The sequence below is a fragment of the Eretmochelys imbricata genome, chromosome 1 (assembly GCF_965152235.1).
Source record: "Eretmochelys imbricata isolate rEreImb1 chromosome 1, rEreImb1.hap1, whole genome shotgun sequence".
NCBI classification, from domain to species: Eukaryota; Metazoa; Chordata; order Testudines; family Cheloniidae; genus Eretmochelys; species Eretmochelys imbricata.
This window is the reverse complement of record NC_135572.1, coordinates 178691609-179845041: the sequence shown is the minus strand read 5'-3', so window position 1 is coordinate 179845041 and position 1153433 is coordinate 178691609. Positions and strand designations below refer to the sequence as shown.

At 40.3% G+C, this 1153433-nt stretch overlaps 1 protein-coding gene across 1 annotated transcript; it reads right to left on the bottom strand.

The window, feature by feature from the left end:
• Positions 1 to 202135: 202135 nt before the first annotated feature.
• ROBO2 (roundabout guidance receptor 2) lies at positions 202136 to 756974 on the bottom strand. Its single transcript, XM_077815319.1, has 30 exons — positions 756512 to 756974; positions 384108 to 384265; positions 381855 to 381975; positions 370449 to 370587; positions 346197 to 346324; positions 342669 to 342680; positions 327519 to 327643; positions 321340 to 321511; positions 314604 to 314809; positions 307336 to 307417; positions 306435 to 306600; positions 304241 to 304407; positions 297862 to 297983; positions 283849 to 284080; positions 275137 to 275261; positions 271445 to 271616; positions 262830 to 263012; positions 260589 to 260615; positions 253028 to 253070; positions 251360 to 251487; positions 247110 to 247391; positions 246633 to 246758; positions 239786 to 239942; positions 231111 to 231371; positions 228464 to 228672; positions 218266 to 218448; positions 213311 to 213481; positions 207530 to 207790; positions 202356 to 202556; positions 202136 to 202146 (listed from the first exon to the last, which is right to left on the bottom strand). Exons 1-30 carry the CDS (start codon positions 756972 to 756974, stop codon positions 202136 to 202138), a joined length of 4833 nt encoding a protein of 1610 aa, XP_077671445.1.
• Between the last annotated feature and the right edge of the window lie 396459 nt (positions 756975 to 1153433).

The window sequence follows — 1153433 nt, the reverse complement described above, 5'->3', positions numbered from 1 at the left end:
GCATGCATAGGCACAGGTGAGCTTGCTTTAAGCTAACTAGCTTGGGTGCCAATAGCAAAGAAGTGTGGGGTTTGCCACCCAAATATGTACTCGTGCTCCATGGCAGACTTTTACTTGTGCAGTTAGCTTGACTACTATCAGTACCCCAGTTAGCTAGGTTCAAGTTAGCTGGGGTATGTCTGCATGAGCTGCAATCACGCTTCTGATGGCGGTGTAGACATACCTAGAGAGGCAAGCATGCTGCTTTGCAGCCATTACTGCTGCCCTCACTAGAGTATCTTACATTGTTCTTAAAACTCTATTTTGTGGAGAAGAAAAGCTGGTGTATCAACATAGCAATGGCTTCACTAGTCTCAACTTTAATCCCACCTCCTGGCAATACTGCAAGCCCCTAAACCCTGTTGTGTATGGATGTACAGGAAGCCCCATTAGAGCTGGGCTCTGCAATATGTAGGGAAATTGGCTACTCAAACCTTGTCCTCATTGTTCAGTGCAACCACACCAGTTCTGCTTAGTCCTGCACAGCTATGGATAAAGACAGCATTTTTCATAAATTAACATTTCATATCTGGATATCTGAGCTAATCTGTGGGTCGGGTCATAAAGGAGAGTGGTTTGATGTTCTCAGCTGGTCCCTGATCACCAAAGAACATAAGGCTTGATCCAAAGTCTATTAAGTAAAAGGAAGGAAGCCCGTTGATTTTTAAATGGATTTGGAGCTGGTCCTTATCCTTTTTGAAGTCAATAGAATTTAAGGACATTCTTAACTTTTAAGCATGCGCTCACATGCTTTTCTGAATAGGATGCACTTAAGCACATGCTTAAACTTAAGCACAAAAATTTCCCACAAAAAATTAAGTGAAAATTTCCCAGGGATTTTTTTTTCAGTTAGCTCTCCTTATACTATAGGCATAGTAAAGCATAGTTACCTGTGGCAGCCATAGTGTAGCAGCTTTAAATGTAAGCAATATGAAATAAATATGCTATCATATTATAATATTGCTGTTATATTGCAGGAATAATAAAATATCTGCACTTTGCCCCATCTTGGGCTCAGTTCAGCCTCAGTTTATACAACACAAGCACTAGTCAATTTATCTGAAGCACACAGGCACTCTTTAAGGAAGCACCATAGTTATATACAAGCAGTTTTGTTTTAAAAAAATGTATTTACAGCTTGGGAGATCAATATTAAAACCTGATAAATGATTATAGTCAGGAGGACATTTTGTAGTAGAATTGTCAGATATACAAAGATATGTATAGTTCATGGCCTAAGATGTCACCTTAATTAAGTTATAGTTATTTTACATGCTGTGAAAGAAATGAGAAGTATGGTTAACATCTCTTTTTATTACACCTCACAACTGGACTATGTTGTGAATACAAGCTCATAAAGAGAATGGATTGAACATTAAAGAGTGATTGTGGGCCACCTACCATATTCCATCCTAAGGGGCAAAAAAAAGTCTGCTGCTAATAATTTCTGTAATGGAGACTTTACAACTAATAGGAAGAGAAATAAACAAGCTGCATTTTACTTTAGAATCATAGAAGATTAGGGTTGGAAGAGACCTCAGGAGGTCATCTAGTCCAATCCCCTGCTCAAAGCAGGATCAACACCAACTAAATTGTCCCAGCCAGGGCTTTGTCAAGCCTGGCCTTAAAAATCTTTGTGTGTATATACACACGCGCACACACACACATTACTACATGCATGTCTTTGAGTATCTATGTGTCACAAACGTGGATGTGCTTTCCATGTGATAGTCAGAATTGCCTTTGAGGACTGCTGGAAGTAAGCATATCTATCTCTGGTGATGCTCTGAGTTGTTTCTTGGGCCCAGATCACCACTTGACCATTACTGAATGATGGGGTTACAATTGCAGGCTAATTCCTGCTCTGCCAGGCTATAGTATACCTAGTATGGATGGAATCTTCAGGCAATTTAGATGCTAAAATCTAAGAAATGTCTACTGATTCATATATTGTAAATCCAGTGGGGATCGCTGAGATCATCTAGTCTGACTTTCTGTATGACACAGGCCATAGGATTTCCGTGAATTATTTCCTGTTTGAACTAGAGCATACTTGTTAGAAAAACATTGTGTTGATTTACAAATTTGCAGTGATGGAAAACCACCACAACCCTTTGTAAATTGTTCCAGTGCTTAATTACCATCACTGTTAAAAATGTATGGATGTCTTATTTCCAGTCTGAATTTGCTTAACTTCAACTTCTACACACTGGATCTTGTTATATGTAGAGTGAAGAGCCCTCTATTAGCAAATTTCTGTTCCCCATGTAGGTATTGATAGACTGATCAAATCACCCCTTAAACATCTTTGTTAAGCTAAACAGACTCATGGAGCTCAAAGGCATGTCCTCTAATCCTTTAATCAATCTCATGGCTCTTCTCTGAACCTTCTCTACCTTATCAGCAACCTTCTTGAATTGTGGACACCAGAACTGGACACAATATTCCCATAGCTGTTGGACTAGTAATAAAACCTCCCTTCTCCTACTTGCTATTTCTCTGTTTACACATCCAAAGGTCCCATTAAGTCTTTTGGCCACATTATTACACATGGAGCTCATGGTGAATTGTTTTTCCACAATGACTCCTAAATCCTTTTCAGTGTCAATGCTTTCTAGGATAGAGCCCCCATCCTGTAAGTAACACCACCTAGCTCTGATATATGATTTTCTTCAGCTTAGCTCAAAACACTTTGTAAAGGAGGTCAGAGAGACACAGGGGTTAAGTAACTTTCACAAGGTCACCCATCAGGCTAGTGGCAGAATCTGGAATAGAATCCAAGTCTCCTGAGTCCCAGTCTAGTGCTCTGTCTACTAGACCACACTGTCTCCCTAGCTTTGGCTGTATTAAAATGTATACTCTTTGCTTGCATCCAGCTTACCAAGGAGTCCAGATCACTCAGTAACTTGTCCTTTTTGTTATTTACCACTCCTTCAATCTTGATATCCTCTGGAAACTTTATCGGTAAATATTTTGTTTTCTTCCAGGTCATTGATGAAAATGTACTTATAAACGGAATCATCATCAAGCAGGTGTGTGTCTAGTGAGGTCACATAGGGCTCTCTTCTTGTTCCTTTGCTATTTGAGACATATCAATTAAGCAGTAATGTTTGCCATGTTGACTTTGTAATCTAGTTTTTTTTAATTAAAATGTCATTCAATCCCAAACCAAATGTTTTACAGAAGTTGACATATATCAACCTAATTACCGTCATCAACTTTATTTTCAGAGCAGGAGTGAACTGCCATTATTGAAAGGCTTATCACTGAGCTAAATTTGGGTACTGTGCATGATGATGGCAAAAGGTACAACCCTGACACAAAGGCCAGTCCCAGGCAAATTTCAAGTCCCTGTTTCACAAAGGGGCATGCTAGAGCTTTTCAGAGAAAAATCACAGAATTTTTCACCTTGACTTCTTGGAAATTGTAGACCCATTTAGCTGTAATTTTCCAGAAACATTCAGCCTGAAACAAAGACCCCAAGACGGAAAATTGGAACCCAAACAATTGAAGTTTGACAGAGGGTATGTCTATGCTACAGACTATTGGCAGCAACATGTATTGCACATGTAGCTACACACTGCAATGAAAAACAGGGTGTGCTCCCCCTGTGGTATGTAGTTACACCTCAGTGAAAGACTCTGGCAGAGGGGAAGGGCTTTGGCAGCTCCCGGTTGCTAGAGCCTTTCCCTGTGATGAAGAAAAAATCTGGAAGGAGGGAGGCAAAGGGGGCAGCTGAAGCTCTTTAGCTCAGGTCTGCAGTGCATCTAGGAGAAGGAGAACTCCAAATACAAATCCTGCACCCATGTCAGCTGCTGTGCTTGTGGCCTCTGTTGCACCAGTGTGGCTTGGGCGAGGGTGTGTGAAAGGCTGTGCACAAACTGCTCTCCCTGAAATCCATTCAGAGTGCAGATTGTTCAGCCTCTCCTTTAACAGTTAACCCAGAATCCTGTGGCGATGGGGAAGTGGTGACAGGGATAGGCAGAGCATGCTGCTGGCAGTCCTTAGTCACAACCTTGCACACAGGAGGCCTCAGGGTGATGATCTTTCTCCATAGGCCAGGGCAGATATGGAGCTTGTATCCTTCTGGGGTGACAGAGCAGGCCCTTTATGCATAGTGCTGCTCTCCCCAATCCAGGGAAACCTAAACAGAGTCTGACCTTTCCATATCTATCAGGCTATTGTTCCTGGCTGGTCGTCCAACTGAGCAGTTGAAATAAAACAAAAATTTGCAGACTGAAGTTTGGGTTATGGAATGTCAGAACTCTTCTTGACAATGACCAAAGACTGGAACAAAGAACAGCATTCATTGCCAAAACACTGAAGAGGTATAATGTCGACCTCTTTGAGTATGGTCTTTCACCCAGTTATGAACCCACCGTATACATCATATTTCTACACCACATCTACACCATATTTCCCTACTTTGCTTAGGAGAATTTCACATGGGACTAATGAGATGGGATTGTCAGACTGGCAATAGAAGGATCTCTGTGGTTCTTAATATGAAGGTTTGAGAACCACTGTCAGTTTTATTGTAAATGCACAGCTGTCTATGCATTTTCACTATATGTCATATATTTCTTCCAGACTGAGTTCACTGAATGAGCATGTTATTAAAATAAGGACCCAATTAAAGAAGTAAGAACCTCAAATGGGACAAAACACTGAAGAAGACACAATGGAAACATGGACATTCCACCTTTTACTATGCAACTCACCCACCCCTCCCCATCATAGTCACCTCTACAAAACACTTCCTGGAGCATATCTGTGTTGAGGATCAATATCATTAGACTCATCAGGATTATGTCCATTTATACTGCCAAGGCCATGGGCAGAGTCTGCTAGAGGAGGGAGAGCCATGGAGAAAATGTCATGGAACCCAGTGCTACACCTGCCATGGGATGGGTAAGGGGGTTCTATAGGGAGTCCTGTCCAGAAAAATTCATTGCAGGAAAATGCTAAGGGCATGGTTTGAAGAGCAAGCTCAAAATGAAGGAACTCAAATGTGAAATTGGAGAACTACTAACTGTGGTATGTAACCTATCAATTAAATTAGCTTCTGTATGAGATGACTGGAGGATGTAATGCAGATTTTTTTAAAAATAAAAGGTGATTCTGAAAATTACAGGCCAGTAAGGCTAACTTCAGTACCAGGCAAATTGGTGAAAGCTATAGTAAAAACAGATTTTCTAGACACATAGATGAACATATGTTGGGGAAGAGTCAACACAGCTTTTGTGAAGAGAAATCATGCCTCACCAGTAAGCAGTCATGGGGGAAGAAGGAAGGTCCTCTCATGGATCAGTAACTGATTAAAAGACAGAAAACAACAGGTAGGACTAAATGGATAGCTTTCAGAATGGAGAAAGGTAAATAGCAGTGTTCCCCAGGGAGCTGTACTGGGATGAGTGTTGTTCAACAGGTTCATAAATGATCTAGAAAAAGGAATAAACAGTGAGGTGGCAAAGTTTGCAGATGGTACAAAATTACTCAAAGTCAGAGAATCAGAGAATTATCGGACTGGAAGGTACCTTGAGAGGTCATCTAGTATAGTCCCCTGCACTCATGGCAGGACTAAGTATTATCTAGACCATTCTTGACAGGTGTTCATCCAAAGCAGACTGTGAAGAGTTACAAAGAATTACTAAGAATCACAAAACTGGGTGACTGGGCAACAAAATGGCAGATGAAATTCGATGTTGATATATGCAAAGTTATGCACATTGGAAAGCATAATCCCAACTATACATCCAAAATAATGGGGTCTAAATTAGTTGTTACCACTCAAGAAAAAGGTCTTGAAGTTACTGTGTGCAGTTCTCTGATAACATCGGCTCAATGTGCAGCAGCAGTCAGAAAAGCTAACAATGTTAGGAACCACGCAAGCAAGGGAGCAGGTACCAGAAGCCACTCCTATTCCTTGGGATGCAGAGAAGGATGATGATCTACCTGGGTGTGGGTGATTGTGACGGCACCCCTGGGGTACATATCCTGGAACTGTGGGACTGCTGTGCCCCCTTAACACTCCAGCCTGGGCTGTTTCTCACAATGCTTTGCCAGTGACAAGCAGCAAACCACTCCAGGCTCTGCTATCACTCAGCCACCAACAGGCAGAAGCACACCCACCTAAGATGCATGAATACTCTGCAAGCCACTCATGAACTTTACACGGAGAAATACCAACAAATCTCTCAAGCCCTCCGCCTTGCACCCCAGAAATATACCATCGTACACTGCTCAAGACCTTCTGTTGAACAGTGCAAGCTTATTAATTAGTTTGCTACTTTGTCAAAAGAAAGTGGACATGCACCAGTCCTTGAGCAGATTTCCCAAGCACTTTCAATAAACTCACTCATAAGGATAAAACATTAAATAAGTTTACTAACTGCAGAAAGATAGATTTTAAGTGACAGGCATAAAGGTCAGAGATAGTTACCTTAAGAAAATAAAAAGTAAACACGCATTCTAAATCTTAAACTTTTAGACTAAGCAAGACTAAAAAAATGCTTTTCTCACTGGACATTGAGGTAGGTTACAGTTCTTAAGGCACAGGCTGAATTTCCTTCTCAACCTGGGATCAGACTCCTCAGTTCAAAGTCTTTGTCTTCCCAGCATTCTTGTTGTTTTCAGCATATTTGCGGGGAGGAGAGAAGTGCTCTCAGGATACCACTGTCCCTTATTTTATACTATCAATTCATGTCCATGGAAAGTCACATTGTTGAGCAATCCCTATTGTGTGGTGCTTGTGCAATTGTTGCCTTTGAATTGTAGATCTCTTGCTTATAATTCCCCTGGTAGTCAAGGTTTGTTTAATGCCCATCTGATGAGTTGCAGCAGACCGTGACCGTTCATCTGGCATCTTACATGGCATTGTGTGTGTGAAATATCACTACTCTATATGAATGATGAATATGGGGGTACAAGGTGCTGCTTTGAGGTACAGTGTGTCACAGTGGTGTCCTTCCTTGTGCCCACGGTGAACAGGGCAGTCTGGAGGCAAGATTACAGCTCTGGATCTAGGGCAGGCTTCAGTTTGCCAGCAAGAGATGGGGCATGAAATTTTAGGAAACAGACACACACCCTTGAGGGGCCTAGGAGTTTAGGTGCCTGGGAAGCAAAAGCAAAGAGTCAAAAAATGAAACACCTTTTATCCTCACTTTTGAGCTGGGGTATCTGAACGTGAGGTGGGAAAGTGCCCTGGCTAAGTTCACAGAGCCAGTTAGTAACAGCTGTGTCAAGGTTCCTTCCCCACTCTGAACTCTAGGGTACAGATGTGGGGGCCTGCATGAAAAACCCCCTAAGCTTATTTTTACCAGCTTAGGTTAAAACTTCCCCAAGGTACAAACTATTTTACCTTTTGCCCTTGGACTTTATTGCTGCCACCACCAAGCATCTAACAAATATATAACAGGGAAAGAGCCTGCTTGGAAACATCTTTCCCCCCAAAATCCTCCCAAATCCTACACCCCCTTTCCTGGGGAAGGCTTGATAAAAATCCTCACCAATTTGCATAGGTGAACACAGACCCAAACCCTTGGATCTTAAGAACAAGGAAAAAGCAACCAGGTTCTTAAAAGAAGAATTTTAATTGAAGAAAAAGTAAAAGAATCACTTCTGTAAAATCAGGATGGTAAATACCTTACAGGGTAATCAGATTCAAAACATAGAGAATCCCTCTAGGCAAAACCTTAAGTTAGAAAAAGACACAAAAACAGGAATATACATTCCATTCAGCACAACTTATTTTATCAGCCATTTAAACAAAACAGAATCTAACGCATATCTAACTAGATAGCTTATTAGCGCTTTACAGGAGTTCCGACCTGCATTCCTGCTCTGGTCCTGGCAAAAACAACACACAGACCTAGAGAACCTTTGTTTCTTCCCCCCTCCATCTTTGAAAGTATCTTGTCTCCTCATTGGTCATTTTGGTCAGGTGCCAGCGAGGTTATCCTAGCTTCTTAACCCTTTACAGGTGAGAGGTTTTTTTTCCTCTGGCCAGGAGGGATTAAAAGGTGGTTAGCCTTCCCTTCATATTTATGACAAGCTGTTATAGCGCATGTTCCCCTGCTCTCCCCACTGGATCTGCTGCTCATTCCGGATGACCCCCCCTTTCCTTAAGCCATTTGTAACATTACCAGAGTAAAAACCGCCAGCCCAGGCTGCAGAGAGCGAATGTTCCTGCCCCCCTCCTCCACCAAGGGAAACAACCACATTTGGGAGGTAAGCAGGGAGAGGCAGGATCAGTGACTCCTAGGTCTGGGTCTGAGCAGTATCAAGGTTAGGAGAGTCATTTGGGAGATTTTTGGCACCTGGCATTGCACACAGCAACCATGGAGCTGAGAAGACACAACTGGGCACGACGTCCACGGGCAGCTGTTCAGTCAGCAGCTGAGACCCACAAGAAGAGTATGAGATTCAGGACCCTCTGTCCCACAGACACTTTCCTCAGAGTATGCTACACAGCACCCACCATGCTACCAGCAAAATCCTGCCCCGCACCCATTTGGACCCCCTTTCAAATTCTCTCCCAGTTCAGCCTCCCCTTCCCCACTGTGCCATCCTAACCCCCAGCCGCCTCTCCCATGCCCCCAGCTCTTCCATGGTTTTTCCACAATTCACAAAAGAATAGGGCTGCTTAGCTATTCCCTGCACTTATCATGTTTAGGTCCTTTCTCATTACTAGTTTCCAGAGGTGTTGAGTGCCTAAAGTGAAGTTTTGACTGCTGTGGCAGCTCTGAAATTCAGGAGCTTGATCATTTAGAGGCAGACTGGGGTTGTGTGGGAGGCTGTACAAACTCCAGTCATGATCCTGTGGTTCCTTGTCCTGCTGTGGGAAGCAGAGCAGAACAGCAGATAAGGGTAAGAAGACTGGGCTCTTTCCACCTCTCAAGGGGCTGGAGCCTCCTTCATGAAATGCTGTCAGGAGCCCAGGGCCTAGGATCTCTCAGGGGTTTCTCTTTCTGGAAATAAAACAAGGACAACATGCTTCAGTTAGATGATCTCAGTCCCAGAGCTGGTATCCAGGCATGGGGGAAGCTGCCAGCCAGCCTATGTGCCAGGGACTCAATCTCCATCTATAAAGCCTCAAATGATAAGGTGGTTGAATGACTGGTTTTTACCTCCAATTGGGGGGGCGTGGGGAAGGGCTGGGATGAGACACAACACTGCTTGGCTTGACAGAAGAAGATCACCTGTCCCCACTTTCTCCAGAGCAGGTCCGGCTGCTGATCATATGCACAGGAGAAGCTTAGACAGATCCCAGAAGCTGGAAGAAACAGTGGGGAAGAAAGCTCCTGTCCATTTCATGAGCAGAGAACCCATAGAAGAAGGGCCAAGATAGGAGGGGTGTGGAAGAGAGAATAAAGCGCAGGAGGTGAAGCTAGACCTTGTGGAGAGGGACCATGTTGAGCGCCCAACTCTCCCCCATGGAACCTGGGGCAGGGACGTCTCCATTTTTTACTCCCTAGCTGTCAAAGGGGGTGGATCCGTCCCTGCCCAAGATGCTGAGAGGGGAATTTCTTTCCAGTCTTGTGAGGGGCTCACATTTTATATAGATGGACTGAACCACAGGTTGGGGAACGGGACGGGTGTTGCAACTTCCCCACCTGCAAAGTTGAGACAGGGTGCCACATGTCTACGGGAGTGTCTGACAGACAAGCAAGCATGGAGGAGGGTTTCAAGTAGGCTCGTTCTAACATGCTGTAACAGACTGTAGCCATTTTGAACAATAAACCATGTTCTGAAGGAAGTTCTCAGCTGTAATAAAACAAACCTGTTTGACTGGACTGGACCTACAGCTCCAACAGACTATTGTTTCCTAACCTGCCCTCTGGTTACTTGGCAGTGCTGGTATCTTGTCTGGCGCTGGCCCTGGCCCCTCAGAGAAAGCAGGCGGTGAGAAAGGTGCATGGATGATGGAGCAAGGGTTCTTGCTCTGGCTCCTCAACCTTGGATGCCATCTTTGGCCCAAGGGAAGGTTTGAGGAGCGAGTTGGGGCCTTTGCTCTGGCTTCTGGGGAAAGAGAGTAATTGATTTTGTCTGTCAGACTGAAAAAGTGTTTGTGGAAGGGCCTGCCCTGCCTCCCTGGAAGCAGCCTAGCAGCAGAAAAGACTTAAGGGTCTTGGTGCAGTTCAGCTGCACACTATGTGCTGTGGAATATGACCCTTGGCTTTGCCCCCACACCTGGCCAGTGTTCTCCCTCTATGTGTGTTTATTAGGCTACCTATTAGAACAGCCTTGTTGTGCCCAGAATGTCTACCCTTTCAAGCAGGAAGCGTGTGACCACAGACGGGTTAGGAGGGAACCCTACCTTCTTCTGGAGCTGGTGCTTTAGGATGCTGGTGGAGGGGGCCCTGGTCAGAAAGTGTCATAGATAGGGCTACTTAGTCATTTCTACCCGCTTCAGTGCAGCGCTTTACATGCTCCAGTGGGAGAGACAGGTTATGTTCTTGACATACAGGCCCTTTAGCACTAGAGAGTCCCGCCAAGGAGCAGGGGGAAGGGAAGAGAAGATCAAACCAAGGAGAGGATGAAGGAGGCTCATGCCCCAGCTGGAGGGGATTTCTGGGCAGAGGGAAAGCCCCCACCCCACACAGAAGGCAGAGGGCTTCTGTCAGTGCCAGCAGCCTCCCCTCACCTTTATAGCAAAACACAGCAGGACCTGTAGCAAGGGGAGTGTGCTCCTGGACTTTGGGGCGCTAACCCTTTAAAAGCTTTATTTAAGGCAGAGTCACTGCAGTGCCTCAGGTACCTGGTTGAAGTAGTGGAGGGTGAAGAGCTTGCACATCACCTTGCTGTTCTCTGGCTCCAAGGGAACAAGCGTAAGAGCTTCTGTTGTCCCCAGTAATGTGAGGCACCTGGAACCAACACACTTTTCACCCAGCCCCATCCCAGGTTTCAAGGATGACTCTATTTCCTCTCTCATGAGCCCCTGCCCCCATTATAGGGTGTGCTCCCATTCTCCTTATTTTTCTAACAGCTAGTCTGCCTTCAAACCCCATTTGGGGAAGCAGTTCTCATCCACCCCGTCCCCCATCCTGCCCCGACCCAGAGAGGGCGCTCTAGCTGGGGCTGTTTTTGGCAACAGTGAAGTGAGATGAAAGGGGTTGGGACCTTTCCCGCTTGAGCCACCACTGGTGATGCTGTGGCATGGCAGCCCTGCTAAATAGGGCAGATCAGCAGCCCTTTTTAGTACAGTCTGGGCAATAGGAGGGCAAGCCTCCCATGGGCCATGCGTCTCAGCACTGCTTGGTCAGACTTTACAGCCCAGTCATTCTTTGGCTTCTAATAGTGATGGGGCAACTATAGCTGGTGGGGAGCTGGGCAGAGACCCTGGGGGCGGGGGTAAAAAAATGCCCACAGAGATGACTAGGCAAGTTCCCTGGCCTTAGCATGAGCAATGGTAGCTTGTACTGGTGCTGAAATGCTTATAATTAAATAGCCTTGCTCGAGACTGAACTGTTTTGCACTGCTCAGGAAACATGCTGGTTCCAATCTGTTCAAGTAGCGCAATTCACTGCCCTTCACAATGACACCTTCTCTGACTTGTATTCACCTCCAGGCGTATTGCTCCAGGTCATCGAATAGTAATGGGGGGTGTAGGCACTTTCCATGGCCTAGAGATGACAGCCTCTGGGTCCCAACTCCAATCTACTGAGATTAGTGTAGCTGCTTATTTTGTCCAGCATCAACTGGTCAGCTTCCCCCATAATGAAATAATTTAAGAGCAGCCTAGCGTAGCTGACCCACAGCAGTACCTCTTTTCTGCCTTTGCAAGGAGATCCTTCCAAAGACCTAAACCCAACAGAACATGAGCCTTTGGCAGATTGCCTAGAGCCAAGTGCCAAATCCTGGGCCTGGAACAGTATCGCCTTCTAATGTCCCAAGAGAGCAAGAAGCCTACTGTCACCAAGGCCACTAAGTCCCCTTGAGGGCCTTTTGAGTCCCCTTGCACAGGGAAGCCACCTTTTTATTAGGTCAAAGGCACTGAGGTGTCAAAAGCATGTAATGGCTCTTTCTCCGTCAGGACTCACTGCATTGCCCATGACGTGCTGGGAAACGTATGTGTGTGTGTGTGTGCTCTGCAGTGTAGCACCCTGAGCCAATATGGGACCCTTCAGCAACCTCTCCTGGCACAGGCGCCATCCCAATCCACTCTGAGGTCCAAACCCCCAACTCTTCAGGCCCCGCCCACTCTGTCTCTTTTCACTCCCCACCCATCCCTCCTCCCTGGAGGCTCCACCCTTGCTTTGCCTTTTCCCTCCCCGGAGCACACCCTGCCTTTACTCCACCTCTTCCCACCTCTGCTCTGTCCCCCTCTGCTGAGTGCCTCCTGCTCACTGCAAACAGCTCATTGGCGGGTGGGTGCTCTAGCCCCAGCACACCCATGCAGTCAGTATGTCTAATGGAGTGTAATTGCTAGTGGCATGAGACTTTCGGAGCTGACAAAGCAAGGTTCTAGTCCTCTCCCTTTCGTGATTTCTCTAGTAACCTGGTCTGGAGTCTATAGCAGATGGATTTTTTCCACAGTGCAGCTAAACTACAGTAACAATGACAATGTGACTCAGGTCCCATGCCCCACCCCACTGACAGTCTCACAGCCTTTTGAGTGGTGCAGTAATGCAGCCCAGGATGGTGCAGGGGGGGTGGAGTGGGCGGAAGGGGATGTGCTGAATAGAATAACTATTTCTGTCTGTGTATCTTCCTGACTCATGACAGACCTGGGAATACCCCATATATTTTCTGCGCTTCTAGAGGCACAAGGAAATGATCAGGCAATTGCTGGGCAAGTCCTACCAGACTCGCTGACCAGTGGCTTCCATCCCAGAGTCTCAGGTGTCAGTGAAGAAGAGTGACTAGAGCTGGATCCCTACATATACAATCCTTTATTAACTCACTAACCTGGTGGATTCGCTTCATGCCATGTAGCAATGAATTCATTTAACACAAAGAAACTATGACCACTAGTGAAGCTCCAACCCAGGACCTTCAGTGCCAGCCTCTCCCATTGGACTGAAGGGGGAACCCTGAGCTGGAAATAATTAGCAGGCTCTTAGCTTGTATTCAAGATACAGCCACTGCAGGGAGATGCACACCCTGAGCAGGTGTAATGCACTAGATGAGCGGCCTTACCTTCACCACTCCGGCTGCATTGCTCTATCCAAGGACCCTGCTGCCCATCCCAGCACCAGAGCTCTTTGGTGTTGAAGATGTTCAGGCTTGGGAAAGAGACACATTTGTCTTTCTGGTTTTAGTGCCTGTTTCCTTCCATCCCCATTGGTGACTGCGCAGTATGTGGGGTACTCACTACATCCATGCCCCAACAGAATAACAGGTCTCCTGCCAGACAGTAGAGGATCTGGGAGGTTGGGGGTGGGCCCTTCCATCTAGCGCAGGAATCATGTGAGTCTTTTGGGCTCTGGGATGGGGGACCAAGAGGGACCATGGCCCCATCATTTTTTTACTGGCCACAAGAGTGAGCGACAGTGTCATAAATATAAAGGGAAGGGTAAACCCCTTTAAAATCCCTCCTGGCCAGAGAAAAAAATCCTCTCACCTGTAAAGGGTTAAGAAGCTAAAGGTAACCTCGCTGGCACCTGACCAAAATGACCAATGAGGAGACAGGATACTTTCAAAAGCTGGGCGGAGGGAGAGAAACAAAGGGTCTGTGTGTCTGTCTATAGTCTTCTTTGTTGGGGATAGACCAGGAATGGAGTCTTAGAACTTTTAGTAAGTAATCTAGCTAGGTACGTGTTAGATTATGATTTCTTTAAATGGCTGAGAAAATAACTGTGCTGAATAGAATAACTATTTCTGTCTGTGTATCTTTTTTGTAACTTAAGGTTTTGCCTAGAGGGGTTCTCTATGTTTTGAATCTAATTACCCTGTAAGGTATCTACCATCCTGATTTTACAGGGGGGATTTCTTTATTTCTATTTTTATTAAAAGTCTTCTTGTAAGAAAACTGAATGCTTTTTCATTGTTCTCAGATCCAAGAGTTTGGGTCTGTGGTCACCTATGCAAATTGGTGAGGCTTTTTATCCAACATTTCCCAGGAAAGGGGGGGTGCAAGTGTTGGGAGGATTGTTCATTGCCCTTAAGATCCAAGGGTCTGGGTCTGTAGTCACCTAGGCAAATTGGTGAGGCTTTTTACCAAACCTTGTCCAGGAAGTGGGGTGCAGGGTTTTGGGAAGTATTTTGGGGGGAAAGACGTGTCCAAACAGCTCTTCCCCAGTAACCAGTATTAGTTTGGTGGTGGTAGCGGCCAATCCAAGGACAAAGGGTGGAATATTTTGTACCTTGGAGAAGCTTTGACCTAAGCTGGTAAAGATAAGCTTAGGAGGTTTTTCATGTACCCTGGAGTTCAGAGTGGGGGAGGAACCTTGACAGACAGGGAGAGGGATGAAGAGGAGTGAGGGGGGAGGCTTGGGGACAAGAGGTGGCAGAGGGGGTGGAGCCTCAGAGAATTGGTGTGGGGGTGGGGTCTCAGGGGAAGGAGCGGCGTGCAGGTGGGTCCTAGGGAGCTCCTGCTCTGGAATTAGTTTCCTGTTAATGATGGGCTCTAGTATGGAGTATCGTTCACTCCCACTGGGCACAGACTCTATGCCCACATAGACAACTGCCAGCTCTGGGCTGAGGTACCCAACACCTACAAGCATCAAATACTTTATCTGTGGCCCACGCTACTGCCTCCTCCATGTTTCCGAGGAGCTCTTCTCCTTCCCTCATCAGCTGGCAGATTTGTGCATCCTCCTCCACCCCCATAGTGGGAGGACAGAGCTGGGTTCTGAAGTAAAAAAGTCAATGTAATTAGCACTTTCACACTCATCTGTTCCTAATTTGGAGGAGAGGGACTTTTCATCCATCTGGGTGGGGGGGCAATCTCAGAAGAAGAAGCTTGTTTTCACAAAAGTCTCATTGCCCAGCTGGGGTCAAGTGTCAGAGGAGAGGGTTTGTTTCTACAGGGGTCCCAATGCCTACCTGGGTTTCTTACCCCTCTGGTTCATCAGGAACTGGTAGATCCCTTCCCTGGCCTGATAGCTGATGTCCTCTGTGGGGTCAGTGATGTAGAGACACAGCTCTGCCATGACATTGCCATCATGTGGAAAGTCAGATGAGCTCTAGAAGAAACAAGAGGACAGGGGAAATCCCCAGCATGCTACCTTCAGCCCCCAATTTCTTCTGGACCAGGAGGTTCCCTTTTCCCAGTCTCTCTGCAGGAGACAGTTGAGGAGAGGAGCTAGAGCTGGAGCCCTAATTCTCTCTGGCTGCATGGCCAAGGGAGCATCTCAGTGTCCACAGGAGAGAAGGGCTGATTCTCCCAGGAGCCTCCTGTATTTCAGGAGGGAATCAGTGTCTGTAGGAGGGAATCAGTGTCTCTTCTGAGGGCTAACTTCTGGGGCCTGAAGCTGTTGGCCTCCAACCTGTACCGGGGGTCAACAGAACCACACAGAGTGTTGGCTTAGAATGCCAGCACCTTCCCTCTGTCCCCTGAAGGAGGAAGGCCTCAACGTTGCTTTCTACCAACTGCCCTGCACAAGTAGTCCAGAAGGGTCCAGCTAGGAGGATACAGTAGACATGTGGATCTTCCAGTCCCTTCTTCGCAGCCCTCCCCAACATGCTCCAAGATGCGCTGGAGTTTGTCTGTGGTGGGGGTTTCTGTAAGTAGGCTCTACTACATGATTTCCAGGTTCTCTTCCATGGCTTTCTGCAGAGCCTGAAAAGGGAGGGAGAGCTGTGGGTTTGTGTCATGGGACCTGAGGTTACTCCTGTCACAGGATGGGTAGAAAGTTCTACAGGGAGCCTCGGTGAGACCACAAAACATACATTCCTCTCACTCCTATTCAAATCCCTCTGCTGAGAGCAAGAGTTCATGGCACTCTGATAGATGGCTCTTCAATCCATGTCTTTGGTGGTTCTCTGCAGAGGGCCTGGTAGGCAGCAGGGTATAGAACAGCAAAGTTGCTACGGATGGTAGCTGGGCTCCTTGGTAGCATGTAGGCATCAAAACATGGAATGTGAGAGGAAAGCAAGAATTCCCCATGGAGGCTTAACATAGTCTTTCTTGGAGTGAAGGGTCTCTCTCTGCCATTGTTTTAACAACTTGGCCTGTTCCCATCTGTGCCCATCCAACCCCTATCTCAGCAGCACCAGCTAACCAAGGGAGCAGGAAACAGAGATCACTCCTGCCGTGAGTGTGAGAAGGATAATGATCTACCAGGATACAGGTTTGCTGGGAATTTCCAACCCTGGATTCCAAACCCAAAGATGTATTATTGGCTTTGGATGATGGTCAGAAGGAAATCAGTATGGATTCTGGCCCCACACAGCAATCCTCCATTGTGCTTCTGAGCTCCTTGGGCTTTAACATCCCTTATCTGACCAATGCTGATTATTTGATGAAGTCTCATTCTTACCAGGAAGTAGAAAGTGTCTATTGTCATTGGACAGATGGGAAAACGGAAGCTCCAAGAAGGGAAGTGACCTACCCATGGTCACACAGCAAGGCAATGGCACAGCTAGGAAGAGAAGACAATAATCCTGACTCCTGATACAATGAATAAACAATTCTCCCTTAGAGGCAGGGATAGAACCCAGGAGTCCTGACTCTCAGCTTTCTGCTCTGATTCCCTTCACCAGTTGTGAAAAATCTTGTGTCTTCCCACCGGACCACCTTTTCTAGTCTGAGGAGAGTTCATTTTACTATAGCCTTTTCCACTTCTTAGAAGTAGGGCATGTTCCATTGGTTGCACAGACATCCTGGAATGGAGCCTAACAGCTCCCTGGGAGATAGGTAGTGGTGGATTGTTGTCCCCATTTTAAAGATGGAGAAACTAAGGCTGAGAAAGGTGAAGTGACTTGTTGAAGGTCACACAGCCAGTTAGTGGCAGAGCTGGGAATAGAAGATAGGCATCCTTATCTTCTGTTGACTACCCATAGACTCTTGGAGAAATTGAGTCAAAGAGACTAGCTGTAGGAGTCCTGACTTTTAAACTAACCAACACAGCTAATATTCCATACACTGAACGCTTGCAATGAAGTGCTCTGAAATAAGCTGTAGACCAAGAACTTGTCATAGAAATTAATCAGTAAGTATTCTGGAAGAATTAATACGTTCAAGGAAATCCTAAACTGCTCACACACAGTTAATGGAGCCAGATTAATCACATGATCTGTTATGGATGATTTGCTTCTTCTTAAAAGAGAATTAGAAGGACCCAGATATCCTTCTTGTTAACTGAATAATAAGGCCATGCCTGGTCAATCAGTGTTGATAACCTCAGTGGCTAGAGGCCAAGCATTCCCATCTGATGGCTCAAAGGAGGCACTTATCACTGGAGGGGATCACTGTCAGAGCAGTAGATCCAGCTGCACCTCCTTGTGAGGGCTTCCCACAATGAGAGCTGAAGAGCAGCGCTGCCTAATGAAGGCAGGGAAGGAGGGAAAAGAAAAATGAAGAAGGGGAGGGAGAGAAAGGGAATCACAAAAGGACAAACTCCAAATGGCCCCAGTAATTCCAAGGGGCGGAGTGCTAGACAATTTTTCTGTCATCTTAACCGAGTGTTTCCTATGCCTAGAGCTCAGCAGGCAATAGATGGATCAGACTGAACAGGTTCCAAACCTGAATAAGGCTCTTAACTGGTGTCCCTTGTGTATAAGCTATCAACCAAAATCAGCAGTAGGAAAGGAGAACACTCCAAAGAGGCCCCTTGCTCAGTCTCAGGTGCGTGAACACAAATGCTCCAAGGAGAGCCACAAGAGGGAGATTTGTTGCTGCAAAGCCACAGCTGTCTACAAGGTTACCCCTGCCTTATATGTCTGATGTAAGAGTCTCTTTGCCTCCCCACCATCTTTTCCCAGTAGGCTGACATCCTGCCAAATGGCCCTGTGAAGGGACTGCCAGATCCACCCCTCCCCTACAGGGCTCATGGCCGGCCCCAGCCAGCCCCTTTGGATTTTAAATTGCTCCCCTGTATCACCCCCCCACTCCACCCCTTGGCCACTGTTGATTCTTGGGATCAAACAGGCTACACAGTAAAATAGCAGAGTCTGTTCTCCATGCCACACTGAGTTTTTCTGAGATTCATAGAATGTAAGGCCAGAAGCACTATTAAATCATCTAGTCTGACTGCCTCTATATCATAGGTCATGTAATTTCACCCCGTTGCCCCTATTCTGAACCCTGTAACTTGTGTTTGCTTAAAGCATATCCTCCAGAAAGGCATCCAGTCTTGATCTGAAGACATCAAGATGTGGAAAATCCACCACTTCCCTTTGTAGTTTGTTCCAGTGGTTAATCATCCTCACTGTTAAAATCTGTGCCTTATTTCTAATTTGAATCTGTCTGGTTTCAGCTTCCAGCCATTGGCTTTTGTTATGGCTTTTCCCTCTAGATTAAAAAGAGCCCTAATATTTTCTCTCCACTTATATACCATAATCAAATGAACTTATAAAAAGATCACAAGGTGAACAGATTGAGTTTTTTAAATTTCTCACTGCATAGAATTTTTCTTCAGTTCCCAATTTATTTTTATGTGTCTTTTCTGCACCCTCTCTAATTTGTTCAATATGGGAACACCAGAACTGTAACAGTATTTCAGTATCGGTCTCACCAATGCAGTCTCACCTCCCACTCCTACACCCTGAAGACATGGCCTGCATTCTTTCTTCCTAGATGTATGACTTTATGTGGCTTTATTAAAATGCATGTTTGAATGAGCCCAGCTCTCCAAGTGATCCAAGTCACTGGGCATGACTGGTTTGTCCTCATTGTTATTTACCTCTCCACCAATCTGTGGGTCATCTGCAATCATCATCAGCAGGGATTTCATATTAGCTTCCAAACTGGTTAAAATGTTGAAAAAATGTTAGTTGTGGAGAGATTTTTTTCAGCCCCAGGCACCACATACCTTCTTCCAAAATGGAACAGGAAAAGACTTCCAGCCATGCTGTTGCATAGGGTCAAAATACAGGAAACACATTTTAAGAAGCTGTATCTGCCCTGTGGGGTATGAACCCTGTGTGGGGTGGAGAGGGCATGGAGGCACCTGCTTAGAAACTCAATACAAATCTGCAGTGTAGGCAGTAACAAAATCTGTGTCTCATTTTCCCCTGTAAAATGGAGATCTTCAAGGTTGGGCCTATTATCTCCATTTTACAGATGGGGAGACAAAGGCAAAGAGAGGTGAAGTGACTTGTTCATGGTCACAACATGGCTCAATGGCAAAACTAGGAATAGAAAAATGCAGGTGTTCTGATTGCCAGTCCTGTGCCATATCTCTTGTATGCCTGGCCTCTCTGGTCCACTTGGGCTGTGACTGAAATTAAACTCCCCCCTCCCCCCCCCTGCAACTTTTTCTCCTATTTCTCTGAACTCCACAACACCAGAGAGGAAGGGTTTCCTGTTAGCCATCTGGCTATAATGCATGTGGATGTCTTTCCAAAATGTGTGTTCCTGCTCACACAGAATTTATAGACTTGATGGAGGAACCACTTAGTGAAACCCTATAGCCTGTGTTATGCACTATGCAGGATGTCAGATGAAACTGTCATAGTTCTCCCTTCTGCCTTCAAAACGTAGGCGTTTTTCCGCTGCTGTTGAGAGAAACCTGGACTTATTTTCCATCATTCACTTTCCTTTGGAATAACAAATACAGTAAAAAGAATTTACTTTTCCATTGTGTCCTGAGCATCTTTGATAGCAAACAATGAATGTTAGACCTAATGTTTCCAATTTCAGACTGCCATGGGGTGAGCTGGCCCTTTTAGAGGTTGGGGGACATCTGCCCTTATGCCATGTTTTGCTGCCTTCCCAGGTGAAGGGAATGAGTGCAGAGTTCACATGACAAAGGGGAACATGTGACTAGGGGATATAAAGGCAGCCTGTAATTTGCTAGGAGATAATAGTCAATTAAAAGCCAAGAGCCAACATGGAAAAGGCTAGGCTGAGGACACAGGAAGAAGCCCTGGGAAGGAAAGAGAAGGCAGTATAGATTTTGGGGCAGGCAGTCCAAGTGGTTTAGGTACCAGGGCCAGAAAACAAGAGAAGAGGGTGGATGTGAGTGCTTATGTCTTCCTTCTCCACCAGAGGCTGCTCAAGCCAATCTGCCACCCTATGCAAAACTTCAGTGTACCACCCCCTCTTATAACGTTGTGGCAGGGACCTGCTCCCTGTCTCCCCCCTGCCCCAGGGCAGAGAAGTAAGGGGAAATGGCTTGACTGCAAGGTCCCACAGTGAGTCCGTTTCGTAATGCATACTCATAGGGGGCTGAAATAAGGCTGTACAGGCAACCTAATACTGCATTTCCTAACTTTTGAGAAGTTCACTTTTCAACCTTAAGAATGTTCTTTTAGACTGTGTGTGTATGTGTAATTTCCTAGGTTTTTAAAACTGAAAAATCAGTAATTCCATCATGTAACATATGGACACCTAGATGTTTGGTTCATCAGCAGGGTTGCAACATTTACATCCACGACATGGACCTCTGCCACTTGAGCTAACTGATTGCAGTAGTTAGTGGTCATTCTCTATGTGGACCAGCACTAGAGGGAGATGAGACAGACATTTTGCCAGTGGATTTCACAGATAGTTACCGACAGCAAAGGAATGGTGACACTCGGGAATCATGGGCTCCATTGCACAGACTCTAGAGGGGAGTGTGCTCCAGTAGGCACAGATTCTTCTGCCCATTTCCCTTAAGCTTGACACCTTCTGCTCCATCCCCTCTAACTCGTCCTGGTCCTGTCTCCTCCCAACCCCTGGCTCCTTGTCCCATCTCCATTCTCCTCGCCTACCTACTCTCCTTGCCTCAGGCTTCTCATTCCAATCTCCACCTCCCTTGCCTAGCCACTGTTAGTCTCCCCCTCCAGGCTTGCTGTCTGAGTCCCAATCTACCACCACTCTCCATATTACAACTATTATAAATATACAGAAATAAAAGCATATATCATTTTATGTGACGGTATCCTCACCTCAGTGAAGCTGCTTTTGGGGTGGAAGGTGATAACTTTTAGACTCAGTTTTGCAGTGTTATTTCAAGATAGAGAGTGAATCCCATAACTAAGGCTTAGATTTTGTCATGGGTATTTTTAGTAAAAATCACAGACAGGTCATGGACAATAAACAAACGTTCACTGTGATCTGTTTATGATTTTTACTAAAAATATCACTGACAAAATGGGGAGGGTCCAGCACCTACAGCGGCTGGGCTGCTGCGGGGTCCAATCCCTGCCCTGGTGGCTGGGCAGCTGCGGGGGGCTCTGGCCGACCCCCTCAGCTAGACTACTTGGGGGGTTGGTACCCATCACCCACCATGGCTGGGCTGCTATGGGGAGGGTGTCCCCTTACCCTCCCCCACCGGCTGCGGTAGCTGAGCAGCTGCGGGGAGGCTCCTGCCACCCGTAGGGAGTGGGAGCTCTGGGGAACTCCAGGGAGCTCCTGGGTCCCCCTGCTGCCCAGCAGCTAGGAGCTGTTGGGGGCCTCCACCAGCAGCGGCTGAGAGCTGCGGGGCTGCCTTGTGACAGCAGTCCAGCTCCGGGGCAGAAAATGTCATGGAGGTCTCTGGAAGTCACAGATTCCATGGCTTCTGTGACCTCCGTGACATAATCATAGCCCTACCCATAGCCAATTTCAGACCAACTGTAAGTAGACTTGAATGTAATTACCTATTTTTAAATTGGCCATCATAATAGAGTTAACCCACCTAAATTCTGAGAGAGAGAAAAAAACAAGTATTTTCAATACCCTCCTTGAAAGATGACATTGCAGCAGTACTGTCCCTAACTTTGATGCAGCATTGTTTCAGTACTAACTCAGAGCATCACTGAATCAAACTTCTTCCTGCAGCAGGTAGGGTCAGTTTTTCTGTTGTGGTGGTGGTTTTCTTGAGTTCTCCTATCCTAGTCATGTGTTGACAAGACCAAGCTCTGCTTTGTTTATGAAATATGATTTTAATTTCCAAATCCTTATCTATATCCTGTAGCACTTTTCCATTTAATAAGCACTATTTTGTTCTTCATTATTATTCTATAACTATATTTTAACTACATTTCTAATCTATTTAACCACATGCCATTTATATTGATCTGCAGTTCCATTTTTCTTCATTTGCTCTGTTTTCCAATACTGTAACGTGTGAAAACGTTCTCACATGTGATTAATCAGCACTATGTAAATAGTGTGTCTGTGTGTATATGTATTATTGGAAGACTTATCAAATCTGATTTTTCTTCTGCTGAATTAATAACTTTTCATTTGTTCTGCTTAAAATATTGTTGCTCCTTTTTGACCTGAATGCTAGTCAAATTTTGGGCCCCAAGGATATTCCAGTTGGAAGTAGAAATTGATGCAGTCTGGTATTTTCTTTGATGCAATCTTGTTTATTTACAAGGAATGTACGTATTCCTGCTGCCTGAAAGCAGCAAGGTCCAAGAACAAAAGAAGAAGTTTCTTAGCTTATAGCCCCAAGCTTCTTTAGCCAACAGAGCCAAAAACTCTCTCTCTAGCATATTCCAGGATCTCATTAAGTCTATGCTTTCTTGCTTGGTTTTCTGGCTTTCTGCCTCTACCTCAGTTCTTGTCTGTCCCTGGTTTCTGTGCAAGAGAACACACCACAACTGGTGACAGTACTCCTCAGTGGAACTCCCTGTCCACATGATGCTAGTTTCTGGGAAGATGCTATTATGTCTTGTTTAAGTGTAACTCCTTCGGGGTTTCTTTTAACTATTTTAAAAGAAGGGTGAATTCACACATCAACTTGAGCAGTTTTAATTCAACCCATAATAAAGTTTAACTTTTTTTCCCCAGTCCAGTAGGAAAGGATTAACCACACTTTCTAAAGTTAAACTAAATAAAGGGGGAACAACTTCCTGCAGCCCCCATTGGCCTGGAGCGATGAACCGCAGCCAGTGGGAGCCGCAATCGGCCAAACCTGCGGACATGGCAGGTAAACAAACCGGTGTGGCCCGCCAGGGGCTTTCCCTGAACAAGCGGCGGACCAGCTTTGAGAACCACTGATCTAAACCAATATCCTGTCTTCTGACAGTGACCAATGCCAGGTGCTTCAGAGGAAATGAATGGATCAGGTAATCATCAAGTGATCCATCCCCTGTTGCCCATTCCCTGTTCTCGCAAACAGAAGCTAGGGATACCTTGTCAGCAAACAAGGGACCTTCCCAGCTAGCAGCATTCCAGTCCTTGGGTTAAGAGTTGACTAGTCTCCTTAGCTGCAGGTAAGAGAGGAAACCTCTAGCCTGTATTCAAATCAATACAGATATTGGAATCAGCATATAAAATATCAGGTCCCTGGATGTCTATAAGGCTCTCACTCTATACAGCACTATCTCTTCCCCAGAAGCCCAGCTAAGTGAGGTAAGATTTGAAGCCTTCATTTCACCAAGCTCATGTTTATCTTTAATTGAGACAGAATTCCAGTTTAAAGCAGTTAATCAATAATTAAATATTCCACAGGCTGCATAACCTCTATTGGTGACACAAATGTTTCCCTCCCAGCTCTTCTTCTAGATCAGGGCGGGCAAACTTTTTGGCCTGAGAGCTGCATCAAGTTTCAGAAATTGTATGGAGGGCCGTTTAGGGGAGGCTGTACCTCCCCAAACAGCCAGGCGTGGCCTGGCCCTCACCCCCTATCCCACCCCCCTGCTTCTTTCCCCCTGACGGCCCCCTCCGGTACTCCTGCCCCATCCATCCCCCCCGGCTCTCCGTCCCCTGACCACCCCCAGACCTCCCGTCCCTAACTGCTCCCTGCCACCCCATCCAACTCCTCCTCTCCTTCCTGACTGCCCCCCCGGAACCCCTGCCCCCATTCAACTCCCCTGTTCCCCACCCTCTGACCGCCCTGACCCCTATCCACACCCCCGGCCCCTGACCACCCCCTGAACTCCCCTGCCCTCTGTCCAATCTCCCTCCCTTGCTCCCTGCCCCTTTACTATGCTGCCTGGAGCACCAGTGGCCGGCAGTGCAGCTGCACCAGGACAGCCACACACTGCACAGCACAGAGCACCGGGTCAGGCTGGGCTCTGCAACTGCACTGCCCGGCAAGAGTTAGCAGCTCCGCCACCCAGAGCATTGTGTCGGCAGTGCAGTGACCTGAGGCTGCAGGGGAGGGGGAAAAGCAGGGTTGGGGCTGGGGCAAGCCCCCTGGGCCAGGAGCTCAGGGGCTGGGCAGAACAGTCCTGTGGGCCGCATGTGGCCCGTGTGCCTTAGTTTGCCACCTCTGTTCCAGATCCATAAAACATACCGCAGTGGACTAAACATTCTAGAAGAATCTCTAGCAAGTAAAGCTGGAATCGCACTCACCAGGGATAAGGACCCAGCCCTCACAGAAGACACATCCATCGATCTTACCTATATCAACTACTAAGTCCTAGGGCTTTTCTTTAACGACTATATTTATAACTCCCCCCAACACATACTCAGATTGGCTCAGCTCTCAGAGGATAAAGTCCTGCCAGGGTGCTTGGCCTCAATGAAAGTTTCCCATACAGCTTCAGAAACAGCTATTGAGCATCTCTAGCAACTGCCATAACCTTCTTCTGGATGCTCATCCAGCTGAGTTGTCCTGCTCTGCTCTCTGCACATGTGTGAAGACACAGTAATCAAGCGAAAATACATGTGTCTTCCCCACTACTTCGCTCCCTTTCTTTGGGCTATAAAAATCTAATGCTGCAGTATAAAGCATGTGGGTTACATAAGCACAGAGAAAGTAAGTGACTCGCTAATGGTAAATTTGGGACTGGAACAAAGGCTTCAAAGTCTGAGCCTAGCAACCAAGATACTGAAACGTTGCTGCTCCTATAAGTAAATTGCTAGTTTGAGTCCAGTTTCAAGTAAACAAGTGTCTCCCTCATCTTCACAGTTCATAATAATTAGTATTCTGGCTGGCAGCCTCAGAAGAATGGTCAAGGATGGAATAATCATGCAGACTGAACTATCCCCTCATCCCTAGAGTTGGCCCCTCTGATTCAGGGTTGAGGCATCAAAGGGGCAGCGTGACGGGGAGAGTGCACTGTGGCAAAAGACCATCTATGCTAAAGACTATCAGTCTGGCGTGTTACCCCCTCACTAAATTCACTTTGAAACAATTTGATTATGCAGTGGTCCTGTGGCTTGAATATTCTTCTATTAACCCTTTGATGGGCAGCTAAATAGATGCTGCGATGGTATGGATGCATTCATATTAATCCTGTCCTGGCCAGCACAGCGGCACTAGTGATCTATTAACCCAAGCAAGTCTAGCTCCTACTGCACGGATGTTGCTCAATTAACCATCTTGCATCAACGTTAGTCAGTGACTGGATCCTATTGCAAGGAACACTGCCCTATTAACCACCTCATGTCTGCCCTGCCAGGGCTCCCCGCCCCCTTTCTCCTGGCAAGCTCCCCTGCGCGGACACTCACCACAGATCCCCGTTCAGGGCCTGGATGATGGCAGCAAAGCTCCAGCTGGTCTGGTTCAGGTACTTGTAGCAGGTCTTGAGGCTGTGACTGGAAAAGTCCTGTTAGCAGAAGGGACATGGGCTGCTGGAGGCTGAGCAGGCCCCCAGGGGGGAACACTATTGCAGGAGCTGGCCCCAAGGCAGTAGCAAAGAGGAGAATTGCTAGCTGCCCCACTGCCCACTCAGGTTTTTCCTGGGTTTGAGGAGTGGCATTGTAACTGGGTGCATAGGGTATGTCTACACTATGAAATTAGGTCGAATTTATAGAAGTTGGTTTTTTAGAAATTGGTTTTATATATTCGAGTGTGTGTGTCCCCACAGAAAATGCTCTAAGTACATTAATTCGGCAGAGTGCTTCCACAGTACCGAGGCTAGAGTCGACTTCCGGAGTGTTGCACTGTGGGTAGCTATCCCATAGTTCCCACAGTCTCCACTGCCCATTCGAATTCTGGGTTGAGATCCCAATGCCTGATGGGGCTAAAACATTGTTGCGGGTGGTTCTGGGTACATACCGTCAGGCCCCCATTCCCTCCCTCCCTCCGTGAAGGCAAGGGCAGACAATCGTTTCGCGCCTTTTTTCCTGAGTTACCTGTGCAGACGCCATACCACGGCAAGCATGGAGCCCGCTCAGGTAACCATCACCATATGTCTCCTGGGTCCACGTCGGCCAGGAGCGCCTGGGCAGACATGTGCGCAGGGACTAAATTTGGAGTGACTTGACCAGGTCATTCTCTTTAGTCCTGCAGTCAGCCCTATTGAACCATCTTATGGTGAGCAGGCAGGCGATATGGATTGCTAGCAGTCCTACTGTACCATCTTCTGCCAAGCAGCCATGAGATGTGGATGGCTTGCAGTCCTTCTGCACCGTCTGCTGCCAGCCAAAGATGTAAAAGATAGATGGAGTGGATCAAAACAAGAAATAGACCAGATTTGTTTTGTACTCATTTGCTCTCCCCCGTCTAGGGGACTCATTCCTCTAGGTCACACTGCAGTCACTCACAGAGAAGGTGCAGCGAGGTAAATCTAGCCATGTATCAATCAGAGGCCAGACCAACCTCCTTGTTCCAATAAGAATAACAACTTAGGTGCACCATTTCTTATTGGAACCCTCCGTGAAGTCCTGCCTGAAATAGTCCTTGATGTAAAGCCACCCCCTTTGTTGATTTTAGCTCCCTGAAGCCAACCCTGTAAGCCGTGTCGTCAGTCGCCCCTCCCTCCATCAGACCAACGGCAGACAATCGTTCCGCGCCTTTTTTCTGCGCGGATGCCATACCAAGGCAAGCATGGAGGCCGCTCAGCTCACTTTGGCAATTAGGAGCACATTAAACACCACATGCATTATCCAGCAGTATATGCAGCACCAGAACCTGGCAAAGCGATACCGGGCGAGGAGGCGACGTCAGCGCGGTCACGTGAGTGATCAGGACATGGACACAGATTTCTCTGAAAGCATGGGCCCTGCCAATGCATGCATCATGGTGCTAATGGGGCAGGTTCATGCTGTGGAACGCTGATTCTGGGCTCGGGAAACAAGCACAGACTGGTGGGACCGCACAGTGTTGCAGGTCTGGGACGATTCCCAGTGGCTGCGAAACTTTTGCATGAGTAAGGGCACTTTCATGGAACTTTGTGACTTGCTTTCCCCCGCCCAGAAGCACATGAATATCAATATGAGAGCAGCCCTCACAGTTGAGAAGCGAGTGGTGATAGCCCTGTGGAAGCTTCCAACGCCAGACAGCTACCGGTCAGTTGGGAATCAATTTGGAGTGGGTAGATCTACTGTGGGGGCTGCTGTGATGCAAGTAGCCCATGCAATCAAAGATCTGCTGATATCAAGGGTAGTGACCCTGGGAAATGTGCAGGTCATAGTGGATGGCTTTGCTGCAATGGGATTCCCTAACTGTGGTGGGGCCATAGACGGAACCCATATCCCTATCTTGGCAATGGAGAACCAAGCCGGCGAGTACATAAACTGCAAGGGGTACTTTTCAATAGTGCTGCAAGCTCTGGTGGATCACAAGGGACGTTTCACCAACATCAACGTGGGATGGCTGGGAAAGGTACATGGCACTCGCATCTTCAGGAACTCTGGTCTGTTTCAAAAGCTGCAGGAAGGGACTTTATTCCCAGACCAGAAAATAACTGTTGGGGACGTTGAAATGCCTGTATGTATCCTTGGGGACCCAGCCTTAATGCCTTGGCTCATGAAGCCGTACACAGGCAGCCTGGACAGTAGTCAGGAGCTGTTCAACTACAGGCTGAGCAAGTGCAGAATGGTGGTAGAATGTGCATTTGGATGTTTAAAGGCACGCTGGCGCAGTTTACTGACTCGCTTAGACCTCAGCGAGACCAATATTCCCACTAACAGCCGTGTTAGTCTGTATTCGCAAAAAGAAAAGGAGTACTTGTGGCACCTTAGAGACTAACCAATTTATTTGAGCATAAGCTTTCATGAGCTACACTCACTTCATCAGATGCATACTGTGGAAAGTGTAGAAGATCTTTTTATATACACACAAAGCACGAAAAAATACCTCCTCCCACCCCACTCTCCTGCTGGTAATAGCTTATCTAAAGTGATCATTCTCCTTACAAAATGTAGCTCACGAAAGCTTATGCTCAAATAAATTGGTTAGTCTCTAAGATGCCACAAGTACTCCTTTTCTTTTTGCAAATATTCCCACTGTTATTACTGCTTGCTGTGTGCTCCACAATATCTGTGAGAGTAAGGGGGAGACGTTTACGGCGGGGTGGGAGGTTGAGGCAAATCGCCTGGCTGCTGCTTACGCGCAGCCAGACACCAGGGTAGTTAGAAGAGCACAGGAGGGCGCGGTACGCATCAGAGAAGCTTTGAAAACCAGTTTCATGACTGGCCAGGGTACGGTGTGAAAGTTCTGTTTGTTTCTCCTTGATGAAACCTCCCGCCCCTTGGTTCACTCTCCTTCCTTGTAAGCTAACCACCCTCCCCTCCTCCCTTCGATCACCGCTTGCAGAGGCAATAAAGTCATCGTTGCTTCATATTCATGCATTCTTTATTCATTCATCACACAAATAGGGGGATGACTACCAAGGTAGCCCAGGAGGGGTGGTGGAGGAGGGAAGGAAAATGCCACACAGCACTTTAAAAGTTTACAACTTTAAAATTTATTGAATGACAGCCTTCTGTTTTTTGGGCAATCCTCTGTGGTGGAGTGGCTGGTTGGCCGGAGGCCCCCCCACCGTGTTCTTGAGCGTCTGGGTGTGGAGGCTATGGAACTTAGGGAGCAGGGCGGTTGGTTACACAGGGGCTGCAGTGGCAGTCTGTGCTCCAGCTGCCTTTGCTGCAGCTCAACCATACACTGGAGCATACTGGTTTGGTCCTCCAGCAGCCTCAGCATTGAATCCTACTTCATCTCATCACGCTGCCACCACATTTGAGCTTCAGCCCTGTCTTCAGCCCGCCACTTACTCTCTTCAGCCCGCCACTTACTCTCTTCAGCCCGCCACCTCTCCTCCCAGTCATTTTGTGCTTTCCTGCACTCTGACATTATTTGCCTCCACGCATTCGTCTGTGCTCTGTCAGTGTGGGAGGACTGCGTGAGCTCAGAGAACATTTCATCATGAGTGCGTTTTTTTTCTTTCTAATCTTCACTAGCCTCTGGGAAGGAGAAGATCCTGTGATAATTGAAACACATGCAGCTGGTGGAGAAAAAAAAAGGGACAGCGGTATTTAAAAAGACACATTTTATAAAACAGTGGCTACACTCTTTCAGGGTAAACCTTGCTGTTAACATTACATACATAGCACATGTGCTTTCGTTACAAGGTCGCATTTTGCCTCCCCCCCACCACGTGGCTACCCCATCAACCCTCCCCGTGGCTAACAGCGGGGAACATTTCTGTTTAGCCACAGGCAAACAGCCCAGCAGGAATGGGCACCTCTGAGTGTCCCCTGAAGAAAAGCCCTATTTCAACCAGGTGACCATGAATGATATCTCACTCGCCTGAGGATAACACAGAGAGATAAAGAATGGATTTTGTTTGAATGCCAGCGAACATACACTGCAATGCTTTGTTGTACAATGATTCCCGAGTACGTGTTACTGGCCTGGAGTGGTAAAGTGTCCTACCATGGAGGACGCAATAAGGCTGCCCTCCCCAGAAACCTTTTGCAAAGGCTTTGGGAGTACATCCAGGAGAGCCGTGAATGCCAGGGAAAATTAATCCTTTCACATGCTTGCTTTTAAACCATGTATAGTATTTTAAAAGGTACACTCACAGGGGGTCCCTTCTCCGCCTGCTGGGACCAGGAGGCAGCCTTGGGTGGGTTCGGGGGGTACTGGCTCCAGGTCCAGGGTGAGAAACAGTTCCTGGCTGTTGGGAAAACCAGTTTTTCCGCTTGCTTGCTGTGAGCTATCTACAACCTCCTCCTCCTCATCATCTTCTTCGTCCCAAAAACCTGCTTCCGTGTTGCCTCCATCTCCATTGAAGGAGTCAAACAACATGGCTGGAGTAGTGGTAGCTGAACCCCCTAAAATGGCATGCAGCTCATCATAGAAGCGACATGTTTGGGGCTCTGACCCGGAGCGGCCGTTCGCCTCTCTGGTTTTCTGGTAGGCTTGCCTCAGCTCCTTAAGTTTCACACTGCACTGCTTCGGGTCCCTGTTATGGCCTCTGTCCTTCAAGCCCTAGGAGATTTTGACAAAGGTTTTGGCATTTCGAAAACTGGAATGAAGTTCTGATAGCATGGATTCCTCTCCCCATACAGTGATCAGATCCCGTACCTCCCGTTCAGTCCATGCTGGAGCTCTTTTGCGATTCTGGGACTCCATCATGGTCACTCTGCTGATGAGCTCTGCATGGTCACCTGCAACTTGCCACGCTAGCCAAACAGGAAATGAGATTCAAAAGTTCGCAGTTCTTTTCCTGTCTACCTGGCCAGTGCATCTGAGTTGAGAGCGCTGTCCAGAGCGGTCACAATGGAGCACTCTGGGATAGCTCCCGCAGGCCAATACCATCGAATTGTGTCCACAGTACCCCAAATTCGACCCGGCAAGGCCGATTTAAGCACTAATCCACTTGTCAGGGTTGGAGTAAGGAAATCGATTTTAAGAGCCCTTTGAGTCGAAATAAAGAGCTTCATCGTGTGGACGGGTGCAGGTTTACATCGATTTAACGCTGCTAAATTCGACCTAAAGTCCTAGTGTAGACCAGGGCATAGGGTTCCAGCACCATTCAATGTTGCAATGCCTAACTTTTAGGTACTCTGTCACCCAGTGGAATCCACAGTCCCAACTTGGGTGATCAGGCTCCTTATACAGTGCATGGGGAGAGTTAGGTGCCTAAGAACATGTTTAACAAAAGCCAGCAAACTGAGCAGGGAGCTGGCTAAGTTAGCCTATAGTAAATGCTAAGGGGAGGAGCAGGACTGAAGCCCCACCCCTCAATTATATTTGGGTTCATAATTCCATGGGGGACTTACAGCTGTGAACCCTCTCCTAGGGTTAGGTGTCTAACCCAGATCAGCCCTTTCTCAGAAGGAAAACAGAGTGAGTACTTCCACCAGTAGCTAGAGCACACAGTTGAATGCCTTGACCACCAGGCTGGTGGGTATTCCAGGATGAGGTGCTCTCAATTTCTCCTGGTAAGGCAGTTCCACTTTATATAAATAATTAAATATTCATCAACACAGGGACTTAAACTTAGGTCACCTACCTGCCAGGTGAGTGCCCTAACCACTGAACTACAGGGTCAATCTCTCTCTCTTTCTTTCTGGGCCAATTAATTAAAAAATATATAGATTTATATAACCACTTCAACAGGAGAATTTGAGAGAAAGACCACCACAGACTGCTCAATAGCCTGGGGTTAGGGTACTCAGCTGGAATATGGGAAACCTGGGTTTAGCCTTCAGCTCAAATTTGGGCAGCATGGGGATGTGAACACATTCTAAATGAGTGCCCAATTCACTGGGCTATTGGATATTTTAATACATAGTCTCTCTCTGATTTCATCATGTTTCTCCCCCAGTCTGTCTCATGTGCCCATAGCATGCCTACCAGTTTTAGCTAGGTGACGGAACACCTAATTTGAGAATTCCACCAGAACTGATGTATGACTGTATGAGCTAGGGTGCCAAGCAGCTTTGCAGAATCAGGCCTTAAGCAGTTTTGTGCATGTCCACCAACAGAAAGGTAGGTGCTTACAGGACTTTACTTGTGGAAATTTAGCAGCTAGGAAATTTAAGTCTCTTACATGTTTAGGCAGCAGCCATAGTAGAGGTTTAGAGGCTCTCAGTGGCATTTAAAGTGGCAGTTAGGATCTCTGTTCCTTTGTGGATCTAGCCGGGAGTGCCAAACTTTATTTAAAGGATAACAAATGTGCTTTTTCTTTCCATCTAACAAGAAGTAGACTTGGTTAGTTTAAATGAATGAATCATTGTCACTGAAAGAAAGCCTGGGCATGGGGTTTTACAATTAGTTTCAAATGCAATATGGTGAGTGGTCGTTCTTGTCACAGATCTTTTCATATGATCTGGCATGTGATGCACAAATATTCAAAACTCTGCTTTCTCTCTGGAGATTATTTAATTGGAAAAAAACATTTTAGCATTTCTTTTGTAAAGTGTGTTCCAAATCACCAAGAATCAGAAACACAGCAGTCCTCTAATATGATAAGAGCCTATATCCTATATCTTTAATAGCTGCTTTCAGGTGATTCTTTGAGCTTTCCCAGATATACTAAATACAACAGACTTGCCTGACATTTCTCATTACATTTTTAAAAAGTCTTTGCAAATGAGAGTTTACAGTGGTGGCACTGGCTTATTTCACACAGTGCCCATCACAACATGATTGTATTACCAAACTTTGGCAATGTTTTCAGCTGCAGTAACTCATGCTAATAAGGGGTTTCCAATCGCTAATGCTGAAAACCTGCTTCTAAACAGAAGCTAATTGAGTAATTTCACTCACTGACTTTTTTTAGATGGGCCCAACAGTTGTCCAATTTGTATAGTTTATGAGAGGCTTAAATAGAGGATGGATAAACTGGTTTGGGTATTACAGAAACTAATCTGAATTTTTACCTCAAACTGCAACAAAACCCCAAACTAGAACTTTATTAAAGATTGAAAGTGAGTTAAATTAATTTTCATGCTCTACCATCTCTCTGAGCTCCTTACCTTACGATCTTTTATAATTTTTCAATCACATTTTCCTGCTTTTTTAAATGCTCTTCTCTCCCCTCTTGTTATATAAAATGCTACACAAACATACTCCTGGGGGAATTCTGCGCGCACACACACACACACACACACACACAAATCTGTGCCAAAAATTAAAAATTCTACTCACAATATTTTAAAATTCTGCAAATTTTATTTGTCAAAATAACATCATATAATCACTCCAGTTTCAATTATTTTGGTAATTTAGTTCAAAATACCAGTAACAATACAGACACACACAAAACATCCCCCAGAAGGAGAGAGATAAAGAAAACCCTGTGACAAGCGACTCCCATTTCTCTGCACCCTCCCACCCAGAGCCCACCTGGGGGCCCTCCCTGGCCCAGACACTCCAACCCCCTCCTCCCCAGAGCCCAGCCCTGGCTTCCCCCAGCCCAGACACTCATACCTCCCCAGAGACCAGGTGCAGGTCCCCCCGGTCCCAGACACTCAAGCCACCTACCCTCCAACAGCCCAGAGATCCAGAGGAAGAAACTGCCTGATACTGGTTGAGGGCTTGCACAGAGTTTCTTGCACATCGCCACCGCCTCCTTCCTTCAGGGAGTGCTGGGAACTGCAGCTGCTGGGACACCTCCAGTTCCCTCCCCATCCCTGTGGACTTGTCTTCTATTTTCAAGCTGGGGTCTACCAGGTCCAGCGGCTCCCAGTGGTAGCCAACATTTCTGCAGCCCATTTTGGTGGGGAAAAAAAGGAATTTCTGCACTCCCAACATTAATTTATGCAAAATTCTGCATTGCACAGTGGTGCAGAATTCCCCCAGGAGTAACATACAGCAAGGCAAAGTGACTAATTGATTATACAGGAGAAAAAAAGGGAAACAGTCTGTACTTGAAGTGCTATCATGAAGTAAAGCTGAAGGAATAGAACAAAATATCTTTCTCTAATCTTTTTTTTCTTTGCTGTAACCTTAAGTGTTACTTGTAATACTTGCAGCCATAGACATTTCACAGAAAACCCCAAACTTATGTTTTTACTTTCATGTGCCTTAGTACTTCCTGGATTTAACCAGAATATGATACATGAAAGAGAAACTACTCTTATGGTGTTTTTTACTGATCTGGAATGAGAAAGTACTAACTATCTGCATAGAAAGCTTGTTCTTGTAAGTTTCCAGGCTTCCAGAGAGGTTCATATAGGGTTGTGTAAACTTCTGAAGTTTTGGGCTAGATTGTTGGTGTTGGTCCTGCTTTGAGCAGGGGATTGTACTAGATGACCTCCTGAGGTCTCTTCCAACCCTAATATTCTATGATTCTATGAGATTCACAAAGAAACGAAAGGCTTCTCTACATTTAGAACACTATTGGCATAGGTAATCCACCTCCCTCAGAGGCAGTAGCTAGGTTGATGGAATAATGCTTTTGTAGATCTAATGCTGTCTACATGGGGACCTAGATCAGCTTAACAATGATGCTCAGGAGTGTGGATTTTTCACACCCATGACTAATGTAGTTAATTGTCTACTGTAGACCAGGCCTTAGGTGCCTAGATAGTCACTGGAATTCACAAAGCCTGAGTTTGTCACCAAGGCTCCCTGTACAATGATTGGAGGGAGATAGGCACCTCAGAATGGGATTCACAAAAGCCAGCACACTGGGCAGCTCTCCATGTAAGCTAGAGAATGAGAGATAGCAGTTGAGTCGTGTGTCTTAAGGCACACCCCCCCTCCCTCTGCTGCTCCCAGGGAGTTTGGTGCCTGAGTCCAGGCTAGAGAGAGGTACCTCCTTCTGCTTGGGATTCTCAAAGCAAGCCCCTCTCTTGGGGTTAGGTGCCAATGTCTATGCCAGCAGCACTAGCACTGTCAGATAGTGACAGACTTCTTTAGCTTCTTGTGTCTTGGGGGGAGGGATAGCTCAGTGGTTTGAGCATTGGCCTTCTAAACCCAGGGTTGTGAGTTCAATCCTTGAGGGGGCCATTTAGGGATCTGGGGCAAAAATTGGGGATTGGTCCTGCTTTGAACAGGGGGTTGGACTAGATAACCTCCTAAGGTCCCTTCCAACTCTGATATTCTATGACAAAGGGAGGAGGCAATGTAGTCACTGGGCAGGGAGTCAGGAGACCTGGGACCTATATCCCGCTCTGCTATAGATCTGCTTTATGACCTTGGGGCAAGTCAATTCTACTCTGTCTCTGTTTCCCCACAAACCTTTTGTCTTTCTTATCTACTCAGACTGCAAATTTTCAAGGCAGAAACTGTACTTTCCTATATGGATGTTCAGTACCTAGCACAATGAGGCTCTAAACTCGATGAAGGCCTGCAGGAGCACATGTATAAGGCTATGATTTGTCAAGGAGGTCATGGAAGTCATGGAATCTGTGACTTTCAAAGAACTCTGTGACTTCAGCCCAAGTCACTTCAGCTGCAGGGTCCTACCACCTCCCATAGTGGCAGGGAGTTGTGACGTATGCTGGCTGCCTGAGGCAGTGGGCCCCCAAGCTCCAAGCCACCATACGCAGCAAGTCAACCCTGGTGGGGCTCCTGGGGAAGCCAAAGGGCCCTGCACCCTAACTCCACAGTCAGATGCCTTGGACTCCCCCTCTTCCAGTCCCAAAATGAAGACTGCCCAGCTTCCAGCGACCCCAACCTCCAACACACCCGTTGCTCCTCCTCCTGGCCTTTGTCTCATTTCTCGGGCAAAGAGTCACATGACTGTACCCCCCTCCTGGGTCTCAGGTTATGAAGGGCATTAGCCATCGCCTACATGTAGAGGTAGGCAGCCTCACACGCCCAAGGGCCTCAGCGAAAGTCACACCCCCAATTTCCATCACCTAAGCATTGGTGCAGTATGCAGGGAAACTGAGGTACATACACAAGACTCACATGCAACATAACAAGGTGAAGAAAACCACACTTCATCACATCTATAGTTTTCATATTATGCAGGGCCTGATCCAAAGTCCTTTAAAGTTAGTGGAAAAACACCCATTAACTTCAATGGGCTTTGGCTCAGGCCTTTAGTCATTAAACTGCCCAAACTCCTATTGAACTGGACAGGAGTTTGACCAGAATATGGCCCTATAGGTGACATTCACCCAATGTAGAGACATAAACAGCACTTCATACATCACTCAGTTTCATACTGTGGCGCTTAACTGACGTGTAGAGTCTAGTGTGTTCTCCCGGCACAGGGGTGAATATTAGTTTATATCAATAAGGCTTTCTTCGGTTTTAATTTTTTTTACTCATTTTGTGCCTACAAGAGGGCCAAGGACCAGTGGATAGAGCATGGGACTGAGAGTAAGGGCTAATAATTTTCCTATCTATTGCATCTTGCATACCAGATTTTGAATTACTTTACAAAAAAGTAATTAATCAAATTTCACAATACCCTTCTAATAGTTAAGTATTGTTATCACCATTTTACAGATGGGGAAAATGGAACACAGAGAGGTTACGTGATTTTCCTGAGTGCATATTGGAAATCATTGACAAAGCAGGAGGCAGAACCAAGGATTATTAGACAAATGTGTCTATTGATTTAATATTAGAAATACAATGACAAAGTAGGGAAAAGGATGTATGGAGCAGAATGCATATTAATATTTATAAAAATAAAATGAAAGAAAGGTATATACTTACTTACAATAAATATACAATTAACTTGTAAATTGCAAAGTAAATTAATGTACACGTACATACTTTTGGGGCCTTATATTCAGAAAGTGAAATCTAAACTTTTGAGCTCAGTTCAGCATCCTTGACACTAAACCCCAAGAAAACCCCCAAATAGAAATGTTTAACACTACATAATGTTCTCAGGTGGAAAGTGTATTTTCAACTTTCAGCGCTATGCACAAAACACGTTTAAAATAAATGGTGTTAATAAAGTGTGAACATAAAGAGGCCTGATTAACAGTACTGAAGTCTATTATTTATCCACTAAAGCATGGTACAAGTGAAGAGAATGCAAACTTCCTTACATTGCTATTAAAAATGTGCCTTAACTAGGAAGGACTATCATGGAGACAAAAGAGAGATTATTATGTCAAACCTTATGGTGGTTTGCATCATGCAGCATCTTGTCCACTAGGAACAGGAGTGACACTGCCAAACTCATTTCACTTTAGACCTCCAAACAGCCATAAATTGTAACATCGTTTGGTCACAACACTTTGAAGAATGTGATTTATACGTCTTTATGTTAAAGAGTCAAATATTCAGCCTTATTGCAAATAGGCTGCCATTTGTATGCGTGCAGTTTTGTGGGTGCAATTATTTTCAGCATATCTGAAGATATCTAAATAGCTATTTGTGTCTATAAATCAAGTATTCAGACAGCCAACTGACCATAATAGCTCCTTCAAACAACTGCAGGCGTAAAAACAGAGGCCAGGTGTAAGATTATTGGCCCAAACACTAGAGTTGGTTGAAATTTTTTGTTTTGTTTTCAAAGGTTCATTGAAGTCAGTGGAAAGACTCCCATTCACTTTGAGCTTCTGGTAAGGGACTAAATATGCTTAAATATACAATTTAAAATATTTATTTTACAACTACCAGCTTTGCGAATTCAGCCTGTACTCTTGAGAGACAAACATCTGAAACTTTTCTTTCCGTTTTGCATGTCATCAGAAGTAATAAGATGCAATCCAAAGTAGGCCATCAGTGCCACCTGTGCAGCCCTATGCCTTCTGTGCATTGCACCATATCGTCTGAGATAATTAGGCCCTATTGTATTCTACAAATATGCACAGATATTTATTACTGCAAGCTTGGCAGAATACTTAATAAATGAAATGCAACACTTACAAACAGATCTAAAAATAACTGTCAAGGTGTTTGGGATTTGAACCCGCTCCCATTGAAGTCAATGTGAGTCTTTTAGCAGGCTTTGGATTGGACCCCTGGAGAAAAAGTGTTCAAAGCAAAACTAGTGACTCCTCCCTGATCTCTAGGACGTACACAGGCTAAAAGAGTTGGTATAAAAGTTAATACTTTTTTGAGACAAGAATCAATATAAACTTGGAATAGCATTGCAGTGAGAAAGTGATTTTAATTCAAAGGGGAATACAGAATGCATTCCTGATCATTCTAGATTTAGAAAAATGAATTAACAATGACATGAGTACAAGAGAGCCGACTCATTGCATGTGTTTCCTAAATCTGAGACATCAGACTAACAATCTTGCTTAGTATAATTGGAGAAAATTGAGAGATGCATTTGGAGATGTCATGATCACAATCAATATAATTGACCTGAATGGAGAAAACAGCTTTTTTACTCCATTATGGAGCCAGTTAAATGACACTATGTTAATGAGACAATACCAGAAGTTGAAACTAGAAATGGCAAAGAATGCAGTCAGTGGCCTACAGGAAATAAATTGGATCTCAGTCCTCATTGCAGTCCAGTGTTCCCATTGCAACTGGAACTCTTGTTGTGAGTCATAGCAGAAAGGACAAGTGATAAAAAAGGGAAACTTAACAGAGGGCTAGATATTAGGGGTGACATGAAAAATGGCAATAAGATCATCAGAGTAACAAGAGGGAAATCAGTGGGGAAATCTGCTAAACATCTTAGATGTCTATACACAAATGCAAGGAGTACGGGGAATATACAGGAAGAACTGGAAGTATTAGTCTATAAACTAAATTAGAACTTACCTGGCATTACAGAGACTTGATGGGCCAAGTTTCATGACTAGATTAATTTATAGAAGGGTGTAGCTTGTTCAGGAAGGAGGGCAGGATAAACAAGGAAGGTTACATTTTACATCAAGAATATATACACTTGTTCTGAGATCCAGCAGGAGGTCAGAAGCAGACTAGTTGAAAGCTCTGGGTAAAGATAAAGAGGGATGATGTCATGAAAGGGGTTTACTATAGACCACCAAATCAGGAAGAGGAGATGGATGAGGCATTTCTAGAACAAATAACAGAAATATCCAAAACACAAGGTCTGGTAGTAGTGGCAGGATTTAAACTACCCAGACATCTGTTGGAAAAGTAATACAGCAAAACACAACGTTTCCAGTTAGTTATTGGAATGTATTGGGGACAACATTTTGTTTCAGAAAATGAAGGAAGTAACCAGGGAGACAGCCATTTTAGACTTGGTTCTAACAGGGAGGAATTGGTAGTGAATCTGAAAGTATAAGGCAATTTGGGTGAAAGTGATGATGAAATTCTAGACTTCATGATTCTAAGGAAAGGAGTGCGAGCAGCAAAATAAGGACAATAGACTTCAAAAGCGGACTTTAACAAACTCAGATAATTGGTGGGTAAGGTCTCATGAGAAGAAAATCTAAGGGAAAAAGCAGTTCAGGGGGGCTGGCTGTTTCTCAAAGAGACAATATTAAAGGCACAATTGCAGACTATCCCAGTGCAAAGCAAAAATAGGAAGATTAAAGGGAGGCCATCAGGGCTCTATTAGGAGCTCTTTAATGATTTGAAAATCAAACAGGAATTTAGAAAAAGTGGAAAATGGATGAATTGTGAAGGAAGAGTACAAAAGAATGGCGCAAGCACAAAGGGACAAAAAATGAGTTACACCTAGCAAGAGACATAAAGGGGAATAAGAAGAGATTCTTTTCAATACATTAGACGCAAGATATTTGGAGAAGCTGGTCCAATAAAAGATATTATCTCACCCTCCTTGACTCTCTTATAAGCAAGAGAAAGACAAAGGAAAGTGTAGTTCCTCTACTTAGTGGGGAAGGAGACCTAATAACGGATGACATCAAGAAGTCTGAGTTGTTTAATACCTATTTTGCTTCAGTATTCACGTTAAGACAGTCTACACCCCATGCTGCTTTCGGCGGCATGTAGCATATGTACTGGGGTAGCTCCCCTAAAATGGATTTAAGTAGCAGTGTAGATGATGAGGCATAACTTAGGTGAGTAGAGTACAGATACACCTGAAAGGTGTGAGTGTGTACGCAAATACATAATCTACATGGCTCCCCACTCACTCAAGCTGTCTCTTTCCATCTACACTGTTATTTTTAGCATGTAGTGTACTAGTGCCTACTCTCTGGAGCCTTTCCCCAATCCCTGCCACAGGAAAAGACTCTGGCAGCAGGGGAGAGGCAGTGGGGAAAGGCTCCAGCAGCTCCCCACTCCTGGAGATCTTCACCCTCTGCAGACAATGACTCCGGCAGCAGTGAGAGTCTCTGGCAGGGAGGAGCTGCTGAAGCCTCTCTTCGCTGCCTCATCCTGCTAAGCCTTTTGCTGACATGTACAGCTATACATCGCAGTGTGGACGCAGCTTGTTTTTCCACTGTGGCACGTAGCTACACCTATACTACATGTTTCCAGAAGTGGTGTGTAGTGTAGATGTAGGAACAAAAAGTTAATGGTGAATAGATAATCAAACAATTAATATTACTAACAAATGGGAAGGAATAGGAAAAGAATATTTAGCTAAGTTAAATATATTCATGTCAGCAGGGCCCAATGAAATTCATCATAGGGTACTTAATGAAGTTGTTGAAACAATCTCATAGCCATTAGCAAATAACTTTGAGAGCTCATTGAGGATGGATGAGGACTCAGACGGTTGGAGAAGGGCAAACCTAGTAATTATCTTTAAAGAGCGAAACAAGGAGGACCTCAGGAGTTATAGGCCAGTCCACCCAACTTAGATACTTGGACAGATACTGGAACAAATTATTAAACAATCAGTTTGTAAGCACCTAGAAAATAATAGGTTTATAACGAATAGCTAGCATGGATTTGTCAAGAACAAATCATGCCAACCAACCTAATTTCCATCCTTATCAGGTTTACAGGCTTAGTGGATGGGGGTGAGGGGGAAACAGTAGTAAGATTTTTGACATGACATTCTTATAAGCAAACTAGGGAAATGCAGTCTTGATGAATTTACTACAAAGGTTGAAAGACTGTACTAAAATAGCAGTTATCAATGGTTCATTGTCAAACTGGGAGGTGCTAGAATTTAGCAGGCTCACAAGGGTCATACCTAGGTCTGGTACTATTCAATATTTTCATTAATGACTTGGATAATGGAGTGGAGAGTATGCTTATTAAATTTGCAGATGACACTAAGCTGGGAGGGGTTGCAGGCTTTGGGAGAAAGGATTAGAATTCAAAATGACCTTGACAAATTGGAGAACTGGTTTGATATCAAAAATATGACATTCAATAAAGACAACTGCGAAGTACTTCACTTAGGGAGGAACAAATCAAATGCACAACTACAAAATAGGGAATAACTTGCTAGGTGGTAGTACTGCTGAAAAGGATATGGGGTTATAGTGGATCACAAACTGAGTTTGAGTCAACAATGTGATGGAGTTGCTAAACACACTAAAAGAAAAGGAGTACTTGTGGCACCTTAGAGACTAACAAATTTATTTGAGCATAAGCTTTCATGAGCTACAGCTCACTTCATCGGATGCATTCAGGAAAAGACTCTGGTAGCAGGGGAGAGGCAGTGGGGAAAGGTTCCAGCAGCTCCCCACTCCTGGAGATCAAGGACAAGGACTCCGGCAGCAGAGAGAGTCTCTGGCAGGGAGGAGCTGCTGAAGCCTTTCTTCACTGCCTCATCCTGCCAAGCCTTTTGCTGACATGTACAGCTATATATCACGGTGTGGATGCAGCTTGTTTTTCTACTGTGGCATGTAGCTACACCTACATTACATGTTTCCAGAAGAGAAAGCTCATGCTCAAATACATTTATTAGTCTCTAAGGTGTCACAAGTACTTCTTTTCTTTTTGCAAATACAGACTAACACAGCTGTTACTCTAAACAGACTAAGATCATTCTGGGGTATGTTAACAGGAGTGTCATATGTAAGACTGTGAACCCTAGAACCACCATATTCACCACTGTCAGATAATTATGATATGTGTTGCATAAAGTATGCCCTGTGAGGTATCATTTTAACATTGTTAGTCTGCTGAATATTGATATCCTGTTGGATTGTATGTACTATTATTATTTGTGAGGTTATGAAGTATTGCTGTATACGTTACTAAAATATGTTGTAAGGTTGGGGACATCCACAACCAGCCTTTCAGGTACAGCAATGGAGTAGCTAGATGTGCTGATGGCTCATTAAAAGGAATCCACTTTCCCAATGGCCATCCCAGAAGATTTATCAGAGAGAGCACATATATAATGGAGGCTGCTTTACCAATGGGGGCAGACCTCAATGTCATAGATCTTTCCAGCAAGTGGGAAGAAACTATAAAAGAGGGGAAGTGACATTATCACCTGGCCTCACTCCCCCCACAACTCAACACCTGGAAGAAACGTCTGAAGGACAAAGACTTTGAACTAGGAGAGGGTGGTCCCAGGCTGGGAAAGAGTTCCAACCTGTGTATTGAGGATCTGTGACTTGCTTGTACCATCTGTCAGAGTGAGAAAGTGCTTGATTCAAATCCTGATTAGTTTGTAGAACTCAGACTGCAAATTTATTTTTATTTCTTAAGTAACCAACACTGATCTCTAGACTATGCCCACTACATATAATCACTTAAAATCTATCTTTACATAGTTAATAAATCTGTTTTATAGTTTACCTAAAACAGTGTGTTTTGGTTGAAGTGCTTGAGAAATCACAGCTCAGTTTACAAATGCTAGTGTGTGTCCTCTCCACATTGAGGGAGGGGCAGACTGGGTAATTAACTTATATTGGCCAGGCTTCTGACCGGTGCAAGATGGTACAATTCTGGAGTGCGAGGCTGAGGAGTGGGGAGAAATTAACTGGAGCCTCCCTATTTGTGGTTCATGAGTGTCTGGGAGAGATCATTCATGTAACTCATTTGGGTGTGTCCTTGCCTGTGGATGTCTGTGTAAGTGTAGTGCTTGCCATAGTTTTATGGCTTGACACAGCACCACAGTGTGAGAGGGATACCCCAGGTTGTAGGGACAGAGAGCTCAGTGGTCCCACAGTCCAGGTTGTAGCCTGGGAACCCCATCAGAAAGGAGGCAATTTTCCCAGTCTACTTGGCAATGGTGAGGCCTCAGCTAGAGAACTGTGTCTCATTCTGGGCCACACTCTTTAGGAAAGATATGAGCAGACTGGGAAGCATCTATAGGAGAGCAACAAAAATGATAACAGTTTAGAAAACCTGACCTCTGAGGAAAGGTTAATAAAAATGGACATGTTAATTCCTGAGAAAAGAAAATGGAGCGGGGACCTGATAACAGTCTTTAAATATGTTAAAGGCTATTACAAAGAGGACAATGCCCAGTTGGTCTCCTTGTCCACTGAAGGCAGGACAAAATGTAAAGGGCTAAAACTGTAGCAAGGGAGATTTAGCTTAGATATTAGGAAAACTTTCTAACCACAAGGGTACTTAATTTCTAGAATAGGCTTCCAAGGGAGGTTGTGGAATCCCCATCACTGGAGGTTTTAAAGAACAGGTTGGACAAACACATGTCAGGGAGGGTCTAGGTTTACTTGGTCCTGTCTCAGCACAGGAGGCTGGACTTGATGACTTCTTGAGGTCCCGTTCATCTCTACATTTCTATGATTCTGTAAGGACTCAGTCCTACGAGATGCTGACCAATCTCAACTTCCTTAAAGTTAATGGGGGTTGAGGGTGCCCAGACATAAGTTTCAAGTCCTAAATGGTGTTGACACACCACTATATTTTCATGTCATTTAGAAAACTGCTCACACAAGGTCTTATTCTGTTAAAGGAATGCACAGTTAGGAAACCCAGACAACCTTAACTCTGCCCATAATGCAATAACTTTTTAATTATAATTAAGGCATTTTAGTGTTTGTGGTCCCAAATTAGATAAAACTGCATTTGAAAGGCACATTTGATGTCCCCCCCCCTCATTTTGTCACTATAGGGCAGAGCTAAGGGTGTTTGGGGTCCTTAATTGTGCTTTTCCTAACTTTCACATGTTTGGATTACTTTCAAGTTTAACCTTAACTCTGAATCTCCTGGATTTATAATGCTGGATTTTGGGATAATTACAACAGCTCTATAATGTACTTGATTATAAAGTCTTGCAGGTTGTTTCCATTAGGAGGAGCAATTGATGACAAAGTCAGGTATTTCTTTGCTGCAATCCTGTTTTTTTTACAAAGAATGTACATAGTCCTGTTCTGCAGAATATAGCAGAATCAAACACCAGGCAACAGTTTCCTTACTCAATATTCCAATCCACATTTTTTACAGCCAGTACTGTACTTAAAAATCTTTTACTGAGCTTTCTCTACAAGTGCTTCTCTGGCTGTCCTTTGTCTACTTCTGTGGTATTTCTGCTCTCATACACACAGCTCTAGCAAAACAATACTCAGCAAACTCCCTCTGCCCACTTAGCTCAGTTTCTGACTAGCCTTGCATGTGGACTGTGTTTTGGATGGCGGCTCCTACTGTTTCAGCTACCATATGCCAAAAAGAGTGTAAGTGCTTCTTACATTTAGCCTGATGAAGTGCAGCTGTCATACCCCTCAGCTCCAATGAGGTTTCACCCAATCCCCAACATAACGATATATACCAAAGGCAGGATATAAGAAAGTGAAATTCATGTCGGAAAAATATGTCAGGGAAAAAAACCACAAACATAGGTAATTCAATGGGTAAGGAAGAAACTTGGAACACAGTCATGCTTTTCTAAGTAGTCTATCCCAAGGGAAGTAGTGGGAAATTCATCATTCAGGTCATTGATTTCAATGACTATTCTGTCTGTATGAGGAATATGGAATTGGGCATATACACCATCCTCCAAGGAAAACTATGTATTAATGAAAATAGGACAAAAATCACATGTCACAAAGCCTTTCAATAGACACACTAAACAGAAATGGGGACAGGATTGGACTTTTCTGTCTCCAGTTTCTGTGGACTAACTCTTGAATCTCCCTTGTCCAGGGAGAAAAACCTCAATGGCACCATTTACCTCTATTCCAGATCCTGTGCTGGGTACCCCACAGGTGCTGGGATCCATCTAGAAGCAAAGAATGGAGCTGGATGCAGAATAGGCAAGCTGAGTTGGAGAGCAGAGGAGTGGGGGTATTCACACTGTCCCAGCAATCTGGCAAAGATCAGAATGGAAAGAGAATACATGCTTAGCCTCTATAATCGTTTGGCTCCAGTCCACCATGGTTGTGAACCCCACATTTGAGAGGAAGTTCCCAGGAGGCTCTAGAAAGCTGTGGAGCCTGTCAGTATAGCTGAATTGGAGATGGATATGAATTTGTTATCAGGCTGTAGATTCAAGAGCCAAAGTTCAGTGAACTCTGGCCACATGGCAAAGCTTATGTTTTCAATTTGTATGAGATTATTTTTTCACCAAAGCAAGCTGGCTTTATGCAGGTTAGGTATGTGTGTGGGGAGCGATGGGGTGGAAGCAACATTGTGTTGGGTCAGCCACTGTGTGGACTCAGTGGACGTTTGTTCTTTATAAGGCACCTTGATACTATAGTGATTGATGCTCTATAAATACTTTAGATAGATAGATACATGAATTAATATACAGGAGCTGCTTTAGTTGTGTTCCAAGACTGTGGTATACATTGGGTCCCATGCTTTTAAGGACCACACTTCTCCATGCCCCTTCCCAGCTTATTGACAAGATCTCCACCAACCAGTAGGCTTCCATAACCTCTCTCCCACACTGAACGATTAACTGTGGGGGTTCAATTTTGTTCCAAGTTGTTTAACCCTTTCCTGTGCTTTCTTCTGAATGATGGAAACCTTCTGACCTCCATGTCACTTAGAAATGAGGGGAAAGGGCTACCGTTTTTGTAAGACCCTTTTTACCGCGTTGAAGACAAATGCTCTTGATCTGTCCACCTGTCAAATCCTCCAACCCCAGGAACATGTGAGACTTTCTGGGGCCTTGCATAACTTACTTCACAACCCCCCCCTTAAAACCTAGGGATAACTTTAAATACGTAAATAAATAGGGCCAGATCCTACAGTAAATAAATGTAGTTTCACTAAAATTAGTGGAGCTTTCCTGTTTTACAATAGCTGAGGGTCTGGCCCATGAAGCAAATTCAGACAGACTTGAAATGGTACAAGAGATTAATGTCTGAAATATGCTCAGCTGCTGAAACTTTTCAGAACATAATCTGGAGAGTAATTCAGCACATTCCCAATGTTCTTAACTATAGTGATGACATTTTAGTCTTTGGCAAAACTCAGGAAGTACAAAGTCAAACTCTTGTGGTTATATTTGACTGCCTGAGAGCTACTAATCTAACATTTAAGGAAGCCAAATGTGAACTAAATGAAGCAATGCTAGAATTCGATGGGCACATTTCCCCCCCAGAAACTGGAATACAGCCAGTCCTCAAAGAGTAAAAGCAAAGAAACACACAACCAAACCTAACATTTATATTGTAAGAGCCCATCAGAGATAGCCAGGCACATTGAGGCACAGGCTACTTTAACGTCACTCCTATCCTGAAGAGTTTAGGCACAACATCATCATTCTAGGCCAGTAAAAATCTGCAAGGGTGAGGTTTCCTTTCTTAAATCTACCTCCCTACTGATCTTACCCAAAGCTGAACCTGCCAGGGGCTTTCATCTATGACCATTTATAAATTCTCTCAGATTTTCTTCACTGAATAAAGGACTATGAATCACTCTCTGACTTCTGAGTCTAAGTAAAATATCATGTATGAATAATGATGGTTAATGATGGCCAGATGTTTGGATTTGAAATTATGACATATTTCTTAAGTTAGTTTTAATTCTGCTGTTGATCCTGACTTCCTCTGTGGCCTTGGGCAAGTCAATTCTGACAGAAAGTGTGTGCTCATTTTGGGTGTCTCAATTTTTGGGTACTCATGAGACCCAGAATTTGATTTTCAAAGATGCTGAGCACCCACAGCTCCAAGAGAAGTCAAAGACATCACGTCCTCAACATGTCTGAAAAGCAGGCTCTAAATATTTTCAGTTGAGGATCCAAAATTGCAGGCTCCTAAAATAAGTGGGAAATTTTGGCCTAATTTTGTTGACCAAGAACACAAGGGGAATCCGTGTCAGAGTCTGTACTGGAGCACACAACTTCCTAGACATGCTCAAACCACTAGACCACATCTTCCAATATAAACTACACCATCCCATACTAATCACTATCCATAAGGGAAGAGAACTTGGCAGATGAATGTTTATAAGTGAGAGGTTTCCTTACAATTCCCGTCATATACTCTGCAAGGATGATGCAGCTGGATAGACACAGGACCCTATTTTCAGGCAGTGGGAACAAAACATTCCTGGGCTGTGGAGCTTCTGGCCAGAAGAGATCATGCTGAGCCGAAGTTTGATGAATTTGAATCAAAGTTTAAAACGCTTCCCTTCAGAAGCATTGCCCAAGGAGGGGGAGAATGCTATACACATGCAAAATCACGGCCTTTTCCCAGGAAGAATGCAGGGGTTGGGCGGGAACACCTTTTCAGGGGGAGGGGTGCTTTTGTGCTCCATAGAAACCACGGTGCTGGCTCTATTCCAGTGATATAATCTGTTGGTGCTCACTATGCAAGTTTAAAGGTTACTTTGTGACATCAGTGCAGCATAAACAATCAGCATCCGAATCCAACATCTCAGTCAAAGATTGTCATTTATATGATACAATTAAAAGGAATAAAATCTATCTATTTTTCACATTTTTGAATGGAGGGTTGATTTTAGAAACTGTAAACATAGCATAGAAAGTGGAATATATGACTGAAAACACAGAATTGTGCACTTCTTGCTTTGATTCCCAGAAAGAAATGGAGCTACCATGCACTCCATTTTGTTTAGTACAGAGTAACAAAATCTGTTCAAGTCACTGGAAATCACCTGGTGAGGACGTTAGTTGGAAATAGCAATTTGTCAGTTTTACAGAATATTTGCATACAAAAACTCGCTAACATTGCTTCCTTGTCTTGTTGCTTTTGTTTTTGTCATATAAAAGGGCTCTAGTGTCTTAAAAGCAGCAGTTCAACTTCATCTAATCATAGTGCCATAACATCTGCAATTCAGTTCCTATTTAATGGTTATATTGGATGCTATTTAATAACTGGTTTGAGGTTACTATTTTGGGGTAGAATTTTAAATTGATCCAGCTCAATGTGTGTTGTCAATATTATTTATAGTTACATTAAAAATCTTAATAGCAGAAACCCAGTGAGCATAGAAAAGCTTGTTGTTAATAGTTATACAGTCTTGCTAGAATGATAGCCTATTATGTAGGATCAGCATGCCATGGAAAAATGCAATAATGTGGAAGCTTTATCACAGGGAATTAATTAACAAAGAAATATCAGACCTTTATCGAACACCTTTTTTAGAGTCATGTGTAACAGAGATGGGTCATTATTAATATAATTTAATTAAAAGTAAGTCACACACTGAAACTACCATTATATAATTTGAGACGACCCAGTAAATGTAACATTTTTTTCATGAAAATTAAAATTCTGCTAGGGATCGCTTGCATTTGGCCATTTCCCTAAAACTCTGACTTTCACCATGTGGGCATTATATATTTCTCTGAAACCAAGGTAAGCTACATTAAAAAGATGATAAATCAAAAAAGCAAGAACTTGAACTGTTGACAATGAAACAACCCAACTCCCAGTCACAGCAGCACTCAGAAGGCTAAGAAGGCATCCCATTGTATATCTGCAATGTGCTGACCACTCCTATAAGGTGCTGAGCATCCTCTGCTGCCACTGAAGTCCGCAGAAGTTAAGGGCTCACAGTATCTTGCAGGCTTGCGCCTGTAGGTACTGCAGCTCTGATCCTTAGATGCCAATTTCCTTGCTTCCATTTCAGCCTCATCATTCCTTCAATGTAGTTTCTGCTGGATGAATTTCAGTGGGTTTAAAAAACCCCAATCTATTAACTTTTTGTTCAATCAAAAAAAAAGAGACAGAAACAAGGCTAATAAACACCACAAAAAAGGAAACAGACAGAGAGGTCACAATGTTTATAGAGACACAACTGAAGGCAGATGTTCCTCTACAGCTCAAGGGGGTTTGAATACATGTTTTGGATCAAGTCAATGGGAATTTCTCCCTACTGCAAGCTATACCAGAGCTAAATGAAACGTTGATAATTTTGTTTAATTTCTTTTCTTGGGGGGGAAGGGTGAAGAGAGGTAAACAATTGGTCAGAATCTTCTGGAGGATGTGAAGGTGAAACAAAGCCAGCTTTGTAGAAAAGGAGCAGACAACCCATAACCACTATTCACTAATTAACTGTTGCTGTTTAGGTTCTTACCCAGGAAAAACTCCCACTGGTGTTACCTTAGGTCAGTGAGAGTTTTGCCTGAGTAAAGGCTATACAATATAGATTGCTTTCATGGTTAGATTCCTGGCTTCTATCCTCTAGTTACCCACTGACTTGATTTGTGTCCTTGGGCTAGTCACTCATTAGTAAATAGAGGATAATACTCATCTCACAGAGGAATTAAGAGGCTATAATAAATTAATATTCTTTAAAGTGCTTTGAGATCCTGAGATGAAAAAATACCTTTACACATCAGGTGCATAGGCATCTTTGTTTGTTACTGTTTCTTGTGTAATGCTTGTTCACCATTCACCATGACAGAATGTGCAAATTAACATTACTGTACCAATAAAGTGGTGATTGCATACGAACTTAGAATAAAGATGTGATACATTTCTAAATGGTTACAAAGATGAGCATCAACAGATGAAAATCTCTGAATTGTAGGACTAAGATTTTTCGTTATTTTGAAAGATCCTTCTTCTATCTCACACACTGTTGCTAGTTCCTGTCTTTTGAAAAATAATCAATGTTGAACTATGAACATTGCACCCATGAAGGCAAGTAAAAGCTGCTATGTTGTTTATCCAGTGAAGATACTTGGTAAGCCACTACCCAGTTTTAAGTCCCATCACGTTAGCTCTAGAGCTCTAAACTTGTCAAGTGAGTGCTCATTTTACTAGGACTTCTAAAAAAATCTTTCACAAAGCAGCAGTGACACGGGTGCCTGATCCACCTTTCAGTATGAAGTAATTCCCATTGAAACTTCTCATGCAGAAAACTTCTAGAAAGTGCTTCCTATCAATTATGCAACCATTGTCTGTTAATTACAAACAGACAGACTGATTTGTTGGTCTCTGGCGATTTAAACTGTGTTCTTTGAAATTATGTGCAAAGGCTGTGAATGACATATTCACCCCTTGGTAATTTGTCAGTGACAGATTATTCTTTAATTAAACTTTCAAGTTTCTAGATGGATTTTCTTGTACTCAGCAGTACTTTTATCTGGTGGCTTGAGGTAATGGTGCAGGTGTGTGTTAATAAATGCTTTCATTATGAATAGGGACCTACCAAATTCATCGCCGTGAAAAACACATCACGGACTGTAAAATTGGGTCTCTTGTGTACTTTTACCCTATATTATACCCAGAGGCGGATTAAGATTTTATGGGGTCCTGGGCCAGAGCAAGTGGGGGCCCCTCACCACCCCTTTCACCTGCAGTCCCCCCATCCCGCTTGCCCTGGCGCTCCTGCAGGGGAAATGGGGTCAGGGAATGGGGGGCATTGCCCTGCCCTGCACTGCTCTACCCACCCGGCGATCCTACTGGGCACCCTGAGCCCAGACCCTGCACCTTGTCAGGAGCATTGGTTTGGCAGGCAGATTGGGGTACAGTGGTGCACATTTTTCAGGAGCCCCCCAATTGGCCAGGGTATCGGGGCACAGGCCTCATTGGCCCAATAGCTACACAGATTTCACAGGGGAGACCAGTGTTTCTTAAACTGGGGGTCCTAACCCAAAAGGAGGTTGTGAGGGGGTCACAAGGTCATTGCATCTTTTTGAGTCAGGATCCCTACTGTTACAACACCATGATATTTGAGATTTAAATCTCTGAAATCATGGAATTTACAATATTTAAAATTCTATGACCCTGAAATTGACCAAAATGGACTGGGAATTTGGTAGAGCCCTAATTATGAACATGCATGTATAAAAATAAAGATGTGCAAAATGACTAGAAATAATGAGCATCTCCTCAGCTGCTATAAACCATCACAGATTTCAACAGACATGCTGATTTATACCAGCTGAGGATCTGGTCCTGCATATTCTAATATTATTTCCAAAGGCCCCAAGCCAATGGCACTCATGTCAATAGCATGACTCCCATTGACTTCAGTGGACATTGGATCAGTCACAGAAACAACACAACATGTGGTCCAGATTCTGATATTCTTATTCATATGCAATAATAACTTAATGGCACTGATCACTCTTGTTGTTATGCAGCATAAACTGGAGTATCAGAATCTGACTCTCTGGATACATCACATCAGTACTCTGATATACCATTATTATATAATTACTCTGTAATGGATGGTTAACAAAACAGCAGAGATAACAGGCTGTCAAAAATCTCTTTATTCCTACTCTGGTGTTAGGTTCAGTGATGAGCTGCCAAAATCTTAACAACTGGTTCCCTATAAAAAGTTCTGATTTAAGGGATGTGGCCCAGTATGTATTTTCTGTACCAACAGTGTTACCATACGTCCGTATTTTCCCAGGAGGAATTTTTAAAATTTAAAATTTAAAAATTCCTCCCAGATGGCGATTTAAGAACCAAAAAGCCTGACCTGTCCAGGAAAAGATGGGCCTGAACTAGAAATGAGCTCCGTTTCACATGTGTGGGTCCCCGCCACTCCCTGGTGTACTTGGGTGACCAGATGTTCCGATTTTATATGGACAGTACTGATTTTGGAGTCTTTTTCTTATATAGGCTCCTATTACCCCCCACCCCCGCCCTGATTTTTCACACTTGCTGTCTGGTCACCCTAGGGTGTGCACATGTGTGGATCCCGGCTGCTCCCTGCCCCCTTCATTGAAACAGGTGTGCAGGGTTACTGCCCTGGGAATTGCAGGGCACCAGTGGACGTGGGGCCAGCTGCAGACAGGGTCGTGGGGCAGGGCTAGCTGGAGGCAGGGGGTGCAGGGCTGGCTGCGAGCAGGGCAGGGGGTGCGGAGCTGGCTGGAGACAGGAGGGTGCGGGATTGGCTGGAAGCAAGGGAGTGCGGGGCTGGCTGTGGGCAGGGCAGGGGGTGCGGCAGGGGCTGGTGCGGGCAGGGCAAGGGGTGCGGCAGGGGCTGGTGCGGGCAGGAGGTGCGGGGGTGGCTGGAGACAGGGGCTGGCTGTGGGCAGGGCAGGGGGTGCGTGCAGCAGGGGTTGGCTGTGGGCAGGGCAGGGTGTGCAGCAGAGGCTGGCTGCAGGTAGCGGGTGCAGGGCTGGCTGTGGGCAGGGGGTGTGGCAGGGGCTGGCTGCAGGCAGGGGGTGCAGGGGTGGCTGCAGGCAGGGGGTGCGGGGGTGACTGGAGATGGGCTGGCTGCAGGCAGGGAGTGCGGGGGTGGCTGGAGACAGGGGCTGGCTGCAGGCAGGGGGTTCGGTAGGGGCTGGATGCAGGCAGGGGGTGCAGGGGTGGCTGGAGGCAGGGCAGGGGGTGGCAGGAGGCAGGGGCTAGATGCGGGCAGAGCAGGGGGTGCGTGCAGCAGGGGTTGGCTAGATACAGGGCAGGGGGTGTGGCAGGGGCTGGCTGCAGGCAGGGGGTGCAGGGGTGGCTGGAGACAAGGCAGGGGCTGGCTGCGGGCAGGGTAGGGGGTGTGGCAGGGGCTGGCTGCAAGCAAGGGGTGCGGGGGTGGTTGGAGGCAGGGGCTGGCTGTGGGCAGGGCAGGGGGTGCAGCAGAGGCTGGCTGCAGGTAGCGGGTGCAGGGCTGGCTGTGGGCAGGGGGTGTGGGGGTGGCTGGAGGCAGGGCAGGGGGTGTGGCAGGGGCTGGCTGCAGGCAGGGGGTGCGGGGGTGGCTGCAGGCAGGGAGTGCGGGGGTGGCTGGAGACGGGCTGGCTGCAGACAGGGAGTGCGGGGGTGGCTGGAGACAGGGGCTGGCTGCAGGCAGGGGGTTCGGTAGGGGCTGGATGCAGGCAAGGGGTGGGGGGGTGGCTGGAGGCAGGGCAGGGGGTGGCTGGAGGCAGGGGCTGGATGCGGGCAGGGCACGGGGTGAGTGCAGCGGGGTTGGCTAGATACAGGGCAGGGGGTGTGGCAGGGGCTGGCTGCAGGCAGGGGGTGCGGGGGTGGCTGGAGACAGGGCAGGGGCTGGCTGCGGGCAGGGTAGGGGGTGTGGCAGGGGCTGGCTGCAAGCAAGGGGTGCGGGGGTGGTTGGAGGCAGGGCGGGGGTGGCTGGAGGCAGGGGACTGGCTGTGGGCAGGGCAGGGGGTGCAGCAGGGGCTGGCTGCGGGCAGGGTGTTGGGTGCTCACAGGGAGAACAGCAGGACGCAGCCCAGGCCCAGCAGAGCAGCTGGGGAGCCACCCGGCAGCAGCGGGAGCCCCAGGGCCCGGGGAGCAGCAGCAGCAGCAACAGGGCTCGTGGCCAGGGCCAGGCGGCAGCCCACATGGCTCCCGCAGCGCAGCGCCCCCGGCGGCCGGAGGAGGAATTACATCACATCCCGGCCGGAGCCCATCAAAGCCTCAGCGCCCCCTCCAGGGAAGCGGGTTAACAACCGGTTTTAAAACTGCTTCAAAATTTAACAACCAGTTCACGTGAACCGGTGCGAACCGGCTCCAGCTCACCACTGGTTAGGTTATGTGTAAAATGGAAGTGTTTACTTAAAGTTCTACAGCAGGTAGATTAAATTTGCCCCCCTCACCTGCTTAGTGTTCATGCCTATGCATTTTTGAATGATGTACTTATTTTTCCAGTGAATTAATTTCCGATCTGAAACAAGCATGTTTCCCCTTGGGCTCCTTATCTTGTCTGTTCTAAGGTGAAGAGTTGAAGTGAAATAGCTGATGTTTTTTCTTTGTGAATATACATGATATAAGGGTGTTATTCATGTTTTCAGCATACAATGAATCACACACAAATTCGGAGTGCAAAGGCTGCACAAAATTTAAGGAGTTAAATCCTTAATAAATATTTACATTGCTTGCGTAAGACTTTAAATAAATAAGTCCAGAATACTGTAACTTTCCATAACAAAGGTAAATTAACCCCTACAAGACATGTCAGCTTTTAATACATCATGTAAATCCAACAAAAACATCCAGGAACAGCAGTACCCTTTTCAGAATTTATTAGAACTGCCTTCTCTTTCCTTCTCCTCTTCCTCCATTCTTCCTCCATAAATGTATTATGTGGCCAAATATTTTTCAGACTGTGTAGGTGTTTTAAAAAACTTTTCAAAATATATATAATGCTATGGTGATCCTACAAGAAAGAGCAGCAATTCACTGTAATTGCTGTAATTTTTGATAAATCTTAACAGTTTTGGTTGAGATTCTAATTCATGCCTTTTATATTTGCTGTCTACTAACACAATTCCCGGTCACATTAGTAAGGATCCATTTATAAATGGCGTACAAGGGGATAATAAATGATACAAGCATGTTACAGATATATAGCAATTAATACATAGTCATAAGCAACTTAAAGACATTTGGACTCTATGGGAATCTATAACTATTGATTATCAGTGTATTAATATATACATTAAATATTCTTTAATCATTTATAAACTGTTCATAAATCAGGCCCTCATATAAATTGTGGTCAAACTTCCTCTTTTGAGGTCTTCTTAAATCTCTATTCTCTCTATATTTCGAGGGGATGGGGTGTCCCCATTCTATTTCAGACATGAGAACCACATCACTGCAATTCTCTATCATCTTTGCTTTGTGACTTCCTCCATCTCTAAATTACATTCAAAGTTGTACCTGTTTTACAAAAGTGCACCACCCTTTCCCCCCCCCCGACCTCATACCTTGCATTTCTTCAATTGAAGGTTGTTGTTTAATTTGCAATGGCCATTTTACCTGGCATCATCTCTTCCTTCTGTCTGAGATGCAACTTCACCAATAAAATAACCATATCTAAAAGTCTGTTTAAAAAAGTTGAAGGGTAGCTGCAGCAAAATCACCTTGTAACATGGTCTAGGGGGCAGATGACAAAGAAATAGCTTTTAAACATTATTTTCACACAGATTGTCCCATTGTCTTGCAATTATTATCTAGTTTTGCAGAAGCCATATATAAACCATGCTTAAAAGTTATCATTGGGCCAGTGAACAGCAGTGCTTGAGTTACTGCCTTTCATCATGAAATATATTGTGGTGCTCTTGTAGAGCACACTTCTTTAGCAAACAGCGTTACCATTATGACATAATTCAGAGAATTGTAAGTAGGAGAACAAAAAAAAATTCATAGATTGCGCAAAGCAACACCCTGGAACCTCCATATTCACCACGGTTATATAATTATGATATGTTTTGCACAAAGTATGCCTCGTGAAGTATCATTTTAAAAGGTCATGATCTGTTGAACATGAATATCTTATTGGATTGTATGTGCTATCATTGTATGTGAGTTCATGAAGTATTGCGGATGTAAGCAGAGTCAGGATGAGCTCTACCCTGACATCTGGTGGCGAGTCATGGTGGGTTGTGGAAAAGAACTTCAGGGGCTGATCTCATTTGCATAGGCACACCCACCCCACCTAGATGGTCACTTTGGCTGCTGTAGGAGCCCCAGTTTCTCTGTTATTGGGGCAGGAAGAATAAACTGTTATTATCCTGATTATGTGAATCAAAGACAGTAGAAGTGTACTTGGCCTTTTGTTATGATGGAGGGACTCACCCTCAGTTAAGCAGCACTTGCTAGGCAAGGCTCATTGGTTCCAACTCCTAGTGAATGGAGAGAGGATAGAAACCTAGTGAATGGGGATAGATATTAATGTCTGATGGTATAGGCCCTTGGTGAGAGCCCTCCATGCTAATTGCATCTTTTCCTTTCTTCACTGTAGAATATCAGAGCTAGTTTTGATTCCACTAGGAGTCTAGTTACAGGCCCATGGTCCACCAGCCCTGAGGTTCCCCTACTATAAGTTGAAATCACTAAAGAGCTAAAATCACTGAGCGTTGTGTTAAGTAGGGGTGGGGGGGTGAAGATATATTGCAGAGCAGTTCAGGGAGCGGCTGGTGGAGTGGAGCAGTTTGTGGGACAGCTAGTGGAGTGGAGTGGCTGGCAGAGCAGCGCGATTCTTGGGATGGCTGGTGGAGCAGAGCGGAGTGGAGCCCCCACGGAGAGGTGGGCCAGTTGGCTTTGAACCACATAAGGTGCCCCTTACCCTCCCCCCCCCCATTTCCACCCAAGTTGGGAGGTAAAACTGTACAGATAAACTTTCAGACACTGGGGCTGCACTGACCAGGGACAGAGACTTTTGGATTGTTGGACTTTTGGGTGACTTTGGGGTTGCTGGACTCAAGAGCCAAAGGGAAAGGACATGGCCCAATTTGTTTGGGGTGGGTTTTTGCTCATGGGTTGTGTTATGAATCCTGTTGGTGGTGTTTCCCCAACATAATGCCACATTGGTTATTAAAAGGCATTTGCTACACTCAGACTCTGTGCCTGCGAGAGGGGAAGTATTGCCTCTTAGAGGCACCCAGTGGGGGTGGTATATATTTGTCCCAGGTCACTGGGTGGGGGCTCGAGCCAGTTTTGCATTGTGTTATTGGGATGGAACCCCTAGATACGGAACCCGGCCCTTGTTGCTGCCAACTCTGACGGACAGAAGGGTTACACGTATGTATTACTGAAATATGTTGGGCGTTTGGTAACACCAACAACCAGCCTTTCAGGTACAACAATAGAGGAGCCAGACACGCTGATGGCCTATTAAAGGGAATCCACTCTCCCAGAAGCCATCCCAAAAAGACTCCTCATAGCACGTAGACAATGGAGACTGCTTGTCCAGTGGGGGAAGACCCAATGTTACAAGCATAGATCTTTCCAGATCATAGATCTTTATTCATAGGAATAACCTATGAAAGAGGAGAAATGACATCATCACTTGACCTATCTCCTCACCCAACTCAGCATCTGGAAGAACTGTCTGTAGGACAAAGACTTTGAACTAGTGGGAGGGTGGTCCCAGACTGGGAAAGAGTTTCAGCCTGTGTATTGAGGATCTGTGACCTGTTTGTACCATCTATCAGGGTGAGACATTGCTTAATTCAATTCCTGCTTACTTTGTAGAACTCAGACTGCAAATTTATTTTTGTTTCTTAAATAATCAACTCTGATTTCTATGCCTGCTACTTAAAATCACTTAATATCTATCATTCTGTAGTTAATCTTTTTGATATTTTACCTAAAACAGTGTGTTTTGGTTGAAGTGCTTAGAAAGTTTCAGCTCAGTTTACAAAGGCTAGCATATGTCCTCTCCACATTAAGGGGGGCGCAGACTGGGTAATAAACTTATACTGGCCAGGCTTCTGAGCAGTGCAAAATGGTACAGTTCAGGGGTGCAAGACTGGGGAGCTGGGGGGAATTGGTTGAGCCTCCCTACTGATGGCTCATGAGTGTCTGGGAGAGATCATTTATATAACTCTAGTTGAATGTGTCCCTGCCTGTGGATGTCTGTGTAAGTGCCTGAACCTGCCAGAGGTTTATGGCTTGACATCAGCCTCACAGTCTGAGAAAGATACCCCAGATTAGAGGGTTGGGGGAGAGCTCAGCGCTCCCACAGTCCAAGTTGCACCCTGGGAACCCCATTGCAGAGATATACAATGAAAAACAAAGGGTATGTCTAAATTTGAGCTGAGTATATGAGTCCCAGCTTGAAGAGAGAAACCTATGCTAGCTTTGATCAAGCCAGTGTGCTAAAAATAGAGTACAAACATTGGGGTGTGAGCAAAGACAGGGTCTAGCAGTGCTGACTGTGATCCAGTCCAAGATGTGGCATGTACTCAGGGCACCTAGGCTGTTGCGTTGCTGCAGCTAAACCCTATTTTTAGCGTGCTAGCTTCACGAGGGCTAGCATGGGTACATTTGCTCAAACTGGAAATCACAGCTCCCTCCCCCCAGCTCAAAGGTTATACATACCCTTACATATCATGGCCTTGCCATTCCTCTCTATTAAATAAGCTGGGAGTTGGTCTGCAAAGACGATAGACTAGGGGTTGTTCTCACTTACACCACTGGCCTGTAGTCTCCAAAAGCCATTAACCAATGGAGGACTAGACTGAGAGCTTCTCCACATCTCCTCCCTTCCCTTGATGTGTATCCTATGGTAGTGGAGAGTTCCCCTCCACCAAGGGAATTCACTATTGCCCATCTGCAGCAAGAATCTGGCCCTTTCAAGCTGCCTGAGCAGTGCAAAGGAGCAAAATCCTAAGAGAGAATCTGGCCCATATATTTTAAGAAAAAACTGGTGAAAAGAAAATTAAGAAATTGATGATCAGGATGTAAAATGTTCATAAAACCAACTACATATGCACCTACTGTATTTTTCTCTAAAGTACATACACTCATATATGCACAAACGTATGTCTTCATGGTCTTTAAGAAGGCTTCACTCTGTGTATTATATATTCCCCTTCGGGCTTATGATAAGCAAACCTAACCCCTCTCTTACATTTTGACTCCAAATCACAAAACTAGCATGTGCACAGGCTTCAGCCACCTCACGTTATAGTGTGGGTGAATGTTCTGCATTGTTCCAATGATTAACAATAATGACCTCCACAAAGTGCATTTCCAGAGGTATTACTGACTGGGGTTAATGGCCTGAAGCAAACCAGGCAGTCAGGAATCCCCAAGAAATGCCCTGTGCTTTGATCATTATTGCTTCATCATTACAACATAAAAGTAATCAGTAGCAATTAGTGTGTGTTTCGGCAGTTCATCTTTGAACATTAACCCCTTCTAGCTGAAAATTGCTGAAGTGTCTGGTGCTGGCACTGAGTTTTGCACAAGAATCCTTGCATCATGAAAATTAATGTAAATCTCCCTAAGTTGTTGGCAGTGGTGTAAGTGCAGAATTGAGCCTGAGAAAGTCAAGTAATCTAAACTGATTCTACGTTTCAGACCAACAAGGTCTCAGAGTGCTGTGGAGGCAGCATGATTGCTCCCAGGTGTAGCTAAGGCTAAAAAGATGTTAAGTATATTCAGGATATAGAGATGAAATATAAGTATAATTACTGTTGTAACACAGGGCCTATTGGCCTCAGGTGGTAAGATATTCAGTATAACCAAAGGAGGAATTGGGCCTGAAAAAGGTTGGCATGGCAAGTTAACCAAGAGGTACTCCTGTACCAGTAAAGAGTAAGATTAGAGTAAAAGACATCTTAAGTGCTGATGTTCTGGAAACTATGCAGCAACAAAGTAGAAAATATGTTACAATGTATCAGTTTATATAGCAGGATGAGCAGTAGTAACATCTTAGGAATTTTATCTTGACCACAAGTTACTATGGTAACTATGTGATGCAAATGTTAATGAAAATAAGGGGAACTCAGGGAATAGCCAATGAGAAATGGGATACCCCTAAATTAGTGGGGTGGAAGTAAGGATAAGGAAAAAGGGGTGTAGGCATAATTCAGGATAAAACGAGGCCCATGTGCTGGGGTGTGTGTGTGGTGGTGGGGGGAGGAATGCACAGGAGGATGCCGGGATGACAACCACAAGTGATTATGATGAAAATGCGGATGAGGAAGATGACGACTGAGGCTCCAAAGTCCCCCAGCAGGAGACATGAGATGCGAGGGATGCCAGTCATAGGGCTAAACGCTTTGCACTCTCTATCTTGTCTGTTGTATTTCAGTGTGTGTGGGATTGTTAATAAAGGTCTTATGATAACTAGCATTTGTTTCTAGGGTGCTTTTCAGTTCTCTTATTCCAATGACACTAATAATATTGCTGATACTGTAGATCTCAGGAGACCAAACCTTTACTGACCACTGGTCTAATTGATTTATCAATAATCAATACTAATTAATAAATCAATCCATCAATAAGTCTACATGGGGAACAAAAAGCAGTTTCTGCTATTGACATATGCAACTGCCTGATTGAAAGGAGATAATGCCATTCATATGCCTGTATATTGCACCCTTACAAGCAGAGGGGTCCCTGTCTGCTTCAAGAGCTGCTGTGAGACAGATGCCTTTTGCTTTTTAGCTCCAGTGCATTAAGACACTGTGTTCTCTCTCTCTCTCTCTCTCATAGAGACTTCATAATTTGTTCTTTACTTTCATTTGAAATAAAATAGATGGAGGAATGTGCTCTTGACGTGTGGGTATGCCATTCATTAATGGCCTCTCTCTGGCTAATGAAGGATGGTGTTAGTCTCTAGAGGATGGATGTAGCCAGCCCTTTTCCATCAAAGAAAAGCTATCCACAGTTTGAGTGACTGGAAGAATAAATGAGGGGAATGAGAGGGACAAGTCTGAGGCTTCAAGGGGGAGGTGAATTAACATTGTCTATTATCTAGTTAGGTTTGTTAAATATTCTGTTGATGATAAAAATAAATACAAAATATACTGGCCAAAATTGTCAACAGTGACTAGTGGTTTGGATGGCTCACTTGAGGCATTTCACTGGGGCCTGATTCTTTAGAAATGTTGAGCAGAAATCCCTTGAAAATCAAAGTCTTTTAAGGTGTCTCAAGCTCAGGCACCCAACATGACCAGGTCACATTTGAAAGTCTTGGCCACTGTATTGGGCAGATAAATGTCTTACTATGATAAACAGTAACATTGTAACACAAAGACACAATGTAACTAAGTAGTAAATCATGGTGAAAGAGAGCAACATCAGAAAATCCAAAGCACTAGACTCACAAATGGAGTTAGGTATCTAACCAAAGTCCAAAAGGTAGGCACCACTGGCATTCACAACACCCTTGCTCAGCTGCTGGCTATCACTGGAGGCATCCGAAGTCCCTCAACACGTAGGTGGCTATGTTTCGGTCTCTGAACATGCACACTCCTGTCTCAGTCTAGGCACCTGGACAGATAAGCCTCAATGGGAACCTAAAACTAGGTGCAGGGCAATTCTTAAAGCACACTTAACTCCATACAAAAGGGCTGTGTGATAACCTGTCCCTTTAAATGTTCAGGGGACTCTATTCTCTCCCCATGCAAAGCCTGTTAATTTGTTTTTAAGTCATTGGAAGTATTGGGGAAAATATATGGGACTCATTTGCACAGATGCGCAGCATCCTCACTTCCATTAACTTATTCTGGAGAGATGGTGCTCAACATCTGTGAAAATCAGCACCAAGGTTTATTGCTCTCATGTTCTCTGTCACCTAGATTCTCCCATGGCCCCACCCACTCTAACAGCGGTCTCAACTTGGGCAAGGGAAAATAATGGCCCAAACTCAGTGACCATTTTTTAACATTGGTCTTCACTAGCAGTGCAGAACAAAGCAGTTTGAAGTCATGTCCAAAGTGTCTTATTCCACATTAGTTTCCAAGAAAGGACATACAAGCTATTTTCCCAGTGTTTAAAACCTTTCATTTAGAGGACTGTCCAGAATTTATATTTATAAATATGAAGGAGGTAGAATTTCAACTGCAAATTACTGTGGCTGTTAGAAAAATGAACAAAAATAAACCCACTTGGCAATCTTTATTATATAGAGGATTAGCTAGGCTGATATGGAATGCCATTAAAATCATCATATACACAACAAAAATGCTTTATGCCTCTTGGAAAATCCTGTATTGGTGAGTTACTGGCATCCATACAATATTCTGTCATACTAATACATGGATACATACAGAGCACCAGAACAGTTTACTTGCTAGTCACTTGCATCCCATAGCTGAAGCTACAGAACACAGCTCTGGAGCAGGGCTACTGATCTGTGCTGTCTGCCATCAATCAATGCTGCCATTACTTACTTAGAGTCGAGTATCCAAAAAATGGCATAATTATTTGAAAAAAAAAATCACTGTTCCCTGTTAATTGAGGAAGTTGCTTACAAAGTTTTATTTTAGATTGGGTACCTAAAGGGATTTAGCAGAAGTTTGTTATTTCTGCTAATGCAAATATTAGTGCTACAGTGATCAGCAGTATTTAATCTTACACCCACAGGTTTTCTGAACTCTCAGACTACAGCAAACATTTGCAACCATCATCAGGAAAGCAGCAACTCCATTTAATCGCTCTACAAAATGCTGATGTGCCCATAGATGCCGTGTACAAACAACTCGCTTTGTGAAACAGCTGAAGCAAGCTGTGTCAAGACAGAATTTGAATTATTACATGCTACTGCGTCTATGAAAGCAGAAGAAGGGAGTACATGATTATGGCCTACAGCATGTAGTTAGGGAGGGAGTAATGGTAGCTTTTCAACGTTAGCTGTTGATGGAAAACATCTGCTTCCTTTCCTGTCCCCATGAAACAAGCAATTGGGAAATGTTCCCTAATGGTATCTTTCTGAACCAAGTCATTCCTATCTTTAGACTTCCTATGCAACGTTTCAATCTGAGAAATCATTTAAAAATTAGGCTTCATAATGGCTTTTGTGGAACACAGGAAATACCCAGATAAGTAGTTTGGAAAAACTTCATTTTTACATCTCTTCTGTAAAGCTGTAACTAGGACTAAGTTATAATAATTCCCAACTTGGTTCAAAGGGAAGAGTGCCACCTGTTGAATCAGCAACACCAATCCTAGATTTTTCTTTGGAGGTCACCTCTTCATGTACTTACCAGGTCAGACCCTGTTTTATCTTATCAGGTTCTAGCGCAAGTTGGTATTGTCAACCTTAAGTTATAGAACACCAAGGCATATCATTGATTCTGGGCATTCATTTTCTACTATTTAAAAAATGCACCTCTCTCTCTCTCTCTCTCTCTCTCTCTCTCTCTCTCTCTCACACACACTTTAAAATAGAACCACCTTCATATATAATGTTTCCTGTGCTGCAGGCTCAAGTATATAAAGCATCACTGCATTCAACACTTTGGGGATGTGATGTGAATAAATCAGAGGATGGCCTGCTAAATCATCAAATACGTAAACTTCAGTATCAAACTATTTATACCATAACAGAGCAAGAGATCTAAATTTTAAAACTGATTTAAAAAGAATAGTGATATTAGAAGGGAGTTTATTTTTCATTTCAACCTCAACTTTAGCTTGTAGGATGTTTGAATTGATTTCAGATTGTCAAAAAGAATAGCTTGAGAGCAATGTAGGGCTTCCAATCCAGAATATCTGATTTCAGGAAGAATGAATACCAAGAAACTCCTGCAGACCATCTCTAAACTTTCAGAATTCCCCCATTTTTTTTTCTTGAGTGGGGGGGAGGAGAATAGAATTGTTACAGATGAATGTGTAAAGATTCCAAATTTTCCTCTAGAAGGCATATGTTTTGTTGTATTACTTAATGATGTGCATATGCAATCTTTCTAGTATATTATGTGATTCTGTTTGTAGCAGGTAAATGAAATTGAAATGACAAATTTATTTCAGAAATCTTATCTTTTTGTGTGTTGAATTTCTCTGTGATGACATACCAATATATAATGCAAATAGTCACACAATCACAGTAAGGTGGATACTTGCTTCCAAGTCTCACAACAACATGGTTTAAACTTTACACTTTTGCAAACATGAGAAATCAGGAAAAAAAAAAAGAAGAAAAAAAAAGTTAGGTCCTAAAGTTTTCTGGCAAACTGCTGGACAATGACACAATTTTTCCTCATGGGGGAATTCTGATCAAAAAATTAAAAATTCTTCACACAATATTTTAAAATTCTGCAAATTGTATTTGTCAAAATAGTTTTTTTAATCTGTCATGGTGGTTTCAATTATTTTGATATTTTATTTCAAAATATCTGTCAACAAGTATTGTTACAGACAAACATTTCCTTAATTTTCTTTATTTGACAATTAGATTCCTTACTAGGTATGTTAATACGGAACTTTGAGTAATAGTTCATTTAAACTACAAAACAGACAGATATTTCCCACATCCCTCAGAAGCAGTGCACACGCTTGGGGAAGTCAGGGGTAATGGAGGAGCTGAGGAAGAGGGAAGTAATTGCTGGGAAGGGACCTGGGAGTGAACCTGGAGGGTTCCTGGGTGTGGGTGGGAGAAGTATAGAACATTTTGTGTGTGGGGTGGGGGGATGAGAGGGAAGGATTTAAACCTGAAGCAAATACTCACCAGCAACTCCACCCCACACAACAAAAAACACTAACCCAGGAACTAAACCCTGCAACAAAACCCTGTTGCCAACTCTGTCCACATATCTATTCAAGGGACACCATCATAGGAACTAACTACATCAGCCACACCATCAGGGGCTCGTTCACCTGCACATCTACCAATGTGATATATGCCATCATGTGCCAGCAATGCCTCTCTGCCATGTACATTGGCCAAAATGGACAGCAGTCTCTACGCAAAAGAGTAAATGGACACAAATCTGACATCAAGAATTATAACATTCAAAAACCAGTAGGAGAACACTTCAGTTTCCCTGGGCACTCAACAACAGACTTAAAAGTGGCAATTCCTCAACGAAAAAACTTCAAAAACAGACTCCAATGAGAAACTGCAGAAGTGGAATTAATTTGCAAACTGGACACCATCAAATTAGGCCTGAATAAAGACTGCGAGTGGATGGGTCACTACAAAAATTAACTTTTCCTCCTGCTGTTACTCACACCTTCTTGTCAACTGTTTGAAATGGACCACCTAGATTACACTGAACTCATTAGCACTACAAAAGTGATTTTTCCTCCCTTCTCGTCAACTATTGGGAATAGCCTACTTCCACCTTAATTGAATTGGCTTGTTAGCACTGACCCCCCCACACACACCCCCCACACACTTGGTAAGGCAACTCCCATCTTTTCATATGCTGTGTATTTATACCTCTCTCCTGTATTTTCCACTCCATGCATCTGATGAAGTGGGTTTTAGCCCATGAAAGCTTATGCCCAAATAAATTTGTTAGTTTAAGGTGCCACAAGGACTCCTCGGTGTTTTTAAAAATGATTAGGGATATGGAACAGATTCCATATGAGGAGAAATTAAGAGTGGGACTTTTCAGCTTGGAAAAGAGATGGCTAAGAGGGGATATGATAGATACCTATAAAATCTTGACTAGTGTGGAGAAAAAATGAATAAGTAAATGTTATTTACCCCTTCACTTAACACAAGAACCAGGGGTCACTCAATGAAATTAATAGGCAGCAAGTTTAAAACAAACAAAAGGAAGTACTTCTTCACACAATGCACAGTCACCTGTGGAACTTTTTGCCAGGGATGTTGTGAAGGCCAACATTATCACAGGGTTCAAAAAAGAACTAGATAAGTTCCTGGAGGATAGGTCCATCAATGGCTATTAGCCAGGATGGGCAGGGATGCATCACCATGCTTTAAGCGTCCCTAGTCTCTGTTCGCCAGAAGCTGAGAGTGGACGACTGGGGATGGATCACTCAATGATTCCCTGTTCTGTTCATTCCCTCTGAATCACCTGGCATTGGCCGCTGTTGGAAGACAGGATACTGAGGTAGATGGACCATTGGTCTGACCCAATATGGCCAGTCTTACATAAAAAAATTATAATAAAAAGTTTAGTATAGAAACTCCAAGATAATGACCTCTCAAGATAGCGTGTATGTGAGATAATGACCTTGCAAATAATGCATTTTAAAAATCTCGGCTGACTGGGAAATGTATATTTATATAAAGTTTCCCAGTCACAGATCTAGTATTGCTGGGGTGAAGTCACTAAAACATAGTCCAACAAATAAATGCTCTGACTGCTCTTGTTCATCGTGCCATCATTCACTCCACTGCTCTGTCCCCAATGGCCCTGTACTGTCACCTCCCGCTGCCATCTGCCACTGTGACCTCTGCAAGTCGGTCTCTCAAGGTTCCGCCCAGCTTTCAGCTCTCAGTGGGGGAACCTCGCTGCTAGTGCAGACTGGGCTGTCTCTTCCACAGAAACACTGTCCCACAACAGGTCTAAGCACTTAAACCTATCGGTGATTTCAACTCTAGTGGTCACTTAAACCAAAAGACTCTATGGGAGCCTAATCAGCTCTCTCTCTAAACAGGAGAGGGGGGTAGGTCAAATAGTGCCTATGACTCTTAGGCAGATCCCACACAACGAAGCAAAACACCTGTGCCTTACCCTCTCTCTCTTCACTAGGATATGGCATCCAAACCGCCTGCTTAGGAAGTGCGGTTCAGTTGTGAGTGACCAGTGCTTAATTTGTAATGAGAGAGGTGCTGGGGCTCAATCGAGTTTGTTACTTTCATAACTGATGTGGCAAGCCCAGAGGTCTCGGGGCTATGAGCTGCCAAGTCTAGAGGTGCCAGGGATCAGCCCTGGCAAGCCCTAGCACAAATTAAGCACTGAGGGAGACCCCCCTCATTCAGGCAGGCTACATACAGTTCTGCTGCCCTCTGCTCATACAATAACAGCATTTCATGACCCCCACATTCAAATTTAAAAATTTTAGGATAGCTAAATGTTAAAAAAATATATAAATGTACAGGTTAAGAAAAGAGCGTCTGTACATCTTGGTATAGTGCTTAGATTATCCACAAAGTTTGTTTTAAAAGTAATAAGATACATGTAGTGTATAATCAGCAATAACTCAAATTTAGGTGAATAAATTTAACAAAACAGTTTATATATTAGCATCCAAGTATTCGGGTACAACACTCATGAAAAGTTGTACAGAGAGAGTTAGTTGTGGAAAGCAAATATATCAGTGAGTGAAGATTGTCCCTCAGTAACTGAGAATTTAGGGTAAGTTGTCCATTTACAAAAGTGTTTTGTAACCCAGCACCAGCCAAAACTGATCACTTGGACAGCACAGCTCTGTCTCCTAGATACCTAGGCAGGGTAGGTGAGTTCCTGTAAATACAGTCTGGTCCTGAGGCCTTTCCCCCCACCCCTGGCTCATCACTACCTGTCAGGGGGAGTTCATTCAGACCTTGCTTACAAATCATAATTTGAAATTAGGTTGGCCAATATAGCCGAAATAAATGTGCCGACATTGTCATAAATAACAGCTGTATGAGGAAGCTAGTCTTTGTTCATACTTTTCAAACCCATTATGCTTTCTCATGTACAAGTATTTTCTCATATACTATATATGCTTTTAAAGTGTGTATTAGTGTTTCACTTTCAATTCAAATTTCCAACCAATGACTAAATTGGTAACACTGCATGTAACTTGGGGGGGGGGGGGTTTGGGGAAATTCAGGGGGGCATATAGGGAAATCCCTGTAGGTCAGGACCCTTTTGCAGTTCAATGGCAGTTTCCTTTGCTCTTTCTGGTGCTGTGAATCATTTGGCGGGGGGGGGGGGGGGGAAAGAGAGCATGCCAGTCCCCCTCTTGGAAAAAAGATTTCCAACTGAGATTCAGGAGACAGAATCTATAGGAAAGGATGTTACCTGCTGATTTTCCTCACCTGTTGGAGCTTTTTTGTTTTCCATTCCTGCTTGATGACTCTGTTTACTACTTAAATGCAAATTAAGCAGAACACACATTCCTTTGTTTGAGACAGACCTGTTTGCCAACCTCAGTTTGGAACATGTGCTAATAATACCATACAGAGGATTATTATAATTACACATATAGTGTTGCCACAAATTTTATCAGGACACTATTGACCAGAAAATGATGAGTTTGCAAACGATACCTTAGAAAGCATATTTGTACAAAGATTACTACAATAGTGTGTAGGGTGTGGACATTCTGTCACAATTGCATATATGCTAGACTGAATTGCTCATGTTTATTTACAATATTTTTGGAGGAGCCTGGCATCTGACCAGAAGCAGTTCAAAAAACTAATGTCAGTGGAAAAAAATCCTTCATGTCATCCAGTGACAGAAGAAAGTTTATTACATGTCCAGTGATGAATTAAAATATTTCAATCAAGCATACACATAATACTTTAGAAGAGATTCTAGAATTTCAGTAAGACTATAGGGCAAGCTTATGGTTCTGTAAACAACATAATACAACAGAACTTGTTCTCCTAATTTATGTAGCCATTTCTGGAAATCCCATATTACACATTCAAATATATATAGATAGATTTAAAAAATAGATGATTCATTTGATTGATACTTAAGAAATTGGGAGTATCAATACATAATTTCTCTCTACAGACAAGTGGGTGCATTTTATAGATATAGAGGTAGACAGATATACACCCATATACATATATACTCACAAGGAGGGCAATGGGGAAACAGATTCTGACTATGTCACAGTTTGATTCTTGGGCTGGTCTTGAGCCAGCACAACTGTTCTTTGCTCAAGGTTTGTGGTAAAGCCACAATTCAGCCCTAAGGGCCAGATTTTGATATTACTCATTATGAACTAGAGTAACACACCCAACAAGTAGCCCTACTGAAGTCAATGGGACTACTTGTGGATTAAGCTATTACTTAAGCATGGCAGAATCTAGTCCTAATGTTATATAGGACAAGTGGAAGGTATAAGCAGCTGGGATGAAATGGAATAAGGATGGACAAGAAATTACAAACAGTATATCATACAGTTAATCTCTTTAGACATATGTTTCTCATGATTATTCAATTAAACTTTAAAAAAATTATTGGCTCACTTTTTGCATACAAGCAGGAAGTTAATAAGGGATTTGAATGAGAAGAGGTAGCAGCTTGGCATCTCAGAACTGGGAGGTCATTTAATGCATAGAAGGTGGGGTGGTAAAAAAGTCTGTGGGGAAAGATGTTGGGTCAAAAGCAGACAAATGGGGCATTGAGACTGGCATCATTAGTAAAGAGCAGTGGGAATGGGAAGATATAAGAAGAGTATGTTAGACCGAGCAGAGGTGGAGTTGTACAGGGCCTTGAAACAATGGGAATTAAATTTGATGGTTTTATAGAGAGTTGGAGAAAGATCCCGAAACTTTGGTCCATGGCCACCACTCAGCTATAGAGCACATGGTAATGGCTCATCTTCTTGTATCCAGCTACTAAGTTACACTGAAGGAAAGCTAAAATAAATACTAAATAATACCTCTCTTTTTTTAATGTAAGCATTTTCTGTAACTGCCACAGAATGTTCTATGACTGCAAACGGAGGGGAGGAGTTTGTGCAATGGTGAATGGATAGGAGGTATCCACAAGATAACCTCTCTATTAAGATATGGTCCACACTGAAAAAAAAAAAGAAAAAAACTAAAACCCTCTGCTGTTGAAGAAATATCCCAAACTAGTCTATTTAACATTCTGAAAGTCCTGATGCTGACATTTCTGATATCCTAGACAATGCTGCTGATGCCACGACACACTACACAGCAAGGGCAATAGGACAACGGGCATTCACTGGCTTTTTGGACAGTAAGACAAGAAAAATCCATTTCTGTCCCCAAGAGACGCTACAGAGAGTCATTAAAAACCACCAGCTAGTTCAGTGCAGTGGAGTCCTGAAGGATAATCCAGATATGGTTTTGGAACAATATCCTGATGCTGGGGAAAAGAATCAAGCAAAATGGTGAAGAGGGGGTTTTACCTTGTGAAATTATTTAGCTTCCCTACACATGAGAAAAAACAGCTTCCTGCCTAAAATACTCATGAATAAATCTTTAAATAATTTGGGTGTAAAAATATTAGATTTCTGCCATGTAAGTGCCAACAGGAGTTATCTTAATTTAAGCACCTAACATTTATCCCTGTTTTTCTTTTTGTTTATGCTCTACTCTCTTTCCGGATCACCCATTTATAGTACAGCATATTTGGGAATCTCTCTCATTTTACACTATTATGATACCAAGGGATAGGCGACTCCCTTTGACATGAAGAAAGCTCTTTGAGGTGGTGGCTGGAAATGAGGGGAGAAAGGTGCTAACCCCCAGCAGTTAAATCCCTCTCTCCTTTAAACAAACACAAAGTGTTTGTGGCAGTTGACTTTCTTTGTCCCTTTCTCTCAAACAGTGCAAATGAAGAGAGCAGTGAGGGTTTCTGGCAGCATCTATCCCCTTCAGTGCAATATCAGAGTGCAGTCTGTAGATGGAAGGGCAAGTGGCCCCCAGCCCCTAAAATTGCTAATCTTTCCAGTGAAAGTAGAGAGCAGCACTGCAATCAAAAGCATTCTCAATAGTGAATTAGCACCATCATAGGCAACCTTTGTATTTATGCGAGTCCTGAAGAACTACTTTTTTCACCATATCCTCCCTACCCTGTCCACAAACTCCTGTTCACTATTGATCATAGGGCTATGCAACATTCTAGTTTAAGGTTTTTTTAATGATACCCCCCAAATAAAACTGTTACATACACTCACTTTTTGCATAAAATGAAAGTAAAATTTTGGGTGCCCTGTAGCCTCCAGTTGCAGAAGTGGAGCCCAGTTGATTGTCGCGTTTAACCCTAGTAGGAAGCTAACCACAGTTTATACTTTCAATCCTACCTTCACAAGGGGAAAGCACTTTTTCTGTGAAATGAAAATTGAGAATATTCTCTCGTTTCCTCATTGGCAGAATATTCAGCAGCAGACTTTGTGGTTCCCAAAGGCCCACTCTGTGTGCAGTGGCCATCTTCTGATGCTATTGTATAAATCAATGGTATGCCCTCACCTGGAATAATGTGTTCAGTAATGGCCACTATCTCATGGAGGATTTAGCAGAGACTGGGGGTGAGGTGTCCAGTGACAGGCAACATGAGTATAAAAAGCTCCATATAAGGAGAGAGAGTGGAAAGTTTCTGATTGTCTTCAATCTAAGATTAACAAAGAAGATGGGACATGATAAAAGTATATAATAATAAAAATAAATGGTATGTAGAAGGTAGACCAAGCTCCTCTATTCACCCTCTCATAATACAAGAGTAAGGGACATTCAATAAAACTGAAAAGCAAAAAGTTTAAAACTAATGAAAGAAAATATTTTTCCACACATGGAATTAACTTGTGGAACTCACTGCCACAATATATCCATGACACCAAGAGCTTATCCAGATTTTAAAAAGAATTTGGCATTAAAGTGAGTAACAAAAATATCCACAATTATTATAGTAAGGATTTTTGTTAAGAACAGGTTTTTTTGAAGCTATATAAACCTTTGTGATTCAGGGCTTAAGTCAACCTCTAAATAATGGAGGCTAGGACTTTTCCTCTGGGCAGGCTATTGCACAACTTCTTGCAGACTCCTCTCAAACATCTGGTACTAGCCACTGTTTGACACAGGATGTAGGACTAACTGGACCACTGGTTTGATCACTATGGCAGTTCCTGTGCTCTGTTGAAACAAATACAAGCTTTGTGCTTATTATAGTACACTGAAAAGATGACTTGCTCAGTTTTTGTGTGTAAGTTAATCAGACTTTTAAACTGTGCTGCTAGACACACCTCACCCTTGCCAGTCTATTCCTGAAAGCATATCCGAGTTCTATTACAATAACTCCGTCTCTAGGTTTGCCGAACATATTTAGTTCATTAAGAAGGTATTCTGCTAAAGTCACATTCAGCTCTTATCAAAGTTTCAATTCACGCTGTCAATGAATGCCTTCTTCTGTATATTGCCCAAAGGTTAATTGAAAAACAAAAAACAAAAATTCACTTCTGTGGGAACTGCAATTTATTTTACACATACAGGTACTACAAATATTATTTTACTTATTATTTTGATCACAAGGGGTTTTAAGCACAATAAAAAAGTTTAAAAAATATGGTGTCTTATGGTGTCTTACTTAAAAAATTAAACCCAGTGTAAAATAAGTCCTATGTAGGTAGGATGCTCCACTTAATAAACAGGTTGGTGGACTCTACAACAGCTTCAGTGTATGGATGATGCTAGGGCCCACAGCCCCATGCAGATCATATTGCAGTGGTTTGAAGTCCAAAGGCCCAGATCCACAAAGCACCTACTGGACTAGCTGGCAGCAGAGCATGGTTTTTTGGATCACAGCAGTGCCTGATTCTGGGACTTAGGCACCTACATCTCTTTGTGGATCTGGGCCAGAGCGATATGAGATGGAGTGAAGTTTGTTTCTTAAAGAAAAGGTTGCAATCTCGTGGCAAAAAAAAGAGACAGACTGAAACAAAATCATGTCCACCATTGCCATCTGATCACCTTAACAGCAGGTGAGCATCTAACTAGACACCCAGATTCTGAACTTGTTACAACTGGTGGGCATATACCTTCAATGAAAGCGTCCAATATAATCTCCTCTATCTCTTCCAGGTGCTTCCCTGCAACGTTCCTTCCATTTTATCTGTACTGAACCACAACAAATTAGCTTTTGTCTATGCCCAATCATAGAACAACCAGTGTTTGCCTATTGTACCATTTGGTTTGGCAAAGATGGAATGAGAAACTTGGGTGTTGTCAGCATATTGAAGGCATCCTAATGTAGGTCTCCTAGCTAACTCTCCTAGCAGGTCCCTGTGTACATAGAACAAGAGCAGTGACAAGCATGTCAATGGACTCCAAAGCATGGCAATAAAAAAGAAGTACTAAACATCTAATCTGTGTCTAGACACCAGTGAGGGCTAGTTGTCTGAGTAACATAAAGAGGCATATGCAGCTTAATTAGTAATAAACTATTAAAGTGAATCTCAGTGAATTCATATGGTTTTCCCAACATATTTTCGCATAGATGGAGCCTAGCCAAGGCTCTTAGCTTATGAAACAGTGATTCATGGCTAATGAGGGCAAATGCCCTCAAGAGATGAATATATGCTACCCCGACATGCTGACCTTTTCTCAAAGACATAGCAGTTTAATTATCTACCATGAAAAGCACAATTATACTACAATTCAAACCCTGATTTTGATTCAGTTTCTGTATTTTCATGAAATAAATAAGTGGGGGGAGTGAAGAAATTGAGGGGAGACTTCCAATGAATGGATGAGACAGGTTTTCTAGCCTCCTCCACCAAATATTAAATAGATAACAAAATGCTTTTAGCACAGTCCTCCTATCTATACCGTAGTGTGACACTATTGTCTAGTTCTACCTTCCATCCACTAGACAACACTTGACGCTACGGTATATACAATTTTTGGAAAAGGCAATTTGTGTAACTGGCGGAGTGGATGTTATATGAGAGGGGAAAGATGTAAAGTAAGATGTAGAGGGTCAGGTAGCAAAGATTGCCTTAACTGCAATCATATAAACAAATCTTACCTGGGTGAAATCTTTCATCCAAGACTTTCTTCTGGCAAATAATTCAGATTTGGCAACACTAGAATGCTCCATGAATTTGTGTCTGTTTCACCAAACTGTTCATGTTGAAAAAATTATGAAAAAAAGTATAAACATTTTGATATTAAGTATTTTATTTTAAAAATGTTGTGGTTTTGGGTTAAAATGATTTTTAAATGTTATTAAAATACAAAACCCCCAACACTTTAAAAATGTTTAATTTGACCTAAAATAAATATTTTCCCTCCAGCTTTTTGATTTACCAATATTTTTTTAAAAAGTCTTTCAGGTCAACAATTTTTTTTTAAAAAAATACATTTTAGAACTGCTACTGAACCAAAAAAATCTGTTATTCAAATAGCTTTACTTGTGACATCTCTGCTAGAACTAACAAAGTCCATTTTCTCTCGTCTCCCAGCCTCATTTTATGGTTAAGATCATGCCACTGTGTAAATGTGCTGATTAATTCAGTAGTTGTCCCTAGGTAATGCATCTACATACACATTTTTTAATTACAAAAGGAAAATATTTTGAATGCAGATTAGCTCAGACACTTTCATCATCTGTGACGCTTTAAAAGTGAGTTGAGCTCTGATCTGCCATATTCACTAGAGTTCTCTTGGGAATGCATTGCCTGTAAAAGCATGTCTTAATTTGCTTGGGAGGTATGGCGTTTCCAGCTATTTGATGTTTTCTCCCAAATATCATAAATCATATTGTGATCATTAAGTTAATTCCATTCATCCTGTCCCATTTGCTATACTTCTGCCTGCTACCACTTGTCCTATGGCTGTTGGTCAAGCACAGAGTCATCTCTTACTTTTGAAATTAAAAAAAATTTCTATGAATTTATATACATTGGTAAATATAAATTTAATTTATTGCAACTACAGAACCTAAATTTTTGGGGCTTTAAAAATGCAGACTGCAAGGCCTAAATTTGTTCTTTTTAGGAGCAGAAGCATCTTCTTTCCTTCATGAATGGCTTATGCCATTTATATTAACTCCCCCTCCCACCTCAGCTTTCATCCCTTGCCCTACACGTGACAGAAAACTATGAGCCTCCCAAAGTATAAAAAAGTAATGTTGTTAAACTGCTTATTATACACCATTCTACGTTCCAGCAACATTTTCCATGGTAAGAGGTGATTTTATGGCCAGGCAAAAGATTTCAGCAGTACTCTGTTGGGAAGCTGGTTGCAATATTGTAACCAACTTACTGGCTCATTCTCACATCACAGTTCTCTGTCCAGTTAGCAGAGGGGTTCTTAATCTCTTCCAGTACAGGAAAAGGAAGTAATAATCTGAGGCCGGAGGGGATCAGGTTTAAGGGAGAGCCGAGGGCTGCCTGCATGCAGGAGGCACAGCCTGGAAGGGAGCTGCAAAGAAAAGGGTAGGCAGTTAGCAGCTTGACCTGGAAGGCTGAGAGTTGGGCTCATTTACCCTGTTGCCAGCAGGGGGACAGTAGTAGCCACAGGAAGATGCAAAACTGTTTTAATCTTTTGTTGCAACTTCAGTAGAACCTCAAAAGATACAAACACCAACGTTACGGACTGAGCGGTCAACCGGACGCTATAAGGAACCGGAAGTAAGCTATCAGGCAGTAGTGGGTAGGGTGACCAGACAGCAAGGGTGAAAAAATCGGGACGGGGTAGGGGGTAATAGGCACCTATATAAGAAAAAGCCCCAAATATCGGGACTGTCCCTATAAAATTGGGACATCTGGTCACCCTAGCAGCGGAGACAAAAAAACCCCACCACAAACAAGCCAGCAAAGACAGTACTGTACTGTATTGCAACTTAAAGTTAGGCACATGTGGGCTGCCTGTCTGCACCCCCACCCTGTACTCACCACGGCCTGGGGCAGCCATTTTACAGGTAGGAGGTTGTGAACCCTGTTTTCCCCTCTCCCCCTGGCTGTGAGGAGGACAAGCTTGCAAGCTCAGAGGCTGGGAAAGAAATTTCCCAAGCTGCTACTGAAACCTGGTCTGGAGCATAAGTTGCTGGAGCCAGAGCCCAAGCTCCTGCCTGCACACTGAACTCTGGAGGAGCAGCTCACTTTTAAAGGGCCACAGCCTGCACTGCGGTGCCCCAGGATGCCTCACCCATCACCCTTGCAGCCGGGGCTAGAACCAGCTGCCTGTCCCCACCCCCACTCACCGGGCAGCCACTGCAGAGCTGTGCAGAGCAGAGCAGTCCGCCCTGAGGTGCATCCCATAATGGCTTGTTCAGAGTCACAAACATTTCAGAGTTATGGACAACATCCATTCCTGAAGTGTCCATAACTCTGAGGTTCTACTCTACTAAACAAAACAGTGTCAGAGTGGTTGCCTCTTCTGTCAAGCCAAAGTAAAGTATTCTGTTATTTTCCTCACTGTGTCTCTGTGTTTATGGGAACCCAATAAGGACAAGAGCCTGTACAACTGAGCACTTCAAATACCTACTGCACCTGGCTTCTTGCTCATGGTGCGCACAGCATCAATAAGGAGTTAGTTGTGAGTGCTGTGGTACACAACACCCTGCTGTGGGATCAGCCACGATACTGAACAGAAAGGACTGATGCTATTAATAAGGGCTGATTGTTCTAGCCTTACAGTATTTAAAGAAATCAGCTTTACAATTCAGTCCTCAGGTTAAGGTTCCCCGATCAAGCACAGCACGTATGCAAACCAGAGTAAAGATTGATGAAAATCAAGCATGTTTTAATAAAAGGTGGGTGTAAGGGCTGTTTGAATGATATTGTGAATGATACTGGATTTGTCACCAACTCTAAATCCTTTACGGCTTATAAACAGATTTTTGAAGGGATTTGGCAGATTTCTTCTTCTTGACCCTAAACCTTGTTAGCAGCCACAGGTAGACGAGGGTAAATTTTTCAAACAAAAACTTTTTTTTTGGCAAAAAATGATGGTGATACTGAAAATGTCTTGCAAATTTGTGTTGCTTTCACCAAATAGATAGTTTTGGAAAAATCTGGAAAAAACTAAAAGCCTTTCATTTCAACATTTTCTAAGAGAATATTTTGATTTTCAGTTCAAAATTACTTTTGAATTTTATAAAATTAAAGGAAAGTTCTAAAGTGTTAAAAATGCTCAAAATTGAACCGCTATGTTTCTTTTCACATCAAACACAATATTTTGTTCAACCCAAAACAAAATTTTGACCTTTCGAAATTGCCAACAACCCAAAAATCCATTGTGCTCCCAGCTTTGGTCACCAGGGCCATATTTGTAAATTGGACCCCAATCCTTGAGGTACAACAACAGCTCAGTTTAACTCGATAGTCAATTTCCATCACCACTATTTTCAGAATGAAACTAGAGAAAATATTAAACTAAATTTCAGTAACAAATGAACATACGTCTTCAGTGTTTGGAGATTAGTAGTTACAAATAATCTGCTTTATAATTGCATGCAACAAAAGTCAGTCAGACCACACCTCAGCTAATTCTACCTAATTAATAATCTACAGTAGTCTTCTTCAAATGAGACCTCTCTCACATACCCATATTAACTTCCCCATTACACTCTCTTCTAAGTTTAAGGACAATTTTCTCTTGCTATTTTCTCCTCTCTCTAAAGATGTCAAAGATAGTGTTTTCTTTATGAGATGCATATTTACAGAATATGAATCTTATACAATTGTTGTGTACACAACGCCAAAATTAGAAATAGGTAGCCATAAAACTGCTCTCAGAGCTTCCCTTTGTATTTGAAAATTGTTTAGAATTTCTCCCAAGATTAAAGCAGCACTGATGCTATTTATACTTTAGCCTCTGAATGTCACCAAAAAATTCCTCCCAATTTCACAATAGTTCCAGCATAGTCTGTACACTAAGTTATTATTGACTATGGGTGCTGCATATGGCATTCAGTGTAACCAGCAAATTAATAAAACAATTGCATCATATTGGTATACTGAGTTTCATACTCCAAATAAAATGGGTAAGGTGGTCTTTGGCATATTTCTAGTTTAAAGGCATCTCTTTCTTCCCCCAACCCCGCCAAGACCTGGTATTAATCACCAGCTTTTTGTTCATTGTGATCCCAATCCTTTAGGCAAATCTGTGGGGGTGGACCCTTCAGTCCACATGGAGTGCCATTGAACTTAATGTATCAAGGATCAGCTTACCAGATCGACTGATGCCAGGGCAGTTACCCGTAGATTTATGTGCATGTCAGAAGATCAAAATACCTGTGTTATAACTGGCTATGCAGATCTAAGAGAAGAATTCTGTTCCAAACATTTAAATAAATAACGCAAATACCAATGTTCTCCTTTCCTTGCTCTTAGGGCATATGGCGAAAAAGTAAAGTAAAATACATTTAACAAAATTTAATAGCCACATGCTCTCAATCCATTTCCTCACACATTTAACCTTATCCAAGCCCTGCATTCTTTTGAGAAAGTAAAGTCCAGGAAAAACAATGATTCATAAACCATGGCACTGTTAAACATTTCCATATGGTTGTAGACTAGCTTCTGTCTCAAGCTCAGTTTCATTGGTGACAATTCCTACAAGTTGCCTCTGTTACCCAATCCTTGTCTCTCAACATTTCCAAAAGCTTTTTTTTTTTTTGACCAAAGAAAAATTTTAACCCCTCTTCATCTTGTATAGCTGATTCCTGCCTTTTTCCACTGGTTTTTCACCCCACTTTTTTGTGTGGGGAAGGGTTGGTATAAAAAGCAAATATACAGTAGATATCCCCAGCAGTTGTGAACACACAGGAAGACTGAATATAAGTGCAAAGTGATCGAAAGAAGAGACCCATGGGAGCTGCAAGCAATGATGAGAAGTCTGGTACTAATCAAACCAGAAAGAGGAAATAAAAATAGAATCAATATAGAATGGGGGTAGGTAACCAAGCATCTGCAGCCATTCCAAATGCTGGTTTAATTAGGGAGTGGCTACACCATTTTTAAGATTGATGCTAGCTTCCCAACTTCTCCAGAAAGAAACCTCTCCCTCTGGAATTTCATAGGCCACGTGAACGTTATAAAAAATTAGAAATGAAGTTTTAAAAGTATGGGTCCAAATCCTTGACCCCCGTCAAGCTTCTCTGTCCCACTCCAGCTGCACAAGCCATCCTTAGAGCTAGCATAAGCAGCCAGCTGGGGATTTCCTTGGCATAGAGGTGTCCCTGGGTGGAGTAAAGGAAGCTTAGCTTGTTTTATGATGGTGTTTCTCAGTCTTTTCAGACTGACAATCCCTTATTCAAAGTGAATTTTTTCACAACCCCTAACATTTGTGATAAAGGAAAAACATATCAATGATAAGCCTCAAATACAACTACTAAATTTAACCTCAAACTTTGAAGATTTTTGTCACCCCAGAGTTATGCTGGAATTTCTTTTTCTTTGCTTTAGAAATGTAATAAATTTTTTCAACAACTCCTTGTGAATCACAAAAAGGTAATTGGGGAGTTGAAGTCACAATCCACTAGTTGAAGGACACCTGTCTAGGGCTAGGCCATTCATGCCTAGCAAAGGCAGCTGTCGCTTTCCCTGCTCTAACACACCTACGGTAAGTCTACACTGCAATTAAAAACGTGCAACTGGACCATGACAGCTGTCTCAGGCTAGCAGAGCTGTTTAATTGTGGTATAGATGTTTGGGCTCGGGCTGGAGCCAAGGCTCTAGGACTCTGTGAGGAGGGAGGGCCCTAGAGCCCAGACTCCAGCCCGAGACCAAAGGTCCACACTGCAATTAAATATCCCTGCGAACTTGAGTCAGCTGGCCTGGGCATCTAATTGCAGTGGGTGTCTAACTGCAGTAGACATACCCCAAGTGCTCTCCTGGTAGCTGGTGAAAGCCTTCGCAGGGAGGCTTCTTAGCCACTGCACCTGTTTTAGCTTGGAGTGTGGGAGGGAGTTAGCAGAGAGCTCTACACACCACTTGGAAACTTCCCCTTATACATGTAATCATTTCAGCCAACTTTCTGGTTGTCTTGTGCTGCTCTGGTGGCATAAAGCCGCTCAGGCTATGGCTGCGGTCTGAGCCTCTAAGCTGGCTTTGAATTGTGTGCATTTAACCATCTGTTAAGTTTTGCTTAACAGTGCTGTGGGACATTGTTCTATATTTCAGTGTTCTATAGTTTGCTTTAAACGGTAGTGGAGTCTCCATTGTAAGTTTTCTTTTAGCCTGTCCCAGGACTGTTTCACTATAGGGTCTAGTACTAATAAAGAGATGTAGGGACCAGAAGTAGCCTAGCTGTCTGTAATACTTTCATGATAATTCCGCCATCTCTCTTCTGTACATTTTTAAACTTTTTAAAAACCCTTTTTCTTGCTCGCATGGGGGAAAAAAAAAAAACTGATGCAAAACCTCCACATCCATCCTGGGAATAAAGCACAATCAGTGAAAATTCCCTTCTTTAAATCTAGAAAGAGTGATGGGTTGTGCCAAACAAAACTTGTCTAACATCCCTTTAATTTATGAACTCACACACTCTATCCAATTTTTGCTTAAATATAATCGATTCTACTTGAGTGGAAAGATGTTTTAAATATTATGGTGACAAGCAGGGGAGAAAATGTAGATTGACACCATGACCTCTGTCCAAATCCATTCCATATATTCACAACTCTCTTCTACTCATTATTATTATAAATTCCTCTTGCATATATTCCCTCTTAACTTCACCCTCATGGGTTACCTGATCAGATCTTTCTAACAACCTTGAATAGCTCAAGTTTAATTTTATATCTGCTGTTTTAATTAATCTTTAGGCAGTTGAAATGCTTCAGACATGTTCTCTCTTAACTATTTTCTCCCCGGACTATCTAAGCCCAGTTTTCAGAGTAGCAGCCGTGTTAGTCTGTATTCGCAAAAAGAAAAGGAGGACTTGTGGCACCTTAGAAACTAACAAATTTATTTGAGCATAAGCTTTCTTTCATGAGCTACAGCTCACTTCATCGGATGCATTCAGTGGAAAATACAGTGGGAAGATTTACATACATAGAGAACATGAAACAATGGGTGTTACCGTACACACTGTAACCAGAGTGATCACTTAAGGTGAGCTATTACCAGCAGGAGAGTGGGGTGGAGGGGGACTTTTTGTAGTGATAATCAGGGTGGGCCATTTCCAGCAGTTGACAAGAATGTCTGAGGAACAGTGTGTGGGGGGGGAATAAACATGGGGATATAAATAGTTTTACTTTGTGTAATGACCCATCCGCTCCCAGTCTCTATTCAAGCCTAAGTTAATTGTGTCCAGTTTGCAAATTAATTCCAATTCAGCAGTCTCTTGTTGGAGTCTGTTTCTGAAGTTTTTTTGTTGAAGTATTGCAACTTTTAGGTCTGTAATCGAGAGACCAGAGAGATTGAAGTGTTCTCCAACTGGTTTTTGAATGTTATAATTCTTGACGTCTGATTTGTGTCCATTTATTCTTTTACGTAGAGACTGTCCAGTTTGGCCAATGTACATGGCAGAGGGGCATTGCTGGCACATGATGGCATATATCACATTGGTGGATGTGCAGGTGAACGAGCCTCTGATAGTGTGGCTGATGTTATTAGGCCCTGTGATGGTGTCCCCTGAATAGATATGTGGACATAGTTGGCAACGGGCTTTGTTGCAAGGATAGGTTCCTGGGTTAGTGGTTCTGTTGTGTGGTTGAAGCCCAGTTTTGTCAAGCTCTCTTCATAGATAACTCCCTGAGTTCCATTTACTAGGCCCGAGGCAACCCCACAGATGCAAAAAGGTTCAGTCTGCATCACCATCCATCTGCTGGGGAAGCTGCAACAGAATGGAATTTCTCCCACTTACCCTTCCAGGAAAGGGCAAATTTTTCCATTTCGCTCATCAAATAGCCTCTTTATATTTCTTTCCATAAAAACCTATGCCACAGCTTCTGGCTTCTTTAATGAAGTGTAATTCATCCACAATAGTTTTAAAACTTATATATGTTTAGTTTTACATAACACTACACTGTCCCCCTGATCCAGTTCCAGCACCTCTTTAAACTGTATTCCCTTTTTGTATACACTAGCAATCCATTTTTCTTAATATGTATCTGATTTATCAAACTGGGCCATTTACATTTTAATGTACCTGTATTTGTATCCAAAAACACCTCAATGATCACTGCACTTACCATATGAAACAAAATGCAGTCTAAAGTATTCTCAGTGAGCTGCCTTTAACATATATGGACACAAAAATGGATTCTTTACAAAATCCTAGTCCTTTTTATTACTGAATGATTAACTATCAGAGGCAAATTAAAAATCCCTAGATATCACTGCAGTCCCTAATTTAATGCTGTTAGCTAACTCAGAGTGCTCCACTACCATGAACTACATGATGGTAAACAATTCAGTTCAGTCTGACTCCATGTTTCCACACACTTTTCTTTTTTAAAAATCATTCTTATCCACTGCTAAAAGTGTATTACTATCTTATTATTAACACCTACTCTGGCTCCCTTTCTAGCATTGAAAGTACCCTAACCTAATCACATCCATCACTACAGGTTCATTTAAGTCCAGTAAGAATTGATCCTTTGTTCAGCTGGAGTTCTGTAACATGGAAACGGTAACAAATCCTCAGTATTTAGTTTCTACTCATATGCCAATATATTTTTCATGAAGATTAGCAGAATCCTAAGAATCCCAGTCATGGAGCAGGACCCATTTGTGCCAGGTGCTGTACAAATCATATAGCGACCTTACTGTTTCAAACAGGACTATGTTAATGTGAACTAGGTACCTTTTAGTTTGTTCTAGCAGCATCTGCAGGGGCAGTTACAGAGCAACACTTCATTGCACATTGTAACTCATAACTATGTAGTCCACACCATTTGTGGACAAGCCCTTTGTTACATAGCCATTGTGAAATAGTTAAGAGATAGAGAACAAGATTTACAACAGACATTTCCATTCCTTGACATGGTATAGGGAAGCCCTTTGGAACACATGAGTAGAGAAAAACTGCCCTCAATAATGCTCTCTCCATCTAAAATCAGGAGTTTGGGGAATGAATTTTGATCATCTGTGGACATTTGTGCTACATCAGAGAAGAGATCTTCTACACAGTACTTGATGGTGTGTCAAGGACTAGCTGATACATGAAATTATTTGGACCTGCTTCTGGTTCCGCTGAACTGTTCATGAAGATCAGGATCTTCAAAGTACTCTGTTGCTTTCCTGAAGATCCTGCTCTGTCTAAAAGGAAATATTGCTATGTCAAAGATCCTGCTCTTCATTAAACTGTTCAGCTTGCTCAAGCTCATGAATCAGCTGAGAAGTGCTGGACAAAACTTTCTGAATTAGAACATTTCCCCCTCCCACATCCCCAAATGGCTCTTTTTTTAAAAAGAAAAAAAAAACACAACAACCACAATTTTGAAAAATATCTAGCTGGGTTTGTGAAACTGTTCATTTTCAAAAAAAAAAAAAAAAAGACTTTGGATGAAAAATACTTTTCAATCAAAAAATTTCCAGCAGCTTTACTGTTCAGCCAGTTCAGGAGCAGAACACTTGGGTCCTCTGGACAATTTAATGAAGAGCAGGATCTTTGACATAGTAATGGCTCCTTTCTCACAGGATATAGTCTTCATTAAAACACCATTCCCATGCCAATAGGGCTTTAACAAAGATCCTGTTCTTCATAAAGGAAATTTCTCCTCTCCCAAAGATCCTAACACACAAACAAAACCAAACAATAAAGACAAAGAGAAAAACAAAACACGCACACACACACCCCTAGGAAAATTAATGCACAAAGCACTTTGTTGCATGTCAGTTAAGTTTGTTCTAGATCTACACAGAACCAAAAGAGCAAGGAAATGAAAAGTTGAGGCTACGAATAATACATACCTTCTACTTTCCCATCCAGAGGCCCACCACCAAACAGAGAGAATGCACCAGAACCTTAATGCTGCCCCAGTAGAGTTGCCAGCTTCCCCTAGTTCTACCCAACCACCTCCATCACAAACAGACCAGACATCACTCCTGTATTTTGCTCTTCTGCATGAGTTCTGTGAAACTGCATGCATTGTACCCTATGGGCAAAAATTGCTCCCTGCAAATACTAACCATCCCAAAGAGTCTCATATTTTGCACATACAGTAATTTCAGCAGATCAGGCTCAAGCCCTGACTAGCTATGAAACAGGAAGTCTATATTTGAAATTCATAGCTCCCCTACCAGTAGAATATTTCCCAGGCCCACTTGTGTGTCCGCCTATTACTGATATCTATTGATGGATAGATACCCACATGGATAGTCTGCAAACTGTTTATTTTATTCTGTCCAATTTCTTAAAAAGATCAACATGTGACCATCCCACACTCTGTGTGCTTATGCACAATTTGCTATATTAAAACATGTTGAAAATGCTGTAATAGTCCGTCTCCCTTTAATAACCAGCACACCAGCTAACATAAGACAAGTCTTCTTCCCTCAGCCCACCTTGTCCCCAAATACTAACAAAAAAGATGGCCTGAGGAAAAGGAATGAGGTTACCCTGCAAGGCTTACACAAGTCCCAAGCAATTCAAACTCATTTTTTCTCTTGTGTACAGAATGCAGTAATGCCAGAGATCAAGTTTAAAACTGATAAATGCACTCCCATTCTTGGCAGCTCTTATTCTCTCCTCTTCCTCATTCGGTCTACCTCATTTCCTCTCCTTCCATCCTCCCCATTCAAGTCCTAATCTATCAAAACACTTAAGCACATACTTAACTTTAAGCATATGAGTAGTCTCATTAAAATCCAACAAGTGGGACTGAGTGTTTTCCTGGATGGAGGGAGGAGCTGTCATGCAGTGGTCCCCTGTGATTTACTTCAGGCCTTAATCACAGACCACAACCACGCTACGTCTCCTCCTTCATCCTGTTTTATTGCATATGAATTTACAGTAAGTCACCAGCTTCCCCATTTGCTTCTGTGGAAGGGTGGTGGCATTTCTGAAGGAGAAGGACGAGCCAATTCTGCTTACTTCTGCGTTTCAACTCTTCTCCCTCATTGCTTAGATACACCTAACTGCTGGGGATACTTCCACTCAATTTGCCCCTCAGCTATATCCCCATTCAGTTAATTGGCTTTGCCAACTTCCTGTCTTTTAGTTACAGTTCAATTAGTGTAAGTGGGCAGAGATTTGAGGGACAGGATGCTGAGTTAGCTCGAGTCAGCATACCCTCTTACACAGCTTCATTTGGTACTCTGTGTTCATTACCATCTCTTCTCCACCATTCATTGTTTCCCTTTCACATACTCTTCCTTGCTATCCTTTTTAGTTTCCTTCTCTCACATGCTTCCTGCAGTACTGCTAGACCCAAGGGTTAAAAAACAAAAATGAATCTACCCCTCACCCCAAACAAAGCATAAGTGGCTTGACAGTCATTGTGACTAAAGAATCTCTTAATGCCAAGTATCAAGGAGGTTACAGGAATCTCCGGAATCTGATATGTATGTTCTGGTTCTCAAATGAAAGCTGGTGCACTCTGGTCATCAATATAATTGTGAATCATAGCATATCAGGGTTGGAAGGGACCTCAGGAGGTCATCTAGTCCAACTCCCTGCTCAAAGCAGGACCGATCCCCAACTAAATCATCCCAGCCAGGGCTTTGTCAAGCCTGACCTTAAAAACTTCTAAGGAAGGAGATTCCACCACCTCCCTAGATAACCCATTCCAGGGCTTCACCACCCTCCTAGTGAAAAAGTTTTTCCTAATATCCAACCTAAGCCTCCCCTACTGCAACTTGAGACCATTACTCCTTGTTCTGTCATCTGGTACCACTGAGAACAGCCTGGATCCATCCTCTTTGGAACCCCCTTTCAGGTAGTTGAAAGCAGCTATCAAATCTCCTCTCATTCTTCTCTTCTGCAGACTAAAACAATCCCAGTTCCCTCAGCCTCTCCTCATAAGTCATGTGCTCCAGCCCCCTAATCATTTTTGTTGCCCTCCGCTGGACGCTTTCCAATTTTTCCACATCCTTCTTGTAGTGTGGGGCCCAAAACTGGACACAGTACTCCAGATGAGGCCTCACCAATGCCAAATACAGGGGAATGATCACGTCCCTTGATCTGCTGGCAATGCTCCTACTTATACAGCCCAAAATGCTGTTAGCCTTCTTCTCAACAAGGGCACACTATTGACTCGTATCCAGCTTCTCATCCACTGTAACACCTAGGTCCTTTTCTGCAGAACTTCAGCCTAGCCACTTGGTCTCTAGTCTGAAACACACGTATAGATACTATGTAAATATCTACTGAAAATATATTCTTAGTCTGTATCACCAGAAAAGGTGAAAAACAGGTTTTCTGTCAAACAAGAGATGTTTACATGTCCATCTGTCCATTTACAGGTAAATTAAATATTACCTCATTCACAGTTGGTCTATCACTAGTGTGATATTACCTCATTCACAGTTGGTCTATCACTAGTGTGAACTAAGTGCAAATGAGGAATTGTAAGGACATCAGAAAGAAACTAACAGGAAGAAAAAAGCAGCAGATGAAAATACCTTATCTGGAGGTGTACGACAAAGGTTTGCTTGAGGAGGACAGAGGAGTCTCCTGTGCCCTTCACTGAGGAAATAAAAGGAGAGTGCTTTTGCTTCATGAAAAAGGGGTCTCAACCAAGCTTGGTTAAAAAGGCTAGAGCAAATTTTGGTTAAGATAACTAATAAATTACCTTTTTGTCTAAAGGAGCTTACACTTCGTTTCTAACTGACCCCAGCCCTGCCCACTGGGGTGGGGACCAGGCTCATTGGCAGCTGTTCCTTCCACACCAAGGTCTGCCTCTCCTGTCCAGGGGCTTGTGAGCCATTTGTACACACTAGCGCAACCAGGGACAGTTGTCAGTGAGCCTGGTGCTCACCACAGTGGGCAGGGCTGGGGGTGGTACAGCTACACCAGAGGAGCTGCCCATGTGGGGCGCTGGCCACTGGAAGCAGCAGCCTGACATGCTGCAGCTTTTGCCACCTGGGGCCCGGTAGAACCCTGCAGCTCCATGAATACCACGGATTTCTATGCGTGGATATCTGCATTTGCGGATATAAATTTTGTGTCTGCGCAGGGCTCTAATTACTGTTGCCTTCTGCATCTCACACACTCTGAAGGAAAGAAGGGAAAAGAGGAAATTAGGTGCAAGAAGGAAATAGGACGACAGGCTAAGGGATAAAAGCTAGAAAGGGAAAAGAGGAGAAAGAGGAAAATGTAGGGCCTTGGGGGCCCCTCTCTCTTAGCTGGCTACACTGAAAGAAGACAGTGGATCCGCACAGAGAGGCTGCAGTATGTGCCAAGATTGTGGTCTTTAGTTTCTGCCCACTGCTGTTGGTTTGATTCTTTCCAAAGACAATGATAAACAGACATATTTGCCTTATACTATATATCCAAATATAGATATATATGTACTCTTTATTCAGACATGGTATGTGTATATATGTATACACCATGTATAAATAAAGAGTACATACACACACATCCACCAGATATGTAATTCACTGCCCTGGCTGTCTAGCATGGAAAAATGCATCATCTGAAATTAATTAGGAAAAACTGTATTGATAAAATCATACAATTTAACATGTTTTCCCTTGCATCATTAAGCCATGCAAGGAACAGATGCTTTGTGCACATGTTGTAGGGATATTTTATTTCTGCTCTGCATTGTCCTGCCCCACCTGACTTAGGTCAACAACTCAGCAGATGAGGACTGAATTGTTTAGTAGTCTGCAGATGTGCTGAATTTAGCTTAGTTACAGCCAACACCCAGGCAGAGTATTGTGTTCCATTTTGCCACAGTCCAAGCCTTGTGTACAGGAAAGTTGCATGGATCAGAGATCATCAAACTGAAACATATATTTTATTTCCAAATATGGCTTTTGGAAAAGTATCTCTTATCAGGAATTAAATAGGAGCTGCATAAAAGTGGTTTGACCAAACAGTAGGATGCATTCAACATAGTGACATCAAAAATTTGAAAATACTGTAATCTGGCCATCGTAAACATTATCACAGAATACTATTTTAATTCAAGACCACATTGATAATTTTCAAATAGCTTACTGCAAATGCAAACACCAATTCACTCTGATAGGCTATTTAAAAATCCTTCAAAGTAACCTTTATGGCAGATCTGATAGTACGATAACATTTTCAGAGTCTATAAATATTCCTAAAGGGTGTTCCTTAATATCAGGTCATGTACTAATATATGATGCCTTTAGGTTGGTCATCTTTAGCCCAGTTTCTTCAGCAGATGCATATATTTTTTATGCATGCTTTAATTTACTTATCAGAATAAGTGAGATTTTACTGGCTGGCGCACACAGTGGCAGGTAGTTGATAAAGCACTCCATGGATCTCCATTCATCAATTTCTTGCGTGTGTACAGTTTTGTTTTTAACCACTCTAATGTTGTGTCAGGTGGCCTGCATATAGGTGTAGGACTATCAATAAGCCACACTTCGTGCAGGTGATTCTTGATATTAGTATGGAGTTGGGGTGCTACTGCAATTTTCAGTTCAACATTGTTTTATTCTTTTCATCCCACTCATTTATAGGCGTATGGTTGCAACTGGAAAAAAGAGGGCTCTTTTCCTCACAATAATTATAAAGGGACAGAGCCTCTCCTATAATCTGGCTGCTTAGCACAGTGCTGGAAACCTACCTGACCTCTCTGCCTGGGAATTCGCCTGGTGTGAGGGGACCCCAGGTGCCTTGCAACTGGTGTAGCACTGCCATATATATATATGGCCTCCTACTGTAGTCACTGGTGTAGGGTACATATCAGGTATCAGAGGGCATGGCTACTGCACTCCAACTAATTTCAGCTCATTTTGTCAATGCTGGATCCATTGCCAACCAGTAAAGCTTAGAGCAGCCCTGAAGATGTTCTGAAGTATGCTCAGGATAGTTTAGAACTACAACAGGGAAGATAGAAAAATAGATTCTCAGTAGAGATCCCTGCCCTCTTTCCTTTGTATGTATTTATCCTTCTGGAAAATTGATATTATACTTACATCAAAGAGGTGTTTTGAGGCTTAATGTTTGCAGGGAGATATGAAATGCTTTGCAGAAAGGTTCTATATAAATAATTATTGTTTTGGAACAGAAGGAGCTCATGCAACCAATCAAAATCCATCCTGCTACTTGGGGAAATTATATTATGCACTTTACTATGTCTATTATCTCTGGTCTTCATGCTGTTTTCAGATACATAGCTGCAACTTCTCATGAAGTCCATGAGAATTGCATTATGGGATAGACTTGCAGAGCCTGATCTGCCACTGTTACTCCAGCACCATGCTGGTTTCTGTTTCATAGAAACTTAGGGACCTTGAGAGGTCAAGTCCAGCCCTCTGTGCTGAGGCAGGACCAAGTATGCCTCTAGACCATCCCTGACAGGTGTCTGTCCGGCCTTTCCTTAAAAGCCGCCAGTGATAGGGATTCCACAACCTCACGTGGAAGCCTATTCCAGATCGTTACTGCTTTTACTGTAAGAAAGGGTTTCTTAATACCCAACCTCAATCTCCCTTCCTGCAGGTTAAGCCTATTTCTTCTTGTCCTACCTTCAGTGGACATGGAGAACAATTGACCACAGTACTCATTATAAAGAGCCCTTAATATATTTGAAGATTTTTGTCATATTGTCTTTACTTAATTTCATCTTGTTGATTTCATACTAATTCTCTAATTTGTCAAGGTCTTTTTGACTTCTGATTCTTTTCTCTGAAGTGATTGCAACCCCTCCAGCTTGGTGTCTGTGCTCATAAAATTTGCAGATCTTTCCACTCCATTATCCAAGTCATTAATGAAAATATCAGTTCGTACCACATTTAGGACTGACCCACGTGGGACCCCACCCATAGAATATCAGGGTTGGAAGGGACCTCAGGAGGTCATCTAGTCCAACTCCCTGCTCGAAGCAGGACGAATCCCCAACTAAATCATCCCGGCCAGGGCTTCGTCAAGCCTGACCTTAAAAACTGTTAAGGAAGGAGATTCCACCACCTCCCTAGGTAACCCACTCCAGTGCTTCACCACCATCTTAGTGAAAAAGTTTTTTCCTAATATCCAACCTAAACCTCCCCCACTGCAACTTGAGACCATTACTCCTTGTTCTGTCATCTGGTACCACTGAGAAGAGCCTGGATCCATCTTCTTTGGAACCTCCCCCTTCAGGTAGTTGAAAGCAGCTATCAAATCCCCCCTCATTCTTCTCTCCTGCAGATTAGACAATCCCAGTTCCCTCACTAGATAGGTCCTCCTAGTTTGACAGCAAACTTTTGATAACTACTTTGAGTATGGGCTTTCAACCAGTTGTGCACCCTCCTTATAGTAATTTTGTCTGGACCATATTTCCCTTGTTTGCTTATGAGAATGTCATGTGGGACTCTATAGAAAGCCACTATTAACAAAAAACCCAAAACAACCACCACCACAACAAAAAAAACCCAGAGGCCCAAGACGTATCACATCTGCTGTTTCTTCCTCCATCCATTAGGCCAGTAACCTGTCAAAGAAGGAAATTCAGTTTGTTTGGCATGATTTGTTCTTGACAAATCCATGCTGGGTGTTCCCTACAACCCTCTTATCTAGGTGCTTAGAAATTGATTGTTTAATAATTTGTTCCAGTATCTCTCCAGGAATCAAATTTAGGCTGATTGGTCTATAATTTCCCAGGTCCTCTTTGTTCCCCTTTTTAATGTTAGATACTATGTTTGCCCTTCTCCACTCCTTTGGGACTTCACCTATCGTCCATGAGTTCTTGAAGGCAATTGCTAACAGTGCCAAGATTGGTTTTGTTCATTCCTTAAGTACCCTAGGATGAATTTTATTAGGCCCTGCTGATTTGAATACATCTAACTTTAGTTAAATATTCTTTAATCTGTTCTTTCCCTAGTTTGACTTGAGATCCTTCACCGCTGTTGTTAATAAGGTGTGGAGTGTCTAGTCACCATTAATCTTTTAAGTGAGTTCATTCAGAGTTTTAAATTTTGTGTTTACTGGAGAGCTGATTGTTTTCTGCATTGAAAAGAACAGAGCAGTCTGTGCATATTCTGATGCTGCAGAGACAATGAGCTGAGTTTACCTGGTTTTATACACCTCCATTGAATTTGGCCCAGAATATGTGCAGCCGTGGCTTGAATATAAAAATGTTTGATTAACAGATTAAGGTGTAGATAAGTGGACTCACTGCTGGCGCGTTCCCTTGTGGTTGGGCTAGCACAGCAGGCTCTCCTTATCTTGTGCCCCCCACTGACAGCTGCTCTGGCTCTGTGGTGATCTGCCTCTTCTTGTGACTCTGCCCTATTGGCAGGTCACTTTCACGTCTCACCCTGTCTGGGGCAAGAGAGCGTGACAAACCAAAGACCAATAGCCTCACATGGAGTCTTTGATCCAAATTCAGACTCACTAGTCCTTCTGTGCTGGATCTCTGGCTCTTTGTACCATTTTCTCAGTGGGCCTGTAGGGAACCCAGGTCTTCCCTATCCTCTAGCTTCCAGCCCAGGGACCCTGCAGTGAGCTGGTAAGGTCTGTTTATTCAGCATATTGTCTGGCCCAGGGTTCCTCCTTGGGCTTCTTCCTACCTCAGCCTGTCAGCAGGCCTTTTCCCCAGACCCTTCCTGGGCCCACTGTGTATTTTTTTTTCCTTCCCAGGCTACATGACCTCTTGAACAGCCAAGGGCTCACAGCCTGTTTCTGTTCACCATTCTTTTCCGGCAGGGGCCTCAGTCTTCTTTCTGAAGCCCCTCAACAAATCCTAAATGAAAATATAAACTCTAACCACTTCTGACATCCTTGGGCTTGATCTTTCATCCCTCTTTTGTTTCCCCTACACTCCGTTCCTCAGCTGAATGCCCAACCTTCCCCATGGAGCCTGGTCACTATTTTGAGGCAAACCACAGGCGCTAACTCCTGCCCTGTGGCTTTCCCCAGTTCTTCTTCTGGCTAACTTCTAGCCCACACATAAGGAAGAACTCCCAAACTCCTAAGTCTCCTTCTTCCTAACTGAGCTTTCTTTTAGTAGACCTTCATGACCATTGTCCAGCTGTATCCAGTAATTGGAATTAAGCCACCCACTCAGGATCAGTTGTGAGGGATAAGTTGCTGCCATCACAGACAAAGCTGGGCCTGAATTCCCTTAAAGAGTCATCCAGCTTGTGGCATAGGCCAGAAGGAACCATTATATCACCTAGTCTGACCTCCTAAAACACAGGCAATAGAGCTTCATGCTGTTACAGAGCTCAGTACAAAGTAACTTTGACTTGACTAACGCATACCTTCCAGAAACATACACATTCCTGAGCTGAAGAGGTTGAGAGATGGAGAATCCAGCACCGCACTTGGTAGTTTGTTCCAAGGGTTAATCACCCTCACAGCTAAAATGTGTGGCTTATTTTTAATTTGTCTGGCTTTCATTTCCAGCCATTAGCTCTTGTTATGCTTTTCTCCATTATAATTAAAGACCCTTTTAGTACCTAGTATTTTCTCCCAAGGCAGGTAACTTATACACCATAATTTAAACTAAGATTTTGTCATGGATATTTTCAGTAAAAGTCATGGACAGGTCACAGGCCATGAATTTTTGTTTATAGCCTGTGACCTGTCCATGAACAAAAATTCATCGCCTGTGACCTGTCCATGACTTACTGAAAATACCCATTACTAAATCTCTGCTTCTGGGCCTTGCTGCTTCGGGTCCCCTGCTCCAGCAGTTGGGGCTGACTGCCCCCAGCAGCCCACTGCTCTGAGGCTCCCAGGGACCATTTTCCCTAGTGGTCTCAGGGGCCACCCCCCAGGGTTGATACTCTGGCTGCCCCCATGACAGATGTTGCTTGGACGGTCCCAGGACCGATGTTGCTTGGACGGTCCCAGGACCACCCCTGGGACTGTTGCTGGGGCGCTCCCCAGGGCCGCTGCTCCAGCTGCCCCTAGGACCGATGTTCGGGTGGCCCCTGGAGCCACTCCAGCAGTGACTGGTGTGGGTGTTCACTGGGATCAGCTGCTCAGGCAGCCCTGGGGTTAGACACACTGGCTGCTGCAGCTGTGCAAGTCACAGAGGTCATGGAATCTGTGACTTCCACAAACTCTGACAGAATTGCTGTCTTAACCATAATCAAATCACCTCTCAATTTCCTGTTTAGTTTATCTAACAGATGGAACCCTTTAAGTCTCTCACTGCAATGCATTTTTCCAACCCTCAAGTCATTTTTGTGGCTCTTCCCTCTTTGTAATTTCAACACCCTTTTTAAAAGGTGAACACCAGACCTGGGCATGATATTATAGTAGCAGTCACACCATTGTCATCCATTAAGAGAGGTAAAACCACCTCCCTGCTCAGACACAGTTAAGGATCACAGTAGCCCTTTTTTGCCACAGCATGGCATGGGGAACTCAGATAGCATTCCTTGTGCACTCTTAAGACATATTTCTGTAAGTTTTGGATTTACAGCCATTGTATGAGTGTGACTGAGTGTCCAAGAAATTCCAGATGTAAATAAATGCTATTTAGTTTTGGGGTGATTGCTGGATTTCTTTATACAAATAGCCTAATTTACTACAATGCAGACACTCAGTTAATACATTTAAATTGCTGTTGACCAAGCACAAGTGGTGAAAAATGTAAGAAAAATAGTGATTGGGAGCATTTTTAAAGGTTAACTGGGATTTATAGGTAGAGATAATGGTTGTGGATGCAAAGTAAAAGCTGAGTTAGCATTAAAAATGCTGTGAGATTTACAGCAAAATCTTGTGGTCACTCCATTTTAGTCAGTGGAAGTTTGGTCTAGTAACTGGTATTTGTTGTGTTTTTTACAATGATGGTAAAATTACAATACTGGTCTCCACCCTGCTATATCCAGTTTAGACCATAAATATGTAAATGATATTTTTGTTATGTTGATTTTTTCCACTGAAACAGCAGTTAAACCATAATAACATACTTTCTTAAAATTATGTAATTTGTGCTTTGAAAAAGCTGCATTTACTTTTCAGTGGAACACTGTACAATACTTCTATTGAATTCATTGCAGGATTGTGTATCTCCTGTAAAATTTCTCACTGCAGACCCTACTAGAACCCTTTCAGAAATTGCTACTGTCTTCAACAGACGACAGTATACTGTGGTGTGACAAAGATTTTAGAGCCACATGTTATGGCTATGTAGTAGAGCCACAAGTGAGTTACAGGAGTCACTTCCTGAGGTGCCAGCAAAAGACAATGACTACAGCATTTGCCTGACATTTTTCCTTGGACATTTTGGAGACAGGAAACTATAGCCAGTGCATTTTTAAAGGCACTTATAATTTGTTTGAAAGTACACTGGGTCCTTAGCAGAAGATATTAGAAACTTGAAATGTGCACAAAGATAGATTTTTACTGGATTACTAAAAAAGTTATTTAAGTTAAAAAAATGCATGTGATCATGTAACTAGATTTCTAATGGCTTATGCAGAGCAGAGTAGACGTAAAGGCTCTGAGAACACATTACATTTGGAGTTTCTTTACTTCTGAGTACTTCATTTTGCAACTTTAATATTCTTAAACAGGTTTTCACTCAAATACTTTGTCTTCAATTATGTCTGCATAATTCAGAATGAAACAAAGTAAGGATCTCATATTTTCTCCTGTACAATTTTCCTCCCAAATTAGAAATACGTGTGTCTTTTTTACACATGGATATATATATACACATCCTGGCATGTGATAATTTCAGACTTGTGATAAACAGAGGATCCAGGTCATAAACTGCATTTATCTTGGACTTTTGGCACCTGGACTCAGCACCCTGACACATATAGTGACATGGGGTAATATTTTCAAAACTGTATAAGTAACTTATGTTTGAAAATGGGACTTAGTAGCTGGACTTTGGAATTTAGTAGGTTAAACCCTTATTTCAGTAAGACTTTGCCTCCTAAGTGCCTATGTTACTTTTGAAAATGGATCCTAAGAGCCTGTTACTTTCAGCACTTTTGAAAATTTTAACCACAAGAACTACTTTCATAATCTAGAGGGGACTTTCATGAACTGTGAAGGGATAAACAAGCTGTTTTCTTCTAGAATACTACAAAACCAGAAATGGGGTAAAAATGAACAAAAGGTGGCTCTATATGTTCATTCATGAACATGATATAAAATATTTATCCAGTACAGCAAGATGCTTGCTTTATATGAATTAATTGTGTAATACAGGGATGTAACATTGCACACATTAAATATGTGAAATTCATTGTAATGATCCAGTAGGGAGAGCTAGAGGGCAATATTTCTGCCAGGCACTTATGGTAAAGGTTGCAGATATCATTAATTAAAGCAAGGCATTTCTACTATGATATACACTTCTGCAGCACCTCTCACCATAGTGCCAAAGCTTTCTTACCTAGATTTTGATTTGCATCAGTTACTTCAAGAGAAACTTTCTTCCCTTCAATTTTAATCTGCTTACTTGCATATTCAGTCTGCGTGGTTTCCTTCAGGGACATATCGCTGGGGACATTCTGCAGCTGTTAGCGGAATGCCTGCTGAAAAAAACCTAAATCTTGCATGATGGCCTGAAGGTTGCAAGGCTTGGATTCAGTATGATCTCCAGTGGTAATGATTATCAATGGTAGGTAAAGTGGATGGGCAGCTCTGGGTGCTTAGTAACAGAACTATAAAATTCTGATTTTGGCACAACATCTGCATATCCATGGTTTGTATACAACTTAAATCACTCGAGACATCCGTGTGCTTTATAGTTCAGTCCAGTGTACTAGTTCCCTCCATTGATAACAGTTTAATCATAATTCTAAAAAACTTCCCCACGCTATAAACAAATTTAATGTGTAAATTTTGTTTGGGACTTCTCTTGTACAAATATCCTAATTCACTAAAAAACCCACTCTCTCCCATTTGGATGAAGTTTTCATCCTAGTTTTTAGGAAAGGTAAACAGCATAAGCAACTGATTCTTTGGGAGACATGACTGACTCAATCTGAAAATATACAGAAATGTACACTTAGAAATAAGGCTATATATTAGATAAAAAAAATATGCTGAGAACTACAAAGTTAGGCAATATTGTCTACTGATTTAACATATTATGCAGAAGCTATGTTAAGGTTGCAACGTCAAAGACTCAAAGTCTCATTCAGCCCTCTTGTGCATATGCACGATGACAATCTTTAATTACATCCCTTTTTTCTACAGGACTCCTGCCTCATTCAGTGCACAGGATGGATGATGCTCCCTGAAGGAACAGCTATTCTATGTTGATTTTTATCCTCATAATTCAGTGTCCCAGGTCTTATTTACTGCTTACTGCCTCCTTCCCCCATGCTCTCATCTTCCCCATCACTAGTTCCTCCTCCTCTTTCCCTCTGCTCCTGCCCCTATACTCCATCCTGGCTCTTGTTTCTAGCCCTCCTTTAGGGTGACCAGACAGCAAGTGTAAAAAAAATTGGGACAGGGGATGGGAGGTAATAGGAGACTATATAAGAACAAGACCCAAAAAACAGGACTGTCCCTATAAAATCAGGACATCTGGTCATGCTACCCTCCTTCCACCCAGGCTCCTATCCTCCCTTATCCTCTCAGTTCCTGCCCCATCTCTTCTCCCTGCCCCCATTCTTCATCCCACTGTACTCCAATCAGGCAGCTTCCTCCTCATCCTCCTCCTGCTCCACACTGCCAGGGGGAGCATTCACAGCACAGGGCAGACTCTGCTCTCCATTTGAGCACTGGGTGCCACAGCTGTCCTCTGCAGCCAGGAAAAGAAACGGCAGGAATTCAGGCTTATCCCCTGCAGTCCCAAAAATGGAGCACACTCAGTCACAATGTGGAGAATGGAGCATGCTCACTGCAGCCAATCTTCAGAGCCTACAGATTACAAATTCTAACAGGTCTCACACAAGCATGTACAAACATTTTGTTTCAGAGGCTCATAGTTTGGCAAGGAAAGGTTTATCCTTGACATCAGGCAGACCCCATGCCAAGTTTCAAGTCCCCATGCCAAAGCATCAAAGCACAAGAAATTCTCAGCTAAGGGTTGTAAGATTTAAAAAACAACAAAACCAAAAACCATGGACAAAATATTTCCCCCCTAACCTTACTCTTAGAAGTGGGTGCACTCTTTTAACTGGAAAAAAAAAAAAAAAAAAAAAAAAAAAACCAAACAACCCCCACACTCCAGCCTGAGGCTGGCACCTAGCATAAATCCTTTGGACTCAAATCTTTTAAGTTTGGCAAAGTTATAAGCAACTGAAAACAGTATTATAATGGGAAGTGTTGGGCAACCTTAACAACAGGCAGTGACCTGTGCCACCTATAGTAAATGTTCAGGAAAGGCTAATTCCTCATGACAGCTACCTTCTAAGTAGCTGGGCTCAGTCCGGGGGACCTTCCTGCCCAGGCCACAGAACAGCTCTGAAGCCACTTATCCCCTGTTTTTTCCCCCCCAACAATGGGACTATATGCAGTGACAGGTCATCTGGGCTCACCCCACATTTCCCTCCCTTTTCTCCTCCAGCTGCCTCTGCTAAACACCTTCGACTCTTAGTGTAGCTTTGCATGGAGTGTGAACCCCTGCATGGCTCCCAAATCCTGTCCTCACTCCTCCATGTACAGTGGCACAACACACAAGTTCTCTTTCCACAGCCATAGATATGAGGACCAAATTTGCCCCATAATACATATGCCATCAGCTACATGGCATACTAGCATCTCTTACCTGCCACTTCCTCAACAGCTCCCTTCCTATTAGTAACATCCTGGGGTAAATGAAGGCAATAAACAGCTCTCTCTGAAGTTTGTATTAGCATCTTCCAGCCAAATTTTTTTTTAAGTTACCTTCCCTTTATGTTTTTGGAAATTATGCAGCTCCTAGAAATTACATAGGAAATCAGATTGACTTTAACCTGTAATGAGAACTGCTTAAATAATAAAAATGAGGAGCGGCATAAATTTTATTACAGACTCTGTATGAGTATATTGATTTTGTGCCAACCTCTGTTCTTCTCAGAGTTTTTGGTCACACAAATGAGGTTCCGGAAATGCAATGCCTGTATTTTATGAAATAAAATGTCTTATGCCATTTCAAGATGACCTTTTCAATATTTGATATTTTGGTGGGTTATCTGTTTCATTGCTAGGGGCTCTATTTAGATCTTGGTTTTAGCTGTCAGAACACTTTAATTTACCCCAAAATGTGATACAAACAAAAGCTAGAGATATTATTGAATTACTCAATGGTCCTTGTAACTCTGGGAAGTTGGGTGTGTCCTGGGCTGCTCATCACATATGATACATGTCTGCATAAAACCTCTATGTTGGCATAAAATTGTAATTGTAATTAAATTCAGCATTATAAGGTGTTCAGCAAATGCAGACCTCCAAGTGACCTTGGAGGGATTGGTTTGTTTCCATCAAACAAATCAAAATGCTGTATTTGCACAGTTCTAGCAAACTTATCTACCCATCCAAACACATCTAAATTGTTGGTGGTTGAATGAGCAACAGCAGCACCACTTAGCAGAGTCATTAGGTCATCATAATGTCACTAGAACATTTGCACTGGTTGAATATAGAGAGCCTGCCATATCTGGCAACTATCTTTGTTGAATCTGAGCAACTGTTGGCTAGTGCACCTGAGGGGATATTATTTCCCCCATTTTATAGATAGGAAATGGAGACACAGAGATTAAGGTAAAAAAAAAACAAACAAACTAACTTTGGGTACCCAATTTGAGATTACTAGAACCATATTTTGCAGAGTACTTGCATCAGAGCTGGCAAAACAAAAAGAAAAGAAAAGAAATAATTTGATTGCTGAAAAATGCAGTTTTGGTCAACTTGAAGCTATTCATGAATTTGACCCAATTAGTTTTGGCTGCAAAAAGGTTTTTCAAGGCCATCTTCACAAAAACATGTGTGTCCATCCCCATTATAACCTTTAGGACAATGATTAGGGCACTTGCCCCTCTCCAGAGCAGTGACTTGAACTCAGATCTTTCCCCACCCCCAGCTATGTGAGTGTCATAGCCACCAGGCTAGTCCGGGGTGCGCACTCTCCATCTCTCCTGTTGAAGCCTTCCCACTTCATATAACTACTTAAATAGTAATTGGAACAGGGACTTGGACTCTGGTTTCCTTCCCACAAGGAGAGTACCCTAACTGCCTAACTCTTCTCAATTGCTCCTGTTGAAGCTGTTCCATTTTGTATTACTTAGTTATTCATTGGTCCAAAGAGAGAGAAAGTAAGCATGACTAACTTGGAAATTAAAGAGCTCATGTAGGAGGTAGGAGATGTGGATTCAAATTCCTCCTCTGAATCAGGCAGTAACAAAACAAAATTCCATTATGTGACTTAATACTGATACCCACATGGCTCATCAGCAGGGTTGGAACCTTTAGATAACTCAGACCTCTACTACTTGACCTACTGGAATACCTATTGGGATCAGCTGTGAAGGGGGAAATGAGGTACAATTTACGGGCTGGGGGGGTTCCCACAAATATTTACTGACCACAGAGGAGTGGGGAGAGACTGGAATCTTGGGTTCCCTTTCAGGTCTAGAGGGTAGTGTTCTCTAGGGGAAAACAAACTCTTCTGTCTCCTTTCCCCCAACCTAGACCTCCTTCTGTCCCAACCCCTTCAATCTCGCTCTCTTTTCTGGTTCCTTGTCCTAGTCCCATTTTCCTTGGGTACAGAGTCTCTAACTCCACACTTCAGAGTTCTCATCCCAGACTTGGTCTCATTACTCAGTTAGTCCCAAGTACCACCACCAAGCTCTCCATTTGAGAAGGCCATCATCCCCTGCCCTGAACACCCCCACTTATCTTCACTGATTTCCAGTCCCAGCTTCCCCACAGCTCCCAGTTCTAGTCTCCCCACAACTCCAACTCAGTTTATCTCACCAGATTCCTCACCCCAAACTGTCCCTTTCCCTCCATTCAGTCCAGTATATGTCCCCCTTTGCATTCAAATCAGGCAGCTTCCTCCTCCTTACTAGCTAGGCAGTCAGAGGGCACAGGGGAGACAGACTCCCTGCTCTCATTTACAGTGCCCTGACTTACCCTGGTTTGGAGCAGCAATTAAATCCAGATTTGCCTCTGTAGCCCCAGGCTACAGCATGCTCACTCTATGAGGGATACACAGGTACAGACTGGTCAGCGACAGGAACTCTGAGGGTTGATGCATGCTCATTTGCTCTGTGGAGATGCAGCATGCGCAGTGTGTTCAGTACCAAGAGCTGAGTGGTACAAGTATTCTCACCAAGGAGAGCATCTCACCGAGATTTTAGATGCTGAAATGCAACAAGACTCTACTGATCACATAGAAACTGGGATTTTTTTCCCCCAAAAAAGTTTATAACTTGCCCAAATGTAAGAAGATTTTTCACAGGGGTGGCAAAAGATGGATCACCGACACCAGTGCCAAATTTCTACTTCCTGCTCCAAAATATCGGGGCGGGGAAGGGAGAATTTTTTAAACATGGGCAAAACAACATAGTTTCCCCAATGTTGGTTGCTGGAAATAGCAGAACCACTGTGGCTGAAATTTTCCAAAAACATTCAGCCAGAGGCAGAGACTTTGTATGAAAAATTTCACCCAAGTAGTTATAATTTGACATAGTTATAATTAACTAACACAGGGTCTTAAAATGGGATGTGTTGGGCAACTTTAACAAAAAGACAGAACTAGCAGCCACACCCTAACAGAAGCAACTACAGAAAAGGGAAAGGTTTGGTCCCAAAAATTTGGGGTTAGAATTTTTTTGACCAGCTTTTCTAAACATGGCATAAAATCTCCATGAGGGGAAAAAAAAAAAAACAAAAAAACACCAGAAAGGGTCTCTCTCTCTGTGAATCCTACATCTTAAATTCTATTAAATTACTGCCCCCTAGATAGGCCGACTTCTTACAAATAAAGATGAAGTTTTTAGGAAACTGAACAACAGCTATTTATATCACATGCTTTTCCACGTACTAACAAGAGAAAATGTTACCCTTTTAATGCTTTCAGGATAATTCTCAAATCATAATGAGAAAGTAAAATAGTGAAACTACAGCTGTTCATAAGATAGTGTCAAGATAGTAATCATTTAGCCCTGATCAGATATAATCCTTTATTTGTATCCATACTGTACAATTATTTTCCATTGATTTATTAAATGAGAATTACCTTTCAAGTCTGTAATCACACTTTCAACTTCAAAATGTCTCTTAATGCACAGAAAGCTAGAATGGGTGACTCCAGATGTTTTAGGGACACCATTCTAGTCAGAGATACCTAAAACAAAGAGGTCTCTACATAGTGTCTTTTAATAACTTTCATACTCACAAGTACACTAAGCTACTGGACCAGATCCTCAGCTAGTGTAAATCAGCATACCTTTGTAACAGAGTTACCACTCATTCCTAGTGCGCCTTGCTATTAGTCAAGATGAGTTATTCAGCCCCAACCTCTGGGTGTCCCGAGCCTCTGAGGGCCAGAAGCTGGAAGTGAACAACAAGGGATGATTGCCTGTTCTGTTTATTCCCTCTGAAGCACCTGGAATTGGCCACTGTCAGATGACAGTCTAACTGGCTAGATGGAGCATTGATCTGAGTATGGCCATTCCTACCCCTCCTTTTGTCTAGATCTGGGAAAGCAATTCTCAGCATAGGATTCTCCTTCTGCTCTCTGCTAACTCTGCAATAGTCTCTCTTCTGGTAACATATCTCTCTGGCCAGGTCACCATTTAGTCATCTCTTCCAGGGGTATGAAATCCAACAAGACCCCTGTCCAAATACCATCTCTAAACAGTGAGTTTCAGGCTCTGTGCCACTATACCATGGCTAACGGGGAGCCCAAGCCCACCTGCTATGCCAGGTTCCAGCCCAGGAACTCTACAATGTTCAGTCTAGGTGTTCTCAATCCCTGTTGCCATTTCCCTGGGTTCTCTCTCTTCTTGCCTGTTTCTGAGTTTATCACTGAAGCTTACTCTGCTGCCTCTGGCTAAAGTGAGCTGTAGCTCACAAAAGCTTATGCTCAAATAAATTGGTTAGTCTCTAAGGTGCCACTAGTACTCCTTTTCTTTTTGCAAATACAGACTAACATGGCTGCTACTCTGAAACCTGTCACCCCTCCTAGCCTCTTACCAGACTCCTTCAAGCAGGATCCCAGGGCTTACTCTCCCACTAGGCTTCCTCCTTGCTCCCAGCAGCCTCTGTCTGCCTAGAAAGCAACCACACACTCCTTCCACTGATACTCCCTCTGCTTGGGGTCTCCTGGCTTCATATAGCTCTCCCAGCCCTTCCCCTGCTAGGCTTCACTCTCAATTAGCCCTGTCTCTCCTCTCTCACAGGTGATACCAGGTAACCCAATTGGCCTCTCAGGTTTTTGTTTACAGGGCTGGTATGGGATGCACATCCCAAAACAAGCTCCCATTAGAGTTTTGGTCTCTCTCACACACAAAGATGTTGCATTCCTTAGTTATAGAATAGACCGATATCCCATTACCAGGAGTATTGCTTTTGAGAATGATTCTGTTGGGAAAGGAGACATTCACTACCATCAAAGTGAGTAGGGGTTTGGAGACCTGATTTATTCGCAGATCAAAAAGGTGCTAAGTCTAATGACAGCCATGTTACCTAAAAGTTCCCCTGCCTTGCATGGAATTTCTTGCTTTGCAGAATGAATTCTATTCATTACTATTGAGTCAGTGTGGAAAAAAAGGCACATTCTTCCTGCAGGCAGGCAGACTTTTATGTGACATGGACTTTAACCTCTGAGCATGTAGCTAGACTTCTGAGGAGCTAGTTACAACATTTCAAAAGTATCATCCTTAAAAAAATTTCAGAATACATGAACAAAAATGCAGGCATATAAGCAACTGTAAAACCCTTCCTGCAGGGAAACTACAGTGGAAGGAATCTAGATTAGCCTTTAGATCAAATGGTTTGAAAACATGTAATACCATTTTGGATTAATTTAGGGTTTACTTACAGGGGGTAAACAGACTCTTCTTTAAAAGCTGTTGCATGTCCTCAGCAATACCCTGGAGGGTTAGGAAAGGTCTAGACAAGTGATTTTCAACCATTTTTCATTTGCAGAGCCCTAAACAATTTTGAATGGAGTCACAGACCCCTTTGGAAATCTTAGATATAATCTGCAGACCCGCAGGGTCTGCGGACAAGAGTTTGAAAACCACTGTTCTATGGTAATGACAACCTTTAGCGGACTGCTTAGATATAGTCCATAGACTGCGAGAAGTTGAAAACCACGAGTCTAGACAGAGACAAAAAGGCAAAGACCTACTTAACAATGGAATGTTAAAGTGGAAGACAGCTTGGGTAAAAGTGATCATGAAATGATAGTTTGTGATTCTAAGGAATGGTGGGAGGGAAAACAGAACAATAAAGATAATGGATTTCAAGAAGGCAGACTTTAGCAAACTAAGGGATTTGGTAGGTAAGATCTGATCGGAAGCAAGTCTAAGAAGACAAACAGTTCAAGAGAGAGAGTTGGCAGTTTTTCAAAGAGAAATTTTTAAGGGCACAAGAGCAAACGATCCCATAGTGTAGGAAAGATAGAAAGTATGGCAGGAGACCTCCCTGGCTTAACCAGTAGATCATCAATGATCTAAAACACAAAAATAGAGTCCTACAGAAAGTGGAAAGTAGGTCAAATTATGAAGGATGAATATCAAAAAACAACCCAAGCATGTAGGGACAATATTAGAAAGGCCAAAATGAGATTAAACTAGCTAAACACATAAAGAGTAACAAGAAAACATTCTACAGATGCATTAGAAGCAAAAGGAAGACCAAATACAAGGTAGGTCCATTTCTCAGGGAGAGTGGAAAGACAATAACATAAAATGTGGAAATGGGAGAAGTGCTAAATGTCTTTTTTGGTTCAGTTTTCTCTAAAAAGGTTAGTAGTGATCGGATGTTTAACATACTGACCGCCAGTGAAAATGAGGTAGGAACTGTGACTAAAATAAGGAAAGAAAAGTTAAAAATTACTAAGACCAGTTAGATATCTTCAGGTCAGCAGGGCCTGATGAAATACATCCTAGAATACACAGGGAGTTGAATGAGGAAATATCTGAGTCAGTAGCGATTATTTTCAAAAATTCATGGAGGACAGGCGAGATTCCAGAGGACTGGAAGAGGGCAAATATAAAAAGGAAAATAAGGGCAACCGAGAGAACTACAGACCAGTCAACTTAATTTCAGTTCCTGGAAAGATAATGGAGCAAATAATCAAGCAATCAATTTGCAACCACCTAGAAGGTAATAAGGAGATAACAGTTAGCATGGATTTGCCAAGAACAAATCTCATCAAACCAACCTAATAGCATTCTTTGACTCGGTAACAAGCCTCATGGATGGGGCGGGAAGGGAGTGATAGATGTGGTATATTTTGACTTTAGTAAGGATATTGATACTGTCTCACATGACCGCCTCATAAACAAACTAGGGAAATACAACCTAGGTTGAGCTACTATAAGGTGGGTGAATAACTGTTTGGAGAACTGTTCCCAGAGAGTAGTTATCAGTGGTTCACAGTCAGACTGCAAGGGCACATCCAGTAGGGCCCAACAGGGATTGGTCTTGGGTCCAGTTCAGTTAAAAATTTTCATAAATGATTTAGCAAATGGTAGAGTGCACATATAAGATTTGCAGACAATATCAAGCTGGGAAGGGTTGCCACTGCTTTGGAGCATAGGATTAAAACTGACAATGGACAAACTGGAGAAATGGTCTGAAGTAGGCATGTTGAAATTCAATAAGGACTAATACAAAGTACTCCACTTAGGAAGGAACAATCTATTGAACACATACAACATGGGAAATGACCACATGGGAAGGAGTACTGTGGAAAGGGCTGTGGGGGTTATAATGGATCACAAGCTAAATATGAATCAACAGTGTAACACTGCTGCAAAAAAAGTGAACATCATTCTGGGATATATCAGCAGCAGGGTTGTAAGCACAGGGCCATCCCTACCCATACGCAAAGTACACAGCTGCGTAGGGCACCAGGAAATTTGGTGCCCCAAATTTCCTGGTGCCCTATGCAGCCGTGTGCTGCTCTAGCCCCTGCTCTGCCTCTTCCCCCATGGCTCCAGCCTTGCCCTCACTCTCCTGAGGACTGCAGCAGGGTCAGGTGTGCACTCACCGGCGGCGGGAAGTGCAGCAACCCGACCCAGCTGCACCACCGGGGAGTGCTGGGGGGCGGTTCCCCCCTGCCTCCCAACCTTTCCCCCCTCCCCCCGCGGGGGGACTGCGTAGGCCCCCAGAATGGCTAGGGACAGCCCTGTGTAAGCACAACATGAGAAGTAATTTTTCTATACTACTCTTTGCTGAAAAGGCCTCAACTGGAGTATTGTGTCATGTTCTAGGCACCACATTTAAGGAAGGATGTGGACAAATTGTAGAAAGTCCAGAGAAGAGCAACAACGATTATTAAAGGTCTAGAAAACATGATCTGAAAGGAAAAACTGAAAAAAACCTGTGTTTGTTTAGTCTGGAGACGAAAAGAATGGTAGTTTTCAAGTACATAAAAGGCTGTTACAAAGAGGGTGAAAAATTGTTCTCCTTAACCTCTGAGGATAGGACAAGAAGCAATTGGCCTAAATTGCAGCAAGGGAGATTTAGGTTGGAGTTTAGGACACACTTCCTGTCAGGGTGGTTAAGGTCTGGAACAAACTGGAATCGCCGTCATTTGAGATTTTTAAGAACAAGTTAAACAAACACATGTCAGGAATGATCTAGTTATTACATAGTCCTGCCTTGCATCCAGGGGACTGGACTAGTCCTATTACGGTCCCTTCCAGTCCTACTCTTCTACGAGTCTTTGTCACTTTTGTGAAATTCAGGGACACCTTAATGACTAGGAGGGGATGAATTTGCTGTATGACAACAGTGAAGAGTGACAACAAAGACTGCCAAATGGGTGGACAAGAAAGAAAGAAAGAAAGAAAGAAAGAAAGAAAGAAAGAAAGAAAGAAAGAAAGAAAGAAAGAAAGAAGGCTTTTAAGGAAGGGCAAGAGAGATACCGCTTGGCTCACAGAGTTTCACTTCCATCAGAGGTACCCTCATCTGGAGTAAACCATAGCTGGGGATTGTAGAGATGACGACAGCCACAAGTTCAGCTTATTGGACATCATACCAAAAAATGGATAGAAATTACCCAAAAATTGTACAGAGTAATCTCACTGCATAAACTGATATGAATACTTATGCTGTCCCTTTAAGAAAAAATGGTAGGGGCTTGTAAATAAAGAAATGAAAGATGTTAATGGAAAAAACAAAAGATATAAAATAGCCAAGATTCCTGAACCATGGTCTGTGAAGAATTGGCTGGTCACACTGTGCTGGATCTTCTCCTTGTGCCCAGCTGCCAAATCATATTAAAAGAAGCTAAGAATGCATTAAATACCTCCTAATATGAATTTCCATGTAAGCAGTTACTGTTGAGGTTACACAAATACTACATGAATAGGGGGGTGGTTAATGTGATCCTGAAGTGCCCATGAAACAGTTTTGCTATTAAATTGTAATACACACTCCAAAAAATATTTGAGAACCTTTCTATCATGTAATGGAAGGAGTGAAGGAAAAGAAATATCCCTGGGACCATGTGATGACTGGCTTCTTTTTGCATTTAGGTAGCTACATGGAGGGGCTGGGAAGGGGAAGAATCCTTCCCCTCAGGTAGCTCCTGTAACCTGGATGGATTAAATATGTTCAAATGCTTATATACACCACTTTCCTGCACCTCAACATAACTCTTTCTGAAAAATGGATGAACAACGCTAACTTTAGGTCATATGAACAGCTGCTAGTCACCTTCCAAGAGAGTATTCCACACTTTCTTAATGTGCAAACAATTACATTATTAGAAAGAAAGGGATAAAGGATGGCCCACTGGTTGGGTCACTCACCTGGGACTTTAGACACCCAAGTTCAGTTTCCTGCTCTGTCACACACACTTCCTGTTTGACTTCGGCAAGTCACTGAGGACATGTTTACAATGCTCCACAATTTACACTGTTTGGGGTGTGAACAACTGTCAACACCAAAGTGCTGCACTGTGACTCTCCCATGTGGATACTGGGGGCATGAACCAAAAAGTGCCATGACTGTAGTCCTCTTCAAACAGGACTACATTAATGCGAAGTAGGAACCTTTTAGCTCATGCCTACAGTGTCGACACAGGGGGAGTCATAGGACAGCACTTTTGGTGTTCACTGCTATTGACCCCCCCTAGTAGTCCAAACTGCAGGGGAGCATGGTACTGTCCTCAGTCTCTCAGTGCCTCCGTTCCCCATCTGTCAGATAGGGATAAATAGCACTTCCCTACCTCACAAGAGTGGTGTGAGGAGACATACATCGATGTTTGTGAGGTGTCAGATACTCCAGTAATGGGGGCCAGATGAGTATAATAGAAAGATATAGAAACCCATGAAATACTCAGAACACTTTTTTTTAAGCGATGAGGTAGAAATTTTACCAAGGAATTCTCCCTCTGCAGACTTTCACAGCTGCAATTGCAATGAAACAGTTCAGCATAATATTCACACTACTTTACTTTAGCACACCCATATAATCACACTTTTCTCCTCTGATCTTCAGAGATTGTTTTTACACTTTTGGGTAACAAAATTTTGGACTCTTCAGAACTGGCATGAAAACTGCAGAAACTCTGGTGAGTACAGCTCTATCTAGCAGATTTAGGCTTGATTTGGCCTCTTCAGTTCATGTGGTCAGATAGAAAATCTTGCCTGATGTAAAAATGTTACAGGTTTGAGACATCAGCATTCCTTGGACTCTCAGTAGCTCCATAACATATTGCTCTCCCAACCTGGGCTCTTATTGGCCAAGCCCTCAAGATAAGGATTTGTAAGACATGCAGAAGTGCTTGCCAATATTTATTTAGCTTTTGCATATTCGCCAAGCCAAGCAATAGCATTGTCTGTGGTGAAGTGGAGCTCTCGGAGCCCACCATTGAATTTGGTTAGCAAGCAGTCCTTGACAATGTGTCGTATTGTTTGATCTGCACCACAGCTGCAGGTTGCTTGCCAATAATGATGACATTCTATGCAGCTTCAAGAAAAAAACTACCACACCCTTCTTCTGGACTGAGTCTGGGCACTTCCAGCTGAGTCCACATACACTCACATTGCTCTTCTCCGTTTATTTGGGCTAATAAAATAAAATAAGATAAAATACTGCAGTAGAAAAGCTGTGAGTTACACTCTCTTGAGATTACGCCAGCCCAATGTCTGAGGTTGGATCTGGAGTCCTTAATATAAATCCTCTAGAGGCACAAGATGAGAGGAATCTGCTCAGCAAATTGCCGGCCCCTTCCCCTAGCATGACCACGTCCTGTCCCTTGCTGACCTCTATACTCCTGTACACAGAGTCCCCCTATAGAACTGAGCTCAAATTTAAACAATCCACATCCTCGTTAAAAGTCTGCCTCCTCAAACCAACTCTAGTTAATCTAATTGTTGGTATTATCAAGAAACCAACTGTATGCCCTATCAGTATTTGCTGTAACTGTCTGATGTGATGGGAGCAAAGTCAAAGAACTTTGCTGGAAATTTTCACAGACATAAATGGCAGTTATGTGCCCAACTGTCCTCAATGCACCCAACTTTCCCTCCTTTGTATTAATTGCAATTCTTTTAACTGTAAGTGGTATAGTACTCCAACGGATGATGGGGACAAATTCTAAGGTTCATGTCTTGGATATGGAATCTGATCTGGACCACAAATATCATGTTGAATGAAGCTAGGTAAAGACTAAAAAGAAAGACAAATTCTTAAATGCATGACATTGTTGAAAAGCTATCTAGACATACCTAGATGCAGACAAACTTTCATTGATCCTCGTGCTTTACCTATCAGTAGCCTACTAGTTTAAATTTTTGGACAAGTTTAGGTGCTTTTAATATCTATTGGTAGGGTGACCAGATACAAAGTGTGAAAGTCGGGACAGGGGGTTGGGGGTAATAGGTATCTATATGAGAAAAAATCCCCAAATATCGGGACTGTCCCTATGAAATCAGGACATCTGGTCACCCTATCTATTGGTATGAGCACAGAACTAGTAGCAAAGAATTCCTGAATTCTACACCCAACTCTTGCTGGCTGCCTTTCAGAAGGGGACTTACTTTTGTTCTTTCTATCAATTTTCCCATGTGTGGAATAGAGATAAGTCTACTTACTTATACTTGCCTACTTTACAGAGGACTCATGAAGACACCTTAGTCAAGCTTACTAAAACAATTAGCAGAAGTAAAGAATTAAGTAAAAGGAAAATACTTAACTGAAATTAGATTAATTTTACAGAAGCAGCATTAATGCCATTAAGCAGCATTAATAATATGGGTTTCTAATATGGATCTTATTATGACTGGATTCTATGTGCTATGCTAACATCAAAAAGTCATTTTTGTTTTGTATTTTTACATAGAATCAACATAAAAAAAAGTAGTACTCCACCTCCAGTGCACCAGAAAGGAGACTGGCAGTATTATCAAACCCAAACATTCAAAAATCATGAATCAGACCCCCCAAAATTCTGACACAGTGATTTAAAAAATCACAAGTGTTGAGTTCTTTTTACTTGCCTTTTAGGTTTTGAGCTTAGACGTTCTTGTTAAACCCTGGATTTCTGCTGGAAATGGCCCACCTTGATTATCGTACACATTGTAAGGAGGGCGATCATTTTACATAAGCTATTACCAGCAGGAGAGTGGGGTGGGGGGAGAGAAAACCTTTTGTAGTGATAAACACCCATTTTTTCATGATTTGTGTGTTTAAAAACAAACATCTTCTGTATTTTCCACAGTATGCATCCAATGAAGTGAGCTGTAGCTCACGAAAGCTTATGCTCAGATAAATTGGTTAGTCTCTAAGGTGCCACAAGTACTCCTTTTCTTTTTGAGAATACGGACTAACACGGCTGTTACTCTGAAACCTTTAAGAGGTATGTTTACAAGTTTTTTTACCATAAGAATGAGGGCTAGAAAATTACTTTTTAAAACGTTGTTGTTTTTTTTCAGATAACAACATGACTCCAAGTGATAGGACTTCCAGAAAAAGACCAAATATCAGAAAATTCACAATAAAATTATGAGAGTTGGCAACACTGTGGTTCATGTACTCATGGAGGAAGAAAAACTAGTGGCATAGGACAATCCCTGAAGATGAAGCTGCAATTATTGGGTGTTATGCATGAAAATGGGGCCTGGAGAATGGTTAAAAAGATAACAATGGCATAAAACCAAAGCATCTCTTACTATGAAGTCTCCCAAAGCATAAATATTTCAAATGAAAATGACATAGTTTGAAACCGTTATCTATTTTGAGAGTAATTGTCCTGTAGGGATCAGTATTGCACTCTTCACTATAATAATAATTTAATTGGCTTTCATAAAAAGTATATAAGTTGTAAAAGAAGTACATTGGATTTGTTAATAGTGCTCCTTTTCCAAAAGCATGCCAGATCAGTTCAGCAACAGAATGAGTTCAAGAACAACAGAAATGGAACAAAAAATAGACATAATTATTCAATTTTCAGTACAAATCTAAATTTGCAAGTTTCTGCAAAGAAATGAGTATTACAAACCAATACATTTAGAAGGAAAAAAATAAGGCAAGCTCCAACAAGCTGCCTAAATCTACAAATTCTCAATTATTGTGGAAAATAGAAAGGGACAAGACAGAGAAATTGAAATACTTATCTGTGACTTTGAAAGGAAGAACTATGATGGCAAGGGAGTTTCATAATAGTAACAGTGTCTTCCACCTTCAGGTATTTGTTTCAAATCCAGCCTAGAATGACAGTAACTTATAAGTTATAATGATCTGATGGCTATTCAATAGTGTATGTGAAATGGGTTTTGTAGACCGACATTCATGTCAACAGAAATGGTACTAATTAGCAGCCTTTGTAGTAGTCTGATATATTGGAGGACCATGTAGATGAAACTACCCTCTCACCCCCCAGGACAATGATGTGATGTACATGCAGGGTGATTTGAAGAAAAAACTTCCACTGCCCATGTACTTCCTTTTCTGTGGATGAATAGAGGACTACTGTGTTTGAGGAATAAGAGATTCTGAGTCTTGGAGACTGAATTCTTCAAGGGCCAGACTGTGAAAGCCTTACTCATGACGATGAGCACTTACTCATGTGAGTAGTCTCATTGGCTTCAGTGGCACTGCTCGCACGAGTTAGTGCTCAATGACATAAAAGGGCTGCATAATCTGGGCCAAAATCAGAACGTTTTTTATTTCTGATTCATACAGACATTAAAACATTTCAGTTAAACAATCTGGTCACAGAAGAAGCATCTTATTGAGTCAAATTCTTCTGTGGTGCGAATGATCTGATGTCACTTAGGTTATATATTTGCCCCATTATGTGGACAGGCATTTGAAATATGCCTTGAAGGCCAAACCCAGAGGTCCTTATTCAGTTTTTACAACAATTTTACCCAGATCATATTTAAGCAATCTCTTCAGGAGGAGAATAATCAGTTGGCAGTCTCACCCTGCACCTAAGATAGTATATACACACACACACACACGCACGTCAACCTAGCCCCCCTCATACCCCATTTTCTTGAGTTTTCTTTAGTCTTAACTTAAATAACAAACACAAATTTCATCCCAAGCTTGTTTGTTCATAGGTTTTCTGCCTGCCCCTTTGCTTCTCCCCTCATGTATATTACAGAGATAATCAAATCTATTCTATAAAATTGTCCTTTGATTCAGTGGTGCCACTAAAACTCTTGTTTGATAATTATCAAAGACATTATGCAAACATCTTTTCTTGTTTCACTAAATATTACAGTAAATCTTGTAAAAATGTGTTATTACACATGATTTCCATGACAAGTCTTTAACAAAACCAAGACATTTCCTCAGAATACAGGGTTTCGTTAGTCCTTTGTTTATTCATCTTAGACATGTCCAACTAATCAAGGAGAATTTTGAAACATAAATTGGGATATCCATTCTACTGTGGCTTTGTTAGACACAAAATATCTGCCATAAGAGCCAAACCTTTGAGTGCTTTTTGAAGGGCAAATAATATTTTTCAAACTCCATTATTTGGAGAGACAGCATGGAGGATAAAAGGCTGGCCTGGGGTTATGAGGTACTGTTACTAAATTACGTCCTTATCCAGCAAGGTACTTAAGCAGGCACCTAACTTTAAGCATCCAAAGAGTCCTCACTGAAGTCAGGTTAGGTTTGATGTAAGGTTAGGCATACGTTCAATAAGTTTGATGAACAAGGAGCCTTAAGGATTTCTTAAACTGCACTCAGTGGCAACTGGCATCAACATTAGTGTTGGGACTTGGAAGTAAAAGACTGCTCTCCACATGTCCCCACTATGGATTTTAAAATGAGAACCTGAGACATCAGTGAGGAGTATTATGAAGAAGTGATGCCGCATGCACAACAGTGGAAAGGGAATTTTGGCCTAGTTTCTTTCTTTCTTTTTTGGTGAAGTTAGTTGGACAGGGTAAATTGTTGAGAAATTTGAGTTAGGATTAAGTTTATGATTTAGATTGAGGGTTATATTTCAGGTTTCACCATATAGCTAAGTTTGAGGTTTATGTTTCTGGCTTTAACGTATTCATGATACAAAGGCAAAAATCCTTTATGCTCTTAACCAGAACAGTGTGGATTTTATTAGATCTGAATAGGATCAAGAATTGGATTATAACAGCAAGTGAGAGTCAACACCTACAGAGCATTAGTTTATGCCTTCACCAGACATTCATATCAGTGGACTCTTCATTTGCATTACATTAAAGTCTAAAGGAAAGTGACATATGAAACTTGCATTCAGATCCAAGCAACAGTCAAGTCAGCCATAGATTTGTTAAATGCATTTATATTGATTAAATGCATTTATAGTCTGAGAATAACAAACCTGCTTTTGCTACATTTACCTTATGATGAGCCCAAGCAAGAAAAGAATATTATGTAGAGATGAATAGTAACCTAAAATAGCTGTTTCTGCAAAAAAAAAAAAAAGAAGAAGAACACTCTCCACTCTCTGTAACTCTGTCTCCCCCCATAGCTTCATAATTTACTCCCAGTCCATAAGGTCCTTATTTTCCATGTTTGGGATGATGGATGGCTCTACTTCAGCTGCAGCCAGGGAAGATACAGTAATGTATCACTCCGCAGGAAATACAATAGAACAAATGAACCAGCGGGACAGGATGGTGGGCAAAGGAGCCAGGGGAATTCTCTTTTGGCAAAAAAAAAGAGACAACCATACCCTAGAGTTATGTAAAACACAACGTGGATCTATTGCTTTCACTGTGTGCATACATATGTGAAACCTGATAGTGAAAGGGATCCAAACTACGGAAGAATGGTAAAAATCTTTTCCACTTGAATACTTGTATTTTCACAGGAACAGGGGGCACATTAGATGTGCCACAGCTTTATTTCTGATGAGGTGCCTGGTACATAACTATTAATATTTGAAAGAGAATAGGGTCACTTCATGGTTAATCTCTATGAGCTTTAGTTAACTCTGAAGTTTGCTTGTGAACACTACACTAACCTTAAATCATTCTGTGACAATTACAACATTTCTGTTTTACAGTAAGTCAGTTTTCAATTTGAATCCAGTAAATCAACAATTGTACTGCCAAAAACTATCACAGCTCTTATAATAACACACAACAACAGATCTGGTAAAGAAAAAGCATGACAAACAACATATTACCTAGCACATTCAGTTCCATTTAAAATAAAGGCACAATTACTTGGTAAATAGTGGTGATTATACTAGGAACTCATAAATTTACCTGAAGTTTTTGGCAACATGCCTGCCCATAACAAACAGGAGAGGGCCAACACATATTTATATATTAGAGTCTTTTTAAATTATTCCATTGCAATTTTGGTGGTGACTATAGTAAGCAAAATAAATATATCTATAATTAAATGCATTTATATACAGCTATACACCAAAGTTCAGGGGCATTTCATCCTTCCAGATGCATTTTTATACAAGTAGAAGCAAATTCTGAAGCTCTGCAGTTTTGACTTAAATGCTCTAATAGAAGTGGTTTTCTACTTTCATTGGGAAGTTGGGTAGACAGTCCGGGAGAATAATAACATGAAGCTTTATCTATTTATTATAGGCATGGCTGGTAATGTCATCTGTTATTAAAAATGCCCGCATTTCCCTTTCTAAGACACTTTTCAATTGTTTCCAATTGCTTATAGCTGTGCCAGATTTTAACTGTTTGGGCTGATATTCTCCATGCCAGATGTCTGCATCAGGCTGATTTTTTTTAGAAAAAATTCAGCCACGTTCCAGCCATTTCTGAGAATGAGTTTTGGGGGAAATGCATTGCTTTGCCCATGTTAAAAAATTCTAGCAAGCTTTTAATAGCTCAACTGCTCTGTACTTTGGAGCAGGAAGTTAAAATTTGGCCAGGGGATGGCCTTTGTGTCAGGTATGTAAATTTTCCTGTCCCCATGAAAATCTGACTAAATTTGACCCAGTTATAAGCATTTGAAAAATCCCAGTTCATTCATGCTGATTAGAGACTTCAGAGATTTTAGATTCTTAAATCTAAGAAGATTCTGTTTTGACAGAACATGCTCCATCCCTTTATAAATGCTACCTGTAGCCAGACTGTGTATGCACTATCTCCACAGAGCAACTGAGCATACTCCAGTCTAGGACTACAGGGGTGAAACCAGACTTCTGAGAACTGGGGGCAGACAAATCTGATAAGTAGTTGAAGTGCAACGGGAGAGCTGGGATTGTCCAGGCAAAGAGAATGGCATAAGGAGCCAAGGATGGTGGACAATGAGGCAAGGAACCAGGAAGGGTTATGGGAGGGAGACTGAAAATGGAGGAGGAAGGGAGACTAAACCTGTGATCAAGGGTCTTGAATGAGGCAGGGATCTCACGTAGAAAAAATAGTATGCGATCATGTAATTAAAGGCTATGTCATAATGCATATACATATGCACATGGGGGTCAAATTAAGGTTGCACAGGAAACCTTAATACCGGCATCTCTTAACTTTTGAATGGTTGACTTTGCAACCTTAATAATGTTCTGATAACATGGTTTTTCTCATGTGTAATCACAGATATAGTATATACCTAAGCATACATTAAATACATACTTACATATGTCCCAAACCTACAATTGGTTGCTTTTATACTCATGCAGAGTTCCAATGAATGCACAATTGGGGCCACGTTTATCACGTAAGTATTACTAATTCAAAGGAAAGACTGTAGATGTAGTATTGGGTTTTATAAAAAACCCTAAGGAAGTAAGGTTGACAGACAGACTGGCTGTTCTGTGTTGTGCTTTCATTGATCATTGGCAGAGGACCTAATATATAGGGAAGCTGGGGAAATGCCCTTACAAATACAAGTATAAAAACTTTATTTTTGTCCTTGTGTGTGTGTGTTTGTTTTTACAAATAATTGCTTAAATATCATGTTCAAAAGCTGGTGAGTGAGAAATCTGAGACTGGAATGTAACAGTTACATATACTGTTATATGATCAAAGGGCTACATTCATTTGAACAGTATAATCACCTACTAGAATATTCAAGACTGTATCTATTTTTGTTGCAATATCAATATTTGTTTCACTCATGGAACCATATGGGTTCCTTTAATTACATTTGCAAAAGGTTAGCTGCTAAATTCTTTGATCAGAGAATAGTCATTCTAAATGCAACATATCATGGAACTGGAAGGGGTAAAGTTGCCTCCAGTCTTTTGAGCATGTGTGTGTGTGTGAAATGTTTTTAATCAGATCAGTTATTTGGTATAATGTGATTCAAGATTCTTCTAAAGTATTTTCAAATATAAGGTCCTATTTTCCTTCTCACATCTGTGGAAATCAGGAGGTGTTAAACTTGTGTAAATAAAGAACCAGATCCTAAAGCTCTAAATTACAGAAAGTGTGGTTCTTTTTTCTCCTCTCTCTAGCTTTCTACTTCTTCTAGGAATTTTAATTACACCAATATTAATTTAAGATATGAATTCCAATTGTTTTTTTTTCTAAGAGACTTCACATTAAAATCCATCTGACATTAACTTTAATTCCAAATTACTCTTAATGCATTCTAAGAGGAGGTTAAATGTTTTAAATTACCCTGGGAAAAAAAGTAAGAACTGAAAAAAAATCACAGTGAGATTTTCAGACTAACTAGAAGTAAAACATTTAGGACACTACAATAGTTTCCTACCTTCACTATCCCTATGAATGACATGGTAACAATAGAGATGTAAGCAAATTCCCAATTCAAACAGGAAAAGAGAATATATTTGTTATCGTGTTAAGATTAATGTTCCAAATACAACTGAGAGAAATTCAACAGCAGAAAAAAGAGGATTCATAGTTGCCTACATTAAATCTTTGAATTCTAAAATACCTCAGCAGCATCTCAGATCACCCCAGCCTCCATGCACACTCTAATAAATAAATATACATTCACAATTAACTACAGAACAGGATATACATTTAATAATATGTGTCTTCATTTAACAGGCCTTTAGGAGAGGAAAATTCCTCGAGTATCTCCACCATCGATCTCCATAGACATGGAAAAAAAGGCAGAGATATTTTTTTTTAAAAGTATTATTCATGTTGAGCAAAGTGCAAGTCTTTCTCCATTTTAGAAGACTTATCGCCACACATATGGCAGAAACTCATCACAATACTGTCACGCTATGCAGCATGATAGAAAGATAATGTACTGAAGGTCATGCTATTGTTTTTATATCATATGCCATTTTTAAAGCTGTGTAACAGCAATCCTCTGAATCTTCCTGCATGAGGAGATAGTTTCATAGACTAGGAGTTCTTGACAGGATAAGATGGTAGAAAACAGTGTACAATGAAGAGATCCATTCCAGAAACAGCAAAGAAAGTATGAGCATTACTGGTAGAAAGTAAATGGATGGTCCAGTCAAGAATCAAGAATTCAAGAAAACTGTGAAAGTCAAGGAGACAACAAAGCCAATCATCATGGTAGCTCAAAATGCACAATGGGGTGATGAAGGGAAAAGGAAATTATGAACATAGAAATATTAGTTTGGAAAATGGAGCCAATTTCGATAATTATGGTGCTGACTGAATGGCCCTGTTTCATCAGTGAAGTTACTTTATTCCAAGAAAGCAATTTACGCTAAACCAATTAAGCCTAAGAGTCTTTTTCCCCAAAAGCAGAGGGTGAAATCCTAGTCTGATTAAAGTCAAGAGCAAATCTCCCACTGATTTCAATAGGGCCAAGATTTTTCCCTGAGTGTGCTCCTTTAACTATCCCTAGAAAATTCCCTCCCTGCTTCAAATTGCCAGTCGCTAGTTCAGGAAGAGATGAGATTTACATTTACACAAATGAACATTAACCTGCACCCACACTTATGGGGTAATGTTATACCCTATGAGCATACATGTTGCAATAACTCATGAACTAATCACCCTCCAACTATGCTGCTTTAGCACATAGTCATCTAGGCACAGACAAAAATTCAGTGAAATTTTTTTTAATTTAGCATGAACAACATTTTTACTTTATCAAAAAAGTAAGTGAGGTACAAATATACTTCAAGGAGGTTGGTCCTTTCAAATCCAGGCTTGTTAGGTATCCTCAGCACAGAATGGACTGATATTGGCTCTCTTTGCCTAACACTCTTCTATACTCTTTTCTATCTAGGCAGAGCCATCTCCAGTGTTTTTGCTGCCCCAAACGGCAAAAAAAAACCAAAAACTAAAAACCTTGCTGCCGAACATGGAGGTGGAGTGATGGTGCAGCCATGGAATTGCCGCCGGTGACAGAAGAAGAGTCACCGAGCACGAAACATGCTGTGTTGGAGCGGCCCCTGAATTCCCGCCACCTCCGAGGATGGATTGCTGCCCCAGAGCCCGACATCCTGCCGTCACTTTACATTTGCTGCCTCAGCCACCTGCTTGGTTCTCTGGTGCCTGGAGCCGGCCCTGTATCTAGGTATTGTGCTCTGAACATTGCAGATTCAGGAGACTTGAGGGGGTCAAAATGGTGAACAGACAGGGATGGTATTTTTCTTCTGACCTTAAAATGATTTGCAACTCTGAAAGGTAGTGGTCGTGGGATGACAACTTATTAGATGATAGTGACTGTAACAGGTGGCTTGGAGGGCTGGGCAGCCTAGTGGTTAAAGCGTGTGGCTCTCAGTCACTTTTGGTTGAGGAGCCTCAGTCTTTAAGGCCAGGAGGGTAGGGGGACCTCTCCTCTGAGTCCCAGCCCAGCACCTGTGTACATCAGCCCCTGAATGGATGGGGGCCTCCTTGCAAGGAATCAAAATCTGCTGCCCTGGGCTACCACTTGTCCAATTTGTTGGGCAGCTTGCTTCCCATAGGGTCCACTCTTGGGTATTGGAGTGTGCCTTGCTATATATAAAGAGAAGAGAAGAATCCTTGATGCCTATCATCTCATCATGCCGATCAAAGCAACACTATCATCAAAAGCCAGCCACTCCAGGCTCACCTAGCAAACTCGGCAGCAGATGCTGCCAAATTTGCCCAGGGTCAGCTGACCAGAAGAATCACAAGCAATGTGGAAAATGCAGTGAATTTATATGCGCTGACCACTCCACATCAATGCTGATGTATAAAAATTTCATCTAGGCTCACACTGAATGAGACTCCTGCTAATTCTTTCATTTTGCTACTTAGGGTATGTCTACACTACGCACCAGATGGGTGGGCAAAGATTGATCCAGTGAGGGTCGATTTATTGCGTCTAGTCTAGATGCGATAAATCGACCCCCGAGCGCTCTCCCATTGACTCCTGTACTCCACCGCCATGAGAGGCACAGGCGGAGTCGACAGGGGAGAGGCAGCAGTCAACTCACCGTAGTGAAGACACCACGGTGAGTAGGTTTAAGTACGTCGACTTCAGCTGCGTTATTCACGTAGCTGAAGTTGTGTAACTTAGATCAATCCCCCCCACCCCAGTGTAGACCAGGCCTTAGATAAAGGGTTCTTGTTTTTTGTCTAAAACATTAAGGAATTGTTCTTGTTTTCTGAATACATTTGGGGTTCAAACTTCCTGCACGACACAGATACTGTAACTTTTTTCTCGACAATGGATGAAGATTAATAGAGATTTAACTCACTAGAAAGGTAAATTGTTTTATACTATATTTCTTCCTTATGGATTGTATACATTTCTCAAGCACATGGCTAGGCAGGTAGCCAGCAGAGACTGTCAAGGTCATTTATGTCCCTTGTTTATTTATGTAATGAAAAACACACAAAAAAACCCCCACTTCATACCTGCAAATTTTGCACATCACCAGTCTGCATAACTACACTTTCTTGTTACTGTTACCCTCATTCTCCCTCAAAAGAATTCCCAAGTCCAGGACAGATGGACATCTGCATCCCAACATTTACTAAGGTAAGTCCTGAGGCAATAGATAGCCTTGAAAGTCAACAAATTCATGCCACATTGCACCAACCATAGAAGAAAATTCTAGAGATACGAGCCTCTCCACTCAGAACTCCCAAGCCTCCAGCTTCCCCTAAGCGGTAATCATCAGAAATGCATACACATTTGTGTGCATACATCCAAGTCTGGTGTGCAGACATTTTGGCACATGTGCTTTTGAAAATCCGGGCCCTCGTTTTCAAATATTGGACTATTAGTAACAGTATCGTAGCTGATCACAACTGCACAGAAAGCCTGTCTTTGAGGTACCCAGGACCCAAACCCTATATGGCTTTTTATATTAAAATCAGAACCTTGAACTCCACCCAAGAACTAACTGGAACCCAGTGAAATTTATGGAATATGATTCCCACTTAAACTCCAATGCCCTAGTCCTGCAATGATCTTCTCATGAGTGTACTCCTCCACCCATACATGATCACTGCCTTCAGTAGACCTCCACCTGGAGGACTGGGAACTAACTGGGTCACTGCTGAGTTGTAAAACTTCAAATTATCAGACTTCATTGTGATCCTAGCAAAGGGGGATGGTGTTTACTCCTATGACCAATTTAATCTAAAAGCCTTATTTACTTTGGGCCAGATCTTGAGTGGTATAAGTCAGTGTAAGTGATTGCAGTGATGCTGTAGCAATATATACCAGTTGATGATAGGGCTGCTTGTATTTTCACCATATTTTTGTTCTTTCCCCTGTCCAAATATTTTTTCTTCTATTCACTATACATGTTTTGGACGTTAGTTATTTGTGTGGATTTTTTGTGGATATCTGTTGTAAGTAAATACCTCTGTGCCTATTTGCACCCAAATGCCTTTAATCTGTATTTTCTTGACCACCATTGACTGAATGATCACAGGGATCACCCACCATGGAACAGTGCCATGTATTGGTGGTGGCTTTTTCTGGCTGTCTGAAATTGTCATTCTCATACACTCTCATTTTTGAAAGAAAGAGAAATAAAAATGAAGGTTGTTTTCTTTTATTCATATCTACAAAATAATTAAAATGCTCACCTCTTAAACCTACAAGACGGTGGTGAAGTCTGAGGCAGTATAAATTGCGTTCCTGATGAGCACATTAGCTGAAAGAGGTCTGTTCTCCTGCTATGCAGAATTAGTTTGTGCCTGTATGGTGGACTAAGCCATTGCAACATTAATCCTCGAGAGCAGTGGGTGGCATATTAATCGCAGTATTGTTGGTTTTGCTCTTGGTTGAGTAATGGCCAGGACTCAGAGTTGTCAGGTTGCAGGTTCCTTTAGTTAGAAATGAAGATTTTAGATTATCAGGATCCCAGGGTTCCTTCTGGCACTGTCTCCTCATTGTACATATTTTGCTATTAATTAAAAAAGATGCTTGGCAGGCAGTACATTAGTGGGATTCCTGTAATGTGCCAATTAACTCTCCTTCCTCCTCCCCCCCCCCAGTTTGGAATAAGAAAATAAGGGCCTTTCAGAAATGGGCTGGGATATATAAAATATTATTAAACATTCAATACCAAGCATCAGGATATTCAGACAGTGCTGTCCGCTGACTGAACCACATTATGACTGAATGTTTATCTCATCTCTAAAAGGAAAGTTTTGTAAGTACACATGTATTTCTTTGGGAAAAGTCCAAAGTAAAATACGATGATAGATCTTATAAATATGATGTTAAAAATATGGAAAACATATGTGGCAGCTGAAAACACAGTAATTCTGTGCTATGTCTCATCACATTTGAGAAAAAGAAAATATTATTACCTGTTTTATTATAAATTGTGTAGTGAGACAGAAGACTTTTGTTTTATAGCCCTAGTAATCTTCTTCATTTCTACTTTCAGAAACACTGTTTTTAGTCTGATACATTTATGGAATTTAATTGCACATCTTTCAACACATCAATCTACTAACACAAAGATTTTTTCTTTTAGTGTCTTCCAACTTACTTGTTGGAAAACTTGGCACCATCTTTGTTGCATAAGTGCAAGTTACAGTGTAACAGTGTGCATTAAAAAAACCTTAAGTCTAACAAAATATACTTAAGTGTCTCAAATAAATTCTTCTTAGGGGAAAATACAACACAGATGGAAATTAAAAGTGAGAAGAACTCAGACTGGACAACAGGAATTCTATTTCTTTGTCTTTCAGCTGCTGACATTTTGTCTATTGCTCTGCAAAATATCCTTTTGAAATGCTATTCATGATTAACTGCTACAGTTATTACTTTAAACTAATTACAGACCAATTCATTCCTTTAATAGGTAATTAGTATCTGGTTATATCATGTGCATAAATATGGTGTATATAAATACGGTGATATCACATATAGACAAATGAATGTGTGTGTCTATTCACTATATATTCATTTCTATAAGAACAAATTGCCTCCAATTTCATTATGGATGTGCTTCAAAATGTGCAAGATAAATACAAAAACTCTGATTACACAAATAACTCAAACATTAACTTTTCATGTTGCCATTGTGTTCTAACTGACCAAAAAATAGTTCATCTCAAAGGCAAAGGATTTTCTTATGACCAGGAGTGCCATTGTATATCCATTCAGGATGTTATTTATGATTTCACTTAATCAAGGCAACAATTATCAGGATTAGTGGCTAGAATAAGGGTCCTTGAAGATGATAGGTATTTAGCCATTGCACCAGCATTGCTTTAGGGCACACAGATGGACTCCCATGAGCCCTAAGAGACTGAGCCTTTTTCTACCTGCAGGCCCCAAAGCAGGTGTGTTGTGTTGATGATGCAGCTCCAAATGGAGCATACCACAGGTGTTGCTAATTAAGAAAGCTATGGGAATATAAAGGAGCTCACATTTTATTGCTGATGGTGGAGTGCCAAAGGTTAGTGAAAAGCTGGATTGTCTGCTGGCCCAGGGTAGATAAGCACACAAAAGGGGCACAGAAATGGATTTGAATGCAGCCACTTATCAGTATGCCTTTTAAACTTCATTATACTGCATATAATGGTGTGCTTTTAGCACTCAGATTGGGAGTCTTTTTATGAATCCACTAATTTATTAACATCAATTTGTGCCACCATTTTAGTGGTTCCTCTCATTTCTTTAGTCAAGAAGTAGAGCACCAAGTCTGCATTAGACCACTCCCAAGTGGCTCCGATTTTCTTGAAAAGGTTATTGTGGGCTGTTGGTATAAATCTGTATTTTGTCCTTATTAGCTATGATGGTTCTTCCCCACAATCAGAAGAAAGTTAACCTCATATAAAACAAAGATATGTATAGGTTGTAATAATTGTCATATAACCAGAACTAACTGCTATAAAAATAAGCTAATTATTCAGAGACAATACATTTATATATAGTTAAATGTAGTTAAATAGTTGATATTGATGGATATTATGATAAAATGGTGAATATGAACAAAAAGTAACACCAAATTTATTTGGGCATTGTTTATGATTGACTACTTTGTATCTTTTATACTGCTTAATGGAACATTAATAAGAATTGCTTGGATTTATGTTAAGTAATAAGACAAATTGACGAGAATAATAAATGTTTAAGGTGGTAAAAGTTTACTGTCATACGTATCTATGTATCTAACTAAGTGTACCTTCCAAAGCCTATGACTCCCTTCCTGTCCTGGTCATGAAGCTGAGAGATATAAATATTTAGGAGATATAAAAGAAATGAAACATATGTTTATTGTAACCATGAAATCCTCAGTGGCATCTGATATAGGAAACTTTACAGGAAAGCATTGATAAGATTGAAGCTGTATTTACAGAGAAAGCAAGAGAATGCACCACAAAAATGTCAGCAACAAATCTAGAAACAAGTGATTTGGAATATACAAGTTCCAGTCAAGTAGCTGGAATAATAACTGTATTGAAAGAGAGACTAAGACCACGCAACATTCCATAGGACTGGCAGGTAGGGTTGCCCGTTTTGGCTGGATGTATTCCTGGAGGTTTCACCACATTACATAATCTTTCATTAAAGATTAATCTTTAATTCCTGGAGATTCCAGGACAATCCTGGAGGATTGGCAGTGCTACTGGACAAATTGTGAAAGCTTGCAACTAGAGCTGGATGAAATTTTTCAATCAAAATTTATTTTGGTGGAAAATACAGAATCTGAGACACAAACATTTTGTGAATCACCGTGGCTTTTACTTAATTGTTTTGGTTGAAATAAAAGTTAAAAGAAATTCTGAAAAAGTTTCTTTTGACATTTTCTAGATGAAACAGTTTTGATTTTTCAATTCAAAATTACTTTTACTTTTAAATTGCCTTTAAAACCAAATAATTAAAACTTGTTTAAATGCTCAAAAATCAAAACAAAATGTTCCATTCAACCTGAAACAATTTTTTAATTGCCAACAAACAAAAAACTGTTTTTTTTCCAGCTGTACTTATATTATAACCTTTGTGCTGTCCAGTAGGTTCTGTTGAACCGCAAGGAAGGAGAACACGTTCTTGGAGAAATTGATCCAACATTTGTTTGCATATCACCATCTAGCAGAGCCTACGAATTTTGTGGACACTTCCAAACAGATGTATAGCTCTTCTGATGACACATGATGTCCTTCACCAGCAGAATATGATTTTAAAAGCAAGAAGATACAGAACTTCCAGAACAAGTCTATTCCTTTGGTTCCCAGTTATACGTTCCCCCTATTTATGAGAACACTCTTTTGAAATAAGGCTAAAGTTTGATTCTATTTTGTCCAGCAAGATATGTCTAAATTTCAGGGTTTAAGGATTTATTTTTGTTTCTGTGAATAGGTATGAAATACTCAAATACAAAATAAAGCAAGAAACTGATACTAACAAAAATGAAACTTAACACCAACAGATTTAATAAACTGATCAAAAAGCACACACCAGGACTCATATCCAAATACTGGCTTGCACTATTGAATAGTATTTTGGGATTATTTGATAATATCACCACACTCTACTGTCACATAAGAGTAAAAGGGTAAGATGCACCAGCTTATTAAGACTGCTTTGTGCTACTCCTAAGGTACAAAGTAGCCTTAAAGTTGTCTTAATTGACTACCTGGGGATTTGATTCCTCCAGCGTTGAGGCTCCTCAGGTGGTATCAGGCCAGCATAGTCACTCACTCCCTCCTTCAGCTCAAGGGGCATAGCTAGCAAAAGGGGTTGTGGACAGCAAGCTATCATATCCATTTGGTCTCCTAAGGCTACTCTTGTACCATCGACCAGGGCTGGCACTTAGCAGACTCTGAATCATGTATCCACAAAACCTTAGGATAGGCACACAGTTCATACCATTTGATTAGCCAAAGGCTATGTCTTTTAAAGAATAATTTATTGCAATTTAAATATGGCAAAATACACTTTTTAAATAGATTTTGAAAATTCAGTTTACTTTTCATGTTTTCAGATTGCAGATGCATATCTGCAGACAATTTTGTATTCATAAATTTTGTGGGTGCAGTTTGTCATCTAAATATATTGCAAGTTTATAGGTGGGCACTGCGCACATTCAGATAGCTGGATATTTGGGTGATACCAGTTATACCACAAATTAGTGAGTATAAAAAACTTTTAAAATGTGTTTATCTTTTTGTGGAAGGTTGCTAAAAAGGTCTATTCCTGCAGAGTGATCTAGATTAGAATTATTTCCAAAAGTGATCTGCGCACATTTAAACAATGCCTAGTGTATACGTCACTCAGGCAATCACTTATCTGCACTACCATGTGCTGGCAGTGGTTAGCAAGCACACTCCTGCTTCCATTTTGCATTACTCACCAAATATGAATTACTCACAGGGGGCCAAATCCTACAGGCTTTATAGCTCTAGCACAGGCAGGAACTACCACTGAAATCAGTGGACAAATCCTGGCTCAACCCATGGCACTGAGGCCAAGATCCGGAAAGGTGTTTAGGCTACTAGCTCCCATTGACTTCAATGGAAGTTAGGAGCTTAAATACTTTTGGGGATATGGGTCTGAGTCCTCAACAGCTCTACACTATGGATAGGCGCTAATGCTGTTTCCTTGAAGGATCATTAGCTCCCTCAGAGGTCACCATCTACCCTGGGGGCTTCACAGTTCCCCGAATCTGCACCTTATGCAGGGACGGAGTCCTTTACTTTTCTCTGCCAACCCTAATCAATGGTACTTGGGATACTGGAGGATGACATAAGAGTAGGAATATCTCCTTGCTTCCCAGACAGGTTGGGTGGCAGCGAGGGAGAATTTAGGAACTTCACAGTTGACAAGAGTGAGTGCTTATTTTGAAGCCATTATTCAGGGAGGGGTCTGAGACCCTTCAGCTTGTTCCTCTCTCCTACCCATTAGATTAAAGGGTCAGAAATCCCCTGCTTCTTTGGTTAAAGAATCTTTGAGACAAGCCTTTGATAAGTATAAAGTTTAAACTGTTTTGAAGCTCAAATAGTCAAATGCAGCCAGAAAGAATTCAAAATGATGGCCACAAGCAAGCCTTTTTTAAAGTTCTAGTTTAGTTTAATCTGTCTCTCTTGAGGCATAAATCATGCACAAAGAGAAAATTTTAAAAATAGAGAAAAATCTTTAATAGGACTGAAGGGGGCAGCAACAATGAGGATCTCCTGCAGATGATCCTATAGGAACAAGACACTGATGGCACTAGAGACTGTGGATGAGTGAAGGCAAATGAGAAATGCTTAAATTTCAAAACAAAGAGCAGGACAAGATTTTAAAATGTATATTTCTATTGGTAAATATTTGGTAGACGTGGGGGTGCTGAGTCTATGAACAAACAGCACATCATGGAGAATGCTGGTTGCAAAGCTCATTGGGCCAAGAAGGAATTGTTCATTTCACATCATTTGCTGTAGGAGTTCTCGAAAGTCAGCAGAGTTTTTTAAATCTAATGAGTATTGTTCCAGGATGAATTCCTGCTTTGATGACCACTACCCTTTATTTGTGTGTTCTGCATTTTTGTGAGCTGCACTTTATTCACTTGTGCCTCTGCAATCTTAGCTATTTTGATCAGGGCCTTTTATTTGTTCAGCACATTTTCACTTTTTATAATTATTTTATGCTATTTATACAGTCTTGTAAATACACGGTGCTTTACAGAGATTTAACAGAGCAGTCCAACCCCAAAGGACTTCCAGGCTAAATAAGACAAGTACCACCAGTGATAATGATAGACAGACAATGGAGCAAGAGTGTGGCGATGGTGAAGGGCTACAAAAATAATGATCATATGAGTTCTTTTTTAGAATTGTGTATATCTCTTGATCTGCATTGTATTTTAATTTGGTGCAATTCCTTTTTTTTTATTTGATATTTAAATATTTACAGCTCTAAAAGAACTATTAATGCATTTCTCTTTTATTATTCTATAACGACTTGGATGAGACAAAGTGTGTTTTAAAGAAGAAGACATTTACTATGCCCAGATTATAATGGACAGTGATTTAGACTTCACAGTAAGGTATCTCAATGTGATGTATAGCCAAGCTAATGCTTCTTCAACAGTTACCGCGTCTTTGTTCTACTATATGCTATAGTGAAATCTCCTTTCACTTGGCTGCTGCCAAATGCTAATAGTTTGTAACAAATTTCAGAAAACCCAGGCGCGACATGTATTACATGTTTTGTCCATCTTTTATCTCTATAATAGTGCATTCATTAGGGGATAGAAGGAGCAGCAAGCCCTTTTTCTTGCTCCGAAATAGCACTGTTTCTCAAACTGACAGTGAATGGGAAATTAGCAGTGAATGGCATAATGAATGCACTCATTGCAGTTGAGACTTAAGAGCTGACGCATCAACATAGGCCCCAGGCTTGCCCCAGTCACTGTTTTATAGCAAAGACTGCAAATGTTCTTGGCTTCAACTGTCATATGAATGTGCAAAAGTCTGACAAATATTACTTAGCTCTTATTGTATTACTGAAAGCCATCTAATTACAAGTATTCTTATAAATTCTTTTCAGAAACTGCACAGGTTGATAGATCCAGGAGAAATGTCTTTTTCTTAGCTGTAGTGCAATTATTTTTTTTCCCAACTGAGTGTATCACCAGTGAAATCTATTTTATGTACCCAAATTCTCTGATGGAAATCATTCTTAGGTGCAGAGTAGGGTTGCCAGCTTTCTAATTGCTGAAAACTGAATACCCTTGCCCCAGCCCCTGCCCCATCTCTTCCCCCGAGGCCCTGCACCCCGCTCACTCCTCTCCCCCTCCCTCCATCACTTGCTTTCCACTCCTCCCTTTCTCACTTCCCCGGAAATCACCTGCTGCCTGCAGAGCCAGTCTGGGAAGCATTGACATGGAGTCTGCCTGCCTGCCCAATCAGGGCCCAGAGAGACAGAGGGAGGGGTTGGTCCCTAGAACAAGAGGATGGGGGCTAAGTGCGAGAAGGGAGGGGCCGGTCCCTGGAGCAAGGGATCGGGGGGAAGGGGTCAGTCCCCATAGCAAGGGACCAGGGCTGGGGCAATGGGGGCTGGCAGGACAGAAGGGAGGGCGGACAGGAACCCCCCTTCCCCTGCCCCCAGGTAGCAGTACATACTTCTTGGAGCCTGGTCCGGAAGCCATCCACTGCTCTCTGTCAGGCATCAGCAGATAAGCAGAGAGCAGTTCCTCTGTATGGCTCCAGCCACAGCTGCTGCTCTTCCTGACCCCCAATGGTTTCTGTGGCTGACCAGACGCTGCCAGATTCCCTTTTTGACTGGACATTCCACTGAAAACCGGACACCTGGCAACCCTAGTGCAGAGCTAATTCCTCCAGCTAATTCCTTCCATCCTACCACTGCAGGATGCCAAAATATTTTGCTTATATAGGGCATTAAATAATTTATCCTCACACTACTCCTTAGAGATAACACTATTCCACAGACTGGAAAATAAAAACAGCAGTAAAGTGGAGTCCCAAGGCCACACAGAATGTTAGTGTCAGCATTAGAACTCTTGAGCTCCTTGCTGCCAGCTTTGTCAGTACGTAACTTGACAATGCTGCTTCTCAAAAATCGATGCTGCTAATTAGCACTTTTGTAACCAAGAGCTCACTGCAAAGGCTCCATCACACGCTCATCTTTATTTTAAAAATATTCCCTTTTAAGGTTAAAATAGCAAAACAAATCCCCCCATTAGATAGCGCAGCTAAGTATTCTGCTTCCTATTTTGCTATCAGATCTTCTTTTCAAGAGATTCACACTGCAGAGATTCAAAGTCTTATGTACGATGTAGAGTTCATTTGGACTGCCACCAGGAGTTCTACTATTCTCTTCTCTCTCTCAAATTATCACAATATCTAAATATACAATGCAACCGTTAAAGCTGGTATCACTGATGTCCAGGATACCCCAAATAACTTCCTGTTTAAATAAAACAAGCACTGCCACTGATAACAATAGACAGACAATGGAGCAGGAGGGTAGTGACCTGAGACACAAGGGGGGTAATACCAATTTATTCGACCAACTTCGGACAATTTATGGGACACTATGAGAAACATTTAGGGAAAGTAATAAGCTCACTAACTATTTTGCATCTTACTTTATTGAAGGAATATCTATGGAAAGAGGTGTACTGTCAACCTGCTCCAGAAGGCCTGATCCAAAGCCCACTGAAGCTAGTAGGGGCTAGGCCTAGATCTGTAAAGGGAAGTGGGAATGGAATTCACAAAAGCCAGAAAGCCGAGCAGGAAGCCACCTAAGTGTCATAATGGCTAAATTTTAGGCACTTAGAAAATCATAGGGAACAACACAGATTCAGAATTAGGCACCTAGGCATCCTAAACAGTGCCTGGGGAGAAGTACAATACAATCCACAAAAGCCAGCACTCTAGGTGGCTCCCTGCCTAAGCTAGCCAATGGAAGATACCATTGAGCGGGGTCTATGCTAAGCCCCACCCCCTCACAGAGCTGGGCTCCTAAGGCCAGGTTTCAGGGAAGCACCTATTTCTGACAGTGATCCACAATTGGAAACTCCTCTCCTGGAGTAAGGTGGTTGAGGTACCTAAGGTAGTTTTGGTGAGAATGAGTTATGAAGGCACCTAACATCACAAAATGACCGGAGGAGGAGAAAGTGTTACCACCTTATAACTTTTAGCCTACTGTTTAGCATGCTTCTCCTGAGAGATAGGACTTGAATATGGGTCTCCCTTCTCCCACTCTGGCAGAAGTGGGAATTGAAGCTAGATCTCCCACATCCCACTGACTTATGGTATAATCTGATATGGGGGGGCTCCCCGAATCTCACCTTTTGAAGCTGTTCCACTGTCGCTAACTACAGAGGGTCATTGGGCCAGAGCTAGAGAGTCAGCAAGAGAGAGAATGACAAGAATCCAGTGGTTAGGGCACCAATCTGGGAGGCAGAATAGGTGGACTGGACCCCCTAATTATTTATGCAAAGTGGAACAGCTGCAACAGGAGAGACTGAGGGAACCCTAAATCAGAAATATCCCATATCTTGGTGGTTAAAGCACCCTCTGGAGTCCCCTGTTCAAATTAATTTTTCCTTCTCCAGCAAAGTAGGGGAATTGAACCTGGGTTTCCCACATCCCAGGTGAACGATTTAATCACTGAGCTAAAAGTTATAAGATGGGCACCTCCGCCAGATAGATTTTGAATGGAGCACAATGCAGTAGGTGGCCTCTGAGGATGCCTAGTGGATCAGGTCCTGAGATAGTCAGGCAAAAGCCTATCTTCCCCGGATTTGTGAATTGCTTTGGGGGTGGGGAGGTAGGCAAGAAATAGGTATCCAGATGTCTAAAGGGAGGCAGCTGTGTACATACTCAGAAGAAGAAACGTAGGCTCCAAGGAAACTTTTACAGCAGAAATTTAGGTGCCAAGTGAGTTCAGACACCTACAATGTTTGGTGCACAGAGAAACAGACTCCCTGTATATACATTTATTCCTTTATCCTCAGTCTCTTCACCATGCTGTCTCACAACACGATGCAATATCACTTCACCAAGTGACATCAGCAACCATGACAAACTACCACCAAAACTGGTAGGTCATCCTACTGTGACCTACTTTGTTCATTGTCCCCACAAACTCAGGTTCTCATTACATCCTAGTACTACTTCCTCTATAACACCTATAAGATCCATCCTTTCCTCTCCAGCCATATTGATCATATTCTTCTACATATTTGGGTGATCTCTCTGTGTGTAACTATTGTGATCTCCTCTTCTTTTCCAGCCTCTGTACATCTCTGTTCTCTCCTCTGTTCTAACAAAAATCCCATGTAATTCCCTGCTGACATTATTTCTCTTTCTAGGTGTTTCAACAATCTTAGCCCTTTTTCAAACCCCATCACTGATGGTCTCTCTCTTTTTTGTTCTTAACATTAAATTAATTATCTTTATCCTCAAATGTTGTGCTCAGCTCAACCCATGTCAATATCTGATTTTATTCCCTTTTATGCACCTCATAGCTCCCTACCAGTATCCACACTTCTTTTCTAACTGCTCCAGTAAGGGACTTAATTTGGATTGAAATCTTTCCAGTCAACTCAATAGACTCTCTTCACCCTCTCTCCCTCCAAAACTTCTCATATTCTTTTAGGCTGTCTTATGTTTGAAACAGCTTCCCACATGCTATAACAAGTTCCCCCTCCTTTCCTTATTTAAATCTTTCCTCAACCTCCTACCGCCTACTTTTGTCAAGCCTCCCAAAAGGCTGTCTCCACAATGTTTTTCATTTGAAGTCTAATCCTGCATATAGTATTTGTGGTTCGACCTTAAAATCCTTATGATGCTGACACTGTTTTACACGTTTGCTAAGCTCCATGAGTCTCCAATTCATAAAAGGCCAAAATCACTGCTTTCAGTATCCATCATAAATTTGAGCCCATGCTTGTAAATATTCAGAAGCTTGTGTATTGTTTCAGTGGCCACTGAGTCCACAGAAGATGGTCTCCACATATTCTAATTTGATTAGGTACCAATCTTCTCTAATTACATTTACAAATAATCCCTATTTTCCAGCTGGAGATAGAGATAAGATTTTTTCCCAAGATTGAGAAAGAAGGGTTAATTATTGCACATGGGATAAATTGGACAAAGAGAGGGAGTTACTTTTGAAGACTTTAAAGAGTTATTTGATCTAGGCAATAATCCCTATATGTTCATAAGGAATTATATTAATATACTGAAAAAAGAATCCAGAAGGACTAGAATGTACAAAAGGTATCTGTATGTGTCAGATTCAGTGAGAAACTTTACAATTTCAGGGATTGAGAAGATTTTAATTGATAAACCTGACAGGACAGCATTGGACAAGAAAGACATTCAGATGAAAGTGCTGAATGTGAAACAAATAAGAAATAATGAAAAGACTAGGCTCTGAATTTACAGAAAATATATAGCAGGTACATGTTACAAAGGCATTCAGGACACAGCTCAGAATATTATGAAAATAGCAGTATGAAATCAATATGAAATTTTTACTATGTTTCCACATAATTTTGCAAACGTATTACTTACACAAAGAAGTATTGAAATTATCATTGTATATGCTTAGATAATTACAGACTACATGGTTCCCAAAGCGGTAAATTAACTATGCATCAATAATAAAGTATCCATACTAGAAGTGTGCTTAGAGTAACAAATACTAGTATATCATAAATTCTAACTGTAAACAAAAATAAGTCAAATAATGACTTTGCAGAGTCCTTAAGGAAGTTGAAGGAACATTGGCTATTAGGTCCTACAAAGAAAAGAAAAAAAAAATAAAAAGGCTAATGGCTAATAAGGAAGTCACCAACACATGTAATACAATATTGAATCTCAGACTCTTCCTTAGTCTATTAGGATTCCAATGAAATATTATTCTGGGAATTGAGAGGAAAAATTATAAATAAAGAAAATAAGTTTTTCTTCTGGCTTCACTGCACTTCATGATGTAAACAAGAATAGTTGCATGTTCACATACACACAGAAGTGAAACATGAAAAATGGATTGTGACCCACTAACTTTCTACCTTTGGTTAGCAACCTGTTGAAGCTCTCTTTTGGGGACCATGGGCAAAAATTTGCCTATGAATCTATATGAACTACCCTTCCTCTCTCCCTCCACACCTTCCCTGATGGGAAAGATGCAGATGCACAGGATTTACCTGGGCGTTCAAAGATGAAGATGGTTCTCAGAAGGTGACAGCCCAGGACGAAAAGAAAATCATCTGGGGATCATGTACAAAACAATGTTCTTGTTGCAAGGAGCTTACAGTCTAGTTCCAATACAATATATAGCACAAAGAGAACAATCAGCCAGGATGGGGAGCACATGGCATCATAGATAATCAGGAGACATGCCATATGCTCCATGACCATCTCCAGATCTTCTATTCACATGGAATCATTCATTGTCCATGTATCTGCTTACTTCCTGGAGTAACTCCAAACAGGTTAGGCAACTGCAGGCAACAGGGCTATATTAAATGAGGGAGGATAAGATCCATACAAGCCAGGTTTATGGCAAAGGGGAAGTCATATGTATACCCGAGCAGCTCACGGATTTCAACCACAGAGTTGCAGTGGACTTGTCACATATTAATTTTCAGGATAAATCAGGTGGGCTCATGAGACCTTTGCTCCTGCAGAAGGGTTAGGATTTGGTTCCAAGTAAAAAATCACTAATTTTGGAATATTTAAGTTAAGTACAAAAGTTATTCATTCATATGCATGAAGATGCAAAAGTTAAAATTCATACAGCAAAAATATACACGTGTTTATACAGACACATTTTCCCTCCGGTCACAATTCCGCAATATATCCCTGTTCAGCAAAACACTTAAGGTCCAGCTTAACTTCAAGTGCATTCTTAAATCCTGTTGAAGTGACCAAGACTTAGGCTTGTGGCTAATGGTAAGTATGTATTTAAGTGCTTTGCTGACCTGGGTCGTTAATCAGTATGTAGTCACACACTGAACTGAATACCTATATAGACTCTCTATTCAGGCTTCTGAACCTTGCAAGCTTTGGATTCAATCTATGTGCTAGATTCAGATAAATATTTCTGGGTTTTGCCGAGCTTGGCATATAATAAATATACTCTGTGTGAAATATAATATACAATGGGCCACATTCACTACTGGCATAAGGAACACAATCTGTTGACATCAGAAAAGTTATACCTAGTTACACCAGTAGCAAATTTGGCCAAATGTTTGGCTATATATTCTCCATATGGGTTAAAACTAGAAGCATTTATCTGAAACATCCCTGACTCATCCCTTAACTGCATTATGAGTACTCAGATAAATGGGTCTGGGATCCAAGCCAGCCCTGGGTTTTGTTTTACAACACCAAAACCCGGCATACTTTGGAAAACCAAAGTTACCATCCACGCAGACATATCCAAAATGTATTTATATATTATTCATATGCAGATATAGTTCTACATTTATCATATTTCACATTTTGGTAGAATTAGGCATTTTGGAGATTCTGTTGCATTCGGTGGAGCAACCGAAAACCAATTAGTTCATCAGGACAGCCACTGAATAAAAATGGGAAATTATTCTTAACTTAAGAAAACTGTCTTTTTCCAAGCAGTTTGGGACACACTGGTTCAGCAAATACACTATACCCAAAGCTTTTGATGATATTCTTAGGTCTTCTCATAGCATTGCAATACGACTTGAAATGGGCAGTTGGGCTAAGCAAAGGAGGAAATCAAAATCCATAATGTAGGAACTTTTGTAGCTTCCTCAATTTTAGAATTGCACATCCATAAAGAATCTTTTCAAATGAAACATTTTACTTCCAACAATCTAATGCAGAGAACCAGTGAACGTATCCATCCATCAGTCCATCCATCACAAAATCTTTGCCTTATTCCATAATACATTACATATTTTGGTAGGCACAGATGTGTGGGTATGTTTATATGACATATTTCCCCCCCAGTACTAATGCCACAATCTTAGAACTAAAGTAAAATCATCTTTCTAAATGGAATATTAATTTTAGCTAAGCTGCTTTTGAAGACTATGCTCTTTTAAAAACCAAAGCTCCATACAAAGGGTAAGGGGGAAGAAGAGGGAGACTGTAGTTGATGAAATGCAAATGAGGCTTTGCTCAGACAGCTGGCTGCTTCTGGATGACATGTGTGATGAATGGCCCTTAAAACATGAGCAGGCATCAGGCTCCAATTCAGTGTCAGACTGGCAAAAACAGCAGCCTTACTGGATGCTTCCTTTAATTAATGCACCACTGCTGCATTAGTCCAGACATTGCCGATAAATGGGAGAGAACTGATATCAGTGGTAATATCAGAAGTCTTTCAACCTTGAAGCTGGGATGCGTTAGCCAAAAGCCACAGTATCATAAAAGGTTTAATTGTATTTGTAATGTACCAGTGCACCATGACAAAAATGGGAGATAGTGTAAGCAGGACTGGGTAAGCCAGTGATAAATGATTGTGGGTGAGTGATTACAAAGCAAGAAGGAGTGTGAAAACAGACAATAGACAAGCAAAAGGAAGGGGGGTTATGATAGCAACAGCTACTCTAATGTGAAAAGTAGGTGCAGAGAGAAACCTGGTTATAGTTTCCTGTGGGAATACGAGCACAAAACAGCTTAACATAAATCTTTCCTCCTAAACAGATTTCATTGACAAAAGTGAGATTTACCACTGCAACACCTCGCTGGTGGACTTCTTGGGGAAAGAGCTTTCCAGCCAGTCATCAGCTAGAAAGCATTACAACTAACTAGATCAAAATCACAGCTCATGGTTTTGTACTAATTACAGATCAAAACAACAGGCTCTTCAAATACACACATTATTAATCTATTTTGTGGTTTAAAAATAATTTTGATCAATTTAACAATAAACTATTGCATAATTTTGCATTTTCAATTTAAAACAGTCTCTTAAAGCCATTCAGCATCATTAGAAAATAGAATGGTTGTTAGTCTATTTGAGATTTCTGGGGTTTTTTAAATCTCACATTCAAAGTATGAAAACATATTCAAGTTATTATATTTACAGATTACCAACTACTCTGGTTTCCTGTCTATCAACAAGCATTTCTAAAGTATCTGCCACCTTAGAATCTAGGCGGAGGCACATAATTAACTGCAAGTCCTGTTCCAAGTTCTTGATTATAGCTATACGTTACACTTCTGAGAAAGGTGAAAAATTCCCGTAATATTCTTAAAGAGATTTGCAATTATTTGATAATACCTTCATTCATGTGGTGACCTTCTGAATCCATTCAAATTATTCTCTCCCCTCTCTGACACACACACAATGTATAACTGCTTTTTTATAAACCTTGAAAGAATCAGCCACAATTTAAGGTGAATGCCACACATATATACCCCATCCATGTTAATACTCTCTCTTACTCTCTCTCAAAGTGATCCAAGAGTGAGTCCACACGCCAGACAGATGTGGGCGGGGGGGGGGTTCTGATGGGGGGGTAAGAGAGAGAAACCAACCTACGGCCCAACACCACAATACCCTGCTCTAAATGTTCCACTCTGTGAACTACCGATGACTTCATTGAATATCAGGGTTGGAAGGGACCTCAGGAGGTCATCTAGTCCAACCCCTGCTCAAAGCAGGACCAGTCCCCAACCAAATCATCCCAGCCACTTCGGGGACAACAGTGTGGGAATAACTGCCATAAATCATATTATTTAGGAATCACTTGTATTCTTTCCCCATTGGAGTTGTTCTATTTAATATAATCTTGGAAATATGCATTACATAAAGCCCCACGTTGCAGGAAAATATCCCTACTCAGGACGGCACTTAAACATGTGCTTACAGTTCAGCACATGCTCAAGTGCTTTCCTAAAGGGGCCTAAAACAGTAAATCATTTTTTTTTTTATTTTTTAAACAGGGAAAATCTTTTTAAAAAGATATCCATGTCACATACTGGGGATATACAAGACCTTCTTAATAAGAATATGTATTTTAGCCTTTTAGATACTACATTTCTACATTTTTTCCTTCTAAATATTTATATATTTTTACACATCATATGGAAATAAACATCCCCCATACAAGTGGCAATGGCTGAATATAAGCTGTATAGTTGATCAGTGAAGTTTGAGGGCGTAATGGAGGGGGAGGGAGATTACTGGTGAGATTTTCTTCTTGTTTCATACACTGTTTTTGTTGTTAAACTGTTTACATCCTGTCCTAATGTTTCTACCCTTTCTTCTGTTTGTGTAAACCGTAAGTTTCATTGTTGCAAAAAGCCTATATGTCTGAAAATGGTAAATTACAAAGCTTCATGTTGACTAGTAGAGCAAATTATAGGGGTCAAAGTGTTTGGGATCATAACCATTTATTACCATTGTAATAATATTCAGACATGACCAAGTCTGACATACCAGATAAACATTACTGGCCAGGTTCTTAGGCAAAGCTAACTTGCACTTGGTGAAGAATCAAAGATGGTGGGGAAGGTTACTTAAGCTTGGTTTACCTATAGGCCCTTGGTTTACCTCTAGGTTCAGAGTAGTCAGGGACAGTCAGAACTCACATATGTTTTGGTAACATCCCGAACACTGAGGTTGTAGGAGTGGAGCTTGCTGTAAATCTTAATCCAAGGAGTCCCCTTATGAAAGGAGAATCCCCAGGTAAGCAGACCAGCTGGCATTCCAGCTGCCAGAAGAGGGGCTAGAATTGGTCTCTATGTGTTGGGGGAGAAAGGAAATCCATGAATACACAGAATGTCTTTTCAGAATGTAGACAATGGAGAGTGAGTGTGAAAAAATATGGATACAATCTTGGCCACTTTTTTTTTTTTTTAAAAGAGTCAGCTGCATACTGTAGTTTTCCAGGTAGATAATACATTTCCGCTCCCTACTTCTTCCCCTTCCCCACCTGGAATTTCAGATACAAATCAATGCAGTCAATCCCACTGTATGAGAAGTGCCATCATAGCTGGAAGTTTCAAATCCAAATAGGGCCAGATAACGATTTGCTTTCTCAGGTAGAATAGCTCTTTACTCCATGAGTTGATTGCAACGGGACTGCTTGAGAAGTAAGGTGCTAATCATTATGAGTGATAATATCAGAATCTGGTCCAGAGTTTGGTCTGCTTCCAGTGTGAGTGATTATTCTGTACTGTTTATTAAAAATTCTCTCCATCTTTGAAAACCTCAGGAAACCAGAATGACAATGAAAAAGAAATATCAAATTCCTGCTTCCTAATTATGCTGGTATGGGCCCCGGGGGCAACCATAGTGTAATCACTTTCCACTATCTCAGCTCAGTCATGTCTGTAGTGTAGATGAGCCCTAAAGTTACCATATAGTGTTCCCCTAATGGGATTTGACTCGGACAGTATTTTACACTTCTGGATGCTAGCTATGAATAAATAGCTATAAATCACTTTGGCCAAGTTAACCCAAAGGCATGTGCCAAATTCCAGTGTCAGACTCTCCAGCACACATTCCATAATAAACAGAAAACTGTATTTAGCAGAAAACAACCAACCAACCACCAGGGTTAGCTTAAAATCATCCAACCACAAGGCTAGGAACAGATGGCTCAGACTTTCCTGTGGGAGTCCAGGATGCTGGTGCCCAGTCATGGTGGGCCAGCACTCAAGCACTGTCAACAGAAACACACCCCTGGCTATTCTGTTAAAAGGAAAACAAAAAGACCAAGATAGAGTACAAAACCGAACATTTATGAAGGAGATAAAGGATGTTCTAAACATAGAATAAAAATCCACATATACAAAGTCTATGAAGAAAGCAAAAAATAATTAATCTCTTGTTAAAAATGCATTTTATATCATAATTGTTTTCTGAGGCAGTGTTTACTCATCCATAGTGCCCAGAGGCATCTTCAAAGATGTAATCATGACCTCTGTAACCCACTCAAGCATCTTGCAGGCTTCAGAACTGATCAGAGGCCAATTTACAGCCAAAGTTTCTAAACATTCTGAAATTGGTGTGTGTGCGTATGGGGTGAGGGAGAGTACTTTAAGAAAAGTCCAAGATTGTTGCAATAGAAGACTGAAAATATAGAATCTCTTATAAGTTTCAGAAGAATTGTTGACCAGAAACTCAGCTGGTGTAAAACACACCTTCCGCTGAAGTCAGTGGAGCTACACCACTTTACATGAAATGATGCTCTGCTCCTGTAATTTTTACATAACTGACTCATAGTTTTTGAGCAGGGGGCTGGACTAGATGACCTCCTGAGGTCTCTTCCAACCCTAATCTTCTATGATTCATAGGTGTTGCGAGAAATGTGGAAGTTTTTAAATTCACAGTGGGATTCATAAAGTTTGTTTGTTTAAGATTGCAGGGGTTCAGACCACCGGAATTTTGGAAGCATACAAATGCAGCCTGAGTTCAGCTTTGTGATGGCACTTTAAGCCAGTCAAGCTTTGCTTGGTTGGGAGATTTATTATGAAAGTTTTTCACAGAATGATGAATATAGCAGAAACTTTTTCAGAAGGCGGAGAGGGGTGGAGTTGAATATCTACAACAGCTCGAAGCATGAATCTAGTGATTGGTAGATCATTTTGGGCAGATGTTCTATCTGAATTCAGAGATATGGGTCCTGTGGGAGCAATTACTTCAGGAACATCAACCACGAAATCCCACTTGTTATGTGTTCCAAATTCAGCACTCTTTGGAATGCCCTAATTATTTTACTCTGGCTCTCTTCTTAAATGTAAATTTATTTTGTTTCAAAACTTTGTCTAAAAAGCATTGTACCAACCAAAAGCTTAATTCTCCATGATCTATTGCTCATATCAGCCATTTTACATGTTCGAGTCGTATCATTAGATTGCATTTCCAAGAACAAGAGAAATGTGCAATGGGTCAAACAACACAGGCAACATCTTGATACTTTTCATCACTATACAGCTGAAATCTACCAGTGCAGATTTCCAGTGAGATGTGCAGAGTGCGTTATGGAAAGCTGTGTGGTTTAGTTGATAGGGAACAGGGCATCAGGAGACCTGCTCTGTGACCTAGGTACGGAGAGGTGACTGGACTTGCACAATCTTGCTCCCTTGTCTATTTAGATGGTAAACTCTTTTGGGCAGGGACTGACTTATACTATGCGTTTGCATAGTGTAGCACAATGGGGTCCCAATCTCAGCTGACATCTCTAAGTGATAATACAAATAAGATGTGTGTGAAACACAAAACATTAGTGACGATGTATCTATGAATCACCATCTTTACTATTCACCCATGGCATGAAAGGATACTGGATTAAGATTTAAACATGATTAGAAAGCCTCCCATATTCCTAGAGAACATCATCTACCAAAGAAACCAGAACCAACCAACCAACCAACAACCCACTCCAGAGCACAGGAACAAAAGAGAATGTCCTAAAAGAATTATGGAAATGGAGCTCCAAATATATGATTTATACATGTACCTTAGTCACTTCTGAACAAAAGATAGAGGTGAACTAGCAGGCAATGTAAAGGGGTAAAATATATTTTTATCCCTCCTCTTTTTCCTTTACTTTCTCTACCCCTTTTAATGAAAGGGGGTCTGATGAGCAGTTCTTACAAAAGAAACATTATAAATCATCTTTAACATGATGATTTCACACCTTGGTTGTCATAAAAAAAACACTTTGTGCTATCATAATATTATACCATCCTTTTAAAGATGAATCCATCTGTATTGAACATCGCCACATTATATGCATCATCACACTGTAAGAATAAAGAGCAAAATGAAGGTATGAGGAGACCTAAACATCTTCATAACAATTTCAAGTTTGTAGACGTGTGAGAGGCAATTGTCAATTACAGCATATATTCAATTTTTAAAATGATGGACCACTGTGAGAAAGAGAACAAACATTGATTATGCCTGCTTTCCAATTTTTCTTTTGTGTTTGCCTCAGGCTCCGGATATCAACTTTAACTGGAAAATGGACTTTAAGGACAACTGTGAAAAAGTCAGCATTTCTATGCAAAATATTTTTCCTCCTTGATTTTGGTTCATATGGATTAGTACCCTGTGACTTTCATTCGGCATTTCAGGTTCAAGAGAATCCAAATGAGAAAAAATCAGTTTCTAAAAAGGGAAGATCAACTAATCAATAATCAGTTCCGTTTGTTTGGATTTTTTAAATCAAAACCATGAAGACCACCAAGTTTCACATGATTACTAACCCAAAGCATAAGTCAGCCCAGAATCTGTTGATATGAGGCCAAGGGTAGCTGAAAGATTTGCAAAGCTTTTATCAAACGTGGGCTATATTTTGGATCAATACTTAAAGTGTCAGTACAATAGGATTTGCATTTTAAGGGCTTTTTTACTGTTATGTTTTGATTTTTTAATGGGAAGAGTTCCATGCATTTTCAGTGTCAGAATGAAAATAACTTGGTCTGGTTTTACGCTAGTTAAGTCGCTCCCCATCTACTCATGGGAAGGAAACGCTGAGACCTTACTGAAACAGGGGCAATCACGGGAGGAGTATCAAAACTATTATTCTACTTTCTGTTATTGCTTTTGTGAATAAGAGGGAAGAACTCTATTAATGTTTTGGGAGAAACCTACCCTCTGGTTTTCTTTCTACAGACTAGATTCTGATGTAAGGCCCGGCTTGAGCAAACGTGAGTACATAAGCTGCACAAACCCAGGAGGAGCCCTGGGTGGCATGGTTACTCAAAAAACATTTTCTCCTTGCTTTAGGGTGTGTATGTGTGTCCATTTTCTGCTGCCAAATACTCCCTGCAGCCCCAAGCATGGTTTAGCTCTTCTGAGCAGAATGTGTGGAACCAAGAATCCATCAATTCACTGCCTGCCCCCACTCACCTGTTCCAGTGTGGGAGTAAGCAAATGAATAGTCTACATAGGTGTATAAGGAGGTGGTCATATGTCTTTTTAGTACTCCTACGCATGGGTGTATAGTCTGAGTCAGACTCTAACTCTCTGGCTTCTTGGTTAGTGAATCACCTAAACACAAGAACATAAATTCACGTGAAGTGTTTAGGAAATATCAGAAAGGAGTATCAAATCTATTCATAGACTCTTTGAAGGACTAGATATCTATGAATATTATCAGAGACAGGAACTGCTAATGGCCATTAATAACACACAATCACATTAACTACTGTATGCTAAATATTAAGGTTCATGCTGCTAGATCAGATCCCAAACTAATTTTTTATTCATGTTTTCGGCAGGACATCTGTTGGGCTGATTCTTTAAGGCTAAAAAATGGCTATTTAAAGAGTCATAACTAAAACTAATAACTTTAAGTGTTTTGTACACAGCAAGACAGTAATAATATTATTCTGACAGCACATTAAAGCATGCAAAATTATATCTTTTTAAAGTCTGAAATATCGTGAGATCACTTTCTGCCAATCATATCCCAGAAATGTGGAAATTGTCCCCGCACTCTACACGAAAACATTAAAATACTCTGTCTTTCCATTCTTATGCACTCATTTACAAATTCTTTCAATATACTAGTGTCAGGTCCAAACAAGAACAGAGTAAGACTACATAGGATGGGATTGTCAGAGTGTTTCATTGTGGTATATAAGAAATAACATCTATAACACTGGGATATACCTGTAATAATACATCAGATGACTTGTGGCTCCCATTTTTACAGTAATTAGGCCCTGAATCAGCAGTCCATTCCTGTTCAGCAAATACTTAAGTACATGCTTAACTTTACACATATGCTTAAATCATATTGACTTCAATGGATTTAAGCAAGTGCTCAGGTTAAACATGTGCTAAGTGTTTTGCAGAATTGAGGCCTTAATTAGCAGGCATACGGCTTATTTTTCAAAGTGTGACAGGTCATTCAAAGAAAGGAGACAGATCAATCTACTCAATCTTTGGAAGTCTTCACTGAGTTCTTGTCAATTTCAGGCTCTAAGGCAAAAATCTACTTCAAAGTTTTCAAAAAGAAAAGGAGTACATGTGTCACCCTAGAGACTAACAAATTTATTAGAGCATAAGCTTTTGTGGGCTACAGCCCACTTCATCGGATGCATAGACTGGAACATATAGTAAGAAGATTGTGTGTGTATATATATATATATATATATATATACACACACACACACACACACACAGAAGGTGGAAGTTGCCATACAAACTGTGAGAGGCTAATTAGTTAAGATGAGCTATTATCAGCAGGAGAAAAAAAACTTTGGTAGTGATAATCAAGATGGCCCATTTAGACAGTTGACAAGATGTGACGTTACTTAACTTAGGGAAATAGATTTAATATGTGTAAGGACCAGCCACTCCCAGTCTCTGTTCAAACCCAAGTTAATGGTATCTAGTTTGCATATTAATTCAAGCTCAGCAGTTTCTCCGTGGAGTCTGTTTTTGAAGCTTTTCTGTTGCAAAATTGCCGCCCTTAAATCTTTAACTGAGTTGCCAGAGAGGCTGAAGAGTTCTCCTACCGGTTTTTGAATGTTGTGATTCCTGATGTCAGATTTGTGTCCATTTATTCTTTTGTATATTTTTGTGTCCGGTTTGGCCAATGTACATGGCAGAGGGGCATTGCTAGCACATGATGGCATATATCACATTGGTAGATGTGCAAGTGAACGAGCCCCTGATGGCGTGGCTAATGTGATTAGGTCTTATGATTAGGTCCTTGAATAAATATGTGGACAGAGTTGGCATCAGACTTTGTTGCAAGGATAGGTTCCTGGGTAAATGTTTTTGTTGTGTGGTGTGTAGTTGCTGGAGAGTATTTGCTTCAGGTTGGGGGGCTGTCTATAAGCGAGGCCTGGCCTGTCTCCCAAGATCTGTGAGAGTGAGGGATCATTTTTCAGGATTGGTTGTAAATCTTTGATGATGCACTGGAGAGGTTTTAGTTGAGGGCTGAAGGTGACAGCTAGTAGCATTCTGTTATTTTCTTTGTTGGGCCTGTCCTGTAGTAGGTGACTTCTGGGTACTCTTCTTGCTCTGTCAATCTGTTTTTTCACTTCAGCAGGTGGGTACTGTAGTTGTAAGAATGCTTGAAAGAGATCTTGTAGGTGTTTGTCTCTGTCTGAGGGATTGGAGCAAATGCGGTTGTATCTTAGAGCTTGGCTGTAGACAATGGATCATGTGGCGTGTCATGGATGGAAGCTGGAGGCATATAGGTTGTAGTAGTCAGTAGGTTTCTGGTATAAGGTGGTGTTTATGTGACCATCACTTATTAGCACAGTAGTGTCCAGGAAATGGACCGCTTGTGTGGATTGAGGTTGATGGTGGGATGGAAATTGTTGAAATCATGTTGGAATTCCTCAAGGGCTTCTTTTCCATGGGTACAGATGTTGATGATGTCATCAATGTAGCGCAAGTAGAGTAGGGGCATTAGGGGATGAGAGCTGAGGAAGCGTTGTTCTAAATCAGCCATAAAAATGTTGGCATACTGTGGGGCCATGTGGGTACCCCTAGCAGTGCCACTGACTTGAAGATAGATATTGTCCCTAAATGTGAAATAGTTATGGGTGAGGACAAAGTCACAAAGGTCAGCCACCAGGTTTAAGGGTGGTGATTTTGCAACAGAAAAAGCTTCAGAAACAGACTCCAACAAGAAACGGCTGAGCGTGAATTAATATGCAAACTAGATACCATTAACTTGGGTTTGAATAGAGACTGGGAGTGGCTGGGTCATTACACATATTGAATCTATTTCCCTAAGTTAAGTATTGTCACACCTTCTTGTCAACTGTCTAAATGGGCCATCTTGATTATCACTACCACAGTTTTTTTTCTCCTGCTGATAATAACTCGTCTTAACTAATTAGCCTCTCACAGTTTGTATGGCAACTTCCAACTTATCTGTGTGTGTGTGTGTATATATATATATCTTCTTCCTATATGTTGCATTCTGTGCATCCGACGAAGTGGACTGTAGCCCATGGAAGCTTATGCTCTAATAAATTTGTTAGTCACAAATACTCCTGTTCTTTTTGTGGATACACACTAACAGGGCTGCTACTCTGAAACCGTTCAAAGTTTTCTGAGGATGATTGTTCCTTAACATGCACCTCCTGTTTGAGTTTTTGTATTTATAGCTTCTTCATTATTATTAATTTATGATACAATTGTGCCCGGAGGTTATAATCAAGATCAAGGTCCCATTGTGCTAGATTCTGACAAATGCATAGGAAGACAGGGTGTCTGTACCCAGAAAGATCACAATCTATTTTAAAGAGGAGACATAACAGGTGGATTTAAGAAAGATAAGGCAGAGAGGAGGAAGGGAGGACAAGGATAATTGTGGTATGGCCAGGCAATTGGCAATTAGCACACATCTTGATCAGTGTGATTCACTTGCACTGTTTTCCCCCTTCTTATTCAGCAGTTCATTCCCTTCACTCCTCACATACCAGAGGTATTTCTTCCTGACCCCTTCCTTGTCTCACAAGGGAAATAATAAGTAATGCCAGATACACTAATATGGCTAAATTGAAAGAGCTTAATGACTGCCTATTAGAGCTGGGAAAAATATTTCCCATTCAAACTTTTCGTATGACAAATGGCATTTTGACTAAATGGAAAAACTGAAAAAAGCTGGATTTATTTGGGTTTTCATCTGTCAGAAGATGAATTTTTTTCTCAGTTTTAAATTGAAGATCTTCACTTTGTTGACAAAAATCCCAGAATGAAAGAGTCAACTAAAATTAGTTTTCTTTGCTGAGGAATCCCCAAACAGCTCTACTGCCTAGTTCTTTTCTCATGGCATCTCTTCTCTCTGGCCCAAATGACTCCATACTTTCTTCATACAAATCAAGCAGCTTTGTTCAATTTGTGTATTCACACATTCTCCCCTAGACTGTGGCATCTGCATTGCATTCCTCCATGTCCTACTGTATCAGAGTTTTCCTATATAATATAGTATAACCTTCCACTTTCAATGATAGTCCCTGATCCTGCATTTAGATCCACACACACAAGCTCCTGCACCTTTTGCAAAGCCCCACTGTGCACATCTTGTGAAACTGGGGCCACATAGGAAAAACTATAGTTCACATAACAATATCGTGGCAAAATTTTTTCACACTATTAAAATTCAAGGGACAAAAAATAAGTTAATATAGAATTAAAGTTGTTTGGTGGCGTGCCATGCCCTGGTAGAATGTTGAGTTGAGAAAGACTCAGACTTCTGAAAATCAGGAAATGAATATGTGCCCATTGCTCCAAGAGGGTTTACGGAAGGTGGCATGGGCAACCTTTTTTCCCCTTTGTCCTGTAATAGTGTGCAATAGAATCCTGTGGGTGAGAATGAATGGGTTGTAAAAGGAGTTGAAGGTCTTGAATGTTTCAGCAACTGTGGAATTGGCAGAGTAAAGGTAGGTGTGCTAAAGGGGAGTATTGGGGCATTTCTGAAAAGAGCAGAGTTATGGTTACATGGGCAACTCCAACTCTGAACTTCCGGGTTTTTAGAAGTTTGTTTTCCTCAACTCAACATTTTGCAAGAGGATGACGTACCTCTCACCTTAACTCTTACCATAGTGTTTTGCCATTGAATTTTAGTATTTTTTAACAGGAAAAGCTACATTGTTCCTAGAAGTTAGTCATTAAGGCAGTTGTACTTGTGATGTCCCACAATTAGCATACTGAGCCAGCCACCACCCTTTCAATACACACACCCTCTGTGCCCCACCAGCCCTGCTTTCACACATTTCCCCAACCATGCCCCTGACCCATTTAATGCATTCACCTGTCCAACCTGGTCTTTTCCCATGACTGTACCCAGCCCCCCCATTACCATGCAGGGAACATCTTCCTGAAGTCTTTACTCACTGGTATACAAGTGTTTCTATTGCTATTACTTGCCATCTTCTATAGACCAACTTTCACATGGTGTCTGGAGCACAGGACAACTACGTTACAGTACAGTGTGTACCTGGTTGGGTTTCACAATGGTTGGAGGGTGGAGAGCACGGCAGAGCCAGCAACAGAAATCACAGACAGTTTCTGTTCCAAAATATTGAAATTTTATGTTTGAGAGAAAGTTCCTCTGACTCTTGTCCAATAGACATACCCCATCTCTAAAACACAGAGCTTGTAATGTTTCTCTGCCACACAGTATGCATTTGCCATGAACCCTCCAATTTCCCAATTAACATTCTTCTTACACTTTATTAATAGCTTTCATGCAGTGTTGAGGTGCACAGGCAGAGCTGTTGGGTGCAGAAAGGCTTGGGTCCAATGGCAGAGCTGTGGGGTTGTGAACCAATGGCAGAGAAGGGGATGCCACGCCTCACTGACCTGAGCCCCCAACATCTCTCACCTCTCCTACTATCTATGCCCTTCCCTACTCACTGCAGCCCCAACCCCCTTATTCTCACTCCTCAGCACCCTAAAAGCCCTCCCCTCCCAGGGAGCATTCACAGTTCTTTTTTTCCCCCCAAAAAAGCTTGGAATACTTCCTTCCAAAATAAAACTGCCATCTATGACTCTCAGATTGTAGCAGCCTCTCAGTCCAAACCTCTTTTTTTTCTTAGATGGCAGCTTGTGTTTAACTTCTCCTTAGATAATTCTATTGCTCCAATACAGGAAAAAAAGGCTAGAGAGTTTCTATTTGCATGTGCAGTGTAAAAATATACATTTTCTAAAATACCGTTCTCAGTCTGGATCCCCAAAAGATTCAGTTACTGCCATACTCTACTGTGGGTAAAACTCAACCTATTGAAATCATTTTGACCTTCATTCTATCAATACTTTGATCTCTAGTACTGAAAAACAAAAACAGAAACAGACCTTTCCATAAACTTATTTTTTAAATATTTATTTTTCCACACTCCGTAAGCCCTGGGTCAAATGACTCCAAATTCGGGTCATTAAATGTACCACCCTGATGCATACCAGATTTCAAAGAACTCCAACTAAGCATGTTGATCTTAGAGGACTTAAAGTAATCCTTTAACTAGATGTCTTGATGCACCCTTAATGTTAATGATGCTGCTGTGCCACTATAATAAATATGTTTGTTGCCCAATGTACTGCACTGCTGTAGACTTGTGTAGGTATCACTTATTTCCAAAATAACAAAGAAAAGATTCCTCTTCAGTATACATAGTCTAGCAAATTAATATTAAAAACAGAAAACATGATAACATTTGAAGAAGCTGAATTTGTATAAGGGCCAATGTAAGTAGTGTGTCATATGCTATACCTACCTGGTTCTGTCAATAGAACTGGACAAGGATTAAATACTTTCATATTGTTATTTTAAAGAATCAGTTAATAGCTGTAACAAGTAGTATTATGTCATTATTTTTTTTGCCAGCTGCGTGGCAGACCAACAAACATCCAGTGTACGGCCGTCATGCAGCTCTCGTGTTATATAATCTCCCTCTCCCAAGTGGTATTAATAATCATTAGTCCGTTGTATTGACTAACAAAAGAAAACCCATAAAGGATTAATCACAGGAATTAAGTTGGGAGTAGATTTTCTAGTAAATTGTGGTCTATAGTGAATGTGTTTAATCCAAAGATAATTAGGCTGTTATTTCTTTAAAAAAAAAAAAAAAAAAGAGAGAGAGAGAGAGAGATGAAAAACTGAGTGGCCACATACAATAAGAATTTTCTCTTTCCCCATCATCAAATGATGCTCTTTAGGTCTAGGATGAGGGGCTATATCACAGCAGCTCTCTGCAGCCTGTTTACATCTGCCTGCACAGTATATATAACACATAAAGGAGAGAGAAAACTCACCATATAACTACAGGCACATTTTAGCTTTACTGTGTGACAGTACTAAATGAGCAAGGTCTAGTACAGGAACCAAACTTATTGCTCTAGACAAACATATGTCCAAGTTTTTGAGCCCTAGGCAATTCATTTCCCCAGTTCATACAAAATGGGCATGCAGCTCATTGTTTGCAGAGGCTACCACTGCAGTCAGAGACTCAGACCCATTGCAAGTAAAAGAATGAGATGTTTCCAAATTACTTTCAACTGGGTGAGCAGCACAGTCCTTCTGTCAGGTCAGCACATAAAAGAGAAATTGTTGGGAAATCTGTCATGACTTTTCACGACATCTGATCATAAATAATTTTTCCAAAGAATAAATAAAATGAGGAATACAGGCAGAGACATTAAGAAACATTTATTGAAACGTTAAAAATTAAAGGTTTTGTCAATTTAAAGTAGAGGCAAACAAAAAAAGATATTAAAAATCATTTTAAAAAATTAGGCTCTAATTCAGGAAAGGACTTAAATTCACTTAACTTTAAGGATCTTCTTAAGTCCATCCTTATTCAACAAGCACTTTAGTACATGATTAAATTTAAGGATGTTCTCAACTCTCATTAAAGTCAGTGGGAATGGTGAATATGGTTGGTCTTAAGCATCTGTTTAAATTCCTTTGCTGAATCAGGACCTATGTGTTTTAATCCTGCAATTTGGACTGTGTGGGCAGACCTTTTTACCCACATGCAGTCTTGCTGCAGTGAATGGGGTTCTGCGCAGGTACAGGGGCCCACATGAGTGGATAGCATCACAAGAGCAAGGCACAACTTGCTTAATAGACCACAGACTAATTTCATGCAATTTTAGAGCCGGGGGGGGGGGGAATGGGGGAACAATAGTTGCATAAATAAAACTATATGCTTTATGCAATTAAATATTTTTTAAAAAAAGATTGTGGCATGTAAATGCAAACAATTTTACAACTGCTGCTAAAACTTTGGCTTTTAAGATGATCCACCAATAGAATTTAAGGAAAGTTAAGTGGTGAATTGCTAGCAGCTGCATCTTTACTGCACAGTCAGGATTTTATAATAAGCCTGTAGGTAATATATCTCTTCATGCATATTTCTCTTCAATGTGAAGAAAGCCTTTGAGGGAAAACTTCAAAAATATGCACTAAACTTTCTTGGATTTTGTTCCCTCCAGCTAAAAAAGAAAGTTAGAAATTGATTTTTACTCTATACTCTGAAAAAGCTAATTCCAACTAAATGTTTCCAAGAAATCAAAATGCCACAATGTTTTAAAAGAATATAAGTTGTGAGTAGCCATACTAATGACATTGAAATTGTTATTCCGTATATGCAGGACCACTGTTTTAAATATCCCAACATCTGATAAAATGCCATGCATAGAGGAGACAGAATAGAAAACAATTGGACAAGTCTTTTCACTGAAAAATAATAATGACATTCATTATTCCAGATGCATTCTCAGCATCTCATATTGTGCAGTGTGAAAAGAAACATGGAGTATCTATTGGTAATTAAATTAGAAATTACATACATATTTTACAGTGCCATAAAATGTGGGGATTAGCTATGAAAACAGTTTTCCCTTAGAATAAATTACTACTGTGCAAGTAGGATGTAAAATAGAATCATAGAATCATAGAATATCAGGGTTGGAAGGGACCTCAGGAGGTCATCTAGTCCAACGCCCTGCTCAAAGCAGGACCAATCCCCAATTAAATCATCCCAGCCAGGGCTTTGTCAAGCCTGACCTTAAAAACTTCTAAGGAAGGAGATTCTACCACCTCCCTAGGTAACGCATTCCAGTGTTTCACCACCCTCCTAGTGAAAAAGTTTTTCCTAATATCCAACCTAAACCTCCCCCACTGCAACTTGAGACCATTAATCCTTGTCCTGTCCTCTTCTACCACTGAGAATAGTCTAGAACCATCCTCTCTGGACCCACCTCTCAGGTAGTTGAAAGCAGCTATCAAATCCCCCCTCATTCTTCTCTTCTGCAGACTAAACAATCCCAGTTCCCTCAGCCTCTCCTCAGAAGTCATGTGTTCCAGACCCCTAATCATTTTTGTTGCCCTTCGCTGGACTCTCTCCAATTTCTCCACATCCTTCTTGTATTGTGGGGCCCAAAACTGGACACAGTACTCCAGATGAGGCCTCACCAATGTCGAATAGAGGGGGACGATCACGTCCCTCGATCTGCTCGCTATGCCCCTACTTATACATCCCAAAATGCCATTGGCCTTCTTGGCAACAAGGGCACACTGCTGACTCATATCCACCTTCTCGTCCACTGTCACTCCTAGGTCCTTTTCTGCAGAACTGCTGCCTAGCCATTCGGTCCCTAGTCTGTAGCTGTGCATTGGGTTCTTCCGTCCTAAGTGCAGGACCCTGCACTTATCCTTATTGAACCTCATCAGATTTCTTTTGGCCCAATCCTCCAATTTGTCTAGGTCCCTCTGTATCCTATCTCTGCCCTCCAGCATATCCACCCAGTTTAGTATCATCCGCAAATTTGAATATGAAATAGAACTGGAAGACGCCATTAAACTTCATGATGCATTTGGGGCATCAGAAAACAAATTAATCTAGAAAAGGTTGTCAGAGAAGAGTTGGGGGGCCATTGCACTCTAGGACACTCATGTTGTATGTTGTTGACAATGCTTACTTATCAATATTGAAATTTTTTTTTAAAACATCCAAAAAATCCTCTAGTTAGCAAATAAATTACCCCTTGCACAGATAATGAGGACTACTGAATTTTTAAGTTTGGTGTTAAATTCTTCAGAAGAGTAAGTATTTAAAATAAGATAGCTAAACAAAAAAGTTCATTGCTAACTAGTAACAGGAACCCAGCATGATCCAAGATCCCACAACCAGAAAGTCCCAAAGAAAGCTACTGTGAAAATGGACCCGAAAAGCAGCACTTCACCATTTTGACATATTTTTGATAAGGGTAGTGCCAATGTTCCCAGCATCTCAGTAATCATAGAGTGTTAAATGTCCACTGGCCTGTTTGTGGTCTGTGTCCACCCCTCCAGCATTCTCCTGAACTGGACCCTGCAGTAGGACATGGAGAGCTCATGCCAGTCACATGTGAGTGGAATGTAAGGTCCACCAGTCTTGTCCCAGCTGTGGATAGAAGAGGCCCTAGCCTACTCAGTAACCTCCATCTAACAATACACACCTCCAGCACCCAGACCTCACCACTGACTTGAGCCACCACTGCTACTAACTCCTTTCTTCCTGATCCGTTGGCTGAAGTCACCAAGCTTCTCTCCATGATGATATGGTGGTAAGAGCATGGAAACCCCAGGGGGCTTAGAGAGAAATTCCAAAGCGCCCAGCCCTACTATTTTGTGAAGCCAACTAAGCCCTGCATGTGATCAGGAAGCGACCAGGAAGATGTTCAGAAATCTCTCCTTGGCTGGCTGGGGAAGGACTGCTACCGCTATACCCAAAATGAACTACAATGAACTTGAGGAGGGAAGAACCCAGTTAGGACATGCTCAGATTTGAATTTAAGTGGAAAAAATAGATCTGAAATATTTAATTTTTTTCATTTTCCTCAAAAAAAAATTTGATCAGTGCAGAAATAAAATGCCAAACTCCATCAGTTTTGTCTGGCTGTGTTTCATGATACCACATAACCTCAGTTAAACAAACATAATTTACCTGATCCCCTCCAGGTAATCTAAACCATTGCATTGTCCTTCACAGTATTTCAATGCATTGTAACATTAATGATCACTCTCACTGGTCTTCACTAGGGATTGAATTTGTGACCTTATGCTAAAAGTATGACCCTCCATCCTAATGGAGTAAGCAATTTAAAGGATTGCTGTAGTGAGTATCTTTGGACCAGCCACTAGAAAGGGACACAATACACACTGAACAGTAGATAACAATAGCTGTCTTGATTTACCCAGTATCTGCCAATATATATATATATATATATATATATATATATATATATATATACACACACACACACACACACACACACTCCATATGTCCTTGGGAACATGTTTTCTTGCATTCTTCTATAGTTATATTTCTCAAACTGTTTAACGGCACGGTCCAGCTGCCATTCAGTCAGTGGAAGTTTTGCTATTGACTTCAATGAAAGTAGGATCAGATGTCAAATGCCTGAAAGAGTAAAACAAACATTTTATATTCTAGACTAGGATTATATTTGCATCTTTTCATTTGTCACTTCTGTGTCCTTGTCTCTGCAGTCAAATGTTACGTTGACAAAATATTTTCAGTCTGTGCCAATAAACCTGAGCTCCCCTCTCCTCCTTTTCCAGGTGGTTGCTTTGGTCCCGTGTGGAGTTATGTGATGCTGTTGTGTTTGCCTAACAGGGCAATTTCATATTCCTAATGCTTTCTGTATGGTATCCAGTTCCAGCATCCAGTTCTTTTTTTGTTTTAAAAGAGAAAGACTGCCAGGAAAATGGAAATTTAAATAACTCACAGAAACTCTCAAATGTCGATGACACAAAAACCACTTACTAAAGTAAATCATATCCTGGCAACTTAATGTCTTGCAGTAATGAGAAAATTTGAAGTAATTCTAATGACAATAGATCACAACTCTACATCCTCACACAAAATACAAGATAAAATGGAAAAATGCAGTGCCTACTAATAGAGGAAACTGCTCTAACAGCAAATATAGCAGAACATGCCTCAAATAAATTGCCTGGACCACCTAAGGAGATAATGCCAGGTCAGATATGGCCCCCAGCTAAGGTTTCATTGACAACATTTAGTACTACCAGAAATGTTTCCATGAATAAAAAAATTCCAGTATAAACATAGTGGCTGTCTAAACAAGTAAGATGCCCAAATATGATTGACATTCTCTTATGCTGTTTGCAACCCTAATGTTACACCATTTTGCCAGTGTATGCCATGACAAAAGGGAAATTGAGGAAGCAATGACTAGATTCAAGACAAGGGACATTTACTAGTTTACTGTATGTCTAACATGAGAGAAAAGTGTCAAAAGTAAAGAGGGTGAATTAAATTTTGAATACACTTTTCATTTGGAAAAACTCAGGTGTCATTAAGAACTCAAATAAGGACATTGCCTTAAATATAAGTGTGGGCGGTTCCACTGATTTCTTAATCTGCAAAATACAGTCAGTCAGCTTTCAATCAGCTGTGGTCCCTTCTTCTTAGCCCCACCTTTATGAGGACTTATAAACAGCCCCAAAAGAACAAAACGAGTAGTAGAAAAACAAAGACCACACCTACAACCAACAGCATCCACATAGACCTACATACAGAACTCAAACTCACCCCAGTCCCCCGCCCCCCAGGCAGCTCCTCTAATATTTCCTCTGCTCCCTCTAATAGGCAGGGATAATTCACAGCAGTTGTGTGCGTGTCCTCTCAGGTGTAATTCGTAACATTAGAGATGCTGAGAATCCGATTCTCCATTTTGGCTGAACTATACTCCTCATGGAAACATAGCTGGAGAGAAATGGTAAAGGTAATTTCAGGCCCAGGCCCAGGCCAACCTGGTCCACAATGTCTGTTAAACCAGACTCAGGGCTGTTTTGACTTGCTTGCTGGCTCTTCCAGGGCTATTCCAGCAGCTAGGGATAGCTGGATGCAATACACTACGTTCACATCCCTTTTTCCTGGGTCAACTCTGCTCTAAAGCCCTTATGTTGCGACAGGGGTTATGCAGAGCTTTCTATGCTGGTTTGATTCCACACAGGACTTGGAGGACTGAATCAGCTGGGTTTCTCAGCCCTTTGCTGTGCTGAAGTGTCACTATGAAAAACTGGGGCCAGATAATTCTGACACTTCTTAAAACCATGGAATTAGTTATATGACGAATGCATCATAGAATGGTCAGGCTGGCACTATGTCCATACCACATCATTTGATAATGTGTAACTTTTAGATCACTTTAAAAAAGAGCAAAGAGATACGAAAATAACCAGACAAAAATTTTTAAAATCCTGCAGTAAAAATTGTAACACCTTACAACTAAAAAAAGAACCATTTTGATGCAGCCAGAGAGTGTTGCACTAATTTCTGAATAAAAAGGTGAGAGAAACCTGTGGCCAACACAGGGTGATAAGTAGATCTGTATTTGGACCCTCGTCTTACACTGGGTTATGCACAGCTGATTCGTGGGTTTCCTCAGGAGCATGCCTTTTACCACCACTCCAGTGAACAATCAGGCTACTGGAGCAGCACTGCTCACCAGGCTGTGCTGAGCTTACTCATGCTGGCCTCAGCCCCTACCTACTACATCTGTGCTGCAGGAACAAGGGACATGGAGGCCCAATCCAAAGCCTCTGAAGTCAACAGAAGACTTTCCATTCTCTTCCACGGGCTTTAAAGCAGGTCTGTGGTGCAAGGCACTGACATGCCTTAAGAGATGCAAAGCCCTACCAAAGGCCATCTTCCCTTAGCCCCTAGGCTCTCACTCCTATGTCTACACTACAGACCTCACAGTGACACAGCTGTGCCACTGTAAGGTCTCCGGTGTAGTAGCTCTATGGCAACGGGAGAGAGCTCTCCCGTTGGCGTAATTAAACCACCCCCAATGAATGATGGTAGCTATGTCAGTGGGAGATCGTCCATATCGGCACTTTTGTCAGTGAAACTTATGTTGGTTAGGGGGGTGTTTCTTCACACCCCTGACCAACAAAAGTGCTAGTGTAGACATAGACCTTGGTTTCTCCAACCCCTCAAAATCTCCTTGACAAGCATTCACTCCCCACTCCCTGCCCTTGAGCTATCCTGCAATACCAGAAAGAAAGGATGCAACAGGAAATCCGTCTGGCTCCAGGGTGGTGATGAGTTGAGCAACTATGACAATACCTTTAGGTGTAGGTACACAATTTATTAAAAACAAACATTTGATTGACTTCAATGGGACTTGTAGAAAGTCATTGTAAAATAAGGTATTATTCAATGTGAGTAATGGTGTCAGAATCTGGCCCTAAATAACAACAATAATTATTATTATCAACTTGTATTGTGGTAACATACAAAGGTCCCAGTCAAGATCAGGGACCAATGAGATACACCTTGTACAAACACATAGGAAAATTATAGTTAAGGGGTCTCTGTTGAAAATCAAGTTTTTTTTAACTTACAGATCTGCTTCAATCCTATTTTGAGGCACCTAACTCAGGTATAACTCTGAAAATCTAGCACACACCTAAGTAAAGTTGGAAACAAAGTTTCCACAGCTGAACTGAACCCTTTTTTCATTGTGTGATATGAATGTCACTGTACAAGATTGCACTGCAGGAAGCTGCACATGTCAAATCCTTTCACAAGAAGACAAAATCCTTTCATGAAATAGGTTCTGTTAGCTGTCTATATAATCCATTATGATCTATTGTATTTACAGAGGAACTATTAGCACAGCATCTCAGTGCCCTCCTTTAGTAAATCATTTATATAAATAGAAAGTTTATTTGATCAGTATTTTTCTGTATTTTCTTTACTTTTATGACATATTTGAGCTTTGTTCCTCAGAGTCTATATCTCTCTTCTGCTGAGCTTACAGTACAATGAAGTTATAATCCTGTGTTTTGTGATACCGCACTGTTGCTATGAAAATGATTGTCCTGCTGGAAATGTGGCATCATTATGATTTCAGTGAGGGAGATAACAGAAGCCTAAAATACATTAGGGGGAAGTCTTTCATCTAGAGATGGGCTCAAGCTGCCTGATTCAGATCCGGATTTGTAACTGAAAGAGTTCTGAATATGGGGAAAGTGTTCTGATCCAATGTTCCACTTTGGGCCTGTTGCTATGTGAACCATAGGAAGCTTCAGGGTCAGATCAGATGGATGCAAAAGTGGGTGACCGACTGTTCTCATACAGTAGCTATCAATGGCTCGCTGTCAGACGACGGGGTGCATCTAGTGGGGTCACGCAGGGGTCTGTCTTGGGTCCGGTACTATTCAATGTTTTCATTAATGACTTGGATAGTGGCATGGAGAGTATGTTTCTACAATTTGTGGAGGATACCAAGCTGGGAGGGATTGCTAGAAATTTGGAGGGTGGGATACCTGAACAAATTTGAAAACTAGTCTGAAATCAACAAAATGAAATTCAGTAAAGACAAGTGCAAAAATGCTTCATTTAGGAATGAAAAAACCCTAATGCACAACAAAATGGGGAATAACTAGATAGGCAGTAGTACAGCTGAAGAGGATCTGGGGGTTATAGTGGATCATAAATTAAATATGAGCCAACCATGTGATTCAGTTATGAAAAAGGCTAAAATCATTCTAGGGTGTATTAAATAGGAATGTGATATGCAAGTGTAGTGGGGCAGGCTCTGGTTCTGCATTCCAGCCCCAGGCTCAAAAAACAGGCTCAGACTCCACTGAGTGTGTATACACTGAGCCATTTATTTGAGTTTCCTCTACCAACACCTTCACAATCCCTTGCAACAATGCTATTTACAATATCCCCAGTGCATTTCACCCGCTCCTCGCAACCTTAGAGGAGCAGGGGGAGGGAGGGAGGTCTGGCTGTTTGGCTGTTACTGGGCTAGCCTTTTCCTCTTTCCCTAACACTTCCTTCCTGTGCTTTTTTATCAGCCGTGAGCTGAGAGGCCAGTTGGCTTGTTAACTCACTCAGCCTGCAGCCCTGATTAGCTAATTACCTTTAGTTACTTCATTTAGCTTTCTCCTGGGGAATGTAATGGGTGTCACAGTGATCAGAGTGCAGGATCACATCACACACCTCCCCCATATTGCCAACCTGCCAAGTTTCTTTTCTACCATACCCTCCTTTCTGTGGGGGAGGCACTGGACTCCTTCTGCTTACCTTTGCCTCCAGGGTGGTTGCCCATTCTCCACTCGCTGAAGTCACAGTTCATAGGTAGTGATCACCTCCATAACTCCGTTCCTGTCCATAGGTCCTCACACCAAGGGCAGCCTGCATCTCCACTCTCCTTAATTAGTTTGGGGTGGGACCTGTTGCTGTACCTCCTTTTCCTCCCTCTACTAGGGACTGTAGGTCCCCCATAAACTGGTCCCAAGATTCCTTCTCCCGCTGTTCCAGCAGAGAGGTTCCTTGGGACTGCCTGACTTTCAACAGCAAACTAGGGCTACTTTTTCCCCCTACATCTTATCATGGGTTGCCTTTTTCCTTCCTGAGGAAGGTCCTATTTTCCTCTTGGCTTCTCTCCTTAGGTCTAGGATTTTCTGATTTTTCTATGTCAAACTCCTTTACCTGATTTCTTGTTAGCCCTGCTTCCTGCCTTAGGGGACTTCCGACTTCCATTTCTCTCTTATAAGGGAAGGGAGTCTAGTCCGTTCTTATAATGACCGTATGAGGCAGTTCATCCATCACCCCTACCCACTTCCACTTAATCTCTGGGGGGGGAGGGTCTCTCTGTCATTAGGCAGACTCTCCTTTCACTGTGGATGCACTCATGCTTTAAGTTCCTACCTAGCAGCATCCAATTGGGATTCACCAAATACCTTCAGACTGATGATCTGCCTGAAGCAGCATCCACTAGTCACCTCTAAAGCCTCTTCTCCCAACTTGTACAGGGATGATAGTCATGCTCCTTTTCCACCCATCTCTGGTAGTCACAGTCCACCCACAAAATTCTGTGAATCTACATTCCATAACTGGGCAGTCCTGCGTTATATGCCCTGGATGCCTACATTGTTAGCAACCACACCCTGAAAGAATCCCCTTCATCTTTTCCTTCCCCCTCTCTCCCCCTTCCCCCCCCCCCCCCCGATTATCCTTGGTGTGGCAAAATCACACCCCTTCTTCCCTGAGTCCAGGCCCTGAAATGTCTGGACTTCATTCTTGGGAAAGTCTGCATCCACAAATGCATCTGCAAACTTTACCACCTCCTCTGGGGTCGTTGCCTGGTGCCACCAAAATGAAACGTGTGCTTTCAGGGACGGTCTGGAGAAATTGCTCTTTTATTATCATATCTATTATTTCCTCCACACTTTGGGTGTTTGGCCTCAGCCAGCGAGTCAGTTAATACGTTTTTGTGCAAGCACCCTGAGCCATACCCCTCCAATACATCTGGCAGCCCAACATTTATGTTGGTATTTATTGACCAAAAGGCCTTCCCTGTCCAGAATGGCTGCCTCTACCCCATCATAGTCTCAGGCCTACTTTTCACTCAGGGCACTATAGGCCTGGGCTTTCCATGACAAGTAGGGTGCCACCTGGAGGGCCCACAATCCTTATCCCATCCAGTGCCCATTGCTATTTTCTATAAAGAGAATAAAGACAGATCAGGGTTGCCCATTAGGCCCTTTGTGTCCTTCTGCTGTTCCCCATCACAGGATTCATAAGACCCTGGATCAGGTGCTGCTTCACCTGCACTTGCTCCTTCGTCAACTCTTACAGGCTCTTCTACTGTTCAGCCTGCCACACAAGGAAGGGCTGGCTTTCCATCTGGATTCCTGGAACATGGTTTTCCACATCTCTTTTTGCTGCTCCACTAACCACTGTAGAGTTGGATCCATTACCTTAATGCCAAATCCTCATACCATCTCTCCCCATCTGGTCCTCAGTCACCACAGATGGGGAAATCATGATCCCAGACAAGCCTCCGCATATAGCAGGGCAGGCTCTGCTCCTGCCTTCTAGACCCATGAAAAACCAGCTCAGACTCTAGTGGCTGTGTATACTCTTTGCCATTTGAGTCCCCTCCACCAACATTTTCACAATCCTTTGCAACAGTACTATTTACAATATGTCTGTGCTTTCTCCTCTCCACGCAGGACTTGAGGGGAACAGAAGTCTCCCTCCCCTGAAGCCTCTGCGACACTAGCTCTGTTCCTCTCCCCCTCACCCTTCCTACTTGTGCCTCTTTAACATCTGTGAGCTAACTGGCTAATTGTCTTATTAGCTCACCAAGCCCATTGGCCTGATTAGCTAATTGCCTTTAATTTACTCCAGTCAGCTTTCTCCAGGGGAACTAATGGGTGTCAATATGATCAGAGTGCAGGCTCACCTGTTAACTCACTGCACTCTGTCACAGCAAGACCGGGGAGGTAATTGTCCCATTCTACTCAGCACTGGTGAGGCCTCAGCTGGAGTACTATGTCCAGTTCTGGAGGCCACACTTTAAGACTGATGTGAACAAACTGCAGAGTCTCCAGAGGAATGCAACAAAAATGATAAATGACGTATTAGGAAAGGTTAAAAGCATCAGGCATATTTAGTGATGATCTACCCTATAAAGTTATTTGAGCATAAGCTTTCGTGAGCTACAGTTCACTTCATTGGATGAAACCTATAAAGTTAGGTCAACACAGCTACATCACTGAGTGACGTAGTTCAGCCAATCTAACCCCTGGTGTAGATGCACTGGATAGACAGAAGGAGGAGGATTTAGGTATCATCCTTCAGGTACCAGTATAGGTACTGAAGCAGAGCTCTGACCTTGTCCCGGTGGGTCCCGCTCTTCTAGGCAGTTTATGCTAGCCGCAGCGGCTCACTGTGACCCTCCACATAGCACTTCTCCCTCTAGAGCCAGGGTTACAGTCTACTGAGCCCTTTTCATCATAAGCCAGCAAGAAGGGTGGTAAGAGAATTCCCACAGTCTCTGTTATCCCTAGGGGCTTATTTCAGAACAGTTTAGCCTCCTATCCTGACAGGGGCCCATCTTCCCCTCCCAGGAGGTGTTTCTGTAGTGGCAGGTTCCTCTACCACCCTCTACCCCAGGTTCCAGCCCAGGGACCCAAATGGTAGCAGCTGTTGTCAGCTGACCTTTCACTTGCAGAGTTGCTACATTTCCCTGGGCCACTTTCTCACAGCTCTCCCGCTTCTCTCTTCTTCACCCTTACCTTAGGGCTCCCCTACCAATAGCTTGAGGGTGTCTTCATTAACCAGCCCTTCAACTACACTTCCTCTCCTCAACTTGACTGGAGTGAGCCCTTTTATAGTCACAGAAGGGCCTTAATTAGAGTCAGGTGGTCACATTACCTTAATGGCCTCACCTGACTCTTTGCAGGTCAATTGGAGTCAGGTGTTCTCATTAGCCTGGAGCAGCCCCTGCTCTGGTCAGTCAGGGAACAGAAAACTGTTCATCCAGTGGCCAGTATAGCTACCTTCGACTACTTTGTTTTAAAGTGGTGGGACCTCCTGCCACCTCTAGAGGGTGAGGAGCCCCGGTGGGCCAGCCTCTATTCCACCTTAGTCCCGAGGCCCGTCGGGGACATCAGTTGGCGGCTCCTTCACGGGGCCGTGAGCACGGGCGTGTTTCTGACACGGTTTACCCCAATTCCGGATACTTGTCCTTTTTGTAATGTGAGGGAAACCCTGGCGCACGTGTATTTAGAGTGTGCCAGATTGCAGCCCCTTTTCCGGCTCCTCACAAATATTCTATTATGCTTCTGGCTTCATTTCTCCCCTCACCTTTTTATCTATACACTTCCCATCCGTGGCCCCACACAGTCGCGGGATCTTCTGGTCAACCTCCTCCTAGCTTTGGCTAAAACAGCCATTTATAAAACCAGAGAGAGGAGGTTGGCCCATGAAACGTCCTGCGATTGTGGGGCCGTTTTCCGATCCTCAGTACATTCACGTATCTGGGCGGAGTTCCTCTGGGCGGCGTCCACCGACTCCCTTGACGCCTTCGAGGAGCGGTGGGCGCTGTCTGGGGTTCTCTGCTCGGTGACCCCGTCCGGTTCCCTCCGTCTGACCCTTTGATTGAGGGGAAGAGCGAGAGACACCAGCCCCAGCCGTTGCCGCTGTGGATACCATCATTTCTGTCATCTAGGAGGGGTCCTATAATACATGGGTGTCTACCCCCCCACCCCTAAACCGCCCACCCTGCAGCCGTGCCCATCTTACCGGGCACTCTCAGGAGAGGGAGGATCGGTGACACTGGGCGCGGCACTGGGTAACTTGAGGGGGTGGAAGACCACAAGTGTCGAGGAAGCCCCCCCGCTCTAGGCCACCAGGTAACTCAGGAGGGTGGAAGACCACGAGTGTCGAGGAAGCCCCCCCGCTCTGGGCCCAGGCTAGCCTGAACACTTCTCCCTCCTGAAAGCTGCTGTGTTATACCTTCTGATTGCGTTGTTTTGTTGCATAGTTGTTTTGTTTTCTTTGGTAATTCTGTAAGCGTTACCAATAAACTTTCTTTCTGTTTCAAAAAAAAAACCAGAAAACTGTTCATCCAGTGGCCAGTATAGCTACCTTCGACTACTTTGTTTTAAAGTGGAGGGACCTCCTGCCACCTCTAGAGGGTGAGGAGCCCCGATGGGCCAGCCTCTATTCCACCTTAGTCCCGAGGCCCACCGGGGATATCAGTTGGCGGCTCCTTCACGGGGCCGTGAGCACGGGCGTGTACTTGGCGCGGTTCACTCCAATCCTGGACACCTGCCCCTTTTGCGGCGTGAGGGAAACCCTGGCGCACGTCTATCTGGAGTGCGCCAGGTTGCAGCCCCTATTCCGGCTCCTCACGAATATTTTGTTAAGGTTTTGGTTGCCCTTTTCTCCTCACCTCCTTATCTACGCACTCCCTGTCCGTGGCCCCACTAAGTCGCGGGACCTCCTGGTCAACCTCCTCCTGGCCCTGGCTAAAGTGGCCATCTATAAAACCAGGGTGAGGAGGTTTGCCGATGGAGTCTCCTGCGACTGCGGGGCCTATTTCCGATCCTCTGTCCGTTTACGCCTCCGGGCGGAGTTCCTCTGGGCGGCGTCCACTGACTCCCTTGACGCCTTTGAGGAGCGGTGGGCGCTGTCCGGGGTTCTCTGCTCGGTGTCCCCGTCTGGTTCCCTTCGTTTGACCCTTTGACCGCACTCCCGTCCCTGTTTTTCATTAGTTGTTCCCCGTAATTAGTTGGCTTCCCAGGTCCTGTGGATCCCCCCCTTAGGCTGGGGGGGGATCCTTTCGTAGTGGACGAGCTCTGCCCACCCACTTCCTGGATCCCAATAGGACTACTTTGTTGTAAAGTGGAGGGACCTCCTGCCACCTCTAGAGGGTGAGGAGCCCCGGTGGGCCAGCCTCTATTCCACCTTAGTCCCGAGGCCCACCGGGGATATCAGTTGGCGGCTCCTTCACGGGGCCGTGAGCACGGGCGTGTACTTGGCGCGGTTCACTCCAATCCTGGACACCTGCCCCTTTTGCGGCGTGAGGGAAACCCTGGCGCATGTCTATCTGGAGTGCACCAGGTGGCAGCCCCTATTCCGGCTCCTCACGAATATTTTGTTAAGGTTTTGGTTGCACTTTTCTCCTCACCTCCTTATCTACACACTCCCTGTCCGTGGCCCCACTAAGTCCCGAGACCTCCTGGTCAACCTCCTCCTGGCCCTGGCTAAAGTGGCCATCTATAAAACCAGGGTGAGGAGGTTGGCCAATGGAGTCTCCTGCGACTGCGGGGCCTATTTCCGGTCCTCTGTCCATTCACGCCTCCAGGCAGAGTTCCTCTGGGCGGCGTCCACTGACTCCCTTGACGCCTTTGAGGAGCGGTGGGCGCTGTCCGGGGTTCTCTGCTCGGTGTCCCCGTCTGGTTCCCTTCGTTTGACCCTTTGACCGCACTCCCGTCCCTGTTCTTCATTAGTTGTCCCCCGTAATTACTTGGTTTTCCAGGTCCCATGGATCTCCCCCTTAGGCTGGGGGGGGATCCTTTAGCAGTGGGCGAACTTCGCCCGCCCACTTCCTGGATCCCAATAAGACTACTTTGTTGTACCCAACTGGCATGGGTCTATCACAGTACCTACCTATACTGACGGAAGAGCCCACCCCACTGGCATAGTAAATGTCTACACTGAAGCTCTACTGCAGGCTGCATATGTTACAGGCCGTGAGAAAGAGGAAGAGGATCAGTTATTTTCCCTGTCCACTGAAAGTAGGACAAGAAGTAGTGGGCTTAATCTGCAGCAAGGGAGATTTAGGTTAGATATTAGGAAAAATGTTCTAACCATAAGGCTAGTTATGCTCTGGAATCGGCTTGCAAAGGAGGCTGTGGATTTGCCATGACTGGAGGTTTTTAAGAACAGATTAAACAAACATCTGTTGGGATGGCCTAAGTGTATTTGATCCTTTCTCTGTGCAGGAGGTTTGACTAGATAGCCTCTCATGGTCCCTTCCAGCCCTGCATTTCTGTGTTTCTATAACATACAATATGTGCCCAAGCAAGGTGTTCCCATATTGCCCTGCACAGGCTACCTCCATCATGGGTCACAGGGGAGGATGAAGAAGAACCTCTCCAATGTGCCAGCCAACGCAGATGAGCCAGTTTATAAGGGGAAGTCAGGTACCCCAGGTAAAGAGATAATGCAGTTTATTTACCCTCTGGAGCGGGGAGAGTCAGGGACAGAATTGCAACACCCTGGTCTGCTACAGGGGCAGCGCATCCACAGACAGCTGCTTACACAGATCTTACAGTAACTTCACAATCCAGCCCTCAGTATTCAGCAGAAATAGGGCCTAGTCTTGCAACTCTGATTCTTGCAAATAATGCTCACTCTCACAGTTAATCCCACTGAAATCAATAGATCTACTCACATGACTGAAGGTTTTAGGGTTGTGTTCACAGAAAGAAAATCTAAGAGAAAACATGCTAAGTGTACTTTGTGTGTCTGACCCTCCAGAAGGTCATGCAACCTTGCAAGATCAGGTGTTAAAACAATACTTATAAGGGAATCACCATCTGTGGCACAGAGGACATAACCACTCTAAGAGTTATAAACCTTGAGGACATAAAAGAAAAATAAGTGTCTGCATGATTAGAAACATACAAAGACAATTGGTAGTACCTTGAACCTGTGTCCTTGCTAATCAAGTGCAGCCCAAATGATACAACTGGTTGGGCTTGAATGAGAAAAATGTAGATGGCTTCTGCCATATTTTGTTGTTGTCAATCAGATTCTAAGAGAAACGTACTGCAGAAAGATTTAAGTGGTGCCAACCCTGCATATTGAGTATTGTCCTCTAGAAAAGATATTCTCTGAACACCCTATAGGATAAGAATGCATCTCACCATTATATAACCACATTGATTTCAGTGGTCCATTTATACTAGCTGAAAATCTGACATCTGTATGTAATATTGTTAATGCTGTATAAGCAGCACATAACTATTGAATCATATGAGAACACATGTTAGCTAACATGAACATAAACCCTTTCACATACTATAGTCTATGCACATGTAACATATATCACATGCAAAAAACTATGTTAAAAGAACATTAAGGTTACAAAGTCTAGCACTGAAATATCAAAAATGCCAGTGTTTTTGTTGTCTGTACAACCTTGATTTGGCCCCCTTGAGTGCACTCATTATGATACAGTGTTTAATTACATGATCACATGCTATTTTTTTGTCTGGAATGAGGACCCCTACCTCATTCACTACCCAGAATAGAGGGTGCTCACTTAATGAGCAGCTATTACATATTTTGTTATTTCTTCATTGTTCATTGTGTGGCCCCAGGTCTCATTTACTGCACACTATTCAAACTGTGATCAAACGATAGAAAAATCTGTGTGAAAATTAATAATTCAATGTGCTTATCTTTACAGTATCGAAGTTCTTCACAAACATAAAATAACTTTAACTTCACAACACCTCTGTGAGGTGAGGGGGAGTAGTATTATTCCCATTTTACAGATGAAGAACTAAGGAACAGAGAGAGTAAGGTAAAAGGTTTCCATTAATTTTGGTTGCCCAATTTGAAACCTTGATTTGTCAGAGTACTGCGCCTTTTATACCACTTTATACGTTCAAAGCACAGCTGCCATTGACTTCAGGTGCAACTGTAATTGCTTAGTATTTCTGCAAATCAGATCCCGGTGTATTAAGGTGGGCACCCAGCAAATGAGGACTATATAATTAGAGACTGTCTATGAAGAGTGGTTTAAGTGACTTTCTTGCATCACATCAGAACTCTGTGGTAGAGGTAGGGATAGAATCCGATTCTCCAAAGCAACTTTCAATTGGCTCAACCATGAGACTGTCTTTTCCCCTTCTGCAATTCCCTATCTTGTTCACTAAACACCTTTCAACTTCTGCCACGAAGACAAAGTGGTCCTACAGTCAACAGTCTCCTTCAGTACACAACTCTGAATCATCGCCAGAGGAAGTCCTTCCTGTGTACCCAGTGAGTCAGGGTTCCAGTGGAAAAAATAGCATGTGATGGAGTAATTAAAGACTCTATCACAATGCATATACATAAGGAGCCAAAATTAAGGTAGCACAGCCAACCCCTTAATTCTAACATATTCTAACTTCTGAGTGCTTGATTTTGCAACCACGGTGGTGCCTTTTTAATGCAGTTTTGTATGTATGTGATTCTTTTGGCTTTTAGAAGAGTAAGGTTGGGGAACAAATCCACCATGTGGCATCATATTGACATTCGTGTGGTTCATCCGAATGTTTGGAACTGTTAGATCCACTGCACCGATCTCAGCCACTTGAGCTAATTGAGTAATTGATAGCAATAGTAGATTGTTATCCTATATGTGAACCCCTAATAGAGGGGGATGAAATACATACTTTGCCAATGAGTTTTACAGGTTTTTGCTGACAGTTGAGGAATGGTGAGACTCAAGGATTATGGGTTCCATTCTGGGCTCCAGAAGGTGGTGTGCTACAGTGATCACATCTGCCTGCTACCATAAAGTCTGACCCCTTTTGCCCAACCCCTTGTGCCTGTCCCTGTCCTGTCTCTTCCCCATCACTAGCTCATTGTCCTAGTCCCATTCTCCTGGTCTATCCAGTCTCAGTCTCCACACCTAAGGCTTCTCATCCCAGTTTCAATCTCCTTGCCCAGTCAGCCCCAGTTCCCTCCTCCCAGCTCCTCATCTGATCTGTCCCTCCCTTCCCACTACTGGCTCCCAGTCCTAGTTTCCTTCCTTATATTCCTCATCCAATCTCCATCTCCCCCGTGCTCCCTCTCCTGCTCCTTTCCCCAGTTCCCCCTGCCCACACACCCCATTGGCTCCTTCTCCCATTCTCTTTGCCAAGTCACTCTCAGTTTTCCCCTCATCTCCCAACTCCCTGTAAGATCTGTCTTCCCTTTCCCCTACCTTGTGGCATCCCTACTCCTTTTCCTCCCACTTAATCTGACTTTTGTCCCCCTGCATTTAAATCAGACCGCTTACTCCTCCAGTCTGCCTGGGTGCCAGCAGGGGGTTCACTGACAGCACAGGAGAAAAAGGCTCCCTGCTCTCACTTCTAGTGTCTGGCCCCATGCTACCCCAGAGCAGCCATTACAAGGAAAGCCTGGCTTGCCCCTTATAGCCCTGGACTACAGCACGCTCAGTCACTCTGTAGAGATGGCACATGGACAGTCTGGTTAGCACTAGGAGCTATGAGAGGTTTGCACATACTCAGTGAGGATAGAATCTTCATAGATTTTATCTATTAAAACCTAAGGAAGTATCTACGGAGCACTGACAATTTTCAAATTCATATAATTTGGTTAAATGTGGTTGGATTTTCATAGGGGCAGCAACAGACGCATCACAGAACCATCAAAATGTAGGATTGGAAGGAACTGTGATAGGTCATCTATCTCTGTCCCTGCACTGAGGCAGGACTAAGTATTATCTAGACCATCACTGACAGGTATTTTTAACTGGAGTTTTTTTAAGGATAGTTAGAGATTTCACAACCTCCCTTGGCAATTTATTCCAGAGCTTAACCACCCTGACAGTTAGGAATTTTTTCTAAAGTCAAACCAAAATCTCTCGTTGCAATTTAAGCCCATTATTTGTCCTCTCCTCAGTGGATAAGGAGAACAATTTATCACGCACTTCTTTCTAACTTTTTATGAACTTTTAGACTATCATCATATTCCCTCCCCCTCCAGTCTTCTCTTCTCCAGACCAAACAAACCCATTTTTTATTCAATCTTTCCTCATAGGTCAAGTTTTCTAGAACTTTAATCATTTTTGTTGCTCCTCTCTGGACTTTCTACAATTTGTCCACATTTTTCCCCAAATTGTGGTGCCCAGAACTAGACACAATACTCCAACTGAGGTCTTATCAGTGCTGACTAGAGTGGAAGAAATACTTCTCATGTCTTGTTTACAAAACTCATGCTAATACATCCCATGATGATTGCTTTTTTTTTTTTTTTTTGCAACAGTACTACATTGCTGACTCATATTCAGTTTGTGGTCCTCTATAACCCCAAATCCTTTTCAACAGTCATTTCCCATTTTATGTTTGTGCTGTTGACTATTCCTTCCTAAATGTAGTTCTTTGCATTTGTCCTTACTGAACTTCATCCTATTCATTTCAGACCATTTCTCTACAGCATTTCATCAAGATCATTTTGAATTCTAATCCTGTCCTCCAGAGTGCTTGAAACCCCTCCTAGTGTGGCATTGTCCACAAACTTTATAAGTGTACTCTCTATACTATTATCCAAATAATTTAGGCAGCTGCTGAATTGAACCGGACTCAGGTCAGATCCCTGAGGGACCCCACACAATATATGTTTCCAGCTTCACTGTGAATCATTGATAACTACTTTGAGTATGCTTTTCCAATCAGTTGTGCACCCACCTTATAGTAGGGTCATCTAGGCTATATTTTCCCTAGTTTGCTTCTGAGAAGATTTTGTGAGTCAGTATCAAAAGCCCTTCTAAAGTCAAGATATATCACATCTAATGCTTCCCCTCATCCATCAAGTTTGTTTCTCTGTTAAAGAAAGATATCCGATTGGTTTGACAAAATTTTTCTTGACAAATCCATGTTGGCAGTTACTTATCACCTTATTATCTTTTTGGTGCTTACAAATTGTTTGATTATTTGTTCCATTATCTTTCCAAGTACTAAAATTAAGGTGACTGGTATGTAATTCCCTGGCTTGTCCTTATTCTCCTTTTTATAGATAAGTACCATATTTGCCTGTTCCCAGTCCTCTGGTATCTCTCCTGTCCCCCATGAGTTCTCAAAGATAATCAGTAACGGCTAAGACAGCTCTTTAGCCAATTCCTCAAGTATTCTAAAATGTATTTTTTTTTCAGGCCCTTACCACCTGAAGACATCTAACTTATCTAAGTTACTCATGTCTTACTGTAATTACATTGATGTTGACTATGTTAGTTGTCGATCATTGCTGTTCTTTTTGGTGAAAACTGGTCATTGCTGTGTTTTCTGATGTTGTCTTCCCCTCCTCATTGGTCCTCGGACTTCCTCTTCCTTCTAATGTATTTGAAGCACCCCTGAGACAAAGGCCACCCCTCTGCAAAATTTCAAGTTCTTCCCTTAAAGCATAGAATGCTAGCACTATTCAAAGAAAAGGTCAGCAGAATTCTTTAACATGGGCAAAATCATATATTTTCCCCTACCTCCCTTCTAGGAAAAGGCTGAATTGTTTTGGCTGAAATTTGCTACAGACATTTTAGCCTGGGGCAGACACACACAGCATGTGAGCCCAAACCATTAATTATAAGTAACTGAAAATAGATTCTTATAATGGGAAGTGTTGGATAGGTAGAGTTTCCAGCCCCACCTATAATAAAATTTACATTATTTTAATGTATTATTAATGTTTAGGTGTAAATGTTAGGGACATGTATGGTTGCTTGAACAACATTAATGGTTTGTGCCCCTGGTGCATCCATCCTCTGTGCTGAAAGAAGCAGGAGTCCATGGGGAAAAAAGCCCATATAGCCATGAAATTAATTACTATCATTATGCACAATAGGCAGAATTAAACGCTTGATTTTGCAACTTAAATCTTTTTTTTTTTTACTATAGTCTTTTGCATATAATTTCTTGGAGGTTTTTTTTATGGAAAAGGAGTAAAAACAAATTCTACTGTGTACAATTATCATATACCCTGATCCCCCCACATCTGCTACCAAGCATCATCACCATAGTTAGTACCTTGAATTTTCAACACCAGCTGTACCACTTGAGCTAAAATACTAACTAGATTAGCTGTAGAGGGCTATAACTGTATTAGCTGGTAGTAGGAAAGGAGGGGGCTATTAACCCATTGGGGAGGGGTGAGTCACTGAGGCCAGTTGCTGGGAACAGGTTTGGGGCAATGCGGTGGGTTGTATGGCTCTCTTTCTTCCCCACCTCAAGAAGGTGGGTGGTTTCTACACCATGTGTTGCCCCCAGGGTGGGTATGGGAAACTGCAGTCAGATGATCCCCTCTATCCCCGCCTCCTACAGGTACTCTGGTAACTCCCAGGAGTTCCCAGGACACTCGGCGCTGGTGCTGCTTTGGTGGCAGTATGGGCCTGGCTCTTTAGACTGTTTGTGTTCAGTAATGTGGCAGGCTGCCAACATTTTCCAAACTATCACAAGCAAGAAGAAAAGAATTAAGATTTTTATCCATTGATATCTCAGCTAAATCTGAACAGAATTTCATCAAAGACAAGGCACTTCTCTAGCCCAAGGACTTTCTTTCAGCTAAATGTTAAAGGCCTACAATAGAAGTGTTAGAGCCTCTCTCTCTCTCTCTCTCTTTCAGAAAATCTTTTTTCTTAATAATGAGGTGTGGTAGTTAGCCAATATAGAGGGGTAACTACCCACTCCCTCAGTCATATAGAACATACTGTCTTTGTATGTTAAACGTGCATGTGCTTGCCAGAAAAGGAAAGGCATTTTTATTTTTTTTTAATTTCTGCAGTAGACTCTATCAACTTAGAATAGCACAGCTATCACACTCTTTTGCCCAAAGAAATCAGCATCTATGACTGTTTGCAGCTGATAGCTACAGATCAGTGCTATTCAAGCATCATTTGATCGACTGAGATGGCACTAAGTGAATAGGGTTGATGGTTACATGGAATTCTAGTTGTCGGCTCCAGTTGAATGCTAGCTGTTTCTTTGCTGGAGATAAGCTGAAACAACTAATCAAGAGTGAGATTTCATCTGAATAGTTAAACACTCTCTCTTCCTTTGAGCATGGCAAAATTCCAGTTTACCATTTATCACTTAAATGACAGCTTGTGCAATAGTAATTCAGCACTTTTCTTTTACGCTGTTTTGGACAGGAATCTAACATTTCTATCTGTAGTAGATATAAGTAGTGTGTTCACAGGGGCAGACATTGTAAAAATCACACACACAATGCCTACTTAACACCGCCAAAAGAATTAAATTCAAAATGTGACGTGTCATTCCATATTCGTTAGGAAAATATGCTTATGATATGAATGACATAACTGAGATATACTTTATGCAAGATGGCTCGTGTGAGATATCATTGGAAAGGATATGATTTACTGAACTCAATTATCCCATTTGTATGCATGTATCATTTCTGTATCTGAAATTAGGAATATTGACTATGTATCTCTAGTTCAACTATGTTAGTCTGCCCACTGCTAGCACTTCAGGTATAGAATCATAGAATATCAAGGTTGGAAGGGACCTCAGGAGATCATCTAGTCCGACCCCCTGCTCAAAGCAGGACCAATCCCCAGTTTTTGCCCCAGATCCCTAAGTGGCCCCCTAAAGGATTGAATTCATGACCCTGGGTTTAGCAGGCCAATGCTCAAACCACTGAACTATCCCTTCCCTAGGAAAGGCAGACACGCCGGATGGCCCATCAGGAAGGACAATGGACTGTAAAAGAGCTTAGTCTTCCTGTGAACGTGTGGGTCAGCCTGTGAAGAATGGCTACAAGGGCCCTACAGAGGCACGTAAGCATGTCACCTGACACTGGAACCCGTCTTGAATTCTGTACTTTTCCATGAGAAGGTGGGAGGGGGGGTAAAATTAGGAAACAAAGGACTCCTGCCTTATGCAAATCCTATTTAAGGGTGGGGAATGAGGTAATCCTGGTCTTCAGTTCTCCCCTGCTACCCCACCCATGAAGACTGCTATAAACAGCTAAGACTGAATAAGGGGAAAGAACTGGGCCCAAGCTGGATGGGCATCTGGCCTGTGAAGAAGATTATTAGAACCACATTTAGGGTGAGAATTCACATGTAACCAGCTGCTTGTTCTGTCTGCTATCTCCTTAACTATTTAAAATACACCTCTTATCATTAATAAATTTATTTCTGGTTTATATTTCTAACTGGGACAGCGGCGGGGGGGTGGGGGAGGGGAGAAATTGTGCATACCCCCTTCCACATTGAGGGAAGAGGTGAATATAATATATCTTTGGGTCTGTACTCCAAGGGAGGTGGACATCAGAGTGCTGGAGCAAGTCTGAGTCTTCCCAGAGCAGATCTGCAGCTGGGTGTGGCCCTGCCTGTGTGTGTGTGTGTTAGAGGAGGTTTTAAGAGTCTGGCTCAGCAAGACAGGTAAAAGGGGGCCCATGCTGGCAGAACAGGTAGACTCAGTGGTATCTCAGCACATCAGGTGACTTCCCAAGGGGTCCAACCCATCACACAAAATATAGAATAAAATGTCAAAAATAGAGTTGTGAATTTGTAATGGAGAAGAGTAATGTCTGTTTGAATCAAACATGGACAATAAGCAATACCTCATTATCTTCCCAAGGGTTCTCCTTTTAATTCAAATCACCAAAGGGATTTAACAACTCAACAAATTTTTTCCAGCATAACTGAAGGTGACCACAGAATTTTCCTTTAGAAAATTGCAAATGTCTGATAGTAAATGCAGCTCCACCATTTTGATGGGTTGCAGAAAGAGTTACAGCTGTTGTGTGTCCGAGTGCATAGAAGCACCGGTTGTAATACAAATGTTGTTTCTGTGGAAGACTAATTCACAGCAAATCCATAACCTAGTTACATTCTGGCCCCTTTGTGTCACTCAGGCAGCCCAAAGGGCCCAGAAACTGGTTAGATCTCCTATGTGAGAACTGCAGTTTGCGTGAGGGAGTTCTCAGTTTATCCAGAACCAGTGTAGCTAGCTCTGAACCCAACAGCCTAAAGGCACAGGTGTCGCCAGAGCACTCTTATACTCTGGCTATTCTCAGCTCATGGACAGTCACTTGGAGACTGCTAATGGCTGCCTTAGTTCAGAGCAGCCTCCAGTTTGTAATAAAAACTTAAGGGGAAGTCCAGAACTCTTAGTCCTTCCCAAATACCACTTACCTGAAACCCCACTCCCAGGTCCAACTATATTCAGTGGTAGTCAGGAGGTGTGAAGGGGCGGCTGCCATCTGCTGGTCTGCTCAAATAGAGAGAGAAGAATTCCATCAGGTTCTGCTGTGATGTGCAAGTACCTGGCTCAGTGCTGTGATAACCTGCTCATCCTGAGCTGCTGGGTGTGGACACTGCAAAGTCAACTCACTTCTGCCAACACCTATGAAATGGGCCAGCCTCACTGTCAAGTCAACTTGCCACCACCACCAGGCAGGTCCAATCCACTCCCACAAACTCATTTTACACAGGGCTGCAGAATTGCCAGCTAGGGAACGCAAGGAGTGAAACCAGACTATCGCACCAAAACTTTGGTGCCAGGCAAGGACATATAATGAAAGCCACTTGCTGAAGTGTTTAGGAACCTAATCCAAAGATCACTGAAGGCAGTGGAAGGACTCCATTCATTTCAATTGGATTTTGTGTGGAATGGGCTTGTCAACAGGAACATCCAGGGACCTTTATCTGAATTGAGAAAAGGCATGAGTGGATTAAACTGTATTAAACCCCTATGTGAATACCCTTATTCAGATTAAAGTGGCCTTAATTTTGTTTCTTTTAATTGCCTTCACAAATGAATTAAGTGGTGTAAATGGCCTTCAGGAGTATGCTGAACCCACTTGAAGGCCCTGTCCACTGCCAACACATGCGGGGGGGGGGCTTAGTTTTGTAAATGATGATTATTTTTTTTTTTGGTCAAAAATCAGAGGGACATCTGAGATTAAATTGAACTCCACTGGAATCTCTAGGACTCCTAGTGGTTGTAGCACATACATCTGATTCTTGTGTGCTCTAAATGTCATCATTTGCAATGTACCAACTTTGTTTCAACATGTGTGTCAAGGTTCCTTCCCCACTCTGAACTCTAGGGTAGAGATGTGGGGACCTGCATGAAAAACCCCCTAAGCTTATTTTACCAGCTTAGGTTAAAACTTCCCCAAGGCACAAACTATTTAACCTTTTGCCCCTGGACTTTATTGCTGCCACCAAGCGTCTAACAAATATATAACAGGGAAAGAGCCCACTTGGAAACGTCTTTCCCCCCAGAATCCTCCCAAACCCTACACCTCCTTTACTGGGGAAGGCTTGATAAAAATCCTCACCAATTTGCATAGGTGAACACAGACCCAAACCCTTGGATCTTAAGAACAAGGAAAAAGCAACCAGGTTCTTAAAAGAAGAATTTTAATTGAAGAAAAAGTAAAAGAATCACTTCTGTAAAATCAGGATGGTAAATACCTTACAGGGTAACCCGATTCAAAACATAGAGAATCCCTCTAGGCAAAACCTTAAGTTAGAAAAAGACACAAAAACCAGAATATACATTCCATTCAGCACAACTTATTTTATCAGCTATTTAAACAAAACAGAATCTAACGCATATCTAACTAGATTGCTTATTAGCCCTTTACAGGAGTTCTGACCTGCATTCCTGCTCTGGTCCTGGCAAAAGCAACACAGACAGAGAGAACCCTTTGTTTCTCCCCCCCCCCGCTTTGAGAGTATCTTGTCTCCTCATTGGTCGTTTTGGTCAGGTGCCAGTGAGGTTATCCTAGCTCCTTAACCCTTTACAGGTGAAAGGGTTTTTTCCTCTGGCCAGGAGGGTTTTAAAGGTGGTTAGCCTTCCCTTTATATTTATGACCACGTGTCATGTTGGAGGGGAGTAGGGGAGGGAGAGGGGTTGTTATGGTTTATATTATGTGAAAAAGTTTTCATAAAACTTATCCTGAAAGTTTTCAAACTTTTGTCTTCTAATTCACTGTATGGCTGAAAACATCTTTCCAACCACCAAGCATTTGACCAGACTCAGGCTGAAATGCTTTAGGCTTCCCTCCAGTTGCTTATATAACAGCTCCATTGGTGGTCATCTTTTTTTCATCACCATCTGGAGGTCCATTCATTTACACTTTAGTTTCCTCTCATCCTGATTACAGTATCCCACTGATCCCATTCCACTGTCTGTGCTTTTTAACAGGATCTCCCTTCCTGGCTCTGACACTATAAAGCAGTTAATAATGCACAATTAGCTTTTGCATCAATACTTCAGCCTTTGAGGACTGAAATGGGTCTTCAGCTTCTTGGCCTGGGAAGACAAAGACTCATACTATGGAAGCAATGACTTGCCTTGAATAATAACAGAACAGTGTAAGTAAGGAAACATTTGACCATCAGCATTAGATACTAAAGTAGAAGCATGAGAACCTTCTGTTACGTGTCTTCCATGACCTTATATAGTTTTGCTCTACTAGAACAAGACCACGACAGTAGTGCTCATGTATGTACTTTATATGTTCTTGACTAGAAGGCTGAATTCCCTGTTAAAACGTTAACACTTTCTAGTATAACTAGGCAGTTTGTATTGATGTATCAGAGTGCTTTATATACTTTATTGGTCATCTTTGTACATGCCACACACAGAAAAAAAATCAGTGGCCATATCCTAAAAAATCAAATAAATAATTTTTATGGAAACATTTTTTCCAAAAAGCGACCCATGATAAATCACGAGTTCCCTTGTATTTTCCCAGAATAAAATATGATATTAAGTTAAAAGTTCCTAGTGAACAGTGTCCTGAATACTCCAATTTTAAAAAAAAAAATCTTTAACAAACATATTCCCACAGATGGATGATTATTCAGAATTGTCCAAACATCTGTTCCAAAGATACACCAGGAAATTTTGTTACTTGTATCATAGAATATTTCTGGTTCCAGTGATTTACAAAACTACAAAAACAAACCAAACACCACCACCAAAATCAAACAAAGCCACACATATTTAAGAAAAATAAACTTTTAAACTATACTGTCACATTTCACTCCTCTCATTCCTGTAAGAAGCAGTTTTGAAAAGGAAATTTAGGAAAAAAAAAAAAGCTAGAGAGAAAGAGCAATTTCAGGCATATGCATGCAGCAACCAAAACCCAGGCAAACCTTTGTACAATATCTGTATGTTTCTCTGTGAATCTAGTTGCTTAAATTGGTGTACTTCACAAAATACCATGTGCCCTGTTGAGATGTTCTTAATGCATCAGGAAGAAGCTCACACTCTCTGTGTTCTGATTGCTTACAAAGAGAAACTGCTGCCTCTTTGGTCTTTTCCCAGAGGAGATGGGCAGTTTGCCAGTGTTTCATTTTCTAGTGCCATTGTTCACCTAGGGCTTTAGCAAAAAGCTTTTGCTTATTTATTACTAATCCTAGCCTAAGTAATGATCATTTTTAATCCTTTCACATTTCATAACAAATTTTTCAGACAATGATACCAAACACACTATCAGAAATAGCTCAGACGCTTATTTTTTCATTTAGTAGGTAATGCCGTATTTCATACATCCACTGAATTGCTTTATTAGTTCATGACGCCAGCCTTTATGAACGTTCTATGGACAAAACCTAAATCAGTTTTTGAGGATTCTTTTCAGCATGGTTTCATTAGTTACAGTCTTGACAACACAGCAGTAGAACAGGTAGCAGTGTTGATTGCAGTACTTAATCCTTCTGAATGTGAATCTTTGCACCCCACTGAATATATTCATATATTCACAACATTCAGTATTTATATGCATTATAGGTTCAGAGTAAAATTGTTTTACTAAATAACACTTGACATTTTATTGAAATAGTAGCAACATAAGAGAAGCACAGCGTTTTTTAAACATGATTTCAGTGTGAGTTCATGCTCTGGTTTTAATGTAAATAAATTTTGGAGGCCCAGTTTAATCCCTGTTCTCTAAACCAAACAGCATAATTTGGTGTAATTGACTGTGTTCAGCTAGGAGAGGCTCAGAACTGAGCAAGCATGGATGCCAGATGTCATCTTACACATTATAAAAAATCTGATCCCTTCAGTTTGATGGCTAATGTGCTGTAATTGCTAAGGGATGCTGTGAATATCAGATGACTACTTCTCTAGCTAGGCTAGTTTAGCATATCGGCCTGCCAATCCCTAATCTACAGTACAAAATAATTCACCTAATTATTTAACTAGTTTAATGTCAACAAGAAAATGCCTGCCAAGCAATTTGCAATGAATTCATACATGATTTTTTTTTTTTTTGAGAATTGGCATAACATCTGATGTAAGCCATAAACCCATCCAACCTCAAATTTCACTCATGTAACTTAAAAACAATATTTCTATAGAAATATATACTTTAGCAAATTACTTGAATCCTTCATAGAACTCTCAAAGTTTTCCTTGTGACCCACCATTTGTGCTCCAGTGCCAGAAATACTCTAGAGATTGTTTGTGTGATTATGTAGTTTCCACCCCATGCAGAAACAGCAATCTTGCATGAGGAAATGGAAAATAGACATGTCATTTAAGCTGTGCACTGAGGTTACTATTGCATCTTTTGTACCAGGAATTACGTGTATCTGCCAACCTCCAGAAAACAAAATCCAGTAGGTGACATATTTGCATAAATTTACGAAGTTTACATGAATGTATATAAAGACAGATACTGAAGAAGGAGCGAGTGAAAAGGGGATTGAGCATATGAGATAAATAGAGAGAGCCCAGCATTTTGTTACTTTTTTCCTTCTCTAGCTGCTTTCTTTTTCAGCATTTCAGTATGTTTCTCCCTCTTCACCCTACAAGCTAAAATTTCATTCTCTTTTTCCACCCCGACCCCCGACAGTTCATAGGATCCCTGCTCCAGTTATCTTTGAGAAGCCAGGGTTGTAGGAAAGGGAACAGGACTTTGAAGATCTTTTCCCCCTTCTAGGCCTGGAGACAGAGAAGGTGAGGAGTTGCAGAGCTGGCAGAAGCTGCTTCTCCTACCGCAGTGCTTCAACTTTTTAGCAGGGAGAGGGGAGAGAGTACTAGTTGCTGCATGTGCTGATGGCTCAGACTGTCATGCAGCACAGGGAGAAGCTCTGATTGGCTGTCCTTCCCCAGGAAGATGGAATATAAGGAAGGGTATCCAATCCAATGAGAGACCCCTGCAGGTAGACCCATTTGAGAGCCAGGTAAACCCATAAGATATGGAGTTTCTCCAACAACTTGACAGGTTGGGAGGTGGTAGGGCAGAGTAAATTACATGTGTGAATAGCAGTTATAGTCCTGGCAGGGGCACAGCCTTGCTGACAGGCTGAACTGGGGAGGGGATGGGAAGTGGAGAAATTTTGGGGGTTAAAAATGGGGAGAAATCTTGGGGCAAGGGGAGAACAGTACGGGGAGATTGCTAGGGTAGGTTAGGGGCTGAAGGGCACAAGAAATCTCATGGCAGGAGAAGGTGTAAAGTTTAGCAAGCGTTTTGAATCTGGTTGTTTGGAAAGAAGGCGCAAACCTTATTAACTGCATCATCATTCAGATAGGTCTGAGTCTGCTCAGGCTTCTGCAATTATGTAGCTCACACTTGGCATGCTCAAAGGTTTGGTAAAGGAATTAGAATAGTCACAGCATCTCATTTGCATAGTCACCCATACTAGAAGCTCAGGTCCTTCAACTTCTATTGACTTAAACAGGCACCTTGCAGGATTCCACCACTATATCAGAAAACTATCTAAATATATATATTTTTAAAGCTTGATTTATTTCAAGATAGAATATTTGTGTTAGGCCAATTTTGACTTCATAAAGTTCAGTAGTCGGGATGTTGCCTTTGCTCTGTGCAAAACTTGCCTGTTTCTTTGTCTGCATGAATTACGGTCCCAAACATCACACATTTTAACTGCTACCCATTTTTGAGGGATAGGTAATCCCTCAAAAAATCTGTGCAATTGCTACTTGAGGTACATCAGGAGCAGAACTAATACCTAACAGCATTCACTTAAGCATTTTGGCATTGTATGTTATCATAAACTTGACTCATAATGTCACTGACAAAGTCAGTACTATGTCCCTGTGATGGTCTTTGCTCATGGGGAGTGTTGCTTAGGGGTCAGAGGCTGAAGGCCCTTCAGCACGCAGGGGTAGGGGGGGAAAGAGTGTAGGAGAGAACAAGGATAAACTGGGGAGAAAAAGAGAAGGAAAATAGAGATAACGGAGGGAAAGATTGGAAGATGGGACAGGAACAGGGAATCTGAGGGAAAGTAAAAAGAAAAAGATTCAGAAAATGAAAAAGAGAGAGACAGGAATGTTATATGCTAGTAGAAGTAGTATAAGGTAAAATTAAGAAACAAGCATTTTATTGAGAGTAATTTAAATGTTTTATTATAGTCTGTAACTGAAATGATGCTTTCTGTTCAATGACTAAGTTTTATGTTTAGGTAGTTTTCCACCACATTTATTCATATGTTAGCAGATTAAGGTATGGGAAAATATGTTTAACACCAAATTCAGGCAATTTAAACCACAAATAGAATGTAGAGAAATACTATAATGTGCTCCAGTGGTTTTGTTGTTAGAGAGAGAGAGAGAGAGAGAGAGATGCAGCCATTTGAAAAGAGAAGCAGGTGAGTCGGGAAAAAACAAAGGGAAATCTCAGACAAGGGGCCCACAGTGTTCAAGAGAAATCAGTCTTGAAATAAAAAGCTGACTAATTGTCAACCTATTGTCAGAATCAACAGTATATTTTCTGTTGATATTTACCATCTGTGAGAGCAACTCAGCCTTGGAATCCAAGGAGGACCAAATTCAGATACTAGTCAAAATCACCACTGGAAGTCCACGTCATTCACAAGAAACTTTGAAGAACTGGCCATCCTATTATAAGGACACATCATATATTAAATTATGACGTCAGCTATTTTTCCTCATATCACTACTGACAGGTGAGTCTGATTTATGCCACAGGCCCACCTTGCTCACACACATTTGAAGACCTAATACAGAAATTCAGTTGAAAGAAAACTTTGGTAAAAGTGATTGAAGTCAAATTTAAAATTTCAATAGATTTCTCTGGAAATTTTCCCACAAAGCATATTGCTTACATATCCACCTCCATCCAGTGGGTGGAAAATGTATCCCAGTGCACCTGCTTTTAATATTATAAGCATGGTGTAGCCAGGATTCTCATAAAGCTCCTAAATGTTCTAGGCCAAGACAATTAATCAATGCCAGGTTGTATGATGATTTATGACTATAGCCGAACCAGAATGCTGGCTTGGTACTGTCTCTCCATAACTAGTTATTCTGAATTGAAACCATTCCAAATAGCTAGCTGGCAAAGCAGATGTAGCATTAGAGATAGAGAAGTTGTTTATTGAATTCCTGGGTAAAATCAGCAGCAATAACTTTCACAGTTGAAGGAAAATGTTGGAAAGGTAAATATTGGAGTAAACCTTTTAGCTATACAGCATGTAGCATGTCAGAGAAGGAAGCTAGACCTTTCTAGGAGATAAGGAATCCTCTAAAATGGAGGAAGAGTTATTGGGTCAGGATTTTTCATCAGACTCTGTCAGTGTACCAAAGCAATGAACAACTGAACAGATATCCAACACATACTTGTGAAAAGAGTACAACCTAGCTTAGCAGACAGAAATGTGCATACATTTAGGCAGGCTATAAGTGAATCTGTTTGTATAATAGGGAACATGTTGGCTCTGAAGCTTCAAAATCCACTATCTGCACAACTAAGAGACCATATATAATCTGGATCTTGGGACAAAAGAGCAAAATAATATCCTCCAACAAAGAAATGGAAGAAAAGAGCAATACATAAACAGTTAGCAAATGAGTTTTAGAGGAACTAAAGGCAAAAACACCTTTTTTCCAAAAAACATAAAAGGGGAAGGATCAAATTGGCCTGTACTGTATGAGTCTCTATGGCCCTGATGCTGCTCCACTTCCTTATACTGAGTAGCACCTCACTCCACAAGCAGACACTTTGAGTTCAATGGGGCTGTTGTGGAATATTGTGTTACTCATAATGAGTAAAGATATCAGAATCTGTCATTACACATCAGTGGGTGAATGTACCCCTCAGGGCTTGTGTACTCAGGAAGTTTACTGCACAGTGAGTTGATGTACACTCCCTGGTGTGCAGTATGTATGCTGGAGTAACAGAGTGCACACAGGACAGCTGTGCCCTGTTTCAATTTGCATAATTGCTTACACTTGACAGGGACTTGGTCCACAGTAAACATCTGGCATTCTGGGTGGGTATCCTCCCCGCCCCCCATCTTTTGCTTTGCTGCAGAGTTGTGTGCATTCTGGGATTTTTCTTGCTGCACATTTTGGGATACAGTGGAATTCTGGGACTTGTGGGGAGAGGTGTCAAACCTCAGAAATCCCATGCTTCTCTCCCTCCAGCCCATGGTTCCTCTTCTTCTGGGCAGACTAGGACCATTTTGACAGAAAGTGTCATTTTCAAATTGCTCAAAGCCACAACAATGCTCCATGTCACAATACTAGTAACTTCAAATACAAAGCAGCTTTCGGGACCTTATTTGAGCTGTCGACACGGGGTATCTTCGGCACTGGCTTTGGACATTGATGATGTAGAGAATGCCCTGGTCGTTCTGGGACACAAGGTTTAGCTTACGCGTTCCTGACTAATGAAGCCATTTACAAGGTACTTGGTCAGAAGGAAGGAACTGTTTTAACTATGACCTTAGCAGTTGCAGAATGACAGTGGAGTGTGTGTTTGACAATTTGAAATAAGGTGGTGCTATCTTATGGCTAGTTTACAAGCTGCAGAAGGATATTTACCTAGGATTATGGTTGCATGCTGTGTTTGACACAGTATTTGCGAGCTTAAAGGAGAAAATCTTAACGCTAGGTGGGAGGCTGAGATGCAGAGATTGGCTTAATGGCATGAGCAGCCGGCAGAGTTTTCTCTTGCAAAGTGTAAACTGCCAGGACTCAGTGCTGTCAGGAATGCCTTTTGTTCTCATTTTAAGGCTGGCACCTGAAAATGTGCACTGAAGTTGATTTAGAAGTGGCATTTTATGGTGCATGAAAGCTTTTATACTTTGGTAAAACCCATGACACAGCTGTTAAGTTTAAAATTGGTGTTTTTGTGGGATTTATTCGAAAAGGCATAGGACAGAGTAGCAAGATATTCTGTGATATTGGTCACCAAGATGGTCCTCCCCCAGAAGTGCTGAAGGGTGGGTAGGAAGTCGCTAGCTATGTTAGGGGCAATGATCATGCTACCAGGCTTCTGAATGTCTATACTGAAACAGAGCAATTTCTTAGCCTTAGATTCTGCTTTATCTCTTCTACAGACATGCAGAAAATCCACTGAAAAATAGATCAGGTTGTCTGCTGATTGTTTAAAACCTTAAGGGCTCCCAGTCATTTTCTATGAAATATGTAAGCCTGTGAAAAGCCATTATGCCACCTTTGTCTATTTGATTGCAATAATGATGCAAATGGTATTTGATATACCTCAGCGGAGAGACTTAAAAGCTGCATGGCTACGCAATCCCTAAGGTAATCTTCTCTTCCTGTACAAAACCCTGTTTGCCATGCTGTACAGGTATATATTCCTCATCTGGGAACATTAACCTTAGTATCTGTACTTGCATGCAATGCCTTATGCTTATATATACCTCATGGAAACTGTGAAATCTAAAATAACCTTATTTTCTTTTGTAATGACTGTCTCAGTAAAAGTTTGAATCTGGCACAAAGGCAGGCTTCATTATTTGAATCCACCGTGTAAGGAGGAGGGCAGGGGAGGTTGTGGCTGTGCCATGCAGATGCCATTTTAAGCACACAGGTGGGTTTGTTATTGATGGGGATAGGCATCTGCTGGGCAGGACAGAGGGAGGAGGGGAAAGGAAATTACTAGGTGGGTGTGTGCCCTTGATGACATAGGCTTCTCAACAGTCAATGGTCCATGCAGCAGCATGAATTACACTACCACTTCTGTCAGCAAAACTTCTGTCACTCAGGGATGTGAAAAGAACACTGGGTGACATAAGTTTCGCCTGCATAAGGGGTAGAATGCACAGCGCTATGCTGGCAGGAGAGCATCTCCCGGTGACATAGCTACCACCGCTCACTGAGGTGGTTTTATGATGTCAATGGGAGTGCTCTCTCCCATCGGCACAGAGCAGCTACACTAGCGATCTTACAGCAGTACAGCTGCATCAGTACAGCTGTGCTGCTGTAAGCTTGCTAGTTTAGACATGGCCTTAGAAGCTGATTAACCATCCCAGCTGCCATTTTGAAAACATATTGCTGGAGGGTGGAAGGAAGGGGGACAACACTGGGTTAGGGAGGTGGGATCTGGTGACTTGGAAAGGTTCCTAGCTCACATCCACCCAAAATAACAGTGGCCCTCAGGCACCTGGGGCAGAAGTTACCAGAGCAGTATCATCTGGGAGAGGGATAGCTCAGTGGTTTGAGCAGTGGCCTGCTAAACTTAGGGTTGTCAGTTCAATCCTTGAGGGGGCCACTTAGGGATCTGAGGCAAAAATTGGGGGTTGGTCCTGCTTTGAGAAGGGGGTTGGACTAGATGACCCCCTGAGGTCCCTTCAAACCCTGATATTCTATTATCATCATAGATTGAAAATATGACTACTTATCTGCTGAGCTCGCCACAAGATGATCTTACTCTTGTGTCCCAGGCTGGGATGGGGGCTGGGAATAGGGATGGCTTCCTACACAGCCACTCTCAGGGTCCCAAGTTCTAAAGAGATCCTGGTGTGAGGAGAGCTCTTCATTGTCCTTTTGCGGTGACTCATGCTTGTTTTCAGGGGCTACAGTCTCCTCAGTGGTGTCATTGGGTCTGTACAGTGGTGGATTAGCCACTGGGTCAACTGGGCCCATGACCAGGGGCCCTGGCTAAGTGGGGGATCCAGAAAAATGGGCGCCATTGCACCTTAACACACTAGGGCTGACTGCCGGGGCGCGGGCACAGGGGCTTCCCCCAATCCCCAGCAGGAGCGCCAGGCGGGCAGAGCGAGGCAAGCCCCCACACCCAGACCACACGCCCTGGCAGGAGCACTGGACGGGCAGAGAAGAGGAAGCCCCTGAGCCCAAACCCCACTCCCTGGCAGGAGTTCCAGGCGGGGAAAGCCCCCATGCCCTGACTCTATTTCTACGGCAGGAGTGCAGGGGGCGAGTCGGGTGCGTGTGTGTACGGGGACTGCAGGTAAAAGGGGTGGGGAATGGTCCCTACTTGCTCTGGCCCAGGGCCTCACAAAAGTATAATCTGCCTCTGTAATCTGCCAGTAGCATGCTGGCAAAAATCCTGTCCAGCTCCTCACAAAATGAACAGGTCCAATGAGCACCACCAAACTTGTTTCTAGTTTTCTTGTGAGTTTTCCTGAGCTTGTCACTCTTTACATTGCACTGGTCATGTCCTGGCTGTGACCCTTCTTGCCATCTGCTTAGTGATGTCCTTGAAACATTGCTTAATGCAGTGGTCGGTCACAAGAGTTTGGTATATCAGCGCTTCTCCCCATATGACAAGGAGATCAAGGATCCCTGCATGCTAGCGAGTAGGCTCATGAGGTGTGGTGTGATGGAGTATCTGTAAGGCTCACATATTTGATTCCAGGAGCAAATGGGATGACCTTGGCCCTGCGCCAGTATTTAAATGGGGGAAGGGACATCTGGGCAAAGCAGTGTAGGATAGCAGATGGAGGACTGCCCAAATAGTGTGCAGAACCATTATGTGGACACAAATAACAGTGTGTACTAACTCAATTTGCATTGACTCTACTCCTCTTTGAAAGTGTAGTACACTAAGCTGCAATCTGGGATTTTCATTGCACTGTAGCATGCCCACATGGGACATTACTGCTGGCAAGCTGATGTGCTGTAGATTCACATCCTGGCTTGCCACGTACTCACGCACCATGTAGACAAGCCATAAAAGAGCTACACAGACATTAGGGAAAATATACTGTTTCTGTTTTAAACAATATTTTCTAAGGGAACATCTTTTATACAGTGCTGTTATCCGAGCTTTATTAATAGTGCCATGCTGATAATGGACTGCCACCTTCTTTTTAATGTACCAGCTAGTGAGACGAAACTGAGCATAGACAGGAGAAAATAATAACACCCACAAGTGTTAGTGATGTTGATTCACTTTTACAGAATCCATGAGCAGGTCTAAGTCATATAATTTCACTTCAGTATTATAAAAGCAATTTTGAAGATTATAGTACTTTTATAGCAGGATAGCTTTATTATTCACTGCAGTTTCTTTCAGCATGTCTTGACCATCTCTGACAAGTGTTTCTGAAGCTGCAAACTGTCAAACCCTCAAATTAAATCTGACAAACACAAAGCATTTTGAGTTAACTTGTCCTCCCTCAGCACTCGCTTTTTACAGAATGACCTGCTCTGTTCAGTGTTCTACAAGACTATACATTCCTGTGGTGTGTGTTGACTGCAAGTTGATAGTTATCTTATCTGACATTCACCAGCTTTTATATGCTAGGAAATTAACATTAAAGGGATCTGAGAAATAAAGACATTTACAGAATATGAGGGGCCCTTCCAGTGTCTGAAGGAAATGATATCTATGTGGTCCTAGCGGAAAATGAAGTCTGTAATCCCAAACTCTCTTAGCAACAACATATTCTCACTGTATGATCACTATTAGAAATGCAGGCAAAAGGCAGCAAGGATAATGTTGTCACATTCTGGGATGAATCCAGACCAGCGAAGCGTTCTGTCACCTCTTACCCTGTAACTCCGAATGTCTTACAATGCCTTGCTACAGTAGCTCTCCTCCTGGGATGCCCACCATCAGCAGCAAACTTACACTCTATGTCTATGTAATGGATCTCAGAGCCTGCCAACAATACCACAGACTTCCACTGGTTTCAATCAACCTTGGGTAACAACTGATAAAATGATTCCACACTCTCCCCAACCTTTAATTTTCCCCAAAACCTGTGTTCTAACCCTGTCCTAGGGCAATCAGAAAAAAATTAAGGTTCATTGCTCCTTTAAAGGAGTCAATATTCAACAGTTTGTTGTTTTAACTGGAGTTACAAAATAGTTCGGTTTAAACTCAGCACTGGATTGGTTTAGATTAAAAATAAAACAGGTTTGTTTAATTCCAAAGAGAAAGATTTTAAAGGAGTACAATTATAAGAATTAAAATCAGGAATGGTTACAAGATAAATAAAGATTTCTAGTAACTAAAATGTAACAAGCTAGACTTGATTCAAGGCAAAATCCTCACATGTTTCCATCAAGATGGCTGAACAAATTCCTGGGTCACGATCTGTCACCCAAAGTTAAAGAGCTCGTACCTTTGTCGCGCTAGGTGAAACATAGATAACACGGGATTTCTTGGCCCTTCTCTTTTATAGTCCAATGAATCTTTGCAATTGATTCTTTAGAAAGATACCTCCAGATAAAAGTCTATTTCCAGCGATGAGGTAGTAAACATAGAGTCTGTCTTGAAGGAAGTTTCGTACCATATGTTCCCCACTTTACTTGTTTCTGCTAAAATGATTTTTTTTTAGTTCCTGCCTCCTCCAGTATAACTCAATGAACATTAGCCATGGGATTGTCAATCTCCTCTCCTGCCATGATAGTGTGAGGCTTGACTCCACCACTTGTTAGCTGGATGGGCCTGTTTATATGATATATATATACATTCTAACTCTTTCAAAGTACTTTGGAAGTAACTCCCCAGGTGGTGAAACCACATTCCTTTCATAGGGTGGGGGTAATTCCTGTTTGGCTGACAACCACATCATAATAATTATCATTTCAGTTGCTTGCACCTAGATTGCACATGAGCTTTTCATTGACACCTTTCATGACACTTATCAGCCACATTTCATGACATTAAAGACTTGGGGTACACTTGAACTGGTTAAGCCTGGTGCAATTCATTACCCGCTATCTAGGTGTCCCTTGCCCTCTGCCCTTTCCTTAACGTCACAGTCATTTACATTACATAAAGGTTTCAGTTTTCCCTAACGAAGACTTCATCATACAGTGAAAATTATTGGCTTGCTTCAGTCCTGTTGATAATTTCCTTCAAAAATCTTAAAAGGCGTCAATTTGGCAGCTGGGCTGATCTTATTAAGCACAGACATTTATGAAGTTTTGAAACCTTAACCACTGGCAGCCATGCTATAGTTGAAAAATCTTCCAGAATATCATTTCAGCAATAAACAACGGTCTGCCTAAAAAAAGATGTGCTGTCCTGACAATCCTTTTTGAGCTATGTAGTAGGAATACAAAAGGAGAGGGGACACACTGTAGCATTATAACATTGCTTCCAAAAACAAATGCCCTGAAGCTATTAAAAGGTGCTTGAGAATAACCTAATGTCAGCATCCTTTTTAACAACATTCAACTTAATAAATAGATTTAGATTGTGAAGGGCACACGAAGCTTCAAAGCAGGCCTGAGACCATGATGACAACACTGACTGTTGTCAAGAGAAAAAGAACTATTCACCAGAACAAGATGGGAGCATTTTGTTTCTCATTGGTCTTGTTTCAGGGATTAATTTAGGGTCAATTTACACTGCAGCCGGGAGTGTGCTTCCCTGCACAGCAAATCAGACATGCCCTAGCTCTGCTTGAGCTAGCATGCTAAAAATAGTTGTGTAGCAGGGGGTAGCATGTTTTGGGCTAACTTCCTGCATATATACTTAGGGAGCCTGGGAAGGGTTGTACTCAGGAAGCTAGTCTGAACTACCACCCGGGCTACCTCTGCTATTTTTAGCTCATGAGCTCGAGCACAGCTCGTGTGTGTTGGGCTACCAGAGCTGGGAAGTACACTCTCCACTACAGTGTAGACCATCGTTAGAGTGCTGTATTGTGGTATTCTATGCGCTAGGAATATTCCACTATTTATAATCTGTTTACTAACAGAGGTGACAGGCAGAGTACTGAATTAAATGTAGCTATCCTCCTTTGCCAGATAACCTTGGTTTTTCTGTAATCTAATGTTCAAGATTGGCTTTACTAAGCCCACTACTCACTTTCAGCCACGTCTAAAAGAAGTGTAAGAAGTGTTCTAAAATTGAAGAAATAATATTTTATTTGGTTTCTTTCCACCTGAACCTGAAAGGGGCCAATAAGCCTGATAGGAAAATGGAAATATTTTGTTTGTGTTTTTTGACATTTTTCTGATCAGCTGCACTGCTGAGCACTTCCTGCCGGATGCTAGCTACCAAATGCCAATAAAATCAGTGGGAGTGCTCAGAACCTTACATCTCCTGCATTGAGTTTACAAGGTGAGTTACAGCAGAATTACAGAGGGAATGGGGAAATTGTCTTTTTTTTTTCTATTAACAGTATTTTCTAAAAGAACAACATTTATACAGCGCTGTCATCCAGAAGTGTTTTATCAACCGACTACCTGACCAAGGTGGTATGCTGTCCTGGATGGGAGAATTGGACCAATCTTTTTCGAGGTCAAATTATTTTCATATGATGGGAGGTTTTAGAAGCTGGATAATTTCACTCTAGATAATACAGAATGGTATAATACTTCATCATCATTCTGAAGTAATAGTTATCTGGTACTGATATTGAAAAAAATATTCCTAATAATATTAAAGTGATTGTCTCAGTACACAAAAAAGCTATCTATATGGCCCCATTACAGCAGTCTCTGAGCACTTCACAGTTTTTAACATATTTATTCTCACAGCAGCCTTATGGGTAGGGAAGTGCTATTATCCTTATTTTACAGATGGGGAACTGAATCAGAGAGAGACTAAGCACCTTGCTCTCGATCACACAGGAAATCTATGGCAGGGCATGGATTTGCAGCTAGGTCACCCAAATCCCAGACTACCTCTCTAAATTCTGGACCACCCTTCCTCTCTGAAATGAACCCTGCTGAAATCAACTGGCTAACGTATGGGTAACTAGAAACTGAGATAGCTACATGAAACTGAAATAGAAGCAATTTTGCCTCAATTTAATTTTTTACTGTAGCATTGTCCTCCATAGATTGTATAAAATAGACAGACAAGAGATTTCAGAGAGATGTTTTTTGATTAAGAGAACACAGAACATTTATGGTTAGCAAAGTCCAACTCCTCTATTGACTCTGACATCCCTCCAAGAAGATGTCCATATCCTAGATATATACACATATGGGCTATCCAGTTGACAGTTATGTTATTTGGTGATCTCCATGTGAATCCTCTTGTTCTTGAAGAGATGGACTCCTATCTTTAGGGTGCACGTGCTGCAGAGATTCAAGAACCGCCAGTCATTATCAGTTGGAATGCCTTCTCTTGCTGAACCCATGACTCCTTTTGAGCCAGTACAGTTGTTGCCAATTTGTGCATTGAAGTCATTTGTCATCAACTTGATGTCCTGGTTAGGCATGTCATCCAGTACTTGCTGCATCTGCTCATACCTGCTCACTGTTGCCTACTGCATTTGTTGGAGCATTTACTTGGATTATTGTACACTTGAAATGTCTTGTCTGCAGCCCAGCTGTTGTTATTCTGTCATTCACTGGCTCCCAAGACAGTTTGCTGTGGTGTTAAATTCCTACACCTCTTTCGTGCATTCCTTCTGCTGAGTATAAGATTGTAACACCATGAGAGCCCACCTTGCCATTCCCTGTCCATTTTGTTTTACTGATGCCAAGCATGTTCAGATGGCATTTTTTCATTTCTCATGTGACCTGTGCCAACTTTCCCATAATATACAAAGTACATACATTCCACATGCCTACTCTTGTTACAGATTTGTTCGTCAGAATTCAGTGTCTCAAGATCTCAGGTTTTTTTGCCTTTCACTGAGATCTGTCATACTTAGGTTTTGAGCTCCATCTGCACCCACTGTTCTCCATTTTTGGTTTAACTGAACAGTTTCTGTTCCAATAACATTTTACCTGAGTTGGTTGCAAACCCAACTGCAGACCCCTCATATTTTATCTGGGCTTGGGCTTGGCACTGTTGCTGACTGATGGTGACTCTGATCATTTTCTGTTTGTAGCCACATTTTAACAAACTCAAAAGAGATCACAAACACTGTGGGGGGGGGGGGGAGAGTGTTAAACCAATAGACAAAGAAATGCAGTCCAGATTCCAGAGTGCACTTAGCCACCATTCCAGTACAAAGGGGAGACTTCAAGTAACTCTATAGACTAGATAGCTGGGGGAGATATTACACATTTTATGGAAAGACAAAAAATAACACATGCAAGAGTAAGGCTGTTGACAGAGCAGCACACGTTAGAAAATATCATCAAAGAAAGACGGCTCAAGTGGTTGGGCCATGTGCACCGTAAGGAAGATGGGTGCCATGCTAAGCAAGCATTGAAGTGGGTACTCAAGAAAGAAAAGAGAAAGTGAGGAGGAACTTTCAGAAGACAGGTATAGTGCATATTGAATGTGCTGACATCACCTGGGAAGAAGTACCATAACTAGTGAGTGACAATAATCACTGGAGGAAGTGGACTGCTATGTGTCAGCAGCAGCACAGGAAGAAATTAGGTCTAAGGTAATATAATGTCCAAATTTCTAGGAGAACACCTGGGACTTGGGCTAGTCCCTAAAGGTCAAAAGGTGCTACTGGACCAGTGAAGGAAGAGAATTCAAGAGTTCGGGGCTGTCTACTGAGAGTTCCCTGACACTTCCTTATGAATATACACAAATCTAGGGAATGGTAGAAAGAATGCCACAGCTAATGCCAGTGAGTTATGAGGGTACACAAAAGTACAGTGAGTTTTAAGGGTACACATGCCATCTAGTAGGCATGACATAAATCACATTTTATGCCTGCGGCTGTCATTTTTAAAAAAAAAAACACACTTTTTCTGGATTTAAACAAGAGAATGGATCCTTCTTTACTACAAGCTGAGAAAAATAATGTCATCTCATACTAACTGGATGAGAGGCAGTACCTACAATTTCCTTTCTTCCCTCCATGAATATTGTTCATTACTTTATGTGTTTCAACTTCCTTTACAGCCGGGGTGAAATCCTGGCCCCACTGAAATCAATGGGAGTTTTGTCAATTATTTGCCAGGCTGTCACTCCAGGTATTTTGCCATTGCTGGAGGCAGTGTACTGAACCAGATGTACCAAGTTCTATTCCTTTATGTAGCTCCTGAATTGCTATTGATTCACCCATATTCATGATCAATGCTTCAAGGGCTCAAAGTATGGGTACAATAGACATTGCTACGCATGCCCTTAAATTTGTTTCTGTTGAAATTAAATTGAGCTCTTTCATTTTCTCCAATTTTCTCTCTAGAAGTGTGGTTGAAACACTCAACAACACTTACTTATGAAAAAAAATCCTGTAGCTGGGCTTGGAAACCTAAGAGAGAGACCATTCCCTAACTGGGTGATACTATTGATCTGTCCTTTAACTATGCTTATCATTGGACCCCCACCGTTTTTCAAAGACACCTGTTCCCCGCTTCTGCTCCTCCACCCTGCGGCCTCGCATAGCTAATTTTATTTTCCACACAGCACAAATGCACAACTGACATTTTGTAAATGGAAGCAAAACCTGAAATAGCTTAGTAAAAAAGTTATACCGGTGTTGGGGGGCAAAACACGGAAAAATACCAATTCCTGCAGTATAGACCTAGTGGCAAAGAAGAAACAGTACAGGTGAATTGTTGGTGGGCTAATCTAGCAAAACTATTTTTAAGCCTCTGACACCAGATTTGTAGTACAGGATTTGTTTGACAGAACCCAGTATTTATGCTGGATGAGGCGAAAGCATTTGAGGGATTTATTTTCAATACAAAATTGAACAAATTGTCTTTTTAAGAGCAAACATATCTCCATTCACTCAAGAATATAAGGTTTTCAAACGATTAATGACTGATTGTGCTTTTTCTAATTTGCATCTCTCTCTCTCTTTACTCTAAGATCTGTTTGGTAATTGTTTCTGTGTTTGTCAGCTTTGCCTTTTTGTCTTGAATGTAAGTAGGTAATTTCTATGCCAACAATAATTAAGGTCTGTTGGAAATAAAAGAAAACCCACTCTCTTTTTTGTTTTTGTTTTCTAGGGGTTTTTTTGTCACATTTTATGATGCAATCTTTTCTTTGTTTGGGTCCGTTTAATTCCTGGCATTCTCCCTCTTCAGGTTATAGCTTTATTTGTTTCTTTTCCTGTTGGCACTTGATCATTCTGTAAATTATTGTTGCATGCTTTAGTGCATATTGCTCTTAATTTCCCCCTAAAGAAATTCCTATTTGAAGGCTGGTAGTTGGTTGTGCTGTGCTTGAGTAGAAAGCAATTTTGACTTGTTTGTGAATTATTTTTCTTTTCTATTGCAGTTCATGTTTGTTTGTGCTGTACCCTCTCTTCTCCCCCTATCCCCCCGCCCCTGCCCGGGGTGACTACCATCTTTACTGCTGTCATTAGCAAGGCCTAGCTAGTAAGTCAATTACACTTTGTTCCTGCTAAGAAAATCAGTAAAGTGCATTAACTGGCACTTGGACCAACTATTGTTTGATAATAAATGTGGCCCCCATGTGGGAATTGCTCATGCTCATTCCAGGGATATGTAGTTAACAGCCCACCACTGACATACTTAGGCATGTATGGAATTTTACAATTCCCATCCTCATTTCCCTGTTTTCCACCATTATTTTGGCACCTCTGCATATTGGAGTCCTGTCCAACGTGTGGGAGAGGGGCTACCTATGTCACTAATTTACCTGTAGCAGGGAAGCTGCATTTTTTCTTCCTTGTTCACTCCTGGAAACTACAGCTTAGTACAACAATAAATTAATATCTAGGGATACTCATCAGCACTATGGACATTGATTTTTAAATCTCCCAGGGCAGAGCTCTCACTCACATTGTACTGCTGAAATACAGTGGAACTCAGTTATAAGGATAAATTGGGGCAAGCCTTTTTTTGGTTGTTAAATCCACATCATTACAGGCTGCTACATGAAACTATGCATCACACATATGCTTAGAGGCAATATCTCCACTCTGCAAGGACAGAGTGCATTTTACTGCCAAAGGAGGTCAATTAAGTTTAATTGGTTCTAATTAGCACTTGCTCAAGCTGTTATATTCTTTACCTGCATCCGAGTGGCTCTCAAATTGGTGAACATCGGTTTCCTGCTTTTCAACACAGCATAGAAATACTAATGGGATCCTTGAAGTCAAAAGCTGCATTGATCAGCATAAATGAGGGCGAACCCACATAAATGGCAACTGACTTTTTGGAAAAACTAAATGTAAGCCTTATTCTGCATTTCATCCGTAAAATAAATTCAAGTGTGCAATTTGTTGCTATTTTCAACATGGAAAGCAAAACCAAGCTAACCACTTGCTATAATTCTGCTGAACAGTGGTAATGTGTTTAGGCTCATAAGATACATCCTATGGGCTGATTAATTTTTACACATTAGAAAGAGATGAATAATATCAATGGAAGTTAGCAAAAAAGCATGTTAAACCATCATTTTTTAAGTGACAATTCTTTACCGTGAGTCCAGTATCATGGATAGGAACATAATCAAGTAGGTTTAAGCTTTATTAAAAGAGGCTAAACAAAAGGAACTGGTAATGAGATGGAGTGGGAACTCTAGTGGGTGATTGCCACATTAGGCCTCATCTTAACATAGTCATGAATAGAAAAAAGTGTAGTTAGCATATGAATCAAACTCATAGAGGATACTAAACAGGGAGAAGCACTGACACCACTGAACACAGCAAAGTTACACAAAGAAATATTGGAAACATAGGCAGAACGTTAGATCCATTCTGGAAAAAATCAGATTAATAGAACTGGAGAAAGAATCAGAAAGAGACAGTCAATGGGAGGATGAAACCTGGAGAGCAGCGATGTTGCCATGTCCAGCTCCTCAAAAGTATGGAGGAACCTAATCCCCATTGATTTCAAAAGTCTAGTTTTGCACCTAAATGCAGCCATTAGCTGTGAATTTGTAATGAGAAATGGTAGCAAAAGCAACAAAACAAAAACGCCCCCGCCCAACACACACAGAGAAACCAAGGCATTTTTGTGCTGCAGCTGGCATACCATATGCCCCTCCATGGGTCTGACTGCTATTTCTGACCAAGATATGCTCAGCACAGGGACCAAGGGGTGGAGAATGAGGAGAGGACAAAGACCATGTTAATTCACATTTGTGTTTCCCAGTATTCTGGGTCAAGTGCTTGGCATAAATTAGAGCACACTTGCAGCCTCAAGGATGTGCTAATTTACACTAGTCTACAGTAGTCACCTACTACAGGACAGGCCCAACAAAGAAAATAACAGAACGCCACTAGCCATCACCTTCAGCCCCCAACTAAAACCTCTCCAACGTATCATCAAGGATCTACAACCTATCCTGAAGGACGACCCATCACTCTCATAAATCTTGGGAAACAGGCCAGTCCTGGCTTACAGACAGCCCCCCAACCTGAAGCAAATACTTACCAGCAACCACACACCACACAACAGAACCACTAACCCAGGAACCTATCCTTGCAACAAAGCCCGTTGCCAACTGTGTCCACATATCTATTCAGGGGACACCATCATAGGGCCTAATCACATCAGCCACACTATCAGAGGCTTGTTCACCTGCACATCTACCAATGTGATATATGCCATCATGTGCCAGCAATGCCCCGCTGCCATGTACATTGGCCAAACTAGACAGTCTTTATGTAAAAGAATAAATGGACACAAATCTGATGTCAAGAATTATAACATTCAAAAACCAGTCGAAAACACTTCAGTCTCTTTGGTCACTCGATTACAGACCTAAAAGTGGCAATTCTTCAACAAAAAAACTTCAGAAACAGACTCCAATGAGAGACTGCTGAATTGGAATTAATTTGCAAACTGGATACAATTAACTTAGGCTTGAATAGAGACTGGGAGTGGATGGGTCATTACACAAAGTAAAACTATTTCCCCATGTTTATTCCCCCTTCCTCAACCCCCCACTGTTCCTCAGACGTTCTTGTCAACTGCTGGAAATGGCCCACCTTGATTATCACTACAAAAGTTTCCCCCCCCAGCTCTTCTGCTGGTAATTGCTCACCTTAAGTGATCGCTCTGGTTACAGTGTGTATTGTAACACCCACTGTTTCATGTTATCTGTGTATATAAATCTCCCCACTGTGTTTTCCACTGACTGCATCTAATGAAGTGAGCTGTAGCTCACGAAAGCTTGTGCTCAAATAAATTTGTTTGTCTCTAAGGTGCCACAAGTACTCCTTTTCTTCTTGTGGATACAGACTAACATGGCTGCTACTCTGAAACCTGTCAAGGTATTCCCTGAGGGGCTCATTCAGCAGCCAAGAATAGACAAATCACAGATATGGTATTGCCTGGATTAGTTGGCTTTATGACCCCCTCCCCTCCTAAAACGGATGGAGCACCAGCCACAAAATATCTGAGATTTGGGTCCTCTGTGGCTTTGGATGATGCAGTACAACTGGCTGCCACCACTGGTCTTCCAGCAAGCAGTCTATAGGCAGCAGTGGGAGGTGACCTAGAGCAGGGAGAATAGGCTATTGTGGGACTGTTGCACAGTAGCACCACAGAGGCAAAATATAGGTCATTGCAATTGTTCCCTGCAGCCTCTATTAATGCTGCTCCAAGTCCAGCAATAAGTAGACTGAATGTAGGGTTAATCTGTACTAATATTATGAATATGTGACCTAGCTATTAAGATAGTCAATACATAGCAATATTGGGATGTGTGAATGGATGGGTTCAGTTTGATAGAGAGCTGTTGGGAAGCAAGTAGGAACTGAAACAATGACTAGAGATTAGCTAGCTTGGTAGAAAATACTTAAAGGGTCCTTAAGAGATCAATGGGTAGGCTACTAATTGGGACATGCCTAGCTACCTGGTGCCAGCCAGGTAAACAGGCATATTTTGCCAAGGCTGGGAGCACTAAGCACAAAGGACACTAAACCATTAAAAACCCCTACCTGCAGATGTGGGGGGTGGGGGAGGTGTTGAGTGGATATCAACTGCTCAGGGAGAAACACTGTGGGCAAGACACAGAGAAATTGCAGCAGGGCAATCTGTTCCCGCCAGCTCAGAAGTGTGTGAGCTTTGACTGAATGGCATATACCCAAATTTGCAAGGAAAAAGGAAGGTGTAAATCCCATGTGGATAGCCCTTTATTGTTTCAACCCTATTTGCTGCTTTTTATGTGCCTTTGGGTGAATAAGCTATTCATTTTCTTTTGAAGAAGCTATTTTAAGTTACTTTAATGAGCTGTAGGGCCCAAGTGCCCAGAAGGACGTGTCTTTCAGATGCCAAATATGTGTCATGTTAACATGGTCAGAAACTGAGGAAGAGGTGAGGTGTCATTTCAGAAAAACTGAGGGGGCAGGAGGCAAAGTTGTGTCAGTATATAGGATGATATGTGCTTATATTATAGCCTGCAAAGTTAAGTGAAGGAAGAGGAAAAAGAAGTGGAAGCCATAATGGAGCAAATCAATGTATAAAATGGCTGGGGGGAAGTTGTCCCCCTCCCCCCGCTTTGCCCCACAGCAAATGATACCCTTGAACAGGTGCTCTGACCCAGAGAGCCAGGCTAAGAGTGGTTGATTCCTAGAGTTCCACCTCTGAGTGAAGGAAATGAAGCCTGTCGCATGAAGGGTGCCCTTGAAAGGAACTGTAAATGGGGGTCTCAAACACAGCTCACCGTGTAACTTTGATGGGGGGGTTCTGAGCAAAGCTGGGGTTCTGCCCAGAGGAGAAGTCTAAGACTGAGCATAGGTTTCTAAACCTGTATGGCTTTGAGTGTGTGTATGTGATGCGGAGAGAGAGTATGCGTGTGAGGCAGCTTGCAGCTGCACTTGGTATTTTGGCACCAGCCTCACTGCACATCTGGAATATTGTCTGCAACTTCAGGCACCTCACTACTATGAAGCTTTTGACAGTAAAACAAAACAAAAACAAATCATAAAAAAGCAGCAAGAAAGCTTCAGGGCTAGAAGAACTGACATAGGAATAAAGAGCTAAAAACTATGACGTACATTGAACTATGTCCCAGTGTGAGTGCAAAAGGGGAGGGAAGGTCATGAGACACCTTGATCTGTATAGTCCACTGTCAAACATAAATAACTGTACGAGGCTACAGATATGAGAAATGCTAAACACAGTAAATGTGTCAGAGCAGGTGGAGTCACAGCTCCTCAATACTCTCTGCGCTAGACAACAGTGCCCTATGGGAAACATCATACTTTCCAGAGACCTTTCTGGGGCAGTGCGCTTCTTCCCTCACATACATTCTTGAACATTGCCTTTTGGGGAGCAGCCCCTATAACAGCAAGGATAAAGGAAGGGTGTGGAGGTGTGATAGGAAAACACTTGAAAAGTCTTTGAAGGGTGTAAAAATCCAGGAAGGAGAGGAATTATTGATTGCAATGAAAGGATTTTCCTGATGAAACTATCATTTCTGTTTTCATCACATTACTCAACATTTTAACTCTTTGTTGCACTCAGGAATCCCTCTCCTTCCTGGGATTTTTCAAGGATTTTTCCAGTGTTATCCTGTCATATCCCATTTTAGTGACGTTTAGGATTAATTACCTGTATCAATAAATCTGATACTTTTATATTTTTTATTTATTGCTTGCTGCACTTCTTCCAATTTTTAATAGAAATCCTGAATGGATCCATGTCCACGTCCCATTTGGTTTTCAAAGATAACTTATTTTTAGCTAAAGGGTTCCAGGTGTGATGAATGAGTTAACGAAAAAAAACAAAACAACTATTTTTTAAGACCATGAGAACTACCTATGTCTAACTTTTGGACAACAGCATGCAAGTGAATTCAAAAGTCTATTACAGAACAGAATAGAGCTTAAAAAAAACATTAAAGATGGAGTTCCCATCTTTTTTTGCCTTAACTCCTCAGCTCAATCTCCACTAATTTGAAAAAAACAACAACAACAATGGACATGGCCTAAAATAAAGCAAAACTACTCTGTGAAGTTTTTAAAAAAGACTTTTTGTGCCCACCCCTTTTCAATTGTCAGGACTCTTCCTCAACACTGCTGCTGAACTTTTCTATTGTCAGGCAACATACAGGTTGGAAGCAAACGCAAGCTAGAGTTATTTCGGACTGATTCATAATTTTCTGTCTAGCTCTCAGTATAATTTAAAAAATACATTAAAACAATCCATGCTTTTTAAAAGAATCCTCTTTTTTCCCCCTGGCATGTTTGTACCACAAAGAAGGTACAAAAAACTGTTTCTGTTATATTTAAGGATCGTAGAGAGATATTTGCAACCTGGGTCCTTCATTTCTTAAACACTTCAAAGCCCTATTGAAGTTAATGATGACTTGGGGGTGTATTAAAGATGTAGAGCAGGGCACTTTGGCCCTGGTTTAATAACCTTTGAATCAATGGAAAGGCTCATTCAATAGAATGGGCTTTGGATCAGGATCTTAATGTTAACATTTAATAATATTCTATGTCAGGTTGCCATTTGTATTTCTGTATGTATCGTTGAAGTAGCTGCCCAAACAGTATCTGAAGAACATGTACAGATTTTTTTTTTATTATTTCAACCATTTCTTTCCATATTATTTACTCTATGCAAACATCAGGGGAAAGTGGTTTAGGGCCTATTTATACTGGGGATATTTGTACCAGTGCAAATCCCCAGGGAAGATGTGCTGCATCAATGTAAAACAGTTTCAACCCAGGGTAAGCCATACAGCTGCAAGCCTTGTATTACATTTATTCAGCACATCTACTCTGCAGAGTGTGGCACCAACATTGCTAAATTGGTGAAGTCACATCTGTACAATTATCCTCAGTCTAGATGAGACCTTAGACGTATGTCCCCCGTGATGAGCAATATTTACCATTAGCCGAAACAGGCACAGCAGAATTGATTTCAGTGATGTCATGCCATTGACACTGGTGTTAAATTTGTCCCAGAGTTCCTAAGAAAGTTAGAAGCTGTGTTCAGCAGTACTTGGTACCTATAAGTAGACAGTGAACATTATAGCTCAGTCTATGTTATAATTCCTTGTTTGTTCCCAGTTTATAGATTTATAGATTCCAAGGCCAGAAGGACTGTTGTGATAATCTAATTTGACCTCTTGTATAACCCAGGGCATAGAACTTCCCCAAAATAATTCCTAGAACATATCTTTTAGAAAACCACCCAACTGTGATTTAAAATTGGTCAGAGATGGAGAATCCACCATAGCCCTTGGTAAATTATTCTCACCGTTAAAAATTTACATCTTATTTCCAGTCTGAATTTGTCTAGCTTCAACTTCTATCCATTGGATTGATTTATTTAGGCTTATTTTAGGTTATTTAAGTTTATTTGCCCTTTTCACATATTGACTCCTTACTCACATTATTTTCACATAAATTTGAAATGTGAATACATTTTATTTTTTTCCCCCAGTAAATCTACAATACACACTTCGACAGTATTATGAACCAACGTCTTATGCCAATTAAACTTTGCTGCACTAACAATACCAATGAAACACATGAAGAGGTCATACTTTTTCCTGAACAAGCTGTAGCCAGTAAACAAATTAAAAAAACAAATTGGAAAACTAAGTGCCACCACAACATCCCCTTTTTAAAAACACATTATTCACAATACATGGTTTTGGTTTAAAAAAACCAAAAATAATACTTTTAAAAAAACAGTAAATTAAACTGCATTTTAAAAAAAAAATATGTATTGTGGTTTGTTGGAAGTACACTGTATAGAAAAGAGGGAACAAAAGAAACATCACCTGTAAGATAATGGAGACACTTTGTGATACACACTGACGACTTGTTATGTAATTTTGTAAGCAAATTATTAATGAACAAAAACATACAGAAGCAGATGGACAAGTTAGTGAATGTCATGGTACTGCACAGCTTTAATACTGACACACATTTACTTTCCAGTGGAATAGATAAAACATATCTGAAAGTCAGTGGGATGGCTTTTGTCAACTTCTCATGATTCCAATTTTAACGTAATGAGAAAGGTGTTCCACCAAAGCTCAGCACAAGTGTTCAAATCAAATCCTCTGTAGTCATATTGAAATGTTTCCAGAGCAGCAAAATTTGAGAAGTGTGCTGAAGACTCTGTATCTTCACCTATCAGAGTCAGCAAAAATCTGATGCCCTTTTTACCTTTGTTGAATATTTCTCTACATTTATAAACAATGGCTTTAATGATATCCATTGAATCAGCAGGAAAATTACATATATTCACTGGTTACATATATAAATAAATTCATACATTTTGTTTGTTTTTGTCTTGTAATGGGCTAAGTAACAGATTTGACCTTAAAAGTTTAAATACCAGTTTTTGCTATTTGACAGTGCCGAATACAACTGAAACCTGTAGTGTTTTATTGTAGAATGGACCAGTTAAATAAAATGAAAAGAAACACATATATTTAGCAGTGTAATTTACTTGTCCTAGGACTTTGCCATCACTAGAAGTGTACTTCACTTAATACTGGTGAACTCCAAGGCGTTATACAAAACAACATAGACAGGATATACTTCAAGGGTGTTTAAATGCAAACTTGCATTCATGATTAGGTGATTAATAGAAAAAAAACTGTGGGATGTACTATTTAAATTAAGTATTGAATGAATGTGGTATACAATACATGTAGAGTATTCTAACAAATGTTTGAAAATTTACTCATTGGGATTTTGGAGGTGCAGAAAAACTAGAGAAAGTCATGAAAACTAATGATGAGACAGGATGCTGTTATTAATGTCCACTTACAGAGTTTGGTTTATTCAAAAAGTGTATAAACATGCGTTACTTTGTTATTATAGTAGGGTTTAAATTCACGCGTTAAAAGTAGATCAAAGATTTTTTGTTTGTATCCAATTTCTGAGAACATATTGCATTGAAAGAAAAATATTTACTGCAAACCGAACATAATTTTACCATTGCTTTCTTTTTCAAACACTAAGAATTTTACTACAAATTCCGTGGATTCAACTTCAGTTATTGAGGACTTCAGTTAATAAAACACAAAAGTATCTAGACTGCATAAAAAACAAGTCATGTAATGAATTTCAGTGGTGCAGCTCTATCCTCTATTTTACTATACATGTATTGGAAAGATGAACTAAGATACTCCAACATATTTCATTTTTCAGAAGCATCTTAAATATGTCTCAATAATAAATTGCATCTTTAGCTAATTGCTAGGTAATCCCAGAGTTTATATTGTTTCTTTTTCCTGGGGGAATTTCTGCATTACATGCTGGCTTTGAGAGATTAATTATGGTAATTCTTTTTAAAATGTAACATAAAAACAGCTTTAGTGAAACACCTTAATTTCTTTTGTTTGTAGGAATTTTCCCCACTCTACACCTCCATTATTTAATTATATTGGGCAGGTAAAAACTGACCTTAAGAGTTGAGAAGCTTAGCGTTCTATTCAGAGGTCATAGTTCAACTCTGTAGACTCTTTTTTCATATTCACTCTTGAAACTCACATTTTCATCTTTTGACAACCCCCCCTTTTTTTTAAATAGTAAGAGCAACCATGTTGCTTGTTATTTAAAGATTTAATTCTGTCCCTGACATCTTTGCTAACATCAGTTTTGCCTGTCATCTTCCTATTGCGACACCCCAATGGAAAACCATTTACCATACTCCGTTACATCCAGCATTATCCAACATAGCTTACAGCACATAAAACGCTCTTCACACATTCAGTCTTCTTCTTCTTCTTCATGTCACGAGGAGTAGAGTTTTGTGCTTATCACCAAATAAAATTGCAGTGCAAACTTTAAACATAAAAGTTACACAATTAAAAGTTAATATATGGCACCACAGCCTATTAATTCACATATAGTACAACAGACCAATAAGAACAGACAATAATATGAACATAGCTAAAAAGAAAGTGAGCTTGCATAGCAATGCAACAAAAGAAATTATATACAGAGGGAAATCCTTTTCATCCTGGAGGGTGATTTTTTTTTCTTTCTTTTTTATATACTCCTGACAAGAAATAGTTTAAGGTGGATGGTGTATTAAAGAGACGAACACAAGTATCTGTGGGATATGTGTGGCTGTGTGTCTTTACATTGCATTTACAGTTCTTTTAATAGTACATAAATAAAGAAAATGTTCATTGCACTGTTTAGTGTCATCACTTCCATGAGTTCAGACCTGATGGTCCTTCAGAGCAGCTTGGGATGTCTCTTCTCAACTACTCTATAGAAAGAAAAAAGAGAAAAAAATGCACCAAATAAAACAAATCCTCTGGCCACATTACCACAGCACATCACGTAAACTTATTGGATTTTTTAAAATTGCTTTTAAAATTGCAAGTGGCTGACTTTAAAAGTTCTACACTGAAGACCAGTTGTAGTAAAGAGACCAAATACGTCTTCCTGTGTGCATGTAGGTTGTGAGACAACTGCAGTCTCTGCCTTAGCACTGTGTGGTAACTGCAAGTAAATACTGAGGGTCTGGTTCTCTGCTGTGCCTCATGGAGTGAAGTGCCTGTACTGAGAGTCCACTGGGATGTGTGTGTGTGTGTCTGTGTGTGGGGGAGGGGGAATCCTTCCCTAACTGATTAATGGGACTAGTGTAAACGCTAACCCAGGGCTTGATCCAAAGCTCACTGAAGTCAGTGAAAGTCTATCCATTGACATACCAAGCTTTGGACCAGACACTAAGGCCTTACTTCTTCAGGCAGATACACATAGGTAGACACAACGTCTGCAGAACTCCAATGACAAAGGAACTCCTTGTAGCGAACCTATGTACCTGCTCGGATATTACTGGACGAATCTAGTGTGGGTTCAGTTAAACAGGATTAGGTATAGTTTTAGGGTTGATTGTATCTAAGAAACATTTGTTTGAATAGATCCATAAAGAATATTCTGTTAGCACACTGCAACTGCTGTCCAGGTAATATCTGTTATGCAATTACTGCAATAGTACCCTATTTATTGCTTTTACTAGAGAGAGAATCAGTGACCAGAAGTGAAAGAAATATAGAAGTGGGAAAGAGCAACAAACTTCATATTTTTAAATGACCTCTATATCTTTTTCAAATGGAAGATCTGTGCTGAAGTCAGACCTGGGTCTCAAATTGGATATCAAGTAAAACCTGGTTATTTTGTTACGTACTACAAGTGTTCTCCAGTTGTGTCACTTTTAAATTGCACTGCATGTGGAAATGATTAACATATTCTTTACCAGAGTGATATACCAATTTTATGGGCCAGATCCACAGCAGAAGTGTGCTTGGCAGAGCTCAGAAAGAGAGATGCAAAAGATGTCTTAAAGGCACCTTTGCACTCCTCTGATCCTGGGGTTACTCTGTGATGGGTTGGACTCCTAGCTACCTATGGCATTGTCCTGGAAACTGGGGCCCATAGAATAGTAGCAAAGTCTAAGCCATATCCCTTTTCCTCTGGCCACATTCCCTGCATTGGTTGCATGATGGTTCACCCTAAGGCCTTGTCTACACTGGCAGCGGCATGTAGCATAGGTGTAACTACATGCCTCTGTGAAAAGCGGGCTGCATTCATACTACGGTGTGTAGCTACACACATCAGTGGAAGACTCTGGCAAGGGGAAGGCCTTGGGGAAAGACTCCAGCAGCAGGGAGATTCCAGAGCCTTTCCCTACTGCCAAAGCTTTTCCCTGTGGTGGGGAAAGGCTCCTGCACTGGGGAGGCAGAGGGACAATACACAGCTAAAAACAGGAATGTTGTTTGGGGGAAGCACTTCTTGGGCATGAATAAAGCCATATAGGATACATACCCTGAGGTTTGGGTGTGTCTTTATTCTACTCACCTAAGCAATGCCTTACTGTCTACGCTGTTATTTATACCTGTGCTGGAGGGGTACAATGTATGTACTCTACATGCCACCATACATGGAGGCCTAGCCTGAGATACCTTATGTATAGGAGAGCCTTCTGTACTGGAAAATCCAAAATCAGTTGCTTTGCACTGACAAATATCAGCAGGGGTCAGTTATCAGCCTTCTCTAAAGAAGCTGATGGTGTGGTGAGAAAGTTAGAGAACCTCCCCCAAGACTTCTGGCCCCAGGTGTGTACTCGCTGTGTTTCTCAGGCAGCCAGAACACCACAGTATTTGCTGTTCTTGTTACTAAAAGGTCAGCTTCTATGACCTAACAGTCTTTGAGGTCTCAGATGAATGTCATATAGCTGATGTATACACAGAATGGTACCAGGTATGACACATACATAGTGGTAATAAATTTGGGAAGGAGTTCTGCTGGGCTGGGGAACTTGAGAAAAAGGGAGGCACACTTTCTTTGGGATGAGCAAAAGGGAGACTGAATCAGGGGGCAGAGAGGAGAGAGAAAACTGAATGGGAAAGAGAGGGGGTAAAGAAGGGGAGTGATAAGTTTGCCTGCTGTAACCAGCCAAGAATAGAACAAAGACCTCTTTTTAGCACACTTCTGTAACACCATCATCAATGCCACTTTCAGGTCAGGTACCTTGAATTTGACCAAAAAATTCTAAAGGATAGTGAGCTGTAGCTCACGAAAGCTTATGCTCAAATAAATTGGTTAGTCTCTAAGGTGCCGCTAGTAATCCTTTTCTTAAAGGATAACGAGTAATTCTAACCAGCTGACCTGATGTGTTTCCCTTTACACTAGAATCACAGATTCAAGGATGTGTTAAATAGATGACCCTGGCATGAGTCACAGTACAAACACAGATTTCACCCTGCACCATGATTTTTAATCTAAGACAAATCTAAAGGCACAGAAAGATAAATTTCAATCATTCACCTTTTTCACAAGGAAGTGACCTCTCAGAGATGACAGAGATCTGGGTCAGAATCACATCTGGCTGACAAACTGAGCTTCCTACTCTCTGGAGTTCAATCTTGCTTCATTGAAAATTATAATATAAATTTGTTCTTTCTTTTTTAACATTTGAATTGCCGCAAGAAAGACACTTACATAATTCACCAGTAAATTGTCCTGGATTATTTGATCCCATATATCCTACATCAAGAAGGTCACTGGCATTGCGTTGGTGACCTCCTCGCAAGGCTTCACCTTTTCTGGGTCCAGTCGATCCTTTAGAAGAAGCTGTTCCTGAAGAGCTGTGACCACCTGGGGATGGGAAACTGGGCTTACTATATGGCACCAGTGCCTCTTCTAGAAAACACAAAATCAAATCATGAACATATTATTAACAGCATTATCCAGATGTGGACATCAAACTCACCCAGTGCATATTACATTTAGAAACGTTTTATTTTCTTTTATTTTGCCTTATGATATGGCAGTAAAACCAAAAAGCTCCCTGTGCATCCTAAACTGCTTCCACAGATAATGAAACCAATGTGTTTGCATGTAAACTTATAAATTAGTTTGAATTAATTATAAAATGATGTTCCTTGTGAACAAGTAGACGATAAATCACAGATTGCTTAATAGAAATAGCTGCACATAAAATTTCCAGAATAATGTAATGATTAGATTTTTCTTTAAGCTTCTAGGAGTGTGTTTTTTCTCCTCTTCTTTAGTTTAACTTATGGCAACACTGCTTCAATCAATTTAGATAAAGAACTGTGGTATCAGCTAATTTAATTAGCTTCCTGCAGCTCAGTAATTTCCAACCATAGAAAGTACATTGGAAAAATCTTATTTTACAAATAATCCTATTACTTAAATATTTGTGGGGGAATAAATCTTTCTGTGACACTGTTTCAGGGTCACTACATGGTCGTCTTTGAACAAAGGTTTCCGTCCCACTCAGTTTACCCCTCCTCTTGCGCAGATGAAGGACTGTAAGAATAGGCGTCTTGGGACACAGAATGTCTTTGGGGAGATAGGGATTTATTCCCAGTGATCATAGGCTTGTACCTTTGTGTTTGTACAGCACTTAGCAAAACAGGGCCTCAAACCTGACTAGGTCCTCTGGGCATTTTGGTAATAACAGTAGCAGCAGCAAACAACAGAATTGGTTTGACTCCCAAATGAAGGAGTTTAGCTGTTTATTTTGTGGAACTATTTTTATTTTCTTGTTGTACACACAGCAATCTAGCTGTCTTGACTAAATCTTGAGGAAGAGACCGTGATAACTAGAGCACCGAATCAGCAATCAGCAATGAGCATATGCCTAATTTTAAATACAGGAGTAGCCCTCACTAAAGTCAATGGGACAACTCACATGCTTAAAGTATGCACCTGCTTAAGAACTTTCCTGAATCAGGGTTAAGATTTTTTTCCCCCTCTACCTATTGCTCAACCATTTAACTGGCTTTTTTAACAGCGGGCAGAGAAGGGAGGGAGAAGTAGAGAGGGAGTAGTGGAAAAGGAAGAGGGAGATAAGAGATTATATTTGACTCTCTTCCATAATCTTAGTGCCAATAGGTTTAGAATACTGGCACCGCAGGATATCTGCTTCATATGCTGTGATTGGGCTCTCCTTGTTGAAATGTAAGCAAACATTTAGAACACATAGCAAAATGGCATTTAGCTATCAAAGACTTTTAAATTTTATTAGCAGTTCTTTTCACAGCAAACCCTAACAATAAAATCAGAGGGAAACTCTTTCCAACAGCTGGGTGAAATATGCAGCAACCTGCAAAGGCAGCAACAAACACAAGTAGAGGAAATCAGTTTAGCAGAAAGCTGGATACATTTCTAGAGTATGGAATGAAAAGACACTAGTTTTGCAGAAGTTTAGGAGAATGAAATGTACTATGAACTGGTTTGTTTTCCCAGTTTTGGGATGAAGACTAAGGTTTTGATGAATAGTCCATTCTTTACCACTTTTAAGGGTGAAATGAAATATTTAGAAACAACCACCAGCAACCTCCCCATACTGTATCACATACTGTTACAATAATTTAATAGAATATATGCTTTTATGATGTGGCCTGAAAAATGTGTAATTCATAAAATAAACAATAACAATATAAAATAACAGTCAGATTTTTCAAACATTCTAGAACTTGGAAGACATTTGTCTAAATTCCATAGACAGCTCTGAAGGACATTGCCCTACCCCCAAAACAGTATTTTAGGCTCTGATCCTGCAAAGAGTTCAGTGAGTATCTGCCCATGTGGTTTTCTTTGCAGAATCAAGGCCTTAATTTACATCTACAAAACTGGTGTTTGTTTGTCCACAGAGGTGTTTGTAGGACCCACCTGTGTTGGACAACTACAATGTTCTCCTTGTTCTCAGAACTACTCTAATCTGGTCTGCATAGTGTGCCTATTATTGGGGTAGCTGAGCATATCACATTTAGGTATGTTGCTGCTGTTGCTCCACTTAGTGATCCTGAGCATGCTCAAAAGTCATCAGTGAAAATATGGTTTCCAGTACTAGACTACTCATGCTCTTTTGAAAAATACATGTAATTAAGGGCTTAGTCCTGCACAATTGAAATCAATGGGGTCTATGCCCTTGATATCAATGACAGCTGTGTGTCTTAGGTGAGACCCTACAATAGAAAGAATAATAATCTCTTTGTACATAATTAGGGTTATTATTACAGCTAGTACAATACTTTAAAATATTTGTTAACAAATGTAACTGTTATTCATTGAATAAACGATCTGACAACCAATGACAAAATTTTCATTGCATATGTCAATTGATGTAAAAGTGAATAATGTATTCAGTACTCAGCCAAACTCCTTATTGTTTTATATATACAGCACCCAAAGTGGGCTTGGTGTTTCATAGGTAAAGTACATATGGCCTCTGCCCCGAAGAATTTACAATCTCAAGCACTGATCCTGCAAACACTTCGGTGTGTTTACAACTTTACTCATGTGAGTACTCCCGCTTACTTCATTTCTGAACCAAATCAATGACACTACTCAGGAACACAGTTTGTCCCAGATGCAGGTGTGTGTAAGACCCAGGTCCAAGTGTAGACATGGTACACTGAGTGAAAGCAATGAAATGGGGAAGGTAGGATGAGGGAAGAATGGAAGGGAGGATGCAGTTACTGTGGTTTTTTATGCATATTTCTTGATTCTTCTGATCTATCTATCTATCTAAAAGTCACGCTTTCAAAATATTAAGGCTGACAACCGATAACAGTAGACATTGTTTTGAATCATATCAAGGAAATTGAGCAAATAGTTTTTCAGAAAGACAACAATTAAAAATGCCTTCTTTTGGAAGTATTTGTTAAGTGTCTAACCCTGTTACCTGGTGAATGGATTCCCAATGAACTTCATCATTAATTGGGGAAATAGTTCAGGACAGAGTTCAAGAAAAAAATACACTCATAATTAACGTTATAAAATGATGCATGAATATTCATCATTAAACCTAATAGAGAAGAGAATATGGAGACAGAAAGCTTCAATATAAGAAGTCGGAGTAGAAAAGAAACACGCACAGTGAAAAATGCTGGCACGGCTTCAGTAAAGCAACTTGCATTCAACTACAGGCCATCACGGAAAGCATTTGAAGACAGGTTTCTGCATGTCTCGCACTGAAGGAGAGGGCACAGCAGGTCCCAATGCACCTTCTAAGGTATGCATGAGGGAAAGCCAACTGCCGTGGATCTGGAAAGGTTCACAGGATAGGAACTCTGCAATCACTCTAAGCCCTGACGGACTTGATTCAACACTCACTAAAGCCAGTGGGAATCAGTCCTTTGTACTTAGTGGGTTTTGGCTCTGATTGAGCTGTGAGCCCTACAACTGTAGACCGCCTAAGTTACATAATAGTTAACATCCTCATCAGCCCTTCCTGCACACTTACTAGAAATGGAAATGGGGAGCCTTGTTACTGAGGAATTTAGAGTTTGGTAGCAGAGGAGCTCCCCTGAATATAGCTTCACATAACAGATATACATACAGTATATTAGCGGTGTATAGAAAAGGTTTGTATGTCTTGTGGGTCAGAGTTAAGGTTGTTATTGGACTATACCAGGTGAAATCTCACATATTAATATCATTTTTAAACAAACATCTGTACTGCAAAGGTGGTAGAACAGACATATAAATGACCTTTCACTTGTCCATTCTATTGAAGGATTGTTTTGGTTTGTTTTTTATGGCAATGTTCCTGTTATGTATTAAAATAGGGGTTATAATATTTACTGTAGCAATTGTAACTGGACAGTAACACTTTTTTTTGCTTTTCTCTAGAACTAAACAGACCAGTCATTTTTCTTCTGAGGCTGTCCGGAGAAGCAGATAAAGGAGGTAACATACAGGTATCAGAGAGGGACCATTCAGAAATCCTTGTTCCAGGATAGGTGCACCTACCTATGCCATTGTTTTTACAGATATGAGGTAAGCGTGTAGATTAGCTAGGCAAATTAGTATTTAAATACTTATTGCCAGTGTCATGGTGTAAGTTTAATACCTGCATAAGGGTCCAGCATGGCCCTAGAAAAAAGAACTGTATATGCCTTGTTTCTATGCTGTGTGTTCCTTGTGCAATTGTCCCCTTGCATCATTCTATTTTATCAGCACTGGGCTAAGATGTGAGAAGTAGGTTATGGAAAATAGTTAGGTGTCCCAAAACAGAAGCTGTTAGTGGCTGAACTGAAGGAATCTGTGAATACTGTAGAGCTGCATCTCCAGTCCAGTCTCATCTCCTGTACATGTCTTTACAGGTCTGAGATCCATTTAGAAGTCAAGCTCAGCACTCAGCAAAGACAAGTTCCCAGTTAAAGTCTATGCTCTCATCAATCGAAGCCGTACAGAGGAAGGTTATTTTGTCATATACTTGAGTAGAGAGGAAAGGATGCTATAAATATAGCTGTAAAAAACGTCTTAGGCTAAGGAGGGTCAGCCCTCTGTAGACATGCAAAACAGCTAGTGCCAGATTAGTTGCTGGTTGAAGATACTGGTATATGAGGCCTTACCTGTACAATTAAATACATTTTATAAAGGGGAATAGTTAAACGGCTGTTCCTCTTTCCTTGCTCACCAAGAACAGATTTTGGGTTTTTTTGCTGCTATGTTTGACAGTATTATTAATTCCCTAAATAGTATAATGAATGCACTGGCTTAGGGGGTGAATGTATTTATTCTTCTAATATAAGTCTTGGCAATCCTGGGGACTAGGATTCTAGTGTGTTATAAACCTCTAGTGGAAATGTTTCAAGAAGCTGTCTACACTTCTTTGACTTGTGCAGCACACACACCTGATCCAAATGCTTGTTTATGTTGGGCTTTCCTGAAATCTTCTTGACGTTCTGTGGAGCTTATCCATTCCTGGGTTTGTCGCTGCCACTCTAATGATGTTCTAGCTTGACGATCCAATGAGCTCTTTGTTTCATCTATGTTGGAAGTATGCTGCCTCTCAAGAGAGCTTCCTTTTCTCTCTGCCGAGCCTCTGCGTTGGCCGGGGCCTATTTGCTGCCTTAAACCCTGACCAGGGGGTGGATCTGGTGGTGGTGGAAGATCTAAAAAATGTGAATAAGATTTAGAACAAGCTAATATTTAATTGAAACACGTTTTGTTTGAAACTGCAGAGAAAAAAATGTCTCCTAATAAAAGGATCTGAGTCACTTATTATGATTTTTTTGAAAAAGGAAATTCATGTTAGTCAGAAATTCAGTGTATTTACTCTCACTACTAGCCTCTACCTCCAGCAATTGGGCTACTAACTTCTATGAAATCAACAGAATACAATTTGTGTTCCTCAATACATGATGTATACTACTGTACCTGCCTCATTCAGCAACAGTCAAGGAATTATGTCAAGCTGTGAAAAATTAATCCATTTTATTTGACTGGGTTTCTTCTGTTTCCGTCTGTTTGGGACATACCTCTCTGCCCCATCCTTGAGTTTCACTTTCAGTTTCGGTTCTGAATGAACTCAAAATCTCAAAGTAAAATTCAATCGAATCTCACAAAATATCAAGTTATTTAAAAAAATATGTCATCACTGACAATATATTATTATAAATGTGCAAAATATATTTTAAAGAGAGCCATTTAATAAGATGAATATTTTTTGCAAAAAAAATCTCACTTTTTCAGAAAAAAAGTTCAGTCAAAACCTGCTATTTTGAAAAAACTTCAGCCACTTCCTAAATTTAACGAACATATCATTTTACCCAAATCAAAACAAATTTTCAACTGAACACTGAATGTCACATGATGTTCAGAAGAACTTGTATGCTACATTTCAAAGTTTATACCCTAAACCACTAAAGTGGTAGTACTGTTCAAAAACAGAGGTTTCAAAGCATGTCTGTGATGACAAAAGCATAAGAACATAAGAATGGCCATACTGGGTCAGACCAAAGGTCCATCTAGCCCAGTATCCTCCCTTCCAGCAGTGGCCAATGCCACGTGTCCCAGAGGGAATGAAGAAAGCAGGTAATCACCAAGTGATCCATCCCTTGTCACCCATTCCCAGCTTCTGGCAAACAGAGGCTAGGGACACCATCCCTGCCCATCCTGGCGAATAGCCATTGATGGACCTATCTTCCATGGAGTTATCTAGCTCTTTTTTGAAGTAGATAAGCATACTTTTCTCACTATATAGAATCCTGAGACAGTGATCAAAATTGGAAAATTATAGCTCAAAAAAGTGAAATTTTGACTGAAGTTATACAATAGGAAAACAAGAGACCGTGGCTCTTTATGCCTCAAGATCAGATTGTGAGGAATTTTTTAAAAATTGAGGTGCCTCTCATTTTCCCCTGAGAAGCTGCCCCCATGCCGCCTATCTATAGTGTATGTAGAACAGCCTGTAGCTCATGATTATTATGTACTATATTATGGTTCTACTAATTGTATTGGGAAAATTTTACAGATATGTTGGGAGACATCCTTAGATGGTGTAGCTCAATTGACTCCAGTTGAGCTTTGCCAGTTTACACCAACTGAAGCTCTATCCTTTTGTTTTTTACCCTTCAGAAATTACAGGATCTGAAAACTTTTAATTGGAACTTGACCAGGAACAGTGGATGGTATGAAGGAGTATTCCTCTGCTTTTAGAACCTGCACTGGAGTCTCAGAGTTGTAGCTATGAAGGGACTGAAGCAATTTTTACATATTGATGAGGAGGTCTTGGTCAACAGATTTATTTTAAAAGGCTGGCAGTGTTTCAGTTTTATATGGGGTAAGATTCTTCATGTTCATATCCTTGATAGTAGAGGTGATACTTGCATTTCCTGTGTGTGGGGCAGCGTTGTCTCCAAAGTTGATGAGACAGCTTCCCAGTCAGCACTTTTGTTTTGCATAGTTAAATGAGAAAATGCCGGTTATTTGGGACAACAGGTCAATGTATGGGACAGGAGAGTTATATCTGGTAGCAGCACTATACCTCTGCTCTTGAATGAGGTGCCAACCCCCAGACTGAGATCTCTCTCTTCTGGCTAGCACAATATTATAACAATCTGTCAGTGGGCTTGGTGTATACGTTATGTTCAGTGCTAATTTATTTGAGTTTTTTTAGTTATGAATATAAATGTGACCTTCCATGCCCCCGACTGCATTTGAGTTATTGTAGGTGGATGAGCGGAGGGGTATGGGAGCCTGCCAATGTAAAATTGCTTTATAGTGTTGGCTTCCAAAATGGCATTCCTTATAATTGATTTTACTGCAATCATAACCAGTTACCTTACAGAACCAAGACACTGGCATCTGCTTATGCAATTTGAAATTCAGATTATTGAAGTTGTAACTTACAATCTCTATTTGAACATCCATGCAATTCACTAAAGGCAGTCTGTAATATGGAATCTGATTCTCCAACATAGAACTATTACAATTTCACAATGAACAAAATAAAATAAAATAAAATAAAATAATAGGGAGCAACAAATGTGTAAGTTTTAAATCTGCAACAGATAGTAGCACAGAAACAGAACGTCATTAAATTAAAAAATTGTTCCAGTATTAATACTTTACTGTATACAGTGCCTTTCATCTGACTATCCCAATGCACTTAGCAAACTTTCATGAATCAAACACTGGAGAGGAAGAAAGCCTTGTTGTTAAGGTACAGATTGGGAATCAGGAGATCTGGACACAACTCCTTGACCTGCAGCAGATTTCCTCTGTGACCTTGGGCAAATCACTCAACCTCACCTTTCCTGCAATTCCATCTGCAAAATGGATATCATTGCCTGGGGCACAGCAGTGATGTGAATATTGATATTTGTAAAGGACTTTGAAATCTGTGGATGATATCAGCTATTTGAAGTTAAACAAGTTATTTTTGAAGGAAGTCTCACACATTTTTGGAAGTAGGGTACGTCTATCTTAGAGAATCCATCTAGGCTGGTCCCACCCTGAGCCCAGGGTTGTGGGGTCCATGTTGTACAAAGGCTGGCAGGGGAGGACTGTAATGACTGATGGCCCTACTACCCAGTCATGGTCTGATTTAGTGTTGAGCTGTCTAATTGCTTGCTCTCTGTCTTAGGACTGGCTGGCAAAGCAACACTCTTTCCTCCCTTTTCTAAAAGAAGTTTTGCATTTAGTGGTAACTCTTTTGCCTCCCTTCTTTTCCTGTGTCTGTGGCATTAATTATCCCCTCCCCCTACCTTTAACCTTAGTTAAGCTCACCAGACACACTCTGCTGTTTCCCCTGAGCCTATATAAAGATCTCACTGCATCTGGAGCCATGATGAGCCCGTTCCCATTTCACAGCAAGCTAATCTTTCCCACCCACACACTCTGCTCTGTGTGTAAATCAATGGTGGTGGCAGCACCCCACATCATATAAAATCACCTCATACTGATCAGTCAACAGGTTGGAATTTGGGCTACCAGCAAAGGATAAGAGAGACTAGATGGATTTACAATCCCACTTCCATATGGCCAGGCTGGTATGGTTAGATTCATCTCCGTAGTACACATGGAGGGGAGTCAACTTGTTTCCTAACGTCAATAGCTCCAAGAAAATTGTAAACCAAGAAATGAGGGGATTTCAGAGGAGAGACCCTAGTACATGATGGTATTGCCTAATTGTTCCATCCCAACGGGATTCATCTTTCTGATGTCAGGTACTACATATTTAACTTGGATATCCAGCAACTGATTGGTTTGGTGGAATGCCAGCCAACCACCACTAGCAATATCTAATGGCTGGATCATAAATTTGCAAGCCAATTTATAATTGAAATTGGAGTTGGTGGGGTGAAGGCCTTGTCTTCTGATTGCCTAATTGAGGGACTGGGATTCAGATGCTTTAGCACAGCACAAACCCCAAGCAGAGATTAATGGAGGGTCGGCTTGGGCTTAGTCTAGCCCTCCTTATGAGTGTAGAGTGATGGCTGCCTTGCATGGCGAAGTCAAACAGGCTCTTGGACTGTCATCAACTGGACAAAGGCACAGCATATGGTTGGAAGGTAGGCTGCAGGCACCCCTTTCTGCAAGATCTAGCCATTCATTGTTTTCCCAGGAGTGATTATTATTGTTATAGTCAATAAAGCTGCACCCTATGAGCTGTTCTTTGTAATCAGAGTGTGAGTGTCCTCCTTACAGTGGCATAGGCAAAGGTGAGCAGAAGCAAAGATTGGGCAAGTCAGTGGCAAAGATGAGGAAGGAACTGACGTGCTAACTCCAGGTCCACTGCTTTAGTCAATAGACATACTTCCTCTCTGATTCTTTTTCTATGGGTTTGTCAAGTATTATGTTCCACTAAAGTTGTAAATTTAAATTCAGCCAGGAGGGTATAGTTTGGTTAAAATATGCAGCTTGCAGCGCTCTGCAATTTATAAGTTTATTGAATAAATAAGTAATGGAAGAATGTACTAATGAATTTTGACTAGAGCTCTGAGAAATGGTCACAACAGAACCTGACACCACACACCACTTGACTTCTACATTTGCTGGAAGATTTGTCAAGGCTCACTAACCATTAGAAAGAACAAGAGACTAATTTCTGAGTGCAAATATGCAGACTCACAGGCATAAATCACACCCCAACATTGTTTGAGGGACCACAAAGTTCAGCTGATCCTATGGTACCAACTGAAGTAGGGAAAAATGCATCTCCAGGGGATGCCCTTCTTTCTATCTCTGATTTGCCTGTTTGGAAGAGAGGGCAGCCGCAAAGCATCAGGGGGCACTGAAGCGTTGACCAGAACAATGAGGAGAGCACCTACATCCCCACCCTCATTACAGGAGTGGTGAAAATGGCTGATGGCTCTTTTAAAGCTGTTTGTTTGCCTGCAGCCCTCTCCAAATCCTTCAGCATTTACAGTAGCCAGCTATGACAGCAGCACAAGTGGTAAGAGAGCCACACATAGGACTAGCAGATGGTGGTTGCTTCTTTTGCTAATCACAAGTGTTAGTGAGGTAGGAACAACAGGAGAGATGGTTGTTCAGGTGATTAGAAGGAACAGATCCACCAGGGATTTGTAGGTTGGAAGAGGGGATTAGAGAGAAACAGAGGTGTCAGAGGATTAAAGAGAAAGACAGAGCCACTAGGGAGTGGAGGTGAGTGGAATTCAGGAATGGAACAGCATTACCGAGCAGTGGGATAGGTGGGCAAGGACAGCAAGGCATGGGTTAATATGGACCTTTTGTATGGGTGGCACAAAGACCATGAGCAAAGCGGAACACAGTATGGCACACTTTGAATTTGTTCTTGGGAAATCCATTTGAATATTGTTACCTCCATGCATTGGCTAAAGTCATGGTTTTGATGTGAAACCAGATGAAATTCAGTCATTTTAGATGTGACTTGCAATGAAATTTCTAGAAACCTGAGAGGAGTTAACCCATCCATAGACGAACCAAAGAAAGGTTTGCTTGAAGTCCTGCTCAGTGATGAATCAACCAAGTTTCACACAACTCTCATTTCAACATTATTCACTTGACGACTTAGAGATCTTACATCATGGAACAAATAGCTCACTGGAGCACACATGCTTTAAGGGAACGCTTTACATTTTTTCAGTCCTGCATGCATGCAACATATCAGTACTACTACGGAGCTCACTTCAAACCAAAGAACTTACCATCTGTCATTCCCTCCCTGCGGTGAGGCAATGGGAGTTGGTCCAATCTACCCCCCTTGTGTTTTTTAGTAGGCCTAGGCCTCTGGCTCTGATTCAGGGCTGCACTGGTGTTACTGTCAGTTGAAAATGGACTGCTTGGCCGAGGTCGCTGAGAGGAAGGGTATGCTTTGCCTAGAGGAAAAAAAAGGAAATAAAAATGGAAAACATTATTACAATGAAGTAGGCTGTGCTCTCATGTGTCTGATCTGAAGTATTGCGTATCTTCCCTTTCAGCACTCATATGAAAACTGTCAGCCCTTTGGGGCAGGGACCATCTTTTTGTTCTGTATTTGTACAGCATCTAGCACAGTGGGGTCCTTATCTATGACTAGAGTTCCTAGGCTCTCTGGTAATACAAATAATATTAATAATGATGATGAAGATAAAGTAAGTGCCCTGCTGAAATATCCGCTGGTGACAATCATTTTAAAATACTCCACAATAAGCCAAGTGAGAAACTCAGCATTATATTTTCCTTTAAATTTTTAACTAAAACCATTCCAAAACCATTATGATAAAACTATTATATGTTGTGTAACTCATGCCTACTTTTTATACTAAACAGATGTGTTCAGAATAATTTCTTACACTTGCAGGGGGATAAAATAGTTTTGCAATTGTATAATGTTTATTCACCATATAACATCTTTCTCTGTGTATAGCATACATACACTGAGCCAGATTCTTATCTTCGTGACTCCAGTGTACTTTATATTTGGTGTAACTACAGTGACACTAATGTAGCTGATTTTACAAAATATATACTAATTTATGCCTGTAGATCTATGGACCCAAACAAACAAAGAGCAAGAACATTTATTTTTGTAAAGATTTCTCCATTATTTTATTTATTATTTTGTGAATATGCATGTGTATGTAAAAACTTATTCTGGACACGTTGGCTAACTGAACTGATTACTTAGAGTTCTCTTTATACTGAACCACCTTCTCTAAAAAACCCACTCCTTTTCTGCTTGACCCTATTCTAATGGGGGCATTCAAGAGTATCATAGCAGGGGTTGTTTGCTGACAATTCAGTTGCTTTATTCATTTCTTTTTTACATGTATGTATTAATTCAATCAAATTCTCCAAAGTCTTTTGAATACATTGGCTTATTGTCTATTAAGATTGGATGAGCCCTTTGGAATCTTTTCAGAATGTTTTATTCTTGTTTTACTTGTTTGACATCTGTAACAAGTACCTTAGGAATTTTAACATTGTACTTTGTTTTGAACTGGTGGTTATTCTGATTTTCTTTAATTTTATCCAGAATTCAATGTGTTAAGACAACCAAACTCCTTGTTTTTCTTGTAAACCGAGAAGGACCAAGTCTGGCCAAACTGCACAGGACTTGATAGGAGAGATAAGGTGGCTGTATGCCATCTTTGTGCTCCCCAGGCTGCTTGGGAGCGGTTTTGGTGTCTGGTGAAGAACTTAGAGAAGACGGTGGGCTGCTCTAACCTAAACTGGCTGTTAAAATCCCTCAAAGACCCAGTAGACTTGCAGGGGGTCACTGGAGTACGGAAGTGTTCTAAATACACCCCCTTCTTTTAGCCGTGCCCTAGCACATACCCTACTCTGGTGGGGTCTCTTAGGGTTAGAGATAGCTATGTTGACTTTCTGTCATCTGGGGTTTCCTCCGTGACAAGGGAATCTTTATCTGTCAAGTGGTAGAGTATTACAGCCCTTTGCACTGCCAGAGTGGTGCAAAGCTGCTGTGAAAGGAATCAAGATCTGTCCCACAATCTCCCAAAGATTGATTTTTAGTAATTCGTACATGCAAGAATTGCTTTTTCAGCATTTGAGTTCTTATTTTTCCTAGTCATAGATTCAACCAGAAACAAATACATGCCAAAATAGTGAGGATTTGATTTAAAAATTTTAAGGAAAAGAAATTCAGAGATGAGTCTGAAATCCCATCATTAACTCACTCCATATTGCAGCACAGATGTTTTGTAAAAATAAATCCTGACAGCACGTAGACACCATGGAGTGTAAAAACAACATCCTCCATGGCACTTTAATCTGCACCAAAGGAGATTAAAGTAAAAGTTTCCTCCTGTGCATTAATGTAGCACTGTTTGGAACGGGACTACATTAATGAGCACTTGGGAACTTTTAGTGCACACCAGTACAGTCAACACTGGTCAGTCAGTGCATGACATGCTAGTGAGGACTAAAATTTACACCCCTCTGGTGAAGACTAAAACACCTTGTAGACAAGCCCTGAATCTAGGATGAAATTTCTTCTGTACGTGAATTCTCTTGTTTTAATGGGTGTAAGTCTAACCCTTAAGTCAGCATGCAGGCTTTGGAAAAAATATATGACATGTTTGTGATTGACTTAAGTACCTATGAAAGAGAGGGGTAATGATAGTACTGACTTGAGTCATACATAGGGCAGGCAGGTGACATGCAAGTTTCCCAGCACAATTCTTTCAGTACACCTCATATCTGACCTGTAGCATCTCTGTTATTCTCGTCTCTTTAGTAAAATCTGCTCAGTCGTGCCAGACTGTCTGTATTGGTGATATAGTAGTCCCATTATAGGGTATTATAAAAATGAAAAAAAAATATCCAAAATCATTGACCTATGTGACAATTAGCACAATGGCAACTGGAAACCTGAATGAGTGTGTCATGAAGGAGAAATACTTTGGTCCCAATTCGCCAGTGCCTTGTCCCCTGCATAGGCACCCATGAAAAGTGAGTGTAAGATGCTATCAAACCAGAATGCTCCAATCACACCAGTGATGGTGTTTCACACCCACTTGGCTATAGGTGTTAATGACTACACAGGGTACTAGGTAGTGTAGAATAAGGCCTTGAGATACCGTCCCTGAATGACAGTCAAAGAATATTGCCTCTTCTCAGCTAGAGAAATGTCCTGTGATGACTCATTATGGTGCATCAGGTAGGTAATATGCATTTTAAAAACCACATAAATATATTGTTTGATAGACCACGGCCCAGGAGGTATCACTGAAAGTATCATATTGTCATTAAACTACAACAAGTACCAGGAAGTGTTTTTTGCTTGCTGATTTAGACCCATAGAGGAGAACAATAATCTTTTGCCATAATGGTCCTGTGATGACAACGGGATACTTTGGCATGTTCTAAACTGTAATGGTTCATCAAATAGATAATATGTTAGCATGCAATTTTAAAAATGCACATCAATCACTTGATAAACCATAACACCACCATCAAAACCTAACTGGGTGTTTTTCAAGCTGGAAACACCCAGTACTTGACCAGAAAGATGCACCTTTTGTGCACGGATATGCTACACAATAATATATTTTAAAGTTTGCGTGTGGGAGGGGGAAGAGGGCCTGTACCTCTTAATGGGCCTGATCCACACAACATTAAATCAACATTGACTTCAATGGACTTTGAATAAGCCCCAGTAAGAGTTCACAAAAACTAGAAAGGGTGCAAAAGTTTTGATGCCCTCACACAAGGCTTTTCAAAGAGTCTCTTCAAGCAAAATAATCAGTGTTAAATGATATTTTGGCCAAATTCTGGCACGGCTAAAGGCAGACAGTCCATTTATTTCCCTATGAAAAGACAGACTGAACAAATCAATGTTTCACTACTGCAGGGAAGCAACTGGAGAGCTTTGTCTGTTTTTAAAAATGAAATAACTGTTTTAAAGATTGATTAATTTAACTAAAGAATCGGGGTGAAATCCCGGCTCCATTGAAGGCAATGGCAAAACTCCCATCGGTGCCAATGTAACCAGGATTTTTCACCCTCTGTCTTTGTGAGTGGCTTGGGTGAGTGCCAAAAACCTATTCTCCATTTCTAAGGTATAGCATTTGCCATCTAGTTACTGAGGTAATTTTGCATGCATGAGGACTGCAGGATCAGCCTCTATGTTTATGGGCAACTTTCCTAAATGCAAATAATGTACTAAAGGGCAAACTTTATATGAGAATAGTACTAAAAGTTCCAAAATTATGGGAACAGAGTGGTGCCTGCAGGCAGAAATGTGAAATGAGTGTGTAACAAATAAAAAAAAAGTTCCCTAATTAATATTGTGCTATTAGTTTTTGTTGGTTTAATTAAACAGCAAAGGTTGTTTTGCAGTTTTGATAAAACTCAGGATACACACATGAATTCTCACTGTGTCCAGAACATTTTTATTACATTTTACTTATCTCTTTTTTTGCTAGAAATGAACATGGGAAACATGACACATAAGAGGCTTGTGAATTATAAATTACATAAAGTAAATTCTATTTACTCCTCCTTTGTTTCAGAAGGAAAAAGTGTGTTGTTTTCAAAAACAATAGTAATTTTGCCACTCTTACATTTAACTTGTAGATGCAGTTGATATATTTGAAATTAATGTCCTGAAATCCAAATATAAGAAGTTATTCCAATAAGTGCCATTAAAGCAATTGATTAATAAGGCTGTTAGTGATAAACTTACACCAGTTCATCCCATAGTTAGAGAGCCTTCCCAGAAAATACACTGTGCAAAAGAGATGCACTAGAACAGCAGTAATGGAGGTAATGACTACATGTGCTTTTCATTACTAGAAATATTATTGATTGTGAGACGATTTTGCAAAAAATAAATCATCAAAAATTGCATAGCAAAATTAGTAGTCTCTTTGCTGCAATATAAAAGGGAGCACATGTCAGTAAATCCATAGTGGAGTCAGAGTAAAGGGAAATAGCAGACTGAAGCTGGTGATTAAAAGCTTGTGCTATTCATTGCTCGGAGTACTAAAATTAAAACAGAGTGCAAGGTTTTGATTAAAGCTATGCAGAAAAAAACTGTTCAACCTCCTTATTCCATGCAGGTTAAATAAATTCTGAGTGAGACTTGAGTTGACTGAAAAGAAGAAGAGAAAGACAAGGAAGAGACCATGCAAAAAGCATCAACTTTGAGTCTACAAACCTGTTCTTGTCAGGCTGGTTCCATCCAGCCTAAACCCAGCTTTATCTGCTGCTGCAACCAGTGCTTGTGCAAAACTGCCGCTGGTAAAGATCGAGTCATCTGAGGAGCTACCTACACTAGATCTATGACTAGAAAAGTTACGGTCCTCATCAGACGCAGAACCCCATCCATTTACCATTGAACCTAAAAACAAATGTAGGGGTCTAGTGAGTTGTATACATTTAATATCTTATCTGTTTAGCTAAAGCTCAAAGGCCCATCAAGTTTATTCTCATCAAGAAAGCAAAAGTTTATCTGGGAGAGTCTGGCATCAAAGCAGTATCTGTGTACAAGGAATCTTTCAGGAGTAGATGGAATTACATTCATTGGTTGTCCCTTGCTCATTTGACCATATGTACAAAATGGGCCAAATTCTGATGTCATCTATACTTATGAAAATTCTGTGTAAATTCCACCAAAGTCTATGCATTTACTAAAAATTTACAGCAATGTAAAGGAAATCTATTGCCACATGATCTGACTCCATATGTTGTACAGTAGTACATAGCCTGATATTTACAATGTAAGGCCTTAATTTAGGACACCATGAACATGCATAAGTCTCACTGAACCTCTTTAAATTGAACATTGAACGCATGCTTACATACTGTCCCGAACAGAGATGCAGTTAAGGAACTATGTAAATGCTTTCTTTAATTGAGACCTTAAAATCGTTATGCGATCTTTAAGTCAAAACTAGAGAACAACCAGTGCATACTGCAGTTCATTGTAATTCCTTGAGCAAACTCAAAGAGTTTCAGCCTTAAAGTTTGGTTGGGAATAAATTTGCAGGAATGTGACTACATTCTGAATTTAATATTGGGTCCTTTACACATTCAAATGCTGCCTTCCTGCCCTGCTCATGGGTTACCACTATTGTAAGAAAAAAGTGTAACTAAAGTGACAAAAACGTATTCAGAAATACATCAGATCAAAACTTTTGAGAGAGAGAGAGGGAGGGAGAGAGAATGAACATAAGTAGAATACTTAATACTGATGGAAGGATACATTCTTTTGGCTCCCCAGTTATCTGTACTTTTTAGTATCTGAAGCATGGTTTTGAAACACAATGTACAGTATAGTATGTACTACATTTTCAAAAGTTATCACTGAGTTTGGGATTTTTAAAGTTGCTGAACACCCATAATACTCATTGACTTCAATTGGGGTTGTAGGTGATGTGTACTTTTGAAAATCAGTCCCAACATGTCTCAAATTTCCAAAAACTGAGGTACTCAAAATTACACTGTGGCCTACATCACCACATACATTGCAAAATAAGCAAGTGAGCACATGTGCAGCAGTAGAAATGCTGATTTTTCCAAGATACGCAAGGATACATGTAGAGGGATAAATCATCCCTTAGATTTACTATACACACAGTGATGATGTTCAAATGTTGTAGTGTAATTTTAACACCTGACCTGCAAACCCTCTTTTTCATTACATGTACAGGGAGTTATTTAAAGCCTAATGTCTAAAAGAAAACCTTTAAATTATGGATTGCTTATTACACCAAAGTTGATAAATAGATATTTGTGGTATTATAGATTATTAAAAGCTATCTGGCAAAAGTAAAGGAAAAATATAATTGAAATCAGGAATTCAATCAATAACATATACCAGTGCTTCTCAGTCAGGGGTATGCATACTCTTGGGGGTACACAGAGGTCTTCTGGGGGTACATCAACTCATTTAGATATTTGCCTAGTTTTATAATAGGCTACATAAAAAGCATTAGTGAAGTCAGTACAAACTAAAATTTCATACAGACAATGACTGGTTTATACTGCTTTCTATACTATACACTGAAATGTAAGTAAAATATTTATATTCCAATTGATTTATTTTACAACTATATGGTAAAAATGAGAAAGTCAGCAATTTCTCAGTAATAGCGTGCTGTGACACTTCTGTATTTTTAGGTCTGATTTTGTAAGCAAGTAGATTTTAACTAAGGTGTAACTTGGGGGTATGCAAGACAAATCAGATTCCTGAAAGGGGCACAGTAGTCTGGGAAGGTTAAGAGCCACAGACATACACTGTATTACAAAAAAAAGAGGAAGAGGGAGAAGTTTCTGTGCCACAAACTTTTTGAAAACAGTGGATTACTTTTCAGTGCTGCAGTGACCAAATCTTTTAACATCAGCAAAGTGGCAGGCTGTAATAACACAGGTTCATGCACTCCAAAGATACAAGAACAGAAACTGAAGAGGTCTATGGAGGTCTGACAGGCAGAAAGTGTGTTCAGCGCAACAGAAAGTGACAGAGTTTGATTCTGCTTGCCAAGAGCACACACAAAATTATTACTTTCCAAATAGACTCCACCTGACACAGACAGATGTAAGGAATCTAAGATAACAGCAAGGGATGGCTGAAACCGAACCTCCTCCAAGAGGAAAATTTCTTAAACAGAACATCATACAGAAAGGAGAGCAGTAGCTTGGCAATAGGCATTGATATGAAATATGAAAAACAATGATATAAACAGATATAAAAACAACGAAAAGGACAAAAGAAAATGAGATGCTAGAGGTGAAGACACTAAAAAAAAATGCTTCCTATGACCTTAAAGTTCAGCGTCTGCTTCGTTACCTTGCTGAATTGGGGCCTATGATTTTAACAATGTAAATAAAACAAAAGGAATAAGTCTAAGTATGTGTTACGGAAGAAAATTAAAACATACTTTCCATTTACATGTAGCATTCCATCTACTTGCATACCAGTCACACAATTTTCTGAAGCAGTTGTTATACAATATATACTATACATGCATACACAAATTAAACATGCACACAGACCAGGTTTACTTAGCAATACCTAGACTTTTGTAATAATAATTTGACAATAATTAGAGTACCCATTTTTCACATGTATTCTTTTTTAAAGCGTTGGAAAGCCCTGGAGACAGTCTCACTTTTAAGTACAGAACAAGTTGTGGCATGGTGAGCAGCAGTGTGCTCCTAAAAACACATGCGCGCACACACCTCTTTCCTTTAATCTGTCATACTTCAACTGTGTTGTGGAAGGACCATCTCTAGGAGTGAAAGGGAAGCTCAATCCTTTTTCTGATTTGATCTTTATTTGCTGAATCTGTCAACGTGGTTGCCAACTACTGATGATGTGTTTGGTATTATGGCTTCCTGTACTTTGATAGCTGAATTGAGATTCGCAGCTCACTTCACATAGATCAGCAAACTGCTATCAAATTGTAGTGAGATTTTGGTTACCACTGACTTTGGATATAATTGAACTGGGAACTAGGGGTGAAAATTTCCAGACATTACTACCAATCTCCTGAGCTATTCTGGCCAACTGCTTAAACATTTTTTTTTCACCACAATCTGTAAAAATAAAAATGTTCCTTTGTTTATCTTACAAATGTGTGGACATTCACAACTAAAGATTGAACCTTGCTTTGTTGTACAAACACCCCTAGGTCATAATTCAGCTGGGTTAATCTAACACACTTAGTAAATGATGACTGCTTTTTAATGGTGCCCACTGGCACTGTTTTCCAAATCAGATAAACAATTGTTATCTGCATAAAGGTAGAATAAAAGGTACTGGTGTCCCTCTCAGATCAACTGTGTATTTTCCAAACAGGCTTTTAGTAGGTTTACCTCCTTTACATACAGCAACTTACTCTGTGTTGTTGAAGAGTACATTGGAGTTTTTATGTTTTCTGGCAACTGCAAATTTTACTCTTGCAGACAGCAGCAGTAAATGCATTATGCAAAACAAAATCAACTATCTGAAAAGTTGAACTCTGTTTTCTTGCTCCATAAAACATATTTGGATGCTAAGGCACACAGGAAGTTGTTTTGCTCCTACAGAAAGGTTAGGAGGATAGAATTGCTAGTAGATTGCTTGCTACTGATTTTATTATTTCCTGACATTTTACAGGCAATGAAAAAGCTACTTCTTTGTGCAAACTGAATCCTTCAGTACATCTCTTGTACTGTTTTTAAGTTTACCCTGCCTGTGAAACACAACCAACCTCTCTTTTCAGAGAAAGCTGCCCGTTGGTCCAGATACCTTCGAAACAAGCTCTTAGCTATTGATTAGTACTAGTCCAGGTGTATTGATTTAAGGTTTGATCCTTCAAGGTGCTGAGTACTCTGGCCCCCACGTGGCAAAACACTTAGATCTAGCTTTACAAAGGCATTTAGGTGTCTAAAGATGCAGATAGGTGCCTTTTGGGATTTTCCAAAGGGCCCAAGTGCCAAATTCCCAATGGCCCTTTTGAAAATTCAGCTAGGCACCTATTTACATATTTTAGTGCCTAAATACCTTTAAAAACTGGCCCTTATGCACTGATCTAGCAAAGAATCCCTATTCAGTAAAGCACTTATAAGCACACGCTTAACGTTAAGCATTGAAGCCAACAAAACTTAAGTATGTGCTTAAGTGCTTCCCCAAATGAGCACCTTAAGCTCATGCTTATATTTAAACATGGGGATTAGCCCCATGATTCATGTTAAGCTCAGGCTTAAGTACTTTGCTTGATCAGGGCCAGAGTGACCAGTGCTTTTGCAGGATCCAATTCTCTGAGCCTGATCCTGCTTCCACTGAAGTGAATGGCAAAACTCTCATTGACTACAGTGTACAGGAGCAGCCCTTTATACTCCTAGGAGCATATCCAGCCTTTTATATTTATTTATTAATACAAAACATGATCATCGACTTTAGTAGGGAATCATGTAACAGTGGGAGGCTATGGCTATGCTGGGTAACAGAGAATTATGGGAAGTGCTGAATAGTGAATAAAAAAGTGCTACATCTATCTATAAATTTATCTATCTATAAACCCACTCTGAAAATAAGACCTTGACATATCCTGTATATTATACAACAGTGATCCCCCTCCCCCACCCAATATTGAAATTTATAAGTATGAAATGAAATCTGTAGGTTCTTAAAATTGTCTCTTCTGGCCAGGAATCTTTAACAAAAGAATAGAAGCCATTCATATAAGTTTGACATTTTATAGGTCCACACATAATCAAGGCGTCTATAAACATTTAATGAAAAATGAATTTATGCCACTTAGCCAAATTTATTTGTGTTTCTACTTTCAGTCTGTCTAGGTGTTTTGGTTTCCATATTGCTGAAAGGCCCAACATTTTTTCAAATTTATTGAAGCTGTTAGAGAAGAAATGCACATCGCACATTAAGTAGTTGCTCAAATGTTGCCCAGCAGTAAAATACTGTGATAAAGTGGCATCTTGCTGTGTCTCTACTACATCTTCAGCACTAAAATTAATTTATGATCAGTCATCAATTCATTTACATGTCATTTTATGCTAAATCCATCCTTGCTGATGAATGCCTATCCCCAGATCCATTAAGCTAGGATAAAGCCTGTGCTTTATAGTATGACCCTGCTAATTGTAGTATTACCATTTTTATGAGGTACAAAAACTAGCAGTTCCCTATTTTCTAAGCACATATTTAATCCATGAACCACATTCTTCCTATTAAATGCAATCTGCCTAACTGCCTGTAAAATAAAATCTTTAGCAATATGTATCCCTGAGTAAATCAATACCAATATTGACCTCTGCCTTGGTAAAATATTGGTTAAGTAACGGATGTTGTGTAATTTTCTAGAGTTATGACATTTGTGCTCGGACACATTGAATAAACAGCTTTTACCACATAGCTGACAAGCCGAGTAGTTTTTTTTTAAAAAAAAAGTAGGTTGAACATATGCAAAAGAAGATTGTTTTTTTCTCTGTGCTTTGCTTCTTGTTGGCATATTTATTAGAATTTTAGATTATTTCATTTTTGTTACGCATGTGCAAGAATAACTGTGTACTGTTTTCAGTCATAAGAACATAAGAATGGCCCTACTGGGTCAGACCAATGGTCCATCTAGCCCAGTATCCTGTCTCTGACAGTGGCCAGTGCCAGATGCTTCAAAGGAAATGTAGAGAACAGGGCAGCCATCAAGCGATCCATTCCCCCGTCGTCCAGTTCCAGATCTGGCAGTCAAAGGCTAAAGGACACCCAGAGCATGGGTCTTGGCTAATAGCCATTGATGGATGTATCCTGTTTCACTTGAGCAAACTATGGGTTTGATTAAACTCCTGTTGGACTTAACAGGGTTGCATCTACAGTAAACTCTCTTCTCCTCAGCTTCCACGTAAGTACAGAGGCACTAGTGGGGGTAATGGCATGAACCATTATGTAGAAGGGTCACTGGAGCAGGTCTATCACAGATGACAAAGGCTGAAAGTTCTTAAAATGTCTGTACCTTATTTGTAACTAGAGTGCTCACTGTTTTTACACTGCTGGTGGCAAGGCTATGAAATTTTAAGGGGTGGGAGGGGAGGTGAAAGGGGGCTGGTCAAGGCCTAAGAGTTTTTCAGTTGACTTCAATGAAAAGTGGATCAAATCCCATACAGTAATATTCGACAATTAAGTCCCTATAACTAATAAAGCAGAACAAGAAGAATTCTGGTCAAAATTATGGCACAAAATTGCATCATGAATACAAACATTACATTTAATCTGTCCCTCAAATTTCCCATTACCAATATTTCAACGAACCTGTTAAAAGAAAAGGAGATATAAATGATCAATTAACTGAAAGATAAGAAAGCATGAGTTCTATATCAGCTCAATGTTTTTATGAGAACCAACAACTTAATTGTCTAATAAACTATGGACGATTTAGATGCTGGGAAAAACATCATAGTGTTAAAATAAGTCCTTCTTTCCATTTACTATTACTCAGAATTTTCCTGGAAACAAATTAATGCTTCAGCTTTTAGATTTATAAAATCATTACTCAAAAGTTTAAATAGAATTTTCCCAGCTTGGGTTTCCTTTATAGTACCTAGAGACCATTAGGATGTGTTTACTGTGAACTCCTCTTCCCCCCTCCCTTTTTTTTTAATACATGTCAACATTTGGTCTCTCACCCACAAACAGAAAAAGCTTAAAAGCATAGAGGAAAATCTCTGTCTGCATCCTCCATTAGCACTAACTAAATCAAGAGGGGCTGGCAAACAAAGACTTTTTGACAATGAGAGGACCCTACTATAATTTCTAAATCTAACATTTCCTAATTCAGTTGACATATGATCCTACTGACCCTAATAAAATAGCCTTTAGAAAAAAATCCTGATGGTGACTTTCCATTTGGGGCCCCAACCTCAAATTTTTGGAATTGTATTGGATTTTCCATCTATCAAATTTTATGGTTTGATCAAAGTAATTCATCCACTTTCAGATAAAAAGATCCACTTCCACTAATAGACCACTCAGAATGCACCAAAATCTGACAGCATCTCCATCAGCTCTGCTTAATCATGGTCTTAGATGTTATTCAGACTTTTCTAGCAACTTCTATTTTCTAACTGCCATAATGGGAGACTTCCTGGAGAAACACCGGCAATAAATTCCATCACTTAAACATGCCTTATGTCAGATGCATTTGGAAGTGTGAGTTCTGTTTCCACTGAACCAGTCTGCATAGCACCAAAATTTCCCCCTTAGTGGGTGCTGGATGTAAAACTAGTTGGCAGCCTCAGCAGAAAGCACAAGGCTTGTCTCCGCTATGAAGACCAAACTATCCTCTCACTACTAGAGATGATATCTCCAGGTCAGTGCTGAGGAAGGCTGACCTCAGGGCACTGCTTCTATCTGCCTTGTCTCTCTGTTCTGAGGCCTTCAGTATCTGGGGATGTGAGCCAATATTTTTCCATAAGTACTAACCTCACAGAAACACCTTTTTAAAAAAAAAATGTTGGCTTCTGAGTTCTTAGGGACCAGGTACTATATTTTTGCTCAATTTTCTAAAATATTCAATACCTTTAGAGAAATGAAACAACGTTATAAAAGCCTCAGGAAATTGCTGTTCTAACATATCTGAAACCCTACACAAAGAATGAGCTTGTATTTTAATGTGGGAAGAGGGGTGAGACCACTCATTAGTTATTTTGTTTGCAGGATGTGGGGAGACCTCAGGAATGCCTAACATATCAAAGATAAGCAAATTAGGCAATTTGAGAAACCTTTGAAACAATGGGATCTACTTGTGTTTTACATACCATGCTTATTGCTGAAAAATCAAGCCTACGGGGTTAATAGGATCACAGAAATATCAAAATATTATCCTTTGAAACATTCCCCACAAATATAATATGCACTCCCTCATGTCAAAGTTATACTATTGCTAAGAAACTCAAATCCAAGAGAGAAAATGAAGGCTTTGATCGTACTTCCCCCATACAGTCATTGAAGAAGGCAGAAGACAATTTGTTATCTAGATGCCTGAGATTTTGTACGTCATTTCTAGTAAACATACGTATTATTTACAAGTTATGAGGTAAAGCACAACTTCTTCCTGCAACATACAGCTTCACAGACTGAGATTTTTAACACACTGATAATTAAGCAGTATTTCTATCTAGGAAAGCAGGTTTGATTTTTATTCATAAAAGCATCAATTGTAAGGAACCCAGAAGTATGTTAACTGCAGCAGAAATGCAGCTGTCCTTATTTCTTTCACATAAGGTAAAGTAGGATACTAATAACAGTTGAAAATGTACATGAGTGAAATGCTCATTTTCTGATATACAGATATACTAATATTGACATATTAATACACACTGAAGGGACAATATATAGTAAGCTGATTTTTTTTTATTTAGTCCTGTATTACCACTGTAAAACCTTTGCTGCATTCCTAATGGAAAGGCTTCAGAGCCATTAGTGAGATATGCAAAAATATGCAGAATTATAGCCTGAAGGAGATTATGCTAGAAATTCAGGCAAAGTAGCTTACCATATTCGTGCACTAATAAGTCAGCCTTCTGAATTCAAAGATTTAAAACTATAAGTCTACAGCTTTCAGTTGGATCTGGATTTCAAATCACAACACTAGAGCTACAGTTCTTAAATCGTAATTAGCTTGGCAAGCAGTCTGGCCCCAGGGTAAGGGAAAAACCAGAAAGTGGGATAGAGGAGTACACTCTTTAATTCAACAAGGGAAGAAGAGGAAAATGATAGGTACTGATGCTTCATCACTGTCACAGTACTGCCTCCATCACTGGGAACTGCAATGTGTTTTCAGAGCTGCAATGTTTAGATAAGGGAGTAAAATTCTTAGAACTTGTAAGGCACAGAGAGGTGAGATAAAATTAAGTGGTGCTACATTAATATGTCCCCAGTGAGCAAGTGTACTGTGCAGGTATAGCTAGAAATTAGTGCTTTCACATAAAGATCAATGACTGAAGAGACAAACAGTATTTTTTTTAACGAGCTATATAAGACCATGCACATTTGAGTCATCAACAGACTCAAATACATCAATGGATGTAGTACATTACGTACACATCCAACTTCAGTTCAAAGGAGAGTTTATTGATGCCTCAGAAAGGGTTCATAATGTTCATGTTAAAACAGCTTCTTCTCAGAAAACTCCCTGTCCTTCTTTGACAGCAATTTTACTAATTCAGATTTGGTGGAATAGTTTAGCATGCATTTTCAGGCCCCTCTTTGTTGATTCCAGTTGTAACTTTTCTGCGCATCCAAGGAATAAGAAACAGTGAAGCAAAAGGTGACAGAATAATTAAATATCTTCACTGAAATGGAACACTTATTAAACACAGCAATATGAAGTGGGTATAAAATATATGTTTCACCTACATATACATTTTCTTCAGTCTACAAATAAATGTTGTGCTGATCTAGCCAAGCTTATTTTGAAAAGTCTTTTAACCTTCCTGTGTTCATCAGTGCATGCTTTTACACAGCCAAATATCTAGAAACATTTTAAGATAACATTAACTTTTTATGCTGCTCCCAATATACAAAATACAGTATATCGTTTCAAAGTTAAGGGCTTCCCCCCTCTTTTTATGTAACAGACTTGCTTCCCCAATGACTGAACTTTTCATGAAAGACAGGATATAATTGAGTTTTCTTTCATGTCTTTAAAACTTTTTAAAATTCATGAATTTTCTTATCATTTTGCAGCAAAGCAAAAGTATTTTCAAATCCTTCTTTAACTTTAGTGTTTAATATTAACATATTTTAAATGTCACAGAAATAGAATGGAATAATTTTTTGCTTAAAAGGTATTTGATTTATGATGTATTTTAATATTACAAATAGGTTGGTTTCACTGTTAAATGTGTTCAGTTACCTGTCACAGAGCTGTCTAGATTGTCCATACTGGATCCTGGAGTATGCTCTAGACCTCTTAGTGGCCTAGTGATTTCTATAGCTTCCTCTTCAATGTCATCCTCATCATCATCTGGAATGTCTGTTTCCAAATCTGAAATAAGGGTTCCAGCTACATATCCAAGTGGTGGAACTGGGGCCAGAGGAGGTTGAGTATTGCTTTGGATGTGCCTATACAAACAGACAAACAGAAATGCTGTTGGGTTGAGTGGAAGACATTGGTGTGCTGGGCCAATGAGAAAAGAGACAAATCTTCCAGTATACCCTGAAGGTATTTACAAAGCTGTTTGTAAGTTATTTACCCAAGAAGAATTGACTCAGATATCTATCTCAGGTACGTATATGGAACCTATTGCCATAGTATCTGAGCGCTACCTTTTAATGTACTTCTCCTTACTACAACCTCAGTGATGTGGAGAATTGCTATTACCCCCATATTACAGATGGGAAACTGAGGCACAGAGAGACTTAGTGAGTTGCCCAAAGTCACACAGGAAGTCTATGGCAGAGCAGGGTCTCCTGGGATCCGGGCTAGTGCCCAAACTTCTGAAATGTCCTTCCTCTCAATACAAGCCAAAAGTTTTTAAATTCAACTTGTACTGCAGGAAGAGGACATTTTCCCCACCCAAACTTGACGTTATTAAATGGAATTCAGCCTGAAGAGCAGGCAGTGTTCTCCAGGAGAAGAGTTTTCAGGTAACATGGATTGTATCTCATCTTCAGCAAGCATGTATTTAGTTTGCCCAACTAGAAGTAATTTAACTAGAACACAATGAGGTCATTACTGTGGCCCTTCACAACACTGATTTTGAAATCTGTGGATCCTAACTCTGCAGCAACTCTAATAAGGGGAACAGGACCCAGTCTCTTAGCTGTGAGCTGTTCTCTTGAGCAATCTGTTTGAGAGGGCGCTGTGACAGGCCAGCATGGGGTACTCAAAAGTCAGTTATGACTTTGCTTGACAGTTTGCAATCTATAAAGTGGATCCTTATTCATGATTGGTCAGCATGGTAGAAAGCCCAGAATTGGTCTCCTTGTTGTCAAAGAAATAGAGTTCACAGTGAACTGGCTAGGGAGGCTTGGACTTGGAACATTTTACTTGCACCAGCAATAGGCCATGTTGGGTCATCTGACTGCAGTTGAACAGGCTATGTAAAGCAGGTGTGGTCACCGAGTAGCAACATTCCAAAATGGCCTCCCTGCCCCTTATTTGCAAGTTGTGAAGTACACTTACTGAGCAGGAAGGGAGATTTCAGCTTCACTGCTACAGTAAGCAATTTTGCCTGCCTGCTGGTATAAAAGGGCTTTAGGTGGCAAGAGAGAATTAACTTTTGGTTAGGGTATATGGATTATGGGCATTATGTCTATTTATACAGGAGTATTTTTATAAGCTAAAATCAGGTGGATAGCCCTCCCCAAAAAAGATGTCATAATGAGATTCACAGTGTCATCTGACACCAAAATGACATCTACAGTTTGCAGGCCATTGAAAGCATAACACCTTCAAATTACAGCCTTCACAGGCAGGGCACACATTTGTATGCTGACTCAAGTCAGGTACTGGAATGGGCCAGGATTAGCTGCTGCCTCTGATTTGCGCTAGTCCCCTGGGCAGGCTAGGGCCTATATAGGCAATGTGGTACTGCAGTGGGGCCTAATTACCCCATGGATTGAATACAGTTTGCAAATGAGCCTAGAGGCTTCCAAGAGAAAACAGCTGGCTTTGATTTGGCATGGTTTGTCTACTTGTCTGTTCTATTTATGATGGCAAACATTGTATGTGGTTGTGACCTTTGTTTGCCAATGAAGCATGTCCACTTCTTTGCTGGTGGAGTGCCATTCAGCAACTAGCTGTACTTTATCTTCTGAGATTCTCAGACTCTTTTTTTATTTTCTCTAGATGGAAAAGTTTTAGAAGGACAACTATTACTTAGGGGACATCCAGAAAGCAACGGGCCTTCAGTTCTTGTCCTATGCAGCTGCAAAGTTCTTTCTTAGTCCCTGAAGAGATCGCTTCTAATGTTTATTTTATAGTGAAAATGTTACAGTGATATTTGCTTGTTCTTCCTTTAAATAAGTGAAACACAGTCTAACAGACTAGATCCATTCTGTGTAATTTAACAACTTTCTTCCTGATGTTTCTATTATCTTCTTGTTGAAATTAGAGATGATATTTCAACATATTATCAAAACTCTTAGCTGTGTGGATACTTCATTCTCGTGTAAATGTGAATGAAGCTAATTCTCCAGAAAAATAATGGTACTGTAGATAATAGAGGTGACTGATCTGACGTTTGAACACTGATTTAGTGTCTTGTTATTTCCAAAGACCTGATAAATTCAATTTATTTGCTATCCTGAAATGTGTGGATAAAAGTTACCTGTTGATGGGGTTAATTAATCAGTATATACCAGCATTCCAGATGAATATCATCTTTACATGTGTTTTTAACACAAATTTAATAAAATACCTATTTTTAGGCTCCATTTTTATACCATATACTCTTTTTAATATATTTTTTCAATTAACAGTTTCAGTTGTCGTGTAGTGCTAAGGATTTTGGCACTGGATACTGTATTATTACAGTGTGTCTAACTCGAACATTTACCATGTTTGCTTTGCTATGTCAAACTGGTAGGCCCTGGTTAATTCATCAAGGTGGGCTTGAAGCATTGGCTGCATTTCCTCTCGTGGAGAAGGTGTGAGAGTGGCAGTGGACTGTTGCCCAAAGGAGATTGCTGGTGAGGAGGCCACCCCTCGGACAGGTGGTGTAGGAACTCTGTCATCATCTTCTTCAAGCTCATCCTCCAGGCCCTGGTGTAAGTACGTCTGAACCGGTAAAGGAGGACACCAACCATCACTGTCATACCTGAAATCAAGAACATGTAAATTTAGTATCAACCAAAACTAGCCTCTTCTATATACTAGAGGGAAAGACAAGCATCTTTATTATTACTATTTAATATTCACATTACCATAGAGCCCTAGTTTTATGCTAGATCCCATTGTGCTAGGTACTGTACAAACTCAGAAAAGGCGCGTTTTGAGGAGGGATTTGAAGGTGGATAATGAGGTTGCTGTGTAGATGTTTATGGGACATGCCCACCCTGACATGCAGTTTGAGTCTGAATTATTATATTAAATATAAGTAAGGCAATAATTGCTGAAAATTGTCACATTGGTTTTGTTTCTGTGTTTAATTGGCTCATAATAGCTAAACAATTTGAACAAAATTTGCTACAACACACCACATGTTCATTATCATGTTTTTTTAATATTAATTAGATGACTTTAGCTCACAATTACCAAAGGAAATGAACTAACTCACTTTCTGGACTATTAAGCTAAGAGAATGCATTAAAGATTTACCTGCATCTAGACATGAAAACCCAGGCTACTGATTCAAAGACAGTGAATTAACTCAAATATTTAGGTATAGCACTTCCTTACTCCCACCTTCCTTCTATCAAGCATATGTTAGATCTCTTCTTGGATCCCCAAAGCAGTGACCATGCCAAGAGGGGTTTGGAAGATTTGTTGTTACCATTATTCCACACATAACCCAGTCACTACTCCAACACAAAACTGGTAAATTAATTGTAACTGGAAAGGCAAGCAGCCTTTTCACATGCTGTTCTATAGCCTGCTCCACTCCACACTACCCTATTATAGCCTAGATGTAGGGGTGAGGGAGGGTGGTTGGCACAGGAGATGTCTAGTCTGGTGTGATATAAACAAAGATCTCTACCTTGAGGAAATTCTCAGCTGGACACTTAGTCTATGTCTACACTGGGTTTTAAAACCCATGGCAGCAAGTCTCAGTGCCTGAGTCTACAAACTCAGACTTATGCTACAGCATTAAAAACAGCAGTGTAGAGCTCAGGCTGGAGCTGCCATGGGTTTTAGAGTGCAGTGTGGACATACCCTTAGGGCCATATTTTAAAAAAGGTATTTAGGCACCCAGTGGGATTTTCAGTAGTGCCTAGATGCCATTGGATCTGGGTACTTAGGTGCTTCTGAAAATTCCACTAGGTGCCTATCTGCATCTTTAGGCACCTAAATACTTTAAAATTTTTTGCCCTTTTTCTGCATGCTCATTACAAAGGAGCCAGAAACAGGGGAGGGAATATGGCTCTAAATGTAAAATACTAGTTTTCATTAATACAATAGTACATTAATGCATTATATGTAGTGAATTCAAAAGTTATGATTTTCACGAAGATTGTAAACTGTGTATATTGCCTCTGTGTATTTTATGAAACCTAAAAAAGTATTAAATGCATACAACAGCAACACACCCAATTCACCCCAAGCACAAGGGGAGGTTAGATACACATGATAAATTACAGAGCTATCTGATAAACTGCATTTATCATGCACCTGGACTTCTCTGCCAGTACCTCACCAATTAATTAATCTCTATTGGGACTGCTTAGATGACATTCAACACTTCTAAACATCTTCAACACAGCTGCCACAAATTTAAAAAAAAATGCCCCAAAAATATGTCCTTCTTTCATTCTTCTCATATAAGGAATTCTCAGCTAGAATTACATTGGTCTGAGTGTAATACTCAGTCCTGGACCAAAGAAAAGTTGAGGGTCTAATATATTGTGACTGATCAAGGCTAGAAACTGAAGTTGTATCTTCCATTCCAATAAAGCTATTGTTTCTAGCCCTGACGTATCATGAGAGAGAGAACATCAAAGTTGCATTATGGATAGAAAAGCTATTTTACACAATATTTAGAGACTTCTAAAATGTATGAAAGTACAATTTCCCTCTCCCTGTGTAGAAGTCTGTACAGTTTAGATACATAATTGTTAAAGGAGCTTGACTTTACAGACAGAAGTTTGGTGGAAAGGATCATGTAATTAAAGACAATATCATAATGCATATGCACAGGCAAACTTAATTTGGGTATTTCCTAACTTTTGAATGATTGCTTTTGAAACCTTAATGTTCTTTTAACATTTTTTATGTAATATAATATCTACAGAATACCTGATGGTGTGATATAGAATCAAGGCATTGCTGGCACTTATCTGTGATGACCTTCACAGCTAACTCACTTCATCTGATATACCTTGCTTAGTTTTTGGAACTGATGACACTGTAGCACAGTAAATATTGTTAACATCCATGGTTTCTGAATAAAATACAATTTTACACTTTCATAATAGCTATCTATAAAATATGAGTGCTTAATATCACCAGGGATTTCTGACAATGATTCCACAGTAATTCACTTAAAGTCCATGTCTGAAACATGTCCTGGAAAACCCAAAATCTGTACGTTCCCATTACTGTTGCCACTTTATTCTCTTATGTTTTTTAACCTATTTATATTTGGTTGTTAACAAACTAATATATACTGCATTGACATGTTGCCCTCTCTTTACAATATGAATTAGATAAGATAAACAATGTGATACATTGGTCTTTACACGGCAGATTTGTTATAATACACAATCTTTCAAGCAAGGAAGGTCCCTTTCTTCAGGTGTTGGCCAAAAGGATGTATTTGAATTAAAAATATCATATTATCAAATTAAAAAGTATCATATTATTACCTTCATTACTTTTTCCTCAAGAAGAAATATGATTAACAATTACATTGATATAATAACTAATTAATATTTCCTTTTTATTTCTAGTTAGGAATAATCAGTAGCAATAATTAAACCTGTCTTATAACTAGCTGTCTGCATGAAGGGTTTCATTACTGGGGTCAAGTGGAATGATGTATATTATTAGTGATAAAATTAAACACTGAAATAAAAATATTAAAAATGAACGGTAATAATAATTAAACAATCAATGTTCAATGCAGCCACTGTCCAGACTATTAACTAAAACAAGGAGAAAAATACAGTTTCTTCAGAAGGGGAATTGGGAGGGTGCTTGACTGATGATAGTTCAGGGAAAGGAGAGAGGTACAAAGGGCATGTGGGGGAACTATGAAAAGTTAGGGAAGACAGAAGGGAATGGACATGGTGTTAGCACAGCGGTGGGCAAACTATGGCCCAGGGGCCACATCCAACCCTTCAGATGTTTTAATCCGGCCCTCAAGCTCCCGCTGGAGAGCGAGGTCCAGGGCTTACCCTGCTCCATGTGTGCCGTGGCTCCACATGGCTCCTGGAAGCAGAAGCATGTCCCCGCTCCAGCTCCTATGTGTAGGGGCAGCCAGGGGGCTCCGCACGTTGCCCCCATCCCAAGTGCTGTTCCCTTTAGCCAGAAACTGTGACCAATGGGAGCTGCAGGGGCAGCACCTGTGGACGGGGCAGCATGCAGAGCTGCCTGGCTGCGCCTCCGCATAGGAGCCAGAGGGAAGACATGCCGTTGCTTCTAGGAGCTGCTTGAGGTAAGCAACGCCCGCAGCCTGCACCCCAATCATCAGCCCTGATCCCCCTGCCACCCTCTGAACCCCTCAGTCCCAGCACAGAGCACCCTCCTGAACCCCCAACCCCCCATTCCCAGCTCCACCCCAGAGCCCGCACGCAGCTAGAGCCCCCACACACCCCAACCCGCTGCCCCAGCCTGGAGCCCCCTCCTGCACCTTGAACTCCTCATTTCTGGCCCTACCTCAGGGCCCGCACCCCCAGCTGGAGCCCTCACCCCCTTCCATACCCCAATCCCCAATTTTGTGAACATTCATGGCCCACCATACAATTTCCATACCCAGATGTGGCCCTCAGGGGCAAAATTTTGCCCACTCCTGTGTTAGCAGAAGATCAGGAAAGAGAGCTGGAAATATCCATAACACTGACTTTCTGAATAACTTACCCAATAGCCCACACCATAGAAAAGTCTGCTTTGATTCGGACATGACATCTGCTCCCTCAGTTGAGAGAATAGGACAGATTCTTTATCTCATCCAGCATAACTCAGGCAAAAGGAAAGGCTGGGGGCAGCCACAGGTAGTCAGTTGAAGCTATTTTATAATCTTTAGCCACTCAACTCCAGTGCAAGTTGGAGTCACACAGGAGCAGCACTAAGTTAGGTCACTGGAGAATATGGTATCGTGGAATAGAATAGAATAGAATAGAATATCAGGGTTGGAAGGGACCTTAGGAGATCATCTAGTCCAACCCCCTGCTCAAAGCAGGAGCTCTGCTATGCCACATTGGTTCCTCACCCCACTCCTGGAGCACACCTCCTCTGTCCATTTGTGTTGCAGGTGTCTGGCACAGCAGATGGCAACCATTTCCTTGAGCAGGGAGTTCCTGAATTCTCCACTGACGATCCTTGGCCATTTTAAGGCCACTTGTGCAAAGTGCCTTAGTGGCACAAAATGGCTTTAGTGAACTGGAGAATTTGGCCCAATTTTATGTTACAAGAGTTTGGGGGAGCATGGGACTGATTTCAGACCCTTGTACATATCTGGAGAGCAGTAAAGAGCTAAGAGTTTGGCTAGGTGACCATGACCATTGTTCTTGGTTGTAGATGTCACAACAGTTAGTTGTGGCCTGCATTACTATAATGCACTTCATCTGATGCTACCCTTGAAAACAATCTGGAAACTTAATCTAGTGCACAAGGTTGCTGCCTGCTAATTTAATGATGAGGCTAATGTAGATTATAATAAACATGTGCTTCACAGGCCGCTACTGATAATGCTGCTCCAGGTGCAATTTAATGCATTAACTTTGAAGTATAAAATCCTTTGCAGTTGAGTTTAGTTAGGATGCTCATGGTAAGAGTCCATAAATGGGAACTCAGGGATTAGGAAGAGGAGAGGGTTGGAAATTGAGCATTCTCCAGGACACTGTCCTGCTGGTATACGTTTGTTCATCTTCAGATCACATTGCAAGGCCTGCCTGAATGGATTCAGTTTTCCTGTGCAACATGGTTATTTCTAAATATGTGATTTTCAGATTTAAAATGTAATATTATAGTGGGTATGTATGTTAGAAATCAAACTAATTAAGATAAATAAAATTATAAAAAGAAAAATCTAAGCAACTGTTTTCCAATATGTCAATATTAAAGCTGACGTAGGAAATACAATCTTGATTTTGTACTTTCATTTGACTCTAGAGGTTGAAAGAAAAAAGAAGGCTAGATCCTCGGCTGGTATAAATCAGTGAAACTCTACTAATTTCAGTGGAGCTGTGTCTATTTATTCCAGCTGCGGATCTGATCTGTAAGTCTAATTTTATTTTATTTTTTTGGTCATTTTGATATTCTTTAGAAAGTCTGGTTGCCATTACTATCAATGTGACATTATAACTAACCAAAAAGTGTAATTTCAAAGATAAACATAGCAAAAACTGAGCCTGAATTGTGTGGAACTTGAAAGTGTGCTGTCAATATCCCTGATTACTCTACCTGAAATAACCAGTGTTGTCTTGGTGACTAATATAATTTCTTCCTTCTAGATATTTTATGCAACTAAGAAGTTAAGCCCTGTGTCACAAAGGCTTTAACTAGATGGTACTTCAATTCACCTGTCTCATTTATCTATTTGTCATCTTTAAAGAAGATGGAAGTAGTTTGCCTATTATTGCAGAATTATTTTAGTGAAATATTAACACACATTAATTTAAAAAAATAACTTTAAAACCAAGCTGATCTAGAGAATTATTATTATTTATCAAGTCTTAAATTTTTATAATACTCTATTAAAGTAGACTGCATTTTTTGGAAAAAATCCTTAAATATAGAGAGTACTCTGAAGTCCAAAATATATACAGGGAATGGATCTGGATCAAATGTAGGGTGCAAAACTTTTTTTCCCTGAAAAATGCATTTTTGGGTTGACTGAAATGTTTAGAGAATTTCTGTTGAATTGATCAAATCTGTTTGTCTGGAAAATATATTTGAATAGCTCTAGGTATAGTAAGGAGCCTTACTGATTCTGGCATGCTTACTCAGGTTGAATGGAATCTTACTCTGGAAGTCATCCCATAAATTCATGGAGCTGGATACTATTCATTGTGAATAAAGGTAGCAGAACCTGGATTAAAGACAATATTTTAGATTTATTTGATCACCTATATTTTGGTATTTTGGAAGGAGGGTGGTTTAAAGGGAGAGATAGATCCTTGTAAGCATGACAGAGATTAACGAACACTAAACTGTTTATGCTAGATTGAGGGCAGAAACATAAGAATGGATCTGAGCCTTTGCCCATTTTCTGAAAGGAACCGTATCGGAACCTTTGTGCCCATATCAAAATAATGTAAATAAAATTTCTTTCCGTTTCAGTAACTAACAACCTTTTTCCTTTCCCATGACATTCTAATAGGCTCCAGTTCCTGCACAACATATTAATCTCCAGTAGCCTCCTTTTCCACCCACCTATCTGGAATTCACTGATCACACTGCCCCACCCTGCTCTTTGTAAAAGTATGGCGGGGGGCTTCACACACAGGGCTACCCCATTTAAATCCTTCCACTCGTCCTGGTTCCCAGGGGATAAGTCAGTGTCGCCACACTGTCCCCTTGTCCCTTGTGCAGCAGTTTTCCTCTCCACCCACCCCCAGCCGTAAAGCACTGTTCCCTTCATTCAGCCAGCCAGACAAATCCCACCTCCCCCTCTTAAAGGTGCAGAGTCCATTTCTGGACTGAGGAGGCACAGCTCTCTGGCAGTCTCTCTATCCTATTCCGAGTTACATAACCCAGAATATGGCAATTTGAATTCTTCTTTTGGGATGAGTGCCCTAGAGAGAAGCAGCCAGAACAGTTTTGCCACACAATAAGAGGTGGTATCAATAGTAAGTGTTGACTAAAGATGCTGGTGCTAGAGATGAGTGTGTGGGGGAAAAATGGGGAACTAGTAGGAAGAAAAAATAAGGAAATGTACTGGAGAGTCAGGGACAAGAAAAACTGTGAGGTTAGAAAGAAACATATGAACCAAGGGAATGGGTAATTAACTCCAGCTAGCAAGTTCATAGGGATGAGAGGGAGGCAGCTGAGACCTATTGAGGAATTGCAGGAAAAGAAGTTGCTATGGCTGGTGACAAGGAGAATAGGGGACACTGAAGGTAACATGTTAATGGAGAAAGAAGTTTATGAAGGCCTCACAGAGGGTGGGGAAGTGTGGGCCTGTTGGGAAGGTAATGGGGAGGGATGGGGGAAAAGAAGGATAGATTGAAGGATACCACAGTGAGAAGGGGGAAGAGTGAGTTTTATAAAGTTTAGTATGTATTATGGTAAGTATGCCAAACACTGGCAAATACACAAACAATATATGGTTTGCCAATTAAAATGTACTAACATAACTTAAATCAACCGTAGCTTTGGGAGATGATTCATTAAATATGTCATGACCTTACTCTAGGACAAGGGGAACAAGAGGATTAGCTTCTAATTTAAAAAAAGGAAGATGTAGGATACTATGATTATTTTTAATATTATTTCTAATGATCTGAAAATATTGGGTTATCAATACAGACAGATGGGCCGAATTTATCCCTGATGGCGCTCCACTGACTTCCACAGGCTCCACCAGAGATGAATTTGACATTTCCATCTGTTTTCCTACATTTGGTATAATTTCTTTTTTGTTATATTGTGACTGTTCTGAAAAATGTTAAATACATAAGTTATGAAAACAAATCACAGGATTGTTTTTCTTTACATAAAATGTCCACTCCCATTTTAAAATGTTTGTTGCATGCTTTTCTGTCCTTGGAAATGAGTGTTAGCAATCCAAAGAGGTTTAAAGTGTCAAGATACATGTTGAAATTCCGGAAACTCACACATATAGCGTGTCTAGAACTTTAGCCTTTTTCAATTCTGCAAGTTGAGTATCATCAACTGGCTGGTCTTCTAAAATTATCCCATTTTGGTGTCTCTTTGGTGACCGATCTACTATTGCCAGACTTTAGAAAAGTCTAATAGCCAGATTCTGCCACCCTTATTCACCATGAGAAGCACCTTCCTCCTCAAGAAGCCCAACTGACTTCAGTGGAGCTACTTGCAGAGTAAGGTACTACTTTGCATGAGTAAGGGTAGCAGAATCAGCTCTAAATTATTATGAAGCAAGGTTGTCCTTAGTGCCCTTTTGGGACACTCTGACGAGATCATGAAACCATTACTCATGGAAGCAGACACTCTGGACTTCATGAAGACAATTTACATGACAAAAGGTTGCAGGATAAAGCCCTTATTTTACAAAGATGGTATATTTTCTACCAAACAATAAGCAATATAATAACTGGGAATGCATTGCCATGGCTTGCAGGCAGTCTAAGATAAGGATGTTTTATTCACATGAAGACAAAATTGACTGTGATAAAAAACTACTGATTGTGTCAACAGAAGAAAAGGCCTCACCCTGCTTCTTGCTGGTCCTCTCCAAAGTGCTCCAGCTCTGTGCCTGGGAGCGGCTGCACCGGAGGAGGTGGTAGAGGAACACTGGCCCAGTTAGACCCATTATTCTTCTGGGGCTTGGAAGTATTTTTGTTTTTCTTCTTTTTTCCTCCTTTCCCACCTGCAAAATCAACAAAAAGTTACAGAAATATAATGGAAATGAAGTATGTTGGCTTTGTACATTTCTTTGGAAGAATTCTGATTCCAGATGGCATGCCCCAAAAAAGAAGATGTATTTATATCTTAGCAACATCAGCATCAACATGTTAAGGTTGTTTCAAGGTTCTAAATAATAACAGGATGAAATGGGAAAATATTTCACGTAATTGCTGAAAATTGCTTCTTTTTAAAATATGAACTCCATAAAAATATAAAAATATATGTATTGATTTATTCATGTCTGCTTGAAGCCTCCATGCATTCATTGTTGGAAAAAATAATAGACCACAGCATATTCTTTCAAATGTCAGATTTCAGTGTATTTATAAGACTGTTTTGCATAATCTCTTTCTGTGGAAAACAGAGAGGTTAAGGACACAACCTAAAACTTTGCTATTAGAGTCAATTTCTTTCAGCCAGAATGACAAGCATGGTTGTCAAAACGTAAAGGTAAAAGTAATTGGGTTTCTGCTAAAACGGTATGAGCAAGTTCAATAAAAAAAAAGTATCAATGAGCCTTTCAAAATGTTTTCGGAGAGTATGCTTCACATGGTTTATTTTGTAGAAAGCATGCAAATAGCTTGTGGACATAAGGGTGATTGGGCACTACAATTGGATGTGCAACTCAAAACTGGGAAGATGCAGGTGGAAATGAGGTGGGTAATATTCCTTGCTTTTCTCCCTCTTTTCCCCCCTTTTGTTCATTGCCTTGTACCCTCTTTTATCCACACTTTTCTTCACCCTTTTCCACCTTTTTGTGCTACTTCCACTTGAATCCCTTCTTGTTTGGTGGAAACAAATCAGTTTCCACACATCTGTTCTTTGCTCCCTCCTTCCTCTCTACCCTTTTTTCTTTTCTTTGTCCTCCCTTTATAGTACAACCTCAAAGATACGAACACCAGAGTTAGGGACTGACCAGTCAACCAGACACCATGAGGAACTGGAAATAAGCTATCCGGCAGCAGCGGAGACAAAACCAACAAACAACCAGCAAATACAGTACTGTACTGTACTGGTATTGTATCTTAAAGGGAGGCACCCCCACCCCCTATGCTCCACAACGCGGAGCAGCCTCTTACAGGTCGGAGGTGGTGAATGTTGTTTTCCCCTCCCACTCCCTCCTGTCTGGGAGGGGGGCAAGTTTGCAAGCTCAGAGACCAGGAAAGAAACTTCCTGAGCTGCTACTGAAACCTGGCTTGCAGTGCAAGCTGCTGGACATGCTGGAGCTCCTACCTGCAAGCTGAGCTCTGGAGGACAGCTCAGTTTTAAAGGGCCACAGCCTGCACTGTCCACCCATTGACACTGCGGTGCCCCAGGGTGCCTCACTCATTTACCCTCTCAGCCGGGGGCTAGAACCAGCTGCCTATCCCCACCCCCACTCGCCGGACAGCCACTGCAGAGCTGTGAGCTCCCGCTCCGAGCAGTCCGCCCTGAGGCACATCCCATAACAGCTTGTTCAGAATCACGAACATTTCAGAGTTATGGACAACATCCATTCCTGAGGTGTCTGTAACGCTGAGGTTCTACTGTATTTTATTCTCTCTTTCCCTATGGCAAATGCAATTTTGGAGGTAGGACATGTACAAAAGAGATGGTTGTTCCAATCCCCCTGTCATTCTCTCCCCTCCCTCCCCCCGCCTGCCCCATGCCACTCTGTTGTCTGATATTCCCTTTCCTATGAGATTACAAGACGTAAATCAGTCATCACCCACTCCTTTTGTCTCCTGTACCTGCACTGGGTGAGACGCAACCAACAGCATGGCAAGATTTCCATGTACCTGGCACAGCCAAAAAAAAAACAAAAACAAAAAACCCTCTATGTTTTGATCATTCCTATTCAGAGTGAATTTTCTAGGATTGGTGTGCCAGCATCCTCTCTTGAAACATCAACTCTTACTTGTCAGCCCTAAACTGTGGTGTTTTGGGGGGCAATTCAGGGGCTATATAATGTGGGGGTGTCAGTCTATCAGTAGAGGTGAATAAAAGATTGTCATAATAGTCTACCAAACAACCCAAATGGAAGTTTATCAATGCGTAGTCAGCAGCGTCCAGCCGAGAAGCCTGCAACACAGCTGAAGCCATCCGTGTTTCTAGGCCAATCATTAAAATATTTCCCACACATATCTGCCCCCATCCAAATCAACATAATTTAGGATAGCGCCTCTGAATCCCAGCCAAGAGGAGGGGTGGCACTGACCATGACTAAGACAAATATTTTCAAGATATATTTTGCTATTACAGCTCAAAGAGAAGATGCAAGCAAATCTTCAACCACTTGGAAAAACCTGTGGCTATCATGGAACCCATGAGATCCTGAGCAAAACCCAGAAGCATCAACCAGAACAGTAAGTCTATATGATTCCAGTACTGGATTCTTCAAGTAGTCAGTCATCTTGTGGAGGAATCCAGAGGAGTAATAATTCCCATGTTAGTTTCTTAATCCTACAGGAAAAAGTTAAGCGGACCAACCCACACGAGCTCATATTTGGGATGAAGCATCTTCTACAGCAAAGACTAGCTTCAGAAAGCACAGCCTAAACCAGCCTGCCCATCCTGCTCTCATGTTATGCTGATCTGAGTATGCAGCTAGGCAAATACCAGCCAAAATAGGGTCAAAAGTCACAACACCACAAGCAAGACAGGATTTCTAAGCCATAGCTGAACTGTAGGTGGTGGTGCCAACCATGCATCAAGCCCTGCTTGTCTCATCCCAGCAATATGAGCAGAGACCCAGCAAGGGGCATAATGATGGAGGCAGGGTGAGTGCAGCTCAGGTACACCAGAACTTTTCACTTGTGAGGGACAACAGCCCCTTTTGGCTAGCTAAGGAGCAGAGAGGCAGTAGAGACTGCCACCGCAATCAGGCTGTTGCTTTATACTGAAGTGCTCAGTCACCTCGTTCACCCCCTTGCAGGCTGCCACCCTGGGGTTCAGTTCGGCCCAGCTGGAGGGACGCTGCAGCTGAGACTCCCCATTTTAGCTAGCTCAGCTCTGTGCCTTCTCTGCCAGGGTTCCTCCTCTTCTGTCTGGGTTGGTCTGAGAGCTGGTGAGAGGCAGGAGCTGGGAGGTGGAGCTGGGAGGGAGCTGAGCTGGTTAGAAGGTGTTCTAGCTATGAGACTGGCACAGCAGTCTCTTTTCTTCTTCCCCTCTTTGGAGATAGATATAGGAGGAACTTTCAAAGGAAGGGGAAAGTGTAGAAAAGGAAGACTTTGGATGGCAAAAGGAGAACCTTAGGGCAGAAAGGAAAATGGGGTAGCAGCTTAAGGAAAAAGGAACCTCCCAGGAATAGATTAAATGCATCCTTGGGAAGGGGAGGATAGAAATGAGGCTGGAGGGACATGGAATATTGCAAGGGCAGAAGATGGACATAAACTGGGGCACCTGAGGGAACTTAGAGAAAAGGGGAACTAGTAAAAGGGGAAACTTTGGGGACAGGTAAAAGGAAGAGCTTGGGGGAGGCAGATATAAGGGGAACAATAGGGAGGAAGGAACCTGTGGGAGACAAGAACAGGGAAGGAAGTTGGGACAAGGAAAGGCAGGGGAGACCTTGAACATTGAGGATAGGTATTCGGTGTGTGAGACCCTAATACCATACCAATGCAAGAGGGCAAGGGGTTCACTGTTATCTGATAATGTCAGAACCTGTATCTAAAAGGTATCATGTAAGATATCAATAAAACACTAATAGCATACTGTTCATTAATATTGTTTCATGGTGTATATATGGAGGACAAATTCAAAATTGCAAACATATTGGATATTGTGGTATCAAAGTGTGTCTGCCAGGCAGGGCTAACATTACCCTACCCTAGACAAAGGAATAGGTTCTGCCACTTTGAAGGTGCTTTCAAGATACAATAAGAGACAATATGAAAGTAATTTGCAGAGAAGGAGCTCAGGACCATCAAGCCAACAAGGGTAGCACTACTGAGCATCACAGCAGGGGGAGAAGATTGTAGTACACAGATCAATTTACATTTTAGCACACACTAGCAGGGCAAGAAACCAGCATGAAACTTCCTTCACCACCAGACTCCATGTTGCCTTAAATGAACTTTACCCTGGGGGGTAATCTTCAGAAGACTCCATTTCAAAGGTGCACTGGACTATAAAAGAGAGGGGCAAAGAACAACAAGGGATCTTTCACCAAAGAGGACAAAGGAACTGAGCACTTTGGACTTTGTGGGAGATCCTGACCAAGAGGGTGCTTAGCCATCTTGCTGGAAGGTAGATTTGTAAGGAAACTACCTTGAACATTTTTTTAAATTTATTTTTTTATTTTATTGAAAGAACAAACAAATCTTAATCTCTCTCTGAGTGGAGCAGGAAAGGGCAGGACATTGCAGAGCACAGAGTTTTGAGAAAAATTGGGACTGGGGGCAGGGGTTGGGGTCATCTTGCCTGATGTAATCAAGGCTGTGGAGGACAGAGTGGGGCAGTGCTGTAACAAGCAGGCTCCTGGAATCAGATTTGCTGACTCAGAGCTGCTTAATACACAGACACTCCCGGTGCAGGCTTGTATGCCTGCTGGCAGCCTCCAACCAAAGATGAAGCAGAGCATTTTGAGGCACTCAGGGTTACAGGGCAGGTAATGACACAACCCCTCATCTGTCTGGACTGCACCCCAGAATGTGATGGGGATTCTGGGAAAGTGGGGACCTTGGACACAAGTACAAGAAGAGGACCTTAGGCAAGGAGAGCTGGGGAGTGTGGGATGCTGCGACAGCTGGACCTTGGGGAGAAATGACAAGTACTGGGAGACCTTGAGGATACTGGGAAGGGGAAGCAGAAACTTGAGGGACTGTTTGAGAGGAGAGATTTGGGAAGACGAGGACAAAAGTCTAGGACAACACTTTGGGGGAGAAGGATCTGGGAGAAGAAAAGAGATTTGTGAGATAAAAGCCAGGGACTGGATAGAAAACTAAAGGGGCATATGTGCAGAGATGGAAGACTTGAATGATTTTGAGAAGGGATAGGGAACTTCAAGGAATGAATGGAGGACAGAATGGGTAATAAGGAGAGAAATACAAGGTTGGTGGAAAAAAGCGGGGGAGGGAGAGAAATAGTATGAGGCTTGAGGAGAATATGACTTCTATGGAAAAAGGGGGGATATTTGGGGAAAGGGAGGGAGAATGTGGGGTGGGAACTTGTATTACTGTGATCCTTGTGGATATGGGCCACGTGGTGCTTTGTGGAAAGGGATTTGTCCTCTCCTCACTCTCTATAGGTAAAAGAACTCTAGTGCCTGATCAGAGGAACAGAGAGCTAGAATGCAATGTCTAGTTTATGTTTGAATATTGTTCCTTACAAGTCTTATTTTTCCATGCCAGTTAGGCCAGAAATTCAAAAGTCTTTTCACCTTGAATTTCAGTGATTCTACAATCAAATATTTGAATGAATCCAGCCCTTGAACAGAATCTGCCAGTTGGACTGATTGCAGTACAAACAACACATTTAAAAGCTTGATACTGTCCTCTGATACCTAGCACATACTAGGTATCAGACTCAAAATCTCAGAATAGAAATGTTAGCACTTGAAAGGAGGAGCTAATTTTCTAAGATATGTGTCAATGCACCTCAGATTAGAGAGCAAGTACAAACATGTAAAGTACCACAGTACATAAACTTACAGTCTCTTTTTGCCAACACAATAAGCCTATTTTCTCATCTAACTAGAATCAAGTTATTGTTTCCTGTAAAATGTGAGAATACTTTTGGCTACTTAAGTTACAGGCCAACATTTATAGCTGTATGATCTCAACATTTATTTTGAATCATCATTAAAACTGACCTACAGAAACCATTTCTATTGTTCTGGTTGCTTCAGTTTATAACAGAATTTCAAAGGTTGCAGAAAAAATATGTACCGTTAGTTAAAATCCCTAGAACTCTTTCCTAGTGTGCTTAAATGAAATGACATACTTTCACTTTAAACGCAAGTTTTTTGGTTTTGGTTTTACTTTAAAAATGGCATAATTTTACAATAATATTATTTCAACAAGGTCAAAATTAAAGAGTATTTATAAAGAAACAGCATTCATTGTTGTTCAGTGAAAATGTGTTATGTTTCCAATATAGCATGCAGCACCCACATTCTATTTACATTATGTTTGTATGCAGACTTGAAACAATTTGTGAAATACTAACCATCTTGAGGATTTCTTTGGACCTGAGAATTTTGCTGTTTCTGGTGGTTTTGTTTATATAAAGTTTATAACCTGGCTCACAGGAGTTGGGATCCAATAATGATTCAACAAAAATATTAACCAGTTCATGAGGCTCAAAAGAGATAATCTGTACTGTAAAGTGAAGACTGATTTGGGAATAAATTCAACATTGTACTAGAAGGGTGAGAATGTTACAAAGTAAGATTTCCAATTACACTGAAAAGTAAAAGATACAAAGTCTAGAAAGATATTCCTATTACATCTTAATAGGTTTCTTGTGTAGCCTGGACAAATAAGATGTTGTTTTTTGTAAAAGCATGTTTTTATAGACTACAATGACATGTTCAGTGAACATGGACAGACACAATATTTGACTGTAAATTGTGACTGAAGTAATCTCTCTTTCATGGTTATAATCAGGACCACAGAGCAAGCTGCTTACAAACACAAATACTTCTCTTTACACACGTTGTAATGAAACCAACCTGAGAGGCTGCCACTTCTTTCTGAGCTGTTGTGAGAGCTGGTGGTGCTGAAATCCTGTGACTGGTTGTGTGGCATTCTATTAGACAATCCCTCAGCCAATCGGTAGTCAGGGATGTAAAGTAAGGCTAAGGGTTAAAGGGCAAAGGTCATAGTGACATCATGTGATTAGTTTACAGCACAAGCACATGCAGAACATGCAGTTAGCAAGTCAGAAGCAGATGTGGTGGGACTGTGGGAAATGTTTTACCTAGCCTGTCCTAATGGAAATACAGATGGGCTGCAGATTTCGGTGAGACAAAGAGGACTAAAGCATAGAACAATTTATTTTGAGATGGTGTAAAGAACAGTATGCGTGCAAGGTGCGTGTTATTAGTTAAGGTAAATATGAATAATAAATCATAAACTACAATTTTCTAATTCATGCACAGAAGATCCAGGAAAATAAACAGACTCAGGAAAATAAGAGCAGGAATCACCATTGTTGCCTTTGCTTTGGTCTGGCAGAGAGTAACCGAATCCCATGAGGTCAGTTTTTTGCTGAATTGAGCTTTTCCACTGCGGGTCAGGTAAGTCGACTGCCAACTCATGGATGCTGTTGGAATGCAGAATCTGCGTGGTGGCATATGGTGTAGCTTGTGTGATTTGGCTGGAACTGTTGTAACTAGTTTTGGTGGTGAAGTCAATGCTGCTGTAAATGGCTCCATCAGAAAGCATAGTGGCAGTTTTATCCCCTTGGCCTGGCACCGGTGGCAGCACATCTGTGGTGAGCATAGGGAAATGGAACAAATCAGTGATGCACAGGAAGCCTGAAACTATCAAGGTTTAAGATGAAAAATAAATGTGTCATTCTGCACGTTTGCATTTCAGCTGAGACAGGGTCCATGAGCCAACGAAGGGAAGATGATGTACAACCATTGCCAAGCTATCAGCATCTGTGACAGGCCTACCACTTGTCCTTCACGTTTCACTGCCTAAAATCATCTTTTTTCTTCCATACCTTCAACTGTGAAAGTGAAGTTTGGAATATTTCACTACTGAAGAATATTTTCGATTGTTCATTCCATGTCAGAACCAATTAAACTATCTGGACTTTAGGGAAATGATGAAAGAAGTTAATCTACAAATCACAGAGGAAACCACCTCCCTGCAAATATCTAGCAAAACTACTGAATGAATGCCAAGGCTTCTCTAAGTAATTCATTTCAGGGCACAAAGTGCATTTTTCTAAAGTTTTCTAAAGTTTTTTTTCCATCAGTTTATCTGGTTTGATTTTAGAACCTAAACAAGACATTTCATCTCAACAATACAGGAAAACTGACATGAATAAGTCATTTCAGAATGTGACAAGATTTCAGCTACACTCAAGAGATTAAGGTGATCAATCAATTATAATGATACAGTACACTGCTGGAAACAGAGAACAACTCAGTTCAAAAACTGTACTATGTATAGATTGAAATTAAACCTTAGAAACAACATATCTGCTCACTTTTCCACAGGCTGAATCATTTTACATATTGCAGAATTATAATTTTAATCCTTTAGATCTAAATTCTCTCTCCTTCCGAAATTTCACAGTGACATTTACTGGCAGAATATTAGATTTAAAAGTGAACACCTCTGAAGTATGAAAAAGTGCCGGGAAGGTGACTGGTACAATGGCATAGGCAGGAACACTGCTCAGTTTATTATACACTCCCAGAGCCAAGTATTTCAAATGTGGCTCTTTTTCTAATTTGTTTAAGATCAAAAAAGTAGTTGTCAGTGTAGAATCCAACTGATGGAAAACGTGCAAGCACCCTTCTGCTTTTTAACATGACTGCCAGCTGCTGGACATGGACTCTTGACTGTAAAATTTGAATCATAATAATTACGAATACTCCTAAATTCAGAATGCTCAGATCTGGGGTTCAACCCATTGTAAAAATCAGGGTCATTTGTTGGCTTTTTGGGACTATTTCCTACTATGTGTATGTCTGTACAGCAACTAGCACAATGGGACCCTGTCTTTGGTTACAGCCTCTAGACACTAATATAACATAACTAAGAACAACTACTATTCTGGGTTCAAATGTCAAATATGGACAAATTCAGGAGATTTTGGAAATGAGGATTTAGTTTGGGCTTATCTGTATTTTCAACTTTTGCAGGCACCAGTGAAAGGATTTAGATATCCAATGATCTATTTGGTGAGGCACAATCAGGTATATAAAATGGTTAAATTCTACTATGACTACAGATTAATTACAGGCACAGAAGTGAGATATAATCAATGAAGACCACAGCTTGCAAAATGAGAGTTAATTTTTTCAAAAGTCAGGCAGTTAACATCTACTTACATGGGTCTAATGTACTTTCAGTGTTCAATTTACAGCTATACAGATTTTTTTTTCCCAACTACCAGCCCTACAAACTCAGCCTGAGATCTGAGAGTCAAGCTGGGTCCTATCTGGCTTGTGTACCATTACCAATAATAAAGAGTCTACCTTGCCTCAAATGATTCCATGAAGGTGCAATGGAGTAAACAATTTTGTTAATGATGTACAACAATAATAGAATCCGGTTTAATCAGCCTGTGTTGGCTCTGCTGCAGGGATGTTAGGAATAAAAAACAGCAAAATATACTTGTCTCTGACGTAATCAGACATGACTCTAAATATATGCACAGAGCAGATCACTGGTGAATAAGGCAGTGTCATTTCTATATAGTCACTTTTCAAAGTAGAATTGCACTTCACTGCAAATTTTATAATATAACACCTCCCTGGTACTTGGAGATTTTCACTTTGTCTTATTACCAGCGAAGCATAAGTTTCCCATAAATATTAGGAATTTTCAATAGAACTATGTATTATAAATTGATTGTTTTAGTTCAATAAAATGCACATGCTGAGCACATGAACTATTAAATTGTCAACTCACAAAGTAATTATATAGTAAAACATCATGTGATTATTATTTGGCATGTTTAAAACTCAGTCTTTTGTTTTTTTAACACCTTTTTGACTAAAACACTAAGCTCTCTTGGTTTTCGAGTCAACACTCAAAGTAATGATGCCCGAGACCTTCCAAAAGGGCTTCCAATGAAAGCACAGCAGAAAAAAGACCCTAACAAATTCAAACAGCTCCCCCTCTCTATCCTTTCCTCAACAACCCCGTCCCTCAAAAAATCTTTGAGGCCTTCTTTATATATTATGGCCCTGAGTGAGACCAGCCCTCCAATGAGGCTCTGCAGGGGTAGAGAGGTGAGCAACAAGATTCCTCCTCTGTAGAAATGCTCAAAAGCTGCTCACAACAGCCATTCCTTGCTCACTCCTGCCTCCCACATGACCCATTCCTCCAAAAGGAGTAGAGAAAGAGGTGAGGAAATTTCCTTGTCCCCTCTGTACCATCCTATAGGGCTGATTGTTCATCCTCCTACAAGGCTTAAATAAGCGTATTTCCAAGAGCCCACCACATCCCCCCCATTCTCCGTGGGAGGTGTCAGGGCTCGGGGCTTCAGCCCCCATGGTGGGCCCGGGGGCTCAGGACTTCAGTCCTGTGGGAGGCACTGGGGTTTGTGGCTTTAGCTGTGGAGCAAGGGGCCTTGGGGCTTTAGCCCTGTGGGACTAAAATATTTACCAGAGCTCTGCTCTGGACAGCTCAAACTGAATTTAAGTCCTACCCTCATATGAAAGTAGCAGCACCTGGAGAGTATCTTGTGTGCTTCCTCTGAGGTGATGCTGCCTTCTGGGCTATAGCTTAAGTCACTATCTAGCCCTATATTTAAAGAAGCAGAAAGGGGCACAAACATAATTCTATTTTCTTTACAAGTCACCTTTAAAGCAGATGAACATTTAATTTTGAGTCAGCCATAGTACACAGGAAGAACTGTGCTTTTTACCACCCTGAAATAAAAATAATTTGTATATACTGCTTATCACAGAGCTTAACAAACATGAAATAACTAATTAATCCTCAACACTCTGGTGCGATAGGAATTGTTCTATTCCCACTTAGCGTTTTAATCTCTATGGCTGAAGTGCCTAATTTGCCACAGTAAGAAGTAATACTGAAAGTTAAGTAATAACAACAATGATTTTACAGACTGGGGAAGTGAAAGAGGTGAAAGTCAATATTTTCAAGAGTAGTCTCTGATTCTGGATGCTAAATTGGCACCTTGGGCCTGAGTTTTAGAACTGCAGAGTACCCACAACTTCAGATGAAGCCAACAGAACCTGAGGCAGCTGAGCACTTCTAAAAATCAAGTCCATGTTGAGCACCCAAATATTGAGGTAGCCAAAATAAGAGACTAGTTCTGAAAGTTTTGGCTGTAAATGACTTGCTTCTGGCAACACAGTCAGTTGCAGATCTGGGGTGGGAGTCAGGAGCTCCCGACTCCAAGTGCTACACTCAGACTGACAGACCAGACCACACCTCTCTCCCCTTCTCTACTATTGCTGTTTCGATGATAGATTTAACGATATGAGTAGGACTATAAGGACTGGAGATAGTGAGCTAAAATGCTGATAAAACCTAAACATTACTAATTAGCAGTGTTGTTGTGCTTTACTGTATTGAACCAGGCAGCAATTTTACAGCATTGCTAAGGCTCTTTGATGAATAACCCCCCCACCCCCACAATATATATACATGTGCACAAAACAGAACCCAATATGAAAAACAAACTAAAGTGAAAATAAAATGCATTATTCACTGTATGATGACATGATTCAGTAAAACCCACCTCCACGACCAAAATTCCCAAGATCGTTGGGCCCGCTAGTACTGTTGTTTACTGGCAGACTGGTGGCAGGCCAAGAGTCTGCAAGCCAAGGATAACTGGGGTCACTTGCATTCAACAGACCTGGTCGACTGAAGCGGGATGAAAAAAAAAAGGAAATGAACATGAAAATATGTCTGTCAGACAACTCTGGACAAGATTGTGATTGAAGAGGCTGCATCATTTTCCTCCTGCCACAGGATGTAATAAACAGTTTAGGAGACTTCAATATATTTCAAATTAAAATTGTGTAGGCTTTCATGCTTTAAAGACCTTCAGCAGTTAATTAAGGCTATATAGAAAATAACGTTGGCAGTTGAAATGGAACTAGGCATCAGTCGTGATTCTGCCAGAATCCAAATGAACTCTGTTGTCTGTCTGAAACAGGGAGTAAGCTGGCCCACTGAAGGATTCTAAACAAGGGTTGAATGATAAATTGCCACTTCAAGGGAACAATCACTCAAAATAACTGGTCTGTATCAGCCATTTCCAGGACTTTGGGTTACTACTTCTTCACTCCTTGAATCCCAAATGTACGCCTGTCATCTATAGGTTGGTAGCTCTTTCTTTGCGTACTCTTGTATAGTTTAGAGGCAAATAAGTTTGAGTGGGATTAATGGAAAGTTCACAAGAGTATTTTTATCTGTGACTACAGCATGCTTTCATATTCTTGGAATATTAAACTTTGAGAGCTTTAGTCAGACTTGGATATCTCAAAAAGGGAAGGGAACTTTGGCCATAAGACACTCTGCACTCACTAAGCACAGGATAAAAAATGTAACCCTATCCTGAAATTCAGCCTGGCAAATGTGGCCAGTGCTTTGTGTTTAGCAAGGAAAATCAGTCTCTTAACATGAAAAGCACAGTTCTGAAGGTTTTCCGGATTATTAGCACACTTATGAGGAAGAAGCAACATTTGTAATCATTGTAGTTTTTTCTGATAGACCCCTTCTGGTACAATCCCTAAGAGAAACATGGGTTTCTATGGAAACGGCAATAAGAAGATCCAGCAGTTTTCTTGCCACATCCACTATCTCTCATTAGGCCTAATCTCTTTTTGCTAAAATATTGATTAAATGGGAGATTGGAAGTTATTACCAGGGCCTAATTACAATCTCCATATTGGCAAAGAGAAAATAGATGAGGATATATGGGTTTGTTATCAGCTTTTATCAATTTCAATTGAGTAGCCAAAGTTGTGGAATCCAGTCCCATCAATCTACAACCTATTTATCATCCATGAATCATTTATTTTGTGATCGATTATGTGTAATTGTTCACTCACAGCAATTTAGAGGGAGCCAATAAGGAGTCTTAAACAACAGCAACTTCATTTGCTAATGTCTAATTAATGCAATAAACATCCTGGTAACAAATGAACACATTCCTTGTGATATTTACTACTAATTTCTTCTTGGGCATCTGGGAGATATGAAACATCTGGACTTGATTCCTCTAAAGTGCCCAACAGATAGATCATTAAACCTTGTGGTAAGCCATTTAATTCCTCCCAGACTTGTCAGTCTTATAAATGATCTTTTATTATAATAATCCTTTATCTATAGAAAAGTTCAAGTTCCTCATCAAAAAGAAAATAGGATGGAAATAGATCTTTTTTAACAACAAACCTACCTTCCATTGCTCATTAGTCCTCCATCTCCTCTTTGAAAAGTGACTGTTTGGGATTTTTAAAAAAAACAAAACAAAAACAAAAAAAAATTAAAAACACAAGAGAGGGAAATAAAATCAGTTAGTAATAATTAGTAATAAAAAATTAGAGTTTTTATCACTCAAGACTAAAACCTCTGGGCATCATAACACAATATAACACAGCAGTTACAAGAAAGAAGAACATGCCACATTGAGAGCTTCCACTAGACAGATCTAAATCAATCTGCCCTGTAGCCTGTAAGCCAAAATTGCAGGATGGCTAAAGAACCCTGAATTTACTATGGGTCCTCTGACATGACTCTGTTGTGAGAGACTATGTCAGGTGGTGAAATTGTATTTTCCTGGCATGCTTCTGCTTCAGTGTACAATGACATTACACTGGTATGTTAATGACATCATAGACGTGATGCAGCAGCATAATGCCACCACACAAATATTTAGTTCCATAGGATAAATGCAAAGAGGTGACAGCCCTGCTAGAATTCTAGTGGAGGAAAAACAAGTATAAATCCTACCTCACTTCCCTCACACATACAAGATAAAAACATCAAACACACAAACGCAAATACATCAACGTTACATGGGGGGAAATCCCTTCAGTCTTGCCCTGAAGGATGCCAAGGATACACTTTGAAGTATATGAATCATATTAGAAATCCATAAATGGACCCTTGACAGAAACGTCCCTGCCCCCAACATATATTCACAGGGCATATTTCAGGATGGCCCCACAGTTGTAAACCCCATTTCTAAGGTGCTGCTTTCGAACGTAGGGCAATATAGGCAGTCCTATATTGTGGTCCTATGTTATTAATTCCTTTATATACTAATTTTAAACCAATCTTTGATGCACACTTGCTGAATAGCAAGTGCAATTAACGGACTGCAGAAATCACTAGGTATTGTGAAACAAGGCCAATGAGCAGACCTCGTCCTTCAGTGGCAATAATCTATTAATAATTTTCAGAGATAATTCCAATTAAAGTGTCCTACAGCAGACTATTTTAGTGGTCCAGCCTGGATCTGGAAGATCTTGGACAAAATCTACATCTACAAATGAAGATTGCAATTTCAGATGGAAAGAAGCTCCATGGTCAGCTCAGTTAAAAATAACCCCCAAATAGGGAGTTCTGACCACCTTCCTGGGGTAGCCATCTTCATCAATAAATATACAGTCACCAAAGCATTTGCAAGGTTCTCCAGCTGTTACCCCACCAACATAGAAATACCTTTGTTGTATCTAAGCTTATTTTAACCAACTCTGTCAGATACTGCACTCTGAGCCAGATAACAATACAGCACCAAGATGGAAATGCCATGATTAGCAAAGAAGTTGATGTTAATCTGAATATCAGCAGCATACTGGTGATACCTCATATTTTGCCAGTTTATCAGTTCTCCAAGGGGCTTCACAATACACATTTAACAAAATGTAATGGTGATAAAACTAACCCCTTTGGAATCTCATATGGAAGGGCTTTTGGGGTTGATGATTAATTATCCATTACCACAGAATGGACTACCGTTTCTACTGGAAAGCCACTGTAGTTCTATTTCACATCAGACTATTTAATAGCTGTATTTTGAAAGAGTTAATCTGAAACAATTAGTGAAAAAAAAATTGAAAGCGTGGGAAGTATTAAATAAAGACCTGCTTACAAAAACACCACATCCTAAAAACATTGCGGCTAATTAGCGCTCGATCTGACACTACTTTCCAGTTATGTTGCTTTTTAATGGACTATCAAGTGATTGTATCACTCTTTGCTAAAAGTGAATAAGCTAATGCTAAAGAGCTGTGGATATCATTTGCGAATATGCAAATAAATGGGTGCTGTCTGGCTATGTCTCAAAACATGTTGTTAAGAAATGTATTAGTAGAAGCTAATTTAATGTTCTTTTTCTTCCCCATCTTCCATTTCATCCAGACGTTCTATCTCTGTCAAAGCAACAAAGATATAAACCCAGAAACAGACCACTAATGTATTCAATAATGAACTTTATGAATTTGGTTTACTATTTCATAGGGGGCTTCCAGGATAACATAGTGTACAATGAAACTAATTTCACACCTGAGATTAATATGTTTGTTTAGGCTACAGACTGATATTAACATTTTAATTTTAAAAGAAATATTGTCACTCTGTGTGTGTGTGAGAGAGAAATATGACAAACGGGGAAAATAATATTTTTGGTCACCTACATATTTATATCTGTAGGACTCTCTAGCACAGCTAGAGGGGGGAATACAGAGGGAGAACATATCAACAACTGTCCCCAGAGGCGTTCTACTTGCAGAGCCGTGGAGTATGCAAGATACTTCTGAGCATGCTGGGGAGCGCATCATGAGAAGACATGCCTCCTACACTCTTTGTATTAAGCTGTAGTTGATCTCCGCAGGCCTGCAGTAGTCTGCTGGCACAGAAGACGGGTGGATGCCACCACTCTGCCCCACCTTTGGGGTCACTAGCATCTAGTGGTAACCCTACCTTGTCCTTGTGCAAAACCTCACTTTCTAACCATCCAATAAAAGCCTTGTGCTTTAGGGGAGAGATACAGCTAGGTATTGGCTGAAAGAGAGAGACCCATCAGAGAGAAACAACTATGGCAATGTTATTGGTTTTTTATGGGTCAGGTAGTGGCTGGGCGTGTGTAGGTGCATGTGGCTTGGAAAGAGGAGGCTCCTTATGCTTGCTTCCACCTTGCACACTGATGCAGGAATGGCTACAACCTTCCCATAATGTGGAATAAGAAAATACCACAGTCACCATTCTTGTTCAACAGGCTCCTTCCGATCAAATAAACTCTCCAATCCAAGGCTGTAGATCTTTTTTTGAAAGCAGAGGACGTTACTGGCAGATCACAAAATCATTTTGTATTTCTGATCCCCTCGGAAAAAGGGCTACCTCAGATTTGCAGGAGCACATCCATTTCTCTTAGAGTCAATAAGAAGAAGAAAAAGGCAGCTAAAGGCACAAAAGATATGGTCAAGCTGCCAAAATAAGCACTTTGTTTATCACTCCTGTCATATGTTTTGTCAGCAATTTTGCCTGTAGTTTGATTTCTGAAATTACAAAACAGGTCTAAATGCTGAAAAGGAGCATATTTAATGCAATGCAGTCTTGTAGATGTCAATGTAAAATAAAATGCCCAGACAAGCTGGCTTTATTCAGGCTGTTTCCATTTCAAATCGATGCTGAACAGTCTCGAGGGGCAATGGAGGAGGAGGAAGAGGAGGGTCTCTCTATCACTAACCCAACCCATTTTCTCTTGTCTTTTATCACTGAGAAAGCATGAAAGGTCTTTCAGCATTATCTGTATCTGATATATGTTCTTAGAATGGTCCTTAGTCCTGCATTAGGTGCCGGGAGGAGATTGGCTTTCAAAAGAAGATGGGGGAGGAGGGGGAAAGAATAGTGATTTCTAAGGGATTCTAGCCAGACTATATTGCAAGAGCTGCAAAAATGCAGAAGTGCATTTAAACTGCATACAATGTAAAGAAATTATACAGTATATATTTGTATGAAGAAGAGTATATGTTAAAAGAGCCTTTGTGTGGTTTTTTAAACATATAAAGAAGTACCGATGCTATTTATTAATATTATCTGACAAGGTTAAACCTAATCTTCATGCCTGCTAGAACTGGAAAAATACGAATATATGGTAAGTTGACATTTTGAGGCAAGAAGCTTCAGAAAGCTTTCTATGTGCCTATCTCGAATAGGCCACATTTTCCTGCCATAAATGAAAACTTTCATGTTGCCAGCCTAGTCTCATTCCTTTTCCTGATAAGCTGTTCCCCAAATATGAATGTAGATTAATCCTCTTTTAATAAGCATTAACTCAGAGCAGACAATCAGTGTATAAAAATTCCATCAACTCTTCTGCCTGCCTTTGGATGATTCTGTCAAATAATTTATACTCCTCTAACAATTTTACGAATTATGCATGAAACATTTAGAACGCCATAATTTCCTGGTTTTAATTTGTTTATATTTATTAAGTTTCACAAAATCTTTAATCCCTTAGGGCACTAGTCACTAAATAAGCTTACCTACTCATAACTGAACATACACATTTACTTTCCTTGCATGGCTGATGGCCTGTGCATTCTTGAAAACACCTTGAATATTCAAGTGAGTGGTTCTTGGCACACCAATGAGTTGGAGAACACAAAAAAGATACACGGATATATTGAGAGGTTCCAGAGTAGCAGCCATGTTAGTCTGTATCCACAAAAAGAAAAGGAGTACTTGTGGCACCTTAGAGACTAACAAATTTATCTGAGCATAAGCGAGTCTCTCTTGTTTCCACAGGAGTATGTGCATTTACTGTACAGAAATCTGTGTAGAAATGTGATGACACATTTGTAACTTTCCCTGCTAAATGAATGAATTCAGTTCCAGAATTGTAATGGACGGGAGTGTAAGAACTTGCATATTGTACTAGAAGGGATATCTGTTTTGTGCCAGCTCCCCTTCGTGTCATGTCCAAACCTGTGGTGCATGTTTGTATCTGGGGAATGTGAGTAGAGGGTGAACATGAAAAACAGGAAATTAGTGTATAACTCAGTTTCAATGTGCATAGCAGGAATTTTGCTCTTCTACAGGGTGTCAAAGGTGCACAGAAATGTCAGGCCAAATTGTCCTATACAATCTGCACTACCAGTTGCTAAATAAGGAATAAATCATGCATTTGTGGTGCTGACAGACCTCAGTGTCCAGATTTTGCTTTGCTAATACACTGCCATCTTCCAAGAATATATATTTAACCCACTGGTTCCGGTTTTGTCACTACTGCTTCCCAGCTAGTGGAGTCACTTATTTCATTCACATGGTAGACGCACATGCCTTTAGCGCTTTAAGTCTCAGGTTCAATCCCCGCTGACAAATCATGCCGGGGATGTTACAAGCTGTGACCTGTGAACCAGAAGGCTACATACATATTACAGCTGTTCCATTGTAAGTAAACAAAAACCATGTCTGAGGTCATATTATTCATTATTTGTGAATATGTGAAAATGTTCACCAATCCAGAAAGTTACCTAAGTTTTAGCTCAACAGATTAATCTTCCCCAGGCCAACTATGTACCAGCAGCATTTCATTTGCTATTTACTATTCTTCTGATTAAAATATTTCAGTGATTCAGTCATGCAGCAGAAACAATACCTTTATGGTGGCCAATCACACAACGTAAATAGCAAACAGTCAAAGTGAACAATTCACAAACGATCCATAGTCAGAAATTTATCAGTCCAAATATTTAGCAAATATTTTCAAATAATGAATACATACCATTTTAAAAAATCATGGTCAGTTTGTGAATAATTTGCAAATAGACTTGGAAAGCAAAAAAAGATCTTCACACAAAATAAACTGAAAAAATGTTCTTCCTTCTTTTGTTTGTTTTTTCAAAACTTTCCAACCAGTTCTGTTTATGAAGCAAAGCAAAAATCTAAATTTATCACAAATACACATAATGAACAGTTTGACCAGTTCTTTTACATATTCAGATATTCATGTTTATGTATTCATGAAGGAAGCAGATGTTTGGCAAAATGTGCTTCGTTCACAAACAAATATATTCGGATTAATTCACCTCCAATGTAACTTCACTGAAATTCACCTCTGATAAGGTGAATTTGGTCCTATGCCTGTCTGAAAATGTAGGCCTGAAATCTATTTTAGCATACATGGGTTACAACTGACTATGGAACAACCTATAGCCTTGAGTCTTCTCAGATCTGTACGAACAGGGAGGTGTCTGGCTCAGTGAAAATTTAAACATTTTGTGACTGTAGATCATGTAACCAACTCCAAGTTCATACGGTCAGGAATTTCATGTGGATTTGAGACTCTTCTTGGGGAACTCTGAGCCTAGACATAAATCAGTAGATTTTGTTAATCTCCAAATGCATTTTTGTGCTAATTGTGACAGTTTCTGAAGACCATGGGTCAGATTTTGTTCCTTTGTTCCTCCAGTGTAAATGGACTTCATTGCAGTAACTCTGGATTTACTCATCATGAGGGAGATCAGCATCTAGCCCAATGTGTTCAGAACACACATGAGTTAAGATACTGATATACAGTAGTATGTGATTAGGGTTTAAAGCATTCACATTGTGCCTCCCAATGAAATGAGAAAAGCATTTCAGGCTGTAGACAAAACTGGAGAGAAGCAGCAAGAAGGGAACAGTGGAAGGTTCCAATGAGCAGCAGGGAGAGGAGCTAACTGTACAGGGAGTGTAGAGAATGAGCATAATGTGAGGAAAGGAGAAAGAGGGGGACCCATTAGCACAGAGGAAAAGGAGGAGGAATTACGGCAGGATAAGCAGAAGCACCATTTTAAAGGGTCTGTTTTCAAGTAAGCCAGGAGTCTGGGGGCTGCTGGAGGATTCTGGGTACATTTTGGTGAGTTTTAGGTTGCTCTCCTCCACTTTTTATTACAACTTTCTGAGGAGAAAATAACCTAAAATTCACCAAGAGGCATGCACAGCCTACTAGTAGCTGGGAGTCCAGTGGCCCACAAGCCCCCAACTTATTTGAAAAAATGTCCCTTGTCAAAACTCTTGGCATGTGGCAGGTATGACTGGGAGGTGTACTACAAGCCACAAAATGTGGCACACGTATACTGGAAAATACTGAAATACATTGGCCAGGTACACTGCAGTGCATGGAGATAATGTAAGAATTTTTGAGATTGTGACACTCATGCTTAGATATGAGAATTGAGGTCAATTATTCGTATTAATTATTACAATTAACTGGATACACTGTATGTCTTGTCCATACATATGTTGGCAAAGCTGTTTGCAACCTGCTGTTTCAGCCACAGTTCGTTTATTCTTCACATAACTTTAATCACACTCATGATAATGGCCTACCGTATGTTATGCCTTGTAAAAAAATGATAACATGAAGCTGGTTGTGGATTGGACAGGCAGAACAAAGGCAAATGCTTCAATGAATAAAAAGCTTTAAAATGCCTTAAAGACCTACCTAGTGTATCAGTGTGTGTGTACGGGTTAATCACTGGCTTGGTTTGACGTAAGTGCAGATCTGAAAACCCCATGCAGAGGCAGATTCATGTAAAGTGAAGAGCAGAATCTGAGATGAGTTCTTCTTCTCTGACTAGGTGCAGAGGCCTTCAGAAATTTGCAAGTTAAATACACGAATCCTCAAGAGCAAAATTTGGCCCTTTGTGACTAAGGCCTGACTATCGTAGTTATGTTAGTTTAAGCATTGCCCTGAAAATTACCTTTCAAAATTGCATAATTTAGAAGGGTTGGATGAGTAAGAAGTATGCGGAATTATAATGAAAGAGAAGTTAATTGTGGTAGATTGTAGCCTTCTTCTGAAATCACTAGCAGAGTCAATACCACATTATTATAACAGATGGGGAATTGGAGTGTTTCTCCTTGCACTTGATTTTAATTCTGTGTACCTGCTATGATTATAAACACTTATGCTAATGATTGCAATGACATGTTGGTGAGGTAAGAGACAGACTAATGGACAGTACCTGCAGGGGTGAAGGTGAAGGACTGAACTGCAAAACAAGAAAGCAAACACATCGTGAGTTACAGACTCTGATAACAAGCACTAATTGCAGGGCACAAGGTTCCTTTGGAATTCACTCATCTATGGTTTAAAATCATATGCAGGTTATAACAATTGAGCTTTAAGCACTAGTCAGCCAGCAGCCAGTGAGAAATAAAGGTTGAAGAAAGGTAAATAGCGAATTTTGACAATTACATTTGATGGAAGTTAGTTCTGAGGTGGGCATGCTATCCTCCTTATCATAAATATTAGGATGAGTTCTGAAACATGATGTCGTACGAGCTTTCATTGTTAAGAGCATACAGCATTTCACAATTCTGATAATGGCCATTCTGTGTCATGATGCAATGTTCACATAACGTTTAGGTGCTGCAAATGTCATGAAAAAGAATGAGCTACATTAGACAACAGCCTGTGGTAGTCAATTTAAGTTGCATTTTTAAAGTATAGAAGACTGCTCACAAAAATGTGCCATGCCAACTCACATAGACATAAGCCAATAATTCCTCTTCTGGAAAAATTAGGCTTAGTATGTATTTAGTTAGTGCATTTGAAGTACATGAAAAGGTATGACACCTCCATAAGGAAATGAGACTGCTAAAATCCTGATGCGTTATCAGTTTAATGTAAGAAAGTAATAAAATAATGTAACTATCTCCTACTGTTAATTATCCTCATTAGACAAACAGATAGATAGATATAGATATATCTATCTGCATGAATTAACAAAACCTCTCAGAGTAGAAACTGTCATCATGTATATACACATTATTAATTACAAGGGAAGAAAGAAAACACCGTGTGCAAACACCACAGCCTACTAATAATGTAACTTCACCACTGTGGTCACTCAGGCTCACTCTATAGAATTAATAAGAAATCAACAAGATTTTGGAGTGAGTTTAGCTTGGCATGCTAATACTGCCAGCAATAAACATGCGTGAATTGCCCTCAATGCTTTACCTGGGCCAAGTCATGAAAGGTGTTTTCCTCCGTGAAACCAATAATGTGCTAAAATTAATTAGTATATTGGGCAAGAAAACTAACTGGAAAAAATATCTCAATATTTTAAGAGTTATTTTTCATGTAAAATTGGCCAAAAGTTGGAGGTTTTTTTTTTTCTTGGGGGTTTTTTGAATAGATTCGTATGCAATTTTATTATAACTATCTGATTTCGCCACAACCCACAGGAAACTTGAGATATATCAGCTATAGGAGTGTTACCAGTCCTGACAAAACAGAATAAAGAGATCTGACAGGGAGAATAAGAGAATTTTTATTTTTATTTTTCCCTTCCAAATGTAATTCTCCTAGGCTAGATTGTGATTGAAGGCAGAGCCTTGAGCAAAATGTGTGTGTGAGAGCTGCTCCACAGTGCTGGGGTAGCTCCAGGAGGCATTGCGCTTCATAGACATGTCTGAGACACTACTTCTCACCTACTGCAAGTTAGTAATTTATTGCTTGCCTATACTAGCACTAAATTATTACTTCCCCAGTACAGGCTCAGCTATTCTCGCCAGTGAGTTGGGGTGGACGGAGCCAATGCTCCCATTCCCCTCTCCTTCCTTCCTGAGTCCCCAGCTCCAGATAAGGAGTGAGTGGATGATTAGCTCTGCTTACTTGTATGTGCCTAATAGGGTGACCAGATAGCAAGTGTGAAAAATGGGTCAGGAGATGGAGGGTAATAGGCACCTATATAAGAAAAAGCCCTGAATATTGGGACTGGCCCTATAAAATCAGGACATCTGGTCACCCTAATGCCTAACCCCAAAATCTGGGGCAAACATAGGAGTAAAGTGGTGAAGTTGGTGGGAGATTCATACTCCCTCTTACTGTCATGTGGTTATGTAGTCTGATTCACAATCTAGCTCATAATTAGAGTTGGGAACACTGAAAGACTGCCTTTTGCAACAAGGGTTGGGTGAGAGGTACAGTTAACCCTTTCTGTACTTTTGTTATGCTAGATGTGCTGGAGATGTAAAAGACTGTCTTACAGTAATGATGAAATGTGGTCCAGAGCAATGCATTTAAAGCTTCTCATACACTGGCACTTTTACAGAACACATTAAACAGGCATACAACATTCATCCATTCCACCTTTATTTGTCATACCACCATTGTTAGGGTTGGGTTCTTTAAAATTAGTTCTGTCCTGTTTGTGATAGAACCTGACAAGTTTGTAGTAAATAGTTACTGTTCTTACCAGCATAATTGCTCAGCCCCTTCCTCTTCTTTCTTCGCCAATACAGCCAGATGCTGAAACCCATCAGAATTACCCAGCACGCCCCACCAATGCCAGCTATAAAGGCAGGCTGCTTGACAACATCAGTGATTTGCTCAGTTATGCTGTTGTTATTTTCAGTGATGACAACTTCATTACGACCCCCTGAAAAAAGGAAAGTCAATATTACATGTTTATAATGTACTCTGTAATTCAACCAAGAACCAGAGACCTGAAATGGAAAAAAAACCACAACAGTACTGTGCTTCAAAATAATTTTCCATGGTGGGGTACAGGTAGTTAGGTGTGGATTTATAGGATGTTCAAATATAGATTTGAAGGCAATGTTTCCTGCAAGAAAACCTACAATCCATTTCAGTTATTCAAACATATGTTGAAAAAATACTACTGTCCCCGTAAGCTAACAGATGGCAGCTCACAGTCAATTTTTGTGAAATAGTCTTGATATGGGTATAAGCAGAACACCACAAAGAGAGACAAAGAAACAAAGTGACTGAAACACAGACCTTATGCTCTCTTGATTGTATCTAATGATTTGGAATTTATTGACTTCCTGCATATGTGCCATTTTCTTTCTCCTGATTTTAAAACTGAACTGGTAGCTCAGTAGCTGGCTTGATAACAAGCCTCTAATCCAGTGGTTTCCAAACTTGTTCCACCACTTGTACAGGGAAAGCCCCTGCTGGGCCAGTTTGTTTACCTGCCGCGTCCACAGGTTCAGTTTATCGCGGCTCCCATTGGCCGCGGTTCGCTGCTCCAGGTCAATTGGAGCTGTTGGAAGTGGCGCAGGCCGAGGGACGTACTGGCCACCGCTTCCCGCAGCCCCCATTGGCTGGAGCAGCAAACCGCGGACACTGGGAGCCGCGATCGGCCAAACCTGTGGTCGCGGCAGGTAAAAAATACTGGCCCAGCCCGGCCCAGCAGGGGCTTTCCCTGCACAAGTGGCAGAACGAGTTTGGGAACCACTGCCCTAATCTAAACTGTTATCTGTGGATGGATGTCACACAAATGCCAAAGTGTGGAGCTCCAGAACTGACAAACACTGTGATTGCTCAGTTATTAGAAACGTGCTTCAGAAATATCGCACCTCTCCAATCTGAGCCACAATCTCAAAAATTCAGCAGTTATAGAAATATGAAAATCAGATAACATTTTCCTCAAAAAAAATGAATAGTAACCTTGTATATGTTTGGTATAAAACATCTTACTCAGTGTGGGTTTTTTTAAATGATGCCAAAATTATACAACCTTAATGTTCAGAGCATAGCCATATCTTGCCCTCATTTGTGAAACTACTTACAGTGTTTTTAAGATGTAGAGGAGAAGATTCAGTGCTGCATATGCCGTATTATAAAAAGCAAATATTTGGACTCTCAATTACAGGAACTAGCAAATTATGGGAGCTAGCAAATAAGGACCTATCACAAATGTAGGAAGTAGAGTATCTGTAGCAATAAAGTGGTTATTTCAGGCAAATTGTTATAAATATTGTAGCATTATGCCTTGCTGTGAACATTTATATATTCCTCTTCTATAATTCAGCAATGGTTAAATTCACTGTTCACTTCTTGGAACACAACTGCTGCTGAGTCAGCATACTGGCTGTAGTCTAAAGTAAACAAACAAGGTCATTTGCTAAAGTAGATGCAAGAAAGAAAAGACTTTAAGGACCTGAATCTTATTCCCACTAATGCTCCTTTACACAACTCCAGCAGCCTTGCAGTGGATGTAAATGTAATATCCCCTTTAATGTTCCCTTTCATTACCAAATCAGTGTAATGGGGCCTTAATATAAATGAGACTCAAGTCCAGAGAACATGAGAGCTCACTTTACTTCATTATGCTCTACTTGTCTAACCATACCCTATCTGTCAGAGCCTGCACCCCTTACTCAGTCATTGATGTCAATTGCAGCATTGCCTTAGTGACAAGCTCGGTTTAGACCTTATACTGCATTCAGAGGTGGTTGAAGTTACTTATTAATAAATGTGATGTAGTGTATTATGTTGCTGGAACTGCTGTTAATAATCCATGTGATTTTATTATGCTTTTTCCCTATCTGATTATTCATATCAATCCTTTGTAATTCTGACTGTCTGCCTTTGTGAACAAATAGTTCAAATGTTATGCTGGATGTTGGCTTGGTTTTAGTAGTTCTGTTGAAAAATCACTGAGAATTGTACTATAAAGAAAAAACGGAATTTTAGGAAACACTGGAGAGTAGAGTCAAGGGAGAAAAGACCTTGACTGATTATGGCGGCTTGTTTGGGAGAAGGCAGCATGCAGGCTCCCTTATATACATTTGGAAATGTCAAAGCACTGCATTGCATCGTGCCTGAAAATTAAACCACAGGCTACAAAACCTGCCACAGTGCTTTCCAAAACTTTTCATAGAATCATAGAATATCAGGGTTGGAAGGGACCTCAGTAGGTCATCTAGTCCAACCCCCTGCTCAAAGCAGAACCAATCCCCAACTAAATCATCCCAGCCAGGGCTTTGTCAAGCCTGACCTTAAAAATATCTAAGGAAGGAGATTTCACCACCTCCCTAGGTAACGCATTCCAGTGTTTCACCACCCTCCTAGTGAAAAAGTTTTTCCTAATATCCAACATAAACCTCCCCCACTGCAACTTGAGACCATTACTCCTCGTTCTGTCATCTGCTACCACTGAGAACAGTCTATATCCATCCTCTTTGGAACCCCCTTTCAGGTAGTTGAAAGCAGCTATCAAATCCCCCCTCATTCTTCTCTTCTGCAGACTAAACAATCCCAGTTCCCTCACCCTCTCCTCATAAGTCATGTGTTCCAGTCCCCTAATAGTTTTTGTTGTCCTCCGCTGGATGCTTTCCAATTTTTCCACATCCTTCTTGTAGTGTGGGGCCCAAAACTGGACACAGTACTCCAGATGAGGCCTCACCAATGTCTAATAGAGGGGAACGATCACGTCCCTCGATCTGCTGGCAATGCCCCTACTTATACAGCCCAAAATGCCATTGGCCTTCTTGGCAACAAGGGCACACTGTTGACTCATATCCAGCTTCTCGTCCACTGTAAATTTTAAATTTTATCCGGCCAATTATCAAAGCCCCAGTGTTTCCCACCCATTATGTGGTAGGAAGGCCAAACACTCAGTGGAAACCAGTGGGTAAGGAAAAGATGAGAGGGAGCAGTGGCTCCATCAGATGTTTTCCTCTTCTTTGGTGCCCTTGGAACCCCTCACCATAAAGTGGAGACTCCCAGGGCCAGAAAGGAATGAAATCAGTGTGTTTTCCCCTTCCATGGAGCCTCTCTCCTCGTGGACCCCCGGGTTGGGGCTCAAAGGGCCGGAAGAGGATGTGGTGGGGTGGAACTAGGGAGCAGATGTACTCTGGCACATGTGCTTTTGAGGACACAGTACATTTTCTCGTAGAAATCTGCCTGGGAGCTAATGTTGTTCCAAGCACCATTAACTTTCTCTTAATTCCTGCTGAAGGCAGCCTCTTCCACCCCTTTGGATGCTTGTAGAGAAAGCAAGATGGTGAGGCAATGGAAGCGCTGCTCCTGAAGAAGCCATGAAAACAGAAGGCCAGGGGAACACTTTGGACATGCTAGCTTCTTGAATAGTTGTCCATGAATCCAAAGAAAGGTAAGGCACTGCACTGAATGAGCTCTTCCCTACCATCTACTGATGGGGGGGAAAGACCTCAGGAGCAGACCATATTTTTATAGTTATATCCACTCTGTCTAGGTGACTAGCAAGAATACCTACTCTGCCAAAGTAGATCAATTTTGGCTGTTTTGGGTTAAAATTAAGACTTGGATGGAGGGATAATAAAATATTATCCTTATTATATAACTAAAGGGCAAAAAAAACCCTGTATTTAATATCCCTTAACTATAACCTCACTTGCTAAAGGGAATAGTGATGCCAAATCCAAGTGAAAGTCAGAGTGTGTTGGGACAGGTGCTCCTATCTGGTAGTGTAGGCTCTGTTAAAAGGTTCTTAGATACCATTTTACCCTTCTCCTCCAGTGTTTAAAGAAAGAGATGATTTTCTGTCCATGCAGAGTCTTTGATCTTAACAGTGATTACTACAGCTAAAATCATTAATAATCTGGTCTAAATGGCTGAGCCTTAGACCGGGCGAGCGGACAGTGCTGCAGTGAAAGACAACACAGAAGAGGCAGCAGCAGTGAGGTTCTCCGCAACCTGGTGAAATCACTAGAGGGAGGACTGGGCTAGTGGTGGAACATCAGAACGCAGCTAAAGGGAGCCGGGTGAGGCGGGAGCTGTGGTAGTGATAGTGGTGGGTAGTCAGAGGCATCACTCAAACCCAACCTTTCCCCACCCCTCCGGGCAGGAGGTGGACTCCGCTAAGCTCAGACAACAAATCATGAGTGGGAGTGCAGCGAAGGGAAAGGAGAGTGATGTGTTAAAGGGACATTCATCCATTGGACTTTTCACACCACAAAGGACTACCACCGACAACACTGTGGGGAAAGTATTTTACTTATGGCTTGCCTGCTTTTGAATCATCACTGAGGTGTTTTCCCAAATTACTGCTGTGTTCCCTCTCCTTTTAATATACATTGTCTTTTGTTATACACAGACAATGTGCATGCGAGTGGAGAAGTATGGCCTCGGAGAGGGACCCAGGCATGATGATTAGTTTTCCCAGATTTCTAGGTGGGGGCTTGAGCTAGTTGTGTTTTGTAATGTTAAGAGGAACCCTTAAATATGAACATAGCCCTTGTTGCTACCGGCACCACCTGGTAGAAAGGTTACAGAAAGGAATCTTGTTTCCCTATAGAAACCTTAAGCCCTGGGCTGGACATTCTGCCTTCACAATGAGGTCAGAAACAGGTCCTCCATGAGTAGTGGATGCACAAGAAATTCCACAAGGAGAACCTCAGAGGAGCTTTCAGATGACTTTATCCCCTCCCAGACCCTCTTCTGGAGGAAGATGCAATCTGTCTCCAAATTAGGTCAATCTACCTTCTAAGTTAGCAGCCTGGATGTTTGTTCTACCCTTCAGTGCTCAGCAATTACATGAGCAAAAGTAATAATTCATTTTAATGTCAAAATAACATATGCTTTGTGATTTCAGGAGCTGAAAAGTAAACAAACACAGATGCATGTTTCCTATTGACGTAAAACAAAATTAATCTAGTTGTAAGGAGTTTGGGGAACAAATTACATTCATTTTGTATTTATTTATATGATATTTAATCAGAAGTAATATATATGTCATCCAAGGTATCAGTGTACTATTTCATATACTGCAGGTGTTTCTATAACAATGCTGTCAGTTCTACTAATTAGAACACATATGAGGGATGTGTGTGACCTGTAACGCTCCATTGTTCTTGCAGACAAAAATATAATTAAATATGTCTTCCTCCCATTGGAGAGTAATGAAGAACAAAACTAATTTGTTGGACCAAAAATTAATTAGATACATCAGATCTGATTGTACCTATTACTGTGAAAGTTTGCAGCTGTTCCTCATATTATTACACCAACTATAAAATGTAAGTATGAACATGCCAACTGATTACTGAAATAATAGCTATATTATTAATCAATATTATTTTAAAATTGATTTCTTCTTATAATCCAACTACATTTTCTTCTCCAGCATCCTCAACACTGGTGAGCAAAACTTTAGTTTTTTTCCTATAAATAACAAGTTTGACATATATTTCTTTACAGAAGCTTTGCAAGGCTTAAAGACAAGTGCAGTTCATGGAAAGAACACAATTCGTAACTGTTTCTTTGTATTAGACCAAGCAATCAAAGTATAGTTTCAAGATAGTAATTACAAAGCACAGTAAGAAAGTATTTTAATGTAATTAGGGAAGAAAAATGTATTATAGATATCTGGATATGTCATTAGAATGGCAAGGTAAGATATCACTGTGGTATTGTTTATACTGCACTATAGCTGTGCAGATAATTTAAAAAAAAATCACATTATGGTCCCTTCCCCATGTAATCAAAATTTATCCTGCAAACACACGTATGTGAGTAACTTTATTCACTTGAGTAATCCCAGGGGAATAAATTATAGAATCACCAAAATGCAGGGCTGGAAGGGACCTCAAGAGGTCATCTAGTCTCTGCACTGAGGCAGCACTAAGTAGACCGTCCCTGACAGGTGTTCGTCTAACCGGTTCTTAAAAACTTCTAATGATGGGGATTCCACAACTACCCTTGGAAGCCTATTCCAGTACTTAGCTATCCTTATAGTTAGAAAGGTCTTTTCTAATATTTAGCCTAAATCACATTTGCTGCAGATTAAGCTGATTCCTTTTTTGTCCTACCTTCAGTGGATATAGAGAATAATTGACCACCATCCTCTTTATAACATCCCTTCATATATTTGACAACTGTTATCAAGTCCCCCGGAAAGTCTATTTACATAACTAAAGTTACTTACATAAGTATTTGAGGATTGCACCCTATAATGATTCCCCGTTTACAATTACATTTTGAGACCTGTCAGTTAGCCAGTTTTTAATTCATGTAATGTGTGCTATATTGATTTTGCATTATTCTAGTTTCTCAATCAAAATATTATGTGGTACCATGCCATCTCTTAGGGAAATCTAACTATATTACATCAACACTATTACCTATTACCAACCAAATCTGTAATTTCATCAAGATAGTCTATAAACAGATGGGATTTAAAGAAAAGTGAGATGCAGACAATGTGACTGCAAGTAACTGTATCTTGCTTTGTGAATACAAAAGGGAAAATGTAAGTGAAAAAGGGAACCAAAATCAAAACAGAAAAGAATGTATTAGTCACTTTTCGTCTAAACGGTATTAAATATGCAGAAAGTGATACCAGACAAGATTGTTGAGGCAGATATTCTGGGATCATTAAAAAAAGAAAGAAATGACATCATGAGTATAACAATGAATAAATGAAAAGTCTCTAAGTTCCAACTGGCTTTTTCCGATTTATGATGTACTTACATTCTCATGTCTCTTCCACCTTCATACCACAAACTCGGAAACATATCTTTCCATGTCCAGCTCTGGGGTATATTAATCAGTTTTGTAAGAATCAGGGAAGGACTGATGGCTCAGTTCTGCAAGTTCTAGCCTCGGTCCAGCAAAGCACTTTTGCACACGTTTAACTTGAAGCAAATGAGTAATGGAACTACTCACATGTTTCAAGTAAAACATGTGCTTAAATGCTATGCTGGATTAGCACTATTTGTGTTCAGCACTTTACAGGATTGAACTCTTAAAGCAGTACGTCCAGAGATACTTCACACAAAAATCAGGTTTTCAAAAGTAATGAACTAAAAGTGAAAGGTCAGTCTCTCTCGGTAGAGATCATTTAAAGAGAGACCCCAAATTCATATCTAGTACCCTTTCCAAGGTTTTTGTAAGAGCTGAGTTCATTATTTTCAGTCTTGCAAGACTCTTTCACTTTTCTGTCATACATAATTCAATGAAGCTTCAATGAACAGACTCGCCCTAAAGATAGATCTATCTTAATCTCCCTTTTCAGACTTCCCCTCCAAAAAGAAAAAAAACCCTAAATCTAAACTTCTGCATTGCCCTACTTTTGAGAGGATACATTTGTAATGTGAATGTCATTAACCACTTAAAATGAAGCTTACGCAGGACTTAAGTGGGAGCTAGGTCTTGTGCTGGCTTTTCTCTGAAGGGTGAATTTCACCCCAACTCAAATGAACATTCTGAGTCCATTTTGTTCACTAGTCTCTGCCAAGAGTCCTAAAGGCACAGTATAAGAAATAGAAGAGCAGATTACAAAACCTTATCCCAGTACTCTTTTAGAAAGAACACATTTTTAAAGCAACACTAACAGTTGGCCTAAAGCCGTAGTTCAAATAGATCAAATTAATAAACAAATTCCTATACTCGAAGAACTTTAATGCAGCTCCACAACAAAAATGCTCAATTCAGTTCTGTTCAATTTCCTGCCCCAGCCCCAATTTATGTTATAGAAGAATCTCAGAAGGATAAGATTCTAGGTTTCCCTCAGGTCATTAAATTAATTGAGCACGGAAACCACTAATAAGAAACAGTAATTTCAAAGGAAAAAGATGATAATACCAGCTTTCCTCTCTAGCTGGACTAGAGGCCACTTGTTCTTTGGCAGAAGGAAGCCCATGTGCTTGGGATAGCTGAGAAATGCTAAACTTCAAATGCTCAGAAAACCAACTTTAAACACTGCCTTGTGCAGCAGTAGCTCAAATAAGGCAATATTACAAGCATCTTAACAGGATAAGAGAGCTAGTTCTATAAATCTGTCAACCTGCAGGAGTGGTACATTCATAATAAAATATTAAATCAGCTGTGCAGGATAATCTATGTTTTTAATATGTTTCAGGAAAGGAAGAACTATTTCATCTTATTAGCTGTGAGAACTATACAGAAGAGGAAGAGGCAGTGTTGGCAGGCAGTGGTACATTTAAAGTTAACTAGATCGCTCAAATTGAATTGCACCTTGTTTTTTTGCTCCACTGGATTTTTATGCTTTCAGAAGTGATTTATGAAAGCTCTTCTGAAATACTAAACCGGTAAAATAAAATAGAGTAGACAATCACTTACCAATTATTATGGGTTGTGGTTCACTTTTTACTCCCACACCTGCACTGGTGCTTGCTGCCACTTCCACTCGATATTGAATACCAGGGTATAGGCCACCTATCACTACAGAGCGAATGGCTGCATCTACTGTTTTGTTGATGTGAAATCGAGTCTCATTACCTAGGCACCAGATCTTGGGTAGGGATTGGGGAAATAAAACAATATGAAAATAGTCATGCTTGCAAACAATGGTTCACAAATATGGTATATTAATATACTTCACTGGAAATACATATACTGATATCTTGAAATGCAACTGCTAAATTCCTTTAAACATTTAGGCCTGCTTCTGCAAAGACTTATGCACGTGCTTAACTTTACACATGGCTAAAATTCTCATTCTCTCAGCCCTGACATAGGGGAAATGCTAGGAACAGTACTGGGGGTAGAGAGGCATGCTGGAGGTGGAGCACATAGCATGGCAGACATTCTTCACGGTACTACTGTCCATAGGCAGCTGGGGATGGGATTCAGAAAGCCCCCAAGCAGCCCAGGATCAGTAGGATCCAAAGATGGCTTAAAATCACCTCCTTCCCCATGTCCCTGGGCGGTAAGTTCCATGCCGCAATTCTTAGAATCTCACCCACTGACTTTAATTACTTCCGTATGACTTGTCCCAGGCATGACATTAAGCATATGCATAAATCTTTGTTGGATCAGGCTCTTGTTTAGTTACTATGGCTATAATCTACGGTTTCCTAAAGTTATTTTTTCAGTCTCATTTTTTTCTATTGAATAGAAAACGGGCAACAATTACAAAAAGAAGCATGTTCAAACACTCCTAAGAATACTATACAGAATCTCCTTTTAAGTATTTTCAGCTTTCTACCCTGGTAGAAAAAGGGTGTGTGCAATTTCTAAAATGCTATGCTACATTGTTGCTGTCATAACTGAAATTGTTCAGGAATCTAGATTTTGCGGTCTGACTTATTTTACCCTGTAATTCAACAGATACAAAAAATGTTCCTTAAGTATCCTGATATGTGCCATATTTCAAACCAGCACTTTGTGGCGCAAGTGGTATATTATTTCAAGGCAGTTTTGCTTCTCTCTCTTATATTTATTCATGAGCATTTCCTGAGACACTTTAGCATTAAAATGTTCAGAGACTCTTTTTTAGTTGAAGGGATCTATGGAGACTATTACTATAATATTAAAGAATGCATTAACTACCACTCTAATTCCACTCAAGGGAAGCAATACATAAAAAAAAAATCCCATATATGCATGTATGTAATTACTGTACCAAAGGAAGGTGCTGCTGGTTGAAAACAACATGCAGTTGCTGACAAAGGGCTGGATTATCACAGACCTTACTTGGCTCAGCAGAGGAGAAAGCAGGAGTAACATTCCCATTGCTCCTATGCTTGGCACTGCTCAGTTTTTGACTCTAGCTTCACAGTACCAGGGGTTACTCACCTGATACACTTCCTTGTAAGCAAGGAGTGGGGGATGGAAGAATCCCTGGCTCCCCTAGGCTCAAACAGAGCTTCTTTGCTGGCCAGAGTCCCTGGCCAGGTGCATGAGGGAGTGGGGAGGAGTCATCATGATTTGTTCTCTGATCTGGTCTTGGGATAGTACAGTATTACAGGGTGCTCCTAACTTAAGGCAGACTGTAAGGTTGCAAACCAGCACTTAGTTAATGAAGGCATTTCAGACTATTTTGACAAAGAAATTGTTGTAGGCATAAATGAAGGAAGAAACAAAATTTGCAGATGTGTGTGTATAGCTCAGTTTGTAGGAAAATGCTGAGATATTATATTACTTAATGAGAGAAACATCACACAAGCAAGTAACTACAGATTAATCCAGTTTTTCAAAAATAGGTACATAAAGGTAGGCTCCTAAATTCACACTTATTTAGGCACCTAAATAAGGTACGTAGTTTTTAAAAGTGCTGATCATACAATGCTTGCCACTGAGGTAAATGGCAGCTGCTGGGTCACTTTTGAAAATCATGGCAATCAGGTACATAAATATGGAATTAAGAGCCCAAATTTAGGCTCCTAGTTTTTTTAAATCTTGGCCTATGTCTCAATGCATATGTATAAAAGTTCAGAGTTAGAGTTGTGTGGATAACCCTTACGCATTTTCTGACATTTTAATGCTTAACTGTGAAGTCATAACATTCTCTTAAAATATTTTTAGTGGAATTTATATGAAGCAAACCTTAACATATTGGAGTTGGTATGAAGTTGAATTGATGTGAAAATGAGGTTTCAATAGCATAGCTGGGTTAATAAATTGTGGTCTTGACCAAACCAAACCAAACAACAAACTAATACATTGCAAATAAATACTGTGTATCTTTAAAATACGCACTCAAGAGAGTGAAACATAAAAGAGCTTACACTGATTTTAAAAGTAAGTGCCTGCCTCCCTGCTCCATTTCTGAGTCAGATTCACCCACATTGGAGCAAGGGGCTATAAATTACACCTTCCTGTGTGAGATGACCAAACTACATCCACAAGGGGCAATGCCAACACTTCCACTCTTTTGGGACTTCTGTTGGGGCAGGGCAGCTTCCATATCCACCAGTGGCTCCATATGAGGCCCACTAGCTGAGGCTATTGAAGATACTCACTGAAATAGTGTATCGCCTACCCACAACCTTCTGGTATAGGGTTGACATCCCCAATAGGATTTGTCCCTGAAGAAGGGAAGTTGTGGCCACTTTCCCCAGATGAAACCTCTAGCAGATTTTTTGCCTCTGGAGCTTTGTTGCTGGGTTCCCACTAGCTTCCACTGGCAGAAACCCATGGTGAATCTGCCCCAAGAGCATGGATTTTCAAGTTAATTCTCTGACCTCTAGCATGTATGCTGCCAAGCCCATCATTCCCCCTGGCATTTGGGTAGAGGATGTGATGAGGGCTGAAGGGGTTTTACTACTATTATACCTGCTGTGCAGGGCTTTTTCTGTTATTCTACGTGCTGCTGGGTATTTATTTACTGGAGTGGGATGAGCAGTCCATTGGATAGCATTTTGTGACATATCCATATTGTAAATATGTAAATAAGTGGTCAGAGCATGGGCTTGACCGTGGACTGATACAGCCTCTGAGGATGACACCTTGCAGACACCACATCAATGACAGAGGACAAAAGATAACTAAAGTGAGCTACTAGCCTACTGAGAAACACTGATACAGCAGGCATTGGCTATACTGATTTTCAACCTGTTGCCTGGGAAGACTGCTTGTGCCCTGCAGGCCTCTAAATTATTGCCCTTAAAGGTGATCATGGAAGAAGATTTCCAGTTGATTACAAACTGAACTTGTGTTCTCAGGGTCACTCACTGTGATTTTTACAGTGAAGTGTTTGAGTCAGCATTGTTGCAGGCAAGGGAGGAAGGAGTAGCTCTGGCTTCCCTGTCAGGATAGGATAGGAGCTTGGCTGATTTCACCCTGAGCCTAGAGTGGTGCCTAGTACAGGATGGCTCCTCTCCCCCACACAGATCAGTTTTGTTTTTAACAAAATGTTGATGCTGCTTAATGTGAGAAAAAAGGTGTAAGTGATCAGACCTCTCTGCTTGTTATTATACAGATGTGTAGTTCATTATGTCAAAATTTAAATCCACAAAAAAAATGTTGTATAATTCAACCCCACACAGTTTGGTTTAATTCACATCCCTCCCATTGTACATCAGTTTTACCTTATACTCCTGGATGATTCCATTTTGGTGATCTGGTGGGGGAGGGTCCCAGGAAATGCTGATGCTTGTGCTGTTGTGGTTTCCAACTGTCAGAACAGTAACAGACTGCGGAGGGGCACTTGGAGCTGTACCGGGTAGAAGGAACAAATAGAAGAATGACATTAGTCCAGTTGCTGGATCATTAATTTTGCTTAAACAGTGTAAGAGCAAGCAGAGAATCTATGAAGTTTGCACTCCCATGGGCTTGGAGATGCACACATTCTTGGGCAACGACAACTAGCACACATTCTTGGGCAACGACAACTATGAAAAATGTCTTTCTGAAGAGAAGCACAGCACTGAATGAAAATTCAGTAGTTGTGGCAACACAGAAGCAACGCAAATCACTCTTCTTTTATTTATTGAGTTTAGCATGTCTCAAGTTTACAACTAGAATTAGTCTCAGACTTATATTCATTTTCTTATACACACGGTTGTGACTGCATACATAAATTAAATCTGCTAACTCAGACCGCCCTAAGCATTGTTCTGATCCCCCTATCCCCACTGCCCCTCTATGATCTAATATTGCCTAGTGATGAATAGAAGGGAATATTTTTAAAGACACATATCCTTAAGGTATTTAAATGTAGAATATTCCAGTTTTTGCCTGGCCAAAGAGTTAAAACACATGGGGCTTTAATCTCACTCACACTACCAGAGAAATGGTCATCTATATTGTTACTCCTTTTGATTTGAGGGATTAGCTGAAATGTTGGGGTCTTTTGGGTTGTCCCAGTTAGGGGATAAATTGATGATGGAGTCAGGTATTTCTCTGAAGCAATCCTGTCTATTTACAAAGAATATAATTGCTCAGACCTCTCCGGGACAGAGCAGGAATCAAACAATCAGACAAATGACAATTTCTTTGCTCACAGTTCCAAGCCTCTTTCACACAGCACTCAGCTCATAAAATCTCTCTATCTAGGCTGTTTTCTCAGGACCATGCTCCCAGTGCTCATTCAGGCTGTGCCCCTGTCTTTCTGCTCTTCCTCTGTGTAGCCTTTTATTTTGCTTAAAGTGAATTTAGTGTTATAATACACCACCAGGGGTTCACCTCTGGTTGCTACAGTTTGAAGCTCAACAGAGTGAAAATTGCCTCTGGTGCTTTTTTCAGATGTGGAGAGTCTAGAAACACACAAAGTCCAAGGATAGGGACCACAGACACAATCACAAGTACAAAGTCCTGTCCATACTACAAGTTTTATTCAAGCAATAAGTAAAGTTACAATTACCCATGAATATAGAAATTCTACAAAAACCCATGCAATAATTATAACTGCAGTCATACACATCCTAAAAAAATATTCCAGGGTCTGATGGACTTCTCAATAGATGATCACTGCTAGAGGGATGGTTCCTGCTGGTGGGATGAGATCATTCCTTGGGTTTTCCCACTTTTACCCAACCATGGAACCCTCTTTTATATTGTAATTCTCACTACACCTAACTCCTTATACATATGCATGAAGGTGCCCTCTTTTCCTTATCTGTTCTTCCACACACCTTGACTATTGGGGTGCCCCATTTTTCATAGGTTGTTCTTAGTTCCTCTTATTCTCATTAGCATCTATGCACAATGTGGCCTGCGGTCAAGACAGACATTCAGAGTTGTTACAATTAGGTGTCTAGTGGTTTTGGACAATACATTGCGGTTTATTATGATCTACTTTTCCGTAACATCACATTGGCACATCTTTACAGTAATCTTGTGACTTTACTGCACAGGGTTGTTCCCAGTTCACCCATTCCTGTCAAGTCTTCTTAAGCCTAGGGCCTAGTATGGCTAAACTAACATCTTACAGGTGTCAGCCTGCAGGGCTTGCGTTCCAGCCATGCTTTATTTATTCACATAATACACAGTCATCTCTCCTAAATACTTATCAATCTTATACTTGTATAATCCTACAATTTATTTCTATTTAGCATATATTAATTATCTATGAAATATCATCTGAACTGACCATAACATCACATAATACAATGATCAAGGGATGATAAAATGAACTAATTGGCTACATCTGTAACCTTTTGTGGTGTGCATCTCTCTCACATGCATCCCCACTCAAAATAACAAAACTCCTCCAACCATACAGTTAAAATTTCTGAATGACCTCACATGTGCCATTGTTGTAGGAGGTGACATGTGCCTGTGTTTTGTTTGAGGCCCCTATTGTTTCAGCTACGTGGTTCCATAAAGAAGTTTAATTGCATCTTAAAACTATTTTACATGAAAGGCGCCAGTTAGGTTCCCTCTGCTTCAATGATATTGAACCCAACCCATACAAATATCCACCTCTTCTTTTCCCTGGGGTGTTCCTGTTCTGCTCCATCATTTACTCTTGTCCTGCTGCTTTTTGCATATTTAATCACTTGAGGGTATTGAAAATGTATGACATCTCATTCTTTTGCAGTCTCTCTTCCCATGTCCATGCCCCAGATAAAGTGATTTGTGTTATTAAGACATTTCCCTCGGAAAGAATGTCAACACCTTCAGCATGACACCTTTATTCCTCAAGTGAGAATATGTGACGTGCAGGGTCCCCCAATTATTTTTTAAAGATGTTATGGTAGAGACTACAGTATCAATTTCACAGCATCATTAGCACTTTCATTAGAGTACCCACTGGCACTCCAGGCACCTCTCACTCTTGCTCTGATGCCAAGTTCTGAAAGCCTTAGCAACCTCTAGGTCCAGGGTTTTCTCTGGTACATTTCTGTCATGTTAAACAAAAAATTCACTGAGGTCCAGGATTTCCAACTGAAGCCTTTCCCTCAGTTTTCTCCTCTAGCTCCTGTATTCCTGTCCATAAAGGACCTGGTTCATTTTGTTGCTCCATTAGTTCTGAGGGCACCAAAACTCTGGAAAAGTCCTTTCATTATTGGGTTTTCCTTATTGTTTAAACATCCTTGGACCATGGTTCCCTGAAAAGTGGGCCCAAAGTCACCAGCATCTCCCTACTCATCTTTTGGTCTTCCCTGGCTTTCAATGCCTGGGTTACCCAAAAGCCCCAGCAGCCTCAGGACAGATGGGATATCAGGATCACTCAAGTTTCCTGAGTCAATTCAGGATTCATTAATTTTTCCTATGGCTTCTCCACTACACATGATACTTTGCAGAATATGACCTACAAATCTGGATCCAGGAATTTAAACTCAACTCCTTTTAGTGAGTGTAATGGGGGGATCTCACCGCTTGAGAGACTCCTAGTAGCTGGGTGTGGTACACAGTCTTTTTCTCATGCCTGGAACCACCTCTAGGCTGCCAGCTGACCTTGGTGGGGCTTCAGTGGCTTGGCCCTCCAGGCAAGTCAAAGTCCAAATGAAACCCTTCTGGGATAGTAAAGAGTTCAATAAATGAACAGTACTACTGACTTCACCAGGGTCTTCAGCCCCAGCTCTGGACCCTTTAAATTCAGCCCTGTGTTCAGGTTCTCAAATAAGCTATGTCCCCTTCTTTGTGTTTATGCCACTGTGGCTGGTAGAGGAACGTGGGATCTCTGACTACTTTGGGTTCCAACTCAGGGACCTTATACATAGCCGCCACACAGTCCTCAATTTCAGTTTGTTGTTGTTTCTTCCCTGGGCTGCTTCCTACCAAGACCACCCCCCCCCCTTTTTTTTTTTTTTGCTTTACTCTTATCTCAGGGTCAAGGTTCTTAGTCCTCTCTCTCTCCCCCTGCAAACCCAGCTGTGCAAATGCAGCCAGCACCAAACTCTGGCTATCCCTTGAGCACCTGTGGTCAGAGAGGAGAACCCACACTTGCCTCTCTTGTCCCAGCCAGGAATTGACCTGCTAAGGCCCGGCAGTTCCTTTTATCTGTGCCTGCTGGGTTCTGATTGGCTACTTCTGTGAAAACTCTCAAAGCAGGCCTGGAGGACCCACCTACACTGTTTTTTTCCCTCTGAGCTCACTTCTGGCCTGGGATATCTTTGTATCCCTATTCAGGATCTCTTGACCTGCCACAAGCTCTCTGAATGCATGAACCTGGAGGCCACCTCCCTCCATAACCATCCTCTGTCGGGGTCTCCATTCCAGAACCTATTCCCTTTCTGTCTTATCCACCTACTGGTATGGCCTCCCTTACTGGTACTGTCTTCTATACTTAATGCCATACCCTTGCACTAAGGTGGAAGAGTCCCCCACAAGTGTGAGACCATTTCGCTTTTGTAGGCCCTAGGGTTCTTCACACAAAACTCCTCTTATCTACTTTCCTAACTGCCACCTCTTATCCCCTAGCTGTAGGAATATCCTGCTTGACCTCTCCAAAGGGACTGTTCTGATCTGGGACTCTTCTCCATAGCCCTCAGGACTTTAACTTTCCCCATATGGTTCAAAAATCTTATGATAGAAAGCGTTCTGGAATTCTTGCCAAACTTCCTTGTTGTTGCTCTATCAAGTTGTTCACTAGCAGCAGGTTGGCTGTGGGATCCTCTTCTCTTATGGTTGTCATCTTCTTCTGCTCTTGCGCTGTTGCCTGTTGTTGTTGCAGGACCCAAAGGAGTGCTACCATCTATCCCTTCGGTCAGGGTCTGGTCTGAAAATCCCACTTCTAGTACCAAATCATAATGGGGCCCTCACCTCTTGATTGCCTCCAAGCAGCTAAGTGTGGTACCATAGTCCTTTACTTGCCCATGGCAGTGTAGTGGTTTCTAAGGGACTGCAGTAGCTGATGTAACTTGAGCAGCACTTAAGTTGCTCTAGGTTACTCCAGGGGCAAATTGGCCCCTGCCCAACCCAAATCAGTACAGCAGAAAGGTGGCCTAGAGCTACTTTCCTCAACCATGCTGAGTATAAAATTGGTGCAGTTGAAGACTAGGACCTAAGTTTTGTAGCACTTGAAACAGAACTAAGCCACATAATAAAAACAGTATCAATATAAAAAAAAGCATTGTTCTTTAATAATAAAAAAGTAAATAAATGTATGCATACCTAATTCTAAAAGAAAATGAATAATAAATGCATGAACCTGGAGGCCATCTCTCTCTATAACCATCCTCTTTTGGGGGTCTCCATTCCTGAACCTATTCCCTTTCTCTCTTTCCAATACCACTTACTGGTAGGGCTTCCCACACTGGTACTGTCTTCTATACTTAACACCACACCCTTACACCTTTATTATTATTATAATGGCAGAGATTAAAACTAAGCTGCTTATCCTCTTTGCATTAAAATATAAAGTACTGTTTTGCTGAAATACATTCACTTCCTTCTTTAACATGTATAACATTAATTTTTATACAAAAATACACGATGCATATAGAAAGATAATACATCACATATATATACTGTACAAACACATGTAGAGATAGAGAACTGGGCAAATACTGCAAGATATTTTTGAAAAATATTCATTTTTTTAAAAAAACCCTTTAGTTCAACTGTATTCATTTCTTCTTTGAGTTTATATTTTATGAATATTATAGTGAATTCATTTACTGGAACTAATGTTAATGGAAATAGCAAATTTCAAGAGGATATAGAATAATATTAATGGAAAGTGAAATTAATAAATGAATTCAGAAGCCTTGAGTCAGACTAATCCAAACAGCAAGTGGACACTATGAAAACAGTGTCCAATGACCACTAAATAAGAGAGCTCAAGTTTAGAATACCATACATTTGCAATGAACAGGTCACCAACAACACACAGACCAAGTATTTATTATTCCATGAGGAATTTCAAATAAGCGAATGAATTTGGAAAAAAAAAATCATGTTCAGCTTTTAGGATTATTTGTGAACAAACAACCCGAAAATTATCAGATACATTATCCATTATTATTTGTCCAGTTCTCTCTTTTGTGTGTGTGTGTGTATATGTGTGTGTGTATAGACAGTCCTGACTTCTCTCTTTATGATAATACTGCTCTGTAAGCTGGCACCATAAATTAAACCACTTGTCTGACAGTGCTGTCGTTATTAAATAGACCACACTGAAAAATAACATTTTTAAAATTGTTTTCTCATTTCCCTTGCTGCTGGCTTGTGGAGAACACCTTGCCTGATTCTTGACAGGTCAATTATTCCAGTGCTCAGCTTCTTGCTACAGATATGAAAGAACCCAAATCACTGTTCATCTTTTCCAGACGCAACCAAACAGAATTCCATTTGTTACTTTCACAAGGCCAAAGAGGTAGGAGATGAATGGCTACTGATTTGTAACAAATGTCTGATCTAGAGGAAATGTCCAACTGTGGTGAAATTGATTTTTGGAGGTAGGCCTCAAAAGTAACATTCTGTGTAAAATTAAATCCAGTAAAAAATTGAAACTTCTTTTTGGTAGTACATTGCCTTTGCCCAAACTATATATTTTGATGTTGCAAAAATATACAGTATTCACAGCACTCTTTCAAATGCTTTCTCTAAAGATAGTATAACTGACTTTTTCAAAAGTCAGGTCTGAAAAGTCTGATTTTCAAAACAGAATCAGATGTCAATGCAATAAGTGTGATACCTTTAAAAATACTACTCCTTTTATGTATGAATGAGAAGTAAATCATGTTCACCAAACATTGATTTGGGACTATCTTTACAAAAGTATGAGCAGCAAGGTAATTGCAAAGATAACCTTAAGAATCAAAGGAAATAGCCATTGAAATACACTCACTAATTTTCTCACGGAAGCTTATCTTACCTATTGATAGAAAAAAAGTCTATCACACAAGCAGTTAAATACTGTGGGGGTTGGGGAATCTTTTCTAGTGGTTGACATTTGACAGGTGGCAACTATTTGTTTTTCTGAAGAAGACACTAGTCAAGAGAGTGGCTGAAGGTGAGACTAATATACACATGGACCGTGACTTTAACAGGCAAGGAAAGTTCTAAAAATCTTTACTGTGTAGAAAGTTATTCCACAAGAAAAGGTGGCCTTTAAAGTAGGAAATTACCTGACAGGTTCTGCTGGGAGATGAGGGTTACAAATGAAAAGGTCACTCCTGAAGTACTTTACAGAAATAGACTACAGATACAAAGCCTTTTTTCTTTTTTAGTGGGTCTTAATTTAACTTTAGCAGGAGACACTTAGATGAACTAAATAAACAACAAAAATCAATTGAGAATGGACAAGGATAAAATCCTCTAGTGAGGGGGAGAAAAATCCTACAGTTAAATTCTAGCAAAGCAATTTTAACCTAGTAAGCTTTTTCCAATTTTCTTGTTTGAAACTTTTAAACTTTTTGTTCATACTACAGTGAAGCTAATCTTTACTGAACAATTTAGGATTTATGATCTAATCAAAGCAATGGGAGTCAGGCATTCCCAAATTCTGAACTTGGCTTTGCCAGTGACTCCCTCTATAATCTCAAGCAAATCATAGAACCCTCCGTTTCCCCATCTGCAAAACAGGGACAGCAACTATCTAATTCACAGCACTGATACCAGGCATGGTTACTTAACTGTTGGCTAATTAAGTAACGATAACATGGTTTGATGGTGAAAAGTATAATAGTACTAAATAATAATAACAACAACAACTATGATGATATGTTTCATTCCAAGATCTCAAAGCATGCTGCAATCATTATTGAATTAACTTCCTCACAACACCCTGTGAGCAATGGAAATCATATAGACCCATATTTGAATGATAAAAAAACCTTGGCACAGAAAGATTACAGTCAAGATTTAAAAAAAAAAAATAGATGCCCATTTGGAAAGCCTTGGCCTACATTCCTTGCCTAAGGCTTCAAAAGAAGTCTGTGGCAGAGCCAGGAAGATAACCTAGATCTCTTGACTCCAGGCTTTTAGTTTGACTACAAGACCATCCAAGAGATGCCAACAGTGGCTCAGATACTATGGAAATAGGGATGATTAGATAAACAGACAGGCAGATTTAAAAAAAAAAAAAAAGCTGGGGTCAGGGGAATTGTTATGTCAAAGCCAGCTTAGTTTCTCCTCTTTTTACACTCCAGACAACTCTAAAAGCATCTCTTTCTAAGCAGAACAATACATCTATGTTGCATGATGTACAGAGGGTTATTTCTTCATTTCAGTGTTATAATATGGTTGCTACTTCTGTATCATATGCATGTTCTGATCTGTGTTTTAAGGATATTTTCCTGATACTGAGAAATGGACAACTGGTTTCATTGTGTTTAGCACCATAGAGAGCTGCTTCAAGAATGGCGTGCTACTTGGATTAGTCTTAATTTGTACACTAATTAAAGGCAGTATTGGGAATCCTTCACCCATCATCTTCTCCTAGCCATGTCATCCATCTATGTTATTTTCCACTTAGAAAAGAATGGCTATTATTACTCAGTCATCTGCAAAAGGTTTCTCTACTTGCAAACCATGGACCAGGGTCTGCTGCACCAGAAGCCTGGATACTTTAAAGGAAACGCTGTTGCAGAGCATGTGTCAGAAACCCAAAATTGCTCGCTGCCCACACTGAAGAGACAAAAGTTAACTCTTCTGGAGAAGAGAGGCATAGGACTGGCCAGTTCAGACCCCATAATATTATACCAAATATTATAGCCAAATAGATTGTTAGGTGAAATCCTAAAGCCAGCTTTTCATGCAACACAGAGAAATCTTCAGTGAATTATGTACAGACATTTTGGAAACTAATTAGAACAAAATTATTTGCACAGTCTTCACAGTGAACACAATGATTTCCCCTTTGAGACAAGATGGGGAAGCCAGTTGCTTCTTTCGACAATTATACTAACCTTCTTCAGTAGTACGGGCAGACTTTGATTCACTATCCATTCCTTGGAACTCATTGAAATAGGGTCGAACTTTAATTTCATAAGAAACCCCTTTTTTCAAGTTGACTAGGACAGCGCTGCGCTCAGTGGGGACTTTCACATCCAAATTCTGCCATGCCATTGGAGAAGACAGGCCTGATGTTTGGCGATACATTATTCGATAGCCCTGAATAAACTGGGATTGGCGGTCAACCTGGAAATGGTATTAATTGGCACATTACTACACGTTTTAAAGTACAGGATCCATAATCCAATAACGAAACCAAAAAGGCTACCTACTGTATTGATGTGTTTATGTCAAACAACAAAGCAGTCAGTTGCCTGTGTTACTGACTTCCTTTAAATCTAAAATTAAAACTTCTTGTGGATTACTGTCATTTCACTTAATTTTTTAAAGTGGTGTAAATCTCTCTCTCATTGTTCCATTTACTTTTTCCCATTAGATATAATGATACAACCACCTACATCTCAAAGCATAACATAAATAAAAAAATCATAAATAGATAATTTTCTAGCAATTTGTCATGATGAGTATTGCATGTAAAGGAATTAAAGCTAACTTGGTTACTGATGTGCTGAAATATGAGAAAGAAAGGAAAAACAATTTATTTTCAGAAAAGTACAAAGCTTTGAAGATGTACTATATGCTTTTAGCTATTAATCCATTACTTGGCTTACGGACGGTCCTCTCATGAGATATTCAGGAAAGCAAAATAAACATAGACAGATGCAGAAAAAACAATGACCAAGAAAATGTGTTGTTTCCTGTGTTCCTAGACTAACCAGTCTATTTCCATCTGAAGTTACAAAGCACTCATGCCATCAGATGGGGATGGAATGTTGTTGTTGATTGTATTTAATTTGTTGCCATGCAAACAGAATTCAAGTTCAGGGTTGTATACAGTAATATAACAAATCTACAGTGTCTTTCAAAACAATAAACATTACTTGTAATTGAAAGAAAGATAGTTCAAAATGTATTATCTTGATGTGGCCACAAGCATTTTTATCTGGAAAAAAAGGTAACATATCGAATAACTTTGAGATATTATACTGTACTGAAACATTTGCACAAATTTGTATTTTAATCTCTTTTAACAGTCAAAAATGTTGCATGCTAAAAGAAGATTTTCACTTCTGCAGTTGTCAAGCAAATAGCCAAAGAAAATAATACAAGCAGCACGTTCTGTGTGTCAGTTTGGACATATAGCTGACTGGGTTGTTAACTCTAGTCTCCTAGCTGAGTTTTGACAAGAACGATTTCCTTCACCCTCTTGACAGCTTGCTAACTCATCAAAGATTTTCCAGAATTAGAGCTATGCTTGTTTGGGCTATGTCAAAAATAAGTGGGTCCAATACTGAAGGCACAAACCAAGATCTTCTGACTTCCACTACCTTTACTATACCTTCACTTCCTAATCATTAAGTTCTTCAGTTCTTAGAACATTAAAAAAACAGAACAAGCAAGAAGAAATCTTAATTTACAAGAGCAAAGAAAAAATGTCTTTAATCAAAACTGTCACTGCTAAAAACCTTGCTACATATGTTACAACAACATTAAGCTTGCATTTTATAAACTTTTCTACATTCACTTTAAGTGAATTTATGCACTGAAAGAGAACCATAACTCACAATAATAGCTTGTTAATACTGAAAGAATCAAGCTGTGTTTTTAAGAAGAACATTAAGCAGCTGTTTCCAGATGAAGGGAGTCTGTAAATCAGGGTAAATTGTTTTTATCCATGTTTGACTTTCATTAATTAAATGTTTTACAGATGTAAAGACATTATGAACCTCACGTTTACTACAAAACACAGTATTAACTCCTTTGCATACTTTATAACACATCCTCTTCACCTAAACTGTAGTACATGGCTAAGCTGTTTAATAATCCAAAACTAATTTTAAATTAGATTTCTCTCTACACTTCAGAAAAATACAATGTAACTTTTAATTTGACTTTTTTTTTTTATTTTGGCTGAATCTTTAAGAACTGATGGGTGCAAAGAGTTGTCAAAAAGGGAAAATTTAAAAAATACTACGCTGGAAATCAGTAGGCTGTGTATAACCCACCCACACAGAGTACATCTAATAATGAACTGAAGGCTCCTAAAGCTGCATACAATGAAACTATAACTATTAATTTGGATCACCAGATTTTAGCCATTAAATATCTTCAATTCTGAAGTGTGAGGTAGTACAGGCATTCACTATACTACTAAATACTGAGAACAGAAGACCTTGCTAACCATTTTATAAAACGCTCAATAGTGCAACTAATAAAACACCATCTATAGTGTCATTATTTCACTTATGGTGTATGCTTATGCACTGCCACCTGAAACACCCTGACTTATTGTTAATGTCACGTATTTGGGTCAAACTGTGGGTGGCCCCACAATCATATGCAAGGAGGATAAGGGAGGACACAAGGAAACACTTCCCTTCTCTTGTCCTCCACAGGATCCAGCCACAGACTACTCCTAGCTAGTACAGATAACAATGCTATCCACCCCCAAAGAGCTGGAGAGGAGGTGGATCTAAGGGCACCTTTCTTCCTTCAAACTAGAAGGTGCATATGCCTTCAAGGGGCTTATAACCTATTAGCAGAGAATAATTGATGGTGGGCTGCTGCTATACACTGCCCCCGATATCATGTGCTGCCTAAAAGGCACAATTGATCTCTATGTCATGATGACTATTTAGTAGAGGAAATAACTGTAACACCAATCAGAGTTTTCTACACAGGGTAGGCAATCAACAGTAGATTTTGTACTGAACTAACATGTTTGTTTTACCTAATAGCACCAGCTAACATACACTAGTGACACTCTGTGCACTATTAGCACTAGTTACAGAAACATTTCTATGGAACAGAAAACTGCCTTTTCCAGATCTATGCACATTACCACCAAATGTTGTATGGATTCTAAACCCATTAGATTACACTAATAGGCTATTCAGGTGTTAAAAATATGGCACAGAAATTCATCACTTAGCCAACCCTGTAGTTATGGCTTCCTGGGGACTAGCCCACTAAGCCGCAGTCTAAAGACACTCTTTTGTATGTAAATTCTCCTCTCAGAATATCCTGAATTAGATACTACTTATAATTATGCCAATAGCAATTCTCCATCTGGGCGGAATAACTTGAGAGTTTGGTCACGGCTACTGTACATCTCAATCTGTGCCAAATTCAGCAGGAAGAACTCACCATAACCTTGGAAATTCACCAGGTTTCATACCTGGCCAGAATATCCATAAAGGCTGGATGCAGGATCCTAGTCTGCTCTGAAATCACTCATAAGACACTACTCCTGAAGTTTGCAGTGGGATACACCTAATATTTAAAGGGATGCTCATAATTTCTTATCTCTGCCACTCCTTTGAAATCCATGGGGTTTACTTGCATAACTATGGGATGGGCAGCCAGCTGGCTCCCTCTCTCAGTTCCTTGCTTCCCAGCTCCCATGCTGTGTATGAGTCCGTGTCTTATGCTGTGCACAGTGTGTGACTGAAAGCAGAGGATTGAGGGGCAGTCAGATGAATTAGAATCAGTCAGCTGGTTCATCCACCTGTCTAGTATCATCAGAACCAACTTTCTAACACTCCACAGAAGGCACAGGGGTTGGAGAGAGAAGAAAAGACTTTATAGGGACCAGGTGAGCTCTTTGCAGAGAGGGAAAACAATATTGTGAAACAGAAGAGAAGACATGAAAAGAGTATGAATGCAGAGTGGACCAGGGCAGGGGAATTAAGCTGCATTCTTGAAGTGATATAACAGCAGGAGGGTGCCACATTAGAACTGATCTTTTTTTTTTTGGTCAAAACAGTTTTCTGTTGGAAAATGCCATCAAGACCAAACCAATTTTTTTTGTGAAACTATCATTTTTGAGAAAATTTCACGAGAGGGAGAGGGTAAAAAAGTCCCATTTTGCCATTTTTAGAACAGATTGTTTCAATTTTTTGTTTTGAAACAACTTTTTGTTTCATTTTAAATTTTAAAAATGTAAATTACAAATGGTCAAAATTGAAACAAAATGTTCTGAAGTCATCACAATGAAAGAATCTGATTGACCTGAAACAAAAAACAAAAATGCAGAAAATACGTTGTTTTTTTTAAAATAAAATCAATGTTTGGGCTTTTGGTCCCAATTTGAGATGAAAGTTTTTTTGGAATCTATTTTTTTTTTTTGTGGGATGGAAAATCCATTTTCCGATAGATCAGCTGAGCTGTGATACCATTACAAAGAAAAATGAAGGGAAACATAAAAAGAATCAGCAAAATAGGTCCTACGCCAGTAAAATAGCAGAGATCTTGTTCAGAATTGTATAGCGTTTCCATCATGTGTTTCACCTACATATACAAATTATTTCAGACAGCTGAGTTTACTCATCATTTCCTGACATTTAGAAATTTATCCTCTGTAATGGAATGCTCAAACTATATTATAATGTACAGCCACTAGGTGACACCACTTATAACATACCTCACTTGAGCTGGTAACGGCTATAGGCAGCAATGCATTCATGTATCTCATAGAGCAGTGGTTCTCAAACTAGGGGTGCCGCTTGTTCAGGGAAAGCCCCTGGCCTGCCGGGCCGGTTTCTTTACCTGCCGCATCCGCAGGTTCAGCCGATCGCAGCTCCCACTGGCCAGGGTTTGCCGCTCCAGGCTAATGGGGGTGGCGGGAAGTGGTGCAGGCCGAGGGATGTGCTGGCCGCCATTTCCCGCAGCCCCCATTGGCCTGGAGCAGCGAACCGCAGCCAGTGGGAGCCATGATTGGCTGAACCTGCGGATGCGGCAGGTAAAAAAACCGGCCTGGCCCGCCAGGGGCTTTCCCTGAACAAGCGGCACCCCTAATTTGAGAACCACTGCCATAGAGAACACATCTCTTGTCTGTCTCTCAAAATGATGGAAGCTCTGTAGCCATGATGGAAGCCTGACATGATAGTAGCAGCCCTGCAACCTGCCATGTACAAGGAGTACATGACATCTTCATTTGGGCATTTAATCAAACCCCAATAAAGAACATTTTTAAAAGAAAGTATCATAAACACCTTCAATGGTGACCAGATCTGAGCAAATAATTCATAATGAAAAATGTATTGGACTCATGTAGGCTCTTCTTCTTGTCACAGGCCACCCATGAGCAGACAACCATTTTTTAAATATATTTGTTATTCAAAATTATTCAATGTCTTGCCATTTTTAATCATGTGTTCTAATCATGTCCAGCTCACTGGATATAATTTATTTATGCTGTGTTGGCTAGTTATGATTAGTCAGACAAGTCACATACTATAGTTTCCATTCTCTTATTACATGAGTGTGCAAGTGTAACCCACACCCCTCCTGGGTGTGGTGCTCTGGCCCATCTAGTAGCACTGAGACTACTTAGAGAAAGATTAATGAGTATACTCTACAGCCTTAGCTAAGAGGCATATGGCTTTTAGTCATGCAGTAGAGGCTCATGCACTAAGCTTCATAGGTCCCATGTTTGATCCTGCGCACCCACAACCGGGGTCTGTCGGTGTTACACAAGCACAGCTGATGTGAATTCTCACACACATGGTGTCATGGATGCACAGGAACTGTGCTTCTTCCTAGATTTTAAACAGTCCTTTGGAGGAATCACTTCAGTGTTTCAAGGGGTCCCACTCTTCCTTAAGGGTAGGCCACAGAGCCTCAGCACCTCCAAGACTGAGCCTCTGTGCTGCAGCACTCCTGTTTCTGCCCAGTAAGTCCAACTGAGACAGTCTCCGAACAGAAGCTTTTTTTTCCTCTTCAGGGATCAACACAACTCAGCAAGTATTTGCAGTGAAACCAGGAAACTTTTCCAAAACAGAGCAGGGTTTATTAGTCAACTGGAAAACAGCACTGGGAAGCCCCTAGGTTAGTATAGAGAAGCAAATGTGAAGACAGAGTTAAGATTGGCCAACGTCAGGGCTCTACCCAGTAAAGCTGTTGTGGAATCCATTTTGGCTGTCTGTCTCTCTGTCCCTTTCTCTCTTGTTCCAGACGCATGTGTTTTATATCTCTTTGAGCTCAGCTCCTAACACAACCACCTGGTGCCCTTCCCCTTCATTCTACCACTTGGGATCTTTGCTTAGCTTCCCTGCAGAGAGGCCAGTTTTTTAATGCTTTTTACCAACATGGTAGTAATCCCTCATCCAGTAAGTCACTGCCAGGCTTATCATTCATAAATGTATTGCAGAAAATCCAACTTTGTCACACACAGGAATGTGAAATTCAGTTTCCACAAATACTTGTGCCTGTGACTTTAAGATTTGCTTTATGCAAATATTTGTGCCAGTACAACTCTGTTACTTAAATGTGTACATGAAGAGACATAAATCTGACTCCTCACAGCCTCAGTTAGGGACATCATGTGCTACATTTCCTTAATATGCCCCCTGTTTTACTGTCAACTCTGCATAGACAGATCCCAGTGCCTGTATAGAACCCTACTGAAGACTTTAGAGGTGTAAGGGATGCATCTGCATAAAGCTCATAGTGGGATCAGGTCCAACATGTTTTCTTATAACAACCCTAACTCAAAATGTTAAAGATGTGTGTGTACATTCCCTATAATTTCACTTTCTTTTTGGCAACCAAAGGAAATAAACAGTTTGAAAAACAACAAAAGATAATGTTCCCTCTTCACCCATCTGTAATAATAAAACCTAGCAGAAAGCTCAAAAATACTTCTCAGGTACACTGATTCCTTTGTTTAAAAGTTTTCATTTCCAAATTTGCTCCAGTACAAGTTCTCCTTTAAATCCCACAGATTCATAGAAATGTAGGGCTAGAAAGGACTTGGAGAAGTTATCTAGTCCATCCACCTGAGCTGAGGCAGGACCAAGTATACCTAGACCATTCCTGACAGGAGTTTGTCTAATCTGTTCTTAAAAACCTCCAAAGCTGGGGATTCCACAATCTCCCTTAGAAGCCTATTCCAGAATTTAACTGCACTTGCTTTTGGATCCTTTATAGGTGGAGCTGGCAAGCTTTTGTCAAGGTTACCTATCCACTACAAGATCCTGTTTTCAGTTGCTTATAATATTGCCAAACTCTATGAATTTCTCCGTATCACAGGTCTGACTCAAATTGAAGTTTTTGGAAAGTTTCTGCTAAAATGGTTCACCTGTTTCCAAGGCCGAGATTAGGAAAAAAATCCATTGATTTGCTCATGTTAAAAAATTCATACAAATGCTTATTTGAGAACTTCCAATCCTTCCTTCACACAATGGACGTAAATCTGTGGAACTCGTTGCCAAGGGGATGTTGTGAGGGCCAAAACTATAATGGGGTTCAAACTAGAATTAGATACATTCATGGAACATAGGACCATCAATGGCTATTAGCCAAAATGGTCAGGGATACAATCCATATTCTGGGTGTCCCTAATCTCTAATTGCCAGAAGCTGGGAGTGGACGATAGGGGATGGATCACTCAGTGATTGCCTGTTCTGGTCATTCTCTCTGGAGCACCTGGCTTTGGTGACTGTCAGAAGACAGGATAGTGAATCAGATGGACAATTGGTCTGACCCAGTATGGCCGTTCTTATGAAGCAGGGATTTGAACATTTGGCAGAGAGGTGAGTTTCCCCGATGTCAGGGACATGCCTTTCACTGTTCTCATAAAAAATAAAACAAAAAGAGCCACCCAAGTTTGGCCAATTTTTACGACTTCAAAAAAATCTCAATTTGTACATGGGCAGTAAAACTTGTTAGAGATTGGCAGCTAAGTTCTCTGACGATGCCAACTGCAGTCAGCATTGTACAACATTTCCAAGCTCCTGTGTGCTAACAAGACTGTGGGTGCCCACCATTACAGGGCAACTGAGTATACTATTACCCAGAATTACAGAGCTAAGTGGGACTTTCCCTGAAATTGGGCTTCCTGTCTGGCAGGGGTTGCAGTGGCACTAGCCACAGGAACCGGGAACAGAGAGACTGTCTCTCTTTGGCTCTCAATGCTCTCTCTGTTGCAATCCAGCCTACATGGAAGAGATGGAGGAAGGCACCTGACTAGAAGGCAGAGGTGTATGGAGTGTTTGTGGGGGGGGAAGGGTTTGAAATGGATAGAGGGGGGTGCAGGAGACAGAGGGTGGTGAGGATAAAAGGAGGAGGGGGGCAAGAGCCATTGGGGGATATAGTAGTGGTTGACTGGAGCGGAGAGGAAGGAAAGGGATTAGAGGGTATATACAGAAGTAGAGGGGACGGGGGACTGGTGTAGTAGGAATGAAGGGTAGGGGTCAGGATGGTGGGATAAATAGGAGAAGAGGGAGAGGGAGGCAGGAACCAGGAGGGAGTGGATAGGAGCCAGAGTAGAGTGGGGCAGTAGCCAGGGCATGGAAGGTGGGCTAGATGCAGAGGAGAAAGAGGGCAGGAGCTGGGAGGAGGGAAGAGAGGCTAGATCTTTGTAAAGGGGGAGGGTGGAAGGAAGTGGTATCAGGGGGTTGATTGGAGAGGGAGTGGGGAACAGAAGTGAAGGGTTAGGGATTGCTAGATAGGCACAGAGAGGGGAGGGCAGAGCACAGGGAGCTGGGGTGGGGGAGCAGAGAGGAACAGAGATAGGCTGGAGGCACAGGGCAGAAGGGTCTATAATCGTTAGAACACACTCCCCTCCAGGCCCTGGAATTGAACCCAGGAGTCCTGAATGTCCGCATTCCTCTTCTGTTAGCAAATAGATGTGAAATTTACTGACCAAGTGTGTATCTCATTCCCCTCTAGCGGCTGATATCTACATAGGATAAGAGTCTTTTCTAATGCTACTAGTAATTCCCCTAGCTCAAATGGTAGATGTGTGGAGGTAAAGGTGATACCCTGTTGATGCCCTAAATTGAGGATCCATATGGTTCCACATTATAGATTTTTTTTTGCATTTGTTTTAAAATTAATTAATAATTACATCCAAAGTCAAGTACTCAACAGTTAGGAAAAGCCAGAAATAAGGTTGCCTCCTGGGCAAGCTTAATTTGGGCCTCTTTACAGTCTTTAATTACTTGATCATATACTATTTTTTTCACCTGACATCTGCCTCATTCAGTGCACAGGATGGACCTGCTCTGAGGATGATTCAGGGTTTTGTAGTGAAGGAAACTGTTGTCTATAGGACCCCTGCTTTATCTGATGCAGAAGGTGGAAGGTGTGTAATGAATGAGGCAAGGGATTGCAGGAAGATAAAGAAGGGTCTCTTTATGGTTAAAGAAAGCTGAATGCTACCCTGGGGATTTGGATTCGGATTCTATCTGTGCCTCTGCCACAGAGCTCCTTTATGATGTTGGAGAGGTACCTTACAAGAATTTTCACGGTTGGCCACTCCTGGCAGGTTCCTCAATGTCTGGGTACCCAAACAACCACACATGGGACCAGATTTGTATAAGTGCTGAGCCCTCACAACTAAAATTGAAGTCAACTGGAGCTGTGCTTTGAATGTATAAAAATGATATACACTCTGAAAAATCAGGTACAAAGGTGTTTCAAGTTAAGCCCACAAAATTAGTGGACACTTTTGATAATTTTGGCTTCAAAATCTTGTGTGTCTCAATTCCCCATATATATAATGGAGATAAAGATACCATCTAATCTCACAGGCATGTTGTGAAAATAAATTAATTAATGTTTGTGAAGCACTCAGATACTATGGTGAGAGCACTATAGCAGCACCCAGGAGGAAATTAATAATTTTGTATTCGGTACAGGGTTTGGATGGTGTGCATTAAATAAAGCCTGGGGCATTCTTTGAATAAAGAAGATAAAAAGAAATATTGAACAACTACCCATTCACTGAATGAGGCAGGGGTCCTGTGGAAAAAATACTCTGTGACCATGTAATTAAAGCTTGTATCAGGGGGCAAAGTAAGTTGCCAGGGTGACTTTAATTCTGCCATTTCCTAACTTTTGAGGGCTTAATTTTACAGTTTCAGACTTCTTTTGATAGATATTTGAATGCAATATATATATATAAAGTTTGCAAATCACACAGTTGTTATTTCTGGAAAATATTTCTGGAATTTCAAGTCCTGATTTGGAACAGAGGAGACAATTTCAGAATAATTTTAAAAACCTGTAACAACAGAACTCAAAGAAGGGGAGTGACTGACACCAGTTTGCCAGCAGTCAGAATGGTAGAAAGGTATCTAGGTGGTCTATCACCTAGCAAAGCATTGGAATTCCAAACAGGAATTTCGAAAAGGGAAAGAGTCATCATTCTTTTGGCATCTGTCTCCTTTTGGATGCTAGCTCTGCTGGATCTTTATGTTACGTTAATAAAGTTGGCTTTACTCTCTGAATAGTGTGGTTACTATCCCGGAGACTGTGATTAATTAAATCGTTTTGTCTTGATTGCTAGAAACTTTCTAATTAGCAGCGCTAACTCCCCCCCCACACACACACACACTCCCCAATCTCTTCCTTCCTTAGGGCAATTCTGATGTATCACTGGTGGGCACTGTGTGCTTGTTAGATGGTGTAGGGTTATTGCTTTTCATGTCAAGGGATCTAGCAAAAAATCTGATATTATAAATCATAAAAAAATATATTTTTCTTATGAAAAACAGGGAAGGCACCAATGTGAGAGTTTGTTCACATTATTTCATTTCTTCCTGGTGGAAAGAATGAGTGTGTCTGGCTCAAACTGCACTCCATTTTGTATTCAGAAGCCCTATTTTACTAGAACCTCCATTTTGTATTTGATGAACACATCTAACCTTGCCCAAGGCAAGCCTGTTTAAATGCATTCCTGATAGCTATGCTGCCCAGGAAAGGCTCTTGGCATTTCACTGAAGGACGATTACACAGAAGCCAAGGGTTTCAGAGTAGCAGCCATGTTAGTCTGTATTCACAAAAAGAAAAGGAGTACTTGTGGCACCTTAGAGACTAACCAATTTATTTGAGCATAAGCTTTCGTGAGCTACAGCTCACTTCATTGGATGCATCCGATGAAGTGAGCTGTAGCTCACGAAAGCTTATGCTCAAATAAATTGGTTAGTCTCTAAGGTGCCACAAGTACTCCTTTTCTTTTTTCTAGAAGCCAAGGGGACTACCAACTGGGGCTATCAATTTTGAATGATTAACTACTGACCCACCCCCATTGAACAAAGGGTTTTCTGCATAGGTGCCTTACTGAGGGATGGGCTAGCTGAGCACGTGGCAAAAGGAGACAGAGATTTTATTTAAGAAGAGCTGCTGCTCTGAGTTGGAGGCCAGCCATCGCCACATGTAAGCAGGACTGGCTGAAGAGAGAGAGGGCAGGAGAGACTCCACCCAGCCTGAAATGCTAAGAGACTTTAGACTCACAGAAGAGGTGGGGCTCTTAAATGATGAGGGTGTGTCTGAGGATATTTGTTGTTCTTCAAACTAAGGTCTGTAAATTTCTGGAGTAAAGGTGCATGGTTAAGAAATTTCTTTGCTTATATCGTGTTCCTTGCTTTACAGCCACGTTGTCCCTGAAGGGGTTAGACTAGAAGTCCAGTGTGACCGCAACATTGGTGGAGCTCTGGGGAAGCAGTGTAACCACTTGGGGGTTTCACGAGGCAGAGCTCTGGGGAGTCCAGAGTGGCTGCACTGCAAAGTCCCACATCCCAAAGAAGAGTGTCAGAAAAAGTCTGAGCCTCGAAAAGCCCCTTACAGGGCCAGAGCTGAGAACAGTGACTAGACTCTGACCAGACCCAATTGTCTTTGAAGCACATCAGACCCTTCAACTGGATCCACTTTCAACAGATTGGTGACCATACAACCTGGTCCAGTACCCCTCTGTAACACCTGGCTCTGTGGATCATATGCATGAAGGTACTAACTGCCCTGTTTAGGCATAAATTCTCCCCCTGTGCCAATCCAGACTAGCAGGTCTTGTTACAAAAGCATTATGTGAGGACTGGAGATAAATGGGTTCCCCCATTCCCAGCCTTTGAGATGCAGTGAAACATTTCCTATATTCCTCTGAAAAAGGAAGGTCAGTGAACGCCCCATTCTATTCCAAGCCTGTCTCTGTCCTCCCCCAACCCCAGACCTGTATGAACAGGGATGCGGCATGAGTAGGGGCCTACCAAATTCATGGTCCATTTTGGTCAATTTCATGGTCATAAGATTTGAAAAATCGTTAATTTCATGATTTCAGCTATTTAAATCCAAAATTCCACAGTGTTATAATTGTAGGGATCCTGATCCAAAAAGAATTTGGGTGTGTGTGTGGGGGGAGGTGTCAAAGAGTTATTGTAGGGGGTTGCAGTACTGCTACGCTTACTTCTGCGCTGCTGCTGGCGTCGGCGCTGTGTTCAGAGCTGACTGGCCAGAGATCGGTGGCTGCTGGCCGGGAGCCCAGCTCTGAAGGCAGAGCCGCTGCCAGCAGCAGCGCAGAAGTAAGGGTGGCATGGTACGGTATTGCCACCCTTACTTCTGTTCTGCTGCTGCCTTCAGAGCTAGGCCCTCGGTCAGTAGGTGCCACTCTTTGGCCGCCCAGCTCTAAAGGCAGCATTGCAGAAGTAAGGGTGGCATGGTATGGTATTGCTACCCTTACTTCTGCCCTGCTGCTGGTGGGGTGCTACCTTCAGAACTGGGCAGCCGGACGACGGCCACCACCTTCCAGTTCTGATGGCAGGGCAGAAGTAAGGGTGGCAATTCCGCAACCTTCCTAAAATAGCCTTGCCACCACGCTCGGCCCTCCTGCCCGCAACCCCTTTTTGAATCAGGACCCCCCATTTGAGAAACGCTGGTCTCCCCTGTGAAATCTCTATAGTCCAGGGTAAAAGCACTCAAAAGACCAGATTTCACAGGGGGAGACAATATTTCATGGTCCGTGATGCATTTTTCATGGCTGTGAATTTGGTAGGGCCCTAGATCTGAGTCCCCACCAAGCCAAGCTCCGCAGTGCAAAGGCAATAACCCTTACATCAGTGCTGCAAAATTCACCATGCACCGCCCCCCCCCCCCCCCCCCGCCCTCCCCTCCACATACACGCGTCTCATCTTCTGGGACACCTCTTCTCTTTTATAGTCATTAGCTGCTGGCTGTAGTGACACTGCATATGTAAACAAAAAATACTGTGACCACTGCCTGGATCCCTGCGGCAGAATATATAAAATAATCATTCAAGCCCTATGCACTACTGTGGTGCTTAGTTCACTCTCCCCTCTCTGGTATTCCCCTCCACAGGGTAAATGCCTGAAGAATGAAGCACTCATTTGTGGTGTGTAGTGCCCTAGAAAATCTCTGCTTCTATGGTTACAAATCCCTTCCCTGAAGTGCCAGGAAAAGAAATGTAGCATTTTGAAAGCTACATACTATAAACTTAGTCCTTGGGAGCTCTAACCCAATAATCTGACTTCTTAAACAGAGATATTGTAGGTAATGTCAAAGAGATTCAGGCCTTCCATAATCCATCAGGTGAAGTTAGAGATTGTGCTATAGAATGAAATACCATTACTTACTTACACCATGTATTATCAGCATGCACATCTGTCCACAAGTGCCTTGTAGGAAGATCATTATTGCAAGTAAAGCTTAACAGATAATGGGGTATTGTGGTGGGAGGTCCCCATGGATTGAAGCAGAGAGAGATTATGAAAACATCAATTTATCCTAATTCTGATACTTAATTTTGCTTATTACACTAAGTTTACACACTGAAGAATAGTGTAAGGATCAGTCACATTTTTGCATTATGGGTTGAGACACATTCTGCTAAAAAGATCCTCTCTGTCAGTCAGTTAACATGCTTTGTCCTACATGTGAAGCTTCTGAACCTGATTGACTTTAACAAAGACAGATAGACACAAAGAAAGAGCGGGGAAAAAAGAAATACTCCATTCCTTTAGCACGTTGTTCATTGTCTGTACAATGTTAGCTTATCTGGGCCCACTTGTCCTAAGGTCAGACTTGGGTTTTTCAGGGCTGAGAAAGAATTGCAGGGACAAGTAAACAAAATTAAAGCTGTCAATGAAAGGTAGCAATTAGAGAAGTCTTACTGTCCAGGTGACTTGAACTGTAGTGGGTGTCAGCACAACAGGATTATGTAGCCGTACAATGACGTCTCCTAGCTCTTTCTGGACTTGCCTGTGATCCACGCCTTGTGCTGGTGGGCTGATATCTGCCAGGCCAACCACAGACACAAAATTATTATTTGAATAAGAAGCCTCACTTGTATCATTAATTCATTAGGAGGACTGGAAAATGTAATGTACTGGGTTAAAATAGTCTTAGTTTGTATCACTTTCAAAAACAATGCAGCAGATAAGATTGAACTATGAACCCTGAAAAGCATTCACTGCCATAAACAAACACCACATGTTCTATTACTTAGGCAATTAGAAAACATTCCTATCTAGCCCAAATAGTCATTTAAAACATTATTTTCCCTAGCAGCTAGTGAGTGAATGGTGAGATACCATATTCATATGCTTTGAAATATTCAGATGATAATAGTCTTCACGTGCCAGTGTTCCTGCAGGTCTAGAACACAGCTAGTTTGTATAATTTAAGCAAATAATATTGCAGAAGCTGAATATGTACATTGGCCTGTTTTTAAACTGTGTATGTTACACTCATTATGCTTCTTCAAATTTTCCCTCCTTTTCAATATGCATTTCAATTTCCTCTCCTTTTCAGTTTGACACCATGAGAGTTAGAAAGTGAGAGAAGCCAGGGAACCATACTAAAAATAGCAATTTCCTGTTATGTAAGCCTATTCTGCTATAGAAAATTTATACGTTTTCCAGGTGTTCATATCTGAAAACGGGATAAAGTTGTGAGGTCAAATTGCCCCTTCTCACATAAAAAAGACATCGGAGAAAACTTCCACAAGGATTACCTTGCAGAGATTAGTCCAAATCATGCCTTCAGCAGGAGGGTGGGGAAGGAAAACATGGATTCCCCCACCTGAAACCAGGTAGGTTCCAAGTGGCTCTGTGTAAGGCCAGGGCATTCTGTGTGGAGGCTCCATCCCATCACAGCAATCTGGCTCTGCTCCCTGCCAATAGTGGCCCTCAAGCATTTCCATGGCGCTATGTAGAAAAAGTTATGCAACCTGAAACTGTATTGTCTTTTCTGTGTGTGGCCTCAAAATGTGAATCCCTCTAGTCTTGCCTCTGGTCTACCCACCCATTCCCCATCCTATTCACATTTCCTCTGAGACTACTCATCTGCATCCCATCCCTAAGAACAGGCCCCTGACCATCTGGAGAAGGATCTGCTAGGTCAGTGCTGAAGAGATGACTGAATCACCCTTCTTCTCAGACAAGTGGCTTTCTGTGTGTGGATCCAGTGCGGGGTGAATTGGCTCCCTAGTATGCAGCACTGTGAGAAACACTTCTCTGTCCCAATGTTTTCAAAATTCCACATATTCAAATATTGGGCCTCATATTCCTCTCCACAACATAGCATGAAGGGGAGCAAGTCATCATAGATACCTCTCTAGGGCTATGAAAGGAGTAGTGCATCTTCACCACATTCTTCACAAACTCGCCCTTGGAAAGAATTGAGGATTCCTCCCAAGAGATGCACTAGTACTCTGGGGGGTTTGAGGTGTTATTCTGGGTTAAGAGTCAGAGAGGAGCCACTGAACATGGCACACGTCCATCTGCACACCATAGAATTCCCAGTGGAAATCCATGTAGGAGTTACTGCTACTGGAAACCATCACTATGGTGTCTGCTTTAGTCCATGAAGGGCAGGGAGTTGGGGCACAGGCAGGGTGCTCAGATTCAATTACTTCACAAAAGTTATGCTCCTAGAAGAGAAAGAGGGCCAAGAGGCCTGCTACAAAGTGGATGAGCATACATGAGTTCTGCTCAGATTTCCCAGATGATCCGCTGGAGCCACTGGTTTAACTGACCACACCTACTTCCCCATATATGCTGCCTCAAACTCCTCCCCTCACAAAGGGAAGACTCAAACAATGTGGCATTTTTTCTGTTTGATGGGTTCATGTATGGGAGAGTAATATGTGGCCCTTTGTTCTCTTAATAGAAAAAACATTATTGTAAAGTAGAGATAATACTGCTCTTAAAAAAGAAAAACATTCAAAGCATGTCTCAGATACCTCAGTCCTCAGGATTTAGATCAAAATCTAGTTTTCATAGTCCAGATTTCAGCTTCATATTTCCAGCAATATTATGGGTTTTGATTCACCAAAGATACTCTATTTACACAGGCTTTCTATTGACTTTCAAATGTGTGAATATAATCCAAAGGGAATATAATCCATATATGGAAAAGTTAGCAATGGTACAGAAGTGGTGTGCTAAGCAAAATATGCCTATTCAAAGTGAGTGAAAAAGAAAAAGACAGGCAGATATTAAGATAAATCTGTAACAGAGCAACTCAGACTTGTTTATTGAAAGGTAACTTATACTAACTACAAAACACTTTTATACTTAGTATAAAACAATTCCCATAGCCACACATGATTACATCTTAGAACATATTATTCTCTATCTATGGTACAGAACCAACAGAGTCCTATGATTATATTCCCTTTGGGAGGGTAAAAATATATCATGTATACAGTGTGTATTTTTTTTAATATGGACAAATGTCCATAAACTCAAAAAAATGTACTAATTAGAGCTACAGAGGGATATCACCACTACATATGTGATACTGTACATTATACAGACAAACACAAGAACCTACATGTGGTAGTGTTATCCATGTGATTAATTGCATTTTGCATGCAACTTTAAGTTCCATATCAGCATTCTGCCCACTTATCCATCTTCCCAAGGACTGCATTCTAAACATCCAGCAACTTCAGATAGCTGCATTTTTCAAAATCAACCTGAATGAGAAATATGTCCTTCTCTCCCAGAATTACATTCACCTGATGTGCAGGGCAGGAAATAGTAAATCCGAGACCAGTAACAACTTTAAGTCTCTCAATTATTTAAGGCTAGAGATGAGAGCTTTATGCTGCTGGGACAGGGAAAGTCCCAGTGGGAAAGTTCTAGCCCAGTAAGATCCCAGGATACTGTATCTTCAAATCATCCCATTGTTAGGTATAGAAAATGTTCTTTAGGTTTCTAAAATTACATTAGTTATTGTGTTCCTCTGTCACTGAACCCTATGTCGTTGGATTCATAGCACCAAGCATATGTGGCTTTACAGATGAGGGAAGTGAAATACAGTGTCAATAAATATTTCTCTCTGAAACATATTAAAATATTTTTTTTCTGCAAAATACCTAGCCGTTGACAAATAAAATGCTTTCCAACTCATAAGTAAGGCAGCTTTTCCAAACTCATTCCAATATAATTTGTTTAACCAAACCACACCATAGGATGTTGGTATAATTTTTCTGGAGCAGTCTTTGTGCATGTGATTTTCATGTAAACTTGTTTAATCGATTTGTCTGTCCTATGCAGAGTAGTGCAGTGACCAACAAGATGCTACTCATTTGTATATAAAGCTGTAGAAGAATACTGTGTGATATTCTATTTATTTGTGAAATTAGGTGTGACTGTGTGATGAAAAAGTACCCTAGAGCAACAAAGGGGCAGAGTCATTGTTTGATTTCAAGTGATTAATTGTACATTTTTTATGCTTTCTTAATATATTTTTAAAAGGAATTCCCTAGGCTTTATGATGAAAAAAATAGAAAATAAAAATGTCATAATGTGCAACTATTAGCTAGATGTGATTGGACTGTTCCATGCCACGTGGCATGCCACGTGCCGGCGGGAGCTACTCTCCTGGAAATCTTAGGAGCTTCATAGTCCCTGTCATGCTAGCTGAGAGCCCCTGCCCCAGTGGAATTTATCCTAGAAGGAGACCTGATAACTAGTGCAGGTGGCAGGCTACACTTCTGTACTTCCTAGCAGGCTCACAGCTAGAGACACTTTTGGCTGGTTGGATGAGCTTGGGAAAGGGAGTTTGGGATAGAAGAGGGTGGCACAGGAGCCAGGGGAGCCACTGAAATTGAAACTTTGTTCACATATGCAAAACAATGTTCATGACACTGAAAAACTTGGCACTGGCCATAGAGAAGTTAGACCAGAGCAGGGTAATCCAGGAAGGAGAGAACAAATCAGACCCAAGCCATCCTGAAAGGTATGGCAATTAGGGTTGCCCGGAAATAAGATATATCAGATAAAAGACCTTGTGACAGAAGCCAAACGACAATATGGTGTTTGAGAGCTCCTTGGAATGGGAGGGCTAGCCTCAAGTCATGTTTGCTAGACATCTTCTGGGTGACCAACACGCCAGAGAGAACCATATATTTATTTGGAAGTTACAAAGGACTTTATTTTAGCATGACCTCGACAACTAGTAGCTCCCAATGAATCTAGTATGTTTTGAAGTGTTTTATTTAGAGTGTATTATTTCAATATTATTCAAGAGTGTTCCTGCATATATGGTTTTTAAACATACAAAGTGATCAATAGTGCTCTTAGTAGCCTGAGGAATTCTTGCTCAGTGTAAGGATTTGCAATTCAATGCTGTAAATTTGCCCAGTATACCCTGCATGCTATTTGCCATATTTTTATTTAATGAAGCCAAATTTTAAGATATAAAAGTTATCATGGATACCTGTTGCGAATTAATATAATGTATCATTGCTTTAATTGGCTTCTTTACTTTGCAATGGCTAGTATGAACAGGCTTTTTACTGTGTGTCAGCTTCCTTTGTGAGGCTGAGTTGAATCCAAGCATTATTAGAAATCACACAAGAACATTATGCTAATTCTCAATTGATTTTATGATTTAATTCCACTAAACGGTAAGGTATCAAAGAGCTATACATACTCTACATGTTGCAGCGTGTGTGGGCTGGTGAACAGCTTGTGGAAATGGAAACTACAACATGTCCTGAAGCTAATAAAAAGAACTGTTTTTGCTGAAATCAAATCTCTTGTCAGTATGTCAGATGTAAAGATGTGGAACGTGAGTGTTCTTAAGAGCTAGATTGTGCTATGAGCATGGAGTTTAGAGTCAGGGCTGATGCACAGCCACACATCCCCAGGGGAACTGATGGGAAGCATGCTGCTTTGGGGAGCAGAATCCCACCTGGAGTGTCCTTGATGCAGTGGGGGTGGGGAGCAAAAATTTGGAACAAGACCTTTAAAAACCAAGCCTCTGCTCACTCATCTGTTCTCACCCATCCCTGCCCCTTTGCAGAGAGGAGCCTAGGGTCTCCCACAACTGCTGTGGCTACTACTCTAGGTGACTCTGCAGGGGTAGAGAAGCTGTGTACACCCTTCTTGCCTCACTGCACAACCATACAAGGAAAGGGAAAGACCTTTCTGTAAATGAATCGTAGGAGATTACTCTGAATCATCTGTGAACAGGAATACATCTGATTAAACAATTGTTCATAACTGTTTTCCAATGTGGGATGCAGAATTTGGTCAATGCATTGACAAAGCTATGCCACACTCTGTGCTCCACAGAGAAGCTTGTCCATTTTCACCATATTCATTTAGACTGAGCATAGTGAAAGTAAATTGGGTATAAAACAACCATTCTGATTTGTCAGCATTTCACATCCTTTCTGTACAGGTGTAAGAGATGGGAGGCAATGGAGGATCAGGCCATCTTCATCTAATTGCACCAGCTGTCCTACAGTTGAGAAGTCCTATTTAGGCCATACTTTTTAGTTTAGTATTCGGCGGATGAATGTAGAGAACATAAAATATGTAAATGCACACACACACACGTGTCTCAGAATATCTTTTAAAATAATTCTCAGCATGAATTAGATTCACATTGATTCTCTGCAGAAATACTGGGCCAGATTGATTCATATACTCTGGCTGCTTTGAGCCACTCTGGTGATGAAAATTAGCTGTAAACCGGGCTTCCATCTTTGTATCATACTTATATGTCCCCCATTAACACAGTGTTTGAGTGCCTTGTGATCTTGAATATATTTATCCTCACAAAAACCCTCTGAGAAAGGGAAGTGCTACTATCCCCATTTTACAGATGGTGAACTGAGGCACAGAGAGACTAAGGGCCAGATTTGTTATGGTATTAAGGCACCAAAAGATGCAGACAGGAATCTAGTGGAACCCAATGTCAGTTGGGCATCTAGGTGCTTTTGAAAATTCTGCTAGACATCTATCTGCATCTTTAGGCACCTCAAAACCTTTACAAATCTGGCCTTAAGTGACTTGTCTAAGATTATACAAAATGTCTGTAGTGCAGCAGGGAATTAAACTGGGGTTTATCACCTCCCCACTGGTTGAGGTGGGTTTACAGTGTTTTGAGTTACCAGAGTGATTCAAAGCAGCTGAACTAAACTGGCCCAATTTTCAGAGATTTCCCACCCTTCTTTCTATTATCAAGTCATTCAAGGAGAAGTCCTGTATACAGCTGAAGATCACATGAACAATTAATGATTGACATTACCTTGTGTGCGGACAGGATCTGACATAGGACTGGGGTCACTCAGACCTTGTGAGTTGATTGCTCTCACCATAAACAGGTAGATTGTATTGGGTCGCAATCCTCTTAAAGTGTAGAGTGTTGTCTTTACATGATTAGCAACTGTTTGCCAGCTATTGCTCACAGATTGGCTGCAATGGAAACATGGTTGAAGACTACAGATTAAAGCAAGAAGAAATCATAGAAATATAGCATTGGAAGGGTCCCTGATAGTACAGTTCCTTGCACTGATGCAGGACTAAGTTTATCTAGACCATCTCTGACGGGTGTTTGTCTAACCTGCTCTTAAAAACTTCCACTGACAGAGATTCTACAATCTCCCTAGGTAATTTGGTCCAGTGCTTAATGATCCTTACAGTTAGAATCCTAATGTCTGAATCTCTATTGCTGCAATTTAGGCCCATTACTTCTTGTCCTTTCCTCAGTGGTTAAGAACAATTCATCACCTTCCTCTTTATAACAAACTTTTACATACTAGGGAGAGAAAGGATTTGTAAAATAAGTTGGGTTTCATTTCCTCGCCAAGGTTAACCACTGGGGGAAAAAATAGCAAGATCAATAAAAAAAATAAAAATGAAGCTGTTCTGCTGGTTTTAGTTAATCATGAAGAGAGTAGGCCACATTATGAAACAAAACAATAGTACCATAAAAATATTTCAGCCCAGCTGAAGTGAAAGCTTTTCCTAATACATTATAGCCCACTAAAATAAATACCTGCAAAAGGAACAGATATAGAAAAGTGGAAAAGTAAATTTGAATGATAAATGGGGCCCTCTTGAACAAATATTTGAAAATAATAAACCTGTTAAAAGAATAACTTTCTATACTACAGGGTAAATTATGCCAATAAATTGTCCTGCTAAAAGAATGTGTTCTCCTTGAATTAAATCCATATGTAAAATTACTATAGACCCTTTCAAAAACACATCTGTAAAAGCAGAAAAATGCATGAATACATTTTCCTGTGCTTAAGTTTTCAATTGGACTGTCCTATAAACAGAATACAGCACCTTGCATCTGTAAAAATCTCAAGTGTGATTGTTAAAAATAGCTCCCTATGAATATATGGTGATTTTTAGAGCCATCGGTGGGATGTCATTGCAGCTTATGTAAAGTCAAATGGGTACCTTTGCTAAGGATAAAGAGAGAATTTCATTTCATAGCTGTCGGTTGTATATTATTCATAAGAAAGTTTTTCTACCTTTTCCATTTGGGCTTATTAAAGGTAGTCACTATTTTCATATGAATCAAAAGACATACTGGAAGTTACCATTTTTACGGAAAACAATTATTTGCATATTTTAGAAATGGCACATAGATATTTATGTAGAAGGATGAGTAGTCATCATTGTGGCCTTTTAAGCTGTTACTGTACATATTTTATAGATTACCATGCTAACTAAAAGACAAAATATATTTACTCCTTTTCTTTCACTTTAAGACTCTGATTCAGGAACGTACTTAAACATGACCCTAATTTGAAGCACACAAGTAACCCATTGATTTAAGTAACCTACTGAATTGTGGCTTGCAAATACTGTGTGCATCTATGAGGTGCTCAGCACCTCAACTCTGATCAACTTCAGACTTGCAGGATCAAGCTCTAAATGATCAGATGTTTGTTTTTTTAAATGATATATTTTATTCCACATGGTATACACATACTGGAATTTCAAAAGGGGTGGTTTGTTTTTTCTTCGGTTCTCCTTTAAGAAGACCAAACATCCCAACATGTTCAAGGTTTAGTGAATACTATTATTAACTTTTTTTAAATCTGGTCTGCCCAACCCTAATTAAACTACCTCCTCTCAAGCAGTCCAATTTCAATGTCAACATTCTCATTTGAAACCCTCAGTGATGATCAGGATTAAGAAAAAAGTAACAGATGAGTGAATGCATAGTCAAGCTATACTTCTGCTGACCTGAAGAAATAGCCTAGTGCTTGTCTAAACTTTCTATTAAGAAATAGGTGGTTAATAATAAAGAGAAAATCTTGAAGATTAAGAATGAACTTCATGCCATCAAAGATAAGGCCTTTAGTGAGTTAATTGAATGTGTAGATATCCACACAGGTACCATCAGATCAGAAGCACAGTTAACACTGGGGTTAAAACAAAATTAGAAAGGAAAGAGATTAAAAGTGGAAATTTTCACATACCTAAAAGCTTCAATGATATATGCACTAGCTGGTAAGCTTCCAGGGGTGCCTGGCTGCCAGGACAAGGTGACACTGTTCTTAGTAACGTCAGTGACTTGGGGTTTGGATGGTGGCCCAGGAAGGTCATTCAAATCGTAATTTTTACTGATTGTTGCTCCACCAGACTCTGTAAGGGGTAAATAAAAAAAAAATAGTTAACTTTTATCCTTGACTGCACAATTTGATTTCAAAAAAGGAGAGTAAAGATAAAAAAACTATAAAAATAAATTACAGTAGTCAGCACACTGGCCCCAATTCTTACTGACCTAACTTAACAATAACAACAGAGAGTCAGGTTTACATTTGGAGGCTTATGTTACTGGATGATTGGCTGTAGGTCTTTAGATAAACTTTTGCTCATAAAACAAACCAGAGAAAGCAACAACAATAAAAGAAAAAGGAGGAGAAGAGGCAGGCAGCCTAGTCTATTTTATTTATTTTTTTTAATAACTGGAATAGATTCACCTAAAATGTCAACACATCAGTCAATATAAGGCATGAGAAAGCCCCCAATCCTACAAAAGGATCTCCAATTAGGTAGACTTTTTCACCCCACATGAAGCCCCAGTGACTTCAGTGGGATTCTTCGTGGTCATAAGGACCTTCCTGCATGGAAACAGTTAGTTTGTTTGTACTCCAGTTTAGACTAGATTTAGCTCTCTAACTTACCTTGATACTAATACAACTGGTTGTACGATCAATGGAGATTTAGAGAAAATAATACCAAAATCTAAGGCTGTGAAGACATCCAGCCTTTCTACCTAAATCTATATTAGTCTCAATCCCGGTTCCCTTTAAAACAGATCTGCTATAATACGGTGAACACAAGCCAAGAGAACAACGAGCCTCTGACATGACCTACCTGTCACCTCTAGCACAGCACTCCAAGATGTCTCCCCACTCGAACTTGTCGCCACACATGTGTAAGTGCCAGTGTCAGACATCTAGTCATACAAAAACGGTTAAGGGCATTTTTGACAAATCTTTAACATCAGGTGGCACAATCCTCTCAGTTTTTTTTCTGAATATTTCTTGATGTAAAATAAGAAGGACTTAGCCGACGTACATCACTAAAGGACACCAGACATTTCTCAAATAATCATTTAATGGTGGCTTACTTTTAGAGAACTATAATAAGATTACTTGCTCTTAATAGTTTCACTTGCTTCCCCCCCCCCACCCATTATTCTAATTCTCATATAGTTAATGCCAGTGGTACAGGGTATGGGTATTACAGAACGGTTAATTTAAAACATGTCACCAATTTTTTTTTTTAATATATGAAGGAAGATCCAGGTGAATTCCAGTAAAAATATAATATACTATAGATGTGACTGAAATTATAATTTAAAGTGTGTCTAAATTATTGTGAAATGGGTACAGATTTCTACTTCTCAGAGGAGATTAAGCTTCAGTTTCATAATCCCTGTCTTGATTTACAGTTTCCAATCACAGCAGGGTTGTCTCACCTCCTTTTATTCCTCTGTTGTAGAGAAAGTATTACTATGCAGTTTATCATGTATGGGTCTTTTTAGATGAGACTTTAAAACCAGTCCTGTCTAGTTAGTATGGATATTAAAGTCCTCATGCATAACATTTTCTAAAGGGTAAGGCTGGGTCAGTGGCCTAGGCCAAATTTCCCTCTTCCCTCTCCATTTTTATGCAGAGTGGAGTGAGCTTCTTGATGAGCTGGCAGCTGCCTTTCACACCAGAGGGGTTTCAGTGATGCTGTATGTGCATTTCAGTGGTGCTGTAGTCTGGAGTTTGAGAAGTGTTTGGGGATGAAAAGCATTATAGTCACATAAATGATTCAGATATGCAGAGTTTATCTGGGGAAATTGTTTGTGGTCACATTGACACTATTAGAGTTATTTCCCCCCTCTTCTTTTTATTTATTTTTTTTCTGCCACACTAACTGATTTCCCCTGATGTTTTGTTATTTCTCACTTTGAAGGCTAAGGGATGCTGTGAATGAGACCTGATGTTTGGTCTGGGGAAATCTACAGAGATCAATGGAATACCGCAGTTGGCCAACAGTGTGGAGTCTACTGAGAAGCCCCAAACCTGGTGTGTGTAAAGCATGTTAGCCTAGAGATGGAAATGGAGTTGGGAGAGTGCTGACCCTGATGATATGAGAGAAGAATTATATTCACTGGGGGAAGACTGCACTGGAACATCTCAATGGATATAGGACTAAATTCAAAATAGTTTATTGGACTGTAAGGGAATAGCATGTGCGTGCTCTGTACTATACTAAATTGGAACTGAAATCAATGTGCTCATAGCTTGATTTTCCAGATGGCTGTTGAGGCAAATCAGCAAGATGCGCTTTACAATATCTGCTGATACATATTTTAATTGATTTTGAAGTTTATCGTGTTTGAATCATGTTGGCACTTTCTGCTTCTGACACATTATCGCTGCGGTATACTATTGTTATGGACAGGGCACAACAGGTAATTAGTGATGTAACTATTTAGTAGATTTGTATAAGCAAGGCCTGAATTTTAAGAAGATGCAGCTGCCTTCAGTCAGAAAGGCTCTCTGATAAAGGCTGAAATATTCAAAATGTGAACTGGTTGCTAGGGAAAGACAACGGCACTTGACTGGAGATAGCCTTATCAGCTGGAAGGGGGGTGGTAGAGCATTCTCTGCTGTACTATTTTACAATGTGTTTTATGAGCTGTTGGTTGGGAAAAGGTACCTCCTCATTATGTGGTAGTGGAAACTCTTTTTTAAGGCAAAGTTTCTTAACTGCATTTGTGCATCACTGTTGCAAAGTGGAGTATGGCACTGGACACTGTGAGTATACTTAGAAGGCAAATACTATATATAAAGAATACTTGGGGTATTCCACTTCTTCCAGGCCATGAAATCAACTACCAGCTATGCAGACTATGAACAGATTATGTGTACCTAGTGAATTTCATATCAGCATGACAATATTGTTTGCCTTTTAATCTTTTTTGCTATTAAAACACACAAAAACGGAGAGAAATCAGACAGTCAATGGCAATTCATTGTTTTTCAACATCCCATACCATCTCAGTGGTGTGGGGAAGGGGGCTTAATTGAATGGGAGATAGGTGTTCCATATGGGAGGACAGATCACGCCACTGGCAGAAAGACCAAAACCTAACCTCTACATGGCTTGTGGATTAGACACCCACTCCCAATGGCTGCGGCCAACTGGCTGCTTTTAAGGACATGAAGGGAGACATCTGAAAATCTGAATACATGGATGGATTATGATCATCATTAAGCACTTGCCCTCCTTTCCCTGGTTAACACTGGGTATCTGGGCATGCTATGAATAATAAGTAAGCGGCTTTTTTGGAGCAGAGAAGGAATTTTCCTGTCACCGTTGACCTGGATATGGAATTTTTTTTCACTTCCTCATAGCAACCAGGATATTTGGCACATAGGGGAATTGTGTTGATTCACATTCAAGGTTTGGCCTGGGGTCCAGTGTGGTTGCTATGGAGCATGGGCAAGGTGGTGTAGGGGCTCCAGAGTAAGTGTCAGCATTGAGCTAAGAAGGACCATATCCATTAGATGAACTGCAATGAGCTACCTTGACATATACATTTAACCCTTGTATGCAATAAGGGCAGTGACAATTATTTTGGTAAGATGCTAAAATCCCTATTGGTTTGTTATGGTGAAGGGGAGCTAATTGTAGCCTGCCCTGAGATTGGTCCTGTCTAAAGGACTTCAGTTTGGACCTCCACTGGACTCTTTGTTGCTGTGGTAGCCTTAATGGAAGACTTAAACTTTCCAGTTTACATTAATTCATAAAAGTTGCAGCTTCCCATTTAAACTAGGGCTGTCAAGCAATTAAAAATTAACTGTTATTAATCACACAATTAAAAAAATAATCACAATTAATCACGCTGTTAAACAATAATAGAATACCATTTATTTAAATATTTTTGGATGTTTTCTACATTTTCAAATATATTGATTTCAACTACAACACAGAAGACAAAGTGTACTGTGCTCACTTTATATTTATTTTTTATTACAAATATTTGCACTGTAAAAAACCAAAAGAAATAGTATTTTTCAATACCCACCTTACAAGTATTGTAGTGCAATCTCTTTATCATGAAAGTTGAACTTACAAATGTAGAATTATGTACCAAAAAAACTGCACTCAAAAATAAAACAATATAAAACTTTAGAGCCTACACGTCCATTCAGTCCTACTTCTTATTCAGCTAATTGCTCAGACAAACAAGTTTGTTTACATTTTCAGGGGAAATGCTGTCCACTTCTTGTTTACAGTGTCACCTGAAAGTGAGAACAGGCATTCACATGGCACTGTTGTAGCCAGCATCACAAGATATTTACGTGCCAAATGACCTAAAGATTCATATGTCCCTTCATGCTTCAACCACCATTCCAGATGACATGCGTCCATGCTGATGATGGGTTCTGCTCGATAATGATCCAAAACAGTGTGGACCAGCACATGTTCATTTTCATCATCATGACTCAGATGCCACCAGCAGAAGATTGATTGTCTTTTTTGGTGCTTCAGGTTCTATAGTTTCCGTATTGGAGTGTTGCTCTTTTAAGACATCTGAAAGCATTGTCCACATGTCGTCCCTCTCAGATTTTGGAAGGCACTTCAGATTCTTAAACCTTGGGTCGAGTGCTGTATCTATCTTTAGAAATCTCACATTGGTACCTCCTTTGTGTTTTGTCAAATCTGAAGTGAAAGTGTTCATAAATCGAACATGTACTGGGTCATCATCCGAGATTACTATAATATGAAATATATGGCAGAATGGGGGTAAAACAGACCAGGAGACATACAATTCTCCCCCAAGGAGTTCAGTCACAAATTTAATTAACACATTATTTTTTTTAACGAGCATTATCAGCATGGAAACATGTCCTCTGGAATGGTGGCCGAAGCATGAAGGGGCATATGAATGTTTATCATAGTTGGCACGTAAATACCTTGCAATACCGGCTACAAAAGTTCCAGGCAAACACCTGATCTCACTTTCAAGTGACATTGTAAATAAGAAGCGGGCAGTATTATTTCCCATAAATGTAAACAAACTTGTTTGTCTTAGTGGTTGGCTGAAGAAGAAGTAGGACTCAGTGGACTTATAGGCTCTAAAGTTTTACACTCTTGTTTTTGACTGCAGTTATGTAACAAAAAAAATCTACATTTGTAAGTTGCACTTTCACAACAAAGAGATTGCACTACAGCACTTGTATGAGGTGAATTGAAAAATACTATTTATCATTTTTACAGTGCAAACATTTGTAATAAAAAATAATATAAAGTGAGCACTGTATACTTTGTATTCCGTGCTAAAAAATAATATAAAGTGAGCACTGTATACTTTGTATTCCGTGCTAAAAAATAATATAAAGTGAGCACTGTATACTTTGTATTCCGTGCTGTAATTGAAGTCAATATATTTGAAAATGTAGAAAAACATCCAAAAATGTTTAATAAATTTCAATTGGGATTCTATTGTTCAACTGCGCAATTAAAACTGTGATTAATCACAATTAATTTTTTTAATCGCAATAAATTTTTTGAGTTAATCATGTGAGTTAACAGCAATTAATTGACAGCCCTAGTATAACCCAATTTATGGTGTTGAGTCTTTCTTCCTGGTGTTACTGCATTGAGAAGGGTTAAGGAGTATCTTTCTGAGCCTTAAAGGAAAATGGGTATTAAAGAATGAGCCACTCAAGGATCAATAAAAGCTCCATGTCTTTTAAAGTCACACTTAATGCCAGATTTTCCTTTCCCTTGCCAGTATTTCCTTTCTCCTTTACAGATCATGTACCTCTAACAAAGACATTAATGTGCTAGCACGATTCAACAAGTATTTTACTGTTTGCATAACCGCATGGAGGCAGGGATCCCATGAGCTTCTGCCTCATGGACACTCCACAGAAGCCCATCATCAATGCTCTGAAAGTTTGTTTGAAATCACCAAGCTCCCACCTCTAATTGCTGCTTTCTAACACTACTGGTGGATCTTGACTATTCAACCGCACTGTTTAATCCAGCTCTACAGTAAAAATGCATTAACCTTCATGGCCCAAACCCGCCTTTAGCCCAGAGAGGGAGGATAAATTGTTTACTCAAGGAAAGCTAGCATAAATTTTTTAATAAATTCCATTTTGTTCCAAGGAAGTTAACAATTCATTTATGATCACTGATGAAATGTTGGCAGAAAACTAAACTGCTGCTCATTTCTTGTTCTTTATAGTTCTGCAGATTCTCTTTTTTTTTTCCTGATAAAACTAAGTACAAGCATTAGTGCTGATGAAATTAAATATTTCCTGAAATTATTTTTAAACAATTAATATATAATATAACTATTTTTACCTTTCTGCACCATATGTAATATATATTTGGATATTTTTATGAGTATCTCTATACTTTATATATTATACATAAATACATCCATCTACACAACGTTTGCCATTCGCAAGATAATATTTACCGACAAGGTACAGCACTGCGGCAGCTGAGATACTGCAGATTTTGTTTGTACTCTAAAGAAGACATGCTAGTGTTATGTCAGATATCAATGTGATAAATTGTTGGTAAATTTTGTCTTTTGAGTGGCAACCACTCTGTGAGAGTATAAATATATTAAAGAATCAGTCCTCTATCCCTGATCTGCACCGCAGCATAAAGCAGCCAGAAAGCTACTTTAAATGAGCAACTGAGGATAACCCCATGCCACCTGGCTCCTGTCGCTTCCCACAGAGGTAATTCCCCGAGTGAGGAAGGGACGGGTTGGAGCACACAGTACCTGCTGGGACCAGCAGATTTTGAACACAGTCCTGCTTTACTTAAGCAAGGAGTGCCAATGACTTCAGTGTGACAATCAGCATGTGTAAGGGTCACAAGCATGACTACAGGCTACAGGAATGGACTCAATTATATAAGAAAATGTCCTATAAATTTAATTCTAAATCCCTTTGAAAAAAAACATACTTCAAATATATGGTGTTTTTATTTTATTTTAGCTAAAAAGTCATTTAAAATGCTTGACCACAGGCGATCAAGGGACCAGAATTTCATTTCAGATCAAATTTCACATTGACAACTTTTCATTTTGTCTCTTCTCCCTATCTGAATTCCACCCTCCTGAAATTCAGGGCATCTGATTTTCAGATACCTCAAAACAACACTGGCCAGACAGTGTTCCATGCCCTATGCCAAAGAGGGATGCAATACTGCCCTAACCAAGCAGCTGGGGAAACACCAGCACACATAGGACAGAACCAGCATAGCCAACTGCAGGGTACCTCCCTCTCACAGGCCCTGGTGCAATGGATTTGGTAAGGGAGGGAGTGGCCAAAGCCTGGCTGCAGTCTCCTGGGAGACAATTATCAGCTGGAACAAATGAGGCTGCTCCGACTTGCAACTTTGAATGAATTGGCATCCAGCCTCAGGATCAAATGAGATGGAGATGGTGACCAGTCCCCCTTCCATCTCCTGCATGGAGTGAAGCTTGACCAGCCCCTACTGCTAGGTACTATGTTCTAATGCATTTTGTCTGAATCCTAATGTATTACCTGAACCCTCTACAGCAGTGGTTCCCAAACTTGTTCCACCGCTTGTGCAGGGAAAGCCCCTGCTGGGCTGGGCAGGTTTGTTTACCTGCCGCATCTGCAGGTTTGGCCGATCGTGGCTCCCAGTGGCTGTGGTTCGCTGCTCCAGGCCAATGGGAGCTGCTGGAAGCGGTGCAGGCTGAGGGACGTACTGGCCGCTGCACCGCTTCCAGCTGCTCTCACTGGCCTGGAGCAGCGAACTGTGGCCACCGGGAGCCACGATCAGCCGAATCTGCAGCTGTGGCAGACAAACAAACCGGCCCGGCCCGCCAGGGGCTTTCCCTGCACAAGCAGTGGAACAAGTTTGGGAACCACAAGGCTACAGCAATATTAAATCATATCCCCCTTTTTTATTTCTCTGGCAGAGAATTTTGCTCAGTGAAGCTTGCAGGTGAAAGACGTTATTCTAAATGGAGGGGCATATGTCAACTTTGAAGATAAGGATGCCTAACTGTTTGATGGGGGCTCCTCACCAGCTCAGTAACGATCCAGTCGGAACAAAGATTCATTTATATTAGTACTCACCCGTAGACTTTTAATCTGCAAAGTCCCCTGCTCCTGTATTGATGTTCTAGGATCTCTGCCCAGGAACGTGAATCCTTCCTTTAACCAGCTAATAACAGGAAGTGGGTCGCCAGTGGCCTTACACTTCAGCAAAGCTGTCCCATCTACTGCCAACGTCTGATTGGCTGGACCTTGGAGAATGATGGGTGGAGGTCTATCTGTCAAAACTAAATGACAACACAACAATTACTGAACCTCTCTACCTTTTAACAGTTAATATCTGTCATGTTTAACAGTTAGTATCTGGCATAACAGAATACAGATTTTAAGAAAATTGTATATGATATCCAGGGAGGTTGAAAACTCTAATTTCTGCAATGCCCATTATGCATTCATGCACCCACAACTGAGATGTTTTCTTGGCATATTTAAAAGGGTTGTGCTTAGTTACAGTGAAATGGTACCTAGATGTGAGTTTGCTATAAACAAACACAGAAAGGTTATCACACTTATTTGAGTAAGGGTATGTCTACACTGAAATAAAACACCCCCAGCTGACGCAGATGTAAATTGCAGCATAGACATTCAGGCTCGAGCCTGAGTTCTGGGACACAGCGAGGGAGAAGGGTTCCAGAGCCCAAACATCTACACTGCTATTTTATAGCCCTGCAGCCTGAGTCCTGCAAGCACGAGTCACTGGCCAGCCGTGGGTGTTTTTTTATTGCACTGTAGGCATTACTTAAGGTTAGCTAAAAGTTAAGACCCTGGTTCAGGAAAGCACATGCATAGGTGCTGGAACTAGAGCTGCTGGGGGTGTGGCAGCCATAGGTGTCGACTGCATGGGTGCTCCGGGGCTGGAACACCCATGGAAAGAACTAGTGGGTGCTCAGCACTCACTGGCAACCTCCCCCTATCAGTTCCTCTCCCTCCCTCCCAGTGCCTCCCACCTGCTGCAATCATCTGTTTGGCTGCGGGCAGGAGGCACTGGGGGGTTGGGCGCAGAGTGAGGGTGGGGGCGCTCGAGAGAGGGGGTGGAGTGAGGGCGGGCAGAGGTGGGGCAGGGCAGAGCAGAGGTGAGGCGGGGTGAGGGCAGGGCCTGGGGTGGAGCAGGGGGTCGAGCACACCCTGGCAACTCAGAAAGATGGCGCCTATGGTGGCAGCACCTTTTGGCTTAAAGTGGTTTCCATAGTAATACAGGGTTTACATTTTGATTCAATGGCTCTCAGCACCCCCACTATACAAATTGTTCCAGCAGCCTTGAGCACATGCTTAAGTTTAAACAGGTGTTTCAATCTCATGGGTGTCAAAGTTAAGCATATGGTTAAACACTTCCCTGAAAACAGATGGTCTCCTGAATCAGGGCCTTAGAAAGGCTGATGAAAGCTAAGACAGTTGTCAACCAACCATAACTGTTAGTTAAACATGTGCATTTGATCATGTTTCCCATTCATGTTCAATGTGCAAATGTTCATCATTAGGAAATAACATTGAACACCACAAAATCTTTCCCTAACTGATCTACCTGATTGTATCATGCTTTTCAGTGAGGAACAGTTCAGATTTAATCAAGCTGTCTGTTTACCTACCAAATCAAGTCATCACCTTTTGAAACCATGAACTCTGTTATTATTCTCCTAATATTTTACATTTGCATGCTTGAAATAAGTCATAAAATGTTCTTAACAAGTGAGTGCCTAGCTGCATCTGAGCCTTATTCTGCTACCAGTGGGATATCGTGAAGATGAGGTAAATGATCATGTTAACTTTTCTTACAAGAAAATTTTTTCATAAATAATTCTGATGTTCAACCTATTCCCTGTGGCATCTGTGAAGGATAAAAACATAGCTTTGTTGTTTCTGTAAGACTTGTTTATGGAGAGAGAGAGTAAGATAAACAAGGGGCTGGATTCTTCATTAATGTCAATGGAGTTATACCATCATAACACCCATCTAACAGAATTGAGAAACAGTTCTCAGATGTTTAGCTTCCATACTGTTATAACTTTAAAACTCTGAGCAGTATGTTTGGCATCTGAATGAAAATATTCTGATAAACAGGATTAGCTCCTGAGCTAGTGTAGGTTTGCATAGCTTCACTGATGCCAATTGAGTTACTTCAGTTTACTCCAGCTGATGATCTGGCCCAATGTACTTAGCATACCATACATGCCTCTGAATGAAACCACAATAAATTGAAGTGTGTCTTAAAGAAATGTGGGCTTGCATTGTGTTGAACTGTTCAAGACATGAGGTCACAGCATTGTCAAGGCTCCAAAGTACTTTCGGTATACTGTTTAATATATAGGAAAGAGGAGGGCTGATGTAAGCATTTGTTTTTTTATTCAAAATGTTTGTTTTTGGAACTGTAACATCGCAACAACCCTAAAACCTTCTCTTAATCTGGGAAATAAGGCTGATGACTCTACTTGCTGTAATAATACCTTGGGTTGTGATTTCAACAAATTTATTGTAACTGAACATTTAAAATGTGCATCGAAAGCTAATTTAGAACATTTGTCACAGGAAATGAAAACTGCCTTGGAAATTCTGAAATACCATACACTGAATTCAGCTATAACACAGGAACCAGTAGGGCACAAGAAAGACACATGGGGATGTATTTTCACCTCAGAGCACATGTTTACATCTCATTTGGGTTAAGCACAGTTACACACAACTGTTGAAGAGAGAGTATGCCCTGTCATTTTAAGAAATAAAAACTCAATCTCAATTTTATGCTGTAATTATAGAAACATGTGTATGGCCCATCTAAGTACTATACCTACAGCAAAAATATATTCAGGTGACAACTAGGCCACATAAGTTTTCATTTGCATTTAATGCAGAGCCATGAGTTTTCAGTTTTCTAGGTGAGTAGGTATAGATTGAAAGAATGAAAACATATAATTGCTTAGGTTGAGAACTATACATCTTTAGTTATTTGTAGCAACTCATTGCCTTGTTTTATGGGTAGCAATATAGGTATTTTAAAAGCCTATTGTTTTTTAGATATTGCTCTTTGGCATCTAATTAGTTTTTTTACTGCCCAAATGAGTAGCTCATAATCTTTTAAATGGGTTTGATCAATAAAGTAATTGAAAGTCTCCTGGCCAGAAGGAATCTTCATTTTCAAGGGTGTTATGGGTGAAAGACTACTACAGGTTTCCATGACACTAAGGCTAAAGGTTAAATGAACACTTAGGATTTCCAGTGATCTATGAACAACTGTATTGTCTTCACTTCTATGACTTGTAAATCTTCTGTAAAATGTTTTGAAATTATCCTGTTTTTGTCAGTTATTTAAATATATAAACAAGATTCCTATGATATAGGTTTTTCAGTGAATCAGGAACTGACACTTGAGCAGAGCTTTGGAAAGATGTTTGTATATGTATGAGGGTCTATCTATCTCAAAGATGGATAAATACTGTAAAAAGTCAACGAATGGTTGCTCTAATTTTTAGGTGAATTTGTTTTGTCCAAGCACAAACCCTTTTGTGTTCATTTTCTACAAACATGTGCGATTGAGCTATACTGGAATGCATATTTACAGAAAGTGAACTTCAAAGTCATATGTGCCCGCATTCATGGAAACGGAATTTAAAATTAGTATCTACAAACATTCACATATGCATGTAATCTAGTGATGGAAACAATATCATATGCCTTATCTGACCAGTCACAACTAAGCAATACAACTTGAATTTCAAGTAGAGAGAGCTGGATACTCACAGAGAACTATTTGTGACTAATCCATAGAGTTAAAAAACATGCACAGTAGCCAAAAAGATCAATCAATAAATATGAATAATGAATTGATTAGAGGAAATTGAGATTTACTTCTGAATATTCTGTGCACAAAAAAGAGACTAAATTTATGGAATAAATGACTAATTGTGAATTATTCTGTCTATATCACACAGAGACACAGGTAAATGGAAGCTCTTTGTTTATTTGCATGACCTGCTGTTATAAGACTGTGAGCTGCATGCTTACCTTTGCTTTTGAAAGATTGCAGAGACTGTCTCATTTTTTTAAAAATGATGTTACTTTTCCAGATGTGAGTTAGACACTGGATTTATGTGACGATCTTTCAAGACAGTACAAGATTTGAATTTCAAATATATTGAAGGCTCTTAGCACAGTCCATAATCAGCAAAATTATCACTCAACTCAGCACATTTCATCACAGCAAGTAATCTTTTCTCATAGGAACACTTGAGTTAAAAATATTTCCAGTGAAGACGTCTAAGTGCAAAAATGTAACAATTGAAACACTGCTATATATGGTATAATTAAGCACTTGTTTTTCTGCACATGACATATGTTTTCATTCTGTATTGGAATTTCAATTGAATCCAAATTACTCTGGGATCAAACAAAAATGTGTTCAAAATGAAAATGATGCCTTGCCACTATTATTAAATCATTAACCAAACAGAAAAATTCTGGGCTATGAAGTAAAACTGAAATCACCAGCCAAAAACTGGAAAGCTAATGCTTTAATATATGGCTAATATTTGAAATGTTTATATTTTAATATATTTTTAAACCCCGAAATTAAATTTCTCTACTGATAAAAAACATTAACTTCTATAACCTATACTCAGCATGAGCTGAGAAAGAATATTTAGATATTTATGCTTAATTCCCTAATAAAAGGCAATGTCAAAAATTATCTATGATACAGTGGTACCTTTATTTATTCAATCACAATTGCAAAATACTCTTTTTGTACATTCCTCATGACCTTCATCCACCCCTCAATACCATAATGAATTCATATTTCTATAAAATAATCTTGTAGTATATTACAGTGAGTGTCCTGACTTTCAGGTTCTGGGAGATATTTGAAGAATGCAGGTTTTTCATTCCTTTAGTCACACAGGCACCACTGAATGCTTTCTTAAGGAATGTAGAATGCTAAGTACCTTTGAATGTAATTAGTTCAACCTGAGTTTGCTTTTTGCCATGGACACCTTAATGAGCTTTTTCTGTTGACTGGCTGCATAAGCTGATGCAGATGCAGAAGAGGTCAGTTATGATTTCTTTTTTCATACAGAGAAATAAATAAAGATTAAGAAGGACCAAAGGCCTTGTCAGTCTAAAGGAAGAATTTCTCATCACTGATATCCTTGAACCTGACTTGCTCCTTTCGGCCCCTGTTGCAGTAAATCTCTGCAACAACAGCAGGTGCAACCATTAACAGCTCAATGTCCTATCAGCCAGTGTTTGTATGTTCTATTTATTCCAATCACAGCCATGGCATTGAATCAGACAGCGCCGTGGACAGATATTAAAAAATACTGCCTTTCCATTAATTTTAAATGACCTTTTAATCTACATGTAAATTTGAATTGTATAAAAATGCATCATTTTGTCATAGAGAGTAAGAGAAAGGGAAGACTTAAGGAGGTCACAGAGCAAAGGTTAGGCTTTAATCTCCTAGAAACTACTTTAAGGAAATGCAGTGCATGCTTGTAAAGATGTAAGGATAAGGAAGAAATTATCTTTCCCTGTCATAAAAATACAGACAGCTTTTGGAAAACAACAGGGAAAAAAAGGCATCAAATTCATGCTCAAATCTCTATAGCGTGTTTCTGAACCTCTCTACCTGTCACTTGCGATGAATATGCTTTTGTGAAAAGCCAGATTATTCAGAATTAGACATCTTTTCAAACTTTCATGATGTAGGCAGGTCTCTGAGGGAGCTGTAATAGTGGATCTGTGCATGTAACAACAGTTTTAAGGGCAAAAATTCGTCGAAGTCTGTCAGGAGATATTTAATGAGTCAGTTACGATAGGGAATAATAAGGCCTGGGAATGAGATGACCTGCTAGGCAAATAGGAATTTCAGCTCCATTTTCTTTAGTAATATAAAGGCACTATTCTGCCCTAGATCCATGAACAGAACTCATACTGATGTTAACAGGATTCATGGGTGCAAATGAAAGGAGATATACATAGTAAAGAATGCATTTAAGGTATTTTCCTAAAAGAAAATGTTGAAATGACTAGTGACAAATCACACTGTGTTGTAGTATTTGTCAATCTATCTGATTCCCATCATTGCCATATCTGAGCGCATCAGAAACATTAATTATCCTTAAAACACTCCTGTGAGGGTAAGGAAGTATTACGGGCCCCGCTTTACAAATGGGGATTTGAGACACAGAGAGACTAAGGGCCAGGGTCCTCAGTTGATGTGCACAGACACAGCTCCATAGATTTAAATGGAGTTATTCCAGTTTTCATGAGATGACGACACGTCCCAAAGTGACTTCCCTAAGGTAACACAAGAAGTCTGCTGTGAAGCTGGGAATTGAACTGAGTTTTCCTGAGTTGCTATTCAGTGCTTTACCACAAAACCATCCATTGCGCATTCTGGATTAGAATACGGGTATCTTAGATTTCAGTTCCACTATATTGAACAGTGTCCTTTAAAACAAATTATATTCTGAGCTGGTGTAGCCCTCCCTTTTCACTGATTGTTTTAAAGAGGTACAAAATTTCATATAATATGCAAACTTGTATTCCATGTTTTTGTGTTCATGTAGAAGACTCTGCACCGAGGTCCTTTTTGCATTATTCATAATTAGTAGAAGCCTATATGTTTGCCGATATGAATTACATGATCTGACATGTCTATATTTACAAATTATATTTTAATTCTTCAGTGCTTTAAACAACACTGAACACAGTGGTTAAAACAAACAAACAAACAAAAAAAACCCCAACAGAAATCCTGATTTCTCACCATCAGTAACTTCCAGTTGAGCCTTTGCTAAAATGCTCCCAGCAACTGTCAGCGCCTGACAGATGTAGTAGCCTGCATCAGATCGTTGAATGTTGGTAATAGTGAGGTCGCCTGTTGGTGATACGGAATACCTACTGTTGGGTTGGAGAGGCTGGTTTGGAAAGAGTAGATTCTGTAGAGACAATTCAAGCCACATCAGTGCAAAATACAAGAACATTGCTTTTCCCTCAGTCGAGGGCACAGTAATTTTCTTTACAAGGATTATGTATAAACACAAATAAAAAAACACAACTATTTATATAGTATCATAGGTGTGCATAGAGCTCTACAGACACATAATAAGCCAATGTTCCCTGCATGGAGAAGCTTGCAGTTTAAATTAGACACAGCACCACTGAGAAATGATGACAGACAATTGTGTTGCCGGTAGCGGTTGAGGTGTGGAGGAAGATTTCAGCAAATACATGCGGGTGATTTGTTTGTTTCATATGTATCTCATTAGTTCTGAATTTGTTTCACATGTACCTTGATAACTCTGAACTTTATTTTAACAACATACATAGCTGGGTGTTACATCAGGAGGAGCTAACACTAGAGTGCACATTAGAAAGCTACCTAAAAGGAATGAATTATGAGTAGTGATCTGAAAGAGCAGAGTGAGATTGTTTGGCAATGAGTACTGTTCCTGGCAAAGGGGGAAGCATGAACAAGGCATTGAAGCAGAAGCGGCAGGAGGATACAAATGGATCATAAAGAAAGAGGGGTTGGCAGAGCATGGGAGGTGAAAGGAGGAGTAGAAGGAAATTAAAACTGAGACGTAGACAAGAGGCAGACAGTGTGGAACCTTGAAGGTGAGGACGAGTATAAATTTGATGTGAAAATTGGCAAGGAGATGATAGTTTTGAGGAGGGGGTGGCACATTTAGATTGGGGGTGGGTTATTTTAGCTGATACCCTTTTAATGGACTGGAGGGGGAGAGATGAGAACTGGGGAAAATAGAATGGAGGAGATTCAGTAATCAGTGCAAAAAGATAATCAAGGCAGGAGCAAGGGCTTTAGCAGCTGGGGCAAATTTTAGAGGGAAAAGTGATAACATTTGACAGTGGCTTTGATGCGAGGAAAGAAGGGTTGAGAAGAGTGAGAGACAGCACTCGGGGAAAGGCAAGTTAGTGGCAGGGAGGATGGAAAAGGGGAGTAAGGGAGAGGGTTTAGGAGTTATGATGAGATGTTGGTACTTAAAGGAGGAAAACTGCCTGAATTAACTAATTCCATAAGAGTTATGGAACCATGATTTATGGATTTATGAACCAGTTTAAATAAAACAAGCACTGAACCAATCCCTATAAAAATATTACAATTGTTAACACCAGTGACATACCCAAACACTGCAAAGACACTACCGTAAGCTACTGATCATTACTCTAGGACAGTGGGTTTCATACTTATATGATTGTATGCCCCTTCTTTGTGTCTATAGTTGTTCATGTTCTCCCCCTGCCCCTCACAAGTATATATACTGCAGCCAGGCTCTGAAGGGAGGGCAGAAACCAGCGGCTGCTGGCTGGGCACTCAGCTGTATAGGTAGTGCTGTGCTGGCAGCAGCTCAGAAGTGAGGGTGGCAATACGATTTTTCAATATCACTTCTCACAGAAGACTTAGCACCCCATTGCCTCCCTTACTTCTGTGTTGGTGCTGCCACCCCGGCGCTGATAGCTGGAGTCCCGCTGCTACCAGATGAGGGATGTGCAGGGGGAAGGAGAGCCCGAGCCAGCCAATGCTCGTGGTCCAGCTGTCACCCCTGGGGCGGTGGGGCTCCGGCTGTCCCCCGAATCCTATCTCCCCACCTCCTGGATGTGCATGACCCTTTTGCACAAGCCCCAGCCACCTGGGACTGATAGCCAGAGCTCGTACCTCCCCTTGACACATTCCATGCTTCCTTTGGTTGGCCTGCTCCATAGTTTGAGAAGTCCTATTTTAGGGTAAGATAGTTTTGTTTGGCTTTCTAATAATGGGAGTTTGAAAAAGTTCAGTTAAGATTTCAAAGTTTGCCTACTGGTACAAAGCAGAATGTCTAAATATGCAGGATGGGATTTTTAAAATCATTGAGTGTTGACTAAAACTGTTCCAAATGGAGCCAATGGGAGTTTTACCATTGACTTCCATAGGAGCAAAGTTAGGCTAATGCTGAGTAGTTTTGGAAAAAATTGCACCTCCTACCTGACATGGCTTTGCTGGCAGTGTAGATGCAACTGTGTCAACAGAAAAGTGCTTCTGTCGGCTTAGCTAATGTCATTCAGGGAGATGGTGTAACAATGCCAGGAGAACACTTTCTGCCGCTTTATGCTGGATCTACATTAGGGGCTCTAGTGGAAAAGCTATACTGGTCAAGGATCTGTAGTGTAGGCAAGCGCTGAATGAAGAATGAGCATAAAAGCCCACTTGTGTGAGAAAAGTGAGAATGTTGATGTGGTACAGTTTTGCAGCCACTCATCACCCACCTGCGGATTTGTAGATGGGAACACAAGGTAAAGGCAGTGCAGGATCAGGCCCCTAATCCCTACTAAGTACAAATTGGGGTTTATAATCATGTTCACTGTTGCATTCAAAACATTAATTTCTGATTATGTGGCCATCCTTCTTTGATTCTTCAGCATGGGCCAGATCCTGAGGGGCCTCAGGCCCCAGTGAATTCTACACTTCAGTGGGAATTGATGAGGCTCAGCACCCTTCAGGGTCAGACCCCATGGATTATAAATGGCCGTAAATTGACCAGAGAGTAAATTTAAAATAATTTAAAATAAAGTAAGTGGATTCAATTAAACTATTTGCTCATTCAGGCCTAATGGTGACATGCTGTGCCACAATCACCCCTGGCATAACTCCACTGACTTCAATGGCTTTATGTCCATTGATTGTAATGGAGTTACACCAGGGATTAATTTTGCCCAAAGCGTTTAGGAACTAGTGACTAGTAAGAGTAAATTCACTGCCTTAAGCTGCTGCATTTCATTGGAGTGCTGCTGCCAAGCGTTGAGGGGAAAGGCTACCAAGTACAAAGGACCAGCTGCTGATGCACAAGTTGGCACAAGGATAGTTCCAGAAGGAACTGTTCCCCGCCCTTCCAGCTGGCTGTGCTTAGTGAAACAGGATGGAGGAACAGGTCCAGGATAAAGAATTCCCTGGAATGGGGTAGCTTGACGAGCTCTACACAATATTACAATAAACACTAACAGCAGCATTGCAAGGAATATAGTTTCTTGAAGAAGGGTATGTCTACACTGCAATTAAAACCCTGTGCCTGGCCCGTCTGTACCCAGCTGACTCAGGCCCAGGTTAAGAGATCCTTTAATTGCAGCGTACACATCCTGGCTTGGGCTGGAGCCCAGGCTCTAGGAACCTGCAAGGTGGAAGAGTCCCAGATCTTGGGCTGCAGGCCAAACCTGAATGACTACACCACAATTAAACAGTTCCTTAGCCTGAGCCATGGGAGTCTGAGTCAGCTGGCATGGGCCAGATGCAGGATTTTAAATGCAGTGTAGACATTCCCTCGGAGGCAAAGAAAGCACTGCAAGGCCAAATGACAAGGAGTAAACACTCAGAGATACTGTGGTCCCATGCTCAGCATGTTAACCTTAGGTGTGGCCAAAGTATTGTACTCTTCATTTCGATGATAAAATACAGTAAGTGGAGACTCTGCTATTTAATGGAACAATGTCTTACTTAAGCCTGGAAAGTTTATATTAGGATGGTAATATTAATCTGGTTAACCTGTGTGGTTTCATTGTTGCTCAATTAAGAACAACATGTGGGTATAATGAATCACATTGAGCTATGTTTCAAGGTTTGATTATAAATATGAAGATATCAATTTTTATGTTGCCTTTATTTGCCAAAAAAGAACATTCTAACCCTGTGGGATCTGGTTCTCAATATTGTAATTAATTTTCCAGGTTTGTAATTAAACAGCTTCAACATGGTACAATCAGTAGGTAATAACATTCAATTAAAGACAGAAGACACATTTTCACCTTAAAATGTTTTTACCCTTGAAGTGATACCAATGGAAGAGGATAAAATAGAGTATTAACACTTTTCAATTACACTAAATGACTTTAATCCTGCAAATGATGCCCTACTTTAATTAGAAGCTCTCTCTTTATTACAACATGATGGATGTCCACTTTATTAGATTCAAGCGTGACACTATAAGCCCACTTTACATAAACATTACCATGTTATTAAAACCCTCTACAAGAAGGGTTTTTGAAATGTTTGCTAGCACATCAGCACTTCCTTGTTTAATTTCAAAATGCTATTATATTTTCCTCCTGGAACAATTTGCTTCTTAGTGTGGCCCACAATACTGCACTTTGCAAGAATCAGAACCACATATTTGATGGTTGGATTGGAACCTCCTTACACGTTGCATAATCAGATGAATAAAATGGAGTGAAGAATCAACATAAACAACTTAACAATTGCACAAGCATGTACTCCTGTAGCTGCACAACCCAGAGAACACAGGATATTGACTCTGGTCTTGATCCTGTAATTGGACCGCTGTACTCCGTGCAGCACTCCATTAATTTCCTTGTGGCTCCGTGTGGGTGCACCTTTGCACAGATCCGAGGCTCCACTCATGTAGATCTTCCGATTGCACGACTGGGGCCTCAAAGAATATGTGCAGTAATAAAGATGTCTATTCTTTGGTCAGAGAACTCTTGCCAAAGGCTACTGGGAATTCACTGAGACTGGTGGGAGGGATTTGGGTAGGCAGCAGGACAGTGTAGATAGGGGAGGCACTGCTTGGGTGTGAAGAGAACTGCGCAGGGTACATACCCTAGGGTTCTGGCCTGTCTTTACTTGCCTAAGCCATGCCTTGCCATCTACACTGCTATTTATGCCCATGCTAGGTGGGAGTGCAGTGTATGTACTGTACATGCTGCCATAAGTGTAGACATAACCTGAGTGCTTGGGGGTGGTGGTGGTGATGAAGTTCTGCCTGCTTAGGGCTACTGAAAGAGGATTTATTTATTTTCCCAAGAATTCAAGGTGGGGGCTAAAGTCAATTTTAATATTCTCCAAGACGACTCTCGACATACTGAATCTGACCCTTCTAACTGCCATTAATCACCTGTCAGAAGGGTTACATATGAAAATATATCCAGTTGGCTCCGGGAGAAAAATTATATTAACATCCGGGCTACAGTCTCTATTTAGATCTAGGCCATTTGTACAGTTCAGGTCCCACAAAGGACAAGCAACTATCCACAAATGGGCAGCAGAGAATTCCACCAGTCCAATGTATCTCACATGGACGTAACAATAATCAGCTCCCTGATGCTCTCATCTCCTGCCCTTAGCAGCGCGCACGTGCAGGAGAGAATCTGGGCCATGGTTTGCAACGTCAAAACTTTATCCACCATAAGGAAAACCATCCAGACAGTGAGACAGCCTGTCTTCTGAAATATCTAGTCTTGGCAAAGCAACAACACTGAAAAATTACACAAAGATTTATCTGTGACAGCATCACATTCAAATCTAAAGCTAAGGAACTCAGTATTGGCCCAAGGTGTGTCAGAAACTCAGTCATTAAAATGACACTAAATACCCAGGGGAAATTTTTCCAAAATGAGCCTCAGAAATTGTGCATGCCAGTTTTATGGAGGCAAACAGCTGCATGCTCAAAACCTGCATTTGCATGCACTGTGGCACATGTCAGTGCAAATCAGGCAGTCAGATCTATAACTACCTGATTATGACAACACAGGTGCCCTGTTGTAATTACTGCCCCTGATTGGATAAGAATTGTGTACATCCTCTTATTTTTGTTACCCTGTCTCCTTCACTCCATACCATATTTATCCTATCCACCTGTTGTCTTGTGTTTCAGACTGAAAACTTTTTAGGGATACAGACTGGGATTTTCTGTATGTCTGTACAACACTTAGCACAATGGGACCCACCCTGGTTGGCCTCTAGGCGCTTCACAATATAAATGTGCAACAACAACAACATTATTAAAGGATATTTATGGAGTGTAATGAAGCAGACAAGATCTCTTTATAAGGCGCATAGAGCATGTGAAAGACAGTAAGTTAATTAAGTGACTTAAAAATATTGAATAATGTGCAATTTCAAAAAAGAGGTAAGCGTTCAGATGAAGGGTTTAGACTCACCTGGCTGCCTTCCTTTTGCCAGAAAACAGCAGGCTGGGGATTTCCTTTAGTTTCACAGGGAAAGGTCACTGTTCGACCCTGGGCTACAATCTGGTCTCGTGGTCTTATCACAAACTGCGGGGGAGCTACAATGTAAGAAAAAACATGATGTAAAATTGAGGGAGATTTCTCAAAGAATGGATGAATAATATCAAAGGGAAAAGATAGCATTATGTAAATGCATTTTCATGCCAGAGGACATTCGTTAATTAGTATATACACAATTAGTAAATACCAAAAAAAAAAAAAAAAGAGAGAGAGAGACAGAAAAGAAAGCATCTCCATGTATGACCTCCATCAGCTGTAAGAAGGAAAGGATTACAATCACACATATTTGTTTAAGCTCTGATGTCAATAAAACCTGAGGGGCAACAATCGGGCCCTTTATGGTGCAGGAGCTAGTTATGTTCCAACCTTGTCCTCAAGCCTCCCCTGGACCAATACTGATACTTCCATACCATCTGCACTTTAGAGAGCTCACTGTTGTGCCTTACATCTAGAGACAACTGTGCTTTGCTGTGGTGAGCACCAGGGTATAGCACTGGCATGTCCTCAACATCCTTTTCAGTCCATCTCATCACCCTTTTAAAAATGAATGGGAAGGGAGGGGTGACAGAGGAAGTGACAGAGGCAGGAGAGGAAAGTCCAATGCCTCCCCTATGGTCCTTTAGGGATGAGTGGGAGCAGAATGTGTGTGGGAAGGAGAAGTATCTATGAAGGAGAGTGACAGAGTGAGATATTGTCCAGGTTTCAATGAGTGCAAGGAGATGAAGGCAGCAGGAGCTAAAAGTTTGTCGATGGCAGTGATCTATGTTCAGAAGGAGCAGGCATCCCAGAAAGAACAGAAAGAGGAGAGGGGAGATAAAATGGGGAAAGAAGGGACATGGGGAAGATTGTGATGCCAGAGAGTTGTCAGAGAGGGCTACAGTTGGTGGTAAGGGAGGAGATACATGGAAGACCAAGACCAGGGGAAATGTTGCCAGAGGTGAGCAATTGAAGGCAACGGAGAATGGAGCAACATAGTGTGAATTGACCAGAGGGAAGGGGAGCATAGGAAGAGGAGGAAGGGCTGGTGAGAGGAGTGGAGGGGAAATGAGTGAAAGAGAAATGATGATGTGGAGATGGGAGGTGATGAAGATAGAATGGAGGAGGAGGGTGGAAACAAGGCAGCTGAATTTAGGAATGATAAGCATGGGGCAATAAAGGAAGTGACACACTTAAAACGCATGGCATGCAAAATCTCCCCACTTTGAAAATAACTGGTGTCCCTTAGGCGTTTTATGATTGGACTCACAGTATTTTACATTTCCAAAGGGTCTCTCCCAAAGGATCCTTTAGAACACACTTCAAATATTGCCAGCTGCTCTGTTTATGTGCAGGATGCAGAGCAGCACAAGGAGCCTCTTCATCCCTCTCATACTCCTGAGTGTGAATTTTCCAGCTCCCATTGAGGAGTGCAGTTCGTGCATCCTGCTAGTGCCCAGCACGTTGTGAGCTATCTGAAAGGGGTGGGGAGGGAGGGATTGAAGTTGTGCCTTGGAATTTCCCTCAACTTCCATCAGTCATCTCTGAGTGGCCTCTGTATTGACAATGATGGTACTGCTTTGATGTACAGCCCCTAGACTCTCAACTCAGCCTACAGCCTCCTCGAGCCTTTAGCTGCAGCATGATTTCCTCCCCACCATACTTCTCTCAACCCAATGCACATTCATGCAACTGTTTCCAGGGTCCAAGAGCAGCAACCTGATGAATAGCCATGGAAAGCATACCCTTGGCTCCTACAAAAAGTGCTATAATGTCTACACACAGCAGGTAGGTTTTTCCAGGTTTATCTGAAACACCCTCACACACAGCACACTATAGGTAAATCCATCTGCTATATTTAAAGGGAGAGGAGTGATACACCTAGCTGGGATTTGGTTGCAGTGGATATTTCAAGGCCAATGATTAGCAGGGCTGAATTAAGGCAATCCAGGGCACAAGGAACGATATAACACAAAAATCACTCCATGACTCCACCTCCGCTCCCACCTCCCTCCACTTGGATCCCCCTCCTCTCTCACAGAGGCAGTGGCAACAACATTGTGGACTTTCATCTCCAGGAGCATCAGAAGAAGTCCCCCAACCCTTGAAAGAAGCAGAGGGCTTGTCTTCGTCAATGTGTGGCAGGGGTGCTCCCTGGGGGAGATGGGGATTAGTACTTACACCCCAGCTGCTGGGGTACCTGCTTGAGAGGGAGGACTGGACCTTCTGTACTATTCTTCTTGAGCCATACACAGAGTCCTCTCTCAGAGTAGTGATGAAAAGGCTCTCTACCGCAGCATATCATGCATTGAGATAAATAGGGCAGCTCACACCCTCACAGTAAGCATTTCAGGCTTTCTGCAAACTCAGGCAGACACTGTTGCACTGATTATGCTCTTGTGTCCAAGCTTTTCTTTGCAGCTATGAGGGCTAGAAACATACTTTAAAAATATCAATAAATAAATGATGAGGTTTTGAGGTAATCACATGATTAATCAGGAGTAATCAGGAGTTGGCCTACAAGTATCTATGCCTTGATCTGGTACTCGTCACTAGAGTACAAAACCATCCCCTCCAGCCAACTTTTAGCTGATCTATGTTATACTATACTTTTAGGAAAAGCATAAGAAAAGCATCTAAAATGATTACACCCTACTTTTCCGATGTCCCTGTACAGGATAACCTCTCTACAGGATGTACTGAAACTTTTTATAGGGAAATCAAAGAGTGCCCCAATTTGTGCCAATGCACTCCAGTATGGAAATGCAGCTCTGTCAATAGGGAACTTCTGATTGTAATGGTGTTCACAGGATGAAAATCATGATTTCACAATACTAGAATAGATTCACCTATCACAGCCAGGCTGCCCAACCATAACTGAGACTTGATCGTAACATTTAGCACTTACAACAGGAGGAATTCTGGTGGAATGTGACCTTCCGGGCACCAAAGTGGTAGCACTACCATTTTTACAGAGTGCTGGATGTGCCCTAAAGCAGGGACTGGTTCAACCTGGTCCTCTTTCAGATGACTCTAGGGCTTTTTTGTAGTTATTGGAATGGGGGTTCCTTGTCAACCACAGACATAGAAGCAGCTTCCAAAGATGGGTAGTCACCGTTATCCTCATTTTACAGATTAGACAACTGAGGCACACAACAGTCAACAGGTCAGTGGCAGAGCTGGGAACGGAAACTTGGTCTCTCAGCTTCCCCTTCAGTGCCCTGGCCATTGGACCATAAGTTATAAAGCCTTAAAACAAATGTTAATTAGATAAACTCATTTCAGCCCTCGCAGGCACTGCTATAACACGTAGTTGCATTTGCCTAAAACCTCAGCACATTAGAAAAACCTGTCAAAAGAACCTGTTGTGATGTAATAAATCAAGTGTTTTGCCCATCAACCAAATACCCTTCATTATTTGAGCTGTAACATTAATGTGGTTGGAGTAAACAGAGTGGAGAAACTCTTGTTTAATTGACATTCGCAAGCCAAAGACAATGGCTCTAAAACAAAGCATATTGCCTGAATTCCAGATAACTAGACAAGAATATAAAGAAGAACAATTAAGATTAGAGGCCTAGGACAGTTTTCTTGAAACAGTGTTTTGAGAAATTTTAATATGGTACACAATAAATTAGATTTGATTTCTGGCAAATTATGCTTTGATACTGCATTCAGCAAGCACTGGCTTCAATCAATGTCATGCTAAAGCTCTGTTATGCTAATAGCAGCTTGTGAGGGCGAGTAGACTGATATGGAAATCAGACGGTTGAACATGAATAGAAAGCACAGGCCATGTACGAGTGGGCTTTGAGATGAGGGTCTGGGGGACCCTAAGGTTAATCACATCATGTTCTGAGTTGTTTTTACAGCACAGGATGGTATTCTATGGCATGAATTAAAATGAAGATAGCGAAGACGCAGTTGTGAGCATTGGTATGTTACTCAAGATGCTAATGGTGGCATTATGTTGCACCCTGTCTTTCTGGATCTTTTCATGCCTGAGTGAATGACTCCTTTATGCTATATTAATAAAGGTATATAAAAGTAAGCCAGTGCTTTTGTGTTCAAGAGCCTTAATAAGCAGGAGGGGGTGGGGGGCAATGGATGTTGCAAAATATTTCAAAGGAATTCCTCAGCATTTATCATAGCCTAATAGCTAGCAGAATGAGCCCACTGGGATAGATTGCAAGACATTCATTTTTCCACCCAGGGGTGTTACTGAATTCTAAGGCTATGCTGAGTCACATGGGGCTTATAAAGTATCAGCTGTAGAAAATTTTGACTGAATTAGTTCATTCCTCCCAGCTGAATGCTAGTCACTTTATAAGAAATGTGGCAGAGTATGAATTGTAGAGGGCAGGAGCTGAGGCAACTTATCAAGGTAAAATGTACAATTTTATAGTAAAAAGTATAGTGACCCTATAGGAAGTAATATCACAATGGAATTATTGGCCTTCTCCCAAGAGGTGCTGTGTACTAGCAGTTCCCACCAGCAGTTCCCAATGATCCTAAGGGACTTGTATTGTCATGACCTCCTCACCAGCAACTTCTCCAAACTAGGTGCCCTTAGGTCTATATATTATATAGTTTGATTTTAATTAAAAGTAAATTCTGTAGTAAAATATACTGTATAATCACTATTAGAAACTAAAATTGAAATTAAATCAGTGCAAATAGTAATGGCGTGGGAGTTATGTCCACAGTTGTCCACTAGGATTTATCATGCAAACCTAACTCATTGTACATAGTCCACCAAACGATGTGTCAAATGGTGACAACCTAATTAATTTTTAAATTATGTATACTTAGATAAGAACTTTTAAATATACCACAATATCTAGGCCCTGATTTCCATTTACTTTGATGGAATTTGGATCACACCCCCGATAAAATTAACTTTCACAAGAGAAGCGTGACAGTAACCAAATTAAAAGGGCTTATTTATAATTAAAACATATTCACTTATTATTTGTAGAATACAATTTGAATTACTGATTTCATAACATCTAATTTCAGCTATTTTATATCCACAGTCAGTGACATACAGCATGAAAATTACTTTGGAAACCTTAAAGTTCTAAAAATAGGAGCTCATTTGAAACTTCAGTGATTTATTAACACGTTTACCTCAAAAGGAAATGGTGTATCAAATGAGATCTCTAATTCATGATGGAACATATGTGCCTTCAGGCTGTGAGATCAAAAACAAATTCATTCTGAAGGCCTTTTTCAAGTTGCACTTTATTAATTTATGGTCTACTGTCTGCAAGTGGCATGAAAGTTTAATTTCTAAAATCTTTTCACCATTAAGAGGCCTCATTTAAATAACCCATACAATACGGGTTGTGTGCTTAGCCTCTGTCCAACACTCAAAGTTCCATTAACTGCTGGGACGTACTACACCTACAAATATTGGACCTGCTCTTCTATTAGGTAATATTATTACTAATAGTCATCATCGTCTTTTTTTATTTGGAAGTAGGGATTGGATGACACTGAAGAATAAGATGACTCTTTGTACACTTGACAAGGATAAATTTCCCTGACACTCCTGTAACTGGGTGAAATAGAGATATATAACTGCAGCAGGTGAAAGGCTCATTCTGGGAAAAACAGGTTCTGCTAATTGACAGGGAAACTCTAAAGAAATGGTCTGTGACCACTCCCTCAGCTGAGATCATCTGGTTCACCGAGCTGTCAAAGTGATGCCACAGCTTCCAAGTACTGCTACTGAACTTCTAGATGTAGCAATTGGCAAATTTATTTTTTTCATGTCTACAGGATGACTGGTCAAAACATTGGAGTCTTTTCCATCAAATGATCACCAAATTATAGTGCCTCATTCCTACCAGCACCTCCAGGACAATCCATTGAAATGTGCTGTATCAAAGACGACATATGAAGGTCTCCTCAAGGATATTTCTCATACAACATGTTGCAGCACAGGATGGTCTGGTGAGGACATATCATAACTGTGTTTTCCACTGGTTGTCTGTCTAGGTCCGGGTCCAATTCAAGGTCCTGGTCTTCACCTATACAGCCCCCAGTGGGTTTGGATCTGGCTCTAAGTGACCACTTTTTTCTCCAACTCCCAGGACACTAGTGACATTCATTATGAATACTTCAGTGGATTTAGGTGCACATGCTGTTGGTGGGGAGATCATGACATCATCAGTGTATGAGCTTTGGAGTTTGTTTCTGCCAGGAAATCAGGTTGAATCAGAGTCTTGCCATGTATAGGTCACATGGCAACCCTCACCTCTACATGGAGGTATTTTCCTGAAGGATGACAGGATTCTCTAGCTCAATTTAAGTACATAAGAACAGCCATACTGGGTCAGACCAAAGGTCCATCTAGCCAAGTATCCTGTCTTCCGATAGTGGCCAATGCCAGGTGCCCAGGGGAATGAACAGAACAGGTAATCATCAAGTGATCCATCCCTTGTTGCCCATTCCCAGCTTCTGGCAAATAGAGTCTAGGGACACCATCCCTGCCCATCCTGGCTAATAGACATGGATGGACCTATCCTCCATGAATTTATCTAGTTCCTTTTTGCACCCTGTTATAGTCTTGGCATTCACAAAATTCTCTGGCAAGGAGTTCCACAGGTTGACTGTGCACTGTGTGAAAAAATACTTCCTTTTGTTTGTTTTAAACCTCCTGCAAATTAATTTCCTTTGGTGGTCCCTAGTTCTTGTGTTATGAGAAGGAGTAAATAACACTTCCTTATTTACTTTCTCCACACCAGTCATGATTTTATCGATCTCTATCATACCCCCCCTTAGTTGTCTCTCTTTCAAGCTGAAAAGTCCCAGTCTTATTAATTTCTCCTCATATGGCAGCCGTTCCATACCCTTAATCATTTTTGTTGACCTTTTCTGAATCTTTTCCAGTTCTTATATATCTTTTTTGAGATGGGGCGACCAGATCTGCACGCAGTATTCAAGATATAGGCGTACCATGGATTTATATAGAGGCAATATGATATTTTCTGTATTATTATCTATCCCTTTCTTGTTGATGCCCAACATTCTGTTTGCTTTTTTGACTGCTGCTGCACATTGAGTGGATGTTTTCAGAGAACTATCTACAATTCCTCTAAGATGTATGTCTTGAGTGGTAACAGCTAATTTAGACCCCAAAATTTTATATGTATAGTTGGGATTATGTTTTCCAATGTGCATTACTTTGCATTTATCAACATTGAATTTCATTTGCCATTTTGTTGCCCAGTCACCCAGTTTTAAGAGATCCTTTCGTAGCTCTTCGCAGTCTGCAAAGTCTGGAGTCAGGCAATGCAAGTAAGAGTCTAAATGTTTAGGAAATTGACCAGAGTCAATTCCTGTTGCATGGAGTCCATTACCTATTAAAACAAATATATGTAAGGACACTCAGATACTATGGTGATGGGTATTCCCAACTTCTTTTTCTATATACTTAGACTGAGGTTGAAATTGGGATTATGATATGGAAATTGGGGTGAGAACAAAGGAAATAGGGAGGATTCATGGATTAATACTAATTTTTTGTGATGGTTGCTTTCTTGGAGAGTTGTACTGTGATTAATCCTGCACCTCTGGTTTTGGTGATAATGGGATTGGGAAGGATGTTGACTGTCCCATTTCAGGGAGGTGAGAGCACTTTTGAGGGTGACATAGGAATTGTTTGAAGGAGGGAAAGAAACAGGATTCACACCATTGTGTGAGGATTGCAGCAACATTTTTGGAGGTGTCTGTCAAATATGTCTAAAAGGAGACTGAAATACCTATTTAAGCATATGGCTGTTGCACTGTTTCCATTACAAGGCAGAGAGTGTCAAACAATGCTGCTATCAGCTGGGGATATGGCAATCCAGGAGACTAGTTGAGGGGGACTTGGTCCCTTTGAGCTCTGTTGTTGTGAGTAGAGGAAATGGGCAGATACAGACTAACAACATATAAGCTAAGAGTGAAGTATTAAATACTGGATACATTGGCTGAGGCAGCTGTATTTTCTCAGGAATACAGAGCTGGTTGACAGCAACTCGATTCACCACATCTTGTGAAACATAATCACTGTCAACCATGATATGATCACAGATGAAGCCCTCACGTTGGAGACATAACAGAGAACTGAAGGGATGACACTGCAGATTTATTACTAACCCAAATATCTGTGACTGGTTACTCTGTTCAGCATGAATCAAGGGAGGGTGGAGGAGATGGTGAACCCATCTCATTAATGTTTAGCTTTAAAATGAAGATGATTTCCTAATCTGATACAGGATTTGATACAGTCTCAGGATAGGGTAGGGAACCAACTAGTATTGTTATGCAGATCCTCTTGCTGTGCCACAGTCAGTACTAATGGAGTCGTTTGGAATATCCATACTTTCATTGTTCTGCCTGGATGGGGTGGTGTGTTGGGTTAGCACAGGGAGCTATGCTTGCAGTCACAAGCGTGTGTCGGTACATCTTGACTTTGAAGCAATTCCATGGATTTTCTGGGCACAATCTGTTTCCTGAACAACGATCTACAACCTATCCTGAAGGACGACCCATCACTCTCACAGATCTTGGGAGACAGGCCAGCCTTGCTTACAGACAGCCCCCCAACCTGAAGCAAATACTCACCAGCAACTACACACCACACAACAGAACCACTAACCCAGGAACCTAGCCTTGCAACAAAGCCCGTTGCCCACTGTGTCCACATATCTATTCAGGGGACACCATCATAGGGCCTAATCACATCAGCCACACTATCAGAGGCTCGTTCACCTGCACATCCACCAATGTGATATATGCCATCATGTGCCAGCAACGCCCCACTGCCATGTACATTGGCGAAACTGGACAGTCTCTACTTAAAAGAATAAATGGACACAAATCAGATGTCAAGAATTATAACATTCAAAAACCAGTTGGAGAACGCTTCAATCTCTCTGGTCACTCAATTACAGACCTAAAAGTGGCAATTCTTCAACAAAAAAACTTCAAAAGCAGACTCCAAGTAGAGACTGCTGAATTGGAATTAATTTGCAAACTGCATAACATTTAACTTAGGCTTGAATAAAGACTGGGAGTGGATGGGTCATTACACAAAGTAAAACTATTTCCCCATGTTTATTCCCCCCCTCAACCTCCACTGTCCCTCAGACGTTCTTGTCAACTGCTGGAAATGGCCCACCTTGATTATCACTATAAAATGTTTCCCCCCTCCCACTCCCCTGCTCTCCTGCTGGTAATAGCTCATCTTAAGTGATCGCTCTCCTTACAGTGTGTATGGTAACACCCATTGTTTCATGTTCTCTATGTATATAAATCTCCCCACTGTATTTTCCACTGAATGCATCCGATGAAGTGAGCTGTAGCTCATGAAAGAAAGCTTATGCTCAAATAAATTTGTTAGTCTATAAGGTGCCACAAGTACTCCTTTTATTTTTGCGAATACAGACTAACACGGCTACTACTCTGAAACCTATGTATTTATTATTTGTCTCCCAGTTTTTCTTCTTTGGATGGGGAGAGGGTAGCTGATGCATACTGTCTTACACTGGACTGGGGTCCTTACCTAGAAAAGGTAATAAAGCCCCAGGCATAGATGATGGAACTCAAACAGATATTTTGGATGGATTTTTCCACCATTAGGATTTTATAGTAAGAATAAAAGGAATTATTTGAAAAAGATCTGACTTCTATTATCACATCAGAAGCATCTTGATTCCAAGACTAATTGTTTTTATCTCCAATTTAACTTCAGAGTCTGAAGTTCATAAATAATAAAATATTTATTCTTATCTTGTTCTGTGATTTCATGTGGTACAAAAAGCAGACGGTCTCTGAAAAAAATTGGAGAAACACACACAAACCCCTCTCTCTTTGAAGAAACAGAGAGAAGATCAAATGAGAGCAGATCAAAGCGCATTAACAACTTGTCAATCCATATTGGCAGGGTCCATACAGACAGTTAGTCTTTGAAAGGCTAATTCATGGTAGAGTCATACCCCAGCTTGCTGTGAATTTCATGTTTGTGTGGACAAGCCCCAGTTTGTGTAGACTGACCCAGACCCCACTGAAGTCAGGGGAAAGACTCCCATTGATTTCAATGTCCACAATGGAGTTGGCTAAGTTCAAATAAGCTTCAGATAATAAGCATCCCGAATTGTGGATCCAAGCAGAAAGTATAAATCTTTGTGGGGTCCAACAATCATTAATGAAGCTCTCCATGAATACTTGTACTTATAGCAATCTGGGACTCTGTAATGGTCCATCATGATTTTGGCACATCTTTGGCAAACACTCTGTGGAAGCCTAAACAGAGAAAACAGATGAGTTTGGGAGATTTTGAGGTGGAGGGGTTTGTGGTCCAGCATTTTTCTGTTTTGTGATCAGCTTGTTGTTCCCACAACTGACAGTGCTAATCTTACCTGAGCCATTTGGGTCTCTATGGCACTACTAGCCAATAAAGGTGCAGCAAAAATCCAGTTTGGACACATCATAAATGCTGTATTGCTACAAGGCCAAGTCCTCACTTAACACTCACTCAGGCAAAACTTCCCTGAAAGGCGATGAGAGTTTTGCCTCAGCACAAAACTGCATATGGATATGAAGGTTTGGCCAGTAGATCTAAAAAGGATAATAACTGCCTGGACAAACTGCCTCAGTGTTTTGTTTTCTTACTAAAACCCAAGGAAATGTGCATGTTGCCCTGTGATTATGTTTACTCTATTTTCTGATTTCATCACTGTTCTGTCTAAAGTGTTCACCAGTTAATAAATAATGAAGAATCATTCTAGCTCACTCACTTTCCATTTAGGGAAGAGCTAGCTGCAAAATGTCTGTTGTTGCCTTGGTTAACTGCCAAATCTCTACAGACAGCAGCAGCAGACATGTCGCCCTTTGATGTAGTTATCAGAATTTCTGCCACCGAGAGATGGCACAATTCTGCAAAGTGGGATCTCACCAATCAGCATTTCTGATAATGATGTATAATTCCTGAAAGTCCCATGTGAACTGTGATATTTCCATGACTGGCACTATGATATTTCCATGACACAGCATTCACAGTATATAGGGTTTGCTGCAGGGAGAGAAACATCTTCTTCACTTATCATCTAAACAAAGACATTTCAAACCACAAAGTGAACTTAGTTTAAAATACAGTTCTTTGCATTTCAGATATATTGTTCTGCAACATTTCAGATAGGCCAATAAGTTGTGCCAGGTTGATTTACAATGTGACAACTTCCCAGAACAGAGTATAATGCATCAAAAAGTTACATTTCACTTAAATTTGAATAGATCATATCTAATTAGTATTACACATGGCAAATGGAAAGTAGGCAACTTATCTATATGTATCTGCCTACCCCATGTTAGAAGAACCCTCCATTTTTAGTTAATTGCAGTTAGATTGTTTTATACAAGTTGAAAATGAAATCCAACTTCTTGATGCATTCTTTTCTGGAAAGTCAAGTCATATCATAAATCAAGGCGACTTGACCTATTACAATGCAACTGAAATGCAAAGAACTGTACTTTCAACTGGATATAGGCAATTAATTTGAAAACTAAGTAGTTTTTTTATTTGAAGTGACTTACTGAGTGATCAGAAAAAAAGCAGATAATCAGAAGCATCAGACACATAGTTGATTTTCTTCTTTTTGAACTTAATTTTATTTCTGGAAGTTTTCCATATCAGGCAAAACAGTTTAGCAGTTACTTATGAAGACTGGGCCAATGATACTTTTTTGTGGGATTGATGAATCTTTCTGGTTCCTCCCAACTTTGGTGGTGGCTTTTCATAGTTATTCTAATGTGTGAGTGCCATAAGAAAGACAGCAAAAATGAAAATGTGTGAAAATATTAACTTGTTCATCTGGAAAATGCATCTGATGAGTGAAAGTAAATGGCCTAAATAGGAATAAATATCCCGCTTCCTAAACCCATCTGTTGTAACTCCTATAGGAAATCTTTCAAAAGCTTATAAATAAAGAGAACATCTATTTGGGAGATTGGCAACACATTTATTTCAAGCAGCAAATCACAACATGATGAGTAATCTGGTAAAGAACTGTTAAAAATTCACAAGCTGCCATCTACCTCAGGCAGTACCATGCTTCATTTTTGCATACTATATGCTACTAGCTGCTTGAACAAAAGATGGTGAGCAACAAAAATAATTCAGCCCTGAATTTTTCTACTTCAGATGAAATTTAAAGAAAACTCTGAATAATAAATTCAATAAATATATATTTGAATCTATCATGGAAAAAACTGAACTGAAAATTAAAAGTACTTCGAACATTAAAATTCTTCCTCTTTTGCATTTCAAGGAACATTCCATTAAATAATATCCTGGTTTTGTTGTCCAGGTTTGTTTTTTTTTTTAAAGATGCTTTTCTCCTGAAGCATAAGCAGAAATAAAGAGTGCCAGAACCTCTTCCGGTACGTGAATGGGATGAAAGAACAAAATCCTTCAAATTCTACACTGCATGCAGCTGTTGTTCCGTGCATGCAAATATACCACAATTAAAAAATAGGCATAAGTTTCTAGGAGCGGACTATATATTTTACCATTAAGCAATCAACAGTACCATTACCTTTTATCATAATCTATTTTATTACCAGTTGGTAGAGATTGGCTTGACCCAAATCCCTGATGTAAATTTACTAAACTTAGTGAAATAAAGATCTGAACCTTGTGAATCTGACCCACCTCAGCTAACTGATCAAGAACAGTAATTGCATATATTGCATTGTTGGGAAAGTATTTTGTTGTTGTTGTTGAGACTTCTTGTAAAGTTATTCAATTATACATGAATGATAAAAATCAAGCAATTCACAACCATTAGTCCAGAAAATTTGTGTGGTAGCTCTTTACATTTGATATGATTAGGGCTGATGTTTTTACATTATTCTCAGCGAATTAAATAAATTGACAACTACTGTACTAAACAGTAATTATTTTAAAACAACCCACTCTATTTTATGGCCATCTCAGTAAGTCAAATAAGGGAGACTTTTCTTTGTACCAAATGACTACTTGTAATAAAATAAAACAATTTTAGTGTGGTAAATGTAAAGCTGAACAGAGTGTACCCTTGTGAAGGAGTCATGTGCTCGGAAATAGAATAAATTAAGATCAGGAGATTCAGTACAAGCTTAGGAGCTGGAATTGTGACCTCAGGATCTAAAGAATTCAAAACCAGAGGATCAGTGTGTTGAAATAAGAAGAAACGTCGACACAGCAAAAGTCTATTACTTTCCTTGTAGATATTTTTTTTAATATAGTCTTTATAGAGCCCAAACAGCCTTGGCTTATGAATTTTTTCTTCCGTCTCTTTTAAGGATGAGAAAAAAGAAAGCTTTCCAAAACAAAATGTTTGTTTTCTTGTACTGGCTTTCCCACTGAACTAAAATGTGTTTATTAGTAGTACTTTTCTAACCTCCATCAACCTAGTGCAGTCTTCACAGGCGGGGGGGGGGGGGGAAGGGGGGTTAGATTGGCTTAACTATGTCGTTCAGAGTTGTGTATCACACACCTGAGCAACACAGCTGGGTAAACTTTTTTTTAGTGTAGACCAGGCCTGAGTCACAGTCGTCTCCCAAACAAAGGGCCCAGTTCACAGCAACTTTACTCCATTTTCACAGTGGTGTAATTGTATTGATTTTAATTGAGGTCATTGTGTAAATCAGGCTCAGAGTCAGCTTAAGAAATTCCAAATTGTGTATACAAACTTAATGTCAAACCCTACAAACCATACTCAGTTGCAACGCTAATGAGAATTTTGCCTGAGTAAAGGATTGTACCTTTCAGGAGTGTTTATTAACATAAACACTAATTTCTGATGCTAAAGGTTTATCTTCACAACAGCATTAGCTCAAGATATAACAAGTGTCGTTCCCTAACCGAAGCCCATACACACACAAAAATCTGTAGCTCAAGTCAAGTGGTGCTTTAACCTTAAACTCGCTGGCCCATCAAGGGGTGTTTGTGGAAGCTCGAGCGCTGCCGAGTGCAGTGGGAGCTCAGCTACTCTGAGCTGCTAATACAAACTGTTGCTATCTGACCACTCTCACTTGAGCTACGCTTGAGTATAGATAACTCCAGCTGACACTGCAGTGAAGCCAATTCTTTACATAAAAGGCTAAAACAATTAAATCATTATTCTAAAAAACAACATAGCTACCAACTATGACATTCACAATTGTAATTTATGTGGAAAAAAATGTCTAGCAAATCCCCCTGAGCATGGAGTGCACAGCCACTAATGAAAACAACAAAAGAAAATGTATTTCCTTGGAATATTTTTCAGTACAAGAATAAGTTTCAGTGAGTGACAAGCTTCTTTTTCATTTTGCTCAATCTTTAAAATTTAACCAAAGTTTTGAAAGAAATCACCAGGATCTGAATTTGCTGAAGGGATATTCAAAGTGCAAATGGTGATCCAGGGCCAGCCTTCCTATGCACATTGTATTAACATGCACACTATTTTCATTTGCGGCCATCTTGTGCACGCCAAAGGCAAAACAGAAGGATGAAGAACTCCCCCAACACGAAGGGGAATCCATTCCATCCTCTCTTCAATTCAAGACCGGGTTACAATCCACTATAATGTTTCAAAGATTTTACACAGGTACAAAATACACAGGACGTGCAAAGCATGTGCTTCTTTCTTTACGTCATAAAAAAAAAAAATGGGTTGCTCATTTAGTGCCTGATCCAAAGCCATTTGAAGTCAATAGGAGTTTTTCATTGCCTTCAATGGCCTTTGTGTCAAGTCCTTAACACACCTCCACAAACTGTTAAGAATTACCCTATTGTAATTTTGGCTTATTAACACCCCACCCCTCTGTGATATAATTGTTGATTTGTTAGTGATTTGTCAAATGCCATTACATATGATATTCTAGAAGTAATAAAAAATTCAGAGATAGCACTTCTTGCCCAGTCAAAATCAGTTGGCTAGCATTAGAAAGTTAGCACTATTAAACACTATTATTAATGATCAGTGCTTAAGTCAGTCCAATGCTGCTGCAAATGAAAGATGAAGCATTGCATGAAGCCATGCGAAAATGGATAGAAGGATGGTTACTTACCAACAGGGCGAGCTGTAGACATTACAATGGTGTGGTGAGAACATAAAAAAGAAATTAAAAAAAAGAAAAGAAAATCTGTCAGAATGCATGATATGTAATGTTACATTTAACTATGGACACTCCAGCGATCTCTAAACTCACCAATGTCAGTGTAAGTAAGAGGCCCGACTTTATTGTTTAATTGAGAGTTATTGTTATTACATTTTTTTTGAGACAGCAGTTACACAGCTTCTGAATAAGCTGGCTGGAACCAATCATCTGAGAAACATTTTTGATAGGTTCATATGTCGTCATCAAGTATCACTGTTAATGCTTGATTGAAGTAAAATAGCTTTGCATTAGCACAAACTTCTAGGCCCTGATGAATACATCCATTCAATCCACAGACTGGCAAATGTCATGCCAATAAATGAAAGGCATCACTGTCTGATTTAAATACCAATTGAATTTTAAGCATGGCCAGTCAGTACTGCAGTAAGAGTTGGAGAAAAGCCCAAGACACCATTTTCCTATCCATGAAAGCTTACAGCACATCACTTTTTCTTCACTGACAGGGCTGATGAAAATATAACAAATAGGTTGGAATGGCCACAGAGATTTCAATTCAGAGCCGCCCAAATTACTGCTTAGATAAACTTCTACTTCCTAAAAAATTGCTGCTGAATGATTGACAGGTTAATTCTGCTTCAGACTTATATTGAGATTGAAAGCAGTTGCTGCAACAAGTGATTTCTTGATTATAGTAGGAGCTCTTCATTGCACTTGAGTTGGGGAGAGGGCTGTCAGGCTCGCTGTTATTAAAATACAGACATCCCTTTTAGAGGAGCTTAAAATCTGGACAGGAAATTCACTTGAGATTAAAATCTGGGAAGATGAAATTTACCTTTTTTTAGCAATAGAATGAGTGTTACCCACTGAGGAGCTACAAGATTGTATAAGCAACCAGTTTCATTTGCTCATTTAGGCTCAGAGACCAGGGTCAAATCTATGTTTTCAAGAGCCCCCATGTAAAGTACCGTTCAGGCCTATTCAGTTTTCACCCCTCCTATGACCGAAGCCCTGTCTGTCATAACAAACACTCCCTTTAACCATTTCCTATCTGCTACACACTTCAGCGCATGCCAACATCCATCCTCTCCTCTCTTTGTTAGGCTTCATGGGTTTCAGCAATATGAAATATCCTCCCATTTCGTGTACTGGAAAGACAAGAGGCAGAACAGAACTGCAAGTTCCGAACCACAGGGCTGAGGGTACAGTCAGGGAATTCAAATTCTGCCATCACCTGTGGCTAATGAGGTCAAATGGAGCCATGGATGCGAGCTGGGTATTAAACTGTGGCAGGCAGGTTGCGTACGTGTGCGCGCATGCACATGTAACTTCAGCACTGGGTTTTCAATGGACACGTAGGTTACACAGAATTAGGGCCACCCCACACAGTAAATTCTAAAGCATGTGAGTTGTTTCCCCCCTTTTCATGGGACAAAGTGAATATGATGAAAGTAAGGTAATTTCAAATAATAACTTTATATTAAATACAGTAATGACACAAGCTGACAAAAGTTTGGTAATTCAGGATTAAGACCTTCATTAATTAAAACAGGACCAATCCTGATCCCTTTGAAATGAAAGGAAGTTTTCTTAGGGGTTCCTTGTTTTCAAACAGCCTAGAGTGCCGAGCATTCAACACTGAATTTCTTAGCTTTTCTCATTTTCTGTCACATCCTGAATGTTTAATATGCTTGTAATATAGTGGCTTTTTTGTATTGAATAAACACTCTGCCTATGGCCTTTAGATTATAAAGCCAAGAAGAAAAGATAATGGGAAATCTTCTTGAGTGTAGGAAAATCGATTAAATTATATATTTCCTTTTTCCACCTTAATTTGGTCAAGTTCAAGCTCCAGTTCAGAGGATTTTTGCTTTGTTCTAGCCACTGCTCATATCACAAGGCTAGGTTAGTAAAAAGAAAGGCTTGACCCGATAATGTATACAGTGGACACAGTTCTAGGAGAATTTAAGGCCACTAAACTAATGGCCAGATTTATTGGGTATTGTGATTCCTTCTGTGACAAAGGAAATGCACACTTTTTGAGAGTTAATTCTTGTGCCTATTTCTATCAAATTACAAAATTGAAGAACAATCCTCATCACAAACAAATAACATGTAAAGCCATTTTCAGCTTACAACAAGAAAGCCACATTATCACTTATTATCTAAAATGACATTATGGCAATATTTTAGCAGATGGATTATCACAGTACTCTCTTTTCTTTGTTATATACTAACATCTCCCCCCTTGCAAAGCCACTGGGTGACTTTTTTTCTTTGAATTCAGCAAATTAAACTGAACTGTGTCCATGAATTAAATGGATGGAAATGGAAGTCGGCCTCTTGGGTCAGTTGACCCCTGTTCTAATAAAGCAATCCATAGAGATTTTGAACATTTGATTTAATGGGGGGGGGGAAGAGAAGATGAAGCTAAAAATGTTTTTATTAACCTTTCACAGCTCTACTGAAACCCTTCATCATGCACCAATAAACTGTGAAATAGTGTCTGTGTGATACCGATTGTATCAAAATTGCGGCTTATCCTTTTTTGAATGAAACAAACAATATTTTAACTATTATATTTTATATACTCTTATGAAAATATGTTTTCATATTTTTTCCTCTCTCTCCATAATATTTAACATCTCCGTATGTATTGTCACAAAGTACTTTCTACAAACTCATTAGGCTGCTGGGATTTTAAACCTCCTCACTATAGTATGTAGACATCCAACTACAGTATGTAAACATTAGGTGGGTACCAGTGTCCAAAGGCATTTTCAGAGGAAAATGTTATGCTTTAACTTATTATACTTAACCAAGTCTCTTATTTCTTGGGATGGTACTAGTCTGTCATGTGAAAATAAATGGCAGATGGCTCCATTATGAAATGTTCAAAATTTAAAAAATAAAATAAATATACAGGTTTCAGAGTAACAGCAGTGTTAGTCTGTATTCGCAAAAAGAAAAGGAGTACTTGTGGCACCTTAGAGACTAACCAATTTATTTGAGCATAAGCTTTCGTGAGCTACAGCTCACTTCATGCAAGTAGGCTGTAGCTCACGAAAGCTTATGCTCAAATAAATTGGTTAGTCTCTAAGGTGCCACAAGTACTCCTTTTCTTTTTAATAAATATACATTGACTTAAGTTGTTCTAATTTTATTACAGAAAGGAACATAGACAGTCTACACAGGGGAGAAAATACAATAAAACCTACAACTAGACTCATACATACATATGAATTCATGCTTTCAGTTACAAATACTGGGACAGATCCTCAGCTGGGATGAAATCTTTGTTCCATTATAGGAGTTTTGCCCTTAACTTCAATGGGACAAGGATTTCACTGTTGGTGAAAATCAGTATAGCTCCATTGGCTGTGATGGATCTAGGCCAACTTATTCCAGGTGAGGATCTGGCCCACTGTGTAGGAAAATGACACTGAAACATGACACTCTCTCATGTACTGTAGCACTCACCTCGAACTGTGAGGGTAGCAGAGGCCTCCACTTTTCCAACTCGATTCTCAGCAATGCATGCGTAGGTTCCCTCGTCTGTGCTCGTGGCCTTTTTAATGCGCAAGGTGTAATCATCTTTGATGTCATATCTGCATTATAGAAATAAGGAAAAGGAAAGACGTTATGTAGCTGACGATAGACGTGGCAAAATTTCTCACCTGGAGTTTACCAATCTGATTCTATCTTGGATATATCTCTGGAAGATAATTTATTATCTAGAGTTAGATAATTCCACCAGGCATTCATCTTCATGACATTTTTATTGCACTATGCATTAGTTAAAAACTTTACAGCCATAAAATTAGTATTGCTATGTTCACTCAGTATTAGGGCTTTATTAATAATATCACTCACTCTGCCCTTGATCTAGAGCAATATGATAAAATTAAGCTATCAGGCATCAGTTATCAATATATGACAGCTTAGGTTTATCATGGCTTTAACTGCATGAGCTGCATATTTTACTTCTGCTGCTTTAAAAACAGTTTTCCCCTAACAGGTCCCTAGTAAAAATTGTCAGCCCCTGAAGGAAGGTGGGACAGGAAATTACATTGCACTCATTTATGCACAATGTACATTGCAAACACAGGCTTTGCAAAGTGACAGTTTGTATGCAAGACACATAAGTTTCCTAGAAGCACAATGTAATAATTTAACAGAATAGGGAGAGGAGCTTTACTTCTTTTTTTTTTTAACAAAGAAGAAACAAACATTTTCCTTGCATTTTTCTCCTTTTGTTTTTTCTTTCTTGTTGTTACTTACTCTTATGCTAGCTCTAAAGCTATTCAGAATGTATCTGCACAGTATGCATACTTCAGTATGCAGTGACCATTCATTTGTAAAGCTTTCTTTTTTAACTGAAATTCTGAAAGATATTCAGATTTCAATTGCTGTCATCCTGAAAAACACTCACTTGATAAAATATTATGGATGTTTTAGGGCCTGATCCATTGACATCAATGAGAGTCTTTGTCTTTTACTGATTTCAATGGGCACTCTAAGTCCCACAACGATTTTTATGAGGTATATTTTACTCCTGAAATAGTCCCCTTGAATAAACATTCTGTTTGGAGATAACAACCCTACTAACAACCTGAAATTAACTGATTGTGACCATAACATTCAGTTGCAGATTTGTCAACCCTAAGGGGGAAGGATGCTCTTGAGACTAAACTACCAGACTGGACCTAGAGGGAGCTGAGTCTTATACCTAGATCTTCAAAGACTTACCATGTGACCCTGAGTAATGATTCAGTTGCACTCTGCCTCCATTTACTTATCTGTAGAATGGAGACTATGGTCCCAATTCAGCAAAGAAATTAAGCACTGACATAATTTAAATGGCATTTAAGCACATGTGTAAATGTTTTGCTGAATCAGGGCATAATTCAGCTACTTCCCTCTGGAGTATTGTGAGGTTGTGTAATGTGAGGGTGAAGTTATTAATACTTATAAACCATTTCAGAACCCCAGATGTTAATTTTTGTGTACATGCTAATTATTATGTATTGTTATTAATTTTTTAGTTTGTACTTGTAATAGATGCAGTCAATATATAGTAAAGCTACTGGGATGTTAAACAGTATACTAACAAAATTACTGGAACATTAACCCATGAGTTCTACATGTTGAAATACTGTAAAAAGATCAGTTTTGCTAAGTAAAGCTCAAATTATCAATTAAAATGAATAGTTTCAGGGAAAATTAAAAATCAGAATCCCCTTATTTCATATTCTGCAGACCTTTTATTGTGATCTGAGATCATTCCCTTTCATACTCAATAAATTCATTAGGTAAGAAGCCATATAAAAATAACAAAAAGAACAACTGACGCTAACCATTCTATTACTGGTGTGCAGGATGGTGTATAAGTACTTGTCATTTATTTAGGAATCATATTTTGGTGTACTTTTATTCAGTATTTCAGATTTATCTGATGCATAAATGATATGCCAGAGGGAAAAGCGGGAGGGTGCTGCAGTGTATTCCAGAAACTTAGAGCCATATTTGCTGTTGGCATAATTCCACTGAGGTTAAAAATTATGACAGCGGAGAATCTGGCCCTCCGTTCCTTGAGCAGTACTAAGCTATTGTAAATATGCGTTTAAAAGCTATATGCAGTTATTATGGCACATTTCTTCTGGGATGTTGCACTGAATTATGTAATTTTGCACACTGTGCTGCACCAGTCAATGGCACATTGAAATCACTGGTTTCATAGGGAGAGAAAGGCAAATGGAAACAATAACTTCCATAAAATCACAAGAATACAACACCTATTTCTTATACTGATGGAGAAGCTACTGTCTTTGGCAAACAAACTGCTACAGACAAGAGAGAATACTTATTTCCTTGACACAGGGCCAGCTCTAGAGGAGTAAGACACGTGGGGCCACATTCAGTTCCTGTAAAATATTCTGAAATTAAGACTTGCTACCACATAGAGATTAGGTGAGGGTAGGAAAAAAACCTACAGTGCGGGGCAGCAACTGGCCATTTATTTTGCTGAAATGTTTTTGTTTGTTTGTTTTTTAAGGCAAGATAACATCCAAGTGGCACTTTCACCACTGCTGGGCTAAAACCAGACAGGCAGCAGGACTGTGCCTAACTGACTGTTTGAACTCTAATGCAGGCAGTCTGGGACACAACTCTGCAGTCTGCTGTGGGCTGCAGCTGACTTGCTCCTCTTCGTCTCATGGATGTGTTGGTCCTGGCATGCCAGCCAGCTGCCTTGTAAGCCTCAGCAGCCTTTATGCTTGCACCTGTCCATCATGCAGATTGTGCAAAGGCTACTAGGTGAAAAAGCCAGCAGCCTGGCATGCCAGAACGCAGGACTAGAGCACAACCTTAATCACACACTTGAGGGGTAGAGTAAACATGTCCCTATCAAGATCCAATCATCAATTACTTCAAACTGAGGTCCAGGCCTTCTTGCCTGCCCACCCGCCAGGGCCTCAGTGGGTTTCTGGACCATGCTGAAAGAGCATGCCATCTAGCAACTAGACCAGTGCATGGAGGCACTCGTGGGACATTACAACCATCTGGTGCCCTAAAACATTGATGCAATGCCCCTCAGTCATCTGTTCCATCCACACTGTCCGCCTAAGTCACCACAGTTAAATGATAAACTTTGACAGATGAAGCAGGCGGTAAGGAGACTGAAGGAAAATTGGCTCTGAATCTGATTCACAGCAGCACAAATGACCCGGTGCAATAAGGGGTGGGGACATTGAATCTTTCTTCTCCTCCACCATGGTCTTTGTAAAGTCATATCCCACTGAACTGTTGTGGATGGTGAACAATCTAACCAATTCAAACTGCCTTCTCCCAGTACGAAAATTCAGCATCTTCTATTATAAAAAGCTTGCATCTAACTTTGCAGGCAAGATCCCCTGCAGCTGTATTCATGTCACTGACCCTCTGGAGCATCACACCTGACCAAATTATGGCCATGCTCAGACCTTAAGGTTCTGAAGGCTCTGGGATAGTCCATTCTAACACGTGAGAACTGGACCCCTGTCCCTTACTATTGATGAATGGTATATTACAAGTACTTAAACATTTAAAATGTCATATATGAACAATAACCTAGAGCCCCAAAGAGAATGCTACCATGTGATATCTTTAGTGAACTGAAGATACATAGCATCAATTTTAAACCGTGTGTGTGTGTGTATGTGTAAACCTGGAGCAGTGCAAAGATGACAGCACAGACTGGGGAATTTGGTACTTCATTTGATAGCATGCAGTGACATCATGTTTAATAGGAACAACTAGCAGCCAAGTAATTTATCAGTGAAAACTCTTGACACATACACAGACTTCCTCATGTCACTGATCCATTTCTACCAACAAAATATTAGCACGCAATGATGATTGATTCCATCATGGTTCCAGTTAAGAATGGCCTGAGTCACTGACCCAACCCTATCTAATTAAATACAACAAGTAAATACAATAACTTAGCTTAATTACAATATCATTCTTCAAATGTAGCCCATACATAAGATTTCAAGGAGCTTTAACTTTATGAAAAGTTTGCAGGGTCTGGGTTACTCCATTATTAAGATCATTCAGGGCAGAAAACGGTCTGATAATGAAGGCTAAATTTCTTATAGCACCCATTTTAAAATTAATTGTATCTCAAACTTATTAAGGGAAGAACTTTTGAAGTGTTAGAACATTCATTCTGTACTCAGAGAATAAGTAGGGTAAATTTGGGGATGATACATTGTCCTTGTGTATAGCAAAAAGGCTGAATCTCGGTGTTAAGGAAAAAAAATCAGCTCAATCTTAATTAACTACGGAGTCACAACCAATGCTTGCACAATATGCATAGTGTCAAGAAACACCTTTCAATATACTACCTGAATATTACTGGCTGTTACCCAAGCTGACGCCAAAATTAACTATAATGTGTAGCCCCTAATGTGTAGTTATATGTATTTACTGTCATCTAATAGCTTTTAAATAGTTCTTTTGTTAAACAGTTTGAGGTACTTAACCTTTCACTCTAGCTTACTCTTCAGCCATCAGTACTGAGTTGAGAGAGGATTTTTAAATAAGCAGTCATTATATGTGTGGATACAAAACAGCCACTTTAAAACATCATATAAAATTATTCCTGTTCTACAAGTCACAGTTAGAATGGGTCTGGCTTTAATGAATGAGAAAAAAAGAGAAAGCAAGCAGATGAAAAAACATTGCTGGTGAGGAAATTCTAATAGAAATTGGGTGATTCTGATTGTGAAATTTGGCAGTCTCTGGCATATATGAATGCACTCATTGTTGCTGGTTTTGATTAATGACAGTTGTACAATAGTGTGCTGACAGTCCCTGCCATGCAGACATGTTTTTTTCTGATATGAAACACTGCTGAAAAAATGCAACCCAATCAGATTTGGCCCCCGGACAACATGTGCTATCATCACTGTACCGTGAATTGAGATTGATTGGTAACCAGCTGTGACAAAGTGGGGAAATGAAAAGAAAAGAAAGAAAAAGAAAAGAAAACTGTGACAAAACCATTACCATCTGTTTCACCAAATAATAAATAAAACAAAACAAATTAATCTACAATGCTTAAAAATAGTTAATATATTGAGGTTACTGTCATGCACTAGTTTGAATTTATAAAAAAATAAAAAATCTTGAGTTAAATTATTTTTCTTCTCCGCTGCTCATGGTTTTGCCCCATTTCTAAACTTTATTTGTGTTTTGTTCAGTACCCAATCATCTGTCTGCACTTAACAAATAAAAAGAGATAATGTACTGAAATGATAAAACTTTTGATAATTCAAATGCTGTGTAGGTGACTGTTAAACTGAAGGTTTTTGGATTTGCTATCTTCTATTTCATTAGAGTGTAATAAATGTACACAGTGCTTTACAAAACACATTGAAGGCAAGATTTCCAAAAATGTCCATGCATAGAAAATACACATGTGCTTACATGCCTACTTTGCATGCACAATTAGCACAATTGTGTCTGCAGCTGCAGTCATTACACTCATAGATGGCCTGGTAAATGTCTAACTGGTGATGTGAGCGTGCATTTCCTTTGACTGTGTATTCAATCACTGCAATTGTGAATTCAGATAAGACTCATCAATGGGCAGGAATTTTAGCATTCACACAGTTCTCCAAATGTGGCCCATAGAAAGTCATGGCCTCTGCAGAAAGTAGTTTACAAGAGGAAGGACCAAATCTTTCACTGGTGCAAATTAGTGAAACTGACTTAAATGAAGTCACAACCATTCATGCCATCTGTGGATTTTTTTCCAAAGTATGTTTGTGACATTATCTTTATTAAAAAGAAAGTGTGTGTGCAGACTTCTTGTAGCTACTACAAAAATTGAGATATTTTGCTCCATTTTATAAGCCTACAGTTTTTTGGGTTTTTTTGGTCAGGCTAATTAACAAGCGAAAAAGAAAAGTTCCAAGAAAATGAAGTTAATTTATAATGGAAAGCTGAGATTACAGGTGTGCTCCACCACATCCGACCACTTCACATGTTTACATCTGAAATTTCACAGTGCCGTAACCGTGGGAGTCCTGACCCAAAAGGGAGTCATGGGAGGTTGCAGGACTGCCACCCTTACTTCTGCGCTGCTGCTGGCGGTGGTGCTGCCTTCAAAGCTTGGCAGCTAAATGGCACCAGCAGCAACGCAGAAGTGAGGGTCACAGGATGGGGGGGGGTCATCACTTTTGGGAGGGCAGAGCCTGGTCCCCCCGCACAGCCTGCCCAAGGCCCCTTTAGCCCCTGAGCGCTGGAACAGCAACCAGGGAGGGGCAGGTCTGGGGACACCCTAGCAGGAGATTCCTGGGGCTGGGTAAGACCCACCTCTGGGAACCCCCCTTGGTTGCAGGCAGCTCTGCAGCTGCTGTCTGGGAGCTCAAATCTGAAGGCAGCACAGAAGAGAGTTATATATAAGATATATGTGTGGATACAAAACAGGCACTTTAAAACATCATATAAAATTTTTCCTGTTCTACAAGTCACAGTTAGAATGGGTCTGGCTTTAATAAACGAGAAAAAAGAGAAAGTGTGCAGATGAAAAAACATTGCTGGTGAGGAAATTCTAATAGAAATTGGGTGATTCTGACTGTGAAATTTAGCAGTCTCTGGCATATATGAATGCACTCATTGTTGCTGGTTTTGATAAATGACAGTTGTACAATAGTGTGCTGACAGTTTATATATGCTTTAACTTACCTTCATATGTGGGTGTATGTATATATAAACATAAAACACACACACACACAGAGCTTTAAATAACCTTTATGTATCCTTGAGTCTGGGGATCCCAGGTGCTGGTGTGGTTTTGAGATGCATCTTAGAGTCAACTCAGGACCATTCTAAATTGAGCCAGCCGATAATAGCCCTCAATGCGTCCTGAGGGCAGGTGTACCATGGCAGTCTGCTGCACAAAGTGGCTAGCTGTACACTCCCTTGTCCCTGGGCATGCCTCCTACACCAGCGGCAGGGTAGATACGCAGTATAGGATCTGATATGCTTTTTCTGTATCACCCTGGAATTCACCATGCCACGGAAATCCTCAGGTAGCTATTTAAAATGGCTTCCTGGTGGTTTTTCACTTGCAAACTATGTGAAGTGGCCACAGTAGGGCCCAAGATCTGGACCAGGGACAGAGCTAAGTGGCATAAGTTATTATTCACATCTGCTATTGGCACATTAAACACTTGGAAAGAATTTTTTGGCTTCATCTGAAAACATTTATGGTTTGCTATCAGCACATTTTTATAATTAAAGTACCATTTACAGTATTAATTGCAGCAATATAAAGTACAAAACCACATGCTCACTATGCCTTAAACCAACACATGCTTTTGGTTGATAGAGTGGCCTGAAATACGTTAAAATAATATTAAACTCTAACAGTTACATTCATTGTGCATAATTGCTTCAAGTTCTGAAGTAACACGTGATTTTTCTCTGAAAGCAATGGATTCTTTTGTTATTGATACTTATACAGAGCCATAAGTCACACACACATATATATGTATGTACACATCATGGAGAGCTCAAAATCTAAATAACACAAAATTCAAAAGTGATGGTTATAGATAAAAAAGGGTAAAGAATGGGAAAGATAATTCATAGCAAAAGACAAATGAAGCGTGTTAAGTTTTCTTTCTTTAAAAGTGACAGTAACTGGAAAGAGACGTTGTCATGGTTCCTTCCCCACTCTGAACTCTGGGGTACAGATGTGGGGACCTGCATGAAAGACCCCCTAAGCTTATTCTTACCAGCTTAGGTTAAAACTTCTCCAAGGCACAGATTCCTTTCTTGCCTTGGGATAGCTGCCACCACCAAGTGATTTAACAAACAATCAGGGAAAGGACCACTTGGAGTCTTATTCCCACAAAATATTCCCCCAAGCCTACACCCCCTTTCCTGGGGAAGGCTTGAGCATATATCCTCACCAACTGGTTACAAAGGGACTACAGACCCAAACTCCTGGGTCTTAGAACAATGGAAAAAATCAGTCAGGTTCTTAAAAAGAAGGATTTTATTTAAAGAGATAAAGGTAAAAGAATCACCCCTGTAAACCTAAGCTGGTAGTTAACCTTACAGAGTAGCAGAAAATTCAAAGAGCACAGAGGAACCCGCTCTAGCCTTAGTTTCAAAGTTACAACAAAACAGGGATAAACTTCCTTCTAGCAAAGGGAAAATTCACAAGTTGAGAAAACAAAGATAAACTAATACGCCTTGCCTGCCTGTTACTTACAAGTTTGAAATATGAGAGACTTATTTAGAAAGATTTGGAGAATATGGATTGATGTCCGGTCCCTCTTAGTCCCAAGAGTGAATGACCACAGAAACAAAGAACCCAAAACAAAACCTCTCCCCCCACCAGATTTGAAAGTATCTTTTTTCCCCATTGGTTCCTTTGGTCAGGTGCCAACCAGGTTAGTTGAGCTTCTTAACCCCTTACAGGTAAGAAGGAATTTAGGCTACCCATATGGTTATGACAGACGTGATCAATGCTGGAAAGCTAGACTTAAAGTTTAGGTGCTCAGAAGGGATGTGAGGAAGAAGAGAGTCAGGATGCCATTCTTGTACACAAAGAAGTTCTCTCACAGAGAATGAAGTAAATCTGTAACACCAAAATGTATACAAAGGACCAAATGTTTGTGTTTGACTAAATGGCTGAAGGTCTTATTAAAAGGATATGGAGTCATTCACCTCACCTCTACATTACCTTTTCATTTACAGATAAGGTCAGTATTGACTGGAAATTGTTACCACCTGATGACTAAATGAAATACCTTTGTGGTCTCACTTCAGCTCCTGACAGACAGTTTTCCATGCCAGAAAAATCAGAACCAATTGTCATCCTTGTTAGCAGTCTGACATAAGAGGCCACATGGTCAGCAGCAATACAAATGTCCCCAGTGCCTGACAAATATACCTCAATGCTGATGTAAAGGACCATTGATATAAAGAAGGGGAGGTCTCCACGCCAATTCATTATGGGTATGTGTACACTGCTGCTGGGAGCGAGCCAGACTTGTGGCATTGTGGCACCAGCAGCAGCTCAGCCTAGCTATCCATGCTCAGACCCAGGGGTGGTCCATGCTTCCCCTGGTGCTGCAACATCCACACAGTTATTTTTAGCGCATTAGCATGAGCCCCACTACCAGAAGTCTGTCTACCCAGGCTGGGAGGCTCGCTCTCAGCTGGAGCCTAGATATACCTATAATGAATTGGCATGGAGACCTATCCTTCTCGCTCTGAAATGGTTCTTTACATGAGAGTTGAAATGCATTTGTCAGGCACTGGGGACATTACTGCTGCCCATGTCATAATTCATCTGTCAACAGAGGACTCTCAAGTCTCAGGGTTGTCAATCTTGTACTTTTCACAGCCACAAAATTCACTTTAAAAAAGGGGGGAAATACTCTTCTATGTCAATTTCTGCTTATAAATTAAAAAAAAAAAAAAAAGAGGATACAGCAATGGCTGGAATCCAATAACCAAGCCTGAGCCAAGTTCAGCATCTTGAATTCACTAAACATGCTTCTATACAGTTAAAAGAAGCATTTTCTAGAAATCTGAACATGCTGCTTGTTAACATTCTGACATGAACAGAATTTGTGTTGGCTAGTCTATGTTTCTTTGCCTTAAGTGTGATGATTAACTATAGTAGTCTTGTCAGTGAAATTAACTGAAATATTTTCTAATCTCTATTGTAAATCAAGAACAAAGCATAAAGTGGTCACTAAAGAGGAAATTATGTTAATGTTCTAATTCAAGCATTTTTTGATGTTATAGTTTAACTCAAAATCATGTTATTAAAATCAGTTGTTTCGCAATTGCTGAACTGGTCTCAGCACAAGACCTAACAACAGGAGCTGGCACATGTCAGAGGTTTGTTGGTTCTTACAGTACAAAAATTCTTCTGCAGTGGTTTCATGGGCAAACTCTAATTTCTTCTAATGAGGTGCTCATCCTTCATATCCTTTACTGGGAGGGGACATACTTAAAATAAGAGAGGATGTCTCCCTATGCCCCACCTTCCAACGGTACCAATGAGCTAGTGGTTACTGGTCTTAATTCCAGTTTGTGGAGAATCCATCTTATTTCTGGTTTCAGAGTAGCAGCCGTATTAGTCTGTATTCGCAAAAAGAAAAGGAGTACTTGTGGCACCTTAGAGACTAACAAATTTATTTGAGCATAAGCTTTCGTGAGCTACAGCTCACTTCATTGGATGCATTCAGTGGAAAATACAGTGGGGAGATTTATATACACAGAGAACATGAAACAATGGGTGTTACTATACACATTGTAACGAGAGTGATCAGGTAAGGCGAGCTATTACCATCAGGAGAGCGGGGGGGGTGGGGAACTTTTGTAGTGATAATCAAGGTGGGCCATTTCCAGCAGTTGACAAGAACGTCTGAGGAACAGGGGGTGGGGTGGGGGAATAAACATGGGGAAATAGTTTTACTTTCACATTTGGGGACAATGTATACCTTCAAATCAGCGGCACTGCTATGGGTACCCGCATGGCCACACAGTATGCCAACATTTTTATGGCTGACTTAGAACAACGCTTCCTCAGCTCTCGTCCCCTAATGCCCCTACTCTACTTGCGCTACATTGATGACATCTTTATCATCTGGACCCATGGAAAAGAAGCCCTTGAGGAATTCCACCATGATTTCAACAATTTCCATCCCACCATCAACCTCAGCCTGGACCAGTCCACACAAGAGATCTACTTCCTGGACACTACGGTGCTAATAAGCGATGGTCACATAAACACCACCCTATACCGGAAACCTACTGACCACTGGTCCTACCTACATGCCTCCAGCTTTCATCCAGACCACACCACACGATCCATTGTCTACAGCTAAGCTCTACGATACAACCACATTTGCTCCAACCCTTCAGACAGAGACAAACACCTACAAGATCTCTATCAAGCATTCTTACAACTACAGTACTCACCTTCTGAAGTGAAAAAACAGATTGACAGAGCCAGAAGAGTACCCAGAAGTTACCTACTACAGGACAGGCCCAACAAAGGAAATAACAGAACGCCACTAGCCATCACCTTCAGCCCCCAACTAAAACCTCTACAACGCATCATCAAGGATCTACAACCTATCCTGAAGGATGACCCATCACTTTCACAGATCTTGGGAGACAGGCAGTCCTTGCTTACAGACAACCCCCAACCTGAAGCAAATACTCACCAGCAACCACATACCACACAACAGAACCACTAACCCAGGAACTGATCCTTGCAACAAAGCCCATTGCCAACTGTGTCCACATATCTATTCCGGGGACACCATCATAGGGCCTAATCACATCAGCCACACTATCAGAGGCTCGTTCACCTGCACATCTACCAATGTGATATATGCCATCATGTGCCAGCAATGCCCCTCTGCCATGTACATTGGTCAAACTGGACAGTCTCTGCGTAAAAGAATAAATGGACACAAATCAGACGTCAAGAATTATTCAAAAACCAGTTGGAGAACACTATTTCCCCATGTTTATTCCCCCCCCTCCACTGTTCCTCAGACATTCTTGTCAACTGCTGGAAATGGCCCCCCGCTCTCCTGATGGTAATAGCTCGCTTTACCTGATCACTCTTGTTACAGTGTGTATCGTAACACTCATTGTTTCATGTTCTCTATGTATATAAATCTCCCCACTGTATTTTCCACTGAATGCATCCGATGAAGTGAGCTGTAGCCCACAAAAGCTTATGCTCAAATAAATTTGTTATTCTCTAAGGTGCCACAAGTACTCCTTTTCATCTTATTTCTCTTTCTCTTCTGAAAGAGTTTCCATGCAATTGTTTCCCCACACAAAATTAAAAAAAAAAATATATGGTCTTATTAGTCAACCCCAGCAGTGTAATTATTTATCAGAAACCCAAATTACTTCATGTCCTTGAAAGTGGGTAGTAAATGTCATAAAGGCAGGCTTCCTTAGCATGAACTCTGAGAACCTGCTCAACATTTCTGAATGTTAGAAGCAAATGTTACAAACAATCCAATTACCAAGCTTTTTAGTTTGGTATAGCCAAAATTTCCAAATATTACATAGGGTAATAGACTGGAACAGGTCATATTAAGAATTTTTAATTTGAATGCAATTCTACATCACTGTGTTTTCAACAGCATTTATTTAATATCCAATAAAAACCAGAACAATTATAAAGGAAGAATCAATGCTTGAAGGGAATAGCACTGGGCTGGAATGCTGTTCCAGAACATTATCAATTTCAACAGAATTTAAGAATTCATGATTTTTAAAAGGATTAAAAAGTGGAAAAACCAAAAACCATCTGTGACCAAGCAGCTTTCAGTGGGGAAGCAGGAAGTGCTCCACAGAGCACCAGTTGTCCATGTGACAAAATTAAAGCATCTTTGGACTAAATTGACAGTTGACAGGATCACTTTAAGTCTGTAGCCACATGGCTGTAAATAAATTCTTTCAGACTTGAATCACATCAATGCAGGATTGTCTTCATGAATCTGCAAACAGACAGTTTGAAATAATACCACCTCTGAGAGGTATCAACTCCATTTCTCACCTCTCTGGAGGGTTGTTGACTCTTAAATACAAAGGAGAGGGGGAATCAATCCTCAGGTGAAGGGCAAGGGCCAACAGGAGAGAATCATGGTGAGTGGGGTACCACTTTGGTACTTGTTAAGAATTATATATAAGACACCCCTTGCTCCCCCAGTTTTAAATGACTTGACTTGTTTTAGGATAGCAGCAAATAAACATGTTTGCACTGCAGGTCTGGAACCTCTACTTTTGATCTGTTAGGTTGTATGAAATACCCACAAGTTACATTATAGACCAACATATACCAGCCATGTGCTGTATTTAACTCTGGACAACAACATCCTCTGGACACTGCCTCTAGTCTCTCCAGTTGCACATAAGTATACAAATAGCACATTACATTTCTTTCTTTTACTATCTCTCTTTGACAAGCTATTAAGAACATCCTGTTTTCTCCCCTATGCTTCTCATAAAGGGAGTCAGTCTCTCCCTGATGGTTAGTTTAGGAAGCAAAATGCTGAGAATGGAAAACACAATGGACGTAAGGTGATATAGTGTGAGTGCTACAGTTAATATGACAAACCTTTCCCCCCTGATTCCTTTATTTAGTACGGTTAATTGTTATTAATTGCAATAGAAATTTGCTGATGTAACCAAAGATTAGATCCATCACACCATTAAAACAGTCTTTCCCCTAATTAATTTTCAGTACACATTAGACTACATTTTGTTACAATCTGCACTAAGATTAACTCGACCAAAGCACTCAGCACTGTAGTGTTATTAACTCATATTTCATTGAAAGGTCATTCTCCCCTTGGTTGTATCTAGAGGAGGCTGCAGTTAAATACCTCACTGTTCCATCCACAAAATATAAATGTTGTTATGTAGTGCTTCTTTTGTACAATAGAATTCACAATTACACAGTTTCTTACCTGCTTACTGAAACAGCTTTTAAAATCTGATCCTGAGAGATGTTGGAGTCAAAGGGAAAGATAAGTGCTTGGGATCAGGCCCTACCTAAATCCTTTTTAAAAATGAAAGTTTCTGACTTTTATTCATTTAAAAGAACTGATACAAGTCTTATCTGAAACTCTTTCTGAAGAGTCCTACTACTGTGGACACTAAAGGGCTGATTTTTAAAATCTAATCTTGTACCTGCAGTTTTGTGCCCACAGAAATTACAGGTGCTAATCCTGGAAACTAGTTCTCTACCTGACACTGCATGCAAATCAGAAATCTAACTGGTGGAATTTGTGCCCACAGAATGTGTATGAAATTATGTGCAAGCACTAAAAAAGATATTAGATTTTAAAATGTGTCATGGATACCTCTGCTGCATGGGCTTTATAGTTGAGGCCAAAATGTAGCCAAATTCTTACCTGAACAAAAAGAGAACTTCTAATTAAGTCTAAATTATCACTTATGACTGAAGTTGGTGCTGATATTGCTCTCACTTCAACAATTGCTTCATCAATTTTAGTACCGTTATACAAAGCACTGGTGAGACCTCACCTGGAATACTGTGTGCAGTTCTGGTCTCCCATGTTTAAGAAGGATGAATTCAAACTGGAACAGGTACAGAGAAGGGCTACTAGGATGATCCGAGGAATGGAAAATTTGTCTTGTGAAAGGAGACTCAAGGAGCTTGGCTTGTTTAGCCTAACCAAAAGAAGGTTGAGGGGAGATATGATTGCTCTCTATAAATATATCAGAATGATAAATACCGGAGAGGGAGAGGAATTATTTAAGCTCAGTACCAATGTGGACACAAGAACAAATGGATATAAACTGGCCACCAGGAAGTTTAGACTTGAAATTAGATGAAGGTTTCTAACCACCAGAGGAGTAAAGTTTTGGAATAGCCTTCCAAGGGAAGCAGTGGGGGCAAAAGATCTATCTGGCTTTAAGATTAAACTCGATAAGTTTATGGAGGAGATGGTATGATGGGATAACATGGTTTTGGTAATTAAATATTCATGGTAAATAGGCCCAATGGCCTGTGATGGGATATTAGATGGGGTGGCATCTGAGTTACCCAGGAAAGAATTTTCTGTAGTATCTGGCTGATGAATCTTGCCCATATGCTCAAGGGTTTAGCTGATCGCCATATTGGGGTCAGGAAGGAATTTTCTTGGAAGATTGGAAGAGGCCCTGGAGGTTTTTCACCTTCCTCTGTAGCATGGGGCAAGGGTCACTTGCTGGAGGATTCTCTGCTCCCTGAAGTCTTTAAACCACGATTTGAGGACTTCAATAGCTCAGACATAGATGAGAGGTTTTTTGCAGGAGTGGGTGGGTGAAATTCTGTGGCCTGCGTTGTGCAAGAGGTCAGACTAGATGATCATAATGGTCCCTTCTGACCTTAGTATATATGAATCCATGAATCAAATTAAATACAAAATCAGAGGTTTGAATAATGCCTTTTTTAACATAAAAGCACAAGAGATTATCCTTTAACAACAGAAAATGATGCATGTATTTTTCCAAAATAATTTCTAAAATGAACATTGTCAATTTTAAGTAAATAACAAACCATACCTCTGCTTTTCACGATTTTCTCTGCTGTTTCATATAATAACCCTCAATCTCATAACACTTAGCAATGCACTTTGTGTAAACTGCATACCACTTTAATTCTGAAGTATAATTTAAGGTTTCCCTGTCTACCTTCTCTCATTGTGTGGATGGCATCTAAAATAAATAACTCTTTCTGCTGGTGCAGTTGCCACTTTTCATTCCTTAGTACAATGCTCATCTACTCAGACAGTGTCTGTAAATACAACTTACAAGTCCAGGTTGTAATTTTATTAAAGATGTCTTTACAGAGCTCAACCAGCTGTTCTGTGCTAGAATACAAGAAACAAACAAACAAACAAAAACCCATGTGATTGCTCCTTAAGACATTTTTTAAGGCAACTGTAAAATACATTCTCTGAGCAAGTCTCACCCTCATGAAGAGCTGGCACTGCTATCTTCTTCTGTGTGAAAGGTTTAAACAGTTATTACAGCGTGTCATAAATTTTAACTTGTAATTGAAAATCTCTTCACTTCCTCAGGAAAAAAAAATCCTGTATTACTTGCTACATAATTATAGGCTATGCAGCTGCTCTCTTAGACTTTACTAGGAAATGTGAAGACACGAAACACTGCACAAACTCTATTCAATTTTTTGTTAAATAGAAAGCCAAACAAATGTCACCCCTCCACCAAAGAATCTCAAACAATAACAATTTCCCCCTTCCTGTTCTAAGGATTAGAAGGAGCAGAGTCATGATTTGAGTAAGGCCATATTTGGTTAGAGATCTTAACTGTTATTCCCCATTTCTTAGGAGTATATTTGCCCTTCAGTAAGTCCTACTTACATCAAGCATGTACCAAGGAGACAACTGGATACCCAACTGTCTCACTGAAAAACGGTGTGGTTTTATTTAAAAAAAAAAAATTCCAATATGTCCTGGTCCCTCTGCCTAACTTAGTTGCTTTTAAATAATCTTTTGCCTTCAGTTGCTTTGAAATCATCTTTGTCCTATCTACCTGTATCATTTATATGGCAAACCAACTTTATTCATGAAATAGTGAACCTAATATTTTAGCTAGGGGCATCAGGTTAGTGACTCCACAATTTCCTGTTCACCTTCAGTAGTTTGCCATGAGTCATATTTGATTACCTATTCCCCTAGCCTCAGTGCAGTGTGGTAGCTATGGATTGATGTAGAATTTTTAGAGCAATTAAAATAAAATATGCACCATGTGCCTCTATCCTTGACTCACAATGCATTTCAGTCTTGGGTCATTGATTCAAAATGGACAGCCTTTGGAATGAAGCTTTACACATCCCAGAGTTCACATTATTTTCCCTGTTGGTTTAGTACCAAAATTTGTAATATAGGGAATTGCTAATCTGTTGGGAGTAGTTTGTGGTCTACAAAAGAGTATAAATGCTGAATAATTCAGTTAATATATAATCAAAACAATGTAAGAGGAATGTGGCTGTAGGCAGCAATATTAGGGTGTATAAACTGTGTCCAAGGAGCCCTTCTTAGAGCTTTCTTAATTGATGGCCAGTTTCTTTGGAAACAAATATAGTGTTCTGTAACTATGTGGTTAATAAAGCTGCACCAGGCACCAAAACCTTTACATATTTTCCTTGTAGTACCTACTTCAAAGTTTAAAATAATAAACCGATCTAAAATACTTATATGCCCCCCTATTACAACAGTAGCTGACGATCTCACAGTCTTTGTCTTTACCCTCACAACTCCTCCACATGATATTATCTCTATTTTACAGATGAGGAGCTGAATTATAGAGAGACAGTAAGGGCCAATTTTAAAAAGATATTTATGCACCTAATGATGCAAGTTGGTGTCTAATGAGATTTTCAAAGGTATCTAAAGTGACTTGCCAGAGCTCACACAGGAAATCTGTGGTGGAACAGGGACTTGTGCCCAGGTCTCCGAAGTCCCAGGATAGTGCCCTGACCACGTACTTTGTTATCTTTCATTTCTCAGAACTTTTGGAAATCAGCCTATTATTTAGGCACCTACAAAAGGATTTAAGAGTAAGATTTTTTTAAAAAATACCTACTTGACTTAGAAGCACTAGTCATTGACTTTCATTGGGATTTATGCTCCTAAACCACTCAGATACTACCATAGAAAACTTACTTTAGGCATGCAATTTTGAAAAATCTTGCTAAAAAACACCAATCCACACTTCATATTTCTACTTAAATTCAGTTTAAAAATAACATCATTCATTTATTTTTGTAAATAGGAATCTGAACAAAAACACTAGATTACAACTTTATTGTTAATATAACTTAAAAATACTCAAAGTTTCTTCTGAAGTTATGAGTTGCTTGCTTTTCTTAAATTAATCCAGCTGCAACTTGAGCTACACATAGCTTTAATTATAAAGATCCTTTTGTGAACAATAATAGTAAGGTTTCTGAGGAGCTGAAGGGCTTTTCAATTACTATGCAACACAAAGTTTGGTGTAGTAATAGCTATATAATTTGACTGTATTATCTCCTAAGTATGATACGTGATTATGCTCTCCTTACTCTTAGATTTCTCAATAAACAGAAATTTTAAAGAAGAATTTAGATTGATAGAGAGAGAGAGATTTACATTCTTGTAGGCTAATATCCTGATCCTGCACATTACTTTGTACAACTGCTTCATATGAGGTGCTCATTGCAAAATCAGGGCCTAACACTCTGTATAACAAAATTCATGTTTTAGCATCACTGAACTAGAAACTTTTGAAAGCTGAAATCTCTAACGGAAACCTTAATAAACCTTTAACACTAGTCACCCTAGTGGGCACCTCTTATAATCCTGCCATTGTAATCCTGGGATGAAGCCAAGAGGAGAATATTATTTAAAAACAGAATATACACTAACATTAGGCAGCTGTACAAAGAATGTCATCAGCTGTGGAAATAGGAAATTGACACTCTAAGCTGTAATACAAATAGATGGGTGGAACATCTGCTCAGAGGAGGGTTTTATTTATGTAATAAGGGATGCAAAGGGAAAACTTTCTGAAGGTTTCATGCTGAAATGTAGAGGCAAAATAGAGGTGCTCAGAAGATGCAAGTTAGCTTCATTTTCTCTTAAAAAAAATCTCCCATTCAATCAAAGAGAAAATATTCATTTCTCTTCACTTCAACTGACAGAGCTGTCATGCTGTCTCTTGCCCATATTTTACATATTCATTTTGTCTATAGCTTGACAAATATCTTTGCTCACACTGAACAAATATATATAGTAAATGCTGTTCTTTCGGATTACTCCAAATTCAGCTACCTAGATAAAACACAGTTCAAAATGGTTTGAGAGTCCCAAGTACTCTTTGTATGATGAAGACATCACTTTAAGCTTTTGTTTATATGAATGATAGATTTCTTCTCCCTTTACCTCATCCTTAAAGGAAGCTGAATAGTCTTAAAATGTGCTAGAGTGAAAGAAGTAGAAACTAAAGTAATCTGCTTATTCAGTGAACATGTAAAGCACAGAAAGGAGTAGTAGAAATGCCACTCACCCACATAAACAGGGAACTGATGGGGTCAGCGATGAAGGGAGACAGTCCAAGCAGCCAGGGAGGGACACACTTGCCAAGGGACAATATGTAGCACCTCCCCCGGGAGTCTCTGGAACTTATTGGCCAGCTGGGGAGTGAAAGGTGCTGATTGGCCAGCATTCCCCAGCTTCAGGATTTAATCCAGCATGGGGGCCATATGGAGCCTCCTTCGGCTCTGTTCCAGCAGCCCACCCTACGCTCCCGAACAAGGAATGGGAATCTGGCCAGACAGATGCTGCAGATCTAGCTGATCACCTGCTTAGGGGATCAGGAAGGAATTTTTTCTCCTATAGGCCATTTGGCAGAAGACCAGGGAGTTTTTTGCCTTCCTCACAGCACGTACAAGACACAGTGAGTTAAGTAGGAAGGTGCTTAGTATGTAACTGAGGTACTGGGGTGGAGTTGTTTATTTGTTGTAACTTGTGGCCAATTGCCAGAGTGGCTAATGAATGGTTCCCAGATTTTGGTGAAGGGCCTTGGGTTTCTGTGATAGGGTCAGACCTTGTGGCCCTGCTACACCCTCTGTTCCCCCTGGGGCCGATGGAGGGTGCTAAGACTCAGAGAGAGCTGACTTCTGGAGGGTAGACTGAGGAGAGCCTACTCTGCTTTATGGGTTACTTGGTAAGGAGCCCTGTAACTCCTGCAGTGGAACCAATTAAATGCCTGGTATAGGAGAGTATGCATGGTAGGTGGGTAGCCTCCCCTATGGTAAAGTTTAATAAAAGGTGTAATCTGCTGCTTAATTCCATACATGTGTCAGTCCTCATTTTCCTGCTCTGTCCACATCAAGCCTTCCCTGAACTGCCTCATCAATGTATCTCAGCCCTGACCTAAAGAACTGAGGCCAAATCCCCAGCAGGTATAAATCATCACAGATCTATTTACTTCAATGAAGCTATGTCATCATGGGGCGGAGGGGAGACAGGGAGGGTGGGGTTGCTCTAGTCCTCTCTCTAGAAAGAACAACTTTCACACCCTTCAAATCCTCAGCCTTCCTGATGAGACTGCTGACAAGTGTCTGCCTGTCAGCGTGACATTGATCCCAGAAAAAAAAAAATAATGGAATGACTGATACTAACTAACTAAACCAAAGGACTCAACTAAAAGAGTTAAGGAAAGATTGGCATTAATTATGTTACTGTAACATACACACCTGGGTGTGGTATTCTGTGCCATCTCGTGGTACTGAGACCACTTAGAGACAGAGATTAATGAGTCTGCTCTATAGCCTTAGCTAATGGCCATATGGCTTTTAGCTCATGCAATAGAGGCTCACGCACTAAGCTCCAGAGGCCCCAGATTCGATTCTGCCCACCGACGACAGGGAATCTGTTGGCGTTACAAGTGGGGGCTTGTCCAGGATTTCAACTGGGAAGCCTCCGAAGCTTGGGATGTGTTTCCTCAGCTACGGGAAGTATGTAACCCCCACGCCCCCTAGGTGTGCTGTTCTATCCCCTCTGGTGGCATCGAGACGACTTAGAGACAGAGATTAATGAGTCTGCTCTTCAGCCTTAGCTAACAGCCATATGGCTTATAGTACATGCAGTAGAGACTCATGCATTTAGCTCCAAAGGTCCCAGGTTCAATCCTGCCTGCCAATGACTGGGATCTGTCAGCGTTGCATTACCAACATGAATTTATGGAAAATATATATTGCTGAAAAAACCTTAATATAATATACTCAGACGTCTGAAAAGCATTTGACTTGGTATCACAATTTTTGATAAAGAATATAGAATAATACAAAATCAACATGGCACATATTAAATAGACTAAAAACTGGTTTACTGATAGGTCTCAAAATGCAATTGTAAATGAGGGATCATCATCAAGTAGGTGTGTTTCTAATGGGGTCACAGAGAGATTGGTTCTTGACACTGTACTCTTTAATATCTTTATAAATGACCTGGAAGGACACACAAACTCATTACTGATAAAGTCTGCAGATGATGCAAAGATTGTGGAACTGGTAAATAATGAAGAAGAGAGGTCACTGTTACAGAGTAATCTGGATCGCTTGGTAAGAGGGGCACAAGCAAATAATATTTGTTTCAACAAGCTAAATGTAAGGTTATATATTTAAGAACATAGGCCACATTTATAGGAGGAGGAAGAATCTACCCTGGGAAGTAGTAAGTCTGAAAAAGACTTGGGCATTATGTAGAAGGTCAGACTACATGATCACAAATGGCCCTTTGTGGTCTTAAAATGAATGAATCTCAGTATCATTGTAGTGGCTTGTGATGTTCTAAGGACTAAGATGAAGATTCTAACACTGTACCTTCCAATTATAATTGCAAAAACCTGTTAATGCAATGTTAAACTGCACTATAAAAACACAACATCTGGAGTATTCTCTGGTGGCTAAAGCTGGTTATGATCAGCATGTTAGTGTGCATCCCCCTTTCATTTACATAAACAATGAAAACCATTTTTGTGTGTGTATATATATATAAGAAAGGCCTGTGGATGTTTTAAAATGAAACTTTTACTAAGAAGAAATCATATTTGGATATGAAATTAAAGGTAATGCATCTTACAAATGTTAAAATATGAAAAGAAAGAGAAGAGCATATAGGCAGTAACAATGAACATGATCTAATGAAATATAAAACTTAATTGCAAACCACCATCAGTTCAGCATCTGGCATTTCTACTTATAAGACTGACATAATAGTAATAACAATGAATTTTAAAAAACACCTGAACACAATAGATGCCCTAAGCACGAAAGTATACACAGTGAAACAAAAATCAAAAACAAAAGGACATCTTGATCTGCCCACACATCAAAATCCCAAGTTTGATGTAAACATTCTAATAATAAGCTTCCCTGACAGTGGTTCTCACACTAAATATACACACATTTGTTACTGCATTTGGAAAAAAAGCTCTGTCAAAAATCTCCCCTTATTTTAAACGGGAAAGTAAAGATATATTTTAATAGCTATAAAAATGCATCCTATTCAAATGGTAAGTTCAGCATGAGTAATGAATTTAGGGTTATTTGTCCTGTTCTGTTTTTTGTCATTTTATTAATTTTTTTGGGTGGTCGGAGGAATTAAAAACCCAATCTTGCAAATATTACTTAGAGTATTGTTGCCACCATGAATTGCTACAACTGACTTCAGTGGACCTGTGCACAACAGTAAATGCTACATTTGGCAACAGTGTTTGCAGGATCAGTTCCTAAAATATCAGTCTTATCACATTAGATGCAAATGTATTACAGTATACCCAAATTCAAGATGTATTATCATTACATTAGTTTTGATGTCACAATACATCACTAGTAGGAACATTACAGGAAGAAACAAATTCCAGTTAACACATTTTTAAAAGAACTCCTTAATTATTATTATTATTATTTGGTGAAAAAAGAAAATCCAAACATTAAATATTTAAAAATCCATAAGATAGGAGTTCTTTGTTAGCCTGAAATCTTTATCAAACTTAGCAGTTAAAGCAACAAGATCAGCATTTTTCTACTGGTGGGGTATGAGTCAAAAGTAGATCATGAAGGAGCAATAGATTGGTCAGACCCTCCAAACCGAGAGCAGCAAAATCTTTGGATTAATATGTACGCATCCAGGAAGAAAGAGTGGTATGTTTGTAGTAGATCCTTTGCAGTATGGTTTTTTTGAGTACCCCATTTCAGACATCTTAATGGGGTCTGATTTTCAGATGGTGGTTGCTGAGCATTTTCTAAAAATCAGGACCCTTGAAGTTATCTTAAGTTAAGCGCCCAGAAATTGAAGCACAGGAAAACTGAGGCCTGCAAAGGCTACACCCACTCTGTGAGCTAAGGTTGTGACTCCCCTGCTCACAGGCACATACACGCAGTAACTTGATGACCGCTAGTGCAAGCATAAGTGGCAGTGTAGCTGCGGTAGCAAGGGCAGCAGAAGTGCAGGCGCAGCTTAGCTGCGCGGAGTATTTCCCCATCCGTTTCAGCAGCGCGTCTACTCTGCACAGCTCAAGCGTGCCATGCTGCCATTGCCCGTGCTAGCACCACAGCTACACTTCTATTTCTACCCGCGCTAGCTCTCACTGAGCTCCCGCAAGGGTGTATACACGAGCAGGGAAACGAGACTCCTGGCTCATAGTGCAGGCACGGTCAGAGTCCCTGTTGACAGTCACTTTTGGTCAACAAAGGAAGGTGTTAAGAGGCCTTCAGTCTACCAAGGGGAAGTCGGGGTGGGGATAAGTAAAGTTTACCACATGTCAAACAAAATGTTCTTTCACAACATCTTTTCAAAACGCAAGCTCATATGAGGCATAATGGAGCGAGCCGCAGAAAAAAAAACCCCAGACATTCATTTACTGATACTTCAGAAAAAAACAAACCGCTTAATACAATCAAATGTCCATTTTCAGGAGAGAGTATTATTCTATTGACTCGGCACTCGACAATGAAATACCAGCACATGTTTCTGTGCTATTTTTCATGTCACTTTACCTGTCTATATATAGAACATTTCTAGAAGTACGAGCAAAGACAATATCATGAGTATGACACAGTATATTGTTTATGTGGGAGATGAACAAGGGGCTAGATGATGAATGCAAACTCCCTTTAATGTTATTTCTGCTTGTATATCGACAACAACATGTCACGACCAAACATTTTACCATTGCTGGAAATATGAACACTGCTTTTGTTTGTGCTTGGTCAGGTAAGGAGAAAAGTTTGGTTGTTGAATACGACTGCTCCTGCTGATTCTCCTCCCAGTGAGACCAATGAGAGCTTTGCAATTAATTTCAGTGGGAACAACCTTAATGTGTTCACAGCTGGAGTTTTCTCCTTCATCATTTGCTCAGTCCTCTACAGTTCTAGCACTTGAAATTATTGTACAAACATTCACCTCTCTATTAATAACTACCTTCTCAAGGTGTTGCCTTATTTTCCACTTTCACTGGGGAAATATGTTTTTCAAGTTAAACTAAGTCTGTTGTGTTAGTGGCTTCCTGCCTTTCTTCCTGCCAGGACATCTGTTACTAATGACTGAGCCCTCTTAACTTTCTTTTCTCTACTTCTGGCATTTTGTCTCTTTCTTTCCAAAATATTCCAGAAAAGACAGAATTACTTTCTAGCCTCAAACCATTGTGTAAGACTGGATAAGAGCCAGCAAACCCTTCCAGCCTACCTTATTTTTATGCCTTCCAACTACTGTTTCCAAGTGGTATGTAAGCACTCTGGTCTGTTTGCCCCCTATAGAGCATCTGTAAGTTATTTTCTGGAATATCAGCTTTCTAAAGTACTTATTATTGTTTCTGGGGGCTCATCAGATATGTTCTTCAAGTGGAGTGAATGCCCATGTTGACAAAATAACTCTCCACCACTCTTCTCCCCAAGACCCTCTTCCATGGGTGATCATACCCCAACTGGTTTTCCTTAGTTCACCAGATCAGGAGCATATTTGATAGGGTAATTTGAACAACAGGCAATAAACTTGATTACCTATTATATCTGCTTTCTAGGGTTTTACACTAGAGAACAAAGCAATCAGGGTTAACCAGAGAGGAGAGACTGACAATGAGAACAAGAATGGTTACTCTTACCTTCCTCTTGGCAAATCTACATCATCTTTCTTCCACCGGACTGTTGGCTGGGGATCCCCCTGGACCTGACATCGGAATTCTATTGCCTCTTCCTCCAGAACCACTTGGTTAATTGGTCTCCTGAGAAACGTGGGTCGTTCTTGAAAGAGATTTTAAAATGATATATAGTAAGTTGGGTTGACTACATTAAAATATTACAGGTATAGATATAAATGAATTGATGATGTTGTGATTAATGAGAATGGGCACAGATACACTCAACAGTTGAGAACAAGGAAGGAAAGTCAGTGGTTGCCACAACAGATTCCGCATGAAACATAAAAAACTGTATGCCACAGGAGCAGCAAAACTACATAATCAGCTGCCACAGAAAAAGTAGCTTAAGAAAGAGAACAAATATTTTAACTGCATCTACTCTAGTTCCAAATATGCAATATCAGGCTATGAAATACTAAATCTATGGCTACATTGTGAGCAGTCATGCAGGGTCAAAGGGGGCAAGCAAAAAACATCCCATTCTTGCTAATTTCACAATCGGCACACAAAGTTACAGTTGCATTCCCTGCACTCTGGGTAGCGTACAGACAGTTTGTGGGAAATGAGAATCGGAAAATGGGGCAGGGAAGTGGGGTCACTGCCCTCCCCCTCTGCACCATGCCACAGAGTAGGGCGAGTGCACCAGGATCAGTAATCTGCTAAGAGGTGGAGTAGATTGCCAACCTACCACATACAAGGAGCTGCCCAGACAAAGATTCACAGAATCAGAAAAATGTAGGGCTGAAAAGAAACTCAAGAAGTCATCAAGTCCAGTTCCCTGGGCTGAGGCAGGACCATGTCAACCTAGACCAGCCCTGACAGGGTATAGAATCAACACTCATGAGGAAGGCACCAGAAATATTCTGTGTATGGGGCTAGAGAGGAAACTGTAGTCAGCCAGGGGGAGATATCACCCTGAGCAGGAAACAGTTGGAGCAGCTCCTGAATCTGCAATAGAAACTCCCATCCAGGAGATCACAACGCCCACCACTACAGGGAATGCATTGAACTCCCAGGGTAAGCCTGACAGAGTGAGTCTGATTCAGCTATCCAGGTAGAAGGACTCGTAGAAAACTGCTACTGAGACAGAAGGTACTGTTGAACTTTTCCACTTTGAGTTGGCTCTGGAAGAAGTTATTCCCAGGTGCACTATTTTCCTTTTGATCCCTTATCAGAAGAGCCATAAGAAGGCCCACAATGGGCAGGGGCCCCTTTGCAAGGACTAAGAAACTGAAACTGAATATAAGCCACCCAGTGTAGATAAGTTGGGATGGTCAGCGGCTCCCACCAACTGCGATAAAAAGTTAATGGGGCTCTTTTACACCAGCCCCGGGGCACCCACGAAAAAAAAAAGGTGGGTGCAGAACAGCCCCTGGCAGCTCCCCCAATCAGTGCCTCCTCCTCCTCCTCCCCCCCAGCGCCTCCCATCTGCCATGGATCAGCTGTTCCGCAGCAGGCAGGAGGCGCTGGGGGGAGGAGAGAGGGTGTGGCATGGGGCAGGGCAGGGAGAGGCAAGGAAGAAGTGGGGGCAGACGCGGTGTGGGAGCAGGAAGAGGCAGGGTGGGGGTGAGGCCTTCGGGAAGGGGTAGAGTGGTGGCGGGGCCTGGGGAGGCACATTAGAAAGTCGGTGCCTATTGCAGCATCTCAGAATTGGATATTTTCCACAACTGTTAAGAACTTGCTGGAAAATAAATAACTGCATAAGTGCAGAGCACAGTTATCAAGGACATTCAAATTACAATAGCTGTTATTTCCATTTTGCCATCATCTCTGCATTTTGCATAGTGCGAATGAGAGAAAAAAACAAGTTTTTTCTTTTGTTGTTTTCTGCATTTTGTATCACTCAGACAGGCCCCTGAGTATGTCCAATAGCTAATTATACAGCTATAGAGTGATCAGAGTGAATGCCATTGGCAATGCAAATAACATCCTTTATGTGAGTTTAACTGGATTTGAATCACCTGCATAACTTGCTTACAATATTAATCTCTCAGGAGACAGAACGGTGCTTGCCAGTGCATGATAAATAAAATATGTTTCTCACACAGGCAAGTCAAATCCAGTTTCAGATCAGAACTTTGGAAAATATGACTTTTTTTTAAAGCTTTGGGCATAAATAAAGTCTAGTGGTATAATTAAACGAAAGCTTATGCTCAAATAAATTTGTTAGTCTCTAAGGTGCCACAAGTACTCCTGTTCTTTTTGCGAATACAGACTAACACGGCTGCTACTCTGAAACCTGTCATTAAACATTGTAATTCTGTCAACAATATTCAGAACACAATATATCTGAGAAAATAGCAGGAAAGGGTGATAAATTAAAATCACAGCCACATATAAAATTTTTAATGTAGCCATTTTAAAAGCTTGAGCTGAGTAAATAAAGTGCCCATTGCCCAAGCTATGCTTTGCAGATGAATACTCTTTGAAGAGGACTATAAAGTAGGTCATGGTTATATGTCATGTCAGCTAGTTGTACTATTACTAGTGTGACCTTTATAACTTCAGAAAAAATTTTGCTTGCAGTTATAAAAGTGACTTGTTAATGTAACCAGAAAACCAGGTAGACACCTACAATATGCTGCAGCACTTGAGGCAAAAGCCTACAGAACTGATCCTACCCAGATAAGAAGGAGAATCCTGTTCTTTCTTTGGAGGAGGAAGATCAATTATTAGGGCCCTACCAAATTCACGGATCATTTTGGCCAATGTCAAGGTCATAGGATTTTAAGAATTGTAAATGTCATTATTTCAGCCATTTAAATCTTAAATTTCATGGTGTTGTAATAGTAGGGGTCCTGACCCATAAAGAAGCTGGTCTCCCCTGTGAAATCTGCATAGTATTGGGTAATAGCAAACAAAAGATCAGATTTCACGGGGGAGACCAGCGTTTCTCAAACTGGGGGTCCTGACCCAAAAAGGGAGTTGCAGGGGTGTCACAATGTTATTTTGGGAAGGTCACAGTATTGCCACTCTTAATTCTGAGACCAGATTTCACAGTCTGTGACATGTTTTTCATGGCCATGAATTTGGTAGAGCCCTACTAACGATTCAGTACTCGACTGAATGCACCCTACATTCACATCCTAAACACGACTGTAATAATCTTTGTACAAATATGTCTTGTGAAGTATCATTTGAAAACTAACAACTTACTGAGCCAATAGTATCATGGTGAGATGTATGTAGCAACATTATATGTAAAGTTATGAACATAAGCTGAAATTATGACTGAAATGGGGTTAACAGACAAGTCTGGGGACTGGATAAACCTGTTTCTCAAAGCCAAAAGACAAACTGGCACCTCTAGTCAGGTGTCATCCAAGTTAATGGGCAATAACCTGTCAAGTGGCCATTCTTTGGCAAAGAAGAGAGGCAGTAACAGATCGATCTACATTTTAGCAAACAGCAACCTGGAACCTCTTTCACCATGAGAATCAGTGACTCCAACCTCACAGTGGGAATCAACATTATCTAGGGCTCACACTCAGGAAAATCCATTTCAGAGGTTGACTGGACTATAAAGGTGAGGAACAAAAACAGCCCATGTATCTCTCCCTCCTTCTTTGTCACCTAAGACAAAAAAGGAAGCTACCATTTTACTTTGGGAGAGATCCTGACCTGAAATTTGGTCAGTCCTGTTGCTGGGAGTGTGCGGTGAGAATTTTATCTTGAACCGAGTCTAGTCTGTTAAGTTTTAGCTATTAGAAAGTGGTTTATCTTTATTTCTCTTGTAACCATTTCTGACTTTAGCACCTTGTACTTGTACTCATTTAAAAGTTATGTCTTTGTTGTTAAATAAATGTGTTTTATTCTTTAATCAAAACCAATCCAGTGTTGTGAATGGCTTGGTAACTCCAGTTAAAGTAGCAACACGTTGGATATTTTTGCCTTACAGAAGCAATGGACCTAAAATATCTGAACTCTCCAGGAGAGGGCTCGACAGTGCAGAACACATGTTTTGGGGTGCAAATTTGGGAGTAGGAGTGTGATGGGGTCATCCTTCAAGTAGTAACCAAGTCTGTTGGAAGCCAGAGTGTGGCTGCTGTGCTGCCAACAGGCTGCTGGGTCAAAGTTGCTGGACCAGGGCTGTAGCCACACACAGACATTCATGGTGTGACCTGCTGGCTGGCAGGCTGATTGTGAGGAACCCAAGTTGAAAGCTACAACAAAGCATTGTGAGGCACTCAAGGTTGTAGGGCAGAGGGGACACACCCTCTCACTGGTCTGGATTGCACCCTGGAATGTGACACCCAGTACTTAATTTCCTTCATTTAACTAACTACTTGTATACTGCAGTCCATTAGAGAGGCCCTGATGGCCCTCAGATATGTGTTACTGCCCTCTATAAGCCCCTTAAAAAAGTTAGATGATCATGTATGGGAAGTCAAAATCTAATAAAAGCAGTCCTAAATGCCTTAATATCTTTTTCTGCCAAGACAATTGCTGGAGTAAGGGATGTAACGTGTCCTCTACTTAAATTTAAAACTGTTTTCTCTTTCTTTATTGGAAAGAAAATAATTTTTACTGTGTTTTCATCTTCTAGTAAGAAGCATGACAAACCTGTTTAAGATGCTTTTTAAAAAAAAATATTGCAAGTGGGGGGGGGGGGAAATCTGCTTTTTCACCTAGAGATATTGACGCAAAGGAAGAACATTAGAGGCATTTTTTTTCCCGATCTCAGCCAATGGAGTGAATATTTTGTTAATTGTAGCATGATTTGGATTACTTTCCACCCTAATAGCCTCAAAGCTCTCATTGCCAAAAATGAGGCCATAGGAGATGAAAGGATGAGTGTGGGTCATGCTATGTTTTAAAAGGTTCTTAGTGTATGCTGAGTGAGCAAGTGAAAATATGATGACAAAAGCTGGTGGTTCTGTATTTAGGACGTTCTTCCCAATTAATGAACACTTGATATATAGAGAATTGTCAGAATACTTTAGTAAAGTCCATCTTGTAGCCACAGAAATTAGTGCTGACTCAAGGGCTATAAGAAGGAGAAAATTGGGATCTCATATCTTCAGTAAAGTTCCTTCTTCCAGGGGTATTTCTTTTCCAAATACAGTGTAATCCTTAATGGGCAACTCAAATTCTGTCCCTACGGCTGTTGACCAGGCAATGTCTTTCTAACAAAGACACTTCCTTATCTCATGCTGACTCAATAACAAAGTTCATATAGCTTAAAATAAAAGGCTGAATTCAGAGATGGGTCTGTCTTAGAGGAATCTAAGTGGCATAACTTACCTCCTTCTAGCACCCTCTCTAGTTGTGCTTCACCAACTTAAATTCCCTCTCAAAGTCTTTAATTACTTTGACTTTCTCAGGGCCTGAGAAAAAGCCTCCTGAAGTAAATGGAAAGACTGCCAATGAATGAGCTTCAGATGAGTCCCTTAGATTTAATGACAACTTATTCACACCACATACAGCATATGCATCCTTATGCATCATCAATGAATCGGACCCTTAGAGTCCAAGATAGTGACAAGGAGCAACTCAGGCTGAGATCTTTGATGAGAGGAGTGTAGGAAGAGAAGCAATTGACAGAAGACCGTGAGAATAGTAGTTTCTATGATACTTAACATATACCTTCTGGTTCTTCAGACTGTGAGAGGGTATAAGTGGCTGTATGCAAGCCTAACTGCTAACAGAGCACAACTGAGCGCACGATTGTCTGGCTACATTCTCCATCATGCTGAGCTCTGCTCAGCACAGGAATGGAGTGAGGGGGCAAAGGTGCCTTTTAAGTCAATTTTGATCTGGCCTGTTCAGACCTGGGCACAATTTAAATCAGACTAATTTATACCACTTACACTTCTGAATTTGGTCTTTAGAATTTAGTGGGGGGGGGGAATGAATCCATAATAAAATTAAGTAGCATGCTGCCTTTTGTGATTGAAATTTGTTTAACTGGTCATCCACTGATCCTAGATTCTGTGACAGTATTCTTGCTCTCTTGTTGCTCTGCTATGAGATAATACCTGGGAGCCTCAGAAGACCCAAGCAAGCAGTGACCCTTGAAAGAGAGGACTGCCAAAACCTAATGCTGTTCTGGTGTCACCACTCAAAGAACAGGACTAATTTTGGGATGTGCTGCTTACATAACTGGTTACATTTATCAAATGCTACTGTGAAAAGTTGGACAATTTCTGCTTCCAGAAGATTCAGGATTTGACTAGGGAGGACAAAATCCCTGTTTTTACCTCAAAAATTGAAAATGCTGTTGTGGAGTGATTTCATAAAGGCACACAAAAATATCAGTTTTATAAATAGATGGAAAAATGTAACGCTTGTTTTGAGAACAGTTCTAATGGGGATATTTCTGAATATTATTCAGTAATACTTGTGCATCTCCGTGGGAGGGTTCTGAATACTGCAACCTAACCACATCCCCTTCTTGCCATCTTTTCTCTTCTCCTCTCATTCTTTTACTATCCCTTTTATTGTGTTTTCATTTATTGCTTTATTTAAGGTGTTGGGTTTACGGGCTTTTGTTTTTAAAATCCCAGACATCCTTGATGTTCCCATCAAGCCACTGGTCACCACCATGTGGATTCAGTTTTTCCAGAGGTATTGCCTCAAGCTAAATTAACTGCACAGGGAACCTGAAAACTATCAGGAGTGACACACAAAAGGTATTATAGAAAAACTTTCAGAGCCCAAAATAAGCTACAACTGATTTCTGAAAATGTAGTATGGAACTATCCTATTTCCTAGTAGGGTAGCCACATGCACTAAAGCTTGCCATAGGGTTTTCTTTTTCTTTTTGTTTTGGATTGGGGCTTCTTTAAAAGGGGAGAAGGGTGGTTAATCATCTGATTAATGAACTTTTCCATACCATAATCAGTACTTGCTGTATATTTGCCAGTAACATTAATAAATCCTTTTAATTTCCCAGTAAAGGCAGATTCATTTCCTGTCCTGGATGTATTTTAAGTATCAAAGCCAACATTTTTAAACCAACTCAATCAGGCAATCCATATTTAGGCATCTAAACATGCCTAACTTTCAGCATCGAACTTTGAATATATTGGCCTGCTGGAAAAATGTGGACAGCAAGGGACTTCTAAGAACAGATTTCCTTATATAGACTAATTCAATTATGTGGGATCAAAACTGCTAATGTCATTTACCATTGCCTTTATACAGTACTAGGAAGACAGGCATAGAATGTACTTTACTGGTTGACTGCTATGCTTATATCCTGTAGCAAATTTTCAGACTATTGTAATTGACTACATAAAAGTTTGAATATTAAGGCAAACCTAATACTTGTCATGCCTTTGCAGTATAGGAATTTAAATGTATTTTTCACATAATTTTATCCCTAGTATTTAATTCCTTTAACGAGTTACGGGAATTGTAGAGCTTTGTAGATTTGAACTTCAATCTGTTTAGTATCTACAGGGATCGTGACCACAAATTACTAGTACTCAAAGTAATGAAGAAGAGCAGTCCTCTCTCTCTCTCTCTCTCTCTCTCTCTCTCTCTCTCTCTCTCAATCTCTAATATTATATAATAATATAAAATAATGTTGATGTGCTAATTGTAATGGAAACTATAATCCAATATTGGTATTTCTTGCAAGGTGCAAAAGTAGCATTTAAAAAAGTTATGTGCTTTCATGCTTCGTCGATGCAGTAAGCAGAATGGTAGTTTACAGTCCTGTAATACTGCACCATGGCAAATCCACAGGTAGTCATGGAACTTAACTAAAGGGAACCCTTTTCATGCTCACACTTTGTCTAAAATGGAGAAACAAATCTTGATCTGTGTGTATGTGCGAAGACCAATAACATTGTATACCACATTAGATAAGACAAACAGGGCCACAAACCAAGTTTACAATTATCTTCAAGCAGAGTTTTCACGAACCCCGTCTAGAAATCTGCTTGTAATGAAGGGTTTTATTGCCAAGACTGGGCGTGATAACATGGCCTGAGAGAACACCAGGGGAAAAGAAGAAATAGGATCAAGAAATGAGAGGTGATAATAGTGCAGAACTGAAGCAATCTAACAACTTGTTTATAAGAAACTTAGCATTTCAGCACAGGCAATTCCATAAAGAAACTTGGATTTCTAATGATGGTATTACAGAAAACATGATCAACTTCATCTTAGTAAGACAATGCTGGAAAACAAGTGTATTAGGGTCTACAGAAGTCTGAATGCAAACTCAGACCATCAAGCAGTGATCAAACTTCATATTTCAAAATTTTCAAAAATAGCCAAGACAGTTTATAATATCAAAGTTTTGAAAAAATACAGACACTAAGGTACCCTTTCAGAATATCATTGGTGGACATTTTGCCCTTCATTTAAACCTAGATGACACAACAATAGAACAAGTCTGGGCAGAGCAAAAAACCATCAATCATGCAACAAGTGAGGAGGTTTTAAAGATGAGGTTGTATCCAAAAAGGAAAAAGTGGGTCACAGGAGAGATCAAAAATCCATCAAAAAAGAAAAACATATCAAGAACATTGGAAAGCTGAAGATTTTACTGAGCAGAAAAACAAATAGATCAACAGGGAACTAAAATGAATCGTGAAAAAAAACTGAGAAAGAATGGCTTAAGAGAGAAGACAAAGAGCTTGAAAAACTACAATGGCTTGAGAGAGAAGACATGGAGCTTGAAAAAACTATTACAGAAGTTAACACCTGCAACAAGTCAGCTACGTGATGAAAGATCAGCTCAAAAGATGGAAAGAACATTTTCATCAGCTACTCCACCTGAATAGTCAAGTTGACCCAGATGTCCTTGAGACCATCAGCTACAAAGGCAACAATGAAGAACACATAATGGAAGCAGAAATTAAAGGTGCAATGAGGCCCCTGTAAAACAACAAGGCCCCTGGTCCACAAAGCGTACTACCTGAAGTGTTAAAGCATGGTGGAGAGGCACGGTCATGCTCCATTACAAACTATTTAACATAATTTGGGCAAAGGGTGAAGTCCCTGAAATCTGACTGTGCTCAATCATTGTACCAACTCTTTAAAGAAAGGTCATCTGATTGATTGCAATAACTACCAAGGAATAAGTCTTATGATTATTCCTAGCATGGTATCCTGTAGATTGATTCTCAGCTGAATGAAAAGAAGAGCAGAGGAAATCCTTTCTGAGTCACACACTGGCTCTAGACCTGAGCACTCCACCACAAATCAGACAGTTGTTTTTGGTAAAATCTTGACGAGACACACCAGGTTCAATGAACCTCTGTTTTGCACATTCCTTACCTTTAAGAAAGCATTTGACTCTGTCAACTGAAAGGCTTTGTGCAAAGTACTCAAGGGGTACAATGCTAGCAGCAAGCTTACTCAAGTATTGCAGAGTATGTGTAGCCTTGCTTGGTATGCAGTAAGGGTTAATGGAGAGCTGACAGAGTGGTTTGAAGTGAAAACTGGAGTCAAAACAGAGATTAATACTCAGTCCGATACTTTTTGCTCTAAACAGAGAAAATATTTTGTCCAACTTTCTTAGTAACATTGATGGAGGCTGCAGGATATCGGGGCAAATTATCAATCACCTTGACCTTGCAGACAACATTGTAATGACAGTGTCTCAGGAGAAATGCAACCAATAAGCAACAATTAAGCTGTGCACAAGAGCCAGAGAATAAGGATTAAAAATGAATGAATAGAAGACAAGGCTACTGGTAACATCAAAAATCAAGAAACAGGCAAAGTTATTCGTTAATGGTGTAGACATTGAAGAAGTAGACAGCTGCTGCTACTTGGATTAACACGTCAACATGAAGATGACATTGATAACCAGATAGCTGCTGCCAGTAGAACGTTCGCATGCCTGAATAAAAATATTTGGAACCTTAAATCTGTATCCATGACAGTTAAAACCAGATCATATCCAGCACTCATTGTGTACACATTATTTTTCAGTTCCAAAACATGGGTTCTGACAAAGCACCTGCAGCAAAAGCGGCAAATGTTTGAAATGAGGTGCCTGCACCATATCATAGGCATGACGAGACTAGATAGATTAAGAAATGACAACATCCACAGAAGTCTGAAAGTGCAGTGAGTCACTACAATCATCAAAGGGCACCAGATTGGCCATGTTGCTAGAATGACCCCATGCCAATTACCTAAAATTGTTCTCTATGGGAGAGAGTAGGGTGAGAGAGGCTGTGGCTGTCCAAGGAGAAGGTGGGATCACATGGTATATAAAATCACCCAGGCAACACCCCAACAGTCTCAAATGGTGGCTCTAAACAAATGTGTATGGAATCTGCTTATAACCTCAACTCAACCCAAACTTGGCATTGGAAAAAGGAAATGAGGATGATATTAGATAAGAGATATTTAAATTAGGAATGTATATTCCACAATACAAAACTCGAGCCATACCATCAGACAAAGATGCAGCTTGTAAATTGGTATTCTCTATGGGTGTTCTATTTTGGAAGACTTACTGAAGTGGTATGCCTTGGAGTCCCCATGTTATTTTAAGAGACTCTAACATGAGCAAATATTAGCGGGGTTTTTTTAATTTTGTCCGTCCAAGACCTCTTAAGTGGTATATACAGAAACACTGTTAATGGTAGACAGAAATATTACCACTGCAGTGTTTGCCCCAGCAGGATTTTACAACCTTGTTTCTTGTCCAGTTGTTAGTCAGATGGATACAACTGTAAATTCACTTCTGTATTCTCCCTCCATAATCTCCTGGTAGGGCAAAATGACCTGGTTGATTCCTTGCTCGAGTCATTACAGTTTGAAAACTCCATCATCCAATTACCTTATTAGCTTTTAATTAATTCAGCAGTATCAAGAACCGAATTGATGCTTGTGACTTAAAGGATGAAGGGTGGACATGGGTAATGGGGGTTGGTGCCATTTTAAAGTAAAATGTGATAAACTCATGAGATCAGCTTCTTAACTATATAGATATTTTTATCTAAAGACTTTGTACAGTTGATCCAGCTCCTGTGTGCTGTGCTTTGATCTCAGAACCCTCTGGGAATAAGAAATTATTTAAACGGTCTACGTTGGTCCAAGTCTCTGCTAAGCAGATACTGTATTAAAAGTGGCTCAATTAGACTCGGTAATTTTGTGGAGGAAAGCATTATCTACTGGATTAAGGTTTCTGAGTTTATGAATTTCATCAAGGACCTCCAATTAGATTTAAACTATGCACTCACAAAAAATGACTGCTTCATCCCAGCTCCTAACTTATAACATGTAACCCTTGAAACTTGTGCTTCATGGAAAATTGTGAAATGTAGCCTGTAAATTAGCAGTTACTCTGTCTTTTGTTACCCTGACTTTGTCACCTGCTTTGGCTATTCAGCTAGATCAATTCAATGTTTTACATGTGTAGTAAAAACAAAACAAAAGCCGAGGAAGTAGTTTTACCAAAGACAGTCAGCTCTGCTGGATCGCTGTCTCGTTCGCCAACCATGTTGGTACCAACACAAGTGTACATGCCAGCATCACTTTTCCTCGTGTTTGAGATCATTAGTTTCCCACCTCGTATCTGTTTGAAGCAAAGAAAAGACATTTTAATTTACATAAACAATCAAAAATAAAGGGAGGCTCTTAGATTGCAAAGATCTCAAATATGGTGGGGGTGGGGGGGTCTTTTGTTTTTTAAGCCTTGACTTTTGTTGTTTAAGGGTTATCAGCCCATCTATTTGGTATTGAACAATACCAATACTAATTTGCTAGTAGGTTCTTCTGAAGTATATTTGACCCTACTTCTGGTCTTGTCTCAATTTTTTGTTTTTGTATGATGCCCTTATATTTCAGAACAATTACATTTCTTGCTACCTTTCTTTGGTGATATATGCTGCATCTGGTACACTATTTATAGTATACAAATTTGTAAGCCTACCGTACTGTAGTGGCACTTTAAAAGGAAGCCAGTTTTACCTACAGCAAATTGATCTCAGAATCTGTAGTATTCCCTTGTACTCTCTGTACTTACAAGGCCAGATTTTCTCTTTATTTCTTACTGGTGCAAATGGGATGGAATCAACCTACAGATGCCCAACTGAGAATTCCTCTGACTTCTATATCAGCCTCATCTCAACTCCAGCACAGGGGACATATTAAGGAAGAGAATGATCAGGTTGATTAGAAGAAAGGCCACAGCTCAGCGCTGCAAATTCCCAGAAAATGTATGTACTCTTTGGGACCATAGGTAGCTGTTATAAGTTAGAGTAGCCAATAGGTTGCTTCAACTTAAGTCAGGGCTGGAGCCACTATAACCTGAGATGCAGGGAAGTGTAGTAAGTGCCCTGTTACTCTTCCTTCCTCCCCCCAGTTTGAGCAGAACTTAGTGCAGACAGTCTGGCCCACAACACCTTGATTAGTACATATATTCAGATCATTTAACTGAAAATCCTTACACATCAAACGCAATCAAGTTTCCAAAGGCCACCATTGTATCAATTATATCAATTATACCAGCACTGAACAAGTTCAAAATGTATTATGTATAAAATAACCATGTTAAAGGAATACTAAGGTTGCAAAGCCAACTATTCAAAATTTAGGAAAGGCCAGTATTAAGGTGGCCTGTGCAAGGGTTTTACAGATAACAGCCTTCTTCATGACACGACCCTGATTCATTCCCATCTCTGTCCCCCTCAGCTCTTTTACAACCTATTGTTCCTGTCCCTGGTATCTATCGATGCCTCCTCCCTATTACCCCAACCAGTTCCTTCCTCTCCCCACTTTCCCCTACTTCTCACTCCTTTGCATTCAAGTCAGGCTGTCTCCTTGTTCTCCTCCACATCCTCTGGTCACTAACACACTGGAGCATGCCCAATAGAAGATGGAATGTTCAGAGAATTTTGCTGCCAAGCGATAACAAATTTCTCCTGAGCATGTGCAAACTAGTATTTTTCAGAAGCTTTTTGCTGGACAAATTTGGATAGCTTTTCAGAGGGAAGGCAAAGATACATCCCTGACATCTGGGCAACTCCAAAGCATAGAAGAGTTATTAATAGAAATAGTTGTAACAATTCTTTTTAACATGGACAAAATGATGGATTTTTTCCTAACCTTGTTCTTAGCAACAGCTGATCCATTTATGATTAAACTTTTCAAAATATTCAGCCTATAGACAGATAGCATAAAATAATTGCTTCCTGATTAGTTAAAGTTCTGTGAAGTCAACAGCTTATTTTAGTAGAAGATATTAGACAATCTTAACTGTAGACTTTGATACCAGGTCTCCCTATGACTAGAGATAGACCTGAGGTGCACATTTTTATCTTCTTGAAAGGTTAGTGCTGGAGGGTTTGGTTTGGCCCATTGTAGAAACAATCTGTGAAATTCTGCTCCAGTTCCAGAGTTCCAAGGTGTTCAGTTGTGGGGCTAGTGGGGGTGTGGTGCAGGCCCAATACGAATACTTACGTCCTCAGTCCTACAGTCAGAACTGCATATGGACACCCAATGTTTGCCTAGTGTCCCAGTAACTTCAGTGAAGTTTCATATAAGCACAAGAATTTCCCCTCATGGAGCCAATTGAATGACAGGGGTTTATATCTTTGTGGATACAGCTATGTAAATTATTCAGTGCTCATTCAAATTCAAGGAGAAATATACTTTTTAAAAACATTGGGGACAATTATCTATCAATGGCATTTTGGTAGGACTTACACTAATTCTCTCTTCCCTGTCGTCAATACGGATTTTATCTTTCTTCCAGTAGATTGTGGGCTCAGGATGTCCTCGAGGAGGCTGGCACTCCAGAATAGCAGGTTCTCCAGCTGCCACAACAACATCGGTAGGGTTTTGGCGAAAGTCATCCCGTAGCACTAATGGAACAAATGAGGAAAGGAAAAGAAAATGAGTTGTTAGGAATTGCAACATGGTAAAGGCAAACAAATTGTTTTTCCAGTAAAAGTAGCCTCCAAGTTAGTCAAATGACAGCTTTGTATACTGTGTGCACTGTAAAACTCCTTGCAAAATAAGTTATTTGGGGCTGAGGGAAGAGGAAAGATGACTCAACAGGTAGGCTGTCTTATCAAATGAATACAGACAAGATGTGCATGTTTTTACTTTACATTTGCTAAAAGTAAATGCATTGCTCATCATTTAAAAGCAAAAGTACCAATATACACACACTGCTGCTTTTATCCTTCTATTGTAGATCCACCTGCCAAGTGACATCTGGCCAGCCTGATGCTCTGAGGAGAAATATTCCTTAAGGCAGTATTTCTGGTCTGACACGGAACTCTTTTCATTAAAGATAGCAGCATGCTGGACATTAATTGTAACCTTTTAAAAATATGGTGTGCCTGGCTCTTCAATTGGCACCTTTCTTGTCAGTGATTCCCCCCCCCCCCATTACTGGCTAGGTGAAAAGGTTCTAGATATGACACCACTGGTATCAAATTGTGGAGTTTTGCCTTTATTCAGGAAGGATTATTTTTTATGATCAAATTGATGCTAAATGATCAGCGTTTTCTTAAGCTGTCAAGAAATCGAGTTGATATACAGTATGCTAGCAGTGCTTCTCTTCTTTTCATTTTCTTGCAGCCCTGACCAGTCTTGTCCCACACTGCCTAAAAGATAAAGCATATACATTGCTAAGAGGTTTGAAAACTAAATTAGGCAACACATGCTAGCTTCTTATGTAAATCATGCTGCTGTACAGCAGGATTAGATCCAGCTAGCTGGCTCCAGTGTGTGTTGAAATGATATCTACTTCATAGTTATTCCTCCACGTGTGTCCTCATCTCTAGGTTAATTGACATTCTTATAAACATCAGAATGAAAATAGCTCTCGATAGAGCTACTGAAATTGAATTTAGGGCATTTCCCCTTCTTGAATATCAGCTCGTATGGGCTTCATTACTGCTTTAACGAGTTCCCACCCTTAATGAAACCAGGGCCCTCCGAGAAATCAGAAAACACTTTATCCTAGTGAAAGTGCAGTCAGGAAGAGTTTAATAGAAATTGGTCACACACAGTTTATAGGCAGAGTTAAGTTACTGCTTTCACTATTAATAAAATAAAAAATAACATTTTAAACTGCATATTTTCTGTTCTCTTCTGTACAGACAAGAAGAAATTAGTATTTATATGCACAAGGATTAGCCTCTGAGTGTGCTGAGGTGAGAGTGCATATAATTGTGGAACTCAATATAGGTGTGGGGTTACAGTTATCATTCAGCATTTTGAGATACACAAGCAAATCCAATGGGGAGAGGAAAATAATTAAAAATGATTGTGTTATATATATATATATATAACACAAAAGGAGGGGCTATTTAGGCCATTTCTAAAGGTACCAAATAAAAACGATAGGAAGTGGTGGGCAACAAACCGCATTTTGGCAAGGACCCAACCTTTTCCAAAGTAGCACATCTGGTAGGTTGAAGGGCATTGTATAGTACTGCTTTCCCAACAAATGACTTGCCAAAAGCCTCAACCCAAAAGGTATTTTTGACTAAGGCAAATTGCTTGTCCAATGCCAATTTTTGATCCACAATAACTAAACTGAGAGAAAATAGGGTCTTTTGGCTTTTTGAGATAAAATGGAATATAAGGAAGGTAACCCATGATACAGAAATAACATGATGAAGATTATGGGCCCTAACAATTTGGCACTACAATATATGTTTATGGCAATCATATTAGAAAGACAGTATTTGCCAAATGGAGCCAAGAAAGGCAACATCAGCAGCAATTTCAAGGGAGAGGCCAGAAAAGGAACATTCAAAACCACCCATTTCTGGAAGTCTCTCATATATCTGAGAGCTGAGAGAGAAAGAAATGTTTTTGAGTGGAGAAATAGCCCCTTGCACAATTGGTAAACTGCTGGCAAGCATCAACCATTTCTAAAACTCAAAAACCTGCCAAGTGGCAGACATTAATCCTTTTGAAGAGGCCTATGGACAACATCAAGTGGTTCCATCATCATTACATATGCTACTAGACTCATAATTGTTGTAAAAGTTAAACAGATACGTATGACCTGGTTCTTCATTATATTACCGTCCTTTAATGCAATTCCAGAGATACAAAAGGGTAATAAAATTAACAGGGTACACCAAAATGTTCCCCAAAGCATGATGGTTCCATACCACCCAATCACAGTTCCTGACACAGGGGTTGAGGATGAGAGTATAGCGGGGACACTGTGATTGTTTTCAGCAGCCAGAACAGTCTCTGAGGGCCACAGGAAAGCAAGAGTAAGTTACAGCAACATGGAAGCTGCTCTGACTTATGCCAGGAGCAGAGTAGTGCCCCAGCCAGCCAAGAATAAGGTTTGAAGTCCCTTTTCCCCTCTACCCTGTTTCTATATCAAGTGTGGCCTGGATGAACACAGAACTGAGATTTAGTGGGGAGAAAAACATTGAAATTTGACTCTTGTGGCTGTAATAGATGTATCTAACTATGTACCTCTGAAAGTGTCTTATGTTTTAGGAAATGCAGGAGAGAAAATTGGAAAACAGGAAGAGAAGAAAACAGATGGAGACAAAGGGGAAGAATAGCGGTGGGAGGTGAAATAAAGATGACCGAGAATACAGAAATTATGGAGCACGAAACAATGTGTTAGGTGAAATGGGGAAAAAGAGAAAGAGGGTAAAAGGAAGGGAAAGGAAGAAAATAAGGAGGATGAAGAACAAGAGGATGGGGTAAAAGAAGGGGAGGAATAAGTATGAATAGAGATCACTTGATGCCATTTAGGAAGAATACATGACTCAGGGCTCCCTCATTACAACGTACATTGTCATAATAATGACAATGTACGTTGTAATGACAAAGCACAAACATCAATGAGATCAGCATGGCTCTCCCAAATATTTCCAAAAGTATCATCCCTGGGAAATAAAAAGAAATGGAGGTCTGTTAGGCCATGTGTAAACCACAAATTTTTTCTGCCACAAGTTATGTTGGCCTAAAGCCACAGAAGTTATCCCTTGTGAATGTCCTGCTTGGCTCCTTGCATCAGTGCTGCATGTGCTTACCAAGAGCACTTGTGTCAATGCACAGAATGGTGCACCCTGGCCAGGTATCCAGCATGCAACCTGCTGCCATCCAGTGCACTGTCTTTTGGGAAGTTTTAGCAATGCACGGTGGGGAAAGAAACAATTTGCATGGAATGACTGAGAGCAAGTCTATCAACTTCCAGCATGCAACTGATTCCATCCCATAATGCTATCTATATCACATAATTTTGTGCCTTGATAAAAAATCTCATGAACCCACTTGGCACTTGTCACTGTCCCCTAACTCTGACAGACGCATGGAGCCTGCACAGCTCTGCACTATTGTCATAAGCATTGCAAGAACAGGACACACAATCTTCCAGTATTTGCAGAGCCGCAAGAACCACCGAATCACTGGCAAACATGACAATTTCTTGGAGGACGAATCAATTCAGGGTTGTTGGTGGCATTCATGGAGCAGCTGCAGATGGTGGAGTGGCACTTCTGGGCCTGAGAAAAACATTGACTGCTGGGATCGCATTGTAGTGCAGGCCTGGGGTGACTAGAAGTGGCTGCAGAACTTTCAGATGTGGAAGGCCATATTCTGGATCTGTGTGCTGAGCTTGCCCCAGCCTTCCAGCACAGGGACAGAAGAAAGAGCATTGCACTGACAGAGGAGAAGCGAGTGGCGATTGCACTGTGGAAACTTGCAACACCAGATTGCTACCAGTCAGTGGAAAATCATTTTGGAGTTGGAAAATCCACTGTGGGGGCCATTGTCATGCACGTTCACAGGGCCATTAATAGTATCCATTAATAGTATCCTGCTAGACAGGAATATGACTCTCAACCATGTGAAAGACATAGTGGATGGATTTGCACCAGTGGAGTTCCTGAACTGTGGTTGGGTTATAGACAGCACATATATCCCTATTTTGGCACCAGAAACATCTTGCCACAGAGTACATTTGTTTTTCTATGGTTATGCAAGGTTTGATGGATCACTGAGGAAGCTTCACCAATGCTAGTGTTGACTGGTAAGGGAAGGCACATGATGTACGCATCTGTAAGAACACAGAAAGCTACTAGCAGGGACTTTCTTTCCCAAACAGTAGTTTACCACTAGTGACGTTGAAATGCCAATAGTGACCCTGTGGGACCCAATCTACCCCTTGCTCCCCTGGCTCATGAAGCCATACACCCACCACCTCAACAATACCAAGGAAAGATTCAGCTACCAGCTCAGTGGGTACAGAATGACAGTTGAATGCACTTTTGGTAGACTGAAGGGACGCTGGCGGTATTTACTCACAAGATTGGATCTAAGTGAAAAAAAAAAATACCAATGGTTTTAGCTGTCTGCTACATAATATCTGTGAAGCAAAGGGGAAAAGGTTGCTTCTGGGATGGAGGTGAAGTGGCTGTTTGCTGAGTTTGAACAGCCAGACACATAGGCTATTAGAACTTGGAGCTATATAGCTCAGGGAGGCTTTGAAAGAACACTTCAACAGCAAGCCACAATAATGTGCTCTACATGACTCTGCTGTTCGGGGCCTGTTGGGAACTGTGAGGTACTTGTTGTACATTTATGAATATAATAATGTCAATGCATCTATTAATTTTATGGTGCTTGCTGTACTTTTACGATTATTACCATGTTTGTCAATGATCCTATGAGTCATCTCACACTGTACAGTAACAATTAAGTGGGCACTTTCAGAACCGCTAGGCATGCTGCAGCATATGTTGTGAACTAATAAATATGAATTGTTTCCAAATAATAGAAGTGTATTGAGTAACAAAACCAGTACAAAGAAAAAAGCTGTGCAATTTAAAAGCAAATACGCTAAAAACTTAATAAATTAATGGAGCAGAACTTAACAAGGGGAAAAAACATTCATGTCCATTTTAGCTACACATGCAGGAACTGTGGCTTTCACAGGTCAGTGTACATGAAGCTGTGGTTGTCCTTAATGGCCCCTGGTGTGGAGGGGTAGGGGTAGGGTTGCGACTCTTGATGCCACTTGGAGTGTTGTGGGAGGTAGGGATGTGCTGCAAAGGAGCTCTCCATGGATAACAAAGGGAAGTGAGCCTGGGATTGTTGAACCTATAGGTCCACAAGAGTCTGCAACATCTGTTTTTGCTACCAGAGAAGCCCCATTATGTCCTGGTGTCTGCATCTCTCTTTCCTTTTCCTGCTAGGACTCCTGAGCCTTTTTTCTGTCTGCTTTTCCTTCCAGGCTGTCTGCAATATTCACCCTTCAGGCACTTTATTCATGGTCTGATGCAGCCCTGCCTTGCAGGATCTCATTGAACATGTCATCCTGAGTCCTCCCCTCCCCCCATCATCTGGCTTAGGCATTCTGCAGGTGTGGAGGGGGAATCCTCAAGGCCACAATGGCAGCAGATAAAATACACAAAGGTACCATTGTCAGAATAGTCGAAAGTGAAAGTGTAAATTAAGATTCAGAACTTGCTCCCCTAACATTTTACACAAGACATGATTATTGACACTTCTGTTTCAGAGTGCTTGTGCAAGCACCACTAACAGCATCAGTGATGGTGAAAATGGCCCACCGGTGTGAGGGAAATAAGGAGGGAATTGCTCAGTTGCATGACGCTGTGGGTATAGAGCAATGACACTGAATAACTGGCACCATTTTCCACAGGTGGTGGTGATTTTAACTGATATCTCACTCCTGAGGGTAGGCCACCAAAGTCATCTGGACCCATACGCTGCTAGCCTATTTACTGCAATGGTGCCTGCTGAAGTTAGTGCTGATTGATGTGGAAAAGCATCCTACTGTGGAGGTAGAAATAAGGCTGCCATTCCTAGAAAGCTTCAGGAGATGATGCAGAGTACCTCCATGAAAGTTTTATCAAGATCTCTCAGGAGGATTTAAGGCCAGCCCTGTGTAATTAAACAAAATGCTCTCCCCACGGTCCCCCCACCTCACTCTAGCAGGGAAAGAAAACCTGATAGGAATACTACCTCTCTTTGTTGTACCACTATCTCTTCTAGTATGAGTAAATTAATGAAAAGTCAGTAGCTCTGTTCTGTTAAATTGGGGCTGCCAACAGTAGTCACTATAACGGGAAATACAATTGCACACTTACCCAAGGTTCCTTTCCCTGCATTGTGCTTAGCCATGCTTGACAACTGGGAGCAAAAGGACTGTGGTGGAGTCACAAACAGGTCCTGGCTTGTGACATAGTTGGATTCCCCAGTCCCCCATGTTCCTCCTCCTCAGTGTTCACACCAGGGGCCTGTGGCTTGGGTTCCTCTGAGGTAACTACAATGGTGTGCCAGGTGGTGGTCTCCACCAAGTATGGCACATAGCTCTTTGTAGTTAGGCACCAGATCGACTACTGGCCTCCTTGGCCTTCTGATATGCCTGCTGCAACTGCTTTGCTTTCATGCAGCACTTCTGGTGATCCTTGTTGTACCTCTTATCCTATATCCTCAGGGCAATCTGCTTACAGATGTCGATGTTGCTATAGCTGGTCCATAGCTGTACCTGCACAGCCTCTTCTTCCCACAGGCCTAAGGGATCCAGTATTTCTTGTGTACTCCAAGCCAGAGTACATAGCCAGTATGGTCAGCTGGCAGTTGCACACAAGAATGGAGAGCTCCTAGATGTGCTTGCCAAGCTGGACAATCAGGAAAAGGCATTTCAAACATTCACAAGGCTTTAAAGGGAAAAGGGCGGGGGAGCCTTCTCTTTGTGACCCCTGGGCAGTGGAGTTCACAATTGTGATCACACCGGTCAGTGTTGGGCATTGTGGGACAGCTGGTGGAGGACTGTCATGGTCGACATAAGTAACACAGTCTGCACTCACACTGTATCGACCGCAGTATATTGAGAATGGCTCAATGCTGCTGAGGGAGGTGGTGTTACTATGTCGCTGTAACGGAGCACTTAAGTTGGTGGGAGACAAATTTAAGTGTGGACACATGCACAATTAGGTTGACACAAGACGGCTCATGTCAACTGAGCTTTGTGGAGTAGGCCAGGCCTTAGAGGCAGAGGTTTCAGAGTGGTAACTTGCCATTCAAATGTCCCAGCAGCAAGACACTAAGAAGCACAGGAATCAATGGAAGAAACTACCATTAGCTGAAAGTTGAGTTTACACATATTAATGTGGAAACGCACATGGAAAAGCTGCACCTCAACTTAGTGCATTCCCCATATCCAACAGCTCAATGGTCTGTGAAATCAGAAAGACTGGGAACTGCAGAACATTTTTCTAGGAAATTATTCACAATTTCTTCATATTTTCAAGAGACCATTAGTGTATCTTAGCAGAACACCATCTCCCGACATTGATTGGAGCTTTTTTTTTTTTTCATACCTGAACCCAACACTTCTCAGAGTCTTTCTGGAAGTCTACAAATAATAGCTATCTAAAAATTCAAAGGTAAGTGGTGAAAGGCTACAGACAGATCCAACTTCTTCATCCAGTGTTCTTTTTTGCTCTGTTCTCACCCTCTGAGCATTAGCTGACCTCATCTTGGCACTTAACATGGGATGTACAGCCTCCTTTATGTTTGTCATTAGAGTCACTCTACTTGTGACAAAGGATGCTGACAAGCAGTATGGCCAGCATCCGACCGAGTGTGACTCCACATCATAACCTCCACAGTGCACCGGATATCCTCAGGGAGTAAGAATCTTCAGGTCACTTATAAATCCAGATGTCAATTATGGCAGCACAAAGAGTGCCAAGCCATCCAGCCAGCTTGAGCTAGGCACATTCATTACATGTGAGGTTCAGAAACCTATGACTGGCATTTTGCTGCAGCACCACTAAGTAGAAACCTTACTGGATTCCTTAAGGATTTGATAGTTGAAAAGGATACACATATTGTACATATAGTTTGATGATGATGTTGGGAACAAAAAGTTAATTAAAGTTTGATCAGTCTCTTTGCAGCTTTAATGTATGGTTGTCTGTAACGCTGCTCAAACAAGATAGTTGTCTGTGAAGAATCATATCGTATTTGAAGTTCTGAAAGGCAATTTGGGAAGTATGCACAAGTATATTAACTGGCAGCAACTACATCCAGCAATAGAAGTATTGAGATAAACACTTGCCGGCAATGCACCTGCTATAATGAACAAAAAAGTCCTGCTACCAAGGCAACTGCTTACCAGCACCTGCCAGCTTAGGCCCAAATCCAGACCCCGGTCAAACTGATGCCCATAAACTAAGGGAATTATATAGAAACCGAATCAGGGCTCTAACAATATGTTTAAAAGAGCCAGATTAAAAACAATGTTTTATGAAGGAGGAGGTGCAGGGGTCAAAATTATTCTAGGCTAGATAGCTATCCCTTAATCCTACTTTCCACTACAGCAGCTTTCAAGCCCTTAGGAGAAAAAACAACAACATTTTTTTATAGGATTTACATTTACATGATGATTACAAATAACCATCTGTCTGCTTCTAGTTTTTCAATCTGGTCCATGTCCCACGAGCCCCAAGTCTATGGTCAAAGCAGCTAAGCTGGAAGGAAGAAGTACAGGCCTGTCAGAAGGCTTGGAATAATTGCATTCTTTTCCCACCAGCACTCAGCTTCTCTCCTTCCCCCCATCTAATGAATGTCGGAGATGATTTGTTAAAAAAAAAAAAAAGTGTCCATAATTTTTCCTCCTCATTGAATGATACTGCCTTAAAATACAGCTACATCTGTCAATCTGATTAGAGGGTATAAAAACATTCCCAGTAAATATTAATGTGCTGTTGCAGTTTGGGTCCTGATAGTTCGTCTTGTCCCTCCAATTCTGTTTAGTGCTTATCTGAAACTTTAAGCTTTTGTACCACAACAATGTTGGGAACACAACATGCAGATTGATCTCCTCCTGATCTGAGGCACTCTCCCACATGCATTTAACCAAATCAGGCAATTTCACTCTCTCAGCCCATGCCATTGCTGCTTTGGCATTTCTCTCATATGAGGGATGTTGATATGCATGATCAATATGAATTATAGTGCCAAATAACTGCTAGATGTCATGACTGATAAACTGAACAGCCTAAAGATTATTACACATTAGACTCAGTATGGTGCTGGGGGGTGTCTGAGAATGTTTTGTTTTATTTATTACACATTGACATGGCCAAGAACAATCTGAAATTGCCTGAAGAAACTGGGTGGGTGAGGAAAAGAAGCAGCAGTCATGGTCAACCTCTCTTGTGAAGGATATTGCACCTTCTTTGAGGCCATATATGTTCTACTTTTCTGCTTCAACTTCTGGCTCAGAGATGTGCTCCGTTGAGCCAACATAGCTTGGAGTTCACACCAGTAGTCTTAGCAGAGAGTACTTTTCATATCACTGTATGAGCCTGTATACATGGAGCACAGTTTCCCTAAAGAGGTGCTGACACTTCCTGGAAAACTTTGAAAAACATGAAACAATTCTACCTATACTTCTTAATTTCTCTCTCTCCCTGGAATCTCCCTTCTCTGCCCTCCTCTGCCCCCAAACAGATATTTCTAAGGCATCTAATATTTAAACACAGGGAGCAAAACTTTCATAGTTGAGTGCTAAAATTAACACCAAAATCAGGGGCCTGATTTTCTGTGGTGTCGAGCACCCACTGATGTTAAGAGCAGGACCAGTGGAAATTACAGTGAGGGACAAAGCTGCAGAAGTACATTTGCCAAAAAAACCCCCTTCGATCTTCATTTCTGACAAATTCACCTACTTCCCTGTTTTAAGTCACAACCTTAAGTAGAGAATTTCCTTTACCCCTTTTCTTGCTAAATATTCAGCTGAACTCTGTATTTAAGTTTCCTCCTTAATACTGCTATTTAAAGGTAGCATTCTCTTTATTTACATCTCTAAAGTAGGACGAATAGAATACTGAAAAATGCCCTGTTCTGATTCTAGCACTATAGATTGGATCAGTCCACATACAAAAGCTGTAGACTTTTGCACAATGTAGACGTCTTGCTGTCTATTAATGTCTAAACTTTAAAAGAAAAGATTCACTTCCAAATACAGAATATGTTAAATTGTTTAATATAGAGGCTAAGTTCGATTCTGTTCTTAATAAAGAGTATATTTGCGTAGACAGTACAATTCTGGGGACCAAATCCTGAAGCACTTTCGAGACAAACTCCCACTGAAGACAGTTAGAGGTTCCTTACAAATCCATTAAGAAACTCAGGATTTGGGACAATCTTAGGGAAATCTTTACACATTTTCCATAGCTTTACTGGGCTCTTGCCATTAACTAGCTTATTTCACAAAGATGCCATCCTCTCCTGACCTTCCTCCTTCCTTATTTATAGCATGAACTGCAGCCATTAGTTACAACCCTGCAAGTCAGACTTTTAAATTTGTCATCAATAGTTAACCCTTTTGGAGGGACTTGCTAACATATTTTCTTTCACACACAATTATATAGGCATGGGAGCTTGTTTGCTATCACCTACTCTTGATTTTTCACATGACTCTATTGTACTTAATAAAATGCATCCGGTATAGCTTGGTTCCTGTATGAATGTGCTACTGAAAAATTGCGTAATGTCCTTCTGACTCACTGTGTTCAGCTGAATGCAACCTGACATTTCCCTATTTTCTGTGAAAGATTTCATTTGACTGCTCGATGACATAAAGACTGGATGTTTTTCTAATCAAAAATGTAACGTATTTATGTTTAACCTTCCTGATTGAAAACAAAGTTATATCACCTATCTGCACTGAGCTGAAGTTCCAATAACCTTCTCTTTTCTTACCCCCTAATGAATTCTGAATGCTGCAGTTAACATTCAGCAATCTCATTACCCATCTACCATAAATCTTCAAAAGCATCAGTGTGTTTTGACAGCCAAGCAAGGGAAGGGGAAGCAATACGCATATCCAAGCATTTTTTATGAATGTAGATTTCCTAAAGACAAAATTTAAATGATTTCAGAAACCTAACACTGCATTTGTGACAGTGAGGGCCAGGGGAGGTGCTGGGAAATCTTTGCCCCACAATGGAAAGCACAATTATATTTTTCTGATGTTGTTGAGCACATTCTCTTTTGATGCATGCGCTCTGAAAATAGATTGTTAGTGCTAACGAGGAGTCTGCTACAGGAAAATTATATGTTCTTAGAACGAAAGCAACAGCATTTATTTTATACTTAAAAGTTCACAGAGGCTTTACAATGAGTTGGCAACAAGGTTTCAGAAACATAACTTTGGCAAATGCGTGTACAGTACTTGGCTGTTGGAAGTCTGAAGATTTAACAAGGATCAGACATTTAACAGTTTACTAGAATAGTTATTTAATGATCCTTTAAACTGAAGTCTGACATTAGCTTTTACGTGCTCTTTAGACTTAATGGGCTACATATTGAGAAAACCATAGGCAAGTCATTTATTTTTCCCAACTAATGTATGTATCGTACGTGCCACTGTATGCAACTAAAAAAGTGCTGTATCTTCAAAGGATGTCACCTCCATGAAGTGAATGTGAGAAATACAGTAGTTCCTGTTTTGCAGCAAAAATAAGGGACAAGAAGTTTCAGTACTGTCAAGTATTTAGTGCACCACCTATGAGGAATCTTGAAAGCTTTGTGGAATGTCAATTTTAATTATATTTCCTTCCAAAGGTTAGTCATGATGATCAGCAGTGGAAGCCAGAGGCATATTTAAGAAGTTCATTTCTACCATCGCTTTCATTTTGTACTCCTGGTACTATTGAGATACTTTGTAAAGTAAAATAATTCAAGTATGAAATAAACAGGTCATTAATTTATTTCTATATCATCATAGAATCATAGAATCATAGAATATCAGGGTTGGAAGGGACCCCTGAAGGTCATCTAGTCCAACCCCCTGCTCGAAGCAGGACCAATTCCCAGTTAAATCATCCCAGCCAGGGCTTTGTCAAGCCTGACCTTAAAAACTTCCAAGGAAGGAGATTCTACCACCTCCCTAGGCAACGCATTCCAGTGTTTCACCACCCTCTTAGTGAAAAAGTTTTTCCTAATATCCAATCTAAACCTCCCCCACTGCAACTTGAGGCCATTACTCCTCGTTCTGTCATCTGCTACCATTGAGAACAGTCTAGAGCCATCCTCTTTGGAACCCCCTTTCAGGTAGTTGAAAGCAGCTATCAAATCCCCCCTCATTCTTCTCTTCTGCAGGCTAAACAATCCCAGCTCCCTCAGCCTCTCCTCATAAGTCATGTGTTCTAGACCCCTAATCATTTTTGTTGCTCTTCGCTGGACTCTCTCCAATTTATCCACATCCTTCTTTTAGTGTGGGGCCCAAAACTGGACACAGTACTCCAGATGAGGCCTCACCAATGTAGATGATGATGTAGATGTAGATGTAAAATCTCCAAATATGTTTGGAATGTTTAAACATATGCTTCCAGCTTGCCTGACTTAAAATCTCTCTTACATATTCCAAACAATGAAATAGTACATATAAATAATAGCTACCATTTCTTAACATTGCTGGTGTGAGAACTCCTTCTCTCCAGCTCCTATTATTTGGACTAGTTTTCAAGTATTTCTGCATGTCATCAACTGTGTACCTCACTTCAATTTTACTTTAAGACATAGCTTCTGTTCCTTGCCTCTGTCTCTTAATTTCTCAACAAAACTTGAACTCTGGTACAAATGGCAGAAGCTGCAGAGAAGGAGACTCACACACTAACAAGGTCAAGATTTCATTGGGAGACACAATGGGGAGGACAGTGTGAGGTGAAGAAGGAAGGAGAAAAGGAAAAATAGAGCCAATGGGTAAAATTTTCAAAAATGACTAAGTGACTCAGGCTCTGAAGTGCCATGTTCAAGAGTCTCATGGGCTTTTAGGAGCCTAAATCTCATTGAGAGTCAATGAGACTTAGGTTCCAAATTCATTGCGGGGAGGGGAAGAGTTGAAAATGTTACCCAATGTCTCCAAGCAAGTCCAAGGAGCAAATTTAAAACAAGAAAGGCTTTTTTTAATTGGATCTTGAAGAGGGAACCAATTAATGTTTGTGTGAGAAGCAGAACCTGTTGAATACTAACTCTAGCTCAATATGCAGCAGACTGGATTCATCCCATGAGTTCTGCTGGAATAAGATGGCCCAGTATCCTCCATTTCTGCTTTTGGATATTAAGCAAAACATGGCCCTTTCACAAGTGAGGAAAAATGTTAGCTGGGATAAAAAAGAATAATTTTTCATCTTCTTAATCCTTATCACTACTGACAATAGATGAAATTCACCTGCCCATAATCCTCTGCCTACATTTACTATTGTGTGTAGGTTACAGATCTACACCATGCTGCCGGGGGCGGGGGTGGGGAGGAGAGAAATGCTGCAACACAGATCTAATATCCAGTTCTCTTGATGAGGGAATCATGTAAGTTATAATTTCATCACTGCAAACTAGGAAACGAAGCAAATATGTGATCCACTGAATAGCACTAGCTGAGACACTGTCTTTCACATGCTGTCTCAAAACTGAAAATATGCCCCTTTGTCATAAAAAAATAGCATAACCTGCAAGAACTATTTGGCAAATTTTGAAAAGTAGGCATGAAACTTTCCAAAATAAATTTCCAAGCAAATGACTTAAGGAGAAGCAATGTGCATATCCAAGCATTGTTTATGAATGCAGATGTCCTAAAGACCAAATTTAAATGATTTCAGAAACCTAACATGGCATCTGTGACAGTGAGTGCCAGGGGAGGTGAGCATTTTCTCCTGTTTATTTTCAGAGGGGGAAAGAAGGAGAAGTAGGAATTCACATAGCCCTAATTACTATTCAGTACATAGAGCAATAGGGAAGAAAAACTAAAGCAGCAGGAGAAAAGGCCAACAATAATAGCCTAAAGCAACAATTTCTAAAGGGAGTCTCAGCATCCTGAGGGATGCCAGAATCTGGGTGTCCAGTTCCACCTTCCAGTAATACCACTCTGTGCATAAACATCAAAATGACTTTCAGTATTTGGTTCCATCAGATTCTTTAAAGGCTCACACAAATGTTGTGCCATAATATTTTGAATTGCCGTGAAACACCTCCCCCTCCTTGCCCCCATCTCCCTAGATATTCTAACTAAAGTTATAGTTCATATACAACAAATTTTGCACAATGGTATTAGAACAAAAGAGACCAGGGTCCCCACACCCTTCTGAATCCTCCAGCACCTCGCAGCAGTACAAAGCCAGTGTGATTACATGTGTGTGGATTCCCCTAATGTAGTGGTTCTCAACCTGTTTATCACTGTGGGCTGCATATGACCCCTAGTTCCCAGTGCCCCACCCCTCACTGCCCAGAGCCCCCCAACCCCAACCTGCCCAGAGACCCACTCTCCCGCCCCTAGTCCTCCTGCAGAACTTACCAGCCCCCTGCTGACAGGAGCTCTCCTGCAGGCTGCCTTATGCACTCTCCCCCTCTGCCAGACCCACCCTCTGCCAGCCCAGAGCACAAATTTTGTATTTTTTTATCACAGAGCTGGGCTGCAGCTGTGTGCTAACTGGGCCGCAGGTTGAGAACCAGGCTGCCCTAATGTAAGGGAATCCCTCTGCTGGCAAAGAGACAGAATGGTCCGTGCTGTGGCACTGCTCTCCCATAGCCCAGGAGGCATTTTGAGGGTCTAGCCAGAACACTACTAGGCTCCCACAATCCCCAGCTCCTGGAGAAGCCCTTTGGTGTTAAAACAGCAAAACACAATTTAAGTGCAGCCTTCTGACTGCTCTAAACTGTGGAGGGGCCAGAAAGGGCCCAGTCAGGCCAAGAATTAAGGGAGATAAATCTGTTACAGTTCTTCTCACCCCTCAACATATCCATGTGTGGCACTGGCATAGCTGAAGATCTGGAGCAACAGGTGAACATCTAATGAACTGCCCATGAGTATTTTAGTACAACGACCATAAAGCATATTAACAGTTCAACTGACACCCATGAAAGGGTGAATTTGTATACACCCAAGGAACTACTGTAACTTTTCAATTAGATTAGCCAGTGAGAGTTTTATTGACTAGATAAAATGTTCAGAAACCATGGCGATGAACACAGTATAATAACCAAATAGGCAGAGATTAGATTATTAGATTTGATGGAATTTGACACAATGTACATTCATCCCAGCACAGTATTTACCTGCACTTCAGAATGTGTTGTAGTCTCTATATTTAGAATGAGAAAATACAATGGTCCATGTAACTAACACAGAATATAATTGTGATGGGATTTCTCTGAGACCAGAGAGAACTGGAATTCTTCTTCTTTAGATTGATTGTATGGTTTCAAATAAGGTAAACTGAATTAAACTCTCCACAGGGGTGGAAGTCAGTGATTCTACACCTTCCTCTCTGAGAGATTCCAGATGTTGGGGTTGAGCACTTTTTCTTCCTCCTTGACAGTTTTCAAATACAGGCTAGAGGGTTTGGTCTCGCTCCCTCTCCTGCTCAATTTGCACGTAAGGCTGTTGGGGGAGAATGGAAGGTTTTATGAATTGCAGTGGCACCAGTATGCAGGTGGCACTCAATTCTACATCAGGCTTTTATTAAGATCATTTTTTTCTGTTTTGTGCTCTCTCAGTGCCTAAGCACAGCATAAACTGGTTGGAACTGATCCAAAGGAGTGATGCTGTTGTCAGAACAAATGGGAACTTTGTTCCTATATGATTCATAGCCACTGTGGCCCATTAGAGCCTTCACTGGTTTTGCATATATGTAATATCAGAGGTGACCCAGTATTGCCTTTTTTTCATCGATAGCTAACCAAGAGACTGCCACCTTTCCTCCCAAATGCAGACTTTATTATCTATGCTCAACACACTCCCATTAACTATACATTCTGCGTTTCATTCACATTATTAGAAAAACTTTTGTAGCCCCTCAATGGTCTTGGCCTCTATTATTTAAGAGATGATCCTTCCTTTTCATCCTACCATGATAGTTGAGATCTGCGGGGTTATTTTAGCCTAGAACTCAGCAATAAGGAATTTTCATTTAAGGGCCCATGCCTTTTGAATTCATGCTTCATAGTCTGATAAGGCTTAAATCTGGCAAGTTGTAGATTACAACAGAGGGTTTTCCTTTATTCACAGTTAGGAACATTTTATTATTATTATTGTTATTATTCCAGTTAGTTGGCTCTCTAAGGTCAATCTCATTTTTATGAAGGGCCTGGCTGTTTGTGAGCTCGTTTTGTCCTCTTTTGTTCAATGTCTAGCTGGCTTTTTGTTATAGTTACTGTACAAGACAGTAAATAACTAAAACAAATAAAACACACAAGGGTCTCATATTTCTCTTGACCCAACAGGCTGTGGGATCAACCAAGCATTTGTTTTATTGCTGGTCACAGCATTTACTACCAGTATGAGAAAGAATGCTCCACTCATTCAGAACAACAAATAATATTATACTTCAGATATTGAAATATATTTCACGTTCTTTTTTAATTAACCATCTGAGCACTGCTATCCAGTCAAGATGGATCCCTCCATCATACCATTTTAAAACAGGCAGGTGTCTTTGTTAGCCTCTTTCATAATAAATATATTGCCACTATTTATAGTCTGTCTTCAGATCCCAGTAACAATGATAAATCCATTTAACTTCACTTTCATTGTTCCTGACGTTTCAAAAAAATCCTAGGTGGGATTACAACCTGATAACAGAGTCTGGTGTACATTGTACCTTATTTAGGAATGAACTGGAGAAGAATAAAGTTGACTGAGGTCTTCTAGTATCAAATACTTTTATTAAAAAACTCAGAATAATAGCGAGTAAATCCACGTGTTCACATCAATATAATAATGACATTATACACCTATTAATAAATATAGATCTGCTGATGGGGTTTTGGCTGACAGGACATCATAAAATGAATGATATTCTTCTTAAACAATATAATTAACTCTTAATGAACCTTTTCCTTTCCCCAGTAAATTCAATTTTGTCTAATCCTTGGGTTTATGGTAATGTTGAGCTCATTAAAATGTTACTTAAAACTCATTAAAATGCACACTGAGAGGTAACAGCTTCATTACGGTAATATGTTATAAAAGAAAAAAGAATGCTTTATTATCATTTAATTGTTTCCAAAACTGAATACATTTGCATAGTGATAAGGTTCACGGGATATTTTCAGTGGTACTCAATAATTAAGAAGCTCAGTAATTAAAAATGCATTTTCTAAAAATAAGTTTATGTTATTGCCTATTCCCGGTTGTTTTTTCAATTAGAAAAAGTGGACATATCAATATAGTTCATACAACTGCTGGAACAGATACAACAACATTTCAGCAACTGGTACTAAAAAGATTTTAGTACTTTTGGTCCTTGATAATTTTTTTTCCCAGCATTTTCTATTGAAAAAATTGCATTCAATATGCCTTTTCTGTTGTTTAAAGATAAAATGTAGGCTTTATAATGAAGTTATAATACTCTCCAATCTTGTATTTATTCTTTCAAAACCAGGATATCAGATTTTAGGCACATCACTGGGCTTTCAACTTTGGAAGCCTGGTTTCCATGTCTAATTTAAAAGTTACAAATGGTAACGAATTTTGTGGTCTCAGTCTTTATGTGGGGACAAAAATCACGATAATTTTGATACCATTTATAATCACCATATGTGCAGACTATACAACAGCCCCTTATCTTTACAGCATCCATACACTGAGGTTGGGGTCAGCTGGGGTCCAATTCAGGTTTCAGGGCAAATCAGGTTATCCATGAGACTGCTCTAAATTGTGTCTAGCCTGAACAGCCTTCAAGGGGCTGGGTCAAACGCTAGGGCAGTTGCAGCACAACAGAATTCTAGCCATACCTCTTTACCTTGGAAAAAATCCATGAGGGTTACACCAATTCTATATCACACAGGATTTTTCCTACTCTAGGGATCTCCCCAGCTACGTAGCATGCCATCTTTCTGATTGCTTTTCACGGCCAGAGCAGCAGAAAGTTCCCAGTGGCAGGAACAGGGATCTGGACCAGTATACAGAAGTTTGAACAGAGTGCATCTGTATTACCGGGATGGTTTTTACCTCTAGGTGCATGATGTATAGGTTTAAATGAAAATATCAGCCTCATCAGACTTGTCTATATAATTCCAATCTGAATACATTGTTCTGTTGGTTTTAGGAATTAATCTGGATAGGTCACAGGTCCAGACCTCTCTCCGACATATTGTTTGGGAGCAGCAAATATCAAAAATATAATAACGATGAAGCCAATATTTGTGGGCTAAATATAATGCTACACAGCTCCTTACATAAGCTCCAGACTAAGCAAAATGTAACTCTCGTGCTCAGTGTTTGCCATGTGAGTATTGTCTGGAAGGTGATGTAATACTAATTGAGACTTAACACTTGCATTTACACACCTAAACAAGGTTTCCAGAAAAGATGCTGACACATACATGGCCTTCTAGGACATGTGGCCTGGACCCTGGACTGCAATTAAAAACCCACAGCAGGCCCATGCCAGCTGACTCTGGCTCAGACTGCAGCACTGTTTAATTGCAGTGTAGACTTCCGGGCTCAGGCTGGAGGCTGGTCTATAGGACCCAGCTGAATGGGAAGGTCCCAGAGCTCAGGCTGCAGCCTGAGCCTGGAAGTTTACAGTGCAATTAAACCAGCCTCACAGCCTGAGCCCTGCAAGCCTGAGTCAGCTGGCATGGGCCAGCCACAGGTGTCTAACTGCAGCGTAGCCATATTCTGAGATGGGGAAAGAAAGAGACTGAGAGCTGAGAGTCAGACAAAGAGTTTTCTACCATGACAGCTGTTCAGGCTCCTTGTAATTTTAGTTTACTCCCAGACAAGTGATGTTTTCAGTAGTATTCAACTAAGGACATTCATTTCTGTATAAATCCTTTAGATTGTGATTTTTTCTCTGAATTTCTGTAAACTGTTTATATGTGTGTGTACACTACAGTACAACCCCAGAGTTTTGAACTGACCAGTCAACCACACACCTCATTTGGAACTGGAAGTACACAATCAGGCAGCAGCAGAGACAAAACAAACAAACAAAAAGCCCACCCAAAAGCAATACAGTACAGTATTGTGTTAAACATAAACTACTAAAAAGTAAAGTTTCAAAGCTGTATTAAGTCAATGTTCAGTGGTAAACTTTCGAAAGAACAGCCACAAATGTTTCAGAGTTATGAACATTTCAGAGTTACGAACAGCTATTCCCTGACCAGCTAACAGTCCCAGTCTCCTTGACCAACCACTCTAATCCTCCCAGCCCCAGCTTCCTTGCCAAGCCAGTTCCAGTTTCTGTGTCCCCCCCAACTCCCAGTCTCTTTGTCCAAGCAGTGCCCAATCTGCCCCCTAGTTTCCAGTCATAATTAGTCTCCCCCTACCTCCAGTCCCAATTTCAAAAGACACTTTGTCCCAATCTACTCTTTTCCCTTCCCCCCATCCAGCTTTGGTACCTTCTGAATTTGAATCAGGCAGTTTCTTCCTCTGCACTGCCTGGGTGCCAGCAGGGGAATCACGGAGAGCATGGCAGACATTGGCTTTTTGTTATCAGTGCCCTGCCGAACCCTGGCCTGGAGCAGCTGGAAACAGCAATTACCGGGGAACTCCAGCTTTACTTCTGTAGCTCTGAGCTGAAGGAGCATACTCAGACATTCTGTGGACATGATGCATGCAGGGTCAGCGTTAAATGGTAGCAAGCAGGGCAACTGCCCAGGGCCCCATGCCTTGGGGGCCTGGCATGGCGGAGCTCAGGCTTCGCCTTTAGCCTCACACAGTGGGGCCTGGGCTTTTGCCCCAGATGGTGGGGCTCAGTCTTCAGCTTCAGAAACATTGCAGAAATCCAGTGTGTAAGCAGGTCAGGTGAAGCAGGGTGGGGGCCCACTCTTTAGTTTCTGCCCTGGGCCTCAGCGAGTCTAACGGCCCTGGGCACATGCACAGTCTAATTAGCTCTAGGAGCTATGAGAGGCTGAAGCAAGTTAAGTGGTGATGGACTCTTTGGAGAGATTAGCTGTGAAGATCTACCAAGTTTGCATCTGTGAACTGTGATTTTTCAAAGGCTTGTCACTTGGCCTAATTCAAACAGATTTTCATGGGACTGACAAAAGGAACCCTGAATCCAACCCTCCTCCACCCAGCCAAATTTCAAGTCATTTAGAGCATTTCAAACAAAGTGGACAGAATTTTTTTTAACATGGGTAAAAAAAAATGTGTTTTGGCTGAAATTGTATCTCTCTCCGATCTCAGCCTGAGAACATATTTGGCATGTAAAAGAATGGCTAAAATCTGGCAAAGTTATAAACAACTGCAAACAGGATCTTATAAGAAGACATGTTTGGCAATCTTAATAATTAGCAGTGCTACCCGATCCACTTTTAATTTATCCTGTGAAATTGCTAATTGACACAGACACACTACATGCACAACTGCTGGCATGCTATGAGCCTAATAAGGTTTATCAATCTGCCGGAGGAGGTAGGGGTTGGAGTAAAAGGGGCTAGAATCAGGATATGAGGGAGAGATGAATTGCGGGAGGAGGAATGTGAATGAAGGGCTGCATATACTGTGCAACCACACTAACAAAGTGGCCACCTAAGAACATAAGAATGGCCATACTGGGTCAGATGAATGGTCCATCTAGCCCAGTATCCTGTCTTCTGACAGTGGCCAATGCCAGGTTCTTCAGAGGAAAGGAACAGAACAGAGGAGTTATCAAATGATCCATCCCATGTTGTCCAGTCCTAGTTTCTGACAATTGGAAGTTTAGGGACACCTGGAGCATTCCTGACCATCTTGGCTAATAGTCACTAATGGACCTGTCCTCCATGAATTTATCTAATTCTTTTTTGAACCCAGTTATACGTTTGGCTTTCACAACATCCTTTGGCAAGAAGTTCCACAGGCTGACTGTGTGAAGAAATACTTCCCTTTGTTTGTTTTAAACCTCCTGCCTATTAATTTCATTGGGTGACTCTGGGTGCTTGTGTTGTGTGAAAAGGGAAATAACACTTCCCAGCGTATAGTGTGTCTGTGTCAATTAGGAATTTCACAGGATAAGTTATAAGTAGGACTTGTAGCACTGCTAATTAAGGTTTGCAGACACATGTTGTTATAAACAACTGAAAACAGGATAATTTTTGCCAGATTTTAACCATACTTTTATATGCCAGATGACTGCCTCAGGCCAGTGCATTTTTTTTTAATTTCAGCTAACACATACTGTTTTACCCATATTAAAAATTCACTTTCTCCACACGATTCATGATTTTATAGACCTCTATCATATCCCAGTATCCTCCTAATACCATGTATTGCAGGTTATGAGGGTGCTACTGCCTTTGCACTAACTGAGTTATTCTGTCAGCATGAGCGAAAATACAGACTCAGACCTTCAAGTCTGGGGATGCCAGGTTCAATTGCTGCAGAAGACCCTAATCAGCTTGGTGTAACTTATTGTCCCTCTTTAGTGGCTTGACAGACAGCCACACTGTGTTTGTATGGGTTACACACAATCCCCCTCGCCAGGGAAGATCTTCCTATACATCAGAGTCCCATAGAAATTCAAAACACTGTAACTGTCTGAAGGGTTTGAACTCAAGCCCTCTGAATCTAAAAAGCATAATCCTGTACTGACTGAACTAAAGGACCAGACTGGTTAGATCAAAGACAGTAACAGACAAACTTTTAAACAAAGTCCAGCCATTAGGGTGACAAAGCCATAATGAGTTAATAGGGGTTCCATAGGAAAAATCATGTAAATAATGGGGTAAAAGCCAAACAAACAGAAATAGCAGAAAAAATGAAACTGATGGGGAAAAAATGGACCTGTCCTTATAAAAATAAAAGTGTGATTTGTACTTTCTTATACAACAGATATATTTAATTTATAATCATAGGGCGAGATGCATTAGTGGTTAACAGCACTTGTTAGGTATCAAGTCTAAAAACACACCTAGATGAAACAATATTCTTGTAATCTTAGTTAATTACAGTGTCTTATTTGCATCATATTCCATATTAACCATTTATTTTTACTAATTCTGGTTACTGCATACTGTATATTCAGCTATTGTTTGCACTGTCCCGGAAACACATACATTTCAGACCATATCTTCAGCTGGTGTCAATCATCATTGCTCCATTGAAGTCTTCTCTAACATGCAGTATTTCAATGCCATTGGAAGGTTTTATAAATAAACAAAATACATTTTTATAAGTTCTAGTAAATTAGTATCAAAATTCTATTATGTCACAGAAATTTACAAAACCCCTCAAAGGGTCAATCCTGTGAGTACTGATCACTTCCTACAAGACAGTGAGTGTCCTCAACTCACTGAGATTTGAGGACCCTCAGCAAGTTGTAGGACTATGTCCTGAGAAATTTTCCCAAGATTTCCCTGCCCAAGATTTCATTTCTGTTTCCCATGCTGGACATCTGACTGATTTGTGCAGCCTTTGCCTTTTATCTGGATGTTCCTTGTTGAGAAATATAGTTGTGTGGCTTCCTTCAGTTGCCTTGAGAAGTGGGAAATTGGTCAAAAATATTTAAAAATTAAGAGAGAAAGAGAATAAATGCCAAACAAAGGGGAGAAACAGTCTGCAGAGATGCTTAAAGTCACCTGTTCCCAATCTCCCCATCCTCCACCCCCTATCGAGTGTATTGGTAAAAGAAAGCAGTCCAGCCTCCCTGCCCCCCCACCCAAGTCTTTAATTGACTTCATAGGGAGTGTTATCAAGAGGTACTCAAGCAGTGCTAATGGTGCCTGCAGATTCCTCACACATCCCATGGCTGACATACATTGGACCTTAAAAGGGCTAATAGGATAGTGTATTCTCTACTCAGCGTGTCAGCAAGAACCAAAGGCTATCTGGAAAACAATGCGTAATTAGACAGTGCTAGTCTCAGACAGAAGGAAGGTGTGTAATGAGCACAAAATTGGTATCCAAATATATACTCTCCGGCTAACTACCCCATTATGACACGTAGGTTATAATACAGAGATATTCCAAAGAGTGTGGCATCAATTAATATAAGGAGTAAATTAGAGAATGTGAATTTTTTAAATTAAAGGTGTGAGGGTTTTTTGTTTGTTTGTTGTTGTTTAAGAGACTATGAGTTTTTTAAATTAAAGGTGTGAGGGTTTTTTGTTTGTTTGTTGTTGTTTAAGAGACTGTTACACAACAGGACAGATGTTACCTGATGGGGTTAGGAAAAGTGAGGGAAGAGCCAGGAGAAAGCCCCCAAGCCCCATGAATTTAGATTAAAATTACAATGGCATTCTTAAAAAGAACAGGAGTACTTGTGGCACCTTAGAAACTAACAAATTTATTAGCGCATAAGCTTTCATGGGCATTCTTGTGAAGAGTGCAGCAAAATTTGTAAGCCACAGACCTACTGTTTGTATCACTGATTAAGCAAACAAAAACACCAGCATGAGAGTGGCTGCTAACAAAATGGCAACTTTTAACAACAGTTTAATAATAGTTACCACACTGAGGCATCTGAGATGCCACAGTCAGCTGACCTGTAACATCAACTGGGGGGGAGCATAATTTAAAAGGTTTTGGGGGGACGGATGTGACCACAGCCGGATTAACGCAGGGGCTGCAGCCCAAGGCCTCAGGCTAAGGGCCCCCACCCGCAAAAATAGATCCATAATTACACACAATTCAGTGGCCACCAACCCATCGATCGTGATCAACTGGTCGATTCAAGAGCCTCTGCCAGCTGATCATGGTCTCCAGGCCACTAAAAGTCCACCGGCGCAGCAGGGCTCAGGCAGGCTTCCTGCATGCCATGGCCCCATGCTGGCACGTGTCTGCAGCCCCTGGGGGGCTAGGGAGGAGGTGACTCTGTGCACTATCCCCGCAGCTCCCATTGGCCGGGAACCTGGTGCCTTTTCCAGGCATGTCCCACTCTGCTGCGCTCAGCCCGATTCCCACGCTGGCAGAAATCTGGAGGGGCACATAACTCTATATACACTCTCCCCCAGCCATGTATCATCTCTGGCCACAATTATTTCCCTCTTAGATTTTTGGTAAATGCTAATATTTTAATAGTGATATGTGCATGCTGAATTTCTATAATCCTTTTATATTTACCGACTTCAAAGTATGTTACAAACATTGCCTAATGAAACCTTGCATACCCTTATGAAGTCAGTAAGGAAAGCATCACTTCACTCTTTACTGAAATGTAGCTCACTGTAAAGTGGCCCACCATATCTCTAACAATACAAAGCAATACTTCAGGACAGTCTGGAGCAAGAAATGAAGAGGAATATATCCAGTTGACATCGCAGAGGGAATTTCTATAGGCAGAAAGAAAATACATGAATTGAAACTTAGCTTTGAAATTAGGTCTAACATAAAGGGGTTTCATGGGAATTTTAATAACCATAAGTGACCAGAAGCAAAGTTTTATGTCTCATCTGAAAGATAGCTTCTCTATCAGTAAAATACTCCCAGCACCATGCTCACATATTGATCCAGTGCTGACTCTGAGGGAAGAACGTCGCTGAATCACTAAAACCACTTCTTGCTGTATGTGTGTGTTTCTTAGAGCTTGCTCATTCAAATACTGACCCAGAATGACTATTTTTAATTTGTGATCTGTGACAAGATCACAGCACATTTAGTATGGCTGCAAGCAGTAGAGGATAACCTGTGGCTTGACACCTCTGAATGTCTACATTTTGTGGCTTTCTGCTAGGTATTTACTAGCACTTTATGAAAAGTATCAAAAGGGAACTGAGACAAGCAGAGGTGGTTGTTTAATTGATTTAGCTTGCCTGACTCTACTTGAGTTTTTACACACTCTTGTCTACTACACGGGCCAGACCTATAACTTCTTATTGACCCAAGTCTTTCAAATAAAAACCTAACCTAACAAAAATGTCATCTCCCATTGGTCTACTTTAGTTGCCCTATGTTCTCAGCTACTGTAGTGCTAATTTCTACAATGTCCCAGTTAGCTCCTTAGCCAGCTTCTTTCATGCACTCCTTCCTTGTAACCACACAACGCAGCTCCTAGGTAATTAATAAGAATGTGTAAAATTAAAATGGAATTGAGAAGACAGAAAATGAGTGTGTTGGTTTTGCAGTCCAAGAAAATGTAAAGGGGACTTTCAGAGAGGATGGCATGATTGCTAAGAAGGGAAGTGCACTCTTTGCATTCACTTTTACTATAGAAGATAATGGGGATACATCTATCTTGTAAAAGGAAAAGGAGTCCTTGTGGCACCTTAGAGACGAACAAATTTATTTGAGCATAAGCTTTCATGAGCTACAGCTCACTTCATTGGATGCATTCAGTAGAAAATACAGTGGGGAGATTTATATACATAGAGAACATGAAACAATGAGTGTTACCATACACACTGTAACAAGAGTGATCAGGTAAAGTGAGCTATTACCATCAGGAGAGCGCGGGGCCATTTCCAGCAGTTGACAAGAATGTCTGAGGAACAGTGGAGGGTGGAGGGGGGGAATAAACATGGGGAAATAGTTTTACTTTGTGTAATGACCCATCCACTCCTAGTCTCTATTCAAGCCTAAGTTAATTGTATCCAGTTTACAAATTAATTCCAATTCAGCAGTCTCTACTTGGAGTCTGTTTTTCAAGTTTTTTTGTTGAAGAATTGCCACTTTTAGGTCTGTAATCGAGTGACCAAAGAGACTGAAGTGTTCTCCAACTGGTTTTTGAATAATTCTTGACGTCTGATTTGTGTCCATTTATTCTTTTACGCAGAGACTGTCCAGTTTGACCAATGTACATGGCAGAGGGGCATTGCTGGCACATGATGGCATATATCACATTGGTAGATGTGCAGGTGAACGAGCCTCTGATAGTGTGGCTGATGTGATTAGGCCCTATGATGGTGTCCCCTGAATAGATATGTGAACACAGTTGGCAATGGGCTTTGTTGCAAGGATCGGTTCCTGGGTTAGTGGTTCTGTTGTGTGGTGTGTGGTTGCTGGTGAGTATTTACTTCAGGTTCGGGGGCTGTCTGTAAGCAAGGACTGCCTGTCTCCCAAGATCTGTGAAAGTGATGGGTCATCCTTCAGGATAGGTTGTAGATCCTTGATGATGCATTGGAGAGGTTTTAGTTGGGGGCTGAAGGTGATGGCTAGTGGTGTTCTGTTATTTCCTTTGTTGGGCCTGTCCTGTAGTAGGTAACTTCTGGGTACTCTTCTGGCTCTGTCAATCTGTTTCTTCACTTCAGCAAGTGGGTATTGTAGTTGTAAGAAAGCTTGATAGAGATCTTGTAGGTGTTTGTCTCTGTCTGAAGGGTTGGAGCAAATGCGGTTGTATCGTAGAGCTTGGCTGCAGACAATGGATCATGTGGTGTGGTCTGGATGAAAGCTAGAGGCATGTAGGTAGGCATAGCGGTCAGTAGGTTTCCGGTATAGGGTGGTGTTTATGTGACCATTGTTTATTAGCACAATAGTATCCAGGAAGTTGATCTCTTGTGTGGACTGGTCCAGGCTGAGGTTGATGGTGGGATGGAAATTGTTGAAATCATGGTGGATACAATTAACTTAGGCTTGAATAAAGACTGGGAGTGGATGGGTCATTACACAAAACTATTTCCCCATGTTTATTCCCCCGCACACACACACTGTTCCTCAGACGTTATTGTCAAATGCTGGAAATGGCCCACCTTAATTATCACTACAAAAGGTTTTTTTCCCCCGCTCTCCTAATGGTAATAGCTCACTTTACCTGATCACTCTCATTACAGCGTGTATGGTAACACCCTTTTCATGTTCTCTTTGTATATAAATCTCCCCACTGTATTTTCCACTGAATGCATCTGTCACAAATATAAAGGGAAGGCTAACCACCTTTAAATCCCTCCTGGTCAGAAGAAAAAACCCTTTCACCTGTAAAGGGTTAAGAAGCTAAAGATAACCTCTATGGCACCTGACCAAAATGGCCAATGAGGAGACAAGATACTTTCAAAGCTGGAGGTGGGGTGGAAACAAAGGGTTCGCTCTGTCTGTGTGTTGTTTTTGCCAGGACCAGAGCAGGAATGAAGGTCAGAACTCCTGTAAAGGGTTAATAAGCAATCTAGTTAGATATGTGTTAGATTCTGTTTTGTTTAAATGTCTGATAAAATAAGTTGTGCTGAATGGAATGTATATTCCAGGTTTTGTGTCTTTTTGTAACTTAAGGTTTTGCCTAGAGGAATTCTCTATGTTTTGAATCTGATTACCCTGTAAGGTATTTACCATCCTGATTTTACAGAGGTGATTTGTTTACTTTTTCTTCAATTAAAATTTTTCTTTTAAGAACCTGATTGCTTTTTCTTTGTTCTTAAGATCCAAGGGTTTGGGTCTGTGTTCACCTATGCAAATTGGTGAGGATTTTTATCAAGCCTTCCCCAGGAAAGGGGGTGTAGGATTTGGGAGGATTTTGGGGGGAAAGATGTTTCCAAGCAGGCTCTTTCCCTGTTATATGTTTGTTAGACGCTTGGTGGTGGCAGCAATAAAGTCCAGGGGCAAAAGGTAAAATAGTTTGTACCTTGGGGAAGTTTTAACTTAAGCTGGTAAAAATAAGCTTAGGGGGTTTTTCATGCAGGTTCCCACATCTGTACCCTAGAGTTCAGAGTGGGGAAGGAACCTTGACATGGTGGCAGAGCGGTGGGATTAACTTGAAATCATTTTGAGATGAATTGAGATTTTTTGAACCAGAAGGACAGATTTAAAAATTTTTTTTTTCCCTTTGGGCTGCTGGAAATCAGGTTTTAACTGAAAGCAGTTAGCGGGTTTTTTTTCTCTGCTTGGGGGCCAGAGCAGAGACAAATTGGAATTGTCTTTTGTGAGCTGGAGTTTTCTCTACCTAAAGGTAGGGTAATTAACCTCCTGCAGGGAAATTCACAAGTCTTCACAGACCTGAAGTTGATTTTTTTTTTTACCTAAGAGCAACTAGAGGGGTTTTCTGTCTATTTGCCTGGAGACAAAGGTGTTAGTTTTTTTTAAAGGATTTTTCTGTAGGCTGACAGTAACTATCAGAGAACATAGGAATCCGGTTATATATATATATTTATTTATATATATATATATTTGACAAGCCAAGTTTTTTGTTTGTTTGTTTGTTTTATTTCTAACTCTTGGGTGTAAAGTTAGTTAAAAACAGAGAGGCAAACATGACAGATACCAAGGCACAAGACAAATTGGAGTTAACCAGACTGGAGGCAGTGAAAGAGGCAGAAAAAGCCCTAGAGGCTGCCCACAGGAGAGCTATGGAGGCAAGGGAAAAGGAACTGGAGGAGAAGGAAAAAGAGAGGAAGCATGCACTGGAGATGGAGAAGGTAAGGGCTGAGCGGAATCTACTGGATAACCCTAACAATCCTTCCCCAACAATGCACAAATGGGAGTGACTATGTCCACAGTATAATGAATCCAGTGATATTGCTGAATATTTTCTCACCTTTGAGAGACTTTTCACTCTCCATAAAATTCCTGAAGCTCACAAGATGACCAGATTGGTCACAAAATTGACTGGAAGAGTTCTGGACATATTCAATAAGATGCCTATTGATGAGGCTTCTGACTATAATAAGCTCAAGGATTTGGTTTTAAATGATTTCAAATTACATCTGAAATGTACAGGGTAAAATTTCGAACCCTTAAGAGATGGCTTGGACTAAGTAATGTGGCTTATCTAAACCAGACGAAGGATCTGTTAGATAAATGGGTCCTAGGAAGGAGTGTCACTAGCTTTAACAGAATGTGTGATTTTATAGCTCAGGAGCAATTCCTGAATATGTCTAAGGAGGAAATTAAACAGTGTTTATGGGATAAGAAATGTAATGGCACTTTGGGGGCCATGGTATGTAAATTCGTAAATGAGTACTCCAATGATTGGGACCTAGTGTTGCAGCAGTTGCTCTTTGCTTACAGAGCTGTACCACATCCCAGTTTAGGGTTTTCACCATTTGAACTGTATATGGCCGTGAGGTTAAGGGGCCATTACAGTTGGTGAAGCAGCAATGGGAGGGGTTTACACCTTCTCCAGCAACTAACATTTTGGACTTCGTAACCAACCTACAAAACACCCTCTGAACCTCTTTAGCCCTTGCTAAAGAAAACCTAAAGGATGCTCAAAAAGAGCAAAAAGCCTGGTATGATAAAATGCCAGAGAGCGTTCCTTCAAAGTAGGGGACCAGGTCATGGTCTTAAAGGTGCTCCAGGCCCATAAAATGGAAGCTTCATGGGAAGGGCCATTCACGGTCCAGGAGCGCCTGGGAGCTGTTAATTATCTCATAGCCTTCCCCACCTCCAACCGAAAGCCTAAGGTGTACCATATTAATTCTCTAAAGCCCTTTTATTCCATAGAATTAAAGGTTTGTCAGTTTACAGCCCAGGGAGGAGATGATGCTGAGTGGCCTGAAGGTGTCTACTACGAAGGGAAAAGTGCTGGTGGCGTGGAAGAGGTGAACCTCTCCCTGACCCTTGGGCGCATGCAGCGACAGCAGATCAAGAAGCTGTGCACTAGCTACATGCTGACCTTGTCAGCCACCCCAGGACTGACTGAATGGGCATACCACTCCTTTGACACAGGTAATGCTCACCCAATTAAAGTCCAACCTTACTGGGTGTCTCCTCAAGCTAAAACTGCTATAGAACGGGAGATCCAGGATATACAACAGATGGGTGTAATCCGCCCCTCTGGCAGTGCATGGGCATCTCCAGTGGGTCTAGTTCCCAAACCAGATGGGGAGATACGTTTTTGCATGGACTACCATAAGCTAAATGCTGTAACTCGCTCAGACAGCTATCCAATGCCACGCACAGATGAACTATTAGAGAAACTGGGATGGGCTCAGTTCATCTCTACCTTGGACTTAACCAAGGTGTACTGGCAGGTACCGCTAGATGAATCCGCCAAGGAAAGGTCAGCCTTCACCACCCATGCCGGGCTGTATGAATTTAATGTTCTCCCTTTCAGGCTGCAGAATGCACCCTCCACCTTCCAAAGACTTGTAGATGGTCTCCTAGCTGGATTAGGAGAATATGCAGTCGCCTACCTTGATGATGTGGCCATATTTTCGGATTCCTGGGCAGAACACCTGGAACATCTACAAAAAGTCTTCGAGCGCATAAGGGAGGCAGGACTAACTGTTAAGGCTAAGAAGTGTCAAATAGGCCTAAACAGAGTGACTTACCTTGGACACCAGGTGGGTCAAGGAACTGTCAACCCCCTACAGGTCAAAGTGGATGCTATCCAAAAGTGGCCTGTTCAAAAGTCAAAGAAACTGGTCCAATGCTTCTTAGGTTTGGCCGGATATTACAGGCGATTTGTACCGCAATACTGCCAAATCGCCACCCCACTGACAGACCTAACCAAAAAGAAACAGCCAAATGCCGTTCAGTGGACCGAAGAGTGTCAGAAGGCCTTTAACCAGCTTAAAGCGACACTCATGTCTGACCCTGTGCTAAGGGCCCCAGACTTTGACAAACCGTTCCTCGTAACCACACATGCATCCGAGCGTGGTGTGGGAGCAGTTTTAATGCAGGAAGGACCGGATCAAGAATTCCACTCTGTAGTGTTTCTCAGCAAGAAGCTGTCTGAGAGGGAAAGCAACTGGTCAGTCAATGAAAAAGAATGTTACGCTATTGTCTACGCTCTGGAAAAGCTACGCTCATACGTTTGGGGATGGCGTTCCACCACAAACCGACCATGCTGCGCTACGGTGGCTTCATACCACCACGGGAAATAACAAAAAAAAATATTCAGTGGAATTTAGCTCTCCAAGATTTTGATCCAACACATCTCAGGAGCTTCTAACAAAGTGGCTGATGCACTCTCCTGTGAAAGTTTCCCAGAATAAACTGGTTAAAATCGTCCTTGAGATGTAAAAAAATATTGTTAGTCTTTATATACTTGGTAGTATATTTAGAGGTGCATGTGTCTTATTAACTCTGTTTTCTCCTAGAGCTCCAGGAAGAAATCACAGCCAGCATTTCACCCTATCTGTGATTTGGGGGGCATGTCATAAATATAAAGGGAAGGCTAACCACCTTTAAATCCCTCCTGGCCAGAGGAAAAAAACACTTTCACCTGTAAAGGGTTAAGAAGCTAGGATAACCTCGCTGGCACCTGACCAAAATGACCAATGAAGAGACAAGATACTTTCAAAGCTGGAGTGGGGGGAAAAACAAAGGGTTCTCTCTGTCTGTGTGTTGTTTTTGCCGGGACCAGAGCAGGAATGAAGGTCAGAACTCCTGTAAAGGGCTAATAAGCAATCTAGTTAGATATGCGTTAGATTCTGTTTTGTTTAAATGGCTGATAAAATAAGTTGTGCTGAATGGAATGTATATTCCGGGTTTTGTGTCTTTTTGTAACTTAAGGTTTTGCCTAGAGGGATTCTCTATGTTTTGAATTGGACTACCCTGTAAGGTATTTACCATCCTGATTTTACAGAGGTGATTCGTTTACTTTTTCTTCAATTAAAATTCTTCTTTTAAGAACCTGATTGCTTTTTCCTTGTTCTTAAGATCCAAGGGTTTGGGTCTGTGTTCACCTATGCAAATTGGTGAGGATTTTTATCAAGCCTTCCCCAGGAAAGGGGGTATAGGGTTTGGGAGGATTTTGGGGGGAAAGACATTTCCAAGCGGGCTCTTTTCCTGTTATATATTGGTTAGACGCTTGGTGGTGGCAGCAATAAAGTCCAGGGGCAAAAGATAAAATAGTTTTTACCTTGGGGAAGTTTTAACTTAAGCTGGTAAAAATAAGCTTAGGGGGTTTTTCATGCAGGTCCCCACATCTGTACCCTAGAGTTCAGAGTGGGGAAGGAACCTTTGCAGCATCTGATGAAGTGAGCTTTAGCTCACGAAAGCTTATGCTCAAATAAATTTGTTAGTCTCCAAGGTGCCGCAGGTACTCCTTTTCTTTTTGCGGATACAGACTAACATGGCTGCTTCTCTGAAATCTATCGTGTAGGCATTCTTATAAAAAAGCATGATGTCCCATTAGAAAAAAGTTGCTTACAGAAAAAATTAGGAGAAACTTGAGAATTGTAAGAGCAGTAAAATCACCAATGCCATGGAAGGGAACTCAATCAAAGGTAGCTGAGGTATTGTTAAAGAGAATTATATATTCTGAACAAAGTCATCAATATGATGCTTACCTTTAAAAAAGAAGCAAAAGGTGACTCTTGGAACAATTCCCTGTGCCTCAGTTTGGTTCGAGAGAAGCTGACTGAGAAGATAATTCAGGACAGAATAGTACAGCACTTGAATAAGTATAAACTGGTAAGGTCAAACCTCCCTGAATGGTAAATCTTAACTCTTTTACTAGAATTCTTGGAAAGGGTTAATGACATACAGGATAAATGGGAGATCCGGTAGATATAATTTGCTTGGTTTCTCAAAACTTTTGACAAGATTCCTGACAAAAGACTATTAAGAAAATGAAATAACCATAAGGTAAGAGATAAAATCCTGTTGTGGATTAAAGAGTAGCTAACTAGTAAAAAACAAAGAGTTATAATTAATGGCTGCTTCTCTGAGAGGGCAGAAATTAAGAGTGGAGTACCCCAGGGATCATATGCACTGTAAATAAAAAAATCTGAAAATGACACAAAACTCTCTATATCTGTAAAGGATAAAGAGGACTGAGAAATGCTATGAGGACTTACTCAAATTGGGAGATGGGGCATTGCAAGTGCAGATTCCCTTGTAGTATTCTAAATGAAAGATTAAGTACATTGGGAAGAACAGTATAAATTCCTTATATGTTCTAATTGGCTCAGAAATACTAAAATAATATACGGTGGGGGGAGATATAAAAGTGTCAAATGTAATCAAGCACCAGAAATAAAACCATGCAACTTTGTCAATCAGTTTCTAAACTCTATACAAAATATTACCACCAGAAGCTGTCCAAACACTCCGCAAACTGCCAATTGTTAATTTCTGATATTTGTCCTGTATTTTAGACTAATGATATATCATTACAGAATAGGATTGTTTCACAAAACCTTTCAAATTTCACAGAATTTTATATTTATCCAATACGATTCAACTGATTTTGTCCATCACGTTGTCCAATACTTCAAAAATATTGAACAATTAGCTAGTTGTACAAAGTGCTTTTAAAGTTAACTTCCCAAAGTAAGTACTGCTATTTCCCTCTTTGAATTGAAATATATTAGCTGCAATCTTACTTAGGTGCTTTTCTGATCGTCTTGTGCTATGGTCTAATCAAAAGGTCAGTCGCTCAAATTTCCAATCCTGCCTCTCTCCTAACTTGCATATAGAGCACTTCAAATAGACATTAAAATGAACACCACAACAAAGGAGCTGCATGCATTCCTGTTGCCATGAAAGTCAAATTCATACATAAGACTGTAGGAATTGGCTATGTAAAAATTAGTGTTGACTCTTAATGAAGCAACTTCCTGGTGTAACTTCTGGAGGAACCAACCAGGGGCCGTTCTCCTCTTGACCTGCTGCTTACAAACAGGGAAGAATTGGTAGGGGAAGTAGAAGTGGGTGGCAACCTGGGCAGCAGTGACCATGAGATGGTTGAGTTCAGGATCCTCACAAAAGGAAGAAAGGAGAGTAGCAAAATATGGACCTTGCACTTCAGAAAAGCAGACTATGACTCCCTTACGGAACTGATGGGCAGGATCCCCTGGGAGGCTAATATGAGGGGGAAAGGAGTCCAGGAAAGCTGGCTGTATTTTAAAGAAGCCTCATTGAGGGCACAGGAACAAACCATCCTGATATGCAGAAAGAACAGCAAATATGGCAGGCGACCAGCTTGACTTAACAGTGAAATCTTTGATGAGCTTAAACACAAAAAGGAAGCTTACAAGAAGTGGAAACTTGGTCAGATGACTAGGAAGGAGTATAAAAATATTGCTCGAGCATGCAGGGGTGTAATCAGGAAGGCCAAAACACAACTGGACTGGCAGCTAGCAAGGGATGTTAAGGGTAACAAGAAGGGTTTATATAGGTATGTTAGCAACAAGAAAAAGGTCAGGGATGGTGTGGGACCCTTATTGAATGGGGGAGGCAACCTAGTGACAGATGATGTGCAAAAAGCTGAAGTAGTCAATGCTCTTTTTGCCTCAGTCTTCACAGACAAGGTCAGCTCCCACACTGCTGTCCTGGGCAACACAATATGGGGAGGAGGTGAGCAGTCCTCAGTGGTGAAAGAACATGTTAAGGACTATTTAGAAAAGCTGGACATGCACAAGTCCATGGGTCCAGATCTAATGTATCCAAGGGTGCTGAGGGAATTGGCTGATGTGATTGCAGAGCCATTGGCCATTATCTTTGAAAACTTGTGGCAAACAGGGGAGGTTCCGGATGATTGGAAAAAGGCAAATATAGTGCCCATATTTAAAAAAGGGAAGAAGAAGAACCCGGGGAACTAAGACCGGTCAGCCTCACCTCAGTCTCTGGAAAAATCATGGAGTAGGTTCTCAAGGATACCATTTTGAAGCACTCGGAGGAGAGAAAGGTGATCAGAAACAGTCAACATGGATTCACCAAGGGCAAGTCATGCCTGACCAACCTGAGTGTCTTCAATGATGAGATAACTGGCTCTGTAGATATGGGGAAAGCAGTGGATGTGATATATCTTGACTTTAGCTAAGCTTTTGATACGGTCTCCCACAGTATTCTTGCTAGCAAGTTAAAGTATGGATTGGATGAATGGACTATAAAGTGGATAGAAAGCTGGCTAGATTGTCAGGCTCAACGAGTAGTGATCAATGACTCAATGTCTAGTTGGCAGCCAGTATCAAGTGGAGTGCCCCAGGGGTTGATCTTGGGGCCGATTTTGTTCAACATCTTTATTAATGATCTAGGTGATGGGATAGATTGCATCCTCAGCAAGTTCGCGGATGACACTAAACTATGGGCAGTGGTAGATATGCTGGAGGGTAGGGATAGGCTACAGAGGGACCCAGACAAATCGGAGGATTGGGCCAAAAGAAATCTGATGAGGATCAACAAGGACAAGTGCAGAGTCCTGCACTTAGGACGGAAGAATCCTAAGAAGGCTGGGGATTGACTGGCTAAGCAGCAGTTCTGAAGAAAACAACCTGGGGATTACAGGAGATGAGAAGCTGAATATGAGTCGGCAGTGTGCCCTTGTTACCAAGAAGGCTAACGGCATATTGGGCAGCATTAATAGGAGCATTGCCAGCAGATCGAGGAAAGTGATTATTCCCCTCTATTCGGCACTGGTGAGGCCACATTTGGAGTCCTGCCTCCAGTTTTGGGCCCCCCAATGCAGAAAGGATGTGGACAAATTGGAGAGAGTCCAGCAGAGGGTAACAAAAATGATCAGGGGGCTGGTGCACATGACTTACAAGGAGAGGTTGAGGGAACTGGGAGTCTGCAGAAGAGAAGAATGAGCTGGGATTTGATACCAGCCTTCAACTATCTGAAGGGGGGTCCCAAAGAGGATGAAGCTAGGCTGTTCTCAGTGGTGGCAGACGACAGAACAAGAAGCAGTGGTCTCAAGTTGCAGTGGGGGAGATCTAGGTTGGATATTAGGAAACAGTATTTCACTAGGAGGGTGGTGAAGCACTGGAATGGGTTACCTAGGGAGGTGGTGGGATCTCCATCCTTAGAGGTTTTTAAGGCCCGGCTTGACAAAGCCTTGGCTGGGATGATTTAGTTGGTGTTGGTCCTGCTTTGAGAAGGGATTGGACTAGATGACCTCCTGAGGTCTCTTCCAACACTAATCTTCTGTGATTGTATGATATAACACAACACAAAACATCCAGAGCATATTCAGCCAATGAGGTTTGTTAATTTGTTCACATTTCAGTTATTACATAAAATCATCACCTTTTCCATAGAACCGCAAAACACTTCCCCTACAGAAACACACACATTTTAATTCTAAAATTTAATTTTTTTAAAAAAAATCTAAAATTAAAAATTAAAGATTAAGCCTGGAAAATGCTATCATGTTATTTAACAAAAAATAAAATAAAATAAAATAAATAAGACTTTCCCCAGACCTGTGTAGCCATGTTAGCAACCCCCACATTGCAGCTGCTCATCCACTACTCCCCTCAAACTGTTAGGTGGAAAGGATCAAAGAGGGGTTGGTGGCTGGACACAGCCTTAGTTCTGTTCCCCAATGCAGTGGCCAGCATAACTGAGCAAGCACAAGAGAGGAAGTAATCTGTATCCATAAAAGGCTGTATTAAATTACCAACATGAGAAGAGCCATTCCTAGGGCAGTGCAACTATCGCCTCCTCCATGTAACTTTATATAAAGCATTGAGCAAAGGTTCGTTCTAGACAATAACTAGAAAAATATTTAACATTCCTCCCATCCCTCCCCAGGGAAATCTCCTAATCCTATATATTTCAATGAAATCAAATGTCCCCCCCCAAAGGTCTTCTTTTACAGATTTCAAAAGTTAGCTGTGTGGGTTAAGAAACATACTAACAAATATATTGATTCCCTCCCTGCTCAATGGTAGTAACATATATCTATTATCTTAACTTAATGGGTTAATGTTTGAAAAATCAAACAAACAAACATTGATCCTGCAAACATTTCGGTTTGATGAAGCAACTACACTCATGTTTAAAGTTAAGCACGCACGTAAGTGTTTGCGAGAGCTTTACCATAGAGCGTTATCTGAGAGTTAAGTATCATTATTTATCTTTTTAACGGAATATTTTCAAGTAGCTAACCACAGCATCTTTCCTTTAACTATTTTAAATAAAACAGCTTTTACTACCATTTTTGTCCTTTTTTGCTCTTTTTCATTTTGCAAATGTAATTTCCCCTGTTTCCAGTGGAGCTTGAAACTAATTTAGTATTTATTTCTACTTCCTAGTTTGGGCAACACTACCAGAGAGTATGGCTCTGTGAATATTGTTTATTCATTGTATACTCCTGCAGGTGGCTTTCCAGAAGCAGAGAACCTAGGTCGTATATAAGCGATGAATATTTTGAAGAAAAAAAGAAATCTGAGTAACGGAGTAATGGATTTTTACAATTAAATATTCAGAAACCAGCACTCTGTCTCTGTCATGTATATCAGTATTAAAAGTAGGTAAATTGTGAGAGTGAATTTGACATTTTGGGCCTTATTCTTATTTACACTAAGGCTCCGGAGCAACGTTAAAAGAGCTTCAAAGTGGGTCTAAGGGTTATAGTGTGAGAGTCATGTCCTGTCTCTAATTACAATGTAAGCCTCCAAATTTCATATCATCCCCAGTACCCTTGAAGGAGATCTTATAAATAAGAATAACACTGAAAGAGTAAAATTGTGTGAGAGTGTGCACGTGTGTTTGGGTGGGGAAGAGAATGGGGCTGTTCACCTGCGAAAGCACTGAAATAAAAATAATCTCTGCTGCACTTTACATCTGCAATTAGATCTGAAAACTACCTATTCTGACCTGTTTAATTAAACTCTCTTCTGGATATGAATAGTTTTTTCTATCATATAAAATCATTGTGAGCTTCCTCATGAGATGCATTCAGTTTGAAAAAGAGGTTCTTTTATGGATTCTGTTCCATTCCCCGCTCCAGACTCACTAATGTACTTCGGACAACTGGTTAAGCACTTCTGTTGCTGCTGCTTTTAATTTTAAAAAAGGATAATCAGAATCAGTGTTTCCTGCCAAAGGTGACGAAGATCTTGCCACCATTTGAATTATTTCACGAACAGGACCAGTTAAACAGGTAGTTTATATTAAGCAGGTGAATTAGCAATTTACATGCTCAGAAAATATGACAATACAAATGATTATTATATTTTTTCCTCCCAGGAAAATGCTTTCCTTTGAAGTAAGAGGCCAGATGATAGGACATCCGTTATCCTAGAAAGCATTTTTTAAAAAAAATCTAAGGTGTCTGTTATGCGCTTCTGACAAACGTTAGTGTATTTAATGCATTGCTGCCAATGAAATGAAAATTGCTTAACTGACATTGTATGCATAGCACATTGCTTCAAGCAGGCAGAGCCATTTGGAATTATGAGTTGGCCATATTGGCTTTAACAACTTATTTATACACTTTGCAATTGTGAACAATAATTTTTGGCTAAACTCCAGCTATATTAAAAACATATTCATGCGCATGTTGATTCCCATCATTCATAGATCTAGCACAAATCACGGAGATAGAAGTGCCATACCCTATCTATTAAAAGAAAACATGGTAGAGGAACCTGAGGATAATTTACTCATATAGGGCCTAATTTTCCTCACAGCAGTGTAAAAGAAGTAGTAACTCCACTGAAGTCAATGGAGTTATCCCAGTGTAAAAAATGGTGTAACAGAAAAAAATCTTGTCTAGGTTTTTTTTTAAGCTAGCATTTGTGAATCACTACTGAGAAAGACTATGTGTGAAATGAGTCTCCTCCTTATGTAAAGTTAAATGATCTTAAATTCTTGACTTTGCCTCCAGATGAAAAAAAGAGAATACAGTGCACTCCAAATGGGCAAAACAGGGACTAGAAACAAATGAAAAGAGTAAGAATGCTACTGAATAATTAAAATGTTGAAATGTCTATGGAAGAGTGTAGACACAGTTGTCACTATTGAAAATTAATCATTTATCTGCTGTTACCCTACTCTGGAATTTGAGATGTCAAAGTTTCCCTCTAGCCTCAAAATGACTGAAATCCCAGACACCACTGTACAGTAACTGTGGGCAGGGACATATCTTTGATAGCAAACTGCCAACTTCCAGAAAATTGAGGAGGATATCTACAGTACTGGAGGGAGATATGGATTTTTCTACTCTTGCCTTTCTTTCTTTCCCCTCATAAGCTGTCTATTTCCATCATTCCCCCTCTGGTCCAGCTGGTGATGTGGGAAAGTTGCACACATGGAAACAGATAGCCCATTCCTCTCTGAAAGTCTAACCATTACCCCTCCTTGCTCTGTCTGAGACTGATGGCCGGAGGAGGGAACCAAGAACTAGTCAGTGCAGGGAACATTCCCTGAAGTGGAATTCAGTTGTCCATTCAGGCCATGTGTTTTAGAAGTCAGGAGAGCAGACTGGTGGAGAAACAGAATGATCTGAGCAGGTATCAAGGAAGGGAATAACTGGCAGGACATTAGGAAATGTTGGTAGCATAACTTTCATACCACCCCACCCTAACAGATGGGAATCCTGGCATACCTGGTGGTGGTTTGTGAAATATTTGATGTGTGATCAAAGGCATATATTACACAGCAAAAACCACACAGATGAACAAGAGAACACTGGTAGGGTGAACAGTTGTTGCCTTTTTGTCCACAGAAACCATATTGCCTGTCACCAAAGACAGATGTCATCCCACCAACATTTATGATTGTGTCACAAGAAGATTTACACCACAACGCTTTGTTTTTTTTAAGCATTCTGTGCTGTTGCTGAGACTTTAGTTTATCCACAGGGTCTCAGGTGTGTTCTTGCTGTGTGCACATCACAAATATTATTGCACAGGAGACAAATGGCAAGCATTCTGGTATTGCCAAACATCTCTCACTTCATTCCCAATTAATTGTTGATAACTCATTATGTGCATGAGCACGAGCTCACACATTAAGGGAAAGGATTGCAACATGAAGGACCTGGGCATATTCTAAGGCCATTCCAAGGCCACCTGTCTTTGTTCTAACATTAACCTACTTTATTTAGGTCTCACTGGAGTTCCTCATAGTCTTCACTAGTTTTGAATGATATAAATAATTTTGTGTCATATGTAATTCTTTCCACATCATCATTCACCCAGTTTTCGAGAGCATCAATAAAAATGCTTAACACTGCCAGTCCGAGCATGGAACTTCCAGACGCTCTATTGTTAACCCTTCAACACCAGAAAAATTGACCATGTATTCCTATTTTTAGTTTTGTGTCTGTGACAATCTGCTGGGTTTCTCAAAATTGTGTGTTACGGTGTTACCCCTCTCAGTTTCAGCAAGTGAGAGTTTTGCTACTACTAAGCTGTGCAATAACTCACTAACATCCCAGCTTGTCTGTCTTTCTAACAAACTCTTCAGAACTTGGAAGTTCTGGAAGTTGGGGTTCATAGTTTGTTTACCTTGCCTTGTGGGTAAACAGTGAACCCCAACTCCTGAATTCCCCAGAGACATCTCCCTTGTGATGTTCAGCCTTCTTACTGAACACTCACATTAGTTAAGTTCATTGCTCCTTTAAAGAGACAACCTGCAGCTCAATAATTTATCTGGGGTTGGACAGACACTCTTATTTCAATCATAGCACTATGTTGGTTTACATTGAAAATAAAACTAGTTTATTTAACAAAAGGATATATGATTAAGTGATATCAAACATAAGAAATAAAGATAGAAAAGGTTACAAGCCAACAAAAGTACAAATATGATTCTAAGACTAAAACCTGATTTAAAAAATGAGTTTCTCTTGTTCAGAGAAGTCTCCTTTTCCAGCATGGCTGATGAAACTCCCTGGCCAGGATGCTTCATAGATCTCAAAGAGCTTGGTTCCTTTGTTTCTTTGGGTAAAGGATACCAAAATGGCTTTGTGTTTCTGCTTAAATCTCCCAAATTTCATTCATCCTGTTAAAGGAAAGAAGAAGGATTCCTGCTGTTTTTCCCTTTCTGTTAACTTCCCATCCCTTTGCTGATTCAGATGTAAATGGAGCTTCCATTGCTTTGATTCCATAAGGCTTAATTTACAGTGGAGGCAGGTAGACAACTACCTTCCCTCCTGTCTAGGAGAAAACCTGTTTCTGTGTTTGGTCAGAGACCTTAAAGCTTAACATCAGTGAATATCCATAATTCTTCAGATAGTGTTAATGCCTACATTTCACAGTGATATTAATCACCAATATGTCTCATTTCAGAGTAACAGCCGTGTTAGTCTGTATTCGCAAAAAGTCTCTAAGTCTCTAAGGTGCCACAAGTACTCCTTTTCTTTTTGCAATATGTCTCAGGCTTTCAAAAAAGACCTTACTCAATACAATCTTAATGTAGTAATATTGTATACAATCAGTCGATTCAATTGCTCACCATCTGAGGTTCAGATTCCCTGACTTTATAGCCCAGTTAACTTTTGAAATGTATTCTTCTAAAATGTATCCCCCAATATAGTTTCTCTCCCGCTGGGATGTAAATGCCACACTGTTTTCTCCTCTGCTTGTTAGCTTGATGGCTTTGTTTATCTTATATATAAAAGTACCTTAATTGTCGCTGCCTGATGACCAGGCTGCTCAGACAAGCAAATACAAGTTGCTTTGTCTAAGGCAACTGGTTTTATGCATTGCCTGCCAAACCCATTTTAAGAACATAATTCTAGCACATATTTATAAGTCTTTGTATACACTCTGTACATATGCCACACAATGATTTTCAGGACCAGTGAGTTACCAGTTTGTATATTACACTGTACATGACACCTTTTAGATACAGATTCTGATAAGAGCGTGTGTCAGGCCTGACAAGAATTGCTGACACTCAGAGTAGTGTACCAGCCATGGACTTCTGTGTCACAATGTCTCAGCCAGTATTTAACCCATGACAGAACTTTACCTCTCCACTAGGACTACTTTGTTTTCTTTCAAGCCTTTTGCAAGGAGCTTTGCAAAAGACTTATTGCAAATCCATTTAAATGTCAATTTCAGTATTTTGCTGGCATGAACAAAGAATTCTAGTAGATTAGGGGCAGGATTTTCCTTAAAAGGAGCCATGATGATTTTATCCCTGGACCCATGCTTTATTAAGTGGTACATAATCTTATATGTAGTTATCTTTTCAACTACTTTTCCTGGTACTGGAACAAGGTTTACTAGTCTATAATTCCCAGGATTGTCCCAAGCACATAGATTACAGATAGGTGCAATATCTACTACTCTTTAGTTCTCAAGTATAGTAACTCATTTTAAGGAGAGATTGCACAGTTTTGTTAGCACATATACTAGTCTCCCTCTCCAGGACACCTTTCCAGCCAGTGCTGCCCACTTTGTTAGTGCTGGAACTCAACTCCTGCTTTCCTCCATCCTAACATTATTACCAGTGGAGTTTCCACCTGGAGCCTATCTCTGGGATTAATCCATCAGAAGCTGGCACAAATACAGGCTGAATCATCCAAAAATTATAACAACAATTCAAAAGCAGTTAACTTCTCATAACCTTAACAAGTGTTAAGGTGTATTATTTTCTCTACATTACATTCAAGAAGATTGTACACCTATTGACTAGGATAACGGTTAATATATTCCTGAATCAGAAACTTTGCTGCCATGTCAGTAAAGCATAAGAGCATAAACTATTTTAGTTTCAGTTTTCATTGCAAAATAATAATGAAATAAAATAAAATAATAATAAAATAAATCGGCCTATGAAATAATAATAATAATTTCCACGGAAGATAAGCACCTTAAAAGTAGACTATTCCCTTGAGTGTTGTCACATAAACTGTACCTTGCATATCTGCGAAATAAAATTAAATCTAGACCTGTAATGAGCAGATATTGGAATTCTGGCAAACAAGCCCCTCCAGGCTTTGTCTCACTCCCTCCTGTCAACAGAGTTTATCAGAAAGACTGTTGCTGCTATCATCACTGAGAATTCTTTTACAGTCTGGTACTAAAGCAGGAAGGCATGAACCTGACACAGCATCAGCCAGCTTAGCAAAACTATTGGGAAAGGCTGGGATTTTTATAAGAACGATTTCTCTGAGCTAAGGTTAAAAAACAACCACCCAGAATTGCAGTGTGATTCTGCATACAGAAAGAGAGAGGGCAAAGGAAGACTGAGACATTGATTATATGGACAACAGCATACAATTAAGGTAGCGAGGGACAGGAGACCAAAGGAAAAGAGTGTGTTTTCCAGATCTTTTACTTGTTATTTAAAGGCAAATTACAAAGATTTTTGTAAAAAATATCTATGTACACACATCCGCTATCAGATGACTGCAGGTTCAACCCAAAGCCCATTGAAATCAGCGGAAAGATTCCTACTGACTGCATTGGTATGTGATCAGGCCCAGCATCCTTACCCTTCTTGGAAAATGATCTTGGTGATCTAATAAACCTTCTACATCCTTAACTATCAGAGGAAAGAAAGTCCATTTGTGCAAACTGGTGTAGCTCCGATAAAGTTAATAGAGCTCTGCCAATTTACAGCAGTTTAGGATATGGCCTATGATTCTAAAATACAAACTGCCCCATCCCTGATTTAAATAATTTGATGCTTTCAAACCTGAGCTCATAATTCCATGTTTCCATTTAAACAGTTGGTATTATTACAAAAAACTAAAATACAGCCAGGAGTATTTCTTATGTCCTCCAGCACTTCTTTAGGTGTTTGTGATGTTGAAAACTTGTAGGAAAAACATGGAATCTTGAACTCTACTCTTAGCAGTGTAGAACTTCTGTACACATCATGAATGCAGTGTTCTCATAGGTTATAAAAGGAGTAGAAAGAACTTTGTTGTATCAGTTCTTTATTTAGGCTGCTGCTGGATACAAACTAAGACCTAGCACTGTAATTCTTCATTAGTTGATTATAGCAGCTTTATCTCCCACACTAATGCAAATTGCAAGCTGGGTGAAAATTGTTTAAAAAAAGATTTTTCTTATTTAAATTTGATTTTTTTATTTTGTTATTGAAATTATAAATACATTTTTCTTTTTAAAAATAAACTTGTTTAAAATGAAATCTGATTTTAACACACAATATGTTAAGGCCTAAACTTCTGATAACCTCTTACAACATTTAAAAAAAACAACAAATATACTAAATCCAGGAGCTTCTATCAAAAACTTTGGTGCTAAAGGCTGCTTTTGTATATAAAGAAAGAATCAGGAAAAAAAAAAAAAACATCTAATTTTGGAAGTCAAGCTAGGTAAATATGGCACAGCAAATCATGCACTGTATTAAGGGCTTGAACCTGTGGGAGAATCAGGGGATACGCTACTGGGTGCAAAAGACTGGCAAGGTCAACACATGCATTGGGACTTGGCCTGTGACTCCAGGATACACCATCTCAGCTGGATCATCCACTAAGGCGCATCTGGGTGGTCTCATGCTTCAATCGTTATAGCTTCTTCTCCCTGAGTGCCGATTGGTTCAGTTCTCAAATTATGAATATTTCTGACTCCACCCATCATGGAAACTTACTCTCCAGCTCATGGAAAAACACTGGAGCTTATGTATCCAAAACATTTAAGGTTGTTTTGTTTAATAAAGATATTTTAGAAGTCATTTTGTGTGTTTAATTAAATTGTAGTTGCATACTAATACAACTTGAATAAATCATGAGCAAAATGTTAATTATCTAGTAAATAAGTAATATATCAGCCACCATTTTCTAATCTACTAAAAATGTACAGTTAATATGAATCTGAAAATATTAACCTATATAACTGCATAGATAAATGTATATAGCTATAGTGTACCCTCCTACGTAGCACAAAAGATGTACCAAATCTAGTGTAAAGGCTCTATTTAGTTGTAAATCAACAAATATTAATGGCTATATCAACCAATGAGAATGTACATTTCTTTAGAAAACAACTGAAGTACATATGGAAAAGTTGATTAAATTCAGTTATTTAAATGGAGGGTTTCCAATTGGTGATACAATCATGATTTAAATCACCTTCATTTAAATCATCCTGCTGAGCGCTGGCCTGAACAATCATGGAACAGACTACACTACAGCAGGTAGTAGTAGGAGGAATTGGTTTTAAAACCAGTATCCTGCGCTTAACTGGGAAATCTGCTTAAACAGGATGTCTCCCAGGGAACTAATTTAAACCCAATGATACTTAATAGCTATGACTGGTACTTAGTAAGTACGGTAATTACATTTAATGGCAATGCCTTAAGGCAATTGAGTGACACTTAGGTCTTTTGTGTGTCTCATTTTCAGGATACTTCTCTCCATTTTCTCCTCTAACAGCTTTCTGACTCTCCATAACTATTAAAACTGTGGAAAATTTACACACCACCACCTGTTCCTGTTAGTTCACACCTTCTGTGCCAAGTGCAGGTCCACAATATCAAGTGTCTTGACACTACCCTGATCTGATTGGGCTGGCAGTCTTCCCTGTCTCAGTAAAACGGTGCCTTCTCCCAACTCCATGTCTATTAATGTGGGGTTCGATCCTGCCACACACACAAAAAAAATCTATTTGAGTTTTACCTCTGACTTCAGCTGATGCAGAATCACATCCATAGCAGGTTCAACAGCTTCCCAGACAGCAACGTTACCACTGAAGTGGGGATCAGTATTTCTTTTTAATGAAGGGCAGTAGGGAGGTTGAAAGACCATCCACTAGAGCCATTCATTGAAGAGGATTCATCTTTGTTTCTTTAAAATATATTTGTTTGTCATGTTTGAGTTTACATATATATTCTATTCGGGAAAATTTCATCAGTGCACAGAAGGCCACCAAAAAGCTCCTGGACTGGTTCACTACAAAAACAGTCTATAGTCGACTCTTGTACTAGCCTTCTGTACTGGGTTAATTTCATGCTTCTTGATTTGGAATCTCTCTTGCTCACGTGGTTTTTAAAAACAAACCTATGCCATTCACCATTAAAACTATTTCCAATACAGGATTTAAATAGTAAGTGGGAGAGGCAATCTTTAAATTAATCTCTCTTTAGGCTCTGAATCTCTTCTTGTTATGAATAAGAAGGGTGTGCTCACAAGGAAGATTGTCTCAATGTCTCAAAAGTCTTGAAAAATCCCTCTAATAATAAAAGGGTGGGTAGGCTACTTGGGCTCATTTTTCTCTCAGAGGTCTGAGCTTTACCAACTGCAGACATCTGTCTTTTTTCACATGGATAATTTTGTTTAAATACACTGAAATGTTGCAAGCTAAGCACATGGATGCTATATGAAACACATGCAATGATAGGGCATAAGCAACTGAAATATAGTACATCAAAGGAACTACAGCACTGTTGATGCCAAAACCCATTGCCCAGTGAATGAAGTGGTTTTAGGAGGATTTCCCAGTGAGCTGTGATGGAAACATGATTCAATTTTAATGAGCGATGTGGGCCCTTGATTCAACTATAGTAAAGATATTTAACGTAATTTTTTACAGTTTTGAACATATTTCTTGTAGCCAAAACAAAGCCCAAAGCCCTTAGAACCAAAAACAAAAACAAGAAAAACCTCACCACAATTATCTTTGAGTAAAAGTAATCCTACAGATCTGTTTAAATAAAGAACTCTGAATCTACTATGAGAAAAACAAGAACTTCCCAGTTGACAATGTTATTCTGTTCTCACTGTATATTTTCTTTAATAATTATGGCTTATGCCAACATATATTACTTACTGTAGTAGCCTCCTAAAACACTTGGCAAGATGTATATGTAATTATTACATTTATACTCAAAAGACAGGGTGAAAATGTAGGGATCTATCCTGCTAATTGCCTTCATTTCCCATTGGCTCTAGTACCTCCCAGCACTGGATCCTAAATTCTTCTAGCCCCTCTTCCAGTTTCCACATTCTCTTACTTCTGTGTGCTCTGCATCATGTTTCCCTTTGGCAAAGATCTTGGGCATCTCGTAGTCATTTAAGTACAGAAGTTGCATTCCTAAGAGTTTCAATCTTCCTGTTACCAAGACTCAGACTATTTCATTTTAATGGGATATTATATTGTAGCACATTAATCCCTCAGGTTTCTATCTCACCACTAGTCTGTTCACTGCATTCCCACTAAAATCAATGTGACTTTTATAAAACAAAACAAAACAAAACAAAAAAAACCCATGGTAGGATAAGCGTTTTCTTATTGATCTTTACTTTCTTTTGGTTATAGCCACCCTTAAACAATTGATACTTCGAAATAGGCTGTACTTCCATCAGTAAGATGCATTATTTTGGGGTGGTGATTGGTGAGCGTGACTGAATCAGCTTCACTCAGACAACTCATAAAAATTAATAAATAATTATAAATAGTATTAATACACTAGCATGGATTTTTCCCCAATGATACAAAAATACTTAAAATATTATTTAAACTTTGTAAGAGCTAGGAGAGTTACTTCACTATTAGTATACCTTTTTCGGATGGGGAAACTGAGCCACTGAAAGGTTAAATGCTTTTTGCAAGGTCACACAGCATGTCAGTGGCAGAGCTAGAAAGAAAATACAGATATTCTCACTCCGAGCTTTTAGCTCTGGCAGCTAGATGGCTCTCCCTCCATTATAATCCATACACACAAAATACAGGCCAGAATCTGCAACTCTTACTCATAATGAGTAGCTCCTTACTCACAAGTGATCCCACTGATTTCAGTGGGACTACATGCAGAGTAAGGTCTTAATTTAAGAGTGAGATCATCTGGCCTGAACTCAACTCAAATTTGAGGATGCTTAGAAAAGTCATTTGAATTTAAGGAATTGCCACCACCATTTTCTTCCTTTAATGGTTCACATTTTATGTCCACACCTGTAGTCTATTAGTGTGGGTCATAAGACAGGTAATAGAAAATCCAAATGCAAATCAGAGGATTTTGGACAAATTTAGCTGATCATGAAACAATCTGGATTTCAAATACAAGACTTTTTCCTCATCTGTCATAGAAGAATGGTATCTGTCCTCATGCCTGTTAACAGTTTACACAGAATGTTTCTACAGAAACCAAAAGCAGCAGTTTCCAACAGATGATAGTGCTGAGAACCTGCTGAGATTGATGCAAAATAGAGGCAGAATTACCTTCCAAAACTATACTTATGGATTCTGCCTCTCCACATCCTCTGCTGTTAGTGCCATATTAACTCTCAATGGGAGATGGGATGAGGGCATGTTCTGGACCTTGACAGAGTAAGTCGTCCAAATGCCCACTTACTAAATAACATACTGTTGTAAAAGTATACTAAGTATTGAAAAATACTAAGTGGGGCATGGTTGAATTATTGTAAATATATTTGAAAGGACCATCATGAATATGTTTGCTGAAAACAAGATATTGGATATAATTTTCATATAAAGTTATCCCTATAGATAATTATAGAGAGTTTTATCCCCTTAACTCTGCCTAGGTTGATAATGCTTGTGCTAACCTGTAGACTAGGAGCCCAGTAAAACTCCTGCTAAAGTCAGTGAGAGTCTTTTCATTGACTTCTGTGGGAGTTTGATCAGATATCAAAGGCCCAATTCTGACTGGTGCTCCCAACTTCACTGTAAACTGCATTTGTTCAGTATATGTCAGGACTTGCTTGCTGATCATGTGATTTTTCTGAGCTACTGTGCAACACATTGTAGGGATAAACAAGTAAGTAGTGTTATCTCCTACCCATTTTAAATATATGCAGTTTCCTTCGCATCTTCCAATGTACACACAAATTTTCCCCAAGCTATGCACCATGTCCTTTAAGGTAAACAGGGAAGATGTGCTATTTGCCATCAGTTTTTTTTCTTTCAAATGAAAAGGGATGTACTGAGCACAAAAGTAGGTGGAAAGTACTGAAGATCTGGATATTTTCAACTGCTGCAAATCAATATAGTTTCATTCTGGCCCAACAATTTTACTTCTGTTCCTTTTTGCTGAATCCTGAATTTTGTCTAATGCATGTGTAGTTGTGGAAAGACCAGGGTGTTGTTAACATGTACACTGCCATTAACAAAACCAGTAACGGAAATCACTGCTAAGCATTCAAAATGGAAAACACGTGGTAGGCTGCTGAAGTATGTACAATAAACTGGTGGGAGGCCAAAAATTAGAGAAGGGAAGGAATTATAAATGTTTCTGAAAACGGTCATAAAATTATTCCCACTAACAGTCTGATAACTGGCAACAATAGTAAAGGAAGTCACATACTTGTTTTATTTTAAGAAAAACTAGCTCCTTGGCACACTGTCTAATGTGACTTGTATGCACTTGAAAGCAACAGCTCTAAAACAGAAATGGTTTTAACAGCTCTGTCCTTCAGGGTGGAAATTCTACATAGTAAGTGCACAAAGGCTTACTTCAGTCAGCCTTGAAAAATATCACAACAAATCGAGGAAAGTTAATGACATCTGATTGTCTTGTTTACACATTCTCATTCCCCAAAACCATTTTGCTCCATTTACCACACTTTGTCACTATGAGTATGTTTTGGGGATTTCAGATGGCCTCTTTTGGTTCTAACAGATGTCAAAGAAGAGGTACATTGGTTTTAATGCCTATTTTGGGGCATATGGGAATAGCTTTTCCTGTGTAAAAAGTCTGCTGCAATTACCCAGCAGGATCACTCTCTATTCTCCTCCATACTTCTAGCCCACTAAATTTACTCAAATTTATGAAGCAATTGTTTATTAGTGCACTGACATTGATGTGTGAAGTTGCTGATGCACACCATTATTATAACACCAGTCAAATTACAAGAGTGAATTCACCACGCCTTCATAACACCAGGCAGGGAACTTGGTTGAGTCAATAAATACACTCTACACATTACAAATAAGACACAGACTAGAAACAATACTTGATTCCCTTCCTCCAAACATAGTTGAAGGAAATAGTTATTGGATTTTTCCATTAGATAAAAAGTTTAATGAAGCCCAACAACAACCAAAAAACAGGTCATTATTGGAACAAACAATGGTTTTAAAGTGGTTAATCAATTACATTATTTTGGTGGCAAATTTTTCAAAACTATTTACATGCAATTGCCTAAGTAAATATTGCATGACGTTGTCGTGATCATCCATACAAGATAGTGTTTCTATCTGACAGGTTTCAGAGTAACAGCCGTGTTAGTCTGTATTCGCAAAAAGAAAAGGAGTACTTGTGGCACCTTAGAGACTAACCAACTTATTTGAGCATAAGCTTTTGTGAGCTACAGCTGCATCCGATGAAGTGAGCTGTAGCTCACGAAAGCTTATGCTCAAATAAATTGGTTAGTCTCTAAGGTGCCACAATTACTCCTTTTCTTTTTGTTTCTATCTGGACATTTTAATGCATAAAAATACATGCTTTGCATATACAATAACGGTAAGTGCACACATAAATTAGGTAGTCAAATTGTCGATGCATTTTTGCACACCAAAACAGGAACACAGAAATGAAAAAAGCTGGCCCTTGGAATCTTTCCATTATTTTTGCTTCAAAAGTGAGACACTTGGTTAAACTACCAGTTCATGTGCCAATTTTTGCCTTCATATATAAGTCACATTAAATGAAATAAGTGTGTGCAGTGCATGTGAGGGATCTTTTGGCTCCAGTTACGGTTGTTAATGTCATCTAGAATAAATTGCTTCCCCCTCTCCTTGAGTCCTTGAATACAAAGAAAGCTTTAAGCCTTAGAACATCAAACATGCAAGCAGCCATGTCTGTGTCATCACATTTTCCTTTTTCTTTTTTGGCTTTGGCTCTCACTATTTTTGTCTTCTTAAGTGATTCCTGGGCAACTAAATGGTGCTGAAAAGTAGTTAGTGACCTAAAGTATGATACTATTAACATAAGTCAGAGAGACAAAAAGAATCAATACAAATTTTGCTCACAATTAGCTAATAATTCAATGATCTCTTTTTGGTCCTCCAGACAGGACGACTGTGGTATCTCTGAATTCAAGTGAAGTTCCTTTGGATCTATTTCAACAAAGAACTTATCTCACAAACTTGATGAGTAACGACATAGCTCTAAATGAGCCAACGTCTTTGGATAATTGAGTTACAGACCCAATTACTATATGTCATAGTCAGTAATTATATAATCTGTACAGTATACATGGTCTACTCTTAATATGGGATTCTGTATGTTTTATTATCTAAACAATGTCCTGATTGTGCAGTTCTCTCTCTGTATTCCTTGGCAACATACTTCCAATTGTTAATAAAACAGTGGTGTTTACTGATCTCAGCACAGGAAGGAAAAGGAGAAGCTCCCTCTGTGGCTTTGAGAAGTCTCATCTCACTCAGTGTTCCCATCTGGGGCAGTGCTATTTACCTGTTTCACAGAGGTGCTGTGACCATTAGTCAGGGCTCCTAAAAGGCTTTCAAGAAGTAGGCTGGAATTTTCCAAACTGCTTAAGGGAGGTAGGCACCCAGTTGGCAGTAGGAGATGGGCACTAAGCTCCCTTCGGCTCCTTTGGAAATCCAAGCTGTAAAGTTCTAAGTACAATTATGAATAAAAAAAACGGATTGCAGGTTATACTTTTTTTCTTTGTCATATTCTCAGAAATACTGGCATAACATTTTATTTTTCCTTTGGAAGCTACCATTTCATCTGTGGTGTTTGTTATGCCACTCATATTTGTACTGTACTCCTCTTTCCTTTTACATGAGATTATTCTGTGTCTTTTATGATCTTAAAGAAGTCAAGGTTGAATCAAAGCCATTGCGACTGCCAAAGTGCATGTATAAAATTATAGCGGTAAGTGTTAACCCTGCTTTGTAGGTTCACTTATACTTTTCAATTAAAAGCTGTCTTTAGTATTGAAGCACAGTAGTTTATAGATTTTAGTCAAAAGTCACCTTTAGTATTTAGGTAAAGCCTATTTTATGATAATTCACATACACATTTTTTAAAATAGCCTTCTCTATAGCAATGACTATAATATAGGCATGCAGTGTGCTTTATCAGGAATAGCACAAAAACATAGCAGAGCCAATACTGACTTGCCATTATTTAATTATGGTTTGCTTTCTTGTAATGGCAAAGGTAGGAGATGGTAAAGTAACTATGTCCTCTCTTTTCCAGGAGTGATAACAGTCAAATATTAGGAAACAGCTGTATGTCACGTAAAGGCTGGAAGTATCTCTTAATAATGTGGTAGGATTATCATAACAGAACTTGTCCAACACATGTTTGCTATGCTGTTTTTAAGTGTTGGAAATGGGCTGGGAAATGTCAGGATAGCATTTACAAGAGTAGGTTCCAATTTTTGTCAATTTCAATCAAATCACACGTGAGAATTCTGGATCCCACTGGTAAAATGTGAGCTGGATAAATGAATGGGAAATGTGTTTCACTGCATACTTCTATTTTGCCAATAGGACTTAAGGAAAGATGCTTTCTGGACTGCACTCATCAGTCCATACAAAGCAAGTGGGCCAAATCTTGACATACCTAATCAGTCCATGCAAGATTTGAAGGCCCTGATCCCACAAAGACTTATGCACAAGCTTAACTTTACTCATTTTCAGTTGTCCCACTGAAGTCAATAGGATTATTCAGAGTGCATATAGTTAGGCACTTGTGTAAGTCTTTGCAGGATGACGGCTCAAAATTTCAATTTTAAGGAAATTTAGGCCTTAAGGTTTTAACTCAGTAATCATTGTCCTTTTTCCATCTTTGGTTTTCACTGACTTCTTCAGAGAAATTAATTATTACAAGTATCAGTTCTATTCTGAGGGGAAAATGTTGCCCTGTTACATTAGGATTTTCAGTACAAATATGGGCCACTTTTTGCTTTTAATTCAGCATACACCAATGAAATGTTGGTTCAAATTAAATGAACATCCGGACTCATGATTTCTCTGTGAAACAGCTTCCTGACAAGCACCAATGGGCTGGAGCAACCTGCACTGGATGACAGAGAACAGAAATTGTGAAAATGATCAGGCACAGAACCAAGACACTATGTGTCTAATACAATATGGGATTTTCATTTGCAGAGTTATATCAACAGTATTAAGACTAAATCGTCACAATGTCAGAATGTGCATAGGAATGATAAAAGATTATATGCTTTATATGTGACTGATGACACATTTGGAAAATATCTGGAAAGAAGACAACAATGTGATTTCTCATGCAACTTACGAAACTGCAACATTTACAACATGTCACCCTCAAATTAGACTATAACAGGAAAAAAATGACCTCTTCAATATCAATGTCCCCAGCTCTTCTGTTACAATGGCCTTGACAAGAAACCTATTTATTTTCTTCAAAGAAATTGTTTTGAGGTGGTTGTTAGACAAAACGGAAACTTGACTTTTTGGATCTGTGCTGGATTAGCCTGCCTTGATAAGCACTAAATTGCATGTTTGTCTCTCTAATGCTTAAGAAAAGTTGCACTTCTGCTCCATAGAGAAGGGCTTCTGTTTATTTTGCCTTGTAGAAATTTTGAATCCCAAGATTGTAGTAAGTTGAAAATGATTCCAAAAATTACAGCATTTTCTTAATGATGTATCCAAAGTATGTGATATTCAGAACAATAACCATTTGAAAATTACAACAAAACAAATATTGTAATACAATTGTAGATGATTATAATAATTCTTTGGGCACAAAAATACTTCATCATCAGTTGATAAAAAAAAACCTAATTCAAACATTTCGACTACTTATCTGTTCATAGAATCATAGAATATCAGGGTTGGAAGGGACCTCAGGAGGTCATCTAGTCCAACCCCCTGCTCAAAGCAGGACCAATCCCCAACTAAATCATCCCAGCCAGGGCTTTGTCAAGCCTGACCTTAAAAATATCTAAGGAAGGAGATTCTACCACCTCCCTAGGTAACGCATTCCAGTGTTTCACCACCCTCCTAGTGAAAAAGTTTTTCCTAATATCCAACCTAAACCTCCCCCACTGCAACTTGAGACCATTACTCCTTGTCCTGTCCTCTTCTACCACTGAGAATAGTCTAGAATCATCTTCTCTGGAACCACCTCTCAGGTAGTTGAAAGCAGTTATCAAATCCCCCCTCATTCTTCTCTTCTCCAGACTAAACAATCCCAGTTCCCTCAGCCTCTCTTCATAAGTCATGTGTTCCAGACCCCTAATCATTTTTGTTGCCCTTCACTGGACTCTCTCCAATTTATCCATATCCTTCTTGTAGTGTGGGGCCCAAAACTGGACACAGTACTCCAGATGAGGCCTCACCAATGTCGAATAGAGGGGGACAATCACGTCCCTCGATCTGCTCGCTATGCCCCTACTTATACATCCCAAAATGCCATTGGCCTTCTTGGCAACAAGGGCACACTGCTGACTCATATCCAGCTTCTCGTCCACTGTCACCCCTAGGTCCTTTTCCGCAGAACTGCTGCCTAGCCATTCGGTCCCTAGTCTGTAGCTGTGCAAGTTTTTCCTAGTAAATTTGAAACATGCACCAAAACAAATTCTAAGAAACTGAAAACATTGATGATCTAAACATATTTGCTATGCACATATGACTAATCTTATTGAATCCATCACTTTTACTCAGAGGCCAGTAGTTAACTAGAAAGAAGTCAGTATTTTCAGAGCTATCTTCATACATGGGTGGCATTATGTACAGTTCCAGATGCATGTTGCTGTCAATAGTTTAGAAAATGGGAGCCTAAAGTTAAGCTATGAACTCTATATTTAGGTATCTACATAAGTGGCTGGATTCCAGAATTGCTGAGCACACAGCAACTCCCCAAAAATTCAGTGGGTGCTGCTGTGTGTTCAGCATTTTTGAAACTCAGGCCACTCATAACCAAAATATGTTTTAGGAGACTAATTTTAGACACCTTGTATCAGCCATGAGATTCCGCACCCCCATAAAGATCTGGTAGGAATCGGGTAAACAGTGATTAGTGAAAATGAAGATTATATTGATGTTTGGGTTTATGTTAAATATTCTGCCTATTTAACAGAGATAAATCATGCTGTTAAAGAGAACAAAATTAAGAAACGGGCATATAAGGGGAAGTTTTTGTTTTTATTTTTTGTGCAACATTTCCCCTATTTAAGCAATCCATAATTTTCTAATTCATAGACTCAGATTTTTCATTCCATGTGATTTTAAAAAGAGAATCCATGCCATATATACACAACTGATTTGTTTCATTTCCCCATATAAAATGCCATCTAAACCTTAGACATGTACTTTAGAAAAGGGCCACAAAGTGTACTCTCTGATAAACAGAGGACTGTTACTCTGAAGGCTAATAGTTACAATCCCTTACAATGTGGCTCTGTTGTGAAAACTGACAATGCAAAAAGGACACCATTTTATCCAACTAATAAGCTCCAGGTATGATGTACAGAGTGGTGTCTGCTTGCTGATTTAACCTTATAGACAAAAATACTTTTAACTAGTTTTACAGCAGAGCCAGCAAGCTGTATCCTATTCTGGCTCATGCATCCACAGGATTGTTAATTAAGTTTCAGCTGCCGGCTAAAAATTACATGCTTCAGCTTCAAGCCTCTCATTGATTTCAATGGACTTTGGATCAGGCCCTAGCAGCTTGGTTCATGCCCGTTCCAAAATCAAAATGTTGTGACTGTGTTATCAGGTATGACATGGCAGTGGACTACACACAGTTTTAGAACCAATTTAACTATTTCATTTAGGGGTATGATTTTTCTGGCAAAATAGTTACACTGGTACTACCCGTAGTGTGGACACAGTTATATCAGTGTAAAGACACCTTTGTACCAGTATAATTTATTCCCATATGGGCAGGGGAATAAGCTATACTAGCATAAAGCACCTTTATATGATAGAACTACATTCTTGCTAAGGAAGATTGTTTTGCTTTCAGTGTAGTGGTTTAGTTAAAATGGTACAAGTTTTTGTGGGTACACAAGCCCACGTTTGAGAGGCAAGGCAATAATAGCTACAGAACTTCTCTTGCTAGCAAGTGAAAAGGCCAAATATTTGATCTCTTTCTGTATCTGAGCTTTACCTCACACTCCAGAGCTCTTTATCATATTTATTGTCAAACACATTCAGCTACTTAGTGAATTAGATAAAGCTCGGTGACAGTTACTATGATAACATGAGCCTGGATACTTGGAATTCTAGAAATAGAGTTACTTGCTTGTTAATGATTTATAGGATTTTATTAATTTGCCTCTATTAAAGTAAATGGCTCTTGGTTGGTTGTAAATAAGGTGGCAGATACTTTTTAATCCATACAAACTCATAAAGAGACTAAGCTAACAATAGGTTTCAGAGTAACAGCAGTGTTAGTCTGTATTCGCAAAAAGAAAAGGAGTACTTGTGGCACCTTAGAGACTAACCAGTTTATTTGAGCATAAGCTTTCGTGAGCTACAGCTCACTTCATGCAAGTGGGCTGTAGCTCACGAAAGCTTATGCTCAAATAAATTGGTTAGTCTCTAAGGTGCCACAAGTACTCCTTTTCTTTAAGCTAACAATAAGAGTTATAATTTAATGTCACTGAAATTGTGCGTTTCACTTTCTCCCAAAACACTTATAGTCAAATGTCTTTGCAAGAGTAACGCCATTCAAATAGATAGAATTATGCCAACAGAAAAAAATGAGTTTTTATTTAAATTGTTAATTTCTACATGGCTTATGTGACGTATGGGGAGTTTGCTCGCAATTTTTAACACAAATGCAGCAGCAGGCTGCATTTTGAGTTTGACTGTCCCCACACCACCTAACCCCACTTCTTAAAATAAAATAAAAATAAATAAAATGTCACCTACTATTTTAATGTTGTCTAGTCCAATATTCAAAAATGTTGAGCACCTGTCCCCCCCTCCTATTGAAATCAAGGATGATTTTGGGTACTCAGCAGCTTTGAAAATTGGGATATAAAAATTATTATGATTTACTATTTGTATTACCATAGTGCCTGCACATCTGCTTATCTTAAAGTAACAAGACAAAATTATACTAGAATAAAATGTTTGAATTTATTTGAGCAGCTGTTATACGTTGATTAAAGGCCTGATTCTGAAAGGAGGTGAGTTCTACTCTCAGTTCCCATTGACATTAGCCCCACTCATATATATGCTTAATGATAGGCACATACTTAACTATCTTACTGAATTGGTGCCATTAATGAGAGTTGAGGGTGCTCAGCACCCCATGGAAGCGTTCAACACATTGCAGGATCACACTCTAAATGGATATCAGAATAAGTCAGTTCTGTGCACTCATTAGGCCGAATTAGGCAAATAGCAATTGGGACTTTTATTTTGTAATTGGCTGTACTGCTTTGAGGTAGAGATTTAGGGTGACTGTTTACTTTATGTAGCGAAAACTATATTTACTGTTTTAAAGAAAAGAAAGAAATGGTGTTTATAAAGGAAAAACCCAGAGTCATGCTATAGCTAGAACATTTACTGGCATTATTTTTGTTGTTCTGTAGACAAGTGCTTTGTATTATTGTGTTCAGTCCTGAAGAGTGCTGAGCAGTCTTTTGAAGTGATGAGTGCTCTCAACACCTAATGAAGTTAGTGGTGGTTGATGGCAACCAGCAACTTGCAGGTTGAAACCAGTTGTGGATAATGTGGCTAGTGAATGCAACAAAATCAAAGCAAATATTACAAAATTAAAACAACTGTGATTTTGGTCACAATATTTTCAGATGACCACTTCCCAATAGCTGTGGAGTGTTCAAAAAACTTAATGTGTTCAACTCAGTGAGTATAAAGCCAGAACCCAGGGAAATGGATTTTGAAATAATCATTTCAGACAATAAGTGTACCTCTAATGAATGCATTATTTGGGATACTTCCAACATGGTTAATAAGGTAATGTTCATAAAGGAGAAAAATGAAAGGATGTTTCTGACCTAGCTTAACAGGGAGAATATTGAACGTACAAATGGTACAGGATTAATCACACCAAAATTTTAAATTCACTTTTTATCCCAAAGGCAGATAGAATACATCAAGAAAAGACAGAGTATGCACTATGCTTGACTTTGCATAGCCAATGAACTTCAAGGTTGACTGACACCTCCTGTGGATATAGGTCATTTCAGCTTCTTCTTGCTGTGCTCCCCCTCCCCCCCGCCTCCACCCCCCATCCCAGTTTTTTATTAAAAACTTTTCCAGATTTTTAAGTCCAAAAGGATAGTGAAGAGCTGATTTGCCAGACATTTTCCAACAGGGATTCTGTTAAAAATACTAAATAAAAAACATTAATTAAGTTGACTATTCTATTAGTTCCATTTTTTTAAAGGAAGGGTTAATAATCATCTTAATGCTTTGTTATTCTGATCGGACATGAATTTTACACCGAATATGTGCTCATTAAACTGCTTTTTAAATAAACTAGATTGCCTTTGTTTGTTGTTGCCATCCTCACAGAAATATGTTTTCTTTAACATTCCCTTTGCATTGTCTCAAAAGATGACATCTGACCATCTTTAGAATGCCTTTGAGATTTAAGGCCTTTATGTGAATAATTCATACCAATTTTCATTCTTAAAAGCAGTCGTTCTAAATATCACTGTTGCATATCATCCCTACAAAATATCTTACCCCAGAAGATAGAAAAGGAGGAATCAGAGGTACAAGTAAGGGTGTGATGAATATTTTCCTTTTTGCAAAACATACAACTTCTAGAAGCCCTGCATTGTAGAAGATATGCCCTAAAGAATATACATCCATAATTTGAGAAAATGTTCAATTACATCCCATTGGAGGAAGAGGCGCTGGCAATCTGGTGAATTGTTGATTTGTGATTATTCTGGAAGATCTATCTTGTACTTCTCAACCTTTCATCAACCCAGCATGAGACTCTTACCTATAAAATATGGTAAAACCTAAGGAAATTGCAGGATTGATATAAAAACATGGATTAGAAAGCCATAGAAGCAACTGTTTTGAATGACACTCATTCAACAGCTCTTACTGACAAGGCAGCAGTGTAGATTAAACATTAATTTTGGGGATTAATCCCTAAACTATAATTCTTGTGTAGTGCAGACATCCCTCTTTTACTAAAAGTGAAATTTCAAAAGCAGAATGAGGGAGGATTAGAAGGCATGAAAGCTGTAAGGGGTTGATCATATTATAGTAAAGAAAAGGCCTTGCTTATTTAAAATATAAAGCCCTTGGAAGTCCCAGCAGATGTCAAGGACACAAGAAATGTACTCTATTGCTGCATAATACACCATGGTACAAGTACACTTCAGTGCTGTTGTCAAATTAAACCAGCCTATGTCTACTTTAGTAATAAGCGTGGAAAGCTGAAATGTAATAGAACTAGGCTCTCAAAGGATGCACAGGCCAACAATTAGAGCCACCAAAATAAGGTTCAGACGAGGGTGTCAAGGGAATAAGAACATCTGAACATTTGAATTTTATAATTTTCTGATATGGTCAGCAAAAAACAAGATCTTTCACAAAAGCAAGTTTCAGATTTTATGATTACTTAGGGCTGCAAAGTGCTAAAGTATTGCACACAATTTCAGTTTTGCAACAGACTCCTGATAGTCAGCTGCTGCTCTTGAGTAGGCACAGATTCCTTCTGAACTCTTTTAGGTGTCGGGAATCCCAGTTAAAGCGTATCATCCACAACTTACACAGTAAAACCTGTTACCACTGAATTCTTTTACAAATACCAATCAGGTCTACTTTATGATATGTTCATTTCACTGTCTCCAATAATCTTGGATGCCCTGTTCCTTTGTTGACCTTTGGGGACCCCGTTTCATACTGGTCTATACTGCACATCTGCATTGATCTGTAGACAAAGCACTGTCAGATAGAATCAATACATCATCCCTTTAGTAATGAGACTGGTTTTTGCTCAGTTTACTTACTTTAAAAAAAACAAACAAACAAAAAAATCCCCAGATCAATAGTGCTAAAGTGATGCATGTTAAATTGGGGTGCAATTAGTACCTGTCTTCAAGCTAGTTAACAAGGCACAATAATTTTATGTACAGATTTGTAGTTGAAAAGAAGATTTCAGAATTTCCTCATATGTCATTTAGCTATTTTAAAAAAGTAGTTTTGGGGACTAGCTAAAAATCTCAATAAAAGGCCAAAGAACTCAATCAAAAACAGGGCCAAAGTAATTAAATTTAAAGGTAGACACCTTGCATCTATAATGACAAGACATCTACTGATTAAACTGAAACACTTAATCAAATCTGGTTAGCAAATCAGAATTCCATTGGTAAATCCATCATATCTCCCACTCACTAGCAATTTACGCCGAGTTGGTCATTTTTTGTAATCATTTAGTTTTTCAACTAAAATTCCATTGTGCCTAAGAATATACATGACTAAAAAGGGGCAACAACTGAGAAGCTTCTGAAGGAAACAGCATTTCTGCAATTATTGCTATGATGTGTTTGGCACCATCTGGTTCCAAATTTTAATTGCAATGTGCTAATTATAGCTCGATAAAAATAAAGAGATTAAGCCTATCTGCTGCTGCGGTCATCAATAGTTAAGCGGAACTGCCTAAAAATTATCAGTATCTCTGCATCTGAGAGAAACAAAAAAATCCTTCAACAAAGACAGCATTTGTAATTTGTAAATTAATTCAGAATTCTTTTTTTTAAAAAATGCTATACAGATTGTTTTCTGCAATACAAGTCTTTCCAAAATAGTTTGTGTTTGAACTAAATTTTAATGAGAAAATCCAATATAAGGAGTTCCAAGTACTAGACTGAGACTCAGCATTAATTGTACGCAACAGGGTAGAGTACGTGGGATGTGTGCAAGACTTGGAATCAGAATGGCATACTGTAGGCTAATAGCGGTTATCATTACTCCATTTTTGTCCAGTGCTTATTGAGACGAAATTCATACTGAGTTCAAGTCAGTAAGTCAAGCTCCTTGTTTTTGCTTTCAGCATGGTCTACAACTTAGCTTCCTTTTACTGCATCTCTGTCAAGCTGTCTGGAGTAGCTCACAACCATAAGTGTCAACTTCAGGAGAGACTGTTAAGAAGCAGGGCACAAGCCCCAAATTAGTTGTGTGTTCTATAATTAGATTTCACCAACCAAGCATCAAGTGTTAACTCCTCAAGCACTATACCAGCCTTAACATGGAGTTACAGACAGTCCCCTTGGGTATTCCGGTCTATCTTGCCAGCCAGGCAAACTTGGTTTTGTGATAGATGGTCCTTTACACCAAAAATCACAATATTCAGGTTACTCCCAGTCCCAGAGGACCAGTCACTTACCCCAGGTCAACTGTACCTTAAACACTAAAAAACAAAGCTTGTAGCCAAACCTATAATAAACTAATTAAAGATTTAATACCTAAGAAAAAGAAATGAGAGTTATTTGCAAGGTTAAAGCAGGTAAACATACACTCAAATGAGTTACAGTCTTAGGTTTCAAAAGGCAATAGAAACTGTATACAAGCTTTTTATGTCCTCTCGAGCTAACCCAAGCTAAGCAGCATGGGGATCCTTTGCTTATGTTTAGAAATACTGCCCTCTCCAAATTCCAAGTAGCATAGTAATAACGTTCTTTCTGGTCAGGGATTTTTCTTCTCTTCTTCCAGAGTTCCAAGTGATGGGACAGGTGAAAGCACCTGTCTCCTCTTCATCAGTGTGGAGGTTTGGGGAGGGGGGGGGGCAGGACAATCAACATAATCTTTGTCCTTTGATGTTTCACAATGGCTCATTTGGTTTCAGTGGGCCTTCTTGTGTGCATGACCAGCACTTTACAGTAATTAATGCTTCTTTCCTGTTTGGCGAGTCACATAGTTACAGAGGTTTACAACGCAAACATTCAATATAACTTTATACCATGGGATACACATTGTGGCAAATTGCCGGCACTACTCTGATGGGTCTCGCACTTTCTCTTCTTGGGGGGGTGAGGGTTTCAAGGCACCGTTTCTTGCCCCTGAACTGGGGTATTAACTGCCCCATTAGTGTCCTAGAGTAGGGGAGTGGAGAGGGAGGGACCCGGGTCCACCCTCTACTCCGGGTCCCAGCCTAGGGACCCTAGGAATAGTGGTAAACCACTAGAACTAGCGGTTCCTTCCCCTGGGCTACTTCCCTCTCCTGCCCTTCAGCTTGTGGGGCTTCCTGCCCTCCCTCTGCACAAACCAGGTGTCCTTTTACCTACGATCTTGGTCTTCTTAGCCCACTGTAGCACTTCTCCAAACTCTCCTCTGCTTCCCTCCAAACTGCTCTCTGTTCCAACACCAATCCACTCTACTTCAACGCCTCCTCTTGTCTGATTGAAGCAGGGGTTTTTTATCATGTGACTGGCTTCAGGTGCTTTAATTGGCTTCAGGTGCTTTAATTAATTTATAGCAAACTTTCTTCCCTCGCCAGGGAAGAAGGCTCCCTTCTAGCCCTCTCCTGCTGCCATCTGACCTGGGCTTTCCTTGGGTTTTTGCCCCTGCTTTAGTTCCCCATTGCTGCGACCGGACCAGATACTTTTTCTTCGTTTTGTTCTTTTTGCTGTTCTTTTTTCTTTGCTGCCGTTCGAGTGCTGGTCGGCTGCCAGCTTGCCTGCCAACCCCCCCACGCCTGCCCTCGGACACTGCTATTGCTTTAGCTGCAACCCCCGGAGAAGGGGGGAGGACTGCCGACCCGCTCCCCGGAGGAGGGGAGTGGACGCCCCCAGACCCAACCGTTTTGCTGTTTGTTTGTGGACCCGCAATTAATCATCTTCTTATCTTTGCTTGGCATTTTTGGAATGCTCCACAAAGACCGGGAGAGAAGACAGCTGACAGAGACATCGCCCGGGGAAGCTACAAATCATAGTGGAGGGGGCCGTAAGACTGAGTAACTTTTGAACTGTACTCTCGTGTGGGGGGAGTTTGACTGTGTCTTACCTGCGTTTGTAGGGGCACAGGGGGTGTGGCACGAAGCTGCCCCCCGGTCCATCGGTGCCCCCCCCAACATTACCACAACTGTCACGGCCCCCCCCACCGTCTGTCCCTGCTGGCAACCTGCCGTCTGCCTCTAGCCTCAGCTGCTTGCTTTGAATTCCATCATCCAGACCAGACACAACAGCCGACCAAACGAGACTCTTTGGATAAATGCGCGTGGGTCCGTGTTCCCCCCCAACCCCCTGGACTGCCCACCCCACAGTTTGCCCTTACTTCCTGACCCCAACTCCTGTTTCCTTCCCCTGTCCAGTCCGACCCATTTGGCCACCCCCCTGCCTGCAGCCCAACAGGGAGAAGTGGTTAATCTGCTTCCCCCTCCCCCCTCCTCCTTCTGGTGTCTCCCCGTCTCTCCCTGCTCACGATGGCGGAGAATGAGAGGGGTGAGGCCCCTCTAATAACCTCAGTTGCCCCTACCCCCCTGCCCAACCCCCAAGCCCCCTCCCCACCACTGCTGCCAAAACACCTGCCACCGCCCCCGCTGGGGCATCGGCAGCCAGAGGCACCGGGGTGACTATTACCGCTGCTACGCCCACCACCCCCCAGATTCTAGGAAAGCCCCCCCCCCAGTTAGCCGGAAAGGCCAGGGTGTGAAGAAGGGGAAGGGCCCCACCACAACCACCAAGCCCTCCATGGCAGAGGCTGCCCCCACCGCTGTGGCCTCGTCATCGACCATGGCGTCCCTCCCCGCTGTTCACTCCACCAGCTCTGCGAGCGTCCCTCCCCCAGCCCCTACGGCGTATGCCTGGGCAGTGGCAGCCCCCCCCCCCCCCCGCCTGCTGCCTCGTCATCTCGCCCACCCACAGCCTCCGCTACCATCAATAGCAGCCGGGGCCCCTTTCCCACCATGACCAGGAAGCATGGTGTCCGTTGCCTCCTGGTGCCCGCCTCGCCCCACGTGGAGACGTACGTGCAGGCATTGGTGAGGGTGGTAGGACCCATGGCCATTGTGGCGGCCTCCAAAATGTACAGGAAGGTCATCTTTTCCTTAGCATTGGAGGCTGCCGCCCAGGAGGCGGTGGAAAAGGGCCTGGCGGTGGGGGAGGTATTTGTCCCCCTGGAGCCGCTAGAAGACCTGGGTGTCAGCCTAGTCCTGACCTCCGTCCCTCCTTTTCTACCCAATGCTGCCCTGTTACCTGCTCTCTCCACCCTGGGGAAACCCGTTTCTGTCATCAGCCCTCTCCCATTGGGCTGCAAGGACCCCACCCTCCGTCACGTCCTTTCGTTCCACCGGCAAGTGCAGCTTTTACTGCCGCTGCCGGCGCGTGAAGGAGAGGCGCTCGAGGGGTCCTTCCTAGTCCCCTACCAGGGAGCCCGCTATCGGGTCTACTATTCCACAGGAGAGGCCTGGTGCTACCTCTGCCGATCAGCAGGGCATGTCCGAAGAGACTGCCCCTTGGCCCAGCGGGGAGGGGCACCCGAGACCCCCCGAGACCTGGCAGGACATCGGCTCCGTCGTTGCCGACGCCGCTGGCCGCCCGAGATCTGCAACCACCTCTCCTCCTGCTCAATCCACCGCTGCTCCTGCCCAGGCCCAAGAGACACTTCCCCTACAATGCCCAGACGAGCGGGGGAGCCCCGCCCTTGCTGTTAACAATCCAGCAGAGCCTATGGAGGAGGGTGCAGCAAAAATATTACCGGGCATAGGAGAGGGCCCGCCCCGAGGAGAACCGCTCCCCCATCATGTTGCCTCACCATTACCCCCCCGAGCCCCTGAACCATCGCCTCTGCCCCCCGACACGACCCCTGCTAACCAGCCCCCAGACGATGCTACGGAGGGCTGGACCCTAGTCCAGGGAAAGCGAGGCAAGTGGAAGGCTCGAGCTCCGCTGCACCCATCCAATGCGGAGGTCCCCTGGAAGACCAGGAAGGGAGGCACTGACACTGAGCCTTCCGCTATGCCCACGAGCGAGATCCATCCGCCGGTGTCGGGAGGGGAAGACAAAATAGCACTGGAAGGTAGAATCTCCCCTCCACGGGAAACCCTCCCCTCTGAGACCCCTGAGGAAGCCCCTTCTTCCCGAATATCACCCGAACCCCCCGCGAACCCCGAAGCGACTGTCGTAGTGGGCGCCAGAGGGGAGCCCCCCGGGGTGGCAGAAGACGACCTCTCCTCCATGTATGAGGAGATCGAGGCCCTAGGTTTGACCCCGATCACCCAGGGAGAGAATGACCTACTGCCGGCTGGCCTCGATCTGGGCAACCTTACCCCAGTCCCCCTTTCCCCATGCTCCCTCCCCCTAACCGCCTTCCTGGGCGAGCACCCTGCAGAAGGTGGTCCACCACCTGAGGCCATGGCTGCCAAAGCCACCACAGAGCCTGCGTCTAGCATCACTGGGAGCCCCCTCTTCACCCCCTTAAACCTCGAATCTGTTTGGGAGGTACCACCTCTCAGCTGCTTGCCTCCCGAAGCCCAGAGCCTCGCCTCTGCCCCGCCCCCACTCCTACCCCTGTCCCTGCCCAATCCACCTCCTCCTGCAATGCTATTGCCGCCCCTGGGGTTATTTCCTTCCCGTTTTTTGCGGATCCCCCCCAAGGAGCAGCCTTTGCATTTTCCTGCCATGACCCATTAGGAGCTGCAATTTTCCCTCCGCCATCCTCTTCTACCCCAAGGCTTGAGACGGACCTAATAACTTTAGCCTGTCAGACGCCCCGTCGGTGGTCTGCACCCTGCCTGCCCGCCTCAGTGGACCTCGAGGCTGCACCAAGAGCCCCACCAGGGAATAACCCAGAAATCGCAACCCCACCCTCCCACCATGAGCTGCGAAAAGCGTTGCGACAGTTTTTAGAAGACATCCGTGGCTCCCGCAACAGGGTACAACTAGCTCTCCAGCTATGGGGGGACTTTGATCAAATCCTCCAGGCAACAAGAGCCCTTATAAAGGAGGGTAAAGGGAAAGGAAGGCATGGTGCCGCGGCCTACGGGTGAGCCCGCAGCTTCCGTGACGATTTACTCACTTATGGGATGGGTTACGGATTGTTGCGCGACCCTTCAGGGGCTGCGAACACCCCCGCCAACAAGGAACCCCCACCCCCTAGCCCTCTGCATGACGCCCCTCATTATTGCAACCTTGAACACCAGGGGCTGTAGGATGGCTCTTCGCAGGTCCCAGGTGCTCTCTTATCTTCGGGAAGGGGGGTACTCTGTGGTTTTCCTGCAGGAGACCCATACGGATCCGACTGCCGAGGACAGCTGGCGGCTGGAGTGGGGGAACGGGGTCTACTTCAGCCACTTCACGATCCGACAAGCTGGAGTGGTGACCCTGTTCTCCCCCAACCTACGGCCCGAGGTGCGAGGGGTCACTGACGCCGTGCTGGGCCACCTGCTGCATCTCCGAGTCCGTATGGAAGGGCTCGTGGTCAACCTCGTTAACATCTATGCCCCGACAACGAGCCCAAAGCGGCCGCAATTCTATCAGCAGGTGTCCGACTTCCTCAGCACCCTAGATTCTCATGAGTGCTTAGTCCTGGGAGGGGACTTTAACACCACCCTCAAGGAACAGGACCGCTCAGGGGCCGAGCTGAGCCTGGACGCTGCGAACATTCTCCGAGAAATAGTTGAACATCACTCCCTAGTTGACGTCTGGCGTGACCACCACCCAGATGACACTTCCACATTCACCTTTGTCCGGGTGGAGGCCCATCGGTCACACCACTCTCGGTTGGACCGTATTTATTTATCCCGTTTCTATCTTTCACAGGCCCACTCCTCCAATATTCAGCCGGCCCTGTTTTCTGACCATCATCTAGCCACCATAACGGCTTCCCTCCGTGCAGAGAGGCCGGGGCCGGCCTATTGGCACTTTAACAACAGCCTGTTGGAGGATGAGGGCTTCATGACGTCCTTCTGGGAGTTTTGGCTGGCCTGGCGAGAGCAGCGGCATGCCTTTCCCTCGGCGGGGCGATGGTGGGATCCAGGGAAGGTGCGCGCCAAGCTCTTCTGCCGTGACTACACCTGGGGCACTAGCCAACGGAGAAATGCAGCGATAGAGCAGTTGGAACGGGAGGTCTTAGAGCTGTAGAGGCGTCTGGCCGCCAGCCCCGAGGACCCGTTCCTCTGCGGAGCGTGCTGGGAGAAGCAGGAGGAGCTCCAGGCCCTCGAGGACCATCGGGCCCGAGCTGCCTTTGTTCGATCCCACGTCCGCCTCCTTCGGGAGATGGATCGTGGCTCCCGTTTCTTCTATGCCCTGGAGAAAATGAGGGGGGCCAAGAAACACGTCACCTGCCTTCTAGCAGAAGACTGAATCCCCCTCACGGATCTGGTGGAGATGTGTGGGAGGGCCCGTGACTTCTACACAAGCCTTTTCTCCCCGGATCCGACCGATCCTGGCGCTTGCAGGGTGCTCTGGGAGGAACTCCCCACAGTCAGTGTGGGCGACCTAGACCGACTAGAGCTGCCTCTCACCCTGGCCGAGTTCTCGGAAGCCCTCCGTCGCATGCCCACCAATAAATCTCCGGGCATGGATGGGCTGACCGTGGAGTTCTACCGCATGTTCTGGGACATTCTTGGCCCAGACCTAGCCACTGTCTGGGCTGAGTCTTTGCAGGGCGGGGTCCTCCCTCTTTCGTGCAGGCGAGCGGTGCTCGCCTTGTTGCCGAAGAAGGGGGACCTCCGTGATTTACGAAATTGGCGTCCCGTCTCGCTCCTTAGCACGGATTACAGAATCGTAGCGAAAGCAATCTCGCTGCGGCTAGGGTCCGTGATGGTGGACGTGATCCACCCAGACCAGACCTATACTGTCCCGGGTCGCAGCATTTTTGACAATCTATTTCTAGTCCGAGATCTTTTGGAACTCGGGCGTAGAGACGGTCTGTCGTTCGCCCTCCTGTCTCTTGATCAGGAGAAGGCGTTCGATAGAGTGGACCATGGGTACCTCCTGGGCACTCTGCAGGCATTTGGATTCGGACCTCAGTTTGTGAGTTTTCTCCAGGTGCTGTACGCTTCCGCGGAGTGTCTGGTTAGGCTCAACTGGACCCTGACTGAACCGGTCAGCTTCGGGCGAGGAGTACGGCAGGGGTGCCCCTCTGGGGCCAGCTGTACGCTCTGGCAATCGAGCCCTTCCTCTGTCTCCTCCGCAGGAGGTTGACAGGGTTGGTGCTGCAGGAGCCGGAGCTGCGGCTGGTCCTGTCGGCGTACGCTGATGACGTGCTCCTCGTGGTCCAGGACCTGGGGGACTTGGCACGGGTGGAGACTTGCCAGGCCATCTATTCGGCAGCCTCCTCCGCCCAAGTCAACTGGGTCAAGAGCTCTGGCTTGGCGGTGGGGGACTGGCAGCTGGTGAGCTCCCTCCCACCTGCGCTTCAGACCATCCGGTGGAGCGCGGGCCCACTGCTCTACCTAGGCGTTTACCTTTCTGCCACGCACCCTTCTCCGCCGGAGAACTGGCAAAATTTAGAAGGCGGGGTGATAGAGCGGCTCTGGAAATGGACGGGGCTACTCCGATGTCTCTCCCTCCGAGGGAGAGCACTGGTGCTTAACCAACTAGTCCTGTCCACACTCTGGTACCGGCCCAACACCCTGGTCCCGGCCCCGGGTTTCCTGACCCACCTCCGGACATTGATTCTAGAGTTCTTTTGGTCAGGAATGCACTGGGCCCCTGTTGGAGTTCTTCATCTACCCCTGAAGGAAGGAGGGCAGGGCCTGAAGTGTCTGTACACTCAGGTCCGCGTTTTCCACCTCCAGGCCCTGCAGAGGCTCCTTTATAGTGCAAGTAGTTCGGCGTGGAGCATATTGGTGCGCGCCTTCCTGCGCCATTTCCAAGGACTCCGATACGACCGGCAGCTCTTTTATCTTTGTCCGAGAGGTTTTCCGCGAGACCTCTCTGGGCTGCCGGTCTTCTACCAGGACCTCCTCCAGACCTGGAAACTGTTTTCAACGGCCAGGTCCGTGGCGGCCACCGTGGGAGCAGATCTCCTCGCGGAGCCCCTGCTACACAACACCCAGCTCTGTGTGCAGGCGGCGGAGTCCCGCTCGGTGCGCCAGAGTTTGGTCCTGGTGAAAGTCACGAGAGTCAGAGACCTCCTGGACTGCGACTGGGGAGACTGGCTGGATCCCGTGACGCTCGCTCGGCGCATGGGGCTCTCCAGACCTCGTACCCCCTGGCGCGTACTTCAGGAGGTGAAGGCCACCTTGATGCCCGCTGCTCGGGCTTATCTCAACCGAGCCCTGCGTGAGGGCGCACCCCGCCCACCCTCTACCCCAGGCCCGCCGGACCTTTCAATTGGGCCCCTACCCCGTAGATCCCAACAAACCCCTCACCCTTTCACTGCGAGCCAGCTGCATGAACTGCAGCCGGTCAGCTTCCAAATCGCGCCACGGAAATATCTATACACACTCATGCTTCATACCCTTCACGCCCACACCCTGGTGTCCCGCCCCGATACAAAGTGGCGGGACCTCCTGCCACCTTTAGAGGGTGAGCAACCCCGGTGGGCTAGCCTGTATTCCACCTTGGTCCCAAGGCCCGTCGGGGACATTCGTTGGCGGCTCCTTCACGGAGCTGTGAGCACGGGCGTGTTTTTGAAACGGTTCACCCCCATCCCGGATACTTGCCCTTTTTGCAATGTGAGGGAAACCCTGGCGCACGTATATTTGGAGTGTGCCAGGCTGCAGCCCCTTTTTCAGCTCCTTACAAATATTTTATTACGCTTTTGGCTACACTTTTCCCCTCACCTTTTTATCTACACACTCCCCATCTGTGACCCCACAAAATCGCGAGATCTCCTGGTTAACCTCCTCCTAGCCCTAGCTAAAACAGCCATTTATAAAACCAGAGAGAGCTAATGAAGCATCCTGCGATTGTGGGGCCGTTTTCCGATCTTCCGTACATTCACGTATCCGGGCGGAGTTCCTCTGGACGGCGTCCACCGACTCCCTTGACACCTTCGAGGAGCGGTGGGCGCTGTCCGAGGTTCTCTGCTCGGTGACCCAGTCCGGTTCCCTCCGTCTGACCCTTTGATTGAGGGGAAGAGCGAGAGACCCCAGCCCCAGCCGTTGCCGCTGTGGATACCATCATTACTGTCACCTAGAAGGGGTCCTATCACATGTGGTGTACATCCCCCCCAAACCGCCCACCCCCACCCCCAAACCGCCCACCCCGCAGCCATGCCCATCTTGTTGGGCACTCTCAGGAGAGGAATAATCGGTGACACTGGGCGTGGCACTAGGTAACTTGAGGGGGTGGAAGACCACGAGTGTCGAGGAAGCCCCTCCGCTCTGGGCCCAGGCTAGCCTGAACACTTCTCCCTCCTGAAGGCTGCTGTGTTATACCTTGTGTTTGCTTTTGTTGCATAGTTTTGCTTTATCCTTTTTGGTGATTCTTGTAAGTGTCACTCAGATAAAATTCTTTTCTGCTTCAAAAAACAATCTCCTGCTGCCCTCTGGCCAGGCTATATCACAACATGTATCATGCAACATCCTACAAACATTTCATCAAGTCAAAACACTAAACACATTCTTATAAACTTTGCATCTATTTTAACAGCACTAACACACAAGTGACAGTGAGCCAGACTGGTTTCCAGCTACACATTTGTCAGTGTTCAATGAGGCCTAGGGGCCTTGGCATGAGCTGGCACCTGTTCTGAGCTGGCAAGCTTCCCTTCTTCACTCAGCCCAATCTACACATCTGACTGCTTCCTTTGTGTCCACCTCCCATGTCCACCATTGTCGCTTCCTTCATACAGCTTCTGAGGCCAGGAACCCATCCTCCTTCCTGACCTTTCCATCATTCCCCCACACTCTACTTTCTAAATGCCTTCAATAGAGGAGGCTTTTAAAATTTGACTTTGTCCTTTCCAACTACCCTGTTTGTGAACTTTTCTTTTTGTTCTCACCTTAATGTAGGCCCCAATCCTGCAATATTTACTCAAGATGAGCAGAACTGCATTAGGGCATAAGTACTATAGGCCCACATCAAGGGTCCCCCCGCCCCCAGAAGTCATGTGATTGTTCGACTACGCATTTTTTGGGGGGAGGGGGAAATAAAGTGTTTCTAGCTCTAACGGCTGAAAAGAAAAGCTGCAAAATGTCAACAAGCTTATCAAAGTAGCAACATCTGCGTCAGGCAGCCTGAGCACAGGAGTGCAAAATCACTGGAAAAGGTGTGATGGGACAAATGTTGTGGAGAAGTGGCTACACATATGCTTCCTTTTTTCTCCCACAGTATCATGACTATGCAACCCATGGACTGAGTGGAAAAAATCAGCAGGGCTTGAGATGGTAGGAGGAGATGCACACACTAGGCAAGCTTCCCTCCTCCTCCAATTGAAGGGTGCACAAATGGGAATTGTTTACTCCTGAGGGAATTCTGCACCAAAAATTTTAAATTCTGCACAAAAAAAAATAAAAATAATGAGCACAATATTTTAAAATTCTGCAAATTTTATTTGTCAATAAATAAATGTGGCTCCAGCATGGCAGTGGGGAGCACAGGCCACTGGCTGCTTTGAGACGGGAGATCACCCTGAAGCCCCCAGTTCCCCCAGTACAGGGACTCAGCAGTAAGGCTGCACATGACCCTGACACAGTGCAAGGGCTGGGCCTGCCCCAGAAACACACCGGGGCCCTGCCCCTCTGTGCCAGGTGTACCAGGTGTGGGTAGGTAGGCTCAGTCCAGCAGGATCCAAGTGTGGAGGGGCTTAGTGTGGGGAGAGCCAGGCGTGGGGTGAGAGGTTTCTGTGTGGGGCAATCTGCGTGCGGGCAGCTCAGTGGGAGATCTGGATGCACAGGGTCTCGTTGGGGGGTTCCGGGTGCAGGGGCAATGGGACTCTGCAGGGGATCCAGGTGATGGTGGTTGGGCTCAGCAGGGGGGCGGGGGGGACAGAAGGGGGAAGAGGGTGTCTGGGTGTGGGGAGATGGGGCATGGCGGGGAGGTGTCCAGGTGTGGGGGCTCAGAGTGGGGGTCCGGGTGCATGGGGCTTGATGGGATGAGGGTCTGGGTGTGGGGGTCTCATCAGAGGAGTCCAGATTTAGGGGGATAGGGCTTGTAAGGGTGAGGGTTCGATGTGACTGCTTATCAAGGGAGCCACAGCTGCTGCTGAGGGGATGTCGCATGCCAGGCTCCTGCTTCCCCCCGTGATCCCCTTTCCTTCTCCACCCCCCACCCTCACTCCCACATTTCCCTCTCCCCAGCCTATTCCACCCCCTTCCTTCCCCACTGCCTGTTTCCCTCCCTCGCCCCCACCCCTCATTCCCCCCACCCCCGCTTACCCAGCCTCACCGCAAGCACTCCCTGTTGCACAGAAAACAGGAAGGCTCCCAGCACACAGAAGGGGAGCACAACTGGCACTAGGACCCAGGAGGCAGCATTCAGCTGCAGAGTCAGCGGAGCCCGAGACACAGCCTCTGAGCTGGGCAGCTCTGCCTTTGCAGAAATGGGGGTGGGAGGCCAGGCACGTAACCCCGTGTGCCTTCCCCATGTCTTGCCTCTGTTTCGGGGGTAATCCCCACCAAAAACTGCACACGTCGTCATCGCCATGTGCGGCTTCCCTTTGCTTCAGGCAGCATTAATTCCTTAGCACAATGTGGTCCAGATTCCAATACTCTTACTCACATTGAGTAGTTCCCATTGACTTCAGTGGGACTCTTTATGGTGTAAGGTATTACTCAATATGAGCAAGGATATGAGAATCTGTCCCTATCTGATTCTACCCTAAAGAGTCACAGACATCCAAAGGTTGGCAGGCAATGGCAGCATGGCTATTGGTACCACTGTGCTAATTCCCACAGAAGAGCACAACTGGATCGGAATAGTAGCTTGGTGTGAGGTGGGGCTGGCACTGCATAGCCTTGACACTCCAGAACCTTTTGGGGCCCTACTCCCTACTAACTCTTCCTGGTCCCATGAACTATGGGACAGAAGACTGCTTAAACTCCAAGACATCAATGGAGCTGCAAAATTTTGACATTGAATTGTTCCCCTCTACAAGACTCTGTGCAGGGAGAGAGCACACAAGCCTTAAGCTTTACTCAGGCAAAATTGCCAATGATTTCAAAGTGCTTTGCCTGAGTAAACTGCAGGGTTAGACCATAAAAGTAAGGCTCTGACAAAAACAAGATCAGCACAACTGACGAAGGGGAATATTTTAGTCCAAGTACTTCATTCAGAAACAATCTGAAAATTGTATATACCATGCTGATGCTGTGAGTCCCTCTGGCGCTCTTTTCTACATTTTTACACATTGCTACTCTTTAGAAAAATAATTAATTTTAAAAGCTTCCCTGCAGCATGATTAAAAACATGTGGGTTTTACAAATACTTATTTTTCACAGCATTAGCCAACAAGGTGACACATTTTTCAAGCTGTTCTTCCTTCTCTTTTTTGGATGGAGATAGTCTGCATGCTACAACAATAGATCAAATATAGACAACCTGCTTTTTACCATTCAGTGTTATGCTTTGAAAGTTCCATGCATCACTGGAAATGACCTCATTGATTTTCTTTCTAATCTTCCAGTAGGAAAAAGAGATAAGACTCTAAAACTCTATGCATCTGTGCATGAAAACATATCCACTTGGACCTCAAAAGATAAATTGAAATTAATTTCTTCCATCTTTCCCTTGAAGTACTTCCCTCTTTCCCCGCTCTCTCATACCATGATATTGTGACCTACAAAATTTCCTTTTCATCTTTAGCGTCCACTTACATTTAACTGTTAAAAAACTGTCATCCATCACAGATTGCCAAATGTTTATTTATTTTTTTTTAAATTCCAGTTCCAATTTGGAAACGACATACATGAAATCCAGTCTTTAAACATGCCACATGCAAGTATTCCCTTTGGTTTCATTAAATCCTACTCAGATTGCTGCTTTTCATACTGTCAGAAAACTCAAGAAGTCACATAACTAGACACTTTTGGAAGAAGCTCATTTTAAATTCTCCCCAGTGAAAATGGTGCGTGTATGTATGTATGTATGTATGATGTCTTAGATTTAAAGACAGACAGACAGCACAGCATGACAGTTCTCGCATTTCTTTTTAAATCTGGAAATTATGCTGCTCTAGCTGCGAATATAAGAATGTTTATTTCATATATTAGCCCACATCTCCTCCCCCTCTCACAGTGCCTAATCAACATTTAGTTTAATTTGCCAGCATCCAGAATTGTAACTGTAACAAGTTCCAAAGATGCTGGCCAGAGAGAAAGTCAGTCTGAATTGCAAATGCCAGTTTATTCATTACATATATAAACTTGTATAGCACACTTCTCCCATGAAGCATACCAACTCGAATCCATTCAACAATGAAATATAATTTTTAGCAAAAATAAAAAGCAAAAGTTCCCTAGGCCCCACTTCCTTTTGAGACTAATCACACACTCTGCCATCTGTATCATTGCTTTGTTTGCTTACTTAGGGATCAACTGTGCCTTAAGGAAGGGTCCCACATAGGGCAACGTATAGAGGAGCTCTGGGAGGAACACTGTCTGATGCCAGGACAGCTCCAGCACACATGAAAGTGCTGCTTCTGCTGCTCAACCCCTTCATGCTGAGCAGAATGCTACCAGTAGTGCACCCAGCCTGCTCTCCTGGCTGGTGTTTAGGGGAAGTGGTGCTGTGGCCCTGACTCCTCCCCGTCTCTTACTGGGTCCTTTGGAGTGTCTAGTGCACCAGGGGACGCATGGGGAAAGGAATCCATTCAATCCAGCTAATGTAAGGACTGCAGTTGTGGAATACAGTTACTAAAGAAAGCAAGGGGAACTCTTTGCCATCCCATCCAAAGAGATTGCAGAGATGCATGGCCAATTTATTCCATAGATTGTAAAGTGTTTGAGGGAAGAACGTGCATCTTCTTTTTGTTCTCTACAGTCTTGTCAATATTGCCAATGCTTATCAATCATACAGTAAATAACAGCCATAATCACTTGCATGAACCACTCTGCCTGCAGTCTACTCACTCCAGTAGGGATACTTCCAACATTTGACATTTCTGACCAGGTTCAAATAGCTGCCATTTAAAAGAAATAAAAAGCAAAATAAAAAGTCTGCCACATAAATGTTTCCTTTAACTCAAATGTGGAATCTTTTCCATCCCCTTTCTATTCTCTGCCCTCCAGAGAAAATTGTGGGGATCCACCAAAGTTAGGTGAATGGACCATACATGATACATGATGTTACTTGTTGACAAACGTAAGGTAATGCACCCTGGAAGAAATAAGATGAATGAATGACTCAAATTATTTGGTAAGACATTAAAGGTAACCATCAGGACAAGACTTGGGAAACACTATGGACGTCTCCATAAAAACCTCTTTTAAATGTTCCCCACAGGTCAAAAAATGCAAACAAAATGCTAGGATGCATACGGAAAGAAATGAAAAATGTTGAAAATAGGATAATACCATTATATAAATCAATGGTGTTCTGTGACCTTGAATACTATGTTCAGTTCTGATCACCTCATCTCAAAAAGAATATAGCAGAATAGAGGAAGTTCAGAGACAGGCAATTTGAATGATTAGAGGAATGGAAAGATTATGAAAGTTAAAAGGATTGGGACTGTTTAATTCAGAGAATAGACAAATAAGAGTAGACATGATAAAGATATACAAAATAATGAACTAGGATAGGGAGGGTCCTTATTTAGGACACACTTTAAGGATGTTACCAATATGTCTTTCACATTAAGTGATAATGCACAAAATCTGGAAAAATAAAAAGATGCTGATTTAGGGAAACACTACACAGGACAATAGTGAAAGAAGTCAAATCCATCAACATGACACTCAGAAGCTTGACCACCACAAGACCAAAATAAACAGCAGAAACTGGTGGATGCCATATGCACCTAAGGGTGCAGGAAGAAAAGAAAAGAAAAGAAAAGAAAAGAAGGGAAATTCTGTTCATCTTATTTTATAATACAAGAAAGAAGGAAATATTTGATTAAACTGAAAAGAAGCAAATTTAAAGCTGACTAAAGGAAATGCTTTATCACAAAATGTACAATAGGCTGTGCAACTCACTGCCACAAGGTATCGTTGAAGTGAAGAGATTAGAGGACTCAAAACAAGTTTTGAACATTTAAATTCAGAACAAAAATATCTAGAATTATAATTCTAAGGATTAAATAGCTCAAACTCCCCCTGCCGTGACTCTTTCATAAAACAAGTTTTGGAACTGATATAAGCCCACATGCTATAGGATATAAAATCAAGCTCTCAATAATGGGAGTAAGCAGTAATTTTCCCTATTTTGCTGTTATCCCAAAATTGCCTATAGCAGGGTTTTTTCCTCACATTCTTCTGAAACATGTGGGAGTAGACACTGTCTGATACTGTTTGAGATGGACTACAGATCTGATCCAGTATGGCAATTCTTACGTACCGCAACTTCACAATACACCTATACTCACCCACCCACCCACCCACCCAACTGACAATAGAAAATGCCCAGCTTTTAAATGGGATACACAGAACTTCCTTCTCACCATTGAGAGCTAGGAAATATTGGTCCTAGTCACCAGAATATTTTATATAGAAAAGATACTTCAAGTCATTTTTAGAAATGCTTTCATCATCTGAAAATTGTACTCAGCAACTCATGGAGCAAAGGTACTTGTGGTATTAAAACTGGAAGGATACAAAAAACCTCAGTACTAATATAATTAATTAAATCACCAAAACTTTTGAAAATGGTAAAATGTGACACACAGAGTAGCTTATGGCGTGGCGTATTACAAAGGCTTTGACAACACTTGTTTGGGAAGACCTGCATAATTCACTTGCGTCTTTGCCATTCATGAGTAAGGTGGCCAAACTTTTGGTATCAGTATGTCCTGAAGTTTGTGATGAGATGTGAATATGTTCAGTTTGCCATGATGCAAATTCACTTAATCATGATACATAGATCACCACACTGTAGTGAAAAATCATCATATTTCAACCTAACTATCCAAACAGACAGCTCAGTGACATTGGAAATATTTCAGGATAATAATAGGATCCTACATGCCTTCCTTATCAGGAGAAAATAACCCATAAAATCCCAACAAAACAAACAAAAAAATCATTGCAACTGAAACAACCAAGAGTATTACCAAGAGATAATAAATAAATTAATAAAATAAAACAATAATAAAATAATAATAATAATTAATAAGAAAAATTAATAGGACTCTGATTATAATGCTCAAAGCTGACCAAAATGTCACTCAATATTATATATTACATTACAGTAAGGTAATTATGTCAGTGCTTTTAACATTTAGTCACCGGAAGAATTAGGTCACACGATTTCTGGAGACCTGAAAGAAAAGGAATTGCTTCTTTTAAGCCATGAGGAGATTCTTAAGAGGAACAAAAGGAGTCCTGTATTATTTTGGTTTGATTTCTGCAGTTAGTTTAACTGAAAGGTTTCAAGACCATTAATTTGTGCTAAGCTGTTTTGTTGGCTGCCCAGCAAATGTAGACTTTAAAGAAACAACCAAAAAATAGATAAAAACCAGGAATTCAGACTCCTAATGTCACTAAACTAGAAGAAAAGGGAACAGGATAGTTAATGGCTTTTCCTAGCTATTACAGTCATTGATTTCTTACATTTCTATGCAGGACTTATTTTTTTATTATTATGAGTTAATTAGAACACCCTGCAAACAAAACTAAGCAGACCGGATGATTCAGGCGAAATGAGTCAGCAGAGTACCAGGTGCAGAAACTGCAAGCCTGACAGTTAGGAAGGTGATGTTTTATGGATCCAAAAACCTGCTGTGCTTTTTTGTCTGTTTTTCTTTTTGCTAGTGGGCACCAACAAGCACTTAGCTGCAGGCAACATCCACAGTTTCATCCTGGAACAGCCTCTTTTCCCTCCTATGCAGCCAACTGACAACAAGGAACATTTCCCTCCAGCTGGGAGGATTCTATATGCAACATCTTTCACAAGGGCTAGCAATGGGGTTTCATTAAACAGCCTATAGGAGGTACTGGAAAACGTACAAGCAGAGCAGGGTGGAACAATTGCAGATGACTGAACTGAAGCTTTAGTATAATCCAAGTCCATTCTCCAAAGAGGCTCTGAATAGATTTAGGCTAATCTGAGCCCAATGCTTCAATGGGAATAAACTTTGCACTATTTCCAGATCCACACACCAAATACAGTTCCAACAGCTTTGAGCAGGTCCAAGTCTCACTTCTAATGGGATCTACCAGTGGTTTGGGGCCAATTCATAGTCCATGTTCTAAAAAGGTCCTGGTCACTCTAAAGTGACTTCAGCGCCCCGTTCCAAGATCACTCCTGCCTCAATGCTTTGGTTCCATTTCTGCAAGGAGTCATCTGAATTGATGCTAAAAATTGGTGCTTATGTAGGTGAGACATGGAAAAATCTTAGTCAAGAGCTTCCTGTAATGAGATTAAGAATGGTATTGTCTACCCCATCAAGTAACCTGTTTTCAGCACTTGTTCAGGGTGAAAATTGCTGCCAACAATAGGTGAACTTCTAGAATAGGTGGGGATCGAGCGTTGCAACATTACTCATATTTTTGTGGTAGCAATGGAGCTCATTCATTCCACTTATACTGTACTTGTTCATATAGAATCAACTCAGGGCCAAATCCTGGCCCAGCATTCAGGAGTGGTCTTGATTTATCTGGGCAATGCAACCATGAAAATGAACCTCTCTTCCACAGACGAACAGCTCCTGCCCTACCTTTCAACATGTTTCTACCAATGGTTTTGTTAAAAGCCCCAGTTGCAAAACCTATCTCTAAAACTTAAGAAACCATTTAAGTGTCACATAACCAAGCTGTTCCAGGGTTCTTAGATAGTAAGCCCAAATTTTATACACATCAAATGGCAAATCTTCAGGTGGTGTAAATCAGGTTAGATTCACTGCAGTTTGCAAAACTACACAGTTTACACCAGGTGAAAATCTGACCCCTAATTCTATAAACCCTTAGGTTATTCTTAATTAACTGAGTTGACCAAAGCTAAAGTTTACTGTATAAGAGAAGACTAATCTTTAACATTTAAACTAAAGAGATTGTTTTATCAATGCAGTTATATTTTACTTTCTTACTCATGTGATATCAGTGTATTCTCAGTGAGTCAAATTACTTTTTTTTAAGCAGCAGATTTCCAGTCTATCTGAAAAATCAACAGACATGCTTCCTCCATAGTAAACAATAGGATAAACGTGTGTGTGACGCACATGCATGGCTTTCTTTTTCACAGTAACACATGAATACATGCTTTGTTTATTTCATACATTAGCAGAAATTGTGAGTGGCAGATATGGTAGGCAATTGCAAAGGCAACCTTAATTATTGAGAAAATAAACATATGATTCCCATATAAACAATAACAGAATATAGTCAGTTATGGCTCTTTTCTCTCTTTTGTTTCATGAGATATGAGTAGAAGCTCTATCATAATCACAGGTCAATTTATGACCCTAAATATTGAAGATACACCTTTTGTAGAATAAATAAACAGAAAAGGGATTTGCTTCAGACTCACAATTAATCATTTTATTTAGTTTACTGGCAAGGCAGATGAGAAGGAAACAGTACAACTGGCTCTATACAGAGGAGAATGATCTCACAGTCCATATCTCTTTTCCTACCGACACAGTCAAATGCTTGCATACTAGATTATGCAACTGCAGCTTTTCAAGTTACTTACATACACACTCAGTGCCAGTCACTTTCGCCGTTCATGTGATACAAATATTCTGATTCAGTGTTTGAGAGCAGAGGGATTTGGGGAAATATTAGGGGAAAAACATGAAAGTTTCCAGTTTCCCAGAGCTCACCAAAGATGACGATTATGATAGGTGGGCTTGATCTCCAACATTCAGATCTAGATCTAAATTTCCCCCCAAAATTGATGGGTTTTTGAACCCAGTGTTTTGATTTGACTTGTCATAGACAAAGGGGTCAGCTATAAAGTTTGGATGTGAACAACTGCTTTTACACCTATATGATGCAGCTCCACTGTTGGACAGGATTCCTGGCACAAAGTTGTCTGATAGGGTTGGGAGGATAAATCAAGAAGAAGCTTCACACAGTAATTAGAGCACAGAGCTAGGGACCTGGGGATGTGGGATCTATTTCCAGCTCTGTCACTGACTTGATATATGACCTTGGGCAGGTCACTAGTTGCCTGAAGGTCAGACATTCTGAGCTTCCGTAGATCCTATTAACTACAGTGAGAGCTGTGGATGCGCCGCAGTTTTGAAAATCAGGGATTTGTTAATCCTTTTGTTCTTCAATTTTCTCACGTGTTGGGAAGAGATTACACTACTTACATTCCTCTCAGGACCATTCATTAATGTTTATAAAGTACTTTGAGTTCTTTGGATAGAAGATGCTAAAGAAGTGAAATATTCTTACTCTTATTATAAACTATGGCATATTTTCATGTTATAGAAATATATATCATTTGTTTAATATTCAATTGTCACTTTTATTTATAAGGTTCCACTGCTATTGATTGGTTTCTCAAAGCTGCAGTTTAAGACATTAGGAGTTTGCAACATACGAAGGAGTAGGGTGTCTTGAAACAGATTAGCCCTACTCTGTATAACGATTGCTAACAATGAATAATCCTCGTTTTCGCTTCCAGATGCTCATTTTTTTTTCTTTTTTTTGTGGGGCTGGGGAAAGAGGTTGTTTTGCTGAGAGATGGTAGCGAGAGAGAGGGGTGGAGCAGGGGGGATGTTCAACATTAAAGACAAGATGCAGCAAATTTCTGGCTAATTAAGAGATAGCTCCACAGTAACATTGGCTGAACAGGGGAATACTTCAATGCACAGAAGAGCTGGATACATTTATACCAAAATTAATATAATACTAATTATGCCCCAATCTAGCCTCATTACCAGAGATGCCCCCATTTACCTATGTTCTATGTGAATCTGTGTCCTCACTTGAAGAGAGTTTTTAAAATAAAAACATCTTGTGTTTGTGAAAAGTGCCAGATCTACCGCAATAGAGAATAAACCTCTCTATTTAGGCAAAAATCATACACAGCAGCAGTGCTAACAGTGCAAGTTCCACAAACAACCCACCCTGAGTTGGAGGGACCACCTCCAGGGAGGATAGGATAGCTGTTTCCCTACCTATTCAAACTGTGGATTCTGCTGACATTATCACAAGAGTGCTGGTCACGTTGGTGCTTTAAGAGGAAAAAAAGAAGAAAAAATACTTTGTTCAAAGTTGTCTTCCAGTAACTAGACTGATCTCATTAACTTAAGTTTTCAGCTGCTAATGACTTTGGTCCTAAACTGGATTTAAACCGATGACTTAGAAGTGAAAGGCTCTGTATCCCATTATTAAATGTCTGAGTCAGCCACTCACTGATCTTACTCATAGTACCTCATGCCATTTATATCAGATGTTGAATAATGAAGTTGAGTTTATGAACAACTTTGTTTATGATAAAAATGTGAATCCTACATCATTTAAAGTGTCCTGTACTAATATTTTTTCTCATGGCCACTGTTTTCAGTCTTCATTCCATACATATTTGACAACATTAGATACTCCCTTTTATCTCAAAGGTTCACAGAGCACTTTATATCTAAATATGTATGTATACATGCCTAAATACATCAGCACACACACATATATACCTACGCCCATGTATTTATTATCAGGTATTTATATTATGTTAACACTCATTGACACAAGCTTCTAAAATGCCTCTTGGTACCTAACATATCAATCTATAGCATCAACTACAAAGGTTTGATCCGACACCCCAGAGATTATATAATATGGGAAACAGATCTGTGCCAACACAACAACTCAGCAGTTGGCACCCTTAAAAATACAATATCTGGTGGGATTGCCTTGGAGTTCAGCTCTTTTGGAAACAAATTACTATGCAAAGCAGTCTTCTACTAGGCTCTCCTGTTCAAATTAATGTCTATTGCTATTCTTTGTGTGCTGAGCACCAAAAAGAAAAGGGGATTTCCTTCTGAGCTGTCTACTGATCACTGTCAGACTTATTACTGCAATACCCTGAGAAAACAGATATTATAAAATGTAGGATATTCTAGCCATGGAAGAGCTTACAAACATGAAACATGATAAAAATAACCAATAACTGCTGAACAGTAAGTTCAAAATAATAAATAACTTCCACCCACACATGCACACACTAATTTACATGGCTAAATGAGTAACTGAGACAATTTACTCGGGCCAGTATTTTCAAACTTAAACATTATTTTTAGAAACCTAAATAAAGTACCAATGTATGTATGTAGTCACCTTACTTTAGGGCAACACATTGGGCTGCTTACTTTCTCAGCAGTAACAGTGTATTGTTGCTAATTTTTTCAATGAACATTATTATTATAATATCAATGTGTAAACATGAATCTCTACACCAATGCAATTACCTCTGGGGATGGAACACATTAGCTGTTTAACACTTCATAACAATTTAGGATACGAAGTGAAGAATACTGCTTTATATTGAAATTGCAAGGGCAAATTAGGTAGGCAAGATGTTTGATCAGATTTGCATATGGCCAGGATTGCAAGTCTAAAACCCTTATTTCTATGAAAAGTATGATCTTGGATTCTGTACGATCAGTACCTCCATTTTATATTTAACTAAGACAGCACCTCCAAGACCTCGCTTTGCCAGCAGTGGTGGGACTGTAAAGTGCTAAAGTTGCTCATAGTCCTTTTCCTCAAATTTCTACTTGTACCATGACACACAATACATTTGTATCACAAGTTTTTTTGCTCTGAGACAGTACTGTACCCTACAAATTAAATGTGCCTTCAGTCACAGTTGCTCAGCAGCAACACTCCACTACAACTTTTGGAGTAGCAATGGGAAGCAGTATGAATCAATGGAATTGTGTGAACATTTTCTGACGCCACCTAAAAGTATTAATGGCATACAGTCATTTGCTGACGATATGTCGATTCCTTCTCCAATGAAAATTACTGGCCATGAATCAAGCAAACATTTACAGGAATCTGCAAATGAAACAGCTAAATCCTGGATGACAAGGAGCCTCATAAAAGCAGCCCATTTACTCTCTGAGCACTCATCCCCACCAGGGGGATCAATAGCAAACCTCATACAATGCACTTCTAAATGTCATGCTGCAAATCCTCTTTGCATTTATGCAGTGGGATGTGCCCCTCCCCCAGTTTTAGCAGCTGAAATCAAGTAAAAAGGCTATAAAATGAATAAAAACAATAAATCTGAAAGAGACCCTTTTATTCTCAAACCTGTGATTTTACTGCCTATTCTTCCACAATGCAATGATTATGACACAGAGTGATAAAGAGATTTCAGTTGTTACACATGGGGAAATGAAATGGGTGGCCACAAATTTAAGACTACTTTTCTCTATCTACATACAGAGATTCAGAAACAGCAGCAGTCAAATTAGTAATATCAAAACGAACACAACTGGTGGTCTTGGTTATTCCGCTTTCTAGAATTGATGTAAAAAAAACACTTTTCAAAGCAGATCATTCAAATAAAGTTGGAGCACTAACTACTCTTGTTAGATGTATATTTATATTTGCACTCTTCATAAAGTGGCAGCTATTCGTAGCAAAGAAGGATGTTGGCAAAATAGGTATTAATAAGAGAATAATCTGTTCTCACTAGAAGAGTGTTGCATATATTCAGCAAAGAAGGACAATATCTAAAATGGTGGGATTCAGGTTCAAAACCAAATCAGGCTACTGTTTTGTACAGGGTTGGAATTCAACTGCACTCAATTTTTGAGAGCTGTATTTTGGCGGTATCCAAATCTGGGCCAGAAAAGGAGTCCCTTTTGTTCTGGGTTCAACTTGGAACCAAAATTATAGAAGCCTCTTCTGATACAGGGATATGAATCTCAAAGTTTCTGTTCTTTCACAACTTAAAAAGATTGCAGCCCAGAATTTCTGGATTGGCAATCTATGTTCAAGTTACAAAAAGATGAGATAAATAAATATTACTACTTCATACTTTATTCCCACTCACTGGCTACTAATTGGAAAACTAAGTGGTTTTGTCAGATGTGTGATTCATGATCATTCAATTAGACTGAAAATATCTTTGGGATAAATGTTTATACTATTATTGGTTTTAAATAAAGGCACTAGGTTACCTATTAAAAGAAAGATACACCTTTCTGAATAGAGAAACTTAACGAGTAGCTGAAACCATTCCTTCTGTAATAAAATAACCTCTTCAGAACAACCAAAATACTCTGTGCTCAAATGAAGTACTTATCCTTAAGTAAAGAGATCAGTTGTAACACAGCAGGACTGTTTAATGCTTCATAAAGGCTAAAATGTTCCTGAGGAACAACAACTGTGCTGTTGTTCTATGGCAGCTCTTCCAAGGGCTATTATACATGTTTTAGTTTATATTACTTTGTGAGATCTCTATAAAGACTCTTGTCTTCCATGGGTGTACATCCCTCTCCTGCGTCACCAAATCTAAAACATTAGAATAATAAAAGCTTCACACAAGCTGTTGGGAACAAGGACATAGAACAAATTTAATCCCCTAATCCCTTCTCAATTACAGGGTATGTCCTCCTATAAAGTTTTATCAACTCCCCAAAACATAAATAAATAAAAAACCCATGGTGCCATCCTTTCTACCTTTCCAGTAGGATATCATTCATTGTAGCACCTCTAAAGGATTAGGAACAGTGTCTGTAATAAACATATATATCAATATTTAAAATTTGCTCTAAGAATGGCAACATTTCACATTTCAAGCTGTGAAAATGGTTTGGTTTGGGGGATGGCCTGAGAGGCAATAGGCCAGCAGGATAGCACTGGGATTAGCCCTAATTACCTCATGTTTCACCTTAATTAACTACTGATACAGAAGGTAAACTCTGCAGGATGTATGCAGAGACCTTAGGCCAGTAGGCAAGATATCTAAACCTTCATTGTTTACACATGATAATCTCTCTTTTGAATTCACTTTAATTCCTCAAAAAGATTAGCTGAAGGCTACCCTCTGCACACTGATTAGCTATGCTAAATAGATATATCATTTTCATATTTGATTCATTCACCGTTAACACTCAAAGAGGCACACTGGTTATTTGCCAGTTGTCAAAGGAACATAAACTAACTTTGGTTATGAAAACATTGTCCACAATAAAAACTACCATGAACATAAATGGGTACAGAAATACAGAACAAAGGATCTTCACTATGATCCAGTAAACACCAGTGTGCTACTGCATTGTCAATTGCAATCTATTGTGTACGCATCTTTGATTGGAGATCAGAAGGAAAGAGACAGAACCTAGCAAATGGAGAAAATATTGACCAAACAAAACAAACAAACAAAAAAGATATCAGTTTCCCTGTTTCTGAATTCTTTGTTTCACAGTTCTGCTTTATTTGCTGTTTTACCAGTTCTCATCTATCTTCATAGGCCTTTGAGAACAACTGAACATTAGATTTAGCAGAATTTAAGCACAAAATTAATACTTTTTATAACGGTGCATAGTTAAACTGATAAATAGTTTTTCACTCTAGAATATTGCTCCTCCCCCCACTAATATCAACAGGATACTCATTAAAAAAATAAGTATTCATAATTACTCCTTATTACTAAAGATAAAATGAAACTCTCAAAAGTCCTCTTTATTCAAATGCACTGAAGAAAATAATGTGCTGTGTTTACATTGGAAGATAAAGCTGATTTAACATAAAACACAAAACAATCTAAAACACAAGATGGCTACAATTGTGGATCAGCCTAGGGACTGAGAGACTGTTTAGAAAAATGTCTAAATCAAAAAAGATGAACAGTCTCAAACCAATTGTATCAGTTAAAATTTTAAGTGTGCTCTCAAGCACAAGAATCAAGCTCTTATCTGTACAATGAAGTACTGAAGATTATGAATGAATGTTTTTTTTCTGTGAATAGGATTTACTGTAATCTTGGTGATTGGAATATACATCTTGAACATTCTGATGCTACTGAGCTGTTAGGTTGAGTTCAGTAGATTAGATTCAGATTTCTGTTATTCTTCCCAAGAGGCAACCTTCCAGAGCACTATTACTCCACAATATTCCTTCTTATATATGTGCTTCATATAGTAGCTTCAGTAAGAAAGATATTTACGCTGCCAATTTAAAAGACTCACAGATGTTTTCCTACTCACTGGAGGTGAAGGAACTGAGAACATTCCCTGGGATCTCACTTTCCTCACATGCATGACAAAATGCCATTCATTGAGGGACAGTGTAATTTCACTGGTGACTGGTGCCCATTCTGGATCACTGCTTCATTTCACTCGTGGTGTCATCCTGTGCTCTGGGCAAAAACTCACAATAGCTTACTGGACTGATAAGGCTTCCAAAGATATTTAAATAAAAATTGAAGACATAGTGAGCTTTATCAGTGGCTTTTTGACAAAAAACAACAACAACATTTACCCTGCATAAGAATAATATTGAAATAAAAGTGAAGGTATTGCTGTTGTTTTTTTCCCAAGCATGTTTAAACTATTTTTACTCCCAGGGCAGGACTTAGTGCCCTTTAAGTTGTCTTGGCTAGAGAGACTCTAGACTCATTTCTAGAGAGACTTTGGGTTTGCAAGTCACAGTTAACAATGTGTAAAATGTGCCCAACAGAATAGCTTCAAATAGTATTATTTTTCTCACAACAGTAAGCAACTTTGGAAAGTCTTCCCTTACACCATAAGCAACCCGGGCCTTTAAAAATAATCAGTGACATGTTTAATTAATTTAAGCATGTTTATGTTATTGTTTTCATTGTAAATAAACAGAAAAGGAGATTTTCTTTTAAGGAAATAAATTACTGCCTCAAGAATTTTCAAACAAATCTATATTTTTAAAAGCCAACATATGTGATATTCATCCTTTGGAAAGTGTTTTGTTTTAAATTATTTTTAACATTTAAACATGCAAAGTGGGGCCTGCTTTGAACTTAGATATACTATTTTGTATAAATAGGGCTGCGGTTTTAAAATATGTTTATATTTTAGATGGCCTGGGTTATATTTATCTTAAACAAAATATTTGACCTGTAGTTATACTACATCAAGCTATGATCTTATCAGCTCTCACACGATAAGCAGAGTGGGGTAAGAAAATACTTCAGTGTGAGATCTCTCAAAGCTTTCAGAGGGTACTGCAGTTGAGGAAGCTGATGATTCACTAGCTGGCTCTTTTCATTCAGTGTCATTATTGAACCAATGCCCCAGTACGATGCCAATGTGCTGTTGCAAGGGGTCATCTTGACAATGAGCTATAAAACTGAGGATCTCCTCTGGTGATCTGGGTAAAGTACTAACCCTAGCCTCAAAATGGAATAGTAGTTGAACATTTTTCCGTGGTTTGGGGGGAGAGGGAGGAAATAAATAAATATTAGCTTAAATATTTCCTCCATTATTTTTAATTTGTGTTCTTCTCTTCTCGCCTGGAGGAAAAGCAGGAGTGGTGACAAAACTCAAAAGAGGCTGTTCTTACGTTCAGGGTCAGTATAGAAAAAAAGTACGAAAATGAGATGAGAGACTTTCCTTGTAAACTTTTCTGACTGATTTTGCAGTCCTAAGATCTGAATAAAGATCTAAGTGTTTCTGTGAATACCAACAGTGAATCTGCCCATTACTAGTAAAAGTATTTTTTAGATTACATTTAGAAGGAAAGAAAATATTTTTAGCAAGATAACTGGTTGCTCACATGTACAAAAGCAATAAATAAATAAATAAATAAATAAATCAAGCTGTAGGAGTACAATTTTGGTCCTGGTGTCAGGCTATAGATTTATCATTTTTATTTATAACACATTTTTATTTTTCTTAGACCATTGCTGTTTTACGGGGAAATACTTTAAAAGAACAAAAACAAAAAAACAAAATGTGGATTTCAAATGCTGTTCTACTGAAATCCGATAAGCTGACAGCTGAGGTCATTAGTCACCTGGAAACCAACAGAGCATTTCTAAAATATCTAGCAGTCTGCTTCATTGATCTCAATGGAGCATTTTTAATGAATCTAGGATCTTCATATAGAGCACTGACATTTAAAAAGGATCATCTCAGAATTAAACACAAAACAAGGATTTTTTTCTTCCCTTTGTGAATTTATTGAGGAAAACAATGATTTTCATCCACTAAAGGATAGCAGTTCACATTTAAGTATCAAACGTAGAGTATCTTTGACACAGTGGGCTTGGTTCTCCTCTCCCTGATGATATAGGTGTAAATTCACAGACTTCAGTAGACTTACACTTGATTTATAGCAGGGTAAGTGTGAAGAAACTCAATGAGACCTAGTGAGGGTGCATGAAACATTCCCAAACTGTACCACATTGTATAGTTACTCAGGATTTTTAACCGCTCTGCACGGTTCCCAGGAAGCACCTGCATGAGCAGGGGGCAGGGCCTCAGAGAATGGGAGAGGCAGGACAAGGGTGTTCGGTTCTCTGCTATGAAAAAGTTGGCGATCCTACCACCACCGCCACCACCACAATGGGCTGATTTTCAAAGGTATTTAGGCCCCAGTATGTTTTTCTAAAGCACCTACGTGCCCAAAACTCACTGATTTACCATTAGGAACCTAAATACCTTAAAAAATATGGCCATATGACAATATTAGACAGATATTTTCTCTTTGTTCCTTTACTTTGTGTTTGAGGATCCTGTATATGTGTCTTAACTAACACCTCAGCTTGAAAGGATGTATTATAATAAAACACGAACTTATTTCCTGGTTCTAAAAGCAAATTAACCCCTGTATGCACGGTTAAGCTTATTCCTCCATCAGACTCAGTTTATATGATGCACGTTTAGAAAATACATTTTCTCATTGCCACTGAGTGGCACAGGGTATCCAAGCATTGACTTTTCATCACCTCTTTTACTTTACAAAGGCATTCCCAGAGGTATTTGTCTCTCAAGGCAATAGCTAGAGCACACATGTATCTGAGTCCAAGTAAATATGTCTGCTGTGAAATTATATATTAAGTAATATAACCACACAATTTTTTTAGCCAGGTCTACCTGCTCTGAGTGGAATTAGGTATAAGAAAGTCAGATTCTAGATTTTCAGTTTTGTGACTAGGAAATGTAATATTTTTCAGGTATTTTAAGATTTGATAAACTACTACTGTATACGACTGTTAGTCTCTTTCTCTCACCCCCAGGTATAAACTAAGAGGCACAAATTGCATTGCTGAGAATATCAGCAGTGTAATGCATGTGCACTAATGGATTTGTGGAAACTGGACAGGTTTTGCAGCACACATCTAAGATTCCAATTTGGATTGTTATGTATACAGGTTAAGCAGCATGGTGATGTATCATTTTAAATTGGGCCCTGGAGTACAAATCCCCCAACATTAGTGACAGCACAGTGCACTAGCATTGTGCCTAAACAAGCAAACAAAGACAAAACATTGAAACAATGGACACTGGTTCAGATTTGAACCTTGGGAAGCAAAGAGTGCATTAAAGCTAAAACTATCCCTGGATTCCCAATAGAACTACAAACAGAATAAATAAGAACATACACTACCATTGTTTAAATGAAGAAAGATTTACTGACCAAGAATACAGTCAATTTTTTTGGTGGTGGTGGTGGTGAATTAATGTAGCAATCTTACTGTGGTCATAATGACTATACGTGTTGTTTAACATATAATTTTATTCTTAATATAAGCATCATCACACAAGGATAGTTCCCATCCCAGACTAGCAAAGCATTCCTCAACAATTGCAAAAATTATCTATTGCATGGTAAAATGTTGATATTTGCCCTAACTTCTTTAATTATAAATCTAGAAGGAAGCCATGGAAACCGTTTACATTTGGAAAAGTTGGGAAGGCGATTGAGGACAGAAAAATCCTACATAATTAGAATCATGAGAAGGAAAAACTGAAAGTCAACTTGCAAAGCAAAATAGGAAAACTCAGGGAGAATAATTCAAAGCATACATGCAATAAGAGGGAGAAATCTAAGAAGTATTACTGAACAAAAATTAGATATGCATTTGCGGAGCAATATAGCTGCAGAAAAGTCCAATGTAATTTTGGCCGCATATGTAAACACATTGTAAACACAATATAGCTCTGGTGGGACAACACGTAGAAAATTTGTTCATTTCTGGCTAACATATTACCAGAAAGTTATTGATAAACTGGAAATAATTCAGAGAACAACAGAGATTTTTAAAAAGTGTGCAGTAAAACTTGGCTAAGTGACTACAAGTATCTACAAATGATAGTCCTCAGATATCTGAAGGGTGTCAACAACAACGGCATAGAGTAACTATTCAGTGTAGAACACATTAGGATACTACGTGAAGATCTAAGAAGTAGTAATAGGATAAAATAAAGCAACAAAATAGTCTTAAGTATGAAGGGGGGAAATATCCAAGCTTCCTGACAGGAAGATGCACAAGGCTAATCTCTCAAGGGAAGTGATAGACTCTGCATCCCTGAAACTTTTAGAAGGACCCTGGACAAATTACTAGAAAATGTACTATAATGTACTATAGTACTATATGTACTATAATGACGGGGGGGGGGGTGAAACCTTGTTAGGAGATTGAGGCTGATAGGTAGGACTGATGCTTACAGTTGTGTTAATTGACAGATGAGTTCACACCTAAAATAAAACCTGCACAAGAGCTTGGTTTGGGAAGGGGTATGCGTTCACGGTGGCAGAGCAGAACAAAGACACTGAGAACAGATGAGAGAGCATGGGGGCCCATGCTGGAATAAACTTGCAGAAAGGATTTTGGGTCAGGAATGCCTGCTGAAAAAGAGTGCTCTTGAAGAAGTGAGCAGAAAAAGCTGTTTCCTGCTATTTGATTGTTTCTGCATTCGGAGATGCTGGACTTTATATAGTCTTCGTAAATAAACAAAAAAACCCACCAAAATGATACCTGACTATCTAACCAATTTCTACTCCCAACTGGAACACTTACAGTGCTCAATCTTTGACTAGCCATTCAGGTAAGAAGGGGCAGCACTGGAGGCAATAGTGGGATCCTGTTCCCAAGGAGAGAAATTGTGAACTGATATTCCTGTTGAACCAAGATGGAGCAAATTTCTGGCAATGCTTACAGAAATCAAAGCTGGCCAAAAGGAATTGATACAAGACATAAAACAGGAAGTGTCTCAAAAGAATTTAAAACAAGACTGGGAGGCTTTTCAAAAGCACCTAGCACTGCATCTCGATGATCCCTAAAAAGGGGCTGAGAGATGACCTGCAGGCAGAGATCAAATCTCTGTTGGAGCAACAACTACAAAATGTCCAGACAGGCTGGGAAGCCCAGCTGCAGAGCTCCCAGGCTGGAACAGGACAAATCAAAGAGGTGACCAACAACCTGACTGCCATAGACCAGAAGTTTTGCCACAAAATATAGGAGACCAAGCAAGCTTTTGTCCACATGTATCTTGCTAACAAAGGTGAGCGGCAGCAAGGACGTAAGGAGCTGAAAATCCAGCACCAGAAGGAAATCAAAGGCAGACAAATCACAGTGGAAAACAGTAACTTGGATGAGGAATTGAGCCAGTCACAGGACTTGGGTAAGACTTGATATTTGCAACAGTTTTTTACCACCTTTTTAAACATCACATGTCCAGAAGGGAAAGATCAGGCTGTCTCTGCTCCAGTGATGCGAAACCCCACTATCTTTGAGGGAAAAAACACGCTAGGAGGCTTATTTGGCTCAATTAAACATTATCGCTCAAATCAATGGCTGGGAAGATGCACAGAAAGAGGGGTTACTAGCAGCCAGATTGGATGGCCCATGTCTGAACTTATCCCCAGAAAAGACAGTTATCCAGAACTGGTACAAGCCCTTGACATGCAGTTTGGAGGTATCCTTCAACTCGAGGTTGCCATGGCAGAGACTAAGTTTAGGGAAGAGAGGGAAAGAAGAAATCCCACCTGAACTAGCAGAGGAGCTGCAGACACTTATATTCCTGGCATATCCAGATACCACCAAGCCTTACAGGAGAGCTGGGTAATGGACCATTTATAGATGTTCCTAAAGAATTGGACTACAGATCAAGATCAGCAAGAGAAGTTCAAAGACACTCAGAGAGGCTGAGGAATTTGCTACAGAATTTGAATCTGTTCTTGCAGCAGCACACCAGAAGATGAGGCAGATCTAGTGGGAAAAGTGAAAGTTGATCACCATGAACCCTGTAAGTACAGCTCTGTATCCAAGATGTATGATGAAAGAGGTGATTCTGATCTGGGTCATGATCATATTGAACAGTTAGTATAAATGATACATTTGATTTATAAAATAAGGGAAATTGGCAATAATGCAAAAATTAAAGGAAACAGTTTAGTTAAATGCTGGAACTATGACTAAATTGGCCACAAAAAGGTTTATTATAAATTTAAGGCAGGCCAGAATTGATTGTTGCAAGTATCTAGACTCTCTTCCACTTCAGAAAACTGGGGACACCAAGTTGAAGGGGCAAAGCTTGGAAGTCCTAGGATCAACTACATAGTTTGTGTTTAGATCTGGACAGTTAGACATACCCTCATTATTTTGTTTTTCAACTTGTGGAAATTCCCTTTAAAGATATAGTTCAGGTCAGACAAATGGTTTGTATGCAATTAGTTTGCAGTGAACTAATTGTCCTGCCCCCGACAGGCAAAAACCATTATAACAGCTAGATGTGGTGCATATCACCGTTTTAGGCCCCATTGGGACAACAGGCAAAGCTACAATGGGGGAGGGATGTAAAGAACTGAATAAAACCTTGTAATGTCATTGAGGTTGATAGATGTGAACTCATCCATCAATTAAAGATAATTGTAAAAGCTTGAATCCCACGTAAGACAAAAGGAGTGTGGTGAATCCACCCAGGGTAGGGGTAGGATTTGCGGCAAGGCAGAGCACAAAGAAACAGAATAGACAAGAAACTGAAAGATACAGCTGAAAGCATGTTGGCTGACCCTGAAAGAAAGCTGGGGAGAGGTTTTTGGGTCAGGGTTGCAGGCTGAAAAAGAGTGCTCTTGGTGCTGTGAGCAAAAGATATTATTTGATTCCTTCTGCATTCAGAGACATAGGACTTTGTACACTTTTTATAAATAAATAAAACTGCAAAGAAATACCTGACTACCACCAATTTTTACCCCCACTGGGCCACTCACATGGCCCCAAACTTTTACTAAGTACTCGGGTCAAAAAGGGAATAGTACAATAGGGAACAATCCTTCACAGGCAAAGAGATGGGAGGGAAGATTTAATAGTTATTTTTTTCTTCTTCCACCTCTACCTTGGGACTGTTTTATCCCACTTAGTGTTTCCTCCAGAAATTTATCTAAACAGTCACTTTGTTAGGAATATTGAAAAAAAAAATCCCTTTTGTATAGAAGTGCTTAGCTTTTCAGGTGTAAGCAGGGTCTGTTTCAGTGATAAAATTTGACTTCCCTGCATTTGTACAGAGAGAGCATTTCTATCTTCTGTCCATGATCTCTAAGGATCAATAAAGGTCAGGTGCCCATGTTGAACTGATGAGATCCATCAGTAGCTTTTGATGCAGATGGTCATAAAATGCTTCTGACACACCTGTGAGATCTGGCAGAGGTGGATTAGTTTTCAGAAGGTAGCTGATCATCCTTTCTAAGGGCTAGCTGATATGGAGGCTCAAGAAATTCCATTCTGCCACTGCTTTTGTGAAGTGTTTATATGAGGCAGCAATGATTGAGAGGTGTTTGGCTCAGCAACACCAACAGTAGAAGAATAATGCTCAGATCTAAATCTCCTTTTATCAGATCTCAAACAGCAGCATAAAGCCTTAGTGTGTATAAAACCTCTTAGCTAAATGCAGACATAAAGGGCTGTAAAAGATATCAAGCTAACTAAAGATCCCAAAGTAGTCTGGGGTCTAAAAGTACCCCAAGATGGCAAGGGCACACTTGGTTTTCTCATTGATTGGCTAAGAAAGGGACGTGAATGGGAATGACTTGGCTGAGACTCAGTCTAGAAAAGAGAGGTGGAATCGATTGGCAAGGGAAATCTGAGTTGCTGAAGGTTCTTACTGCTCTATTGATGGAATGGCCCCTTGCAATCCTGGGGTACTACTGGTGGATTCCTGAGTAATAGTTATGGCTCATAACGCTATTTCCATCTGCTCTTACGTGACAAGTTGTAGCATCTCCCCTACGATGTGGCCCACAAAGTAGTCTTTTATTTTTTTTTTCATGTCGGGTCTCTTTTACTGCAATGAAATCTTTGTTGGGCTATCCTTAAAATTCACTCAAACTTCACTTAGTGAAACATACAGTGGACAGACAATCTGATGGTGAAAGCTGGTGTGGACACATTACTGTGTGCTGTGAACTGAACTGCCTTTCCATCTGCTTCAGGAGCAATTGCAGGTATTGGTTCAAATCTTTGAACACTGCATGGTTTGGACTAGATAACTAGAGTCAATTTTATCAGCTCTGTGACCAAAGATATGCATGCTTGGTGACAAGAGTGAGTACTCTAGTTTGAGCATCCCTGGTTCAGGAAATTCATTTTTCAGTGGGCTACATGAAAGAGACTGCAGAAGGTAGTGCAAGACAAGTTTGTTTGTTCAAGTATTTGCTTGATTCTGGATATTTAGTGAGTTATTTATGGCTAGCTAGGGCAGTCCAGAAAGGCCTTATATTTCTCTGTTGAGGACAGTTTCATGTAACATCAGGTAGGATTTAATCTGTGTCATGCACCTAAATACAATGGCAAGGGTGTCTAATAAATAAATAAAACATACATTTTCTCAAATTCTTCAAAATACTACTGATACAGCAGAATTAAACATAAAAGGGAAAAATATATAACTGATCACATTTATGTGAAAATGAATTAAACATTTACTTGTTTCTCACTTCCACCTTTTTAAATCCTAAAGGTTGAGAATTGCCACCATTATGTTGAACTGATTGTTACCCACGGCACAGACAAGAAAACCTCATAGGTGTTCATCTCTTCGCTTCCCCAGTAATATGAAATGGCTTGACCAGGAAAGTGTTTCAATTTTCCTTGGTTGCCTAACAATGTAAAATGAAATTGGCAAGATTAAGACAAATGGCATGAGAGCCTTTTGCTGATTGGCTAAAGTATTTTGTATATGTTGGAAAATTCAGAACATCTATCCTAATTGTCAGTGGACAGAACACTTTAGCAACGGTGACTGTGCAAGACAGCAATCTATCCACAGCAGGGTCAAAGGGTGAGGTCAACAGGATAGGATGGTGATGTTATTATCTGACATGAGTTATCTTCTATAAACTCTGTCTGTAAGACATATGACATTGTGGTGAACTCTGCGATAGATATTAAATTCAAGATCTCAACATGTTGAATGGGATGAACAGAGAACAGAGGATGGGTTTATAAGTTAATTTTGAAAAGCAGAAACAGTACTTGCATGGCAAAATAATTAACTGACATTACTACAGTTATAATACAGTAGATGGAAATCTGCAGCAACAATGAAATCAAGGTTCAATCAATCAGTGTTGCAGAGGGAAGACAACACAAGAAGGTAAACAAGGTCAAAAAGTTAATGGGACAAATAATTTTCTATGTAAATCTCTCATTAAAAATGCACTAAAACAGCTATAATGGTCAAAGGAAATTCAGCAGTCCAGCATCGTTTAGATCTTCTATCTAGATACGTCCAGAAAAACAAAATGTACTTCTTAAAGGTTTTGGATCAACATTTATCTAAATAAAACCGGTCATCAGATTGTAGTTAACCAACTGGAGCACTATTAACATACTTCCAAAGCCACCAGAAATGTAACAGTAACATCCAAGAATTTCCATGACCTAGAAGGGGAAACCAGTGCACCAGTTACGTTTTCTGTGCAATTTAATGTGCAGCTATCAGCAATGTGTTTGTTGGATTTTCTGTTTCTGTTTTTTATTTTGGTGCACAGATCCTTAGATTAATCAGAGCATTGTTTGAGGACATGATTGTCACAGATTGATAATATCCTGTAATATACTGAACAAACCTTGTGGAATTAAGATACATTTTACTCTTAAGTTAAATCTTATTGAACTACGGTTAACACCATTGGAATTCATCATATTACAAATGGAAATGTTTATGTACTATTTTGAGATTCTACTGAAGAAGTTCCATACAAAGAAAAGTTACATTCAAATGTATTTTTGGAACAATACATGAAATCTGGATTTCCCTAGGAAATACATTGAGGTGAGGGGAATAAAAATTCTCTTCCATTAAAGCCAACCTTTTGAAGATATGCCCTGGGGAGAGAAACCCTTTGTATGATAACTACCTGCTCTGGAAACTCCAGCTCAAAAGATCCCTGCACTGTATAAAAACGAAACTGAACATGTTATGAGTGTGCTTATTCTGAGCTAAAGCTTGTAACCACAAGGATGCTCCCAGGGTGGGGTATTGCCAGAGCTCACAAGCGAGCTGGGATGAACTCCCGTAAGCTTATAAGCAGGAATGTAAGTTCTCTAATTGTTAATATGTTTTCTCTGTAATGCCTTTTACCTTAAGAACAAACCAGGCATGCTTAGAAATAAGTGTGTAGTAACTTATAACTGTAGCAATTACATTGTTATCCACCTCTGAAGAGAAATCAAGCAGGTGTCGTAGAGACCTGTCTTTGCTGGGAAATGCACAGTGAAGGCAAGGGAACTGTCCAGCCTCAGAATACCCCAGTCGGAAAGGAGAGAGACATGTCTCCACGCACGAGACAACAGCTGGGAGCTGAAAGCCAAGATTGGTGCCCTTGCTCAACCACGGAGGGGAAATACAGGTGCAGTTGCCTTGAACTGTGGCAGTGATAATAAGACATTCACTAAGAACGTTACTATTATCAAACATGACTTAGTTAGGGTTTGTCTATGCCTGAAAGACTTACAGCAGCACAACGGCACTGCTGCAGCCACGCTGTTGTAGCACTTCAGTATAGACACCACCTACGCCACCAGTTCATCCACCTCTCTGAGAGCTGGAAGCTGGGTCAATGGAAGAATTCTTTCATTGACCTAGTGATGTCTACACCAGGAGTTAGGTCAGCTTAACTGTATGGCTCCAGGGTGAAGGATGCCATTCGCAAACATATACTGGAGTAATCTGAAAATAACTGATTTCATCCATGGAAACATGATGTCTAGAACTTTTCTGCAACTGCTGCTATTGAAATGCTTATAGGTATGTTATTGTAATAATACACAGAACATGGAAGGGTGAGTCGGGAGAAACATACAGACATAGAAAAATCATATTTGAGAAGCTGAACAGAACGTTATTGCAATAGAACTAAAACAGTCATTCGTGAAAAGAAAAGGAGTACTTGTGGCACCTTAGAGACTAACACATTTATTTGAGCATAAGCTTTCGTGAGCTACAGCTCACTTCATCGGATGCATTCAGTGGAAAATACAGTGGGGAGATTTATATACACAGAGAACATGAAACAATGGGTGTTACTATACACACTGTAAGGAGAGTGATCAGGTAAGGAGAGCTATTACCAGCCAGAGAGCTGGGGCGGGGGAGGAACCTTTTGTAGTGATAAGCAAGGTGGGCCATTTCCAGCAGTTGACAAGAAGGTCTGAGGAACAGTGGCGGGGGGGAATAAACATGGGAAACAGTTTTACTTTGTGTAATGACCCATCCACTCCCAGTCTTTATTCAAGCCTAAGTTAATTGTATCCAGTTTACAAATTAATTCCAAGTCAGCAGTCTCTCATTGGAGTCTGTTTTTGAAGTTTTTTTGTTGAAGAACTGCAACTTTTAGGTCTGTAATCGAGTGACCAGAGAGATTGAAGCGTTCTCCAACTGGTTTTTGAATGTTATAATTCTTGACGTCTGATTTGTTTCCATTTATTCTTTTATGCAGAGACTGTCCAGTTTGACCAATGTACATGGCAGAGGGGCATTGCTGGCACATGATGGCATATATCACATTGGTGGACGTGCAGGTGAACGAGTCTCTGATAGTGTGGCTGATGTGATTAGGCCCTATGATGGTGTTCCCTGAATAGGTATGTGGACACAGTTGGCAATGGGCTTTGTTGCAAGGCTAGGTTCCCGGGTTAGTGGTTCTGTTGTGTGGTGTGTGGTTGCTGGTGAGTATTTGCTTCAGGTTCGGGGGCTGTCTGTAAGCAAGGACTGACCTGTCTCCCAAGATCTGTGAGAATGATGGGTCGTCCTTCAGGATAGGTTGTAGATCCTTGATGATGCATTGGAGAGGTTTTAGTTGGGGGCTGAAGGTGATGGCTAGTGGTGTTCTGTTATTTTCTTTGTTAGGCCTGTCCTGTAGTAGGTGACTTCTAGGTACTTTTCTGGCTCTGTCAATCTGTGTTTTCACTTCAGCAGGTGGGTATTATAGTTGTAAGAATGCTTGATAGAGATCTTGTAGGTGTTTGTCTCTGTCTGAGGGGTTGGAAAAAATGTGGTTGTATCGTAGAGCTTGGCTGTAGACAATGGATCATGTGGTGTGGTCTGGATGAAAGCTGGAGGCATGTAGGTAGGAATAGCAGGAAGTAGGTTTATCCCTCCCCCACCCCCCATTGTTCCTCAGATGGTCTTGTCAACTGCTGGAAATGGCCTACCTTGATTATCACTACAAAAGGCCCCCCCCCCAACCTTCCGCTCTCCTGCTGGTAATAGCTCACCTTAAGTGATCACTCTCATTACAGTTCACTTCATCGGATGCATACTGTGGAAAGTTTAGAAGATCTTATTATATACACACAAAGCATGAAAAGCAACCACATACCACACAACAGAACCACTAACACAGGAACCTATCCTTGCAACAAAGCCCGTTGCCAACTGTGCCCACATATCTATTCAGGGGACACCATTACAGGGCCTAATAATATCAGCCACACTATCAGAGGCTCGTTCACCTGCTCATCCACCAATGTGATATATGCCATCATGTGCCAGCAATGTCCCTCTGCCATGTACATTGGTCAAACTGGACACTCTCTATGTAAAAGAGTAAATGGACACAAATCAGATGTCAAGAATTATAACATTCATAAACCAGTCGGAGAACACTTCAATCTCTCTGGTCACGCGATTACAGACATGAAAGTCGCTATTTTACAACAAAAAAACTTCAAATCCAGACTCCAGCGAGAAAATGCTGAATAGGAATTCATTTGCAAATTGGATACAATTAACTTAGGCTTGAATAGAGACTGGGAGTGGCTTAGTCATTATGCAAGGTAGCCTATTTCCCCTTGTTTTTTCCTACCGCCCCCCCAGACGTTCTTGTTAAACCCTGGATTTGTGCTGGAAATGGCTCACCTTGATTATCATACACACTGTAAGGAGAGTGGTCACTTTAGATAAGCTATTACCAGCAGCAGAATGAGTTTGTGTGTGTGTGGTGGGGGGAGGGTGAGAAAACCTGGATTTGTGCTGGAAATGGCCCAACTTGATTATCATACACATTGTAAGGAGAGTGATCACTTTAGATAAGCTATTACCAGCAGGAGAGTGGGGTGGGAGGAGGTATTTTTTTCATGCTTTGTGTGTATATAATAAGATCTTCTAAACTTTCCACAGTATGCATCCGATGAAGTGAGCTGTAGCTCACGAAAGCTTATGCTCAAATAAATTGGTTAGTCTCTGAGGTGCCACAAGTACTCCTTTTCTTCTTGCGAATACAGACTAACACGGCTGTTACTCTGAAACCTCTCATTACAGTGTGTATGGTAACACCCATTATTTCATGTTCTCTATGTATATAAATCTCCCCACTGTATTTTCCACTGAATGCATCCGATGAAGTGAGCTGTAGCTCACGAAAGCTTACGCTCCAATAAATTTGTTAGTCTCTAAGGTGCCACAAGTACTCCTTTTCTTTTTGTGAATACAGACTAACACGGCTGCAACTCTGAAACCAGTCATATGTGGTAATTTTTCCTGTTGCCTTCTTAACTTTCCTCGCCAGACTGCTCTTTTCTGTAGAGAACTCTCTTGAACCTTGATTCACCTTCCTGATCTGTTTGGACTGGGCTTCTCTAACTGCCCAACTGTTTTCCCAGGAAAGGGGAAAATTCCCACAGTCATGGTAAAAGGCCTAGTCATCTCCTGCACTCTTACTAGCCCCTCTCTTCCTGGTTCCTTTTTCTGCTTCCCATTCTCATGCTTCCCAGTGTGGCACTGCTGGTCTGCTAGGCAGGAACTACAATTAACAGTTTCCCTAATTGTCTAGTTTGGAACTCTAACAACTACCCACGTTAACTTATGTGGGAACAAAATGCTTAACATGATACAGCTTGCAATGTGTTCTTAAGATATTCATAACACTGTACTCGACTTATTTAAGCATCAATACAAACAATATTCTCATTTTTCTCTAACCTTGCATCACGTCCCTTCTTTATAGAAATCCCATCTTTGAAACATAAAAACACATTATTTTAACACCCTCCCACCCCCAAAAACATACAATTAACAAATAAATAAAAACATGTTTTAGGGAACAACTATAATATTTTAGACCGAGAATCCTAGCATGACACTTTCTTAGGATGCCCAGAATTGAAAATCACCTTGTTACTCCCCTGCCATCAATATGAGGGAGTTGATCTTGTGGTAGCTGGATTTCAGCTTTTTTTACAGCACTAGCCTTTCAACCACATGAACACTCTCCTCAGGACTCTCCCAGTCCTATTTTGCTTTGCAGATTTTCTTAACTGCACCACAATACCCCAACCCCCTTTGAAGAGCATTCCCATGTAGCATCCAACCCCTGTCACTGGACATGCACAGAAATGACTAGGCAAGTTGTTTCTCAAAGACACAGCATACAACACACAGCTAAAAGGTTACAACTCAGGAATCACACTTTATGTCAACACAGGACACTGTACTCTATTCACAGTGAAAACAAATATAAATGTATTAAGAATGAACAGAAATTCACTGATTTGAATGAGCATTGAGTAAGAATAATGGAAACAAAGGGTTAAAAATGCAAAAGTATAACACTTTCTAGAGAATAAGACTTAAGTTAATAGACTACAATCCTTGTTTAAAGAAGGTTCTCACCCTTCAAGTCTTTCTCAGATGCTTGCTGGATTTCAGCAAATCTAGGATCTATTCCGTAATGAATCACACACCCTGCCTCCAAGGGTGTTCCTCAGTGAAATGGATAAGGAAGGGGTTATTTTTCTTTTCTTTTATAGTCCAATAAATCTTTGAAATGTATCTTTTTGGTGTGCAACCCCAGATGAGACTCTTCTCCCCCGTTGCTTGTTCTTCAGTGTGCTGGTGCCATACTGAGTTCCCTCGTCAACCTGTTTTTCCCATGGACTCTACATGCAAATAGGGCTTCCTTTGTGTTGGCTTTACCATCCTCAATTTACATTTGACAGACAGAACTACCTTCCTTCCTGTTTGGAAAAAAAAATGCTTCTCCCTTTGTTTGGTTGCAGACTCCAGTAGATATATATAGTTCCTCAAATAGCGTTAATACACACATCTCACAATAAGAAAAGGAGTACTTGTGGCACCTTAGAGACTAACAAATTTATTTAGTCTCCAAGGTGCCACAAGTACTCCTTTTCTTTTTGTGAATACAGACTAACACGGCTGCTACTCTGAAACATCTCACAATGTTATTAGTGACCAATGTGCCAGCAGAGGATTTGATGCAGGCTAACTATCCTAGTGAAGTTTGCTAGGGACCCTGGGTATGTACTTAAGTTATTACCTGCACTAGCTAGAGTAAGGTAATGCTGCAATCCCACCTTCGTTTGCGGTACAGACACTTTCTAGGAATGTCCATTGTTTCTAGCCCTGCCGTCTCTCATGACTCATCATGGATAGTTGGTTCCCTGTGCGCTGGGGCAGCATCTGGCATTTGCTCTCTGGTGGCTGCTGTAATCAATTTTCAGAATAATCTCCTCAAGGCAGTGTCTGTATTCAGCTACAGATGTCTTCCTCTGGCATCCTGCTGGATATCTTAAGCCTGGAATCTTCTCTGCTTTGCCTTCATGGTCAAATTTTATCCCTTTGGGTTAGTATTTCAGCTACACTCTTATTTGGAAGACAGTCACATGCAATTAGAAGATTCTGGTGAAGTACTTCACTCACAACCATTCCTCTTTGGGTTTTCACCTTTTATAGATGTTTCCTGTTCTCTCTTCGATAACATACATGATGCCCCCAAATATGATCGGAGAGTCCAATGTTCAAATAGCTTTCTAGGTGCAAAACTCTCCCAGTTTTACAGGTATAATAACCTTCCCCTCTTGTAAGTGATTTTCTACTGTTTGTCATAGGAATTTCATAACCTCTCTCCAACTGTCCTTTCCATTGATCTCCATATTTGATGTGACTATTAGTTCATTGTCCTGTATGAATTCATAGAGGTTAGCTATGAGTAATGTTAAAGACCACCCATATAGGAGAAAAATGTAGAATAATCAGGTGTTTCATGCTCAGTGTGGTTAAAAATAGGTAAATTTAGTTTTGATAGTCCTTCCAAGTTGACATTTGTTCCTGAATCAATGTTTGTAACAGTAGTAACAGCGTTCTGTTAAAACTTTCAGCTGGGTTTCCTTGTGGATAGTAGGCAGTGAAGTACTGGAGCTTTATATCTCCTTATATTCACAAAGTGCTAAATTTTTTGCTGCATCGCCTGAGAGGAAGAACACAGAAGCACAACATATCACCGGCAGTACAGAGGAGTGGAGGCACGGTCATCTTTACATCACTTGTACATCCGCCAAATTTTAGGCTGATTCAGGGCTGAAATCAGAGCAGCCCTGGAGTCTATCCTTGTGACTGTCATATACAGTCCATATGCACGTAGTGTATAGAGGTTGGATCAGGAGTCAGAAACCTTCCCAAAGTCTGTAGAACAGTTAATTCTCAAATTCACTACTCTGGTTATAGTGAATTTTTACAGGAAATCCCAATGGAAGGATAAAGTCTTCAAATATTTAATCAGTAGCTTTCCCCTGTTGCTGAGCTTGTATATCGGGCACTAGGGCTCCTACGGTATCCCCACATCACTCTTGTGTATGCTATTTTGTTGCCTATTCAGAGTTGTTCAGGAAAAGAAAATCTACATGGACATTGGTTTTCACCGACATAGATCATGATGAATTTGAAATCAGGTAATTCTGATACCCTGTTATGTTTAGCATCACTGTGTTATGGAAAAAAATAAGGGGGTTATGGTCGATTCTCAACCCTTTTGATCATTAGACACAAAGTGTCTTAAACTGGGCACCCCAATTCCAAGACACAGAAAATTAGTGAATAGATCTGAAAATGTAGGCATTACTGTATATTGTGTCAAAATAATACAACTATAACCATGGAAAAGTATGAGATTTTTAATTTTGGCCAAGAAACATCATTGTGACCAATGAAATTAAATCATCTCATATGCCAGGAGGAAATGAAGTAACTATTATAAAAATGCATGGCTTATGAAATATTATTTATGCTCCAATTGTGGTTTCTCCACTGTCTGGCTGCCTTTTCTTTCATCTTCTCCACTGACAGCTGAAATATATACTACTCAGAAGCATTTGCAGTCCTACCCCCACCCTTTATTAATCCAATTTTCTTTGTTATAACAAAGAACTTGACTACAGTGGAAGCTATCAGATTTATGCAACTCTGAAAATCAGACACCAGCTGTCTTAACATTGGGAACCCAAAAACCGAGGCACAAAAAAATTAATGAATTTTTTTAATGTATTAATTTATTTCCTCTCATAGATTAGACATATTTGCATTACAATAAAGGGATTTCATTGTTAAAAACTATGATACATTTTGCCATAAATTTGCATGTGTGTATTACATGATAGTCATTCATAGCATTTTTGAAAATGATAGAACAGATTTTATCGGTTAAAAAAAGAGAAACTACTTCAAAAGTTATCCTAATGCCTAATACTCCTTTCATTGCAGCAAATAAGAAAGTACACCTATTGTAGAATTTTTTAAAAATAGGAGCTCCATCCGTCACCCTCCTTTTAACTGACATTTTTACCCCATTATTATCCATAATATATTCCACTGAGAATTGTCTCCTACTACAGAAAGGGGGAGGCTATCAGCCAAAGGCATCCCGCAACAACTACTGCCTTCTAAGCCTGCTCACTAATCATAAGTGGGTCAAATGGTCTTCACATGAAAGCATCTAACAAGGTCCCAAAGGAGGTTTCCCTTTAGTGGCAGCATGGAAAAATACTATGCCTCTTCAGAGAAGATGGATATTGTCTTCCATGGCACAACTGAGGTGCTGATACTTGCCCCTTTGAACCTGTTATATTCATGGATGCTTTCTGAAACGGTTATATCATTTTGGAAATTAAGTCCCCAAGACCAGGGAATCTGAGCAGTTGGAAAGGCTCTGTTCAGAGATTAGAAATTCTGAAGAGAATGGAACAAAGCTTAGAGGTCTGATACTGATTTCAAGAAATACACCTAGGATGGCATCAAATTAGCATCAAACCAATCATGTCTCATTTCTTGTTAATGCATATTTTTATCATGTTTGTTTTTAAATTTGATATGGCTTGCTGGAGGTTGTGTTTTTGTTTGTTTGTTTGGGTTTTTAAGGTTGGATTCAAACCATGCATCTCACAAAGGAGATTTTCTATTAATTCAGCATGAAAGACCCTCTGTGTTAACAACGAAGAAAATTAGATTGATAAAGAAAAATGGAGAATAGTCGAATCATTTGGCTACTGTAGGAGGGGTGGATGCCAAATTTTAGTAATTAGGGTCATAGGTACAGAACAAGGAGGATCAGATCAATTAAAAAGACAAACCATGTCAATTGCATCAAACCACTGATTTGCAGCTGAGACAGTGGCTTTAGTGAACAAGGTCCTTCACACAAAAGATAACATTTGACATTAATCGCAGGATAACCCATACACACACACTACCATATTATTTACCGCATTTTTCATTTTGTGGTATAATTAACATAGCCAGAATGGTTTACCAGTTGTATGACTTCTCAGATTCAATAGTGCAACTGTATTCACCACAAGTCTATTTTCATCAGCTATGTATAGAAATGCACATAAATTGAGTAGTCTTAAACAACAAATCATTTACGTTCGCAGATTCCAAACTACTCTGACTCCTTATTGCAAAGTTCTGACTGATTTTCATCGGCATTCTTTCTTGTGACAAACAAAATTTAGCTTCCAAAATATATTTAGATTTGAGAAAGGGAAAAAGAAGGCAAAAGAAAAAACCCCTTCAGGAGAAACAAAAAGATACCCCACTGTCCCCCACTGACACACATTTTAAATCCCATGAAATTAATGTTTAGCTCAAGGATTTGCTGTTCATCTCAGTGCCCTTCAAGCCTGAGGCGGGATTAGGCCAGACTCATGTTCGAACAACTGAAGGAAATCAATAGATTTCACCTTATTAATAATTAAAAGACTAATGCAGACTTTCAAGTGATTAAAATGGTGTATAAAATGTATGTACTATTATAATTGGAAATGCACACACACAAAAGGAGCTTTGAATCAGGCCACAGACCAGAGGGAAGGAGATTAATTTGTAGCATGTACCAGTGACGTACGACAGTAAATAGAAAGGAAAGAGGCCGCGCAATACAGTACTAACAAGTTATCTACTTGCAGCTGGACAAATACTTTTAATTACTTTCTGGATATCCTATGTAATTTCTGGGTTATTTACAAATGCTGAGTCATCACAAGCTACATCAAGCCCCATCAGCAGCCATCATAAGAGACAGGACAAGGGACGGCACGATAGAGGAAATCACAATTAGGTGGACTAACAGAAATATGATACACAGAGCTATGGTCAGATAAGTCCTCAAAGTAATTCAGCTACCCTTAAAAAACTTCATAGGTTTAATGGAAGACAGTGATTTTACAATATACCCACTATACACATTCAAGCAACATTAGAACACACCCAGATCTGCTCTGCCATTTTTTAAGACTATGTTGGAAGTTAAAGGAAACAATTATTCCATGTTATTATTGAAATATCATGTGTCTTTTTTTGTCCCATTTATTAGGTCATTGAACTATGACTTGCTAAGCATGTTGCAAATTCCAGTGTCTCGACTTGACTTGAATTTTACTCTGTGTTTGTACTTGACTAATATATAGATTTAAGTAGTCCTTTGGGAGGAAAAGAACAGATAGAAGAAAATGAACACTATGCGTTATATGCTACTTGCATTTTGACCATTGAGTCAATGAGGCAGCAGGGAAGTAACCAACATCATAATTTGCCTTTGGCATGATATGTTTAATGCTGTATACCCCAAATCAAATCAAGTCCTCTAATGAATTCAATAATGTCAATGTTTGGGCTAGATACTAAGCTCATGTAAAACACCATAGCTCTGTTGAAGTTATTGGATGAACCCCAGTGGCAAGCCACTGAATTAGGATAAAATTCTTTGTGCAGTGGACCTGGAAATCATGCACGAAAACATGATCTGTTTCACAGCTAGTTTGAATGGTGCCCTTATCTCATTAAATCAAGGTGTTTGAGCAATGCAGAATTTAGCCTTAATGAAATACAAATAAACTTTCATTTTTCTATATACAGAACAGAATCTATACTTGCTGTACTGAGTCCAAACTTACCCCTTCCAGCCCAGTTCTACTTTTTCCAAAAAGCCGCTCCCATCACCCTGCTTTGTGGGAGTTAACAAGCTAATTCTGTCATAATCAGCAGACATTAGTGAGCATCTCCATGGAGGGTTCCAACACTTACGAACAGGTTGGTTCTGCAGAAGAAATCTGTACCCTGTAACACTGTGGAATTTTTATTTTTATTCCAATTTAATTTTGTAAGTGCAAATGATAAGATCTAGGAAAACTGAAAAATTCAAGTGCCTCTACTCCACTTATTTTATGGAGAAGCCAATGTTTTCTCTTATGTTTTACAGATATATTAGCATATGTGAATTATTAGCTCATTTTATTTTGATACATTGTTTTTTAAATAATTCTTTTGAAGTGAAGGACTTCATGCATTTGACTCCACACTGTTTCTTTCCACTTGTCCCTGTTTTATATGCTCTGGATTAAGCAGGTCAAAGAAAAAATATTATACTCTATAGCTACCTGAGACAGGATGTATCTGGCCTCAGCAGCTACCTGCTGGAGGCCCCACAGCCCTGTTACACTCCAACCCAAAAAGCAGCAGGCTGAGAGGAAAAGAAGGCAACAAAGGTGAGTCCTCCAATCTTGCTTAGAGGAGAGTCTCCACTTCGACTATTTTGGAAACCACAGAGACCCAGTCCTCCAAGGGCTAGAGGGGCTAGTAACAGTCAATCAGGGCCCTGTTGGCCCAGATTAAAGGAGCTGCCTGTCCTTAGCAGGTCAGTTCATGGCTGAGACCAGAGGGGCAAAGCAGGGTTGTCCTCTGGCAAAAGGAGCTCAGGAGATAGCCAGAGTTTGTTTCTAGCTGCATTTGTCTAGCTGGGTTTGCAGGGAGAGAGAGGACTAAGAACCTTGACCCTGAGATAAGGGTGAAGCTAAAGGGACCAGGAATGAAGCAGCCCAGGTAAGAAGCAGCAACAAATTGAATCAATCAGTATGTGGCTGCTGTTCATAGGGTCCCTGGGTTGGAACCCAGAGTAGTTGGTGGACCCAGGTTCTGCTACTGGCCACAGGTAAAGTTGCCTAAAACCCAAAATGAGACAGAACTTATTTGGAAGCCTGAACAAAGAGATGAATTTAAAGGGCCAAGAGTTGGAACTGAACACCCTAGCAACACAAACAGACTGTTGATGTATTGGACTCTTTAATACCTGGAAGGAGTTCATTCAGACTTTGTGACTTGCCAGATGGCCAAGCCACTGAAGACCCTCCAAGGTTAGCTGGCAGCCTGTAGGGGGTACTGGAGAATGAGAAAAGGACTGTGCTACCTCCCACTGCTGCTCTGAGACACTCAAGAGGTGAGTGTCCCTTTATGCAACCTCTTCAAATCTCCGCCACACTCAGTTTTTCAAATCCCTTCTCCTTCTACCTATAGTGTATTTTCCACTGCGAAACCACATTCAGTCCACAATAATCAATTGTGGAGCTGGAAAGATTTCACCGAGGTATCCATATGAAATTAACTAGTACTTCATGGAGTTCATATAGAAGTTACATTTGAGATGTTGTAAAACTGCTCATTTTATAAAACGAAATTGGAAAATTCGTCTGAATGAAATAAAACAGTGTCATTGGAAGAAATTAGGCAGTGAGAAAGCTGTGTAATTGATAAGGCTTGATGAGATCATCAGGAAAAGGACTTGAATCCTAGCAACACTTAGTTCTAATAGATAATTCTTCTGGATCACTCTAAAAAGTGTCAGTACCCAGAATTGAGCTGACACTGCATTCCACACTTTAAACACTGACTTAAAAATGTTAAATCCCTTTCCTATTTAGGTTACTTTTGGGGAACTTTGCTCTTTCAGGCAGATTTTTGCAGTTTCCATTGGCATACTAAGGTCTTTTCCTGATTTACAGTCAATTTACGGTGGCTGTAAAAGGCCACAAATTGAAGAGCTGTGATAAAGTACTTAAGAAACATCATTCCTTCCCAGCTCAAGCTGGAATTTGGCATTTATTCTCAGTACAGCGAGAAAGATCATCTATAAACATATATCTACCATAAATGTGAAATGAACCCTGCTTGTGTCCTACAGTTTTACAAAATAGCCCTATTTCATCCCTTATAAAAATATCAAATGCATAGAAAAACTGTGCTGGGTGCTATAGAGAGTGTTATGCTGTTACTGTTGAATTGGCTGATTTTATAGCTATCTTTGCCAGTAATCCACTGGCTATTGGGGAAGGGAGGGAGATAAAAGTAAGTAACAGTATAAATAGAGAGAGTTGAAGAATGATTTCTTGTTTGACCTTGACAAATCTTATAAATGTTTAAGTAGCAGGAGCTAATTCCCATACTGGAATAGTCTAGGTCAGTGTCTAAACATACAGAATGTTTCTACAGAAAGTAGAAACCTGATGTGAAATCCTAGCCTCACTGAAGTCATGGCAAAACTCCCACTGACTTCAGTAGGGCCAAGATTTCAATCCGGGTAAATGGATAACCTTGTTGATCCCTATAACAAGTAATGTTTAGAGGGTTCTGTTCATATGTGAAGCCTGCACGTGGCTTAGCATGCAAAGAATGCAGACATTCATTCTTATTTTATCAGCTCAATTTTCTATTGTTTTTGCTTTTTGTTGTACTACAAGTTTATTGCTTTTTATCTCACTAAATGCCAGCCTCATTCTGATCACATGTGTAAATCAGGAGCTATTCTACTGCAAAATAGAATTTCATCCGTTTAAATCCAATGGAGATCAAAATCAGGCATATCTGGCAGAGCATTTAGGGCAAGTGATAGGGGGGTAGAACTCCATGGATGATCTCACTCAAGTCCCTTAACCCAGTGGCTCCCAACCTTTCTAGACTACTGTACCCTTTTCAGGAGTCTTGCATACCCCCAAGATTCACCTTACTTGAAAACTATTTGCTTACAAAATCAGACATAAAAATACAAAAAAAAAAAAAAGTCACAGCACACTATTACTGAAAAGTTGCTGACTTTCTCATTTTTACCATATATTTATAAAATAAATCAGTTGGACTGTATATATTGTACTTACATTTCAGTGTATAGTACATAGAGTACTACAAACGAGTGATTGTATGAAATTTTAGTTTGTACTGACTTCACTAGTGCTTTTTATGGAGCCTGTTGTAAAATGAGGCAAATATCTAGATAAGTTGATGTACCCCTTGGAAGACCTCTATGTACCCCCCCAGGGGTAGGCATATCCCTGGTTGAGAACCACTGTCTTAGCCTATCTGTGTCTCATAACGTTTGGGCCTTGCCTATACTTCCAGCTGCGTTGCCCCGGGGTGTGAAATCCCATAGCTATACCTAACCCCCAGCGTAGATTCACTAGTTGCACAAAAGAATGCTTCTGTTGACCTAGCTACCACTGTTGAGATCAGGGGAATTCCATGCAGTAACACAAAAACCCCTTCTGTCACTTTGGGAGGCATCTACACTATGGCACTACAGTGCCTTACCTGTGCTGCTGTAGTGCCTATAATGACCTTACCTTTCTCCCCAGGTTTCAAAGGCTTACATAGGAATTAAGCCTCCAACCTAATAAAACCTGCAACTGTTACTCAGTAATACAGGTCCCGCAAGGGCCCATCACCATAGCCCTCCACTCTCTTCACAGGTGTTGAAAACTGGGTCACATTCAAGGGTTCAATCCTCATTTTCAAAATCTCCATTGGTCTATCCCCAAGTTACTTGTCAATGTTAAGAGTCAGGCTCAGATGCACAGAAGACAAAAACTTTCTCAGAAACTGTACAGCTCATTTCACAAAGAGATTAGAATGACCTAGCCTAACTACATTAACATCCCCAAAATCCCATTTAAAGGGAGAGGTGTTGTGCTTCTACCAAGTGATGGTCATGGAATAAGAGTCTATATAGTTAGCAAAGCATTATGAGATACTTTGATGTAAGATGCCCTAGATGTACTAAGAACCCAATGTAAAAACATTCACAATACTGCGGGGGGGGGGGGGGGGGGAGGGGAGGGGAGCAGGGATGAGGTAAAGATCTTAATGTTCACCAGGTAGCTTTGTACTTGCTACTGCAAGTACTTTGATCTGATTGGCAAAGGCACTGTCCAGCAGGTTAAGCAGTTTGAGATATTGGCAGCTCAAAAGGAGTTTTTAGAATATTATACTTTGCAAAATGTTGCTCTACCAATTTGAGGCCACCCACTCACTAAATGTTTACAAATATTAGCAGAAAGGTACAAATCAATTAGATTTAAACATTAATGTTCCTATCTCTATGGGTTGGGGGTGGGGAGAAAAAAGTCTCCCTAATACTTGATTAAACAGCACCACAACAAAATGGAACACAAGGTGAAAGAGAAACAGAATAAGGATGCCAATCCTGCACAGGACTTAGCAAATTATGGGAGGATATCATTGGAGCTGACAGTTCTAAGCATTTCCTAGTAAGCATTCAGCACTTCTGTCCTCAAAGTGCATAAGAAGATATGTATAAAAACAGTTCACAACTATGAAGAGAAACCATCAAATTGCATTAGTAGGTCCATGGGAAACAATAAAACCAAATATTATTATAAAATTAACTAGCCCCTAAACTTTTAGTTAATTCCTGGCCTAACTGAGCCTTGTCTATACTTCATATTGTACAGTCGTCTCCTTAGCTCTCTGCCAGACACCATAGTCCTGAACTGCAACATCTCAACTTTTCCAGCACCATTTCAGCTTGTGGCATACCTACATTGGAATTCAAGGTTAAGTGCAGTACAACCCTATCTCATATTAGCAACATAAACTCTGTTCGTGAAGCAAACAGAAATAATGCTCAGACTGTACTAGTACATAATGCAGTAACATACATACGTGCTATGTCACAATAGGTACAATGAGCAGCTTATTGTTGTAGTTCAGAACATTAGGAAAGAGTCAAATGGCACATCACAGACCAAGATTAAAAACAAACAAACCAAACAACCCTACAATAATGAAATTAAAATGCTGTGTGTGTCAAAAGAAATATATAGCACTATGAATAGGGTTTAATATATTTTCAGTGCCACCTTTTGAAATGAGATTGATTGTAATGTACTGACTGAATCATGCTGTGTCGCTATGCCAAATGACCCAACGATGGTCTGTGTCTCGTGTCCTCAGACCCAAATCCTGTCCCCCAGTGAAGTAAAATGGCAAAATACATATTTAAAATGACTGGGCATGCAGCCTTTCCTGTGATGCTTTTCCATTGGGCTGGAGGAGAACACTTTCTTAAACAATTTTTTTTTCTTCAGACAGACTTCTGCCTCTGAGTAGTCTCAGGTATCCAAACTGGTGATTATCTAACTGTGGGGATTCTGGATGGTGTGTATGCTGTAGCACTTGCCTCAAGGGAGCTACAAATGTCAGTAAGATGCAAAAATAGACACAGTGTGAAATCAAAGGAATATAGGAAGTTTAGAAGCCATAGTTTAAGAGCTCCTCGTGCAGAGTTGCTCAGCTGAAAACAGCAACGCAATATACCTCAGAAGATCTAAGTGAGGCACAAGAGACTGAAAATCTGATAATGGTTTTCTGCGCTGGCAGGGCATCCTGGAACACTTTAAATGTTCTATAGATTCCATGGAAACAAAGGAAATAGAAGGACAGAGTCTTAAGTATTCTAAATGTCTGATTTACGAAGAATTCAGGGGAAAACGCCAATGTCTTGTTAGAAAAAATGTACCCTGTGATCTCAAAGTCTGAGCTGAAGGGAAAAAAAGGGCATCAAAAGGCTAAGGTTTATCACACTTGCCATTTGGGACTGTGCTAATCAGCAGAGGGAAACAGAGCACATTCATCTTTGCACAGACTCGCCACTGAAATAATCTCTGTAACACCCACTGCTCTGATAAAAAGGACACTTTAGCCTAACACAGCTTTAAGGCCACGCAATACATGAAAACAAAGCACTGTTATTTCTGTTAGTACTTGGATTCTGAAAAATCCCCATCTGCTGCTTTTTCTTTATCATCTTTTGCTTTCAACTCTTGTCTCCTTTGTTCTCCTTTATTTAAAATTCCTGGTTTTATATATTACCAGGGCCATTTTGTCTTGTTTTTCTCTTCACTTCTCAGTCTCCCCTCAACAAAACAATGACTCTCCCACCTCATCTCTCTTAACTGCTACATACATTTAGACCTGTATTTAATGGGAAAGATATTAAACAAACAATGCTATATTGTGCCCTATATTTCACAGCAGATCCACCCATTGAAATCAAAAAGCAATGAAAAATTGAGGGCAATATATGGACTAGGTGTGATGAAGTGAGATATTTTTATGAATCCTGTGTGTGCCTCTGTTTTCCCTATATGTTGTATTGCTACCGGGGTGATGGGAAGAGGGAGAAGAACTAAGTCTGCTCACAGGGCAGGCTAAGAGAGATAGGTATGTGTGTCACCTAGCTTCTGAGTCTGAATGTGTCATTAAACAAAGGAGCAGTAACGGCTGAACCAATATCAGTATCCAAGAAGACAACAGAAAACCCAGTCACCAGGACATTGACCCCTAGCAACCAATGACCCAGAGGGAGATATATTTCTCCACCTTTCATCAGAGAAGCAGGGCACAGACCCCCAGCTCAATAACAAAGGACTGGAAGTTGTGATGTGGGGGACTTCTGAAGGAAGCTGGGGGCTCTTTCACCTGGAGACCAACAAAGTGAGAATGAGGGAGACACAGAGCAAGAGCAGGGGTTCACTACAGCTTTTGGCTGTAGCTCCGGGCTAACCAGAAGAGACTTTTACCCTTCATCTCTCTGTGCTAACCCACGGACTTCCACATTCTGTTTGCCAGGTAACTAATAAAGGGTTACCTTGTTTTGAAAAGGTAGCCTGTGTGGCTGTAATGCTCACTGAGAGCATTGCCTCCTGGATGGGGAAGCCTCTCTCAGGACTCTGGTTTGGCTGGATTTGCTACAGGCAGCCATGGGGAGAGGGGATGCTGGTGCCAAAGGCTCACTCTTTGAGACTATGAGGCCACAGGCCTATCACTGTGGAACTGTGTGGTACTTGGGGCCTGGCACACTGAACAGAAGGTGCACAATCTGCAGAATGTGCACAATCACAGACAGGGCCGCCTGGTGATCAGGCAGGGTTTTGGCAGAGTGTCTCCCCGTTGGAACACAGAGACTGTGTTGGAAGATGGGCCCTTGAATAGTCAAGGCCTTTTCCAGCTGGTCTCTCACCTAGGTGAAGACTCCTGGTGTGGTAATGTCCTTTCAGAGGGGGTAAGAGGTCCCAGGCCCACCCTCTCCGCTGGGTTGTGGACCAGGGCCCAGTGGTGGGCAGCTACAACCAACACCTTGGGGCGTTAAACTGCTGCCACCCCAGACCTATTCCTACCCCAGTCTCCTTTAGCTTCCAAGGGTACATCACTGCAATCAGGTTTCTGACCTGCACTCAGACATTTGCCTCTCCTTTGTGGGTTTGCACAGGCCTGTGTTGTCAGGTCCCAGATAATGAACTCTTGGGCAATACTTTCCTCTCAGAGCAGCCACCTGCTCCCTTTCACTGCCTGCTTCTGAACTGCCCTGCTCCTCTTTTAAAAGCCCTGCCTCCAGCTTGCGCAGGCTTTGCCAATGTGGCTGGGTGGGGCCATCTGGGCCCAGAGCTGTTCCTTGATCCCTTTCTCTCCAATGTGGGGTTTGTGTACCCCATCGCAGGGTCACTTCTAGGTGCTTGGGGCTCAGTCTTGGAGACTTGGAGGCCACAGGCCTATCACTGTGGAACTGTGTGGTACTTGGGGCCTGGCACACTGAACATGTCTGCAGAAGGTGCACAACCTGGGACCAGACCCTGTGACTCTGACACCAGGATTGGGAGCTTACTTTTGGGTTCTCTTGAAAATCAATAAATATAGAAGAAGAGAAGATTCTTTGTTGGTGTAAACTTCCATAGTTCTATCAAAATCATAGGAGGTGTAACAATTGACACCAGCTAAGGATTTACCCTAGAGACTGACCTATGAGGAAAGACTGGTGGCCTGTGATACACAAGAGGTCAGACTTGATAATCTATTGGCCCCTTCTGGCCTTAGACTCTATGACGGAGAAATAAACAAAAAACATTTTCTGAGTTTTCTTAACAGACAAAAGGTAAGCCAATTGTACAAACATGTGACAAAAATTAATGCAAACATTTTTTGTGTTCATACCATAGAAATATCTTCCATTCCATCCTGGACAGACAACAAGGTCTAGTCCAGGCTCCAAATGATATTTCCAGGGGTGGTACCATAATTCATAATTCTCTGTCCACTTCTGCCCTTGCCTGACTCAGTCACTTTGTGAGTCTGTTCTTTCTTGGTCTGCAATACACCCCCCAAAACTGCTAAAGTTGGTCGTCATGGTACTTGCACACAATACTTCCATGTTTGGAATTTCAAGATAAAGGAAGACATTTGCCTTGAATTTGTGTGCCAACCAAAATGTGAAGGGTGCAAAAAACAAACAAACAGAAGTAAAAAACAAATTGACAAAAATGCTGTGAGGAGTTTAATGAAAAAAGAACTCTCACCATTTTCGCCAACTGGTAGATATGCTTTTTAGCACCCTTCCCCTTCTTTCTGAATGATTACAAATAGAGTGTTTTTCAACTGCAAAGTATTATCACTTCCATCCTCAAGTATTTGGAATAAATTGAGAACTAGCCAGAACCTTCTGCGCAAAATTGAACTCCAAAAGAACTTTGTTTAGAATCTTAAAAATAAAAAGTGGGCCACCCTCTGCCATCCTCACCCAAGCTGCACTGTACCTTTCCCCCATGAGCAGCGCAACTCAGTGAGGTTGTGGAATAAGGTACTATTCAGCATAAGTAAGGATGACAGAAACTGACATGGTATGACTGTAACTATTTCCTCCCCATTAGTTTGTATTTTTGGGCACCTTTGCATTCACAAATTCCACTCAGGACTGGAATGGAAGTGCAGAAATATCTCATGTGAGGCACAACTCAAAGCTGACTACTGGAAATCCTGCAAGTCAACTTTCCAGTTTTCCAGACACAACGATCAAAACTTGGGAATTTTCTGAACTGATTCCTGAGGTTTATCCATGGAAACAGACTTTTTACATAGTTCTGCTAACCAGATCAAGTACCTTTTCAAAGAGAACCACAATTCTAGACCTGAAGATCCCCTAAACATTGGGAAACTTAAAAATCATTATATGAGTTTTACTGTTTGGGCACATCTCTTATTTATTTTAAACCATGTATGAAAATTAAGGTACCAAAACATACGCATCTATCTCTCCCATGCCCTCCCCTCAAAAAAGAATTAGTTGAGTTTCTAAAGATGAAAAGTAACAAGTCAAATAAAAAATAAATAAAAATAAGATTGGTTGAAGCAGATACATCAGTTGTGGATACATGAGAGCTGAAAATAGCGGTCTTGGAGAACATTTCCCAATGAGTTGCACAAACAAATGCAAATGACTATACCTGAAGATTCAGTTACAAAACATTGAAGGCTAGATTATTGTTAACACTGCATACATGCCCAGTGAGTGGGGCAGGGGTGGGCATCCCCATGGAACTCCAGCCCTACTTGCACATGTGTGTAAAGGACAAGTCTATGCAGCTGGAGTTGTTAGCCTGATCTAGAGAGCATCTACACATACCAAATTTATTCCAAACTTCCTGCTTTCCTGGGTCTGGCTTTATCTGTAACTCAGACAATAACCTAAACATGAACCTTGGACTAAGTTTTTTTCCCAAACTTGGCTGTGTTTAGTGTTCCCTACGGAAACCTCTGTATCCTAAAACTCCTCTCTGCTTAAAGAAAAAAATTGCTCCCAATTCCCTTATTATATCCTGGGTGGAATTAACAAGCCACACCGGCCCCAGTGAATCTGCAGGAATCAATCAATGTCTCTGTGCAGAGTTTCAGCATCTTGATCAAAAGAAGAAGACTGTCACATTCAACCTTCATTCTCCGGCAAACCAGACTGTTTAGACAGTAATGGTCCAGGTTAGGCGTTGGATACCTCAAAGGGAGCTGGCACAAATGAGAACACATATTGTACTCTCCACTGAAACACATGGTTCTGGCTGCTAGCAAACACAAAAAACTGGACTAAATAGACTGCTGCTCTGATCTATTATAATAACTGGTATTTTTCTAACATAGGGAATTAAAGGAACAGCACTGGGTCAAACTTGGCCCAAAATATACCTTTTGTAAAAACAAGCTTTTATAAAATCCAGAATCAAGAGAAATGATTCCATGAAATTAATTTAAAATAATCCCAGTGGAAATAGATAAAAGAAAGAAACAGAGTATCTTTCCCCTCCAACATTTTCTGCCCAGATACTGCAGGTTTTTACAGTAGAATAACAGAATCATAGAATATTAGGGTTAGAAGAGCCCTCAGGAGGTCACCTACTCCCCTGCTCAAAGTACAGTATCCAGTACAGGGATATAAACATGTGACAATGGCAAGAAGTTAATGATCAATTTTTATTGTCTACTCTGAGTGACATGACTGAACAGTAAACAAATCCCACAAGTAGCAATTAAAATATGATACAATTTAAAAAATTACATTTTTTTCAAGTTTAATACTCTGACAGGTTTATTTATGTATGTTAATATAATTTTTGGCCTGTCATTTAAAATCATGTAAGATAGAATTTCACTACTGTAGAATGGGATACCAACATCCTACAGCTTTCAAAAAGTATGCCATGTCTCTGATAATTTTTTTTTTGTTAATTTGTCTTACTCTGCTTAGGTTCGGTATTGGTCCAACAGCTTGTGTTCTTATCCCTCAGTATTAAGCAATTCAATAATAATTAATGGTAGTATTTTCTGTTGCCAAATTATATCCAACTGACAAAAGGCTAGCAAGAAATTCAAAATGTATTAATGTGAGATCTTTTTGTTCCTGCTATGAGCACGGGTATGTAAACAAAAATCAGATATCTTACTTCTGCTACAGTAACCTCTGCTTGTTTTAACAGGCACTTGGCATGCACAGAACTGACACTCTTGCCAAGAATCAGTGTGCAGCAACTCTTAGCTAGGCCTGTTGCAAACCCTCTGTTGCTACTTAAATTGTACACAGCAACCCATGAGGATCAGCTTTCCAGATACAAAACATTAACTGTGCATTCAGCATCATAACCAGTATTTTTTAAAAGTCTGTTTCTAGCTCTAGAACAATCATACTAACACCATAAAGAATCTTTTGAAAATATCCTTAGGAGAACAGAAGATTCTTTCACCTATTGTATTTTACTAAGAACCATGACTAAGGTGCAAAACAAATGCAAGAACCCCTGCATGTTAAGGCAAATAACCCCCATCTCAATGCTGCATTGAAAGATTTAAAAAAAAGGAGGGGGAGGCTATTATGCTTTAGGGGGGGAAATGTCATTCATCTTTAATTCGGTGATCAGTGTTACCCTGTGTAGGTGGGGGGGAAACATGATTAAGAATCTAATCCCATTCATACAAAGCTAACATTTGAGTCGCTACATTGTCCGTATTTTTTTCTTGAATCCTAATCATGTAGCACATGTCAAGACTTCCAGAGTCTGTTAATTCCAGCCTTTCATTACCCTCTGGATGAGGTGGGAAGACAGCCTCTCTGTGCTTAACTCAAATTTCCAAGAATGTCCACATTTTCCTAAAACAGATCCATACCAATGACTTTGAGATACCCTTCAGGTATTTATTCAATAGAAAAAATATATATAGTCTCATATTATCCAAAATATAGTGCAGGCTTAACGTTTTTATTTTGGCAGGATTGATACAACCCATCATATTCTGATCAATTTACTAATGCTTTTCTAGACTTTCTCCAGAATTTATGCATCTGCATAGAATTAAGTTCTTCAGAATTGGATTCAATACTCCATGTTGGTCTGAACATGACCTTCTGTAATTGTGGTATAATGACATCCTCTTGACTGGTCATCTTCAGGGATTGGGAATCTCTCCATCTGACAATATAATCATCTGCTATGTGAGCTAGAGGACCACATATATTAACACAGAGGCAGCAGCAGACTTCTCTTCTTATGTGGCCAGCCACCAGATCAGGACAAAGAAGGACCCACATTGGATTAATAGTTTTTAAATATAACAATTTCCATGGTCTTATTTATAGTGCTCCTATGATTAATATTAGGATAATTTTTTTTTGATTCCTTGAGATGAATAATTATTCAAATCCTCTAGTTGCTGCTTACTTTCATCTTCAAGTTTTTTAACGGTTGGTACTGTCCAGATCTTAATTTAATGATCAGTTGCTTTATGATTCTTATGCCAAAATAAATCACTTGATTATTTGTGGAAAATAAAAGCAGTGGTTGGTTTTTATCCCTTGAATCCAGGTAGGGCTAATAAGTGAGTAATTCCAAGAATTATATGTAACAACCCAGTAAGGTTCTTGGAATTACTCACTTATTAACCCTACCTAGATTTGAGGGATAGAAACAAAGATTGAAACATAAGTCAGTGGCAAAAGTAGTATTGTAGTATATCACCCAAAGAGTCTAATTAAAGCTTGACTCAATCAGCACTTGGATAATTATAACCCACTGCCTGGAAACCTACAAGAAAACTGAAAGGAAAACTCTCTAGTCTCTCTTATTTGAAAAAGTCAATACAATACAATACATATGAGCAAGTATTGTACTTCCCCCCATCAATATGTCAAATGCCTGTGATATTAGTAAATATTATTATTCTATAAGTAAAGCTATTCTTAAAATCATTAGTAAACAAAACTGACCAAGTCTGACCACTGAGGTATCCTACTAATAGGTATTACTCATTGTAATTATGATGACATGCCACTATGCATTTAAAACAGATTCCACATAAATGCTGGCAATGTAAAGATCAAGCTTCTTTTTATCAGATGCAGTCTTCTCTTTGGTAGACTTACTCAACTCCTAAAACAAAGAGATTATTTATAAATAGATAATGTGATTATATAATGTATTGTAAAATCATGCTTGTCCGCAGTCATAAACCATATATCTTCAACCTAGTCCACTAGTCTATCATTTATGAGAGTACTCTACATGTCTTTTGACTGAAGGTAGATGTATAGGAAGACCTAGAGTTTCCTGGTTCACACGATTTTCCCTTGTTAGAGATGGAGATCACACGAGTTAATCCCCAAACCTTTGTTACTGCAACTGATCCTGGGGAACGATTAAGAGATTAAAAATTATCTGTGTCCAACTTCCATGCATATGCACACATACAAGTGAACAAGTACTATACTATATCAAATATGTACACATTTTCTTCACTACTTACTGTACAGGTAAGTCACTTTTCAGAGTATGTATTGCACAAGTTACACATGATGGAATGTGTAGGTGTTCTTAAATGCTGTCCATTTTATCTCCCTCTCTTAAGGGGCTATGACTGGTGTACAATGACCCCTTCTGGAAATGAAGCTTTGCTAACACTGTGAATGGGCACAACAGACCTCTGGGTGGGTCACATGACCTTTTTCTCCTCTCTTGCTTTTAATTTTCTCCCTGCAGTGAGATACTGCTAGCAGCTATAATTTCTGTAGTACACACACTCAAAATATACATTTCTCAGCAACCACCTTTCTCCGGGGGGTAGTTGCACTGGAAAGAAATAATTCAGTTTACATGATGTTCGCTATACTTGTCTGCAATTTAGCTCTTAATGCTGTTATCAAATAAAATACCTGGTATTGCTTAATACATCTGTAAATTGGTACTGGACTATGGAAATATTAACCCATTAAGATATGTCTCTTTTAAAGTATTTTATAACTAAAATAACCTTCTGCAATGATCTTTTTTAAAAAGTTAAAATAGCATTTCCACAATATAAGGATATAATCTGAAGGGTTTGAAATCAACCAATACATTGCAAATATATAAATAAATGATTCCCACACGACAGCTGTAGAAAGGTCTAATTAAAGTGAGTTTGCTGGGTTCAATACTTTGTTCCTATAATTAGCACTAACCAGTATGTTTTTTTTTTCCTAAAGAGAAGTTCTGGGATTACTTCCTATTTTACTTTAATTATGTGCTCTCTTCAATAAAGTGTAATGTCTCCTACTCATGATTTAAATGCTGTACAGTATATATGTAGAAGCAATGTGGAGAAATCTCCTTTTCACCTAAACAAAGTTTCAGAAGATAATGTACAAAAGCCCTACTAACTCTAAATTCAGACAGTTTCTAAATGTAGGAAATATATGCCATTTATTAAGGATTTACAACCAAAATTTATGCTGTTGTTTCCCTTTTCTGTAAGTATCTCTCATCTTCCCAATGAGAAAGGACATGTCTTTGAGACCACCCAAATTAAGGACTACTTTACCCCCACACACCTCCCACCCCACAACACCTCCCTTTTCCTTTTGACTTCTGTACAGAATCCACACCTATCACTGCTGGAAGAGCAATGGAATACCATCTACTAAACAAGAGTCAATGATGCTCAATACATTGCTAAGTAGATTCCTCCCCCTCTAGTTTTGTGCTTCAGCTAGCTGACTTGACTTATTTCTTAAAAAAAATGTTTCTCACTCCACCCCTCCTCAATAATGCTGTACTAAGTGTTACTGTGGATAATAAAATTAGATACCTACTTCTGAGGAGGTTACACTCTATCTTCCCCTCCCTGCCCCTCGGAATACACGCAAATATTTGAATTCGGACGGTCCCTTGGTACAAAGGGGATCTTCAGAAGGGGATTTTCCTTCACTATAAATACAGGATTCACAGCAAGGCTAAAGGAACAATATTCTGCTGCTACCTTCTACCATGAAGGCAAAACAGTGAATTTCAACAAATTAACTTTCTTTTTTGTTTTTTGAATATTTCATAGAAAATAGAGTTGAATGAGTAGCACTCACACCACTCTGGTGATGACAGAAGGGATTGTACATACAGAATGCACTGCTCTTTTTCATTTTGTAGTACAGAATCATAGCAATGTAGGACTAGAAGTGACCTCAATAGATCATCTAGGCCAGTCCTCTGCACTCAGTGCAGGTCTACATAATAACTAGACCACTCCTGACATGTGTTTGTTTAACCTCTTCTTAAAAGCCTCCAAAGAAGGAGATTCCACAACCTCCCTAGGCAATCTGTTCTAGTGCCTAACTATCCTGACAGGAAGTTTTTTTTCCTAATGTCTAACCTAAATCTCCCTTGCTGCATTTTAAGCCCATTGCTTCTTGTTCTATCCTTATGGATTAAGGGAAACAATGTTTCATCCTTCTCGTTGTAACAACCTTGTATGTACTTGAAAACTGTTACCATGTCCCCCCTCAGTCTTCTCTTCTCCAGACTAAGCAAACCCAGTTTTTTCAATCTTTCCTATTCAATCATATTTTCTAGACCTTTAATCATTGTTCTCCTCTGGACTTTCTCCAATTTGTCCACGTCTTTCCTGAAATGTATTAAGCAGAGCTGGACACAATACTCCAGTTGAGCCCTTATGAGCATGTAGTAGAGTGGAAGCATTACTTCTAGTGTCTTGCTTACAACACTCCTGCTAATACATGCCAGAATGATGTTTGCTTTTTTTGCAAGAGTGTAACACTGTTGATTCATACTTAGCTTGTGATCCACTACAACCACCAGATCCCTTTCAGCAGTACTCCATCCTACCAGTCATTTCCAATTTTGCATCTGTGGGATTGTTCTTTCCTAAGTGGAATACTTTGAAATTGTCCTTACTGAATTTTATCCTATTTACTTCAGACCATTTCTCCAGTTTATCCAGATCATTTTGAATTTTAATCCTATCCTCCAAAGCAATTGCAACTCTTCCCAGCTTTTGGTATCATCCACAAACTTTATAAATGTACACTCTCTGTCATTATCTAAATCATTAATGAAGATATTGAACAGAACCAGACCGAGAACTGATCCATGTGGGACCAAGCTCAGTATGCCTTTCCAGCTTAATTATGAACCACTGATAACTACTCTCTGGGAATGGTTTTCCAACCACATATGCATCCACCTTATATTAGCTCCATCTAGGTTATATTTCCCTAGTTTGTTTATGAGAAGGTCATGCGAGACAATACCAAAAGCCTTACTACAGTCAAAATATACTATGTCATCTGCTTCCCCACTATCTACAAGGCTTGTTACCCTGTCAAAGAAAAGCTACTAAGTTGGTTTGACATGATTTGTTCTTGACAAATCTATGCTGTTACTTATCACCTTTTTATCTTCTAGGTGTTCGCAAATTATTTGCTTGAATATTTACTCCATTATCCTTCTGGATACTGAAGTTAAGATGATGAGCCTATAATTCCCCGGGTTGTCTTTATTCCCCTTTTTATAGATTGGCACTATATTTGCCCTCTTCTAGTCCTCTGGAATCTCTCCAATCTTCCATGAGTTTTTGAAGATAATTGCTAATGGCTCAGAATCTCCTCAGTCAGCCTAGACTATTCTAGAATGTACTTCATCAGGCCCTGTTAGAAGACATCTAACTTTAAAAAAAAAAGAATTGTTTTCTCGCTATTTGAGCCTCAGATCCTACCTCATTTTCACTGGCATTCACTATGTTAGACTTGTAATCGCTACTAACCTTTTTGGTGAAAAACTAATAAAAAATTCATTTAGCACTTCTGCCATTTTCCCACATTTTCTGTTATTGACTCTTCCCCCACACCCATTGAGTAATGGCCCTATCCTGTCCTTGGTTTTTCTTTTGCTTCTTGTATATTTGTAGACTGTTTTCTTGTTACCCTTTATGTCTCTAGCTAGTTTAATCTTGTTTTGTGCCTTGGACTTTCTAATTGTCTTCTTATGTGCTTATGTTGTTCTTTGGTATTTATTCTTTGAAATTTGACCTATTTTCACCTTTTTTAGCACTCTTTTTTGAGTTTCAGATCATTGATGATCTCCTCATTAAGCCAGAGTGGTCTCTTCCAATATGTCTTATCTTTCCTATGCAGTGGGATAGTTTGGTCTCGTGCCTTTAATAATGTCTCTTTGAAAAACTGCCAACTCTCTTGAACTGTTTTTCCCCTTAGACTTGATTCCCATGGGATCTTATTTACCAACTCTCTGAGTTAGCTAAAGTCTGCCTTCTTGAAATCTGTTCTCTTTAGTCTGCTGTTTTCCCCTCCTACCATTCCTTAGAATCATGAACTCTATAATTTCATGATCACTTTCACCCAAACTGACTTATACTTTCAAGTTCTCAACCAGTTCCTCCCTGTTTGTTAAAATCAAATCTAGTATAGCCTCCCCTGGTTGCTTTCTGCACCTTCTCAAATAATAATAGTAAAAGATGTCTCCAATGCATTTCAAAAAATATGTTGGATAGTATGTGCCCTGCTGTATTATTTAAACAGATGCTGGGTAATTGAAGTTCCCCATCACCACCAACTCCTGTGTGCTAGCTGATTTTGTTTTAGTTGTTAAAAAAAAGCCTCATCCACCTCATCTTCCTGGTTAGGTTGTCTGCAGTAGATCCCTACTGTGACATCACCCTTGTTTTTTACCCCGTTTTCCATTACCCTCAGACTTTCTTGTAACAAATTCCCTTCTTCCCGCTTGTGTGTCCAGGGTTATGGACTAGACAACATACTATTTATTCTACACCTCTTAATTGCCAAGAACCTGATATTGCAAGGTGGCTTGGCAGCATGTTAGACCAGTTATACGATGCAGTGCTGGAAATTAAGTGAAGAAAAGGGACATATTCTCCACTGCCATTGCACTTTGCACTCACTTTCTGTGTGGGTAAATGACTACGCAAAGTGCATGTAAAACTGTCATGTTGATTTGTTAGCATTTTGACTACTTTGAACAAGTACAAATGACAATGCAGGTACAAAGCAAGGGAAAATATGAAGGAGATTCCCAAACATAAGCCATTCTTTTTAGGTGACAAATCTGAGGAACTGTCCCAGATTGAGGTGTCATTAGAGCTGGTATTGGAACAAATTGATAAACTAAACAGTAATAAGTCACCAGATCCAGATGGTATTCATCCAAGAGTTCTGAAGGAAATCAAATGTGAAACTGCAGAACTACTAACTACAGTTTGTAACCTATCATTTAAATCAGCTTCTGTACCAAATGACTGGAGGATAGCTAATGCGACATATTTTTTTTTAAAAGTGCTGCAGAGGTGATTCCAGCAATTACAGGCCAGTAAGCCTGACTTCAGTACTGGGCATTCTGGTTGAAACTATAGTAAAGAACAAAATTGTCAGACACATAGATGAACATAATTTGTTGGGAAATAGTCAAGATGGTTTTTAAAAAGGGAAATCATGCCCCACCAATCTACTAAAATTCTTTGAGGGGGTCAACAAGCATGTGGACAAGGGGGATCCAGTGGATATAGTGTACTTAGATTTTCAGAAAGCCTTTGACAAGTCCCTCACTGTGATGCTCTGTACCTCGGGGGAACACCCTACACCCGCATGTTCATCTTTATAAAATGATTTTGTGGTGTCATGTTGGGTGTCTTTGGAAGGCTCATGATGCACTGAACATGGTTGTCATAGTGATGTTATTGTAATTGTTACAGCAATGTTATAATGTTATAGTTTACAATTTAATGTATGTAGTTATGAAGCTGAAAATGTATCCTCATGGCTTAAAACAAACCCAGACAAAAACTCTCCAAGAGCAGAGAGGCAGTTCACACTTCATCAGGGCAGGTATGGGATAAATCCAGCCCAGCCTCACAGGAACAAAAGATGCTCACATAGGCAGCAACAAAAGAATCTGTTAGACTCTCAAGGGAGTCACCCCCCCTTCCTTTGGTCAGTTTGGAACTGTGATGAGGTAATGTTCACCTGACTCTGAAGGGGTGGGTGGGGGAACAAATCCAAGAGGGAAGAAAGGACATGATAAAAGGGAGAGACATTTCCCATACTCTCTCCCTCTCTCCCACCTACATCTACAGACACCACACCAAGCGACTGAAGTGCTGATCAAAGGGGAGAGCCTGGCTGAAGAGCAACCAGCCAGCGGTGAGAAGCATCTAAGTTTATACGGGCATTGAAAGTGTTAAGATCAGCGTAGAATGCGTTTTGCTTTTATTTAATTTGATCAAATCTGACTTGTTATGCTTTGATTTATAAACACTTAAAATCTATCTTTTTAGTTAATAAATTTGTTTATTCTACCTGAAGCAGAATGTTGGGAATCATTAAGAAAGGGATAGAAAATAAGACACACAATATCATAGTGCCTCTGTATAAATCCATGGTATGCTCACATCTTGAATACTGCATGCAGATGTGGTCGTTCCATGTCAAAAAAGATATATTGGAATTGGAAAAGGTTTAGAAAAAGGCAACAAAAATGACTAGGTTGTATGGAATGGCTTTCATCTACTGCTGCAGATTCTCCACATAATTCACTTATAATACCCCAGAGAAAACAAATGCTAAGGACATTAATCAGAACAACTGACTGATTATTTGAAAAGGAGGAAGCAGTTCAGGAACTGGTAAGTCTGTGTATTTTGTTCTAAAGATCTGTTTTTATCTGTTCTTTTCCATATAGTCCGGTGTCAGTTCATAGACCCAAGTTCCTCATGGCTTATTCAAGTGAAAGGCCTTAAATGAAATACCCATAACACCTCAAGAATTAACTGAAACTGAAGTAAATGGAAATCTTTCCATGGAGTTGAATGAGACCTGGTTCAAGCTTTAAATAAGGCCACTGAAACTTGTATGTAATTTGCAATCTCTGGTGCACGAGAGGCAGCTATATTTCAGTAGTGCCCTCGGAATGTCTGAAGTGCTTTTGTGCCATTTGGGAAGAAAGATGTTACTCACATGTAAAATATTATTATAATAAGCCTATTTTAAAATGTATACTATTTTTAAACACTGTGGACTATTTCTAACTAAATTAACAAAGGAAAGGAGAAAACGACACAGAACATATGAGGAACAAAACAAAATGGAATGAAGGGGAGGACAAAGTGGTAGTTAGAAATAAATACATGATATTTGTTTCAAATTAAAGCTACCTATTTTCATGTATCCAATGACTCAAGCATAGAAAGTGTCCTGAGCTAGGCATGAAGTAGGGAACATGCAAACTCATGCAAAGATCATGCCTCTTAAACATTACACTTTATGCATAATCCCATTTTGCAAGTCCTCTGCATGATCCTGACATCATCTATGTAGGATCCTTGCTCTTCTTCCAGTAGATGTTAAAATACAAGTAAATAATGTTGGAATACAAAGAAAAAAAGTCACAAAAGTCAAGTACAGATGCCTGACATATGTATGACCCTTGAATATATACGTGGGTGAAGTATAACACTGCTCACCAGTGATTTAATGGCCTAACTCAGTGGTTCCCAAACTCGTTCCACCACTTGTGCAGGGAAAGCCCCTAGCGGGTCTGGACGGTTTGTTTACCTGCTGTGTCCGCAGGTTCGGCCAATCGCGGCTCCTACTGGCCACGATTCACTGCTTCAAACCAATGGGAGCTGCTGGAAGCAGCAGCTAGTACATCCCTTGGCCCGCGCCGCTTCCAGCAGCTCCCATTGGCCTGGAACAGTGAACCGCGGCCAGTGGGATCCGCAATCGGCTGAACCTGCGGACGCAGCAGGTAAACAAACCAGCCCGGCCCGCCAGGGGCTTTCCCTGCACAAGCGGCGGGAAGACTGGCTAACTAAATGTTAGAGAGAAAAATATGGTTTACATTCAAAACACACACACACACACACACACACACACACACACACACAAATGCTTTTCTGTGTTGCAACTTAACCATTTCAAATTATTGAATTCACAGACAAGAAACTCTCCTCCCTATGCACCCACTCCCCTGCCAAAACAACCCCACAATGATATATTATAGCCAACTGCCAAATACGGTGAGCCTTGGTACTGCAGTGGTTAACCTGAGTACAGCATTCCTTTGAGAGAATAAACAGAATAAAGTTCTGGAAGCTAGAGGTAATATTTCAGTCTCAGATTTTATTACACACAGTTTCTTTGCTAAGCATAGTATCTCCCACAGAACTAGAGAAAATTACTATCTCTTGTTCTCAAAGGCTGGAATCCTTCATCACTCTGATAATCCCTCAGTAAGACACAGAAAATCACTTCCAACATCTCCATAATACCTTTAATTTTTCATGTTGAATGTCTTTTTTTATTGCTCATATAAGAAAGGTGCCAAGATCTCAGATATTACTTATTAGCCCATACCAGTTTATTACTATGTTTAAATACTGTGCTCCAACTCTCCAACTATGTGCAATATACACAATTATATATCAACTAGCTCTTTTTTTTCTTTCCAAGAAGTGAGAGGAGAGAGCTGGAAGAGGTTTGTGCCAGATGATCTCATGCATCTAAATGTGGGCATTTGAACCTAACTAGCCTTGATAGAATCATATACAAGGTGACTTACAGCTCCTTCCCTCCAAAATTAGTGATATCAAGACATGTATTAGCATACTATTCTATTTTGGGTCACTTTATTTTCCCTTTCTGGAAAGAAAACAGGATTCGTGCCATAGCTAAGACAGAATATAGCGTCTTCCAAGACTGCATCACCACTCTACCTGGTCATAACATTATCACTCCACCTGAAGCATCATCTCTGCCAGGTCCAGTCCAGATTCTGATACCATTCTCATTCTTACTCCCCATTAAAAGAAATACTCAACAGGGTAAGGTATAAGGCAACATGATTAAGAGATCAGAATCTGAATCTCAGTTATTGACACTGCTGTTGTTCTACAATACAGATGTTCTAATGTTACATAACAGTCTAGCAAATAGCATCATGTGGTTCTAAAATACCTATATATGCACGTATATATGAGTATCAAAATCATATGGTACTGAAAATATGTTCAATATTTTATCCACAAACCAATGCACAGAAGCCCTCAACCATCTAGCACAACTGCTATAAAACATTTCCCCATTTTTAAATGAGCTCCTAAAGTACCTCAGACAGTGTCACTGTAAGGTTCTCTTCTAATTTGTAGAAATAAAACCCTCTAACCAGCTCCCCTTCCCACAGTATAACCGTTTACTGGGTACTTTGTCATCATGAAGTACAGAAAAATCACCCACAATTTGGCTGTCATGCCTTCCTATTGCTTCAAGAAGACACATTACAAATCAAGAATAGAAGCAGAAGTGTTCACTGCATTTGCTACAGTTTCGTGGCTAGGCAGCAGTCTGGCCTCGATCGTTGCTCTCCCCTACGCCAAAGAACAGCCCTCATTTTCAGCTCAAATTGAATGCATCTCATCCCGTCACCACCCTCCTGATCATTTTAACGCTAAAGTGGCCTGAATTTCAGATATGCTGAACACCTGCAGCACCAGTGGACACTTTAGGTCCCTAAATATGTTTTTTTCTGCCTGTTGATAGACATTATGGCCAGAAAGGACCATCATGATCATCTAATCTGACCTCCTGCATGTTACCTGCCACAAAACCTCGCCCACCCATTCTTGTAACAGACCCAGAACCTCTCTTTGAGTTACTGAAGTCATCAAATCATGATTTAAAGACTGCAATGTATACAGAATCTACCATTTACAGTAGTTTAAATCTGCAAGTGACCTGTGCCCCATGCTGCAAAGGAAAGCGAAAATACCCCAGGGTCTACGCTAATGTGGCCCAGGGGAAATTTCCTTCCTGACCCCAAATATGGTGATTAGTTAGACCCTAAGCATGTGGGAAAGACCCACCAGTCAGAGCCCTGGGAAAGAATTCTCTGTACTAAGAGCCCTCCCCACCCAGTGTCCCATCTCTGGCTGTTGGGAATATTTGCTACCAGCAGTCCCAGGTGGGACACATGCCGTTATAGGCAGTTCTGTCATACCATCCCCTCTATAAACTTATCAAGGTCAGTCTTGAAACCAGTTAGATTTTTGCTCCCACTGCTTTCCCTGAAACTTCACTCCTGTGATGGTTAGAAACCATCATGTAATTTCAAGCCTAAACTTGCTGATGGTTGGTTTATGACCATTTGTTCTTGTATCCACATTGGCACTTAATCTAAATAACTCCTCTCCTGCCCTGGTATTTATCCCCCCAATGTATTTACAGAGAACAATCTTATTTTCCCTCAGCCTTCGTTTGTTTAGGCTAAAGAAGTCAAGCTATTTGAGTATGTCTCATAAGGTAGGTTTCCCATTCCTCTGATCATCCTAATAGCCCTTCGCCACACCTGTTCCAGTTTATATCCATCTCTCAAACATGGGAGACCAGAATTGCACACAGTATTCCAGATGAGGTCTCCACTGGTGCCTTGTATTATGGAATTTCCTAACACTTCCCTATCGCTACTGGAAATACCTTGCCTGATGCATTTTAGGATTGCATTCGCTTTTTACACAACCATATCACATTGGAGGATCATAGTCATCATGTGATCAATCAGTACACCCAAGTCTTTCTCCTCCTCTGTGAATTCCAACTGATAAGTCGCCAGCTTATAGCAAAAAAAAATCTTGTTGTTACTTCCTAACATCCAAGTTTCAACATTTTGGCCATTGTCATTTTAAGAACTAGAACCTCTATCACTGTATGCTTCCTATACTATTATTATTTTGTCTCTTTGTCCCCATTCTTGAATCTTGCCAGGGTGATTCACTGGTTTCTTAAAGGGCTGAAACTTCACCATTTAAAAAATAATAAGAATCTGAAAAGGAATTTGCTCAAATTTAAAACGATGCAGTTAACACGGGCCTTACTCTGCACTGCATTCCTCATTCAGCAACAGGTCTCTCAAATGCCAGTTGGTGTTTTGGTTACAGAAATAAAGTCTTGGCCATTTTCGAGCATCTGACTAAAACAACACAGTCACTTCCGTACTGTTGTTCTAGTTATTTTACATTGTACAGCAGAACCTCAATACACATTTGTTAATTAAATGTGTATTTTAAACTAAGAAATAAATGATCAGTTTCCAAAAATTGTTCATAAAGAAATCACCATCAGTAGGTGCAGCACACACTGCAATGGACATACTGGACTTCTCACACAGAGCTTACTATAGTTTGTATTCAAACAAATGCTTTCTGATGGATCTAGGTACAATGTCATCTATCTGAAATGATCTGTGTCCTTCGAATCTCAGTTGATCACTATATAATCACAATATAATACCTCTCAATACCAACATAAAAATGTATTTTCCATTAGAGTTTACATCCCCATTTATTCAGATTTTTCCAGGTGAGTCGGCTTTTTCAGCAGAAAAAGAAATAGTTTCATCCTCAGAGTAGAATGAACCCCAGATTCTGTTTATTCGTTTTAAACGCTACAGTGCAATCTTTCACTGAACACTAGTTGCTCTCATGTAGATGCTCTCTTTTTTTCTTCCTGTTTGTGTGGGAGCCTTGATCATCACTTAATATATATATAAAAAAAATTCATCACTGCCTTTCTACAGCAATAATTTCAAGTGGAATCAGAAAAGCCAGCTTTCCAGATCATGATATTAACCAGATATTTAAACCTATGCTAAGAGCTTAGGCTCAAAAAAGGTCTTTGAGCATTAATTTATTTGCTTTCTGTAATATACACTGTTTGGAATAAATATAAAGTGAAGGAATTTGGAAAGGGGAAAAAACACAGTATCTGCAATTAAAATTCTCTATTGTGGGTTGACATAAGATAGCTCAACTGCTTTATGGTGATGACCTGCTGTTACTGATCCTGAGAACATAATGAAAAATATTAAGTGTTTATATATAGATATGAATAAAATACATGACAAATAACACCAGACAGTGGGAGTTTAGAGATGTCCGCTATAATGATGCAAATAGTAATAAGGAAGAAATGGAGGAGAATAAAGCATTATAAGATAGATCTATCTAAATTATTTATAAAGCCTCCCCATCACTAATTAAGACTAACAAACCTATGTCTGTACACACACCCCAGCTATCCCCACTGCTCCTCCCCACGTCATCCTGTACTTGAGCAGATGGAGAGAGGCATTTCTTTCCATATGCAGAAAAATAAGAGACCATCTTATTCTGCACTAGGATTCCAATCCAAAGTCCACTGAACACAATGGGAGTTTTCCCATTGAATGCAATTGGCTTTTGTTAAGGCCAAAGTAAACACACACAAACATGTGTGTGTGTGTGTACACTTAGGGGCTCATTGAAAGTCTATATCCATCCATCCATCCATCCATCCATCCATCCATATGATATTACTATTATTATTCATCTAGCTTTCCACTGCTGGTCCAAATGGGTTACTCACATACACAGCAACTCCACCAACATGGTTTCTGAACTGAGGCTTTTCACTCACTCAAAGTAAGATATTCCATGGCCTTTTAGGAATCAAATGCTCAAAATTTGAAGGAGTGCAGTACTATACCATCTCCACTAAATTTTCAAAGGGACTCCTTGGCTAAACCCTATGCAACTCTGAAAAAATTAGCATTTAAGAAAGGATTTTGAGACTATGACTTCATCCTTCTTACTCATAACTATTCTGGTACCTCATGTATGAATTATTTATTAAGGATACAACTATTCTGTGCAACAGTACATATAAACTTTCATCTGAAAAAGAAATAAATGAAACAAAATTAAATGTGCAAAGGAGACAAAGGATGAGAGGGCTCGCTGCAAGTCAAAAATCACTAGTACCTCTCTGGGCATTTCTATGCTGGATGACAAATTAGGATTTAGCATGCCTCTTCTAATGCATAAATTAATGTTTAAAGTAACATAAAAGACACCAGAGTAAACTAACCAGATGTGCATTAAAAAGAGGGAGTGCATTGTGGAAGTTTTAGCACATAAGAACACATTATGCAGTGCAACTTTAAACTACTATAAAGAATGTGAATCAGCAAAAAAAAAATGGTTTCCTATCTGATGGTTAATGTTGCAGCAATCAAAAGTTTGTAGTTGTGTACAATGACCTCATGTGTTCTGCTTCAGTTACAAAAGTGTTATTGGACTGAACTACTGTGCTGCGACAACAGACACCATGCACTGTAATGACAGTGATGGAAATTCTCATTCTGTTTGCATTCAGATTACAAACGAAAGAAAATTTCATTTTTGTTGTATTTTGAATGGAAGGAAATGCTGGGAGGAACACGTAGGCTCAAACACCTTCTTGAAAAGCTGATCAGAACTTTAATGCAATAAAAAGACAAATACTCACAGTAATTTCCACTGTTGGCTCCTTAATTTCCATGGGTAGACTTCTCCTTTCTCCACAGAGCATGATTTTCCCTAAAATTCTCTTAGACGATGTTTCTCCAGTTGTTCAACCAGAATCCCAATAAAGGGGAAAAGTCGCCTAGTGATGCTGAAGGGCCCAATCATCTAATCACACACTCACTAGCTCCTAAATCCCATTCCCTCTCTTTTTCTTCCATGGTAAACTTTCCTGCCCCTTCCCCTCCACACACACTTTATCTTTTCAGAGTCGTGTTTCTGTTCTGCTAATGGGAATCACAATGAACAGTTCCCCCCTTCCCTGTAAATGGTCCAGTTTGGAAACATACATTGTTTTAAGCATGTTGTAAGAATATGAATCTCAACAAATATCAGTACTGAAATTAAGATTCTATTTTTCCACAGCCCTACATTGGCAATAAGATATATCCAGGAAGATCTCAGAAACAGAGGAGGAAGTATTTTATCATTCTTATTAACAGTTTCTCTATAATGATTAATTTGTTTATCCTGCTTGGCATTACACACAATTTTGGAAGATAGTTTGATGCACACTCTCTCTACAAAGTAAAAAAAAATAATCACCTTCATCTTAGTGAAGTCTCAAGCAAATTTTTTCTCGACATATTTTTCATAAAATATGTACTATACATTCCTAAATTGATAACTAGGGTAGCTGAATACCAGAAAAATATGCATTAAATATTTAAAAATATTTATCAAATTGATTCATACTATTCAGCCATCTGGTCAAACAGTGAAATAGATAGTTTACTTTATCAGCCAGCACAAAAAATATAAAGTTTTATTTTTAACCCTGCAGATATACCATATCCAGCATTCCCTCGACAAGAAAAAGATTTATTTTTTTACAAATTTCAGATTACACAAATAGCATATTGAAGGCTGCACACCACTCCCCACTCCACATTAAGGGTACTCTTAAAGTATACCATAATGCAATATGCAAATGATTCAAGTGTTATTATATATAGAAGCAGTAGTTGAGATTTTCAGGTACATATGTGAACTGAGCATCCAAATCCATTAGGAAGCTTGGAAAATCTTAGCCAGTGTCTCTATATATACAAAATTGCCTAGGTCATGAAATTATAGCACTCGCATGGTAAAGATTAGCAAGGTGACAAAGTAATATTTAACATTGGAAACATGCATTTTTGAAAGAAATTATGAAACCAATATTTTGTGGTGCACATTTTTTTTATTTTATGCCCTCAAAGAAAGAAAGATGGGGGGCTAGATTATGTAAGAGAGCAAAGTTAAAGTCGTTTGGATGCCTTAAGTGTGATTTTTAATATTTCCAAAGGGTTGGGTTCCTTGCGAGTTTAACTCTGAATTTCCTGAGTTTCTAACGTTTGTTGTGATTTGTTCTTTAAAATTTAATGTTCCTGAAAAGTAGAATATTACACATTCAAATCACTGCTATATGAAAAACAAACATCAGATTGGGATAGTTGGCCTACTAGGGTTGTGATGGTAGGAGAGAAAAATGAGGAAAACGACTTTCTCCTGAAAATTTGCACTACCAGGGATCTCATCATTCAACCTTAGCTTTATGACATTTGCCCCCACTTCCCTCACAAATGTCAGTCTGTCTCCCTTCCATTCATTTCTGATGTTAGATGATTCTCAGAAGGCAGGGTGGCCTTTCACAATCACTAATTTTGGAAGGGACCCACATCAATTCACATAACTTAAAATGGTCCAGTAAAGGAAGCACAAAGCTATGGTAAGAGAGGAATCGTGTGTTTAAAGAGTTACAGCCTGAGTCACATTCCACAAGATATTACAATGTAAAATAAAAAGAAAAGGAGTACTTGTGGCACCTTGTGGCACCTACTACAGGACAGGCTTAACACAGAAAATAACAGAACGCCACTAGCCATCACCTTCAGCCCCCAACTAAAACCTCTCCAACGCATTATTAAGGATCTACAACCTATCCTGAAGGATGACCCAACACTCTCACAAATCTTGGGAGACATGCCAGTCCTTGCCTACAGACAGCCCCCCAACCTGAAGCAAATACTCACCAGCAACCACATACCACACAACGGAACCACTAACCCAGGAACTTATCCTTGCAACAAAGCCCGTTGCCAACTGTGCCCACATATCTATTCAGGGGACACCATCACAGGGCCTAATAACATCAGCCACACTATCAGAGGCTCATTCACCCGCACATCCACCAATGTGATATATGCCATCATGTGACAGCAATGCCCCTCTGCCATGTACATTGGTCAAACTGGGCAGTCTCTATGTAAAAGAATAAATGGACACAAATCAGACATCAAGAATTATAACATTCATAAACCAGTCAGAGAACACTTCAATCTCTCTGGTCACGCAATTACAGACATGAAAGTTGCGATATTACAACAAAAAAACTTCAAATCCAGACTCCAGCGAGAGACTGTTGAATTGGAACTCATTTGCAAATTGGATACAATTAATTTAGGCTTGAATAGAGACTGGGAGTGGCTAAGTCATTATGCAAGGTAACCTATTTCCCCTTGTTTTTTCCTACCCCGCCCCCCCTCCTCAGACATTCTTGTTAAACCCTGGATTTGTGCTGGAAATGGCCCACCTTGATTATCATACACATTGTAAGGAGAGTGATCACTTTAGATAAGCTGTTACCAACAGGAGAGTGGGTTTGTGTGGGGTGGGGGGGGGGAGAGAAGAAAACCTGGATTTGTGCTGGAAATGGCCCAACTTGATTATCATACACATTGTAAGGAGAGTGATCACTTTAGATAAGCTATTACCAGCAGAAGAGTGGGGTGGGGGGAGAAAAAACCTTTTGTAGTGGTAAACACCCATTTTTTCATGCTTTGTGTGTATAAAAAGATCTTCTATACTTTCCACAGAATGCATCCGATGAAGTGAGCTGTAGCTCACGAAAGCTTATGCTCAAATAAATTGGTTAGTCTCGAAGGTGCCACAAGTACTCCTTTTCTTTTTGTGAATACAGACTAACGCGGCTGTTACTCTGAAAAATGTAAAATAAGTTAAAAAAATGGGGTCCTATCAACTTTTTGCATCAAAATATATATTTTCCAATCCAAATTCTGAGCAGTTTCAACTCATGGCATAAGGAAGTAGGTCCTGCTATATGCAAGTTGGTCCCCTAGCCCAGCTTCTGACCCCCTCAAAAAAAAAAAAAGAGAGTACAAGGAAATACCTTAGATGATATTTTTGAACCTCATCTTAGTAGAAGCATACTAGAAACTTAATGCATAAAAACTAAACCATAGAAGACAATCTGTTTTTGTTTTCTAAGTGATTTCAGACTGAGCTTTCAATCCAGGTGTTGGAGGAACAGGACTGACACATCCTACACTTTCAAGACTTTAATGATGCCCAGAGCTTTCATTTTCTTTTATACTCTGACAGTGGAAAACATGGCCTCCTTATGTACAACATAAAACCTAATAAAATACCTAGCTGTTCTTTCCCTGGTGATTCCTGCTGCTCCAGTCTGTGGTACGGTAATGTCAGATTTTCATGAAATCGGCTGGAAAACGCTGCTGAATAACTGTACCACACCTGAACATGTATGGTATGCTTGCTTTTTCTCCCTGCCTGTCGATATATATCAAATACCCAGACAGAAGCTTTATTTCCCAGTGGTCTAAACCAGCAAAATAATACATCTACTTAACATCTAGCAGTTTTTACACTGCTCCTTGAGAATTTTTCTGTCACAATATTCCATGGTATATCCTTTGTTTCCTAGCACCTTTTGTGCACTTCAGTTGCTAACAATGCAAGATGACAAATCAATGCTAGCTAGTGGGAAAAAAAGGCAAATAAACCACAAAATATTATGTAATAACTGCTCTGTTGATCTAGCATACCTTGACACAGTGTGCCAAATTCTGCTTTCTGCTACAGCAGCATATGGTCAGTCCTAGTGAGGTCATCTATACATTGGCATACCTTAGGCCAGCATCTGGACCAGCCACGATCTCAGTCTGTCCATTCCTATGCTAATAAATCATCTAAAAAGTCCCAGGAACTGTTGCAGTATCTGCCACACAGATCATTGACTATGGTTGTTTCAGTGCAACCCAATAAAAGACTGCCTAGAATCAGAGCTGCTGTAGTTTCTACGAAGTGTGCTTCACCCCATTGGAGCATCTCTCTAAAAGAGGTGAGAGGAGGAAGCAGGGAGCGGAGGTAAAGTGGCAGCCAGCTGTGTGTAAGAATATTGGCACCTATTAAAGGACTAGAGAAAATTACTGTCCCACCCATCACAGCCATGGAGCTGTGGGGAGCTGCTGCCTAAGTGATATGCAGTGTAAATTACTAGATACTGGAGCTGGTTGCGAAAGGGGGGAAAATATTGTGAAAATCTTCAGAAAATCTCATTTCTGTTGAATTTTTTTATTTGAAGGGGGGTGGTAAAATTTTCTGATCTTCTTTGCTAAACCACAATGATTCAGGAACACTTCACGCATAAGGAATTCCAGTTTGATGTCTATCTGGGGTAGAGTCACTATTTTACTACTCATGCCACTGTTTAACTACTGGGGAGAAACATCCCAGGACAATGTGATTTTGGGAAATGAGTTCTCAGTGTCAGGTAACTTGCTTTGTTGGCACTGACATTCTCAGGTCTACCCTTATCATTCTATCCAGGTATTTAACCGTACCTATCTTTCTGGTATCTAGGCACCTAGTGGCTTAGCATACTTGTTAATCAAAGGGAGTACACCATTGGTATCTCAAGAGGATATTGTAATGTAGTGGCCAGAGAACTACAAGTTGATTAGGGCTTCAGTGTCCCGTCCCCCCCCCCCCCACACACACACATATGCATTACCTAATTGCCATTTCATTGACAGCATCATAAAGGGAAACATCCCCCCCACCCACCAATTAATATATTGAGCCCAATCTTTGGGTGCATCAACATAATCCAGAGGAGAATACTGGATTTCTGGAACAGCCATTGGAATGGGTCTCCATGTATGTTTTGAAAACTCAGCTTTACCCCTGCAGTCTCTGCCAGACTCTGCAGAAGTTCCTCTGTGCAGATCTGTCTATGGAAAGGTTTGTTTGGCAGCTTTTTTGTATTGAATTGAGGGGTTTTTCAATCAAGCCCTGAGAGGTACCATCCCTTTACCAGGACTTTCCAAACATCTGAAGCATCTATCCTCCATGACTAAAGATTTTGGTATTAGACTTCTCTGCTAAGTCCTCGCTACACAGTATGGAACTGAAATAACAGTACTTTGACAGAAACAATACAAGGATCTTCATTCTTATTCTAATATACACCTCACAAACTTAAAATTAAAAATAAAGATGTCAATGTCAGATCTGCAGTAATTCTGAGATAATTTTGTTTACTTACCTATTGGAGTTATATGAAATCCCAGTCATTTGGACAAAGGACACCAATTCAGAAATCCACATCAATGACATGAAAGAAAAAGAAAGGAAACAGTTAGCCAAGTTTTTTTTTCCCTCTTCAAATAAAAAGGCATTAAAAATAAACCAGTGGATCCATGTTGACCAACCAGTATTATATTCTGCCTCTAATATGGAGTACATTTGTTTAGGGAACTAACTTCTAGTGCTCTTTTATTTTTCCTTTTACCGTTCATTATAGCAAGATGGCTGTGGAAATAGCCATCAAAAATGTGAGCTGCATTGTTATTACACCTAAAGAAAAATTGAACGATTCTGCTACTTTTGATAGTAGGCTACACTGGAACAGTTTCATAGCATTTTTGTAAATGACTCAAATGAAATCTTTAGTTGAATATCAACAAGAAGAGGTCCAATTTGGAAATTATGTAATGAAAAGGAAATTGAACAATTCAGATATGTTTATGGAAAACTCATAACTTGGGGCATCTCATTTGGCACCAAATAAAGCTGTTATTTATGATGTGCAGCACTAAAAAGGAAAGCTGCTATCCGGTATAGAATGTGGCCATGGCAGGGGAAGCTGAGGAAAATAGTTTTTGAATAAATGAAACAAAGGACAAAAATTCCATATAAAAATGTATACACTGGGCCACATCCTAAACTGATGTACACTGATGTAGCTCCAGTGACGTCATACCGGATGAGAAACTGTTCTACTGTGTCTTTCTCCTCCAACCCCTTCTGTTAAATACAGTATAATCACCCAAACCAGTTATTCCTCATCAAGCCTCATACATACCGTGACAGGGTCAGGCCAGATGGCTACAGAAGAGTAATCCTATTGGGATCTGGGAAGTGGGTGGGATAAAGGATCCCCCCTCCCCAGCCTAAGAGGGGGATCCACAGGACCTGGACACCAAATAAATACTGGTGACAACTAATGAAATAACAGGGACAGGAGTGTGGTCAAAGGGTCAAAGAAAGGGAACTGGACGGGGACACTGAGCAGAGAACCCCGGATAGCGCCCACTGCTCCTCAAAGGCATCAAGGGAGTCAGTGAGAGAAGGCAGACATATTTTATACAGGAGAGTGACAGAAGGCAGATATATTAGCCCCAGGATAAGTAGGTCCCTTTTCCCTAGATAAGGTAACTGGAAAGGTTCCAGAGCAATCAGGAACTTTCTGGAACCAATTAAGGCAGAGGGGCTGATTAGAACACCTGCAGCCAATCAAGAAGCTGCTAGAATCAATTAAGACAAGCAGGCTAATCAGGGCACCTGGGTTTTAAAAAAGAGCTCACTTCAGTTTGTGGTGTGCATGCGAGGAGCTGGGAACAAGAGGCACAAAATGCTGAGAGAGAGAAGGCATACTACTGGAAGACTGAGAAGTACAAGCATTATCAGACATCAGGAGGAAGGTTCTGTGGTGAGAATAAAGAAGGTGTTGGGAGGAGGCCATGGGGAAGTAGCCCAGGGAGTTGTAGCTGTCGCACAGCTGTTCCAGGAGGCACTCTAGATAGCTGCATTCCACAGGGCCCTGGGCTGGAACCCGGAGTAGAGGGTGGGTCCAGGTTTCCCCCATCCTTCCAACTCCCTACTTGATACCAGAGGAGTTGAACTGGACTGTGGGTTCCACCAGAGGGGAAGGTCTCTGGCCTGTTCCCCGATCCACTAGGTGGATCAGCAGAGACTGCGGAGAATTGTTCTTCTTCCTTTTTCCCATGCTGGCCAGTGATGAGGCTAACTGAGTGAATGGCAGATTTGAGCGTGAACCTCTGAGGTGAGCAAATCTGCCAATAAGTGCAGGCCCCACCAAGGCAGAGGAGGAACTTTGTCACAATACATATGCATTTTAATTCTCCAAAGCATACTGAAAAAGGACACACATCTCTCTAACAGATTTGGAAATGACATGCCTTTCAGAAACTTCACACAGATGCAAGATCATTTTTAATGCCTCTGAAGTTATATTGACTGCAATCAGTTCCTGCATTTGGCAGATCTTTGATCTCTTCTAAAATGTGAACTGCACTGCAGAGTTGTCAGATCAGATTTCCTTTTAGACACAAACATGCTGAAAGGCTGTTGTTTAGAGTTGGGCTGGCATTAGAAAACTGAACAAGTCTGGCTGGGCACATGTATCAAATCTCTGACTTTTCCAGGGTCAGCCCAAGCATATGGAGGAAGAAGGACGCGCCCTCCTCCAATAGGAAGTGATTCTAAAGGGATGATAGAATCAGCGTTGAATAGTTCTGGTGTTTTTATTCAGGGAATCACATACTATAATTTGTGATATTCGAAATTAAGATGAACAGCCTGTTTTTTAACTTGTTTTTTCAGGTAAATGCAGGCCTTGAAACAGCACCTCCAGGTATGTCTGCACTGCCTCTGGGAGTGTGCTTGCTTCCCAGCATTGGTAGACAGATACATGCTAACTTTGCTTGAGCTAGGGCGCTAAAAATAGCGGTGAAGCTGGGGCAGTTCGGACTAGCCACCTTAGTATGTAACCAAGGAGTCTGGGTAGGTTTGTATTCTGGTAGCTAGCCTGACCCACCACCCATTCTACTGCAACTGCACTGTTGTTTTTAGCACACTAACTTTGGCAGAGGTAGCAAGGGTCTGTCTATCCATGCTGGGAAGCATACTCCCAATTACAATGCAGACATATCCTCTGATAAGCAGTAACTTGATTTCTCAACGGTAATAAGTACATGGCAATGTTTTAGTTCCTTTGCAGCCTGTCTGTTCCAAATGTCCAATCTACACAGAGCCTGCAAATCGAAGAGGAATTTCCTCAATTTTTTCAAACAAATATACTCCACTCCAATTCTACAGAGATCCATGGGAGACAGATATATTTTGCTCACAAGAGTAATTTTGCTTTCAGTCTGAACATTGCCCACATGTTCAATTTTGTATGAGTCTAGAGAGAGAGAGAGAGAGAGAGAGAGAGAGAGAAGGGACCCAAATATACTAAGTACTTCATTTCCTCCCCCACCTCCACACAGATGCACCTTCTCCCAATTAGGGGCATATCACTTGCTCTCTCTGGTATGCCCCCTTCTGTTTCATCAAAGCATTCATAAATCAAAACAAGAGTGCCGCTGGAGGGGAATGGTGGCTCAATGTATTGCTGTCTTTTTACTCTGCATCTGCAGTGCAGAAGCTTAGCTTGGTACAACTTCACAGGCAGACGGACGTAATGTTAGGATGAGATGAGGGAGGGAAGAGCAGGATGGCCTGAACTCTGGAAGACCTGTCTGAGCCCTGTCCCCTGGCAATTCTGTTCTGCCAGAAGCATGGCTTCTTGCAGGGGATGATGTGGCTGAACACAGGCCAGGCATCACAGATTTTCTGTAGCAAGTCCTCTGTGCAAAATGGGAGCATCAAGACCTTAATTCTGAAGGGTCAGGGAAAGAGAATTTTTTTCACTAATCTCACAAATAAATTGTCAGGGGGTGGGGGAGGGGAGACAGGGCAGGAGACCTCTGACACTGCTATAATTTTTTTCTCAATATTCAAATCTGGATCTTAGTCTATTCTATTCTATATAGGTTTTTATAGGCCCCAGTTCAGCAAAACATTTAACCACAGGCTTACATTCCATTTAATTCACTAAAGCTTAAGCACATGCTTAAAGTGCCTTGCAGAACTGAAGGCAGACTGTGCTTATAACTTTGGTGTTTGCCTACAGTTTTAATGAATTGCTGCTAATTTGGGGAAACACACACAGCCTTTTAAAAAAATAATTGATACAATTTTATTTCTATTTCCTTTGATGCAGATCAGAAAATGATCTGATATTTAAAAGTACAAATGTACAACACCTGCAGACTTATACGCAATACGATGGCCTAGCCCAGGGGTGGGCAAACATTTTGGCCCAAGGACCACATCAGCGAATAAAAATTGTATGGTGGGCCATGAATGCTCACAAAATTGGGGTTAGGGCGCAGGAGGGGGTGTGGGCTTTGGGGTGGGGCTGGGGATGAGGAGTTTGGGGTGTAGGAGGGTGCTCTGGGCTGGGATCAAGGGGTTCGGAGGGCAGGAGGGGGATCAGGGCAGGGGGTTGGGGCATGGGGAGAGGCTCAGGGGATGCAGACTCCGAGAGGCGCTTTCCTCAAGCGGCTTCAGGAAGAAGTGGCATGTCCCTCCTCTGGCTCTTACGCAGCCAGGTGCAGCCAGGTGTCTCTGCACACTGCCCCATCCGCAGGCACCACCCCTGCAGATCCCATTGGACAGTATAGGAGCCAGAGCGGGGCCACGTGGTGCGGCTCACAGGCCGACTTAAAACAGCACGTGGCCGGATCTGGACCATGAGCTGTAGTTTGCCCACCCCTGTGCTAACTACTTAAGATAAACAATCTGTTCCACCTTGCATTTAGCTGTGATGCTAGGATTACCTTTCCCAGACCTGAAGAAGAGCTCTGTGTGGCTCGAAAGCTTGCTTCTCTCAGCAACAGAAGTTGCTCCAATAAAAGATATTGCCTCACCCAACTTGTCACTGCTAATGATTGTAATGGAAATATTTTTGAACATTATGTCCCAGATTTTTTTCTGAAAATTTACTTTTGCAAGAAATTGCCATATAACTGTCTGTTATATGTGCAAATGTCTGTGCAATTATTCTCCTACTAGTCTGATAATCTGTACCTATAACTAATTGAAGAAATAGCAGCAGGAGCCAATAGTGTATTTTATGCAAGTGTCTTAAAATCTATTACCCTCTCCCTCACACACGGACACGCATGCATAGCACACTTTAAATAAATAACTTCTGAAATTTTCTATAGGCTTTAAGTGGGTCATTCAAAGGTTTCCATAGCCCTCCTCCCCTCTCACATTTTAGTGACAGTTGCCCGAACTCTTGATCTTTGACCTGAGAAGAAATTAACCCTCCATAGTTTAACACCTAACCCTGAACATTTTAGCAGCCTTAATAATGAGAGGTTATTAAAAAAATCTTAAAAGTTCAGCAGAGCATTTCAAGGACAGCAGAATTAGGCTTCAGCCAATACCTACAGATTTACCGGATAAAGCAAACGATTTGATTTGTTGGGCTACATGCTCCAAGAGTAGTTCAGAATTTGCTGGCATGAAAACAGCCATTTGACTAATTTAACTACTAGATGAGTAGTTCTGGACCCTTGTTCTGGACATGTGCAGCTATAAAGTATTAACTCCTCCCCCCCGCCCCTTTTGAAGGAACAATGGAGAGATTTCCTGGTGTAACTTTATCAGTGTGAATCCAGAAACAGTGCAGAGGATGCAAGTTTATCATGTGGCCCAATGTAGGCTTACATCACTGTTATTTTTCATGAGAGTTGTACTGTCTATACACAGTAGTGGCATGGGGGGCAGTCCTTGCACTACTTCTCCAAACCCTGTGCCTCCTTCCACACTCCCTCACTGCAGGAGCTCTGCTTCTCCAATATCTTGAAATGCAACTGGTCTATAATGGGGATACATTTCCACTGCATTTACATATTACAACAATTTTATGAAATAAGGGGTTGCTTCTGAGCATTGTAAAGTCAATGATGGCTTCAATGGGGTAGGATTAGGCACCTGGTGACTAACTCAGGAGTTTAACTGCATATAATGAAATCTAGACTTCCCCTGGGAACAGACTGCGCACTTACCCAAAGTCAATGAAGGGTGCAAGCTTGGTGGTACCCAACAATGGGACTGTTCACTGGTGTAATCTGTTTCAGTAAACATAGTAGCAGCAGGTCTATTCAATGCCTCCTGCAGAGGAAAGCCAGCAGGGGAGAACTGCTGGGGAAAGCACTGTGGGCAGAATTCACGGAGCCAGCACATCCTGCATAGTCCTAATCATTTTGAGACCGTGGAAAGACAAATAGGAAGGTAGATCATGCCAAACTCACCTGATATTGTTCTTTCATAAGATAACTAATTTTTTAGACAAAGGAAATGTGGTAGATTTAATCTATCTGGACTTCAGTAAAACATCTGATACAGTATCACATGGGAAATTATTAACGGAGAAAATGGGGATTAGCACAATAATTGTAAGGCAGGTAAGAAACTTGCTGGAGACAAGAATGGGTTGTGCTGAAAAGAGAATTATCAGACCGGAGGGAGGTTACTCAAGGAGTTCTTCAAAGGTCTGTCTTGGGACCTCTTGGGACACCCTGGCACCCCAATATTCACCACTGTCTTGTAATTAGGATATGTTTTGCACAAAGTATGCCTTGTGAGGTATCATTCTAAAAGTCTTGGTCTTCTAGACAGTACATAGAATCTGATGAGCTATTACTATCATGGTATGTGAAGTTATGAAGTTTGGCTATGTATGTGTTACTGAAACATGTTGTGAGGTTGAAAACACCCAGAAGCAGCCTTTCAAGTACAATAAAAAAAAAGGCCAAACAATGTTGCACACAAAGCACAAGGATTACCCCAAGAACTGTGTACAATAGAAACGTCTCAGAGATAGCACTATGCAATGGGAACCGTTTGACCCAGGTCACAGCAAAAGAGCTTTCCAGCAAGTCGGAAGGAGATATAAAAGGGGGGAAAGACATCATGATGGTACCTCACTCTCCCTACTACAACACACCTGGAAACACCCGAGGAACAAAGACTGAACTGGGGGAAGTGATGGTCCCAAGCTAAAGGGATTTCTAGCCTGTGTATCTGCCAGCCTATTTATCACACAGCGTGAGAATTTGCTAATTCATATCCTACCTATCTAGTATGTTAAGCTCAGTTTGCGTTTTTGTTTATTTACTAGATAATCTGCTTTGATCTGTTTGCTATCACTTATAATCACTTAAAATCTATCCTTTTGTAGTTAATAAACTAATTTTATGTTTTAATCCAAACCAGTGTGTGTTTGACTAAGGTGTCTGGGGAAAATCTCAGCTTGGTTACCACAAGTGTGCATGGTTCTCTTCACATTGAAGCGGAGGCAGAATGGGTGTTAAACACATATACTGGCCAGATCTCACCAGGACAGAACAGTACTGCTTTGGGGTCCTAGGCTGGTGGTTAGCGAACCAGCATGTAACTGCAGCTGGGTGTGTCTCTACCTGCGTGAATACTGGTGAGAGTGAAAACTTAAAGGGCTCTGCAACTTGTCACAACAGCACAGTATGAGAGGGAGCCCAGGCAGGTGGGTCAGAGGGCTAAGTGGTACCCCAATTCCAGGTGGCACCCCAGGGGCAACCCATCATACCTCTGTCATGTAATATTTTCACTAATAACCTTGACACAAAAAGTAGGAGTATGCTAATGAATTTGCTGATGACAATGGGGAGAAATGACAGTGCAGAGGAGGACTGGAATATTATACAGGAAGAACTGAATGACAGAGGATGGAGCAATAGAAATGGGATGAAATTTAATAATACACACATTTAGGGACTAATAATAAGAATTTCTGCTATAAACTGGAGACTTGTGATTTGAAAACAATAGAAGAGGAGAAATACCTCAATGTAGTAGCCGATGACAAGATAAGTAGGCACCCTCAATGCGATGTGGCCACAGAAAAGGCAAATGTGATCCTAGGATGTATCAGGCAAGGTATTACCAGTAGAGACAGGGAAGTATTAATGCCATTTTACAAGGCAACTTATCTGGAATTCAGTGGTACAGTTCTTGTCATCCATGTTCAAGAAAAAATCATTCAAACTGGAACAGTGCAGAGAAGAGCTACTAGGATGATCAGGGGAATTGAAGGCCCATTTTGTAAGAGAAGACTAAGGGTATGTGTACACTGCAAACGAAGCCCAAAGTGTGGGACCCGGCTAGGATGACCAGATGTCCCAATTTTATAGGGACAGTCCCAATTTGGGGGTCTTTTTCTTATATAGGTTCCTATTACCCCCCACCCCGATTTTTCACACTTGCTGTCTGGTCACCCTAGACCCAGACTGGTGGACTCAGTGTTTCCAAGTCTGTGATTGATCATCCACACTTCACTGTAAACCTTAGGAAGGTCCTAGGACCTGGGTCCTCAGTGCTTGCTGACTCAAATCAAAGTGATTTGTCTGTGGACAGAAGGGGGGCTTTGGCTCAAACCTGAGTCAGAGCCAGGGCTTAGTGTGGAATATAAACAGACCCTAAAATCCTCCTTTTATTTAGCCTAACAAAATGAAGTCTGAGGGGGAGATCTGGTGGCTCTCTATAAATACATCAGGGATGTAAACACCCGGGAGGGAGACCTATTTAAACTAAAGGATAATGTTAGCACAAGAACAAATGGGTATAAAACTGGCCATGAACATATTTAGGCGAGAAATTAGAAGAAGGTTTCTAACCATCAGAGGAGTGAGATTATGGAACTGTCTCCCAATAGAAGTCATAGGGGCAGACAACTGAATTTGTTTTGAGGTGAAGCTTGATACATTTATGAACAGGATTATATGACTGGGTTGCCTGTGATATCAGGATGACCCAGGAGGTCCCTTCCAGTCCTGTGTTCCTATGAGGGAAGAGGCAGCAAAACCAGGAAGCCAGAGGAGAGGCAGCAATAAGCAGTGCGGGGGAAGGAGTAAACGGGGGGGGGGGTATCAAAATCTGAGGCAAAGAGGGGGCCAGTGAATACCAGAGGCAGAAAAAAATTGTGACCCGAGGAAAAGAAAGGCTGAAAGAAAACTGAAGACCAAGGTCATAATTAGGCAGGAAGGTGAAGGAAACAAGAAGGTGAAAGGATCAGGGCCTTACAGGAGAGAAAGTGGGACCATGAGGTGCAAGACTGGAAGGCAGCATCATTGTATTGGGGCCAGTGAGGGCTTCCTTCTATATCTTGTCCAGGTCTGGCAAACCATCACTATGACCTTGAATAGAAGCACAGCATTAAAATGTACCAGACTGCCCCAATATCAACCCTTTTAATTGGCAGTTATTAAAATAGTGCTAGTGCAATATCTCACCTTGATAAACAAACTCATTGCCACCTTAAAATTCTCAGAGATCTGGAACTCGAGCGACGCATTGCATTGAATTTAGGATCATAATTATTTTTATTTGTTGTCCTCTAGTTTGTTTGAAACTTCTACTAAGGCACATTAGACTCAGTTCCCCTTTAACCGAACAAATATCAGAGCAATCCTATAACTTCCTAGCTTAACATAAAGACCAAAAACAAATGCTTTTATCTTTCTTGCTTTCTTTGGCTTTTAATTTATTTATGTTCAGTCTAGGCCAGTGGTGGGCAACCTGCAGCCCATCAGGGTAATCCACTGACAGGCCGCGAGACAGTTTGTTTACATTGATTGTCTGCAGACACGGCTGCCCACAGCTCCCAGTTCTATCTCAAAAATGTCAAACCTAATGAAAGAGAAACTCACAAAACAGAAGTTTGGCCAGTAATATACATTCCTATGGGTCTCTACAACTGCAGCAGATTTTTCTGGTTCAGACACCACACCTGAGTTAGAGGGGCAAGCTACTGCCAGCTAATGCCAGTAGGGCGCCACCCATCAAAGAACGCCTCCTGAAGATCAGCAGAATGTCAGTAATAGCTGCCAACCAGTGAAAAACCTATCATAATACTGAACATTACCTAGGGTGTACTGTCCCTTCTTCAGCATACACCAGAGAGCCTGTTAAATACCAACACCTATTGTAGAGCTGATTTTAAAAGCCCTTGTGTGAAGTTACTTCACATTATGATACGCTCCTGTTTCGTCCCATCCAAAAAGTTCCCCTCCTTGGCTGTGGAAATGGATATAGAATCTAAGAGTGACAGAATTCATGCCACAAACCTGTTATGGAAAACAATTAAGTCAAGAGATGAATTTTCTCTGTCACCTGTCCATATTGCTACCCAATATGTGGTAGCTGTTACTGACGTGCAAGTAGGTACAAAATTCATTATCCGTGCTGCTGGATACTGAGTTGCAGTATGTGCCTGTATCTTGCCTGAGAGTAGATAAGGAGATCTAAATTCCCAAAAGAAAAAGTTATCACAAAAGACTATAGCTTCTCCCTGTTGCTCTCCTATTTATTTATTTTTGTACTTAGTTATTAGATTCATAGATTCATAGATATTTAGGTCAGAAGGGACCATTATGATCATCTAGTCTGACCTCCTGCACAACGCAGGCCACAGAATTTCACCCACCACTCCTGCAAAAAACCTCACACCTATATCTGTGCTATTGAAGTCCTCAAATCGTAGTTTAAAGACTTCAAGGAGCAGAGAATCCTCCAGCAAGTGACCCGTGCCCCATGCTACAGAGGAAGATGAAAAACCTCGAGGGCCTCTTCCAATCTGCGCTGGAGGAAAATTCCTTCCCGACCCCAAATATGGCGATCAGCTAAACCCTGAGCATATGGGCAAGATTCATCAGCCAGATACTACAGAAAATTCTTTCCTGGGTAACTCAGATCCCACCCCATCTGATATCCCATCACAGGCCATTGGGCCTATTAACCATGAATATTTAATTACCAAAACCATGTTATCCCATCATACCATCTCCTCCATAAACTTATCGAGTTTAATCTTAAAGCCAGATAGATCTTTTGCCCCCACTGCTTCCCTTGGAAGGCTTTTCTAAAACTTCACTCCTCTGATGATTAGAAACCTTCATCTAATTTCTAGTCTAAATTTCCCGGTGGCCAGTTTATATCCTTTTGTTCTTGTGTCCACATTGGTACTGAGCTTAAATAATTCCTCTCCCTCTCTGGTATTTATCCCTCTGATATATTTATAGAGAGCAATCATGTCTCCCCTCAACCTTCTTTTAGTTAGGCTAAACAAGCCACGCTCCTTGAGTCTCCTTTCATAAGACAAGTTTTCCATTCCTTGGATCATCCTAGTAGCCATTCTCTGTACCTGTTCCAGTTTGAATTCATCCTTCTTAAACATGGGAGACCAGAACTGCACACAGTATTCCAGGTGAGGTCTCACCAGTGCCTTGTATAACGGTACTAAAACCTCCTTATCCCTACTGGAAATACCTCTCCTGATGCATCCCAAGACCGGATTAGCTTTTTTCACAGCCATATCACATTGGCGACTCATAGTCATTCTATGATCAACCAATACTCCAAGGTCCTTTTCCTCCTCTGTTACTTCTAATTGATGCGTCCCTAGCTTATAACTAAAATTCTTGTTATTAATCCCTAAATGCATGACCTTACACTTCTCACTATTAAATTTCATCCTATTACTATTACTCCAGTTTACAAGGTCATCCACATCCTCCTGTAGGATATCTCTGTCCTTCTCTAAATTGGCAATACCTCCCAGCTTTGTATCATCTGCAAACTTTATTAGCACACTCCCACTTTTTGTGCCGATGTCAGAATAAAAAGATTAAATAAGAGCTTTCTTCTCCTGGCTAAACACCCAACCCACGTTTTTCAGGATCCAGAATAATCGATTACCCAACTACATGACAAGATACTAATGCCTTAACTACTCACTAACCAGGACAAGTGGACTATTTCAATATGTATTTGTAATCTTTACTAACAGGTTGATTTTTGGCCAATTAGCCATCTTTATTCAACAACTTCTGCATCCTACTCATCTTAGCCTTCACATCACTGTGAAGGGAAAGGAAAAAGGAAGAAACTCTCTTGAGGCTACTGAAGATAAATAGGAGAGATTCAAATATGTATAATGCAGAAAAAAATCCCACCTTCTTGGTTCTGCGTAACAGTCTGTTAATTTACTACCAATTTATTACTTGTGTATCTGAAAATAGTTTCCTAAGGTAAACCTTTTCATCTGATCCAAAGGAACAATTACATTACCTCTTTCATTTGTCAGAATATGCCTGGTACTTGTTGGACATATAAACCATATACAGGAAAAATACCCCAGCTTTATTGTTCTTTATTCTACTAACAGAATGTGTCCTCAAAATGTCACCCACAATAAACTGTAAAAGGCTTCACATCAACTCATTAAAGACTCTCCCTAAGGCAACAAACCACGAACTGAAGTTGCCGACTACCTTAGATTTTATTTGCTCATTTAGGAATACCTAGGCATGGCAACCTACCATCCTTTTATTTTATAGAAATGTTCATACATTAAGAGTGTGTTTCATTACAGATGTGTTGAAAACAGGAGAGAAAATGTACAGTATTCTTAATAATACACTTTCATTTCTCCAGTAAGCATCCTTTAAATGCTTTTGGAAAGCTACTATGCCTGAAATCCTCAGGGCTGTTCACCTGTCAGTTTTGACAGTACAGTCTAATGTGACAGGACATATAGCCTTTGTGTGTGTGAGAGAGAGAGAGAGAGAGAGAGACAATGAATGACAGACTTAATTCTACCGAATACGAACTTGGTGATTTACCTTTTCTTTAAAAATAAATTGTTTTCATGTTTGCTACTATGTTAAGAAACAGCAATCGCTAACATGCACAGAGCCGGTTAAAAAATGAGACCGTTGCCTATTCACAGCTGTAATTAGAATAGAGAATGGAAGGAAAATATATAATTGTCTCTACACAATAAGCCAAATTCTGCTCTCAGTTTACTCTGGTATAAATCAGCAAAATGTCCCATTAAAATGAATGGAGTTACACTGTTCCAAAAGAGCCGTGTTGGTGAGAGGACGATGGGTCTCAAGGTGCTGAGGAAAAAAGTGAAAATGAGAGAGAGAGTTATAATTGCTCTTTTTCAATAAAATCTTTATTTAAAAAGACCCATGATTATCTGAGGTGATTCATTTGTCATTGAAGTTAAAGAACAGAATTTGCTTATCTTGTAAACAGTAAATGCTGCTATCGTCATCCCGCACCACAGACAAACTGACAACTGACACCAGAGTACTGTTCAAGGTTAAACCCGCTTGTGGCACCAAGACAGCAAATTAGAGTTTAAAGTATGGTAACATCTTATTGCAATGTTATTTCCTAGCATAATCACACACATAAGTGCATATATTGGGAATGCTCTCTGCCCTCTGATCCGTAGCAAGTGATGTCCCTCATCTTGCTGCTTCACATACGTTCCCTCACAGTATCTATTTATTGTTGAGGAGCTCCCTCAGCTCTAGCTCTGGTGTTACATTAGGGTGCATTGCCTTGCTTTGTAATTGCATTGTTACCTTTGTTACACTACTTTCTTATGTTTATTTCACTGAGGTCTATGGATACTGGACCCTAAATTAAGATCCTGGGCTTGGCAGTGGTGAGAATCATATATGTACCTATTAAATAGATTACCCTGGTGTGTTTATAGTCTTTGTTTCAATTTTGTGGCTTAGTCTTTTTTATCTACACGTTTTATAAATCTAGCACAGTTTGCCTTAAACACACACATACACGTGCGTGCAAAGAGAAACAAAAAAAACCCATAACTTTAAGTAGCCATATCCTATAAATTAGCACAGCTCTACTGAACTCAGTGGAGCTACACTGATTTACATCAGCGAAAGATGTAATGAAGCTCAAGAAGTCCACACTTTGAGTCCAGCACGAGTAAAGGAAGAATTGCTTTAAGTAGCTAGGGAGAGCCAGCTCTCCATTTTTTTTCTTTGAAAGATGAAAGCTTAATTTAAGATGTTTTAGAAAACTGTAAGCATTCTAGGGAAAAGCAGCTGTGATTGCCATTCAGGATATGTACAAATTGCCTAATATCTTTGTGACCCTGTGAGCCCAGGAATGCCAACCCTCAGAACACCCACTATACTGTAACTCACATCAGGCTTGACACACTCTTAGCCTCATCAACTCACTTTTGTCATAATATATATCCCAGAGGTGTCATACAATGTATCATATGTAAACTGGTGACACACTCGTCCCAAACATCATTGCATGATGGTAACACAGAGACTCACAGTTCTGGGAGTTCTGACCAAGATGACACAAACTTTCTCTAAGAAGTTCTCCAGAAGGATTTAGAATCCTAATGTTCCAAAGGCTGAGACAACTTCTCGCTCAACCCATTGAAAAGGAGAATTCAACAAAGTTATTTGTAATATTTCAAAAAATCAAAGTAAATAATTTATCTAAATTAATTCAGTCCCTTTTAAACTTTGTGAATTATCTATGAATCTATCAGACTACTTATATACTCCCTAGCACTATCAGTGCACCTCATAATCTTTAAATATTTATCTTTACAACACCCCATCAGGTGGGGCAGTGCTAATATCTCCATTTTACAGATAGGAAATTGAGGTGACTATAACTGGGTGGCACCCACCTCTTGCAAGCGCCCCCTCCCCCCAGCATCAGGTGTGCATCTGCTCCTCTCTCACTCTGTAGTGACCCATCAGTGGTTTCTCAGGTGGTTTTGGTGACTCAGCCCTCCGGCCAAGTCATACAGTGTCTCTATGTGAAACAAAGCAGACCCCTTCGTGGGTATACAGTCCAACAGGGGCCTATCCCAGTACCCCTCCATTGGCAAAGTTGCTGTAGCCCTCCCCAGGCTCATCCCTTCATCAGTTCCACAGCTCTTTCTGGGCTAGACTTCAAATAGTCGCTTGATCCTGGCATAGGGCCATGCCCCCAGGACTTTCTCCCTGGAGACTCTTCACCTTTTCTGGTCCCAGCTGTTCTTCTCTCTTCAGTCCCAACAGCCAGTCAGGAGCTCCTTCTTGTTCACCCAGTTCCTATCACACTGAGCTGTCTGTGGTGCTACAGTGCTTCAGGTAGCCTTGAACACAGTACTCACTCCTTCAGCTGCAGGCAGCAACTAACTGTTTCTAGCTTTACAGCTCCTTTTATATGGCCCTGACTGACTACTCCCTGCAGTCTCTCTCATTGGCTGCTTTCCCTGCAGCCACTCTAGGCAGCCTGGAGGACTTCTCTATTGCACCTTTCTGGGACGGGGTGTGGTAGGACCCGAGTCCTCAAGCAGGCGACCTCTGGGTGTAATCCACCCCATCACGGTGACTTTTCTCAGATTTATTATTATTGTTATTATTTATATTAACATAGTACCAAGGAACCTGTTAAGGATCAGGACCTCATTGTGGTAGGCACTGTCCAAATATAGAACAAAAAGATAGACCCTGCCCCAAAGAGTTCACAGCTTAAGGGAACAGAAAACAGATGAATACAGCCAAACAAGGAGTAAAAGGAAAAGGAGACAAAATTGGTCAGCATGACAGGCTGTGGTTTCAGCACTCCAGAAGCCTAACCACTGTCAAGTTTTTGTAGTCATTGTGGAAAAGGAGAGTTAAGGGTTTTGCAGGAGGAGAATCTGTTATTTGTGCAGATGTTTATGGGGAGCTTATCCCAAATATGAGAGGAAGAATAGAAGAAAGCATGATGGAGCATGTTTGACATTTTAATAAGTGGACAATGGATCCATTATTGTCCAATCAGAAATAGAAGTTGACTTTTTGATAATCAATCAGAGATAAAGGAGCAGGGTGGTGACAGACCATAAAGAATTTGAGAGAGAAGACAAATAGCTTATGTTTGATATGATAAAGAAGGGAGAGCCCATGGGAGGATGCAAAGAAAGGGGTGACCTAGTTAAAGCAAAGGACAGTTAAATTGGAGAGGATGGAGATTAATGTGAGAATTGAAAGGTGGATAAGGAACTGGTTAATTGGGAGACTACAATGAGTCATACTGCAAGATGAACTGTCAGGCTGTAGAGAGCATACTAATAGTTCATCAGGGATTGGTCTTGGGACCACTCTTTTATAACATTTTTATTAACGACCTTGTCACAAAAAGCAGGAGCATACTAATAAAATTTGCAAATAAGACAGAGTTGGGAGGAATTGCCAATATGGAGGAAGACCGAGTATCATACAAGAAAATCTGGACAACTTTGAAAACTGAAGTAATAGAAATGGGATGGAATTTAATAGTGCACAGTGCAAGGTCATGCACTTAGGGACTAACAAGAAGAATTATTTCTATAAGCTGGGAATTTATCACTTGGAAGTGACAGAGAAGGAGAAAGACCTGGGTGTCTTGGCTGATCAGAGAATAACTATGAGCTGCTAATGTGATGCGACCGTAAAAAAAACCTGATGCATTCCTAGGATGCATCAGGAAAGGTATTTCCAGTAGACACAGGGAAGTGTTAGTACCATTATACAAGGCACTGGTAAGACCTCATCTGGAATACTGTGTGCCATTCTGGTCTCCCATGTTTAAGAAAGATGAATTGAAACTGAAACAGGTGCAGCTACAAGGATGATCAGATGAATTGAAAACATACCTTATGGGAAGAGACTCAAGCTTGTCTTGTTTAGCCTAACCAAAGACTGAGAGGAGATATGATTGCTCTCTATAAATACACAAGAGCAGTGGTGGGCAACCTGGGGCCCGCATGCGGTCCATCAAGGTAATCTGATTGCTGGCTGCAAAACATTTTGCTGATGTTGACCATCTTCAGGCACGACCCCCCACAGCTCCCAGTGGCCGCGGTTCGTCGTTCCCGGCCAATGGGAGCTGCAGGAAGTGGTGGCCAGCATGTCATCTTAGTCAAAGATGAAGCCCACATCAGAGGCTTGAGTGTCAGGCAGGAGAGTAGTGTTGTCCACAGTGATTAAGAAAGGAGGTGGGAGGGAGACTCGGAGATAAAGATTAAGAGCTCTGTTTTAGTTATGTTGCGTTTGAGCAGACAGCTAGGCATACACAAGTAGATGTCAGACAGACAGGCTGAGATTTTAGTTTGGACAGAAGACTGGACTAGAAAATAGAAGACTGGCGTTGTGAATTAGCAGCATAGAGATAACATTGAAATTTGCTTGTGGATGAGGTTACCCAGAGATAAGGTGTAGAGAAGCAGACCAAGGAGAGAGCCCTGTGGAACCCCACAGAAAGCTGGAAGGGAGATAAGGAACGATATACTGAATGCTTAGAGAGGTTGGGAAAGCACCAGGAGAGGAGAGTCAAAGAATCCAAGGGAGGACATGATTTCATGAAGAACAGCAAGGGTTGCCAGTGTCAAAAGAGGCTGACTGGTTCAGGAGGATGAGAACAAGTTCTGAAATTTGGATATTGACAAGAGCAACTTCAGAAGAGTGCAGGGGGAGGAAATCAGATTGGAGAGCATCTAGGATGGAACTGAAGGAGAGGAACTTCAAACTATGATTGTAAAAAGCATATTCAATGAGCTTAGAAATTCAAAGGTCAAGGGAGATGGGTTGGTAGGTGAAGAGGCAAAAAGAATCAAGGGTGGTGTTTATTGTATTTTATTTTATTTGGGGGAGTTGCTTTGGTTTTCAGATGGGAAAGATGAAAGTATGCTTGTACTGTGAGGGGAAGAGCCATAGAAGAGTGAGAGGTTAAGGAGAAAAATAAAGAAGGAGATATGAGTAGATGCAAAAAAGCTCAGGAAATGGTATAGGGATTGGATCACTGGGACAAGTGGAGGGGTTAGATGAGAAGAACAGAAAAGAAACTTCTGCGTTCGTGACAGGGAAGGAGGAAGAGAGAGATGTAGAAAGGGAAAATGAGCCGAGGGGACAGAGAAGGTTATGTCGTAATTTGTCAGTTTTCTCTTGGAACAAACCAACAAGATCCTGCATTGAGAAAGACGTGGAGGCAAAAAGAGGGGAGGGTTTGAGCAGTGCGACAAAGGCAGTGACAAGACAGCTGCAAATGTGAGAGTGGGAGTGAATTAAGTTGGAGAAGTAGAGTTGTTAGCTAAGAAGATGGCAGAACTGAAGGAAGAAAGAATTAATTTGTAGTGGAGAACATCAGCCTGGTTGCAGGATTTCTGCTAAGGATGCTGCACAGCATGGGAGTAGGAGCAGAGGAAGCGAACGTTGATAGCAAGCCAAGGTTGGAGGCTGGCAGAGCAGATCTTGCAATGGGAGCGAGCAGCAAAAGAGTCGACAGTGGAGAAGAGTGCAGCATGGACAACACTATCAGCAGAAGAAAGGGGAGAGGGCAGGGAGAAGAGGGCTGAGAGCAGAGGAGAAGTTATCAATCCTGATGGACTGTAAGACACAGAAAGGCCAAGTGATGGGGCGGGGAGGAGAAGAGATGTAGGAAGAAGGGAGGAGCTGATGGGCGATGCCAAAAAAGAGTCCAAGTGATGACTGCAGATAGGTAAATCAGGAAGAGAGACAGAGAGAGCAGAAGGAGAACAGTTAGCAATAGCGGAAATAGTGATCGCTGCCAACTCTGACAAAAGAAAGGATGTTGCTTCCATACCTTGTGCTACTGGTGACAAAGTCAGGTGACGAAATATGGAACAATGCACCAACTGAGACCCCCCCCCCCAATACTTATAATTACTGTAAGAAAACAAATATTTACAATTCATCTAGGAAACATATTATACTCTTCAAGTTAGATTTATTGTTTCCCTGTTTGCTGGAAACGAAAAGTCTCCTGTAAAACGGGGCATGGATTCTTCTGAAACTTTGTTTGCTTCACATATTCTAAAGTCCTGGAGACAAATCTTGGCCCCATTGAAGCCAACAACAAAGCAACCATTGATTTTAAAAGAGCCAGCATTTGACCCCTTCTTGGGAGTACAGAAGGGATCTTCCCAGGACATTTTAAGTGAGACTTCCAGAATGACAAGGGAGTAACAAAATCATATATTCTGTTGCTTCCCTAAAATAGGGTAGGTAATAAATACAATGGGGACAAATCTAGCAGGGATGGGGAGTGGAGATTTTCCTTCTGTTCACCAATAAAAATAAAATAAAAAGGAAATGTATCGACCTGATGGTAGATAAAACAGTGCCTAACAGAGAAATTGTTCAAGAACTTTTTATGCAGCTAAAAACATGGCTTGTGTGATGCTGCCAAGGCCAGTAACATGCTGGCTGTTCTGCTAATGAACTGCTGCCATGCAAGTTAAACCTGCCCAAGGGCTCCAGCTACTTACTCACACAGTTAATAGATTTCAAAGAAATATGGAGAAAAAACATAACTGTATCTTGACAGTTTGCACTGGTTGGTGTTCCTCTTTCTCAGGTTTCTCTATTCCAATTTAGGATACAGGCAGCATACAGTATTGTCCTTGACTCATTTCCAGGGATGTACCCCAATATCCTAGAGGGAAATGAGAGCCCCATCATGCTGCTTTTTCATTTAAATTACATTAAAATGCTCAATAAATCCTAGTGATCAGAATGGGGTCCTAAAATGTACACAAAGAATTGGATGCTCGTACAGGCAGGATTCCTGATTTCATGAACCAATAGGCTGATCAGGTAGGATAAACCCTTCTTCCTATATATAGCAACCGTGGGCTTTATCCACAATGTTTGAAACAATGTGATCATGCAAATTCATTTTCAAGAGACAGATGGAGGATATCCATTATTAATAGAGCCCCAACTGGATCCTTTCCCTAAACAATGTACAGCCTTTATCAAGATCTGTCAGACAAGAAACCTGATCCAAAACCAAACTATTATTTTATTTGTGATGATAGATGCATTTTGTAAATATGAGTAATAGCTACAGTCTATTCAGTAATAACAATCTGGTGAGTACTAAATATGTTCCTTGAATATGTCTGACTAGCTGGTTCCTCTTAATGAAGCCTACTTTCACATGTGTTATGTAAAACATTCATGGGGGGAGGGGAGATTCCAAACAAGTACTATACTCTAAACAGAAATTCTTTCAGCCAGAAGAAAATGTAATGAATCATGTCAAACAGAACAATTATATTTCTATTATGAACGAAATATGCCCTCCCTTTCCAAAGCCAGAATAATTGGGCTTTGGGCAGAGATCTCTTTGGGGCTGAAGGGAAATGGAATTTCTACAAACTGCCTATGTAGGATAAGAAGATCCTTTGTGGTTTAGATCCTGTAACTCAGGCAAATTAAGATGAGATTATCTCAAGAAAATGGTACAAATTGTAGCTGATCGATATTCCTGTTTTCAGACATCCCAGGGATATCTGTTCAGTGATGAACATTCTTCAGTGTAACAGATAAAGGAAGGAGGGGAAGAACATCAGTGGGATAGACAAGGTGATATTAGGTCCCACCCCTTCAATGTTTCTACTGGTACCACCAAATTCACCAAATTTAATACCAAGCATCATACATAGAGAGTGAAATCCTTACCTTATTGAACAGCCAGACACTTTTGTGCCCAGGATTTCACCCATTATTTTGGGCAAGTTCATGGACATATTTCCAGTTGTTTTGAATAAAATTTTTAATGCTGCTTTTATTCCAGGCCTCCTACTAAGTAATATCATGAAATATTTTATCCAATGATAAAAGAATGAAAACTTGATGCATCTCTTAATATTCCCATTTTCTGGTCCTACCAGCTATAATCCATACAACTAAAAAGTAAACAGCTGCCAATATTTCAACATGGATGATGCCTCTTCTACATATAAGAAAAATATGAAAATCTCACATACCACGGTGTAGTAACTGATGACAAATGGTGACTTTTTAATGGTGACCACTGTTTGTCAAACTGGGGACAGTTGTGGATCACTTTTCACTGGTAAACCATTCACCCTTAAAAACTGTCATTTGCCCAACATAACTAAATAACATTACCTCAGTATTTCTGTACTTCCCCATATTTACTATAGAAAATACTGCAAATATTGGTAGGGTAAAATGGTAGCGGCAGATATCTTTAAAGCAAGACTTCTCCTTCCATATGTTTATATTGAGCATATTCCTAACTAAAAACACCCCCTCAGAGAGTAAGTGGGCAATGTAGACACTTAAGTTGATAAGATAATTTTACTTTCAATAAATAAAGTTAATACTTGCAGTATTCACTGTCCTTCCATTTACCATAGTAAATACTGCCAATAGTGAGGTAAACGCTGATTTTGCCTTTAATGAACAGGGATCTAAGGGTGTTCATGTACCTACTTTTTACTCTCTCTCTAGGGAGTATTTTGTTATTAGAGCTCAAGTTCCCCATATTTCTTGCAGAAAAACATGGAAAGAGAGATCTTACTTTTAAGACAACAGCAGGATCACATAAGGCTTGATCCATGAAGTCTATGATATGATTCCCATTAATTTCAATAGATTGGGCCCATAATAAGTATTTTTTCTAGGGCTATCAAGCAATTCAAAAAATTAATCGCGGTTATTCGTATGATTAAAAAAATTATGATTAATCATGCAATTAATCGTATTCTTAAACAATAATGGAATACCATTTATTTAAATATTTTGGGGTGTTTCCTACATTTTCAAATACGTTGATATCAATTACAACACAGATAAAGTGTACACTGCTCACTTTATATTTATTGATTACAAATATTTGCACTGTAAAAAACAAAAGAAATAGTATTTTTCAATTCACCTCATACAAGTACTGTAGTGCAATCTCTTTATCATGAAAGTTGAACTTTAAAATGTAGAATTATGTACAAAAAATAACTGCATTGAAAAATAAAACGTCAAACTTTAGAGCAGGGATCGGCAACCTTTGGCCCGCAGCCCGCCAGGTTAAGCCCCCTAGTGGGCCGGGCTGGTTTCTTTACCTGCCATGTCCGCAGGTTCGGCCGATCACAGCTCCCACTGGCTGTGGTTTGCCACTCCAGGCCAATGGGGGCTGCGGGAAGTGGCACGGGCCGAGGGACATGCTGGCCGCCGCTTCCCGCAGCCCCCATTGACCTGGACCGGCGAGCCGCGGACAGTGGAAGCTGCAATCAGCTGAACCTGCAGACACGGCACGTAAACAAACAGGCCCAACATGCCAGGGGGACTTACCCTGGCAGGCTGCGGGCCAAAGGTTGCCCGTCCCTGCTTTAGAGCCTAGAAGTCCACTCAGTTCTACTTCAGCCAATTGCTCAGACAAACAAACTTGGTTACAATTTGCAGGAGATAACGCTGCTCGCTTCTTGTTTACAATGTCACCTGAAAGTCACTTGAAAGGCATTTGCATGGCTGTGGTGTAGCCAGCATCGCAAGATATTTACGTGCCAGATGCAGTAAAGATTCATATGTCCCTTCATGCTTCAACCACCATTACAGAGGACATGTGTCCATGCTGATGATGGGTTCTGCTTGATTACGATCCAAAGCAGAGTGGACTGATGCATGTTCATTTTCATCCTCTGAGTCAGATGCCACCAGCAGAAGGTTGATTTTCCTGTTTGGTGGTTCGGGTTCTATAGTTTCCGCATCTGAGTGTTGCTCTTTTAAGACTTCTGAAAGCATGTTCCACACCTCGTCCCTCTCAGATTTTGGAAGGCACTTCTGATTCTTCAACCTTAGGTCGAGTGTTGTAGCTATTTTTAGAAATCTCACATTGGTATCTTCTTTGCGTTTTGTCAAATCTGCTGTGAAAGTGTTCTTAAAACAATCATGTGCTGGGTCATCATCCGAGACTGCTATAACATGAAATATATGGTAGAATGCAGGTAAAATAGAGCCGAAAACATACAGTTTTCCCCCAAGGAGTTCAGTCACAAATTTAATTAACACATTATTTTTTAACGAGCATCATCAGCATGGAAGCATGTCTTCTGGAATGGTGGCCGAAGCATGAAGGGGCATACAAAAGTTTAGCGTATCTGGCACATAAATACCTTGCAACACCGGCTACAAAAGTGCCATGCAAACGCCTTTTCTTGCTTTCAGGTGATATTGTAAATAAGAAGCAGGCAGCAGCATCTCCTGTAAATACAAACAAACCTGTTTGTCTTAGCGAATGGCTGAACAAGAAGTAGCACTGAGTGGACTTGTAGGCACTAAAGTTTTACATAGTTTTGTTTTTGACAGCAGCTATGTAACAAAAGAAAATCTACATTTGTAAGTTGCACTTTCATGATAAAGAGATTGAACTACAGTACTAGTATGAGGTGAACTGAAAAATACTATTTCTTTTGTTTATCATTTCTACAGTGCAAATATCTGTAATAAAAATAATATAAAATGAGCACTGTATACTTTGTATTGTGTTGTAATAGAAATTAATATATTTTAAAATGTAGAACAACATCCACAAATATTTAATAAATTTCAATTGGTATTCTATTGTTTAACAGTGCGATTAATTGCAATTATTTTTTTTTAACTGTGATTAATTTTTGTAGTTAATCACGGGAGTTAACTGCGATTAATTGACAGCCCTATTTTTTTTCCCTTTATGTAAAACACCCCCTGGATTTCTCTCAACATTTATCTTGTCCTTTGATGCTGTTTGTTTGTTACCCTCTTTACCAGCAGGGCCCCTTTGCCTACTCTAGGGTGTGTAAAAGACAAGGAAGGGGACTGTGCCAGCAACAGTAAGTTTGATGCATTTTACATCACAAATTGTGATGAGTCCCAAGGGGAACAAGCTGCTTAAATCAGCTCTTCCCTGACTTCACCCACTTTACTAGGCCGAGTATTGTGGTGGTTATGTGAGGTGGGCTATCGTGTACAGGTGCCTTTCCCTTTCACATGAATCATTTATTTTATATACTCTTCTGCATTTTTCCTCCTCTATGTGCACCGTAGAGCACAGAGGAACAGCCTAAATGATCATTACTGGGAATCAAGATACCACCAATAGATCAAAGAGTGAAACAGCTGCAGCAATACAAGTTGGAGGTATACTACTTTTAATACCCTATATCCTGACTGGAACCTATAGCATTCATGCACAAGAATACTTACATTAAAGCCCCAAAAGTTTTCTTCGCAGTAGTCAACTTGTGCAAACTAACTCCAGGTTTATTGTGTTGGGGATCAACAGCAAAACATAACTGTGAATTTGTCCCACCACAGAAGCTAAGATAGGTTTTTATGATTTTGATGCGTACAGTATTTCACCTAGACATTTACAATCTCCCACATGCAAATCGTCCCAGCAGCCATCTCTCTACCAGACAGACTGGGAAGAAAGATAACACAATGTCTTAGCAAGTGCCAGTTAATCATGTGCCAAGTTACTTTTCAATTGCTTAGAAATTACTTGTTCCCAAACTCCACCCCAAAGCTAGCAAAACCTTTAACCTTGTTAAAAAGAATTTACATGCAAAGTTTCAGATTTCAACCATATATATTTTTGCTGTAGCCTGATGTAAAAAAAGAAGTGAATTTCATTTGTTTTTAAAGGGAAAAAGTTTTCATTTTTTTCTTATACCTGTAGAACTCCAAAAGCTGAATGTGGAGAAAAACTGCCAAGGAGAGGTCTTCCTCTTTCCTCTTGTAATGATTATTGGGCAAACTGTGCCTGAGACCACTTTTACTGCCTATCTAGTGCACCCCTTAGGTGACAGGCATGGCCTCCTGCACCTCACTCTGGGTGGAATCATATGGTCTAACTACTCAGACTGGATCTCTGGGTTGCAGCCCCGCTGTTCTCTAACTAAGTTAATGACACAGGCCCAACTGTGTTTGGCACCTGTAAGCCCTTTCACTCCAGTGAGCTATGACCAGCTAGCTGATTAACGAAACTCCAAAATGGTGCCTTCAAAACAAAGCATTATTTATTCATTCTCCCAGAAGGTACAGAGCACATAGAGCAAAGAGTAAAAACAATAAAAGGCCTGTATGCATGGGTTGTATTTGCACCTTAGTCATGTCTTGCCAGCTTTTTAAAGTTTCTCTCAGCCCAGGTAACACCCTATCTCTGACTGAGAGAAACAGTCTCTTCCAACCTCTCCCAAACATGTTCTCTCTCTGTGTCCTCGCCAGGCTATCACCTTCCGCTAACACTCCCTGGGCAGTCTCTGGACACTCACCACACCCCACATCCTTTCCTAGGCCCCATTGACCTGTCACAATTTAGTGTCCCTTGATCTTTCTTCTCATCCTTGGCAAACCAGCTATGTCACTAGGGTTGGAGCTCAGGGGTCGCCTCTTCACAGCTATAATCCAGGCAATTATTTTTGAGTGTTAGGATGCTCCTTAAATAGGCCATTGTTTTATCTTTCCTGCTTGGTTCCTTTAACAACCCCTCCTTTTGATCTTACTCCATGGCAGGTAATCCATCAAACACACACACAAAGAAATGCAACATATTCATAAAAATAATCAGATATTCCCCAGTTTATCACACGTCCTCAAACATGGCATCTCCCTCCAAATTCATCCCCTAGTCTGAGATAATATTTGTTTCTTAGCCAGTGACAAGTTTAAGGTCTCATCTCTTAACTCATTAGGAGCCAGAAACAGCAGCTTTGTATCACTGAAAAGGGAAAATTCCCATCTTTGTACTGAAATATATAGTTTGTGTTCTAGACCATGAGGATCCAGAGATATAAAAGCTTAGTAACAGACTAACAATCACAATCGATAAGTGTACAAAAACTACTTAAGCTGATTTTTTGAGGTTTTTAAAATGTTTTCATTTTAGTTTTATTCTATAAATTTAGACTCATGGTAAGTACAGCATTTCTAGTTTTACGTTCTGAGGACATGTTCAATAACATGTTTAAGTACCATCTAAAGCAATTGTTCCAAAATATGTAGCATATACAGAAGTTGTGATGGTGTGGTATCTAGGTTTTAACGGTGTTCACTTGGAATGACATAAATGTGGCTTCATGGCTTGTGAATAATGCAAGATCCGAAACTCAGTGCTTGGCTCTGACATTTATGCCGTACCTATCACTACCACAGAAGTAATGGCTATACGTATGTATGTATTTATGTGCATCAGCAGTAGCAATGCAAATGCACCAGCGCACAAAAGATGGAGATGAGGGGAAAAGAAGAGCAAAGAACACAACCAATAAATATAAATAGATCTCAGAAAATCAACTGATTAAAAATATTGAATCAAAATTGATTTAAAAATCATTCCAATATCAAGTTATGAATGGGGGAAAATATGGCCATTTCATTGTTTGTTAGACCCAAATTCTACTGATGCCAGGGTAATACCAGGAGTGAATTTGGCCCTTAGGATAAAGAGTAGAATAGCTCAAATGTCTAAGCACTTGTCCTATAGGAAAAAAAAAAAAGAGTATTTGTGGCACTGCCCATGAGCAGAATGTGTTCTGTAAATCTCAGCTGAAGAGACTCTGGTGAAACATATTGTCCCAGTTCAGCAGGGGTAACACCATGTACACATACAGGCACTGATACTCAACAGCCTTGGCCTTCCTGCACTCATGTTCATCTCTGAAAATGAATGAGAAATAGCATCCATTCTGATTTGATAGCATTTTATTCCTATTTTTCACAAGTGCAAATTATTGCATTATCACAATCTTTTCCCACACTCCTGGTTTCCTCTGCGGGTTGTCAACTTTGCTTGGTGGGTCTTCAATAGCTCAGCCCTCTGGCCAAGTCACACAATGAACCCCTTCCTGGGGTAGCAAAGAGTTTAACACACTGTTGTCCCTCACCAAGGTTTACAGCCCCATCTCTGGGCCCTTTAAGACTCTGGCTTCTCACCAAGCTTTGTCCTCTTTTCATGGCTTAGCCCACATTCCCAGTGGCCGGTGGGGAGACCCAGGCCCACCTACTACTCCAGGTCCCAAACCAGGGACCCAGTAAACAGAAGCCATGTACCACTGTGTCCAGTTCACTGCTGCTATTCCCTGGGCCTTTTCCCATGTAACCCTGTTCCTTTCACCTATTACCTTCGGGTCACAATAGTCAGGTTCTCTCATTCCTAGGGCCAGTAATTCAGCCCATTAAGCTCCTCTGGCCGGAGTGGAGCCCAGTGCCTGACCCCTCTGGTCTCAGCCAGGAACTGCCCTGCTCAGACCCAGCAGCTCCTTTTATGTGATCCTGCTACACTCTGATTGGCTGCTTTCAGTGCAGCCACTCTAGGCAGGCCTGGAGAAACCACCTTCACTCTCCTGTCCTGGGATGGAGAGTGGTAAGACCACAGAGTCTCCAGCAGGTGGCCTCAAAGAGCCAGGTACATTCAATCACACTAACTATAATAGTATATTGTTGAAAGTGAAGCAAATTCTAGTGCTTTCACCTTATTATCCTTCCCTTGAAGGTCACAACTCAAGTCATCATAGCTTCCATCAGGAACTTCATTGCTCTGATTTCTAACAAGGTGAAATGCATTTCATTACACAGTTGAAAGGGAAATGAAGAGGTAGGGTTCCAGGCCATTCGACTGCTGAAGCTTTCTGCAAAATTCAATAATTCAAATGGAGCCCAGTAAACAAAAATAAAAAGCGATCGGTGTGCATAACACACCACGGGGGAAATGCTGCAGGAATTAGCTTGTGTTGAGTTAGTTCATGTCCCCAAAGAGCGGTGTTTGAGCTGCTTGAAGCTGCTCACTCCAAGGGATTATCTCATTCAATCTGCTTTAATCACAACTAAATGCTTTCAATTGGTATATACACTGAGACAGAATTAGAGAATCACAAGCCTTCAAGATCCAAGAGACAGGCTTGAAGGCGGGTGGGGAGGAACCAAACAAACTACATGGCTGAAGTAAATATACCATAAAGCAACATTCACTTTTTGCATTCACCGAAGACCATCTTGTGCTTCACACTCCACAAATGAAGTTTAGAAATCTGGCACACACACACACACACAATTAGCTTGATTCACTATGTTACTCTGCTGAAAATAATAATGGAGTCACACCAGCATAAAACTAAAGAAGCGCAGTGGTGAATTGAACCCAACCTGTGTTTCATTAGGACACTTTTGGGGTGATTACTAAGGCTTTGGGACTTGATATGCAGTGCCTATCACAAGTATTTATACCGTGCCTCAGTTAGTTATGATACATCCTAATTCAACAGTCTCTGTTCCATGTTAAATAATCTGCAAAACTGCTAGTGAAGACACAAGTAATTACATTTACAAAGGCACAATATGCAGTGAAAACATTACTACCATCAAACAAGCCAAATAGAAGTTCACAGCAGATAGGACAAACTGCAATGCATTCCGGCACAGAAACGAGTTCATGGATCGGACAAAGACAATATTGAATATTTAGGTGATTAAAGGTACACAGTGATACAATCCAGAGTTGATGCCTGATACAGAACCGTGGATTAAGATTTAATATTGAGTAACTGTTGTGTGTTTATGTGTGTGTCTCTACGTCGAGAGCAGTATTCAATTGTCAGTTTTCTCACTATTGAATGGGTCAACAATCTGATTTCTGGTTTAAGGCTGGGCTGTCAATAGATTCATACTTTGCCTGTGATTTAAGGCTATCAAATAATTTTATGCTGACATAAGTTGCCTCCCTGACAGCTTTAAAATATGAAACAACAAGCAGTCTGTGTCAGTACTCTTAAATCAAGCCCAAGGGCCCCCACGGCACCACACTATGGCAGCTTGTTACCGCTAAGCAAATGTCAGTCTAGTCAATGTGCGGAGGAGGTTGTCAACTCCCTGGTTGCATCTGCCCTAATAACTAGTCTGCTATAAGGTGAAATTTATAAAGCTTTCGTCATGTTGTCTGAATCCTAAGGTGAAAAGTCTATACCATGGCTTTTTGTGTTCAGGGAATGGTTACTAGCCTTGGTGACTCTGGACTCTGCAGTTCCACAGCAGAGAGGTTATTATTCTGTATGCTGCTATTGCTGAGAACTATAGAAATTACACATAAACATATAGAAATAAATGAATAACTAACTAGCCACCAACCTCATTTCTTTTATTCACTGTTATCAGCATGCTATGTTTAACTGTGCAATTTAGCCAGGGGTGCAGCTAGCAATTTGATAAGTGTACACACACACTGGCCTCTCTGTTGGTCCCCTGCCCTCACTATACCCATAATCCCCCTAGGCAGACATACCATAATCTATAATATGATGACTACACAGTGGGTGCCACTAGACAGGGGGATCTATCAGTGTGTTCATAAAAGGCCTAGCGAAGAACAAAAACTCCCAAAACGTTGCCCCCATGAACTCAGAATTGTGTGCTGTGGCATCCGCAGCACATGCCTCCCCTAAACATATTTGGCGTACCTATTACAACACAGAATAACAGAAGATCCACCTCCACTGGAGAAGTGGCAGAAACCTGATTGCAAGCATATTTCATTGAAAAACATGATCAGAGATTGTCTTTCATATAGAAAACAAGTATATTTTAGGATCCTAATATTAAAAACAGTTCTTTTGCCCTTTAGTCTAAAAGTGTTATTTTTCCTAAAAATGTCTGCACAATACAGCTGATTCTTATTTTAAATAGTGTCAGTAACAGCAGAGTTTTTAAAAATAAGATATTGAACAAGTTGCATGATTAGATGCAGCAAAAGAAAGAAAAATACAGAGGACATTAAATTCTCCATAATTTGCACAATCTTCTCCACTCATGAGTAGTTATAGTTACTTCATTCCCCCATGTTTTGATTGTATACCGTATTCAGTACAGTGAATTTAGAGTTAGCTAACAAGCAACATAACAATGCTTAAAAATATTTTGGTTGCATGGTTACAAACTCAATTAAATCAGTGTCCAGAGTTCCAGTCCATTACAGTAAATGGACAACGCAGTGCCAACATCCTTAAGGATCCTATAGCTTTATAAGCAACTGTATCCTCATTGCTTCTGTGAGCCTACAGCAGGGATCGGCAACCTTTGGCACGTGGCCCGTCAGGGAAATCCGCTGGCAGGCCAGCATGATTTGTTTACCTGCCATGTCCGCAGGTTCAGCCGATCGCAGCTCCCACTGGCCGCGGTTCGCTGTGCCAGGCCAATGGGGGCTGCGGGAAGCAGTAAGGGCCGAGGGATGTGCTGGCCACCGCTTCCTGCAGCCCCCATTGGCCTGGAATGGCAAATTAACAGTGACTATATGCCAATGGGAGCTGTGATCGGCTGAATCTGCGGATGCTGCAGGTGAACAAACCTTCCCAGCCCGCCAGTGGATTTCCCTGATGGGCTGTGTGCCAAAGGTTGCCAATCCCTGGCCTACAGTAAGGATTCAATCTGACTAGCAACCAACCACACACACTGTAAATAGCTGGGCATGTAGGGAAGTCAAGGCAGGAATTATGCACTCAAATAATTGATTGGAAATTGAAAATATTAACAGTGACTGTATAAAGCAAGATTGTTGTATTTTCTACAGCTTGTAATATTACACTCATTTCCATATATCTTATTACATAACCTACACTGGAAGCAGAGAAGAGAATGCCATTTCATTCCATGGCCATGTATCTCTTCTATGAAGAATTCAACAAAAAATTGTATAATTTCACAGACATCTTAATGATGTTGAACACCCTTATCTAATAGTGCCAGTCATCAACTCTGATAAAGGATACCCCCCCTTGGATATAAGGAAACTTTACAAAGTCTTAATTTCCCCTCTCCTTTATGCCCCCCCCCACTTCCGCCAAATAAAAAGCACTAAAAAGAGAGAGCACCAAGTCTGATGGAGCATTGACCCTGAACCACAGGGTTATTTCCATGTTTCTAAGGTTCTCCTAGAACAGGGGTGGGCAAACTTTTTGGCCCAAGGACTACATCTGGGTACGGAAATTGTATGGTGGGCCATGAATGCTCACAAAATTGGGGGTTGGGGTGTGTGTGTGTGGGGGGGGGTTACGGCTGGGGATGCGGGTTCTGGGATGGGGCTGGGGATGAGGGGTTGGGGGTGCAGGAGAGTGCTCTGGGTTGGGACTGAGGGGTTTGGAGGGCTGGAGGGAGTCAGAGCAATCAGGCCTGGGGCAGGGAGTTGGGGCTCAGGAGGGGGTCAAAGGTGCAGGCTCTGGCCAGGCGGCTCTGCGCACTGTCCTGTCTGCAGGCACCACCCCTGCAGCCCCCATTGGCCCTGGCCCAGGAGTGGTGCTTGAGGCCGGGGCAGCGTGCTGAGCCCCCTGGCTGCCCCTATGCATAGGAGCCAGAGGTGGAATATGCCGCTGCTTCTGGGAGCCACGGCACACGTGGAGTGGGGCAAGCCCCCAACCCCACTCCCCGGCGGGAGCTCGAGGGCTGGATTAAAATATCTGAAGGGCCGGATGCAGCCCCCTGGGCCGTAGTTTGCCCACCCCGCCCTAGAACCTACATCCATTCCCACATATACTGTAGATCATAATTAGAGCTAATCACATAAACTTCCATTAATGTATTCAATGGATTTCAGAATTCTGTGAAGAGATCCAGTTTGCATTCCCCCATCCTGTGCCAGCTTAGCTCTGCTAGCCAATCAAAGAGAGTTCAAACCATTGCATTAATATTGCAACTGACAGTGATAGCCTTGAAGAGCCTCTGTGTACGAAAAACACAAGGGACTGAGATTGTAGCTAATCCCTGAAAAGAGTGGAGAGGAGAGAGAAAGCTTTCTCTGCATCTCTGCAGGACTACATACAATCTAGGCCTAACTGTATTGTTTTTTAAGCCAAAGTATGGGAGAGCCAGCTACTGTTTTTGTTTGTTTGTTTGTTTGTTGAGAGAAATGTATATCTACAGATTAGGTTTAAAACACAGAGAACACAGATTTCTGATGACAAAAAAACAAATATGCTGTTTTAAGTCTGTTTGTATTTTACATTTTAAAGCACCTGGCTGACTTTTTCCATGTGTACATACAGAAACTACAACTGGGTGCCACTCTTGTACAATCATGAGTTTCCATGGTTATCATGGGATCTTGAGAAAATCTCCGAGACACCTAACCCCACTAACTTAAAATGTTGATGTTTTAGCCTACTCGTCATGCTTTGAAATATATTCATTTTCTTAAGACATAAATAGCTTAGAATTTAAACTCTCTTCTTTCTCATGCTGCCAAGTTCAAAGGGCATGCACCCTGTTGTCCCCCTCCCACTATGCCCTGCCTCCCACTCCCAGACACAGCTGAAAAGGTCTCTTGGTTGAGTAGTCATTCTGGAAAGCAAAATACCAATTTTATGCATTTTAAATGTTGCACACTGTTAACACACCTTTCTCATTTATATTGTGCAAAAACAGAGGACATATTGATCAGCGGTTATGCCAAAATATTGTGCTAAGTATTCCTGACTCTTTAGAGTCAGAATTAAAAATACCACTTTTCTCCACCAGAGTGTCTACTTTCAAACCACAAACAACATTAGTAAAGCAGCTGAAAGATGCTTTTGCTGTGGTATAACAGGTACACTCCTATAAAGACACATCTTTGGGTTCTAATGCTCTCAATGCATTACTTTTCACAAGATGCAAATAATAAAAATAAATCCCATTTTAAAAAAGTAAAAAAACAAACAACAATGGATTTATATTTGGCAAAGGAGAAACCCAAGATTTTATTCTCACAAGTGCTCTGTGAAGCGCTGTATAAGTAACTACTGCAATTTGTGTCTCTCCAGGGTCAAATGCATGGGAATCTAACATCAGTATTGAAGAGAAAAAAAAGAGGAAGGAAAGCAAGAGAGAGACAGAGACAGAGTGAGAAGCCATGTCCCAGTTCAATTCTGTTCCCCTGCCATCTGTCACAATCGCTGTCATTCCCAAAAGACTAGGTTTAGAAAGGCCACTGCAACTAATGAGCAATGCAGAAAGGTAGAAATCCTGAATCAAGCTACATATAAACATCCAAAAGCCACATAAAGCTGGCAAAGCTGTTAATAAATCCTCAATTACATCAGGACAAAAGTCCAACACTATTGGTCCCATTGGTGGTTTTTTTTGTGCTGGTATTAAACTCTTAAGAGATGGATGTCTAGTTAAGAGGAAGGCTTGTCATAGTGGGGTTTGTAAATATATACATACATACATATGTACATACATATATATATCTGTAGTTCATAGTTATGATTTAATCAATTATTACAGTACTATGCAGTACTAAAGGAAAAGCACATTGTATTCCATAAAGTTGATAGTATTCAACTGTGGCATAGCACAGAAGTCACTCACTCAGTCAGTCTTATGGATGCAATAATAAGCCATCTGACTGTATGCTGACAAGACCTGTTCAGAGTCTTCAGCACTCTTCAACTCAAAGAACAAAAGCAAATTTATTTTCTCTTCGGTTATGGAAAAATCAAGTGGTAGACCACTGAACCATTTCTCTGTTTTTTAAACCTATTAAGACAAAGGAAATACACGTTTAGGGTCATGATCAGAGTTGCATGAAATTTCACTTCATAACCCAACACAAGGTGAGGGGATTGCAGCCTGATATAAATTCATCAAAATTCAGTGTGAAAACTAAAGATTTAGCAGACTTGGCAGAGTCCCTCCTCTAAACTCACAGGACTGACAATTCTTGCCATGTTGTGAACATTTGATAAAGAAGCCTGATCCAAAGTCAATGGAAAGACCCAAAGTGTCTTCAATAAAATTTGGATCAGGCCCCAGTTAGCAAGTAGGGCATTGTTCTCCAAAATGCCTGGGGATCATCTTCAGGTAGTGTGACTGCCAACTCCCACATCACAGCACAGGTCTGCTTCCACAACATGCACAACTAGAACACCAAATATAAACATTTCCAAACCAAACTCTGGGGAAATTTGGATCTTGACCCACACACTGCAGCTCAATTGTTTCCACTCACAACAATAACAACCCCTTTTCCCCCTAAACCCTGACCAACCAACAAACACCATCAACAAAATGTAAAACCAAGCAAACAAACCTACCCCAAGCACAATTTGGACCCCCAAAAAGGAGAAGTACTGGAGACACCATGAAGTCCACAAGGGACTTCCTTCTACCTAAAAGGCACTCAGATACTATGGTGGTCGGCATCAGTATAAACATGATTATCTGAAAGACAGACATCTATCATGAAATTAGTAAAAATCCTTTAAACCTCACAGAAATAAAGTTCCAACTTGGATTCAAGTTTTGGGAGAAAGGTTAAATCAGTTCTTATTTTAAACGAACCAGTCTTGCCCTTCCCTGCTTTTAATTCCATCACCACTGTAAAGTGTCTAATGAAAGTGCATGCTGGTGTCTCCAGTTAAAAACACACTGTCCCTGAGCCACCTCCTTCCTCAAGTGGATCCTTCTTTACTGTGAGTCAGCAACCCACACGCTCAGCAGTGCCACTCCAACTGGCATTAATGTAAACACAGGGGTCAAAAAATAATTGTACTTGTAGTGGTCAGGGAAATCTTGCATGACTGCCAAAACCCAGGAGGCATCTGACAGCTGAGAATGTGAAAAACTTGACAGGCATAGAGTGTATGGACCTCAGCAATAGGGGTAGGAGTGGAGGGAGGGCTGTCTGTACATGACTTCATCAGCCTAACATGAGGAAGGCCTGGAAGGAAGAGATTATAATGATGAAATGCTACTTTTGGTAATTGTAGGTATACAATAAATAACAGATCCATAAAGACTATACTTATTTACCAGTTTAATTTATAAATACCATGTATACTTATATAAAAAGCACATGTATATGCAGAAAATATTTGCAGCTATGCTTGTAATTGCCTTTTAAGATAATGCAACTTTGCAGACTAGTTTGCCCCACTGCATTAAATGCTGACATAATTTTGAGTACCTTCTTAATTCTGTTGTCTAGAAAATGATTTCACACTTTCTGGGTCATTGACAGATTTTCTTATTGTATTTTAAAAAGTCACTTCACCTTTTCCAGTTAAGCTGAAACTTCATGTGCTTTCACTATGTAAGAAAATGCATTTATTTAAGCCAATACTTTTTTTCATTGTTTGCATTTTTATGACAAATGATGCCACAGAGTCTTGGAGACTTTATTCTAAAAGCAGGTATAACACAGGCAGCAACAGAGCAAACCTTACAGTGCTCCACCGACATGTCTTGAATTTGGAGGGAGCCTCTCCAGGAGCAAAAGGGTGACTGAGTCTGCTGAGATGGCCAGTATGTGGCACCAATTCTGTTGGCATATTTTGAGATATGGACACCTGACAGAAGACTTGAAGGACAAATCCAATTATTTTCAGCTAGGCCCCCAAATAGCTGTGGGATCATAACTTTTGGTGCTGCCAACCTATTATTTATTATTTGTATTGTGTCAACTATGTGCTAGAGTCTTTACAAACGTGCATAAAGAAAAGAACCCTCCCCAAAAGATATTACAATCTAAAAGTCAGGATTTAACCAATGACCTTGAGATGAAATGTTCTGCATCCTGAGTCACAGAATCACATTTATGGGAATCCCCATAACAAACATCTATGAATTTCTCTAACTAAATTATGTTCTGGTGTAATTACAAAAATACAGACACAGCGCAAGAGACAAAATAATGTGGCAACACTTGCACAAAAGAACAGACAAAATATATTTTAAAATATGTTGCCTATTAACACATTTTCAATGTACTATTTTGTTTCCAAAACAGACTACATTCAACAAGTATGAGAATATGTTCCGAGCTATATTCTATCTAATGAAGTGCATGGTGGCAGAGGTCTAACGTGACATTTCTGTTTACTCCTAAGAAAACATTTGATAACTCATGAATGAGAAGACTGTGGTGTAGTCACTCAAGGAAATTAATGTTGTAGAAGACCTAAGCCATCATGTACTTTCGACACACACTTTTTTGTTGTATTCTTCATACACACATTACATCTTTCGACAGTCAAACAGCTCAGCTGGCTCTGTCACAGCCCCATATACACTAGAAAAAAGTGTGATGCTATCGCCCTATTTGGCAGATCAACAGGTTTTGGTGGCAAAATCAAGGTATTGACGGGACAGCCAGTGGCTTAATACACAGTCAAAATGACCATTTAACATAACATATGTCTCATCAGAAAGTACCTCTTTGCAGAAGCATATTTTGAGAGGACAGAGAGGACTTATATTTTAACCATTTTTCTTCCTATATTTTTAACCATTTAGGTGCTCTTGGATGCTGCCAGACTGATAACAATGAAGAATAAAATTTTCTGTCTATAAAACAAGTCTGGTACGTGCAGTGGCAGTGACCATCCCAATGCTAGACAAACAAATCAATAATCTATTTATTATTATTATGATCATCATTATAAATAATTCACTATAAATAATACGTGTATAGCTAACACAATGTGCCTCAGCTCTAGACTACAGGAAGCATTTGAGACATTTAACCTCCTTAAACATTTAGAACAGCATTTGGAGTATTCTGTGGTTTGCCTGTGTTGAAGCTCCACATATAAAGATAATGGGGTTAGTGTAAAGGGAGAAGTATTAGCCATTGTATTTAAACAAATAACCATCATTGACAATTAACTAGCCATCCAGTTCAGAAATTATATTCCACTGTGAGTTGCTCTTTCAATTTACAAAATTTTTCACTTTACACTTCATCTTCAGTCAAGATTATAATCCCAATGATGACTAGTTTTACAGGCAACAGTCGTGAAGTGTTGCCTGAGGAGAAATATTATCAAGACTGTCCAAAGTAATCTCTCAAGCACAACTGTCTATCTCAAGGGCAGTACTTTACATACCTACAGCTTAAGGAAGAATGTTTCCACACTGGCTGACTTAATCATATTAATAAATTAAACCCAATCCAGCAAAGACTTATACTTGTACATAAACTAAACACATTCATTCATCTTTATAGTCCTTGCCTTTGTCAGTAGCCCCCTGACCCCTGCATTCTTCTCTGCTATAGCAAAGTTAAATGGCCAATTAAGCCCAGTTCATGGGTACCCTGAGGTTATGCCAAAATGCTTAAACATGGGAAAAAGTAACTTCCCTTTGCCAGCCACCATGAATCCCGCACAATCTGCACAGGCAACTACTTGTTTCGATTGTTTATTACGTTTCTTCCTGGCATAGGTACAAAGCCCTGATTACTCTGTATTTACTCTTTTTTTCCATATTGCACTTACCAGCTCTACATGATACACCACATATTTCATAACTACCAAATTTCGGTCAATGAGGTCTGGATAGGATTTCCTTTCAACCCCATCAGTACTTCTTTTTATTGACAGCATGCTGTCGAGCCAGGGACAGACACTTCATCATTCTAAAAAGCCAAGCATTTGTCTTCAACATTCCTATCCAACGGGCAGAGATTCCAAGCTGGCCACCCAAATAAAACCCATAAAATTTGCAAGTGCAACTTCTTAATTATTGACAAAATCTGATTTTTCATTTGCAAATGGGCACTTGTGCACATCAACCAGCTAACTGTGCACATAAATACCCACCTGCACATACAATGGCTGACTATACTCATTTGGCAGGTGTTGTTTAGGTAGCCAACTATTGCATTTTTATCTTTATTTTTATCTTCTTTCATCTCAATTAAGCCAGCTTCTCATCTACATTGGTATATCACTGCTTCATTCATGCCTGCTTTAAAACTTTTCTGTGGCACGTAACAGAAGGTCCAATCTTTTACCTGGCTATGCCACAATTTGATTTATTTTCATTATTAATTATTATTATTATTATTATTTTAACCATTTGTGAGCACAAACAGTACTTTGTGACGCATTTCCTGGGGCCCTTGATTCAACTGTATTGGTTAAATTTGATATTTTGTTGTCCTGCACAAGCTCAGAAAACCCCACAACACATATGGATTTGCTGCTTTGCACCAAAGAATCATTTACAAAGCATAGTGCACTTCTTGTTATTTATTGATTTTAAATAAGATGTTTAAAATATTGTTAAAATATTTACAAACTGAGATATACTGGTACATCACAGGCCCTCATATTTATTTAGCTGAGAAAAATACAGTGGTTACTTCAATGCCTTGGCTGAAAACAGCTAATGAGGTAATTATGGGACATCCATAATGAAACTGGGCCAGGGTTGCCAGAAGATTTGCGGAAAGCCGAATGCTTACCCAAAGTAGGGCAATTTTTCTATTTGGATGGAAACTATGTGAATGTGGTGGTTTTAGCAGCAGTATTGTTTGAAACACAGAACCTGTTATTTGTTAGGTGTCCAAAATGTGCTCAGTTCTGTCCAAAGCACACACACACACTCTCTCACAAAAAGACAATAGCTTCTCCAGGGATCTTACATTCTGAGTGACAGACGGAGAGAGAAAAGACAACAAAATGCACTGAGGAACCCAGAGGAGGGAGTTAACGTTGATGGATTTATTTCTGATACTTTCATCTCTAGTGCAGTGTTGACAGCTCCCATAAGTCTCTCATATTTGGTGTTTTTTCTTAAAGTCCCATCACCTGGAGTCAAGTGATTAGTGGAAGATCTTAGTTTTCATTTATTTATTAAGTTTCTAGCTCGTGATTGTGGAGGAAAGCTGAAAATGTGACGTGAGGGCACATGCTCAAAGTTCAAAAACCCAGGAGCAAATGAAAAGAATCCCAAATTTATTATTTTTTAAAAAGCTCACACTTTTCAAGCTATTTTGTGATTTTGGAGGGCTTGTCTCATGATGACTTTTGAATGCTTGAGGTTGGCAAAACAGCTAATGCAATGATGGGATGGAGAGAACATCCAGTGTAGGCTTTTTGAAGCAGGTTGTAGAATTATGATGATGATGTATTAATTATTATGTATTGTTATGAAGGAATTGACGGAGAACATGGGCCAGTGAGTCTTTGGGGATTGTTCCATGCATAAAGAGAAATATGCAAGAAGATACAGACACAAGAGAAGGAGAAAAACTAATGGGTCACTGAGGCTAGCATTATCAGTGGAAGGAAGGGCAAAGGGAGGATGCAATAAGAGTCAAGGGTTAGTATTTTCAAAAGCATCTAATTGATTTAGGATCCCAAGTCCCATTTTCAAAAGTGACATAGCTGCTTAGGAGCCTAAGCCTGTTGATCTAAGGTCTGAGATGTGGGCCAGGGCAGAATTCTGTAGGGTTCTGAAGGCAAAAATGAGAATGTTAAAATTTAGCATTGGCCACAAGAAACCACTGGAGACAGAAAAAGGGAATTCTGAGGTCTGACTATGGGCACCATCATTTCTGACAGTCTAAAGGTGAAGTGTAAGTATTAGGTAAACCAAACAGAAGGATGATGCAGCAATCAAGAAAGAAGATGGACAGTCTAGCCTCAACTGTCCACTCATTAATTTCATCCTCTTATTTCTAATTTATTTGCCACTTCCACTGTGCTAAATCATTATGCAGTCTCCTTTCTTGGTATTGACACACTTCAGATAATTGTAGACTGTTATCATGTCCTTCTTACTTGTCACTTAGCTAAGCTATACATATTTATCTCAATCACTCCTCATCAATCATTCCCTCTGGCACCTTACTTTTTATTGCTGTTCCCTGAATTCTCTCCAATTTGTCAATATCTTTCTGGAACCTAACACATTTTTCCACAAACAGTTGCACTACAGCTGTATACAGTGAAAATATGACTTCCCTGTTCCATGATGAAATGCCTCCTGTGTAGCTATAGCCAAATATATATATACTTTTATACTGCCTTATTATGCCTAATTTGCAGTCCATTCTTATTATGCTCTGAAAACAGACTCAGCACAAAATGGCAATGAGGATTCTTCAATTCCCATATCAAACGTGCTCCACTTCAGTGCATCTCCCTACAGGTAACAGCCCTTTCAAACTCTACCTGGGATCTGAAAATTAAGCTATGTATTTTCCTTCTCGTGCATTGTCACCAAAAATAAAAAAAGTTCTGCAGGACAAATTACACACTCAGTTATATCTGTGTAACCCACAATCTGTCCAATGGGATTGCACAAGTGTACCTTTTTGTCTTCAGTGGACCCTCCTACAGGAAGATATAACATGACCCTTCTACAGGAAGTAAGTTAACAATTTTATTGATGATAAATGAGCCTGAAAACATTCTTAGACATCTCCGTGTTCACTTCAGTGAGCAAGAAGCAGTGCAGTTTTACACAGTCACCTTTTTAGAGTAGAACTGCTCTTTCAGTTTTTTGAAGCAATACAGATACCAGGTTTTACTCATCTATCTGCCTTATTTTTCTCCAGATGGACAAGTTTATATTTTTCTATGCAGAATCTTTTGTTATTATATGTCCATGTTTCTACTGGTCAATCTGTATTATTTGCTTTCCTCACTGCTGTTTGAAACATATGTGAATTTACTTAAAACCTTGTTTATTCTGTCTAGATCACCAAGGAAGGTATTAAGAAACTCTAGATCTAATAAAAATCCCTGTAGTGCCCTACTAGTCACAATTTGGAAGTGAGAGAGACCTTCTAATAATGGCAACTGATAAAGAGCAGCTCAGAGAACACTTGGAAAATTGGAACAACCAAATCAGTTATGCATAATTATTAGGAGTGGAATTCTTGCCCAGCTGAAGTTAGTGAGAATTTTGCCATTTACTTCAGGGGTCAGGACTTTATCCTAGGTTTTGAAAATAATTTGTAGAGAAAATTATGCCATTAGTTAAAAAAAAAATAGACGTGGAAAATTGGGGATTGTGTACCAGATGATAAGAATATAAGAATGGCTATACTGGATCAGACCAAAGGTCCATCTAGCCCAGTATCCTGTCTTCCAACAGTGGCCAATGCCAGGTGCCCCAGAGGGAATTAATAGAACAGGTAGTCATCAAGTGATCCATCCTCTGTCGCCCATTCCCAGCTTCTCGCAAATAGAAGCTAGGGACTCCATCCCTGCCCATCCTGGCTAATGGCCATTGATGGACATATCCTTCATGAATTTATCTCGTTCTTTTTGTAATAGTCCTGGCCTTTACAACATACTCTGGCAAAGAGTTCCACAGGTTGACTGTGCGTTGTGTGAAAAAATACTTCCTTTTTTTTAAACTTGCTGCCTATTAATTTCATTTGGTGACCCCTAGTTCTTGTGTTATGAGAAGGAGTAAATACCACTTCCTTATTTACTTTCTTCACACCAGTCATGATTTTATAGACCTCTATCATATCCCCTCTTAGTCATCTTTTTTCAAAGCTGAAAAGTCCCAGTCTTATTAATCTCTCCTCATAGGGAAGACGCTCCATGGCCCTAGTCATTTTTGTTGCCCTTTTCTGAACCTTTTCCAATTCCAATATATCTTTTTTGAGATGGGGCAACCACATTTGCATACAGTATTCAAGATGTGGGCATAGCATGGATTTATACAGAGGCAATATGATATTTTCTGTATTATTATCTGTCCCTTTCTTAATGATTCCCAACATTCTGTTAGCTTTTTTGACTGCCACTGCACATTGAATGGATGTTTTCAGAGAACTATCCACAATGACTCCAAGATCTCTTTTTTGGGTGGTAACAGCTAATTTAGACCCCATCATTTTTATATGTATAGTTGGGATTATGTTTTCCAATGTGCATTTCTTTGCATTTATCATTTTGTTGCCCAGTCATCCAGTTTTGAGAAATCCTTTTGTAGCTCTTGGCAGTCTGCCTGGGACTTAACTATCTTGAGCAGTTTTGTATCATCTGCAAATTTTGCCACCTCACTGTTGAGCTCTTTTTTCCAGATCATTTATGAATATGTTGAATAGGACTGGCCCTAGTACAGATCCCTGGGGGACACCACTATTTACCTCTCTCCATTCTGAAACTGACCATTTATTCCTACCCTTTGTTTCCTATCTTTTAACCAGTTACCAATCCCTGAGAGAACCTTCCCTCTTATCCTATGACTGTATATTTTGCTGAAGAGCCTTTGGTGAGGGACCTCGTCAAAGGCTTTCTGAAAATCTAAATACACTATATCCACTGGATCTCCTTTGTCCACATGCTTGTTGACCCTCAAAGAATTCTAGTAGATTGGTGAGGCATTATTTCCTTTTATAAAAAACATCTTGACTATTTCCCAACAAATTATGTTCATCTATGTGTATGACAATTTTGTTCTTTATGATAGTTTCATCCAATTTGTCCGGTACTGAAGTGAGGCTTACTGGCCTGTAGTTGCCAGGGTCACCTCTGGAGCCCTTTTTAAAAATTGGCATTGCATTAGCTATCCTCCAGTCATTTGGTACAGAAGCTGATTTAAATGATAGGTTACAGACTACAGTTAGTAGTCCTGAAATTTCACATTTTAGTTCCCTCAGAATACCATCTGGTCCTGGTGACTTATTACTGTTTGGTTTATCAATCTGTTCCAAAACCTCCTCTAATGACACCTCAATCTGGGCCAGTTCCTCAGATTTGTCATCTAAAATGAACGGCTGAGGTTTGGGAATCTCCCTCACATCCTCAACCGTGAAGACCAATGCAAAGAATTCTTTTAGTTTCTCCGCAATGGCCTTATCGTCCTTGAGTGCTCAATCTCAATCGTCCAGTGGCCCCACTGGTTGTTTAGCAGGCTTCCTGCTTCTGATGTACTTAAAAAAAAATTGCTATTACTTTTTGAATCTTTGGCTAGCTGTTCTTCAAATTCTTTTTTGGCCTTCCTAATTATATTCTTAAACTTCATTTGCCAGAGTTTATGCTCTTTTTTATTTTCCTCACCAGGATTTAACTTCCAGTTTTTAAAGGATGCCTTTTTGCCTCTCAATGCTTCTTTTACTTTGTTGTTTAGCCCTGGTGGCACATGTTTGGTTCTCTTACTAAGTTTTTTTTTAATGTGGGGTATACACTTAAGCTGAGCCTCTATTATGGTGTATTAAAAAAGTTTCCATGCAGCTTGCAGGGATTTTACTTTTGGTGCTGTACCTTTTAACTTCTGTTTAACTAACCTCCTCATTTTCGTGTAGTTCCCCTTTCTGAAATTAAATGCGACAGTGTAGGGCTGCTGTGGTGTTTTCCATGCCACAGGGATGTTAAATATAATTATGTTATGGTCACTGTTACCAAGTGGTCCAGTTATATTCACCTCTTGGACCTGATCCTCTGCTCCACTTAGGATTAAATCAAGATAGAATCATAGAGTCAGAAGGGACTGCAAGAGTAAAAAGATATTACCTTACCTACCTTCAGGAACTGTAGGTCTTGTTGTGTCTAAAAGCATGACAGGACAAAAGTAAATGTTGTACTGGATTTGAGAAAGGAAAGAAAATTGATCCTGGTGACTGCTGTCTTATAATTAACAGTTTTTTCAAGTAAAACCATAGATTTGGGGTATGGGGAAAGGAAGGTGGAGGGGCAGAGATTACCAGCTCATGAAGGATAAAAAATATCATCAGCAATAATTAGCATGAGTTTAGAAAATATAGGTCTTCCCTAATAAATCTTTTTTGTTTGGGTTTTTTGTTATGAGAGAGAGAGAGAGAAAGAGAGAGAATTTAAAAAATGGATGACTGGAATTAATGTATTTGGACTTTAGTAAACCATTTGATACAATGCTAATATTAATATTTGATAGTAATCACAAAGATTTAAACAGAGACAGAAAGACTTATTTTTTATAATTGTTTGCAGGAATCCCTGTGAAGCAAAATTACAGAGTACTGGAAGTAATTATTCTTCACATACAAATCTATCCCTTGAAATACCTGGCAATAGAGTCCTCAAAATTCACAATTTATGAAAAACAAAACAAATGACTGTCTCATGATTATTATCCTTTATACTGCAGTTGTCCCCAAAAGTTCCACTCAGGCTCAGGACCTGATTGTGCTAGGTATTGTAGAAACACAGATCACAATGCCTGCCCAGGGAGTTTACAATCTAAACAGGCAGACCAGACAACATGCAAACCAAATTTTAAAAATGTATTAAACTGACCCAGCCCACTACATCTCGTCTTCTGTCCCACTGCCCAGTTATCCTGCTAAACTAGTGCTGCCCCACTGTGCCTTCCTTTCTACCATGTCAGCCTCAGGAAAAAAAACTAAGGCCAAAAAATAATGCCAGTCAGATGATACCTATTTTAGTGAAAATGTCTGAAAACAGCAAGGGTCATCCCTCACACCCACCGTGCCTCCCACCCCAGAAACACAATCCATGCTGGTGGCTTTTGCCACTTTCCCCCTGTGTGGAGTTGTGTCTGACAGGAGGCTAACACCAGAAGTGTTTTGAGGAGCACACAGAGGGGACCCTTATTGCCAATACCTACCCAAGTATCAGAAGGTGGGTCCTGCTGCTCTCTCCCATGGGTGTGGATGATTAGGGGAGTGGAGGTGCACTCCAGTTCTCTCTTCTGGGATAGGGACAGAGAGTACAATATGGTCTCTGGTGTAAAACTGTTCCTATCTAACAGGGTTTTGTGAGGCTTAGAGACCTATGAATTCAATGTGTTGTAGAAATGTTAGAGAGAAATGTGATGTATATATCCACAAGCAATATAAAAATAAATATGATACAGCTAATTGAGCTAAGTGAGCTAATGTAAGCAGCTCACTTACTAGCCAATATGAACTTATTTAATAGGCCAGGTGTTTTTCTGTTCAGTTTGTTTGTTTGTTTGCCCAATGAACAATTCATGAAAGACCTCTTTGGCTTCCTGAGAATATTTTAATTGTTTGTTACTAGATGGTTGCCCTTGAAACAACATGACAGAAGCTTAACAGTGCATTCTGAGAAATATATCCACTTAAAAAGAAACATTATTTTGCAAATAAAATTGTGCAGTCTAAACAATGCAGAAAGTATACCTGCTGTGAAATATGCTACCTTTACACTTCATCTGTATGCTGCACATACAGTTTCATATAGTCATATATATTTGGGGGAAGATACATTAAAATTATTTTATGAGAGGGACAATTGTCTAATGGTTGGAGGAAAGGAATTAAGACTTTTGTGTTACATCACAAGCTCTGCCACAAACTTTCATGATGGTGGACAAATCAAGTACCCTCCCATCACAAGCTCTGCCACAAACTTTCATGATGGTGGACAAATCAAGTACTCTCCCATCCCCATATCTCAGTTTCCCTATATGTAAAATTGGGATCATATTTTCCCACCTGACAGAGTTACTTTGACAATGTTTGTAAAGCACTTTGAGATACTCAGATGAAAAGTATCATATGAATGAAAAGTATCATTATTATTCAACTAATAATGTTCTATGTATACCAGCAAAATGGAGCAGGTAATTTTCATCCTTACAAGCAATTGTTTAAATAGGTTTTCCTATTTTTATATCACTTGAATTCCTACATCAATGAAGCAGGGTAAAATGGAGCACTTACCTCATTCCTGTGGTCCTAATTTATTTGCATCTAGCTCTTTTTTGTTTTCATTTCAAGTTATAGCAATAATGAAGAACGTGGATTTTTCCTGTCAACCTTCACTGCATAAAATGTAAACCTTTTGCTTCATAAAAAGCACACTTCCCTCTAAGGGCTTGGGATCTGTTCTTCCTAATATTTTACAAGTCAGTAGTATGTTGTATATAACTTTTGCAGGAAAATCAGGGGAGTGGGAAGAGTTATTGCTCCCACATCTTAAGTTACTTCCATGTGCCGTTTAGTGAACTTTCACATTTCAAAATAGCTTCCTTTGCAACTTGAGACTATTGCCCCTTGCAATATGAGAAATCCCAAATTCCCAACAGGAACTGAAGCCAAACAATATAAAGGTGCTGAATTTGGAATAATTCAGTGTTCAATTTCATACTGAGCTGCAGCTTTAAACATTTTCAGAATGTTTGTACCATATGTTTAATTTAATCTTGATAGTGTACATGCAAACCTGTGTGAATTCACAGCACTGAACTTAATGCTTCAGGGCTAAGAGATAAGAAAAAAATCTGTATTATCTGAACACCATAAACTAAATTCTACTGTCCTTTACTTCCCACCTGAGGACTGCAGCCAGCATGGTGGTGTCTCTGAGTCCCGATAAACTGCTGCGTTTGGATTCTGCTGAAGATTTAGAGGTGTGCAGCCTTTGATTTTACCAGATTTACACACAAAGCAGGGAATGGGGGAAATCACTTATTTGAAAGAAGATGAGGAAAGAATGCTTCATTGGTAGGGAGGGAAAACAAACAATTAAAAATTCACTTTAAATATCTTCTCCATCACAGATTCCAGCTTTTCTTCTTATTTAACTGTGCAAAGGTTTCTAAGTGGTCAAAATGTGAAATAAGCAGGTATTGCATAGTACAATTTAGTGACATATTTGTGAGCCAGCAAGTAACTGGGTCTGGTACAAATCACCCAGCATTTCAAGTTTCAATCTGAATTCTAATTGGGAATCAAAATGTGACACCATAATAGAAGCTATCCTTATGAATGAAAGTAGTTCATGTCTTATTCTTAGTTCATGTCCCATCCTCTTATTTCTCTTGGGCAGGAACTGCCTTAAATGAACTTGTGGCTATGGAATTCAATTAAATATATTCCCCAACAGGGGTCTCTGTTAAGCAAGAAAAACTACCCAGAGGGGACAAAAGTGAAAAATAAAATTATGTTTTAAAGATCACATACAGTAAAACCTTTAAACAATTTACTCTAATAAATATTTAGTATAGTATGTCTAATTGATATATTTGAAGAACTGAAGTATTACAACTACTTAACTGTGCATTGCTTATAGATACAGCCCCTTCCTACAACACATTACACACACACACAAACACAAATATGTTTAGCCTAAAAGAACAGTCTTCAACCCTCCAATACAAGACTTATATGCAATATTTATCACTGTTATGTGAGCAGAGATCAAATTTTCTAATACAAATAAAGTGAAAATGGTTCTTCCAATTTGAAGCCCATAAAACACTTATTAAAGATAAAAGCAGGTTATTTAGCTATACGGGACTCTGCAAGATGCAGTCTGTGCAACAGAATGAAATAGAAATTTCTGTGATGGAAAATCATCCTCTTTACCTCTTGATAGTATAATAACCTTTTAAATCATGTTTGACATTTGTAAGTTGAGTGAGCTGGCAGCCCTGTAAAATCTATGTGGTAATATATGTGGTAAACCCTTTCTGGCACAGTAATCTCATTGCTTTTTCTAATGGCTCTCACTTCATGTGGCCTACATGTCCCCAAGAGACGTATTTGACTCTGCCTTTCCTGAGCCACTGGTTGCTAATGCTCCTTATTATGAAGAAAGCAGGAAAGTGCCTGGAGGCAATGGCTACTCGGCCAGTGGAACAACCACAAGTCAACCTTCTGCTGAGCTTTTTTTCCCAATTTCCTAAAGACCATAAAATATGCACATGCGTTATAAAGGGAGTTCTTTGTGCTCACCACCACCACCAATTTGACAGCACTATTTACTCTGTTCCAATTGCTAATCTGACAAGCTCCATCTGCTAAGCAGACCTTTTATCTTCTCATCACCCTAAATCTCTGAAGGAAAGTGGACACGAGTGGCATATGTCCATTGCTGGTCCTTATGCTTAATGAGGTACAGTATTTATAGGTCTAACTATAAGGACACCTTAGAGACATGTTACATCAAGTTAGGTCAGGAAGGAATGTGAGAAAATAATGACAGGCATTGTATGTTTCTCTTTTTCAGTTTCTGTTTCAGTTGACCTGGACATACAGCTAGACAACAAACTGTGCAGGACAGTACTGTAAATTCTATAACAATTCATGAATCTACACTTGAATTAAGTTATTGAATGAGATCCAGACAGATCTGTCTAAATGTTTCTTTGGCAGTGGTTCAGCAATCATCTAACTATGTATTAGAATATTTCATACAGTTACTAATCATTCTCCAACATGCTTTAAGGGGGGAAACTAAACGACCAGATTTGAAGACAGGTTTTATGCCTACTTCTATAGCAAACTGCATCACAGGAATGTTGTGAAAATAAATTCATTAATATGTGTGAGGCATTCAGAGTTGATGGGCTATTGGGTCCATATCAGTATCTAGTAAAATAAAAACCTTCATTTTAATTGAAGTTACTATTTGGGAAACTCACATTTTATCCAGATATTACAGAAATATGGTCTAGCATGCCATATATAGTTTGCATATGTTGTTTATTTTGTATTTGATCTTCGCAAATATGGCCTGGACTGAGTCCATCATACCCCAAAACATAAATACATCAAAATTACAGACTATCAGTATTTCTTTGTATTGGATCCCACACAAGAATCAAACTCAATGGTGAAGTAAGGTTTTTTTAAATATTAAAAATTGTTTCAGAACTAGCAGAAAGTTTACTCCATTACAGGGCAGTCTTACTTACAGCCTTCACAGGCTCAGGCTTCAAAACATTTTAATTTTTTTAAATTTCCAAGTAAAGCTTTCTTAACCCCCAGATCTTAATCTACATATGGAGACTTCCTCAAGCTTCTGAAATTCCTTGATCTTAATTAGTTCCCCAGTGTGGGCCTGAAGGCCCCCTGGTGACATAGTGCATTCACACTCCCCAAGTCATCCATCTTGCCATGGCAGCCAGCTATCCAAAAGGGGGGTGATTAGAACACTCATCAAACAGAGGGATAAATTTCAATCATATCCAACTTTAAAATAAGTATTTTGAAACTGTCTGACGCTAAGACTGCCCAATATCTGATGGAAGATGAATTCAACACTTTCACTAGCAGACAGATGGATGCTCAGGTCATCAAGGAATTTGCAGGCCAGGACTTCTCCTTTGGTTCCATTGAACTGCATAGAACATAAAGTTCATGCATATTTCCCATTACAGTATAAATGTTGTTCCCACAGAGAACCTCTGGCCTGAGCCTTCAGAATTGACACTAATTTATCCTCATTTTTACCCAATCTATGTCACAGGCTCAGTACTCTCCACTACAATGAACTGAAGATGTTGTTCTTTAGACAGCATTGATGCTACTTAGTAATTGGTCAGGGAGGTGCAATCACATGAGCCACCTTATCTGTGTTTTCAAGGTCTCCTCATGGGATGCTCAGAGTTATGCAGTCACCACACTTTGTCATGAAATGGTTCTTGGTAGCAAAAAAGATAGTAGCATCAGCCAGCCAAGACATTTTGGCGCTTCAGCTGCTAAAACTCTAGCACAAGGTAGGTCCACAATACCCTCCAGCTGCCTACAATCACCACATACTTCCCAGTGCCCTCAGGTAGCACCGGTCACCTGCTCCTTCCTATAGCCTTCCAAATGCCACTGTACCCTCCTCTCCTGGCAACCACATCCATCCTGTGGGAGGAAGAGAGCAGCAGCAGCAGTTTCACCCTTGACAAATTCATCACATTTGCCTCTGCTGACCTTTTTCTGCTCAGATTCATCACACAAGAAAGCAACAGCCTACCTCCCAATCTCTGACATCTTTGTGCCTGCCTTTTGTCTCCCACTTCTCTTCCTCCGCCTTCAGTTCATGACTTCCTCCTACTTCATTTTGTGCTATTCCACTACTTTGCCAACACTTCTGACTCCAAGCCAGTATCCTGCCCCCCCCCTCCACTCCTCTGAACCCTCTCTGTCTTACTTGCACTCCCTCAGTCTTCTCCTGCGCCCTACAGTCCCTCTGCATCCACTTCACTCTTTCCTGCACCTTATCCTTATCTTCTCATTCCTCCTATATTCTCCCAGACCTGCTCATTTGGCCTCCTGTCTTCCACATCCCCCTCAGTCTTCTCCTGACCCTCTTCAGCTCTTTTCTGATTCTCACATTCCCATATGTCCTCATAGTGACCTCTACAGCTTCTTAACAAAGTGGCAGCCATTTTTCCTGAGGGCAGCCAGGCTTTACTCCCATGCAAAATAAAAGGTTTTGGGCAGGACTAAGGGCAGGTCACTTTGAATGTAGGAAAATGGTGACCGTCTTGCATGGCTTCAGCTCCATTAAAAATCATGGGAGATGGTGACCATTCTGAATAAGAAAAAACTCGCATGACAGAAGGCAAGAATAGAGAGATCACATAAAAATACCTGAGAGAATACTGCCAGACTCATGATAAAATCGTGAAAGCTAGTAGCAGCGTTGGCACCATATAAAGACAGTGAAAAATAATTTCTGTCCTTAAGAGTTTCTAAGCTAAATAGACAAGTCAGAGAAAGGACAGAAGAAAGGAAGTATCATTATCCACATTTTACATGGCCCCTAGTAATCCCTGCAGCCTCTCTTTATAGCACTAGTACAGCTAACTAACCCACAATTTCTTCCTCCTCCATAACACTGTGTACACTTTCTTCTGGGACACTTAGCCTATTGCAGCATATTGTCCTCTAGCAGCAGCAACATGTTGTACTCCAGTAAGCTCCTCTTCCCTCTCCAGCAAGTGCCATTTCACAGGTCAAGCCTCATACTTGTCTTGCTCCTCATACTTCATTAATAATATTACCCCTTGCCAGAGCCCTGGCACCTAGGTAACTAATGAAAGAAGAGATGCAGAGGTAGGTGACTGTAATCTTGACAAACAGGGCACATAGAGATGAATACTGATGGTAGTGAATGTATGAGGAAAGCACGGCCTCATTAGCCAGTATAACAATAGGCCCTTTGTTCGGTTCCTGAACTGAATGAAAACCTTTCACCTTTCCAGAAATTAAAGGGGAAATTTGTTTGTTAGTTGTAATATATTCCATAGTGAACATTTTATCCCAGTCATAAAACTGCCAAACCATTTGTCATTACTGGAAGTCTGCACACTGCTTTGCTCAAAAAAGGCCTAGCACATTAGAATGCCTCTGCATCTACAAATCAGCAATGAAATACACTGGTAAAGCTATCTGACAAAGCTTGTAAATTGTCTGCCTGTGTCATGACTGTCTCATGCCACGGTATCACCAGTTCCTGAATTACACAAACATCAGATTTACCCAAACATTTGGAGAAAAATAATTTCTAACAAAATTTATGACCAAGTCCAAAACACAGGCTCAAGCTTTAATCATGTTACACTTCACAGAAAACCTCACTAACCTATAACGTTCATTCATTCACCTAACATGTTCAATCATCCTCCACATCTGCCTGCCAGACTCCCAAATTACATAGAAATTTCGATAGCGTAACAAAAATATTAAGCTAGGAGCTTATTTGATAGAATATCATTTCTACTAGAGGGAAGATTTCAGGTCACACCTTAGTCACAAATTCAGTACTTGCAAAGACTGGTTTTATGATTGGTAAGACCCCAAGCAAGAATGGGGTCCATGCAACCAGAAAAGGGAACATTAGATTTGAATGTCTTCTTCTGGTTGTGTTGCTGCAGGAAATATGGGATTCTGGAAACATACAGACCCATGCAGTCTGGGTGCTCGAGATGAAGCTTGGAGAATCCATCAACTGCAGACTTCGTATAGGATGCACAGCCCCAAACACCTGCTTGATTTGTTTACTTTAATGAATACTCAAGTTATAAACCCTTATGAAAAATATATGTGTATGTTATGTAGCATTGCTCCATCACTAGAATCATAGATTTCTAGACACATGAATACAGTGAGTTACATAATGATGTAAAAGTAGTGGAGTCTTCTCTCAATCTTTCTGTACACTCTCTAATATCCATTCACAGGAGTTCTTGTAAAACACACTTTGTTAATGCCTTTGTTTAGAAGAAGATGTGATTACATTTGTGACTGGGCGCACTTAGTACAACATCGGCTGCACTTAGCATTTCCTAGGTTGATTGTTCACAGAGGGTGTCAGACCAGTGACTGTCACATGGTCAAACAAGAAAAACAGCACAACAGGCATGTTAATTAGTATAGCATAAGCACAGCAATAATGAACTCTAATTGTCTTGCAGTGGCAGTTACCATAAGGCACAAGCCCCATGCTAGCCCTCCACCTGCAGTTATGCCTAGAAGATATAGCCTAAGCTAAACATAGGCTTCTGATAAATGCACACATTGAAGGTGCTGGTTTATCAGCCAAAAAGTGCATTTGCCACCCTGATGTTTTAATCCTATCACTACTTTCTGCACAATACATATATTATATATATCAACAATATTTCTGATTCTTTGCCATTTGAACCAGCTCCCACAACTGTAAAAACAATTCATGACTGGCCAGTTTTGAAGTCAGGTATTTGATCTTAGTATTACTGAGAGAAAAAACAACAACAAAAATATATTAAAACAGGTTTCCGATACATTAAAATAGTGCCAAATCAATGGCTTGTCAGAAAACAATACCAGGTATCAAAATACTTAACTTTAATGTAATTCTGGAAGACTCAATGTTGCAGTGACAGTACCTTAACTAAAAGCCCATTCTATATACAACAGTGCAAGTGAGCCTTAATGAAATAAACAGGCGGCACAGCATTACTTAACCAGTTCAGCTCACATTTATGTTAATTTAAGGCAGACTTTTCTCTGAACACTGACTATAAATTATGCTGAATTATGCCACAGTGTGAGGTAGTCTGGGGAAAAAATGGCTTACTATCTGCAAAGGATGAACTGAGACATCAAAGCTCTTAGTCATCACATCTCAACTGCGTGACACTCCAAAATACTGACAAGATAGCAAAATCCATGGAAGTCTCAATTGGAAAGACTCTCTCTGCAAATCCTTCTCTCCCAAGAGAAAAACAACATGCCTACCTTTGCTTCCTTACTTCCTTTCTTCTAACCTCCATATGCACATTTCCATCACAATAGGTTTTGTTTTTGTTTGGAAACCTCAGGTTTCCTTAAACTCCATTAAAGGATGATTTCATTGGCATTACCACTTTATATGCTAACAGCCTAGTTAATAGAAAAACTTTACTTGGAGACCGATTATTCCATACATTTCTCTACATCTCCGATATTTTTAAAAGGAGCCGATCACCTTAGCATCTACTTTGGTATACCCTGGAGAAGAACATTTAAACTTGCTAGTACCTACCAAGTACAAATGACAAATTTTACCTATTATCAGGAGGCTAAATTATTTGGTGACTTATATCCAGCAAATAAGCAGCTCCTCTCCTTTTTATACTGAGTGAGGGGAAAAGATCATTACTGCCTATTCTATCAACATGTGATCAAGAAATTATGTCCCTTATTCCAACATTAAATAGCAAATGGATTTTAATTGCTGCAAATGCTCTATCTTTAGATTACAAAAGCAACATTTCACTACAAATGAGCATTTTACCTAGTGTCTTTGACGCTAAGAGTAATTCATGCAAAAACAGCACAGAGAAATCACTTGCAGAGGCGCACTGCAAAACACCAGGTACAAAAATCTTGCAATAATTCTGTTTTGTAAGCATCTTTCTGTTGTGTACCAGTCTCTCCAGGGAATGGATGCCTGTTAGCAGCAGCATCCTAAACGTATCCCATGATTGTCCCTAAAGAATTGTAAGCATTGTGTGACAATTTAATTCCATTAAGTTAAAATAAATAACACATTTTATTTTAGGGTTTTTTTGCAACCACTGAGATAAAACATATAAAGAAAAAACAAGAATGAAATCATTTCCACTAAATTCCTATCACTGTCTAATATTTGGAAGCATTTTAGGATATGCAACCTGCTCCTTCTTGGGCGATTCAAGCCAAAAACAGTACTGTTTAACCCCTCTGCAGTGAAGACTTTAAGCATAATAGACTAAATATTTACTACAGTTTCATACAATGAAAGTTTAATGAATCCACTTTGAAGGATACAGTGAAATAATATATTTTAAACCTTGGGAAACTTGAATCTGACACATTTCAGCTGTATTTTTGTTTCCTTTAAAGAAGCATGAAAGTGAATAAGCCTGAAGACTAAATTGCCCTGCTATCCTTGGAGAGGTCAATCCTTTTGCATTTGAATGAAAGTGCTCTGCCAATGTGGGGGTCTAGACAAGTGTGCGATTTGGTCTTAATATGGAAAGATGGATTTATGTTTACATGTCCCATACTGAACATCAATAGTACAAAGACAAACATTATTGGGTTGTTTTTTTTTTTTTAAAGTTATTCCATGCCCCTTTCTCCATTGTTTTCCTTTCAGTATTACCAACTTCAAATGTTCAAATATCATGCATAAGTCAGTCCCTTCCCCCCAAAAACAACTGAGACTTATTTTTAAATAATACATTTAGTGTTCTTTTAATTTGGCTTTTGTTCTGTGAGCCTTAGAGTGCACTTTGCTCATGTCTTCAAGCTTTTCTCCACAACCACGAGGCATAGAAACTTACTTTTCCTTTTAAATGAAAGCTGAGATTCTAATCACATGCCTCAAAGAGTTGGGACTTTAGGAAAAAAACAAAATAACATGAAACAATGATCAAATCACAAGAGTTGGCAACACTCTCTTTTTGAGAGCTTGAAATTGCTTTTCTCCCTTTAAATTTAATTTTGACCTTTCTTAATTTAGAAAACATTACACTGTAACATTACAAAATAGATTTTCATTAAATTTGAAGACCATGTCAAGTTATAATTTTTTAGGACCTATACAACATAATAAGGTTAGAGTCTAAACACATTAACTGTGACTATTTAAACTGAAAGCCAAACCAATAAGGGTATTTTAGAAAATTTCTGATGAGTTAACGATGGACAAAACCGCTGACAAGCACAGCATTTACCCAAGATGGGAAGAGGATAGGAGTGGTATTTAATCATTAGAGGAGGGAGAATTGGAATCAGGATTCCAAAATGTTATTCCCCAGCTCTGCCACAGATTGTGTGTGTGACTTTGGGCAAGTCACTTAACCTTGTATGCCAACATCTACTCCCTTATACAAATAGAATAATACTTATGTCAAGGTGTGTTGGGAGGTTTAAATAATTACATTTTGAAAAGTCACAGATACTTTCATGTAAGATGCTATATAAGGGCCTGATGCAAAGCCTGTTGAAGTCAATGGGAGTCTTTCCATTATCTACAGTGTGCTTTAGATCAAACATTAACTGCATAAGGGAAAGAACCCAGGGAGAACTGCAGGTGCTCTGTACCTCTCAAGACCATAACCTTCTTATGTAACTAAGAACGGGTGAAGTCAATTCCTTCACCGTGATCCTGCAAACAGATTATTGCAGCACCCTCTGTAATACACCAACTGAAGGCAATAAAGCTCCACCTGGGGCATGGGTCTGCTCATGCGGATATGATCACAGGATCTGATCCCTACTGTGTAAACACTGGATTAAAATACATTAACTTTGTAAAACAATGGGCTAATGCATTCCCTTCTAGTGACTTAAATTCTAGTCTAGATTAGATCACAAGGGGGGAAAATGTCTGGTGGTCTCCTCTGAATCCCTAACGAATATCTAGTCACAACACAAAGCCACCAACATATTCCAGCACAAGTGGCAGCAGCCTCTGCTCAAAATAGAATCAAAACTGGATCAAGAGTGTTGTAGGTCAGGACTAGATGAAGCTTTCACCACATCTGGCCACACTCTTCCTGGCTCTAGCCAGTGGGAGTAATCCCTCACTTGTATGAGCCCCCAGACACACAGATCCAAATTAAAAAACAACAGACATTCCACTCATGCCCCTGGTTATTAAACATGCATGAAAACATTAGGGGGTATATTTTCTTCATGATCTGCAATGTGTTTCATATGTAACTGCAATTACTGGGTATGGGAATTTTGTGTTTAAGTCTCCACTCTCAAAGACTATGTCTTTACATGTACGTGGGGTGGAAAAGAGCAATGTTATCTTTGCAAATTGTATGCTTTGATTGTCAGTGACTTAGAAAGCAGTTTATTTTTAAAACAAACATTCAGAAAATCTTTGATGGCATATTCATCAATCCATCTGCTTCAGTGTAAATTCTTTGAAGTGCAGGTGGCTTGTAACGTCATGTTACAGCAATTAATGAAGTTTTTGAATCTCTTTTGCTCTTTCATGCTCTGTTGAATAGTGAAAAGGGGTTATCATCTTTAATTCTCTATCCAACAGTATACACAATTAGATATTTTCATACATTTTCATTTCCCTTTCAATAAATGCATGCATTACATGTGTTTAATATAGTTACTGATTTTAATATAACTACATCCTAAAATGTCAGGATGATAGTTTGAAAAATAAAAGATTACAAATTCTAGATGCTGCTGTACTCTAAAAATAAAAGTTGAATAAAGAAATAGAAAAAAACAATATGACCCTGCCTGTGTTAACAAATAAGCTCAGAAATGTAATAATACTCTAAAATAGATGGTATGTTTCATACTGTAATTCTCTAATGACTAGCTAAATGGGTACATTTTCAACTGTCCCCTCTTTGCTGGCATCAGACCTGCTCAACTGGATGTTGTAGACATCCTGTACTGCTAATACCTCATGGTGATTTCCCTATATAGCTCAGGTTCAGGTAGGTACTCCTTTAAAAAAGCAGGTTTCGAGTTCTATCCCTGCTACTGTGACGATCCAAATGGTCATGGTGTGCAGTACCCTGACAGTCATCAAGTGCTAGGTGATTGCAAGAAAGTTATATACATCCACACACAAATCGGATCAAATTATTTACACATGCCTATGACTCTCTTTATGTCATTCAAAATTGTATTATTAGAAAGGGCACTAGGATAACCAAAGGATTGTAAGGCTTCTTGCCTAATTGTGAACATGCTCTGTGCAGATTAGACATAATTATCTCAAATGAGTTGTCCACAGTACAATTACCCTTGCATTGTGCAAAAGGGAAAAGAGAAATTACATGTCTGTATTTTTCAAACTGGCATTTCACATCAACTTGTATTTTAAAATAACACCGAGGACACTGGAAAACCTTGGGTGGTCTGATAGGAAGACAAGGAAAAGAAGAAAACATTAACATGCTCTTTAGTGCAACAATTATACAGACCAACCCCTAGGCAGATGGACTTTTGTTTCCAAAGTTACAAAGAATAAGCTGATTGTATGCGGTTGCCTTGACCCTGGAGTATGCTGTAGATTTTAACCTCATTTTTAAAGTTTCTTTCCTTTCACTGTATTAGTGTGTTGACCCTAAGAAACCATGTACTCTGTTTTCCTTAACCCCTATTGCTCTCTCAGCTACACGGCAAGGTATACAAAAGGATTTTTGCATATGTGTAGTATACTGTCTATCTATTAAATTAAGACTAAGCATATACTTTATCCATAACAATATACATGAACTAAGTTACCTACTCACCAGTCAGTGCAATGTCAGCACTAGATGTACAGCAAAGAAGTGAAGAGATTTTGGATCTGTGCTAGGGCTCTGTAGACCCTGCAGGATTCTATTACACACTGATGCTTAGGAAACCAACATTGCAGTTCATTTTGTCGGGGGAACATGCTGTGAACCAACCTGTGCATCTTCATTTGCAAGGGAACATGCCACTCTCATCTGCCCACTATGAGGCCCCTCTCCTGAGTCACACCCAACATTCACTTCAGGACACCTGTCTTCAGTGAGGGCCCGCCTGCACATTCATTGACCTTCGACCTGGTGGCCCTTTCTCTGGGCTTTCAAGAGCTGCTTGGTCACACAGATTCCCTTCCATTTTTTCCTGTATTTGGGTTGAACAAGAACTTTTGCAAGACCACTGCCCTTGCCAAGTCTGAGGGTCTTCCTGTGGGGAATAGTGAGGAAACAACCTGACCTCTACCGGGCAATTGGAAAGGGACACTTTCCACTTGCCACTGCTATTGTGGTAAGCTGCAGATCCAGGTGGCACCACATAAATAACAGCACAGCAGATTTAGAGCCCTTTGAATCTCTCTATTTATCTTGCATTAGAAACTATAGGGTGTCAATTCCCTAGCATGGTGTTGCTAGGTTACACCTTACTATTCTCTTAACTACTAAACTAGGCCATATTAGACAAGACCTAGCCCTGCAGGTTGTAAAATCAATTACAGTACAAAAGGGAGATTTCTTCCTCCCACTTTCCTTTACCAATTCTAAACCTCCACTCCAAAATAAGGCCGTAGCCAGACAAGCATCCTCAAACACTCAGTGTGGCCATTTAACCACGAAAGTAGTAAGACTGGGAAGGACGATAAAGACAGTAATAGGAAGTAGAGGGTGCTTGGAAGATTTGGGATTTTCTAAATTTCTTTTGGCGTCTCCACTGTGATCTGTATGAAAAAGTCCTATATATTTGAATAGAGATTGATAACCTTCCTATATAGACTATAAAGATCAATCTCTGGAATTGTAAAGGACCACTCTCTATTAAATTCTACATGATTTTAAGTAGTTTGTAAGGAACCCTATTGGATCCATCCCTATTAAACTCTAAACAACTATTCCATAATGAAAAGCTTACATGTCCTACCAGGCTCAAAGGTCACGAGTAACTTTTTGAAGCGGGGGGCGGGAAGGAGATGGAATTTCACATTTTGGAAAAAAAAAATTTGTATTTAAATATTAAATTTGGAACCAAGAAACTGAAACCAAATATTAACTTCCTTGTGCAGTCTTACTTCACAGTGTCCTTCTCCTGCTCAAATCTAATCTATTCCTTTGATTTGCAATTGTGCAGGAATCAAGACTGACGTAAGACTGAATCACATTTCTTTGGTATCAGAGTTTCAGTTACTAGATTAAGAATGAGTCAGATAATATGATAACGGCTTGTCTTGATTTACAAGAAATATTTGTAAGGTTGCTGTGGACCAACTAGATGCACAGGCCATATGAAGCCACTTGAAACCAGGGGTTAGAAAAAAATGTAGTGTTTTGACGTTAGAGCTGGTTACACAAAATGACCTTGTAATTTATATGATAAGGTTTTAGAGTCTGGCACACTGGGAAAAAAAAAAAAGGACACAAAAAGAAGAAAATAGTCATGCTGGTTTGACTTCAAATTTACAACAAAGCCTTGAATGACTGAAAAAAAGGAGGTGCTCCCAGGTCCACTACTAGGAAAAGAAAAAAAAAACACAAATGTGTAATCTCTTGCACAAAAATCTCTTAAAGAGGAAGGTAGGGACAGAACGCGTAAAGGAGGCATGCATGGTACTGAAAAATCACTTTAGGAAATTGGAGATATTGTTAACAATAATAAGCACTCTTCTCTTTACTGAGAGTGAACCTTGTGCTATTTGATATTTTTTGAACCTTTAATTTGTTTTTGTTTGGGGGTGGGGGGACTGTTCAAATCCAGCTTGAGTTCATGAACAATTTCCCCTTTTATTTAAACTCTTTTTCACCTCACATCAATTTTTAAAGCATGTTTTTTTTCTAGCTAAAGGGAACCTTGTGCTTTGTGTGTCAGAGAAAAAAATGTGTTTGGCTGTGGGCTATATGTACTACACTTGTACAGGATATATTTCTTCCATTAGAACTTCTCTTCTTCCCCCCACCCCCATCCAATATCTTGGTATATTAACTTTTCTCTCTCTTTCCTTTTATTTGTTGGGTGAAATCCAAGGCACACTGAAAACAGTGGGATTTAGCCATTGACTCCAGTGGGATTCAGGATTACACCCTATGTCTTCATTTTTCTCCCTGCTCCTCCCCTTCTCCCAGTCTATTTTAAGAGCAAATGCTAACCCAAAAGTAGTGTTCTTTTTTAATCCTTTAATGTTCAAGTGGGCTAAAAATTAGCCAAAATGAATGTGCCTCTCTCTTTTCCTCATAGTTAAATTTTAACAGTCCTTCTCCCTAGATGTAGCTACATATGATAATCCTTCCTAGTTAAGGGATGTATGCTACTCTCAACTAACTCTCATTGATATCAATGGACACTTCCTTCAGCTCAAGAACAGTATTCGACCCTACAACTATGCAGAGAACTACTGTATTGTGCAATCGACTACTGGAAAAACTGCACAGCAATAAATGGTTCTATTTTCAGAGTGGCATGCTTCCTGTCAGGTAGAAAATGTCTCCAGAGCAGCTACTTCAGACTTAGTAACCCCCGTGGCACCAATGCCACTCCCTTCCCCTCCCAAGCAAGGAAAATGGCCACCAGATTTTGCATAGGCCTGGATCTACTGGGCCTCAAAACCACATTTATCATGCATGTTGGGGTAAAGAGAGCTACCTGAGGAATACAGCTCCATTACATGCAGGGAATGTGGACCCACTGACATCCTGCCTCTCCAGCACAGGGAATCACATGAGATCTGCTACTGTCAGAGCTTTCTGTGCCCAAAGACCATGGGACACGTTTATGCTCAACACTGTGTCTTGCTTCATCCCACTTCAAAAATATAACCCCCAAATTGCACAGACATGTACTCTGAAATCTTTCTGCCTAGACTAATCCTACTTTTAAATGTCAGGAAGTTTGATCTGATCTGCAGTAAGAACATCTGCCCAGTTTTCTCCGTGTTCAGGCTTGCAATTATATTGTGTGTTGGATTAAAAAAAACAGTCCCATAGTCAAAGTCAATTATAACTGTGTGTTTGTCTTTCATTCTTTTTTTTAATTGCAGGGTTTATTGTTTCAAATAGCTGGTTCACCTATCCAAGTTTTTCTTCACTGAACGATTGGAAGAGATCTTTTGGCATGATATAAATAGCAAATGTATAAAAAAGTTACACCAGCCATCTGAAATAATAGTAATAAAAATCTGCAAAAAAGTGATTAAAAATTCCACATATGGCTCAACATTCTTTTAACTATTTAATTTAAGGTAATTTCATACTCCTGAAATTTCAGAAAGATGGCTGGTTTGCATGTTAAAAACCAAAAAGAGAAGAATACAAATACCTGAGGCTTCTTTCCAGGATAGTGCTGCTATTAGCCCTCTCTCTTTCTCTTTGTCCAAATTCTCCACCTCAAAGCTGATGCAGTGGGCAATCACTCATACATGTACACCTGTGATCTGATCTCTTGTCTACATACATATCTCCAGAAATGTCTGCAATATGTACTGCATTTTGGGTAAATCAGCCTCTCTGTTCTGCAGTAGTGTCAAGTGATGTTCACAGGCAGGACAGAGAGATAATTTCTCAAACTACTCTCACAAGTGGGAGAAGATAGACTTGACCAGGACCTTAGAGGGCACGAGTTCTAAACTTATCTTTTCCACAGAGTGCTATCTATATTTCTGTGCACTTCAAAACCTTCCTACTGAAGAAGACCTCAATACTCCTTCCTAGGAAGGAGGCAAATAGTCCCTTCATTTTACAAATAAATCAACTGAGGCTGCACAAGAACAATTTTTTAGAAAAAAATGGGAACAGACCCCAGCTTTTCATTACAATAAACCCAAGTCTCATCAGTTCCACCACACTACTGTTCAGAATTAATGTGATTTGGCCTTTCTGAAAACTCTCAACCCCACTACCTTTTCAGGGGTAAGAGCAGAATCCAGGAATCCTGATCCTCAACAGTCTACTGCAGGAGTGGGCAAACTTTTTGGCCCGAGGGCCACATCAGGGTATGGAAATTGTATGGCGGGCCATGAATGTTCATGAAATTGGGAGTTGGGGTGCAGGAGGGGGTGAGGGCTCCAGCTGGGGGTGCAGGCTCTAGGGTGAGGGGCTGGGGCTGGGGATGACGGGTTAGGAGTGCAGGAGGGTGCTCTGGGCTGGGACCGAGGGGTTCAGAGGGCTGGAGGGGGATCAGGGCACGGGAGTGGGTCAGGGATACAGGCTCCAGGTGGCGCTTACCTCAAGCGGCTCCCAGAAGCAGCAGCATGTCCTGCCTCCAGCTCCTATGTGGAGGCGTGGCCAGGCAGTTCTGTGTGTTGCTCCATCTGCAGGTACTGCCCCTGCAGATCCCATTATCCACAGTCCTGGCCAATGGGAGCTGAGGGGGAGGTGTTTGGGGTGGAGGCAGCATGCAGAAACCCCTGGCTGCCCCATGCATAGGAGCCGGATGGGACACATGCTGTTGCTTCCAGGAGCCGTGCGGAGCGGGTCAAGCCCCTGAACCCGCTCCCCAGCCAGATAGCCGGAGCGGGCCAAGCCCCGGACCCCACTCCCCAGCAGGAGCTCGAGGGCCAGATTAAAATATCTGGAGGGCCAGATGCGGCCCCCGGGCCGTAGTTTGACCAACCCTGGTCTACTACTAACCAGAAAACAGTTTTGTAAACTAGAGGCAAAGTGTGTAGATTGCTTACTCCCCTGTTGAATGATCTATATAAGACTTCTTTACCTCAAATGGTAAGAGATTTGTACTGGAAATCTAAAGGTCAAAGGCTCAAACTCTGGTACTAACCTATGCCAGTGGGGACTTGCATTTGATGTTTTTCCTTTCAGTTTTCTTGTTAAACAATAGGTTTGTTTAGCCCAAGCAGTGAAATGACATCCTTAAAAACAGGTCTGATAGTTAAAACAATTATAATATGTCAATGATGGCATGAAATGCAACAAAAACACAGGTGTTCTAGATTTTAGTCGTTTGCTATATGTTGATTGCTTCTGTCACACACTGGCAGGTTTAATGGCTGAGAAGCATGTCTACATGTCTGTGTGCATGAGAGGAATTGTCTTATCTGCACAGTTCCCCAAATCAGCAAAGCAGAGTGCTTGCAATTTTGCTAGCTGTGCTTTAAGTAGGCTGCGTACATGGAATTTAGATCAGGTAGGCAGGACACAGAATTCATTCCTAGTCAAAAGCCAACACTAGCAGAATCAAAGCAACCAAAATGTTTTAGACAAGAAAGCATATGCCCTTTTGTAACTACACATGCAGTATCTTCAGGAGCAACAGTAACATAGATTTTCTAGCCTACTCTGATTTGCTCTCCTGATTCCCTCTATTGACAGCTAGGACCTAATTTTATTCTCCAGCCCCGTAATGCATACATAACTTCCCATTTCTTCTCCAAGGTTCTTTCTTTATAGACTGGGAAAGGCATTGCCTGATTCAACCTTTACTTACCCATGCCACCTCCATCTCAGTGCCTCCTGTCATAACTTGTCTGACATTTACCACTAGATTTGTCAACCCCAATAGCTATGTTCTACTTCCCCAGAAGTAATCAAGTGTGCTACATATTCTCATATTGTTACATGTTGCTTTGGCCAAAAAGGGAATAGTTAAATTGTGATTCCAATCCTTTTCACCACAGTTAGTATTTTACAAAAGCAAGATCTCTGATACTGCAAACCAACAAAGGTCAACATTACAGGTGCAAAGAGATGTTGGATATTTCCTATCTGGATATGAAGATTTTAAGGAAGGCCAAAATATAGTCTTAGGCTACAGTACTTGACATTGCCTTTTTAATCACAAAATTCAATCAGTTAAAGAAAGAAAGAAAGAAAGAAAGAAAGAAAGAAAGAAAGAAAGAAAGAAAGAAAGAAAGAAAGAAAGAAAGAAAGACTTGTTTAAATAAGTCTGCATCATTGATAAAATCAATATTGGTCATGTTATTCAAATGAAGTCCAACAGTTTGGCTCAGTTAGTGTAGTTTAGTCTGAGGATAGTTTAAAAGTTTGTTTGTTTTTAATTGCTGTATTCTAGATATTTCCTGTATGCAAACGTTGTGACGTCTGTGGAAAAAAGGATATGGGTGTTTCAAAAACTGTTAATATTTGGGAGATTGTAGCGAGGCAGTGTGGCTCCCCGCTGCCCCGGAGGGGGTCGAGCCCCTCCAGACACAAGGGTGGGTGGAGCCAGGAAACTCTGAGCCGGCCCTTCAGAGGGACAGGCGGCGACCTGGAAGTAGAAAGGCCAGCCCTCAGAGCTCGCTAGAGGATCAGCCGCCAGGGAGGCCAGATGTAGCCAGCCTAGCCCACGACTGGGAAAACCCCGTGGGCCCAGGTCCACGCCAGGACTGGCCGGACCTGCCCTACACCAGCTATCCAGAGGAGCTGCCAGGCCTGCCGCTTGTCTACTGCCCCGAGGAACCCATAGTGCTGGACCCCCCCAGAGAACACTGCCGGGACCCAGGTACCGGAAGGAGGGGAGTTAGGAAGTAGCCCGGGGAGCTGACCATAGTCTGACTGTAACTCTGCCAGAACCCATGTCAGTGTGTTGCGGTCAGGATCCCCACTGACCCAGCAGCGGATCATTTGCCGCTGCTAGGGCCCCGGGCTGGGACGCAGTGGGGTGGGTGGGCCTGCGTCCCCCCACCACCCAACTCCTGGGTGGCAGTCTCCCCCTCTTCCAGGTCCTTGGAGGCCTGGGCTAATTCACACATGCTGTGCTGGTCAGCCCCTGCCCGAGGGCCTGAGCTACTGACTATCTGGTGCCCCGCCCTGACCCAGGGCCTGGCCTGCTAACATTGTGCTATTTGCTCAGCCCCTTCCCGAGGGCCTGAGTTATTGATTGTTTGTTGCCCCACCCTGACCCAGGGCCTGGGCCTATTAACACTGAACTATTTGCTCAGCCCCTGCCTGGGGGCCTGAGCTACTGATTGTGTGGTGCCCCGCCCTGACTCAGGGCCCAGCCCTACGGTGCTCGTTCTATTTGGAGACTCCAGTGCCGGACAAATTCCCCCAAAGTCAACTGTGTATAGTGAGCCAATGTGGCTCCCTGCCGCCCTGGAGAGGGTCGAGCCCCGGCCTAGCCCCTTTACAGAGATATATAAGCTTCAGAGGGGTAGCCGTGTTAGTCTGGATCTGTAAAAGTGGCAAAGAGTCCTGTATTCACCCACGAAAGCTCATGCTCCAATATGTCTGTTCGTCTATAAGGTGCCACAGGACTCTTTGCCACTTTTAGAGATATAGAAGTCTTCCTGCAAAAATAAAAATACTTTAACAGATGTAAAGTAACAAGTAGACTTTCAAGGAAGAGGTTAATCCTAATTTGAATCTTTACTGTATATGAAATTGCAGGTTTCTACCCTTCACCCAATATCCTTCCCAGAGATGCCAGCTATATAATCACATTGTTCCAAATGGAACAGGAGTCACAGAATGTATTTGGATAGAGGGGAAATTTTCATGTAGGTGACTTGCACTGTGGAACACGCTCTGGTTCCCATGAAAATGTTGCCATTTACCAACTGTTACCTCCGTGTTTCCCTGCTCTTAGGAGAGGAAATAACATTTCAGGTATCATTATGTGGCATCGGGGAAAATACTTGTTCATTATTTAATAGCAACCACTGTAATCTAACTTGACTGGAACAAGAACATATTTCAGAAAAGAGGGTTCTAATGCATGCAAATAAAAGTCAGGTAATTGTGTATTATTGAGATGTGACTCCACCAAAACCATCTGTTAACAATCACAGAAGTGTAGCACAAATGGCCTATGTGGTTATCAGAGCTGAAAGATGGGGATACAGAACTCTAATATTATACATTTCCAAAGTATTTTTTGTTTAAATTTTCTAGGATTTATGGGACTTCTAAATAATGCTCTCCATAGACTTATGTTCCCTCCTGCCCTCACTAGTACTACCTTCCCTTACTCCTGTCCCAGAAAGTATTATCTGGAGTCTCTCCTATCCTCCATCCTTTGGCCCAATCTTGAAAAGGGAACCGCATGAGAAGCACCATTGACTTTTGTGCAGATCCCTTTGTTGGAAAGGGGCCTTTGATTGTCACTGCAGTGATTCTTGCTTCCTGGTTGATCACTGTCAGCTAGGCCACCATCCAGAATGACTTTCTCTACATGCTAGACCAGCTCCTTTCTTTACTCTCCTAATGTCTTTAGCCTCCTTCCTGGGCATTCAAAGATGATCTCGCCTCCCATAGGTGTTCAGCAGTCACTGATTAGTTTAACCCTTGAATCAATTTATTAATATCTAAGGTAAATTTTTTTCTGGCTTTCTTTTTTACTGATTTATCAATATTTGATTAGATACCATTAACAATAAACTCTCCTCCATTAACAGTCTGCCAGAAATAAACCTTTTTAAATGACATGGTGCATTAGTTAATTATGACCCTAATGTTTAGTATCAGCTGGATGTGAGCTAAAGGAGTGAATGGCACACATATACCTAACCCCAAAACCAGGATGAGCCGCTTATGAGCTAAAAATCAGTCTTCATACCGGACATCTCATTCTGGTGCCATGACTTGGCAGAGCTTAGTTTGTGGGTGGAGCTTGGCAAAGTAACCCCCTTTTTCTTATTATTATCCAATTGCCTATAACATCAAATAAAGGAATAGCAGTATTGTTCTCTACCGATCAAACTACTTGTGAATAACAGATCTTGCAACACAATACAACAGTGATTTAAAATCCTCTTTAAAAAAGAATGCTGCATACCCTTTTTTTTTTAAAAAAAAAGCATTAAAGACAGGTGAGCCAGTTTAGCTAAAATAAAAAAAAAACATACTTCAAAGCCTACACTGAAATCATTAGAGGGGGTTTTGTTTGTTTTAATTTTTAAATTGTCTATGTGTGCAGCTTCAAGTTTAATTTGGGACAGAAAGAAGGTAGATATGCCATGAAAAGAAGCTATTTGCACTATATTTGTGATCTAAATAAAATCAGGAAACCTCACAAGGACAACTGTTCTTTTAGGATTGCCAATGCAATCTCCAAAGTAAAGGGTCTTGGGTGTGTTCAACCAAGGAATCAAACTTTGGAGTAATTAACAAAGGGGAACTGGAATCACTGAACCTTTTGAGGTTAAATAAAAGAATTCTCTAAGGCCTGGTCTACCCTGAAAAGTCTGTATTGGCTACTTCGGTCATGGCTGTGAATCAAACACACCCCTGACAGATGTAGCTATGCCATTGTATCCCCAAGTTTAAATTAAGGTATCTCGATGGAAATGGTTTCTGTCAATATAGCTAACTTTGTTTACGGAGGTGATGCTCCTGCACCAGCAGGAAAAAAACCCTCTGTCGGCATAGGCTGCAGCATAGCTATGCCAGGTAGGCATATCCCAGGTGTGGAAAGCGAGCGTGAATTGGTGGAATGACCTAACCTGATTGCTTTGCCATGTATGAGCTTTGTAGCCTCCCTAACTTATGGAATAAAAATGTATAATCATTGGTAACACATAATCAGGAATATTCTCTTGTGGTTGCATCAAGGGTCTGGCTGATAGGCATCCTGGGCTCTATTCCCAACCCTGCATCTGTTGCCTTGTGAAACTTTGGGTAAGGTAAGTTCTCCGTGCCTCAGTTTACTCCTCTTACTCATGGGAATTTGTAGTAATACTAATAGTGCACTTTATTGACTATTAGTGTGAGCATGTGTGTTTTAGAACAACCACCTGTGACATTCTTCCAACAGCTCAAAGCATAACTTTCATAGATTCCCCAAGGTTGCTTTTCAAGTCCAAAATCCAAAGAGGTCCTGTCTTCTAGAAGCCAAGCGCCAGCAGGCAAATGCAAATATTAGCAGGGGAATGTTTTCTTTCATCATTTTAGTGTGAGATTACATGTTACTTCCAACTATATATTTCAAATGGTTTTAGGGGTCATTTTTCTGTGGTCTTGAAAATCTAAAAAAATAATAAAAATAATTGCAGAGCTACCACTGAAATCTTTATTTTTGTTCTTTCCCTAAGCATATGGATACCAATCAAACAAAGACATTGAACACCACTTCCCAGGTTCTTCCTTCCCTACTCCTACACACTAGAAAGGATCATGCATCCACTCCTTTGTTGTTATAACATGTTATTCAATTGAAGGGTAGCAGTTAGTCTTCTGACAGAAATATATAAACAAATTTTTGATTATACGAATCAACAGGTTTCCCTCCTTTCCTTACTATGGCCTGAGAAACTATTTTTAAATATTTATTCACGCACTCCCCCAGTCACTAGTTTAACTTGGAAATACAAGACAGTTTAGATAAATAGAACATTTTTTCTCACACAGTGTAAAATTATAGCCACCTGCTACCTGCCCTATATTTGTACTGCTGTTAGCCAAAATAAAAGCTCAAATTTAAGTGCTTCCTTAGACTCTCTGCAGGGAAGTTTATTAGTTCACCAAATGAAAAAAACCTGCTACATTCAACATCGATCAAAGTGGGCTAAAATAATACTGCAACATGCTTTTGCTTTATAAACTTATTCAGAAGTCTTAAAACTCCTCAAAACACTCTGCCTAGCAGACTGCACAAAGAAATTCATTCTATGATGAAACGAGAGAAATTGGACTCAGCAACCAAAGGGAAAAACCCACTTTTGCTCTGAATTGATCCTCCAGGCTTGTGCTTCCCTGCTCAATATTGTGCTAGCTGTGAAATATAGAAATGAGTTCTCTACTCTGCTTTCCTATAGTGTTGACTTTCATTGCTTATTAAAAGTCATCACCATTTCATGCAACCATAGAAAGCAAAACCAGCACAAACACTATGGAGACAACAGTGGATTTCTCAAACAGCTCCCTAAGAATAGCACAGCGAGCAGTGATTTAATCATATTGTGTATCCTTGTTTGCTTTACACAACACTGGTGTTCCCTTAATCCTTCAGCTGCTGCTTATAAATACTCTTTGGGGCAATGCCTGACATGTTAATTTCTATCTAGGGATTGTGCACTGTTTTGAAACTGGTATCCAAGTGAATACACACAGGACCCCTATTATATACCTCACTCAAGAAAAATACATTGAGAGATGCTTTAATAATGTAGCAAGGCAAACTTTCCCACTTCTTTTAGACCTTGGCAACCATGACAGTACTGATTAATATAGCAATATGAGTTTTATATGCCTTAAATATCTTAACCAAGAAGGAGCATCATCACACAGCATTGAACAAGTTTGGGGATGTTCAAGTCTCAGTGAGCCACCCTGAATCAACTGAGATTCCTCTCATGCTGTAAACAAAAAGAACCACAGAGATGCTAATTTCTGTAGAAGTAAGCAAAAAATGGTAACTTTGGACTTAAAGAAGACTGATTATGTGCTCAGTCCTGCTTCCATGGTGGGGGGGGGGGCATATGCAGTTCTGTCCATCAGATTCTCTTCTTTTGCGTGAAAGATGTAGCCGAAGTTAAAAGAAAAAAGATAGTTAGCCTAGGTGTTGTTAGAGTCTCATAAGAACATAAAAATGGCCATACCAGGTCATCTAGCCCAGTATCCTGTCTGCTGACAATTGTCAGTACCAGATGCTTCCGAGGGACTGAGCAGAACAGAGTAATTTATTGAGTGATCCATCCCCAGCTTCTGGCAGTCAGATATTTAGAGGGACCCAAAACATGAGGTTGCTTCCCTGCTCATCTTGGCTAATAGCCATTGATGGACATGTCCTCCATTAATTTATCTAATCCTTTTTGAACCCAGTTATACTTTTGATCTTCACAACATCCCCTGAAAATTAGTTCCACAGTGTGAAGAACTACAGTAACTCCTCACTTAAAGTCGTCCAGGTTCATGTTGTTTCGTTATGTTGCTGATCAATTTGCAAACATGCTCGTTTAAAGTTGTGCAATGCGCCCTTCTAACGTCGTTTGGCAGCCACCTGATTTGTCTGCTGCATGCAGAAAGAGCAGCCCGTTGGAGCTACCCGGTGGGCCTCGGAACCAGGGTGGACCGGCAGCCCCCTATCAGCTTCCCCACTACCCTAAGTTCCCTGTGCAGCAGCTGCCCAGCAGGCTACCAATTGCCAGCAGTTCAGGGTCCCTCCCCCCACTGCCATGTGCTGCTCCTGCCCTCTGCATTGGAGCTGCTCCCCGGAACCTCCTGCTTGCTGTGCAAGGAGTTGGGGGGGAAGGGGTGCTAATGTCAGGGTGTCCCTCTCCCCTCCCCGTTACCCCATCCACAAAGCCAGGGCTGGGGGGAACAACAGGGCTCAGGACAGAGAGAGCTTGCTGGCTGCTGCTGCTGTCTCAATTTCCTGATCTTTTTAAAGGCAATGTACTTAGAGTGGGGTCAGCATACTTAAAGGGGCAATGCATATCTCTCTCTCTCTCCCACACACAGGGTGTGTGTCTCTGTCTCTGCCATGCTGTCTCCCCTCCCTCCATTCGTGCTGCCTTGTAGAGTGTGAGGCTCCATTAAGAACAATGTGTTAACCCTTGAGGGCTCAGCTGAATGCTAGTTCATCATTTAGCAGTAAGGCATTCCCTGGGAAATATCCCACCCTCTGACTTCACCAGCTCAACCAAGCTTCACAATCATCATTGCTGTGTATGGTATTAAATTGTTTGTTTAAAACATATACTCTGTGTGTGTGTGTGTGTGTATGTATATATATATAATAGTTTTTTGTCTGGTGAAAATTTTTTTCCTGGAACCTAACCCCCCTATTTACATTAATTCTTATGGGGAAATTGGATTCGCTTAACATCGTTTTGCTTAAAGTCGCATTTTTCAGGAACATAACTACGAGGTTAAGGGAGGCGTTACTATACTTCCTTATGTTTGTTTTAAACATGCTACCTGTTAATTGCATTCGGTAACCACTGGTTCTCGTGTTATGTGAAGGGGTAAATAACACTTCCCTATTCACTTTCTCCTTCTAGTCATGGTTTTATAGACCTCTATCATATCCCCCTTAGTCACCTCTTTTCCAAGATGAACAGTCCCAGTCTTTTCTCTCTCTCCTCATATGGAAGGTGTTCCATACCCCCAATTACTTTTGTTGCCCTTCTCTGTGCTTTTTCTAATTCTAATGTATCTTTTTTAAAAAGGGACAGCCATCTTTTTTGGCTCCTTAACTGCTTGACATATGCCCTAATGACTTCATTTAATGGTGAACAAATCAACACATGGAAAACAAAGGTCACAGCACTGGTAATTTGCTTAAATAAGTGAGGGAGATTTTGTTTGCAAAGAGAAGTCATGTTGCATCATGTTACAACAATACAATAGCATCCTTATCATCTGAGTAGCAAATTAAAGGAAACTGAGGTTTGTTTTTTCACAGCTTTTGCCACTGAACTGACGTACATACACAAAAAATCAAAAATCTTACTTTTGTAAGAAAGATCTCAAGTGTACTAAATTGTGGACCTGAAGTTTGGTGGGGAAAAAAAATAATATAAAATATTATACAGTACTGCAGGTCAGAATGACAAACATCTTGATTTATTAAGTATTACTTAACTATTCTGCCTCTATAGAAAACAAATATGATTCAATAAATTAAGATGAAAGAAGTAGCATACTAAATTTTACTTGTCATATGTAGCTAGAGCCTTTGGTCACAGCAGAAACAAACTAAAACACCTAGGTTAGGGGAGGGCAAACTACAGCCCACAGGCCGGATCCAGCCCATCAGGGCTTTCAATCTGGCCCACGGGATTGATAGCCCCGTGGCGCAGCAGGGCTAAGGCAGGCTCCCTGCCTACCCTGGCCCTGCGCCGCTCTGGGGAATGGCCAGCCCCACATCCCTGCGGCCCCTGGGGGAGGGGGATCAGAGGGTTCAATGCACTGCCCTCGCCTACAGACACCTTCCCCTGCAGCTCCCATTGGGCAGGAACGGGGAACCGAGGTCAATGGGAGCTTCTGGGGTGGTACCCACAGGTGAGGGCAGCATGCGGTGGAGCCGCCTGCCCCACGCCACCCCCAGGAGCTACTGCCAGACATACTGGTCACTCCCGGAAGTAACTCCCTTCATGACTCAGCTTGTCACAGGTGAAATCCTGGCCCTCTGAAAGTCAATGGGAAAATTCCATTAACTTCAGTGGGCCAGAATTTCACCTTACTTCTGTTGAGAGGGGAAAAAAAAGAGAGAGAGAAAATTGAGGGAGAAAAGGCTTATTAATTCCATTTTGTTGCCCTATGCATCCAGAACTCTGTTCCTCCCATGTCATTGGCACACTCTTTCTTTGACAAACTATGATCTAGTCTACACTTGAAAGTTATAACAGTGTCAGTTAGGGGTGTGATTTTTACCAAAATAGTTATAATGCTACAAGACATAGTGTGTATGAAGTTATATGGATATAAAAGTGTCTTATAGAAGTGTAGTTTGTTCCCCTTCCTGTACAGGAATAGCTATATTTGGTATAAAGCATGTTTATACCAATATAACTGTATCCACACTAGGGGGATTGTACTGCTTTAACTACACTAGTTTAAGAAGTATAACATTTTAGTATAGACAAGGCCTTAGACAGTGGTGAAAGTAAGTTGAGCGACTTAGCGGTATGCTGGGGCCAGCTCTGGCCCCCGGAAGGGGTGGGGCCTAGGGTGGAAGGGGCGGGGCTGCGTGGTCAGAGCCAGCCCACTCTATAAGGTAAGTGCCCCCACCCTCCTTCTCCTCCTCTCCCCCTCCCCCACTGGGGTAGCAGTAGCAGCAGCCCGGGGCTCCGGGGGCTATTCAAAGTGCCTGGGGCTCCCCTGCTTCTACTGCCCTGGTCCTTTAATTAGCCGCCGGAGCCCTGGGGAAGCGACGGGGCTCCAGCGGCTATTTAAAGGACCATGGCGGCAGAGGGCTTTAGGGGCTATTTAAAGGGTCTGTGGCTCCCCTGCTTCTACCGCCCCAGTCCATTAAATAGCCCCCGGAATGCCGCAGCCACTACCCCAGGGCTCCAGCAGCGGGGCGCTGGAGGCAATTTAAATGGCCTGGGGCTCCAGCCACTTGTAGGAACCCCAGGCCATTTAAATTTCCCCCTGGAAATTGCCGGTACGCCGTACCGGGGCATACCGGCTTACTTTCACCTCTGGCCTTAGAACACTATTTTGTCCATTCAATTTAGGCATGACTCAGTGTGCAAAGCATCTTGTAGTATCAGGAATGAAGGACACGCAATAAAATAAATTGTATCTGTGACTATACTGTATGTAAATACCTTAGCTTTGCTTAACAAATGATTTTGTCTGAAAAAAAATGAGAAGGCTGTCCACCAGGCAAACAGTATTTGTTTAGTCTCTATGTCAACCAAAGACATAAGCATTGGTCATGAAGAACATATTAGCCCTCTTGGTATACAAAAAGTAGTAACAGGCAAAATATATTAAATTTGAAATATAAAAAGTTCCACTGTTTTATATTTTGAAATATATACTGTTCCATGGGCGTTTAAGTATTCTACTTCAACGGCGTATGATACTTGCAATGCATTGTCAATTATAAAATATGTATTACTTGAATTCAAGAGTTCAAACTAAGTTTAGTGTCCAAACTCAGTGAATACCCTTCAGGGAACAGTATTTTTCAACAACTTGCTTTTTTATACTAGTAAGGCCATGTAATATTTATCATTTATTTCAATGAATGTGAAAACTTCATGCAAAATAATGTGCTCTCTTGTATGGAAAGGGTTAAGTTATGGCCTTTGTGAGCCATTAGCTGGAGATTTATTGGGGGAGTTAGTAAGTCTATAGTTCAATATGTGGTGATTGAACAAGGACCATAGGTGCAGAAACAGAGAGAGGAAGAGAACTCAGTCAAATGATGCCTCTGGGGCTTTGCAACATATGGCCCATCAGTCAAGGGTCAAGCCCCCTCACAAATTGCATGCACTTTACATAGCCATCTGCATCAATAAATTACTACTCTTCTGAAGCACAAGCACTAATGCATGAGCAAGAGGGATCACCCCACTTACAAATGAACTGCTTTATTTATTCTTGTTCGCTTCTCCCTTGCACAGTGACCTGTCTTTCCCACATGGGGATTTTCTTGCAGGGCAGATGTACTAATCAGCACCTTAACTCTTTTACAGCACGCATCTCTTTTTTTCTAGTGTGAAGCTAATGTCTTAGATCAGACTGAGGATCAGATGGATCAAGTCAGGAAGCATGTGCTTTTATATTACCTTGTCTCATTTCTCTGGTCTGGATCCTCTTTGCTTCTCCATAGCTTCCTTATTCAGAATAATATTGCCAATGAGCTCTCCTCATGGAATTTTGGAACTGTTGCATTCAAAATGGTTGCCTTGCTCGAGAGTAAGACTACACGCACTCTGTAACCAATACCTTTCACATATATTGCAAATCAGCTATTCTATATGCTACCAAATAACACTCCTTAAGTCAGCAGCCTGTAGAGTGGTGTTTCTCAATGATTGCTCCGTGGACTGGCACCAGTCCCTGAGATCTCCCTAGCACAGTTTAGGAAGGTAGCAAGCAGGTCCCTGATATCAAAAAGGTTGCGAAACACTGCTTTAGAGCATGTTCAACTATATGTAGAATCTACTTTTAAAAAAAAAATCAGTATTTCCTCTTCATTATAGTTACACCAGTTTCTCAACTATATAAGTTTATGCAGTTCAATGACTATACTATAATCCCTCGTGGTAGGAATGGTGTACAGTATACTGTACATTAGATTTGTGTTGGCTGGCATTGCCATTTTTTTCCAGTTTTTCCAAATCATATTGGTTGAAACCATTTTATAGCATTAAATAATATTTTAACTCAGATCAGACCTTTTAAGTTGTGGATTGGGCTATGAGACATGAAGCAATTCGTGCTTAATATCTTCAGTTTCAGAATCTAGCCCAGGTTAATAATGACCACAGGTTATGGCAACTGGTATTTCATGCCTTAAGTGAAATGAGTTGCTGGTCTCAGTCAAATTCTCGGCGTAATGATCTCTACATCTCAAAAAATTCCAGTAGAACAACTGTCATTTGCCAAGTAGAAAGTTAAAGAGGAACAGACTCTAGAGGTAGACGTATGGAATCTCTGTAAACCCTGAAAGATGATCTCCCCCAGTCAGGTGTGAAACTACCTGTGATGTATCTGTATTGTGGACAGACATAGGACCTCAGTTTTCTAATATGATAAACTTGCATCATTTCTTGGGCACTAAATAAATAAATAAGCAAACAGTTGATCTAGATGGTATCAGACAAACAAAAATAACCTGTACGAAGATACACAACTTACTTTACATCTACTCTGCATAGAGACTTCAAATTGGCAAGCCACATTTTGCAAGCACTAAGAAAGTTGTTCTCTTTATTCTCATGTGTCACTCCTTCTATCACCAATAGGATTTGTATGCAGAGAACAAAGGAAAAGTACAGGTGTAACTCCTTAATATATTCAGTATTCAAAGAGTAAATCCTCTAATTTTGGGGAGATACACATAGAAAAGAAATTGAATTCCTGTTTTAAGTGCAAAACTAAGTTCAACTTTAAGTATGGAGCTGTGATCAGTGCCCACATAATAAAATAGAAATGTATAATTTGGTATTGAAAATAAAAATCAAAAATGGTCTCATTGTGTCCTGCCCAAAAACTAATTGGACATGAACTTCCTAAGTTACTGAGATCAGATAAATGAGATATATAGGAGTGACTTTTTTTTTCTTTCTTGAAGAAATATTCCGATTCTACTTCATCATACCGCATATATGAATTAGAAAATACTAAAAATCCTTTTGAATTGGACAAGATTGCTTGCATTGTAATATTGGCATCATAATGAGTCACTGGCCCTTGGTCTAAATGGAAATATCATTACAAGTGTTTCATAGAAGGAATGGATCATATGTAATGATTCTATTAAAATCAGAGTGGGATTAAAGAGTGAAGAATGTCATTTATACTACTGAAAATGGGAGTGGTTTTGTTTATTATTTACATGGGTTTATTGCAAAAGGTGTATTTTTTTATTTTCATGTTTAGATTAGCCTTTAAAAGAAAAAGTAAAGTAAATAAGGTTCAACATTAAAAGTATTTGAAGATTCTACAAATTCACAAAAACAAGTAAAATTTCCTAATTTTCCTCCCACTTTTGTGCACTAGTTCATATTCTGCATTGACTAACATGTTATGCAGGGACAGAAATCAATGGGCTTACATGGGTCTTGAGGGCTTGATCCTGCAAGATACTGTGCTTTCCCGTGAAGTGGTGAGGGGCTACTAGTGGTTGAAAAAAATCAAAATTTAAGTGAAACATTTTGGTGTTTCAAAGGTGTTTTCATTTCAAAGAGGTCAAAATGGGCCCTTTCATGAGTGATTTCTTTTAGCTGTTTTTTTTAAAAAAAGGTTTTTAAACATCAAAAATATTTAGATGAGTTTTCAGTACACAAAAAATGTTTTATAACCATTTTGATGTTTTTGATAAATGCTCTAAAAATCTTTCATGATATGTTCAACAATTTTTCTCAAAACATTTCCTTTGAACAAGAGTTGTTTTTGAAATATGCTGACCTGCTCTCCATAGTACTCTTAATACCCATTGAGTTTAGTGGGAATTGAGCATGCTCAGCACCTCATTGCAGGATCAAGCCATAAGTCTGTATAGAATTTGGCACAATGCAATGCTTAAAGTGGTCTGAAACAAGTGTGTGGGTATGGGTGAGTTGGGGGAAGAAGGGTCCTACCATAATCTGGGGAAAGCAGCACTAATAAGACAGTGCTTAAAGTGCACCCTTAGTGACCCAGCTCTATTTTTATTTTTTTCCCCTGGTTCTGAGAGTCCCCCCCACATTCACACTTTAAGCACTGGCTTAACACAACAGCAGTGCAAAGGAGGGAAGAAAAGGTTGTAGGACACGATGTAGAATAGTAGCCATTGGCGGCAGAGCAGTCATGTGACGAGGTATAACCTTTTGTAATTCTGATCCATGTAATATCCTATTGGCCAAGAAACGAAGAGCAGTCTTTTACCAGTACTTCTTCGTGTTACCCTTTATTATATTATTATTATAACTATATTATATTATATTTATATATTATATTATATTAATCATTTTGCAGCCACTCGAATTTTGACTATAGGCTTTGGCCTTTGTTTTTGTTGGTTTAAGTCTAATCCGTAACGTTCTCTTACCATACTGATTCCCCCACCTATATTGAATATCTCTCAATAATATGGTGTCCAACACTGGGTGCCTTTTTGATTCTTGAACACAGATTTTTCAGAAAGCAAAAGTGGTGGTGTACAACCTTGTCAAGGTTCCTCCCCCACTCTGAACTCTAGGGTACAGATGTGGGGACCTGCATGAAAACCTCCTAAGCTTACTTTTACCAGCTTAGGTTAAAACTTCCCCAAGGTACAAATTAATTTTATCCTTTGTCCTTGGAATAACCACTGCCACCACCAAACTCTAACTGGGTTTACTGGGAGACGTAGTTTGGACACGTCTTTCCCCCCAAAATCCTCCCAACCCTTGCACCCCACTTCCTGGGAAAGGTTTGGTAAAAATCCTCACCAATTTGCATAGGTGACTACAGACCCAAACCCTTGGATCTGAGAACAATGAAAAAACATTCAGTTTTCTTACAAGAAGACTTTTAATAGAAATAGAAGTAAATAGGAGTAAAGGAATCACCCCTGTAAAATCAGGATGGTAGGTACCTTATAGGGTAATTAGATTCAAAACATAGAGAATCCCTCTAGGCAAAATCTTAAGTTACAAAAAAGACACACAGACAGAAATAGTCATTCTATTCAGCACAATTCTTTTCTCAGCCATTTAAAGAAATCATAATCTAATGCATACCTAGCTAGATTACTTACTAAAAGTTCTAAGACTCCATTCCTGTTCTATCCCCGGCAAAGCAGCATACCAACAGACACAGACCCTTTGTTTCTCTCCCTCCTCCCAGCTTTTGAAAGTATCTTGTCTCCTCATTGGTCATTTTGGTCAGGTGCCAGCGAGGTTACCTTTAGCTTCTTAACCCTTTACAGGTGAGAGGATTTTTCCTCTGGCCAGGAGGGATTTTAAAGGGGTTTACCCTTCCCTTTACATTTATAACAAACCTTGTATTCTGTCACTCGGAGAAGTCAACATCCAGGTTGCCACTGTCATTTTTGTTGGATTCTCTTTGCCAACAAAAGGCTCGTTTCAGAGATGTAATACCAGTATTCATTGCAGAAGTTACTGATACATTTGTATGCAGCCATAATAGTTTTGCAAGATATTTATTTTCCAGCTAGCAACAGACTGTACAAAATTGAAGCAGTGAAAATTACTATGTGGGCCACCCCAAGCCATTATTTTCAGTAGGGCTGAGACTGTGCCAATCAATATGAGGACATTTCAGAGAAACCATAAACGGTCCCCACATCTCATTCATGGACAAGATGAAATCTGAAATGTGCTCGTTGGCATCAGAGCAACCTAGAGGAACTGCAACAGTTTATAGCTTTTCCTCCAGATGAGATAATATACACCTTTTTATTACCTCTTTCTAGTTGGCTGCCAAGATACAAATAGCAATATTTTCATTGTTTCTGGTTAAACTACCTTGCTGTAGAAACTCAGTCTCTAACACAAAGGGCTGATCTATAATAAAACCCAGCTCCCCTCCACTGAGTGTTTTAGAAAACAGCATTGTGCTGCTGGATTCCTTTGTTCCTCTCAAGGCTGTATTTGAAAAAGAAACATCCTTTGTATTCAGAAAAAATAACCCACTATCATCAGGACATCAGCACCTTTTTTTACACAACAGAATCCATTTTCCTTAGTGGCTGTGTGTTTGGAAAATGAAGTACTATGTTAATTTACAGAACTGGCACAGGAGAAGAACAAGGCTCTCCACAGTGCCCTGCCAACCATGACCCAGAAGGACTATATCAAAGGATGAGAGGGTAGTTCATTTTCACAGTCTTTAACTGCTTTGCTCCGACTGCAGAGGGTGACAGCTGTGGTGGTTGCTCCTGTGGTCTGTCCACTATGGTCTGACCTTCCTCCCATCATCACAATTCACAATAAAACACACAATAAAGTAACTTCTCTTTCTCTAGTAACTAACAAAATTTAGTTTTCCTTTTTGGGGGCTTCTCTGGGATTGCTTGTTTTCCCCTTCACAACCCCCTCCTTCAGTGGTTTTACACTGAGATCATTATCTTTCTAGGCAAAGAAGCTCTTCAAGGCCATTCTTAGGGCTGGGTCACATTCAGCCTACCTTCACACGGAAGAAGGTTCATCATCACACAAAGCCAATGAGTGGGGTAAGATAAGAAGAATCAGAAGGTGGTAGGGGAAAAAAAATCAGCTCTATCCAGTTACCAGGGAGGAAAATAGTATTTCTCCCCCTCTTTTATAATGTGAAATGAGAGGAGTGTCTTGGTTCAGTTCCTAGGGGTCAGCTGTTCACATCACAAAAAAAAACACCAATACAGCTGCCACTAATTGGCACCCTTGGCAGTCACAGCAAACAAGCCTTGGGTTGAATGGCTTGTTGTGTTTGCAAAATGAACTGCCCTTTCTTTCACCCTTGGAAGTGATCTCTCCAGGTCAGGGTGGAAGCACATTGTGCTCAGCTACTCTCTCTGTTCTATGCATTAGCAATGGATATCATTGTAAAGCTTCCTTCCCCTTTCTTGTAAAGTATAGCTGCTGCTATCCCCTTCCCTGAAACTGAACACACACTGTCTCAACAGCATTTCATGTTGCTGTTAATCTGGAAGTTTGGGATGTTCCATATTATAGTGCAAGGTGCACACTAGGGTCCTGATCCAGCAAACATGTCCTTAACTTTATATGATTTTACTTTATTATGTGACTTTGCAGTCTTTTCAATGGGTCTACTGACCTGAGTCAAGTTAAGCACGTGCATGTGCATCTGCAGAATCAGGGCCTAAGTAAAACACTTTTGTCTAATGTGTGGATTTTTATTACCGTTTGTAGCCACTTGATCCAGTCCTTCCAATTTCAAAAGTTTCTGAACAAACAACCAATTCAGAATCTACTGGAAGAAAACCGGAGAATCAAATTCTTATAGTTGTATGTCTGTGCCACAATGAGTCCATTAAATATTGAATCTACACATTCTTGAGTGGCACAACAATATGAAATAGAATAGTCTATATTACACTTAGAGAATCCTGCATCAATAGTGCCTCTTTAGGATCAGACCCATTCTGCTACATATTGATGATCTGGTATTCTAACATGCTGGATGCTAAGGATGCCACTTCTACTATAATCCTAATATACACTGTGTATTTTATTTACTGTGTATCATAAAACCAATTTTAAAAATTAATCTGCAAAAATCTACAGAAAGTATAATGGAACCCAGAAGAGACTAAAATACTTGAATATGATTTTGAACAATCTTTGGGATTCAGACTGAGGATTTTATTCCTGACTTACAAAAGATCTATAGAGCAGAATATCTAAAGCATTTCATGTTTCTATAATATTAAAACATACCCCAGTAGTCTTCCTATATACGAGGACCACCTGTTTTATTTCTTTCAAATGGTGCTATAGAAACATAAAAGGAGTTAAACTGCTCTCACTTAAGAGTGATTCAAAGGAAAATGGCATCAAAGATGACAAAGGAGCCCCAAAATGGTTTGACCTAGCAAACATCCTACAGGCTGTTCTACTGTCCAGCAAAGCCAGGGAGTGAAAACAACCAAGAGACAATAAAAGAAACCAGCCAGAGACCCAGATGGCACTACCGTAAAAATACATTCCAGAGCTTGGCATCTGGATTTTGCAGACGCCAGGTGCACCCCATGTGTGGTCATAAATATTGGTTCTGATGTTGGATCAGTTAGAGATTGAGCTCAAATGGAAGCACATTTGCCACCCCAAATAATGGAAGATGGTAGTGCCAAATTCAATTTAAAGTGACAATTTTTTCATGTGTGTTGTGATTTCATTGCTGTCAGAATTATTAACATCCGATATGTGCCTAGCTTAAAACTGGAAGATCTGTTTTTCAATCTGCATTGTCAGTATCCCCATTTCCAAGAGCAGGCTCCATTTAAATAGGGAAACTGGAGCCTAGATCTCACATGTGCTTTGGGAAAGCAGCTCTCACCATGTGGCTTTTTTTCAAAGCTGTGTAGTATTGATATGTGGTTTACTCTTTAGCAGCTGGAACCAAGTAGCCCAGCATTCCCTTCTGGACCAGTCACATGTGTGCTTCCAAGCCACTTGTCTGAGAAAAAAAACGAGATTATGGCAGCCATTTAGAAAGTCACATGTCTGTCTGGGCTAGGAGACCATGAGTAACTGGGTAACCATTTGTCAGACAGCAATGGCTTGATGGATAGGGATGAAGTGGAGTTAGGGGCAGGGTTTTTTTTACCTGGTGGAAATGTTGTGACTGTAAAAGATGCACACGTGTGAAAACTAAGTACTTATATGTATATGTGCCTATTCTGCATATACCAATGGGTGCAGCTTCAAACATGGCAGGCATATTCATGCCGACCTTTTAAAAACTTAATCTGGAACATTCTTATTAAAGAAGAGGCAAAGTTTTGGCACTGTCAGCAATGACCAGTTAAATTATATTCAGTTTTTCATCAGCTCCATTTTTCCTCTTCATATACCAAGCATATTCCAAGATCTAATAATCCCACCAACTCACTCACCTTCAGCAAAGGAGAAGAGAGAGGAGGCAGCAGAAAATAGGAGAAATTTTATCACAAACAGTCTATTTAGAATTTCAAATATGTGTAATAGTTCTTATAAAGTAATGATTCAATCATTATAAAAATGTATTTGTGCTGTATGAATTTACATTTCATTGGGACTGTGGAAGCCGATGTCCTTCAGCCATTCAATTGAACTTTGTCTTGCCCTTTCATGAACTGGTTTGGTGGTTACAGTCTTTTCTCCAGCTCACCTGAAAACATCACAAGGCAGACAAGAAAAAACTCGGTAGTGGCCATTTTTTTTTCTCTCGGGAAAGTTCATGCTCTCAAAGTCTACTTCTGTCATTCTCCTCTCAATGGGGATTATAGTAGGAATTATGTCTGTGTATCAAGGGGATAATACACCGTACCTGTAATGAAAGACACTTAAAATCAAAAGTGAAGAAAAAACAAGATGGTTGAGAATCTGCTGCTAATTGTGCCCAGCACCCAAACCGGAGACCACTTAATGTCAATGAATTGACTCCCATTAACATCCCTTGGTTCTGAATCAGGCTCCTGATGAATGGACTAATATTCTTAACCTTCTATAAACTTTCTATCTATCACTAGCACTAAAACAACATGCAGGGAATCTGACTGATGTTCTAATGGCTCCTATCTTTTAAACTGATAATCTTATGTCATTGGGGTCCTGGATAGTGATGGAAGAACCTCAACAATTTGAAAATTCAAGATAAACATTCAGGGGAAAACAAAACACTTCAAATATTTCCAAACCCCAAGAAAGGTTCAGTTTGTGATAGGTTCTCAAATTGGTCGAGGATAACAACAGTCTGTGCAAAGGGTGTGTGTGAGAGAGAGTTTAGTTTATCTGAAGCAGATTACTCATATCTTGTTTTTTAGTCCCAGATGTTCTCAGGTTGGTAAAGACTTTAGGCACAGTAGTTGCTTATTTTATTAGCTGATTTTTAGTGTCCTCAAATCACTATTGCAAGAATACACAGCATTTTAAGTATATTAAGCATTTTTTTGACATTAAAATAACATCAAGCCAGAAGAAGGAAGTTTAAATTGTTTTAATCTGGAAATCACGATCACAATCACAGAAAATGACATCTTTAAAAAAAAAAAGGGTAAACATGTCTGGTTTCTCCCCTGGAATATAAAAATCAATTGCAATAATTACCTAGCAGAATTCCACCATAGGACAGTGATTTCATTTGGTGGATCAGATAAAACCTAGAACAAGAAGAGACCTGTGCTTAACTGGACACACACTCCCCCATCCTCCAGCTATTTATACAGTGCTGGTTTAAGTGTATAATGCCTAGATTGCTACATCCATGACATTTTTCAGAGTAACAGCCGTGTTAGTCTGTATTCGCAAAAAGAAAAGGAGTACTTGTGGCACCTTAGAGACTAACCAATTTATTTGAGCATGAGCTTTCGTGAGCTACAGCTCACTTCATCAGATGCATACCGTGGAAACTGCAGCAGACTTTATATATACACAGAGAATATGAAACAATACCTCCTCCCACCCCACTGTCCTGCTGGTACTTTAGATAAGCTATTACCAGCAGGACAGTGGGGTGGGAGGAGGTATTGTTTCATATTCTCTGTGTATATATAAAGTCTGCTGCAGTTTCCACAGTATACATCTGATGAAGTGAGCTGTAGCTCACGAAAGCTCATGCTCAAATAAATTGGTTAGTCTCTAAGGTGCCACAAGTACTCCTTTTCTTTTATCAATGACATTAGTACTGTTCCCATACCAAGGGGATTAGGGATTAAGTAGACAAGGCATGAAAAGAAATGGTGTCCCCATATCAAGTAACTTAATAAATATAAAGATATTATGAGAAGAAAAAAAGATATCTTACCCCTGATTTTTCCCCTGATTTTAATTCTTCTTTAACTACTAAAGTGAACGTAGTGCTCATGAAAGTTGCTAGCCAGAGACTAGAGTAGTGGTGGGCAACCTGCGACCCACGGGCCACAGGCGGCCAGTCAGGGTAATCCACTGGCGGGCCACGAGACAGTTTGTTTACATTGACCATCTGCAGTCATGGCCACCTGCAGCTCCCAGTGGCCGTGGTTCGCCATTCCAGGCCAATGGGAGCTGCAGGAAGCAGCGCAGACTAGAGTATTCTACTCCACTGGACTAGAGTATTCTATCCTCACAAAAGAGAGACATAGCAGCAGCAACACAAATTCCCTCACACTTAAGAGCTGATGTAAAGAACTGCACAGAAGAAGTCATTTGCAGGGACAACAAATTTTATTGGTCCTACAAAAGCCAAGAATTGTGCTATTTATTCTTCAGCACCATCTACTGTATATTTATCTATTTACATGTATGTAGCCATTCTTCAAGCGATTGTTGTCAGCAACAATGAATGGGTTCAACAACTAAGGGTCTCTTAAAACTAACACCCACCACTAGCTCCAACTACCATCCAGAATTTCTGGTATCCCTGAAAACCTTCATTGGGTACCCTCAATAGGCAACACTTCCTCAGTCACACACTGAGTCTGTGTACAAAACAAGGAAAACTTTATTAGGGGAAAGAGGGAACACAGCATCAGCTTTGGAAAAGATAGGCTATATGAAGGCTAACTAAAACACTTCCTCCATCCCCCAATGGTAACATTTTAACTCATTTCCCCACTCACCAGAATGAATATCCAATAGCCACATCACTTCCACCTCCCCCACCTGCTAAACGCCACTCATGGTTTTGTGTCAGCTGGTAGTGTAGTCCCAGCTGTCCCCAGTCCCTTGGGAAGTGCTGCTTGGTCCTGTTCTAAAGCTGCACCATGTAACACAGCTATAGTGATTTCAGATTTTTTTTAGTGACTGTGTAGGAGGGGACCTAGCTAGAACTCACTCAGCTCCACTGATGCTTCATCAAAAAGCCCTCTCAGCATTGCACCCCATTGAGGAGCCATCTCTGAGTCACTTTCCATTGAAGAGTTAGTTCTTCCAACAGGAAAATGGAGGGGAACCATATAGATCCCTTGAGCAGAGTCCTGACATAAGGCAGAAGCCTTCTTTCCTCACATTGCTCAGGCTACTACCCAATGAATTGTGTGTCTGGGTTCACAGTTATGGTGACTGCCAAAAAGCCAATGAAGGAATTCTGGGGTGAAAGCTTATGCAAATAAAACTGTCCTTCCTCCTGTTGACCAACAGATGGTGACAGACAGCTCCTTTTCTTCTGGAACTTTAGTCTATGTGGTTGTCTGGGTAAATAGCTTGTGCAAGTAAAGCAGCTCTGTGGCTATTTTTCCCCATGTTCACAAACAGAGGCAGGTAGAGCTTTAGGCCACAGACTTCCCTCTATACACAGACATCTCATTTCTACAGCACACCTGAAACAACACGCAAGCAAGCAACTTCTAACTTGGAAAGACAACCTGTAGGGGTGAGATGGTTGTTCAGTCTCCATGGTGCATTCAGCCCCATCTTCTTGGCTGCAAATGCTGACCAGGGTGTCATTTCACCAATCCAAACCCACTGTCTGCTTAGGTGTAATCACTTCCCCACCCTTTGGGGATTTGGCCTTAACCAGCTGTTGGCCATCTGAACAAAAAAAGAAAATTATCAGGTGGAACAACCGCTATACATTTTGTCCCTCCAGGAAAGTCATTTGCCCCTAGCCCACAATCCCAGTTCCAGCATGCTAGGGATTTCTGGCAATTTGCCCTGCTATTGTGAAAAGTATGAGTCGTTACAGAAGCGTGGCTGAGATAAACTGCTGATGAATTAATATCTGTGGTAAAAGTTTGAGTTTGGACTCAGTGTCGATTTCCAGGTGCCATCTGAATTATTCTTATTATAAGGAAAGCGAAAGGTACAGAAATAGTTCTATGAATGCTTTTTTAAAAAAAGCATGAGCCATGCAAACAAGACCTACTGTATGACATGGCTTGTCACTCACAACAGCAGCTGGTAATTAAAGGGAGAAAAGGCAGCACTCTTACAGATTTAAACTTACTTTCCTGTGAAGCAGCATGATAAGGTTCTCACAACTCTGCTGCACACATGAAACAATCATGCAGAGCCTTGAAACCCAGGCAAGTAAATGAACATGCAGTAGCTGCAAACAGACGTTTGTTGAAGGCAGCAAATTCTCTTTGTTTAAGTCAGCTTGGGTTTTCGACTAATATTTAAATGAAGGTTTCTGCTGTGCAGCTCTATTGTGTAATTGTGTTTCATCCTGTTTCAGAGGGGCTCATGTTCAAGTACCACAGATATTTTGGGGGTGGGGGAATGGTGGGGGGGACTCTCCCACTATCCACTAATTCACTCTTGGGAGAGAAATAGAATTTGTCTTGTAAGCCTGAGAAGCACAGCCATCTGCTCGGGTCTTGAGTGACTAGCTAAGTGAGCTCAGGCAGCCATACAGTTATTCAGCTCTGCCTTGACCAGCAGCAGGGAGTCCAGTGTATTAAAAAAGTTCAAAGGTAAGAGGAGGACTAACACCTGGACAGGGCCAGAAACACTTCAACTTGACAAGGGGAGGACAAGAGAGGGTTGGGAAATCTGATATGTCTAAAGGAGGAGATTACCTTTGAACAATCCATTCCCCCTCCGCCCCCCCCCCCCAGTAATACAGCATTTTTTCTTAGGCCTGCATTAGCTGCAGCGAGTGAGGTAGGTGTAAGGAGTAAGGCAAAATGGAGTACGGAAATAAAGTAGCAGCAGCTAAAATTAAGTTAAATGAATGCTTGCCATGGTTCCCCTGATTAGAGGAGCTGCTTGAAGGTCTGATCCACCTGACCTCCGCAGGATAGTTCAGCTGGCAGGTATGCATTAAAGTGATGAATGGATCCAGGAATGTACTTTCATGCTACATGAAATTTCCCAAAATGAACCTCTCTCAATAGGTCATAAACGTAATTCTCCCATCAATGAGATACTTCTCCCCCTCAACCCCCAACATATACGTCCCAGAGCCAGGTGTTAACTATCACCTACTTTATAGAAAATTATCTGCTGAGTCACTGAAACATTTAAATAAATCAGTTAATAAGTAACTATTCCTGTTTCACTGTGTGAACGGTACACTCGCAAGAGCGTGTCTGGATAACAAACTACTAGAGCTGGCTGAAACACTTTTTCCTGTGAAAGTGTTCATGGGATTTGTTTATTATTATTATTAACAATAGTATTAAAGCAAGATGAGCTGACCATATAAAACCAGGTCAGAAAAACTGGGGAGGGAAGGAGTTGTGAAAAGACACATTGTCAAAATATTGTTAATTTTCAATGGATCCCCCCCCCCAAGACTTTTCTGACTAGATCTTCAAACTGATATTCTGAGGGGCTCGTCTTCTGCACCTCCCATAGACGTCAATGATAAGATTACTGACATGTCTAAAGTTAACAATGGAATGCTTTGCTGATCAGGGCCAGAATGCTCAGCACCTTGTCCAATGAATCCCTAAGCCCTCTGTCCACTACACAGGAAGCATGTGCTACTCTACCAATGTGCCTGTACTCTGACCTGAAAAGATCACTTCTTAATATGAGATGTTAGCTTATTCTCTATGTTCATTTAGTCCTTGGTCTTTCACCTGAGACTACCAAAAAACATGCGGTAATTGACAGTTTGGGAGGTGGTCTGACAGCCTATAGAAAATTGATTTAAGGCTACCAGCTCATTTCAGAAACTCCAATGCAACCTTCAAATAAGATAACTTTCAGTCTACACTGAACTGAGCTCGAGTCAGACTTATTCCATAAGAATAGGAGAAGGGGCTCTGTATTCTCTGAACTATCCAATCCACTCAATTGTGCTTCTTCAAAGATCACTGTTCACATTTTCCTATACATGCAGGTTTTACTTTTCTAATTTTAAGCTGGTAAGAAATGTAGTCAACAAAATGAATACATTTCAATACTATTACAAATATTGAAAGAAAAAACAATTCTTTTATATCAATATCATGCTTTAAACCTCCCAGGCTGCCCCATAAACGCATCTCCAATTCATTTCTTCAAGGACACCCCCAGTCCTCAAAGCTCTTAATTGGTAAGCAGAAGTTTTCATCCTTCTGAATCTAACTGGCTTATATTTTTTTGAAATTTCAAATTTTAGATGACATTTATTCATAAAATATCACCAACGTTTTTCAACCAGAGGTACCTCTAAGGAACCCTTAAATCCTGTATTAAACTTCAGGGTTCCCTCCAGTATTTCCTCTGATCACTCCTCTACTGGACAGAATGCAGAATGACCTCTTATACTGAACCTCAATCAAAAAGATCCTAGCCCCAAATAACCACTGAGCAGCAATTGTTTTTGCCTATTACTTTGAAGACTCAGTAATATTCACATAGACATGTAGAAATTTGAGATAAACAAGGCAATGTGTTGAGGGAAAACACACACACACTCACACGCACAAAATTTGCCTTCCCAAGTTTCTCACATAAAGAGCACATCTTCTGTAGACACCATGGCACTGTATCAAAATCTATATGACAATGGGCTCCACTGTAAAATGAACAGAATTATTTTGTTTAATTAAAAGCCTCTAATAAGTTTCAGAGCCAAATCCACCTGATAAATGTCACCAGGCAACATCATTACCAGACCATCCTAACAAGGTATTTAAAGCAGATGGCAGAGCAACGCATCTTCAGCATTACAGCCTGTTAATTTTAGCCATCTCCCCTAAAAAAAGTAAAATTGGTTCATGTCAGTCAAACATGACAGTACTTTGGATTCCCCTCTGCCCCATGATATCCTTTAGCCTTGAGGCAGATATGACAGGTGCCTTATTAAATTCCAAAAATAAAATGTAGCACAAGAAGGCAGTGCATTCCCAATAAGACAACAGACTGGTTAAAATGCAACATGCATAAAATGTACTTTGTTTTAGTTTTGGCTATCAACAGTTTCACCATTTTTAAAAATCAAACACTGTATTTCCAAAGTGGCTATCAATATAATGTTTAAAACAGTCCTTCCATTTTATTTTGGAGAACTACATAGTTCAAAAGCCTTTATAAATATTTTATAGGTATTAAAGCAGGTGATTTTTTATTTACTGTTCTCCTGTGCAAATGACTGTGCAGTGATTACTCCACGATACTGCCCGCATCTTGCAATGGGAGGCACGTAGGCACACTACTGCACTGATGCAGAGGCATGATGTAAATAAAAGGCAAAGTTAAGATTGTGTATAAAAACTTACTCTGCTTTTGAGAATCCCAGTCTTAAAGGAGTTAGGCAATCAGATCCCACTAAGTTAAAATATGAGTTGGGCACTCAACCGCTTTGAGTTCTTTTGAAAATCCCACTCATAGAATAAAATCCTAGCCCTGATAAAGCCAATAGGAATTTTCATAGATTTACAAAATCCAAGGCCAGAAGGGACCATTGTAATCATCTAATCTGATTTCTTGTATACCACAGGATATATAACTTCCCCCAAAATAATTTCTTCAGCAGATCTTTTAGGAAAACATCCAATCTTGATTTAGAAGTGGTCAGTGATGGAGAATCCACCACAAACCTTGGTAAATTGTCCCAATGGTTACTTACTTTCACTTTCAAATGTTATGCCTTATTTCCAATCTCTATTTGTCTAGCTTCAACTTCCAGCCATTGGATCATGCTTTACCTTTCTCTAGTAGGCTGAAGAGACATTAAATATTTTCCCCATTAACTACAATGGGGCTAGGATTTCACCCATAATCTTTAATGATTATGAGTACACATAAAATAATGAGTACACATAAAATGTCTAAGGCATGTATTTGAATAATTTTGTCAGCAGTCTTTATCATCATTTTTTTTAAACCAGCATCACCTTCCTTATGGATAATTATGGAGAATGGGCCAACTTTGCTGAGTGCACATGACCAGCAGAGCCTTGCTTTGTGCAGTGTACAGGGAGAGCTAGTTAACTACAAAACTAAAGTAGGCCACAATCCTGAAAACTCATATATATGTGTAAAGTTATCCATGTGAGTAGTCCCAGATATATCAGTGGAGCTACTTACATGAGTAAATTTAATGGACTACTTGTGTCAGCAAAGTTGTGCATGTGCTGAATATTTGCAGGTTGGAGGCTTGTATTGTCAACTTAACCTCTCTCTCTCTCTCTCTCTCTCTCTCTCTCTCTGTGCCTGAAAGTTCTCATTATAACCTCTGTGCTAATTAAGTATGGTTTGATCTTTCATTTGGACCCATGTGGGTGGATTTTTATTCCTATGCAAATTCCTCTTGCAGTCACAGTAGGACTTGGTAAATCTGTCCATTGTGTGAGCACAGTGAAAACTTCTCCACACTTTTCAACAGATGAACCACATTCTTGACCTTCAACACCCCATTATCCCAGACCCAGGCATCTCTGAAGAAAAACTTGATAATTATGATCAGTTGTCTCTTTTTCTTCTTTTAAATTGTGGACTCATTATAGCTTCCATTTGACCAATTTCATTTTTCAACTTTGTGACCCACTTGATCCCAGCTGCTCCCCCTCAAGGGTTTAAAACTAGTGCCCTTACCTACAGAGCCACCTGACTCCTTGAGTTTGTTTATATTTTATAATATACAGCTGTTCTTCAGATCTGACACACTGCATCTCCCTTCTCATATTGCTGGGTCAGACATTGCCTCCTACAGCTTTGCCTTCCTACAAGCCACCTTTAAAGTTAAAAAGGGAGGATTTAAAATTAGAAAGTTTTAATGTTGATAACACATTCTCGTAAACAAGATGCAGCTCTGCTGATGTGGTATTAACAGAGCAAGATGACTGGGGTTTGCACTGCTCAGAAGCTGCCCCCAAAATGCCAGTGATCAGAACTCTGCCAACATATGCCATAAACAAAACAGAAATTGCTTCATTTTTAAGTGCAAATCTTTATTTCGGCTCCCTGTGTTTGTTTGTTTGAATTCTTTAATGTACCATCATGTAAATCCTATTTTAGGAACTGTAACCAAAGTGTTACATAACGCAGAGAAAGTAATATTTTCCTTTGCCAAGAGTTTGCACTAAAAGCAAATCAGCAGGGGGAAAAAAGCCCATTCTAACAGGGTGTGGATGCTGTTATCTTTATTTGTCAAACAAACACCATCTTGTTGCCACTTTAACTTGATTTTTAGTTTCTTGGATTATGTTACTCTTGTTTTTTCCTGCAGTAAATATAAAGTCATCCAAGTACTCCTTAAAATGTGCGAATGCTCAACACTCAGAGAGCTTGTGCCAACTGCAGCCCATAAGGCAATACATATTCCAGCACTAATATGTGTACTTTTGCACAGGAGGGGAGCGAGTGGAGGAGAATCAAAGAAAAAAGTTAAAAGAAAGAGCTTATGTTCTAAATGTTAGTAAAACAGCTCCACAAAGTAACTTCATGCTAATCAATGATCAAATGTATAGTCTCATCCTGACACTTATTTTGTTTGGCTATTATCATTGTATTAGGAACCTAGTTAACTAGAAAAAAATGTCCCAGAATTATTCTTCATTTCTACATACTGAGGCACTACCTGTATGATTGCTCCATTCTTCCACTGGGTTGGACAATAATTTGCGAGACTTAATCAGCCAATGAGCTTGAGGGCTCAGATGCTAAAGTATCTGGAGATCAGATAAGAGAAAAGTCTGTGTTGACAAGGAGTCTGTTTCTTTGTATCTAGTGCTAGGTTTCATGTACGCACTATAGCTGCTTCCTGTCACTTCCCAACTAACACATTGAGCATGCCAGTAGCAGAGTTGCATTGTCCCATCATTTGGGAGCAAGTCACAGTAATGTAGATTTAAAACACCACAACAGACAAAAAATACATTCCATTCTGTAGCATAACTCTTTTGAACTACCCGCAGAATAAGCTCTGAATGGTGCAACACTGCCCTAAGAACATTTTGTTTTCTAGTAACTTAAAAGCATTGTGTTTGTTTGTTTTTCATAATTAAAGTAACTGTCTTTAATTAGTTACACACATTACTATATTAGCTGTCACATCAGCATTGCTGTAGCAAGGTCATGGGCACTGAAAACATTACGTGTGGGCATTTTTTACATAGATAATGCTAAGTGGAAATTTTATTGATGGAGTGAAAGGAAAGGAGTGAGTGTGAGATATTGTCAAAGGAATTATTTGACTATTTTTTTGTGTGTTAGGATGAGTTAGTACAGAGCACATTATAAAAGTAAGGCTCAATTATTACTATGGTATTTATGCTAGTGAAATGATGTAACATATGTGTGGAAGTGATTATATCAAAATCTATATTAAGCTTCTGAGCATGCTCAGATCCATAGTTTCCAGAAACCTGAGCAAACGCAATCTGAGCTGAGATCAAATTAATAAAAGTGTTTTGCCATCTCTCTAGATCAGTGGTTCCCAAACTTGTTCCGCCACTTGTGCAGGGAAAGCCCCTGGCGGGCTGGGCTGGTTTGTTTACTTGCCGTGTCCACAGGTTCGACCGATAGTGGCTCCCAGTGGCTGCAGTTCACTGCTTCAGGCCAATGGGAGCTGCTGGAAGCGGCGGCCAGTATGTCCCTCGGCCCGCACCACTTCCAGCAGCTCACATTGGCCTGGAACAGCAAACCACGGCCACTGGGAGCTGCAGTCGGCCGAACCTGTGGACGCGGCAGGTAAACAAACCGGCCCGGCTCGCCAGGGGCTTTCCCTGCACAAGCGGCGGAACAAGTTTGGGAACCACTGCTCTAGATGACTAAACATTTCAGTAAGCATGCAAGGCTAGTGGGTAGTGTCACTGGTTGTCTAAAGTATACTGCAATCACCATCTATAATTTTATTACAATAGACCCTACTGACAACTTCTGAGATCCAACATTCATTGTGCTAGGCACTGAGATATAGTCCCTGCCCCAAAGAGCTGACAGTATAAATGGGCAAGACAAACAAAGGCAGCATTTAATACCCCCATTTTTAAGATGGGAAGCTGAGGCACAGAGAGATTACGTGACTTATTTAAAGTCATGCAGGAGGTCTGCGCCAAATCCAAGAACTGAACTTGGTTCCCCTGAATAGAGCTGAGCAGCAAACATTTTCCGTATCCAACAAAACTTTTGAAGATTTCAGAAATTTTCTTGTATCATTTTGTTGTAAAATTCCCAGTGAGTTGTACTCCGGAATCCAACTCTAGTGCCTTAAACCTAAGACCCTCATCCCTCAGAAAATGAATTCTCCATGCATTAAAAATTCAATTGCTCAGTGGATTACCAGGTGAGCAACAGGTCATGCTTATGGTGCACCAAAACTAATGGCAAACTTGATTGCAGACTTCAATCTGATAGCATCAGACAGATTCCAATCCAAACAAGATAGTGTATAATACTTTGTATTTGCTAGGAAGGAACTGGCAAGTTATGTCTGAATTTGATGTTCCTGCATTACTCATTTGCATCATATTAATCAATTAGAAACCTTAAATTAGCAACCTCAGTGTCCCAAAACATTCCGTAAGGTAGTGTGGGGGGGCTTTTTTTGGGTGGCTGTTTGTTTGGCTCAAGCTGGTTTGTTGCAATGGTTCACCAAACAGTTGAACCATTGCAACAAACCAGCTTGAGCCAAACAAACGAACAGTTGTTACTTTGAAAAGATCGGCAAAAGAGATTTCAGTGAGAAAGATCAAGGTTATTGTGACTCACACAGATACCTTCAGCAGTTCCTGTGCACTTCTGGAAGCACCTCTTCTGACTTTTCAGGTACCCCCCAGGCAAAGATACTTTGAATGTGTGACAAAAATTTGTTGCCCATCTAAAGACTTTTCGGTCAGTTGAGTTTGGACTTCCCAGGCCAGTTTCTTATGGGCAAGTGGCCACATCACTAATAGCACTTATCATAGCTTACAGCAGATAGGCCAAAGATTGTGTGGAAATCACAGTTATAATAAGCTATCATTCCTAGACATAGTCTTTTGAGAACAGAGTTTAGGTACATTGGCAGATTACTATAATTGTCCTGTGGATAAACACTGGACTTTATTCTAAATAGCCACTGTTCCAGCACCTTTCATAATATTCGATTAATCATTTTACAAAAAGTTACGACACAAAAAGGTAAAAATTTCAATCAAGAAGGAGAAAAAAGTATATAATCTCATTTAGGACATTCAAATACTCAAATAGGTCACCTCATGTCTAAACCTCTGCCCAAACTCTGAAAGGAGGATATAAGGCTATGTGCTAGTGGTTCCTCTCAGAGCATTTTTTTCCCGAAGAAAGCAGAATAGTTCTGGAAACACAGGGATGAGCAACCCCTGCTAAACTACCTTACCAGATGTAGCATGTGCTTCCACTTGCCCGAGGCTACATCCATTTGTTGGTTGGGAGACTGATGGGGCCATCACTCTGCACTTTACCCACCCACTGTTTGTGTTAGATTCCCCTCAGTCCTTATGCTGCAATAACACAAGGACTAAGTGTGTGCCAGGTACATGAATTAGAGTGCATGTGTTAAATGCAGAAAAGGATCTTTCTACTCTTGTGCACCTGCATTGGCTTATGTACAATCTAGCCCTTACTTTCTAATTCCCAGTACAGATTTAGATAGGCATTCTGCATGAAAATCCTACCCTTCCACTATTACCCCCTTCCTCAAGTCTTCATTAAGCATGTCTCCTAATGGGAGTGAGGATATTTACCAAAAACTCACAGGATAAAGCAGATAAAGGGCTGGATTTATTATTTATTTATATATTTAAGGAAATTATAGTCCCATCAAATTTCATATTTAAAATATTCCAGGCCTTTTAACATTTTTTCTAATGAGTACCAAAGCTAATCTTAAATCATTGATGTGTATAGCATCTGCTTATTGCATACATTTATACCCATCTTCTCCAGCAGGGTTCTGTGCCATATAAATACACTTGGTTTGGAAGAGGCCTCATTACAAATTTCAAGCAAATATTGACATATCAATATTTGTTTTCTTTATTCTATAGATTTATTCCCATATCTGTTTTGTGAAATATGGAAACTTATACCAAATTGCCAATGTCAGCTTTATCAGCTGAGTACAGTCAATCAGTAGCATAATTCATTCTATGTTATAAATTGTTTCAGTATGAAAATGTGAAAGTTGAAAAAACACACTGAATGGATGCAGTGCCAATTTTAAATTCAAAACAAAAACTTTATAAAATCAATTTTATTTAATAGTGTGCACACAATTGAACTCTCATAAAATATAAGCTTTTCTCTCATAGGAAGTGTAACCCAGGACTTGAGCATGATACTGCAGCTAGAAATGCCATGGCTAAAATTGTTTCGGCTGATGCTAATATCACTCACCTAAGCATTTGATTAGACTGTTTAGTATACCCTCACTTCATAGCCTAGAGCAGTGGTTCTCAAACTAGGGTCTCTGCTTTTTCAGGGAAAGCCCCTGACGAGCTGGGCCAGTTTGTTTACCTGCCGCGTCTGCAGGTTCGGCCGATTGCGGCTCCCACTGGCTGTGGTTCACCACTCCAGGCCAATGGGGGTTGTAGGAAGCGGCGCAAGCCAAAGGATGTGCTGGCTGCTCTTGCTGCAGCCTCCATTGGCCTGGAGCCACGATCGGCCGAACCTGCAGACGCGGTAGGTAAACAAACCGCTCTGGCCCGCCTGCTTTCAGGCTTTCCCTGAACAAGCAGCAGCCCTAGTTTGAGAACCACTGGCCTAGAGGTTTACAAAATAAGCTCTCTGCAGATATGGATTGATTATATAATATACCAGTCTTTCACTGATTATCTACCCTTTGCAATAAGTTCATTACATTTAATCAGACACAGGAAGGATGCTACATGGGAAAAGATCTCAGGTAGGGCATACATAAAAATTTGAGAGAAAAACAAAGATAAAAGATCATAAAAATGTAATTTAAATGTATTAATAAAACACCCAGCCCGTCTCCCTTACTCTGTGTCTTACGTAGTATCCCCACGCTCCTTTATTTAGGGAAATAAATACTGCTTTCATTGGTGAGATAACCTTTAAATATGTGCATCTTTCATTTCAAACAATGCTTATAAAATGTTTTTAGGTATTTAATCGTTGTTATTCACCTACTGTTATTCTTTAGTCAGTATACACATTAAGTCACCCAGGAGCAAGTGCTCAAGCAAAATGAATCTCATTGCCAACAAAACAATAAAGGAGGTTCCTGCCTAGATTATTCCATACAATATCAGACTGCCTTCTGGCAGGGCCCTAATTTCACTTCATTTTAACACCAACAACCCTAGGGGTTGTAGAGATGGCAATGCTGACAGAGTCCTTGGGGGGTGAAAAGGGAGTAGAGGGTCAGGTTTCATTTCAGTCAACAACATTAGCTATTGCTCCTCAGTGTATGTTGACGTGGCACCCAAATGAGAGATGATGCTTTTCAAAGTAAGCACAGACAAAGCAATATTAAATATTTAATTTCCAGAGTCAAAGGGGTGAAGTCCCAAAGCTCCAACAAAGCCAATGGTCCTCAGCTAGCTAGGCCAACATTAAAGAAGTAAATACCTATGCAAAATCTTTCATAAGGTTTGATGTTTTATTTGGAAAACAAAAAAATAAGTATTGACCTAAATGATTGTTTCCACATGTAGAAATTTAAGATTATATGTAAGTAAACAAATAAACAATGTGCTTAATTATTCATTTACTTTCACCTCTTTGAGCCTTACCTCAGTTAAAAAAGGTGTACTAAAGACAGTGCTGATTTTGTCACAATGAGTTCAGTTCAGCATGCTTTGCAAAATTGTGCAGGTTCCATTAACTTCAACAGGAGCAGGAGCCATTTATCTACCTACGTTGTACAAAATTTCACAAAACTAGAGACCGCCAGCTGGTTTTGTTCAATAGATTTCATACTCTAACACTGAGTGCATTTCAGTTAACTCTTGTCTTTTTTACCACTGTTGTTTGAATGTGTAAAGAATGTTTAAATTATAGGAAGTTTCTCTTTCCCCCTTCTATCCCAACCCATGCATGCAGAGAAAAGTATCTGTCATCATTATTCTGGTTTGTTATAAAATGAATAACCATAAAGGTTAATGACTTTGGCTATTGCTGAGATAGTGATAGCAAATCCCTTAGGGATTTGATATTGAAGGAAATGTTGATGTAGTCCCATAATGCCTCCCACCTACCACCACTGCCTTTAGATCAGATTTTAGAACTACAGTATTTTAAAGTGTTTGACTGATTCCAGGGACACAAAGAATTGACACGGAGGGTTAGTTGTCATGTTTTGTATTTGGACTATAGCTGGTAGGGGGGAAAAGTTTTCTTACGTTTGTCTGTGGAAAATTTTGACAAAAACAAAAACAAAATTATATTCATAAAATTTTCCATGGAAAATTTCAAATTTTCAGGCAAAGATAAACAATTGCAAATTCAGCCAAACCTCAAAGGTATTTGGCTGAAAAGCAAAAAAAATCAGCTGAAAACACTTGATTAAGCTGTGCCAGTGCCTCATGAGAATTGTACTTCATGTGCACCTCATGTCCTCTGTGGGCTAAGCTCCCTGGCTGGACTATGCCCAGTGAATACTGGGTGCTGCTGAAAATGAAGCCCAGTGCCTTCAAATTAATCATGTATGATATCCTGAAAGTAAAGGCAGATGCTACTTTTACCCTGCAGAGGATTCTGTGGGTAACCATTATTCATAATGTTTAAATATTTACACTTTGCCCAATAGTTATTGTCCTGTTATGACAGGAGCTAACTTATTTTCTGTATGGCCAGAAATGTGTCAGACCCTTGCTAATTATAGATAAAACCATATTAATGGTTACAGAGTAATGGCATCATCTGTGATGCTGAATGGCAGCCTCTAAACCATGACGTTTTCCATCTTACAACAGGGTGATGAATTAGCAGCTTCTGATAAACACTATTACCATATTGAAATATTGACATTGTTTAGAGATAATGAAAACAAGTACATTTTTGGTTTGCATCATCGATACTGTCTGTGTTACAATGGAAAACAAAGATATCCTGCCTGTTACAATAACAATTTACTCCTGGGGGGATTTTGCGCTACTGCACATGTGCAGAATTCATGTCCCCTGCAGATTTCTTTGCTTCGCTGCAGAAAAATGACTTTATGATGGGGAAGCAAAGGGAAGCCACAAGAGCAGATACCTGGCCCCACACCAGCAACATGGGTGTATCGTTTTGGGTGCCTGGAGCAGCCAGCAGAGAGGTAAATTACTGTCGGGAGTTAGGGAGATCTGGGGATGGTGACTCTTATCATGTGCTAGGCTCAGCTGCTAATCCTGTCTGGGCTTGGGGAGGGCAGGACTTCCCTCCCCTGCAAGGAGCAGTTGGGGCTGGGTCACATCCACCCCCAGAAATCTCCCCTAGCTGCAGGAAAATCCACACCCTCGCTCCTGCTTCCTGTCCCCATCGCTCCTCAGCCACTATATGGGAGAGGGTCACTGTGTGGGAGCTGCTCCCCATCCACCCAACCCTCATGCATCTGGACCCCCCCATACCTAGACCCTCCCCCACCACGCCTCACCCTCCCATGCACCTACCCCCCCAGAGCCCCTCACACCAAGAGCCCTACTGCACCTGGACCCCCTTGCCGAGCCCCACCCCCTGCATCTGGACTCCCACCCCTGCACCCAGTCTACCCTCCACTTGAACCCCCACCCCAATGAGCCCCAACTAGCTGCACCAAGGCTTCCACTCCACCTGGACCCCCTGCTGAGCCACCTGCACCCAGACTGTCCAACACAGAATCCTTTCACTTCACACCAGAATCCCCCCCACAAACACACACACACTAAGCCCCTCCAAACTTGGATCCTGCCAAGCTGAGCCTGTCTGCCCACACCTGGTGTGCCTGGCCTGGAGCGGCAGGGCCCCGGAGTGTTTCTTGGGCAGTCCCAGCCCTTTCGCTATGTCAGGGTCAGGTGCACCCTCACCGCTGAGTCCTGGTGGGAGTAGAGGGGGCTGTAGGGTGATCTCCCACCTCTGTACAAACCGTGGCCTGTGCTCCCCACTCTCCACATTTATTTATTGAAAAATAGAATATGAAGAATTTTTCAATATTTTAAAATATTGTGCACAGACATTTTATTTTTTTGGTGCATAATTTTCATTTTTCAGTGCTGAATTCCCTCAGGAGTAAATAACAGCTCATCCTCACCTGCAGCAGAGGGAGCAGTGCTGAAGCCTAAATAGTAAGAACACTGTGTAGATGTATTGCACAAAAAGGACATATGTGACCCATAGAAAGTGTTTCAGAGTAGCAGCCATGTAAAAGAATAAATGGACACAGATCAGACGTCAAGAATTATAACATTCAAAAACTAGTCTGAGAACACTTCACTCTCTTTGGTCACTCGATTACAGACCTAAAAGTGGCAATTCTTCAACAAAAAAACTTCAAAAACAGACTCCAAGGAGAGACTGCTGAATTGGAATTAATTTGTAAACTGGATACAATTAACTTAGGCTTGAATAAAGACCAGGAGTGGATGTGTCATTACACAAAGTAAAACTATTTTCCCTTGTTTATTTCCCCTCCTACTGTTCTTGTAAAGTGCCAGAAATGGCCCACCTTGATTATCACTACAAAAGGTCCCCCGCCCCCACTGCTCCCCTGCTGTTAATAGCTTACCTTTCCTGATCACTCTTGTTACAGTCTGTATGGTAACACCCACTGTTTCATGTTCTCTGTGTATGTAAAATCTCCCCACTATATTTTCCACTGTATGCATCCGATGAAGTGAGCTGTAGCTCATGAAAGCTTATGCTCTAATTAATTTGTTAGTCTCTAAGGTGCCACAAGTACTCCTTTTCTTTTTCCATAGAAAGTGGTTGGTTTGAATCTCTTCATAAATGCTAAAGGTTGTTTCCACATCCTCTCCAGCAACATCCTCTTACTTCTATTTCCTTCTCCCCCAGACTCTGTACTATGATCATTCCACTTTCTGTCATAGACTAGAGAGGACTCTCTTTAATGCCATTAATTATACTCCTAACCAGGCTAGAGGGCACACTGTTGAGCCAGACAAGACAGTCTCTTCCTGTAGGGACTCAGCATGCTGCTTGTTAAGCACTCTGAATTCCCTGCTGGCCTAGGCACTGATTATCAGTAACTATGGATCAAACCTGGTTCTTCTGCATGACATTCCAGACTGTGAAAACCATTATAATTTGCAAACTTTTTTTAATCAACATGAAATGAAAACCCAGTAGTGAAATGGAAGCTGATTTTACTGCCAACAGAAAGATACCGTTTTCTTGCTGAGAGGTGCTGTTGATTTGCCAGCAAACCTGAGACAAGAGATGAATCAGTGGAATTGGTCTTTGATGTATACCACACCAAAGTGTTTCCTGTGGTATCTGTGATTAGATTTGGTAAATTCTGCATTAAATTTCCTAGTAAGTTTATTTACCATATGCAGCAAATGTTAAGGATTTAATGACATCCACAGTATAGTCAGTCAGGCTAAAAGAATGTAGAAGTCTAGGCTGTGATTTTTCTTGTTCAGAACTCTATAAGGAGTGTTCTTTTCCAATTAATGGAAAGGGTTTGGGGCAAGGGAGACACCCAATAGCAGCCAATGCTTTTTCACAGTTAAATTGTTTTCCTGTTCATTTCTTTGAGCTTAAATGGTATGCCAAATTTTGAGGCAGTGACCCTTTTTAATCTTTGCCAATTAAATGAGAATTTATTTCACAGCATATCTTGCATTAGTAAGAGTTTCTCCTTGCTTTTTTCAGAGCATTTCTCCGAAGAAGTTTATAAAGGGGTGCCTTTAACGCTACTTGCTAATCATTTAAAATTATTTTTAAATAAATGATTCATAAACAGTGACATGAGCTTTGGATTTCTATAGCAGTTTTCATATACTAGGGACACCCAAATTATTAGTAACTCTGATTTTGTAACCAAGCACAATATCCATTATTCACCAATCAGTAGTTCACATACAAGCTTTGTTGGGATCCCTTAAATAGAAAAAAAGAAATTCTGTACCATTAAAGTAGCCATTCCACTTCAAAAAAAAAAAAAATCCACAAGCCCTTTAACTTCCATCTCGATATCCACCAGAAATGGGACCTGTAGTTTAATGTCCCATCTGAACACTGGGACCTGTTACAGTGTGTGGTACGCTGGAATACATGCAGTGGGCATGAGTCCTTGTCATGGGGTCTGATCTGAACTCATGGTTTCTAGCTATGTACTTACTCATAATTGTCACAGTTTCAGGGTAACTGCACCTGTATTCTACTTCCAGGGTCCCTCTAGGACACCTGCTGAAAGTTTTCTGGCGCCCAGCCATCACCTCACATCCCACACCTCAACAGGCCAGTGCCTGTACTTCGCTTTTTCTCTGAAGGTCGTGAACATAAGAGCAGCCATACTGGGCCGGACCAAAGGTCCATCAAGCCCAGGATCCTGTCTTCTGACAGTGGCCAATGGCAGGTGCCCCAAAGGGAATGAACAGACAGGTTATCACCAAGTGATCCATGCTCTGTCACCCAATCCCAGCTTCTGGCAAACAGAGGCTAGGGACACCATTCCTGCCCATCCTGGCTAATAGCCATTGATGGACTTATCTTCCATGAATCTATCTAGCTCCCTTTTGAACCCCGTTATAGTATTGGCCTTCACAACACCCTCTGGCAAGGAGTTCCAGAGGTTGACAGTGTGTTGCATGAAAAAATACTTTCTTGTGTTTGTTTTAAACCTGCTACCTATTAATTTCATTTGGTGGCCCCTTGTTCTTGTATTATGAGAAGGAGTAAATAACACTTCCTTATTTACTTTCTCTGTACCACTCATGATTTTATAAACAGTGTATTGCCCACAGTTACAAGTTACCACACAGCTCCTTTTTAAGCAAGCATACTTATTATTAAGGTAAAAATATGATAAAACAAAAACAATAGTTCCTGTACACACATTCAAAGTTTACTAGAGGTCACGCATCAGTCTTTCCAATACTTATGGAAATATTGGTCCTCCCAAACAGAACGTCCTGTCCGTTTACTGGATCAGAAAGGCAGCCCTGAGCCTGTTTAAAGTCAGGCTATTATCCAAAAGTCCTTTCTTTGTCTGTGAGCCTCTGGAGAATCTAGTTTGAACTAGTTTATGCAATCCTCCCCAGGAGGTGGGGTCTCTCTCCAGGGAGGAAGGGCAGGTTCAACCAAGCTGATTTGCCTTATTCATCACCCAGTGTTTTTAGTTCCTGGAGGAGCTGTGGTAGCCCTCCCCAATAGACTAGAACACAATCATACATGAACTATTAATTTAAAACCATAGACCCCATAGATGGGGAATTGCATGGGATTGCAAAATCTGTCACATCTCCCCCACTAGAGAGGTTAAATACATAAACTTAATACAATAAGGTATTTCAAGTATATTGCAAGAACATTACCGTGCCATAATAATCAGTAATAAAAATAATATTAAATATATATTTTTTCATAATTTGTAAGAAACTGAAGTCTTATAATTTCACACAAAACTAATCAAAACATTCTAATCTAAGCATTATTATGGCCCTCATCTCTACAGTACCCAAACATCTTTCCAGATCCATAAATTTCCAGAGTGATTACAATAAATATGGATCATGATTGTACCATGCCTTGGTATCATGAAATTAAATAGGAATAAAACAGGATCCCTATACAAGTAGTCTATTTCAACTTTTTGGTAAACAAATATTAAAAATTTAAATTGAAAGAAAATATGTTGTTTAAAATGCTGGTGACTTAATGTGTCCCTTAACCATAAGAATTTACACAGCTGTCTGTGATTCCCAGCTACTGCACTTAAAATACTTCACCAGCATGTTTTCTCAAATTCTTTGTTTCCCTCTGTCACATGACTAATGCTTACTATTGCACCGACAGTTGTTGGGTTTTTTTTCACTCCCAGAAATCTGCTACCACAAATTTATATTTGACAGAAATCATATGGTAGCATTCAGCTTTCAAATAGACCACACAGAGTCTAATAGAAATGTAAACTAATATAAAATTCATACACCCAGTCTGCACCTATCACTTTTGTATAGTCCCACGAATCCAATTCTAGAACTAATATTCTTTTAATATCATTTCCCCCTTTGCCTTTGGCAGGCCTTATAGCATTCACCTTTGTCCTTAGAGAAATCTAGGTTAATATTACATTTGTGTAGCAGGTTCTACATTTTTTTATTTTATTGGAAAAGCAGTCTAGCATGAAAGAAGGAAGGCACAACCTTAGAATTACCTGAACCACTGGAGAGATATACTTCCAATCACCAGGGGAAAAATCACTTAATACAGTTCAGTCCTCTTATGAGACCATCTATTTGCCAGACAAAGCAATTATTTCATCTGGATAGTCCCTGCATCACACCATGAACATTGACTATAAGCCTAACTGAGGTTAAGCACCTAAAAAAATGTTTTTGAACAAACGCCAACCTGTCAAAATCTGTCTTAACTTTTTTCATCCTCCCCCATCCACTCCCTATGCAGAATAAAAAATATATATAAGGAGTGAAACTGTACATCAGCCAAATCTCTAAAATTACAAATTTTTGGAATACAATCTGTGAATAAAATCAGGGATTAAATAAACTGAGACTTGTATTTAACACAATTAAAATCTGGGCTTCAGCACCATGTCACAAAACCATGAAAAATCATCTTAGAAACTGAACATATTTTTCATTAATTAAGCCCTCAAATATTAAATTCATCATAAGAATTTCATCATTACACATTTTTCCCCCTTAGAAAATATAGCAAAATTATTTGTCTGATGAGGAACTTGTATCATGAACAGTGGCTGATATCTAATGGACTCATACATATTTTTTTAAAGTACATTACATACATTTCCACAGTGTCCACTCACTGCTTGGGCACTTCCCCCTGTCTGCTCTGGGGATTAGCTCCTTTCAGGTCCAACACCCCCTTCTGCCATGCATTGGCACTCCTTGCTGAACCTCTCTCTCTCTCTCTCTCTCTCTCTCTCTCTCTGTGACTCAGAGTGCTCTCTCTTTGTCTTCCAGTTAGATCATTGTTTGTTTTCCCCTTCCAGTGTATCAAAGTCTCTCCATCCAAATTGTCTCAGTCAGTCTTCCCATTCACTGCCCATATTGGGCCACTTCCCCAGTCACTGGTAGGGGAACCCGGGCCTGCCCTCTACTTCAGGTTTCACCTCAGGGACCCTCTAATCAGCAGCTAAGGTCTGCACCCTCTCAAATCTTGTTGCCATTTCCCTGAGCTTTTTCCTACACCCTTTCTTCCGTAGGTTCTTATCCTCCTTCTCTAACGTCCCCAGAGTGCCTATAGGCTGCTTCACGACAGGCCTCTTCTGCTGCCAGCTTCCTGACTTTATAGTAGCACCGCCTATTCCTTCTCAGCTGGGCTTCTTCATCAATTTGGGGTTACTTAGACCACCTAATTCCCCTCAGGTGTGCCCTATCCACTTAACTGGCCCCTCCTCAACTTCATTAACGTTTCCTAGGCTAGTGTGGTGTGAACACCATGCTTCCAGTTGGTTTATAAACATAACCTGATCATCTTATTCCTCAATGGATAATTTCAGAGAAGTAAAGGGGTAAGTTTCTTCAGGGAATGAGAAATAATTCAGTCTCTGTGGTAGGTCAAGCTTTAGCCCCTCTTTGGATGTTACAAAAAGACTTAGAATAATTCTTAGAGGTTTCTGCAAACATCCCACGTGTCAACCTGAATTACACAAACTATTTTAGAACAACAATTTTAGACAAACTCACAAGGCTGGAAGAACTGCTCGTGCACGTGAGGCAACACTCGTCTCAACAGCAAACGCAATAAACCATGTGCAAGGCACCTATTGTTTATTTTCCCCATTACACAAGGCTATAGTCTATTATTTGTTCCTTCTCATCTAATATTTTATAAACATAATCTGAGTTCTTGCTCTGTAGTTCGATGTTTACACAAGAAAGCACGCTCTCAAACAGATGTGCTTCAGACACAAAAAGCTCTTGCTTACAGATTTGTGTATTGAGGGTGTGTGTGTGAGAGAGAGAGAGAGAGAAATCAACTGTCTTCAAATATTTTTACTGAAATGTTTTAATTTTTTATGAAAAAAATGACCAAAATGATTTATTTTTCAAATAAAAATTTTCATTTCATTTAGGTTTACAGAAACTGAATGTAAAGAAAAACCTAAAACAGAAATGGAAATTTTAGTTCCATTTGTATTTGATTTTTTTTCATAAAAAAGAAAAATCATTAATCGAATTGAAATTGAACTGTTTTCACAAAATATGGGCCCTACCCCAATGGAGGATTACCATAGCAGGTTGAAGTTCCAGTATACCCACTCCAAGCCTCTGACATGCCCCAAATGCACCACCAGGTAGCCACTCTATGCTAGGGAAATTCTCTGCTAGCAGTCTATAACTAGAATTCAGCCTCTTTACTCTACCTGGATGACACAGAGAAGCCAGATCGCAGAAGAGAATGTGACCTGCTAATCTACTGCTACCTGGCCAAACCACATCACTACATCCACAGGCATTGAATATTAAAACAAGACTTTTCAATAATTTATTGACATATGTTAGGAAGATTATATATATTACGTTTCAGCTCAAGATTAATTTTATTTTCACAGTCCAGCGGCCTCACTTTCCCACTGAAATTGTGGGTTTATAAACAAGTGCTGATCCAACTTTACCTTTCAGCATGGCAAACATCTTGTTATAATACTGAAATGAGTACAACATAAAGACTTATCTGGTTATTACAATTCTAGTTGTATATATTTAGCCTGCAATGAGGGACTGAATTTAAATGTTTATAGCTTTTCAAAGACTATTATGTGCTTGCAAATGTTAATTCCGTTTCAATGAAAGAGTCAATCTTTTTTTTAACAATATAGAATGCATTTTAATACACTATTACGCACAATAGGCCAAAAGTGAATGGGCTCATAATTGATTTAGAAGCACGTATTACTATCTCTCTACCTCCATCTCTTTGGTAAATCATTTTTTAATCGGGCTCGTCTAAGCTGACCCATACAGAGCTTTATTTAATTTATTATAGAATTTATATCTAAGGTTGACTGGTAATGCACGGCTGAAGCAGCATTAAAAAAATTGTACAGTGACTAACAAAGAGGAAAAATAGAACAAGAATTCAAATAGCCTATGCATATTGCTGAGGTTAAGACAGGTTCTAAATGAGCAATGTTATTCAAATGCTTTGGAAAGGAAAAGAGGGGAAAGGGCTCTGACACCATTAGAGCTTATGCAAAAAATGGCTCGGTTTGAAGCAATTAGTAAAAGGAGAATAAGAAAAAAAATCTCACAAAATGCATTAGTTGGCTCTTATTCCTCCTAATGGGGAGGAGGGTGGGGAATTATATGCAGGGCTAAACAATAGTTCCAGAGTTCTTATATAAATCTCAAGAAAACACTAGCAAGTCTGAGAACCTGAACCTATGTCACCGAATGGTTTCAGAGTAACAGCCGTGTTAGTCTGTATTCGCAAAAAGGAGTACTTGTGGCACCTTAGAGACTAACCAATTTATTTGAGCATAAGCTTTCGTGAGCAACAGCTCACTTCATCGGATGCAAAGTTAATGGGAGCTTTTTCATTTATTCCAGTGGGTGAGGATCAGGCCCTTAGGCATGCTGTAGAACTAAACTCCATGAGTTCAGGACTGTTCTTAGACACACAGGGACCCAGTACTGGATACCTTGTAAAAATTAGCACAGTGCAAGCACAAGAGAACTACTTGACAAAAAAGGAGTCCCCTGAGACAAGTAGATGGCTCCTGTGATCAGTAATAAGATGGAAAACCTTTCACCTCTAGGCCAGTGTTTCTCAACCTTCTTGATACCAGGGACCAGCTTGTTGCCTTCCTAAACTGTGCTAGAGAGATCTCAGGGACCGGCGCCAGTCCACGGACCCATCATTGAGAAATACTGGTTTAGGCAACTGGCGTGAAACCCCTCCATGTCATTATTATTCACAGCTAGTTTGGTAGATGACATGAAACTAGCTGGTACTCAGTCTAGTGTGCACATCATAAATTAGCAAACCTGATGGCAGTCTCAGCAGTGAGATCAAGGATTGAGTGGGCACAGAAACTCATCTTTAGAGGTGACCTCTCCAAGGTCAAGGTTCAGACATATTTGTTGAGGAAGCTTGCACTGCTGCCCCCCGCCTACCCCGCGCTGCACCACTTCTGCAGACAAATACAGAAATTAATCTTCAAATGCTGTCACCATCCAGAACCTTGCACAAGGATTAAATGCCTATTAAAAATATGTCCATCAGCAAGAGAACAAGCCCATACTTTTTAAATCACATTTATCATTATAGCAATACGTTTCACTATAAAGTTAAAAAGGATATAATAAGTACAGTCCGCCAAATGTTTATGGGTCAGGTTTAGAATAACTGACTGCAAGCAACATATACAATGCAAATTTTACAGACTTTATCATAGGGTTACTAGCATTTTATCAAGTAACAAGACTAGCAGTTCCACATGCACATCAAGGCCAGTAAACCTTTAGAAATTTTAAACCCCTGACTGGTATCAAACTGAAAAATCCCAAACAGAGCAAATTACTTAAAACAACATATGAGCTCTTGTGAGCCACTGTCACCTCTAACTTATCCACAAGAAAATCAGGAGCATGGCAAATGAGACATCATTCATTTCCTTTGACATAAATAGTAATTTCCACTGAAAGCTGTATGTTAACATGGCAGGTAAACCACTGCTTTGACTGCAAACTTGGTAAGCCTTTATGTTTGGAGTGCAATGCAATACAAGTTCTGTGAAATGCCATCCCTAGATGTGGCTGCTTCTTACTAGCCCAGTAGCACAAAGCAACCACAAAACTATCTTAGCTGGCTACCCCAAGATTACCCCGCTATGGTATAAAACCAGCATAGCTGACCCTATGACATCTGGTCACATCCTCCCAGCACCCCGTGGCATAGGGCATATGACCAAGGGAAATCAGGCATGGGTGAAGTGCTGCCTTGCTCTGGCGATCACCAGCTGCCAGGATGACCCTTGGGGGTTGCTGGAGCCCAATGCAACTTAGAACAGTACTGAGTTTGCTGTAACTGATGCCAAACCAGACCCAGCCAGTCCCAGGATGTGTGAGGGCACGAAAATGGTATATAGCCACTTTTGCCTCTCCTTTTTACCTTCCGGTCCTGCACTGAGTGCAGCTCAGCTGGACCTTAGAGTCTATCTCAGTGTCTTCCAGACTGATCTTTCCTTCCACCTGCACTTTGAGCATGGTATTTTTCAGATACCACCAAAGCACTAAAGCTTTTGTCCAATTATATTCTTTTATACCTAAGATCCAAGTAGTGGTGCATAACACAGGATTCATGTAATATCACTTCTGTGGCAAACTGAACGGAGGATACAAATACAATGTTAGATGTCTATTCTGACTTATGTAATATTTTAAAATCTTTCAATAAAGATTTAAACATAAGAACAATGCTGCAGATCCAGTGCAGCATGTATTGTAAACAGATGTGCCTGGTCCTCCCTCTTCAATGTCTAGGAGGGCAGAAATGTATTATATTTGATGCTATTTTGACTAGGTGACGTGGATTACCTAAACAACAGTTCATGCATATTTAAACAGGAAGAAAAGAGCTCTTTGGGATCTGCAGCTTTAAGTGCCCGGAACACCAGATGTCTGCAATTTAATGGGCCCTCATATTTAGAAAAAGAAAATAAATTTAGGAATTGACCGTACTTTTGCATGGGATCAATGCCAACTCCCACAACTAACTCTAAGTTTTGACCACACTGCAGTCCTATCTCACAATATTTGTCTAAGCACAGAATGAAAGAGAATTCAAGTAGGAAGGGAGTGGCTGATCAATGAAAACAGCAAATCAACTCTCAACTATTAAGTGAAGCTACATGAAAGAAACATCTCACTGATAAAATGTTTAGTTTTTTCTTTAAACAAAAAATTAAAGGCTAATGTTCCTAACATTGTCCCCATGGTTGGAGGTACATAGAATGGGGAGTACAGGCTCTGTCTCATATACTTCCCCACTGAAACCCCAACTGAATGAAAGCCCTTCATGGGCAGAGGCAGTGTTGGAGGGATGAAAGCAGGTCTAGCTGATTTCTAACCTCAAGCCTGCAATTCAGTGTGAGGCAGTCACTTCAGGGGAACCCACAGCAGCAAGTCTCCAGCAGAAGGCATACTATACAGAAGTCATCGGTAGCTAGGGAAGCTGCAGTCGAGAATCATGGGGACTCTATTTAGATGTACTTTGTCTCAGGCAAATGCCTTTAGGGTTTAAGAGATGAAACCCACATCCTCTTCTAGGGGTGGGTAAAACCATTTTCCCCCACAAAAGAGACAAAGGGAAACTCTGTGAAGTGTAACTTAGAGTTTTCACCGTTTGGCCCTATTCAGGAATAAAATTCGGACGGGTGAATTTGGCCTAAGTGCAACTCAAGACAATCATTAATTGCTATATGTTAAGATTGCTGAAGTTTTAAGGTTATTTATTCTTCATCTTGAATATACACCTTATGCACCTTAGCCATTTATAATAAAAATGCTGTTGCTTAAACAAGTATTCTCATAATACATGTAATAAAGCTCACAAGCATTATTGAAAGCTATGTAATAATTTGTCTTTTAGGAAAAGATAAATGGGTAACTTGGGTGCACAGGACTGAAAATTCATTAATGTCTTAATGGTGAAACAGATATTAATCTCTCTTCATTAGCTCAACAAAATTAGCCAAGCTAAGTTAGAAAATGTTCCCAGACATTATTTGATTTCAAATGAATATGCCTGAAGTATGAATCTTCCAAAGAGCTATTATAAAAAAAACAGTCCAGGGAAAAAATCATTTGAAAAATTACTTTGACATTGTCCTTTTAGTCATAAACTGTATTAAAGCAAAACAATTTGAATGCATCTCCTGTATGTGAACAAAAGGCTTCAATGTATAAACAGCATTAATTCAAAAACTGCACACATTTCACTCAAGCAATATATTGATACAATTCTTCCAGCATAGTTTACAAAATATTCATGAAGAGAAAAACAAGAGTCAGTATAAATGGAATTAAAATAATTTCAGGGCTTAATACATTATTTTTTCACTATATTACAATCAACCCTGGAAAACGCAGGACTGTTTACCAGATCAAGCACAAAAATCTACTTCCTCACTTTCCACCACAATGATTGAAGGAAATAAAGGCAAGCAATTTTCACTATTCTAACAAAATTATTTGTTTGCCCTGGGGGAGAGGACAAGTAGAAACTTGGAAGGCTGTCATACAGCAACAGAAGTCTTGTCCTTCACTGAACATCCAAAACAAATAGGCTGTGTTTCCCCCAACTTTTAAATAAAACTTCTTTTTGGCTTTACACTCATAGAATTTCTGACCACCTTTAAGTTAGGGCACTTAGGATTTTCTATCTGGTCACCAAATAACCGTCTATATTCAAAGTCATTACTGCATTTCATTGAACTGAATCAGAGTGATCAAAGTATTTGTGATTATGTTGACCTCTAGTGGCTGTAAATATATGTATCATATGATATAAACCCTTATCTTACTCAGGTAGCGAAGATTCTGTTTCAGTTCATCTGATAGAAGCTTTGGTTTTTGGAGCTGAAAATCATGTATTCTATTCCCCATGTGGCATGCATGTGATTCATTTGAAGCCCACGGTGTGTATCTGCATGTGACACTGGATTGCTACAATCACTGCAGGCAAAATCACTGAACTACATCTGATGAGACAAATTACAAAACGAAAACTAGAGTCGGGAATTTTTTTCTTCTTCGCTTTCTACTGTACTGCTTCTTAGTTCTTAATATATATTTTTCATGCAAAACAGCTGCATCACAGTGTCTTTTCAACTATCAAGGATCAAATGATGGCTGTTATCCTTAAAGCTTAGAGAAAAAAGGATTCAAATTAATGAATCCAACCAAAAGAAGGATATGGCTTGTAGGTAATTTCTGAGCTAGGAATATTTCTGCCTTTGGATTCAAGACTTAGCACTGTTGATGCTCTAATTTTTTAGAAAGAAAAATATGATTTAGATCTACCAACATCAAAAAGGCAATACAGGAAGAGAACAAGGTTGATCAAAAATAAGGGGGAATGTCACCAATCAAGATTATGACTATGAAGTTAAAGTGTGGTGAAATTCAGTGATTGTACAGTACAATCAGGTGTGCAGTCTCAAAATAATATCAGTAACTCCCTCCGATCCCGGACATTTGTCATGTAAAAGAATCCCACTGATGATGGGGGATGGGAGGCAATGTGGTCTCTCTTCAATGGAGAGGGGAGAGATGAAACAAAACAAACACAGAAATCTCATGACCCTCCTTTGCAACTACATCTGGAACTTTGCTATGGAACTAGCAACATTTTCATTGCACTGATAAGAAAATTGGGTGGAAACAAACAAGATAGACTTTTTTTTTTAAAACTAAAGCAACAATTTCAGGTAATTGAAAGCACTGACAGAGGGTGAGGCACAAACAGTAAAGTTTGGATCAAAACATGAGATTGATTACCCATTTAAACCTGCATTATAAGTAGCTTCTTCCTATTAATATTAATTAAATCAAGACTAATGGGCTCTCATGAGCAGAATGTTTAATAGGTCAGGAGCCAGTGGAAAGGTGGCAGATATTATACTGTACACTGTCCATTGTTAGAAGTTTGAAATTCTTCTATGCATATGGTAAACATGTGTCTTGTAACATTGTACCTGTGAGCATCATTACCAGCTTCTTGACTGCTAAGAGTTTGACTACTCACCGTAGAGTTGAAATACTGAAAATACTGCCACTGGCTACTAAAGAGCAGATAAATACACAATGTTAATTAACATTCATAAATCAATTTGTAGTGTCTCTGAAAATGTCAGTTTGACAGCACTGGGAACTGAACCTCTCTGCTTACCCACAGAGCAGGGACAGCAACACTGCAAATTTCGATATAGAGACCAACCAGCATGCCAGTGTTTGCTCTACAAGCAGTTCCTCGTGATAAGAGGAACAGTCACTCTTCACATAGCCATTCATTGCTTGGCCTTTCATCTGCATCATAGGCAGATGCATTAATTGTGGTGGTCAATTTTGTAATGTGGACATGCATCCTACTAGGAACTGGACATTTTGCACATAGACCATCAAACAGTTGTTGGATAGTAACAGTTATTGGTTGATAGGAAGCTTTTGATAAGATTTCAAATTAAAATAAAAGAGTGATCATCCTAAATACAGTCACCTTATATTTACACCAGAAAGCACAATACATATACAAAATAGTTTCCAGTGCATTAAAAAAGTTAAAACAAAAATCCTTCCTACCTAGTGTTCTACTTTTATGAATAAACAGAAATCAAACCCAATATTTAATCTTTTTTTTTAAGACTATTGTATGTTCCCAATCACAGTAATATCTGGAAGCACATGGTATATTCATTCATATTCTCCCTTTCATTTGTTCTGGTCATAAACAGACAGTGTGGACTCCTGTCACAGATTAAATGTATATTCTTATGCTATGGAAAAACTGGTTATGAAACTCTTCATCTTACTAGTGTTAAACTCACTCCTTTCAGAAAAGTCTCACACAAGGCCTATGCATCACTTAAATTCCACTTGAGCTCTCAAAACAGTATTCAAATGGGACTGAAGTGCTATGCAGTCCTAGTGCAGTCTCTGCAGAGGATGAATTTTACACAGTGGAAAGGACATCAGGACTACAGCATACATTGTGGCCAAAAGATTTTCAAAAGTGACTAGTGATTTGAAGTAGGCCTCCATTTTTGGTCCTAACTTGAGAAACTTTAAAAGGACCTGATTTTCAGAAAATGCTGACTATCCACCCTCTGAAAATCAATCCACTCAAGTCAAACAGCTAAAAATAGCAGCACCCAAAAACCACTGGTCACTTTTGAAAATCTTGGCCACAATGTATGCTGTAGTCCTGATGTCCTCTCCACTGTGTAAAATTCACCCTCTGCAGAGACTACACTAGGACTGCATAGCACTTCAGCACTTAGCCTGTATATATTGGTTTACAACTTGTAATTTATATTAAATGTACTCTATTTTTCTCTGGAGTTTTAAAATGAGATTGGCTTCAAAACAATTCTGATCCCTTGATGAGGCAGCTACTGAAGGAAACAATGGTGAACTCAATGGGAAAGAAGCAAAAGAATAGATCTTACATGGACGAATAACTAGCTTAGGCCAGGTCTATGCTACAAACTTATGTTGGTATGACTACATTGCTCGGCGTGTGTGAAAAAACAGTTATACTGACCTAACCCCCGGTGTAGACAGTACTATGTCAACAGGAAAGCTTCTGGTGCAGCTGCACTGCTGCAGCTTTTTAAGGGAAGACCTGCCCTGAGCGAATGCAATATTTGTGCTGTCACTGTTAAAATATATAGGACTAAATTCTCTGCTGCATGTCACATCTCACCTCCTGTGTCTCTGTCATGACCCCATACCAGGAAGGGGTCTTATGCACAGGGCTTAGATCTAGCACAATTATTCTAGCAGTGAGTTCCCCTATAGATCATGGCCCATTTCAACCACCTGATTGGTGCCAAGGGGCCACCACTGATTTGAAAATCTCACCCACATTTGGGATAGAAACTAATTCATAAATTAATGATTCAGCTCTTTCCTTGCAAGATGGCTAGTCTTTTTATTTTATTTTGCCTCACTCCCCCAGCACCCAGACATCTCTGCTGAGACCCCCCACACCCACACCCCCTGCTGAACCCCAACCACCTTCAGCTGAAAGCTCCTGCAGAGACCCATTTCTCCTACACCTGGAACCCCACCCCCAATAAGCCTCTGTGCAGCCAGATTCCCCCCACACCTAGATTTCCCCACTGAGCTGCCTGCACCCAGATTGTCCCACACAGAATTCTCTCAGCACACACCAGGATCCCTCCACACTGAGCCCCTTCACACTTGGATCCTGCCTGTTTGACCCTGCCTGCCCCACATCTGATGCACCTGGCACAGAGGGGCAGGGCCCCAGGGTATTTCTGGGGAAGGCCCAGCCCTTGTGCTGTGTCAGGGTCGGGTGCAGCATCACCGCTGACTCTGTGTCCCAGGGGAGGAGAGGGACTGCAGGGTGATCTCCCACCTTCATGCAGCCAATGGCCTGTGCTCCGCAATGCCATGCTGGAGCCTCTGCATTTATTTATTGACAAATAAAACTTGTAAAATTTTAAAATATTGTGTGCAGAATTTTTAATTTTTCTGCACATAACTTTTATTTTTTTGGCACAGAATTCTCTCAAGAGTATAACCATGTATCCATGTACTGAATGTTATGATTTCTTATGTAAGGATTAATTTTTTCACAAGCAGTGCTTACCTACAGTAGGTATCTGAACATCTCAAAATGTAATGAAGAACATCTGCTATGACATGTTTGCTGACACAATAGAAAATTATTACATCCCGTCACATGTTGTGCTAGGAATAGCTTCACTACATTAGAAGCTTTTGTTCTTCTATTATAAACACACAGAAATAGAGTAAAACACAATGATTTTACATTACTTGTTTTACATAAATAGGCTTGTTGAAAACTAAACAGTAATAACAACATGCTGATGATATTGAGATGGAAAAGGCAATGATACTGTATTTTTTTATGTTTCAGTTTCATCAGTGGTAAGCTTGCAAGGAGCCTGAATAGCCACATTTTGAGGCAATCTGCAGCAAATGCAGCATGTCTTTTGCACAGCTAGAAGGAAATGTGCTATTTCCTCTAGTGTCACTGTCCATATCAGCATATTTCTCGGCCCACACCACACAGACAAAAAAAATGCTTCCTCTAACAGTGAAAATTATGAAGCTGGTTTAAGACCATATGAGGCTACATCTGCTGGCATGAGGTCCTGGCACATCCCCACCTTCATGCCCAGTGATCTGGCTAACTAGGCTACCAAGATATTAGAATTTCTCTTCTGGAAGGGCAGAACAGCTGGACACTATGGATGGTATGTCCTTGAGTCTTTACACCATTCACAGTTGCGGGATGGGGGAGACAATTTAGCTCAAAGGGAGAACATATTGGTTGCGGTGCATATGCTCTGACTATTGTGCCACAGGCCAAAGAAGGTGAAAGCTTGGAACATGCCTTGTTGTAAGAAAATCATATTTTCCTCATGTCAATATTTTTGGTATTTCTATTTGGGGGGGAAAAAGTCCTCGCTGCAAAGATATAGCTGATTCTGTAGTTTAAAATGTGACCCGTTGGTTCCAGGGGATGTGCTAGTGCTGTACTTGGTTCCTATGGCTGAGGAGGGAGAACATTTCCTCCTCCCTGCCCTCACCCTCCCCCATCTCCAAGGCTGCCAATGTATAAATCAGCCCAAAGGACAGCTCAGAGCCTGAGGTCACTCTAAAGCACGCCGTCTCATCAGCAGGAATTGCCAGAGTACATCACACACTAGTGAGGGCACCTCCACCCCAACCAAGGAGTGGAGAGGGGGTATCAGAGAGCCAGGTATGACATCTTTACAGTACTTGGACTGCATGCCAGGACAACTCCCTGCTGCCCGTTCAAAGCTAAATGTAAGTCCCTTTTGAATCACCAAACAACACAAAAGGGATTTAGCAGGGCTAAGGATCTAGCCCATTGATCATAGCAGAATAAGAGAGAAGCCTAAATGTTGTGCATGAAGTACTAGGTTATAACAGATTTGATTTATGAAAACCAAAATAAATAATAATATATGCAATTGACATACAAATTAAAAAAAACTCTTCAAAGTGTAAAGTAAATATTCAAAATGGTGAGTACTTTAGTCATCAATCTTACATTGTTTCAAGTGCCATCATCTACACTGCTGCTGTTATGGGCCCCAGGACAGCGAATTACTTGGGCACATGACTAACTTTAAGCATACAAATATAGTCCCTAACCATCCCTAAAATAAAGCATGCGCTTAAAGGCCTTCCTGAACTGGAGCCATAACACAGTACTTCTCTCAGTTACATTATAAGTGTGCTGGTGGTAGATGAGAGAAATCATCATGCTAAAATTAGCTTCTAAATTTCCACTGTCACAAGGTCACAAAAGTTTCAGAAACCTTTTCTTTCATCATGTGTGTAACCAATCACACTTGGTGACATCCATTTCCAAAGCTCAAGCAAGGACCAAATGAATCTTCCAGGCCAAAAAATTATACCAGGGCTGAATTCTTTGAGCTTCTTAGTGTTTTTTGAGAGATGCAGAACAACTTCAACTCTCATCACTTATATGTTCATGTCTGAAGATTCCATCCTTTAAAGATCAACTGTATTTAACTTGTAATGAAATCAACATAACTCCATTACACATTCTGACACTCTATACCTCAGGGGGAGCACCCTGTAACCCCCATATTCATTGTTTATATATAATTGTGATATTTCATATAAAGCATGCCATGTGAGGTATCAGGGGAAAAGTTCTGATCTGATGAAAGCCATGGTTCTATCTAAATATGTATATCATGAGTGCATATGAAGTTTTGAGATTGTGTTGTACAGTTGTCACTAAAACATGCTCTGAGTTGGGGAAGTGCCCAGATATTAGATCCCTAGGGAAAAGGACAAGGGAACTAACCAATGCCCAGGCGGGTGTTGAACAACCATCAACAGCCATCGTCCAGCAAGGGAGCTACAATGCAATGATTCAGCTTCACAAGGCCATGCCAGGGGAATTGCTCAACCTTGCCTCGTGACTGAGCAATGCCCACCAGACATGCCTGGACTTGTGTTCTCCAAGCACATGGACTAAGGGTATACAACAGAACATAGTGCCCATATGCTTTGCCTTCCTCCTCCCGCCACCTATGCTGCAAACTGAAGATGCCAACAGAGGAGACTGGCCCAGGTTTCAAGGGTGAAACCTGTTTAGTATGAACTGTAACATCTAGTGGGATGAGAAAACTGCTTGATGTAAATACTGCCTAGTGACTTATAGTTTTAAGATTTAGATTGTGTGCTTATTTTATTTTCTTTGGTAACTAACTGTGACTTTTTGCCTATCACTTAAAATCTATCTTTTGTCATCAATAATCTTGTTTTACTGTTTTTCATTACCAATGAGTTTGCCTGATGTGCTTGGTAAATCTGCTCAGGTTTACAAAGGCTCGTGCACATCCACTTTCCATTGATGAAGTGATGAATCAATTAATAAACTTGCATTTCTCAAGAAAGGGTTTTGAACAGTGCAAGACGGTATAGTCCTGAGATACAGTGCTGGCAGCTGGGCGGAATTTAGCTGATGCCTTTCTCTGTGTGATTCATAAGTGGCTCTGGGTGCATTCATGCAAGCTAGCTGGGTGTGGGACTCCACATGCTGTTGTGCTGAGTGATGATAGCTCCTGGAGGGGTTTGCTGCTTGTCACTAGCAAATCATTATGAAAGACAGCCCAGGCTGGAGAGTTTAGGGGGCACAGCATTCTCACTGTCCCAGGCTACACACCTGGGGATCCTGTCACACAGACCACCTTAAATCCTAACAAGGGATACGCTCAAAACAGATGTTCTGTAATTGCCTACATTATTCAAAACACTATGAGGAGAGACACTTTACTTTTATAGGATGAAAAATTTTCAACTAACCTTTCTTGAGACTATTTTACTTCTTCTAAAGAATGGTAAGGGCAGCCACACATTAGCAGATAATCGGATTTTTTTTACTGCATTATCCCTCCCTGAAGTTCCACTAGAAAATTTGCTACAAACCATCTAACGTACCTCTGGTAAGATGGACATGTAATCAACGGCAGCAAATTGGTATAAAGTACTGTGAAGCAGAAGTGCTGTACGCTGCAGAAAAATGCGTTGATTCCAATTCACTATATGCAGTCAAAACTAGGGCAAAAATCCTGATGATCAGTAATTTCGCAGTTGGCTGACTTCTCTCCTCTTTGATATTACAATATTTGTAAAATCTTTCCTTGGCCTCTAAATGTGTGAGTGAAATAATGTTTCATTAATTTACTTGTGTATAGGAGAAATTAAAGAAGCTGACTTTACTAAAGATGCTAAATAGACAAGAAATACATATAATATCTGAATTAAATTACTGAGAAATCATAAGCATTTTTAAAAATACACACACAGGAATTTACAATGCTATATCATGATAAACTAGAAGTGAAAACTAAGAGAATGACTTAACCAAATTGTGTAGAATGAGAATACCCATTGTGTAGGACTGACAATATTTATGAACTATGCCCATGAATACAAAATCGAATAATGATTTTTCTTTCTAAATTGGGGAAACTTGTATATGGTTTATCTAAATAATTAATATGAAAACAATATGTATTTAATCAAAATACACTGGGATTTTGAAAAGAAATGTAGTTTAGAAATGTAGGGCAAATTCCTTCCTTTTGGAGTTACATTTGGGTAAGAATGGCCCTTAAGTGGTGGATTAGAAAGACCCTAGAGAGTAAGGTTTCAATTCAGAAAAGTACAGTTGCATGTGCTTAACTTTAAACATGTGTAGTCCTTCTGACTTCAAGTCATTGCATTGAACTGTGTCTTCCTGAGTATGATTCATAGATATAATCAATCTACACCATGAGTATTCTGCACAATTTGAAATCTATGCAATATGTACTGCAGCATCTTAGTTCGCAGGATTGGGGTTTCAGGGTGAGATATTAAAAAATGATTAGGTGTAGTAGGTAACTTTTAGTGGGAGTTGGATTACTAACTCCCTTTGGGTCTTTGAAAATCCAACCCTACAGTTTTGTCTACACTTGGAGCTGGGGTGTGACTCGCAGCTTGAGCAGACATACTTACCTTAGATCTTAGTGAGTTAGTGCACGGCAAGCAGACACATGGGCTAGCTGCCCCCCGGTACATACATGGGGAGGCTAGTCCATGCCACTGTGGCTACACTACTATTTTTAGCACACTAGCTCAATGAAAGTGTAACGATGCTGGTTCTGGCGGAACCCAACTGAGGGTGCCAATTAGGACAAATTGCTTAAAGCAGGGTAGTTACAGCCCAAGGCTGGGGTTTCTATGCACAGCAAGGCAAACCAAACCAGCCAAACAGAGAGGACTTTGGTTTTACCCCACTGGCTAACCACAAGTCACACAAGCAATTCCCTTAGACACTCCAGTTTCCCAGTATCACCACCAGTCGTACTCGTTATGGGGACAAATGGTTATGAAAACTAATACCCAGTAAAAGAAAAAAGGTTCTCTCAATCACAAAGGACCGAGCCCCAGACCCAGGCCAATATACAAGTTAGATCTTACCCATAAATCACACTGTTGCCAATCCTTTAGAATCTAAAATCTAAAGGTTTATTCATAAAAGGAAAAAAGATATAGATGAGAGCTAGACTTGGTCAAATGGAATCAATTACATACAGTAATGGCAAAGTTCTTGGTTCAAGTTTGTAGCAATGATGGAATAAGCTGCAGGTTCAAATCAAGTCTCTGGAGTACATCCACAGCTGGGATGGGTCTTCAGTCCTTTGTGTAGAGCTTCCATTTGTAGCTAAGTCCCTCCAGAGGTAAGAAGCAGGATTGAAGACAAGATGGAGGAGCTGCAGCAGCTTTTTATATTCTCTTGCCATGTGGTCTCTGCCTTCTTTGTCCGAAAGACAAGCTGTCCATCACATGGCATGGAAAAACCTCAGAGTTCTGTCCATAGTCAGGTCCCTGCATGCGTTGCTGAGTCACAAGGTGTGTCTGCCTTCTCTCAATGGGTCAACTGTATAGCTGATGGTCCTTAATGGGCCATCAAGCAGGCTTGGCAGAGCTGACACCAACTTGTCTAGGGTGTCACCCAGACGCATAGCACAAGTTTGAAATACAGACAGTATAGAGCCAATACTTATATCTTTAAAAACAAAAATGATACATGCTGTTATAAATATAAAGGGAAGAGTAACCACCTTTCTGTATACAGTGCTATAAAATCCCTACTGGTCAGAGGCAAAACCCTTTAACCTGTAAAAGGTTAAGAAGCTAAGATAACCTCGCTGGCACTTGACCCAAAATGACCAATGATGGGACAAGATACTTTCAAACCTGGAGCGGAGGGAACAAAGGGTTCTGTCTGTCTGTGTGATGCTGTTGCCGGGAACAGATAAGAAATGCAAGCCTTCCAACTCCTGTTAAGTTAGTAAGTAATCTAGCTAGAAAATGCATTAGATTTTCTTTTGTTTAATGGCTGGTAAAATAAGCTGTGCTGGAGGGAATGTATATTCCTGGTTTTATGTCTTTTTGTAATTTAAGGTTTTGCGTAGAGGGATTCTCTAAGTTTTGAATCAGATTACCCTGTAAGGTATTTACCATCCTGATTTTACAGAGGTGATTCTTTTACCTTTTCTTTAATTAAAATTCTTCTTTCAAGAACCTGATTGATTTTTCATTGTTCTTACTATCCAAGGGTTTGGGTCTGTGTTCATCTGTACCAATTGGTGAGGATTATTATCAAGCCTTCCTCAGGAAAGCGGGTGTAGGGCTTGGGGGGGATATTTGGGGGGAAGATGTCTCCAAGTGGTCTCTTTCCCAGTTCTTTGTTTAAAACGCTTGGTGGTAGCAGCATACTGTTCAAGGACAAGGCAAAGTTTGTACCTTGGGGAAGCTTTTAACCTAAGCTGGTAAGAATAAACTTAGAGGGTCTTTCATGCAGGTCCCCACATCTGTACCCTAGAGTTCAGAGTGGGGAAGGAACCTTGACACATGTATACAGATAGCATAATCATAACCAGCAAACCACAACATTGTCTTAGACACCTTATTTGACCCCCTTTATACAATATTTGGTGCCACTATAGGACCTTGGTTGCAATAATGATCTATACGGTCCCAATTAATGTCAATAATGTCACAGAAAGCTAATGTGAATATGTCTACTCGAGCTGCGAATCACAGCTTCAAGTGTACACATAGCCTTAGACTACAAGTTCTTTGGGGCAAGAAATTAAATAATTGTAAAGCTCTTTGGCACTCTTTTGAGAAATAATACACATAATAATTACTAACAACAACAACAAATTGAGCTTTGCTAAATTAAACTTATTCCTCTGTCCCCGAGCCCATCAACAGCTCTCTCTGGTTTTGGGGCAATCCCGTCATCCTCATGTTATTTTTGGGTCTTGTCCATCTCATCCATGAGTGTATAAGTGCTGCCTAAATGGATATGGCACTCTTAGCAGTCCTGACTGAGAAAAGGAGGATCCATCAATGACAAAAACAATCTGCACATTGAACGCATGATTTTTAAGGGGCCTGGAAGGATCAAGGCTTAAAAAGCGCATCAGCCTCAGACACTGAAAATTCATCATCAGACGGCTGCATCAACCACCAGTTCAAACTGCCTTGTTTCCTGAATGCAATCTCTCATTAGAAGATTCCCAAAGGAAGCAAGAATCTCAGAATGGGAGGGGTCTCTGCAGCAATATGAACTCTCTGAAAGCCCTCACACCAACAATAGAAAATTTCTTGAAAAAAGGATCTCTCCCAGCAATGTTAATTCCTCAAGGGGGAGCCTCCACTGATGTGAACTGTTAGAAAAGGGACATGCTCAGCAATGTGGAAAAAAAGAAGAAAAGAACAGTGGAAAACCCACCCCTTTGCAACATTGGTAGGTTGCTGAAGACCAAGATAAGCCTGCATCTATAATTTCACTTTAGGCAGTGATTTACTCCAATCTTCACTCTTTACTTCCAACTGGACTTATTACATATAAATGAATCATAACCATCCAAAGGCAAACACTGTACAAAGGCATCAAGTTAAGCACTTCATTTGTCTTACTTGCACACAAAAGAAGTGAAGTCCTCAGATAAATACATAAATAAGTGGCTAAACAGAAAGACAGAGAGACAGGCAGATGAATTAGACAGGCAGACAAAGATTTTGCACACGGAATTCTTTTCTCTTTGTAAGTGAATCATTTAGTATGATCTTGACTTGACAGGACATTTCCAAATTCACTGCATTTTTTTTATAGTGCAAAAGCATCCAGAAAAAACATAATCATAAAAAGACAGAAGAATCTCTCGTAACAGCATTTGACTTAATAATAGCTATAATCACATGACGTGCTTTCAAAGGGAACCATCACATTCCCATACAAAGCCAAGCAGTGCCTGAAGGGATCTGCCCACGTCTGGCGCTTTCCTTTTAGTATCCCACAGCTATCCGAGTAAGCTGCCAGCAAAGGCTCTAACTATATTTGATTAGTTTCAGGCCTTCATTTTTAGCGAGTCATCACCCTCTTAACAGCAGATGATGCCCCCTAGTTGGAATCAATGCGAGTGGACCAGCTCACAATAGGCTGGATTAATGATGAAAAATGTGTAGTCAGCCTGGAGGCCTTTGGACATTTATCACCCAATGGGTCTGCCAATTGGTGGGCTGCCCCCTGACTCATCAGGACAATACCTACTCTGCCTTAAAGAGACAGCACACTCTCTAGGATTTTGACTTAATGAGACCTGGGTGAGAGAGGTAACATAACACAATATACTGGATTTGAATTATACATTTAAATAAGTTCTGAAATGTAATTCCCTCCCAGTCTCTTTTGCAATGCTAATGCAGTGCTGAGTGGATTTTAGTGAATGACACTTAAGCTAATTCAGTTATCTTTAAGATGAGGTAAGATTGCTAAGGGTGAATATTTTTCCTAAATTCTTCTGAACTGTAAAACATTCCTATGTAAATTGTTTGTTAAAAGATAGACTGTTTCTTACTGAACTGGAAAATCAAAGAACAAATGATGTGTGGTACTGTCTTGGAAAAATTCTCTTTGCCAATTCATCGAAGGGAAGTAACATTCTGACAGGTAAGTGAAATCTCATCAGGGTTTCATCATCACCACCACTACCAGAACAAGTGAGCAAGTAGATTTTGTGTTTGGGATCATAAATATTCAAGTTAATTTATATACCAAAGGTAGGATCTTATTACAATAATAGAATTCCCATCATATTTTAGAAATACCTATTCCTAAACTTTTGAAGATACTAAGAGATTCAGTGTTCTCCTTGGGGATTTAGTAACGACTCCCATTACCACAAAGTCACGTGAGTGAGTCCCACCATATAGCTGCCTCATAAGGTATTCTTTCAGTTATCAGTTGAAGTGAAGAGGATGTGAAGTGCAATGAGATTTATAAAACAGGTCAGTACAAACAATGCAGGTTCTAGCAAAACAAAAGTATGCTAGTCAGTAAGATAATATAACAGAGAAATGAAGCATTGTCAAAATATCTGCTTGTCTCAATTGGGGTGTCAAGCTGAAGTTGTTCATACAGAGTATGTCTACATCACAAATGAAGGTGTAATTGTAGGGCAGGTACAATCTCACTAGCATGGGTAGCAATAGTAGACTTGGTAGCCTGGGCTTCAGCATTGGCTAGCTGCGGTAATAGAAGCTGCCATCGACTGTAGCTTCATGTCCAGTTTGCTAGCCCAGGCCAAAATCTGTGCCACCATGTGTTCACTACCATTGCTACAAATTACTCCTTCATTTGCAGTGTAGTCATATCCTATGTGAGCAACTTGAGCTTGACACCCCAATTCAGACAAATAAGTACATGCTTAACTTTAAGCCTCTCTTTAAGACCCATTCCCTTCAATGAATCTTAAACACAGACTTGAAGTTAAGCATGTTTTTGTATGTAGAATAGAATGATTTAAGTGTATGCTTCAGTGTTTTGCTGAATTAAGGCATTAGATTAGCAGCCGTGTTAGTCTGTATCTGCAAAAAGAACAGGAGTACTTGTGGCACCTTAGAGACTAACAAATTTTTTAGAACATAAGCTTTCGTGGGCTACAGCCCACTTCCATCGGATGCATAGAATGAAACATATAGTAAGTGTATATATATATATACACACACATACAGAGAAGGTGGAAGTTGCCATACAAACTGTAAGAGGCTAATTAATTAAGATGCGCTATTATCATCAGGAGAAAAAAACTTTTGGTAGTGATAATCAAGATGGCCCATTTAGACAGTTGACAAGAAGGTGTGAGGATACTTAACATGGGGAAATAGATTAAACATGTGTAATGACGGTGTAATGAGTGGCTATTTCCCTATGTTAAGTATCCCCACACCTTCTTGTCAACTGTCGAAATGGGACATCTTGATTATCACTACAAAAGTTTTTTTTTCTCCTGCTGATAATAGCTGATCTTAATGAATTAGCCTCTTACAATTTGTATGGCAACTTCCACCTTCTCTGTATGTATATATATGCCTTCTTATTATATGTTCCATTCTATGCATCCGATGAAGTGGGCTGTAGCCCACGAAAGCTTATGCTCTAATAAATGTGTTAGTCTCTAAGGTGCCACGAGTAGTCCTGTTCTTTTTGAGAATTAAGGCATGTTACCTCACTACCATTCTAAATTGAATTGTTCTCACAAACTTCAAAGCATTTTGCTGTCAAACAAACAAAACAAACTCATTAGTAAAATTAACAAACTTGCTCAAGGCTCATCTTTATAACGAATTAAAGGTTCTGGCCTGCATTAGGAAAGTCCCTGCTTAATCATGAGGGATCTCTTCTAAACTCATAACTTTAAGCTAATGTGCAGCCACAGGAAAACAAACCAAGGTTTCTTTATAAAAAAGTACTATCCATTCAAACTGCCTTTTTGGGGAGTGGGTGGGAAGAGGAAAACAAATTATAATCTCAGTGGGTTTTTTAATGAAGAATGTATGTTTAAAGTTATAGGAAATCCTGTACATTAAATATGAAATGTCTGTAATCTTGCCTTCCAGGGCCAGCAGATTTGATGAAGTACTTTGGTTTGGCAAATATCATAAAGACCCTGGAAACCATCTCATTAAATTTTGAAAATTTCAAGATCTCTTAATAATGAATCAGGTTATTTTCTCCGCTATCATAAGAGATACAACAAATACATAAATCATAAATTAAGTTTCAAATTGCTAATCATGCTTATTAAAAAGTGACTCAGAAGATTAGTAACATTATTATTTTACAAAACAGTTCAGTCAACTTAAAAGCTTAAAAACTTAATAACTACTGTAAACCTTTTCCACAATTCACAGCTCTTGTTCACAAATCCATGACATGCATTTTAATACAAAAATGAGACATAACCCTTATTTAGGATTAAATTGTGGCTTTATCAGAAGCTGAGCAAAGAGCAGCACATGGTTGAGCTGCCACAGATTCAGACCAGAGACCCACCTCAACAGCTGTTCTTTGTATGCATAGCCCCAGAGTAGGGTGTAATTGGTGTGGAAGCAATTGTGTGGGCTTGCCACGCCATGGTATGATATTTTAGGCTTCTATCTCAAACTGGCATCTCTTTTGTCAGACTGCATTGTGTAAAAAAAAACCCATTCCCCATACGCTCATCAGTGCTACTATGCACGGGCCTTTTTTTGTTCAACTCTGTCGCTTGAATGAAGCATCATCCTGAACATGTTTTTCCTCAACTATCATAGTTAGTCTATAAATCAGTTCTTTATGATACATATTGGGTTAAAATGCTGATGGGCAAGTACTTTTATTAAAAAAGAAACTATAATCCGTTGGCTGAGAAAATCAAACAGGTCATTTGGTCTCTTCTGTCTTCTTCTGACCAATCTTTGCCATTAATTCACACTACACACATTTGTTGACCAACAAATCTTAAAGAGTACTTTGCTAAACTCTTTCATAATTTGGTCAAAAATTTCAACATGCAGTTTATTTTTTGCTTATTTTTGGAGATCCTTTAGCAAGCAGCTCTATTATCTCCTCCCCACCTCCAAGAAAGAAAGAAAGAAAGAAAGAGCTGTTCATTAATGACTATGCCATATATCACCAGGCCATTGCTTTACATTAAGGGGAAAATGTTAGTTATAACTTTCACTCTCTGTGTTAGCACATTTTCACAAGTCATCCTCATTGACATCCCAATGTGAAGAATTTGTAGGTCTGCAATAAAATTTATTGTAAGAAATAAGGATTCTCAAATAAACCAAGATGCATTTTCTGTCTTAAAAGCTCAGCAATGAAATTCCAGGGACTTGTTCATGCATAGTGTTTTCTTCCATACTAGAAGAGATATCAGTTGCTGCTTGGGTCCCAGGAGACTTTTCTGAGAAAATGAAACTGTCTGAAATGTGGAAGAGTAGTAAGTTTCCCAATGTGTCCTTTAGTTAGAGGTTTTATTTAATTCTGATTATTTTTATTAAGCTTTTTTAAAATTTTTCTTTGTCTTACTGGTCAATAAAAAGAGAAACATCTCCATAAGAATAATTTCAATTGCCAGGTACAATTTACCCTAGATTTTAGGAAGGACAACAATCAGTAGGACTAGGTGGAACAGTGGTTTAGTGCATTAGTATTTTATCTCTGGAGATGAGGGTTCATATCTGTACTAGGTCACAAGTTAAAAGAGGTTGGTGATCTCAACTAAATCCATAGTGGATATTTAGCCACGTCATGAATCAACTACACAATCAGCATTTCTGTTCAAGTTGAGTCCCAGTACCGAAGCAGGGGATGGGTTGCAGGTCAGGATTAAGGCACACGAGCTGAGCTGTTTGGGAAAAGTTCACACCACTACCCATTACAGAAACAAAGTGGGTGAGATAATATCACCTTATCTCTCTAACATCCTGGAACCAACATGGCTATATCAACACTGCATATCACTCACTATCCATTGATATTTATCACCTACTTTCATGAGGAAACAAAAATATTAAATTTCCACACAGGAAGCCACTTCCCCTTAACCCCCGCCCCCCCAAATAAAACCCAACTCATATCAAATTATACTTCTAGTTTCAGAGTAACAGCCGTGTTAGTCTGTATTCGCAAAAAGAAAAGGAGTACTTGTGGCACCTTAGAGACTAACCAATTTATTTGAGCATGAGCTTTCGTGAGCTACAGCTCACTTCATCAGATGCATACCGTGGAAACTGCAGCAGACTTTATATATACACAGAGAATATGAAACAATACCTCCTCCCACCCCACTGTCCTGCTGGTAATAGCTTATCTAAAGTAATCATCAGGTTAGGCCATTTCCAGCACAAATCCAGGTTTTCTCACCCTCCACCCCCCCACACAAATTCACTCTCCTGCTGGTGATAGCCCATCCAAAGTGACAACTCTTTACACAATGTGTATGATAATCAAGTTAGGCCATTTCCTGCACAAATCCAGGTTCTCTCACTCCCTCACCCCCCTCCAAAAACCCACCCCCATACACACACAAACTATGGGGGTGGGTTTTTGGAGGGGGGTGAGGGAGTGAGAGAACCTGGATTTGTGCAGGAAATGGCCTAACTTGATTATCATGCACATTGTGTAAAGAGTTGTCACTTTGGATGGGCTATCACCAGCAGGAGAGTGAATTTGTGTGGGGGGGTGGAGGGTGAGAAAACCTGGATTTGTGCTGGAAATGGCCTAACCTGATGATTACTTTAGATAAGCTATTACCAGCAGGACAGTGGGGTGGGAGGAGGTATTGTTTCATATTCTCTGTGTATATATAAAGTCTGCTGCAGTTTCCACGGTATGCATCTGATGAAGTGAGCTGTAGCTCACGAAAGCTCATGCTCAAATAAATTGGTTAGTCTCTAAGGTGCCACAAGTACTCCTTTTCTTTTTGCGTATACTTCTAGTGTGTTTTTTCCCTCTGAAAAGTGACTTGTACAAATTGCATCAATGGGCTCATGTTCATTATCTTTCAGTTACTTCTGTTTAGGTTCCATGTGTGAAATCCTGGCCCCAGAGTTTTACCACTGACTTCAATGGATCTAGGGTTTCACCCTGTATGAACAATATATAATCTATAAGGTATCTCATTCCAAATTTCCATCTCAAATTTGCTTTGTTTACAAGTAAAAGATGTTTTCCTTCCTCACTGCCAGCCCTGAAAACTTGGCTGTAGATCTGAACGTCAAGCTGTGCTCCCTGTGGCTTAACTAACCATAGCACTCTGACCAACCTAAGGCAGCTGAGATGTACACCTCAGGGTAAAGATTCTGTAACTGGAAATTATAATGGTTGTCACTAAGACACCAACATTTCTCTATAGTTCCTAATCAGAGATCTAATATATTGCAATTATATCCAGGATAGGAAATATATATAACACAATAGGAAATAAATAAAACATCTGAGATATATCCTAGTGGCAGCCATTGTCAAACTTTTTAATGACAATCACCACAGTTAACAGATTTTTGTGTTGATGTATGAGTCAAACAAGATTAATCTCTTATAGATACACTGGTTCTACAATCCAGAAGTAGTAACACTTATTTTTAACAATAAGACACAGTATATATGTAAAATACATAGAGAGCAAAATTTTGGTTAATAGTTTGCCATTTTTACATAGGTACATTCTTGACCCTTCCTTCCTCAAATTTAAACGTAGAGTTAAACAATGATTTAATTAAGCAAATTTGTAAATCGGGCTGGGAAAAACAGCTTAAAACAATCTAAAGATCTTTGAACAATTCCTGTTCAAACCTGCCTGAAGAGAACCAGGACCACAGTCTTAACAGAAGGAGAAACCTAGTGCAGTCATAACTTGTGCTGACTTTTCTATTACATGCTATGTTTGTTTCCAATGTCTCATATATAGGTAGCTTCCCCTGACTCATCCCATATAATCATTTGTCTTTATAGATGTTCTGCATTTTTTCTGTTGTAAATTACAATGCCAACATGCCAAGTAGGAAGCTTTGGCCTTGGACTGAACTTTGGAGGCTGAATGTGTAGCAATCTGCTACCCTTCTTCCCTGTTCTGTGGCTTGTGGGTCACATGAGCATATATGGCTGGTGAGCAAGGAAGATCACTATAGACACACACATTTAGGAAGTAAGACCCAGCCATAAAATCAAGGTTTAAGTCCACATTTCTCAAAAGTTTGCTGATATTCAGAGGGTGTTTTCATTTAGCACTATGACAGAGGATTTGCGATCTGTCAATAATTTGTTTTATGGTAAGAATTAACAGACTTTTTAAAAAAATGTGACATCCCAGCTCTTTCTGTATTCAGCACTGATGAAGACTGAGTGTATTCAGCTGGAGAGCATGAATTATCTCCCATAGAGAAGTGCAATGGGGTATGGGTCCAAAATTGTCCATAACACTAAGGCCATGTCTACCCTACCACTTATGTCAGCAGAACTTATGTTGCTCGGGGGTATGAAAATAAACACCCTCCTGAACGACACAACTTTCGCCGGCATAAGTGGTAGTGTGCACAGCGCTATGTTGGTGGGAGAAGTTTTGTGGTTCAGTTGTCAGTGTAGACAAAGCCTAACATCTTGGGACCGACACAGCACAACACTACATTCAGCAAGAGATGTACAGACAGTCAGGAGGGGCATATCTGAACATACACACTGATTAAGGGACTTGAAAAGTAAGTCCTGGGCAAAGAAAAGTGGGAGGGAGGGGATAATATAAACAGCATAAGATGCTGACAGATCAGAAAAGCATTCAGAGAGAGAATATTCCTTTCAAGGGATATAAGATATCCGCTAATCTGCTTTCTGTATCTAAACAGATAATGCTTCATTTAACTTAGCATATCAGTAGTGTGACTCTAGATATATTACACACTTTTTTTAATTCCATTGTCTTTGTTTTAAATACATCCTGTTTGTATTATGTTTACTGCTTTATGAGTAACTCCATGCTGACATCCCCAAGGAGGAGAAAACCCTGACCCACTAAGGACAGGTGCTGAGGGATACATTTATATGACCATCCTCAGTGTTGGTCAAGGGGATGGACACAAGTGTCGTCTCCCAGTGAATTGTGTTACCAAAATGGAGTGGTACAAGCAGATTTGTTGTGACAATTTTATTCAGAGTTTCCCAGTGTTTAAAGGATAAAGGAGTCTGTGACCAGGATTTGGTCCCATCTCTATACACAATACAGATACATACATAATATCATATGATGTTTAAACAACATTTCTATAACTTCAAATTTAAAATGGGATCTTCATTCATGACTAAACATTATTCTCTACTTTTTGGAAGGGATTGAAGTTTCTCTAATTAACTTTAGCCTAGCACAGTAAAAGACCTGTCATTGTTCACAATAAAACCCATCCTTCCAGGATTATTAATACATTTTCTCTGAGAAGAGGAAGTATTGTTCTTTGCCAACAAGTATCATTCATCTCTAGCAAGGACCACCTTAAAGCTTTCAGACATCATGCAAGAGGATTTCTGCTGCCTGAAAGAATAGCATGACAAAATTTTTGTCCTGTTGCCTGCTTTATAGTCTCCTACACTACTTCAGGATATCCTTCTTGTATATGTTTCCACATACCTCATCCACCCCTGCAGCACAAGGACTGCATAACAGCTTGATACATATGTGCCAATCACAGAGGAAAGGCAGCTACTGTTATCTCTGTTTCTCTTCTATTATTCTTTCTGATGGGTTTAAAAAGATCAAAGGAAAGAGGAAGTCTAGCAACAAGCCCTTCCCTACCCAGATTTTGCTCACTATGGAGTTTTGTGCACTACAATGAATTTCACTGTGTGTATCAGCTGCTGGTCTAATAGGAATTATGACATTTGGTCTGAAAAGAAAATAGGATTCTTTCTTAAGAGTTGAATGAAGAGACAAAAGCTAAAAGGAGGCTAGTAGGTCAGGTTTTGTGTACTTTGCTCTCAGAGCTATTATCCTGGTCTTGAGAAATTTCTGGTTGAACAGACTAGAAATCACAGCTTTTGCTTTAAGCTGAGCATTGTATGGTTGGGCACTCTAACTACTTAACATGTTACTTCACAGACATATCACAAGACATATCACAAGGCAGCCATCAGAGATGCAGGCTAAGACCGTTTTCCATATTATACGATTTTTCACTATATTTCACTCAAAACTGTAAAAAAACACAACTGCCAAATCAGTCTCCCAGCAGAGACAACCTTAGCATTCACTGTACAGCATTTGCTTAAATATGTTAGGAAATGCACCATCCTATCCATTTGCAACCACAGAAGATTTACAAATACACGTCAATGCAGTTTCGTCATGGATACTTTGGTGCGTATGCTGTGATTTTAGTCATGACAATATTTGGGGAAAATCACAAGGCAGGATATAGGACATCTAGTTTTAGATGCTAAGTACATTGTTTTAGACCCACAATAATCTTATGTTTTAATACTGTAGTCACCACGCTAGAGCCAAATTTGAAAGACACATTCAAGTTTGTTTTTATTAATTAATTTTAATTATAATTATTATTCCCTTTTGGGAGCGGTTTGGGAGAGAAAAAGGCATTATGACTCCAAAAACAATAAGCAGATTGCTCACAGGACCCTCTGTGAAATTTCAACTATTTATCTTTATAGCAATTCACTCACTCTTACAAAAAACCCCAAATAACAATAAGATTTTTTTAAGTATAAATGCTTGACTCTAAAGCTTGTCATGAAAAATGTCCAGGTTTCCTATACACATGAAATAGTGCCACTGCTAAAAACTACGTAAATCAATAAATGGATACGGTCACCTTCTGAACAAGTGCGATGGCATACAAGAATGCAGTGTTTCTTCTACAATTAATTAGCTCTCTGAAGTTATTTATCTACTATACATCCAGTAAGGTACACCACTGACAAGCCCTAAACCACTACAAGAGGAGAAGGAATTCAAAATCTGTGCAGACTCCTGTGGAGAAGTCACTGAGCATGGAATAACTTGCAGCACCAGCCGTGGAGGTACTTCGTTTTTCGCGGGGTCTTTATGACGTAACAGATACCTTCTGATTTTAACACAGGCTGTGAAATGGAGAAACTGTTCAATTCTACACTAGACTTCCAAAAAAGTACACAAAGTATAAAATATGAGACACAAAGCTCCCAACAAAAATGTTTTATGCTCCATTCCTTAGAGCAGAGGAACATGTGCAGGATTTTTTTTAAGTTAAAAACATTCATCCTGGGGAAAAAGTTTTTTTAAAAAGGTTAGCTTTAGACCTTAACCTGAACACTGCCTGGCTTGCATTCCACTGGATCACTTCTGGAAAGGAATTCTTCAGCAAGGAGTGCTCTGTTCTCAGTGGCTGATACTTGGAACCAAGGTCTATTTAGCTTCTTGGTTCCTATGGACTATAGCTGCCTGGGGATATCATGGATGTCAAGGCTGTCTCTGAGGCAGCTAGGACCTGGGACTTTGGACTCTCTTGTGAAGTGAATGGGAAGCCAATGGAGTTTGCAGAACAGTGGGTTGATGAAAGTGATTCTCACCAATGAGGAGAGCTCAGTAGCCACTAGTCGCAAGGGTATTTCTACACTGCGACAAAAAAACAATGGCACCTAGTCTCAGCTGACTTGGGTTGTAGGGCTGTACAATTGCAATGTAGACATTTGGGCTTGGGCTGGAGCCCTTCCAGGATTGCAGAGCCTGGGCTCCAGTCCGAATCCCAGCCCAAGCCCTAATGTCTACACTGCAATTTTACAGCCGCGTAGGATTGCCAACTTTCTGATTGCAGAAAACCAAACATGCTTGCCCCACCCCTTCCTTGAGGCCCTGCCCCCCACTCACTCCATCCCACCTACCTTCATCGCTCTCTCCTCAACCCTTGCTCACTCACTCATTTTCACTGGACTGGTGCAGCAGTTTGGGGTTTAGGATGGCAGTATTGGCTCTGCGTGGGGGGTGGAGATGAGTAGTTTGGTGTGTAGGAGAGGCTCTGGGCTGGGACAGGGGGTTGCGGTGCTAGGATGGTGAGGACTCTGGCTGAGGTTGTGGGCTCTGGGGTGGGCCTGGGGATGAGGGGCTTGGGATGCAGGAGGGGGCTCTGGGCTGGATCCGAGGAGTTGAAGTGTGGAGGGGGCTCCGGGCTGGGGCAAAGTTTTGGGGTGAGGGGTGCAGGCTCAAAGCAGCACTGACCTCAGGTGGCAATTCCTGGCCAATGGGAGCTGCAGAGCCAGTGCTCGGGGCGGCATCTGTGGGCAGGGGCAGCACACGGAGCGACTCTGGCCGCCCCTCCACTTAGGAGTCGGACATCCTGGCCACTTCCTGGGAGCTGCGTGGAGCTGGGCAGGGAGCCTGCCAGCCCCATTGCACTGCCAACCAGACTTTAAATGGGTATTCCAGTGGAAAACCAAACATGTGGCAAACCTATAGCTTCACAATCTGAACCCTGCGAGCCTGAATCAGCCGATCCAGGCCAGCCACAACTCTGCCATGTGTCTTTTATTGTAGTGTGGACATACCCTAAAGCTGAAATGCTGGCTGCATTAAAATCAATGGCAAAACTCATATTGTCTTCAATGGGGCCTGGATAATACATGTTAATATATATCTTAAGGCCAGAAGAGACCACTATGATCATCTAGTCAAGTTGCTTGCATAACACACCAGGGTTGCAAGAACAATTTGTATAGTGGGGGTGCTGAGAGACACTGAACCAAACTGTAAACCCTGTATATGATGGAAACCACTTCAAGCCAGGGGCTGCTGCAGCACTCACAGAATGCCTAGTTCCAGCACCTATGTAGCACAGGCCACAGAATTTCACCCAGTGATTCCTACATCAAGTACATAACTTCTGGTTAGGCTAGTCCGTGCCCACACAAGAAAGTTGTATTAGTTTAATTACAAGCATGATTTTAAACAGATCCAGTTAAATCATTGCAAAAGGCCGTATTGACACTTACTTCAGTTTAAAGCACTTTATTTCAGTTTAGCTTAAATTAATTAGAAATCAGTTTAGACTATACCAAAATAAGCCACTCAGACTGAAATAAGAGAGTGTCCACACAGGGGTTTGGTTGCTATAACTAAAGTTAAATCTTTAATCTAGGGGTTCCATTCCAATAACACAATGCAAAACCGGCTTGAGCCCCCACCCAGTGACCTGGAACAAATATATACCACCCCCGCTGGGCGCCTCCAAGAGGCAATACTTCCCCTCTCACAAGCACAGCGTCTGAGTGTAGCAAAAAGCCTTTTAATAACAGAGAGAAACAATGTGGCATTATGTTGGGGAAACACCACCAACAAACAGGATTCATAACACAACCCATGAGCAAAAAACCCACCCCAAGCAAATTGGGGCGTGTCCTTTCCCTTTGGTTCTTGAGTCCAGCAACCCAAAATCACCCAAAGTCCCAAAAGTCCAACAACCCAAAAGTCTCTGTCCCTGGTCAGGTCAGCCCCAGAGTTTGAAAGTTTATCTGCGGAGCTTTACCTCCCAACCTGGGTGGAGATGGAGGGGGGGTTAAGGGGCACCTTACGTGGTCCAAAGCTGATTGCCCCACCTCTCCATGGGGCTCCGCTCTGCCAGCCGCACCCATGAGCTGCTCCAGGCATCTGACAAACTGCCCTGCTCCACCAGCCGCTCTGCTCCGCAGGCTCCCCCACTACTTAACACAACACTAAGTGATTTCAGCTCTTAGTAAGTTTAGCTCTTTTGTGATTTCAGCTTGTAGTAGGGGAGCCTCAGTGCTGGTGCACCATTAGCCTAAAGTGAATTCAGCCAAGCAGCCTGTAACTAGACTCCTAATGGAATCAAAATTAGCTCTGATATTCCACAGTGGACAGAGGAGCAAGTGCAGTCAGCATGTAAGGGGGACCCATGCCACCAAGTATTAATACTTGTCCCCAGCCTCTCTCCCTTCACTGGGTTTTGGAACCCATGACCCTTGCCTAGCAAGTGCTGCTTAGTTGATGGTGAGTCCCTCCATCATAACAAAAGGCCAAGTACAGTTCTACTGTCCTTGTTTCACATAATCAGGATAAAAACAGTTTATTCCTGCCCCAGTAACAGAGAAACTGGGGTTCCTGCAGCAGACAAAGTGACCTTCTAGGCAGGGTGGGTGTGCCTATGCAAATGAGATCAGCCCCTGAAGTTCTTTTCCACAACCCACCATGACTCGCCATCAGATGTCAGGGTAGAGCTCATCCTGACTCTGCTTACATATAGACAAGCTGTTAGTATATTGGCAAGCTTGTCAAACGTGTGAGATGCTTCATTGAAGGGGGAAACATAATGACAGAAAATGTGGTAATGGCAGAAGTGCTTAATGACTCCTTTGTTTCGGTTTTCACCAATAAGGTTGGTGGTGATTGGACATCTAACATACTGAATATCAGTGAAAATGAGGTAGGATCAGAAGAGGCTAAAATAGTAAGAACAACTTAAAATTTACTTAGACAAATTAGATGTCTTCAATTCACCAGGGCCTGATGAAATGCATCCGGGAATACTCAAGGAGCTGACTGAGGAGATATCTGAGCCATTAGCGATTATCTTTGAGAAGTCATGGAAGACAGGAGAGATTCCAGAAGACTGGAAAAAGGCAAATATAGTGTGTGACGGGTTTGGTCACAGAGACCCCCTCGATCACAGAGACCTGATGTGCAAGAATTACCTCTGAACCCATTTTCCCTCCCAGCTTGGGACTCCAAAACCCTGCCTTGTTGAGCCAGACACAATGGCCTCCTGCATCACAGACCCAGGTCTGGTCCATGCCCCCAAAGCTGCAGATTTAACTGAAAACAGCTTAAGAAGTGCTCCTGTCTCCAGCACCTAGACACCCAGCTCCCAATGGGATCCAAACCCCAAATGAATCTGTTTTACTCTGTATAAAGCTTATACAGGGTAAACTCATAAATTGTACACCCTCTATAACACTGATAGCTGTGCACATCCCTCTGTTTGCACCCCCAGGTATTAATCACTTACTCTGCGTTTACTAATAAACAAAAGTGATTTTATTAGGTATAAAAAGTAGGATTTAAGTGATTTCAGGTAATAACGGACAGAACAAAGTAAGTCACCTAAGCAAAATAAAGCAAAAACTGACAAGTCTAAGCTTAATACATTAAGAAACTGATTACAAGTAAAATCTCACCCTCGGAAATGACCCAATAAGCTTCTTTCATAGACTAGTCTCCTTCCTAGTCTGAGCCCAATCCTTTTCCCTGGTACACTCCTTGTTAGTTCCAGTAGATATCTTAGGTGGAAAGCAGAGGTATTCTTATGACTGGCAGCCCCTTTGTTCTGTTCCACCGCCTTTTATAGCTTTGGCACAAGGCAGGAATCTTTTGTCTCTCTGGCTCCCTACCCCTCCTTCTAAATAGAAAAGTACTAGATTTAAAATGGATTTTAGTATCAGGTGACATGATCACATGTCCTGTAAGACCCCAGCTTCCATTCTTCCTGGGCTGGCCTACACATACACAGGAAGGTTTGTAAGTAAACAGAGCCAATTTTCCTAGTCAATGGGAGCCATCAAGATTCTAAACCACCGTTAATGGCCCACACTTTGCACAATTACAATAGGACCTCAGAGTTATACTTTATATTTCTAGCTTCAGATACAAGAATGATACATGCATACAAATAGGATGGACACACTCAGTAGAGTATAAGCTTTGCAATGATACCTTACAAGAGACCTTTTGCATAAAGCATATTCCAGTCACATTATATTCACATTTATAAGTATATTTTCACAAACCATGTGGAGTGCAATGTCACACAGTGCCCATCTATAAAAAGGGAAATAAGGACAACCTGGGTAATTACAGACCAGTCAGCTTAACTTCTGTACCTAGAAAGATAATAGAGCAAATAATTAAGCAATGAATTTGCAAACATCTAGACGATAATTAGGTGATAAGTAACAGTCAGGATGGATGTCAAAAACAAATCGTGTCAAACCAACCTGGTGACTTGTTACCCTGTCAAAGAAAGCTTTGTGGATAGGGAGAGGTGGTAGATGTGGTATATCTTGAATTTAGTAAAGGTTTTGATACTGTCCCGCGTGACCTTCTCATAAATAAACAAGGGAAATGAAAACTAGATGGAGCTACTATAAGGTGGATGCATAACTGGTTGGAAAATCATTCCCAGAGAGTAGTTATGAGTGGTTCACAGGCATGCTGGAAGGGCATAATGAGAGGGGTCCCGCAGAGATCAGTTCTGGGTCTGGTTCTGTTCAATATCTTCATCAATGATTTAGATACAGAGTACACTTATAAAGTTTGTGGATGATACCAAGCTGAGAGGGGTTGCAAGTGCTTTGGAGGATAGGATTAAAATTCAAAATGAACTGGACAAACTGGAGAAATGCTCTGAAATAAATAGATTTATTTTATAGGGGAACCTGTGTCATTGCAACAACCTTCCTCTTTTAAGTCAAACCAAGTAAGTGATGCAATAGCATGATCAGTAGCATGTTGCCTCACCTTTGCTTTGAGGCACTGGTGTGGAGGCAGGTGTCAGAATTCTCTTCATAATTTTGACAGGCCATTTTGCATATAAAAGGAAACTACCACCTAAATTAATGCTCTGGGGAAAATCAAAAGTGAGTTGACAAATATCATTGCTTTACCTTTAATCCTATTGGTGTAGTGGAGGGGAATCAGATAGAGTTTTGTTTTAAGGATTAGTGCTCTTCAGTTGGCTTTTGGCTTTCATAGTGAAGAATAACAATTCATAACTCAGTTCTGTTTTTAATCTGTTTCTCCTAGAAATAGCTGAGATGCATGGGAAGCTCTGATACTTTATTGGTGTGTCTGGTTGCATAGAGCACATTAATAAAAATACTCTTCAAAAATGCAAAGACAGTTAAACGTATTCATAGAATCTATAAATCTATTTCATAAAAATGTATGCAGCATGCTCAATAACACTCCTGAAGCCTTCACCGTCCCCCCCCCCCCAATTAGCAGGCCTGGGTCGCCTGAAATAACAATGCTACACCAATTACATGAGCTTATGATTCGGCTCCATGGTTTGCAACACAATGGCAGAACATTAGGACTTGCCTATTTTGGGGCTATCCAAACTGCATTAAAAGAAGAAGTGATTCCACACCTTGACTGCCACTCTCAGATTCAATAGGAACTTTGGTAATATAGTCAGTTACGGTGAACATTTTTTGTACTCCTGCATATGAAGGTAGCTGCTGTTAAGTTGTCAGAAAATCTGCCCTTCCCATAGTATTTCTGAAAAAATTAGCTTCTTGGACACATTATTTCTAGAAATGAGATTCTATTGTTAAAAAAAAATCAACAACCTGCTTCTATTAAACTGCAAAGAACTGTGCTCCTTGTGTCCTGTGTCAAATTCAAATAATATTCCACCAAATGCAAACTCTTCCATGTTACTTTTTGTTATTCTAGACAAACACTGTTGGCAAAAAATAAAAAATAAATGTCTGTGTCTGTAGAAACGATTTTAGCTATCTGAAAATGAGACTTGCAAATTGATTATTAGAATAGCACATGTGATACTGAACGTTAGGATCTTCAGAATAGTATGCAATGCATTTGAAGTACATCATAAACTAAACGGGCCATTATATTCATCTACTTATTAAAATAGGACCCTGGAGGGTCTAAGAGAAAGAACTCTTTGAATACATGTACAATAGTATGTTTCAAGCTTATTCCATGATTTAGTATTGTAACTGACAATATAAGTATCCCAGATTGATAGCATTTTTTATTTTCTTGTACATTAAGATTCACACAATAAATTTGTAATGGAAATGACGATTAAATGGGACTTTTTTGCTACTTAGGTGCAATGTTTCATTGATAATGTAATATAGCAGCACACTATTTGTTATTGACAAAATACTCCAAATATATTGCCTAACATCCATTATGCATACATAATACCAGGCAATATTCTCCAGTGTTTGTAGAGGACAAGAACAAAACTGAAGTTTCTATTAAATGTATTCTCCCTTTCTTCATTTAACTAACACTTGCCTTGTTTTGAAAAAGAAAGGCTTTTTTAGCCAACTACAAAAACAAAATAAAATCTAATCCAAACACAAATACACTCAGTTTTCTGTCCATAAATCATTGCTATAAAGCGAAAATGCTTTGCTGATTTCAGATTTTGCAAAGTAGGCTGATGTAAGCTGTGTAGGGAAAAAATATGCACTTTACAATTAATGTGATTGTCTCTGGAGATGCAGGTGTGCTGTCCAGTAATAAGAATGCCTCTAGAGTAATTATTCATTACACCAATCTTAATAAACAGGTTCCTAATTACCTATATGTATTTTGGGTATAAGGTTGTTTAGAAAGATTTAGTACAGTTCACTAACACAAGCTTCCAGAAAGTCGAACTGTACAGCAGATGTAACAACCTTTATTCCATGGGTAAACTCAGAATCACTCAGGACTGCAAACAAATTGAGAGAGTGCCGGGCTAGAAGCTGATATGGGGTGGCCATCTTTACAATACTTCAATGAAGACAGTGTTTATATGAATCAAATGTTTTAGCAACGTGCCTGTTCATCTACTTTACAAGGCCCTGCATTTGTTTTGGTAGTTTTATTAGCAGAGCTATGGATAATTTATTATTTGCGTAAGGCCTTGATCAAAAAATCCTCAATGTCCACTCAAACTTTTCCCACGTTTGTGTTTTTCATCCTTTCTGCTGGGCCACTATCCACATAGAGTTGAAGAAATTGTCCCACAATGATCAAATTTGTGGAGTTTTGTTTTGTTCAGTTCATACCCCAAAGCCATACCACCTTGAGCTTTGATCTTTCAGATCGATCAGACTGAGCAGGATCATTCCTTGTCTGTTCCTGGCTGGGTGTCCTCCAGGGAAAAAAAACACAGGTGCTGTGGGAAACGGTTTGGTGATTCAGTAGCTGGCACTTTTCTCTCTAAGTGTCTGATCCAAAGCCTATTGAAGACAATGGCGGGTTTTCTATTAACTTCAATGGGCACTGCACCAGAGCCAATGTTAGTATTGAGCCAGGAATCCCAGAATAGTGTGAAACTGTTTCTGGAAGCGCTACCTTTTGATGATATATACAACCGAAGTCCACTTGATATTAAATAGCTCATGACACTTAATCTCAATACCCAGGCAAAATTCCAGTTTATCTACATGATCTCCTGAACTTTCAATTTAATACTCTACACTCCATTTGCTGTCCAGGTGCTGTTAAAGAGTTGTTGTGTTACACCTTAAAGGTGTCTGTATGTTAATGGTGGGTGAAGTGCACTTATAGTCCGTAAAGCATTTTGTGATTTAAAAAGTGTGTATAAATGTAAAATATCACATTAAAATTGTACATTTATACCTCTGTTGCCTGATATATATCACGAATACCCAAAGATTAGTTATTGAAGAGACTTCCAGATGTACTGGCAGACGGTATTTAGTATGAAATTTATCCCATGATAACTATGTGTTTATTTAAATATAAATAGACTAGTAACTTAAAAATGAAAGTCAACTGAAGTCTTCTGGAGTCTGACAAATTTCCAGAATGCACTAGGGGAGAGAAATGTCCAACTACAAGACAAGACCACGGTGGCCTGACTGAACAATGCAATCAAGTATTAGCCACAACCAGTGGCATCTTGGTCTCAAAAGACACCCTGCTGACACTGACCACATAAAACCACCATGGCTCACCACTGAACTGTGTCAGAAGCAGCATAAAAACTGCAAGACCAGAACACTGATGACACAAAACCTGCTCTGATCCTCTCTGACAACAACCTGGGGATTGTTTGCACAACTATGCAACAGCTGTTAAGGAATTTAAGACTGCCTTGTTCTTTGTCATAAACTCTGTCAAATCACAGCTGGTTGACCTATTGTTAATAGTCAATTAGCTGATAAACCCATGCTGCATCAGGCAAACCTTGGATCCAACTGTCACCTGCTGCAAAGAGCTCTAGAACTACTTCTTGGAAAAAGATTAACCAAACAGTTTTTTGAGGGAGGAATGACAACAAGCTAGAAAAGGGAATCCTACTGAATTCCATCACAGTTTAAACCACTGAACACTCAGAGATTCATCATTCCACTACATGTAACTCACGTTGTTTCTGTTCTCTAATTACTGGTGAAAACTGAAGAGTCTTTGACCAATTGAAATAATTATCACCTCTCCAAACAGGTGACAGTTCCCTCCTGGTCTTAATTGACACCAAACACACTGTATTTTGTGTAAATTAGGGCTGTCAGTTAATCACAGTTGACTCATGCAATTAATTTAAAAAAATCACAATTAAAAATACCAATTGAAATTCATTAAATATTTTGGATGTTTTTCTACATTTTCATATATATCTTGTATTCTGTGTTGTAATCGAAATCAAAGTGTATATTTTGCTGACAAATAATTGCACTGTAAAAATGATAAACAGAAGAAATCATATTTTTAATTCACCTCATACAAGTACTGTAGTGCAATCTCTTTGTCCTGAAAGTGCAACTTACAAATGCAGATTTTTTTGGTTACATAACTGCACTCAAAAACAAGAGTGTAAAACTTCAGAGCCTACAAGTCCACTCAGTCCTACTTCTTATTCAGCCAATTGCTGAGACAAACACATTTGTTTACATTTACAGGAGATAATGCTGTCCTCTTCTTATTTACAGAATCACCAGAAAGTGAGAACAAGCATTTGCATGGCAGTTTTGTAGCCAGCATTGCAAAGTATTTATGTGCCAGATATGCTAAACATTTGTATGCCCCCTTCATGCTTCAGCCACCATTCCAGAGGACAAGCTGCTATGCTGATGATGTTCATTAAAAAAATAATGCCTTAATTAAATTTGTGACTGAACTCCTTGGGGGAGAATTATGCATCCCCTTCTCTGTTTTACCCGTATTCTGTCATATATTTCACGTTATGGCAGTCTCAGATGATGACCCAGCACATGTTGTTCATTTTAAAAACACTTTCACTGCAGATTTGACAAAACACAAAGGTACCAATGTGAGATTTGTAAAGATAGCTACAGCACTCAACCCAAGACTTAAGAATCTGATGCCTTCCAAAATCTGAGAGGAACAAGGTGTGTAGCATGCTTTCAGAAGTTTTAAAAGAACAATACTCCAGTGTGGAAACTACAGAACCTGAACCACCAAAAAAGAAAATCAACTTTCTGTGATGTTATTGACATGAACTGTGACTGTATAGATCATTGTTGCAACCAAGATCCTACAATTGCACCAAATTTTGTACAAAGGAGGTCAATGGAAAGGTTGTAATTTGCTGGTTATGATTATGCTATCTGTATGTGTGTATCATTTTTGTATTTGAAGTTATGAATATTGACTATGCACTTGTATCTCATTGTGTCTGATTCTAAGTAGCATCAGTGAAGCATTTGGTCAGCTTCTTGAGAAAGGTCTATTCTGAGTAAGTGCCCAGTTAAGAAACACTTAATTGTCAATGGACTTTGGGAGATGCCAATGCACATCTGAGCTTTCCTGGGAATGCTCAAACTAACATGTAAAAAATGGCATCGGCCTGCAAAAAGCTGAATCTTTCATGGACATGTGACTTCCCCAGGTGGCTACAAACACCATCTTGTTGCTGTGATTTTGTAAGGAAGAACAAAGGGGTTTCTGCCCACAAGAGAAAGAATATAAAAGGCCCTGGAAGCCCTCCATATTGTCTTCATCTGGCTCAAGAGATAGCCTCTCTATCTCAAAGAGATGCCTGAAAGAAACTGTAACAAAAGTCAGTAACTACAGGGGTGTGAGTGATTGCTGGACAAGACCATAAACCACAATGTTGGTCTGAAAAGGATTGGGCCCACACTAGGAAGGAATCTAGTCTGTGAAAGAAGCTTATTGGAATATCTCTGAGGATATCTGCATTCAGTTTCCTACTGGATTAGGCTTAGACTTGTGTTTTGTTTTATTTTGCTTGGTAACTTATTTTGTTCTGTCTGTTATTATTTGGAACCACTTAAATCCTACTTTTTATACTTAACAAAATCACTTCTGCCTCTCAATTAACCCAGAATTAACCCAGTTAACCCTAAGTAATTAATATCTGGGGCAGCAAACAGCTGTGCATACCTCTCTATCAGTGTTATAGAGGGCGGACAATGTATGAGTTTACCTGTATTCACTTTATACAGAGTAAAATGTATTCATTTGTGGTTTGGATCCCATTGGGAGCTGGGTGTTTGGGTGCTGCAGACAGGAGCACTTCTTAAGGTGTTTTCAGTTAAGTCTGTAGCTTTGGGGCTATGGTTCAGACCTTGGGTCTGTGTTGCAGCAGACTAGCAAGTCCTGCTCGACAAGATGGGGTTCTGAAGTCTCAGGCTGGCAGTGGAAAACAGGCTCAGAGGTAGTTCCAGCACGTCAGGTGAGAGTCCCAAGGGGGTCTCTGTGACCGAACCCATCGCACCTTCTATTGGTGGCATCTGACTCAGATGATGAAAATGAACATGCGTTGGTCTGCACTGCTTTGGATAGTTTTCGAGCAGAACCCGTCATCAGCATGGATGCTGCCCCCTGGAATGGTGGTTGAAGCATGAAGGGACTTATGAATCCTTAGCACATCTTGCACGTAAATATCTTGCGACACCGGCTACAACAGTGCCAGAAGAATGCCTTTTCACTTTCAGGTGACATTGTAAACAAGAAGCGGGCAGCATTATCTCCTATAAATGTAAACAAACTTATTTGTCTGAGCGATTGGCTGAACAATCAATAGGACTGAGTGGACTTCTAGGCTCTAAAATTTTATATTGTTCTACTTCTGAATGCAGTTTTTGTACATAATTCTATATTTGTAAGTTCAATTTTCATGATAAAGAGATTGCACTACAGTACTTGTAATGGGGGAATTGCAAAATACTATTTCTTTTGTCTTTTTACAGTGCAAACACTTAAGTCATAAAAATAAATATGAAGTGAGCACTATACACTGTGTAATCTGTGTTGTAATTGAAATCAATATGTTTGAAAATGTAGAAATGCACCACACCCTCCACTGGCTCCAGTTTGAAGTCCTAATTTCACTTTTAAGTCTGTTGGTGGCGGGGGAAAAGGCCACCTTAGTGAATGCGTCACCACTTGAAATCAACCAGAGATGACAGAGTTATCTGGAAATCATCAGCGCTGAAGGCAAGAGATTCTCCGCCCTAATCCTAAAACTATGAAACACACTACTGGAGGAGAACATAATGACACCTAGTCTGACAGATTTAAGAGGCTGGTGGTGTGAAGACTACTTTTTCTGCAGAAAAGGGAAGACCACAAAGGTACGCAGGAAATCTCTGAGAGTAAAACACTGAACCCTTGGATGGCCATGCAGACTCTGTTTTGTATAATCTCAATCTTTATGTTAATAATGCATTTGATGCCTAGATACTGTGGTGATTGGTACCCTATAAATACAAAATATAAATTAGATTAGTTAGACCAGCAAATAGACAAAGCAACCATGAGAGTCAGAAGATAGGCATGCAAGAATTTAACACTCCCCCTCAGCTAGGCTACATGGAAAAACATTTATCTGCCAATGGAACAGATAGAGATGTTATAGCTTAAACCCACATAGACTGAATGGCTTTTGAAATGTTCAGGATACCCCTCCTCTGTAGGTGAGGCATTCTTGTACATTTATCCCACTGCAAATGTATCAAATGTAGCTAATCTAATCATAGAGGATCTTAATGCAACTCTCTTTCAACTGGTAAGTACTTTATCAAATGTTTTTTCCAATCTCTGTCTACAGATTCTCTCTCTGACCAGCACACCATCATCTTCCACAGTGTTCATTCTCCCTCTCTATCCCATTACTTACTCTTTTCATAATTTCCAGTCTTTTAGTCTCTCCACTGGCTCTGCTTTTTCCACTCCTCTCATTCCTAAACTCCTGTCTACCTTCTTCTCATTTCTTCTACGTTCATTTCTACCTTCACTGATTTACTCCTCCTTACAGTCTACCCAATCCACCCCTCTGTTCTCCAATTGTGGGTAATCTCTCATCATCACCAACTCTGTTTTTGTGTTGCTTCTCTTCTTCACACCCATATCTATATGCAATTACTGTCCTCCATCTTGTGTACTTATTTGTCTTTTCATATGTGGGCTGTAAACACTTAAGCATGTGCATATCTTTACACATGCATGTGCTTAAGGGTTTACAGTGTATATTGTAGAACTCAATTTAGCTCCATGTAGATTTGAATTCAGACCCCTAGACTGTAAATTCACTAAAATGGGAAATTTTTCTACATGTTTGCAAAAAGCTTGTAAAATTTATGGAACTAGATGTTGAATTTATTATTATTATAGTAATCATGATATTTCATGGCTTTAATTAAAGGTATTTTTGTTTATCTGACTCCGTCTGTGACATCTGGTAAAAAATGCATGGAAGAAACAAAGCCAAAAACTGTAAAATTTTAATAATTTGTTACAATTTTAAAAACTTTTTATTTAAAAAAAAGTATAATTATTTTTAGGATCTTCATCCAAAGCCTGTTAAAAAAAACAACAAAGAGTATCTTTCCATTGAATGAAGTGGGCATTTTGGATCAACCCTAATTAGTTTTAAATATTCATTTACGGTGCTGCTCAACACTGGAAACTGACATTTTTCATTCCCAGAACAGATACAGCACTGGGACCAGCACTCCCATGCCATCCAACAGGATGACCATCTTTAGGAACAACTGTCTCCGTGTTAATTCAATGAAGGAATTAAGTCTCCATGACTTAAGCGTTTGACCTCTTCTGAAACTTCTTAACAACAAGGATGCCAAATAGGACCCTTCAAGGTTTTTAGTTTTGTGTTTTATTTTTTTTAAATATAGATTCTTGTCCATTGACAATAGCAGTAAGGCCTCCAATCTCATTTTACATAGGATTCAAAACAGCAATTACAGAGTAAGAAGCAGTTGGTCACTTACTCTACAGACCTTGTCTGGAAATGAACAAGCAGCCTAGAGGTTAGAAGTTTTATATCCCCTTACCAATCTCCTGAACTGACATTACCCCTTTATTTATTTTTGGATTGAAGCTATTTTATTGCATTTGTCCAGACTGTTTCAGGAAGAAGGAAGGCATCTGTCTTTGAGATACTTCAGCAGACTGGCTGCCTAGAAAAGAAAGGGTGTTGCAGGAGAGAGCCAGAGGGATATTACAAAGAAAAAACAAAACCAAAAGTACATACTTAAAAGCTAAAAATCCCAATACTTGTTTTGCCCCCTGTGGTTGGCATTGACTTTTATAGGCTTATAGCTGATTATTATTAGCCTGTATAGATAAATGCAGCAAATTGTAGATCACTGTTAATTTCTGTATCCTTTTGGTGCACTGTGCTCACAGTGCACTCCTTTGAGAGACACTCTGGATAACATTTAAAAAAATATCTTTACATGCCTGAGAAGGACCTTGAAGAACTGATCACACTTGTAGGACAGAGACTAAGAGTCTGCTTTAGGATGCACTCCTGCAAATTGCTTGGCACGGGCAGACAACTGCACTTGTGCGCAACCCCACCAGTGAGGTTCTGCATTGGTGCAGGAGTCCACCCCTGCAGAGCAGCATGTAGGATTTGGACGTTAGTAGCCCCAGATGTATTTCGGGAAATGACTTCTAGTTTCCTTGTTTGTTTTTAATCAAAAGATAAGTAACAGATGTACTTAAGAATTCATTTTTTCCCCATCAAAGAGTTAGAGCTTTGCCTTGGGCCATAGTTTTCCAAATGAATAGTCCAAATCTAGCTGCTTCTTTGAACCAGCCACTGCCAGTACTAAGCTTGCACGGATGTTGACCCATCAGAGTTTCCTTTCTGTGGTATTGTATCCTTATTACAAGTGGTTTGCTAGTAAACATAAGATTGAATGGAAGCTCTGGGTCTCATCAACACTAAACACAGGGCAGAAATGTCTGTGGCTCGTTTCCAGGCTGCAAATTACAGAGTAATTGTCGGTGTTACTCCAAACAAGGCCTGATGCTTTTATTGACTGCATCACCATCTCCTGCGCAGCCTAGTGTTCAGTCAATAGCTGTCACTGGGGGGAAGCCACTAACTCACTGCTCCTGTCAGTATTTCTTATCTAATTACAAATGGGCTCCGGCTAAAGAAACTCTATCTCCTTAACACAGTCCACCTCAGTGCCAAGTTTGAGCTCACAGATTAACCTATCCATATTATCTGTTTGCAGCTGCCAGGGATCGTCTCCTCAGAAAGTTCTCCCTTCTTGTTGACCAGTGCAACTCCTGTTACAGAATGTATATTGTAAAGCAAATATACCACCACAAGTCACTCTGCATGCAGGCATGTCAAGGAAAAAACAGATAGCTTGCTAACTGTACAGGAGCTATTGCATTTTGACAGTTTATATTGCTTGTAAGCAAAGAGTGTTGGACATGACAGTGGCAAAACCTGGTGTGAATGAAATACCCAGTCAGCTTGGCTATTCAACTGCTAATACTAATATGCTCTGGGTAAAGCCAATAGCCTGAATTGCCAGGTACTTTAAGGAAAGGCCCAGATCCTCAGCTGGAATAAATTACTGTTGCCAACAGATCTGGCTTCCAAACAGAACATGCGTTTTACTATAATGTGCCAACCAGACCATCTGCATCTGACTTAGGCTAAGTTTCCTGGGGAAGAGACCATGTGTGAGGAGTCTGCTGAGCAGTGATGTGTCAGCAAAGAGGTAGATCGGCTGGGAAGGACTCTGTGGCTGCTCTTTTACTCCTGGGGAGTTGGACGAAATGTGGCCAGCTGGGGAGGGGCCTAGGGCAGTCAGAAAAGCAACTGGGAGGGTTGATTGTGGAGGAAGAGAATCTGGGGTGCTGGGAAAACCTTGTTGTTGAAGGCAGTTGGGGCATGCATATTGGGACCCACAGAGGGCTAGGGGCCATCAGAGTCTAAATGGCCAAATTCCCTACAGGGCTTCCATCAACCGTAGCGCTAACAGGTACTGTGTCCAGAGAAGGGCTTGTGTAAAACAGTGCTAATGGACCTCAGGAGGGGTCAACATTTACATGTCTGCCTCTTAGCTATCTGGCTCTTAGTATGCTGGCAGTGCTCAAGAGATGAATACATTAAAATAGGTGTAACATAATATCAGAGCAATGCATTAGCCAGCTTGGGAGACAAATGTCATACAAAGGAACAAACATGCAATGCCTGCTTTCAACCATGATGTCTCTTTACACTTCAGCCAAGCATGCTGCCTGTGCCCCCTGCTATTGATACGAACCCGTGAAAAAACAAAACTATTTTAGAAAGAAAAAGATATGAAGATAATAATAAGGGCAGATATTTTTAAAGCAGTCTAAGGATCTTGACAGTTTTAATGGAAGATGTGTCTGTAAATCCCCTAAATCCCCAAAATAATATTATGGGCATGTTCTTTCAATGCGTACATCTAACTTCCATTAGTTACTAGGACTTATGTGAGCTCACTGATGGGAAAATATATTCTTAATGAATGGACTGTGAATCTTTTAAAGGATAGTAAGATTCTCTCTCTCACGCTCTTTCCATTCTCCTTGTGATAGATCCAATTATACCATGTAACTGGCAAATCAGAAAAAAAAACAATGAAAACTAGATAAAAAGTGAGCTAACATGGGAAAGTTAACTACTGTCTCTGAGGTTTTCTACAATGTTTAAAACTTACTCACAGATTAGTCAATGACAAAGCAAAGCAAAATGACTGCTTAAAATGTTATTGCCTGAGTAGTCTAAAACTATGGAACTAATATCTCTGAAGCTTTCCTAGTAAAATCAGTGAACCTGGAAGTTGAATTTATTTTTGGTGAATTTTGGTATTAGAAAGTCAGGCCAAAGCTAGGTGGGGTTTTGTTGTTGTTGTTGTTTGTTTGTTTGTTTGTTTGTTTTTGTTTTTGTCCGAATGTAGGCAGAGAGGAAGTAAACTACTGAGATTCCAATTCAGAAAGTACAATGACTCTTCTGAAGTGGAAAGAATATGAAGAAAGATGAATGGGAATAAAGAAATGTAAAACGTTTAACTGACAGGCAGCTCTCAGGGACTTTTACACAAGAGCAAAGTATAGAGCAAAGAAAGGAGCCAAGACAAGTAATATTCAGCTGAAATAAGTATCCAGAAAAGGTTTCAGAATAGCAGCCATGTTAGTCCGATGAAGTGAGCATCCACTGAATGCATCCGATGAAGTGAGCTGTAGCTCATGAAAGCTTATGCTCAAATAAATTTGTTAATCTCTAAGGTGCCACAATGATGTCTTGTTGTTTTTACACACCTACAGTTAGGCTGCCCTGCTCCTGTAATTGCTCCACTCAACTGAGCTGATGAAGCTGTTATCAGGAGGTACTATGCTCACATGGCAAGATCAGACCTTTAGTTTGGTTTCTGCGTTTAGACACTGAACTGTTCATGTTAAAGTTATACCTAATATTTAGCTCTTTAGTATACTTTTGTAAATAGTACAATTGCTTTATAACAAATTTTACCACTGTTTTCTACCCTAACAGCTAGAGTGTGAAGCAAGCTTCACACCCACACAGGGTATTAACAGAGAATAAGACCTCCTCCACATATTCCTTTGTAAGGGCTGCCTAGGCCTAATTTTATGGGTTGCTGCATGAATGCTCCCCACAAGCCTCTGACTCAGTAGGTGGGCAGAGAGGGGTAGGAAAGAGATGGGCCCCATTACTATAGTATCTGAGCACCTCATATTCCTTAATGTGTTTAACCTCACAACAGCCCTTTGAGGTAGAGAAGTGTGTTTTTTTCCCATTTTGCATATGGGGAGCAAAGGCATAGACAGCTAAATTTTTAGGTACTTAAAGCAACTAGTAGGATTTTCGAAAGCACCTGGGTGGCTAACTCCCATTGAAATCAATGCAAATCAAGTACTTTTGAAAATCCCACTCTGTGCCTATCTGCATCTTTAGGTGCATAAATATATCTTTACAAATGTGGCCCAGAGAGACTAAGTAACTTGCTCAAGGTCACATAGAAAGTCTGTGGCATTGTAGGGACCTGCACCCTGATCTTGCAAATTCTAGGCTACTTACTTAACCAATGGATGAACCTTCATCCCCAGTGTGCCAGGCAGCACAGCTAAGCCAGAGCACCAAGGGTAGTAATTCCAGCAGTAAATCACCAATTCCCAGGAGCAAGAGGAACGTAGGGGGAAAACTGTGACTTCCCGAGCTGCTTCTGTTGTAGCACCGCAAAACACCATCTCTTACTATGGGCAGTGTTCTTCCTACACATTCTTATTTCATTATCTAATGTATAAACTACTTTATTATTGTACAAATAAAAATAATTTCACATTTACTAACAAATCTCTCAATTGCAAAATATTTTAGACACCTTATCAAGGCAAGAACATGAGAGTTAGGAAAAGGTTGCTCAAATACTAACCTCTTAAATGTGCTAATAAAATGATCAATGCAAGATCAGTGTCAGTGAGAGATCAGCCAACCAAAAGCCATTTCTAGAATAGCTCAAGTATATGGCATGGTATCTATACCTGAATGTGTTTTGATATAGTGTTAGCCACAACGCATGGCTGCAATCCTAATTAGGAAGAAAAAAAATATGTCTGCAGAAGTTATAGAAGTATTTCAAAATAAAAAAAATCCTCTCATCCCAGCTAATTGTTTAAGCCTTTAAGAAGTAATTGGTGAAATTAAAAAAGCTACAACAAAAAGGCTATCTTTGATCAACTTAAAAACTGCAAATGCAGGATACATCAGTCTCCTCCCCATGTGAATTTCTTCTCCCAAGAGATGACATTGCTTATTCAACTTTCTTATGCAGACAAAAAAAAATAAAGTGTCAAGAATAAATTAGGCAAAGATAAGAGATAAAAAAGTGGCTAATCTACAGATTAGTCATTTTTCACAGAGACCACACAGAATAATTATGATATCTGACTGACAGTGGACTGCCCTTAACCACCTACTACACTGCTAATAAATAACAAGTAATCTGGTGTTAAAGATTAAACCCCAATAGGGACTAAATAGGATAATGGATTCAGAAGACAAAACAATGCCAATGGTAAAATTAAAAAAAACATTACTTGGGAAAAAACATTGCTATTCTGCAAAAAGAAAAGGAGAATTAGTTGCACCTTAGAGACTAACAAATTTATTTGAGCATAAGTTTTTGTGAGCTACAGCTCACTTCATTGGATGCATTCAGTGGAAAATACAGTGGGGAAATTTATATACACGGAGAACATGAAACAATGGGTGTTACCATACACACTGTAACAAGAGTGATCAGGTAAAGTGAGCTATTACCAGCAGGAGAGCGGGGGCGGGGGAGGGGGACCCTTTTGTAGTGATAAATCTCCCCACTGCATGCATCCGATGAAGTGAGCTGTAGCTCACGGAAGCTTATGCTCAAATAAATTAGTTAGTCTCTAAGGTTCCACAAGTACTCCTTTTCTTTTTGAGGATACAGACTCACACGGCTGCTACTCTGAAACCTGTCATATTGCTATTCTGTATATTCTTTTCAGAGAGTTCAGCTTGGTAGCAAACTAGACCTGCAGCTGCTGCAAGTCAGTATACCTCCATTGAAGTCAGTGGAGCTATTGCGATTTACACTACCTGAAGGTTTAAGATAAAAATTATTATACGGCCTAAATGATAGAGGTTCCTAACTCCCTGATTTTCAATCAGATTTAGGGTGGGATTCACAAAAGATACTTAGGCACCTAACTCTCATGAATATAAATGAGGGTGCAGCAATCCCAACCACAGGCTCCTAAGTCACTTAGGTACTTTTGCACATTTTACCACAAATGTCATTGAATGTCAATGGGACTCAGGAGCCAAAGTGCCTGCATCACTTTCAAAAATGGGCTTTTAGGTGGTTTTGAAAAATGTACTCCATTATTAATTAGCAACTCTTTAGCATGGAAAATGCCTAAGCCTTGTTTATAACAACACAGTCTGAGGTATCGAAGGAATAAACAGCAGGATTGTAATGACTGAAGATGCCAAGTGCTAAAAAGCAACATAATGGTAACTGGGATTCCTCTTTGTGCACAGACTATGCTGTAGTTTGAAACAGCACCAGGAAGTAAAGCACAATTTCCAAGACAACAGAAAGTTATTTTTAAAATGAAAAATGGTGTGTGACTATTTGGGTCAGTCAGAAATATTTCTCACTATGAATCCAAATTTGCAAATAGTTTTTCCATCTGCCAGTTTACAATGCCACAATCCTGAAACATTTGTACTATCGTTTGCAGAGCCCCTTATCTACATATTTTGAACAAATATTAATAACCCCACATGCATAGCACATAGGAATTGTCAGACCAGTGATCCATGTAGTCCAGCATCCTGTCTCCAACAGTGCCAACACTAGCTGCTTCAGAGGATGAAGCTAGAGAACCTTCAGAAGGCACTCATGGGATGATCAATATTTTCTAATAATACTGTTTGATATTTATGACATGACTTTCAATTTAATGGAAGTTAAGTTAAGTTTATGAGGAGACTATTGGACCATTTCATGATCTCAGGTGTTTAACCAAATTAAAGGTCTGTTTGCTAGAGTACTGAATATCAAACATAACATCAAATTAAGGTTACGAAAAATGTGTGTTTGCTGATAGATCTATTTCAACATAATCTAACTTCTCTGTCTTCATGAACAAGGTCAGCTCCCTGACCACTGCACTGGGCAGCACAGCATGGGGAGGAGGTGACCAGCCCTCTGTGGAGAAAGAAGTGGTTTGGAACTATTTAGAAAAGCTGGACAAGCACAAGTCCATGGGGCTAGATGCGCTGCATCCAAGAGTGCTAAAGGAGTTGGCGGATGTGATTGCAGAGCCATTGGCCATTTTCTTTGAAAACTCATGGTGATCGGTGGAGGTCCTGGATGACTGGAAAAAGGCTAATGTAGTGCCCATCTTTAAAAAAGGGAAGGAAGAGGATCCGGGGAACTACAGGCCAGTCAGCCTCACTTCAGTCCCTGGAAAAATCATGGAGCAGGTCCTCAAGGAATCAATTCTGAAGCACTTAGAGGAGAGAAAAGTGATCAGGAACAGTCAGCATGGATTCATCAAGAGCAAGTCATGCCTGACTATCTAATTTCCTTCTATGACAAGAAAACTGGGTCTGTGGATGAGGGGAAAGCAGTGGACGTGTTATTCCTTGACTTTAGCAAAGCTTTTGACACGGTCTCCCACAGTGTTCTTGCCAGCAAGTTAAAGTATGTGCTAGATAAATGGACTATAAGGTGGATAGAAAGCTGGCTAGATCGTCGGGCTCAACGGGTAGTGATCAAATGGCTCCATGACTAATTGGCAGCTGGTATCAAGTGGAATGCCCCAAGGGTCGGTCCTTGGGCCGGTTTTGTTCAATGTCTTCATTAATGATCTGGAGGATGGCGTGGATTGCACCCTCAGCAAGTTTGCAGATGACACTAAACTGGGAGGAGAGGTAGATATGCCGGAGGGTAGGGATAGGATTCAGAGGGACCTAGACAAATTAGAAGATTGGGCCAAAAGAAATCTGATGAGGTTCAACAAGGACAAGTGCAGAGTTCTACACTTAGGGCAGAAGAATCCCATGCACCGCTACAGACTAGGGACCGAATGGCTAGGCAGCAGTTCTGCAGAAAAGGACCTACGGGTTACAGTGGAAGAGAAGCTAGATATAAGTCAACAGTGTGCCCTTGTTGCCAGAAGGCCAATGGCATTTTGGGCTGTATAAGTAGGGGCATTGCCAGCAGATCGAGGGATGTGATCATTCCCCTCTATTTGACATTGGTGAGGCTTCATCTGGGGTACTGTGTCCAGTTTTGGGCCCCACACTACAAGAACGATGTGAAAAAATTGGAAAGCATCTAGCAGAGGGCAACAAAAATGATTAGGGGACTGGAACACATGACTTATGAGGAGAGGCTGAGGGAACTGGGATTGTTTAGTCTGTGAAAGAGAAGAATGAGGGGGGATTTGATAGCTGTTTTCAACTACCTGAAAGGGGGTTCCAAAGAGGATGGATCTAAACTGTTCTCAGTGGCAGCAGATGACAGAACAAGGAGTAATGGTCTCAAGTTGCAGTGGGGGAGGTTTAGGTTGGATATTAGGAAAACCTTTTTCACTAGGAGGGTGGTGAAACACTGGAATGTGTTACCTAGGGAGGTGGTGGAATCTCCTTCCTTTGAGGTTTTTAAGGTCAGGCTTGGCAAAGCCCTGGCTGGGATGATTTAGTTGGGGATTGGTCCTGCTTTGAGCAGGGGGTTGGACTAGATGACCTCCTGAAGTCCCTTCCAACCCTGATAGTCTATGATTCTATTGTTACTTTTGCATTGTTTTCCCACATAGTTCAAAGTCCAGTGCCACAGCTTTGAGGCTTGGAGGTTGAGAATCTTGCATACCTTTATAAGGCTGGGATTTGATGGGCCACCATCAACTTAATCATATTTCTGGCTAAAAATGAACCATGCAGCACTAATGCACAAGTTAAACAAAAAGAGATTACAGGAAAAATTCTCTCTTTTCAGTTTACTTACATTTTGCATTTGACAGCACATTGTGTCAGGAAGTTACTTTCCCCAGGGTTTTTCATATAGATCAGTGGAGTAGATTTTGTTTTTGTTTGGTTGGTTTTGTTTTGTTTTTAAAGAAAAAAAGTGACTGTAAACCCACAACAACTGACAAGTGGACTCAGGGGCAGATGTACCTGAAAATGCTTAAGGTGTTTTTAACTAGATTTGAAGTTGCTGATGTCCCTTCAAGGGAAGTTAGTTGGTAACTTGGATTTTATGAATTGGAAAAGTATTTGTTTTGGGATTTTTCCATCCTGTTTTTCTGATGGCTAGAAAACCACTTCTATTTTCCTTTATGTTCATATAGGTTGGCCTCCTCTCTCCCCTACAGGTCCTTTTCTATTAAACTCCATATATTCCATTTCCAAAAGGACTGTGAAAAGAATCCATTTCCCCTTCTGAGGCATTCACCTGCAGCAGAACTTCCAGCTACAGTGAAATGATGCTTCTGAACACATAAGCCAGGACACAATGAAGACCTTTTAGAAAGGTACAATCTATCTTCTCAAGTTGCTGAAACAACCAGGGACAGGAATGTCATTTTAAAAAAATGTAATCCTTATAAAGAGTCAAGTTATTTTCCAGACCAAATAATTCACACAGATTTCTCTTAGTTACAGGACTGTCAAGAAAAATAATTCTTGTCTCAAGCATGAGTGATTATGACAAGGTAGCCAGTATGGTCAAAGTCTCATTAGGCAGCACACATGCACAGTATACAAGTAATATACTAGTAATCAGTAATCCATTACTTCTAAATCTATTACTTTAGTGAAAAAGCAACTAGTGACATGTAATAGCTTACTCTTAAAATAAATTTAACAACAGTGCTTGCTTGAGGCGGTGGTAATGAGCTGCACATGTATTAATTTAAAATTAATGACTTAAAGGCTTCCATGAGTCAGGGAAAGTCTAGAGATGGAGACTATGGGGAATAGTAACACAGCTAATTTTATAACAGGGAAGGTTCATTTAAGAGCTATGCCTTCTAGGAAACCCACCTCCAGAGGTAGAAGCTCTACTTTGGGTAATAAGTGGAGATGAAAATGAGCGGTATTGAGTATTCACTATTCTGAAACCTTGCAACTATATCTGGATTTGTGTATTTGTAGCCCTCTATAAATTCACCAGCCTAAACGGAGGAGAGGAAAGGAATCAAAACCTGAAGTAGGTCCCTCTATATCAAACTGTGCCCTACCACAGTTGCAGTCTCAGTGGAATACCAAGGGTGACAGAGTTTGCACTGTGAAGACGCGTATTAACAATAAGACATATGTAAAAGGCTAAAGGATGGCAGTTTTCCCTGTCAGCGAAACATTTAATAAAAACAGGAAAGGAAAGGATACCTATCCATACTTTTAAAAAGACTACACAGCAGCACCCAGAGCTCCTTTTCAAATTAATAACTCATTCTGTTATCACAGAAATGAGCATGCAGCACAGCATCTACCCATGACTACACCTCTCGTGATGCACAATGGACCTCCTTGTTGAAGAGGGGAAATGGTACAAGATGAGAATCCCTGCCCATGGTGTATGTTAGGAAATGTAGGCTAGGCCGGGAGGCAAGACTCAAAGCTAAGGGTCAGAGCCAGAGTCAGATACTGAATGCCAGAGCCAAGGGTCAAGGCAAAATCAGAATTCAGAGGCTGGGATCAGAGCCAGGATTGGAAACTGATGGCTGGAAGTGAGGCATAAGGGCAGGAACCAGAGGAGAAGCAAGGATCAAGCGTAGAGCAGGAGCATGGTGGAACAGGAGTGAAGGCGAGGGTGAGGCAGGACACAGGAGCAGCTCAAGAATCAGACACAGGAATGGGTGCAGGTACAAGCGGGGTCAAGGCAGCTATAACAGGAAATGACTTTGCTGCTCAGGCAGCTTCTTGTGCTGCCTTCTGGCTTAAATAGCATGGTTAGACTAATTAATGGAACCAGACAGTCCCCAAATCAGGGGTGTTGTGGGTGGTGCCCTGACTGAGGCTGTTTTTCTACTGGCATCTCAGCCCAACGGGTTTCAGCGGAGACAGGGCAGAAGCCAGGATGCAACAACTGTCTGGGAACTTGCAGGCCTGAGACATCACACAGGAAGTATTGCTAAGCCCAAATATGGTGGGGGCTTGTGGCTGAAATATTTGGTTTTATTAAACAAAAAAAAACTTTCATTAAAAATTTCATTTAGTCAAAAACCCAATTTTCCATTGAAAACCAGTTAACAGAAAATTTTCAACCAGCCCTACTTATACCACCTAAGAAAAGAAGGGAAAGAAAATTGCCTCTCATTTTGGATACTCATCTTCAGACACACCTTGGGCCTGATTTTTAGAACTCGAAACTCCGATTAATTGCTAAGCATCTACAGTGCAGTTGAAATTTTGAACATAAGGCTCAACATGTCTCGTGTTGAGCACCTGAAGTCAGAGATCACTTTTTTTAAAAAGTGGCCATTAATGCATGATTGGACTTCAATGGGTAAAACAGGGCAAAATTTGTCCTGCTCCTTTCATCAGGCACATTTTGCAAAAACCATTTATTTATGACATACAAATGACCTGGTTAATTAGTATGTTAAAAATAATATTAAAAAAAAAAAACTTTGCTAACAAGAAGTTTGAACTTTAACCTAAAAATTAATGTAGATCATTATGTTTGTACAAATGTATGCTGTACAAATGCCTTGAACAAATTGGTAATAATAGGTTATTATGTACAGCGTCTCTGGAAATGTGCATTTCTAGATCAGGTGTGTTTGTGTTAGGATAATAGTGCAGATTTAATTACAAGAAGGCAGATTGAAGAATATAATCACTTTGCAAACCAGTGTCTTTTCTGCTCTACAAATGTCTTTGGACTTTTTCCTTATCCTTAAAAGTTCTTGAAAACAGAGTACAAATGATTTCTGAGCTGCTAGCAGCTATTTCCTCATGGCTAAATCCACTATGTCAGTTTACTCTGTCTCCTTACCTGACATCTTCACTCTATTCAGAGTTCATCAAACACAGACACTCTTCTGATTAATGGCTAATTTATTATTTGCCTTGCAAATGTTTATCTGCAGGGAGATGAGGTAAATATACTTCAGTTCTGACAACCACTCTTGCTCCTCTTCCCTGTCTGATGGAATGGTCAGTTGATGGCATCCCTGAGGAGTCATGCCCTGCCTTGGGTTGCTGAGACAGCCCTATGAAAGGCAACATATCTATTTTTAATGAGCACAGCACAAAATCAATTAGCTAGTGGCTTGGAAGAGGAAATTAATAATCACTTTTGTTTGGCATTTTCATGAGTCCTATCAAAAATAAACTTCAATATTAATTACGTATATTGGTATTCTTTGGCAACCTGAAGAACCAGTGCTTGAACATAAAAATATCAAATCAAAATCACAGGCTTTCACATCAGTCAATTAGCTGCAAAATGCTATAATATTAAAAAAAAGAAAAAGAAAATATATTTTCAGAAAGAACAGAAAAAGAGAAGAGAATTGTCCAATGTGCTTCTCCTGCCACCATTCATGGGAGACAACCAACTTCATACGTCATATTATGTCCCCACTGCAGCAGGCAATTCTCCCCAAAGTGCTAAATGTTTAAAACTGTGTGTGTACCTGGAAACCAATAGCTCTGGAATAATGCCTCTTATTTGAGAAGAGTTTTCTGAGACTTCAGTGCACGGATTTTTTAATTTTAAAAAAGACAAAAAATTTAGCAATTTAGAAAACAGGGAGACAAAAAGTTATGTATTTGACCTTAGAAAAACTGAGGAGAACCTGCAAAGTGACGTAAGTTTAATACAGGGGAACAGATGCAGTAAATCAGAAGACATAAAATGCATCCTCTTTTATGCCCAACGGAGCAACTGTCCCAGAGAAGTTGGTCACCTTTAAAGACAATATTGGTATCACTGCCACCATCCCTCTTGTATTCCATCTAGGATTTTAAACCTGCTGTTTCCTTCAGAACTCTACCGTACGCTGCCCATCAGCAGTATTGAATCAGGACTGCTTTGGGACAGCCATGTCCTGTTTGAGGGGCTGTGCTATCTATATCCAGGCCCCACATGGAAGTGAGCACCATTCTCCACCACAGTGTCCCTCTTTCTGGTGGAGCTACTATAATCAAAGCCTGCAACTCAAGGAACGAATCGGGCCAAAAAGGATGAGCAAACTCATTTTGCCAAATTTTGGACCCAATTGAACACTGAGTGATGTGATTGTTATTGGGTTCAGTTGGCTGAAAAAAAGAGATCAGGAAGAAAGAAAAAATATTCCCTGAAAAATACAAGGAAAAATAGAAAGGAGAGAGTGAGCCCAGTGGAAAAACAAATACAGAGACTGAGTGGGACAATAGCAGAGGGCAAGAGGGAAAAAGCCTCATTCTAACTGTTAAGGATAGATTAGGTGACACCTGGTCCTTGTGTTATGTGAAGGGATACATAACACTTCCTTATTCACATTCTCCACACCATTCATGATTTTATAGACCTCTATCATATCCCCCCTTAGTCATTTCTTTTGACAAATGGAATGGGCCCAATATTTTTAATCTGTCCTCAAACAGAAGCTGCTCCATACCTCTAATCATTTTGGTACTTCTCTGTATTTTTTCCAATTCTAATATATTGGGGTTTTTTTAGATAAGGCGACAAGAAATGAACACACTATTCAAGGTGTGGGTATACCCTGTATTTATGAAGTGGCATTATAATATTTTCTGTTTTATCATCGATCCTTTTCCTAATGGTTCCTAGCATTGTTAGCTTTTTTGACTACTGCTGCACATTGAGCAAAATGCCTTCAGAGAACTATTCAAAATGACTCCAAGTTTATGTTCCTTTCTATTTTCCTCAGGAGGATTTGACTTCCAATTATTAAAAGATGCCTCTTCGTCTCCAACCACCTCTTTTACACTGTTTAGCCATGGTGGCATTTGTATGGTCCTCTTACTGTTTTTTATTATTAATTATTAATTATTATTATTAGGGCTATACATATAGTTTGAGCCTCTATTATGGTGTTTTAAAAAATTTTCCATGCAGCTTGCAGGCATCTCTACTGTTATGATTGTTCCTTTTAATTTCCATTTAACTAACCTCCTCATTTTTGTGTGGTTCCCCTTTTTAAAGTTAAATGCTACTGTGGTGGGTGGGTTTCTTTGGTATTCCCCCCCCGAAAAAGGATGTTAAATTTAATTACAGTATGGTTGCTATCAAGTACAAATACACAGTTGAATTTTCAACCTGTGTGTAGGTTAGCCAGACAACACTGTGATAGGAATTGTATAGCTAAATTGGACAGCATGAAAAGAATCCATGCGGTCATGGATAGCAAAGGCACTCTATATGCCAAGCCGTTTTCCACTCAGTTTGTAAAGCAGACAGGAAATATTCTTATTGCCTTGGTGTATTCTTATATTCATCTTCTGAGACCTACAATTCTGTCAAATTGCTCAGTGCCCCTTTTTTTCTTATCCATTATTATTAGATACAGAGTCCACAGCACAGTGTGGGTAATAGCTCAAGCTCATTTTTAAATAGGCCTATGGTAATAGGAAATGATTATTCCTAAAATACCTATCCCCATTATCCTTAGTTGTTTTAGAGTCTAAGTGGTGTGTGAGTTGCTGAGTGCTCCGTTCTCTCCACAGCTTGCTGTGGGACCTGGTCTTTGGAACCACTCCTGAGTAAAGTCTTCATGTGAAGGAGTCGATAACATTCCCCCATTCATTTTTTCCACACCAGTCAAGATTGTATAGACCTCTATCATATCCCCCCCTTAGTTGTCTCTTTTCCAAGATGAAAAGTCCCAATCCTTTTAATCTCTCTTCAAATAGAAGCTGTTCCATACCCCAATCATTTGTGTTGCATTTCTCTGTACCTTTTCTAATTCTAATACATCTTTTTTTGAGATGGGGCAACCAAATCTGCATACAGTATGCAAGATGAAAGATGTGGGCATACCATGGATTTATATAGAGGTATTATGATATTTTCTATCTTATTAACTATCCCTTTCCTAATGATTCCCAACATTCTGTTTGCTTTTTTGACTGCTGTTGCACATTGAAAGGATGTTTTCAAAGAACTATCCACAATGATTCCACGATCTCTTTCTTGACACGCAACAGCTAATTTAGACCCCATCAGTTAGTATGTATAGTTGGGATTATAAAAAGAAAAGGAGTACTTGTGGCACCTTAGAGACTAACCAATTTATTTGAGCATAAGCTTTTGTGAGCTACAGCTCACAATGTGCATTACTTTGCATTTATTATTACTGAATGTTATCTGTCATTTTGTTGTCCAGCCACCCAGTTTTGTGAGACCCCTTTGTAACTCTTTGCAGTCTGCTTAGGACTTAACTCTCTTGAGAAATTGTGTCATCTGCAAATTTTGCCACCACACTGTTTACCCCTTTTTCCAGATAATTCATGAATATGTTGAATAGGACTGGTCCCAGTACAGACCGCTGGAGACACCACTATTTACCTCCCTCCATTCTGAAAACTGACCATTTATTTCTACCCTTTGTTTCCTATCTTTTAGCCAGTTACTGATCCATGAGAGGACCTTCCCTCTTATCCCATGACTTCTTACTTTGCTTAAGAGCCTTTGGTGAGGGACCTTGTCAAAGGCTTTCTGAAAGTCCAAGTACACTATTTTCACTGGTCACCCTTGTCCACATGTTTGTTGATCCCCTCAAAGAATTCTAATAGATTGGTGAGGCATGATTTCCCTTTACAAAAGTCATATTGACTCTTCCCCAACAAATTGTGTTCATCGATTTGTCTGATAAATCTGTTTTGTAGTGTCATGTCAACCAATTTTCCTGGCACTGAAGTTATAGAATAAACCATTTGCTTTTTGCACTGTAACTCTAGTGCCTTATGGCTGAATACAAGCAATTTCTGAATCTCCGTCTTGCAGGGGATGATTCTGCTCTCATAGCACCCAAGCTCAATGGAAAGTTGAGAGTACTCAGTATCTTGCAGGATTAGCCCCATAGGGCTTTTTCAATGGAAATTTTAAATCAATGGGAATGTTATCGATGACTTCCATAGGAGCAGGATAGAGCCCTTAGCACCCATTAAAAATATTTGACTCATTTCCATGAGCAGTTGTTTTCTAGATTAGGATAGTGTACTCATCTCACTATTAGAGAAAATATGTATATCTCTGGATCTTTGTTAGCGAAGGGGCCACAAAAATACAGCCTAGCGTGTGATTGTTCTACTGGTATGTTAAAAAAACATGAGCTAACAAGGTAAGCACTAGTAACAAACTTGTAGGGAACTCCTTCTTCTGTTAACTCACTTGTCACAATACATCAGCAAATGCTTTTTTTCCTATGGCTTTCATAAGACATTGCAATACAGGATTCCCTATAGTGAATTTGGTGTATCACTTTAGCAAGGTCCCTAACTTAAAATATTTCTAATACACACCTCCAATGTGTCAAATCCTGCACAAACTTTCACTTCACTTGATTTTTAAACAGCCACACAGGAAGCCAATTCCTTGAAATTGTATTCCCAATCAGGATCCTCACGATTACTGGTGAGAGAGCCAATAACTTTCCCAGGGCTAATTTTTTACACAGGATGAGGCATACACAGTACAGTGTGTATCAGTGACTGAGGCAGGACAGTCTGGCCTTGTTATTCAGACATCATATATGTAACTAGTCCTGACAACTGCTGATTATATCTTTTTTAAAGCACTGCTGCCTTTTTTTGTTTGCCACTTATCCTCTGGTGTATATGCCAGTGCAGACAATGTCCCGTCACTGTAATTGTCACTCAGCTGTCTGTCAGTGACGGGAAGAAAAGGGTGACAGCCTTGACATCCCACCAATCATCCCTCTGGAAAATTGATATCGTCCTCCACAGTAAACAACAGCTAGAGAATCGACCAGCCTTGCCAGCACATCCCTGAACAATCAGCTTCCATTAAGGGCAGAAGCCACACATTTATCCCACCATACTCCAATCAATAGTATGCTGACTTGTTCTACACTCAAGTACGCAACTGCTTAAGGTCTGCATTTAGCACTGGCTAACTTTCAAACACTTTCTGAGACCCTTTTACTTATAAAAAAAAAAAGCTTTTTTTATTTACTTATATAAATAAAGCATAGTTTAAAGCATTTTTCCTCCCTCTCCCATTGATTTGGCATATTTACTTCAGCCCTCAGGAAGTTTAGCAGATTTATTTGCTTAATTAAATTTTATATATGATTATTTAACCTCATTATTAAAGACAATTAATAACAGAAACAGTGTCTTATTACTTATCCTTTGCAGTCTTGCATTTATGGTTGGATGTGCTGTGGAGAAAATAATGCATGTTCTTTCAAACTGGGCTTAGGTTAAGTGAGCTACACTATATTTTCACTCTGCAGCTGCTGTCTGAGTAAACAGTGCAATTTGTTAACCATGAAGCCCACATCTGTTTATACACCACCTTAGGAATCTAAAGCTATTTGAGCAATCAGCCTAGTAGTGCAGTAACAACACTACGTGCTGCCATGTGGGATGCTTGAGATGAGATCGGGAAGACAGGTTATTCACAACTCTCTGCTGGGGAATTAGTACCGGTACTTCACGGACACAAAATGTTTCATCATTTCAGAAGATGCAGCTGACAGATCCGACTCCCCAGTTTTCAAAGCTGCACTGGTGTCAGTCTCAGCACACGATGTGATGCTGTATTTCCAGCCAGGGATAAAGTGCAAAGTCAGCAGTGTTGACATCTCCTTGCTCCAGTAGCCCCATAAGGTGCAAGAGTGTTGAGGCTATTGCTGGACCCAGGTCTCCTACATAGACTGCATAGTCTATCCTTATTGCTAAAACTAACCATTTGGAACAGTTTTAACATACAGACCACTTCTCAGGGATGACCTTTACCTCCAGGAAGAAAATATGAACACCCTTGTGGTCTTATCAGAAACATCCTTCGACTAATAAACCAGTATAATTTGGCCTGTGGAGGGACAGCAGCAGTAGCACAAGCTATCATACACAATGGCTGACATGACAATTACTCTTCTGCAATGTGGAAATCAAATGTGATGGAAGGTACAACTAGCAGATTTTTAATTCCATGCTACAGAATAGCAAGTCTGACTCCAAAGCATTCCTTGGTCATTTTACAGTCTCATGTCTCTCTTTACAAAATGTTACTCTAAAGTCCGGTGAAGATCCTTGCTTACCCGTTGTATTTTCAGATGTATAATGGTAAAACCTGATGTACACATTCATATAAGCAACAACAAAAGCCTGTATACTTTAGCAGCAAGTATCCTTAAGAGTCTTTTTTTATCTTCCAAAGAACCACATCAGCATTAACACCTGTATTTTTACTTATGTTTATATTCAAATATTTTAGGGGTTTAAGGAATATGATTAAGGCATTTCCTTTGTTTTGGGGGCTAGACACTAATGGTTTGATGTGGAAACCATTAGGGAGTTCATTGTCCCCTTCACTTTGCTAAATGGACACAATCAATACCTTAATGGGAATGTTTGGAAGCATCCTTATGAGGACAAAATTGGCATATTACAACACTTTTTCTGGCCTGTGCATCAAGTTCATTAACTTTTCTCATTTAAATTATAAATTTCATTTCTCTGATCAAGATGAAGACAAGCCTTTTGTTTACAAGCTCAGATTTTTGCTGTGATAATGTTTTACAGGGAAAGATAAAGTTAATGCGGCAAGTGACACATCATGTCACCCCTATTGGTAGACAATTATAGATGAGGTTCCAAATTCCAATAACCCTGACCAGAGGCACTCAGGAACTTCCACAGAAGAATGACAAAAATATTAAGTAAAGAGGCCAAAAGGCTAATCAATCTTATTAGGAAGATATTCACGCTTGTCACAACACAAGTAAAATCCACAAAACCAAAATGTTTTATTTCATTTCATTTCATTTCATTTGAGGAACACAACCACATTCTACTTAGCACTGAAAATTAAGTTGCTAATTAAAATCCTTTTTTAAATGTTTAAAGATACACTTCTCTGTTTTTATAGCAGTGTGTTTAGAAGCTTGATTGGGCTTTGGAATGTAACTACATCCTACAGAAACTTTCCCCTGCTCACATTGAAGCACCAGGCTTACTTTAAAAAAACAACACACAATACTTGTATAATGTATTTATTATGGACATATGTATATGTTATGCACTATATGCAAAACAAATCATATTAATAAATGCTTATAATAGCCCCTCCAAACTATGTTCAGTTTATTGGTGCAGACAGCCAAGAGTTTAGAAGTCTGGTGGTTGAGAGTCTGACACCCTCATTCTCACTTAAGTTCCTTATGCCACAAGGAGCCTGTAGAAGGGTCACTCATCAGCTGGTGTGCTCCCTTGTAGCAGTAGGGTAGCCATCTGACTTTGGTGCCACCTGTTGACAGTCTGTGATGATTTGTCCCTTCTCAAAGCTCAGCTATCTGGGCAGGTCACTTACAGTTCCACCCATTCTGGGGTAATAATAAGTCCAATCAACCAAAAGTCCAATGACTTTGTGCCAGGTCTTCAACTGGGCTCAATAGTCCTTGCAACTTTTCCGTCAGGAGGGCTTTACACCCCCTTCTTTGGTGGCAGGTAGGGGAACTCAGGCCCTCCCTCTTCTCTGGGTTCCAGCCCAAGGACCCTATACTAAGCACATAATATCTGCTCCTTCAGACTCCCTGCTACATCCTACTTTCATCTGCCTCAGGGCCCCTCTCAAAGAGCAGCTAGTTCCAATGTTTTGTCCTTGGAGGTTCCAACTCCTTGTGCCACTTCCTCCTTATTTTCAGAGTCCTCCTTAGGTTCCCTGGCAGCAGCCCCTCTCTGCCTGAGCTGCTGCCTTTCATCCCAACTGTCGCTGGTCAAATAATTAGCTACAGGTGGGGAAGTAGCTAGTCAGTCCATTAACCGTGTGGTGACTGTTACAGCATAAGGCCTAGAACCCCCTCGCCTCTACCCCCATAACATAGCCCAAATGAAGTCAATGAGGATACTTGTGAGGTACAGTGCTACACTCCACTTGACTACAGGTATTGAAATCTGGCCTTATGTTTGTTAATGAAACAGAAATTCCCAAGAATTCTGTAACTTAGACGGAATCCTACATTTCCAATTTACATTGAAAGATAAATTAAAAAAACTAATGAAAATCACAAGACTAAGGCTATGCTACTAGTCATAATGGGCTGTCCCTTTAAGACACGGACTCAAACAGGAATGATGTGCAGTCGCACCTGTCTCGGGGGAAGCTGGGACAATCCCTCCTTGAATTCTCGATTGTGTCCAGGGAACTTAAAATTTACACTGCCCTTTAGAACAGTGCCACTCACTCTTTTTTTTTTTGGTCAAGCCCACCCCTTTGGCTATTGCCAAGTGGGAGGAACCCATGGCCCCAGCTCCTCCCTGTTCACTCTGAGGCTGTCCCTGACTTCTCCTGAGCATAACCTCTATACTTCTCAGTCAGTTGCTTGTGTTGAGCACAGAGGGGAGATAGGTTCCCTTGACACAAACTTTGTGCATATTCTTAAGGACCTATCACAACCTACCCCATTGTGAGTAAGTATTGAGTACTGTACTCAGTATGCTAAAGATGGTTAATTTGTTCAGAAAAATCATGCTTGACTGCTTGCTCGCTTTCATAATCAAGGGTACTAATTTTGAATTTAATTTCACTTTCAAAGAGATGAACAGCCCACTTTAAATTCAAAGCAAGAGGTATTTAAGAACACCACATCTTGTGATTAATAAACTTTGGCTGTTTTAACATTAATGTTGGAGGTGGTGGTGGGGAATTTGAAGGGAGAAGCAAACATCAGTGAAAATAAATGATAATAAATAGATTCTATATAATAAGATGGATTCCCAATCTCAAAATCAGAATTTTACTAGTGCTAAATTACTGTTTGTTGATTATAGATTTTTTTAAATATATGGCATTAAAACAGCTTAGGGCATTACACTGCAATATATGTCATTGTTATATTATAGTTTCTGTATCATGCAAGTTGGTGGCTTAATGACGAGAGAAAATCCACTGTCTTAGCTGTCAGCGGATCTTTATTATATTTTCTGACTAGTAGGAATGGTCAATTTTCATTCATATAATTTTCAAGGGTGTTTGATTTTTAATGGGGAGTTACATTTGCAGGCTCTTTGTGTCGGTTCTTAATTTCCAAAGAGTACATTAGAAGACACTCAAAGTGCCTGGATGCATTACAAACAGTTTAAGATGATGCTAATAAAGATGACATGAAAACAGTGGAACTTGGAGGTCAAGAATATGAAAGAATGTTAAGTAAATGTTCCACTATCCATCAACCTATATTTCCGCCCACTATTTATTAACCCTTTACGCACCTTGGTAAGTTTGATATGCATCATTCTCTTGCTCTTATGGATATGCATTTCACATCCCAGAATTATGTAAGTGGATGGGTTTTCCTTTGAAATGATAGAACACAGAGCATCCAATGTGTGCTGGCATGCAAAGTTTTAACTGGTAACATGCAGAAAGAAAATCTCCCTTTGTAAACTCTCCCTTGGCACTCTACCCATCCCCCCCACAAGAAAAATAAACACCACTAGCACAGTATTAAGACTACATTAATATTAATACCAATATGAATAACAATTGGTGCACCATATTAAGAAAGGTTAATTTGATCAGAAAATCATTCACTCATTCTCATAATAAGATGGATTCCCAATAGCAATTTGGGATTTACAGTAGGAACATCTACTTGGAAACAATCTAGCCATGGTTCAGGAAAGAAACAAACCTCTTTCCACTGTATGCATTTTGTAAGAGATTTATTTATGCTCTCAACTTGTTCTATCTGAATCCATTTGAGGCAAGGGAGCTAAGGCAGTATAATGAGTGCATTGTTGTGTGAACAGGGGTCCAAGAATGTATTGCAGAAGTAAGAGAATGTTTCAATTTCAGCCAAGCAATTGTGTGGGTTATTTTTTACCATATTGCACTATTTTGTGTCTTGCATAAGCAATGCATAGCTCTTTATAATAATTTAGAAAAAAATCTTGGTAGCTCCTTCTAATACCAATTCTTTCAGTTTACTATCTGAGACATACATAAGAAAAGGCAAAATAACTCAGCGATAGGTCTCAGGATTTTTCTGTTGATTTCCAAAGTTGCCTGATCCATTTCTTTTGACGACCTTCTGCTAACCCAAAATGTATGTTTTTGACTACTAGGTTTTAAAAGTGATTTGCCAAATTAGAAGTATTGCTAAGGAAGTCAATGCCAACATTTGGTAAACAAAGGAATGAGGGACTACAAGATATTACCTCGTTGTATACCTGTGAGACATACAAACATACAATGGTAATATTTTGCACTTCTGTCATACCTTCTATCAAATCACTTTACCCAGGCAGCTAAGTATTTATCAACCCTATTTTACAGACAGGTAAAGTGAGTCACAAATAGATTAATGACTTGAAGTAGCATAGCATGTGCACCACTTGAGCCTTCAAGACAGGATTCAATAGGAGTCAGTAGCAAATGTGGGCCCAGGTCTCCCCATTGCCAGTCTTTTGCTATCACCATTAAACAATACTGTCTCCCAAAAGGGCAAGGAAGAAAACACTTTCTTTGACTTTCACAATATTTCTAAATTGTCAAACACTGTTGATTTGTCAAGGAGTACATGGGCAGATGGACCATGAATACTCTTTTAAAAAAGGCTATTCATAAGCTTAACATATATACTAAATTAACTGTAATAATATTCCCTGTCAATTAGAGGCCTGTATTCGAGTAGTTTTGTGAAGCTCCATTAGCAAATGAGGCATCTGAAAATTATGCTGAAGCTGCATTTTAATGCAGGATAGAATTGTGTGATGTAGATGTAAAAATCCAATTCAAAATACATAAGTATTATTAGGGTCATACTGTGTTTTTCTCAAAACCTAAATAAACAACTCAAAGCCTCTGGGACATACGTGCCCTAGGCAGTCGTGCTCCATTGGCTCTGTCTTGCGTGAAGCACATGCAATGAAGCTTTCTGAAGTACAGTTGTAATTACCCGCCTCTTCCAACCCACTGGAGTACTCTTTCCTTTACCTCCTTATGTAACCAGTTAACCATTCAATAATAAAAGATGCTTTAATATCACTTAATGTATTCATAATTTCACAGAAAACCAAGGAACCCATACATATGAATTACTGTTTTGGAGAGAAAGCACACCTAAAGCAGTTCAAGTGCACTGCAATTTCACATCTAAGTTATAGTTTCTACTGTGAAACAGCACAATCCCTATTTCACAGGGCCAATGTAAACAGGTAACTACGCTATAATTACATGGTAAGTGTCATGCAGAGTGCTGATTTAATATTTGTGCAGATTACTATGTCTCTGTACTTGCAGGTACAGTACTAAATTTATTTGTTAGGGCTTATGCTATAGATGAGGTTTAAAAGACAGAACCAGAACATTTACCTTGAGATTGCTTAGTCTTACATAGTAAGTCTTGTGAACTTACAAAGTTGCAATACTGCATAGTTATCCAGGTTCTAAAGTAAAGCAATAGAAACAGTATATATTGAGTACTATATTTTATTTAAATGTACACTAACTTCTATTCAGAAAACTTATTTATCTGCACTGATTATTTTCACTTTCCTAGCATCCCCATCTTTAGCTTGTCAGTATTACATTTTTTTTATCATTACTAAATAACTGCATACTTCTAAAGAGTTGATGCTGTTAGCTCGATCCTGTTCCATTGAAATGGCAAAGATTCTTATTGACTTTAATGGAGCAGAATCAAGCCCACTGTATCCAAAGCATTTCTAAAAGGTCTATGGCAGTTTCCTAACCACAGTTACTACAGGTGTTTTGAAAACGACTGCACAATTGCTTTTAGCCCTCCAACAACTAATATTCAAATGAGCTGTTATGCACAGATGAATGAAAAGGTGTGACTTCTAAACAGTACAAATCAGAAATTCCTTACCCTGTTGGTTTTAAACATATATTTCCTCTACTAGAATTCCAGACTGGAACTTGTTTTCTTTGGGGGTATATAATACTCTTAAAAATTAGTTATTTCCAAACCTACCTTTGAAAACACTGATTTCTTTGGATTAGCTCTTTAAAATATTTTTGTTATTATTCATTATCAGTATTTTATTAATATCATCCTAGAGTGGCAAAGAGTCCTCCTGAACAATAATGCTTTTCACAGTAGCACATGTTTGCTGCCACAGAAGGAAGAAACAGTTCAGCTTTATTCTGGTTGTAAGATATGGGGGTGTTTCTATTTTGCCTCAGCAATTAATCAGCCTGAAGACAGGAACTGGAATAGAGTTATGAAGTTGTCAGGTGAGCACATCAGACTTCCTATGGAGCAACAAAGAAAATTAGTACAATTTACAGCTACAAAAATAATCCACTTCAGACCCTTTGTCATTATTTCAACTAATTTTGTAACGTGGGAATCTTTTGTGCTCCCATGAGTGCAAGAACTGTTCCCTGTTTGTATCCTTGGAATCACCAGCCACCCCAAATGGGAGGCACAGGAAAGAGGTCGACTCATGCCTACCTTCCACTGTGCAGATCACCATTAATATAAGTGAGCTGGTCAAAATCTGCCACATTTTTAATGAAATTTTAATTATTATTTTAATTTTTTTACCAAAAAAGAGAAAGAAAGCCAGAGAGCTGGTTAATTTTTTTAAAAATAATCAATATAGACACATGAGTAGGATCTACAAAGGGACTTAGGCATGGCAATACTAAGTGTTGAAAGTGCCTAATTTGTAGGTGCCTAGAAAATCACAGAAACAACGACTGCAATCTACAAAGCGTGAGTTTGGCACCTATTCTCCCTATAAATGAACAGAGGGAGCTAGGCACCTTAAAATGTGATGCACAAAAGCCAGCATGCTAGGTGGCATGTTTCAGAGTGGTAGCCGTGTTAGCCTGGATTAGCAAAAAAACCCCAAAAAACTGAGGAGTACTTGTGGCACTTTAGAGACTAATAAATTTATTTGCGCATGCGATGAAGTGGGTTTTAGCCCACAAAAGCTTATGCCCAAATGAATTTGTTAGTCTCTAAGGTGCCACAAGTACTCCTCATTTTTTTCATGCTAAGTGGGTTCCTGCGTAAGATAGCCAAGGGGAGATGCCAACAGGGGTGTGTCCTACACCCTGTGCCTCTCTTGAAGAGAGATGCCTATGTCTGGGACACAGAAAGGCATCCATCTCTGTTAAAAAAAAAAAAACAATGAGGAGTCTGGTGGCATCTTAAAAACTAACAGATTTATTTGGGCATAAGCTTTCGTGGGTAAAAAACCCACTTCTTCAGAGGCATCTCTGTTTAGCTATCCATGAATGGGAACCAGCCGCCTGTAGAATGAGTTAGCCACCTGCTCGAACCGCAGAAGACAGCTGGATGAGGAGGTGGTGGTGCGGCTGCCCACCTTTAGCCCAGGTTCAATTCCTCCCTGCCAGAGGGGGAGAAAGGATTTGAAATCCACAGAGCTACAGCATACTCTGACGTTGATACTCCTCAATTTCTCCTGTTGAACCTTTTCTTCTGTGGATAAATAATGACAGAGTGATTGAACCAGGGCAACTGGACCATGGGTCTTCCACAGGTGGCTGCCCTAACCACTGGACTACAAAATCATTCTCGCTCTCTCTGGCCCAATGTGTATTTAGGTATTTTTCCATAGTGGAACAGTCACTAGACCATAGAGAGAAATGGGAGATGGGAGACCCAGGATCCAGATCTCCTGCTCCAGTCACTGTTTCAAAATTTATCCATGGTAGAACAGCTTCAGCAGGAGAAAGTGCCTAATCCTTGGAGCACACCAACTAGATCAGATAACATAGCCAAATGCCTACCCTCCTCCCCACTTCCACACCCCATTTGTGAATAGCTCAGAGGCTTAGGCAGGAGCCAGACAGCTGCCTAACAGGAGCAACAGTGCACATGCCCAGAGGCGGAAAATAGGCATCTAGGAAACTTTTACCCAGAAAAATTAGGCATTGAGTGAGTTCGGGCACCTACAAGGTTCCGCAGGAGTTTTGTGGACCACAGTGGAGCCTAAAAATTGGAACTTATACACCGAAACACAAGATTTCGATACTGAAGTATGGGGTTTAGGCACCGAAGTATCTTTCTGGATCCCACCCAATGTCTCCTTCAATTCCCACTAGGCTGCACCATCCTCAACATGTGCCTTAATAGAGTCAGACCATAATCTTAAAAGTCTAGGCCTTTCTGCTTTGTTTTTTTGTTTATTACCTCTGTATCTCTCTACTTAGTGTCATATCCTAGATAGATAATATATATCTAAAAGCTAAGTTAATCCTGTAAGAGTATTTTAAAGTTAAAGGGCAAAATCTACTCTCACTAAAGTAAATGGGAGTTGCAAGCCCATACCCAAGGTCAGAATTTGACTCTAACTATTGGCCAAATCTTCATCTGGTGTAAATTGGTAAAATTGCATTTGCTTCAATGGATCTACTCTGACTTGCGCTAGCTGGGAACCTGTCCCAGAATATACATTTTCCTTCAACTTAAATGATGTACAGATTTTTCACCAGTCTGTACACAGACTTTCCCAGTGCTTATTGTGCTAATAGTATGTCAAACCATGCAGCTCTCAGACACGAGCCAATCCTGCCTGGCATGTAAGGAGATTAATTTTCTCCTCCTGGGACATTCTATTATTGCAGGGAGTTTTCCCCCTCTTAAAAATACTATAATTTATTTTTTTTAAAAATCCCGAGCAAGATTTATATTGGTGGTTACCTTGTATGGTATGAGTGTAATATTGTTTATAACAGGCATATTAGAATTGCTCTTCTCTGTTCTCTCACTCATACTAGCTCATGAGATGACATTCTTATTCTATAAATTCCCTCCTGAAAACAGGCATTTAGTTTATAGACTAGCAAATACAAGATTGGGTGCATGTGCCCAGAAAGCTTTGTCCACACATGTTGAATGGATTAATAGTTGGTGGGAGTTTAATAAGACAGTACCTTGCTCAGTGCATGGCTGTAACTTATTTATTCCCATTCTGATACTGCATGCATGAACTGCCACTGTTTGATGAATCACTGAGGAAAATGGGATCTGACACACAGCTCTTCTTTCAGCAGCTGGCTACTGTGACAGCATCAATAGAAAAACACATCATTGGGTCTAAAATGCCACATTTTCACCATTTACGTTGAATAAGACATGCAACTCTTTAAGGAAAGCAGTACTATGTAATCATTAGGGTCTGTGGACACTGTGGAGGGTGTGATTTGCACTCGATTCTGTCATCACTCTTAATCTACAACTAATCTCATTCCACTCCAAAGAGAGGGAAAGGCTGTCCGCATGGTGACACTGGTGCCAGTGATAAAGTACTGCATCCCTTAAAAACTAATTTACAGATTGGTTTCATTACCATCCACAAGTGACTTCCATCTGAGGGGGAACATTCCCACTCTCATTAGACTCATGATCTCTGTTTTAACATTATTTTCATGCAAATAGAATGACATAGGGATGAATGGCATGGAAATTCTACTTTCCTATCATCTTTTTTTGCTGATTGGATCTTCTACTTCATTCTGAGAGGTAACATGTGTGCTATCTGTTGATTATTCCCAGAGTTTTTATAATGGAGTTTCACAGCGAAGAACCTAGGGAAGTTTTACGGTGTCCCTCAACCTGCATCATCTATTATGCAGCATATCTGAGTCTCCTACAATGGGCTTTCTTCAATTGTGAAAATTAAGCACTACGAACATTTTATCATATGGTTTTGCCCAGTGATCTCTGTGAAATTAAATACATGATTTAGCATAAAAACAGCTATTGCCCAATTATACTTACTATAATGGTGTAATTAATGCAAACCCTCACTTAAGAGGTGTTTATAATTTGTCCATAAAAATGTTGCCTCACATCAAAACAGTATGATTCTACAATATAGATGAATCCTTTATGACAGAAAAAAAAAGAGGAGTCCTTGTGGCACCTTAGAGACTAACAAATTTATTTGGGCATAAGCTTTCGTGGGCTAGAACCCACTTCATCAGATGTATGAAGTAAAAGATACAGGAGCAGGTATAAATACATGAAAGGATGTGGGTTGCTTTACCTAGTGTGAGGTCAGTCTAACGAGATAAATCTATCAACAGCAGGATACCAAGGGAGGAGAAATAACTTTTGAAGTGTTAAGAGAGTGGCCCATTACAGACAGTTGACAAGAAGATGTGAGTAACAGTAGGGAGAAATCAGTATTGGGGAAATTAAGTTTAGGTTTTGTAATGACCCAACCACTCCCAATCTTTATTCAGGCCTAATCTGATGGTATCTAGTTTGCAAATTAATTCCAGTTCTGTAGCTTCATGCTGGAGTCTGGTTTTGAAGGTTTTTTTTTTGAAGAATTGCCACTTTGAGGTCTGCCATCAGGAATAGCATCTGTGATACCATCATGGCAAACCTGGTGGCTTAACTTTGTGACTTTGTCCTCAATCACAACTATTTCAGATTTGGGGACAATTTATATCTTCAAGTCAGTGGGACTGCTATGGGTACCCGTATGGCCCCTCAATACGCCAACATTTTTATGGCTGACTTAGAACAAAGCTTCCTCAGCTCTCGTCCCCTTATGCCCCTACTCTACTTGTGCTACATTGATGACATCTTCATCATCTGGACCCATGGGAAGGAGGCCCTTGAGGAATTCCACCAAGATTTCAACAATTTCCACCCTAACATCAACCTTAGCCTAGACCAGTCCACACAAGATGTCCACTTCCTAGACACTACAGTGCTAATAAGTGATGGTCACATAAACACCACCCTATACTGGAAACCTAGTGACCGCTATACTTACCTACTTGCCTCCAGCTTTCATCCAGACCACACCACATGATCCATTGTCTACAGCCAAGCTCTACGATACAACCACATTTGCTCCAACCCCTCAGACAGAGACAAACACCTACAAGATCTCTATCAAGCATTCTTACAACTACAATACCCACCTACTGAAGTGAAGAAACAGATTGACAGAGCCAGAAGAGTACCCAGAAGTCACCTACTACAGGACAGGCCCAACAAAGAAAGTAACAGAACGCCACTAGCCATCACTTACAGCCCCCAACTAAAAACTCTCCAGCGCATCATAAAAGATCTACAACCTATCCTGAAGGATGACTCCTCACTGTCACAGACCTTGGGAGACACGCCAGTCCTCGCTTACAGACAGCCTCCCAACCTGAAGCAAATACTCACCAGCAACTATACAACAAAAACACCAACCCAGGGACCAAACCCTGCCAACTGTCCACATATCTATTCAAGGGACACCATCCTAGGACCTAACCACATCAGCCACACCATCCGGGGTTCATTCTCCTGCGTATCTACCAATGTGATATATGCCATCATGTGCCAGCAATGCCCCTCTGCCATGTACATTGGCCAAACCGGACAGTCTCTACACAAAAGAATAAATGGACACAAATCTGACATCAGGAATCATAACATTCAAAAACCAGTAGGAGAACACTTCAATCTCTCTGGTCACTCAATAACAGACCTCAAAGTGGCAGTTCTTCAACAAAAAATCTTCAAACCCAGACACCAATGTGAAGCTGCAGAACTGGAATTAATTTGCAAACTAGATACCATCAGATTAGACCTGAATAAAGACTGGAAGTGGTTGGGTCATTACAAAACCTAAACTTAATTTCCCCAATACTAATTTCTCCCTACCGTTACTCACATCTTCTTGTCAACTGTCTGTAATGGGCCACTCTCTTAACACTTCAAAAGTTATTTCTCCTCCCTTGGTATCCTGCTGTTGATAGATTTATCTCGTTAGACTGACCTCACACTAGGTAAAGCAACCCACATCCTTTCATGTATTTATACCTGCTCCTGTATCTTTTACTTCATACATCTGATGAAGTGGGTTCTAGCCCACGAAAGCTTATGCCCAAATAAATTTGTTAGTCTCTAAGGTGCCACAAGGACTCCTCTTTTTTTTTTTTTGCTGATACAGACTAACATAGCTACCACTGAAACCTTTATGATAGGATATCTTCCAAGAGTATCTAAAATGGCTGAAACAATGGCATCTAAACCAAGGCATTCTGTGCAGAGACAACAATTTTGCCTGTGGATTTTTTCACATATAGCATTCTGGATCCATAATTTGAAAATCTGTACAGTTATTAATATGCATTTATTGCAGTCAGAGTACATGATGAAGGCATATTAACAACAACACACAAATTCAGCAAAATCTTAATAGGTTTATTAACTTAATGTGTGTTCAAATACAAAGGTCAAATAGTGGCCGACCCGACATATTGGCAGCAGTCTCTATGGGGAGTTAGGCACAACTGGGTGAGTTACAGATGGAGTTTCAATCTGAATTTTCTTCTCCAGTGAAGTTCAATCAGACCTTTTATCACAGCAAGAACACAGTTTTAGTGTATTTATTCCAGTTTGTTATAGAAAAATTCTCAGAGATAATTTCACTTAGTCATAGTTGAGCATGCTGTAATATTTGATGATAGGAACAAGGCTTTATTAAGAATTATGATATTGTGTGAAGCAATTCTCCAGTTTGAAAAACCACATCTATACAGCAAGTAAATAAGAATCAGTAAGTGGGGGGAAGCATTATAAATTCATGTAAAAATACCATTAAGCTAAGGAATTCAACATCCTGCCATCTTACAGCAATCCAGACGGTCTTTTACTAGTCATATTCTCCCAGAATCCTGCTTTTATGGCATGATTTGTGTCACATGCCATGTAAACGGGTCTCAAAGTATGACATGCCATGACAAATACCTTTTCATCAGTAGGATATATCAGGGGTATAGATAAAAGACATTTAGAAAGGAGATGCTCCCAGTCTGGAGACCACATGACTGGAAATCGTTTCTGCTATCAGTCCTAGGCATGTTGTTATAATTATAGAATCAGTTTTCTAATTTTGCATTTATTAATGTGAATGCACATATGCACTCAAAAATATATACATAATTCTTTGTTAACTCAACCTGGGCACCAGCATTATTTTTAGACTGGATTATTCTAAACACATTTTATTATATATGGAAAACATATAGACTTACGTTGACTTTTTAAATATCACCCTTGACATTTATTTCATCCTCTCAAACAAAAGAAAGAATGGTATAATATTAGAATTAAATATATGAAAAAAATATCATTCCTTATTTTCCATAATCCATCCAACATTTTATAATTCAATCTTCTTTAAAGTAACCCTTCCTTCAGAATTTACAAACTGTAGAGATAATCAGTTGTGCTGTATATAATAGTGAACAGTTACAGTAAATAACTTTGTGACTGGGTATTACTGAATTTCCTGTCTTTCTTTAACATCTGTACTATAATGCAGCAATAGCAAATTTCCCCTCTGCAGTCCACCTTGTGGATCTCTGTTACCCATGGAATTCTCAATGACAGCTCAGTGTGTGGAGACCAGTACAAAGCATTCAGCAGAGATCCACAGTGAGGCGAAGAGATAAATATATATTTTTTATCTTTAAGCTTTGTCTGCCCAAGATAGTTGCACTGGTTTAATGGAAGGTGAGATATTAAAATCAATTTCAACCAATATTGCTAAACCAGTTCAAAAGGCTATGTGGACACGCTTACTTTGCTTTATCCTAAGTCAGTGTGGAAGTGGTATAAGCTACATCAAATAGAAGCAAATAAACCAACTTAAGCAAAATCATAAGGGTTTACACCAGTTTAACTAAATTAGTTTAAAAACTGACTTAAGTTAAACCGATACAACTTTCTCATGTAGCAAGGCCACAGTGTTAGACACCAGTAGAAGAGTACTGAAGCACAGGGAAAAAAAATCTTAAAGTTAATGATGATAATAATAAATCCGTACTTATTGGGCTTATTAAACTTATTAAACTTCAAAGTACTCTACAAACATTATTTAACCTTTTTAATGTATCTTGAGGCAGGTAAATATTATCCCCAGTTTCCAGGTGAGTAAACCAAGGCCTTGCCAACATACAAATTTGTACTAGTTTAGTGACATCAATTTGGTATAAATTAAAATAGGTACATGAAATTCTGATTCCGCTGAACTCAATGGCAAAACTCCCATCGTCTTCAGTGACACCAGGATTTCACTCAATGTCCACACACCTTTTTGCACCAGCTCTACTAAATCCATTTTAAAAACACATCTTAAGTTGAACCAGGGGCAACTCTCCCCATAGTAAAGCTACGGGCAGAGTTTGAGTGAGTTGGGCAAGTCACAGAGGCAGTCACTGTCAGCGCCATTACTCTCAGCCTTCCAGTTCAGTGATCAGTACACTGGACCATGCCTCTATCCAACTTAAAACTGCTAATTTATTGGGAAGTTTACACAGAGCAACAGCCATCAAATAATATTACCTGAAGAACAATAAAATAAGCAGCAGTTTCTTAGCAGTAGTTTTGTCATTAGTTGCTGCAGCCAGATGTAATTTCCTGTGAAAAAACTACAACTTGCCAGCTTGCATTATGAAGTCATTCAACCTACAGAGTCTCGATTGATAAGTAAGTATTTGGCTCCACCTTAACCATTAATTTGGCCTCTGGATATGGTCATGTATTATACTGGAATCTATTACAGCCTGGCTGGCAATATAGCAGCAAGTGAATTAAGAGTAAGAAAGTATATTATTTATGATGTACGGCTGTAAATAGAGAGTGGCAGCTCAGAGAAGGGCGTTGCTAAACATATGAAATATGGCATCTATGTCCCCACATTTGTTCTCTCAAAAATGTCAGTGTTAGTTCCATAAACCTTTCTGAAACCTTGGAATAAAGACTTATATAAATTCTATAACTAAACTACCAGAATTTTTTCCAGTCTAAAAGTATTAACACAAATGTTCCTGTTCTTTACCACTCAGCCTACAATCGGCAACACTGATTTCATGCGGGGTATTTCCCTTTTACTACATGTAACAAACTAACCATAACAGTAGCTTCCTCACACCATTAAAGTTGTCCGGGTATCAGCTGAAACCTGGTATACAAGATCTTAGTTGGTCAGTAACTTTCAAAACTTAATTTTCATTGGGTCATTTTGAAACTAGAGAAAAGGACAAACACACAAGGCGTGGGTGCTTATAGTAATTTTTCTGCATGCCTATTTGTATTTTTAATCTGAATTTTTGTTATAGTGCTTAAAAATGTGAGTTGTTTTATTTAGAAAACATTGTCCATGCTGCAAGTTCTCCCTCAACAAAAATTCATAAGAGTGAAACAGTGAGCTTTTCATAGGTGCACCGTAAGAAGATGCTCAGAGTTTGTAATGGAATTAGGTATTTAGAATGATCATTCCAAATTTTACTATTAGACTGAAGTCAATAAGAGTCCCATCTGAATCACAGTGTGATATTATGATGAATTCTTGGGATATTCCAAAAAAGCCATTTCTCACTGTTTTGTCAATAATGTGCAATCTAATAGAATGACTCAATCAAAAAAAAAAAAAGCTGAAGTCAACAAGATCTTTTCCTCAAGAGTTAATGTTTATAATAAGAAAAAAAACATAATATGATCAGAAAGTAAACAGAAAAACTCCCCAGCTAGCAAGTCCTATGAGCCTTCAGTCCCTTTGTGTCCCCATGCAGCCACTCATACCTTTACCCCTGGGCATATGTGCAGAGCTGAAAATGAGCTGGGGTTGATGCTTTTTTCATAGGATACCCGGTTACACAGGTTAAAAAACAAGATTGTTTAAAACAACAGTGAGATTGTGACACCGTAAGAAAAAGCGTAGGGACCTTGTATCTTAAATCCCATGCTCCAGTGACACATAGTACCGCATGTGCTGAAACACCTAGAAACAACAGGGCAGAATATCAGCCAGAGCTTTACAGGCTAGATCTTCAACTGCAGAATGAGTGAAGCTATGCTCATTTACAACACCTGAGGCTCTGGCCCTATCATTTATTTCTGTATTGCTTTGCTTTAGACAAAGATCTCTATAGCCACTTCTTAGGGTAGGAGGGTACACAGCACCACAGCAAGGGACTTGGGAAATATTCTGATTCAGGCTTATTGTCCCTGAGGCATGGAAGGAAAAAAGGGGGCCATAGACACCCCAGGTGTACCCTCTGAATGGAACAGTCTGTATCCGGGGGTGGGCCTATGGCTGTACACTTGCTGCTCCTCCACCACCCCCTTCGGGTGACTAGCATGGCTGTTAGTGCTAGCCTTACACAGTCCTTGTGCTCACTGCACACAAAGACTGGGAATGTGCTTAGCCTCTGCAAGGGGCACCAGGGATGCAAGACTTCTTTCATCCTTTCCCTTTTCCTTCCGTCCTCAGACCTGGCGCACCGGGGGCAGCACTATTCATCAACTAGCGCTTAACATTTAGAGCTGGGATTTTTAAAGGAGCCTAAGGGACTTAAGTGTCCAACTCCCACTGAACTTTAATAGGATTTAGATACTAAAGTCCCTTAAACCCCTTCTAAAATCCCTGCTCACAAGTGCAACATGGGTGTGTTAATGCAGCAGATGAAGTAAACATTTGTAGGCATAGGGTTATAAAATACAAGTCTCTTTCTAATTAAAGTAAAACAGACAACCTCATTCAGAGGTGGGCCCTTTGCAAATCATACAGTCTTCAATCATTTATATGTCTTGTGCTTGCTGGTTCTGTGAAACATAAACAGATGGGTTCTAAATGATTTTTCACAGAAATGGAACTTCCATTTCCAGAGCTGAGTGCCTACAATATATCCTTTAGAATGCTGTAACTGAGAGCGAAAAAGAAAAAAAAGAAAAAAGAAAAGAAAGCTTGATATATTTCCCACTTCATGTCAGCCAACCATACTCTCTCTGCTTCTTCAAATCCTCTCTTAAAACCCACTTCTTTCATTAATCATTCCTATGTTGGTCTCTCCACCAATGATCTCTCCACCATCTTTCTTTTCTGCCACGATCCCTCTTACTTTTCTTGTCAGCATTAGATTAGACGTTTTTAAGCAAGAGACTGTTTCATTTTTCTACATTTTGTAGAGTGTCATGTACATTTATGGTGCTATATAAATGCTTAAAAGTAACAGTAATGACAAAACTGATGAGCATGCTGGTGTTTGGAAGGGATGTTTATCATGAGACTCAACAGAATTGAGAAGCACAATAATATCGGTGATTAGGAATTATCTTTCCACTATGTGTTCGGACAATCAGTAGCACAAGGAAGCCCCAGTCCCTCACTGGGACCTCTAGGCATTACCAGAACATGAACAACAAAACCACAGGGCAGTGTTATTAGAGATCATCAACTTTATCACCTTGTGCAGAGTCTTGCTGCTGCAACAACTACCCAAAAAAGACTCCAGGAAAGCCTTGGGCTAAGTATTTTACAGAAGGATACACTAATGTGTGTATTACTATGTACATACCTTGAGAACAAGCTCATAGTGAGATTTTGGTGTTGGCTATTAATGCAGTTGCCTGTATGCGCCTCTATAAGCAAAAAGGTCCAGGAAAAGATTGCACTGAGGATGGAAACATTTAGGCTTCCTTAGGCCATAACCATTTTCTAGAATTGCATGGGAAAAGTAAATCAGAAAAGGAAAACAACTTAACCAAGGCCACAGAGGGAGTCAGTGTCAGACCTGGGATCTGCATCCCTTCTTCTTAGCGTCTCATTCACTAGACAACACTGTAAAGATGTCAAACAATGTGAGCCATGAACATGTATTAAACATGTGTAACAGTGTTCAGCTTCTGCTCTTCACCTGCTTCTGTAGGGCTTTTTCTTTTGTTCTTTCTCAAGAGTGCATAATGGAGGGACTAGCAAGTAAAAGGGGAGGAAAGGGTGAGTGAAGAGGTAAAGGGAGAATTATTAGGCTCTGATACTGCAAACCCATATGCTCTTAACTTCAAGTATGTGATGTTGAAGGGGCTACTCTCGTGCTTAAAGTTAAGCATGTGTGTAAGTGTTTACAGGATGGAGGCCTTAGATTGTAAACTTGGTACTTTAACCTCCATAGGACCCAGCTGTGTATTACAAAATGTTAGCTGGCACAATGGGGCCCTGCTCCTAACTGGGGTTGCTAAACACTAATGCAATATAATTTTTAATACAGTAATTAAAAGATCATGAAAGCAAGAGGAAAATGTGAGGAGGTGGGAGAGAAAAAACAAAATGAAAGAGGAGCATGGGGGGGGGATCAAAAGTATTTTAAAATCTTTTAAGAAAAAAACAATCTCACTTTCCAAAGCCCCATGATAGCTACTTTCCATGTTCACATTTAAAAAGCCTAATTGGGAGTTCAGAATTCATGACGCTCACAGTTCTGACAAAAGTTAAGCAGAGAATAAGCAGCTTGTGGAAAATGATGAATCACTGCTGAACGTTGATTACATATTTAATTAATTAGCAACATATTTCAAAAACTCTTTACTGCCCCCTCACCCTCACACCCTGTTCAGTTGCTCATTGTGACAAGGCATCACATTCGGGAAGGAAGAGGCAGAGATCTATCCTGGGCTGTTTGATGGCTTCATTGGGAGCCATTGAAGCCACATAAATTAGAGCACTCCTTGGAGCTGCTCTAGTTTATGCTGGGGCTGCTTCAGTTCCCTGCTGCTCTAGAATCCAGGAAATGCAGAAGTGGCACATTGCCGCCACCACCCCTCTCGGCTCTGGCTCTTGAGACATGCAGCTCAGAATCAGACTAATTTCCGGGCCGCCCAGGGGATTCGGGGGCCTGGGGTCTTCGGCGGCGGGGGTCCTTCCGCTCCGGGTCTTTGGGGCACTTCGCCGAAGACATGGAGCGGAAGGACCCTCGCAGCTGAAGTGCTGCCGAAAACTCTCATGAGGGCCCTGAAAACTCTCGTGCCCCATTTGCCGCCTCCTCTGGGCAGCCCTGCTCATTTCTCACTCCTCATTTCTTTGTAAAGTACCTCTACGTTGCAACAAAATTAACAATACAAATAATCAGCGTTAATAACCATATTGATGACAGAATGCTGCTACAGTGATTTACTGGTCTGAAAAATCCTGGTGTTCTATCAGTTTAAATGGTATAGCACAGAATGAAGCAGATCTGCAGATCAGACCTGATATCAAAGCAATCAAGAAATTGATTGAGATACTTAGCTTCCTCTGAGGAAGAAGCTAAAGATCCGCAGATTAAATGTCCCCTCCAAAACACACTGACATGATAGAGCACCAGGGTTCTGAAGTACGTCAATACAATAATCCTCACACTAAAGACTCATACAGGTATCCAATGATAATACTTATATTGCATATGATGTCAATAATTTGCAGATTTTAAGATGTTCTTAAAATAGCCAGTGACATGACAGAACCTAATGGCTGCAATGGTGTTTTGTGTCAATAATCTGCAGACTCCCTAAATATAGATTCATGGAATCATTACATCTACAGGTTTCAGGGGGGTAGCCGTGTTAGTCTGTATCAGCAAAAACAATGAGGAGTCTTTGTGGCACCTTAGAGACTAAAATTTATTTTGGGATAAGCTTTTGTGGGCTAAAACCCACTTCATCAGATGCATGGAGTGGAAAATACAGTAAAATCCATCTACAGTTATTTGATACACTGAAATAATTTATCTTAATGGAAGAATAACAACATGCCACTGAAATGTGGTATTGGGTCAATATGCTGCAACCTACACTAGGATGCATTCGCTGTACAGAAAGGAATGACTGCAAAGGAGAACACAATCTACTGGATCAATAATCGACAATTTAAAATATTTTAATAATATTTATAGCTAGTACTCCAAGTTTTAAAGGGTTCCTAAAACTGTAGTGATAGAATCTACTTTCTAAGAAGGATTTTTCTTGCCAGTTTTCTTCAAGGTCTAAGATATATATTGATTTTGTTAACATGGATATACAGATGGAGGAGAATTACTGGTGACATTCACAGGAACAAAACACAAGTTCTGTTTAAATGAGTTGGCATATTGGTTTCCTCTGAGGGTGGTACTAGATCATTAGTATAAGGACAAAATAAAGGATGGGGAATAGAAAGATGAATGTATTATTTCTAGGAAGCTATAGTGGTTTAATTTATCTCTATATATGACACAGCAAAATCAATTTGACTCATAACAAAAAGATGGTGGGGAAAACAGGGAAATTACAACAAAACATAAAGGCTCCTGATTCTACTCTCACTTAAACTGGTATAAATGAGGAGTAACTCCAGTGAAGTTGATGGTGTCCATAGCTCAGAATCTGGTCCAAAATGATGAATAATTTAAGAATCTGATTTCAGACTACAGAATTAAGGCTGCCATTCCGACCTTTTGCTGATTCCAACATCTCTTAGCGGTGTAATAATAAGCATCACACGGTGTCTTATATGCCCATGCAGGCATGCGCACAAACGCTTTAAGACAGATCATTTGAAAATTAACTTTAGTTAACACAGACACACCTGTATTAATTGATCTGCCAATGGCACTCATCCATCAGACAGAAATTCAATACCAACAATTTGGACAGATGCCAACTGTTCACAAATATCACTTATTACTACCACCAGTCCTCTTTTCCCCCCACCAGCCCTCTTTTTCCCCCTCTGTAGATATGAATGATTGACACTTATGTCTACATTCCAGCCTATGTCAGCATAACTTATGTCGCTAAGGGGTATGGATAAACCACCTCCCTGAGCGACATAAGTTAAACCAACCTAAGCGCCGGTGGGGACAGCGCTATGTCGGCAGGAGAGCTTCTCCCGCCGATGTAGCTTCTACCGTTCGCGGAGGTGGTTTTATTATACTGACGGGAGACCCCTCTCCTGTCGGAATACAGTGTCTTCCCCAGATGCGCTGCAGCGCTGTACATGTAGGCAGCCCCTAAATAGCAATACTTCAAAGACGTGTTTGCTTTTAAATCTACAGTACCAATATCTAGATAGATAGATAGATAGATAGATAGATAGATAGATATCTCCCTATTGCAACGATTGTATCAGTGGCCATTTATAGGTCTATTACCATGGGCAATATTTGAATGCATTTAGTAAGAAAATCTATATCTCTTAGCAATAATATCAAAGATTTTTAAAAGGCTAAAATGGCCAACAGATACACACGCAAAACATGTAAAAATGATAAACATTTCTTTATTAAATGAGCGATCAGTTTTCCAAATTTCAGTGGAATTTTTAAGCTTTTAAGGCCTTATTTCTGCTTTCCACCCTTTTTAAGAACATAAATGCAATAGATCAACTCTTAAAATAACCTTGGAAATAAAATCCCCACCTTTGAGATCACTTACATTTTCCAAAAGAGAAAGTCTCCTTAAACTGACAAAATATTTGTTTGATTTTCAAGCGTTGTCTGCAGCCAATCCCAGTAAACATCCCCTGAGATCCTCCACAGTCAAAAGGATGGGCTCTAATATGTAACTGCACTGCTGAGCATATAGACATTTAGCACTGGGACACATCCTCATCTGGTGTAAATTGGCATAGCTCCATTGATATCAATGGAGCTATGCCAATTTAACCAGCTGACTGTCTGGCCAGGCGTTCCAAAAATAAATGACTGAACATAAGCCACGATTGTTGATATTCCTACTTTCAGATCACTTCTAACATTTAAGAATTCTCACTTGCACTTTTAATTACTCATTAATTGACTATGAAGACTGACATATCTGGTTTGCTTAAAGAGTTTAGTAAATGATTTGGTCCCAATGAAAAGAAAAAGGCAAAATGATGATGCTGAATTCAAAGACACAGATTGACTACAAAATTGCCAATTTGGGGTTCAATTAATGACCTTATACCAATAGAACAACTTAAGTACATCCCAGCAGATGCTCTAAGTTGTATCAAGGTCAGGACCAGCTCTTAGAATCAAGAAGTGATAACTAATTCTTGCATCCCCTCTTCTTCTCTCCTAGAGCTCTGATAAAGGGGGCAGGAGGGAAACCCTCTCTCAAAGACTTTATACCAGCAAAGCTCTTGTCATAAAGGGAGACAGTATTGCCTAGTGGTTAGAGTGTGCTGAGACTCAGGAAATCTAGGTTTTATTCTTGACAGTATTGTTAATTGCCTGTGATCTTGGATAAGTCTCTGTTCCCCAGTTTCCCTATCTATAAAGTAGAGCTATAACCATAACTGCAATTGCTTTGAGATTTTATATATACAAGGTATTTAGTACAAATGTAAAGTCTGATTTAGACTTTATATCTTTTGCCATTTGAATTGTTTTAAGTAAGCAAATGAGCAAGCCCTCACTTCAAAAGTGGAGAACACCTCAGTAAGTGAAAGTCAGACATATCAAATTTTATGGGAATCTAACGTTCAATTAACAGTATAAGAGTGTATGACTTCAGAGAGAACTGTATTTTTAAAACTGGAGTCATATTCACTTCAAGACTTTCTGTCTTTCTTTTTTTATTGAGAAATCTACAGATAATGGATCAAAGCTCATTGAGCGTTAGGAACTGAAACCCCTTCCTTTGGTTTGAATGAAAGGATTGCTTTGATCCCTGGGAAAGAGGAACAAGTAAAAACAAGGTTCATTTTATCAAATCTCTTTCCGCCATATGGGACTGGTGGAAGAATGGAATAAGGAGAAGTCTGATCAAAGTTTTAAACATGTATATATGAAGGATGAATAAGTGCTAATTCACTCAATGAATTATAATGCCACCTGTGTCTTCTTTATTACAATTCAAACATTTTATTTTCCTAACAAAAAAATAAGCTTAAATGGATTGTAAATGTGTCCCAAATAGCTTATGACACTATGCGATGATGGTCACCTGTGTATTGTTCCTTGTTTCTTGTCTTCAACAGACAACTTGATTAGTTTTATTATTGGTGGTAGTAAGATCAACACAGATATGCGGAAAACTTCACTTCAGAATTTACAAATATGCTAATTCGGCTTCTGCATCTTCTCACTCTGATACAATAATAAATCATTCCAGTCAAATTTACAATTCATCCTTCAATACCCTGAAATAGTTCCTTGCAAAATATTATGGACATCATATCTGATCTGAACCCACCAAGTTTAGTTCAGCTTTATTTCAAAAAATGTGGAATCCACATTGATTTCTTCCATTACTTTAATTAATACATCTTGGATAGTCAAATTTTAATGCTGTGTTCCTTTTATTTGTTCAAATGGAATGTAGGTGGAAGTCTTCCATATGGAATTTCAAAATGTGCAGTGCAAACCTCATTAAAACTGTCAGAGTTTCTTCCATTAAATTCAATGGACCTGTATCCTCCTTACACCTGACCTGAATTTGGCCTCATTTACTTACACAGAAGTAAGATCCATTAAATGAGATGGGTCAAAGGTCAATATCTGGGTTAGCAAGACCACATACTGATAGCTGTATATAAATGTATCTTTATGGCCTCATACTGTGAATGAAAATTATTAAAATAATCAGAAGCCTGATCCAGCTCTCATTCAGTCAATGAAAGACTCTCATTGACCTCAATGGGAATTGGATCAGGTCTCAAATGAAGTAAATATTGGAATTAGAAAAGGGCTCTAGAACACTCATGGTTTTCTCTTACCATGCTGCTACTAATGCTATTCGCCAAGAGCATTCCAATCCAATTGGAGAAAAGTAACATATCTTATTGAAAAAAGAGCTTGTAATTAGAATAAAGGGTATCAAAAACACAAGGATCTGTGACATTTTGTCTTATTTTATTGCGAAGTCAAATGGTTCCCTTGGTCCCCAGGTTCTGAATGGTTAACCATTCCTCAGAAACCCACATTAACTAAAATGACACCTACTGATAAAAGAAGTGCTGAACAAGAGACATTGCAGCATTTCTGTTGAATACTCTCCATTTGTCACCCATGACTTCAATAGATATTTCTGCTTGAGATGTACAGTTAGCCAATCATCACAGAAGATAACTATCCAGAGATAAGTGGAAATACTTGTTTAAAACAGGTATTACTGTGGAATCTGATGTATATATATTTCTAATACATATTATCTTAATAAGCATCTTACATATACATTTTTAAAGCAACGTATGAGAAACGCAAGCCTGAAGTTCCCCAGTTTTTATGAGAATTTGCCTATGTCCCTTATATTGTTTACACTAGTGCACAAATCGAACTAGTACTACAAAAGCAACTCAATGGGACGATGAAGTTCTCTGTGAAGTAAGTAAAATATATATAGAAAAATAGATTAGATGTCTGTCACTTAACATACCCAATTTGGAATCCAACCAGATGACAACTAAAACTGAGAAACTCACACTGGTCCTAATTCAGCCATGGTACACCTCTGACTTGCACCCATCTATCAAAGGACTGCATTTATGCCTGTGTATGTTATTTTATACCAGTCATTAGTTTTGCTCTCCACTAGCTGCTGGCAATTACACAGCTGTCTCTGCAAATAATCACCTTGAGGCAACAATGTTGAGGACAGGGGTGGAGGGAGGGGGGAGGCAGAGAAATCTTCTGCAACGATCACAGCTATGGAAGGGATTTCTTTCCTTTTAAATCCATAAATCTGACACAAGCTGAGTGGGCCTTCTGAGATACGGAAAGGCCTCTATATAAAACTGCAAAATGTAAATTTAGAGGAAAAAAAACCTTTTACTCTAAGTCTAACTTTTCACACAAATTTTGTATAACAATGCTGTTCAGAACTGAACTGCTGAGTATCAAAAATATAAAAGGGGAAGTTTCAAGCATCTGTCTATAGAATAGGAACTGTTCCTCTGTGTGCAAGGTTATATCATAGAATCATAGGACTGAAAGGGACCTTGAGAGCTCATCTAGTCCTGCACTCATGGCAGGACTAAGTATTATCTAGATCATCCCTGACAGGTGTTTGTCTAACCTGGTCTTAAAAATCTCCAATGATGGAGATTCCACAACCTCCCTAGGCAGTTTATTCCAGTGCTTAACCACCCTGACAGTTAGGAAGTTTTTCCTGATGTCCAACCTAAATCTCCCTTGCTGAAATTTAAGCCCATTGCTTCTTGTCCTATCCTCAGAGGTTAAGAACAACAATTTTTCTCCCTCCTCCTTGTAACATCCTTTTATGTACTTGAAAACTGTTATGTCCCCTCTCAGTCCTTTCTTTTCCAGATTAAACAAACCCAGTTTTTTCAATCTTCCCTCATAGGTCATGTTTTCTAGACCTTTAATCATTTTTGTTGCTCTTCTCTGGACTTTCTCCAATTCGTCCACATCTTTCCTGAAATGTGGCACCCAGAACTGGACAGAATACTCCAGTAGAGACCTAATTAGCCTAATATGTGCAATTAGGCTTTCTCTCAGATGTCCATACCCCCTTTTTAGTAGCTTTGACATGGGACTTTTGTTGGAAGGTTGAGATAATGTCTGTGGACTGATCTATGAAAGCAAAAGTCTCAAAATACCTAACAGACTGGCTGATTGACTGTTTGGTGGCGCGGGGTGGGGGGGGGTGGAAGAAGAGAAAGAGAGGATCTGTGGACTTTCTGAGCCAAAAACTACTGGAATGGGGAAGTTCTTATGTACCTTTCCATAAAGGTGGTCCAGTCAAACTATATTGGTGATGCCAGTGACTTCAGAAGCTGAGTGTCCCTTCCTGATTCACAAAAGAAACTCCTGTTGAGTTCCCATGGAGGAAGAACCATCTTCAGGAGGAACCAGGCCACCATCTTCAAAAACTGAAGTTGATAAGACAACCAGCTAACCTTTCCAACCACCACCAGCATCCTGCAGGTAACCAGTAGAGCAGAGGTGGGCAAACTATGGCCTGTGGGCCACATCCAGCCCGCGGGACCATCCTGCCCTGCCCCTGAGCTCCTGGCCAGGGAGCTACCCCCGGCCCCTCCCCCGCTGTCCTCCCTCTCCCACAGCGAAGCCGCCACATGGGCAGCACTCTGGGCGGCGGGGCTGGGAGCTCCTGCAGGGCAGCGTGGCAGCATGTCTGGCTCCAGCCGGGTGGCATGGCGGCCAAACATGCTGCTCTGAGTGGCATGGTAAGGGGGCCGGGGCATTGGATAAGGGGCAAGGGGTCCCGGGGGGACAGTCAGGGGACAGGGGGTGGTTGGCTGGGGTGGAGGTTTGGGGGGGGCGGTCAGAGGAAAGCAGGGGGGTTAAATAGGGGGTAGAGTCCCAGGGGGCGGTTAGGGGCAGGGGTCCTGGGAGGGGGCGGTCAGGGGACAAGGAGCAGTGGGGGTTGGATGGGTCGGGGGTTCTGATGGGGGCAGTCAGGAGGTGGGAAGTGAGAGGGAGTGGATAGGGGGTGGAGGCCAGGCTGTTTGGGGAGGCACAGCCTTCCCTATCCGGCCCTCCATACAGTTTTGCACCTCGATGTGGCCCTCGGGCCAGAAAGTTTGCCCATCCCTGCACTAGAGTCATGCCCCCATTCTTCATTAGTATCAACCTTTTTAGTTCAGCTCATTTTTCCAATTTTTATATAGGGATGTCTCTACCATCGTGTTTCTGCATTTTTTATTTTTTAAACTCCAAAAGGCTGTCAGTGAATCTGTGCATGTGCACAGCAGTGGGTGTGGATAGAAGCCACAGAATTTATCTGTGAATGATGCATACAAAATAGTTCTTTAAACACCTAAAACAATCCTGTGTCTAACAACCTTGTTCTCCAAGAGATCACACACCTAGGAGCTGTACATTGAATCCTGAGAAATCATGCTATTTCACCTAAATTTGGCATTTGAATTTAAAATGTACCAAGCTGTCATATTGAATTGTACTGGCATGTTTCAGATAACCTTATATTTGGGGAACAGGAGCTAGAGAGTGGCTATTATATAACCACCTATAATTGGGCAAGCTGCCTTAACTGGCATCAGATACGTAGTCTCAACATTGACTTCAACCTGGGAGTGATTTGTCCTTCCCCGTATGAGCCTTCACCTGGAATATAATTACTGCCACTAGCACGAAGACTGACAATATATTTTACTTATGGGGATGAAAACTAAACAATACTGCTTCCTTCCCACATTATTAAATACAACTTATAAGGAACTGTTGACTTACTGTGGTTTAATCAACCTGATCATTAGATTAATTTGGTCATTTGAGATTAACCCACTTCATTCTAATTTGGTTTGCTTATATGTCATTTATTTTATGTTTTTGCTTTGTTATTTACTCCTGGTGGAATTCTGCACCAAAAAAAAAAAAAATTCTGCACATAATATTTTAAAATTCTGCAAAATTCTGCATATTTAATTTGTCAAAATAGCAATATAATCACACCAGTTTCAATAATTTTTGATCTTTTATTTCAAAATACCTGTCAGCAAGTATGTCTGGAACAATACAGACAACAGAAAGATTCAGGATATGTTTTTTGACAAATAGATTCCTTAGTAGGCATATTAATACAGAACTCTGAGAAATAATTCATTTAAACTACAATACAGAATCATATTTCCTGCATCCCTCAGAAGCAGTGCAAAAGCTTGGGGGAGCATGGGGTAATGGAGGAGCTGAGGGATAGGGAAGTAAATTGCTGGGAAGGAGTCTAGGTGTGAACTTGGAGGGCTGTTGGGTATGTGTGGGAAAAGTATGGAACAGGTTTTTTTGGCGGGGTGAGGAAGGATTGTTAGGGAGCTTCCCCCATGCAGATCCTGGCTGACCCCAAGCCTCTCCCATTCAGTCAGGCACATCTGTCCCTGTCCACATGTGTTCCTGCACCCCCATATGTTCTTGCACCCCCTGTCCACATTTATTTCTCCATCCCACTCAGACACCTACTCCCCGCATCCCCATGTGGCCCTGCACCCCTTCCCCCTGTCCCTATGTGGTGCTATACCCTTTCCCCCATTCCCATGTGTGTCTGTGCCCCCACTCAGCCATTCCCTGTCCCTATGTAGCTCTGCAGCCCTCCCCCATCACCATGTGGCCCTGAACCTCCCTACCCCACGTGGCCCTGTGCCTCCTCTCCCATTCAGCCCCTTCCCCAGTCTGTCCTCCCCTGCTAGCCCTTATGACCCCCTGTTTGAATCCCCACCAGCACCCAACACTTTCTGTCTCCCCATAGCTCCTGACCTGACCTCACAGGCACTGCGAAGAAGGCAGGCTATCTCTCTTCCCTAGCTGGCTGGGAGCTGCTGCTTTGTTCTATCACTATACCACCCTCTGATGGGCAAAAGGCAGAACTGCAGTAACATTTCAGCAGAAACTTTTTTCTGAGCAAAAAATTAAAACTATGCGTGGCTCATTAATTATGCACACACGCAGTAGCGCAGATTCCCCCAGGAGTAGTTATTTAGTTTAGCTGATAAATTATATAAAATTGGAAATCTGTGTCATTTGAATGTTTCTTCTCTAGCTAGTCAGGGTTTAGACCTGACGAATCCAAAGGTAGAAACCAAAGACAGCTCTGTGACCCACCTAGTTTTGATCCAGAGAATTACCTCTGTAATCATCCCATAATTCGTGCCCAAATAGTGTTGGATTAGTAGTACCTATAAAGACATTGTTTAGCTATTTTCTAGCTATAGTACTTACATGACTCCCAACACCATAGTATCTGAGTGCCTAACAATTTATAACACATTTATCCTCACACACTGTTGTGAGGTACAGAAGTGCTATTATTCCCATTTTATAGATGGGGAACTGAGACACAGAGAGACTAAGTGACTTGTCAAAAGGTAACAGAGGAAGTCTATGCCAGATCTGGACTTTGAACCCAGACCTCTGAAGTCCAAGGCTATCATCCCAACCATTCTGTGGGCAGTCGGAGAACAAGGACACTGTTAAATTTTGAAGGAGAGTTGAAGTATATATTAATCATTTATTTCAATAAGCAATGTGGGTTCCAGAACCTTTGAGTGCCTGGGGTTGATGCTAGTGAATCAACCTAAAGGCTGACCACTTCCTACAATAAGGCTAAATGCCTTGAAATTTTTTAGTTATACTAATGTGGTTTGACAAAGATGGTTTCTCTTGAAAAAAACTTGCAGAACTTCCGACTTCAAATTTTTTAATTACTATTTTCACAAGAGTCATGGAATAGAGGTGAAACTACTGTAGAAAAACATAGCTCATATACATACTGTAGGTAATAAACCTGCAGTGTTATTAGCTACCCTTGTTTAAATGTTAATGGCTAGCTTGCAATCAATTTGCTGACACTCAATTTATTTTAGAGTAGTTCAGCATTTTCCAGTTTCTACTTCTTATATCCTATTTCCAGAGTACTTTATTCAGTATTTTGAATGAATATTGTATTTCATTTAAAATAAGCAGTAATCTGGCATATTGCACAAGGCTATATACTAATATATATTGAAACAAGATATAGATTTCTAGATTAGCTGTTAAAACACAGGCACAGGAGATTCATTTATACACATTCTTATGTGGAAAGGCAAGAGAAACTGTGAGTATATATACAATCCTTAGATACCATGCCAAATGTCTGACCAGTTTTACCTGACTTTTGAGATTAAAGTCCTACCTTCAAAAGAATTCCTCTGTAGCTTACTTTCTATGGCTGTGGTTCTGAGTATATTTTATTTTGTACTGAAATGGTATTAGTAAATATTTTAGTTCCTCCCACCCTAAGTAAAAACAAGTACAGTAAGTTTCATATGTGGCCTTGAATCTTATTGAGGTACATAGTAAGAGGTGCACCCTAATAACAAAATTATGATAATACAATTTGATTATAATGGGAAAATAAGCAGAATAATACTGAAAACTCAATTACTCTGGCAGCTCTAACTGGGAGCTATTGTGACTTGGTAACATCTGCTCCTAAAGCATATTAAAAATGACTTCCACGTAGTTAATTCACTTACTGACTGACTGCAGTTTCTGAAGTATTTTCTTTGCAAATAATTTCCTTCTTATATGTGTTTTCCTGTTTATGTTATTATTCTTATTATTTTACCGCTGCACTGTTTCACAATGAACTGCAACCTTGGGTGATCCTTTAAACAAACCCAGCTCATATTATAATGTCTCTACATTTGCTTAACCTAAGAAAGCACTGAAGGAGCCAAATCCGTCTTCACAAAAGAAAATGCTCATGGAACGTATTCTGTTATGCCATGTTATTCAACATACACCACACTGCATTTTAGGTTTGTTTGTTTTTTTTTAAATTCAGTGTAATAAAAACAACAAATATGGTTTTCATGACCATGTTCCCTTGGTTTTCTCTGTTCAAACAAGTTACATCTGTCCCAGTTTTTGAATTCTTCTATCAAAAAGAAAAGAAAAAGCTTCAGAATAGAAGATTTTTTGTCACTCCCAAAACCCTTTAAGATAAAGAGGACTTAAAAAAAACCAACAAAAAACAACCATCAAAAACTGTGTGTAAAACACTGACTTACTTCCCCCCCTTTTTCTATGTTTTAGTTTTAAGTATTTTCTTTTGTTCTCAATGCAAATGGTCACTGGTTCATCGTCTCTCACCCGGGACAGTTATGTCACATCACTTGACTAATACGCATGCATTTGCCACTAAAAGACATTTTAACTGAGAGCTGTCACATCCGTCATCTCCACTCGGGCTGGTTAAAATTTTTATCTGCCGTCTTGAATTAATTTCAGCTCGCCTGAGCCCAGCAGGGGACTTTAGAGTGGTTTAGTTAAATTCCTTATTTTAAAAAAAAAGCATTTAGATATTTTCTCCCTGCATCTAATTTTTGTTTCCCATTACTGAAACAAAGATGTAATTATACATCCAGAGAAGAGGAAAAATAAAAGAGAGAGAGAGAAACCAACCAATTTTGACATTTTTATAAGGAAGCATTTTCTCTTGCTTTCCTGCTTTCTATATGGTTCACTGTTATTTTGTGAATTAACTATGTCCCTAGTTAAAAGGGATTAAACTAAGAAGTAAATGTGCAGAATGCAAAGCAAAAAGGAGAAAGACAACATTAACTGACAGTTGACACGCAAGAGTTGGAGGGGAGGGAGAGAGATAAACCAGAAATGAAAGATCCCGTCACCAAAATATTTTATACAGATCACGTCTGTGACAAGGCTGAATGTAACCAAGCCAATAATCTATCCTTCTTAAAGCAATCCTTCAACAGTTTGCTTTTTAGGCAGCAAACACATATATTGGTAGGTGAGGAAGTTCAAGCTGTGAATTGGATGAGAGAGATGTTTGAGGCTGAGTAATGCTAGCAAAAGGATCTAAATCTCTTGAAAAGATGTATAAGCCAGCACTGACCTGTGGGAATTTACACCCCCCCGTGACCAGTATTGGACTCTTGATAAATTTATTTTCTTACAGGTTGGAGGCCAGGAAAGCATCTGTGTGTATTCTCAGCATGTGGAAACACACACTAGAAAAGCTCAGCAAGTGCAGGGATACTAATCCCCAAAGGCACGGTAGCTAATCTACACTAAATACTACTGTCTGCACAAAAATGTTTGGAAGATCTGTAAAATACACTGGGGTTCCAAACATTTAAGACCTGTTTAGTCTGCAGAAGAGAAGAATGAGAGGGGATTTGATAGCTGCTTTCAACTACCTGAGAGGTGGTTCCAGAGAGGATGGTTCTAGACTATTCTCAGTAGTAGAAGAGGACAGGAGAAGGAGTAACGGTCTCAAGTCGCAGTGGGGGAGGTTTAGGTTGGATATTAGGAAAAACTTCTTCACTAGGAGGGTGGTGAAACACTGGAATGCGTTACCTAGGGAGGTGGTAGAATCTCCTTCCTTAGAAGTTTTTAAGGTCAGGCTTGACAAAGCCCTGGCTGGGATGATTTAATTGGGGATTGGTCCTGCTTTGAGCAGGGGATTGGACTAGATGACCTCCTGAGGTCCCTTCCAACCCTGATATTCTATGATTCTATGATTTGATTTATGTGCTTGATTACTGTCTAAGTACTTAAATGAACCGGCCCACAACTGTACTATGGTCCTATGAGTGAAACCTATAAGAAAAAGAGGTTTTAATCAGAGTACTGAAAAAGGCAAAGCTTAGCTATTTCAATGTCAAGAATACAGGGCTAGGATAAGTGCATCTTTGCTTATGTTATTGACAGAGAACTTGAAATAGTCAAAAATACTGTAAAACAAAAGGGAAAATCAGAGTCCACCCGACAAATTTCAAAACAATCTTCTTACTTTGACAGCTTATCCAAATTTTACCTTGATATACATGCATTGTCTTCGCTGGCACGCTTCCTGAGCTGAGGATCCTGCAAGGGTGACGCAGAGCTGGCTGTACAAACTAGGTCTGTTAGGGACTCCCCCGTGTCAGGGGAATACTACTGTGGCTTTGTAGTGAATGTTTCCACTTTAAAGGGGCCATAATGCAAGATGAATTTCACACGTTGACTTGCTGACCCATTGACAGGTTTCTTATTGCTGTTCCAGTCTTACAATATGCAAACAAGCTACCTATCTGTTTTGAAATGGCTATCATGTGCTTCTGCTGGAAGACAACTGAATCAAATGCAGCAAGTGAAGGATTTAAGTCGCTGTTGTGGAGGAGTGGGGGAGGGAAGCAAAATATTTTAAGCTTATGCACTTTAAAATTTATCAATTTAGCCATCTGGCAAATTTACAGCTATTATTATAAATTCTTATTTACATGGTAATAAAATCAGTTGCTGACACAAAATTAGTCATGCAAGGACCCGCAGTGCCTTCTGCCCAGGCACTGCAACTCTGTGTACAAAGTTCAAGATTGTTCATTTGTTCAAAGTGCATGGGACAGAGAAATAGCGACAACATCGGCCGGGGGGGGGGAGGGGGGAGGTTCTTCACCTGAATTCATAGATGCTAAACTTCAAATACTTTTCTTCTTACTACAAGGATAGATCACGTTTTCCCAGCATAGCAGAATGCGTGGGATAGACCACAGGAATTTGTCGTGTCCCTTCTTTATTTCCCTTTTGTCAGATAACAGCTGTATGAGACAAAGGGCAGGAGGGAAAACACACTGGAATACGCTCATTGCAAGCACTAGCTCAGCTACATTCCATAATACATATTGGAGCTTTTTATGAAGGAATAACAAATTACATAAAACACATCAATTTTACGCTGCTAAAATTCTTTCTGAAATTACATTTAACAGCACAAAAATATTACCTCCAGAAGGTAATACTTAGAACACCCATACGGATTCAGTATTATTAATAGGAGTTCATTTTTAAAAATATCACATTTCATATACTAAAGAAATAAACACTATTTTAAACCTCTTTGTACCATTTTATGATTTTATGAAATTTGCACTGGTGCACACATAGTTATAAAGACTGCATCACAAAAAATGAATAGCATAATAGCTCTGCAATTAAATATATGGCTGGGCACAACATTCAAGTAGACAGCATACGTAGGCTGCATATTAACACCTAACATTTCGATCTTCCTTTTGGACTTCTGAATACAGGTAAAATTCTCCAAAGCACCGATATGACTTAGGATCTTAAGTCCCGTTTTAAAAGTAACTTAAGCCCCAACGAGCCTAAGTCCCACTGACTTTGGTTACTTAGGCTCCTAAGTGCCTTTTGAAAACAGGACTTATGATCCTAAGCTATTTAGGTGCATATGAAATGTTTTCCATATATGCTTCAGTTTATTCACCATACGAGCCTATGCTATATACTAGCCACTATTTTGCATGAACTATTTAAGAGTCTGATCCTGCAGGATGTACTCATGTGGCTCTGGGCCCAGTTCTGCTATTCTTACATAAAGTAGCACCTTAGTGAGCATCACCTGCACAGTATTTCAAGTCAATGGGGAAGCTTTTTGCTCATTCCTCTGCCACTGCACAGACACGTGGGGGTTCCTTTCAGTGCAGGGTTTTGTACAAGACACATAGCTAACAAAATTAACCAGAAGATGTATTCACTAGATAGGGCCAGATACTGATTTTACTCACGCTGGTGTAAATCAGAAGGAACCTCACCAATATCTTCTGTAAGTGATCCACAATCAGGCTTGTAGACTGTACAGATGAGTAGGTAACAGATTAGATTCTTCCATCCTAGCTCACACTGAGTAGTGATTTACTCAGCACTTACCTGACATTACCTGTAGGATACCCAAGATGAGTAAGGGTGGTGGAATTATTTGATCTATTACAATAAGAGAAAGAGGCTGCAAATGAAAGTAACCAGAAAAATATTATCTTCTCTCTCAAACTTAAAGTTAATTTATTAACTAATGCACTATGATTAACTGCCCACATCTATTCCCATTTTACAGTACACTTGTGGACTCCCCCAGAGCTTCCCTTGTCTCCTCTCTGCCTTTGCTCCTCTGTGCATGATAATGAAAAGCTTCTGACAGTGACTTCTCCCCCCACCCTTCTTCCCCCAGCAGCTATTTGGATTCAAACATGCACAGCTCATGCATAAGCAAACAGGTGCAAAGGACAGGGGTCTGCCAAACCCCAAGCAAGCATGAGGTACATATGTATCTTGCTGACTGTGGCACACTACTGATAGAAGACAACAAGGCCAGACAATAGGAAGGGTCAGTAGGTGGCTCTTTGATTTTTCTGGTTCCTGACACAACAACATGGGAGTTTGCCTGTTGGGGAAAAAAATCTATCCATAAATCCACCCCATAACATTGAAGGATTGAGGTAAGCAACTCAACATGCATCGAAGATGCAGATTCTGCATTTCTATTAGTTACTTTCCATGGAAAGGCAAATGCAATCACCATGTGTTTACCTCCACTCCCCCAAGCCCTCATTCTTTTGAAAGTGGAGAGATCATTAACAGTGAAAACTTCATAATAAAATAAATGGCTCTGTGCACATTGCATGTTTTCCGTTTGAACGCCTTCCTTGCAGAATAAGGAGATTCTATAGTACAGTAATACAATAAAGAGTAGTATGCAATCTCCCTCTCTCCCCATGAAAAAGGGACTACACGTAGTCCGACCATTGTTGGTTTACATTCACTTCAAGCTTTTTTTTCCCCTCTTTTCCTCTGAGACACTTTTTTTTTAAGTGGTGAAATTTTAAAAAAAACCCAAACTTCTCAACCCTTTGCAATAAAAACTCAAGTTTACAATAGCTGTTTTACAAAACTCTTGGTGATGCCTATATGCTACTGGTATGTGAGTCAACATTGCCTTCATTTCAACGTGTATGTTCACTCAAGCTTAGTCATGCAAACAAAGTATATTTGTATCCAGATTCAAGGAGAAAAATACAATACCATTACTTAAATGTAACTGAAAATCTAGGGCCAAATTCACAACTGGTGCAAATTGGTGCAACTTTATTATCTTCAACAGCACCACACTAATTTACATCAGCAAGGGATTTGGCCCTTAAAATTGGGTGTGTTTTTCTTTAATCGTATATGTTATTTTCTTTTACTTACCTATTCAGGGAATATCAGCTAATCTTAGTTAAGAGTTATTAGACAGCTTTCACTAATTGTTCTATATGCTCTCCCACAACAAATTCAGTGGTTCTCACACAGAAGTCAACATTTACCAAAAGTTGTCATACAGTGATATCAGGGTTAATGCAGCTTAGAACAGGAAATACAATAGGATCACAGAAATCAAGCTTTCATAACACTTGGCAAATGCAGATTTTTTTTAAGAGCTCTTACGGCTAAATTATGCATCTAGAAGACTGAGCTTTGCCGATTATAAGGAAGGATGTGCGCTCTTTGGGTAGAGGTACCAGGAGAAAATGTAAAGTAATGCACACTTGAAAAAATAACCCCAACTATACATACAATACAATGGGGGCAAATTTAGCTACAACTAATCAGGAGAAAGATCTTGGAGTAATCGTGGATAGTTCTCTAAAGACGTCCACGCAGTGTGCAGCAGCAATCAAAAAAGCAAACAGGACATTAGGAATCATTAAAAAAGGGATAGAGAATAAGATGGAGAATATCTTATTGCCTTTATATAAATCCATGGTATGCCCAGATCTTGAATACTGCTACAGATGTGGTCTCCTCATCTCAAAAAAGATATACTGGCATTAGAAAAGGTTCAGAAAAGGGCAATTAAAATGATTAGGGGTTTGGAACAGGTCCCATATGAGGAGAGATTAAAGAAGCTAGGACTTTTCAGCTTGGAAAAGAGGAGACTAAGGGGGAGTATGATAGAGGTATATAAAATCATGAGTGGTGTGGAGGAAGTGAATAAGGAAACATTATTTACTTGTTCCCATAATATAAGAACTAGGGGCCACCATATAAAATTAATGGGCAGCAGGTTTAAAACAAATAAAAGGAAGTTCTTCTTCACTCAGCGCACAGTCAACCTGCGGAACTCCTTGCCTGAGGAGGTTGTGAAGGCTAGGACTATAACAGGGTTTAAAAGAGAACCGGACAAATTCATGCAGGTTAAGTCCATTAATGGCTATTAGCCAGGATGGGTAAGGAATGGTGTCCCTAGCCTCTATTTGTCAGAGGGTGGAGATGGATGGCAGGAGAGAGATCACTAGATCATTACCTGTTAGGTTCACTCCCTCTGGGGCACCTGGCATTGGCCACCGTTGGTAGACAGGATACTGGGCTGAATGGATACTGGGCTGACCCAGTATGGCCATTCTTATGTTCTTATGAAAAAGTTCTCCCATATCTCCACACATTCAATTCAATTGGTATTGCATATGCTCCAATTTTCCAAAAAACAGGCCCTTTATATTAAAAATTCCCAAACTTAGAACACACTAAGCACCTAAATTCATATTGAGCCACATAACTGTTCTCATCTTCAAAGCTGCTGAGCACCCAGGAGTTGCCACTGAATTCAGTGGGAGCTCAGTACCTCTGATAATCAGGCTGCTTAGTTAGATGCCTAATTTTAGGCACCCCCATTTGAATGTTTTGGTTTCTGCTTCTATAAGGCATAAACCTCCTGGGTACTCCAAGGTCATCTCACTGCACCTTTGAAAACGCGAACCTTGCATCCTCCACTCCCAAATAGTGACAACTTCCCCTTCACCACCCATCCCCACCAAGGCACGTATCTTCTGGGTCTGGCTAGTACTGCCCACAGAACTCTCAGGTATGACACTGACTGCACCACACCTGAAGTAGGGGGAACATTTTCTGGGCTTGCCAAAGGAAGGCAGCAGGGCTTTATGGCAGGGGGAAAGGGGGAAAGGGAGAGAAGGAGATCAGAAACTGATGCAAAAGGTGAGTGGTGCTCAGCTTTATGTCGCTGACCCACCTCTGGGGAATGTGAGGTCAGAAACTTTAAAGGTGCAAGCCCTGAGCATTGGAAGCCCTTTCTCCTTCTCCTCGAAGTGGCAAATATCAGGTTGGGTTAGGACCTGCTGTGGGCATTGTGCTAGTCTCTTGTTTTTAGGGGGGCTGGGAAGGTATTTTTCCCTGATTGGCTTTGGTAGAGTGAGGTTTTTTTCACCTTCCCCACAGCAGGTGTCAGGGAGGATCTTTTCTGGTAAGAAGAAAAGGGGGTGGCTATATGTCACAACTTATTTTGTAAGTGTGGGGCAGATGTTCAGTGCAGGTACTCCATAGGGGAGGCATCCAGGGACCAGATAAATGGCCTGGTAAAGGACTTAAAAAGAGGTGCTGGATAAAGGAACAGAGTGGGGGAGAGGGGGTTGGGGACTCCTATGATTGGTATGGCAGGGAGCCAAATTCCCCCCCCCCTTCTTATAGCCCACCTTAACCTTCTTACGAGGGGGGTGGGGTGGATGGTAAGATCCAAGCCACAAGTTGGCTAGGGGACTTGGATGGAAAATGAAGGGGGGCTGATGGAAGCCCCGAGTAATAGTTTCAATAAACATGGATTTGCCTGCACTGTACACTTTATCTGCCGGGTAGACCCAGACATCTATATAATAAAGTTGCAGCTGGATTAAAATCCATATCAAATGTCTCCTGTCCTACTTTTAGTATAGCCAGACAAACACACAATCCCCTTTTCCCCCTTCTTCCTGCTTCCCAGTGTAGCCAGTCAAACTATGGTGCCTCAGGGACAGGTGCAGTGGGTGGGTAGGGGGACTGGGGACAGGAGTCACTGTTCACCCACTCTGCTCTAGCAAACCCATGCTAGATTAACTGAGATCTGGCTTTAATTTTAAAATCTTTCCTGTAGATTTTAGGCTCTGTAACTATTAAAGCAAATAAATATTTCCTGTTCATTTTCCATTTGCATTTAAGTACCTTCATTATGCAGATTATTAATATTTAAAAGCAAATGGCAAATGATGAATGTGCTATAACCTCTGACAGCTTCTTCCCATGACCCATTTTTTAAATGTTTCAAGACAGATTAAAATAAGACAAAACAAACGATCAGAGAGGTAGCCACTGCTCATTTTTATCATCATGCTCCATTGAGCTAGGGCATTAATAAATAATTGTCTCCCAGTCTAACTAGTATTACTAACATTGGGAACCTGATTTAAAGCCCAAAGCATCCATGTCTACTGTAAGCCTGTGACTTCCAAATTCAGAAATCAGTTCTTTCTTCCAAAAGGGTTAACTTTCAAACTTAAAGAAATGTAAATCTGTGTTTACAACTTTAGTAACCTCCAGCCCAACCACACACAGCTACCCAGCACCACATTTATATTCATAACTTCTTTTTCCTCTTCACTTATATTTTTATCTTGAAAGCTAAAGCAACGTTCATTTGAATTCTTCACTCTATAATAAGGAAGCAGAAAAGAGATCGCTTAAAAGGATTAAAAAACTAGGTTATTCATAGAGAGGCTTACTGTAATGACAAAGATCTTTCCCTCACTTTGATCTTCTCAGATTTTCTACAGCACAGATAGCACTTCTGGCACCACTGAGGAAAGGCTTCGAACTCTAATATTTTTTGTCACCTCGCAATAACTGGCAGTGAGAACAGCTGGAAAATGTACAGAATTTAAAATCAAGATACTGTAGTAGGTAAACACTTCTGTAATGGTACTGATATTTGGCTTAGCTATTTTTTCCATCCTGCTATCCTAACCTCACTTCCCATCAAGTGCAACTACAGAAAGTGGGGGTGGGGGAAGACAATATATTTTACAGGAAAAAGTTATTGAACAAAAACACCTATTGACATTAACAGGGCTAGGATTTCACCTAGAGATCTAAAGAGTTTTCTAGAAATGTAGTGAGAAATTGATGATTCAACTTACAGTGTCTATGTTTTTTCTAACTTGTGAGCTCATCCCTTTTTATTTGACTTTCACCTCAGATATAAATTGGCAATTACTGTTATTTAGGTTTTCTGTATACTGAGAGGAAATTGTCTCCTTCTCCCAGCTCCTTCCCCTGTTATCTTAGGCCTCCAATCGTTTCTATCCAGCAGAGTACGGAACACACTGTAAATCGTGCAGTCAGCTTCACAATTTCCTTGTTTAGTTTCCAAAAAGAATCAACAGAGATGGATGGCTGACTAGTTAGAGAGAGGATTAATGCTTCAACTTGGGATCCACTGGATGAAGCTGCTTACTTGTTTACAGTTGTATAAATGACAGCAAAAAGCTCTTATTGGCAATTGCTTAATGTGGAGGGTAAATACATGAATGCCCTAGTGCACTAAGGGGCTGTACCACTAAAATGTATGTGCTGCTAATTCAGTATGTGATTCTCATACTTTGTGAAACTATATTAGCTATTTAATTTTCCAGCATCTGCAATTAGTAAACAAGCAATGTGGTGTAGAGGCCAAATATGGCACTGTTGGCACTACTCATGCAATAGATTTTACCCAAGGATGTAGCAGAAATAAACAATCATTCAGCAAGCCTGCTTGGCCTGCCTCTAATTTATCATGGCTTACATCTCTTGCCTGCCAGTGGAGCCGAATTCATATGTTATTGTCCCAAACCTGTCACTTTCTGGACTGCTTTTTAATCTTCCTCCCAGAATTACATTCAGAAAGGTCACTGCTATCTAATTAGAACCTTATCAAAGATGCACATGCAGGCTGGATTCATGCTTATCAAGAAAGGGTCATAAATCCAGAAATTGCACATCACAAAGTACCATTACCATAATGAATAACTGAAAGGAAAAAAGAGAAAAGTGACAAAAATACCTGTGTATTTGCCAGGCAAGTCTTTTACTCTATTTCTGTGGACACCACGACAGGTGAATGATTGAAATGGTTAGGAAAATGGGGTGGATAGAAATGGAAGATAAGGTTGTTTAACCAGATCCATTTGCATAGAGAAAGTTTGAAAATGTACACTGCTCCAAAGAGAGGTTTTGCCTATTTTTTAACAAAGCTGATTTACACCATGGAGCACATAGTCAAGAAGGTTTGGGGATGGTAGTCTTCATCACAAAATTATCAACAAAGTCAATGGGTGTCCTTTGGCTTCAACCCTTTAAAACCTTACGGAGGTGCATGCATACCAATGTGTTTTCAGCAAATGAAATGAAAAAAGGCTCTGAGTTTCAGAAAGTCAGTTCAATGTTCTATTTTTATCCAGACAGCCAATTTTAGGACAGGTATCTAGTTAAAATTAAAGTTACAATTTCCCCTCATTAGAGGTGCACCAATGAGAGAAATGCAGCGTGTCATGTGGGGAAGAGACAGCTTTACGATACTGGCTGTCGCTTTCGGCCAAACTGCTCTCTATATGAGAGGCACTGGAACAATCTGTACAGTGGGGATTCTGAGAGTCACTGAACCAAACAGTATCCCCTGTATATGATGGGAACCACGTCAAGCCAGGGGATGCAGCAGCACTCCCTGCACCCTTAGTTCCAGCAACTATGCCCTACCCTGTTTTGATTGACAACTTGTCAAGTAGTGTTGTATATGCTCAACAAGTTGTTACGTTTCATTCCAGAAGTGATTACATTTCAGTGGTGTGTAATGATTTGGAAAATACCATCTAGGACCCTTAGGTGAAAAGTGTTGCGGCAAATACATTATTTACTTCTCCTATATTTCCAAGTTCTCATTTAGTCCTTCATTCAAAGGGGTTTTATTGTCATTTGTTCCAAAGTCACACTTGGTTCAGAACAGGCCTTTGTTTGCGCCCCCATCTGTGAAACTCCCTCCCAAAATGTATGCAGTGCTTTGGAGTCCCTCAGTAGTTCTATTCACAGCCTGGTGGATCCTTTTAATGGGCTAAATTGAGCCTTTCTACTCATTCCTAAGTAAGTAAAGGGGACAGGGCTGTGGTACCTTAGGATGAGCACAAAAAGGAACTGACTCAGAGTCAGAATTTCCACTACTGCCCTGAAATGGGTGCAGGCTTACTTCCCTCTTTATGCCCAGCCAGCTTTGTTGGACAGTGCATTGAAAAGAAGGCGGGTGAGGGAAGGAGGAGACAGTGCTAATTCTCTGTCTTTGCTCCAGCCACTTGTTTGAGAACCCAGAGCCAGAATACAAAATAGCCTTATTGTGGATGTGGAGGGCACCACCTCATGCACTGCACAGTTACATTAGGGCTACTCAAAATCTAGCCCTTTGTGAATAATTTACTCTATGATAATTTAGGCCTCCCTTTTTCATCAGCTTGTCCCTATTTTTTCCCCCCTCGCTCATTTTATTTGAGTGGTCTTTTGTGAACCACTGTGTTCAATATTAGCTGGTTTTCTTTTTTTTTTTTTAAGGGAATTCCATGTGCTCATAAGTGAAACTTTAATAACTAAGCAAGTAAATAAATAAATCTACTGACACTTCAATGCATTTTTCTGACGGAAATCGTTTCCGGGTGTTGCACTGGGGACTTATTGCATTACTATATATGGCACTTGGCAGGCTGAACCTTGTAGTTTTTAAAGAAATACTTATAAGATAACAAGAAAACACATCTCCTTTTTACATTAACCTTTCGCAACTTAAAATCTTATCTTTCAAAATCAAACATTACATATATAGCCTAGGACAGAGGCTGTCTCTTGCTACTGTGTTTGTACAGTACCCAGCACAATGGTGCCCCAAAACTGACTGGAACCTCCAGGCTCTGCTATAATACAAACAATTAATATTGATACACAATCTATTTTTTGCTAATACAGGATTATTTTTAGACTCTTTGTCTAAAACCTTAAACATAACTCTGTGAAAATGTTAATATTTTATATTTATCTGAAAAAAAAAACCTAGCCTCTGATTTGGGGAAATGATTTGATAAAACCAATACTTCAAGTGAAGGCCTTGACAAGTGCATGTTTTAACTAGAGCATTCGTATTCTCTTCGAATACTCTCAGCATACGTTTAACAAGCAGAATGTAATTGTCCATTAATAGAGCTTAAAATGAGAAATATTCCCCAGCACCATACATCCATGGCTGACAAAGGGGCCCCCTTCGCTTCCTCCTTTTTGTTTTTGGCAGGGCTTTGGAGCTGTGCTCTGGCTCCGCTCCAGCTCCAGGCAAAAACCTGCAGCTCCACTGATCCAGAGTGGCTCTGAGGTCCAGCTCCGGGCTCTGCTCCAAGGCCCTGGTTTTTGGTTTGGCTTTGACTTTCAGCTGGTCACAGGGAAGTAAAGATATATCTTATGGTTTTGTTTTTTGGGTTTTTTTTTTATGTTGACAAGCATGTCATCTGTTGCTCACTAGCTGACATATGAAGCTGTCAGGATCTGGCTTGATGGGAAAGTGATTGACCTTTATTCATAATTATCAAAACAAGGGAAGAAAAGTGACTTGAGAGAAGCAGCTTCTGCTGTTGTCCAACTTCATGGGGAAGAGGGCCTAGTGCAATGGTTTTCAAAGCCTTCACTCAAATAAGAATGCCCACACAAAGCTGGAGATTTACAGCTAGAGATTCCTAATATTCTGTTGCAGGGCAGTTCTGCAGTTATTAATTTATTATAACAGTATTGCTAAGTCAGACTTCAACACAGATGTAGATTTAAAGGCCATACAGTGAACCATATGATCACAGGCCAGTTTGGAGTGGACACATGTCCATATCACATGACCTAGGCTGTAAATTAGCAGGGGGTAGGAATTCTCTCTTTGTTATGGCTGTACCATGCCAAGCACAATGGAGCCCTGGCCTACAAGCATTACTGTAGTACAAGATAATTACTATTACTAATAAAAATTAACCTCATAGATGGTAGCAAGTGGTACCATTTTTGGCACTCATAACAGACTCAGTCCAGAATTTATAGAGCATGGAGCCAGAACTATGCTAATACACGTAGAGATGCCCCCTCTAGGTCAAGGTTACAGTACACTGTGAAGGGAAGCCTATATTTCTTTTGCCACTAATGACTAGTGACCCTGATGAATACAGGGTTTTAGGCACCAGGTCAGTCTTGTACCTTTCTTCAGTAATATATTCTCTTTAAGAAAAACCAGAACCCTGTCAGTAAATAAAATGATTTGCAGTAATGAGAACTCTTGCACCGCTGTTCTTAAACATATAGTCAGTTTCTTGTATAATAGCCAACATTTATGGAGTACTTTACCAACATTTATTTATTTAATAAATTATATACCAAATTGTTTCTAATAAAAATTGTAATGATCCAGTAAGTACCTCAAAAATTATCCAATGCCCACCCAAGCTCCTATTCTCAACTTAGAGTATCAAATGAGTTAATGGAAATGTGTCAGGAAAAGTGTCAGTCTGAAAAGATCTTGTCGGTTTCGACTGAGTTGTACTTGTCTTCCATTCCTTAAATTCTTTTGTGGTCAAATTTGTTGAATATGTGACTTATTTCCATAGCAATATTTTCTACACTAGACTGAAGACTATGAGTGTTTCCACTCGGAACTCATCATTCAAAGGCTTGTGACCCAAACCTAATATTTCGCTTGGGCTATAAGTTAGCATATAAATTCTCAACCTAGGTTCAAAGTAGATTTTGAAAACAAACAAACAAATTCAAACATGGTTGAGTCTACCGTGTTTTCGTGACTTACACCGTCGTCATTCAGTGTTTGTGTGTGACCAACTATTGAAATACAAGCAACTATTTCAAAAATCAAATTAGGGCAGAGATTCAGGTTTCTTCCCCCCTTTGATTGTGTCTGTACCTTCCTTGCTTCCACTCTTGGGCATGTCTAGCTAAGAGAAAATCAATGTTTTGGGTCATGTCCTGCCACTGATGATTTTATGATACTCTTTTCCTCCTAATGGAAATTCTAGTGGAAAAAATGTCAACTTGTGTGTACTAATTCCAGTTGGCAACTAGGTTTTGGGAGGAAAAATGGGATCTAGTGGTCTACTATTTCCAGGGTCCTCCAATAACAAACAAGTTATGCCCCACCACAAGAGATACCAGTAGTAACTTACAGAGACCAATTGAACGATCATAAGATCAGAATTTCCACTAGGATAACAGGAATCCCACAAAGAATACTGACCTTTGGTTCGGCCTAGTGACTAACATTTTGTTTACAAAGGAGGAAAAATACCTTTTAAATTCCCTCTTTAACTTCATACTTACCTCTGGCATTTCTAATGCATTCAACCCTGCAGGATCAAATGCTGTTAACAATTAATCATTACAGATCTTTAAGCAAACAAACATGGAACTTTAACATTTAGCTGATGTTGAGCCAGTCAACAACAAATATATGTATTTGCAGGGGTGAAAGTAACTTAAGGACATACCAGTACTCTGGAGACCTGAGCAGGGGGTGTGGCCTCAACCGGAAGAGGCATGACCTCAACCGGAAGAGGTGGGGCAGGCCCTTTAAATCAAGATTTAAAGGCCCCAGAGCTCTGGCTGCGGCTGGGAGCCCTGGGGCCTTTAAATCACACCCAGAGCTACCAGCTACCCAGGGCTCATGGGCGATTTAAAGGGCCTAGGGCTCTGGCTGCGGCTACTACAGTGGAGCTCCGGGCCCTTTAAATCACCGCCGGAGCCCTGCCGCCGCTACCCCAGGGCCCCTTTAAAGCGCCCCCGAGCCCCGCTGCCGGAGCCCTTGGATTAGCAGCAACAAGGCTCCGGCAGCACTTTAAAGAGCCCAGGGCTCCGGCCACTGTGTGGAGCCTCAGGCCCTTTAAAGTGACAGCCTGGGGAAGCTGGTCCGGTCTGGCACGGCGTACTGGCTCTTGCCGGTACGCTGTACTGGACCATACGGGCTTACTTTCACTTCTGCATATTTGGCAGTACAGAAAATAATGGTACCAGGCAAGGTGCAAGTTAATACTCGCTTGTACTGAACTAGTATCTGTATTATCAGTGGCAGGTATCCTGGATGGACAATTGTTTTTGCTGATGGAGTTTTACATTCACCTTCTCTACCTCATTCTCTCTAAGTCCTCTGCAGCCTCCAGGTATGTCTACATTGCAATAATGTAAGCCCAGGGTTCAAACTCAGACTCAAGCCTACCCCCGCTTTCATCTACACACAAATCACACTAACTCAAGGCTCGGACCGAGGGTCCTAGGACCTCACGGGGTGGAGGGTCTGAGCCTGAATCAAACCAGGACCCAGGGTTCAAGCTCTATTACTTTGCAGTGTGGATGCAGCCCCACCGGACTTGTGCTCTGGGAATCTGTCAAAAATATCCCACAATCCCATGAGTGAACTTTCTTTATCCTCTGGACAGTCATCTCTGGTGAACAATCAAGATTTCCCACTCTGCACCATGACCTAAAGTCTAGAGCGGCCACATTTTGAGATGTCTCCAGAAAATCTGGGATACGGGGTGGTTGGACTCTAGCCTGCATACTGCAGTGCAGATGCTGAAGCTCCAGGTTGGGACCCAGGGTTCCACAATTCCTAACCTGGGTTACAAATGAGTGTAGCCGCTCAAGCACTAGGTTAACAAAGCCAGGGTCTGTAACTCTAGTTCTTCTAACCCAAGGCTTACACTGCAGTGTAGACATACCCTCAGCAAGCCAGACCCCCAGATCCAGCTGAACTGCACTCGGCACAGAACAGGGTTCCCCTGATAGTGCGGTTGTTCAAGACACCATCTAGCCACTAGCATGATTTAGAGCAGTCTGCTTAGCCGGTTAAAATGACAAAAATCAACAGGAATGCCCTGTATGCCTGGGGAGGTGGTGAAGAGCTGTCTATGCAGATTTTAGGCACATGGGGTTGAGTTGGTGGCAATAATCTGGTATTTTTTTCTTTTTCATTTTATTTTCAAACTGCCATTACCAATACAATATCAGCAAGTTCTATTAAATAAGGAATACATCATTACTACACCACTGCTGCGCAGTCTTGGCACTGAGAAAGGAAGCAGTTTGAAGGGTACACACTTTTTCATGCAGGGAAAATAATCTAGGATACTTGCCATCAGCCCCAGCTAATAAAATGTCAGTATTCCAGTTTCTCTCCAACATGTCCTGCCAGTAATGGGGTTTTAAGGAGATTTCAAACACTCTCAGTAGTGCAATCAAGCGTTGGCATATTGTAGAAGACACTCTTGCTTTGCCCACTGGAACATGAGCAGCACATGTTCAGAAGCAGCCAGCAGAAACAGTGTTCTGGGCCAAGATAGGACTACTCTGCCAAGAGGATTTTTAATACCGAAGCCAGAAGGTCCAATAATCAAAAATGAAAGTTTTAAGTCTCTTGTTCAAACTGAGTAAGTTTCAAGAGATGCTGAAAACTTGATAACTGTCAAGAGATACATTTCAAAATATGTAATCAACATGGTTTCACAGAAAATAGGTCTTACTAAACAAATTAGATATTATTTGATGAAATTGGTTGATAAAGGAAACAGCCATAGTGGAATATTCAGGAAGGCATCTGACCACACGACATTCCGATTAGAAAATTAGCACTATTCAAAATCAATACAGTATATAGTAAATTGATTTAAAACTGCCTCCAAGACAGATCTCAAAACAGAATCTTCAGTAGGGAATCATCAATGAGAGGATATGTTTCTAATGGAGTCCTGCAGGGATCAGTTATCTCCCCAATACTATTCAATATTTTTATCGGTAATCTGGAAGAAAATATAAAATCAGTGCTGATCAAGTTTTCAGATGACACAAACTGGCAAATAAACATAAAATACATGATTTATACAAAGTGATCTGAATTGTTAGTTAAGTTGGGCACAATCCAACATCATACATTTTAATGCAGCCAGTACAACGTCATATTTATAGAGACATAGGTTGTTAGTTACAGTTACGGGGTGAGAGACTGCATCCTGGAAAGCAGTGACTCTGAAAAAGAATTAGCATTAAATAAATGTTCATGATGAATAACCAACTGAACACGAGCGTCCAGCGTGATGCTATAGAGCTATAAGAATGATTCCAGAGTCTGGAAAATACACCTTACAAAGAGAGATGTAAAGAGCTCAACATACTTAACACATCAAAGAGAGGGTTTAGAGTCAACGTGATTATAGTTCATAAGTATGTATGCTAGGAGATGACATCTTATTTTTAAAAATGCTTTATTCAAGAAAAGGCATAACAAGAGCCAACAGCTGGAAGCTGAAGCCAGAAAAATTCAAACTAAAAATAGGCTGCAAAATTTTAAATATCCATTAGAACAACTTACCACAGGGTGTGGTCAACACTTCACCCCATGCAGTCTTTGAGTAACTACAGTACTAGTGGAATAAGCTCCTAATCAAGATGAGTAAAAGACCAGAATCTGGCCTTCACTCAGAATTGGATATCTTTCCATAGATATGTTCTCATCCAACCACAAATTACTGGGTTCAGTAGAGGAATTACTGTGTGAAGTTCTATGGCAGCATTATGCAGGAGATTGGACTTGATGATCCTAATGATCTAGTGAATTTTGACTTTGCTTATTCAGATAACTTCTATATCATATAATCCAAACATTGCCAAGGTCAAAGACTCTGAAGATTTTCAGAAAGGGAAAATCACTTTTAGTTTCCTTTAGTCATCTACAAGGCACTTAAGCACTTTTGAAAATCAAGACACTTACCTAAGTGCCCAAATATGGGTTTAGGAGCCTAACTTCAGACAACTGTGTTTGAAAATGTTGACAGTGATATATACTTTAGTTATCTTTTATATCAGTTTAGCAGCTGAAAATAAGTAGGAAAAGCCAAAACCATGGACTCACTAGTTTCCCCTGGACTGATTTATGGTCCTCTGCAACAGGTGATACATTGGAATGGGTTAATATTACCATCATACAGGGAGCTATGGAGGGGGGAAAACAATTAACTGTTTTCTTTTGCTTTTACACTAGTCGAAAATTATAATTAATATGATTTTTTAAAAAAAGGCAAATTTTAAAAATCATCTTGAATTACATTGCAAATTTGCCCTACTTATATCCTCAAAAGTCCAGCTGGACAAACAAAGAAGCCAATTAAAGATTCTACTGCCAATATAGCTAAGGGGAAAGTAGAAAGAGAACACAACACAAAAGTAACCTTGTCAAGAACTATTTGCATGGGTAACCTCAGATGGAAGACCAAGTCAAAATGTTTTTTTTCTAAAACATTGCAGCTTGCCAACTCTCTCTCCCCCTCCTCTCCCATCTGCCCTCACTTTGGCTAACCTCTAAATTATGGCCTCCATGCTACCATCGCCAACTACAACTTTCTCAACTAATTGCAATTACTAATTTCTGCCCCATAGTTTCCTGCATTTAAAGGCTGTCAGTACAGTTGTCAGAAGTGTGTAATTGCTGTGAGAGACCCTCACAACTGGCCTGTAGAACCACTCAATTCCACAGCTGTCAGAGTGCTGACACCCACTACAGATAATGCCACGGTGTCATCTCTCCAGCTCCTTTACCTGCCGACCCTGCAAACAAATGGACACTGGCAGGGGAGAAAGGGAAGTGAGCAGCAGATACCAGATTTATCATAATCACTATGATCCATGGTGGAGAAAAATCAATTTCTCTTAATCGAGTAGAGTGACTTATTAAGGGTTATGAGTCCTGGCTGGATAGCTGTACTGATTTGATTATGGTGAGAGAGAAATTAGCAGCAAGCCTCCTACAATGTCTTTCCCTTTGTCTTCTGGCTCAGGGCTGTTATTAAATTATTATCTTATGAGAGTCTTAGTAAGCAGGTCATGATTTGATCAGGAGGAGCACGAGGAAACAGGGTGCTGAAGGTTTCAAAAGTGTTGACAGGTAGAGACGTGAACATTCACAATATGCCCACTGCAGCATTTTTTGTTTATAATTGAAAGAGCACAGGAATAACACATAGCTGCTCCAAACACTCAAACCCTCCCAGAGAGGTGTCAGTCAGGTGCTGAATCAACTCTCTTTCCATTTCTAGGTTTGAGCTGGGAATCCTCCACCAAAGAAAGGTTACATTTAATCACTCAGAGCATTATATAATGTGGCTGCAAATTAAAGCTGAACCAATCCAGCTGTGAGAAATGTTTTATTTAAGATAAAATCCATTGTATTTTTGTGAATTTAGTGTAGCCAGAGTCAATGGTAGAAAAAAGAGCATTCCAAAATGCAATTTTGGGGGCCTGTAGAACTTGACAAAGACAAAATGACAACATTCAATTTTTGTGACAATTGCATTGCAGGGCTCGTGAATGTAGTCACTAAGGCCCTCCTTTTTTCTATCTATCCACCTCTCTAATATTTTAGAGATGGGGAAAAGCACGTAAAAGGTACACTGTCAAAGCAGAGCCCTCAAATAGGTTTCCCTCACCAAAAAAAATACCACTGGCATCTGAAAATTAGATTCTGGAAGATACAGACCAAAAGCTCAACAGGGAATCTGAATTTTTAATGTTCAAGGAAGAATTTTGTGTTTGAAATATTCTTTGTTTAATCCTGCAAGATGCTGAACTCCTCCTGCAGGGTGCCCAGCACCTTCAATTACAATTAAAATGAATGGAAGTTGACAGTACTCCACCACTTCCAGTATTAGATGTGGACCTTAGGGCTGTATGTGTCTTCTAAAAACACGGAGCCAGATCTTCAGTGTTGTACATGGACATAACTCTGTGACAAAAGCCCATTACTTTGTGTAGCAGCTCTTGTCAGGCCTGACACACTCATTACATCTAACATACTGTTGTCATGAAATATATACACAAAAGGTAGCATGTAATATGTCATTGGAAAACTAATAACTCACTGATCATTAACATTCTTGTGTGATGTATGTACGATCAACCCACAAAGGATTATACAGATGTGATGTAATTATGACTAAAAAGGTGTTTAAACCAGGCATGCGAGCAGAAGTTGATAAACAGGTTTTTTTTTTTTCCCCAGACAAAGGATTGCGATTCCACCTGCTTGAATGTGTCTCTCATGTAAATTAACCAAGGTATGACTAAAGAAAAAAAAAGCACATTTGCATGCCAGCCAAACAGTAATCAGGAGTGCAAGTAAAGAAAAAGTGATCGCTTGACAGTCTCAGTGAGGAATAGAGACTGCACCCCCAGAAAGCCTTCCTGCCTCTTGAAGCCTGGCCAATCAACTTTGACAGTAATACTGTCAAAGGTGTCCTGGACTGTAAAGAGAGGGGCAAGGAACCCTAAACTCTTCAACCTCAGGAGACAAGGAAAATCAGAGCCTTGGACTCTGTGGGGATCACAGCCATTGCTCGAAAAGGAAGATGGGGAGGAAACTACCTTGAACAACGATTGTAGCTTGTTATGTTATATCTTAGCCATTAGAAGGCATAATTTTCCTTTTGTTTGTTTGTAACACATTCTATCTTAATTCCTTATACTTGGTATCACTTAATTCTATGTCTTTTTGTTAAATAAACTTGTTTTACTTTTATTATAAACCAGTTCAGGTGATGTGATGGAAACCTGCCAGTTTGTCAAACCCCTGCTAAATTAAGGAGCTGCAGTGTAATTGTCTCTTTAAATGGCAATGAACAACTTCTGTAAGCATTCCAGGAAAGGGTGGACACTGCAGGTGGGTGTCTTTGGGGAACTCGGGAGTTGGGGTTCACTGTCAGTTACCGCCAGGCAAGGTTTGGGCTGGTAGAGTCCTCAAGAGTTTGCTGGCAAGGCAGACAAGTTGGGGTTAAAGGGAGATATCACATAGTTTAGCAGTAGGAAACTTCTCACTAGCTGAGGCTGAGAAGAGTAGCAGAGTTATCAGTAACTGAGTTATCTGGGAACCTCCGCTGATTGTCACATTGGCAGATAGTTTGGGGAAAAATTGGGACTGGGGCATTGTTGGGTCACTCTGCAAAAAGTAACTGGGTGGTGGAAACAAGGTTGTGACCTTGTGTATGCTGGCTGTTGGTGTCAGGGCTGTTAAGGTACCTGGAATTGCACGGCAGGTCTAGGTTGACCACCAAAGTGTTACAAATGCCACTGAAGTTAATGGTACTGTGCCAATTTACACCAGCTGATGATACTGGACCACTAATTTTAAGACTATTACAACAACCCCAAGATGAACATTTTCAGGCACATTATCTTTGGGCCCTGCCCATGTTGATTTAAAAGAGGTTATGTGTTTATTCCATGACTCCTATCTCTCTCTTTCACTTTACAATGGACAAATCATTCAAAGTCTATTTTCACCATTTTAGTGCTCAACACATGGTACCCACAATTCTATATTATAAATATGTATTAATATCTGTCCAAGCTTGTGGTGAACAGTAAATGGTTTACAAGTGCTTAGGATCTAAATATTTTATAGGTACGATTAGTGCTCCTGGTGACTGGTAACTCAGTTCTAATGCCTCCACACATACATACATCACAAGGGCATCCTTTTAAAAATTCCAAACCATTCTGAATGATTTTACCAATTATAAATAGAACTGTCCAATCCTCTACATGGACCAGCACTAAAGCAGGATGTGACAGTTTCAGTGGTGAGAATGGTGAGACTCAGAAATTTGGAATTCTATTTCAGGCTCTGGAAGGAATATGCCTACAGACTCTTCTGCCTATTCCTCCCAAACTTGATCCCTTCAGCCTTGTCCCAGTCCTGCCTCTTCTCACCATGGCCTCTTATCCCAGTCCCATTCTCCTCACCTAATAAGTCCCACTCACCATTCTTTTGGGTTCCTCATCCCATTCCAAGTCCCCTTGCCCAGCAAGTTATAGTCTCATCCCTCCAGTCTTCTTGTCACAACCCCAGTGTCTTCACCTAGTCCCAGTCTCCTGGCCCCACAATTTCCAGTTCTCCACCACACAGATCCTTGTCCCCAGTTTCATTGGCCAGCCGAGTCACAGTTCCTTTCTCTCTTGACTCCTCATCCAATCTGGCCTTTGCCCCTCCCACCCTGGACCCCAGTCACCCACATTCCCCAACCTCCCAGTCCCAATCTCCCTCCTCAGGAATTTAAAAGATATGTGTGTGCGTGTATGTGTGTTTCTTCCTGCCTAGCACTGCAGCAGTAGTCATTCTTTACCAAATGTTTCAAATTGCCAAAGAAAGCTTTATACTCTGGAGGATAAACACCGCAGAATTTAAAAGTCAAGGGTCAAAAGAGATTTTGCAGCAAGCACTTTATAAATACTGGAATCCACTAACACCCTATTAGGCAGATTCCTAAATTAACCCTTCAGTGCCTTCAGATGAACATGTGTCTTTTACCCTGTAGCATCAATGAAGTATTGTTTAAATCAATGGCAGTAAACAAAGTGTACCATTTCATAACGTTTTAGTCCTCAGAATGATTTAATTCTGAATGAAACAGTACCTCTGTCAAATAGGTCTCCTCTGACACCTACTTTGATGATACATTTGAATCTGATACAAATTGACACATGACAGGAAAAGGCCTGTATTAATTAGAAAGGGTTACAGCATCATTTACCACTGAGACTTAACTTGGATCATTTTTTTGCTTATCAGCCAATACTCACCCAGAAGCATTCAGGTACATTGTCTCCAGGTGCACAGAAATTAGAACTACAGTGACATATGGTATTACAATGTTATTAGAATATAATGTTACTATGTGTCTTCTGTGAAATGAGTCAAAAAAGACAACAAAATAACAATTCTAATTTACAATATAACTTGGAGCAGGGACACAATTAAAATATATCTGCATCTTTATGAAAACACATTCGTTTTTAATCACACGCATATTTCTTGAATGGGAGGGGACAGGGTGCTAATCTAATAAATTCATTCCACCTCCAACATTCATTATTCTATTATACAGAATAACAGTATTACTAAAGTTTCACATCTAAAATGTCAGTTATTTATTCTATATATCTAAATCTTACCAATACTATATTTTTCAAAGATACATCTATAAAACAGCACCTCTGTTATTTTCAGTTTTTGTGTGTTCATCAAGTTCAACAAAAATGCCAATATTATAATCCTCTATTAATTCCATTACCAAATATATTATTTCTAAGATAAGAAACAATATGTAAAATGAATGAAAGCAGACAGCATAGAAGCATTGTTGGTTTGGATTGGGGTGATGGTGTTTGTTTTGTATTTTTTAGGAAATGTCTTCTAAATTAATCTGCAAACCTGAAAAATGAATAAAAAGTAAACAGCCAAAGAGAGAGTTCCAGTTATTTTAGTGTTTTGCTTGTGAAAACCTCTAGTAGGCAGCTGCAAAACTTGTGTGTCACATATTTTCCTTTAAATCATCTTCCAATTGCATTTCAGAGAATGGACTGTGACAATGGTTTGAAGCTTTATTCCCCTCTGTAGCTACAAGTCATCACAATGCTGACTCTAATCAGGTTACTCTGCATCTGTCTGTCACAAATAACCTAGTAACAACTAAATGGATTGCCATAAATCTTTCAATTAGAATACATAACTTTATTAGCACAATATTTTTGAACTGATTGCATTACTTTAAAAAAGAGCTTTCATTTACTCTGTCATTTGGGGGTCAAATGTGTTCAATGGCTGGGAGCTGCATATATATGAACCTTTGCTTCAGCATGACAGTGGTCTCCAGAATTTCTTCTCTTAACACACCATAGCCATACTTGTAAGCCACAGAGGCATCCTTCAAAAGATGCTTTGCTCAATCTTATAAAGCTGATTGATAATGTGGTGTGTATTTCTGTAGGTTAACTAAACACGACCAAGTTTCTTCATGACACAGGAAGGTCATAGGACATATTACCACTTCCGCGGCAGTGTCATCTCTCATATACCCTCACTGTGCTTTATAAAAATAACTTGTCATCGGATAGGTTTTCTAGGAAATTTTATGCCTAATTTTTGTTTGGGGGTTGTTGCAGTCTAAATATAGCAAAACTGCATGCAATTTGAAATCCATGCCAGGACCACATCTCAGCAAAAGGCATCCTATCAAGCTGTATTCAACTGGCACAGTCATTGTAGCTTTAGGGTGATCTGTATCTTGTTTCATGAACTGGGAGAAGAAGAAAATAGCATTAACTCAATGAAAATTAGAACAGATTGTTTTATTCCATTACTTTCAGAACGACTCTCTATTCCATTCGCTAACTGTACTGATGTTGGTGTTTTTCATAGCTCAAACATACAGTTAAATATTGTACCATGGAAAATGAGATGAACTGACCAGCTGGATTTACATGATGATGGTACTTAAACATTTTAATAAATATACATAATCATTTATACATACATATAAGCATATACTATGGGTAGAGCCGGTATCAGTATTCTATAGCTAAGGTTGCACAAGCATTTTCATTTAAGGGACCATTTTTGGACTTTAGCATTTTATCCATTCTGGTTGAAATTTGAAAGAGGTTTATTTTATTTTTTTCCTCCTTCTTCAGTCCAGGAACAAATATTTATTAGAAATCTTAGGGATTTGGCGATTTTCAAGAATGAAAAAGTGAGGGGTAAAAACACTTCAATTATATTTTTTTAAGTAGTTGCAACATTATTTTGAGCAGCTCATCCATGGTAATGGCAGAAAGGTAGAAAGGTGAAATTGGAGATGGTCCCTACATCACAGATTGCCTGTCAGTGTTCTAGTGAAAATTAATAGTAATTTCTCAAAGTTTTAAAATGGACCTTAGGTATGTACACTGGATTCTCTAATGCAATCTCTTAACAGCCTACCAACATTCTTCTGGCACTCTGCATGTAAATGCAAACAACAAAAACAACAATAGGTCTTTTAGAGCAACTTTCATCTAGTGTTGTAGGCAGCGTTGGGACCGTGTTTTCTCTATGATTAGTAAGAAAGGAAGCAGAGCTCCTTTCATATAATAAGTGAAGGTGCACGTACAAGGGGGCAGTGGTCTGAAGAAGTCCTGATTTTATTAATTTTTTAAACCCACATATACACATGCTATAGAGAGGTGTATGCAGTATGGGAGCGGACAGCGGGAGGGGGGTGGGGGGGTCTACTGCTGTCTAGCAAATAGCTGAACATGATGGAATTTGTGTCATGTTGATTTTTTTTTAATAGAAGAAAGAAAGAAAGAAAGAAAGAAAGAAAGAAAGAAAGAAAGAAAGAAAGAAAGAAAGAAAGAAAGAACTATATTAAAAAGCAGCACTATGAAGTCAGGAAATAACAAAATTAAGGTTACCTGTGCTATTTTAACACTTCATTCTTATGTGTATGCAATACAATACAGTCTTTTATTACATGGCCACATACTACCTTTTCTACAGGCCCCCTGCTCATTCAGAGCCTGAATCAAAGCTCGTTGACTTAAGTGTGCTCTGGATCAGGCCCTTGGTTTTCCATGTTGGAGAGAATGAGGCTGGACTATGGAGAGAGTCAGTCTGGAATCCAAAGCAACTCTGCCCCATTCGGTGTATGGTATGTGCCAAATGACACAGGTACTTCTAACACCCATTCCTTATTTTATGTAGAAGTTGTACATTGTTTGAGGAGTCAGGTAAGACTGGAAGAGGAAGAATACTCTTGAGTTAAGACAATAGACTACGAACCAAGGGAATTAAATTCCTTTTCTGCCTCTTTCATTGACTCTCTGGGGCCAAACATTGATAGATCGGGATACAAAAATGTTAATGAACAGCAGCCTGGTTGACTGGGCACTATCTATCTTGTTCAGTGACTGAAATAGGAGTCCTGCAGAAAATACAGTATGTGACCATGTAATTAGAGACTATATCATAACACACACATTGGGGCAGAGTTAAGGTTTCACAGGCAATCTCATCTTTGTTAATTTCCTGACTGCTTCACTTTACAATCACAACCTTAATGTTCTTTTAATGTATTTTTTCTAATAGTGTGTATGTGTATGTATACACACACACGTACAAAACAGATAAATTCACTAATGCATAATATTGTATAACATACACGTATATAGAAAAATATTATGAAGAAACATGCACAATCAGCAGACAAACTGATCCGTGGTGTAACACCATTCAAAAATCAATAGAACTACAATATTACACCAGAGATGAATATGCCCCATTTTACCTTCTGTCAATCCATTTCACAAGCTGTACACTGAAAACACAGGCTACTTGTTAAAGCCCATCCTGCACTAGTGTTACAATAAACCAAAGATCACTTGACTTAGTCTGCTTTATCTTTCCATACACATCTTTTTTACAGCAATAATCTAGGAAACAGTTTTAAACAGATTGTATAGCCTAAGATTAATCAACCTTATTTGATTCAATAATAAAGCTGTGCAGCAGCAAAATAGTTATGAAGGTTATATTAAGGTTTCTGTTCCATACACTGCTTATCATCTTTCCCCACTAGAACCTCGTAATAGATCTAAAATCAATATTCGTGTCATGTCTTAAATTTACCATTTTTTCTCCTTAAAAGCAGCTCCACAGGGGCTCATAAAGAATCAAGTGGTTAAATTTCTTTTAAAACTAGTCAATTATAAAGATAGGCCAATTTATTCATTACCAAACTGCTCAGAGTTTAGGTTCTTGATACAGCACTTGATTCTCTGCTGCTGATTCCCCTCCAATCAGCTTTAATAATAAAGTAGCACAGTTCTGAGCAAGCAATTTCCTCTGGCTACTGAAGTAGACCACCACAAGCAGTTTCCATATTTGTCTGTGAAGCAGACAGCTTGCAAAAAATGAAAGCTTGTATTAGCCATGGGGGCAGGAAGGTGGGAGGGGTGTTAAGAAAAAGAAAATACATGACATCCGCGTTCACTTTTAAATCTATCAGACATGGTTTGTGACATTATGTCACTGGACTGTTGGGCTGTCAAGATGAAAGAACACAAGACAAAATTGTTTTAATACTTGAATGCTTGCAATATTACCAAAATGCAGTGTATTATATATAGCAGAACAAAGCCTTGGGTTAGTATGGTACAACAGCTTTTCATACTGCCAGCATAAATGTTAGTTTCAATTCTGTAAAATAAAATCCTTCTAAGTAGCAAATTCATTATGCTTCCCACTAAATGGTACGAACTCCTCTGAAGTCAATGGTACTGTGCCAATTTACACCAACTGAGGATCCTGGACCACTAATTTTAAGACTATTGCAATGACCCCAAGATAAACATTTTTAGGCATATTATCTTTGAGGCCTGCCCATGTTGATTGAAAAGAGTCTATGTGTTTATTCCATGACCCCTATCTTTCTCCTTCACTGAGATTTTTACAATGGACAAACAGCAAATGTTACGAGATAACTTTATAGTATATGCATTTCTTTTCTTGGTATTTAGGCAGGAAAATATAGCGACAACTCTAGATATTGAGGAGACAAGAGTCATTCATATAGAATAAAGATTACAACCAGATTCCCATTTTATCCTCATTTTTCTCCATCTCTTCTGTTGGAACTTCAACAAAACTAAACCAATCCATCTAGAGTTTTGCATAGCACATCTCTCTGCAGGGTATGGATTTTTGGGGGGAGTTATTAAAGAAAATACACAAAACATTTATTTAACACAGTTTTTCTTTAATTCTCCTTTTAATTGAAGCTACAACTTTTTATCATGTGATTGTCTGCTTTAAAAAGCTTTTTTTTTTTTACTCAAGACCACAGAGCTGTGAATATGTGAAGTACTTAGTGTACCTAAACACCTCATTAGATTGAGCTGTATTATGCTTATCTACTGAGATGGAAAACTAAGAATATTAATATGGCAGGTTTGACATCACAACAATTGATGCAAATTCTAGGGTCTAACTTGATAATTTCTGAATGCTTCCCCCAGTGAAAGAGCAGAACTATTGTCATACTGTAAGTGTATGTGTATTAGCCTCACCTCATATTTGTAGCAAGGAACTGTGACAAAGAGCTGGAATCCATTTGCTAAACTAAAGCTTACCTGTCAATAATAAGTTAATTTTAAAAAAAATCACAAGAGAGAATGATTACAAGTTAGAGATTTCAAAGGGACACGTCAACTCAAAAAGCTAGTCAATATCGAAACTGCATTAAAAGTAGGTTTCAGGTGCTACACATGCTCCTGAATTCCTCCAGATTCTTTTTGTCCTTTTAGAATAGTATTTTCCCAGTTTTTTTGCCTGTCAATACATTAAAGACAACCACTAAATAAAATAATGTAAAATAAAATTAAAAAAAAAAAAAAAACAGGGGAAACTAACAGCCTGCTCCTGCAAATACTTATGGTTGTAAGTAACTTTATGTACATGAGTATTCCTTCTGAGTTAAATGGATGTGCCCAAATGTTGGTCAGATCATAATTAATGGCTTGATTCCACTACATTTACACCAATGGGAACAGGATTAATTTTATTTAAGTTATTTATATGATACCTACTACCATAGTATCAGAGCACCTTATTAACTCCAATGTATTAACTCACAGTACCCTTCTGAGGTAAGGTATTATCTTCTCCATTTCACAGATTGGGAACTAAAGCATAGAAAGCCGATGGTTGCACAGGAAGGCTGTGAAAGAGCAAGGAATTGAACCTAAATGCCTAGCTAGAGCCCTAACCACTGGATCAGTCTTCCTTGTGAAGGAGTAGGCCCTGGCTATACATAGTAAATATAAATTGTTAGTTAAATACAAATTAAAACAAAGTGTGATTTTTAAGTTGATGGCAATTCCTTTAAAAACTTAAAATCTTGCAAAATATCCATTGGCGGCAGATAGCAGAATCAAACTACATGTGGGTGCTAGCTTTTATTTTAGTGATAGCAATGAAAATTTTAGTTAAGTCCTCTGGAAAATTAATCATTTCACCTCCTTCTAAAACCTCATTCCCCTTTGGCTGTAGGTGACATTAAAGGTTGCAAATGCCATACTAGTTGATGTCTCAAAATTAAATGATATCTTGTATGGAAGTGCTACATTAAATGCATCTCCAATGTTGATTATGGCTATTTAAAAAACAAAACAAAACAGTATTTCTTAGACAATGGAAATGTGTGTCAGGATTGTCTATGAGAGAACGGAATGTAGATTTGACAGAAACAGATGCATATAAAAAAAAATTAAAAAAAAAATGTTCACTACTTCACTCAAATACAACCACATTAGCCCCAATAGATGCTAGAAAGTTGCCATTGCCCCATCTACTAACGAATAGTCAGAACACTACCGGCATGTAGAATTAGATAAATATGGACATGAAGAAAGTTCTTAGTGAATTATAGTTCAGTATTGCAGTCCCCAGTCCTGAGAATGATTTGTAGAAGTATTGTGGGAGGGTGCTGTTGGTGGAATAGATGTTGGGAGGAAATGGGAAGAGGGACTAATAGCTGGGAACATATAGCCTTCATACTGGAGACCAGATACTATAAAGTGCTGATCACCTCACAAAAGTTTGTGAGTGCCCCTAACTCTCTCCGGTGTCAGTGGGAGTTGAGGGAATTTAGGCCCTGTAAACTGCCAAGCAAAACTACAAGGGGCAGAGCTTTAATTACTTTCCTGAGGGATTTCTTTTATTGAGTCCAAACAAAAACAAGCCACTCAGAAGAGTGGGTCCCAACTGCCAGAGACCTTGGCAGCTTTTTTTTTTTTTTGCCAGATGGGAGGAAAAAGGACACAGTCTTTTCCCTACATAGCCATGACTACACCACTTTCCCTTTTCCTGTATATTCCCACCTCCGATCACCCATGTGAGGTCAGCCCCTCCTGCACTGGAGCTTGCATAGCAGCACCATTCTATCTTGTCACAAACCCCAGTTCAGGAGACCATGCCTTTGTGGAACAGTATTTAAGAACACACTCAAGCGCTGTCCTGTATTGAGGGCCTCAGTCCTTGGCAAAAGGTACTAATCACCTTTCAGGATGAGGCTCTGGAACCTTAACTCAGGCAATTGCCAGGACACTGGATGGAACATAAATAGACTGGGTTCTGGTGTCAGCCGATGGTGACATCGGGGATTATAGAGAAACAGATGACTTAATGCTTATACAAATAAAGTATCTTAATTCAAATATATTAGTTTACCAGTTTGACAGTGTAACAGAAAAGACAACACAGAAAAATACCAATTATATACTTCCTTACTTAAATGTCCTATTAATCAATGTTTGTGTTAGTATGGAAGACAAACCTGCTTTAATTCTAAAATTCCCATTTAGTTTCTCTTGACATGCTAGAGAAACATTTAAAATATTGGTGAACTACAACTGAATCTCTGTACGGACTCTAGTGCACTATTTACTAGTCAACTCTAATGGGTGCTTTTGCAACCACAGAAAAAAATGATAGCGTTCTAGTTTCTGTGACATCTGTCCTATTAATTCTGAACAAAATGTTTCCAATATCCAGATCCATGATCACACAGGTAGCTGAGCATGTTATTGTCCAGGCAAATGTGTTATGAATTCTCAGATGATGGACTACACTAAGGCCAGATGTCAGAGGTGCTGAAACTAATAATCCATCAGTAATTTTCTATCTGCCACAATAGCTCTGACCCATTGAACTAAATAAATATGTTTAATCACCAACTGGTCAACTTATCAAAAAGTGCCACAGGGTAACAGTAGGTTTTGACAAACAGAGGACAGACACTGCCTGAACCATTGCCACAAGCAGGAAAGTAAAAGTATGCCTTATCTCAGCATCTTATGTTTAGAAACAGACTCAGGGTGAAATCATATTAAGGAAAACAAATTTCATATTAGAAAATAAGCCAGTAGGCTCGAGCTCCTATCTGAAATGCCATGATTCTTTTCTATAGTGTGTCTTACATTCTGGATTGGTTTTCATGTAAGCAAATGAGATTATCTTTTTTATATTAGAAAGTCCAATTATTTTCTGAAGAGATCAAAGTTTAAGTAAAAGCCGAGGGCTTGATTGCTTAGTGGTGCTGTTGGCCTCTGCACCTTTTTGGATGGAGCCTTAAATGATGTATTACCCATCCCTAGACTACATGTCCCACCAGCTGTGTGACAAAAAAGGAATGGCAGGCAAAGCCTCACAGATATCACACAAGTCTTATATAAACTCTTCCTGATGTTGGAAAAACAATCACCACGTAGAAAGTGGTAATTTCTCTAGGTGCATCTATGGTTAAGTGACCTAGCTCCCCCGCATCGGGTTATTAGTCTCTCACTTTGCTGCTGTCCAGTGTTGGCAGTCATGACAGAAAGCTCTTGAACTTGTTTATTCACACTTGTTTAATCCTGTTTCCACACACTGCCTTATAGTCTGTGGGGCTAAGAAGATGGATGAGGAGAGTCAGAGCCATGAGGGGTCAAGGTCATGATGTCGCTGGATCTCATTAACTACATCACTCACCACACAAGTCACTCCAGAGGTCACCTCAACTGAGGACTCTGTGATAGGTGATGGAAAAATGGCTGGCAGAAATGTATACATTTTTCCGGCAGCTGATGAGACATATGGAAATAAGTATAGATGCTGATACTGTTCTTAAGCTCCAAAAGATGCTGGGCTATTGGGTGACAGAAATATTTATATAAACATTTTCTCACAGATACCACAGCAAAAGCCAGAGAAGGCCAATAAATCAGAAAAATCATGATCAGGATGTACAATTAATTTTGTAAGTCCGAACTTGTGGGGGAAATCTATGTTATGTTTCTTTTATTAGCTTTTGCATATTTATGAGACTAATTGGAAGGAGAAAATAGAGCAAATATACCATAGATGATATTATATAGTGGATTTTACCAAATTAAATAAAATAGGCTGGAAATCTACCCATCTTATATTGAAATTAAATTGAGCTCACTGTGTTCTTAACAAGGGAGCTTTGTCATAATTTAGAAGCTTAAAGATGACATGAGCATTCCTTTCAGGCTCCCGAGCATGAGAACTTTTAAGGATATTAATCGCTATTTATACAGAATGTATATATTGTAAAGTGTGCTGTAAAATAATACTTTCCATGTTTCATTACAACTTGAGGATATATTTTTTTCATAACATTGGCAATAAGGATATTTTAATTATAAATTATATTTTCAGATGTATCGTGTAGCTTATTTGTGTAGCAATTCTGTTTCGCAGTTTAAACTTCACTTCAAATAAAACTGTCCTCTTCATGTACCTGTTTGCTGTGACTCTGTTTAGATCTATGCCCTATGATGAGTCATTCTGCAAAGGCCAAATCAGTTGCAAGAGATGGGTGAAAAAGCTACATTTGAACACCACTGCAGTGCTGGAATGAAAAACAACAGTACAAGGGCTTGATAACATGGGTGTTCTGATCCCATCTGATCTCATCCAACTGGTTCACTATACAGGTATATAATAAGGATATATGATGCAAATCCAGCTTGAAAAATTAGAACTGATTCTGATCTCATTTTCCCCATTTTTACACCAGCGGAGAGACTCACAGTTTACACAAATGTAAGAGAGAGCAAAGTCAGGTCCATTATCAATAGATTCTATGCATGAGAGTGCAAACTCTGGGACTCTACATTATTAATTCCTCAAGGTGCATATGGGCATTTAGACTGCATTCATAAGGGAAACCATTGTCCATGATTTTTATGATTTCTTTCCCCAGAGATAATGTATCTATAAACTATGGTTTATATTGAAAATCCCACTGAAAAAGGAAAAAAAGTCTCATAACCTTGCCACAAGGTGACTGTGAACAGAATTTACACAATTAGTTAATTCCTTGTAAAAGAAAACTTAAGGGAAGCCTCTATTTTACCATTGTCTTGACATTTATATGTTGCCAGAAAACGTGTATGGACAGAGTGAAAGAAGAAGTGAAAAGAGATTTTGGTTTTTTGTTATGTTTTTAATGACTGGTAGAGAGTGGGAAGAACAAAAAGACAGATGGTCCTGTAGTTGAAACCTGCCTTCAATTCCTGGCTCTGCAACAACTTCCTGTGTGACTTTGGGCAAGTCACAGTCTCTCTGAGTATCATCTGTAAAATGGGGAAGATAGTACTTTCCTATCCTTACAACACCCTTTGAACTAATCTCACTAAACGTTTCTGAGATGCTAAAATACTATGATGGGATCCACATAAATACCCAGAAAGGAAGAAGAGTCACTTCAATTTGGGGCAGGTTACCTACTGATGGCAACTGAAAAGAGTGTAATGTGAAAGGGTTGTATTTTCTTTCCAATTTCAGCTCATGTCTATCAGCTCCACCCATTGAAACAGGGGCAGAAGGAACTTCTTTCCTAGGAGGCCCTTCCATTTCTGATTTAATTCACCAACTTCTAATTTGTATACTGATTTGTACTGCACAAATATTATTTCACATTACCAGTTTGTTCATATTTTTAATCTGAGAAAACAAGGATTCAACGTGTTCTCTATAGAAGAAAAAAATAAAATGTTCCATTTCTGAACTCTGCATGACACAGAGACTCCCCCCCCCCCCGAAGAAAACGTCTCTGGTAAAGATGGGGAAAATATTCCAGGGATAATTAAGAGTGACCTAATCTTTCACCCGAACCCAATGCTTTTAACTATAATTTTCACAATCTCTGTACTTTTCTGATTCCAGCCAGGAAGAGACATGTAAGTGCTAAAATACACTAATAGCCTTTTCTTGTGTATTTCCACCCTCTTCAATGAACTACATAAAAGTGGTAGTGGAAATCTCACCAGAAAGCTTTTTCCTGCAAGATTTCAAACCCAGTTTTAGAGGTCGGATGAGTTAGAATAGTTTGAATAAGGTCTAAACTGATAGCCAATCAGCTGAGTGCTCATCTAACCAGGAGTAAATCTCATTTAAGGTTAACCAACTACTACATTAAAAATAAGTAGCATCAGGAAACTACCTATTCTGAAGTAAAACACATTCTGAATTTTCATTCAAATTGCAAACCAAATGTTTTTGAATATTTGAAAAAGACATTCACTTCCTTTGTCCCCACCTCCATTTTGATGTGTCGGTACACCCTGATTTCTGTTATAATTGGGGCAAGCTCAAACAACCCAAAGTCTTTTCTGGTATGACTCCAGCCCATTTTTTTATCAAAACGAACACATTTACAGATGGTTCAAAATCACTTAGCCACACCAAAGCTTTGCAGTTTCATTCATCAGCATAAAAAACCCCCCTGTCTATTTAAGTATGCACTTTAAAACTGCCAAGAGTTTATATTTCTTGGCAGAAGAAATCTGAAGGCTGCCTCAAGGATGCCACTATTGTATTCCTTTGATATAAACTGAAAGGCTGGGAGAATTTACACGTTCACACCAGGTGGAAGGTATGGTTCTAGTGGACAAAACACAGGAACTCGTACATTTTAATCTCGTCTCATTGTGACTTCTTCTGTGGCCTTAAGAAATGTAATTAATTTCTCTGTCTCTGCCTGCCAAGCTATAAAAAGGTGTGCTATGTATACATTTCTGGTTATGGGAAGTAAGCTTTATCAAAAAAGTTGGTCTTGTAATGTGATCTAAAAAGTAGTCAGATTCGGGATTATTCTAAATTCCTCTGGAAGAACATTTAACATCTAGCACCTCTCACTCCAAAACACTTGGTCTTTGCTTCTCACACCTTTCATCCTGGGTCTTGCAAGCTGCATTGCCCCAGAAAGTGCAACTTTCTTTGTGGATCATAGCTAGAGGTGTGGTTACTAATACAGTTTCATCCTGAGCTGTAGAAGTCTTTGAAAAGCAGGACCAAGGCTTTGAACTGGTAATGGAGGCAGAATGAGAGTCACAGGAGTAATGGTCTCATGATGGCTCAAGCCCATTGAGAGGACAAGCCATCATATTCTCTACAAGCTGAAACGTCTATATTACTTCAGCATTTACCACGTCACTGAGTGAATTTAAAAAAACAATAACAGATCCTATTACAAATAGGATAGGGCAAATTTTCCCAGAAAGCTGAAGGTGGAAGAAGTCATTGCCAATCCTGAATGACACTGCCACTATCTCTACCTAGGCATGCAGGATCAGGGAAGAGCCCAGCAGGACCACAAGAATTCACGCCCTTTGGTACAACATTGCAGGTATCTGTGATGGAAGAAAATGACAGTCTAACTTGCATATAGGACTGAAAAGAAAAGAATGTTAGAATTTTGCTGAGGAGTGAGTTGATGCCACATGCTTAAGTGAAGATTACTCCCCCCAGACAGGAAAGAGTAACGCCAGAAGCACACCCAGAAGTCCACATGTGCTCACTGAAAGATGTGAAACAGATACCTGTCTACTGGGAACTGGTCCCTCTCCCTCCTCCCACTGGAAGAGCCATCAGATATTATCAGATTGTCCAATCAAAAACACCTATGGAAACATCTTGAAATGGCTTATAATCAAAAGCCATGGTCAAGTTTTAATGCCTGGAGACTAGAAAAATAAAACACAGAATTTTGTGAATGAAGATAGAAACGATGAGTGTTAAAAATGAAAAGGAGGAATGATAAGATTCTAGTTTCCATGAACAAATAAAGTGATTATCTGAATGCCAGCCCATTAATGTATAACATCCACCAACTTTGCCCGTATGATTTCTGTTAATTAGCGGTGTAATGCACTTTGTTAGTATTTAGAGCATGTAGTTTTTGCAAATGAAAGGTCTGGAGTGTGCTTCAAATGATTTTTTTTTAATCTGATTTGACATCACAAAGTAGTACAACGTGTCTGAGGCATATGCCAACAATAGCCAGTATTTCAATTAATATTCAAATGGCACTCATAGTTTTCTCAGCAAAGGGAGCAGAGGTGTGGAAATGCAAATGTGTTAAATAATTTGATGTTACAGCGTTATCGAGATCTGCTGTGTTATTTCCTGGACTGACTAAAATTAGAAAAATGTCGAGCACAGAATGAGTATATGACACAGACTAATAGAAGATCAACCCACACACACTGGGAGGTATTTTAAAGATAATAATACATGACTCATTGGCAGTTGCTTTGCTTTCAACCTTTTATCAAGTAGACTGTTCAGAAATTATATAAATAGCAGGCTTGATAAAAATCAAAGGCGAGGGAAAGAAGGAAGCCTCAAAATCAAATGAAGTGATGTGCAAGAGATTATTAAAAAGCAGAATCAGATCAACACCTTTGCAAAATAGCTTCCAAAATTAAATGTCAGGTTTTTCTTTGTGCAAGAGAAAGTAGTGGGCACTGAGCAGATAATTTCAGAGGAGAAACTGGATATCCTAAAGAAATTTGCTTTGCCCTTAACATTTTCAAGGGGATGGAAGGGGGTGAGAAACCAATATTCTATCCAAGGTGTGGATAGCTGTGGAGAAGATCAGCCCATTATGACAGGTCCCGGGGAATGGAAGAGTGGAGAGGAAACAGGGGGAAAAGATCAAGGAGACCAAAAATGACTGACTTTTTTTTTTCGTTTATGTGTTCTTGAAACTTTCATAGATCCAGGTCCCATTTAGACATATTCCAGCCAGGAGTGGCAGGATAGTCGCTAACATTTTAGGTCCTGAATCTACAACTGAGCCTGGGTGCCTATCACTCACTGCTGGTTGTATGGTTCTCTAGTTTCATATTTTCACTGTAGAAATAAATGTGTGCGTATCATCCAGGGCAGATTGGAAGAGGCCCTGGAGGTTTTTCGCCTTCCTCTGTAGCATGGGGCACAGGTCACTTGCTGGAGGATTCTCTGCTCCTTGAAGTCTTTTAACCACGATTTGAGGACTTCAATAGCTCAGACATAGGTGAGAGGTTTTTTGCAGGAGTGGGTGGGTGAGATTCTGTGGCCTGCGTTGTGCAGGAGGTCGGACTGGATGATCGTAGTGGTCCCTTCTGACCTTGGTATCTCTGAATCTACTGACATGCTCTATAATATTGTAACTTCCCACAGTGGATTATACCAGATAACCAATTTACTGCTACAGAAGTATACGGTAGAGAGATTTTTCTTTTCTGAAGCCATTGTCCTTTTTCGCACTGATACTATACCAGTTTGCCGAGTTCATGCACCCACTAATATACACCTCTCATCACTATTGATGGAAGTTGTGCATGTGTATTAAAGACTAACAGACTTTTTGATTAGGAATTCCACACTGGAGAGACTTTGAGGGCAAAGAAAGAGTACAATTATATCTCAACATAAGCTACATTTTTGACAGAGAACGGTGCTCATAAGCAGCCAGATAAGATGATACTACATCTGTCTATTTTTTCATCCCACTTTAAGGAAAAAAATACCTGAATTTCATACTTGAAGCATTTCAACTATTCTTTCTTTAAATGTATGGTCCTTATTTATCACATCTGTCACAATTTTCCCCTTTAAAAGGAATGTTGAACTCATGAAATGTGTTCTGTTGACAACCCAGGAATACCAAATTTATCCCCAGAAAAATGGAAGTATGGGAAGGACAGTACCAGCTTCACTCCAATGTCCTGCTCTTCTGCACCAGCCGAGTTCTTAAAGGACCACTGACCACTGCATTCCACTTTCTATAGTCATTTATACACCTGCTAAGAGAACATAGATGACTACCAGTTCGGACAGGTAGTGTTACCCAGTCACTTGGCAAAGGTGTGAATGACTAAAAAGGATGCATGACAGTGGAGTATTCAGACACCACACATCAGAGAGCAAATCAGCTCTTTGACCACTGAGCCCTTGGTCTCCTTGCTGACACTGACATTTAGTGCCAACTGTGAAATTATGTTTTGAAATGGGAATATCTGTGCAGTAGAAACCAGACCAAGGTCATCAACACACTTTATTGTGTCAATGTGGCTATGTTATGTTACTTTGCAGGTGCTTCGGATTTCAAGTATCTTTGATAAATGTAATTAATTTCATTTTCATCAACACACAGTTGCCCTCTACGAGAGCTTCATAGAATATCTGAAGGGATTGTTTTTATGATATATGGATGATTGTTTAGTCAATATTTTATGCCTCTCATCTTTTAATCTCCACATTTTACAAATAAAACAGACATGTTGTAATATTAGATTTCTTGTGTAAAAGATTTGGCTCACTTTGGAGAACACCTGCGACTCCTCTTGCTAATCTCGGTCAACTGCTGTAACCTCTCTTACTCGTACAGATAAAGCATCAATTTAGTTTTGGATTTAATGCAAACAGGACCATTATGTTTTGAGAATGTTCCAAAGCTTGCTATGGCAGCAATCTGTGACCTATAAATAATGCAAGACCTTTTCTTTCTCCTAATGACTTCAGTTCAAGCACAAACCCTGAAAGATGGAGGCCAAAATTTATATTGCAGTCGTGGAATTCAATCTATTTCTGGTTCTACAATTGAATTATGAATCAGAGTTTGTTCACTCTTTTGTATCAGCCCCAACCTCCACACTTCTTCCCTTCGAGTGAAAAATACCCCTGCTTTTTTCATTTTGATATCAAAGGCAAAATAAAGCCTGGCTAATCTGAGAAGCCCTTGTGTTTTGTTTTAGAAGAAAGCAAAGGGTGGGGGAGGAAGATGATCTTTTTATTCGTGACCCCTAACCTTTGAACCACAACCTCTTTGCCACTAAAGCATTCAACACCTCATTTAATCTCTCCTCACTGCATTGGCACAGCACTGAAAAAGGAAAAAAATAATCTGGGGACTTCATCAATTTTTCATGAATTTTCATTTAGGCCAGAGCCCCCTCTTACACTGGTCGATAGATCAAGCTGCTGTCATATATTTAACACCTGGGGCTACAGCTGTTATCTCTGGGGACTACCACTGACTCAGGCTAGATCAGAGACAGCCTGAGTCAGTGCGAGGACCCCTTATGCTCTTTCTGTTCCTTACAAGTGGCGCCCTAGTGCTTGAAACTGAAATCCTACCTACAGTAGTTACTGCCAATGTGTCTCCCAATATTCCCATTGGAAAACTCCACACCATAGTTTCAGGCATGTCAATGTTTTGCTTTGTGAAAAAAAGTGCTTTTATTTTCAAAACATTTAAAAAGTACTGAAGGCATTTCACAAAAGACAGATTACTTCAAACCTACCATTTATACAAGATTATTTAAAATGCTCCCAAGCACATTTTGGGCAGTACACTTATGATGCTTCTAATACCAACTCTATATTGCATACAAATTCTATTTGTGGTATTTAAAACATACAACCTCAAGATAAACACATTTTTCTCTTTTGAATAAAACAACTATTTGCTGTTGGTTTAAGAGCACAGTGCCTACTATTAATGGTTTAACTATTAAAAAAAACACACACACATAATTCCCACACAGATGTCAGATCAATGATGTTGGAATTAGTTTTCTGGTTAGTAGGTAATTCTTACTAAAATACTAACCCAAGCATCAGTCAGCATGATTGAAATGCATCACATCAATGATGAATTACGCTTTCAAATAAAAATCTTTTTGAAAATCTTAATGAGTAAGACTTTTTTTTTTTTAGTTTTCTTTAGAAAAACTAAGACAGAAACCAAAGGCCCCAATACAGCAATGGATTTAAGCACATGCTTAACTTTAAATGTGTTTTAAGTTCTTTCCTAAAGAGGGATACTTCCTTGAATCATGGCCCCTTGTAGTTCTAATGATTTCCACTAAACAAAGGAATATGAATAAGTTCAAGGATCATGGTGTTTTTGTGGTAGGTGCCCATACAAAACAATAGGAAAAGGAGACACAAATGAAACAGTTAGCATGAGCAGTTTACCTAACAGTAATTTGAGACACTAATAAAAACAAATATTTATTTACAAAGTGCCCCTTCTGAAAGGGATTGTTCAGCTTCACATTTTTAAAGCAATTTAATTTACAATTTAATACAGATATTTAAATAATTCACTATTGATTAATTACCAAAATAGAAGAGAGATTCAAGTATTTTTAGATCTGTAAAAAGCAGCAGTTTCCCTTTTGCTACAATTAGGATCCACCTACCTTTGAAAAATGATCCATTTCAATGGTTGTCACAAAAGGACCCCACTAGCTCCTCTTTATCTGGTGTTGAAAAAGGTTTAACTGCTAGTGTAGGGACGACAGTTTTCAACGCCATTACAGATAGCATGAGTGAGAGCTGGCAGAATGTGGCCTATCATGCTTTCTTTTAACAGTGCTGTAGTGTCCCAGCTACACGAGCAGATAAACTGTTTTTAATTCAGCAACTGGAGCAGTGCGGGGGCACCCACTGATGACAACAGTTATCAGCAACAGGCCATTTCTATAATGGAGATCGACTTTTAGAAAGTCTCCAACAACCTATAAACAGTTATGATGCACAAAGCTTGATGTAAAGCCTTAAAGGGGCTGTTGCCTACAAATCATTTGGAAATTTATTCTATATCCATGAGAATAAAAAAAATAGACATTTGAATGAGAAAATACATGAACTGTCACAGTAAACTGGGAAGAGTTGAGTAGTTTTGCAGTCTCCAGTAAGAGCTGCATCCCAGTCAGGTGCATCAAGTGACAATCTTTTTACACAGGTGTCCAACATAACAATGTTGTTTTGAAGCAATGCTACCTAAACTATAAAAGATGTCTAGGTCACAATGTTAATAAGGATGTATTTTACTGAGTCTATAGTCCAGTGAAATCAATAGATCCTATTCACAAAGTGAGTAAGTGTGGCAGAATCTTGCCCTTAAATCATGAACGAACATGTTTAAAAATTTTCTACCATCCTTTATGAAGTCCCTCATACCATCATGTTTCAGTTCAAGCAAAGACAAAGCATCATTTAATTTAAATGGCCCAGGAATGTTCCCTTTAATCCCCAAAGAGTTTAATTGGAGAATTCAGTCAGTTAAACTTCAAAGGTACAAAAACAGTAAGATAATCTGGTGTCAGTTGCACGATGCCTTTACAGAAAGTTTGGCTATGGTTTCAGCTCTCAGATTTCATGTTCTGTGATCCTTCCCTAAAACACCATCTACAATGAAACCTGGTCTTATTATTTTTGCAGTCTTCTGTTATCTGACTTTTAGTTCATGCATGACCTGCCACCAGCTGCAGTGGTTAAAATTGTAACTCAGGAGACCAAACAGTTTGTAACTAGAGACTCTCAGCAGTCATTATAGTAGAGATCAGTAAGATTTGATGCAATAAAAGCATACTTTTATTTTGAAGCAACCAATCATTTTGATGACTCAAGGTGCAACTGCACCAGTTTTTCTACTCTATATCCAGACAGTAGATGTTTTAATCTTAACATCATGTACCAGGCAAATCTGCAAGTTAAGAAGCCAAAAATTTCAATCATGTTTATACCTGTAAGAAAGACAACATAACCTCTCTCAGAGATCTTAACAATCATGCATGTGAATAAAGTGCTCAGAAGAGTAATAATCTAATAGTGTTGGCTGGACACACACACACAATTTAGGTTTCTTCAAACAGCTTTGCAACCTTTCTCATGCTATCCTTCTCTGCAGCCCAAAAATGCCTATAATCCTAAACTGTGCAAAACTGTGTGATGCTTTTGTGATGGGGACAAGTCTTCACTGAGGACTTGAATGAAAACTATAAACTACCTTTCACGTATGATTTGAAAAAGCTTTGAAAGAAGGTTCTATGAAATGAAAGGTAATGCATTGGCCTACCCTGCACTACTGTTGAGCTCCCATACCATCTGATCATTAGTTCAAGGGAATGTCCTTTCTGTAATGTATGAATATAATGAAAAACTATCAAGATTAACTAACGTATAGCATTGTATACGCAAAAGTCAGTTGAAGAAGGAGAAATTCTTTTAAGGAAACTGAACCAGCAGTTCTTCCAATACCCTTCAATTACTTCTGGTGGTTTCAGATATGAACGCCTTCCCTTATTCAAAGACTATAACTGTCATCAGCCATGGAGAAAGCACCTCTTACCCTCGTACAAGGGTGGCTGTATGACAATGGAGGGAGTTGGAAATTGGAAGATTAAAAATGTTAGCCACCTAGAAAAAAAGAAGCAGGCAAAACACTTGGGTCGCAGGTCAGCAAGGCATTTAAGTACATGCTTACGTCCATCCCTCTTCACCCTAAGTGCTTAAGTATGTGCTTACCACAGAAGTCAATGGGGCTTAAGTTAAACACATGTTTAACGACTTTGCTGAATCAGGGCCTTGCAGCCTCCCTGTAGTGAAAAAGAAGTCTAAGAAAAGAATTGTGTTTTTTGCTTTTTAACTATTTTTTAAAAATGCATAGCCAGCATTAGCTGATTTAATTTTGCATGCTGAAATTTACTTTTCTTTCCCTGTTTCCTTTTAACCCAGATAATTAATTAGGGGCAGTTAAAACATAGCAACTTAACATTTTGTGAAAGACAAGCTTCTTTAACATGCAAATAAAATGACCTTGTTTCAGCTTGTTTACTTGGAAGCAGAGCATTCATGCATGAACTCTCAGTAATTTCAAATTCTCTAAAAGATCTGTGATGACTTCACTGTTACATAAAGCCGATCAATAGGAATAAGACTGTTCTAGATGTATTGAGAAATGGTTAACAATTATCACATGCCAGTCACATAATGAATGAGACCCGCACTGAGTTTTTGGCAGAAGGGAACTCTGAAGGGATTGAGGCTTTCAACAGTACAGTACATGAGTTACCAGACTGGAAACTGACTACTTCTGGAGAAGTAACAGATGACCTAATTAGGAGAAAGAGACAGTGCACCCTTATATTAAATGATATTTTTCACGTTTTGGTTCAGTATAACCAACTTTACCCATAATTTCAAAATTAGACTACTCATTAAAGGGAGAATAGGCTTCCTCCATGCTACTGTCAATTATGATTATACACAGACAAGAATAGTACCTCGATATAAATCATATATTTTGCATGGTCATTGTGACTGAATAGATGTGTGTGGAAACAGCTTGGCTAAGAGTAATAGTGAAAGGTAAAATGACATGCTTATCCACATTTATCATCTGCTAACTTGGTACTGCATGAGAGGGATATATGTTAACATCAAAACAACCACAAAGTTTTACATGAATTTTAGAAGGTGGTGATCATATTTTGGACTACTTACATGCTACTTCCAGAGATGCATTGCGACTCACAGCTTCACCAAGATAGTTCCTCGCAACACAAACATAACTTCCTTCATCAGGTTTGCTCCTGCGTCCATGTACAATGCGTAAGAAAAATAAAGATCCGCTGGGCAGCAGCATACGGTGGGAACGGGGGTCATCTTTGTCAGTCTCCACTCGCTCTCCATCCTTGTACCATTCAATAGTGGGAGTTGGCCTTCCCTCAGCCTTACAGTTCAGAGTTGTTGGTTCTCCCTTAGAGACTATCACATCTGAAGGATGCTCAACAATCCGCGGTGGAAAGTCCTCCTGGCGAAGACGGGATCCTGGAGACAAAGGACAGGGAGAAAAAAGGTTTATTTTTTTTAAATTTTTCATCTTAATAGGTGGGTTCTCACTGCTAGGCTCTCTTAATGCAGCAGAGGGGTTTCCAAGCATTTGAGCATGTGTGATGGCAGCCATCTTGGCTGACACACTAAACATTGAACTAGGGACCTCCAGAGCTAAAACTCATGAGCTGCTTCAGCTGAAGCCAAGGCTTTGTAGAGATTTTAGACAAGGCTTTGAGATTGTAACACAATCATATATTCTGCAAATGGGGCACAGAGAGGGACCTGTAACACACACTCGCCCGTGCGTCCAGTAATCTTTCTGAACAACACATACCTCTGGATACCAATGCCCTCCCAGACTGCACTCACAGCTGTTGCTCTCTTGCTCTTTCACCTGCCTGAATCAAGAGATGTGCACATCCAAAATCACTGCATTTTGTGCCTGGGCCTCAAGACCTATTGGTTAATATGTCTCTACAGATGTGTGACTATGTTTTGTACCCCTATCACACAAACAACTAGAGTGTGGAAAGAACAAAGGCTGAAATATGACAGCTGTCCCTTCCTTTGCTCATTTTTAATGCCATTTGGGAGGATTTGAGGTTTCAAAAAGTACTGACTCATACATGCTCCTTATTTACATTACAAAAAAAAAAAAAACCCTCAGCTATGAGCTTTAGAAATTCCCAATTAATCTATAAGAATAAAAAAGAAACAGCTTAAAAAGACATTTCTGACACTGTTCTCTATGACGGGAGATTCCACATCCCTTTCCATTGTTTTTTTTTCTACTACCTTCTTAATTTACAACTCTTCTGTTTTTTTTCCTTCTTGACCTCCTCCCTGCTCGCAAGCTCTTTCCCAGGATAGTTTGTGAATTTACCATAGGAATGCTGTATGACAGTGATATACCTTTAGACACTTCAGTGGCTCATTCTACCCTTTTTTTTTCCCCCTGAAATCTCTACCAAGGGGTTGCTGTGGTGCAAAAATAAAAGCCATCCCTGAAATCTATACACTACAAAAACACTTCCATCTGTCAGTTGTGCATTGTATTTGTATAACCCCTTTTTAGTTCATACATCAGTTGGCTGAGCCTCTCATCACACCTGTTAGTAAGTGAGATGTGTACCAGGTTACAGACGAGTATACTCAACAAAATAATTGGCAGAGACGTTTCTAGAACCCAGGACTTCTAGTATCCTGCTCTAACTATTAGGTACATACTTCCTTCCTACAGTTTCAGTTAGAATCTACAGTAAATTGGCAAACAAGTCCTCTTCTGAAAAAGGGCCCTAATTTTTCTCCAAATCCCCTCTCATAAAAAGGAAACCAATCTTCCTAATTACCAGCACAAATTACCTTTAGCTAGTACAAAATGCTAAAAATGCTTGCAATGGAGCTGTCAATCTAATGTCATTGCACAGAACTTCTTAGACTCAAGTAATGTCACCTTCAGCAGATCCATGAAACTTACATGCTTCAACTTTCAGACTGAGGATTCTACAGTGCATTAGTAGTTAGGAAAAAGATTTAACATCACTATGTTTCAGAGAGTATACATTTGAAAATATCTTCTATGCCTCATTTGCCCCCAAGGTTCTGAGAAATAAGGTTACATTTCACATATCACAAAGTTTGTCCACCTTTGGAATTCTGTTTTACTGTCATCTGGATCATTAAACTGAGGCTTGCCCTAGAAATAATGACAGATTTCAGAGTAGCAGCCGTGTTAGTCTGTATCCGCAAAAAGAAAAGGAGGACTTTTGGCACGTTAGAGACTAACCAATTTATCTGAGCATAAGCTTTCGTGAGCTACAGCTCACTTCATCAGATGCATAGCAATAATGTGTTATACCAATGCTGCAGATCTGAGCTCTTTTAGTAGCTACAGCACCTTTTTTAACCAATACAGTAAAATTATCTGGTTATCTGTTCATCATTGCAAAGCCCAAAAAGAGATTGTGAATGATATGGCCAGAGCATGTTAAGAAAAGATATGTTCCTTATTTCATTTAAAATTTAGCTGGAGAATTTGTAATGAGAAAGCATCATTATTCTCTGCCAAGACAGGAATGCAAAGCATTAGCAATATTCACTAAAATAAAAAGCATGAATTTCATATATATCAGTATGCCAGACTGACAAATAGAAGAAGAACATTGGCAAAAGGCCGGTATAATACACACCATACAACTTTTTAACATATTTCTTAAATATCCCTGAACAATTCTTGTTTTTCCAGTACTAATTCTGTGTTCGCTGGGGACTTCCAATATTGCCATTACAACTAGTCAATATTTTGGGTATTTCTGAATTTTTGATGAATTTTTTTTTCAACCAACTCAGGTGAAAATATTTTAAAAGCTCAAATTGTTGACAATATTTTTAATTAAAATTAAAAAAAAAAATTGACCAGCTCTACGTACCAAAATACACGGTGGTTTTGATGCACAAATGCTTGCAAAGGATTACAAAATTGGGGGCAAAGTGGAGCAAAGGATTAAAGGCCTGATTCGACCCCTCTTGGAGTCTTCCTTTGGTTTCAGCGGGGTTTGCATTTGTTCCCACCTTTCACCTCATGAGGCTGACTTCAAATCCTTCCTTAGGGTCATAATAAGACATATGCACGATACTTCAGTCCTCTTCTACACTGATGCAAAATTAACATACTGTTTATCTCATTCTGGCCTGATAAAGTAGCCTCTGGTGAAGAAAGATCCAGGAGTTCGGCAGCACAAGTATTGTCAGTCACGGCTGTGGGGTGCATAGTCAGACTGGTGTGGGGAAGCTTGTACAGTTCTTCCTGGACCATAATGTTACCTGGATCTGTCCAGTGCTGAGAGTCATTTCACTTTCAGGAAAAAGAGCACCATACTCATTGTCACTCATTTATTAATTTAAAGTGGCATAAATTGTGATCTGAACAGGAGCAGCTATTCTGAATATTACTGATTTTATTAAAAAATGACTATTGTCTGCTTTCTCTGGAAAATATTAAAATGATTAATGTTAAAAGGTCTGTCAATGGCCTTCACTAGTACTTTAATGCATACAGAGTCACTTGGGGTACTTTTTTGAGGGGGGAGCAGAAGAGAGAGAGATGATGGATTTTATTTCTGCCCCATATCTATGTAAGAGCACAAGTTGTTTCACTGAGGAAGGCAGTTTACTTTGTGAACTGCACTACCCATGAAGCACCATTTTCATTAGTTTTTTCCTCAAAGGATTTCCACCACATGGACTTTGCATGCATGCGTGCAAAGCTGAATTACCCCTGGATGAGGGACTGCAACGATTCCAATTTAGCTGTTACACTCTACTGAGTCAAAACACACCTTTGCAGAAAGCCACGACAATATGAATGTATACAATGGACCATGATGGCTACTCCAAAGAAGCCTGCAAGTTTTAGCTGGGAAAAAGTGGGCAGGTAAAAAGCCCCTAAATATATATTTAAACAGTATATTGTAATGGCTCTACTGTGCCTACAGTAATCTGATCTGTTGTGTATTAGCATATTATCATTTATTAGGGGGCTTCAGAATTACAGTTTCATATATACCCAGAAGGGTAACCAACATGGCAGATAACTTTTCAGCGTCACCTCTTCATTTCCTAGCTTTAAAGGGGCTAGTACTATTTTAAAAAGACTCCTAAGGCTGTCACAGTATCTTCCATTATTATTATTTTCATTGCAGTGGCAGACAAAATACGTTGGGGACTACTGAAATCTAGAGGAAGTCATGGCCCTCGTCCTGAACAGCATACAATCTAAAAAGATCATTACTGATATACAATATTTTGCTCCTGAAAAATCGTATTAGGAATGACAAAAATTATAAAGAGAAATCATGTCACACTCCACTGAAGTGCAGCCACAGGATCAGTCTGGCTGGTAGGAAAATTTCCCAGAAGACTCGAGGAACTTAGAATCAGTCAAGACCCTTGCAAGAAGTGACAAATTAAGGATAAATTCTCATTGATTTGCAGATCTGACTCCTCACTGACAGGAGGGCCAGGACCCAGCAGAGCTTTGCTCTAGGGAGCAGGCTGATACAAAAGAGAGGGGCCCAGAGACATAAGAACTCGGGATTCCGTTTGGGATGGGTACAGACACCAGCTGCTTCTTGTGTTTGAGTATGTAGGCATGTGACCATGGTATATATTATGATCTTAGAAACCTGTAATACACAGCATAGGATCATACTATTAAGTGAACAGGACAAACCAAGCACTCAGGAGCTGTACCCATCAGAGAATCACAACACGAAATTGCAGAAACAGCACTTCCAAATCCATTAACGGAAAGAAGAAAAACAACATGAGTGCTGCCCTTGGCCCTAGGCTAATCCTTTGCTACCTTAGGCTAATGCTTTGTTGTTACCCCTGGGGTGGGATGTGTAACAAGTTGTTTACTGAACATAATTCAGAAGTTATTAACATCACATAAAAACTCTGAAGAAAGTACACAACAACAATGTTGAATTAAGGAACAATGGTGCCTTGGACCATAAGCATCATGACGTAATAATAGATACCTGATGCAACACTTCTTCACTAAATGAACATAACTACCACCATGCAGAGTTTTTGTTTAACGTTGCATCAGGATCAACCTATATATCAAAAAACTGTGAAAGTATGAAAACAAGAAGTTGAGAGAAAAGACTCCACTGTTTCTTGCCACCTTCACATCACCTACAACACTAGGCAGTTGCTTGCAGCTCCAACATGTAACAAACAACAACACATGCCCCAAATTCATCTAACTCACAGTCTCACACAAAACCTTCATAATGGCCTTATTCGTCCTCATATCTAGAGATCAGCACATCACACCATCCATTTGGAAAGTTATTCTGCCTTAATGTTGTTGAGGGCACCATTGCATTTTTGCACAAGGGCACATAGAAGCCAATAGAGCTACAACAATTTATATTAGAGTACCATGGGGCAGTGTTGCCTTTCAAATAACTTCTGTACTGTGTTGGGGCAGGCACCGGGGGCAATAAGTGCAGGAGAGCTACCAGTGACATCAAAAGTAAGCTACCAGGGACAATTCAGGTTCTTTCACAAAATACGTATTTGGGGCAGATCCTAAATTGCGATAGCTTAATTGAAATCAATGGAGGTTTTGCAATTTACACCAGTGAGGATCTGTCCCTCACTTTTCACTATTGATTTAAATGAGTTTTCAAGGCTGTCACTCCTCCCTGAACAACTATCACTACTGTCAACTAGCATTCTTCTAACAAAGGAATCACTGTTGAAAATAAGGTGGCCTGCAAGGGGCCACTAATAAAATAGTATTAATTCACTTCACTTATACCACATAGTAACATGCCACTTTAAATTAATAAATTAAGAAGATCTGTACTTTGTTGTCCCCAGTTGAATGGTGAAATAAGTGCAAAATATTAAGTTTCCTAAGCTTTTTTAAAGCACACACTTTCAATTTAAGAGACAGCATTGAGTTAAAGGAAACAAATAGGAGAAACTCCTAACATAAGGAAAGAATATTTACCATCTTTCTAATATCTAACTGGCTATGGACCACATTTATGAGGGATTTACTTTACATTTCAGATTTTTAAAAATGCCACTCAGAGCAAGGCAACCGGTGCACTGAGATAAACTCATAATCTAGCTTTAAACTTACGAACTCAAAAAGTAACCACTTGGTAATGACATTTAAACATTGGTAACAAACAAAGATAGGTTTGAGATACAATGCAAAAATATGTAAAGTCATGTTAATGGAGACTATAGGGACAGAAATCAAAACTGAAGAAGAGAACTGGAGAAAGTGGGCAATTTTACATATCTTGGAAGTACCATCAGCCAAGGTGGTACTAGTTCCAAGGAAATAAAATGATGAATCAGGAAGGAAAACGCTGCATTTGGAAGACTCAAAAACATCTCCCTCAAGACAAAACTGAATGCGTACAAAGCAATTGTTATTGCCATCTCAACATATAGCAGAGAGACATGGCAATTTACCAAGAAATATATGCAAAAGCTGGATGCATTTCATCACAAATGTCTGAGACAAATATTGGGAATAACATATAGACTCATAGACTATCAGAGTTGGAAGGGATCTCAGGAGATCATCTAGTCCAACCCCCTGCTCAAAGCATGCACAATCCCCAATTTTTTTTGCCCCAGATCCCTAAATGGCCCCCTCAAGGATTGAACTCACAACCTGGGTTTAGCAGGCCAATGCTCAACCCACTAACCTATCCCTCCCGCCCTTCCTAGAGATAGGAAGAAAAATGAAGAAGTCAGAAAAATTACTGGACAAGGTACACTTCCACAAATAATCTACAAAAGAAGACATCAGTGGCTGGGACATGTGCTGAGAATGGAAAAAAATGCTTACCAAATACTACCCTTGAATGGAAGCCAGAAAATGCAAGAAGAAAGAGAGGAAGACTGTGAATAACATGGAAATGAATGGTTCTGAACGACATCAAGTACCTCAACATGAAATGGGAAGATTTGGAGAAAAGGGCAGTTGACAGGCAAGGATGGCAAATGTGGGTAGCCCAATATGCAGCAAAGCATGGGATGGACTAAGGTCTAAGGTCTGACCTAGACCTAGAATGCAGAGCTCCACCCAGCACACCCCTCCTTGGGATGGAGCAGACAAACCTTCTTAACTTCTCTGCTGGCTCCTGATTGGTTAGTATCTTTTCCTGGCCTTTCTAGGCCCCTAGAGGATGAAGTCTTTTTGGTACCCAAAACTGAATGGGCTTTTCCTCGGCAAGGGGGGTGTCAGAGTACTGATGCCTGTTGTTGTGGGGAGGAGGGGCAAGGAGACACAGAGAGGGCCAGATAGATCCCTCACACTCACATATCTACTTGTGAATATAGTGGTCTTCGTTTAAAAAAAAAAGTCAACATTCGTCAAGTTATCATCTTGTGATATCTGAGATAGTGTACCACTAGGCTTCTCTATACAGATTCCATAGTCTGCTAACTATCACTAAATGTTGACTTGTTAAAAGATGACTAATGGTAAACACTGTCATTCTTGCAATAATAATTGGTGGATTTATGATAAGCTGTCACTTAACTGCATGAGTAATCAATTCACATCCATTTGTATCTACCTTTGTGTTAATAACTTCTTCTATGGTTACTAATAACTTCAGTTGAACTCCAGGGTAGGAATAAATGGCAAAGTTTCAGAATGGAGAGGGGTAACTAGTGGTGTTCCCCAAGGGTCAGTCCTAGGACCAATCCTACTCAACTTATTCATAAATCATCTGGAGAAAGGGGTAAACAGCGAGAAGGCAAAGTTTGCAAATGATACTAAATTGCTCAAGATAGTTAAGATCAAAGCAGACTGTGAAGAACTTCAAAAAGATCTCACAAAACTAAGTGATTGGGCAACAAAATGGCAAATGAAATTTAATGTGGATAAATGTAAAGTAATGCACATTGGGGGAAAAACCCAATTATATATATAATATGATGGGGGATAATTTAGCTACAACTAATCAGGAGAAAGATCTTGGAGTAATCGTGGATAGTTCTCTGAAGATGCCCATGCAGTGTGCAGCGGCAGTCAAAAAAGCAAATGGGATGTTAGAAATCATTAAAAAAGGGATAGAAAATAAGATGGAGAATATCTTATTGCCTTTATATAAATCCATGGTATGCCCACATCTTGAATATTGCGTACAGATTTAGTCCCCTCATCTCAAAAAAGATATACTGGCATTAGAAAAGGTTCAGAAAAGGGCAACTAAAATGATTAGGGGTTTGGAATGGGTCCCATATGAGGAAAGATTAAAGAGGCTAGGACTTTTCAGCTTGGAAAAGAGGAGAATAAAGGGGGATATGATAAAGGTCTATAAAATCATGAGTGGTGTGGAGAAAGTGAATAAGGAAACATTATTTACTTGTTCCCATAATATAAGAACTAGGGGCCACCAAATGAAATTAATGGGTAGCAGGTTTAAAACAAATAAAAGGAAGTTCTTCTTCACTCAGTGCACAGTCAACCCGTGGAACTCCTTGCCTGAGGAGGTTGTGAAGGCTAGGACTATAACAGGGTTTAAAAGAGAACTGGACAAATTCATGCAGGTTAAGTCCATTAATGGCTATTAGCCAGGATGGGTAAGGAATTGTGTCACTAGCCTCTGTTTGTCAGAGGGTGGAGATGGATGGCAGGAGAGAGATCACTAGATCATTACCTGTTAGGTTCACTCCCTCTGGGGCACCTGGCATTGGCCACTGTTGGTAGACAGGATACTGGGCTGGATGGACCTTTGGTCTGAGCCAGTATGGCCATTCTTATGTTCTTAAGGACTACAATAGGCCCTCAATCAGACACAGCCCTGTGCTGGAGGTGATGTCAAGCTGCCACAGGACAGTCTCTATCTCAAAGAGGCAAAATGCTGTCCTTAGCTGCCAGATGTACAGAGGCAGCACTCCCACAACTACATGTCTGCAAATGGTGGCTCTTACTTTTATACCTAGATACAAATGGGAGTGGATGTAATAAATTTCCTAAACTAAAAAAGGTAAAGAGAAATAATAAATCAAACAAATAGAGTCAAAGTAGTAGTATACATTTATTTGTAATCTCTTTCCTATTGTTTTCTCATTACTATTATAGGACCTTTTTTCCATAATGTAAGGACACATTACCTAAATCCCCATAAAACTGGATTTTTAGAAGTTAAAAAACATTTAAATGTAAAATCAATAAGCCATACTCCCATAGCAGTAAGTCACTCCAGAGTATGCATTAGTAGACTATCGGTGCACTTTTCAAGTGGCTGAAGGCACTCATCCTTCAACCTGTACCCACAGAATAGCCTACGATGTAGCCCGTAGGCTTGCCTTTATTGTATTCATTGTGTTGCCTTCATTATATTCATCTGTTACACAAGAAACCTACAGTATCCTGTAAGACATTAGCTGAAGCATAAGTTAGCATAAGTGTCATAACCCTTGACATAGATCAACGGTTACCTTTAAATCTTCGGAATTAAGAAGAGCTTGCTCAATGGTAGGAGATAGAATATTAAGAATAGGTAAGTGCTACCACAAGGCACATGAAAGTAATAACCACAAATCCGCTTAAGCAAGGGGTGACAGATATGATCATGAGCTGAAATGGTAGTTACACATATCAATATAGTATCCTATAGAAGAAGGACACCTCAACATTAGTAGGGTAAGGAAAAACAAGTAAGAAAAAGGGGAAAACCCGTACTGAATATGCATTAGATATAAGGGTGTCAGCGTAACATATTATAAAAGTTGCATCCCAGCTTGTGAGGGTAGAAGAGAAAGAGATGTAGCCTTCGGAAGGGGCCCAAATGATGGCCACTGGTGATGATAAGGAAGATGATGGTAATGAGGAATATAATGGCTAACATTTCAGGTTGTTGTGCAAGGGATGGTGTAAGTATATGGATGTGCAGATGTACATTCTGTAATCTATCTACCTTACTTGGAGTATTGACTATTCTGAATATTTGAAAAGTGACACAATAGTCATTTAAATTTGAAAATTATCTTTTCACTAACCCTTGGATGAATCAAGGCAAATGTGTTTTGTATGAGCTTTGTTGTAGAGGTGCACTGATATCCATACGTGTCTCCTAGAAAACATTTCTATCTAATCTACTACATTGCCCCAGAATTAGCATATGAACCGAGTAAAATGTGTTGCTTTCTACCTATTATTGTTTTGCAAGACTTTCAATTAAACCAAAATAATTTGCTTGCATGTATAAAAGCAACATATTTTCCATAAAAAACACAAAAAGAAGTAAAATAAATAAAACCCCCTCAATTATGAATCATTCCTGTACAATTAAGTGTAAGATGCTTTCATAGAATCATAGAATATCAGGGTTGGAAGGGACCTCAGGAGGTCATCTAGTCCAACCCCCTGCTCAAAGCAGGGCCAATCCCCAATTAAATCATCCCAGTCAGGGCTTTGTCAAGCCTGACCTTAAAAACTTCTAAGGAAGGAGATTCTACCACCTCGCTAGGTAACGCATTCCAGTGTTTCACCACCCTCCTAGTGAAAAAGTTTTTCCTAATATCCAACCTAAACCTCCCCCATTGCAACTTGAGACCATTACTCCTTCTCCTGCCCTCTTCTACCACTGAGAATAGTCTCACTGAACTTTATAAACGAACTAAGTAGCCACGCTATCTCACACTAAACAACAAATGTATGTAGCCCAGAGGCAGACTTATGAATTTGCCTTATATCTCACACTACCACTATTCTGAGTCTGAGGGGAAAAAATCATCAGAAATAAACTGCTCCCCCCCACTATCCTCCCCCACACACTTCATGCTCCTCCAGTCTGGATTTTATCACTTTCAGACAAAAGTTGATTTGATTTATTAAACCTGCTACTTGATGGTAGGCACTTCCCAAAACCAGCAGGTTGTCATACGTGAACAGCAGTAATATAAGCAGGCTAAGCTCATAGCAAATTTTTATTTCTCAAATCACCAGACCATTCACGGTTATTGGAATAATGGCAATTCTTAAAGAGGCACAGATTATACACCAGGGAGGATGCTGATTTCACTATAAGCATTGAGCAGTTTAAAAGAAAAACAGAAAAAATACATTAATTTAACTATCAACAGAATATACAGAAAATACTTCATAATACAGTTTTCAGTCTTGCCTTCAAGGCCCTCTTTAGCTCTGCCACTCTTTTTCCTACCTGACTTTGTCAACTTTTTGTACACTAGCCACCTATTTCTGATCAGTGTTAGTGTGAAAAAAGAAACACACATTTGTAGATACAAATGTATAATAAAGGCCTCCTTACATAAGTTTATTGGAAGATAGACACACAGTTACTGCCCACTATCCTACTTTCAAATGCCTATGCTGATTATTCCACTTAGAAAGTACTTATGAGCCACACTTATTATCCACATCTCCTAGATATAATGAATAAATATGTTGTTTTCACGACCTTCTTAACCAGAGAATTGGCTAAAAGATAGCAGAGATCCCATATAGAGATCCAGTCAGTCACATGCTAGTTCAAGATAGTGTGAAAATTCAAGCTAATGAAAAAATGCAACTGGAGCGTGAGCTGATACAGTGGCATCAGGCTACCTGATTCTCGTAGATGCATTCCTCTAGACAAAGTGTCACAGTGAAGATTACATTTGTAAGCTTTATAGTTTGCAATTTTTTGCAAATCTTGGCAAAAGTGAAAGGACTCTGATATGTTTCCATGGAAGGCACTGAGAGTGAGCTGTGTCAAAGTCTGTGACAGCTTTTCCTACTGCAAAATTAACCCATTAAACAGCACACCCTACTTTCCTCAGAAAACTGTTTCTACAAGACATGCCACCTTTCCTGCACTGGAAGTTTCCTTAGGACTGAGGGAAAAAGTTAAAACAGTCCTTCAAAAATCTCCAGGACAGAAAAATCTATATCTGCTATTAAAATATTTACCAAATGTTATGGAAAGAGTGATTTTATTAAGATTCTGTTATACAAAATTTTGACTTATTAGTGCGATATAACCAATTTTAATGGGAAAAATACTTAGTAAACGCACAAACCTGCTCCTCATTGTAAGTGTGGGAAGAATAATTTGTCAGTTGTAATATAAGCAGCCAGCCTGTTGTACTAAGAGTCTTTTCTAAAACACTTTTGCAGAGTACACTTAGTCCACAAATCTATTCAGGGGACACCATCATAGGGCCTAATCACATCAGCCACACTATCGTTCACCTGCACATCTACCAATGTGATATATGCCATCATGTGCCAGCAATGCTCCTCTGCCATGTACATTGGTCAGACTGGACAGTCTCTACGTAAAAGAATAAATGGACACAAATCAGATGTCAAGAATTATAACATTCAAAAACCAGTCGGAGAACACATCAGTCTCTCTGGTCACTCAATTACAGACCTAAAGGTCGCAATATTACAACAAAAAAACTTCAAAAACAGACTCCAATGAGAGACTGCTGAATTGGAATTAATTTGCAAACTGAATACAATTAACTTAGGCTTGAATAGAGACTGGGAGTGGATGTGTCGTTACACAAAGTAAAACTATTTCCCCATATTTATTCCCCCAACCCCCACGGCTCCTCAGACATTCCTGTTATCTGCTGGCAATGGCCCACCTTGACTATCACTACAAAAGGTTTTCTTCCCTCCCCCGCCCCCACTCTGCTGCTGGTAATTGCTCATCTTAAATGATCACTCTCCTTACAACGTGTATGATAACACCCATTTTGTCATGTTCTGTGTGTATATAAATTTCCTCACTGTATTTTCCACTGTATGCATCCGATGAAGTGAGCTGTAGCTCACGAAAGCTTATGCTCAAATAAATTGGTTAGTCTCTAAGGTGCCACTAGTACTTCTTTTCTTTTAGTCTTTAAAGTTTGCTGTTTCCACCACAGCGGCTGCATGTTGTTCACACATCCACTTCTCACACATGCCAATGCTAATCAGGAGTCAGTGCAAATTTCACTACCTCTGCAAAGTGGTATAAATAGCCCAAAGCATATGATTATCTATAAATCATTCATATCCTTGGAGATGAAAAATATTATTATTAATACACGTCAGTATTGCACAGAAAAATTGAATCAATTTTGTTTGGTTGAACAGAATTTCACCCAGATTAATTCAAACAGGATTTCTTTTGTTTCCTCATTTCTTACCCTCAAAAGTTAACTCAGATCTCTGTTTTCTCTTGACAACTAATTGTTATGTTATCATTGTAGGGTAGTCTGGTTTGGGGAATGGTGTAGAAATTAATCATACACTATACACTTGGTTCATCAAAAGAAGATCACAGACACTTATCCTAATTCACCTAATTCCATAACTCACATTTATTTAGTTGGTAAAACTTTCCTACCAATAGACTTTTGCTTTTGAGCTTAAAATAATAGAGACTCATTTCAAGGTTTGCAAAAAGAAAAGGAGTACTTGTGGCACCTTAGAGACTAACCAATTTATTTGAGCATAAGCTTTTGTGAGCTACAGCGCACTTCATCGGATGCATACTGTGGAAAGTATAGAAGATCTTTTTATACACACGAAGCATGAAAAAATGGGTGTTTACCACTACAAAAGGTTTTCTCTCCCCCCACCCCACTCTCCTGCTGGTAATAGCTTATCTAAAGTGATCACTCTCCTTACAATGTGTATGATAATCAAGTTGGGCCATTTCCAGCACAAATCCAGGTTTTCTCCCCCCCACACCCCCCCACACACAAACCCACTCTCCTGTTGGTAATAGATTATCTAAAGTGATCACTCTCCTTACAATGTATATGATAATCAAGGTGGGCCATTTTCAGCACAAATCCAGGGTTTAACAAGAACGTCTGGGGGGGGGGGTAGGAAAAAACAAGGGGAAATAGGTTACCTTGCATAATGACTTAGCCACTCCCAGTCTCTATTCAAGTCTAAGTTAATTGTATCCAATTTGCAAATGAATTCCAATTCAACAGTCTCTCGCTGGAGTCCGGTTTTGAAGTTTTTTTTGTTGTAATATCGCAACTTTCATGTCTGTAATCGTGTGACCACAGAGATTGAAGTGTTCTCCGACTGGTTTATGAATGTTATAATTCTTGACATCTGATATGTGTCCATTTATTCTTTTACGTAGAGACTGTCCAGTTTGACCAATATACATGGCAGAGGGGCATTGCTGGCACATGATGTGTGTGGGGGGTGGGGGGGGAGAAAACCTGGATTTGTGCTGGAAATGGCCCAACTTGATTATCATACACATTGTAAGGAGAGTGATCACTTTAGATAAGCTATTACCAGCAGGAGAGTGGGGTGGGGGGAGAGAAAACCTTTTGTAGTGGTAAACACCCATTTTTTCATGCTTTGTGTGTATAAAAAGATCTTCTATACTTTCCACAGTATGCATCCGATGAAGTGAGCTGTAGCTCACGAAAGCTTATGCTCAAATAAATTGGCTAGTCTCGAAGGTGCCACCAGTACTCCTTTTCTTTTTGCGAATACAGACTAACACGGCTTTTACTCTGAAACATTTCTAGGTTTGAGTTCCATGAGTGTTCCACTGTGTTCCCCACAATATGACATGATAAATTCACTTCAGGCAAGAAAATATAGTGGGAAAAACATTTTGAGCTATGAAAGGCAGTATGAATTGGGGGAGGTGGGTGGGGGGGGAGAAAGGGCTTCGTATCTGAAAAAAATGCAGGTAACAAGAGTACCACAAAGACAATGGGTATTTGCTCACTCTTTTCATCCAGCACAACTAAAGCAAAGCAGCTCATCCCGAGAGATTCTCTCAAAGCCATTTCTGGAATTTAGCAAAGTTAAGTATATTCCTGACTCCTCTCAGCATGCTTCCTTTCTGATCTTTTTCCGATCAAGGATGAGTGGAAAACAGACATCTTTTCAAGATTTCCCAGTCCATCCTTTGCTACAGAACTAACATATCATTGCAGCATTGGGATGATAACAATGGCTTCTTATCAGACAGTAAAAGGACCTCCTTCACATCTCCTTGCAGATCACTGTGAGAACCAAAGGCTAATTAGGGAGAGCTGGTCAGGCTTTTAGAATAACTTGCTGATACCCACCCAGGTCCTGGACCCACACCATTTATTGAAAGAAATATGACTCAGTATCAGTTTTATACATTTTATTAAAACTATTAAACAAAAATAAAATCAAGTATCATATTACCAAAGCTAATCTACTGTTAACAGTATTAAACTAAGAGCATAGAACACCTGTCAAATCAATAAATCGACAAGTTGGTATCAATATTGGATTGGAATTAAATAACCAAATTAGTTAAATAATTAGATTCATACAACAAATTCATTCTTATACATTCCAAGAAAGGATCTAAGGAGGTGGTTATCTGGTTGTAAACTCCAACTAGATTCATTATAAACCCCAGCTGGTTAAGTATTTTAATACCAAAAACAAATCATCATCTAAAATCTGGACCACAACCTCAGAGCCAATTACAAAGCCTCCTTCTCCAATCTGAATTCTTGAGTGGTAGTTAACCCTTTTCTCCCCCTCCTCCCTAACAGAGATGTTATAATATAGACTTTTACAGAATATTTTGAGAAGCAGAAGTTTGACAACTCTTATGTACAAAATTTTGCACATGACAATTGAATTTTAGGACTTTTCAACACATAACATGTTTTAATGAGCATCTTTACAAGACTGTGTTTAGGGCTGCTTAAACCTGGAAAACTTCCTTTCGGGTACTTTCCCTTTGTGGACTTTATGGGTGCTCGAACAAACATGCATCCCCATGATCATACTTTCACATCCTAAAATGATAGGATGAAAAGACAGGGACAAAACACAGAAACAGAAACCAGGAAAAATAAAACACTTAACATAACGGGGTTCACAAACTCTTTAGCTTCCATAGTCTACTGGACTCTAACAGCTTAGTAGTTAGGAATTGCACTCAAGAAGCCAAATAGTAATGTTAGTTGTACAGCACTTCTTACTAGCAAGCTTCCCTCTGATGCAGCTCAAAGGTTGGCTTGTCTGGTCCGGATAGCCTGTTTTTTGATGTCTTGACTTTCTCTCCCCAAGCTGGCCGGACTTATGGTTTCAGGAACATCAGTCTTCCTCCAGGTGGCTTTTTGACCTGAAGGTGAGGCTTCTCATTCTTATCCTTGATTTTTATGGTTTATGGTCTTTGCTTACTTCACCTTTCAGTGCCTCCCTTTAAAGACTTCCGTCAAATCAGGTGCGAGGCCTACCTTGAACCCAGGCAACTTGGTCAGCTTTAGTTAATGTCAACATGGAAAAGTCCTGATTAAGCCAATAATTTTTTTAAAAAAACAATGTTTTGTATAACAAACACAGTAAGACTATGACCTCCCCCTTCCCTCCCCCAAATTCCAAAAATACCTAAAATGAAACTACTTTTGAGGAAATTTTCATGGCCTTGTCTGGGTGAAAAGGTCTTAAGAGAATATGTCACCAGTTTATGGAAAGTTTGAGCCAAAAAAACCCTATAAAAATAACTAACTGAAAAGACCCTTGCAACAGCCATCCAGCCGATGTTCATCCATCATAAAAATGAACTTGAACATCTTATGTGTGCATGTCATCATTCTTCTTACAAACAAGACAACTTATAGAAGTCTTTATTTTTAGGAACTTGGCTGTAAGTCAAACAGCTTACTTTGAAAGTTTCACATTGAGAGAGGAGAGTTACTTTAAAACTTCTCAAGATGAAACCCAGCAAGAAAATTAAAAATCATCAAGTTTATATAAAAGATCTGGATTCCCATAGTATGCTGTTTCTCTCACATCACATACAAAGTCTTCACCCTCATTTTCAAGGTTTTGCATAGCTCTGCTCCTGCTTCGATCACATCTCTCATTGTGTGCACATTTTGCTCTATGCCTTCTTAATGCATTAGTCTTCATGCTCCCTTTAAAAGTCAGATTGTGTCTGGCCTCTGGATAGCTCTGCAAAAGAAGGGCACAAGTTGCTTCCTTCCCCTCATTGCACTTGCACAAGAGTCAGTACAAATGCAAGCAGACAGCAGTGTGTGTCCCCTCCCAGGACAGGACTTTATCTCAAAGGAATCATGGTGTTATTCTCTCTCCCGCTTCACACCATCGTGGAAGGGATAGCATATTCCGAATCTTCCCCAAGGGTGGCAAAACCATTCTGCCAGCATTCACTTCCTGACATCTGTACATCCCTGCTATTTACACTGATTATATTCAGTTATTAAGGCCATGAATTCTAAATGTGAGGCAGTGTTAGTAACTTTGGATATCTGTAAATGTTCCTTTTGAGTTTGTTCTTTGTAGCAACCCATTCAGTTGCTCTTAAACCAACGTAAAATTTCATATCAAGAAAGAACAGTCACCTACTATGTGTTATGTTTGTTGAGTCCATTATATACATACCCTGGGGTCACAACAAGGACTTACACTAATATTCTCTTATGAATCTCAACCAGCATTTGTTACTACTCACATTGAGGATGGTTTTTTTAAAAAATAATTTGCCAAAAAGGGCATCCTTTATACAATGGTTTGACCTGCCATTAAAAGGATATTTCAGTGGTTACCACAGTGACATCTGAGGTAATAATTATTCCCTCTTCTAAATACAGGAGACTATAGTGATAACAAAAGCACTGAGCACTTTAGAATCTGGGTAACAAACACAAGATTTAAGACAGATTCATTTGTGCCCAGAGAACTTGTTCTCCAATTTCCCCATATCTAACTGCTCCTGGTGCACCTAGAGTACAGATTAGCTCACTTGAGGGTATGGCTACACTTCATGCTGGAAGGTATAAAATCCAGCTCGTGGAGACATACCTGCACTAGCTACCCTTAAGTACATGCCTAGTGACTTGGATGGGTAGGTACTTGGAGCGGCTAGTTCCTCCTACTGCTAAAGCTGCCAAGGCTACACTATTTTTAGAACACTAGCTCAATCACAGTTACTAGCATGGATACATCTGATTGTAAATTCAAGCTCAACTTCCAGCTGAAAGTGAAGATGTGTTTGAGATTTTCTCTTTCACATACTCTCTCTGCTTATGGAACCCCACTCTGAAGTAGGATACTGAAAAAACACAAGGCACTTCTGAAGATTTTCCCCACCCTACAGAATCCTTTTATGCACATCATTTCAACTTGTTTCACAAACAGCTCACATAGTTTAATTAACAAAATTGGTCAATCTTGCCACAACTACAAAATAGTGACTATGTCTCTGGCTAAGATGATGATGATTTCTTTATCCCATCCAAAACAAAGACAACCTCTCTCTCACTTCCACTGATGAAGTGAGCTGTAGCTCACGAAAGCTCATGCTCAAATAAATTGGTTAGTCTCTAAGGTGCCACAAGTACTCCTTTTCTATTTACCAGGTGAATCTTCCCTCCCCTCCCCAGTAGTAATCCAGTTATATGTCCTCTTAAACTGTAAATTGGAATTCTCCAACTCCATCTTGTACAGCCAGAATTAAATGGAATGCCCTTGGGCCTGATGATAAAGCGCACACACACTCTGAGTCATTGTGCCAACTCTTGGCACTTGTTTCGACAATACTTACTGAGATTTTTGCTCAACTCTCCTGCTTCGTTTATTTATAGTCAAGGCTGACAGACATCAGAGATGTCGCTTTTAATACTTCAGCTTGAAGGCACCAGTCCAGTGCTTCTCTTGAGCTTCTATGAATGTACTGGACCAAATTCTGTTCTCCATTACCTGCATGTAAAGCCACTGCAGTCAATGAAATGGAATATGTGTAGCTGAGAAGAATTCTGCCTTTCGGAGGACAGGCATGATACAGTATCTTGTCCCAGCATTATTTTAGCTTTGATGCATTAACAAAATTTACTGTTCTAAGAAGTGTACTTTTATTGTACAGTCTAGGTCAATGTTTCTGTCTAAATACCTTTATTGGCTAAGATGTCTGTTCATTCCATTAATGCATCACGACACGCCCAGTAAACTACCACAAGCAAGAGTCATAGAATGGTTGAGTGTATAGCTATGACAATGCTTACTTTAAATGCTTTACTTCTTCCAGATATGTGATTTATCTAGTCTATTTTTCCACTGTAACCAGCACGCACAAGGGCACAAGAATAAAAGAGGCTAGTATCCAAGGAGGTCTCTCACTCTCTTTCCCACACACATACAGACAGTTCTCTCATTGCTTACTGCCATAGCCATATATTTGTGAATGAGATGTAAAAGCAGTAGGACAAGAAGTGAAAGGAATATTACAGAGGAAGCAGATGGTACCATCTCTGGTCATAAACATTAATTGACTTATTATCATTATTGTCAATAAGCATAATGCATGCTGTCTGGGCTGTAATAAAGAAAAAAATATTTCAACCTTCCACCACTTACATATGTTTCATGCAACTGGACCTAAAGGAGGGTGGGTCACAATACTGCTCCTAAATATTGGGTGTTTTTGTCTAGAGCTAAAAATGACAGCAGGTGTTCAGGAAATGGAGGTTATTTTATATGGTTCCTTTTTTATCTGTCAATACTGTACAATTGTAAATGATAGTGTGAGGGTTTTATAAAAATATAAACACACACACATATGGAACTATACACACCTGTACACATGCCTGGATCACTTATGTTCATACAAAACTAACTCAAATGAAATACAATAGTCTTCTCTTCTACAAAACTATTTTGTAATTAAGAAAATACCTCAGAGCTTCAACTACTGTCTTCAACGACAAAACAGAAGGTTATTTAATACATTAATCTGTTTGATGTGTTTGTAAAGATCTGTGGCCTTACTTGCTTCTGTCAGTAAAGCACAAGACATTTTCAAATCTATTTATGATTCATTTTCTAAAGAAATTCAGATGAAAGAAAGGTCATTTAGAATTATAGTTACAGTTTCTTCTGGTCCATTTACATGCTTAATCTTTTCTGGGCTCTAGGACAACAGGTCAAATATTTATTTAGGTTTTTTTTAAAGGACAGACATGTTAAAGGGTTCATACCACTCTCACAGTGACATGCAGCCCTTGTGTGGCAGCATCTAAATTATATGCAAATGGCTTGGCACCACCTTACTGCATCACACTTGTATGCAGTGGGGAAAAAAAAGACTGATTTTGTGCCTTTACTAAGAATGCTCTTCTTTTCATCACCTTGTATTCAGTACTGGAAGACCGTGGCTAGAAAATAATTATAATCACATCAAAGTGTGGTGTGGATTTCTCATTTTAAAATAGTATTTTTCAGGCTTTTTTTCCGTCTAACAAACACAAAGTTATCTTTCTGTGCTGTTTCTCAGGTCCAAAGCAAGCATTCTTCCTCTAGAACACTGTCAAAATGAAAGAACTATTTAAAAGTCAACAGGGCTGTTGTCAGCCAGTCTCTCCAGATTTTAGGACAAACCAGTCCAACATCAGACATTTCAGGTGCAATAAATATAACTCTCTCCAACAGAGTGCTCATGCACCACACACAAATCTGTCTTGTTTTCCCCCCTCAAGGAAGAATCTGCCTCTCATCATTAATGTCACAGCTACATCGTGGCCATAAAACACGTTACTCAACTACATACAGTACAGTATATACAGTACCTTATTAAAACTGTGAAAAGGGGGCTTATTACTAGTACCTTGGGATTGATGCGCTTTAGGGGATCAAGACAGGACTTCAAATAACTATGCAGCTGGATTTATGAAGGCAAATTTATTACAAAACAAAGCCCAATAAATTTCACGTATGCCAAAAGCAGCAGCATGCTTGAGGAAAATTACACAGGTCTAACGTAACAGTCAACTGTAGCTAGCTCAGCTAAAGAGAGATTTCTATTTCTTGGCACAATAACAGATCCTCAAGCAGAGAGGGGCTAAGGGTGAGATTTTTTCCTCTGTAAGTAACTTAATGAATGAAGTACTAATTAACATTATGGCATTGATAAATGGAGAGAGAGATTAGGGATATACTCGATATTCAGGCCTTCCCAGATGGACTGTCAAAGCCACATTAATTCCTATCTCATTGGAGCATCTGCTTCTCCCATAATCCACTGCCCCTTGGTACGAACAACACAAACTGTTGTGACTCAATTCGATTTATATCAATCTAATTTCTTTTAATCCAATTTGTATTCCAATCTACTACCTTCTAATCACTTAAATCTTCAGCCTCCATCTGGTAAATTTTCTCTCAAAATTAACCAAGCAGATGCCTCTGCAATTGTCTTCTACAGTCAGGCTAATCATGCCCTAGCAGTGGCCTACAGAACTCTCTGAATAGTACGTGACTTACAGCGTTGCCCTTCTTATTACAAACATGGTGATGCAGGAAGGCCATTTTGTCTGTCATTAATTGGTTAATTTGCATAACACTGCCAGGGAAGATGCCTAGAAAACAAAGGCCAAAAGTGGAAAGCTCCATGAAGACAGAGCATCATGCTCGTCATTTGTCACATGGGCATTACATCCTGAATCACCTATTGTTTGGGATAACAAATATGGAACTGGATTACAGCTAAATACATACCAAAAGTCTAATCTATGTGCAGTATTGGATTGCAGGGTGTTTCATGTCATTGCCACTGAATCTGCAGCATGACATAGCTCTAGATTTCTTTGGAAAAAAATATCTCCAAGCTACATTTCAAAACAAATACATACAAGAAGATAATATTTCCATCACTGCATGTTATTCTCCGCAACACAAGTGATAAATTAAGTAGACTCTGGCTAGTATGCAGTTCACTAGTTTCACTCCTGTGGGGAGCTCAATCATCACATGTAATGGATTCAGTAATTTAAGCTTTCACCTTATATATAAATTGGACAGTGATCTTAGCTGACAACAGCAGGGACAGCATTTACTAAATAATAATAATACCTAAATGTATATTGTCCTTTTCATCCGTCATTTGAACAAAAAACATTTTACAGAGGAGGTCAGTGTAATTATTCCTATTTTATAGATGTGGAAACTGAGGCACAAAGAAACAACTGACTTGTTGAAGATCACTCCGCAGAGCCATGAACAAGAAAACCTAGGTCTCCCAAGACTCAGTTCAGTTCTGTATCCACTAACCCACACCGCTAAAAACAAACAATAAAAGAAAAAGCAAAGATAGGAATGTTATCAAGTATTAGCTAGGTTTCATGTATAGTTTAAATTTAATATATAGAGCTCAGTCCCCAGCTGTGTTGGAGTGGAATTCAGTACACCTATGGGAATGCAAAAGTGGTTTTTAAAACCTTTCTGCTTCCTCCAGTACTCACTAATAGGTTTAGCCTTCCCCATACTAGGTAGTTGGTGAATTTTTCAATGACCTGAGGATAAGGAATACTGTAGATACAGCGGCGTATTAACGCCTAGGCTGCCAAGGCCTAGGCTGGCAAATTTATAATAGCAGCCAGAGGCTGCTTCCCCTGGTGCCGGTTCACACGCTCTGCCCCTGGCCCCGCCCCAACTCCACCCCTTCCCCTCACTCATTCCCCACCCCCTCCCTGTCCCTATTGGTTCCCTTCCCCAAATCCCCAACCCAGCCCTGCCTCCTCTCCTGAGTGTGCCACGTTCCCCCCCTTCCCCCCTCCTTCGCAGAGCTGTTTCATAGAATCATAGAACATCAGGGTTGGAAGGGACTTCAGGAGGTCATCTAGTCCAATCCTCTGCTCAAAGTAGGACCAATCCCCAATTAAATCATCTCAGCCAGGGCTTTGTCAAGCCTGACCTTAAAAACTTCTAAGGAAGGAGATTCCACCACCTCCCTAGGTAACGCATTCCAGTGTTTCACCACCCTCCTAGTGAAAAGGTTTTTCCTAATATCCAACCTAAACCTCCCCCACTGCAACTTGAGACCATTACTCCTTGTCCTGTCATCCACTACCACTGAGAATAGTCTAGATCCATCCTCTTTGGAACCATCTTTCAGGTAGTTGAAAGCAGCTATCAAATCCCCCCTCATTCTTCTCTTCCACAGACTAAACAATCCCAGTTCCCTCAGCCTCTCCTCATAAGTCATGTGTTCCAGTCTCCTAATCATTTTTGTTGCCTTCCGCTGGACTCTCTCCAATTTTTCCACATCCTTCTTGTAGTGTGGGGCCCAAAACTGGACACAGTACTCCAGATGAGGCCTCACCAATGTCGAATATAGGGGAACTATCACGTCCCTCGATCTGCTGGCAATGCCTCTACTTATACAGCCCAAAATGCCATTGGCCTTCTTGGCAACAAGGGCACACTGTTAACCAATATCCAGCTTCTCATCTACTGTAACCCCTAGGTCCTTTTCTGCAGAACTGCTGCCGAGCCATTTGGTCCCTAGTCTGTAGCGGTGCATTGGATTCGTCTGTCCTAAGTGCAGGATTCTGCACTTGTCCTTGTTGAACCTCATTAGATTTCTTTTGGCCCAATCCTCCAATGTGTCTAAGTCCCTCTGTATCCTATCCCTACCCTCCAGCGTATCTACCACTCCTCCCAGTTTAGTGTTGTCCGCAAACTTGCTGAGGGTGCAATCCACACCATCCTCCAGATCATTTATGAGGATATTGAACTAAACCGGCCCCAGGACCGACCCTTGGGGCACTCCACTTGATACTGGCTGCCAACTAGACATGGAACCAATGATCACTACCCGTTGAGCCCGACAATCTAGCCAACTTTCTACCCACCTTATAGTGCATTCATCCAGCCCATACTTCCTTAACTTGCTGACAAGAATACTGTGGGAGACAGTGTCAAAAGTCTTGACTTTGCTAAAGTCAAGGAACAACATGTCCACTGCTTTTCCTTCATCCACAGAACCAGTTATCTCGTCATAGAAGGCAATTTTCGCACAAAAGCACTGGCAGGGAGCGGGGAGAAGCAGGACCCGGCGGCAAGCTCAGGGGAGGAGGCAGAGGTGGAGCGGAGGTGAGCTTGGGGGCGGCAGTTATTTCTGGATATTATTCTTGGAGTTGACCCTCTGTATCTACAGTATACCCCATCCTCAAGTTGTTGGAAAATTCACCAGCTACCTTTGATCAGCCACAGAATGTTGGGGAGGGAGAGGAATGCTATGCTTGGTTAAGGAGAGAGAGGAGTAGGCAATCTTTCCCCCCTCCAGCAACCTGTCAAGACTTGCTGTGCTTGTTCCCCTCCCTCATACCTACTAAAGCCTCCCTCCATGTGCCTGTCATGACATGGGGTACAGATTTTCACCGAGAAACTCTGGTAACACTAACACCTCCCCATTTAGTGTCATCTTAATTAGCATGCAGTTTACCCCCTCCTCCAGGTTACTAACCAAGATGTTAGCAAGAGACAGACAAAAAAAAAAAAAGATCCCTGCGGCAAACCAACCAATACTTTCCTCCAAACCAGTACACTGTTGTCTATCATTGCCCCATATTTGCAGTCATCCAGCCAGTTGTTAGTCCATGTGAGGACATTGATATCCAAGCCAATTTGCATTAATTTTTGAACTAATATTGTGTGCCACACTGTACCAAATGAAGGTATATTACTAGATGCCTAACTCCACTGAGTTCCTTTGCAAATCCCAGCCTACATCCACTGCATTGCTTTTAGCCACTGAGTTTTTGTCATCCTAGACTATCTGATCTCTTCTTGTTGCTCCTGTTCCACCTGCCACTTCCCCAACAGTAAAGTCAGCCTCACTGCTAAATGCAAGTCAGGAAACATCCACATCATCATCTGTGAGCACTTGCGGTGACACAATCCAGAAGCAGTCAGTCAAACTCTAGCAGGGGGTAGCAGAGTCATTAGAAGAAGCAAGATGGTGATAGATTTCATGTGTTTAACAGTTTTCTAAATTGGCCCTGAAATGAGGAATTAGCAATAAAGGGAACCGGGTAAGGCGGTTTTGGAAGAAAATGCTATTTTTATTCATTAAAATTGATGGAGAAGAAGAGTGAAGCTCTGAGTCAGGTAGCTTTGATGATGTCATCACAATTTTATTCAGCAGAGAAATAGGAATACTGAGGAACAATGTGCCTCCTCATTTCCATTACTATGTATCAAGGTTACAATTTTATTTGTATCTTCAAGCGTTAAGGTAACAGGGAGTTCATATAAGGATTCATTCCTGAAGAAAAAACCCTTTTGTAGAAAACATCATATCAGGAGAAAAGGTAAATAATGCCATCCAGCAATGCTTCAGCACTATTATCCACAAGCTAAGAGGATTGACAGAGAAGACAATACAGAACATAGGATTCCATATATACCCTACTATGGTTTATATATATATGACTACAAACCTAACATCTAAGTCCGGCATAAAGGATGGGGAGCAATCCATTGTTGTTACTTATTGTTTTTTGTATTGTGATAGCACCTAGGAGACCCAGTAGTGGACCAGGACCCCAGTGTGCTAGGTGCTGTACAAACACAGAACAAAGAACATATTTATATACATACATACACACACACACACACACACACACACACACACAGGAGGGTGGGGGAGAATTGGAACTGGACTCAAACACTGAATCTGTAAACCCCTAACCTGGGCCTCGTTTTCTGTAGGTAGTGGATCTACTACGCTTACTGACTAAGACCATTCATTGACTGGCAAATGTTTTTATTTGTACCAAAACCAGATGCAAATCTCATGATTTAAACTTGCCTCTAAAATATATAGACTCATGCTATATATATATATATATATATATATATATATATATATATTTTTTTTTTCCCCCATGAGCTTATCTATGAGGTCACTGCTTTCTCCTCCTTCAAACTCCTTCTCAACACCTACCTTTTAAAGGATGGTTCCCCTACAACTGTGAGGTCTTTGGGACAGAGACTTTCTTTTTCTTCCACATTTGTACAGTGCCCAGCACAATGGCATCCTGGTCCATGGGCTCCTAGGTGCTATCACAACAAAACAACAATGGATTGTTCCCCTTCCCTTGCCTAGGTGCCACAATTTGTTCAACTTTTCGCTAAAGTGGCAATGACCTAAATCATGGAGATCTAACTTTTTTTTTAATGCTGAAAAGAAATAGAAACTCAGATGTCTATGGAATAGAGGTGTAAAAATCTCCACACAAGTACCATTTAATGAGCAGGCATAAAATCCAGGCATCCTGGTCTGCTTGAATCTCTTAGTGGTTTTCAGACTGATGCTATGCATTCCAACAATGGTAGACCTTTACATCCAGGATATCACCAGCATAACGAATGTACATAGATATAGATATCAAACAACATATTAATACAAACCCTGAGGAAGACCAGGAAAACCAAGAAGCTTTGTAGGAATACCAAAAGAAATACTGACCAAAGGAAATCAGAAGCTATTTGCCACACTATATGTGGCATATGCCTAATGAGATCGTCAGCACAGTCTCATTTAAATCTGTATTTAAAAAGCATGCTATATTCCTGATATACATGCTTATGTAATAGTGACAGTTATGTCAGATTCTCTGTTCTCAAAGGTTTATAACAGAACTCATCTGGAAACTCTAGGCTGAATCATGGCAATAGGAATTTTTTCCACCCTAATGTACATTTAGCCTCCAGTTCAGGAAAGGACCTAAGTAGATGCCTAAGTCCCTCTAATTTATGAAAGCATGGAAGAACATGGTTAACTTTACAGGACTTAGCCTTGTGGTTAAAGTTAAGCAAGTTCATAAGTACTCTCCTAAATAGGGGTATTTCCTGAATATAAGCCTTAAATACAGACATTTTATAGTTAGAGAGGTCTGAGAAAAAATTAATATGGCGTAGTTTGAGGGGCTTTTGACACGCATTCCTCAATCTGCAGTTCTTTTTGTTGAAATATTTGTTACTACTTTTAGACTAGGAATAGATTGTGAAAGGCATGTAGGTGCCTAACTCCCATTTCTGCCTTTGAAAATTGACTCCTAGGTTATTAATTATTATTATGGGTTTATTTGTTTTGTGATTAAAATGTGCATGTGGGCAGCCAAATTGCTGATCAAATTATTCAAAACTGAATTCCAAGTTCAGGAACTGAGTTTGCTACACCTCTCCTGGCCTGGAAAGGGTTGTGAACATTGTAGAGATCTCATTCATCCCAGAACATGGACATCACCATCAACCACTCTTCTGGTAACTCAGGAGCTATGCTGACTTGTTCTAGAGGGAGTAACACACAGGCCTTCTATGCTGGAGGTAGAGCTGGTGTTATACGGGATTAAGAACTGGGGTGAATGAAGGGGGAAACTGTATATGAAGATGAGGGCTCTGATGCAGGGCAAAGGAAAAAAGGTATTATCTGAAACACATGCATTGCATGTATGCCGTGACTGTTTATTCCTTTTTTTATAATAGGTATATCTGTATCAATCTAATATCTCTATTCTGTAGATATATTCTATAGATAGATATGAAGAACTGTGTCAAAGGCTTTGAGCTGTGGGACTAGAGCTAGTTTCTTTTATGGATAGAGGACGTACAAACAGATTGATTCAAAGTAGGTCACATTTTATTTAAATGAATTGGTTTTATCAGCCTTTCATTACATGATAAAGGAAACATTTGTCACCTGACCAGCAGTACTGATAAATATGCTTATGTACAGATTTCCATTGTCTGAAATGCAAATAACTTGGCACAAAACAAAGTAAAAACAAAATTCCAATTTTAAATCAATATGCCTATCAATGTACCAAGTGGCAAATTGAAATTTATTGTCTCATTAACTATTCTGCAATTTTAATACTTACACAAAGCAGAAACAGGAGACAGAGTGACTGTCTCATTTGGGAATAGCCTTAATTTGTAGATGCTTATAGACGCATTTTCAAACATGGACATCTATTGTGCACCTTAAGAAATGCCAAACAGGTACTTACATGTACAAATCAGGGTAGGTCACCTTCCCACACAGACAGACGCACAGCCTGATTCTAATGTGTACACCACTTTACAATGATTTAACTCTATTGTCTTCAGTGGGGCTACTTCTGATTTAAATCAGTGTAAATTAGATCAGGATCAGGCTGTATGTTTACAAAAGTGGCAATTTTGGGGAGTACAGCTTAGGCACAAACATTTGAAAATTGGTTGTGTTAAAGTAGAAACATTCTCCTCTTTGCCTAGTTCAGTTTTTAGTCTCCTTGCAGATTGTAAACCAGTGGATGAAACCTCATGCCCAATTCCTTACATCAGTGCAATCCAACAATTCTTTTTTTTTAATGTGATGTAAAACACTGAAAAAAAAAAAAGAAGCGCAATCCAAATGGGCTCAAACCCGACACAATAAGGTCATCCTAAGTGTTAAGGTCAAGCTGTATATTCCCAAGAAAACAGCCCGAAATAAACGAAGTACAAGTTAACAGTGACACTGGAGAGGAAGTTACTTAATATTCATGTTGACAGAAAAGAAGAAAGGATTAATCATGTGGAATTAGCATTTTCATTCAGGACTCAGTTGAGTCCTGTGTTCTAGTTTGAGGGGAAGACGGCTGCTTCACGGTAGCATTTTACATCTCTCATTTATCGAAACATTGCAGCTTGCTCCTAACTGTCATTAACTGATGAATAATGAAAGATTTCCTTCCTTTTACTTCAGATTAATCATGCTGTTCCCTTGGTCTTTCCATTCCTGAATGTGTTGTTCTGAACCTTTTTTCTGCTTTTAGAATAAAGGAATCTGTTTTAATTAAATTTCAATTCTATTGGGGAAAAAAAGGGTCTATAATAAAAGGGCATCACCTAGCATTTTCACCTCATAGTTCTGGTGTTGCAGTGCCATACAATTATCCTTCTGAAAGTAGAAGCATCACTTTTATGTTAATGTTACCCTGTTCTTTTTATGTGCACACACATACACACCCCAAGTATCTGTCAAAAAATAATGGATAACAGTCCCCTGGTGTATGAAACATGAAGTAAAATTGTTAATAAAACATGTATACTTATAGCGATTATGGAAAATTACAAATATTAACCCCTTTTAGTTCATACCGCTAACTTACTTTAGGTCATTTTTTAAACCTACCTTTGTTATAATGTCTTTGCATGCCCCCCACTCCCCTTAACAAGTGTTTACATTCAAATCACAACATTTTGTATAGAATATATGTTGTTTTTTCCCACAATGAGCAACATATTAAATAGCCAAATATGCCATGCTAATCAATGGAGTCTAATTACTCTAGAAAAATCTAGAGGAATAAAGGAATGTGGATCAGATCACACTTCCATCTAGTTTGGCATCATGCTGGGGGGTGGGTGGGGAGAGGGCAGGAGGGAGAGAGAGAGACAGAGACAGAGAATGTATAGCAGTTGTACAATGCTGTACAAGGGACAAAATTTCTCATAATCACCTCCAGGTGATCAGATTACATCCTGAAACATGAGCTTTGATTAACCTTTCCACATTTTAACTTATGTAGCAACAGATGTTATTTATGGTTAGAAAATCATCCAACCCCATTTAAAAAAAAAAAACAGCCAATATTCAGCAACCCAGTCCAGTTTTTCTTTCCTAAAAGCAACAGCTCTAAAGACAATCTATTCCAATCTCCATTTACTTTAGGGTCCAGAAATCTGACAATCATTGTGATTACTGTGCAATGTTATTCTCAACTAGGATATAATACTGTCTAAAATATTCTTCCCAAAATAACCTTCCAGGGTATATTGAGTTTGACTGGCTATAAGAATTGGATTAATTTCAGTGGATTACAGAAATTAGAGATTTTTTTAAAAATGCCTATTTTATCTTTTCATCCATCAATCTGAAAATACGGGATCATACGGCTTTATCCAGTCTAGTTTTGAATGCCTCAAGCAATGACAAACCCCTTCCCTAGGGAGATTATTCCACAGTTTAATAGACCTCACTGAATTCCAGACTAAATTTTCATTTGCTTAATTTCACCTCATTATACCCAATTGTGCCATCTTAAACAGCACCTCTTCTGCTACAATATCTGTACCCTTGAAATACCGGTAGAAACCTACAGCTTACTTACATTTGCATTTTAAATGTGCATTTCCATGCACTAACAGGTTTCAACTTCATTTAATTTTAAGCCAGTTCTGAACTTCCTAAGGGCTTGCCTTCACTACTGGAAGATCAACGCTGCTGCAATTGATGCAGCGGATGTTGATTTAGCGGGTCTAGTAAAGACCCACTAAATCAATGGCAGAACACTATCAGGTCGGCTCCAGTATCCACCTCTCCAAGAAAAGTAAGGAAAGTCTACCGGAGAGTGTGTCCTGTCAATGCAGCACAGTGAAGACTCCGCAGTAAGTTGACCTAAGCTACGTTGACTCCAGCTACGTTATTCACATAGCTGGAGTAGCGTAACTTAGGTCAACTTACCCCAATAATGAAGGCAAGCCCTAAGTTTGCAATCGTTTTTTTTTTTTCCAAACAAAATTGTTGCAGTCTTACTGTAAAGTATTTTCCCTAAAATTGTTGACATGTACTATCAACCTTAACCCCATCTGAACAAATTTTTTTGTTGGGAATATTAAGGAAGCAGCCTAAATTCTTGAGATAAGTACCCATCTAATAGCGACAACTCTATCAGCTTTACCATTTCATTTACACACTAGTCTATAACACATTCACCTTTGCTCACAAACCTTACAAATCCTCATTCCTTTCTTGTTGTCTTCTCTGATTTCTCTCTAGCTTGTGAGCTTTTTTCTGACGCTAGAAATGCCCTTGTATTACAAGACTAAATTCACCCTGTTGCAGAATGCATAAAGACTGCACAATTCAAGTCTCAAATTAGTTTTTCAAGGGGATGGAATTGTTATGGATTATTTCCCCCCAGTTGCCTTAGTTTGCATTTTGGATTTGTTATGTAGGATCAGACCATTGGTTCATTGGGTCTGATATCCTGCCTCTTGCAGTGTTAATGTTACAGAAGTCAAACACTAACATACCTAACTAATTTTTGTGTATGCTCTACATGTGTGGGTATGAAGCTGACTTCCTGAAGCATAGGATTTGATTCTGATATTGTGGGTTGGATCCCATTTTAGTTCCTAGAAATATTGTAAACTACTCTAGATCCCTTTGTATTATTAGCTGCATAACTATCCTCACTTGAGTTCTGAAAGCTAGCATCATTATGGTCTCTGCTCTTTTAGTGCAGAATTATTAGTTTTGGATGATCTTTAAAATGAACATTTTCATGTAGTCTAAATTTACACATTTACTAACAGTATCTTCTGCTTCTCCCTGATACTGCTATCTCTAGGAAGTGATATTATCACAGCCAGCAGAGTGTGTTCTTTCAGAGCAAAACTGATAACACTGATTTTCAAAGGCTTTTAATGTAACAGAAAAGGGGAAAATGGTCCCCTATACTTGAACATATGATTTTTCTCCCTATCTAACAAGAAATGCAATTACTGGGGAATGTAGAATGGATCTTGGTATTTTGTTGGAGTTACTGTAGGTATAACCTTATCGATATTTTATATTCTTTACAAGATTCCATCTTGCAATATGTTCACATTAAAAGTGTTATTAGATATTGTTTTCATCAATCTTTCCTGAGTTTGTTTTTTTAAGTTTAATTAAGATCTATTTTAACAGTACAGAGCCAAATACTTGGGTTATACACTTAAGATACTACACAGTGAGGGCAGCACACACGCTCGCAGTTGCTATCAGATGCATGCAAGGAATGAGAAATCCTGTCATTTCTAGCCAGGACATCATGTATGAGGACAGCTGAATGCACTACAAGCTATAGGCACTATTCACTGATGTTGGAGCAACATCTTGCTCTTCCTGTTGATGGCAACATGTGCTCTTGCTGGATTTTGGGTCAATCAAACTCCTTTGCCTCCACACCAGGTTCCTGTCGCCAGGGTACATTAGCAATGTGCTTCTGCATGCACTGACATTTGTAACAAATTTTGGGCTGTTTACATGCTTTTCCTCCTCATACACCCACACAGATATGAACAGATTTAGCAGGATTTAGCCCTAAATTTTTAATCTGCTACCTCTGTTCTTCTCTGCACCAAAATAGCTGAGATGCCCGTTACATCTCTTCCCCGTGATTTAGGTATCTAGTGCTATTTCAAAAGGAGTAACATATCTAAAAGGAGCTTTCACAATTTTAACAACTGCTTCTAAAATATGTAACATGTAAATGCGCAGATCACTTCCTTGTCTTATTAATTATACCTGAATTAAGTCACACTCTTTTGATGTTCAAGATCCATATCCAAATTGTTAAACTTGGGCCCATCTTTAGTGGGACTGGAAAGCACAAAAGACATTTTCTTTTGATTTCAGCATTCCATACACTCTCTTCTAACCATTTGTTTCCAGTTGCCCTTTTTATTCCTCTTTCCCGCTCAATATTCAGTCATCATTTTCATGGATGTTTGTCTGGTTGGAATTGCTTCACTTGATGGGCCAGTATTCCTAATACTTCCTGTGAGATCAAAGGCAGAACTGCTTATCAGAATGGTGTAATCATATTATTGCCAGTTGGGCGATGATACTATTATATATAAACAAACATGAAGCCAGTTCTCAGTTAGGGTAAGTCAGCATAGCACCATTGGTTTCAATGGAGCTATGTGGATTTGCACCACCTGAGGATCTGGCTCATTAGGTTCAGAGGTTCAACATTGTGCCCCTCATTTTGTTTATGGAGAATGTGGCAGATTATGTTTCTTGGGATGCTCAAGAAGTTGATGATATCACATCAATTATTTTAGTTGGTGACAAAGCTGTTCTGGAAATGTTGATCCTACTTCTGCACCTATTTAAGTAAACTGGAGTTTGGCAACTGACTTAAATGGTGGTAAGCTCAAGGCCTTTGTCACCAAATAGAATGACTGGGACTCTACCCTACATTGTAAGTGGGTAAGAGGTCAATTGATGCCCCTGTGATGCCTTCATACACTACCGAAGGGGGCACCACTATGGAAGCAACCTTTGCCATGTTGCAGTATGAGCCACTGTACTGTATTTGCAATATTTCTTGTTCCATATATAGAAAATACGACAAATATCACAGTGTAGTGAATGTTGATTTCTTTATAATACTAGTTTTTGTTTGTTTGTTTTTACTTGTAAAAACGCACATAGTTCCTCTATCTTGTTCTCCAGGGTTAAATGTTGCTCTGCTGTCACCACTCTATTCCTCAAACAAACAAAAATAGCCATCTAATTAAATCTGAAGCACTCTTGACATTAAAGAAGTTGATTAAAAAAAGACAAAGAATCTACTGTCAGCAAACATAGCCCTTTAAGATAAATAAAACCCAGCAAATGTTATTCACTGAAAAAGACTACTCATAATCAGTGCTTCTCCCCAATCCCTCCTGTATAACAAATAGTAAGCCTAAGGACAAAGTCTCCCCTACACCGAGTCAGTGCATCCCCAGAGATTATAATAACTCATACATTTTTGCCTATATTTTAGTCTATCCATTTTTTTTTATCTTCCACATTGTTTTACAATGTGCTGAGACAGCACTAAGAATGAGGTATTGCTCACATGAGGAATCTCTTCTTGACAGACCAAACAATGATAGTACCAGCAAGAAAGAACGAAACTTTATTTTTAAGTGAGTTTTTAGTAAGATCTTGCCTCTCATTGAATGTGCACTATCAGATCTTTAGCTAACTATTAAACAGAAGCTACTAAACTTAGACACTTTTAGATCAGCAGGTCCAGATAATATGCATTCAAGAGTTCTAAAAGAACTGGGTGAGAAGTTCACGGAATCGTTAATGTTCATTTTTAGTAAGTCTCAGAGCACTGGAGAAGTTCCAATACACTCGAAGAAATATGATTATGACAGATTTTTAAAAAGGGTAAACAGGACGATCCAGGGAATTATAGGAGTGCCAGTCTGACATCAGTCCCAGGAAAGATTATGAAGTGGCTGATACAGGACTCAATAAATAATTAAAGGAAGGTTATACAATTAATGTAAATCAACATATGTTTATGGAAAATAGAACCTGTCAAACTAACTTGATTTTTTTTATGAGTTTACAATTTTGGTTGATAAAAGTAAAAGTGCTGACATAATATACTTTGACTTGGTACCGCACAACATTTTGATTAAAAAACTAGAATAAAAAATTAACACAGAACACATTAAATGGATTAAAAACTGGCAAATTGATAGGTCTCAAAAGGTAACTGTAAATGGGGAATCAACATCAAGTGGGTGTGTTTCCAGTGGGATACCACAGAGATCAGTTCTTGGCCCTATGCTATTTAACACTTTTATCAATGACCTGGAAGAAAACAAAATAGTTACTGATAAAGTTTCCAAATGACACAAAAATTGGGGGAGTGGTAAATAATGAAGAGGACAGGTCAATCATTCAGAGTGATCTGGATTGCCTGGTAAACTGGGCACAAGCAAACAATATATGCTTTAATATGGCTAACTGTAAATGTATATATCTAGAACTAAAAAACATAGGCCTTACTCACAGGATGGGGGACTCTACCCTGGGAAGCAATTACTCTGAAAAAGATTTGGGGGTTGAGGTAGATAATCAGCTGAACATGAGCTCCCAAACTGATGCTAAAACCAAAAGAGCTAATGCAATCCTGGGATGCATAAACGGGAGACTCTCTAGTAGAAGTAGAGGAGTTATTTTATCTCTGAATTCGGCACTGGTGCAATTGGTGTTGGAATACTGTGTCCAGTTCTAATGCCCACAATTCAAGAAGGATGTTGATAAATTGCAGAGGGCTCAGAGAAGAGAGACAAGAACGATTAAAGAATTAAAAAGCATTCCTTGTCATGATAGACTCTAGGATCTCAATCTATTTAGCTTAACAAAGAGATGTTTAAGGGTGAGGTCATTACATATGAGGGGGAAAGGAGTCCAGGAGAGCTGGCTGTATTTTAAAGAAGCCTTATTGAGGGTCCAGGAACAAACCATCCTGATGTGCAGAAAGAATAGCAAATATGGCAGGCAACAAGGTTTGCTTAACAGTGAAATCTTTGGTGAGCTTACACTCAAAAAGAAAGCTTACAAGAAGTGGAAATTTGGACAGATGACTAGGGAGGAGTATAAAGATATTGCTTGAGCGTGCAGGGGTGTAATCAGGAAAGCCAAGGCACAATTGGAGTTGCAGCTAGCAAGAAATGTTAAGAGTAACAAGAAGGGTTTCTACAGGTATGTTAGCAACAAGAAGAAGGTCAGGGAAAGTGTGGGATGCTTAATGAATGGGGGAGGCAATACAGTGATGGAGGATGTGGAAAAAGCTAAAGTACTCAATGCTTTTTTTGCCTCGGTCTTCACAGACAAGGTCAGCTCCCACACTGCTGCCCTAGGCAACACAGTATGGGGAGGAGGTGAGCAGCCCTCAGTGGTGAAAGAACAGGTTAAGGACTATTTAGAAAAACTGGACATGCACAAGTCAGTGGGTCCAGATCTAATGCATCCAAGGGTGCTGAAGGAATTGGATGATGTGATTGCAGAGCCATTGGCCATTATCTTTGAAAATTTGTGGCAATCGGGGGAGGACCCAGACAACTGGAAAAAGGAAAATATAGGGACCATATTTAAAAAGGGGAAGAAAGAGAACCCGGGGAACTACAGACCGGTCAGCCTCACTTCAGTCCCTGGTAAAATCATGGAGCAGGTCCTCAAGGAATCCATTTTGAAGCACTTGGAGGAGAGGAAGATGATCAGGAAGAGTCAACATGGATTCACCAAGGGGAAATCATGCCTGACCAACCTGATTGCCTTCTATGATGAGATAACTGGCTCTGTGGATATGGGGAAAGCAGTGGACGTGATATATCTTGACTTTAGTAAAGCTTTTGATACGGTCTCCCACAGTATTGTTGTCAGCAAGTTAAAGTAGTATGGATTGGATGAATGGACTATAAAGTGATTAGAAAGCTGGCTAGATTGTCAGACTCAATGGGTAGTGAGTAACAGTTCGATGTCTAGTTGGTAGCCGGTATCAAGCGGACTGCTCCAGGGGTCGATCCTGGGGCCAGTTTTGTAAAACGTCTTTATTAATTATCTGGATGATGGTAAGAATTGCACCCTCAGCAAGTTTCCAGATGAAACTAAGCTGGAGGGAGAGGTAAATAAGCTGGAGGGCAGGGATAGGGTCCAGAGTGACCTAGACAAATTGGAGGATTGGGCTAAAAGAAATCTGATGAGGTTCAACAAGGACAAGAGCAGAGTCCTGCACTTAGGAAGGAAGAATCCTATGTACCACTACAGGCTGGAGACAAATTCAGAAGCTACACAAATTTCAGACTGAAAATAAGGCATATTTTTTTCGAAGTGAGAGTAGTTAACCATTGGAACAATTTACCACGGGTTGTGATGTGGTATGTTTGTAGTGGACATATGGTATTACTAAGATGTTCTTTCAACAAGTTAGAATATTAGAAGACCATTAACAAGCAATTTACATGAGGCCTGGCTGCATTTTGTTTTGTAATTTAGACTCCATGCACCTGATCCTTACCCAGACAAAGGTACAACTAAAGTCAGTAAAAGTTTTGCTTGATCAAATAGTGCAGGATCAAGCCCAAAAGTGAGAATCTAAACCTATAGTTAGTTTCTCTATATAACTTTAATTTGCAAACTTGAAATAAATAAATGGCATTGCATTCCATTCCAGATATTGCAGACTATGGACACAATTTTCAAAAGTGCCTAGCTGCCACAGAGCCTGAAGTCCCATTGAAAGTCAGCTGTGGGGAAGAAAGAAACATTTTATTCATCCAAATGAGGGGAATTATACTCATAAATTTATTTTAGATATCTCGTGGACAGCCAAGAATGGGATCCACTATTGAGAGCATGATAAGGCAGCAAGATATTTTGTTGCCCTTGGCCATCACCAGCGTCATGATCCCCAAATATTCTCACCTCATTAATTAATCTCTCATATTTTAATATGACTTGAGACAACTGAAACCTAGGGGGAAAGCAGCAGAGCACCAGCCGCAATCAGCTAGAGAAGAGACAATTAATTATGGCATAGAGAGGGATTTTGTTCTAAAGAAATTTTCTTCATATCCAGGAAGCCGCATAAAAGTGGAACTGATTCAGTTGGGAACAGTTTAGTGAATCTATGTTGCCACTATCTGCCTTAGAAGCCGAATTAAATATGTCTGACTGTGTGGAGTTTGCTTTTTTCATGAGTAAAAAATAGCAAGAATTGAACCAAATTAGCTGCATCAATGGTCACAGATCTATAACTGTTGGGAACGTATGTCACTTCAGTACTAGTTTCAACCAGTTTCACTCACTAATGGCTTAAAGTAACTGCAACTGCTACTGTACCTGTGAGTTCAATATTTGCCCCTAATTGCTAGTAAAATGAAACAGGGAGGTTTAGAGTCTGCTATTATTAATCCCTCTCTGAGGGAAGCCAGTGGGCCAACTCCTCTCAAGGAAAAGGTTATCATCAAAAGTAAGATATTCAACATCAAGAAATGGCTCTTCTTCAGAATAATTGTCTCCATGTCTCTTCCCTTTCTGGACAAACTTAATGGAGGGGCTGTCAAGAAAGCTCTAGAATCACTTGGGTTCTTTAAGTTCCCTTGATACCCTGTCCGATCGGTTTCAGGCTTGATTATGGTATGAAGATTGAAATTATCTTGCTTCATCTGAATGACAGACATCAGATATCCATGGACAGAGCCAATACCACTGACCAAGAGTATTGATCATCTCCACCATAGACCTGTGAAGAGGGTGGCTTGAACGGTTCTGTTACTTCCTGTCAGAGAATTCCCAGAACACAACTACATAAAGAGTAAGCCAATCACTTCTGAAACTAATCAGTTGTACTAATGGGTTATCCTTGTAAACAAACTTATTTCAGCTCTAGAAAATAATTGCATCTGTTTGCCTGTTCATTACCTAGATGGAGATCATTAATATTTTGTGACTCTAATCACAGGTGAAATCCAGTACATTACTGGAAGCTAGGGGAAAGTAGTTTTGACCAACAAATGACATGACGTTCAATTCCTTTCAGGTGAGGTATTTAGAAAGACCACATTATAGTTAGAGCAATAGTTTACCCATAAGTTGTTTAAACATACTTAACTGTCTGTCTGATTTTATATGGGATCCAATCCATTTTATAAGGGATCCTGCTTGAAGTGACATCTTTATATTTCCATAAAAGACAAAATAATATTTATGAATTATCACACCTCAGTGATATCATTAATTACAATTTATATATATGAAGGCAGTGAGCATTGATTTCTACTACACAGCAATACCGTTCATTTTAGAGAGCATAAAGCAGTTGCTTCAATCTTTATCAATGGGCCCAATCACAGCGTGCTCTGTGTGTGATAATATAGCCCAAAGTAGCTTAAAAAGCTGTGTGTTCACTGCAGAGGACTAAAGCAGTCAAAACCCTAAGCAGAGAGGTCTTACTGCCAAGTTCTGTATGCTGAGTCACTGCAGCTGACTCCAGAGGGACAGTTGGGAGGTAATCAGGAGGGAAAGGTTCCATGCGCAACATAGATCTTCTAGGCCAAAGCTAACTTAGGAGAGCAGCAAGCCATGTCTACCTACTTCCCCCACTTACCAGTAGTAGCAGCCCCTGCTCCCGCCATCCCAGCTTCACTGAAAGAGGTTGGTTGGGGTTGGGTAATATGTACCTTAGCCCCATAACATTTCAGTATGGAGCAAGGTCCTTTTACGTGGGTTTGGCTTAGTTTTCTAACATTTCAGAAACTGTTTCACACCCAGATGATAGGGTAATTGGTGTCTTATAAACACCTAGAAAGAAACGTGGAGAGAGAAAAAAGCATAGCCCAAAGTGAGTGAAACATTTAAGAATGTATATTTTTTATTTGCTTCACAACTACACTAACACAGTTCTTCCATTTCTAATTTCCCAAGTCTATGGCCATCTGAATTTATTTAGCTTTTGCAAAGCCCAGTTAATAATTCAACTCCCTCGACCAGCACTTTCAAAGGGCCTATCTGAAGAGGAAAGGTGGCAGAATCTAACCCTCATTAAATAAAATCCATTGGTAAAACAACAATGCAAGAGATTGCCATTATATAGTTTGCCTCTCGTGTCTATCTGCCCAGTGAGCATAGGTTTTTGACTGCCAGGTGCTGGAAAGCAGCCAATCAACAACTATAGCATGAGATAAAAATATCGGAAGTACCTCAACTAAAATTATAAATCAAGTGACTTAAAATAAAATAAAAATTATTAGGACAAATGTGCAAAATGATTTTCTGAGCAACAACCAATGCTCCTTTTCTTTTCTTTTTTAATGTTTCAATGTGATGTCTTCATTAGCAAATCCTCTGTGTAAAGTTAATCCCTTTTAGCTACTTAGGGCTTACAACAGCTCCCATTCCTGCCAATATGTTCTGCAGATGATACAGTAACAGCCTGTACAAGATATATATTTTATGAAATCTGCTCACCTATAAATAGTAACCACAAAATCCTATCAAGTCACCAATGCTAGAAATTAGAAAACTAGACAGTTTACTTCATGTGAATCATATAGGAAGCCAGTTCATTATCACATGTGATGTTTCTTTTAAACTGAATTCCCAAACTCAAGTTGAACGTTGTCAAATACACAATGGCATTTGACCCAGTGCCTATGGTAAATATTTAATTTACTCAGATTTAAGCTAAACATGCTGAATTGCTTGTTTTGCTGCCTCACTATCATTAGAAGTACAGACAGGTTCCTTCGATTTTCTAAGCATAAGACAACGCAACATAAAAGGATTTTGTCCTATGTAAACATGAACATTGTATGCAGGTAAAACAGTCTCTCTCTCGTCTCTTTGTAGTTTCTTATGTTTACCTTATCATTTATATACATGTAACAAACATATGTTATGTAGTACTGATTTAAAGTTTTCCATGAAAACATTTTTCAATGAAAATGACTTTTCAACCAAAAATAGACATTTTCACAAAAACATGAAAAACAGTTTTCATCAAAACAATATGTTTTCATCAAAAACAGAAACCCCCAAACAAAAAACAATTATTCTTTTTTTTATTGGGGAGTGGTGGGGAGGTCTGATTGGGCAACCTGCCTTCAACAAAAACACAAGCAATTTTGATGGAAACTCAAAAATTTTCATTGTCTTTGGAATTTTTTTAGAAGATTTTTTTTCCTGATTATCTCAAACATAATATACCTAAAATCCAATTGTATTTAGATAGTTTCCTTCTTAACCTGGTCTTTGTAAACTGCTTCTGTTGGGGAGACTAAAAAAGAGAACTAAAAAGACGTGTGTGTATTATAATCCCTGACGGTTTTCCTGTTTGTTGTGTTCTGTGTCCTCAGCCTCTTTCTGATCCTTGTCTTTTTAGGATAACAACTCTTTGGGGCAGGAGCCGTCTTTGATTTGTAGTTAAACAGCACTTAGTACAATCGGGGCACAATCGGATCGAGTGCTCTGGGTACTACTATAATACAAATAAAGAAGATTGTGCCTGGTCATAATGCAGCTATACTGGAAAGAGACTCCTTTCCACTCCATGCACAGCCTTGGGTCAAATTGAAGGATGGGGAAAAGTAGGGAAGTAAGTATGTGTGCTTGTCCCCAGGAAGTTGACAAGGAATGCGCTGAGCCATGGCTCAATGCCCTCAACCCATCAGCCAGCAGGAACAAGTCTGATAGGAGAAGAAATCTCCACTCGATGGAGATGTGACACAGATTACTTTCCTCTGGGACCAAGAGAAGAGCAGGGAAGGAATAGGGCTCCTCCTGAGATTTCTAGGGCTCCTCCTCAGACAGCACAGTTACATGATGCCCCATATTCCAGCTTAATCTCACACTTAAAAACATAAGAATGGCCATACTGGCTCAGACCAAAGGTCTATCCAGCCCAGTATCCTGTCTACCGACAGTGGCCAATGTCAGGTGCCTAACAGGTAATGATCAAGTGATCTCTTTCCTGCCATCCATCTCCACCCTCTGACAAACAGAGGCTAGTGACACAATTCCTTACCCATCCTGACTAATAGCCATTAATGGACTTAACCTCCATGAATTTATCTAGTTCTCTTTTAAACCCTGTTATAGTCCTAGCCTTCACAACCTCCTCAGACAAGGAGTTCCACAGGTTGACTGTGCGCTGTGTGAAGAAGAACTTCCTTTTATTTGTTTTAAACCTGCTACCTATTAATTTCATTTGGTGGCCCCTAGTTCTTATATTATGGGAATAAGTAAATAACTTTTCCTTATTCACTTTCTCCACATCACTCATGATTTTATATACCTCTATCATAAATATTAATATAAATTGTATTATTCTACATTTCTCTCCATGTCTTTGTCTTCTCATAAAGGTCTGAAGACCATCATGAAGTGCTAAGGTAACTGTCACTAAGCCATGATAAATTACTTTGTTTCTCTCTTTAATGTCTGTGAAAATTTGAACTCTTTGTAGTTTATGAGGCACTATGTAGGTCCCTCGGGTCAGATTCATTTTTATTTATTTTTTGTTATAAAAATGTTGAATTAAGAAGACTACCTATCACTTGCTTTAAGGACCTTCAACAACATTTGAAATACAGACAGTACTGGATTCTCTTCATAGACCTGACAATGACTTTAACCCTGACCTGGAGAGACCATCTTTCTAAGCAGTAAAAAATAGTTCATTTTCAAAGCCAACTCAGTCCTATGAGAATGCCAAGTTTGCAAAGACAGATGTATGGTGATTTTGTAATATAGACTACTTTACACTAGGGACAAAACTAAAACCATTCATCTCAATTTACTTAGGACCTAAGGCTTAATTTGAACTGTGGCCTCAAAGGTGAAAGGCCATCACTTTATCCAATAATCTACTGATATGTGTTATTTGCAATAAATATAAACCATCCAGATTTACATGTGAAAAACTTGTTTTATACAGACAGCTTCTTTTTTCTTATCACTTGAATTATAGATTTCCATGTAATACAATAGTCCCACATGTATAAAAAAGTTTATTAGTGCTCTTATAGCAATGGTTAAATTTGCCAAACATTCTAAATAACATTTAATAAAGATGGGCAACTGGTGAAACAAGGATACCTAATCCATAGTATGTATGCATGATGACAATTGATTAAAATTCCCCAATTTAGGCATCCACTTCTGTTTACAAATAGTCTAATAATAACCAGTGACACCAGATTTAAAAAAGCAGTTCAGATGTTTACTGAATTTGAGGGCATTTTTGAAATACACCAACCAAAGTTGCATTGTCCCACATTTAGGGATAAGGATTCCTGAACAAAAGAAAAAAGTAAGATTCATTTTGGATTAAATGATCAAAAATAAGCTTGAGGCTAACTGATTTAAAACTAAGTCACTTTAAGGCCCACCAAAGCACAAAAATACTAGTGCCACTTCACACCTGGCTTTGTGCAAATGTAATCCACACCCCAAGCGGCACTATGTCCATTAGGAGGCACAGGGCAAGGTTTGCCGCACAGTTCTGTCAATTTACAGCCATCCTGGCCCACAACATGCTATGCATTCAAGCCTTCAGCCTTTTTCATTGAAAAATTGAGAACTTCATGAAATCCTATAGTGATCTTGCCATATATGCAAATAATAAATATACTGGACTAGAAAACAAGGGCCAGAGCCTGGCCCACACTCTGGTGGCACAAAGGTAGTATAAACCTGCTTTAACGTGGAAGTTGAAGATTCTACGTCTGGCATAATCCTCAAATGAGGTAGAGCTGACACAGTGCATTCTAGGTCACTCTCTCCAAACCCCTCCACAGTGCAAAGCAGGAGTGGACATAGCTCACTCTGACAATCCCTGGGCAACGTAACAAGCACTTGGGAGCCATTATAAACCAGTGCAAGTTAGAGAAGCTCTGCTAATGCTCCAACTTGTACCAGAGACCAAGTCACCCCTTGCAGCCCAATAACTGGAAACAAACAGCGAGTCCTGTGCTCAGTGTAGTTCATCCAGACTGAAGGATCAATCCCTTACTTTTTATTTGTGACCTCAGATTAATTTTAAACCCAGCTGTTGAGGCATAACTTGAATCCACTTCCTCCCTTAGTGTTCTCTTTTAATTTTACATTTTATGTTTGCTATACATCAGTATATAGACGGCAGTCATATCTACATGGTCATGATTCCAGTTGTAGTTCTAATTTGAAAATGTACCTCTTTCAGTTCATAATTACACAAGATAATCTTTTTTGTGTGTCAGAGACAAGATAGGTGTTTTCAATGTTCATTTGTTTCAGAAAAACTGTTTTTTATCATCTCTCTCTAGGCTTATGATGGCATTATAAACTAAAGTTTTATCCTTAGGGTAATTCTCAGATATTAATGATATCTTAGCAGTTGTAAGTTTGAGCAGTCCAGAAGTGAAAAATTAAACAGAAGTTTCAAAAATCTTTCAGGAGAGTCTTGTGCTTGGGCAATGACAAAGCATTTGTATTTGTTAATTGTTAAGAACAGTAATATATGGAGTCCAGAGATTTTTCAACCAACGTTGCAGGGCAGAGTGAGTTATGATGCAAGTAATCAGTTTTATACTTGGTTTTCCAGAAGTACCTAAAATTTAGAATTGGTTTGAGATTGCTTTTTTTCTTTACCCATATTTGTGATTTTGAACTACTACCTGTAATTGCAAAGGTATATTTTAGGCCATAAAGTCTTGGTTCCTGAAAAGAGAAAGGAAAAAAAAAAAAAACCTTTACTTGCTGAATCTCCTTTACTTACATGGAGAGTTAGAAGTCTAAAAGTTTCAAGCCATCATTCTGAGATGTATTAGTAGGAGTGTTGTAAGCAAGACACACAAAGTAATTCTTCTGCTCTACGCCATGCTGATTAGGCTTCAACTGGAGTATTGTGTCCAATTCTGGGTGCCACATTTCAGGAAGGACGTGGACAAATTGGAAAAAGTCCAGAGAAGAACAACAAAAATGATTAAAAGTCTAGAAAATATGACCTATGAGGGAAGATTGAAAAAATTGGGTTTGTGTAGTCTAGAAAAGAGAAGACTGAGAGGGGACACGATGACAGTTTTCAAACACATAAAAGGTTGTTAGAAGGAGGAGGGAGGAAAATTGTTCTTCTTAACCTCGGAGGATAGGACAAGAAGCAGTGGGCTTAATTGCAGCAAGGAAGGTTTAGGCTGGACATTAGGAAAAACCTCCTAACTGTCAGGATGGTTAAACACTCGAATCAATTGCCAAGGGAGGTTGTGGAATCTCCATCATTGGAGATTTTTAAGAGCAGATAAGTCAAACACCTGTCAGGGATGATCTAGATAATACTTAGTCCTGCCATGAGTGTAAGGGACTGGAGTAGATGACTTCTTGAGATCCCTTCCAGTTCTATGATTCCTGCCATCTGGCATGCTCTGTTCACTTTTCCTGTAACTCTGTGAGATCTTCAGAGGTAGACAGGAAATTCTTCTTATGAAGCTGAACATGATACAATCAGGAATACTGTCAACATGGTAAAGTAAGTCATACTTTTAACGAGCAGATAACTAACAGGATGTTGGTGTTTTTTTCCTTTATGGTAACATTTTTACTGATTCCAAGTATTGTTGAGGTTAAATATTTGGCTAGCTCAAATAAATGACTTATCTGTTCACATCTAATCTGTTCATTTTAATCCTTTTCATATGGTCTAAACAAAGTAGATTTGGACAAACCCTGTGATACTGGCTGCAGAATAATGGCAAATTAGATTATTGGGAAGGATTAAAGAGGAATTGTTCCTGAGCCATACACAGACCCATGTATGTCTATACTGCAGCTGTGAGCATACTTCCCAGCACAGGGATAGACACACTAACTCTGCTCCAGCTAGCACACTAAAAAATAGCAGGACAGTGTGGGCAGCAGCTCAAGCTAGACACCTGAGTTCAAACCTGCCCAAACCAAAGGGTACATCCTTGGTGGCTAGCCCAAGCCACCGCCTGTCCTACCTCCAGCTATACTACTAGTTTTAGCATGCTAGCTTGAGCAGAGATAGGACAAGACTGTCTATTCACACTGGGAAGCACAAGTGTAGACATACTCAGAGTTAAGCATTCAGTTCTTTTTATCTAATCCTCACTATTTTCCCTATCAGTGGTTGAAGCCTACCAGATCCTAACAAAGCAAAATTCCTTCTTTCCCTGGAAAAGATAAATGATAGAGCCAGTCCAACTTTTAATGAGAATGTTATTAAAACCATAGCTGCATTTGAACATCTTTGGAAGGGAGGAGAATAAAGTAATGATATGTCTGAGGGATGGTTATTTATTTTTCAACTCAGTGATTTTTGCCCTTTAAAGCTTGTTCAGGCTGATCTTTGCTTACTGAAACTGCTATTCCAACATTTTATAACTTCCTCAGCTCTAGCTTTTCCCACAAAAAGATAACTCCTTGAATTATACCCTAATGTATTTGGAAAATGCTTATAAAACACTTTCTATAATCTCTCCCTTGAAGGCAAGATAATATTGTTTAGTCATTTGCACTGACAACTCAGCTACTGTTCCCAGCCTTTAAACACGGCTCACAAATATTTTAACAAGGTTCGGGTTTTTATTTTTTTGCGCTTAACATTTTCTAACCTCTAAATACCATGTGGATTATTTTAAGGGTTGTGAGTGATGGGTTTGCTTGCATCTTAAAGGAGGAAAAAAGAAAGAAAAAGAAACATACAGAATTTTTGCAGTTTTCAAGGGCAACCGTTGGGGCCATACGTATCAAAGTTGCAGGCTGATTTGTATCTCTGGTTTTAAAAAAATCTAGTTAAATCATATTATCATGAAAGTCCAACAAATTCCTATCAAGTTATACTATAAAATAGGGTCACCATATCTGAACATTCTAAAAAGAGGAAACTCCACCGGGGGCGGGGTGGCGGCGGGGGATTTGCTCATGCCCCCTGCCCTGGCCCCGCCCCAACTCCACCTCTTCCCCTCCCCTTCGCCGCCCCCATTCCAGTCCCTTCCCCAAAGTCCCCACCCCAACTCCGCCCCCTTGGACTCCTTCCCCAAATCTCCGGCCTTCTGCCTCCTCCCCTGAGTGTGCCACATTCCCCCTCCTCCCCCTCCCTCCCAGCCACACGAAACAGCTGTTTCTCAGCGCAAGTGCTCGGAGCTGGGGGAAAAGGCAGGCACTCTCTCGACTGATCAACATTCACTTTCTTTCTCGAATGATCAACTCTTCTTTGGGGAAAAATAATAATGGCAAAATCCTGGACTTCTTTAGATTTTTAAAAATTCCTCCTTGATGGCGATTTAAGAACTAAAACGCCGGACGTGTCCGGGAAAATACGGATGTATGGTAACCCTATATAAAAGGCACACACTCACTGCAAAACACAAACCTCAACATTCATATTAACCCTCTTTTAATGGGTGTTATCAGTGCACACATTATACTTCTTAAAGTAAGCTATCAATGATCCTAGATTTTTTAACCCTCTTCTTACTTTAGACTTGTATGTGGCTTTTAGTACCTAAAGGCCAAAGATCAAATCTCTGGCCAGTGGCTCACCGCACTCTAAGAGATGCTTGTATAAAGGAGATTAAGTTGTATCCTCAAGTACTCAGCATACAGGTAGAACAGTTTTGTTTTAGCATTCCAGTATTTTCACTTCTTGTGTCGCTACTGAACTCTAACTTGCTTTCAAAGAGCTTCCAAAGCTAACTCTAAAAAATCCCTAACTAAGCCAACTCAACTTTTAAATGTTCTTTCCAGGCCTGGAAGACACTCACATAAACATACCATTATGATCCTATAACATCTCACAATCTAAGGACAGGTTTCAGAGTAACAGCCGTGTTAGTCTGTATTAGCAAAAAGAAAAGGAGGACTTGTGGCACTTTAGAGACTAACAAATTTATTACAGCTCACGAAAGCTCATGCTCAAATAAATTGGTTAGTCTCTAAGGTGCCACAAGTCCTCCTTTTCTTTTTACAATCTAAGGAGACAGAGACAGTCATACTTGGATAGAAGACCATGGAGGAACACCCAAGACGCTGCAGGATGTGGTATTAATGATTCAATAGGTAGCAATCTTCCCACTGGATCAATACTAAAATCAACCTCCCAGCTTCACCACACACACTCAAGACCAGAGTGCTGTTTCTTTGAAATGTTAAACCACGGTCTGGACCACTTGCAATTAAACATAGAATGACATTAAAAAAAAACATAGGGGCCCTGAGATCCCTGTCTCAGCCAAATTCCAACTCTGGGAACTACATTTTATTTACCAAGATTGCCCTTGCAATCATATATAGATATGGTATTCTACATAGCCTATTCTGAACGAGTACGTCGGTTTTCTGAGCACACCTGAACATTTGCTGTTCTCTACCCCAGAGGTGGCTGCATTTTAGTGGCAAGTGAAGTAAGCCTCATGTATAGTTTTATATAAGAGTTAATAAGAAGTGCATAGTACCTTTCTGCACTTCAGTTTCCCTAATTGTAAAATGGAGGTAACAATAATATTACAGAATCCACCTGACAGGAATGTGTCGGTAATTAATTTCTTAGGGCTAGATCATCTCTAGTTCTTAGGTGGACACACAAGAGAATAGTAAGGAATAATAATTTCCTCACCTGCCTGCAGGGCCACATATGGCCTACTTAGATCACAGTTCTAGGTGTTTAGGGAAGCACAGGGGCTACACACCTAGTGCGCCCCCCTGGGAACAACTGAGTGAGGTATGAGATCAGACTGACCCATGGCTCCACACCCTTCCCTCTCATGTACCAACCAATGGAGTAGCTGCACATGAGAGGTGGAGTGTGATGTATCTATATAGCACTATTGCAAATTATTCCTCCATCCTGCTCCAAAGGGAGGCCCAGAAGGCATTGTCTCTCTCTCAGGCACGTCTTTGAGGGCTCCCCTCAGGACAATAACTATGCACCATCCACTATTCTTGGAAGCATGAAAACAACCCAATATAGCCCTTAAAGGCTGTGAAGCACTAGGAGACCTTTGGACAGAAGATGCCATGTATGGCCTAAGTGGCAGCATAAGTATATCGGTACCCAATCCTGCAAACCCTTACTTCAAGGCACAGTGCTTTCTTTCATCCTTTCTGCTTCCGCATTTTATTCCATGCGTATTTGCTTACATATAGTTGAACATTTCCCTAATACTGGAAGCCCTACTTATCAGCGCAGGCATAATGCTGAAAGTGTTCTTTGTAAAAAGACAGTCAGCCTTTATTTTAAAGAGAATAATTTAATCTTCATGCTGTTATAGGCACAGCACTGATCTGTTCACAGGTTGATGGCTATGCTGCCTACTGTTGGATATAGCTTTAACTACATTGCTATTTGAGCTAATTGCCAACTGTCTTTATTTAAATGGACACAGTCCAGGTGAATCTTCTTTTACTTAATAGTCTTGTGATTACAGCTGTACACTTAATTTTAAGTCAATCTCTTAAACTCTGTGTAATTAAAAAACATCATACTCGATTTTCAACTTTACCTTCCCACACAGAAGAAACATTGTGCACTCACAGGCTGAAATCCTGATTCCACTGAAATCAATGATAAATTCCCATGGACTTCCATGGGCTTGGGATTTCACCCAGAGACTACACGCAATACCTACAATGTATTGACATCAATACTAATTCATCAGCATTGGAAATATCAATATTAAATTCAAGTTCCTATAGCTATAAACATTTGCCGCCAAACATATTAAAGGTACAAATTTTTGAGAGACTTCATAGGCCAAAGTCATCCTAGGTGTAATGCCATTGACTTCAATAGAGTTACACCAGAGATTATCTATAGCTCTCCCAGAGGACATATTCAATCTTGACGTGAACAGGCACAAATCCCATAGAATTATGCCAGGACTGAATCTGGTACCTACAGGCAATCTGGTACCCCCAGGAATAAGGATAAATTGTACCCATTCTGCTCAATCATGGACAAATTGGTAGGAGTTACACTACTCTTTCCATTTACACCACCACTTATGTCACCACCAAAACTGGCCTTACATTTCTTTATGATCTGCAAGTCACAAGAATGAATAGCCAAGACATTCCAAATTAGTAATAAGATCCTTAGCCACAATATGGTTCTGCATTTGAATTACTAGTTTTCCTGTAAAAAATTATGCATAGGGCTGTTCTGATCCCAGTCACTCATCAGTTCTGCAGTACAAATCCCAATTGTTTGTAATCACGTGGTCTCATCTTCATAGGATAGCACATGAGAAACCTCAGACTCCATCTTCATAGCTTTTTCTTAGGGAACTTCACAAAAATCGTGGGATAACTGTAATGAGACTTTAATTATGCAAATGAAGCACACTATTTAAAGTGGGAATGTCCTGAATTATGACTATTAAATCAGTTTTTTCTCATTCATAGGCATCTCACTGTCTAGCCATACAATGAAATTAATCATCTTTATGCACGAGATTTTAGGGAAATCCAAAAATGTTTGGCTAACTTATGTTTCAGATCATTTGGGGGAGGTACTGGTTAAGTGATTTACACCGGGTATAGGATTGAGACTGATAAATAAGAGTTTTGAATTAAAGGGCTTTACATAAATAGGGTTGTATTGTAGCATGTTGTTAATAATTTTGTCCTGTTAGTGTTAACTAAATTGGATATGCCACTGTTTGAAACCTTAAAACATGCCTCAGGAGAGCTATATACTTTACGTTTTGAGAATATTCTTTGCAAACAGTTCCATAGAACGTGGTCAGAATCTTGGCTGAAAACTGGCAGAACCAGTAGGAAGACCTTTCTGAGTGCCTTTTACCCCCAGCAAAAACAGAAGGTATTAATCACTCAACTTTAAAGGCAGCTGACTGAAGCTATTCATTGAGTTGTGCATTGTCACTAATGTGGCCCCATGAATAACTCTCAACCCCGTTTTTTGTTTCTCTGAGTGGTCTCTCAGCAGCACAATTTTCCTGCTCTCTGAAAGGCTTATAGAAGATGGTTGAATAGAAACAGTATTGGTAAAAACAAAAGTTTTTGAAGAAAAAGTGGGAACAAAGTGGACATATTAGAGACAACTCATGATTCATGGCCAATACCGTGCTTTGCGCCTTACTCTACCTCAATACACCCTTTGGTTTTACTGCTGGGTAAGAGGCAGCCAGACCACTGAACTTCTCCTAGCAACCAATATCACTTAGGGGAAAAGGCATGTTGTCTGCTCAAACGGGGAAGAGAAGAATTCGGGGTCATACAAAGCCAGACACATGTTCTATTCCATTTGATCCTAAATTGATTGATTGTCAAAAAGGATTCAGTAATCACTAAACAATTCTGTTTCATGTGAATCTTAACAATCCATATTAACTAAATATCTATTTATCTACTTGTCAGGTATTTCATTTTCTTTTAATTCAGTGCTCCAGAAATCCCCATTATTATGTTTACAGTTTTTTTGCCCATAACTGCACATATTCCCTTGTGTTTCTGGAGATATTTTCTTTCACACAGCCATGCACATACATACATAAAGCACATTTTCAAAGGCACAGTTTTAAAGCTCATAGGATTGTACGCTGTTTTTTTAAAAAATCCCCATATTCCAAAAGCTTGGATTTTATCCTATGTGGAGCTGAATTTTAAAAAATAAACTGTCTGGTCTTATTAGGTGCATGCCACATTGTGCTGCTTACGAAGATGAAATCAGTTCAAGTAGAAGAAAAGTGTAGAACAAATTTGTAGTTCAGACATTCGCATGAGTGGACACATCATATTGACTGGCCTGAAATTTCTTAAACTCCAGTGTGGAAATGTTACAAATGCAATAGTTTGAGGTGAAAGTCCAGTGACAACCTATAAGTTATCTTTCTCCAAGATTTGTGTCTTTAGAGAATGTTCCCTACTTGATGACTGTCCCAGTTGTCAAAAGGCAAGTTAAAGCACTGAAATTCATTTGTATTATATAACCATATACTTGCAAAAATGAACCAGAACATTTATCTGAATGGAGTTATACCAGCAGAGAATTTGGTCCATAGTGTCTACAGAGTGTGCAGTTTAGGATCTCCCACTCCCGCTTTCCAAAACAATAAATCTCAGGCTGAAGCAATTATAAATCAATGTATGCCATGAAAACAGGCATCCACACTTTCTGCACCAGTACAGATCTAACATACAGTGCTATAGGTTAAAACTCCTCTTTCCCTTTGGCCAATGAAGAAGCAATACTGGCCATGGAAGCGTAAGCACCTTGAAAAACTATATGGAATTATAGCTTTTAGATCCATGATTACAAGTCTGATGTACCATTAAAATACTTCTCATAACTACTACTTAACTCTTGACATTTTCACAGCAGTAAAAAGGTACCTCTGATACTCCCAAATGAAGGGTTCCTCTAGTCCACTTTGCAGGAGAAAGATGCTGGCTGATATAAGTTACCTGACATTTTGGTTTTAAAAAGGTTACATTTTTTCCACTCAGTTTCTCCTGAAATCAATGGCTAGTGATTAACAGAAGTGAACTACAGAGCTTACGGTGCTTTACAACTTGCTGCTGGCCATTTATTCTTTGCATTATTTGCCTGATGCACATTTATGACAAGCACATTACTGATAAAGCCTACTCGTGTTGGCACACTGCACTGCAGTTGCATAGGCAATGCACAAATACATACTCAAAGACTGTGTACCACATCGGAAATAGTGGCTTAATCATCTAGGTAGTTGCTTCATTCTGTAAGAAAAGAGATAGTACTTTGAATCTTGGCACTTCAGGCTAACAGTGTATTTCCCATATCTCAGGCCAAGAAAACTGTTGCTCCATTTAAACCCATCTGAGAAAATGAAGATGGGGAATGTTGACAATGACCCTGTGACTGAGTAGGAAGAATGCTTTGCCAGATCAATGGCTAGAGTATAGAGCACTGGACTAGGACTCGGAAGACCTGGGCTTAAATCCTGGCTCTTCCACTGGCCTTCTCTTGACCTTGGGCAAGTCACTTCAGCTATCTTTGCCTCTTTGCCAACTGTAAAATGGGGATAGTGCTATTCTTTGTATAGCAGTTTGAGATCTACTGCTGAAAAGTTCTATATAAGAGCTGGGTGTTGTTATTATTGTTACCTAGCAGAAGTCTGTTGGAACTGAAGGGGTACAATGAAGTCTCATTAATAGAGAGGGAGATACTATGAGTGTCACACATCATAAAGTTTGCTCCAAACTAAACTCAGAATGGTGAGTAATAATACAAAGTGCCCCTGTCAATGTTGAGGAACAAGCAGTTTTAATGTGCAATTAAAGTTGCGGTAGCATTTCCACGAGTCCAAGACAGCTATGCACAACATACATCGTGAAAACTCAAAGCATACAATCTCCCTTGGTTTTAGGCTTTGTGTCAAAACTCACACTGCATTCACCCAAAGGTCTGCCAATGTTCATGAACTTCAGTTATCAGCAAACCTAGGCCAATTTATGGTTTCCTGTGCAACTATGGTAACTTTGTGGTAACTATGGAAAATGCATGGTTTTGAGACAATTCTGTGGCTTCAACTGAGATAACCATAATAAGATTTGGGCTTTGTTTGAACTGAACATCAACCTTTGCTTGGGGGAGGATGTTTGCAAATCCACTCAGGAGCAAAGCCAAAAAGAATGTTAACTTAATACCTGGTGAAGCAAAACCTCTACCTTGTGAAGAGCTGAAGATAACAGCTATTATTAAATAAGTTTACAAAGAAACCATTTAGCCAAATAAACAAACAGCTGGTTTATTAAAGGATTAAAATCGAACACAGATGCAGAAGTTTAGTAATTTTTGCCAGAACATTTTTAAATTACCATAGTCATATCACAACGGTCCATGGATTCTAAATAAGGACTTTCCTGCTAAAGCATAATGGCTCCACACAGGCACTGTCAGCTTATTATGTATGTGTACTTGGTGCATATTTGTGTGTTATTGTTCACACACTTATTTTGTATGAGGAATTCTTTTTACAGAATTATAATCCAGGCTGTGACTGGCTGCATGACAGCACAGCACAGGGCGTGGAGCAGAGAATCCATAAAATAGCCCTCCCCTACTTTAATCTCTCTCTCCCATGGCAGGCATCAAGAACTTGAGTGCCTATGCAGCCTAAGTACAAGGAAGAAAGACAGTTGGTGAAGCCTGAGGTGCTCCACACCTGTAAAAAGGGTGTGGTTGGATCATGGCTACCCTATTTCCAAGACTGCTAATGTTTGGAGGCTACAACTAGCACTATGTGAAGCTCATGCTGCACTTGTTAAAAGGGTGCAGTCATTGCAGCTCCTCAGCACGCTTCCCAAAAAACACATTGTGCTCCCAGTAGCTCCCACCAGAGCAGGCACGCCTAGTTCAATGGTGGCTGCAAAAGCCCCTATCTAGTATAGCATATGCAATAAAGTCCGCTTCAAAAGAGGATCTCAAGGCAAAACACCTGTCATTTCTGCCTTGTGTTTTCTCTCAGTGGTGTGAATTATGGTCAGAGTATCAAACCTTGACTTTGAATGCCTTGGCTTTAATCAAGCTGGCGTTAAATCTACAACATCATAAAGACTCTGTTGTCCTAAAGTACTCTGTATAACCTTTTAAATCTCAGCCTGGACTCTTTGCCTCCAGTAGGCCAGTGAAAAATAATTCAACAAACTAAGTCTGTGGACCATAAATTAAAAATAAAACAAAGACCTTTTTCTGAATAGTTGCTAATGTAGAGGGGAGAAAAGAGAATTAGTTACAATGTTTGCAGTGCATGTTCACATTCTTGTTTCAAGTCTTCCAGGTCATAATTCTATTCACTTGGGGACCCTAAATTTACTCTATTCTGAGAGCCCAATGAAAAGGGAACACATACCTGATAATACGTCTGCCAGGGCTACGGAGACATAGTAACAGGTAAATCACATTGACAAATATCACATTCTGAACTAAAACCAGTGCTTTATTTACAGTGATTCAATATACCACCTCCTTTCCAAGGTCCTGCTCCAGGTCAATGCAAAATTCTCATCAGGAATCAGGTCTTAAATGAACAGAACTTGTTTGTTTGTTTAATTTATACATTAATGATAAGTATAAACAACAAAAGGGGAATAATTAGTTTGTTGAGGAAAGGACTGGAGGGAAGGACAGAAATTTACAGTTTGCTCTTGTTTTTGGACAAGAGCAGATATCCATGGTGTATGCTAAGTAACAGAAGAGGGGACTGAGACCAAAGATGACAAAATAAGGCCTCACTTTGCACATCCGAATTCATGTACATAGTGCTATTCAAGTCAAACAAATCACTTTACATGGGTAAAAGTTTACAGAACTGGGCCTCTTTAAGGACCTTCCTCCTTCCCCAATGTATCTCTGAGATCAGATTTACGGTCAGATTTCTGCATTCTGTGCACACCCAAAATTCCCACGGACTTCCATGGGCTTGGGATTTCACCCAGAGACTACAAGCAATACCTACAGGATTTTGTACAGTGCTTTCCACAAGAACAAATGTTCTGTATTTTCGCCAACACTCACATACAAGGAATAACATTTCTGCTTGAGCAAATAAAGCATTTATTTATTTGGCAAGTGTGAATACTTCCTTTCTTCTGCAACACAAAATGGAGAGATTCCCATAGAAATGAAGAAACAAGCACTAGTAAGCTAGCCTGCTGGCAAGAGAGAAGTAACATCAATATGATTTCTAAGCAATGGGGCAACTATGGCAATGTTGGGATGGAACTGGGGGGGGATTGGGATGGAAGGTGGGGAACCAGATGGTAGCCAAAGAAAGAGCAACCAGGCCAGTTGAGATCACAGAAAAAACCTGACAGTGTTAGGCTGGATAAAATAGAAAGTGCTGAACCTGTTAACAATGTATTTAGCAGAGACCAACATTTGTATAGTAACTCCAGGGTAATAAATTGATAAAATGCATCAAGCTACATTTAGTAATTTAAACTAAAGATTTCAGCAGTGGACAAAGCACATTCTGAGCCATGCTGTGACCCTTCGTATCAATTCTTTGCCATCCTGAATGCTGAGTCCTGGAAGTGCACTTGCTGGATGGCCTATTCAGAAGGCATACAAACAAGCCTGCACTTTCTCTTCTCCCCTGAATTTCCCTCCATGCCTCTCTCACTTTTTAAATAGATTTTTGAAGCCTGCCAACTTGTTTGGTTACAGCCCATTAATCCATTAATCTGTTGTATTGCTAAAATGACACTTCCAGAAGCAACACTGCCTGCTCCCTACACAGAAGGCTACTTCTGGAAGGATTGATCTAATGGCACATGCAATCCACTGAGCTGTTGCAGAAGAGGTAGGATAGAGATTTAAAACAATAACTGCTTGTATCATATCCTTTTATTGTTCACCAAGATGAGTTTACCTAAAAAGGAAAGAAACAAATTCACTATGTAAAGACATTGCCTTTTACACACACACTCATTCTTGGAAATGCTACTGCAACATGATAATTTTCTCATTTCCTATCTTTGCACAGGAACGTATGCTGCTGTAATATCTAATTACTGTACGGAAAGTAGAGAAAGCAAATATTAAGTTCCCAGTTTAGCAAAGCATCCAAGCACATAAGCTCATCTCTAGTCAGCTAAACTCTTAAACATTTGATTAACTTTAAGCACATGCTTAAGTCCCCATAACTTCAATAGGAATTTGAATCAATGGGGCTCAAGCATATGCATAAGTGCTTTGCTGAATCAGGGCCTAAGGAAGGAAAGTCCAGAGTAAAGGAAAGAGGCAAACTATATATCTAAACAGCACTTTACTCTTAATGCATTAAAATGCATACATTCCGCAGAATCAAAGGTTATCCATCAACAGCAAAAACCACATGAGAGATCAAGACCCTGTCAGCACAAATACCCATTGGAAGAATATATTCTAGCTTTATATGTAATCTGTGTCCTCTGATGGGCAGCTGTGATCTGGATGAGGCCACAGATGTTAACCCTACTGTTGAAAAAGGGGAGTTATGCAAAGAGGAGGCAGAAGGCTTGAACCTCCATTGTAGATATTTTTCATTATGAAAATAAATACCTCAAAAATTTACCTCCAGAATTTTAAGGGAACATAAAATTGTACTTCGTAAAGCGTTATTTGTACATGTGTTTATTTAACACCATCAATCAGATGGAAATGTTGCATTTGCAGTTTGCAGCGGGACAATGGATTAAACTGAGTCTTGGTATAAAAAGTTACAACTTCCACTGAAGCAATGAGTTGAACCAAGGCTCAATTTGGCCCAATAAGAATACTGGGCAGGACTTAATATCCATGTGTAATTATAGCTATTCACAAACTAGAATATTTAAGAACTTTCCTGTTAGTCTTTGCAGCTTTTTTGCAAATCATTAGTAAAGCTTGAAAGAAAAAACAATGAAAGAAAATTACATGGAATCAGCAGTGTTAACCCTGACTTTAACTGGTTTATTTTTGGGTGTGCACTGTGTTAAAAAAAAAATTTCATTTTTTTTCAGAATTGGACCCAACATTGATCACCAACGGGAAAAAGGGGGGATTATAGTTATTCCCTGAGCAGACTGCAAAAGGATATGAGCAGAGCTGCAGGAAAATCATAAGAACAATAAAAAAAAAGGCACAGATTTTCTGTCATACTCCTGGAGCACTGCAATTTTCTGGTCCAACAAAAGCATAAAGAAAATGTACCACGTAAATCTGCACCACCATCATAGAACTGTGTAGTGCTACTTGTAAGTCACTGAACAAAACTAATGTCACAGCAAGGGAAAGAATAGCCAATCTCTCTCAACCCCTACTGGAGGTTTCTCTCCACTTGAAATTCAGGCCAAGAAAGTATGTTAAGAGTGAGCCTTTAAGGAGGAAGAAGAAAAAAAAACACCACAGTTATACAGCAACTGAGTGGCTGCTGACTTAAGTTTTGTTTTATTTCTCTCAACGTTTGAGGATTTTTTCTAAGCAACAATTCAATTATTCCCAAATGTGGGTGTGGTTCATTATAATGGTCTTTAATTTTATTTGTAATATTTTTTTTCAAATCAACTGTTGGCACCATGTTACCCTAGGGTGCTACGATCAGAGCTATGCATCTGTGGGGGCAAAAGTGACAACATGCCAAGGTTGAATGTCAGTGTTTCTTCAAAGTCACTTGTTAGCCATTTTGACAGTAAGAGCTTATCTGCAGTTTGTCATGATGTGCTGCTATCCACAAGGCATTACACAACTGTATTTTTAAAACCCTGTTAATATAGTCAATGTTGATGCTACCCCGGCAGTATCTTCCAATGAAAGGAGAGAGAGAGACACATCTATTTTTGGCAATTTCCTCTCATTATTTGTAGTCCAGTGCTGACTTAGTTATCCGCTTCACCTGCTCGCTCCCTTTTCCTATAATGCTAAATCAGAACAAAGGTTCTAGTTGTGTTCCCCATGACAAAAACAGAATAAATTATGTCTTGCTTCTGTAGTTCCAGCAAGCTAGTTAATTGCATTTGTTTCATATACTTCCAAACAGCCTGGTATGTTAATTTCATTCTGTAACACCAAGCTCCTCTGGTTCCCTCTGTCACTTCCACCGAGCACTTTAATTATATTCCTTCTAGATACACACAATTTTTAAACACATACTAATATTTACATGTCTGTAGTATGATGTTTACAGTTTTTATATTACACACACACACACAAACACACTCTGCATTGGTTGCCTTAGATTTGTGAATTGTGATTGGTTTCATAGGAAAAAATCCCATACCTGTAACAAATGACGCTAGAGGTAAGTGTTTTATCAAAATCCTTTTATTGTGAGATGTTGCATACTGATTAGGATGAACATACCATACGCAGAAACTTATTTTCTTATCAACAGGCCAAACTGAAGAGTCAATTGCAAGGCACATTATACAACTCATGTGAAGTAATACTTTCATGTATCCTGCTCTTAGCTTTACATTTGTGTGTTTTGCCTACTGCTGTGCTGTTGGGCAGAGATATTCAAGTTGCCCATGATGGCAAACAATTTCTACAGTAGGTAAGATGATATCACTGCATGTTCATAGAGAGGCCTCACTTTGATTCTGATATATTAAATGTTTTTAAGCAGCAGCTTCCTGCAACAAAGTTTGCTCCCACAGACAGGCAAAAATGGCCAGTGTCCCAGACAGTGAATTAATCTAGTGTCCAAAAGCTTATTTAAAGTTAATATCTAAATGATCCAAAATAGGCAGATAGCCAAACATTTGGTACCACTACATACCACACACATAAGACTTCTAATACATGCATATGTTCTCCAATTGTGTGCAAACAAATACTGTAACATACTATGTATTTCTGCACTGTTCAGCACAGCAGCAAACCATGCTTTTTTAAATGCTTCAATCCTATCCTTTTACCAATGTCTCTGGACTATTAAATTACAGTCTGCTTGCCATATAATGCTGATTTAATCTTTTTTACCCCTCAGCTTCCTTCACTTGTCCACCACAACAAACACTGTAACACAATCCCAAAAGAAACCCTCTCCAACATGCTGCTGAGTTTAATCACACAAAAAAATCCTGGGATAATTGGTAAATATACAGAAACTGATCAAAAGGGGCGGGGGGAGGGGAAAACCTAAGCAAGAGTATTTGAGACACTTACAGCACCTGGACAGAATCCTTTGAATCTTTGAACACTCACATCAGAGGTTTTTCCCCCTGTAAAAAGCCTGGCTTCCATACTGTACTTTTCTCTAGTAACACAACCCACTTACACACTAGTCTCTAAGGTGCCACAAGTACTCCTTTTCTTTTTGCGGATACAGACTAACACGGCTGCTACTCTGAAACCTACTTTTTATAGTTTCCTCCCAACACCACATCTTACAAGTCAGATTTCACACCCTTTAATACATTCCCCTGCCTGCAACAGATACAAGCGGATCGTTTAGGAGCTCATAACTGCAATTTTCTAATTCACCTCACTTGAATCCAAAGAACAGTTACCCTGTTTTAAATCAGTCGATTCTCTGCCTAAAAGTTCAAAAGAGGACCAGGCAAAATAACAGAAGCTGAAACACAGTGTTACCTCCAAGAGATTTACGACTGTGGGTTCTTCTCTTTCCTTTCTAGCTTAGACTGATATTCTTCCATTTATGACCTATTTTCCATTAAATTGGCAAATAGGAAGGACTGCTTATTGGAAACATATATGCTCCCCCCCCCCTTCTTTTTAATTAAATGTTATTTCTTTACCAGAAACAAACTTGATTTAAATCCTATAACATTAATGCTAACTACTATCATCCATGTGCTGCCCCCAATCAAATTCAGATGAAGAGAAATGCTGCAAAAAGAGATGACAGATTTTTTTCTGGAACTTACCATAAACTTGAAAATATACAAATCCAAAGAGCAGGAGTGGCATCAGCAGACCCATTTTGACATATTAAAAGCAATCCAGATGGCTTGAGACACCAATCCCAGAGTGACACAAAAAAGTACCCAAAAATAAGACGAGGTAGGTCCAAAAGTTTAGACTTTCCTAGCAGCTAATTAAAGTGAAGGGGGAAATCTTAAAAGCAAAAGCTGCAGATGGCAAGGTCTTGAAGATGACACTTTTAGATCCATCCAGATTAGCAAAGAGAGCTCCAAAGGCTTCTGCTTTGCACACACAGCCTCCTAAATTCCCACCAGTCCAGCTCAAGCAGAGGAATTATTCAAGTGTGTCTAAGACTCTCCTTAGGATCCATGGCAATCCAAAGCCAAGTTCTTTCTCCGGAAGACAGGAGGAAAATACTTTGAAAATGGACCTGATTCCTAGAAAGTGTTCCATAAACTTCTCAGCACTTTGCAGGAAAAACATTGGTTGAGTTTGGCTATTCTGTCTGTCTGTCTCTCTCTCTCTAATCAGTTCAATCTGCAGAGTTCCTCTCCTAACTTCCTTCAGGGATGGCTAGGCAACATTCTGCAGCAGGGATTTCTTCCCTCAGCACCTTCAAAATACCCCCCACCCCAACTAGAAATAAAGAGCGAACTGCTTGAGCCGAGTGACTCCAACGTGCTGCTCCTGCTGCTGCTGCTGCTGCTGCAGGAGGGTGTGAGCGGCAGGACAGGCGCTGCCGCGCTGTTGTGAATGGGAAAGGCTCAGGGGAAAGAGCGGAGCTGGGCGGCGAGTGTGTGTCAGGCACAGCGGGCGTTTGTGTGTGAGCGCAGCACCCTCCCGCTGCCGCTCGCCCAGGCGGCCTCGGCAGCCAGACGTCCCCGTCCCCGTCCCCGTCCTCCTCCTCCTCCTCCTCTCTGCGGCGGCGGCCCCGCCGACTTGCACAGAAGGGGAGGAGAATGAGCGCGGCTCCCCGTCTGCCTGGGGAAGGGAGGAGGTGGGGTGTGGACTAAACCGCTGCACTCCACACCCACTCCTCGAGAGACCGGGGGGGCTGGCAATACCGTTAGGCAGCTCTCGGTCCCTTTCTTTTCCACTAAACTTGCCCCCCACCCCCAAACACACACTTGGGCACAGGGGGAATTGACATGATTGCTCCTCGCTGCGCCCCATTTAATGGGCAGGTAATTTTCTCCGTGAGTGACTTCCTGGAAGCATTCCCCCTCTCTAATCATAGAATATCAGGGTTGGAAGGGACCTCAGGAGGCCATCTAGTCCAACCCCCTGCTCAAAGCAGGGCCAATCCCCAATTTTTGCCCCAGATCCCTAAATGGCCCCCTCAAGGATTGAACGCACAACCCTGGGTGTAGCAGGCCAATGCTCAAACCACTGAGCTATCCCTCTCATGCACACAACACCTTGGAGTGAACCCCTTGGTGTCCCCTCCTCCCCACCCTCCACCCCCAGATTTGTCTTCTGACCCCACCCCCTGGGGAAAGGGCTTCGGCCCCGACTCCAGAAAGGAACCTGGCCTGACCCACCAATGTGCATTGCTGGAGCATTTGTTCATTTCACAAAACACGACTACCGCGGTCCCAAGGTCTGGCCAAGGCCTCGCTGGTGCTCTTCCGCCCCTGGGTGCCTCGGGGAGAGGGGGAAAGTTTAGCTGATCCTACCTGTGATCCACTGGGGGTTAACGGAGGGGAAAATATGAAACCCAACATGGTTCGGCCACGAAAGCTTAGGGGACGATAAGAGAATCTCAGCCAAAAGGGGCGGGGGCGGGAGGGAGGCTACAGAAAAGAGCGTTCAGTAGAACTGGGGGTTGGGAAAGATATGAAAAGCAAATTAAAGTAGGAACAGAACCCCTGACAGAAACCTACATTAGGAAATCTACCAGCGCAGAACAAAAGGTGATCAGGTAAAGACACAGTTAGATCAAAGGGGGTTGATTATTTCCAGTGTCTTTAGTGTAAACAGTGTGGTTGAGACCACGTGTGATCACAGACTAGCTGGTAGTTATTTGATGTTTGCACTGTGGGTTACAGGAACACACACAGGTCCCTGAGCCAAAAGGAAACTTGGACGATGAATCTTTAGTTCCCCCTACTGGAACCTAACAGGAAACAGCCTCTCTTTGCTTCTTGAATATCATCTCTTTTGTTTCTGTTTAGGCTTTTTGTGCTACCAGGTAATCTCGGATCCTGCTCTTTTGTACACACACTCACCTCTGTATAGCTACAGAGAGAGATTATTTACAGACGTGTATGTATATATCATATCTGACTAGAGGATATTTCTGTACACTAACATCAATGTCCTATTTACAGCACAGTGTGCACACACCCCATAGAAATACTAGTGCTGAAGAACTAGAATAGAAAACTGTAGTAAATTGTCATGGTACTCTGAAAGCCTTTTTACATATTTTGCAAAAGCTTGAAACTAATGTATTACTTTCCATTCATTTTTCAGTGAACGCTGTACTACAGCAATGAACACATTCCTCTTGAATTTAGATAGGTGTTATGTTTGTAACAGGGATATTGAGGCTCAAGGTTCTTTTAAAGAGCTACAATAGAAACCTGTTAAATGGGGGAGGGGGAAGAATTAATCTTGCTTCACCAAGATTAACAATGCTGTCTTGTCAAAAGGACTTTCTTACGTTCTTATGTATGTTTTGCCTTGGCACATGGTGAATTTGTTCTCTGAATACATCGTATTTATCATGTCAGTTTACTGTGGCATTTTCCTTTTTAAATGTACTAGAAGTTTATTGTTTTAGTAAGTTCCTTCCTCATTTCAGGAGCTACACTACATTTATGTAAACAATACACTAGAGCTTATTTAAGTGAATACTTGTGAAATATGTATCTTTTACTGAGCGGTCCAAGTCTGTCTGGAATTAGCTTTAAAAGGGCACAGATAGAATACAAACAGCAAAAGTAGCAGTGTAAATGTATTTACAATATAAAATTTTGAAAAGTGTATTGGGTGCCATCTGTAAACAAGCTATAGCTGTTGGATACAAAACTGTATGACAGTTCCAACCTATTTATGTAAACCAGGGGACTACATTATCCTATAATATGCCCTGCAGATAAATATATATTTTAATACATCTAAAGACTATTTTGAATAGGAGGCTATAATTAAAGCTAATTAGGGTAAGGTGATGAAAATGGTCTTCTTTGTCAATGTATTTCTGAACTGGCAATCCTGAAAAACCATCTATCACTTGTCTTACAGCAATATGTAGAACAAGACATGCAATATTAATCGATATTTCTCTTTGCAATGGACATTTCAAGGATTTTATCAGTTAAAGTTACTGACTTGTTTATTACAGAGAATTTAAAATCAGAAATAGGCTTCACCGAAAGATCCTTTTTGTGCTTTTCTGATAAAGTCAAGATATTTATTTGAAATATACCAAATCACTTTATAGTTGTTGGTACAATCTTACAAACCCTTAGCCACGCTGCTTATAATTTATTCACTTGAGCATTCCCACTGAAGTCAATAGACTGTTTAATACAGGGAAGGTTGGTACTACTGCTTTTTAAGGTTGCCAAACATGTCCCATTATAAGACCCTATTTTCAGGTGCTTATAACTTTGCCCAAGTTTAAACTTTTTTGCTGAAATTTTCAAAGCTGGAGGTCTGTCTCAGTCTGAATTGTTTTAGAAAATTTCAACCAAAAGAGTTCAGCAATTTATAAGAATAGAGCTAAGGAAAAACACATTTTGCCTATGTTAAAAAATCCTGGCAACCAGCTGAGAAGCTCTGATACCACCATGGTTTGGAGAAGTGACTTGGAATTTGGCAGGGAGTAGTCTTTGTGGCAGAGACATTCCTTTTGCCTTCCCTGTGAATATCCACCTAAATTTGGCCAAGTTATAAGTCCTTGAAAAAAATGCAGTTTGCCTGTCCTGTTTCAGCATGGGAAATGGTCTAGACCAGTGCTTCTCAAGCTCTCTGATGTGGGGGACCAGCAATTTTTTTTCCAATGTACGACCGGCAGCCGATGGCTCGCAGACCAGCACCAGTTCACGGACCACAACTTTGAGTAGCACTGGTCTAGATAACCTCCTGAGGAACCTTTCAGCCCTACATGTCTATGAATCTGTGCTCAGCAGAGACATGCTAAGGTTTAGCAGGTTAATTCCCCAAACAATCCATCTGTACTGGGCATGCTTCAGCACGGATTAGAGATTGCTGAGCAGGATTTCCCCTGCAATGGCAGTTCCCGGCTGGCCCAGGATGTGCCAGGTCTAGGTCCAGGCACTAGAAGTGAGATCAGGGCACATGTCTCTCCTGTGTTCTCAATGGCCCCCTGCTGGGTACAGGCAGTGAGAAAAAGGAAACTGGCAGAACTGAACAGAGTTAGTTCAAGTAACAAGTGTGGGCAGTAGATCTAGTGGTTCTAACTTTACTGATGACTAATGTGGATGACATTATGATACCACCTCATGAAATTTCTGTGTTGTCAGTTTTCTTTTTTAAAAACCTAGGAAATTACACAGAGAGAAAATATGTTCAAAGAACATTATTAAGGTTTCCAGCTGAAGCACTCAAAAAAGTTAGGAAATGACAGAATTAAGATTACCATGCTACATCCCCAAAGCAGGTCCTCCCATACACTGAATATGCAGGGGTCATGTTGAAAAAATTATATGTGATCATGTAATTAAAGGCAGTCTCAAGGGGCCTGAATTAAGATTATACATGCAACCTTAATTCTGGCTTTTCCTAACTTTTGAGTGTTCAACTTCACATAATAATGCTCTTTGAATCTATTTTTTTTTTGGGTGTAATATCAGTAAAGATTTGCAGACTCCAATTCTATATTTAAAAGGTTCTCTTCACCCACACTGAATTGCAGCCCCCTTTTCGATGTCAGGCTAGTTAATAGCACAGCTCAGTATATCACACAACAGTTTAGGACAGCACACATAACCTTAGGCAAGCACTCACTCAGTTTTCCTTATGCAAAAATCTCCCTATCTCAAAAAAAGATAACTACTTTAGAATCATAGGGACCTTGAGAGGTCATCTAGTCCAGTCCCCTGCACTCACAGCAGGACTAAGTATTATCTAGACCAACCCTAATAGGTATTTGTCTAACCTGCTCTTAAAAATCTCCAGTGATGGAGATTCCACAACTTCTCTAGGCAATTTATTCCAGTGCTTAACCATCCTGACAGTTAGGAAGTTTTTCCTAATGTCCAAACTAAACCTGCCTTGCTGCAATTTAACTCCATTGCTTGTTGTCCTATCCTCAGAGGTTAAGAACAAGAATTTTTCTTCCTCCTCCTTGTAACAACCTTTTACATACTTGAAAACTGTTATGTCCCCCCTAGTCTTCTCTTTTCCAGACTAAACAAACCCAATTTTTCCAATGTTCTTTCATAGGTCATCTTTTCTAGACCTTTAATCATTTTGTTGTTCTTCTCTGGACTCCCTCCAATTTGTCCATGTTTTTCCTGAAATTTGGCATCCAGAGCTGGACACAATACTCCAGTTGAGGCCGAATCAGTGCAGAGTAGAGTGGAAGAATTACTTTTCGTGTCATGCTTACAACACTTCTGCTAGTATATCCCAGAATGATGTTCGGGTTTTTGCGACAGCTACATCGTTGACTCATATTTAGCTTGTGGTCCACTATGACCTACCAGATCCCTTTCTGCAGTACTCCTTCCTTGACACTCATTTCCCATTTTGTATGTGTGCAACTGATTGTTCCTTACTAAGTGGAGTACTTTGCATTTGTCCTTATTGAATTTCATCCTCTTTACCTCAGACCATTTCTCAAGTTTTTCCAGGTCATTTTGAATTATAATCCTATCCCCCAAAGCACTTGCAAGCCCTCCCAGCTTGGTATTGTCCACAAACTTTATAAGTGTACTCTCTATGCCATTATCTAAATCACTGACGAAAATATTGAACAGAAACAGATCCAGAACTGATTCCTGCAGGACCCCACTCATTATGCCTTTTCAGCATGGCTGTGAACCACTGATAACTACTTTCTGGGAACAATTTTCCAACCTGTTATGCACCCACCTTATAGTATCTCCATCTAGCTTGCATTTCCCTAGTTTGTTTATGAGAATGCCATGTGAGACAGTATCAAAAGCTTTACTAAAGTCAACATATACCCTGTCTACCGCTTCCCCACCTATCTACACAGTTTGCTACCCTGTCAAAGAAAGCTATCAGGTTGGTTTGACAAGGTTTGTTCTTGACAATTCCATGCTGTTACTTATCTCCTAGATGTATTGCTTAATTATTTGCTCCATTATCTTTCCAGGTACAGAAGCTAGATATCCAGCAGAAACCACAGGGGAGAATTGAGGTAGGTAGCTCCCCAAAGTGGAATTTGGCCAAGACTGCCCACACTGTTATTGAAAATGGCATGAGATCTTCAATGTCCACAAGTGTCCAGGACATTATGTAACCCACACACCCCCTGGGTGTGGTGCTCAGTCTCATCTAGTGGCACTGAGACCATGTAGAGAGAGATTAATGAGGCTTGTATGGCTTTTAGCTCATGCAGTAAGCTCCAGAGATCCCAGGTTCAATCCAACGACCGGGGTCTGTCGGTGTTACAACAACTCTTTAAATTTCATCTGAAAAATGGCTCACTGAACTGCATGTTGCCCTCCTGTGACTGTTCTCAGTATTGGTTCGTTATTGACTCAGCCATAGGCTTCACTCTGTATGGTATGGAAAAGAGGTGAAAGGCATACAATGTGTGAAGGTTAGTCAGAGGGCCATATTGAGGGGAAAGTTCCATGAGCAGTATGCGCCGTCTCTGCATGTGTTCCTCTCCTCTTTGCAATCAGTGAAGTGATGCTCCTCTCCATGCAGCTGAGGGCATCAAGTAAGTTAAGGGGTGTCAGGGACTATATTTTGCATATTCCCCCTATAGGTAGTCAGGATTTATAATTTATTTTACCATCATGAATTACTGCTACTCAAATGAGCAACAATTTCTCCTGGTGTAGCTTTTCCACAGTGAGTGGGAAGATGGGTAAAGGAGAAGGGAGAGGGGATGTCATTCTGTGTATAGACACCCAGTGCAGAAAGAAGCTATATTACTGGATGCAGGCTTTATATAGAGGTACATCCCTCCGGTGGAAGTTCAGTGGATTTTCCATTCAATCCCAGTCTCCACAGTTTTGGCGAACCATGCAGTTCCCCAGACCCACTTCAGAAATGGCTCCACCTTCAATAGAGGAAAACATGACTGAGTAATGGAAGCTTAAGAGCTGTGGATCTTTCTTTCCCTTTCCAGGGTGTTTCCCTTGTTTGGTAGGGAGCCACCTGTCATCAACACCACCATGTCCTGAATCATGGGAGTTATCCTCAAATGTTATCATTCAAGTACTGAACAAGCCCAACCCTGCTTAGTTTATGAGGTCTCATATAGCATAAGCCCAGGTTGGTATGGCTGTAGATGAGTTAAAATATGCATTGGCTATTCATTTTGGTAGAGTGCAGTAATGTTTAGCCAGCATTTACTATATAGAGCAGTGGCAAGACAAGAAAACATCTGAATTAATCTAACAAGATTTTTGACACACATTGTACGGTACCTCTAATTTCTGAAGCCACTGTTCATTAATTGTGTAAAAGCCTTTAAAAGATCTATTATACACTTCTGTCACAATTTTTGACTATTTTACCTACAAAATCATGGGATTTGCTTACTTTTTAAATGAAATTTTAACAGGCATATAGGCACAAATGTTTATATAGTAATTGAAATGAAAACACATAATGGACAATTATGGATTGTTGAGGGTCTTAAACACCATTCATAACTCTCTGAGAAAATAATTTTATTTCTTACAAAAGAAAATATGCTGCAGTTAAGACAGTAAAAGAACTTGGCCCCAGAGCCACCTCTTGTAGGTTGTAGTGGACAACACACTGTCCACAGAGATAAAAAACAGTATGCTCCCCTGGCAACAGGGGATGAGGAATTTCATCCAGAGGTGGAAAAGGAGAAGCAGTGTGCCCCCAAGGCTGGGAGGTTCTCAGGAGGAGTGGGCCACTACTCCCAAGAGGAAATGAAGGGGTCAGTGACTCCTTTCTAAGGGGGACTGAGGCACCCATCTGCAGGCCTGACCTGGCATTCCAGGAGGTGTGCTGCCTTCTAGGGACCCATATCTGAGACATTATGAAGGGATTGTCAAGGATCATCCAGCCCGCTGACTACTACCTGATTTTGCCCATCCTTGTGGGCACTAATAACACTGCGAAGTATGATCCTGAGCAGATTAGAAGTGACTACATGGCTCTGGGAGTGAGGGTGAAGGCGTTGGTGGCAGAGGTGGTTTTCTCATAGATCCTTCTGGTCAGGGATAGAGGTCTGTAGGTAAATACGTGGCTGTGTGTGGATGTTGTCGTCAGGAGGGCTTTGGCTTCGTCAACCATGGGATCTTGTTCCAAGGAGGACTGCTGAGCAGAGATGGGTTTCACTTGTGAAGGAAGGGGAAGAGCACTTTAGGATACAGACTAGCAAACCTAGTGAAGAAAGCTTTAAACTAGGTTCAATGAGGGCAAGGGACAAAAACCCACAGGTAAGTCCAAGACATGGAGATCTGCGTGAAGGGTTGGAATCTGGGGGGAAACATAGGAAATCACAGCATGGACAAAGGAGAGACAAGCAGGAATATAGAGGGGAAACTAACAATCACAGATGCCTGTGTACTAATGCAAGAAATATGGGGAATAAACAAGAAAGTACTAGAAATACTAATGAAATAATCACAAATACAACATAATTAGCATCACAGAATCTTGGTAGGAAGAACTAGCATCACAGAAACTTGGCCTGTTCAGGAAGAACAGGTAAAAAAGGGAGGCGGTGTTGCCTTTATATCAAAGATGTATACACTTCCACTGATGTTGAGGTAGAAGTGAAGGCAGACGTGTTGAAAGTCTCTGGGTAAGGATAAAAGGTTAAAACAAAAAACCCCACAAGGGTGATGTCATGGCAGGGACCTACTTTAGACCAGCTAACCAGGAAGAAAAGGAGGGTGAGACTATTTAAACAACTAATAAAATCATCAAAATACAGGACTTGGTGATGATGGGGGCTTCAACTACCCAAACAGCTGTTAGGAAAATAATACAGCAAGGCACAGATTGGAATGCACTGGAGACTACTTTTGATTATAGAAGGCATAGAAAGTGACTAGAGGAGATGCTACTCTGAATTTGATTCTGATAAACAGGGAGGAACTAGTTGAGAATCTGAAGGTGGAAAGCAGCTTGGGTGCAAATGAATAAGAAATTACAAGAGTTCATGATTTTAAGGAATGATAAGAGGGAAAGCAGCAGAATAGAGACAACAGACTTCAGCAAATTCAGAGAATTGGTCAGTGAGATCCCATGGGAAGCAAGTCTAAGGGAAAAAAGGGTTCAGGGGAGTTGGTAGTGTTTAAAGGGACATTATTAATGGCACAAGAGCAAACTATACCAATGCATAGGAAAGACAGGAAGTATGGTAAGAGGACACCCTGGCTTAACCAAGGGATCTTCAGTGACCTGAAACTCAAGAGTCATCAAGAAAGGGAAACTTGGTCAAATTATAAAGGATGAATATAAAAAGAAACATAGGCATGGAGGGACAAAATTAGAAAGGCTAAGACACAAAACAAGATTAAACTAGTTAGGGACATAAAGGGTAAAAAGAAATATATGGGAAGAAAGAGGAAGACCAGAGACATGGTAGGCCCATTACTAAATGAGGAGGGAAAGACAATAAGAGAAAATGCAGCAATGACCAAAGTGTTAAATGCCTTTTTTGTTTCAGTTTTCACCAAAATAGTTAGCAATGATTGGACGATTAACGTTGTGAATATCAGCGTATATGGGGCAGGAGCTGAGGCTAAAATAGGAAAGGAACAAGTTAGACAAGCTAGAGGTCTTCAAGTCATCAGGGCCTGAAGAAATCATTAAGTATTCTAGGATGTAACTGGATGAAGAGATCTCTGAGCCATTAGCAATTATCTTTGAGAACTCGTGGAGGAGGGGAGAGATACCTGAGGACTGGAATAGGACACATATAGTACCTATCTATGAAAAGGAGAATAAGGACAACCCCAAGGACTTAAAGATCAGTCAGCTTAACTTTGGCACCTGGAAAGATAATGGAGCAAATAATCAATCCATTTGTAAGCACGTAAAAGAAAATAAGGTAATAAGTAACAGTCAATACGGATTTATCAAGAACAAATCATGTCAAATCAATCCTTCTTTGACAGGGTAACAAGCCCTGTGGATGGGGGGAAGCAGTAGATGTCATATACGTCTACTTTAGTAAGGCTTTTGATACTGTCTCATGACGTTCTCATAAACAAACTTGAGAAATATAGCCTGGATGAACCTACTATAAGGTGGGTGTACAACTGGCTGGAAAACCATACTCAGAGTAGTTATCAATGCTTCACAACAATCAAGCTGGAAGGGCACATTAAGTGGGGTCCCACAGGGACCTGTCCTGGATCTGGTTCTATTCAATATCTTCATAAATAATTTGGATAATGGCAGAGAGTGCACACATAAATTTTGCAGATGATACCAAGCTGGGAGGGGTTCAAGCATTTTGGAGGTTAGGATTAAAATTCAAAATGATCTTGACAAACAAGAGACAAAAACTGAATTAAATAAGATGAAATTCAATAAGGAAAAGTGCAATGTACTACACTTAGGAAGGAATAATCAATTGCACAAGTATAAAATTGGAAATGACTGCCTAGGAAGGAGTACTGCATAAAAGGATCTCAGGGTCATAGTGAGTCACAAACAAAATATGGATCAATGGTGTAACACTGTTGCAAAAAATGAACATTATTCTGGGATATCTCAGCAGAAGTGTTGTAAGCAAAAACACAAGTAGTAATTCTTCCACTCCACTCAGCGCTGATAAGACCTCAACTGGAGTATTGTGTGCAGTGCTGGGCATCACACTTCAGGAAAGATGTGGACAAATTGGAGAAAGTCCAGAAGAGCGCAACAAAAATTCTTAAAGGTCTAGAAAACATGATCTCTGAGGAAAGATTGAAAAAATTGGGCTTGTTTCGTTTGGAGAAGAGAAGACTGAAGGGGGACGTGATAACAGTCTTCAAGTAAAATGTGTTATAAAGAGGAAGATGATAAATTGTTCTCCTTAGCCACTGTGGACAGGGCTTAAATTGCAGCAAGGGAGATTTAGGTTAGACCTCAGAAAAAACTTCTTAACTGCAAGGGTAGTTAAGCACTGGAGCAAATTACCTAGGGAGGTTGTGGAATCTCCATCACATGGAGGTTTTTAATAACAGGTTAGACAAATACCTGTCAGGGATCATCTAGTTAATACTTAGTAATGCCTCAGTGCAGGGGACCGGACTAGATGACCTATCGAGGTCTCTTCCAGTCCTACATTTCTATGATTCTATGATTTTACAGGTTGGACAGAATCCCAGGAATCACAAGTATACTTAGTAAAAGAATATTTTATATGTAAAAACAGGGGAGGTTTTTTTAGGGGAGTGAGAGAGGGAGAGTTGTCAGGGGAGGGGTGGTGTGTTCATACAAGAATTATTTACCTCTCTAATGACTGCAAGACCATATTTCCCTATTTAGAAAAAGGAGGCAGTATATTGTCCTGAGAGATATGCTGAGATGGAGTTGAGGAGAGCAGTAGCATTTTTATAACAACAGAATACAAATATCATTCATTAGAACTCTGTGATTATAACCTACATCAGTATTAGGTAAAATTGATAGTCTTCAGTAGGAAAGGTACAATACCTATCATCATAGTAAATACAAAAACTATGTTTCAAGCATGTTGAATTCGTATTGACTGTAAACTGCTGAAGGCAAAGCCATGTATAGATATCTCTGAGCACAGAAGGCCACATTTTCCATACATTAGCTGTTTAAACATACTTCATAAGAATGCAGAAATCAGGACTTGTGTAACTGCACACAAATAAGGCTGGTATCAATAGAAAAATTGCTTGATTTTTCTCAAACTTAATCAACAAATGACATTCTTTGCAATTTCCAGGGGCTTTGTTGGTTGATGACTCCTATCGAGAGCTAGATAATCAAAGGTAAAGGAAAAGAGAGCATTCTCTAATCGTCTCCTAATGCCAACCTTCTCCTAAATATCTAGATGTAAAAATTCCTGCAGATATAAGAAAATCCCAGGTCTCCTCCTTCACCATTTTTTTCTTTAAGGAAGAGGATTTATATAGACGGTACAGTCTAAACTGCACTCTTTACCAGTGTATGGTATGCTCACAACACTAGAAAACAAAATAGAAGGTATTTCTAAACTAGCCATTCTGGAAAGCTGCAAAGAGAATTTAAACCTAGAGAATTGCACACGTCATTACTTCTGTAGACTGAGCTCACTGCACACACCAGGGGCTCCTTTCATTCTTCCCCACAAGCTCCATGTGTGCTACCTTCCCATCCCCCACTATTTCAGAGGCTACCTGCATCCCCTTTCTCCCCTCACTCAAGCCAGGAGCTCTGTCTTCCCCTTTCCCTCCATGCCAGAGGCTCTATGTATCACCCATTCTCCCCTCCAGTCCCCTGTTACCCTGGTCCCTCATTCTCCCCTTCCCCTCATTCCAGGGACCCTCACTCCTCCTAACATTATTATTTATTTTCTGTCTGGGAGACAGACATTTAGGATTTCAACATTTTAAGATCTATTGGGTCAGTGGGCAGAGTTTGTTTGGGGTGGTTGTTATGCTGGAAGGCCTTAGTGACTACAGTCAACCAGTTCTTTGATCAGCTGTAGGCAATTTCCGACCTGATTGAAGCTGATGTCTATGCTAACCAGATGCCAGGGGCTCCATGTGTCTCCCAATTTCCCTTTGTGGTTTTCCAGTTTACCCCAAAAATCAATATAGAGTTCTGGCCTTTGAACACTCCCTGGAATTTTGGTATTGATTGAATTCAGGGGTCAGAGATTATCTATTGTGTTACATCCTAACAGACAGACTGACAAACAGAGAAATGCCATCAAGTTGAGTTGTAGGATTTGCTTGACCAAATAAATATTCTGAATGAAAAAAAAAAACACACGCATATACTGAACATTTCTGTGCAAACAACCACAAACAAACTTGTCAATGGGAAACATGATTAATGACACAGGATGATATTTTAGATCCCGAAATGTTCAAGTTCTAGGATACCATATTGACAAAAGAGATACAGTACTGATTTTCTTTCTTGTGTAGATGAACCAGTGTTTAATAGTTTGAAAGTTAATATGCAAGAAGAACCGATTTACATACGAAAGAGTTTGAGGATACCACAGAAAAATGAATGTAAAGAGTAAAGTTGGGAAGACAGTCAAAGCCAATCTCTCTGATATATACCCATGCCAATTACAGAAACTGAACCTGGCAAGCAGCAAAATAAATCATGGACATTCACTTTGTGGGACAAACTCTTAATTTTCCTGGATTTTAGTCCTACCGCAGTCTAGATGGGAAACTTTGGCCCCCATCAAAAAAAAAAGGCTCTGAAGAAAAGGTAGAAGATTCTCTATTTCTTTCCCATCAAATTGAAAATTATGCACGAGTGGAAAGGCTAGGTCTTCTTTTGATAGGCTGCAGAAAATCATGTACCACAGAAGACTATAAGTCAAATATTTTGTTTTGTTTTAAAGCCTGAGAAAAGGAAGAGTCAGAAATGTATGATTGGGCAGCGGTACCTTGGGAAACTTGTGTTGCAGCCAGAAACCCTTAACTCTGAGGCAATAGACTTCTCTATGAGACCTCAGTACTGCTTATACAAATGGTTTCAAATCTCTGCCATTACTGAAATTAGCTCACTTGAAAATTGTACTAATAATGCTTTCCCACCTTTGTAAAGTATTCTCCAAAAGAAAAAATATGAAGTATAAATCATCACTATTGCACACATTTTCTGAGAGAGTAAGAAAGGCCCGGGGGTGTCACTGGAGAGAGTTGTGGAGTTGCAAAGGTGCCTAAGAGAGTTAGGTGTCCATCCACTATTCATTTAATTTGCTAAAGTGTTCTTAGTATATTTTATTGATGTTTTACGTGAAGGAAAGCTGGGCTGTGCATACATGCCTGACTAAGTTAGCTACATAGAACCAGATTCTAACAGATCTTTATTCATATTCCTAATTTAAAAAAAAATAGATCACTTGTGTAGTAAGATGTTCCTCCACACGAATAAGGACATCAGAATCGGGACAACAGTGAATGTGCATACCTGAGCATTATTGCGTTGGCCAGTCGTGTTCCTTAATTCTTTTAATTTAATCAATTCTGGTGACCTGTCCATCCGATTTTTTAAAAGTTAAACAAAATTATCCTGTCTGTATTTACTTACAAAATAGAAATAAAATGAAAATTGTAAAAAACAAAAATCCTACACACTTATGAAACTCCAACAAGAACAAAACCATAATTTCAGTAAAAAAGCATTAAGGTTGCTAAGTGACGATAGGCTGACCAGATTGCAAGTGTCAAAAATCTGGCCAGGAGGTGGAGGGTAATAGGTGCCCATATGAGAAAAAGACCCAAAAATTGGGACTGTCCCTATAAAATCGGGACATCTGGTCACCCTAAGTGACCACAATATAATCATTACATCATCCATTAAACCCAAACATCTAAAATCAAGGAAATGGAGGAGGGCATTAAATTTTACACTGCCTAAATGAGAGAGATAAACATATCATGCTTACAAGGTAAGAATGCAAATTTCATCACAGCCACACCACCGCCATAATGTTGACCAAAAATAAATGCTATTCTATCAGTAAATGCCAAACACCATAAAACCTAATGAATGACAAATATATGCACTCACTGACACACTAATAAGTCTCAAAGTGAAGCCCATACACTTACATAAATCAATAATGTTAATGTCATACACTTTCTTATTAAACTACACATGCAACATTCTCAGTAGCAATTGTGTGAACTTGAAAATATAATTTTTGGTTAATTGCTAATCATATTACCTTATATTTACCATTTAATTATCTCTCAAAATAAAAATATATTGTTTATGTATGTGTACATGTATCTATACTTCATAGGTCAGAGGATTCTGTGATGTGAAATGTGTGTTTATTCCTTCTTGACAGTATAATATGTTTATGTTAATCATTGGCAATGCAAGATTTATGATGTCATTAACTATCCAGTTCCTTCCTGTTAACAGCATGTGTACTGGAAATATCATGATAGGTAAGTACAGTATTGTCTTTTATGTCTGAAAATGGTTTTTGAAATGATGTTCTTTGGAGTAAGGTACTTGTTGTGTAGTAGCCTCTCACCCTCAAATCCTTTATCATCACTGGCTCTGAAGTGTCTTCAACTTTGTCACATTACTGCATACTAGGATATCTTCTAGGTTATCTTCTAGGATGTCTTCAATTGTAATAATTTATTGGCTAGACCACAAATCTGGTGTGACTGCAGCTCCTGGTTTATGAAGACGTCAACCCCTGTGAATTTGGTCCATCAGCATGCTGGCAGCCCTAACAACATTAGGGGCTCTTGCCTGGTTCTAGTGGTGGGCTGTAATTCTTGCGTCAGGCAAGAATTCTTTTTTGCAAGATAATGCTGTCAACACTTTTATCATTAGTTACACATATCGGTGGATTAACAACAATATTATTTGTCAGATTTCTATATTAGTTTTGTCCCAGACAGTCTTGCCTCACTTCAGCAACAGAATCACATTTTGCATTGTCTCCAGAAATTCTTTTAAATTAGAATTGATGTTTCAGTCATATGATTTTTTTCCCACTGCTGATGTAATTTAGTTTTCTATCTAAATTTTTCATATAGCTATAGGACTTATTTTTAAAAACACGATTCTGCTAAACAAAAATGAAGCACTCCTGTACCATGGTGTGGGGAAAAATGTGCCTCCTGTACATGATAAACTAAACAAGTGCTCTGGACTATAACAATTTTCTAAAGGAAACTTTCTCCAAGAGAGGAACGATCTGAAAGTTTAACCCAAACATTATGGATTAATGTGGATTAAACTATTTTATTCATTCATATGTTTAAGTAAATGACCAAAAAGTTAATAAATAAAATCCAAGTACCAGGAAGCTTACATACTAACTCTTTTAGTGGTAGTATTTTATATATCCTGCAACTAAAGACTATAGAGATTGTGCATAAAATGTTTGGCAATCAAAAGTCACTGAGCTTTTTCCAGGGAAACAGAAATAGAGGGACTCAGTGTAGTACAGAGATTATTAGGCACAAAATTATTCCTAAAGCTACAGATAGGTGGTGGAGATGGAAAGTTTTGGGGTTTGATGTTATATTTTCCCACATACATTTTCTTTTCCACATTATGGGAAATGGAGTTGCGGGGGCCTAAATTTTCATTACAAAGAACACACTGGGCAGGGCAAGTTTTCTTTTCCTTCTGAGCTTCACTTAGTACAGGAACTGAATTTGGGAAAGAAAAGGCAAGACAAAACGTAAGGAGGCAATTTTGTTCCCCCTTTGTACTTCCCCATATTATAAGGCCAAATGGAGACCTGCCTATCCCTGGCATAATTTAGAGCAGCCTCAAGGATCTTTAATTTACAATTCAAGTTTTTATGAAAAATGTAAGCAAAACAAAATAAGGAGCTAAGCCACTAAGTAGTTTTAAAAGCAGAGGAGGGTACGCAATGCATATAAAACTGTGAAGTGTAAAGACAACAGTTGTGTAGGGACTCTAAATGGTCTGAATGTGTGCTGGATGTATCCTTTTACAGGCACTTAAAAATAAGAATTAATAGTGCATGCTAAAAATAGCATTGAATGAGCTTCTTCTCTAAATGCACAGGAATTTGTGTGCAACTCCCATGAGTGCTAATGGGGTCTTACGCACGTAAATCCCCACACATCATGAGGATACTTTAAGGCTTTTTCATTAGCATCAGACCATCCTGTGGAAGAAAACCTCATTGAAATAATGCAGTTGGCCACCCTGCAGATTTTCCCTGTGGGAGTGGTAAAGATTCTTTGGAATGTTTTATATTTCAAAGCAAATTAACTTCATTTCTGAAATATTTTGCCCCCATCCACCACACAGTCCTATAATGGGTTTGCAGGGACATAACATAATGTTGATTATTTAATCATAACTGTCCTAGTATGGAACTCTGTATATTCTTTCACACTGACTTTGCTTTTATCCTTTGCAATAAATTTAAATTTAATGCCATATGATCTGGAAGTCTGACAGTGATTCAAAATGTACTAAGTTAAATCAAGTTTGGATGTGTGCTATGACATATTAGTCTTCAAGCCATCATCAAACACAATGTAACACAAATTAAAAGATTCAGACTTGTACGAATGGGCTTTGTGAAAGGAATGGATCTGATTTATTGTCTGTCAACAGTCCACAGTGTTTATCCTCCAATGACTTTATATTAAAGTATCCCAAACAATCGCATTTCTGAAAGTTTACATAGTTTTACAATTGTTCAACAATAGTCCATAAACTTGTATGGAGACGCACTTTGGCTGTACACAAATTTTCCTTCCTATTAGGAAACCTTATTAAAATGGCTTTTATTAATATTTTTTGCAAATATAATTCTTCCAGTCAGTGAGGGGAGGATGGTTGGGGGTGGGAGGTCTGGCTCCTGGATCCTCAGGGCTGGATGCAGCCCCAACATCACTTAAAGCTATCATCATGCCACTGACACGGTGACTTAGCAGAGCTCTGACACACCCCTCCCCACCATCAACATATCTGGGGGCAGAGAAAAGAGACGCTAAGTCTTGCTATGATACATACGCATTAGCAGAGATCTCCCCCATGGCAGGGATAGGATTACAGATGACAAGTGGCACAAAGGAGCTATGAGTGAGCTAGGGAAACTGTTTTAGAACAAATATAGGTGCATTAATCTCTGGATAAATTTGGATTTAGATCTACTCATTTTTTAAAGCAGAGACTGTATCTATAAACCATTATGTTTCAAAATCTATGTACCCAAATAGTATAGACAACAGTAATAAGAACATTTTGTGTGGAGATGGGGTTTCATATTACATTTTAAAACGTCAGCTGTATGTTCTTGTTTCTCATTAACTTTTTAGATATACTTTGTTTTTAAAGCAAATCAGAACATTTTAAATCAATCTGTTTAATATTCTGGACTGACACGCTCATTAAGCTGAGCAGTAGAAACTCTGTCATATGCACTTCAGGCACTTACAGTAGGAAATTTTCTATTTTTAAATTCCAAATAAATGTTTTAAGGGAAATCTCTGTGGCTAAAACTGTAATTAGGTTTTTTTTGTTTCATTGAGCTGCACTACTGTATGTCTGACATCTGAACTGTGCTGATTTCATAGGTCTCTACAACATTCTGAAAAATTAAAGCTAAAGAGAGATTTTTGAGAGTTACTATATTTGTTACTATAGTATGCTACTGCATACGAGTTGCCTGTTTTTCCAATCCATTTATAATCTGTGTGAATCTACTTCCATCAAATACAGTTAATCACCCACTGTTACTGTATGTGTTCAGACTGGCAACATTACCTAGTAATTTCTGTTTGGTCTATGCTGTTTTTCATGCCTGCAATGTCAATCTGTATCTGCAAAACTGTCTGTTTCCTATTAAGTACATCACCTTATCAAATAAACTTTAACAGTTATTTTATTCCGCAAGTTACCACAAACCATATACATTGATGTATGTAATAATGTTGTTTTAAATTATACCCAAAGCTGAATTAAGATGGTTTGCTGTACCTATGTTGTATGAGATCTTATTTGGTCTTGAAACTTAGTCTATGATGATTTTCTTGTTCCCTTGGGGCTAGATTTACAAAAGGTGTTTAGAGGCGCCTAAAGAGGTAGAAAGACGTCTAATGGGATTTACAAAAATACGTAAGCAAGTCAATGGGAGTTACATACCTAACTCAGTTAGGCACTTTTGAAAAATCCCATTTGGTGCCTATCTGGGTTTTTAGTGGCTGTTATGCTAAAAGGCATTAATAGCTGCCAACAAAGGGATTCTAGATCTCTCATCTCAACCTGTTTAAGTTGATGTTTAAGTTTAAGCACAAGTCTTCCAGTCTAAATGGAAGTAGCAGTTAAGGTCCTTTGTGCATGAGATAGGTGGAAACAATAAAAGCCATTATCCAAGGCAACAGACCACGTGGCAAGGCCTAATCAGATGCTAAACTATGTGGGCTGAGTGGTTCCCTGACTGCAAATGAAAGGACTAGATGATCATTTGTGTGTGTGTGGTAGATCACCAAAAGCCAGGAGAGGATCAGCAGACAGGGGAAAACAGCTATGAGCAGGTGTGGCTTCAAGAGGCTGCAGAGACAAAGCTCCTTGGACTCAATGTTCTAGAAAGGTGGGTTTAGGGAATTCTGAGCAAAGAACCTGCCAGCTATTTGTTTCCATTGTCTTCAGACACACGGATTTTGTGTACGTTCTTGGAGATAGCAGGATTGCACCAAAGAATATACCTGAGTTGTATCATCAATTTCTCCTCCTAACTGAAACAAACTTGCAAGGCCTGAATATTGGCTAATCACTCTGGCCCTTGGTGCAAACAACATACAGATTTCAGTAGCATGCACCCAGCTTCTGGAAATTGCTGTCCCATCTGAAATCCCCAATATCAAGTCCACTGAGGTCTTTAAATCAAAAATTAAATTTGACTTTGATTTTTTCATAAAGAGCAAAGCAAGAAGAGGCCATTTTAGTTTTCCAGTCTTATGCCCTGCATTTTGAAGATGCACGCAGTAGCTCATTCTAAACACCATTTAATTTGTTAATGAATGGCAGTAATTAAAGTGCCTCTGATGTTTTAACCTTATTTGAATGATGTGAAAATGCACCAGCATTAGCTGGTTTTGTTTGCCTCACCTTCCCAGAGGCTGAGTTGAAGTTTGGAATTCACCTGAAACACTGAATGATGTTAATTGTGCTTCTTTCTCTCTCCAGGCTCCTTGGGATGGAGTTAAGACTGAGAACCATTAAGGTACTACAATAGAGAACACTCTACTACAGATCAAGGCCTCATCTGATTCTGGCACATCAGACGTGTAATACTTGATTGCATGTATCAATGTCCATAATGTTGCTTTACAAATTTCCTTGTATGGTCTAAGATTTCTATGCCCATGATGCACAGTTGCTCTTAGAGAATAGGCTTTGATTTTGGATGGTAGAGAAGAGCATTTTTTTGAGTCAAATCCATCCTATTACGACTGAGTGCCTCTACCTTCTCTCAATGTGTAACTGCTGGATAAAAACAAAAAGGGGTAATGCACTTCTGCGTCCTTTGTTTTTTTCACTGTCTATATTGAAAGCTCTAGCAATGTCTAGTTTGTGCCAGAACTTCTCCTTCAGCTAAATTTGTCTTACTTTACAGAGAGTTTACAGTACTTGAATTAATTACTGCATAATTCAGTGTATTGTCTAAAAAAGTCAAAGTATGAAATAATAACCAGCTTTATAAGTTCACCATGGCAGCCAGAAATGTTTCAAACTGTCCAATTTGAATGATTTTTGAAGTTGTAAACATTTTTGTTAACAAAACCTTACAGGGCATAAAGACATCCATGTTATATAAATATATGGAGAGCCGATTCCAGGGGCACACCACCTGGCACATTTTGGGAGAAAGGCTCCCTCATACTCAGATCGCCACCATGCACTGGGTTGTTCCCAAAAAACAGCTGAGAGAGCAGCCTTAAGAGTGCATCTGCTGATATGGCCCCAAAGGGACAGAGGTGCTAGAATAATTTGTATAGTGGGGATGCTGAGAGACATTGAACCAAAATGTAAACCCTGTATATATTATGGAAACCACTTCAAGCCAGGGGGTGTGACCAACACCTCCAGCAAGCTTAGCTCCAGCACCTATGCGAAGGGACCATCCTCGTGATTGGGGGCTGCTTGAGTACAGCAGAGCTCTGGCCATGATCCTTTTCTTCCAGCTATGCTCGTGACATGCTCTCTGCACTGGGGTCAGTTGGAAGTTATCAAAGATAGGAGAATCCCCAGCTGTCCGATTCAGACAGATTTCTGCTGGCTTTGCATGACAGAGTGAAGGAAGATATACAGAATGGTGGATAGATCTAGCCCTTCAGTTTGTTTCTATTTTTAATTCAAAATGTCTGGCTAGCTAAGTACTTAAAACCTATTAATATGAGATCTGAGCTTGGGAAAATGAAAGATGGATGTGATGACATGAGTTGTGTAAGTTTAATTGTGTCTGGTAAATGAGGAAGTAGACAAGACTCACTTATCACATGTGTGTCATATGAGTAAGTCAAAAAGCAAGTGAGAAGGACAAGATATTAATTTGTTTCCACCCTCTCATCCAATTCATTAATACCTCAAGTTTTAACTGTGTTAGTCCTTTTACCTACATGCCAATGATTAGACATTTAGATTGGACTCTTAAAGCATCAAAAAGCTATGTAATAGTCACACACAATATTCTCTTGTACATTTCAACCAGGCAGGAGTTATTTATGCTATTTGAACTGAAAGCTATTGAAATTGCTCAAATATTTTCTGCAATTGTAAGCACTTTATCTGGAAGACTTGTAGCAGATAACAACAACCTATTTATGGTTTTTAAATAGTTCTTTTGATCCTGACATTCGTTAAATGTTCTCTGATTTTAGAGGGGGAGGACTTGGGATGGGAAGGAGAAGCAATGGTAAAAAAAACCTTTTGATAATACCAATACTAGTTTTCCATCTACTTATTTGGGTCCTTCCCTTAATTTCCGATGACTTTAAAGTCATTTATTCTGAAAGTTCAGAAGTGAAGTCATGGACACAAATCTGATAAGTTATCTTGTTGGTAGCTGCTGAAGTAGATACAATTACCATATCACAACATAGCATACAATTACCAAGACTCATCTCTTGTTTCCTTATAAATTCCTTTTATTCTTTACTTTAACGTCTTCAATCTTTAGCTTCCCAATAGCAGGCAGGAAAGGAGAATGAAGGAGGAGCACCTAGATAGTAGAGGTTCAAATCCCATTTCTCGCTCCATACCTTGATCAAGGTGCATATCACTGCTTGTGGGAGAAGGTGTACATCAGCTCCATCAGGGGACAATACATTTATAAGACTTACAGCTTTAACAGATGTAAGCTGTATAGGCCACAGGGAATGACTCAACCAGTCCCTCCACAAAGTCAACAACTTAACTCCCACCAGATAGATAGTGCTGCTGAGCAAAATTAATATTGTTTTGTTTAACTATATAGGAGAAGATGTACAGTGAGTGCAATAATCACTCATAGCAGCAGATCTTCAGCTGGTCCATTGGTCCAACAGGCTAGCTCCTGTTCATAAAAAGAAGATATACCAGTGTTGGGACCGGATTCATCCCCCATTAAAGTAGAAAGACTTCTACTGACATGAATGGGAGTTAGATCATTCCTTTAGTGGCAATAAATGTTGAATTTTCAAAATAAATCTTTTTTTCCTTCAAGAATGTGATTGTAATTAAAGTATGCTTAGACATTCTTTTGGGGACAGAACTCAAAACTTTCTTCACTGTATTATCATCTGACTTTGAATTTGAGACTTGGGGCTGAAGAATAAAATTTGCATAGTGTGGCTTTGATTCATGGATGGAAAAAAGTTTAATATTGCATGATCCTTCAGTGACCTTTGAAAAGAGGTTCCAAGGAGACTATGAATGAAAATGGAGCATTCTGTTAATATATCATTCATAGACAAGGAAAAGATGTAATCTCTAATAGAGTGTTAGCTTTCTATGTGTGCATCTCATAAATCCCAGACAAATACACAAAAGGCATTTCATTACAAATTAGTTATAGACAGAGGGAGAGAAAAAGAGAGAAGAGTGACACTACCTGAACCAAACATCTAAATAATATTAATCATGTTTAAGGAAAAAAGAAAGAATTGGCTTTAGTAAAACATTAACTAAGTCTTGTAACTTGATTTTGGCCTTCCTAGTTAATTGATTTTAAAAAATATTTCCCTAGAGCTTTCATGGTGAGCTGAATTTAAAAAAAAAAATTGGCTAGTTTTCCATTGCAGTTATGAATCTCACCCATTTTGATCATAGATACCTCGAGCCAAATTTTCAAAGGTATTTAGGTGCATAAAGATACAGAGAGGCACCTATGGGGATTTTTAAAAATACCTAGGCACCTAGCTCCCATGGGAATGTAGGTACTTTTGTAAATGCCACTAGATTGCTATCTGCATCTTTAGGCACCTAAATATCTTAAAATCTGACCCCTTAGTGCTTACTGAAGTAAAATATTGAGCTGCTGGTAAGGAGGATAGATTAAGCTACATTTATATGGAAGTTGTTCTTAGGAAACCTAACACATCATAAAGTGATGTTGATTGAATTCATTAGATATTTGTGTAATTGTATTTTCTATTGTTTTCTTTATTCTGTACTTTTTCTGCAAGATTAAAAAAAACAAGGAAGTTGTGACATAACAATAGTATAATAATTTGTTTAAAAGAGAGAACATTTTGGCTTGGTATTACACATAATTTAGTGGCATTTTACCCTTACTCTCTCCTGGATCTCTTCTTTTTCGGACTCTTACTGCATGCTTTTTGCTTGTTAGGTGATTAGGTCCCAATTTGGGAAGGTATTTAAGCATGCACATCTTTAAGCATGTCAGTAGTCCCATTCCCATCAGTGGGATTTAGTGGCCATACCTGAAATATATTCAATGACAAGAGTTCATAGTAAGGGGTCACTGACACTCAGTAGAGTGTTATGAATACAACTGCTTTGTGATTCTCAGCACCTTCCCTTATGTAACACAGGTAAAGTGACCAAGACACCTGGAAATATTCCAGTTTTTCCATATCAACAATTAAAACTTGTTTTTTTTTATATAACTACAACATGCTTCATCAAAGCATATTGCTGTATCCAGGGGAGTTTTCTTTGTGTTTACCAGCAACAACCTGCCCAGTGGTACATATATTCAGTGTGATGTGTTCAGTGTATGGAATGATTAAGAAGTCGTTTCTGTGCTCAAAGTGAATGCTAATGACACTTTTTCCGTGCTCCATGATAAACTCATTAAAAAGACTGTTACTAGGGGAAAATGCACTTCAACAACAATAGTGCAGCTGTTGACTTGTTGAGTAGAAGCTGGTAGTTGTGACGTAAGTACACAATTAAAAACAAAAGAACAAAACAAAACAGTTGTCCTTTTCGGATTGATTTCACGTGCCTAAAAACCTCTCCACAAACATGTCCTGGTTCTATTTTGAAAATAAGGTGCACTGCACATTTGCTGAATGTATAATAGGTGGCACTGAGCACATACCTGAAAGCATATTAATATACAACATAGTGACTAAATACCCTAAACTATGCACCTCTGGATTTAAATGGAAGCACTCATGTTGTCCGCCTACCTATTTCACTTTGAGTGGTAGCTTCCACAATTCCAGTTAAGTGAAATACTGTAATTACCAAAGATCAATGAGTTTTTTTCCTCCCCCATCATTCCCTACTATTATACATTAGGTAGAATATAGAAGCAGTTTCTTGATTTCCTGAGTATATAATTTTCAGTATAGGATAGAAAGCCTTTTATACCTACAGCTGACCGGTGCCAATACAGACAAGGTTAGTTGTGACCAAATCATTGCATTCTGATATGAATGTTAAAGGAGTTGGTGGTTTAATCACATACCTAAAGGACAGGCATCCTCAACATCACATCTGGCAGATTTTTTGGCAGTCACAGGAGAGAGAACAAGAATGAAAGCACTGAGCCTAAATTACACCTCTTTGTCTAGAACTGGTTTCTAGAGATAGTTGGAAAATGGAAAAATAATTTAGCAATAATATCAACATTTCAATGTCAATTCAATTTTTCAGGTTTCCAACTGGAACAATTTTTCAATTTAAAAAAATAGGAAACATATTTTTAAATTTAGTTTCACCTGTTTCTCTTGTTTTGCCATTAAGAGTAATAAAATATATGATGTCCAGTTTCTCACTTTCTCCCTTTTGGTACCCTGTGACTTTTCAAAACTTCTTCAAATTTGGAAAAGTTAGAGTGGCAGAATTAAGAGTTTCATTTTTCCTTTTGCCACTCTAGAAAAATTACAGATTTGCAAAAAGAATTTAAAAAAATAAGTGGAAGAAAAAAAACTTCTCGAATCATTCATTCAGTTATATTCAGTGGGGGAAAAGAGGGTAAAAGGTGGGAAATAAAATAAATATCCTAGTAATTTGAAAATTTTGACAAAAATGAAAAATATTTTAAAAAAGGGTGTTTATGGAAATTTTGCGTTTCAATGAATGGCCATTATTTCAGTGGAAAAAAAGTTATGAAAAAATAAATTTTGACCCAGCTTGTGTGTCTGTCTAGGATAGAGCTGAGGTGAATTAGCAAAGTGTGTTAGAAAGCTTTAACTGCTGCTACCTATGTTGTATTTATTCTATGTTCAGACTTTCATATGCACTAGAAGAAAAGGAGGACTTGTGGCACCTTAGAGACTAACCAATTTATCTGAGCATAAGCTTTCATGAGCTACAGCTCACTTCACAAAAGCCTATGCTCAAATAAATTTGTTAGTCTCTAAGGTGGCACAAGTCCTCCTTTTCTTTTTGTGGATACAGTCTAACACGGCTGCTACTCTGAAACCTGCCAATATGCACTAAAGAGACTTTTAGCACTTTAGCCTCTGCTCTCCTTGCTTCTGCATTTAGTTCTTACCTGGGGTTTTCTCTCAACATCAGCTTTTTCAATACAATGACATTGGGCTTAAGAGTAGTGTGCTTGAGGCATGATGAGTCTTGTTTCAGTCCTTGCAGTTTATTAAAGGAACTAGCCTCAAGCTCTGCAATGAGCTTCTGAGTGAAATATTCATTAGCTAATCAACTATGATACCTTTTTTAAAAAAACAGTTTAAATTACGTTGCGCCAGACTCTTCCCTAACCTCTCACTGTTGCTTGCCTCTACTGGAATATAGCTGAAATTTGTCTGCCTGGCATGGAAAGCTCTCTCAAAAGAATGAAATGCATTGGATACATTAGGCTTCAGCATAGGAGTCATTTCCCAGATAAAATAGTTGCATAAGACACCACCGTGGAGGTCTAAGTGCCACCTGATGGTCTGGCATAACAAATGGGGGAAAAAAAGCAATAGCTTTAATATTTCCATTGATTCCAGGGGCAGACACCGTATGATCGAAACACCAAATCAAAATCATCACTTTATTTTAACTACTTCAATGCATGTTTTCTCTCCAGCCCCAACTTCCACAGTGTCTTCTAGCTTCTGTAAAAGCACTTTTAAACTTCATGACTGGTGGACCAGAGTTTTGCAATCAGTTCTCCACACTGAATAAGAAAGCCGTCCCTTTTATAGCACAAGTCACAGAAAAAGAAATTAAGGAAATCTGAGATTATATCTTTTAAGGGTTGGACTCTGTACCAATTAAACAAAAGTATCAATCCTTTATTGAGATGCATGCAGACTAAGAATGAGCCTGTATCAAACTAATGTGGTAATTTGTATTCAGCAGTTGTTGACTGTCAGTGCACCCTAGTACGTGAGATAAGAAATTTGTTGAACGAATGAAAAATGATCTAGGGTAAAAATAAAAAAATGCTGGTCAACAGTATTTAGCCAGAGCCTGAGCCCTACTTAGATGGGGACTCTTCAGGCAGGAAAGAGCTGCCATAATGCCTCTAATACCATCTCATTGCTGGTCCACCAGATCTCAGGGGAAAAGGAGCAGGGCTAGTGCATCCCTGCATGTTATCCATCCTTGTCCAATCGAACAGACCCTCGGAGACACTGAAGACCAGCTATGATGTTCTCATTTATTCCAAGGACCAGCCTGGCATATGACAAAGGATCAAGGAGTGCAAGGGCAATTTCAAGAATCAGTCCTATCTAGTCTTGAGCTGAGCACAGTGGGGGCTCTGGGACATTGTATATTTAATATTAGACTTGGTCAATGTTTTCTAAATTGGAGTTTGACAAAATTTTTCATCACAAATTTGAATTTTGACAAAAACAGGATGAATTTTTGCCTGCATGTTTGTGAATAATTGATTCACTTTTTTTTACCAGCTCTATTAAATATAAAGCAGCAGGGGAATTAATGTCTGCTTTATGAGGGGAATTTTACTAAAAAAAGTACAGGCAAGGAACCATTCATAAAATTCTGTGCATATATTCTGATATGGAGCATGCATACAACTAAGACAGTGCTTCTAAGAAACAGAAATAATATTCCTTCCTCTATGCTTACGGACAGTGTTGAAAAGGCGGGGGGGGGGGAGCAGCTATGCATAAAGAGACAAGATGGCCTTTACAAAGCTTCTAGTTTACCAGAGAACTCTTGTTTCATTTGCCCACCACTTCAAAACTCACTAACACACTCCCCACCTAAATGGGCTTGAGGCTTTGAGCAGCCATATCACATATGTTTAACACCAGACAGTGGCTATGTGAGACTGGGAGCTGGAAGTGGTTTTCTAAAAATAGAGGCATGAGAGGAAGTTGGGGGAGCTGCATGCTCAGTAGCTTTTTGAGTGGACATCACTCAGGAATATGGTAATGCCATTATAGTTTGTTATGTCATACTATGTCAAAGACTCATGCAATGACTATCATTATTACAATCTATCAGGTGTAAAATACTTTAAAAAAGAAGAGCTTATCCCTAGGATTTGGTAATCTCCAAGTGCACCACTCAAGCCTATCTGATAAATATTTCACGTTATATTTCTAAACAATATTTTAAAAAGTATTTAATGCTTGTGAAAGTAGTGGATTGCCGCTATTGCAGGAATGTATGGTTTGTGTGCTCTTTGGTCTCCGATTAACTTGCCAACAGTGGAGCTACTGGCTGTCATTTATGATGGGAACTGTAATGATAAGGACACCTGGCTACTGCAGATTCATTTCACACTGGCCAAGCAACCATCAGATAAATAAGTTTTGGTCATTATTGGTCTGAGTCACAACCAGACAGTATTCCCAATATTACTATCTGTCTTTATCCATCAAAATCTAACAGCTCTAACAACCTTACCTGTCAGATAGCTATAGTAGGCTCTATAAATTACATGTGCATTTATATAACAGACTGCAGCCACTTTGATATAGTCATTACAATCCTGTAAATATGAACTGGAAACATTTGTATGATACTTCAGCAGTTAGTATGATTTACTGGGTCAACTCTCATAGTTAAAAAGACTCTTAAGTTTGCAAAGTGAAGGACTGCAAAGATAGAAAATGACAAAGCTAAGCTTGCCCCATGTGGTGTATGAATTACACTTCAGTTTTTAATTACAAACCATAATGGATGATGCACTATTGGTATGAATAGGAAGCTGGTACTACCTTTGTATACACCACTGGTGGACCATTACTGGAACAGTATGTCCATTTTTGAAAATCTTGGCCTATGTTCCTCTCACTGAGGCTCTATGGATTTTGAAAAACAGATCACACGTGAAAAAAAATGCATTTTCTACATTTTCTATGCTTGAAATCAGGTGACCTGTTTTCTAACTTCTTGACTAATAGTAAACATAGCAAATTTCTGCCCCAAAAGTATGATATTTCATGTAAATGGAAATACTGGGGCAACCTCAACTACGGGCATCTTCAAACACTGATCTATAAACTATATAAATGCACACCAACACTGCACATATGCATGCACAATAGGAACATCACAATTCTTAGTACACTCCATTATTTACTAACACCTCCTGGGATGTTTAGGTATGACAGAGTTCCAAATCTTATGCAACAGATTCCAATTCCCTTATTTACACTGAGTAATACCATTTAGCATGAGTAAGATTACCAGAAACTGGCCCTGTGTGAGTAGGTAACATATATATATTATAAGCCCTAGGCACAATTGGATCATGTGAGGATGGCATTTAAGCCTTATCTCAGTTTGTCTTACGTTATAAACATTTTCATAATTTTCATATAGGTTTTTAAATATCCTGGGAATGCCATTTTCTGTGTTTTACGTTGTGACATATTTAACTGTGTGGCACACTTTACAAGAACAGTAAAGGAGTGGGCAATATATATTATTCACACCTGTAGCTATAATTAAAGCTTTATAGTTATAAGTATAGCTACAGTATTGGGGGTTTAGATTTGTGAACACATTATATGGTAAAATGCTCATCGACAAAACAATCTCTGTTTACAGTATTTGAATGAATCATCAAAATTAAATTAAAACCCATTAATGATAGAGACTGAGGAAACCCAAAACTTTCTAGGCTTTGGAGTGTTGAGAAATCCTCCCTGAAGATTTTCGAAGAGTAGGCGATACATTGTACCTCATTTGAACATGTCTGACAGGATATACTGTTTTTTTTTAAATTGAAGATCAGGTTTCCACTGTGGTTTGAAACATTTCCATTGTAATAATCAGAGAACTATTTTTAGTATTTGTGGAATGATGCTACAGAGTCCATTGTAAATTCAGAGCATATGTTCAGTGACAAGAAACAGCAGAATCCCCTCCATTTTATGAACTGTTAATGAGTCTATAAACTGATTGTTTTGTAGCCAGAACTCTGTTACTACTGTCGTCGTCCAACATTCCAGTCTGGTTTTCTGCTGGCAAAAGTGATTGTTTCCAAAGTTAGAACTCTGTTCTTGCCTTACTTTTACCCACATAGAAGATTTTTTGCTTTTGTTCTTTTTTTAAAAAATAAAGAAATGAGAAAATTCAAATATAAGTGCACTGCTGTGCTGCTTTACCACTCAGATGAGATAAAGTCAGTGTTCTCCCTTTCAGTATCTGAGAGTACCTCTGAAGAATTATAAGGATCCAAGAGGAAGCTGGAGAGTACATTTGCTAAATGAGTTTTTGCCCTCCAGTTTCCATTGATTTTAATGGGACCAGCATAGCTAAAACAGCACTGAATGCTTTGACAACAGATATGTACAATAGTTGTCCAAAACATGGTGAAAAAAGCAGAAGTGAGCCAACAAAAATTAATATGCTGCATAGATTCCTTCTTCTATATAGGGATTTTTTGTTACGCCAGTTGTATCCAAAGGAATGGGATAAGACCACACTATATAAAAATGCAACCAACTTTAATTCAGTGAGAAACCTCACACAGCAGTACCTGTCTCCCCAAGAGCTGGCAACAGATGGCACCATGCACCACCGGAACGCACACACTTTCAGTTTCCCATTCCCCTAATCTCGCTCTAAAATCACACCTCCAGCCACTGGAGGAGAGGAAGTCAATTACAATGTTTCTTAAAGGCATACCTAATGTGTTCTGTTATGTTTGTATGTGGCATCCATCTAAGTCACCCACCTATCTTGCTACAAGATACTTGATGATAACCAGTTGAATCTCTCATTCCGTGAAGTTGCTTGACCAAACCAACTGATTTTTTTAAACGGTCATTTAAACAGCTCACTCTCAAAAAGATATTTGTGAGACAATCCTAATTAATTGGGTCATGAACTTTCATAAGGTCCCTGTGCACTAAAGCAATACATGCTAAGCAGTACATTCTTGATCATCCAGTTAGGCCACTAAGTCTTAAGCAGACATATTCTTTTAGGTCATTTATTGCAAAGGAGATGACAGATCATAACTTAACTGGACTGTGATAACACCTATAATGTGCTGTGCACCGTACAGACACACAGGAAGAGAGAGTCCTGCCCTGAAAAGCTTGCAATCTAAAAGACAACTGCTAACAGAAGGGTGGGGGTAAGGGAAAACATAGAAGCAAAGTGCTCAGGGTAGTGGTTAGTACGTGTCTTATTTCCATGTTGTTCCATTAATTTTTATTATAGGGGCACAGTTGGGATGAAAGGGAATGGCAGAAGGAAGGTGTGAATAAATAAGAAAAAGGAAGAAGATAACATTTCGGGAGAAAAGGAAGGAAAGGCAGAGGTGGAAAACAATGTGGAGAAGTATGGAGGGCAGGGAAAGTCAGGCAGACAGTTGGGTAGTAGAAAGTTGGGAAAACAATCCATCAGCAGACAGAGCAGAATGTTTAGCATACAAATTGTGAAATATAATCTTCTTCTGACATCACCAGCATCACCAATGGTGGTGATGAAACCAAGAGATCAAGCTGAGCCTCTGCCTGCTCATCTGCTACTGCTGCCCTGGTTCCTGCTGGTGGACAACTCCTGTATGCCTGGTGGATATATTCACCCTTGGGAGTTTCTGCTCTGCCTCCCTAGCCCATGTGACTAGAGGAATGGGGGTTGCTTGCAATGGAGTTCTCATTGAGATGGGGAAGGGGACATCCTCTTCCTTGCTACTGTCTCAGCTTCTATCTGGTAATACCAGCTTCACCAAATTGCCTGATTTTTTCTGCTCAGCCAAAAAGATCTGTGTGTCTGCCCTTTACTATGAAACCGATAATGTAAAACTAAGGATATCTTGCTCACCCATCTTTAAATGTTACTCGCCCTGAGCATGTGGGCAAGAAAACTATTTCAAGAATACAGCCATTTACTAGACAGACAGTTTTGCCACATCATTTTACTGGGGAGTAGCACAGTGTTCAAAGATGTGGATATCAATATAGCCAGTAGTTAAGACTGATTGACAGTGAGCCTCTACCCAAGTGCTGATAGGACACAGTCTATCCATGGCCTTTCAATAAAAAAGCCAAAGCTGTTGAAACAACCACTGGAGATTGAACCAGTGGTACATCATAGAGATAGGATACCAGTAGCTGTTTAAGTGGGCAGCAAGTAGAGTCCCACCACCCTCTCCCAATACTGATGAATGAGGCAGAAGCATCTTGGAATGCCATAGTTCCTTAAGGGCTGGGACAGTCAGGACTACAAGTGTCATGGCTACCTGCAAAGATATAGTTAGCAAGCTGCAGTCTGTCCACAAAACTGACTGACAAAGTCACAACTCATGGGGGGGAAAAGTCAGGATAATCCAGCTCAAACATGGCAACTGCCTCTCCTTTATCTGTTAACATCAAGTGAAGTTTACCCCGATACTGAGTGCTATCAAAAAGTTTACAAACCACTTAAGTCCTACATAAGCCCTGAAATCAGAGGAATCCCCTATACCAATAGTGTGATTTATGTTCTTAGTAGTTGCCACAGCTGTATCTGCCCAAGAAAATGTGCTGTTTCTTCATATGGTCAGAAAAGGGTATCTCTATGTTATGTCAGGAAAAGTATACTATTGATTTCCCTTGAAGCAAATGCAGGGCAACGTTCTGCACGTTCATTTTTTAAGAGTACTTTGCTGGGCATACCTCTATGCCAGTATGCCTAAGATCCACACCCCATAAGATGATAAAAGACATGATTGTGTTGAAATAAGTTAAATGCATTTCTGTTTAATTTAGGAGACAGTATTGTGTCTCGTTAAGACAATCACCTGCAATTTATTACATTTTAAACATTAAACTTTTCCAATCACTATTCACTAAAGATTGTAATGAACTCACTCATATATGGTTAAGTAATAGCCTGATGGAAATATTTGTCACATGCAGATGCAGAAGTTTTAATATCCCTTCTTCTAAAGTGATATTCATATCAAGGTGCAAGAAATTAAGCATCAACCACGATTTAACCCACATCCACATCATAATGTTGTATCCACAAGTAAGTATGTTGTGATGGAAGGCCACTAGTTTGAATTAACTATGCTGTTTTAGGGCATTGTCACCTAGGCACATGTACACAAATGAGTGAAATTTTTTAATTTATCATGAAAAACATTTTTTCCAAAAACTGTGTGGGATACAAATGTACCCCAAATGTGTCACGCTTATCCTATATTTTTAGTATTTATATGTACATATGTTTGCTTCTAGTGAGAGTATCTTATATTGTAATAGTGGTAAGCTAGGTTGTCTTTTTTTTTTTAAACACACAGATGTAATTTGCATATACTAACTGATAACACATTTGTGGGATAATGTATCCCATGAGGATATATGATGCAATAACTCATGAACTAGTGACCATCCAATTATGTTGTTTTAGGACATTGCAGATGTTAACTGATAATGCATTGCTGTGACAGTGGTTGATGGAGTCACCCTAACATAGAAGGTACTCCAGGGATGTGTGAAAATTGCATATAGGTTCACACAGAATGAGACATCTGCTAGTTCTTTCAATTTGCTAGAAATTTTTTTCACCTAAAATATTAAAAAAAATATTAGTTTCTGAATGAATTTGGGGGACAAAATCCCCCACAAGTTAAGTTAATGTAGTTTTTTCATAACTGGATTTTAAATATTTTTTGTCCTAAAACATTAAAGAATTGTTCTTCATTTCTGAATGCATTTGGGGTACGAATTTCCCCCAAGATACAGTTAAATTAACTTTTCTCTTGATGCTGGATGAAGGTTAATGCTTATTGGGTATTACATCTGTAAATCCCTACACATTAGGGTGAGACTACATCTAAATTTGCACATCATAACAGCACAGAGTGTTTGTTCATAAGTCTAATACTATATTACTATTCATATTACTAACTCTGTATAACTTCAGATTAAGTGGTTCACAGGCTTGTGTGGGGTTTGCTGCACAGGGTAAATTTTGCCCTTAGACTAGGAATCATATGGGCATCTCACTGTGAAACCTGTTTTACATAAACATTCAGAGACTAAAAAAAAGCCCTCAAAAGGAAGTTGTATTCTAACAATGGCGAAGTGGAAGACGGGAGGCTGACCGACCGCACTGTGGTCTCTAGTACACATTTCATTGTCCAGCACTGGGCAGAGGGAGGCAGTGCTATGCTGGAAAGTAGACAATGAGTAATACCTAATGTGGTGCTTTGCTTTGAAGATGCTGAAAAGATGAAAATGTTTATCCTGAAGGACTAAAATTAGTATCCATGACAGCAGACACTGGGTGAAACCCTGACCCCACTGAAGTCACTGGAAGTTTCGCCATGGATTTCAGTGGGGCCAGAATTTCACTTTAGGAGTCCTGCAAAGTTTCTTTTACCTAGTTGCCATGGGAAGAGGATATGTCCTACCAAGTACATGGGGCAATTATTTCAATGGTAAGAGATTTGTTTCATATTTACCTTTTTCATGAAGTTCTTAATTCATTGAAAAAGGTGTGAGCAAACCCCTCACTCTGCTGAATTTAAAATAAACATGAATGGCTCTAATAGGAAAGCAATTTATTTTTCAGATTTCTATTGCAACGATAGTTCCAGCTAAAATTCCACAAATACCATTTTATGTGCATTATCTGGCTGTCTCTTTAACATACAAATGAAAAGATTATGTAAGAGTCTCTGTTTAATCTCCTCCAATGTCTGTTAAACATTGCTGAAAAAGAAGCGATATTTTCTTGAAACAAGGAGGTTATTGACCTAGATGGCGTAAACCTCACATCTACAATGTCAACAGAAAAAAAATCACTGCTGAAAGCTTGAAAGTACTATTTGCCCACGTAAATTCAAAGGCATGGCCCCTTTTTATCTGTATATTTTTCATGCTCACTACAATGTGAATGTCCGATTAAAAGCTTTTGCAAATAATCTGAGTGTGTAATTAGGGGCACACAGCTCCCAGACTGGGGTCAATACCCTCACAAACATGCAGATCTAGCTGGGAACCAATTCGGTTTCACTGTCTTTTTCCTTGTATTTAAAATCTTCCTGTGTTTTGAACAATGATAAACCAAAAATGGACGTATCAACTTTTAAAGCATCAGTAGTTGCCGAGATACACGTTACGCATACAAATAGGTTAACATTGCATATGTTAATATGTTGTCCTGTTCATTTTTACCTCAATATAAAGATCAATAATATTTCACCCAAGAGTTATTTTTATCTCCTTAGCTTGTCATTACTGCACTGAAAAGTCCCATGAATAAAGTGATATCAGGCATTACTAAGCCATGATTTATAAAACATTTATAAGGTATGTTTTCGTAAAACTCTAAGTGGGTGATATAAAGAAATCAACAGGATTCCATTTTAATTGGTCCTGTTGGGTTCCGAGGAGGTGGGCAGGCGCAAGCCGGCCCATGGCTAAAGGACCCTCCCCCAGCCTATGGGGAGGATCCACTGAGCCTGGGAACTTAATTACAGGGCACAACTGAAAACATAAGGTCAAAAGATCAAAAAAAGGGAACCTGAATGGGTTAATTGGTGCTGGTGGCCATGCATTCCACAGAAGTTGTATAATAGATAAATATACTGCAGAGAATTACATTGATAGTACAAAATATTTGTACTTTAATTGATGCAAGTGAGTAATAACCTGAAATGGCTTGCATAAATTGCAGATTTTTTTTTACCATAGGAAGCAAGAGCATCTGATTTTCAAGAGATCTTCTTTTGATGGGTTAATATCATTGGGTTACCTGATGATCATGTCATTGTGTGTGTGTCATTGCTGTGAGAGGAAGTTATTGGTTTTGAACCATAATGCTTTGATTTCATGAAACTGGACATCCCAGGAATCACTGTGCAAGTATAAATTCTGTCCCTCAATTAAAGACAGTCTGAGTCCCTCTACTTAACTCTATAAGTCTGTGTATATGTATATGTATGTTCTCACACACCATCTTCTGAGCTGATGCATTGGGTATAGGATGTCCTGCAGATATAACTTAATCTTGCAAAGTGGTGAGCACTCTGTCCCCAGTCCAGCAGAGCACTTAAGCATTTAACTTTAAGCTTGGGCATGGGAGTAATGTTAAGCATGTGCTTGAGTGCTTTGCTGAATTGGAGCCAGAGTGCTCAGCACCTTACAGGATTCAACATGTAGCATTAGTGATGCAAGGAGAGGATTTTGCCAAATGTGAACTACAATATAACATATTGGTACTGGGGATAATTAATTCCTTTTTTAACCATATCAAGACTGAAGTCTGCATTCTAGAAAGGAATTATAGTTTTGTTTTAGTTCTGCAAAACAGAGGAAGGAATGCACCATCAGAAAAATATTAATTCAACAAATGGCCACATTAAAAAAATTCTGAGATGTTAAGGCGTAGTAAAAGAAATACTTAGCTATCCTTGATAGCCATATTTGTTCTCATAATGTTTAGGGATTTAAACCATTCCTTGAGAGGGTAGCCATGAATACTCATTTTACAAATCCAGACAATGATTCCAGGGTTAAAAAAATTATTCAGCCAATGACCTGCTTTGAACTATGAAAGATGGAACATTGGCTACAGCTCATTCAACTGCCATCTATATTTTTCTGAATTTCCTTTTCCATCGGTACTGATTACCACAATATTTGTATCTGAATAGAATTTTTTGCCAGTCTAATTTAGCCTGCTCATCTCTCTTGATTCTTTCAGAGCTTAGGACATCAGTATCTTTAGAAGACAGAGAACTTTGGTACATGCAAAAACTGGATTGTAACATGAAGCTAGGAAAGAAGTAATAGTAAAAGGTAAATCGGTAGATTAAGGTCCCCAACTATGCATGCAATACTGATTTCAAGATGACAGTTATTCTAGATGTAAGTCTCAGAGGTAGAAGGTTAAAAGGGAAAAGAAATTCTCAGTTCCCCCATAGGAAAAAGGAAAAATGCTAGCTCTGGCAAGCTTAATTTACATATTATAATTTCTCTGCAGTGCAGGTCTGTACAAGTTTATGTTCTATTCTATGGAGTTTGTGTTCTGCTTTTGAAAATTATATCAATTGTGCATGTAAGTTCATTTGTGAAAGCTGGGAGAAATTATGACAGGTTATAGCCTGGGAAAAGCAGGCTGAACTGACAGGTAGTGGACTCTGGGTACTGAACTCAAATTCAGCAAGAAGAGATCAGGGACTTTGTTGCTTTGCTTTGGATTTCCTTTCCTCAGATCCTGAAGGCTGTGTGAAGCTGACTTGATAGGACTGACCTGGTAGAAGTGGAGCTGACTTTGTGGGGCTAGACCTACTAGCTGGTAGAGCTGAGTTTGCTGAACTGTACTGGGCAGCAGATGAGCTGGGACAGTTGAATTTGCTGAACCCAACCTGGCCTGCTGCAGCTGACATTGTGGAATCCAAACTGACATTCACAGATTGGAGTGTGGCCTGGTGGCGTCGACATCACTGCACCACAGCAGTCAGGCTGAAGAATCTTCCCTGCACCTACTTGACCCCCATAGAGTCTGACTGGGTTCGTGAATGAGGTTTAGATAGGAGGGGATTGTATTTTATCAAAAGTTCTGGGGCTCCCAACAAGTGACCAGTGAACACTATGGGGTTGGCCAGACCACTCACACTGAGTTTTGCCAATTTCATCTTACTCTGTAAATAGATGTTTCTCATTTTCAAAAAAAAAAAGGAATTTGTGGTTTCATAGTCCCAAGAACTTCAGAGTTCTTGAAGCAGGGAAGAACTCTGCATAAGCGACCGGGGAGCTAAATATTAAGTTTCTGAAATGTCAGACTGGATAACATTTTAGATGGGACCTCAAGCCAATTATTTTAAACAGGTTTCAGAGTAGCAGCTATGTTAGTCTGTATTAGCAAAAAGAAAAGGAGTAATTCTGGCATCTTAGAGACTAACCAATTTATTTGAGCACAAGCTTTCGTGAGCTACAGCTATTTAACGCAATCTCAATAACTGGCTTGCCTGATTGTGCAGTAATAAAACTACTAGCCACAGCATAAAACCAAAGCTACCTAGTAGTTATTGTTTCAGAACTTCACAAGTGGGATGGACAGATATCTCCCTAACACTACAGATATATATGAACGATAGGCAACTTATTTGAAGCAAAGGAACTGATACTTCCAATTAACCAATTTTGGTCTCTTGTTATTCTGCCATAATTGGTAGACAAGTAGTTTGATTTCGACCTCTCCATCTAGACAGAAGATCAGACACTGTGCAAGTAAGTGACAGTAAAGCTAATTAAAATACTTGGGTTCAGTTGCATGAAATCTCAGAAGGGGGAAGAATGGGATGCTGCTCACCGACCATGGTGACCTTTTTCTCCTATAGCCATTGCTGTATTAAGTCATAAGAGATGCGGGGGAGCGGAGAAAGGGGGACATTCATTTAATATTTATATTTATACTAAATACAAAACTCCAAAGAAATTTTTGATCTTGAAATAATTTCAGTTACAAAGTGATAATACACAACTCCACTGAAGTCAAAGTAGGTCTGAATTTGGCCCAAATATCCTGCACCCATCACTGATTATCAGAAGTTTTGCCTGAGGAAGGATTCAGAGCTAGGCCTTAAGAAAATAATCCCCTTTAAACAGATTCACAGTAAGGAGCAGCAGCACTGAAATTATTCTACATCTAACGTTCCACCTGCTTTCTCCCATTCCTATCATTAAATTAACTGGAAGAAACACTGAGAAGCTGATTTAAGCACTCTTTCTAACTGCTTGTTGTTCAGGAAGTGCCCTAGATATTTTCTAGCATAAAGCTGGTGCAAAGAGAACACCACTAATGCAGAGCTGGTGGAAAAATGAAGACATTTTAAGAATCTATACCCCAGTGGTTCTCAAACTAGGGGCGCTGCTTGCTCAGGGAAAGCCCCTGGTGTGCCAGGCCAGTTTGTTTACCTGCCACGTCCGCAGGTTCAGCCAATTGCAGCTCCCACTGGCCGCAGATCACCACTCCAGGTCAATGGGGGCTGTGGCAAGGGCGACCAGCACATCCCTCGGTCCGCGTCGCTTTCTGCAGTCCCCATTGACCTGGAGTGGCGAACTGCGGCCAGTGGGAGCCGCGATCGGCCAAACCTGCGGACGCGGCAGGTAAACAAACCGGCCCGGCCCACCAGGAGCTTTCCCTGAACAAGCAGCGCCCCTAATTTGAGAACCACTGCCCTACCCTGATACACGAGGCCTCTGCTGAAGCTGCAGCTTCAAATTCATAGCCTTCATAACCCCTTGCAGGAATACTGGTGGAGGGGACGGGGGAAAGAGTGGCAGGATAAAGCACATTCCCTCTTCTTACCTGTTCCCCAGCTGCCACCAGACTCATCAGGGTCTTTACAAGGCAGGGTACCAATTAGAGCAGACTTCAAGGCTTCTCCCAATCTGCCATAATCAGCCCCAATGCCCACGATTAAGGAGTATGGGTTTAAGCTGCTGCTTCCCTGTCCTGCACTGGCACAGAATATCCCTACTAAGATAACAGGAGGATATGTGAATTGATTGTACAGTGGTAAACTGTCAATTGGAAAGTACTGACTTATGCAGTTAATGCAGAAATTGCTGTGTCACTACATGCCAAAAACAGAACAATAGATGACTCTGGACAACAGAAAAAACTGCTTAAAGGCAAAAACACCAACCATAAACAATGATTAAGAGTTTCATCAAGGAGGAAAGGCAAACAGTTGGAAAAAATATCTTCTTTTCTTTCCCTTGGCCTTTAATGTTGCTTGGTGTACAGGAGAGATGTTTAACAAAACGAATAGCACGAATAATGCTGTGAACACATGTTCTTTGTAAGTGGTCAAGATCTCTAGAGGACAGTGTATTAAATTGCAGATTTTATCTATCTAAACCAAAAATCATCAGAGCATGAAATTAGTAATTGACTCAATTTACCTCATTTATTAGTGGCATAGACCTCTGTTTGAATTAATATTGCCCAATGGAATTTCAAGTGGTAGTGACATGGCGTATCATGACACGAATTAGCGCCTGTTTCTATTACTGTACTTCAAGCCACCCATATCCCCCCAATTAGGTTGGGTCTAATCTAATATGCATGCTTTCAGAATTTCTATTGACAATAAAATGTGACTGCTTTTTCTCCCCCGTAATGTCATGTTCATTTTACATAACGGTTAATTTCCTCAGCATTATGTTGGCACTGTATACGGGGTAACTGGTTATATTCTGCCACAAACAGTTATATACACTATTACTGTGAGCCATACTGCATGTTGCATTCAGTCACAATTAAGTTAATTAAAAGATAAACATTTACTTTATACATAAGACATACAAGTAGCTTGAACAGAATTTTGCTGCAGCGAGCTGGCCATCATGTAACAACAACAATTTCTCAGCTGAGCATAACTGCCTTTTATTATGGTGTGAATAAAAAGCAGGATGTTTAAGTCTGTAGAATGATAGCTCAGTTGTTTTAAAGGGGATTAGATAATTTGCTAACAAAGATTTGTATCGGACTACCTCCGACTATCAGAAAGGACTAATGATTTCTGCAATAAGACTACTAATTAGTCCTTGTTATAATGTTTTCTATGTTCAATGGTCTATAGAAATATTAACTGATTTGTCCAAAAAAATATTCCTGTGATGGCCCCTATTTTACAGATGGGGAAACTAAGGAACAGACAAATTAATTGGCTTCTGAAGTCACAGATTAAATAATGACTCAGTCATAGAGCTCAGATTAGAACTCATGATGACCCCCCATTTTTCCTCTGGATCACATTGCCTCACTTCAACCAGCCATAAACCAAATGGCATAGTGCTATCAAAAGAAAATGGCAGATATGTAAGGATTCTAAAATAACCTAACTAACCTAAAAATATAAATACACATGCCTCAGAGTGCATAAGTGTCCAGCCCTACCCCTTTCCCCTCACTACAGCCTCTATTTCGGTTCCATGGATTGTTACCGAACTTTTTCAAGGGCTAAAATCTAGCATTTCTTATGAGCATTTAAAGATTCACTTAAAAGAAAAACAATGTGACTGGGACAGCTATTTCAATTTCTTATTTTGAAAAACAATTTTCTTGAAACCTTTCCCTTAGCATTTTCAGTTTTTGTTCACCATGATAGGCCTGTGACCTTTTTTGAAGTCTGGGCTCTCGTGGAACGGGCCCTCACCCCAAGGGGTAGAGGCAATCCCAACAACTCATAGCATAGCATAATGTTCCCCGAAATCTACTTGGATATTCTCTGTGTGGATTTCCTAATCAGCCTTATCCTCTGTAAGTAGAAGGCCAGGGCCTGGTGGATGCTGAGGGAGTGAAGTTGTTCCACTTTTGAGGCATGAGGCTTCAGGAAGAAAGCAGGTAAGTGGATGTGTTGGTGGAGGTGAAACTGGGATATGACCTTTGGCAGAAACTTGGGATGTAGGTGCAGGGAGACTTTATCCTTATGTAAAGTGGTGAATGGCCCCAAGTTGTGATAGTCGGAAGGAAGGTGATTTTCATGGAAAGGAAGGGCATAGAACACAAAGCCAGTGTTTAACTAGTGCCAGTATAACCAAGTTGATATCCCACTGGGAAGCAACAGGTTGTACGGGTGGGAAGATTCTGATGAGACCTTTCCAAAACCTAGCAGTCAACAGGCGTGTAAATATGGAGTGCCTTTCCATGTGGGGATGGAAAGTGCGAATTGCTGCCTTGAGAGAGTTGAGAGCAAGGCCAGACAATTTCAAGGAGAGAAGGTATTCCAAAAGAAGGGGAATTTCCCCCTCTTCTAGGGAAAGCCCTTTCTGTTGGGCACAGGAGGCAAAATGCTTCCACTTTGCCTGGTAAGGGTGCCTGATATTCTCTTGAGCAGCAAGAAAGAATGTCCGTTTTGCACTTCTGGTGAACGCACCCATTCTAGAGAAGATGCCCATCCAAATACCACGCTCTGAGGTGAAGCACCGGCAGATCAGGATGTCTGATCTTGCCATTGTGTTGCATTAGAAGCTCAGGGAAGATGGGGATGAGAAGTGGGGGATGGACTGACCTATGGAGAAGGTTAGGAAACCAGAACTGTCTGGAACCGAAAGGGGTGATCAGAATGACTGTTGCGCTCTAACGCCTGATTTTGTGGAATACTCATTGCAGGGGTGGCAGAGAAGAAAAGGCATAGTTGATCTGGTCAGACCAGTGGAGTATGACCGCATCACCCTGAGAGTGGAGACCAATACTCCTTCTGGAGCAGTACGTGCTGCATTTGTTGTTGGCAGAGGAGACGAAGAGATCCTTGTTCGGAGTTACCCATTGGTTGAAGATATTGCTCACTATGGTGTTTGAAGTTCCTACTTGTGATTGGTGATGAATCTTCTGCTGAGGGACTCCTCAATCACATGATGAGTCCCTGGAAGATAGTCTGCAGAAAACATGATCTTCTGGGCAATACACCAATTCCACAGATTGACTGCATCCACACACACAGTGGTTGACTTCATGCCTCCTTGTTTGTTTGTGTTTAAAAGGGACTTATCTATGGTATATTGTACCTCCTTGGAAAAACTTGAGGAGTGGAGCCACGACTCCCTCCTGATGACGATGCCCATGGCCATTGAGCATGATGCAATATCTGCCGCATCTACTGCTGATTGGAGCGAGGTCCTTGCTACTAGTTCCCCTAGTTCCCAATAACTGCTGGGAAGTGGGCCCAGTCTCGCCATGCTAGGTTGTTGGCAATGTCCTCCTATTTGCTGTAATTCAGGAAATCATATTTGGCAAGCAATACTTGGTAATTTGAAATCCTAAATTGAAAACTGGGGGAGGAGAAGTCCTTGCAGCCTAAAAGGTTCAGCCACTTGCCCTCCCTGTCATATGGGATGTAGCATGGATGATGTTCTCTAGCCTGTTCTGTGGCTGCCTGTACCACAAGTGACTTTGGAGGGGGTGTAGGAACAGAAACTCAGATCCCTCGGGTGGTGCATAGTATCTTTTTTTGCCCCTTTTGGGGTAGGCGTACATGTGGCTGGCATATCACAAACTGTTCTAGTTGGCTCAAGAATGGCATAATTGATTGGTAGAGCAACTCTGCTTGGCACTGATGAGTGAAGTATATCCAGCAGTTTATACTGAGCATCTTGGATCTCTTCCAGGGGAATGTGAAGTTCTCTTGCAACTCTACATAGGAGATCCTGAAATTGGTGATTGTTATCAGGCGATGGGGGGGGAAGTCGAAGCCATTTCCACATCTGGTGAGGATGATGGGAATCTTCTGTTCTGGTGGTACCATTGAAGCCAGGCTGTGCAGCTCATCTTCCATTACTGGTTCCAAGCGTCTACTTGAAGGTAGTGAAATAGGAGATGACTCTGACAGAACGGACGGGTTCCAAAGCTGGGTATTGGGGCCAGGATCCCCAAAAAGGCAGCATGACTGATCCGAAGGGTATGTGGAGGGACCCACCATGCTAGGAACCAGAGACTCCATGTTGGCTGGAGTGGAGGATACTGCCACCATGTAGAAGGCTGCCATTGGTATTCATAGTGGTGGGAAGAGATGGATGGTCTCTGATTCCCACCCAATTCCTTCGAAGACAAAAACTCTGAGACCGGTTCCATCGGTGTTACCGTGAGGAAGCGGAAGAGCGTATCCCACCAGAGCAGCAGGAGAGGAGTGTCTCAGATGCAGCATTTCTGATGCTGGAGATAATGTTTACCTTGAAGTAAACATCCCCAGAAGGTATGGGCCCTTGGTTCTCCCAGGGCAAACACTTCCTAGGGCTCAGCACTTTTCCCAACTTTGCTAAAGTCAAGCACACTTTTTCAGTCCCCAGGCTGATACGGAAACAATAGTCTTCCCTGGAGCGAATGGCTCTTTAGCTCTGAAGGGCACCAATCTTGACTGTGGGTGTAGGCCCGTGCTTGGTATCAGTGGATCTGTCACTTTATGTGGCTTCTTCTCATGTTTGTGCGCTTTAGAGTGTGTTCTATCCCTATGACGAACTCATGGAGGGAGACTTTTCCTTCTTAGGTCTAGAGGAAGACTTTCTGCCATGCTTATGTTCATGCTTCTTTACTTCCGAACTAGGCCCCAGTGTGGGATCCATAATGATGGTACTGCTGGAACTGGCCTCAGACTTCTTAGCTGGAGGCACACTCCTGGCAGCTTCAGGTCTGCGTCCGGGGTACAGGGGTTGCTCAGCCAGGATCTGAATGAGGTCTCAGGGAGACTTCCATGAGGTGCTCCTGGAGGTGGAGAACCTGGCCTTCTTGGGTACTGCTTGGGAAGGACTGGCAGACACTGCACCTGGATGAAACATGGGCTTCTCCCAAGCAGCAGAGGCCGTGATGATGTTCATTGCTGACTGAGAAGGAACGCGGGCAGGAGGCGCAGATTTTAAAGGCAGGATTTTTTGGCGTAGTGCAGTATCCACATGTTGGAGTAAGAGGCAGGAGGAAGGTTCACGTGGAACCAAACTCCTAAAAAAGGATGCCCAATCTTATTCCTAAAACTAGCAAACTACTAATAATTATTATATAAACACTAAAAATGATAAAAACTGTAAATTAGCTATATACAATTTTTTTTTTTTAAAGTGCGACACTCAAGAGGACACAAGAAGCATGTGTGGACCAATGGACACTGCTACTTTCAAAATCTCTGGGCACGTGGTGTACATGCATAAACCCTCAGTGGAATACAATAGGGACCATCACTCGACGAACAACTCTCAATATCTTTACTATAACTTTAAATTTCAGAGAAAAGAAAAAATGGGGGAGCTCACTTTGGTGGGAAAAGCAGCCCACTGCTTATAACTCTACCACATGGGTTCTCAAACTGGATGTCAGGACCCCTCAGGGGGTTGCAAGGTTATGACATGGGGGGTTGCGGGCTGTCAACTTCCACCCCAACCTCACTTTGTCTCCAGCATTTTTAATGGTGTTAAATATATAAAAAAGTGTTTTTAACTTATAAGGGGGAGGGGGGGGTCGCTCTCAGAGGCTTGCTATGTGAAAGGGGTCACCAGTACAAAAGTTTGAGAACCTTAATGTGCTCTACCTTAATGTGAATGTTTGCAGTTTCTATTAAAAAAATCCTTAACCCTGACAGTGTATTAGAAATTGAAACAGCATTTCTTATCACAGACTGTACTGGGCACCAAGAACCTGATCCATAGAAGTGAATGGGAGACTTTCCACTGTCTTCGGCTCAGACTCCAGTTCCCTAGTGCTATTGAACTAATGCTATTGAACTCATTTTTCTTACAGTGTTTTGAAAGTGTAATACTGTAAAGGATAAAATAAGGTAAAACTTTTTTTAAAATAAAGTTGTAATAGCAATAATGACCTTGGCATAGGGCAATTCCTGGGGAATTAATGACTGGCTAGGATAATGGCCCTTGGCTTTGCCTCAGGCCATCAGCTCTCCCCGCTGGTCATTAATCCCAGGAAATGCCCTATACCTCAATTATTAATATTTAACTTGTGCCACAGCCATAATCAACCATGTTTTTTCTTGGGGATATAAACATGGCTGCAGAATCTTGTAAAATACTTCATTATACGGAATACTACGTATGATATTACTCTGTTAACACACATTATAATGCATTAGCTATTGATGACTCCATTGACTTCAATGGGCTTTGGATCAGGCCTACCTCCTACATTATCTGTATGCAATGATTTATTCTATAGTAATTCATTGTCTGCAGAGTTCATAAGAGCAGGGCAGATTGTCAGTTCATATACACATATTTCTTCACTACAGTTCTTTATATTTTCCAATACTGAAGGAATATTTTTAAATTCAGAGAAAACCCATCCTCACTGTTTCTTTTTTGTCTTAGTTAGCTATCTCAGTTTTGTGAATGTTCAAGTAGGTTTACTAAAGAAATGGAGGGCTGAATGTAATTTGTCTACACTGAATTGGGTTCAAATTTTGATACAAGCAGAAAAAAAATCTTTGACAGAGCACAGTTTATTGATTAAAATGCATTTCATTAATGTAAAGGCCTATGAGCAATGGAGAAAAAGTAGTAAGAAGCACAGAAAAGGTGTATTTTTATGTCAGCCAATAACCCTCCTACCTCCTCTGGCTCCATAACAAATTGATTTATGCCTGCAATGGCTTATTCATTTAGTTTAATGTAAAATTAAAGAAGCTACTGTGGTAAATAATCAAGATTTTACTTAGCATTTCTAATCTAACAGCAGCAATTTTAAATGTGTGTGCATCTTCAGATATTTTTCCTCAACTGTGGTGTAAAAGGAGGCATTTTGTGGATTGTGTACCTCCAAGTTTTAATATTATATATGATCATTTGATGTAAGCCAGTTTTTAAAATAGGATATAAATAGCTTTTATGAGTTTTTATTTTTTTAAAGCAAACTACGGTACTAAAATGGTGCCATGGTACTCCATTTCCCCCCTACAAAATATTTATTTTATGTGTTTTATAATTAATCAATAAGATGAAAGAGGGAGTGTTTGTGTGTGATTATAACACATTCCTGGTGGTGTTTTAAGGGACAAGGTCATATCTAGAATTACTTTAATCACTAAAGTATAATAATTGCCTGGAAATACACTCCCTGCAGAGTCTTATTGCTAATAGAATTATAGCTGGATCACACAGCAACAGTGATAGTTCAGGCTGCCTAAGTAGCTCCAATATGAAGCCATTTTTTCTGTTGCTTGTAACTTTTAGATTTTCACCTGATATTTCAGCTGAATATTGTTTTGAAAGTGTAAGCAAAAACTCACTGTTTTTGAGAGCAACAGTGAGTATGGGATTTATTCCATTTGAGTCTTGAGCATAGATAAGGAATGGAACCTTTAAGACTTGGTCTATGCCTGGAGCGTGGGGTGGGATTCCCAGCTCTCATAGAGACCCGTGAGCAAGCGGTTGTTGAGTTAGCACTCTAAAAGTAAGTGGTAGAAGGGGTAGCATGGGAAGTGGTGAATGGCAGAACAGGTTAGCTGTGCTGAGCACAAACCTGCCCGGGCCCCAAGGGTACATACTGGGAATGGCTACCTCCCCTACACTACTATTTTTAGTGTGCTAGTACTATGAGCACTAATGTGAGCATGTCTATGTGAGCTGGGAAATCATATCCCTCATTCCAAATGCAGACAGAGTGAAATTCATCCCTATGTGGAGGCCCAGCAGAAGGCCTATGTGCCTTCAGGCCTATTTTGAGGGTTTAAATGAGAGGTGGGCAAACTTTTTGGCCTGAGGGCTGCATCAAGTTTCAGAAATTGTATGGAGGGCCGGTTAGGGGAGGCTGTGCCTCCCTAAACAGCTGGGCGTGGCCAGCCCCCAGTCCTGGATCCCTACCCCCCGCTTCTTGCCTCCTGATGTCTCCCCCAGACCCCTGCCCCATCCAACCCTCCCCTTCCCTGACAGACCCCTGCCCCATCCACCCGCCCCCCCGCTCCCTGTCCCCTGACTACCCCCAAAACTCCCACCCCGACTGCCCCCCGCCACCCCCTCCAACCCCTCCTCTCGTTCCTGATTGCCCCCCCCCAGGACTGCAGCCCCATCTAACCACCCCTTCTCCCTGACCGCCCCCGGAACCCCTGCCCCTGACTGCCCACCACCCCATCCAACCCCCCTCTCCTTCCTGACTGCTCCCCAGGACCCCTGCCCCCATTCAACCCCCCCTTCTCCCTGTCCCCTAACTGCCCCCAGAACCCTGTGACTGCCACCTGATGCCCCATCCAACCCCCTCTCCTTCCTGACTGCTCCCCCCTCAGACCCCTAACCACATCCAACTACCCCGTTCCCTGCCCTCTGACAGCCCTGACCCCGTCCATGCCCCCCCCGAACTCCCTGCCCTCTATCCAACCTCCCCCTCCCCCCCGCTCTCTGACCCCTTACCGCGCTGCCTGGAGCACCGGTGGCTGGAGCCCAGCTGGAGCCAGCCATGCACCGCACAGCACAGAGCGCCGGGTGAGACGGACTCTGCAGCTGCGCTGCCCCAGGAGCTCACCAGCCCAAGCATTGCGCCGGTGGTGCAGTGAGGCTGTGTGCGTCTGTGGTGGGGGGGGGACGACAGCAGGGCAGGGGCCGGGGACTAGCCTCCCAGGCCAGGAGCTCAGGGGCCGGGCAGGAGGGTCCCGCGGGCCGGCTGTGGCCCGAGGGCTGTAGATTGCCCACCTCTGGTTTAAATGGTGCATGTATTTTGTGCTACCCCCATGCACTGAGGTGAATTTCAATCAAAGTGGAAGGGCTTTTTTGGCAACTTGCCCTAGACTTTAAAGATAAATACAATACTATAAAAAATGAAGTGCAGTAATGAGATGTGTTCTTGAAATATGTGAAGACTTTTGGCTTACAAATGTAAAAAGCTATAAATAGTTGAAAATTGTGTATTGGCTGTATATATAAGTTTGCTTTTTCAATAATTTGATTACCAAATAAAATTATAAATTTCTTCAGGTTGTGTTAGAGTTCAGGATTCTATGAGTGTGCTTGTGTAAAATACTCTCTTTGAAACTTTTTGAAGTAGAATTGCATATTCCAGACCTAGTGAGGATGTTTAACAACTGACAACTGGCCTGAGAGTCTGAATTAAATTATGTTGTTAAACTTTGATAGAACCTATTTCATGAGCATCCAAGCACTGTGATACAAAATACGTAACTAACTAACTAACTAAAAATATTATGATACTCTTGGTAAGTAGCACAAAAACCAACTCAATACACAATATATCCAAACTGCAAGGACCAAAAAGATAAAATAGCAAACCAGAAAAAAACAATTAGTTTTATTTTGGACTTTGAAGTCCCCCACAGTCCTAACTCAATAGAATTCCCTCTGTCTCACATGGTAAATTCCATTGACTGTCGCTGAGTTCCTGTAAAAATACATTCCCTTACTGAGAACAGGGTAACTTTTAGGAAGGTGGGTTTCTCTATTTAAGCTCATTTAACAAAAATCAAAAAGGCAGAAGTGATGTTACAGAGAGAGCTCTGCTAATAAACCTAGAGAATTCAACTTCAGGGACTGACATCAAGAGCATCCCAACTGAGTATAACTTTTGTTTATAGGTTATTTTAATGTGAGAGGCAATCTCTCAGGTACTACATAATTCAAGGCTTTAAAGAGATTGTCACTGATATCTTGAATTATGCTTGTAAGTCAAATGGAAGTTAGTACCGAGCTCTGAGGTATCGTGTGTAAGAGTACCGAAGGCTAGCAAGCAGTTTGTGCACTAGTTGAAGCTCCTGGATGGCTTTAAATGGCATTGCTACTTAGAGTGAATTACAGTAGTCTAAACAAAGAGAAAAAGGAGAGGATGACCATTACAACACTTCTCAGTTGAAGAAGAAAATTGCAACCCTTATCTGGCCATAAGTGGGGAAAAAAATGCACCATGGGCCACCATTCCTGCCTCGGAATCCTGAAGCAGTAATGGAATTAATATGATCCAGGCACTCTGAGCTATCTTTCCAGTCTGCTTGAATATATGGCATGTAGACTGCCTTTACTAATTCTTCTTAATGCTTACTTCTGCTCTAGTTTTATTTTGGTCAAGTTGCAGCCAATTCACTGTCATACAGATCTCTATCTCCAGCAGAGTAAGGAGACCATAGGACAGTATGGCAATTCATACGCAGAGCTATGAATGTTAGCATAGAACTGCAAGATTTTACAAAAAAAGTTTGCTTTTAAAAATTCACTACAAGATAAAAATTAGAAGACATGCAATGAATACTGAACCATAGGCTCAATGCAGCAAAAACAAAACCAGAAAAACTATATTCTCTAGAGCTGTGCAATCTGAAAAACTGGGTACAGAAACTGCTGACAGAATGGACAGCTATGTGGTGGAAACTAACTGCCTCTTCCTTTCCTTCAAAACACACAAAACCAGCTGTGAGGTAATGTCCTCATGGGTCCCTGTGTGGAACAGACAGACTTTAAGATTGGCCTCTGGATGGGGAATGTTTCATTTCCTTTAGAGAGAAACGATAGCAAAAAATATGTGTTACTGATGGATTACGTGTAAAGTTTAAAATTCACACAGTTCAGGAAACAGGCCCAGAACCTCATCTGTTGTAAATTGGTGTAATTCCATTGAAATCCATGGGGCTGTGTTGATTTACACTAGCTGAGGTTCTGGTACTCATTGTCAAGGCTCTCACAGCACAAATCCCCTTTCACACAAGTATTATCACCTTTCACATACTGTAACACTGAGTAATGAGACATACCATGTGGGTATATTAGGCCAAATTCCCAGGTGGCATAAACAGATTTGTTGAAATTAATAGAATTGCATGAGTTTAGGTAAGCAAGACATACAACCACATGCTTGCACTTCCCATAGAATTAACAGGGGCTTTTAAAAAAAGTATTGTTATGTAAACAATGAAGCAGCTTCTAGGAACACCTTGGGAATCTCACAATCACAAGCCACGTGAGAATCTCTATCAAGGGGGAAAAAGCTTGCTTTCTCTTCTGTGAGGTTACAGATATAATCATTTTGGTTCAACTCACATGGTCAGCACTGTCCCAAAATGCTCAGGCCACCCTCAAACTGGGATACAAACTGCCAATTAAAAACAGAAGGTCATAAGCCAAACTGATGTTTAGCCCAGGAAGGAACTAAATACAAACATCCAAACCTATTTAAGCAAAGGGATATTATTTTGCTTGCAGCCATTACATAAAGAGGTTTCTTTTTTCATTCCCCATCCAGAAAGCTAATCATATTATGAGCTCTTCATTAAGTAGTTAGATGCCAGCCAGTTAGATGTAGCCATTAAGTAGTTAGATGCCAGTGAGGATGCCAGCCTCACCTACCTCTACTTCTCTGGCAAATGGGTTTGCATTTTCTCCTGTGCCACGCCTTTTAAGTAGAAAAAGCTTCCAGTCTAAATTTGTTAAGGCACTTTCAAACCCCTACAAGAAACTGCTGTCTGATAATGGATAGGCAGGTGGCAATTTGTGATTAATTCTCCATATTGGTGAAGAATTATGCACATATTATTTTTGCCATCCTATCTTCCCCACTCCCACCTCAACACACTTATTTGTCTCCTCCACCTGTTATGTCAAGAACAAATATTCTTTTTTATGGCCAGAGGGAGAAAATATCTCCTTGCTCCAGTAAATGCTGAATTAGATAGTTGGTAGCAATCCTATTCTCAGAGACAGATTCAAAGATTTGAACGGTTGCTGATATTTTTTTCCCTATTAGTTACAGGGTAGAACATAATCTTTCGCTATCACATATTTCTATGGTAAATGCTCTCGCTTAACAAAATATTTTTGAACAAACAAAATCTTAATTTTAAATTAACCTGCAAATTATGCCATCAGATTATTTTAAATTGATTTTGCTGCATATGATCTAAATATATTTTATCCTAAAAGTCCAGAATTGCTTCACGTTTTTAAGCTTATTGAAAAAGTTTAATAAATGACAAACCAAGAAACATCGTCTGTTATGAATCCAAAATTTAGTATTTTGGAATAAAAAAATCCATTCTTTCTAAAATTGTTATTCTACAGTGCTCATTTATTAGTTTATTATTTTTTTAAATAGATGCTTCGGGAGAAAAACTACTCCTTTAGATTTCAATGTATTTTTGGTTCCTAACACAACTTTCATCTTTGCCCCAGCCTAGGATTTAACACACCATAGCTTGTTCCCAGCTTGTATACCTAAAAGCTTTCCACTGAATTCCTTCCAATAAAATCTATTTACCTCAACACTGGATTTGCTGTCCTACAATATAGTTATAAATATAGTTATAAATAACATCCATGAGGATGTCAGTTTAATGGCTGTGGAACTGACATGCCTGAAGTTGGCAGCTACACTGCGGGCATTGCTACACTATTCTGCCTCTTAAACTGTGTTCAAGGCAGGCAGAACCCCTGTAGCAGAATCAAAGTGTGTTATTTTCCATGCTAATTTAGTTCAGTCTTTCTGAGGGAACCACTGCCAAATCCAGCTAAGTAATACATACAGCAAGTGTCACCTGAATTTCAGAAATCTGAACTGCGGTCCTCAGACACATGCCATTTTTCTCTTTGTAGACAGTGTTTAATTACAAGTTGATTGGATGCAGAGAAACAGAAGCAGAGAAAATGCAATTAGGCATACTTTTATTTTACAAACCTAGGATTTTCAAAAACGACTAGTGATTTCTTGTGCCTAAACTTTCTAGTGCTTGAAAATCCTTAAAGGGGCCTGATTTTTCAGAGGGCCTGTATTCAATGCTTTCTGAAAAGCGAGTGCCTTTAAAGCATCAAGTTGAGCACCCAACATTGTGGCACCCATAATTGCCAGCCATTTCTGAAAATTTGGCCATTAAGTATTTCTTATAAAAAGACATGATACTTTTTAGTGACACTTAACTTTCACCAAGTGACCAGCTCATTTGCAGACATTAAAAAGAGTCAGGTTTGTAAAAGATTGCCCGCTGCACAATTAATATTAATGTCGTCCTTTTCTAGATACCCCAGAGAAAATAGATGGAAAGTCAAGTGGAGTTACAGCAGATTGAAAGTACCTACTACTGAATGTCTGTGAAGTCTACTGAAATGCTAGGTTTCAGAGTAGCAGCCGTGTTAGTCTGTATTCGCAAAAAGAAAAGGAGTACTTGTGGCACCTTAGAGACTAACCAATTTATTTGAGCATAAGCTTTTGTGAGCTACAGTTCACTTCATTGGATGCATTCAGTGGAAAATACAGTGGGGAGATTTATATACACAGAGAACATGAAACAATGGTTGTTTCCATACACACTGTAAAGAGAGTGATCACTTCAGATGAGCTAATACCAGCAGGAAAGTGGGGGCGGGAGGGGGGGGGGAAGGGAAACCTTTTGTAGTGATAATCATGCTGTGCCATTTCCAGCAATTGACAAGAACATCTGAGGAACAGTGGGGTGGGGGGTGGTGGAGAATAAACATGGGGAAATAGTTTCCCCTCAGACAGAGACAAACACCTACAAGATCTCTATCAAGCATTCTTACAACTATAATACCCATCTGCTGAAGTGAAAACACAGATTGACAGAGCCAGAAAAGTACCTAGAAGTCACCTACTACAGGACAGGCCTAGCAAAGAAAATAACAGAACACCACTAGCCATCACCTTCAGCCCCCAACTAAAACCTCTCCAATGCATCATCAAGGATCTACAACCTATCCTGAAGGACGACCCATCACTCTCACAGATCTTGGCAGATAGGTCAGTCCTTGCTTACAGACAGCCCCCGAACCTGAAGCAAATACTCACCAGCAACCACACACCACACAACAGAACCACTAACCCGGGAACCTAGCCTTGCAACAAAGCCCATTGCCAACTGTGTCCACATACCTATTCAGGGGACACCATCATAGGGCCTAATCACATCAGCCACACTATCAGAGGCTTGTTCACCTGCACGTCCACCAATGTGATATATGCCATCATGTGCCAGCAATGCCCCTCTGCCATGTACATTGGTCAAACTGGACAGTCTCTATGTAAAAGAATAAATGGACACAAATCAGACGTCAAGAATTATAACATTCAAAAACCAGTCGGAGAACACTTCAATGTCTCTGGTCACTCGAGTCTCTCTGGTCACTAGAGACCTAAAAGTGACAATACTTCAACAAAAAAAACTTCAAAAACAGACTCCAATGAGAGACTGCTGAATTGGAATTAATTTGCAAACTGGATACAATTAACTTAGGCTTGAATAGAGACTGGGAGTGGATGGGTCATTACACAAAGTAAAACTATTTCCGCACTTTTATTCCAACCCCCCACTGTTCCTCAGATGTTCTTGTCAACTGCTGGAAATGGCCCACCTTGATTATCGCTACAAACGGTTCTCCCCTCCCTGACCCGCTCTCCTGCTGGTATTAGCTTGTCTTAAGTGATCACTCTCCTTACAGTGTGTATGGTAACACCCATTGTTTCATGTTCTCTGTGTATATAAATCTCCCCACTGTATTTTCCACTGAATGCATCCGATGAAGTGAGCTGTAGCTCATGAAAGCTTATGCTCAAACAAATTTGTTAGTCTCTAAGGTGCCACAAGTACTCCTTTTCTTTTTATTGAAACGCTGCCATTTGAAACCAATTAACAACCTCGTCTATACATCTCTCCAAAATCCTGGAAATAGTAATGTCTCTTTTTGTATTGATTTCCATCAACTCTCATATACTTCCCTGTCATGTAAGCTATTTAAGTAAATGGTTTCTTCCAAGATGTACTTTGGTATGCTCAAAAGCGTTAAAAGAAAGCAGCATGTCTATTAAACAAAAACATCCTATCTATAATAGGGATCTTACATGGAGCAGCATAGAATGTATGTTTTCCTGTGATTCTATGAATATTATTTCTTTGGAGTGTAAATGATCAGCTCTCCATTATACACATGGGAAATAACATGCAATATATGCTGTAATTACCCATAAGATGGAAACATTCAAAGATGAGCATGCCTACATATTCAAACACAACAGAGCAAAGAACTACTCCTACTCCCTATTACTAATGCGTTTATGAAAAGGATGAAACAGTAGTGGGGAAAAAGAAACTTATTTTTAAAGCAGGAAATTATACCAAAAGACCAGGTTTTCTAAAGTAATTAAGTTTCTAAAATAAAATTTGCTGGACTTTTGTCCCATAAAACCTATTTTGACAGGGTCGGGCCAGATAGCTAGAGGAGAGTGATCCTATTGGGATCTGGGAAGTGGGCGGGCTTCCACAGCTAAAGGAGCCCCCCACTCCCCAGCCTAAGAGGGGGATCCACAGGACCTGGAAACCAAATGAGTACGGGGGACAACTAATGAAATAACAGGGACTGGAGTGTGATCAAAGGGTCAAACGAAGGGAACTGGATGGGGACACCAAACAGAGAACCCGGGACAGTGCCCACTGCTCCTCAAAGGCATCAAGGGAGTCAGTGATCGAAGGCAGATATATTACATACAGAAGAGTGATAGAAGGCAGATATATTAGCCCCAGGTTAAGTAGGTCCCTTTTCCCTGGGTAAGGTAACAGGGAAGGTTCCAGAACAATGAGGAACTTTCTGGAAACAATTAAGGCAGACGGGCTGATTAGAATACCTGCAGCCAATCAAGAAGCTGCCAGAATCAAACTGAGGGCTGCCTTGAACCTCTGAGGCGAGAAAATCCTCCAATAAGCGCAGGACCCACCAAGGCAGAGGAGGAACTTTGTCATACCATCTAGAAGGCGTCCAGCCACCAGCTGTATTTCCCTGTCTGCATATAGCCACATATGTCTGTAATCCTTCAAATTACCCACAGACAAATTTGAAGATGGTTCTAAATCCCTTAACCTATCTAATTATGTCCTCAGCACAGTAGTATCAATTGTTATTAAATGTAAGATTTTAAAGGGATTATCGTTACTCCTGATTAATAGTATTTGTGTAGCACTGTAAGTGTTCATGTTGCTGAAGCAAAGGGAAGAGAAGCTAAACAAGTGACCTATTGCTTACCTTGAATGGCTGATAATTCTGAGGCCTGAGCCAGGAACAGGACGATACAAAAATATGATGATAGGTGGGAAATATAAATGGAATTAGTTATTGAACAGATGGGTTGTAAAGGTCATCTGCAAAAGGGAACAATTTACATTTTAAAAGGAGACTTGATTTTTTTTCAAAAGCCTGTTTCCTCTTTGTTTCTTATTTTACTAATAAAAAAAATCTTGTCTACTCTATTTCCTAGAGGATGCTACATATGCTATACATATAATTGGAAACAATGATATTATAACAATGAGACTATAAAATCAAAGAGAGATTGAAACCTGAGCAATTAAGAGAGAAAAGAAATTTTATCCAGTCTGTTTTGTTATTATTTTGTTTTTGGTGGACACAGGGGCCTAGTCTACACTACGAGGTTAGGTCGAATTTAGCTGTGTTAGGTCAATTTTCTAATGAATGCGTCTACACAACCAACCCCATTCCGCCAACCTAAAGGGCTCTTAAATTGACTGCTGTACTCCTCCCTGATGAGGTGAGTAGCACTTTCTAGCTAGATTACTTATTAACTTTACAGGAGTTGGAGGGTTTGCATCCTTGATCTGTTCCCGGCAAAGGTATCATATAGACAGACAAAAGCCTTCCCCACCTCCAGATCTGAAAGTATCTTGCCCCTCGTTGGTCATTTTGGGTCAGGTGCCAGCCAGGTTACCTGAGCTTCTTAACCCTTTACAGGTAAAAGGACTTTGCCTCTGGCCAGGAGGGATTTTATAGCACGGTATGGTTACCCTTCCCTTTATATTTATGACAGACTCTCTGATGCGCAGCACGCCTTGATGTGCTGTTCTAATTGCCCTGGTGTCTGGCTGTTCAAAATTGGCCACCAGGCGATTTGCCTCAACCTCCCACCCCACCATAAATGTCTCCCCCTTACTCTCACAGATATTATGGAGCACACAGCAAGCAGCAACAACAATGGGAATATTGCTTTCGTGGAGGTCTAACCTACTTCACAAACAGTGCCAGTGCACCTTTAAACATTCAGAGGCACATTCTACCACCATTCTGCACTTGCTCAGCCTATAGTTGAACTGCTCCTTACTGCTGTCCAGGCTGCCTGTGTACGGCTTAATGAGCCACGGGACCAAGGGATAGGCTGGGTCCACAAGGATAACTATTGGCATTTCAACATCCCCAATGGTAATTTTCTGGTCTGGGAGGAAAGTCCCTTCTTGCAGCTTTCCGAACAGCCCAGAGTTCCGAAAGATGGGCGCATCATGCACCATTCCCAACTATCCCACGTTGATGATGGTGAAATGGCCCTTGTGATCCATCAGTACTTGCAACACCATTGAGAAGTACCCCTTGTGGTTTATGTACTGTTTGGCAAGGTGGTCCAGTGCAAAGATAGGGCTATGCATTCCGTCTATCACCTCATCACAGTTAACAAACCCCCATTGCAGCAAAGCCATCCACTATGACCTGCACATTTCCCAGGGTCACTACCTTTCTAAGCAGAATGGTATTGATTGCCCTGGCTACTTGGATCACAGCAGCCCCCACAGTAGTTTTACCCACTCTGAATTGATTCCCAACTGACCGGGAGCAGCCAGGCGTTGCAAGCTTCCAAAGGGCTATTGCCACTCGCTTCTCAACTGTCAGGGCAGGTCTCATCTTGGTATTCCTGTGCTTCAGAGCGGGGGTAAGCAACTCACAAAGTTCCCTGAAAGTGGCCTTATGCATGTGAAAGTTTCGCAGCCACTGGGAATCATCCCATACCTGCAAAACTGTGCAGTCCCACCAGTCTGTGCTTGTTTGTCAGGCCCAGAATCAATGCTGCCATGATATCCCAATTGCCACATCCCGTGCTTTCAGGAATGTCTGTGTCCATGTCCTCTTCACAATCTTCCTCGTGCTGGTGGCTCATAGCCAGGCTCTGCACATACTACAGGATAATGCACAAGATGTTTACAATGATCACAAAAGCAGTGCACAGCTGAGCAGGCTTCATGCTTGCTGTGCTATGGCATCTGCACAGATAACCCAGGAAAAAAGGCGCAAAATGATTGTTTGCTGTTGCTTTCAAGGAGGGAGGGAGGGGAGACTGACGACATGTACCCAAAACCACCCGCAACAATGTTTTTGCCCCATCAGGCATTTGGAGCTTAACTCAGAATTCCAATGGGCAGCAGGGACCATGGGATAGCTACCCACAGCGCACCACTCTGTGAGTCAATGCTAGCCACAGTATTGAGAACGCACTCCACCGACCTAATGCGCTTAGTGGGGACATGCATGATCGACTGTATAAAATCACTTACTAAAGATTGACTTCTATAAAATTGACCTAATGTCATAGAGTAGACGTGCCCAGAGAGTGATCAGTGATAAACATAGTACTGACAAATGGATCAAAATGTAACTTTCCAAATGGACTAAAGATGTAAAAATCAGCCAAAATTTTGTTTTCAAGATTTTTCTTATACCTCAGCAGATTAACTGGGTTATAGAAATGACAGATTTCTCTTTCTTTATATGGAATATTTTATGCTCAATGTGTCATCCTCTGGAGTGGTAAATAATATAAAAATGTGAGGTGAATAGCTACCTGTCAGCTTCCCTAAATTGCTGTTTATAATCACTGAATATGTATGTATCAAACAAAGTATGTATCAAACAAAGCTGCAACTGTTTAAGTAACTTTACAAATGATATCTACACATTGGCTCATTAATTTCCAGTAGGGTTCAGAATGCAACTGATTTCAGGAGTGAAAATGCACATTTGTCTTGTATACATTTTGTGACAGGATCAGGCCAGATGGCTACAGGAGAGTGAGAGCAGGTAGATATATTAGCCCCAGATTAAGGAGGTCCCTTTTCCCTGAGTAAAATAATGGGCTGTTCCAGAACAATCAGGAAGTTGCTGGAACCAATTAAGGCAGGCAGGCTAATTAGGACACCTGGAGCCAATTAAGAAGCCACTAGAATCAATTAGGACCGGCAGGCTAATCAGGGCACCTGGTTTTAAAAAGGACCTCACTTCAGGTAGTGAGGCACGTTCAAGGAGCTGGGAGCAAGAGGTGCGCAAAGAGCTGAGAGTGAGAAGGCGTACAGCTGGAGGACTGAGGAGTACAAGTGTCATCATGAGGAAGACAGTGAGGACAAATAAAGTGTTGGGAGGAGGCCATGGGGAAGTAGCCCAGGGAGTTGTAGCTGTCATGCAGCTGTTACAGGAAACACTGTAGACAGCGGTGATCCACAGGGCCCTGGGCTGGAACTTGAAGTAGAGGGTGGGCCTGCATTCTCCACATCCTGCCAACTCCCTATTTTGTTACAAGAGGAGTTGACATGGACTGTGGGTCCCACCAGAGGTGAAGATCCCTGGCCTATCCCCCGACCCACTAGGTGGATCAGCAGAGACTGTGGGGATAGTTCTCCTTCCTTTTCCCCATGCTGGCCAGTGATGAGGTTAGCTGTGTGAATGGCAGGTTTGAGCCACTGGCAAAAGTGGCCAAACTGAGGGCTACCATGAATCTCTGAGGTGAGCTAATCTGCCAATAAGCGCAGGACCCACCAAGGCAGAGGAGGAACTTTGTCACAATTTATATATATATGCTTTTCATTATATAGCACAGGGGTCAGCAACCTTTTAGAAGTGGTGTGCCGAGTCTTCATTTATTCTTTAATTTAAGGTTTCACGTGCCAATACTATTTTACCATTTTAACGTTTTTAGAAGGTTGCTCTCTAAGTCTATATATTATATAACTCAACTATTGTCGTATGTAAACAAGGTTTTCAAAATGTTTAAGAAGCTTCATTTAAAATTAAATTAAAATGTTTATCTTACACCACCGGCCCCGCTAAGCCCATTGCCGGCTTGGGGTTCCGTTCACCTAGGCCAGCAGCAGGCTGAGCGGGACCTGCGTCCGGGACCCCGGCTGGCAAGGGGCTGGTAGCCAAAACCCCAGACCGACAGCGGGCTGAGCGGGGCGGGCAGCCAGGACCCCAGACCAGCAGTGGGCTGAGCGGGGCCAGCAGCTGGGACCCCAGACCAGCAGTGGGCTTAGCGGCTCAGCCCGCATGCCAGTCTGGGGTTCCGTCCGCCGGCTCCTGCCAGCCAGGGTCCCGGCTGCCAGCCCCGCTCAGCCCACTGCTGGTCTGGGGTCCCGACCCTGTCCACTTAGAGTAGGTACCTACTTTCTCCCTGGTTCTGGCCCATTCTCTTCCTCTCTCTCTCTCTGCACTGAGCTGAGGGTGGGAGTGTACTGAGCACAGGCTTGGGGGTGAAGAAGCAGGCTGGGGGTTGGGGTGTAGGATCTGGCCAGGAGCTAGAATGAGGGAGGGGGCTCAGGGTTGGGGCAGGAGGTTTGGGTGTGGAGCGCTTACCTGGGCAGCTCCCATTTGGTGTGAGGGGTGCAGGTGGGAATGTGGGTATGTGTGTGCAGGAGCTCCCGTTTGGTGCTCAGGCTGGGGGTGGGGATGTGGATGTGGGGGGTGCAAGGAGTCAGGGCTAGGATTGTGGGGGAGCGCAGGGGTCAGGGCAGAGGGCTGGGTGTGTGTGAGGGAGGTGCAGGGGTCAGGGCAGAGGGCTGGGAGGTGTGCAGGGTCAGGGCAGAGGGCTGGGGGGGTGGGGTCATGGGAGCGCTCCCAGCCCCCTGCCCTGAGCAGCTCATGGCAGGGGGCTGGAGGGGCTATAATGATTCCACCTCTTCCCCAATGTCCCCAGAGCAGAGAGCGCGCTGCAGCTCAGCTTTTCCCTCTCCCGCTACATAGCAAGGGCCGTCAGCTGATCAGCAGCAGGGAGGGAAAGGAGGAGGGGCAGGAACCCTGCACGCTGGAGGAAGAGGCGGGGGAGGGGGAAGCTTGCCTGCCCTGCAAGGAGAGAGCGGTGGGCGAGGAAGAGTGGGCCGGGCCGGGCAGGATTTTTAATTGCACATTCTTATCCCCAGCAGGCAGCAGCGTGCCATAGGTTGCCCACCCCTGATATAGCATATCACATCTACAACCACATATTAATTTTCTGAGGTGTGCCCAATATGTGACTAAACTCAGGGCTAGGTTAGTTTATGAAGGTGTTAAGTAGATCAGTTTATGTGGCCTAAGATATTTTTTGTTTTGCTTTGAAAATTCTGACTGGAACTGCTGATATTGTTTTCTAGAATGCACACTTTTAAACATATAATTTTTGTCTTTCATTCTAGGAAAATATCAGTCTCTGTTGCCTTTCCTCTGTGTGCTTGTATGTGTGGAAGGGCAGGTGGAAGGGAAGGAGACAGATATAAAACCCTTAAGAAATTAACTGTGGACTCCAAAACACCACAGGATGCACACACAAAAAAGACTGATTTTAGAAAGTGAGTAAAAAAAATCCTAATGGTCTCTATTTAAATGAAATTTTCACATTTTGCTAATGAATATGCTCAAAAGTGCATATAAAACACGTGAAGTGAGAATATTAAATTTTATAGATTATAAACAAGAAGCTACGACAAGAGGATTTCCTAAAATGGAAAGCTCTACTTCCATAAGTCTCTGCTTCTTATACCAGTACACAGCTTTAATCTTTTTATGCTGAAAAAAGAAGTACCCCAAAAATACTAAAGACAACTTATGGCAATTTTCTCCCTTTTATCTGAGGTGAAAAATCCCTACTTCTATGAAATTTAAAAGAAAAAAACTTAAAAATAAATACAGTGTTCTTCCTTAAACAGAGATATTCAAGCACCACATTTATTGCATTAGCTACACATCAGCTGCACAAGCCTGTCTTGCTTCCTGGAAGGAATAGTCACTGTCAGTTTGCATTTAGCGGTTATCTTGATCCTATGCATTTAAGCTAGTTAAAATGGTAGTAGATAGAAAAGCGGACATTTAGGCATCCCACACAGCCTAACCCCTCCTGTATTCCGTGAAGAATAGAAGAGAGCTGATCACAGCTGAAGTTCTTCTGATAATATTTACCCTCTATGGCTTTGCCATTTAACAGTATCAGTCCTCTACAGTGCATTAAATAGTTACTTGTCTTTTCTCCATTGACAATCCCACCTCTCCTCTCACCCCCAGTTTCTGTGATTAATGGCAAACCACCACATGTAGACAGAGAAAGCAATGATTTATACCAGTGAAGCTTACCTTTGCTTGAAACTAGGTTGAGTACAAATCATGGGTTTCCTTGTTTGCTATGTCAATTGTTAGCTACTGATTGCTGAAATCAGGGCAAATATGAAATGTACACAAGGCCAGACTTGTGATAAAATAACCCCCTGAAAACTTTGTAACAACTAGAATTTATTTTTACATGCTACATCTCCACACAGCAATAGGCTGTTCGAAATAAACAAAATCCAAACTTCTTTGCCAAAATGGAGTGCTGCAAAGGCAGCACACCCAGCACTGAAATGGTGAGGCTTTAGAGCATCTCATCTTACTCTTAAACAACCACTTCCAAGAGCCTAGGAAGTTGTATTAAAGGCTCTTGGAGACTCCATGGGCAGCCTTCTTCGGTAATAAGGGGTGAGACACCAATTTTCACACACGGCACACACACACACACACACGCACACAATGAAGACCAGAAGCTGCATCCCATTCTCCTCACAAAATTTTACACTCCGATTTTTAAGAATTACATGGTACTTTAGCCATGTGGCCTCCTTTGACTTTCATGGGAGTCACTGATAACTCCATGTAGGTGTGGATTCTCCCCATTACCCATCTGAATCTGAAGAATCAAGGTTTTCACTGAAAAAATATATATTTCTAGCCATCATACCATCTGAATGTAATACCTGCTGTGCTGCTGGAATCTGCAGACTGTCGTAAAATAAATCTAAACTCCCCTATTCATCTCAATGGGGCCTTAAATCTCAAGACTAATTCTGAAGAACAATTTAACTGTCCACATTATTAACTATTTATTTCATAGAAAGGGGCTGGGGTTCATGTGACACACACACTCTCTCTCTCTCTCTCTCTCTCTCTCATTCTCTTCAAATTCCAGTTTGACATATTCAGAGTCCTACAGCATCTGAGTAAGTGCCCTTCTAATGCAAACCTAACTCATTTAAGAGATGCTTAGGATAGGTTGCATCCAATGTTACAACTAGGCCAATTGACAAACCTGACCAATTGACACAAGAACACAGATCTGGCAAAGGATTTCCTGGTGGGCATTAATGGAAGATTTGTTGTTATTTTCAGTCAGCTTATCCAATCAGTCTTAATAAGGTTGATAAGACTAGACAGCTCCTGTATAGCATCTATACTTGCTGTGGAATACTGTGAAGCCCCATTTTGTGGTCAGAGACTGACCACTCAGAATGATAGAACCCTGCACGAGATTCTTCTGGGTGTTTATTAACAGAGACGAGTTTTGGAGAACCATAGAACATTTACCTCACCGAGCTTGCTAGGTAGGAAAAAGGAGATATCTCTCATGAGACACATCAACAATTGGAAGACTGGGAGATGAAAGAACTGACAAAGCAATAAAGGAATGATTCTTTTCTTAGATTACTTGCACATCCTCACAGAGAGGATTTCCTCTACTTTACTGAATTGATTATAGAAATGGAAGAGGCATAGGAAAGAAGATATCGACTGAGCTGTGAATTCTATCAGTGGATCTCAGTGGGCTTGTGTGTTAGGGCTTCGAAGGAATAAATGTAATTAATGGATTGAGCTCAAGCACTCATTCGCAACTGCACTGTGCATCTGTTGTATGCTCTCAGGGTGGCAATCAGCAAATCAAGCATGGCTCTTACCATTCACAGTTGTTGGAATACATTTGCAAAAACATCATCAATCAATAAGCCATCCAAAAGGGTAATCTGAGCCCACGTGTTCAACCATCTTTCATAAAGCTGCAGCTAGGTAGTATACTGTCCCCCCCCACCACCACTGTAAAATTGTGGATGTGCCATTGTACCACCATTTACTGGTTACATTAAAATCTTGAAGAATGGAGGTTGTATAAGTGTTTAATTTTCACCCGTCTCTAGTTTACAAGTAAAATATTTGTGAATATAGCTGTAAACCCTAATATCAACTCCCACGTGATAGGATGCAGCATTGGCTGCAAAATATAAAGCAAAAACCATGCACCTTTACAGCAGCATTTCTCCCAGTTTTGAGGGAATATATATTTCAGTATAGATCCTATCTTCTTTTGATTGGTTAAGTTCTGTGCACCTCTGTGTGCCATCTGCATACTTTCACAGGGAAATTAAGCCTCGCAGAAATATTCTTCAGCTCCAGGTAGGCTGTTTTTCCTTTAAAAATACAGAGCATTTGAAATGCCCCAGGAAAAACTATTCCTACAGGAGCTCTTGATGCTTCTGAGCATTAAATTAGCATCTTCTGATCTCTTTAAAAAAGTTTTAAAATTAACAAACAGTGTTGTTAATAATGGACCTTCAACATGCTCTAATAATTTTAGACAGAGCAATTGTTTGCTATTTATTAAATGGGCCATTTACCAGCTATGAGGTTTTCATGGCACTGTTAGTGGTAGCCTGGATAACGTTTCTTCAGGAAACCCTTGTTAATCCTTTTATGCTCAATAATTTACAGTATATTCTGTGCGACTAAAGAGTGCAAGATAAAGAAAGCCGTTATCAGAGACTAAAATATTCTTTGGATATCAGAACTGAGCTATGAAGTGAAGACTGAAAAGGGCAGAAATGAAGAGAATGAGAAAGAACCAGCATGTGGCCAACAGCGGATATGAAATTGCTGTTGAGTATTCTTCACATTTTTTAAAAATTCTTTTCAGTTCAATTTATGAACCATCAAGAAATCCTCCTTCTAACAGTTTTTTTTCCCCCTGCGTTAAGCTGGTACTTCTGCATTAAAAGCCAGAATGGACACTGCAGCCTTGCATTCTGTGAAGCTAATCAAATTAGGTTATTGGCACAATTCACTCAAATGTGAGTCTCCTGTGAGAGCACTCTGACTTCTTGATATTCTTCATGTGCATAATTTCTGCTTTATATATACTGTAATGAGAATCACTGCTACTTGTACAAATGTGGATTAATATTTCTGGGGTGAAATGCTGCCCCTCCCCCATTCTTTTAGGAAACGGGAACTTAGTCATTGGATTTCAATGGGGCCAGAATTTTACACCTGGAGCATCGATAATATTGATGCAGGAAGCTGCTGAGCTCTGCCTAAAAAGGGGTCGCCTGTGACTGTCCTCAACTCCCATTGGTTAGCTGTGGGAGTTGAGGGCTCAGCACTTCATAGGATCAGACCCTATTCAATTTTTATTAGGGATTTCTTTTCAGGCAGAAAACATCTTTTTCTGGAAGTTTGGGCAAGATGAAAGGATTAATTTTGAAGCTTAAAGAGTTAGTGAATGTTGTTATAAGTCCACTTTGATTCCAATTCTGAATTCCTTCTACACCACAAAATGTCAGTGTGAGTTGAAGATACATGATGTATTCAAGTAAAGGAGTACTTGTGGCACCTTAGAGACTAACAAATTTATTTGAGCATAAGCTTTCGTGAGCTACAGCTCACTTCATCGGATGCATTCAGTGGAAAATACAGTGATGAGATTTATATATATATAGAGAGAGAGAACATGAAACAATGGGTGTTACCATACACACTGTAACCAGAGCAATCACTTAAGGTGAGCTATTATCAGCAGGAGAGCTGGGGGGGGGGGGAGGAGAACCGTTTGTAGTGATAATCAAGGTGGGCTATTTCCAGCAGTTGACAAGAATGTCTGAGGAATAGTGGGGGGTGGGAATAAACGTGCGGAAATAGTTTTACTTTGTGTAATGACCCATCCACACCCAGTCTCTATTCAAGCCTAAGTTAATTGTATCCAGTTTGCAAATTAATTCCAATTCAGCAGTCTCTCATTGGAGTCTGTTTTTGAAGTTTTTTTGTTGAAGTATTGTCACTTTTAGGTTTCTAATCGAGTGACCAGAGAGATTGAAATGTTCTCCGACTGGTTTTTGAATGTTATAATTCTTGACGTCTGATTTGTGTCCATTTATTCTTTTACGTAGAGACTGTCCAGTTTGACCAATGTACATGGCAGAGGGGCATTGCTGGCACATATCACACTGGTGGACGTGCAGGTGAATGAGCCTCTGATAGTGTGGCTGATGTGATTAGGCCCTATGATGGTGTCCCCTGAACAGATATGTGGACACAATTGGCAACGGGCTTTGTTGCAAGGCTAGGTTCCCGGGTTAGTGGTTCTGTTGTGTGGTGTGTGGTTGCTGGTGAGTATTTGCTTCAGGTTCAGGGGCTGTCTGTAAGCAAGGACTGACCTGCCTCCCAAGATCTGTGAGAGTGATGGGTCGTCCTTCAGGATAGGCTGTAGATCCTTGATGATGCGTTGGAGAGGTTTTAGTTGGGGGCTGAAGGTGATGGCTAGTGGCATTCTGTTATTTTCTTTGTTGGGCCTGTCCTGTAGTAGGTGACTTCTGGGTACTCTTCTGGCTCTGTCAATCTGTTTCTTCACTTCAGCAGTTAGGTTTTGTAGTTGTAAGAATGCTTGATAGCAATCTTGTAGGTGTTTGTCTCTGTATGAGGGGCTGGAGTAAATGCAGTTGTATCGTAGAGCTTGGCTGTAGACAATGGATCGTGTGGTGTGGTCTGGATGAAAGCTGAAGGCATGCAGGTAGGAATAGCGGTCAGTAGGTTTCTGGTATAGGGTGGTGTTTATGTGACCATCGCTAATTAGCACCGTAGTGTCCAGGAAATGGACCGCTTGTGTGGACTGGTCCAGACTGAGGTTGATGGTGGGATGGAAATTGTTGAAATCATGGTGGAATTCCTCAAGGGCTTCTTTTCCATGGGTCCAGATGATGATGTCATCAATGTAGCACAAGTAGAGTAGGGGCATTAGGGGACAAGAACTGAGGAAGCGTTGTTCTAAGTCAGCCATAAAAATGTTGGCATACTGTGGGGCCATGCGGGTACCCATAGCAGTGCCACTGATTTGAAGGTATACATTGTCCCCAAATGTGAAATAGTTATGGATGAGGACAAAGTCACAAAGTTCAGCCACCAAGTTTGCTGTGACATTATTCCTGACGGCTTGTAGTCCATCTTTGTGTGGAATGTTGGTGTAGAGGGCTTCTACATCCATAGTGGCCAGGATGGTGTTTTCAGGAAGATCACCAATGGATTGTAGTTTCCTCAGGAAGTCAGTGGTGTCTCGAAGATAGCTGGGAGTGCTGGTAGCATAGGGCCTGAGGAGGGAGTCTACATAGCCAGAGAATCCTGCTGTCAGGGTGCCAATGCCTGAGATAATGGGGCGTCCAGTATTTCCAGGTTTATGGATCTTGGGTAGCAGATAGAATACCCCAGGTCGGGGTTCCAGGGGTATGTCTGTGCGGATTTGTTCTTGTGCTTTTTCAGGGAGTTTCTTGAGCAAATGCTGTAGTTTCTTTTGGTAACCCTCAGTGGGATCAGAGGGTAATGGCTTGTAGAAAGTGGTGTTGGAGAGCTGCCTAGCAGCCTCTTGTTCATATTCGAACCTATTCATGATGACGACAGCACCTCCTTTGTCAGTCTTTTTGATTATGATGTCAGAGTTGTTTCTGAGGCTGTGGATGGCATTGTGTTCTGCACGGCTGAGGTTATGGGGCAAGTGATGCTGCTTTTCCACAATTTCAGCCCGTGCACGTTGGCAGAAGCACTCTATGTAGAAGTCCAGTCTGTTGTTTCGACCTTCGGGAGGAGTCCACCCAGAATCCTCCTTTTTGTAGTCTTGGTAGGAAGCTCTCTGTGGATTAGTATGTTGTTCAGAGGTGTGTTGGAAATATTCCTTGAGTCAGAGGTATTCAAGGTTAGACATGGATTCACCAAGGGCAAGTCATGCCTGACTAACCTTCTATGATGAGATAACTGGCTCTATGGGTATGGGGAAAGTGGTGGACATGATATATCTTGACTTTAGCAAAGCTTTTGATACGGTCTCCCACAGCGTTCTTGCCAGCAAGTTAAAGAAGTACGGATTGGATGAATGGACTATAAGGTGGATAGAAAGCTGGCTAGGTCATCGGGCTCAATGAGTAGTGATCAGTGGCTCGATGGCTAGCTGGCAGCTGGTGTCAAGTGGAGTATCCCAGGAGTCGGTCCTGTGGCCAGTTTGTTCAACATCTTCATTAATGATCTGGATGATGGGATAGATTGCACCCTTAGCAAGTTCATGGATGACACTAAACTGGGGGAATAGGTAGATACACTGGAGGGTAGTGATACGGTCCATAGTGACCTAGATAAATTGGAGGATTGGGCTAAAAGAAATCTGATGAGGTTCAACAAGGACAAGTGCAGAGTCCTACACTTAGGACAGAAGAATCTTATGCACTGCTACAGCCTGGGCACCGACTGGCTAAGCAGCAGTTCCACAGAAAAGGGCCTGGGGATTACAGTGGATGAGAAGCTGGATATGAGTCAACAGTGTGCCCTTGAAGCCAAGAAGGCTACTGGCATATTGGGCTATATTATTGTGAGTGTTGCCAGCAGATAGAGGGAAGTGATTAATCCCCTTTATTTGGCACTGGTGAGGCCACATCTGGAGCATTGTGTCCAGTTTTGGGTTGCCCCACTACAGAAAGGATGTGGACAAACTGGAGAGGGTCCAGCAGAGGACAACGAAAATGATGTCAAGGGCTGGGGCACATAATTTATGAGGAGAGGCTAAGGGAACTGGGCTTACTTAGTCTGCAGAAGAGAAGAGTGAGGGGGGATTTGATAGCAGCCTTCAACATCCTGAAGCAGGGTTCCAAAGAGGATGGAGCTCGGCTGTTCTCAGTGGTGGCAGATGACAGAACAAGTAGCAGTGGTCTCAAGTTGCAGTGGGGGAGATCTAGGTTGGATATTAGGAAAAACTATTTCACTTGGAGGGTGGTGAAGCACTGGAATGGGTTACCTAGAGAGGTGATGGAATCTCCATCCTTAGAAGTTTTTATGGCCTGGCTTGACAAAGCCCTGGCTGGGATGATTTAGTTGGGATTGGTCCTGCTTTGAGCAGGGGGTTGGACTAGATGACCTCCTGAAGTCTCTTCCACCCCTAATCTTCTATGATTCTATAGTAATTAGGGCCTGAAAGTTCAATAGGAACCATGCAACCATTCTCCTGTACCTGTGCTATGTCCCATTGAGTACACTGTGGGCTCGTCTTCACTGTGGGGGTAAGTCAACCTAAGTTATGCTACTCCAGCTACATTATTCACGTACCTGGAGTCAACGTAGCTTAGATTGAATTATCCTGGTGTCTTCACAGCGCTGAGTCGATGGGAGATGCTTTCCAGTCGACCTCTCTTACTCAGAGAGCTAGAGTACAGGGGTTGAGTACAGGGTGCTGAGAGCATGTTGCCATCGATTTACTGGGCCTTCACTAGACTTGCTAAAATCAATCCCTGCTGCATTGATTGCAACAGCGTCTATATCCCCAGTAGAGACCAGCCCTCTGGCTCTGCATGGACACTGACTTGACTCTAGCTCTTTCACCTTATTTTTCTTGTAACCAGGAACAGTTTCATTGCTACTTAGTTATTGACATTGATCCATTTCTGAGATTTATTTTCATACTGATCCATTCATTTATATCTTTAAAAGATCAGACTTACCAGTTGGTTCAGCAACCATTAATAAAACATGTTGTGCTGATTTAGCAAAGGTGATTATTCACTTCGCAGAAACGGTCACCACTCAGATCAAACATGCCATAATGTGGAGCATACATTGTTAACCTTATTGTATTCCAATTTAGTAAGTCATACTTTATGAGGAAGGCTGTCTAGCTGGTAGGATGTAGTCTTACAAGATGATCTTAATCAGGTAAGCAAAGCTGTCTATTACATTTCATATTAAAACAAAACTTATACTTTAGATACTGAAGATGTAAAATGATTATGCTTTCAAGTAGTGAGCAGGCTAAATGTGATTCCGCTAATTTAAGGGTTTCCAGTAAAGTGTATTAAACAATTTCCTAGAAGGTTGTTTGCAAATTTACGTTTTAAGGTATCTGGAATATCACTCAGTAGCTTCAATCACTACACATGGAGTTTTAGATGAATGATGACTGGAGAACAAGGAGGCGGGGGGAGACAAACTATGTGATTAAGGGAGAAGCTAAAAGGAAATAGGAAACCACCCATAGTGGTGCATTTGGCATGTGTTGCACTGCCAAGCATAATACAAGAATCATAACACGCTCAGCAGGGTGCAAAGTAATGTGTGCTGGTCTCTCTGGGAAGGATATTATCCACATTATAGATTATTATGCATTCTCTGCTGGTCGGCACTGGCTACCGTACAAAACCAGAGAAAGAGCATCTGGCTGGGAATTGGGAAACAAAACAAAGAGAAAATAGCACCAAAATATATGTTATAAAAAGTTGGCAGTCAGACTGGGGCGGGGGGGGGGGGGGGGAGAATAAAAGTGACTGAGTTAGTTTGTAGTAAACCTCAGCTACTTTGATTTAATCAGATTTGCTCTTCTCCTTACTACTTCTACATTGTGCTTTTAACAGCCTAACCTTACTTTCAAACCCAACAATTTTTAAATTTGGGAGTCTAAATATTTTTCTTTTATGAATTTGGTGCTTGATCCAGTATTCTTTGTACATCCCCAAACTCAGAGTTTGGGTTGCACAAAAGACACAATACTTGACCATGGAATCTAGCCTGAATGTGCACCCCATTAGGCTAAGGAGACAGTTAAAGGCAAAGAGAAAGTCTTGGCAAATGAGAAGTAAGCTAAAATCATAAAGAAGTTGGACAAATTGAACTTGTTTCTCACATGGCTATGGAATATGGCTAAAGTGTATGTGTGATTTATAATCCATCTGTTTGCTCATGCCAAACAGCACTGTGGTGAAACCTGAAGTATGGGGAGTTTCTAGAATTGGTAACCCAATCTGGATAGGCATCAGCAGAAGACAGCTGATGATGTACATTTAATATACTGTGGGTCATATTATTCCCTGGTCTTAGGCACTGTACAACAAGACTATTCAAGTGGCATAAAACGTTCCACCTTATGGAACACGATTAAACTTTCAGACATAATTACATTAACTATTATTTTAGAAGGAGAGACTTATGACATATTCAAGGAGATTAACTGGCAATTTGCATATAAGAATAAGATAAGAACTTTTAGATAGAGAAAAAAGCAGGTTAGCCCATCATACTTATGTCTATTACTGTAAAATTAAGTGCTCTCTATTCTATAAAAGTTATAATTACTGTCAGCATGGGAATCCAGAAGTCGTCAATGGAGTGAATTTCTGCAGAGTTTGTAAGTATGTATTGAGTAACACACTGAAACCAGACCTGTAGAATAGCAGAATCCTTCTCTCGGCCCCTTGGATGGAATGATAATTTTCTTTAGCCTCTTCTCATTATAGGAGACATAATGCACATTAATTGAAATATGTAAAGGTTAGTTCTCTCTAGTGGCCAAGTGCTGAATTATACATATTTTCATGGCAACACAAGTCAATTTTAGGATTATCCGATTCCTAGTCCCTGTCCATTTCTTGCGTTCAGAAGCTACATCTTTCTGATTTTCTGATTGAGTTTTGTTTGATTGCATGTAGATCAAAACCAAGAAAAGGTTCACATAAAAACTATGGGCAATTACAGGCCAGAAAGCCTAACTTCAGTACTGGGCAAACTGGTTGAAACTATAGTAGAGAACAGAATTATCAGACACAGATGAACATGATTTGTTGGGGGAAGAGTCAACATAGTTTTTGTAAAGTGAAGTCATGCCTCACCAATCTACTAGAATTCTTTGAGGAGGTCAACAAGCATGTGAACAAGGGTGATCCAGTGGATTTAGGTTTTCAGAAAGCATTTGACAAGGTCCCTCATCAAAGGCTCTTAAGCAAAGTAAGCAGTCATGGGATAAGAGAGAAGGTCCTCTCATGGATCAGTAACTGGTTAAAAGATAGGAAATAGAGGAATAAATGGTCAGTTTTCAGAATGGAGAAATATGGTGTCCCCCAGGGGTCTGTACTGGGACCAGTACTGTTCAACATATTCATAAACGATCTGGAAAAAGGAGTAAACAATGAGATGGCAACATTTGCAGATGATACAAAACTACTCAAGAGAGTTAAGTCCAAAGCAGACTGCAAAGAGTTACAAAGGGATCTCACAAAACTGACTGACTGGGCAACAAAATGGCAGATGAAATTCAACATTGATAGATAAAAAGTAAGAGACATTGGAAAATGTAATCCCACCTACACATATAAAATGATGGACTTATAAAATTGGACTTAGCACTCAAGAAAGATCTTGAGTCATCGTGGATAGTTCCTGTAAAATTTCTACTCAATGTGCAGCGGTCATCAAAAAAAGCCAACTGAATATTAGGAATCCTGAAGAAAGGGGTAGATAAGCATAGAAAATATCATATTGACTTTATATAAATCCATGGTAGGCCCACATCTTGAATACTTTGTGAGGATGTGGTCGCCCCATTTCAAAAAATATGTATTGGAATTGGAAAAGGTTCAGAAAAGGGCAACAAAAATTATTAGGGGTATGGAATGGCTGCCGTAAGAGGAGAGATTATTAAGACTGGGACTTTTCAGCATGGAAAAGAGATGACTAAGGGGTGATATGATAGAGGTCTATAAAATCATGACTGGTATAAAGAAAGTAAATAGGAAGGTGTTATTTACTCCTTTTCCTAACACAAGAACCAGGGGTCACCAAATGAAATTAACAAAAGGAAGTATTTCTGAACACAACACACAGTCAACCAGTGGAACTCTTTGCCAGAGGTTTGTGAAGGCCAAGAGCATAACAGGGTTCAAAAATTCATGGAGGATCCGTCCATCAATGGCTATTAGCCAGGATGGGCAGAGATGGTGTCCCTAGCCTCAGTTTTGCAAGAAGCTGAGAATGGGCTACTAGGGATGGATCATTTGATGATTACCTGTTCTGTTCATTCCCTCTGAAGCACCTAGCATTGGCCACTGTTGGAAGGGAGGATACTGGGCTAGAGGGACCTTTGGTCTGACCCAGTATGGTAGTTCTTATGTCCTAAAATCTTGTGAAGTAAACATGTGCTGCTGCTTTTATTATCAACCAGATTCAATACCTGAAGTTCCATGTTCTCACTAGGGGTAAAGATATGAAGTGGGATGGGAAGGAAGAGTGGAAATAGAATAGATGGAATTGTTTGTGACTCTTAAAATCTTATGTTGCATTAAATGTAGTTATTACTCCAGGGGTTCACTAGCAGACATCATGGATAGACTTGTTCCACAGGTATGATTAAAAAGGTAAAGAAACAAGTAACATCTTCCATATTATGTTGTCTTTCTTCTGAGGTCATGCTAGTAAGTTTCACCAAAAACAGAGTCCCTGCTCCATTTTAGTCCAATGTGTATAGTGATTGCAAAAGATTAAAGAACTCAATACCTCACTGGCACTACACAAGAAAGCCTGAACATATCCTGAATGAGGTTTCTAGCCAAGTGCCACATCACAGACTCCTTGAGTGCCATTGTTATTTTCTTTATTCTAGTAGTGCTTAGAAATAGACTTATCAAACTTCTTGTGGACTCAAATTGGACAGCTCTGTATGCTTCCTAGAGGTGACTTGTAAAAGTGTCACCTACTAGTGGCCGGAGGCCTGCAGATAAGAAATTAGTACTAAATCACTACCAAGAGATAATGGAGTCTCTCTAACTTAAGTGGTAGAACTACTGGTTTTGGATACAATCATGTTTTGTTCAAATCCAAACAAAGATGAATCCATTCCAGACTGAAAAGCCACTTGTTTGGCTCAAAGGGCAGACTAATATTGGGAAATGAACCACCCTTTCCAGAGCATAGTGGCACATTGCTTAGGGCTTCAAAGGAACTATTAGAAAGACTGCATGGCATTTCAACAACCCACTGTGCACTGGAGATTTCTAGATGTGTAATGCCAAAGAATGGTAGATTCATTAACATATACTGGTTTGAAACAGACTTATTTAACACAACTCAAACAGATTTCAAAAGGGGCTGATTATTTGCTGTTCTTCTAGTTCTATTTCAGGTTAAGTCTTTCTTTATGGCTGTAGGAACTCAACCTAGCCCTGCAACTGTGCTTGCTACTGAAGGAAGTATACAGCTTAGGTAAGGGAAGACAGACATTGTTTTAAATGATTCTTAGTTATCTTGCTTCCAGGGTTCTGATTAATGGAGTTTATGTGAAAGCATTTCTAGAATGGGGTAGCACCAAAACAGTAGCCAGAATCTCACAGTTTAGTCCTGTAGGAAGATGACCCAAAGGGGGTGGGGGAATACCAGTCTTCAAATATGCTAAGGGCTGTTATAAAGAGGATGGTGATCAATTATTCTCCATGTCCACTGAAGACAGTAGTAGTAGTAGTAAGGAGTTTTATCTGCAGCAAGGGAGATTTAGGTTAGGGATTAGGAAAAGCTTTCTAACTATAAGAGTAATTAAGTTCTGGAATAGGCTTCCAAGTGAGGATGTGGAATCCCAATCATTGGAGATTACTAAGAACAGGCTGGATAAATACCTGTCAGTGATGATCTGCGTTACTTGGTCCTGCCTGAGAGCAGCACACTGGACTTGACTTTGAGGTCCCTTCTAGCCCTACATTTCTATGATTCAATGATTTGGGGAGTTGGTAGACAGGTTAAAAATAAAAACTACAATATGACAGAACAATGTAGAATTACTATAATTGTCATATAGAGGGGAAAATAAACTGAACAAGTTAAAAATACTCCTATTTTAATTCAATCACAAAGTTATTAAAATGAAAATTATGAGAGAAAGATCAATTTCAAAGACAATGAAAAGTAAATAGAAAAATCTGAAGTTATATCCCCATGTAATGCATGACTCCAATTATAACACATGTCCTCAGCAGTACCCCCATTAGCACATCCAGTTCTCCTTAAACTACAATCTTCTGCTATTTTCATTGTTTATGTTTTCAATATTGGCATCCAGCATGCTTGCACCTAATATAGAGTGTCTGAGACTTCAGTACTCAACTTTCTTGAATTTAATCTGATCAAATATATTGTTTAAGTATTGTCCCTTTTATAGAGATTTTATGTGTTGTTCTTTTCTAAAAATACTTCATGTATATATCACTTTTTAAACTTATGTTTTTATTACAGATTTTGAGTGACCCAAATTAACTCTGAGTCCTGCAAAACCTTTATGGATTTTTTTAACCATATCACTCTTCAATGCAGTGTAGGTCCAGGAATAAAGCGAGCTAATATTTCAGAAGTCTGCTCATTCCTTCTTTCAATATCAGGTCTGTAGTAATGGAAGCATTCACAATGGATCTGAATGCAGCTCTATTTCATATTCAAAAAGGATGACAAAAACAACTATGTAATTTCATTTTTTAATTTAATTAATTCCCTGGAGGAAAGGCTGGTTTCAGTGACCAGTATAGTCTAAGAAATGGAGATGAGAAAAACAGTATTTTATTGATTTACTTACACAAAAAGTATAGATCCAATTGTGAACAAGTTCTTCTTCCATTGACTGGTTCAATAATACAAATAAATTTACTGTTTTAGGCTCCAGTTTTCACTCTCAAAATTAACTCAAATTATACATGTCCTCCCTCCTTGAAAATGCAGATTTTGTTCATGTATTCATCCCTGTATAAATTGTTTTCTATATGACTTTACTTTTACCTGAAAGGGAGAGCATATGAAAAGAAGCCTGAAAACAATGTCAACAACAGTTGCAGGAGAAATATTCAAGTCCTGGCATCTACATTAAAGATCTTATTTTGCACTATTGTCTCCCTAGAGGCTATAATGAATATAAAAAGAACCAAAATGATCAGGAATATTCTGGGACCCTTCAGTGGGTTTACATTAATATAGTTCTCTTGAGGTGAATAGAGCTATGAAAATTTATATCAGCTGACCTTTATTTTCCAGTTATGCCAGGAGATCTTAGACCCCCTGCTGGTCTAAAAAAGGAAAAATTGCCACATTGGAAGCTGTAAGAAGTGACATTCTGAACTTTCACAGAACAGCATAAATCTGACTCGTCATAACAATGTAAAGACTGAAAATAAGCAGAGTTCTTATTCTCCGCTGCTGAAGGCAGAACAATGGCAAATTTTATACCTAGGCCCAATTCTCTTTTCAGCTACATTAATGAAACCACGTTGACATCAATGGATTACACTAGGGTACGAGAGAAAAATTGTGTCACAGATGTAAGCTGGTGCAATTCAGAAGGCTCTGGATCAAATTCTACATGGATATAAGTTACACCTTGAATATAAGGCAATCAGAAACACCTGTTCAAGGCACTTGTAACACATACAATTGCCATTCAATATGTGTAAACTATGTCTTGCATACCAAAGGGGAGCAAGGGGAGGTAGAGGACAGTGTATAGTAAAACAGGCTTTCCAACGGCATCTTACACCTTCATGTTATTTGCTTTTTAGGCTGTAGTTTACATGAAAGTTGCTGTTCAAAAGTGTAGGAGTACAGGTCAAGCTTATAATAAATTAGTAAACTTGTAATAAAACTCTTAGTTATTACTTATTTGGGTCAGATATGAACCAGTAACTGATACAAGAAACTCAAAGAAAAAAGATACTTAGTCATTGAGAGCATCTGCCAAGACCCCTGTCCACCCACTACCCATCATTCATATAATCAATACTTTTCCTTTTCTTCGCTACGTGCATATACAAAAAAACCTGTGTGAAACTTACCAAGACCCAAGCAAAGCAAAAAAACATATGTCTGGTTTAGAGTTTTCTTATAAATCTCAAACTCAGTCCAGGTTTATGAATCTTTTTGGTGAATCTGGGCCAAGTTTTGGATGGATAAGGAGAGAGAATGAATGAATATAAATGGTTTTGGCATTCTTAGTTTTGGGTGAATTATAACAAGCCTCAAAGCAAAATTCAAGGCCTGTATAACAAAAATACAGTGTGCACAGGAATGCCTTACAAAGCTCTAGTACATAATGTGAAGTTTTCAGGTACTCTGTATGATGGTTCAGGAAGGAGTTACTAGTTTCAGAGTAACAACCGTGTTAGTCTGTATTTGCAAAAAGAAAAGGAGTACTTGTGGCACCTTAGAGACTAACCAATTTATTTGAGCATAAGCTTTCGTGAGCTACAGCTCACTTCATCAGATGCATCCGATGAAGTGAGCTGTAGCTCACGAAAGTCTCTAAGGTCTCTTAGTCTCTAAGGTGCCACAAGTACTCCTTTTCTTTTTAAGGAGTTACTAGACATTCAACTGACTCGGGGTAATGAAGCCAAAAAACTCAAGCCCTCCATTTGACTGACCCTTAGAAGTAGGCAAACAGCCAGAATATTATACATAGTTAAGAATGCTTGTTCAGCTGTAAAGTGTTTTCATATATGTAAAGGGAAATAAGATATTAACATTTTGGGTGAAATCTTGGTCTCATTGAATGTTTCTGTTCCAGAAACACTTGTAATTAAGTAGGGAACAGACACCACCACATTAAAAAATAAAAACAAACAAGACAAAAAACAAACAAACAAACAAAAAAACAGAATAGATACCATTTGATCTTACCCATTTTGGGGGTGCAGGGGATCAACATGCAACTATTATGAGAGTCATAATTCTGAGCTAGAAAATGGGTGTTTGTACAATGCTGTGAAACTAATCTTGGAAATTAACTGTAGTTTTTTTTTCTCCCTTAGTATAAATGGTGGAGAATAAGGCCCCTGAACTATTAGAAGTATCTGTGTCATTAGCCTTTGTAAAGAATGACATTCTTGGAGGCAGATGGACATGACGGCTAGAACTCAAATGAAATATGAATTTGGCTTTAACAGTATTTTAAATAGAAGTGTTTGAGGGGGGCAGGGAATAGAAAATAATGCAGGAAATAGTTTTGTTTGACACCTTGCTCCATCAACAGAATCACTGAAAAAGCTTTCTGTGGTAAGAGGGATAGATTAAGGCAATGGATATGGTGTAATTAACAAATATTATGCAGCTAAGTGTAAATCCCAAGTGCAACTCTTACTACAAATAAATATCTTGCTAACCTAAACTGTTCAAGAAAGGTCTCCCTCTAGTTGCAAAGTCCAAAGTAAGTTAGGATGACTTCTTGTAACTAAAAAACTGACACACATGTTCTTGTCTGTCAGATAAAGCTTCTGGAGTGTATACCAAGAGCTGTGTATGTAGATAAGGAAAATAAGAACCTTAAATCATTGCTGTTTTGAGTTTACTTTGGTCATCTCTCTCTCAATAGAGCCATTCCTTGCTATAGTATTTGCACTTAACTAATGTAAGGAGATACAAAACAAGTGTATGTGTGCATGTGCTTGAATATCTTGTTTGTTTTCACATCTGTGCAGCTCACACCAACAGTCTGACTGTTGGTACTCAATGAATCAGCCACTAAATTTGTCCTCTAGAATGGGCCTGGATCAATAACTAATTTTGAAAACTGATTAGTTTGCATCAGGGAAGTAGACACAGTCCCGAATCTTGCCGGGGGATATAATCAGCCAGTAAACAGGCATATTAGTGCACTAGGTAATAGGCTGCTAATAGCGGAGGAAGGGAATATGGCCCAGTTCTCTTACAAAGCCCCTCTTCACAAAGGATGATTCAAATCCTTTTTTAAAGGAACATAAATTGTAAATTGAACTTTCTTTTTGATGTTGAAATAAAGCTTAGTTTTATCACATTCTACACTTGGTTAATAAGAAATGTCTGTAAATGCAGCCTAATAAAGCTCGCAAGCGCAGCCTTGGGTGATTATTAAAAAACCACAGACATTTTTACACATCTTTGCTGGTTGTGAATTCCAGATGTTTCCAACATGAAAAATGTTATGTTCCAACAGTTAATGTTGTATCATCAGCCATTCAGAAGACATATCTTCCTATTAGAGCTGGAATGCTGCTATGGTGATAATTGTAAAATTCTAACCTAGAAGGGAGAAAACAAATGTGTATAGTACAAAGAGGGTAAAGGTATCTATTAAGCCAATAAATGGGAAGACAACGAAAGGTAATAGGAAATTAAGGAAGGATGCATAAATCTATACTGGATGCTTTGTGATATACTGTAATTAACAATTTTTATTTTTACATGCAACATGCACAGACTAACTTCTGGATAGATATGCGTCCTTTTTGCATGTAGGGAGATGTGTGCTGTGTCTGAGACTATAGAGCTCTTCCTGAATTACAGCCCCCTACTCAGGAAAGCACTTACCGGTAAATCAATCTGTATTCAGGACAATGTTTAAGCATGTGCTTAACTTTAAGTATGCATTGGGATTTATAGCACATGCTTAAGCATTTTCCTGAATAGGACTGCTTTTCCTAAGCCATGGCCCAAATGCACTAATGATGAAAGTCAGTGATGTGAAAAAGACTAGCCAAAAGGCTACACACCACTAAAAGTCTCATTTAAACCCCATGCAAACCCAAAACAGAGTTTAACTTGTGCACCTGCTGTGTACTGGTCCTCTGTGCAAGGGCAATTTTCACCTTACGTCTAGGTATTGAAGAATGTATGTGCATTATTGACTCAACCACACAATGAGCATCAATCAAGCTTGAACTAAAACTCCTATCAGAGCAAGCCCTGAATCTTGTGTAAAACTGAAGATGTTTTATTTGGAGATTAGTTTCTTTGTGGACTGCTCCGAAGTCCTGATGCAATTAGAGTGGATCTTCCTAGGGTATTGCAGAAGAATATAAGAGCAGCTCTGTGTACGCTCATCTCTCTCACCAACAGAACATGGTCCAATAAAAGATATTGCCTCATCCACCTTGTCTCCCTGGGAGCAACATGGCTACACCACCACTGCTTACACAAGGTAATATCACATTCAGAATGAAACCACTATATCATTCATCTCATCATTCTGATCAAGAACTTCCTAGTTTTTATTTATTTACTTAGATGCACATTAGCCCAGGTATGAGCATCGGGGAAAATGAAAGCTGGGGAGGAGAGCAAAGGGAGAGTCATGGCACTGATTTTTAAACTTTTGGGCATTCCCCACCCCTTTTAATCACCACAAAAATGGAAGGAAATAGAAAGTAGATGTCATTCTTTTTCTTCTTCTTTTTTTTTTTTTTTTTTTTTTTACAATAGTGCCTAAAGTATTTAATTTTTTTTAAGTGACATTTTTGAACACTGAGTGTGATAAACCATTGGAACAAACTACTAAGAGATTCTACATCACCTGATGTCTTGCAGCCAAGACGCAATACCTTCCTGGTTGATAGGTTACTGAGCTCAGTGCAGGAGTGACTGGATGTAATCATAAACTTTAACGTTACAGAGGTTACAGGAAGAGGTTCTAACCAAAGTTAGGGTCCCATTGAGCTATGTGAAGTATGCACAACTTGTGAGTGACTAAATTTTTTGGGGCACAGACTATTTAAACAGACAAGACAGAGTAAATGATGGATTCTCCATAACTTGAAGTCTTTCCATCAAGATTTGAGGACTTTGCTCACTTAGAGGTTATGGGCCTATTGCATGACTGAGTGGGAGGTGAAGGTCTGTGGATTGTGATGTGCATGAGGTCAGACTAGATGATCATGATGGTCCCTTATGGCCTGAGTCTATCACACTTAGCTTCAAATATTAGCCTACGCCTTGACAGCATTTCACAATCATGAAAAGCTATGTTTTGAAGCCATGTTAGTGTTGTGTTTTAGCCAGTTCCATTCCCCTCACCCCCTGGCTAAAACACAGCCAGATAACACATCTTGAACCATGTTAGATGGCATCTTTCTGGGGATTTCCAATTAACATGACTGAAAAGCATACCCTCACCCACTCTGCCCCCATCAGCAAAGGTAGAGGCTAGGAGAGGGAACAGAGGCACACAGAGCTGACAGGACTCACGTCAGGTTACACAGCAGGTCAGTTGCAGAAGTAGCAATGCAACTTATGTCTTTAGAATTCCATCAGCAGAATACACTGCTTCCACTTGTTTAGACTGAACCTAGAGAAAGCTGTGAAATCCTTTATTTTTATTTTATTGTTCTTAAGGTTTATAAAAAGCTATATTTCACATGGACGTTCAACAGCATGATGCTATGGAGGACATTATAGTCAAGGCAAACCCCGTTCTCAATGACACCACTTTGTTAGCCTTGAAGTACCATAGCATCTCTCTCAGCTGGTCCAGAACGTTAATTCCCAAGGTAGAGTCCTCATTGAACAGATTTGAATAAGCATTAAACTGATGGTTCCAGAGAAGGAAGTAAACTATGCAACAAAAGTGTTCAAAAAGGAAAAGGCTGAACAAAAGTCTCAGAAGACTTAAGTTGCATAAGATAAAAAGAGTGATGTTATTTCTTTTCTCAGCAAGTGGTAGTGACTGGCATGAAAGTACAGCTATATAAGGTATAGTGAATCGTCAGGGTAATAGTGTTGACAAACCATTGTGGAAAGATCACTTGAATTTGACAGCAAAACCTGAGTCATTTAATGAACGTACATTTTTCACTTTTCAAACGGAAAATTATAGAAAATGCAGACTCTGCTGGAAACAGGAGCTAAGAGTAATAGTCTTTGCATTTTTTTCATATCAATAAGAAAGGACTGTCCAAGCACATCGTGCCATGAATATATCTGGCCAAAAATACAATAAGTTATGGAAAATTGGAGCTTGGGATATTCAAGTAGCTTCTGCTATAGAAGCAATAAATACCCTAGGTATATACGGAAGGATCCTGCCTGTTGTAGGTCTGGCATTCAAATTTCTCTCCTCATTTCCCCATTTCAATGAGATCAAGAGAGTACATATACTTTTGCTTATATTGAAAATATCTCTCCATGTGTTTCTAATTACCTCCTCATTGTTTCTTTTGGTAAATGCTGTACATTTTGCACATGCACACATATAGGTAACTATACATACTTTGTGCACACACACATATATTGGTATTTTGATGGTATGGGGGCTGATTTGCTTGCAATTCATTCACTGGATTATCTATCCCAAACACTTCACAGTCTCCCCTTCTCGTCACTGTTTTATGAATGGCATCTATGCCCCTTTAAGAACTTCACCTGGGGGGAAAAAAAAGTGTGTGTCAAATTATTTGATAAATTCATGTCAAATTTACGAACAGTTTGAGGTCAACCAAAACTTTGCATCTTCCAATGAATTAAATATTTGTCTGAAATTTTTTCCTCAGTCTTTTTAGGAGACCTCAACCCCCCTCACCAGCTTTAGAACCCACCTACCACATTGTACCGGCCTACACGATTCAAATTAGTTTAATGAGGCCTGATTTCTGTACACTGATTTGTCTTCCCAATTTCCTCCTTCCTTCATCCCATCTCAGCATACACTTTTATTCTAAAAGAGAGCACTGTCTCTTACCCAAGAGAGGGGATAAACTAGCATGCAGACATTGTAATCCAGCCCTGGGTAGTCCTATTAAATGTTGAGTCACTGATTTGCTTTTCAGTTCTTGGCAAGTGCACAATTATTATTCAGTTTTTGTAAGGGAAACTGAAGAAAGCAAGCTCTTTTTGAGGAGAAGCAGAATTGTGGGGACAGCCAATGAGGCAAATGACCTCTTCCTATCTTTCAAGCTTTCACACATTTCTAGTATGATTTGACTCCAACAGACCTAGAATCAGTAAAGCAACAGGAGGTGTAAGTAGTTGAGAATAAGAAGTGTGAACCCACACATCCACTAGGGATGAATGTGCTACAAAGCATATATGCAGCAAGTAGTGAAAATGTACTTAAATATATAGAATAGTCAGCTAAAATGTCAGATAAAAGTGGTTTGTAATACTGAGATGGTGAGACAAAAGAGGCAAAATAAAAACAACAAAGAAAAGGATAACAAATGCATTAAGACTAGCAAACAGAACAAAATGAGTAGTAAATGAGAACGGTCAGACACACAACATACCTAGATGAAAAAGGGAAGGCTGGGAAAGCCCAGCCACACAGTTTGTTTCCTTTTAATTTAGTGTATTACTGTTAGTAATTCCATAGTCCCCTTTTATTTAGTACTTTGCAAACAAACAATCAATCCAGTCTCACAACAAGCCTGTAAAGTATTGTTATATCTCGTTTACAGATGGGTAAGCAGACACAGTGGGTTTGTGTGGCTTGTCCAAGGTCACATATGAATCATTAGTGAGCTGGGAATAACCCAGGAGTCTTGATTCCCAGTCTTTTGCCTTGACAGCCAGAAGTTCTGATTCTCTAGTTTAAATAAAAGACATTAACTCCAATTTCTGCTCCAGCATACTGAATTGCCGCCGCAGGACACGGACTGCCGCCCCATTCTAAATGCTGCCCCAAGCACCTGCTTGGAAAGCTGGTGCCTGGAGCCGGCCCTGCTTTTAGTGTGCGAGTTGGACAGGGAATTACAAGCAAAGCAGCCAATGTAACTTCAAAGTCTCAATAAATATGTGGATTAGCCCAACCTAAATGTTTACCCCCTCCCTCTGTTTTTTATCAGTGTCAATTAAATGAATTGTCAGATGAGCATAACATGGCAAATTTGCACATGTGCTAGGTTTTGCTTACAGTCAGTCAGAACCTGCTGTTGTACGGTCTTAATAGGAATTACAGTTTTTATTAAACATCAGTGGGCAGAAGTGAATTGCACCAATTTTTGTCAAGCAATAATGAATCCTTAGTTTTGTATTCTGAAAAACCTGGTACAGCAGCCAAGTCTGTACTTGCTGACAGAGGAACCTTTCGTACATAGGAGGTATAGGGAGATGTGTTCTCCTAGCCCTGGGGAGGAGGGGGCAATCTTTGCAACTGCAACCACTGCAGGAGGCCAAATGTGGTATCCATTAAAATAGGCTTTTATAGGTCACATTACACCCTTTATCCAAAAAGGCACTGAATACTTTAAAGAGGCAATGTCAAATTTCACCCTCCAGCCCTAAAATGTCAATACATAACTCCTAATCACAGAACTTACATCCTAGCTAAAGGAGCTGGGTGACCCAAACCTAAAGGAATAAAGTTATTGGACTGATTAGGAATGTAGACACAGACTTTCAACTTCCTTTGTGAGCTGGCAAGAGATCTCTGAAGCCACAAGGCCAGATTCTCTGGAGTGTTAAGCCTGATTTGTTTTAAGGCCAGATTAACTGACCAGCAGAGAACTCTTCTGCCCCCCAACCCCAGTTGTAAATGAATCGTATGGTATTGTCAGGCTGCCATAGTGACTTTTCCTGGCATTTTAAACAACTTTCTGCCTGTCTGACCTTGAGCAAGTCACTTAACATCTCTGTGCCTTGGTAAAACGCAGAGACCTCCAGCTGCCAAGGTGTTGTGAGGCTAAATCCATCAATTATTGTAAAGCATGCATACATTGCATGGAGGGAGACCATAAAAATACCAGATAAATAAAATATACATTGTATCCAAGAACCAAATGCGATGTAATTGCGTTCTCTCTCCTACCCACTACAAAATACAAAAACAGCCTGGAAAGTCCACTACTATATTCTGCCAGAATCTTCTGAAGTGGAAGCTGACTTAAACGACAATGACATACTAGCAGGATAGGAAGTATGTCTTGCTTGATTTCAACTGCTGTCAAGTGCTTTAGACTGCCCTCCTCCCAGCTTTTATTCAGAGTGTATTATTTCTTGGTACAGCTGGGATGGTTGCTACTCACTGACATGCAAGTCTAATACTGAGACTACAGAGTGGAATGATTGACGTTCTTAAACGGTAAACAGAGACTTTTTCAACCAGCAAGTGCTGCTGCTAGAGATGCAGATAAAGCTTCTGGCACAGATAGTGATGTGTAGTGTCAGCTCCAGATAAGGAGGTTACAACATTGTGAAAAGGAATCCCCTGAACATGAATCCCATGGCACCAAGCAGCATTTAACACTGCAGACCCTCCTGACTTCCAGGGAGATGACTGACTAAACAGCTGGGAATGGCATCCATAACTTATTGCCAGTACGACAGAGGGAAAAACTCCAAAGATGTACTTACTATTTAGGTTTAGTTTCTTGCTATTCATTCAGAGATCTTTTGGTGCAATTCTACGATGAAAATTGACTACATAAAGTCACTTCTTACTCAGTTCCCTCTGTATGCAGAGTTTTATATGCCAAATAAGCCTTCTTCCAATTGATTATGCTATGGCATAGTTTATTAAAGTACTGCTATTGCTAACCAATAGTGTGCCCTAGTTTGTTAAGGGTTAGGCCAGTCTAACATGCTCCTTGTAGACTGACTTTTTAGATAGTGTCATCTGCTTAAAAAGATAGGCAGACTTTCAGCAAAGGAACAATTTCACCTTCGCTTCCAAAGAATAGAAGTGGAATTTTCATTGTAATGAATGATTTTGACAACATAACTTAATATCCTGTAGATTCTCAAACAATTTTAAATTGAGGAAACTTTTCTGCCAGGTTTAACTTTGAGTACGTTTGCACTGCTGAGTTGGAAATCTCTGAAAGTAGGTATTTTTAATGGAAGTATTCACACATCCCTAGATAGAGCAGCACAAATGGAAGTGCTGTAATACAATATTTTTGTGAACATGGCTTGTAGTTTTCCATAACGTTAACACTTAATGATATCTGATGTCTGGAAGGTATTCGAGTGTGGTTGTAATAATCACTATAATTGTAACAGTTCATGCTAGCTAGACTGCACATCTATTCTTCATCTGTCCTTAAACTAATTTGTTCAACATATGAATATATCATCCTCATCAATTTCAAATGCCTCCTTTGGCTATGAAGGCCATTAAGGAATATACATTATGTATGAGTCAAACAGCAAACTTACAAAAATGCTTTTTGGTAGAGTGTAAAAGAGCTGCTTTAGCTGATTTTTGCAAGTTATTCTAATCAAAATCCCAAGTCACAGCTGACCAGCAATCAATTACTCCTCTGTATATGGTGTGCCTTGCACAATTATAGTTATACTGTAGTTCTACTCTAAGTTCTGAATATAGTAATGAATCTGATTATTTTCAGCTTTAAATACAATTAATCAACAGTCTTTTCACCCTCACTGAAATAAAGCTTTATGGATGACAATCAGATCATAGCATTTTAAGCCTTCTCCAATCATGTTCAGACAATTAAGGATTACTTTTCAAAGCAATACCTTTTGGTCATTGGTACATAAAACCTGGCACACTGCATCTCTGGACTCTACAAATTAATTCTGTCCTTCAGGGGGAATTCCCCCTACAGAATGGGGCCCTGATCCAATTTGGGGCTAAATTCTAGTGCAATAGGAATATTCCACAAATAATATCAATAAGACAGTCACTTCATCCAGGAACAGAGGAATTCTATAGAGCTAGGGATGTACAGTGACAATGTATGACTTTGCACAGAAAACCTGAGAAATATGAAGAAGACTGAATGGCTCAATGGATGTTAGAGGGAGCATTCTTCTTTGTGGTTGCTAGTTGTAACCTGGACCAGGATGGCAGAGATGAAAAGTTGCTACCATCTGGTCGCTATCTGATAGTCAATATCACACTACTTGTTTGCCTCAGTCTTGTTCCTAATACATAGAGGTCCCATAACGAATGTACCACCGTGTCACCCTTGTGGGACCAAATGAGAATTAAACATGAACCAATCCACCCTTTAACCTTTAGAGCTGATCACCTCAAAGTTAAGGGACCTTGGCAAAATTTGCACTACTGCTTCCTGTACTGTATTTGTTCAGGGCTAGATTGTTACTAAGCTAAAATGGGCTTGCAGGGGTAAGGCACATCTCATTCCCTCACACTGCCTATGCAAATCAGAGGACCAGCACTCTTCTCCTCTCAAGCAAGTTAGTAGGGAGGTGCAGGAGTGTACAGGAGTCACCAGTTAGCAGAGATGGCTAGGCTCAAGAGTGCCGAGGAAGTAAGATGTGTGCTAGAGAGGGGTAAAGTAGGTAACTTCTGCCAGCACAGCAGGAATACATCTTGGGAACAGCACCACTTGAACTGATGTGATTGCATGTTACCTCTTACCCACAGCTAGATGCAAAGAGCACAACCTAGAACTCAGTGAACAAAACAAACGTCTTCCTTCCTGAAGGCTGGTAGCTTGTTATCCGTCACACACATTGAATTTAATAAAAGAAGGTGATTAAATTAGAAAAAGGGAAAAAACTGTGTGGTAGATGAGCTGCTCTCCTAAAAAACACACGCAACATTTTGTATTATTTTACACAAGCCAATAGCGTCTTTCTTAATTTCCAATATATAATCTTAAAATTATAGTAGGCAAACACTTTGAGAAAGCCATTAATAATTTTTTTACTGCTATTATTGAAAAATTCAGGGCTTTGTCATTGTTTTATTGGTCATTACTACAAAATCCTTTTAAAAAGTGATGTGAATACAAGTTACCGAATTATATATAGCATGTATTTTCTCAGCCGTGACATGGTTTGCCATTGCAAATACCTTCTGGGTATTTAGTAGCAGTTGGTAGGGATACTAACCTAATGCTTGTAGATTTAATTGTACAAATACTGTATATATTTAATATATAGTGTGGGAATTTTTTCTTTCTTCAGCAGCACATATTTTCCTCACATTAATGCAGTTACTTTGGATTCTGACTTTTCCAGAGTTATCTTAACAAAATACATTGAGTTAACTAAAAATACTGCTTCCAGATCATTTATCCTGTAATAATCATCACAGATAATCTCAGAATCAGTAATTCGGTGGGACTACCCAAATGCATAAAATTACTGAATACATGTTGAATAATTTACTGAACTAATAGGTAATTGCAGGGGTGGGGCGCCGACAGTGTCTCTGTTAGAAAAACATGTTATAGATGCAGGACTACCCCTACAGTGGAAGAAACACCCAAGAAGTTTGTCTTCTCACCAAGAATGAGTTATTTGACAAGGAAGAAGAGGTCATTTTCTTCTTAGAGAACTTACTAAATGGAAGGGGCCAGATACTCAGGGCATTCTATACTACAAGAGAAGACCTGCGGCAGTGAGTCTCAGAGCTAGCATCAGCTGACACTGATTTACACTATAGGGCTAAAACTAGCACTAAAAACATTCAGGTTTGGTTGGAGCCCAGGTTCTGAAACCCGGCCATGGGTGAGGTTCTTAGAGACTCCACCCCAAGCTCAAATGTCTACACTGACATTTTTAGCTTAGTTGACCCAGGCTCAGGCTTGCTGATACAGGTTTGGGTTTTTTTTAACTGAGGTGCAGACAAACCCTCAAGTTGATATAAAATGGCACAAGTCCATTGAGAGAAACTTCTCCAATTTACACCAACTAAGGATCTCGGCCCAATATTTTTAGAATGAAGGGCAAAGCGTTGTCTCCTTTGAAAACATGTTTTGTAGGAAACTGAAGAAAGATTTAGATATCACAGACTCCCTACTGTTCCTGAGCAGATGCCTGAAGTACTTGTGAAGTCATCGCTAAAAAATTCAGTTTAGAGTTGGCTCAGATTTGTCTTTCTTCATTTTGCTTTTACAGAAGCGTCCCCATTTTATATCATCTTACATGTAATTTTTTAATCCTGTTTCTGAGCACGATATGTATAATCTAACCATTTTCACTGTGTAACTCCTCTCTACCACCCTTTCCTACATTCAGCTCCAGCACTTCCCCCCACCTCATGTTGCAGTGCCAAGTCTAGAAGTAGAGACTGTGTGTCCTAGGATGGGGGTGGTGGAGTATTGAATGGTCCACAGCGAATAGTGGAATGTCTGCTCATTGTGTGGTTATAGACTATGATGTTGTGCTGATTTCTAAATTAGAGACAAAAGCAGTCATGAATGAATTGTAATTAAAAAAGAGAAAGGAGAAAAAAAAGTAGAATGAGATTCATTGTTTGAAAGGCAGGCGAGTATGTGCACATGCTCAGTAGTAGATATTTTCAGATATGTAATGACGTATGCTGCATGTCTGAGATTAAATTAGAATCTAGACTTCTCTATTTCTACCTGGATGATCAAATCTGGTTTAGCTGTTGTATGAATCCTGTTTTTTCCTGAGTATGTAAAAGTCAAAATGTACTTAGCATGATTTCCATTTTTTCACACTCAGTTTAATTAGGAAAGTGATACACAATGGCATTAGTTTGGAGTGGAAGATGGTCAAATTAGCCATTCCCTTTAGCACTTAATTATTCGGATAATTAACAATGATTAGCTTCATTACTTTAAGTCATGTGGCATTCATGGTAGTGTTTTGAATTTACTGAATTATTTAATGTCACAGCTATATTTACATTTTTATCCAAATGTAAATGAGGTCAGAATTTAAGCCATGTCCAGATGTGATACTTTACTCCACCCTGATTTAAAGATTTCAATCATGGCTGCCTGGCCTGTGCACAGACTAAGCACACATTAACCCTCTTCAATAGAATGGAGGGCTATGGTTTGATTTCGATGGCCATGTTGAGATGTATTTGGCTTTCAAAGTCGTCCCTGATGTTAACATCAGGAGGCTTAAATCTGTCGTGGGACTGCTAATTTGCCATAAAAATAACCTAACGGTTGAAATCAAGTATCCTACATTGCAACAAGACAATAAAAATGTCCTTGTAGTATCTTATCTCTATTTTAGGGCCCTATAAAGCAAATGGAAAAAGCAAACACAAACCCTTGGTATTTTAGCTCACTTAGTAGCTATTTGGCTTGTGGGCATAAAACAGCCAGCATATTGATATGTTTTACTAGACTGAAAAGGAAACATATGTTGCCGTAAACCCAATGATTTTGACCTGGTTCAAGACTAGCCAACCTGTCTCACAACACATATATGTCATAAGCATAACAAGCATAACGGTGCACCATCCCGAGTGCTACCATGGACTGCAGTAGACTTAGAGAGAGAGGGGAAAAAAGACAGTTGTGTGCAACGTGTCTGTGATTCTGTCCACATATTTCATTCACAGACTTTTCCCTGACAAACTACCCTATGTGCTAGTTTAAGTCTCCAGCACTGGCCTAACGGGACAACCACCGGAAATTTGAAAATACAATAGTCCTAATATTAATTCACAGGAAATAACCCCCATAGTGTGTTAGAAAGAGGGGACAGGAAAAACTGTATTTACCACCTCTTCACAGAAACTTATTTGCAAACTATCATCTGACATCAGAATTGAAAATTAACAGTCATTTAATGTACACTAAATTCCCCTTGCATCTTCCTTCCCACTACATAGTCCACTCTCTCCAACACTGTAACCCCTGACTCAGTTTCTGTGCCTTTGCACATGCCCTCCCAATAGCCAACTCATTTGCTTAGCACAAGGGAACATTTTACTGCCAGTGCCAGAGAGTAACAAAAAAGTTCTGAAGATTCCAAAGGTTTGCTGTTACATATTCACATGACTCTCCACGTGGTGATTCCTTTGGAAAAGTACACCGACTACTAAGGGGAGTGTAGCTAGACCGAGCAAGATTACATTTTTCATCTCCCTTAATGTTTTAGTAATGTTTCCAATCCAAATCACTATTACAAAAGTATGAAAACAGTTTCAAAGAAATTATAGCTGTGCACTCTATAGATCACTTCATGACACTTTTTTTTGGAAACTTCTGTGACATTAGGATTTCATTTGTAGAATTTTACCAGTGCCCGTTGTCCTTTTTGTAGTATGACACTACAGTCACAGTGGCTGTCACCAGCCTTTGCTTCCTATCCAAGTAGTTACCTATTCCTTTCTCCATGTATTTTAAGAGGTCAGAATACTTTCCTCTCTCTTTTAGGTCACCAGTCCGTAACAACTCCAAATTAGCATCCAGATCAGATTAGTTGATTTGGAGTCAATATCTGATGAGATAGACAGACAGGCACACTCAGACCGTCCAGGAATTATATATAATCTATAATTTTGGAGTGTCCCCTCTACTTTTAGCAGTGATTAGCTACACCCATTACTCAGGTAGGTTCTTACATTATCACAAGAGGTGGGAGTAACTACAGAAACACCCTGTGGGGCAGAAAAGGCTGCCTGAGAAGAAAAGGCTGCTGCTACAGAGAGCAGCAGCCATGACAAATTCAGAGGGTGAGTATTTATGCACTCGTCAGAGTATTTGAGAGAGTTTCCAGGGAGCTGCTGAGCCCATCCCCTATTCCCAAACATTAAGAGCAAGTGCTCTGTACCTCAGGCTAAAAACCACCTGTGGGAGCCTCTCCCTCCATGTGATAAGAGACCTGATGTGGCGGGGTTTGTTTCAAAACAAGGGTGTAGTGGAGAGATCAGGAGGAGAGGAATGGGAGGTCAGCAGGACAGATATTATAAATAAGGCTAAGATTTTGTCATGGATATTTTTAGCAAAAGTCATGGACAGGTCATGGGAAAAAAAGAAAATTTCACAGAGGCTGTGACCTGTCCATGACTTACTAAAAATATCCATTGTAAAATGGGGATTTGTGGGTCCCCGCACTGCCTGAAGAGGGGCAGCTGCGCAAGGGCTAGGAGCCGCCTGCAGCTCCAGGGGTGCCCCCCATCACCTGCGGGGACCAGGAGCTCCGGGGGCCACCAGAGGTTGTGGGGGTACCCCGCAGCTCCCAAACGCCACAGGATGAAGTCACGGAGATCACTGGAGGTCACGGACTCGGACTTCCAGAACCTCTGTGACTAAATCATAGCCTTAATTGTAAAGGTACCCATGAGCACAAAGCCGTCCAGTCCTTCTCACAGCTACTTGGAGACAGATATGATTTATACCCTCCTCTCACAAGAGATTTAGTGTGAAATTGGTTGAGGGGGGAAAGGTAATAAGTGAGCAGAAAAGAACACGGGGAGATGTAAATAAGACTAAGTGGGACTTTCTGAATCTATTTTTAATCAGAATTTTGAAATGTTTGCTACATGGTACAATCACAACTTTACCTCAGATTTTTTGAATGAAACCTCAAAAAAAGTATTCAAAAGGGGACTTCATTTTCTGAAACTTAAAAGTTTGGTCAGTTTTCAATAGTCTCTTTAAATTGCTCACCCATTGCTACAGTGTAAAATGGAAACATGGAAAAGTAATTGCTCTTTGCATCTGAAGGACTCCTATTTTTTTGGCTCCTACAAGATTATTTATAGAAAGAATATTTCATAACAGTAACACTACGTTATAATGTGAACCAACTGCAAGCACTTGCAGACTTCTTTGTAGGTGCCACGCTGGTCTTTTAAACAATTAAACCATCATTTATAGAAAAAGCTGTTAGATACACAGGTCCTAACTGGCATTTGAGCACATGGATTATTGCTTGCTTGCTTGAGAGCATATCAATCAATTTATTAAGAATTAATCTGCAGCCTTGAGTTCTCTTAAAATTGCCTAATGTTTTGGCAAACGACTTGAAAGGGTTCAATAAGAATGTATAAGTGTAGCTTGGAAACGTCTTTTCTGGCCCAACAAAGGGGATTCTGTTTCCACTCTGAACATATCTGTTATAGTTTAACACAGTAATGGATAGGTTTGCCAAAAATCACAATTTTAAAATGGCCTTTGGCAAAACTGGAGATTTGTCTTTGCCTTCTTACTGTGTACTGCATTTCTCTGTGAAAACTTCTCTTAGTGTGCTTGGAAGTGTCAAATGTTTCTGGCCTTGAAAACACAATTTGTGCATTGACTAGAAAGTATAAACTTGTCTCAAACACATTACCTCTTCTGTACAGAAGAGTAAATGGCACTGAAGCTGAAACATCTAATTAATTTCTGGTGATTTTCAGCCCCTGACATAAAAATGTTAGGAGGCCTGGGTAAATTCTAAAACGTGGAAGTCATATGAACTCCATGAAATGTGCTGAAATTACAGGAATGATGTCAGTCTGAACAACACTTCCAAGCAACAGATATTTTGAAAACATTTTAGTGGTTGGTCTTGGCCTTAAATACATAGCACTGTGCATGGCTGCATATATAAAATCAGCTACGAGCATGTTCAAGCTATTAATATACAGTACATGTGTGTAACTACAAAAGGCAATAAGTGGTATCATGCATGTTATTCAAAAGTTGTTACAACTTTGAGGTTTCTGGTTTTTAAACATTGCACTTTAACAAAAGCAATGAAACAAAGTGGTACTGATGAGCCCTTCAGTTTTTTCCCCCAACATATATACTTAATGAAAACTATAGTAATGTCACATAGGAAGGAGCTAAAAGTCATGAGAAAAATCTACACAGGGAACAGCATTCTTAGGCATCATAGGCAAACCAATTCCAAGCTGCAAAACTATGGCTACAGATATGAATGTGTATACACATAGAATCATAGAAGATTAGGGTTGGTTGGAAGAGACCTCAGGAGGTCATCTAGTCCAACCCCCTGCTCAAAGCAGGACCAATCCCAGCTAAATCATCCCAGCCAGGGCTTTGTCAAGCCGGGCCTTAAAAACCTCTAAAGATGGAGATTCCACCACCTCCCTAGGTAACCATTCCAGTGCTTCAGCACCTTCCTAGTGAAATAGTTTTTCCTAATATCCAACCTAGACCTCACCCTCTGCAACTTGAGACCCTTGCTCCTTGTTCTGTCATCTGCCACCACTGAGAACAGCTGAGGTCCATCCTCTTTGGAACCCCCCTTCAGGTAGTTGAAGGTTGCTATCAAATCACCCCCCGCCCCCACACACACTCTTCTTTTCTTCAGATGAAATGAGCCCAGTTCCCACAGCCTTGCCTCATAAGTCATATGCCCCAGCCCCCTGATCATTTTCATAGCCCTCCGCTGGACTCTCTCCAATTTGTCTGCATCCTTTCTGTAGTGGGGGCCCAAAACTGGACACAGTGCTCCAGATGTGGCCTCACCAGTGCCGAATAGAGGGGAATAATCACTTCCCTCGATCTGCTGGAAACGGTCCAGTACAGCTCAATATGCTGTTAGCCTTCTTGGCTTCAAGAGCACACTGTTGACTCATACCCAGATTCTCATCCACTGTAATCCCCAGGTCCCTTTCTGAAGAACTACTGCTTAGCCAGTTGGTCCCCAGGCTGTAGCAGTGCATGAGATTCTTCTGTCTTAAGTGCAGGACTCTGCACTTGTCCTTGTTGAACCTCATCAGATTTCTTTTAGCCCAATCCTCCAATTTGTCTAGGTCACTCTGGACCCTATCCCTACAGTCCAGCATATCTACCACTCCCCCCAGCTTAGTGTCATCCACAAACTTGCTGAGGGCGCAATCCATCCCAACATCCAAATCATTCATGGAGATGTTTGAACAAAACTGTCCCCAGGACCGACCCCGGGGCACTTCGCTTGATACCGGCTGCCAGCTAGACATTGAGCTGTTGATCACTACTCGTTGAGCCTGACCATCTAGCCAGCTTTCTATCCACCTTATAGTGCATTCATCCCTTCCAAACTTCTTTAACTTGCTGGCAAGAATACTGTGGGAGACCATATCAAAAGCTTTGCTAAAGTCAAGATATATTACGTCCACCATTTTCCCCATATCCACAGAGCCAGTTATCTCATCATAGAAGGCAATTAGGTTGGTCAGGAATGACTTGCTGTTGGTGAATCCATGCTGACTGTTCCTGGTCACCTTCCTCTCCTCCACATACACACACACACAGTGAAGTAGGCCAAGTCTTCCTTCACTTTAATGAGACGTTTCATTGATATATCAAGTGAAATATTTTGTGCTAATAAAAGTGATCCTTTGCTAAATGTATTATTGAATTGGATGCTATTTCCCGCGAATGCACTTGTCTCACTTGCAGGCCCCTATTCCATAGTGATGAATACACTGAGGAGAACAGAAAAGCATGCAATTTTGAGGGGAGGGGAAATGAAGATATTTCTATACCTCAGGTTAAATCCTGACCATCTGGAAGTCAAAGGGAGAGAGTTTTGACATTGACTTCAGGAGAACCAGGATTTCACCTCTCAAGATGAAAATATGGGTTCTCTTTTTTCTTGTACATTTTTCACTACAGTTCAAATCCTGCAGCCCTCATGCACATGAGCAGTCCCACTGGCTTTAAAGGGGCTAGTTACATGAGTATGGACTAAATAGCCGGAGTACAAATTTCAGGGTCATACTAAAATTTCCAAGGTACCATATTCCTTTAAGTCAATAACTCACAAATATTTGAGGTACATTTAACAAATTAAAACACTGGAGCTATTATTTCACTGAAGTTATTATACACACTATCATATCATGCTGAATCTCTAATAATACTGATACTAAAAGAAAAAAATATTTTTAAGTTACATAGAATTAGATAAGATTTGACCCACTGTACATCAAGTCTGCCATTGTCTCACTATAAAATATACAGGACAACAACAATTGAAATCTGAGCAAACCACATAAAACAGTATTGCAATCTTCTGCAGTGTGTTTCAAGCTGCCAGTTTTGTGAAACAGCTCTTACAAATTCTTCTAAAAGGGGGACTATATATTCTGAAGGTGAAAAGGGAATAACAGACAGAACTGTCCATCTTCTTTTGCCCTTTCCTCCCACCTTATTAATTCAGAACTTTGCATGAAAGAAATGGCAGTAATTAGCCTTGACATGGACCAGTGCCAGAGACTTTTCTATCGGGTTTCTTTCCTGTTTATGTTTGAGTTACTCAGAGGCTGCCTCTGTGTGCCCTTTGGACTCAACAAATGTGGTTCCCACTGCTCCCATGGTACAAAGAACGTAATCTTAGCTGTCTGGGTTCTGTTGTATATCATCATGTTTCCTTATTTCAACCGTGGATTCTTAAAGCAGTGAAGAAAGATTACTGCTTTAAGAATCAAAGTTTCAGTAGTAAAAAGTTTTCATTTAGGTTAGGAGTGTTGCATTGATTGAAGGCTTGTTTGTACTCGGATTCTAAAGTTTGGTCTAGCAAATCTATTAGGAGAGTGATAGGAGTTGGATTCTGATCTGGACAGTTTTAATTGATAGTGTAGTTTTCCAATTACCAACTCCTTCTGTCTCCAGTTTTGACATTACGAATTGCCATACTGGATCAGGTCCAAGTTCCATATAGTTCAGTATCCTGTCTCAGAGAATGGCCAGAATCAAATGTTTCAGAAGAAGGTTCAAGGGATACTGCAATGGGGATAACCAGCTCTGAGAATGCCTTTTCTTCATCTCCATTAATTAGACGTTGACTTACACTCTGAAGAATGACTGTTTATATTTCTCCCAAAACTCTTGTGTATTTTAACCTTTTCTGATGTAACTCTGGATGATATTCTTTAGTTTACAAAGCACAGACAGCCAGAAAACAGCAGACTATACTTGGAACTTTAGACATTTTGAAACACGTCTACACTATGAAATTAGGTCGAATTTATAGAAGTCGATTTTTTAGAAATCGTTTTTATAGTCTATTGTGTGTGTCCCCACACAAAATGCTCTAAGTGCATTAACTCAGCAGAGTGCTTCCACAGTACCGAGGCTAGCGTCGATTTCCAGAGTGTTGCACTGTGGGTAGCTATCCCACAGTTCCCGCAGTCTCCGCCGCCCATTGGAATTCTGGGTTGAGATCCCAATGCCTGATGGGGCAAAAAACATTGTTGCGGGTGGTTCTGGGTACATATCTTCAGGCCTTCCCTCCCTCCCTCCGTGAAAGCAATAGCAGACAATCGTTTCACGCCTTTTCTCCAGAGTTACCTGTGCAGATGCCATACCACGGCGAGCACGGAGCCCGCACATTGTCACCGTATGTCTCCTTGGGTGCTGGCAGACACGGTACTGCATTGCTACACAGCAGCAGCAACCCATTGCCTTGTGGCAGCAGACTGTGAAATAGGTCTGAAAACCATCCCCATTATGTCCGAGGTGCTACTGGCTGCCTCAGTAAGGTCGGTCAGGAGCGCCTGGGAAGACATGAGCGGAGGGACTAAATTAGGAGTGACTCGACCAGGTCATTCTCTTTAGTCCTGCGGGCAGTCCTATTGAACCATCTTATGGTGAGCAGGCAGGAGATGAGGATGGCTAGCAGTTCTACTGCACCGTCTGCTGCCAGCCAAATTTGTAAAAGATAGATGGAGTGGATCAAAACAAGAAATAGACCTGATTTGTTTTGTATTCATTTGCTCCCCCCTCCCTCCCTCCATGAAATAAACGGCTGGCAATTCTTTTGGTGAGGTCTGTCAGGGGCACCTTGAAAAGTTTAATGGAGATTCAGTCCTTCCTGAAATACCAGGGGGAGGGACAGCTCAGTGGGTTGAGTATTGGCCTGCTAAACCCAGGGTTTTGAGTTCAATCCTTGAGGGGGCCATTCTGTGTGACAGTCGTTTTTGTTTCTTCTTGATGTAAAGCCACCCGCTTTGTTGATTTTAATTCCCTATAAACCAACCCTGTAAGCCATGCTGGCAGTCGCTCCTCCCTCCGTCAGAGCAACGGCAGACAATCGCTCCACTCCTGTGCAGACGCCATACCACGGCAAGCATGGAGCCCGCTCAGATCACTTTGGCAATTAGGAGCACATTAAACACCAAGCACATGATCCAGCAGTATATGCAGCACCAGAACCTGGCAAAGCGAAACTGGGCAAGTAGGTGCCGTCACCGCGGTGACGAGAGTGATGAGGACATGGACACAGACTTCTCTCAAAGCACGGGTCCTTGCAATGCAGGCATCATGGTGCTAATGGGGCAGGTTCATGCGGTGGAATGCCGATTCTGGGCTCGGGAAACAAGCACACACTGGTGGGACCACATAGTGTTGCAGGTCTGGGATGATTCCCAGTGGCTGCGAAACTTTCGCATGCGTAAGGACACTTTCATGGAACTTTGTGACTTGCTTTCCCCTGCCCTGAGGTGCAAGAATACCAAGATGAGAGCAGCCCTCACAGTTGAGAAGCGAGTGGCAATAGCCCTGTGGAAGCTTGCAACACCAGACAGCTACCGGTCAGTCAGGAATCAATTTGGAGTGGGCAAATCTACTGTGGGGGCTGCTGTGATGCAAGTAGCCCACGCAATCAAAGATCTGCTGATATCAAGGGTAGTGACCCTGGGAAATGTGCAGGTCATAGTGGATGGCTTTGCTGCAATGGGGATTCCCTAATTGTGGTGGGGCCATAGACGGAACCCATATCTCTATCTTGGCACCGGAGCACCAAGCTGGCGAGTACATAAACTGAAAGGGGTACTTTTCAATAGTGCTGCAAGCACTGGTGGATCACAAGGAATATTTTCACCAACATCAACGTGGGATGGCCGGAAAGGTACATGACGCTCGCATCTTCAGGAACTCTGGTCTGTTTCAAAAGCTGCAAGAAGGGACTTTATTCCCAGACCAGAAAATAACCATTGGGGATGTTGAAATGCCTACAGTTATCCTTGGGGACCCAGCCTACCCCTTAATGCCATGGCTTATGAAGCCGTACACAGGCAGCCTGCACAGTAGTCAGGAGCTGTTCAACTACAGGCTGAGCAAGTGCAGAATGGTGGTAGAATGTGCATTTGGACGTTTAAAGGTGAGCTGGCACAGTTTACTGACTCGCTTAGACCTCAGCGAAACCAATATTCTCACTGTTATTACTGCTTGCTGTGCGCTCCACAATATCTGTGAGAGTAAGGGGGAGACATTTATGGCGGGGTGGGAGGTTGAGGCAAATCGTCTGGCTGCTGGTTAAACGCAGCCAGACACCAGGGCGGTTAGAAGAGCACAGGACGGTGCACATCAGAAAAGCTTTGAACCCCCCCCACCCCCCCCCCCACCCCGCGCCTTGGTTCACTCTACTTCGCTGTAAGCTAACCACCCTCCCCTCCTCCCTTTGATCACCTGAGGCAATAAAATCATTGTTGCTTCACATTCATGCATTCTTTATTAATTCATCACACAAATAGGGGGATAACTACCAAGGTAGCCTAGGAGCGGTGGTGGGGGAGAGAAGTACCAGGAGGGGTGGTGGAGGAGGGAAGGGCAAGGCCACACAGCACTTTAAAAGTTTAAAATTTATTGAATGCCAGCCTTCTGTTGCTTGGGCAATCCTCTGGGGTGGAGTAGCTGGGTGGCCGGAGGCCCACCCCACCGTGTTCTTGGGCGTTTGGGTGAGGAGGCTGTGGAACTTGGGGAGGAGGGCGGTTGGTTACACAGGGGCTGTAGCGGCGGTCTGTGCTCCTGCTGCCTTTCCTTCAGCTCAACCATACCCTGGAGCGTATTAGTTTGATCCTCCAGCAGCCTCAGCATTGAATCCTGCCTCCTCTCATCATGCTGCCACCACCTTTCAGCTTCAGCTCTCTCTTCAGCCGCCACCTCTCCTCCCAGTCATTTTGTGCTTTCCTACACTCTGACATTGTCTGCCTCCACGCATTCATCTGTGCTCTGTCAGTGTGGGAGGACAGCATGAGCTCAGAGAGCATTTCATCACGAGTGCGTTTTTTCTCCTTCTAATCTTCACTAGCCTCTGGGAAGGAGAAGATCCTGTGATCCTTGAAACACATGCAGCTGGTGGCGAAAAAAAAAGGGATAGTGGTATTTAAAAAGACATTTTATAGAACAATGGGTACATTCTTTCATGGTAAACCTTGCTGTTAACATTACATATATAGCACATGTGCTTTCGTTCCAAGGTCACATTTTGCCTCCCCCGACCATGTGGCTAGCCTCTCCCCCCTTCCTCCTCCCCGTGGCTAACAGTGGGGAACATTTCTGTTCAGCCACAGGCAAACAGTCCAGCAGGAACGGCCACCTCTGAATGTTCCCTTAAGAAAAGCACCCTATTTCAACCAGGTGACCATGAATGATATCACTCTCCTGAGGATAACACAGAGAGATAAAGAACGGATGTTGTTTGAACACCAGCAAACATACACTGCAATGCTTTGTTCTACAATGATTCCTGAGTATGTGCTACTGGCCTGGAGCGGTAAAGTGTCCTACCATGGTGGATGGAATAAGGCTGCCCTCCCCAGAAACCTTTTGCAAAGGCTTTGGGAGTATATCCAGGAGAGCCGCGAATGCCAGGGCAAATTAATCATTAAACATGCTTGCTTTTAAACCATGTATACTATTTTAAAAGGTACACTCACCAGAGGTCCCTTCTCCGCCTGATGGGTCCAGGAGGCAGCCTTGGGAGGGTTCGGGGGGTACTGGCTCCAGGTCCAGGGTGAGAAACAGTTCCTGGCTGTCGGGAAAACCGGTTTCTCCACTTACTTGCTGTGAGCGATCTACAACATCATCATCATCATTTTCCTTGTCCCCAAAACCTGTTTCCATGTTGCCGCTATCTCCGTTGAAGGAGTCAAACAACACAGCTGGGGTAGTGGTGGCTGAACCCTCTAAAATGGCATGCAGCTCATCATTGAAGCGGCATGTTTGTGGCTCTGACCCGGAGCAGCCGTTTGCCTCTCTGGTTTTCTGGTAGGCTTGCCTCAGCTCCTTAGGTTTCACGCGGCACTACTTCGGGTCCCTGTTATGGCCTCTGTCCTTCATGCCCTGGGAGATTTTGACAAATGTTGTGGCATTTTGAAAACTGAACAGAGTTCCAATAGCACGGATTCCTCTCCCCATACAGTGATCAGATCCTGTACCTCCTGTTCGGTCCATGCTGGAGCTCTTTTGCGATTCTGGGACTCCATCATGGTCACCTCTGTTGATGAGCTCTGCACTCACCAGCAGCTTGCCACGCTGGCCAAACAGGAAATGAAACTCAAAAGTTTGCGGGCCTTTTCCTGTATACCTGGCCAGTGCATCTGAGTTGAGAGTGCTGTCCAAGGTGGTCACAATGGAGCACTCTAGTATAGCTCCCGGAGGCCAATACTGTCTAATTGCATCCACAGTACCCCAAATTCGACCCGGCAAGGCTGATTTCAGCACTAATCCCCTTGTCGGGGGGTGGAATAAGGAAATCGATTTTAAGAGCCCCTTAAGTTGAAAAAAAGGGCTTCGTCTTGTGGACAGGTGCAGGGTTAAATCGATTTAACGCTGCTAAATTCGACCTCAGCTCCTCGTGTAGACCAGGAGTAAGTATTAGAGTTCATCAAAAAGTTGATGTTAGGTGAACAAATTCAGAACACTTTTGACCAGCTTTATTAATTATCTATCTACAATCCTGATTTTTAGAGTTAGTGTACATTTTCTGAGCAACTTTGAAATTGCTAGGTATCCAGTTGGCCAATGTTCATCAAGTGCTGCTACAATGACTAGAGGAGCACCACTTGTCCAATGAAAATTTTGGATAGCAGTTTAAAGCACAACCCTTTGAAGGATGCTCTATAGAGATCCACCAGTGATCAGGTTTGCTGATGTTTTTCTTCTTTTCTTTTCTTCTTGAATGAACTTGGGGCTCGTGAAAGTGAGTGACAAGTTAGCCTTCACTCAAATCATGGGAAATGCAAGCCAGGTTGTTGCATTAGTTTCTTCAAGCATCACAGTGCACTTATATATGGATGACAACAGCCTGCTTCCCTAGTTCTTTGCTTCTCTTGAGCAGGGGTTGCAAATCTGGCCAAATTTTGCTCTGGTTTTAGAATGTTGTTTATTTGGAAACAAGATGATTAACTCATTTCCACTTATTTTTAAACAGGGACTCTAAACAGCTCTCCACTCCATCCTTTCTATAGTGGGTATTTGGCTCTGATAGAGTCCTTTGCCCTCCAATAAACCTTAATCTAGTGGATTATCTGATTATATAGGTACAGGAGAATAGAATAACTCAGGTTTTTTTCAGAAAATGGAATGAAAATAAAATGCTATACAAGATTTTAAAAACAGTTTTCTTCTGCATAAGGATTCATGGAAGTCTCTGGGGATTTGGTATCAGATAAGGTCCTTTTTCATCCTGATGTCATTAGTTTGAATCTAACTTTAGACAGTGGTGACTCAGAGTCTGACCTTTGAGAGTTGTTTAGTATCCTGTGTGAAAGGAATCATGGCCTGATTTTCAGAGGGGTTGACTTCAATGCCTGCTTATCAGCTGTAACAATCAGACCGTATATGTCAATCCAGATCCATGTGCTCACCAGGAAAAAAGAAATCAGACACACACACACACACACACACACACACAGAGCCATCACAGTTGGAACAAACTGACATCCAACTTTACAGCCTCAGAAAAGGGTCCAAGTACTGAATGGACATGAAGACTGACAGGGCATGGCCACCTCTAAAAGGTCGTTCCTGTTGCCAGAAAGAAGGACTACTTGTGGTACAAAGTGGAGAACTTTGCATTGGCACTGCCTGTGGCAAAGATGGAGGTCCAGACTGTCCACGGCTGCAAGTCTGGCATCTTTCACCAGTAGAAGGTGTACTTAGAAAGAGAGAAAGCTATAAGTATGGAAATGTGTGTAAGAGACAGTGTGTAGGGGAGGGGGAGTTGATCCATGGAAAATAATTCATTTCAATGCTTACAAATACAAATTATTGCTATTTGTCCCAGTAACGTGACATCTACATGTATGTACATTTATAGTTGAAGGGATAATTATGATATAAACATATCAGATGCCACAACAAAGTTAGATCATCTTTGCTTAATTCATAGTCTAGTAATCAAAGGATAAACGAGGGATAGCAGGAAGAGAGATCCTGAAACTCGGCCGCTAAATATGTTCCTAGATACGTTTTGATTCGATGACCTAATTGGAGACTGAACTAAGGGTCCCGAGGCTACTGTCTCAGTGCCACACTAGGTAACTTAATGGTTCAACAGCATGGTTTGAATTCTCTATTCCCCCTTGCAGAGTCAATTTTTTTCTCTCTAATTTCTGTAGCCTCAAGCTATTTACATAGGATTCTATAGATTTTGTGGGGGGGAGGGGGAGGGACTCTAAAGCTATCCCCTAGCTATAATTCTATTTGCAAGGTTCACTGATCTCAGAGCTATTCAATATGAAGGCAATTCTGGAGAACATTATGTCTATATGCTTATACACCCTGCCCCTCCCTTACTACATAGATGTTCACATATTTCTTCAAACCATATGGGAAACTATGTTGCATTTCTGAGAACTCCTTGTGGATAACTGAATTTTAATTGCAAATCATCGACTGAAAGGTGTTAAAGTGTTAAATTAAAGACTTTTTTTTTTACATTGAAACAACACAAAGAGGTTGAGCATTCCTATTACTAGGATACCATTGTCAAATTCCATAATGGAATTCACTTGATAATTACACATTAGTTATTACTATTATTCTCTTTTGTTATTTTATGCATTATATTGTATTGTGGTAATAATGGATGATAATGTGCCTTGGGAATGGAACATATCTGAATATCATTAGGAGTTCAATATATAGAAGGAGAGAAGTGAAAGATAAAATTGCTTTTTCTGCCTGATAGTATAAATGAAATGTTATATGATAGGAATGAAATAATGAGATGCTAACATTTATTATGTATGTGAATTTCTCTGCCACCATATCAAGGAAAACACACAGTATTAAGGAGTTAGGGATCTTGGCATAAATCCAATCAGAAGTCTGAATTAAGATGAGTTTGATGGTTTCTGTTTAGTTCCTAATTGACAGTCATTCACATTACAGAAACACAAGAATTCGTTACAAATGTGCACAGCTTGGGAGGGAGTAAGGGGATGTAGCTAATATGGATACTAGGAAACATCTTTATTTTAGGCAGGGTGGTCCTTTCCAGGGTAGGCAAGAAAAGGTCATCAAAGAGCAACAGAGATTTAAAAAAATAAAATAAAATAAAATAAAATAAAATAAAATAAAAGAATGCCTTATGCAAATAACAGTCACCTTTTAAAAACCAACATTTAGTACAAAGTGGCACTGGCGATACCACTTATGTCTTACTTTACCTACAGAAAAAATATCTATGGTTTCTTAAAACCCATGGTGGCTCCTGTAGGAAAATGATTATTTTTAAATGGAAACCACTGTAGACATATCCACAAACACATAGCATCTTGCTCCCAGCAGAGGGGCCAAGAGTCAGCAACTATAGAGGGGCCAATCCTTGTAAGGTCAGCCGGAAGAATAAACGTGACCTGCAAAGTATTTTAAATAGGAAAAGACACTAACAATTCAATTTTACCTTTTTTGTTTCTTTTTAAAATTTAAAGCAAAGCTGAATATACCCCTCCTCCCCCTTAGAAATATCAAGAATGTCAAGACGGGTCTTCTTGGTTTTGTTTATAGAACTTTTGGTAGTCTTGCATTTCTATTGTCCTGGACACAAGATAGCAATGGCCCAGGTCTTTGCAGCAGTACCCTTCTGCTTCAGAACCTCAGCTGAAGCACAGCAGGATATAGAATAAAAGTCCCTGAGGCACAAATGACACTCCCAGTGACAATCCCAGGATGCCACAGTTGATTGAAAAACACACGAAGCCACTTAATTAGGAGCAGATAAAGTCAAGGAAAGACAGGAAGGTATAAATAGAATTTATGGAATCATGGACGCAGGTTTCCCACTTGGTCATAGTATTAGATACCTCTGGAGCTCAGGAGCAGCCCAGAATAATCATAATTAATCTCAGTGTCCCCTTATTTAAAGCATGATGGATAATGGTAGCTGGCCCAAACTGTGCTGGCATGGCTATGAGGAGAGGCGGTCTTTGTGGTTAGGTGTTGGACTGAGACTCAGGAGGCCTAAGTTTAATTTCTAGACTTCCTGTGTTACTTTGGACAAATCACTTAATTTCCTTCTGCCTCGGTAATAAGTCTGTAAAATGGAGATTATACGTTTTCACACCCTTTGTCCGTTTGGTCTATTCATATTATAAATGCTCTGGGGGACAGGCGGTCTTAGTGTATGTTTGTACAGCACATAGCCCAATGTGGTCCCCACATTGCTTGGAGCCTCTGGATCCTTTTGTATTACAAATGATAAAGAAACTAGTCCAAGATTTTAGGTGCCTAATTTCAGACACCAGATAGGAGCCTATTTTCAAAAAAATGCCACAGACTCACCCTCAGAAAATTAGGTTATTTTAAGTTGTATCAAATCAAAAAACCCAAAATTACAAGTAACTTTTGAAAGTCCTAGGGCTGCATGGCTGATCAGGAACACAACCAAATCTTCAGTAAAGGAATACGTAATGTGTCCAAAATTTCCACCCTAAAACTATCAAAGAATTTAATTACCATCATCTAGTCCCTCAATTAGACTGATGCCCTTCGATCTTGGGAAATCCTGGCCTCATGGAAGCTAATGGCAAAGCTCCCATAGACAGTCAGGATTTCAATTCCAGCTAAAGCTGGTTGAAAGTTATGTCAAACCTGGTTTTCAATTATTAGACTATTATTTTCATGAAAATCATCTGCTAGAAATATCAATTTTTCATAAAAATACTTTGGTCCGTAACTGAACTATTTAAGATAAAAATGGAAGATTTAGTGCCTCATCGGAGTTATAGGTTGCTCCTCACGTCCCTCTTCTCCTCTTTGGGTCAGGATCCCCAACTGGACTACATCTCTCACAAGGCTACTATTAAAGATTTTCTTCTTTTCATTGAAAATACCTGTCAGAAAAAAAACCCTCTCTGACAGGATAGAAAAACCTCATGCCTGACAGGAAGGGGATAAAAAGGCACCCTGGGCTCAATTAGCCCCACCCTGATACTCCTGTGTCAGCGCTGGATTTAAGAGGAGAAAAGTTTAACAGTTGGGGGTGGTCTGGGAAGGTAAGCAGATAGATGTGCTCCTGTACAGCATTTTTTCCCCACACCCAGACCTTTTTGAGGGCCAAGAGTTTGGTGGGTTTTGGAATTGAGTAAACTGTGGTTGTCTTTTATCCTTCAATATTCCGGTTTCCTGCTGGAAGAAATGGGTACAGTGTCAGATTCCTTTGATCACAGTGCATTTCTCTGGAAAAACAGAGACTGCAGCCTGCTTGAGAAAGGAAGAAAGACCTGGTCTGGGTGATTGATTAGAGAACAGCCATGGAGCCAGTTGCTAAGTAGGAATTCAGAACCTTGTATCTGGGGCCTGGCCTACTAGAAAGGGAGGTGAAGGTTGAGCACAGCTGGCCTGAGGATTGTTTAACTACAATGAACAAAAGTAAGTAACTGTTACTCTATTTGGGCAAGGTACATGGCAGAGGGGCATTGCTGGCACATGATGGCATATATCACATTGGTAGATGTGCAGGTGAACGAGCCCCTGATGGTGTGGCTGATGTGATTAGGTCCTATGATGGTGTAATAAATATGAATAAATACGTGGACAGAGTTGGCATCGGCCTTTGTTGCAAGGATAGGTTCCTGGGTTAGTGTTTTTGTTGTGTGGTGTGTGGTTGTTGGAGAGTATTTGCTTCAGGTTGGGGGGTTGTCTGTTAGCGAGGACTGGTCTGCCTCCCAAGATCTGTGAGAGTGAGGGATCATCTTTCAGGATAGGTTGTAGATCTTTGATGATGCGCTGGAGAGGTTTTAGTTGTGGGCTGAAGATGATGGCTAGTGGCATTCTGTGATTTTCTTTGTTGGGCCTGTCCTGTAATAGGTGACTTCTGGGTACTCTTCTGGCTCTATCTGTTTTTTTCACTTCAGCAGGTGGGTATTGTAGTTTTAAGAATGCTTGATAGCAATCTTGTAGGTGTTTGTCTCTTTCTGAGGGGTTGGAGCAAATGCGGTTGTATCTTAGAGCTTGGCTGTAGACAATGGATCCTGTGGTGTGTCCTGGATGGAAGCTGGAGGCATGTTGGTAAGTATAGCGGTCAGCAGTTTTTCGGTATAGGGTGGTTATGTGATCATCGCTTATGTGACACTATCATAGAACCTAATCAGTTTAGCCACACCATCAGGGACTCGTTCACCTGCACATTTACCAATGTGATATATGCCACCATGTGCCAGCAATGCCCCTCTGCCATGTACATTGGCCAAACCGGATAGTCTCTGTGCAAAAGAATAAATGGACACAAATCTGACATCAGGAAACGTAACATTCAAAAACCAATTGGAGAACACTTCAACCTCCCTGGTCACTCAACAACAGACTTAAAGGTGGCAGTTTTGCAACAGAAGAGCTTCAAAAAGAGACTCCAATGAGAAACTGCTGAACTGTAATTAATTTGCAAACTAAATACCATTAACTTCGGCTTGAATAGAGACTGGAGTGGCTGGGTCATTACACAAATTGAATCTATTTCCCCATGTTAAGTATCCCCAGACCTTCTTGTCAACTGCCTGAAATGGACCATCTTGATTATCACTACAAAAGTTTTTTTTTCTCCTGGTGATAATAGCTCATCTTAATTAATTAGCCTCTTAGAGTTGGTATGGCAACTTCCACCTTTTCATGTTCTCTGTATGTATGTATATAATCTTCTTACTATATGTTCCATTCTATGCATCTGATGAAGTGGTCTGTAACCCATGAAAGCTTATGCTCAAATTAATTTGCTCGTCTCTAAGGTGCCACAAGTACTCCTGTTCTTTTAGTAGGTAATTGTTGTTTCTAGGGCCAACTAATAGAGACGCAAGACCAGTGCATTACACAAGATTTTTTCACGCACCTCTACTTCATGGCTTTAGCCATATTATTTAACTTAAGTACAAGAATGCAGCACTATGAAAAATCAAAAACCCAACACTTATTTTTTTTCCTGAGTTATCCAATTCTCATGAGAGTCTCTTGTTGCAAAATTCCCTTTTCAATTTCCCGACTTAGAGGTCTGAATAAACTCTGCTAAATAGCTGAACTTTGGGGAACAAATCTGAATTGAACTGCTAAACCTATTGAGATATGTGGATTTCTGCCCTAATATATCTGCCTTTTTGTTTGTTTGTTTTAGTTTTAAATTACTGACAACTTTGAACAAAGGAGAACTGTTGCCCATCTAGACAGTGTTTGATCTTGTCTCATTTTCACTAGACCCAAATGATGTAGTTTCTTTGCTTTTCTTTTTCCCGTATCTGGGAAAGATTAAGGCTTGGGCAAGGGGAAAGATGGTGGTTTTGTGGTCAGAAAAGTAGACCAGAATCAGAAGATTTAAATTCAACTCCCAAATTTGATACAGACTGTGCACCAGTCTCAGTTACTGTCTATAAACTGGTTTCAGAGTAGCAGCCGTGTTAATCTGTATTCGCAAAAAGAAAAGGAGTACTTGTGGCACGTTAGAGACTAACCAATTTATTTGAGCATAAGCTTTCGTGAGCTACAGCTCACTTCATGCAACCGATGAAGTGAGCTGTAGCTCACGAAAGCTTATGCTCAAATAAATTGGTTAGTCTCTAAGGTGCCACAAGTACTCCTTTTCTTTTTGTCTATAAACTAACTCTCTTCCACACAGGGATGCTGGGAGTAAATTAATTTGTAAATTACTTGGCTATTACAATGATGAGCACTATGGAAAACCCTATAACTACAATTTTAAAATAACCTGACTGAATTTTAATCCAAATATGACTGATACGTACAGAAGTTGGTGGAGAGCGGGGTAAATGTTCTGACTGAGAGCTTTTGATCAGTAAATTTATACCTGATTTATCACTTTGTTTCATGCTTTTGAAATTCTTTCTGGTCATCCATGTCTTTGTGATCTAAGGCCAGATTTTAAAAGGTATATTGGTATCAAAAGATGCAGATAGATATCTGGTGGGATTTTCTGAAGTGCCCAGGCACCTAACTCCCATTTCAACAGTTACAGACTCTTCAGTCCAATCTCTTTCTCTCTCTCTCACTCACGCACCCCACCTCCTTTTCTACATGCAAAGCTTCAAATAATGTTTAACATTTAAAACTAAACTTTCTCAAAGTTTTCATTTCAATAAATGCATCAGTTTTAGAGGTCTAGGTATCAAAGCTAAAAAACCTTCTTTTCTTTAGTCCCAGTACTACTCGAACATGACTGGGGTGGGGCGGGGGAACTAAGGATTTTTTCCTTTTGAGGGAAAGGAAGATCATTTGCAGCATACACACTACATCTGGCAGTAGTGCATTGATGAACATATGTAGCAGCAGGAACCTACTTATCCCTCTTGCCCTTATTAGCATTACCATGAGTTGTGCTCTTCCAGACAGGGGAAACGCCATATGGAGGCAAAAGATTTTTTTTCTAAAATTTCCACAGTTCTAGGAATGAATCACAAATTACGAGCAACAAATTCTGAATATTTGTTAGATATTTTTCTACCTTATGTGGTACACTACTCTATAATTATGTAATGCACACAAATGCATTATATACACTAAATGTTCTAGCTTGATGCAGCAAAAAATGTGCATATGCAAAATGAACAGAATTCTTAGTATTTTATTGGAACTTTTAATTTACAACAGAAGAAGCTCATTCTGTATTGTATACAATATCTTCCTCATACTATCTGCTGTTAGTTTCTAGGGCCTTTTCCCTTCAAAACTTCCCAGACCATCATGAGAGCAATGGTGTGTGCTTTTTGGGTGAAAAAGAAGTTGCAAGATTGATCCCTAAATATGTGCCAGTATTGTATAAAGTTGTAACATTTTGGTTAAATTTTATCACTGGATTAAATCTAAGTCACACTTACTGTTCATACATTTTGCCTGAACTGTTTTTGAGCAGGACTTCTCCCATTTAAATTATATTCTAAATTTTATTGGATTAAACTGCTTTCGAAAAAACCCACCATATAAAGGCCTCAAACATACTTAAATTTACAGGCTATAATTTAAAAAAAAAAAAAAAAAAGTGTTCCACACATTCAAATTCTCAAGCTCCATTTTGTAGGAAGCTGCTCTTTGTTTTGACTACAGATCTCTGATAACAGCACCGTAGATTTATGGAGAAAAAGTATTCTATGATCATCATAGAAAGAAATCCTCATGATAAAAAACAGCTGTATTCCTTTAGAAAATTTAGACGTGCATACATATTGTGAGTTATTTGCTCAGTTGACATGATGTACAAAATATAAGATCCTAGGTAAGGCTGCTCTCAGTTACTTGTATAAATCTGAAACATATATGCACTGATTTCAGTGGAGTTGCTGCAGAGTTATCCCAATGTAAAATGAGAGCAGAGACTTTATCTAGGTTACTGTATAGTAGTCATCACTGTGATACCTGAGCATTTAAATAACTAGTAAGTTTAGGCATACATTTTGGTGGGAAGCAATCAGCAAATCTCCATTTCCTATAGCCTAGGGGCATGTAATAGTTTACAATCATACAATGGTGCCATTTTAAAGTCTGGCATACAATGGAAGTGATCTCAATTCATCAGAATCCCCAAACACTACATTAATACAACAATAACACTAATCCTGTTGGAAATTAGTATCATGCTCTACGAAGGGAGGGAGGCATTATTTGCATTTGAAAGATGGTAGAACTGAGGTGTACAGTAGGTATACATTTTGCCTAAGATCATCCAACAGACTCAGTGGAAAAAACAGGGAATAGATCACGAGACTTCTGGCTCCCAATTCCAGATGTATGTGGGTAACAAACATCCACAGTTACATGAGAAAGGAAAAGAATATAAACATCCATGCTATGCTGTAGGACTTAAGTCAATCACTAACTTCCTGGGGATAAGAAGAAACTTGAATGTCAGTGGGGTTGGAGCACCTAGTTCCCCTTTATGCCCCACTTGCTGATCTGATATGGCAATTCCTATGATCCGACACAGGCCTATGCTGACACCTATGGAGTGGTAAGTCCATAGTTCAAACCCTAGGACCGTCCCCAAACATGAACCTTTATGGGGTGGTGCACAGCTGCCACACTTCTATTACCATGGCAACATTTCCAGTAGAGGGGAAATGCTGTTACTTCAGTTATTGCAGTACTAGCTTTAGCCCTAGTTTCAATATCCTCTTTGCCCCTTTTTTTATAAGGACTTAATTGAGAGATCATTACTCTTCGCCTGATGCAGGAAAAGTGATTAGGCAAACCAATTTGCATACAGGAGTTGCTGCTACTCATCATCCTAATGCTTTACAGAGTGCAGGACTACCTACAGAGAGCATGAAATTGCAAGTGAAAGGCAATAGCTATTCTGCACCAGCAGCACTAAACTTTGGGCTTTCTACAGAGAGAAACAACCTTTAAATGGCGTTAAGAGAGGAAATCAGGTATAAAGAATGGAAATATTTGACTCAGAATTGACTGCGGGGGGGAGGGGCAAGTGGGGCAATTTGCCCCAGGCCCCATAGACAGGGCGGGGGCAATTTTGGCGGGAATTCAGCGGCGGGTCCTCCTGTCCTCTTCTTTCTTCAGTGGCAAGCCTTGGGTTCTTCTCCTTCACCACTTGGGGTGGCAAAACTAACTGTTTTTTATGGAAGGGGTCCCCAAAATTGCTTTCCCCCAGGCCCCCTCAATCCTCTGGGCGGCACTGCCAGAAGCCTGGAGGTAATAAATTTTTTACTTGGCAACAACTGCAATGAGGATTTTTAATTGCCAGAGGTTTTACAAGGTTTCACATCTCATCTGGATGCTCATCTCCCCAATTTAAATACTACAAGGCTGGCTGTGTATTGACTCATAGGTAGGGTTGGAAGTATTAGATTTATCAGTAAGTGTCAGTAAACATAGTTTCTATGTTACAGTGAAATCAATTGAAAAAATATTTCCATCGAGAATCAAAATTTACAGACAGGCTAAATAAGAAAAATGCTGCTTGAGGACTTCAATAAAACTCTAAGGATATTTGTTGTGTATATTTTGACCTGTGATGTTGATAATTTGTTTTAACGGTTATAAAGCTTTAACTTTTTGAATCTCATCATCCACTGTCATTAAATAATTGTCTGACGCCGTTATCTACCCCCCTTCATAATTCCCCTCAACTGTGAAAATATAAATGGATAAAAACAAACAAGCTTAAAAAACAAACATCAATTTCTCTTGAAATTATACATAAACAAACATCAAGTATTGCCAGTCCTACTTTTAGAAATAATGCTCCTCTGTTTTAACTTCATTAACTTAAATGAAGGCACTACAGTCTTAACAGAGTTTGTTCCTGCTGGTTTTACTTGGCATTCTCTCAGGCAAGAGCTAATTAGACCCAGTACATCTTACTTTCTGAGACCACAGTCCAAGGCGGTAGGTCTTCAAGGCCAATATGCAGATGGGAGAAAAGTAGTTGTCATTTTTCAGTAACTGATGATTTAATAGAAAATATTCAATCTAGCACACTCCTGATGCTTTCCCTTTCTTTCCTCCAAGAAACAAAATTTGAGGACAGGAAAGGCTGGGACATAGAGGGAATTAGATTAATACTACAGGCAAGCTGAAAGATTATAGGATTTTGGTCACTAATTAGCGCATATTTGTAGGTAATATTTTTTGTATGAAGATGCTAAGCATGAAAAGGAGGAAAGATGCCATTTACAGAGGTAAGGTAAAGAACTATGCAAGTTATAACAAGTAGTATCCTTAGATCTGTAGAAATTCTCCACCTCTAACTTACCCAGGCTGGTTTAAACATAACTTTCTAGACAGATAAATTGTTAAACTAATCCCAAATCTAGATAGACCAACTGCAGTCAAGCCATGTTGTAATGAAGCTCATAACAGGGTCATGGTCTTGAAATCATTAGAGAAATCACAGTCACAGAAATATCGGTAGATCATGATGCACAAAGTTTTAGAGTACTTTCAGTGCATCATTTATATAACAAAATCATGCAAGAATGTAAAATGTACACTAGATTTACAGTGCAAGGTTGTAAATTGTTTTAACAAGGATGACATTTTTCTGGTTAAAGCTATAAAGGTCTCACTTTGGGGCTTTTATTTTTTGAAGGTTGGGAGAAATTGAAGGGTAAAAAGAATGAACAAGAAGGGTTCTGCAATCAGAGATGGCAAGATTTTAAGCATGCAACATGTGTGAATGTTTACACTTGGCAATTATCTAATAAATCACCATCCTCTATTTTTGGCTCCACGTTTTAATCAGTGCCATGTTTCTTCCAGCAACATGAGATAAAGGCATTTTCTAGAGAGGGTGCGGGGTCCAGACAGTGATTTACACACTGTGAAGATTGTTGTCATTTTGAAAACTCTGCCATGGCCTAGATAATCATACAGTTATGTTTTGGGACTATAAGCATTAGCCTATATACTAGTTCAATTCAGCATGTGATTTTAAATGTCTATATTAATACAATTAATCAATCTCATTTGCATATATTCCCAACTCTCCAGCATCCCCTTACATTTGTTTTATATCTAATCATGTCATACAAAAACAGAGTATGACTGATGAAGCACATGAAGAACCAAAGATTTGGGGGAAGGAATTTGCCTGGTGTGAGACAAACGAGAATTATTCTGTGACTGCAGAGGAGTTAATTGCCCACTTCATTTTAAGTGGTTTCTTGCAACATGTTAATCCTTCATGCTGAACAGTTTCTCCCACCTTGTATTTAGCTGTGACACACTGGTTACCTTTTCTGACTTGAAGACGACCAACAGAAGTTGGTCCAATAATAGACAATTACCCCTCCCACCTTGTCTCTCTTTTATCCTAGGGCCAACACAACAATGGCAACACTGTAAAATTCTGATCATGGCAGATGGCCAAGTAAATGTATTTATACAAAATGCCCATGACTTCACAGAGGAAAGTAATTACCATGTGTCAGTCATTCATTTCTCACACTTCCACATCTGGCAAGCTTCCATGGATGGAAGTTCCATTGGCACATGCAGTAGAATGAAAGTTGTCTCAACTTCAGAGATTAAACCAAATGGGAAATGCATACAATAAAGGGAAAACTAGTAGCCAGCATCAGTGCATTTCTTGATAAGCTTTCCTTAGAAATACTATACATTAAAGACACAGAATACATATTACCTTAATACTGATGGCTCTCAACCACAAAGGCAGAATGCTTGGGAAGAAAGCATTGGAAAAGATGGAGGACGAAGAGCAGCAGTATTTCTATATTTTGTGGTACCTTTTTAGAAAAGTGTTTCTAAACTATCAATTCTTTACTTATGAAGAGGAAAAATTGGAGCATAGCGACTATAACACACATGCTTACATTTCAGCATATAGGGATGTTAATATGTAACCTAATGACCAGGCCAAACATTGTAGATAGTGTATCTAAATGTTTATTTTAGTGTTCCTTCCCTTCCCTGCCATCCGCTTCCCATCCTCAGACTGCAGTGTTAATGTAGCCTACTCAGCATAAAACTTACCTGTTATTTAAAAGGAGACCCAATCAAGAGCTCTGTGTAAGCTCGAAAGCTCGTCTCTCTCACCAACAGAAGTTGGACCAATAAAAGATATTTCCTCACCCACCTTGTCCTCAGACTGGTAATTAATAGTCTTAAGGCCTATATCTTCAAAAGTGACTAGTGGTTTTGGATGCTAAACTTGAAACATCTCAGAGGCCTGATTTTCAGCATGTGTGGTTGCTCAGCACTTTGGGGGGTGGGGGTGTCAGGCTCTCAGGTGTTTCAGGTTAGGTGCACAAAAATCAATAGTGGCTTTTCCAAATTTGAGAGGTCCCTTTTGGGGGATGAGAAAGGAGGAAGGGGAAAAATAACAAACCCAAAAGACAATGAACAGTGAAGACACTTTCCATACTCATGAGCATGATAGTTCAGCTAAAGTGACAATAAATCAAGAGTATTCATTGCATCTGAGATTTGACTTTATCACAGCATTACCTATGCTCATACTAGTATTAATTATAAACTGTATCAGCATTGCTGAAAGTGTGAAAAACACCATCCGGTAGGGGCAAGAAGAATTAGCTAGGACAGGAGACAGGGAAAATATACATTAAGATGGACAGGCCTTTAACAACACAGGGTTGCACAGGGGGATGCAGGAGGAAGCATGATTACGGTCATTTTCCTGAGGTGGTCTCTCATCTTTCAAAAAGAAAAGGAGTTCTTGTGGCACCTTAGAGACTAACCAATTTATTTGAGCATGAGCTTTCGTGAGCCACAGCTCACTTCATCAGATGCATACCGTGGAAACTGCAGCAGACTTTATATACACACAGAGAATATGAAACAATACCTCCTCCCACCCCACTCCAGGACAGTGGGGTGGGAGGAGGTATTGTTTCATATTCTCTGTGTGTATATAAAGTCTGCTGCAGTTTCCACGGTATGCATCTGATGAAGTGAGCTGTGGCTCACGAAAGCTCATGCTCAAATAAATTGGTTAGTCTCTAAGGTGCCACAAGAACTCCTTTTCTTTTTGCGAATACAGACTAACACGGCTGTTACTCTGAAACCTCTCATCTTTCAGGAGTTTGTGAAGCATTGGTTTTATATCATCTAATATTTAGATTGGGAACTCGCACAAATATCAGATTCAAACACCACAAGTGCTGAGATTTTAATGGCAACCACTGAATTCTGATTCACAGAATGACAACTAGCTTTCCTACACATCAGAATCTTTACTGACATATACAGCCAGTGAAACCCTGAACCTACTGGAGTCCAGCAGGACCAGGATTTCATTCAATGTGTGCAAAGTACAGGGGTTGGATGTAGCCACCTGATTCAATGGGTATACTATACTAAACTGCCAAGGGGGCAACAACCACTAGCAGCAGCACCCACCACCCTGGCATTGAAATCCCAGCCCAGTCTAGAGGAGAGGCCCTGGGGGTTCAGGAGGGGGCTGGAGAAAAAGGCCATCCTGCATTCACCCAGCAGCAAATGCTTCATTCCATGGGGCTGGGCCCAGCTCTGAGTCTTGTGACCTGGAGCAGGGGGTCCTGCTAAAAGGCTCTCAGCCACCCCTATGACAGAGTTGGGGCCTCCCAACTGCACAATGCTGGGAGAAGTGTATTTTATCTGTTTTTGCACCATTGGTTTCATTTTTTTCCTGTGAGTGCAACTGAACCTACAAACCCCCTGCTAAACTGCCACTGGCAAAATGAGGTAAAATAGATTCTGCATCTTTCTATAAACCTTCCAGCAACAAAAAATGCTAAATTGAAGTGAGTGAAAATTCTGCCAAGTCAGTATTGCATCCCTGATGCGACCTTAGTTCCTGAGAATGTTGGTGGTACATAATTTTCTTCTCATTTAGATAGGTTGCTGGGATCTGGAAGGTAAGCAGCTTTCTTTAATCATAGCTATGATTTATGCTTTGAATCAATCTCCCAATTTACTGTAATATTTACATATTTTAACAATGTATTGTTGAATGGAAATAATTTCATTAGTCTTTTATTTATTTATTTCACTAATTAATGGTGCAACCTTGCACACTTGGATAGTAAGACTTTTGAATACTGGTATGTACTGTAGTTGGAGTATGATACTTAAGTGTGTTGCAGATGGTATATACCAAGTGTTATTAAATGAACAAAAAGAAAAGGAGTACTTGTGGCACCTTAGAGACTAAGGTGCCACAAGTACTCCTTTTCTTTTTGCGAATACAGACTAACACGGCTGTTACTCCGCAACCTGTCGTTAAATGAACAGTGTCTTATGTCTCTAGTGTGTCTTACAACCAATCAAGTTGTAGGCTGACTGCTATTTCCTGATAACAAATCATAGGACTGTAGCTTTCTAAAGAACATCAGTCCCCACCTCCATCGGAAGAACTGACAATCTCTAGGTTACACAGCCATTCAGAACTTCTTTAAGCAAGAGCCAAACCAAATAGAAATATAGAAAGAAGGATCAACTTACATGCAAAGAAAGTGAAGACTAATGCTATTCAAATGTGTATATCTATATTTTTATTATCTCAAAGTCCTCTTCCCAATCTCACTCCTAACTCAGGGAGTATAAACTGTATGTTTACCATTGTTCTGCCAAGTTGCTGGCACTAGTTACTTTTACATTGATCGCTTGGTTGATATAACAATATGGATAGAATTAAATTTTATAGCTAGATAATTGTCTCCTGCTCTGAAAAATAATGGTGTCTGCTTTGCCTTGATGTTTATATTATACAAATACCTTGTTTTCTCATGAGAATTTAATAGCAGGAGCTGGGAGACTTTTTTCAGTCTTTCACGTAATGTTCAGTTGTAGTCATGATGTAGCTGAAGCATATACACCATTGTATTGATGTTTTTATGCTTCAGAGGGGACCAAATACACAGAAGTGCAAGCTTTAATAAAGTATTTCACAAAGTATTGTTCACAGGCATCACGCACATATTACAGTCTCCCTCCCATTCTGTTAAGTATCCTGATTGTGGCCTAATTAAACCCCAGATTCCAAATAGGATTAAACTTTAATAATGAAATTAATAGTATTGCTTCATCTATTCATCTTCATTAGATATTTGAAATTAATATTTGGACTATTTATTATTTGATGGGCCCAAGATGAATTCCAAACCACACCTAACTCCTCCCTCCCCCAAAACCAACCAAACAAAAAAACCCAAACTTTGGGATTGTTGAAAATCCAAATCCAGATTTCGCTGTTTGGACCCATTTCTACCAGACATTCTAACACTACGTTGAATGTTATTGGATATGTGGGTTCACTATATAATGAAAGTCAATGGGACTTCTGCTTTTAAGTCACCGAGGGCTGGTCTACACTAACGCTGCAAGTCAATCTAAATTAGGCTACTTCAGTGACGTAAATTATGTAACTGAAGTCAACGTAACTTAGGTCAACTTACAGCAGTGTCTACACCACGCTATATCAATGGGAAACACTCTCCTGCTGACTTTACTCCACCTCCCTGAAAGGCGGAAGGTGAGACATTCAAGGGAGAGTGCTCTGCCATCGATTTAGCTGGTCTTCACCAGACCCGCTAAAAATCGACACTGCTGCATCAATTGCAGCGGTGCTGATTTAGCTAGAAGTGTAGACATGACCTTAGAGTATGTCTACACTGCAATAAAGCACCTGGACTGGTCCGTGTCAACAGATGCAGGCTCAGAGGGTTCTGGCTTCAGGGCTATAGAATTGCAGTATAGGTGTCCCAGGCTCCAGCCGGAATGTCTGGACTGAAATTTTATAGTCCTGCAGTCCGAGCTTCATGTTCCCAAGTCCGCTGACATGGGGCAGCTGTGGATGATTTATTGCAGTGTAGACACTTAGACACGTTAGAAAGATCCATTCCTAGATTTTTTGTGGGCACAAAAAAATTGTGTCTTTTCCAGTTTTCTAGCTTTGCATGATACTTGTAGAAACTTGCCTTACACCTTCCTTTTGTCCTCCCAATAGTTAAACAGGGACTTCCTAAAATTCTATTTTACTGTAGATGGAGTTTCTACATTACATGTTTAATCAGTTCTGAAAATGATGGAATAGGAAGAAAGAAAAGAAAGAAAAAATATCGATGGCTCTGTTGATGGAGAGGAAAGAAACAGTGGAGAAGAGAATTTTTTTAGAGAAAAAAAACAAAGTTGCAGATGAAGGGAAGCTATTAAGAGGTATAGGGCTGGCATTATGGTTAGCCTCCTATGACACCTCATTGTTAAGTGTAATTTCCTCCTGGCCACTTTGGGAGGTGTATGTCCCTTTAAGAGCATCTCCACCCACTAACAGGCAGATAGCAGTGATGCCTAGGGCTAGGAACCACCATGCCAGTTGCCTCTCTGTACCTCTCACCAGCCAGGACACCAATGTGGTGTGCGTGAAGGTGGTCTGTCTTGAGGTGCTCCTCCTGTTCCCCTTATATTACCTGGGCAGCTTGAAACTGCTGCACTAAAGGTCCATCCAGGACAGCTAGTGTCTGCCCCTTAAAGGGTGACCTGGCCCTTCAACTTTCTGGTAGCATCACTTTAGGCTTGAGGAAGAGGCAGTGACACCATTAAGCAAATGGCACAAAGGGCTAAAGAAGAAGAAAAAAAGAGGAGGGGGGTGGGGGAAAATGACCAATATTTACCAAAAATGGTGCATTATTACCATACATCGTGAACATTTCACACAAACTAGAATTTTGCCTTGTGCTTGCAAGTGGTACCTCCTCAAGGAAAGGTGTGGAAGGTGGGAAAGTTCACAGGGGCAAGGTTTCTACATTAGTCGGCTTCTTCTTTTTCCCAAAGGAAATTTTAAACAGACTTCTTAACCAAATTTGAAGAAAACAAAAGTTGGTATTCCTTTAAAATTCATTTATCTGTTTCTCTTCAGCTACCACATTGTTTCTGCTTCTCCTACATGCAGTCTCTTTTCAAATAGCATGCCTAAATCTCCTGTTCTACTTGTCCCTTAAATTTATTATTGCTCCTGATGACAAAATAAAAGTGAAAGGTTACATTTTGGCTCCATTGAAGTTAATGGAGTTTTGTCATTGATTTCAGAGGAGGCATGATTACACTAAAAAAATTGGAGTGAAAGTATCAAACTCATGAGGATAAATTGTGATGTCTTCCAGGTCATGTCCCTGAGGCGAAATACTACATGCAGACCCTCCCTGCTGAATATTTTCAGTCTCTTCCATTATCATCAGTCCTATGACTACGCAAAGCACAGCCTGCATAGACTGTGCTCACAATGCTTTTGCTGGAAATTAAATGAGAAATTATTCTGATATAGAATGGAGTATACTTCCTATGCCCAAAGTGGTTTTGCTCCCACTGTGCCACAGGTACACACACCCTGTTATCGGACTTGAGACTTTTCTGTTTTTAATAGATCAAAAGCCTGAACACAGAAGTACAGGTGGAATGCACACTGATTGTGGATACTTTTGTTTGCTCTGCACTGAAAGGATCAAATCTTCACACACACCCCACTACATACCGTAATACTAAAAGTCATAATCCAGATTTAAGTATCCACAACACTCTACTTTACAGCCCTCTGTCTTCGACTAAATCTCTACAGTACTCTGTTCTCCTATCCTCCTCCATCATAAAAATACTGTGTGCATAAGTGTTTACATGCACAAAATCAAATAACTTTCAGAGTCTCTTCCACCAACCTTTCTCCTCACAAAAAGGAAAGTTTCAGAGATAGGAGTCATCCAGTGCCCACTTGAACTGTTGAAAACATGAAACGTCATGCTAAAGTGACTTTTGACATTTGAGAACAGTATCCATGATCTTGAAACTACAAAAGCAGTTTCAAGGGGTCAAAAAACAAAAACAAAAAAACCCCACCCCAATGAAGGGTGGAGATATTGTTGCAAGATGTTTCACAAAATGACTTTGTTTTAAATAATCCCTACTTCCACAAGGCTCTGCCTATAGCTAAAATGTGGCGGGAGTAAGCAGTTTTCCCCTTATAAGTAATGGCAAATCTCATATTGTACAAAATGTATTTCATTTATACCACAAATTAAACCTTTGATATTTTCCATTTCTTAAAAAATCTGTCACTGAGTTTTTAATAAATGTTGGTACCATGCTGGAAACACCAATGATATTTCCAGTAGGTGGAAATAATATGTATTCAATCACTTTGATGCCCTCAAGGTGGCATAAATACAGAAATTATAGTGAGTATGAGTGAGGGCAAGAGAAAATTATAGTGGAATATTTGATTAAACACAGTTAAATAATTGTGCATCAGTAAGCATCTTGTTTTTTAAAAGATATTTTAAGAATATCAGCAGCTTGTGCTATTCAGAATTTAGAGGAAATATTTGAGTGTAGTGTGATAGCTCAGTAAAATAGAACAATTCATATAAGCTGTGCCTATTTCCTTCTGGAACTGCTTATATTGTCAAAACCTGCTGCTGCTTTCAGGCTTAATTCAAACTATTTAGGAGGGAGGGTGCTAATCATGTTTTGTCATACTTAAACTCTAATTTATGGTGTACCTCTTCGATACCAACAGAATGCCAGGTTTACACAGCACAGAGAGAGATAAAGTAGTACTTGGTGTAATTTAAAAGGGGTTGACCTTTAAAAGCTGTTAATCTACATGTGCATTATAATTAACCAATTAAAAGATTCAATCTAGCACAACATAATTAGATGCTCGTTCATTGCTGACTACATCATAACCCTACACAGATTAATACAGAATCCATCGCTTTCTTGCATTTTGAAGTGTCTCAGTCTGTATTTTCTGCAAGACATTGGGTATCTCCCAAAATGGGATGTATGTAGGTATGGGCAGCATGAACAGTAGATGGATTCCTTAGCTAAACTGCATTCCATGTATGGCTCGCAGGGATGATGTTCAGAAACTGCTTCTAGGCATAGCCTAGAGACTGTTTATATACCTGCCTTCAGGGAGGAGGAGATGATAGTTATGGTACAGGACACTGTGGTTAATAGTAGAAAATTATTGCCAATGACTATTTTCTGAGGTCTGAGAAGCCATCTAAAAAGATCAAAAAGCTACAGCAGTGTATTGTATTTAACCATCACAGCTAATGGTCCTTGACCTAAACCCAGTAGGAATATACTGTGATTAGAAACACCTGCAGATTAATAATTAGAGGCAACTAAGCACAGAGACAATTAATATAGGAAGTCTCCCAGGGGAGGGAGAAGGGCAGAACATAGTTTCAAAAATGTGAATGCTTCAAATTTCTTTCAGTATCCTTACTTCCTAGAGACACCAATATTATTGTAGTCATTCAGACAAAGCTTCCATTGATGTCAGTGGGAGTTTTGCTCCAGTAAGAACAGCAAGACTACAGATACATGAGTGATTTGGACCCATCAGAGCAGTGAGAAATCTAAAACTACTAGATGGTGATTGCGCGGAAGAACAAAAAGCAGCCATTCCCTTGGCCCACAAATGTAATGGCTGCACTTTGTGGGGATTATCAGAGAAACACAGAAAAGGTCACCTGAGTAATGTATTTTCCAATCTAAACACTTATTCTACGAACTTGAAAAGAAAGGCATATCTACCTGTGCATAAATATACCAATTTCACATTCAAACCTAAAAGAAAACTGTTTATTACACTAATTTTTTATGAACATTTTTAGCAAGTTTATTTATATAATATATGTATATATAATATAAATAAAAGCTTCAAGAAACTGATTTCACTTATCACTCAGTTATAGTTTCCCCTCAAACTACGTAATATCCAATTAGTGCTTCACTGTTCATTTTCTCTTCAAAGCCCACTGTTAAAGTAGCAAAGGCTAATAATATATTCTTCAGCAAAATGGAAAAATGAAAAAGTGAAAAAGATACAGAAATGGACTGTTCTGGCCATGTGACCCAGTGATTAAAAAAACACTTTCAGGATAAGAAACCTCAAATATTACAGGAATACAGGTTCATAAATTATTTATAGCCATAAGGGCCCCCGGAAAACATGCAAAATTCAGCCCCTAAATCATTTAGTTTCAGAACTACTCCAGTTATTTGTCTTTTAATGAATAAATAATTTGATTCAATATTTCAATGTATTCAGGTCCCACAGCAGAATTTCCCCCCATCAAAAAAATAGACATCAAGGCGAGCTGGTACTCCTCAGTTCCCCTCTCTCCATCCCCCAGCCGCTCAGCAGAAGGTTTTTAGTAGTTTACGAGATACCTAGGAGCTGATGTGGAAGCATATCCTATCCATTGATTCAGTTCAGGCGTAAAAGGTTTGAACAATACACAGTGCTAAGCAGTAGCAATATTTTTGTCTCTTTTTGTAAGTGCACCAGGGTGGGAAGAGTTGCAGGGAGCTTGCTTTGTCCTCCCAAAAGCATCTGCACAGTAATAAAGCCATATATGGACTTTCTGAGTGACAGTCAACTAGTTTTCCAATGTACCTTGCAATGCTTTGCAGTTCCAACGTGGCAAGATCAGTTGATTTAGGGGAATGGCCAAGTCCCAGGTCCAGCTGAGTGGAGCATATTCTGCTGCTGGCAGCCTGTCCCATTTTGGAGCAGTAGCAAGAAGCATTGCAAACCATGTCTCACTGAACCATCCCGCCCTGCATAGTCTGGTTAACTTGTACCTTTCAGAAACTATGACACCACCCTGTACTCCTACTTTGTCCTCTCCCTTTAGACTTAGGATGTGTTGTCGACACGAAACGTTTAGAATATATTAGCTAAAACCTTCAAATATCTGACAATCCAGGCAAAATATGGCCAACAAGATCTCCATGGCAAGAAAAAGATGGATTCACATTACTCAGTTCTTTAAATTTTAATCCAAATGGACCACTCTGAATTTAGCAGAGGACCTGCTATTACCTCATTTTGCTTCAAATTCTTCAGAGAAATACTTAATAGGATTTTTTAATTGAGTAAATGACATCCTCATCCACAATTTATCTGCAGATCTATTTTAGAATTGTAATTGCTAGTTCTGAAGATGTCAATTTCCAAATGTCTTTATTTATTAAAAGCCAGCACATCACAGAATTTATAAATGAAGCCTTGATACCCAATACCTAATATTCTCCTATCACCCAGTTGTGAAGATGTAGAAGTATAGTATAGTATAACAGAAGAGGAGATTGAGAGGGAACAGCAGAATTCATTAGCTGTGCAAAAAAATTAGTGTTAAAAATTTGTCACGATCTTGCCCCAAATTTCATATGACAAAAATCAAACTGGCTCTACTAACAACCAACAGGAACATGATTTGTTAACATGCAAAAAGGTGAATAGTGATTATAATATATTATGTTTAAGAATTAACTGAGTGAAAGAAATTCTAAAATTAAATTAGTCTAATCATGACCCTTCGATTCTCCATGTTTAAAGGAGCTGTTTTACAAACAGTTTTGTTAAACAAATAAGTTCATGGACAACACTGAACAAAACAAATAAATAATCCTGTTGACATATATAAACCCATCTGGACAACAAAGGACTGTAGGGCTCAACATGGCCAGAATAAAATTATAACAAAGCAAGTCTCAGCAATAAAACAACAGAACGTGAGCAACTTGAAAGGAAATGGAAACCACATTCAATTATTTCAAAATAAATATATTTAGACTTACTTCCTACCACATGGTTTGTTTAATACTATTATGTAGGCATAGTGCCACCCACTGTTATATTTAGACATTATTTAAAACAAAAGCAAAATTATGAACCTATACATTCTTCTAATATTTAGAACAAAGTTTTAAAAAGGTTTTAGGGGTATGGCACACAAAGCATAAGAGACTGGTCTTTGCCCCCTGGACCCAGTCACCTGACCTGCATCAGATTTACAAAAAGTCATATTCCTGTCATATGACCAGGGGCAACATGCATAGAGTCCAGTGGCTTTAGTGATTACGGCTGTCCTATTTTCCTGTGTGTGCTAGCTGTGAGTGTGTTAGGGATAGGAGAATCATGTGGTGAAGTAAAGTGAAAAAGATACAGCTCAGTACAAAGATATTCATATTTCCAAAATGCAAATGAATCCACTTGTGAGGGGCAGTGTGGCTTTGTGGGTAGGGTACCGGACTGGACTGAGCATCAGAAAACTTGGTTCTAGTCTTCGCTTTGTTACTGCTGGGTGATCTGGGGCAAGTCACTTCACCCCTCTGTGCCTTAATTTACCCTTCTGTAAAATGGGGATAATGAAACTGACTTCCTTTATATCATGCTTTGAGATGTACTCTTGAAAAGTGCCATATAAGAGCTGGATATTGTTATGATTATTATTGTGACTCCTAATCCCTTTGCAAGGTCAATCTGTGGTTACAGAGATGCTAGGAAGAGTCTGTAACAGAGTCTCTCGTACCCATTTAATCTCTAAAGCTGCCAGGACCTTTGAGACTGATCCTGCAAGTGATTCACATGGAACTCCCATGTGAAATACAAAAGGCTAAATGAGACCCAAAGGTCATTAGAGATGCTTCCTCCATCCTTAGCTGCACACAGGACAAAGCCATCAGCGATCACATCTGAACCCAGGGAACATGCAGTCAGAGCTGACACACAGGCTATGTCTACACAATAGCTGGGAGGTGTGATTTCCAACTCAAGCAGACCTACACACTCTAGTTCTGCTCAAGCTACTATGCTAAAAATAGGAGCGTGGCTGTGACGGCATAGACTGTGACTTGGCCTAGTTGCTTGAGTACGTCCCTAGGGCCCTGGATGGTGCTGTACTCTTATGTTCTGCCACTGACACACAGAGCTAGTATGCAAGAGAGACTTCTACCCACTTTGTTAAAAAACCTCTAGCAGAGCCACTTCGGAGTAATTGAACCCAGAATTGAACAAACATCTTGTAGCCTCAGTCCTTTGCTTGTTTACATTTTGCCAGTGTAACACTGTTAATTACAGTACATACCATAAGAATTCTATTAATGCCTTGGGAGGTAATATATATCATATGTGATTTATACTGTGACCTAGGTGATTTAAAGTCAAAGATGACTATGGTTTCTCAAGGAATCTTACTGTCACTATCACAAATATTTATTGTATTGCACACCCATTTACCATATCACTTACGTGGAATTTCCAAAAATTCTTGCTTCTGTTTTCCCTCCCCCACCCCATACTTAAAAGAGAACATTGTAGTTCTGAACCAAAGCTCTAATACCATGCTGGATAATTATGTCTGAATATGAAAGACCATGATGAAAAAAATGGGCAAAGTCCTGCCCATATATCCTAACCAAGGTGGAAAGAAAATGACAGAGAACCTCCCTCCCATTGCAACCAGGAGGACACGATTGCATCATCAAGGGAACAGCAGGAGAAAAAAATACAACATAACAGCTCACAACCAAAGAGAAAAGGCTCGAGATAGTTCGGAGTCTCTTGAAACCCACAGTTGACCAACAGAAATTGCATACAGTGACAAATACTAGACAAGGACTATTCTATTCCTGAATAAGTAACACTAACCTGAATTCCATTGTGTGGTGCTTTGACTGACCAGAGATGTCTGACTACCTATAACAAGAATACATTTTCCAGTCTCTGCTCCTGCATCACTGTACTGACATAGGCAGATTATCCCACTATGTTGTAAGAGGTATTGTAGCTCGTCTAACTATGAACACAAGGCAAAATAACAATTTCTGAGTTTGACCGTTCATTGTTGGCTCTACAACAGTGGTACAACAGCAGCAGTATGCGTCCTTTTCTAGGGATACATAGGTCTGTACAGTAGTTTTATGTTATACACTGGATCTCTTATACTCCTATTCAGGTTTAAGTACTTGCACAAAACAATGGAACCCATGATTCTTTTAGCCAATGCAAGTTTCTAGGGTACCATGAGAAAGGTTTTTGGAAAACAACATCCTGTTTGGATAACCCAAGCATATGCTGTTCCATAAACCCTTATTGCATTGCTCAAGGAAAATCATCCAACCTATTGTAACTCAAAGAAACTTTTCTCCTCAAAGTTAAAATCTGTCAGGTGCCATAGTAAAGTGAAATATTTGTTGTTCTTGGAGCCTTCCTATACCTTATTGAATCCAAGCCTGAACTTTTGAAGCTTTGCACACTATTCACTGTAGCATAAATCAATTTTTAGAGATTAAAATATTTATGAAGTTTTCTTGCCCTGTTGCACATGAACTTTACCTCAGCAGAGGTTTAAATATTGACTGTTCCATTGCCAAATGACATTAATTAACCTTTGTGATCTTTAAATGTGCATTCCAAGTAATCTTGGTCTATTACTGCTCTCCTGTATTCATTTCCTGGGTTTTGGGAATGCCATGAAGGGTTAATATCAACCCTTAATTACAGCAGAATGACAAGAGCTCACTAGTAGTACAATGTGAATCTACTCTGATTATGCACATCAAATGTTAAGGGGAACACAGTCCTGAACCTGCCAAGACTCAGAAGTAGTAACATGGCTTTAGTAAAGCACAATCTCAAGAAAATAGGAAGAGAATGTTTGAAAGAACAAGATTAATTTTTTTTAGCAAATATAATTCCTAAAACTTCATTTTCATGATTCCGCATTTTAATGTCATTCAATTCTGGTAATAGCTAAGCACACACCAAATGCACATGGCAAAAGCAAATCTGGGCATCAAAATGAATGGTGAAAGTTGTAACAACAGTCCATCAAGAGATTAGTTACATATTGTCTAAGGTACTTTACAGACACATAGGTGGGTCCCTGACCTAAACTGTTTACAAGCTAAATAGACAACACACACAGAGGACAGGGAGAAAGGAATGCAACTCAGATGGGCACAAAGATTTGATATGGTAGCATGGATACCCCAGGCATCAGACATCTTAGTGCAATATATTCTCTGTACAGTGAAAGATTGTGGCTACTTTGGTCTGATTATGAAAGCAACTGATATAGGAAATGCAAGGACAACCTGCATGGTTTTGAACATGTGAGGCCGGGGAAAGGGAAGAGGGTGTTGGGAGTTTATTACTTCCAACCTCAGAGTGAAAGATCTTCTTATTCCATCCTCACTGGCTGGCTCCCCAGGGGATGTTCTAATTAACGAGTAAAGGCACGCGCAACCCCTCAGCCTACTGGTTTGTAGCTATTTTGAAAAGGACTCCTGTTCCACCAGCATCAGAATGTCAGCAGCATATCCCTGCCCTGAGCCATAAAACAAATCAAACAAACCAAAAACAAAGCAACCTCAACTCCACACTAATTCATTTAACTTCTGACACCAAGTTGGGGGTAAAGAGGTATTCACTGTAGTTAAAGGAATGCTTCAGACTGACACAGAGGAAAAAAGAAACCATTGTCCTATATCTGCCCTTTAAAGATAACCCGACAACCTTAAATGAGAGTTATGCATGTGCCCATTCAAAGATCATATTGAGTTCTTCCAAGTTTGCAAGAGACATTACGGACAATTGCAAAAACTCTTGATCTAACATGGCCTGCTGATTACAGCATAAATGCCAATTTTTAGATTATTCTTTTGACAAGGAAGAGACACAATCTGGGTAGTATATAGGAAAATCACAAAGCTTCCTAGGCCTCTCTATTACTGCAATTAATTTTTCAACAACATTGTGATGAAAAGAAAAAGAAAAGAAACAAAAACAAAAACAGGTGGTATTTTTTGCCTTCTCCACTGAAAGATTAGAGCCTCAGCTCTTAAGAAAAAAAAGAATGGTGACAAATTGCTGGGCTGCAGACCTGTCATTTCCATCATCATTGGATTTTCTGTAGCTCTCTGCAGTGATAACATATCTGGCCAGTCCTGTTTCGATGTAACCCAAAGGTTGGTGTCACAGGGTTCTCTACTCACCAATAGGATGCCTCCTTGTGGCTCTGTCTGGGGATTTCAGGTCGACACCCCTCTTCTCACACCACATTCTCCCTCACTTAACCTGCTCTGTCTTGTACCTTACAGAAACTGTCTTGTGTGGGGTGAACACCACATCACAGTTGGTCTTGAATGGACTTTTCACATGCACCGTTGCCTTTGTTAGAAATCACACTTGCTTCACATTAAATATGACCAGATGTACAGACCACTAAGCTGTAGATAATAGATACACACTGAGAGGCAATGTTCTCATCTTCCAATCACCTCACTTTATACCACTGCAATTTTTGTCTTTTCCTGAAGTGCCTGACTGAGTGAATTTCATGCCAACTCAATAGTGACAAATACCCAAACAACAAAAAAAGCCAAGCCAGAGGAAATCTCTGCCCTATGATACATTCCCCTATTCAATTCTAAAAGGAATGTGGCACTTCTGACTATGGTTACACAGCCACTGTTGGGGTGTTTAATACAGTAAGCTGATCTACTAGAGATGTGAAAGTTGTAAAACTCTTTCCACTTCTCCCCACAGATGAAAGCAATCAACAAATCCTACAACAGTTGCAGGGTGATCTCCTTTCTTTTCATTTCTTTCAAGTAGAGCCTAGAGATCACCAAATAATTAAAATAAATCCAAAAGAGTATGACTGAAATTTTAAAAGGTATCAGCCTTGTATGCCCTCTGCTCCCATGGAGAGTCCCACAAAGAATCAAGGGCATGCAGCACTTCCTAGGAGTGTTCAGCTCCCTGTGGGATCAAGCCCTAGATGGGTTAGTTTTGGCTGTGCTTCTGCTGTCCTGGATGATGATTTCTATGAATATTTGTACAATTGAGTTTTACTGTCTCCTGTATTAGTGGAAAGTGAATTACAAAAGGTCAAATATGCCACTATTCACAGAAGCCAGTTTAATTTTGCACTTGAGTATTTGCAGTTGAAGAGATTATGCGCTAATCCATGGAGGGAATAGAAATAATGACATACAATTTATCTGACTAATCACAACTAACACACACTGAACATCCACAGTGAACTCTACATGATCAATCCAGAGGGGTTTTTTTAAACCAACTTTGAGGGGAAAAAATCAATCAAATCACAGTAAACTCACAGGTTCCCATGTTGTAAATTAATTCCACAAATATCTGTTGCAAAGTTACAGAGCTCTACTAAAAACCTTGTCCAAATCTCTGCCATGTCTCAGCTTGGCTACTGCAAATTCCTCATTTCTGTCCTCCCAAATTTCTGTGCGCCCCATCTTCCAGTCCAGCCCAGTATTTGGCTGATAAAATATTTTCCCTCACTTGGAGCTTTGGCCAGGTCATTCCCTCTTTTTAATTCCTTTGCTGGCTGAACAGGACATGGAAGGTAATGGGTAAACTTCTGGTCCTCAGCTCCAAGGGTCTGCATGCCTTAACTTTTGTCTCTAGCACCCATCTACATGGTATCTGGGGGCCTGATTGGAAGCTCGTTCAAGCCAGTGGAAAGACACCTTTTGAATGCAGTTGTCTTGATCAGGCCATAAAGAATACATTTGCTTTAATTTAATGGGAGACTGATGAGATGATTAACTTTCTCACTTGTTTTTTGAAATCCAGTATTATCTTCTGTTCTTCACATTTCTTTTAACCTTAGAGTTGTTTTGTTTATGGTCACTTCAGTAAGTAGAGGGGACCATTGCTGTAATGAGACAAATGCTGGAGCTGTTGAGCAGCAATAACCACCATCATGTCTTGGTCACTTTCAGGAAAGCAGTTTTAAAAATTACCCTTATGTGGATTTTAAGTTTATTTGAGTGGGTAAACAGTATACAGTTCAGTTCAATGTTATTTTTAAAGGATATTATGTAGGGCTGTCTAGTGATTAAAAAATTAAATTGTGCTATTAAACAATAATAGAATACCATGTATTTAAATATTTTTGGATGTTTTCAAATAGATTGATTTCAGTGCCTAGGCATTGTAAAACTTTTGCATAAGTACCTGATCTTATATTGAATATGCATCATGACCTAGGTAGATAAAGTAATTAGGAGAAGGAGGGGTGAAACTGACCTATAAAACCTGAAGCTTCGGTTTTCAGCTGAATGTTTGAAAAGTAGATTTCATCTGTGTGTGTGTGTGTGTGTGTGTGTGTGTGTGTGTGTGTGTGTGTGTGGTCAATCAACATTGTAATTTGTGGAAAATTTGAAGGGTTCATGTCTTGCTTTGGGTTGGGAATTTAGTAATGTCTTCACTAAAAGGATTTTTTTTTCAGGTAGATTCTTAATCAGTAACTAGGTGTCAATAAGATGGTTCATTAGTTACATAAGTTGAAGTCGTTGATTCCACACTGTAAAACCAGTAGGAATGGCTGAATGATTAACAGAATTCATTAGACAATTGAACCAGATCAGACACTTGAGAAACTCTTGAAGAACTGGAGAGTGGCAGTCGAGATGTGCAGGTGCTGGTACTTAAAATTTCTAAAGATTATGAAAATTATCCTCTTCCAGCAGTCATTCATTCATTCAATCTGATTATACGTGTTTAAGTCTGTTGCTTTTCTCATTCATTCCTGATTTCCCAAATTGTGTTATCAGGGTTAAGCCACAAACTTGGCCAAAGTATTCATCAAAAGGGAGTGGGTTAAATACATAAAGAAAATACAATATACGCTTCAAAATTGCTCTTCCATAGAAACCCTGAGCAAACACTCAATATCCAGCTGTATACAGCCATTTCAAGTAGGTATTAGTGAAAGCATATTGATGTGTGCACTTCATGTAACAAGATATCTTCAAGTTCCCTGATCACAATCTACCGGACACACATTTCCCTACAAGTTATTTATCAATTTTGGAGGCTAGGTAGTTTGAGCGGATAAAAAATACAGCATCATATAGCAACTATGAGAAGGTCAACTGAGTGTACTCCAACATGTGGCACGGTGGACAATTTAGAGATGTAAAATCAGTATTAGATCATCCAGTTCATCTTCCTGCCAAAGCAGAGTTGTTCCCTGCAGTTTATTTTCTCATATTTCATCCAGTGTTGTTTTAAAAGATCATTTCCCTGGGAAGGATATTATTGAGCCCAACACATCTCACCTTCAAGAAGTCGCTCATGCCATCTCTGATGTTCAGAGTAAGTTTTCCTCTTTCTTAACTTTCTCTCACTGGATGAACTTATTGCATTATGGAGTGATGCATTATGTGAAAGTTCATCTTAAAGCATCTAGAAATATTATTGACCTAACTTTTCCTCTGAGTATGACACTTTGAATATGCTGAAGCCTGTTTACCAAAGAATTGTTCACCTATGTAATCCAGCCTTTGTTCGGATACTATATGCATTGCATTTGACTTTAGTCAAATAACTAAAAGCACCTTCTAGACAGCATGCTTTAGCTAAACAACTCCTAGTATCACTAAAAACATTCTCTGTACATGTAAAATGCCAGAACTATACTCATTCCAGTAGTTTTACACAGATTGGTAGAGCTATTCTCAACATTAATTCCTTAAGACCTGTATCGAAATTGGGAAGGGGGGGGAATCCCATCTACTTTCATGACAATACAGTAGAGATTTCCATCACAGTGTCCATCAGATTTCCATCACAGAGTTGGACTGACTATATCAAAAACCACAACAACATCAAAGAGCAAAGAATCAGTATCCCAAAGTAACAGACCCATAACCAGGCTGTGAGCATGCTAAATACTATTACATACACACTGACTAACTACAACACAATTTTATCATGAAAAAAATGTTTATGACTGTATAATGCTGTAAATAAAGCCAATCTGCTTCACTCTATTTTAGCACAACCCTTTTTAAGCATTGAACAGAGTTTTAACAGGGAAACTGCTATGACAAATTTATAACTTCTATTGTGGAAAATAAATTATTATTAAGTGGAGTGGAGTGCAAATGAGTAATGGGATTCAAACTAGATCTGCACTGCTGGTTCTGGGTCGTTAAAATCAAAAGAACGCTTTTCACAACTTGGAGTCTGGAGGCACTTTGAAAACCCTAGACTTTTCTCCCTTTGATCCAATGAAATGGAGTGAAACATATAGCCTCTAGGCAGTTTTTAGGTACTGAAAGATCAAATAGAAGCTATTACAGTGCAATTTATTTGAAGCCTAAAAGAAAGGATCTGTTGAGAGACTTGTGTATTTGTCTACTGCATGGGGAAAAATAAGTAAAAACTCTGGATCAGGACCTAAATTCAGCAAATAGGAGAAAGGTCCAGATTGGGTCCAATCATTGTGATAGACATATCAGAGTCATGTGAAGTTTGACCTATACTTAAAAAAAAAAAAAAGTGGAGCAGGTCACATTAACAATTGTAAATTAATTATCTGATTATATGAGTCCTTGTTTCTATTCACAATCCCAGTTTCGGTGAAAGTATTCGTTATTCATAAGTATCCTAATAACTTATGTCAACATATTTTAGCCTCTGGGCTGTTTGTGCACTTTTTTTTTTTTTAAGTTCTGTTGGGTCACCTAAGTCACATTATTGTTCTGCTCTCACCTTGGTGGACAAACTTGGAGAATTATGAGTTGTGAACAGCAAATAAGGCAATTCTATTATGAGCTTTTGAATGACTAATAATTTAAAATTAACTTTTTGAATTTGTAAGAATTTTCATAATAAAATGCAGAACTTCACATAATCAAAGAGCAGCATCACCCTGCAAACTTATTCCTACAAAAATATTCCCCTCCATTACATTTTCTATTCTTTGCAATGCTTCAACAGATAGTGGTCAAAGCTTTCCAACAGAGAAGGTCAGCCTGATCTTCATGATCAGTTATCATGAAGATCAGCTCCCCAATATTTCTCACTTAAGAATCTGAAATTCCAAATTCTGCATTTCACACTATTCTCTGAAGTTTAGCCATCTTTGAAAATAGCTTTTCATGCTATAGGGTTTTTACTGCCTCCCCTGTGCAGTGTCTTCTGGAAAAAGACCACCACTCTGCCTCTGAATACTACAATCCTGACAAATGCAATATGATGTGCATACGATAGTACCAGAAAAGTCTCTCATATTTAATTAGCTCCTGCCTTCTTGGTCTATGCCCATGTCAGTGCTCAGCTCATCCAGAGTCTGTATCAGGACACTCTCTAGGGTTGATAACTATATCCCTCTTTGAAACTAGCAGCTCAACAATTCATTCCTGCTCCACGACTCCCCATTGCCTTCTTTTGGAACCAGAGACAAACTCTGAAGATGGCCTATACAGATTTAGTATGACCAGAGTCTTATTTGCAGATCCATAAGAGACAATATATAATCAAGAAAATGAACCAGCTTAGATGTAAGAGAGATTAATTTAGTCCAATTTTCATAAACACATGATATTGCTCCCTAAAGCTTAATACAGGGTAGTTGAACTGAATCAAATTTTGATCAACAATCTTGAGCGTAGAACTGATCAACAATTTCCATCCCACAGAAAATTCCAATATTTTGGCATTTGTTCAATGATGCTGCATCAGCCAGAGCTGGAGACCACAGTGCACCACTGGAATTGTAGTCTGGCCCGGGAGCAGGGCTTCTAAGACAGCTGGAACTGCAGCTCTACTAAGGCATTATAGTGACTCAGGAGGAGACAACCTGGCAAAATATTTAATTTTAAATAGTGAAAAATTCCATCCAAGTGTTTCTCCTTTCCTCCGGAAAATGTTGATTGATGAAACACCATTTTCTGGTAGGAAGAGATTTCATTTGACAGGTTGCAGCCAGCCCTATTTCAGTATAGCAAAGCAGCTCAAGTTCAAGGTTTTTTTCCTGAGCTACATATAAACAGGCCTTGCTTAGACAACTCTGAAATGCTGTCCACTGCCATGCTAGAAGCAGTTGTCTTTTCATCTACCTCAGATGCTTTGGAAAATCTTTTCTGTGGAGAACACTACCTTCTCCTCTCAAGCAATTTAAGTGTTGATCATCCTTTAGAGTCTTGAAATCTCTCAGTTGCTCACATTAAGTATCCCTAGCTGCTTACACTGTCCCACTACTACCGGCCCTGGGAATTACTATGTTTGCAGTGTTATAAGAAATGAATCATGACATCTCTTATGACACAATGTATCACTTGGTATCTTCCCCTATAGACCTTATGACTTGTCAAGCACACTGTATACATGACATTTCTTATGACACAATGTATCACTTGGTATCTTCCCCTATAGACCTTATGACTTGTCAAGCACACTGTAATAAATATAAAGGGAAGGGTAAACACCTTTAAATCCCTCCTGGACAGAGGAAAAACCCTTTCACCTGTAAAGGGTTAAGAAGCTAGGATAACCTCGCTGGCACCTGACCAAAATGACCAATGAGGAGACAAGATACTTTCAGAGCTGGGGGGGTGGAGGAGGGGGAACAAAGGGTCATCTCTGTCTGTGTGATGCTTTTGCCAGGACCAGAGCAGGAATGCAGATCAGAACTCCTGTAAAGAGTTAGTAAGAAATTTAGTTAGATATGCATTAGATTCTGTTTTGTTTAAATGAATGATAAAATAAGTTGTGCTGAATTAACTGTACATTCCTGTTTTTGTGTCTTTTTGTAACTTAAGGTTTTGCCTAGAGGGATTCTCTAGGTTTTGAATCTGATTACCCTGTAAGGTATTTACCATCCTGATTTTACAGAGGTGATTCTTTTCCTTTTTCTTTAATTAATTTTATTTTTTTAAGAACCTGATTGCTTTTTCCTTGTTCTTAAGTCCCAAGGGTTTGGGTCTGTGTTCACTTATGCAATTTGGTGAAGATTTTTAACAAGCCTTCCCCAGGCTTGCGGGAATTTTGAGGGGAAAGACGTTTCCAAGTGGGCTCTTTCTCTGTTCTTTGTGTAACACTTTGGTGGTGGCAGCTTTTAACCTAAGCTGGTAAGAATAAACTTAGGGGGTCTTTCATGCAGGTCCCCACATCTGTACCCTGGAGTTCAGAGTGGGGAAGGAACCTTGACACACACATTAGCAGCAATTAGTTTCCAGTGATCCTGTGGTATTCCAGTTCTGCGTATGCAAGGATTTTTCCCACTTCAGACATAAGCAAAGTTCAACATTTTGCATTAATTTACAAACACACTGCTATCAAGCACAACATTAAAAATCCTAATCAATGACAAGAAAATTTTAAAAAACTAGGTAGGTCGATCAATGGTCACAATCACATTGCGTAAACCATAATTAGGCATGCAGCGTAGTTACCTGAATAGATCCACACTATTCTATTGTGCATACACTTCCTATTTTAGCATAGTCTTAACATCTCATCTTGTTGCATGAAAAGAAGTGCCCTTGATTTTACATTTCTGTCTCCAGGAGAATATTTTTTAAGACTCTTTAAGTGACTCAGCAGCCTAAAACCTGTTTTTAAAAGTCACTCAGGGATTTAGGAGATTAAGTCTCATTGAAAGTTAATTAGAGAGACTCCTAAGTCCCTGGGTGTGTGTTCAAAAAGTGTATTGCTGGTCTTTTATCATTGGTGGTGGTGAAGTGTCTCGCAGTTCAACTTCCATGCGGAAATATTACAGACTGAAGAGATGGGATATTACAAAATGTTGGGGGACAAGTGTTTTTAAATTCCATGAATCTAGAGAGGAATCCAAAATTTGGAGGGTCTTTTTAGAACTATTTTATACACCATAACCTCTTAAGTCTTTACCAACTATACACTTGGACTATCTATTTTTTAAACTAAAAAAAAAAAAAAGATTTTGCTAGTATGGTTAAATAAAATCATTCTAAAGCTATGAAGCTATGAAGAGGCTGAATGCTCATGAATGCATGTTTTAAATCTAAAATAAGCAGATTTTTGCAACGTGTAATCCTTAGGGGGCTATGATGCCTTACCTCTCTGTATAAGGACCTAAATTCTCAGACAGCAAACAAAAGATTACTTAAGAAAAAATTAGTTCTGAAATATCACTTGTTTTATGAAACTTGTATTTCTTAGTGACTAGAGCACAGGTGTGTCAAGGAATCTGGGAACCTATTGCCAGCTTTGCTACTGATGTGCTGTATATTACTGGGCAAATCACAAACCCTCTGTGCTGACCTTTGATACATGACTGGAGTGCCAGGTGCTACCTCAATAGAAATTAATAAAATACTAAAAAAAAAAAGACATGAGTAAGCACTCCATTGGCAGCTGGTGACTTGGCCATTGGGGTAGGCTAGCCCCCAGCCCCTCCCCTGGTGCCCAAGGCCGCGTCCTTTCCTTTCTGTGCCCCCTTTCCTGCACGAGTCCAGAGCCCCAGCGCTGGGCAGCGAGGTCCCAGCTACGGTGCTCCGGGCCAGACGCAGCACCCATGGTGCTCCGGGCAGCACGACCGCAGCGCCAGCCACCCTGAGTCCCTGCAGGAGTGGGAGCCAGGCCAGCCTGCCTGGGCCGAGGTCTGGGAACCGCAGGAGGGGGCCTGGCCTGGGGGCGGAGCCATGCTAGGCTGTTTGGGGAGGCACAGACTCCCCGAACCTATAATATCTGCTGCCCATGAAGCTCTTTATGTTCATCAGTAAAGCACATCCCATGGCCAAAGCCACAATGTCTTCTCTGTAAGGAACTGTCTCTCTCAGAGGAAATAATCTCTGTAACTACTTACAAACTTTGACTTTCATAAGTGTGTGTTTAGGCATTTATTTGGCTCTTATCTGTTCAGTGTACTAGCAGTTCACATTGTCACAGGAAATTTTAAATCACCGCTTAAATAAAATAAAATTAAAAAAAAAAAAACTTAAGAGTTCTTGCTGCCTGCCTTCATAGTGATTATTGACCTCAGTGAAAAGAAAAGAAATAACGCTGTGATTTCCAAAGAATCCTAAAGGAGTTAGATGCTAAAATCTCATTGAATTCCACTTACATTTAGGTACCTGGGTCCTGTTGTATTAATTTAGATGAAATACAGGTCAGTTGTTACCATAACCCATTCACTGTCCCACATTCAACAGTTTTAAACAAGGCTCGGTATATAGAGAACCCAGCCTGCTTAGTGAAATGGCAAACACCTTGAAAAATCCTTTTTTAACCCATTCCTAAAGAAACTGAAAATAAGGGGAAAAACAGTTATAAAGCATTTGAAATATTATATAAGGCAGTGGTTCTCAAACTAGGGCCACCACTTGTTCAAGAAAAGCCCCAGGTGGGCCGGACCGGTTTGTTTACCTGCCGCATCTGCGGGCTAGGCCGATTGCGGCTCCCACTGGCTGCGGTTCGCTGCTCCAGGCCAATGGGGGCTGCGGGAAGAGCGGCCAGCAGATCCCTCGGCCCGCGCTGTTTCCCTCAGTGGGAGTCGCGATCAGCCAAACCTGTGGATGTGGTAGGTAAACAAGCTGGCCCAGCCCGCCAGGGACTTTCCTTGAACAAGCGGCAGCCCTAGTTTGAGAACCACTCGTATAAGGCTTCATTCTGACATCTCTTGTTCCCTTTCACTGAAGAGAGTTCTTAAAGGGAAAAGTCCCTTGCTTCACAGGCTCTTAGATGGCATCAGAGATACCTGTATTTTTTTGAGGACAGTAGTAGTTAGTTGAAGTGAGCTGGAGCTGCTGTTATTAAAGTCCAATCCAGATTCCCTGAGGACAGCAGAAGACAAATACACACACAAGACAAGAGAAAAGAACAGCAGAGAGAGAAAATGAAGCTTCTGTTTCTGGTGTTGACTCTCTTGCAACCTCACAGTTGAAAAACAAAAGGTATGGTTTTATTGCCGCTATGAGACCTGGCAAACTTGTACCAGTGCATTGGACTATTTAGGACAGGGGCAATGTTCCCTCTAATTTTTGACAGACCATGCGCAAAAAATTTCTTCTGTACACATTTCTGACAAGACGTGTTTGCAAAAAATGTCTTCTGTGCAAATTGGTGCGCTTCTGTGCAAATTTGTGTGTGCAGTGTTTCGCCATGTGCACGGGGTTTAGGATCTGTGTGTGCGTGCACATGCGCACAGCTTAGAGGGAACCGTGGACAGGGGTAGTTACTTTTGTGTCAAGGTCCAAATTTCTTGGTCAAGATATACTCAAGGACCAGACTCCCACAAGGTGCATTGCTTGTAACTTATATTTCAAATTAGTAGTTTGATGTGACCAATTATATTAACTTTGCCAGTAGTCCAAAACAGAGGTACCAATTAGAATACATTATGAAACAAGAAGCAAGTCTAAGTTTGTTCTCCTGCTACAATCAAAAAAATATATATCAAAGTACTGCAATCAGACATTTCTAATATGAATATTCATTGGCAACTGTTCAGGACGGATTTATGAATGCTTTCACCTGCTGCTGGAAAGAAAAAGAAAAACATTAACTTGCAAAATAAAGCTATTAACGTAAGCAAAAAGAAAAAAAGAAGACACACAGATGGATGATGATCTTGGAATTATGCAATCTTGTGAGAAAAGAATGGTTTCATTTTTCATATTATGAAAACATTTGTTTTATATATGCAGATTGTCCAGGTCTTTGCGTTTAACTCATTATCTCCACACAACACTAATAGTATTCCTGGTTTATGTGAAACAATGCACACAACTACCTGATTACCTTGTGGCAGAACCACATGCAAGAGTAATTTTTTAAGGACTGACTGCTATACTGATTCTACAATCTTAAATTGTTTGAACCCAAGAGGAAGTTTCCATTTACAGAATAGCCTTTTGTTGCTTGAGATGAAAGGTTTTGATTATAATACTTTAATAATGAAAAAAAAATACTTAACACTTCTAGAGTGACTTTAGTCTGAGAATCTGAAATTGCTTTTAATAAATTAAGTCTCAACCTCCTGATGAAACAATGAAGCAGGAGTCCCATTTTATAGATAGGCTAATCAATTATCCTCTAGGTACATCACTTCCCCAAATTTAAAAAGCAGGTCAGAAGCAGAGCTACGAATTCTGTGCTTTACATATCAGAGGAATCATGGCCTATTGGTAAAGTACAGTTTTAACGGACTGACACCAAAGAATCCCCATGGCCCCAAATTTGCAAAGATTTGTGCAGGTGCTTGACTATCTTCACCAGGAACAGTTCCATTGACTCCAATGGGAGAATTCACAGTGCATACATTGAATTAATATGATTAAGTGTTTGTAAGACTGGAGCCAAAGTTTTCATGGCAATGGTTATTATAAAGATTGGTGAAATGCAAAATATTCTCCAGGTTCTATTAATAGCCTTAGTGCAAAATTAGTCCCTAATCTTACAAATTCATCCCTTTCATCCAAATGCCACCCTACTAAAATCAATGGGGCTGTGTGCACACATAAGGGTCAGGTTGAAGGAGTAGCTTGCAGGACTTGGGGCATAGACTGGAAATAGTTTCCAAGAGAGGGTATATTGTATATATGCCAATACTTCTTGCTTCCAATAAAGCCAGCTTTCTCCAGCAAATACTGGAGGTATGTAAAAAATAAATTAACTTTTTCAAAACATCTGAAAACTGGTGTCTTATTGTGGACTGAGGACTGACTGGAGATTGTTTTGACTGAAATAAATATTGTTTGTCCTGAACAGGATTTTCAATCTTACTGCCAAATCATTCAGATACCTCAAAAGGAAAACAAACAATTGAATTGAGAGAGTAAGAATGGGAAATTATTAACCTGATAGTTCTGTCTCATTGCGCTCTCAGTGTTTTATCCCACTGCAATGCCTGCTGAAAGAGTTTAAAGCTTGCACTGATTTATACACTGCCTATATTCTCCATGAATTACTTCCTGCGGGCACTGTATAAACTGGTTTTTAATAACGAGTTACAGAAACAAAAGCAGTTGTTTCTCCTGTAATTAGGAATGAAACCATAATACACTATACCAAGATTAAAGAAACACCTTATGCATGTGCACATATGTGGAGTGGGATACTTACATTTATTCAACATGTATGAAGCACATTCTCACTACACTTAAAAATTCTAACTATCTGTATTATACCTTTCTCACAGACTACGCTGGGCATTTTCTGTAATTTACTGCTTTATGAATTTTTTTGCCATATTCTTTGCTTCTCAGATTAAGACTGGTCCCCTTCACTGATTATTCCCTTGTGAAGCCTGTTTTCCATTTTACTGGATTCAGTTTTACAGTATTCTCCAACCTACTGGATAATTTAACACATGCTGTCAGTTTTTAGCAACAGAAGGTAGCTGTAGCAAAGGGTTCTTAGCAGAAAATACTTCCCTTTCCTTTCTCTTCTCACATTAGATTAGAGGAAGAAACAGGATGATATTTAGTCTGGCAAGTGTGATCTCAAGTTTTGCCCTTGTGAGTTATGCTCCAGAAACCTATTGTTGTGTGTTTACATGGCAACTTCTTAACTAAAAGTTTCTTTTGTAATGGCATATGTAGGGAAGATGCATAGATGCAAGATGGGTTCCTTTATTACTCTGTGTGAATTCATGAGACCAGTTTATAAAATCTGAGGAATGAATGTAATAAAAATTACCCCTCTTTACTTTACCGTTATTGATAGAAGTTGAATACAAGGGTTGGTACTGCACTGCTGTCATGATTTTGCAATCTCAGTTTATCTCAGGTACTTTTATAGCCCCAATTAATGTAGTATCTGAGTTCCTCACAATCTTTTTATGCATTTATTCTTAAAGCATTTCCCTACTTCCCAGGGATGTTATTTCCTCACATTTTACAGATGGGAATGGAATGGGAATGGGCAGGAAACTGTTTTCCAATCTTGTGAGATTTTCCTCAGTTTTGAAAAGATTTCTGTTCTGCAGCAGGATGACTATTCATGGGAGCAGAGACTTGAACCCCAGACTCCCAGATGCCAGGGGAGTGTCCCAACAGCTGGGCTATAGAGTCAGGTTAGTTCAGACCCAATAAAGATTAATTTTTTACCAAGAGGAATAGCTCCTACAGGGTCCTAATGGAGAGACCAATAGATTTCAACATCCCAAAATAGCCAATAGCACAGTAGTTAGGGCACTCCCCTCAGATGTAGGAGACCTGGATTGAAGTCTATGCTCTAAATCAGGCAAAACAGAGACTTGAAACTCATCCTCCCATGTTTCCTATATCCCAGATGAATGCTGTAACTACCAAGTTTTGGTGGGTGTGGGTTGGTGTCTCTCTCGCAGCGAGAATCTCATCTTGGACTTGAGAAACATTTTAGATGGAAGTTTAATTGAAACCGCCCCTTTTGCAGAAAAAAAAAGTTGGTGAATTGTCATTTTTTTCCAATGGAAAACCATTTCGGCAAAACATTCCCAAGTAGCTCTAGAGCTCAGAAACAGAGAAGCTAAGGGGGAAATCTGGCCCCATTAAAGTCAAAAGAAAAAATTCCCATTGACTTTGGAATTTTACTCTAATTTATTTGTCCAAGATCATACTGGAAGCCTGTGGTAGAGCAGGGAATTGAAGCTTGGTCTCAGGTCCCAGCCTAACTAATGGAAGCAATAATTCATCTAAACAAAATTAAATAAATGTACAGTGATTTAACATTAAAACGGAAGCATTCATTTCCCATGATTATATATTTTAGCAATAGGAAAATATCCCAATTTGCCATGACAGTCAATATCATCAGTCATTTAAATGCTTATTCTTTATTGCACTGTTTGTCCATTTGCCATGAGACAGTAATATTTTAAGATTTACATGCTTAAAAAACTAATTCCAAGAATCCCCTTCTAAAATCTTTTCCAAAAGTGTGCCAAAAACCCTGTGTCAGATTTATAAAAAACTGAATATTGGATTTTTATTTCACTATCATACAGACACAAACACTGTCACACATAGATACAACTAATGAAATACTGTAATAGAAGAATGATATGCAATGGCACGCTTACCATATGTGCTCATTGTCTAAGCAAACTATGCAAAATCAGCTCTCAACTATAGGATTTTTCATCCACTTTTTGAAAGAATGGAGGAAATGTGCCAACTCCTACCTTAAGTTTTGTGCCTGCTTGAATCAGGAACTATATTGTTGTTTCATACAACTTCATCTCTTCCTTTTCATTTGTGAAGGGTGAGGAAACAATCCTTATTGAAAAGGGCCAGACTCGGTCCTGAGCCTACACCCAAGTAGGAGCATAGGTTGAAATAAGGATCCCCACATTCCCTTAGCAGTGTTCAGTACAACTAGCACACCAGGAACACAAGGGCTACACCAGTAATCCCCACCAACACCAACAAGCAACTGGGTGGGGAGTGGCGTAGTACATGGCGCTGTTTCCTCCTTACTCAATCTGATGAGAGACTACCCTACTTTGAATTGCTAGGCTGTCTGTGAGGTAGTCAGGCATGTGACAAAAGACTACAACCTGGGGCCTCAGGAACAGCCATCAGTGCAGTTGTCATGCTGTTGAGGACACTGCATTCCTACAGAATGGCTGATTCTCTCATGCTAGTCTATCAGGAGGATTTTCCTAACTCCATACTCTGACCCTGGAGCTTCTTAATAGCGAAACATCACACACATTTTAGCCAAGCCCTTTTGACTTAAGAAAAACCCAAAAACAAAACCAAAAACTTCTACATCTGCTCATCTTCCTGCCTCGTGTTTTGAGCCCTCTCTCATCTTTATAGTACCACTTATGCATTCGCTATCAACAAACCAACAATTGTTTCATCTATAAACTATCACCCAACAGACCTGTTTGGCCGCACGCATAGGGGGAAGGGAAGCATTCTGCACCTCATAAGTGGTGAGCAAAAAGAGGAGAGTAAATAATTGGAAAAAAAATAGGAAACTACAGATATTGCCAGTGAAATTCAGCATTTGAAGCTGCTTTTAAGAACTTTTTTTTTTAATTACTAGATTTGTTGACGATCATCCCTTTAAATTCTTTGCAAATTCATCAAAAATACTTGAAAATCCTATATTTTCCTTTACAGTAAAAGGGGACATTTGCTTCCTATAGTGGAGCTGTCCCTTGTTTTGGTTAAGTGTATAGCACGCATTGCCAGTACGGTTGACTTTTCCAATCCCTGTCATTTTCTACAAAAGATGATTCACACGCTATGAAAACTAGTCTACATGATAACTCACACTTCACAACAATTTGCATTTAAAGGAAGGATTGTACAAGTAGCAGGTCAACAGGGCAGGGAGCAGTACTGAAGAAATCTAACTAAACAGGCCAATAGACATGAATAGGGATGGGAATTTACTTTTGTAAAGGAAAATGAATATTGACATTCCCAGTTTAAAAGACCATATAAAATAAATGAGTTGGTTGTTGTTGCTGGCCCTCTGCACAGGTGTAAATTTTAACTCAGTAGTGTCCTTTTTATTTCTGTTGCAGGAAAAAAGGTAAAAATGAAAAGAGGCCTGAAGCAATAGCTGAAGTACCTCAATGTTTTCTCCCTCCCATTAAATGTAAACGTCTATTTTTGAACTGTATTAGTTCTTAGAAAGAAAACTCATACCTACGAAACATAGAAAATACTGGCACTTTAGAGTGAGATTGAACAAGAGCTTTCAAAGTAAATCTAGTTCTGTTGTCAGTCCAGGCAACTAACAGCCTCTATCCACAGGACAGATGCTGCATGGACAATAGTCCTCATGCTGCCTGCTCTGTCACTACGCATCAAGTCTGACCTGGAGGGAACATTCCGAGACGGAAGAGTGACATTTCTATTTGAACTTGTTTTTGTGCCTCTATCTGGGCATAAACATTGAATGTTCTAGAGACCATGTTACTTCCAGAAACAAGACCAGTGTGCAATATTCTTTTGAGAACCCTACAGTCAGCTAGCAAGGCATCACTGCTGAGAAATGCAAGGCTCTCACTCTCCCTCCCTTACGGTATAATCCAACAAGACAGGAAAATATGACTAAGACAATGAAAGCCAGTTAAGATAACAATCAAATTTTCATCCGTTACTATACCAGAACTATTAAAATGCCAAGACAATCAAATTTATTTTCACAAGGATTCGTGATTTCCAAGAATATCTGCTAACAAACAATACCTTAATGCTTATTTTTCCTCTGTCAGTCTTTAATCAATACATTACTATTAAACATTATTTTGGATACTCAACTCCTGTATTTAATTATGGATTTGTATAGATAACAAGAATGATCATTGTTATTTAAATAGCATGTGTTCTTAATTCTATGTATTTCAGATATGACAGAGGGATTGTTTTTATCATTTACTGCACTGTAGGTGTTCAGAGTGTTTGTGTATAATTGTCAATCTTTTCAATAATTGAATGACAAATAAGATTTATCTGACCATAGTCTGCATTGCTAGTCTGATGCCTGAACATTGATGGGTATGGTACAAGAACTTGAAAAGAACAGAAACTGCACACAGCTGTGGTCAGAAAAAAGGAAGACATTCTGATGAATGCTTCACCAAGGTCCACTTTTGTATTCAAATATTACAATGATAGTTGGAGAGGAAAAAAAAATAAAAGCTAGATTTTGCAGCTGTGGCACACTCAGAACAAAATTAGTGATTTTGGGTGGCCAACCTGAAACACATTAAAAAGTCCTGATTTTCAGAGGGTGGGTAATCCACACTTCCTGAAAATCGGGATCCTTTAAGATGTCTCAGGCTGAGGCATTCATGTAAAAATCAATCACCAGTCATTTTTTGAAATGTAGGCCTATACTCAAAGAAATAGGGACAGATTTCTAAAATTCACCTGTTTTGAAAGGGGAAACCTAACAGCACTTCATAATTGAACAAACTTTCAGGGAGAAAGTAGAGCTGTCTGAAGCAGTGGTTCTCAAACTAGGGCCGCCGCTTGTTCAGGGAAGTCTCTGGTGGGCCGGGCTGGTTTGTTTACTTGCCACGTCCGCAAGTTCAGCTGATCACGGCTCCTGCTGTCCGCGGTTCACCGCTCCAGGCCAATGGGTGCTGCGGGAAGCGGCGCGGGCCTAGGGATGTGCTGGCCGCCCTTCCCACAGCCCCTATTGGCCTGGAGCGGCAAACTGCGGTCAGTGGGAGCCACGATCGGCCAAACCCGCGGACGCGGCATGTAAACAAACTGGCCTGGCCTGCCAGGGGCTTTCTCTGAACAAGCGGCAGTCCCAGTTTGAGAACCACTGATCTAAAGGATTAAAAAGAAATATGCATTTACAGATCACGACCACATCTTCACTGAGTGCCTTTGTCGCTCTGTGCAGAAATCCTTGTGTAGGCCTGGACACCACTACTACAAAAGTAGCACGTATCTTATTACAGATGTGTGAGAGAATCTGTGCTGGTCATATCCACTTCAAATATATTTTTAAATGGCCAGAGAGTGATGGGGACATTTGAAATTACCAAGTACAAACATCCAAGAATAATGTTCCTTGAGTAGCCTTCAGATATGTTCAACACCCTGTTCTCCACCACACAGACATGTAAATTCTTATTTTAATTTCCTGCCTTCTGTCCTTCTCTCTATCTACAGAACATCAAGAGCAGCCTGTCTGTTGTGCCACAAATATTGCCTTGATATGTCTTGACTTTGATACGCAGCTAAGCCACCTATTTTCAATTCTCATGCAGAAGATACAACTATTCTACTCATATCATTGATTGCGTCTGCTAGTTTTTCTTGCAGATTTAGAACAGTTGTTTTCACCTTAGTTGAGCCTTTGCTCTTAATACAACATGTATTACTATTCTTCAATTATATCTAAGAGTAAACATGAAGCATCTTGAGGACATTAAAGGATGTAGATTGGGTTCTCAAATTAAAATGTCAGTTTCTACATATCTGGCAAGCCTTCTTGTTTAAAATGCTCAATTTCCTCTCCCACCCCAGCAAGATGAGGACACCCACATCGTTGAAAATTTATGAAAACTGGTCAAATCATCATATTCCTGGAAATATTCCTGGTTATATAACTAAAAAGCAACATTTTCTCATTATGTTATATAAAGTAATAACCTACCCCAATCCACAAAGTAAACCGAATTGATGTAAGAATTTTCAGATTATGAAATTGTAGCACACCAACATTTGGGAAAGTGACTAATCTTGAACTTTTTTCTAAACAAACTCAGGGCATGATATAGCTACTCAAAAGTCTGCAGCATGGTTAAAGGAAAATTTTTAAAAAAGAGCATTCATCTGATTATATATATATAATCCATCCAGCTGTAAAAGCTGATAAGTCTTCAATAAATTACCCAAGCTGAATGAATTTTAAGTACCTATAGATGTTCCTAAAACCCCCCAGACCTCTTTGTACCTGGTTTGTTTGTGTAAAGAAGCATATCCTAGCTCCTGCATGGAGCACTAACAGAAATAATTGAATCTGATTGCTACTTTCAAGATAAATGCAGAACTCCCAAAATTCTCCCCTTTATGCAAACTGAAGCCTGTCTATTTTTTCAGGGTTTCCTGGGAGAGATTTTGGAGATATGATTGGGCCTTTTGTTTGCTTTTAAGACAAGTGGTATGTTTCTAGTCCATCATCATTTTAATTTTTCTTCTTTTATTAAAAAAAAGACTTGTGATTAGTGCATTTTAAAATTAATAAAATATTAATAAAATTATCCATGTTATTTACAATCTTGACCATTTAAGACTTTTCCCTATCCTGCAGAAAAGCAGCATTTTTTTTAAATTAAAAGGAGTTCATGTTATTCAGTGGATTTCAATTTGAACTTCACTAAATCTCGTGCAAGATGGAGCAACCTTGATGGATCAGGACTGTAAAAGCAGTATAGTGAGTTATGGACTGCTTATGGGATGGAGGGAAGAGAAATCAAGCAAAAACAGTATATTTGAGTCGGATTATAATAAATGCACTACTGCATACAAAGACATCTTGGTCATTAAGGAAATTATGCACACATACAGCCTAGATAGGGTTGCAGGGAATTTATGGCTCCAAGGAAAACACCTCTATATTAGCACTTTATATATTATATCTTATTTGGGGAGGGAGGAGTCAAGGACAACAAAAGAAGAAATGCTTGAGCAGACTGGACATTTCATCCAGTAAAAGGCAGTGTTATACTCCCAAGGGCAGTGGAATTTCAGAGCAATATTACACTCCTCCGCACTCCCAAATTGGTAGAAATGTGCAGGATGCCTAATCTTACATAATGGAGTTGAATAACCCAGTTATAAAAACCACATGTGCTTTACGTTTCTGCATTACAACATATGGTCAGTTTTAGTCACTTGTGCATATACACCCTCTGTGCACGTGCAGTTACAAATCTGTCTAAAAAGTCTAAACTTGATTCCTAATTATTTTTGAACACTGCTCATAACTTTTCATTTTCATATCACACTTTAGACATTTGTTTAAACATCTCCGAGTCAGAAATTTAGAAAATGGTTACCACAAAATGCAAAATCCGTTAACAATCTTTCAGCAAAACACATCTTTTACTGCCATTGGTAGTCAGACAAAATAATATGCATACTGATAATATCTCATCTGCTAAGCAAGTGACTTTTTGGTATTATTTCTAGGAAAACAAAAAAAGAGTTGCTATACTTACAGTAAACCATAACACACACTCTTGAGAGGTGATATTAAAGCTTACAGTCTCAGTAAATTGAAGCCAGTTGAGGATGAGATAGCACCTACAATCCAGTATTTCTAAGTACCATCAACATAGAAAGCAACAACGAATATGCAGCTGTGGAAGGAGGAGGATCTTGTCATTAAAGCACAGGACTGGGAATCCAGAAGTCTAGGTTTTACTACTGTTTTGCCACAAGGTCAGCGTATCTCTGCTCTCCCATCAGTACAAATCAAGATATACTTCCCTACCTCACAAAGATGTTCTGAGTATAAATTCATTGGGGTATTTCCTGAGCCAGTGTAAATTGGCATAGCCTCATTGACTTCAATAAAGCTATGACAACTTATGCCAGCTGAGGATCTGCCCAATTATTTGTGAGACTATCAGATGCTACACTGAGAAATACTATAAACCCATCTCTAAATGAAGTTAGTAGGTAAGAAACAATCAGATAAACATATCAATTTAACATATTGTCTATACCTATTATCCAATGAGACCTGGATTATCGGAGGACCTTCAGAAGATCAATGATGCACACAAAACTGCCATGATCAATGACTAGCTGAAACGACAATGTGGATATTGCATCCCTCCACGAAACATGGCTAGCATCAAGCGGATCTCTCAAAGAAAAAAAGACTAGAGATTTTTCTGAGAAGGGAAAAATGCAGAAGAAACACGAGAACACAGGGTGGGATTCGCCATCAAGAACTCACTTCTGGGGATGCTTGAGCCACCTACAAATGGATAAGAGAATGTTGGCACTACACTTGTTCATATCTGAGGGTCCAGTCAACCTTGTAAGTACACATGCCCCAACATTCTTCTTGTCTTCAGACATCAAGGCCCAGTTCTACGACCTGTTGAACACCAACCATCAGCAAGATTCTGAAACATGAATATGTTTTCCTGCTAGGGGACTTAAATGCAAGGATGGGAGCTGATAGTTAAGCATAGACCAAGTGTCTTGGTCAACATGGAACTGGTAAGATGAATGAAAATGGTCAAACTGCTAGAATTCTGTTCATATTACGACCTCCATGTAACAAACTCATTCTTCCAGACAAAGGCACAACACAAAGAGTCTTGGAAACGTCCCAGATCTGGCCACTGGCACCAACTGGATCTTATCACGAGGCATACCAATCTTAACATAAGCTTCATTACTCGCAGTTATCAAAGTGCTGATTGTATACCAGAGAGTGGTCTGTGTCACAGCAAGGTCAGACTACAAACACACACACACACAGATCTAAAGCAAAAGGATGTCCTTGTATTAACGTTAGTGCCATAGCAGACCAAGAAGTCACAGCATTACAAGAACATACTACAAGCAGCTCTTGACACCAGTGATTGTGCCACAAGCACCCAGCTGAAGTGGTTGCAACTGAAGAACACAATCTACGATGCAGATCTGTCAGTATTTGGGAAGAAGGAAAAAAAAAAGACCGACTGGTTTGATGCATATTCCAGTGTGTTGATACCAGTCAGACAGACCAAATGCACAGCCCAAACAAACTACAAGAGAGACCCAAATGTAAAAAGCCTACAAGCATTGAGAGTGTTAGGAACCAAGGTGCTCAATACTGCACCAATGACTATTGGCTGCACTTATGTGAAAGCATCCATGTAGCAGCTGATGCAGATAACATCAGAAACATGTATGATGGGATCAAGAAAGCCTTGGGTCCAACTTCAAAGACAACATCCCCACTGAAATCAACAACAGGGGAAACACTCAACTGCACCAAGGAGATGGCTCACTGGGTAGAACGCTATTCTAAGCTTTATTTTTGTGAAAATATTATTACAGATGAAACCATCAAAAGCCTGCCTGTTATGAACCAACTCCATGATGAAACAACCATTGAAGCCTTGCCAGAGATGGTCCCCCCAGTGGAAAGGCTCCCAGAAAAGATTGTTACTGTCCAAGGTCATAAAACACAGAAATCCTATTCTATTGCAAGATCTTCATGAGTTGCCTTAACCTAATTCCCCCCCAAGGAGTTCAGTCACAAATTTAATTAAAACACATTTTTTTTTTAAATGAGCATCATCAGCACATAAGCATGTCCTCTGGAAGGGTGGCCAAAGCATGAAAAGGCATATGAAGCTTTAGTGCATCTGGCATGTAAATATCTTGGAACACCAGCTACAACAGTGCCATGTGAATGCCTGTTCTCACTTTCAGGTGACACTGTAAATAAATATCTCCTATAAATGTAAACAAACTTGTTTCTCTTCATGGTTGCCTGCACAAGAAGTAGGACTGAGTGGACCTGTAGGCTTTAAAGTTTTACATGGTTATGTTTTTGAATGCAGTTATGTAACTGTGATAGATGAAGTGGGCTTAGCTCCCTTTTTTGGACACCCAGCCAGCCAGCAGCTATAAAATCCCTCTAATTGCTCTACCTGTAAAGGGTTAAAAAGTCTCACTGCTATACATAGGTAAAAGGAAGTGAGCAGGTACCTGGCCAAAAGAGCCAATGGGAAGGCTAGAACTTTTTAAAATTGAAACAAAGACTCCCCTTTCGTCTGTCTGTTGTTGTTCTTCCGGGGAGCATTAAAGAGGACAGCAGCTATGCTGTAAGACAGGGATCGGCAACCTTTGGAACCTGACCGCCAGGGCAAGCCCCCTGGCGGGCCGGGCCAGGCCAGTTTGTTTACCTGCCGCATCCACAGATTTGGCCAGTCGCAGCTCCCACTGGCCGTGGTTCACCGCTCCAGGCCAATGGGGGCTGCGGGAAGCAGCGGCCATCACATCCCTCGGCCCATGTCGCTTCCCGCGGTGCAGGCCGAGGGAAGCAGTGCAGGAATCATACCTAGAAACTACTTATTTAAAACCCCAGATATGTAAGTAGATCAAGAAATGCCTAGGAAGACATGATTAGGTTTATTCCTTTTATTTCGTTATGGCTTGTGGATTCCTCTGTGTTAATCCCAGGTGCTTTTGTCTTGCTTTTAACCTTTAAGGTGGACCTCAAGAAAGCTATTCTTAGTGCTTAATTCTTGTAGTTGCTCTTTTAAAATCTAGCAATAGCCTGAGTTCCCAGAGGTACTGTCTCTCTTTTTTAAAAAATTAATCAAATTTACTTTTTTTAAGAACAGGATTGGATTTGTGTGTCTTAAGTGGTTTGTGCACATGTTGTTTAATTAGTTGGTGGCAACAGCTCCCCCCACCCCTTTTCTTTCTCAGCTCTTCCCCGGAGCTGTGGGGGAGAGTGAAAGGGCTTGAGGGTACCCTACAGGAAGGAATACCCAAATGTGCTTTCCTGGGCTCTCAAAGGGGTTTTGCACTTGCGTGGTGGCAGCATCTACCAATCCAAGGTCAGAAAAAAGCTGTAACCTTGGGAGTTTAAATACAAGCCTGGAGTGGCCAGTATTATTTTTCAGAATGCTTGCGGGCCCCCATCTTCTGCACTCAAGGTGCCAAGTGGGAATTAACCTTAACAACAACAACAAACAACAACAACAAAAATCTACGTTTGTAAGTTACACTTTCATGATAAAGAGATCACACCACAGTACTTGCATGAGGTGAATTGAAAAATACTATTTCTTGTATCACTTTTATGCAAATATTTGTTATAAAAATATAAAGTGAGCACTTTGTATTCTCTGTTGTAATTGAAATAGGTATATTTGAAAATGTAGAAAAAATCCACAAAGATTTAATAAATTTCAATTGGTATTCTATTGTTTAACAATGCGATTAAAACTGATTTTTTTAATCAAAATTCATTTTTGAGTTAATCCCGTGAGTTAACTGTGATTAATCAACAACCCTAATTTTAATATGTCACAGGTCAGCCAGAAGATGTATTCCAAAATTGGACTAAGAATGTCTTTTTTGCCGTTTATTGCCTCGTAAGTACTAAAATGTAAGTTTCTAGTAAGCAGCCTATTGGTCTGAAATATCTTTTAATGTTATATATTTCATATTTCATTAAGACCTATGCATTACTTGTGTATCCATTTTAACTTCGATACAAACAAAATTGCATCTACAACCACCACTGCTACCATTCTTCCCTCCCAGAGATCCGATTATACTGATAGAAAGGTACAGCAAAGGGTCACATCCAGAATAACAGAATTGGCTCAGCTATCCACCCTAAAAGATAAATATTTAATGGATTGTATGAATACTGTAATGTTTATAGAAAGGATGCAGCTAGTCACAGGTCATACAAACAAGCTCTCCTGAACGCTGCTAATCTTAATGTGTCAGGGTTTTCTCATCCCTAACCACAGCATTAATTTTCAGGAATCAAGAGCTTAGACATTTGCAGAAGCAGGATTTTTATCTCCAGTCCAAGCATAATGTAATACTTCCTGTATAATTAGGCTCTCTCCTGTGGAGAATATCTTGTCTTTTACTGGAAGGGTGAGAGCCTCATACTTCATTTCTCAGCCAAGAGCCATGTTAGTGTGCCAGGCTAGCCATGGCATATTAAGTATATTAGTTATAGAGTTGCATTACTTCACACAGGTGGCTGTGTTCCAACACTACTATAGGTATGGACTCTAGGTCTCTCCATTCAATTTAGGCCATCCTGCTAAACCAAAGGGGAGGATATATTGACTGGGAAGATGTCACGCAACTCGTTACACATGCACATTGAGTTCCCAAAGTTTGTCCACTGATCCTGATCTTGCAACACTTACAGTAATTATCCTTGAAGGCGATAGGACATTTACATGAGTAATTATGCAAGATTGGGCCCCTAGTAGCAATGAGGAACAATTATCTCTACTAGTAGGATGTGGAAGGAGGGGAGGGCAATTAAGACAAAGGCATAGAAGGTTAGATCTAGCCTTGTGCAGCAGTACCTTTCATTTGCCCTGAGAAGCAGTCATGAGTTCCTGAAGCTGCAGTTTGTGGAAACTGGCAGCGGCAGTGCCAATTACAAATAGATATTTCTCTTTGCCCCATTCATTTAGTGCTTAAAAGGTGGCTTATACCGATCATCTTTCAATGGAAAAGAAAAAATAGTACAGCTGTAGAGAAATGATACGCCAATTACATATCCTACAAAATAGAGGACAAATAAACCAGCACACCTGTCCAATTTTTTCCACTTAACACTTCATAGACATGCCTAGTTTCTTAAGTATAATCACTAGAAATGGCTTGCCAGAGGTGTTGTAATGGTGCTCACGCCAACATGGGAAAACCCTGTTAAAGACACATCTGATGTCTCTAAACAAAGCTCACTGTTGCAATGATCATTGTTTTGCTTCTGATAGTTTATAGAAGCAAAGCTTTATAGAGCTGTTAGTAATTTCTAAATAAATAAGTAGTAAAGGTACCTTTTCAGAGGTGCATCTTGTGGCATAAAAAAAAAAAAGTGGTCTGTGAGAAAAGTGCTCTGGAAAAGAGACATGTTTGCATATATGTAAATAGCTAATATTAAGTATGCCAGTAGATGGCACTCAAGAATATGCGGAATTCTGCACAGGTTTTTTAGAACCAATAAGAGGATGAGTTGTGCACAGCAAATGGTCTCCAGTGTGCAGTTCTTTAAATGAATAGTAGAATTAAAAGGATAGAGAAGGGAAGTCTGAAGTTTCTAACCCCAATAACTGCAAACAAAGTGACATACTTATTGCATGTATTGTGGTTTTCAATCCTTTAAGCCAGAGTTAGAACTTACACCTTTACGACCCCACTAAAAATATCAGGCTAAATCCTCAGACCCTAGGTAAGGAAAATGTGACTTAAAGCTACCTTAAGGCAGCAGCTGAAGTTTCTCCTGTTGTAGGAGACATTCTAAGGTGGGGAATATGCAGGGATAGGAGGATACCGAGGCAGTGTTAATGATCTTGGCTGGCTACATGGCTCCCTGAAAGATGCTATGTGCTGATGAGTTACAGCATCCCAAAAATCTAGTTGTTAAAACAACCTATTCTCCCCACTCCAAGGTGTGTCAAACACAGCTCTGATGTGTCTGAGGATCTGGTCCATCATTCAAAAATGCAACAGTTGTAGAACAACTGACTGTGTGGGGGGCAGAAGGGGAAGAGGGGCATCATGCTCTTCAGCAGAGAATCAGAAATCTTCAGAATTTAATACAGAAGCTAATACTTCTACCAATATAAATCATAATAAAGAAACTGTTTTAGAAAGCTCTGGGATGTAGGATGTCGGACATTTTCAGTGAGTAAATTTAGCCATATAACTCCCACTGAGCTCAATGGGAGTCACGTGGACAAATGTCCATACATCTCATTGAAAATGAACTTCTGCTTGGCTGGCAAAGAGTTATGATTTTGAATTTCAAATGGTAGAAAGAGGGAGGGAAAAATGCCATTTTCAACTGCAACTATCACACCAGAATGTCAACTGGAATCTTGCAAATCTTAGGCAGCATTTGTTGACAAATTTGCTTTTAGCATTTACACCCTTCAAGTGGTGTGCCAAAATAATGAGTGTTTGTGAGGTACAAATAATTACGGAGGAATCACAGCTTTTTGAAAGAATTTTAAAACTAATTTTCCATGAAAATAAATATATTTATTACATGATAGGTTACATATTGTAAAGATTATCAGGATGTTCCCTTTCAATTGAAATCGACAGCAAATTCACTGCTGATTTAATTGCTAGTTGTATGGAATGTACAGCAATTAGCTGTTCATGCTTCTATTTGTGTTTTGTTTTGTGTCATCCCTTTTATGTGATACTTCTCTTTCATTTATAGAGGATGTCTGTGTCCTGTTCTGTTCAGCTACAGCTGAGACTCAAATGTCTGACATTTGTTTTCCTGCAACATCTGTAGGAGCAGTTTTTGACACTGCAGTTTTTATTTGTGTTCACAACAAATATACTGATAAGTTTGAAATCTAAATATGAATTTTGCACACTTACTCAGATGGTTAAAGCTATTTTTCCAGCATGAAAATGAAGCACTTAAGTTGTACAACTGTATGTTCTTTGAAGTGCATGTGTCTAATGCACATTGTATTATTTTAACACAAATATACTATTAATGAAAAAAATCATATCTAGTAATAGATTTAAGAAATACTAAAAACACATTAAGATGGTCAGCCATGCAGTTGACTAGACTGTCTTCATATTCATAACACTATCATTTTGAATATAATGGTCAAGCTACATATAGTAAAAACTAAATAGTATGAGATTGTTCAGCATCATTATAATTCGTCGATTTTATTTAAATTTTGTAGTAGGGGAGAAATTATAAAAGTGTTTTAAAAGCTAACTTTGCTATTTCACATACAAGTACAGGAGGCTGAGCTTGATATCCCACAAAGCAGCTTTAATAATTTTAAATATCTAATGTATAAGGCATGACAAAAACAGTTTCTTGATACATGATGGCATCTTTTTTCAAGTTTAAGGCAATCAAAAAAATAGACAACACTTGACTGGTAACAGAAGCAATGCATAAAAATTGCAGTAGCTGCCATTAAAACGTTAGGATTTAGCCACAGTGGCAGAGATAACAGGCATTGCATCTTTTGGATACAGGGAAATAGTGCAGTAACTCAGATCCCACTATGTGCTAACTGTTGGGAAGTGCTGCCCACGATAGATGAATACACTGAGTTCATCCCTTCTGAAAATGTATGTTGTTGCAATTCAGAAACAGAAATAGGAGCATTGAGTTAAATCCTGCCCTCTAAGCCCTCAAAGTTGAGGTCAAAATTTGAACCATTTATATTTTTATGTTGTTCCTTCAGTTCTCCATTAAAATAGATGTTCTGAACATCAAGTCTCATTCTCCACCTCCTCGCATTTTGTGCAGTCTTTTACCCCATAGAAAGTGAGTGAAAAAGAGAGTATGTTAAATACCACCAACGCAGAATTCTCCAATCACGTTGATGGCAATTTACATCCACTTTTTGCAAGTACAAAGGGCTACACAAGATGCAATGCAGTGAAGAGTCAGGCCCCACAGGTTTTTAAACTAATTACACCACACAGTCTGCAACCTTTTCACTGTTTACAGCAAAGGAAGGCAGATTCTGAAAGGAGACTCCAAAGAAAGAGAACCAGAAAAAAAGTCATTTATAAATACTATCCACTTCAATATTTCCTATTTAATAAAAATACAGAGAAAGAAGAAAAAGATTAAAACCACCATCCTGAGTTATTATTTAAGGTTTCAGTGTGAGAAAACAGAAAAAAAAAGTTAAGTAAAGATACAAGTTGGAAAAACAGATTTAGCTATAGCAAGGTAGACAATTGTCTAAAGAGCAAATCAGTTATTGGCTGTATGAACTTCTGGACAGAGCAACATGCACACAGTTCTACTAAACTGCTGACAACCTGCATGTTGAAAGAAAATGGTTATTTCAGAGTGAACTATGAAGCACACAAGTACTTTCACTTAAATTTGAATAGAATTCCAGATATATTCTTAGAACATGACCATACCACATATTCAGTGGCATGCAACTTTAGATCAAAGCCATGCTTTCATTTCTAATCAGAAGCTTTATTATAACAAGTCATTTCATTTCCCCCCACCAAGTCTTACAGCAAAAATACCAGTCCAGAGAAGTGAAATGTTATCTTAAGAAGTGACTGATAATATGGAAGTATACAGTAGAGCAGACTTGAAATTCTCTTCTGTGAAAAAGAATTTGAGTGAAGCAAATTAATTTATTGTAATTTTAGTGGTGGCACCATGAACATGAATGAAATAAATTATCTTCACTTTACACTGCATTTCAGGTGCCATACAGTTTTTGAATATCAGAACAGCAAAAGTGGAGGGTGAATTCTAAAATTTTAAAGGCCAGTTGGGATCATTTTGATCATGTAGGTTGGCCTCCCTCATAAACATGTCTTAGAATTTCTCACAGAAAGGCACATCACCTACAGTGAAACATTGTTACTGGATTTTCAAAGAAAAAATCCCCCCAAAACTGTGCCATCTCAAAGGAGATATATTTTAAAAGGAAGAGATAAATAAGTATATATAGGATGAGTTCCTATGTTGTGGAGCATCTCCCTTAGATGGGCATGTTGCGTTTCTTCTGCTTTTTTTATTCTTCTTTCCTGCTGGGCCTAAAGTAATTCTTTTATATCACAATTGTAGAATATTTTGATTTTCTGACCAATAGCTCCACATACATTACTTGTATTTCAGTTTCAGCTGATTTCAAAACACTGATCTACTACCCCCATGAGACCAGCTAACTTCATTTATTACTATACGTTTAGAAGCTATATTCTTGCAGAAGACATAATAGAATGAAGTTTGACTTGAAATTAAATATTCCTTATCAGTTATTCCAGTGGATTTTCCTGTTTGAGAGTTGATGAAGGAAGTGGGTTGTATTTAACAAGGAAGTGCCTGAACAACTTATAGACCAGAACATATAGGGCAATTGGAAATTATTATTTTTTTCTTTTATGCTTTTTGGCTTCAGAGAAGTAGTCAGTGACAATTCAGTTATTGACTTCATACAGCTATAGACATCATATATGAAAGATGGAGAGGGGAGAAATGTTTCTCTGTCTAAAAAATTCAAGGCAAACCAGATTCCTAAAGACTGCTACACAGCAAGGGTCCAGCCCCTAGATACCATATAATCTTACCATTATAAAATTTGGCTGTCAGTTATCAAAGTTTCCATTTTAAGCCTGCTGAGCAGCCCTTATTTGAGGCTTCCATAAATCCATTTTAATTGTGAGATAAGCCTCCATTTGTAATGCCATTACTTCACCCACCTCCCAACCACTTTAAGACAGAGGAGTGCTGCGTATTCTCCATAGTACATGAGCAGATACTGATGGTGTGTAATCCCTATTAATGAATCCTGGACACTTAATTCCCCACAGAAGACATTGAAAACATGCCCTACTGTATCTGTCATCTAAGGATGCACCCACATACCCTATCGACACATGCCATGTATCCTCATGCTTTGTTTTTCTACCACTGAAATAACATGTCTGACTGCAAGAGAACCTAAGATTTTTCTAACCAGTGCACTTTTATAGATCTGAGAAGGCCTAGTGTATCCTTCTATAATGAAAAATAAACTAAAACTTTAGAAATAATATAAGTAGTCTAGGCTTGACTCATAAGCTGTATACTGAAGACTAACTAAAGCCAAAAGCATAGATTTTTTTTTTAAAAGAGCTTTCTAGATACCGTGCAAAACAAACAAACACACACCACATTTCCTCCACCACCTCCCATCCACTGCACACATTTTCTGGATCCTTAAGTCCATCTCAGAATAAGCCCAAAGGCATTTGGCCAATTTATTCATAGAAGATACGCTGAAATTGAATGGATTCTATCAGATTCACTTCTGCTCCAAGAAACCAGGTAAGCAAAAAGGATTTCAGGATTCTGAGGCAGAAAACATTTTAAGGAATTGGTGATGTGCCAGATTAAATAGGCTTGTGTAGGTCATTTTCTAAGTATATAAGCTCATCAATGAACATTGACTTTTTGTCTAATTCTCATCACTACTGAGTTTATATAGGCTGTAACTCAAAAATAATAGTACTCAAAATTAGTTCTCATTAAAGTTGAGAATATCCTTAAATTAGTAGTAGCTGGCTTCAATTTTTTGCCTGAACTGACTCAAATCTTTTTCTGAACTATTTTGCTCACTGGATAACTGAACTTTTTCAGGCTAAGGTCAATGGCAGTTAAGTTCCAATCTTTGTGCTCACAGGTCAGGATTTGGCAAGTCACATGATATTTCTCTATTATGCCTGGACTGGTTGAGCCAATCCCCATATAATCAGAAGAGCCTGCCAAAATCAGCACAAGCTATTTTCAATTGATTTTACAGACAGAAAATGGATTTCATTTGAGAAATCTGATCCAGTTGGATACATTAAGGGAAAAATAATTTTCTCCAATTTATAGCCCATATTTGACAATGGCAAAAAGTGACTTATTACATTTCTCTTCTGTAACTAGTTTGGGAATCATCTTATTCTTTATCTGACCTGATGTAAGTGACTCCGAGTTTTACAAGAGGAAATGTATTTATTTCAGCAGGAATGAGAGTTCTCAAGTTGCAGCACAGAGTATTTTTCCTGGATAAAGTCCTACACTAAGAGGTAGTAAAAGTCTTTCTGGAATCCCCTCATTTACTGCCTGGGAAAATGATGTATATATGGTAATAGCCTCTTTACATATTGTAACCTATTATATTAAAATTTAAATTTAAAATTACCACACAGATACATGGTTAACAAACATTCCATAGTATCTGAACGTCCTTAAACTTGAACTTTAAGAACTTTGAGTCATGGCTATCAGTCTCACTTTTAACTCTCAAGTACTTTCAGCTTTCAAGTGTAACAGTAAGTTTACGGAATTCCATCTTAAGCTGTTTTATACTGAACTAAAATTATGTTTTACACAGATATAATTAAACTGTTTGGTTGACAGTTTTAACAAATCCAGGCTGAGGATCTTGGAAAAGAAATTCCTAGGATGAAATCCAAGGCTTACTGAAGTCAAAGGCAAAACTTCCCTTTACTTCAGTGGAGCCAGGATTCTCCCCTTCCCCATCATGGAATTAAATCAGTACACAGACCACATTGTTCCAGTTACCAGCATCTTAAAAAAATTCTGTTTTCTTTAAAGATCCAAGCTATCTGTTTCTAGAATCCTTTCAATGTGTACATATGGGGTGTGGGGGGGGGCGGGGAGTGACATCTCTTCATAAAACCTTATAGATTATGACAAATTTAATAAGTTACTCAGAACCCATTGACCTCCAGAGAGGTACCAGGAAGACCACCCTCATCATTGATCATATTTCCAGCGGCCATGGAACATTTTGCACACACTCAATCTATCAGAAAATATGATATTTTGTGAATAAATGCAAGTCTAGAAAACCAAGTTGTGCAATGAGAGGAGATTTTAAATGAGAATGATGGACCTCCTCATCCTTATGTTTTGTATTAGGAATGTAAAGAGAAGTCACAGGCTTTTGGTGTCAATTGTAACAAAATCTTAAATACTAGTACTTGACATAAGTGTTCAAATATATTTACTATGAAAAACACAGAGCTAGTTTCTCATCTTGTGTGAATTAGCAAAAAGATCAACGTAGCTATGCCAGTTTATACCAGTTCAGAATCTGGTTCTGATTCTGTTGGGCAAAAACACCTGATAAAATATAGTAGGGCATATTACCTCCCATTTGCAACAATTAAAGGATTAGGCACATAGTGTGCCTATAAGGAAAAGACTTATATATGAGAATATGGACATGATATCACTAACCTGGATGGCTAGAATCATATGGGTAAAAGTGATCATATTCCCATATATTACATTCTTTAAAAAAAAACAAAAAACAAACAAACAAACCACACTTGCAATAGAAACATGTGCCAAGCTTTTAGAAGAATAACAATCAGATATAATCTCAACTTCCTCTAGGCAACACTGATCTCAATTCTTATAAAAATGAGGAGTGGGGGGAAACTTCTCTATTTTTTCCTAGCCTGTTAATTAAAGGGGAGAAAGTGATGATGCAAGTATATTGCACAATGTTGATAAGATGCCAATATTTACTTATATACAATTTAAACATTTCACCCCCCCCTCTGAAAATAGAGGGATTCAATAGACCAGTTCCAGACTGACAAGGCGATAAATTCTAGAATCACTAAAGGCATAATTTTATGACTATACGCTAAACTTATTAAAATGAATATGGAAGACAACTGTAATTACACAAATAAATGGGAAGAGGATTTAGGAAAGGAAATTCTCTTAGAGCTTTTAGTGTCTTGTTTAGCAGAGGGTGGCGGATTCTTGTGTGTGTGCAACAATTTAAAAAATTAAGTTACTATTTTGATGGTACTCGCACCCTCTCCTTTAAAGAAAGGCTACAAAGATGTGTTCAGTGAAGGTAGGGGAGCATGGAATAAAAGGTATCCATATTTGATGGGAACATCCCAGAGGACAGGAATGTTTAAGGATTTTAAAGGGGGAGAGAGTAAGTAAAACCCTACCTTATCCTAGGTTATCATAACTATGTACACTGTTGTGATCAATAAAACAAATATTACAATAAGTAAATTTTTCCTTTAACCGCAGCACCATCTAGTGAGAGCCACACATTTGAATCAATCTTCTGAAGCTATCACTGACTTTTTTACAGTATTAAGCCATACTCATCAGGAATAGTGTCAGACCCATTAGCACCTTCCACAACAGCCATTCCACTCAAATACATAAGGAAGAGCTTTAACATGGAGTGGCTATAACCAGTTGTAGCAAAGCAGGGGCCACATCATTTGTTTAGCACTGGCTACCTGCCTACTAGGAATATCTACCTGCAAACCACACAGTTGCTGCCTAAGAACTTATCTTTAAGTTTATAAAACCTAACAGAGCCCAAAGAATAGGGACCATGGATGACCAGATAGGGAAGCATGTGTCAAAGTCAGAGAGGCTAGGGAGCAGGTCCAGCCATTTATAGAGAAGAACTTGAAGTGGTTGAGGGTGGTGAAATGGTGGCTACTCAAGAAGTTGATTGGAAAGATGAGCATCAAGTGGAATATAGAGGATTGCCCTCCTTCTACTCAAGTCCTAGTAGTTAGGAGGAGAAAGACTAACACTGTGTGATGAAGTGAGAATGTTCATAATGTTTTCTCTGAATACTGTGTGCATTTCAGCTTTCCCCTATGTATTTCTCACATATCTAGGTGTTGAATTAAGGGCTTGTGATTGTTGCAGAAACCCCTAGAGGGCAGCTGGGACTGCGGCCTGGATGCCTGAGCACAGAGAATGGCTGACACATTGTATCCTGGCCCTCTCCTCTGCAAAGAGCAAGCCGAAGGTTTTGAAGAACAAAGAGAGCAGGTGACCTGTGTGACATTGCACTCCATATGTTTTATGAAAATATGCTTATAAATGTGAAAATAATGTAACTGGAATATGCTTTATATAAAAGGTCTCTGATAAGATATCATTAAAAAGCTTATAGTCTCCTGAGTGTGTTCATCCTATTTGTATGAACGTATCATTCTTGGATCTGAAGCTAGGAACATGAAGTATTACTCTGAAGTCCTATTGTAATTATGCAAAGTGTGGGATATTAATGGTGGCTTAGGATCTTGATGGTTCCCATTAACTAGAACAATTGGTTGTAAATGGCTCTGTTGACTTGTAAGCCTTCCTGTGTTCCTGAGTCAGGCCAGAAAGAATGGAGGCTTGGGGTCTCACAGGACATGTGACCATGTCACCTGGTACTGGAGTCCACCTTAAACCTGGTGTTTTTCCATTTAGAAGGAGGGGTGGGGACCCAGAGAGACAAGATTCCCACCTTGTGCCAAATTTATGAGAGGGGGTGGAACAGAACAAAGAGGGCTGCCAGTCGAGGGAAATCCCCTAGTTACCACCTCAGCTGGAACAAGAACTGTACCAAGGGAACGGATTGGACCCAGACTAGAAAGGAGTCTACTCTGTGAAAGAAGCTTATTGGAACATCTGAGGGTGACATTTACCTGTATTCAGTTTCTTAATGCATTAGGCTTAGACTTGCGTGTTTTGTTTTATTTTGCTTGGTACCTTACTTTGGTCTGTATGTTACTTGAAACCACTTAAATCCTACTTTTTATACTTAATAAAAGTGATTTTATTAATTTACCCAGAGTAAGTGATTAGTACCTGGAGGAGCAAACAGCTGTGCATCTCTCTCTATCAGTGTTATACAGGGTGGTCAATTTATGAGTTTACCCTGTATAAGCTTTATACAGAGTAAAACTGATTTATTTGGGGGTTGGATCCCATTGGAAACTGGGTGTCTGGGTGCTGGAGACAGGTGACTTGCTGAGCAGTTTTTGGTTAAAGCCTGCAGCTTCGGGGGCATGGACCAGACCTGGGTCTGTGTTGCAGCAGACTAGCATGTCTGGCTCAACAAGGAAGGGTTCTGGAGTCCCAAGCTGGCAGTGGAAAACAGACTTAGAGGTAATATCAGCACCTCAGGTGACCGAACCTGTCACAACCTGTTTACCCAGGAAAGACACAAATCCTGGAGGCAGGGCAGCTGGGCATGACTGAGGCTGGTGGGAACCGGTTAGTCTCCTGCTTCGGGACTCAGGGGTAGAGCCCAGGACTCTGTATCTCCCCAAGATGGAATTTGCTGTAACTTCCTGCTTTCTGTACTAACAAGATCTGGTCTAGTGCTGTGTTCCCATTGACTAATAAACCCTTCTGTTTTACAGTGCTGGCTCAGAGTCACTGCTGACTGTGAAGGCCCTTTGGGGGAGTGCAAGGCATCCTCAGCTGTCCCATCCAAGCAGACTCACTGCAGGAAGCTCACTGTGAACTGGGGTGCTGAACACTCTGAGGTCAGATTCAGGAAGTGCTGAAGCCCTGGTGACACACACTGCTCTGGAGTCCTGACTGATTTCACTGGGAGTGTTTTCAGACACAGGCGCTCCACCCCTGGATCTATCCCAGGCCCTGCCCCACTCACCCTTTCCCCCAAGGCCCCACCCCACCTCTTTCCATCCAGTTCCACCCCCTCCACCAAGTGTGCCTTGCTCCTCCCCCCAGCTTCCTGCACCCCTCAGAACAGCTGTTCACAGGTGGCAGGAGGCACAGGGAGGGAAGGGGAGGCGCTAATCCGCGGGGCCTGCCAGTGGGTGAGAGGCACTGGGGGTTGGGGAGGAGCTGATGGAGGGCTACTGGTTGCTGCTCAGTACCCACCATTTCCCCCCCCGTACCATTTTACCCCCAGAGTCAGCACCTATGGTTTCAGAGCATTGAGACTGACTTCAGTGTCTTTGAGTGAGGACCTTCCACTTTAATGTTATTTCTCACACCGGAGCACACTCAAAGTACCCAGGCTGCTGGAAATATTGGGAATGGCAGGGGAGAAGCCAGGGAATTGATCTGAGTGTGGCTGTTTGAAGTTAATTTTTTTCAGTCTCCCCTTAATACAACTGGCTTAATGTCCTCAACTGAGGTGACAGAGCACAGCCAAATCTGCCTCCCCTTTCTCCCAGCCCCTCATCTCAGTAGCACCACAATTGAATTATTTGTTTGGCCAAGGCAAAAAAGTGTTTGCCACGGCAGTATGAGGGATCCTTATGAGTGAAGTACTGTTTGTAGCATAAATCCAAGCAACAGTGGGGATCATTTAATTTGTGAAAATAGAGAACACACCTCCACTAATTACTTTGCACCATTAGCAGTGAACACTCCTATTTTCTTGTGAGGAATTTGTGGTTGGTTCAATAATTCAATCTGGATTCCAATACCATATGTCAAGGTTCCTTCCCCACTCTGAACTTTAGGGTACAGATGTGGAGACCTGCATGAAAACCTCTAAGCTTACTTTTACCAGCTTAGGTTAAAACTTCCCCAAGGTACAAACTATTTAACTTTTGCCCTTGGACTTTCGCTGCCACCACCAAATGTCTAACCGGTATTATTTTATTAGGAAAGAGTCCGTTTGGAAAGGTCTTTCCCCCCAAAAAAATCCTCCCGAACGTTACCCCCCCTTTCCTGGGGAAGGTTTGATAAATATCCTCACCAATTTGCATAGCTGAACACAGACCCACACCCTTGGATCTTAAGAACAATGAAAAAGCATTCAGTTTCTTAAAAGAAGAATTTTAATAGAAGAAAAAATAAAAATCACCTCTGTAAAATCAGGATGGTAAATACCTTAAAGGGTAATTAGATCCAAAACAGAGAATCCCTCTGGGCAAAACCTTAAATTACAAAAAGACACAAAAACAGGAATATCCACTCCATTCAGCACAGCTTATTTTCTCAGCCATTTAAACAAACAGAATCTAACGCATATCTAGCTAGATTACTTGCTAAGTTCTAAGACTCCATTCCTCCTGTGTTCCCAGCAAAAGCATCACACAGACAGAGAGAGAGGCTTTGTTTCTCCCTCCCCCCAGCTTTTGAAAGTACCTTGTCTCCTCATTGGTCATTGTGGTCAGGTGCCAGTGAGGTTATCCTAGCTTCTTAACCCTTTACAGGTGAAAGGGTATTTCCTCTGGCCAGGAGGGATTTTAAAGGTGTTTACCCTTCCCTTTATATTTATGACACCATACTTGACCCCTAACTCTACAAGGGGATAAAACAAAATCGTGGACCCACCAAATGCCTCCTCATTTTAGTAGGTTCTAAATCTGGATCCAGATGCATATTTGCAGCAGACGCCCAACTTCAGTGCAGAAAGCTCTACCTCAGCCCTTACTGTAAGAGTCTTGAAGATGGTGCATTTGCAATAGACAAAGTTACCAGGAAAGAGCCTTCACTACCCTAATACAAAAAAGAGTCAGCTGGATGTCACTTGTTCTGTAACATGAGGGATGAATACTTCCTCATTCACTGTTGAGCTTCTACTTGAAATGTGTCACTAATTTGGGAGAAAGAAAAAGGAAATAAAATGAAGCAGCAGCTTATGTTTCAGGCAAATGCTGAAGCAACATCTCCTTTTATGGGCTCATTAAGAGCTGTGTGTGTAAAGAAAGTATCTTCTGTGGGTCACCATAAAACTGCCCCCTTTTGTGTCAATGAAATGGACTCTGAAGACGTAAGGCTCCAGTTCAAAATAATTCATGTTGGTCTCATTTTAATTTAAATTTATATATGAACTGGGGGGTGAGGGGGAAAATCACAGAAGTGAAATAATTCATAGACAGCCAAAAGAAATAATGTTTTGATTTTAATTCATCCTCCTTATTCCTAGCATGCCAATCCACTGCACTGTTTGCAATGAGAGCTGTTCTCTGAAACCATAATCAAACAAAAGTCAACTTGCTGAGAACAGAACTGGGACTGAAAAACTGCAGCTCAGCTCAGATAAAGTAGAATCAAGAAGGCTACACACAGTCTTGCATAAAGCTGGAAATAACCAAAAACAAACAGATTCCTGACGAAGTTATGTTAAACAAAGTCTGGGGTAAGAAAGATTCCAAGACACTGCCAGTATAAACAACCACTGACTGAACCCAGGATACCTAGAATGAAAACTCATTAAGTACAAATTTGCAACATGTGGCTCAGAGGAGGAATGCAACTTTGCTTTATAATACTGTACATAGCTGAAACCACTTAGCTAGTGCTAAACTTTGGGATGTTGCTTAGTTTGCGCTAGGGTTGGTGTTCAAAGAGCAGTCTTTAGAACTATTCTGATTATGGAATACTTACTCATATTGGTGAGCCCTTACTCATGTCTATAGCTCCATGAACTCCATGAGACTCTGTGTAAGGGTAAGTGCTCACGCTGGTGAGCAAAGTTCCACATTTGGGTCCTAATTCTCAGTTCTACAGTCACTTTTCCAAACATCTTCATAATATAAAAGCTAAAGAAATAGTCTAACATAAGGGTTCTCAAACTTCTTAGCACTGCATTCCTCTTCTAACAACAAAAACTACTACACAACCCCAGGAGGGGGACCAAAGCCTGAGTTTGCCTTAGCCATGCTGGCCTGGGCATGCAGGGAAGGAGGGGGACAAAGCCAAAACCTGCACCCCACTGCCCCAGGCAGGGAGGCCAAAGCTGAAGCCCAAAGGGCTTCAGCCCCAGGCAGCAGACCTGTAATCTGAGCTCTGCCACCCTCAGCTGAAGCCATTGGGCTTTGGCCCCAGGCAGTGGGGCTTGGGCTTCACCCCAGAACCCAGCAAATCTAACACCAGCCCTGGCGATCCCATTGAAAAGGAGTTGCTGCCCACTTTGAGGTCCCAACCCAGAGTTTGATAACTGCTGGTCTAACTCCATCAAGAAGTGTAAAGCCTAACAGGTACTTTACTTTCCAAGAATGGAAACTCAAGTTTGAGTGAGATTCAGAGGGGAGAGGGAGACAGGAAGGACACCTTTAATATAAATTCTCATTCTGTTTTTTTCCCCCAATGCAAAAGATTAAGAAAAATAAGTGCTCCCCAAAGAATCAGTATTTATCATCCATCTGTAAGGACATGTGAAGCATTTGTGATCAACCCATGATAATTATTTCAACAGATTTTTCCCATTTATGCCAATAAGCTTGCATGCTATTTGCAGTTTAAACAAACAATCCTACTCTAAAATCTTATCATGCAATTGATTGTCAAACAGTTTACTTAATTTTTGTGAAAACATTTATGAAGTTCAGTACAGGGAAAAGTTGCATTCCATTTGCAGACATCAAATAGCACCTCCTTCTTCACCAAAACGATATTTTAAAGATGTTGTCCATTAGGGGTCTGATTTTCACATTATCATGTGCATGTAATAATTCAGGAGCTTCTTTTTAAACTATTCCACAATTCTCATTTAAACTAAGGTCACTTCTGGGTCTTGTATTTGCTTCCCATACACCTGGACTATGAACAAAGAGGGATGTATACAGTCCAAAAGTGATATAAATGAGTTTGGACTTAAGCAAGTCAAGGAATTTTGGTGACTTCCCTCACAAAACTCAACTGATACAAGAACAAGAGGACATTCAATGCATTTAAAGGTGATAAATTCAAAGCTGAAAAGATTTTTTTTCATACAACAACATGTCAGACTGTGTAATCAATTGATGAAGGACATCGTTGAGGTGAAGAACTTAACGAAACTCAAAAAAGGGATTGCACATTTAAAGATTGCAACATCCAGAGTTATCATAATTAGTGCTAACAAAAATTTGGAAGGAATATTAAACCCTTGTGATTCAGTGCTTAAAGCAGTCTCTACTAGAGACATGGGAGGAGATTTCCCCGCCCCCCAAATCTGCTACTGTGGAGTTCTTAAACCTTCCTCCAACGCATCTGGTATTGGCCACTGACGGACCCAAGATTTGTACTAGATAGACCACAGGCTTTGATCTAGTATGGCAACTGCTGTATTAATATATTGTTTGTGCTAATTAAGCTAATCATGGTTTACTATCCAACACAAAGTTCTACAGTTGTCTGCACACAATCTCACAAATCTCTCATGCATCTCTGATTAGTTTTGGACTTGTTCCAAACATTAAATGAGAGGCTACCATACATGACTGCAGTCTAGGATTCTTGAGTTCGCTCCCTGGCTTTTCCACTGACTGGTATTTTTAGACTGGAGCTCAGGGAATAGCTAGAAACAGTATTTGTGAAGCTGTTGGTAAATCTGAATTGCCATTCAAAAAATCAGACCACGTTTATACCTCTTTTTTCCTAACTTTTCTGTTAATGTTGGTGTGATCAGTTTCTCTCACACAAGGCTGGAGCTTATATTTTATGAATATGCGTGCTTATGTGCAAACCAGCAAATTTGTACCAGAGTGCTTACCTTACATTGAACATTCAGAAAACAAAAATTATACTATTAAAAAAAATCACTAAGCTCTCACTGTTATTATGAATACTGAACACTTAAGATAGTACCTAGCTTCAAATAGTTAAACTTCTCATTGGGCCATTACGGTCATGAAATCAATTCACTGCAAAAGTAGTAAAAAAAATCTGCTGGACCTAGAATTTCTGGAGTGACTAGCAATTTTGGACAGCTCAATCTTTAAATGCCCAACTTGCTACAACATAAAGGGGCCAGATTTTCAAAAAAATGGATTTAATACCCATCTCCTGAATATGTTCCCAAGTTGGGCAGTCACAGACTAAGGTAGTGAAAAACCACTTGTCTCTTTTGAAATTTTTGGTCATGATCTATTCATGGACAACCTGAGAAAATTACATCAGATCAACAAATTGACTATAGAAAATACTGAATTATTTAAGCCATAATTTTTAAATTTGGAAGCCAAAGTCCATATAAATATTTTCCATATCTCACTTATATTTACATGTCTACATTTAGACTCTCAAGTTGGAAAATTTTTAGCCTGAACTTCTCTCCTCTCAAGTTTACAAATTCTGTAAAAAGGAGGTGATCATCAACTGTTTTGCTCACAAGAGGTTTATAAGGCCTGATTAATTTTTGAAAGGCTGTCTGAGATAAGGTAAAAGCTTAACAGAAATACAAAGTATTTTACTAGAAATATTTCTCCACCCAATATTATTAAAGAAGAAAACTTTTATATTATAAATAATGTTTCACCTACAGGGCTTCTTCTTGCTTACTTCAATGCTTTATCTGATATTTCACAAGAGTATTCCATTTGGATGCAAGCCAGAGTTAGTCTTTTAATTATAGTTATTTTCCTGTCCAGTATCATTTTGATAATGTCAGGGAGAAACAAGGAACTCCACACAGAGCAACACTCGTTTTGAAAAATAAAATAAAGAATTTTGTTCTTTAGCAGCATCATGAATATTGTGACTCAAGAGAAATCAATAATTAATCAACAGCTAAAGTGGCACATAGACAAAAGGGCTTTTGTACATAAGTGAAAATGTGTGTGTTGGTGAAGAAAGCCTGAAAAGTAAAAGGTTAGATTGTAGATACCATTTTATAAACAGGAATGATAATTTCTTTCCTAGTAGTCAACTTACATTTCTTTTTGCACATAATTTTACACTCCACTGTACTTAACTATGCTCCCCACCCACAAATAAAGTAAGCCCATAAAACCAGGAGGGAGGCATAGATTCTTTACAAAGTGATCTGCATAAATTTGATCTTGAGAGTGGCATGTGAAAAGTTACAAAACTAAAAAAAAAGTTTTCCTTTACATTAATTTGTTTAAAAATTAAACTTCACACTGAACAGAAGAATTATTTTTGTAATGCACAGAATAGGTACAACTCTAGATGAATTCACACCCACAGAAATTCAAGGAGGTATTTCACAATGATCCATATGTTCTTTGTGATAAAGTCACTTCACAAGCCAGCTTGTAGATTTATTATGATTATTAAAATGTGTTACTAAGCTCCAAAAATAGAAGAGGAAGAAAGATAGGTTTCTGAACTAAAAACAAAACGAAGGAGGCATACTCTCCACTCCATCCCACACTTTAGACTAAGCCAGTTTCTTTATGTCAGAATTTAAGCATGCAAAAAATCTGAAAAGCAGGCTTGTTCCATATGGGTAGGACTTTGTTGTGGTCCCTTACAATAAGGAAATAGGATGTAAGTGTTCATTAAACTGAGAAGTAACAGGAATAAGAGGTTAAATCAAAATAAGCAGAAATGTTAAAAATAGAAAAAATAGAGCACTTTCAACAGGGAATGAAACAGAGGTTGTGGTATGGACATTCTAGTGACTTAAAACATCAGGAGGGAAATCAAACTGGTCACAATGCTTCAAAGACAGTAGTTCCATTCTTACTATCAGATGAATTCTCTCTCATGGATAAGACAGACAAAATGTGCACGTGTGCCATTTAGTAATTAATATAGCATTCTGCAAGGTTCAAGGTGAATTGATGAATACCTACTCTTTCAGTAGCTGTTCCAAGTTAAAATATAAATATAGTTATATGGACTTTAAGTGCTTTTGTTAATTTCCAATTATAAAGTTCAATGAAATTATGTAGCATATTCAATTACTAACTAGTGTGCTGAAGTGTTTGATATGGCAACAAAGCATGTGGAATATGGAGAAGAGCATACCTTTTTCTTCTAATAATCTAGTGCTTTTTAAATTGAATCTAGAAATGGTTTTGATATTGGAGTGAATCTTCAGCATCATGTAAGGGACGTTAGCTGGCAAATAGCATGAAAGGGATGCACGTTATATTGCTGTCAATCATGATAAGTATTTTTACCTTAAATTGGGGGCTTTGGAATATTTAAAAAAAACAAAATGTATTGAACCATATTTAGTGTGACTTTTTTTTAGGATACAAATATCAGATAATTCTGAGATCTGTCATCTTTTAAGTAAGTAGGAATTGAAACAGTACAGGAACAGTGTAGGTGGGTGGGAACAGAGGTGTTAATAGGAGGGTGTTGAGACCTAAAGCACATATATTATGGAAGGTAGAGGAAGGGTGACAACAAAACAAAAGCTCCGGTTGGGAAGGATTCTTGAGATGTACATGCCTTTAGCCAGCTCATTATCATTTCCAGTGGCTTAGCTGCCCAGAAGTGTCTTCAGGTGGCCAGAGAGTTAACACACATTTAAGAAAACTGGGACAAAGAAATTAATTTGGTAGACCCGACAGGGACACTGTAAATACTTATTCATCCTGGCTAGTAGATGTCATTACTTTGAATTGCCATGGCTCTTTGGTCACTGCTGTAATACAGCACCACACAATAGGAATATGAGCAGTAATTGTAGGCTACGAATATTAGAAAGACAGCCCCAGGAGGAAAAGAGGGTGTAATTAAAAACATGATCCAACATGAAAAACCTCTAGGCCATTTTATTATCTTTATAAAAAGAGTTTTACGAGTAATTTACGAAATAGAACATCCATCCCACACACTAAAAAAACCAACAACTAACGAAAAAGGAGTCAGATCTGAATATTCAACATCAGTGCAATTAAAAATGAGCAAACAAATGTGGGGTGGGGGGAGGCAGCATTTAATATAAATTTGAATTTTATGTTCAAATGGTATACAGATTTTTAGTGAACGAAACCAAAGGGCTTTGACAAAATGAACAATGTAACGAATACATAGGACCATGGGAAGAGGGCTAAGGGAGAGTGGCAGTGGCAATCTAGCTAGTCCTTGCTCTGAGCACTTAAGTGCATCCAGGGTACATCCCCATAAATCCCAATGAGAATCTGGGACATGCTTTAAAACAGACAAGACAACAAAGTGTACTGAGTGCTCTCAGTTGCTACCAATATCAAAGGAAGGAGAGAAGATGCTGGGAGCATAGAGATCTTAAATCTCATGAATAAGCCATGTCTTGCCTTGCACAAACACAATGTTCTGAAAGCAGTGATGCCAAAGCTACTGAAAAAGTAAAGCTTAGATTTTCATGTAATCCACTGGTCAGTGGATGTCGTGTCTCCCTATATGCCTTATCTATAAAGGATGTGATTCTCCAACACATCTGTTGAGAGCCTGGCTTTTTGATTCAGATGTTGACACCCATGGTTTTAGCTCTGGATGTCCCCAGTTCAGTCCCTCATTGTCTGCCTAGATGGCAGTCATCACATCTGCAAGACTGAAACCCAGGACACTAAGAAGAAAGCGAGTCAGATGTACTATGATTGAGAGTTAGCATCTACCATTTGGTAGCACAGGCCTCTCAAGTAAGTTTGAACATGCAAGCTCCTGACAATATATCTCGAGGCTCTTGAATTGGTTCCAGGCATTCCATTTACAGCAACCTCCATTATTATGATGTCAACATACAACAACATAGATTTGCAAGAAAAAAAACTGCCCCATCATACTTAAAGATTATTTGAAGATATCAACAAATTGAATACACAAATTGAATACACCACCTAAGGCTTGCAGTTGTGTTGCATGAGTATCTAAGATATGCTCATGGACGCTTCACCACGGCCAACTGGAAAGGCCCCTTTACAAAGTGGTTGCAGAGATGCACCAAGATTTTGGTGCAGCAGTTGCCTTCATTCTGGTTATGTACCCCTTGGTAACCATTGCCTCATGGACACACGCAGGGAATGGCCAATGGTTCTGTAATTGCAGAGCCACTGATCCTTCCTCAATACATGTAACTTCCTCTTCATAATGGAATGCACAGAGCCCATATGAGCTCTATGGTCCATGGCATGCAGAGTGCAAGGACCCCTTTGCAAGTGCCATGTATCCTCCCTTGCTCCAAACAAAGCCAAATCACATTGATTCTGCTCCTTGTCAGGGCCCTTTGACCCAAAGTGGTATGGGCAGGACTCAGATAGGTAGAATTATACAGCATAGTATTCAGAGATATCTCTGAGTAAGTTAAATGAAGAGGCAGAAGTAAACTTTTTTAAAAAAGTTAGATATTTATAAAGGTACTTACAATATTTATTTTGCGTAGATAAGCTGAGGCTTAAAAATAACAAAAACCAAAAAAAACCTGAATTCCAGACATTTAATTATATTAAATCTACAGCTCAGAACTGCTTCTGAACTTTACATTCTTCCCACAATAAACTATCGCTAACGCATGGCTTCAGATCAAAGCTACCAACATACGGCCATACAAAGATCATTGTTATTTGGAGATTTACTTTGTTACAGAAGTTTTGGTACTTAGAACTCATTTAAATTAATGTATGTTTGTAAAATTCTGAAGACAGCTTTTTTTGGCTAAATCCCAAATCAGTATAAAATTTTTAAGTTTGATACAGAAGGACCTCCTCATAAATATCCTTTGCAGCAATCAGCATAGCATTTTCATACAACTTCATGCCTAGTGGACAAAAAAAATCCTATTTAGTATCTCACAATCCTCACTCCGTTATAGGACAATTAAACAAGTCCAAGAGATAAAAGAGAAGAAGCAGCCATATATACAAACTAAGGCCCTGAACCTACAAAGAGTTACACATGTGTTAACTTTATTTGACTTCAGTGGGACACATGAACAATTCTTTGCAAGATTGGGGGCCTTGCAATGGTAACTGAAGAGAGCCCTTAAGTGAAGGGTACCAATGTCTATATGAAGACATTTTGGGTAAATACAATACCAACGAATCTAAGAGTTAATTTCTGATGTTTGTTAACAAAAGCATATTGAAAAAGCAGACTCACACTAGTATGCTATATCGGAAATACATCTTATGCAATACAGTTCAAGTTAGCACAGTCAAGTTAATTGCACTCAAGCTAACCTAGCTCTAGTTTTGAAGTGTGGACACCCTCACAAGACTCTGTTACACACAGTGATTGGATTAGCTATGGATGAGTTGTAACTTCAGCTGTGTTGCATCCCCATTGCATTACTAGCTCATGTTTCAGCCCAAACCTATAGTGACGAGCCATCAGAGGCTATGGCTTCACTAGAGTGTACAGGGGTGCCACTGTGAGTTCTGTGGAGGTGCTCTAAGCTGACAGGAGAGAGGTCTCCCAGCTGCTTAATTACTCCAGCCCCCCCCCGAGCGGTGGTAGCTGTGTTGGCAAGAGACGCGCTCCCACTGACAGTGCTGTCCACACGGGTACTTAAATTGGCATAAATTATGTCACTCAGGAGGGTGGCTAATTCAAACCGGAGTGACATAACTTATAACACAACTTGAACTGTATCATAGCCATAGCTTCAGCTTAAATTTAAAGCACCACTTAACTTGAATGTGACATTTTTGCACGTGGATGGGAAGAGAGTTAGTTATAACTCAAGCTAACTGTGCTGTGAAGATATAGTGTGTGCGTGTGCACCCGCTCCCTAAACCGTGTTTCTGTAATTACAGGCATTTTTAACTTTGAGTGTACGTGCCGACTTTTTTGTTTTATTATTACAGCTACTAACCCCAGATATCAAACTAAAAATAGTAATTTAGCATTTGTGAGGAATAATCAATCTTTGGCTGAAATGCTAATCTTAACCATTTCTAATGAACTTCACGCTGTAGTTTCCTATGTTCCCCATTCAGCAACATGCCTATCTTAACAGGTGAGTATTGCCATTGAAGTAAAAAGGGACTACTTACATACTTGAAGCTAGGCATGTATTTAAGTACCTTGCTGAATTGAAGCATAGGCGCACAACACGGAAATGAGGCATCACATTTTCTTCCCATGGTGGCAAAAACTATCCATCCCTACCTTGATCTCACAGCTATTCCACATAAGCCTGCACAGAAAGGTGGATCTTGGATAGACTCTTAAAAGTGACAAGATTCAATTCTTTTGAAACTTTGAAGTTACTCATAGCTTAACAGTAAACTAAAACATGGCCATTACAAATAGGAACATAACTGGTATCTCATTGAAGCGTATCTTATGTTGGCTTTTCAACTGTGGTACATCTTAGAAGACAATGGGAGAGGCCTTTTACTTAATTGAAATGCAGACTAACAATTATACAGTTATATAAAAATAATTGATTCCCCACATCACTTCTGAAAAAGTAGAACTGAAGAATGTTCCTCTATTGAATTAAATGGTATTTGTATAGTACTTATTAGATGAAGAGTATTGACCATGAAAGAGCTGTCATGTATATAAAGAAGTTGTGTACTGTAGATGGATGCAACCCATTCATTATGGATATAAAATCCTCCATGAAAAGTCATTAGTCTAAAAGAGGTCTCTGAGTGCGGTATTTTTCACTTAACTTAGCGCACTAACTTAAAAAACCAAAACAAAAAGGTACTGTAAAAAATAAAACCATGACCCATTTTCATTATCTTTAAAAACAGCTCCATTATTAAACTGAATTAAGGACTTGACACAGCAGCCTTTCTTCACATAAAAGTAGTCATGGCTATGTGACTAGTCCCAAAATCACTAGTTCTATTAGGTATATAATGACTACTTAGGTGAGCAAGAGTTGCAGGATCAGGCCCTTTTCTGGAAATAGATCTTCCAAAGAAAAAGAGGTCAGGGTTAAGGCTGGCCCTAGCCTTTCAGACTCTACAGCTTGTATACAAGAACACTTAGCTCATGGCAAGCTGGATGTGAATGTACAATGCACTTGCCATCTGCACACTGTCCATGTGGACCCTGCTGATGTGCACTACAAGTTCTGTGGTTCACTTTTAAAGCAGGGTAGATCAAACGCGAATAGATGAAAAGTGCACTATGGAACTTGTAGTGCATGCCAGCAGAGTCCACAGAGACAGTTCGTGCATGGCAGGTTAGGGCAGCAGATTCACACCCTGGCTTGCCATGAACTAAGTGTTCATGTGGACAAATCCTAGGTGTATTCTATTTTTGATGCCATGCATGTACAGATTCAAGATCAGAACCAATCTCTTAGGGCCTGTCTGCATGGCAATTTAGCGAGCAGCAAGCCAGAGTGTGAATGTATAGCACACTAGCCTGCCACATACTAAATGGCCATGTGGACCTTGCTACTGTGCACTAAAAAGTTCCATAGTGTGCTTTGATGTACTACAGTATGAAAACTGAGGTTCATCACAGTGAGAGACTTAAAATGGCTACTTCAGATGCTGAAACATACTGAAGAAAAAACAAAAACAAACCTGAAGTCACTGATTTCATGTGCCCAAAGGGATTTTTCAGTTTTCCAATTTTATTGTTATTTTTTTTGCTTCTTAGAGCTCATAATGATCGCTTCTTTTTCTCCAATAATTCATAAGAATATTAATGAAAGAACAGGACTGCATAGCAGAAGCACTTGGAAAGAGTAGAAGAAATAATTTATCTTAAATAATTTGAGGAACACACGTTTCTGAAAGACAGCACATTTGCATGTGGTTATTTATAGTTGTACAAGTTATATTCAGAAGGCGCCAGATGGTTCTAACAGCACATATGCTACCTTCAAGAGAGAACTTCTGAAGCAAACTTGAGACACTCACTCCTACAACAGAATTCCTGCCACTGGGAATGAACCCCACCTCCACCCCATTGCCCAATTCCACCAATTTTGTGGGCTGCACTATGTGATCAGGTCTAACCATCCTGGTGAAGCACAGATATCAGGAAGTGTGCACCAGTGAACCCCAGACTGACTTTCTGCTGCTGGAGGCTCTAAACCTGTGTTCTGCTCCAACACACAACAGAACCTTGCTGTTCTATTCACTAATACGTGGCAAAACTTGCTGATTTCCATCTGAATTTTAAACACCCAGCAGGTCCTTGGATAATTATTTGGATCTCTATTTTTTTTATTAACTCAAACTTGCCAGAAACAAAGTGATTAAAATGTAAGCATCAGAAGACTTCACACTGTCCAACTGTCACTTAAACTTGCCAATTTTACCTCAAAATAAAATTATTGCAGTATCAGCCTATTTCTCTTTACTTTCCTATACTGAATTCTGCAAACACTAAGATAAATATAGAATCAAATATCAATAAGATACTTTACTGAAATTAGACAATTTTCTAAGTAGTAATCATTCTGAATTCCAGTATATTTCTTTAGCACTACTAATTTTTAGGGCTGTCGATTGATCACAGTTAACACATGCGATTAATTAAAAAAAAATCATGATTTTAAAAAAATCGATTAATTGCACTGTTAAACAGAATACCAATTGAAGTGTATTAAATATTTTTGGATTGTTTTCTACATTTTAATATATATTGCATTCTATTGTAATTGAAGTCAAAGTGTATATTATTTTTTATTACAAATATTTGCATTGTAAAAATTATAAACAAAAGAAACAGTATTTTTCAATTCACCGCATACAAGTACTGCCCTGCATTCTCTTTGTCCTGAAAGTGTAACTTACAAATGTGGATTTTGTTTGTTACATAACTATGCGCCCAAACAAAACCATGTAAGCCTTCAGAGTCTATAAGTCCACTAAGTCCTATTTCTTGCCTATAAGTCCTATTCAGCCAATCGCTCAGACAAACAAGTTTGTTTACATTTATAGGAGATAGTGCTGCCCTCTTATTTAAAACGTCACCAGAAAGTGAGAACAGGTATTTGCATGGCACTTTCATAGCTGGCATTGTGAGGTATTTACGTGCCAGATACACTAGACATTCTGGTGCCTCTTCGGCCACCATTCCAGAGGACATGCTTCCATACGGATGACGCTCGTTAAAAAGATTGTGTGTTAAGACAGACTGAATGGACTTGCAGGCTCTAAAATTTTACATTGTTTATTTTTGAATGCAGGTTTTTTGTACAGAATTTGTAAGTTCAACTTTCATGACAAAGAAATTGAACTACAGTACTTTATGAGGAGAAATAGTATTTTTCAATTTTTGATTTTTACAGTGCAAATCCTTGTAATCAAAAATATGAAGTGAGCACTCTACACTTTGTATTATATGTGGTAATTGAAAATGTAGAAAACATCCAAAATATTTAAATAAATGGTATTCTATTACTGTTTAATTGTGTGATTAATCTTTTTAATTGCTTGACAGCCCTACTAATTTTTATTTATATTGTTTCCCAAAATTTACAACTAGCTTTTAGAAAACCCATCATGAACAATTGGTAGGAAGGGCTTGTATGTTATCTTAAACTAGACATTAGCTTCTCTTTTGAAGAATTTTCCTTAATTTCATTAGGGTACCTAATTTCATAAAAGGCTAACAAACATCCCAACTAAAATAGCAGCAAGGTTTTGGGGTGAGAGTGAATCTGACCTCTTTGAAATGCTAATTCAACTCCTTATCAACAAGCCCAATGTTTGTATTGTAGAAGTCAATGAAAAAAATCCATCAACTTGATGAAATGATAAAGTGAGTTTAACCAAATCATTGAAATTAAACAATGACTTCTAATGTATTTCAACCCACATGACAGAACCAAAAACACCTAGAGGTCATTCAGCTTTTACCAAGTCATCAGCACCACCTCACAGCAGGACAACATGTGATCAGACAGGGAGAAACATCTCCCCAGCCAGTTGTTAACACAAAACCAGACTCAAGTAACAATCCATTGTACAACCCAGAGAAAGACAAGGATGGGCCATTCAAGTTAATAGAAAGACATTGAGACAACTGGGGATTTCCCAACTTTGAATCTCTATAGTGACTGAAGAAAAAAAATCCTGCAAACCCTTTTACAATGGGTGGTACTTGAAGTGAAAGTCATCTAGAAACTGAGGGTATATTGACACTCACAATGCAATGAGACATCCATAGCTGGCCCTGCCAGCTGACTCTGTTTAGTTAGTGTGGACATTTGGGCTCAGGCTGGAGACCAACCCCTGGGACCCTGCAAGATGGAAAAGTCCAAGAGCTCAGGTTCCAGCCCGATCATCTACACCACAATTAAACAGCCCCTACACAGCCCCTAAGCCTGAGCCCCGTGAACCACAAGTCAGCTGGCATGGACCAACCATGGATGTCTAATTGCAGTGTAGACATACCCTGGGGGACAGCTTCTAGGTGGGAAGCTGTCTGAAATGCTGGATGTTTACTATAGTTTGGAGTATGCTGAGAAGCTGTTCAAAAAGCAATACGTAACTTAGACGAGGAAATTTTGTGTAATGTGCAAGCATAAAGCCTGAGGTTGCATCTTTATATTTCCTGTGTAACTTGTAGGTTTGCTCTGTCTTACTATTTTATCTTTGAATCTGTGTTTTTTCTATTAAATAAACCCTGCTTTTATCCCAAGGAGGGTTAAACAAACTAGCTGGAGTATGGGGGCCAAAATAAGCTGGTATCTGGGAAGTGGGAGTGGTTTCACACCTTTGGGGATGACATACCAAAGGCAAAAATTCAGAGACCGTCTCATAGTTAAGAGCTCAGGAAGGACAAATTTGGGAGTCTCAGGAAAGGACGCTCTGCTGGTATCACTTTGCAAAGAGTAACTAGGTGGAAATCAGGGTAAAACCTTGTGATTGTGGGCAGGTTATTAGTGTCAAGGATATTGGTATCATTAAAGCACCCCACAGTTACAGGACAGGCAGTAACAAAGCCCCTTACTGGTCTGGGTGATCACTAAAATGTCAGAATTCAATAAATATATTTTTACTGTGTAGTCAAATTGAATACTATCTACAGAATAAGGTATTAGATTAAGTAAGGCTGTCAGAATCTGGGCCTTTGGCTTGTGTTTCCTGTTGGGCTGATCATATTAAAATGTCATCTGGCCCAAGAGAGTCATGAAGAATAACATCTTATTTCTGTGATGGAAAGGAAATGGACACATATAATCTGCACATTTGCATTTTTAAAAGGAAACCACTGGCTTATTCTCCTTCTGATGGTTAAGTGTTTGTGGTTTCCGATACCTAACTCAAATCGTATTTTCCTCCTTATATGGGAGAGCCCTACACAGGGGACAGGAAAAACACTAACAGATATTGTTACCCCATGCAGTGTTTTGGGGACAATTATATTAAAAATTGAGGAAAAGGTTTGTGCATGACTGTGTTCTACCCCAAGCAGCACCATCCCTAGGTGGGTGTGGGGCCTGGAGCAGCAGTGACAAATCTGTCACTTCCAGGACCGATTACGCCAGGCAGTGGAAACCGTGCCTCCCCAAACAGCCAGGCGCAGCCCCTCCTCACCCACACTCCACCCCCACCCCCACGGGACCACCCCCCTTCAGTGGTGCCGCTGGGCTCCAGGGGGCTGGGGCCATGCCGCCTGCCTTCCTGGGGCTAGGGAGGTTGCAGCAGTGCTGCTGTGCACTCTCCCTCCTGGCGCGCTCTCCCTGGGGTGCAAGGGGCAGGGCTGGGGGTTAGCCTCCCCCCAGCCAGCGGTTCATGCACCTCCCATGCTCCCCCCCAAAGTGCAGGGCCTGGAACAGTCGTCCCGATTTGCCATATCCTAGGGACGGTTCTGACCACTGCGGGAGGATTACCACAGCTTCTCCAGGAACTGAAAACTGGTGTGTGTGTGTGTGTGGGGGGGGGGGAATAAAGCAAGTTGCTGAAACTATAAAAACCACACCAGAGAAATACCACCCCCTTGGGTGGTTTGCATATACTAATTCTGGGTTTCCAGAGATCAGACCAATAAAGGGGTTTTGGTATAAAAGGCTGAGTTTAAACCACATCACTTACAATCTCCTTTTTGATTCAAGAACTTGGCAGATTCCTTGGGTCACAGGAGAACCAACTTTTGCTGAAAGGCTGAAACCTACCAGAGCCTGAACATTACAGTTAAGGGTGACCTCAGGTAAGCTTTCAGTAGGCATATAGGAACTTTTATTGTTTGTTTCTATCATAGAATATCAGGGTTGGAAGGGACCTCAGGAGGTCATCTAGTCCCACCCCCTACTCAAAGCTTTCCTCTATAAAGTTTTGCCTTAAAAATAAATGTATTCTGCTCAGAAAGTGCTGCATGGTAACTTGTAACTGCTGAGAATACACTGTTCATGGCCTTTGGAGAGAAAGCAACACACAAGCGCTGGCTGTTAGACTCGTTTGTTGGGGATATCACAGTGTATGGCAGGAGGCTGTGCAGCCTCAACATGAGCAGTAAGAAAGGAGTGCCACAAGGGTCCTTCCCTGCCCAGAGACAAGTGATAGCTGGAAAACTGGCTGGGCACTCCTGAAATGGATCAAGGAGGGAGGATATTCAGGTGTAGTTACCCTGAAACAGTGGCAAAACGCTACAAGAAGGAGAGGCCTCCTTGAGCCGTGTACCTCCATCTATACACAACCAACCTGACTGCTTCCCACCTCTGCTGATAGGAACCATGCTATTATTGACTATCTCCCACTTCAGCTTCACGGTAATAACCAGGGAGACAATCTGAATGTATTAATCTTGCTTGATGCAAAATTGAACACTTGAGTGGATGTCTCACAACTTCATTTTATAATTTAGAAGTGTAAGCAGATTCAAATCAAGTTTGGTAACATACACATTGTCCCTGCTTGACATCTCTTACAGCAAGTCTTTGCTCAGAGTGGGATATTTTTTTTAAATAACCAAAATTATAACTGTGTGGATGAATCTTATTAAAATGTAAATGTAAGTATTTCTGTGAATTAAAATATATCAAATGGGATATACAAACCAGAAAAAAAATACCAATTCTTATTTTTCATAAGAACACTGATGATACTTTCAGACTATTTCCCAAAAGCCACAGAGTAGTACATGGAACAGTTGCAATGGAACAGGAGAAACATTTAAATTATTTTTATCTGTGCAAAACACAAACATACATCAGCAAAGGAAGTTTGGTCTCTAAAAATATTAAGATTGAATGACGAATTTCCTACGTCTTAAAAACCCAAAGGCACCATTGTAAATTCACATATTGCAGGGCAATAAGTCCAGCAACACATAATTTATTGTATTTTTTAGCACGAAGCAACCGTTGCCTAGCAACATTAACTATGTAAGCATAGAGCAGGGGAAGATCAGAAGTCACACTAAAAGAAAAGGAGTACTTGTGGCACCTTAGAGACTAACCAATTTGAGCATACGCTTTCGTGAGCTACAGATAAATTTCCGAGCAGTCTAGTCACACTCTTACTTCAAGTGTTTTCTGCAGTATCAAAATAGCATTTTGATAACATTTCTGTATTTGAGTACTTCATTGAATATGAGGAAGCACTGTATAAAAAATAAGATCTATTCAAGAGTACTAGAACATAAGATAAACTGGATATCAATATAGAATAAGTAAGTTGTGTGAAATGTTCCCAACAAAACTCAAATCCATTTCAAACTCACCATGTGTTTCAGGTTCATTACAAATTTCAACAGATCATGTTTCTTGGACGACTAAAGGGATCATTGTTCTGATTTAGAATGAACCTTGGCAGAGATGCAACTCTGCATCCAAACCATAATTCCAACACAAAATGTGCTTTTTTTCTTTAGAGACCCAAATCTCTAAGTGAAACTTGGGGGCTACAAATCCACATAGTCCAAAAACCACAGAAATTGTTAGCATAAAACCGTTCAAAGAGAAACCAGCAAGTTTCATAAAAGCATAACCCCACTTGATTTCAGGTCCAAACCAAATGAAACTGAGGGGTATGCAATATTTCAGATTATGCATAATTTTAAAGAGATGGGTTACTGTTGTAAGCCCTAAGTTAGAAGTTTTATGGGAACAAGAGATTTTCAGTTCTCTCACTTAGCCTCTAGAAAGTGCTATAGAGGAGTTCCTACCGGTCGCTGACATAGAATCAGAGGGTCACAAGGAACCAGAAGCATCATCTAGCCTAACTTTCCAAGAGGCAGGATTTGTTGTGTTTAAACCATCCAAGACAGATGGCTATACAGAGTCCTTTTGAGGGCCTCCAATGAAGGAGCTTCCACAACCTCCCTAGGTAGTCTGTTTCATTTAGACTGCTATCATGTCCCCCTCTTAACCTTTTTATTTTTTTTCCAAACTGGGATTTGCATATGTTGTTCTTTGACTCTCTCTGTGGACAAGTGGAGACAAGTGTACTGCTGATAGGGAGAATTTGAATATTCTAGTTCCACGAAGTGCCCCAAACTAAACAATCTGTGCTTTTCCATACTGTGATATACGAGAAGCCTATAATGTGTCCTCCATTAAACTAGTTATGCACTTTTAAGGGAAATGTCTTATATTTCATTAACTCTTGACAACATGTGGAACTTACCCTAGATAAAATTTTGCAACCATTTTATTCATAAAAATATATACATCTTTCACCAAAGAAGGTACATGTTTGAATTAAAGCTGATACTGAGCCATTTTAACTGGCTTGCAGCAAAGAGTCAAATACTGGAAACTACTTCAACAAGACCCTAATCTCATTATCTTGCTAATAACGAAATAAGAGTGAAATACCTTGTTAATATGAAATGTATAGGGCTCTCCCCCTGACACGGAAAACAGGTACTGAGAAAGGACTTCAAGGCTAACCCACAAGGATTGATGTATTCTAGTAACTGCACAGTTCTAACAGAACTGTAAGTAGACTATGACCAATGAAGTTACTTCAAGTCTTCCCTTGAATAAGCCTACTAGAAGCTAACATGCATTATACATTAATTTACTGTGCTTTCATCAATGTAGTGCTAAGATCATACTTGCGATTTTATACCAGTTACAGTCTTACTTTTATAAACTGAATATATTGAAGGAATATGAAAATCTGTGCACTTGGGTCCTGACCCAAAGCCTTCTTGAGTCAATGGAATGACTTTCAAGGACTTCAGTGTGCTTTGGAGAAGACCCATGATAAGAGTATGGTTTAATTAATCAGCAAATTGAAATCCTGGCCCAAACAGAGCCAGGGCAAACTTCTACCAACTACAGTGAGTGAGGATTGCACCTTATATTTCTTACTTTAAATTAGTATTGATGCTCAGGCAGATGAGGTAACATCCAGAAGGAGTTGGTAGACAACTGGAATTGGAAACATGACTGGATGAACTAAGGCAAAGGAAAGAGGATATTATTACAGTGTGAAAAGAAAAGGAGTACTAGTGGCACCTCAGAGACTAATCAATTTATTTGAGCATAAGCTTTCGTGAGCTACAGCTCACTTCATCAGATGCATTCAGTGGAAAATGCAGCGAGGAGATTTATATACACACAGAACATGAAAAAATGGGTGTTATCACACACTGTAAGGAGAGCGATCACTTAAGATGAGCTATTACCAGCAGGAGAGCAGGGGGGAGAAAACCTTTTGTAGTGATAATCAAGGTGGGCCATTTCCAGCAGTTGACAAGAACGTCTGAGGAACAGTGGAGGGTGGAGTGGGGGGAAATAAACATGGGGAAATAGTTTTACTTTGTGTAATGACCCATCCACTCCCAGTCTCTATTCAAGCCTAAAGTTAATTGTATCCAGTTTGCAAATTAATTCCAATTCAGCAGTCTCTCGTTGGAGTCTGTTTTTGAAGTCTTTTTGTTGTAATATTGCGACGGGAAGTTTGGATTTAGTATCTTAGATTTCAAGGGAAGAAGGGACCACATGATCATCTTATCTGAGCTCCTATATAACAGGCCAAAGAACTTCACCTAATAATTTTCTATATCAAGCCTCTACATTTGCCTTTACTGGGCTCATTTTATCCATATTAAAAAAACAGTTGGACTCAAAGGGTATGTCTACAGTGCAATTAGACATCCGTGGCTGCCCCAGGCCAGCTGACTTGGGCTCCCTGGGCTTGGGCTAAGGGGCTGTTTTAATTGCAGAGCAGACATTCGGGCTCGCCCTGCAGCTGGAGCTCTTGGACCCTCCCACCTCACAGGGTCCTAGACCTCAGGCTCCAGCCCAAGCCTCAACATCTGCATCACAATTAAAATGCCCGTAAGCCCAAGACTTGCAAGCCTGAGTTAGCTGACACGGGCCACTGTGGGCTTTTAATTTCATTGTACCTAAGATTGATGGATTTGTTCTCTCATTATATTAGTTCCTGGGCCAGGATTAGAAAGCAGGATCTCACTGGCTGCCATTTTGAACACTCATCGTTAATACCAACGGCCCCATTGTGGCATTCTTCAATTCTTTCAAAGAAAGCAAGAATTAACCTTTATCGAACACTTTATGATCTGACAACAATTCACTGCAAATAATTTAAAAATGATTTCATTAAAACATTTATTTTAACAAAACAAAGCTCAATGCAAAGTGCAATTCTCCCTAGAAAACCTTCAACAAAATTCACCACATGAAAGCAAAGTTATGGCAAAAGCAACTGTTTTAAAATATGAGGGATATAATCACAACTTGATGCAAACTACTTTCCATGCATCTCCTATTAGTATTGATGAGAATTGTTCAAATTTGATCTATACAGTCCACATGTTTGGCTATTTAGGGAAGTAATAAAGACTATTAAGCCAAAATAAATACTACTACTAACAACTGTTCTGCTAAAATGCAGCATGTCCATTTCTAAAGGCACAGAAATGCAATAAATCTTTGCTCCTTACAATTTAAATATAGCTTAACTACTTGTTTCGTTAAATTACACTTCCAGATGTAACACCTCCTGCTGTTTACGGAGGAAACAGCATCCGTGTACGTATGCGGATAGCTGATTTTTTTTTTTTTTGTTCGTTCTGTAGGATGTTTTGGCATGTCCTGCGTTAACCCCCTAAACATGCAAGTTTTACCTTGTGAAAGAAAATGTGTTGGGCAGAATGAATGTTTAAAAGGCACTGTACCTTTAAAGATGGCTTTTGAGCTTAGGGGAAAAATTATTTTCTGGGGAAAAAAGTAAATGAATGCATTATATATATATATATATATATATATTCACCCCAACATAATTAGGCATTTTAGCAATATGTACCAAGACAAGGCACCAGACCTGCTGATCTTACACTGTCAGGCGTAGATCCTGCATTGTGATCCATTCATCTGGACTGCTGCACCTACATTAATCTGCAATCAAATCAACAGGACTGCACACAGGCCCAGCAGAGCACCCATACAAATCAATGCAGAATTGTCCCCTCCCCCCCCCCCCCAAAAAAAAAAAAACCCTTACACACTTCATCTGATGCAACCAAAGTAGTTGCCAAGTTATTTTTTGTTTGTAAGTTACATAGTTTGCTTATTCAACTAAATGTCTAGTGAAGGCAGAGAATCTACTGTTTATCTTGGATCTCAGCCTTTCAGTTCATAGTCTAATCCAGGTGTAGCCACAAGACTTATTTATTTAAGCTATATGTGGGAGGAATAGTTTTAATTTTGACCTCAGATCCATGGCCCATTTGGGAAACAGTAAGTGGCAATTTTGTTTCGTGCATTAGAAACAGAAAGAGAAAAGAGAAGAGGAAGCATATACCTTGTCTGAGAAACAAACTGAATTTTTTGTAGCCTTAGTCACTCAGGGAATAAATTAATTTATTTCATTTAAATGACAAATAATGGGATAGATTTTTATATGGGTCATTACCTATACAGTTAATGATTATAAAAAGAGACATATGAAGCCTGTGGTAGTATTTACCCTTTGAGGTATTGACTTCCTTTGCACTTCCTAATACAAAATGAAAAAAGCAGACAGATTGCTGTTCTGCAATCTGTTAGAACAGAACACAGTTAAAGTACTACTTACAGATCCTTTCCCAGACAGCTCTGTAACAGGAATATTTCATACAAATATTTTCCAGGAGTTCTTGTCCACTGAGTCTTTTTAGCCCCTTTGGTTTTGCTGAATTAATTGTAAAATTCTTCCACAAGAAGATCACTAGGTTGTTTCTGACAGCAAAGGACGTAGAGTGTTGGTTAAATAAGAGGGAACAAAAGAAGCTGCTGCTGATACTGGCACCCCTTTGGCCCCCTAAAAACATAAGACATTTTCAGTCTGAACCCTTATCAGAGCTGACTATAACGATCTTCCAGAGTCCCTGTACATTTTCCTATGCATTCACATCACAAGGCACATGGAAGAAAAATTTAAAAGTCTATGCGGTGAACCAAAGTTTTTAGAACAAAACTACCCCACACACTTCCAACATTTTATTCTTACAAATTTAAACAGATCGTAACAGATGTGAACAAACATTCCTCAAAATCGAGTGTCCTTTGGCTGGGTCAAGAGAGTGGCACATTGGACTCTAAAGGGCTGTATAAGCATAAAAACACTCTCTCTCTGCATCACCTGTTAGACTATTTGCAGGAGTAACTAAGAGCTCCCAACAAGTTCTTGTGCTGTCACTCAGAAACCATGCCTGCTAAGGAACAGTACACTTTTGGAACAGCTTTCCCCCTGTGACACTGCACCCCGTATTCTTCACAGTGATATCATGATGGCATAATTATGATGTATTTTGTACAAGATGGGTCATGTGAGGTGTCATTTGAAAAGTTATGATTTGCTTAATAGGATTATACTATTTGTATGTATCATTTTTGTATCTGAAGTTATGAGTATTGACTATGTATCTGTATTTCAAACCTGGGCAACACCCAGTAGGCAAAATGCTTCCAGTCTAGATAGCTGGCTGTGAAGAGCCTATTCAAGGTAATAGGCCATTAGGAAAAACAATAGGCCTTCAGAGAAGCTTATTCCACACCTGGTGAGCCTTTCTGAGAATGCTGCAGACAGCCTGTAAGTAATGGCTGCTATGAGTCAGCAAGGTATGCAAGAGCATGTGATCAGGCCACATGATTCTGGATGTCTGTATTTTTCCACAAACTGGTCTGGGAACCAAGTTTAAAAGAAAGTTTTTTTCCCCCATATGCTAAAGCTGTATAAGGCAGGGAGTGACATCATCGGTTGTTCTTCACTTCTCACACAGAAAGACTCCTGAAATACCTGAGGAACAGAGACTGAACCGGGGGAAGTGCTGGACCCAGACTAAAGGGATTTTTAGACTGTATATGAAAACCTGAGGATCCCAAGCTGCAAAGGAAGTGCACCTTGGTCCTTGAGAATCTGTAAGCCTGCTTGTATCATCAGCCAGGGTGAAAATTTGCTAATTGATATCCTATCTTTCTAATATTTTAGGCTTAGTTTGCGTTTATTTACCAAGGAATCTGCTTTGATCTGTTTGTGATCACTTACAATCACTTAAACTTATTTCATGTTTTAATCTAAACCAGTAAATTTGGAGAAAAGTGCTTGGAAATCTTAACTCAAGGGGGAGGGGTGTTGCATTTCCTCTCCACATTGAGGGTGAGGCGAACTTCATAATAAATTCATACTGGTTGGGGTTTTGACCAGCGCAGGACGGTACAGTTTTGGGTCCTAGCACTGGGAAGCTGTGGTTATTTTGGCTGTAGCCTCTTTTAGTGGGGTGGATTGGCCACCCACAGACCCGGAGCGGGAGGAGCCCTTCATTGAACCCTGGTGGGAGGAGCGACGCCCCTCAACCCTCCAGCTGTAAGTCAATGGGCGGAATCGGAAGTACAAAAGTGAGAGGGAGGTAAGGCTGGTGAGTCAGAGGGCTCAGTGGCACTCAGTTCCAGGTGGCACCCTGGGGAAAACCTGTCACACCCTGTATTGCATCTGATGACTGCTACAATACAGCAAGTATCTTTATGGCCCTACTACTGTACTGGACCAAGATGGAATGCTGCTACTTGATCCCCCGGAATGTTCTAAGGGACTAGTGCGGTCTTATACAATTCCTAGCAAGTAGCTCTTCCTCTCTATCCTCCAAGTTGCAAAATGGAGTTGGGGGTGCAGCAAAATAAATTATTACAATTTCTGAGTATTCAGATGGCTGAGAGTATCCATTAATATTTTGGAAGTCTGAAAACACCAATAAATATTTACTGAGAAAAATATGCAAATTCCTTGTTCGTCAATTATTTGAGCTGGTTAGAAAAGGGATTTTTTCTTGCCGAAAACGCGTTATTCTTTCCATAGAAAAAGTAAAAAAGTTTTCAGCCAAAAAAATCTCCCCTGATATAACACTGTCTTTCTGAGATGCCATGGTGCATCACAGGAGTCACTGGCCACAGTATATTATGAGAGATGTAGTCCAGTAGGGGAACCTAGCCCATACGGGAGAATGGAGGCATTAGGCAGCCAAACTACAACTCCTTTGAGGCACTGCCATGGCATTTTCGAATTGAAACTTTGCAATTTGAGTCTTTTGCTTTGAAAAATTAACTTTCAGTTAAAAAAAAAGATTCCTTTCCCTCCCATCCCCCCAACAAGTAGTTCAATTGAAAACAATTTGTCAAAAAAGTTTCGATGGAAAGTTAAACCAGCGCTACTTGTTAGTCTCCTGTTTAAAAAAAATTCAGCCAGTGATTTGTGGAAAACACTAATTTATGTTGTGAGAGTTTGTTTTTTTTTTTTTTTGGGGGGGGGGGGAGAGGTTGACCCAAACAATATTTGTTAGTTCTTAACAACAAGCAGTAGATCCTGGCCTCACTGAAATCAATAGAAGTTTTACCCTAACTCTGTAGAGAATATCATCTATAACAATAAGTTTGAGCAAGTCAACATACTGTTCAGATAACACTGGTTCTAATTTTGTGTTCTGGCCTGACAGGCCTAGCTTTCATCAAATTTTCTCTCAATGCTCCTGAGAGGTCAGTGGTGGCTTTTTGGGGGGTTCATATAAAAAACAAAAAAGACAAGATTTTTTTTATAGTTATCTGCATCTACTTGGTTTGTGAAATTACACCATCTCATGAGAAGAGACTGTCCTAACGTTTGTGGTTCTCTAGTCCTATTCCACATTACCGCTGGCCTTATCCCAAGTCTAATTAAGAGCAGCCTCAGAGCTGCTCTACACAATGAGGAGGCTGTGTGCCATACCACTGGGCATTGCTGGAGCACAGAAGGCTCTGACCATCCAACCCACCACCAACACATTCATAAAAGCCAAGGAGAGGGAGGTAGAGTCACCCATCTCTGGCTTTTTACCAGCAGAGGATCCCACCTTACCCAGGGAATTTTCAGCTCCCCACTTAGTGTAGCTTTCCAGCCCTTTTGTGCTGTGTGAATAACATAAAAGAGTCTGGGTTGAGGCCAGAATCTGACACTCCACCATGAATGCTGTTATTTTTATATTTTAGGGTCATAAGGGGGAAAAGTAGCATCAGCCAGGAAATTTAAAAAAAATCACCACTTTGGTGCTTTGCTCTATGGAATTATATTCCGAGCATTTCTTTACTAGTAGCTCTTGGGGATTGTGTTATCTTGCATGCAGCACCTCCTATAACATACCATACCTTATCTGAAGTATGGACAGTGACTATTAAATTATGGAAAATGTAGGTCTATTCCCCAGTGGGATGCCTCCTGAATCTACTCTAAGTTATTTTAAAAATTCTCCCCATCATGATATTTTCCCCCACTCATATTTGGTTTCAAAAACAGAATACTGCATTTCTCCTCAAGAGAAAATATCTTACACTAAATTATATTAGTTCTGTTATATTGCACTGTTAGTTACTGCTCCTTAGTGATGAAGATCCTAACAAAATACTCAATATATTACTACTCTCAGCCATCAAGCTTATCGCAAATGTGTTACATACCTTTATCCTGACAAAAAGCCTCTACTTAGTCAAATCCCTTTCAACTCTCTGCCTAGGTTCAAACCCAAATCTATGGCAGAGTCAGCATCAGAAGCTGGTCTACCAACTCTGCCGTCTACCAATATATTCAATGAAGTGGTGGTAGAAGCTTCCCACACCAAGCTACTCCTACTCCCAGTGATTTAACTCTCCATCCTTGCTACAGTAGGCAGCTACTTTTTCTTTCAAGAGCATTAGCACTGCTCAAGGGTAATTTAGTGAGGTCAGTGGTGTTCCACTTGGCCCCTTTATTTCTTCCTGTGACATTACTCACACAGGGGGGGAGGGTACCAAAAAGACAGGATGAAATAAGAATTGATGCATCTCCAAGGAGGGATATTTAGTATGTGCCTAATAAGGAAAAGGCAAGATGATGCCATGAGAGGAACATTCATCTCTTACTCTATTTCCAGAAGAAGTTTTAGAAACTTTGGTAATTTATCCTCCCTTTCCCCCTTACCAGTTTATATGGTTTCCTAGATTCAGACTTCTTTTCAGGGAACCTTAGCATCCCTATACTTCCCCGACTCCTTCCCTTGCCATTTCACCTGCTCTCTCCACAAAAATGGAGTTTAGCTGATTAGTAGGACTCAGCTTTCATTGATTAGAAAAAAGTGATCAAATTAACTCTAAAGGCCTACTATATAGATGCAAAAGTAGGCCCTGCTTGTAGCACTTTAGCTTATTTCCTCCAGTTCTTTATTATAGCAACTGTCCTACCTTTTTCTTCTCCCAAGGTCTCTGTAATGAGTGAGTGTGGCTATATGGATCAACATTTTGATTGATAGCAAAGTTATATTGCAAAGTGTAGGTCAACTTTTGACCAAGCAGCTGTTGTAATTCGGAGATATTGTAGTTGTGCTAGCAGCAAAAGTGATGTTTCCCCCACCCAGTAGCAAACAAGGTGAAGAGGAGAGCCTGGCTGTTTTTATATAGGTGTGAAATTTGTCACAATGAATTTAATCTCTCTTAAGAGCAATTACAGTCTATCACCAAAAATGAATACTAAGGAACTCAAAGCCATGGATAATTTGGCTACCATGCATGCATGGTAAACACAAGTGCTTCAAACCCTCATTATGTTTACATTGAAGTGCAATTAAATGTGAATTTCTTAACAAAAAGTAGGTGCTCATTATTTCCTTCTCCCCAAGACCTAAAGGGTTTTTCTCCCCCAAATCATCATTTCTGTAGACTAAGAGCTCCAGAAATGGAAGAAATTGAAATCAAAAAGTTGTGAGAAAAATTGTTTTTAGTTTTTGCACTTCTATAACCAATTGATTTCTCTTTCAAGTAGGTATTTTTAAGTCTCTTATGGATTATCTGTAGCTAAAGATCTGCAACTCAGCTATTAACCATTTCTCTTGAATTGAAACTTAATTTTGTACTAGTCTCAACAGAAGCTTCGGACAAGAAAAATTTCATAATGTCTGAGTTGCAGATCCATGCCATACATCAAAGTACCAAATGAAAATACAATAAAGAAAAAAAAAAAAAACTGTTCACCATATACATAAATACCCATTGAACCCCCAAACCACAGACTTATCTCTTTCCCAAAACGACTGGGGGGGAAAGACGTCCTAATGGCATGTACCTATAATGCATGATAGACACATTTTACAAGGTAAAAATTAAAAAAAGAAAAACCAAAACACAGATACAAACACTGGTTTGATCCTTTCACAGTTCATCACTAACATCACATTGGAATGGAGTTGTAGACAAGAAAGAAAAGTGATATTTTAAAGTTCTATATATTTTATTAGAGGTCTGGACTCGATATAAATGTTGTGTAGTATTAAGAATGAGAGATTCCATGCTTTTCACCGGCATACACAATTTGCTACTAGCTAGGATGTTACATCAGACAACAAAACTACCATTAGTCCCTCAGTCTAGCAGTGGTTTATGGACCTGATTAATGGATGAATACAGCAAGTCTTTGACCAGTGTAATTTTCAGTCCCTAATATAGTCAATAAAGGCACTGACAGTCAACTCACTAATTCCTTTATTCTTATGCTAGATGAACATGTTACAATTCTAGCTATATATAGCTCTCCAGTCCACTTTGTTCACTATTACTGCTGGACAGATCACAGTGTATAACGGTTAAACAGATAAGGTATGTAAATCAGTCAGGTTCTATTCATTGTACTGTATTGCTTTGCAACAACAAAAAAGTTCTTTCAGAATCATGCATAGGCAAAAAGCTTTCACAGTTTCTAGAAGTTTTCCTGAGAAATAGCACAGAGTTTCTGCTTCTACAAAAGGCCCTCAATGAAGTTCCCAGGCTATTACATAACATTACTCTACACATACTTCTTGAAGTTGGTTTCTTTCTGAAAAGATTTATCACAATACTAAGTGCATGATAAAAAATATCTGTAAATAAGATGTTCCTTTTTGTATACTATACAGCATGATTTGGAATGGAAGAAAAAATTGTATTTGTATTACTGATTTAGGGTGGCAGGACCTGCTAGATGTTCAGTGTCTACTGGACCGTGCTTAGCACCATTCACTCCCATTGCCAAGGCGGCACAGGATCAGTTCCTTATCCAGCATATAACGCTAATCAATGTTCTATCAGGATTGTAAATATTAGGATGAGGTGGTCAAGACTTGTCATCTTGCATGTGGATGACCTCTCAAAGAAATTCCACCACCACATGAAGGCCTGAAAGGATTTTCAGTGGTTTTGAGACACAAAAATACTAACCTTAAGAGTTATTCCTTGTCACCAGCTATTCCTCACTAGTTTCAAAACCTGCTCAGCTTCCCTAGTGGATAAGAACAAACTATGGATTTCCCCTGTATTATATGAAGTTCTGGTCCCCTCAGAATAAACTCTGGCTATCCCATTGATTTCAATTGTAGTTTTCTGTGTGAGAGCAGACACTAATATTAAAGTGCAATATACATTTCATCTAAAGAGGGAGTCAGCCAGGTTTTGAAAGTTTCAGTCTTAACTGGACATCTGCATGGAGTAATGAGCTTATAGCAATGTTTTATATTTATAATACCTTTCATGCAGATGGATCCCAAAAGTATTTTATGGGCTTTTACTAAAAAAAAGTATATAAACTAATGTGGATTACATATAGGATCTACTGCCATAGCAGTTAGATGTTTTAATTATGCAAAAATAAAAGAATGAGATTTATTAATTGTTCAAATGCTAAACTAAAAAAAAGTAAACAGAATTAAAAAAAAGAGATATTTGCCTATTTTCTATATAGTGAATTCCAGAGACATTTTTTGAATTTGAGGGCCCAGTCCTGAAACTAGACATGCCCTAGTATCTACTCTTCAATGAGGCTACAGGCAGGCACAGGGCTGTACTTGCAGTCAATTTCAGTAATGGGGTCTTCATATAAATAATATTTAAAAAGTTAAAAATTACATTATATTGGACACTGGGTAATTTGGAAACACTTCATTCATTCAGTACATTTCTTCCTTTGCTACTATAATCCCCACCCTTAAAGTCATCATCAGTGTTTACATTATTATAGTAAGCTAAGAATGAATTTTATTCATTGTTTATCCTAATAAAAATATTATGGTGGTATCTAGTAGTATTTCTACAATTAAGTACCTTAATTTTCATTGAAAATCTCTGGTTTCATAGGTTTATAACTCAAGCACAAAAATTTACTTTAGGCTAGAATTTAACAAACCAAGTGTTAGGCCAAGAGTAATATTTTATTTTAAACCAACATTCGTTGTTTGGCCCTTTTAGAAATACATATGCATACACAGAAATGGGTGTATATAAATTAGACAGGTTCCTTCGTTCCCCTCCCTTCCCCCGGCCAACTTTTTTTTATAGTATTCTCTTAATGATCCAGTTTCCTTTTTAGAAAGGAAATACAAGTATGATTAGTTTAATCTGCAACAACAAGATTCTTAAATAGGAAAGAAAAACAAACCAAGAAAGATGAGATATCAACTTTTAAGGTCAGATACTGGATATGTTCAGTAAATTCAACTTGAAAATAAGTGAAGATATTCTCAAAAAAATTAAGTGTTACCAGTTTTTTTGTTTTTTTTTTTTTTTCAAAAAAGTTAATTTTATCAAATCCTTTAAAAAAATCCTCAAAGATTGTGCCACACAAAATATGAAAATACTTGTGGTCTTGAAAGTATGATAACACACATTTCACCAATACTTCACACAAACAGTATCTTTCTGTAAAGCACTATAATACATTAATTAAATAACCTTCAGCATGATCAGAAACCAAATATTATGGAAAGCCACAAATATGTTCACATCAGATTAATTTTTATCTGGTCTCAAATTGGGTTTCTCTCATGAATAGGGGTCTTTCACATATCAGAACATGGTACATGGTAACCTTGAATAAGGAATACTTGAAACAGGAGCTGCTCAGAGAAATGTCCAGGTTAAAAGGTATCAGTGACTGGTTTCAGTGAAACCCATCTTAAAAGGTGAGGCAAGGAAAGAATACGCAAATCTCTTATGTGATTGGGTGCTCTGGATATGAGAAAACGGTGCTTGCAAAAAAACCAAACATACACTGATCAAACCTTTTATGAAAGCCAAAGTTTCCACACTCAACAAAGCTTCTGCCAGGAATAATGTCTCCTCCTTACATAAACATTTGCATGACCTGACAAGAATAGTCATTCACCCTGGTCAGCTAAAATCAATACAGAAGTCCAGTGCAGGTCACTCTGCAATGAGCATTTCAACCAGCTGCTGAATGCATCCCAAATTTCTTTGGACACTAATATTTGGACCGCTATACGTTGGCCACAAAATGGTCTTAGCAAATTCACTATCATCAAAATCCATTGAGCCATAAATTAGCCTAAAGGAAAGGAGGCAGAAAACTGTGGAATTCCTATGGAGCTTAAAGCATGGATGAGCTTTTATTTTGTGGCTGCACAGACAACTCAAAAATGGGATTATTTTCCTGCTGTGAAAATGCAGAGACAGCAAACACTGTTCCAACTACTGTAGCATTACTCTTCCAAGCTGTTCAGGAGAAACCTTTTGCTTCCATCTTGTTGGCTTGAGCTGCTAATAGCTTAAGAAGAAAGACCACCATGACAAGCTGGCATTAGTCCCGGTGTCAGTCCCAGACAAGTAAATGCATTTGAGGAGTATGTCTGGATGACAAGAATCTGACAGACATTGTTTTTGCTAGTAATACAGTGCTAGTTGAATTAATGGACAAACAGGTTGTGGCACTTAAAACCTGAGAAAGGTCAGCAGCAAAAATCAGTCTGAAAATTAACTGGGGCAAAACCAATATTCTTCTGGTCAATGACTTCTAACATGCTACAGGTTTTATTGTGGATAAGTTGGGCGGCATCAAGAAAGAATCAGAAGCCTTCTCGCAAAAAACCATAAAAATTAGTAATGGGGAGCTTCATCAAACCAAGCATTTTGATAAGCAGAAAGAGTAAGCTAAGGCTGTGCAATGTTTTGGCAGTCAGTATCCTGACCTATGGGACTGAAACATGGCCCCTCACTCACAAGACTGAAAAGAAACTGCAAGTCATTAAAATTAACCATCTCTGAGTGACCAAAAAGATCAAATTGTTCAAATTCAAGTTGAAGAGCTATACCTTCTAGCTAAACAGCTCCTATTCTGTCAGCTGTCACCCAATGGTCTCTAAGGTGGAATGGTCATTCGCCTCAAATGTCTACCAGCTTCCCTGCAAGAATTATCTTTGACTTCAACCCAATGAAAGCAGAATGAAAAAGACCTCCGGGAAGACCTAAAACACAGTGTTTTGACAGCATTAGACACCTGTCCCTTACAAGCAATTCTACTTCAAAGCACCAGATTTGTTCCTAGCCAGAACATCCTGAAGTCACATAACATTCAGTGGCCTCTAAGCTGTTCAGACAACATGAGAACTAAGGCACTATTGGGCTTCCACGTTAAAGAAAACGAATGTGCTCTATGAAACCAAGTGCTGGGTATTTGAGACTTGCTTCCCCCAGCTTATCTGCAAAGCTGTATTTTAGCTTCTATAGGTTAAACTTGAGAGACCACTACCTAAAAAGTGAGATTATATCATTGGATGTATCACCCAACCTTTCTATAGTTTTCATAAAAGAAGCCACACACCACAAAGCTTTAGTTCTGTGTGTATAAAACCTCAATTCACTGGCAAACATGGTGTTTAATCTTTTTTCTTTTAAAGCATGGCTCCCCTCTAGCTGGTTAAAATTTATCTGAGGAAGGGGAAGCCAAAATAAACTAAAAACTAATATATGTCCCCTTTAAGATCTTTTCAGGGAAGGAGCAGTCTTTCAACAATGTTACTAAGGCCCTAGTTCAGAGATCCCAGAATTAGGCCTGGCAGTCTGGCACAACCACATAAGCCAAAAAAGTCTAAGAGGCTGTAAATCATTGTCAGAAAGGTCAAAACTTGTACAAAGTTATCCAGTGTTAAGCAGTTGAAGTGACAAGGACAAAATATTTACAGTAGACAAATTTTACTTAAAACTATTAAAAGCTAAGATTTTATAGGAGGTTTAAGTAGCCCGTGGGCAACTGGAAGTTTTATTTTATAAATGTAAAAAAAAAAAAAAATCCAGGGCCCCCAAAATGCACTCTCCTCCAGTAATGGAAACTGAGAACCGGCCCTGCCCAGATTAATGAAAAAGTCCCTGGCTCACACAAACTAGTCTCCTGCAGTGTGAGAGAGCTGTCTTTTGTTTAAAAAAATCCAGCCTCAGGGTTGGGCAGGAGGCCTTCTTGATTACACCCAGATTGTTTTGGTTGCAGGCCCCAGCCTGCCCCTTAAAAGAGTAGGTCACTCCTTCACAATTGTGTATGCTACTTCAATTGTAGGAACAATGGGCCGGAAACAGAATAGAGTTTAAAGAAGTAATATTACCAGTTTTAATTCTCAGGCATCTGTAGACCTGGGAGATGGGAGAGAATGATCTGATCCACAAAAACAGCAAAGGAAAGATTCCAGATGCTGAATATAAACATCTAAGTAGAGGGACAAATCAGCCCCTACTCTTTGAAGGCAAAAACTCACATGTGTAAGTGTTCACGCCTGGGCTCCAACGGAAACACGAAACAATACATCATCATCTATCAGGCTTGGGTACATTACGTATAAGAAAACAAACGCCAAAAAATCATTGACAAAATTCCAGACCAGGTCTATGAGTTGGAATCTAAATCTAAACATTGTTTGCCTTAACTGGCAATTTTTATCATTCATAATCGAAAAGCATTCTAACTTGTGTGCATATTCCATCAAAGGGAAACCTTTGCACTGAAATGTGAAGTAATTCATTGAAATATATTGATTGGCAGTGATAATAGTTACCTACTTTTAACATGAAATACTGAATCCTGAACCAATTCTATTCCTAAAAGGACACAAAATGATTTGTACTTCTAATGAAAAACTAAATGCCTTTTTATAGGAGAATTCCAGTTAAATAAATTCTCTCTTAGACTAAGAATTTCAAGCATCATGCAATGTTGTTCTAACAGCATACTGGAAGAAAGTATTTGACATAGTGCCCATCCTACATATCAGTAAAATCAGCATCAGCAAGAACTAGAACAATAGTTTTAAATACCATTACTTTTGGCATTTAATTTTAATTTAAAAAGGATTCAAAGGGGAGGTTAATAAAATTAATCAGTGGGTGTTCTTATCAGTGAGCAGAATATGAGGAGTCTAGAACATGATGGTCTATCAATGAACCAAGAGAGCTGATATTTTTCATTAAATGGAGGAGTGTATGTATTTCAATGAGATATTTACATACAGCAGGTTAATTTCAAGTTGAGACTTAAAAATATTGCAAGTGAGAACTAGTGCAGCATAATCCTATGGTGCAAAGAGAAGTAAACATAGCAATCTAGCAGTTTTCATAGCAGGTAAATGCGTCTGTCCAGTCTTCATGAAAATTGTAATAAATTTTATAAAAATAAATAAAGCTGTTATTTACCTTCCAAATTTAGTTTGAACTGTGACATGAGGTTTTAGTCATAAAAAGCCTAGGTAAGGATGAATTGAGGCTTTTCATGTTTTAAAACTTGAATAGTGGAAAATTAAAGCTTCATAAAGCTCAAGTTTAGGCCCCAAATGTGGGCTGAGGTGAGGTCCCTTTATGATGCTCCTGTAAAGCCCTGTCAAAAGGAGTGCTACAAGACCCAACAGCACTGCTCCCTGCAAATGGCCTCCAAGGCTTTACCTAAACAGCAGCTGGGAGGTGTAATGCCTTGCTTGTGTAGACATACAGGTTAACTCTGCCTGAGCTAGCACCTAATGATAGCAGCATGTGGGTACAGGGGGATGGACAGCAGGCCACTTGAGTGACACTCTGGGTATGTAGGCAGGCAGATAGCTAGCCCGAGCTACTGCCCATGTTGCTGCATCCACACTGCTATTTTTAAGTGTTCGGTCAAAGTAGTACTAGCCCATTTACACAAACTGGGAATTACAACTCCCAGCTGCTGTGCAGATGTGCTTTTATAGGGCACAATTTAGCAAACATTGAAACGTGTGCTCAAGTCTGTAGTTATTTAAAAAAAGCATGATGAAATAGATGGTACTTGACCGTGTTCTTCAGGGCCTTTCTGATAGGGTAAAGTGTTGCAAGAGAAACAGAACGATCCCCCTTCTTGTTTGCCACCCCTCAGATGTTGGAAGATTCTTAAAATCACTCAATGTTTTATTTTTGCTCTCAGCTTTTTCTGAAGCATTTACTACAAAATTCCCACAACAGCTATTGACATCTCCAAAGCCTGCAGGAGCTCACAATCATTTAGCCCTCACACATAACAGGAGTTCATTTAGTTGAAATTTAGCTTCAAGAGGATTTGCAGCTGCTTCACAGAAGGTCAATGTGTCCCTGACTACAGTGGAAGTTTCTGCAAACCTTATGAGCTTGAAACGTGTCGCACTTATGTACATGAGGTTCTGTTTAACTCTAAATATGTTCATCAACCAAACGCACACCATGAATGAAGTTTACCCTTTAAGTTGCAGTTAGTGCTCCCAGTAGTGATGAATGTACTTAGATGAAAAACTGCCTTTTAGCTTGTGGCAAAACCACATACAACAGCTGTCGTGAACAGTGTGATTCCCCTCCCCCCCAATATGGACACTCCTCACACTTGTATATATCATTTTGCAGAATGGATTCCTGCTAGCATGGTTGTCTAAGGTCAAAGTTTTTCTGTGACTGGTCTATGGACTAGCACTGGTCCCCACACAGTTTAGGAAGGCAGCAAGCGGGTCCCTGGTACCAAAAATGTTGAGAAACACTAGCCTAACGGTATTAATATCCTGTTGGCATTGCCAACTTGAAAATCTGAACCTGAAAGTCTGTTTAAGTGTTCTGGATCAGGAATGATGAAAGCTGAGTTGCAGAACGCACTCAACAGAAGGCCGCTGATCAGACTTCTGTTTTAGTATTCCCTGTTTTCTAATCCAGATTCGAAATAAAATGCTGCATCACATTCATCTGATCATGAAGTAAAACTAGCCTTTGTCTTTAGGATTCGAAGATATAATTGCTATGTCGTATACTAAGGCTGTGTCTACACTAAGCACCTTTTAGCAACACAGCTGCACCCCTACAGCCGTGCCGCTAGAAGGCACGCAGTGTAGCTGCTGTTTGTTGGTGGGAGAGAGCTCTCCTGCCAACAGAGCGCTGTTCACACTGGCTCTTTTCATCAGCAAAACTTTTGTCATTCAGGGTTGGTTTTTTTCCCCCCCACCCCTGAATGAAAAGTTTTGCTGACGAGAGTCCAGTGTAGACAAAACCTAGAAGTACCCTCTTATAATTTGGAAAGAAAATGCAGAAGGCGGGGGGGAAATGAAAGTAGACTGAGAAATAAAGCTAACTGATACAAATTAAACTCACATTATTGCAATAGTTTCCTTATTTAGTCTCTACCTACTTGTGTTGACAACTAGAATTAAATGTATACTCTGACAGAATTAAATCAAAATATTACATTAGGATATGTAAAATTGCTGTAAAAACTCTTATAAAATAATTAATGCTAATTAAAAGAAACCAGAGTAATGGCTACTATTGACAACTAAATCTAACTCTTGGACTTCCTGGAAAGTGTGACTTGTCTGCTAGATATATCTGTCACTACATCTTTGAAAGGGAGACTCTCCCTAAGGCACTTGGGTTGGCACTTGTTTTTGCCAGAAATCTCTGTTTGAGCTGCTACTGCTATTGTTTCAGTCACTTTTTGGCATTCATCCTGAATGAAATACAGCCATTGTTCCCACCCCATATCAACAAGGTGTAACCCAAGCCACAACAGTATCATCAAAATGGACTCCAGTGCTACCATCCCAGAGTGTTTCCTTAAACATGAATTTTGAGGAAGGTTGGTCATGTTTCAGAATCTAGACTGGGAGGTAGGAAATCTGGGTTAAATCCTTGTCTCTATTAAATGCTTCTTGGGCCAATAACCTCCTAATTTCGATGGCTTAGTTTCCTACGTGTAGAAAGGGACCAAGTGAGGTTCGGAAATAATATTCCATTAGAGTTTGAGGTGTTCAAATACAGGTGGTCATGAATGCATATATGTAGAAAGAAACGTACCAGTAAATAGATATTCTGGGAAGGCTTCTGCAAAAGTGGGTATTGCACTGGCCTGTACAGACAATCAGACTAGAATTCATTCTGATATCCTCCAGTAAATGATGGCTCTGTGTAGGATCCAGCAACAAGAAGCCTAAGTCTCCAGCTCTTCAAATATTCACTTATGTACTTCCAGTTGAAAGGCCCCCATGAATGCCCTGGTCTTTTGAGGACTGCAAATCAAGAAAGAGTCTTTAAGGAAGCCTGGTCCAAGACCACTGAAGGCCTTGAAGATAGGACCAGAGCTTTAAATTGGACCCAGAAAAAAGCAGCGAGCTGCAAGAAGGTGTATAAAGTGTTCAGTGGCAAGTCCCAGTCCAAAGTTGCATTGTCCAATGTTGTACATACTGGAATTGTTGACTTGTCTTGAAAAAATATGCCAGGAACTGAGGTTTAATGCAATCAAGTCTTAAGTAATAACCTACTGGTCCTAGTTGTTGGGTCCTCTGCTGTAGAATTAGCATTTTTGGAGGTGGAGTAAGACATTTATTGCTACTTTAACCAATTATCAGTCAAAGATATTAATGTATAAAATCTTTACCAGCTCTCATTTCTAAGATGCTTGACCAACTAATTAGGGAGAGAATGGCTCCTCATGTTATGGATACTTCTGGGAAATAGAAGCCCTTTAAGCTTAAAAGAGAAGAGTTTTAGATTGACTCTTCCCCCCCCCCCAAAAAAAAAAAGTTTAAGTAGTACTTAGTTTTCCCCAGAGACATTTAGAACTAAAATCTATTTGCTCTCATGGTCTTAAAAATGGGCAATTACAATTAAATCTACAAACTTTGTTTTAGTATATTTCAGCACAAAAAGGAACAGAGCTGACACTTGGGCTCTAGCCACCTGCTCTGTTCTTGTGAGCAGGGCTTTAGAAGGAGTAGAGAAATCCACAGTGATGCATTGAGAGAGAGCAGGATTCATTATTTCAAATATTCCCCCAGCTGAAAAGAATTGTGTAGAGAAGTTGATTACTTCTATCAGCATTTGCTTGCAGTTTCAAGGCTCTGTTCTGAGTAGAACTAACCCTAGATTTGGAGGGTTGATATCTAGATCTGGTCGATGAATTTTTGATGCAACCTTTTTTCTTTAAAAAAAGCTAGTTTTGAAACCTCTGATTTTTTTGGTGAAATGAAATTTTGTAGCTAATCCTGTTTGTACAATTAGAACAGGGAGATTTTTTGAGATTTGGTCTGGGAGGACTGGTTTTATAGAGTAGGAACTCAAGTTTAAAAGAAAAATTCCATGGGGAGATCCTCAGCTGATGTACCCAGTGACTTCAGTGGAGCTCTAACAATTTGAACTAGCTGTGGATCCGCCCCAAGTGTTTTGTTTTGTTTTGTTTTTTTTAAAGATGAAATTTGATGCTGGTCATTCTCTGTAGCTTCACTTGTACGTTCTCCAGTGCACTCTAACATGGTAACCCCCCAGAAAAAACAATTACAGACTGATGTCTCAGAGCTTGTCTAAATTACCCGCAGGATGGATGGGCAGCAATCAATCCAGGAGGGGTCGATTTATCATGTCTAGACTAGACATGATAATCGACCGCCGATTGCTCTCCCATCGACTCCAGTACTCCACTGGAGCGAGAAGCGCAGGCGGAGTCAATGGAGAAGCATCAGCTGTCAACTCACTGCAGCGAAGACACTGCAGTGAGTAGATCTAAGTACGTAGCTGAAGTTGCTTAACTTAGATAGATTTTTTCCCCCCTCCTCCCCCAGTGTAGACCAGGCCTTAATGGTTTTAGAACTTTGAAATATTTATCTCTCTTACACCACTAATCTACCCTCAGATTCTAGCTCTTCCCCAGACTCATGTGCCAAAGTGTTCACATTCAGGATGACATCACCGTCACGGATGTTTTATGCGCCACACATGTGCATCTTTACGTTTTCCACCCTGTAGGCTTATCTTTCAAAGCTAAGATAATGGGAGCATGTACAGTTCTATCTAGACAAATGGTAGAATAGTTTCAAGCATTGGGACATTAACTTACCAGAAATGGCAAGGGCAGTAGTTTTCTATATCATCTTCAATATTCTTGGAAGCAGCAGGAGCAAGTGACGAAATGCAAATATGCTTTTCTTGAGAGCTCAAGCCTCTCACAATTCCAAAAAACAAAGACAACCACAACTGGCATACAACTCCACTTCTGGGCTATTTTGAAGACCACTTTTCATGCCCTCATATTCCCCTCTCTTATAAGTTCCTCACTGATTTTTGTTAAGCTCTCAAAGGACTCACTCTTGGAGTTGTTTTCAACAGGGGAGAAAAAAGTTGCCTTGCCAGACTGGCTCCCTTAAATCCTCACATCTTGAATTAAGACATCTGTATTATAAATGTAAGAACTAGACATGAGATTATAAAATGCAATCCAAATGCTTTTGTCTGTATTACACCCTGAAATTAAAGAGGTCTCCCACCTTGGGATGATTAATTCTATAGAAAATATCACCAGTTAAGGTTCTGAAGAGCTTGCAGTTTAATTGGGAATTGCCTATGTATCCTTTCCCTGATCTGATATTCCAGGTCATCAGGATTAAAACAAAGCAAAGTTACTGTCTAAAGGCTCCCATTCTTTAAAATATCTGTCTCTATTTTGTTCTTATATCAAATATAAATACAGGCTTTCACCTAAAAGCTGAAAACACCAGAGCTCACTAGGGTTATGAAGGTATTTGATGTGTCTCTATCCCCTTCTTCAGAAATATTAGTTAGTAAAAAAAACCAAAAAACAAATCATAATCCTCAAACATTTACTTCATATCTCAAAATAATGTCCAGCTGGGTGCTTCCTACCCAGACAAGTTACTGCTGGGGAATGGACCAAAGATTGTCATAAGCTTTACATATCAAGTACCATAAAACAAAATGTGAGGGAGAAAGTAAAGCAATGAGGTTGTCTGTAAAGATTAAGAAATCTCTATATACCAGTTTCCACTTGAGTGTTTCAAGGTGTTTTACAAAATAATTTGTTTAGTTTCACAAATAGAGGTGAGAAATAGGAAAGCTTTTTCCCCCCACAACAATTGAAACAAACAGTTCTATAGCTGTTTGAAAAATGTGAGGAAATGTTCATGAACAAACATTGTTTATTTTTCAAGTTTTGAAATATTGAAAATTTGAAATTTAGATCAGTTATTTTCATAAGTAACCTATGTCAAGTATACTTCCTGAGGTAACTGCACTTCTCACCTCTTTGTGGCTTCCTTGAGGAAACCCCCACTTAAGTCTTGGGCCTCCAGCTGTCACTGTGTTCAGAGCAGGATCCCACAGTCCACTCACTCCAGACTCCTGCAACTTACTGTGGTTCCCTCAGTAGGTCTGACTAGTTCAAAACACCTGCAGTCCTATTTTCCAAAAGGTAATGACACGGTCAACCGGTGACCGGCCAGCTTTCATAAGGAAGAGTTCTGGTTACTCCAAACAAGAGCATTACAGAGAAAAGCATATCTTAAAAACAATACATGCCTAATTTACTAATTTTGAAGAGATAAAGTTTTTTTTAAAACCAGACTGGCTTCCCCAATCCCTCACTGCAGTAATTAAAACATCTGTATTACACATGTAATAATTAAACAAGGTTATTAGACACAATCAGACAAAACTTTTGTCTGAACTACATCCTGAAAGTAAATAGGTCTTCTATTTGGAGGCCCTGGGAAGTTTCCAAGTGCTTCAGGTTCTTTTATAGGGCCTGTCCCTCTTGGTCGCAATCTTACACCATTTCTTAGATCAGGCGAGAGAGTGACCTGCTTTCCTATATCAGAGTGGACACTTTATACAGTTTTCAGTTACTGTTTCAGTCCTCTTGGACCAGGTCAAACTAGTATTTTCAACTTCCCCCATGGGATGAAGCTTCTCCAGACTTGCTTCCTAGGGACTTGCATTTATCAGCTCCAGTAGTTTCCTCAGAAAACTATAGCTCCCCATGGAGCTAGAACACATTTCCCAGCTCAAAGATGTTTTGATGATGGGTTCAGTCACAGAGACCCCCTTGGAATTGTCACCTGACAGGCTGAAATTACCTCTGAGCCCGTTTTCCCTGCCAGCTTGGGACTCCAGAACCCTGCCTTGTTGAGCCAGACACATGCTAGCCTGCTGCAACACAGACCGAGGGTCTGGGCCACACCCCCAAAGCTGCAGACTTTAACCAAAAAACAGCTCAGCAGGTTACCTCTCCAGCACCCAGACACCCAGCTCCTAGTGGGATCCAAACCCTAAATAAAATCAGTTTTACTCTGTGTAAAGCTTATACAGGGTAAACTCATAAATTGTCCACCCTCTGTAACACTGATAGAGAGATAAGCACAGCTGTTTGCTCCCCCCAGGTATTGATCATTTACTCTGGGTTCATTAATAAACAAGTGATTTTATTAAGTATAAAAATAGGATTTAAGTGGTTTCAAGTAATGACAAAACAAAGTAAGTTACCAAGCAAAATAAAGCAAAAACATGCAAATCTAAGCCTAATACATTAAGAAACTGATTACAAGTAATACCTCACCCTCAGAGATGTTCAAATAAGCTTCTTCCACAGACTAGACTTCTTCAGAGTCTGGGCCCAATCCTTTCCCCGGTACAGTCCTTGTTAGTTCCAGTAGCCATCTAAAGGTGGTAACTAGGGGTTCCTTCATAACTGGCCCCCTTTGTCCTGCTCCATCCCCTCCAGTGGGTGTGTCCAGATTCCCACCCCTCTTTCTAAATGGAAAAGCACCAGGTTTAAGAGGGATTCCAGTTCAGGTGACATGATCACGTCACTAAGACCTCTTTCTTCATTACCTAGTAGCTTGAAGACACATACATAGGAAGGCTTGCAAGTAAACAAACCCATTCACAGGTCACTGATTCTGAAGCACCCTTAATGTCTTCCACTTAACATGTTTACATCAGTGATACAAGTTTATATCTTATTCTCCTAACTCCAGACTTACAAATATATGCAAACAAATAGGATGAACACACTCAGTAGATAAGCTTCGTAATGATACCTTACAAGAGACTTTTCATAAAGCATATTCCAGTTACATTATATTCACATTCATAAGCATATTTTCATAAAGCATATGGAGTGCAACATCACACCTGTAGAGTATATACATTTTTTTGGCTGTTCTGTGTGTCCATAGTAGTCTGGGTTCAAAACAAAAAAAAACAAAACAAAACCACCCAAAAAAGGTTTGACAGAGACACTAAGGAAGTAACCTCAAGGTTATATAGGAAGTATCTGGCACTGTTTGAACCAGAAGGCCATTCTAGCTTCTAATCCCATACCTTACTCACTCTCTCTCTCTCTCTCAGGCAGAGACACACAATCAGTTTGGAAAAGAAATTTTGCTAACTCCTCGGCTCATCCTTCAGTTCAAATTAAGTGGATGATTGAGAAAGAAATCAGTAGCATTTTAAGAAAGCGGCTACCAACTTAATAGATTTTTTTAAGTGCATTCATTGCAGCTTTAGGTTAGATACAATGTTTCCTGCAAGTCAGTCTTTTGGGGTTCCACATACAGTTAATGTATAGCCCAGACCAAATACTAACTGTCCAGAAGCAAGCAGCAATAGCATATGGCCTGATATTCACCATTCTGCCTTTTGCTGCTTATGAACCTACTCTTGGACTGTCAAAAAAAAAAAAAAAGTGTGATGTTGACTTTACTGAAGAATTCAAATATGCTTGCCTGTTGGACTGGGGCGTGTGGGAAAGGTGAACTGGCAGCTTGTGCTGTTAAAATACCACTGAGAGCACATGACTAAACACTGGTCTACATTAGGGCTGGGGACATCTTTTTGATATGTATTTTTAAAGTGACTAGCACAGTGGGGCCCCAAGCCAAAGTCCAGAGCCCCTGGTGCTACCACAGTGTGTTATAAATATTCCTGTGTTTTGAAAAACTGAGTTGGATGACATAATATCAACAACAACATTGAGGGTCACCAAGACAAATTGGGCTCTTCATCATGTCAAATAATTGAAGTTAAACCTTTAAGATTTAAACATCATTGGCTTACAAAATGTGTCCCCATCACACAATGATCACTGTGGCACATCTTTGCAAACACACTTAAGGGCAGCAGCAGATTAAATATCTTTGTAGCAAGTAGCAAATCTTTTGCTCAAAAAACAGTTCTATGATTTTGTTTTAGATCACATACTCTCCATGTTAAAAAAAAGCAATATATATGGAAAAATAAAACTGCGTTGCCAACAGTATACCATAAATTCATGAACTCATGCTTTATGTTTCACTTGAATATTTATTCAGCTTCAAAACCAGAACTGCTACTTCTTCTAGATTCAGCAAAAAGCTCATATATAACTGACCAGTGTTTTAAAATTAAAGCAATTTATTCAGTGGATAAGGAATTAGACATTACTTATCTCATAAATATTCTAGCAGTAGTTGTGGTTAGCCATAATTCTACACCATAATATCTCCTTAAGAAGTCAATCTTTTCACAGCAGATGAAAACTTACACAATGAATTTGAAAAGAATCTTCAACTGCTCTGTATAATAAGGCTTTTGTGAAGTGTGTGATTTCAGATCAGTAAAATGGCAGACTAGCAGTTAAACACATTAGAATTCTGCATGCCTTGCTTAGTCTAATTAAGTCTGCTATTTTATGCCAAAAGTGCCATTAGTTTCCATTAAAAGCCCTGATACAGTGCTGACTGATTGTGTTTGAGCTAGAAAACAGAAGATAATCGTAATACATCTTTCCAGATTAAGGGCTTTGTTGTAAGGCTAGAAGATTCCCAGTTCAACAGCATATCTGAATGGCCACCTCCACTTGAATAAAGACAATCAACATTTAATAGCAAAAATTTCAGAACACTTGTTAAGTCTGAGCTGGCTTATTGGAAGTCAGCCAGCAAGATATTTAAACACATTTATGAACACAGTAGCAATCCTTGAAAGGTAGCTGGAATCAACTGACTTGTTTCAGAATTTTGTTGTTGAACTGTAGTTTGCTTTGAAGAAATTCTCCACTGGATTGGGGAGTAATTTAAAAAGTCACCGTAATTTCAATTCCATTTACATGTTCTACATTTTCCTAACGTTTTCGTTCATTTAATACTTTTCTATATAAAGATGGATTCTCTTTCTCATAGGACTGACACACCCCAAACTGGCTTTCAGCAGGTGGAATGACATTGGAAACCAGGACTTGATAAATGTAGCAAATATTAGAGTGACCATTGTATAACTTTTGCCTTAGATAATTATTGGTTACCTCCATATTTATAGCATTCCCTTTAGCTAACACACTGAAAAATACTGAGAACACCCTATCAATTTATCATGGCAAAAGTGGCAATGTGTTGTGTTTTTTGGAAGGTCACCAGGGTAGTACAAGGACAAAAAGGATTTTAACAGACTTTGATGACAGGGGAAAGAGTGCTATTATATTTGCCTTCTTGTGGTGCCACAGCCTGATCTAAGTTGAATTATTTGGTTTCTTCAGGGCCCACCCAGGTATAACAGAATGGAGGAAATTAAACCCTATCATTGACTAATAGGACTCACTGTAGGGAAAATACATACTCAATTCCAGTAGAAACATCAAACTGCTAGAACAACATCTGAGGGTGTCCCACAGGCCATATGAAGCACTTTAGATTTTTAAGCATCATGTAACACTGCTGAAAGCACCACTGGGGGGAGGCACAAGGGGAAGAAAAGGAAGAAATTTGCCCTTCAAAAGTGCTGACTGGATCACTGTCATAACTCGCTCTACATCCCTTCTGTGTTGCCTTGTGGTATATGATCTGCACAACAAAGAATAGGAGAAATTTAACGGACTATGAAATGTTAGGCTCTTGATTCATGCTCTTTATCTGCTGGGTATCCTATGTAGCCTATGTGAAATGACTTGGTGGTTCTTCTTTCAGTTCATGAACATGAAACCCACCCCAACAATCACTGATGGGGGGGAACTCTGCACCAAGGTTTTCCCCTTCCCGTTGACCTGTGGAGTATGCTTTTTTGCCATCACTACACACACCTCCTGATGCCCCTAAAGAGCTGAAGAATTAACTCTGCTGCTCTGGAGTTACTCATCCATCTGCTGATTCCCCAGTTTCTCCGGCTGTCATTAGTTGAGGTGCGCAATACCATATCTGGGGCGGAGTGGGGGGGGGGAAGGGGTGGCCAGGCTCAGTTTTGTAATGTCTAACTAAGTGCCCTGCAACTTAGTGGAATCCACAGTCCCAAGCTGAGCATCCAGGCTCCCTATAGGGAGAGTTGGGAGCCTAAGAATGGGATCCACAAAAGCCTGCATGCTGAAGTGGGGAAACCACCAAGTTACTCTATATAAAAGAGAGAGGAGTGGAGTGTGGCTTAATACCCTGCCCCTTCAAGACAGTTGGGTGCTTAAGTCTTGGCCAGAGGGAGGTGCCTCCTGCTGCTCAGGATTCACAGCCCTGAGTTAGGCACCTAAGCTCTCACATGAACATTTGAGAAAGTAGTGCCCTGTAACCAGAGCACTCACACAGCATGTGGTAGACAAGTTCAAATTTCCCCTCTGTCTGATGTGGAATAGGGACTTAAACCCATGTCTCCCACCTCCTAGGTGAGGGCCCTGACTACTAGTCTGTAGAGTCTTGGTTAGTCAGTCTCTGGCTCAATCACTATTCATGTATACATAGTGGACTGGCTTAAACAGAAGAGACTGATAGAGACCACTCCAGAACATCTTATAGTCCAGAGTTAGGCCACTCTTCTGAAAGATGACATGTTTTCAGATCCCTGCTTCACCTCAGGCAGAGTGGAGATTTGATCTCCCACATCCTTCCTTGGTAAGTGCTTTAAGCACTGGGATAAGCTTTATAATAGGATATGGCATCACCGTCTTCATTTTGTGCAGGGCCCATTTTGTTAAATGGTCTCCAAGAATGCCTGCCATATCAGGTTCTGCAGGCAAGATAAGTGGGGAAAATGCCTATGTAGCACAGACAGACCCCAGTCGTCATTAGACAGGATCGAACCTAAGGCCTCTGGAGCTTAGTGCAAGAGCCAAAAGTCATATGGCCCGTAGCTAAGGCTGTAGGGCAGACTCAGTCTCTCTAAGTGGTCTCTGTGCCACTAGATGGGACAGAACATGACACCCAGTAGCACAGTTGCCAACTTTAATTTGGTAAATAAGCACCCTGACTTTCACAATAAGCCAAAAATAAAGCTAATCCCATTTCAAAACAAGGTCAAAACAAGTCAGTCCCTAAGAACTATGTGACTAGATCCCCCCGCAGCATGCAGTCTGGGACTGTGGTGGGCCCACTGCACCCTTAACTCTCTCCCCCGTCTACCCCGCTTGCCCCCCCCTTGCCAGGGGCTGATCAAAAAAAGCAACAAGCTACAAGCCAAAAACTAGCCAACAACCAAAAACAAGCCCAAATTCTGCAGTTTTTTCTCAGGCTTGGCATGTCTGCCCAGGAGGTGTGTGGGTTAAACCTAATTTAAGCATTCTACTGGGCTTAGGCATAAGTTAGGTGTCAGGCAACACGACTTATGAGGTTATGCTCAGTGGTAGATGTTTAGGTGCTTAGGGGACTTTACTGGAGGAAACTTAAGCATCTGGGGAATTCAGCCAACTAAAGCATTAGGCAGCAGCTGAGCAAGAGTTTTGAGGATCTAGGTTTTCAACATGATACCTAAAGTAGCAGTTAGGAACCAAAATCCCTTTGGAGATCTAGGCCTGGGAGCCAATTGCCTGATGAGACTCAGACAGATTTATCAACGGGCAGCAGATGAACCAGCTACACACAGATACTGGGGGATTCAATTAACAAAAAGATCCTGAACTTTGTCTCAGCCCAGAGAGGTTTATGCATTCATAAACAAGACATGGACCTCATGCTGTAAGGGGAAGAGCCATTTGCGGAAGAACATCTGGCTTGCTGTGACTAGTTGAACTTCGCTTGCATTGTAAGTAGTTGAACTCTTCAGTGGTCTCTGCCACATGTGATCCCACCTTTACTGGGGCTTCTGGTGGCCCAGATCCAAGGTTGTGGACCTTGGTCTTCTGCCATGAGATGTTCAACCCTATAGCATGGGTGACATTTTGGAGTTCAGGGCTGAAATTCTCCGACTTCTCCACAAGCAGGACAGTGTTGTCAGTGTAGTCTTGGTTAATGGCCAGTTCTTAACCCATCTTGATTCTGATGTATGGAGCAGCCAGTTCTAATATCCAGCTGATAGCTCAACAGAATAATGCCAGGGTGAAAATGCATCCCTGCCATGCACCCGAGATTCTGTAGAAACACAGTGGGGAGCCACGAGACAACATGCACTCTCACCAGTGTGAAGTGTGAAGATTGCACCCAGATTGAGCAGAACATGTGGAATGCCAACTCCTTTCACCACAAGCCAAAGTACTGACCTGTCAACTCTGGTTTGAGCATTGGCCTGCTAAACCCAGGGTTGTGAGTTCAATCCTTGAGGGGGCCATTTAGGGATCTGGGTCAAAAATTGGGGATTGGTCCTGCTTTGAGCAGGGGTTTGGACTAGATGATCTCCTAAGGTCCCTTCCAACCCTGATATTCTAGTCTATGAAAAGCTGCTTTGAGGTCAATAGATGCCACATGAAGCAGGTGGTTAGATTCTTAGTGCAGCTCAGTCAGAAGAGTACAGTGTTCATTGCTAGCCATCCAACAATGCAATCTGATTGCTGCACACTATGAAGTCTGTTAAGTGGCTGCATCCTATCAAGCAGCATTGTGAGCGAAGACTTGGACCAATAACAATGAGATCAGTCTGTAGTTGCCACACTAGCTGAGAGATCCTTTGCCCACTGATGCCATCTTCCCATTTTACCTGTATTGCTATATGCTACAGGGACCCTCTTATAGGCAGAGTTAGAGCAGCTAGACATATTCTATATGTGCTGTCAGTACCAAGTCCTGAGCATAAAAGTGGTTTGACATTGACAAGAGGTCAGTCTCAGACATCTGACCTTCCTTCAATCTATATTAAAAAAGTGGCATTTCATGCTTTTCCACCATGTCACCAGAATGGTGAGAAACAGAATACACTAGTCTCTCAGACTCCCTATTGATGCACATTGATACCTGATGCGGCTCACAGAACCTCCCCAGAAATTTGTGGATTTGCAGGATTGAGCCATATCTGGGACTTCACAACATGATGCCTTGTGTGATGCTATTAACCACGGACACTCTGGCAGATGCAGTGGTCCTCAGTAGACTATGCATGTTTAATAAATTAACAAAAAGAAAGACACATGTGAGGCTGAAATGGGTTAACATGCTCATTATCAGCAGGGGGATTTATGAGTGGGAGATGGAATTTGAATATTGCTAGGTTTGGGATAAATACTCATCACAAAAAGACATGACCACAAGAAACCAGATTAGATCATCACAGTGGTCCCTTCTGGCCTTGGAATCTATGAAAATTAAAATCTTGTTAGTAGTCCCAGCAGAGTAAGCAAAGAGTGGATGAAGTTTGGAGACAGAAGACTTCTCTGGTTTCTAGAGTGGTAGATCTTGCAGGTCAGGATTGAGGCAGATTGGTAACAGTAGTGTGAGGAAGCTTGTATTGGTGTTGCTTTTTGTTGTACCTCTTTTGTGGCAGAGCACTTCAGTTTAAGATCTCAGACTAAACTGTTCTGTGAACACTAAATATAAAGCTATACAAATCAAATTGTTCATACTTAAATCAGAAAACTCAGAGTAAGTTTTAAGAGCAAGGCATTTGTAGACATCAGGTTTCTTTTTTTTCCAAGCCATCGTGTTGGCACAACCTGGAGAATCCAGGGAGTGTTTTATGAATTTCATAGAATATCAGGGCTAGAAGGGACCTCAGGAGATCATCTAGTGCAACCCCCTGCTCAAAGCATGGCCAATCCCCAATTTTTACCAATTTTCTAAATGGCCCCCTCAAGGATTGAACTCACAACCCTAGGTTTAGCAGGCCAATGCTCAAACCACTGAGTTATCCCTCCCCCCTAGACATCAGATTTCCCATGGCATAGATACTGTAATTTTTCTGTTAGCCAGCTAACATTACACAGAGCCCCTATGGGATACAGTAATGCTGAACACCTCTACACTGGAATTTTACTTTGTGTATGCTTAAGTGTAGGGTGACCAGATAGCAACTGTGAAAAAAAAATGGGATTGGGGTAGTAGGCGTCTATATAAGGAAAAGTCCCAAAAAACAGGACTGTCCCTTTAAAAACAGGACATCTGGTCACCCTACTTAAGGGTATTACGTGTTGTTACTGAAAGACGCAAAAATGTGAGGCCAAAGAATGACACCATTCCATTGAACCAGCTGCGGGAGAAATGTTTGATTGGATTGGTAGGGGAAGACCACACCATGGGCCCTGAAAGGAGACGAAAAAAATAGGGGAAACCTTGACTGCTGAGGGGACTTAAGCCACTCTCTTAACCCACTGGAGTGGGATGGAGGCAGGAGAGAATTGATGGTCTCTCTCACCCCTCCCTATCTTGTGTGTGAAGCCCTCAAGCATGGAGCCACATCACTTTTGCAGTTGCTGGTCCAGCTTCCCTATCCAAGAATGGAAGTCTAATTTAAACTGAGAATCCAGAATATTGTGGGTCTGACCAGTCACCAGTTGTTGGTATCCTATCAGGAAGGAATATTTGCCTTGAAGCTGGAGTTAGAAGTAGAGTGAGTCAGAAGTTTTCCAGAAAAACACTTAGTTTTGCTTGAAAATGCTGATTTGACAAGACTTTTGCTGAAACCTGCCAGTGTCCAATGGTTGACAGCTCTATGCCAGGGTGCCTGCCAACCTCTGGCAACCTTGCTGGACCTGAGTCCCTGGGGGCTGATAGGCTCCCCACTATGGAGCAGGAGCTGGGGCTCCTGTGGTTCCAGGCTCACAGCTCTGTCAGGCTTCCTGTCGTACAATGAGAAGCGGAAGCCCCGAGAACCCTAGTTCTGGATGGGGCTGTGGAGCACCACAACCATGTGAGGGCTTCCAGGATCCCTGCTTGGAAATGAAAGCACCAGGAGCCCCAGCTCTAGTGGCATAACACTCCCAGCTCCATTGCAAGGAGCCTAAGAACCCCAGAACAAGCCACAGCCCTGTATGCAGACTCCCAGGGTTGCCCACTCAGTGTATAGCAGCTGCCAAACTGTCAAAAATGTCCCCAAAATTAAACCACCACCATGTTTTGCTATCTCTGAAACAAAATTTTTCAACTTGCTTTGAGATTTAACAAGTTTGGTTTTGTTCTGATGTGAAATGAACCCAACTTCTGAAAATCTGAAGTTTCCCCGTGAACAAAAACCATGAGTTTTGGCCAGCTCTAGTTTTTAATCAAGTTTGTTATTTTGTCAGAACTTGCATTTTGTGTGCACCCAGTGCAGGTGATAACCCCAGCTTCAAGGATAAAATGAAACAGAGAAAACTGGTAGATTCCATTAGCCTGGAGAAAGAATGGGAACCACAAGTCTTCACAGACTGAGGTTCTTGTCACATGCACTCATCACAGGTGAAAGGTGATAGGATTCTGAAGTGGGCTGAGTCCTAGGGATAAGGCTAGATGGAGTCAGTCCCCTACATTATGGTTATCTAGCAGGGAGACATTTAAACAGCACTTTGGACTCAAAGAAATGCCTAGTATTTTGGAAGAGGCAGGGATTAGCTCAAGTTAAAGTTAAAGTTGTAGCCTTCTATCTAAAATCCTTCCCTGGGTTTTGTTCTCCTGGGTCCCTCAATCAAACCATTAGTTGGCTTCATTTGTACTTAGCCTTTTAGGCTATATCAAGCAATTGTAGTTAATTTATGACCAAACAATTATAAAGCATCAACACACTCAATGCAATGGATTCTGTAAAAGATCAATAACTAGCAAATATTTTTGAAAAATGTTAATGATATGGATGGCATTAAATCAAATTGATCCAAACAAACACACACAATATTAATACATTCTATATTCAGTCCTTGCTATGGTGCTGAGGTAAAAATCAATTCAAGCATTGCCAAAGATAATAAGCTACTAAGAAACAGACAAAAAGATAAATATAGATAAGATTGTTATAAAAAGCAGAACAGTTTAAAAACCATACCACACAGGAGGAGAGAGTTTTCTTTGCTAGAAGCTTTCCAATATAAACGTGTGTGATATTCATAGAAAATGTTAATATATAGACTTTAAATAAAACCCATGACAACAGGAGTTTTATTTGCATAGATATTTTTATATTATTCCTTCATGTCTGGATGAAGTGAAAGTGTAACTGTATAAACTAAGGATTGCCAACGGGCAATTTCAAGTTGACTCAAACCTTTGTCCAGAAACCAAACTCTAAGCTTCCTAAGGTTCCAAAAGCATGGTTAGTTTTCACTATTCTTAAACACTTTCTCTCTCTTCTTTTGGCTGGAAGTACTAAACTACTGGAGGGTTGGGGGGGGGGGGGGCAGGGAAAGGAGAGCTACACTTGTTGAGGACTACTCAATACCCAGAAGAACTCATGAGAAAGCCTGATCTAGTTTCTAGAAACTTCAGATGTTCTCAATGTACCTTGAAATCCTCAGATAAAAAAGTTCCATAGGAGATGCAAGTTATTTGGATCATCATTACACTAAAAAACAACAAAACATTAAATTTGTATGGCCACCGCAAAAATCAGCACTACACAAGACAATAGAAGAAAAATAAATATCCCATTTGATTGTCTTTGCTAAAGTAAATCTTGCAGTAATATTTAATTTACACACAAAATTTACTGCAGTATCCAAACACCTAAACAAATATTTTCCTATTAGGAGGTGTAACAAATATTTGGTTAAATGTAATTCCCCTCCCACCAGTTTACAGGACATTTAAACAAAATCTAGTTCTTATTTTGTATTTGAAAGCACCTAGATTTTGGGTAAACAACATTCACTCAAAGTACAATTTGCTTGCTAAAGTACCCAGAGAAAATGCATGCAACTTCTAGTACTAAATCTGTGTTTGTAGGTTTACATCGAAAATAGTAGCATTACACATTCAATATTTTTAGCAGCAGGTAAGAAAGGTTGCACTGAAGTATAGTAACACGTTACATTTGCATAACCAATCTCAAGTTAAACCTTAAAAAGCCATTTGGAGAAAAAAAAACCAAACACCTTTGAAAGAATAAGAGGAAGACATATTACCATGGTCTGAATAATGTCACATTCCATTATTGATTAAAGTGATTTTGCCATGACATTTCATTCATCAGATTCCATTTTGCATTATACACAAACACTGAATATTTATCAAGCTTATGAGACTTTTCCTCTATGAGGCTGTTATGTTATATTGAAGGGGCTGCATTATCTTTCAACTCCTTCCTTCTCACACTTGACCTTACAACCACCACTTTTTATTTCATTATAATAGCGACTATTAAGTATTTATATCTAACAAGGTGATTTTTCAATGGTTCACTTTTTCCAGCAATCCTGTTATTTTAAAGTTAAATTTTATTAGATCAGAATGCATCTATCATCATTTAGTATTAATACTATAATCTATTGTGGATATTAAATCCTTCACCATCCACAATTACAAGACAAAATTTGATGGTTAAGAGTCCAACCTTCCATTTACTGGGTAACTAAACCTCCTGTTGATTTCAAGGAGTGTTTATGGAATCTAGAAATCAATTCTCTTATGCAAATAGGTCAAAGCGAGAATGCATTATACTACATCCATGGAAAGCCAAAGGGAAATTTTTGGTGCATAACATAGGACTTAAAAATTAAATCTGTTTAAAAAAGCTAGATTAACTGCCTATGAACACTTAATATTGCTGGTAAATGTTGCATTTCATAATAAAGTGATTCTTCTAGCTAATGTAGAAAAAACAGAGGAAGCCTGGAAGAGATGGCACCTGACTTCTTTAAGCGTAACCACCCTCCTCAAAATTCATACCAAAAAGTCTCTTAATAAATTTTCAATGTTAAAGCATTTAGGGTCTTATCCACAGCATTCTGAAGTCAATGGAAAGAATCATTTTGATGTCAATAGGCTTTGAATCACTCATGCTATATCTTAGTTTAATAGAATGTCAGCTCAGTTAGTTCAACCAGAAGCACGAAGTACATACTACTGCTAAGATCAATATGAATATGGTGTTATCTTTAAGGCATCTGCAAATAATTTACCAGTACAAGACATTAGAATTTAAGTAACAATTTGGGGCATTTGATTCAGCAAGCTTGTGTTTGCAAGTTGAATATGACATGCTTATGTTGAATACTTTGAAGTAAGTATATATAACACAGAGATTATACTCTGAGGTGAGCTACATTAGTCAGCATTAATTATCCATGTAAACCACATAGTATGTTTTTGTTCCTTAACTATAGGAGTATGATTTGGAACATGGGAAAATATTCAGAATTAATTTTCTATGCATATTTGAGAATATTCATTTATTGTTCACCATAAAAAAAACCAAAACAAAAAAGCTCCTGTCACTAACCTCCAGCAGGATTGCTAAAATATATTTGTAGAAAGAAAAAGAAAAAACTGGTTGCTACCAAGAAAAGCTTAAAAAACTGAAATATATTAAATGGATTTTTAGTATTCATTCAGCTGTGCTGATAAGAGACCAAAGTTATCCAAATGTGATTTAATGAATTTTAGTCACCTGGGATTTCTAGAAATCCAAGACGACATTTCAGCATCTGGGATTGATTTAGAAAAACAGTCCAACATGGACCATTAACCGGAAACTGGAGCTGTTTGACAGCACAGGAAACTGAGGTGTTTGCAAAATAGAACATTTTGGAGGCTTAGAAATACAAGACATTGAGTGTGTCTTGGTCATCTCAAAATCTAGTCTAAACCTTCAGGATTTTATTATTTTAGTTACAGATGGAGCGAACAACAATGCTGTTAAGATTATGTAACGCAGAACTATAGTGAAGATCAAGTATGAAATAGTACATGGGTTACACATGTATAACACCATTTAAAATATATATATCAAGGACACTAACAAGTCCATTGATTTCTATTCCCAAGAATAAAAATGGAACGGTCTGTAGAAAATGTCAAATAGTAGTCAATAAAAGGAATCTTACCAACTGATATTTAACTTGAGTCAGTCGTAAGATATTATATTTTTGAAAAGCAGTGTACCAGGGAAATTTTCCACTGAAGAAGAGGAATCAAAGGAAATATCTAAGACAGATCCATCTGGAAGAACAGTTGAAGCAATTAACACAATATATTTCCTACTTTTTAATGCCTTGCATTCTCTTGTTTGGCCCTTAAAGATAGAGATCTCTTCAGCCTAAAAGTAGTAAATAATATATGAAAGAAGCCCAGACCATTTTATTCTCCTTGAAAACAAATGTAGGTGAAAACCAAAGTGACCACTGTTTTCTACATACAACTTTACCATCTCTTTGGCTGTCTTTTAGCTTTCATCTGTTGACATTGCACTTCTGCCTTCAAAATAAAAATTACTTGTGTTGCTGCATATTCATAAGAAACTGTCATATTTAAAAATTCAAGCTGTGTTGAGGTCTTTACTCACGGATTCCCTATGTTCCTTCAAAACTTTCCTCAACTGTTGCAAACCCAGAGGAGAGCTACTGGTTTATGGAAATATGACAGGTGTTTCTTTCATAACTTTTTGATTAATCTCACTTTTCTGAGAAATATTGTAATGTGTACAGAATAAAGAGCATGAACTCTTTGGATTTTTCCCCCCCAATAACCTGATTGTTTAGAAGTAGTCACTTGACCAAAAGTAGATTTGAACTATTGCCCTCCTAATAGGGAGGAGCACAAACATTTATATCTGATAATCTCAGGCCAAGGCGGCAACTGCTTTGTTAGCAGTAAATGATGCAGCAGACAGGCAATGAGACAGAGTTGAATAAAGGATATTTAGTGAGCATGCATAGAGGCCAGTGGTAGATGCTAAGAGAACGGTTTTTATTCAGTAGCAGCTTGGTCACTAGCTTGGATTCTTAACCTCCGTAGGCTAGCTTCAAAAAGGAACTTACATGTGGTGACATTCGGTAGTGGTATATAGGTCTGTTGTTAGCCTGGGATAGAATTTTGGGTTTGACTTTTTGATACGCTTATATCTTATACTAATGTGTGTAAACAAAGGACAAAGACACTGATGTTGCTTCTGCCTAGTCAGATGGGTTTGTTAGTACAATGGGAACAGATAAAAGCAGTTAAAGTGTTACTTGAGAGCACACTTTAAGATTGCCTAAACCCCTTTCTCAAGGAAAAAAATCAAGCAACAAGTAGGGAGGGGCAAAGGGGGCTTGAGTGGGGAAGGTATAAAACACTAAAAGACTAAAGAAATGCCTGTCCCTGACCACAGTACAACAACATCACTCCTTACTCCTATGGGATACAAAAAAGAGGTGGGATGAAGACCCCAACTCATGACCCTCCCAAACGCAACATGACCATAAGTGGGAAGGGGTATGAGGAAGGGGTGTGCATTGCAGGTATATTTGGGCCTGCTAAGAAGGAGGAGGGGGAACGGGAAATGAGAATGGGAAATTGGGGAATGGGGAACAGAGACACAGTCAAGGCGCTGTCATCAGAGCTGGGAAGGGGGACACAGGATAAAGGCTCTGCACCGTCAGAGCTGGGAATGGAACACTGGGAAACAGAGTCTGCCAGCATGTAGAGCTGTGGATATGCTTGCTTGGAACTAACCCCAATAAACATTTAATTGCTTGCACTTCAGACTTCTGGTCTTCTGCTTTCTGTCTACATGACAAGAACCAGGGGACAGGGTTAAGGGAAAGCCCTCTAACATTCAGAATCACCACCCCTAACTTTTCAGTGCCTAGAAAAACCACTGGGATTCACAAAGTCTGCATTTGGCTCTGTGTAGGCTCCCTATGAAATGAATGGGGAGCAATAGGAGCCTCAGTATGGGACTCAAAAAGGCCAAAATGCTAGGGAGCTCCTTGCCTAAGCTAACCAATGAGAGATGTCAAGTTAAGGGGTGTGTGCTAAGCCCCATACCTCTCAGAGATAGATGTCCAAATCTAGGCTGCAAGGAGGCACCTCCCTCTGCTTGGGATTCTCAGCTGTCAACTCTTTCTTGGTGTTAGTCACCTATGCTGTTTTACCAAGAAGCAGAGGGGTGGCACAGGGTAAGAGGACCACCTCCCTCATAACTTTTAGCCATGTGGCTATGATACTCAGCTGGGATGTAGGAGACCACGCAGTTCATGTACTCCCCTCCAGCTGAGAGGTAGGAGGGATTTGAACAGCCATCTGCCACTTCTCAGGTGAGTGCACTAGCTACTGGGAAGTAGGGCTCCCTCAGTCTCTCTTGAGAAATCTTTTTGACTGTCATTAAAGAGTCATTGGAGCATGGGAACTAGACCCTAGGTCTTTCACCTACCAGCCGACTGCTCTACCCCTGCAGCCACAGTATCACTCAAACTTGAGTATTATTTCCCTCTCCCCTGCCCCCAGCCTACCCCAAGCCATTTTATATAAGCCTACCCCAAGCCATTTGCCTATAAGGATCCAATCCAATAAGCACAGTCTGACTATGCTTACTGGATCAGCCCCACAGCTGGGTTAGGTGGGGGAAAATGCCCCTCTTACCCCAGTTCATGCATCACTCTGGAGCTTAGGCATTTGGAAGCCTGGTGTGCGGCCGCAATGTGCAGATCAGAGGTAGAAGTATAGGTATCTAGGGAACTTTTACTGCAAAAATTTAGGTACTGAGTGTAGACCTTTCAGGGTTCAGGTGCAGCTGCATAGAGGTTTTGTGAATCAGTGGGGCCTGATTCTGGTATTTAGGCAGCCAAGTTCTCTTGTGAATCTACCCCCTGATGTCACCCCAGATTAAATCACTCCTGAAATTTGAACCTCTTTCTCTAGACCCACTCCTTGTAATACCATGATCAGTTGTCACTGGCTGCATCCCATTGGGAAGTCAAAACTAATCAATGAATGAAAGTTTAGGTGTAGAAATGTTCATGGCACTGATCCTACAATCAGATCCATGTGGGTAGAAACTAACTCACATTCATAGCCCAGCCAAATCCAGTAGGGCACTAAACAGGGACAAGGCTCTGCCCATATTGATTGGAGTGTCAAATTGGGATTGGGAAGGAATTGTGTTTAAATCATTACAAACATAAGAAATTTGTGGAAAAATCTGAAAGGGATTAAAAACCCCAGTCAACACAATACATAACCCAGTCTGAACACTGTGATTGTTCCAAAGCAAAAAAAGCAACTGGGGGAAGGAGAAGGAAGTTGCCCTAAAGCAGGGAAGTTATATTCTTTGAATGTGCATATCACCCTCAATGATGTGCTGTTTTCCCCTGGGAAATGTTTTATGGCTATTTCCCTCAGATCCTTGAAATATTTTTAAAAGCCATCACCCAGAAAAATGTACAATTCTTTTTATTAGAATGTGTGTAGAACTATGTTGGTACCTCAGTTACCTAAGAGTATTCATTAAACCTATAGGTGAATTCCCTTCAGCCATAGTCCCATTCCTTGTGTTTGTTTGGGGTTTGTTTGTTTTTTGCGGGGGCCGTAAAGGGGGGAACACATATCCAAGTGATCAGGTTTCAATCCAAGAGCTCAGGAAAGGGGAATTTCAAGATCATGCTCTAGTATTTCTTCACTTTACAACTCTTAAGTTAGAAGGTTTTTAATTATTAAAAGTTCCTATAGAAGTTATAGAAATTTTCAGGTCACAAAAATAGCAAACTGAATTTAGGTGGATATAAACAACATGTAGGATATATAGTATGGGAAGAGGATTAGCATAATTGTTTTTTGCATCAGAGTCACATAAGAAAAGCTTTTTAAAGATGCTAGGTGAGATCCTGACTTCAGTGAAGTTAATTGGAAAAATTCATTGATTTCAAAGGCATCAGAATTTCAGCTCTTATGGTTGATAACAGTTGATAACTCTTCACTTGCCAACATAGTGAATCTCAAAATTGGAGATGAGCAAACGTGAATTGAGCCAATGATGTAAACATAGAGTCTAGGTCCTTTAAAAATAGTAAATTTTGGGGCCAAATAAATAAAGCAGTTGCCCACAGAGCAATGGAAGAAATAAAAGCATGTATGTGTATGTACGTATGTGTACACACATGCAAAACAGTTTCAATTTCCCAATGCTAATTATCTCCATTTGATATTTAATTTCCAGTTTTCCCTCTTAAAATAAGCTAAAAAAAGCATAAAATTCCAACATGTGTGATATCTACGGCACCTCTGCTATATTGACAGAGTAGTGTCAATGTTCACTTGTCATCCCTAGTTCATTTACAAAGTGTAATCTGCAGACTTTATCCACTCCACTTCTTCAGAAATCACAAAGTAGCTACAACATTAAGATTCAGACTGTCAAATATAAAGGGAAGGGTTACCACCTTTCTGTATACAGTGCTATAAAATCCCTCCTGGCCAGAGGCAAAATCCTTTCACCTATAAAGGGTTAAGTAGTTAAGGTAACCTCTCTGGCACCTGACCCAAAATGACCAATGAGGGGACCAGATACTTTCAAATCGGGGGGTGAGGGGGGAGGCTTTTGTTTGTCTGTCTGTGTGATACCTTTGCCGGGAACAGATCAAAGATGCAAGCCTTCCAACTCCTGTACAGTTAGTAAGTAAAGTAGCTAGAAAGTGCATTAGATTTCCTTTTGTTTTTTGGCTTGTAAAATTCGCTATGCTTGAGGGAATGTGTATTGCTGTTTTTGGGTCTTTTTGTAATTTAAGGTTTTGCCTAGAGGGATTCTCTATGTTTTGAATCTGATTACCATGTAAAGTATTTACCATCTTGATTTTACAGAGGTGAGTCTTTTAACCTTTTCTTTCAATAAAATTCTTCTTTTAAGAACCTGATTGAGTTTTCATTATTCTTAAGATCCAAGGGTTTGGGTCTATGTTCACCTGTATCAACTGGTATAGATATTATCAAGCCTTCCACAGGAAAGGGGGTGTAGGGCTTGGGGGGATATTTCGGGGGAAGATGTCTCCAAGTGGTCTCTTTCCCTGTTCTTTGTTTAAATTGCTTGGTGGTGGCAGCATACCGTTCAAGGACAAGGCAAAAAGTTTGTACCTTGGGGAAATTTTTAAACCTAAGCTGGTAAGAATAAGCTTAGGGGGTCTTTCATGCAGGTCCCCACATCTGTACCCTAGAGTTCAGAGTGGGGAAGGAACCTTGACACAGACATATAATTCTCTCAATACAGATTTGATAAGCATCTCTTCCTTAACTGCCTACACAGAGGAGCTCATAAAAGTACATTTTTAATGTGAATCATAGTGGAAACAATCCCCCACTCTCTCAGGCCTTGGGAAGCAGGCCAATCCTCGTCTACAGACAGCCCCCCTACCTGAAGCAAATACTTACCAGCAACTATGCACCACATCACAGAAACACTAATCCAGAATCCAATCCCTGTAACAAACCTTGTTGCCTTCTCTGTCCCCATATCTACTCTAGCAACTTCATCATAGGACCCAACCACACCAGCCGAGGCTCATTCAACTGCATATCTACTAATGTGATATGTGCCAGCAACACCTCTCTGCCATGTATATTGGCCAAACCAGACAGTCTATGTAAAAGGATAAATGGACACAAATCAACATCAGGCATAGTAATATACAAAAGCCAGTTGGAGAACACTTCAATCTCCCTGGACACTCAACAGATTTTAAAGTAGCCATCCTTCAACAGAAAAACTTCAAAAACAGACTTCAAAGAGAAACTGCAGAGCTACAATTCATTTGCAAACTTAACACCACCAACCTGGGCTTGAATAGGGACTTAGAACGTTGGCTTACTACAAAAGCAATTTCCCCTATCTCAGTATTGACACCTCCTCCTCAATTATTGGGAGTGGACTACATCCACCCTGACTAAATTGGCCTTCAACATTGGTTCTCCACTTGAACAGAAGTGAGTTACTTTACATGTGCAAATATATATTTATGCCTGTATCTGTAATTTTCACTCCATGCATCTGAAGGAGTGGGGCTTTTAATCCATGAAAGCTTATACCCAAATAAATCTGTTAGTCTTTAAGGTGCCACCAGACTCCTTATTAGTGTGTATCCACAAAAACATGGCTACCCCTCTGATAGTATGTACATCTTGAAGAATATCTGTGTTTGTACACTACATTCTTACCGAACATATTTTACCTATGTTGATTTCAATTTTCTCTCCACTTTTTAAAACAGCTTTCAATTAAGAGAAATGTATGTTTCATAGTATTAATATACTTGTGCTAACTTGAAATCAGAAGTGTTCTAGAAATGCAAGATTAAGCTCACCCCAAAAAAATGGAACAGCAAGTACTCAAAATATATTAAATTATCTTAAAGTTTTGAATGGAACAATATACATTTCCTATTTATGAGATCATTTTCCCATATTCATTATGAACCCACCTCTGGGTTTCATTGTAAATTAATGTGGAAGTCAGGAGAGATATGGGGAAGTGTCTATTCTATTAGTTAGTATTTCTGGGATACTAACTTCATATTTGTAGGTAGAGAATACTGACGCTATACCCAGAGATGAGAATTAGCAAAGGAAGCTTTAGTTTTTGCATGTAGGCTGAAATTTGTCTGTATCCAGAAGATCAGAGGGTGCAGTATTAATCCAACTCAATGATAGGCTAGAATTCAGGTTAAGATAAGATATCACTGGAATCTTAAACTTATAAATTTTCAGTTCATCTCAACTTGGGCTGAGATCTCATCCTTGTGGCATTTCAGGTGAAATGAAGCAGAATTGGAAGTTTTTGGCTACACCATGAACTAAAGGGTGGCTACTTAAGGCTGCCATCAGTTGGTATGAAAATCCCAGTTCAGACATATATGCATATATCCAGAAAAATATAAATATGAATAAATGCATAAGCTAACACACCCATCTAAAAGGCAAACCTTTTCTTAAGAATGGTACCATGTTATCCTGTATGTAAATACCATGAATATGCATATGATACATTAGCAACTCAAGACCAAAACTATGAGACAATGAAAATTCAAGAAGAAATTAGGCCATTTGCCATTTAAGACAGCATCCTCAGAAAGACATAGCACAGTAGTTGGCCATACCCTGCTGCTGCTATTATTTAGCCTGAAGTGTATTTTTGGTTATTGTGCTGTTAAGATACTAAGAGTATGCAGTTGTTCAAGCCTGAGACCTTTGGGTACAATTGCCTTTAGGACTTAAAATATTCTTATTTTATTCATGCAATACGTTCCACAAAGCATTGCCAAAACAACATCAGAGTGGAGCTTACTTGAAACGGAACTCGAGAGGTTTTCCAAAAAAACAACATTTTTCAGTGAGAAGCAGAGGGACTGTAGAAGAGCAAGTTTAAAATAGACTTATTTGACGTCCACTGTCTGCTAATGTACCTAGTAGTATAACTATTTTTATATAAAATTATATAAAGTCCCAGTGTCACTAATATCTGACTTTTAAAAAGAAATTAAGATATATACAGGTATATATTGCATGTTAAAGTAGTTACACCATCAAATAACCTTCTTATTCTAGTGTACAGTATTATTTTCCTTCATTTTTATTCCTGCTTTCTTTTTCTGTGCCTCTCAAACATTTTGATCTGCCATGAGACAGACAATGTGCCAATATGATCTCAAAGAAAAAAAATTGATATTAGACTATTTGGTCCACTTTAGCACCACTATACAAAGACTTAAGGACTGCTGGTGAAAGTATCTTTAGAAAGGCAGCTCAGTATCTTTTAAAAAAAAAAAAAAAAAAAAAAGGCATCCTTGTGGCACCTTAGCCCTGGTCTATGCTACGAGTTTAGGTCTAATTTAGCAGCGTTAGACCAATTTAACCCTGCACCCGTCCACACAACGAAGCCATTTTTGTCGACTTAATAGGCTCTTAAAATAGATTTCTGTATTCCTCCCTGACGAGGGGATTAGTGCGGAAATAGACATCGCCGGGTCGAATTTGGGTTAGTGTGGATACAATTCAACAGTATTGGCCTCCGGGAGCTATCCCACAATGCTCCAGTGTGACCGCTCTGGACAGCGCTCTCAACTCAGATTCACTGGCCAGGTAGACAAGAAAAGCCCCTCGAACTTTTGAATTTCATTTCCTGTTTGGCCAGCACGGCAAGCTGATCAGCACAGGTGTCCGTGCAGATCTCATCAGCAGAGGTGAACATGGAGTCCCAGAATCGGAAAAGAGCTCCAGCATGGACCGAACAGGAGATACTGGATCTGATCGCTGTACGGGGAAATGAATCCGTGCTATCAGAACTCCGTTCCAAAAGACGAAATGCCAAAATATTTGTGGAAAAAAAATCTCCAAGGGCAGACCCGCAGCAGTGCCACTTGAAACTTAAGGAGCTCAGGCAAGCCTACCAAAAAACCCAAGGGGCAAACGCCCACTTGGGGTCAGAGCCCAGACATACTGCTTCTATTATGAGCTGCATGCAATTCTAGGGTGTGCCCCTACAACTACCCCACACCTGTATGTGGACTCCTGCAAGGGAGTCTCATGCAACAGGGATGAGGAAGATGATGAGGAAGGGGGAGGTTGAAGATAGCACACACCAGGCAAGCTGAGAAACCATTCTTCCCGACAGCCAGGAACTGTTTATCACCCTGGAGACAGTACCCTCCCAATCCTGGCTCCTGGACCTTGAAGGTGGAGAAGGCACCTCTGGTGGGTGTACCTTTGTAAATATAATAGTGTTTAATGATTAAATTTGCCCTAAAGACTTGGGATGCATTTGTGGCCAGTACAACTACTGGAAAAGTCTGTTAATGTGTCTGGGGATGGAGTGGAAATGCTCCAGGGACATCTCAGTGAAGCGGTCCTGGACGTACTCCCAAAGCCTTTGCAAAAGGTTTCTGGGGAGGGCAGCCTTATTGCATCCTCCATGGTAGGACACTTTACCATGCCAGGCCAGTAGCACATAATCTGGAATCATTGCATAAGAAAGCATGGCAGCGTGTGGTCATGGTGTTTGTTGGCATTCAAGCAACATCCGTTCTTTATCTCTGTGTTATCCTCAGGAGAGTGATATCATTCGTGGTCACCTGGTTGAAATAGGGGAATTTTATTAAGGGGACATTCAGAGGTGGCCCTTCCTGCTGGGCTGTTTGCCTATGGCTGAAAAGAAATCATCCCCGTTGTTAGCCATGCGGTGGGGGGAGGGGTGAAGCGATAATCCTAGAGAAGTGTGTGTGGGGGAGAGGGGGGTTAGTTGGGTTTGTGCTGCACTTTAACCTGAAAATATCAGCCCCTCCTTTTAAATAGCCAATCTCCCTTTTTTTCCTCCCGCAGTTGCAAATGTTTCAATGCTGCGACTAGCATCTCTGCCCCAGAGGCTAGCGCAGAAAAGAAGGTGAAAAAAACCGCACTCATGATGAAATGTTCTCTGAGCTCATGCAGTCCACCCAAACTAAAAGAGCCCAGCAGAATGTGTGGAGGCAGACAATGGCAGAGTCCAGGAAAACACAAAATGAATGCGAGGACAGGAGGGACACGTGAGAGGACAAGTGGCAGGAGCAACAGGAGAGGTGGTGGGATCAAGAGGAAAGGTAGGGACAGCATGATGAAAGGAGACAGGATGCAATGCTGAGGTTACTGGAGGATCAAACTGATATGCTCCAGGGTATGGTTGAGGTACAGACCGCCACTGCAGCCCCTGTGTAACCAACCACCCTTCTCCACAAGTTCCATAACCTCCTCACCCAGAGGCCCAAGAATGTGTGTGTAGGGTGGGGAAGGGGCATGCTTTGGGCACCCAACCACTCCACCCCAGAGGGCTGCTCAAGCAACAGAAGGCTGGCATTCAATAAGTTTTGAAGTGCAGTGTGGCCTTGTCCTTCCCTCCTCCCCCTCCCCTCCCGGGCTACCTTGGCAGTTATCCCCCTCTTTGTGGGACAAATTAATAAAGAATGCATGAATTTGAAGCAATAATGACTTTATTGCCTCTGCAAGTGGTGATTGAAGGGGCAAGGGGAGGGTGGTTGGCTTACAGGGAAGTAGAGTGAACCAAGGGAGGGGGGCAGGTTTTCATCAAGGAGAAACAAACAGAGCTGTGGTATGCCATCTGTAGTAGAGCAGAGTTGCAGGGGAAGCAGTGCTTGGATTACCAGTGTTGCAGACCTACTGCACTGTCTGCTGCCAGGACACAACAGCTGAGCGGGCTGCACACTTGCCGTGTTATGGCGAGACAACAGCCGAGCACAGTTGCAGCGAAAGCGGCCCTGCGAGACCACTGGGAGAGCAGAGTGGCAGCGGAAGCAGTGGAGGACATCATATTGAATCCACCTTGTAGGTCCTCTATATGATGTCCTCCACTGCTTCCGCTGCCACTCTGCTCTCCTGATGCTTTGAATCCACCTTGTAGGTCCTCTAAGCATCAGGAGAGCAGAGTGGCAGTGGAAGTGGTCATTCAACAACGGTTAGCAGTCCTACTGCACCATCTGCTGAATGCAGTACGGCACCTGCATGGGAAAAAGGCACGAAACGATTGTCTGCCATTGTTTTCATGGAGGAAGGGGTGTCTGACAATGTACCCGAAACCACCCGCGACAATGTGTTTGCCCCACCAGGCATTGGGAGCTTAGCCCAGAATTCCAATGGGTGGCGGAGACTGTGGGAACTGTGGGATAGCTACCCACAGTGCAACACTCTGAAAGTCGACACAAGCCTTGGTACTGTGGACACACTCTACCGACTTAATGCACTTAGTGGGGACACACACACAATTGACTGTATAAAATCGCTTTCTAAAAAAATTGACTTCTATAAATAATTTGACCTAATTTCGTAGTGTAGAAATACCCTGAGAGACTAACAAATTTATCTGGGCATAAACTTTTGTGGGCTAAAACCCACTTCATCAGATGCATGGAGTGGAAAATACAGTAGAGAGGTATAAATACACAGCATATGAAAAGATGGTAAATGCCTTACCAAGCAGGGGGTCAGTGCTAATGAGCCAATTAAATTAAGGAGGAAGTGGGCTATTGTCAACAGTTGACAGGAAGGTGGGGGGGAGAATCACTTTTGTAGTGCTAATGAGTTCAATGTAATCAAGGTGGCCCATTTCAAACAGTTGGCTAAAAGGTGAGAGTATCAGCAGGGGGAAAATTAGTTTTTGTAGTGACCCATCCACTCCCAGTCTTTATTCAGGCCTAATTAGATGGTGTCCAGTTTGCAAATTAATTCCAGTTCTGCAGTTTGTTGCAGTCTGTTTTTGAAGTTTTTTTGTTGAAGAATTGCCAATTTTAAGTTGCCTTACCAAGGCAACTTAAGATTGGAGTTACCTTACGAAGTGCAGGGGGGGGGCGTCAGTGCTTTTAAGTGGCAAAAGCCGACTCCAATGAGAAACTGCAGAACTGTAATTATTAATACTAAATTAGCTTATTTAGCTTATGCCCCAATAAATTTGTTAGTCTCTAAGGTGCCACAAGGACTCCTTGTTATTTTTGCTGATACAGACTAACACGGCTACCACATTGAAACCTGTCAGTATCTTTTGTTACTGCAAATAAGTTGTACAGAAGTTTGAACTGCAAAATGAAAATTAAATAGACTTAACTGAAAAGCTAACTTTCAGAATAGTATTTACACTAAAGATAGGATTTATTAGCTTTTTCCAAAAGCTTTTTCCAAAAGGATTTATTAGCTTTTATATTTTACTATTCACTGATAGTCTAATTATTTAAGCAACACTACTTCGAGTGCACTCTTATGAGGCAATATATTCTCTAGTGAATAAGTTACAAGGCTGATCTTGTTCAGAGAACTAGATAACCACCTTAGAAACTATCACAGCACCATTTTTACTGCAATTTTGCTTTTTGGTGTTTGTATTGTTCGGGTATTTTTAAAAAAGGGGTGGGGGGGAGGGGGAGTTATGATTAGGGCTGACCAAAAAAGAGAAGAGAATTCTGTTACATGGAAAATGTTTAAGTCTGCAAATTTGTTTTCCTTCTGCACCAGGACAAAAAAGTTACACCTTTCAAAATTTTTTCCTTGAAATAAAATGGACACACTGACTACGGCTTGGTTGTTAGGGCACTTACTTGAGATGTGGGAAACCCCAGGCTGAGGCTCAAGCTGCAAATCAGGCAAAGTGGAGACTGGAACCCGGGGCTCTGACATTTAATGCAAGTGCCCTAATCACAAGGCTACTGGGGCAAGGGGTGGGCTGACTGTGTCTCTTCTCCTCAACACGCCTCTTCCTGCAGTATTGAACCTGAGATCTCTTCCCAGCAAGATGCTTGTCAAAAAATCACATTTTGGATTCAACCAAACAATATTTGAAGACAGAAAAAGGTTATATATACACACGCATACACAACAACCCAAAAAACCAAAAGGCTTTCAAACTGCTCTAGTTATGATAAGGTTATTGACTTGGCTAAAAACACAACATCCCCCTCAAACACTCCAGAACAATTTGTAATGGAAAAAGGTGAGGATGAAGAAGGTGGGTCTTGTCTGTACAAAAAGAATATTGAAAATTTTGCACCCCATTCAGTCCCATAATCCACACAAATAAGGCAAAGCAGAATGTGGATTTTAAGGTAAGTCATTAAGCATTAATTACATATTCAGAGGGAATATTGAGCCATTTCATACAGCTTCATATACTAGCTCAGTACCTCACAGATGTGATGGAATGTAGGTGAAATTGTTGAAGAACTACATTGTGTACAGAACTGTCAAGTCCTGCTTTACAAAGCCCCACTTAATGGCAGCAAGACTCAAAAACACCCCTGATCCCACTGCATTCTTTCTTTAAAGATGGTGCAGAAGTTTGGCAAGTCACTTCTCTATTTCCCCTGCCATTTATCTTGAAAAAGCATTTAGTGAGACAGATTGCCTTTATGTGTATGGACATGGTAGCTCATTGGGGCACTAATTCCAGTTGTGGCCCCTAGGTGTGTGATAAATGAAAGGGCGGGAGAGGGAGGTAAACTCCCTTTTATGGGTACCCAGCCATCCAGCCAGCTAACTACAAAATCCCTGTTAGTAACTGTTCTCTACTTGCTTTATCTGTAAAGGGTTAAAAAGAAGGGAGTGGGCACCAAACCCAGAGAACCAATGGGAGGGCTAGAATTTTTTAAAATGGGGGGGGGGAACTTTCCTTTTGTCTTTCTGTTGTTCTCCGGAGAGAGGAGACACAGCAGCAATGCTGTAAGATGCTTTAAACCAGATATGAAAAAAATCAAACCAGACCTAGGAAATACTTATCTGAAACCCCAGATATGTAAGTAGATCTGGGAACGTCTAAGAAGATGCAATTAGGTTTCTCCCTTATTTCTTTATAGCACAGAGGAGTCCACAAGCTAACCCCCAAATGCTTTTGCTTTCCTTGTAACCATTAAGATGGACCTCAAGAAAGCCATTCTTGATGCTGATTATATTTGCTCTTTTTAAATCTAGTAATAGCCTAAGTTCCAAATGTATTTTCTTTCTTTTTGTTTTTAATAAAATTTACCTTTTTTAAGAATAGGATTGGGTTTGTGCATATGTTTAATTAGCTTGTGGCAAAAGTGGATTTGCTTTGTTTTCTTTCTCAGCTCTTCCCTAGAGGGGGTGGGGGTGAAAGGGCTTGAGGGTACCCCACAGGGAGGAATTCCCAAGTGCACCTTCGTGGGTCCAAAGGGTTTTTTGTTTTGTTTTTTTTTGGTTGTTGTTGCGTGCACACTTGGATGGATAGATGCTGCCACCACCCAAGGTAAGAGAAGCTGTACCCTTGGGAGTTTAATACAAGCCTGGAGTGGCCAGTATTAATTTTTAGAATCCTTGCAGGCCCCCACCTTCTGCACTTAAAGTGGGGAATCAGCCTTGACAAGGTGTTACGGTAACAAACACATAACTAGTAGTGTAAATACTTTTCGCCATTACACACTTAAAATCACAAGTACCTGGGGTAGAGACTAGGAGAATTAGGTACAGGAATTTAGACAGGGAGCATTCTCAGAAAGAAATGATTAGAGGAAATTGAGAAATGAGAGGAAGGAAGACAAGATAAAAACAAAGACTTGGCCAAGGGTTGGAGAAAAGTAAAGTCACTGGTATTCAGGACAAATCACAATTAATAAATACATAGCATTTCCCCACATTGATCCATTGTTTTATACTGACCCCACAGACTGGGGCCCTCTGGGGAATGTTTCATCCCAGTCTCAAAGTGGGAGAGCTATGTAAAGGGGTGGGGGAGAGACCATCTAATAAGCCTGGATAGGAAGAGCTAGGAACTCTCACCATTCTTCCACTCCACACTAACAGTGTTGATAAACCCTTCCTGGGGATAAAAGGAAGTGCATTTGTAGGCTAAGAACTCAGTCCTTAAGAGGCTACACCCACCACCACGACACTCTCAGCTCAAAACACCTCCTTCTCCACACAGATTGAAACTCCAGGAATCCCATTTTATCCAGACTTGCACAACTGGCTACTATTGCTATGGGAAACATGACTGAAGAGAAAATAGAAATTTGGATGCATGTGTTGGAGGGATGGATGAGCAGGGAGGACTGGCATTAGGGGACAGCAACATAGGAGAATGGGTCAAGTGTTATCGAGCTGTGTAGTTCCATTAAATTTAATGGAACTCTGTTCTTCAGTAACTATACATGGCAGGAGTAGCCATTTGAAGAAACAGGCCCAAAGTTCGTATGTGCAGTGCAGACTAGTAGAAGAATCTGTAAGTGTAACAATGTTTGAACGTGCTTATTTATAGGGATTACCATGCAATATTCAAAATTGCATATGTGACCATGTTTTGAGTACATAAGGTCCTATCACATAACAGATGCTTATATGATTTACTCAGAAACATTACTTTTAAAAGGAATAAACTGTATTTTCAGGTATAATACTGGACTAAGTCTTTCAGTCCTCACTGAGGCTGTCTTAGTGGAAGTTTGCAGGTGGTATTACAGTAAAAGGTAGGATTACTAAAAGTTTTGGTTTCAGAGCAGCAGCTGTGTTAGTCTGTATTCGCAAAAAGAAAAGGAGTACTTGTGGCACCTTAGAGACTAACAAATTTATTTGAGCATAAGCTTCCGTGAGCTGGGAGGGGAATGAAGATACTTGACTCTAGCTCCAACCACCACAAATTATATCAATAAACCAAGAGTTGCTGAATATTTCTGCTAAAATGATCCATGGTGAAATAGTTAATGTTGACATCTATAGTCATTAGTCTTCAGAATTAATATCCAGTTGAGACTGATAGATGCAGAGCTCATCTCTCAAAGTTACTGCTTCAGATTCAAGATTTCATCAGTTCTCATTCAGATTGGTTTCTTCATAACCAGAGGGGCTATAAAATTTGGTTCATTTTTGTATTTAGAAAAAGCTTTAATTCTGCAGAAACAGATAGGACCAACACAAAAGTGATACAGCATTTTGGCCAGTATAAGTTCACTCTAAGCCCTGGTGGCTAACTCAAAAGTCATTATAGAAGCACTAAAAAGTGGGTACAGATATAGAATGGTAACTTCTGATGTCTTCGTGAAAGATTAATAGGTATAAAAGGCAAATCTTAGTGATCTGTTATATGACAGACACAGCCAAATAAAAGCAGATTCAAGTCTATTAACATGTATAATTATATTCATTCCTTTAAAAATTGCCTAAAGCTCAGCTGGATTTAATATTTCCTTCAATCAACATGCAGTATGTGCTGTAGAATAAATTATGAATAAAATATAGACAATATGAAGCAAGAGAAATGGACCATTAATTTATTTCTATGACATTTTCAACATCACCTTTGTTAAAGTCATGCATTTTATTCAAATGGATTTTAGAGAGCTTTTGAGGGAAGCAATCTTTGAAGTTCCCTCTTTATTTGTTGTTACAGTTATCATGAAATGTCAAAGAAAAATGGTTTATTACTATCAGAGGTGTTTTATTACTCATTTAAGGGGAGGGGGTATCAAAATGAGATTCTCTAGCCAAGAATATAAGGTTATCTATTTTCCATGTTACTTTACTAATAAAAATTGGCATTGTAATGTAATTACCCCAAGAAATGCCCTGGGGTTGGGGTGGGGGAACCTCCATTTGAAGGCTTTATTCTCCCGTCTTGCTTTTGTCTCTCTCGGATCAGTCTATAATTTGTACCAAAAATATCATGTTATGCAGCTCCTTTGTTAGTAACATTTGAACTTCTTCCTGGTGCTAGAACTTGAATTTCTTTTTAGGCTACGTGCTAGGTAATGAGTGGGGAATATTTTTCAAGGGGGGGGCTTATACAAGTGGCAGGAATGAAAGATGGAGTCTAATAGCATAGAGAGGATTTTAAACCCATTTACGTAAGAAACCCTGGACTGTAAAGTTGCATTACCTACCTAACATCCAAAGTAGAATCTTGATCCCACATTTGATGGCACCCACACAGATCTCTATTGACCTCAGTGGTGTAGGGATAGGTCTGGCACAGTCAACTGAAAGTCTCCGGTTTAATAAGGGGAAGAGTTCAGATGAAATAAGGCACAGCTAGATATAGGAAAACCTAGAATCTTATCTTCCATTCATGTGTACTGCCACCAGTTCCAGACTACACAGACAGAGGTGGTTGTTTCCTTATGTTACCTAATAAAGATAGCTACCTGGTCACAGCAGAGAAACCATGAAGTCAATGCAGTGCATTAAATTATGTGGCATTCCCATTTATAGTTAAAATAAATTTCTCAGCCAAGTTCTGGTCTTATGTCAATTAATTTTAACAGTCAAACATGAGCAGAATTTACATATGTCTACAACTGAAACCAACAGTCAAAATATTTTTGCCCTGACCCAAGCATCAGTACATGTATTCGAGACATACTTGGAGCATAATATCATGCAGCTAATGCTGCTAGCCTATTGTATTTGTAGGCTCATGGAACAACAACAAAAAATAGAAAACTATATCTGTAGGTCACAAAGGCGAAGTGGAGTTTTGCTTGTGAAGCAAAGTAATAAGTGCAGAATGCTTAACATTACTCAGTCCAGGCAGAAAGTCTCTTTGCTAAAAGTGTTCGCAATTTAATAAAACTCTTCATAATGCTGAAAATAGCAGTGCCACCATCATATTAGAGCTTTCAGGTTCACAGGACACTTACCCATTTCTGTCCTGATTGATTTTTCTAGGTACGTCTATCAGGAAGAGGATTGTACGCTATACCTATTGGAACATGAAAGCTCCTTCAGCACTTGGTTATATGGTTAGGCATTTAGACTCCATTGAAAAAAGAAAAGGAGTACTTATGGCACCTTAGAGACTAACCAATTTATTTGCATCTGATGAAGTGAGCTGTAGCTCTCGAAAGCTTATGCTCAGATAAGATGCTTTTCTTTTTGCGAATACAGACTAACACGGCTGCTACTCTGAAAGACTCCATTGAAATGCCCAACTTTAGGTGCCTTGCTGCCTAATGGAATGCACAGCCCTAGGTTAGGCATCTAGACTCCCTATACCATGGATAGTCTATTTTTTTGTCAAGGTCCAAATTTCTTGGTAACCGTATAGTCAAGATCCAGATTCCAGAGAAAAACAACATGGATAAGTAAATAAAGATTTTGGGATCCATTCAAAAGCATCTGGCGGTCAAGATTTGGCCTACAGTCCTGTCTGTTGACTACCCTTTACAATGCATGTGGAGAGTTAGGTGCCTAAGAATGGGATCTGCAAAAGCCTGGAGGCTTTCAAACAGTAACTATCTGATTTATTGATGCCATTGAGTAAAACATATAAAATGATATAATTTGGACTCAGTGCCATAGTTCCTACAATTTTATTGCAGGTACTGAGCTGTAAGCAGAAAAAGTTGCCTTTTTTTAAAAAAAAAAAAGTTCTAAAAATGCCTTAAATTAGGCAGTCATTTTAAATGATTTGTTGTTTTAAGTTAGAGAGGTAAATCCTTATAGTCAAACTAAGGTTCATGCAGATCTTACAGTAAGTTAGATATATAAATAAGTAATTTGATTTGCGTTTCAAGGGTCATATCGCTGGTGTAACTTCATCCCTACTGTAATTCTATTGAACTTAATGAAGTTGGCCCAGTGCATCAATTTCTGCTTCAGTTGCAGGTGGTGAACCTTCTATTAACTGAAACAAGAATTACATCCATGTTATAGCAAAATGCAGCTCCAAATACTGGACTTGGAATCTTAAAAACCACAAAGGCAGATACTCAACACTTACACAAATTAACCAGTAATTGCATTGTGTTACCCAGAATTTACAATCAGTGTAACAATGCAATAGTATGGCCCATAAAACTTACTTCATACTGTCTGTATGCTGCTAACTGGACTATAGCTAAGCCAGAAGACCAACTGCAAGGTGCTACAGCAAACACGAAATATGGTTTAGCACAAAAAGGATTTATGTATGAATTAAGCATAAAAAAATCCCATATAAAAAAAGGTGCCAAAAGTAAATAGAATCCAGGTGTCAAACAGACAAATGGAAACAGAGTCCTATAGAAACAATTAGTTATGCTGAAGTAGAGTACAGAAAAACTACGTCATATTACAAAATTAGCAAAAAAACACTGTTAAATATCATAGTGCTGGACATTCACTTACAAATTATTCTATAGCTGGAGAAAATGGGAGAGAGTGAAAAATAGAATTCAACTAAAATTAATGCACTTGGTTTGATACTGACTTCTGTTGCTTATCATAACTAAAATATTTAAGAATAGGAGGATAGTACTCCCCCCCCCACACACACACTTTAATTCTTAAGTGGATGGATAAATTATGAGTAATTTATCCACTTATATTTCCCTCCATGACTAATAATTGGATTCCTATCACCTCTTCCTATCAAGTAGAAATCATTATGCAAAAATCCTTCAGAGGTCTGTTAAATCAACACAAAGAGCTCTTGCTAGAGCATAGTCATCCGGACTATCATCAAAACACCCTGCAGGAGGCCAGGCACGCCCTCTGCAGACAAAAGCGCACACCCACAGCCCCCCTCACCAGGAAGGCTCTGTGGTTTTCGTAATTACCTTACAAAATTTACCTTAAATTTCCAGCATTTCAACTAATTCTATTGCTGGTCTATTCATTCCACTCCCTTGCCCCTGGCCACAGCTCCTCAGTACTTCAATTGTTTTACCTGGGCTCAGTCCTCAGTTTCCCCTCTAACAGTTATTTAAAAAATACTGTCCTCCCATTCTGTGATTACATGAATGCAGAAAAGACTATGGTAACTGCCCTCTGTGGGTCTGCCTAGGCTTGTCTCCATGTCCACTCTCCCTATGCCCTCCTTCTTTCTGAAAGGAAAGATGTGCTTCACGCAGCTACAACAGAACACAAAACATTTCACTCCAGGCAGCCTTTTCCTCTCCAACCTTTGGCAGGCCCTTTCCAGATACGAAAACTTCCTACCTTCTCTGTGTTATCTACTCTATTTATGTAATCTCTGATCACCCCCAGTCAGTTATAATTAAGTTTCCGTATTATGTACAGCTGGGGAAGAGCTACTGGGTCAGGCAAATCTGAGCCCTGGGCTATACTAGAAACTTATATTGGTATAACTACGTTGCTCAGGGGTGTGGAAAAAAAAAATCACACTGCTAAGCCACACAGTTATACTGACCAAACTCCTGGTGTAGACAATGCTACGTCAATAGAAGAGCTTCTCCTGCCAAGAGGCAATAGCTATCAGCATAGGTAGATCTTCACCAAGTACTACAAAGGCACAGCTGCCCTGATGCAGCTGCAGCGCTGCAAGTGTACATAAGCACTGAGCCGGACTTGCCTTAAAGGATCAGCCAGCCTGTGAAGCCACTGCAAGAATCAAACAATTTTGGCATCATGAAAATTCCTGGGTCTGGAGGCTTATGTTTTCAGAAGTGACTAGTGATTTCAGGTGCTCAGCTGAGATAACTTAAAAGTCTCAGTTTTCAGAGGGCGGGGCGTGCAAGTTTTTTCTGAAAAGCAGGCCCTTTCAAGGTGCTGAAAGGGTAAGAGGACTAGGAGGCAGAGAGGTGGGGTAGCTACCAGAGGAGTGAGCAGGCTGGAGGGGGAAAAACAGAAAAACCCACCTCCTTCCAGCAGGCTTCTGAAATGCTGCTCAGGGTCGGGACAACACTGCAGAAAGACTAGCAGACGAGACGCGGTAGGAAGAGCTCAGGGTACAGCTGGAATTGGTGAACTTTGATTCAGCTTATCTAGCTTAAAGACCCTGAGCTGGAACCCAGTGGAGTTGGCAGGTCTCGGTTCCCCTATCAATCCCTTGATAGACATAAGAGCAGAGAGGGTTTTCAGACATGTCGGCACCAAGAATAGACTAACAGCCCTACCAGCCTGAATGAGCTCAGTTGCCATGACATACCTGGCCAGAGTGGACACCATTGTACTGACACCAATTCACACACCTGACGACCTTTGAGGATTTTTTTGCTTTTGTACTTATGAACTGACTCTCACTGAAACTTAAGTTGTATTTAGACTGCACATCACTTGGGCACTTTTTTTTTTTTACCCCTAGGACTCAGTGATACAAATTTAGTTTTCAATTGTGTTGCCAAGCCAGCATCAGCAAAGATGCATTGATCTGGTTTTATACTGAAGGATATCAGTCATTACTGGTGATAGAATAATCATTTCCTTTGGCTCTAATTAAAAGAATGATACACTCTAGAATACTTTCTAACTATAGCATCAAGAACAGAGGTCGATCACAGACAGCCTTGCCAATTTAAATTGCTTTCAATTCATGGGGTGGTAAAGAAGCTCAAGTAAGCAGTTGAGAGAAAGGTCAAAAATATGTTTGACACAAAAATAGATAAAGCTCCAAAACGTCAAGGTGTTCTACATGGGTATGTACATATAAAGCACCACTGAAGTCTGTATGAATTTGCACATCACATCACAAAGGTTCAACACTTGGAACAGCTTGCAGGAACAGCCTAAATGTGACAGAGGGGAAAAAAAAAAACAACACACCCACAAAAACACTTGGTAAACGTGACAGCAAACATTCACGTTCCACGAAGTTTGGGAAGTGAATCTGGGTTTGCTTTGACACATGAAGACAGTGGTGATTTGCAAAATCTGAACAGATTCCATTTTACAACTCAAGTATCTCCAAACTTTGACTGTTGCAATTCTGGGTTTGGGTTAAGTACTAGCTCTTCTTACAGACTTTATATTTTAGATAAACAACACTTCTCTCCTCCTCAATGTCACATAAATATTAAAAAAAAAATAGATTGTGGCTGCAATTTAGGAAAGCACAGAACATGGGAAACGTTAGCTAAGATTCAGCTGAAAACATGTTTACAAACATTTATATTTTCTAGTATTATGCCGAAATAGTAATGTACACGTTCCAGAACTAAAAACGGACTTGGAATGCCAATCACTGGAATGAGATATCATGTTTGTTATCCACTAAATAATTCATTGTTCCATTTTATACTCACAGCCTTTAATTAACTTACTGAGTCAGAGGCATGATACTGCTAATCCTTTCATTTCCCCAAGCCCACCCAAAAAAAAATAAATAAAGGTATAAAACGTGAGTATAAGCATAAGACGGAGTTTATTAGGAAGGAATTTTGCATCAGAAAACCTCAAACAGCTGGAACCTTTTCTCCTCAGCTAAGACCACCAGACTGAGTAGCAATTGGTAACAACTACTGGCTTTTTACCCTTGAGGCTCCAAATCATTTGCCCATACAACTGTTTATAGAATCATAGTCAATGATGTAAACCGGATACTAATCAGAGGACTTGTGGCACCTTAGAGACGAACAAATTTATTTCAGCATAAGCTTTTGGGAGCTACAGCTCACTTCATCAGATGCATTCAGTGGCGCTGAAGTCCTCCTTTTCTTTTTGCGAATACAGACTAAACAGGGCTGCTACTCCGAAACTAATCAGAGTGGCATTTTCCTTCAAAGTTCACTGTATCCATAAGACTTGTAATGAAATTCATTTGTCTGGGAAAAAAATTATAAAGTGGCTTTAAAATTAGGAGTGGAGCTGAATACTTCTGGAAAAAATTTCAAACAATTTCATATTTTAAAGCAATATGAAGCCTCTATTTTCCAAAAGCCCCTCAAACATTAGTGTTCCATTCAGCCACAGTTTTGTTTTATCTCCCCTAAAGCTCAAAGTCTCCCTGGCAGCGATTCATCCAGTAAGGAGCAGCTTTTCAAGGCATCAGAGATAGGGATGGGAAAAGGAGGGTGAAACTCTTTGCTTGTATTATCTTCCAGTGGTATTCACTTTAACAAAAAGGATACACAACTGTCAAGTGTTATGACTGTAGGAGGAGCTACTGCGGCTTTACAGTTTAAAAAAAAAAAAAAAAAGGATCCCAGTGTCTACTGATCCCTCCATTATGCAGTTCAGGATAAAATCTCTCACTATGCCTGAAGACTCAGGAACCACCACCTACCTTTCTCTTTTTCCTTTATTAGACCTAAATCCTGTTACTTCTTATAGTATATGTTTGTATATATTTTTGATTAGTAAACGTACTTGAGAACATGTATTTTATAGGTATTATAATTGCACACAATCTAATTCAGGAGGCTGTCTGTACGATTCTTTCATTTTGTTTTCCTCCTGGTTCTAGTTTACTTAATTACATATTCCACTAGAGGATCCCTTAGGTCCTCTCATTATTTCTATCTATTTAATGCCAACATATCACTCAGATTGGTTTCTGTGCTCTTATTCACCTTAAAAACGTGTACAGGTTAAAAGACTTGCCTGGTGACTAAAGCTATGACCTCCTCAGGGATAATGCAGCAATATCTGTCTTAACTACAGCAGAAGTCCTGGTAACCCCTGAAGTCACAAGAAAGTTATTTAAGCCTTTGCCTTTTACTAGTTCCAAATAGCCCCTGCTGGGTGAAATCTCCTGCTAGCCTAGAAGACACTTAATCACCTCTGGCTGGATGAGTATTAACAGTTCATTTGCATAAGTACTTGTCATTAAAAAAAAAGTCTGAAAGCAAATACACTTAATGAAAGGTCACAATATTAAAACAAAAAGACTTCAAAACCAGTCTCCAATGAGAGACTGCTGAATTGGAATTAATTTGCAAACTGGATACAATTAACTTAGGCTTGAATAGAGACTGGGAATGGATGGGTCATTACACAAAGTAAAACTAAAAAGAAAAGGAGTACTTCTGGCAAGAGCTGCCTGATTTATCTGCTATGAAGAAATAATTTATCTATTTATCTGCTATGAAGAAATTCAGTATCTTGCACATCAGTATTCCCATTCAATGAGTATTTGAAGACAGGGGATTCCATTTACTCTATGAGTGCTTGGTTTCAGAGTACCAGCCGTGTTAGTCTGTATTCGCAAAAAGAAAAGGAATACTTGGGGCACCTTAGAGACTAACCAATTTATTTGAGCATTTAGAGACTAATCAATTTTGGTTAGTCTCTAAGGTGCCACAAGCACTCCTTTTCTTTCTATGAGTGCTTGACTCCCGTAATTTCTGAAGAACCATTACTTTGAGATTGCTGGTATAAAGTCAAGAGCTGACAGATGTTTAAAACATAAAAGTTATATTAAAACCTAATAGGTGAGGTAGTATTTCCTACAGGATAGGATACTCAACTGGGTATTAAGACACATAGATTCTAATCTCAGCTTTACCATTTACCTGCTGGTTGGGCAAACCACTTTGCCTCTGTGCCTCAATTTTCCCAATCTGTAAAATGGGGAAAATGATACGTCGCTCCTTTGTAAAGTGCTCTGAAATCTGATATACAATAATTAGATAATAAAAGCAGCATGCCATCATTTTTACATAATCATTGCCATCTTTAATAATTGGGAGATATATTTTTTATAAAAGTAAAGTGAGGAGGAAATTTATTAACGTGCAGATCATATGAATTGCTAAATGTCTTTGATAAAGGTGCCAAGTTCTCTCAACTACCTTCTGGGGAGTACACTCAGCAATTGCTAGTAGGAGCTCATGTATTTGATAGATCTGGCCCTTACACAGTGCAGTAGCAGGAGTTCAACTGACAGCCCTGTTGACAACATTCTTTAAGCATCAGCATCAATAGGATCCAGAAAGTACACCACCACGTGTGCCACTGTCTTTTCATAACAATTTCCCCTTAACTACCATCTATTACCTCTTCCATAGAAGCAAAACCTGCTCTATCACTATGTAAGCCTGTTCTCTTTTCTGATGTTCTAAATTATATTTTAGATCTATAAAATATTTTCTATATGATTTACAGTACACATATCTTTAGTGTCAAGGGCCCTATCTTGCAACCCCTCAAGTCATGGCAAAATTGTCCCATATTGATTCCAATAATGCAACACAACACATGCATTCAGGGATGTGACTGTTAAATCTCTCAACTCAGACAGTTTTCCCCATCTACCACAGTGACATCTTATGGTAATGTCCACCTGAGACTTCCCCTGCTGAAGTTATCAATAAGCATTTTGCCTCATTCTTAATGTTTATGATAAAATAGGACTTAAAAATATATTTAAACAGTTGCGTGAAAAAAATGAAAATATTCCTGCATTTTAACAAAAAAATGGACTCAACATTCTAAACAGACTTGGAGAGAACATAGTGCTGACAGCATGTTTTTAAGCTTGAAACATTTTACTTTTCAGGAGCCGAGAACCTCTCTTTTAATAGTTATCTTGTTTGTCAGGCTTAATCTCAAAACAAACAAACGTGTAATGAGGCATTAGTGGCATTTTATATATAGTTCATTATAGGGTTTAGTGCACTAGTGAATTTTTAACTAGCACCAGCAGAGACTACACAGACCAGTTAATACACAACACATTAGTATGCTTTAGAAATCACACCCCAGAGCACACATTGCCCCATCACATAGACAAGTCCTAATTCTGTCTCAAGTTAATCCATCTGAGAACTGGACAAGTTCAATTTTGTTCAGTTTTATTCTGTAACAATGTTCAGTGGTCTCACTGGACAGCCAGTAGCTTGTAAGATAGTGTGTGTTTTGTGTGTGCCCTTCTTTCAGGTAGGAAAGTGGCTTTGATTTTTTTTTTTTACAGCAGTTGGCAGTCCCCTTGATGATCTCTACTATTTTGTAGACCCTAAATACCTCTGGGCTTGTGCCACATACAAAAGCGTAGAATATTTTACCTATTCCAATTTCTCTACACTGCCATTTGCTTCCAGGGGAATTTAGAAGCCCCCCCAGACACTCTTCCAGTTTTCTGCCAGGTTCCTTCCAGAATGAAGTATTTGAAAGGCTGCATTTGGTTAAGTTTTTATGAGAGATTCAGTTTTCTTTTAATCACAACGTAATCAAGATGTGACACACATATATGCTTCAAAAACAAAGCCCCAATTATATGATGTGTATCAGGGGGACAAAGATTAAAACTCATGTAACATGGCAAGGGGCAGTATCCACTGACTACATTCCATAATATTACCCTAAAAGCCTTAATTTATGCACAAATCAGATACAAAATAGGCAGTAGCAATAAGAGCACTTTGTACATACAGGGAGAAATTAAATATTAGGATAGCAAACAAACACCACTCACCCCCTTTGTGTACAGATTTAAGCTCAACATGGGGAATGACAACTCCCTCATTTAAAAAAAAAATGTTATAAGGGAATGAAAAATAGGGGTTTAGAATAGAACGCCTCCTTCAAATCTAACAATAGCATTACACAGTATTGCCAATTGCAGGAGTTCAAAAACAAATCAGACCCCAAAACTCATGAGATCAGCTCCCACAGCATAAGATTTAAAGTTATACACATTCTCTCTCTAAAAAAGGGTGTGTGTGAGAGAGAGAGAATCTCCTCTGATTTTTTACTTCATCCTGCTCACTCTTAAAGCTGTGAAACAGCAGTGACATCTCACAAATTTAGTGAAGCAATGTTGGTCCCCAATACTAAAGCTCTCACTGGCAGGGCCAACTGAAGTCAGGGCCCAACTGGGGGCACTGAAACTATATAGTCAGAAATAGGCCCTGCTCTGAAAAGCTTATATTGTGATTTAGGAGCTGCAACTAGGATTCACCATAATTCTCTCATTTAGGATATGTCCATACTGCAAGCCCAGGTGCCTTTGCAGCATGCTGTGACATGGTGCTCAACTCACCACAGGTGGAACCTCCTCCTGGCCATTCGGGGGATTAGCTTGCAAGGGCAATAATACCCCTTTCCATGATCACATGCTTTCTCTCTCTCGGTCTGCAGCCCTTCCAGCTCACTGAACTACTACTGTCTCTTCATGACTCAGTTCTCCAGCCAGGTCACTATACATATTTTCCCCTTGCAGAGGATCAAAAAGTCTTTCTTCAGCAATCTTGGGCAGCCTTTCCATTCACTGCCTCATTGCCAGTTTCTCCATCTTCGGTAGTCCTCTCACTCACTACCCCCACATCCTCCATGACTGGCAGAGAAACCCAGGTCTGCCTTCTAATCTGGGTTCCAGCTCAGGGACCCTCTAATTAGCAGCCAAGGTCTGCTTGCTGCCTTTCCCACCTATTGGGCTCTCCCCACCCTCTTTGTTTACCAGCCTAACAACTCCCTCCTCAGGAATAACTGCAGGCTACCTGTCCCTACAACCTGCAAACACTCCTTCCTTCTCCCAGGGAATGACTACAGATTCTCCTAGCAGCCCCTTCTGCTTCCAGTTTTCTGTCTTAATACATCTAACACAGCTCATTCCTCCCCAGCTGGGCCCCCTCCCTGAGTCAGGGGATTGCTTAGGCACCTGATTCCTCTCAGCTGTGGCCTATCAGGTTAATAAGCCCCATCTCAATCTACATTAACCCTTTCATAGCTGGGGGGTGGGGGGGTGAACACCCCATCCCACCTGGGTAGACATTCAAATAGTAGTGTAGACATGGTGTGACGGGCTTCAGCATGGACTAGCAATGTGAGTATGTACTGAAGGTCTCAAGTGCTTGTACTGCTGTGCTGAATCCCGCACTGCTACATCTACACTTCTGTTTTTAGCCATGGTATGGTGGATAAAGCTAGCCACATATGTCTACCCCGTGATTGCCATACAGTCATACCCATCATATGGAAACAATTTTTAATCCCTGATGAGCTAGGTAGGATTCTTGGCACCTGAGTTGCACATTTTTTCTGAGATTGTGTGACAAAGTAAACAAGACTGAGGGCTCGTCAGCATGGCCCTGCGTTTGGACAACAAGGATGTGAATAGCAGCACACACCAAATTGCTGCCCTGTAACTCCTCTATGTGGATGCTGTAGATGTGAATGAAAAGGGTCCTGCTTTACATTAATGTTGTCCTGTTTGAAGAGGACTATGTTAATGCAAATTAGGAAGCTTTTAGTTTATCTTTTAGCACACTTTGATGTACACTCATATTCACATTTCCATAATCCAAACTGTGGTCAGTGCAGACATGACCTTAGATCTTTATTGTTAGAGAGATAAGTCTATTCCTAGCTCTTCCTGATGTGACCTTGTGCAAGCTCTCAGTTATGTTGTCTGTGAAATAGCAGCTAGGAGAGAGAGAAGATCACCACTGCACCACAGAGGAGGCAACAGACGGGTAAGGAGAACTGACTGACAAACATTCTTCCTCCCAAGAAAAAAAGAGTCTTCATCCTGAATTGGGATGAAAGATCGCAGATTCCAAAATTTTTGTAGGAGCCAATGATTGAGAAAATTTCACTTTGGAAGAACAAAAACATATATATATATATATATATATATATATTGGCTTACTCTCTGCACTGCTAGACTCCTCAGGCTGCTGCCCAAGGATTTGGGCAGACTGGGTTGCCAAGGAATCTGTTGCCCAGACAGTTAGAGTTTGAAAGCCTGCACAGCCAGTTGTGTGGGGATCCCATGGAGTTGGCTGCAAGCTGTAGAGCTTAGAGAGGCAGGTGAGTGAGCTGGCAGGAAACCAGGCAGAAAGTTTTGTTGAAATAACTATATTCCCGTAGAATGCTGAGATTTCAGCAAATTGGCATTTTCAAATGGAAAAAAAAATCCTGAAAATTTCTTACCAACTTTACTGGCAAATCCCTCATCTGCCTCCCAATAAACCATTCAGAGGAGCCATCCTGAGGAAAGTGGATCGGGGATTTTCCTAGTCACCACCTAAATTTCCCCAACACCCTCTCCCTCAGCTACATGCAGTGTTACCAATTTAGTTGTTGGCTGGGAATTTGAATTGAAATTGAAACACTCATGAAATGATTTGTAAGCAAGGTCTGAATGAGCTGTCCCCTGACAGCTAGCAAGTGATCAATTTTGTAACCCAACACCAGCCAAAATTGATCACTTGGGCAGCACAGCTCTGTCTGGACACTGCACTAGGCAAAGTAGGTGTCCAGTATGGTCCTGAAGCCTTTCCACCCACCACTGGCTTATCACTAGCTGTTGGGGAGAGCTCATTCAGATCTTGCTTACAAATAATATAATAATCTCTGTCTGTAGTACTGAGCCACTAAACTTCCAACCCATCAGATGTAAAAATGTTGGGTTTGGATGGATAATTTATCCTTGATTCTGAGAGTGTACATCTAGCAGATAAGAATGGCTATACTGGGTCAGACCAAAGGTCCATCTAGCCCAGTATCCTCTCTTCCAACGATGGCCAGTGCCAAGTGCCCCAGAGGGAAGGAACAGAACAGATAATCATCAAGTGATCCATCCCTTGTCTCCCGTTCCTAGCATCCAGCAAACTGAGGCGAGGGACACTTCAGAGCATGCTTTTGCATCTCTGCCCATCCTGGCGAATAGCTATTGATGGACATATCCTCCATTAATTTACCTAGTTCTTTTTTTAATCCTGTTATAGTCTTGGCCTTCACAACATCCTCTGGCAAAGAGTTCCACAGGTTGACTATGCATTGTGTGAAGAAATACTTCCTTTTGTTTGTTTTAAACCTGCTGCCTATTAATTTCATTTGGTGACCCATAGGTCTTGTGTTATGAGAAGGAGCATTATTTACTTTCTCCACCCCAGTCATGATTTTATAGACCTCTATCATATCCCACCCCCTTAGTCATCTCTTTTCCAAGCTGAAAAGTACCAGTCTTATTAATCTCTCCTCATATGGAAGCCGTTCCATACCCATAATCATTTTTATTGCCCTTTGAAGAATCTAGCAACAGAGCTCACAGTCCATTGTTGAATTGCCTGGCAGAAGCTCGACCCCATGTTGCGACCATATTTTCCTCACCAGAGCTGTGTGCTGTTGTCCCCTTGGTTGAGTTCTAAGCCTTAAAGAGACAGAGTAGTAGAAATAAAAAAGAACTCTGGTATTCAACCACTTATGTGTAAAACACCCCATTAACTCAAAAAAGTCTATATACACTAGTGTACAATATTCCTTCTGAGTGTTACGCCTCCCTTCTCTTTCCTCCCTTTTATGTTTTATTCACAAATTTCAATTGTCTAGTTTTTTTTAAGGAAAATATATTGAGACATCAAAGATCATTTTTCTCCTTACCTCTATACTGGTTATGTATGTGAATCTGCAGTCACACAACTTCGTGCCTTGATGCCATTAGATATCATGCTTATACATACAATTAGTATGATGATAGGTCTGATATAATTAACAGTCAAATAAAAGTTAAGCAGGGATAAGCCAGGTCCGTACTTCGATGGAAAACATTTTATTCTGTCTACCTAACCCCCCCCCCCTACAGTTTCAGCTCAAGACCATATTTTTTTGATTTTGTGACACACTGTAATATGTAGTTACTTTGCACTGTTAAACAATATGTTGTTTATAACTCAGAGAGTGCTGCATTCCAACTGTAGACACGGTGATCCCTCTGTTGTAAGTTACCATAGGTATCTATTTCCTAAGAGCACGTGTCTGCAAAGAAGGCTTTTGGAAGTCTCTGTGTAGCAAAGCCCAACAAACAACAATGTTCTGATTGGTAATACCAGTTTGGACATTACTAGAATTCTGTTATTCTCATTCATTTCAGAATGCTGCTGCTGCCATGCCCTGGAAAATGCTATAGCACCAGAAAACAAGCATAGATCTGCACTGATTATCCCTACTTGAATGAGTGAAAACGTGTCCTTAGTCTATTAAAAAGTGCTGCAAACCAGGCTAACATTATAAACTTAATGGCCAGACTCCTGTGTGTCACGCTTGGACTAGGTTTAACTGTTCTGGAACAATGTCTCTACTAATATACATTAGGTACAATTAGGCTTTCCATGTACAGCAGGAATTTGTGTTTGACAAAGGTTTTTATTATCAAGCTATTTTATGGAGCCAGTACAAACAAAAGGCCACTTTCCACCTGCACATGTTTGATTTCCCATGTTACTCATTAGTGTACAACAGAGTGCTGGTGCAGTAGGGGTCATGTCCCAGATGCATCTACTTATACCCGATCTCTCTAAAAACACATTGCCAAAAGAAGGCATGTACTACTTAGTGATCTCCAGCAAACCCCACCAAATAATTGAGGTTCTGTTTTTTGAAGTGTGTGTGGTGGGTGGGGGGAGAGATCACTTCTTCTCCTCCATCTGAATGTGGTGTGCATTGTTAGCACTAGATATGACAGACAGCTTTGAGTGCTAAATGCAGCTGCATATTGATCAGCATGGGCAGACTGTCATGAGGCACTTATCTTACTCTATCCTATGGAAAAAACCTTGGAACATTGTGCTCCTTTGTTATGGAGTAAAGATGCACAGGCCCAGGTATGGATTTTGCAATAAATTTGTAGCAGAGAAAGAAGAGGCTTCTGGATGTGTGTGTTAAACAATACAGATCCTGCAGGGTTTGGTTCAGAGGGTATCGGCAGAATGGCTTTTCTAAGTAGCTCTGTCCCTGCACGGGTGATGCTATAATCCTCTATTTGTTTTGACTGGATCTGTGACCCATCCTTGATTCCAAGTATTTAAGAATATCTGTGTGATTTATAGTTTGGGAGCCTTTGTATTCCCTATCCTTCACATACCATGGTTTTATAGAGTAAATATAATCAGGAATTAAAAACAGAGCATGATCCACTGACACACAGAAATGGAAGAGGAGTGAACAAAAAACTGACCGAATTCTCCTGTTGGACTCTAATTATTCCATTGGTTGGGTGTAAACAGACTGCTTTTTATTAGTTATTTTAGGCTGATAAAATCTCATGCTCTAAAACTAGAGCTGGGCCCAAGTTACAAAGTTTGGATTCTAATACACACTTCACTAAAGCTTTGGAATGTTTTGGGATTTCAACCCCTCTGTATATTTAATTCAAATAAATACTGAAGTGACCTAATGTTTGTTAAAAAAAAAATGTAAACAATGACAAGGACACATCAATTATAACTTTCAACAAAATCTAGAGTGAATATTGCAAGGGGCTTTTGGAGTTTATACAGAGTCCATTTGATTTCTTTTTAAATGCTAGATTTAAAAAACAAATATCATAGATTAATACAACATCTACACTAAAGTTTGAAAAGTATTGAACTCTTCTGGCAGCTTTCCCTCAGTTATTGCATTCCTAATTATCAAGGTGAACATGTTTAATTTGCTTTATCTACCCTTTACCTTTAAAATTGAATATTCTCACTGGATTTGAGCGAAACACAGCTGGAAACAGTAGATAAATGCAGACATTTCTGATGGAGACCAAAGTGTCTCTCAGATGTTCCTTCAAATGTGCTAAAAAGGCTACAAACTGAGTCACTTCCACAGTAATGGGATTAGAAATAGCCTGCAGGGAAGCATGTACCAAATGGTGCCAGCTAGCAAGGATTATAACAAAACTCTGTGACATTATGAAAATACCTCAGAGTGAGGCTCTGGGTCCTGAGGTACTGCTTGCCAATTCTAAAGAATGTGTCTCATTAAAATGACTGGAGTGTGTTGAAGCAATGATATGTGTAGAAACATGATCTTCCTGATAGCTAAGTAGCTAATCTTTTTCAAGCATCTTATCAGTTGACCAAACACATAAATGTCAATTAAAACTGAAAGAAAAATAAGTCATAGGGTGTCCAAAAATCTTTGAGACTTTTGGTTTTAATAAAACTTCAGGCTCAGGGTGAATTTCACATTTCAATAAACATGTGTTGAGAAACAAAAACATTTTTTAAAACATAGTTTATTATGGAAAAATACTTGGATTGAATAAGGAATATGTTCAAACTGGAAGCTAGATACTATGGTATTTTCAAAGATCTAAACAGAGCTCCTAATAACTTCCAGTGGAAGTTGTGGGTGCTCAGCACTTCTGAAAATCAGACTCACAGTTTCCTCCACTTGGCACCCAAAAGGAGATGCCACTGTTTAAACTTTTCCCAGGAACACCTAATTTACACATTGGAGCTGTGTGGGAACCATAATTCTGATGTCATGGACAAGTCTGATTTTGACATTTGTTTATTTCCAAACAAGAATGACAAAGAATTTAGAAATTTCCCACAACATGAAATTTGATTGATTTTTATTTTGGCTCAATTGAAACATTGGGTAGAATCTGACATTTTAATTTGTTTAATGCTTATAAATTAAGATTGAATGAATAAAAGTGTTTTTGAAACAAAATCTGAACATTACATTCAAAAAATGCCCCAAACAGTATTTTTTTCCAAAACAAAGTTTTGTTGAAATCGACACATCCTATGGGAAGTTTTGGTTTGGACATAACAGCATTTTTCTGAAGGAAAAATAGCGTTATCCAAAATATTTTGATCAGTTCTGCTAAACAATACATCTTATTGAATTTTAATATTAAGAAATGCTTTTTAAAACAATAATTGAGTTAAAAATTGCATCAAGTTGGTAAGATTATTGATACAAAGGAAATTAAGTTTAACCCTCTACATGTGGTTTCTGAATCTTTAAAGATAGTGTGCTCGTACACAGGAATGTAAATTTAGAAAATATAGTTACAGTAAATAAAATAATCTATGGTTCCTCATTGACTTCAGTGAAACTATTCACAGTGTATATAAACACATAGGTAAATCTTTGAGGGTTAGAGCCTAATTTTTTATTACTGTAGTCATAGTTTTAGGTAAAAAATAGCTCCTTGTTGTTTTTTTTTAAAAGTGCAACAAAGACTGACTGTTTTTTATGCATTATGGCCCAATCTAAAAACACGCACATGCTTAATACCAGGAGCAGTAGCACTGTATGCTAAAGTTAAGCATGCGTTAACATGTTTGCAGGACTGGAATTTATATGTTCCAGCATTTAATTGTACATATAACATGTATGATGTTAATACTACTATTGCAAAAATGATGCTATAACTCGACTATTTTGATAATACGTAAAACAATACGGAAATTTATGATGCTGTGATCTTTTGATCTAAGTCTGGTGGATTAACCAGGTGACTGGGAGACAGAATTTTATTAACAAAGCCAGCAGATGGCACTGTTATTCTCACCCATTTGTTATAGCAGTCATTGTTACACAAGCAATAAGTGAGACACTCCTACAATATAAAGGGAGGATAATACCGCCTGTGTGCAGGTAATAAAAATGATGCATAATAAAATGCACCTATGTTAGCCCATTTTACATTTCGCCATTTGGCACAGTTTCCTAGAAACAGTCTTTTTGGCTTTGAGTTTTCGGATTACTTAGATTTTAAATACGAACGAACACCCGATAAATAATTTATTAATACTTGTTCAAATAAAAACACCAAACTGATCAGGGCATGGAGGTGAATGAAAGATAGACACAGGGATGGATGCAACATTATTACCTTAAAAATGGCAGGGAGCACTGCCCTCCCTCCCCACTCACAAACAAGGTATTTAATTGGGCCCAGTGCAAGGTTCAGGGCTCCTACCATATAATCAGGAGCTTGAGTAAACATTCTTCAGCCTAATCTCTTGGACTCAGCTCACTTCTGAATCCTTTTGCCCTTCCCCTGTGAGAGGGGATGATAAAGGGTACCAGAGGGGTACCAAGTCCCTCCTTCTCTTTACGGACCAAAAATACTGCAATGCTTCTCAGAGGTAAACAGGGTTGAGGCATCTAGCTATCACCTCCCTTTAGTGTAAGGAAGCCTGGTTGGTGCCTGCCATGGGTCAGCTCCCCAACTCCACCAGCCACAGGCAACACAAGCACTCCCCTCTAGGCCTCGCAGGACCTGCTATCACTCTACAGGTTAGCGATTGAAACATCCCAACCTTTGAGCATCTCCCTAGAGTGTCCTGCTCCTGGTCCACTGGACACTTGCAGCATTCACAGATTTGCTCTTCCAAAGAAATAGTATACCCCAAATTACCAGATCCCCCTGAGATCACTGCTATACTTAGCACATAGCACTTAAATATGTTTATAATGAAATCAAGTGTAAGTTTATTTAGCAAAGCACAGAGATTCAAGTAGTAGCAAGTAGAAGTATTGGAAACAAATGGTTACATATCAAATAAAATCATAACATGCATTCTAGAGTCTAGACCTAATTAATCCCTTTCATGAGACAAGCACTCTGTCAGATTGCCTTCTTGGTGAAGGATCCCTGTAGAACCCTATTCATACCCCATGACCTCTGCATGTTGGCACCAACGGATCCCTGAATTACAGCTCCACTCACCATATTCTGAGTCTCATTTTCCTCTGGCAGCTGGCCCTTTGAGCCTTTAACTGAACTGGACATCAGCCACAAGCTGCAATCAACTAACATTCCAAAATTACCTCCTAACATTAGAATTCCTATTCTTACTCCATTAAACCTAAGCTGGGCCTCCAAAGTGCTGCAAGAAAAAAGAAAGAAAGAAACAGCTCGATACACTGCAACTATAGGGAGGGTGGGAAGGGCAGCAATCCAGCAAGATGACCCCTGGATTCCTGTGAAGCTTTAAATTAAGAGGGTGGGCCATAAACTCCCCTAATGCACCTGACTGGCCAATAGTAGGCAGAGAAGTCCCTCTCCCATGCACAATTCCACCTGCACTTTGAAGCACAAGCAGGAGTTCAGTTCCAACATGTCTAGGCATGTATTCTCTCCTCCACATCCCAGGAGTTGGTCACCTCCTTGCCGGTCTGACCTAACTTCACCTCTGCTGGGACAAGGAGGGGCATTTACGTATGCAATTTTTTTCCTGTGAATATTCTAGCAACATTTTTAAAACAGCAAACTTGAGGAAAATATTCTAATATATTAGCAGAAGGATATTTCAAAATTTGTGATTTGAGTATGCCCACAAGCAATACATTCAGGGAATAGAATTGTACTGTATATGATGTTAACACTAACGAAGGCATTGCAAATTTCAGATATCAACATTATATACTGGAATGATATTTAATGTCTCCATTACTTGTTTGCAACTGCCTCCCTTAATGCAAGATAAGCAAAATCTCCACAAAAGTTAGGACAGAGCAGTTTTACTTCAAGAAACTGAACAAAATATTTTTATTATATATATTACGCCATTTGATTTTGGTCAGTCCAATAATAAAAATTAGAACAAACTAATAATTCATATAAAAACTCATTTAGCAAATTCCAGTTTTGTTTTGTTTGTGAATTTACCATGAAATGTACTCTTGAGTTTAGGGTCTGATCCCCACGTGAATAACTTAACCACATGAGTATTGACGCCAGAGTAAGACAGGAGTGAATAAGGGCTCTTTGCATTCTCCATGGTTGTATATAGAAAAAAACATAAGCTAGTAGGCTCCAGTATTTTGCAACTATTTAAGGAAAAATTATTTGAGCCTAATTTCCCACTTTCCCAAGTGGGAAGCTTAATAATAACTGATTATAATACTTGGCACCTATGTGCCACCTTCCTCTGAGGACTGCAGATTACATCACAGTACAATTTAAGATTCAATGTCTATTTGAAGTAAGTAAACACCTCATCTATTGTACATATGAATAAGCTGAAACATTAAGGCCTGTTTTTTTCAGAAGATGTTGAGCACTCAGTTCCAATGAAAATCAAAGTGACCTGAGGATGCTCAGCACCTTCTACGGTGTGTGGGAGAGGAGATGGTATAAATGACTTGTCCAAGATCACACAACAAAATTAATGGCAGAAATAGAGCTCAGGATTCTGAACTCCTGGTCATGTATTTGAACCAGAGCAGCACAGCACCTTCCCTTAAACTCAGCAAATGTCTTACGGAATACAGGGGTGAGAAACAAACAGGGAGATTAAACACTCCCCAAAACCAATGAAAGTACAATAAATGACAATACAGTTTTATGACAGATGTGTTAAACAATCTAGGAGAGGGATATTCTTTCTGTACTTCTGGAAATCCTGGTGTCACACCAACAATACAAGCTGTTACCTGTCCATGTTTCCATAATCATTAGTATTTGTCTTGCTCCTGCCTTTGCTTTTTTCATCAAAGTCCTTGTTGCATTAACAAAGAACTGGTTGTTGGCTTGCATTAATTCAGTCAGTCCAAGCAGTGTTGGGGGTTGTGATGTTCCCCTGGTGTTATCTGGACTGGTGATCTGCTAGGTCACTCCAATCTTCAACTCTGGGAGCCAGCCTTACCCTGCTCTGCTGTGAGAACCCGCACTCCCGAGCTGTTCACACACAACCTTTAGCATGTAAGCTGCTCCCAGTACGTGAGTGAGCACTTTTGGCCAGCTGCTACTTGGATTGTGCAAGTGAGTGACACTAGCCAATATCTCCAGTCCCAGACACAACCCTAGGAACCTCCCCCTTGCAGTGTCCAGTTATATCTGCTCGAAGCTGCAAGCTTATATGAGTTCATCAATTTAACACAGACATTGATGTGTACCAGGCTTGTCATTCCAAGGGGAGTCTGACATGCTTCGAACCAAACACACTGCTTCAGGTAGAATAAACAAACAAATTTATTAACTACAAAAGATAGATTTTAAGTGTTTGTAAGTCACAGCTCAACCAGTCAGATTTGGTCAAATGAAAGAAAAGCAAAACACATTCTAAGCTGATCTTAACACTTTCAGTGCCATTACAAACTTAGATGCTGCTCACCACAGGCTGTCTGGTTGCCCTTCAGCCAGGCTTTCCCCTTTGATCAGTGCTTCAGTCGCTTGGTGGTGATGTCTGTAGATGGAGGTGGAAGAGAGAGAGAGGATGGCAAACGTCTCTCCCTTTTATCATGTTCTTTCTTCCATCATGGCTTTGCTCCCCCCCCCACCCTCAGAGTCAGGTGAGCATTACCTCATTGTACCCAAACTGACCAAGGGAAGTGACTCACTCGAGCATCCAACAGATCCTTTGTTACTGCCTAGGCCAATGTCCTTTGTTCCTGTGAGGCTGGGCTGGGTTTGTCCCATACATGCCCTGATGAGGTGTAAACTTCCCCTCTGCTCCTGGAGATTTTTTGCCTGAGCTTGTTTTAAGCCATGAGGACACATTTTCAGCCTCATAACTATATACATGAAAATACAACCTATAACATAACTATAACATCACTATAACAACAATACTCAGTGCATCATTAGCCTTCCGAAGACACACGACACAATCATAGTATAAGGATGAACATAGGGTTGCAGGGGTTCCCCCAAGGTACAGAGTGTCAAATGGGTGGGGCGTGGGGCTGTTCAGAGGGGGCAGGGAATTCCTTAAAATTCTTTCCTCTTTTTCATTCTCATCCTGTTTGGCATTAGTATTGACAGAGATATTATTAGGAACTTATTAAGACATCACTGCTATGGCGACCCTCCTTATATAATTGTAGCCCTCAATGCTTTTTATTGATACAGGCCAAAATTTACAAAAAAATAAGAGCCTAAAGTTAAGGTGAGTCACTGTTACAACCCTGAACAAGTGGCCTACTTTTCAAACCCAGTGAGGTCAATAGTAGGGGTTGAGTGCTCAGCATTTGGAAAGTCAAATACAGATTTAGGAGCCCAGCTGCAGGTTCTTACTGTTTAAAAATCTTAGACATATATTTCTCTGTGTTAGCTATTTGTGATTTCTCTCAGCTCCCAGGTTTTCACTCACTGAGTTAGCCTTACCAACAATTTCAAGCTCAACTAGTAGCACTGGGAATATAAGTGAAGTGCATTTATTTGTCAAGCTATTATACTTGTCAGTATAAAGACTTTATTCATATAAGCATTTTGTTTTCAAAAGCTGGGCAGACCTCACATATAAATACTGTTTGGTATTAAATCATGTTTATTGGAAACCTTTAAAATCCTGTGCTGTATTATTTTGCTGTTCTTATCACAGCAAGAAACACTTGTAAATCCAATAAAACTGAAATGAGACTATATCCCCATGTCTCTGTAAACTTATATTTCCATATGTGATGTACTGCAGTTCAGCTGAACTTCACTATGGTTTAGTTTCTTCCTCAAACACTTTCAATTCCCTGACTACCAAGAATACTCCTGTAAAGGCAGACTACTCTATTAGTGCATTGGGCACATTAATGTCAAAGTCATCTGTTCCTTAATGTACTTTGTACAAATATTTTATTAAATAAATGACAGGAATCTTACTTGGCTTATGTTCATCCTGTTACTTTAGGATTGCATGCTTCCAGCGTAAACCTACTAATCCTAGGGTATGTCTACACTACAAAATTAGGTCGAATTTATAGAAGTCGGTTTTGTAGAAAGCATTTTTATACAGTTGATTGTGTTTTTCCCTCACAAATGCTCTAAGTGCATGTAGTCGGTGGAGTATGTCCACAGTACCAAGACAACCGTCGACTTCCGGAGCGTTGCACTGTGGGTAGCTATCCCACAGTTCCCAAAGTCTCTGCGGCCCATTTGAATTCTGGGTAGAAATCCCAGTGCCTGATGGGGCTAAAACATTGTCGTGGGTGGTTCTGGATACATATCATCAGGCCCCCTTTCCCTCCCTCCTTCTGTGAAACCAAGGGCAGACAATCATTTTGTGCCTTTTTTCTTGAGTTACCTGTGCAGATGCCATACCATGGCAAGCATGGAGCCCGCTCAGGTAACCGTCACCGTATGTCTCCTGGGCGCTGGCAGACGCGGTACTGCATTGCTCCACAAGCAGCAGTTCATTGCCTTTTGGCAGCAGACAGTGCAGTATGACTGGTAGCTGTCGTCGACGTAGTCCTGGGTGCTCTTTTAACTGACCTTGATGAGGTCAGGGGGGCCTGGGCAAACATGGGAGTGACTCAGCCAGGTCATTTCCCTTTTAAATTTCGTCTCATGGCGATTGAGTCCTACTGGCAGTGCACTGTCATTTAATCAGCAGCCAGCAGAAGATGATGACCAGCAGTCATACTGCACCATCTTCTGCCAAGCACTCAGGAGATGACGATGGCTAGTGGTCATACTGCACAGCCTACTGCCAGCAAGATGTATAAAGATAGATGAAGTGGCTCAAAACAAGTAATAGACCAGATTTCTTTTGTGTTCATTTTCTCCTCCCTCCCTCCATGAAATCAACGGCCTGCTGAACCCAGTTTTGAGTTCTATCCTTGAGGTTTTGAGTTCTATCCTTGAGGGGGCCATTCAGTTTCTCACAAAGCCACCCCCTTTGTTGATTTTAATTCCCTGTAAGCCAACCCTGAAAGCCATGTCCTCAGTCGCCCCTCCCTCCGTCAGGGCAATGGCAGACAATCGTGCAGACGCCATACCGTGGCAAGCATGGAGCCTGCTCAGCTCACTTTGGCAATTAGGAGCACATTAAACACCAAACAAATGATCCAGCAGTATATGCAGCACCAGAACCTGGCAAAGCGAAACCAGGCAAGTAGACGACGTCAGCACGGTGACGAGAGTGATGAGGACATGGACACACGCATCTCTCAAAGCATGGGCCCTGGCAATGTGGGCATCATGGTGCTAATGGGGCAGGTTCATGTGGTGGAATGCCGATCCTGGGCTCGGGAAACAAGCACTCACTGGTGGGACCGCTTAGCGTTGCAGGTCTGGGACGATTCCTAGTGGCTGCGAAACTTTCGCATGCATAAGGGCACTTTCATGGAACTTTGTGACTTGCTTTCCCCTGCCCTGAGGTGCAAGAAGACCAAGATGAGAACAGCCCTCACAGTTGAGAAGCAAATGGCAATAGCCCTGTGGAATCTTGAAACACCAGACAGCTACTGGTCAGTCGGGAATCAATTTGGAGTGGGCAAATCTACTATGGGGGCTGCTGTGATGCAAGTAGCCAACACAATCAAAGATCTGCTGATATCAAGGGTAGTGACCCTGGGAAATGTGCAGGTCATAGTGGATGGCTTTGCTGCAATGGGATTCCCTAACTGTGGTGGGGCCATAAACGGAACCCATATCCCTATCTTGGCACCGGAGCACCAAGCCGCCGAGTACATAAACCGCAAGGGGTACTTTTCAATAGTGCTCCAAGCTCTGGTGGATCACAAGGGACGTTTCACCAACATCAACGTGGGATGGCTGGGAAAGGTACATGACGCTCGCATCTTCAGGAACTCTGGTCTGTTTCAAAAGCTGCAGGAAGGGACTTTATTCCCAGAACAGAAAATAACAGTTGGGGATGTTGAAATGCCTATGGTTATCCTGGGGGACCCAGCCTACCCCTTAATGCCATGGCTCATGAAGACATACACAGACAGTCTGCACAGTAGTCAGGAGCTGTTCAACTACAGGCTGAGCAAGTGCAGAATGGTGGTAGAATGTGCATTTGGATGTTTAAAAGCGCACTGGCACAGTTTACTGACTTGGTTAGACCTCAGCGAAACCAATATTCCCACTGTTATTACTGCTTGCTGTGTGCTCCACAATATCTGTGAGAGTAAGGGGGAGACGTTTATGGCGGGGTGGGAATTTGAGGCAAATCGCCTGGCTGCTGGTTACGCACAGCCAGATGCCAGGGCAGTTAGAAGAGCACAGGAGGGTGTGGTGGGCATCAGAGAAGCTTTGAAAACCAGTTTCATGACTGGCCAGGCTACAGTGTGAAAGTTCTGTTTGTATCTCCTTGATGAAAAACCCCACCCCTTGGTTCACTCTGCTTCCCTGTAAGCTAACCACCCTTCCCTCCTCCCTTTGATCACCGCTTGCAGAGGCAATAAAGTCATTGTTCCTTCACATTCATGCATTCTTTATTAATTCATCACACAAATAGGGGGATAACTATCAAGGTAGCCCAGGAGGGGTGATGGAGGAGAGAAGCACCAGGAGAGGTGGTGGAGGAGGGAAGAACAAAGCCACACAGCACTTTAAAAGTTTAAAACTTTAAAACTTATTGAATGCCAGCCTTCTGTTGCTTGGGCAATCCTCTGGGGTGGAGTGGCTGGGTGGCCGGGTGTGGAGGCTATGGAACTTGGGGAGGAGGGTGGTTGGTTACACAGGGGCTGTAGCGGCGGTCTGTGCTCCTGCTGCCTTTCCTGCAGCTCAACCATACGCTGGAGCATATGAGTTTGATCCTCCAGCAGCCTCAGCATTGAATCCTGCCTCCTCTCATCATGCTGCCGCCACCTTTCAGCATCAGCCCGCCACTTACTCTCTTCAGCCCGCCACCTCTCCTTCTGGTCATTTTGTGCTTTCCTGCACTCTGACATTGTCTGCCTCCACGCATTCGTCTGTGCTCTGTCAGTGTGGGAGGACAGCATGAGCTCAGAGAACATTTCATCACGAGTGCGTTTTTTTCACCTTCTAATCTTCCCTAGCCTCTGGGAAGGAGAAGATCCTGTGATCCTGTGATGCAGCTGGTGGCGAAAAAAAAAAGGGACAGTGGTATTTAAAAAGACACATTTTCTAGAACAATGGCTACACTCTTTCGCGGTAAACCTTGCTGTTAACATTACATACATAGCACATGTGCTTTCTTTCCAAGGTCGCATTTTGCCTCCCCCCAGCGTGTGGCTAGCCCCTCCACCCTCCACCCCCCCGTGGCTAACAGCAGGGAACATTTCTGTTCAGCCACAGGCAAACAGCCCAGCAGGAATGGGCACCTCTGAATGTCCCCTTAAGAAAAGCACCCTATTTCAACCAGGCGACCATGAATGATATCACTCTCCTGAGGATAACACAGAGAGATAAAGAAGGGATGTTGTTTGAACACCAGCAAACATACACTGCAATGCTTTGTTCTGCAATGATTCCCGAGTACATGGTACTGGCCTGGAGTGGTAAAGTGTACTACCATGGTGGGTGGAATAAGGCTGCCCTCCCCAGAAACCTTTTGCAAAGGCTTTGGGAATACATCCAGGATAGCTGCGAATGCCAGGGCAAATTAATCATTAAACATGCTTGCTTTTAAACCATGTATACTATTTTAAAAGGTACACTCACCAGAGGTTCCTTCTCCGCCTGGCGGGTCTGGGAGGCAGCCTTGGGTGGGTTCGGGGGTACTGGCTCCAGGTCCAGGATGAGAAACAGTTCCTGGCTGTTGGGAAAACAGGTTTCTCTGCTTGCTTGCTGTGAGCTATCTACAACCTCATCATCATCATCTTCCTTGTCCCCAAAACCTGCTTCCATGTTGCCTCCATCTCCATTGAAGGAGTCAAACAACACGGCTGGGGTAGTGGTGGCTGAACCCCCTAAAATGGCATGCAGCTCATCATAGAAGTGGCATGTTTTGGGCTCTGACCCAGAGTGGCCATTTGCCTCTCTGGTTTTCTGGTAGGCTTGCCTCAGCTCCTTAAGTTTCACGCGGCACTGCTTCGGGTCCCTGTTATGGCCTCTGTCCTTCATGCCCTGGGAGATTTTGACAAATGTTTTGGCATTTCGAAAACTGGAACGTAGTTCTCATAGCACGGATTCCTCTCCCCATACAGAGATCAGATCCCGTACCTCCCATTTGGTCCATGCTGGAGCTCTTTTGCGATTCTGGGACTCCATCATGGTCACCTCTGCTGATGAGCTCTGCATGGTCACCTGCAGCTTGCCACTCTGGCCAAACAGGAAATTGAAATTCAAAAGTTCACGGTCCTTTTCCTGTCTACCTGGCCAGTACATCTGAGTTGAGAGTGCTGTCCAGAGCGGTCACAATGGAGCACTCTGGGATAGCTCCCAGAGGCCAATACCGTCTAACTGTGTCCACAGTACCCCAAATTCGACCCAGTGAGGCCGATTTCAGCACTAATCCCCTTGTCGGGGGTGGAGTAAGGAAATCGATTTTAAGAGCCCTTTAAGTCGAAAAAAAGGGCTTCATCGTGTGGACGGGTGCAGGGTTAAATCAATGTAATGCTGCTAAATTTGACCTCAACTCCTAGTGTAGATCAGAGCTTAGAAAAAAGCCTTTAAATTTATGTTTGAGTTGGAGTAGTATTCTTTGAATGAGAGCCAGTTGCTATCCTTTTGTTTGAATGTTTTGTACGTTCCTTAAACAAAAAGGAAAACAAAATGGGGACAGATCATCACCTGGGTTAAACAGTCATAGCTCCATTGGTGTTTGTGCAGTTATTGCAATATACACCAGCTGAGGATCTACCCCAGACAGGGCAATAAATGCTGGTTACACAATGGTTCCAATTCCTGACTTTGAAGTATGCATGTCTATGGTATACTTTTACTTTAGTTAAGGTTGTTTAGGCATTTCAATGCTCAGGCTCTGCTTAGAGTCACTCATAACATTTCCAAATAGATGGAAATTTTCCATACAAGGTTTCTTCCGAACTTTGGGCATGAGTGGAGAAAAAATACATCCCCCTTTTACACCACAAGCTCTAAACATTTGTGAGTGGGGTTTCTGTACAGAAGGAGCAGCCCCCTGTAATCTCATCTCATGAACCCCAGCAGCTGCAGCAAAGATGAGCATAAAACAGGGGCCCCTAGTTCTGCAGGCTCAGTGTTGATGGTAGCAGGGAAGTGGGGAAAAGATGCTCGGTAGCAGCCTCTCCTGAACCTGGCTACAATGTTATTTTGTGGGGTAGCTGCTGCTCCTCTTCAAAATGCTGCTGCTAAATTCCCTATTCCGAGATAGGAGCACCCTCCTTAGCTTCACCTCCTCCAGCTCCAGGTCCTGCTCTCTCTGGCCCATTGAGCTGCAGAGCAAAAACTTAATGGTGCATGAGAGGAGCAGGGGACCCCCCGAGCAAACAGTCCTTGGAGGCTGGATCTGTCTTGCACGCCATATGCTTGACACAAACTGGTTTAAATTTTAAGCCTTTACAGACAGGGACTTACTATGTGACTCTACAGTGTCAAGCACAGTGGGCCTCAAAGGTTGAGCATCACAATAAATAATAATAATAATGCTACAATGCTAACACTACAAATAAACCCTTAGGTGAGTAGCCTTTGTCAATGTAAGTTTTCCAAGTGAGCTCACCATTCCCCTCTCCTCAAAACATTAAAAACCTCATACCATCAACAAGGCTATAGAGATATGTGGATGCACATTTCTTGAAAAATCACTGCTATGATTCCATATGAGGGTACACATTTCTGCCTATCTGTGCTGTAACAACATGTTTGCATTTCCCCAGTTAGGATAAAACCCAAATGGAGAATACGAAAGGGTTAAGTTTGTTACATTTCTCATTGTTAAAAGAAAAGGAGTACTTGTGGCACCTTAGAGACTAACCAATTTATTTGAGCATAAGCTTATGCTCAAATAAATTGGTTAGTCTCTAAGGTGCCACAAGTACTCCTTTTCTTTTTGCGAATACAGACTAACACGGCTGTTACTCTGAAATTTCTCATTGTTGTTAAGTTCATGGAAAATGGATTCATGGTGTGCTATACTCAATCCGTGTTCCAATTGTCGTCAGAAGAATGAAACCTCACAATGCTATGGCAAACCTCACTTGTGATACGCACTGGAAGCTGTAGTGCAGGTTGTATTACAATATCCTTTAAACCAGCATTTCTCAAATGCGGCCACTGTGGCTGCATGCAGCCACCAAGGGCTTTTCTTGTGGCCACAGCCTCCTGGGCTGTTATTGGAGGCGGGGGGAGTAGCAGCCCCTCCCTGTTGCTCCTGGATGCACCACTTTGGTGTTGATTGCTGGAGCCTCCAGCAGTGGCTGGGCCTGTGGAGACACCTGGGGCACAATGCTGGAGGACCAGGCAGCCGGTGAGTTCCCCACCTTCCCTTGGGCAGTGGGGTTCAGGCTTTGGGCTTCAGCCCTGGGGTAGCTGGGTGGCAGACTCTGGCCACAGGGCTTTGGGCTCCAGCCCCCCCACTGCCTCCCCCCCCCCATTGCTCATGGCCCCCGCAGTCTCACCCAACCCTCCTCCTCCCACCCCCAATCCAGGGCTTAATTTGTCCCCAGGCTTGCCGCTGCTGAGTAAGTCTGCTGTGAAAAGTGATACTTGTATATTTGTTAATATCAGTTTTCACAACAGACTTACTAGCTAGCAGTAAATAAATTACAATGATTTGGCATGTATATGTGCATATTTATTTGTTTTTCCTAAAGCTAATTAAGCATTTTAGGAAAATGTGTGAGAGTGGCCACCAGCAAGACTTCGTGGCCGCACTCTGAGACCACCAAAAAATTTGTCCTGATAACCCCTCTTTTAAACATTCTGTACTTTGGGATACTGTCCCTGTTCTTTGCTATCATGCAGGTTGTTGAATCTGTGAAAGATGACAATGGGAGTTCAGCAAATCAAATTACAGAGTATTGTAAAGGTCAAAGTAATACTGTGAGTGCTATTCCTTTCTTTCAAATAATATATGAAAGATTAAGAACTTTATTCTTTTTGTAAGTACCAGGAACAGGAAAATGTACATGATGGGCTCAACCCTCAGCTGGTTTAAACATGTGTAGCTTCCCTGACTACAATGGATCTATGCCACTTTGTGCACCAATCGAGGATCCAGTCCTATAAACCTATTTTAATAACAAGATAATAATCATGTAGTGACTCAAATACCATCTCGCAGACATGGAAACATTTCCACTGTCTGAAAAATAATTATGCCCAGGATTCAGCTAGTAAACTATTCCATGTAATATGAATAGCAGTCTTAATTACAACTATAAGAAAACTTGATGTGAATATTTATTAGATAAATTATTGGACAGTTTTCCCTAAGCATCATTCAGGATCCTACTCATTTCCAATAAGTTGGTACATGCAGGCACATAAAGCAAGGATAAAGTGGGCAGTAACTGTGAAATATTACTACTTGTTTCTGCCTCACAGATTTTAGATTACCATTTACTGTCTAGAAGATACTGTTGAATAGGATACAACTGTAAAACACAAAGGACTGAGTTCTTATACTGAATACTACCCTAAATCTTTAAAAGATTAAAGGGGGAAAGATTATTTTATCACAACTAGCATATGTGTGCTACATATATCCACAATCATATAGTTGAAGATGGGACCTGGGAGTGACAGAGTGTCTAAAACTATTTACTAACTTTCAGACCGTATGTACAAAATGTACCCTTAGCCTAATTCCACAACTACTATATGGAAAAACGAAACAATTGTAAAGTGAATCATTGTTGGTGAAAATGCCAGTTTAATACTAAGAAAACTATTTCTCTACTTGTTCATACAACCAGAAGTAGACCTGAACCAAAGCCGCATTCATGCGTCTCAACCCTAAATTATAGGGACAATCTGTAGTCATTAGAATATAATCAGTTTCCAAATTGAGATTACCCTTTGAACAGAGATGATCAGTAATGGTGACAAGTGCCCTTTTTGTAACCTGGACACCTTTGAACTAAGAATCTGAAAGAGCCAATACGACAGTGAATACTCTTACGCAAGACAGGTGAATACCAACTGGCCACCAGTTAAGTGTGAAGGCCATTTAGATATTATTGTATTGACAAATACAAACAACTCCTGGCTTGTGGAAGCACTTCGGTTTTGTTCCATTTGAAAGATTCCACAGGTTTGGAGAGAGATTCTTTATACTTTATAGGGGGATGTGGAACCAGGAATCATAGAATCATAGAATATCAGGGTTGGAAGGGACCTCAGGAGGTCATCTAGTCCAAACCCCTGCTCAAAGCAAGACCAATCCCCGACAACTGAACAACTGTTAAATAAGACCATTGCACACATTTTTTGTTACATTACCCCCAACCCCACCCCCACTCCACACACACACCTGTTGAAATTTTAAAGATTATGAGTTTACAACAGCCTTGTTGTAAACAGCTTTATATTCAAGTTTACCCTAGTTAGACTGCCAGAAAATTTAAAAGCTTTTTTTTTATTTCAAAACCTAAGCATTAAGTTTGGTATGGATTTTCCCCCACTTCTAACGGAAGAGCAAAAGTCTCAAACTGATGTGCTTATGAATTATTACTTCAAACTTCATCAAAAAGGTTTTAGGGGAAAATAGTGAGAAAAAATATACTGCAGCATTTAGAGTTTAATCCGAGAATTGTCCCATTGTAGCTGATAAGTCTAGAAACTGTGGGTTTAAAATAAACAGACGGTATATCATTATAGCAGTGATAGGTATAATTCTAAAGCAGCACTAGTCAATGACATTAAAACGAGACAATAGTGGTCGCTATTTCATGATACTGTAAATCCTCCAGGTAAACTTACTGGGGCCCTGGCCTTGTAATAACCTTAATACCATCGCCAGAACTTTGCACCCATCTGGCTCCTCAATTACTTTAGCGGGTTACGGGGCTGCTGAGCTTTGCCTGTGCAGTCAATTGCAGGAGCAAGGCCCAAGGTTGTACCATGCATATCAACTAACTGCAATTTTAGACAAATAAATGCTGATTACAGACTGTACTTGGCATGAAACAAAAAACACAATAAAGCAAACATACCATATTACAATTGTGATTTCTTTGGTTTATTCCTCTTGTGTTAGTCAAAACAGTCTGGCTACATTAAACCTCAGCTGCCACAGTTTGGCAATATATCACCTTATTGGCTGCAAATATGAGTGAAAATACTTGTAATGCTTTCAAAGGTTATTCAGAGGCTACATTTTAATGTCTAAACTAGCATTTGGATGTAGTAAACCAGTTAAAATAAGCTGTTACTTTCTTCTGTGAGGAGTATGCATTTATTTTTGTTTTCTTATTTCTTCTGGGAATATGCATTGATCAGTGTATACTGAATGTAAATGACAATCTTTCAAGATCAAAGCTCACTAAATACCTTAACTATTATCAAATTATTTCCATTTCTATATATTGTGTACTTATTTCTATATGTAATAGAGATACCATGTATTAAAACCTTTCAAGCATAATTGAAAGTACAATAAATTCCAACTATGAATGGCTATAGAACATTTTTATAAATCACATAATTTAATCATTTCCACTATCTTGTCGTTTCAAGGTGTAACTTGTATTTAAGTGAATGAAATAGCTTAATATTTACGAAAATATCCATAAAATACAAACTAGTCTCAAAATATTTAAATATCTAAACTGAATATTGGAGCAGATTCTCTCCCCACCTCCCACCCCCTAGGGAGTTACACAAAAGCCTTCTATCTTGGTTTTCAAGTATCTTTCCAGAAGATTTAAAAATCCTTTATGATTTAAAAATTGAAGTATTAGGCTTTGAAACCTGTTGCAAAAGCCATCTTTGAAATACCTTTTATACATATTTATCTCATGATGAACAAAATGTATGCCATTACAACATGGAATTATACAGTGTAACAATGGAAATGTACTCTATTTTACCATTAATATGGATCAGTCTCTTAACCTTATTAATGCACCTTCCAGAGGAATGTAACAAATGAAGACAATGCTGCCACTTCCCACACTATATTTTAATCTGTAGTAAGACATTTATGTTTACTCTCCTTGAAAACAAAATGATCCTTTGTTCAGTCTCTTCACTCCTTTTTGCATGTAAGACACACTAACTTATATGGATGAAACACACAGCGTTTGTGATATTGTGATATTTTGTGTACATAATTCTGTCATGCCCAGATCCTATACATCAACAAAAAACTGGATTGCAGGCTTGGATTTTCCATTTCTCCACACTCACCCCCAATATTTATAGTACATAATCTGGTTTACATTAAGAACACTCAGAATTTCAGAGCATTTGGACCTAGATCATGCAAAATGACTAAGTCTCTCCCTAGAATCCAGTCAATAGGTCAGCCTCGGTTTCTCCCTGCACCTACCTCAACACCACAAGCATGTGTTACTATTGCAGTCCTATACAGAGTAGCAAGAGAGAATAATTTAAACAAAAGGAGGTCACCAGAAAACATTGTACTTGAGATTGTTTTCTTTAAAAATACTACTTCAAATTTTTCTCCTACTAAAAGTACTTGTTTTAAAGATTTATATATATATATTTATATATATATAATGATTTGTAAATCGATACATGATTTGGTCATGTTTACCAGCACATCAGTTAGCTTTTTTCTCCTCTTCCTCAGTCTTCCATTAATGTTCATTCCTGATGATTTTGGTTCATTCTGTTCTCGAAACATATTTTCTTCATGGCTACTTTGGTTAATACATGTACTGTACAATAAAATTTAGGCATATTTGTGTGGCCTTTATGGCAAAAAAAATACCCCATTTTCATAATGCAACAATGCACAGTGAATGATGAAACATCTTACATTATAGAACGCTGTTTTTTCAACTGAGACAAAACACCTATAGGAAAGTCATCAGACATGAGCTTAAGAGGATTGTTTATCCCCTAAAAATTAAGCAGAAGGACTCCTGTTCTAGTTTTAGGACAATCAAGTATTTCTAGCCTGCTAAATTGTCACTTGGTAAATAATCATCTTCTGACCTGAGGACTGTGTTAATTAGATGACTGAGGCACAAGGACATTTTCAGTATATTCATTTAGGCATTGTGTCAGGAACCATTGTGCCTGGCTACCATGTTCATAATCCTGACAGCACAACTTTCAACATGATTAGAGCAAAGTGACAAATAGAAAATTATTTGTCTGGTTTTGTATTAAAAAAACTTTGCAAAATTCAGGTAATTTATTCACTTAAGATATTGTGAAAAATAAACCACTATGAAGCTGGGTGAATAATGACAAAACAATTGTCAAATAAGTTATTTTAAAAACGTTATAAAATTCAATGAAAATTATTCATCTAACTCTCCTGATGACATAGTTTCTTCTTTAAATACATTTCTTTGTTATAAGGGAAGCTAGCAGCAATTGGGGTACTAGGGAGAGCTGGGAAAATAAAAATATGTATTTCTGTTGCGTTTGAATGTTAGTTGGAAACTCAAGATATAGGAGCAGATCCCCAGTGGGCATGTGTTGTCATAATGCCATGGGCTTCAGTGGAGCTATGACAATTTACATCAGCTGACAATCTACTCCCATAAGATATACATTTGTATCCCAAAATTGTGTATGACTAGTGCCAGTCAGTTTGTTACTTACTAAAATGAACTACAGCATAAAATAGGGCAGTTCAGTTACTAGTTTCTGGATGAAATGGCATGGAGTATCAGAAAAGCCATAGTTTACCTGGTATCTGGTGTTAATTCATACCCACAGAACTTGAAGGAGATCTTTCCATTGGCTTCAGTGAGCATTAAGTCAGTTCCTATATTCCCAAGTTATTTAAGGACCTGATCCAGCAGTGGTGTCCTTTTGAAACCAATGTGAATCTGTGCAAGCACAAACAACAAGGCTCCCTTTGGAGAAATTAAGTCACTGTACTAAGATTGTTGGCACCACATTTTAAATCCTGCCACGGTTAACAGCAATAGTTATCTATCCCAATGAAGAGGTTCTGTGACTCCATTTACACTTGAGTGCATTTATGATCCATTGTGGCATTATGTCAAGTACAGTAGAACCTCAGAGTTATAAGCACCTTGGAAATGGAAGTTGTTTATAACTCTGAAATATTCGTAACTCTGAATAAAACGTTATAGTTGTTCTTTCAAAAGTTTACACCTGAACATTGACTTAATACAGCTTTGAAACTTTATTATGCAGAAGAAAAATGCTGCTTTTAACCATCTTAATTTAAATCAAACAAGCAAGAAACAGTTTCCTTACTTTGTCAAATTTTATTTTAAAACTTTCCTTTAATATTTTAGTAGTTTATGCTTAACACAGCACTGTACTGTATTTGTCTTTTTTTTTTTAAGGTCTCTGCTGATGCCTGATTGCGTCTTCCAGTTCCAAATGAGGTCTGTGGTTGATCAGTCAGTTCGTAACTCTGGTGTTTTTAACTCTGGGGTACTACTGTATAAAATAGTCAAACGATGATAATTGTAGGTAGGAATTCATGGCCAGTGTTTAATTCATTATTAGAACACATGTGGGATTTTGGTGGGCAAATGGAGGGAAAAAGAAATTTATATGTGAAAAGGCAACTTTGACCACTCTTGTAATTGGAGAAGGCAGCAAAGGTAGATATTATATATTCCCAAGACAGTTGCTAGTGTAATGACATCACTGACAGGCCTTTCATTCATCTTTTTGGGGAGTTTCTATTTTCATTTCCTGATCTCAGGCACATTCCACTTTGGGGGCATTACTGTTAAGAATATGAAGAGCAGACAGATTTCAAACACAGAGGTTGGTCATTGCAGGAAACAATATTGTAACAGCTGGTTCCTTCTATTTATTACTCTTATCTGAGACATAGTATTAAACCACATCTCCATTTCCAGGTTTGGAGGTTATCTCTAACCCTGGTTTGCATATACATTAGACATATAACCTTTCATCCTGAGCTACAGGCTTTTGCTTAAGATTCCTCCTTTGGAATTCCCCATCTTGATCTGCCCCCTAATTAAATCTTAAATTATTTTTAGGTAGATAACATTAACAGTAAGTCTGACTCACCTTTATTGCAAAGTCATAGCTGCTTCGATTGATGATTTGCAGTTCTTTGTTTTAGCCATGAGAAGTCTCAAAAAAAACCCATCAAGCCTCATTTACTAGGATACATAAATATGGATTTAAGAGCCTAATTCTAAGCAATCAGTTTTGGCTTTGGGTTTTAATATCTAAACAAATTACCCAATCCAAAACTGCAGCTGCTAGGGCTGTCAGTGCAATAAACATTTCTGCTAACTTGATATTCGGTGTTCGATGGTGAAATATACAAATAAGTTGCAAAACTTAACTGAACATTTTCTTGGATAATACACCTCTAAAGGTATTTCTGAGAAATTACTGGTCCCCAAATAAATCCCTCTAGAAAGATAAAAAGCTGATCTTGATGGATTGTCAGCAGGATGGAAATTAATATTAGCATCTTTTCTTGTGATCCTGATTGGCAAGAAAAAGAGCTGCACAATTTCTAATGCGATAAACTTCAGCTAGGGTTTTTAAAGTAAAAGTTTTCTATTTAAAGTTAATGCCAGTGAGTCAAACTACGAGAGTCAAGGAATACCCAAAGATGTGGCTCAAAAGATAAAAAGATAGATGGTAGCAAAAACAGGATAAAAGCTGTGCTAATCAAATAAAGAGGATATTTAACAGTAAATAATGGAGAAGTCTATAATCAGATACAGAAAGACTCTGAACATTTAAAAGATTAATAGATGGCAAAGACAGTTCAATGCAGATAAATGTATCATAATGACAACTTTGAGTCTATCACATAGCTCTGTGCATCATAAAAATAAGAAATATTAAAGAGTAAGCGACCAAAACTTGCCTGCATGCATCACTTATGAGTAATGGGTAACAGTAAGATGAAAGACAAATTGCATTACATTTGATGAGTCTTTTCACACAACTCTAGGAGCTTTATGGAATATGAGGAATGAAAAAGTGCTGCAGAAGAGTTGAAAGAGACAAACACAAGTCTGAATGTCAAAAAATTAAAGAAAACTTTTAAGCATTCACTGAAGATTAGCCAATAGTAGTTGGAAGAAAAGAATCAGGATTCTCTATCATAGAAAGATAAAATAGATGCTTATAGTCAAATCCGAATATGGTGTTCAGATACAATGGTTTATATTTATTTGCCTTGTCATTGGACCAAAAAGACAACTTGAAAGTAGAAAATAAGGTCCCAATCCTTCAACTGACAACATGTACATGGAATGCTGTGCCAGCATGGAGCCTAAATGAGGTCAATGGGGCGACATGTAGTGCAGCAAACTGCCCACATATTGCAACTTGCAGAATTGAGGCCTAGGACATTACTTTTCTTTATTTGGCTGTCATATATTACACACATTAAAAATGGCATTAAAAGAAGATTATGATTGCCAAATCATGCACTCAGAAGTTAGGAAATGCCAGAATTAAAGTTGCCTGTGAGACCTTAATTGGGCACCTTTGAATTATGCATGATGATACAATCTTTATTAACATAATCCCATTTTATTTTTCCACAGGATCCCTGCCTCATTCAGTGCACAGGATGGATGGTGCTCTGGGAATGAATCAGGGTTGTCCAGTGTAGGAGGTAGTTTCCGTGCCCAGCCAGTCCTACTTGGTCTCCCCCAAACCTTGGGCTCCTCATGCTAGTCCCAGTCTCTTTATCCAGCCAGTCTCAGTCTCTCTCCCTCCCTCTATGAAATTCTGATCTCAGTCTTCCCCCCTAGTTCCCAGTCTCCCCCCTCCACAACTGGCTGCTAGTACCTTTCTGCCACTGGTCCCACCTCCTCCAGCTCTGATTCCCAGTATCCCCATCACAATTTACTCCCTCCATGCTACTCCCTTGCTACCCCCCAGATCTAGCCCTTGCCCCCTCTACATTTGAGTCTGGCCCACAGCTGCCTGGAGCAGTACTTAGCCTCTGAAGCCCAGGGCTGAAGTATACTCACCACGGATGGAATCTTCAGAATTTAGCTGCCAAACTGAACAAGAAGTTTCTACAGAGTATATGTGAATTGACATTTTCCAAAGGCTTATAACTTGATCAGATTCAGATGTTTTTTCCATGGGAACAGCAAAAGGCACATTCGTGACACAAGGACATCACCCTCCCTCTGCCATATTTCAAGCCCTTGTTCCAAAGGGTGGAGGAAGAGATTCTCATGGAAACAGCTGCAAAAAAGAATTAACATGGGCAAAACATATTTTTCCCTAACCTTGTTTTAGAAAAGGCTGGACCATTTTGTTTCTAGAAACGTTAAAAAAAAAAATCTGATGCAGATACCCAGCATGGGAAATTTTAGCCTGAACTTCTAAAGTTTGGCAAAGTCTTCAGGTCTTATCATGAGAAGTGTCAGGGCACCTTAACTATAGGAAATGCTACCAGATCTGCTTATCATAACACACCTTACTTTGGGCCAGATTCTGTCACCCTTAATCAGATTAAGTAGTATTTTATACCACTGATCATACACTAAGTACGAATAAAAGTGGCAAAATCTGGCCCTCTATGGCAGCTAGTGAACAATTTACTTTATACATGAATCAGAAGCTAATCCAGATACTTTTTACAATTATACATTTTACAGCAGTTGGAGTTTAAAATCCATGAACACCACAGGTCAAGAGAACAGCACATATGTATGTCTTTACAACTGTCAATGTTTTCTCTTGTCATCTACATTCTGAATTCAAATAGCACATTTTCTGTAAACTAAAATTCATTTTAATCCTAGTAATTACTAGTTTATGACATGCACCTGGCATTTGCAAAGAGAGGATGGACAAGACTAGGAAGACATCCTGCAACACTATTTCTGTGCAATCACTGAAATACCCAAGTTGAAATTAACATACTTTGTCTTTGAGATTCAAATCATATCATTTTGCCAACATTTTCTACCTGTTCAAGTTTCTTTCCCCTGGAATTGGGGGGTGCAGCTTCAAAACCACAATAACCATGAGCTGTATTTATGATTGGCTCCATTATTTTCCAGGGTAATTTTATTTGTTGAACCTGGGGATTGAGATGCTTTACCTGATAAGTACCTGCATATATCTGAAACTTGTCATCAGAACTGATTCCCAAATGATCATATCAAACAAGCAAAGGATCTGATTATTATATCATAGGCAGTATAGATGGGCACATTTTTTTCTAATATGTTTCTCAGCATATTTGTGCATAGGCTTCTTTTTCCAAGTTGCTTGTCAGATGCACAGTAAATTATTGTTCCAGTTAATTGGAGCTTTCTATATTTTGATGTTTTGACAAATCATTTTAATGTTACTGTCACAGATGTCTCATGTAATTATTGGAGCTTTCCAGAACAAGGAATTCTTTAGAGGGTCTCTTTATTGACTATTTCACTGCTGTGCACCACCACCAATTTGCATAATTTACCATGGCGTGGAGATTCCTGCTATTCACTCCTGCTATTCATACAATGTAGTGTGTCTTGGGGACAGGCCAAATAGAGATATTCATTGCCTTTGAATCCCCAGATATGATCCAGACTCTACTATTTTTGTTCCAGGTCAAGGGACTTCTTTTCAACATTCATGATAGCAGAAAACTTGCAAGAAAAGCTGATCTCATAAGATTTTAGACCAAGAACATTTTTCAGGATGTCGGTGCCATTGAATCCAAATCAAACAGAATCTAGGCTTGAATCAGCCTTAAACCCCAACACTAACCAAAACCCAGTCCTCATCAGACTAAATTGTGGTGAGACAGGGAGAGGGCATGTGTGGCCCAAATGGATACTGCTACCAAAAATCTTCTATCTTTGGCTCAGGAATGCAAAGACACTTTGAGTGGAGCCCCATTAGGGACACTACTCGAAGACACAGCTCTAACTAGGGAGCAGTGCAGAGCCACCCCTTCCCTGGAGGTGCACTAATAGAGCTTACCTGAGATACACTCACCTCTGGTGCTGCTTTCTGCACATGGGAAATATGCACAAATGTTCACTTTGTATCAACCAAGCCCACTCGCCTCACCCTGCAGGGTGATGCAGAGGTGAGACAGAGTCATGGTCCTGACACTTTCCTTGCTCTTGCAGTAGCTGTTTGCAAATCCTTTCACTCTTGCTTAGCTGAGCAAGGCCAATACAAAATTTGATGCTCTATGAACTAGCCCTAAGCTCCTGTTCTTCCTTATTGTGACAATGAGCCAGAAAAGGGTTAAGCAACTAGAAGGCTAAATGACCCAAATTCAGTCTTTAAAGACATATTAGTAAAGTATGCAAATGATAATTAGGGTTATTCCTTATAAATAGCTAACAAAGCCATGTTAGATAGATGAGAGCTTTGAAACGTAGACTTGTACTGTTAAAGAATTAGACAAAGATAGTGTTTGTATTTGTTGGTGTTTATCTATATCTTGTTAGAGGTAAACAATGTAACCAGACAATTCTTGTCTGTTATTATATTCTATTGATTCAGAGATCAAAAGGGAATACTAACATTTAGAGGAAACTTAGGTGTAATAATATCATTGTCTATATTTCTCTTTCAGGTTTGTACTAAACTGTCTATGAACTGTTTAATGGTTAGTTTCCTTAAGCTGATGAATGCAACTAATTAATTACCTGTGTATACATAGGAAATAGGAGGTTTTACTTCAAAGCCACAATGCATTACCTATTCTTCATTCAAGCAATGCCTGTTGTATTGTCATGCTGTCAAGAGGCTAGAATAGCCTGCCAGAAATCTATAAAAGAACTCTAGGACCTGATACTGTCAGCTCAGATCTGCTTAAACTTGGTCAGGGGATGCTTGAGTCGCAAGACCAGTGCCAGTCTCGATTACCCTGCAACTTCTTATGGAAGCATTTGAACAATATCTATATATGGAGTGCGTATTTGTACTATAACCTGAAGGACTGATTCTGGAAAGAACTTTTTGCAACTCAGCTGCTCTCCCATCTCAACTATAAAACTGACCTAAGAATGCTATTTATATCTGTATGTATAATGATCTTTTAAACCACAATACTCTCATTTTTTTTAAAAAAAAAATCTTAGTTTAGTTAATAAGAATTGGCTGTAGGCATGTATTTGCGTAAGATCTGAAATATTCATTGACCTGGTGGATAATGTGTCTGATCTACTGGGATTGGTAGAACTTTATTTATGATGAATAAGATTTTCAGTAAGCCTCCTCATATTTGACTTGGCTGTCTGGGTGGGAGCCTAAGGCTGGGTTGCTTTAAGGGAGCTGTATTTTTGTCTTCTGGGTAACCAGTAAGGTATTGCAGAAGCTGTTGTGTTGCTGAGTTGGTGAATCTAATTATGAGAATAAACACCAGTTTTGGGGATTGCAGTTTGCAATTTCAGTGTGGCCCCATCCAGTGACACTTATCAAGGAGTTTTTTCTGCTTTTATATAGTGTCTTAAAAAAGAAAACTTTCGCAGTAAAATAAAGTTTCACAGTAGCACACATATACATACAGACAACATACCGACAACATAATTTTTAATATCATCAATAGCTAACAAAATTGTAATCTCCAATATTCATGGCACTCACTAAACACCCGATGGCTAAGAAATTTATCTGAATCTTTGTACCGAATGCCCATATAACATTTGCAGATAGCCTTGGTATTTTCTGCCACTAGATTATTCTGAATAAGGGATAGATTGTGCATATCAAAGGTTTATTTTGAGGAGCGGGAGGAGTGGGGAGGCTTTCCCCCCTCCCGGCTCTCCTGCTGGTAATAGGTCACCTTAAGTGATCACTCTCCTTACAGTGTGTATGGTAACACCCATTGTTTCATGTTCTCTATGTATATAAATCTCCCCACTGTATTTTCCACTGAATGAATCCGATGAAGTGAGCTGTAGCTCACGAAAACTTATGCTCAAATAAATTTGTTAGTCTCTAAGGTGCCACAAGTACTCCTTTTCTTTTTGCGAATACAGACTAACACGGCTGCTACTCTGAAACCTGTCTCTATGCTGTACTGTGATTCCAGCCAAAGTCCTTAAATTATCTGAAATTAAAAGGAGTAAACAGATAACATCAGAGATAATTGTATTTGGCAAATAACAGCATGCATATATATAGCACCTTTCATCTCCAAGGATCCTGGAGCACTTTATAAACTTAAATATGTATTCAACCCAGGGTGTTTGCTGTGGGGAGGGAGTTGGAGATGTTGCCTTCCCACTCCACCTCCAACTGCCTTCCCCTGTCAGCTACTCAAGTCTACAGTTATGTATAGCAGCACAACTGTCTGCCTTGCTGAAGCACTGCTCTGTGTACTCCAGTGTCCTGACCTCTGTGCACCACCCAGCCCACCCTGTACACAGCATTACCAAGCCTAAACCTTCAAAAACAATGAGTCAGGCCCCAGAAAAAAAAAAGAAATTAAAAATATATAATGATCTATCTAGGCTCTGCCCTATTTGCCTTCTGGTTTATGAGACTGGAATATGCACTCAAGTCATGTATTCAAGCAAATATGAAGGATAGAAACATGGAAGAAAGCTGAGATTGTAATGCAATCACATGAATCTGAGAATTGGGGCTTAAAGAAAAACACCATATATTGCAAGACTGCCTATGAAATTGCAAGTGTTGGGCAATGCCCTGGAACAGCATCTCCAAAACCTTCTTCTTTGCCTCCTTGCTAGCCTGTTCCACCCCCACTCCAGTGTCTCTAACCTGCTGCCTGCCTCTAGCAGCTACTGCCCCTGAGTGATTCTCCCCACTCTTTCCAGACCTCTGTATTTACATATACAGTAAAAGCTGTTTTTTCCAACATGTTGGGGAAATGGGTGTGGGGGAGTGAAGGTTAGTCAAAAATTCCAGTTAACTAAGAGTTATACTTACCAATGGAGGGAGGGAGTTTGGTTGCGGGAGGGGGCTCGGGGCAGGGGTTTAGAGTGAGGGCTTGGGGCGGGGGTCAGGGCACAGAAGGGGTTTTGGGGAGCCAGATCTGGGTGGTACTCACTTCAGACACGTCCCTGCAAGCGGTGACATCTCCCTGCTGCTCCTAGGCATGGCCAGGTGGCTGTACACGCTGCCTCCGCCTGCAGGCGCCGCCACTGCAGCTCCCATTGGCCACGGTTCCTGGCCAATGGGATCTGCGGATACAGCGCTTGGGGTGGGGCAGAGGCAGCGCATGGAGCCCCCCTGTCCTTTTCTTCACCTAGGAGCAGAAGGGGCATGTTGCCGCTTCCAGGAAGCCATGGAGAGCCAGGTAGGGAGCCTGCCGGCCCAGTGCCAACCGGACTTTTAATATAGATCAGAAATGCCAGTTTCTAGAGCTCTCTGGTTGGTAAAGTGCTGGATAACACAGATTTTACTGTACCGCTCTCCTTTCTCTTAAATGTTCACTGACCCTTGGCCTCTCAAAGTGTCCCTTTTACCCATCTCTGCTCTTGGTCAACCAGGGAAATACAAGCAGTGGGGAAAGGAATCAGGCTTGAGGAAAGTGGCATTTTTATTTTAAGGGAGTAGAGCTGTACTAGGTCTGCTGAGCCTGGTGTTGAAGAAATCTGATTGGAGAGGCTTATATTCAGGTCAGGGATATTGGATGCGGTCAGCTTGGAACAAAAAGGAGGAGAAAGCTAGACAGCATTGTAGGCAGAGTAAGGGGGCTGGGTCTGTTGGTCTTTGTGCTTGTGTGTGTGTGATGGGAATGATATTGTTGGTGAACCAAGCCAATAGGTTCAAAGGAAGGAAGCATTGGAGGGACATAGAATGTGCTGGAAAGAACCAAGAAATCTGGGTTTCTCAGCTGAATCAGGGATGGTCAGATAGTGGCAACCTGGTGAAGGAGCCAGGATTGCAGAGGGAAGATGACTGGGGGGAAATGTTCAATTGGCTGAGCATTTGTAAGTAGCTGAAGGATGGGCTATGGAAGAAGCAAGAGTTATTTTGAGCTGGGGGAGCAGATTGATGGTTGAACCTGGCATTTCTAACCAGGGAGTAAGTAGGCAGGTTGGGTTTAGGTGATAGGAGTCTATTGTGCAAGGAGTCCAGGAGGGTATAATCAAGGTTGCAGAGCCAGATGCATGATCTGACTGGAGTGATCAAAAATGTTTGTCTATGGCTGAGGTTTATATGGATTTGGTTAGAGTAGTTTCTGCAGGACTGAGAAGATGGGTCAATAACTTTGTGGGTGAATGAAGAGGAAAATGTATTTAATGCCTTAGAACCTGCTAAAATACAGGAAATTACATTTGACATCACATTTCTAGGAGAGGATCTCTGGATGCTTCAGCATTTATTTATTCTTGCCTCCTTACAATGTTAACTTTTCTGCTTGGCTAGCTAGAGTCCCGTTCAAACTTTACGTATAAGAGTCAATTCACATGCCAGTGAAATGCAGCTATCCCTTGGGGGAAGCATGAAAGCTGTTACACAGAACCCAGAAACACTACACAACAGTTTCCGACATGAAATGAAGAACAATTATGTATTAAATCAAAACTAGAGTAGGAATTTAATGAGGACAAATGCAATTACCCATGCCTGGAATGTAGGGCTAGATTTTGCCACCCTTAATTGAGTAGTGTCTTACTCCTTGAGTAGTTCCACTGCTTTCAATATGAGGGAAGGGGCAGACTCTGGCCTCTTAATGAGCATCAGATTTCAGGAACTTGGTTTTACACTTCAGGCATGAGATGCATCTTCAGTTGCAGGTCCTTGCTATCATAGAAGAGCATAAGTTCAGAACTGAAGCAACAGCTATGTACTGAATTAACCTTTCTTGTTTATTTTCAAATGGCCCACAATCCTGCAAATCTTTACTCATATGCAGACCCCCATATCATGGCATGGGAATACTCATGAGAAGAAACTGTGTGTATATTTGGGCCATTAATTACAGTCTTCCTGGCTCAGAACAGGGGTAATATTCCACTGTAATAAAGTGATCAAAACAGCAGAGGAACTGACCAAGAAGTGCTGTGGGTGACCCTGCATTGGAACTCAGAACTGAATGGGTTAATGCTTGTACACAAAGTGATGATAACTAGCTGGATGTTGGGCTAAGTTAAGTGTTATTTTCTCCCTTAGTGCTGTAGGCAATAACCTGCTTAACTGCTTGTGAATAATTATCAGCTACTGTAATATTCTGACAAGCTGTCAGAATACAAAGGCTTTAAAAGCAGATAATATATAAAACATTCTACTGGCATACTGATATTTATAAAATGTTCTTGCATGCTGACAAGATTAAAATCTAATTTAAGAAAGGTAGATCCAGAATACATCAGGATTAATTTTTGTAAGGAAGTGAAGCCTCATTGCATTTGAGTAGTGCCTAACACTTGGTAAAGGACAGTCTACATATATTTTAAGAGTGTTAGCTTCTTAGAGAGAGAAGAATTATGTAGGTCCCAATCCTGCAAGTTGCTGAGACTTAAGGCAGTTGAGGGTACATAGTAACCCTCATAAGGTGCACAGCTTCTTGCATCATCAGCTCCTTAGAAGTGAGGTTTAAATAGTAGGAACGGGAAGATTTAATTTTTGAATGGAAAATGTAGGCTGAAGTAAATCATGCCTGGTCTTAGTTGGGATCTCTAGGCACTATCATAATATGAACAATAATGAAAAGAAAAACTTCCTGACAGTGAGGTCTAGTTTGTTGTACAATAATATCCTAAGGAAAGTTCTGGAGCCCCATTGCTTAGGAGCTGTAGATTTTTATGACAGAACATTGAAGGGGAATGTAGCAAACAAATCCTGTATTTGAAACAATATATAATGTATCAGAGGGGTAGCTGTGTTAGTCTGTATCCACAAAAAGAAAGGTGGGTTTTTTACCTGTGAAAGCTTATGCCCAAATAAATCTGTGAGTCTTTATGGTGCCACCGGACCCCTCATTGTTTTGTTTTGTTTTTAATATATAATTGTTTATCTAATAAGTCTTTTCCATCTCTAATTTTATGATTCTATGACCGAAGTCAAATATTGCAGTTCTTGGTCCTTCTAATACAAGAGGAAAGAATGACAGAACAAAGAGACATTCATTTACATGAATTCCAGAAGGTCTCCCCATGCCTATTAGCAATCTGTCCAAATTTTAGATGGTGAAGCCTCCTTCTCTTGATAATTGTGTATCAGTGAGACTTGCTTTCACCCGTTAGGACAATATGATAGTAGTGTCAAAAAGAATGTGTTAGTACCTGTGTATCCAGTAGGACAGTCAAAGTAGAGTGACTTGCTGAGAAAACCCTGCAAAAACCCAACAAGCTGGTAATATTAAATCATATGTACATAAGTGGAGCTGTGCGAATAATTATTTTTTTGATTTGCCGGCAATTTCTGGAAAAAAAATTAAAAAGTCATTTTGGGTTGAACCAAAAATGATTTTTTTCCCCTGAACTTTAAGAAGATCAGAAGTAACAAAAAATCATTTTGGGTCAAATAAAATGCTAAAAAATATATACACCAAAACAATTAAATGAGCCTGATATGAATTCACAATTCATTCAGTATCACTGAATCTGCATTTCTCACCCCAAAAGTTGTCTGAAAAACTTTGCCCAGCCCTATACATCAGCACTAACTGAATTTCACATTAAATTCTGCTTGCTCCTGCATGTTTTTTCAAGCTACCAACTGAGCTGCAACATCCACATTGCTATTAGTGTGATAACTCAAGCCCTGGTAGACCAAGTCTGTGTATCTGGACTTGGAGACTTGTTCACAGCTGCAGTATAGCCATACCTCCAGGGCCCTGGCCCAGCAAAGATGGTGCAGCTCCACTACTGAAAAGATGTCACCATTTGAGTGGCATATACCCTCTACAAGCTATGGAGCAGTAATACAAAGGCTCCCACTAGCATTACTGGCTTCTGGGGCCTGTGGAGGAGCAGTAGTAGCTACTAGCAATCTTTCACCATGGAAAGAGAGTACATTGGCCATAGGTTCTGCTATCACAAGTGAGCCTGGAAGGATTCCCCAGACCTTGAAAAGCCCCCTAAATGCACAGGCCTAGTCAGCCTGTGTGTGTAGAGTTCTTTAATTTATGAAATGAAGTTAGGAGAGTTATATCACTGGTTTAAGACTGCAAACACCATTACGTTCCTATCTTCTCCCCCCTCCTTTAATTTCAGTGTTCATACACACTTCAGCTTAGACTTAACCACTTCCCTTACCATAACAATGGCCATATTGGGTCAGACCAAAGGTCCATCTAGCCCAGTATCTTGTTTTCTGACAGTGGCCAATGCCAGGTACCCCAGAGAGAATGAACAGAACAGGTAATCATCATGTGATCCATTCCCTGTCACCCATTCCCAGCTTCTGGCAAACAAAGGCTAGGGACACCCTCCCTGCCCATCCTGGCTAGTAGCCATTGATGAACCTATACTCCATTAATTTATCTAGTTCTTTTTTACAATCAAACAATAAAGTGCTTTTTAATGCACCTAGTCAACACACAAACTCCTACACTTGTTCAGAGTTGCATCCGCGTGGCTAAAATCACAAGCTGCAAAATTTGAGAAGTGACAAACTAATGTCTTCAGCTATCTTAGGTCTTCATAACAAATTTCCATTTCTACGACCTGAGTGCCACCTAGCAAAATTGAAATTTGCATAGCAAGGGCCCTAGCTGACTTTGTGGCCTTCATGTCTTCATCTCCTTTTCTGTCTTAGGTTATAGGAAGTTCTGCTTGGAGCAGGATTTTGTTTTTGTATAATTAATTCTGCTTATGTTGGAAGTGCTTTATCTGTATTATGAGTCTGTATGATGAGTTTCCCTAAACTTAGTTACCATTTTGATAGTTCATACATCAAATCAGTATATACAGTAAAGATAGATGCTAAAGGAATTGTGCACACTGAACTTCTGGTTTGTATGGGTATTACTGAGACACCTAAAATATATAAACAATTGTAACCTCCTCTCAATGAATGATGGGTAATGCAGCAAAGACCTAAAGGAGCCAAAGTTCAGAGTGTCTGTTCATGCTTTGCTGAACCCATCTGTGTTAAGCCAAATAGTCTGTGTCATTTCAAAGAACACTCATCTCCAAGCAAACTGCTAGTAAAATATGTTTTCAATAAAAGTGACTAAAATGTGCTAGACAATGCCTTTTGGTTCTTAGGTAGAGACAGACCTTAATGCGTGCGTTTGTTACCTTGCCAGTACATTCTGTCAACCTACATTTCACTTACAGTAATGTGCAGCCTTAATGCAAGCATCCATGAAATAGTATCTTGTACAAATCAAAAGATCTTAGAAAGGAATATATATTCTATTTTATAAATGTAGACTTCTATTATCATATGAGTTATTAGGACTATTCCGAAATACATTCTTTTTTATTCAGATGGGCTGGACGTTCAAATTCTAATTTAAGAACCACCACAGATTAAAATGATGTAAAGACTCAGAGCAACCTACACAACTTCTGTTAAAAGAACAGGAGTACTTGTGGCACCTTAGAGATGAACAAATTGATTAGAGCATAAGCTTTTGTGGGCTACAGCCCACATCATCGGATGCATAGAATGGAACATATAGTAAGAAGATATATATATATATACATACAGAGAAGGTGGAAGTTGCCATACAAACTGTGAGAAGCTAATTAGTTAAGATGAGCTATTATCAGCAGGAGAAAAAAAACTTTTATAGTGATAATCAAGATGGCCCACTTAGACAGTTGACAAGATGGTCACCAACTTTGTACTATGTACAAGGTCACCTTCTTGACCTACCTGGAGCAAACTCAAGTTTTGAAACTTTGAAGGTTCGCCTATCACTTGTCTCAAGAGTCCTTGGGCTGGAAAGACCTGAGACAAGGCAGTCAGCCTTTGAAAGTGAGGGGAAAGTGTGTCTTGAATCACTCTGCAGAAAGTGTCTTTTTGGATGATTGAGGAAAACAACCCCTAGACTGGCAATGAGTTGGAGGGTGAGATACTCTGTGAAATGGAAAATAGCAAGGAAAAAAAAAAAACCTCTTTGATCCCAATTGAGCATGGCATTTTTCTAGTAAAGAAGAAAAATAATAAAAAGGAACAATACATGTATGTCAGAAAGCTCTTTCCATTCCACCAGGATGCTTATTCTTGAAACTGGATCATTCCCATTTAGCAATGAAGACCAACCTATTTAATTATTTTTTTTTAAAGCAGTGAGTATTTTGCCAAGCCAGGAGGGTATTCTATCTGCTCCAAAGGCAAGAACTGCAGCTAATGAAATGGAACAATCACAATGAGTCCTCTGCATTAGGGTCTCTGTCGTTGCTGCTGAATATGAGGCAAAACCCAAGGCCAGGAGATTCATTATGTGACAGTGAGAAGGAAAAAGAAAGAAAAGAGGTAGGAATGGGACTAAGTGCAAAAACATCACTGAATGCTTGATCCTTTTTTCTAAGAGCCTGAGTAAGAACAAAAGAGAAAGGAAGGTCTGGATTAAACAATATAATGTTCTTAGAGCAAATCCTGCAAACACAGCTAATTATAGATTTGATGTATTTCTCCAGGCTGCAATTTTTAGTAGTTTTATTATTCTAAAGCATAATACATCATCAGATACTTTCCACATTATAGTCATTTAACATCTCCAAATTACAGTCTGCAGACCTGAATTTGGGATTTGGTCTAAGTAGCAGAGTAGCAACTACTGGAAATGTTGTGATGGATGTCAAATATTACAAGGTTCATATTGCTGAACGAGACAGCACAGAGAAAGATGTTTTTACAGTTCTAAAACTTTAATCTACCCACCTCCTATTGTTTGGAACTGAACAACCCATTCAGTCTCCATTGAATATGCATGTTAATAATAGGATCAGAGGCTCTTTTTTTTCTTTTTTTTCCCTTTTTTTTAACAAAGCCATGGTGCCAGCTGGATGGCAGGTTAGTGACTTTCTCAGAAATGCGGAGGAGTTTGCCAGAGATTCAGAAGGGACACCTCCAGATGTCTTAATAATATGAGCTTGGGTCTGCAGTTACCTGTAAGGTTTGTCAGGCTCACAGATAAAGCATTTCCTTTTTTTACAAATCTAGTTTATTGTTGTGAATGCACACAGGCAAGTGTTTATGTACTTGCAGACTTGCCAAAATTTTGTTTTGGGTCAAATTCTCTGCTGGTTCTGCTCTGAAGTCAGTGGTGTTGTACAAACAAAGAAATTGGTAATAGTTGTCTTGCAACAGTTTACCAACATCAAATATTTTTAGCCTTCCTTGGATGTCAATAAATAAATAAATAAATAAATAAACACATGGTTCAGATCTTGTAGGATTCCAGCTGAAACAAAAGGAAAGCAAAGCCTTTCTTTCTGGAGGAGGTGGGCCCGGGAAGAGGAGGTTATACATTCCCCAATGAGCACTACTGGCACCCCTGAAATGCAATCACTTTTGCAATGTGAGAACAGATGTCATGTGGGCACGTGGCACACAGGAAGCAGATGGGAGAGAAATGTTTGGTCAAACACACACACACAAGCTTCTGCACAATTGACAGTGCTGTGGCACTTTATGTAATGTTCACAGAGAGCTCTCCACCCACAAAACTCAGACCATAAGTTACATGCAATCCTAGAAGGACTGAGTCAGCCCTACTGTTTCAGGGACTTTGGGTGTCTCAGACTTAGGGGCTTGGCCAATAAACCAGCTGTTTCAAAACCACTTTTGTTTGATTCTGTATCATGAATCTTATTAGGCTTACACAGTATAATGAACACTCCCAGTTGGACCACTGACTGAAGGATTCCTGTGGAACACCTTGATAGACAGCCAGGGAGAGACAGACTTAGGATATATAAAGAAAATGGAGAGAAAGCCTGTTTCCTGAACCCCATTAGAGAAATGGGCTTTTGGTGGTGTGATGGGTTCGGTCACAGAGACCCCCTTTGGACTGTCACCTGACGTGCTGAGATTACCTCTGACCCTGTTTTTCCTGCCGGCTTGGGACCACAGACCCTTGCCTTGTTGAGTCAGATACATGTTAGCTTGCTGCAACACAGACCCAGGTCTGGTCCATGCCCCCAAAACCTGCAGGCTTTAACCAAAAACTGCTCAGCAGGTCACCTATTTCCAGTACCCAGACACCCAGCTCCCAATGGGATCCAGACCCCAAATAAATACATTTTACTCTTTATAAAGCTTATACAGGGTAAACTCATAAATTGTCCACCCTCTATAACACTGATAGAGAGATATACACCGCTGTTTGCTCCACCAGGTATTAATCACTCACTCTGGGTTCATTAATAAACAAAAGTGATTTTATTAAGTATAAAAAGTAGGATTTAAGTGGTTTCAAATAATAAGGGACAGAACAAAGTAAGTTACCAAGTAAAATAAAGCAAAAACACGCAAATCTAAGCCTAATACATTAAGAAACTGTTTACAGGTAAAATCTCACCCTAAGAAATGTTCCAATAAGCTTCTTTCACAGACTAGACTCCTTCCTAGTCTGCCCAATCCTTTCCCCTGATACAGTCCTTGTTAGTTCCAGCTCAGGTGGTAACTAGGGGATTTCGCATGACTGGAAGCCCCCTTTGTTTCCTTCCACCCCCTTTTATAGCTTTGGCATAAGGTCGGAATCTTTTGTCTCTCTGGATCCCCCCCCCTCCTTCTAAATGGAAAAGCACCAGGTTTAAGATGGATTTCAGTGTCATGTGACATGGTCACATGTCCTGTGAGACTCCTAGCCTCCATTCTTTCTGGGCTGGCTTACTGGAACACAGGACGGCTTGAAAGTAAACAAAGCCATTTACAACCAATTGTCCTAGTCAATGGGAGTCATCAAGATTCTAAACCACCATCAGTGGCCCACACTTTGCATAATTACAATAGGACCCCAGAGTTGTACTTTATATTTCTAGCTTCCGATACAAGAACGATACATATGTAACCCCTTGGGGTTTAGAGAGCATGGTCCCTTTAAATCTTTTTCCTATTGGGGAGGGGGAGCAGTGAGAGAAAGGAGGGAAACTTAGGGGTGCGGCTCTCGAGCCTGGGGGGAGAAGGGCTGCACCCGGGAGGCTCTGGACAAAGTGAAGGAGAGAGAACCTGCCTGAAGTCTGGGAAGGACAGGGCAGCCAATCGGGACACGCCAGGACAGGAGCCAGGAGGAGCACTGTGCCAGGGAGGAATTGCCTGAGAAGGACAGGCTGGAGTTGGACCCAGTATCACTGCTGCCCAGAGCTGCATGGAGCTGTGAGTACTGGGGCTTGTGACTCTGCATTGGGAATAAGGAGAGAGGCTGCTAGTTAGTTAAGTAGGGAGGTTGTCACTCTGTGTGGCTTTGCAGAGAGTGGCAGAAGAGGCCACCGGAGGGGTTTGTTGGGGAAAGTTCACTAGCGCCAAAGATGACTAGGAGCGCCCAAGACTCACCATTGAACTGGAACTCTGTTCAGGACTCCTGAACTCTGTGTGCAGACACATTGCTCAGTGTTTGCCCTTTCAGACTGTGCTACCACTGGGCCTATGGGGCCTTGGTTTGGATTCAACCCTGTTCTACTGCTCTCCCTACATTTCCCCTTGTTGTTTTTCTCCTCTCATCCCTCTGTAAATAAATATCTCCCTTTGTTATATGTACTTTTGTATGTTATTTGTACTTTTCCAGTGGGGGTGTTCACTCTGGGGGGTTTGGAACAGGTGCCCCTTTCCCATCCAGTAACTTATCACAATTTTGCTTCTAGGAGACCAGGTAATATTGATATGCACCATTGACTAGGGCTTGTCTACATGAACAATTATTCATGGCATGTTGGGGTGTGAATCTACACCCCACTATTCTGCTGTGGAGTAACTGTCCATGTGGACTCTGCTAATGCGCTTTGACAGTTCATTAATGCACTTTGATCTAGTCCTCTTTGAAACAGGACTAGATCAAAGCACATTAATGAACTGTCAAGGTATATCAGCAGGATCTTCACAGACTGTTTCTCCACAGCAGGCTAGTGTAGGGTAGATTCACACCCCAGCTTGCCATGAACTAATATTCATGTAGACAAGACTTTTGAAATAAGGGAGGCAGTGTCTCAGACAACAGCAACCAACTGAAGGCACCTAAGAGCCGCAGTCATGGACCAAAACCCTATGGTGCCAGGCACTGTACAGACAACAAAAAAGAAGATCCCTTTCCCAAAACACTTACAACTGTCCATTTTAAAATGTAGAACTGCATGGCTAATATCCTACTCTTGTGCACTGAGGGGGCGGGGGGGGGGGGTGAAGGGCTAAAGTAGCCAATAAGACCCTCCAGATTGTGTATTGGGCTACAATAATTCTGGGTAATTTTGCATTTGTTTTATTGATCTTCTGTGACCTCATTCTTATGAGTGTTTGCATAAGATAAAGTTAACTAGAACACCTTCAGCCTATTCATGCTTAAATTATATGGGACAGATAACCGTTAAAGACAGTAGTGGCAGTCTGACTAACAAGGAGCCATAAGCAATGGTTGTAAGGCATGCTATAAGTACGAAGGAAATCCTATAGAGGACATGAGAGATAGGACAGAGAGGAAAGAACCACAGAGGGAAAAACTGGAATGGTGCCTCTCCTAGATTAGAGTCACTGGTCTATATATTAATATACACAGGGATGAGAGGAGAAAACTGTATTCAGAACCCAATTCCTAAATTGCCAGCCTTTTGTTTAGGAATATCAATATCCAGCTAGGAGGTGTGATGTCCAGGAACACAAACTGCTACCATTTTTTGTGTTGTATATGGGTATAAGTATCCTCCAAAAAAATTCAAATGAGGAAAATGAAATGTCTGGCTCCTGACTGTAAATGATAAATTCGTTGTTGGATTGGAACTAATGAAAGTCTCCTTTGTCTGGTATCTGCCAGTCACCAGTATGAAGATAAATCTGATTGCAAAGAGAAACAAAGGCAAGATGTAGAAAAGGGAAATACATATGTTTTCCTGTGATTCAGAATGCCTAATGTGGATGACTGATCACTGTACATAAGAGGAGAAAAAAACTCCACACGCTGGAGGAGTGTGTGGAAAGTTGCTTTTAAATTCAATTACAGATTGTCAAAAGTTCACCAAAAGGTAAGAATTTCCCATCCCAGAGAGTAACAAGTGTTTGTCATTACAGACAGGGGTTAGACTTGAACTGGTGACCTCAAAGTGAAAGGACATATATTCTATTACTAGTCCCTTGGGCCATGCAGTCCCTGGGCTCAACTACTCTGACAAGGCAGAGAAAGCCATCATCCACCAGATCAGTTTGCACTTAATCAAGTTCTCTAGACAAAGAAAGAATTTATCCTGCATCTCAAATCAAGTTTCTTTCTTTACTCAGCTCTGAGATGCTGTTAACACCAGGGGCAATGTTATTCTGACTTATTTTTATTTACTTATTTATTTTACCTATCACATTCTCATTAAAAACAAAGCAAAAACTGTTGGAAGTTTTAGTTCAGAAACAATACAATAATTCTTAAATAACTGATTATTTATCCTGGGGTAAGAAACCAATCCTTGAAAGACTTACACACGTGCCTAACTTTACTCACTGCAAGTAGTCCCCCAAGAGGACTAATCACAACACATAAAGCTAAGCAGAATCTGGCCTCAATGCCAAATGAGCAATTTGCAGTGACCTGAAGTTGGGAAATGGCTCATTCGCGAAGTCTGATCCTCTAGTTTAAAAAAAACACCAAAAAAACCCAACTCGCTGTTTTTCCAGATTGCTCTTTCTTTCTGGGATAATTTCATTAAAAATGCAGAAATATTTAAAGGCCTCCTGGAAACATTTAAATTTAAAAAGTCATACAACCCCAAAGGAAGAAAATACTAAATATGAGAAGAGATTCAAGTGTCAATTTCTTTCTTTAGAAACATTAAAATGCTATTGGTAAATGTAGGCACAAATCATAAGCAAATCACTGTTAATAACTAAACTCTCTGTAAAGTACAATGGTTTCAGTAAATGTCAGAACACATCTGCTCTATTTAAAAATTAACTATATCATTAAAGTTATATTACTAGTTAATTTCTGAAAATGTTTAATTATTAGCGAGGTAACTTTCCAGCTTCCAGAAAAGGATTAGAAGTATTATGCTTCTATGCTTGGATCTTCCTTTTCCACTTACTTTAAATTTTAAGAGGATTATATTTTCAATTATTTTGGAGATATAAGCGTAATATCTTTCATTGTTATAGATGCAAAGTCATCAAACTTTGTGTCAAGACAAACTGAACCAATTTTACCAAGTCTGAGCATCTTTAAATAGTATTTTCCCCCTTTAAAAGTGGGACATCAAAGAACTTGTGTCCCACTTGCAACAACAGCAGTAAGTATAGTTCAGAATATTTCTTCAAAATGACTTAGCATTTCATTATATCTGCCTCCTCCCCATCATGTGCTTTTTTTAATACTTGGAACCAGATGAGTTTAACTGGTGACTTTTAATTTAGAAATGATCAACAATTAAGCTATCCTAACTTTAGCAATATTACCCTTTTAAAAAGGTTTTCAGATTTAAGTTACAAGAGGTTTTAGCTCATTATACCTGCCTATAGTTTAATCTGAGCACTTTTCAATCTTTAGCTGCTAAAGCAGAAACATTAGAGGCAAGTACTCAAGGGGTTTTGTATGAGCTGTGCTTTATCATTTCCTATTAACATTCTTCTAATGGCTCTCCAATCCACAAAGTGCATTTTATTTTGAAGAGGCTTAACATATCAGCAGAGGTAGAATGACAGCTACATAAAACCAAATCAGTTTTAATACAAATAAATCAAACAACTTCCTTTTCAGAGCTAGCCAGGTACTATAATGCAACTTAACCTAAGTATTTGTACAAATACATTTAAATAGTTAATTGCCTTATTTAACAGAGGGTAAAGTGACAATACTTGCCCCTGACAGCACAAGGTGGAAGAAATGTTTATCATTCAAACCAGAGTTATAACATGAAAGCAAAACACAGACATGGATGTAAGAGAAGAGATAGTGAGGAAAAATGCTTCTTAATTATGTTGTGGGCACTTTCTCTAATGGATTGTTCTCTTAATTCAACCAACCTGCCAGCATGCTCTAGAAACTGATCAGCAGGTGCACACACCCCTGTGCTTATCTGGTATACAGATGCACCGGTTTGCATACTTTAGTGATCCACCAATTGACTGTTGTGGCAGAGGGTGCACAGGAAGAAGGAAAAATCATTCATTCATTCACAGACAGAAGATAGTCTACATGCTGTTAATGATGACTGTGGCACCAGGTCAGAGAAACGGAGGTTGCTTCACATCACTCACCATAAGCCTTCTGGATAATCAAGTAGAAGCAATGGCAGGGTCCAGAGAAAGGCTGACCCAATCACTCTGTGGCTGCCATGATGCAGCCACATGAGGATGTATTTAAAGGGGAAAGAGAGACGGGGTTTTGATTCTGGGTAAGGATAATCTCTGTTTGGACAACAATATAATGTACATACACATCACAATGTTTAATCTTAATATTCATGGAACTAATAACTAGGAAAGAGTCATAGATGCAGCCCTAGGGGTCGACGGAGGCAACTCGGGAGCCACCTCCAATAAACAGCTTCTTATGACAATTCCATCTGAAAGCACAAGGTGGAATTTTAAGTACAGGGGAGACTTTTTACATGTAGAAATGGTCAGAGTCTGAAGTACCAGCATATTAGCTGACTTGGTGGGGATATGTTGGCCCTGATCTACAAAACCACTTACTCATGTGCTTCACTGAAACCGTGAGAGTAACTCCTTTGATTTTAATCAGTATGAAGGCTTTAGTGGATCCTTTTTTGGGTCCTGCCTAGGAAAAACATGCCCCCCCCCCCCGACCCCCACTTCAGCTATGTGCAGTGAATCCTTTGGCTGGCTGACAGAAAAGTGGGTTATTGCTCCTATAAGGGCTTCCTTTGAAATTGGCGGCAGGTGACCAGGAACAGAGAGGTTATACCTTAGGCAGTGTCCGAATAGCCCTCTCACTGGGGTTGGGCTGGCAACATCCACCCTTGGAAACAGGGTTTCTTTGTGATCTGCTATGGGCATTATGCTAGTCACCTTTTTTCCCTTGGGGGTGGGAAAGACTTTTCCCCCTCACTCCCAGTTTGGGAAAGGCAGGGTGGATTGTTTCACCTTCCCCACAGCAAGTCAGGGACCCAGTGGGATGGGCAAGGGGGTTAAGTTAAAATGTCTTAACTATGTGACTTTAAAAAAAAGGAGCAGCTGTGCAGTGCAGATACTCATGACGGAAGGGACACAGTGTTCAGATAAAATGGACTGGAAGGGGATTTAAAGGAAAGTATCCCTTAAGAGCACTGAGGAAGAGGGGTTTGGGGCCGCTAATATCTGGTACAGCAGGGAGCCAACCTCCCTCCTTTTCCAGCCACCTTAACCCTCATACAAGGGGAGACTAGCAGAGTCCCAACAATGGGCTGGCTAGGACCAGGTTGAGAAGGGTGATGGCTGATAATAACCCTCCCAAATAGGTGGAAATGAATAAGGTAATAACAATGACCTACACTGTACAATTTATTGCTGGGTATTCCCAGATATTTTAAATGAATAAAATTGCGGCCTAATTAAACTACCATCACCTCCTGGTTTTCTTCCAGCACGGCCAAAGGTATTTTCTTAGTTCAAATTAAGATTTTACCTTAAATTATTAGACAGATTTCAACTAACACAGATTACAAACTTTGTCTTGACTAGAATTTTATCTCTAGTTAGCTAATTGGAAGTAAGAACACACCATTTTCCTTCGTGAAGGTGCAGTCATAAGTAGAACTCTACAGTCACTGCCAGTAAATTGACCTTTCTATTTTTCTTGTATAGCAGCAAGTGCTAAGAGTGACCTAAGTTCTCTAAATTGTTTTCTTTTAGTATTTTTGGGAAGTGGCTACATTATATTTAATTTTCTACTCCCATTGTCCCAATAACTGTGTTTTAAAGCTTAGGAAGAGTAACCTCAAGTTAAAGCAAAGGATATATAAATCTGCTTGTCTTATAAAATTGTGGGACATGTACTTAGAGACAAGAAGAGCAATAATGAGTCAGGCTTACAAAAAGTAATTACAATTAACTTAAGATAAAAAAAAATGGACTGACAGTAAAAAACAAAACAAACCCTCCCACCCCCCCAAAAATACAAAAATGAACATTCCCTAGTTAAAATTGTATGTTGTGATATTCTGATCATAATCTTTGTTTAAGATATTATATTGAGCTATGTTGGTAGGCGGCTAGAAGACAGAATACAGGATCCTAACTGTGATATCACACCACCGATTGCAGTTATTTAATCCAGATGTATATCAGAATAAAATCAGGGTCAGAGGCTTTGTGTCTTAATTTTTTAGTTTAAGATAGCTGGACCTTCTCGTGTACTTTCAGCTCTCTGGTGCATAATCAGAAGTCCAGACCCATTCTTCCTCTCAAAGAAGAAAGAATTCAGAAGCCTAAGTAAGTGATCTACTGCACCCCACACTAGCTGTCTGAGTAGAGAAACAGAATGAGCACTGCAAATGGTGAAAACAGGTGTGCAAGTGATGTTCATTCAAAGAGTACTACGTCTTTTACATTACAGAGAAATACACTTAAAACAGCTAAGTGATCCCCAATGTAGGAAAGGAACGAGAATAATGCTTTGTCTAATTTTCCAGCTTAGTTTTTGTTATTAGTCTCCTAACAGAGAAATCCAGCAAGTTTGAATCATGCCTATGCTGATATTCTAGAAAGTTTTATTTCTGCATCCTGCACACTTCCCATGCATGCCAGGGAATCCAAAAAAGAATTATTCCTCCCCAAGAGTGTATGAAGGATACTGTAGTTCACCCCTCCAACACCAAGCTATGGCAAAATGCCGTAATCTTGTTGACTGTGAAGCCACATCTGATTGATCTTACCCTTCACACATTTTGTATATTACCAAAGCTGACACACACACACACAGTGGAACTTTCAGCATTTGTAGGAAGCAACTCCATTAGGTGAGTCAAAGAAGAGCTTCCCTCTGGCCAGGCTAGTAGGTGAATAAGAACAATGCTAACCTTAGCTCCTTACAAAATTATTCTTTCCATGTATTACAGATCAGCACTAGTGGCTTGCAGTACGTTTTGCCTGGATACGAAAGATGAGACTGCAAACAGCAACATTTATAGAAAAGGTTCAGGATCTGATTGTAATGGTGAATAAAAGTAGTAGATGGATACAGGGTTCAGCAGTACAGTAGAACAGTCAGTCTGGGGTTGTTTCACCAGCATTCTGTCTATTGGGCAGGAAACTGTGGTCTGGAAGAGGCTGCTCTGGACCTTCTTCAGCTTGTTAAGTGATTCCACTTGTTTCTAAGACAGGAAGCCAACAGTAACGTTTCTGTCGCAGATCAAGCTGTTGAGTTGTGTGACCACTGGCAATGGTGCCTATGTCAGCCAGCAAGAGTGAGGAGAATTAGAGGGGGTGGGGGAATGGAACAAAGTCACTATCTGTTTTAAAAATCATATTTAGGACTGTTTTTGATGGGAAATTGCATTTTCGATAAACAACTTTGTGTGTGAAAAGTGTCTGCTTTCTATAGAAAATTGTGACTTCGCTGAAAAAGAACCAAAAACTGATGCAAAATGGCTGGAGACTCTCATGATGGACTGTGGTGACACAAGAGGGGAGACCGAAGGGCATCATGAAGATGTAGTCAGCCAGAGAGGTGAGCCCATAAGGAGAATGGGAGCTCGAGGCACCCAAACTACAGTTCCCCAGTATGCATTGCAGTGACATTTCCAAATCCAAGTTTTCGATTTTCAGCTGAAAGCTTTTTATTGATTTTTTTTAAAAAAAATAATCTAAATTTTCCATGGGGGTGGGGGAAATTCCAGCCAAATATAACCATATTACATAGAAAACTATACGTCCTTGCTACAGAATTTTATGATAGCATTCAAAAACCAAATTACATTTTATTGAATGATATAGGGTTTTAGCATTATTTCCATAAAATCCTATTACATTTCTACAGAACTATTTTGGTTTCATCTGCAGTGTAGATATGTACACAGATTATTCTTAAGGTGTTTATACATTTAAATACTCACAATGTAAGCAACATATTCAACTGTGGAAGAAGATAGACTTACAGTTGTTCTGTTAATGACACATTCTCTTTCAAAGATGATCAACGGTATCTGACAGATTCTTTTACATTTCACGTCTATTTTAGGATGCTTCCATAAAATCAGACACATGTAGAGGGCCCTATTTTCAAAACTGTGAGTACAGTGGCTGTGATTGTGTGCGCTAATGGCCAGTGATGTCCAATCAATCAGTTTGAATGTGGAAATAAGTACTGGCATGTGTAATTAGTAACTGTATGTCCAATTGCAAGCACATTTCTGTACACAATTATGCAGGCAATTTTGATACGCCTTTCGTCCTTACCACCATCAGTTCTCATCTTAAATTAGACATATGTGATCTGTTTCCACTAATATTTGTAAACAAAATACAAAATTAGAGATGGACCTGAGCCACAAAATTCAGATCTAGATTTTGAAATTATTTCCATCAATTTGTGGTGGTAGAGGAGCAGGCAAGATATGGTTTTGGTTAGGACCCATTTCTAATTAAAATGATGGCTGTTACTCAGAGCCACTAAATAGTGTGAAAGTCACCCCTTACACTTGAACTCAATATAAACCTGTTTATATGGTATCAATAAACCTACCGATGTCTGAACGGATTTTACTTCCAAAAGATTTTCTTCAGATGGAGGCCAAATTAAAAGTGAGCTGTCGATAGTATTAGCTTCAAAGGGCAGGGTACTTTTGTTTAACCATTTAGTACATTCTTCCTGAAAAACTACAAGTATGTTTATGGTTTATTAATCAATCATGTCTAGATGATTCTGAAACAGGTATAAACTAAAGTAGCTCTAATGCTTCATTATAAAGAAACCAAGAAGTGATGTGACCCTGATATCTATCTAAACTGACCCTTTTTTCCACGCTCAGAGGGCTCCCTGGTCTTCTACTGAACAGGTATGTGACATTGTGTGACATGAATTCTGAATAAAGGAGCTTACATGCCACTGACTAGGAGAAGATGCACAGCAGAAGATTTTAAATTAGGCTGTCATCTCTCTTTTTGTGCATGATAATAGCTCAGAATGAGTCAAACATTCCTCATTGATAACAATCGTGTTTCTTTCAGTTTTAACCAATATTCATGAAAGGGTAAAAAAGTTGTTAAATCAGAATAAAACCCAATTGCAGAATAAATGGTCATTTTCGCAGTTATATTTTTCTAAGAAAACATATTGCAAAACGGCATTACAGGATATTCTGAGTATAATGGTTTTACTGATTACTGGGGCCCCACAGTCCTGATGTGATCTATTTAGCAGTGCTCTTAGTGAGAGGCCTACTGAGAGAGATTTGTGAGTTACATTCCAGCTTCCTGAAATAATCTGGCCCAACTGAGCCTACATTGATTCAAATTTTAAAGGAGCCAAGCTCCTTTTAGAGGGGAAAATCCCAGTTTGTGGACTAGGAACCCAATTAATCTTTATACTACTTTTCCTTTTTGCCCACTTGGAAAGTGTGTGCCTCCAAAGTGAACACTGACACAAGACACTTGTGCAAAAGGCACCAAGCCAATGATTGTTTCCTAAGGAAGTGGACTCACACACTGGTACAGGAGACATACCAAGGCAGGGCAAGATTGGAGTGAAAATGGAGGGCTATCATGGTGGACACTGAGAAGCATCTGCACTCTGGCAATTCAAACCTTATAGCGGCTACTAGATAGGGATGTAAATTATGGCATCCTCAAGGCTGTCTTTGCCTGACCCAGTGGTGAATCAGCGTCTTATGGCAGCCCCTGAATAGGTGAGGCGAAAGTTGCTTCCCTTCCATTTCTGCACCAGCTCCTGCACAGGACTGAGTGTGCCTCTATAAGACAGGACAGGGAACTATGGAGGCAGAAGAACTGCCCTATTTATATTGTTTTGTTTGGGGGATATATTGTTTGATTGTAGATTACAGAGTGTTAATCACATGAAGAGAATGTGTCCAGAGATTTCACTACTTCATGTTTAATTTTAGTTACACTAGGGAAAATAATCAGTAAATAAAGCTGAAATGCCGAAGGTGGTTTCCACTTTTTAACTTGGGATTCCTGCTGAGTTTCTGACCAAGTCCCTGCCAAAACTCAGGAATAACCTTAGCAGGAGGTGAAGGTAAGACAGTCTCTTTCCAAAATCAATATGCACACTTCTAGTTAATATCTGCATTTTCCAATCTCTATTTTGTATATAGAGATTTGTTTTTCCAAAGGTTGTTTTCAATATTATAAATCATGGGAAAAATAGAGTTGTCCGTGTCTGTACTGTTTGATATCTGGGGCAAGTATCCCCTTAGGTAAAGCTGACAACCCTTCATAATAGTCAGCTATTACATTATTAATCTCTTCACTCATAAAATGTGTTATTCCTTTTATTACCTCAGTCAGCATGTAGCCCACCTTCCACCTCTAGCTATCTTTAATAGTGTTCTGATTTAGGTTGCACAATTTAGCCTGTCAAATTCCTTTTGTATGTTTTCCCCCTTCTCATTTGCTGACATGATTTGAAGTCCCCATCTTAAAGTTTTGACAGTCTATTTTAAGATAAACATTTTTAGCTCCATGTCAGAATGAGCTGTGGTAATTGAAGCCTTTAAAGACAATCAGCGCTTCCTAAACTGATGGTCAGATATCGCTATAACACAGTAGGGCTTAACTCTAAACCCTGCACACTACACACAGATGACTCATTCCTCAGCTAAAACATTTCAAGAAAACTGATTTATGCTACAGGCTGATAAATAGATATGTAGATAAATAGACACGTTACTATATAGTGCACTGGATGCTGCATGTAGGTAGCAATCTTCGATTGGCAAAGAAATAGATCTGATGACCCAAGATGCCATTTCTTACATCTATGATTCTGTTTTATAACAAACTTCCCCCGCTTGCAAAGACCATATGGTAATAATGTGAGAACCATAAGGGACAATTTTCTGGCTAACTAGAATTTAATTTGTTTCTGTTAGTTAGCAGAAGGATTCACCAGGGTCCACTTCATCCCAAGTTCACCACATAGTATAGTTTAGAAAAGTTTACAAAGAGTACTTCTGTGGGAAAGAAAAGTTGGCAGCATCTGACTGCAATTACTTTGTGGTACTAATTAAACTTAGCCATAAAGGAAGTGGTAATATAATGGAACACTAAAATGAAAATCTGCTAATATATAGTCTTGTAGCCAAAGAATACACAAAAAGAACAGTTGAAATGTTGGGGCCAGCATGGTGATGTAGGTCTAATATACTAGTTTGGTTTTTTTGCTCTTCACTTTTGCTTCTTAGGTCTGCAGGGAATGGAGCCTCTAGAAGAGGAAACTTTTTGAGGAATGGTGTTGATATGCCAAAAGGGACAAGACTTATCTAGGTCTCATTAGCTAGTAAGGTGGTGGCTGTGATGTGTGGCTTTGAGGTTGACAGGCATGAAGGCGGGAGGAAATCATTTAGAGATGAGGGTGTGACACTCCTCCCCCATATTCTTCACAGAGATATTGTTAAGATATGGGTATGGCATAATTATCATATATTTATGCAAGTTAAGGCATGTGAGGAAACATTAGGTTATGGAAAGGTTATGATTTATTGAATATGATTATCTTTTATGTATGCATGTATCATTTCTGTATCTGAAGTTAGGAATATTGACTATGTATCAATTACAATTGTGTTTACACATGGGAAATGTCCACTAGACAGAATGCAATCAGTGTAGCTGGCTAGCTGGGAACAAGTCAATGGACCATTAGGGAGAACAATAGGTCTTTGAAGATGCTAATCTCCCACCTTCCTGTGGATGCTGCAAATACACTTTGAGTTGTGGCTGGAGGGTCATGTGATAACGTCACCTGATACTGGACTCCATGATAAAATTAGTACTTTTCCACTGACCGAGGGGGAGGGAGAGGGCTGGAAGACAAAGTGTTCCCACCATATGTAAAACCTATTTAAGGCAGGAGAGTGACATAATCATGGTTGGTTCTTCACTGAATCCCCGCCCAAGATTACTGCTATAAACGCCGAAACCTGAACTGGGGAAGAAAGGATTGAACCCGGGCTAGAGGGTGTCTAGTCTGTGGAAGAAATACCTGGAGTTTTTAGCTGCAAGCAAGAGCAGCTTGCCTTCAAGAATCTCTGCAATATGCCTAAAACAACAATTAGGGTGAGAATTGGCTAGTTATAACCAATTTCTTTCATATATTAAGCTTTGTTTGCGTGTTTGTTTCATTTGCTAGGTAATCTGCTTTGATCTGTTTGCTATCCCTTATAATTGCTTAAGATCTGTTGTTTGTAGCTACTAAACTTGTTTTTGTTTTCTCTAAAACCAGTTTGTGACAGTCATGATCGGTGGAGGGGAGCTGTGCATATCTTCCTCCACATTGAGGGAGGGGGCAAATTTCAATGAGCTTACACTGTATAGTTCTCTGCAGTGCAAGTTAGTATAATTCTGGGTTTGCACTCCGGGGTGGTTGCACTTGAGTATCTGGTCAGTTCCTTAGCTGAGCTTTCCCATGCAAAGCTCATCTCAGCATCTATATGAAACTGTGGCAGGGTGTGTCCATACCTGTGTGTGCTGGTAAAGCTCAGTCTGAAGCCTGAGGGAGGGCTTGAGTGGCTTGCCTCACCAGAAAAGTGTAACAGGAACCTAGGCTCATGGCTCAGATGGGCTCATTGGTACCCCAGTTCCAAGTGGCACCCGGTGGGAAACTTGTCACAGAGGGGTCCACCAGACTTCGATGAAGACAAAGAAGAAACATTGATGGTGACATTAAAATCGGTTTGCAAGTATAACATTCAGTTGAATATCATGTTATGCTTTTCTTTTATGTCAGTGCTAAAAAGGACAGTTAGGAGCCTAACAGCATTTTTGACCATGACCTTGAGGTCCAGTTGTTCCCCACAAAGTGTAATGAGCCATGTATAAGTCTCACATGCTTCCAGGCACAGTATTGTCTTGTTTTACATATATTATATGAATGTTTTGATCCCAAGAAAGTTAGCAACTGTAAATAAAGAAATGAAGTCAAGAAAATCTTAATAATGAACGGCACGATGCAAAGAAGGTGTGGATCTTTTCCTATAGTTTTCCTAAAATGCTAAAAATATATCCAATCAATCCTAATTTGCTACTTAAAATAAAGGAGAGTAGCAGAAAACTAAATGCAGTTTGTTTATTGTGTAAGATGGGAGGCAGTTAAAGATCAATGTTTTAAGTGGACTATCCCTACTGGATGATAGTGTTATCACAAGGAAAGAGATTTTATTGATATTTGATACTGCTCATCCACTATCCTAATTATTATTGTCAGAAAGTCTATTAAACATCATCATCAAGAATCTAAAATGGAGTATGCTATAAAAAGAGAGAATGAGTAAGGGACATAGATGGACATACATGCTTGCAATCCTAGTTTCATGCTAAAATGCTTTACACCAAGAAGAGTATGAATGTTGCCAAGGTGTCATTTGATAGAATAATTTAAAAGCTATAACCTAGAATAAGCCAAATCTTTCTAGTTTTAAAATATGTAAAAGGTTGATGTTTTCATATTTTTTAAAAAAAATATTGATATCATCCACACTATCCTGTATGAACCTATTGAGATATATATTTTGTTTAAAGATCGTGCTCAACAACTCAACACATTAATGAGATGTACAGTTACCTTTTCCCTCTTGATTTGGAGGGGCTTTTTTAAGTTTAAAAAAGAACCACACCCACTTCTCAATCCATCTAACAATTCACAAGGTAAGAAGGTGCTTACTTATCACCATGAATAAGATGTGAAATGGATATTTAATTGCAAGTGGCATTTTTGAGTCTAGAGCTAGAGGGAGTCATCTTACTGATCAGAGATGTCATCTGACATGCCGTGGAAGGGACTGTAAACCAAGTTGTCTGCTTAGAGAATGGCTTGACACTAACAAAGGGGTAAATATAGCCCAGTTTTACATTGGCTTCTTCAAGCACACACCTATTTACAATAATGCCCTTTCATGCAGAAGTTTAGCAGGGGATGAGGTTGCAGTGGCAAGAACCTCTTGCTAGAGGTGAGTCATGGGGAGCTAAAGCATCCAAAGTAGTGAGCAGTGTTAACCAGCATGGTTGCTGGAACTAGAGGTGTGTGTGTGTGGGGGGGTGCTGCTTCACCCCCTGACTTGAAGTGGTTTCCATTATATACAGGATTTACAGTTTGGTTCAATGGCTCACTATAAACATTGTTCCAGCACCCCTGTTGAACAGGCAAGAGACCTGGACACAAAGACTGGGGGACCATACTTTTCCAGCAAGTCCCCTCACTAATCGCTGCTGACAGGATACCTAGTTGTAAACTAAGCCTGCCATAAGAGGGCATCAGTAGAGACCCTTCCTTGTCCTGGAGTAAATCCCACTGATGCATAGAGAACCAGGCTGAGCATGGAGGCATAATTTACAATCCCCCTGTGCCAGTTTCAGTGAATCTGGAGCTAGATGTTTAACTTTTAAAATATATAACCTTAAAGGGGTACCTCTCCTTCCACCCGCAAAACATTCTGGAGCAGGTTGGAAACTGGCCTAGAGTCAATTCAACTCTGCTCCCTCACTGAGAGTGTCACAAAGGATAGAGTTCTTCAGCGAGATGGCTGCCTCCAGCAGTAGACTCAGGAATGCCAACTGTAATTAAAAATGTTGGAAAAAAAACCCAATACATGTAATGATTTATTCAGGGTGACAAGTGATTTCTTAACTTGGGAACCCTTGGGAGCAAAACAGGTCTATGATTTTCCTTTCCCTGTGCTTACGCCATCCATTATCCCTACACTTTTCCAAGTGTAATATTAAAGACACATTTGCTAATCTTTTGTTGAAGTCATAATAAAGTGTCAAACTAATTTCCTCCTTGGGAATATTTTTCTAGTTTATGGTATTAATTTCCCTTAAAGCTAATTTAGATGCTTGTAGTCTGTGTATTATGCATCTGTCTATATCAATAATTGTGCAAGTGTTTGAACAAATTAAGACATTTTACAGCATTTAAACATCCCAGAGATGTTGCATTTTCAGTGCAAGTGGAAAGACTTTACTTTAATTTATGACTGTTTTCTCATTAATCTATGAATTGTTTTGGCAGCTAATGCCTAAAAGCAACAGCTACCTGGCAAGGACAGGATATCTGTCAGACCATGCAGGGTGCCCACATTCAGTAGATAGATGAATAGGAGCACTGAAATACATTTAAGCCCAGAGAAGGTGGCTCATCACTGGACTGGCTTCCCAAGCTAGTTTCATTATATCTTTCATTACAGCTTAGTGAATATTGTCAAACCCTCCCATCAAAAACAAGCTTGCTTTTCCAGACGGTGACACTCCACAATCCCTTGAGATGTCATTAGCAGTACTAAAACTTGTTTACTGGTTCTACACAGAGCTCAAAGAGAGACATTAATAATGAGAAATAGTTTAAATTTTCCACGTTTTGATCTTTTGAGGGGGAAAAAAGGGCTGATTTTTAAATGAAAGGTATTTAAAAAAACAAACCAGGACCACCCTTTTTATTTTTGACCAACCTTCCCCCCGTAAAAAAACCCCAAAACAACCCACAACATTTTTCACTTTTTTAAAAGCCAGCTCTATTTATAAGAACAAAAAGCAAGATATTCAGAAGTTACTTTAAGCATTTAAGAGTTTACTTCCCATTGACTTTCAATAGGACTTAGGCTCTAAAGTGCTTACAGTCCAATTGAATTTGGCTCAGAAGTGCCTAGAACACTTTTGAAAATGAGATTTAGACTTTTAAATCAGTTAGGTGTTGCCATGCTGAGTGCAGCAATGCCTAAATATCTTTAAAAGTCTGGGCCTGAGCCATTTTTGCCCGATCAATACGTAGTAGTTATTATTGGGTCACATGTAGCAGACATGTCTTCCTGATTATAGTTTGCATAAGGCACGGAGGGAACCAACTGTAAGTTGCACTATGTGGTCTATGATTTTTTTGCAAGTCCTTTTAACATGATATCAAGTCTAGCTATAGTCTCCAATGGCCTTTCAGAGAAAAATCTACAAATAAAAACTACAGACAGCCTTTTAAAACTTATCTTTGTATTTTCAAAGCAGTAGACAGTGATTCAGCCACGCAACTACCATCAGAGACAATGGACCAAATTCCTTTCTCAGCACAATTAGAAGAAAGCCAGGTATAATAGAACTAAGGAGGCTGAATCCGAACCTAGATTGGCCCCTAAAGAAGCGTTTTTTTTATATGACTTTAATTATGAAAAACATTTAGGGCACAGTTAGGATTTTATTATGAATATTTAGAATACCTCATTTTAATATACATATGGTTAAGAGCAAAATTGTAAATCCTATGAAGGAGTGACTCTGCCCTCCTACCCCCCTTCTTCCTATTGTGCTGTCTACATCTGGGGAAAATTCAGAAAATAATATGTCCAGGTTTTTTTTGCTACTGAGGCCAGTATAAGCTGCCAAAACCTCAAAATCTTGGTTTGGTATTAGTATTATGCAGAAGATAGATAGCTTTTTTCTCAGCAAGCTTACATTTTTTGGTACAGAGGAAGTATGTTTTCTGGAAGGCAAAGAATTATTTGGCTGTTATTTTTTCTGGTCAGACTACAGGTATTTCATTTTGAAGATAAATAGGAGCCTAGTTCTCTCTCACACACACATGGAAGCATTTGTCTGCACAACAACATACACTTTCTCCCAATGTACAAATGCCCTAGAAGAGTCAACTCCTGTTCTCATGTTTACACCATCAATATGTTTAACTGGACTTCACTTAACTGTATTAATGGATTTAAATTACTTAACACATGCATGTCATTTGAGAGTTATTTCATTGTATGCTAAATGAAGCTTAGTTGTAAATCTCAGCTCTTTAATCCTGGACCAACTCTTCCAGCTCCACAGGGGCATTATTATGTGCATACATCAACCTGAGAGATCTGACCACAGAATTTGTCTCCCTTCCCCCTCAAAGGTTTACAGCCCTTATACTGCACAGTGGAAATCCCTGTACATATAAGAATCAGGCAAGGAGTGTACAATAAAACCTACTATATAGGCAAGCCCAGTATTGCCACATCGCTGGTACAGATTTGCAACAGTAAGCTGGGCTTTTAAACAGGCACAACAACAGCACCAGCAGGGAATGGACTGGTTGATCTTTTTCATCTCTAATTTCTATGAACAAATACAAAAGGTGGGATTAATCGCATTACAAAGTTCTCTGTTAAATAATGATCCTTTTATTAGATCATTACAGAAAATATTCAGATGCATGGCAATATTTCCCACCAAAATTATGTAATCAGCTCTTTTCATTTGCCTGTTATGTTAAACAGCACACTGTATGGAGCTATTTGTATTGAACTGTTCATTCAAGAAGGCGTCTTGAACACATTAAGTGCTTTGAGTGTCATTACAAAAATCACCCTCATTATACACCATGTAATAACCACAGACCCTATGAAGATCAAGCCCTGTTTTTTACAAAAAGAAATGAAACAAAAGTATGGGAAAGCAGAAAAGGTTACTGTATTTGATAGATATTTCTTTAGAAAAAATGGATCAAATCATGTTCCTTAAAAAAATAAAAACTAGACAGCAATCATTGAGTTGCATCCTGTGAGAGGAAACTGGGTCAAAATTGATCGGGATAGTCAAGATTATTATTACATGCAGAGAATGTACAATGAAATGTGATTAGATTGAGTGTACCCATCAGTCCCTTTTGCAAGATCGAGCACAGAAAAGCACAGCCTTGATGAGAGGAATCAATAGCATTGAAAGCAAAATTGGAGGGCTGTCAAATCATCTTAATTCCTATTTTCTGAATGAGTGGAGCAGGATCACCTCATGCACATGCTAATAACCAAATTAGTTTGCCTTTGACTCCTTTATGGAGTCAGTCCACTATGAAGCTTATACTATTCAATTTTAAAAACCGTATATTTAAGTCTGTATTTGTAATTAAAAACATTACATTTTCTCTGAAACCTGTAGATATTTGGTTATGTAAACTACTACTTCATATCATTATCTGGGCTTGCTGTCTAGCAATCTTTGTTTTCTTAATACTCATAAGATACGCTAATCACAGGGGCACAATTATATACAGCAAAGCCAAGAATATGTCTGAGACTCAACTAGAAAACCATCGCCTAGAATTTAATAATAAAAATTACCTTTGGGCCGATACTGCTCATGAAAGATCTCCATGAGAATGGGGTGAATACTGACAAATTTGCAAACATTTCAGCAATTCTGAAAATGGTTCCATTTTGACTGTGCTTGCACCTTTTCTATTAGCTGTGAGAATTTTCCTAAAAGCAATGCTTCATTTGTGTAACTGAATGAAGTTGCAAAAAGAAAAGGAGGACTTGTGGCACCTTAGAGACTAACAAATTTATTTGAGCATAAGCTTTCGTGAGCTACAGCATCTGATGAAGTGAGCTGTAGAAATTTTTAATTCTAAATTGGAATGAACACAAATTTTTTTGAAATTTTCCATGAAATGAAACAAGAAAATAATAATTCTGGTCAAAACTTTGTTTTGATTTTGACTTTAAATTTAGGAGAATATAGAATCCAACAAAATGTCATTTGAAAATGAAGCATTTTCTTTGGAAAATATTTGAACGCTCCATTTTGATGTATTGAAATGCTTTATTTCCCAGAACAGCACTTTCAAAATCAGTTTCCCATGGGACATTTTGGTTTTGTATTTTCAAATAGAAAAATGTTCTGTCTGAAAGATTTTGCTCAGCTCTAATGCTGACTGAATTGATAACTGCAGCCAGAAAAGTTACAGCCAAAAAGAGGATGGCAACCATGCCCCCAAACAAAATTATCCAGTCAAAGTAAGAGCCAACATTTTGCATATGGACAGCTTCTTTCATTATTAAGATGGTTCTGGTCTGTTTTAAGAAAAGGAGTACTTGTACAAGTACTCCTTTTCTTTTTGCGGCTACAGACTAACATGGTTGCTACTCTGAAAACTGGTCTGTTTTGATACTATAATCTCACCGGAAGCTATGAAAACCCATAGTTAGCAGTTTTTAGTTCCAACAAACTCACTTTACAAAATTTATGTGAGGCTTCTTTCAATAAGAATTTTGTGTAACATGTTTCTAGGTTAAAGCTACCTTCCTTCTCCACAATTTAAGATTTCAACACAAAGTAGGTTTCAGCAAGACAGTCCCACATACTTGAAAAGGGTCTTCTCTAGGAGGAAGATTTCACTTGCTCTCCTAGTACAAAGGCTCCACTTCCACAGTAACCTGCTCCCTCTCCACCCCACCACAGTGTTGTACTAGCCCTCTTGAATCTGGCTGTACGTTCCAGACTTTAATCTTATGAGTTTGCCTAGTGAAGTCTCTGAACTTTGCCTTTCAGAAAACAGATGATTCATTTCCTTGTCTCCATGGTCCGTAGGATGCACAGTCAAGTGCTGATTACATTATCTTCTGCTGTGTTAGAGGCTGCAGGAGAAAAGCAGAGGTGAGTGGCAAAATTCATATTCTAGAGTGCAGTCTCACTTTTCCGAGAGGAAGAAGTAAAAGACTTTAGCTGAGATTTTCAAAGCCACCTAGTAGATTTGTACATCGAATTCTCATTCATTTTAAATGGGAATGAGGTATTCAAATGCCCTATGTGACGAGACTTCCAAAGCCCCATATTTTAAGGAATCTCAGTCCTGCAGAATTGCTTTGTACTTTGTAGTCAAAACTGATAGTTAAAAGTTTCTTAGAAAGGTTTTAAACCTTTTGTTCTGATCTTTTCCAAGGTACATGACAAAGAGAGCTCTTTTCAAGTCACAATTAGAGCTGGTTAAAAAGCATATGCTTATACAAAATCCAGAGCTTGTTCAAGGACTTCCACAGACTTCTTTTTGGGTAATGCTTTTATTATACTAGTATTACTATACTTGGCTCTTATATAATGCTTTTCAGATATACATGAAAGGAGATAAGGCACTTTTTAAAAGGAGTTATCCCCATTTTACAGATGGGTACACCGATGTTCGAGTTATGCAATTTACCCATTGTTAGCCAGCAAACTGTTGGCAAAGCTGGGAGAAGAATTCAGTTTGCTGGGTTCCCAGTCCAGTACTTATCCATGAAACATCACCACCTCCCTAGTGACTCCTATAGTAAACTGTGCCTTATTTTTTGGCTTTTTAAAGCATGCATGAACCAGTTATTTCTAAACCTATTGAATACATCAAAATATTTATACTGGATAATAAGTGGCAATCAATGAATTGTATAGGTATCCAGTGTTGGTATTTACACTTCAACACTGTTCACCCAAGAACAGTAGATGGAAGGGATATGGGCCAACTCGAATATACACGTATTCAAACAAGTCATGCAGACCAGTTTTTAAAAGCTATGAAAATTCTCAATGGGTCTAATACAGTCAAAATAACATCTCTCTCTCTCTCTCTCTCTCTCTGTATGTGTATGTACATACACACACACAGACACACACAGACCACAGAATTTTGCAAGAAAGTTTTTGCCATTTCATTTCCCATTATTTAGCTAACCCGCAAATCAGCGACATACGATTTTTGCATCGATTCACTACTCATCCATTTTTGCACAGAAATGAGTCAGTTTTTTTAAGTGAATACCTTAGCAAAGCTATCTATAAAATTGGGTGCATTTTAGAGTTCTTAACCAGAAGAGTAAATCTCATTGTTTAAAATTGTTTTGCATATTGTTGTAAATATTTTGAACAGTTTTAATTACAAACCCATCTGGTCTCTGGCCAAGCTTTGCTCCATCATTAAGTTTTATTTATATGTAACATTTTATAATGGCATTGCAGTAGTAAAGTTAAAAGGACTTTTTGAGTTGTCATTGCAAGAGATTGCTAATAGCAATATATGATGATACACTAATATATTTCAGTGACACATACATTTCAGTATATGTGCTATAAATGCGTATAGACTACAAACCAAGCCATCAAAATCTACAAAATGCACCATGATTTTCATACGTACTCTAAAACATACTTCAGTACCATGGACATGAAGGAATTTAATTGCTCCTGTGGGCCTACTGATAATGTACCATATGTCAAAGCACAGGATTTTTCATCTATTCAGGTCTCTTTGTTTCAGTACATACTGCACTGATTCGGAGTTAACCTGACTTTGGTACATCATAAAGCAGCCTTGAAGTATGAGAACATTGAGAGAAATGAAGAGAACTGAAATCAAAGCAAACAGAGGAAATTAAAGATATGGTCTATGGTTTTCAATTTTTTTTCCTTCTTCAGCAAAAGTAAAAAAAAAATTAGTATAAAAGATTGTTACAAGCCACACCAATAAAATAAAATAAAATACTCCATATTGTGGTTTTTACTCTGTTGTTTTGTTTATTGCAGAACCTAGAGAAATCTCATCCACCATGGGATTTTGACTGTCTAGGCACAAAAAGGCAAGATAACTATTTACTGCTGCTTAAAACCTCTTATAACTCCAGCTGAAATGGACAGATATGTCCTAATATCCATGGATTTTAATGGCAAGTTAACTAAGGAACAGCATAGCAGGTGCACAGCAAGGTCACCTGACTGAGATTTAAAGGTTTGTTTCCTTCTTTTTGTCTATTTTAACACATGCAGGGCTTACAGGCATTCTGATATTTCCCTATTTTCTTTGATCCGTAAGGGAGGTAGGAGATGATGACATTCAAATGTAGCAGTCCCTAAACTATGCATCGCTCTGTGGATTCTCTTGGATATAATGCTATTTGTCCTTGATTCCCAGTATCCTGACTCTCCATCAATTCTTCTACTAATACCTTATTTATCATGGAACAATGTAGAGCCAAGGGAAGAGGCTAATGTATCTATAAATAAAATGAATGGAAGCCAGGTGGCAGCATACAATGCAGCAGGAGGAGGAAATACTCTCATTGTGCCATGATTTAGAAGCAAAGAGGACGCAATACAGGAACTGGTCTAAGACAAAAGCACAGATGCAATCCCTCAATATACTGCTCCACGTTACTATGTAACACCCTACCTAGCATTCTATGTGTGCCTGTTTCCTCATGCCCCATCCTCAGCATCACTCATGACAGGAGAGGCAAGAGCATCCGGACTATCTTATTCACCTCCTTACTCTTCAACTGGCAGTGCAGGCACTAAGCATAAGCAGACTAAGCAATTTCTTAGAGCCCTGAACAGCTCAAGGGGGCCCACTATTCACTTTTTTAGTATGTATTGTGTGTGTGTGGTGGGGGAGAGGGGCAAAATATTCCTGTTTAGGGCCCCCAATGGGATAGCAACTCCTCTGCATACTGGCACCACTGGAAATATCCCCCAGTTTCCATCCCCACCATGGCCACCAGTACCAGGCATATGGAATACAGCTCAAAAGTCCCCAGAACTCTAGAAGCCCCAACAGGGGAGGTAGGAACAGAAAGACTTCTTCATTCTGCCACCTCTACCTCAACCAAATGCACGGGGGATCCATTCAAGGACACCAGGTTGCAATGGGTGACCATCTCCATCACCAAGTGCCTTCCCCATTTGGCTTCTAGCACTGAGAAGAGGGTGGGAGGGACTCCTTCACAGCCTGCAGAATGGACATTCCTCTGGATCTCAGAAAATGAATTTCCCTCAAAACCTAGATTCCTCCATTCTGCAATCAATAAAACTTTATTGATTTTTACAGGTATATAACTTACTCTGCTTCACTGTACCTCCTGCTCTCGTTATCCTGACCTCCCTTCTCTTCTACCCACTCCATCCCTCCATTCTCTCCTCTCATTTTTCCATTGGGCCCAAACCTTGTCATCCTTCCCCTTACCCCACACATAAATGACCTGATATAGCAAGTTGATATATCGGCAACCTTTGGCATGCAGCCCACCAGGATAAGCCCCCTGGCAGGCCAGTCCGGTTTGTTTAATGCCACGTCTGCAGGTTCGGCCGATCGCAGCTCCCACTAGCCGCGGTTCACCACTCCAGGCCAATGGGGGCTGCGGGAAGCGGCACAGGCCAAGGGATGTGCTGGCTGCCGCTTCCCGCAGCCCCCATTGGCCTGGAGCAGCAAACTGCGGCCAGTGGGAGCTGCGATTAGCTGAACCTGTAGACACAGCAGGTAAACAAACCAGCCCGGCCCACCAGGAGGCTTACCCTGGAGGGTCGGGTGCCAAAGGTTGCTGATCCCTGCAATAGAAGGGGTTAAAGACTATACAGAACATGCACGTGAGCCAGAGTTATCCACATTGTTGCACAAAGTGAAGCAGCAGTCAAATGTAATAATATTAGCCTATCAAACTGTATGTGTGTGTGTGTATATATATAATAAAATCTTATTACTATTACTATCCTCCTTCCTTCCTCTTATCACCATTACTACCCTTCTCTTTCCTTCCTTTTGTTTGTTACACTCCCTTATTGCACCTGGGCTTAGAAAAGATTGTAAGTATCTTCCTATGTATTTACACATCACTTAACACATCCTGACTAGAACCTGTGCCTCAGATAATAAATAAGAATACAGTAATGTTATGATCCTATTTAAATAGTTTTTTCTCAGGCCCTCAAATATCGAGCAAAACTAAGTAAGGACTTTTCTGAGCTATATAATATATACATACTCTTCATAAAAACAAAATTAAATAATACCCATGTCAAGCAGAGCTACTCTCTGCATATGCTTCACTGGTATTCTCACCTGAACTATTTAAAAAATGCACTTTTTAAATGGTGGACATTCCAAAATGTTTTTTTGTACAAGTTTAAGTGGAGGCATTAATTAGGATTTGGCCCACATGGGAGTTGTGTGTGGCCCCACGAACAGACAGACAAATGCAAAGGCTTTTCTCTGATACTGCGTGTGACCTCTTGGCTTATTTGGGCTCTTGATATAACAAGCACTGAACTAGCTAATTGGCTTGGCGCCGTTTCAGACAGTTGGATTATAGGCAGTGATAAAGCGCAGCAGAAGGCACCTCTTGGCACACTTCCCTATAACTCAGCCATTTCAGTGAGGAATTCCAATGGAAGACATGTTTTAGCACATTTTGAAACTGTAGGGCTGCTTCAGGATAAAGAGCAGCTATTTCATTTATCATTCCGCTATGTGCCCATGCAGTAAGCTCAGAGCAATACAGCTAATATAAATAAGACACAGCAATGATGCAAGCTACTGTAAGTTATTCTTGGCTGAAGTGAGTATTTTTGTTTTTATAGGAAATTTTCACACCCCATAAAGTTGAAGCAGTGCACTCAGAGATGGATGTACTGAAGAGATCACTCTGAGTATTCTCTCACTACTGTTTTTAAGGCCTGTGTGATTAAATTACCCCCTTCTCCTTCCCTCTACTGACCTTGTTACCAAGGTGCCCTACAGCACCTATATTTGGTTTAGGTATAGCACCGGCAGTTCATATGGGTATATTTAAAATTACTTGGGAATATAGATTACAAACTAACAGTCTGCACTATTAAACTGGCGTGGGTAGCTGAACAGAACTCAAACAAGGCTTTGCAGTAAGGAGGATTACAATACTTCTGTAATATCCACACTACCAGCAAGTGTCACCACAGTATAAGCTTCAATAATGAACAGTCAGAGAATGGTGTGGTTATTACAGGACAGAATTAAAAGTAGCATCTTTAATCTTTGCTTTGATGACTTCATTTGCTTTCAGTGGAGTTCCATAATTTTATGGTCGCATCCAGTGATAAAATTTGGTGATGCAATTGTAATTAACAATGGTTTGAGTACAGATACAGCAACCTCGAGTTAAGAAGCAGTTATACTGAATAATAATCTCACTGTATTTCTGCATGCTTTTCAACTAATCTTTTTATTCACTTAACATTGATATTGAATGAATGTGTTTGCAAATACCACACCAGCACAATTTGGTAATATTCTATTCAGTTATGTTATTTGACAGAGTATACTTTAGCATTGTTCTGGAGCATATATTCATTCTCTCTAATAAAACTTGAGCAGGTTTTTTTCCCCTTTCAAAAATGACAGTATATTAGCTGATGTGGTTGTGGATTTCATGCAAATGATGACAAGAACACAAAGACATGTAGTACCAGAGCTAGGAGTATAGCATAGTCTCTACGAGAAGGTACCTGAGAAGTATCATGCGGGTTTAATTTTTAATCCTAGAACACAATTGGCCCAAGCCTGCATAATTTCTCATCCACATTACATTCTTTTTGATGTGAATGGATTCATGGGGCTCCGGTTTTCTATTCTCATTACAGTCTTTGTCACTAAGAATGAGGTATCCAAATTTTAATGCCTCATATATTTTGTCAGCTGTAGTGGTGTGCTCTACTACTTTGACCTTTTTGATTGGCTTGCCATTTCAGTTCTTCCTATTTACAGCCTCATTAACCTGTGGCGGAGAGGTGGAATGGCTAACCAATCAACATATAGTATACTGAAAAGGTCAGCATAGTCCAGTATATTTACAGTCTTTCACAAGATATTTGAAGGTTAAAAATGTGGATTTCCCATTCGAGTGACAGAGATTGGAACACTAGCAAAGATGAAGTAAGATTAATCCATTCTTAAGTTAGATATTGTAAGAATGATAGGAAGTAAGGAAATATCCTAACTTCATTTTACTGAAGTACTGGATTTGTCATTTTGTAGATCTTTGCCAAAGACGTACTTCGACCCTTACTGTGTGACCTTACTCGGATATGCAAGATCTACAGTAGTTAAATCCAGGATTTTAAAACAATCTTGAAGTTAAACAGGCAATTCAGTATTTTAGGGTTAACCAGTGAGAAAGCAAAAATAGTTCAATCAGTTCTGAGTCTACAGGGGACTTTTTACACAGAAAATATCAAGCTTTGCCAAAATTCTTATCTGCACACTTCATAAACATCTTTTCTAATAGAAGAGAAAATATTTGTGATAATTATGTAGTTAGTGCCACTTATTAGATAAACATTTAGCTGGTTCATAAAACAAACTTTTATGTGGACCACAAAGCGATATGACAAAATTTAGACTAAACAGCAAGTTTGATGTTAGGGAGCATTGTGCTATAGGAGATACTTTCTTTCAGATAGGAAGCACAACTGGGCTAATGACCCCTTATGGTCATTAACAGTGTTGTGAGAGCTTAATCCTGAGGACCTGGCCAAATTCCAATTTTTGTAATTACATTCTGTTTGCAGTACCTAATCTCCCCCTACAGTTTCAGCTGAATATGGTATTCGTTACCTCTTGTGTAAACTGTTGCATAGTATGCTAGGTGTTTCTAAAAAGCTGCTGTTTTCCAACATAGAGGTAATAGTATTTCAGTGATGGAAGGAAATGGGAATCATGTTACATACAGCAGTTTGTATATCCGTATTATTTATGACATTCTTTGGGAAGGCATAAACAGATACATCTCTAAAAAGCAACGGGTTCGTTTCTCCTTTCATAGTGAAATCCCACAGACCCTTCCCCCCCACCCCCCATGGTAAACTCTTGCCAGATACTCAGCTCATACAATGAACACTACTTTTCTTTCTAAAACTTTGTAGTGGCGTGGCGGTTACCTGGGTGCACCCTTGAGGTCAGGCATAGGCACCGCAGGTGAACTTCGGCCTTAGTTTTGCCTCACCCAGGATATAAACAAGTTCAAGCCGTTCAAATTAAGCAGTAATACTACATGTTCATTCAGTGATCTTTCTGAAGGGACCCAAAATGCTGTGTGAACTGCTCTTCCTTTGGAAGAATGGCCTTGTGGTCCTAATTCAGGTTTGAACAATTTCATAAACTCCTGTAAATAGATGAAAAAGAAGGCATAAAGGTTTCTTTATCTCAGAGAAAACAAGCCATTGCTGCAGATGTTATTTCTCATTAGCTAGTTTCTTGCAAATATCATTTGAAGTCCATATAATATCCCATGTACAAAGACAGAGTAACACAAAGAAACCTGATCAATCTTTTTGGATTGAAGATATAAATTAGAAGAACAGATATGAGAAGGTTACTCACCCTGTGTAGTAAAGTGAGGTTCTTCGAGGAGAGTGTCTATTATGGGTGCTTCACTGTAGGTGTGGCAGCGTCCTGTGTGCCTGGGATTGGAGATCATCATCAGCAATGCCCTTCTGACCGCACATGCGCTCTTCCCCCGTCTCATACCATGAGTGGGAGGTATATATAGTGCTGTGCGGTCCGATCACCTCCCCCTATCCCCCGGTTCATTCTCTGCCGCAGAGCTTATGTTTCAGCTCCAAAGCAGAGGGGAGGTGGGTGGGATGCATAGCGATGCGCATCTTGAAGAATGTCAGTTACTGCACAGGGTGAGTAACCATTTCTTTGTCAAGTGCTCCACTGTAAGTGACTAGAAAGCAGAGCCCCTAATAGGAAGGCTGGGGCTTTGGAGCAATATTTACTGCAGATGATAGGACAATATGTACTAGGAAAGTATCTGCTGTGCCGTTGTGAGTAATGGTATAGTGACAGGAAAAAGTGTCCACCGATGTCCATGTGACCACTTGCAAATGTCAGCAAATCAGGACATTATTGAGAACAGCAATGGAGATGGAGATTGAGCAGGTGGAATGTGCTCTAATTCCAGAAGGAGGTTGTCGACTGTGTAGTTGGTAGGTCAGATGTATACATTGCAAGATTCACTTGGAAGAGCATTGCTTAGAGATGGTTGTGCCCTTGGATCTTCCGGCTGCAAGGAATAAGTGTGGTGATTTTTTGAAAAAGGCTTCATTCTGTCCAGGTAGAAAGCTAATGCTTGTCTGACATCCAAGGTGTGTGGTGCTGCTTCCTGTTGGTTGTTGTGAGGCTTCAGAGAGAAGTCAGGGACATGGACAGGTTGATTGAGATGGAAAGAGGATGGTACCTTGGGTAAAAATTTGGAATGTGGGCATAATGTAACTTTGTCTTTATGAAAAGATGTGTACAGGGGATATACCATATGGGCTCCAATTTTGCTGACACATCAGGCAGAAGTAAAAGTGACAAGAAATGCTATTTTCATAGATAAGTGAACATAGAAGCATGTTACCATTGGTTCGAAGAGAGGTGTAGTAAGAGATAGTAGGACAAGACTGGCATCCCAGGATAGGGTGGTTCCCATATGTCAGGAGAAAGATTTTGGAGACCCTTCAGGAAACATTTCATGAGTGGGTGTGTGAAGACAGAATAGCCATCTATGTGGCAGTGAAAGGTTGTGATGGCTGCCAAATGCACTCAGATAGAGCTAGTGGATAATCCTGATAATTTAAGGTGTAAAATATAGACCAGGATAAGTGGTAATGGAGCGCTCATTGCATCAATCTGATGGGAGGCACACCAGCATTGGAATCTAGTCCATTTGTGGTGGTAAGTGTGTCTAGTTGTGTTGCATCTGCTATTCAAGGGTACCTGTTTAACTTCTTCCAAACAGGTTATTTCCAAATCCTGGAACCATGAAGGAGCTAGGCTTTCAGGTGGAGCAACATAGATAGGAAAGGGATGTAGTATCCTTCTCTGATGATCTCTAGGACCCACTGGTCTGGGGTAATTAGCCTCTATGATGGAAAGGGCAGGGATAATTGGTTGTCAAACTGCTGAGATGTCAAAGACAGTTGGTGTAGCTGTAAGAGGGGGAGGCATTTCAGGGCCTCAACCACACCTTCAAAATTGTTGTTTGGCTGAAGGTGCGTGAAAGGTTACCCCTTAAGGAGGCACCTGTGTGTATTTGATAGGGGGCTTCTGTTGCTGGTCCTGAGTGTCATAGTGCTGCCAGAGAGTGTATTGCGGTGGTCAGGATCATGTGGGAAGAGGGTATTTTACCTGTTGCCTCTTTGGCGCTGGTGTGTAAATGTCAAGAGAGTGGAGAGTAGCTTGGGAGTCTTTAAGGGAGTGTAGTGATTCACCTGTATGCTCAGCGAATGATTTGGGGCCCCCAAAGGGTAGATCCTCCACAGTGCTTTGTATCTCCTTCACAAGTCCAGAGAGGTGCAGTCATGATGCCCTCATGACTATGGCAGTTATTACGGAATAAGCAGTGGGATCTGCTGGCTAAAGAGGCTTGCATAGCTGTGTACACCAAGAGGTGTCCCTCAGATAAGAGTGACTGAAGTTCTTCTTTGCCTTCATGAAGATCTTGGCAGGGTTCCTGTATTTTAGAATAGTTGAGTTAGTTATACTTGGCCATGAGAATCTCATAATTAGATATGTGAAATTGGAGCATGGCAGATGAATAAGCCTTGCATCCGAATAAATCCAATTGTTTCCAGTCTCTGTCATGATGGGTGGATTGAGGTTGGTATTGGCATCCATTTGCTCACCTCAAAGATTCACGGCAGTCCTCAGTTTGGCCACTTTTTTCAGTGGCTCAAACCTGCCATTCACTCAGCTAACCTCATCACTGGCCAGCATGGGGAAAAGGAAGGAGAACAATCACCACAGTCTCTGCTAATCCACCTGGTAAGTCGGGGGACAGGCCAGGGACCTTCCCCTCTGGTGGGACCCACAGTCCAGGTCAACTCCTCCTGTATCCAATAGGGAGTTGGGGGGGATGAGGGGAACCTGGGCCCACCCTGTACTCTGGGTTCCAGCCCAGGGCACTGTGGATCACAGCTGTCTATAGTGTTTCGTGTAACACCTGTATGACAGCTACAAGTCCCTGGGCTACTTCCCCATGGCCTCCTCCCAACACCTTCTGTATCCTTACCACAGGACCTTCCTCCTGATGCCAGACAGTGTTTGTACTCCTCAGTCCTCCAGCAGCACGCCCTCTCACTCTCAGCTCCTTGCGTGCCCCTCACTGACTCAAATGAGGTCCTTTTTAAACCAGGTGCCCTGATTAGCCTGCCTGTCTTAATGGATTCTAGCAGCTTCTTAATTGGCTCCAGGTGTCCTACTTAGCCTGCCTGCCTTAATTGGTTCCAGAAAATTCCTGATTGTTCTGGAACCACCCCTGTTACCTTACCCAGGGGAAAGGGACCTGCTTAATGTGGGGCTAATATATCTGCCTTCTATCACTCTCCTGTAGCCATCTTGCCCAACCCTGTCACATAAGGAATTTGGAGTGGGATGGGAGAAAAGAAACTTGTGGAGACACAGGAAGAAGAAAGTATGAAACTACATTAAAATTAACAGATAAGGCACTCTCTAATGGGTAAAAAAGGAGAAGTGGGTTCTGCTGAAGATTCCGTCCCAGACCAAAAGTGGTAGATAAGGAACTGTGGGGCAATTGGACCACATGATGCTATATATACATCCCACTCAGGGCACGAGATGGGGGAGGTGCATATGTGTTCCAACAGACACTGCTGGTGAAGATCTCTGATTCCAGGTGCAGGGGACATTGCTGCATCTACAGTGGAGCACTCAGAGGTACATCACTTGAAGAAGTACTGGAAGTTTAAATCACTCTGCCATAGCTTCCCTTTGGATTTCCCTGAGTTTCCAAACACTAACCTGTTGTATGTAATAGGACTAAAATATTACCAGAAACTGTTCTGAGCCCAGTATTTTGTTGTCAACTCTTTCTTGCCATTTGGGGCGGGGGGGCCTGAGGGTGAGGGGTGGGAAGGGAACACCTTTATAATTAGCCATATTTTATTGCAAGTTAGGGTACAGAAATGTTCTCCACCAAAAATAACCGGTCTGAAATTGATGATCTGGGAGTGTTCTAAATTTCAGTGAGCTATTTTGAGTTGTCCAGGTATTCCCTCTGAAAATATCTGATTCAAAAAATGTAAATCAACTTAGTTTCATTGAACTCTATGGAGCCATGTTGATTTAAACAAGCTGAGGATCTAGCCTAGTATTGTGAAGAGAGCATTAGTTACTGCAACACAAAGCATAAGAAAGATGTAGGAATTTTATATCACAGAGGTTGGATGGGAATAATATTCTCACGTTAATGGAGAAAAGTGAAGATGGACATACTGCTTCATGGTTTTTTTCAGATTTTGCCACCTGACCCCTTTTTTAAAATTTCTGTATCCTCATTATTCGGATATCTGTTGTCATTTTAAAGTGAACTAGCTCCTATTATAAACAAGCTAATACAGCACTACATTAAAATCTTGTATCCATAAATATATATGGTACAGTAGATGAACCCAGCAATGACAAAAATTTAACTCAGTTTGTTATTTCTTTGAAGAGGTCACAGGAATTGGCATATAGGATCAGACAAATGATCCATCTAGTTAGGCATAACTATGCAGTTTAATGGAATAGCCTGCCAGCTTGTGCCTAACTGCTGTAAGTTAGACGTTGGCATATGTCTTGAAGCCAGTGGTTTGCATCTCTTTGGGAGAAGAAATGTTCCTGTTTGACATAGGTGACCTATGGTTTACTATTTGTGCTGTGTTATTAAGAATCTAGGCATTTATATAGTTCCATTTCCATAAAAGATGTCATGAAAAATAGTTTGAGAGCAATCTACAGCCAGAAATATGTTTTTAACCAAATAATTTCAAACAAAATAGCAAAAATCAAGGTCTCTTTAATAGATATTCTTAAAGAGAAAGAAAAGGTTAAATTATCAAATAACTTGTTTGCTGTGAATAATTCACCCAGGTCTGCTCAGGAAAGGATAGTTATGTAAACATGAAATTAACAATTATCTTTTCAAGTAGTTACAAATGACACTATAGAAGATATCCATTCTGTAGATGTAAGCCTTTACCACATTAATTAAAATGGAAATTATCTTAGTTTTTCCTTCATCTACTTACCTGACTTATTTTGCAGACACTGAATTTTTTGATAATATAATTGCTTCTGTATTTTCTTGTGACAGTACAATAATCATAAATGGTTTTGGTTGTCAAACTAATAGGCCATAATAATTTGGTAGCTGTTGAGTAGGACAAGGCGGAAGTGATTTTGTTATTGGAAGATCTGCTTCAATAAAATCTAACACAGATGCAGCCAAGGTAAAATTTCAGTTTTTCTACAGGCTGAAATTCAGTTTCTTCCTCATTTTTTAAAGAAGGTACTAAAAGAGTGGAGAGAAGACACAGCATCTAAGAAAACCTAGATGCTACATATTCTTGTTTGTATAACAAGCAAACAAACACAAAAATCCAACTGTGCTTGATTTAATTAACACTGGAGAAAATACCGCACAGATATCCCCTAAGATGTGTGGTTCTGTTTGACAGGGTCTGGCAACCCAGGAACCTGCCTGGGCTGTGAGGAACCATGCACCACAGAACAGAAATCTACAAGGGCACTCTGGGCATAGACTGGTTTTGAGGGTGGGAAGATGGCGCATCTGTCACTATACAGGTGCTCCAGTCACTCTCCTTTCTTCACTTGTAGAGGTAGCACATTATATTTGTAGGTGCTACTAGCAATATTAGCAATGGTATTTGACTTATTAAGTATGTACATTTTATTCTATCAAAACATCTGAGTTAGAGACTATTAAGACTTAAGTGAAGAGCTCAAAAGACAGGAAACCCCACAGGTAACATTGCAGGGATAACCTTAATTGTAAACACTTTGGGGTAGTGGCTGTCTTTGTTCTGTGTTTGTATAGTGTCCAGCATAATGGGGTTCTGCTTCATGACTGGATCTCCTAGAAGCTACCATAATATATTAATATTATTATTAATAATTAATGTATTTCCAAGGGCCAAGCTTTTCAGAAGTGTCTAGTGATTTGGGGTGGCTCAATTTTCTATGGCAATTTGGGGGGCACTTTAACGGCTAGAGGTGCTCAACACATCTGAAGACTGCCCCCAGAAATTCACTAGTCACCACACCCCCGCTTCTTGTAAACTTGTAACGTATTCATCATCAGTATTATGGAATCCTTTTATTGGCATGTAATGTCAGTGTCAGAATCAGACATAGGCAGATTGACCATCTCACCTATTTATCTAAGGCACATGGCTTTTATGAAATGGCTTTGCAATTACCACATGGCTACCACACTGTTGTGGAAAACGAGTCACACCATCTGTTTGGTTCAAACAGCCTGAGGTCTTTTATTGAATACAAGCATGCAGGGACAGGGAGACAGAGATGGTCACACACAGGTGCCACCCTGGTCTCTCTCTCGCCCTCCTGCTCCTATAATACCAGTCTTATATAGGTTTCAAATCCAAGGTAAATGATACATTTCCTTATTTTTACCACTCAAGCATTTTTAATAAAGCCTTATAAGGAGATAAAATAGAACAGTTTCATAATTAGTATTGTGCTGATGCACTTCGTTATTATCAAGATCTGTGGTTTGCTTGTGGCAGTGTTTTGTCTAGGGACTTTTGCAGGCTGGAGGGTGCATATAATGGACAGTTAGGGGCTTTAGGCCCTTTGGCTCTTTTTTCTAGCTAGAGATTGGCCTAGTCCATTATCTGGGTCAAATGCCACAGCCCCGCATACGTAAATTCTCTCAGCTTAAGCCAAGTCTTACAGGATGCAGACCTGTAAGCCTCTTGCATTACCGCTCTTGCATATGTTGCATATAGTGCATAGATCTTGACGCAGAATGGAATGGGGTCAGGTCAACAGTAATTTCCCACACAACACCAACATAGATGGAGTGCATATATTGTATAGATAGAGACAGATTAATAACTAATAATTTGGGGGAATCTGTCTATGTAGTTAGTGAATTCTGGTTGATATTGGGAACTTTCTATGTATCTGTGCAAATATTTTGAACATGGAGCTTTTTTGCCTTCTTCACTGTCTTTTGCCTCCATATTGAACTGAAGCCCACAGGAATTAAGAGGAGAAATTCTTGCATCTCCGAGCTAACAATACAGGGTCTTTAAACTTTGACAATTGTCCACTGAAATGGTGTACCCTTGGCAGTCACAGATCGGAACTCCAGGAGACAGTTAACTAAGCAACGGATCACCTGGTAAGGGACTCTGTTGACCTGATGAGACTGATCAGGGGGTCACCTGACAATTGAGGATGGGAAGCTATAAAAGACCATCTCTCACTGGTCTTTGTGGGGGAGCAAGCAGAAGGGCACTGACTGCAGTGTTAAGAGAGACTCTGTGATTAATAAAAAGAAAAGGAGTACTTGTGGCACCTTAGAGACTAACCAGTTTATTTGAGCATGAGCTTTTGTGAGCTACAGCTCACGGTATGCATCCGATGAAGTGAGCTGTAGCTCACGAAAGCTCATGCTCAAATAAATTGGTTAGTCTCTAAGGTGCCACAAGTACTCCTTTTCTTTTTGCGAATACAGACTAACACGGCTGTTACTCTGAAATCTGTGATTAATGGAGCTGCTCGAAGGGGGATTCAGGACACTCCAGAACACTCTGACCAAAGCCCAAAGAATGTTCCAGAGTGGCAAGGAAACAGAGACAAGGAAATGCATACACATACTCTATTATTTTTGTCTGAATCTGTGTACTTGTGTCTGTTATGTGCTACGACTATCTGTCTAACGATGCAAACTGTAAACCCCAGAGCACATTCTTGAGCTACTGGGGATCGGCACTAATCCCAGGGGCGAGGCAGGTGGACTGTGGAGTCTAAACTCTCAAAAGGGGGTGCTAAACAGAGGCCCTGTCCCCCCGAGAATACACACAGAAATACCCAGCCAAAGGCAGTACATGGACTCTGGAAATTGAAAGCACCCAGGGCTCAGTGAGGTGCAACCAAAACAGCAATCAAGCAAGGGGCCAGCAGAGGGAGCTTTTCCAGGGCTGTGAGACATCATAAACACAGAAAAAGCTCACCATGCGTAGGGCAGATTATTTAGCCATTCGAATCACGCACATCCTCAAGAGTAATTTTACTACTTGTTTACTCTTCAGTCTCTGAGCACATTTCCACTAAGAATTTATGAAAGTAGCATTTCTTCCAAGAGTTACTTTTGTGGGCAACTGCACATAGATAATTTTGTGAGGCCTTTGACATTTCATATTGTGAAGAGAAGGGATGAGTTATTCCTTTAAAACTATGACCTTTTGAACAGAAAGTAACTTTATGCAAAGAATTTAAAAATAAATCCTTGTTCTTTAAGTAATTAAAGAGACATATCCCCTTCCAGACCAAAATTAATTACACCTAGAGCAGAGGTCCCCAATCTGTAGGATATGCCCCCCACCAAGGGGGCACCGAGGAACATTCAGGGGGGCACGGCTGGTATGTTGACAGTGGTGTTGCAGAATGGTGAGAAGCAGGATCTGTTTTAGGATTTCTAGAGTATCATTACTGTAGAATCTGAGCACCAATCTTATTATTAATTATATTCCTGTGATATTTAGGAACCCTAATTTAGGAGGTGAGCCCCATTGTGCTATCCAGACAATCTGGTATTTCTTTAGTGGAGAGTTAAGCGAAACAGGTGCAAACCAGGTAAAATGTGAACCTTTAAAAAGGCAACAGGAGGGGAATGCATCAGAATCACCTTAGGCAGTGCTTAATTTGTAATGCAAATGGTGCCAGGGCTCAAGCAATTTTTTAACCCTCATAACTGATGCAGCAAGCCCTGAGATGCTGAGGCTATGAACTGCCACGCCTAGAGATACCGGGGCTCAGCCCTGGCAAACCCTGGCACAAATTAAGCACTGAGCTTAGGACATTACTACTACTTTACCATAGTATTTGATATGGCTCTGAAGTTAGTCATGACCATACTATCTTCCTTGTTTGGCTGTTGAAAAAGGTGCTCTGTGAAAGAACATGATGAGACCATTGATGCAGCATGAGCTGTGCTAAACCTTTACAATGAAGCTAGAAACCAACTGGAAACCAGGCTGCTTTCAGGTTTCCTCAAAAACTCAGAAGTCAGAGTAGGTTTTTCAAAAAGATGATGAGCACTAACCCACATCAGTGAGATGCCCTCTCCCTCTCAATGCTATTTTGGTGAAGTGATAGAACATCCACCCCCAACATTTTATGTTAAGATGCTTGCCTGGGTGTCTTAGCAAGTTCTCTCTTATTCTCTGTATGGGGCAGGGAAGCTCTCATTGCTAATAAAAAAAAGTATCAGCATTTGAATAATAATAATAATTAATAATTTAATAATAAATGTTTCAGAAGTTTTCAAGCTAGCCTGGTGGACTGACTCATGGGTTTACTTCAAAATGATCTGAAGTGTGTATGGTTTCACTGGCAAACTAAGTGAAACTGCAGTTTCCAGTTTAAATTTATATTCATTTCAGCTTGAAACTCAAAACAGATCTTATGTGCAAATCTGCACACACTGAAACTGACAAAAAGGTTGGCACAAACCCCTGAAAAATGACAGCACAGTTCTGCCTATCTTTACCTGCGTTGCACTTGGAGGGCAGCATGGTAGCCAAAATTAAATCATCATATGTAAAGATCCAAGGCCAGTATTTTTGCATACTTTTAGAGCATCAATTCAAAGACTTAAGTAACCATGTATTTTCCCACCTATTAACCTAAAACAAATTCTCACACTCAAGCTGCCAACAGCATATTAAAGGATTAGTAAGAAGGTTTATGAAGGAAGTAAAGAACATGGAACACCCTCTCTCCTTCCCAAGCCCCTCAGCTCCTCAAGTGAGGAAAGCCTAATTGTCAAGCATGTTGCAATTACTTTTACAATTACAAGTGTTACAATAAACAAAGCACTTTACCATGAAGTAAAAAGGGGACACCCTAGAAAAGCTGATGTTCAGACATTGACAGAAGCTCAGAATACCATCTAATGCAACATAAAACTCCACCTCTCTAAGCTATGTGACTGAAAACCTGCTGAGATGTGGATTTCATTTCAAACTTTAGAAAGGCAAAGAAATAAAAATAAAGTTCTCTAGATTAATGCACAGCCTTACTGACGGCTAAGAAAAGGAAAATAATTACTAAACATCTTATTTATGTGGAATTGCTGATTTTTACAATGCAAACAAATGTGAACCTATGGGGGAAAAGATTAGGATGAAATAAGAAACTGACAAGAAGCTTTTTCCATGTAATTATGTTGTAAACACAGCAATATCGCATACCAAGATTACATAGTTATTTCTAGTGCCTCCTGCCCCACCAAGTGGACTAATAGTGCAATTTTTTTTTATCACTTTGTAATTTGTATACTTTAAGAGTGAGGGAAGTACAGTAGGTTTCCATAGCAACAAAAGCTAATTCTTTCCAAATTTAGGTCGGAGCTTTTAACATTTACTTCCATGGCAGCTTGCTTTCATATGCATCTTTGAAATACAGTAATATAAAGCACAGTTTTAATCTGCAGAGCTAGAAAATGCGGGGTGGGGGCAGAGGGGGAGAATGTAATATACACTTCACATAATATGCAAATCTACAAATGAACCATGAATTCCCATTTCTAAATGTCGTAGCAGTTCTGAAAAATCTATGTTAAACCTAGTGCTAAAGGGGATAGAAAATGGTCCCATTTTCAGCATTTGTTCCAGTAGATAATAAGGATTGTTAAGTAGGATGCCATTGCAGTTCTCATAAGAGCCCTACAAAATATAAAACAGTGTCAGACTTCCAGCTTTCTCATTGACAGAGGCAGGTCAGTGATATCAGGGTTAATTAACTTATTGCATTCAATAAAATATGTTGTCTCACAGGAGAGTAACATGACCAAACAATAGAATCCATGTCTGCAGCGATACATACGAAAGTGACTGAAATCAGAACATGTGCTATTTCACTGGACTCTCTGAAAACTCCAGGATGTCTGTCTGTAAAAGACTGTCTTCTAGAATACAGATTACTAACTAACACACCCCTGATAATGAGGGAACAGTCCACCCACCCCAGAAATCTCTTTTTGACCAGTTCTCAGCCTGACCCCTCTCAGTAGTAGCTAAATGCTTCCACACCCTCCAGTGACAAGAAGTCTGATTGTGGTTATTTTCCTATCAGAGCACTGAATCTCTCTGTTCCCCACTCCTACCAGGAAAAAATGATCAAAATAGATAGACTTTCATTCCAGATCACAGCTGTTAAATTAGCACTTTCAGATGTAGCCTGTTTGCGGCATTTCTAGTGCCCAGACTGCATAATTCATGCTCCAGTATGAAACGCTAAAGCAGCAGTGACTTTATCACATCAAAAGACTAAAGGGCATGTTTAGAAGTGCCCTTAATTTATAGCTGTACAAAGATGAAAGCAAGATCAGACCATACCAAGCCCCCCCATTCCATGGCAAGATAGGCACTCATACATTTTCTATAAACAAGTTATTTTCATGAAATAGTTAACAGATAGTAATTTTTTTTCAGATTATGTGTTCTAAAATGCACCATTATTATACATCACCCATGTTACAGTCTAACCATTTCCCAATGGGAAAAACCTGTAGACTCCTCAGTGGTACTTGGATATGGTGCTGGAGATGACTTAGAGATCGCACTGACTCAGGTTTCCTTTTTTCAGGTTCCAGAACTTTCTACATCCCCCGCATGAATAACAAACACTACCAGTCTGCTCTCCTAACCCCACAATTGAAAAACCTCATGTAATCCTTCTCCATCCTTCCCAGTGACATCCAACCCCTTTGCAAATCTTCAGAGAGTGAGTAAAACACGTTAAAGACAATGTTAAGGTGGATGAACTATACTGGTGATGGAATATTAACTCTCTTCTTGCATGTATTTTAGATACAAAAATCTTATTTTAAAAAGTAAATATAAAGAGATGTGTGTCTAACTCCTAGGGCTTCTGACAAGTGCCAATGCAGATTTAGCTGTCACAAAAAGGAGATATCACTGGTCTCAGGGCCATGCCAATAAAATGAAGACCACTAAAGTTTATGAAGGATTTTATTTTTCTTGAAACTTCATTCTGCGTTGGATTATTTTGTCACAATCAAGGAATTTAGACTCTGGCAATGATGCAAGGACTTGAAAATGGTGATGGATTTGATGATGGTTGTAATGTCACACATAACAGGATAGCCTAGGGTACCCAGGAAAAGAAAAAAATGGCAATAGCAAGGCAGTCAAAGAGTCTGAAGCACACCAACTCCCTCTGCCCGCAGGAAAAAAACCCAACCAAAAAAATCCTTATTCGTTTTCATTTAGAAGATTGGATTAGAAGAGTAGTTTAGTCATCACAAATCAGGTTTCATCATAGGTTGGGTTCTGATTTCCATGACAGTGACCTACTCAATATTTTCCCCAAAGTTAAATATTATTAATTTATGTATTTGTATCCTGGTAGCACCCAGGAGCCCCAGCCATGGACCAGCACCCTTTTGCGCTAGGCCCCAACATGCTAAATAAATTTTGTATTGAGTTACAGCCTAAATGAGCAGTACTATTCATCAATACTCTGTGACTTCCCATGACCACAGAAAACAACCTCCCAGACAAGCTGTGCCTCATCACAAAAGTTCTAAAATATTTTAGCAACATAAGGAAATCCTTAAAGTGTCCACATGGTATATCTTTCACATAGCAGACAGAATATGTTGCATTTGGGCCGCTGTGCCCATATTAATATAAAACATATTACTATTGCAAGTTTTTAGCAAGGAACCACAGGTTATAAAAAATTATTTTAACAGGGTTCACTCACTGCAAGAGCACCTCCTTCTGGCCAGACATGGCACGTGGCTCTTTCCCCATATGGCACCCCTTGCTGATGGGAACTCCATTACTGTAGTGATCGACCTGCCCATAATTCACAGCACTCCCTCTCATGACTCAGCCGTCCAACTAGGTCACTATATAGTCCTTCCTTTCAGGTTATCAAAGTCTCACTGGACCAGCTGCCCAGGTGTCACCTCCAACAGTCCTGGACTACTTCCCAGTGGCTGTAGGGAATCTGAACCCAGATCCTCCCTCTACATTGGGTTCCAACCCAGACACTCTATAAACAGCAGTCAAGAACTGTAGAGTTGTCCCTTCCTTGCTACTATTTCCCTGGGCTTCTTCCTACTCTGTCTTCTCAGGCTTTCTTTCCTTACAGCTTCTCTGTGGTTGACCTTTCTTTCAGGACTAGGATTTGAGGCCTTATTTCCACCCTCACCCCACCCCAGGTTTCCGCTTCTCTGTTCCCAGTCTCTTTCCCAGCAGCTACAAACTTCCTGCCATTGTGTCCTTTCTCAGCTGGACTTCATCAGCAATTAGTATTTACAAATTCACGGGAACAGATGAAACTGTGATGGTTAACTGACCCCTTTTGGGCCACCTTAACCCCTTCAGGGCTGATGTTAGCTGAACACCCTATCACATATATATTAAATAAACATTGTGGTTTCCACTCTTTCTCCCTTTAAGTTGTGAAATTTCCTGACCTCTTTACTATAAAGATGCAGCTTTCAAGTACCAATTTACTCCGCAAATTTGCATATCATGCCCAGTTGTCCCCACTAAGCTGAGTCTCTGCCATTATGCACTTTCCTGCTGAGCTGCCATCCACTTCCAGTTGGCAACGATAAGCCTGATTCTGACCTTAGACATATGGATATATGTTACCATTATGATGGTAAGAATCCTGCAGCAGATTTTGACAAGACACATTTCAGTCTGTGCCTGAGTTCCTGAGACTGACTCAGCCGATGCCACAGTATGAGGTGCAGGAGTGCCTGAAACAGCTCTAGGATCTCAGCTGTGTTATTTTTTTCCAAAGTTATCCACTAACTCAGACCTCCAGAATTATGTGACAGTATCAGGAATGCCCATTTCCAAGCAAGTTTAGCTCAAACTACTAAAATCTCTAGAGTCTGTATTATAGTCAGATAGGTAGCAAATTCCAGAATTGAAGCTGTGCCTTGTGCTCAACACATTTTTGAGGAAACTTTGGCAAATACTTAACACTCCTAAATTGATGTCATCCAAACATTTTCTCTTGTTACATTCCAACTCCTCTTGTACCAATTAAACTTTCCAATTCAGTCAAACCATATCTTCAAGCCTTTTAATATAGAAGCTTCAGGGATATACTGTTGATGCTTTCTACATGTTGTTGACTTTTAAATATTTAGTCTTGCATTATGCATTTATCCTGACCCTGGAAATTCTTTAAATATCTCATGATCTTTTATCGAGAGATGGCTTCACTGGAAAAGCTTTGTTTGGAGGATTTGTTTTACATTTTAATAGCAATATTTCCTTTTCATCTCAGGGCATGTCTACACTACGAACTTAAATCGACCTATGTTAGGTCGACTTACAGCCACTGCAGTAATTATACTACTATCTTTCTGCCTGTGGTGCAGGTCCTTACCAGGAGCGCTTCCACTGACAGAAGAGGGGCAGTGTGGGAAGCAGCTGCCTCGGCTTCTCGCCTCCCCGCTCTCTGCCAGGCTTTTCGGCTTCCTGAGTGGGAGCCAGGAGCCGGGATGGTGGGCAACCAGGCTCTAGCTGGAGCCCACCACTGGCCCCAGAGCCATGAAACTGACAATGACAGCCAATAGCTGATGTAAGTAACACAGTGTCTACACAAACACTGCGTCGCCCTAACTATACCGACATAAGCCCTACACTTCTCGTGGAGGTGGAGTTATGATGTCGGTGTATTAGGGCACTTACATCGGTGGGAGCAAGGCTGTAGCATGTACACAGACATAATTAAGTTGATATAAGCTGCCTTACATCAACCTACCTTGGTAGTGTAGGCAAGCCTCAGTCTTAAGTGATCTTAGTATATTTCAAGTTTTGTTGTGTTAGAATTAATGGTAGTAAAACCTATTTCTAAATGTCTATCTGGCTTACTGGTATAAAGACAGACTCTTCAGGCTCCCCGCCTTCCTCAATTTGTAGAATTTCATTATTTCCTATTATAGCTGATTTTCAGCCTGTAGATCATTTGCTTTTAGGGTTCCCTAAAATTCTCATTTCCTCTTCACTTTTTCTCCTCAAGACCAACATTTCCAAAAAGTCCCATCAAGGCAACCCTCCTGCCAGCCAAAGAAAGCTAGTTATTGCCAACTTTGGAGGCCATAAAGACAGAAGCATTTGAGAATTCTGATTTCTGGGGGCCACCCATAGAGATTCATTTGAGAATAATATAACAGGTTTCTTTACTGTCTTCCAATTGGTACACTGCAGTAGTCTGTCCCTTGACCTCTAAATCTGGTTTACACTAGTGAGATTTCACAAACGTTTCCCGCTATTACTTAGGCTAGTTCAGTTCCACCAGCAACATTGGAAATTGTGTGAAGATGGTCCACCAGCATTGTAAGCACCATGGGTAAACTTTTCTGGTGCCTGTAAGTGATTTAGGGGCCTAATTTCCATTTCAATGGAATTTAGGCACCAAAGTCACTCAGGCATTTTTTCATGTCTACTGGAGGATGAGATGTCATTGTGCTTAACTCACCAGTGTTCTGTCTAGACCAAAATTGCTTCTACTAATAGAGCTGAACTGGAAGTAGCAATGGTAACATATTTTTAAAAATTTCCCTAGTGTTAACAAAACAAAGCCTGAGAGAACAAAGAGCTCAAAACTCAAACTTTCTGTGACTTAGCTAAGGAAAAGCCCAATACACTGAATAGTATGCTTTTGAAATGCACTATTTGTCCCTTCTGAAAACAACAAACTCCAATTACAAAACAGAATGAAAAAAACAAAAATTTAATGGGCTATGTGACATCCCAGTTTGGGATCATCAGCAATATAGCAACAATACATTAAGAACAGATGCATGCCTAGTTTTTAGAGTAGCGACCTAGTTTGATGTGTTGAACAATGGAATAGAGCAGGGGTGGTCGGACTGTGGCTTTTGAGCTGCATGTGGATCTTTTACAGTTAAAGTGTGGCTCCTGGAGCCCTCATAATCCCCATTCTGTGCCTACCAGCCTGGTGGGGGAGCTCAGGGCTTCTGCGCTGTGTTGGGGTGGTGGGGCTAGGGGCTTCTGCCCAGTGGGGAGGGGAGTCTCTATGCCTGCTGGGGCTTGGAGCTTTAGCAGGAGCCCCAAGACCCAGCAGAAGAGCACTGCAGGGCTGAAGTCCCAAGGCCCGGCAGGCGTACCCCGGCTCTCAGACTTCTGAAGATTGTTGTATGCAGCTCGGAGGGTCATTAAGTTTGGAATAGAACCCCTGGAATAGAGACTACTGGATTAATTGAATGTCGTAGGTGGACATTTTTTGGTAGACAAATATGACTAAATCCATCCCTGGTGAACTTTCACTGATTTCAGTGGAGCTTTACCAGGGATGAATTTGGACCACAATATTTATTCCAAAATAATGAGGTTGCCTTTTAGCGTGAGCATTCTGACTCAAAGTCTGTATGCTTTGTATGTCCGCAAATAAATATTCTGAATTTGAAAAGCATATCATCCTCAGTGGACTTATATAACAGAGCAGATGGCCCTGTAACACATGCTGTGGTAAGATACATTTTTCCATGTGCCTGACCACTTTCATTTTTTACTGTTGCCTATATTTTACTTTTATCTCTAAAAATGCCTTCCAGGCCTCAGAAGCATGAAGACAATGGAACCCAATCAACCTGTAGTAATATAAGTTAACATGCACCAGATCCCCTCTACATAGAGATCAGGAGTTATGACCAAGGTGCCAGGGATAAAGAGACAGCGTGGAGGAACATAGGGGATCTATGGGGTTGAGGGCAGGCCTGCCCACATTTCGTCTTAAATGTTCAAAATAAAATCCTCTCCTGTTTACAATAGCATCTGAGAAAAATAAATGTATTCAGAACCTTGGTTAAATTGTTATGTTTGTTTTGACTTCTTCAAATTTTCACAATGTTTTTAAATTATACACAGGACAACTCCGTGGGCAGAATTATGGTTGTGATATAACAGTTTTTTGAAATCATAAGGTAGATTTTACTGTGAAATGAGGCCTGCTGTTTACCTAACACTAGATTTAACATACATAACAACTAGAAAGATCAGCAGATATTATGGAAAATGTGTTTACCCTGGCATTAAAGCAATGCTACACTACACATGAAGTTAAAAAGCAAATATCTGAAAATAGCTTCCACCTCTCTAAGTGACCCAGAATCATCTTCAGGCAGAAATGTTTCTAAGACTGGGAACAAGACACCCCTTCTGTAGAGTTTTTTAGATATTTCTCAGCAACTTCAATAGTTTTCTCTAAAAAATAGACAATGTATAACATTTGCTTTAAAAGAATGCACAGCTGAATTTAAATTTAGCATAGCTCAATGGAATACACCTAGCCCAAGATAATGTGTAATAGGATGTTATGGCATTGTGATTCAAAGAGCCTTCGACTGAGAGTACATAGTTGACATAGGCCTTGTCTTTACTTGGGAAAAAAAGACAATAATGAGAGGTAACGTGATATTTAACAGAGGGTAAAATCCCAGTATAGATAAAGCATTTAGTAGTTGTCATGTGTTAGCAACCTGAGATAAATCCTAGAGGTTAGCCTAGGGTTTACCTCAACCACTGCTTTGTCCACCCTAGGATGCTATCAGATTTTACTTAGCATGTGTTAGGAAACACGGTAAAAAACCCACCTCTTTTCCTGGTCACCCTCAGAGTAAGCAGTCAGTTGCCTTAAATAATCAAATAAATATTTATTTTTAAGTCCAAAACAAAGAGTTGTTAGAGCTCCATTATATATTCAGAGATAGCAAAATGAGGTTTTAATTTTCTTTGTTCCAAATTGCAGCAGGGAAGCTTTTAAATCTCTCACCTCATTGTGTTTCCAGATTAATGAAGAAGTAGTTGATTCAGAAACTTGCATCTCAATAAATCCAGATTTGGATGAACTTCTGCCTTCACAAACCTGAGGCCCAGTTAGGGCAAAATGGTACATGGTGGGTAATTCACACTTTAGGAACATAGTTAAAGGAAGCGGCTTTGAGAGCCTCTGAAGATGTCCCAGAGAAGAATCTCAGACAAGCCTGTACCAGCTAGTTATATGCAGTCTTCTGCTCTAACGTTGCTTTAGTGAAATGCGTTTAGAAGGAATAAAATACAGATCTTAGCCACTTCTAGAAGGATGGAAATTTTACTGACTGACTGAACAGTGGCAAGTGAAACTTGTGGCACAAAAACATCACCAGCTTTCATGTGCATAAACCTTGGAGCTTACATTCAGCACTAGCTGCACTCTTGGGTGGTCATAACTTACAAATATTTTGGAGATGAGGAAAGACCATTATGAGTACTGTTTAAAAATGTGCTTACATGGTCTAAAATGACTAAAACAGAGACCCTTCCAAGTATTAGCCCACGCTCTGCTCCCATATACATGGAATCTACAAGATATTTCCTTGACCCAGCAAACTGACCCCATATCTTCTGAGTTAACCTTAACTAACTGGAAAATTCATTTTACAATAGGAGCCAGATGAAATTTCAGAGCAGAGATAGAATTAATATGTTCTGTAGAAACAGTAATATCAATGTAGATGTCAACAGCTTGATGAAACTTTAGAGTTGATCATCAAAGCAATCAAGGTGTGATATACAGGTTGAGCCACAGAGCTGCCATTGCTAAACCTTTCAGGACTCAAGGAAGCAAGTTCCTCAGACTAGTTGAATTTCTTCCCAACAACACACATTGAAACGTCCTGAGAAGAAATTAACAAAATCAACCTAGTGACACTATGTATGACCCCAGCTTGGGCACACCTTATCCTCCAATTAAGTACACAAACTTCCTTCAGGTTCTTACTGAGAAAAACATACTGTATGAGTTGATCAACACCCCCACCCCATTACCACCACACACAAACATCTCATTACTTAAGTTACACTTAGTTACATGGCATTGATTTTGTTCCACAGTTGATAAGGTGAATCATCACCCAGCAATAGTAACAAACACTCTGGGTGCACTTAATCTCATTCTGGTTCCAGAAATATTATTGGATTTAGCAGTATTCGACATTTTAATTATAAAGAGTATTGCTGGAACTGATCATGTCTATAGAACCAAAGCAAACTTTTCCATTGTGCCCACTATAACATTTAGCAAACATTCCAAGTGCTTAAATATAAACAGTCAAGTCATTTTGAACACAAAACACATTTTAAAAATTGAAATCTGTTGGCAAACAATTCATAACAGAAAAACAGAGGAAATGGTTGAATAAATAGTTTCACCAAACAGTGCATCTGCTTCTAGCCACAAATGAAATGCATAAACAAATGTAATCTACACTCAAGTCACACAATGATGTCTACACAACTGAGATGCTTTGCACTTGCCCACATAATAATATTTCATAGTTTGCATGTACAAAGGGCCTGATCTTCTACCCACTGAAATAAACAGAAAGATTACCATTAACCTCAGTAGGCTTTGGATTTTGAAGTGTTATCCAGCATTAAAGCCTCACAATAAACCTGAGAGGTAGCTCAGTATTAAACTTATTTTATAGATAAGCAAACTGAGGAACAGAGAGGTTTGGATATGTTCGTTCTCTGCAAACAGCTTTTCCAAACTCTTTCCCACAATTTCTTTCTGTTTTCCAACTTTTTCCCAGTTGTAAAACAGAAAAGAGGTGTGAAAATGGGGTTTTCCCTTCTTTCTCACACTTTATTTTTACTTTTTTCAAAGGAAAAAGTTAAAAGGGGGGGAAAGGCACATGAAAGTGTAAAAGAACCCAAACCCAAAACATTATTTCAAGTTGAAATGAACTGAAAATGGTTATGCCATTTTGACACTTGGTTTCAATTCAATTTTCCATGGGAAATTTGAAATTAAATTATTTGTTTTATTTCATTTTATTTCAAAATGTCCTAGGGGAAATTAAATCAATTTTTTCCTGTGAAAGAGCAGAGGAAAAAACACCTTTATTTCCAAAAGCCCTGGTTAAGAGTGTAGTGAGAAATTAGTGATATTCATTTATATCCTTAACTTAGCACAATATGAAATCATTTAAATAATTATATTTTCCAAGAAAAAAAACAAGTGACATTACTTTAACTATAGGTTTAAATGTGCACCATACTTCTGGCAAACATACAGGCTCTGTTTTGTCAGACATATTCCATAAATTCATAGGCAGAACAGGGGCAAATCACTTGACCTTCTTGTGGCTCAGACAATCCAGCTGTAAAATTAGATGAAAGCAAAACTGAAAAAACAGATGCTGCTGCATCTAATATTAGCTTTTGTTGAGCAACCAATATTTTAAAAGAGCAAAATGAATGTCCTGTGGAAAGTGAAACATTTTGTTTAGGACTAATTGGCATAATCTTTAAATTAAAACAAAAATGATAGAATTGTATAAATCTGTTGCTGGATTTATATGACATTATCTAATTTATAAATCCACTGCATTTTTCAGAAGATACCTTATACTAAAACTATTCCAGCTGGGCCAGGGAGCTACTTGCTGATTTCCACCAGCAGGATGAAGGCTACAGCCCCTGGCAATTGAAGCCTGCCATGGGTTGGGATGTGCAATAGTATAAAACTTCTATTATTCCCACCCTGGACCTGAGAGAGCTTGGGTGGGCAGTCAGAAAGAAGCCCAGGCTAAAGCACAGGAAATATGGACTGTGGATTCCCAGGAAGAATTGAAAGCTGCTGTCTCCTTTCAGAGCAATGATATTTCATTCAGATGCCAAGGAATGTACACTTTGCACCCAGCTGCCAATATCCCAACGGTCCATTCTAGTACTTGAGAACAGTCAGGGCATAGCAATGCCCTAGCTAAATTTCCCTTCCCCAACAATGAAACCAGCACAATCTTGCATCAGGTAGCTCCTTTGGAGGGGTCATAGGGCTAGTCATGCGGGCCCTACACTTTCCACAGACTTATTTCTATGCTGGGTGCCTTACCAGCAACTTTAGAGCCAAATTCTGCCCTCAGATAAACAAGCACAATTTTAATGGAAGCAACAAACCTGTGTAAGGGCAGAAGTTGGCCATTACATTTTTTTTAGAATGTCTACACAGTAATTTTTTTAGAATGTCTACACAGTAGAATGTCTACACATGTTTACAAAGTAAAACCCACAGCTGGCACTGGGCACCAGCTCCAGCGCTAGCCTGGAAATTTATACAGCAATGAAACAGCCCTGCAGCTTGAGCTTCAGTTGGCTAGCGCCGGCCGCGGGTATCTCATTGCTGTGCAGACAGACCCTGGAGGTTAATGAGAAAATATATTGCACACGTATTTCCGAATCCATGACTCAACAAACAAATCAAAGAAATTCTGCTTTTTTCTACCTGTATTTGTGAATATTAGTTGCAGCTGCCTCTATGGTATTCAAGGGCTACATGAACTGTAGAGTGACATCATGCTTTAGAGGTGGAGTATGCTACCTTCACAGTGTTCTTAGCCAGTGGATCAAAAACCTGTTCCTGACTTTCTCATATCTATGATATCTCGGAGCAATAACTACAAGGCCAGTGTTCAATAACATTCTCCCTCTCTCTCTCTCTCTCTCTCTCTCTCTCTTTTTTTTTTTTTTAAAGACTGTCTGAATAAGCCAAGGGGGAAAGTTCTCGTCACTGACAATAAGGAAATGTCTGATGCCAGCAATTAGTGTTGTAAATTTCTAGTGGAAGTAAAGAATGTAAAGTGTTTCTATATGGATCTCTCTCTTTTTTGCCTTATAGAATTAATGCTGATGGAAGTGCATTTATCCTCCTTTTACCTTTGGTGAAATTTATGAGAGATGGGTTAAGATGTCAATTGTACTTTATTCCTGAACTTTAATTAATGTAGTAAAATCCAATGTCACTTGCTGAAGTCTTGGTACAGTGACCCTCATTGAGAATTTTTTTTAATTGATTTATATTTTAAATATATTTGCATACAGTTTTGTCTTTGTGAGTGAATCTATTTTTTGTAAGATGAACCCATCACTTGGCCAGTAAGGCATCTGATCCAGTACTGAGAACTTATATGGTACTTTGTACAGGGGATGATATGTAACTTTGCCATTAATCAGATTCCTGGAGAGCTGAAGTTGACCTTGCTATTAAAGAAATGTCATTGTTTGATTAAAAAGCAGCAGCTTTTACTGGCAATATAATAGTAACTGACTATACTTGAAAGAAATATTTGCTAAGATTTTTCTATAGCATTCAACACCACAATATCTAAGCAGTGATTTTTGTACATTCATCTTAACATACACATTGTTTGACTTTACCTCTCCTATAAAATCTGTTTGATAAAGAATACTTTCTAATACCATGGTTAGAAAGATAATTTTCACAGAAGTTGCATAAACTCTGAGACAGAGAAGGACAATATATATTAGAGAGAAGAATTTGCAGAAGGTTCATTTTAGGTTTACTTACTCCCTACGGTAAGAATATTTTCGAAAGTTTAATACCTATACACTTCTAGCAATCTGTGAATTTGATTAAATATGTATGTTTCTGTTAATCAAAGTTGAACTCTCCTTGATATTTTAACACAATCCTTAAGTCTCAAACAGAGCTCTAAGTGTCTTAAATAGCTCTTGGGTATTTGGTTGCTACATGATGGAATTTCACTAGTTCAGACCAACATTTTCGAGCCAGGGTAGCTTGTTTACATTAGTGAAAACCAGAGTCATTAAATGAAAATTGGGATCCAAATTTAGTGTTCCCTTTCATTTGGTGGATGGTTGGATTCAGAGATCCAGTTTGGTTCACACAGGCCAAGCTGTGAAGTTCAGATCATAGGCTAAGCACCCACCGGCAGACCCCCTTATCAGTCCCTCCTTCTCCCCTAGCGCCTCCTGCCCACCGCAATCAGCTGTTCTGCAGCATGCAGGAGGCACTGAAGGAGAAGAGGAGGAGTGAGGGCAAGGTGCACTCGGGAGTGGGGGCAGAACAGGACAAGAAGAGGCAGGGTTGGGTGGAGTAGGGGCAGAGCCTGGGGCAGAGCAGGGGTCAAGGACCCCCCGGCACATTGGAAAGTTGGCACCACTGTCTCTGTGTATATGTGTGAGTGTGTGTACATGTTGTATCTGATGTACTATTTTAAGCCTAACCATCCAACCCTTTTCTGGTCTGGTTCAAATAGATCTGGGACCCTTGTGAAGCCACTCAGTTAGACTACCATCTTCTAGGCCCAAGATTAAAGTGTGTGACTTTCCCTCCCACAAACTTCCTCAAAGAGTTGCACCATGCCAAACATGGGAAAGCTGTAGTTTCATTCAGTGGGGGGGCCAGTAGGCACCATGTCCAGAAGTTGCTGCATGTTTTTGCCCAAGGTACTACACAAAGCAGTTTGTACCTCACACTACTAGCATAAGTGCTGAAGAAATTTCTACCATTTCAGTCTATCCCTAGAGGAGTAAGTGAGAGATAGAAAAAAAAAAGTAAATATAAATGATATTTCAATCTAAAAATGGGAACATAAGTTCATGAAATAATTTTGCATTTCCTTTCCTCCTCTCCCTCTACATTTCTGATATGGTGCACTAGCTATAAGGGAGTCCACTGCACTTGCAAATTTGGTAGCACTGATTAAGCCATCTGTGCCAAATTGGGGACATGTCTCCATCTTGCTTTTGAATGCCATTTCTTTTTAAGGGTTCCATTATGTATTATAATGGTGAACTGGCCCTTTCAGGGAGTTTGCCTTGGATGCTCATCAGAATGGCTGAATGGTTATGGCTTTGAACTCAAGTTCCAATGGGTGTGAAACTGTGTGCGTTTGAATCCTACTTCCTGTAGGGCCATGTTGTCTGTTGCTTTGCTTTGACACAACTGGTACAAAATTCAAGCTGCTGATTCTCTTTAACATGGTCCTCTGTCATACCCCCTCCCTTCCCCCCACCCCAAATTAAATAAAAGCAACAACCTTGCCACTGAGGGATAACAGGCCTAGCCACAGTGGCCTCAGTCTCATCTGTGAGAGCAATACCCTGCCTTCCAGATAGAAATAATGACAGTATAAGGATCATGGAACAGTAGCATGTGACTAAGAATAATGCCATCTTGGATATAGGAAGGCAAATTGTGGGTATTCAGGAGAGAAACTGCAGGGAAAGCAGGCCTAGGAATGAATGCTCAATTAAAGATTGGGAGAACAGCCAGTAATAGGCCAGTGTGGAGATCTAGGGCTAGGCTGAATATATAAAAAGAGGTCCTGGAAAGGAAAGACACTGTAGGGTTACAGGGAAGGCAGATAGCCCAGTTGTTTAGGGTGTCAGGACTAGAATGCATGTTGGAAGGTGAGTGGGTTCATGCTGTGCTGCTAACGTGGGAGATGAAACAGACACCCCATCGACAAGGGACTAGAAGGGGCTGATTAGGGGCTGGGAGGGATGGACACTGGGCTCAAGAGAAAGGCTACAGATAATCAAGAATACAGACCCCAAGAGGAAGGGCTATGCCCAGTAAGAGTCTGGTATGGAAGACTGGATTTTGGAAGAGAAGACACAAATGAAGATGCATGTAAAGTGCTAATTGCGGCTGAATTAGAAGATAAGCACTTTTCAGGAGTTAAATATGTATATTGTATATATAAAAGAAACTGTTGGAGCTCATCAAATCATGAACAAATAGGCAAGAAATATTTTTGAACAAAAGTTCTGAGTTTAGTGTCATACTATTCATTGTTTGTGATAATTCAGACAGCCATCATTTTGAATTCTAGCACAAATCATTATAATTATTCATCTGCATACACACACCAGGAGTACATTACTAGTTACTACTTAAGACTTCATGCTAATGACTAGTAAGTGTCAATCATCAAATCAGGGAGCAGACTACAACTTAAATCAACAACCACATAGTCCAAATGATAGCTAGTAGATAGCTTACGTGAAGAGCTGGTAATTAAATCACAGTCTCAGTATCATTAATCCAAACTTTTTGGTGATTACTAATGACAGGAATAATTAATAAATGCAGAGAAAATTGGAATCAGCTCTCAAATGATTTGTAAATCAAAATGGGAGCTAAATTTGTAATGAAATATTATTTAGGATGACTAGTTCACTGAGCCTTAGGCTCTGCTCAAGAAATTAATACATTTATTCTGCATGACCAAAAAAATTAGTAATTTGAACTTTGGCCTTTAGGCCTGACCTTAGGCAAATGATGGTTAGAGAAATTATTATGCTACCCGCTCTCAAAGCTTTTATTATCTCATACAATGAATGCTACTCTACAAAGAAGACAACTAAATTCGTCACTGAGCCTACAGCAGAATTTTGCCCTTTTGTGGAGATCTACTTGTGCCAAGGCAATCTCAAAAGCCTTTTTATTGTTCCATGTTATTGGTCTGTGTTTGTATTGCTGAGACTTGATTGATCTCACTAGACTGAGATACCGTGCAGTTCAAAGACTGCTGATGTCAACGATGGCAATCACTCAGTGGAAGAGAGTTTGCTGCTCAATCAATATGCTTGGCACTGTCCAGCATGCACCAACAAGCAGGATAAGTGTCAGTTTTTCCCTGTTAAATGTATTTGCAAAATGTCACATACTGTGTACTTGGGAGATGGAAATGTTATCACAGCACAGGTCAGCAAACTATTGATGGGACTAAACTCTGTCTACTGATGTTCAAAGTAATATCGTGGCAGTTTGATCTAGCAGGGAGCATTAGGTACGCCAGGCACCATTTTTATTCCCCATGTTTGTTTTCAAGATTCTCTTTAGATGCTTCAATGTCAAAGCTTCAGAAAACCTGGTATCATAACATAGTAGCAACTTTTTTAAAAAAAACATTTTCCATGTGCTTATAATGTACCCCAAAATTAACCTGCAATTTATTGCTTCTTAAACTTTCAGAGCCTTAATACTCCGCATACTTTACTGCAGTGCCCAGATAGCCAAGTTTACTAATGTTCTAATTCTGTCACTATGAATTAAATTTGTAGCACTTTAAATTTCTTTGATAATGCCTGTAGGGTGACTACTAGCCATGAGAGCAATATCGGGTCAGACATTTGGGTCACTGTGAGCCAACCTTTCCTAACAAGGTTGGACTTTCTTAGTCCCATTTTAGCTATGTTATAATTTAGGTTTTAGATCATAATTAATTTATAAAAAAGGACCATTGTGTGTGTATGCAGCATCATAATACAATATTCTGCATTATTTAGGAAGAGATTGTACTTAAACATTTCTAGTTATGTAGATCTGATTCTATTTGCAGGCAGGCTGCACCTATGCAAAAATTCTTCTAAAAACCACTGTAAATTACAGAATATGTAAGGGGTAGACTGTGGTCTGCCCTTGGGTGGCTATACAAGAGGGGAGGCCATGCAAGGAGATCCCCATATCCTCTCTGGCACTGCCCACATAAGGGTCAATCACAATAGGGGACCAGAAACTGCTAAGTTTTTGCTCCCTTTAGGATGTGAATCATTGAGAAAGGATAACGTAAGATCATGGATATGCCTTCCCAGCAGCTAACAGAAAGCAGCCTGTGCACCATGGGGAGAGATCTACACCATCTTTATAGCCACTATGGATATGTCTATGTTTCAAAAGGGTGTGTTCTTAACTGGGGTTAGCTACCACTTGGCTTCTAACTCAGGTTAGCAACTCAAATTAAAGCATATAGTGGAGTCTGGAGTTGAACTCAGTTAAAAGATGAGTTGGCATTTCTTCACTGCTGTTTTAACCCAAGTGAAGAACAAACCTTTTTTTATTTTCCAGTGTAAACATACCAAATGTGCAATAGGAAATATTGTGCCTCCTGAAGCTCCCTCTCTTAGTGCTCCCCACAGGGAGAGTGGCTCTGCCCTGCTCCCTACCTAGTGTTTTGTGCAAATGGTACAATCTAGCCCTCACCATACCCTTGACAAACGTATTTGGTTGTAAAACCCAAGGCGGGGGAAATGCTTGCATGCTGTTTGTGTAAGTATGGTTACGTAATTCTTTTGGTTAGGGAAACTCATCCCAAGCCTCAGAGTCCCACTGCAGCTCAAATCCTCACCTGGGGAGCTGGGTCTCAGGCGATGACAAGCTTGAACATGAGATACAGTGCAGACTGGGGAGTGTTGAAAGAGTGTGGAATAACATCTCAGGTGTTGTGTATGATAAGTGTATGCCACTGAGACTAAAAGCCCAACTGCATAGAACAATGCTGCACCCCGCAATGGTGTATGGTGCATGGGCACTAAAGAGATGGCAGGTTCAATGCCTACAGGTGTTTGAAATGAGACATCTTCACACAATAAAAACAGTTACATGAAGGGACAGATTTTGAAATGAAAGCATTAATATGGAAGTCAAAGTCTGTGATGT

Coding starts and splice junctions, on each gene's coding strand:
- ROBO2 (XM_077815319.1), bottom strand. CDS start 756,974: ATGGCTGCCATCACACATGCTCAAATGCTTGGAAACCCCTCTGCTGCA. Junction 297,984..304,240: donor AGATCCTGTCCGCACACAAG/GTAATGTCAATC, acceptor TTGGCCTGGCAG/ATATCAGCCCACCAGCACAA. Junction 247,392..251,359: donor TGGGAATTTTGGTCGTGGAG/GTGGGTTTTACT, acceptor TGCTCACCACAG/ATGTGCTGCCACCGGTGCCA.